This window comes from Myxocyprinus asiaticus, chromosome 21 (genome assembly GCF_019703515.2).
Source record: "Myxocyprinus asiaticus isolate MX2 ecotype Aquarium Trade chromosome 21, UBuf_Myxa_2, whole genome shotgun sequence".
Lineage (NCBI taxonomy): Eukaryota > Metazoa > Chordata > Actinopteri > Cypriniformes > Catostomidae > Myxocyprinus > Myxocyprinus asiaticus.
The window spans coordinates 7,221,706-8,375,138 of record NC_059364.1 but is presented as its reverse complement, the minus strand read 5'-3'; the positions used below and the strand labels follow the sequence as shown (position 1 = coordinate 8,375,138).

The following is a 1,153,433-nucleotide window of genomic DNA, read 5'->3' as shown; positions in this document are numbered from 1 at the left end:
AGCCGTTGTTTGCTTCACTGCCGGTGGTGCTGCTGCCTGTCACCGAGTTTGGAGACGAATTTAGTTTTTAGAAAAACACAATAAAACCATTTATAAAGCCTAACATTTATAGACTGGCCATAAATGTGGCATTTTTATTCTATTGCTAAACTCCAGTGATCGAAGTAATTTAACATTGCATCAAAGAGAAATATTTTGATAATTTTCTTCAATGTTAGGGCCATAACAAAAATGACAATCAAAGGAATAACACTAGCAAGATTAACTTTTTTGTTGGGTTCCACTGATTTAGCCTATAAATCGCACTTGTTAAGAATCTTTTAAGTTGATAATACATTTATATTTTGAATGATTGTTTTAAATAAAATTATATATATATATATATATATATATATATATATATATATATATATATATATATATATATATATATATATATATATATATATTACATTTCTGCCCTCAAGCACATTTGTACTGTTCTGAAATCTGTAATAAACAATTAATCGTTTGTTAAAACTTCGACGAGCGACCAAAATTAAATAAAAAAAAAAAAAAAAAACATGAATAGCACTAATATTAGGCTACTGACCGTCACATTAACAGAGACATAGCAATAAAGCAATATCACATTAACAGAGACATAGCAATAAAGCAATATCACATTAATGAAAAATTCAAATAATTCTACAAAAGGTTATTTGCATGCCTATCCAGGAGAATTCTCTTATATTACCCATTAATATAGTTTAATATTTCATAGACTTCTATTTTGTTTAATTTGCAGTTATTTTATTCTTTCTAATATCCTATTTGTGCCTGCTGTTCGTACCTGGCTGCAGTAAAGAGACAGTTTTTCTCTGGGGATCAATAAAGTCTGATTATCTGGTTTGATATGATCCCTTCTGTGTGCAGAAGTGTTCGCGCGCTGTCCGTGGTACTGAAGACTCGAGTGACGAGATGCCGCAGATCTTATTTGTTATTTGAATTTAAATTCATTTAACTTATAAGGATTTCTCCTTTTCAATTTATGTTCATATGTAATGGGTTTTTAAAAAGTCACATATAAGATTGTTTTTTTTTAAATATAAGTATTTTTATTTGTTAAATAAACACACTTCCAAGTTGTCTCACGCATTTCAACTGGGTTTAAAATAGCCTATTAATCAACTTGAATCGAATTTGAAAGATGACTCACTTGAAACACGTTAATTGACACTTGTTTACCTCAAGCACAAACTGTAATTTTGCAACTGCTTTGTGCAAAAAAAAAAAAAAAAAAAAAAAAAAGAAAGAAAGAAAAGAAAAGTGGACTATGACCATCATGATAAATATGTACTTTGTATAGCCTAATCATCATAATAAATAAATCAGTACATCAACGATTATTTAAAATTCAATATATATATATATATATATATATATATATATATATATATATATATATATAATTTAATTAAAATAAAGATAATAACAAAGACGACACAGTTATAGGCTACTTATAATCCCCGGCACCCCATTAAGACGAGAAATACAAAATACTGGCGACAAAGTTTGTAAAGGCCTAATCAAAAATAATAAATAGCCTATATACAAATTGTTCTTTTGCGCTGTTTGGACAGGTGGAAACAGAAGAGGAGGGAAAAAAAAATTATCAAAAATGTCCAGGGACTAAACTGTCTCAGTGCTGTCAAACATTTGTTACTTTAAAGAGAATTTCTGATCCATTTCTTATTAGCCTTATTAGCTGTTCTGTAGCAGTGTTCAAAACAAATACATGTTTTGTTTAGAGAAAATGTAATTAGGCTTCTAATTAATTCCCCTTCATTTGACAGCTGAGACTGCATATATTGTAAAGGAGATAGAAAGACTGTAAATGTCTGTAATCTTTGTATTTAAATGCTCTTGAAGCATTTTTAATTTACTTTTACCTTATTATTATTATTATTATTATTATTATTATTATAGTATAGTAGTGGGAATTATTTAGCAATTGTATTCGTCGCTGTTGCAATTGCTACATCATTTTTCCGATATGTGATCACATATTTATCTAGTAGCTATGATTAATTCACTTATTCACGTTTAGAAAGCCATATTTGAAGAGCTTAATACATTCACAGCGCATTCATCAGAGATAGAGAGAGAGAGAGAGAGAGAGAGAGAGAGAGAGAGGTGATGTGAGAGGGGAGTGTATGTAAAGGAGGAGACTCTCAGTGTAGTTCTGATGTTATTTAGTAGTGGATAATATTCTTGGATAAATTCATTCACTCTGCACCGACTAGCGCAACACCTCAAACCCGAGCAATTATTTCATATGAATCACTCAGACACGCCGCAAATACTGAAAACTTTATAATTAACGGTCCGAACAATTCATTCTGACGCTGATAAACTACAGGTAGCCTTATTATTATTATTATTATTATTATTATTATTATTATTATTATTATTATAAGCTCATACTGAACCTGCATTGATTTTTGGTCTTCTAAATATATTGATGGTGGCTTTCTATGCAGGTCTATGATGGATTTACTGGCAGTTCTGGGCGAATTTAGCCAGCTGTCATCACGGAGTGCTTTCTTATCGTTGTTGGCATGTTTATTGCTCATGTTCTTCTTGCGTCGATCCGGTCAGCGGCAGTTACCGGGTCCGTGGCCGTGGCCGTTAATCGGTAACGCCGCTCAGCTCGGCACTTCGCCTCACTTTTACTTCACCCGGATGGCTCAGAAATACGGCGACGTGTTTCAGATCAAGCTGGGTAGCCGAACTGTGGTGGTTCTGAACGGCGAAGCGATCAAAGAGGCGTTGATTAAAAAAGCCGTCGATTTCGCCGGCAGACCCGATTTCGCGTCGTTCCGATTCGTGTCCGACGGGAAAAGTTTGGCGTTCGGAAACTACAGCCAGTGGTGGAAATTGCATCGCAAGGTCGCTCACAGCACCGTGAGAACCTTCTCCACGGCCAACATCCACACCAAACAGACGTTTGAGAAGCACATCGTGAGTGAGATCAGAGAGCTGATTCATCTGTTTCTGAATAAAACTCGCGAGCAGAAATACTTTGAGCCGCACAGTTATCTGGTGGTGTCGGTGGCGAACATCATGAGCGCCGTGTGCTTTGGAAATCGATACTCGTATGATGATGCAGAGTTTCAGCAGGTGGTGGGGAGAAACGATCAGTTCACGAAGACAGTTGGAGCTGGAAGCATCGTGGATGTGATGCCCTGGCTGCAGTACTTCCCAAATCCGATCAAAACTCTCTTTGGGCAGTTTAAAGAGCTCAACAAGGAGTTTAATGTGTTTATCAATTCCAAAGTGGTTGAGCACCGCAAGACGTTTTCGTTGAGCCTAATCCGCGATATGACTGACGCATTCATAATTGCTCTGGATAAAGGTCTGTCCGGGGGCCCGGGGGTCTTTCTGGGTAAAGAGTTTGTGCCACCGACCATTGCAGATATTTTTGGGGCGAGTCAAGACACTTTATCGACAGCTCTGCAGTGGATCATTCTGTTACTAATCAGGTAAATGCTTGTTGTGAAAAAAACTAAAATAGAACATTCTGTCATCATTTACTCACCCGTCATTCCAAACGCGTTATATTTTCTTTCATCCCTGGGAAAAATAAAATGAGATACACAACAGTGGTAAATACTCAAAATCCTCACTCTTAAAAAAAATGGCATGGTTCCATGAAGAACCTTTAACATACAGTATATGGAATCTTATTGAACAAAAGGTTTTTCAGACTATAAAAGGTTCTTTTAAGAACTTTTAAAGGAAAATTTCGGGTTCAAAACAAGTTAAGCTCAATCGACAGCATTTGTGGCATAATGTTGATTACCACAAAAATTTATTTGGTCCTTTTCTTTAAAATAAATAAATAAATAAATAAAAATATGCGTGTTAACATGATTTAATTGTGATAAAATCGCTTACTAACCTTTTCTGTGTAGTTATATGCATTTTTACAATTTTGTTGCCATGGTGATGGAACGCCGTAAACTGTAATCCCGCAAAAACGATGATTTAATCAACTTTACAGCTCCAATAATACACAAGTTTAAAAAAAGATTATGGTAGATTAAGTACTTGTATAATATTACAAGTTTCACATTTTTACCTTTAGCCCTCCAAATATTGGCCCCATTCACTTCCATTGTAAGTGCTTCACTGTAACCTTAATTTTTGCTTTTTTAAAAGAAAAGGAGTGACCACTCAAAACAAATGTTCGTGGTAATCAACATTATGACACATATGCTGTCAATTGAGCTTAACTTGTATTGAACCCGGATGGGGGGCAAAAGTGGTTTTTGAAATTTTTATTTTTAAGAGTGAAGTCATATAGCTTTGTGAGATAAACATCCAGATATTTACATTTAACAACCAAGGGGAATATATTTCTGCCATACCCATCATTCATAAAATTCTGCACATCTTCTGCCCCTTACCTGCTTGTTTATTAAATGTTTTAGCTAATTTGATGATGCTTTTAGCAGTCATTAAGACTGTAATAGCCTAATCTCAACTCAGTTTATCACATTTTACGATGTTTAAATCCATTCTGCAGTAATCCAAAGATTTCCCCAAAGATTTAGCATAGAAAATGTCTTTTTTTTAAGCCTGACAGTAAAAATCACCATACACTTTAATTGCGTGGAGAAGAGCAGCGTGGACATTCTGTAATGTACTGGATCTCCTTTTGTGTCCCACGGAAGAAAGAAAACAATAAAGGTTTGGAATGGCATGACGATGACTAAATGATGACAGCAATGCGAGGAGCAAGATACAACTAACAAATTGTCCACAAGAGACAGACAGATCTTAATAACACAGAACTCTTTGAAGTATGAAACAAGTGGAGAGCAGCACTCGCGTGTTATGTAACTCTTCCATGCAGGTATTGGTGGCGAATGAGAAGGGCAGGTTACAGCAATACAAAATGAAATTTGACCCAGTAACACTTTTAAACATGTAGGCCACTGAATGAAGCATAGAGAGCACAATGGCTGCTTCATGTATGCTACCAATTTTATTTATAAATAGGTGTAATATAGTAAGTAATAACTTGCATTACATTAAAATAAGCTACAATGCATAATGTTGTTTATTTTTCTGTTACTATTTGCAACAATTGTGTTTTCAATGTTTGGTTGCAGTTGTCAATATTTTGGAGTTTTCAAAAGGTTTTCACTTACACTGTAGGTATCCAGAAGTTCAGAAACGTCTACAGGAGGATATCGACCGAGTGGCGGATCGCAGTCGCCTTCCAACTATTGCAGACCAGCCTCATCTTCCATACATCATGGCCTTCATCTACGAAGTCATGCGATTCACTTCGTTCGTCCCCGTAACGATTCCCCACAGCACGACCACAGACACGTCCATCAACGGCTATCCTATCCCCAAAGACACTGTCATTTTCATCAACCAATGGTCTTTGAACCATGACCCGAACAAATGGGATCAGCCAGAGGTATTCAACCCAGAGCGTTTCCTGGATGAGGATGGAACTCTCAACAAGGACTTAACCACCAACGTGCTGATCTTCTCTGTGGGAAAGCGCAGGTGCATTGGAGAGGACTTGTCTAAAATACAGCTCTTCCTCTTTACTTCCTTGCTGGTCCATCAGTGTAATTTTACAGTAGAAAGAACTCCCAGTATGGACTATATATATGGGCTCACACTTAAACCAAACGCCTTTAAAGTGGCTGTCACTCTCCGTGACAATGCAGAACTTCTGGAGAACTTGGAAGGAGCATCTCAAACTCCTACACAAAAGAGACAAAGACCTCAAGTTTGAAGTGAAATTAAAGCACACAGTTAAAATACTAAAACTTTTCCAAATGAAGGTTGCAAAGAAAACAAACTCTGAAGAAAACGTCAAAGCACTGCTGAATACCAGCATGTGTGAATGAATATCAAGATATTTCTAGACATCATACTCAGGGCAAAAACTATGCTTTTACCAGAATGAGCTACAGAAAAGCATTTGTTTGTCAAAATGTCATTACACGATGCACTGATTTATGATATATTCTGCAAAACTAGCAAAGCTTATCCTACACAAGTCCAAGCAGTTCTCACAGACATTATATGTAGTTAACTTTATTCAGACAAATAGACGAATAGCTTCCATGTTTGATTTACTTGCATAGCATTATTCAAATGAGAGATGTGTATGTTACTAATTTAACATTAACCAAAGTTGTAGTTGCGCTGTAGCAGACACATATGTTATTCCTCAATTAGAGGAGATTTGCCCTTAAGATACTTTAGTCTCTTTATGTCACACATTTGTAGTTAGGCCAAAAGAATTAGAGTTGAAGGTAGTGCTCACAAAAATTAAAGTCAGTGTGAAATGTTGTTCGCAACCCATTTTGCTTCCGTAATCTGACGTATTTCTGAGTGAAAAAGGATATTCAGTGAGAAAAAAAAAAAAAAGTAGGGTGGGGCTTGACCCACCAGGAACTGACTATATTGTGAGAAGTGGCATATCAGAATGATGCTAGGAGGGAGGGGTTAACAAATAAGAGTGATTCGTGATGTCATCCAGAAAGCAAAGTTGTTTCAGAGACGGAGCAATTACATTTTCATAGAAGGTTACAAAGGCAAACAGTTTTTTTTATTTGCAATTGCACGCAACAATGAATCGTGCACAGTTAAGAAATCTTGTCTCATGGAATCACGTTACTATACGTACATTTTTGCGAAATTACATTTACTTGACTCGTTGTATGTATCACAGTAGTTTCTTGGTTAAATAAACACTAGAGGCAAACAAAAATACTTTTATTCACTTTCAAACAAATCACGAGTTAAAACGGCAGATTATCAGTTCATAAACACTTAATTTTTGCCATGTTCCTTACACAATGCTATCTTATGACATCTAAACATTTACTTTAGTGCATGACTTATAAGGCTATAGAATATACACTGAGCACTTTATTAGGAACACTATGGTCCTAATAAAGTGCCCGACGTGGTCTTCTGCTGTTGTAGCCCATCCACTTCAAATTTCGACGTGTTGTGCATTCTGAGATGCTTTTCTGCTCACTACAATTATAAAGAGTGTTTATCTGAGTTACAGCAGCCTTTCTGTCAGCTCGAACCAGTCTGGCCATTCTCTGTTGACCTCTCTCATCAACAAGGCGTTTCCGACTGCAGAACTGCTGCTCACTGGATGTTTTTTGTTTTTGGCACCATGGAAATCTAGAGACAGTTGTGCGTGAAAATCTCAGGAGATCAGCAGTTACAGAAATACTCAAACCAGCACGTCTGGCACCAGTAATCATGCCATGTTCAAAATCACTGAGATCAAATTTTTTCCCCATTCTGTTGGTTGATGTGAACATTAACTGAAGCTCCTGACCCGTATCTACATGATTTCATGCATTGCACTGCTGCCACACGATTGGCTGATTAGATAATCGCATGAATATGTAAGCGTACTGGTGTTCCTAATAAAGTGCTCAGTGAGTGTGTTTTAACGTTTGCATTGCATAACCAACTACATTGACAAGCTTGTTTACACATGATGAAATTGCGCGGTAGCTCAACTGATAGAGCGCTGCACTCGCGTTGGACTGGTGTACGAGTCCCACAGAGAATGTGAGTTGACACATGAGCTGAATGTGTCATAGAAGCACCACAATATGACGTGGTTGCTTCAGCAATTGCGATTTTGATGTCACATTTAATTTTTATGACACTAGCAATTAGGTTTACATTTAAGGTTTAGGTTAGGTTGGTAGGTTTAGTTGATTTAAAACATAAAAATCTGTTGTGAGAGAAAATTTTAACCGCTTTTAGCACCACAAAGTGGACATTTCACCTCGTAACTGCCGCGATACTTGTAAGGAGTCAAGTAACATAATTTTGCAAAAATTTTGCGATAGTCATGTAATTTTCATGAAATCTGGCTGTAACTGAGACCATATGTGTGCATTCAAAAAAGTAAAATGGGTCGATTTTAATTTCATGCTGACAAACATAGTTGTTTCTGCAATGCACAGAAACACTGCTCTGTCACTGCTCTGTTATTACTTTTAAATGACTGCAACGCATGTTTTTTTTTCCCAGCTGTTTTTGAGGGCACTTTAGTTCAAACTAGCCCTGTGCTGCATTGTAAACATCACTATATAATGCTTATCAAATGAGAAATTTGTAGAGTATAATCTTACAGCACTTTACACATTGTTCTTGTAAATCAATGTGCTCCTTAATAATGTTTCCTGATTCGCAATTCAGCTTTTTTGAGGTCTGTGCCTTGTTATTATAGGCTTCTTAGCATTAACCTATAACTAACAAAAGAAAATACAGTGGGCGGGTTTTACAAAGTCCTCTTTCACTGATATCTGGCACATGACGTCCCCTGAGCAGACAGGATATACATTTTGCATCCCTTGGGTCGCTCCTATCTAAGGGAGTCATGAAGGTGAATTTCAGGGTTTGTTAACTAACATATAGGCTATAGTATGTTATGGTTACTAATTTTAGCTTGTTTCTACAAACTGCTGCATATATACAGTATTTAACTGTATAGTGATGTTTCATCTGCTGTAATATATTTTTTAACTGTAATAGCATTATGTGTTTTTTCTGTTTTAGAAAATGACATTTTACGTGCATAAAGATTGATATAGGTTTGTAACTGAATAAGTGATATTTAGATCCCATTATGTGATACAAACACGTAATATTATATTTTTCTACTTCATGTAAGCTCTGACATTTGGCTGCTCTGTGAATTCTAAACTGCATACTGTTTACAGTTTTTGTGATTAAATGTAGTGCAATTTTAAATATGTTTTATATCTTATGGCTAATAAATGCATTCTTTGTTTATCAGTCAAAAAGATCTTTTCATACTTTAAAGGCTTAAATACACGGAGAGAGCTGTAAGACATTTGGCTTGTTGAGAAGTGCATTGATAACACTGCCCTGTTTGTTTGAGCATCCCAACCAGCCCCACATACAGTAGCAACTTTATCAACCAATTGTGTGAGTTTGGGGTCGGACGATCTGTTTGACTAACCAACGGCAGATGGGGAAGATGTGCGCGATACCGGTTTGAAAACAGACATTATTTTTGCAATTCAATTTGGTGATGCTGGTGGCACAGAAATTACACACTTCACCTTTAATGTATATTATTGCATTCACTTTTAACCTGTTTCGTTTTGGCAGTGGTTTATTCCATGCTCAAGATCTAGATACAATGTGAATGGTGCAAAGCGTGTCTTTTTACTATATAAAAACAAGTTAACTGATGCTTACTGTTGCTATTTTTGCAAAAAAAGAGAAGAACCATTCATATTTTACCCATTGCCCTTATCATACAGTATGTGTAGACTAATTTCAGCAATTATAAAGCAGAAGGAAAGTGTCTAGGATAGAGACTTCCATGCAAAGTGCTTTTTCTTGCTTTCTCAGCACATCCTGTTCTGATCAATTTGAGATTTGTAGACAGCAGCCAAACTTTGAGTGCGTGACAAGTCCAGAAAAAGCCAACTGATTACTGATTATTTTTCTGGACTCTGTCCAACAGCAACACCAACAAATAAGGTTCAGATGGAGGCAGCATCTCTTTGTCTCTCTAAGTTCATTGTGTTCTCATTGAGATCTTAACACCTCTTTTAACCCTTATTTTGTGTTCCGGTCAAAACTAATGAACTTTAGTAGCTTATTTGGACCCACTTTATATTAGGTGGCCATAACTACTATTTCCTTAACCATTTGATACTATGTGCTTATGTACATACATGTTGTTGCACTGTAACTACATTTAAATTACTTGCATTTAATTACATTTGTAGTTACACTGTTAACTTTACCCCTAACCCAACCTTTAACCCAAAACCTAACTCTAACCCCTAATCCTAACCCTAACTCTAACCCACCCTTACTCCTAAACCTACCTGTACCTCAACCTCAGTAAAAGCAAATGTGGGAATTTTGCAGAACAACATGCAGTTACACAGTAAATACATAGTCTTGTTGTATGTATTTAATGTTAGTACATAAATAATGCCACATAATATAAAGTGTGACCATTTATTTTATCCAGTTGGAATAAAATTCCATGAATTTGTTCACACAGGGCATCTGAGCACACTTTTTATTTTTTTTTAGATGATTTTCATTAAATTTGATTGGTTTTATTTCACTTTGCTACACCTGTGGTGTTCCCGGTCTAAAGTGACTGGCCATTGGAAATTAATGGATTAGACTACAAAATACAGAAATATTAAGTGTTTGGGAGCATCCCAATCCTTTAGATGAGCACATACGTATGTGGATGTGTGTCTGCACACACAAAGTCCTCGGACATGTGCATAAACAAAACACACACACACACACACACACACACACACACACACACACAACATGTGTTAAGCACCCCTTTGTGCATCATCTTTCATGTACACTCTTTGAGATATATTTCAAGATCTACTTATATTATGTTGTGTTTGTGCTTGTTTGAATCGGGATAGTCAACTGTATGTTATGATACCTCATTGTCTATGTTATATGTGTTTCAGGAAGTTTATTATATTTATGTGTTTCCATAGGAGTTTCATACACTATTACTTGCTGCAGTTTGGCCTCTGAGTGAAACAAATTTGCTCATTGCATTTTCCTAACTGAAACCTTTCCAAAGATATAAAGCACATGGCTAAATCATCTTTTTTGTGTTTTTCCCAACTCTGAATAAAACTGTTGTGATAAATTTGCAAATTATGACAACAAAACAGTTCTAATTTCTCAGCAAATTAAAAAAGCATTATTTAAGAATTGTTAGGATCAACAATATGCATTGTAAGGTTCAGATTCTAAGCTTTAAAATGACACTTATTTTGTTTAGATCAAGCAAGTGGTTATTAATTTATTACATATTATTATTTTTATTATTTTTTTCTGCAGGGAGTGCCCTCCACTAGCCCAGTATGAGCTCAGTTCAATAAATATTTCTATCAATAAAAAATATATATTTTTAAAACATGTTCAAAAAAGAAGTACAAAACCTGTCATAATTACTTAAATAGAAGTTGACAAGATTATATAATGCAATATATTGGGATAATATATCCAATATGAGAGATTTATTAACAATCTTAGTGGCCTGGTCATTTTTGACCGGGAACACAGCAGATGTTAGCACAAACGAACACAACACAAGGGTTAAAAGCCTTTTAAACATCACTTTTTGTGTTCCGCATAAGAAAGACGCCTTTTAATAAAAGGCGTCTTTACACAGCCGCGGTAAGCCTGCTCTGTGCCTGCTCAAAACTCTGTGTAAAGACACAATGGTTCATAAAAGCCAGACTAAATTATGCCTGCTCTGACCCACCTCAGCCTCTTGTATAAAAGGCAATTCTGATGCTGCTTTGGATCTGTGTAAATGAAATGCAGCATCAGAGCAGCCTTAAACTTTGTTTTTGTCATGAAAGAGCATGTATTATTAGGGGTCCAAGCACCAAAGGTGCAGGAACCCTATTGTATTTGTTCCAATTTTCTAATTACAAAAAAGTTGAAATTTCGAATCACGGTCGCTAAGGGGTGCCAAAACGTTGGAAAAGGGTGGGCCATTTTTACTAAAATGGCTATAACGGCCAAACGAAATGGGATATTTTCACCAAACTCGGTACAAATGTGTATGAGCTCAATCTGAGGTCACAGTAAAAAACACTTTGGCCACTTGGTGGCACTATAACAGGAAAAAACATGAAAACAGCTCTAACTATGCAACCGTTAGTCTGATTGAGTTGAAAATGGGCATGCAGTGTCTTTGTCCAAGGTGCCATTACTGTCTATGAGGACATTGGCGTATCTCAAAAAACATGGCCGCCATCGGCCAATGAAGTTTGAGCACCTATTAGACAAGGTTAACGGAGGCCGATCGGCACAAAACTCGGTGGGCCTGTTCCACTCCTGGCCCTAGAGGTCTGTGAGAAATTTGAAAGAAATCGGCAAATGGATGGCGCTAACGAGTTTTACGCATCTGTAATCAGGTGGTGTTTCACACATACACACAATGGCAGTGTCCCAGTTCAAAGGCTGCATCCTTCGAAGGACTCAGACTTCAAAGGCCACGCCTTCGAAGGCCGTGAAGGTCGGACTGAGCATTGTTAATTGGGACAGTTTAGCCTACGGAGGACTGTTCTTGTCACCTAACAACTGTGACAGCTGCCGAGTGACTGTAACGTTTGTACTGGACTTTTTTGAAAGTTATATTAAACTGTCTGAAAACAAAACAGGTTCACAAACTGTCTAAATATTTTTACCATGGTCCATTTCTGTATTTAATAAAGAGTATAAACTATATATAATCGCATCTTAGTAAGATACAAGTCAACATTTGAACCACTTTAAAGTTTTTTTTTTTTTACATTTGTATCATTAGATATTTGAGTAAGCTGAAAGCCAATACTTACGTTTAAAAGTGTAATTCGGCAATTTCTCTCAAAAAAATCATATAATTTGTTAGATCTCCTCATACTGATCAACTTTGCCTCAAGAACCACTGCTGTCAATCAAATCGTTCATTAAATATTCACGATTATGTAAAAAACCTACTTTTGTGAACTAGTCCTAGGTTTTTCGCTCAACCCCAATAAAACCAATGCAGTACAATTCTCTGGACTCTCTAGGTCAATAATTATAAAAAAAATATGTTGAACTTTACCCTTTGGTTAGCTATAACAGTGTCATTTAGAAAATGGCCGTGGTCAAGTGTACAAATAAGCCCATAATTCCTAAACAAAAACTCAGAACTTCACAAAATTAGGTGAGCACATGCGACATATGATTCTAAACAAGCATGCAGACTTTTATAGAGACCGGACTGTAGGTGGCGCTATGAGCTTTAAAAAGCTTTAAAAACCATGTATTTCCTTAGTAAATTGCCTGTATTGGCTGTAAATGGTCTATTCCATCTATGATCTAGGTGGTTACATGCTTGCTAAATAAAACATAATACCTTCTTACGCATGTACTTAAAGGCCTTAAACCGCTTGAACCCCGTTAATTGCTGCTCGCAGCTATATTTTTTCTTCTTATTATTTTTTTTTTTCTGCCCTAAAAGTGTCTGGGCGTCAGAGACCATACATCGTAGAGATTCCAAACTTGGCAGGATGGTTCCACACAAGATGAAGTCACACAAAAAAATATTGCACACCTTTGCCTCTTGGTGGTGCTATAATAATGAAAAGAAATGGCTCTAACTATGGAACCATTGGTCCAATCAACTTGAAATTTTGCATGCACTGTCTTTGTCCAAGGTGCCATCAATTTCTATGAGCACAGTCGCATATCTTTAAAAACATGGCCGCCATTGACCAATCAGCTTTCAGCAGCTTTTATATAGTCAGTTTGTGTAATTTGGCATCTACTGGATCGTTTCTGTCAATTCTGATTATTTTGGTTATTTCTTCACATGTGCTTGGACCCCGATGCTTGCCGCTTGTGGCTATATTTTAATTTAGGTTCATATTTAAAATTATAACTTCATATATGTTTCATATTTCTATATACATGATTTTATATTTAAAACATTAATCTCATAAAATTATTTATGCAATTGTAATTGCTGTGTAAATGCATTTATGCCTGCTCTGAGCAGCATTAAGTCTGTGTAGATACACCTAAATGGCACTTCAGAGGCAGCTTTTGTGCCACCTTTTCAGTGTAAGGTTTGCTTAAAGTGTTGTGACTTTGCCTCATTTCATAAGTCCACTGCATTGTGGAATATATCTGCAGTGTTGTGGAAGGTCCGTCAAGGAGCAACATAAGCATTGGAACATTTTGTGAGTAGTTTTCATCATTTTAACCTTTAACAAACAGAAATGACATAAAATATAGTTCAGAACTGAATGCAGAAAGGAGCGCAAGAACCATTCATCACAACAGTTTCCCTCTGAAGTTACTGAAAGACACACCTCATCCATCCTCCTCTTGTAGGGATTTAAATCTCCTCATTTTTATCAGATCCAGAGAAGACTTCCAGGAATCCAGGTCATATCATGCATGTATGTATTTCTGTGCTGTGTGTGAGATAACAGATTTACACACATCAGGTAATGACAGACTATGAGATGCTTTTAAGTCCCTGTGGACAAACAGTTGTCCTGTTATATTTTGTTTCCACAGACACAATCAGCTGTTGGGAAAAATGACTGATGAAAGTCTGTAAGTCAAACACATCACATAATACAAGACAGCAGCTTTACACAATCACATAATTGAAGTGTCCACAGTAATTTGATTCCATCAATTTCATACAGAAATTTTATGGGCTGTAGTTTTTAATCACATTGATAAAATGTGGTTTCTTAAGTAAACAACAAGGTTATAAAGAGCATACAGCTCTCTGGAATACTCTGATTCTGATTGGTCTGTTGAGGCCTTCAGCAGTTAATGGAATATTCCATGTTCAATACAAGTTAAGCTCAATTGACAGCATTTGTGGCATAATGTTGATTACCACAAACAATAATTTTGACTTGTCCCCCCTTTAAAAAATAAAGCAAAAATATGGCTTTCATTGAGGCACTTATAATGGAAGTGAATGGCACCACTTTGTAAACAATTTAAAAAAAAATAAAAAATCACTGTTTCAAAAGTATAGCCACAAGACATGAACAATATTTATGGTAGCATAATTTTAGTGTGATAAAATGGCTTATTAACCTTTTCTGTGTAAAGTTATTTCCAATTTTACAACTTCATTGCCAATGCTATAAACCCTAAAACAAAGCAAAACAATGATTTAAACAACTTTACAGCTCAAATATAATACAAATGTTTTAACAGAATAATTGCTTTTATAAAATTCTAAGCTTCACATTTCTGCCTTTCGACCCTCCATAAATTGGCCCCATTCGCTTCCATTGTAAATGCCTGATTTTTGCAAAGCTGTATAACTAACCATTCGTCCAGGGTAATCTATTGTGTTTCATACATAGCTTTGCTCAAAATGGTTTCTCTTATTACTCTAGTCTCTACAAGTAAGCTAATAAAATATGCTAGAGGGGTCCCTGGGTCTATAAAGATGGAAAACTCCTGCCTTATAGAATGCACTGAAAACGCCTGCTTATGCTTGGATGACTCCATGCCAGTGGACAAGTACGGTGGTGAATTGATGTAAAGGAGTGGTAGATGTCGAGACATGAAAAGTTTTCTGTTTACAGCTGATGGGTGTTGACTCAGTCTGAGTGCCCTGTAATATCACCCTCTGCTCGACATCTGAAAATCAGCACAGCTTTTTTCTTTCTTCCTTACTGGCATTCCCCTGGACAAGAGTGTACAGGCATAAAACCATTTGAAAACTACCTGCACACTCTGACCTACATTTAAGACCTTAAATGTGAAGTGAATAATTTTTTCGGCGTTAAAATACTTCCATTCTAACTTAATGCGCAAAGATAACGGCGAGTAAGCCATTGGTAGATCTGAAAAGTGTAAATGCTTTGGTGCTTTTAAAACATTGCTCTGAGCATCCCAACCAGCCCGGCACAGCAACATTGGCTGGATCAATGGCATGAACTTAGGGACTATCTGTTTGGCCAATGGCAGTCAGGGGGAGTGTTCGGGAAACCTGCTCGAAAACAGTCTTTTTTTCTTTGCAATGCCATTTTGTAACACTTGTGGCACATTAATTACACACTTCTTGTACATGGAAGGAAAGCAACATGAATAACTCAATTCAATAAATCACTTTATAACACAGTCTGAATTCACCTTATTGTATATTATACTGAGCAGCAATGATGAATTTCAATGTAATGTACAGATCATAAACAATCTAAAATGTACCACTGTTATAGAGCAAGTGCAATCACGTAATATTACAAAACCTTTTACATTCTTAATCCTAGATTATCATTTTAAATACAATTTTTTTTTTTAAAACAATAAAGTATTTGCAATGACATAAGGGGAAAAAAATACAACTTTCCACTTACAGTATATGGTCCCCACAATTTCTCTAATGCAGTGGAGGAGGGGTGATTTATCAATCATCTTTGGTCAAACAAAACTTGATATTATATTAATCAAAATCACTGACTAATATTCAATACAAACAATAATATCCTACATATTCCACAGAAAGAACCCAGAAAAATGATTAAATCCAGATGGAGCTATTTGGGCATACTTAATCAAAGACTTACAAAATTGTAAAAAACAAAACAAAATGCATATCCACTGCGAAAACCATTATACAAGCATTTCTAAAATAAATGAGAGAACTTCAGGATAGTACAAAGTCTCATATCAACATTGCCTTTAGAAGATGAAGGCAGTTGACAGCAGTCAAAGGAAATTCACCTAAATAAGCCAAACTACATTGATTTTGACCGCCTTTGAGTCTTTGCTTTCTTTACAGAACCTAAAAAATGACATCATCCCTTGTGTCTTGTGGATATTTGAAGAGATTAGGTGTTATTAAAGGTATGAATGAAAGAACTGTAACAACAGCCAATGGAAAGCATGTCGTAGCCAATAGGAGACAGCCATGTTGAGTATTGTAGCCACTGCTGTTACTTTTAAAATGCTCTGAGAGAAAAAAAACAAAACAAAAAAAAAAACAGAATAGGAATGAACCATCCTAAGACCATCCTGCAAAACACATACAGTATTTGATGTGTAAACTAAAAACAAACAGAAATTTCTGCCTGCCACGTAAAATAAAATATTGCCGATGGATTCCCTTTTAGTAGGGGCACTAAAAATGCCAATAAATAGTTATTTTTCGCAAGTCTACATCACATGTTGCCCAACATTTGTAGTTTATGTGTTGCTGCAGTATGTGGATAAACAGCTACAGTCCAGTCACAGTTGAGCCTAGAGAGGAGATGGAACAAAGAGGAAGACAGCTTTTGTGCCCTTCTGCTAAATTAAAGTGATAAAAGCAGAGAGTCCAATTCCTTCTGTGCTTCCTCGTCCTTTAGAGAGATCAAAAACAATTCAGTTACTGGGAAGGAATTACAAGAATTTTAAAGTATAGAGTACAGTGAAAAATACAGTGCTTTAAGTAGGAAAACATTGGTGCTCCCAGATAATATATACACACACACACTCACTGACCACTTTATTAGGAACACCTGTACACACACTTATTCATGTGATTATCTAATCATCCAATCATGTGGCAGCAGTGCAATGCATAAAATCATGCAGATACGGGTCAGGAGCTTCAGTAAATGTTTACATCAACCATCAGAATGGGGAAAAAATCACTTGATCTCAGTGATTTGGACCGTGGCATGACTGTTGGTGCCAGATGGGCTGGTTTGAGTATTTCTGTAACTGCTGATCTCCTGGGATTTTCATGCACAACAGTTTCTAGATTTTACTCAGAATGGTGCCAAAAACAAAAAACATCCAGTGAGTGGCAGTTCTGCAGACAGAAATGGCTTGTTGATGAGAGAGGTCAACGGAGAATGGCCAGACTGGTTCGAGCTGACAGAAAGGCTACGGTAACTCAGATAACCACTCTGTACAATTGTAGTGAGCAGAATAGCATCTCAGAATGCACAACACGTCGAACCGTGTGGCGGATGGGCTACAACAGCAGAAGACCACATCAGGAACTTTATAAGGACCTTAGTGTTCCTAATAAAGTGCTCCATGAGTGTATATATGAAGTGTAATCTTACAAAGTAAACCTTTACACTTTGAGGAATTGTATTCATTCAAACTGAATTAGGAGGCAAATTTCAGTGCATAAAGATTAAAGGACTATTCTGGGTTCAATACGTATTCAGCTCAATCTACAGCATTTGTGGCATAATGTTGATTACCACAAAAAAAAAAAAAAAAAAAAATCGAGGTTATAGTAAGGCACTTACAATGGAAGTAAATGGGGAAAATCCGTAAATACTCACTTTTTCAAAAGTATATCCACAAGACATAAACAATATGCATGTTAACATGATTTAAGTGTGATAAAATAGCTTACTAACCTTTTCTGTGTAAATTTACATCACATTTTACAACTTCATTGCCATGACGATATAATGTCAACAAACCCTAAACGACTGTAAAAATTACGATTTAAACAACTTTACAGCTCACATAATACATTAATTTTAACAGAAGAATTAATGTGTGCTTTTATAAAATTATAAGTTTCACATTTCTGCCTTTAAACCCTCCAAAAATTGGCCCAATTCACTTCCATTGTAATTGCTAACCTCGATTTTTGCATATTTTAAAGAAAAGGAAGGACGAGTCAAAATAATTTTTTTGTGGTAGTCAACAGTATGCCACAAATGCTGTTGAATGAGTTTAACTTGTATTGAACCCATAATATTCCTTTAACTGCATTAACTAAAATAAAAACAATAATAATAATAATAAATAAATATATTGTTAAGACCTTCAATTTGCTGGCTAAGTAAAGCTATGGTCTGTCCATGACATCAAATCTTTTAAAACAATTCAATAATTTTGTTTGTGGCATAGTTTGCATGTTTAATGAACTATCACTTTTGATGCATGATCTATTGTCTGCCCTTAAATGTCAATAAAACCATCTGTCAGATGGCCCATCATATCTAAATGGGCAGTTCTTGGTCAAATTAAGTTAAAATATACACCAAATTTAATGCTGATAGTCAAAATTCAGTCCACAAAGAGAGTACCGGCAGTTTATAAGAGCTTCCAGTACGCAAGAATAATGTTGGGTACTATTAATAGCGCAGAATTTGGGGTTCTCCGTAGAGGTAACAGCCCACTTCAAGCACCACTGTTACACCAAAGAGTTTCTTTATCAAAAAGGGATTCATCTGAAAAAATAAAACACCTCTTTAGTCACAATGCTCATTGAAGAAGCAGCGTCACACATCTGTCTGGCTTGAATCCTCTGGCCCAAGTCTTTGTAACACTGACAAGATAAAAGTGATATATGGTGTTATATTAAGCCATAACTAGATGATATAATGCACTCTGGTTCTCAATGTTTCTTTATGGCAAATCTTTTATGGCTTTGTTCAAAAACCTAATGAGCTCCTTAATAGTCTTAATTTTAGGGTGTCTACATTGCTTCCTATGTAGATCGTTCCAAATCGGTTCTAATTCAGTTAAAATGCTGGTTTAGAAAGCAGCTGCAGATGTAGGTAGTAGACAGCAAGTCCGCTCAAGGTTTTGAAACAGAGTCAACATACTACCAATATCACTTAATTATTTATTTGTGATCAATATTAAATCAATAAAACAATAAAGATCGTGAACAAAAGTGTTGTTACCTTGGCTAAAAACACGTAGTTGAATTTTGAGTACTTGGGACTGATCTCTTCTGTCTTTAGAATCGAACAAAGGACAAAGAAAACAAATAGAATTAGGACACGTATCTTTAATTTACAGACATATATCTGTGCATCTTCATTAACCAAACATCTTTTGGATCGATGGCTACAGACTGTTGAGAGGAAACATCTAAGCATGTGTTTATGTAACAGTTTTTTATTTTATTTTATTTTTTTATTAATGTAGTTATTTCACACAGGAGATGATGAAAAAGCAGAAATAAGGAATGTAATGCTTACAGCCAGAAGTCTATAGCACATTCCACAACACTTTGCGTGTTAAATGAGATACTAAACAATTATCATTGCAGGTCGTAAAACCTCCACTCTGTAATCAGGGCAAGAAATAACACTGCCAACATTTACAAGACTTACACAATCACATGAAAGATAAACGCTGCTGTAGCCACGTAGAGCTGATATTGGCAATTATCATCTTGGAAAATTGTATAGGGTGCAACAGTAGGTTCCTGGAGGTAAAAGTGTAATTAATTTTCTGCATAGAGAAACTGATTTTTAGCGATAAAGTGTAGTGAAAAACTATGTAATGTAACCACAGCTTTCCTGAGCAACCACTGGGCAGTGCCATGATGATTCTAATTGCTGCTGGTTATGTAAGCGCAGCGTAGTTCTAGTGGGAAGACTAGCAGCTGTACATCATCGCACCATTAGCTAGGTAACTCCTAGCCAATCACATGTAAGCCAATGCTTTATAAGTCTGCTCACAATCTATCACATTGCTGTTTCAGTGTGCTAACACGGCAACCTCCACCACCCCACCACCACCAGTTGAGTCCCGTCCTGCACGGGGGTAGGCTACTTGCCGCTGCCTCCTATCTCCGGCAGGATATGACGGTTCCGAGTACAACTTCTTCGGACCGCCAGACGGGGCTTACACCAAAGAGAGACATTACATTTCTGTTTTATATTCATCAAATAAATGTCAGCTTAAATTTCACTCAAGTCTGTGAGTCTTCCTAATAGAATTGTATTTCCTGTGTCCATAAGAATTGAAGTAAAAACTACCGCAATGAGCAATCAACTTATAGTAATAAATTATATTAACGCAACTAACTTTTGGGCTATCGCTTCATATCATCTACCCACTCCTTAAACTTTGCCAGATGAAGCACTGTCAAAAGACGTTCATCGCGACCCTGTAAAGTATCGGCATTATGGAGCCAGATATTTTTATTTTTATTTGGCAGTTTTTAAAAAGTTAATATACTAAACATCACAGTATCTGCTAAAAACAAATGCCAATGCGAGTGAAAACACTGAAGACTGGAAAACAAAAACAGGCTTCATATTTTCTAAATTGGAATACTTTGCAATAAACTTTAAATGTATTATATTTTATACTTACTATGACTTGTAGTGAATAGTTTTATATTGGACAACTGTTTCTGATTTGATTAAGACATTCAAAAGCTTCAAAAGTGGCATAAGTGGTTCACTGCCTCATGTTCAGAGAGAGTTCATTGTCCCTTTCGGTGCTTGAAATATTTCAAATATTTTCTTTATTTTATTTTTTTTTGTGTGTGTGCTTTTAATGAAATGTTGTAATTAATCTCAGAATAGTTGTTTTTTGTTTATGAATCATGGCTTGCAACTTTTTATTTAAGTATTTTTTACATCACTATGGAGAAAATGAATAGGAAATATACTTCCAGAACCAAAGCAGTTAAAAAAAAAAGTGGGCTGTCGCTGTTGCGCTCTATTATTCATGAAAGCACTCATTTACTGGTAATATCAGTTATATCAAGCTGGTTTCTGCATGAAGGAGGATGATGTAATGTGTGTATGAAGAATCATCATGTTGTTTGGGCATATGTGCAGTTCTGTTGGTAATCTGATTATTAAACATTACTTATGATAATACTAATAATTAAAGGTAAATAGTAACAGCCTCCCTGATTTTCTCATTCTCTCTGTCTAGCTGTTGTATAACACTCCAGAATGTTTGTTAGACAGATCTTAGCAGAGTTGTCTTGGCAGGGTGCAACAAGTCGAAGCACAGGCCACTTTAAAAAGAAATGATGGGTGAGATATAAAGGATAGAAGAACAGAGGCAACTTCCATTATGTAAATGTAGGTCAATAATAAATGAGCAGGACTTGTTATTTAAACTTGGACCCCTAGACAAATCCCTCTGCAGCACTTATTAAGCGGATCTCTGTATAATTATGCCCAGTCTATGACAGGGAAAGTTGGATTGGTTGGTTTCATTGCTAAGATTGTTAGAGCAAAAGAGGTAATAGTTAAGATGACTTAAGGTGATTTATTTCAAGGTTAAAACACTTTAATCCCAGTTTAATATGCAGAGACAACTATAAGTAAGCTGCCCACCTTGAGAAAGTTCTGCAAGGCTTCCTGGACTGTGGCGCTGGGTGGTTCTCCGAACAGAGTCGCAGCAATTTTCCTCTCAATCCACGTACACTGTGACACCTGAACACGCAACGCAGTGAATGAGAACTCACCATATCATCAAGTAGATAGACTTTGTTACACTACAGCAGTGTTCCCACACTTTTTCACAAATGAATTTCATGAGTTAATGACTGCATTACATGCTCAAGAGCTTATTTTTTCTCAACATCAATTATTTTAGGTAAAATTTCATATGAACGTATATGGGAAAGTGCATATTTTAGGTCCTGTAAAACTAATTACCATTTCTTTAAAGTTAGAAGAAACCTTCACTGATTCATTTTAAATGGTCCTGTAGTGTGACAAACACATTTTAAGTACAATTTTGTTAGTAATCTTGTCTTTCAATTAATATGAGTTCATGAAAACTGCATCAGTAATTATAAAAGAACTAGCAAAATGCTGTTTAAAAAGTTAAGATGGAGTATTGTATGCCACATTGGTAACACTTTACAATAAGGCTCCATTCGTTAACATTAGTTAATACATTACGTATCATGAACTAACAATGAACAATATTTTTAACATTTCAACATTTATTAATATTTGTTAATGTTAGTAAATAAAAATATAATTGCTCATTGTTAGTTCATGTTAGTTCATTATGCATTAAATAATGTTAACATGTACAACGTTTGGGTTTAAAAATGTATTACTATACAGTGGCATGCAAAAGTTTGGGCACCCTTGTCAAAATTTCTGTTGCTGTGAATAGTTAAGTGAGTAGAAGATGAATCTCCAAAAGGCATAAAGTTAAAGAAGAAACATTATTTTTAATATTTTAAGCAATATTGGTGTATTCTTTTTATTTTGCACAATTTTAGAGTGAAAAAAGGGAAAGGAGCACCATGCAAATGTTTGGGCACCCCAAGAGATTTGAGCTCTCAGATAAATTTGACCAAGGTCTCAGACCTTAATTAGCTTGTTAGGGCTATGGCCTGTTCACAATCATCATTTGGAAAGGCCAGGTGATGCAAATTTCAAAGCTTTATACATACTCTGACTCCTCAAATCTTGTCCCAACAATCAGCAGCCATGGGCTCCTCTAAGCAGCTGCCTAGCACTCTGAAAATTAAAATAATTGATGCCCACAAAGCAGGAGAAGGCTATAAGAAGATAGCAAAGCGTTTTCAGGTAGCCGTTTCCTCAGTTCATAATGTAATTAAGAAATGGCAGTTAACAGGAATGGTGGACTTCAAGTTGAGGTCTGGAAGACCAAGAAAACTTTCAGAGAGAACTGCTCATAGGATTGCTAGAAAGGCAAATCAAAACCCCTGTTTGACTGCAAAAGACCTTAAGGAAGATTTAGCAGACTCTGGAGTAGTGGTGCACTGTTCTACTGTGCAACGACACCTGCACAAATATGACCTTCATGGAAGAGTCATGAGAAGAAAACCTTTCCTGCATCCTCACTACAAATTTCAGCATCAGAAGTTTGCAAATGAACATCTAAACAAGCCTGATGCATTTTGGAAACAAGTCCTGCGGACTGATGAAGTTAAAATATAACTTTTTGGCCACAATGAGCAAAGGTATGTTTGGAGAAAAAAGGGTGCAGAATTTCATGAAAAGAACATCTCTCCAACTGTTAAGCACGGGGGTGGATCGATCATGCTTTGGTTTTGTGTTGATGCCAATGGCACAGGGGAACATTTCACTGGTAGAGGAAAGAATGGATTAAAATAAATACCAGCAAATTCTGGAAGCAAACATCACACCAACTGTAAGAAAGCTGAAGATGAAAAGAGGATTGCTTCTACAAAAGGATAATGATCCTAAACACACCTCAAAATCCACAATGGACTACCTCAAGAGGCGCAAGCTGAAGGTTTTGCCATGGCCCTCACAGTCCCCCGACCTAAACATCATCGAAAATCTGTGGATAGACCTCAAAAGAGCAGTGCATGCAAGACAGCCCAAGAATCTAACAGAACTAGAAGCCTTTTGCAAGGAAGAATGTGCGAAAATCCCCCAAACAAAAATTGAAAGACACTTGGCTGGCTACAAAAAGCTTTTACAAGCTGTGATACTTGCCAGGGTGTTACTAAGTACTGACCATGCAGGGTGCCCAAACTTTTGCTTTGGGCCCTTTTCCTTTTTTGTTATTTTGATACTGTAAAAGATGAATATAAAAAAGTAAAATAGCTTAAAATATTAAAGAAATGTGTCATCTTTAAGCCTTTTGGGAATCAGGCCATCTTTTGCTCGCTTAGCTATTCACAGCAACAGAAATTTTGATCAGGGGTGCCCAAATTTTGCATGCCACTGTATGTTGAAATTAACATTCACATTGTTCATTGTTAGTTCATGTTAACTAATGTTAAGTAATGTTAACAAATGGAACCTTATTGTAAAGTGCTACCATGTTAGTTTATAAAAATAAAATTCTTCATTGTTAGTTGTACATGCTGAAATTAACATTAACCAATATTAATAAATGCTGAAAAGTATCATTCATTGTTAGTTCATGTTAACCAATGATGTTAGCTAATGTAAACAAATATCACCTTATTTTAAAGTGTTAACATCACATTGCAGGACATGCTAACTTTCCATGAATTATGGATTTTATCAATTTACAGGACTTTTCCAGACCTTGAAATCACTTTTAAAATTCCCAGACATTTTAAGGCTTTCCATGTCCATGGGAACTCTGATACAGGTTTAAGCTACAACACTGTGAATGAACATCCCAAAACAGACTAATACTGGAAGTTTTTACACTCACAGCATAACACCAGCGACCCAGCAGGTAATATGACAGAGGATCCTTCGGTTTCAACTCAATTGCTCTATCCAGATGATCCTTAAAAAGAGAGAGAGAGAGAGAGAGAGAGAGAGAGAGAGGGAATAATTTACCTTATGTCTATAAACTCATTCACAGATTTTATAAAAGTCTTCTCCACATGTAGTGGAGGAATAGACTATAATTATGTTAGATCATTTAGGTCTAACCTTGTCTAATTGTTTTTCATTGAGGGGACATTAAGTAACTAAATATGCCAATTCCAAAGCTTTATATCTAGGAGTATCTTTGTAGCAGGAGTACAGAGTGACTATAGTGGGAAGCAGGAGTTTAGCAGGAGTACAGAGAGAAGCAGGAGTACAGTATACAGTGTATATATGTACTGTATATAGGGAGTACAGTATGAAGCACCAGTATAGTATGTGTATAGCTTTATAGCACGAGTATCATGTGAAGCAGCAGTAGAGTGCGACAAGAAGCATCGTTCGCCGTTGTTGAAAAGACTCTCCTACACTCACCTTAAAAAGGTAGCCATTTTTTATTTTATTCTGGATGGATTCATATTCCGACAGGAGTCCACAAAGTATAGCATACCTATGGAGTGAGAGAGAGAGACAGAGAAAAAGAGAGTACCCAATATTTAGATACATAACCAATGAAAACACATAGTAATATACAGATGTTCTCAAGGAACTTGTAAACATTTTTGCAAAAAAAACTCTTTTTTTCATGATGCCATGGGCCTTGCAAACTTGGCAACTTAAAAATTAATTAAAAGATTTCAGTGATTTCGACCATGGCATGACTGTTGGTGCCAGACGGGCTGGTTTGAGTATTTCTGTAACTACTGATCTACTGATTTTCATGCACAACAGTCTCTAGAGTTGAATTAGTATGGTGCCAAAAACAAAAAAACATCCAGTGAGCAGCAGTTCTGCGGACGGAAATACCTTGTTGATAAGAAAAGTCAATGGAGAATGGCCAGACTGTTTTGAGCTGATAGAAAGGCTCAGATAATCACTCTGTACAATTGTAGTGAGTTGAAAAGCATCTCAGAATGCACAACATGTCAAACCTTGAGGCGGATGGGCTACAACAGCAGAAGACCACGTCGGGAACTTTATTAGGACCATAGTGTTCCTAATAAAGTTCTCAGTGAGTGTAAATAACACCTCACAGATGTAACATCTTTATTTCGCCCCATACGTATCCACAAAGGTCTGGGCTATGCCCCAAATATCCACTGACCCTAGAACCGCCCCTGATAAGATATTTAACAAAATATTTAACTTTCCTATATTAGGAAAATAATTGTTTTTCCCATGCTTCAATCTATGCAGCACTGAACACTTAAGTGCAAATCTTCACAACAACATTACAAGCTATTAAAACATTACAGAACACTTTGGATAGTCCCAGACCTGGATGCGATTGGTCAAATTTTCCTACCAAGCAAGCCCTGGATGGCAATTGGCCGATACAATGTTCAAACCAAATGTAAATATTTTTTAAATTGAAATTTGTCTACTTTATATATTCACTGAGAAGTAATGGTTTATAAAAGCAATAAAGCACTTGAGGCCTATGCAATGTTGTGAATATATAGTCACGGCTGAAGGGGCTGCTACATGTCGTGTCCAAAAACAACCGTTGGCCATGACTATATTCACAATATAGACGGCCTCTTGTACCTTATTGCATAATTATACATTATACAAACATCTTTCAACAACAACAGCTAAGAAAGAAAGTTTAAAATGACTAATCAGTGTCTCTGGGCTAAACCAGCATTTATTTCTCTTTCCTCGTCTTTGTCCAAACAGATTTTCACAACACATCGTTTCAAAGCGGTTTTACAGAAGATCATGCTGTAACTGAAAATGAAACTTTAATGTCTGTAATGTCTTAAAGTGTTACATTAGCAATGTGCTAATGTAAACTCTACTAGAATCCATTTTTCGTTGAGTCTCCTGTATGTTTTGTGTGAGTTGTTGCCAATGCAAAGCACTCCCAGTCGCTTACGAGGTTCCATTTTAGTAAGGGTGGGTAGATGGAACCGTCCATGTAAACAGCTCATTAGGTTTTGGGAAAGTACTGATGTAGTAAAACCAGCCAATATTAAGAATTTTACCATCTTGATTACTTAAAAATTTAATGAAAATGTAAAGGTGGCCATGTTTGGACAGAAAGAGCTATTTTGGTCCACATTCCCAACATATTCTGTCAAAAAACATGATGGATTGCAAATAATTTGAACTGAACATGGGGTGGCCACAATAACAAAGAGAAATACCAGAAGTGATTACAAATAACAACTCCTGTTAAGAGATTGTACAGGTGTGGAGAAGGTTGCTCAATGTTCCTAGGGCTAATTCTTTCCCCCTCCTTTCACAGATTGGTTTTTGAAGTGTTTTTATTCATAGCTGTCATGTTCTGGCAATGCCTGGAGGCCTGTATATTTTACAGCACAGCAATGGAAGCCAGTGGCAGCACCTCTCCTGACTGACTGAGCACATCACAGAATTGACACATCTCCCCAATCCAAGAATCTGGGGTTTCCCCACACAGGGGCATTGTGGGTAAACATCCCTAATAATAAAAAGAGTTTACCATATGTGGTTATCATATTTGACTGTGTGTTTTACATACTGCTTAACATACAGACTCCATTCAAACTTAAATGAATGTTCCAGCTTAATACAACTTATTCCGGAGCGCAGAAGTGTTCCATGATTCATAATAGCCTGTTTTGTTTTTTGTTTTTCGTTCATCTCCAGTGTTTTCACTTGCATCGGCATATCTTCTTAGCGTATAATGCAATTTTAAAAAATAGTCAAAAAAGTATGTGGCTCCATGGTGTCTCTATAACATATGCAGTACATACAAGAGATACATGCAAGAGAACTCTGCACCTCTGCTGCAGCCTTAATACAGAACTAAAGTGTATAACCTAAACTTAACTAAAACTTTAACATGATTCTTTTGTTACTTTGCATTTGCTGGTATTTTCTTGAGGAAATGAAATTGAGCTCATTGGAGGACTAAATTATGTCTAATTTTTGGTTACAGTATATCCCACGTGTGTTTAAGAAAACAAGCAGGTATCTGTTGCTCTAACTGTGTAAATCTTCATGCTTAAAACAGGTTGGGGAAGTTTTGAGAGCTTCAGGCAGTTTTCAGTAATCTGGAGTGAAACTTCTGTAAAGTTTATTCAATCTGGAAATGCGTGTGTGTGTGTGTGTGTGTGTGTGTGTGTGTATGTGTGTGAAAGAGCGAGTGAAGAGAGAGAGAGAGAGCAAGCAAAGACAGAACGAAAAGATTGGTTTGGCCAAGGATTGTTTCTGACAGTTGTTTTAAATCCTTTCAGTAAGTTGAAATATTATATAGACACAGACACACTCAACCCAATAGGCACACATACACACACACCAGACAGAAGAAAAAGAGAATGAAAAAAAAAAAAAAAAAGAGCAGAACAGTAAGAGTTGTGGTTGCCAGAAGATTATGTAAGTTTAATCAGTATTTTCCTCATGGGCTTCAGAAATCCCCTGAGCAACTGGCCACAAACAAAGAGGTCTAATAGTCAAACTGCTTGACATAAAGAACAGATTCCTTTCACCTCTCCACTCTGAACAGAAAGTTCTCTCTCGTCACCTTGGGCTGAACATTTACTGTACCAAAGTCTCAATGACAGGAGCTGCCATTGCCATTCAAGATCAAACTACATCTCTGTGAGCAAGAAAAAAAAAACAGCTGGTATGCAGGATCGAAGGATAAATGTCCAATTTCTAAAACTTGTGAGAAACTAACATACACCTAAAGCTCAGAATCTGGATAAAAAAATAAAATAAAAATAAAATTAAAAAAAAATTCAAACAACATCAAACCTCTTTAAATGGAACTAATTACATGTAAAAAGGAGTGTTAGAATAGGAATGGGTTTTGCCAAACATCTCACGATACAATACGTACAGAAGCGCGAAACATACTTCACATTTCCAATTCAATATCACGGTTAAAACAACATAAATAATTATGCTAAAAACAGCTCATGTTCTGCCACTGTGAACGAGCTTGTTGCATGCACTTATGAATGTGCAGAAAAATGACTTACATTTAGTATCGTAGGCCTTGAGAAGACTTGCAATAAGATGCACAAGCCACAAGGACTACTTTAATGATACTTTTGGGTCCTTTTTAATCTTTAAAGTGAGGTACTATCAGTAGCCACTGTATGGGAAAAAAATAAAGTTATTTGGGTTTGGAACAACATCAGGGTGAGCACATAATGACAGAATTTTCATTTTTGGTTGAACTATCCCTTTAAATAATTAATGTCATAATTCACATTACACTTGCCAAACCTGCAGATTTATGTTTGGCCTGGACTGATCCTTACGGAAGTAGTTTTACAGTTTATAAACACCATTTTTTTAAAATGAAGCTGTGGCTTCTACAGAAGAACATACCATCATTTAACAACACACTGCACAAGGACAAGACAGAATTCTCCAGAGCTGAAGACCACATCGTCAATTAGAACCAACCATAACATCAAGAACATATCACATCACAGCGGCAGTAACAGAGGTGTGTGTGTAGGTCATAGCGACCCTCCTCTGAGCTCTGTTCTGTTAATCCTGCTCTCTGTGCGGCATTGCACAGGGATTTACACTGGCAAAATACAGACACAGAGATCAGTGAACATACCTCCATTAAGCCTCCCTACAACAATACAAACATAATCACACGCAAAACAGCTTCTAAACACTAAATCAAACAAATTGACCTCAGTAACACTGCTAACTACAGTAAAGAGCACACTAATGACCGCCCACTTTTTCAGCTGCTTTGTTCCGCCAACCAGCCCTAAGATGAATCACATGCTACAAATTTTGAAGCAAAGAAAGTGCAAGGTACAAGACTGTGTACTTAATTATTTTATGAGTTAATAAAACTTAATCCCATGAATAACTGCAAATGATGTAATTGAATCAAAAATGATGGGTACAACATAAAACTATTGACTTATAGTCATAGATTCTAAGTACAAAAACAACATATTTTAAGTTTATTGTAAAAGATTCAGATATTTACACTCACTGAGCACTTTATTAGGAACACTATGGTCCTAATAAAGTGCCCGTCATGGTCTTCTGCTGTTATAGCCCAACTGCCTCAAGGTTTGACATGTTGTACATTCTGAGATGCTATTCTGCTCACTACAATTGTACAGAGTGATTATCTGAGTTACTGTAGCATTTCTGTCAGCTCGAACCAGTCTGACCATTCTCCGTTCACCTCTCTCATCAACAAGGCGTTTCTGTCCACAAAACTGCTGCTCACTGGATGTTTTTTGTTTTTGGCACCATTCTGAGTAAACTCTAGAGACTGTTGTGTGTGAAAATCCCAGGAGATCAGCAGTTACAGAAATACTCAAACCAGCACGTCTGGCACCAACAATCATGCCACAGTCGAATTCACTGAGATCACATTTTTTCCCCATTCTGATGGTTGATGTGAACATTAGCTGAAGAAGCTCCTGACCCATATCTTTATGATTTTATGCATGAATAAGTAGGTGGGTGTTCGTTATGAAGTGCTCAGTGAGTGTACAAATACAGAAGTAATTTAAGAGTGAGAGGAAACTGACTCAATTATTGTCTACAAAAAATAATTTCACTCTGGAAAAAATCAATGGGATTTTACTTCCAGTACCCTGCTGTTGTGCTTTCTAGCATTACACCTCTTAAATTACTGAACTAAATGAATAAGGTACCAAAACCAGTGTTTAAATAAATCACACAGGTTTTACTCTGTTTGAGCAAAAAGAAAATCTAATGAATTAAATACTGCACCAGGCTACAGCTTGGTCTGTGCATGGTTTTATGCACTGCACTGCTGCCACATGATTGGCTGATTAGATAATCGCATGGATGATTGTTGGTGCCAGACGGGCTGGTTTGAGTATTTCTGTAACTACTGATCTCCTGGGATTTTCACGCACAACAGTCTCAAGAGTTTAATCAGAATGGTGCCAAAAACAAAGAACATCCAGTGAGGGACAGTTCTGTGGATGGAAATGCCTTGTTGATGAGAGAGGTCAATGGAGAATGGCCAGACTGGTTCCAGCTGACAGGAAGGCTACAGTAACTCAAATAACCACTCTGTACAATTGTAGTGAGCAGAATAGCATCTCAGAATGCACAACACGTCAAACCTTGATGCAGATGGACTACAACAGCAGAAGACCCCATGGGGCACTTTAGTAGGACCACAGTGAGTGTAATAATTGTGGTCTCTTTTGAAAGTAGACACCTGGGAGTTTTTTGTCCAAATTAAAGTCAGTAAGTAAAATGGTAAAAAAAATAAAAAAAATGTATAGTAAAATTATCTATAATTTAAATGCTTTGAGAATGCATACCTTTATGCTTTTGTATCTGATGAACACATATTAGTTATGCAACACACGCACGCACGCACACACAAAACAGACATTTCCAGCAATTACATAGGTGTGTGTGTGTGTGTGTATTTGCATGTTAGCTCGTGGCTGTCTTTGCATGTGTTTACATTCCTGGGGGGTGGTGATGCTATCAAGAGAGTTTTGTAAGATGGGCGAGTGTATTGGTAGGTCTAAAAAACCCAAAGAAAACACCTGCAGGACACCCACACACACACACATTCACACAAACCCACGAGCCCAGATGGTAAACAGCTACAAAAAAAAGCATATGAATTGTGAACCTGTAGTGTTGGGAAAACTTTTCTGTTCTCATAAATATAGCAAAGCCTCTTTACCTCCTGAGACCCGAGCGTGACTGCTGTGTGCATTTCCCATGTCCCTTTTTTATTTGTAACTAGTAGCACCTAATAAACATGCAAAAAGAAAAAAAATTCTTGAGAAAATAGTTTTCCTAAAAATGTATGTCCAGATTTGTGGACATCGGGACTAAGTTGTGAAAATGTAAATAATACCAAGCTACAGAAAATCTTTTTTTTTTTTTTATATCAAATTGTTTATTATGTTTCTAGGAGTGTTGGTTATTCATGTTTTTGAGACGTTACAGACATTACAGCTTATTTCCTGTAAAGCTGCTTTGGAACAATGTATATTGGGAAAAGCACAAATAAAAAATTATTTTATTTGACTTTTATGTTACAATGTTTTTGCAACCAATGTTCTCTCTTTGCACTGTCAAACAAACAAGTTATAGCCAATGCTGAAGCATGTTACCAATCAGAAATTAGCATAAATAATTCTGATTCAAAGTAATGGCCAGCATCATCCAATCATTGCCAAGCATTTTCAAATAAAATGATACATTATAAATTCTGAATCTAAGTACTGATTGCCATTGTCCAATGTCTGCCAACCATGCGGAGTGGTTCAAACATCATCTGCAGCCTGAAACTGAACTTTTGATAGGTAGTTTGGATTGAATGCACTTCACAGGAAAGCTATAGGATGCTCCCTTGTTCCCTTGCTCCCTATTTAGTGAATGACTTAACCTCCAGTGTGCTGTCTCTGCACTGGTCTCTGAACAGTTCGAAATGCACCGTATTTTCATCCTAACTCCATATAAAGCCTCTGAAATAAAAAATAAAAAACTTTCTCAATGTAAAAATGCACAGTTCATATAGGATTTCTAAACAAAAACCTTGTACCTTTGTACACATTAGAGAACACTGTGTTTAGCAGTGTGGCGTTTCGCGATAAATCACTCAAATTTTAAAAATTGCATACTGGATGAAACTAGAGACTCTAACCTTTTGACTCAAACTTAATTAGGTTTCTTACCAGATGTAGTTTTATTGGCGTTTCTCTCAAAGTCAAACTCCGCTTTGATTTGCGGCATGTTGTTTTGTCACATTTTAACCCTTTAAAGTTTAACCCTTTACTGACAGGCCAGAGTCTCCTGAACTAGTCGGTTTAAATGTAATTTAATTATGCGTTGCTTATAGCGAAGCCAAAGTACAACGTCCACGCATGTGTATGCAGGGTCGAACGAGGTTAAGCGAATAATTGTTTTTATTTTAATTCAAGCTCCTTTAATAATGTTTTGTGAGGAGTGTCCCTAGATGATACTGTACATGCCAAATTACATGGGGAATAATGACAGAATTGTAATTTTCAGGTGAAATATCCCTTTAATGTCTTTCCTGTTTGAAAATCTTTGATAAATTGTTAAAGGGATATTTCATCTAAAACTGAAAATTGTCATAATTTACTCACCTTCATATCATTCCAAACCTGTACAACTTTCTTCCATGGAAAACAAAAGGAAATGTTAGGCAGAATGACAGCCTCAGTCACCATTCACTTTCACTGCATCTTTTTCCCATATGAATGAAAGTGAATGGCAGCAGACGTGTTTGAGCTCATAATGTTAATTTTATCGCCTGTTGGGGGCCTGGGTAGCTCAGCAAGTATTGACGCTGACTACCACCCCTGGAGTCGCGAGTTCGAATCAAGGGTGTGCTGAATGACTCCAGCCAAGTCTCCTAAGCAACCAAATTGGCCCGGTTGCTAGGGAGGGTAGAGTCACATTGGGTACAGTTAACCCAGTGCAGAAAACTGGATTTAGATGTGTTCTAGGAGCTCTTTGATAGCTTTATACAGTGCATGTCATTCAAGAGCGGTAAGTCTATCCCTCACAATCTTGTTTTCATTCCTCTCAAAAATCAAAGATGGTGCTATGGTGAATAATTATGCACATCTGTCATATGAGCCTGTTTTGTTTCAGCCAGTATAGACTTGTTGACAAAACATGTTTAGACTTTGTCATGCCTATTTGGTCACTTGTTTGACTCATGCCGGTTATTAGATTAATAGAATTTGATTCTATTAATTCGTCCCGCATTGTTTGTAACACACATGAATGATACCTCATATTGTGCAGCTTGTTGAGGAGAGGTGTGCTGTTACTGTCAAGCGATCAGGCTCTTTTGATTTGGGCCAGTAAGCCACCACCTAGCAACGACCTAGCAACCACCCACAACACACTAGTATCTTAGTTGTGACTTTTTCATTAGCAAGCACTACTCACGTTTTCTTCAGAAAATGGACAAGTCTTTTAGGCATTAACATGCCAACATGACTTGTGCACTTTATTGTAAGGCATTTTGGTGAGTAATATTTACCAGTAAAATACAAATGTAAATAAAAGAAAATAAATGTAAGATCACTTTTAGAGGTTTAATAGTAATAATATGATGATTGTAAAGCATTCTGGATATAATGAGATTTGAAAACACTCCCTGTCTCTCAGGCATCACAAACTATGACGAATATTCGCTGGTGCGTAACTTGGGAGAGGAGAAGAAAGAAGAAACCACCGGGACGCTAAAGAGAGACAAGACCCTCCTGAGAGATGACAAGAAAATGGAGAAACTTAAACAGAAACTTAACACAGATGATGAGTGAATGTAACATTTTGCTTATATAGTGATTCATATTGTTTGCTACTTTAGCGGCTCTGCAGTTTAAAATACAAATAAAATCGGTGTTCCTCACCACAGTACATACACTAATCGGCTCACCTTCTAAATTTCCATATCGGTCGACCACTATTATGTATAATGTATATTTATGTACAAACTCACCACTGATGACTTTCAGCACACAGTGGATTGATGGAAATTGCCTGTTCACCGACCTTTTTCCCTGGAATTAAAAAGACAAACAAATTCAAACACATTAACAAGAAATACAAAAGTATAGCAACATCCAGTCTGTTTGCGCTACTGTAGCCTACATATCAAACAAAATTAAAGGCTCACTTTTCAGAAGAACCGATCATACATCTGCTCACAGCTGGACTAATATAACAAACTTCCTCTGCTCTCACTAAGTTCTGTCAGGGCCACTGATGGTTTAAATAGAAGTGATAATTTATCTGCTTCCAAACTCTTTAACACTGAAGCCTTCAAACAGAGAGCTGACTGGAGAACAGTGATTAAAGTGTATTAGTGAAGAAGGATTAGAAACTAAACTAGTTGATCCTGTCCCCTCTATTCAGACAAAGACTGAGCTGCTATTGTGTTGCATTTAATTGTCAGGGTCTTACATCTCACTGTGACTCAAATATGAACAGAAAGAGAGAAAAAGAAGGCAGAGATGGCAAGTACAACCAGATTAATAGCAAAATATAGGGTAGGCGGGCATACATAACTTAAAGATAGCCAACAATGCTCTTCTATCCAACTTTAGGTAGCTAGTTATGTTTTTGCAAACAACTCAGGAACCATATGTTGTTATAATGTCAATTCCTATTTTTTTTAAGCACTGCTGTTTTTAAATTTCCAGTAATTTTTTTTGCAATTTAAATATCTTTTTTTATACCTCGGCCTCAGGTGTTAGTCCTATTTGCATGAAATTTTGCATTTAACATTGCATAAATCTAAAGACCCTCGTGTCAAAAAGTTACCAAAGAATTTTGATTTGTCCAGTCGTTTCGCAGAAAGTGTGGTCTCTTTTGACTAGTTAACCCATTTCTTCTGAATGCTAATTCATCAGTTATCAGTTTCTGTAGTTAAGGGATGCTTTACCTAAAATAATCTATATCTAAACAATAATAATAATAAAAAACAATATTCATATATATGTGGATGTCTGTGATTATGAGCCTGATCTCATAAAATTTACATGACAATGGCAAAATATCTGCAAACCAAAATGACATGCTTCATTACACATTTGACTGCAGTTTCCCAGTGAAATGTCCAGCAGGGGGCACCAAAAATGAGTGAAATGATGTTGTAATCAGATGAGGGTTTTTAAGGTGAATATAAGATGGAGGATTTAATGAGTAAAACATAACTTCCTAACCTAAAACTTTAGCTAAACCTAACCAATAGTGTTCAAAAATAGGCTCTGTCTTCTAGTCCAAAGTCCAACACTCTAACAGGTGAGCTAAAGCTATTGTGCAAGCTAATTATGTTGGAATACGTGTGAAAATGTAGGTGGGTCTGTAATACACGTGTTAAAATGAACCTTTTTCAAATGATACGTTATAGTAAAAGTGTTTTGATTTCATAACATAGCAGGGAGTTACAGAGCGAAAAATGTGTGTTTATGAAGTCATAAACAGCCATAGTACCCGTGATTTGTGTGAAAGTGTATAAAATGCATAGTTGTTGTACCAACTCTAGAGTTCATTTCACCAAGAAAATGCAGCAAAACATAGAACCGGAACGTACAACTCAGTTTGCAAAAATCTTGTTATAGTAACGTTAATTTTTATTCAAGTGTTTTTAAAGTGTATAAACATCTCTGAGCAGCCTTTCTTTATTAAACAACCACAAAATGGGCTAAACTGAAACTTTGAAATTATTAATTAAATGTTTATATTAAATTCAGATTGATTTACTTGCTGTGTCACGATTACATTCTAACACAAGTGTCTGCAAAGAACTTACATATTTTTATCTCTTTTCAAAATAATGCAAGGCAGTGGTCTCAGAATTGTGTATATCTGCATAAGGTGCATTTGCGTGAATGTCTACCTGTAATAATAAAAAGCTATAATTACCATTCTCAGCGCAGCTCTTTTTCTCTGCAAGGTCCACGGCGACATCATGGGCATCTGCATAGGCTCTGGACAGCCTCCAAAGGTACTGGTCCTTCTGCTCAAACTGTAAACACAAACATGACGCGAGTCTCTTAAAAGTTTGTTTTTATCTATATGCCAGAAGTCACTGTACGCACCTCTCCTTTCCTGTCCAGCAGAGCATCCAGGCCTTGTGCTTTCTCTGCCCCGTTGCAGGTGTGCAGTCGGTCTGCTTTCTGCAGCAGTGCTGTGAGTTCATCGACTGGTTCATGCACCGGCTTTCCATCATCTTCACTTTGCTCTTCCTCAGAATCTGTCAGTGCAGTTATATACCTGCAGCAAAGAGCAGATAGGACAGTTAACAGGGGTTGTAATTTTCACTTATGTTGTAATGTTTGGTAGGTGGATGACGGTTTCTAAAAAACATCTCCGTTTACACATGTAACCTCGGCTCACTTAGATGATGGGAACGAGACATTGCGGTGAACGCTTTTGAGGAATTCCTTCTCCGATGACCTAGTTTGGCAATGGTGTTTGAGCCCCGCCCCTTTAGGCGCACAGGTGGCCTATAAAAGCGGGTGCGCGAACACCATTTGTTCAGAATTTTCTGACTGAAGGACAAGAACGCATTGCTCGTACCTCAAAACTCTTAAGTAGTAGTGTGGCCAGGTTTCGCAATGTCTCATTCCCTTCATCTCAGGGAACCAAGGTTACATATTATTCAGTTCACTCTACATTGTGGTAAATACTTTTGGGGAATGAAGTCCCATCACGTTGCATTACATGACATCATACCCCAAGAGATACACCAGGGTATAAACATTTGTGAAAGAATATGTCATATTCAAGTAGTGTAAATTTAACCCCTTGATAACCAGAGGTAGGGAGGGAGGTTTATTCTTATTGGACGTAAATTCCCATGCTCGCACAACAGAGCCTCTGATCGGGCTAATAATTGCCCATCACAGAGGTAGTTAGAAATGTGCACGCTGCTCAGCTTCAACAGAGCGAGCACTGCGTCAATACACTTCGAGAGTGTGGAGAGCCAAGGAAAAGACTCTGACTTAATAAGCTGTTCCCTCGAATACGAATCTCAAAACAGCCTGAGACGAGGTGCAACTCGTACATGAAAGTATCCGTGCGTCCTTCAGATCTATTGACGCAAATCTGCCTGAGGGTGGACGGGTGGTAAGATCTGTTTTTGAGATACTGTTTTGAATGGAAGCCCACCATCTTACTCCGGAAGACATCGGCTGTAGAACCTTTGTGTGCACTGCAGTTCGGAACAATCTCTATCACGTTCTCTGTGAGGTGATTGTAAGTTCTTGCACGCAACATAGGTGCATCCCGAGCCGGGACCATAGATGACCGAACGCTGTAAGCGAGATAACGGTAAAAGAAGCGTGAAGGGCTTCTTCAAGTTTATGCGCCTCGTGCAGTGCAATGCGCTTTTCTCTTTATGAGAACATCCTTTATTTAAACACAACACACAGAAGCAACATTCTATGTAATATCCAATTCCCAAATAACTTCAGCTGGGAAGGGGAGAGAAATGAGAATGTTTGTGTGTCTCGTGAAGGCATCACAAGCGCTTTTCTCTTTTTTGTAAGAATCATTCTTCATTGTAAGAAACACATCACACGGAAACAAAATTCCATGTAACATCCCAGCAAACTCTGGTGGGGAGTGAACAGCATATGATGTGTGTGCGTCTCATACAGCGAATGCTTTCTCTTTTATGTGAACACCACACACAGAAACGTGTGTGTATCATCCCAGTGAACTCTGGTGGGGAATGAGCAGCGTGTGAATGTGTGTGTGCGTCTCTTGCAACAAGCACTTTCTCTTTTGTGTGAGAACATTGGTTGTGTAAACACAACACACAGAAACACATTTATGTATCATCTCATTTACCTATGGCAGGGAATGAGCAGCATAAGAATGTGAGCGTCTCAATATTTGCGACTAGCACATATTAGATTTGTATGAAAACTTAGTTTATGTGAACACAATACACAGAAACAGCCTGTGTCAAGCCTCCCGGCGAACACCAGAGGGGAGGGGAAGTGAACAGCGTGCAAATGTGTGTGTGTGTCGAGCATGTGCAGCGCGAGCAGACGCAACAAGCACTTTCTCAGTTGTGTGAGAAGATTGTTTATGTGAAAATCATCACACAGAAACAACACACATACAATTTCCCAGCTGATCTGAAATAGTGCAGTAAGTCATCAAACTGAGTCACTGGTGACTTTTTGTGACCCGCAGCGCCATCTTGAGGCAAACATATCCATGACTCTGTCATGGCATGTATCAGCACAATATGATGATACTTGAACAAAAATGAGCTGCATGGTCGAGTTGCCAGAAAGAAGCCAATGCCACAAAAAAGTCCGGTTACAATATGCCCGACAACACCTTGACACGCCTCACAGCTTCTGGCACACTGTAATTTGGAGTGACGAGACCAAAATAGAGCTTTATGGTCACAACCATAAGCGCTATGTTTGGAGAGGGGTCAACAAGTATTGTGCTTCTTGAAACAACCACACCGTCTTTTTCCAGAGCAGGCTGTATTTCTCCTGAGGTTACCTGTGGGTTTTTCTTTGTATCCTGAACAATTCTTCTGGCAGCTGTGGCTGAAATCTTGCTTGGTCTACCTGACCTTGACTTGGTATCAAGAGATTCCCGAATTCTCATGTTTTGGTAAACTATCCCTTTAACTTATTTTTTATTATTTCTGGGCATTTTAAGACCAAGGCATTAGACTATTTCCACAATCCCCTCGTTTCGTGACTTGCGAGTGTATTAAAGCAAAGTTGTACGCATTTCTTATTTAAACATCAGTAGCAAAAACAGTGTAAGTTTGTAAGTTTGATTGATTTCCATTAATCAGTTAAAACTACTAAAAAGTAACTTTGACTGATGTGTTTTTTGATTCACAAAAAAAAAAAAAAAACTCATAAGAATAATTAATTCGGTAACCACATTACACTGGTTGCACTCTGTTTTGCTCCTTGGATTCAAAATAACCAGCTCATAAGAGTCATTCGTTTAGGTATCAGACTACACTGGTAGTCCAAACCTATACCAACCCCAATATAAAAAAAACAAAAACAAATTGCCAATGTCAATGTTTGATTTTAAGGGCATTTTCATTTACTTAGTACGATAAACAATTTTTCTTGTTTCATATCCTGTTTCCCTCAGAAATGTCACATTAAGGAAGTAAATTGGGTTGGATGCTTTTAGGATCTCATCAATCACAAAAACACCTTTGGGGAAGCTCAGACTTAATGAAAGAGCAATTCAAATGACATGCTTAAAAACATGAGGTTAAACTTCAACAGGATAACACACACTTTGCTCTCACTCTGTGCATTTTTCCCCAAACAAACGGCCAGAGGTGAAGGAATTCAATCCAAGGCCAAGCAAAAATTGGGTAATGTTTACATACAAACCATCCACTTGGTCTATTTACACTTAAAGTGGAGCAATTAACTGTTTATTGGCACCAGTGGATTACAAACTGACACCTGAAGATTTGCGTGTAAAAACACTGTGAGGTTGTTTATTTCTCTCACAACGAGGCACGCAATACCTGCATAACATTTATAGCCTTCAAAAAAACACATCTTATTTCAATAACTATAAGTATGCACTCAGTGCTCTCACCAGACGAGAGAGAAAGTGTTTAAAAACACAGCGTTAATTACAGGATCAGGTCTAAATGAAAGACTTGAGTGAGGAAGAGTGAAAACATAAAAGGGTTCCATTAAGAGCTGGCACCAACAGCATTTGCGTCATCTGTGGTTCACAAGAACATTTGAGACTTCGAGCGGTACTTCTGCAGGGATGTGTTGGAGCTGGAACCTCCAAGGGCACTTAAACATTACACATATGGAGGGTGCTCATAACAGTCAAAGGAGATCATCTACCGCCCTAGGAATTAAAGAAGGTCTTAGCTGTTTATAACTCCATTGATTGCGCCCATATCCACTCAAAACATGAATGTAGTTTAGAGTCCTCTATAGTTTGTGGAATGTTTATAATGAAAATCATGTTGTTCTAAACCCATCTGAATTTTTTCTTCCACTGAATACAAAAGGAGATGTTAAGCAGAATGTTCACACTGCTCCTTTCTATACAGTGAAAGTGAAGGGTGACCAAGGTCTGGTAAGCTCCTCTGAGGGTGAGTAAAGGATGAAAACATTTTCATGTTTGGGTAAACTATCCCTTTAACATTTTTTTTTATTTCTGGGCATTTTAAGACCAAGGCATTAGACTATTTCCACAATCCCCTCGATTCGCGACTTGCGAGTGTATTAAAGCAAAGTTGTAAGCCTTTCTGATTTAAACATCAGTAGCAAAAACAGTGTAAGTTTGTAAGTTGATGTAAATGAAATGGCTTAAATATCATGCTTCCTTGTTTTTCCAAACCGTTTTTCACTAAATGAACATGCCTTGATAACATTAAATGTCATGAGAAATAAAATTTCCCTTGATATTTTGACATAAGAGGTCTTTCAACTATAAAAACATAGTGTAAATTTCAGAACTCAAAACTTAATCCCCAATGCAATAAAAGCATTTATTGAAACCAAGCTGCAAAATCGCCCTGTGCTCTATTTCCGCAACTTCCCTACATCACTAGGAGGCCTATTAATTCATGAGCGCTTCTACAGCAACAACATCAATGCCTACTTTACATCATCGCACCCTTGGCCCCACCCACTAGGGCTCACTTCGGAAACAGAGAGCGAGCAGGACAGACAGGCCTAGTGTGGCCTACTAACTATTCCTGAACACCAAAGGGGAACCATCTGGACAATTTCAAATTATTTTTGTACATAAACATGCACTAGACAGATGTCTTTGTCCGTTGTTATGCATTTCATACTGCTTTTAAAAGACGTTACAACTCTGAAAAGGAGACCCTGTTTCATTCAGCTGGTGCATCTTGTTGTTTTGATCACAAACGCGTCCTGGGTCCATTCTTGCGCCCGTCTGCGCTTTTGTTAATTGTTGGTGTATGTAAACATGCACTAGATGGATGTCTTTGACAGTTTTGATGCATTTCCGGCAATGTGCACCTCAGTGCACGATGATACTGTACAGTATTTGTGTGCGTATCTTGTTCATCCTGCTTTGGAGTATGTATGTATATTTTTTTCGGCTCATATCAGCATTGATTGGTTGAGAACCAGTCATAATACGATTTAAGCTATGCAAAGGAACTGTTATTGAAGCATAGGGCTGTTATAAACACTACTGGGCCTGATCGCAAAACCGTGAGTAAACAGTTTCATTCATGAATATTTAATATGTCATGACTGTTTGATAGTTAATGGCGCTGCTGTGCTTACAGTAAGTGAACTATTTAATATATTCGGATGCACTGTGTTGGATGTGCATTGTGTAAACCCTAAAATTTAGTTTCATAATGTTGTGGAGCTTGTTCATTCCCTTCCGACTGAGTTTCAAACATGGCTGTATTCGAGGGGCTGCACGATGTTGTTAGCCAATCATAACAGTGGGCATTAAGTTTTAAGGAGGTGCTTAGGCCAAAACCGAGCGGTTGAGGGCCAGAGACAAGGTGGAAAATGATCATATATTACTACATTATGACTGTTTTGGTAAAAAAAAAAAAAAAAAAAAAAAAAAACTTTATTAACATTATCAGTGGACCTCAGGGAAGATAATAAAATAAAATAAAGAGTATGTTATGACCCCTTTAAATATTTTGTATCTACTTGGCTGCTTGGTTGTTCAACATTATGGTTCCTCTGATTGAGGAAAAAGCCCACTATTTTAAGCAATTTCAGAGATAAATAACAGAGATTCAGAGATAAATAACAAATACTGTAAAATGGTTGAAAATGTTGAGAATGTTTTTTTTAGCTAAATCGTTGAGCTCGTCTGATTGAAGTTGAATGAAGTCCTCTCTCTTTCTGAATCATCTGCTATTGTATATTACAGTTTAAAGGAAAGTAATTTATGTTTAGAGTAAATAATAACACAAAAGTAGTTGTACACAACTGAGATGTTAGGCAGAATGTTAGCCTCAGTCACCCTTCACTTTAATTGTATGGAAAAAAAGATGCAAAGGAAGAAAATGGTGACAATCTGCCTAACATCATCTTTTGTGTTCCATAGAAGAAAGAATGTCAAATGGGTTTGGGACAACATGAGGGTGGTGACAGAAGTTTCATTTTTGGGTGAACTATCCCTTTAAACACAGACCTTATTATAAATCTAAAGCCACCATTTAAAAAAACTTCAATATTCCCAAGGAAACCACTGGCTTATAAATGCTCATTCTTATATGGATTATTTGACTACAAACTTTACAGCTCCATTATGACTGGCAAAAGAACATATGAATGACTTTCCACTGTAAATCTTCATTTGAAATGGATCCAATATTTCCATCTGCCAATGCTTTTTTTTTTTCTTTTTTTTTTGTAAAAAGGCCACGTGGGAGATTTGCTTTCTATACGTTTTCATTCATTCAATCCTTTATCCTCTCATTCAGCAGCTAAAGTCTTCTCTTCTGCCCATTGAGCACATTCTCTCAGTGGAGGTGCTAATGAACGTTGCTGAACATGGAAATAAATCAGCACATTCCAGCACTGAAGCTTATCTTCTCATTCCTCTGTGACCCTCTCCTGTCAGCTTTCAACACTGTACATTTATTGCATATCTCACTGGAGGCAAAGAACACAGTGTCTCATAAAAATCTGGATGAGAAAATAAGACAAATAAAACAAGAGAAATATTACAACATATGATTTTTAAAGTACTAATTGTTTTTAAACTAACAGTCTCCATAGTACTATGATTGGCTGATTACCCTGTAAACATATTCAGAACTGGTCCACAAATCAGAATTAGAGGGTCATACTGGCGCAAATGAATGGACTAATTATGAAGAAACCCACTCGTCACCCAAAAATCACAATTTTCAATCACGCTGAATCAAAAATGAACTTGATATTACTTGTTCTGTGAGTGGACCGGATTTTAGCGACCACTCAGCTCGATTAAATTAACAGTGCACCTCTGTGCCTGCCACTATATTACAAGTTTTTCAGTGTTGACTAAATGCTCATTTATACTTACTAGGCAAACAGGCTTCGTTTAGTTAGCCTAAAAATGTATGACGATTTTGTTCTGCCAATTTGTCTGGTAATATTTCTCTTGTTTGCATACATCCCTGAAATTCTTGACCTGGGTAACTCAGCTAGTCAAAGAGCGATGATAATTCATTAAAACTAATTGTGGGTGTGGTTTAGACTTTCTTTTTTTATTTTCCTCAGCGACTTCGTTCACCGGCTTCATTCAACTAGGGTGCTTTAGTTCTTACAATTATTCTGTGTAGTATTAAATAAAAGATACTCAAAATACACTTTTAGGCCACGTCTACACTAATACTAATACTTTTTCTCTACGTTTTAGCCTTCCGTCCACACTGGGACATTGAAACAGTCTTTTTGACAGTGAAAACTTAGTTTTTCAAAAGCGCTCTCCCAAGTGGATACATTTTAAACACTGTCTTTGCATTGTAGTGTGGAAAGGGGAAATTAAGATTTTTGAAAACGACGTAATTTTTGTCATTTGATGCAGTCGTGTGACCCATTCAACCCAAAACAATCAAGATGGCGGTCTATGTTGTAGCGGCATTGTTGTGTCTGTTATTCACTTTGATAGTGTTGTTAAAGATAAATGTCACTTTGAACAACCTTTATCACTGCATTCCTTCAAAAGCGACGGGAAGGTTACTTGGAATTTCTGTCTGGTGACGGAACACAAGGACAACTGGGTTTCAGACCCTACACAGAATGGGGATTTTACGCATGCGCAGTAAGGGGATTTAAGTTTTCATACGTTTCTGTGTGGATGAGAAACTTTTGGAAAATGCTTGTAAACGGCAGTGTGGACGGAGAGCGTTTCGACAATGAAAATGCCGAAATGTAGACTTAAATTTATGATTGTAGCAATTATTTTTGGCAAAGCAAATTTTAAACGCATAATCTTGATAATAAATGCATTGTGTGTGGTTGTGCACAAAGTTTTATTAGGCATATACAATAAAAGATTAAAAAATGAATTTTGTTTAGAGAGAACCAAAAGAGAAGCAGTAAAAGTTTGTACTGCCCAAAGTAAGTTTTCAACCAGAACTAATTAAAACTCCAGCCTCTAGCCTTTAATATGCATAGCAAATCTCAGGCACTTCTAATTGGAGATTTGTTCAGGGGGAACTCGGTTGCCATCCCAACAGTCACTGGCTGTGCGCACATTCAGATGACTCCATCAACAGCAGCCCCATGGAGTATACAGAAAATTCTTTATTTCTGTGCAATGGTACCAATCCCCACAGCTCAACAGAGGTGACAGCTTGATCCTGAAGGAATGTTCTGCATGAAATCTGTTTGAAAATGGTGATTGTTTTTGCGTTTGGTGATGCTAGTGGCACAGAGAGTCAAAAAGAAATTGCTATTGTGCATAATTCAAATGTGAATGTTATTCCAAAGAAAAACAATGATTGTCTTCGTAATCTTTCATCAAAATGTAATAACGTGCTCTGCCTCCGAAACGACTTTCCTTTTCGGATGATGTCACAAATCCCTCTTGCTTTTTTACCCCATTCTCTCAAACCACCTGTCTCCATTACTGGATAAAATTAAGCCTTGTCCTACTTTTTTTTTTTCTTCATGTTCAATATTGTTTCATTCAGAAGTACAGTGCAGTTAATTACAAAACAAAGTTTAAATGGAGTCTGAACGTCAAGCGATTCGGTCTGAATTAATTGGAGAAGTTTAATACTTAGGGTTAGGGGTTTAAAACAAACCCTGGCCAAAATGTTTCAGGAATATCAATACAGTGCTGCCCTTTGAAGAATTATTTTTTAGAGTAAAAATACAAGGAAGTTTCTTGTCATAGCCATGAGTATCTGTATGTCACGCCTCATTGAGTCTGCACATATAATCTTTCATGATCTACACAATGATGTACTGTCTGCATTTTTAAAAAACTATTCCAATATAGCAATACTGCACAGTCTCACAAATAAACGTCACAGTCCATCTAGCAGAACTGCTTGCAATTGTCTTGAGTTCATTTATTAAAGTGTGTATTCATTCATCTCCCAGATTGACAGATCTGACCTGTCTGCCTCTATATAAACAATAACTGTCTTTTTCTAAATCTACAGCAATCAAAAATAATAAATGGTATCATTTTAAACACGCAAGTTTTAACATCCTTCAAAAACTAATGTGAGCTGTGGCGTGATTACTCTCCATTGCTGTTGGAACGGTGACAGAAAACACACGTTCCTACTTGAGGCGGTAAAAATTAGGCAATGATAACTCAGCAGTCACTACTTTAGATACTTTAGATTGATCGGCCGCTGCTTAAAGCGAGACATAAAGGAGGAAACTGTTTTGACAGATAAAGAGATCTTTGAATCCCGTGCAGCTCCAGGACCAAAAAACACATGCTCCTGAATTGTTCTGCTCTCAATCGCCGCATTGTGGTCATACTGGAATAGTTCACCGCAGAATGAAAATTGTGTCATTATTTACTCATCCTCATGTATGATGTTCTTTCAGAAAAGGTGAATTTTTGAAGATTTTTGTTTTTGTTGAAGAATATCTGTTTAAGTGTACTTGAAGAATCTTATATAAAAAAATTAAAAATAAAAAAATTAAAAAAAAAACATTATTCGGAAATGCTTTAAAAAATTACTTTAAAAAAAACTAAACCAAAAGGTTAAAAACAGTGATACTATGAAAAATAAAACATATTTATTCTAAATGGCTTCAGGAGCAGAATTCAGTGAGACTGGAATGGACTTGTAAGTGCTTAGTGCTCAATGAAATGAACAATCATTTATATGAATGACTGGAGGCAGTGGAGTTCACCTCCTCTATACAGATGACACATGATTTGAACATTTCATCCAAAACAATTCAATCCTCCGAAAGCCTTACAGATATTAACCTGCTCTCTCCCTGAATCATGCATAAGTTATGTGCACTAGTAGTGGGAAATATGACTGAAATCTTATATCACAGTATGAGTGAATTTATATAACAGTAATCACAATAGATACTTTTTCTGGAAACTCAACAATTTCCAGCGATTTAAGGGTGTTTCTTCAACTTCGGGCACCTTTAGCACTGTGCTAAAAAGTCTAATTAAAACATTTTACAGACTCTCACCAATTTTTAAAAAATGTGTCAACTAGTAATCTCCAACGAAAACTGTTATTTTTATAATTATTCTGAAAGTCATGAAAACTCCCATCACAGTGCTATTTCCACCACATCTCAAATTCTGTATTGTGTTGTATTGGAATTCCATTGTGGAAATTATGGTGATGGATTATTCTGTATATCACGGTAATTAACATGCACAATATTGTTATTGTGGGCACTTCAAAATACCGTAAATAATTCTAGATAACCTTTTAGCCAAGATTTTTTTTCTTTTTTTCTGATCGCACAATAGTTTGTTTTTTTTCATTAACGAATCAAGATTCACAAGAGTTTGATGTAAAAAAAAAATTAAATAATAAAAAAAAAACAACATCATGGACGAGAAGCATGGCTGAAGGAGGAATGCAGCTGACCCTTTATCCGCCTTCTAATAGGGTAAAGTAAGAAGTGTGGAAGTATTTTGGGTTCCATAAAAATGCGGATTGTTGGTCGAAGATGGTTTCCCTTTGTATAAAAAATGTGGCAGAAAGGTGACAGTGAAACACGGGAACACCTCCAACATGTTCGCTCATCTGCGGGACAATCATCCAATGCAATTCAGCCAGATAAAGGTAAGTTGTGACAGTTCTGCTTGTTTTTCCAAACTGTTTTTTAAAAAACTCAACTCTAAGGCTAATTTCAGACTGCAGGCAAAAGTGGCCCAAATTCTTTTTTTTTTTTTTTGCTCATATGTGACTCAGATCTGTTTTTTGTTTTTTTCATAACAGTGTGAACAGTACAAACCACATAGTATCTGATCTTTTCGATTCTGATTTGGGCCACTTCCATATGTGGTCCTAAATCCGATACAGGTCTGATTTTTTGCAATGTGACCCCAGTCTGAACAGTCATATCGGAATTCATGCAATTTTTACGTCACTCTACAATGACATTCATCACAATTCTGCACTCATTGTGCTGGCGGGAGTCATTCCAAACATTTGCCATTCAAAGAACGGCAGTTCGAATTCGCTGGCTTCCGCTGCACATCACCTTATAAATGAACGTGTAAACCCTGACTTAAGTGGACTCCATGTTTACTTCCGTATGACAGTGTGCTGCGTGTGACATCTTTGTTATTGTTCGTTTGCGCATGTGGGTCAGTTCAGGACCGTGACCAGTTCACACTGGAATCTGATATTGGATCTGAGCAATAAATCCGAATTGAGCCCTAAGGCTTGCAGTGTGAACGTAGCCTAGAAGACAACTAGCTAAGTGGCAACTAAGACAACAAAGAAAGTGAACTGTTCCTGCCATTTGCAGATAATGTGTAGCTTGCTTTCAAGTGGCCCAAGAGTAATTTGCTAAAACTCCGCTAGCTACACAGTAACGTTTGCATCTTGTAGTGATAACTAAAACACAGTTGTAATCAGCTAATACTAATTCCTGTCATTAATAATAGCGATGTGGCACAATGATGATTTCAATATTAAGTTCAAGTTGGAACGCAATGCAATCGTACATTGCCATACAGTGTGAGTGAACTTATGGTTATTAAATCTGTAGTTAGCGTCTAGCTATATATTAGCAACTGGCTTGCTATCCAGAAAAAAAAAAAACATGCATTTGTTTTTTTAAATATAAAGGGTTCTTTTCAAAGTTTTTTGTTTTCTGTTAATTTAAAAAGCCAGTTTGGTTTTGAAAAAAGTAATTAAACTTCTTATTAAGAGAACAACATGTTTGTTTATATTTCAACCCATTTTTGTAATGTAATTCAATACTGTGATAATACCGTACACCATGATAAAAGCTTCAGCAATTATCGTGATGTGAAAATCTGATAGTTACATGCCTAGATGGAAATTACATTCTCATTGTCTAATATTGAAAGTATGGGTCTGGGACAAGGCTACAACAGTAAAATCTGTACATAAAAGGCATTTTAAAATGAAGCCCTAGTACAAAGTTACCAAGTCCATTTTAATGTGAACTTCATTTAACAAAAAGAAAAATGTTGAAATCTGTTTGTTAATAAAAAAACAACCCCTGGGACATGAAATTGCATGAAGCTGAAGAAAGATCTATATACGTTGCTTTCAAAAAATCATTTCCTCAGACTACACTGCTACTTTTAAATGGAAAAAGATGCTATTTGACCCCAGATGGTGTAGAAATGGCATATAACCAGCCAAACCGTGACCTTTGACCATTGAAAATGCTTTGAACCCCAAGCATTTCCAGGACCAAACTACTATATATTGCTAAATCAACGTCCTGCTTTCAATCACCACATTGTGGTGTTAAAACACATACCAATTGCTCAAAATAAAAACATGATATTCAGTTAGCACACAAAAGCCAGTCATGGTCTGAAAACGCTACAAACACTTAGACAAACAGAACTTCTGGCAACTGATCACGAAGGTATATATCTATTTAAGCACGCTTGCAGTATATGGAGGGAAAGTTGCATAAACCAAACACTTAAAATAACATGTCATTTTGGGGATGCAAGGTGCTTAAGAGAATAATCTGCTAACTAAAGGTTGTAATGTTATGAAAAACAAATGTTTTTAGATGTATTCTAAATGGTTTCGGGAGCAGAGTTTATTGAGACTGGAATAGACCTGTAAGTGCTTAGAGCTCAATTTAGTAAACAATCATTGAAATGACTGGAGGCAGTGGAGTCACCTCTATACAGATGACACATGATTTGGACTGCACCAGCAGAGAGAGGCATTAATTACATTAAAAACAATTCAATAACTCAATAGGGTTGTGTTCAAAATTTCGATATTACGATACATTGCCATGTTCTCCTTGCCGATGCGGGTTTTAATGTGGCTGCATCAATATCGATATTATGCAGCACACTGAAAGTTTTAGTGTAGCCCAAAATGCCTGTCAAATGGTGCAAGTCACCTGAGCAGTAGTAGGCCACCACATTTAAATTGGATGAGATTCTTGCTACCGCTGACAGAAACTAAAATCTAAAATATATGTGCATTCTGGCTTTTTGCCTTAACTCGCCAGTTGGCTGGTGCTCCTGTCTGACTCGCAATTTGTTGAGATGTTCAATGGCACTGAAGAGTTTTCTTTCTTCTGTGTCAGTGGCCTGACAAACACTTTTGTTTTTTATGCGAGCACTGCAAATGATCTCAGGCAATCTCAGGAGGAGTTTAAACAGAGAGACGGGCCACTTCTATTAAAATGAATGAGAGAAACTGGAACTCCCAATGGTCAACAGATGTAGAAAGGAAGTCCTGCCTTACAGATAAAAGAGCCAGTCACCTTTTAGATAAAGACATTACCTGTCAATCAACTCGAGAGTGTGCATGCGCATTAGCTAAAGCCAGGAAAATTACGTTTTTTGATGGCTGCCAGTAGATGGACTTGCTAGAAAGACTTTGGTTTAAATCACTTTAAAACCAGCAGTTCACATTTTACTGTACATGAACTGTGAATAGCCAATATCCTGTATATTTACGAATCATAAAAAATCAAAGTGGCTGGTAAAATTGGTCAAAAAGGTTCGTTTTGTACCCTGCTCTCAACCGAGATGTGGAAAATACCAAAAAGTATGGGCACCGTGGATATCACACGCGAGGGAGAGTTAGACTAACTAGGAACTCACATGGTCCATCCACACTGAAGCCGTTGTGAAGAAGGCTCATCAGTGCCTCTTCTTCCTGAGACGGCTGATGAAGTTTGGAATGAACCGCCACATCCTCACACGGTTCTATACCAGCACTGTAGAGAGCATCCTGACTGGCTGCATCTCCGCCTGGTACGGCAATAGCACTACCCACAGCCGCAAGCACTGCAAAGGGTGGTGCAAACTGCCAGACACATCATCGGAGGTGAGCTTCCCTCCCTCCAGGACATCTATACCAGGTGGTGTGTGAAAAAAGCTCGGAGGATCATCAGAGACTCCAGCCACCCGGGCCATGGGCTGCTCTCACTGCTACCATCAGGCAGGCGGTATCGCAGCATCAGGACCCGCAACAGCCGACTTCATGACAGCTTCTTCCCCCAAGCAATCAGACTTTTGAACTCTTGATCTCCCACGATCAATATACATCAGCACTGCACTTTATTACTCTTATACCTCACTGTCATAAATTATATTATTATTATATTATATTCTCTTTTAACAACACACTGGCAACTTACTATCAACCGACAGCCTCAATGTCAATACAGTACAATACAACCTACTGTATATTTTCTATATACTTTTTTATTGTATTATGTGTATTCTATATTGTGTGTATTGTATACTGTACACTGTATGTTATTATTTGTATATTGTGTTATGTGTAATTATGTGTATATTAGATTTTAAATTGTGTTGTAAATCTGATGTTTATTGTAAATTGGTATATGTCCCATCACTGTCACGACTACTATGTTGCTCGGACCTGCACCCAAGAATTTCACAAACTATTGCACTTGTGTATATGGTTGTGTGACAATAAAAATTATTTGATTTGATTTGATTTTGATTTGAACTATATTAAGAAAACGCAACTGCAGGCTAATATGATTTTAGCACAGTTTGGACACTTTCACTCTTGGATTAAATGAATCACGGCTGACTGTGAATAGTAAATTTCTACAATGGCATCTTGTGTCCTAGATGACACAAGTAAAAAGTTACTGAGTGCACCTTTAAAAACAAGGTTTGATTTTGAGCCACAATATTTTAAACTATAGTAAATGTAGCACAAAACACTTTTAAAGCAGAAAAAAGAAAGGGCCAATAAAATTAATGTGCTTTTAGGTAAAATAATTATTTATTTAGCTTTTCTTATCTTTATGGACCTTATTGTGTTTCAAATGGCACAAAATGATGAAAACTGTTAAATAGTTTACTATAAACAACTGTTATGCTAAATAATGCTCAGGAGAAATTCAGTTCAAAATTAACATGTATCATGATTCGTATCATACCGTGGCCTCTGTATCGTGATGCGTATTGTATCGGGACGTTGTTGGTTATACTCAGCCACATACCTCAAAGATTTCTATTCACAAAAAATAACACCTGTTTCACAATATGTATACATAACACATGAGTTAGAAACACAGTTAGGATGAGTATATTTTGATGAGCAGATTTTTTTATTATAGGACATTTTTTCTTCCCTAATTAATAGCCAAATTAAAATCTTATTAGATCTGTTTTGGAATTCCAGTTGAGTTTAAATACTCCTATATAAATACCCCCATCATTTAAAGTACAATTTCAGTAAACTCACCCTCCTTCACTCTCTGCCTCTTCTGAGCTTTGTCCTTCACTCCTCATTGGGGCACCTGCTCTTTTTCTCCTGGTAGGAGTCCTATGTAGAGGACCCACCTTGCGAGCACCAATATCTTCCACGCTTCGGCCTCTCAGTTGATCTCTGACATTGTCCTGCAGGTGTGGAAGAGCATCCTTCAGGGCTTTCACTTCCTCCTTGAGTTCAGAAACACACTGTATCAGAGCACCCAACCGATCCAGCACTTCTGCCTGGCCTGACCGCAGAACCACACTGCCTCCTTTGTGATCTGCGGTACTTCTCAGTTGCAGGACTCGGCCACCACTGGTTCCAGATTTGCGGAAGAACACGATGGCCAGGCTGATCCCTGCAGCCCCGGCCAGAACTCCCAAAGCCAGAGCCCTGCTGTCTGCTTGAGCCATTCTGAACAGCTGCAGAGATAGGAAAACAAGAACATGCTGATTAGCAACCTCACATCTATTGGAAACAGGTTATCAAGATAAACTAATGCTAACAAGTACCAAATGACCATAAGTGGTAGCTATTTACACACAAAGAGCATTACATAGTAGATGGCAAAAAACGTGGACATTAACTTTTGTTTTGCACTGTAAAAAATTTCCAAAATTGTACCTGAAAAAGAAAGACTTTTGTAGTTACAACGGTAATTAACAACACATTTTAGAGTGAAAAGCAGACTTTTATAGTTCTAGAAGGTTAGTATATCAAGTTTATATAATTTTATATTATAAATGGTAGTGAACCTTAAAATATACAGGCATTAAAAATTACATCCCATAAAACCTGAAACATGGTCAATATATTTTTTTAATGTCAATTTCTGTCAACCACAGCTGGCGGTATTTTAACGCAAATTTAACATCATTTTTTTAAGTGTTTTCAGGATTTAGGTTAAAAACTCGCAATATTTTACAAAAAAAGTCTCAATAAAATGTTAAACTTATTAAACTTTGAGAATAAATTTGTTGTGTTTTGAGAAAAAACTCGTTAAATTTCAAGAAAAAAGTCTAAATAAAATATTGTGAATAAACTCAATAAACTTTGAAAATAAATTTGTTGTGTTTTGAGAAAAAACTCGTTAAATTTCAAGAAAAAAGTCGAAATAAAATGTTAAGAATAAACATTTGGAGGGGTGGGGGGGAGACTAGTTAAATTTAATGAAAAAGGTCGAAAATACTTTTTAGAAATACTTCCTTAAATGACTACACAAGCACATTTATTTAAGTTACTGCATGTACAGGTGCTGGATAACAGGAATAACCACTAATGTGCTTTCAATATTAATAGTCACTTCATACTTTATATAACCCAGTTGTTTCACTTTATGACATGACAGCAGCGATAAAGATAAAACTTAAATTCATTCTTCATCCAAACAGGGTCTCCATTCATCCAGTGGTTGAATTATAACGTACAAAACCGATTTTAAACAGCACTAGTGTTCATAATTATCAGCTGTCAAGGTCTTTCCAGGCACTATGAGAACTACTTATATGTACACGTGAGGCAGAGGTGAATAGCCTTCTAATAGCACTAAAAGAGAGCAGTTCGCACTACCAATAATCTTATTAAAGCGTAAAACAGCAATAATGTCATAGTTAAAAGCAATAATCACCTACATAAGCTCTCCTGGGCGCAGCGGTGTGTCTGGAAAAACAGTCCGTGTTGCTCCAGCGCTCGATACTGAAGGTTCCGCCCTGGTTTTGAAAACATTTACAGCTTCAGTCAAACATGACAAATAAATATTGTGCAATAACAACCAAAGATGTTTGATATCGGGAGGACATTACGATATGGTGATTAAAAAACTGGTGGATGAATGTAAAAATGTTTTGGCTTGCTATGAGAAATTAATTTAACGGTAGCTAGCCTATATACTGAATGCTAATTTTCTTTTCATTTTACCTCACAAAAGGATTTTGGTGGTATTATAATGTTTTTAGATGGTAATGCCATGGTACTTTCAGTGCTGGGTAGATTACTTCTGAATTGTAATCTGGTACTGATTACAAATTACATGACTAAATCAATATCATAATCTCTTGGATTCATTTTTAAGGTCTGTTTGGTGTCACATGCATTTGAGTAGGATAAGCTGGTACCATTTTGACAATGTTGCTTGAATGCATTAAAGAAAATTTACTTAATTTATCAAAATATGAGAGTTGATATGATTTGTGTGTGCGTGGGTGGGGGTGGGTAATCACTTGTTTCTGAGTGAAATAAAAAGACGCTTAAAATGGTCTTACTTTTGGCAATTTTGGCATTACAAACGCCATCAATGTGTGGTAAAAGATCAGATAAGTTATATTTGTGAATCAACATAAAAAAATAAATAATAATAATAATCTGTCACAAAGGCAAAATCATATTCATGTACATTTTTGAAGTGGCGTTCAAAAACAATTTGCGGAGCTAAAACTAACTTTACCGCACTATTACAATCGGTTTGGCTTTTTATGTATGGATTACCGCTCCATCTTCGGTGTAATTATAGCCACATGCCTGATGGCTCGTATCAGGTCTGTGTATGCAGTTCTACAACCCCCAACACTTAGGCTACCAAATGTTTATCAGTGAAAGGCTGATTTAGAATGAAAAAATTTAAATATTTAAAAAGAAGAATAGTTCGAGGGATCAATAAATGATGAACAATTTACTGCAGTGGCCTGATTAATAAGTAATCATGTAATTTATAAAAAAGTAACTGTATAATGATTCCGATTATTTTAAAATGTAATTTCTGATTATTATTTTTTTTTTACTCCCCTTTTCTCCCCAATTTGAAATACCCAGTTCCCAATGCGCTCTAAATCCTCGTGGTGGTGTAGTGACTCGCCTCAATCAGGGTCGCCTCCGCATCTGAGATCGTCAATCTGCGCATCTTATAACGTGGCTTGTTGATCGCGTTACCGCGGAGACGTAGCGCGTGTGGAGGCTTCACGCTATTCTCTGCGGCATCCATGCACAACTCACCACGCACCCCACCGAGAGCAAGAACCACATTATAGCGACCACGAGGAGGTTACCCCATGTGACTCTACTCTCCCTAGCTACCGGGCCAATTTGGTTGCTTAGGAGACCTGGCTGGAGTCACTCAGCACGCCCTGGATTCGAACTCGCGTCTCCAGAGGTGGTAGTGAGCGTCAATACTCGCTGAGCTACCCAGGCCCCCTTAAAATGTAATTTGATCTAATTACAAGTTCTTGATTTTTGTAATCTGATTATGTAATACAAATTACATTTAATCCATTACTACCCAGCACTGGGTACTTTGAAATATACAGTGGTAGCAAATGGTTATTTTATTCATGAACCATTGCATTTACACACATCACATGGTTCTCCAAAAGTACTTCAAAGAAAACAAAGGTGCTACCATGGTACTAGTCAAAGAAGCAATAACATTACCATAATACCATGTCCAAAAGCATGTTATTACCATGCTACTATGTCCCAAATTTTTTTTTGAAAAATTCCTTTTAACCTATTCATTTCCATGACTTTTCCAGTTCTTCATGAGTTCTGGGTAAGGATTTTTTTTTATAATTTTACAGAAATTGCACACGATGATGATGATTTATTTTTTTAAACAGAAACATTTGTATTACAGTATAATTCTCACAATTCTTTTATTGGATAGCAGCTACTGTATATATCAGTGTACTTCACATGGACCCATCTTATTTTATCTCTATAAAGTGGGACCATCAGCATGAAATTGTTCATACAGAATATATGGAAGTCTGTAGAATCAGATTAAAGCTAGACAATGTTAATGACCCACAAATATCAGATGAAACAAAGAACCAAAGTTCATCTGAATCACTCATTAACAGAGTCACACAAGCTTTTCATGACCACTACTTTACAATTACACAAACTCAGAAATAGACCTTTATTTAAAATGTACAATTTAAATGGTTTTGTAATCTAACTGCTATGTATTTAAATAGTCTGTACACTAAAAAAAATGACTAGTAAGATGTACTAGATTTTTCAGCAAGATGAGCTAGATATTTATTTCTCAAGTTGTTGCACACAGTTTTACTTTTTAAGTTAAAATTAAGTAAAATCTGTTTAACTTCATGACATAATGATTAAAGTGAGTAAACTTAAACATGTTAGTAAATACAGTAATTTTACTTAAAATATGATTACTAGAATAAACTTAGTAAAATTGAAATGAACATTTTATAAGAACATGTCATATTTTAAACTTTCCTTACAAACACTTATTTAATCATGTAACACATGAGTCGTGACATACAGGAGCCTCCCACAGGAACACTTAGTGCATGTTTGGTAGTCTATAAGATAGCATCAGCTTACAGTATAGGCTATAGAAACAAGATACAGAGCACACAGACCTGAACACTTGGTGCACAAAACATGATGAAGGTGACAATCAACAGATTTATTTTGTATTTTTTATTTTATTATCTTGAAAGGGTCATTTTGAGTAGAAAATGAACTTCAGACTGCACAAAACAAGAAGTTACCAAACGTAACCACAACATTAGCAATAAAAACGGTGTAAATAAACTTCAGCAAACACTGAAACCATGCAAGCTCATTAATTATTCAAGCCCAGTATATGCTGGGAACACCAACTTGAAAAGTTAAGTTAAATGTACTTATTATATTTACAAGTGAAATTTAAGGTTTTCTACGATAGGATTGATACATTATGACACACTGTAAAGATAACTATCAATTATAAATAATATTTATTAATAAGCAACAGTGTAGAGCATTAATTTTTTTACACGTTTGAATGTAGAATTTACTTAATATTTTAATGTTCACACTTAAACTACCTTATTCAATGTAGAACATACTTAATCTTATCTGCTATATTTACGTCACCACAAAGTCATTTTATTTTCAGTGTATGACATTGTTACACAAAGAATATCTTGAACAAAATCCTGTATGCTTAATCTCAAAATAAATACAATTAAATGAATCATTTTTTTTTAAATAGAAGTTTGAAAGATATATAGTGTTTGGTTAAATTAAGGAAAACTTACTTTAATGGAACAGTCCTGTGGCCTTGTCTTCACTGCTGTGGAGCTTTGCTGTAATGTGTTTCTCTCCATAAACACAAGTATCTGATAAACCTTGAACTGTGATACAAGTTTCAGGGCTGCTCTGATTGGCTTCTTGCATCCTTGGAGTTAATTAACAGCATATTCATTAGTCTTAAAAAAGGGCTGTATCACTTTTTTTTCTGTAACTTTTTTTTTTCACTTATAAATGTGGTTTATTTTATCTTACCATTTTAAGCACCTTTAAGCACCAACAATGTTTTTCTCAATTATTTACTTGTTGCTCTGTCTCTTGGGCATATGGGACACCCTCCTAAATAATAATAATAAAAAATGATTAACTACTAATCAATTAGCATACTGTAAAGCAAAACTATTACATGTTAATATTACATGAGACTTTAGCATGATAGCACTGAGTGAGGAAAGTTGCAAATTTACCTTCTAAGTTTTAATTTGCAGTGGAGATTGAGCAGATGCTCACCTTATTTGCCCTTTGCGGCAAGGTAACTGCCACTGTCTCAGACAATGTTGTCAACTTTTTAAAGGTATTCAAAGAATGTTTTAAGCAGATGCTAAAGTAGGTTTACAGCAATAATATACGGTACCTCAGTGCAGTAACTCTTAGCAAAAACAACCATATTCAAGTTTTCATGAATTTTAATAGCAAAGGAAGTGCAATTAGGAGGGATTAGGGGCCAATGTTTGTGATTTACAGAGGTAGCACATTTCACATTTCACTCCTGCGACTTTTAAGTAAGTTGGTACTGTTCCTAGACAATGTCAATGGAGCTATTTTCATGCACCCCCTCAAAAGCTAACTGTTTTTGAGAGGTTTAGCACTGAGGTTAGTGTTAGCTAATAGCTACTTAACTAATTTATAAGATTATGAACTATTTCCCAGGTCTTCTGGCAGTCAGTTTATTTTTTATTTTTTATTTTTTTTTTGTACCTTGCGTACTGGACCAAGGCACAGAGAATGGGACAAGGAGCTTAATGAGCACCAAGTCCTGGACGGAAAGTCCAACTCATGGATGAGCTTATTCATCTTTTGCTGCCGTATAGCTGCTAGCTAAAGGAGCAAGTCATCACTGACATCTTCAGTTCAAGCATGGCCATAGTAACAGGAACATCATCACCTGTTCTTAGTATTAGGTTCAGTGCCCATTTGGATGTCAAGGCAACAAGTTGGCTCCTCTATGACTGTGAATTTGAGTTTGTTCAGTCCAAACCTACGAGATATCCAGAGTGTATTTACATTTGTTCGGGTAGCTGACATTTTTATCCAGAGTGACTTACAAATGAGGAACAAAAATTGCTTAGAGGAGTGAAGGCTAAAGCAGATGTTAAAAAAAGACATTATGAAATGAGTGGTTTGAATTTGTATTATTATTATTTATAATATTATTATTATTATCATCATCATTTGAGTGTTGGGTAAGTCACTCTAGTACAGATTACTAATTACTTATCTAAAAATTGTTATAAGGTTACTTTACTGATTACTTCATTTAAAAAGTAATCACATGATTAATTAATTTACTGCTTTTTATTTTCTGAACTGTTACAAAGGGTTAACTAATATAGATAATTAACAAGACACGCCTACGATTGATCTGTCACAGCAAAACAAGATACAATCAATTCAAATGAAAAATTAAAAAATGACCATCATACATAATGATAGCAAGGTAAACTTGTATAGAGGTGAATGGGGGACCACAGCAAATATAATTTTTGCTTACCTGTTTGCTCCAACAGCAGAAAAAAAAAATCCACTATTACGCTTTCACAGCTTTCCCAAAGAAGAAAAAAATAGAGAGCGGTGGATTACAGCAGTCAGAAGAGAGAAAGTGGCTAAATTTTCTTTCACTTCCTCAGCAGCTGTGTTAGAAACCTCATCGTGGTAAATTGTTGTTTAAAACTTATTCCAAATTAATATAATAAATTTCAATGTTATATATTTACACTAAATAATTAAAAAATGACAAATATAAAATAGTTGGCTAGATTTACGCTGCTAAATAAGGCGGAAATGCGTCATCACAGTCTGTGAAATGGGTCCATTAATTTACTTTGAAGTTACTACAAACACTTTTCATGGAAAAGTTTTTATGTTTACGCTCAACAAATTCCAAATAGTGTTTGTAATTTTCTTCTCATCTATTTACATTTACATTTATTCATTTGGCATATGCTTTTATCCAAAGCGACTTACAAAAGAGGAATACATTATAAGCATATATATATATATATATATATATATATATATATATATATATATATATATATATATATATATATATATATATATATACACTATATTGCCAAAAGTATTCGCTCACCCATCCAAATAATTGAATTCAGGTGTTCCAATCACTTCCATGGCCACAGGTGTATAAAATGAAGCACCTAGGCATGCAGACTGCTTCTACAAACATTTGTGAAAGAATGGGCCGCTCTCAGGAGCTCAGTGAATTCCAGCGTGGTACTGTGATAGGATGCCACCTGTGCAACAAGTCCAATCGTGAAATTTCCTCGCTACTAAATATTCCACAGTCAACTGTCAGTGGTATTATAACAAAGTGGAAGCGATTGGGAATGACAGCAACTCAGCCACGAAGTGGTAGGCCACGTAAAATGACAGAGCGGGGTCAGCGGATGCTGAGGCGCATAGTGCGCAGAGGTCGCCAACTTTCTGCAGAGTCAATCGCTACAGACCTCCAAAGTTCATGTGGCTTTCAGATTAGCTCAAGAACAGTGCGTAGAGAGCTTCATGGAATGGGTTTCCATGGCTAAGCAGCTGCATCCAAGCCATACATCACCAAGTGCAATGCAAAGCGTCGGATGCAGTGGTGTAAAGCACGCCGCCACTGGACTCTAGAGCAGCGGAGACGCGTTCTCGGGAGTGACGAATCACACTTCTCCATCTGGCAATCTGATGGACGAGTCTGGGTTTGGCGGTTGCCAGGAGAACGGTACTTGTCTGACTGCATTATGCCAACTGTGAAGTTTGGTGGAGGGGGGATTATGGTGTGGGGTTGTTTTTCAGGAGCTGGGCTTGGCCCCTTAGTTCCAGTGAAAGGAACTCTGAATGCTTCAGCATACCAAGAGATTTTGGACAATTCCATGCTCCCAACTTTGTGGGAACAGTTTGGGGATGGCCCCTTCCTGTTCCAACATGACTGCGCACCAGTGCACAAAGCAAGGTCCATAAAGACATGGATGAGCGAGTTTGGTGTGGAAGAACTTGACTGGCCTGCACAGAGTCCTGACCTCAACCCGATAGAGCACCTTTGGGATGAATTAGAGCGAAGACTGCGAGCCAGGCCTTCTCGTCCAACATCAGTGTCTGACCTCACAAATGCGCTTCTGGAAGAATGGTCAAAAATTCCCATAAACACACTCCTAAACCTTGTGGAAAATCTTCCCAGAACAGTTGAAGCTGTTATAGCTGCAAAGGGTGGGCCGACGTCATATTAAACCCTATGGATTAAGAATGGGATGTCACTTAAGTTCATATGTGTCTAAAGGCAGATGAGCGAATACTTTTGGCAATATAGTGTGTGTATATATATATATATATATATATATATATATATTATTATTTTTTTTATTTATTTTTTTTATTTATTTTTTTTTAGTGACTGGTTATGTGCTCATGGAAAAGATGTGTTTTTAGCATATTTTGAAGAGAGAAAGTGAGTCAGTACACAGATGGAGTTGGGAAGGTCATTCCACCAACGTGGTACGATGAAGCTGAAAGTCCAGGAAAGTGTTTTGGTGCCTCTTTGTGTTGGTACAACAAGGCGACATTCCTTAGCTGACCACAGGCTTCTAGTGGGCGCGTATCTCTGCAGAAATGATTTTAGGTATGCTGGAGCAGACCCAGTGACTGTTCTGTATGCCAGCATCAGAGCCTTGAATTTTATCCGTGCATCAACCGGCAGCCAGTGGAGAGAGATGAGGAGTGGCGTAACATGCGCTCTCTTTGGTTCATTAAAGACCAGACGTGCTGCTGCATTCTGGATCATTTGGAGGGGTCTAGTTGCACATGCAGGGAGGCCTGCAATGAGAGCGTTACAGTAGTCCAGTCTATTTATGACAAGTGACTGGACAAGAAGTTGTGTGGCATGTTCAGAGAGGAAGAGTCTTATCTTCCTGATATTGTAGAGTGTAAATATACATGATCATGCTGTCTCTGAGATGTGGTCTATGAAATTTTGTTGGTTATCAATGGTTACCCCTAGATTTCTGACTGTTTGGTTTACACGCGAGCCATACCCTCATCAGCAGGGCTGTAGCAAGGTAACCTGGGCCCCCTGACTGTATCTTGCTCTGAACCCTTTTCGTATTAAAAAATACAGTTTAGAATTTGTTGTAGGACCTTTGGGCCCCTAGAATCGTTACAACCTTTCACCCCACTAGCTACGGCCCTGCTCATCAGCACCACGATGACTCGTTATGTCTTAAATGTATATTATTTTATATCTGAGAAATATGAAAAAAATTTAAGTCAACCTCAAAAATGTACTTATGTGGTAACATTTCAGTTTTCCGGTTGTATTCAAGTCAAAGAAATGATGCAATGTTAATGATTAAACCTTAAAGCTCTTTTATTGTTCGTGGTTGTTTACATGTTCTGTACTTTCTGTATTAATTCCCTGCCTGATCAGACTTGCTTCATTGCAAGGACCCTATGTTCTTTTATAGTTAACAGTCATGCAAAATTTTCATCCAACATGAAAAATTAACAAATATACAAAGTAGATCTAACATATAGTACATAATATCTTACATAATTCTTAAGAATCAATTATCTACAATTATACATACATAATTATATTATATATAAATGATGTTGGAAATTATATAGAGGGAGAAAATGTAAAGGAAGAGATACATTTAATTTCTTCAGCAGCTTTACAGCTCTTTTTCTTTAGGTTAAATCTCACAATTATCTACTGTTTGTTGTACAGTCCATTCAACATCCATTCAGGCTTCTTATCACTGGAACGATCTTTCCTCTCTGCTTACACCTTTGGAGTGCACCCTCAAAGGCAGTGTATTTAAAGGTATAATTAAGAACCATTGATGACAGTCTCTAAACATAGCCTGTTTTTACTTTTTTCCTTATCAAGAATGCTCTAAGATTTTCTTAAGCAAGCCTCAGTGCAGGACAGTATCATCTACAAAATGGGTTGTAGGTCTGTTCTAATAGGTTCACAGAAAGCGGGTAAGAAACAATGCTAAATATAAATAATAAAATGCAACTAACATACAATTGTGCAGAGTTTGTACAGCCAAATAAAAAGGCTTGTCAATTTTTAAAGAGGAGGAGAAAATGTTTTGTTGTTGACATTAAAGGCTGTATTTCCAATATAAATGTTATTTTTTTATTTTATTTTATTTATTTATTTATTTAGCAAATTTATCTGTCTCTATAATATGACTAATGCTAATTCAATATTTGGCTCAGTGTTTGTTCCTTATGTTAGGCTGGTAAATTAAGGAGGTTGTATAATACCTATACTAAGCTATACGTATATCTTATGGCAGTTGTACGACTGGCAAATGCCTTGAAAAAAAGATGCTTTCTGGCAGCAATGGTGCAGTTACGGCCCCTTGGGTAAATCACATTTCTGCTGTTGTTAATACATAAAAAAATTAATTAAAAAACAAACTCAGAAATTTTTAATTTAGCCTGTTATGCCATGTTTATAATGTTGCATATTGTTGGGCCTATGCAGCTCATGGTAACATTAATACATTTCAGTGTTAAACTTTTTTTGTCTTTTTTTACACTGTTAACAATTCTGTTGTCACTTGATGTCCAAAGTAAAATATGGGTCCTGATGCAAAACAGGAGTACAGTTTATTTCCTACTGGATGTGCCAAGCATTTTTCCCTCACACTTCCAATGTTGTCTATAAAATCAGAGCACACATTACACAGCTGTCTGTTGCTGATGAGTGTTCCTTTATGTAACAAGGGCTATTTGTGGAAAAAGGCGCAGCACAGCCTGCACCGCCCCATTTATACACAGTACTGATGGTGTAGCCCTCATGAAGGTGTGGCAGGTGGAGCTTGCATGCATGGCTACGATTGCTACGTGCAGATTCATGGATGTGCCTCCTGTCACGAAAACACTGCATTGTTCCAGACCAACCTTAATTCGTTCGCCCTATAAACACACGTAGACACACCGTGCCAACTCAAGGCACTAGAATGTGCTGCTTCAAATGAGATTGGATGATAGATTTCATGCACCCAAGACCTCATTCTGATCAGGCCAAAGCTTCCAGATTATTCACTATCATCAATGCAACATTTTGTTATTCAAAAACACACATGCTGAAACTATACTGAAGTTATATATAAAGATCAACAGCTATCTGAGCATCAGACGCCTGCGGTATGAATGGAAGACTGATAGCAAAATAAGGACTCACTTACATAAAATCATCCAGGATATTTTGTATAACTGAAATCTCCCATGGTGGTTTTGAAAGATGGCAGATATACAACTAGATCATAGAGTTCATCTCCTGCCCCTTTACACCATTTATAGTTCCTGTGCACTATTAATTTCACGTACTGTTGTGATACAAAATGTGTCGGAGTGCAGTTTTAGTTCAATGCAATTAATTTAACTTATGATAAATAAATACAATAAAAAATACAAAGAATGCATAGCAGCCAGCCAGTCAACACTGGAATTGGCTTTTTAAGCCAGCTCTTGCCATTTTTGCAGGAAATGTACTCTAAACAGTCAGTGGGCACAATGTCTTACTTTTGTAGGTTCAACATCCACCAATTTTAAAGCAAATTACAAGATATTTACATTGGCACCAAAATATGGCTTCATACGCAACAGATACAGGCTGTTAGGGTGATAACATTTAGCACAAGACCATCCTGTTTGTGTAACTAGTTGTGATACATGTATAATCCTGTAAATACCTCCATTATAATCTGATATCTGAATGTCTGTTGAAACATGTAAGGGCAGCGAAATGTTAATCAGCGACATCAGATTTAACAAGATCTCAGCACTAGTTAAAATCACCACTGAACTTCCTGAAGATATTTTTCAGAAGCACAAATATGCTGCTTAGATCTGCTTAAAGGTCCAGGAATATTTTTCACATACCAGAGCTATATGTTTTGAGATTAAAATAACTGCCAGACATACATTTGGAATTAAAAACCTAATTTTAACTCGGAAATAAACAGAAAGTGTAGGGAAATACTTAGGATTCTGCACTATTTAAGTCACTAAACAAATGTAAGCAAATTTGTGACATTTAGCATGCTAACGCCTTTGGTTAAAAAGTCAGATTGCTCAAAATTCTCAAATCATTCTGGGATTACATGGATTATCAGGTTTTGCACAAACTTGTGGGGTCCATTTCAGCTCGAGTGCATGCTGTCAGTAAAGGGATAGTTCACCCAAAAATGAAAATACTCTTATCTTTAACTCACCCTCATGCCATCCCAGATGTGAATGACTTTCTTTCTCCTGCTGCACAAAAACTAAGCTCTGTAGGTCCTCACAATGCAATTGAATAGTGGCCAAAATTTTGAAGTGCCAAAATGCAAATAAAGGCAGCATAAAAGTAATCCATACGACTCCAGTGGTTAATTCTATATCTTCAGGAGCGATAAGATAAGTGCGGGTGAGAAACAGATCAATTTTTATTTCCATTTTTACCATATATTCTCCTCTCTGCCCAGTAGGTGGCGATGTGTACAAAGAATGCAAATAGCCAAAAACAAAATAAGAAGTGTGAGAAAGTGAAAGTGAAGATTGATAGTAAAAAACGACTTAAATATTGATCTATTTCTCACCCACCCCTATTATACTTCTTCAAAAGACATGGATTTCACCACTGGAGTCATATGAATTACTTTTATGCTGCCTTTATGTGCTTTTTGGACCTTCAAATCGTTGGCACCCATCCACTTGCATTGCATGGACCTACAGTGCTGAGTTATTCTTCTTAAAATCTTTGCTTGTGTTCAGCAGAAGAAATAAAGTCTAGGATGGCATGAGTGTGAGAAAATTATGAGAACATTTTCATTTGTGATTGAACTATCCCTTTAAAGCAAAAAAGGGACATACCAAATACTAAGATATTCTGAAATGCATGTTAATTTAACTCAACTTTTTACTCAAATTGTTATGCTTAAAATGTAATTTGTAATGATAATAAAAAAAACTGAATGAGATATATTCATATTTTTCACAAGTGGACTCAGCCTTTTGAACCCCACTGTACATTAATAGAAGTGCATGAACTGACATGCTAATTTGAAAGATTTCGGATGTTTTCAGAGTAAACATACAGTTGCATTGTCCTCACCATGACCCTGTTTAGTAACCCAGTACCCACATGATGACATTATTCGCTAAAATAGATCCCCGTTGGCAGTGAGCCCATGCAGGAGAGAGAGAGAGAGAGAGAGATGAGATGATTGGCTCCTTTTCTCTTCTCCATGCACAGATGGAGCGCAGGACGTACGTGATACATGTCAGTGGCCTCACATACCACCAGCAGCAGATACACATCGGCATCTGTATGCCTGTAATGTGTTGTTAAGTGCTGTAATACATTCAATAGCCTTCAACCTCTTTCTCTTTCTGTATGTGAGTTTGTGAGTTTGTCTAACAGTCTCTCCCTTCTTTCTTGTGTTTCTACAAAAGTTTAAACATTTTTGGATTATTCCATAAACTAACATTCAAAGGTTGGATGCATTTGACTAAATTTATGTTTGTCATCATTATAAAACTTTACGATCTATAGGCTTAAATGCTTGAATTTGTTTTTAGACAAATTCATTTTGAAGACAAATATAACTTGTGCAATATCTTTACCAAAAACAGACTTTGTTTGTATCGAGATGTAATCCATGCGAAGGGTGGGTACTTTGAAGAAACTAAAACAAAGAGATTTCATTTGTTTAACTTTTTTAACTCATGCCATAATTATACTTCCTTTTGTGTTAATTCATAGTTTAGACTTTACTATTACTATAAAACATGGAAAATAGTAAAAATAAAGAATAAAGAATAAATCATATTTCTCTTAAAATTCCTTAGGAGAAATAAAAACAGACAAAAAGAGACAGTTGTTGACATAGCCTACAGCAGAGTATAGAGAGCTAAAATGAATGTGGATAGCACATAGTTCATATCATTTTGTCTTGAAAGAGTTTTATGTGAACTGTTTGAGTTCATTATAAAATCTCTGACTATTAATTGCAGACTTTGAGACATTTTTGCTGACACGGTTTGTGACACTACAAATTCTGTCAAATTTATTGCAAAATACCGGCAGCTGGGGTTGCCAGAAATTTACCTGAAAAAAGATGGTGACCATGTTTCAGGCTTTACGGGATGTCATTTTGATGCCTGTATATTTTAAGGTTCACTACCGTTTATATTAGCCTCTTAAATGATTTAAACTTGATGTAGGGCCTATTAACCTTCTGAAACTATAAAAGTCTGTTTTTCACTTTAAAATGTATTATTAATCACCGTTGTAACTACAAAAGGCCACATTATGACTTAAAGTTCATCAAGAGTGGCCCTTCACGGAGTAATAATTAATATACATGTATAGACAGTGCACAGTGTCACCCAAACACAAAACACCATCAGGGTAAGACATGTGACACTAAAATAATGCAATAAAAATGAACTAAACTACATACAATTTAACAGACCACCCCAGTGTAAATAACTGATATTAAAAATAAGAACAAGCATAACTATTCCCAAAAATATAATGAAATGTGATGGGACACACATGGACTTCTGGGAACGCCCCATTATTTTTTTTTCACTGTAATTTTAACAATAGTTTACAATAAAATTCTACATGTATTCTCTTGTTATATATACTGTATATATATATATATATATATATATATATATATATATATATATATATATATATATATATATATATATATATATATCAGTTTCTGCATATGTTGAGTTAACTACCCGTTAACCAATTATTTATTTATTTATTTATTTTTACTGTAGCAATTATTACATTCTTTTACTGTTAAAATTACATACCTGACATATGTTATAAGGAATACCTGACGAAGGTCACCAGAATAAATATAATAAATTGTTTATTCGCCAGCTGCAGCAGTGTGCAGGATTTTGTTTCTTGTTCATTTACTACTGTTAAAATGACAGATTTTTTTTTTTTTTTTACAGTGATGTGACGTGAGATTACTGGGGTCTACTGGGGGTTTTTTCTCATTAGAAAAATTGTCTGGGAGAAACAGTTAAGATATCAAAGACATCACATGTATCACTTTTCATATGCTCTTTCCCATGAGAACACTTATAAATAGATGATAAACAAGATCTTCTAGTGGAGTGGACTAGAGAATATTGGGGCCAAATCTTTCATGAAAGAACACGTGTGCATGTTTAGACACAGCCCAGCAGAGGGCGCTTGCAGTACTGTCATTGACTAGCCTATCTGCAACACAAAAGATACCAAACAAGTGTTTGTTGTTTGGCTGTTGTCTGCGATCTCTTTCTTTTGGTCATTTTAGTGTTGCACTAAACACTTTCAGCTTCCCACAGATGCATATTTGTGGGTCAGTGAAAGTGTCAAACTAATTCCTGTGGGAATGTGGTGTTGCACAGAATGCAGAGATTTGCAGAGGTTGTTTGTCTTTTTGGAGGGACTGAGTCTATTAATGGAGCTGCTGTTTCCTCTCTTTACAAGGCTGAGTTGGTTAGGTGTAATTTGGATTTAGAAAACCAAACAACTCTCAGCCTGTCAAGACAACACAAGCTTTGGCCCATCAGTAGATGGGTGATGTTTTCATCGTAACACCGAGAGGCTCAAATAATGTTACTTTTCCCCACTTTTTCCAACGTGTAGCGGTGTAACGTCACACTGCTTCGAACCAAGGCAGTAAGACCTTATCCACAGCAGCGCCATATTTGATTTTTGATGGGAATGACAACGAGGCTGTGAGGGATTGACGTAAAGTCTCTTCAATGGGTTGCAGGGCCGTAGTAAGTAATTCTGGGCCCCCTGACTGTATATTGCTCTGGGCCCCTTACCTATTCCAAAAATACAGTTTTGAATTTGTTGTGGGGCCCCCTGGACCTTTGGGCCCCTAGAATCGTTACCACCTTTCACCCCACTAGCTACGTCCCTGAGGAGCTGTACAGTTGTTTAAAGTGTTTTTGATGAAACATTTAAAAATATATTTTTAAGGAATTTCAGTAGACAAAAAACTCCAGACAACAGGAGTTGTGGAAAATTAGATGTGACCTAGTGCTTTTTGATAGCTTTATACAGTGCATGTCACTGAAGAGTAAGAGTGCATCTCAATCAGCTCCCTACTTCAGTTTTCAGAGCACTGATCTCAGCCATTTTTTGGGCTGTCTCAATCACAAAATCGTTCGCTCTCTTAAATATCTCACAATGCACCGTAAAAACCAGGTAGCATCATTGCTCATTATATTACCTTATAGGAAACGTCGTCATGTCTTCTGAAGTCTCTCAAGTCATTAGAAGATGAGCACAAGTGTAAATAAATGATGTCAAAGCTTTATTTTCTCTTTAAAAGAGATGTTGTTTGTAATGTCTTTCCATAATGACCAAGGGAAACAATCTTTTAAATATTAGAGTTGTTAAAAGGTTTAAAATGCACTCCTATATATTGTTATTTCTTTATTTATTGTCATTTATCTTTCATAATAACACTGTAGTTTGAATATCTTCAACAAAAATGAACGATTGCGTCATTTATACAGCGATGGTGCTAATTAATAGCAGCTGCTGTCTGCTCATTCAGACAGTTCATGGAAATGAACCAGTTCAAATAACCAATTCACTGACTCACTTGAGTCCCTGTGAAGAAGTCACAGCCTCTTCCTTTCTGAAGTGATATATTTGGGTAAGAGCTGCTGTTAATCACTTTGTTTTCTGCTTAGTTGTATAAAATGGTGTGTTTTCTAAAGTTTTATTAGTTCTATTTAGAAGCCTATAAATCTATTTATGCTTGATTATAAATGTTATATACTGTAAGTTGTATTTGGTATTTATATTGTATTTCTGTTGCTTTTAAGGTTGTAACCTTAAAGGAATATGCCGGGTTCAATACAAGTTATGCTCAATTAACAGCATTTGTTGCATAATGTTCATTACCACAAAAAATCATTTCGACTCATCCCTCCTTTTCTTTAAAAAAAAGCAAAAATCTGGTTTACAGTGAGGCACTTACAATGGAAGTGAATGGAGGCCAATCTGTAAACTTTAAAATACTTACTGTTTCAAAAGTATAGCCACAAGACATAAACAATACGCATGTTAAAACGATTTTAGTGTGATAAAATCACTTACTAACCTTTTCTGTGTAAAGATATATGCAGTTTTTAAAATTTTGTTGCCATGACGACGGAACTAAAACTAATATCCTAATATGACTGTAAAAAATTATGATTCACTCAAATTTACAGCCCAAATAATACCCATATTTTAACAGAACAATTAATAAAAGTGTTTTTATAAAATTATAAGCTTTACATTTCTTGGCCCCTTTCACTTCCATTGTAAGTGCCTAACTGTAACCTCGATTTCTGCTTCTGCTTCTTTTTTTAATTTTAATTTTTTTTAAGAAAACGAGTGACGAGTCGAAATTATTTTTTGTGGTAATCAACATTCTAACACAAACGCTGTCAATTGAGCTTAACTTGTATTGAAACTGGAATATTCCTTTAAGTGAGATCTTCATTGTTTTTGTACCATATCCTGTTCTGATTGTACCAGATACTGTTCTACTTAAAATGAATTAAGTAGAATGTTAATTTATTATTAATATTGAACAATATATCAATATATTACTAATATTATTATTATTATTATTTAATCTTTCTTAAATAGCTTCAGTGTAGATAGTGACTTTTCATAAGTAGCTTAACATCTAACTACTTTTTTTTTTTATTATTATCTTAAAGGAATATTCCAGGTTCAATACAAATTAAGCTCAGTCTCAGTATTTGTGGCATAATATTGATTACCACAAAAAAAAAAAAAAAAAAACATATATATATATATATATATATATTACACTCGTCCCTCCTTTTCCTTAAAAAAAAAAAAAGCAAAAAGCAAAAACACTGGGTTCCAGTGAGGCACTTACAATGGAAGTGAATGGGGCCAATCTGTAATAAAATCGCTTACTAACCTTTTCTGTGTAAAGTTATAGCCAATTTTACAACTTTGTTGCAATGAACCCTAAAATGACTGTCAAAAATGACAATTTAAACAACTCAAATAATACATGCATTTTAACAGAAGATTAATGTAAGTGCTTTTATAAAATTATAAGCTTCACAATTCTGCCTTTAAATCCTCCAAAAATTGGCCCCATTCGATTCCATTAAACGTAAGTGCCTCACTGTAACTCGATGGACGACTCTATTTTTATTTATTTATTTATTTTTTTGTTAATCAACATTGTGCCACAAATGCTATTGATTGAGCTTAACTTGTATTGAACCCGGAATATTCCTTTAACTGTAGTTTAACTATGTTAAGTTGTGAGCTTGGGAAGCTAGTTTTAAAGTAGCCAAACACTGCTCCTAATAAATGTAACTAATTAAGCTACATCATTATTTATTTATTAGGGTGACCAGATGAACATGATAAAAAACTGGTACAGATCAGAGATGTGGTCTGTTGGGTATTGCATGTTTTGATGGGTGGGCAAGATGAGTTCACATTGCGCTGTAGCCAGTTTCTCATGATAGAAAAAAAAATTAATCACAGGATATGTGATTCTTGAGATAGTTTGCATACAAGAACTATTCCCTTGTATACATCACGACATGTTTCTTTGGTAAGAACGCACCTGCTAGGAATATAAATGTAAATGTAATTTCATGGATGTATAACTGTACACCAGAAAAGGTGCATGACAACGTCTTTTACTTGGATTAATCATTTGTGTAATCACAAGCATGTCTCTCTTTCTCAGTGAAGCAGCCATGTCCTTCTGTTGGAGGGAGGCCTGTTTCCTGCTGCATGCCAGTGGTTAGAGCTCAGCCTACACACCCTCAGATATTTCAGTCTCTCTCTCGCCCTGCCCCTCTCCAGCCCCACACAAAAAAGAAAGAGAACAAACAAAGAGCGAGAACCGTAAGACATAAAAAGATACAAACATGAAGGTCCTATTTTTATTTTCAGATAAGACAAGGAGACACACAGACAGATGAAGAAAGCTACGAGACCTTTAAAAATCAAAGTCATACCCAGGGAAGTCTCATAATACAGATGTTCCCAACGTTTTTTGTCAGCCGAACCCCCATGACTTAAATATTTACAAATAATTATAAACTATGAACAAATTAGATACAATTATATACATATTTTTGAAAGAAAGCACCATAAATGTAGCCCTTACGACCCATACACAACATTGAAAGTGTTTAATATATATGAATCTTCCCCTCCACCATTGCTCTCAAATTTCAATCAGAAATATATATTCAAACATGAGTCTGAATTTAAAAACGACTATTTCATTGTATTTTCTAGGCTTGTCGCGATTATTAAATAATCGTCTGATCACGGTTATTTTATCTAACCACGGTTATTGTGCACTTTAAATTCCTAGCACTGAGTGCAGCTCCTGAAGAACGCGTGAAGAAACCGCTTCTGAGCCGGACTTGAAGCTGTGATGCACGCACCACCTGCAGAGGTTCATGCCAAACTTTCTCAAAAATATCACTGAGGATTTTAGTGAACCCAAAGCACACTGGTTTCACAGTGTAATGGCAGATGTCATTTGTCATTGTGGGTTCATACTTGCAGCGTTAATGACATGCAGTGACACAGGGGAGCCCTGTGTCATGCCCGAGATGATAGAATGAAAAAAACACAGAATCTCAAAGGTCTCTCTTCATGTGAAATAAGGACTCGTGGGTTTAATTGGAGAGCCTTAGAATAACGTGTGAAAGCGAAACATTTTGGAAATATTTGTATTATTGCATAATATAATATAATATAATATAATAGCTTTTCAGGTTGGCTGGGTTCCAACAACAACAGTGCAAATGCGAAATGGACCAAGACTAAAGTTTACCAAAAAGAGAATTATATAATACTAATTTTAAATATTTTTATATTTAAAATATAATTTTGAACATCATTCATACGTTTTTAAAGCCTTAAAAATTATGTAAACTTTAAAAATTAATTAATTAATTTCTAAAGTTCATGAAGCACACATACACCAATGACAAAAGCATGACAATTTGTATGACAATTAATCGTCATAATCGTGAGAGCCCTAAAACGGACAATTAATTGCCATAATTACGATTACTTGTTTGACAATTAATTATCAGCCAAATTTCATAATCGTGAAAGCCATAGTATTTTCATTTTAACCACAAATTTTTTTAGCCTTGGGTAAAGTATTGAAATCCTCCAAAGAGAGCTGAAACTGGCACAAGAGTGACATGTTGGTGATACGGGATGAAAGCAGCTATAGTGACGTTTCCTTATGAGAATGTGTTATTAAACCACATCAAATTAAAAAGAAAAAAAACAGGATTATAAATACTTTGTCAAAATAAATGCAATGCTCTAAAATAACCATATGTATTTGCACATGCTCAGTGAAGCATCTTTTTTCTTTAACGTGGACACTGAATGATGGATTTGATGGAATGAGCTCCACACACGCAAAACATCAGCAGATGAGACACGACGCCATGCTGAATGTGGCTTTCTGGTGATGTAACAGTTCCAAACAAAAGAAAAATGATGAAAATTCCTGAGTGAGCTACTGCATGAGCCAGAGGGGACTAGACTGACCCTTTGGGGCTTTTGTGTATAGATCAGAAGATAAAAATGGTAAGACATTTCAGACAGTATGTCACAAGCTTCTGTCTGTTGAGTCATAAAACAGCTGTCTGTCAAAAGTCACAGGATTTCATTTCATTATTGTAGATGTTGCCAATGTGATCATCCACAAAAATTACCACCAGTCAAAGCTGTAAACATGTCTGTAGGGCCAAAAATGTAAAATTTCTACAACATCACAGTAAAATCATCACATGATGATTTTTACTTATGTTTAAATATGGAAGAAGATCTTTTGCATGCTAGTGGTGGTCAGATGTGTGAGAGGGGAGTAATGATGTCAAGATGCTGTTTAAGATTCGTCTTTAGATGAAAAACAGCGTAGATTCATGTATGGTTGAACAAAAGGATGTGAGAAAGATCTGTGCAGATGGTTTGGTTGCTTGTAGACAGAAGAACAGTTTGCAGGAACGGAGAGGTAAACAGTATGTCACATTACAGGAATGCAATTCATGTTAGACCGTAAACATCTGCTAGACTCCTCTGGATTTTCTTTGGTTCATTACACTTCTTCCAAAACATAAACCCCTATTTTCTTTCCAGCATGTGAATATAGTTTCTTAAAACTGATAGCTGTTTGGCAGTTCTCAGGTTGGGAAAATAAACTATTGCCATTATGGAATTGCAAGCAGAAGCTGCAAGAAGAGGGTCATTCCAAATTCATCATTCAAGCATCTGCAGAAATGTGTTTCACTTTTTAAAGGTCAATTGTATTATTTCTACACCACTAAATGGAATTGCAAAACTAATGAAAGGTTTCCCAAACCCTCTCCCTGTCTGCCATTGGCCATGCTCACATATAGTATGGCATACATCCAAGATCAAAAATGTGTTAACACTAGAAAAAAAAGTATAAATATATTAGGTGTGTTGTTATAATTTATCCCTAACCTAGTTATCCCAAACCCTAACGTGTGCTAGCTGTTTTTCAACTTTGAGCAAGATGCTCAAATCTCACAGGACCAGACAGGCTGTAATATCACAAGAAGTCCATGTGGTAAAATGCTTCCCTCAGATGCCCTCAGATTATGAATAGTCCATAGCTTGTTGTATGTGTGGAATGGTGGTTATGTGATTATCAAACGTCTCCCGCTTCAAACACATGATAAATGTTACAAACATTGAAAGAATGTTAATTACGTTCTGGGCAGGCATATTTATTTACTTTCCACGGCATGTTGGGGCGTTATGCCATATTATGCACTATTTCAGTCAATGCAGAAACTCTACTCCCATCATTTTTCATGTGACCTTTCGGAGAACTCTTGTTCAAGAATCTCTTTGTCATGCTAAGAGTGGAAAACGTTTATTTATCTCACAAAATGCCTTGCAGCAATGTGACACCATAATTCTGCAGACTGAAATTCATAATACTTGCCTGAAGAAAAACATTATATACAGTTATGTCTGAAACCACTAGTGAAAATACTTGTATTTTGCATTATTTTCTTATTTAATACTTTTTTTTATTTTACTAAATATATTATTTAGATGACAATTTTACTGAAACGTTTAATTGAAAATTGTTATCTGAGTTACCGTAGACTTTGTCAGTTCGAACCAGTCTAGCCATTCTCTCTTGACCTCCCTCATCAACAAAGTGTTTCCATCTGCAGAACTGCCCCTCACTGAATTTTTTTTTGTTTTTGTTTTTGTTTTTGGCACCATTCTGAGTAAATTCTAGAGACTGTTGTGTGTGAAAATCCCAGGAGATCAGCAGTTACAGAAATACTCAAACCAGCCCGTCTGGCACCAACAATCATCCATGCGATTATCTAATCAGCCAATCGTGTGGCAGCAGTGCAGTGCATAAAATCATGCAGATACGGGTCAGGAGATTCAGCTAATGTTCACATTAACCATCAGAATAGGGAAAAAATGTGATCTCAGTGATTTGGACCGTGGCATGATTGTTGGTGCCAGACGGGCAGGTTTGAGTATTTATATAACTGCTGATCTCCTGGTATTTTCACGCACAACAGTCTCTAGAATTTACTCTGAATGGTGCCAAAAAAAAAAAGAATCCAGTGAGTGGCAGTTCTGTGGATGGAAATGCCTTGTTAATGAAAGAAGTCAACAGAGAATGGCCAGACTTGTTCGAACTGACGAAGTCTATGGTAATTCAGATAACCACTCTGTACCTTTATGGTGAGAAGAATATCATCTCAGAATGCTATTCTGAGATGTGGGTTGGTGCTGTTTTGGCGGCACGAGGGGGACCTACACAATGTTAGGCAGGTGGTTTTAATGTTGTGGCTGATCGGTGTGTGTATATATATATGTGTGTGTGTGTGTGTGTGTGTGTGTGTGTGTGTGTGATTTTAAGAATAATTCAGATAATTAAAATATACATTACATTATTGTGGCAGACAAGTAAAGCACTGATTAGGCAATAAAAATGTTGCTTTAGAAGGTAATACTGTTTATTATTTATGTCCATATCATTAAGCAAGCTGCAGTCCACAGCAATCCATTTTGATGAAAAAGAATTTGTCAATCTGTCCGAAATAGGCTTATTATAAGGGCTTTCTAAGGATGTGTCTAAGTGCATGCGTCAAACGGACGCTTTTGGAGCATCTTACTTTGCATGCGTCATGTCATAAACAGTATTTTGACTCTGTGTCAAGTTAAACATAGTTTGAAACATAGAAAACAAACCTTGAGACCCCTGCATTCAGAGCTGCGCTCCGTCCAGCTGTATTTGAAAGAAAGAATGCGTTTTCATCTTGTGCTGTTTGCTGTGGTTTGTTGTCTGTACCAGTGTTGCCAGATTAGTTTGATGATTTCCAGCCCAATGATTGTTAAAAAAAAAAAAAAAAAAACCCGCCCGAATGTATAAAAAACTGCCCAAATAGTTTATCTGAAAATCAAGTGCATTTTAACAATAATATCAAAGCATAGCCTTTCCAACCTTAATGACACAATTAAGCAATGGAACGATAAAGTTTTCAAAAACCTTAACATTCACCCACTTTTTTCATGTTCACACAAACAGATAAACATACACACACACACACACACTGAAAAGGAACAAAGATGCTGCCCTGGGATATCAAGAAGCCAAATAATAACTTAAATCGTTGTGCTACAATTGAAGTTATGTTTTTGCCTCTCAATATTTTATAAATATGTCATATAAAGATTATATGTAATCTATTCTACCTTTTTACACTGATATGGCTCATTCCAAATTCCAACTTGAACATAACTGTAACTCTTTGAATGTATGTATAAATATATATATATATCTATGTGTGTGTGTGTGTGTGTGTGTGTGTGTACTGTATATATACACTGATGAGCCAAAACATTATAACCACTCATAGGTGAAGTGAAAAACATTGATAATCTCCTAACAAGGCCATATGTCAAGGTCTGTGTAGATTAGCGTTTGGGACTGCTTAGCCACAGACCGGTCAGAGTTCCCATGATGACCCCTGTCCACCGTCGAAAGTGCCTACAATGGGCACACGTGCATCTGAATGGACCACGGAGCAGTGGAAGAAGGTCGCCTGGTCCGTTGAGTCCTGTTTACATCACGTGGAGGACCGTGTATGTGTGCGCCGTTTACATGGGGAATTGATGGCACCAGGATGCACTATGGGAAGATGGCAAGACGGTGGAGGAAGTGTGATGCTGTGGTCAATGTTCTGCTAGAAAACCCTGGTTCCGGCCATTCATGTGGACGTCAATTTGACTCGTGCCACCTACCTAAACATCGTTGCAGACAAGGTATACCCCTTCATGACAATGGCATTCCCTGATGGCAGTGGCTTCTTTCAGCAGTATAATGTGCCCTGCCACACTGCACACATAGTTCGGGAATGGTTTGAGGAACATAATGAAGAGTTGAAAGTGTTGCCCTGGCCTCCAAATTTCCCAGATCTCAATCCAATTGAGCACCTGTGGGATGTGCTGGACCAACAAATCCGATCCACTGTGGCTCCACATCGCAACTTACAGGACTTGAAGGATCTGCTGCTAATGTATTGGTGCCAGATACCACAGGACAGCAAAAGCAGCAAAGCAGCAAAGCAGCCCCAAATCATGATGCTCCCTCCACCATACTTCACCACTGGGATGATGTTTTCATGTTGGTATACGGTGCCTTTTTTCACCATACATAGTACTGCGTGTTCTTCCCAAATTATTCAACCTTAGTTTCAATCCACAAAACATTTTCTAAGTAGCATTGTGGAATATCTGGGTGGTCTTTGGCAAACTTCTGGTGCGCAGCAATGTTTTTGTTGGAAAGCAGTGGCTTCCTTCATGGTGTCTGCCCATGGATACTATGCCTGTTTAATGTTTCCCATATAGTAGACTCATGAACTGAGAAATTAACCAGTTCCAATGATTCCTTCAAGTCTTTAGCTGTCATCCTAGGGTTCCTTTTTACCCCATTAAGCTTTCTGCGGTGTACCCTTTGAGTCATCTTGGCAGGATGACCACTTCTAGGGAGAGTAGCCACAGTACTAAATCGTCTCCATTTATAGTCAGTTTGTCTAACTGTAGACAGATTAATAACTTAGCCCTTCGAGATAACTTTGTTACCCTTTCCAACTTTATGCAAAGCAACAATTCTTGATCGTAGTTCTTCTGAGATCTCTTTTTGTGAGGCATGGTCCACGTCAGCAGATGCTTCTTGTGAATAGCAAACTCAAAATGCTCAGAGTGCTTTTTATATGTCAAAGTAGCTCTAACCCACACCTCCAATCTCGTTTCATTAATTGGATGCCAGGTTTGCCAACCCCTGACTCAAATTAACTTTTGTTGATGTCATTAGCCTAGGGGTTCACATACTTTTCCAACCTAGACTGTGAATTTTTGAATGATTCAATGTATACAAGAACAATACAATAATGTGTGTGTTATTAGTTAAAACAGATTGTTTTTGTTTATTATTGTAACTTAGATGAAGACAAAACCAGATTTTAAGACAAGTTTATACAATAATGCAGGTAATTCCAAAGGGTTCACATATTTTTCTGACCACTGTATGACCAGCTCAGTTCCAGATAATTTTTCATTAGGTTTTGTACTGTATTGAATACAATAATCCTGTGACTAATTTCTTCTTGCAAACAAATGATCAGTTCAACTGCACACGCTCCAGAACAGCTGTCTTACATGCGCTCTGTGGCTTTGTGTGTGCTCCGAGACATCACTCAGTGACCGTTGATACAGTGAATGTTCAAGTATCTGTGGCACGTAGCCTGCGTCTGCCCTCTCAGGCATACACACACATATATTTTACAAGTCAAGGGTAAAAGGAGGGCAGACACAGAAACGGTAAACTCATTACTCAAGGGATTCATTGAGCTTATCCTTTTTTTAGTGTTTTCCAAGCCAAAGATCACTATTACTATTGCTCATACACTTCTTTGAGCAAACCCTGAACCCTACATATTAAACTTTGGCATATAACTTGTCCCACACGTTTGTGCTACAGACATGAATGATTCCTCAAATCATGCGGCTTGTTAAGGATAGGTATGCTAATACTTTTCTAAGTCATTGGCTGGTGGATGATAAAACAGGTAAAACATCCCATAGTCTTACACTGAAGTAGGAAAACAAGCCATGTCTAGAAAGCAGAATATCATGGAGACTTCATCCACCTAACAACCATGATAAAATCCATTCAAAACATCACAGCAACCACACAGCCATGCCCTAGCAATCACCGTACCATTAAAAAGCAAGCATTCAAAGCAATAATTTCCATAAGGGGGAAATACTTGGCTCTCAGATGTACTAGCATGGATTTGAATAATCACTCTGGAAATCGTAAGAGCATAAATATACTGTAGGTTTGAAAGGAGTGTGCTAGGAGTTTTCTGATGGTCATCTATTGCTCTTTGGAATGTTATTTACTGACTATACTAATAAAGGAAATGTTGACTTTTCTGGATATTCCAAAGGGAGTGACATGCAATTTCCCTATGGGACACAGGAATAGACTTTTGGAATGTACAGATAAGGACTGCAAAATAATTATCATAAACCGATTATCCCTTTCAGCATGCAAAGACAAGAAGAGCATTCCAAAATCAGCATTATATCTGGGATAATAAAATGAGTGTGATGAGTACTGGTATTCATGTAAAAATTCACTTGATCTAATTAAAAATAAACGTGAAAAATAGTAAGTGAAAGCAAGGCCTTATGAAACTTCATGTGTAAACAATTCCAGGCTGGCAGATTTTGTGTCCTCTGACCATAACTTGAACTCAGAACTGATCTAATGAAAACCAGATTGTATGCTGGTCACCATTCACTTTCATTGTATCTTTTTTTCCATACAATGAAGGTAGAATGGTGAACATTCTGTCTAATGTCTCCTTTTGTGTTCCACAGATGAAATAAAGTCATACAGGTTTTGGAACAAAATGAGGGTGAGTAGGCCTAAATGATGACATCATTTTCATTTTTGGGTGAACTATTCCTTTAATCTATGCAAAAGAAGTAAATAGAACGGGCGTTGTGGGCTGCAAAATGACAAAAGTATCTGTTAACCTTAAGTATTAACAAACACATCTAATGTTAGGCTATGCTTGGAATGGAATACTAACTTAGTGATTACTAAATACTGCACACCATAAAGTACATTGTATACTACCTATCTCTCTCTCTCTCTCTCTCTCTCTCTCTCTCACTCTCTCTCTCTCTCTCTCTCTCTCTCTCTCTCTATATATATATATAAATATATTAAGTATGTGAAACAGTAGGCGTTATGCAACAATACACATTTCAGAAAGTAGTATGCAACATTGTAGTCACATGTAGCCTCATCATGTTGGATGTGAGTGATGTCCAGTTTTCATCTCAGAAATAAATATGGTTACATTTATTTTATTTTTATTTTTTTTATAAAATAATAATAATAATAATAATAATAATAATAATAATAATAATCATTGTCTAAATGTTTGGCAGTCTGATTAATTAAGAAAAAAAAAGATTATAAAAAAGATTTAAAAATTGTGGCTGTAATTACAGTTCATACGTACACTGGAAATGGAAGGTCAAGCACATTACACTGTGAGATACAGTGTGCTATGCTGCACATTTAGAAAATATAGTAGGCCATCCATGTATTCCATGCATACATTTCACAGTATACATACTATTTACAGCAGAAATAGTAAGTGTAGTATGTTGGAATGCCATTCCAAGCTGTAGTTCAGGTTGTCACACTTCAGTCACGCTACACAAAGATACAGAGCTAAAAATAAGTCCAGTCTGAAAAACAGTTGTGGCCACTAAGGATTAGGCAAGAATGTTCTCATATACTATACTTTACAAAGCCCTGATCTAAACAACACTCCTACTGTATTTATTATTCACATGGCCAAGTATGTGATCTACAAAGATGTTTTCTTTTATTTATACTATGTGTTAAGCTAAATGTTTAACATAGACCTGTATTCAAACTCTTTATTCTAAAGTACAATGCTGAGTGTTACTCTTGCAGAAATGCATTTTGCGATCTGACAGCACTCATACCCTTTAATCAGTATGACTCCCACTCTGTAACCACACGTGCCCTGTAATAAACTCTGTGTGTGCTGCCTATTCTCATGGAATAAATAGATGCTCTCTGGATTTGTTCTTTCGGGCAACTTTGTGGCCAGTTCTATTCGCTGTACCACAATCTGATTACAAGACGACATGATGCCGAAAATGGCTACCGGAATTCTTTTGGGAATACAGTACTGACCTCCTTCATTAGCCATCCCTCTTTAAGGCTGAAGTGCATCATGGTGCCCTCCGAAAATGAAAGATAATGTGTACAATTTTTTAAACATTAAAATACTTTCTCAAATCCCAGCTTAATGCACAGATAAAAACTCACACTTTATATTAGGTGTCTTTAACTACTATGTGCTAACATTAAAATACATTCAATACAATGTTTACTGTGTAACTAAATGTTGATCTCATTAAAAAACATTAATACTTTGAAATTCTCACAAGATTCACATTTGCTGCTACAAAGATTGAGGTACAGGTAGGTTAAGGGTTAGGATTAGGGTTAGGGGTTAGGGTTAAGGGAAAGGGTTGGGGTAGGGTTAGGTTTAGGGCTAGAGGTTAAGTAAACAGTGTAACTACAAATGTAATTAAATGCAGGTACTTTAAATGTAAGTACAATGCAACAACGTATTAACATAATAACTACATTGTAGCAAATGCTTAAGTACATAGTAGTTAAAGACACCAAATATAAAGTGGGACCAAAAACTTTAAGCCATCTGTGGGTTGATTACCCTGAAAAGTGTAAACACTGTGGTGGTTTCTTGACCAGCCCAAAATAGCAACATTGGCTCAACCAATGGTCTGAATTTGAGGCGGGACTATCTGTATATGTATGTATAATTATGCTGCCTTCTAAGATACTCTATTTCAGTCAAATTCTAAGGCAGCATAGCATATCTTTCGCAGAAAGGACAATCCTATAATGTATTCCAAAGATCTTATGTATTCCAAAGATCTTAGTGGAAAAATCAAGGATGGCAGATAAAGCGAAAAGAGAGAAATGTTGATTGTAAACACATTTCGTTCAGCAATGAAAAGTATCGCTAAAAGTAGTTTCATCTATTTAAAAATTAACGTTTTCTCCCCGTATTTGTGTGTTACGTAATGTTTGCCTATTGGAGTATCTGGGGCATTTGTTCAGCTATCAGTGTTTCTCAACAGGGGCGGTACAACTCCCCAGGGGGTGTTCAAAGGATGCCAGGGGGCGCTGACAGCAAATTAGTAGAGAGGGGGGCGTTAGGTTACAAATGGGGGGCGTTTATCAGTCATAATAATCAAATCTATTGTCAAGTTCTTCTTTGCATTAAAATGTTTATCTAGACTTGGAATATATCAGCTGGTTCTCAATTATACAGATTGGTACGCATTTGTACCGCGACTCATCTGATTTTGAAGTCTAGCGATGCATCTGGAGAACCTGGTTTAGCAGCGTCAAATACACAGGCGGAGGCACAACCTCGGCTAATGCACCTGTATGGCTCTGTAGATGGATACGGCTCAATGGACAGAGCAGCGTGAGCGCAAAGTTCTTAAAGCTCAAGCTCTTAAACTCGCAGCTTTGCGAGAATCAATGAGAAGCAAGGCGCAAGAAGTGGAAACCATTTGAATTCGGCACAAAATTCTACATCACCGCCCTTGGGCGGCTGGGTTAAGGGAATGAAGTAGGGGGGCATTCATCAAAAAAAGGCTGAGAACCATTGAGCTACATGCTAATTCCAAACTCTATTGAAATCTATTTAATACATAAGTCTATGTCTATGTAGTGTGTTCCAAACTGGTCATTTACGAGGTTCCATTTCACTTACGATACTGCCTAATAACTACGTGCCTATGAAGGCAGTAGACAGCAAGACAGCTCACTAAGATTTGAAGCCAATATGTTAAGGAAATCGCAACTTCTTAGTGACTGGACTAATAACATCTGTCTTTAGGACTGGATGAGTAAACAATGAAAGTGGGAGGCAGAGAACATTCTGTACATGAATTTGATGAATACGAAAATATTCTGTTTCAACATCATGTGAGTCTGCCTTGGGCTTTTTTTTTTTTTTTCTATATTAAATTTTAACTGTATTTACAGTGTTGAACCTGATGGTAATGCCTCTCATATTTGCTTTGTCTCTGTGTTCACACTAACATAGATGTGAGGATCAAAGATGCTATTGAAATTATACATGTTGGTGGCACATGTAGTGTCAGTAGGGAAAAGTGTTGCGTTAGGTGTGAAGCATCGATTTAAATTTGGAGTTTAGGTACTATAAAACATTAAGAGGATAGAAAACATCACCAGCCTGTGACTTGCAGTCTCTTAAAAATAATACATATATATATATATATATATACTCAAAAAGGATATGGAAACATTGTGACCCAAACAGAACCTGAAACACTCTTACTCACTTTCAAACCCATAAGGAGGTTTTAGAAAGGTCAGGAAAATAAAAAGAACACTTGTTATGTAACTGGTTGGAATTGCAGAATTCAAAACTCATTAAATGAAAATAAGACAGACAGTTATGTAAATATTTGCTTGGAGGATAGAGAGCATGAAAGCATTTCCAAAGAAAAAGAGGAAACTAATCAAACTGATGAGGACATCCATTGGATTTGATTAAATTCTTCCCAAGCTCTTCCATTTACAAAAAAAGGTCCTACTTATATTTGGTTTCTTTAACCACTATGTACTTACATTAAACTACATATACACATACATACATTGTTCTGCACAATATTGTTCTGGGTTAGGTTTAGGGGTAAGGTGAACAGTGTAACTACAGATTTAATTAAAGGATTAGTTCACCCAAAAATTTAAATTCAGTCATTGTTTACTCATCCATGTGTTGTTATAAACCTATATGACTTTCTTTCTTTTTCTTAACACAAAGGGAGACATTGTGAAAAAAGTTTGTGCTCAGTGTTGTCAAACAATGGCAGTTTACGGTGTCCATCTCTTCAAGCTTCAAAAGAACACAAAAGTATAATTCAGAAGCCTAATAAATTATTCCATGAGACTCGTGATTGTTATGAAAGCATACAATAAAATTTGGTGAGAAACAAACCGAAATCTAATGTATTATTTAGTGAAAATGTTCACTGACCATTGATCTCCGTGTGCGTTCATGATAGTCACGAGAGCAACAGTTCATGCAGCGCCCTAGTGACATGGGCCATTCAAGCAAAAACTTGTTTTGTTTATCTAAAAACAGGTCCTCCACAGTGATAGCAGCAACAGAACACAACACAGCTGCACACAAAACAGAACAAAACTTACTAAACATGTCTGAAGAGTTTGTAGTCGAATAATTGATGCATTTCTATGCCCAGCATTTTTTTTTTTTTTTTTTTTTTTAATGGAGTACTCTGAAATCAAACAGAAACATACAGGAGGCTACAGGCCACCACAATTTGACCGTATCCTATCTTGACGGCAAACGACACAATAAAAGGTATATTTTCTATGGTAATCAGAGTTTTTGACCTCACCAGCAGTGACAAGTGACTGTACATTCTATCAGTCGCTTGTTTTCTATTTTCAGCATCGCGTGGGTAACTCCGTCCGCTGTGAACTGACACCGATCCAAAAACTAATTTAAAAATAAGGCTGGGCAGATAAATGCATAAATTCTTCAACTACAAACTCTTCAGACATATTTAGTAAGTTCTGTTCTCTGTTTTGTGTGCAGCTGTGTTGTGTTCTGTTGCTGCTATCACTGTGGAGGGCCTGTTTAAGTAAAGTCTAGTGTGACCTTTGCTTTAGACTTCTTACACAATGTTTAACCCTATTTTTTTAATCTAGGGATATGGTCACTTTTAACCCTTGGTTAAAGGGATAGTTCACCCAAAAATGATAATTCTCTCATCATTTACTCACCCGCACGCCATCTCAAAGTCGTATGACTTTCTTTCTTCAGCGGAACACAAACAAAGACAATTTGAAAGATGTACAGTATGATGTGTTTTTGTCCATACAATGAAAGTCAATGGGGTTAAAAACTTTCAAGCTCCAAAAGGACATAAAGGCAGCAAAAAAGTAATCCATATTTGGAAGTGTGTGAATGCACCAATTAGACTTTGGATGTCAAGATTTATAGTGAATAAGGACTTAAATCTTGTATTTTTCTCACCCAAAACTAATCGTATCTCTTCAGAAGACATGGATTAAACCACATGGATTATTTTAATGCTGCCTTTATGTCCTTTTTGGAGCTTAAAAGATTTGGACTTACATTGTATGGATAAAAACATCATATATCCTTCAAAATATCTTTGTTTGTGTTCCACAGAAGAAAGCAAGTCATTCAAGTTTGAGTCTTGAGACAGAATGAGGGTAAGTAAATGATGAGAGAATTATTATTTTTGGGTGAACTATCACTACTTATAATTCTCTGCTCCAAAACAGCGTTAGAAACAAAAAATCACTGTGGATTGCTGACCCAGGGTACAGTATGTCTCTATTAGTTTCTCAAAGGAGTACTGTCTATATAATACCTCAAAACCACTAACTTTTGAGGAAGTGACATCAATGGAAGCAGTTAGTCAGTTTGACAACATGTTCACAGGTTTTGCTCTGTTCGATTCTCCATCTGAGCTCCAAAACAAGCTTATTTGAAACTGGGAAAATTGAGTAATTCTTTCATAAACAGCACCGCATTTCCAACACTAAGTCTGCACTGAATTCTAAACTCTTTGTGTGGGAGGAACTGGAGGTGTTTGCCTCAGATTCCTCTAAACTCCAGATCTACAAGCATATTCACAGTGTTTATAGGGTGACTACAGTTTGGCAAAGATGAGGACAATACTCAGTATTCTTCCTAAGACCATGTGCTCTCCACATGCACAGAAAGACAAAAAGGCTTCATTCAGAAAGCTTGCTTCAATGTTGTTAAATTGTGTCTGTTCCATTTCACTGAATGATGGTTTTAAAGTAACTGACCATTTACAAGCCTAGGATGTGGAAAGCCAGGTCAGCCTTTCTGTAAACGATCAATTAAAGTGTCAGATCTTTTACAGAGGAGCTTGACACTGAATCAAGAAGCAAATTTATTTTAGATGGATTTCTTCACTGAGTTTGTGCATTATAGGATTGCCTTCTCAGTGAAGGATACATGCAATACTGCATACTGATTTGAACAGCCTTCGTGTCAGCTACAGGCCTATGATGTCTTAAAATGCTGTCTAGGTACATGTAGGCAGCTCACTAGGTTTTGTAACAGAGCTGATATCTCTCATTTTCTCTCTCTCTCTCTCTCTCTTGGGTAGGATACACTCCCTGCACACCCTCCTCATCCCTTTCAAACATGAGCTCACTGCAGAGCACCATGCTGCATGTTGCCAAGGAAACCTATTTTAGAGTTTAGAGTTAGACGATGGGAAGCTCTTCAGCACTACAGAGATTTACAGGATAGCTAAATAGAAGGGAAACAGAATGGTATTTACACATATGGAAGCTTCTACCCCATATAATAATTTTTTATTTATTTATTTTAATTTTTTTTTAATAACTAATCAAAAACAGTCCTTGAGATCTGTAGGTCTAAATAAGAGTCATTGAGGTGAAAAAACTGCAGGAAATTTCCTGCAATGATTCCGGCAATTCTGTGTTTCACCTTCACCTGATGTTTTCATGGTGTCTGGTGCTGCAGATGTTGAGCATCAAGATGAGGCATAGATGCTTAAGTCAGCAGAAATAAAAGCCTGAATAAGGGGCTGTTCACACAGGACATATTTGACAACTTTGACAGCGTCTTACATCACAAGCACCACATTTTTAAGATTCTGTGTCAAGTTAACCCTTAAACGCATACCTCGGGTCTTTAGTGACCCGGGACCTCATTCCAACCCCGTACCTCATCCATTTTTTGGAGTTGTGCCCACATCTCTGTATTACTTCTCAATCTTTCTTTTATAAATAGTGTAAAAAAAATTTTTTTAAAAAAGGCAAAAATCGCAAAAACTTTACCAAGTACCAAATGTGTATAGGGTCATTACAGACCCTATTTATGTAATAGTGTCTGGGTTTTTTTTTTTTCTTTTTTTTGCACTTTATAAATTATATTTTTATGATTATTTCATATCGATATAAGTTTAGTATCACTTGATTTATATTTCTTTGTTTATTACAAGAGAAATGGGTACTATATTCATAAAAATAAATACTATATCATGTTGATTTTCTGTTCAGCAATGGTGAATTATCAGTATTCTGCACGCATTTACACATACATATTATATATGCTATTTGTTACTCAAGGTGGTGCTGTTGTTTCAGTGATTGACTTCATTTACATTTGACCTTACTATTTGATGAAGAAACAACATGGAAGTAAACTATAGCACATGAACAGTACAACACATGAACAGTATGATATGACTATTTTCATTTGGGTGTACTACTGAAATTATGCGTCTATTTAGCCTGAGAAAATACTTATGTGTAGCTCATGTGTTATGTGTAGCTCAATATGTGTTTGACAGCCAGTTGCCTCTCATGAAATTTGGTGGTTGTTGGTGTTGGAAGACTAATTAAATTGTGCCCAAGACAAAAGATGACCAAAACGGCAATTACGAGTGGGGTGGCCAGTGGTGTCACTGGTTTCTAAACATATTTAGGCTCTTAGTTTTTCATAACAAATACTATTGTTGATTTTTTAGGAAGACTATCTGTATTCGCCTAACCACAGAAATGTGGAACCATCCATGGTCTTACCTGTGGCAATGACTTTATCATTACAAATGCCACTGTTAAAAAAAATGGTAGAACAATGGTAAACTTTCATAAAGGCAAGTACATTTTATAATGGTTAATGGGGTTCAAAGGGGTTCAAATCATTGACAAAGTTTTCTTCCTGTTCTGTCCTACTCTGTTTGCCTTTTGATATTCTAAGAGATTATTAAAATGAATCATTAGGCTTGTGTCCTGCTGAACACATATCATTATTGTTCAAGTAAAATGTCCAAAACAAATGCATGCAGTTACAGTCTCCAGTTAGTTTCATCACTTTTTGTGGGACAGGGGATTTTGGACAGTGAAAATACTGAGTGGCTAGTGACTTTGGAACACCACTAGCCACAGTGGCCAGTTAGCCAAAAAGTTCATGTTAAGCCCTGGACTTTGGAGAAAAAGTCTAAGGTGTAAGACTGTGTACTTAATGTTTTTAATGAGGGAATGATGAACTACAATCCCAGGAAACACTGCAAATTACATTAAAAAAAAAAAAAAAAAAAAGGAAAAATATAAAACTATTGATTTAAAAATTGCGAATAACGAAATTTGTTTACCTTGATTCTCTGATTCGTGGATCGTTTCCCTTCAGGATCATGGGTAGTGTAGTTCTGCCCTAGAAATTCCACTATTAAACATGATTTTTAGAAATGAAGATGAAATATCATAGACTGGTGGTTTCAGCAGAAGCATATGCCATCAATTAGCAACTCTGAAGCTCACAGCAGGTCTGTTTTTAAAGGTTTTTTAAAGTTTTTTTTTTGTTTTTTTGTTTTTAAGTAATCATTAAAAATCTATTCCCTTATGGAGAAAATGAATGGGATTTTTACTTATGGAACCAGACTGTTGTGCTCTATATACAGTGATATGGAGCTGGATTTTGGACCAATGAGATTTTACTATGGCTACCCAGCACATGGCAACATAAACAGAATCCAAGTAAACAAAATGATATACTGTCTTTCATTGATTTTTGCAAATGGTTAGGCTAAAACCTCAAAATGTACATAAAACAGAGTATTTTCGACTGGTTAGGACGTGATGTAAGAAATACAGAGAAGAAATCAGAGAATGTATAAATGTAAGAGTGTGAGAACTGAGATAAAGGAAAGAGGAAACATTGGACAGAGATGCAAAGAGAGAGAGAGAGAGAGAGAGAGAGAGAGAGAGAGAGAGAGAGAGAGTAGGTGGGAAGAGGGAGTAGAGAAGAGAAGAGAAAGATAGAGACTCTGCATTTCTTCCACTCTGTTTAAGAAAGGAAGGACGCGCAATATCAAATAGCAATAGACTCTGCAGGAGTCTTCGTTCTCCTCTTCCCATGACTGAGCACTGTCTGTCTCTCCAGGAAATACTGCCAGCTCCGGCAGATCGGGTCTACAGAAGACGGCAGAATTGTATTTCAAAGCTGCTATCAGCGGTGTAGGCACACTAGTAGACAGGCAGGGACAGGTGCTGCAGGCGGAGAAAGGAGGAGCAAAGCAAAGAGGAGACAAGCCGCACTGCTTCACAGAAGGAATTCTGAAACAGCTGTCCGGCAGACGTCCTGCCTGCGAGAAGTAAAACCCTCAAGGGCAGAAGTAGGGAGAGAGTGAGAGAGAAAAGCTGAAAACGGCAACACACCGCACTACCCAGAAGCCGACTACATTTTGGGTCAAGGCAGCTTTGGGACGGCAACCACAGTGTGAGAAAACAGGGACATTAATCTTCAAAGACACACAAGCAGGTAAAAATGGATACAGTAGATTTTCACAGGTGTGTGTGCAAGATATCAAATTATTTTTTAAATGATCAGATGGAGAATTTCAATGCTGAATGCACCAGCTTAGACTTTCAGTGCTGGTTTAGCTGGTGGACCAGTTTGACCAAGGGAGGCTTGCTGATTAAAGGGATATTTCACCCAAGAATGAAAATTCTGTCATCATTTACTCATTCTTATGTTTTTTACAAACCTGTATGACTTTCTTTCTTCCGTGGAAAAAAGGTTAACACTCTCATTGCATCTTTTTATCATTCAATTGAAAGTAAATGGTTACTGAGGGTAAAATTCTGAATGTTGAGAGAATTTCAATATCTTTTTCCCTTTGAAAAAGAGGCTACATGCATTGTGTACTTATGAAATATGGTGTTTCTGTTACATAGTTATCTGCTATGTAGGGTTGTAAAAAAAAATCCACATGCACACATGGCTGTCATTATGACATGAGAATTTGTGGTGCTGAATGTGTCAAACAAATTCTCTCACGCCACACAACAAGGGTCGAGGAGACCAAAGCAACCCGACACCTGGCAGTTCTCCCTCTCTGCTGTTTTATGTTCTTCTTGCACATACTCAGCAAACCATTGCACTCGAAGAGAGCTTCTTTTCAAATTCCTCAGATACATTCCTCAGTCCAACAGAACTTGGAAAGTCAACTCGCAAACAGCCAGCAACTCTTTCATTCTGCTTCTGCATGGAGCCAGCCAAAGACAACAGCAGCTTGAGAACAGAAGCCTCAGAAGTGGGCAGCAGGGTGTAAAAACAGAGTAAAACATTACGCTGAAGAAAAGAGACCTTGCTCCACCCTGATTCCTCTAAAACACAGCAGCAAACACAATCCCAGAGTGTAATTAAAGGTTCCTTTATGTAACAACCTGGAAACCTCAAACTGGAAGAAGTGTGAATACTCTTTAATCATTTTAAACATTGTCCAAAAAAGAGGGTCGTTTGAACGTTTGTGGTTGGAGAAATTTGAAAATATAAAGGGGTAGGCCTGAAACACCCAAGATTAGACCCAGAGGAAATTATTATTGCTCAGAAGTTGCTTTTTCAATGCTCAGGAGATGTTTCTCTTAAAAATGAAATAAAAATAGACAACTGAGATAATTGCTGACATCAGCGATGTCAAAAGTACTGGTACTTCGGTACCAAGTCAATCCAAAAAATAAAAAGTATGTCACGACACCAGTGTTTTTTCAATAGCGGTACTACTAAGTATGACTCAGTACGATCGACGCTCGCTGCCTGACTGACACACGACTGCTTTCAAATGCTCACACAAGAATTTGACACTTTAGGGGAAAAAATAGAATGCACTATTAATCAAATTAAAATCGTGATATGTCCTATTTTAATTACCAAACTGCAAAAGGATGTGATTTAATTAATTTACTGTCTGCATGTGCAGCACGTTTTACAGTGAATGTATTAAGCTGCTCATATGCTAAAATGCTACATTATGAGCATCACACGCGCTGTGTGTGTTGTAGTAGATGACAGAACAGAGCGCTTATTCACTGTGACACAAGTAGCACCTGCAGAATATATATATATATATATATATATATATATATATATATATATATATATATATATATATATATATTAGTTCTGTCAGTCAATTAAAATTTTTAATCACGTGTAATCGCATAATTTTTTGTTTAGTTAATCGCAAATAAAGTGCTGAAATGTGACACTATATATACTTATTTTCCTGTCAAAATGCATTTATTTCCATCTTAGGAAAGAAAACAAATCAATATGTAGCAATATAATGCTTTATTAACATATTCCAAACAAAGCCTTCAACAGTACAAAGACAGAATTGCACTAAAATAGCACCAATTCAAGCAACACTAAACGTTTCCCAAAGTCTAAGTGTGAGTTTGACTAATTGAAAGAACTAGTCTCCCATATATGTTCCATATTCATTGCAATGGGCATTAAATCTCTTAAACTCTCATCCTACACAATATTAATCTGCCGGTAGACTGTGGATATCTCTTTTGTTACAGCAATCGTGAAGCTGCGTTAATGATTCGCGTCAGAGTGGCAATGCCAGCGGCGCTTTGAACTCCACAACGCTCGTTTGCAAAAGCGCTTGCAAACAAAAACGTCTCATTCTGCGTTTTGGTGATAGTTAAGATTTGACGTGCTTCTGTGGTAATTAAAATGCGCCTTATTTCTATCACAAGTCCTATCTGGGCTTGATTTGCTCATCATATAGTGTTACAAGCTCCTGTCTTCATCATTTTAGCAGGGAAGCGCTGTTGTATGTGTGAGCAGAAATTATTTTATTTAATGAGATAACAGCTTACGCTGCTCTATCATAGGACAGAGTGTAATGGTCAACTAGTTTGTTACCATAGAATGTCTATGGGACTGCTGCGTTATGCTATTTTATGCTAAGCTTGTAGTCTCCACTTGGTAGAAGGGCTCTGGAGTGTGTATATAGTAACTCCAAATTATACGCTGCAAACCAGTGTTTATGCTGGTGTATTAACGGTAAATGCGTTAATCGCAATTAAGAAAATTAACGTGTTAAAATCTTTTAATTAACTGCATGCATTAACGCATTAATTCTGACATAATTAAATAATTAAAATTAAATTGCAGCATTTCACGCTTTAAAAACTGCACTCCACTTTTCCGGAGATATGAAGCTACTGTCAAAAACACACAGATACTAAAAATCCATCACATCAAAATAAAAGCCAGATTAAACTTGCAACTGAAACATAGTACTCCTGTATATTAAAATGTAATATTCACTGTAATAATAAAAGTAATAATTATTAATATTATTAATAAATAACTATTATTATTATTATTACTATTATTATTATAAGAAATTATAATAATAATCACTATCCTCATCTTATTTTTCACACAAGAGTGCTGTTTCACTGAATAAAAGTTTACACCAATGTTCATTTATACTGTGATGCTCTGTTGTACAGTTCTTTATTTGATATAGAAATAAGACCAATGTTGTGTTTTAGATGCTGTGAGAATCTTTACAGAAGCACTTTATTTGATTAAAAAAAAAATAAAAAATGCAATGGTGTGTTTAAAAGTTTTATTAATTAATTTAATTTGACACCATTTTGATGATGAAATGTTTCATAGGGCCCTACTTAAAAAAAAAAAAAAAAAACTGGAAGCAATGTTTACTTAATTGAGATACACTTAAAACTTTTTTTTTTTTTTACATTGATATTAAACTTTTTCAAAAGCATATTACCCACTTTTTCTTGTGGTATAAAAATTGGTACCAAGAATCAAGAAATTTTACTGGTATCAGTACCGCAAAACTGAAATTTTGGTATCATGACAACCCTAGTTGACATATAGTAAGAATATAAAACTGTATCATTTAAATAGATAGCATAGCTCAGCATAAGTTGGCCTTGGAAACATTTGATGAGAAATGTTTGTTATTATTCAAATCTGACTTATGATTCCAGACTTTGGTATCTTGGCAAATTTGAGCACAGTTTGAGACATTGCTATTAGATATTAGATATTAGAGAGTTCTCATTTGTCATTTTTCTTTCCCGTGCATGCAATTTGAGATTGCACCTGTAAAAAGATTGCCCAAAAACATCATGCTGTGATTTCCAGATGATGCAGATTTAAATACAGCATCACCAGCAACAACAACAACTGCTTAAACCGGACCAGCCAGGGAAGACGGTTGGTCCAGTTTTCAGCCAAAAAAGGCTATGGTTAAATAGGTCATGGGGAGAATCAAAACTAGCACAGTTGCAGGGCTGAAGAGGGCTCTGTCCTCTAAACACATCCCTGTGTAAAGTGGGCTGTGACTGGAGAATGTCATCATTGGCCATGTTTAGATTACCAATCAAACTTGCTCTAAAAATAATCTGACCCACTTACTCCTCACGTGAGCTGTTTACTGAGTGCCAGCAATACTGAGAAAGCATGCAATTATATCTGTCATCAAACCTCATTTCAGCCCATGGTCTCACACTTCACCCTATTTTGCGCTTCTCTAAAGTCTCTCTGTCTCATTCTGTCTTTTTATTAAGTGTCATTCTACCTCATGCTGTTTAACTGTCTCATTCTGTCCCATTTGACACATTCTGTTTCATTCAGTCATTCTTATTCTGTCTTTTTTTAGTCTCATTCTGTCTCATTCATTCTCATTCTGTCTCATTCTGTCTCATTCTACCTCATACTGTGTAACAGTCTCATTCTGTCTCATTTTGTTACATTAATTCAGAAAATCTCACTCTGTCTCATTTAGTCTCATTCTGTCTCATTCTGTGTAATTCAGTCTCGATCTGTCTCATTCAGTCTCATTCTACCTCATACTGTGTACTGTCTCATTCTGTCTCATTTTGTCCCATTCATTCAGTCAGTCTCATTCTGCCTTATTTAGTCTCACTCTGTGTCATTCTGTCTCATTAAGTCTCGTTCTGTCTCATTCAGTCTCATTCTACCTCATATTGTGTACTGTCTCATTCTGTCTCATTTTGTCCCATTCATTCATTCAGTCTCATTCTGTCTTATTTAGTCTCACTCTGTCTCATTCTGTGTCATTCTGTCTCATTCAGTCTCAATCAGTCTCATTCTACCTCATACTGTGTCACTGTCTCATTCTGTCCCATTTTGACACATTCTGTTTCATTCAGTCATTCTTATTCTGTCTTTTTTTAGTCTCATTCTGTCTCATTCATTCTCATTCTGTCTCATTCAGTCTCATTCTACCTCATACTGTGTAACTGTCTCATTCTGTCTCATTTTGTTACATTAATTCAGAAAATCTCATTCTGTCTTATTCAGTCTCACTCTGTCTCATTTAGTCTCATTCTGTCTCATTCTGTGTCATTCAGTCTCGATTTGTCTCATTCAGTCTCATTCTACCTCATACTGTGTACTGTCTCATTCTGTCTCATTTTGTCATTCATTCAGTCAGTCTCATTCTGTCTTATTTAGTCTCACTCTGTCTCATTCTGTGTCATTCTGTCTCATTCAGTCTCATTCTGTCTCATTCAGTCTCATTCTGCCTCATACTGTGTCACTGTCTCATTCTGTGTCATTCAGTCTCATTCTGTCTCATTCAGTCTCATTCTACCTCATACTGTGTACTGTCTCATTCTGTCTCATTTTGTCCCATTCATTCATTCAGTCTCATTCTGTCTTATTTAGTCTCACTCTGTCTCATTCTGTGTCATTCTGTCTCATTCAGTCTCATTCTACCTCATACTGTGTACTGACTCATTCTGTCTCATTTTGTCACAGTTTGTTTCATTCAGTCAGTCTTATTCTCTCTCATTCAGTCTCGTTCTGTCTCAGTCAGTCTCATTCTACCTCATACTGTGTCACTGTCTCATTCTGTCTCATTTTGTCACATTCATTCAGTCAGTCTCATTCTGTCTTTAGTCTCACTCTGTCTCATTCAGTCTCGTTCTGTCTCATTCAGTCTCATGCTACCTCATAATGTGTCACTGTCTCATTCTGTGTCATTCAGTCTCATTCTGTCTCATTCAGTCTCATTCTACCTCATACTGTGTACTGTCTCATTCTGTCTCATTTTGTCACATTCATTCAGTCAGTCTCATTCTGTCTTCTTTAGTCTCACTCTGTCTCATTCTGTGTCATTCTGTCTCATTCAGTCTCGTTCTACCTCATACTGGTACTGTCTCATTCTGTCTCATTTTGTCACATTTTGTCACATTTTGTTTCATTCAGTCAGTCTTATTCTGTCTCATTCTAACTCATTCTTTCTCATTCAGTTTCTGTATCATTTTTGTCACTCGATTTCATTTAGTCAGTCTCATTCTAACTCATTTGTCTTGTTCTGTCTCATTTATTCTCATTCTAACTTATGCTGTCTGATTCAGTCTCAATCTTTCTAATTCAGTCTCACTCTGTCTCATTTTTGCATCATTTGATTTAATTCACTCTCACTCTGTCTCATTCTGTTACATTCTATTTCATTCAATCTCATTCTAACTCATTCTGCCTCATTCAGTTTCATTCAGTCTCATTATATTCCATTTAGTCTTATTTTATCTCCTTTAGTCTTATACTTGTCTCATTCTATCGCATTTAGTCTCATTTAGTCTCACTCTGTCTCATTATTGTCTCATTTTGTCACATTCGATTTCATTCAGTCAGTCTAATTCTACCTTTTTCTAATTCTACCTAATTCTAACTAACGCTGTATAGTTCAGTCTCAGTGTGTCTCTTTTTTGTCACATACTATTTCATTCAGTCTCAATTTCTAATTTTGTCACATTCTATTCCATTGAGTCAGTCTTATTCTAACTGATTTGTCTCATTTTGTCTCATTCATTCTCATTATGCCTCATTTTAACCCATGCTGTCTGATTCAGTCTCATTCTTTCTAATTCAGTCTCACTCTGTCTCATTTTTTTAACATTCGATTTCATTCAGCCTCACTCTGTCTCATTCTGTTACATTCTGTTTCATTCTGTCTCATTATATTCCATTTAGTTTTATTCTTGTCTCATTCTATCTCATGTAGTCTCATTTTGTCTCAGTCTGTCTCATTCTTGACTTATTTAGTCTTGTTCTTGTCTCTTTCTCTCATTTAGTCTCATTCTATAGGAATCTGTCTCATTCGCTCTCATGCTATTTCTATTAGGCTCATTCTGTATTTCTGGTGGATGGAGCTCAGGCTTTGGGCTCTCATTTAGACAGTCAGATGGGAGAAACACTGCAGACATGCTGACATGCACTTCTGAAGGGGGTGTGCATTCTGCAGGGGCGACAGGGCACTTGGGTGTAACATTTGGCCCTGGACTCATTCCAGATCTAAAATGAAAGCTGCATACAGGATAAGGCCCAGAGATAAATCCATATCAAGGGGATGTGAGAGACAGCTGCTCTACTTCAACAGCCCAGCTTGACACATCACTCATAGTTGCTTTGAATGGCATTGTTTTTACTGTATATAGCAAGTCATGATACTGACCCATTTAACTGAGAATAAAGAGGACTGAGAAAGTGTTATAATTTACACACTCTCATGTTGTTCCAAACATGCAAGACTTTCTTTCTTCCATGAAACATAGGATATGTTAAGCACTATGTTTGTCTCATTCACCACTCACTTTCATTGCTCATTTTTCAGTTATCTATCCAGTTAACCCAAACCTTAAACCTCCCTCCCCCATCTTCAACTCAAAGCTAGCCTTAACCCCTAACCTTAAACTCAACCCTATTCTTATCCTTAGCCATAACTCTAACTTGAGCCTCACGACATGCTTCCTCTTTGGATTTACTTAACCCCACCCTGGCATTCACACACCTGCTTGCTTTGATCTGGCTCTGACAGGTGGCCTTTAGAATTGTGTGAGCTTTGTCATCAGTGTAACCAAACAAATTTCTTCATGTTTCTGTATTTGTATCTGCAACAACAGTCAAGGTCAAATACAAAGGGGTTTGGTTTAAAGAATGCAGTACATAGAACTGATTACTGGGAATGACTTTACATAGAGAAAAGGGGAAATGAGTGCTTTAGAGAGTGTATGTTAGAAAAGGAGGAAGGAGAACAGAAGCATCCACTGCAGAATATACATCAAAGCTCAGACATAATCCAGTCCCCTTCAGTTGTGACACCCAAAGCACTGCAGCATTCCCTGCACACACACTTTCCTCTATCATTGACTCACTCATGCAGACACATTTCTCAACCATCTCAATGATGTTTGTCACGTTTATAAATAGTTCACTGGTTCAGTGAGGTTTATTTGCGTTTTACTGCATCAGTGTCCAAAAATGCCTGTAAAGCCTGTGAACTCATCGCCCTCTGAGTTGGTACTAAAAGTTTGCTCATGCACACACGTTTACTTAGCTATTTGAAAATGAAAAACAAAATGTAAATAATGCTTTGAATGTTGTTTTTTCATTTAAAAAGAAATAGGTGAAAAAAGAAGAAAAACAGTTTGTTTTATATTATTAATATTTTTTATTTTTTTTAAAACAGCAGTTTTGGCATAGTTTATATTTTGTTTTTCAATTAAAAAAAACAAAAACAAAAAAACAAATGAACTGACCATCATACCATTAAACTGACTTTTATTGTTTTTCAGAAAGCCAATTTGAATGACTATAAACTAACCCTACCCTTAAAAGACATCTTTGGCATTTTTTGCCAAATATATATTGTTATTCCAAATGAAAATATCCCTAAAGCAAGGGTACACTGTATGTCAGATTTAGATCACTTTTGGGAATAATTTTGTGGCAAAACTACAGGGAGCAAAATATGCTCATGGAAATGTAAGACTGGAATAATGGCATTCGTTTAGGGTTTCCCAACTTTTTTGTCAGCTGAACTCCTTTGTCCTAAACGATGTACTTGAAGTACCCCGTGATATTTTGAGTACTGTTAAACTTTCGAAATCTAATTAATTTTACAGATTTGCACTTCGTTCTTCTTACTATGGTTATATTTGAATGAACCTTTATTATATAATTTGTTCTTTTTATAATATTTATCCATTTCATTTCATTTCATTCACCATTGGCATGTCTGTTCCAATCAAAGATTGTCAGAACTTTGTATGAATAGTAGCTTGTGATTTACTTTTAAAGTGCCCTTTTCTCTCCTTCAGTGGCATGACTCTCTTATAGGGATAGTTGACCCAAAAATTAAAATACTCTCACTATTTACTCACCTTTATGCCATCCCAAATGTAATGACTTTCTTTCATCTGCTGTACATAAACAAAGATTTTAGAAATATTTTGGTCAATATTTAAGTCTTTTTTTTTTTTACCATAAATCTCCAATTTTACTTTCACTTTCAAAATGTGAAAGAATGTTTAAATGAAAGTGGAGATTTATGATAAAAAAAAGGACTGAAATATTGATCTGTTTCTCACCTACACTTTTCATACAGATTCTGAAGATATTGATTTAACCACTGATACTTTTATGTGGCCTTTATATGCTTTTTGGACCTTCAAAGTTCTGGTCACCATTCACTTGCATTGAATGGACCTACAGAGCTGAGATATTCTTCTAAAAATCTTTGTTTGTGTTTAGCAAAAGAAAGAAAGTCATACACATCTTAGATGGTATGAGAGTGAGGAAATGATGAGAGAACTTTCATTTTTGGGTGAACTATCCCTTTAAAAGGAAAATTAATGCGATTGGTTTAAGCTGTGTTCTTTCTTGTTTTTTATTTGTCAAATGATGAACATTTGGAATAATCCGTCAATGTTTTTTAATATCCGGTAAATGACGGAAATTCACTCTCCCTCTATACTCTCTCACAAACCCCCTGGAGTTCCCTCATGAACCCCCAGGGGTTTGCGAACACCCGTTTGGAAAACCCTTAATAAGGGGAAAACACAGACTACATCGTTGTCTGGGCACTGTTTTCAACTGTATTGCAGCCTCCTTTTATCTTAGTTCAATTTTTTTATCAGCTGTGTGATTTGTTAGGATTTTACCACAGGAGAAACATGTACACAGAGGAAATGGAATTTCTAGAGTTTTGTAAACAGTGTGCTCCCTGACTGTCTCTAATGGCGATCTTCCAGCAGCTATGGATCATAGAGCTGTGACACTGTTCAGACCAGAGCCATTACCATCATAAGCACTAACATCCTTTGTTCCGAATGGCAAGTGCTATGGTACAGTGATGGTATTAGATGGAAATGACATGTTTATTTGATATGTACCATGGTACTGAATGATTACCCTATTAATGTACCATTAGTTTTACATATTATTCCAAGGTACTTCAAAGAATACTGTGGTACCACCATGGTATACTGTATATCCAAAAAATATATACATATATTTTTGTAAGGGAAATTTTTTATTTAAACAGCTTGCAACTGTCGTTTTATCCATCTTCTAAACTTAGCTACTGAATTAAACCGCCCTCATCCCTTCAACCACAAGCCCACTCTCCAAAACCCCACCCTCCAAAGGCATGCCAGCAAACCCAAACACTCAAAATGATTGACAGGCAGAGAGCACTTCTAAAGGGCTAAAAAGTGTGGGCAACTCCCTTGACAATTTTTTGCTGTTTACAAGGCCCAGGACTGTCACAGAAGACAGGTGTGCTATCTCAGGATACCTGTTTCAGTGATATACGTCACATAATAGCGACATGTTATGGGTTGTAAAATCGCTTACATCACCTTTATCAGAACACCTGATGCAAACAATACATCAACAAAAAATGAAAGTTCTCTCTTGAAATGAAAATGGCCTCAGGTCTAGAGTGGTTTATTTAAGTGGGTCTTAAAGGAGTGAGAGGACGTCGTGCTCTGCCGCCAGGGAATGTGGATGTTTTTACAGTCATACATATTTGGCTAGCTGTGGGCCAGCCTGTGCTTTAGTGATTGTTTGCAGTCTGTCGGAGAGGGTCAGTGTTTAAAAATCTCTCTAAAGGATATATGTCCATAAATGGGCAAGAACTCTCCCTCTCTCTGTGGTTACCCTCCTCTCTCTCTCTCTCTCTTTAGTCCTCTTTCTATGCTGTCTATCCCTGCTCTCTTCTCTCTAAGCCTCTCTAAACTCTCTGCTCTTTTTTACTCATCTTTGTCTCTAGAAATCCTTCCTTTATCTTTAAAGCTTCTTGACTCGTGTGGTGTTTACCAAAGTGACAGAAATAATGGAAAGTTACTGTCATTTTGGAATGAATGACAACAACTGATGTACTTTGTACAGTATGTTGGCCTTGCAAAACCAGCATACTGTTGTTTATTTTCCAGAATCTATCTATCTATCTATCTATCTATCTATCTATCTATCTGTCTGTCTGTCTGTCTGTCTGTCATTCTATCTATCGTTTGTTCGTTCCATCCATCCTTCCATCCATCCATCTGCCCATAAACCTCTTAGAAACCACTCAGATTATCTGAGCAACCACATAGCAAACACTCAGACCATTTTAGCAACAGCCAAACAAACACACACACACACACACACACAAAAAAACATCAACCACGTAGCAAGGCATATATAACTGCAAGCTATCTTTTGTTCGTTCATTCGTTTCATCCATCTCTCCATCAGCCTATAAATCACCTAGCAACCATTCATACCACCTTAGCAACCACCAAGCAACCACTCAGACCACCTTAGTAACTGCCTAAAGCAACCACGTAGCAAGGCATATATAACTACAAACTATCTTTTTTCATTCATTCATTAGTTCATTTCATCCATCCATCCACCCATCCATCCCTCAGCCTATAAACAACTTAGAAACCACTCGATTACCTTAGCAACACCCTAGCAACAACTTAGACCACCTTAGCAACCACCTAGCGACCACTCAGACCACCTTAGCAACCGCCTAGCAATCAGTTAGTCCACCTTAGCAAACACCTAGCAACCACTCAGACCACCTTAGCAACAGCCTAGCAAACACTATGACACTCAGCCAACGTTCAAAGTCTGTCTTGATGAACCTTCCTTTTCTACTTTGAATTTATTTTTTTCTCATTATACTCGTAAGCTTTTCTTACTCTCTCTTTCAGTCTGTGCCCCACGGATCACCCCACAGATCCAACCAAAGTCTCGCTGCCCATCTTAAACCAGACAGAAATCCAGCTGTGTTACATTAACGAGTGTTAAACAGGAGCCAACTTCCATTGCTATCTGCGCTGTCTAACTGTATCCCTTTTATTCTTTTTAGGTAGTTTCACTATCTCCAGTGTGATGATTTAAAATGAGAAACTGCTCTTAGATCAGTGGCAACAAAATGTTATGCAGATGCACATGTGAGAACAGCCTCTGAGTGTGATTAGATAAAGATATTATTTGATCTGCGTTTGGAAGGATTACATTCAGTTGCCCAAGATAAATGTTGAAATATAGTTAAACAATTAAATTAATGAAAAATTGTACAGCCTTATTTATGAATGCAATAAAGGACTAAATCTTTGATGTTAAGTGCAAAGAAAACTAAATTATTTATCCTTCTATTCAGGTAAAGGACATTGACCAAACATTTGGACTGGATTATCTTCACTAAAGGTTGTGGACACATTTAAAACAGCTGCTCTCTGAGAATGTAACCCCTGCCCTTCCCTTGGGAGACTTCGGCAAGTTTATCACCCAGCTGAGGAATTCTGAAGTTCAAGAGTGTGTCCCTTTCATATCCATACCTGCTGGACTCTTCCATAGCAGGGATGCCCGCCAAAACACCAATCTACCTGAAATCCACCAATAGTAAGAAGGGAAAGAAATGTCGTTTGAGGGACATCTTGTCCCCTGACATGATCAGTCCTCCTCTTGGGGATTTTCGACACACTATCCACATTGGAAAGGGTGGCGAATGCGATGCCTTCGGCGACATGTCATTCCTACAAGGAAGATTTGAGCTTCTACCTGGGAAAGGTGGTCTTATTCGGCCACAATATAACAAAAATGGGGAGTTTACGAGGGCCAACAGTGCCTCCGAAGCCTCTCATGTCGAAACTCCATCACCAGTCCTGAAAAATGCCATTTCCCTTCCAAGTATTGGTGGAAGCCAAGCACTGACCTTACCTCTGATCTCCACCACTGTGTTTCCCATGACTCAGAATCCTCTGGATAACCTAGATGAGCTATCTACTCCTCCAGCCAGTTCTGATGTGAACGAAGATCTGGAGATCCTGCAGATGGAGACCTTTCTTCAGTCAATCAGCGTCTTCAGAAGTGACCCCAGCCCCGTTCCGGAGGAGAACGAATGCTCAATCAACTATGTGGAGATACCTGAGAAGTCACCTGCCAAAAAGAAGAAGATCCACAACAGTGAAAATGATCTTGAGAAGTTCTTATCCATCTTTGTTAACAAGGATACTAATGCCAATGGGAATTTCAGCAATGGTAAAAATCACAACAACAACTTCCAGTACAAGCAGAAATTGTATGACGTCAAGGGCGATTGGGTGGACAGAGATAGCGGGGTGGAAGAGGTTTGTTTATGTGATTCAGACTTTGAGATCTCCAAAAGCAAAAGCCACTCACAGGAGTCGCTCACACAAATCACAGGATCCCTTTGCTCGCTTGAACTCGACTTAGGCCCTTCCATTTTGGATGACATACTCAATATCATGAATAAGCCTGTGCAGTAGGCCGTGACTTTTACTGAGAACCAGAAGAGAATCTAATTTGCTTGTACCCACAGAGAGACTTGCTAGTCAAATGAAGATATACAATGTGACATGGCAATGTTGGGTGTTCATTTTTTAAATGAACTGAAGAGACTGAACTGACTTTTCTTTCTCAGAAAAACTCCTTTTTCAGTTTGTTATCTTTAGCTTGAGAGCAAGGAATTCACTAAGAAGGAACTGCGGATGCTGATGCGTTTATTTGCACGGTGACTGCATAGTTTTAGCACCTGATTCACTGAAAGGAATTATGCAAATCACGAAACACACCCAAAAAATTTGAGTGGTTGAGTGCTTGGTTGTGGAGGATGCAGCATACTTTACTGGGACTATACAGCATGTTCTCCATCATATGATTAATTATTGCCATGAAATCAAAAGAAACACACAATCATCACTTTTTAATAAAATGTTGTTTAAAATAATAGTACAGTGTTAATTGCGCCAGGCAAATAGCATTTTTTAGAATCAGGTGCATTCTATAACAAGACTCATTTGCATTTGCACTGAAAATTATGAAAGTTATTCATTTTAATATGCCTGACGCAGGGATAAACCAGCGCATATAGTGCCTAGCCAAGTTGGACTGCGGGTGTATAATAAGATGCAGGTTTTTACGCTGAAGTCGTGCAACTGTTTAGTGAATTCTCCCAGTGTCTCTGCATACTTTGTTTTTCTGTTTGGGACAGAGCACAAAATTAACAACACAGCCATTGTGCGTTTTAAGTGGCACAACACAAGCAGTTTTAGCATGTGTAGACATCAATGCTATTGTAAATGCAGATAAAATTAGGTTAGTTCTGTTTATGGCTGTTCATGCATGATGTCCTTAACATCAAATAACAGTGAGTGTGATAACATTTTATCATCCAGATGCCTGTGAAAATGTATGCGAACATATACAAGGCATGTCCCCATTACAAAACCAATTCATGCACCAATATATTTATACTGACTATTTCAATAACTACACTACCAAATCCTATATGTACTGTATATACTTTAAAGCATATATGTTTTTATGTTGTGAAACTAAATATGAAATAAATAAATGAATTAATAACACTCTTTTGGTTAGTTATTTTGTTTTTTATTTTTTAGTTATTTATTCAATTTTTTTCAAATTTAGTTTAAAATTCAATCACGTGTATTCAGTTTACTGTATATTTTTTTCCTGGGCAATAACGGTGAAAATGTTCAATATCTTTATAAGACTTTAAGGTATGTGTCTCTACAGAAATGAACTTTTAAAAGTTAAATGGCCCATAGAAATATTCACTGGAGTAAAAAGTGTGACAATTAGCCCCGGTCTGTTCTACTGTATATGATGCTATATGATGTGTGTAATTTTTTGTTGCATTCTAAAATCCCTCTTCCTGATGACAGACTGAATAAGCGTCAGACACTGTGGCAGATGTGACTGTAGGTGGAGAGACAATGAGAAATTGACCCTCTTGTAAGCATCCTACGTTCCTCAGATTATGGCCTGATGTCCTGCAGTGGGATTGGATGTGGGTGATATTGTGTCTAAAACGAGATGCCACTACTATTCGTTTGTGTCTTGTTGGGACAGAGAGAGCCAGTAGCATTCCCAGCATTCCTAAGAGAAAACAAAGACAGGCCATAAATAAAATATTTAGACTGAGGCAGGTGCCCTACATGATTGTAAAAGCTAACAGCCCAAAGACATACTTTGTCCTGTACAAGGAGATCTCACTGCTTCAGTGTCTTTTTTTTTGTTTGTTTGAATTTGGAGTGCCAGACAGCTGCAACGCAATCAAACAATGTTCTCGATGATTAAACTCTTTCCTTCTAGTGGGTTAGAATACTCCACTGTTGTCTTATTAGCCTTTCGAGCTACACAGAAAGTGCTGCAGATTTCAGCAGAATATTGAACACCGGTCATTCGCACAGTTCTACACATCGCCCGCCCCTTGAATGTTTCCTTATTAAAGGTAAAGTGTGTAATTTCTGTACCACTTGCAGCACCACACAGAAAGGGTATAAAAAATGCATATCACTTTTAAATATTTTGGCTAATTTGGTTATGCTTTCATCAACCAATAAGACTGTAGATCTCTTGTCTCCAGTACTCACATTTTACCATGTTTTAATACATTATGCCGAATTCCAGAATTTTTCCCAAAATCAATCAATCAGAGCACAATTACTTTAGGTTGCACAGTCACTCTAATACTGGAGAATCAGCAATAATTAAGAAGAAACCAAAAGTCATTTTTTTTTATGTCTCTCTTTTTTCACCGTCTATTGGCTGATTCTGTTCAAAAAATGGCTTTTTGAAGTTACTCATTTTTTACGGTAAGTAGTTATACAAAATTAATTTACATGAGTTATACATTATACATAATTTTTTTAGTTAAAACAGCTCAATTATATTAGTAAATCCAATTTACAGTTTTTCTCAGTCGCTTTGGCTCATTTTTTGAAACAGTCTTAACATTATCTAAACTGTAAGTGCAACTGTCACAATGTTTTTTGGGACATCACAACTCTATTGCATGTCTGCAAAATGTAGTAACTCACCCAAAACATTTAATTCATGCTTCAAAACCTAGTTATTGTGTCAGTAAATTGGCCAGTGTCACCAAAATGAAACATTTTTTTTGTCATCGTGTGAGCCGTACTGGCCAAAATGTTTAGATGTTTTTTCACCATGGCTGTCAACCCTGGAAATGTTTGTTATACACAAATTTCATTTTTGTTCTACATTTTTGTTGACACGGACTGCTTACTGTACTATACAAGAATGTCAGTTTTGTCTAGCTGAATGCTGTTGTGTATCACACTGAGCTTTTTAATAATAATAATTCCTTACATTTATATAGCACTTTTCTAGGCACTCAAACCACTCTACATAGTAGAGGAGGAATCTCCTCAACCACCACCAGTGTGCAGTATCCACCTGGATGATATTGGTGGAGAGAGAGAGAGTAGAGTGATGTAGCCAATTCAGGGATAGAGATTATTAGGATAGATAGGGGCCATTGGGGGTATTTGGCCAGGACACCAGGGTTATACCCCTACTCTTTACAATAAGTGCCCTGGGATTTTTAATGACCACAGAGAGTCAGGACCTCAGTTTAACATCTCATCTGAAAGACAGTGCATTTTTGTTTTTTAAAAGTATAGCATCCCCATCACTATACTGGGGCATTAGGACCCACACAGACCACGGGGTGAGCACCCCCTACTGGCCTCCCTAAGACCAATTCTAGCAGCAACCTTGGTTTTCCCCAAGAGGTCTCCCATCCAGGTACTGGCCAGGCTCAACCCTGCTTAGCTTCAGTGGGCAACCAGGCAAGAGCTGCAGGGTGATATGGATTTTAGATACCAATTTCAACAGTAGGTAAAAGTTTACTGGGAAAAGTCAATACTGTACAATACTGTAGTACACAGAAAAAGGATATGCAAATTTGTATGTATACAGTAAAGTTATTTTTGTAGCAATGTGTTACTTGTAAACAGACATTTTTACACATTTCTTACATGTAAAGTCATATATATATGGAACAGAAAATTGCCACAAAATGAAACAAAAAAACAACAACCCCGCAACAATGAAAAAACCTGCGGTAGTTCTGTAAAAAACAATAAACTGTACCTCCTCACAGTACATAACACTACTAGTTCCCATCTTCTTGGTGGCCATCCTGTCACTCTTGTTGGTCTGGCCAGAGATTTAGCAGACATCACAAACATTCCATGTCATAGATATTTATAGAATATACATGTATGTCTGACAGATTTTGATAACTGAATGGATCATTTTGCATGTGATGGCTCACACGATGAAAGAATGTTTAGAAGCTGTGAAGAGTATGACAATTTCACTGAGAATCAACTCCATGTGCATTTAGTTATTGTGCAAATTGTAGACAGTTGTACTCACTCTTTTGCACACGTGCCAAAACACGTGCAGTTTGCTTAAATGAAAAAGAATTTCGAATCTGGTGTGAAATAGAAACTAATAGTTCAGAGATATGAAACTTAATGTTTTGAAAAAATTATTCTCATTTGAGAATTGAGCCAAAGCGATTGGAAAAAAAATCTGATTAAAATTTAATCATGTTCATTCTCTTAATTCAAATGTATACATTAGGCTTCATATAATCTTTTTTTAGATAAACTCTCTGTGCATTGTCCAGCAGAATACAGCTGTAACAGCATATGAAGGAAACTGTTATTTTCTAAAAAATCTCTCCTATCAGATACTAACAAAACTGTAGGATCTGCTCTTCGATACTGAACATGCATTCAGTCATTTAACATTAATGGGATATTTCACCCAAAAATGAAAATTCTCTCATCATTTACTCACCCTTATGCCACCCCAGATGTGTATGACTTTCTTTCTTCTGCTGAATACAAAGATTTTTAGAAGAATATTTCAGCTCTGTTGTCCTTTCAATGCCAGTGAATGCTGGCTAGAAATCTAAAGGTCCAAAAAGCAGCTAAAAGCAGCATGAAAGTAATCCATAAGACTCCAGTGGTTAAATCCATATCTTCAGATGTGATATGATAAGTGTAAAAAAGAAATAAAGGTATGTTGTAAAAAAATGTTACCCCTAAAGAAATGAATGGTATTACATTTATTACATATACAAATATTAATATAAAAATATGTTTAAAATGATGTGCACCCACATGACATGAAGACAACTCCAAAGTGTTTAGATAAAAACAATGTATATTTTGCTTCATGAAAAGCCATATGACATATGGAACAATGGATCTTCTGATAGAAAGACATCTACTAACACAACTGGATCTAACATGAAGGAACGAAGACATGATATGGTTTGGCACATTTATTCGCCGGACTACATGACAGCAGCACAGCTGAGACATAAAATCCACTTTTTTGTTTCGTCTAGAAACTACCCAAATATGAGCTACAGTTGAATATCACAGTATGAGTTAGAGACATACAGTTCTCTCACTATGATCACTCAGTCTGCTGTATCTGTCCTACTCAGGCTGAACTAATGAAGGAAACATACCAGTGAGAAAGGGCTTATTTTCTTTTGTCACACACACCTCATAGTGTTAATCCAAGCAAGCAAATATTACTGGAGATAAATAAAAATACCATGGAAATATATTTTCCCCCCAGAACAGCTTTTATATGGTGTAGGTGCTCTGTCATATGATTCACAAACTGACTAGAACTTAAAAAATTCGGTACATTTAATGACTAGAAAGCTATAACAGGCATACAAAAGATCAAGTGTATTTTTTACATATATAAAAAGACAATATTTCCTAGTCTCAGTTTAAAGTACAGAGACAACTATAAGAAAGCTGTACACATTGACTTCCTGAAAAGTGTAAACACTGTGGTAAAACAATGTTCTGTTTGTTTGTTTGTTTGCTTGTTTTTATTTATTTATTTATTTATTTTTTTACTTTATGCAATTTTTAGTGTTTGGATAGGAATCTGACCATAAAAATACAAGTGTAAATAATAAATTAATAATTTGGTGGGCCGGAACGATGGAAGATGGGGCCGGGCCAGTAGTTAACGTACATTCAAATATGGATATGTCTTTAAACATATTAAGCAAAAAGTTTCGTGACATTTTTAACTATTTAAATATATATTAAAGATGAAGAAATGTTTGATTATTTTAATTGTTTAATTTTTTTATTATTTAAATTTGCTTTTAATAATTAATTAAATAATGTATTATTTCCATGTTAAAATATCATCTCCCATACCAGCTTAAAGGAATATTCAGGGTTCAATACAAGTTAAGCTCAGTCGACATCAGTTGTGGTAGAATGTTGATTACCACAAAAATTCATTTTGACTAGTACCTCCTTTTCTTTAAAAAAAAAAAAAAAGCAAAAATCTGGGTTCCAGTGTGGCACTTACAATGGAAGTGAATGGGGCCAATCCGTAAAAATTTAAATACTCACTATTTCAAAAGTACAGCCACAAGACGTAAACAATATGCGTGTTAACATGATTTTAGTGTGATAAAATCACTTACTAACTTTATATCCAATTTTACAACTTTGTTGCCATGACGTCTTAACACCATAAACCTTAAAACCCTAAAACAAACACAAAAACAATGATATAAACAACTTTACAGCTCAAATAATACATGACTTTTAACAGAAGAATTAATGCAAGTGCTTTTATAAAATTATAAGCTTCACAGATCGCCTTTAAACCCTCCAAAAATTGGCCCCATTCACTTCCATTGTAAGTGCCTCACTGTAACCTCAACTTTTGCTTTTTTGAAAGAAAAGAGTGATGAGTCAAAACGTTTTTTTGTTGGTAATCAACATTATGCCACAAATGCTGTCGATTGAGCTTAACTTGTATTGAACCCAAAATATTCCTTTAATATGCAACTCTTCCACTTGCCCAGCACTACACTCTATGAAGCACCAAAGCAGCAAAGCTCCATTTCCTGGAATAAGGTGTGACAGTTAGACTCTTGATAAATAAACTTTGGTGCCAAAGAAAGCATCATTCAAGCTTAAGTATTTTTTCAACTGGTCCAGTGTTTGCTTAAAAGCTGGCGGCTTTTTGTTTGCTTAAAAGCCACCACTGTATCTGACTTGAGGGTGTTACACACCAAGTTCAGGGCAAACCTCTGATACAGCAGTTCACAACTCCTAGGGAACTTCAAGACTGATCCTACTGTTGGCTCTTGTGTACTGAAGGGACGATGGATGAAAGACATGTCCGTTTTTGAAAGAATGAATGCAATTTCCTTTCCAAAGCACTTAATGAGATACATTCTGAAAAGGGGAAAGATTTGGTATGGTGTTAGTTGATGTCTGGATAGAGTTCCAGTTACAGGAAGGGCACACTGGCTGTGTCTTGTTATGATGAAGAAAGAGTTGGAATCAAATATCCTGCAGAGTGTCACATATTTCAGCTAAATAACTATATCCAAAGTCCCTATTAAGGCAAGTCAGTTCACTGGGTGGCCATATTAACGATGTCACCAGGCAGTTATTTTCCAGTCATAGAAGTACAGCTCCTATATCTACTTGAATGGGGCAAGACTGAAATCTCCAAAGAATTTTGTCTGTATTATGTTTCACTGAATCAAATCAGTAATAGAATGTGATTGTGTTTCTTTAGCTCAAATCATGCTAACCTAAAATCTTCAGACTGCACCACTGTGGCTTACAGTAAAGGAGGTAAACAACTGAACCAAATATTACAAACTAGTAACAAAAGGGAGTGCGAAAAGCCATATGGAAATGTTGGAAAGATGAAACAAGCAAAACAAGATTTACTTTTTAAACCTGCACAGCACACACTGTTTAGCCACCACTGTTACAAGTGTTTATTGGCCATTGCCTTGGACATGAGATCTATGTCTCCGGCACATGGCAGTAGTTTTAAGGATGGGTCAAATGTCACAGGGCTGGAGGTTTAAAAAGAGCCACATCATAGACAGCTTGAAACAGTCCAGATGTCACATACTCAACCAACTACAGCCTGAATCCCAAACCAAGACTCCTCAAAGCTATGTAGGAATGCCTTCTTCTCTGTGTGTACAGATTGCATTATAAACTAAATTCTTTCAATTCCTGAAGAAAATATGAATGGTGCTTGCCTGTGCAAAACTCGCTGCCATAATGCTAGGGTGTTGTGGGTGATTGTCAGGGTGATGCTAAGCTGTTGCTAAGGTTTTCTGAGTGTTTTTAGCATGTTCTCATATGGTTGCTACAGTAAATGGTCATTTTTGTGTCATCTGTCTGGCAAAAATTTAGAGTCTGATATAGCACAAGTGGTGCAGGGTGAGTTACATGCCAAAGTTTAATTCTTAAGGTTTAGGGTTTGTTCAAACAAAACCTTTGTTCACGTCTATGAGTTTCCAGTAGATTTCTGTGGAACTGCTGCCAGTGCGTGTGTCTCTTTATGTTTTGTTTAGAGAAGCTTTCACACGTTCAGTCACTTTCACAAACCTGCGGCAGAGGCCATGAACTATACAGCTAAACAGACCCATTTATGGCAGAACTCCTACCTCAACACACAGCTTCATTTAAAAACATGAGGACTATGAAGTATTACTGGTAACACTTTACAATAAGGTTGTACTTTTTAGTGCATAAGGTATCATGGACTAACATTTAACTAATGTAAACGGATACAACTTTCATTTATGTATTATGTATTTATGTATTCATTTATGTATTAATCCTTCAAAGGAGACAGACAATGTTATGAGAAAGAAATATATTCTGATATAGTCATCTTTGCTAAAAATAAATGTTCATGCAGGGGTAAAAATCTACATGACTATATTTACATTTACATTTATGCATTTTAGTTTCATAACAAAATTCCATCAAATTGAATTGAGTAAACTTTAATAAAATAAAACCCTACGTTTTATTAATTTTGTTTTGTTAAACATTACACAATTCAACGTGATGGAATTTTGTTATGAAATTGAAATGAGTAAATCTTAAGAATAGGCTAAAATATTTTTTGGAGTGTAACTTGTATTTTCATGTAATTTTCAGTATGAATCCACACAAAGTTCAATCTTTGATGTTTTAAAAGAAAGCTGAATCTTCAAACCTTTAAATTTGAACACATGAGCCCCCTGTGGGTTCAATATAGTATTACACCTGCATAAAGATTTACAGTAAACGTCACAGCAACTTTAAAGGCTTTCCAATCATTTAAAACTCAGAAGTGCAGAACATGCTTCCATTATAAAGCCCTGACACCCCATTTGACTAAAAAAGCCATATTATTATGAGTAATGTAATGATCACTGACATATACACTCAAAACATATTTTAGCCTACTTTTAAGATTTTTTTCATAACAAAATTCCATCAAATTGAATTGTGTAACGTTTAACAAAATTGCATTAATAAAATTTAGCATTTTTTATTTTTCATAACTAAATCATATTTTAAGTTTGATTTATTTTTTGTTAAAGATTGCTCAATTCAATTTGATGGAATTTTGTTATGAAATAAAAAATATTGTTTTTAATGTATCTAGTAAAGTATGATAGTGTTGTTGTCTTTTTAAAAATATGACATCCATGCATTAAGCAAACACTTTATCCGAAGTGACTTACAGGGTATTCAAGATATGCTTTTCATGCTGAACCACTGTTGGATCCTGAAATTGTGTTAAATGTTTGTTGAAAAAGGTAAGTCCATTCTCCTGTACTCATAGTCTTTTTCTAACTTTATTCAAACTTTAAAAAAATAAATATTTGAGGCACAGTCAAAAAAAAAATTGGAAATTGCCTTTTCATTTTTTCAGAATATTTAACATACTTATTATTTCTATAGGTCATCAGTCACTCTGATCTTTGGCTTGACCCTCCTTGACAGGAACACTGACTTTTAGAGGTCAGTTTCTGCACTCTAAGAAGTAAAACATGCCATTCTGTTAGAGAGCAAAACTCAATTAGCAGATCTTCAAGACTGTATGTTATGTAAAGAATAATAATAATAATAAATGTTTTCATTAAAAAATATGTTATCAGCATAATGGCCCTTGAAAAATCTTTGAACATTCAGCCCACACTTGGTATGTAACACAAATGTGCACACATGCCATTATACAATACATTTCATAAAGTCAACATTAACTACATTATTAACCACCAAATTGTTTGTAACTTGCAAATGGTCATAGGTGGCCTTAAACATGAATTTTATGTTTATACAATGAAACCCTGCATGGCACATATTGTAGCTTTAAGCCTCTGTGAAATGCGGCCAAAGATTTTGACATTCTCTGAAATGTTTTGTTAGACTAATGAGATTATCTGATTCTGTGGCTCTCAGGGGTGAAGTGAGTCAGTGGGGGGAAAAAACGATATTCTGCGATTTGGCTCAAACTCAAAAGTTTTGCATGCAACCTGCTAATTTAGCCTGCTAGTTAGTGACCTCATTGCGTGCCAGCAATTCATTAGACAGTAGCGGCTGTCCAGGATCTGTCACATGTCCAGGTCACCCTGATTCAGACCTGACAGATACACAGAGCATAATGTACGCGTGATCAGGGCCACAGAAGCCAAGAAATTTTAATAAGTGGTGAGAGAACACAACACTCTTAAATTAATGCAGAGGCCGAAAGGGAAATATTTGCTGTTGTTTGAGAGAGTGATTGCTATACAGAAGGTGAGAAAGAGACTGAAGCCTCCAGAGAAAATAACACAGGTCACACTGACATGGACAATGTTGTGTTTCCCCTGGGAGGCACGTCACATAAATTCAGGTTCAGGTCTGTTATGCTGCATTCAAATCAGACTGATTCATTCTGTCACATTTTTAGTGTGAGAGCTGAACAAGGTTTGACGCATATACTAATTCTGCAAAACACAAACAGATTACACCTTGCATGCTACATGATCCCTTTAAGCTCCAGAATCTTGTTTTAGTACTTCTTTGCTAAATTACATAAATCCTATTAAACAAGTTTAACCTCTTGCCAAAAAGAACAGACAAAACAAAACAAATCTTCATTATTCTCAAACTCACTGAGCTTTACAATACAAAAGAACTCCCTCAACTGACCTCTAATTAAGTGACCCTAAAAGTATTGGACCCTTAGGTCACACGTAAATGTAGGAATTTGATCAGATAACAAAATGATCTTAGATCACAAACTGCATTACATATCAAAAACTAACTGTACTTTTCCGAGCCATTTTTGCCTTTATTTTTGACTGACTGAACACAGGTGTCCTAGCAGAGTGACCACAGGTGTAGTTTTCCACATTAACTAACTGATCAACTACATTTTGCAACCAGAAAGTGTTCAAATATTTTTTTGTCTTCATTTTGAACAGTATGTATATTGTTTTATCATTTAAAACCTAACAAACGTCTTTTTGTGAAATATTTAGCTTGAAAAGTGTGCTTTTCTTTCTTTAAAATAAATGCCACTTGCTTTGATATTTTAATATCAAATGCAAAAAAATAAAAAAATACAAAAATAAAAACATCATACCTTTTCTAAAGTGTGCCTTAAGTGTTCAAATACTTTTGGGACCACTGTATATCACTCTGTATTTTAGGGTTTGCTTGTTTAGTCTTCAGATGTGTTTGCAAATGTATAAATATGTAAAAAAAAAAAAAAAAAAAAAAAAACATCCAATTGAATATGCTGAAATAATAAATACACAAAGTGAAGTTCCTGGGATAAATTCATGAGTAATGTTTAGTTGGTATTTTATTGTAATGATCTTTTTTTAACTCTCAGTTACTTGTATATTAAATCATACACTTCTGCTAAATAACAAAAACAAAACTAACACAAAATTCTACTGAATAATACACTTGTAATAAGCCTGTCTCATAAATGAATAATCTGATTTTTTATTTATTTATTTATTTATTTATTTTTTGCTTTTAGACTCCAGCACCACCATGTGGCAAAAATTAACAACATGAACTAAAACCTTTATTTCTCTTCTCATAATAAGGCTTTATTAATACTGGGGAAATATCTGGAGCCTTATGTACCAAACTTCTCAGAAATGCTTTTAAGAAGAATCTTAAAGGAATATTCCAGGTTCAATACAATTTAAGCTCAATCAGCAGCATTTGTGGCATAATTTTGATTACCACCAAAATTTATTTTGACTTGCCCCTCCTTTTCTTTAAAAAAAAGCAAAATCTGGGTTCCAGTGAGGCACTTACAATGGAAGTGAATGAGGGGCAAATCTGTAAACGTTAAAATACTCACCGTTTCAAAAGTATAGCAACAAGACGTCAACAATATGTGTGTTAACATGATTTTAGTGTGATAAAATCTCTTACTGACCTTTTCTGTGTAAAGTTATAGCCAATTTTGTTGTAAAGTTTGTTGCCATGATGATGTAATGTCAACAAAACCTACAATGAAAATTTAAGCAAATTTACAGCTCAAATAATACACAAGTTTTAACAGAAGAATTAATGTAAGTGCTTTTATAATATTATAAGCATCACTTTTCTGACTTTAAACCCTCCAAAAATTGGCCCCATTCACTTTTTCTAAAAGAAAAAGGACGAGTCGAAATTATTTTTTGTGCCACAAATGCTGGTCGATTGGGCTTAACTTGTTGGCCTATTGAGCCAGGAATATTCCTTTAAGCTTTAACTTATGTGTCAAATAATTCTTAACAAAAATAACTTTTGTAAGAGTAGGAGCTTTTTATGAAGAATATAAAAGTTACTTTTAGCAAAGTGATTCTTAAGTGCTGACTGAGGTGACACAACTGCTGCAAAATAATATAAAACAAAATGTACAGATTGCAGATATCCAACAAATAAGGAAATGTATCGTCTATTATTTCAATCAATTATTTGTATAGTTTTAGTGATGCTTAGATTTGATCGATTAGTTGTTGCAGCCCTATGAAGCTTAGGCATGTAGCCCATTCAAATTTTTCAAATGCTTAATACTTTTATGCCTCCACAATAATGAGTTTCAATGTATTCATTAAATGAAAAAAATGGGACGTGATATAAAAAAATATGTTAATGGGTTTCACTTGTTTGTTCAAATACACAATTTGCCCAAATACTACTATCATATAAGTCCAACACATCCTTTCTTTGATGGAGAGTGTGTTCTCTAGCTCTGCCATCGTGCTACTCTTAACTATAGGATACCTCTCCAGTGCTCTTAAATAATTTAGGAGCTGAGACCAAGTCTACACACTTCTGAACCTTTATGAATGACACTTATTCTTGAGTCTAGGAATACAATTCTAAGAGTTTCGACACACACTTAAGACTAAAAGTACATTAGACTGGCTTTAGAAAGTGGTTTCTTTAGAATTATGCAGGAGATGATCTCTCTAACATGCAATGTTACCTGTACCGTAATCACTAGTATACAGTTAGGAAGATAAAGTTCAGAAATACAAATTGAATTGATGTTGCAGAGATTAAATCAATAGTTACAGTGTTAATAAAGTGCAAATAAGTGCTTTTGAAAAGTGGTTTGTTAAGTGGCTTCCTGGAATAAATGTTACAAGATGGCGCAGCAGATGGCAGCCTCGGTGTGGAGCTCTCCAATTCTTTGTTGTTTTTTTCATTATTGCTGATCTGTAGGCTACCTACAGATACACAGAGATCAATAAAATGGCATATTCAGAATCAGCTATGAAAAACTGCCCAATTTCCTGCCTTCAATCAAGTGATGCTTCCTCTGACTCTGCATTCATGTCTCCATGACAGCCATATTAGTGTTGTTCACATTCAAATGAACTCAGGTGAGTTCAAGGTAAGAGCCCTATATATATATATATATATATATATATATATATATATATATATATATATATATATATATATATATATATATATATATGTGTGTGTGTGTGTGTGTGTGTGTGTGTGTGTGTGTGTGTGTGTGTGCAGCTGTCAGCAGTGTCAGAAGTGTGAGTGCGCGAAGTGAAAAAGTGCTTTGTCTCATAGATACTGAATTTGAGACGTTACAGATGTAGTTCATCTGCACATCTCCATCTCTAGTTCCATCCAGGGTCGGTAATGAACGGAGGCTCTGGGTTAAAAAATCCCCCTGCATTCTGATATAGTTCAAAATTAATATATCCATCGCGTTCTCCATTTGAATTTTCGCTGAACATTATTTGTTTCATGCCGTCTGTTGTGCAGATGGTGGTGGCAGATGCTCGCGCCATATACGAGCACAGACGGGCACTCCACTTCACACACTTTGCATCAGTTCGGTGTCATGCTCACGCTCTAAAATTGTAAAATGCTACAATGTAGTTAATAATAATATTAACAAAAATAATATCTGGATGTGTTAAATAGACTTGATGTTAAATAAAACGTTATTAATGATACAATAATAATTTTGCAGAACATTAACCACTTCTATCAAGTCATATATATGACTAATGTTCATTGTTTTATTAAATTTGGCTTATTAATTTAATAGCCAAAATATTTGGAAATATGTAAATGAGAAAAAAAAATTTTTTAGAAACAATGCGTGTTATGCAATGCCCCCCAAATGTAAGGAGGTGAATCCCCCCACAGCCCTCAATCAAGATTGATTTTTGGCCCTCAGTAGGAAAAAGTTTGGGCACCTCTGCCTTAGGTAGCTTACAGCCGCTGCTTTCAGAAAACGTGAAGCCTTTACATTTAGTGAAGTTAATTCCAGATTTTTAGGTTGAAGCCCCCCTAAATAGGTGTCTAGGAGCGCATATGCCTTCTATTTATTGATTTTGCACTTTAACACTTTGGACTTCCAACCTGTATTTTATAGCTCCATGCTTTCAACACAAATGGTGTCACCACCTTACCACACAAACTGTCCATGGCAAGAGGCAGCCAGTCCCCGGAGACTATAGACAACACATACAAACATGCTGATTGCTGCAGCTCACCAGTCCAACTCAGACTCCAAATAAACAGCTGAACACTCCCTCACTCCCTGTGCAACATAAAAGGTAGCATGTCTCAGAGGTAGCTGGCCCTGGTTTTCTTTCTCTTTAATTTTACTCCTCATGTCAGCAGAGTCAGAGACAGACAGGGCACTTCAGGAAAGAGAGAGAGAGGGAAGAGTTATTTAATGATGGGCAAGGAAAGCGCTATTAAAAGAGAAGCTCTGTTCCATCTCCTGGGGGCATTTTCATTACCCTCTGCATGACAATTCAAACAGTGAAGCAGAGGTACAGACAGAAGTTCAGAAAACTGCTCTATGATGATCATGATTAGATTAAAAAAAAAAAAATGACTTAAAGTCTAGGCCTAACACAGTGACCTTTCACCCCCACGAAAACAAGTTAATCTGAGCCATATCATGTGTCTTAGCCTTGACTGGAATAACAGCACAGAAACAGCTACAGGAAAGGAAAGGGAAAGGAAAGGAAAGGATGAGATAGGATAGGACAGGACAGGACAGGACAGGACAGGAAAGGAAAGGATGAGATAGGATAGGACAGGACAGGACAGGAAAGGAAAGGATAGGATAGGATAGGATAGGATAGGATAGGATAGGATAAGATAGGATAGGATAGGATAGGATAGGCTAGGCTAGGATAGGCTAGGCTAATTGGATAGGATAGGATAGGATAGGATAGGATAGGATAGGATTGGATAGGATGGGACAGGACAGGACAGGACAGGATAGGATAGGATAGGATAGGATAGGATAGGATGCTGTCTGGCAAATACTGATGTAAATCTATATCTTGAGTGTGTCTGTATGTAACAAACAAACAGGTGAAGAAGAACTGATTTGAAACAATGAGAGGCAATAAAGACATGGCAAGTGTTTTTCTTCCAAGTCTACTGATGGACTTCCAGACTCCCTCCCATTTTTCAGTGAGATCTCATTAGTATTCGTAAGTATTCATGTGGTTCTAGTGCAGTGCATTTTCGTATGTTCGTATGTAGACACTGATGCATAAAATATCAACATATTGATATTGGCAGCTTCTAAACGGAAACCCTTTAACCTATTAAAAATGTTCTCGCTATTCAAAATACATTCTCGATATTGCATTGTTGGAATTTAAGGGTAGTCTTCATTTGCATGTCATATGTTTACTAATCCTTTGAGGTTCATGGAATACTGAATTGAATTTAAGGCTGATTTTATTGCATTCAATTTGATTCATTAATTATGCTTAACCGCATCACATCTTTTTAACACAGTTAACACATTTACATAAATTGACATTACAGCATCACTGTGCTCTTTGTGAATTAAATAATAATAATTATAATGCATTGGAGCTACTGTAATATACTGTTAATATAGCAACTAACGAGCAAAACCTTGACCCCCTGGGAGCAACAGTCAGTCAGTATGTCAAGTCAGACCAAAAAATAAACCATATTATATGAGAAAAATTATAACTGAACATATTATTTTCATTTTGTCCTATGAATTCTGGCCTAGATTTTAATGCGCATATTTTACTTAATTTTGTCTAACATTGCCCTGGAGAACACTAATAAACCTTTTAATTATTCTTTTATAGCAATATCTTACTAAATGGCCACAATGTTTGGATTTTTTGTGTGCACACAATTGTCCTCTCACTTTATGATTTTGGTTTTACAGGAGATTATTAATGCAATAGTTTGCCCCAAAAATGAAATTCACCCTTATGTCTTTCCAAACATGTATGCCGTTTTTTTTTTTTTTTTTTGTTTTTTTTTGTGGAACACAAAATGAAAATATTAAAATCTTTGCTCTTTTTCATACATTGACAATTCATAGTGACCACAGTACATGACTCTAAATAGGATATATAAACATTTTTGTTTATAATAATAGCAACTTCAATTTTGACACATTGACAAGTGGTGTGACGTTTTGTGACACATTGAGACGTTTTGTGACACCTTTTGATAAAGGTCTTACATAATATCAAAACAAACTTATAAAGGGTTAATTCACCCCCCATAAAATGTAAATTCTGTCATCATTTTCTCACCCTCGTGTTGTTCCAAATCTAAAGTATATGATTTTCTCACCTCTGTGGAAAACAAAAGAAGAAGTTTAACAGGTTGTCCAAGGTGCTCTTTTCCAGTACAATGAAACACAGTCGGGAAAAGGTGCTTTCAATGCATTTCAGCTCCTAAAATGACAAATACCATAAAAGTTGTCCATATGTCTCGTGACCTATATTTCTGAAACCAGCTTTTCCTCTTACAAAGGTATTGTATAGCTTCTTTTATGGCACTATGTTGTTGTTGTTTTTTAGGCTTGACAGTAGGGCTGACATGATTATGAAATTTGGCTGATAATTAATTTTCAAACAAAAATTGCGATTATAACGATTTATTGTTTGTTTTAGCGATTTCACGATTATGATGAGAACTGTCATACTTCTTAAGGTGTATGTGTGCTTTATAAACCTTAAGAATTAATTTGTTAATATTTAACTTTGAATCATATAACAAAATAGGACGTTGAAGTGTGTTCCGAATTATCTATATTTTTGAGCCCTACCCCCTTAACCCTGAAGCCCTCACTAAGCAAAATGTACATTTGCTAGAACCACACTTTACGTAAGAATACACACGAGATCACCTTGCAAGAACATTTGCCATTACGAGAATGTTAAAATAAAGTGAAACCATATCACTGTCAAAATCACTTATATTTTCACAGGAGTTTGTCGCAAAGCTCGACGCATGTATCACAGCGCCTTAGAAGCAGTTAAACTTAATGTGCTCTTCTGGCATGAAGCTGCTCGGAGTGCGGTCTGCAGTGTGGCTCAGTGAGACTGTCAGAGTTCATTTGGATTGCTCATATAATGCAATTATTGTGGAAAATGAGACACAAAAAACAGCGTTTATGGCATTTCAATATTTGCTTAAATTTCCCTTTACTTTGGAAAGTAAAATGTGATTGGAATTTAAAGTGCACAATAATCGCGGTTATCTAAAAAAATCATCATGAGATCAAATAATTGTTATCAGATGATTATTTAATAATCATGACAGTCCTATTTGACAGCCACCTGTCAACTTTTATTGTGTGTTAAAGAGTATATTCAGAGGGGCCTGGGTAGCTCAGCAAGTAAAGACGCTGACTACCACACCTTGAGTTGCAAGTTCGAATCCAGGGCATGCTGAGTGACTCCAGTCAGGCTCCCTAAGCAACCAATTGGCCTGGTTTCTAGGGTGGGTAGTGTCACATTGGGTTAACCTCCTCGTGGTCACCATAATGTGGTTCTCGGTGGGGTGCGTGGTGAGTTGTGCATGGATGCTGCGGAGAATAGCGTGAAGCCTCCACATGTGCTAGGTCTCCACGGCAACGCGCTCAACAAGTCACATAATAAGATGCGTGGATTGACAGTCTCAGACGCGGAGGCAACTAAGATTCGTCCTCCACCACCCAGATTGAGGCAAGTCACTATGCCACCACATGGACTTAGAGCACAATGGGAACTGGGCATTCCAAATTAAAAAAAAAAAAAAAAAAAAAAAAAGAGTAGATTCAAACTTGATGCTGTCCAAATTTCAGGCAGACAGACAGAAACATTACAAGTACCTGACAACCTTTTCCTACCTTTTACACAGGCATAATAAAAATTAATGTCCCCATAGTAACTGAGAGTGAATAGAGCATAGAGGATAAAAATGATGTTCAGCCATTCAAAGCCCAAAAGCCCAAAATACAACATTCAAGATGTTTTATACATACTGTACAAAGATGAGCCAGTTTTGCCACCTCATTATCTTATATTCTGTGATCCAAATCATCTCTCCATCGACCTTGTATAAGGCATTTTGACGTCAGAATTTTTCATTTGCTTTTTTGCATTTTGTATTTGTTGTACACTGTGTATTTCTTAATACATTTGCGTATTTTATATTTCCTCAGACATGGGGGAGGGTTATTTTGACCTTTGCCAGTAAGCAACCACTGACTATCCACCCAGAAAACCACAGCAACCACATACCTAGTATCTAAAATAAACTTATGGTTATTTGGTGTAAGTCTCAAGGCTGCATACAGGACCAGCAGCAAATGGTATTTCAAAAATGCATCAAGGTAAAACAGCGCAATTACAGTAGTGTGAAAAAGTGTTTGCCCCCTTCCTGATTTCTTATTTTTTTTGCATGTTTGTCACACTTAAATGTTTCAGATCATCAAACAAGTTTAAATATTAGTCAAAGATAACACAAGTAAACACAAAATGCAGTTTTTAAATGAAGGATGTTATTATTAAGGGAAAACAAAATCCAAACCTACATGGCCCTGTGTGAAAAAGTGTTTGCCCCACCTGTTAAAACATAACTTAACTGTGGTTTATCACACCTGAGTTCAATTTCTTTAGCCACACCCAGGCCTGATTACTGCCACACCTGTTCTCAATCAAGAAATCAGTTAAACAGGACCTGCCTGACAAAGTGAAGTAGACCAAAAGATCTTCAAAAGCTAGACATCATGCCGAGATCCAAAGAAATTCAGGAACAAATGAGAAAGAAAGTAATTGAGATCTATCAGTCTGGAAAAGGTTATAAAGCCATTTCTAAAGTTTTGGGACTCCAGAGAACCACAGTGAGAGCCATTATCCACAAATGGCGAAAACATGGAACAGTGGTGAACCTTCCCAGGAGTGGCCGGCCAACCAAAATTACCCCAAGAGTGCAGCGACGACTCATCCAAGAGGTCACAAAAGACCCCACAACAACATCCAAAGAACTGCAGGCCTCACTTGCCTCAGTTAAGGTCAGTGTTCATGACTCCACCATAAGAAAGAGACTGGGCAAAAATGGCCTGCATGGCAGAGTTCCAAGACGAAAACCACTGCTGAGCAAAAAGAACATTAAGGCTCGTCTCATTTTTGCCAGAAAAACATCTTGATGATCCCCAAGACTTTTGGGAAAATACTCTGTGGACTGACGAGACAAAAGTTGAACTTTTTGGAAGGTGTGTGTCCCATTACATCTGGCGTAAAAGTAACACCGCATTTCAGAAAAAGAACATCATACCAACAGTAAAATATATTGGTGGTAGTGTGATGGTCTGGGGCTGTTTTGCTTCTTCAGGACCTGGAAGACTTGCTGTGATAAATGGAACCATGAATTCCGCTGTCTACCAAAAAATCCTGAAGGAGAATATCCGGCCATCTGTTCATGACCTCAAGCTGAAGCGAACTTGGGTTCTGCAGTAGGACAATGATCCAAAACACACCAGCAAGTCCACCTCTGAATGGCTGAAGTAAAACAAAATGAAGACTTTGGAGTGGCCTAGTCAAAGTCCTGACCTGAATCCTATTGAGATGCTGTGGCATGACCTTAAAAAGGCAGTTCATGCTCGAAAACCCTCCAATGTGGCTGAATTACAACAATTCTGCAAAGATGAGTGGGCCAGAATTCCTCCACAGCGCTGTAAAAGACTCATTGCAAGTTATCGCAAACGCTTGATTGCAGTTGTTGCTGCTAAGGGTGGCCCAACCAGTTATTAGGTTTAGGGGGCAATCACTTTTTCACACAGGGCCATGTAGGTTTGGATTTTGTTTTCCCTTAATAACAACAACCTTCATTTAAAAACTGCATTTTGTGTTTACTTGTGTTATCTCTGACTAATATTTAAACTTGTTTGATGATCTGAAACATTTAAGTGTGACAAACATGCAAAAAAATAAGAAATCAGGAAGGGGACAAACACTTATTCACACCACTGTAAATATGCATCCTGAAAACCTCATTGCCTGCATGATTCTGATAGAATTAAACATGCTACATGCACTGCAGGGCAGATATAAATAAATTTAATTCTGTCACCTTTCTAAGGGTTTTATTTAAAGTCTATTCTCTCAAGGCCGCAGGTGAGTTTTAGATTAAGCTGCTGTCAATCAGACATTTATATTTCAAGAGTTCTGCACCAGTCATGAGATGTTCAGCTGCAGAAAAAAGCTAAAATGAATCTGAGAATTTCAATTTTTGATTTCTTCCAGGACTTATTTATTTACTTTAATGGTCTGGATTTTGGATGTGGATATTTCTTGCACTCGTTCATGCACAATCAATTCATCAGTGTTATCCTGCAGATGAAATGGCAGATGTGATTTTGTTTAGTGTGTAATGCAAGTGTACTTTTAAAGTAAAACATGCGTTTTATATTTTAATGTTTGTTTTTCGCTGGCATATTTGCAATTTTGCAATTCCGGATTAGACTGCATGTGAAATCATGATGGTTTGTGTGCAGAATAGAAGTAGAAGAAGACACGGAAGTTGTCCAATCCCTCTGAAAACTCTTCCTGACCCGCATCTTATTGACATTTGGATAGTAACAATTGTCTGGCCTATAAACTTTGTATACAGCGCATGCATGCACATGACTATAGCTGCCTTACAATTGACCGACATGATCACACGGGAAGTCGGTTGTTTTTGAGTTCCGGTATGCTAGGAACGGCCACATTATGCCACCTTACCAGGTGCGGCTCGTTTATTTGGGCAAGTAGGGCAGAGCACCACCTAAATATTCATCCACTCGAAAACATAGATCCATACTATAAACTGTCAATAATGTAATTTGTTTGCCCGTAAATGTGTTAAAAATGCTAACATATGTATTTAAAAGTTTTGATCCTGTTCCTAAGTCGTACAGTATCTGAAAGCTCCGTTAGACAGTGTTTGATATAGAGTGTTTGATACAGAGTGTTTGATATTGCTTGCGCACTAATACTAAGGTTAATAATTTTTATGCTCGTTTCGAGGGAAATAACACCGCCCTCGCGGAGAGAGCTCTCGCGGCCGAAGCTACAGAGGTTAGTTCACTCTCTGTCTCTGCTGCGGATGTAACCCGATTCTTCCGACGGGTGAATATCCGCAAAGCCGCGGGTCCAGACGGCATTCCGGGCTGTGTCATCAGAGCGTGTGCGAACTAACTGGCTGGTGTTTTTACGGACATTTTCAACCTTTCCCTCTCTTTGTCTGTAGTCCCCACATGCTTTAAAACATCCACCACTGTGCCTGTTCCAAAGCAATCCAAAATCACTTGCTTAAATGACTGGCGTCCTGTTGCTCTGACCCCCATCATCAGCAAATGCTTTGAGAGACTAATCAGAGATTACATCTGCTCTGTGCTGCCTCCATCACTGAACCCATTGCAGTTTGCTTACCACAACAACCGCTCAACTGATGATGCCTTTGCATCTACAATACACACTGCTCTCTCCCACCAGGAAAAAAAGAACACTTATGTGAGAATGCACTTTATTACTCTTATATCTCACACCGGACTGTCATAAATTATATTCTCTCTTAACAACACACTGACACTGACTATCAACCGACAGCCTGAATGTCAATACAGTACAATACAACCTACTGTATATTTTATATATACTATATATACTATTTTTATTGTATAATGTGTATTCTATATTGTGTGTATTGTATACTGTACATTGTTATTATTTGTTATTGTGTTATGTGTAATAATGTGTATATTAGATTTTAAATTGTGTTGTAAATCTGATGTTTATTGTAAATTGGTATATGTCTCATCACTGTCACGACTACTATGTTGCTCGGAACTGCACCCAAGAATTTCACACACTATTGCACTTGTGTATATGGTTCTATGACAATAAAAAGTGATTTGATTTATCTTTGGTTTGACACATTTTTACAGCAGTGTGACAGATTGCGAACATGGCGAGCACTATCAATGAACGTGTGTAACAGAGTGTCTTTTCTATTGCAAATTCAAGACAAATTGGCCATCAAACAACTTGGTCCTGACAAGTCAGACATAAAAAATAGTTTGGCTATCAAAAGATAAGGGTAGGTGATAATACATTGCATGTTTTGTATGATGACATATTGTATGTCAAAAAGCCTTAGCTCTTGAAACATTCTGTTTTAAATTTAAACAAGAAGAATTATATATATATATATATATTAGGGGTGTAACGGTACACAGAAGTCACGGTTCGGTACGTACCTCGGTTTTGGGGTCACGGTTCGATACAAGTTCGGTACAACATAAAAAGCAACAAATCCCAAATGCTAGATTTCTTTTAATTTATTTTGAACAGACAGTAGCGCAAATTACAGTTTGTTCCACCTAGCCGCATTTAGTCCTCCCTGAGGTAATTGGTACAGTACAGCCTCCTTTAGTGTATTAAGCACTAAGCAGTAAACAGAATGCACTCTTGCATAGGCCATATTTTTTTGCAGGGTTGATAAAAAAACAAAAGGTATTTGGTCACAAGCTGCTACAAAACTGAAAAGCATCTCTTGTGTTATGAAAGTACAAAATAAATAGAATAATGAAAAATAAAACTTGTGCGTTAGGAGAAGCCATTCTTGTTTTGGTTTGGAGCATAGATGGTCTCTTCTTCTTCTGCTCTTTTTCATGTTGTGGCGGTTAGCAAACAGTGTTACATTACCGCGCGCGCCCCCTTCTGGATCGGAGTGGATCGCCTGTGACTGATGTATTCTTCGTCTGACTGCATGCACCGAACCGTGACGGGAAGAATACATGTACCGTTACACCCCTAATATATATATTGTATATATATATATATATATATATATACAAGGTTGGGGAGTAACGGAATACATGTAATGGGATGACATATTTAAAATACAAAATATAAGTAACTGTATTCCACTACAGTTACAATTTAAATCATTGGTAATTAGAATACAGTTACATTCAAGAAGTATTTTGATTACTGAAGAGATTACTTTGCATTTTATTGTCATTTGTTTCATTTAATATTTAGTCCTTTCAGATGGAAAACATTTATACATATAAATGATGTGATCCAAAGTGCATTTGAACAGCAGTGAAACACTCTTATGATGTGTTACATTCATACGAGCAGACAGAGAAGTACGTTTGAAGTAAGTTTGGAGCAGAAGAAATAGAAATAAACCTTGTATAAATTGTCAGCTTTATGCCAAGCTAAAATGCTATTTCTAGCCATTTTACATGCAGGTTACCAGGCACAATCATATTTTTTTATCAAGAAAAGTCACGTTAGATCATAATTTCTTTTTTTCTAGTAAGACCTTTGATATTAGGGCAAAAATCTTATTCTTCATAATCATTTTTGTATTGTTTTCCTGTAAAAATATCTAAAAATCCTTAAAACAAGATCAATTTGATTCATCTTGTTTTAGAAACAACACTGCATAAGATATTTAGGATTTTCAGAGAATGTATTTTTAACATGTGTATTTTGTCTTACTGTACTGGCAGAGTTTTTATAGTCAAAACAACTGAAAAAATCTACCAGTGCTGAAGAAGTAATCCAAAGTATTTAGAATACGTTACTGACCTTGAGTAATCTAACGGAATACGTTACAAATTACATTTTACAGCATGTATTCTGTAATCTGTAGTGGAATAAATTTCAAAAGTAACCCTCCCAACCCTGTGTATGTATATATATATATATATATGTATATACACAGTGTGGTGTGACCGGAAGTGTTGCGTTAGCAGTGTGGGTGACCCAGGTTCTGATCCTGCATTGAAACTAGGAAGTAATTGCGTTTGCATAATCAGTGACAAATGCGAAACTAAGGTTGCATTTTTTTTCCACTGTTGGATAGGTTTGGGTTGGGGGAATCAGTTTATAAAATATGCTTTACTCTTCACTGTATTACATCCTGTACAGCTAAAAACCAATTTGGCATACTTGAAACCCCTAGATTTAGTGAATAATCATGGTTTCAGTGTTTAATATAAAAAAAATAAATGTGATTTGACTAACTTACAATATGTGTATGGGCACTATCAGGTGATTAGAACGTACCATTTATCTGTTTGAGCCCTATACTTTGAAATCTTATCTTTCTGCTCTGTCTGACCTTGCTCTGATTTCTCTCTCTCTCTCAGAGTGACCAGACATCCCTGTTTTCCAGGGACAGTCCCAGTTTTTGGTGGCCTGTCCCCGACTGGAGCTGTCACAGGAAGTGTCCCCGTTTTTCCCTAGTGTTTAAGACAGCATTTGTAGTGAAATATTACATTGCAAGAAAGCCCGAGCAGTAAAGCCTACCGTATGCTGTTAATTTTGACCAACAGGGGGGGCTACTCGCTAAAGCAGCTTCAATTCATTCGTCTTCCTTCACTGATTACTTGATCCAGCCAGTTTTGCCATTAAGAACTGGACCAGGTAATTGAAGAGAAGTTTCATCATTGTTATAAGCTTCAAAGTAAGGCACATACTAGCTATTTATGTAATAAAGTTATATTGTTATGTATTTTATAACAGGTTCTGAATTCAGTGTGGGATAGTATTGAACGTTTGGCCTTCATAATGTGGGAATTCCCACAGAGACTGCACAATATATAACATGCTGGTGAAAAGTAGTCAAATTAATCCCCGCAGATGAACAAATAAAATCAACAATTTTATCTTTGTATTGGACTGTAAAACCAATCAGTGTGATAACCTCTTATTGTGATCAATGTAATATTCACACACTAAAGGAAGCACCTTCTCACATATTTACTAATTTGTTGTATTAACATATACCCGAAATAAATTTAAATTAAGAATATGACATTAATAACATGGAAAACTAAAATACCTGCAAAGAAATGTACAATAAGTCAGTACATCACAGCATAGATTTTCACCTTGCAGGGAAACAAATAAAATATGTTTTAGATGTTAAATGTTTACATTCTTCGCTGTACTCCATGAAATGATTAAGATGCTCAAAGGGCAGGACCCCTATATTGTGGAGTCAGCTGCAATAGTTCCTCAATAGTTTGTTCACTTTTATGCCACAGTGGCATCTGTACAGCATAGAAAAGAATGAACTCATTGAAGATGAAACAGAAGAGCACTAAAAATTATCAACTACAGTATTCAATAGAGCATGATATACTACACTGTAAAAAAAATATTTCCATGATTTGTTAACCTTATATTTTTGCCAGATCAACTTAGATTTATTTTAACATAAGAATCTGTGTTTTTGAGTAAACTAATGGCATAATGGCAATGTACTGATATAATGTTAAAAAAAAAATACAAAAAAATAAAAGTTAATTCCACTAATTGTTATTTACTATACATTTTTATTCAAATTATAATTTATTTTATTTTATTATCTAATTTTATTTCAAATGAACTCAAAAATTTTAAGGCATCCAGGTTACTTACTTTTTTAAGTTTAACCAAAATCATTTCTTACAGTGCATAGTTCAGCACATCACCACATTCACCATGGTCAAAATACATAAAATCCGATTTGTCCCCTTTTTTAATAAGTAACATGAAATGTCAATGACCTATTGAACACTGAACTTGAAATGTCCCCGTTTTTCATTTCAGAAATCTGGTCACCTTACTCTCTCTCCCTTTTTCTTCCTTTCACCCTCTTTTTCTGCTGCAGCAGTGCACATATGAAAGAGCAGCTTACAGTATATGATTTGCACATGATTAAACAAAACCCCATTAAAGGAACAGCTAAAAGTGCTAGAGAAAGAGAGAGAGGGAGTGTTATTTAGAACAACATATCAATCTTGTTTGTCACTCACACACACACACACACACACACACACGCACACACCATTTACTGCTTCACAGGAAAATTTAACTTTAATGAAATTTTGGCAAAATGAAATGGCCCAGTCAAGATAATGTTATATGAATTCAGTGTTGCGTCAATCTTAAGCATCTTTCCTTTTTTAGAATCCTTGTCTGAGTCACCACTTTCAGCTCTGTGTATGGGGCTTATTGCTTATTGCAGCAACACCAATATGGTAAAACACACCAATGTTAAATAAAAAGTTATATGAATTACAATAAGAAGAATAAGCCATATAATTGTCTCAACAATATTTTCAGAACTGAGTGCCCATTAAACAAAGATTGCTGCATCCAAGTTACATACTTCCTGTATGTGCCAGTTGAGAAACTACCTTTGGGATCGCTTTCTCCAGGTATATTAGAACTTCTTACATTTATCAGCATTTCAATGGCTCATCAAATCAGTATTTAGAGTTGAAACTATCCCTTTATAATGTCTATTTATCATTCAGATCTAACCTCAGTTAGAGGCAGATTATGAAAAGGGTTTTATGATCAATTAACATTGAGGGGACTTAAATACTTTAAGTGATTATTTATAGAAAACTGTTATGATCAAATTTATATTCAAGTGTTGATCAGACATATTCTCCTTCACTCACTGTGTCTGTGTGTGTGTGTGTGTGTGTGTGTGTACGCGCACGCTTGCATGTTGTTAGAGTTTGCCTACATTGTGGGCCCCACAAGGTTAGTAAAACCTGAAATCACCTTGTAGGCACCAACAGTCCCCATGAGGAAAATGGCTCAATAAACATATGTCTTAATTAAAATTTTAATAATGTAGAAATGTTTATGTGAGGGTTAGTTTTACATGGTTAAGGGATAGAAAATAACAATAAAAGTAAATGAAAAGTCCCCACCATGATAGAAAAACAAATGTGTGTAGGTCAGGTTTGCCTACATTGTGAGGAAAAAATGGCCCCACAAGGATAGTGAAATCTGAAATCACCAACGTTGTGGGCACCAGCCAACGGTCCCCATGGGGAAAACAGCTTAATACTACAAAAATATACTGTGAATGTGTGTGCGTGTACTAGCATCTATATACCAGCTTTATATTTCAGGGATGACTGTGACGGGGGTGTTTGATGTTCCTGTCAGCTCCACAGGATTGTTTATATTCCTGCTGTTCGTTTTGAATTTTCATGGATTTCAATTTCACACAGAGGGATCAAAAGAAGGAACTTTTTAATGCTTGTCATGCACCGTGACAGCAATCCCATGAAGAATCGTGCCATCTAAAGGGAATTACATTTAATATTTTAACCCGCACAATATTTAGCACCATCTCCTGAAGCTGATGACCAGAACCACCTGCCCTAATTAATGAATGCTAGTAAGGGATTGTAGCCATGTCTTTTTTCACTCATTTGGGTGCCACACATAAATCAACCCTTTATGAAGGCTTAGTTAGCCAGTTAATTTACAAGCATTGTGTGTTCAGAGATTTTATTTTGATACTGTACAAAACCGCTCTTAAAATCCACATACACTGCAAAGCAAGAATCAAGTGAAACTAGAGAAGGGATGGATGGATGGATGGATGGATAATAAAGAAGGATAGATGAATGGGTGGATGATAATGAAGGATGGATGGGTGATAATGATGGATGGATGGATGGATGGATGGATGGATGGATGGATGGATAGATGATAATGAATGGATGGATGGATGATAATGAAGGAATGATAGATAAATTGATGGTGATAATGAAGGATGGATGGATAGATGATAATGAAGGATTGATGGGTGATAATGAAGGATGGATAGATAGATAAATGGATGATAATGAAGGATGAATGGATGAATGGATAATGAATGGATGGTTGATGATAGATGGATGGATGATAATGAAGGATGGATGGATAAATGGATGATGATAATGATGGATGGATGGATGGATGATAATAAAGGATGGATGGGTGATAATGAAGGACGGATGGGTGATAATGTAGGATGGATGAATGGATGGATGGATGGATGGATGATAATGAAGGATGGATGGATGGATGGATGGATGGATGGACAGATGGATGGATGGATTATAATCATTATAATAATAATGAAGGATGGATGGGTGATAATGAAGGATGATAGATAGATAAATGGATGATAATAATGAAGGATGAATGGATAAATGGATAATGAATGATGGATGGGTGATAATGATGGATGGATGGATGGATGGATGGATAGATGATAATGAATGGATGGATGGATGATAATGAAGGAATGATAGATAAATTGATGGTGATAATGAAGGATGGATGATAATGAATGATGGATAGATAAATGGATGATGATAATGAAGGATGGAAGGATGGATGGATGGATGATAATGAAGGATGGATGGGTGATAATGAAGGATGGATAGATAAATGGATGATAATAATGAAGTATGAATGGATGAATGGATAATGAATGGATGGATGATGATAATGAAGGATGGATAGATGGATGGATGACAATGAAGGATGGATGGATAAATGGGTGATGATAATGATGGATGGATGGATGGATGGATGAATGATAATAAAGAATGGATGGGTGATAATGAAGGATGGATGAATGGATGGATGATAATGAAGGATGGATGGCTGAATGGATGGATGGATGGATGGATGGACAGATGGATGGATGGATTATTATCATTATAATAATAATGAAGGATGGATGGATGGATGGATGGATAATAATGAAGGATGGATGGATGGATGGATAATAATGAAGGATGGATGGATGGATGGATGGACTGGTGATAATGAACGATGGATGTGTGATAATTGAGAATGGATGGAAGGATGATAATTAAGTATAGATGGATAGATGGATGTGATGATAATTAAGGATGATAATGAATGGATGGTAATTAAGGATGGATGGATGGATTTCCATTCAGCAGCATTGCATAAACAAGCCATTATGCTTTGAATGTGTATAGATGTGTTCTTTTCACAGTCACAGTGTATAGAGATCCACAACGATTACTGAAAAATTAGTGATTTATTTTTGATGAGTGATATCAATAGAGTCTTTTGATATGTTTTCTCTCTATAAACTGTTGTTTCACCCATATGACAAACACCCTTTGAAGTTTACTGCATCAGCACACTCCCCAATTTTGCCTGTTCAGATCGCTGATGTGTGAAATAAGGTTTGGGTGCAGTTGAATAGTCTCTTACAGTAATTATTGTGTAAAGAACCTTCTGTGGTGCAGTTGATAATAATTTAGACCCAGGGGGTCATGGTTTGGCTGGTTAGAATTGGCTGTTAACCCTTGTTGGCAGATGCCGTAACTACACCATTTTGCGGACAAAATGTGGCATTTTGTGGACATCATTTTTGATGGCCATTGATGGTGTATTGATGCTTTGAAAGTAACTGTGAATTATAGGAGGAAAGGGTATGTTGTGTTAGTTTAATAAAATAAATTAATGCATTAACTTACAGTGATCTTGTTGCAAGCCTAAAGGAATAATTTACCAAAGATTTCACCTAATGTTCACCAAAAAAAAAACTTTGTTTGACATCAGTGATGCCAAATGTCACAGCAGTCACAGCAGTCACAATGCATGAGTCGTATGGACTATTTTAAGGCACTTTTATGATGCTTTTCCATCCTTTTTGGAGTTTGACAGCCAAGCAGCAGACTTGTAGTCCACAAAAACAGTCATACAGTAAAGTATAGTTGTATGGGTAAATGATGAAAGAATTGTCAATGCAAATTTGAGATTTTAAAGGGATTGTTCACCTAAAAATATTATTTTTGTTACTTTTCAAACACCTTTTCTGTAACATATTTTACTGTTTTAGCCTTGTCCCAGACCCAATTAGTGAGAGTGTGAAAAAGGTTTAAATGGGATTCTACTTTCTAGAGGGTCCAGAGTGCTTAAAGTGCCCAAAGTTGAAGAAACACACATATGTTTGAATATACTTGTTTGTATGCATACAAATAGGAACAATCAATAAGGGTAATCTAATTATTAAAACTAAATATACTGAAGATTAAGATTAGGATTTTAATTTAAAAAGGTGTTAATTCCTTTAATAATCAAACATGCAAAAGATAAACTCTAAGGACGTATTCAACAGAACAACCCAGTGCATATACAGTACATGCTGTAAACAACCTTGGATGGTTTTCATCTTTTCGATGCAGGACTATTGGCATGCAGAAAGGACAAGTCACCCACTGGGTCCATGCATGCAAATTTGCCATTATTATGCTCTTCGGCAGATAGAGTTGAATCCGACAGGCTGAGCAGGCAAATCATTTGCACATTGCATCCGGAGGGGACCAAGCCTGACAGAGGAGCACATGGTATGAATTATCAGTCTAATGTCAAGACATCCTCTGCATTTCAATGGTGCTTCATGCCAATTCCCTGCGTAATTAAGAAGTGGAATCCACGGTGCCGAGCTGGGATAGAGGGAACAGGGAAATGGAAAACAAACAGATGACAGGAATAGGAATGCAGAGCACTAGAGGGAAGAGATGCACAGGGAGAGAAAAAGAGATCAGAGAGAAAAAACAGAGTAGAAAGAAAGTGATCTGTTTCAACAAACTGATTGACTCCTGTCAGAGAAAACAGGTTGAGTGTGTTTCTTAAAGAATTAGTTCACCCAAAACTGACAATTCTGTTATTATTTACTTATTCTCATGTTGTTCAAAAACCATACTACACAGTCTGCGTAGGGCACCAACTCCCATTCTTACTCTATCTTTACCAATCTTACTCTAAGGGGCACTAGAAAGTCCACTGGCTGTCCACTGCCCCCACCCCCTCCATCTGTCCGACGATCACGGAGCTCTGCGTAAGGCATCAAAATGGTTAGCGGTGGCCCTAATGTTAAGTCAGAATATTCCAAGTCTTCTGTAGACATATGACAGCTTTGTGTGAGAAACAAAACAGGATTAAGATTGTCATTAGCTTTGCACTATCCTATAGGGATGTGCACAGTTACCATTTGTAATATTCAGTTAACCGTGAGGGTTCACAAATGGTTATTCGGTTATTTGTCAGGAGTCGGGACTAAAGAACATTTATTGCAATCGACAGGTGCGTCATTTGGTCAAAACATTCGGGGCTCAAGTCCTGACTGATTTTGGTCCAGCCCCGAATGTTTTTGTTTGGAATTGCAGGTGTTTGAGTGGAACTAAAGCCTGAGTTAAGTAAGTGTTAGTTATTGTAGTGATTCTCCTGGAAATGTAATGATATTAATTTACTGTTCATTTGCATCTTGCACACACAGCTTCCGATGGCCCGAGGCATTGACGCACACCACAGTTGCACTCTTCTCCAGACGAAAACCAGGCTTGATGCGCTCTGCTCTATCCTACTGTTTCTCTGAAGAGCGCATCGTCTGGGTGTCCCTCGATATCTTGGTGCTATCCACAAAACTATTGCGACCCATTTTAATTTTACTCAGAATTGTCTAGTTTAAAACGCTATGGAGGAAATCAGATATCTCAAACAGTTAGACAGCACTGACGAGATAATGACTAAAGACAAGCTACATTGATCCATCCACGGTCTTACCTTCTTATGGTATTGCACTGTAAATATGGGTGAAAGTAAAAGGCCTTAAAGTCTGTCACTCCCAAAAAAATTATGGATAAAGTTTTCCTCTTGTGTAATGAGTGTTCTTCATGAATGATGTTTAATAAATAAACTGGCCTTGAAGTGAAGTGATGTGAAGTGAAGTGTAGTGGTCTTGGGTAGGCCTACAGTAAGATAATTATTTTTGTCTCATAACTAATCTCATAGAAACAAGGTGTTAATTAAATTTAGTTTGATTTCACATAGCACCTTAAAGTAAAAAAAACAAAAATGATGTCTAGGTGGAAAATAAATAAAATATTTCTGATACCTTTTAGAGTATCATTTAAATAACATTGTTTAAATCAAAATACCATGGTTCTGTCACAGCAAGCTACTTTTTTAAAGGCCATTGTAAGAAACTTCAGCTAGTGAGGTCATGTAAATACTTTAAGTCTAGAGATTCATTGTATCCCATATTTACATTCAAGCTACACAATCAAGGGGTAGCATGCCCCCCCCCCCCCTCACTATTTTACGTCATAGGTGAACAATCGAAGGCTAGAAGGCCAAAAACGCCCCTCCAATGGGGAAAACAAAATATAATGTACATCTTTTTTATTTCTATGCATTCATAGATTATGGTTGGATACTAGCCCCTTGATGTTTTCAAATCCTAAACAAATCGCCCCTGGCAATTTATACGCATCAAACACTTCCATCCAGCATGTGTTTACATAGAAAAACAACGCAGATACACACACACACACACACACACACACAAAAAACACTTTTGAACAGCCCCTAACTCGCCCTATAATTGAAAAAACTGACACGAACCTGGCCCAAAGCCCAGGTAACATCAGGCTTGGATCGTGTTGAAGACCTCTATTGCACGTGTAGAATAACTGAATAGTGATTTTGGAATCCGAATATAAGCATGTCAACGGTTGACAGAATGACGACTATCAGTGCGCATTCCTAGTATCGTAGTGCTTCAGAAGACTCCAGTGGTTAAATCTTTATCTTTAGAAGTGATATGATGTGAGACACAGATTAATATTTAAGTCTTTTTTATTATCAATCTGCACTTTTACTTCCACTTTCACTTCTTTTGTTTTTGGCAATTCCCATTCTTTGTGCATATCACCACCTGCTGGGCAGAGAGGAGAATTTCTAGTAAAAAAAAAAAAAAAGGGCTTAAATATTTATCTGTTTGTCACCCACATCTATCATATCTGAAAACATTGATTTAACAACTGGAGACATTTGGATTACCTTTATGCTGCCTTTATGTGCTTCAAAATTTTAGTACCCATTCACTTGCATTGTGAGGACCTACTGAGCTGAAATATATTTCTAAAAATCTTTGTTTGTGTTCAGCAGGAGAAAGAAAGTCATACACATCTGGGATTGCATTAGGGTGAGTAAATGATGAGAGAATTTTTCATTTTGGCTGAACGATCCCTTTAAGTGTGCAGGTGTAAGGATCAAGTAAGACACAGAGAGAAAGATGACTCAAAATAACACTTCTTAAAATGTCTTGCAGTGAAGGTCTGGTGCTCCATTATGGAGTTAGTACCATATGTTGTGACAGACGCTTCAAATAGCAGAGCAAAGCCGAAAACGTCAGATACAAAACTAACAAGACAAAGCACTTTGCTGTCCTCACACCCGAATGAATTTCCCCCACTTGTGAGAACAGAAGAATCCATACCAGTCTGTAGACACATACTGCACACTCACCACTGTCATGGATTCTTGGATTAATCATTTTCTATTGTATATAATAGGTTTATCTTCATCAGGTAGTACTAATTTATATTTGTATAGTTAGTCCTGCCTTTCCCAGTAGATAATCTTATGGACTGTATTATTTGCATTGTCTGCTGTTGACCATGACAATCTAATTTGTTCAGTTTAAAACAACGATGAAATCAAAATTAGACTTTTGTGGCTTTTAGTTCATGTCTGATTGCCATCAATATGCTAGTGTACTCCTAAAAATTGATGATAGTCACTTTCAACAGAAAAACAAACATATATAGCATTTAAAATTTGCAGTCTTTCTCTTCTAGGAAAACAGACCAAAAATACTGATGACTCATCTTGCAATCTAGGTGGGTACAAATGTAAGACTGTCTGCTAAATGCCTTAAATGTAAATGTCTTTATGAACCAAGCATAAAAGCAATATTAATTTTGTTCACACTTTATATTAGGTGTCTTTACCTACTATGTACTACCATTTAAATACATACAATACAATGTATTTACCGTGTAACTATATGTTGTTCTGCAAAATTCTCACAAGATTCACATTTGCTGCTACTGAGGTTGAGGTATGTGTAGGTTCAGGAGTAGGGTTTGGGTTGGGGTTAGGGGTTAGAGCTGGGTATTAGGGTAAGGGTTGGGTTAGGTTTAGGGTTAGACATTAGGTTAACAGTGTAACTATACAAATGTAATTAAATGCAGGTACTACAAATGTAAGTACAATGCAACAACAATTATGTACATTGTATCAAATGCTTAAGTACATAGTAGATAAAGACCCCTAATATAAAGTGGAACATACATTTTTTTCTTAGCAACTGAAATACCAGTTGTACTTGCTAGATATTCTATTAGTCCACAAAGAGCAACACTTCCTGCACTCAAAAAAATAAAATAAAAACATGGTTACCTCCAGAATCTATGCCCCTGTGTAAAATTGTTTAAACCACAGTTTTAATGGTCATTTTAGGGTTTACGGGGTTGTAACAAGCTCTAAGTTTGGGGAAATGGAGGAGTCAGGAGACAACAAAGCAGGATCAAGGTCAGTCCTTTTATTGTCCTTCTGCACTGTACACACACAATCGACGGTAACCATCGATAACAAAGGAATATGAACTCTAATAACTAAAATCACTCTAAACTTAAACACAATATCTCTCTCTCTCTCTCTCTCTCTCTCTCTCTGAGTACGGGCTGTTGTGCTTGGCGAACACTCTCTCCCCCTCTGATGCTTTGGTGTGCCTTGTAAGCCTCCCTCCACCATCACTATAATGAGAGACAGGTGTTAGAAATAATTATGAGCCAGGTGATGAGCCTTACCGCTCTCCCTCTCCCGCAGACTGACACATGACCACGCCCCCCATGCCATATGCCCCCACTGCTGACTCAGGCTGGGGCAACATCCGGCATGCCTACTCCCGCCTGTCTCAGCGTTCTCAGCACAGCCCTCAGATGTTGTATATGCCGCTGCCAATCATTACTGTAAATGATTATGTAATCCAGATATGTGGCGGCATATGCCATGGGCGGTCTGAGGATCTTGTCCATAAGGTACTGAAACATGGCCGGGGCTCCGAGCAAACCGAACAGAAGAGTCACAAATTGGTGTAATCCGAACGGTGTGGAAAAAGCCGTCTTTTCTCAGGAGTTAAAAGGATCCGCCAATAACCCTTTGTTATGTCCAGCATTGAGTAAAATTGAGCCGCGCCCAACCGATCAAGTATCTTGTCAATTCGAGGCATTGGATAAGCGTCAAATTTGGACACCGCGTTCACTTTCCAGTAGTCAACACAGAAGTGGACTGTGCTTCGGTACCAGAACTAACGGGCTGGCCCAATCACTGTGCGACTCTTGTATTACGGCCATTTCGAGCATTGCCTCTTAATTCTTCCTGAACAATCTTTTTCTTGTGTTCAGGAAGATGACAGGGGCGGCTACGAACCACCACCCCCGGGGTGGTCTCGATATGGTGCTATATGAGGTTTGTGTGAATGGGTAGGGATGAAAACACGTCCGTGAATTCCGCTTGCAACCTGGCAAGTGAGAGATGGTTTCCGCAAGGGACCAGGGTGAATGAACTTGATTTGGGAAATACCTCCAGCCCGAGCTCCGCCCTCTCCGGAACTACCGTCGCCAAGGCTACAGGTACTGCCATCCTCCATGGTTTGAGGAGGTAGAGGTGGTAGATTTGACGTGCCCATCCCCTATCCGTTCGCCTAACCTCATAATCGAGATCTCAAACTCATCGAGTGACCTCAAAGGGTCGTTGCCACTTGGCGAGTAATTTGGAGCTCGAGGTGGGCAGCAATACAAGCACTTCATCTCCCTGTGCGAGTGCTTCGTCGTACAGTCGGCGTTGCCGTTCTTGTACTTGGAGCAAATTCTCCTGTGTTGCCCGCCCCAAAGTGTGGAGTTTTGCTTTAAGGTCAAGAACGTATTGAATTTGATTTTTACTATTCAAAGATCCTTCTTCCCAAGCTTCCCATATGACGTCAAGCACGCTGCGCGGCCGGTGCCCATACAGTAGCTCAAACGGGGAAAACCTGGTGGAGGCTTACGGGACCTATCGTACTGCAAACAGCAGGGGTTCGAGCCACTTATCCCAGTTTTTAGCATCTTCATGTACGAACTTACGAATCATGTTTTTTGAGGTCTTATTAAATCGTTCGACCAACCGTCAGTTCGCGGGTGATAAACGCTGGTGTGAATCGATTTAATACCTAATAATTCATACAGTTCGCGAAGTGTACGTGACATGAATGTTGTGCCTTGATCAATGAGGATTTCCTTTGGAATCCCCACTCGGGAGATAATTTTGAAGAGTGTCTCTGCGACACTACGTGCTGAGATGTTGCTTAGAGGCACTGCTTCCAGATATCGTGTTGCATAGTCCACCAGAACTAATACAAAGCGATGGCCATGTGCAGTCCGTTCTAATGGCCCGATGAGATCCATGCCAATTCTCTCGAAGGGGATCTCGATCGATGGCAGCGGGCGCAATGGCGCTTTTGGGGTGGCTGGTGGATTTACCAACTGACATTCACGGCACGCCGCACACCACTTGCGAACATCCCCGTGAATGCCCAGCCAAAAGAAATGGGACATTATACGGTTCAACATCTTTTCGTGACCTAAGTGGCCAGCCATTGGATTATAGTGAGCCACCTGGAAAAGTGTTTCCCGACGGCTTTTTGGTACTAACAGCTGAGTTGTATTCTCTTTGGTTTGAGTGTCCTGCGTCACTCGATACAACCGCTCTTAGATAATAGAAAAGTACGGGTATATGAGTGCAACACCAGGCTGGATCTGTTGACCATCAATTACTTTCACTTTGTCAAAGGTGTGCTTAAGGGACTCATCACGTGACTGCTCCAGAGGGAAATCCCCCTCAGGGAAGCCCCTGAGAACGGGAATTCCACCATCTGCGTCATCCCGACGCGGAACTGACGTTGATGGCCCAAGCACCGCCTCACAAGCCATTGTATTGCACACCCTGTGCCACTATTTTGCTGAACCCATCCACACATATTACCCTCAATAGATTTTTAAAGCCAGGCCAATTGGTTCCAAGAATTAGTGGATGGGTGAGGCAGGGATTAACCGCAGCCTCGACTCTATGCCTTTTTCCCCTGAATCGTATCTCAGTGGTAACCACCGGATACATGTGAATGTCACCATGCACACACCTCACCCTCACCAGTTTATTTTTATCCAGTGCCCCGCCTTGCACCAAGCATTGGTGGATCGAGGTTTGAGAACAACCTGTTTCCACCAAAGCTTGATGTGTATCCCCTTTTACTCTTACCGGTCTCCGATATTCCCCTGCCCGATCGGGGGCAGCCTGTGGAGTGTCGGGGATCCGGACCAGTGTCCCCACCTCCATTACTGGACAACGCTCCTGGCTGTGTCCTGTTTCCCCGCAGCTCCAGCAGACCGGCCCAGGTCCTCCTACCGCAATCGTGGGGGTGGTCTCGCCAACCTGGAGGGGATAGCGGAGGGAGACAGGGTGGTAGGAGAGACAGACAAGGGGAAGGGTCCTCTAGACCGGGGACAGGGTTTGGACAGGCCTCCCCACCTCCGCGGAGCCGGAACTGGGTGAGAGTGAGGGTAACGTGGGGAGGGGAGGGAACATGAGGCACAGGGGGTGGAGAGAGAGAAGAGAGAGGAGAGAGAGAAGAAGAGACTGCTTCGCCGCCTCCTGGGAACACCACCATGAAGTCCTCTGCCAGCTGGATGGCTCCTTCCAACGACACCGGGCAGTGGCACTGGACCCACTCGGGCATGCCACAGGGGAGTTGGGAGACGAACTGCTCCAGTACCACTAGATCGACCACTTCCACAACGCCACGGGTTCCCCCCACCAGCAGCCATTTCCGGCAGGCATCACAGAGCTGCTGCGCAAAAGTGAACGGGCAGCCGTCCTTCTCGAAGCTCAACGAGCGGAAGAGCTGCCGACTCTGCTCTGGGGTCCAACCGACCCATTGCTGGATGGCCTTCTTCAGGTGATTGTTGTCCAGGAGGCTGGCGGTGGGGAGTTATTGTACCGCCAGCTGCGCCTCCCCGGAGAACAGGGGCAACAGGTGGTCCGCCCACTGATCGGGAGGCCACCTCCAAACTTCCGCGGTTTTCTCAAAGAGGTCGAGGAAGGCCTCCGGATCGTCATTTGGCCCCATTTTCATAAGGGCCACCGGTGGGACGGGCTCTGAGGAGATCGCAGCACCAGCCCCTCCCTGGCGATCAGGCTCCAGAGCACCTGCAGGTCCTCCGCTTGTGCCTGGAGCAGGACTTGGAAACATTGTTCCTGCTCCCGGCATACCTCCTTGAGGGCATGGTGTTGTGACTGCTGGATGCTGGTGAGGGTCTTGAAGACCTCGCCCAGTGGTGAAGACTCCATAGCAGCGTTCTCCTCCAAAGCCGGGCTCTTGGCACCACTGTAACAAGCTCATAGTTCGGGGCAATGGAGGAGTCAGGAGAAAACGAAACAGGTTCAAGGTCAGTCCTTTTATTGTCCTTCTGCACTGATAACAAAGGAATAGGAACTCTAATAACTGAAAGCACTCTAAACATAAACAAACACAATATCTCTCTCTCTCTCTCTCTCTCTCTCTCTCTCTCACTGAGTATGGGCTGTCATGCTTGGCGAACACTCTCTCCCCCTCTGATGCTTCAGCGTGCCTTTTAAGCCTCCCTCTGCCATCACTATAATGAGAGACAGGTGTTAGAAATAATTATGAGCCAGGTGACGAGCCTTACCGCTCTCCCTCTCCTGCAGACTGACACATGACCACGCCCCCCATGCCACAGGGGTTAACTTTACACAGAAAAGGTTAGTAAGCGATTTTATTGCACTAAAATCATGTTAACGCATTATGTTTATTTCTTGCAGCTATACTTTTGAAAGTGCCCCACTGTAACCCAGATTTTTCCTTTTTTAAAAAAAAAAAAGGAGGGACAATCCAAAATTAATATTTGTGGTAATCAGCATTATGCCACAAATGCTATCAATTGAGCTTAACATGTATTAAATCTGGAATATTTCTTTAATCAAATTAAGGAAAACAGTTCCACGCAATTAAATTACTTTATTTCAACAAAACTTTATTTGTTTCAATGGATTTTATCTAGTTTTGTTGAAAGAACTTGAATTTATTTACTTATATTTACTAGATAAAAATATGTCACGGTCATCCTTTTAATTTGTAACGTTTTGGCTTTTTGACATTTTATATTGCTAATTTAACAAGCTGTGAGCTCAAAGTCTCAAAATAAAAGCAATAACTTGCCAAAGAGCTTTAAAACAAAACTTTCAAACAGGCATGTGGCATCCTTATCATCCAACACACAAACTACAAAGATGGGGACACTCAATCCCCACATTTATGGAAAAAGATACACTTTAAGCTAACACCACATGACACATAACTCAAGTGGGCAACAAACACACCACCACCAGTGTAAATACCGCAGTTCAGTAAACTGAAATTCACTTGTGACATACATATTCAAGAGTTGTTATATTAGCTGATTTTAATTAACTAAATTCAACAAGGAACAATCATCAAATTTTGTGTGGGTCCTTGACTGTGTATTTAGTATTCCCATATCCACAGAAGTTAATATGTAGAGCATACTGTATACAATGTAGAAATGGATGAATGCCCTTTGCATTTCTTGCCTTCTGTACGGTTTTTAGGTCTGTTGGCATATCAGGTCCAGTATCTGGTACCCAGTGGGCAGAGCAAAGATACACAGCAAACTCAGCTATGCTGACACCAGCTACCACCTCACAAGGTCACTTTGATACATCAGCTTATGTCTCTGAGTTCAGATGTGCATATCACACACTTCCCTTCAGTAACTGCTTGTTATGCCAACCTGCCCGGCCAACAAAGACATAGCTGACACAAACCCATTAGAGCTGATTGGGTCACTGGCATGATGAAGCTCAGCTCGAGTTTCTTCTTGGACCCTTGTGTATATTTAATTTGCCGTCATTCACTGAGCATCAGTGGAAACTCGTCATGTGCAATTCCAGAATGATGCTCATGGTTCTGAATCAGGCCCATGCTAGTCTGACGCAGTAGCTCTGTTTCAAAACCTTCTAAGAAAGCTTGCTAACTGAAATGGAACCTGATATGAAATGCTCTACATCAGCAGCAACTCACAAGCTACACTAGGAACGCTCCTCATGTGAAGCATGCGAGAGACTCAACTCACAGCTGATTAGAATTTGATGTTGACATGTTGCAAAACTAATTTCGTGAAGCTCTAATTAGCACAAAAATACATCACACATAAATATTGGGTAAAACAGTCCGTTTAGATTGTTAGATTTAACTAATATTAGATAGTCAATTAGAACTATATTTTATTGATGCGTTTTAGTATAGGATAAAATATAATCTATAATCCACTGAGATTACATTTTGACAGCACTGATGGTTAGGGTTAGGGTTAATAATATATTAACTCCTGTTGACTTTATTACATCGTTTACAACAACAACATAAAACAACTCGCTTTACAACTTGCTTTTGGATCCACTCTTTGGACATTTCACCTGAAAACTGGAGCTCACATGTGCCCAAATGATCAACAATACTTCCAGCTTCGGCCACTGGGGACAGTATTTGTCAGATCCCTGCTGAATCGAAAAGGTCTGTCTGCTTCTTCAAGACTACTACATGGCATGCCCACTACAAATTACGCCCCCTTCAAATAACCAGTTAAATGCTGATTTATTTAAAGTCCCACAGCAACCCTACAACTACACCTACCCCTAACCCTATACCTAGTCCTAACCACAAAGTTAAAAAAAATTAAATGTTTGTCAAATTATTCAATATACCACAACTTAAAAGTTCTATAGAATACAATCATTCTGCTGTATCACTAAGTGGTTGACAGTGAGGAGAAACATTATAAAATGAAGAGAAGAAACTATGCAAAGCCAAAATGCTAACCAGTTAGCTTGTGAGCTAACTGGAGAATTTTTTGGTTTGTGGTTTAATAATACGATATGTGACATTTAAAAGTTTTTCTTGTTCATGTTTACAGTACATAGAATCATACAGCAATTGCATAGGAGTTTAAAAGTTCTTTCAGCCAATAGAATCACTTTGTGATCCAAGGAGGGCGTTACTGGGAGTGGCTGTGTCATGCAGTGGGGGTTCCTTGTTGTCTTGCCACACAGACAGATACACTTGGCTGAATCCCACCTCTGCTCCAATTCACTGTATTTTAAACAACAAATACGTTCTGATTGGCTGTTATTGTGCCACGTCACATAGCATTTTTACTTTAATTACGGACAGACACATTACTGGAAACGTATCGTACCATGCCTGGTTAATACACATATTACAGTATTATTGCATGTTCACAAATCAAATAGTATTTCCAGTCAGGAGTGATAAAAGAAAGGATGTGAGCTGATGAAACCATTCACCTGAACACAAATCCCATGACAGAATCTCCCCTGCTGTTTGTTCTGTGACATTTACCTGACTTTTAGAAAGGGATTTGGTGCTGCTGGATATTATTCTGGTATCTCAACATTTCTGTGACCTGTCCTCACTAACACTTTCAACGTCCTCATGTGTACAGAGGGTGAATCTGACCAACTAAACAAAAAATTGTGTTCAGGTCACTGAACTGTCAGATCTACAGCATTTGAGGCTATTCACACAGGATGCGTTATGCGCACAAAAACCACTTGATTCAGTGCAGCAGAATAGAATAGAATAGAATAGAATAGAATAGAATGCTGGGGTCTCGACACACTTTAAAAAAATTAACTGATACTAGCTTGATATGGCGTCTTAAAAACATTGTGCTTATTGCATTAAATGCTGAAAAAACAGTGCCACAGTGTTACACTTTTTGGGACCAAAGATATTTTCTGCTGTTTGACAGTTTTCCGGTGTCCATCTCAGAGTTTAGAACTTAATTAATCTCAGTCTGTACGATTCTGTCTCCCATCACTCATCACGACAGTTTGTAGATGGGTTTGTAACATTGGGATCCTCAGTTGTTCTGCATTAATCAACCACCTACTCTAGCATGGCACAGTTCCTGTCATTCTGTGATTTTGGAGGAGTGTGTAATGTGCTTTTCTTTTAACGGAGGGTTAGTGGAGCAGCGCTGTCAGTCGGGTGAGACAGAGCACCGTGGGACCAGCACGCTCGAAGACTTTAGTAGCACATCATGTCACAGTAGATATGACAACAGAGACACTTTAATCCTGTCTGTCACACAGCAAAGGGACATCAAGAAAGGAGTAGTACTGGTTATAAACAAATGAGCAGAAAGATGAGAAACTTTAATAAACAATAATGAACTGAGCATATATATTGTGTGTTTGTAACTGCCTGCCGGTTTGTCAGCGAAAGAAGAGGTCAAAGACAGTAACTTTAAAAGGATTGTTCGACCAAAAATTTACTCATCTTCATTTCATTCCAAACCTGTATGACTTTTTTCTTTTCTTGGAAAACAAAAGATATTTAGCAGAATATTTACGCTGCTCAGTTTCATACAGTTAAATAGAATGGATTCAGACTGTCAGAATTTACATTTTTGGGTGAACTAAAATGACTAAAAGACTATGTACCATCAAATTTAGAGACTCACTAGTTATTTAACAATAAACCTGTCTACAATGTCATAAGACTTTGAATAATGACATCAGCTTGCGCTGGGCTTTATAGCAACAGCACTGAGCTCTTTGATGTGTCAAGGTTGGATGGGACTTGCTGAGGTGCTAATGGATGACAGAGGAAAGAGATGAAGTGAGAATGATGGCTTCTCTGAGGAGCCGCAGGCAGTAAAGGCTTTTCATGTTAGCCGAGCAGGACAGTGAGGTGAGAGAAAGATGAGAGATAGTGAGACAGAGAAACAGGGACAGGGGAAGATGAGGAGGAACAAGCCAGGAGAATGGTGACATTTACATTACATTTACACATTTGGCAGATGCTTTTATCCAAAGGGATTTACAGTGCACTTATTACAATCCCCCTGGAGCAACCTGGAGTTAAGTGCCTAAATCAAGGACACAATGATGGTAGCTTTGGGGATTGAACCGGCAACCTTCAGCTTACCAGTTCTGTGCTTTATGCTGCCTTCATGTGCTATCGGAATTATCCTACTTCCCACTTCTGAAGTGGTAATTACAAGTACGTTGTATTCACGTACTTTGTTGTTGGAAAGAACAGGAAACATGGACGACGGCAGGTTCATTCATACTATATTTTTTGGAGGAACTTTTATTTTGACACCATAACACATATTACTCAGTTACCTTGCTGATGATAATGGAATTTTGGTCAAATACAAGCTATTTTCACTGTGTAAAAATGTACAGCATGTATAGAATGGTTGCGGATATACATAAATGAATATGACCAAAACAGCAAACGCTTACCATTAGCTTTAGTTAGAAAAATGCTCAAAACCTGTCATTCACTACAGAAACTGTATTCTCCTCCGCCATGTTGAAAGTTTAGGACTCCTCCCATCTCGGAAACTCGGGTATCAAAATTATCTCAGAGTTTCCCAGTCATAATTACGACTTGAGGAGTCCTTCATGTGCAACTTCCGAGTGGGAAACTCATATTTACGATAATTCCGACAGCACGTGAAGACAGCATTAGCCCACTTTGCCACCACCACTCCTTCACATCATTTCAAGGGTTAGTTCATTTAAAAATAAAAATTCTCTCATCATTTACTCACCCTCATGCCATCCCAGATGTGTATGTCTTTCTTTCATCTGCTGAAATCAAACTAAGATTTTTAGAAGACTATCTCAACTCTGTAGTTCCTCACAATGCAAGTGAATGGGTACCAAAATTTAAAAGCTCCAAAAAGCACATAAAGGCAGCATAAAAGTAATCCATAACATTCCAGTGTTTAAATCCATGTCTTCATAAGCAATATGATAGGTATGGGTGAGAAACAATCAATCAAAATTTAAGTCCTTTTTTAATATAAATTCTCGAAGAATGAAAATGCCAACAAAAAAAAAAGAAAAAAAAAAGAAAAAGAAGAATGTGGAAGTGAAAGTGGAGATTTATAGTAAAATATTATTTAATATTGATCTATTTTTAGATTCTGTTCATATTTTAGAAGTGTTGTAGTGTAATCCAGCCTAAAGGCACTTTGTTTCATCCGGGTGGATGAAGAAATTTGTCAACTGATAAAATAACTAACTACTTCTCAGAGTTTAATGGCATTTTGGTGCTGATGTGTGAGTGGTAGCAAAACAGAAATAAGACAGAAACCGTTGCATGTGTGAATAGCAGATAATACCATAATGTTATTTCTAATCATCTAAAACTCTTTCAAGTGAGCTTTAGGTATGACCAAGCAAAAAATTAGAAACCACATTGTTTATTTCTAGCTATAAAAACCCTTATAAACACTTATAAACTAATTACTGCTTTCATCCACTTCATCAGACGCCATATTTATTCCTTTAACCAACCGCATTTTGGGATATCAAAGGCAGCAAAGGCTGGTTCAAAGGTATTTAAGTTGACAGGTCTGACGCAAAATCTGAATTTGGACTTGTCTTGATGCTTACCTGTCTCCGTAAAGAGCCTCTGAAGGCAGCAATTTTAAGCTTTCGGGCGCAGCCTATGACACTGATCAAGCTTCTTAAGGAATTCACAGTCATATAGTCAAGAAATATAGATTAAAGTAATAAGCCAAGAGACGCCAGACATTACAGTGATTTTACCATGGTTAAGGTATGTTGTTATGTTTTAGTGTTTTAATAAGCTACGAAAGGCTTAAAGGTGAGGTTTGCAATTTCTGAACCACTAGCACCTCCAGATAGAATTGCAAAAATATTGACCTTGTTTCCTGAGGACATGGGACCATCTCCCATTGGTTGGACAAAGAGATAGTCCCACCCCAATCAGCTATTCCATGCTTGTATTTACACTTGACTCATACAGAGCACTGTCTTGTAGAAATCACTTCTTTGAAAATAGCACATAGAGATCAGTGTTGTGGCATCTTAAACATCACTAAATACCAGTCTGACCTCTTAAACACACACACATAAAGTTTCATACATTAATGAATTATTTATACAATTGCTCTCTGAAACATGACAAAGGTTAAGGTCTTAATTTGTTCACATCAGTGACTGTTTAGATCTTAAAATAACATACTTAAAAGAACATTCTGTGGATATTTGAAGAATTATCTAATTGATTGGGTTGATTGAGTATCTTCCACAAAACAGCAGCTGTTTCTTCTATAGATAAATCCACATGTAATGACAGACATGACAACAGGAGTACATTTTAATAGCATACTAGTAGTTCATTATATGTTAGAACAGAGGATGCTTCTTAGGTTTTGCTTCAAGACCAATATTTTAGTTACGATCCAACAGAGTACCAAACCCATATTTACTGTAATGTAGTCTGGGTTACTTTCCTATACCTTGCATAATTTTGTTAATGGTTTTAACGGATGAAGGCATGTCACACAGCCTGTCCATGTTTGCATCACTGAAAAAGCGGGAAAATACAGGTTGTCCGATTTACTAAATCATATTATTTGTGATGCACAACAAAATTGTGTTTCTCTTCTAAACTTGTCTTCTTTGCTTTTGATTCATGTAATTCTCTAAAATGTGCACTCTAGATTACATTATGTAGGGGGAATCATGTGAACCAGTCAAGTATGTTCAACAACATGGGCAAGGAGATTTAGGCAGGGGATTTTTAGTTCCCAGCATGATTTGCATGAGAACTGATGCAGAGAATAAATGTTGAATTAATGTTGAAATTATGTTATAATGTTATTTTTGGTATTTAGATCCGATTCTGGTATGCTGGGTTACCATTGTGGTGAAGAGTGCTTAGTTTGAGGATGGGTACCCAAACAACATGCTGTAAGTTGCTTTTTTCAAGGAGCAATTACAGCTTAGAATTTGTCATGTTATTGTATGCAGTTGCTAGCGAAAAGGTAGCTAACTAGCATAAATCAGTAATGTGACACAAAAATATTTTGTAAAACTAAAAAAGTGAATCATTTTAGGGGCACATATAAAATCACTCTAAAGCTACAATTGTCATTTAAAAATATTTGATAAAAATACTCCATTTTGTTGAAATTACGTGAACAAATTATGTTTCCCGACAAAGAATTAATGAGCTAAACCAAAAGGGAAAAATATGTTAATGCAACTCACTTCATTCATGTGGAACCATGTACATGATTAAATCATGTCAATTCAAGGTATTCTTTAAGTGTGCCTTACGACTTTAAAAGTATTGTTAATGAAACCGTTAAAGAGGCCCTGCAAAGTTTCAAAGCACAAAGTCCACGCAAAGAGTTATTCTCTCCCACAGACAACACTGCTCAAGAACTAAAAGAAACAGCTGGATTGTAGCCAGCCATTTCTTTAGTAAAGTATCTACATCACTATGTAACACATTTGCAAAATGCCCGCCTATGGGCTACTTTGGCCCGCCCTCAAACAAATGTAGTTATAGCAAAGGCCAGAATGAGTTGGGTTAGTGTTGTCACCATGTCGAGAAGATGCTGTTTTCTTCACTGCAAAAGCAAAACCTCTTTGTTTGGACTTCCAAAGGCAGACGAATTGAAGTATCAGCGGTTAAAATTACTTTTTACTACTATTACTTAGCAGTACAACCAATACCGGATTTCCAAGTCGGTTACCCCTGAAAGAGGGTGCAATTCCCACTTTATTGGGACAATCTGGCGCTTCAGGATCACAACCTATAATGCTTGATTATTTGTGGATTTATCTGCTACCGAGAGTTCAAATGCAGAGTTTTGTGTTGTAGCTACGGTGTACACCCAGTGCACAGCTGTAGGCCTCTGCTAACCTGCTAGCTAATATTATTGTGTTGAAATAGTTTTGCTAATCAGCTGCGGGCCCACTTTTACCTACAATTGTGTAGAATTATGCAGATTGTTTGTCATTCTTACTATCATGAATAGTGATCATGTGTGGAGATGGATTTATTTTTACAAACGGTCATTTTACATCTGCAGTCCACAGTAGTGCTCGGCTAACTTGCTACGTAATGTTATTGTTTTGGTAAGGGTTTACTATTCAGCTGTGGGCTGGCTTTTACCTAAAACCATTTAACAAAATGGTCGATCTCAAGAATCTTATATAATTATATAATTACAAGCTGTAATGTTACGGCCGCTATCAGTAGTCCACAGCTAACTTGCTCAATAACTGGGAGTAAGCCTCTGTTCTCTGTTCATAGCTCGGGCGATAAAAGTTCAGCTCCACCCATTCCAGCAAAAGATGACTTACTTCGATGCACTACGTGTCTTTTACTTGAAGCTTTGTTAGGTTCACAATCATCAACAATGTACTTGTAAGAAAGCTACTAAATTAAAACTTACCACTGTGAAACGTCCTGCTCAAGTCGTGCTTGCGAAAGTGGTACGAGTCGATCAGCTTGTTCTTCCAAACTTTCATTATCGGACTCGGACTCAAACTGGTACGGCAAAAACCGACGCCACTGTTACCATAGTTACAGTAGTGTTAACAGCTGCTCAGGAAGACTCGGGAGCTGAAACTCAGTTATGGTAAGGGGCGTTACATTTCCGACACACGCTCTACGCGGTTGACCAATCACAACAGATTAGGCCAGCTGACCAGTCAGAGCAGACTGGGCTTTTCGGAAAGGGGGGCTTTATAGAAACAGGAGGTATATCAGAGCGTTTGAGCCAGAGGATGAAGAGAGGGGAAAAGAAATGTACAGTATGAGAAAAATAATGTGTTTTTTGAACATTAAAGCATGTAAACCTATTCTAACCTACCCCCAAAATAAAATTATGAACCTGTAAATTAGCATAATATGGGCTCTTGAAGGAACTGTATTCGTTAAATTCCTTATGATTCCCATTAATAATACAACAGCCTCTTGAACCATATTACATAATCAAAATTACATTACAACAGTGTTAAGTTCATTGCACTTTGAATGTATTTACTGATGAAGAAAATCAAGCTGAAACTCTTAAAACTCATACAATAGAGTTGAAATTGCAGACTTTATTGACATGACTTTTAAATTGATGTAAACATAGATCTTGTTGCAACTTCTAATGAAAGTCTTACAGAACAGGCTGAAAGGGCAATCAATAGTTTTAAACATTGCACTGACTGACAGGTCATCTAATCAATTACCAGCAACAAATAATCAGTTATCAAAGGCAGAATCTCTGAGAAAGAGATCGCATTTTTTTTTTCAGCCCTGCATGAGAGCACATAAACGGATAAGAAATCAAAGTTAGCTCAAAGCATGGAGGAGACAACCTGCTTAAAATTAAAAATTAAAAAACAAAACACTAAAAAAAAACATTTCATCAGCCATGGTGTTGGCGCTATTTAAATAGATTTTACCCCATTCTATAAAGACAGAACATCACAATTCTATAAAGAAGACCATCATTTATATATAAATGTATATATAAATACAAAACATAAGGAAGGGGATTGTGTCTTCGGTGTGCTACATTACTAAAGCCTGTTGCATCACGGTAAAAGAGAAATAAATAAATAATTAACACTCAGAGGACCTGAATGCCTCAAGGCTGTTGCCAGGATCATTCAGTGTGAGAAATTAATGAGTCTTTAGACTCTTGTGCCACAACTTGTTTAAGTGATTTGAGAGACATGGATGAATTTACAATAGGTACTTAACAATCAAATCAAACCCAAGAGTATAAAGGAGTGACAAGGATAAAAGCAGTTAAACTGAATGCTTACAAACATATGAATACACATATTTACATGAACTATCCCCTTTCTAAAAGAATCAATAAGCAATAAGAGGCCGTGCATGATTTTACCATGGGTAAGGGGTGTCCTTAAAAAACAAATTTACACACAACCTCAAGTGGCTCATTTCTGTATAAAACAGGCTCTTCTCTTTTTTTAAATAGCAAATAGGCAATAGAGCCAAAAGTGCCCGCCTTTTTCAGCCATCTGGGTTCCTTCATAAAAGGCACTTTAAAAAATGTCTGTAATTTTAACGGTAAAAGACAGTAAAAATGCTACAGAAAAAACGTTAATTGATTAACGAGTATTAACTGTAAAATATACAGTAGCATTTTTTAATATATTTTAAAAGACAATACAGTAGTTTTTTACAATAAATTGTTGTACAAAATTACATTTTTTAGATGTAAAAAGTGTGATTTTCCTGTATAATTAATGGTAAAAGTTTACATTATGTTTAACAAGAGAGTACATGTACTTTTTACAGTAAATTATTGTTAAAATTACAGTAAAAAACAATAATCGGCATTCCCACAATTCCCTGCATGACCCATTACATTTCATTATATTTTATGGAAATAGTTATGTTTCTTCTTATTTTTAATATCAGTTACGTATATTGGGGTGTTCTGTGTTATATTTGATGTCATTTAGTTGATGTTTATTGCATTATTTAAATTTCACATGTGTTACCCTGATGGTGTGTATTGTTTGTGTGTGACATTGAGCACTATTTCTACAGTTTATTGGTCATTGCTTCTGGAAGAGCCACTATTGGTGATCTTCATGTAATCATGTGCTCTTCTGTAATTTTTACGGTGATTAACAATACCTTATAAAGTAAAAAGCAGATTTTTACAGTTTCAGAAGATTAATATCAAGTTTATGGTGTTTTGTATTGTAAATTTTATAAGTGTGGAGGCTTCACGCCATCCACCGCGGCAACCACGCTCAACTCACCACGCGCCCCACCGAGAACGAACCACATTATAGTGACCACGAGGAGGTTACCCCATGTGACTCTACCCTCCCTAGCAACCGGGCCAATTTGGTTGCTTAGGAGACCTGGCTGGAGTCACTCAGCATGCCCTGGGATTCAAACTAGCGAACTAGTTAACTCCAGGGGTGGTAGCCAGCGTCTTTTAACACATAGCTACCCAGGCCGAAACAACAGGATTTTTTTACAGAGGAGTTCTAAGCCATTAACCAGTGGCACAGTGAAACAGCAATGTGACAGTTGTGAGCAGACTTATAAAGCATTGGCTTACATGTGATTGGCTAGGAGTTACCTAGCTAATGGTGCGATGATGTACAGCTGCTAGTCTTCCCGCTAGAACTACGCTGCGCTTACTTTTCCAGAACCAGACTGTTGCGCTCTAAAGCCTTTAGTTTACATCATGGCCATAACCATAATTTATATAACTTGTATAAGAGGAAGGAACGTGTACATTTTAGAGAGCATTTGACTGGACAAATATTTGGGATACACCCATGAGTGCAAGATGAGTCATCTAGATTTTGGTCCGTTTATTATATTGTAAATGTTAAATGTATTGTAGAATATTGTACAAATGTTAACTTTAATAAGCACCCTAGCATATGACATCTTGTATTACGAGTAACGCGAATGGTATTTACTAGTCGGAAACTTGTAATTACTGTACTTTTGTTTTGGCGTGAACAGACCAAATAATAATTGTATAGAAGTGGAAATGGCCATACAAAGTAAAGCACTGTGTATATATATATATATAGTAGCCTATGTGAAAATGTATTGTCATCATTATTATAATTACACTTTAGCGTTTTAAAAATTTGCTAATTCTACATTCTATTAATTAATATTATATCATGAAATAGCATATAATAATTAGATGAGACTGTTTGAAATAAAGTTTACAAATAATTTTTAATTAAAATTGTTTACTAAATATTTAGTCCTTTATTCCATGAATGTAACCTACATTTTTACTATCAATAAATTCATCAAAATTCTCCTGTTAAACTATTTCCTCATACTAGTATGCAATGATGTTCTGTGTCTTCCATGATGTGCAGCTGAGGAACTGTCCTGAAATGCTTATTGCTCTTAAAGTGAGGTGTTTAACTGGGAATTAGGTAAATTTCACGCTTGTGGAGCGAAAGCTCTTCCCAGTTTCCTGCCAAACAGCTCCTCACTAGCATCTCATATCCCACTGGAAATCCATCCCAGCTTTGATTTCTTATCACTGGGGCTGCTACATCAACCTGAAAAAGCATGCCATCACCTTAACATAGCACGGATGTATGAAATATTTCTGAAAGAGAACTGGGCCAGTGTAGTTTATTTCCCTCCACAGATTGGGGAAATTTTATTCAGATCCCAACTCATAATTAGACTCCATTCACCAATCCATGTGCTGAGCTGTAAACTGTAACATTCACTTTTTTATTAGAGAGAGAGAGAGAGAGAGAGAGAGAGAGAGAGAGAGACGAGACTGGAAAAAAATAATAAATGTATGGATGGAGTGACTCAGATGAGAATCTGGTTTCTAGGTAATCACAGACAACACAGCATGTGAAATTTAATCATCAAGGGAGGACAAAAGCATCTATTATTATCACATGAAAAGCCACACAAACATGTAATAAATGTGGGAATATCACAATAAAAAGATAAACCTATTTCTTGAGCTATTGTCTTAAGAACAAAAATGTGTATTTAAAGGAATAGTTCAAGCGGTGAAACAGCCTACAGAGAGGAGGTTCAGACTCTGACACACTGGTGTCAGGAGCACAACCTCTCCCTCAGTGTCAGAAAGACCAAGGAGCTTGTGGTGGACTTCAGGAGAAAAGACAGAGAACACAGTCCCATCACCTTCAATGGAGCACCAGTGGAGAGAGTCAGCAGCTTCAAGTTCCTCGGTGTCCATATCACAGTGGAACTCACATGCTCCGTCCACACTGAGGATGTTGTAAGAAGGCTCACCAGTGCCTTATTTTGTGTATACTGTATATATATATATAATTATTATTATTATTTAATTTCTTCTTATTTTGTGTATACTGTATATTGTATATTATTAGGTGTTTATTGTATATTGTGTTGTGTATCAGATGTGTAAACTGTGTTATGTGTAAATCAGATGTTTATTGTAATTGTCATACTGCTATGTTGCTTGGAACTGCACCCAAGACTTTCACCCACTGTTGCACTTGTGTATATGGTTGAGTGACAATAAAGGGAATTGATTTGATTTGATTTGATTTGAAGCAAAAGTGAAAATTCTGTCATCTTTTACTCACCCTCATTTCGTTCCAAACCTGTATGACTTTCTACTGTGAAACACAAAATGAGCTATTCTACAAAATGAATAAAGTATGTTGCTCTTCTCCATTACTAAAGTGGATAGTCTCTGGGGCTTTCAAGATCCAAGAAAATTACAAAAAAAAGTGCACCATAAGATACCATAAAATTGGTCCATACTGTGTGCAATCATCCAAAACTTTGGAAGCCATACAATATAGCTTTCTGTGAGGAACAGACTGAAATGAAAGTTTTTTCAAAATATTCAAGCATGCAAGAACACAATATGTGACAAGAAATGTGAGAAACAATGGCGTTTGACGTCATTGACCATCTTTGATGTGCACAAGGGCTAATGGGATTTGAGAACTAGAACAGCCTTTAATGTTCTGTTTTCTCGCTGCTTCTGATTTCAGAAACAGGTTCTCCAAAAAGGTTGTAAATAAATCAAATCTTTCTCAATTTCTCTTTATTTTTAGTTACTTGAGGGAGCTGAGAAAATATGATTGGCCAAGGAAACTGTATTTTTCAGAATTTGTGCAAAATGCATGAATGGTATAGTATAGTTGGTATATAGTTGACCTAAAAATAAAAATGATGTTATTTTGTCATTTATTGTTGTACCAAACCCATATGACTTTCTTTCCTCTGTGGAACACATGTTAGGCAGACTGTTAGTCTGTGACATTCTGGCAGTCATTCGCATCTTCTTTTTGTTCCACGGAAGGGGGAAAACGTTGGGAACACCATAGGCAATAATACTGTAAATGATTACAGAATTGTAATTTTTGGGTGAAGTGTCTCTGTAATTATCTATTTAATAATGGTTTACATGTTAGAAATAATCACATGAGGATAATTCCTCTATATCAGTTACAAAACTGATATAGCATTAAATGAGCAATATTCTGTCTCACAAATGTAGAACTACTGAGGAAAACACTTTATGAAACACATTTTCAAATGCTTCATAATTTATATATATATATATATATATATATATATAATATTTACAGCATATATATATATATATATATATGCTGTAAAATCCAATTAGTTGATCTTAGATGGCAAGGCAATCTGTTTGCATGCTTTTTCTAAGTAAATGTACTTATTTGGCTCAAGTAAACTTAACAGATTTTTTTAAGTAACGTTAACTAGTTACTAGTAAACTTAACTTATCTGTGATAAAAGTTTTGTTGTTAAAATTTAAAAGGAGTTATCACGTCTTATACAGACTAAGTGAAATTATGACTTGACTTCTAGGTTAGCCATAAGGCACAATGGATGTATGCATCTTAGTGCACATGAATTGCACTTTTGTTAAGTATTAAACATTGGTGAAATAATTGTACAGTTTGTGCAATTACATGTTTATTTGACAATGGATACTGCAAATCCTAATTTCTGCTGTAGAGGCAAAACCACACAATCAAAAAGTGGGGTTTAAAATAACGAGTCAACCACACTATGGCTATGTTCGTAATAGCATACCACCATACTGTTCTTGCTATGCTGCAGTCTATAGTATTTCCAGTATGCAGATTTTCTGTATGCATAGAAAACATTAATGCCAAAATGTGGAGTTAACAGAAAAGAACAAGCATGAAGTTATGTTCACTGATAACCTGTAATGAGCACTCAACTGAACCAACCTTTTTTTTTTTTAAAGCTGCAGGAGTGTTATTAATCAGAATGATGCTCCCTAATCACCTATGCTTCATTAGCCTGTTTGTAATTAGTGAAACAAAAGCCATCACCACTGTGGCTGTATTTGAGGTTACTTTAATTACGTTATGCAGTATGAAAAGGATACAGTGAACTCATAGTTTCTAAAATATCACACCTTTCACCCTGTAGTTTATACATTAAAGGAGCCACAACATGACTTTTGAATCATTTTGATTTTTCCCTGTGGTTGACTTATACCCTAATGTTAGTCAAGGTTTCTTAAACCAAAAACAATCTTTTGGTTTTTCATGGCCATTTTCCACCCTTTCTCTGACCCTTAGAAATAAATATACTGTTTTTTTGCTGCTGTGCCTTTAAGATGCCTGTGTAATTGCTCTCTGTTGTGATTGGCAAATGATAGTTAGAGATAAGTTTTTGGACCAAATTTTATACTGCGTTGTATTCAAAGTCAGATGTGAGAAATTCCGACTTGATATCCCCGACCTCCAACCATAAAGGCATTCCAGTGCCTGATGGTCGGTTTATGACCTTTAAATAAACGTAACTGCAATGCTCTCATTAGCTTTCCAGGTGTTCGATTGTCACCAGAGATGTCTCCTAGTAACCAGTTTGATAATCAATGCTGCAATGTTATCATTCATTTTGTACATTTCCCTGGGTGTCGACTAGGCTTGGGATTAGGGATGCTCCGATCAGGAATTCTACAGCCGATACCAATCACCAATCTTCTTGTCACCTGATCGGCCGATACCGATACCAGTCATTTCACCTTTTATCAGGATCTCTGTCCTAACTGGCTATATGCAAGCCTTCTGCACACTGTCACTTTTAATTGAATGTTCCTCTTCCCGGTAATATCACCTTGCCTTGTTTTTGCTGACAAAAACAGTTTAAATAGTTTAAAAGACTTATTACAAAAGCTTTTTTTTAAATACGACTTTAAATCAAGTAGAGGCTAACAAAATATTTTCTATATTAAGATTAAAAATAATAATAATAATAATAAAAATAAGCTTGGTGTCAATGTGAAGACAAACTGATAACCCATAGGTGCAATTAAACTTAATGTGACATTTTTGGTTATTGATTTATTGTCATTATTTCATATAATTATCGCTGTGCTTTTCTGCATATCGCGGCGCTGTTTTGCGGCCCATTCCGCCCCGGTACATCGGCCAACCGGGAAAGGTCCCGGTTCTCCCGATGGCCAGTCCGCCCCTGGCTTGTACTCTGCGCTCAGTCATCAGAGAGAGTCATTCATTTTAAAAGCTGAAGAGGTCTCGTGTGCTTCCAGTATGAACTTTCATTCATTTCTGTGGATGTCTGTGACGCGAGAGGAAGGACTGCATGGAGAATTCAACATTACTGACACAGTAAACTAAAATCACTATTCGACAGCCCTATTTATTCTAGACGAGCTGGTGAATCTGGTCACTGAACATCAGGAGCTTCAGAAGTCAACATGCTGGAAATTTACTTGGAAAGGAAATGAATTCTGTTAATGAAACGTTTGACGAGACTAATTTGTATAACTATATTTTCGACAATGAGACTTATAAACTCCTGGCATTCACCATCGGATCCATCGGAGTCCTGGGCTTCTGTAATAACATAATTGTCATTATTCTTTACTACAGATTCAAAAGACTAAGAACACCAACGAATTTATTAATACTGAATATAAGTGTCAGTGATCTGCTGGTGTCTATTACTGGGATTAATTTCACCTTCGTCTCGTGCGTAAAGAGAGGATGGATCTTTAATTCAGCCACATGTGTTTGGGATGGATTCAGCAACAGTTTATTCGGTCAGTACTGTCTTTAGTCATTTGTACACATTCAAAAACGCGTTTTTAAAAGTTATTTTAACTTGAACGGCGTCTATAAAACGCGGAGCTCCTGCGCGAGACGTGCGCAACGGCTAAAGACGTCCGTGTAGTGCATGTTTACATAGAAAAACAATTAAAAACATCGCGGGCGGACGCAAAAACGCGTTTGGAGGGGGCGTTCAAATTGAACTCGTATTTACGCTAAATATATATATATATATATATATATATATATATATATATATATATATATATATATATATATATATATATATATAAAGAAAAAAGAAGAAAAGCTAAACGAACCCAAGTGTCTCGAGACGCGTTTTTAACAGTTGACACGGCGTCTAAAAAACGCAGACCTGCTGCACGAGACGTTGGGAAGAAAATGTCACTATCGCATGTTTGCATAGGAAAACAATTGAAAAACAGCGCGTGCGGACGCAAAAACACGTTAGGTGGAAACGGCCCCTTACCTCTTTCTTAAATGTTTCCTTCTAGCCTACAACGCAAATCAAGCCCGATTGCACGAATATGAAGAATTGATTATAAATGGACTCACACACATGCTTATTTGTTCAGCTTTTTAATGGTCTTTGATTACTTTACCATTTCTTTGTCCATCTTGATATTTTATTTAGTTAATTACGTAAAACTAAAGGACATTGGAACGTTTTTCAAGCCCTATTTAAATGACTTTCATTTATTTGTAAGTTTTCATTAAAATGGTCTTAAAGTGAATGTAAAGGGAAATGTTTTTGCTCAGAGATTTACTCAGAAGGAAAAGTCTTCTGAAGTCTCCATTTGCTCTCCATTTAATCTAATTGGTGTTTAGAAAAACAGCGGAGATATTAAAGAGATCTAATTAGTGATTTATTTATTTATTTATTTTTACCTAAAGGAAATGAGCTCATGTGATTTAGCGTTAATTAGAGACTCGTGCTTAAACGGACAGTTCACCCAAAAATGACTCACCCTCGTGTCATCCCAGATGTGTATGACTTTCTTTCTTCTGCTGAACACAAACGAGGATTTTTAGAAGAATATCTCAGCTCTGTAGGTCCATACAATTACTTGCTTTTATTACTATGTGAATGTGTTGTTTTACTATGTGTGGTTTTGATTTTATGTTTTGTGAAGCACTTTGTGTTAATAACTAAAAGGTGCTATATACATAAAATTAAATAACATTGTCCGGAACAGAACATTGAAGGTCCATAAAGCATATAAAGGCAGCATAAAAGTAATCCATAAGACTCCAGTGGTTAAATCCATTATCTCCAGAAGTGATACGATAGTTGTGGGTGAGAAATAGATCAATATTTAAGTTCTCTTTTTACTACACTATATACACTGATGAGCCAAAACATTATGACCACTCACAGGTGAATCGAATAACACTAATCATCTTCTAACAAGGCCACATGTCAAGGTCTGGGTAGATTATGTTAAGCGAACAATCAGTTCTTGTACTCAACGTGTTGAATGCCTGAGAAATGGGCAGGAGTAAAGACTTGAGCGATTTTGGCAAGGGCCAAATTGATATTGCCAGACGACTGGGTCAGAGCATCCCTGAAATAGCAAGGCTTGTGGGGTGCTCCCGGTCAGCAGTGGTGAGTACCTACCAACAGTGGTCAGAGGAGGGACAAACCACAAACCGTTGAAAACACTGAAAATTTTAATAATGGTTACGGGAGGAATGTGTCACAACACACAGTGCATCGCACCCTGCTGCGTATGGGGCTGTGTAGCCGCAGACCGGTCAGAGTGAACATGATGACCCCAGTCCACCGTCGAATGTACATACAATGGGCATGTGAGCATCGGAACTGGACCTTGGAGCAGTGAAAGAAGGTCACCTGGTCTGATGAGTCTTATTTTCTTTTATATTCCATGGACGGCCGTGTACGTGTGCACCGCTTACCTGGGGAAGTGATGGCACCAGGATGCACTGTGTGAAGACGACAAGCCGGTGGAGGGAGTGTGATGCTCTGGGCAATGTTCTGCTGGGAAACCCTGGGTCTGGCCATTCATGTGGATGTCAATTTGACACGTGCCACACCCCTTCATGGCAACGGTATTCCCTGATGGCAGTGGCCTCTTCCAGCAGGATAACACGCCTTGCCACACTGCACACATTGTTCGGGAATGGTTTGAGAAGCATGATGAAGAGTTCAAGGTGTTGCCCTGGCCTTCAAATTCCCCAGATCTCAATCCGATGGAGCATCTATGGGATGTGCTGGACCAACAAGACTGATCCACGGCGGCTCCACCACGCAACCTACAGGACTTGAAGGATATGCTGCCAATGTCTTGGTGCCAGATACTACAGAACACCCTCAGGGGTCTTGTATAGTACATTCCTCTGCAGGTCTGCGCAGTTTTGGTGGCAACCGGAGGACCAACAGCATTCAGTATTAGGCAGGTGGTCATAATGTTTTGGCTTATCAGGGTATATATCTATTTTCAATATCACATTCTTCCTCTTTTGTTTTCGGTGATTCACATTCTTTGTGCATTTCGCAACCTACTGGGCAGGGAGGAGAATTTATAGTAAAAAAGCATAAAAAATATTGATCTGTTTCTCACTCACATCTATCATTTCACTTCTGAAGATGTGGATTCAACCACTGGAGTTATATGGATAACTTATATTCTGCCTTTATGTGCTTTTTGGAACTTCAAAGTTCTGGCCACCATTAACTTTCATTGAATGGACCTACAGAGCTGAAATATTCTTCTAAAAATCTTTATTTGTGTTCTGCTAAAGAGAGGAAGTCATACACATCTGGGATGGCCTGAAGGAGAGTAAATGATGAGAGAATTTTCATTTTTTGATGAACTATTCCTTTAAGCTGCATTTTCTTAAGAGTCTGTTTTCTATAGCAACACAAATGAGAACACATTTGTTGGTCTATGGTTTCCTTATCTAATCAGTTATATCAGACTGCCACAGTTTCACAGACTGTAATTCCTCATTTATACATCCTCATTTGATTTGAATGATCATTTACAACAAAAGGCAAAGAAAGTAAACAACCCCAAGCGAGTGTAAACAACCATGGCACATTAATTGAAGAAGAAAAAAAGTCCATCTGGCGTGGGTAAAGATAAACTCGAATAGAGTCAGATAATGACACTTTAATGGACCAGAAATAACCAGCAGAACATCAACAATGCATTTGTAAGATTGAGAGGTTTTGCCTTGTGGAGAGCACCATAAACACATTAATGATGGTCACTCATTTTACACACCTGCTCTCCTAAGGTCACTTGTGATATAATCAGGAATCAAAAGACTATCATCACAGGGTATTACAGTATTTAAGGATGTGAAATTGGCTGCCTTTGATGCTTTGGCTTGAACAGTTGTTCGTGGAGGCATTTGGGACTATGTCCTCCATTTTTTGTCCTTTGAGAATTGGATTAATTTAAATAAAAACTGCAGTTATAATGATATTCAGCTCAGTGTGTAATACCGCATCATATTCCTTCAAATTCCATCAAATTATGCTTGGAATAAACATTGCATAGTGATCTAGCTAAACTCTACATCAGTTGCATAGTTTTTATTCAAACAACTATTTTTATCATTCATTTCTCTACAATATTCTCATTCCAAGCTTTTGGGTAAAACACACACACAAAATCATTACCATAAACTGGTCCTATGAGCTCCCCACCGGCCTGTCTCTGTCAGGGAGGACTGTGAATATCTCTGGCCTGCAGAGATACTGCAGTTGCATTCAGAGAGACAGTTATTTACTTCTAGAAGCACAGTGGGAGAAAAGATAGAGAGAGAGAGCATATCACAGTGGTTTGCTGTTATAGATGTGTAAATCTCCTGAATTCTGTCAAGAACGTGTCATACTGTACCTCATACCAAAAAAGAAAAAAAATACAAACTATATTTTATGTAATATTATTAAAGGAAAATCCCAACCAGCCCGACATAGTAACATTGCCTCAAACAATAGCGTGAGTTTGGGGTGGGACTATCCGCTTGTTCGACCAATGGCAGATGGGAGGAGTGGTTGGAAATCCAGTCTTCAATTTTGCAATTTCGTTTGGTGACCCTAGTGGCACAGAAATTACTCACTTCAATTGTACAATTTTTATGCATTGTGAAATTCTTTTAATGACAATTAAACACACCCCCTCTGTAATGTGAATTATTTAAATTACAGATTATTTATAAATCATGGTAGTATTTGTTGGACTTCCTTAAATTTAATGGTAATTAATAATAGGTAGGGATACACTGATATGAAATCTGAATTTGGCCGATACCGATTTGAACAAAAACCTATAGGCCAATACCAATACCGATATTTTGCCACTTACCTTATTTTGTCATCAGATCCCTGTTTTACTTAGGAATTATGCTTTAATATTGTAGAAAGAGGTACAAAATCTTTTTTTACTGTTCTAATAAATAATTTCCACTGAACATGGATTGGATCTGGGTGAGCTAAATATGATAACATGATGATTGATATAAAAAAATATATAATTTGTACTTCTAAAAAAAATTTGCACTTACGTGTTTGCCATTTAAAACAACAGAACTGTATATGATAGAACAGTACAAATTTATACTATGCATATATTGGGCATTTCCACAAAAATGTCAACCACAGCATGGAAAAATAAAAAGTTTTAGCTTCTGTATTATAGTGGTATAATGGATAATGCAATCCAGACTGCTAGAGGGCGCCACTTGCTTACACAGCGCTGAATACAGACTGTATTTTAAAACACAGCCTTTTAAGGTTTAGTAATCGCGCAAGGCCATATTGCGATTTCAATCTTAATTCAATCAATCATGCAGCATTAATGGATATCAAACCAGTGTCTTAGGAGTCTGTCACGAACTGCCTCATGTTTTCCTCACCTTCAGTTCTCTTTAGTGTCTGTTTAGTTTTCCCCTGTGCTCACGGACTACACTTCCCAGCATGCACCTGTTGATAACTCTCACCTAGCTCCATCTTCCTCAGCTGTTCCCTGTTCCCTCATCAGTCATCTGTTTGTATTTATACGCTCTAGTTTCAGTCACTTATGGTCAGTTCTTATGTGCCTATGATCGTTGTTTCCTTATGTGTTATCATTTAGTTCTTTTCTATTGCTCAGTGTAGTTTGTATCACCTTCTTCATCATCTCCATTTAAAAAGCCTGTGTTTAGATTCATCATTTCTCATCTGCATAACGTTACAGAGTCAAAGTCTTCTGGTTTTAAAGCATTTTGAATGGTTTCCTTCATCATGTAGCCTACAAGTTAGTGTCGCTTTCACAACTTACATGTCCATCTATGGTGGTCTTTCCACATTCATGTGTATGAGTTTTTGTGTTACTAATAAAATTATAAATAAACCATCGTTTTTCATATCGCTGTTTTTTTTTTTTTTACCACTATGCCGATGGTTTTAATTTGGTCAATATTGGCCGATATATACCTGCTGCCAGTACATTGATGCATGCTCAATAATATGTAATCATTGTGTCTGAACAGGATGGTCATCATTAGTGTATAACAGAAGAAAATCGTCATTTAGAACAATAAAGATTACAAACAAATTTGACATTTCTCTGTCCTTTAAGGTATCGTGTCCATCATGACTCTCTCTGGCCTGGCTTATGAGCGCTACATCCGTGTGGTTCATGCCAAGGTCGTTGACTTCCCCTGGGCCTGGAGGGCCATCACACACATCTGGCTGTACTCTCTGGCCTGGACTGGTGCTCCTCTCCTGGGGTGGAACCGCTACACGCTGGAAGTGCATCAGTTAGGCTGCTCTCTCGACTGGGCTTCCAAAGATCCCAATGATGCTTCCTTCATTCTCTTCTTCCTGCTTGGATGCTTCTTTGTCCCTGTGGGCATCATGGCCTACTGTTTTGGGAACATCTTGTACACAGTAAGAATGGTAAAGCAATTTTCTTTTAAAAGTGTTGCGCGGTTTTCTTTAAATGATGTGTGCCGTTCCATATCTAAAAACAGTATTCATATTGTAATAATAGTCATTTTAATTTGTTTTTGCTGGCTTTGTCTGGGTGCATCAGTTATACCTACTTCTATCTGATGAGCTACAAACACTCTAGCTCTATTTCAAAACCAAGTGAGCTGCTTACATAGACAGCGTTTTGATGCACCATTCACACTGACAGCGATATTAAATTGCTGTATTGTTAGGCATGATGGTCATTCCTACTACTGGATGCCCTAATGTAATGGTGTGCTGCAGAAGTGGCCATAGCTTTTGAAAAATTTGAAAAACCCAGAAATGGGATATTTTATTGGTAAAAATAAGATGTTATTATAAGATTCTATTTCGTTATATTATGGTGCCTTTTAACATTGTCAAGATCGAAATTTTGAAATGTTTTCAATTGTTGAAAGGACCCATTCACCAGAATCTCTAACTTCTCCTTAATAATAATTGTATAAAAAGTGTCAAATCAAGACAATTCTACTTTTCAGGATTTCCTAAGAACTGCAAAATGTTAATATCATAAGTGTACAATTTCCAGGATGAAGGTTGATCTAGACCATGATCAGATCTGTATTCCTTTATAAGACAAAATAATGTAGATTAAACAAAGTTTGAAGAAGTTTAATTTTTCATTAAAAAAAATAACCCATGCACATTTAAAGGAATAGTAAATGATGAGAGAATTATCGTTTTGGGGTGAACTATTCCTTGAATACTGTACGTAGTCTTTTTCAAAGGAAAGCATCTGTGAAGTGCATTTTTTGGCCTGACTGTATCATTCGATTTTTAAAAATAATTAATGATCATCAGTTCTGATCCATGATTTTTATGTTGCACCTCACAGTTTCTTCCTTTCTGTCATCTTAGACCTTCATCATTCTCTCTTGTTCTTGTATAAACACACTGTAAAGCTGCTGTGATTAAACAGTGTTGATGCCCTGCTGTATAATAAGCATTTCAACTGAGAGCGTATTGTCTGAAGGTGCCTTCTGTACATAAGGAGACACTGATTGTGCACATAAATAGCTTGCAGTTTTCATTAGCACAGCTCCTGTGAATCAGATCTTATCAAGTGTGTCAGCCAGGTGGGGGAGAGCGGGGCTGTTGGGATATTATCCCAGAACGGTGATATAACTGCTATAAAAATGCTCTGCCAGTGATTATGATTGTTAATCTTAAGGTTGAGCAGCTACTGTAGTGTAGTGGTGCTCAAGGATAGCGGAGTATATATACACTTGGTGAAGGTGAAGTGCGTCATTTCTGTGCCATTATTGTTACCAAAACATAATTTAAAAAATAATGCAGCATGAAGAATTTACCCATGTTTCCATTGATCATGGTATAAATAATTGGGGGGGGGTTGTACTTGCTCATTTTGATTATTGGGTAGTTAACTCCCCCACCCACCCGGAATCTACGTCCCTGTCCATACTTCTTTTTTCATTCAGTGTTTCTTCCTTTTCTGTGTTTGCAAATCGAACATGTACAAAGTGCTCTGACATTTTTTTTTTAACTGCACAATTAGTGTACAAATCATTATTATCCATACTAACACGTGCATACTAACATGCTTGCCTTACTGTTTCTGCTGTATATATACTATGCATAATATGAAATTTTTTTTGTATGCATGGTATACCTACTGGATGACCTATAATATTTGACTAAATGTGCAGTTTAATGTGAGAAACAGATCAACATTTTAGTCCTTTTTTACTATAAATCTCCACCTTTGATCAGCCCTGACCAGTAGTTGGCGATATGCACAAAGAATGTGAATTGCCAAAAAAACAAAAGAAGAATGTGGAAGTGAAAGTAGAGATTTATGGTTAAAAATGACTTAAATATTTATTTGTTTCTCACCACACCTATCATGTCACTTCTGAAGACATGGATTAAACCACTAGAGTCATGTGGATTACTTTTACGCTGCCTTAATGTGCTTATGGAGATTCAAAGTTCTGACCACCATTCACTTGCATTGTATGGACCTACAGAGCTGAACTATTCTTCCATACATATTTGTTTGTGTTCTGCAGAAGAAATAGTCATACACATCGGGGATGGAATACTTTAATACACTGTGTAGTGGGGGTCCTCAAAACCGATTTTTAACTAGTATGAGCAGGTTTCTGCAAAAAAAAATGTTTTAATTCCACGCATAACGTCACTTTGTAATATAACATATGCTACTGTAATACTGTAACAATCACTGTTTATGAACGTAAGCACTAGTGAGATTTATTCTTGACCGTACAACAGGTAACAGGCTACATGAAGCTAACAAACAATTCTCTCTCACACACCCCAGCGCCGTGCACGTGCACACACACCGAATCCCCCAGAAGGGCAGCTTTCCCATTATGATTCCAGCATGAAGGCACAGTCAAACTTAGCGTATTTATATCATCAGTGCATTCAAAACATTAAAATACTTGCACATAATCTTAAAACATGCTACAATATCAATCAATTGTATTCCAGTTTTGCAACTACTAGGTCCCGTTGTGCACAGCAGACAAGAACATTTCCAAATTTTAAGTTCAAAAGCCCAAACTACATGGCACGCAAGAACATAGCCCAATACGTTTTAGCAGGAAGAGTATAGCCTATCAGTGTAATGTTAAATGGTACTGACAACTGTTAAGATAAAACTGCTTGTCGGCAGCTTATAATAAACCAAATAAATTACCATAAGATGCGCGGCTAGGTGCTCCAATAGTTTCCAATACAATTGAACATGAAGCTTGGCGTTGAGAAATATTTATAAATAATTATTACAGTATTCAGTGTTGTAAATTATTTCTCAAGACTTCCTCAAGCATGTCGTTTTTAGGAAAACATATCCATAAAAAAAAAGTCAGACAGACAGACAGAAAGAAAGAAAAGAACAATCATTATCTCGACACCAGGGGATGCTGCAGCAAGTATGCTGGTATTCCATTCTGAATATAGCCAGCCTGAATAAACACTTGCACTTGCATGAATGAATCAGCGAATCAATAAATGCATGAATAATTCCGAAAATACATGAATGAATCAGTGAATCGTTGTTTTTGAGTAAGTGTTTTAGTGTATATCAGCAGCAAATTTTAACTGATGAACAGCACAGGGAAAAATGACTGTTACAAATAAGACTGACTGTTACATTGTGTTTAGAATCTTCAGATTCACAAATGAGCGCTTCAACAAAGCACAATCTTTGGCTGCCTTTTCACATCAACACTACTGTGCCCCCAAGTGGTGACCAAGTTCTGTTTTTGTAACACAATGTCCAGCGCTCTGAGAGATGCTTTGTCAGACTTAGATAATTTTACCGATGTCCTTGAACAGATGTGTTCTCTGTTATAATAAATGAATGAATCAGTGAATCTGAGAAAATGCTTTTTAATTACAGAGGCACCATAAGAGTTTTTTAGGACATTCTGCTTTTGAAAAGGGCGCTTCATGAAAACATCTTTCTAAAGACATAATATAACTAATATGTGGGTGGAAATGTATGTCTTGAACATGTGAGGAGATGCAGGTTGTATTGTCTTAAATTGTACTGGTGCTTATTTATATAACATCACTGTTTTACCAATGGACTTAAAGAAGAAAAAAAGAAAATATAGAAAAATAATAAAAAAATGGGTTCTGCTTTAAAACCTAGTGAGCTGTCTTAAGCATGCATTTTAAGGCAGGTGTGCTCCAGAAGCGAAGGCTGTTCCAAAAGTTAGGCAGCATGATTATACTGCCTTCTAAGATACTGTACCTTGGCCAAATTTTAAGGCAGCGTTGCGTGTATCCTTTGTGGATACAGCAATTCAATGTAGATAGCAGACAGCAAGGCAGCTCACTAGGTTTTGGACCAGAAACGAAATTATGTTCTATTCTGTAAGGTTCTGTGGAGGGTTTATTGTTCATTCAAGCATGAAGTAAAATGTCCTCTGTTCTCCTATATAGCTGCGCTCTATTCAGGATCTGCAGACTGTACAGACAATTAAAATTCTGCGGTATGAGAAGAAAGTGGCGGTTATGTTCCTGACGATGATCTCCTGTTTTCTGGTGTGCTGGACGCCCTATGCTGTGGTCTCTATGCTGGAGGCTTTTGGAAGGAAGAGTGTCGTCTCCCCCACAGTCGCCATAATTCCCTCTTTCTTTGCCAAATCCAGCACTGCTTACAATCCCGTCATCTACGCCTTCATGAGCCGAAAGGTCAGGAAGGGTCACTTATTTCTGATTGCTAAGCAGGGGCATATAAGGAGGGTATTTATTATATCATAGGGGCAGGGCCCAGTTGCAAGAAACCCGTTAAGAAAATCCTTAGTTATAATTATAAGGGTAATGACACTCAGGGTTTTTCTAAATTAAGGGGTTTCTTGCAACTGGCCCCAGGTCTTGTCCACCCAGACACAGGCTATAAATATGGGGGATTCTGTGTTAACTGTTACAAATAAGCTGAGAAATTAAGATCTGAATTAAATGTAATGGCTCTACAGTTGGCAGCACTCTACAATTATCTTTACATGAATTTCAAAGCTTAATGATGTTTAAATTATTATACATTTTTAAACAAGTTATACATGGTTTGTGTTGTGATATCTGCATCAGTATGAAAATGTATTCAAAAAGAGCACAACCAGTTTAGCTAACATGTAGGGAGCATGTGGAAAAATAAAATATCTACAAACATTTAGTATAAATGAAAAATGTATACTTTGTACATAAGTATAACAAAATGTAACAATTCTACAGTTTGTAGCGAACACAGACAAGTGAAGTGATGAAAACTCTAGAAATGTCCAGTTCCAAAATGTTCCAGTGTTCTTGTATGAAATATCAGAACTCTTGGAATGCCACTTATCCAGTTAAATTGGTCAAATTAATAACTTTTATCCTTAAATTTTTTATAAGGATGTCATCCAGATATTTATAATATAATAAAATGTATCTTACAACACTAAAGAAAAAACAAAATTAATAAAGTACTATACAGTTGTGCTCAAAAGTTTGCACACCCTGGCAGAAATTGTGAAATTTTGGCATTGATTTTGAAAATATGACTGATCATGCAAAAAAAACTGTCTTTTATTTAAGGATAGTGATCATATGAAGCCATTTATTATCACATAGTTGTTTGGCTCCTTTTTAAATCATAATGGTAACAGAAATCACCCAAATGGCCCTGATCAAAAGTTTACATACCCTTGAATGTTTGGCCTTGTTACAGACACACAAGGTGACACACACAGGTTTAAATGGCAATTAAAGGTTAATTTCCCACACCTGTGGCTTTTTAAATTGCATTTAGTGTCTGTGTGTAAATAGTCAATGAGTTTGTTAGCTCTTACGTGGATGCACTGAGCGGGCTAGATACTGAGCCATGGGGAGCAGAAAAGAACTGTCAAAAGACCTGTGTAACAAGGTAAAGGAACTTTATAAAGATGGAAAAGGATATAAAAAGATATCCAAAGCCTTGAAAATGCCAGTCAGTACTGTTCAATCACTTATTAAGAAGTGGAAAATTCAGGGATCTCTTAATACCAAGCCAAGTTCAGGTAGACCAAGAAAGATTTCAGCCACAACTGCCTCACAGCTTCTGGCACACTGTAATTTGGAGCGACGAGACCAAAATAGAGCTTTATGGTCACAACCATAAGCACTATGTTTGGAGAGGGGTCAACAAGGCCTATAGTGAAAAGAATACCATCCCCACTGTGAAGCATGGTGGTGGCTCACAGATGTTTTGGGGGTGTGTGAGCTCTAAAGGCACGGGGAATCTTGTGAAAATTGATGGCAAGATGAATGCAGCATGTTATCAGAAAATACTGGCAGACAATTTGCATTCTTCTGCACGAAATCTGCGCATGGGACGCTCTTGGACTTTCCAGTATGACAATGACCTTAAGCACAAAGCCAAGTTGACCCTCCAGTGGTTACAGCAGAAAAAGTTGAAGGCTGTGGAGTGGCCATCACAGTCTCCTGACCTTAATATCATCGAGACACTCTGGGGAGATCTTAAATGTGTGGTTCATGCAAGACGACCAAAGATTTTGCATGACCTGGAGGCATTTTGCCAAGACGAATGGGCAGCTATACCACCTGCAAGAATTTGGGGCCTCACAGACAACTATTACAAAAGACTGCACGCTGTCATTGATGCTAAAGGGGGCAATACACAGTATTAAGAACTAAGGGTATGCAGACTTTTGAACAGGGGTCATTTCATTTTTTTCTTTGTTGCCATAATTTGTTTTATGATTGTGCCTTTCTGTTATAACCTACAGTTGAATATGAATCCCATAAGAAATAAAAGAAATGTGTTTTGCCTGCTCACTCATGTTTTCTTTAAAAATGGCACATATATTACCAATTCTCCAAGGGTATGCAACTTTTGAGCACAACTGTATATAGATGCTGGTATCAACATAAAATTCTCGATTTTATTAGATTCCGAGTCACAAGATCTCGATTCAATTTAGTTTTGGATTTTGAGACAATTTGACTCTGTTCTGATTCATTTGGGTATATTTTAGTTATAATGTCCGTTTTGTTTAATTATGAAAGAAATTCTCTCACAACTAATGCAGTAAATTATACAGGTAACCTTCTAACACTGTACTATGAAAATATTCATTTAAAACATTTACAACAGGGCCCAAATGATGCAGTTCAATTGCAATTTATTTAACAGATATAATAATCAACACAACCAAAACTAAAGTAAACTTTAAAGTAAAAGGAAAATCTCTGCATTTTAAGAATCAATATCAATATTGTTCAAATGAAGATCGCAATTACTCTGAAAATCGTTATTTTTACCAAGCCTTAACTATATAATATTTTCTTTCAGTTTTACTTTGTAAAAATGTATTTGCATCCAGTAAATGCAGCTTGCTGAATGTATGTCAGTGAGTTTTATTGAACCTATTTCCCGTCTGTCTCTCTCTGATTGGTCAGTTTCGCAGGTGCATGTTGCAGCTGCTGTGTTCCCACCTTCCCAGTCTACAGCTCAGCATTAAGGACCGTCCCCTGGCACACATCGAACATCCTGTACGCCCCATTGTAATGTCACAGAGCCAATCTGGCCGGCCCAAAAAGAGGGTGACCTTCAGCTCGTCCTCCATCGTATTCATCATCGCTACCAATGACACTCATCCTCTGGACATTACCTCCAAATGCAATGGCGTACCAGAAATCAATGCCATTCAAGTTAGGCCGCTTTGACCCTTCTTGTGACTCTTTCCATGGTGATGTTTAAGAATAAAGTTGAAGTGCGCAAACATCACGCCAATTTGAGATGCCTCTAATATGCCGAAGATACAGCCATGTCCCTTTTCTCTTCGCATAGACTGTACATTAAAAGTATTTCTTTATTGTTGCAGCAGTAAAGCAGCATAAACTGACATTTGTCTTTGTGTTCCAAAACAAGTGACTTTTCCACAACTTGTGTAAGTTGTATTGATTGACAATGTAATTTGTAACCATTGTAGGTCCTTCATGGAACCCACTTTAAGCTCTTATTGATCAATTGTGTAAGTTCTGTCTTTTCTGACACTGAAACATCAACCTTCACCCAATTCAATGTGACGATGAGATATCCTACGGCTTAGATTGCAAAGAGAGTGGACAGAATACATTAGTGAGTGTGCTCAGAAAGATTAAGAACACTGTGTTAGTACAAGGACGCTCCTAGAGGACAGGACATTTTTAATGGATGTAACATCATATCTCTCAGGCTGGTCCACCACGACACTTCCCTTTCAACTTCCATATTAGTGCAGTGACTGTGAAATGACGTCAAATGGTAGAAAAAATAACTCTGAGGTTTAAAGTATGTCTAAATGAAGAAATAACCCACATAACTGTCATATACATATCTACATATGATTTTGCATAGTGTAATTTAACTCAGGACTGCTGGCACACAGCACAGCTGGGTTATTTTTAAAGACAAACTCAATATAAAAAACTAAGTAATAAAAACATAAGCAGAGTTAAGAAACAGCTGTGTTCACAAAATTTAACAAAACATTTTGATAATAAAATATAATTTATCATTTATTTATTTCAAAGACATTAATTTAAAAGAAGTTTGCTATTTTTTAAATGATAAAACAATAGATATACTATTCAAAATTAAGATTAATCTCCTGAGACCCCACGTCCACATGCGTGGACATTATATTTTGGCTTGGCTATAGGCTATGTATAATTTGATTTTATTTAAATGGCATGCTGTTAAACACAATGACCACGTACGTGGACTATAGGCCAATTTTCCATAAAATATCCTATACTCACTGTGCATTATCACATTGAGAATCAATGGATGCATTCAAAAGCTGGAAAATGTTGCTTTCAGAGACTGTATATGGAGTTAGGATGAAAATAAGGTGCATTTTGAACTGTTCTGAGGCCAGTACAGACAGACAGCACAATGGATATTAAGTCATTCTCTAATTAGGGAGCAAGGGAGCATCCGACTGTATAGCTTTCCTATGGAGCCAAGTGCATTTACTCCTAACATCCAGTCAAAAGTGTAGTTTCACACTGCAGAGGATGTTTGGACCACTCAACATGTTTAGCAGACATGGCACAATAGTGATCAGTTCATAGATTCAGAATTTTTCACGCAAACTTTTATTTTAACATGGTTGGCAGTGATTGGATGATGCTGGCCATTAATTTGAATCAGAATTATTTATGTTAATTTCTGATGTAATGTCTGTCACGTCTCAAAAACATGAATAACCAACACTCCAGGAAAAATTTCACAACTTAGTCCCACTGTCCACATATGTGGACATCAATTTTCAGGAAAACTATTTGGACTAAAACACACACACACACACACACACTCACATACATACATATATATATATATATATATATATATATATATATATATATATATATATATATATATATATATTGCCATGTTTCTTAGGGGCTACTAGTTACAAATCAAAAAGGGGAATGGAAAATGCACAGCAGTCACGACTGGGTCTCAGGAGGTTAAATAAAATATGTAGACACTTGTTGGTTGTCAAACGTTAGTGGAACATTTTCATGAACTACACTTGTTGTTACTCTGCTTGGACACCTGTGTGAACTTGAAGGGAACTGACTTCATGTATCCACTAAAATGACCCAGTTTGTTGAAAGTACTTCCAAAATAAAGGAAAAGTGAAGTTCTGAGAAAAGATCTAACATGCCAATTGTTGTTTTGTGATTTGATGAATTTCATGTATTTTTGTGTGTCCAAAAGCGTCTTTTTGGGATCACTGTATATACAAAAAATAATAATAAAGGCATGCTGAGAAATGCATGGTTAAAAATGCAATTTCAATAAGACTGACTGCCCATTTGACTAGTTAAGGATGGGAAATGTTGCTTGAGAGAGGGCATCTGTTATCTCTTTCGTGGATTATGAGTTGCAGAGGATTTGTAGGTTAAATGAAAGTGAGAATTAATCTGAGATTTTACATTACAAGGCAAGACCATCATGAGGACTTAACATTTCATAAAACAAAAGAAAAAAATGTCACAACCTTTTTTTGTTGTACTGTAAGTGAGAGATGAATAGACAGGCCCATGTAGCAACCAGCATTTGCTTTTAACAAATGAATTATTTCAGACATACTGAACTCTTGGATCACAACATGGATTACAGAAATTACTTTGACATTTTCTTTAAATTAATAATTAAAAACATGGAGCAAATTCCACACACAGGAATTAGGTGGGTAAAGCATGACCAGATATTTATCCAAATTGCATCACTGAAAACTTTATGGCTCAAATAATAAAATGGATTTACCAAATAATTAATGTGAGTGCTTTTACAAAAGTATGAGCTATACATTTCTGCTTTTAAAATGCAATTTTTGCAAATGAGTTTTAAACAAGAGTATACAGAAAACGATGTAGATGAAGCTTAACTTGTATTAACCCCGAATATTTCTTTTAGACTTTAATTTCGGTCTACTGCTTGGGTCCTGTATGCAGACATACGAAAGGACATCTTGGTCATCTTTGCTTAGATAAGACAACTACTACTAAACAACAACGCATTGTCTTATGCATTGTTATTCTCCCTGTTTTAGAACCATTTTAAAGCAAGTGCATGATTCCACAAGTGCTCTGCAGAGATGTTGGGAAGTTTGTGAGAGTATCTGACCAATAGATATGCCCCTCCTGTTGCGGACACAACTCCAGACAGCCACAGACCCTGAGTGATCAGCTGCAAAAGGCAAACAATACATTTACTGATGGATCAGTTTCTATTATATTTGCATTGTTAAAGGAGGCTCATCAAACACTCTCAAACTATTCACCTTATCTTGCCAATGCCAGCGTTTCACAGCTTCATGGTATCGTGTTCTGGTGAATGTGACCTAAGAGGAAAATAATGAAACACATGAATTACTGGAATTCCATTTACTCACCCTCATGTTGTTCCAAACCCATGACTTTCTGTCTTTCAAGGAGCATAAAAGATGTTAGGCAGAACTGAAGGCTCAGTCACCATTCACTTTCATTGTATGGATTAAAGTTCTACCTAACATCTCCTATTGTGTTCCACGGAAGAAAGGAAGTCATACGAGATTGGAACCATATGATGGTGAGTACTATCCCTTTAAACAATATTCAACATTATACAGCTAACAAAACAACGGTCCCTGATGACAAAGCGATCCAAAAGGTCTCACCATTGTATAAAGTGGGATGATTGTTTTTGGCATGATGAAGTGAAGGATGTTGTCCAGGTATTTTCGGAACAGGAAGTATTTGGAATTTACATGTGCCCTCATCTAAAACACAAAGCACATTGTGAGTGAAGCTGGTGGCAGTATTTAATGGTCTAGAACAGAATTGTAATGGTAACTGGTAATGGTTAAAGGTGAAAATAATTTCCTGTGTGTGTATGTGTGAGTACATGTTTATACTACATTGTGAGGACCAAATGTCCCCACAAGGATAGTAAAACCTGAGATCACCTACCTTGTGGGGCCCAGCCAGCAGTCCCCACTAGGGAAATGGCTTATTAAACATACTAAACAATGTTTTTTTGGTTTAGGGGTAGGGTTAGGGTTAGGGGATAGAAATATCATTAGATCTGTATAAAATCCATAAAATGCATGGAAGTCTATGGAGAGTCCCCACAATGATATAAAAACAAGTGTGTGTGTGTGTGTGTGTGTGCATGTGTGTGTGTGTGTGAGAGAGAGAGAGAGAGAGAGAGAGAGAGACTATATTTATCACTCTGTCATCACTAATGAGGTTGACCCATGTGTCACTGCGGTCTATATATCACGTCTGATCAGCAGAAACTGGTAGAGGTATTTAGAGTGATTACTTCTATACTGTGACTGCGTATGTGTGTGTATATATGCGTAAATGTGGGTGTGCATACTACTTAATGAACAGAAACGACAGGGCCGCTTTGACTAACAACCCTGATAAAGAAGCTTGTAAATACAACCCACCTCTGAGAATGTTTTAAACCCTCAGTAATACAACACTCTAAGTCCTTTGATCCCTTCTAACTGGACATTCCACCCCACCATTTATTCATCCATTCATATTATCCTTGCGTTATTATTATCATCTACAGTATCAATCTATCTATCATTATCCATCCATCCATCCATACATCCATCCTTCACTGTCATCCATCCATCCATTATCATTCATCTACAGTATCATCAATCCATCCATCTGTCCATCCATCCATCCTTCATTATCATCCAACCATCCATCCATACATTCGTCCATCCTTCATTATCTCCATCCATCCATTCATCCATCCTTTATCATCATCCATCCATCCATCTATCCATCCTTCATTATCATCCATCCATCCATCCATATCATCATCTCTTATCAGTAAAGCCCCAAAATGATGATTGTGTTGGACCCTGTTGGTTCTCTAAAAATCTTTTGTCAGACAGTGTAGCAAGTTGCACAACAATGTAAAATTAACTACACTTTTAAAAGACAGCTAAAGAGATTTGGGAGGTCTTATGGGAGGTCATCTGACTGCATCAAGTTTTCTGATATCATTTTGTTGAAGTTAATGGCCTACCTCTATGTAGTTGTACATGGCCAGGTCAGCTATGGCATGATCGTCAGGTACACGAACACTGGTGTATTCTTGAAGTACAGCAGCTGCAGGTATATGAATGAAAATGGTTACGCATCCGTTATAACTCCAATAACCTTTTGCATAAGAAGTGAACACTTTTTATACACCTGCAGTTTGAGACTAAATATTTTGCCTCCTGGTCTCTCTTAGTTCCCTCAAGTTTCTTTGAAAACTGATGTCATAAAATGCTAATAAGTGAGTTTTTTTTTTATTAACATTTAGGCCTACTGCTAATTGGCAATCAACAAATCTTTGCAGTGGCATTAGTTGCTGTGATTATAGGGATAAAATGTAAAACAATGACCAAACAAGATTTTTTTAGATTTCAAAGATGAATGTACTTTTATCATAGAGCATAAATAAATAAAATTAAACTAAATTATTAAATTAAATTCAGTTTGAATTGTCTTGTGTAGTCTTACCAAAGTCTTCATTAAAGTGTTCCATAATCTCGTCAAAAACTAAACAATCCTCAAACCCCTGTGATTAAACAGTAAAGTTATGAACATTAGTCATGTTAAATGTAAAATCACATTAGTTTTCTCATTTCCTGCTGTAGGATATAATTTATGATCATTCAAATTCTTATTTATAAACTTTCAAGGGTCCTTTTAGTATAGTTTCAACTGAATCTATCACACAAACGTATATCACAAAGATGATGGTTTTAACTTGTGTTGCTAAAACTTTACATTTAACTGCTACAAGTAGGTTAGTCAATATCATTCAGATGGACATTAGATAATTACACCATTAATTACATTGATTTTTATGTGTCAATCAATCAAACTCCACTTACAGCGTTCATGCCTTGACCATAGAAAGGAACGACAGCATGAGCAGCATCTCCCATAAGGACACACTTATCAAACAGATGATACGGGGAACACTTTACTGAGACCATAGCCTGAGCCGGCAGCCGGAAGAAATCCCGTTTTAGAGCATCACTGTAAAACACAAACACTGTGTATAGCCTACAAACTTAAACATGGTCACACTGATACATGCATATGAACATATCATACATATAGGCCTACTGTATATATCTGGACATACAATCACTCCACCTATTTTTGCTATACTTTGTTGTACGATGACTTACTGCTTAATTATGTTAATCGTGACATTTTATGTATGTATATATATATATATATATATATATATATATATATATATATATATATATATATTAGTATTATTAAAGCCACCGTTCATTAAAAAAAGACTACATTTTTCAGCATTCCACCCTATAAAATTTCTTTGCACTTTCATTACTTACAACAATTATGACATTTTTTCCTATAAAAATTATGAAAAGGAAAATCTTTTAAAAAATGTGTTTCAAACGCACGTGTCAAGATTTTATAAATGTAATATCTGCATTCATGTTGGTTTCATATAGTTTTGAAAATCTTTTATACTATTATACACTACAATTATTACACTTAATTACACTATAAAGTGGTATAATCATCAAGACATATTTTCCTCAAACTTAAGTTTTCAAACATATTTTCCAAAGTAAAATGCAAGATTTTTTGAATAATGAATATCATCAAGTTTTCTTGGGGTTAAATTCAAAACTTACTGACCTTGAACACAGTCAATCTGTCATATCATTTTCTGTTTTATGGTTTTCTTTTCACATTGCAATAAAATAACTTCTTACATGTTTGTTATACCACATTGATTTTGATTTGGAGGATGAAAGATTTTTCAAATATTAACCATTTTCAAAGCAAGTCCACTCATTCATATTCTTCACTAATTCATATTCATTTCAACAAATTACAATATACAAATGACATCCTTCTGCAAAAAAAATAAATAAAAAAAAATAAAAAATCTGCCTTTTAATGAACAGTATTAAAGTCAGTATCAGTATGAATTAAATTTTTTATGCTTTTTTTAATAAATCAATTCAGGCATAAAAATTAGCATCATATCCATTACTAAAAAGATAATTTCATCATGCTGTAAAATCACAATAGTTTGATGAATCTTTCAGTACTTAAGTATGTGTCATTTATGTCCATGAGAACTGTACAATCATTTCGACAAGCAAAGGTAAATGTTTCAAATGACTCACTATCCTTACCACTGTCAGCTCAGTACTGTACTGTATCTACCCATCACCTGCAGCATTCATATTAAAGAAACTGTGTGTCCGTTAGACTGCAATTTCACACTCACAAAGCAGTACTCAAGAACTGAGAGCGATAAAACAGTAGAGATAAAGAGAGCTGTCCTCACACTCCTATTAGAGGTATAGAGTCAGGGAAGTATTTCTGGAAGAACTGAATGACCTCGTCACCAGTGTGAATCTTCTCAAAGTCTTCAAAGGGCATGAAGAGGGTGCATGTGAACGTCCTGTCCTTCAAAACGAGAAATGAAAGAAACAATGTTTTCCACGAGGAAACTACAGCATATAACCAAAACAAAAGAATGCTTTTGGAGGCCAACGTCAAATTATTGGGAAACAACTTTCATCAAACTGAGTAACTCTAAGCCAATTAAAATATTATTACAAGGGCTGTCGAATTTAACGCGTTAATTCAGTGCAATTAATTCTATAAAAAATAGCATGTTAAAAATATTAACGCTATCAATCATCTCCCTGCCCAGACCATAATAAGGAATATCCCTACCATCGGAGCAATTCAAGCTTGAAGTACCACCTGTTTTCATCAGGGGGCAGTAAGCGAAACTCCAACGTGCAGCTATTCAGACAACAAAATCACACTCAGGCTTGCTTGACACTAGCGACAACACAAGATGAGAATATATTCTTGCATTCAAACAGATGGACAGAGCGCAATTCTGAATGCAGGGATCTTGAGACGTGTTTTTCTAAGTTTCAAACTACGTTTAACTTGACACAGTGACCTAAAAACGCTATTTATGACTCGATGCAACCAAAGTGAGACGCTCCAAAAGCATCCATCTTATGCATGTGTACATAGACGCATCCTTAGAAAAGCCCTTATAAATCTCGGACAGACTGAAAAATTAAACTCCAAAATGGATTGCTGTGAACTGTTGGCCAGTGAGAGGCTTATGTTTAATAATATGGAAATAAACCATATATTGCTTTCTAAAGCCACATTTTGTATTGTCTTTTCAATGCTTTACTCGTCTGCCACAATAATGTAATGAATTTTAATTGTCTGAATTATTATATTTAGAATATATATATATATATATATATATATATATATATATATATATATATATATATATATATATATATATATATATATTATATTTATAATTATTTAAATCAAATTGTTATTTGGGGGCCTTTCTCTGCAAATATTTATACATGCGATTAATTCCAAATAATTCAATTAATTAATCAGCATATCATGTAATTAATTCGATTACAAAATTGAATAGATTGACAGCCCTAATTATTGCCAAAAATCGAATTCGCTGGAATAAATAAAAATGATCTGTCAGAACAACATGATGGAGATTAAATGGTGACAGAATTGTAAGTTTTGGGTGACCTATACCTTTAAGATCTACTAATTAGGACAACTTTACAGGGAAAATGTTAATATTTAATATTTACTGAAAAAGGCAACCTCAACCACACAAATATTAGAGCATTTTACAATTTTTGAAAAAATGCAAACTAGTCCTCCTTTTCCAGAAATTGTTTAGCATTGTATGTCAGAGGTTATTTATTTACAATAATAGGTCAATCATAAAAATTATGTTAATAATAATAATACAGAAAATTATGAACTGGCCTCACCAAGTTGGGCAGGGCAATCATCATAAAAGTGTTCCTGGGCCAAATGTGCAAATAGTTGGGCTCCATCGCAAACTTACAGGACAGAAAGAGAGAGAGAAAGAGATGTGATCACAAAAAAGGAAGGCAGGTGTGTAAGGCAGACTGCCATTGGACATTTCTGTTCTACTTACATCTCCATCTTTGGGAGGCATAGTAAGCTCCATGTACCCGTGGGGAATGTACGTCTGGCTGTAATTGAAACGACTCTGCCGTAGGAACTGCTTCCTGACGGCAGAGAAAGCTCCATCACAGCCTACAATCAGATCTGCCTGGATCTCTTTCATATGGCCATCAGGTCTGTTAATAACGAGAGAAAAAAAATTATTTGCCAATCTACTAATGTATTAATACCTAATTCATACTGAAAATCTCTAAATTGTAGAAAGAACTATTTCTGGAAATAGTAGGATTTGAATAAAAGGTTTAATTTGTATTTATTTAAAAATGCCTTTTTATGGGGGCCTGGGTATCTCAGCGAGTATTGACGCTTACTACCACCCCTGGAGTCGCGAGTTCGAATCCAGGGCGTGCTGAGTGACTCCAGCCAGGTCTCCTAAGCAACCAAATTGGCCCAGTTGCTAGGGAGGGTAGAGTCACATGGGGTAACCTCCTCGTGGTCGCGATTAGTGATTCTCGCTCTCAATGGGGCGCGTGGTAAGTTGTGCGTGGATCGCAGAGAGTAGCATGAGCCTCCACATGCTGTGAGTCTCCACGGTGTCATGCATGACGAGCCACGTGATAAGATGCGCGGCTCGACGGTCTCAGAAGCGGAGGCAACTGATCCTTGTCTTCCACCTCCCGGATTGAGGTGAGTAACCGCGCCACCATGAGGACCTACTAAGTAGTGGGATCTGGGAATTCCAAGTAGGGAGAAAAGGGGATTTAAAAAAATAAAATGCCTTTTTATATCAAAATATAATATACTGTAAGTTTAATTGATGGCAGAGCAGAGTCAACACCAGACTGCATTTACTTTAATAACATATCTCCTCTTTGACTAAATTAAAGCCAAATGATTCAAGGCAACTGCATAAGTTAGATATTTAAAGGGCAATGAACATACACTTATTAAAATGTTTTAAAATGTTTAAAATGTATAAACTCAAATCGCATGATCTGAAACTGTTTAAGTTTAGTTATTAGAATTTATATAAATGTATATATTAAATTTGATTAAGCACTAGTTCTTTTAACAATTTATAATGCTTAATTCATAATATATGCAATATTTAAAGATTACTCAATTCAGTGTGTTCCCAAACGTATCATACTATTGAAATGTGTAAATATTTTAAATAAATAAATTTGAGTGTACAAACTTTTGTGATGCTCTCAGGCAGCCAATCCAGAATGTACTCCATTTAAAAAAAAAAAAAAAATCTAACCAAAGTAACATACAGTGTATTTAAAGGTGCAGTATGTAAGATTCAGAAACCCTTGTTATTAATGACAGCTGTGGCCATTAAGTGAACTGCAGCCAGCTACCTGTTGCTCATGCTCGCGCTTGTGCACACACTCCATAGGGACACGAGTGAGCGAGCATCAGCCAAAACAATGACGTAACGTACAAGACTGAACGTGATCCACCGGCATCATGCTGACAGATGAGGTAGCATAATTCAAATTACACTGTTATGATTGTTTTACTACAAACTTTGAGACTAAACTAAAACTACTTATCAGCTAACATAGCATACTGATACACACATACAGCTACATGCTACCGAACTATACCAGACAGTTTACTGTTGCACTGCAATTATGTTGCACTATTGCATGTTTTGTATGTCATATGTTGTACTACGATCAAGAAACCAGCGTATTTGCTTCAGTTTATCCTGTATACCTGACTTTTAGTATAAACAGAAGATCGTTGAAAGTATTTGAAAGTTATAAGGCAAGGTAGCTTGCAATTCGTCAGCGTTAGCAGGCAAGATCAAGTTAGCTAAAATTACACAGATCAATCCTTATGGCACTATAATTCACATGCTTTGCAGTTATGTAAGCTTACGTGTCCAATAAGAAGGACACCAATTCAGGGTCGGTTTTGATCCCCAAAACCGAACGAAGGTTCCTCCAGGAATCAAATGTCCTGCCGATGTTCACTCTAGTTTTCGCTCGACCACGATCACGTTCCCGCTTAGCCGACTGGATTCAGTAGATACATTTTTTTTTTTTTTTTTTTTGGCTTACTCAGAGTTTGTGTAGGAGTCAGTGTTGTGCTGGGAGCCGGATGTTTGCTGGATTCCATCTCTAAGATAATGTTACCTAGTGTTGCAGTTTGAAGAGAAGCTATTACTGTCTGACGCAAGGCTCTCTGGAGCACGCATAAACGTCACATCCTTTGGATTTTCCCGGCAAAACCGACCCGCTCCCTTCGCATGAAAATCAGTCTACAGACTTTAATAGGCAACCTAGGAAGTCCGGGAAGGGCTAATTTTTTAAGTCGCGTTACAAGTCGTTCACACATTGGCAAAAAAAGGGCGAATATTACATGAATATTGTTACATATTGCACCTTTAAGTATGCATGAATAATGTGGAGTATGTGTCTTACAGCTACCGGGCCAAATCATCACCTGCACTTACAGACATGTTTACAACTTTACAGGTGCTTATACTGTTAAAGATTGTTGTTTAAAAAAATAGGGTTGACTGGCCGCCCATAATGGAAAACTTCATACGAGACATTAATTACAAGGGGAGGGAACACATTCATTTAACTAGAAAAAAGAGAGAAAGAGAGAGAGAGAGAAAAGGTCACTGTTTACCCAAGAAATGTCATTGCTCCTTTTTCTGGACTCCAGTCCTGCAGCTTGTGACTAAAGTTCAGGGTCATGTTTGGATATGCCTCTGCCGCTGCAAGAAGTCATTTTAAATGCACATGTTTGCTTCAGTCATAAGAATAATATCTATCTATCTATCTATCTATCTATCGTAAAGTATTCAAAGTACATAAGACCTACAAAGCCAACATTCAGTGTTTGTCTTGATGAGCTTTCCTTTTCTAGTTTTATTTGAAATTTATAATTGGTTGAAAGTATGTCTACCTGTTAGCAGCTCCTTGTTTAGGTTGGCTCTGTCCACAGAAAGGATGTACTACAAAAAGCAAAAAACATAACTGAACAACCATGTTTAGGTTTGGGTTTGTATTCAGAAGGAATATGACAAATGTAACCTTTATTAATTGTATGTCCTGCATTATCAGTAATCTTTTGAGACTGAAATGATGGATAAATGGCATTGCTGTAATAGATATAAAGTTCACTCATCTGAAAGGCACTATAATCTACCGCTTGACATTGCGTTTTAAAAGCACCATTATGCAGATCACCGGCATTATTCAATCTCTTTCTGTGTGTGTTCTGTGAGAGATTACACAGCAGTAGTAATACGCTAATGATTGCATTATAGCTCAGTTTCTGTCCATCTGTTTAAATCTTGCTGTAATGATAATCCCTGCAGATATTATGAAGGTCACTGTAATAAATTGTAGTAATTTTTATGGTAAAAGACTGTAAAAATGCTACAGTTAAAAAACATTTATTGGTTAACAGGTAGTTACCTTAAAATATACAGTAAAATTTTTAATATATTTAAAAAGACAATACATGTAGTTTTACGGTAAAATTTTGTAAAAAAAAAAAAAAATTAAATGTAAAAAGTATGATTTTCTGTACAATTAACAGTAAACATTTATATTATGTTTAACAAGAGAGTACATGTACTTTTTACGATAAATTATTGTTGAAATTACGGTAAAAAACAATAATCGGGAGTTCCCAGAATTCCCTGCATGACCCATTACATTTCATTATATTTTATGGGAATAGTTATGTTTCTTCTTATTTTTAATATCAATTATGTACATTGGGGTGTTCTGTGTTATATCTGATGTTTAGTTGATGTTTACTGCATTATTTTAATTTCACATGTGTTACCCTGATGGTGTTTAGTGTTTGTGTGAGTGACACTGAGCACTGACTCTACATGTTTATTGATCATTGCTCCAGGAAGGGCCTCTATTGATGAACTTCATGTCATCATGTGCCCTTCTGTAATTACTATGGTGATTAACAATACATTATAAAGTGAAAAGCACATTTTTACAGTTTCAGAAGGATAATATATTAAGTTTATTATTTAATAATATAAACGACGGTGATGCACCGTAAAATATACAGGCATCAAAAGCCTGGAACGTGGTTACCGTATTTTTTATGGTGAATTTCTGGCAACCACAGCTGGCAGTTTTTTACCGTAAATTTAACAGGATTGTACAAAATGAACACATACAATCTGGGTCAGAGAAAGAGAGTTTTCAAAATGTTCTCTTATTTATGGGCATTTTGCTATTAAAGTCAACATGAAACAGTGTTCGCAACCCACTATACTAAGTGAAACAGGATATTCAACAACAAAAAATGTAGGGCTGGCCCCAATTTTATCTTGCAGGATTGGACCGGATATTCAAAAGTTGGAAAAGTGATTGGAGGCCAGGGGTTGAAAACCCTTGGGGACAGGGTCAGACGGGCCATAGGGAGAACCGGGACCCCCCCAACCCCTATAGAAATTCCTATTACTCCTATTATTTCCGGGTCTTTAAAAAAATCCCTGATATTTCCAGGTTTTCCATTAGACTGGAAACTCTATAAAAGGTGTGGTAAATACAACATGTGGATCTGCTGATTTCTCACAAAAAAAGGCAAAAGATGGGGGAAAAATGCATTCCAAAGTCCTTATTGCCCCTATTATCTGTTCATTATGATTGTAATGATTAACATACTGGTTTACAAGGAGAAGGTTGTATATTGACTCTGCTGGTGTCACAGGTCTTTGTACTTATGTTATATGTCAACCGCAAATGGACTCGCAAGTGCATAAAAGTATGTCTGATGTAAATGTTCTCAACTAGTAGGTAAATAACCCCATTACTATGCAATGACTTGTTAAAGACTTTAAAGACTGTCACGTGACTAAGCATTTCTGAACTGCAGAGATAAGCATACACAGGGTCACATACACAGGGTCACAGTATGTGTGTTGGAGGTACTATCAGGACATACTGTATTTGCGAAATTTTTATTATTACCTGTCCCTTCCGGCCGTAGGGTATAGGAGAACGTTTTCCATTCACATTGTGGATCATACGGGCGTGCATTGGAATGCCTTTGGAGACTATCTACAAAAGAAAACACATTTGACTAGATTTGACTGCTCAAGACATTTTATATCAGCAAACAATGGCTTGTGGAAACAAAGAACAGATTTTATAAGATCAACATTCCTATTAGACAATCATAACCCAAACATTACCTAACCTAACCTAACCTAGTCTAACCCTAAACCAACTCTAATATCAGATTAGATCCAATCTGACTGGTTGAAAAGAATGCTGTTGAAGCCTATAACCTAAGCATAACCCTTCTCCTAAAATTTGATTGGTGGATCAGAACGTATCCTACTTGGGTAAATCATATAATGCATTTCAAATAAAACGGCTCACAGCTGCCCTATCCGCCCATCCATCCATCCATCCTCTGCCTCTATTGCCTCAATCTAACTGTCACACTCTGTCAGATGTTAAAACTAAGTCATGCTAACTCAGGGTTCTGTTATGCTCTATTCCTGATCTGAAATTCTTGGCTCTGTCATGCTGAAAATTCATACAAGTGTAAATAAAAAGATCATAAAGTCACTGGACTCTATGTCCTCACTTTAGGCCAACAAAATACATAAAAATCTTCCAAACCTCAGTACTTTCTGTATTAACAGTAAGTTTGACTGTATAAGTATTGACTGTTAGTAATATTTGACCTTGTTTCACATGGCCACACTTCCTCATGGCAAGTTCCTAATTTCCCTCTGTGGAGAAGCTTGAGAGACTGGCTCAGCCGACACAGAACACATGAATTGTTCCAGAAAATGCGGCTTTACTAGTAGCCAGCAGGTGAAATCTTTTAATACTTTGTGAAGAATAAATAAAACTGAACCCAACACAATTTGGATAAAAGTGTCTGCTAATGACTACTTACTACATACTCAAAATACTGTGGTGTGTATTATGTGGTGAAAATGTCTTATTAGGAACACAAATTGATGTAAAATAAGAATAAATTGGCACTACAGACACTAAATTGTGCATTAACTTTCACAAGCAACACAGGTAAATGGCAGATTAAGTAAATATGGACTAAACAAACCTTTTCCTCCATTCCCACATGTTTCAAGGCCTGGCGCCCCCTATGGGAGAGGGCCAAGTTGATGCTTCGACCCTTTACGACTTTGGCCTTCCGAATATCTAATGGGATTAAAGTTCAAATGCACAGGTTATAAAAACACAACATAAGGAGACATTTGAATGCTTTACAGTAAATTTACAAAATGAGAATGTGGTTTTCTACAGTGGTCCAGAAAGCCAAATTATAAAAAGATAATAAAAGTATAAATGTCATTGCATTAGATTACAAAATATTAAAGCAAGTGCAATTTATTTCAAAGACAGCACAATCTCACTTTTCAGGCAAAGCATTTCACAAAATTTTGTTTTTAGGTTTTAAATGACAAAGCAATAGAAATGTTGATGGCAAAATGTATTTGGACACTTTCTTGTTGTCAAATGTTAGTGGAACATGTTCATAGTTAATGTGATGAACTACACAGAGGTAACTGTGCTTGGACACCTGTGTGAACATGAGGGTCTTCATACATTCTCTAAAAATGACTTTAACGCCAGTGCAAAAACAGCTCAGAAAAGTGAAGTTAGTTCTGAGATAGGCTGTAGCATCATTTGATTGCAGATTGGTTTGATATTTCACAATCTAATGCAATAACATTTAGACATTTTTAAGAATGGCTTAATTGTCCAAACATCTATAACTGTCCTAAAGTCCTTCAACAAGATTATTGTGTACTTAAGATGTTGAATTCTAAATCACTGTATTTGTGAATATTGAGAATACATTCAGAATGTTTACAAACGAACAAAAAATGTGGAGTCATATACTATGCTAGTGAGATAGCATGTCTTCTTCACCTTCTCGAGATTCAAAAACTGCAACATGAAATCCTCGTTTTGCGAAGAAGCAGGCGTTCAAAGATCCAACCTAAATTCAGAGGATTAGAATAAGAAATAGACTACAATAACAATATCTGTGCATGCACTAAAAGTACCAGAAAATACCATGGCTGTTGTTTTCAAAATGTTATTGGATCTAAATAATATGAGGTTGAAGATCAGTGCCAAAGTGTCAATTTTAAAAATGTATGTGTCTATAAGTGTCTTTTTTATAATGTCACTCCGTAAAACAAAGTGAGAAAGGCCAAAACATCTTTAACCTTAAACGCATACCTCGGGTGAGTCGGGTCTTTAGTGACCCGGTACCTCATTCCACCCGCTGTACCTCATCCATTATTTCGATTTTAAATTCACTATTGTTTTATATAGAATTGTTCTGTAGTCTATACAGTATTTAATGCAATTACATAAGAAGTAACTGTAATTAAATTACTTAAAAAATTAATAGTAATCCCTTACTTTACTTTTTCAATCAAAAGTAATTTAATTACAGTAATTAATTACTTAGTAATGCATTACACCCAACACTGATCAAGACACTTGGACTCAAACACACTGGATTCTTTCATGAATATTATATTCTGAGCTTTGATCAAGGTAAATCGTAGGGATGCCCATGCCATGCATATGTGATATTAAGTTATTTACAGAGTTTCATAATGACTTTGTAAATCATTAACATGCTCCTCATGTCTGTTATATTAGAATGAACCTACTATCTCTGATTTAAAGATACTGACAATAACAAAAGTTACATTGTAAAATATTTTTATCATTTGTTATATAGGCTTTATACAACTTTCTAGCCAACATACATAACGTGTGTGCAGAGAATTTGTCAATTTTTGCCTGTGCGTGATTGTTCAATACACAAACATCCTGGCAGATAAATTAGTGTAGAGGCTTTAATACAGATTGAATGCGTTATAAGCATTTTAAGATATGTAATCAAGTCATAAAGATGAAGTGATTCTCACCAAACCGCCTCCCACCACCGCTATTACTTTGCTCTGACTGCAGCTTGACAAGGAATTATGTGAGGAAACAGTCTCCATGTTTAATGCTCCTGAGATATTAAATGAGTTTAATAAGTAAAAAATGATCTGCTGGTGTCAGACTGTGAGTGACTGGGTTTCTGAGAGTATTTAAGCAGGGTTATGTGGTTATGAAGGAGGAGCGATACAAAGTCAAGTCAAACATCGACCGTCAGATCAACCCCCATTAAAACTCCTGTAACTATGATCATTAAACCCAGCTAAACACTTCACACACAAAAATGCAGTTTGTGTTTAATGCCATGGGAATAGTTGTATTTTACTGTATATTTCCAAAGAACTTTAAACTGATTTCATCATGACAAAGAGAGATCAGTAGTGTCATAATAAATGAAACCGCCTGTGTACGCGTAATAACTCAGTTATAAAACAAGTGTAATATCACCCCCCAGTGGAAATAATCAAAAACGACATGAATATGATGTACTTCATGTACAGTATGTGGAATATCAGTATTGATATTCAAATCATATATAGCTAGCCATATATCTCGCTGTCTAAAAAGCTGTGACCCACTTTCTTTCTATGAATAATGCTTTTATTGGATGACGCTGTCCTGTACAACTAAATAAAACATCTCTTCCGTCTCCTTTCAAGTCTTGGCTACTTAAAATTGATCGTGGCTTGGTTCGGAATTGCATACTACATATACTAGTCTTACAACTTACATTTAAATACATAAATACATTAATGCAATATTTTATTGGGGGGAAAAAATGCCGTGACCCGGATTCGAACCGGGGTTGCTGCGGCCACAACGCAGAGTACTAACCACTATACGATCACGGCGAGCCATCTAGCTGATGCACTCTAGGGGCAAAATTAAGATAGTTGTTTTATCAGTACATTTCATAAATTCTATATTTATAACACCTTTTATGGGTCAAACTAAACTGATTCTCCAACTTATTTTATCAAACAATTTGTGGATAAGAATGTAAAATAGCCTAAAGTAAAGACTGCTTATTTTTAAAATTCAAGAACAAATTATGTGACTGTTCCTAAATTGCACCTTGAGATATTGCAGCACAGAAAGTTTGACCTCTAGAACAGTTGCAAGCAGGTAGTTTACAAGATAAGCTGGTAGCTGTGTTTTGACACGTTAGCTGGTTTAAACTGGTCATAAGGTGGTCGAAGCAGGTCCAAGATGGTCATGAGCTGGTCCACGCTGGTCATAAACTGGTCGACCAGCTACCATCTTCCAGCTTGAGCTGGTATGCTCAGCTGGTAGATCAACTTCGACCAGTTTAAGCTGGTTTTTCCACCACCAACAAGAACTGCCTTTGTATGAGGACTTGGGACTGTTTATAAAGGACCCTGGCCTGTTGTGTTGTGAGAATGATAATTGTTGTTATGAACATTTAATAAAAAAATAAAAACATGTCAAAATATTTTTCGTATTAGGACCCTTCTACACAGTAGAGCCTACAAACTTAGCATAAAATAACACAACGCAGCGGTCCCGTAGACACTGTATGTGCGGTACACTGGTGAGAAGGCAAGAGGCCGTTTTTTTAATAAATGTCTGTGGAGGAGATGCTTCAGTACGCTGAATAAACTGCTTTTGAAAGGAAACAGCTCATCACTTAATGAACTGACCGCATGTATGCTAATCTTCAACATGTTTTACATTAAACAGTCCCTTTGGAATGAACTATGTGTGAAGTTTATGACGATAAAATGGATGTTTTATGAGAGAAGACACGGACAATTTTGCGACAAATAAGCATCAGTTTACGGCTCTCCCCATTCATTTGTATGGTATCCGCAAACGGTGACCTACTGTCGTAAGACGCTAGTTGACCACTACGCTCTCTTGTATGGTAAAAGCCAAGGAGCTCTAAAATACGGTAAAAGTGTAGGTAATAAAATAATCTCTGATTGTGTTCTGCCTTAAACCTGAATGTAGGTGTGGTCTGTTTCGTAACGTCAAACGTAGGCAAGGCATGACTAAGCAATTCCAAATGTTTCAGGAAACTAAAAGGTAGTTAAAAATATATTGTGATACAAATTCATGTTATATGTGTTTATATATTATAAACTAAGTAAAATATAACGTTGGATGTAAATTATTTAAATATGCAAAAAGCCGTTCCTGAAATGCTCTGAGATTGATTGCTTGTGCCTGCAGAAATCATGGCGTCATGACGTCTTCACGAGAGTTTTGTTGTACAGCACTGAAATATGCTGAAATGTGTTAGCCGGTGGGCCCTTACAGCGAGATATTGTCCGATTGTATGATATTGTCTACGGTTTTCATTCGAAGTATTAGGTAAGTGACAAATATATGTTTGCTGAGTGTATTGTTTTGCTTTTGATTGCTTTACGGGCGGATTGGCTCGCACGCGCCGGGCTCGTGTGCCGCTCTCGTTATTAGCCACTTTGCGGGACGCTCGCGACGCAGCGATTCATCACATTTCATCATCTGTTTCATGTTTTAAGATGGAAGATGTTTGAATCTCAATTTTTTTGTTGTTGATGTATAAATCAGTCAATGTAATTTTAAAAGTTACATGAAGACGCTGGAAGCCGACTGTTTCAAACCGGGCTATACTTGAACTAAAGCACTAAATTTGCTCATAATGAAAGGACTAGACTTATTCTTGACTAACTAAATTACTGGACGTAATTTACACGTAAGTAAACTAATGGACTAAATTTAAATGAAAACACTGTCCTTAATCTTAAACTAACATAAAGCTCTAACGGTCTAAACATACACTTGAACCGAATCACTATAATTACGCCCAACTAATGGCCCGCATTTATACTTAACTGGAACTATTGGCCCTCATTTACACTTAACTGGAACTATTGGCCCTCATTTACACTTAACTGGAACTATTGGCCCGCATTTACACTTAACTGGAAGTAATGGCCCGCATTTACACTTAACTGGAAGTAATGGCCCGCATTTACACTTAACTGGAAGTAATGGCCCGCATTTATACTTAACTGGAACTAATGACTTACACTTAAACTGAACTAATGGCCTACATTTTCACTTAAACTGAACTAATGGCCTACATTTTCACTTAAACTGAACTAATGGCCTACATTTTCACTTAAGCTGAACTAATGGCCTACATTTTCACTTAAGATGAACTAATGGCCTACATTTACACTTAAGCTGGCCTACATTTACACTTAAGCTGAACTAATGGCCTACATTTACACTTAAAATGGCCTACATTTACACTTAAGCTGAACTAATGGCCTACATTTACACTTAAAATGGCCTACATTTACACTTAAGCTGAACTAATGGCCTACATTTTACACTTAAGATGGCCTACATTTACACTTAAGCTGAACTAATGGGCTAAATTTGAACTGGTTCACTAAACTTACACTTTAACTAGTCTAAAGCACCAAACTAATGGACTAAACGTACATATTAATCACTCAACATTCAAAGGACTAAACTGTGTTTTTTAAACTAAATTGTTGACCACCGCTTTCTGTCTTGTTTGTGTATGTTTGTGGATTTACGTGTTCTGGGATTGAAATTTGTTCCTTGTGTAGTGTTTTTGCCTTTAAAATGTGTCTTTACAGCAATATATGGTACTGCCATATTTAACTAAATCATATACAGTATATGCTGATAAAATGTAGACTAAAGTTTTTGATGGAAGTGTCTAAGTGCATGAATGGGAAGTGTGATAATATGGCAATCTGTAAATAATACACCTAGCGTATTGTAGTGTAGTCTTTTTTTGATTAGATGTATCATTTTGAGACAGGCTCGGGAGTAGTGAGCCAATAAGAGTGGTGGTTTTTTATTTTTTTTTATTTTTTATTTTTTTTTAAGTCTTTTTTGGATATTTACTAACCTCTTGTCTGAACTCAGTTATCATTAATGAATGTCTTTATTTGTCTGGACTAGAGGTGTCTCGACTCTGCCCGTCAGAATGAGTGATCCGGCTGTGAAGAGGGTGGTGAGCACTATCATTCGCTCTCCAGAGGACAAACGGGAGTATCGCGGACTTGAGTTTACAAATGGCCTGAAAGCCATTCTGATCAGTGACCCCACCACTGACAAATCATCAGCTGCAATGGATGTCCACATAGGTAAACAGAACTTTTTTTATCATTTGGTCCATGTAGTTTATGGGTCCCCTCACATACAGTGCATCCGGATAGAATTCACAGCGCTTCACTGTTCCACATTTTGTTATGTTACAGCCTTATTCCAAAATTGATTAAATTCATTATTTTCCTCAAAATTCTACAAACAATACCCCATAATGACAACGTGAAAGAAGTTTGTTTGAAATCTTTGCAAATTTATTAAAAATAAAAAAAAGGGAAAAAAAAAAATCACATGTACATAAGTGTTCACAGCCTTTGCCATGACACTCAAAATTGAGATCATGTGCATCCTGTTTCCACTGATCATCCTTGAGATGTTTTTACAACTTGATTGGAGTCCACCTGTGATAAATTCAGTTGATTGGACATGATTTGGAAAGACACACATCTGTCTATATAAGGTCCCACAGTTAACAGTGCATGTCAGAGCACAAACCAAGCCATGAAGTCCAAGGAATTGTCTGTAGACCTCCGAGACAGGATTGTATCAAGGCACAGATCTGGGGAAGGGTACAGAATAATTTCTGCAGCATTGAAGGTCCCAATGAGCACAGTGGCCTCCATCATCTGTAAATGGAAGAAGTTTGAAACCACCAGGACTCTTCCTAGATCTGGCCGCCCGGCCAAACTGAGCGATCGGGGGAGAAGGGCCTTGGAGAGAGGAGAAACTTCCAGAAGAACAACCATCTCTGCAGCACTCCACCAATCAGGCCTGTATGGTAGAGTGGCCAGACGGAAGCCACTCCTCAGTAAAAGGCACATGACAGCCTGCCTGGAGTTTGCCAAAAGGCACCTGAAGGACTCTCAGACCATGAGAAACAAAGATTGAACTCTTTGGCCTGAATGGTAAGCGTCATGTCTGGAGGAAACCAGGCACCGCTCATCCCCTAACCAATACCATCCCTACAGTGAAGCATGGTGGTGGCAGCATCATGCTGTGGGGATGTTTGTCAGCGGCAGGAACTGGGAGACTAGTCAGGATCGAGGGAAAGATGAATGCAGCAATGTACAGAGACATCCTTGATGAAAACCTGCTCCAGAGCGCTCTGGACCTCAGACTGGGGCGAAGGTTCATCTTCCAACAGGAAAACGACCCTAAACACACAGCCAAGATAACAAAAGGAGTGGCTCCGGGACAACTCTGTGAATGTCCTTGAGTCGCCCAGCCAGAGCCCAGACTTGAACCCGATCGGACATCTCTGGAGAGATTTGAAAATGGCTGTGCACCGACGCTCCACATCCAACCTGATGGAGCTTGAGAGGTTCTACAAAGAAGAATGGGAGAAACTGCCCAAAAGTAGGTGTGCCAAGCTTGTAGCATCATACTCAAAAAGACTTGAGGCTGTAATTGGTGCCAAAGGTGCTTCAACAAAGTATTGAGCAAAGGCTGTGAATACTTATGTACATGTGATTTTATTTATTTATTTTTAATAAATTTGCAAAGATCTCAAACAAACTTCTTTCACGTTGTCATTATGGGGTATTGTTTGTAGAATTGAGGAAAATAATGAATTGAATCCATTTTGGAATAAGGCTGTAACATAACAAAATGTGGAAAAAGTGAAGCGCTGTGAATACTTTCCGGATGCACTGTATTAGCTTCTCATATTAGTGGACTTGCTTTCTGCTGCTGTGTATTTTAATTCCAGGCATTTTTTACTGACCTGAAGGACATCTAAGACTCAAGTCTCCATTATTGACCATCAGTTACTACATTTAATAGAATTGTTATTTTCTCTCTGTAACTTTCCCCCATGCTTGCTCCTGTCTACAAAAAGCATTTTTTAAATAACCTTGGCGACCACGCTTGTCCTGGTTTTATGCCTTTTATATTTAGAGACACTGAAAATCCCATGAGAATTTTGAATAATTTAGTTTCGAAACAGGCCATTCTGTAAATGCCAGTAACACATGCCAAGTTGCATTTTTTCAGGGGGAGTAAAAAAACAAGAATAAACTTGTTCAACCAAACAGTTAATTTGGTTTATCCTGGATTGCTGTCCACTATGTCAACATAGACCTGTCGGTGAGGTTACCAGAGATGTTAGGAAATACAGATTTTAACAACTTGGTCACTTTTTAAAACACAGTACGTAAAGAATGATTCTAGGGATGCACCATTATGAAAATTTTGGGCAGATACAGATTTTAACAAATGCCTATTGGCCGATACTGATATTCACAACATCACAAATTGATATTATGCATATGTTGTGCAATTCCATGGAAATGTCAACCACATCATGGAAAAATAAAATGTTACCAAAGGAACAAAACTCATGATGGAAAATGCCATCCAGACCACTAGAGGGCACAGCTTGCTTACACAATGCTGACTGAAGCACTAAATGCAGTCTGTTTTTAAACGCAGCCTTTCAAGCTTTTGTAATCGCACAAGATCAATCTTAATCAATCGTTGAGCCTTAATGGATACTAGAGTTAGACCGATATATTGGTTTTACCGATTAATCGGTGCTGATATATTTTTTGGAAATATCGGTCATAGGCAAAAATCTATGCTGATAATTGCTTTAAGTATTCCTCTGTGTTCCTTTATGGCTGGTGCTATTTTGTTTCGATAATCAAGTTAGGGCTGCCCCCGACCAAAGATTTTCTTAGTTGACTAGTAGCCATTAGTTTAAGCCGTTAGTTGACTAGTTGTTGCACGTTTATGATATTAATTTAATTATATATTTTTTGGGGGGCATCAGAAAATGGTTTGAGTTCCAGAGCTGAGAAAGAATAAGTAACATTGCTAACACTGTTCTACATTATAGAGAAATACTAAACCGTAAGAATGAGCCTTTAAAATAGAAATTTTACAAGCGCACGCACGAAGCAAAATTGTATTTAAAAACTATTGGCTGATGAATCAGTTTTTTGCCTTTTCCACCACCTTAGTTATTGGTATCAGTAAAATTCACTATTGTTAGACCTCTAATGGATATCTCTTTGGAGTGCTAACCCTTCTACAATGTGGGGCTATCATTATTTCTGGATTGTGCATTTGAATTCAAAGAGTTTTTACAAAGTGTGATGATAATTAATTATAAATGAACCATTGGTTTTTCATATCAGCCTTTTCATGCTTAAAGGCCCAAACATACTTCACGCACGTACGTGAATGCAGATGCACCTTGCTATGCAAGCTCGATTCCACACGTTGTTGTGTAGTGAAATGTGTCAACACTCAATTCATAACCCAACGCAAGTACGCGCTGCATTCTCTGCATTGCCACAAGGGGCGCTAGAGCGGATTTTCTGTTTTCAGCCAACAACTGTCATGGCGGAGCAGCAATTTGATGAGAGTCTTGCAGAACAAGTTAGATTATACAAACATATTTAAATGCCCTCTCCATTCAAATAAAACAGGGGCTGAAAATGCTTGGCAAGAAATTGCAGCTTCCCTAAATTCTGTTAATGACACTGTAAAGAGAAAATGGAAACAACTACAGGACTGATTTGTCCGAGCCAGGAAGAAATGGAAAGGCGTCCGCAGCGGAGATGCCGCAACTAGCTATGGATATCCAGTCATTTTGGACATGTTGGGATGCCTTTTTGACTCTTTAAAACACTGGACCACAGAGTCAAATTTTCGTGATTCGGTTTCATGGCGCCTAAAAAAAAACTCTATTGTCCCCTTGTGGTGTGAGGTTTGCAAATGCAAGAGTGCACATAAACTATATACAATGGGACCATGCATTGGCCAAGTGCTCACATCTGTGTTCGGGTACTTGCGTGAAGTATGTTTCGGCCTTTAAACCGATTTGCCCATGGTTTTAATTTGGTAAATAATTAGCTGATAAATATCATTGGCCGATAGATCGGTGAATCCCTAAATGATACTGTGCATGATTATCTCATCTGTGTTTAAATGTTTGTTGTTTCTAAGGATGGAGGTCAGCTGATGTTATCCTGTCATTGATTATCTTTATTATTCACTCATTGCACTTTTAAAGAATCCTTTCGTTAAGTCAAAGTACACAACTGAATGGATGAGGTTGTGTTTTTCCTCTTTGTTTACATTGCACATAATTCAGATTTGTTAAAGGAATAGTTCACCAAAAAACAAAAATATTGTCGTCATTTGTGATTTTCTTTCTCATGTGGAAATGAAAAGGAGATGTCAGGCAGAATGTTTGGTCTCAGCCATCATTTACTTTCATTAAATGAAAAAAAAAAAAAATGCAATGAAAGTAAATGGTTCTAATTAATTCTACCTAACAGCATCTTTTGTGTGCCACTTAAGTCACACTGGTTTGGAACAAGGGCTGAGTTAATAACAATTTTCCTTTTTAGGTGAACTACAGTTGTGCTCAAAAGTTTGCATACCCTGGCAGAAATTGTGACATTTTGGCATTGATTTTGAAAATATGACTGATCATGCAAAAAAAAAAACTCTTTTATTTAAGGATAGTGATCATATGAAGCAATTTATTATCACATAGTTGTTTGGCTCCTTTTTAAATCATAATGGTAACAGAAATCACCCAAATGGCCCTGATCAAAAGTTTACATACCCTTGTAAACACAACTGTATATACATTTTTATGTAATAATGATTTAAGCATGATGCCAAGTGTTCCTGTCAGTTTAGAAAGTCAGGATGGATAACTGGACATTTAGCCTCCACTCATGTCCGTCATGAGATCTGCTGTGGTGCTGAACTCATGAGGTTCATGAGACCGCATAAGTGCCTGAGGCATTCCTGTTTTTGACCGAATACAGTGGTCAAATGCATTCATTAACTATTCACTACTTGGCGAATGCCACATAGTTAATTAAATGGGAATAGAACAAGCTAAATTATGTAAATTCGGACATAAACCCTTCTTATCAATTAATGATGTCATGTACATGCCTCGACCTGAAAAAAAAGAAACTACGGAAAAATAGCTTGATCTCATTTAACTATCAGGCTGAACATCCAACCATCCATCCATTGTGTATATATGATACTCACTTAACACTTTATTAGGAACACTATAGTCCTAATAAAGTGCCCGACGTGGTCTTCTGTTGTAACCTATCTGCCTCCAATGTTCGACATGTGCATTCTGAGATGCTATTGTGCTCACTACAATTGTATAGAGTGGTTATGAGTTACCGTAGCCTTTCTGTCAGCTCTAACCAGTCTTGCCAGTCTCTGTTGACCTCTCTCATCAACAAGGTGTTTCCGTCCGCAGAACTGCCGCTCACTGGATGTTTTTTGTTTTTGGCACCATTCTGAGTAAATTCTAGAGACTGTTGTGTGTGGAAATCCCAGGAGATCAGCAGTTACAGAAATACTCAAACCAGCCCGTCTAGCACCAACAATCATGATATGGTCGAAATCGCTAAGATCACATTTGTTCTCCATTCTGATGGTTGATGTGAACCTTAACTGAAGCTCCTGACCCGTATCTGCATGATGTTATGCGTTGCATTGCTGCCACACAATTGGCTGATAAGATAATTGCATGTGTATGTAGGTGTACAGGTGTTCCTTATAACATTCTGAATGAGTGTATTAGGGATACACAGATCCAATACCTGGATCGGTATCGGCTCCAATACTGACGTTTTTAAATGGATCGGGTATCCGTCCGACAAGCCCGATCAAAATCAGATACTGTGTGTTAGTCATGTTCGTTACTGTCAAGCTCAAAATGACATAAAAGAACCTTAAAAACACAAAGTAGTTCATATAACTCGTGCATTTTATTCAAAGCCACTTGAAGACGTGCGATAGCTCTGTTAATCACAAAAGGCTGTGTTTAATAAGTAAATATATAAAATGCACACGCAGCTCCAGTGTGTTAGTGAATGGCGCTGCTCTGTTTACACACACACTCGCAGCCTTCACAGCTGTGCACAATATTTGAGTGCTATTCACAAACAGCATCTCGGCTGTAGATGCTCAAAAGTTTGGTTCACTTATAATATGCATTTAGAATGGCACTGGAGGTGCTTTTTTTTATTTTATTTTTTTATACCAGAATTTGAATAAAAGCGAATTAAACTACTGTGAACTTGCCTACAAACAGACACACTTACAGGTATTCCTGGAGAGTTCAGAATGTCAAAATGAAAGCGTGAGGGTTTAAAAGTTAAAGGTGCACGATTGAGATATTACTATTATAATATATTATTACTATGATATTTTACAACTAAATTGAACAAAAAAGAGATCTGAATCCTTTAAGGTCCAGATACAAGTTGAAAAATTTGACAAAAAAAAAAACGTCGTCTTTTCTACTGATGACTTGTACTGGAATTTCTGTTAATTTTGCTGCTACATTATCCAGTATACTAGATAACAATAAAGTTACTTAATAAGCTAGACATTTATATTGAAATAATGTGTAGTTAGAGGTTTATGTTTCTTTACATATTCAGGAGTACTCCCAATTAGTTCCACACAATAATATAAAGATATTCTAAACTGATTATGCAAAAAAAAACAACACTGGTATCGGAACGGTATCGGCCGATACTGAGATTTCCTATATCGGAATCGGATCGGAAGAGAAAAAGTGGTATCGGTGCATCCCGTGTGTGTGTGTGTGTGTAAATTCCAAAAGAAATGTACATGAAATAAAAGATTACATAGGACCTCAAACTGCATACCGATGTGGTTTAAATAATTCCAAAGCCAATCCTTGGTAAACTCCTAGGACTTGAATGTAAATTTATGTAACATGGTTTTATGAACAGTTTACAAAGAAATGAGTTCATATTGGATTTGTAAAATGAAATTAATGTATTTTTTGATTTTTCTGGTAAACCTACAAACAACTAAATGGTTTTGAGTGGGTTGCCAAAGAATATTTGAATATTTTATTCTATATTTTATTAATTTTATCTAAATATTTGCTTGCTTTCAGAACAAAGTCTAAAGGGCTGTACACCTGTTAGGCAGACTAGTATATTATGAAGCACCTGGTTGTCTTTGTGTTCTTATTCCTTTAATACTGTAGCTTACCTTCTTGCTGACCTTTTGTGTAAATATAAGGATTTGAATAAGTATGATGCTTTTGAATATGCCTGAACCTGCTGTCATTTAGTGAAGAGTTAATTTGGCATGCAAGTTTGTCTATTGCTCCAGATTGTCTGTTGTTGTGGCAAAACCTACAAGCAAACTACGTTTTGTTGATCCTCTCCTCTTACTGTCCTGCAGGTTCTTTGTCTGATCCTGAAAAAATTTCAGGACTAGCACACTTCTGTGAGCACATGCTGTTTCTTGGTACAGAAAAGTACCCCAAAGAGAACGAGTACAGCCAGTTTTTGAGTGAGCACGCCGGCAGCTCCAACGCCTTCACCAGCGGAGAACACACCAATTACTACTTTGATGTATCCCATGAGCATCTGCAAGGGGCATTGGACAGGTAAATTAATCCCAAAAAAGGTGGAATTAGTGAATTATTAAAAAGTCATCTGGAATGCTGGCTTGTTTTAAATGCCCATGTGAGCCAGAGTTTGAATTTATGAAAGAGTGAAAAGGGTTCGAACCTTCAGGTGTCAAGCTCTCATTTGGTGTGGAGTTACATGTTCAGGAGGAATCATGTTGCTCTGTTTTGGGATATACACAGGAGAGTTCCCTCAGACCCCTGCTGTTCCTATGACCCAGAACACCACCTGCTCATTGAAACATTTGAATGATTCATGAGTAATCTCCAACAACTTGGTCATGACTCAATATCTTAAATGGAATAATTCACTCAAAAATAAAAATTCTTTCATTTACACTCCCTTATGTCATTCCAAACCTGCATGCTGTCATTTTTTTCGTGGAACACAAGAGACATTTTAAAGAATGTAAATCTTCCTCTTTTTCACACAACAACATTTTCCATTGACCACGGTTTAGTGTCCATTCCGCATATACACATTAGCACCTCATGTTCGGAAGGCTAATATTTCGACACATCTAAAGGCACAAACATGTTTCTGTCTCCTGACAAAAACGTGAAGTTCCTTTGTTCTTGTATTTTAGTTTTGCTGATATCATATTCCAAATCTGTGTTACCATGTTGGAGTTTTAGAGGAAAAAAGGCATCCTAGATAAACCTCTAGTGCTACATTCACATTGAGGTAAAAGTTAGACCCACTTGTTGCAACAGTCACCAAGGCTGTGCTGGTGTCGAGATAATGGTTGTTGCTCGAATAAAATCGAGCAGTGCCCAACCGATCGAGCAACTCATCAACGCGAGGCATTGAGTATGCATCAAATTTAGACACCGCGTTGACTTTTCTATAATCCACACAGAACCGCACAGACCTGTCGCTCTTAGGAACTAGAACAACCGGGCTGGACCAATCACTGTGGGATTCCTCTATTACCCCCATATCGAGCATTGCATCCAATTCTTCCTGGACAATTTTCTTTATGTGCTCGGGTAATCGATAGGGGTGGCTACATTCCACTACCCCCGGCTCGGTCTCGATGTGGTGCTGGATGAGGTTCGTACGACCCGGTCGATGGGAAAACACGTCTGCAAACTCCTTTTGCAACTTGGCAACCTCTGCGAGCTGACACGGTGAGAGGTGGTCTCCGCAAGTGACCGGGGTGAAATGATTGTATTATGTATTCACCTCCGGCCCGAGCTCCGCCCCCTCCAGAACTATCGTAGCCAAAGTCACAGGGACCGCCTCCCTCCACAATTTCAGGAGTGTGATATATTTGACGTGCACCCCCTCTGTCGGTTCGCTTTACCTCATAATCGAGATCCCCCACTCATCGTGTGACCTCAAAGGGTCCTTGCCACTTGGCGAGTAATTTGGAGCTCAATGTGGGGAGTAATACAAGTGCCTTATCTCCCGGTGCAAATTCCCGCAGCCGAGTTCCCCTGTCATACAATCGGCTCTGCCGTTCTTGAGCTTGGAGCAAATTCTCCTGTGTTAGTTGCCCCAAAGTGTGGAGTTTTGCTCTAAGATCAAGAATGTATTGAATTTCATTCTTGCTGTTTGAAGGTCCCTCCTCCCAAGCTTCGCGCATAACATCAAGCACGCCGCGCGGGCGCCGCCCATATAGCAGCTCGAATGGGGAAAATCCAGTGGAGGCTTGCGGGACCTCTCGTACTGCGAATAACGAGATCGAGCCATTTGTCCCAATTTCTAGCATCCTCGTGCACGAACTTACGAATCATATTTTTAAGAGTTTTATTAAATCGCTCCACCAGGCCATCTGTTTGTGGATGGTAAACGCTGGTGCAGATTGATTTAATGCCCAATAATTCATAAAGCTCATGTAGTGTCCGTGACATAAAGGTTGTGCCCTGATCGGTGAGGATTTGTTTCAGAATCCCCACCCGGGAGATTATTTTGAAGAGTGCCTCCGCAACACTACGTGCTGAGACGCTGTGTAGAGGCACGGCTTCCGGATATCGCGTTGCATAGTCCACTAAGACCAATACAAAGCGATGTCTGCATGCTAACTGCTCTAATGGCCCGACGAGGTCCATTCCAATTCTCTCGAAGGGGACCTCTATCAGCGGAAGGGGGCTCAATGGCGCTTTTGGGGTGGCCGGTGGATTCACCAGCTGACATTTGCGGAATGCCGCACACCACCTGCGGACATCACCGCCAATGCCCGGCCAATAAAAACAGGCTATTAGACGGTTCAGTGTTTCCCTTTCCCCTAGATGACCCACCATGGGATTATAGTGAGCCTCCTGGAACACCATTTCCCAACGGCTCTGCGGTATTAAGAGCTGGGTTGTATTTTTCTTTTGTTTGAGCGTCCTGCGTCACTCTATACAACCGCTCACTTATAATTGTGAAATAAGGATATGAAAGGGCGACACCCGGCTGGAGTTGTTGACCATCGATCACTCTCACTTGGTCAAAGGCGTGCTTAAGGGTTCCGTCTCGCAATTGCTCCAAAGGGAAATCCCCTGAGGACGGGAGGGGCTGCAGCCTCTCCCCCCCCACATCATCGTGACGTGGAGCAGACGAATGTGAGAGACAAATGAGTGAAAGATTTTGAGAGAGAATTGTTCGTTAGCTTCGTGTAGCCTGTTACCTGTTGTACGGTCAAGAATAAATCTCACTACTGCTCACGTTCATAAACAGTGATTGTTACAGTATTATAGTAGCATATGTTATATATCAAGGTGACATTATGCATTTTTTTGCAGAAACCTGCTCAAACCAGTTAAAAATTGGTGTGTACCCCCACTACACAGTGTATTAAAGTGTTCCATCCTAGATGTGACTATTTCTTCTGCAGAACACAAACAAATATGTTTAGTGCAAGTGAATGGTGGCCAGAACTTTGAATCTCCATAAGCACGTTAAGGCAGCATAGTAATCCACACGACTCCAGTGGTTTAATCCATGTTTTCAGAAGTGAAATGATAGGTGTGGTGAGAAACAAATAAAATGTTTAAGTCCTTTTTAACCATAAATCTCCACTTTCACTTCAACTTTCTTTAGTTTTTTTGCATTTCGCATTCTTTGTACATATCGCCACCTACTGATCAGGTTTGGTCAAAGGTGGAGATTTATAGTAAAAAAGGACAACAATGTTGATCTGTTTCTCACCCACACCTATCATATCTCTTAAGAAGACATGGATTTAATCACTGGAGTCTTATGGATTACTTTTATGCTGCCTTTTATGTCCTTTTTGGACCTCCTCAGTTCTGGTCACCATTCACTTGCATTGAATGTGCCTACAGAGCTGAAATATTCTTCTAAAAATGTTCATTTGTGTTCCGCAGAAGAGTCATACACTTCTGGGATGGCATGAGGATGAGTAAATGATGAGAGAATTTTCATTTTTCCCTATCCCTTTAAGTCTATTTGTCTGTGCCAGTGCTATGAGCGGCCCTTAAAAACCCATGCACACGCAAAAATGCACTTCCCACTACAGCACCCCCAACTTAAATCATCTTCCCACGACCCTGACACTCACTGATGTTTTCTTAAGCGGACAGCTGACTTTTGATTTTGAATTGCTCATGTATGTTAGAAAGTGTCATATTAGCATAATTAAAATTAAACATGAATTTCTGCAGTTCCCAATAAAGTTACCACCCCAGTGGTAGTATTTAATTTACTCGACAACCACATGTTTTTTTTTTTTACTCTCATTTGGTGCTTTGCGAATACCCCTGGTTCAGTTTCAGTTGCCCTAAATGCATCTTTTGCACTTTGGTTTGATTGTGCTTGTATTCTTCAGACTCTGAGTTGTGTTCATTATTTGCATGGCAGTTGCAATCTGACAATGACATCCATGTCAATTTGCATATGTTTAAAATTTTGAATAAATTATTTATTCAAAGTATTTCTAACAGAAACATTTGTGGTCTGCAGCTGTAGGTTGACATATGTTGTCTGAAATGCCAGTGCCTTATCTTAATTTCGAATCTTCATGTATTTATTTACAATGGCTGTTTGGGTGAAATAGTTTTTCACCCAGACCTAATGGCATTTGACTGTCTCCTCCCCAGGTTTGCCCAGTTCTTCCTCTGTCCTCTCTTTGATGAGAGCTGTAAGGACAGAGAGGTGAACGCAGTGGACTCTGAACATGAGAAGAACCTCATGAATGACGCTTGGAGGCTATTTCAGCTGGAGAAAGCCACTGGGAACCCCAAACACCCCTTTAGCAAGTTTGGAACTGGTATGGAATTGCTACACACCTGATATAATCGCATATCTTTACTTGCACCACAACATCCTTTTTCCAGATTTTATTAAAATCAGATTTTAATCACCAGATTTTGGTATGAAAAGAAAAAAAGTGTCCCTGTCCCATCTCTATTTAAAAAGAAAACATTTCAAACTTGCCACTTTCCCCAGAGAATGCTGTAAAAGGTGCCTATACTTTATCCTCAGTGAAGGACAGTAGAAAGCTGGAGGATAATGTCTAGACCGATTTAGCTTAATCTGCTTTGAGAAGATTTATCTGTGCTCAGAATAGCCAGATGGTGGCGGCCTTGAGTTATATAAGGCTTGTTTGCTCAAGGTTTGTCCTTTACCTGCATGTTACCTGCAGTGCCATTAAAAGAGAAGCAGATGTGTTCATTGATTAAATGAATACAGCCTAATAGTAGTTGACTGAAATGGGTTGATACTGTGATATAGAAAGCAGAGTGGGTGATGGCTGATATAATAACAGAAAATACCCTTCAATTGTATACACAAAAATTGCTAGTATTTGTGTGAGATACACATGTATTTGCTTTAACAATGTTGGGTGTGGGGGGGGGGGGTGACCTGTACTAAATGTGGTGTTTTTCAATTGTTTATTTGTATTTTTATGATGTTTTGTTGTTGTTTTATTTAGGCAATAAGTTAACCCTTGAGACAAGGCCATCTCAACAGGGCATTGACATCCGTGAAGAGCTGCTCAAGTTTCATTCCACCTACTACTCATCCAACCTGATGGCACTGTGTGTGCTGGGCAGAGGTCAGTCACCATCCATTTTTTGAACGTATGATGAAGAGTGCGGTGGTGATTAGATGTGTTTATCCAGAGTTTAATATTGTGTCTCTCACACTTTTTTCAGAGACATTGGATGAATTGACATCTATGGTGGTGAAGCTTTTTGGAGAGGTGGAGAACAAGAACGTTCCTCTTCCAGAATTTCCCACACACCCTTTCCAAGAGGAACATCTAAGGGTAAGATGTAATGCTTCTTCCTAACCTTGCACCCTAAAAGCCTTCTTATTGTCTCTAGCATCTGACATACCCCATTTTGCCTTCTTCCTTGCAGCAATTTTACAAAGTCGTGCCCATCAAGGACATTAGAAACCTGTATGTGACCTTCCCCATCCCAGACCTACAGAAGTACTACAAGTCAAACCCGGGTCATTATTTGGGCCATTTGATTGGACATGAAGGTCCAGGGAGTCTTCTGTCTGAGCTCAAGGCTAAAGGTGAGAGATAATCAAACGCTATCTTATTCTCTTTTCTACTGAGTAGTGCTGTCTAAGGCAAGTATAACTGTTACTACTGTTCATACTTGGCAGTCTGAACAAACCGTTAACCTTAAAGTTGCACTCAGTCATTTTTTGAAAGAATGTCAAAGTATGGTTTACACTGACACCTAGTGCCCTGGATGCTGCATCATTCAAACTGTAGTTTTCAGTTACCAGTGCCATTGTAGAAATTCACTATGCACAGTAAACCAGGATTAATTTAATCCATGAATAAAAGTGTCCAATAACAGGGCTGTTACTGAGATTAAGCAAGCAGTATTCAACTGGTCATGTGGTGCTAACATGGCTGCCCCCATGAGGCGCCCCTGCTCCATGTAGAATAAAATAACTTTTATAAGGTTATTGATATGACTGAACTCATCATCTCACATGAGTGTTCATGATTTTATATTTCAAAATGACTATTAATATCTTAAGAAGTAAAACCTTTTAAATGTTAAGTATTTAAAAAAAATACTGAGTGCACCTTTAAGTCTTTAATTTCAGCATGCAACTGAATTTTGTGGTGGGAGGATATTTCACATGTAAAACAGTAGAATAGGGCTGCCACTAATGATTATTTTTATAAACGACTGATCTAACGATTATAAGAGCAATTAATTGACTATTAGGGTGATTATTGCAGTGATTAATCATGAGCTCTTAACCGACAATTCAGCTTGTGCCTTGAGTTAAGAGGTTGTATTAAACGTGCTTCCTAAAAATGTAAGTGGTTGAAAGTATCTTTTAAAAATACCTCTAAATGACCCGCACTGAATTACATTTTAAAAAAAATGTTGAAGTTTAATTCAGTAAATAAAAAAAATAAATATATCTTATAGTGTTTGTCTTGTTTTCCATTTAAACATATCTAAAAATCCTTAAAGATACATTTACCTGAGAAGCAACATACAGTATAAGATATTTAGACTTTGTTTTCTGGGAATATATCTTGAATATCAGTGTATTTTGTATGTATATATGTATTTTTACTTGTTTTTCACTTGTTTATCTCTGCCACTGCTGCAAGACAAAATACACTTATATTCAATATTATATTCAGTATCCTCTAGGGTCCCCCAGCCACTGGGGGTTGCATCAGGAAGGGCATAAAACCTGTGTCAAGTCAAATATACGTATCACGGATGGTCCGCTGTGGTGACCCCTTACGGGAGTAGCCGAAAGATGATATTCGATATTCTCAAAAAATAAATTATAATATTTTCTGCAGAATAGCTCCTCAAGTAAATGAGTTTTAGATATTTGTATTGGAAAATAAGCCATTTTTATTTTATATTGATCCATCTTTAACTCACACAAAACAAACTCTCTCTTCTTAATAGTGCTGCATATCGACAATTTCTTCACTATAAGATACACACTGCGTCATATTATGATTCAATACATGGCGAGCCATCACATATCATCTGATGCTGTGGCAAACGCACAAGAGACGAGCGAGTGAGCACATCAGCCGGGATCAGTTTCAAACTCGCTGTTTGTGGTACTTCACGTGACTTATAGAAGCAGCTCTGACTGCACAGAGAAATTCCAGTTTTAGAGTTTGTGCTTATTTAGATAACCTGCTTCCTTATTATTTGAACTTAAATAGAGGATGCATTAAAGATAAAATGTGTTTCCTTTTTAGACACTCTAAAATGCAAGTTTTGCCCCAGCGGAACGACAGCTCCGCTTTATTTCACGACAGCACTGATGCTGTTTACTTATCTGGTATTTTTATATATTTCCCTTATAATTTGCAATCTACATCACCTTAAGCTGTTTGGAAAGATTGGAGTGCGTCTGAACTGTGAGCTATGTTTTTTTCTCTGCATGCCTCTATCAGGCTCTCAAGCAGCTGGATACTATTGCCCCTGCAGTGCTTTCGCACATCATCATTAGGGTTTCATATGATCTCGTGTTACTTCCAATGAAATCAAACGACTGTTGGACAACAAAAAATATTAGTAATGTTTTCGATAATTTCGACTAATCATTTCAGCCCTACAGTAGATTGGATCCATATATACTCAGTTGTTTTGTAGTCGTTATTGATTCATGGATGCTCTTTATCTCTTCTCAGGATGGGTGAACACACTCGTCGGAGGCCAGAAAGAAGGAGCCAGAGGATTTATGTTCTTCATTATTAATGTGGACTTGACGGAAGAGGGACTCTGTAAGCATCTGGAGTGTGTGTTTGTGTGTCTTTGTTCTTGACAGTATGTTTCCCATTGTTTGAGTTGTTTTTCCTGTGTGTCTAGTGCATGTCGAGGATATCATCTTCCACATGTTCCAGTACATTCAGAAGCTGCGGACGGAGGGGCCTCAGGAGTGGGTCTTTCAGGAGTGCAAAGTATGAATATGTTTATATGCTGTACATTGAAATGTTAGATAAGGTCAACCAAACCTCAATGGGGAAATTACTGCATGTATTTGACTTTTTCTAGTCAAAAGGTTCCTAGGGTCATGAAAAACCAGGTCTGAAAAAGTCCTTTAAATTTCTATAATGAACATCTACTTTTCTAGTTATGCTCTGCTCTAAAATATTTAATTGTCTAAATATTTATTCTGGGTAGGATAAAACTTGCTCTCAGGTCAAGGTCTAATTTGTGAGTGAATTATCATTGGGTCATTGGAACCAGCCAATGCATATCGGTCTGAATTTTAATATTTACAAAAATCCTTATCTAGTAGTCACAAATGACAGCAAATGGCATGGAAAACGTTCAGTAAAGTTCATTGTTCAATAAGTCTGGCAACCCTATAATGTCTTTTTAAAATGCTACTCTTATTGAAGATAAAACCATAAAAAGTTTGCATGGCAACACTGATTTGTGTTAATGTTTTTTTTATTTATAATTGTATTTATTTATTCTTGCAGGATTTGAACACTGTGGCTTTTAGATTCAAAGATAAGGAACGTCCACGTGGATACACGTCTAAAGTGGCTGGACTACTGCATGTAGGTGTCTCATGAAAGGCTTGAAAAGTTGTCACCATGGTTACTGTTGCTTATCTCATCAGCTGTTGTCATCAGGGTGCTGCTCTGTGTTTTGTCAGGCGTTCATAGCCAATTGAAATACTGGTGTACTGCATAAGGCCTCTTAATTTTTTAAATGGTATATGGAGCAATATACGTCAATAATCGAATCAAACAGTACTGTGTAACATAGTGGTCACACAACCTCACTACGTTGTTGCATGTTTAATTGTGGCATCCAGAAATAGAGATTTTGCTTTTTTTGTAAATTTTTTTTATTTGTATTATTTGGTTTAGCAGTCTGATTAAATAATAAGTGAAGAAAGATGCCAAAGTCACGGTTGAGATTGTTTCCAATTATTTTGTCTATTTGTAAATGGAAAATAGAGTGCATGGCGTTGTGGAATAGTGTTTGCAATGCATTGTAATCTGGTTGCATACTGCACATTTTGGAAAATGTAGTACGTCATCCAGCTATTTCATGCATGTAGAAAAAAAGCTGTGCACCGTGTACATACTGCAAAAGTAGACTAGTATAATGGATGGTATTCCGAACATACATATTCTCTATGCAAAGAATATACCTATTCTTTAAGTACCGGTAGTCTTATTGCTAACATGGCAACAGAGATGAGTGCTAGAGGAGCATACATGTCAGCTTTAAAGACTATGAAGATGGGATAAATTTATTATGAGCAGAACACACCCTGTTTCTGTGTATAATGCTGAAATGTTTCTCTTTGTGTGTCAGTATTATCCACTGGAGGAGGTGCTAGCTGCTGAATACTTGCTAGAAGAATTCAGACCAGACCTCATAGAGATGGTACTTGATAAACTGAGACCAGAAAACTTCCGGTAAGCAGACACAGACATATATTCAAGGTCTACATGCCTGGCAATGCTTTGGCAACCCACCCTAGCATCATTCAAATTTTCTAAAAGTAAACATTTGGAATTTATTCTGAGCATGATGGTCGTGAATGTTTTTGCTTTATTGGTTTTGCTTTAAAAATGTAATTCATTTATTGAAACATGAAAAACATAAGACATTTCTAAATTCAAATTGCACTTTAAACAAAATAAGCAATAAAATAACAAATTGATAAATCTTATTTAACCTCCTCCCCAAATCCAAACATTTACCGTCTCCAGCGGCTCCATTTGCCATCATGCAAGCATCCATCAATGACAACAGGTGGAAAATTACTAATAGCCTACAGATTAAGAACTAAAGACAATTATAGATGTAAAGACAATAATGATCATAATAAATAAGCCAATAAGTTCCCAAAATAATGCTGCCGAATGTGTGTTTGTATTGCGTTTTGGTAATACAGTTAATGCTGCCGAAAGAAAATAAAATAAAACAAAATTTTAGGTTCAAGGTGAATGTGTCTTGTATTACTTTGATTTAATCACTTTCGTCTTTGTTTCATTAATACAAATATATATTACTGAACCTGCAGAGTTGTGTTCACAGTGCATGCTAACCGTGTGGAAATTAAGCGAACTAAACTCACAGCACCTCCTGAGATGATCAGAGATAATTTGCAGCATTCTCATAGACAACATTATTCTTGCAAACAGTTTTCAGATGAATGAAATGGAGAAAAAGAGTGAAGGTTCTTTACATATGCTTGTTCCACAGGCTTGCGTTGCACGCTGACATGCTTGTGTTCCACATGACGGGCTCGTGCTGCACGCCTCTGAACAAACAGCGAATCAGACACAAGCATTGACGCTTTTCTTTTGTCTGTTCTTAAAAATATAATAAAGTGTGTTTCTTCAAGCGCATGTCTTTGTGACTAACAGCATTTCTTGTCACGTGTCACTCCGAGACGTCTTACAGGTCGCTCTCCTGTTGCGGGTAGATGAGCAAAATTACCCACTCATAATATACATTTGGACGAGGAGCTTGCGAACTGGATTCAGCCTTGTCGCATTTTGCAGGTGGTGGGTGCTGGTTTCACACCCCGACCACTGTTTAATATATTTGCCGACTTCTCAGATCCATGGTTTTGCCATTTCCCGATGTTGTCGATCATCGTCTGTTCGTAATCGGCATCTTGGTAAGACATCGTCGATATTTGATTACATCGTCCTATCGCCCAGCCTACTCTGAACCTCAGTTTTCCAATGTCCTCGTTTTCAAAAGTCTTGGGTTTTGGTGCAGGAAATGTGGTTCTAGTGTGGATGAGATGCATAAATGTAACAATTGCTGCGTTTTCAAACAAAAACATATTAATGTGGATGTGGGCTAAGCATAATAGCTAAGAGAATATACAGTATATGGTTTAAACTGTCAATTTGTTGCCTGCAAGGTCATGGGGATTTTTAACAGGTCATTGGCAGCACCTGATTAAAATAGTGCTAAAAAGATCTAAAGATTTTTTGTTTCCCCTCAAGATGAGATTAGTTTAACAGACTTTCAGCAATTGGACACGGTCTTCAAAGAGCCACAGAAGGAGCATCATATTTGAACCCTTGCAAAGCAAATATCAGCGGCTTTCATGAATCGCTGTTCAGGGCCAAACTGGCCACAGATTCTTTACAGTATTTTTATCTGGTTTAGAAGTGTGCTTTGAGACTGGATCTCTGAAGAAGGCATACAAATTACATTTTGCTTCCAGCTTTCATAGCCTCTCTCTTTGGACTGCATCTCAACACGTGCACTTGCTTTCACATCACTTGCTTTCACGTGTTTTCTTGGGAAGAAAGAATGCAGATATACCAGAATGAAGCTTGTAGAATTTCTCTGTATTGTCATTGTGATTGCTGTTGAGTGATCATTTAAGTCTTAGCTCGTTAAATTAATAAACTCAAAGTATGATGGAATGTGTTGGTGTTTCCAAACCATCCAGAATGTGATTTCATGAAGACACTGACTACCACCTCTGGAGTCACAAGTTCGAATCCTGGGCGTGCTGAGTGACTCCAGCCAGGTCTCCTAAGCAACCAAATTGGCCCAGTTGCTAGGGAGGGTAGAGTCACATGGGGTAACCTCCTCGTGGTCGCTATAATGTGGTTCACTCTCGGTGGGGCTCGTGGCGAGTTGTGCGTGGATGCTGCGGAGAATAGCGTGAAGCCTCCACACATGCTATGTCTCTGTGGAAATGTGCTCAACAAGCCACGTGATAAGATGCGCGAATTGATGGTCTCAGACGCGGAGGCAACTGAGATTCGTCCTCCGTCACCCGAATTGACGCGAGTCACTACGCCACCACGAGGACTTGGAGCGCATTGGGTATTGGGCATTCCAAACTGGGGAGAAAATGTGAAGAATGTGATTTCAGCTTGCTGCTTGTCAGCTTTCAGAATATTTCTGCGAACAAAGCCGACTGCACAGTTGTGCTCGGATATCCTATTTACCTGCTGTGTTTAAAACAAAACTTTTATATTGTTTGTTGTCATCTGCTGGTTACCTTAATCACTGAGTTTGGCAGAGTCTGTGTGTAATGAACTAATTCAGGAAACCATGTTCTTGCTTTTAGTCGGAACTTATTTTGGGCTTTCTTTTGTACTTGATTGTTTGCAGGTGAGTACAGAATAGCAGGACATTGTCCCAAAAGTTTTCTATTGATCAGGGCAGCCTACGTTTTCCAGAAATAGAGCATTAATCTAGAGCCCTGGACCGTAGATTGTGAAGCCGCTGGAAACATAAGTCTTTGATTGATGTAATGACCATGCTTTATCAATTTACTGAGCAAGAGATATGATAAAAGCAAAACTGCACACAGAGTGGGAGGGAGTTGGTGAGAAATGGACAGGATCATGCCGTGTCTAGTGCAGTGATCTATAACAATTCCTCTGGGTTCACTTTTTCCTCTTAGGGTTGCTGTTGTCTCCAAATCATTTGAAGGACAGACGGACAGGACTGAAGAGTGGTATGGCACACAGTATAAGCAGGAAGCCATTTCTGATGAGGTCATTAAGGTGAGACTCATTGATTGTGTTCAGTTAATTTTCAGTTTTAGAGGTTGCCTCTTTGTGTCATGATACTCAAACTAAAAAAGAAAATGGCATTTGAATGGGTACATTAAATTCTTCAATTCAGAACTTTAGTCTCGTGGTTATTGTGTTGTCAACTATGAGATGTTTGTTGGTTTGAACCCTGCAATGGGCAATTTGTGAACTATCAGCGTTGTCCTTAAGCAAGGGGACTGTCTTTAAGTGATTTGAATAAACATGTCCGCCTAATGACTAATTAGTTATTTAGTAAAAGAAGAGTCTTGATTCTCTTAATGACTGCTCTACCAACATCTCCTAATTTGCAAACGTAATTTTAAATGTGCGGTTTCATTCATTCAATTTTACCTTCAGTCACAGTATATTTTTCTTGTAATGCAAAAAAATCGAATTCCCATTACTGTAAATTTGTCTTGAAGTATTTGTACCAGGATACACAACGTATACATATATACCATTATCCCATGAAGTATTTATATCATGATTGTATTTGTTACTTTATTTTTTACAGTATCTAGAATCTCTGGTTACTCTGGGTTTTAAAAAAATAAGAATTGTCTGTTTCAGAAATGGCAAAATGCTAATCTCAATGGAAAATTCAAGCTACCAATGAAGAATGAATTCATCCCAACCAACTTTGAAATATACCCTCTAGAGAAGGATTCCCCTTCTGCCCCCACTTTAATCAAGGTGCATTTTTGTTAATTTCTTATCATAATTTTTCTGTTTTAGTTCCATATACTTTCATGAATGTTGTTTTTTGAACAAATACAAAGTGTGAAATCGCAGATATTTGAGTGATGTCAAATATGTACGTTTTGTAGAATCTAATGTTTATACTGCCAGTAATTTGAACTGTCTCTTAAACTTCTGTTCAACATCTGTCCAGCTGGCTAATTCCTTTATCTGTCTTGTCTTTTCATAGGACACAGCAATGAGTAAAGTTTGGTTCAAACAGGATGACAAGTTTTTCCTGCCAAAGGCTTGTTTAAATTTTGAGTTCTTCAGGTACGTTCCCACAATATATCACCTGTAATGTCATGAGTTGTAGCACATGTCTGAGTAAAGCTGCTATTCTCAAATGCTGTTCGTACTTGTTTTCACTTGTTTTCATCTTCTTGCCAGTGTCCTGCTAAAGATATGTCCTTTACTGAAATTGGTGTTTCAGCCATATTTAAGGTGTTTCAGTGCTGTTCAGCAGACAGATAGAAGTCGAAATCCATAATTTTTCATGCATTAGTTTAAATGTTACTTTTTGAATTTACAAATGTTAACTGAACAGCTCTAGAAACCAAACCCTTTTTTTATAATCCCATTACAGTTACTGTTTTTATATTACGTGTTACATGTAGGATTTCAGTTGAACATGGTTCAATTTAGAAGTCTGATGTTCAATATATCAACAATATTTGATCAAAATCAATATTTTAGTCAAAATAATTGCAGTTTCTCTGTAGGTTGTGCTTCATTTGGTTGACACGCATGTGCGCACACTCCGTGAAGTACGCTTTTTTGAAGTTACGACTCGCTTGCTTTTAGGACAAGTTGTTTTGCAAAATGGAAATAAATACTTGTATGACCTTGAGTTTAAAAAATCTACAGATAAGAAAAAAAACATTAAATGTAAGGTTTACAAGTAAAACTTAAAGTACATTAAATGGCAGAAGGAATCTGTCAAAATACCTGACACCCCACAAAAAATGTGAGCTTTTTCTAATGTCTTTTTTTCTTTTTCATAGAAACATGTTTTCACTACTGTAAAGGGACATCACTAATGGAGCATCTCCATGCCAGAGCACAAATATTCGACTAATCATAATGAAATTCATTGATTTCTCATCATTGGTTTTTATGGTTTTAATGGTATATAGATTTGATCAATTAGTTGTTGCAGCCCTCTGAAAGCTTGGCATGAAGCTTAAAAATGTTCTAATGCTTAATGTTGCTGTACATACAATTATGAGTTTCAGTATATTCATTACATGAAAAAAAAAGTGATGCAATAAAAAAATTAAGCTGATGGATTTCAGTTGTTTACTCAACTTCAAATCACGTTTGCCCAAATTCCACTATCATAATGTCCAATACATTCATTATTTGTTGTAGAGTGTGTTGTCTTTGCATAACACAATGATTGTGCTACTCTTAACTATGAGGAATTCACTATTAGTTGCATCTCAGAACATAATGATGTTTTGGTGAACGTTGACGGGCTTCATCACTTGCGTTTTCTCCACAGCCCATTTGCATATGTGGACCCGTTGCATTGTAACATGGCGTATTTGTACCTTGAGCTGCTCAAGGACTCCCTGAACGAGTATGCATATGCAGCTGAGCTAGCTGGCCTCAGCTATGACCTCCAAAATACCGTCTATGGAATGTATGTAAGTATATATATCCAACATGCTCCTCCAGTGAGGAAAATCATCCATCGAAGCAAATGGCCTTCAATGGTTGCTGTCCTTTTAGGAACCCTAAAATGAAGCTGTGTTTGTACTTCTACATGGCAAACTCTCTTCTCATCCTTTTTCATTATGTTTAGCTGCATACGTAGAAGTAGAATAGTGTTAGAATACTGCCGGAGCTGAGGCTGCATATTCATACTCTGTCTGTTGTACCTTTCTTAATCCATTTCTCTTGTCATGTCCGTTAACTTTCCAATTGAACATCACTCCATTTGTTCTCCTCCCCCCCCTTCTTTCTTCCATCCTGGTAGTCGCTACCTATATGCAGACCCGCTGCACTGCAACATGACTTACCTGTTTCTCAAGTTGTTGAAGGATGATTTGAGAGAGTATACATATGCAGCCCGCCTGGCAGGGTTGATCTATGGCATAGCCTTTGGAATGAATGCTCTCATTGTAAGTATGTTGTTTAGTCTCTTCGCCTGTTGGAGAGAGAGGCGGGGCATTGGGAAAAGGGTGGAGCATGAGGCTTTGGAGTGCACAGGGTTGCCTTTCTATTATATTCTGCTGCTTTCTGCCATGTGGTGTGGTGTGAAGCCTTCTAAATGTCCAGCCCTGATCAGTCTGCTGGGATAGTGTGAAATGTTTGTGGTATTTAGTGACTAGAGATGGGATTGGTCATTTTTACAGATACACGCTCAAAAGAAGAAAACAAACGTGGCCAATCAAGTTCATAGACAGTAAGACCTGTGTGTTATTTTGAATGGGGACTGATTCATTTATGACTTGTGCACTTGGGGGAATTCACAACGATTTTGCCACTTTTGAGCGTGGTATTGTGGTGCAAATGCCTGCGTCTTAATCACTAACCACCCACAAATTTAAATGGGCACAATATTAAAAATGTAAATCAGGCTCATGAAACTCTGCTATTTGCCTGCCGCAAAAAAATCACAACGCAATTAATGCCCAAGTAAAGCAGGCGGTAAAGTGAATTTTATTCAGAAGAGATTTGTGTGCATTTACTATTAATCGTGGCAACAGTAATTCATCAAATAATGATAAAATAATTGAGAAGAGCATTATAACCTGTCATAAGTCCAGATGTGTGGTGTAGTCAAGCACCCTTTCAGCATGTTAAAGAGATGATTCAGGTGTCTATATAGTATTCAGTACCGGCCCGCAAGATCAGGAATTGCGCTGTGCAAATTGCGTTGGGCACAAATTTTGTGGGTGCATTTGCACAGTTTCCTGAGCTGAATTTGAGCTGTTTTTATCCCTCATTCTCATAAATATTCACTGCTATTTGTGTTTGTGTGTGTAAGCTGTCAGTGAAGGGTTATAACGACAAACAACACATCCTGCTGAAGAAGATCATTGAAAAGATGGCCACATTTCAGATTGACGAGAAACGCTTTGAAATCATTAAAGAAGCGGTGAGACAACTGAAAATGAAGATCCAAACTTACCCAAAGAAAATCTAATCATTAGCTCTGTAATATTTCATCAGATGAAACTGTTGTGTGTTCTATTTGCAGTATATGAGGTCTCTGAACAACTTCCGTGCTGAGCAGCCCCACCAGCATGCCATGTATTACCTGCGGCTGCTCATGACAGAGGTAGCCTGGACCAAAGACGAACTCAGAGACTGTTTAGATGGTGAGAGACACTCCTCTTTCATCTCTCACTCTCTCTCTTTTTAAGTAGGATTGTGAATTAAGTGTTGTGAATGTGTTTTTTTTTAGATGTCACATTGCCTCGTCTCAAAGCGTTCATTCCGCAGCTGCTGTCACGGTTACACATTGAAGCTTTGCTGCATGGCAACATCACCAAACAGGTTGGTTTTAAAAGTGTTTTTGGATGATGAAAGAGAAATGACCTGCTAAACAGTCTTGGTAGTTTTTGGTCAGGTTTACACTCTCTTAAATCTATATTTTGTGAGTATGAATCTTTGGATTGATAACAAATCGATTTGATTCACTATTCATTGGTTTTCATTTTGATTCAAAAGTGATTTTTTTTCTTAAGTAAAAAAAAGAATGACTTATTTATGTATCTTGAATATAAAAGTATTGACTATATTTTAGGTCTGGGTAAAAACATAAATTTTCCAATGCATCGCGATTTTCGTTTGAACAGTCTCGATATTGATTCTTAAATCCCAAGATCGACCTTTTACTATATGCACTGTGGGACTAAAAATGTCTGTTATTAGCCACTGGCTGGTAAACATTCAGATTTCACTCACCAGTGTTTGACTGGAATAGTGGCAAAAAGGTTCAGCACAGAGATCCTTTCACTGTGTGTTGAGAGTCTTTGTGTCCAAAGACGAGATTCAACTGATCACAAAGTATAGTCAGGACATTAATAACATGAAAAATTACAATTTGAATTTTTTTTAAAACTTAAACTACTTCAAAGAGTTCTCATCAAACAATCCTCCACGTGCAGCAATGTCAGCTTTGCAGATCCTTGGCATTCTAGCTGTCAGTTTGTCCAGATACTCAGGTGACATTTCACCCCACGCTTCCTGTAGCACTTGCCATAGATGTGGCTGTCTTGTCGGGCACTTCTCACGCACCTTACAGTCTAACTGATCCCACAAAAGTTCAATGGGGTTAAGATCCATAACACTCTTTTCCAATTATCTGTTGTCCAATGTCTGTGTTTCTTTGCCCACTCTAACCTTTTCTTTTTGTTTTTCTGTTTCAAAAGTGGCTTTTTCTTTGCAATTCTTCCCATAAGGCCTGAGTCTTCTCTTTACTGTTGTACATGAAACTGGTGTTGAGCGGGTAGTATTCAATGAAGCTGTCAGCTGAGGACATGTGAGGCATCTATTTCTCAAACTAGAGACTCTGATGTACTTATCTTCTTGTTTAGTTGTACATCTGGCCTTCCACATCTCTTTCTGTCCCTGTTAGAGCCAGTTGTCCTTTGTCTTTGAAGACTGTAGTGTACACCTTTGTATGAAATCTTCAGTTTTTTGGCAATTTCAAGCATTGTACAGCCTTCATTCTTCAAAACAATGATTGATTGAGTTTCTAGAGAAAGCTGTTTCTTTTTTGCCATTTTTGTCCTAATATTGACCTTAAGACATGCCAGTCTATTGCATACTGTGGCAACTCAAAAACAAACCCAAAGACAATGTTAAGCTTCATTTAACAAACCAAATAGCTTTCAACTGTGTTTGATATAATGGCAAGTGATTTTCTAGTACCAAATTAGCAATTTAGCATGATTACTCAAGGATAAGGTGTTGAAGTGATGGCTGCTGGAAATGGGGCCTGTCTAGATTTGATCAAAAATGACTTTTTTCAAATAGTGATGGTGCTGTTTTTTACATCAGTAATGTCCTGACTATACTTTGTGATCAGTTGAATGCCACTTTGGTGAATGAAAGTACCAGTTTCATTCCAAAGCAGCAAAATTTGGCTGTGTGTGTATGTATGTGTGTGTGTGTGTGTGTGTGTGTGTGTGTGTGTGTATATGTATATATATATATATATATATATATATATATATATATATATATATATATATATATATATATTTATCCTTTGTTATTAACAGTCAGTTGTTGATTAAAAATAATAAAAAGAAACATTTAATTCTAATCACACAAAGCACGGATGTGCTAAAATAAATTGTGCATCCTCATTAATATGAACTCACTAGCTGATAGTCTTAAAGAGACTGTACCAATTTAGTAAGTGTTCTACATATCAATATACAGTAAATAGTACAACTTATGCATGCCAACAATAAACTTCTAACCAAAAGTATATATGCAATATAATATCTGCAATTTCAAGGCATATTTTGATGGCGTACACTGAATTTAAACATTTTTCAAAAGCTAAAATGTGATCAAAGTGATAACAAATTTCTGTCTGTTGTCTTCAGTCCGCTCTGGGCATGATGCAGATGTTGGAGGACACACTCATTGAACATGCTCGCACTAAGCCCCTCCTACCAAGTCAGCTGATTCGCTACAGGGAAGTCCAGGTTCCTGATGGTAGGTGCTTAAAGACAACAAAAACACTTTTAATTCTGTTGAGCCTCTCTCCTGTGTTTTTTGTTTTTTTGCATCCACAGCTTCTGTCCATACTTGATGCTCGAATGCAAGATCAGGGGGTGGGGCATAGCAGGCTTGTTCCCTACTATGTGGTGGTGTTTTACATATAAACAACGCTACTCAATTTTAAGCCTGAATTTATGGTGTGAATTCGGAGGTCCATGATATTTGTGTGTTTTTTTTTTGTGTGTGTGTATGTGTGTGTTTGTCATAGTTCTTATGTTTTAAGTCCAGTTCTCTGTGGTTATCAGGTGGTTGGTATGTTTACCAGCAGAGGAACGAGGTTCATAATAACTGTGGAATTGAGATTTACTACCAGACGGATATGCAGAATACTCATGAGAACATGCTACTGGAGCTCTTCTGTCAGATCATCTCTGAGCCCTGCTTCAACACGCTACGCACCAAAGAACAGCTGGGTAACTCAACACATATACACACACAGTCTTATGTGGAAATAACAGTTCTTTTTCTGTGAGTCTCTATGTGGTGATTGGAAGATTACCACTGATTGTGCTAATTGTGCAGAATATGTCTTTTTTTCTGACTGTTCTTGTCATACTGTTGCTCACAATGATCTAAAGAACAGTATTTATTTATTTAATTCTGTCTGTCTCTCCAGGTTACATAGTGTTCAGTGGTCCCCGCAGGGCCAATGGCATCCAGGGTCTGCGTTTCATCATCCAGTCTGAGAAGGCTCCGCACTACCTGGAGTCTCGTGTGGAGGCCTTTCTCAAGACCATGGAGAAGAGTGTGGAGGAGATGGGAGAGGAAGCATTTCAGAAACACATTCAGGCACTGGCCATCCGCCGACTGGACAAACCTAAGAAACTGGCAGCTGAGTGTGCCAAGTACTGGGGAGAGATCATCTCTCAGCAGTACAACTTTGACAGGGGTGAGAGTCGCTTATATGAATGGTGATAAATGATGGTATCAAGCTGGAGCCTTTTTCTAATTTTTTTGTGTCTATTGTCTGATCCAGATAATGTTGAAGTGGCTTACCTGAAGACACTAACGAAGGAGAACATTATGCAGTTTTACAGGGTTAGTGAGGATCTGACCTTTTTATCATTCTCACTGTGTTTGTGAACTTTACATAAGTCAAGAACATATTTGGGTCATATTTCACCCCTTTAAATTAGTATTAGTGCTGTCAGAATTAACGTGTTAATCGCATGCTATTAAAGTTTAAAGGTGCACTCAGTAGTTTTTTTTCCTCATTAAAAAAAAGTTTAACTCCTAAAAACATGAATTGTAATTTTGCAATATACACCGATCAGCCACAACATTAAAACCACCTGCCTAATATTGTGTGGGTCCCCCTCGTGCCGCCAAAACAGCGCCAACCGCATCTCAGAATAGCATTCTGAGATGCTATTCTTCTCACCACAATTGTACAGAGTGGTTATCTGAGTTACCGGCGACTTTGTCAGTCCGAACCAGTCTGGCCATTCTCTGTTGACCTCTCTCAACAATGAGGCATTTCCGTCCACAGAACTGCCGCTCACTGGTGTTGAGCGGGTAGAATTCAATGAAGCTGTCAGCTGAGGCATCTATTTTTCAAACTAGAGACTCTGATGTACTTATCCTCTTGTTTAGTTGTACTTCTGGCCTTCCACATCTCATTCTGTCCTTGTTAGAGCCAGTTGTCCTTTGTCTTTGAAGACAACCTTTACACCCTTGTATGAAATCTTCAGTATTTTTGGCAATTTCAAGCATTGTATAGCCTTCATTCCTCAAAACAATGATTGACTGATGAGTTTCTAGAGAAAGCTATTTTTGGCCTAATATTGACCTTAAGACATGCCAGTCTGTTGCATACTGTGACAACTCAAAAAACAAACACAAAGACAATGTTAAGCTTCATTTAATGAACCAAATAGCTTTCAACTGTGTTTGATATAATGGCAAGTGATTTTCTAGTACCAAATTAGCAATTTAGCATGATTACTCAAAGATAAGGTGTTGGAGTGATGGCTGCTGTCTAGATTTGCTCAAAAATGACTTTTTTTGAAATAGTGATGGTGCTGTTTTTTACATCAGTAATGTCCTGACTATACAGAATGTGACCAGTTGAATGCCACTTTGGTGAATTAAAGTACCAATTTCCTTCCGAAACGGCAAAATCTGTACATTATTCCAAACTTTTGGCCGTGTGTGTGTGTGTGTGTGTGTGTGTGTGTGTGTGTGTGTGTGTGTAAATAAATATATATATATATATAGATATCATAAAAATACATATAAATATATATAGTGTCAAATTGCAGCACTTGCAAAATCTGCGATTAATCACGATTAAGATGCTTTAGTATATATATCATAAAAATACATATAAACGAAATGAAACCTATTTCAGGAGCTTTAAGAGTTGGTATTATATGGCCAGCAGCCATATCACCCTGTAGCTCAAGACTGGTTGCCCACCGAAGCCAATCTGGGTTGAGCATGGCCAGTACCTGGATGGGAGACCCCCTGGAAAACTAAGGTTGCTGCTGGAAGAGGTATTAGGGAGGCCAGCAGGGGGTGCTCACCCTGCAGTCTGTGTGGGTCCTAATGCCCCAGAATTGTGACGGGGACACTATACTGTAAAAAGGCTCCGTCTTTTGGATGAGACGTTAAACCAAGGTCCTGACTCTCAGAGGTCATTAAAAATCCCAGGGCACTTCTCGTAAAGAGTAGGGGTGTTACCCCGGTGTCCTGTCCAAATTCCATCCTTGGGACCTGGTGTGTGGCAAGCGTACTGGTGCACTATGGCTGCTGTCGCATCATCCAGGTGGATGCTGCACCCTGGTGGTGTTTGAGGAGAGTCCCCTGTTCACTGTTTAAAGCACTTTGAGTGTAGTGTCAGAAAAGCGCTATATAAATGTAACATTTATTCATTCATTATATTCATCAAAATTATGTGCACTGTCCCCTCAATTCTCATTACTTTAATGCAAAAAAGTACATTTAAAGTGTCGTGTTTTACATTAAGGTGATATTTGTTGTACTGCCTTTATACTGATGATGTTCTTGTCTGTATTACACTTGCGCGTTCGGAAAGCAAAAGTCATCATAGTTGAGTAAACGCAACTATGGCCGCTGCCGAAGTGTATATGTTTTCACATACACAGTTTTAAAAGTTTTGCCTGCATTTACGTTTGGAGACGTTAACCGCATCATCCATCAGCGGTTAAATCTAAACTCGACAAAGGTTACAAGTTGTTTTTCGAGGTTACCTGCACGAATGCGAAGGTAAGTAGATAAAAATAAATTATTCTTGTGAGGTTTTGCATTAAATCAGCAGGCACATATTTGTTTATTAATGGAATGATCTACAAATCTGTCACCGTAAATTGCAAAAATGCACAAAAGAAGGCACAGTTAACAAATCTGTGAGTTGTACTTGGTGAAACTAATACCTGATGGGGGGCGACGAATGATTTGAAGGAGTGGAGAGACCCATGTCCCGCTCCATCTGACTTATAACCCTGTCAAAAACACTCGTGTCGCTTGTGTAATCATTCCAATGAAACCGTGACGGTACAGCTCCGATTTCAAAGCGTTTTACAATTCATCTTGTGAAACAAGAGTCCTCATCTTGACAATACTGTCCACAAACAAAAGTTCTTCTTCGTTTTATAACGAAGTTATCTTCTTCGCATTTAATTGCCTGAACCCACCAAGCTCGTACAAAGTTCAGCATCTTTTGGAAATTCATGCAAACACAAATCCAGACATTTTATTTTAGAATTTGTGCAAACAGGAACACTGTAGTGGCACTGGTTATTACCGTTCTTCCCGATCGCTGGCATAGTTTACCAAGATATGACCGCTTTCGCTTTGCGAAAGTGTGAAAAGGGTCCATAATGAGAATGAGAATTTCTTTTTTTTTTTTTTTCACTTTCTGTTCTCTCCAGGACCTGTTGGCCATTAACGCTCCAAGAAGACACAAGGTGTCAGTGCACGTGCTGTCCAGAGAGATGGACTCCTGTGAGTACTAACACAATGAGATTCTTTGACTGAACCGACTGACTGGGCAGATTTATTCACTGGTGCTGTGTGTGTCCTGCAGGTCCTCTGGTGGGAGAGTTTCCTGCACAGAATGATGTCAATCTGGCTCCTGCTCCCTCACTTCCTCAGGTACTGAATGGAAATGTATATGGCTGTACAGTAATGGTCAACTGATACAGGCTTTTCAAGAACCAATGCTCATATTGTATTTGATATTTTAATAACATAATTGTATTGTATTTTATATAATACAATTAAGTAGATATTAATGTTATCAAATGAAATGTAATTTTATGCAGTATTTACGCAAAATATACAAAATCCCGAAAATGTAAAATTTTAATTCACCCATTGATTTGCTGTATTTTGTGTTTTTAGCCGGTGTTGGTAGAGAATATGACTAATTTCAAAAGGAGTTTGCCGCTGTTCCCTCTAACCAAACCTCACATCAACTTCATGGCTGCCAAACTGTGACCAGCATCATGAGGTTACCAGAGACTCCCGAATCTGGAGCCAGTAACACCGTTATCTGTGTGTGAGTGTTTTGAGTGTTTCTATGCAGGCAGGGCCATAATAGTGCCGCTTGCAACATTTTATTTGTGCTCTGTGTCAGACATGTAGAGGTCACACAGTCACCTAATATCTCATAGATACAACGAACATTCGTTGTGAAGACCGTCTTAGTGGAGGGGAAAAATCATGTTTCTGTCAGGAAATTATTTTCCCTGTATAATATAGGACATACTCACTGGGGACGAAGACACTTATACGTTGTGATTCTTCAGTTCCTAATGGGTTTAATATTTCGTTTAAAAATGCTGTTTATTTACTGCTGCTCAGCTAAACCATCACAAGCTGGGGCAACATATCAAGTGATTCTGGCCTTAAAATTATTTTAAACAGTGATCAGGTTTTCTGGCACCTTTTTATATACATATATATATAAAAAAAGAAAAGTTTAATTTAAAAGAGTTGCTTTTGAAGAGTTGTTTTTAGGCTGTTGTTTTCATTGCATGTTGACAGAGTTTTATCTTAAGGATAGTGTTGTAAATTCATCTGCGCAAAGGTGGTTACGATTGGTTTTGATTTTATTTGTGGTTGAAGGAATATCATAATAAACCATTTTTTAAAATAATTTTCATTTGTTTATTGTTAATTGTTTTTCTTTTGTACTTTTTAGCTTCCAAAATATCACCTCTAAAACTGTTTTATTATTTTCATTACCTAAACTCAATTTCATTGTAGAAATATATATGTCTCTTAATTGTTTCGCCTCATTTATTAAACACAAATTTGTGTAAATCGTTCGTAAAACTCTTCTTGCATTATTTGTTGCGGGAATGCATGAATGTAAGAGTGGTTTTACGAATGTTTTACGTAAATCGATGCATTGAATGCGGCAGTTTATGCACGAGAACAATTGAGGTAAATTGCTGCGTTGAATGTAGCAATGGTTTTAGGAAATTACTTCATTGAATGCGGCAATTTACGCAAGGAGTAGTTTTCAGAACATTTTAGGTAACTGTTGCGTTGAATGTCACTGTTTACGTAAGAATTTTACTGTTTACTGAAAGAGTTTACTGTTTTGCGAAAGATTTTACGCACATTACGCTAATGTCGCATGAGGCCCAACATCTTTTTGGAGATATTTAGAATGTGCTAATTTCAATTTAATGAGATCCACGTCAAACAAGGGAACATTTACACTTTCAGGAAGCTGTAAAGAGAAATTTCCTTTTGAGTCAGGTTAAGTTTAAGTCTATAGTCCATGTCAGTCTCTGGGCTCCACACTGGTGTTTGAAACCCCTTTAAATAGGTTTTTTTTAACGTGACTTGTGATTATGCACTCTTCACAAGCAATAATATGACTTGCAGGACCTTTGACTAGTGTCTCAAACTCTACTGGACATTTTTCTGGAGATGGTTTAAGCTAAGTCTTAAAAAAAAAAAATAACAAACAAAAAAAAACAGATTAAACCACTACTAAGATGTTTCTGTTCTCAGAAAACCCTCCTGTAAAGTTTCTGCTCTCGCTAAAGGCAATAAATTACCTGCTCTAAAGAAGGAACATCATGATAGTGTGTAGTTGTTTAGTCTCTGCGGGTCTCATGATCCATTCTTGTCGTCATCTCTCAGGTGTCCGTTAGCCTCGGCTAGCCAAACCTTCACCAACTCTTGTGTTTCTACTGCAAAGATAAAATTGATTCTTGACTTACTCAGGCATATCAACTATAATGCTGCATTTTTAGAGAGAAATGTAATGACCCTGCCCAGCAAAACGGTGTACAGACATCAGCATTTTAAATAAGTTTGGTTCTGCCACTGAGATAGATTTACTCAGGCATCTCAATGCATTCTTTGTGTGTTTCAAAAATGAAATTGTCTTTTACTTTAATGCAGAATGCCCTGTATGGGGACACCAAAAATGATAAAGTACCAGAACAGTAATCCATATGACTCCGCTTTGTGTTAGTCTTTATTTGTTTTCTGAAAATCTGTGCCATAGCTTTTAAATCTTATTTGCGCAATTTAAATATGGCTCGTCAAAATGTATTGCACGTGTTAGTCTTTTCTCTCATCGTTGATGCAAAACCTTGTGCAACGCATATTGACGTTCCAATGTTTTAATTGGAACGCGAACAAGATTTGAGCTCTTGTGGAAGCAAAAATATTTCGCTTGACTGCCCGTGGTCACTATATGCTTTCTTAGAATGGAAAAGAGCAACTTGTATGTTCTGCTTAACGTAATTTTTGTGTTCTGCGGAAGAAAACCCATTTGGGTTTGGAACGGCATGAGAGTAAGTGATGATTTTTATTTTGGTTTGAACTATTCATTTTAAAACCCAAAGAGCATTTGTGGAGCATTCATGTGCCCTAAATCCTTTTTAACTGTTCTAGAATCTGCTCAGTTAGGTCAGTGACATCCCAATGTCACTTGTTGCTTGCTCATATACTGTGGTGAACATTAGGTTGTAAAATAATGTAAAGAAAACTAGAGGACCAGGATTTCGGGATTTTGGATCCAAATCTTTAGTCTTCATGAGATAAAACAGAAATGAGTGTGTACGTACCAAGCTGTGGTCATAAAGTAGAAACAATTCTTAAGTTGAAATCTCTCATGCTGACTGACTGTACTGCATTTGGTTTATTAGGTGGTTTTGAAGTGCAACAGGAAACTTGGGAATGGAACATTGCACAGGTGTTGTGTGTATCTGTGGGAGAGTTTTCTGTGTTTTATTATAATTAAACAATTGTTTGAAATAATTTGTGTCGTCATTGTTTTTGCTCTCCAAAGGTGTGCACTCATGGTATTTTATTTATTTATTTATTTTGGAGAATGTTTAACCAGTTAAACATTACAAGGATATTTTCAAGCATAATAGGCATTTAAATAAATATTCTAAATTTAATACAACAGTATTGACAGCATCTGTGACATGCTGACCATTACCACAGGAAATAATTTGCATTCATCCCTGTTTATAAAAATAACAAGGGATCACACGTTTACTAGTGATGGGACAATATGGATATCTCATGATTTGGTACAATATACTATATGAGGTTCATAATTCAATATAATCTTGATTCAATATAACGCTTAAATGACAAAGTATGACAATGTTTTTTTTTTTAACTATTTGCGCAAAATGCACAATTTCTCATCAAAATAAAGTTCTTTAATACACTATTATTGCTCAAAGTTTAATAAGAGTTGCTCACATATCTTTATAAGAAACGATAACAAATAAGCCTTCAAAAATAGTGGCCTGAAAAAGTACGTGAAAGTGTATTTATTTTTTAATAATTTGTTTGTCATCATTAATCAGTCACATTTGATTTGTTTTTTTTTTTAAATAAAAATTCTATATTCTATCATTTAATATTATATCATGAAATTTTATATATATAATAATGATATGAGCTATCAATTTTTGATATAATGTGTACAATTAACAAGTAAAACATTGAGTATACATTCATTTGTATTACAAGCGCTAAAAACGGTTACTGTCACTTTAAGTGTTCAACGTGCATTTGTGTTCCGGTTATTGAGATAATTCCCTTTTTTTTTTTTTTTTTGTGCATCTGTGCTATTTGTGATTTAAAATATTTATTTTTACTTTTTATCTGACTGTAAAGAACAGGAAGGATATTAAAGATACATTATGCAATTAAAGTGGAGTGCATAGATTTAATCTTTGATGGACACACATTACACGGAAGAAATGGTCTGTTTTAATCTCAAGCACTTTTATCAAAACAAGTTTCCAGGTATTCCTGTACTTACATTTCTCAAAGCTAAATTCAAGCACTTTAAGGACCTTATGTGAACCCTGTGAACAGTGTAGAAAAATAAAGCGTGGTAGGGGTCAAACCAAGCAACAGATTATGGTGTTTTATGGGTCATTTTCATTTATGATCACATGGACAGAAAACAATGTTGCAAATTTCGAAATATTGAGTTTTGCCTCGATATGGTTCGTAATTTCTTGTTGGTTCGTGATATATCGAAATTCTATCTATTGTCCGATCCCTATCATTTACAGTAATGCACTTAAAATGGATGTCTATGTGACAAGTTTACAACATTATGAATAAACAATGCAGTAGTCACACTGTTTTAAAAGTACACTGCCTAGCCAAAAAAAAACAAGTCGCCGTTTGGATTAAAATAAGCACACACTTAAGATCCTATTATTGGATCATTATTGCAGTAATTAACATGTTTCAGCTGGCAACAATTCTTTTAACCCTAACTGATGCAGTGTGTAGCTTCTCATTTCTTAAACAACGATGTCAAGAAATATCCCGAGGTCGTGGAAAAGATGTTACTGTGTTTCAGAAGTGGCAAATTATTGGCCTGCATCAAGCACAGAAAACAACTAAGGAGATTGCTGAAATCACTGGAATTGGGTTAAGAACTGTCCAACGCGTTATTAAAACCTGGAAGGATAATGGTGAACCATCAGCTTTGTGGAAGAAATGTGGTCGGAAAAAAAACTTGAATAATCTTGATCAGACATCACTAAAACGCTTGAATTCGCATCGTAAAAGATCGACAGTAGAACTCACAGCTATGTTTAATAGTGAAAGTAAGAGTATTTCCACATGCGCAATGCAACGAGAACTTACAGGATTGGGACTAAACAGCTGTGTGGCCACAAGAAAGCCACTTGTTAGTGAGGCTAATCAGAAAACATGACTTTACTTTGCTAGGGAGCATAAAGATTGGACTGTGGAGCAATGGAAAAAGGTCATGTGGTCTGATGAGTCCAGATTTACCCTATTCCAAAGCCATGGGCGTGTCAGGGTAAGAAAGGAAGTGATGCATCCATCATGCATAGTGCCCACTGTACAAGCCTCTGGAGGCATTGTTATGATCTGGGGTTGCTTCAATTGGTCAGGTCTAGGCTCAGCAATGTTATGCAGCACTAAAATGAAGTCAGCTGACAACCTGAATATACTGAATGACCAGGTTATACCATAATGGATTTTTTTTCTTCCCTGACGACACAGGCATATTCCAGGACGACAGTGCCAAGATACATCAGGCTCAAATTGTGAAAGTGTGGTCCAGGGAGCATGAGGAATGATTTTTACACATTAATTGGCCACCACAGAGTACTGACTTTAACCCCATTGCAAGTCTTTGGGATGTGCTGGAGAAGACTTTACAGAGTGGTTCGACTCTCCCGTCATCAAATGCAAGATCTCAGCCAAAAATGAATGCAACTCTGGACAGAAATAAATGTTGTGACATCGCATAAGGTTGTCGAAACAATGCCACGACAAATGCACGCCATAATCAAAGCTAAAGGTGGTCCAACGAAATATTAAGAGTATGCAACTTTTTTTTTTTTGGCCAGGCAGTGTATTTTAAAGGTTATAAAAAAATTGTTTGTTACAAACAAGTAGCCTAGGTCATTAAAGTTGAAGCTTCCACAAGTAAATAATCTGTCTATTGATTTCACAATATTTAAAGCTGAAGTATGTAATATCTGTACCACCAAATGGATTTGCTAAAAAATTAAAACCGTTTTCAAAACAGCTTTCTGAACATGCCCCCGTCTTCTGCCGCTCAAACAAACATAGTCCCACCCTTAAATCACACCATTTGTCAAGTCAATGTTATTGTCTCTCTTGACACAGGTCACAGTGTTTACAGTTTTCAAAAAAGTTAACCTACAAATAGCTTACTTAAGGCTATCTCTGCATATTAAGATGGGGTAGGAGAAAGTATTTTAACAACGAAAAATTATTTCAGCTTTAATTCTTCAGCAGGTCTCAAGAGGTCATCCCTATCTTCACAGATTTCAACTTGAAGTGCAAATTTAAAAACTCAAACTGGCCAAAACACAGCCAAGCATTGGAAAAATACATTTATTTACATAAATTCAACCAGGAAACTATAAAATCAGATTTATACAACATCCATATTTTGTATTTGGCATTATGCTTCATCTGTACAAACGGAGACAAGTGAGAGGAACTTTATGGACTTTATGGAGAACATTCTGAACTATAAACACTGCATGGTGAAAGAGTATTTTAAAATTACATTTAGGCAACTAAGAACACTTGCCAACTGCCAATATCAGTTGTACAGTTGATGTAGAAAAAATGAATTTTCTAGCAACTTTCATGTGCATGTGCTTTCAGGGTTATAGCTATCAATAAGCTTTAATGATGTGCTTTAGCTCTATTGACAAATAATTGTACTCAAATTTCTAATCAGGTTTATAAGCCTGTGATTTATTTACAAAAGGTCTTTCAAATAAAGCAATTCAGACCCTTACCACACATTTGATCACAAACTCACTGTAGTGTACTGCTGCTGGGCATGCCTTTAAATAACTGTCCTAGTATGTATTTATATACTGTTTTCTAATTTACATACATCAGATACACTACAGTCACAGATGAAATATGATGGAGATAAAACAAATGCTCTTGATAAATCATCAAATAGAAATATTCAGAAAAGGAAACACAAATCCAAACATTTAGCATGTTCAGCCAAATACAGTTGTCCATCTGGACTACATGGCCTTTATTAAGACATCATTTGTCCTGGTGTAACTACAAAGGCCACTAATACTTCAATAGCTTGCACCACACAAGACCAAATATCTCTGGGAATATATAATAAAACAGGGTTATTAACAAAAGTTATGAGGCATCAGGTGCCAAAGTTACATATCCCTCAAACACTAATTGTAAAGTGCATTAAAAACTAATTATAGAACACATTTCTTTGGCGTACAAACTGAACCAAGTTGCTTTCAACATGGTAAAAATGAACACTACAATGGAGGGAAACAAAACATAGTTGAGCGCTTGCTTGAATGTAAAAGCAAGAGATAAGGTGAATCTTACGAACACTGTCAAGAAATGTTTGGGTCATACTTCACCCCAAAATCAAAAGAAAATATGTTTTATACAAAAACAATGAAGCTTATTTGCATTATCATCATTATTTTCATGGCAATTAATTCTTATTACTATAACGTTAAAATGTTGTTTCTAAAAAAATGTATCAGTGTGGAAAATTTAAACTGTGAAGTTGATCTGTAAAGTATAATCGTAAGTATACACCTTACAATTACTGTACGTGCTAATCTGAATTTAAAGGGATAGTTCACCCAAAAATGAAAATTCTCATCATTTACTCACTCTCATGCCATCCCAGATGTATTACTTTCTTCTGCTGAACACAAAGATTTTTAGAAGAATATCTCAGCTCTGTAGGTCTGTGAATGGTGACCAGACCTTTGAAGCTCCAAAAAGCACATAAAGGCAGCATAAAACTCCAGTGGTTTAATCCATGTCTTCTGAAGCGTTCCAATCGATTTTGGGAGAGAAAAGACTAAAATATAACTCCTTTTTCACTGTACATCTTGTCATTGAAGTCTCTAAGCACAATCATGATTTCAAGCTCAATTACACTTCCTAGTGCTTGACGCATGTACAGAGCACTAGATGGTGCTATAGGAAATGTAATCATGATTGCCCGGGAGACTGCTGATGGCAAGATTTATAGTGAAAAAGGAGATATATTTCAGTCTGTTCTCACCCAAAACCGATTGGATCGCTTCAAAAGACATGGATTAAACCACTGGAATCTTATGGATTACTTTTATGCTGTTTATGGTCTTTTTGCAGCTTCAAAGTTTTGATCACCATTCACTTGCATTTTATGGACGTACAGAGCTGAGATATTCTTCTAAAAATCTTTGTTTCTGTTCAGCAGAAGAAAAACATTTATTAACATCTGGGATGGCATGAGGGCGAGTAAATGAGAGAATTTTCCTTATTTGGGTGAACTTTTCCTTTAAGCGGATTTTCCTCAAAAAACGGTGTCCAGACAGGAATATTTATATTACTGTCTTTTTCTCATAATGGTAATGAGAATTTGGGGGGAAATGTGCTTAATTGTCATGAAAATAATGCAAATGGGCCTAAAAACAGGCTTCATTTTCTTTAGATAAATTATAATTAATTTTTTCTTTTAATTTTATAAGCTTCTTACAAGCAAATCCCAGCTTTTATTTATGTTTGCCTTTAATATTAGAGCATAATGCATTCACAAGTCTAATTATTAATGAGGGTAGAATATTAACATAAGTGCTTTATGTGAAACGGGACGTCATCTTGAAACAAGAAACCAAAGGTTAAGCGGTCACATCGCAAAGCAGTCACACTTTAATGATAGTGATTCAGTTGAGACATTTTGAATTCATTATAAAACAGCCACTATATCATATAAAACCTTAAATTATTACTCTTTCTAAAAAATGTCAAAGCCCATAAAATGAGAAGCACACAACTTCCCAGGTCTGATTATATCAACAGAAACATAGTTCAATCTCAATTCGCACTCGAAATGCAATTGTCACATTCTCAGGGAATAGAAAACCAAAACCAGCATCTGTGAAAATGTCTGAATGTGACGGTATTGTGGTGCAGTAGTGACTCTTCAAACTGAATGACAGTGGATGTAGTCGTGCAGAGGTGTGATGATGAGCTCAGGCCTCTTCAAGCTCTGGAAAGTTGAGGATCTTGCGATGAGCTTGTCGGAGATACTGTTGCTGCTTGAAATAAACCTTGAATGCCCCTTTAATAGCCACAAATGCAATGCCACCCTAAGAGTGAAAGATATAAAAGTCATCAGTAAGATGATACAGGTGTATATCACAGAAATACATTTTTCCACAAGTATTTTCCTACCAGAATGGTCCTCTGAAGATTAGAGTTGACACTGCTGAACATCAGTTTACCCACGATGGTGGCGATGGTGGGGAACACCAGGGCTCCGCACAGGATCCGTGTGGCCGACACGTGATCCGCCAGCGGACTGGCCTCCGCCGGGATCCTCGGCACTGGACAGCCAATACCTGCACATGGCGGAACGACAGAAACATCATTAGTCAATTTTTTCCACATACTTCCAAAGAACAGAAATGTATATTTTTTAGTGCATTATCAAATCAGTGTTTCTTTGAATAAAGCAGAATTTTAAATTAAGAATGCCTATCGACTACATGTTCGCATTAGGGATGGGTAAGAGTACAGAACTGACAGAAATGTATTGAAACACTAACTGAAATCAAGCTATATCCTATAAATACATGCAGATGCTCTACTGTGGGTGTATTGTATGTAAATGAAATGCCGCAAAGCGCAGTTTGCTATTTTCCTGAGAAATAGGTCATTGCGCCAAGACGTTTTAATACCACACCTGTTTTCAGCGCAAAGTCCAAATTCAGTTCCTACATTTGCAGTTTGGAGATTCCACCAGCAGGTGGAAATACAGCTCATGTCCAAACACTGAAAATATGGTGGAACATTCAATTATGTCCCTGACGATCACTGTTGTAGTCGTTTTATGAAACAAAAATGTATCTATAGGTCATGGTTTATTTCTTATTATTATTTACAATTATTATTATTATATTTACATTTACAATTGTATTTATGATCTAATTTGTATTGGTATTTTTCCACCTGTTGTTGTAGTGATTTTTAAGTCACTGCAAAAGAGGCCAGTGGAAGATGATGAAGAGGGTAACATTTTGACCACTTTGTTATTTTGATGTGCAATTTAAATGTATAAATATTTTTGGTTTCAATAAATGAATAAAATTTTTCAAAATCAGAACCGACTGGTGTAAGTGAAGTACGTGGCAATACAATCACTGTTTATACTAGCCATGATTTGTGTGTTAGTAGATGAAAATTATTATTAATAATAATAATAATAATAATAATATTATTCTCTCTAATTTAACGGTGCCTCCATTTCCTGAACCACATTTTCCATACGCATAAAAGGAGCGTGTCCAATTTAACAAAGACATAGATAATGTACAAAATGATGTAAGTCCATATTTCTATTCATCTAATTCATTGCATACGGTTCATTTATACTACCAGCTTCTTATAAATGTGCTGTCTTTGTTTATATCGCTGGTGCTTGACAGGGAATGGACTATATAATGGATCCTTTTCACAGACCTGCTATGATGCATTTCTGCCTGCTTTAACAACGTAAATGTAGCAAACTTTTGTATATTTCCAATTTTAAAAATATTTAGTGGAAATTTGTAACATTGTAATTTGTAAAAGGCTTACTTCTAACTTCTAACTTTTGAAAATTTGGTCTATTTCTCTCTTTTTACTGCTGTTATCCAGCGCTCTATATTTGTATCTTCTTTTGCAAAGCTGTGAAAGTGTAATCGTTGATTTTTAGGGGTTCAAGCCCAAAGGGCTGAAACCCTATTGTAATTGTAAGGATTTTTATTATTATTTTTATTCTGCCCTAAAACTGATTGTGCAGACCAAAGCATAAGTCGTAGAGAGCTGAAACTTTGAGAGAAGGTAGTCCCCCAGAGTACTACAGAGTATCAAAGTTTGGGCCCGATCGGCCTCAAGTTGGCACTATTGATCATTTGTACGTTTTGGCCCATAACTCCTAAACCGTTTGTCGCACACTCAAGTGACTTACATCGCTGGATTCCTTGGCTCAAGGAATATATATCCGATTTCATTTCCATCATGTAAATTGTCATGTTAATTTGCATAATTAGAAAAACCTACTTTTTCGAACTCCTCCTAGGCCGTATGTCCAATTATCAGGAAAATCTGTGTTTGTCTACTACGGAACCTCCTGACAAAAAGTTATCAAAAGAATTTCATGAAAAATTTCACCTATGGGGGCGCTGAAGTTGAAAATTGGTATGCTTCTTGTAGGGGCCAAATGCTAACATATTCTACAATATGACTCAGACAAATAAAAAAACATGGCCGCCAGCAGTCAATCAAATTTCAGCAAAATGGCTGTATAAATGGTGTGTAAATTATTGTATATTATCCAATGTTACCTGCTATTGTGAACTACATCTAGGACTCCCTAGGTCGATAATTATCAAAGAAAAGTTGAACTTCAGTTATTTATGTAGTTATTTAGGGGTTGCATTTATCATGTGGGTTTGAACAGGTGTATTCAAAAGCCTATAATTCCTAAAATAAATATTCAAATTTCTAAAACCTTTTTGGAGATTGGGTGCTTTGTGGCTTTATAACAGTTAAAAAGTAAAAAAAAAAAAAAAAAAAAAAAGGACCACCATAACAATTATCCTGTTTCAGGATCGTTGAACACAAGACATCAGAGTCATATTTAACACCAGTTTGGAAATTCAGCAATTTACAAAGTACATATACAAATACATGCCTTTTTTGCATACTTTGAAAGTTCTTAAAAGGATTGAACCCCGATAATTGCTGCTTGCAGCTATATTTTTCTTTTGCTGTTGGAGCAAACGGGTAAGTAAAAATGTAATTTGCTGTGGTCCCCTATTCACTGCCATTCAACTCTCCAACCCCGATATGTGAAAAGGGTCCATAGGACGCAGATGCTGCAATAACTGGAGAAGAACCTCAGAATTAAATTGCACTTGACTCGATAAGCGCCTTGCATGCGCAATTTCGCCAGACCCACTTGCGCCAAGACTTAGTTCATGCTTGCACGAAAATACCAAAAACTTCATGGCCATGCCCATTGACTTTGCGCTTATGACTTATGGCACAATGCTGCACTTATCTTAAAATAGGGCCCTTAATGTAGTGTTTAGTTACAGCGCGGCCTCGAGACGTGTTTTAATATTATTTGTAATATTAATGCCTTAAAACGCAATCCTTGTAGTGAGAGACATTGAAAACAACTGCGCGACATGATGCAGCGGTCAACAGACCCACAAAAAAATTAAAACAAAGTGTAACTAGATCCATCACTGTTTGAGCTGTCACCACTGACCTGGGAAGATACTGTTGAGGATCTGAAGCTTATTGGAGTATTTCCTCCACAGGCGGAGCACGTAATCTTCCCAGCGAATCATCTTCCCCAGAATGAGCATTACTGGGATGGTGGGTAGGCCGATCAAAAGGAAGAGAGGATCCGCCCGTTCCATCACATCCAGACCTTCCTTATGACCCACAACCTGAGAGATGGAGAAAGAGTAAGTCTTAAGAATCAAATAATGTTGTGTACATATGAAATCATTCCATCTGTGGGTCAAGTATCCCACCTGCATAACTGTAACAGCACCGTACGTGACGGCCGTCCAGTAAATGGATCCCACCATGATACCAGCAGCAGCAAATGGGCAGGCCTTTGAGATCAGTCTGTCTGCCAGATCCAACACGTATACAACTGGCCCTGCACACACACAGCGAGACAGTCTGACATTTGAATACTGTTCTCATCAGATGTTGAAAAAGTTGATGAGTTTTGATTCATGATGAACAGAAATTAAATGAAAGAAGTTTAAAATGCATCTGCCAAGTTCTTCCTAATGTAATCTCTGTATTCATGTTGGTTTCATAAATTTTTGACAAACAAAACTCTGAGTGACTTTCTGCCTGTCCAGCAGGGGGCGGACGGCGCAATTATGACATGCAAATTTGTGTTGGGTCTCACTAGGCTTTCAAACCCTTTTCTGAATAAATCAATCATTAGACTTTATTATTAGTCAGGATTTTAAGTTGTCTAATGTCTATACAGACATATGTCTCAGTGCTGAGAGCAAGTACTGCACATCATGTGGTTTCAATCACAATGATGACAAATTCTTAAACCACTTGTTTTACACTCACTGCCCTTACAGAGCCATGAAAGCAATGAGGAAACACTCAACGTGGAAATTAGAAGGAACTCATGCAATATTTACAGACAGGCACCTGCTTTCTTTTCTCAACCTATAAATATTCACCACTGCAGGAGATCTTTAGAAACTGAATAGCTTATTTTCACATTCATTCCCTTTTTTCTCTAATGTATCATGGCTTCAGAACACTTTGATTTTCACCTTCTGCATTTATCATTCAGAGTATTTTAATGCATTACTGTAAATGAAACTGGAGCTCACACAAAAGGTGAACTACATGAATATATAATGGCAGAATTTTCATTTTTGGGTGAACTAACCCTTTAAAAACAGGCGTTTCGAGTGAAGCACATGACCAAGTCACATTTCAAACCCCAAATTCAAAAGTAATTATATTTTGCATACAGAAGCCTATTTTTAAAACCATAGATTGTTTGCATTGTGACTATTTTCATTTCAATTAAGCACAAAATAGTTCATTATTGTCATATGTCTGGACGTTTTACTTTTAAGCCATTATTCTCAATGGAGGTTTTCTCAGTGTTGAATCCGAGATTTACATTACTCCAATACAGTATTTTTGTACACTATTACTGTAAAAAAATATTGTATTTCAGGTTTTTCTTTTAAATAAATTTGCAAAGTTATCAAAAATCTGTTTTTAGCTTTGTCATTATGGGGTATGGAGTGTAGATTGATGTGAAAAACATTTTTAGCATTAGGCTGCAACATAAAATGGGAAAAAATGAAGGGGACTAAATACTTTCTGAATGCACTGTAAATATTTTACATATATATATATATATATATATACCAACAATCACCCATGCGATTATCTAATCAGCCAATCATGTGGCAGCAGTGCATACAACCATGCAGATATGGGTCAGGAGCTTCCGTTAATGTTCCCATCAACCATCAGAGTGGGGGAAAAAATTTGATCTCAGTGATTTGGTGCGTGGCATGATTGTAGGTGCCAGATGGGCAGGTCTGAGTATTTATCTAACAGATGATCTCCTGGGATTTTCACACACAACAGTCTCCAGAATTTACTCCGAATGGTGCCAAAAACAAAAAACATCCAGTGAGTGGCAGTTCTGTGGATGGAAATGCCTTGATGAGAGAGGTCAACAGGAGAATGGCCAGACTGGTTCGAACTGACAAAGTCTACGGTAACTCAGATAACTGCTCTGTACATTTGTGGTGAGAAGAATAGCATCTCAGAGTGCTATTCTGAGATGCGGGTTGGCGCTGTTTTGGCACGAGGGGGACCTACACAATATTAGGCAGGCGGTTTTAATGTTGTGGCTGATCGGTGTAATATTATATATATATATATATATATATATATATATATATATATATATATATATATATATATATATATAGAGAGAGAGAGAGAGAGAGAGAGAGAGAGAGAGAGAGAGAGAGAGAGAGAGAGAGAGAGAGAGAGAGAGAGAGAGATTTTTGGAATAAATCTTTTTACTTTCTGTGTAAAATGACCTTCAAAATACATTAATTAATCTCGCAAACTCGAGAGGTTAGTGAGGCACTCTCCAGGTGTGGGTGTGTGTGTGTGTGTGTGTGCCAAGATCATTGACCCCTTTTGGGAAATTAGTATGGAACACTGTGATGACAGTCAGCACAAGAATCTGGTGCACGTTCTTCCTGAAAAGCACTGCAGCATGAAGATTGGAGCTGAGCAGGTCACACCTAATGGCTACTGGCAACCAAAGATTCAACCATTTCTGCTGCTGGCCACAGATTCCAGTATCAAGATCATTCAAAATAAACTCCACTCAGCAGTTATATACTTATATGGCAGTCTCTTCTCTCTCATCTACCACCAACTAAACAGTTTTGCCAAAAAACACAGTGGAAAGGAACAAGGACTCACTGTTCCCAATGAACCATACAATGCCAAGCTACATAGAACAACTTTAATGTGATGTCATCTCACTGCTTTGAAGAACATCTTGAAAGTTGAGCAGAACATTATGTATTAAAAGTGTTTTTTTCTTCCACATGCATAGTAAACAAATCACGTTTCTGAGCAAAGTGACAGATCTGTTTAACAACCAATATATGTATTCCTCTATGGTTCTGTTGCAACATTTTTAGGCATCTTGGGTGTGGTTCTAATGCAAAGTTATAGTATAGTATATAGGTTTGTATAGTAGGCAGCAAAATTATGCTGCCTTCTTAGGTGACAATAAGACCGTTCTGGTCAAATTCAAGCTCACAACTCAGCTAAAATATAAAATAGTTTTGACGTTAAGCAATAGATTCAGCAGCAATGCAGGAACTCTCATGATGGAGCAGTGAAATTCGAAATTTCTCTCTGTCTGACTGCATTTGTCTGCCTCTCTCAAACTCTCTCTCTCTCTCTCTCTCTTAAAGTTTGAATATTTAAACAGGAGACATGATTGGTGCAATTTCACAGCGGGCCATGGTCACCCTGACAACCGTGTCCCAGAATAAACCCATCGCTATGGCAAGAGACTGAGAGCGAGAGAGGCCGACAGATTGGCCCTCATGAGATGCAGTCTAAGGAAGATTATTAGCACAGCATGAAGATTAACTACTGCAGTCATACTGTAAAACCTGATCAATTTACATAACAGTAGAAACACGAGAGGATGAAAAGTGACATTTAGTTTTATGAGCAGTGGATTACATGAATCACAGTCAAATCCCCAGCCAACATCACCGATATCAAAAGAGGGATTTCTCTGGAATCAGGATTGACCTATAAAGTGCAAAAAAACATTTTTAACTATTCATTCAACTAATGCAGTGACATTTCATTGATAAAGCTTCATTTGCGTTTCAATAGAAACTTTGCCAAGTCTGTAGTGTAAAGTATGTGAAAGTGAGAGAATGGCAAATATTTCAAGAATTATGCTTGTAATTCAAGTTCACATACTATTTAATCTGAAAGTAAAAGTTTTTTTTTAGAATTCCATCTGGATCTGGGTGCTATATTGAATACTTGATATACAGTATTCACAATGATTTTGCTGGCAATATAAAAAGCAAATCCGTGAATATCGCAAAGATTTAAGTCTGTCATTAGACTAGTTTTGTGTCAAAACTTAGAGTCTCTTCCTTGGTGGGAAAGTAATGGTGGGAATTTTGATTCACCCTAGTGACTCGAGTCTTTTGAATCTGTAGAATCTGTTCATCAAAAAGATTCATTCAGATTCGTTCATTTGATTCATTCATTGAACATTTCTGTAAATTAAGCCTTTGTGCCAATAGATAGTGATTTTTATTTTATTTTTATTTTCTGCCCTTTTTCTTCCCAATTTGGAATGCCCAATTCCCAATGTGCTCCAAATCCTCATGGTGGCATAGTGACTTGCCTCAATCCGGGTGGCAGAGGACGAATCTCAGTTGCCTCCGCGTCTGAGAACGTCAATCCGCGCATCTTATCACGTGGCTTGTTGCACACGTTACCGCGGAGATAGCATGTGGAGGCTTCACGCTATTCTCCGCGGCATCCACGCACAACTCACCACGCGCCCCACCGAGAGCGAGAACCACACATTATAGTGACCACCAGGAGGTTACCCCATGTTACTCTACCCTCCCTAGCAACCGGGCCAATTTGGTTGCTTAGGAGACCTGGCTGGAGTCACTCAGCATGCCCTGGATTCGAACTCGCGACTCCAGGGGTGGTAGTCAGCGTCTTTACTCAATGAGCTACCCAGGCCCCCAACAAATGAATGTTTTTTATGTTTTGAACGAGTAATTGCATTGAACTAAAAGCACAGAGACATTCACGACCAAAAAAAGTCTAATTATCCTTTATTAAAATGTGTGTCTACAGTTCTACTAAGAGCCATCAGCACCGCAATGTGTTTAAGCATTATAAGCATTTCCCCATAAATGACAACAAAACATAGTTATCATATTGTGAACTGCTCAGCACAACTTTTTATCAAGCTGTACAAAAATGACAAAAATACTGGCCTAAAAACTAATTATGAGTTTCAGTAATGTCCGTATGTCATTGTTATGTGTGGTCATCACTCACTTTTATTCATAATTCATCCATTGTCTTGTTGAATGAGATTTGAATGAACGACTTGCCTCCTCCTCTCGTTCAGCCAGTCAGCAGATCCTCGTTCATAAACAAAATGACTGATTCATTTATTTAGTTCACGAACAAGTGTACCAGTACATTCAGTTCATTCATGAACAAGATGTCTCGTTCTGACTCAAAAGACCGACTATTAGTTCAGTAAAGGGTGTATTCGTTTAGTCGGTCAAACCAATGACATGCTGCTTTACAGCCAGCACTTGAATATTATTGGCTCACGCTGTAGTCAGTCTTTAAAAGCAGGACAAAGCAAAACAAATAAAATTTGCACATCTACAAATGTACGAAGACACTTACCATAACCCTATGCGCTACAAATGACAAGAAAGCAGGTCTCATTTTTCTTCTATTTTGTCAAATGCTGGGCTTCACTTTTATCAAGTAAAAAAAAAAAAAAAAAAAAAGCCTAAATATCTTACACTGCACAAAAGCACAACATTTCCATGCATAATTCATGTCATTTTAACTGTATTGTCATCAGTCATTTTTACACATTCAAGCATTGGGGAATATGTGCACACCTATAAGCTTGTAATGGTGCATTTCTCCCCTTTCTCTCCTTGTTTAACATGAATGACTTACATGCCGAACTGAACGAACAACATGCCTCCTCCTCCTCTTGTTATATCAGTCAGTAGATCCTCGTTCATGAACGAGATGACTGAGTGATTCATTCATTGCGCTCGCTAACAAGTATACCAGTACATTTTGTTCATGAATGAGACAACTCATCTCGTTCAGACTCAAATGACCAACTCAACTGTCCAGTGAAGGATGTATTCGTTCAGCAGATCAAACCAATAATATACTCAAACCTCCACAGCCCGCACTCGTATACTATTAGCTTGTGTTATAGTCAGTCTTCACAAGCATTAGAAGCCACCAAAGCAGTCTCATGCTGAGCTTGTTGGCTTCAAAAGTGAGAAACTTCAGTGAACATGAAATATGAGTCAGTGTATGGAGGTGAACAAGAATGATTTATTCAAAAAGACTGATTCGTTCATGAACTAAACATTACTACACGAGTGTAAGTGTCATGACTTTATGACACAACAAACAATGAGGTTAGATGTTACTGACGTGTCGCCATATTTGATATTTGCTGTTTACAGGAGCTGATCAGTGTTTTTATTTGATTTGAGAGTAAATAATGACTTCAATTTACGTTTGTTCTTGATACAAATTAATCATATGCCTTCAGAAGACATGGAATATGACGCACAAGTCGGATGCACTACTTTTATGACACTTTCGGGTGCGTTTTTAAGCTTTAAAGTGAGTAAACTCCTATTGTATGGAAATCAGCAAATGGAACATCCTTTAAAATATCACTGTTTCTGTTTCATAGAAGAAAGAAAGTCTTATCAGTATGTAAATGATGACAGAATTTTTGGGGTAAACTATTCTTCTAGGCAGCCATAATGTCTAAACATCTTTTGTTATTTTGTCATACCAAGTTTGGGAAACATGATGAGATACTCTGCATTGCACTGCGGACAGGCTACGCGTGCCGTGCTGTTGCCTCTTTGTTTCTCATCCACCCAACGCTGCAGACACGACTGATGAACCCACTTAGTGGAACCACGGCAACGGCATGGACGCACCCACTCAGCCGTACGGTCATCCTCATCTGTGGCAAAACACACCCAACAACTCCTGTAACAAACACACACAGAAAAAGGGAAGAGGAAGTCAGTGAAGTCTAACACACAAACAAACACATATACAGCACTGACCGTAATATTAATGTGGTGTGTATGTAGTCCAGAGCCAAGTCTCTAAATATAAAGATGAGAATGTTTGTGTGTCATATAAGTCACTTTATGAAACTCAAGGCTCCGGGAACAGAAAAATCTGCATTCTTAGTTTAATAGTTTAACTCTAAGAAGTATTAAGGGACAGTAGACAAAAATAAAATAACAGAGAGAGACAGAGGGGACAAAAAAACAGCACAGTAATGTGGGTCAGTGACTAAGCACAAACTTAAGAAGAACATGAACTCAAAGTTCAAAGAAAAAAAAATAGTACTTTTCTCTCAATCTAGTAAAATAATCTCCCATTTTAATCTTCTGAGGATGGAAAAACAGATAGTCTCATCCAAAAATACTCACTATTTCAATAATACAGCCACAAGGCATAAACAACATTTGTGCTAACATGATTTTAGTGTGATAAAATCACTTACCAACCATTTCCGTGTAAAGTTATAGCCAATTTTACAACTGTGACGTTGCAATGTCCATGTAATGTCAACAAACACTAAAGCGACTGTAAAAATTACAATTTAAACAGCTTTACTTGATTTTAATGGAATAATTCATGTAAGTCCATGTATAAAATTATAAGCTTCCCATTTCTGCCTTTAAACCCTCCAAAAATATGCACCATTCAGTTCCATTGTAAGTGCCTCACTGTAGCCTCGATTTTTGCCTGTCCTTTTCTTTAAAAAAAGCGAGTCGAATTTTTTTGGTTTTTTTTGTGGTAATCAACATTATGCCATAAATGCTGTCAATTAAGCTTAACTTGTAGTGAACCCGAAATATTCCTTTAAAGATCATTCAAATTATATTTATTGTTAATTGTATTTAGCGATACATTTGCCATGATGACTGTAGGAGGATGAGCATCAGTGTGACAATGTCTAATGAAGTAAATAATCCATGTGAAATCTCTTCGTGTTTCAGCATCACTACAGAAGACTACAGAGACTCTATCAGCTCTTCTCTCAGGTTCCTGCATGAGTTTTTCCATTGTATTTTTTTAATAAAACATGAGGGATGCCAAGCTGCTCAGGTAACCAAGATCAGTCGAGTGTTCCTGATCAAGAACTTCATGTAACCATCAGAGTGAAATGGATGTTCTCAACACCATCATACTACGTTCAAAGATCCACACACCACTCTCTAAGGTTAAGTGTGCAATTTCTGCATCATTGGCATCAAACAGAAATGCAAAGACTATTCCCCACTATTCATCAGTGGTGTTTTAAAGTTGGTTCAAGTGAAAGTGTCGTAATAAGACAAGGCTTTTAAGGTGAATATTAGATGGAGGTTTTAATGAGTAAAACGTACCTCCCTAACCTAAATCTTTAACCCAAACCTAACCAATAAAGATCTAAATGACATGAGACATACCCTTACCCAACGCATAAACCTAGCCGATAGTGTCCAAAAAGAAAATGAGAAATAAAAAGCACATTTTCTAAAGCAACCATGTCATCTCGTGTCGCTTCTATGACACTCTCACCTCACATGTCAGCTTGAGTGCTTGACTGGTCTCGAACAGGGCTGCAACTAACGATTATTTTGATAATCGATTAATCTAACGATTATTTGGCAATTATTGAAATGATTAATCATTAGCTCTTAACCAATTATTCAGTGTGTGCCCCGACTTAAAAGGTTGTATTAAACGTGCTTACTAACAATAGAGGACAAATCATCTTTTAAAAATACCTTTAAATGACATTCACTGAATTAAAGGGGAAAACATTTTTTTTTATTATGTTTAATTCAGTAAAGAAATTCAATGCAAAAATCCTATTGTTGTGTTTTTATCTTTGAAACATTTAAAATTGTCTAAGAATCCTTAAAACGAGATACATTTACTTGAGAAGTTAAGAGAATGTATCTTAAATATAAGTGTATTTTGTATAAGTGTATTTTTTCACTTGGTTATACTTCTGCAAGTGCAGTAAAGACAAAATATACTTATATTCAAGATCTATTCTCTGAAAGCAAGTCTAAATATCTTATGTGCTGCTTCTCAGGTTAATGCATTTTTTTTTTAAAGGATTTTTTATTTTTTTTTATATTTAAAAATACTTGTATTTTTAATATTGTATTCAACATTCTCAGATAACAATTTTGTCTTCTGCAGTATAGCTGCTAAAGAAAATGTACATTGTTTTAAAGGTGTTTGAGATATTTATATTGGAAAACAAGCCAGAACAAAAACAAATAAAAAAACGTATTTTGTTGCAGTGTATAATGGATGAAGACTACCACCTTCACCTTTCCGTTCACTTCAATCCATCTTATTAATAAAGCTGCGTATTGCCAATTTTCTTCACGATAAGAAATGCACAGTGACATATATTATGATTCAATAAGTCGTGAGCCATCACGTTATAATCTAGCTGCATTAAGCATGCACGCTCGAGGGATGAGCATCCCCGTGACAGAGTGTGCCTCAGCCGGATGCAGTTCAATCTCTCCCCCTTAGATTGGGACACTTCACGCAACTCATAGAACAGGTGCTGACCGCACAGAGAAATGCCAGTTTCGGAGTTTGTAGTTATTTACATGATCCGCTTCCATATTATTTGAACATAACATAAAGCTATAACGCATTAAATATAACTGCATTTAAGATGGGTGATTCCTTTAAAAACGCTCAACATGCAAGTTTTGCTTCCGCGGAGCGGCAGCTCCAGCTCCACTTACTCCACAACGAGTGTGCTTCTGCATTTACTTATTTTGTATTTTTGCATTATAATTCCCTCATATTTTGCGATTTACATCACCTGAAACTGTTTGGAGTGCATCTGGACTGCGAGTTGTTTGTCAAGCGCGAACTGCAGTGCAGCACTCGCGCACCATCATTAAAGTTTAATGTGATCTCATGTTACGTTAAATGAGATCAAACGTCTATTCGACAACGGAAATGTTTGTCGAAATTTTTTTATTTTCGATAACGTCGACTAATTGTTTCAGCCCCAGTCTCAAACCGTGGTCTTCCAAGTCCAAAGTCCAACACTCTATGAGGTGAGCTACCGCGGAAGATAATAAGTTCGGGTTAAGTGTGTAAATGTAGGTGACTCTGTAATACAAGCGTTAAAATTTATCATTTTTCAAATGATGCGTTATAGTAAAAGTGCTTCAATATCACAACGTAGTAGTGTGTGAGTAACAGTGCGAAAAAGAAGTCATAATCAGCTGTTGTAGTCGTGATTTGTGTGAAAGTGAATAAAATGCACAGTTGTTGTAGCACCTCTAGTGTTAATTTCATCAGTAAACTGCGGCTAAATATTGGACGCAGCATGTAAAAGTCAGTTTGCAAAAATTTAGTTATAGTAACGTTAATTCTTTAAGACTAGGTTGGCTGTGATACGTGTAAGGTGCCACGTGATATCATTTTACAAAAATGTCGTCACATTCACATAATTTTCTTTAGATCAGCCTCGCCACATCGAGGGACCCGAATATCAGAGACTTGGAGAACATCAGCTGAATTTGAGTGTGCATTTGAGGAGCGCTAGCTGATTGAAGATCTCGATAAGAGCAGAGCTTTGGACAAAGGACAATTCTCCATGGTCTCAGAGTAGAATATGCTTCTCTTGTTTCTGTAACCCTGCCCCCATCATGACAACCTCTAGAAACACAATCATCCTCGTGAAACCCAAGAAACATCTCGTCGTCGCCCTAGTGGCCTCCCGCAAACACACACAGAGCATGGTTTTACACACTAAGAGCTGTGTTCATTAAGGTGTACCGTCAAGGTCAGACAACCCAATTATCAGCCAATAAAGGAGGTAAAAACAAATTGTGCTGTGAAACAGTATCTGATTTAGACTTGTTTGCCTTCACTCTATGAGGGTAAAGTTTCAAACTACAGGCTATATTATCCACAGTAACATATGATATGACTGATGATAAGATGATGAGATTTCCATCTGATTCTTGAGGCCCAAATTCTTAAGACTAGAGTGCTGAGTTCTCAACCGATTTACTAACCTAAAACAAAATCTAAACTGTTTTTAGAATGAGTATTTAATAGAATATCCGCCCGTCTTAAAATGTAATGATATGCAATTACGCATTCAAACATACACCAAAACAAACCGAGAATAATTAGGCTAATAAAACTTTGACTTTGTCCTGTAGAACAGACCGTAAACAAACAAATATTCTTGGTTCTTGACTCATTTACTTACTCTCATCTCCAAACCTGTATGACTGACTTTCTTCTGTGGAACACAAAAGGAGGTGGTTTGCTGAATGTTCAAGCTGCTCTTATTACATACAACAAAATCACATATTGACCAGGGGCTATTAAGTAGAAGTAGACCGATAAATATCGGGTTTACAGATTAACTGGTGCAGATAGTTGCCTTTTGGATCTATCGGTCATCTGCAAAAATCTATGCCGCTCATCTTTATTTTTATTCTCAGTTCCTCTGTGGCCGACCCTGGAGGAGTCTACAGTCTGCGGCCACCAGTGCTGGGTAGTAACTGATTACATGTAATCTGGATTATGTAATCAGATTACAAAAATTAATCACTTGTAATTGGATTAAATTACATTTTAAAATACTCATAATTGGACTACAGTTAATTTTTATAGATTACATGATTACATATTAACAAGGCAATGGCAATACATTGTTAATAATTGATCATTTTCATATCAGTATCATCATATTCTAACCCCGAAGCGCAGTAGATATGCACCTCAGTTTTGGAATAGGCTATGGACTATCAGTAAGCAGTAAGTGTTAAAAGTGTTTCAGTGTTTTAAGATGAAAGCTTTGACCTAGTCAACGTTGTCGCTGTTGATTTTATGGTCATTCATTTTAGTGCATTTTATGATAGTGTTTTATCGATTTTATGGTCATTAATGTTCATAATGCTGTTATTGTTTTATGCACTTAAAATGAACTTGATGTCTCAGTGTTCTGAATTATAAACTTTAGCCATGCTCTGTCATTACTGTTTGTTATACTTAATGTTTATTTAATTCATGTAATATTTAATGCACTTTTTTAAAAATGTTAGTAATCTTTTTGTTAGTAAAGAATGGAATACATTTTGATTTGTTAAAATGATTATCCTCCTCAAATGCATGTGACAAAATAATCCAAGTAATACAAAAGTAATCAGATAAGATTACCCCAAAAATCTAATCTATAAGATTATGTTACTGATTGCAATTTTTGTCATGTGAATTGTAATAATACACAAGTAATCCGCCAGCACTGGCGGCCACTAAAAGTGAAATAAAAACTATCACTGACTAGGGATGTGCTTACACTGCTTAAATAAACAGTTGCAGTAAAAAAACGGTTTAAACCGCTTGATGTTGTGAACTAGATGTGTATCCGTAATATTATCTAGCAGTTCTGCGCTTTTGAATGTGCAGCGAGGATCAGCCAGAAGCACTCCGATTACACTGAAGCATGTCATTCTATGTTCAGGATACACAAGCGGTTTTGTGCCATTTAGGGTTGCCACGGTGTACGGTGTTACCGGTTTTACTCGGTACAAGGGATAACACCGGTGTGAAATTTTACACTGGTGGAAACATTATGAATGGAACTTCCAATATCAATACAATAGCCTAACGAAATGAATAACCTTAATAAAGAATAGTTGCCTAATGAAGAGTTTGTGACCCATGATAAATGAACCTAAAAATCAGATTGAAAGCCAGATGTTCTTTACCAGCATATCAAATTACACAGGCAGCAAAGTACACGCACTGACAGAAGCCGTTTAATTGAAGGTAGCGAATATAACGTACATGGTGGGTAACTGTAAGACGTCTCAGATTCGGAATGACACAAGAAATGCTGTTAGACACACAGACACGCACTTGAAGAAACACACTTTATTATATTTTTAAGAACAGATGACAGAAAAGTCGACTATGTGCATGTCTGACGTGCTGTTTGTTCGGAGGTGTGCAGTCTCGCGGAACAAAAAGGTTTTCACTCTTTCTTTGTTTCAATATTCTGACATTTTATTACAAGACCAGTATTGTCTATAAGAATGCTGTAAATGACCTCAGACATCTCAGCTCTGGAGGTGCTTTGAGATCAGTTCAATTTATTTCAACAGAGCAGTTCGATGTGAGCACAACTCTGCAGGGTCACTTTATATATAGTCTATACATCTGTAATCATAAAATAATACAAAAACACCTTCACCTCGAACCATGATTTATATTTCAGTGATTATTATCATCATTATAATTATGTTTACATTTAGAAATGTTTTTAGTCTTAATATGTATTAGTAATTTTCTACTGTTGTCATAGACGGATACTTTCCTGACGGTAAATGGAAAGGTGGTTATATATGTGTGTTTTTTTTTTTTTACCACTTCGTTATTTTAATTGCTTTTTCTTTTCGTTTGAAGTGAAACTTGAATTTAGAAATGTCTTTGGTTTAAGTTTTTCGTTTTGTAAATTAATTTAATTTTCAATGCAAAATCACTAAAGCAAGAATATTCACCAATCCCTCAGTCGGGGGGGTCGATGATGTAATTGAATATTGCGATATATATATATATAATTTTTTTTTGCATATCGCCCAGCTCTAGGAGGGAACAAAACAAATGTATTCACACATTCAAAGTCATTACCCTTCCGAAACAGCTAAACTGGGTCTTGGGATGAAAGGTAATAAAACACCAACATTAAAATCGCAACAACCCACAATAAGTGATGTATTTGCCCGGACAACGAAATACCCGACCGGTAGCCCATGATGGAGAGAATGCACAGAATAAATTGGTTCGTTGCCAAAGAGATGTTGCCCTTCACAACTGTTGAAAAACCATCTTTCAAAAAGTTGAACATCACACATTTTAATTGCATTTCAGTTTTTTCAGTTTCATTTGAAATTTTTGTTAAAATAAATAAATAATAAAGTTCAAAGTTTGAAATCAAGCTGCCTTTCGTTATTGTGTCGGCTATTGCTTAACAAAATTACCCAATAGTACCACCTAGCATCCAACCATTGGTAATAGCCGTGTTAGTCATTCATAAGGAATATAAGCCTTTCTTATTTCTTACTTTTATTACTTTGACAGTTTTGTGCAATGAGATATTATAGTTATTTAGCCTATTTATTTGTTGAATATCTGTTAGTCACCATGTTGAAGTGCTGCACTTAGCATCCGTATATCCCTCTAAAAGGCGTCTAATCAGGGTCACGTTTACATAAGAGCCTAATTATACATTATTATTATTAGGGCTGTCAGAATTAATGCGTTAACGCATGCGATTAATTAAAAAAGTTTAACGCGTGAATTTTTCTTAATCGCGATTAATGCATTTATCGTTAATACAGCATAAATACTGGTGTGAAGAGCATAACCTTTGTAATGTGTCCGCACGGAGTTATTACAATGACCCCCACGCCACAGCGCCAGAGCCCTTCTCCCAAGAGGAGCCTACAAGCTTAGCATTCCGTGGTGGTCCCATAGACATTCTATGGGTGGTACTGTCGTAACACGCTAGTTGACTGTTACGCTCTCTTCTATGATAGAGCCACAGAGGTTGTTATCTCTTAGTGCTATCTGATGCACAAAACAAGCCTAAATGGGACTTGTGATAGAAATCAAGTGTTTTTCAGCCTATGTAAGGTGCATTCTAATTACCACAGAAGCACACCAAGTTTCCACCAACTATCACCAAAACGCAGAATGAGATGTTTTTGTTTGCAAGCACTATTCATGGTGAGTTCAAAGCGGTGCTCGACGGTGGCGTTGATGCTCTGACGCGAATCATGAACTTCACGATTTCTGTAACAAAGCGGATAGCCACAGTCTACCGGCAGATTAATATTGTTGAGGATAAGAGTTTAAGGGATTTAATGCCCATCGCAATGAATATGCAACCTATGTGGAGACTAGTTCTTTCAATTAGTTAAACTCACACTTAGACTTTGGGAAATGTTTAGTGTTGCTTGAATTGGTGATATTTTAGTGCATTTCTATCTTTATACTGTTGAAGGCTTTGTTTGGAAAATGTTAATAAAGCATTATATTGTTGCATATTGTTTTGTTTTCTTTCCAAAGATGGAAATAAATGAATTTTGAAAAGAAAATAAGTGTATATAGTGTCAAATGTTAGCACTTTTAAAATCTGTGATTAATCGTGATTAATCGTGATTAACTACAAAAACAAAAAAAAAATTGTATGTGATTAATTGCGATTAATAATTTAATCGACTAACAGCACTATTTGTTACACTTAATGACTTGTCGACTAGTCGATCAAACAACTGACCAACTAGTCAATTATGAAAATTGGTAGTTTTGCACTACTGAAACCTAGTGGGGATTTGTTGTATCTAAATCTTTCATCATTGACAATATTCATCCATATTTTTATCCTAAATTCAATGTATTTTTTTGTATTAGTTAATCAAGCTTTCTAAATTGAAGAGAGGGCATGCAAAAAAAAAAAAAAAGAAAAGAAATGCAATTTTATGGAAACGTTCCCTGTCAGCACATACATAGTGTCTCCACGATTATTATTCATATCTTGTGAATAATAATAAAAAACCTCATCTGGTGAATATTTATATAAAAATCCAAATTTGGTAAATACTTAAATATAGAGCACTGTAACGGAGGCAAGTCTCCTTTATTTTAAAACAAGAGTCCCAGTGAATTTCTGGCTTTTTTACAGTTAAAAGTCCAGCGTTATGCACCAAATCTTTCTTTTTTTCTAGTTATTATTGGGATTTTGGTTGCACAATAAACTACATCTGGGACACAAATAGCCTCCATATATGTGCCTTCACAGTAAGGAAAGACTACAATTGTTTTACATTCTATAAATCGATTAAAAAAAAAAACTATTGTCTGATTAATCGTTTATCTGCCTTTTCCACCACCTCAGTTTATCAGTATCTGCAAAATCGGTTGACCAAAATAAAATTAGTCCATACAATTTGTGCATCAAGTCGTCTGAAGCCATCTCATAGCTTTGTGTCAGAAACACGTAAAAATGTAGTTATGCAATATACACAGAAAAAGGATTTGGGGGAAAGGTTTTCAGTGAATAACTTACACTTTGGTCCTTTGTTCCTCATACAAATCTATCATATATCTTCATAAGTAATATAACGCACAAGTCATATGTTACTTTTCAAACTTAAATGTTACTTTTTTTGTCCTTGTTGAAGCTTGACAGTCCCAGTATATATCCACTTTCATTGCAGAGAAAAGCACAGCCTGGACATTCAACCTAAATTTTATGTTCCATGGAAGAAAAAATCATATGGGTTTGGAACGTCATGAGGATGAGTAAATGATGACAGAATTTTTATTTTTGTGTGAGCTATTCCTCTAATCGAGGCTGTCCATATGACACTCAACAGTTAAATTTCAGCACATTTTGTGCTAATACATATTATGCTCGAAATATCTCCAAAATCCTGGTAGCAATTTCCCATTAAAGCATGCCAGTATTCCAGGAATCACGCTGCAAAAATCCATCTTAGTTGCCCAGCAAACAGGCTTCTCGTCCTCTAGATTTTCCATTCAGTTCTTGCAGATTTTATCTCTAATGTCTATGAGATACCATCAGCAGTCAAAAAGTCGATACTGTTCAACTCTCTGTACCTGTTAGGAGCCCAGTTAAATGACACAGAAAGGCAATCTACAACAGTAAGGGGGTTCTTTGGAACTGAAAACTCTGATAATAGTTTAGATATCCTTCCACCAGCTACTACTGCACTTGGATACGTTTTCATGGATGAAGTGGCATCTTGTAACTGAGGCTGATTTAAAATCGTGAGGAATGACTCTATGGAGGGGTTTAGATGTTTCTGCTTGGTCAGATAACATGGAAAAAGTTTGAGAGAAACTGTCTAGCATCAAAGATGGTGTTTAAAATAACAGAACTAGATATTCTGAGGTTAGGTGTTTGTTCAAATTCACAACTCTAAGTATGTGCAAGTGTAGGCTAATACTTATGCTTATCGAAGCAAACACCACTTATAAAAATGTCCATACAGAAAAACGGTTCAAAGACAAGTTCTCCTGCATGGTCGTGTTCTCACTGCTACACAGGTCAGACTGAATTTAAAGAGGCAATAAACCCTCAGCACAATTACTTAATTCATCCGGGCGTGGTCACATGACTGTGGGAACCTGAAAGATCTTCTAGCCAACAGCCAGGGAGCCGATACAAAGCACAGCGTCAGAGTTAACACTGAGATCATGGCCATTTCTGCTACATCCTGGCAGATTGAGATACAAATAGGGCTGTTCGATTTATGCAATTTTGGCTTGAGATGAATTGTTCTACAAATAACTGCGATTAATGATTTAACCGTCCACTTTGTTCATATCAGTTAGGGTTTAATACACATACACCTCAAAAAGTAATTTACTCACATTGAAATTAAACATAAAACATATGAAATTCTTTAAATGGATAGTTCACCCAAAATGAAAATTCACTCATTTACTCACCCCTCACGCCATCCCAAATGTGTATGACTTTCTTTCGTCTGCTGAACACAAAGATATTTAGCAGAATATTACAGCTCTGTAGGTCCTGACAATGCAAGTTAATGGGTACCAAAAATTTGAAGTTTCAAAAAGCACATAAAGGCGGCATAAAAGTAATCCATAAAACCCCAGTGGTTAAATCTGTCTTCTGAAGCGATATGATAGGTGTGGCTGAGAAACAGATCAATAATTAAGTCCTTTTTTATTATAAATGCTCCTCCCTTCCCAGTAGGTGGCGATATGCACAAAGAATGTGAATCGCCAAAAACAAAAGAAGAAGAATGTGAAAGTGGAGATTGACAGTAAGGAAGGACTTAAATATGGATCTGTTTCTCACCCACACCTAGCATATCACTTCTGAAGACATGGATTTAACCACTGGAGTCTTATGGATTAATTTTATTCTTTCATTATAAGATTTTTGGAGCTTTAAAGTTCTGGCCATCATTCACTTGCATTGTATGGACCCACAGAGCTGAAATATTCCTCTAAAAATATTTGTGTTCAACAGAAGAAAGTCAAAGAAAGACATCTGGGATGGTATGAGGGTGAGTAAATGATGAGAGAATTTTCATTTTTGGGTGAAATATCCCTTTAAGACTTTGCAAGCAAACATTGCACAAGGTAGAATAAAGTAAATAATAAAAATATTCTAAATATGAAAATATTTGTACTTATACTTTAAATATTAAAATACACATTACATTCACAACCAAATTATTATTATTATTATTACAGTATTATTTTATTAAATAGCATATTACAATATTACTATTCAATATATTCTTATTTCTATATATTTCAAATTTTCTTGTTGGATGGCTATGTAAATGCGATTGGAATTTAACGTGCAGTTGTGCACAATCATCGCTGTTAGCTCAAATAATCCTAATCAGATTAAACAAATAGTTTTATTTGTTTTTCCTCCTGCTTGTTTTTTTCTCTGCTCTACAAATATCAAATCCATCAGCTCAAACTGCATCAAAGTGCTAACATTACTCGCCTAAATCTATAGATTTCGGACAAAACATTTTTTTAAACAGAATTATTATTGTGCATGTACTTTAGATTACAGTTACATCTACTATCAGAAAGACCAGCAACATTAAAGTTCATTGTGTAACTACAGTCAATGTATCCATTAAGGCCATGTCATCTTGAACTTGTAGTCTATATTTGTACTTGAGGGGGCTGTGACCTACTGCTGATCCATAAACACACACTCTCTCTCCCCTGTGGTCACAGAGTCACAAGATCCATCCACAAGATCATGTTTCACTAGTAATGTATAAAGCCAACAGGAACATGCACACAGAATCTCCAGCATTTCTGAAAGAATCCATCTTTCTTTTTCAAATCAACAGTAAAAGTTACACATTCACATTACAGTTATGGCTCCTCAGACTGAGTTTAAATTTTGTATGTTTAAAAATAATCTTGACAGACATTTCCTGTTAAAGGTGCACTCAGTAATTTTTTCCTCATTAAAAAATGTTTTCCTCCCAAAACAATAAATAGTACATTTTTAAAACAAATAAAATCACTCACATAGATGAATACTCCAGTCATATCAGCAATTAAAACAGTTTTATTCTACACGGAGAGGGTCCCCTCATGGGGGCTGCCATATTAGCATCACATGACCGGCCGAATACTACTTGCTTAATCTCAGTAACCGCCCTCTTATTGGACACTTTAACTCGTGGATTGAATTAATCATGGCTGACTGTAAACACTGAATTTCTACAACGGCATCTGTAACCGAATACTTCTGTGTTTGAATGATACTGCATCCACGCCCCTAGGTGTCAGTGTAAGTCCAAGTCAACGTAAAAACGACTGAGTGCACCTTTAAAACATGTGGCTATTCCAGGAGAAATACTGCATAAAATCCAGCAAAAAGCAAGAAATTACCCTAAAAGTAAAAAAAAAAAAAACCTGTGCAACCTGACTTCCAGAAATTGCATTTAGCCAGCCAATCAGATCAGAGCTTGCCATTTGGTGTGCAATATGCATTGGACAGTCATTGCGTGTTTTGTTGGTGGTCCGGCAACCATTGCAAAGGCAAGAATTGCTTTTACAATTGCTCATCCTTAGGGTTCAGGAATTGAACAAGTTTTGTACTCGTTTGAGCTACAGTCATGCATATTTCAAATCCTGCAGCATGTTGAGTTTAAATGCTAAATTCACAGGCATTCTGTAAAAGATACAATTAATTGCCATTTAAATAGAATATACCAATAAAGGTCCAAATGTGGTGGATTATTTCCAGACACTTTCAAACTTGATTCTGACAAACACACATTAAAGCTAGGGTGGGAAAAATAAGGAAGAGAAAGTAAGGTTTAAAAAAGGGCAAAATAAATGAAACCAGCTTACTGAATACAGACAAGAACAAAAAGGGGTGATAGAGTGTCTGCCACGTGAAAGGTCATTCAGGATTTAAGAATGACCCCCATCCTTTCAGCCGTAGTGAGGAGCTGCATTGCAGAGAGAGCAGCTGCAGGTGGCAGGCCTTGATAAGAGCGCTCTCAGCTGTGTGTTACAGTCTGATAGAGCTTCATGCTGGAGTACAGCTATCTGCCTCCACACAGGCCCTGTTAAGGTTGTTACCTTAGTGACATTAGAGATGTGTTCAGGAGATGAGAGTTAGCAACCCATTCCAGAGAGACGAGGGGAGCTTTCACCGTGACAATTTTAAATACTGACAGAAACTTCTACAAACAGGCCAATGTTCCATTAGAGCATTTTAGTAACATAAGGCTGAATTTCATTGGTTTCCTCTTAGAGGATTGGTTCACCCAAAGAAATGAAAATTCTGTCATCGTTTATTCACTCTCATGTTGTTCCAAACCTGCGTGAATTTCTTTCTTCCATGGAAAACAAATGTACCGGTCGCTCTTTTCCAATCTATTACAGTGAATGTGGACTGAGTTTTTCAAGCTACAAAAAGGACATAAAAGCGGTCAATGTTGGGTAAGTTACTCAAGTAATTCACTACAAATTACACATTTTTTCTACTATAAAAATTGTAGGAAAAGCTTTTCACAGAAAAGCTTTTGTTTTTGCACTCAACAAACTCAAAATAATGTCTATTTTTCTTCTCATTCTTTGTTTAAAGGGGGAGCACAACTTCAGCGGTCACAGAAATGCACAGATGTACATCAGGGGTGGGTAAAAATATCGATTTTCTGATGCATCGCTATATTTATTTGAACGACATTGATTCTCAAAAGTCATGGATCAATCTTTTACTCTATGCGCAACCCTCCACTACAATGAGAGAAAATAACTCATTTGCAACCAAATTTATTTATATATATATATTTTTTTTTTTTTTTTTTTGCAACTGGATAGTAAGATTTCACTCGCCAGTGATTGCGTAGCAATGAGATCCTTTCACTGCGTGTTGAGAGTAAAAGTTGTTTCATGTAATGTGTGTCCAAAGACGAGATCCATGCGACCCATTTGTCATTGAATAATGTCTCTTTTAACACCCTTTCTATTTTTACAGTCAGTTGTTAATCAAAAACAACAAAAAAATAAACATTTAATTCTAATCACGCATAGCACGGATGAGATAAATCCATTCGAGTCTCTCTAGTTAACGTGTACTAATTTACAGACGCTCTTTACAGAAATGCTGGTTTTCTTAAAGAGACAATGCTGTTTTTTAACACATGTTAAACAATTCAAATGTAAATACTTGCATGTAACAAGTATTCTAAACATGTAACAAAATTTAAATTAATAAATACAATTTAATATATGCAATATAATATCATATTTATTGATTGAATACATTTAATTATTTTTTAAAAGCTGAAATGTGACCAAAATGATGAAAAACTAACAAAATATAATTAGTAAAATTAATATTTTTGTAATGTACCTAGTTATAAGGTCCCCTGTTAACTAACCGCATTAGCTTGGAGAGAATGTAAGCAAAAGGGACATTATAACTGAAATATACCCATATGAATCGATATCGAATCAAAATCGAAAAATCTTTATCAATACCTAGCCCTAATGTGGCGCTGTTTTGGTGGCATGAGGTGGACCTAGACAATATTAGGCAGGTGGTTTTAATGTTGTGGCTGATCGGTGTATATAATATAATTTTAGAAATATATGTAACCCCAGGAAAGTAATTAACTGATTGAAAATCAGTAGCTGTAATTGTGCTACACTGCTTTTTGTACTAAAAAAGTAAGATAGATTACATTAATTAGTTTGTAATTAGATTACACCCAACACTGAAAGTGGTCCATACGACTCATGTGCTATATTCCAAGGTTTCCGAAGCTCTGTGTAAGGAACAATCCGAAATTTAAGTCCGAGTTTAGGTACAGGTTTGGAGCGACATGAGTGCGAGTAAATAATTTTGGGTGAACTATTCTATTACGGTGCTGAGACACGATCCTTATTTAACAATACATTAAAGCATATGGAGGGTGTAACACAAAGATATCTACATTTCTGGCAATCTTGTTTTGAAGTGGAAGGATAGAACTGTGTCCAACCAGCAGACAGTACAGATATCTGGTTTATTTTGTGAGCACTTGCCCTCAGGCAAACAGGACAGCCTCAATGGAAAAACATGGACAAGGTCAGGACAAAGAACAGCTCAGCCCCACGCAGTGACCCAATGAATAATTATTGAAACAGGACCTTGTCCATGTCATTTATTGAAAAAAATACTCCTATACTTAAAAAAATCTGTGATTAAAGGAATTAGCAAAAATTATTGCTCATTGATAATTCCTGAGGGTCCCCCGAGACGTCAGTATGTAAACAATGACCAACAACAACAACAGTGTTGTTAAAACCTATTGTTATTTTGCTGGGTTAGCCATCAGGTTCACTGTGGTAAAGAATATCTTTGGTACAAACTAGGGCTGTCAATCAATTAAAATGTTTAATCCAATTAATTACATGGTATGCCGATTAATTAAATTAATCAATTAGTCACATATGTAAATATTTCCTGAGAAAGCTCCTCAAATAACAATAATTCAATATATAATGATTAAATATAAATAGTTATATTTAAATAATCATTAATAAAATATATACTTATATATTATAAAATCTTATAATTCAGATAATTAAAATGCATTACATTATTGTGGCAGACGAATAAAGAACTGATAAAACAAAAACAAAAAATTGCCTTTAGAATAGAATACAATTTTTAATTTTTTATATCACTGGCCTACATTTCACAGAAATCCATTTTTCACTTGAATTCATCAATCAGTCCAAAATAGATTTATTATAAGGGCTTGTCCAAGGACAGAGACTTTGAGCATCTCACTTTGGTTGCGTCTTGTCATAAACATACCGTTTTTAGGTCGCTGTGTCAAGTTACAGGTAGTTTGAAACTTAGAAAACATGTCTTGAGATCCCTGCATTCAGATTTGCCCTCCATTAAGCTGTGTTTGAATGCAAGAACGTGTTCTCATCTTGTGCTGTCTGCTGTCAATGAGTGGGGTTTGTTCTCTGTATAAGCTGTGCATTGCCTACAGAGCTGGAGTTTCGCTTACTGCCCCCTGGAGAAAACAGGTGGTACTTCAAGCTTCAATTGCTCCAATGGTATTACGGTCCAGGGACATGACTAACTGCATTTATCTTTTTTATAATCAATCGCACTGAATTGACGTGTTAAATCAACAGCCCTAGTATGACTTAAGCAGGTATAGTCAGATTAAACAGGGAAACAAGCCTCTTATGACTTAAACTGTTTTACTATTAAAGGAACGTTTCAGGTTCAACACAAGTTAAGCTCTGTGGCGTGCTGTTGATTTCCACAGAAAATAAATTTGATTCGTCCCTCAGTTTGTGCTAACAAACAAAAATTGTGTTCACAGTAAAGTACTTACTACAGAAGTCCATGGGGCAGGCACTGCACCAGAAAAATTTCTAAAACAAATTTCAAATACACGCTGTTACGACAGTATAGCCACAAGACGGAAATATTATACACATTCATGTCAGACTAATAAAAATGCTTACTAACCTTGTCTGTGCAAAATTATATCCAGGATAAACCTGGTAACTTTCACATGATACGCAGAAGGATCACAGAAATTTAATGTTTACATGAAACAAACTCCACCCACCTAGAGTCGGTAAAGCATAACCAGACTGAACAAGAAGTGTTGTCTCCAACCACTAAAAGGACAATTTAGATAACTTCCCAGCTCAAATAACACAAATTTCTGTATGAAAGAATTAATAAACATTGGCGGCCAAAAGTCTGGAATAATGTACAGATTTTGCTCTTATGGAGAGAAATTGGTACTTTTATTCACCAAAGTGGCATTCAGCTGATCACAATGTATAGTCAGGACATTAATAACGTGAAAAATTACTATTACAATTTGAAAAAAATGTTCAGAACTTCTTAAACTACTTCAAAGAGTTCTCATTAAAAATCCTCCACATGCAGCAATGACAGCTTTGCAGATCCTTGGCATTCTAGCTGTCAGTTTGTCCAGATACTCAGGTGACGTTTTACCCCACGCTTCCTGTAGCACTTGCCATAGATGTGGCTGTCTTGTCGGGCACTTCTCACGCACCTTACAGTCTAGCTGATCCCACAAAAGCTCAATGGGGTTAAGATCCATAACACTCTTTTCCAATTATCTGTTGTCCAATGTCTGTGTTTCTTTGCCCACTCTAACCTTTTCTTTTTGATTTTCTATTTTCAAAAGTGGCCTTTTCTTTGCAGTTCTTCCCATAAGGCCTGCACCCCTGAGTCTTCTCTTTACTGTTGTACATGAAACTGGTGTTGAGCGGGTAGAATTCAATAAAGCTGTCAGCTGAGGACATGCGAGGCGTCTATTTCTCAAACTAGAGACTCTGATGTACTTATCCTCTTGTTTAGTTGTACATCTGGCCTTCCACATCTCTTTCTGTCCTTGTTAGAGCCAGTTGTCCTTTGTCTTTGAAGACTGTAGTGTACACCTTTGTATGAAATCTTCAGTATTTTGGGCAATTTCAAGCATTATATAGCCTTCATTCCTCAAAACAATGATTGACTGATGGGTTTCTAGAGAAAGCTGTTTCCTTTTTGCCATTTTTGTCCTAATATTGACCTTAAGACATGCCAGTCTATTGCATACTGTGGCAACTCAGAAACAAACCCAAAGACAATGTTAAGCTTCATTTAATGAACCAAATAGCTTTCAGCAGTGTTTGATATAATGGCAAGTGATTTTCTAGTACCAAATTAGCAATGTAGCATGATTACTCAAGGATAAGGTGTTGGAGTGATGGCTGCTGGAAATGGGGCCTGTCTAGATTTTATCAAAAATGACTTTTTTCAAATAGTGATGGTGCTGTTTTTTACATCAGTAATGTCCTGACTATACTTTGTGATCAGTTGAATGCCACTTTGGTGAATTAAATTACCAATTTCTTTCCGAAACAGCAAAATCTGTACATTATTCCAAACTTTTGGCCACTATTGTTAAGTGCTTAAACAAAAATACAAACTGCACATTTCTGCTTTTAAAGCCTCCTGAATGTCTTGCCCCCATAGACTTACATTGTAAGTGCACTACCGTAAACACAATTTCTGTTTGTTTTTACATTTTTGAGTCTAACTCATTTTCTATGGTAAACAACAGCATGCCACGGATGCTGTCGATAGAGCTTAACTTGTACTGAACCTGGAACATTCCTTTAATCTAGGCCACTTCTATATGAAGCCGAGTCTCAGGTTATTACGGTGTCATTTCAGTAGAATGTGGAAAACAAGATAATTTCCAGAAATAGATAAACAACATAACAACATAAAAAAAATTGCATAAAATGATTCAAACTTCCAGTCCAACAATCTCAGTTTCAGCACCCATTGTACATGACAAATGTTATGAAGCACTGCAATAAACTACTGTAATATGTAAATCCATTAGTCCACCCATTCATTTAATTTCCAAATACGCACTGTGATAAACAATTCTGACACAACTGCATGTTTTCTACTTAAGTAGGTATGAGGTGGAAGTATCAAAAGAGGAATAGAGGCAGATAAAGAAATTACAAAACACATAAAACACAACAGAAGCCTCTAAGTACATACAGACTTTGGTAAATAAAAGACAAGATCTACACAAAAACTAAAGACAAAATCGAAGTCACGCCCCCTCGTATATGACGTGGCAAGGCAGCTAAAATGCCTAGCACCACTATTTAAGCGCTGAAATGCTCTAAACCTTTAAACAATCACTCATCAATCTCTCTATTAAGTAATTAAGAATATGATAAGGCCCAAATCTTAAAATGTTTGTGTATCTTAACGGACAGGTCGATATCTAGCTGACATTATTAGTTTGTTTACATTGTTTATCTTTCACTCACCTGTCCACAATCTGCTGCATAACAACCGCTCCCTCTTCTGCCATAGTTACATGGGTTCACAAACTTAAATAAAGATTAACAATTATTAAACTATAACAATTACAAATATTTTAAAGACGTTTAATCGTCAGGCCGCGGTGTCTCTCGACGCCGTGTTAAACACTGATATGAGCGGCTTACTAACGCAAGCAACCGCACAACTCCGCTAACAGACGACTGATATAAATAGTTATTAACCGATCTATCAATGAATTATCATAAATGTTTATATTTCCAAAAGCACACATCGACTCCATTGACTGCGCGTGAGCAAGCGCGGGCGGACTCGTGTGAGAGCGTTCACTCTCGCGACTACAGATGCACCCTGGGAGATGTAGTCTTTGTGGCACGTAGCCAAAAATATACAATTTATGTTCTAACTCGCTCAGGCAGGCAGGCAGGCAGGCAGCCTAGAGCAAGAGGGACTACGCCTGCTTGAGCAACATGAAGATACATATTTGGCTTCAGAACACCTCATACTGTGGTAAGGAGAGTCAGCCTATTTCAATGTAATGTAGCCTATATAAGTTGTGATGAGTGAATGCTTAATTCATTTCCTATTTACCATATAGTATATTGTAAGGGAATTTAAAATTGATTGTTTGTTGATGATGTGGTTTTCATTTGTATTTTATTCTTTATGTGTGCATATAATGTAATGGAGTTAATTATTATGTAGGATATATAAAGTGTACACATATTATCTGTAAACTCAGTGGGGAAATACTGTTTTCCTTGTTAGAACATTATATGCGCTTTACAGCGTGTCATGCAGTGCATTTTATTTTGTTACCTAAAAACTACAATTCCCATAATCCTTTAGTGCATCAGCCACGCGCCGCAGTCGATCAGCTGTTAAGGCGACTGCAAAAAGAGTAGCTCATCTGTCATATCAAAGCCCAGACGAGACAAACAGAAATAGCCTTATTTACAGAATCCCAAAAGGTGAACGATAAGGTAAAGTCTGATTCATGTACAAAATGAAAACGAAAGAACGAAAAGACAGAAAATCATCCCATCATATGCATGTTATAGGTGTTTAATAGTACTATGAGTTGTGTGCGGTGGATTAAAGGGGTGGATTTGATCTCCTTCCCTTTCCCAACCCGGTGCATTTTAGAAATGCACTATAATATGCATTCAGTTGCTGTGACGGTATGCGATGATAATGTTTATTGTGATTTAGTTGGTCAGCGCGTGCTCTGATGTAATGTTTTCTAAAATGACCTTGGATATGCAGCAAAAAACGAGGATTAACGGTCAGAGTATTTGACAGAATCGCTCTTTATCTCGGCACGATCGGCCATTTAAATTAAAAATTTGATCAAAGATTGAGTTCTTAAACCAGTTAGACTCGCGGAAACTGTCGCATTCTCGGCCTGTTTTTCATGGGGGAGTATGTTTGACTCAAACCAGCGTTGAAACCCTCAAAAGGTATGTTGCTATATAGTGCATTTTTCTTAATTTGAAGATAAATCTTTATTTTACAAAATGTTTGGGTGCCTGCTATGCACAGAAATTGTAACAATTCACAAAACAGATGAAGAATAGCTACTTGAGACTTAGTTCGTAAAGGACTGTAAATAACGAGATGTCTAGAACTTGAATTGTTATGGAGATTCTCAGATATTACATTAAGTGCAATACAGCCAGACTGGGAGCCATGAAGTGGAAAACACACAAGAGCTGTTGAAATTTCGAGACTTGGATCTCTGCAGAACAAAAATGGGCTTTTCCCAATCAGTGGGCGTTTTCAAACCATTGAAATTCACTACTTTCATTGGATAGTTTAGAAACGCCCATCCTGTTTGGAAACGCCCACTGACTACTACACTGAGATTCTCTACAGTCATTGGATAGTTTAGAAACGCCCACAGATTTGAAAACACCCATTACTGTTCTGCAGAGACCTCTACTTAGAAATTTCAGTTGCGTAGATGTTTTGTGCAGGACTGCTGGGTGTAACCCAAGATCTTGCAGCAAATATAACCTCGTTGCTGAGCTGTGCAATGTACTTTTGTACACCATCCAAATCTGAACATACACTTTGCAATCTTATGCTTAGAACTGTGCATGTTTTATTGTTTCTTTATATAAGTACCCTGAGCGCGTCAAAACTGTACAGTCCACTTGGCAAAAGTGTTGCCTCTTTTTCTATATGTATTTAGGTCGTTAAAACACTCACATTGCAAAAATAAAAATGGGTGCTTTTATATTATTGTTGCACATTACATAAAGAACATTGAGCACTGCATTAAAGAAATACAGGAAAGGTAGAAAAATGCCAAGGCATCAGAAAAACACACATATCGTTTAGAATATTATAATAATAATAATAATAAATAAATAAATAATAAAGAAAAACTAAGTCATAATACCTTAGAAATGTGTCATTCATACCATTATTTATTAGTTTAATAGATTATATATTATGATATATTTAAACTAAAAAGACTTCTGAAATGTGATCTCATGTACAAAGTTTTTACTCCGCAAAACAAAAACGCATAGTAAAAAATGTCTCTATGTAGCTTTTAACCTTGCTGAAGGACGCAGCTGTATTTATCGACGTATGCAAATTTGGGGGCGGAGCTTACAAAAAAAAAAAACAGGAACAAGAATCAGTTTCTTATTTCTCACTGGAGTTCCGGTGAGAGAAAAACGAGACGTGGCGAAAATTGGTGAATATCGGTGACCTCCAAGCGTTTCTCTTTAATTTGTGTTTGGGCACATGAGTGAGGGGGATAAAAAGGGGAATACAGACAGATCCCGTGCTGCCTGATACATGGGTGATCAGAGGTCCATTAATAAAAATCCCAGTGATCAATAAAAACTGATCATCTGTGTTTCAGCTCAAAACATGCAGGATGATTTATTGATGGACAAAAGCAAAGCTCAGCCACACCAGCAGCAAGACCCGTCAAATATAGAGCCTCCAACCACCCCGACCCCCTCCGACCCGCCGATCCCGGACGAGCCGAGCCACGGTCACTCCAAGCGAATCGCCATGGAGTCTCCGGTCCTGCGTGGTTTGGGTTTCCATCAGGATTCCGTCGGATCCTCTCTATCACCGTCGTTCAGTAACACTTGGTCCACGAACACCGTGGACGAGAGCTTTTTCCAAGGGATTCCCTCGGTAAACGGGACGATGATGTTTCCAAACTTTCCCCATCACGTCAACCCGGTGTTCGGAGGGAATATTTCCCCGCAGATGCGCAGATCTCCGGTCGGTGTGAACCAGAGGAACCCCTACAGTCACCAGACCCTCATCAATAAAGTGTCCGCATCTTCCGCCTCTTCGTCCGCCTGGAATAACCACCAGAACGCCGTGTGGAGCTCCGCGGCGAACCCCTGGAGCGGCAGAGACCCGCGGAGAGCGCTCGGGCTGGGGGTCCCGTCTGCGCTCAATCCCATCTCCCCGACGAAGAAGCCCTTCCCCAGCAATATCATTGCGCCCCCGAAATATCCGAGACCCGTAGCCCTGCAAAAACCCTGGATGATATCAGAGCCTCCAGAACCCTTCAGAACCGACAACGGCAACAGCATATTGCCATTTCAGGTGAGATTTTCACCAAAATTGGCATAATGCATCACATTAGACATAAGGCATCAGCGTTTATACATCTTAAATATAACAGGGAGATTCTGAAATGTATTTTAAAAAGGTCGGTTTGATTTTTGCATGTTGTTATGGTTTATCATCTTATGCATTGGAGGTCATGACCTTAAGTTGATTCGCTTTATGACATGATGTCCCTTAAAATGCATTTTTCTTGCTATAAGGGAGAGGTGTTTTGAATTCTTTTCCAGCTGTTTCTATAAATGTCATTGTAAGGTGGAAAGGTTCAAATTCTCATGTAAAGCTCTTCTGCATCTCATTTGGGGGCGTTTAAAGGGAACAGCACTCGAATCTGATTGGTGGTTATTGAGGTGAGGGGCGTGGCTCCAGCTCTACTGAACGGAAACATTGTAGCGAGCCACTGTTGACACAGTGATATTCTCAGTTTGAGGACAAATTGATATTTTTGTTTTAACGAAGCAAATCTGTTCAACATGTAGTTTTAAAAGCAGAATCTGATTGTGTTTAATTCAATAAAAGTGTTTTCCTTCATAATGTTTTTTTTTTTTTTTTTTTTTTTTAATAAGTCATGCACACTGTCTGTTCTGATATACCTGATGATGAAAATGTCACTTAATGTTAATACATTTAAGTAAAAGCCTGGAATTAAATAGAGCTTTAAAAGCAATTTAAGGGAAGGTTTTTTTATTTATTTATTTTTTTATTTTTTTTAATTGATAGTTTCATGGCTCCATTGAAGTTGCTGCACAGTAAAGGGCATTTTCTTACAGAAAAATGGAAAAATAAAAACATTTCAAAACATACAGTGGGGTCCAGAAGTCTGAGACCACATTAAAAACATGGGATTCAAAAACCTGGGAATAAACAGATAATGTTTTCAGTTGCGTAAGAAAGTTTTGGTATAATTTCTTCTTTAAAGAAATAAAGTTTTGGTATTGAAAAACCAACACAAAGGTATATAATGAATAAGAAATATTTTTGATTCTGAACTATTTCTAGGTCATCTAATCACATAAGCTAATTTTGACATTGGTTATGTTAAAGGTGCACTCAGCAATTTTTTATGCACGTCATCTTGGACTAACGCTGCATTCACGTTGTGTCGGAATTACTGTAATTACGAGATGGCAACTCGGCGGTTCTACTTGGAGACATTCACGTCTTGGGAACTCGGACGTTCTCTGTTTCAATGACAACACTCGTAACACCAAAATGGCTTTGTTGTTAATAACAGCGAAATATTTATCTCTACATTAATTCATTAATTCACCACTAAATGTTTTTGCTAAATGTTTAAAAACAAAGATAACGATCCAGGTAACAATGGGATAATAAAATGGCATATCAAACCGAACTCTGTGTTCACTACCTTTAACTGTTGAGAGCACTGCCATATTGGTTCTTTTCACATGACATCACAACTGTCAAGTCGGAGCTTTCATAGAAATCCGAGTTTACAACTTGTAATAACGAGCTCTACGAAGACGTGAATGCTTTTTACAAGTCGGGATCTTGTAATTACGGTAATTCCGACATGTCGTGAATGCTCAACTACACTGACACCTAGGGGCCTGGATGCAGCATCATTTAAACGCAAAAGTTTTCAGTTACCAATGCCCATTGTCGAAATTCACTATTCACAGTCAGCCATGATTAATTTAATCCAATCCATGAGCGAAAGTGTCCAATAACAGTCCGGTTACTAAAAGATAAAAGCAAGCAGTACTGGGCTGGTCATGTGATTTTCCCCATGAGGGGAATACTCTCCATGTAGAAAAAAACAAAACAGCTTTTCTAAGGTTACTGATATGACTGTAGTCTTCATCTCACGGGAGTGCTCATGATTTTATACATATGTTTCAAAATTACAATTTGTTCATTAAGTAGTCCAACTTTTTTAATGAGGAAAAAATACTGATTGCACCTTTAACTCCTTTTGTACAAAAGTAGAGTGCATGCTGTCATCAAATCAAAAGGAGGACATACCAAAATTGTACAAAATTTTGAAATGCATGTTTTTTTCCAATTCAGCTTTTCACTTAAATGGTTATGCTGATAGTATTATTTGTAATGAAAACAATTGTGTTAAATTAGAGAAATTAATTTTCATTAGTTGTCTCAGCCTTTTCGATTCCTCTAAATGCCGTTCAGCTTAGAGGATACAATAAAAGTAGTGCAAGCAGGCTGCAACAATACAAGATATGGCATGTGTGTGTAGTTGTTTAATGCTGAGATATGTGTGGCTTGTGTCTGATAGCTGCTGAAGTGAAGAGCTCAGTGTTTTGATTGCTCATGATTCTTTCAAAGTGGGCAGATTTTTATCTGGAACCCGAGAGGGGAAATATCGCTTTTTGAATGCTCAGCCAGTTGCCTGACAATAGGCTCGATGTGCAAACAATGTGCTTCCCTCTGTTGGCCTCTACCCACTGCTGTATTCATCCCCACACTTTCACTGGTTCATTCTCTTTTTCCCTTTTCTTTTATTCCCCCGCTCACTCACTTTAAATTGATTAATTGGAGTTCACAGTGGACAGGCCATCTCACCTGATGTTCTTCAAAATTCACAGCATTTGGGAGCAAATAACAGATAATCCTGCCTTAAGTCATTATTTCCAATCTGAAGTTTAATACTTCTGTTCAGAAAACTTTTTCCTTAAAAAAATAATATTCTGGGTTCAATACAAGTTAAGCTCAATCGACAGCATTTGTGGCATAATGTTGATTTCCACCAAAATTAATTTCGACTCGTTCCTCCTTTTTAGTTAAAAAGCAGAAAGCGAGGTAACAGTGAGGCACTTACAATGGAAGCGAACGGGGCCAATTTCTAAACGTTAAAATACTCCGTTTCAAAAGTATAGCCACAAAATGCAATCAATGAATGTGTTAACATGATTATAGTGTGCTAAAATCGCTTCCTAACCTTTTCAATGTAAAGTTATATCCAATTATACAACTTTGTTGCCATGTCGATGAATGCCGCAAACACTAAAACCCTAAAATGACGATTTAAACAACTTTACAGTTCATATAACACATGAGTTTTAACAGAATAATTAATGTAAGTGCTTTTATAAATTTATAAACTCTCCAAAAATTGGAGGTCTGCGTAGCTCAGCAAGTAAAGACGCTGACTACCACCCCTGGAGTCACGAGTTCAAATCCAGGGCGTGCTGAGTGACTCCAGCCAGATCTCCTAAGCAACCAAATTGGCCCGGTTGCTAAGCAGGGTAGAGTCACATGGGTTAACCTCCTTGTGGTCACTGTAACGTGGTTCTTGCTCTCGGTGGGGCACGTGGTGAGTTGTGCGTGGATGCCGCGGAGAATAGCGTGAAGCCTCCACATATGCTACGTCTCTGCGGTAACGTGCTCAACAAGCCACATGATAAGATATGCGGATTGACGGTCTCAGACGCGGAGGCAACTGAGATTCGTCCTCCGCCACCCGAATTGAGGCGAGTCACTACGCCACCACGAGGACTTAGAGCGCATTGGGAATTGGGCATTCCAAATTGGGGAGAATAGGGGAGAAAGAAAAAAAAAACTAAAAAAATTGGCCCCTTTCACTTCCATTGTAAGTGCCTCACTGTAACCTCGATTTTTTATTTTTATTTTTTTTTTATTTATTTTTTTTTAAAAGCAAAAAAAGGAGAAACGAGTCAGAATTAATTTTTGTGGTTATCAACATTGTCACAAATGCTGTTGCTTGAGCTTAACTTGTACTGAACCCAGAATATTCTTTTAATTTTCAGTACCATACGTCATTGCCCCTAAAAATTGATTGGTTTATGTATGGATATGATGATCACAAACTATAGGTCTAAATCATAATTGGCTTCAGAAACATTACTGCCAAACACTTACAGTAAATTCAGTACTAGGGCTGTTGTGGTGGCAAATATTTACCACCGTGGTGTTTAAGGGTCAACCACCGCCGGTAAACAGTGTTGTACAGTGGTTGGAGGGCAGGGAGCAAATTACATGTGTAATGTGGATCGAATTTTAAAAAGTAACAGATTTTCGCAAGTCTTATAAGTTGATACATTTACGTGCACGTCACCGTCGGTGGTACTCCACCATCGTGATGGGGTGGTTGTTATGGTGTTCCTAGCAGCCCTATACAGTACATTGATCAATTTCTATCGAATGGTCAAAATTTCATTTTAAAAACATACTGTATGTAAACAACATTTTACAGGATCGCAGTCATAAAGTTTTTGTGTGTTTGTTAAATCTTCTAAATAAACTGAACTTGACCCTTATCTCAGCCCTGGCACTCAAGAGGTTGTGAAATGGGCTGGTGTTGTGGTGGCTTGTCTTCTGACCTTTGACCTCTTTGTTCTGTTTTTAGGAACGGAATCGACCCTTTGACCCCTTTAACTTGCAAACCTTGGAGAATTCCTTAATGGACATGATCAGGACCGACCATGACAAAGGTAAACAACATCCTGCCGTTGGCCCACCAATGACTATCGCTGATATTTTATGGAGGAATCATTTTGCAGGTTAGGACTCTTAGTTTATACATCCATATGTACTGTATTTGTTCTTTTGGCTTCATCCATTAAAATCATTAGGCTTTGGCTGATATGACATTGTTTCTTATATGCCTCATCTGCAAAATATTGCATACTATTTCTATATACTGTATCTCTAAGCTTTTGCAACAAGTATTTTTTATGTATTTTAAGTGTTTCAAATCACTTCGTTCACTGAATTCTGGTCTGTTTCTGATGTTAGTCTTTAGCAAAGCATTAGCTGAAGAGAAAGTTGACAGTAGTTGCTCTCATCTGTTGTGGGAAATTCTCTCGCAAGATGTTTTAAGATCACACTGCAGTCTCGGGGGAGATCATGAGAGATGGTTTTCCTCTCTTAGACAATGGAAGCGTGTGAGTGTTTAGACAAACAGGAGGAGAGAGAGTGTGAGGCAGAGCGATTGTTTTTATGTGCTGGATGCATGGAGAGACAGAGCAGGGGCCCTGTCACGTTCTCAAGTGTGGAGCTGTTTTTCCTGCTGTGGGATTGAGAGGAGCTGTGAAGAGCTTCATTGTGGAATTAGTTTTGGGTGGTTCAGTGTTGACTGTGTCTCTGAAAATTAATCTGGCAGTTGGAGGGCTGGATTCTTGAGGGATTGTTCATTGAAATGAGAGTAGAGAATCCTGACTAACAAATGTCTTAGTTATGGCAAACTGTTCTCCTCCAACACATAATGGCAACAAAGAGAAAAGGAGATGACAAAATATTTGTATGGAGCCAAACTTTCTTATGCTCCTGGTTTTTGGCACTTGCTAAATGATTCAATTTATATTGCCAAAGAAACCCTTTTCCACATCCCAATGAGCAGTGATTGTGTTTCTCATGTGTGTTTGGGAAACGTGGGGACTCATTGCAGTTGTTTGGCATCTACTTGTCATAGATGTTGTTTTTGAATAAGTTACTACTAGAAATCAGTGGTGGATAAGGGCCTGTGGAACAGGTTCTTCAAACATGAAAATGTGTGTTGTATTACCCTTACTTTTTCAACTCCCCATCCAACCACCTGGCTCCTTTCTGGTATGTAAGCCCCACCTTTCATGATTAAATCCATACCTGATGGATCAAGTCCTGCCCTTCATATTTTGGTTGAATATCCTGTTTCACTTGGATATACAGTACTGTGCAAAGGTTTTAGGCACAAAATAATGCCATAAATATTTATCGTCATACGAAGTCCAGTAAACATACAAAAATCTAAATCAATATTTGAAGTTTTCACCTTCTGATTGGACGAGAGACATTCCATGAGTGCTGATGTCTAGCACCATCAGCACTTGAAAGTAGTGTTGGGTTTGAGCCCACCTTAGTCGAGTCCGAGTCAAGTCCATGTCTTTAAACAATCGAGGCCGAGTCGAGTCTGAGTCCGAATGAATCTGTTCAAGAATCAGAATTAAAATTGTAACCGTAAACTCAACATCAATATTTTAAGCTTATTTTGACCTTCAAAACTAAGAAGAACATTTTGTCAAAATAAATGCAAAAAACAAATGATTAGTATCCAACTGAACAGTTTCAGAATGAAAGCATTCTGTTGACATTTCAATTATTTGTTGATTATTTCAAATTTTAATTTAGTTTTAATTTCTACTTCATTTTCAGTTTTTCCATTCAATTTAGTTTAGTTTTATCTAAAATTATGGGTGAAACACATTTAATGTAGTTAATACATTTAATAAATGGTAATATTAAAACATTTAATAATGCCCATAAAATGAAATACAACAACATAAAATAAAAAGAGAAAAGATCAGATACCATTAAAAAAAAAAAAATTATATCCCACAGTACTACACTTCACACTTTTCAGTCCTCCTGCTGTGTCCAGGTGTAGCCTATTTCCCTAAAGTCAAGATCAAACTCACCTCGGGCTGACGTTTCGTTCTTTTCACATTATATTTAGTATGGATAATAGGTGAATAGAGACTTCTCCCCTCACTTGTGTTCTTCACTGTATTTTCTGACTTTTTTGCCATTGAAACACAAGTGCCAGCTTTACTGGTAACACACAGAGGTTGCGCTACAAATATGTAACGGACTGAGTTGTACAATTTCCATCATGGCCTATTTCATCCGTCATATTAGTTTAAATATCCCTGATACGTAGTAAATTAGATTTTGTCTCGACATAGTCAACATTTTCAGTTAGAAATTACTTTGCGTAGTAAGCGTGCGTCTGATAAAACATTTGTTCTATTTAATCATTTGCAGAGTTGGGGAACGTACTTTCAAAAGTGTACTTATGTTATTGATGTTTCTGGATGAGAGCGGCAAAGCACATGTGGCGATCTCTCTCTCTCCCGCACACACATACAGCGCGAGCGAGAGAGTTAGAAAAGTACTTTGAAAGAATAATCACACATAAGGACATACGCTTGAAAACTGATGCGCAGTATCAAATACACAGAATGTATGATAGTACTTACAGTATAGAGCACATCAGTATGAAGACGAAGCCAAATCCCGGACATTTAGAGGCAATTTTGAAATCCCGGCCAGACGCTTTTACAGGTCTGAAAAAGAGGACATGTCTGGGGAAAAGAGGATGTATGGTCACCCTATGTTACATTATTTTTTTTTTGTTTTTCATTGCATCACAAATGCCATGGACTCAGCCGGACTCGGAAAAAAATCCCAAGTCCGAAAGGCTCGAGTCCGAGTCAAGTCCGAATAAAAATGCATCCGAGTCTGTGACAAGTCCATTAAAATTGGACTCGTGACTCAGACTCAAGTCCGAGTCCGAACTCGAGTACCCCAACTCTACTTGAAAGCTTTTTGAATCACTCCGCTTGTGTTTGTGGTGTTCTAAACTAAAGTGTAAGAGCAGCGCACATATGTAAAAGAGCTAGATGGGTGTCTTTTAATTTTTCCCTGTGACATTAAAAATTTTAGCTAGCAGGTGGTGACAAAAGACAATTTTTATATGTTATGAGCCAGTAAAGTGTGACGGCCCTGTCTGGTGTTTTCGCTGTATTCCATTTCTCCTTCGCAGTGTGGCAGCAGGTGTGGGTGCTTTCCTGATTGCTCTGCTGATGGGCACTAGGATAAAAGATCTGTTCCTTTCAGTGCTAGCTGGTTTCCCCTTGCTTCTAGTACTTTTTGGGGACTATTGTTTGGACGCTTTGAAAACCTTATTTTTTTTCCTTTAAATAAATTTATTACTTTATGCTAATTTGGGTATTGCCTCTTCTTCATGTTGCCCGCCAAGTGCCAGGCATGTTTAACAAAAGTTTGACGTGCATTGAGTCAGTGCACGTCACTCAGTGGGCGGTTTCTTTGAAATCATCGATATTGTCTCTCACTCCATGATTGCTCTGATTACTACTACAACATTACAGATGGGAAATACAGTTATTAAGGCTTATCACAGCTGAGAGACACAACAGACGGAGTAATCAGAAACATACGAGGCACTTACCTGATACCGTAGTTTCTGCTGCGATGAGATCTAATCAACATGTTGGAGGAGAGAATGGTTTCTATAGTGAATGACTCTTGTGCACTGGTTACCACAAATTCTCAGAACGGCTATTTTTACACAGAAAATACGATGTATTTGACAAGAATTCCCATTATCTTAAGCAAGCTGACTAACACTACACTATTGCTTGGGAGTCGCAACAGACGCAGGTAATCTCGCACACTCAATCATGTTTTCTTTCTTTCTTTCTCTCTCTCAAACACACACATCCTTATTTCTCCAATAACTTGTTAGAAACAGCCCAAGCCATCATTACTAGTTCTGAAGTGACGTTTTTTTTAATTAGCATTGGAGGCTTGTGCAGATCTTTTGAACTAGCAATGGTAGATCCTGATCCGTGGCATAAGAATGTAGTTTCATGCACAAATGTGTGTTTTTGTTTGTTTGTTTTTTGTGTGTGTGACAGTGCTTAGTTTTTTCTAATTTTTTAATTTACTTGTTCTTTTAACTGTTGTATACAAGCAATATCACACTCTCAATTGTGCTGTGATTACCTGCGGCCAAATTACAGCCGTACTGATGTAGGGCCATTCAGCACTCTTGCTCGTGTGATATTGCTTTACCATCTTAAACAAATGTTTTTGTGAAACATCATAAGTGCCTATAACTTTTGCACAGTACTGTATGTTAAATTACGGAAGTAGCATAGGTTGCAAACACCATTTCATGTTGACTTTTAAAGCTGATGTGTGTAATAATTTTTATCGCCGCTTATTATGCATAGTCAATTGTAACTAAGCCATTTGAAGGTTAATTTCACCTAAAAGTGACACTGTGGCTCTGTGGTGCTATTCAAACATTCGTTTGTTTGTTTGAGTGGCTCGACCGATTGTGTGAGTTTGGGGTGGGACTCTCTTTTTGTACAACCAATGGAAAATATTGGGAGTATTCTGGAATCTGATTAAAAACCGTGAGCACATTTACATGCACACCAATACGCTGATAACTACCAAAAATCCACTTATTTAAAAAATCTGACAACGCAAAAAATCATCGGGTTATTCTCTGCTTTTGATGTTAAAGTGTAAACAGGCATGCGCGCAACACTTGCGCACACTGGATGAGCCAGTTAGAATGCCGGTAAAGTAGTTTACATTTAATGCAAAATCGAGTTCATGGGAAAAAACTACAGTTGGCTGCATAAGTTTGCATTCCCCTTGCAAAATCTGCAAGATATTTATCATTAAAAAAATTAAAGGATCATAAATGTTTTTATTTTTTATTTTTTAGTTCTGCCCTAATGAGGTTATTTGAATTTACAGATATTTACACATATTCCACAACAAAAAATAATTGAATCTACACAAATGATCCTGTTCAAAAGTTACATCTGCTTGGCTCTTAATATAGTGTGTTGCCTTCTTGAGCATCAATTTGGTATCTTAACTGGTAGAGCATGGCGCTCACAATGCCAAGATCATGGGTTAATTTGCCAGGAAACGCACTAAATGATAAAAAGATATATACCTTGAATGCACTGTAAGACGCTTTGGATAAAAGCGTCTCCCAAATGCATAAATGTAAATGTAAATCAATGAATGTATGCACCTTTTGTAATTATTGTGTTGTCAAAAGCTGGATGTCAACATCATTTGGCCACTCTTGGGAAGAACTAAAATGTGCAGAAGATGCTGGGAAACCAAAGAACATGCAGTTCCTTGTTGTTTTATTGTTAAAAAAAGTGGACAGCTTCACTGCTCACGATTTATGCACAACTATCACAAAAAAACAAAACAAAATCCACATTAATCTCAATCCACATTAATCCGATAGCTATGGAAAGTGGATGAATTTGCTTTGTTTTGAAATGCACAACCAAGTAATGGAGATTCTAACATTTGCACAAACGAACACACACAAATCGCATGATCTCTATTGTGTAATTGTAACCAAAGGTTTAAACCAAATCAGTCATTTCCTATATGTGAGCGGTTTGAAAAATCTACCAAGGCTTGCCTGAGACTGTGTTGACTGTCACTGCTTGGCAGCAGATGCAGTCAGTGGTCAATAACTCTGTTGTAATGGTCATACTAAACTAGCTGATGATACGAGTATATTTTAGGATACTTTTTCTTCACATCTGCACAAACAGGTTCCTCTCATTCAAACTAGGAAATGCTTGATTGGGCAACATGTAATCTAGGACGCTGAGATGAGTTGGGTTCAGGCAGAGCTAATGTTGTAGGTTTGTGCAGGACAAAGTTTAGAGAGTGGCTAAGACTGTGATGCAAGATGTTTGTCAACCCTAGGCTAGGTTGACTTTGAACTTTAACATTGAAAAAAGTACCTAATGGTTCATGGTCCAATTTATCCGTCATAGAAGGCCCAGTATGAAAAAATGTCTGTATGAATAGTGTAAGCCATAATTTCTCATTTCATGAACTGCCTCTCGTTTTTGAGGGAATGTGTAAGGACAATCATAGATCAGCTTTTTCAGTTTGCTGAAATAATTTGTTTATTCTGCGTTTCGGAGTTCTTACTAAATGTTGAAGAAAATAAAAATAATCTAAACTGCATAATTTCAATAAATTATGTGTATTAAAGAAATGTACATATCTTTGGCATTCTATTAGAGAATGAGTTTGTAGTTGAGAAATAATTCTCTCAGATTGTTGCACAGTTTCCTGCAGCAGTTTGTAGCAGGACCAGATTTCATTGTAGGATCTTTTCTATTAATAGTTTAACATTGTTTGTCTTTCCCCAAACAGACCGTGTGAAGCACAAGGTGTGCGTGATGCTGACGTGATAATTATTGACCTGTGAGCTGATCTTTACATGCTAGAATACCAGTATGATAATCAGCAAGTTTGTTTGATCCATCCAGGGATTTTTTTTCTTAGCCATCTCAGTTTAAGGGATGTTAAAAAATACATCAATGCATCATGATTAGAGGTCAAACGATAGTGGAATTTACAATACCGATAACTAAGGTGGAAGTAAAGGCAGATAACCGATTAGTTAGTTAATCAGTTTTTCCTAATTAATTTATAGAATATAAAACAAATGTCTTATTCTTAATTAATTATGGTGGGAAAAGACAGAGTCAAAAATGAATAAAATCCCAGTTGCAGTTTTTTGTTCAACCAAATTCCTAATAATAACTAGAAAAAAATTAAGATTTGGTACATAATGCGGGACTTTTAAGTATAAACAAGCCCGAAACACACTAATATGAAAAATATTGGCAACTATCGACAGATTTCTGCCTATAACCGATAGGTCCAAAAAGCGACTATCGGCACAGATGAATCGGTAAAACCGATAGATCGGTCTACCTCTAATCATGATGCATTGATCTGATGATGAAAATCCAATACGTGGAATTTAATAATCAATTAGCCTACAATTGAGCACAACAGTGCCCGTCTTGGTTCCTGAAGTGTTATTCCTATTCATTTTTTCCATGGGGATTTCATTAAACTCATAAAAGTGCCATAAAAGAGTCATGAAGCAAACCAACCACAGTGAAAAAAAAATTGTTGGTTTAACTTGATTCAATTGTAAACACTGGTTCCACACCAGAAAATGTGTTTCTTTGATATGAAATTAAAATGTAGTTTCTACTCAAAACTTTGTGTAGCAAAAACCTAAATTAATTGAGTAAACCAAACATTAAATTTCATAAAATGCTTCAAATATTAATCACGTAGTCCCAACACAGTTGGGTTAAGTGAACATAGATGGATTGTACACAATGGCCACGTTCACACAGCAGCAGAATATGGTTGTCAGACCTTTTTTGAGTGCTTAATACGGCTGCATTCACACACAGGACGGTTATTTACGAGTGTGACAACCGCATTTTATAACCGAACTGACACCTGCAAATTTTCAGGTCTCACAACCGCATTCTCTGTAAACTTGTGCTGTGTGGACAACTAGTTGTCAGTCACGTCAAATAATGTAAAAGCCACGCTGCACTGTACAATCGTGTGTCTTGTGTTAATCATGAGGGGTTTTGTTAACTTACTGAGATGGAGAAATGAGCTGTGTGTCATCCGAAAATCCAACAGCTGTCTTTCACTGAAGCTGCTCGTCATTGCGAGTCGCGTGACAAATGCTTCACTCTTAAAAAAACATTCAAAGCTGCTGTCGATTAATTATGATCTGATTAATGAACTTGCACCTCATTTGGACTTGTTTGTTTAATAACGCGGCTTCAATTGCGATAAGACATGCCGGTGTTATGGAAGTCACCATCCTTGATATTTACGTTAGTCACTGTCACTATGGTTACAGCTGTCAGAATACGGGCTTGACTTTGGTTGTTTGTTTATACAAACAATATTCAAATGGCTAATGTAGGCTGTTGTATGAACAGGACATTTCAAGACTCACACAAGTAAATGCGGTTGTCAATCCCAAACACTGACTGTGTGACCATAGACGATGAAATTTAGTTGACCAAATGCTAAAGAATTGTGTTGCATTAACTCATTTTAAATAAGTTAATTGAGCAAGCAATAAAAATCACATTGACTGAACACCATCAGTTAGAAGTCTGAATCCATTTAATAGCAATGTAATTATATTACTTTTTGATGACTGTTGAATATCACTTAGACTTTACACAATATAATTAAGTTCTCATCTCAAACATAAATGTATTAAGTTGATTTCAAGTTAACTGGTTTAGTATTTTCAATACAGCTGCAATACAGTATTTTTTTCATTGCAGGTGGATCACAAGAATACAAGCTTTAATTTGAAGCAAAAAAGTACTTTAGACAAAGGTACAAAACAGTGTACTTACCATCTTTAATAAGAGCATGAACTACAGTCCCATTATGCATTGAGAATGATGTAATTCAATTAAAAATGATGTTTTGAATCATACCAAAATAAACATCCCTTAGTTTGTGATGTGTAATGAGTATAGGAGCAGATTAAATCTGTGTACTTTTATTGCATGTGCTGCACAGATTTTGGGGGGAAATCTGCAGAATTATGCAGAATGGATTTAAACATGGTTAAATGTGTTAAACGGAATTGAGCGTACAGCCCTACTCATATTCATCAATTCAATTCTGACCAAATCTGCAGAGCTTTTTGCTCTGTTCGGCGCATTTAGATTCTGCGTGGACCTGCTAATGGTATGAGGTAGTATATGGATGACCTGACCTTTACTTAAATTCCACAGAAATTGTGGCATGTGCTTTGCATCAGTTCTTGCTGTAGCCTGTTGTTGAGTGGATTGATTTGAAAGCTCCAAGGTCCAAGTTCTCAGAAGTTGTATTGTAACTTTTATTTCAAGCAAGTGTGTCAGCAGGGAAGACGACTTATGTGTATCTGTCATAAGACTAGAAAACCACCCACTTTCATGCTGAAGGAAAGACTTTGACATTTACTTCCAGTGTTCTGGTTTGATCAAACAGCGAAAGGGCAAAGGTAAATGCATAATTTGTATAAGCACGGACCCCAGTGAGGAAATGTCAGCATATATCAAAAGAATGCTGATGTTAATCTTAGTTGAGTGTGATCTGTAGATTGCCATTTAACAGTTTAAATGAATACTTCACCTAAAAATGAAAATTCTGTAATTTACGCTCTTGTTGTTTCACAATGTTGTTTGACTTTTCTTCTGTGGTACACAAAAGGAGATGTTGGGCAGTATGACAGCGTTAGCCACCATTCACTTTATTTTGTTACATTCCTTTGAAAGTGTCAAAGTATTGTATTACAGTTAGGTTTTAAAGGGGTCATGACATGCCTTTTTAATTTTTTTTATGTGTTCCTTGAGGTTCACTTATAATATTAGTAGGCTTGGGATTGATGACTTTTTACCCATCAATATATATCTGAAGATTTTTCTGATGATTATCTATATACAGTATATCGGGATTTTTTTCAGATATAAATATGGCTGTTCATTGCACAATAGACTTTATTTATTTTTTCAAAACAATTTCTCAACACAACTTTGTTAAAGTGTGAGCGGCAGGGTAAATTAAAGGGTGTCGCACACTGGATGTGTCTCTCTGACATCATGGCTCGTTATAAAATTTGTAAAAATTATTTTCTACAAAGATACATTGGTACTCTGAAGTGCACGGAGCGCAACTCGCATAGTTTTCCATTATATTCGACCCAAATAATTATCAAAGGACAAAGATTATTTACTCCATCGCTGGATGATGTATTGTGTATAGGCCTATGTATCTTTTATAGAGCGTTTGGGAGTTCTTACTAAATGTTGAAGAAAATAAAAATAATCTAAACTGCATAATTTCAATAAATTATGTGTATTAAAGAAATGTACATATCTTTGGCATTCTATTAGAGAATGAGTTTGTAGTTGAGAAATAATAGTTGAGAAAAATACAGAAAATGATGTATTTTCAGTTACAAGTATGTTGTTTTGTGGTTTAACCGCTTGAATGAAAGACCTATTCAAGGCTACATGCAGAGAAATTGCGTAATAAACGTCGCCATTTCTAATCGTTCAGTTTGCACAGTTACAGCAGTTTCATACACTAACCTGCAAACTCATCAACGTCACTTTGTTCATTCTTGAAGTACAAAAACCTTCATAACTTTGGACTGCCATATGCTGTGCCGCCTTAACTCGTCCTGTGTGTGTGTGTGTGATCGTGACTGCGACCGGCTTCAGTAAATTTTATATCACCCTCTTGTGGTCTCCCAATGCTATTACGCCATATTGTTAAACAGAGGCCAACTGAGTGAATTGAAAAAGCATGCGAATTAGGCTTCTAATTTAAATGTCGGCTAATTTTAATATATCAATGCCTCACAAATAGATCTATAAAATAGCGTGCCGATCAGTAATCAATATATCAATGTTTTATGACATCCCTAAATATTAGTAAAGTTTGTAAAAGTACAAAAACAGTCATATATTTGTAAAACATAATCACTTTCCACCCTCATTCTGAAGCTCTGTCAGAAACGCTCGGTTTTGCTGCTGCTTCTCCTTTAGGACTTGACAGTAAACGCCCACTGTTTTGATTGACACTCTGCTCTTGAGTGACCAGCCCTCTCTTCTCGCAATCTCACTGCTCCTACTGGAGAGGGTTACGGAAGGGATAAGGGAAAGTAGGTGTTGATGTGAAGGCGGTCAGATGCAAATGCCTACCACAGTGTGACATCACAATGTGGAGGAAGTAACGAGTCGTTTTGGCAGCTTGGTTTCAACAAATGCTCTTTATGCAGTGAGAAGAAAGTTTTGAGTTCTGAAACTTACAGTATGTTTTTATAGTACAATGAATATGTCGAAAGATCAAGAAAAATGTAATTCATATCAATTATTATTTTATTTGTATTTTTTATGGTAGTATTTTTAGTTTGTGTATTGCATTTGCAGCTTGACTTCAAGGAAATTTGACCACAGTGTCAATGTTTCGACAAAATGAATGTTGGAAAAAGTTTTAGTTTTTATTTTGGTGATTTAATGGAATATGATTAAGTGATTATTAATCACTTTGTTCCAGTAAAAATCTGAACACCTGTAAAACAAACAATATACATTTGCCTGAGAAGCAAAAACATAATTTATTATCAAGACGAAATTGTGATGTTTTTGCTTAAAACAAGTCAAACAAAAGTGCTTGTGGACAAGACAACATACATTCTCTTTCAAGATGCAGTCCCTGAAATCTTTATCTTGTTTTAAAATAGTAATATTTACTGGAAAACAACACAGAGATACTAATTAAGAGTATATTTTTGCAGTGTATCTAGTTGTTATTCAGTTAAAATGACTCAGCAGTGACATTTAATTCAGCCAAATGCGTATTTAAAGTGTACTCTCTTTAAAGGGCAGATAGAGTTTTGAGCCGTTTATTGCACTGATGAACAGATGAATCATGCGTCTCTTCAAACGTGTCAATATTTCATGATGAAATCGTGATGGGGCATTCATTTACAAATCAACTTTACACCTTTTTATTGTTGTTTACCTTGGCTACTGTTGGTACACAGACTAACGGTTGAGCTGTTGTCGTATTGATTTGAATTACTGAGAAAATCATCCAAATGTGCATGTGTGAATGATTTGCTCTCTGCACAGCTGCAGATTTTTACCAGAGAGTTGATATATAGCAAAGCACATGAACCCTAACAGCGCACACAAGCTGGGAAACATTCGTCTTGCTCTCTCACAGGGCCAAATACCTGTCAAAACCATGTTGTGCAAATGTCTTATCACTTGCCATTATTTGACATTGGTTGCGGCACCGAAGGGCACAGCGTCTCTGGGAATCTCGTTGTGCTGTAGGGAAGAGCTTTGCAAATGTGACTAGCAGAGGTTCTGAATTTGCATGTGAGCCAGTCAAGGCTTGCTCGCAGCGTTTCCTGGAATCCCACCAGAGCTTTGCTATCATTTACAACCAAAACTGCTAATGCTGCCACATTAGAGCTCTCATTCTTAAAATACAACAACAGCTGCTTTACACTCATGCAAATTAAGACTTCATGTAGTTACAGTGACTGTATGTGTTTACTTAGCTATACTTTGGGGACCAAATTGTCCCTAGATGTTTGCTAAATTTGACTATCTTTTTTGGGGGGCATTTGGGGACATATTTATTTAGAAATACTGTGTGTCATAAAATGCATATATACTGTTTATATATTAGGGCTGTAAATCGTTTTTGTTTTATTTTATTTTTATTAATCATAGTTTTCTGTATTTAATCGCAGTTAATCATGGTACATGGTAGGCCTATGTTAAAACATTCAAATATAATCAGAAATATATTTAATTACACTTTGTCTCAAATACCTTGCAAGTAATTGGTTAGTCATCACTTATTTTAATTATTTAAATATGTACATGTTAAGATGTTCAGTTTTGGTGCAGAATGTGGATAGAGTTAATTAGACACATTTTTGCAGGTATAAATATTTGACACAAATATATGTAAACATGCCATAAAATCAGTGAACATGCTGTAATTAAATTTACAGCTCAATTCATATCAAGCTTTATTGGCAAGATAAACTTAAGTGTACATATCCAATGCACTATAAGACACTATACATACAGAAATAAAACAAATTGAACGCTGAAGTTTAATTTGCTGAAGTTCAGTCTCTATCGTGCACATGCTGGTTCTCTCTTGCACGGTTTTGCTTTTGACACTGGTTCAGATGATAGTGAGTGAGCGTTTTCGGTCGACGCAAAGAGATATCTTGCCCGTATCTCTCCCACATCTGGCTAACCGTTTGCGGGTGAAGTCTCTATTTTCCATACAGTAAATCCGCTCCCGTGTTTATTATGCCTGTGACATGCATTGCACGTAATGAAGAAGCGTGCACTGCTCCACACAATCAGTTTCTGTGAACTATTAATTAAAATTAACATGTTAAATTTCCCAGCACTGATATGTATATTGTGTGTGTGTGTATGTATGTATGTGTGTGTGCGTGTATATATGTGTGTGTATGTATGTATGTATGTGTATATATATATATAAAAATATATATATATATATATATATATATATATATATATATATATATATATATATATATATATATATATATATATATATATATATATATATATATATATATATATATATATATATATATATATATATATATATTAGTGTTAGTATATAGTAATTGTAAAACAAGTCAAAGTTAGCATGTTGTTAATTTGATAGCCAAGTAAAAGTAAACATGTGAGTAAAAAAGGGGAAGGCTGCAAAATGTCAGGTGTCTCCTTGGTGTTTATTTCATTACTGTAATGGTTTATGTTTTTCTCTCCCCCTTTGTAGGTCGCATGGGTCTGAACTTTCACCATCCAGTAGCTGAGCATATATTGCCACTAAATAGTGAGTATCTCTTGCTCATAGTACTTTATTAATGTAAATGAGCATGTACTTAACTGTTCAGATGAACAAAGTGTTGGATTTCAGTTGTGAAGCAAACACATCTTGTTATAAATTCCCTCTTATTTGAGTTGAGCCAAATTATTCAAATGTGTGGGTCTTTTTATACACTGTCCCAGTTCACAAGTGCTGACCTGAGCATTGTACACCAGCACGTGGGACTGTGGAGGCTTATATGGCAGTTTTTTGTTGTGACAGAAGATAAACCATTTCTGACCATTTTTATATTAGTAGCATCGACCAATAAACATACTCGCTTGGCCTGTTAATAGAAGTCATACTATCATAATATCCCTTTGTCTGGGAGCTACCGGTATTATTACTGCTATACTATGCTATGCTATACTATACTACAGTAAAATTTACTTTTATATTTTTTCCACAGAATGTGTAGCATATTTAATATAGACCTACATTTGCACATTATTTGAAGGAGAGCATTGGCCAAGGAAGTGCTTTTTAAATATAATGCTGAAAATTTGGCTTTTTATCAAATTATTTGAAGAAATAATCAGCAGATTAGTAAATTAGCAAAAAAGTAGTTAGTTGTGACCCTAGTACACATTAATACACACTATGTTTCAAGGAGCTTCCTCATAAGCCACGTCAGCATGGCGAATAAATTTAAATCTTTGGAGTGGAGCATCTTCTTCAGCAGTGCAAACCTCAAGTGTTTCAATGAGGTGCTCACAGTTGAAAGAATTTCAACTTTGACCTTTCAAAACGTCAGCAAATGTTTTCAATGTTTACTCTGAACACCCCTCCTGCTTTTTGGCCAAGCAAACTCTTAAAATCCCTATTCTGTGATGATATTTGCAATGCATTTCATGTGGAGCTCAAAGCGGTGCTTGACGCCTGCGTTGAGTGATGCATTGACGGTCCGACGCAAGTCATTTGGAAGCCGCTTTAAAGAATTTGAGTAAAATGTTACGTAAAACATTTAATTTATGAAATTTTATGTATGAAATTTCATCAAAAATGATATTGATGAAACACTTAATGTTATCAGAAGAGCTCCGACCCTGAATAAACCCCACCTGATCTATATGTATGAGAGATGTTATAATTTAATCGGTTAGCCAAAATTTTTGACAATTTTAACGTCTAGCTAAATCAGGGAAATTGGATGGTAACTCTTACACTCGCTTGGATCTTTGTCCTTTTTAAGAATCAAACTGATCCGGGCTTATGTCATGGTTGGCGGAAGCTTTCCATTCTTCAATGATTCCGTATAAACTTCTAACAAAAGTGGAGCCAGTTCTGTAGCATAAGCCATCTGGCCCTGGACCCTTGCCTGTAGGTAAGGCCTTAATTAACTCATCAAGCTCCTCCAAGTTTATCCCAGAATCAAGAGAATTTTTTTGCTCAGTCGTCAGTTTAGGGAGATCTAATGGTTCCACAAATTTCCTAATATCTTCATCAGTAGATGAAGACGTGGAACTGTAGCCGTTTTCACTGAGGGAATGGTAGAAAAAGAATGATAGAAAAATCTCTGCTTTATATATCTAGCCAAAAGCTTCCCTGCTTTGTCCCCTGACTCAAAGTATGTCCTGCCCTGAACAGCCAAACTCCACCTTCCACGATAAAATAGGTATTATATCTGTATTTCATCAATTCTCTGAGGCCATCAGACAACATTTGGCGCTTCAGCTCTGCCTCAGCATTTTTAATATTCCCTTCTAAATCCACAATTTCTCGTGCTTTGAAATTTTTGATGAATGAGGCATACTGTATGATCCGGCCCCTAAGAACCGCCTTAAGTGCCTCCCAAGCCACACCCACAGAGGATACTGAGGACCAGTTGGTCTCCATATAAACACTGATTTCAGCTTTTAACATTTGTTGGAATTCAGTATTTTTCAAAGGGATACGTTAAAGCGCCAACTATATGATTTTTTTTTTCTCCGTATATGGCAACACCTCTAAACTCACCAGGGTGTGATCTGAGACTAAGATGTTTCCAATTGAGCAATCCACAATAGATGAAATGACGGACTTAGATATAAAAATGGAGAGAGATAATCCACTCATATTAACCTTTGACATATTAGAAAAATAGATTGTGTGTCAAAAACAAAATTATAAAGACCACATTCCAACATTAGAGCAACAAACAAACACCGAACTTCCCCCAAAACAAAGAAAAACTTGCGCATTAACCCCGCACATGACTGCGCCAACCGGCGTCAATCCTTCTAAACTTAAACAGTCCATGTACGTCTACGAGAGTTCCTGCGACAACTTTGCCGTCAGATTGCGTCCGGTGCTGCTGTACAAATTTTTTGAGACAGAATTACACAACAGAAAATAAACTATAAAACAAACTCCAGCCAATAGGCAGGATAAACACAAAGACATGTAAATTCCTCCACATAACTGATCCGAAGGTGTGTTCCTCCACAAAACAAACTCCAGCCGCTAGGCGGAACCAGCACAAAAACAAAAAAGGCGCTCAGTTCTTTGGACAGTCAAGTGAATGTTCAGTGAGTCAGGCTCACTAGGCTGTTACATGAGTGCAAAAAAATGCCCTAATCACTAGAAATATTCCACAGAACAAACTCCAACCAATAGGAGGCGTAAGAACAAAGAACGTGCAGATTCAACCACAACTGTCCTGAAGGAGTGTTACTCCACAAAACATACTCCGACCACTAGGCGGAACCAGCACAAAAAGAAACAAAGAAGGCGTCCAGCTTCCTCGAACAGTCAAGTGAATGTTCAGTGAGTCAGGTCCACTCGGCTTCATCACACATTTACTTACTCCATTGACTCCTATGAAGGATAATGCTTGCTGTGGGCATGTGAATGTTTTACGGCCATCCTTAGCATCTATTTTCAATTTGGCCGGAAACATCAGTGCGAAAGCGAACTTCCATTGATGTAAGAGATTCTTGCATTCCTTGAATTGATCCCGTTTCACTCTTGTTGAGTTCGCAAACTGTGGGAACAAGAAAATGTTGTGGTTCTTCCAAGAAAGCCTTCCTTTACTCCTCGCCTCGTGTAACACAAGATCTTTATCGGGTGATCTCAGAAATTTGGCTAGAATTGATTGGGCCTGTCTCCCTCAGTGGATCTCCGAGCCGGGACCCTGTGAGCTCACTCGAATTCCAGCTTATGGCCTGTTATGTCGAGCAGACTCGGGAAGAGCTTATCAAGGAATTTCAGCATATCTCTGCCTTCTTCGTTCTCAGGAATTCCAACAATTCGGACGTTGTTTCGCGGGCTATGATTCTCATTGTCTTACAATTTTTTCAAAATGCATTCCAAGTCCGCCTTGGTCGCTAGCGTGTTAGCAGCTAATTCCCTCTCCGATGACTCCAGATAATCGATCTGTTTCTCGACGTCCCCGATTCTTGTAAACAACTCCGAGAATTTCGTCTCCATGGAAGTGATCGATCGATGTAGTAGAGCAAGATCCTCCAAGTCCGCTTCGATCTTTGCCAGCATCACCAACATACCAGTTGACGCTGAATTTCTCCCGTCACACCATCCAAACCGAGTCCCTGGTCTGCGGCCCTGTCTGGGGTATCAGCTTGAGCACGTAAGATCCTTTTAATGTCTCCAGAGCCTGAGGATTTTGAATTCTTTGACATATTGTCTTCATAGAACAGTTATGGATCAGGGTGTATAGAATCTCACCAGTTTATGACCTAAAAAGTATTAAAAACTAGCAAAGTGCTCGGAGCTCGCCATTCACACGTCCAACCCTCACGTGGCGCCACGCGACCACCCTCGACATACTTCAGATTTAACATTTTCATTGTTTATTGTTTACCTTGATATTGTAATCTATTTAGAAGTCTGGGTTTTGATTCTTAACCCATCACAAGGAAAGTTGGAGTCTACTGTTCTTGCTCTGTGTCCCATTTCAAGACTATTCAAGGTTGCATTGTGATATGCCGTGATATTGCATTAAGAATCAGCAAATTGCTGTTTGTCACTCTCGCCCTTGTAAAATTTGACCAGTTATTCTTTAACAGAAAAAGAAACTCTATTAGATCAGTAACTTTCTATTGCCTGCTGCCCTACAGTCACTTCTCAATTCTCACTCTGGACCAAACACCCCTCTCCCGTCAGTGGTGACTGACTCGAGACACATCGTAGCTCTACTTTCTTGTTGCTAGGAGTTTAAGACCCCCATGACAACGTTCATTAGACATCCCTGTCTGCCTGGAGTTTTTAAGAATTTACACAGAGACGGTTTTAATGAAAACCCCAAAAAAGACTCCTCAGCCTGAAGACAATGTTTCCATCAAACTCTGAAAGTGTCACACAATTGGAGCCTGAAGTGGCAGACCTGTCTCTTCCAGAATAGTTTTATTGTGTTTAGAAAAGAGCTTCCCCTCATGAGACTTTAGTTAACTTCTAATGCTTAACTAATGCTTTTAGAAGACAATGAAATGCAATGAACTGTTGGCCACAACTGGAGTAGTCCATTGCACAGCCACTAACCTTTACTATGAGTTAAAGGAACAGATTACCCAAAAATGAAAATTCTCTCAACATTTTCTCACCCTTATGCCATTTTATGCTGATTTTATGTTCTTTTTGGAGCGTCAAAATTTTGGCACCCATTTGCTTGCATTCTATGGACCTACAGAGCTGAGATATTCTTCTAAAAATCTTCATTTGTGTTCTGCAGAAGAAAGAAAGTCATACACATCTGGGATGCCATGAGGGTGAATAAATGATGAGAGAATTTTCGTTTTTGGGTGAACTATCCCTTTAATGAAGCAGGAACTAATACAGAACCACTGGCTTCAAGAAGTAGTTCATCCAAACATTCTTACATCTTCAAAAAAAAAATGTAATTATGTTTCCAAATTTCCAAACATTCCACCCATTTAATTTTTTGGTGTAAACATCCGAAACTCAAGCCATTGGTTGAAGCAGAAGTTGACAAAGTACTCTACACCAATGGTTCTTTACTGGTTTTGCTTCAGGACCCAGATTATACATTGGACATACATTTGCGACCCAGCAATGTAGCCTGGGTCACATTTTCTTTTGTCTTGTATAGTTTTGTTCGTGGTTTTCAAGAATAAGGGTATGTATCAAGTGACATTATTTTTGGTGTTGATGTCATAAGTCTTGGAGGTCCAGACTTTAAAGCCCTTCATGTACTTGCACTTTTGGGTCGAAACTCACCAGTTGAGAAACACTGCTCTACACAAGTATGCAAACACAGATGTGAATGCTTGGCCAATTATTTGCAAGTGTGCAGTCCCATTGTACATGCTAAACGATTGTTCTTTCATTTCCCTGGTGGTGAAAAATCTCAAGAGGGTGAGTTAACTTCACATTTTTTCACATTTAGGTAGCTAGGTATAAACATATCAACAGTTTAATTAAAGCCGGGTGCACTGAGCAATTTTGACAGTCCTTTACAATTGATGCTTGTTGACTATACGATATGATCCCAGTGAAATGTTTGGTCTTAATCATCCCAATTGACGACGTTGATTGGGTGTTGTGTCATCTGGCTACCGTAGGAGTAGACACACTGCATGACTGTAATGCAGAAGTTTGGACACTGCCAGAACTTTGTTGGAGGTTTCATCGCGAAGGCAATTAATCAGCCGTGTGCCGTACGACTGCTAATTTTGCTGTACAACAAGAAAAATCTTTTACGATCCCCGAAATGTGTCTCAGACAGCCAAAATTGTACAGAGTGAACATAAATTTACTTGAACTAACTTGCCTAAAAAGATTCTCTTCAAACTTGTGCGCCGCCATGACAGGGAAACTGACTGTAGAAGAAGACTTAGTGCCATTTTGTAGCAACACTGTGTACAGCAGTGGCCAAAAATATTGGCACCCTTGGTAAATATGAGCAAAGAAGGCTGTGGAAAAAAAAATCTGAATTGTTTATCCTTTTGATCTTTCATTCAGAAAATTCACAAAAATCTAACTTTTAATTGAAGTAAAACAATTGAAAGAGGGGAAATATCTCATTATTAAACAAATATTTTTCTCCATAACTTGTTGGCCAAAATTATTGGCACCCCTAGAAATTCTATCTGAAGTATATTCCCATTCATATTTCACACTTTTTAGTGCACCTGGGTGACTAGGAACATGAAATTGTTCAGCCATGACTTCCTGTTTCACAGGGGTATAAATATGAGGTAACACACAGGCCAAATTCCCTTAATCATCTATCACAGTGGGTTAGACTAAAGAATATAGTTCTGATGTGCGTCAAAAGGTTGTTGAGCTTCACAAAATGGGAAGTGGCTATAAGAAAATAGCCAAAGCATTGAAAATACCCATTTCCACAATCAGGGCAATAATTAAGAAGTTCCAATCAACTGGAGATGTTAAGAATCGGCCTGGAAAAGGACGTGTGCCTATATTGTTTCCAAGCACGGTAAGGAGGATGGTTCAAGTGGCCAAAGAATCTCCAAGGATCACAGCTGGAGAATTACAGAAATTAGTTTGGTCTTGGGGTCAGAAAGTCTAAAAAAAAAAAAAAACATCAGACATCACCTACATCACCACAAGTTGTTTGGGAGGGTTTCAAGAGAAAAAGCTTCTGCTCTCATCCAACAACAAACTCGAGCGTCTTCAGTTTGCCAGACACTACTGGAACTTAAAATGCGACCGGGTTCTATGGTCAGATGAAACCAAAAAAGAGCTTTTTGGAAGCAAACACCAGAGATGGGTTTGGCGTACACAGAGATGCAGTACCCAGTGCCCACAGTTAAATGTGGTGAAGGATCTTGAATGTTGTGGGGTTGTTTTTCTGCCAGAGGTTCTGGACATCTTGTTCGGATACTTGGCATTATGGACTCTATCAAATACCAACAGATAAAAAAATCAAAACCTGACTGCCTCTGCCAGAAATCTTACAATGGGCCCTGGTTGGATTTTCCAGCAGGACAATGATCCAAAACAAACATCAAAATCAACACAAAAATGGTTCACTGACCACTGGCCATCCCAGACCCCTGACCTGAACCCCATAGAAAATTTGTGGGGTGAACTGAAGAGGAGAGTCCACCAACATGGACCTCTGAATTTGAAGGATCTGTAGAGATTCTGTATGGAGGAATGGTCTCAGATCACTTGCCATGTGTTCTCCAACCGCATTAGGCATTATAAGAGAAGACTCAGAGCTGTTATCTTGGCAAAGAGGGGTTGCAAAAAGTATTGAATAAAAGGGTGCCAATAATTATGGCCAGTGCGTTTTGGAGAAAAATATTTATTTAATAATGATATTTCCCCTGTTTCAATTGTTTTACTTCAATTAAAGGTTAGATTTTTGTGAATTTTTTGAATGAAAGATGGCTAAACAATGCAGATTTTTTTTTTCACAGCCTCCTTTGCGCATATTTACCAAGGGTGCCAATATTTTTGGCCACTACTCTATGTTGGATTGCGTTGCATTTTGGACAATGAACAAAATCGTGCTTGCATAGCTATAAGCGCTTTCACATACTTCCGTAGAATATATTTGGGGTCCTAACAGTGACATACAAGTGGTGGTCAGGACACGTTTGCCCCCTCTGCTGTGGGATGCAGCAGGACTTTCACTGTTGCATTGGTGACTATTCCCATGGGATGCCCACAAAACCTATGTCTCTGTCTCTCGTTTCTCCCCCTCTTCTTCTGTCTGTCCCCTCTGTCATGTCCTCTTGACTCACTTCTCTGGAGCAGCCAGGAGCTATGGTCGCAGAAGAGGTAACCTGTCACCTTCTGAATGTTATGTGCTTGCAAAAATGATGGGGCTTGTGCTTGGGCTGAATTGATATTCATGAGGGTGATTTGGACATTTGTGGGGAGTGGGGTCATAATAACTGCTTCCTTTGATTTGTGATTGAATGAAATCTTTTTAATTTTGCCAATTTTCTGCTAATCATTGAAATAGGGTTTGTTTTTTCATCACTGGATATAAACAAAGTGGTCAGAGAGATATATTAGCCATCAATTTCCTAACACAGTTGTTAACAGTCGTGGTTTTGGGGTTTCGTTTAGAAAAATATGCAATATTGTCATACCAGAGTCATTGTGTTCCTCAGTCAAAAGTGTTTCTTTACAGTGGCTCATACATTTTTCCTGTACAAACATTGATAAATGCTTTATCAATCCTCTTGACCAATGATTCCCAATCGGGGGTACCCTAGGGGGTAAGTAAGCAGGTCCCGGGGGGTACGCGAAAAGAATAGGATTTTGCTATGTTGAACCTAATAAAATGACATGTACAATGTAAAAATAATAAGGATTAGGGATGGATAAAAATTTTGATTTTTCAATTAATCACGATCTTCATTTGAACAGTCCCGATATCGATTTTTTACTCTATGCAAAGTTAGGCGCCGAGAGCTTTTCACTGGGTTGAGAGTCAAATTTGGTTTTGAATCGTCCCGTATAATGTGTGTCCAAAGATGAGACATAACCCTAACCTAACCCTTATCCTAACTCTGGTGTTGTTAAACAAGCACCATTTAGGCGCAAGGAACAATTTTTGTATATACAGTATAGCCTTACAGTTGAAAAGAGCCATCCAACTCTTAGTGCTCCGCCATTTTTGTAAATCCAGCATTTTGAACATGTCGCCTCCAAAGCTGCCAAGGGATTATGGGATAGTAAAGTGTCCAGTCGATCCACACCAGAAATAGTACGGCATATTCTGTAAACAGGTTTTCATATCCGCCATATCACTTAAACTGCATCGTTCTTAACTGCCAAATCAAGTTTGTTATCTTAATGACATGACAGAGATGCTGAAGTTTTAAAGAAGCAGTGCATTTTTGTGACATGGGAGATCAGTTTGCGTGGTCGGCCAAATTATGAGACCACCGATCGAGTCACAGGAAGTGAATATCAGTACCTATCGGTGACCGATCGATCAGAGCATCCTTAGTACTAATGTCAGAAAATGTTGGGAAACACTGCTCTAGACAGTATGATTATGGATTGGAAATCAGTGTTATCAAACATAAAAAAGTTGGCCATTGACTGTAATATCCACCCTGTATGTTTAGAGGAAATCATGTATTCTTATTTTGAGTTTTGTACTAATTCTGTCAGGTCTGCGCTAGAGAGTTCTTCAATTCACTCAAATGTTGGTTTTTGCTGTAGTATGGAAATCTAGTATGGAACATTAGATACATTTAATCAAATACCTTGTAATCCATGCTATTAAAATAAATTATTATTGAAATTAAATTGGTTTAGAAAGAAAGAAATTATTTTTCTTTTGGACCCACTTTATATTAGTTGTCTTTAACTATGTACTTAAGCATTGGATACAATGTACTTATGTACATACGTGTTGTTGCATTGTACCTGCATTTAATAACATTTGTAGTTACACTGTTAACCTCACCCCTAACCCTAAATCTACCCATAAATCAACCTCAGTAGCAGCAAATGTGAATCATTTGAAAATTTTGCATAATATGTAGTTACACAATAAATAAATGGTATTGTATGTATTTTAATGTTAGTACATAGTAGTTAAAGACACCTAATATAGCGTGGGACCACTTTATGGTGGTCCACTTTGATTAATCAATTTCTCTCCTCTGGGTCTCTCTCTCTCTCTCTCTCTCTCTCTCTCTCTCTCTCTCTCTCTCTCGCTCGCTCGCTCGCTCTCTCCTTCCTCCACACACTTTCATCTCCTGTCCTGTGTGATTCCTCTTTTTCTTTTATTCTCTATACTTCGTGTTGCAGGTCGCTCTTCACTGTTTCCTTTTGAGGACGGCTTCCTGGATGATGGTCATGGTGACCAGACCCTCACTCCTGGCCTGAGCTTCCCCACCCGCTGTCAGAATGGAGAGAGGATGGAACGCTACTCCAGGAAGGTGTTTGTTGGTGGACTGCCACCTGATATCGATGAAGGTACTTGGCACAAACACACACTCCGCTTAGTGCTTAACTTGAGTTGGGAGGGTATTTTTGTTAACCAGTTGGTAAATGTCTCTGTTTAATGGTGTAGGGCATTTTTAAGCCTCATTCGTATAATAAAATCAAAACTGATGCTACTTACTTTTTAATGCATGTTCCTGGTCTTACAATGCACGATGTATTGGTACATGTTATTCCAAAGAAAAGGTTTGCTCCTCCTCTGAAATGACTTTTATTTTGGGCTGATGTAACGAATCCCTTTATTTTGGTATGTAATGGCCACTTTTTCACAATCCAGTCAATAGAGCTATTCAGGTTGTAGTCCAAAAAACCCATTTTCGAGCCATGGGTTCCCTCATGATTTTCCTATGGGTTTTTATAAGAGATCTTATATAGATCTTAAAATAAGATCTGTGGTAAACATTACTTGAAGATACTTTGACGTTTTTATCTACAACATAAATTACTTTCGGCCATATCCCAAAAATGAATTTTAACCCACTGTATTTAAAAAAAATAAAGTATGTTCCTGACAATTTGCTAGATAAGGACTACAATGGTTTTCCATTTCGTCAGGCACGTACACTCGCTTGTTGTAGTTGTAGTCCTTATATAGCAACTTGTCAGCAAAACATACTTTTTTTTTAAAACATGGGTCATGGGTCATACTAAGTGTAATTTATGTTGTAGAACAAAACGTCCAAGTACTTACAAGTTATGTTTACCACCTTTACTTACCAGAACTTATTTTACCCGTAAATTGAAAAAAATCCATGATAGAAACCCATAGGTAATTCCAGAAGGAACCCAAGGCGAATTAGCCCTCCATGTTTGCCTAAAAATGTATGTCTCGGCTGAACAGCTCTCTAAAATCAAGTCCTGCACTATATATTTTTTTTCTCATTGAACTCTTGTTGTTTTAAAAAAAAAAAAAAGGCACATGGAAGTAAAATCAGTTGTGAATACTGTTTAAAAAAAAATAAAAAATTCTATGTGAACATATTTTTGCTTGGCTGACAAAACGATCTGTGGAAAATTCCATAGCCATGTCTAGGGGACTAGATTTTCAAAGGCTACGTTAACACAGGCAGGAAAAAATCAGATTTGTTGGCCAATCTGACTCAAATCCTTTTAGGTTTTTGTAGTCTGAACAGGACACAAACACACAAAAAAATTTATTTTTACAAACCTGATCCAAACAACATTCGTAGTTGGTTTAGAATCTGATTAAAATCGGATTTTTGATAATGCGTCTCAGTCTGTATGGTCAGATCAGATTTGTGCATCAATTATTGTGCGCGACGGGTTGTTTCCTCAGGTGTTGTGACAAGAAGACCTGTTCTGCGTTCCAAACGCCATAAATGATGCCTTCACTGGGCACTTCAAAAGGAAAACAATAATGATGGCCACACACATCATTAAATGAGATTTTTCAAAACAAAATTATTTAAAAAGTCAGAATGACCATTTTATTACACCTTTCAGCCCTCCTACAGTGGAAGGCAAAGTCTATGAGGGGAACGGGTATGATCTCTTCTGAATGGAAGGCACCCACGTCATGTACACTGGCGGCCAAAAGTTTGGAATAATGTACAGATTTTGCTGTTTCAGAAGGAAATTGGTACATTTATTTACCAAAGTGGCATTCAACTGATCACAAAGTATAGTCAGGACATTACTGATGTAAAAAAACAGCACCATCACTATTTGAAAAAATCATTTTTGATCAAATCTAGACAGGCCCCATTTCCAGCAGCCATCACTCCAACACCTTATCCTTGAGTAATCATGCTAAATTGCTAATTTGGTACTAGAAAATCACTTGCCATTATATCAAACACTGCTGAAAGTTATTTGGTTCATTAAATGAAGCTTAACATTGTCTTTGTGTTTGTTTTGAGTTGCCACAGTATGCAATAGACTGGCATGTCTTAAGGTCAATATTAGGTCAAAAATGGCAAAAAAAAAAGAAACAGCTTTCTCTAGAAACTCGTCAGTCAATAATTGTTTTGAGGAACGAAGGCTTGAAATTGCCAAAAAACTGAAGATTTCATACAAAGGTGTACACTTCAGTGTTCAAAGACAAAGGACAACTGGCTCTAACAAGGACTGAATGAGATGTGGAAGGCCCAAATACAACTAAACAAGAGGATAAGTACATCAGAGTCTCTAGTTTGAGAAATAGACACCGCACATGTCCTCAGCTGACAGCTTCATTGAATTCTACTCGCTCAACACCAGTTTCATGTACAACAGTAAAGAGAAGACTCAAAAGTTTCATGTACAACATCAAAGAAAAAGCCACTTTTGAAACAGAAAAGAAAAGGTTAGAGTGGGCAAAGAAACACAGACATTGGACAACAGATGATTGGAAAAGAGTGTTATGGATCTTAACCCCATTGAGCTTTTGTGGGATCAGATAGACTGTAAGGTGCGTGAGAAGTGCCCGACAAGACAGCCACATCTATGGCAAGTGCTACAGGAAGCGTGGGGTGAAATGTCACCTGAGTATCTGGACAAACTGACAGCTAGAATGCCAAGGATCTGCAAAGCTGTCATTGCTGCATGTGGAGGATTTTTTGATGAGAACTCTTTGAAGTAGTTTAAGAAGTTCTGAAATTTTTTTTCAAATTGTAATAGTAATTTATTACGTTATTAATGTCCGGACTATACATTGTGATCAGTTTATTGCCACTTTGGTGAATAAAAGTACCAATTTCTTTCCATAAGAGCAAAATCTATACATTATTCCAAACCTTTGAACACCAGTGTATATGTTACAGGGCAACCAACACAGTGAAAACCTCTTTTAAAATAATACAGACATTGGCTTTACTCATCCAAAGAGATGCGCAAAGGTTCAGTAACATACAGTACTGTGCAAAAGTTTTAGGCACTTAAGAACATTTGTCTAAAGATGGTTATTTATATCTTCAGCTTTAGTGTCAACAGGAAAAATAAATTTTAGACTCCCAAACATTACTTTTGCAAATAGAAAAGATTAGAATTGAAGAACAGGGCGTTCTGCAAGAGATGGCATTGCCCCAACAAAACCCCCCACTGAACATCGTATCATTCTGGGATTACATGAAGAGACAGAAGCAACTGAGATAGCCTAAATAGATAGAAGAACTGTGGTGAATTCTCCAAGAAACTTGGTACATACTATCTGCCAGCAACCAAGAAAAACTGTGTCCAGGTGTACCTAGGAGAATTGGTGCTGTTTTAAAGGCAAAGGTGGTCACACCAAATATTGATTTAGCTTTTTTATGTTTACTGGACTTTGAATGATGTTAATTGATAAATGAAAACAATTTATGGCATTATTTCTGAAGACATCCTCACTATGCAACATTTTTCACAAGTGCCTAAAACTTTTGCACAGTACTATATACCGGCTGCGAGCCACCACAACTTGATAAGGAATGTCTCACGCGACTACAGGACGCTTTAGCATTTTAAGTGCTTCAATATAGGATGGGTATCCTCTTCAAGAGTCTCGTTGTCCAACCCTTTTATGTTTAGTACAGGACACAAAATCTTCAATACAGGATGTTTCGCTGCCGCTAAAACACAGGACAATAGGTGTCCCGTATGGGATAAAATAAGGACAGTTGTTATTTAAACCCTAGGAGCAATGAACATTGCATATGCCACCTTTCCCATTTTTTAAGCCGTTGTCTACGACGAATGTGTTTTGGATCCTACCCTCATTAAAAAAAATCCATTGCTAAACTCTCACGCGTGGTGAAAGTACGTATGTTTGCATCATTACTATGACAACTAATGTGGACGTGCTAATAAAAGGGACTGCTGTCTGAACAGAAAAATGTCAGATTTGTCCACATATAACCTGCAGTTTGAATAGTCAAAAAAATTGGATTAGATAAAAAATCAGATTTTTCCTGCAGTGTGAACAAAGCCAAAGTGACTTGGAGGTGGGTTGTTTTGACTTGGGATAATAAGCAACCACCTGTTGCAGTTATGTGGAGGGAGAACCTATAACCATTAAAGACCATCGAACGCTTGCTTTTTTTTAATATACAATCTTTGGAATCCATATTTTTGGCCTAAAAACTTTCCCTTTTTTCCTACAGATGAGATCACAAATAGTTTCCGTCGCTACGGACACCTGGTGGTGGACTGGCCTCATAAAGCAGAGAGCAAATCCTATTTTCCCCCTAAAGGTAATGACATCAGGACATCAGCTCTCCTGCAGCCCTTCAATACAGCTGCAAACATTCAACAAATCGCAATTATCCAGTGTGAAACCCCAGTCAAATTTTGTTTGAAGATATCAAGAGGCCAAGTTTTGGCTGATAGCTTGTCCGGTTAGACACATATTTTGAAATAAATTTTTTGGTATTCAGTGACTAATTCTTTTTGGGGGGAAATGTGTGAAATAAATTGATATTTAAAAAAAGTGTGAAATAAATTGGTATTTTTCCTTCTGCTGCATTTGACGTCACAGCTCAGGATAGTCGCTAGTAAACCTAGCTTGGGAATGTGTGCATTCTTGTGGTGCAATCAGCTTTGTCATGACAGAGTTATTCGTCACATGGCATTTACAGCTCGGGTCATTGGCTCACACACTTCCGTGCCCATGAGTAAAGATGGCAGCAAGTGCAAAGATTGTTTTTCTTAAAGAAGTTTATTGTGTGTACGCTGGTAGATGTTGTGTTTTGTGCGTCACATTGGTCTCTATCAGTTCAAAAAAATGCCTCCAGGTGTTGCATTGCTGTGGCATGCACAGACACACAGACAAGTACTTGCATATACAGTACACACCTAGAGGGAGAGATCAACTGCATTTCATCATACACCGATCAGCCACAATATTAAAACCACCTGCCTAATATTGTGTAGTTCTCCCTCGTGCCACCAAAACAGCACCAACCCGCATCTCAGAATAGCATTTTTAGGGGGCCTTGGTAGCTCAGCGATTATTGACGCTGACTACCAGCCCTGGACTCGCAAGTTTGAATCCAGGCTGTGTTGAGTGACTCCAGCCAGGTTCCCTAAGCAACCAAATTGGCCCGGTTGCTAGGGAGGGTAGAGTCACATGGGGTAACCTCCTCGTGGTTGCTGTAATGTGGTTCTCGCTCTCGGTGGGAGGCGTGTTAAGTTGTGCATGGATGCTACGGAGAATAGCGTGAAGCCTCCACATGCGCTGTCTCCACGGTAATGCGCTCAACAAGCCACGTGATAAGATGAGCAGATTGACAGTCTCAGACGCGGAGGCAACTGAGATTTGTCCTCCACCACGAGGACCTAGAGCTTATTGGGAATTGGGCATGCCAAATTTGGGAGAAAGGGGGAGAAGAAAAAAAAGAATAGCATTCTGAAATGCTATTCTTCTCACCACAATTGTACAATTGAGTTGTTATCTGAGTACCGTAGACTTTGTCAGTTCGAACCAGTCTGGCCATTCTATGTTGACCTCTCTCCTCAACAATTTCCATCCACAGAACTGCCCCTCACTGGATGTTTTTTGTTTTTGGCACCATTCTGAGTAAATTCTAGAGACTGTTGTGTGTGAAAATCCCAGGAGATCAGCAGTTACAGAAATACTCAAACCTGCCCATCTGGCACCAACAATCATGCCACGGTCCAAATCACTGAGATCAAATTTTTTCCCCATTCTGATGGTTGATGTGAACATTAACTGAAGCTCCTGACCCATATCTGCATTGCTGCCACACAATTTGCTGATTAGATAATTGCATGGTTGATTGCTGGTGCCAGACGGGCTGGTTTGAGTATTTCTGTAACTGCTGATCTCCTCGGATTTTCACACACAAAAATTTACTGCCAAAAACAAAACATCCAGTGAATGGTAGTTCTTTGGACGGAAACACCTTGTTGGTGAGAGAGGTCAACAGAGAATGGCCAGACTGGTTCGAACTGACAAAGTCTACGGTACCTCAGATAACCACTCTGTACAATTGTGGTGAGAAGAATAGCATCTCAGAATGCTATTCTGAAATGCACTTTGGCGGCACAAGGGGGACCTACGCAATATTAGGAAGGTGGTTTTAATGTTGTGGCTGATTGGTGTATAACGCATGCAGATGTTTGTGTGAGTACCTGGAAAGAGTGACTGAGCTCAGAGCACAGGTTTGAGTCCATGTATCACATTATGGAAGCTATTAACAATATAGTACTCTAGGAGTCACGTGGCGCCATGCGAGGGTCAGATGTGTGAATGGCGAGCTCTGCGCACTTTGCTAGTTTTTAATACTTTTTGTGTCATAAACCGGTGAGATTCTATACACCCTGTTCCATAACTGTTCTTTGAAGTCAGTATGTCAAAGAATTCAAAATCCTCGGGCTCTGGAGACATTAAAAGACACTTACATGCCTAAGCTTATACCCCCGACAAGGCCGCAGACCAGGGACTCAATTTGGATGGTGTGGCGGGAGAGATTCAGAGCCAACTGTCGAACATGTCGGCAATGCTGGTGATCACTGCCATGGAGACTAAATTCTCTGAGTTGGTGACAAGAATGGGGGACATCGAGAAACGGGTCGATTTATTTTGAGTCATCGGAGAGGGAATTAGCTGCTAACCCGCTAGAAACCAAGGCAGATTTGCAGCGTGTCTGGAAAAAGTTGGAAGACCTTGAGAATCGTAATTGGTGAAACAACGTCCAAATTGTTGGAATTCCTGAGAATGAAGAAGGCAGAGATTTGGTGAAATTCCTAGATGAGCTCTTCCCAAGTCTGCTTGACATAACAGGCCACAAGCTGGAAATCGAGCGAGTTCACAGGGTCCTGGCTCAATTCTGTCTCACAAAATTTGTATAGAAGCACCGGACTTGAGCAGTCCGATGGAAAAGTTGTCGCGGGGGATCTCGCCAAACATGAACTGTTTGGGTTTAGAGGCATGGACGCTGGTTGGCGCTGTCATGCGAGGGGTTAATGCGCACATTTTTCTTTTTTCTGTTTGTTTGGTTCGGGGGGGATGTTCGGGTTTGATTGTTTCACAATAATTTTGTTTTTTTTCTAATATGTCAGAATGTCAAATGTTAATATGAGTGGATTGTCTCTCTCCATGTGGAATGTGAATGGGTTGGAGCACCCCATAAAAAGATGTAAGGTTATTTCTTTTCTTAAACAAAAGAAATATGATATAGTGTTTCTGCAAGAAATGCACCTTTCCCCGCAGGAAGCTGAAAAATTTGGGAGGATATGGGGTGGGCATGTTTTCTTTAGTGCTGGCTCAAGTAAGAGCAGGGAAGTCATTACGCTGATAAGTAAACATCTACAATTCTAATGTCTCAAACAGATTAATGATACATAAGGAAGAGTCATTATTGTTTTGCAGAAATTCAAGGGCATAGGTTGATTTTGGCTAATATTTATGCACCTTACACTGATGATCAGGGCTTATTTTATAGATCTTGAAGGGATGTTGCAAGCCGCTGGCACCCCTCATGATATAATATTGGGAGGAGACTTTAATCTTTTGATGGACTCAGTCCTTGATCATAGTGAAGCAAAAGTGTGTAAGCACCCTAGAGCAACAGTTACGCTTCAAAGAATGTGTAAATATCTTGGTCTTACAGATATTTGGAGACTTTTGAACCCATCTGGTAGGGACTACATATTTTTTTCATCAGTCCATGAGATTTATTCTACAATTGATTTTATATATATATATATATATAATATATATATATATATATATATATATATATATATCTATATATAATATATATCTTAAGTCCCTCATTTCATCTGTTGTGGATTTGCTCAATTGGAAACATTTTAGTCTCAGATCACGCCCTGGTGAGTTTAGAGGTGTTGCCACAAACGGAGAAAAAGAAATCTTATAGTTGGTGCTTTAATGTATTCCTTTTGCAGAATCCTGATTCCCAACAAATGTTAAAGGCTGAAATCAATGTTTATATGGAGACCAACTGGTCCTCAGTATCCTCTGTAGGCGTGGCTTGGGAGGTATTTAAGGCAGTTCTTAGGGTATCATACAGTATGCCTCATTCATCAAAATATCCAAAGCACAAGAACTCGTGGAGTTGGAAGGGAATATTAAAAGTGCCGAGGCACAGCTGAAGCGCCAAATGTCATCTGATGGCCTCAGAGAATTGACCCGATTGAAATACAGATATAATGCTATTTTGTCATGGAAGGTGGAGTTTTGGCTATTCAGGGCAAGACAGTCATACTTTGAGTCAGGGGACAAAGCAGGGAAGCTTTTGGCTAGATATATAATTCAGAGAGAGTCTTTTTCTACCATTCCCTCAGTGAAATCTGCTGGTGGTAAGATATTTACCTCGGCCACTGATATTAATAATGCTTTTAAAGAATTCTATCTTGATCTCTATAGTTCCACGTCTTCGTCTACTGATGAGGATATTAGAAATTTTGTGGAACCATTAGAACTGATGATGGAGCAAAAAAATTATCTTGATTCTGAGATAAACTTGGAGGAGCTTAGCGAGGTAATTAAGGCCTTGCCTACAGGCAAGGCTCGGGGGCCAGATGGCTTTGCCGCCGAGTTTTTTAGATTTTATGCTACAGAACTGGCTCCAGTTTTGTTAAAGTTTATATGGAATCATTAAAGAATGGAAAGCTTCCACCAACCATGACACAAGCCTGGATCAGTCTGATTCTTAAAAAAGACAAAGATCCAAGCGAGTGTAAGAGTTACCGTCCAATTTCCCTGATCCAGCTAGATGTTAAAATATTGTCAAAAATGGCTAACCAATTAAGTAAAGTTATGACATCTCTTATACATATAGATCAGGTGTGGTTTATTTGGGGTCATAGCTCTTCTGATAATAATAGGCGTTTCATCAATATCATGTGGTCAGTGGCGAATGATTAGACTCCGGTCGCTGCTGTCTCACTTGACACAGAAAAAGCATTTGATATGGTAGAATGGGTTATCGTTTTACGATTTTTTACTAAGTTCTCAGGATACAGAGTTAATTGGTCTAAATCTGAAGCTTTGTATCTGACAGCGTACTGCCCAGTAACGGCTTTCCAGCCGGGCGCCTTCCAGTGGCCCAAACAGGCAGTGGCGAATTCTCAGGACCAGCAAAGCCTTCTCTGCTGGCCTAAAATGCCAATTAAATAAATATTTTTCATCCTTTCATTCTCATTGACCTTTTTGCCTATGTATTTTTAATCGCTTTCCACTCTTAATTGATCTACAAACAAATAGAGAAAAACGAAAAGTTTATCCAGTCAGAATTTATTCCTTGATGCTTACAAGCAAAGTGTGATGGCTGTTTCACAAATCGCATGCCCGAAGCCAATCTCGTTAGCTGAAGCAGCGTGTGAGTCTGAGCTACACCCCGTCAGACCTTCAGAATTTCCACAGAATCCCTCAACAGTGCAAATGAATGGGCAACTAATGTCAGATTGTCAGATTCATCAGCCAATCAGATTGATTTATTTGTTCGTGGTGGGTGTGATCTTTAGGATATGTCCCGGTCGAGGCCTTCTAGCTGGCCTTGAGTGACGCATTCGCTTTAAGTGATGTACATAATTTGAAAGCGAAGAGCGTGAGATCTTGCTGACGAGTCGGAAAGGAGGACTGATTTTCACTTCAAGTAAATTGGTAAGTGCTTTTTGCATTGTTATAGCAACATCAGGAGTTTTCTAAGTGTAAATTAGGCTGCTGGAGCATTCAGTGTCGGATCAAGTTTTGAAAAGTAGTGCTGCGTTCCATTCAACTCGGAAAGTCGGATTTTACAACTTCCTACTAGGAAAAGTGCAATGTAATGCATCTTAAAGACAGAATTACAACTTGTAGGCTCATGCAGAAATTCTCAACTCCGATTTCGCCGAGATGCAGGGGCATGATGTCACACAAACCTGTCGACACTTAGGGAGATATACAAAGTAAGTACTAAACATTCACTTTATTAAGTAATATCGATAAATGAGTTTGTTTCCACATTACATGATATTAAAGCTTGTTTAACAAACACTTGCAGAAACAGGTGTATAAAACATGGTAAATTATAATCTCTTTTGATAATCGTACACCTGAAGCACAAATGCTAGTGCTGCAGCATTGTTTATCAGTTGGGTTACTAGGAGACTTCTCTAATGAGAGTCAAACCCCTACTAAGCTAACGGGAGCATTGCAGTTTTGTTTCCTTAAATGTCTTCTTCTGAATATCGGGGAATGGAATGCATTTATGGTCCGAGATATCAAGTAGGAATATCCCTCATCCAACTTGTATGGAACGCATCATAACCATGTACCCTGACGAAACGAAATGTATTGCAAGCAACAATTAAATCGCAAATATTATTAGATAGATTTTTCCAGGTATTATCCTTGGTAGATTCATATGAAAAATTATGATTTTTGATGTTCATTTCACAAAACAGTCATGCTGCAGTTAAAATTAGGCTTGCTTGAGCATTAAGTGTTGTTTCAAGTTCTGGCTTTCGTGCGTGGACGTGTTTTTAAAATGTCAGTTGGTATTACTAGTTGACTGCCACGTAATATATGATAGGCATACGGCGTCTTATTCATTGTGAAACTGTGTTTTCTTAATGGCATGAATCACACTGAAGGCCTAGACTTTAAATGCACGGCCCACCACTGCAAACAGGGCATTAAGTATTTGGGCATTTTATTCCCAGCAAATTTGTCTGATTTAGTTAGTTAATTCTGACCCCTTAATTAAAAGGTTTTCGAGCGATGTGGGCAGGTGGGCTTCATTAAATTTATCTATGATTGGGAAGGTTGATGTTATTAAAATGAATTGTATTCTAAAATTTAACTACTTGTTACAATCTCTCCCTGTAGATGTCCCCCTCTCTTATTTCAAGCAATTTGATAGTATAGCGAAGTCCTTCATTTGGAATGGTAAACTTCCCAGATTACATTTTAATAAGTTACATGAGCCAATTGACAATGGTGGGCTAGGCCTACCCAAGATTTTGTTGCATTCGGTCTCAGACATTTGGCTCATTGGTCACTTCCACCTGAGAGAGCCCTTCCCTGGTTTTGTATTGAACAGGAAGTTCTTGCCCCTATTTTGCCATTAGAAAGCCTTTCTATTAAACAAACCGGCGCAGTTAAGTCACACCCCGTTATCTCACATTTACACGCAATATGGACAAAAGTGTCCAGAGTGTTTAATTCGGACATTTATTTAAATGTTGCCTCGAGCATATGGTTGAACCCTAAATTATGTATTGAAAGGTCCCCTTTCTGCTGGCTGGAGTGGATTGTGAGGGGGGTTACTACACTCGGTGGCCTATATGAGAGTGAAGTGTTTAGATCTTTTGAAAATTTGGTTCAACACTTTGGGATTCCCAGATCTCAGTTCTTTAGGTATTTACAGCTGCGCCACCTGCTCTGTAATATTTCTGGGAGTAGCTCACACCCCCCTAAAGCGGCAGATACTCTGGGAGAGGTGATTACTGCTTTTTGAAAAGGTCATGAGGCATCAGTGTATTACTCCCTGTTAATTCAGAATCTTGGGGACAGAGCTTTAACTTCTATCAAAAGATTATGTGAGAAAGATTTAAACTTGGTATTGGTGGAGGAAGTGTGGGCTAGGATTCTAAAAAATGTCAAGTCTACATCTAGAGATGCAAGGGTTCGCCTTATCCAATTCAAGATATAACATAAATTCTATTGGACCCCCTCTGGATTATATAGGCTTGGTCTTAAAGACACACCCACCTGCTGGCGATGCTAATCAGAAGATGGAGACACAATCCATGTGTTTTGGGGGTTTGCTAAGATTCAAGAATTTTGATTGAGGGTTCAGAGCTTTATGTGTGAGGTATTGGGCACTCAATTTTCATTTTGCCCCAGACACTGTATCCTGGGTGATGGGATGTTTGTTAACATTGGGGACACGGCTGTGGAGAGGGATTTGTAGTTTAGTTGGGTATGTGTATTATTGATGTTGTTTGAAGGGGGGGGGGGTTAATGTGAATAATTGATTCTGTATTTTATGTTGTGTTTGTATGTTTTATGATTGTAATCAATAAAAAATTGTTAATAACAAACAATATATTACTCTAGATATGAGTTTTTTGGCTGTGGACATGAAGTGTGGTCCATTCTGCAGTTTGTTCTGGCCAGATGATGGACATGAATAGCAATTAATCACAATTTGTTTGTCTTTCATGTCATTTAGGGGCAGGCTTATTTGAATACAGTATAATTGATACTTCATTTTGAACTCTTTGTTGTATCATGTAAAACCAAGCAAAGTTCTTTTTGTGGAATATATTGCTAAAAATGTGCTTTGTGCTGTCTTCCCTTAAAAATAATTGTCAATTGGTTTAATATTCAGTTACATAATGGAATGACATTCGGATATTGTTAAGTGTGGCTTAAGTGTCCAAATACTTTTTGGGTTGTTTTGGGGATTATTGGCTTGCATAATAAACTGCACTTGGGACTTTTATATATCTGGACTCCTGTAGCGTTTGTGCCTGGCCTGCACGTCACGGTGTGTAACTGGAGAAACACTCATCCAGTCTGAGTGAATGGAAGATGCTGGTAATTTTTCCCTCCAGTGTTTTGTAAAGCATCATGACTCTCAGAGGGCAGGATTGAGTTTAATGCAGAGGTCCTAAACATGTTCAATATGGTTAAATGCCTACTTGAGGGGCATATGATGATATATGCTGTTCAAGGAGTAGTTCAGCCAAAAAAAAAATTATGTCGTAATTTTTTGCATTAACCTGGAGTTCATGGTGACCATGTCTGTCAACCTTAAAAAGGACCAAAAAACAAAAGTATCCATAGAAGTATTCCTTCCAGATTTCATAAATAGTGTCACGTTGGGTGCCCTTTTTGAATGTGGATGTGAATGTTGGCAAGGTTCAAGATCTGGCGAAGGGGGAACATTATCAGCGAAAAACAGCTTAAATTTTGTTCTGTTCCTCACACAGGCAGACTTAGAAAATATAGTACACAAGTCATATGGACTACTTTTATGATACTTATATGGTGTTTTTCTTTTCTTTTTTTTTTAAGTCCTTTTTAGAGTTTCACAGAAGTGGTCTCCGGAACTGCCATAATATGGAAATGTCTACTTTTGTGTTTCACAGACCATGTTTACATGCACTTAAGAAAAATGTTTATTCCAGGGTTTTTGCAGAAAGCGGTGTTCTGAAACGTCAACACCATTTTCCTTACGCGATTTAAGGGATTAAGTGGAAGCAGTTTAACACACCCAGGTTTCTCCTGGAGAATGCGGTTTATGTGGCCACGTAAACACATTAGCGTCGTTCTTTATAGGTTTTTGAAGAGTGGGCATGTTCATGGAACAGACTGGATGTCATAGGATGGAGCCTAACAAGTCAACACAGCAGAAGGAATTCAACATTTCTGGGAGTACAGTGGGAGAAGTGCATGCACTATAAAATATACACATTTATACACACCAATTTAAAATATCAACTACTGTTCCTCATGTTTGTGTACATGTGCTCATACATTGGGGGAATCCCAGAGTTTTACGTTAGAGGGAAACCCCACTATTGCAGTGCAATTCCGCTGCAGGTCGTGATGGAAAGTTAAGGAAACAAACACAGCAGCATCAACTCTGGAATATCTGGAAGTAAAGCAAAGCAACGGAGAATAAAATAGTGAAGTTGTCCTCGGTTACCATGTTTGTTATTTACATAAGCGTTGCGGGGAATATACGTTGCTTTAGAGAAAGCTGCTTACTGACCGAGCCGCATGTATACGTGAGTAAAGAGAAAGCCATGAGCACAGTGCATGTAAACGGGAATGCCGGTTTCCAGCTTTAAGCAGCTGTCTCACAATAAACGGCTTTCTGGTGTCCATGTAAATGAGCTCACTGAAAAATAAATAGCATATGCGTTTGGAAAAACATGAGTAAATAATTGCATAATTTTCATTTTTTTGTGAACTATCCCTTTAAGATAAGAAGATGATGTCACTCTTTGTAAATGACACTTCTGACACTGTATGTGTATCTCTCGACAGACTCTTCTGAGGTCTCTGAGTCTTTAATGCACTTTCCCAAGGTTGTTCTTTTTTCTCTTTCCTTTGGACTCACTCTTACACACTTTCTTCCTCTTACTCTCTTCCTCCCTGGGGCAGAACAAATGCCATGTACTTTTCTTCCCTTGGGCCTCTCTGCTGGCTATGATCCTGATGTTCTCAAACTGCAGTCTTCTAGTGAAAAAGAAACCCTCCTTCAGAAAGGGCAGAGAATGATGGACATAATGAATTCAGAGACGAATGGAATATAGTCTCGCTGAGCCAGACCTTTGACCATAGCAAAAGGTCTGAACTGTATTGCAGCTTAAACTGGCCAAGAACTGATATGTAAATCGATCAGTCACAGTCGGTTGTGCTATTTCGTTCCATTGAGGGGCGGGATTTTTTTTTTTTTTTTTAAGATATATTAGATCATAAATTACATTGTCCATTTATTGTCTGTGTCCACCATTTATATGCTTGCTTTGAAAGTGTTTTGAAATGTTCTCCTGATCTTGGCTTCATTGTGACTCTGTGATGAGATTGTCTCATTTCTCATGCTTTTTCTCTTGCAGGTTATGCTTTCCTGTTGTTCCAAGAGGAGAGTTCAGTTCAGGCCCTCATTGATGCCTGTATCGAAGAGGATAGGAAACTGTACCTGTGTGTCTCCAGCCCCACTATTAAAGATAAACCAGTGAGTAAAGCCATGCTTAGTGTTGTGGATCTTTTGCCAAAGAAATAGACCGCTTGATTATATGGTTTGGCATCACAGCCAATCAGAAGATATTTGATGTTTAATATGCTTTTATATGGGGTTGAATTTTGGACCATTGAGATTTCAGGGTGGGTGGGGCTGCTGAAGAAATACACTGGCGGCCAAAAGTTTGGAATAATGTACAGATTTTGCTCTTATGGAAAGAATTCACCAAAGTGGCATTCAGCTGATCACAATGTATAGTCAGGACATTAATAACGTGAAAAATTACTATTACAATTTGAAAACAAAATTCAGAACTTTTTAAACTACTTCAAAGAGTTCTCATCAAAAACTCCTCCACGTGCAGCAATGACAGCTTTGCAGATCCTTGGCATTCTAGCTGTCAGTTTGTCCAGATACTCGGGTGACATTTCACCCCACACTTCCTGTAGCACTTGCCATAGATGTGGCTGTCTTGTCGGGCACTTCTCACGCACCTTACAGTCTAGCTGATCCCACAAAAGCTCAATGGGGTTAAGATCCATAACACTCTTTTCCAATTATCTGTCGTCCAATGTCTGTGTTTCTTTGCTCACTCTAACCTTTTCTTTTGTTTTTCTGTTTCAAAAGTGGCTTTTTCTTTGCAATTCTTCCCATAAGGCCTGCACCCCTGAGTCTTCTCTTTACTGTTGTACATGAAACTGGTGTTGAGCGGGTAGAATTCAATGAAGCTGTCAGCTGAGGACATGTGAGGCGTCTATTTCTCAAACTAGAGACTCTGATGTACTTACCCTCTTGTTTAGTTGTACATCTGGCCTTCCACATCTCTTTCTGTCCTTGTTAGAGCCAGTTGTCTTTGAAGACTGTAGTGTACACCTTTGTATGAAATCTTCAGTATTTTGGGCAATTTCAAGCATTGTATAGCCTTCATTCCTCAAAACAATGATTGACTGACGAGTTTCTAGAGAAAGCTGTTTCTTTTTTGCCATTTTTGGCCTAATATTGACCTTAAGACATGCCAGTCTATTGCATACTGTGGCAACTCAAAAACAAACACAAAGACAATGTTAAGCTTCATTTAACGAACCAGATAGCTTTCAGCCTTGTTTGATATAATAGCAAGTGAATTTCTAGTACCAAATTAGCAATTTAGCATGATTACTCAAGGATAAGTTGTTGGATTGATGGCTGCTGGAAATGGGGCCTGTCTTACTTGAGCCAGCACTAAAGAAAACATGCCCACCCCATATCTTCCCAAATTTTTCAGCTTCCTGCGGGGAGAGATGTGTTTCTTGAAGAAACACTATATCATATTTCTTACGTTTAAGAAAAGTAATAACCTTCCTTCTTTTTATGGGGTGCCCCAACCCATTTACATTCCATGTGGAGAGAGATAGTACACTCATATTAACAACTGACATATTGATATAATAAAAAAAAAATAAACTGTGTCAAAAACAAAATTATACAGGCCACATTCCCCATTAGTGAAACAGTCAAACTCCGAACTTCCCCCCGAACAAAACAAACAGAAAAAAGAAAAATGTGCGCATTAACCCCGCACACGAAAGCGCCAACCGGCGACAATCCCTTTAAATTCAAAAGGTCCATGAATGCCCACGAGCCCCCACGACAACTTTGCCATCGGATTGCTCAATTTTGCCTCACAAATTTTGTGCCAGAAGGAAGAATGAACACAAAGAACATGTAGATTAATTCACAGAACTGTTTTAAAGGTGTGATCCTCCACAAAACAAATTTCAGCTGATATAAAACAGTTCAGTTTCACGGATAGACAAACGAATGTTCAGTGAGCCAGCTGTTATGAGTTCAGCGGATGACGTAATCATTCCAGTGTCCCGTAAACGGCACAAGCTCCAGCCGCTAGGCGGAGCCAACACAAAAAGGAACAAAACTGACATCCCTGTTCCCCGGATGGTCGAGTCAATTCACTCGGAGGCCGCATAAAATTATATACCGTGACTTACTCAATCCATCAACTTTATAAAACGCATCCTTTGTGTGAGCATGTAGATATTTTGCGGTCATCCATAGTGTCCACTCTCAAACTGGCCTGGAACTTCCATGCAAACGTAATCTTCCGTCAATGCAAAAGCTTCTTTAAGGAAAGTGTTATTCATAAAACAAGCTCCAGCCGCTAGGCGGAGCCAACGTAAAAAGAAACCAAAATGTCGCCCAGCTTCCTCAAGAGCAAGTACAGCGAGTCGACCCACTCACATGAGAAACATCCAATGGTTTTCTCACCCATTGATTCAATAAAAGACATTGCCTGATTGGTGGACATGTAAATACTTTGTGACCGTCCTTCGTTTCTATTCTCAGTTTGGCCGGGAACATCAGAGCAAAAGTGATCTTTCGCTGATGCAAGTGTTTCTTGCATTCCTTGAACCGATCACGTTTCTCTCTTGTCGAACTCGCAAAGTCCGGGAACAAGAAAATATTATGATTCCTCCAAGAAAGCTTCCCTTTGCTCCTCGCCTGGCGCAACACGTGATCTTTATCGGATGACCTCAGAAATTTGGCCAGAATCGCCAGCTCGCTCGATTTCCAGCTTGTGGCCTGTTATGTCAAGCAGACTCGGGAAGAGCTCGTCTAGGAATTTCACCGTATCTCTGCCCTCCTCATGCTCAGGAATTCCAACAATTCTGACGTTATTCCTACGGCTTCTATTCTCAAGATCTTCAAGCTTTTCAAGAATACGTTCCAGATCAACTTTGGTCGCGGGCGGATTAGCGGTTAATTCCCTCTCCGAAGACTCCAAATAATCGATTAGTTTCTCAGCATCCGACACTCTTGTAACTAACTCAGAGAATTTCATTTGCATCGCCGTAATTGATCGACGTATTACAGCGAGATCCTCCAAGTCAGCAAGAACCTTTGTCATCATCACCGATATGTTGGACAACTGACGTTGGATCTCCTCTCCCGCCGCGCCATCCAAATCGAGTCCCCTGTCTGTAGGCTTGTTGGGGCTTTCATCCTGAACACGTAAGTGTCTTTTAATGTCTCCAGAGCCCAAAGATTTTGACTTCTTTGCCATGTTTTACCTCAAAGAGCAAATGTGTAACTGGGTGTATCGAATTTCACCAGATTATAACATGAAAATAATAAAAAAAAATTAGCAAAGTGCGCAGAGCTCGTCGTTCACACGTTTGCTTCTTGCATGGAGTCACGTGACCTCATGGGGCCTGTCTAGATTTGATCAAAATTGACTTTTTTTCAAATAGTGATGGTGCTGTTTTTTACATCAGTAATGTCCTGACTATACTTTGTGATCAGTTGAATGCCACTTTGGTGAATAAAAGTACCAATTTCCTTCCAAAACAGCAAAATCTGTACATTATTCCAAACTTCTGGCCGCCAGTGTATGAAAAATCTTATTTCTGCTGGTTGCAGTAGGTTAGGAAAAAAACTCCTAGGTTAGGATTTACAGGTGCATCTCAATAAATTAGAATGTCGTGGAAAAGTTCATTTATTTCAGTAATTCAACTCAAATTGTGAAACTCGTGTATTAAATAAAGTCAATGCACACAGACTGAAGTAGTTTAAGTCTTTGGTTCTTTTAATTGTGGTGATTTTGGCTCACATTTAACAAAAACCCACCAATTCACTATCTCAAAAAATTAGAATATATCATAAGACCAATAAAAAAAACATTTTTAGTGAATTGTTGACCTTCTGGAAAGTATGTTCATTTACTGTATATGTACTCAATACTTGGTAGGGGCTCCTTTTGCTTTAATTACTGCCTCAATTCGGCGTGGCATGGAGGTGATCAGTTTGTGGCACTGCTGAGGTGGTATGGAAGCCCAGATTTCTTTGACAGTGGCCTTCAGCTCATCTGCATTTTTTGGTCTCTTGTTTCTCATTTTCCTCTTGACAATACCCCATAGATTCTCTATGGGGTTCAGGTCTGGTGAGTTTGCTGGCCAGTCAAGCACACCAACACCATGGTCATTTAACCAACTTTTGGTGCTTTTGGCAGTGTGGGCAGGTGCCAAATCCTGCTGGAAAATGAAATCAGCATCTTTAAAAAGCTGGTCAGCAGAAGGAAGCATGAAGTGCTCCAAAATTTCTTGGTAAACGGGTGCAGTGACTTTGGTTTTCAAAAAACACAATGGACCAACACCAGCAGATGACATTGCACCCCAAATCATCACAGGCTGTGGAAACTTAACACTGGACTTCAAGCAACTTGGGCTATGAGCTTCTGCACCCTTCCTCCAGACTCTAGGACCTTGGTTTCCAAATGAAATACAAAACTTGCTCTCATCTGAAAAGAGGACTTTGGACCACTGGGCAACAGTCCAGTTCTTCTTCTCCTTAGCCCAGGTAAGACGCCTCTGACGTTGTCTGTGGTTCAGGAGTGGCTTAACAAGAGGAATACGACAACTGTAGCCAAATTCCTTGACATCTCTGTGTGTGGTGGCTCTTGATGCCTTGACCCCAGCCTCAGTCCATTCCTTGTGAAGTTCACCCAAATTCTTGAATCGATTTTGCTTGACAATCCTCATAAGGCTGCGGTTCTCTCGGTTGGTTGTGCATCTTTTTCTTCCACACTTTTTCCTTCCACTCAACTTTCTGTTAACATGCTTGGATACAGCACTCTGTGAACAGCCAGCTTCTTTGGCAGTGAATGTTTGTGGCTTACCCTCCTTGTGAAGGGTGTCAATGATTGTCTTCTGGACAACTGTCAGATCAGCAGTCTTCCCCATGATTGTGTAGCCTAGTGAACCAAACTGAGAGACCATTTTGAAGGCTCAGGAAACCTTTGCAGGTGTTTTGAGTTGATTAGCTGATTGGCATGTCACCATATTCTAATTTTTTGAGATAGTGAATTGGTGGGTTTTTGTTAAATGTGAGCCAAAATCATCACAATTAAAAGAACCAAAGACTTAAACTACTTCAGTCTGTGTGCATTGAATTTATTTAATACACGAGTTTCACAATTTGAGTTGAATTACTGAAATAAATGAACTTTTCCACGACATTCTAATTTATTGAGATGCACCTGTATATGGTAGAGCTTTTATCACTTAACACTTTAATGCTTTACACCTGGTGTGGACACAGTGGAACATTCACACATTAATTCATTTAAAATTTATCCGTTTCTCCTCCTCAGGTCCAGATTCGCCCGTGGAACCTGAGTGACAGTGATTTTGTGATGGACGGTTCTCAGCCTCTTGACCCACGCAAGACCATCTTTGTAGGAGGTGTTCCACGACCTCTACGTGCAGGTGACACTCTCCTCTCTAATATCTCTTGGTCTTGCTCTGTTGGATGTGAAACGGCTTGCTTGCCCCATTTCATACTTTTTCACAAAAAACAGAAAAGGTTTTTCTGGGTTGGAAAAATTTTTCCTATACTGGCCCCATAAACCTTATAGTTTTGAACCAGGAACTACTGATATCAGGAGATGAGAGAATGTTGTGCAGTGGTGGCTCAGCGGTTAAGGCTCTGTTTTACTGACCAGAAGGTCGGGGGTTCAAGCCCCAGCACTGCCAAGATGCCACTGTTGGGCCCTTGAGCAAGGCCCTTGACCCTATCTGCTCCAGGGGCGCCATATCATGGCTGCCCCTGCACTCTGAGCTTAGCTGGGATATGTGAAAAAAAGAATTTCACTGTATATATGCAAATGTGTGACAGAATAAAGGCTTCTTGTCACCATGTAAAATTTTCAACAACAACAAAACAAAAAAAACAAAACAACAACGTAATCTGGTTAACCACTGTTAAGTTTACCTAGAAAAATTACAGATGTCAAAATTGCACCTGAAAACCATCATTCTTCTTGCAATATAGTTGTCGAGGAGATCCTGGATAAATTGGAAAGCGCTTAAAGCAAGCATAAAATGCTGTTTGTAACCCATTTAACTTGCGTTATCTTGCATATTTTTGATTAAAACATGATTTTCCTTGAGAAATACATGTTGGACGGGGACTTGATTTTATCCATAAAAATGTTATTGGATTTTAAACACTGGTGCAGGCAGGGGTTTCATACGGAAGCCCTGAATCGCAAAGTGAAGAAATTTTTTTTTTTTTTATTCTCAATTTGTTTTCTCTCTGAAAATTTGTTTTTATCTGAAATTTCATTGTCTCTGAACTTTTGGTAAAAAAAATGTTTTGCCTGAGATTTGTTTTTTGTAGGACATAGGATCAGGAAGGCATGAAAACCTGGTGAATTTTCTTTTCACTTTGCAGTTCAGGGCTTCCGTAGTTTAAAAAATAAGAGGGATTCACAACGTTTCAGAGGTGGAGTTTTACATTTACACAACATTTAGAAAATTACATTTTGATTAAAAAAAAATACTAAGACAACCATTTTTTAATTTGGAATAACATGCACAGACATGTTATCTCACCAGCTCTAGCACCATTTTGGTGGAAAAGAAATGTGTGTTTTACAGCTTTCTAAAGTGATTTCATGTTTTCTCCCAATGGTCAGATATGTCATTATTAAAGTTATGAAGCTGTTTTGAAAGCTTGTGAATAATACTGTGATTTTTCTTCTGTGTATGTTTAGTGGAACTGGCTATGATTATGGACAGACTCTACGGAGGTGTGTGTTACGCTGGCATTGACACTGACCCCGAACTCAAATACCCCAAAGGGGCGGGCCGAGTGGCCTTCTCCAATCAGCAGAGCTACATCGCTGCAATCAGCGCCAGATTTGTCCAGCTTCAGCATAATGACATTGACAAACGGGTTAGTCGGCTCATATAACGGCAGCCAGAAAAATATTTTCCATGACAGGGATCTCAAGCAAAACTCTAAAATATATGTCATTATACAAAATGCATGAAAAATCGAAAGGCAGTTCTGACTTAAGGAAGTCCCCAAGAATTAATATTGTGTCATGACTTAACCTTTTCTTTTCAATGCAATGGCAGTGGATAGTGCCTCACTTTAAAGCTTTAAAAAGGGCGCATAAGTATCATATCAGTATGCAGCTTGTGTGTCATTTTCCAAGTCTTCTGAAGTTCTGAAAATCAGTAACACTTTACAATAAGGTTCCATTTGTTAACATTATTTAACAACATTAGTTAACATGGACTAACAATGAACAATACTTTTACAGCATTTATTAATCTTGATTAATGTAAATTTCCACATATAAAACTTTGGATTTAAAAATGTATTACCATATGTTAACATTAGTTAATGCACTATGAACTAACATGAACTAACAATGAACAATTGTATTTTTATTAACTAACATTAACAAATATGAATAAATGCTGTAAAAAAAAAAAAATATATATATATATGTTGTTCATTGTTAGTTCATGTTACCTAATGCATTAACTAATGTTAACAAATGGAACCTTATTATAAAATGTTACCTGAAAATCTTGTCATCCATTGTGCATTTATGAGTTTGCAGTGGTCTGCATTTTCATGCGGGAACTTGTGTTGTTTAGTGCTGAAAATAGTCATATTTGAGATTCGGATGACCCTAGACTTTAGCAAACTGAAAATCAGAATATTGCTGGGGTTATGTCTGCTTATTCACAGACCATTTTAAGAATTTTTCAGCAGAACGCTATAAATGCCATACTTAGATACTTCCCAGAATAGGATTTTATGTTGGACTGTAATTCTAGATGTGAAAGCCTACCGGCAGTTTCTGTACCGTGGTTTTCCTGTAAGCCAACAATACAGGCAGAAACCCAAGAGTAGACTGTTTGTAATCAACATGACCATTGGCTGCTGGAGGACAATTTGAAGTCTCAGTTGTGGTGTTCGTTTATTATAGCTCCATGCTATTCCAGTTCACTTATGTACACACCAGAGTTAATGGACTGTTTTGGGAATGTCATTCAGAATTAATTAGTTGATGAAAACAGGACTGAAATTGGATGCCCACCAGAATCCCCCCCCCCCACCCAAACCAATATATCAAACAGTTGCAGCATTCATTGCTCATTTCGGCTGCATTTGCACTGCAAGGTCTAATGCACAGGTTCGATATTTTGACAAGTCCGATTTTTTATTTATTTATTTTTTCAGGTGGAGGTGAAACCGTACGTCCTGGATGATCAGATGTGTGATGAATGTCAGGGTGCTCGCTGCGGAGGGAAGTTTGCTCCATTTTTCTGTGCCAACGTCACCTGTCTGCAGTATTACTGTGAGTACTGCTGGGCGAGTATCCACTCGCGCGCCGGGCGCGAGTTCCACAAACCGCTGGTGAAGGAAGGCGGAGACCGACCTCGACACGTGTCCTTCCGCTGGAGCTGATGTTGGTCCTGCTACACCCTCAAACTATCCTCTCCACCCAGAAAACACCTTCAACACCATTAGCAGTAACTCAACAACTACATACACATGGATTTTCCTTCTCATTTTGTCTTTTTAGAAACAAATATCATAATATATTTGTCGAGTATATTCTCTGCTTACGAACATTTAGAAAAATACTAATTTTGAGTCTGTGTGCTCAAAAGTTGCACTTTGGCACAAACATATGTGATCCACAGTCGATGTTAACACTTATAAGGATGTTGTGCTTTTAATATCTCATTCTCCTTCGTTTGGTTGGTTAGTGCTCCGTATAGGTAACATTACACAGTGTGAGACTGTATATGAATATACATTTACAGAAATTATATATTTTTTAATTTATATTTATCTATATACACATAGATGAAACATTTTGGGGTCAGACTTTTTTAAGAAGCATGCACTTATTATGACAAAAAAAAACTGTAGGATATTCCCCTTAGAAGACACGGACAAAAAAAAAAAAATTACCAAAGGTCAAATTAATTCATTTACAAAGTCAAGTGGGGTGTTCAAGTGTTCAAAAAAAAACAAAAACAACAAAATAAGAGTAATACACAATTATTTGCTGTCCATTTTGATATATGAATAGTGATACCTCATGCATGCATCTTTCTTTTTGCTTCAATTTATGGACTTTTATTTTTATTACAGTTTTTTTAGTGTTATGTACATGTAATGCTGCAAAAGCTTTTGCTGCTAAATACATGGTATGAATCCATACGTCACACTTTATTCAGGCTGGGGTGTAAAGACAATCGGATCACTCACGAGAATGAGCACTCGACGGGACAAGAGGCAGGTCTGTGTTTGCCCTTAAACTGCATGTTTAAAGCTGCATTGCATGCAGTTGAATGTCTGAAACTCAAATTGGGCCACACTTGGATTTCCCCAACAATACAGACGAATTACATGGAGCACAAACTGAGCACAGCATGAACACTGAAAACAAAAAAAAACAAGTTTATTGGCTCACTGATTATGTTGTGAGCCAGACCAGATGACAAAACTGCAATCATGTTTTTCAAATCAAAATTAGATGTAGGATGTTCTTCTTACGATCTGTCTTGAAGTATTTTTTCGCAGTGATCGTTCATAGAATTGTGCAATTTTTTTATACAGTATATAGTTAGGTTATTATGACGCCTAGAACTGTGACTCGCTTTAACTGTTAATGATGTCTGACATGGAAGTCCTGTGAAACTTCACAACTAGTGTGTGTGTATGTGTGTGTGTGTGTGTGTGTATATATATATATATAATATGTACATGCATACAGTCCATTCTCTTAATAATGCACACACACACACACACACACACACACACACACACAAACATACACATTTATATATATATATATATATATTCTGAATTTGAAATAGTTTTGTGTTCCCTCACAATTATTTTGGGTTTTCGTGCAATACATTTATCCATCCCTTACAGAAACAGAAATTTACCATCAGTTTACTACAGTACCTATAGTTCGACAATGGTATTTGTAGTAAAATTATAGGAACCACAAAATTTACCATGGTTTTACAACAGTAACTATAGTTAAACTATGGTATGCGTGGTAAAATGTATAACTATAGTTACTGTTGTAAAACCATGGTAAATTTTGTGGTTACTATGGTTTTACTACAAATATCATAGTTGAACTATAGTTACTGTATTAAAATCATGGTAAACTCTGTGGTTCCTATAATTTTACTACAAATACCATATAGTTGAACTATAGTAACCACAACATTTACCATGATTTTACTACAGTAACATTCAACTATGGTATTGGTAGTAAAATAATATGAACCACAAAATTTACCATCATTTTACTACAGCAGCTATGGTTCAACTATAGTATTTGTAGTAAAACTATAGGCACCATTAAAGTTACCATGGTTTTACTAAATTTACCGTATTTTAACCATGATATTTGTTGTAAAACCATAGTAATAATATAGGAAAAAATCTAAACTATGGTAATAAAAATCATATTCATTCTGCAAAAAATAAATAAAAATAAAACATGGTTAGTTTTACTGTAGTAACACCATGGTTAATTTGTGGTACATTCTTACCACAAAAAATAATAAACAAATAAATTAGTTACATGGTTACTGCAGGTTTACTATAGTGAAACTATGGTTAATGTTTATAAGGGCATGTTGTTGGTGGAAAAACCATACTTGTACCACAAATTAACCATGGTGTTAGTTACTGTAAAACTGTAGTATACATGTTTTTTTGGCAGAATGATTAGTTTTGATTACCATAGTTTTGGTTGTCCTTTTATTATATTGGTTTTATTACGAGTATCATGGTTTAAATATGGCTGCTGTAGTAAAACCATGGTACATTTTGTGTTTTACTATAAATACCATAGTTCTACTTTGTATACTGTAGTAAAGCCATGCTTAATTCTGGTAAGGGATGGATAAAGGGATTGCAATTTAACCCAAAATAATTGCGAAGGAATGGAAAATTATTTCATCTATTTCAGGAAATAAAACATAGAAATATATATATATATATAATATACATGTTTGGCCCACAACACAAACGCAGTCAGAACCAAAGAGCTCTTCTTATCCGACTCTTAATGACCAACAAAACACTACATTAAATGCCTACAATTTACATTTTACAATACAGTTTACCTACAATACAAAACTAGTGAGGCAAACTGACACTTAAATCAATAACCTTCGTGTGGTTTGTGTTATGACCTCAAAGGCTTGCACACAACTTTGAAATATGGTGGCCATAAGGCTACTGGAATAACCTTGTGTGACCACTGTATTTATATCCAGATTATCCTGCAAAGCTTGAAAAAGAATAATGACCTGCTAATGTTGATGGTGGACATTTAAAAAACAAAAAGTAAAAAAATTTGCAACGGTAGACTAGGGGGTTGTAAGGAGGGAGAGGAACGCAACGCGAAGAAACGCGTCGTGGCTGCTTATTTGGAGTGTGGATGAGTATTATGGGATGGCACGTGGGGGCTTTAGCTGCACTGGGTTTTTTAACTGCAAATCCTCATTTCATTTGTGTGGCGAGCGTCCCGTTGCTGTGAATCCCAAGAGTCAAAAACTGTCCGTTTTTGGGTTAAGTACGTTGTTCCAACGTTAACAAACTACTTTTGTACTGATTGAGAAAACGAAGAGGATTGACGGTAATCGCGAATCCTGATGACAGTGAATTCTGGGTGTCTGTGTGATATATTTTCCCTGCCCAGATTTTTCTGTTTGTTCCGTCTCAATCCGTGTATCATTCGTTCTTTTCATATTCAATTAAGAATTCAAAATCAGAAAATGACATATTTCACTAATCATTTACAAAACTAATATTAAAAAACAAATAACGGCTTGTTTTTCATACTTTCGATTTTATGGACACGGGACACTGTTCGTTTTGATGATTTGATTCCACCTAAAAAGAAACTAAAAGAGGTGAAAAATGAATTCGCACATGTGGGTGGCTCTGAAATGCCCCCTTTTTTTTTTTTGGATTGGTCAACCTGCAACGTCGTCTGTTCTTCCTCAAAGCCGTAAGACAAAATAAGAGTTCACTGCTGTTATATGTTTTGTAATATTGTTTTTGTAAATGATTAATGAAATAATTAGTCATTTTTCGATTTTGGATTCTTGAATCCAAATATGAAAAGAACAAATGATACATGGATTTTTATCTGGATGGTTGAACAGTTAACGTTTTGTTTCTCTTTTTTAACAGAAAAATATGTGTGCTTTCTGACTGATGTAATCTTTTGCAATACCTCAATTTTCAAATATAATAGGAGAGAGATTGATATTTTCTAAGTAAATTTATTCAAATATATATATATATATATATATATATATATATATATATATATATATATATATATGTTCTGCTAGAAGAAATGATTTAACAGATGGTTAATTTTATTTTTGTCATGCTTATTTTCTTTTATTTTTCATTTTATTTTTTGAAAAAAAAAAAAAAACATTAAAAACAAAAACATCTGAAGGAGTTAGAGCTGTATTATTTTAATATAATACTGTAAGAAACTGAAGTACGGATGCTGTCCCCTCTGAAGTCCTGCAGAATCACAGTGTTTCTCATGTAAACATCAGATCTTTCAAATATTATATATATATGTATATATATATATAATGTGTGTGTATTCTATAGGATCAGCAGGCCATCAGGTGCTTATAAAGTCAACTGAACATACTACTAACATTTGTTTATATTTACAATCAGTCCTTTACTATGCTAACCAGAGTTGTGAATCTTTTGTTAATTATATTTTAAAATTATTATTTTTTACGTTTCTTAAAAGATTGTTCCCCTTTTTGTAAAAAGTGCACATGCCCCGATTTGTTAACCTTATATGATTCAGTGAAAACTTTTTATAGTTTTTGGAAAGATGGTGAGAAAACGTGAATATTCAAAAGCTGAAAAGATATTGTTTCATCTTTAACTTGATTAAAAGCCCCCAGGTGCATCCTGATGTGGTGGCCTTCTATTCACCCAAGACTTGAATTAGTCCCTCAATTCTTTGTTGAAATGTGCAATACTGTTTGTACTGTTTGTAAAAAAAAAAAAAAAGAGAGAAAGGCATAAATCTTTATTGCAGATTTATTTTCATTGCAAGCATTGTGATTCACTAAGATCATTTTCTACTGTGTATTTACTCATGCTAGTACCTTCCAGTAGTAATGTAGCCTTTGTACTGAGAAATTTTTTTCATTATTTTTTAGAGATTTTTGCAAAATAAAATTTAAAAAAAAAGAAAGAAAAGAATTAAAACATTTACACATTTTCCATTATTTTCTTATGTTTTCATTATGGACTTATTCCTCAACCGTTAATGTTAGCTATTTCTTGGGGTGAGAATTTCATATCTGGTCAATGTCGTTAATATTATTTTGTATTTTTACGGCGCTAATTCTTAATCTATTTTTGTTCATTGTTTGATATGCAAAGCTTGTTAACTTTGATGTTGCGTACTTTGGTGAAAAAAAAAAGAAAAAAAATCACAAAAATGAACACAATCATGGTTGGTAATATATGATTAAAATGTATTGAATAAATGGGCAATACAAAATAATGGCAGAATGGAGCAAATTTGAGGTTGTGGTGAAACCCCATCAAGATGGATGAATTAATGTTGCTGAAAACCCACTTCCTGCTGGAAAAACTTGTGGCTGAAGGGGATGTCACATGACCATTTCTGAAGCTCTTCAGCTCCACATCCATTCACTTTCAGCAGACACAGTATTAAGTAGAGTGGCCTGAATTATATCATAATGTTTTGGTATGAATGTAGTGGCCCAGCTTGCATTTACAGCACTGACCATTTCACCCATTTAATTGTGAAAAACATCAAAAGGCTCACTTTTTATATAATGCATGTTAAATATTGGAGATTTAATTCAGTCACAGTACTGTGACAGCCTCCTTTGTAAGCTATCAAAATATAAACCAGAGGATGTGGTGTAATGGTCTTTAAACCATTTCATTTCACTAATACCATTTTTTCTTCTAAGTTTAGATTTTGCTAAAGTATATTGCAATTATCTCATACCCCTTAATAAATCTTGTGACTCCTACATTTATACACCAAGATCATTCAAGACTAAAATGTTGTTTAAAAAAAACAAAAAAAAAACACCTTTAATAGATCATTTTTGTCTTGTGGCATCTCTAGTTTACCACACTATTAGCTACATTTGTCTTTACTTACAAAAAAAATATTTATATTGAAAAATGTATAAGGTTATTGATCGGGAACCTCACTACTTTTCCCCCAGTGTAACTTTTGATGTCACACTTTACTTCTGGAGCCTTCTTTACAAGGCTTTGAGATTGTAAGAATTCTTTGAAAAGAGTGCTGCTGATGCTTACTGCTTAAGTTTCGACCTTTATGATTTTTCCTTTTCTGTACTGAAAAACGAATCTTATTAAATGTAGCTATATGAAACATTGTCATATTTTTCAGTTCTCTTCTTGTAAAACGAAAGTGCTGAAATGCAACCAAACACTCAAATGTCTTGCATTTTTGCCTGTTTTAGCATCATGTACAAGTTAAGCTCAATCGACTGTATTAGTGGCATAATGTTGATTACCACAAAAATTGAGGTTACAGTGAGGCACTTACAATGGAAGTTAATGGGGCCAATTTTTGGAGGGTTTAAAGCCAGAAATATTAAGCTAAATTTGACAAAAGCACTAACATTATTTCTTCTGTTAGAACTTGTGTATTGAGCGGTAAAGTTGTTTAAATGGTTGTTTATGCAGGATTATATACTGCAGTATATTATACTATTATAATAGCATAATATATTAACATGTATATTATTTATATATGTAGTACAATATCACTATAAACAGTATAGTAGTCACATACTACTTTTTTACTATTATTTGTACAAATAGCCTGAAAAAAAACTTTCACAGGGACTGCATAATATATACATAAATGCTTTCAGTCTGGTTTATTTGCATATTTTTATAAATGCAAATAAGACATGCTTTAAACAGAGCTCATTAGAATTTATTAAAATTCTACCAGCTTACCCAAAAAAGGCAAATAACAGAAATATTTACAAGTCCTATTTTTTTTTTTCTCTCTCTCCTTTTAAAACTCTGCAAAGTTTCTGCAAACATCATCCTACTGCTCTTCCAGGTGTACTTTAGGATCACAGTCAGTTCATGTAAGACATTTCACATGATGTGTCTGATGAGACAGCAGCTACTAGCCCTTCATTTTCCTACAATAGTTAGATAAGCACCCCCTAGTGGGCTGCAGGAAGCAGTAACTGTCGTTTGCTGACCTACAAGATGTCGGAAGCCTTTTCATTGCATTCCAGTTCTTGACAAAGTCTTCATTCGGTTCTGTCTGGGAATACTGTCACTGCGATACTGATGGTGAGTTCTGGAAATCCTGAGGTTCATATGTTTGAATTCATACACACAGATGCTTGTGCAACACTTAACTTTAAGATTACTCTGGTGCCAAAATAGGAGACAAATTAATAACGGACTGCAGACACAGTCTTGAGCAAATCATAAGAGTCTACTAGCAAGGGAAAAGTTGTAAGACTGTGACAGCCATGAGCAATTTGTAGGCGAGCATTGGACTGGAGTGTTTAAGGGTGATGGACATCTCGCCATCGTCGCTTTATGCTTCAAGTCTTTTCCGGTTGCCTATTGTGCATGTTGTACTAGGTTCATTTGAGTGAATGCATAAAGCCGTCCAGGTCGTATTCATTCTCATACTGCTGCTGGTCCCACAGGTCACCCAGTCCATCAAGAACAGACTTCATACCATCTTTACCAGAGGATGACGACGCCTCACTCTTGTCTGCCTTTTCATCCTACACATCAACAAAAGAGCATCAGTATAAAATGCGTTTCTCTGTGCAAACATCCTTTTAATGTGTAAATGACAGGCTAAACACTGTTTAGGGGAGCACTGTCTCATGGGTTGCTGTGTTTTGTGTAGCTACTAGACAGTTAGGACTAGGGATTAATGGATTCACAGAACTGGTAATGAGGTTTATATGTAGACTAACATTATGTTTGTGCTTTGTCAAACTCATAAACGCAGCAAACAGATTTAAGCGCTTATATGCAATGTTACATTGGGTTGACTGTTCATGCATTTATTTGCTTTAGTGCAGCACAACAATGTGTCTACTACTACGCTTTATTTGTGAACTGATAAATATGGTTTAAAAAGTGCTTCAGGCATAGAAGAAATAGACAGTGATGCTGTAGCAGAAAATAGACAGTACTGAAAAAAAAAAAAACACCAATAAATAAACTGCAAATTAATAATCTATTATTCCTCAGTAGGTATTGTTTAGAAACTAATTAAATTACAAAAACAATCAATTACTAAATCAAATGCATATCTGAACTGTTAAACTTGGCAGTGATCATTACAAATGATTAGTTTCATTTTTTTTCTTTGCCAAAAACAATTTAATTGCAGTACGGAACGTGTCTTTTTTTTTTTTTTTTTTTGTCTAAATTTAGCTTTAACTAAAGATTAAACTGCTAATAATATTAGCAATGCACCATGATACTGTGGTATTTTTGTGACCATTATCACACCATGAAAATCCCATATCGTCACACCCCTAGTTAGGACTGACCTTGTCCAGTGTGAAGAGGTTGAGTAGCTGTTCTGTGCCCATGCTCTGCAAGCTGGCATTCTCTTGGCTGATGACTGTATTAGCAATGGTCATCTTAAACTTCTGCAGACCCATGATCTTCTCCTCCAGTGTTCCACGTGTGATGAGACGATACACATTCACCACACGTTTCTATACACACACACACACACACACACACACACACACACACATTAGGTTAAATGGTCAAATTAGGCTTCATTCATACCACAGTTGAACGTGGCTGAATTAAAAAAAAAAAAAAAAAAATTGTTAATATATATAAAAAAAACAGGGTGGCTGACCATGCCAATTTGTATAATAAATACATATGAATAGTACAAATAAACGTACACAAAAGTGCTTAAATGTAACTGCTATTTTACGCAATTCAATCAAAAATATATATTAAAAAAATCATTAATTAATAAGGTCTTCAGAAGATTGTGGAAATAAACAGGGAAGAAACATTTCTGTCCATCAGACTAATGGTAACTGGCTGATGCTGATAATCTCAAAATGTTCAAACTACTACTTATTAATTTCCAATACATCGGTCTTTTACTAGACAAAATACACACACACTCATTCACGCTCTCTTTCATACCTGTCCTATTCTGTGGGCTCGATCCATGGCCTGCAGGTCTCTCATGGGGTTCCAGTCGTGCTCCACAAACACTACAGTATCAGCCCCCGTCAGATTCAAACCCAGTCCACCCACGTGAGTGGTGAGCAGCAGGACATCTATAGACGGGTCATTATTGAACCTGCAGGAGAATATAGAGAGATCATATCAGGGTTCATACAGGCAAAACTGAATGAAAATCCAATCCAATTTTTAATTTTTAAGGACTTCATACAAGTGAGAACAAGTGCTTTCATCATTCCAAGATTATAACTTGTATTACGAGTGATGTTAATTAGTGGTCAAACTATATGTTTTTTTTAAATGGCTGATGCCGATATCCAGAAAGCAAGGTGGCCGATAGGCCGATACAACGCCAATATCACATAATTTCATACAGTAAATAACAAACATAAAATTGTCACAAAAAAAGCCTATAAACTCTTATTTAGCACTATATTTATTCAATTTCACACAAAATTTTAACTTTGTAAAAAAGAATCTAAAAAAATTATATTGTATTTTAAATGGTTGATAGCAGTTTCTTCTGATTTCTGTTTAGTCATCAAATTTGAGTTATTTAAATTGTGCATAAATTGTTCATATATTAGGAAGGAAATATCAGTACACACAGTAGTCCACGTTAGCAATTGCATTTTCTCAAAAAATACCAAATCAAACCAATTGTACACACAGTGCATAGTGAATAAGACATTTACTTATAGCGCACGTGAAGCGCTTTTACTTTGAAGTTGCACTCGCGTGGATCCAGTGCGAGCAGCAATATCCTGACAGTTTAAACGGCCTGGATCTCCTGCTTGGATAATCACGGACTGATTGTCATGATTTGTGATCCTGAAGTTTTGATTCTGGCTGACATAATACGCGCTTCAGAAGATGATATTACTGTAGATGAGCACTCTACGGGAAGAAAACACTGGATTTTCCTGAGGTTCGTGAATCTGTTTAAACGAGATATCTGCATATTTGCAGATGGTATATAATAGAAGTTTTATTGATATTTGCCTTTTATCATTACAAAAGATAGTTAAGTTACAGGGAACTGTTGAAGAGAGGCTGATAGAATACATGCTTTTGAGGTATATATACGAGCCCTCCACAGGATGCTGGATCTGCTCAAGATTTGTGAGGTATGTTTATTATATCTGTTTAACAAGATATTTGCATATTTGCAGACAGTATATGTTTTATTGATATTTGCCTTTTTATCATTAGACAAGACAGTTAAAAGCTACAGGGAACCGTTGAGGAGAGAGTGAGAATGAAACAGGCGAGCACTTTAATTAGCTCAAACACATTTGCCGTGATTCCGATATGCAGACCGTTTAAATGGCACTGTATTGCACACTGGTCTATTATTGTAGTTACACGATGGCGCGTAACAAAACGAACCATGACTGTTTGTTTACATGTCTCAGTCCCTTCACATGCAAGCAGGCGATTCTCGGCGCCCTCAAGAAATAAGTCGGCCAAATGGGACAATTTATTGGCCGGTGTGATATCAAATCGACCACTAATGTTAATGGTATTTACTAATCAGAACTAAAACCTAATTACAGTAATTCAACATTGCATGAACAGGCCATTACAGCAGTCAAATAACATTTCTAAATGCTAAAACAGGCGCAATGCAGTGAATAAAACAGAACAAGTGTCTCATTTTAAAGTTTTAATTAAACTTTACATTAAAAAAATGCATTGTTACTGCACGAGACGCTGAAAATAAGTTAGCACACGCTTACACAGAAAAAAGACTGTTGCGTTCGGAGTGAACAGTCCCCAGAGGTGAAGGTTTTTGGCGGTTGTGTCTTGACTATGGCTTTGCTCTCCAATCAGCATCTCTCTGCATAAGCATTAGGTATGTACATACAACTGTATATAATAAAACACTATGGTCCTGCTGGTTTTATGAAGCTTAAGTTTGTGGTAGTACTACGGCAATGGTATGTGCAACACTAAGTTAATAGAGAACCATCTGCTGAAGCGATATATGAACTGGCTATATCTTTTGACTTAATGATCATTTTACGCACATTTGTTAACAGCCAGATATGTTCTTTGCAAGAAACAAATCGCAACAACACAGTGCTGATTGGTTTATATCAAGGAGCTCTAAAATACTATATTTATATTGATTTCTTGTGCTCTCTTCTGGACGTAGAAGACAACTTTAATTTAAAAAGATGTCGTTCATATTTTTTCCCCTGCCTGAAATAAATTTGAATATAAATTTTAATTTTGGTAATATTTCAGTTAGAAATTTGAAAAAAAAAAAAAAAAAAAAAAAAAAAGGCATTATTCATTGAAAATGGAGTGCATGGATCTCGTCTTTAATGGACACACATTACAGTGAACGAGCGTTCATACGACAACAGGCAGTGAAAAGACTTTGGCACTAACTTCTTTGCCACTACAAAACTCAATCACTGGCAAGTGAAATCTGAACATTTACTAGGTAGTGGCTATTTTTTTTTTTTTTTTAAGTCGCTCAGCATATAGAGTGCACTTATTCAGCCATCTGGCTTCCGAAAGTATTTTTCCCATAAACTTTTCATTCATATACATATATATATATATATATATATATATATATATATATATATATATATATATATATATATATATATATATATATATATATAGGGAAAATATATATTTTCCCCATTCTATATGCATCACTTGATATAAACTAAAATAAAAACTAAAACGTAATGACAAACTGAAACTAAACTATAAAATATTTAAAAACTAAAACTAAACTGAAGCGAAAAATTTAAAATGAAATTAAATTTAAAACAATTATAACCTTGCCTTAGAATCTACACATTGTATCACGGTGTTATTGGGCTTGTTTAAAATGGGAGAATGTGCTTTAAGAATTTTAATTTCAATAAAAAATGAAACGTCATTTTTTGGGCATGTGAGCTGCGTTTATCAGTGGTCTAGAGTTTGTTAGAACAATAATGTTATGATGACAGAATATTTAAACTGGTTGCATAGAAGTACTTTGTAAAGGCAAAACATTCTTAATTGCAAACTTCAAAATGACTTCAGACAGTCACAATGACTGATGTTTCCATCGCGTGTTTCACCAGCCGACATCAGTTACGTATAAATTATGTATACAATTCGCTTCGGACTATAAGTCGCAAAACCTTTCAGATGATGAAAATCAGACAAAAAGACAAAGGTACAAGACTGTGTACTTGCTGTCTTTCATGAGGGCATGGACTACAATCCCATGAAGTATTGTGAATGATGTTATTGAATAAAAAATGATGGGAATATATAAAACTATTGATTTTAGGTTGCTGATTATAGGTATAGAAACAATATGTTTTATGTTTATTGCAATTTATTCCGATATGTACAGTGCATCCGGAAAGTATTCACAGCGCTTCACTTTTTCCACATTTTGTTATGTTACAGCCTTATTCCAAAATGGATTAAATTCATCGTTTTCCTCAAAATTCTACAAACAATACCCCATAATGACAACGTGAAAGAAGTTTGTTTGAAATCTTTGCAAATTTATAAAAATAAAAAAAAAAAATTAAAAAAAATCACATGTACACACAAGTATTCACAGCCTTTGCCATGACACTCAAAATTGAGATCAGGTGCATCCTGTTTCCACTGATCATCCTTGAGATGTTTCTACAACTTGATTAGAGTCCACCTGTGATAAATTCAGTTGATTGGACATGATTTGGAAAGGCACACACCTGTCTATATAAAGGTCCCACAGTTAACAGTGCATGTCAGAGCACAAACCAAGCCATGAAGTCCAAGGAATTGTCTGTAGACCTTCAAGAGGATTGTATCGAGGCACAGATCTGAGGAAGGGTACAGAAAAATGTCTGCAGCATTGAAGGTCCCAATGAGCACAGTGGCCTCATTGGGACTTCTTCCATCGTGGAAGAAGTTTGGAACCACCAGGGCTCTTCCTAGAACTGGTCGCCCAGCCAAACTGAGCGATCGGGGGAGAAGGGCCTTAGTCAGGGAGGTGACCAAGAACCCGATGGTCACTCTGACAGAGCTCCAGCATTTCTCTGTGGAGAGAGGAGAACCTTACAGAAGAACAACCATCTCTGCAGCACTCCACCAATCAGGCCTGTATGGTAGAGTGGCCAGACGGAAGCCACTCCTCAGTAAAAGGCACATGACAGCCTGCCTGGAGTTTGCCAAAAGGTACCTGAAGGACTCTCAGACCATGAGAAACAAAGATTGAACTCTTTGGCCTGAATGGCAAGCGTCATGTCTGGAGGAAACCAGGCACCGCTCATCACCTGGCCAATACCATCCCTACAGTGAAGCATGGTGGTGGCAGCATCATGCTGTGGGTATCAAGTCAGGCTCGAGGGAAAGATGAATGCAGCAATGTAAAGAAACATCCTTGATGAAAACCTGCTCCAGAGCACTCTGGACCTCAGACTGGGGCGAAGGTTCATCTTCCAACAGGACAACGACCCTAAGCACACAGCCAAGATAACAAAGGAGTGGCTCCGGGACAACTCTGTGAATGTCCTTGAGTGGCCCAGCCAGAGCCCAGACTTGAACCCGATTGAACATCTCTGGAGAGATCTGAAAATGGCTGTGCACCGACGCTCCCTATCCAACCTGATGGATCTTGAGAGGTCCTGCAAAGAAGAATGGGAGAAACTGCCCAAAAATAGGTGTGCCAAGCTTGTAGCATCATACTCAAAAAGACTTGAGGCTGTAATTGGTGCCAAAGGTGCTTCAACAAAGTATTGAGCAAAGGCTGTGAATACTTATGTACATGTGATTTTTTTCATTTTTTATTTTTAATAAATTTGCAAAGATCTCAAACAAACTTCTTTCACGTTGTCATTATGGGGTATTGTTTGTAGAATTTTGAGGAAAATAATGAATTTAATCCATTTTGGAATAAGGCTGTAACATAACAAAATGTGGAAAAAGTGAAGCACTGTGAATACTTTCCGGATGCACTGTACATAAGTATATATTAAGATAAGTAGTTTAAGGGTGAAGAGACACCGACTTGATTATGTCATTCACAGTGCGTCATGGGAGTGGCGGTCACTCTGAGACATGATTCGTGGGCTTTGTTGGCCGTGGTTCTCTGATTGGTGAAGCTTTCTCTGCTGGACTATGGGTAATATAGTTGTTTAACATGAATTCCGCTATCAAACATGATTTTTAAACAATGAAGTTGAAATAACAGGCAGATGGCTTCAATGAAAGCATATACAAGGCTCAAGGTAGGTCGGTCTTTAAAGGTTTATAAACTATCGTTGAAAATAAATTCGTCTATGGAATAAATTCATGGGATTTTTACTTAAATAGTCGCATTGTAGAGGGTTGTGTATCCACATCGACATTCAGAAACAACACAGAAGACCTTTGTTCTTTACCCATCCCTATACACCACGTAAAAAAACAAAAGCTGTGGTTGGTCACTTTTTATGTTAAGAATATAAAAGGGTGTGTGGAAAATGTATATTTGTTTCTCAGGCATGCTAACTGCATAGAAATATTACTTCAATTTCTAAAAGCTAAATTCAAGCACTTTAAGCACTTCAAGGACCTTGTGCGAACCCCATCAAAATTATTAGAGTCCAAAATTATATTAGCCAGAAAATATTATATCCTGAAATGTGGTTGGCATGGTTAAGGCCTCACCTGGAGACTATGGAGTGTCTGAGGCCGGCCTGAACACTTCCATCCAGTCTGAGGTAAGTGACAGTGGGCAGTTGTGGTTTGAGCAAATCCTGCTCAACAATGTCCAGCATGCTCTTCAGCTGGCAGAAGATCAGAACCCGATGCTGAGCCACCACAGCCTCTGTGCCACCATCGGACGAACCAGCAGAACCCAGTCCACAGTCCAACAATAACTGAGAATTAAAATGGAACAAAAATATATGCTCCTACTACCAAGTCTGTAATTTACATAAGATTATATTTATGTTAAAATGTATCTAACTAATAAAAATCAAAAATCTTACATTGGCCGAGACAATATGGTCACTTATGAATAATGAGCTAGGACTTTGGAAATATGGGTATGGGTATGTGGAGAGCACCTGTTTGAGGGCAGAGAGTTTTGGTGCGTGGTGGATGTCTCGGAGGCTGGAGTGTTGGCTGGCCAGCTGCTCGGTGATGTGTTTGTATTCTGGGTGTTGAGGAGTCAACACCAGCGATGGGTGATTGCACAGCTTCCTCAAGTACTGCAGAGCCTGAAACAAGCAACAGATCATTACAGATGGTTTGATTGAGAGAAGAATATCCTTGTCCTCATATCATTTGTTTTCCTGGGATCAACCTGGAAGACGTGTCCAGTGGCCTTGAGTTTTGGCTTCTCTTCCTCCTCTTGCGCAGATGCAGTGGAGATCACGTCATCCACATTCACCTTTGCACGCGACTTTGAAAAGTCTTCATACAGTTGAACCTGAGCAGGCACAGGTGTAAGAAAAAAGAGTGATTGTCACCCATACAAATAATATTTTTATAAATTATAATTTGTTGCATTACTACTTTGGAGTTGCAAGTAGAGCAGATTGGAGATTCTTATTAGTACAGACTACCTGGAGTGTTGAAGTGTTTTATGAGTGCCCATAAATGTTATTTTCAATTGTGTTTAGTGTTATGCACTTTGATTTCCTTTGTGGCTGCTGAAGTCACCGTACAACACTTGCTGTAATGACAATTTAATCAGCCACATCCTTGACAAATGTCCAGTATTTATTTTGTACCTGTAGAGGACTGAGGTTGCAGTAGTAATCTTGTATGATCTTGGGAGGCAGATCTTGAAGAACATCATCCTTCATTCTCCTCAGGAGGAAGGGAAGAACCTGTCTATGCAGTGCCTCCATTGCCAACACACCTGAAACATACACCCCAAATATATACAGGTGCATCTCAATAAATTAGAATGTCGTGGAAAAGTTCATTTATTTCAGTAATTCAACTCAAATTGTGAAACTCGTGTATTAAATAAATTCAATGCACACAGACTGAAGTAGTTTAAGTCTTTGGTTCTTTTAATTGTGATGATTTTGGCTCACATTTAACAAAAACCCACCAATTCACTATCTCAAAAAATTAGAATACATCATAAGACCAATTAAAAAAAATATTTTTAGTGAATTGTCGGCCTTCTGGAAAGTATGTTCATTTACTGTATATGTACTCAATACTTGGTAGGGGCTCCTTTTGCTTTAATTACTGCCTCAATTCGGCGTGGCATGGAGGTGATCAGTTTGTGGCACTGCTGAGGTGGTATGGAAGCCCAGGTTTCTTTGACAGTGGCCTTCAGCTCATCTGCATTTTTTGGTCTCTTGTTTCTCATTTTCCTTCTTGACAATACCCCATAGATTCTCTATGGGGTTCAGGTCTGGTGAGTTTGCTGGCCAGTCAAGCACACCAACACCATGGTCATTTAACCAACTTTTGGTGCTTTTGGCAGTGTGGGCAGGTGCCAAATCCTGCTGGAAAATGAAATCAGCATCTTTAAAAAGCTGGTCAGCAGAAGGAAGCATGAAGTGCTCCAAAAGTTCTTGGTAAACGGGTGCAGTGACTTTGGTTTTCAAAAAACACAATGGACCAACACCAGATGATGACATTGCACCCCAAATCATCACAGACTGTGGAAACTTAACACTGGACTTCAAGCAACTTGGGCTATGAGCTTCTCCACCCTTCCTCCAGACTCTAGGACCTTGGTTTCCAAATGAAATACAAAACTTGCTCTCATCTGAAAAGAGGACTTTGGACCACTGGGCAACAGTCCAGTTCTTCTTCTCCTTAACCCAGGTAAGACGCCTCTGACGTTGTCTGTGGTTCAGGAGTGGCTTAACAAGAGGAATACGACAACTGTAGCCAAATTCCTTGACACGTCTGTGTGCGGTGGCTCTTGATGCCTTGACCCCAACCTCAGTCCATTCCTTGTGAAGTTCACCCAAATTCTTGAATCGATTTTGCTTGACAATCCTCATAAGGCTGTGGTTCTCTCGGTTGGTTGTGCATCTTTTTCTTCCACACTTTTTCCTTCCACTCAACTTTCTGTTAACATGCTTGGATACAGCACTCTGTGAACAGCCAGCTTCTTTGGCAATGAATGTTTGTGGCTTACCCTCCTTGTGAAGGGTGTCAATGATTGTCTTCTGGACAACTGTCAGATCAGCAGTCTTCCCCATGATTGTGTAGCCTAGTGAACCAAACTGAGAGACCATTTTGAAGGCTCAGGAAACCTTTGCAGGTGTTTTGAGTTGATTAGCTGATTAGCATGTCACCATATTCTAATTTTTTGAGATAGTGAATTGGTGGGTTTTTGTTAAATGTGAGCCAAAATCATCACAATTAAAAGAACCAAAGACTTAAACTACTTCAGTCTGTGTGCACTGAATTTATTTAATACACGAGTTTCACAATTTGAGTTGAATTACTGAAATAAATGAACTTTTCCACGACATTCTAATTTATTGAGATGCACCTGTATATTTTTTTAAACGGAAGTTGACAATGTTTTATTAGAGACTTGGAGCTGTATCTGCAGGTTATGCATCAACCCCGTTACCATTTTATGTACCCCTTATTAAATCAATGTACTGTTCCATAAATCATAAATTGTCAAAATGACAACATGCTTTCAGGAAGGATGATTAAAAGGTCTTCCTCTTGTTTAATGACAAACATAAAATCACAACAACGGGGTTGATATTAAGCGTGTCCTCTGTCAATTAGGTAATATATATATATAATATTGCTGTTTTAATGGGTTTCAAAGGGGACATTTTTGTCCTTAAAGTCCTGAGTGTAACTATTTTGTGTACACAGTGTATTATAGATGTATTATAGGAACTTTTATTCCCCAAAAAACACACACCTTTGGCAAAAGTTAAGCCGTTGGCATTAACACAGCCAAAATGTCCCGACGGTCACACAAGGGTTAACTGATCGCGATGGATCTACATTTTCCGGTGAAGTTACTGTAACTTGTTTACTAATATTCATGACTTCTGAGTATTTTAACATTGCTGTAGTTTTGAGATTCCCTAAGTGTGCGCCGTTGTTTTCTCATTTAATTTTACCCCAGTCGCAGAAATGCACAAGTTTTCACTTTCCATTGTCCTGTTAGCAGATAATAGTCCGTTTAAAAGCCCCTATAGGTACGAGTTAGGCTACTAAAAGGTAGTTTCCCATGAAATGAATAATCATCTCAACTTGTACAGATTTCATAGCAAAGTAAATGTACATATTAATTTGTTTAATTTAAACAAACATTCATTTGTTTATTTTGTCTTTAGTACAACTTTACTGCTTAAGGAATTAATGAAACATTGTAATTGTTACTTGATATTTTCATGTTTAATAAAGTATATTTCATCCCCATCATTACAGAATCCTCGTTTACTAGTTTTATTGCGTGCAGTACATAGACGTACTATTGTAGTATTACGCTTTACTTGCATTATCAACTGAGGCTGTACAATATACAGTTGAAGTCAGAAGTTTACATACACCTTAGCCAAATACATTTAAACTCAGTTTTCACAATTCCTGACATTTAATCGTAGAAAACTTTCCCTGTCTTCGGTCAGTTAGGATCACTATTTTAAGAATGTTAAATGTCAGAATAATGGTAGAGAGAAAGATTTCTTTCATCACATTCCCAGTGGGTCAGAAGTTTACATACACTTTGTTAGTATTTGGTAGCATTGCCTTTATATTGTTTAACTTGGGTCAAACATTTTGGGTAGTCTTCCACAAGCTTCTCACAATAAGTTGCTGGAAGTGTGGCCCATTCCTCCAGACAGAACTGGTGTAACCGAGTCAGGTTTGTAGGCCTTCTTGCTCGCACATGCTTTTTCTATCAGATTGAGCTCAGGGCTTTGTGATGACCACTCCAATACCTTGACTTTGTTGTCCTTAAGCCATTTTTCCACAACTTTGGAGGTATGCTTGGGGTCATTGTCCAACTGGAAGACCAATTTGCGACCGAGCTTTACATTTCTGGCTGATGTCTTGATGTTGCTTCAATATATCCATATAATTTTCCTTCCTCATGATGCCATCTATTTTGTGAAGTGCACCAGTCCCTCCTGCAGCAAAGCACCCCCATAACATGATGCTGCCACCATATGCTTCATGGTTGGGATAGTGTTCTTCGGCTTGCAAGCCTCACCCATTTTCCTCCAAACATAATGATGGTCATTATGGCCATTTTGATTCATCAGATCAGAGGACATTTCTCCAAAAAGTAAGATCTTTGTTCCCATGTGCACTTGCAAACTGTAGTCTGGCTTTTTTATGTCGGTTTTGGAGCAGTGGCTTCTTCCTTGCCGAGCTACCCTTTCAGGTTATGTCAATATAGGACTCATTTTACTGTGGATATAGATACTTGTCTACCTATTTCCTCCAGCATCTTCACAAGGTACTTTGCTGTCGTTCTGGGATTGATTTGCAATTTCCCCAAAAAATACATTGATCTCTAGGAGATAGAATGTGTCTCCTTTCTGAGACAGTATGATGGCTGCATGGTCCCATGGTGTTTATACTTGCATACTATTGTTTGTGCAGATGAATGTGGTACCTTCAGGCATTAGGAAATTGCTCCCAAGGATGACCCAGACTTGTGGAGGTGCACAAATTATTTTTCTGAGGTCTTGGGAAAATCAAAAGAAATCAGCCATGATGTCAAGCAAAGAGGCACCGAGTTTGAAGGTAGGCCTTAAAATGAATCCACAGGTACACCTCCAATTGACTCCAATTAGCCTATCAGAAGCTAATTGGCTAATTGTCTAAAGACTTTACATAACTTTCTGGAATTTTCCAAGCTGCTAAACAGCAGTTAACTTAGTGTATGTAAACTTCTGACCCACTGGAATTGTGATATAGTCAAATAAAATTGAAACAATCTGTCGGTAAACAATTGTTGAAAAAATTACTCATGTCATGCACAAAGTAGATGTCCTAAATGACTTGCAAAACTATAGTTTGCTAATATGAAATCTGTGGAGTGGTTAGAAAATTAGTTTTAATGACTTCAACCTAAGTGTATGTAAACTTCTGACTTCAACTGTAATATATTGTACAGCTGTCGCAGAGAGCACAAAGTTCCGTAGTGCAGCTTTAATAACAATAATGATAATAGAAATGATAACTGAAAAATGGATATTACTAAAAATATCTGCATTAACTTCTTTTTAATAAGCATCTTCTAGAGTTATGATCATGAACACAAGGCCAGTAAAAGCTAACTGCACTATAAAGATGAGATGGCATAATGCACCCAATTAAAGGTGCACCCATACATTTTTTTGTTTCATCTTGGACTTACACTGACACCTAGGTGCGTGGATGCAACATCATTCAAACGCAATTTGCAGTTACCAATACCATTTTAGAAATCACAGTCTGCCATGATTTAAAAGTGTCCCATAATAACAGGGCAAAATCGTGTTTAATAGCAGAATTTCTGGTGAACAACTACATTACCCATGGTCCAGCAAAGAAAGATCCACCAATTAGAGAACCCCGGCCAACAAAATATTTAGAATATTAGACATAATATTTACAATCTTACAGAACATTCAAAAAGGAAAAAGCCCTCTTCTCTGAGAATGACCCAAAAAGAAACCAAATAGTCATACAGTATATCTAAATTTAAAATAATCAATGTCTAGTCCACCTCAGTACAGCGTTTATCTCAATACGAACTTGAGACTGAGAAGTGTATATTGTTAAAGCCAGGAAATGGAAAGATGTGACAATCACACCTGCTTCCTGCTCCCGTGAGGAACTTTTAGCATCTCGACTGGCAAGGATAGGCTTCCCATAGCGGGCGGCAAACTGCCGCTCCGTACCAAGAAAGCCTGGCATCAGGAAGTCAAAGAGTGACCATAACTCCAGAACATTGTTCTATAGAGACAGAAAAAGAACAGTTGCTGGTTTGTAACCTTTGCAAATATGTTAGACAAAACAAATTAAGTACACAAGACATTCCAAAAAAATACCCTCACCTGAATTGGTGTTCCTGAAAGGATTATTCTATAGTTGGCAGTTAGCTGCTTGATTGCCTTGGAGAGTTTAGTCTTCCCATTCTTAATGACGTGACCCTCATCAAGGATACAGTAATTAAATTTAATATCCCTGTAAAGGAGGACATTTATATGATCGATTTCCATTTACCCCATTGTACATACGTCTTTGAATGATAAACAATGTTACCTGAAAAAGTCGATGTCATTCCTAACAACATCATATGAGGCAACAACAAGATTGTGTTTTTTCACTTGGTGTTGTAACCTGCAGAGAATGACACTCAAATTACAAACCAAGGCATATTCAGTTTTAAAGGATTAGTTCACCCAAAAATGATAATTCTCACATGATTTACTCACCTTTAACCCATCCCAGATGTGTATGTCTTTCCTTCTTCAGCAGAACCGAAATGAAGATTTTTATAAGCACATTTCAGCTGTTTGTCCATAAAATGAAAGCGAACGGGTGCCATGACACTGTTGGCTGTTTGACGGACCAAAAGGCATATTTAGGCAACATAAAAGCACTCCACACAACTCCAGTCGATCACTGAATGTCTCCTGAAGCAAATTGTTGGTTACTTATGTAACTGTGGTTCTATGACTGGCTCCAGACTGCCAAAGAGCACTACTGAGTGGAAGATGAATAACAAAGATGTCACAAGGGTCTGTTGCTATAGGGACTAGCAAGATTGCAAGTACATTACATTTATGCATTTGCAGACACTTTATCCACAGAGTATATATTAAGTTGTGTGTTCCCTGGGAATTAAACCCATGATCTACCGGAAATATCAGGAAGTATTACACAAGTCCTTCCCATTATAATGAGTGATGACCTGAGTTGATCAACTATTTTGTGAATAAGAAAGGTCACAAAGAGATTACTAAAAAATGAATCAGAACATTAACATTTCCCATTGCTGTCATTGTACAGAGTCAGTTACGCATGCAGAAGGGAGATGTGCATTAATAACGTGTTGAATAAATAAACAACACAAAGCATTCATATGAATACTCAAATTACAAATCTACAGTGAAGGTGGTGATTGATGACTTGCATCCCATCACGAGTGAGTCTGGTTACCCAACACTATTTTATAATAAATGTAGATGTGTACTACATTAAGCCTAATCATAAACATGTACTTTGTGAATTCCAAGTTATTGCCGCAGAACATCAGTGATCTGAACCCGTGAAGCCATGAAGAATGGCATTTCGACGGGTCGACCAGAATTTCATGAATAGGCGTAAAAACCTGTGTAAAATTTTCAATGTGCAAGTCTGTTCTTCGACAGGGCAGTGCCAATGTAACAAATAGATAAAGGTAAAACAAATAGATAACTGACCATAGCCCATCATGTGCTGTAGTAGCAAAAAGCACAAGGCACTGGCAAGACAAGCTGTCAATATACCTAGGGCTCAAAATGATTTGCAGAGTCAAACAACAGCTATACAATGGCACTTTTAATGTATTGGCTTGACCTTCTGTAAAAAGGCCGGTTTGGTCACAGCACAATTCTTGAATCCTCCAGACAAAACTGCATTGCGGAGCCACAGAGCATGCAACTCACTAACACATCTCGTGATGGCAAGCAAAGTTTTTTTTTATTTTTTTTTTTTTTAAATCTCAGGCCCAACAGAAATCCAGAGGGGAAAACACAAAATACAATTTCCCACTGCAGGATCAGGACTCTGCATAGAGGGTTGAAACGACTGATGCCTTTAAGAATGCCACCATCAGTTTTTTTTGCACCCAAGGAACAGCACGGTCACACTCTCAGCAGCTGTAATCAAAACCCCCTCACAGCTGTGGCAATTCCTTTTTTTAAACTAATTCCAGGGTAATATAACAATAACCATAATGTTATAAATTTACACTCAATATTTAAAAAAATGTATAATAGATTTGATTGCTAAAATGCTAGATTTATGTTGCTAAATAAGGCAGAAATGCGTCAAAGTCCATGCAAAAAGGTCTACTGTACATTGTACTGTGTATAGTGAATAAGACATTTACTTATAGCAGACGAGAAGCGCTTTTACCTTGAAGTAGCACCAGAGATGGGCCACTTCTTTAAAATGAATGGGAGAAATTAGAACGCCTAACTGCAGCCAGCGGTCAATGGGTGTAGATAGGAAGTCCCGCCTTACAGGTAAAAGAGCCAATCACCTTTTAGATACAGACATCGCCTGTCAATCAACTAGAGAACGAGCATGTGCATTAGCTATAAAAGCTGGGAAAATTTTATTTTTTAGCATAATCTGAGGTAAAGGAGCACCATTTATGATACCAGTGTTGTCAGATTTTACTGCTGATTTGAAATATGTTCTTTGATCATAATCTTGACCAACGGTTTTGGAGATTTCGGTCTTTCCTCATTCAAGTAGATAGGCGATGCATTGTCATGACTGGAAATAGCCTCCCGAGAGCGTTCCAAACATAGCCGACAGTGGACTGACTTGCTAGAAAGACTTTGGTTGCACTCACGTGCTCGTGCAGATTCAGCGCGAGCAGCAATCTCCTGACAGTTTAAATGGCCTGGATTGCCTGCTTGGATTGTCACGTGCTGACCGTCAAGAGTTGTGAATCAGAGGAACTTTAAATCCTGAAGTTTTGATTCTGGCTAATAGAATACGTGATTCAGAGGTAGATCTTAGTTGAGCGCTCGACGAAAAAAAAAAACAAACGCTGGATTTTCGTGAGGTTCTTGAATTACATCTGTTTAAACGAGATATTTGCATATTTGCAGACGGTATATAATAGAAGTTTTATTGATATTTGCCTTTTATCATTATAAAAGAAAGCTTAAAGTGACAGGGAACTGCTGAGAAGAGGCTGATAGAATACGTGCTTTAGAGGCAAATAATGGGCCATTCATTTTCCTCGGACAGTCAAACGAATGTTCAGTGAGACGGCTCATTCAACTGCTACATGAGTGCAACAAATGACCTAATCACTCCAGTGACCTGCAAGAAATACTCCACAAAACAAACTCCAGCCAATAAGAGGCATAAGCACAAAGAACGTGCAGATTCATCCACAGCGCTGTCCCGAAGGTGTGCTACTACACAAAACAACCTCCAGACAACACAATACTGCAGGGATACAGCTGTGACTATGCCCTAATAGCTGCGCTCACACCACTGCAGGTTCTCAGCATCTAGACGTGCATGATGGGCATTTTATACATGGCCACATCATCAACAAGTCACAAGGTGACAGCATTTATATTAGGTTCTCGGCAAGGAAGGAGATATGAAGGTATACACTCAGTTGTGCTCTTTGGCAGTCTGGAGCCAAGTAAATAGAACGATAGGTTTGTGTAAGAAACAAATCGATCATTAAAACGTTTTTTACCTTTTAATCATTGCGTCCGCCCACCGCTGTATTTCAGTTTGAAATGACATAACTCATGTGTGACGTTAGTTGCTCTGTTGTATACAAAGCATGCTTCCGACTTCTCGCGTGAAAGCGCCATTGCGCTTACGCCACGCAACAGCTCCGTGATGGGTCGACTGGTAGCAGCAAGCATTTTTTAAAAGTTTAAGTTTTAATTCTAGATTTATTTTCTACACAAACCTATCAATTTGCTTCAGAAGACATTCATTGATCAACTGGAGTCATGCGGAGTAATTTTATGCTGCCTAAATATGCCTTTTGGACCATCAAACAGCCAGCAGCATCATTGCACCATTTGCTTTCATTGTATGGACAAACAGAGCTGAAATGTGCTTAAATTCTTAATTTCAGTTCTTCTGAAGGAAAGACATACACATCTGGGATAACTTAAAGGTGAGTACATCATAAGAGAATTCTCATTTTTGGGTGAACTAATCCTTTAAATACAACTTAAGGTCTATCAACAGCCTCTGTGACATGCTATCAATTACCACAGAAAACTTTGACTTGTACCCCAATTAGGGCTGGGCAAATTTTGAATATTCACGATATAATCGTGATGATTTGGCTGATGAAATCAAATTAAGTAATATCGTGAATATCGCAATGATTTTAATGTGCATTTCATGAAACTTAATGGCCAAATAAAAAGCGCATCAGTAACTAATTTCACTATCCTTCTGGGCAGCACAATTAATCAAATTAACAGCAAAATAGCAATAAAGTCTTATGTGTTTATAAAATTGCAATGGACTGCGTTACAAGACAGATAAACATGGTCTGTGTGTGCTTCAGAATGGGTGACGGGCTGTTCTGTGCACGCGCAGGACTCATGCAGGTTTTTAGTGCTTTTAGAGCAGATCACATGCACTGTGAAACAAAGTACTGAATGTTCAAGCATTCGTGCAATACCAAAATTTCGAAACCACTACAAATTATTATACAAATCTACAAAGGCGGCATAGTATAAGAGAAAAGGAGTGGACAACAGCACTTCACCAGATGCAGTGCATTGCAAACAACACAATTTTGAAAGCGTCAAAATAAAGGCTCCATGTGAAGTGTCCAAATAACAGCTTCAGGTGAAAGTAAATAGGAAAGAAATATATCACTTTTAAATAAAACAAATCTAATCCTCAAAATAATAATTATAATTTAGTATTAGAATAATAAACTTGACTGGGTCCCACAGTAATAATTTAGTATCATGCAATATTTAAAAAAAATTCAACAAAGTGCTCATTTACAAAAATAATGATTTAGTAAAAATATATGAAGGTAAATAATGTTTTTTTATTAAGTTACTATGTATCATTGTATATAAAATATAAAAGTGCATATCAATGACAATGATTAGATCTCATTCTCCCTTGTGTTCATTTAGTGCAAAACTGTAGGGAAACATGCCTTTTTTTAATTTTTAAATAGATTTTGATTTAATGCCCATAAAATATTAAATCTACTTGGCTACAATTGATTGCATGAAATTATGGTTCCTCTGATTTAAAAAAAAAGTCATTTCAGAGCAAATACATAATTATCGAGATATATTGAATATCGTCAATAGGCCGAAAAATCGAGATATAATTTTTGAAGCCATATCACCCAGCCCTAACCCCAATTTGTAAAAATGAACAGGAAATGTGTTGAGTAATGCATTTGCAATGAATACACAGCAGGAAAGCTGTCCACATACAAAAGCACTTGAACTACTTAATTGAAATTGTCTAATTTAACCCTCAATATTCTTTTAAATCAGTAAATGTACTTCTTTAAATGGTCATACCGTGCTCTTTCTGTGGGGGGGCCTGTATAGTGCAAAGGATTGAGATACTCTTTAGAGCAAAATTTGCCAACCTCATCCACCCAGTGGCCAGTTAGGGTGGGTGGACACATCACTATAGAGGGCAAAGGGCAACAATCTGGACCCTTCGTCCTAGTGTACTCTTGAGCCCTGAACACACAAAAATTAAGCAGGTCGATTATGATGCACACACTAGTGTATTCTTCACAACAAAACTGCTTGTGTTGCATGAAGCTAGTTTTAGGGTGTACCTGAGGAAATGATCACCCGCCAGTATACAGATGGACTGCAGGGTCTTACCCAGACCCATATCATCACACAAGATCCCATGAAGCTTGTACTTGTTGAGAAACGCCAGCCAGTTCACACCATCCTACACAAAAAAAAAAAAAAAAAAAACAGTAAGAACTTCATATTAAAACCAAGCATCCTTGGAGAAACATACAACCCATGAACCTGCATATGTTCAGTAGCTGTTTATTGGTTTAATTCCATCAGGTCTTTTTACCAAATGTTACCATATTTAAATCCATTCCATATATTTTCCACCCAGGCAGAAAATGCAGAAAAAGTCCACAGATTCTGTCTGGGCCTGCATATTGGCCACAGAAACAACCTATCAGAATTAAGACATGTAAATCTATTTACTCTAGTGAGGATTGGCAAAAAATAAATAAATAAATTTGGACAGATCCACACCACACACCTGCTGGTACTTTCTGAGCTCTGCTTTGATGGGCACTGGAATCTTGTAACTGTCCAGTTTTCTTCCATCCAGCAGCTGCTCGAGGAAGTGCCGCTCTCTGGCCTTCTGGCGAATCAGATCTTCAGACATAGACGGTGGGTCTGGGATTCCAGCCTGAAATAAATTTAAGTGAAATAAGATGAGATTCATCTCCAACATAAGGCCCTGGTATACTCACAGCAAAGTTGTTTTTCGTTCTTCACTTAAAGAAAAAAGATGAGCAACATTTAAACACCAGCCACGCAACTGGGGGAAGGTGTTTAGAGGAGCATTTAAATATGAGGGTGCACGAGACTACATGTAAAACCAATTCTACTCATTCTAGGAGTAGCATTCACACGAGATCAGTAAAATAAGCTGTTTTAACCACGTGATGATGATTTAAAGTAATATACACTCGCTGAGCACTTTATTAGGAACACTATACTAATACTGGGTAGGGCCTCCCTTTGCACTCAACACAGCATCTCTAGCATCACTCTTTGTGGCGTGTTTCCAATGTTCCATGTTGACATGATAGCAATATGCAATTTCTGTTTACAATTTTTGTCAGCTGCACATTCATGCGAATCTCCCGTTCTACCACATCCCAAAGGTGTTCTATTGGATTCAGATCCAGTGACTGGGAAGGCTACTGAAGAACAGTGAACTCATTGTCATGTTCATGAAACCAGTTTGAGACGACTTTTGCTTTGTGACATGGGGCATTATCATGATGGAAGTAGCCATTAGAAGATGGGTACATTTTGGACATGAAGGGATGCACATGGTCAGCAACAATACTCAAACAGGCTGTAGCATTAAAGCGATGACTGATTGGTATTGAATGGACAAAGTGTGAAAACATTTCCCACACCATTACACCACCACCCGCCTGGAATGTTGACACATGGAAGGTTGGATCCATTGATTCATGCTGTTGCCGCCAAATTCTGACCCTTACATTTGTGCGATTCATCAGACCAGGCTACGTTTTTTTAGTCTTCAACTGTCCAGTTTTGATGAACTTGTGCCCACTGCAGCCTCAGCTTTCTGTTCTTGGCTGACAGAAGTGGAACCCGACATGGTCTTCTGCTGTTGTAGCCCCTCTGCCTCAATGTTCGACATGTGTATTCTGAGATGCTATTCTACTCACTACAATTGTACAGAGAGGTTATCGGAGTTACGGGAGCCTTTGTCAGCTCAAACCATTCTGGATATTCTCCGTTGACGTTTCCGTCTGCAGAACTGCCGCTTACTGGATGTTTTTTGTTTTTGGCACCATTCTGAGCAAACTCTAGAGACTTTTGTGCGTGAAAATCCCAGAAGATCAGCAGTTACAGAAATACACAATCTAGCACGTCTGGCACCAACAATCAAGCCATGGTCAAAATCACTGAGATCCAATTTTTTTTACCCATTCTGATATTTGATGTGAACATTTACTGAAGCTCCTGACCAGTATCTGCCTAATTTTATGCACTGCAGCCACATGATTGACTGATTAGAAAATTGCATATGTATGTGTACAGGGGTTCCTAATAAAGTGCACAGTGAGTGAATATGCAGTAGATAATGTGTAAATTGTCATGTTTATGTTCTGCATTCATGGCGCTAATGCACTATACCTAAGGATGGGCATTTTGTCAATTTTTTTTTTCCTCCCCTTTTCTCCCCAATTTTGGAATGCCCAATTCCCAATCCGCTCTAAGTCCTTGTGGTAGTGACTCGCCTCAATCCAGGTGGCGGAGGACGAATCTCAGTTGCCTCCGCGTCCGAGACCGTCAATCCACGCATCTTATTACGTGGTTTGTTGAGCGCGTTACCGCGGAGATATAGCGCGTGTGGAGGCCCACACTATTCTCCGCGACATCCACGCACAACGCCCCACCGAGAGTGAGAACCACACATTATAGCGAACATGAGGAGGTTACCCAATGTGACTCTACCCTCCCTAGCAACCGGGCCAATTTGGTTGCTTAGGAGACCTGGTTGGAGTCCCTCAGCACACCCTGGATTCGAACTCGCGACTCCAGGGGTGGTAGTCAGCGTCAATACTCGCGGAGCTACCCAGGCCCCCATTTTGTCTACTTGAGTATTCCAACTCATTACTCATTGAGTACTCGAGGGGCAATGACATGTACATAACTGTATATATATAATAACATGTCTGACAAACATCTTTGGCTGCTGCATTGCGTCTTGTTGTTCCAGCGTATTGTCTATTCATTATTATAGGCTGTTATAAAATAATCTGTAACAAAATGTACAAAAGATTGCATAATCAAAATATAATGCAACATATTTTGTCATTATGTGAAGATTCGCTGCCCAACTCAATGAAAATGTGCACAACGATGCATCCGTCTGTTCTTCCTTCAGGTTACCGTAGTAATCTTGGTAAGCGCGCACCAGTTTTTTTAGTGACTGTCTGAACAGTCTATTTTCAAATCGCAGTTGGCTTAACAGGAGACACCATAACCATCGCGTTTTTACTATGCATGTTAAGTTGAAGTTCAGTTTTGAAGATGCTGTATTCTGTTACATTAAGCTGCGCTCTGTCTAGCTATTTGAAACACTCGCCTGCTGTTTATGTGCTGCTTCAGCGCGTTGCGTCCACTGCCACACGCCTGGTGTGTGTGTGCGCGTGTATCTCCCCAAGTGTTCGCTCCTGTCGGGAAAGCCGCGATGCTCTGTATTGTTGTTGCTGCGGTGAAGCATTCCATTCAACTCTGAGAGTCGGAATTTCCACATTTCAACTGGGGAAAGTGCAACGGAATGACACATTATGTCGGACTTCTAACTTGGAAACTCGTGCAGAAATCTTCAACTCCCATTTCGTCGAGATGCATGTGTGTTACGTCACGTAAACATTTCGGCACCCAGGGCAGGGAGGTTTACAGTCAGTGACAAACATTAACTTTTATTAAATAATATCCATTAACGAGTCAAAGTTCTTACATTAAAGGATAATAAAACGTTTAGCAAATGTTTTGTAGAGACAGGTGTTCAAAACACAGTTAATTACACTCTTTTGATTATCGTAACGATAGCACTGTAGCGCCATATATCAGTTTGGTTGCAGAGATGTCTCTGACAATCAATGTACCCCTCAAAACCACATCGTAATCAATCTCAAAATTAAAAATAAGCTCCCTCTGACACATTTGTGTTTAGTTGTCAGGTAATTGTCACTGAATTTCAAATCAAGTGAAAAGTCACATCATGCATGATCACCATCGATCATCGTTTTAATGATCGATCATTGCTGCCACGTCCGAGTACCGGTGTTATGGATCGACTGGTGATCGTGTTAACTGGGGGTATGAGCGTGCGCATGAATAATTTTACTTACATTTTCAGCAGATTTGTTCAATGTGAACTGCCAAGAAGCCAAGAAAAGGCGTTTTACACATCATATAAAAAATGTTGGTATCATTATTAACCCGCTTTGTATGATCTATGTCTGTTCCAATGAATTTGACACAGTTTAAGAGTGATTTTAACATGGTTTCACAGGGTAACATTGTTGCTCATGTTAACGTGTGACATTGGTTTGAATGGGAACTGGTGATTACACTTGTCAGAGCAGTAAATTGCATCTGGAAGTATTTTTATTTGCAACACTAAAGCATCATAGGCTTATATGTGTCAACATATAGTGTGTTTGCTAACTATGCATACAGACCAGGGTTCAATTCCCTGAGTACCTGCATTTTTATTTAAATTGTTATAATAGCATCTTTTACTTTTCAATTGTTCTTTGCATAACAATGTTGTATGTTTGACTACCCATGACACTGCCAAAAGATGATCGTTCAGAACAGTGCAATATTTTTGGTGGAGAGCAAGTACAAATACCAAATTGACCAATGGGTAAGAATAAATGGTACTCTGAGAAAGCATGAGAAAGTTCAGATTTCAATCTTAAATTTTCAATTCAATCAATTTTAAAAAGCCTATAAACTTTAGAAAATGTAGTTCACATTTTTTTCCTCAGTAATTCAACCATTCTCAGAAAATTCAGTAGAGTATACTGTAATTACTGTCTGTTAGATTCAGTTGCAATTTTGATTGATTTAAAAAACAAATTATAATAAAATGTGTCTGTGTATGTGATTTAAAAAATTGTTTTCAATAGACCTGTTAACAATACATCATAATCTGCAACATAGCTTCAAATTTGTCCTGATTGATCGAGATTTGAACCCAGGTCGCAATGCTTACTGCCAATATAACTTACCACTGGACCAGTGTCCCATCTCTAATTATTCATTCACTCTGTCTGAGAAAGTTACTCAAACTATTAGTTCATCAAGCCATTATTCATTATAATGAAATAAAACAATTGAAAGTATATTGACACATATCAGCATATGATGCTTTAGTGTAATCGCCAGTTCCCATTCAAACCAATGTCCCACGTTAACATGGGCAACCATGTTAACCTGTGAAACGCTCTTAAACTGTCAAATTCATTAGAACAGACATCAATGAAAAAACTCAGTTTAATAATGATATCAACAGTTTTTATAATGTGCAAAACATCTTTTCTTTGATACTTGACAATACACATTAAACGAATCTGCTGAAAAGGCAAGTAAAATTATTCACACGCACATCCCCAGTTAACACGATCCCTAGCTGATCCATAACATTGGAGTACTCGAGCCCATCCCTAACTATATCCACACATAATATTAGCCAGTTACACTCTGTTATTGTAATTTATGATGGCATGGACACTACTGCAAAGATGTGCATATACGAGTGTTAATGTTCAGAATACAGACAGAAGTATGATAAGAGGCATCTCACTTTGGGCAGATGTGCGAGTGGCTTTCGGCTGCAGATGACACGAGTGAAGTAGCACAAAATACAACTGTGTGAATGGGCACTTAAGCATATTTTAGTAGATTTGACTCTTTTTGTAGACTAATAAAATAAAAACAATTTAAAATCTTTTTCAAAATGACATCACACTCATTCTGCGATTTCATATGAAGTATACCGATGCCTATACCAAGAACAGAACATGGGAAAAAAAACCAGAAGGGGAGGATTTTCAGTGAACAATAATTGAGGAACAGACTGAAATTAAGTCAGTCATAAATCATATGGCTTCAGAAGACTTGGAATATAATGCACAAGTCATACAAACCACTTTTGTATTACTTTTATGGTGATGTTTTTGTTATTTTGACAGCATGTGTACTGTACCAATGTTGGACTGTGCTGGTCACTTAGCTCTTACCTCGAGCGGGAGCAATCTGATGAGAGTAGCAAAGCACTGAGTCGCCATGAATCTCACACTGTCACAGGGGTCACTCATGCGGCCCAGCACAGGGACCACCAGCAGCACAATGTAGGGCACAATATCCACATCCAGCTGCTCCATCACACCTGGATACTGTGGTCAGGGATAATATCTGTGCTCTAAACACCTATTTACACACTTTAAATGCTTGCAAGTCTTACCCATGTTGTAACAGACAGAAGAATGTATTATGTATAGTATGATTATGATATACCATGTGTATTTTAGCAAGAGAGGCAGCAGAGTATATAGCAAAATAAAGACCTTGAGTGCATTATTGCTTTAATACAATGGTTACTACATACACTATATGGACAAAAGTATTGGGACACCTACACATTACACCTACAGGAGCTTTTATGACAGCCCATTCTAAATCCATAAGCATTAATATAGAGTTGGTCCCCCCTTTGCAGCTATAACAACTTCCACTCTTATGGAAAGGCTTTCTACAAGATTTTGGAGTGTGTCTGTTGGAATTTTTGCCCATTCTTCCAGAAGAGCGTTTGTGAGGTCTGACACTGATGTTGGACGAGAGGGACTGGCTCGCAATCTCCGTATTAGTTCATCCCAAAGGTGTTCGATAGGGTTGAGGTCAGGGCTCTGTGCGGGCCAGTCAAGTTCTTCTACACCAAACTCATCCAACCATGCCTTTATGGACCTTGCTTTGTGCACTGGGGCACAGTCATGCTGGAACAGAAAAGGGCCTTCCCCAAACATTTCATTAACATTTCAGAAAATTCTAGTTTGGGGAAGGCCCTTTTCTGTTCCAGCATGAAAATGTGTGCCCTTAAAATGAATCAAAATCATCCATGCTAGATGTGCCATCCTTCCACTAAAAGACATAGTTCCTGACACATAAATTAAGGTTAATAGTTGGCCTCTAGGGGTGCTACGCAGTGATAAAAACAAAGTAGCTTGGTGAACAGGTGAGTTGCGTCGTAGCAGTAACTGTAGAGGAATTTTATCATGACTGCAAAGCTGTACTGACTTATTGGCACCAAGGCCAGACCCATCCGTTTTAACACCTTACAGTGAAACACAAGGACAAGTATAATATAAAAATGACAGCAAGATTTTCATTTGTGTGAAAAAGGATACAGGCCAACGCTTCAATGGCTCCTTCTTGTTTGGTGTTGTCATCAATAGCACCTAACCAGGGCAGCACATGCTCCAGGAACACATTCATGGTCTCCATCGTAGCGATCTTACTGAGCACACCCACACAGCGAGCAGCCATATGACGTACAGCTGTGTATGGATGCTGCAGACAGGTGCACAGGAGAGGCAGCTGCTCCATCACCTGCAGACAAAGAGAGAACAGTAGACGCAGACACACTGGCTACAGGTGGTAACAAGCACATAGTTTGGTTAAATCAAAACACTCCATTGTAACTGCTCGTTAAATTTACTTTGACAAGATATTCTTGAAAGTTTTAAGTGCGAGTACATACTAAAGGGATGAGCCCATGGGTCATGGCTCCAGCTGTGACCTCCAGCACCTGGAGAGAGTTCACAAGCTCCTGAGCAACTGAATCTCCCTGCTTCAACAACTGGCTGGAATCTGCAATGCACACACCCCAAATGAGAAATGCTTTAAAATAAAGCAATTCATCCTGAGAAGGAAGTTTCAAAATGGTCTAGAAAGTACAACCTTCTACAACAATACAAAGTCTAACTCAACAATAATTAATAATTATTCCTGAACTTTACCCATAAAAGCAGGCATATAAAGTCATACAACACACCCAATATCATCCAGCCCACGTATAAAACACCTTTTCACAGAAATCTCAAGTCACTATTTCAACAGACTCCAACTGAAATATCTGTATGTTGAGAACAGCACATCAAAGCAAACGCACCAAATCTCTGAGCATCCAATGTGTTCCTCAGAGGGCCGGTCATGGACTCCCACAAATATGGCAAAGCACTCGTCAGCTCCTGACCGAAATGCCTGCCGATTGTTGTTAAAGAGAACTCTGCTCCTCTCCTCTGGATAAGGTATGGCTTCTTGCTCTACATTGGTATTACACAGATCATTAGCACAATTCATACGAGATTATTGAAGAGAATATGGTTAAGCTATAAATTATAAAAACATTCTAACTACCTCGCCTGTTTCCGCAGCTATGCTGCTTCCGAGGGGCAGGTCATTAGTGGTGGTTTTGGGGGCTTTGGGGGTGGGTCCCCTCTTACTGGTAATGGCAAAAGCTGCTTTCTGGTGTTGGTAAAGAGTGATGATGCCCTTTGTCTTATTCACCATGTGATGCATTGCGTCTTTCTCTGCCACAGATGCTGCAGGACAGATCAAATATACTACACTGCTAAAATCTGTAAAATGTTAGCTCATATTTCAACTGAACTAAACAGTAACACGTTAATAAAATAGGACTGCACCAATATATACATTTTGGATTACGCTTATTATATAGCAGTAGAGGCTACTGCAAATCTAGACAGTTATTCACATTAATGGATGACAATATATCATCCACCAGTGCCCTAAATATAACAAGCTGTTATTGAATGTCACATTCACTATGTACTATATGCATAATTAGAATGATCCAATTATTTTGTGGGAAAATGCTTCAAATAATATCAAGGATAACGGTTTAGTACCTCTGAATTCTGGCATAAAAAGATTAGAACTGGAAAAAATATGTACTGATATCATGTGCTTTTAATATCGTATGTGGCAAGTATTACTGATTGAACAATAACTAAACACCAACACCCATTAAAAAGAACACATTGATCACCATGAAGAGCTTCAATGGATGAATAACACTGAATAAATAATCAGTTCTACAGGACCTGACAATATGAACGGATGTAAACTAGGGCTGGGTATTGATACAGATTTCCCAATTCGATTCAACGTCGATTCATATAGACAAATTTCTGTAACAATGTCCATTTTCTTTCAAATATGAAAGAAATTCTCTCTCAGCTAATGCTGTTAATTATAAAAGGGACCTTCTAACCTTCTAGGTAACCCTTCTAGGTACAATTTACAAATTACATATTTTCATTAGTTTATCATATGGGTCAAATTTTAGCTTTTGGAAAATGTTCAATTCAGTGTATTCCATCAAGAAATGTCTTGAAATTGCATATATATTTTTTGTTACAGGTTTATTGTTTACATGCATAATTTGTACTATTTGCAAGTATTTATATTGATATGTAGAACATGTGCTAAATCAGTATTGTCTCTTTAAGACAACCGGCATCAGCCAGTGAGCACATACTTATGAGGCACTGTTTTTTTGTTGTTTTTTTAGCGCATCTGTGCAGTTTGAGATTAGAATCAAATGTTTCTTTTTTGTTTTTAATCAACAACTGACTGTTAAAACAGACAGCATATTAAAAGAGACATTATTCAATGGCAAATGGATTGTGTGGATCACTTCTTTTGTCAAACCAAACTCTCAACACACAGTGAAAGGATCAACACTACTCAAACACTGGTGAGTGAAATATGAACATTTACCAGCCAGTGGCTACTCAGTGAGTGATTTACTCACATTTAAGAGGGTTAAACAGAGTAAAAGATCAATCTTGGGATTTAAGAATCGATATCAAAATCGTTCAAACGAAGATCAGGATGCGTCGGAAAATCTAGAAGTTAACCCAGTTCTAATGTCATAGCCTTCTCACCTTTACTGCTCTCTTGTACTGTCGGAGTGCTGGTTGGTGGAACAGGACAGGCAGCGCTGGGTGTGAGCATCGGATCTACACACACAGAGCTGCAGAGATTCTTTATGATTTTGGAGTTAGGGCAGGGAGATCTGGAAGCACACAGCTGCAGCAGACGAGCAATGTTGGAGGCTGCGTAACCCTGCACAAGCGTGTTCTCTTCACGGCGTGCTGCCTCCATCAGGGGTCTGACAACAGGGTTGAGCTTGTTTGGCAGCATAGCCAGTCCAACCACAGCACAGGCCGCGAAGGTGTGAACTCTCAGCTGCAGCTGCTGCCACTCTGCACTGGTCTCACACACGGTGGAACGAGCCTGCAGCATTTTACTGTCCAACGGCTGGAACTGACGCGACTTCAGGTTCAGAGAGGAGGTGCACTCTGAGAAGATGGTGGTCACCTACAGAAAATAAGGGGATGAGTAAGTAGTCATTCAGCAGACACTTATCCAAAAGCGATATATACATTACCCTAGGCTTTGTTCCAATACCTAGTGAGCTACCTTGCTGTAAACTGGCAACCTAACCAAATAGGAACCTAACAAGTGACTGATTTTGAACACTCTTCATAGGAAGCAAATCCAAGCGTCATAGTGATCATGCACAGCACATGAAAGACTCCAAATCACAACTGATTGCCGTTAGGTAACAAAACAACATTCTAATAAGCATAAAATAAATTAAACACAAATGTTGAGTTAAATGACTCAACTCTTATTGCACTTTTCAGTATACAGCATAATGAGTTATATCTACCTTGTGGAACAGTCTTCACATTGGGAGAGCTTCTGTGATGCCTAAAAATGCTGTGTTGGTATGAAGCTAGATTTTGGAACAGAGATATAGAACTGTGTTTTCTTTAGTTAGCCTCTTTTACTAACCAGCTCATTGGCCTGATCAATGGTAAACACCGTGCAGTTCATTCGTTCGCTCACGTCGATGTGGGCGTCAGCCAGCAGCGCTATGAGCTGTTTGCATTCGTTCTGCATGCGTGTGAAAGGAATGGCGATCTCATCATAATAAAGTTGTTCAGAGAGGATGACCAGCAAACGGGGCTGAACCACGCTGGACAGCAGCTCACACTCCTGTAAAACAGTAGAGTACGTACGTCATTAACATTAAAAAAAATATATATACCTGTAATTAAAGAAATAGTTCCCTTAAACATGACATTTCTAACATTATTTACTCAACTTACTCAAAGCTATCATGTGGCTTTAGAAGACTTGGAATATAGCGCATCAGTCGTATGGACCCCTTTTATGACACTTTTATCGTGACGGCCCCAGTCCTAATCCACTTTCATTATGTGGAAAAGAGTGGCCAGGATATTTTTCAAAATTGTAAATTTTTTGTTGCACGGAAGAAAATCATACAACATGAGGTTGACTGAATGACAATTTAAATTTTTAGGAGAACTATTCTTTTAACCTTCTCCCGCTCTCACCTTCTGGAGGCCTGCCCACTCACAGATAACCATGGCAACTGCAATCCGCTGCAGGGCCGATTTGGAGTTAAGGTGGAACAGTAAGAGCTGAGCCAGAGACTCAGCCGGGCGGAGTTCTTGAGAGGAGCTGTTCAGCCGCGGGTCACAGATACAACTACACAGCGCCCCCAACAGCCTAGGAGAAGACATAGCAGTGAGATGAAATTTAGCACAGCAAAGCAAGAACTGCTGAGAAACATAACGATGGTGGAGATTTCTACTCATCCCAGTGACTCGAGTCTTTTGAATCAGTTCACCAGAAAGATTTCTTCAGATTCTTTTGATTCATTCATTGACCATTTCTGCAAATTACACCTTTGCGCCAGTAGATGGCAACAAATGGCCGTCTTAAAAGTTTTGAACGAGTAATTGCATTGAACCAAATGCAGAGTCATTCACAATCAGAACAAGTCTATTTATCTTTTAATAAAATTTGCGTGTCTACAACTCTACTAAGAGACTTCAGCACTGCAGTGTGTTTAAGCATAAAAAGCATTTTCCCACAAATGACAAAGCATATCATATTGTGAACTGAGCACATTTTTTTATAAAAAGAAAAAACTAGCCTAAAAAATATTTGAGTTTCAGTAACATCTGTATGTCATTGTAATGACTGGTCACTCATTTTTAGTCATAATTCATCAAGCCCTAACTATACTGACAAAATGAACAAACGGCATGCCTCCACTTATTCAGCCAGTGGGTCCTTGTTTAATGAACGAGATGACTTATTAATTTCATTCGCGAACGAGTGTATCAGTACATTCTGTTTGCTCACAAACAAGATGTCTCATCTTATTCAGACTCAAATGACCAGTAAATGGGTGCATTCGTTAAGTGGATCAAACCAATGATATCCACCTTTACAGCCTGCACTCAAATACTATTGGCTAACTCTATAGTCATATATAGACAGTCACTCTATAGTCTTTAAAGCCAAGAAAAGCTTATTTGAAAGGGACAGACGTCAGTGAACAAGAAACAGGAGTCAGTGTATGGAGGTTAAAGAGAACGATTCGATCACAAATGAAACTTAACTAAAACAGAATTATGTTGACTAAACACATACTTTGCAGCCATTAGACGTGCACGAGTCACCACGTGGTCTCGTGTTGCAGGGTCTTCAATGATCGTCTCTGCTCCACCAATGTACTCCTGGACCATTTCCTTGACTGGAGCAGATCCCTGTCGGGTCTTCCCAGAGGCTTTCTCCTGCAGAAGAATAATAGAGAATGAAGGTAAATAATAGTACTTAAGCTACTATGTCTCATTGTATATGAAATTTAAAATATAAAAAATGCATATCAATGAAAATGATTCATTCTCTCTTGTGTTCCTTTAGTGAAAAACTGTGAGAAATATACCTTCATTATTTTTAAAAAGTTTTTTATTTAATGCCTTTAAAATGTTGAAGCTACTTGGCTACAACGACTGTTTGGATGACATTATGGTTCGTTTACAAAAAAAAAAAAAAAAAAAAAAAAAAAAAAGCCATTTCAGAGCAAAATACACAATTATCGCAATATATATTAAACATTCATAGCCATATCGTCCAGCCCTACATGAAGTTGAGTATATGACAGAATTCTCATTTTGAGCAAAAGTATCAACTTTACACTATCATAAACAATGCAGAAACACATTTGGCAAGCTAATCAATAAGAACTGTACAATCTAGAAGTCAAGTAATAAAACAAACTGATTGTCCATTTCAGTGAAGCACTGCAGAAGAAAGCTTGACCTCCGCCCTTACCTTTAAACGGGCCTTCACTTCTAATAGCATGTTGGGGTCTATTGGGATGTGTGGTGCTTGCATCATCAAACAGAGCCAGGCACCCATCCAGGGACAACTGGCTGCCACCACATACTGCTGCGGGGCCTGTCGCAACAACTCCCCCCACACCTAAAGAACAAACATGTTAATTGCTTGATTTAATATTTTAGTCAGCTAAAACATTTCAAATAGAATGACAGGTTGAGCTTCAGCAGGCGGTACCTTCTGAATCAGCACTAGGATCTCCTGATTGCTCTCCAGGATGCAGGACTGAAAAATGTGTCTTAACATGTCCTGCATGATGGGATTCAGCCAAACCGCACAACTCTGCAGGACAATTAAAAATCAGAACAGGAAACAGGGAATAAAGAAAACTGCCATGAGCTTGCACAATTTGTTAAATATAAACTGCAATCATTTTGACACATATTGTGATTTGAATAAACATAACTTTGCCACTGCTCAAATAAAGGATAAAAAGCATAATCAAACTGACACAGCAGCTCTCACATTCAGAAGAAAAAAAATACATTATACAATATTAATATACAACAGCAAAATATGCATGTGAAACTCTTCCACGCATGAAGACAATATTTGTATTATACTTTTTTTTAGGATTTCAGCCTTTGTGGTTTAGTAATCAGCAATAACCTGATTTAGATTTGTAATGGTTGGTTGATGCTAATCAGTTTAAGAGGTCGTCAAATATACACAGTTTGTCAAACCTGGTCAGCTTTGGACAGCAGTGTAAAGAGGGTCTCTAGGGCTGCCCGACGAACAGATGCAATGGTATGTCTCAGGAACGGCCACACTCGAGGAACCAACACCGTCAGAGACTGCTGCATGCTGGGGAAAGCAACAGAACAAGGTTCGAGATTCTCTTCACATCAGAGTTGGGCAGTTCTGATTATTGTGAAGAAATGAAAGTGTCACAAGTCCTTTCAGATTTGAAGGCGAAATCTCACCTGCACTGGCGGACCTGTGGGTAGGTGAGCAGGGAGGACAGGAGGGTCATGATGCTGTTGGTCGAGGATGTAAGATCATCCAGCTCCAACAGAGCATTCCACAAAGTGTAAACGATGAAGGGAACCTATTCAACATATGAACAAGCATTCACAGATTACTCGAATCTATAGCTGTAAATAAGAGCCAGATATAGCATTAAATCCTTATTTACTCAACTAACAAATCAACTGAGACACGCATGGTTTCAGCATGCATGGGCCACATAGAGATCAGCATAGTTCGTGCCATCTTGGCCAACAGTATAAGTTCCCCATTGTGTCCATTCCAAAATCCACAAGCATCAACCATTTTCCTTTTACAAATAGGCCTATTCCAATGAATTTTTTCTTGTTTAATTTAAACAATTTCTTGTATGTCATTTGCTTACTTGCATATGCACTTTATCATTACATATCATGTAATGCATCTATGCATTATGTCAGCCAACTGCTCTCTAGATATCAGCAAAAATCAAAATATCAACTCAAACTCATGAACTTAGGACCTCAGACCTTAGTAGGCTGTAGCTGAACTAATCCATCCACCACTGGAATTAAAGCTGCTGCTGCCACGGCACGAACATCATCATCCAGATCTTTCAGCCCTTCAGTGATGGCAGGAAGAACTCGAGGCAGCAGCTCCGAGATCAAATCCTATGGGTCACAAAGGTCAATCACAGGTTACAAACAAACTACAATACAACTGGAATATCTCAAGACATCGAATTTTAACATTTCAGCCAATCATTAAAAAGAAGTATAATTTGACACTTGCTTTACCTGTCTGACGGCAAGGGCGTATTTGATGCCCAGCAGGCCTCCGTGTCGAACCTCCCACTGGTCTTCAGTTAGCAGCTTGAGCAGAATATCCACCGTCATGGCAACACCACTGTCCGTCATGTGCCTCAAAGCCACGCCCAGAGTCTGAGCACACGTCTCTCTGACAGGAGCAACCACCTGGACAGTTTAATAAAAATAATTCTTAAGTATTCTTCAGGGTTCCCACTCTTTTCAAGGCACAATTTTCCAGGACATTTTATGTGCCCATCAGGTGTTATATTTACACCCATTTTTGACTTCTGAAGCAAAAACACACAAGAGGTCATGTATATTGTGGTTATTGGGTGGTTGTTCTGTATTCAACAGTTTAATTCAATTTTATCATCAAAAGGGTTTCTAATCAAATGAATCATTTATTAAATTTAACATAACATTGCATTATCTTTATCAAATTAAGTGCTTTTATACAAAATCCTTACAGCACAATCTGAAACACTGGAGATGTTGTTGTGAAATGAAGTTCTGCACAACAGAACATCAAAAATGTTAGACTTTGCTTTAATATATTATTATTATTAAATTACCATAAACATTACTGTTTGTGCTGCATGCTTCAGCGCGCACTGCTCTCTGTCATCTACTACACACACCCAGAGAACGCATAACGAATCATGATGTTTTTTATAGCAGCTGGCTTCACACATTCATTTTGAAGGGATCTGCACATGCAGATTATATATTTATTCCGTTAAATCGCAGCCTTTCATTACACTAGGACATATTGCAATTTTTATTTGATTAAAGCTAATGCCATTTTTATGACTGGATTCAGTGATTTTGTCCAAGTTTTCCCATCACAGAAAACATAGGGCACTACATGTGGTAACCATGGTATAAGCGGACTCGGATTGTTTAAAAACATTTTTTTACTTTACATAGAGGTATAAAGGCCGCATCAACACGCTACCACTTCAGTTTACAACTTAAATGCTTTTATAGTTAACACAACAGCAATGTTGGAATGAAAATTATTTTGTTGGAGTAAAGCAGAGATTACAGCAGATAAGTAGAGAATGTACATGACAGGGCTTTTTTCATGACAGTGAACCATTGATGTTCTTTTACAATGCACAGCCACCAGCAAATACACAAAAACGATACAAGTTTGACACCTTTCCCGAATCCCGATCGTAACCATGTTTTTGTACATGTCTTTATCTAAAAGGTGATTGGCTCTTTTACCTGTAAGGCGGGTATTCATTTCTCCCATTCATTTTAATACCAGTGGTCCATCACTTCTAAACAGTCTCTGTCTGTATGTATGTATGTATGTATATATATATATATATATACACACACACACACACATACATACATACATACATCACACACACACACCACAGCCAAAGGTCCTGCAGTTTATTTATTTATTCTTTCTTATTTAGGGGCCAGGCACCGAAGGTGCATAGGCACCTATTGTTTTGGTTAGTGTTCTTTTTATTATTATTATTATTATTATTATTATTATTATTAGAGGCCAAGCACCTATTATTATTCTTCTATATACTTTATACTCGGAAAGTTATGAAATTTTGCCCACAGGTAGAAGACAGTCTGAAGTGATACCATAATTTGGAGTCTTTCTCAAACCCTCTAGTGCCACCAACAGTTCAAAGTTTCACTCATGTTTATGCTAATAACTTTTGAACCATAAGTCCTAGAGGCTGTAGATTGGAATGCAGGTGCGGAATTTATATGAATAAAATAGTCTATTCCTCTCTCGCCGTTGCTGGCGTGAGAGTGATTACCCCTCCGCGTGCCATAGGTTGCCGACCCCTGCTATAGTGTATAGTAGGTTCGGTTTAATTGTTGTTTATTTGCTTTTGCGTCTTTTCTATTATCTCCTGATTATTTTAGTTTTCTGCTACACCCAGAGAGGCTGAGTTCAGCGTGAGCAGTGTGGCAAAAATAGGCTCAGTGCCAAAACGATCCACTCACTGCCGCATCTGGGACGATTCTGTGACGCGTCACCTCACAACTCACACTTGCAATGTGGAGGGTTTAATCTGTTAACATGGGTGCCATAACGAAAACACGCTGCTCACACCCCACTCATGGAGAATATGTGAAACCGGCATAAATGCCTAATTTCAAACAAACTGTGTTTAAGGGTTAAGTCTAACCACCTTATAGGGATAAGTACAGGTGCAAATGTCCATTTTGTTCTACCACTAGGTGGCTGACAGTGCTTAAGGTTGATAGAAATGAACGGAGGATGACAAACCTCATCTGACACAAAGTCTCCAAATCGGTCCAAAGCAAAGACACACAGAAGGCGTATGACCAAATCCTCCAGCCACTCCTGATGCTGTCGCTCCATCTGAGAATGAAGGCATCAAACGTTACATAATGAACTTCTCTAAACCTCTGACAGTGATGATGCGAGCTGGTAAACACCTGATCCGCTGTATAGCCAACCATTTTTCCTCCGCCAGCACCCTGACACTTCAGCACTTCTCTCAGTCCCGTGCCAGCACCATGACGAACCTAAACATGGCAAATAGAAGTTATGTCAAGCTCTAAATTGGGACCATTTATTTAACAAAAAGCACATGAGCATCACGCATAACAGCAAGAGATGAATAAATGTTAATTTGGCGGGAGGGTGCTGCATCTAGATGTGTTTATGTATTACCTCCCATGAGGGGTTGAAGAGATCATTGCACAGTTCATCACAGAAGCTTTCCAGTGGCCATTCCTGTGTCTATCAATCAAAGACAAATAGACCAAAAAAAAAAAAAACAAACCCATGTTGAATGTGTACAACTCAATGTCTTACAAAACATGTATTGTGCCTGCCACACACCTCCTCAAATAAACTGGAGTTATCAGGGACATTATCAATTAAGACTTTGCTGTCTGTCGCTGGCTGTTCGATGACTACGTTTGTGGTTTTCCGTCGTTTCTCCTCTGGTTCTCCCTCAAAGCTGTCATTGCTGTAAGAGTCACATAAAAGCAGTGGTAAGACTGACTGTCAGCACAAATACTGTGCACCATCAAATACCTATACTGTCTTTAAAAACAAATTCATAAATTACAACGATGAAGAGATCCGTTATCATCCCAGTGAGACAGCTCTACCTCTTCTCATTTGGATCCATGTCTCTGGATCTCTGCTTTGCAACCAGTTTTGCCATCCTCTTGGCCTTGTTCTTCTGCCGATTGCTCATTCCTGGGCGAAACTCTGAATCTATGAGTTCTGCTGCCGGCTAAATAACAGAAAACAGCAAAGCCATAATTTAATTTGATACTGGTTGTCTGTTCCAATAAAAGTTGTCATGAACTCTTAGGCCCAATTTACACCTGGTAGTTAACATGCAATCATTAGTTGGACAGTGTGAAATGGAGGTGTACACAGGGTTCAATGTGTCTTGTGATCAGATCACTCAAACTGCGTTCGGTGGTAGTCAGAAATGCACATAGCCACACAACTATCCAATTGAAACAATTGGAAAACCAACACATACACAAGATTTTACAAAACATTTTTGCCATGTCTGACATCAATATGCATTAAAGCACTGGTATAGGAAAAAAGGTATGTTGTAAGAAAATCTGATCACAAGTCATCACAGGAGACACATTTTAGATGAGTGTTAATACCAGGTGTAAACGTGGCCTTGGACCCTGCTGACAGACCCCAGAGAGAATAACTGTCAGATCAGACAGTGTACTTCAGTATGATGATTCCCCTAAAAGCCTGAGCTTCCTGTGCTCATACAGATTATGTCAATTACATAGAGCATCATGAGACAAAAAACCCCCCCCAAAAAAAACACCTTCTCTAATGTGAGCTATATGACTTGGCTTTTGAAGAAAAACTGAAGGTCAAAGACTCCAGCACAACTCACCATATGGTTTCGTGAGAGGGGGCAACCCAGGCTTTTACTAGACTGTGTTATATTTGTACTGGAGACACAGACATCCTCCAGGTCCTCATCATTAAAAAGCTCCTCTGTGTCCATGCCAATCGCAGCACCTATATCCAATCCCAACTTCTTCTGTAACTGTTTCCTCTGTCGGGCCAAACGTTCTTTTGGATCAGTCTCGTCTGAAGAACAGATCATAATCATTTCAAACTGTTTTGCATGAGGTTATAAGAAAACAGCAATAGTTGTCACAACAATACTAGGTGTTCTGGTTGGTTGCCAGAGTGTTGCTATGCAGTTGCTAAGGTGTTCTAGGTGGTTGCGTAATGGCCCAATTAAAAAAATCCAACAAATCTCGCTCTACATATGGCTCGGTCCTTCCTTCAATGCAAGTCTTTAATGCAAATGGGATGTTTCACCTTAAAAGGTGCTGTTAGCGATTTTTTTGATGGAATGGTTTGGAGAAAACATTTCTACTCCCTGAAAGATATCTCTGAAATAACCGTCCTAAAATACCTCATCAGTCTCTGTGACAGCACTAGACTGCGCAAAAAGGCAATAAAAATGTGTCTGCAGGCCATGGATACAACCTTCGCTCCAGTTTTTTTAAGCATCTTTTAAGCATTAAATATTCTATTAATTTGTTAATTTTAGGCCTATTAAATTTGTTTTTAAAGGGAATTCTATGGTATAGAACAAATGCAGTCCATTCGGAAATATCCAGACCCCTTCATTTTTTTCATCAATCTACACTACATGCCCCATAATTACAAAGCAAAAAACTGATTTTCGATAACTTTGCAAATTTATTAAAAAGAAAAAAACTGAAATATCACACTGACATAAGTATTCAGACCCTTAACTCAGTACTTAGTTGAAGCACCTTTGGCAGTGATTACAGCCTCAAGTCTTTTTGGGTATGATGCGACAAGCTTTGCAGACCCAGATTTGGTGATTTTCTGCCATTCTTCACTGCAGATCCTCTCAAGCTCTGTCAGGTTGGATGGGGACCATCAGTGGACACCCATTTTCAGGTCTCTCCAGAGATGTTTGATTGGGTTCCAGTCCGGGCTCTGGCTGGGCCACTTAAGCACAATCACAGTGTTGTCTCTAAGCCACTCTTGCGTTGTCTTGGCTGTGTGCTTAGGGTCATTGTCCTGTTGGAAGGTGAACCTTCGGCCCAGTCTGAGGTCTGAGCGCTCTGGACCAGGTTTTCATTAAGGATACCTTTGTATTTGGCGGAGTTCAGATTTCCTTCAACCCTGACCAGTCCCCTGGTCCCTGCCGCTGAAAAATACCCCCACAGCATGATGCTACCATCACCATGCTTCACCATTGGGAAAGTATTGCGCAGGTGATGAGAAGTGCCTGGTTTCCTTCAGACTTGATGCTTGGAATTGAGGCCAAACAAGTTCAATCTTCATTTCATCAGACCAGAGAATCTTGTTTCTCACAGTTTGAGATTACTTTAGGTGTTTTTTGTGTGTCTTGCACTGTGGACAAGCTTCCGTCTAGCCACTCTGCCATTAAGCCCAGATCGGTAGAGTGTTGCAGTGATGGTTGTCCTTCTGCAAGTTTCTCCCATCTCCACACATGATCTCTGGAGCTCAACCAGAGTAACCATCGGGTTCTTGGTCACCTCTCTTATCAATGCCCTTCTCCAACGATTGCTCAGTTTGGCTGGGCGACCAGCTCTAGGAAGAGACTATTTGTTCAAAACTTCATCCATTTAAGAATTATAGAGGCCACTGTGCTCTTAGGAGCCTTCAATGCATCCGAATTTTTTGTGTAGCCTTCCCCAGATCTGTGCCTTGACACAATCCTGTCTCTGAGCTCTACAGGCAGTTCCTTTGACCTCATGGCTTGGTTTTTGCTCTGATATACATTTTTAGCTGTGAGACCTTATATAGACAGGTGTGTGCAAAGTGTCTGAATACTTTCTGAATGCACTGTATATGTAGGCTTTTTCTGAACTATTGACAAAACCAGTTTTTACTTGATTCAATATGCCAATATCCAAACATCCTCACACTTAACACACCTCTAAAGCCTGAGAAAGGTGGCTTAAAATCAAAAACTACCATCAGACAAGCAATATGTGTATTTATTGCTTAAATTATTGGTCCACATAGAGTAAATAGTATGACATATTCAACATTCTAACTTAACAGTCAATTTAAATTGAACAAGTTAGTTAATGCATTCAGTAAGCGCCATGGTGGTGACGTGTGCCCATTCTTCCCCTTAGATCTTCAGTGGTGATCTTGTTCATGTAAGCTCATCGTTAGATCATATTTGGCCTTAGGGGTTGCACATTGGGAATTAAAAACAACCATCTGCATTGGAGTTAGTGCGATATGTGAAAATTGTAAATCTGCCAATAGCAGCTGCAGGGCAAATGAGTCTAATTAGAGCAGAGACAATAATGATGGCGATTCGTGATATATGCCATTCATGCCAAATTGCAAAGGCAACACCTTCAAAACAAGCTTAGAACATTTAAGCTGAATTACTTTATTGCCATTTTATTCAAATCAAAGTCACATTAGCCTTCTTATTAACATGACAAAACTGAAGCGTTATTCAATTTTTAATAAACTGTAGACAGAAATCAAGCAAACTCTCCCATTACAATGACTGAAGCGGTCACTCACTTCAGGTTTATACAGGTTGAAACCTGTAGTTTAGTGCGAGCTCACTGGAGCACCAAACAGAGTTCTGCACTCTTGCGAATGTTTTCATTAAAAATGAAGCTGTCTAATCAGCATAATAAATCAATTTACACAGCGTCTATGCCTCGAATAGAACGAGAGCATTTTAGTTTGTCACATTGCTCGTTTGCTGTGTATTTTCCATCTACGTTGCAACCGAGTGGTGCAACATGCAATGAAGCCAAAATAATTCTAAAGTGCTTTTCACTTTTGTTACAGCTTCTTCGAGTGTCAGGTGATGTTTCTTTACTATTAATTTTCATTTGCCACAGCAAACAGAGGTGAACCAAAGCAAGCATGGGTATTGGACTGTTTAAAACTTGCGCATTAAGATCAGTTGTCATTACTGATAGGACGGAGGACTAATTTAAGCATCTCTGATTGGTCATTGCCGTTTCATTGCTCAACTGACATGTCTGTGATTGGTTAGAACACTCAACCACTGCAAAAACACGTAACTGGAAACCACTGACGCAACAGGAGCAGACTTAAATGCTGTAATCGCCAGTTTTCACGGTTACATAATCCTGGCAGCCGTAATCGCAATTTATTTGGAATGCCCGGTTCTCAATGCGCTCTAAGTCCTCGTGGTGGCGTAGTGACTCGCCTCAATCCAGGTGGCGGAGGACGAATCTCAGTTGCCTCCGTGTCCGAGACAGTCAATTTGCGCATCTTATCACGTGGCTTGTAGAGCATGTTACCGCGGAGATGTAGTGTGTGTGGAGGCCCACACTATTCTCCGCGGCATCCACGCACAACTCGCCACGCGCCCCATCGAGAGCGAGATTCACACATTTTAGTGACCACGAGGAGGTTATCCCATGTGACTCTACAATCCCTTGCAACCGGGCCAATTTGGTTGCTTAGGAGACCAGGCTGGAGTCACTCAGCACGCCCTGGATTCAAACTAATGACTCCAGGGGTGGTAGTCGGCGTCAATACTTGCTGAGCTACCCAGGCCCCCTGAAATCTTTATTCTTAAGAATATTCAGACATTGGAATTGGAATGTAAAAAAATAAAAATAAAAAAAAAAAATTGAAATCGGGAAGGCCCCTCTCCATTGCCAACTGCGTTTTTTGTTCCCAGCTCAGAAATTAGGATGGGATGGTTATGGTTTAGATAAGCTTTTAGGTTAGTTATATTGCCACTTTTCTTTGTTTAAAAACAGTGGCAAAGTCGGCATATCGGCTCGTTCACGTTAATGGACTCTCCTCTCTCATTCGGCTTAAAGCTAAAATGTTCCCACACCAGAGCTGTGGAATGCAGCTTTGAAACCATTTAGACTTATTCTTCCAAACTTTCAGGCTGGAATTATGCAGTCATCAGGAAAACCACTATTACAGGGCTCGACATTAAGCATCGTCATGTGCTTGTCCTTCCGACAAATAAATTGGTCATTCACTTGTCCGAGTAAAAAGTTACTTGTCTGAAGACAAAAACAAAAGGACGTAAGAAAAAAAATCCTCCATCGTCATTATTTACATCTGATAGGGATTAAGAACACAGTGCAGAAAGATGGCAAATCATTACTAACCCTCAAGCCTGTATGAATTTCTCTCTTCTGAGGAACACAGAAGTATCTTTTTTTTTTCCTTCCTTAAATAAAAGTGGATTGAATCTAACATTCTCCCTAACATCATCTTTTGAGTTCCACAGAAGATAGAAAGTCAGACAGGATTGGAACAACATGAAGGCGAGTAATGATGTCATAATTTTTGGTAACACTTTACAATAAGGTTCATTAACATTAGATAATGCATTAGGCATCATGAACTAACAAATGAACAATATTTTACAGCATTTGTCAATCTTAATGTTAGTTACTAAAAAAAAAAAAAAAAAAAAAAAAACAGTTGTTCATTGTTAGTTCATAGTGCATGAACTAATGTTAACATATACAACTTTTTATTTTAATGTATGAAAATGTATTAATATACTGTATGTTGGAATTAACATTAACAAAGATTAATAAATTACATAAGTGGTGTTTATCGTTAATTCATGTTAATTGATGTAGTTAACTAACGTTAACAAATGGAACCTTTTTGTAAAGTGTTACCCAATTTTCATTTTGGTGTAAATCATCTCTTTGTGAGTACAAGTCAATTCTCACCAGCTGCATTAAAAGCGGCTGTTTAATATTGACTAAATGCATTGAAAATATGTTAACAGATAAAATCAGTTATGTTGTATATTAAAAACAGATATGCATATTAAAGACAATGTTTTCATTGTAATTTATTAATGTTAGTGTTAATATTATATTGTTATATACTTATTAAAATTGACTGATTCATATGGCAGAGAAAATACCTCGGATACATATATTAGATGGAGCTCTAGAAAGATAAGAGATGTAATGGGTGCATAAGCCTGTTTTAAGCGTTTCTCTTCACTCTAGATTTGGTATTATTACACAAAGCATTTCTGCAATTTCTGCCTTTCTTGCTGTATTATGAGGGAGCACAACGATGTGACGAGACAAAATTAGATTTCTCCAACGTTGCACGCTTGCGATGAAGACAGCTTTGTTGATTATAAACAGGAGCAATACTTTTAAATCGCATCGCTCGCTTATAGAGACGTGGTACAACACAATTCGCATGTCCAATTAACAGGTTTATACCCATTTATATATGTAAAATCTAAAATTCAGTAGATACGTGCACTGCTCGCACTCACATGCCGCTGAACGCTGCACCACGAGCGAAGGCGAGAGGGCGAAGCGATAGAGGAAATTCCCCGCATTCTGAAAGTGAAACATGCGGTTATTATTAAAATTGTGCTCAATCCCCGCTATCCTGCGCTACTGAGCCAACATTCGTTGTTGAGATTTTAATCAAGCTACTTGTCCGGTTGGGCAATTAAAATTCTCTTTAACTTGCCCGTTCAAAATTTCCACTTGTCCTGGACAAGCGTTAATGTCGAGCCCTGTATTAAAACACCTATTAGCCTCGAGTTACACATAATCTTCACTTGTCGCTGTCCGCTCCGTGTGTGTGTGGAGCTGCCTGAGCCCCACCTCCGACAAAAAAAAACAAAAAAAACAGACGCGAGCAGAGACGCAGCGCGAAATGTTGGTGACATTAATTCTTTTGTAACAAACACGCATGTAAACACAATGGGCAATATCGAGGTCGGCAAAAATGAGCAATGTCCATATATCATACGATAAATCGATAACGTAATTATCGTGACAGGCCTATGGGTCACAACCTTTTCTTTGGAGGGCAGGATTTTAAAAAGAGGGGGCATGTCTAATTCAACGGCTCAGTCTTGTGGAAGTTCCAGAGCAGCTAAATGAGAAGGGTATAGCTGCAGGCATGGCTCCAAAAAGGGGCGTGAGCTCCAAAATGCCATTAAAGATATAAGGAGCCCCTAACCCTTTCCCTAACCTTAACCCTTTGGAGTTGGGGCAACCTCCTTTTGGAGTAACCCTGCCTTCTTTTGGCGACTCCACCTCCATTTGGAGGTCTCCGGCCTGTAGCTATACCTACTTGGCTAAAAGAGTTTGCAGCAGCATTAGGAGGAATTGCTTAAAGTGAAAGCACACCTCTTCTCAAGCAACAGAATGAGGTATCATTCATGTCCGAAGCACAAACTGACAAATGCGGGAAGAGTCTTACTTGGGGTCAGGGATATGACTAAGCACAGCTTATGGAACACTGACATGGAAAACCAAGGACAAATGGGTCCATGAATCATTTCCTCTATCATTATAGACATGCAAATAAACTGCACACTTGTTACCTGATTCCAGGAAAAAAAAGAACGTCAATGGAAATAGCTTTTATTTCCTTACTACAGTCAAATCAAAAGCAAAACAATTCAATGCACGTCTTCCTAGCATTTTCTCATAGTACATTTTTTTTTTAGATCTTCTTGTTTTTGGCTGATCAGATGATGGGTAGTTGGCCAATGCATTAGAGTTCTTCTAATACATAATAAAAGAGCAAGCCATACCAAGTGCTTGTGGAAAAAAGTTTGATGATCGTGTAGCATAGCTATTTTTAATCTTAACCCAAGGCACGATCTGTGTGACCAGACCTTCACACCCAATAACAAATGTACTAATAAAATATGCAGGAGATCACACAGGACCTGCTGAGAGGAAGACAGGTGGCATCCACAGGAAGCACTCAGAAGATCCCAGCAATGGGGTCTCACAGAAACCTCCGGAGGATAACCCAACCAATAGATAGGCTGGCATCGAAGGCTCAGGAACAATGTTAAATATACACATAATCTTTCAAAATATTATCAGCACATACCCAGGTAAACATCAATAAGCTCCAGTTGCATCTGCCACCCAAAGTTAATTGGTGAACAAACAAATAAAATTAGATTCGTAGTGTGACAGTGTAACGCTTTACACTTTTTTTTTTTTTTTTTTTAGACCAGAGGTGCCCAAACTAGGGCCCGCAGGCCAAAGTTGGCCCGTGATGACCTTTGATTTGGCCTGCCAAATATAAGTGATTTTTTTAAATGTATATGCGTACTGCAATGGAAAATGACATTTCAATGAACGTTCACTCCATTGGCCATCCCAGGTGCCACCCCAAAATATTCACTATGATTGGCCAGCTCCAAAGTCTGAGGTGTGCATTCAGTACCGCCAGACAGAACCTAGTTGGTTTAAAACTGAAGCAGTGTCAAGAAATAACAGGTAACTAGGTGGACTCGTGGAACAGCGCGTACAGTCATCTGAAATAAAACATGGCTTGAACGCGCACTATACATTGTGCATCATTTCATATCCGCAAGAATGTGACCACTGAAGCACACCCGTGAAGCGGGCTTGATAAAGTCAGGTGACTGGCCAATTTGGTTGCTTAGGAGACCTGACTGGAGTCACTCAGCACGCCCTGGATTAGAACTTGCGACCCCAGGTGTGGTAGTCAGCGTCTTTACTTGCTGAGCTACCCAGCACCCCAAGTGTAATGTATTATTTAGTGAAAATCTTCAACAGTTTCTCTCCTTTACGCTTTCATTAGAGTGCACGAGAGCAACAGAATACACAGCAAAATGGGGCGTTCAAGTAAAAACTTTTGTTATCTAAAAACTGTCCACTACAGTATTGTACCAACAGAACACATCACAGCTGCACACAAACCAGAGAACAGAACATACAAAACATGCCTGAAGAGTTTGAAGTCGAAGATAAGAAGCATTTCTATGCCCGGCCTTATTTGTATGAACCGGAGTACTCGGAAATCAAACTGAGAGAGAGATGGAAGAGGCTTTTATAGTGTGTCGTTTGCCTTCTGGTTAGGACACGGTGTGACTGCCTTCAGCCTCTTAATTCTCTCAGTTTGATTTCCGAATACGGTACGTGTCTACTGACACGAAAATAATCCACCCAACGACGCCCTCAACGCTAGAGAGTTGTCGCTTTGGGGGGTGTTTGTAGTATGTAAAGCGAGTGTGTATTGTCTATCACCATTTTCAGGATACCAGCAATAATATAATCTTACATATGCATGATTACAGTTGAAAGAAACAGTGTTGATGTTACACTTTTACTTACCCAGCCACAGTGTTGTCAATGAATGAATGCAATCTCCATTTGATTTGTTTCGAGTCTGAATTAAACAATGATGTGATCAAAACACTGAAAACACCAGAAACATCAGCATTAAAGGCAGATTTTGAATCGCTTATGACAGGTGTCACTGCTTTCATCTCAAAGTGATTGGCTGGCACCCGGCATTTCCCACTTCTCATTTCTCAACTTTTTGATGCTCTCGACTACCCTCAGCACTTTCTCCGCAAAGCTGTCAATCCCACAATCCACTACGCGAGCACGACACTCAAACTCCCATAGGAATGGATTGAAAACGCCTTGCCCAACTAAAAAAAAAAAAAAGCACATTTTCGTTCGAACGGCCCATCTTGTGAGCGGGGGCAACGTAACTTCTGCTTTCGTGCACTCTCATGAACACGCACAGGAGAGCAACGGTCAGGGAAGTTCGCTAAATAATACATTTCATTTCAGTTTGTTTCTCACCAAACCTTTTCGTAATCCTTCAGAACAGGGCATATAATTGCATATAATTTATTAAGACTTCTGAAATATACTTTTGCATCCTTTTTGAAGCTTGAAAAGGTAGTCAAGATAAACTGCCATTGTATGACATCACTGAGCACAACATTTAAAAAAAAAAAAAAATTCACCCTTTGTGTAAAGAAAAATAAAAAGTCATATGGGGTTTTCATTTTTGGGTGAACTTTCCCCCGTTCATGCATACCCTGGGAATCGAACCCATGACCTTGGTATTTCTAGCAGTATGCTCTACCAGTTGAGCTTCAGGAACAAATAATAAAGTAATAGTGATGTTCGCCTCAAGAAGCACCATGAACAACATAAAAATTATAAAGCCAGAGTGAGAAATCTAATCATACCGGATTTGTCATCTTGTATCTCAAATTCAGCACCAGCAGAGCCGAGCAGCGATGCTCCATGCTTGAGCAGACGGGAGATATCGAACCTGTAGAAGCTCAGCCTGTCTGAGGAGCTGTCCTCTGGAGACATGTCTTCTGAAAACACCTCTGAGGACAACACACATTATAAAGCACGTGATCAGCACAAGACACTCACTTAACCAGATATCAGAAATAAAGAACTGAAATCATTAGAGGCCTCCGGCTTGTTAGTTGTTAATGTGTGGCATCACAATTGCAGGGATCAGATTGTTGCGATCTGCAACAGCTTTGAGAAGCACTTGCCAGTGTGTAGGCAGACACATGATGCTAAGCAGATGATGTAACAAGTTACTGCAGCAATGTGCATTCCTGTAAAAATGTATACAGAATTCCAAAACGTCAAATTCTTTGGTTATGCAATCTGACAATATTTAGCTAACCATCTTTTGGCTTTGGAGCGGGGTTCCATTCTGGAATATTCTTCACTATGGCTTCGACAGCCTGTCCCGCAGCGATTCGCGTATCCCAGTTTGGACTCCTCAAGTATGTTAAAACCTTTTAAGACAGGAGGGAATGAAAACAGATTAATAATCAGAGCGCTGTAACTCGGCAACAGTAAGGCTTGTTGAAATACATTATAGCTTATAAACATCATACTCTCTTATGGCTTTTCACACTTGAAACTGTTAACATCATGCATACTAAATGGGTGTTATATCACCATTAAAAGATGCACAGGATTGTAAGACAAACAAAGTTCCATGGCAGTGCCATGTTTTTTGGATATGAACCATCATGGACTTCCATGTAAATACCTGAATTTTGTAATCATACAGTACTATATATCTGAGAACTATGATAATATCACCATTGTACGTTTTGTAAGGGGATAAAGCCACTGTATGTCTCTTGAAGCCATACAATAGTTTTGTAATCCGCAAGGCTGTGTTTAAGTAAATAAATATACAGTCTGCATGCGCAGCGCCATTCAGTGAATGAGCACTGCTCTGTTGTTGACCCACACACAAATCATGTGCGCGGCTTGTGATGTGCTGCTGTTTTTTTTTTTCAGTGCTGCAGCTCGCAATATGCGTGCGCTCCACATGAACTCCATCTTAGATGTAGATGCTTGATAGTTTGGTTCTCTTAAAACATGCATTGAGAATGATGAGAAGCATATTAAAACTACTGTCTGTAAACTAGCCTACAGACTGAAACTCAAAGTTCTTCCTGGAGTGTTTCGACAAAATAAAAGCCAGAGGGTTTTAAAGTTATGAAATAACGACTTCAATTTTATTACTGTATAACTATTTACTATTTTTATTATTAATAACAATAGTTAATTTTGTTGCTGCATTATCCAGTTGAGTAGTTAACAAAAGGTTTTCTTAATACGTTTCAAATTTTCTATGCAGGCCCAATTCTTTTGTCTACTCTATTTTATAATGAAATGTGCAGTTATATAAAAAGTGGTTTTAGTGCTTTCCTAATAATCACATTTAGAATTTAATTCTTCCAAACAAAGTCTAACTTAAAATAATCATTTTTAGTTTTTGGCCCAGTATTTAAAAATTTTCATTTTGTTACATAACTAGTTTTAGAATTCAAATTCAACAAATTGTAATTTTGACAGCCTTTAATGCAACAAAATAAAGAGCAAAGCCATGCATTAGGCGTGTAATTAATATATTTTATAATTTTCTTGCAGCGACATACAATGGTGGGAAATGCCTGTTGCTGGCAAGTTTTATCGTTATTCATCATTAACAGTACAGATAATGCATACAAACTAAAATGTTCAGTCCAAATCCACAAGTAAAACAGAATAATTACCAATAACACTTTGCTTCCACCATGATTCTTAAAATCGACACGTCCCCAACTGGGAAAGTCAGGGCTAAAGAAAAAAAAATCTAAACACCGAGCGTAATTTAGACTTTTGTTGGACGATATATTGTCCAAGAAATAATTGTGAAACGATATTATTGTCAATTTAAGACCATTTTATGCCACTAATAGCATAAACACCCTTTCAAAGAGCAATTAACTTCTAATTCTTATGAATATTCAGACATTGGAATCGGAATGTCAAAAACAAATTAAAGTCGGGAAGGCCCCTCTCCATCTCCAACTGCGTTTTTTGTTCCCAGCTTGGAAAACTGGATGGAATGGTTATGTTTTAGATGAGCTAGGGCTCGACATAAAGCATTGTGATGTGCTTGTCCTTGGTCATTCACTTATTGTCCGGAAAGAAAAATTACTTTTTTTTTTTTTTGCTGTTGTGTTTTCTAAAATTAGCAGTTAAAATTGCTGTTTAATGTTAACAAAATGCATTAAAATTCTAACAAATCCTGAGAAAGTACCCTGCTTATTTAATACTGTATGTGGGTTGTTGACAAATAACATAACTGTGAACTTTTATCAACATATGAAAAATCAACAACCCCACACCTTTACACTTAACATGTCCACTCCAGAAACACATCTTACATCCCTGAAAAAACAGAGACATTTGGCATGTCCCAGCAGGATATCAAATGTCAGATGGAACAACCCACCAAAAAAAATGAATATATTCATGACATAACAATTAACAGTATTTGTTAAAATTACTTTTACCTCAACAAATAATGTTTTTATATTTAAATAATAAAATATAAAAACAAAACTGAATCAGGTGTAAGGAAAATATGACTGCTTTTTACTTGATGGTTGTACGACCTCATATTTTATTTATTAAATAAAAAATGTGGATGTGTTCAATACCACATGAAACAAATATAAATAGCATAGTATTACAGTTAAAGATTTATTTTTCTTTTCTTTTTTTAAGAATATGTAGCTTTTCCATTTTCATTATGGAGAACCTTATTTTTGACTGACACATGTATTTTAAAGACATAATATATTTTCATTTTATGTATATTGTTAATATTATAGTGTTTTATATATTACATATGTTTGCATATTATTACATATTAAAACTGACTGATTCACATGGCAGAGAATACCTGTATAGGTCAGAAAGAGCTCCAGAGAGATGGAGATGAGAGATGTAACAGGTGTTTAAACGTTTCTCTTCGTTCTTGTCAAAGGTGTTGTATTATGACTTATGACGGAGCGCCACGATATGAAAGGCTGCAAACCTGGATCGCTCCAACGTTACGCCCTTGCAACGTTGACAGCTTTGTCATTTATAAATAGGTGCAATAGCTTTATCACATCACTCTCTTAACACAGGTGCAGTGCGATGACATTCGCATGTCAGAAAAAATGTGTCCACTTCGCGCGCTCACACCAAATTCAACAAGCGCTGTAGCACGAGAGAGAGAGAGAGAAAGAGAGAGAGAGAGGAAACAAACGCAAAAGCGGATTTCCTGTATTCCCACAGATTCTGGAATATAAAGACAATACTCTGAATCCCACGCAGAATTTCAGACACTGTAGATTATTTTCAACAGCAAGATATGTTTGTTTTAAATAAGTGATACAGGCATATGCTAAAATCACAAATAAACCCGGTATTTTTAGCATTATTAAGGTTTCAATCAGGCAACTTCTCCAGTTGGGCAAGTTAAATTCACTTTCACTTGCCCTTGCAAAAATGTACTTGTCCCGGACAAGCATTAATGTCAAGCCCTGGGTTAGCTGTATTGCCACTTTTCGACATACCGGCTCGTTCTCGTCAATGTTTTGAAACCAAGTCCATTTGGACTAATTCTTCCAAACTTTCTGGCTGAAATTATGCAGTCGTCGGGAAAAAACACCTATTTACCTCGAGTAACATGTAATCTTCACCTATCGCTGTCTGCTCTGTGTGCGTGTGGAGGAAATGCCTGAGCCCCACCTCTGACACAGAGAGCAGATGAGAGGACAGAAGCAGCACAACTGGCTAAAATGTTGGTGACATTAATTCTTATGTAAACAAACATGCATGTAAACACAATGAGCAATATCAAGGTCAGCAAAAATCATCGAGGTCATGTCCATATTTCATACGATAAGTCGTAATTAACGTGACAGGCCTATTGTAATTATGACTTTGTGGTGGCGTTCATGTAAGCTCAACTAGTAAATATGATCATTTCGAGGCCCTGTCCCAAATGGCACCCTACACCCTTGCTGTCTTCTTCTAAGTCCAGACTTTGATGATGTGAGTGCAGACCGGTGGGTCGCTGGTCAGCAAGGCCGAGTGTGCATGAGTTATAGAAGTGTGAATTTGGGATAGACTTCAATCAGATAACGCATTTTTATACATCATGTTTTTCCTTTACATACAATTTTACTAATTATTATTAGAAAAAGTAATGATAGGGTAAAGGAACACATCGTAAACTCACTCTTAAATATTTGTTTTTATTAAATAATTCAAAGCAACACACCGACAATAAAGCATTACAAGATCTGCAATACAAAGCTTACAGAACAATAAAACCCCATATTTATAAAATATTTAGAGAACAAATCAACATGACTTGGACACCTGAATGGCTGGAGGCAGGTGCATGGAACAGTCAAATATACAGAAAGAACATGCGTCTCACGCATCGCAAAAATCATTTAAAAAAAACAAAACATCCACACATCTATACATATACACTATATACAGTATATAGCCGGTAGACCGAACATAGCTATTCAAATAAATATAATGATTATTGCAAGCTATAACTATGTACAGGAACATACTCTCTCATCTTAATATTTTATGGGGCTTCTCCACTGCACGGTACAGCTCAACTCGACTCTGCTCACTTTTTGGGGGGTTTCCATTGTGGATAATATCTGGTACTTTTTTTTAGTACTACCTCGGTCGAGGTTCCAAGCGAGCCGAGCCGATACTAAATATGGCGTAAAAACCCTGCAGATCACTGATTGGTCAGAGATAATCGTCACTACCAGTGTCACTGGATTTGCGACACGGGACATCAACCCGCTAGTTTTAAAGTTAGCAACAGCGATAGCAGTATCATTTGTTCACGTGACTTTCAAATTGTAAAAAAAAAAAAAAAAAAAAAAATGGCTGCGCGCAAAACCACGCCGTGGTCAATAAAACGAGGTGCATAGGTTCCTCTCGTTAGTAGCCGAGGAGAGGATCCAATGAGAGCTGGATGGGGTGACGTGAAACGAAAAAGTCTTTCAGGAAGTATCTCAGCAGCTGTTGGCCGCACACAGCTACTAACGGACCTACTAACAGTGTAGGGAAAAGTTAAAAAAAAAAAAAAAAAAAAAAAACTGACTACAGAACCATCAAGGTCCACAACAGCTGGAATGGTTCAAATAGAAGAAAGTGGAAGTGGTTCGACCAAATGGATGTTATCTATGGCAACAGACCGGCGAGCAATGGGAGGGAGAGTGCCCTGGACTCGGCCACGGCGTTGTTGGAGTCCACGATGGAGGATGGTACGTTTTGTTACGTTAACTCTATATTCTGCTTGAAAGCTTCACTTTATTTAGTTGACCAGCTACTGGAAAACTTGCTTCTAAAACAACCAGGCCAATTTATGTCACGGCAGCAGAGGCGCAACTATGACGATCAGTTTATAATCCCACCCACGTTGAGGCTGCACTAAACAGCAGTGGAAAAGCAAGCTCAGAAAAGTAAAGCGAGCAGAGTCGAGTCGTAACGTGCAGTGGAAAAGTGCCATTAGATACTCACAATAATACTAAAATCATCTTGAAAACAACATTTCTGAGTGATAAAATGACAAATGGACACCCTATGGTCTCATATGGGAACACACAAACACAGGTGATAAGACAGGCAATCCACATCAAGAATGTGTCATTTGGGAAAGGGCCTGACATGACTTGAACACACCTAAAGGCCAGTTCACCCTGCCCCAACAAACACCAACAGACACAAACAATTTAAACATTCTGAATTTGGCTGTTGTATTTAGAAGGTTGAGAAACATAACAGTCGTGTTCACACTGAACAAATAAACACCATCAAACTTACGTCTTTGCGTGTCGTTGTTCGTCTTTGAAGACGACTAACAAGGAAGAGGTAATATTAAGCCTAATGTCTGTCATTTAATATATAAATATTATGTGCGGTTGATTAAACATTCCAAGAGTTCTGTCAGAGGACAGCAATCCAGTGCAAAAAATAAAAATAAAAAATAAAAAAAAACATTTTACACGAGGTTGTCCATAAAATGTGTATAAATAAAAGCCATTTGCATTTTGTGTGATTTGACACCATTTGAAAAATAAAGGATCTGTGTTTTTCATGAGTAAAGAGCACTTCAGCACAAATTAATCTCCATGCCTTGCCTATTTGTACATATTCCCTGACGTGTCATCCACACAACACTTAACATATAATGTTTTGTTTTCTTTAGAAAAGAACTTAATGCTTTAAGTTCGCTACAAAAATGTGATTAATCGTGATTGACTATGTTTCTCCATCTCTATCAATGCAGGTGTGGCCGCTTGCATTATTTTTCTGCGAGTTGACAGGTACGCTTACCTCACTGTCATGGCAACAGTTCGTGATTAAGTTAGATTACATCAGACTTTGTTGGAAAAATCATACCAGACTGCTCAAACATTCAAAGACCTGACAAAACCCGACTGAACATGTTAAATTGGTGAAAGACACCAACGAATACCAACAGGGTGATCACACTGATCCGACAAAACCCAACAAGTGTTGGATGTTGGTGTTTGTTAGGGCAGTTTGAATCGGCCTACAAGCGATGTTGACCATTCTACAACTTCTTGAATTAGATATGCCCTCTGTCCAAAACCCCACCCTACAAAGAAACCAGGGTCCAAAATTAACACCCAACACAAATTTTCTATTTGGCCGGTGAATTTCAGTGTCACACGCCATTCTGGCGGGTGCTTGTAAAATAATTTAACATGTTCCAGATTTGTCCTCAAGGGTGCTCTGTTGGCCTACAACCAGTAATGTTGGAGGCGTTTACATAGAACGGCTCTCATTAGCTAGTACCGCTGCTGTGCTCATCGATAGACTCAGTAAGCTGTAAATCTTGAAGTACAATAATGGCAATGTTCAGGAGCGTTCATGCCATCAGGGTGAAGGGAAGACCATTTTCGGATTTCCAGTGTAAGTTTTAATAACCCATCACCACACATACAAATTCACTGGTAACGATTGCATTATAATACAGGAACCGAATGATTTTCACCTTGGCTGGTGGGATGAAAAGAAAATTTCAGACCCTGAAAGAAACCACTGTACCGTTGATCCCGTTGTAATCAGAGATGGGGCAGGTGCCCATTAGTGTTATCCTGTGTGGTCAAATTCATCAAAATCAATGGTAGCAAAATAGCATTTTGCACGACAAATGTACTGAAACCATGTTCTCAGCTTCCTGCTTCCCATATATGGACTGCCCTTTGAACGTGCAAAATGATTAAAGGAACAGTTCACCCACAAATAAAAATTCTGACCCTCATGCCATCCCAGATGTGTATGACTTTCTTCTGCTGAACACAAAGATTTTCAGAAGAATATCTCAGCTCTGTAGGTCCACAAAATGCAAGTGGATGTTGATCAACACTTTAAAACTCTAAAAAGCACAGACAATAGTTGTAAAAGTTCTCCATAGGACTCCAGTGGTTTAATTAATGTCTTCTAAAGCAAAATTATCGTTTTGAGTGAGAAACAGAACAATATTTAAATCCATTTCACTATAATTGTTTACTTCCAGTCGCTCTCCGATGCGAGTCCACGAGGGGAATCGGTTCACACCACCATTCGCATCACGCAAGCGCGTTGGCATGTTCAAATAAAAGCGAAAGCAAAACAAATGAAGCTTGTGAATAGCGTTCTCTTGTAAACAAATCGAGCTGCATTTCCAGTTGTATCACGTCAGTCCTCATGTGAACATGCCAACACGATTACGTCACGCGAGAGGCAGCGTCACCCGAGTCACCTCGTGGACGCTTAGGAGAGCGACCAGAAGTAAACAATTATAGCGAAAATGACTTAAATATTGATCTGTTTCTCACCTAAAGTGATCGTTTCGCTTTTGGAAAACATTAATTTAACCACTGGAGTCGTATGGATTACTTTTACAATGACTGTCTGTGCTTTTTGGAGCTTTAAAGTGTTGATCACCATCCACTTGCGTTTTACAGACCTACAGAGTTGAGATATTCTTCTAAAAATCTTTGTGTTCTGCTGAAGAAAGTAAGTCATACACATCTGGGATGGCATAAGGTTGAGTAAATGATGAGAGAATTTACATTTTTGGGTGAACTACCCCTTTAATAGGCAGAAAGCACCTTAAAGTCTTCTGAAAAGCAGAACAATGAATCTGACACATTTTGTTTGCTGTTGTTTACAGAGACTAAAACTGTCACAGAGGCATGTGTGATATTGCAGGGCATCTAATTCAGTGACATATCTGGTTAGGTAATATGTACATTTTCTGCATGCACACTGAATGTTTTAGTTTTTGTTCCGACAACTAAATAGATTTGTGTCAGATATGTTTTTTTGCTGCCTGTCTGAACAATGGCAAAACACTCACCTTTGAAATCAGGTTATTAAGCTCATGTGGGTGAAGTTTGACAACATCTCCCAGCTGTTGAGCAGCTGCTTTCCTGGTCACAGGAGTCGTACCTGTATCCAGTAAGATAAACAGACGTTCCAGCCTGGAGAAAGAGAGAGAGGACATTATCATTCACAGAATGAAGACCTGATTGATGATCAGTACTTACCATCAGGAACCAAATATGCTTTAGGAAAATGATTGAGACGGACTACTGGTAAGTCTATCAGGGAGCATCACAATGATAAAACACTCAAGACTGAAAGCCCACTAAAGCCACAATAACACAATTTGGGCCTGGTCGTCTTAATGGTAGGGGTGTAACGATCAATCGATCTGGATCGACGCAACGATTCAAATGTTATCGATACGACGCGTAAATATAGATATAGACATTTTTTTTTAAGATGCACCTTTATTTTAATACTCTCATGTCAGCCACAGCATTTTTCATTACAACTGTGGAAGTTGTAGCCAAGAAAACCACGGACAGCACGGATAGTTGGAAACAAATCATGCGTATGCATGTACTTTGAATTGGATTAAACTGAAAAATAAGATGTAATCAAACGATTGATGATCACTTATGATGTTATTTTTTATATTATTATCTGTATAATTTTTCTTCAACATATTTAGTACCTAATTTTGTTGTGGATACTAAATATACACTTTTCAGAGAGCTCAAAATATTCAGAATTATATTTTGGTTGCATTTGAGGGCAAAACATTTTTTTTTAATTGTGTAAAATAGGCACATAATATCGGAATATCGATTGTAGGGCCCTGAATCGAATCAAATCTAAAGTATCGGCAAATATCGGATCGCAAGCCAAGATAATCGATACAAGATCGTATCGTGAAGAAACATTCGATTTACACCCCTAGATAATGGATGCATTAATTTTATGGATGTTATTAGATATCAGACGATACTGATCATTTTCGCCAAAAAAACATACCTGCTTATGTCTATTTACTCTTAAACAAATCCAACCAGCTTCCCTCACGGCATGAATACAGACGTTATATCACAACACATTAATCTACTGCATGAACCGAAGTGATGGATTAAGAGCAATGAGGGTTTCCTTTAGTCCAGTTTGCAAAATTAATTTGTGATTAACCCTCAGAAGGATGACATTGTATGGGTTAGTCCACTAATCACCAGTGGATTTGCACATTATCCAGAGATTTACCAGGATAAAGGCGGCCCATTTTGGCAAATCACCAACTGTTTAGATTCAATTCATATCACACGTGAAATATAAGATAAATCAATGCTAATACATTTGATACAGCATAAAATAACCGCAACTAAAAGCTGACACGTTAAATATTTATGGGCGTGGGGTGTTATTTTGTTTCTGCAGCCCACAGCTATGAAGAATGTCTTAGTAGCGGCTTATCTGACATCTAAATTCTAATATCTAAAATGAGAAGAATTCAGCAGCAGATACTTTGGAAACCATACATAACCCTCTGACTCACCTAGAAACGGCCATGTGGGCAGTTAGGGTGTCCGGGATATGAACCGGGCCCCGGTGATACCGGTTTCGTGTTCGGGCTCGTGCTGTTGTGCCGCTGATCGTCGCGTGCGCGTCCAGGCCCGATGTCTCGCGCACAGGCTCAAAATCGCAGTGCTCGCCTCTAAAATATCTCCCACAGCGCCCAGAGACGCTGAGTAACACCTAAACCAGCGCAAAGACGAATTCAGCCCTCGGCACTTCCCCAAAGACGATATTTTAATCGAATAAGTGGGGGAAAGTAATTTTGTTGATCACAAAAGGGAAGCCAGGCGGTTGGTTTTATATGAGGAGCCATCTTGCATTTATTCCTTCCTCCATGGCAGGCGCGCCGTGATTGGTTACATGACCTCGAGCTGACCAATCAAAACGCACTTCTAAAGGGGAAGCACGCAGAAGGAGAATAAAACCTACACCGGAAACGCGATTTATTTATTTTATTATTTTATTTTTATCTCGAGACTTAAAATATTTCAGTAAAAATATAATTGAAAGCTTTCTTGGCTTTGATGAATGTGGAAAAGTACTTGATAATTCATTTACAGTAAATCAGACTCACCTAACGTTGATATTCATTTAACAATCGAAATATTGCATGGAAATGTACATTTTCTAATTGCTATTACCTCCCTATGGTATTTAAATAGTTCTTACAAGATTCTCTGTCTGATTTCCGATAAATAGTTAAACTGTAGAGCGAATGCAAATCATAAAAAATGGAGATACAATAGAGCGGGCGTAATACTTGTATTGAATTTTGTGTTGTGCCTTTAAATTAAGATAATTATAAATAAATAAATAAATAAATAAACATTAAAACATTTAGCCAGACTGGGAGCGTTTGTTACTTAACACAACGCTGACAACGACTGACCAGTCACCAAAGAGAACAACTCAAGCGCTGCGTTTTTGCTTCTCGTTTACTTTTTCTTTTTTACTTTTCTTTTTTTTTTTTTTTTTCATACAGGAGGCAGAGGAAGTGAAATAGCAAACGAGGCCATTGTTTTTGCTTTTTCCAATATGACAGGGTCATAACTATGAAGACATGGGAAATGCAATTGCAAATGGACTTTGCTTTTCCATTTGAAATTTGGCATAAATTGTATGTTCGTGTAAATGAAAATGCAAACGGTAAAACGCGATTTGATGGATTGTGTCACAACTTATGCGTCCACAAATAGAAAACACAACTGCAAATACAATTTGCAATTTGTTTTGAAAATAGTCCGGAATATACTTCCATAGGCAATCGGAGCTGAAGTAGCAGGTGAAATCCCTGTGGTTTGGCTCCCTCTGCTGGTGACTTCAAGTACGAGCTTGTGAATTTCAAGTGAAACGTCTTAAGCTTTGGTTAAACTTCATTTAAAGGTGCACTCAGTATATTTTTGTTGATGTTGTGTTTGACTTACTCTGACAACTAGGAGTATGGATGCTGCATCATTGAAATGGAATAGTTTTCAGTACAGGCGGTTACTGAGATTAAGCAAGTAATATTCGGCTGGTTATGTGATCCTAACATGGCTGCCCCCATGAGGGGACCCTCTCTATGTAGAATAAAACAGTTTTTATTAGGATATTGGTATGATTAAAGGCTTCATCTTATGTGAGTTGTCATGATTTTTATAAATGTGTTTAGGAGCAGAACTTTTAATGAGGAAAATAAAATATTGAGTTCACCTTTAATATTGTATTTTTGTTTAACACATATTTCCTTTTTCCCACAAAAATGTGTTTGAAATTAAACAATAACCAGCAAACCCCCTGTTGAAGACCACTGGACTATAGTAATACACAATATTACACATGAGTGCACAGAATATACTCTGTCTTTTACGTTCTATCTGAAATAGTGTTGAGAAAACCCAGCTAAGGCCTGTTTTTCTTGAAACAACTGATATTTACATTCCAGTGTTCAAAATGGAATCCAGGATGAAAAAGTCCAAAGATTTCATCTTTAAATGCAAAATGCTTGGACTGTGCTGATCTTATCTACTATTAATGATGTTGCACTACACTCTTATAAATAAAGGTTTTAATTTGAGCCAGGTTTTACATCCTCATGCTATGTTATAAATAATTTTGGTTCAAGAAAGAACTTTATATTCTCTAGTTTTCAGAATACCATCATTCTACTGGTGCTTTAACCCCACTATTGTATTAATAAACTGCACCCTCCTTTTGTACTTCAGGTCATTTTTGACCCATATTGAAAACCATTCAAAATGGATAAATTCATGATTAGTGTAATGACACTAAAGACCCCCGAAAATGTATTGTATTTATTGTTTAAATGTAGTCTTAAAGCTTATAATAATAGGGGAACAAATAGATACATATAGAAAATTAATGGACTAACTTAATGTTTAAAGATTTCATATATATATATATATATATGGCCAAGGATGTCTCAATTCATGTTTATGACAATCACTATTGGATTACAACAGTTACTATACTACAACATAACTATATTACAACAGATTCTCATTTATTCTGATTGTAGAAAATCCACAGTATACATCTAAAAGTTACAATTTTAGTACATGATCTCACAAGTGGGGAAGCTATTGGGGAAGCTGGAGAACAGTATGGGGCTAGGGGCTAAAGTTGAGATCATTTGAAATATTTTTAGGTCAAACTTGATTCATAGATGTACCAAAGTAAAACTATTTAAAGCTGTAAAACAGCCAGAAACTCAGAAGGTAAAGGTCATAACTGGTTCTTCCCATACGGGTCAAAATTGACCCGTTAAGACAATGGAAGGAACCATTTGTTTTAAATTGTTATTTCTCTTAAGTACATAAAAAAAAAAAAAAAAAAAAAAATTCTCTTTTCTTTTTTGATGGTGCTGACAAAGCCAGTACCAAAAACTATGCAGTATTTATAACTATTTCTTTACCTGTGAGGGTTTAAGAACTCAGAAACCAATACACCGATTTGACCTAATATGTAGCATAAAGGACTTCTTGAATTTCCAGAGAACCATATAGCCACCTCTAGAGCCACCAAAATAGGTTCCTGTTAAGAATATGGATCTTCAAAGGTGCTGCACAGAACCATTGAATAACCTTTTTATTTTAATTTTTATTTTGTGATTTTTAAAGAAAAATGCCAGGCGTCACCTTCCAGTATTTCTGGTCACATGAATGTAGCTTACCTCATATGACTCTACCAGTATCATCTTTACTGACTAAAATAAAAACACTGGGGTCTAATCATTACACTAAACAGCATCAGTAGCATTAATGTTGACACAGAGCTGTGTGTCAATGTGACTTTCCAGTTGTCACAGTGTGTGAACAGCTCAGAATTGTTGTCATTTGATTGGCTTTGTCATTTTGAGGTGTAAAAGGTTCCTAATGCATGCTGTTAAACCTGTAGACCTGGTTTTGTCTGTTGGCGCATGATTGTCTGTCTCAGCTTGTTAAAAATCACAGAGCTCAAAAGAACGCAAGAAGGACCTACTAAGAAACACTCATGTTGTACTTGCTGGGGGTAAGTTTATCTCTTAATAGTTTTTATCATGGTAAACAGATGTAAAAAGTCAAACTAATATTCCATGATCATATTTGTTGTAATAGCTGTTGAATAAATAATTGAGCACAATAACACCATATTGGTCATACATTCAGGCAAACTTAACTACTATTTATATTGTATAATGAAGGTACATTTTAACCAAAAGGTCAACTGTGTTCTTAGGGCCAGGGTATTCGTCATGTCAGATCGGGAGAGTTTATCACATTGGGAAAAGTTGTTACATGTGTATTGTTATGCAGTTTATTCATTACTATATCTGTTGGCCAAAACAATGGTTTGATGTTTTTGTATGTTATCTTTACCAGTTATTGGAAACTATTTTGAATAGCTTCTACATCATTTACATATCATATAATTCTTTTCATTTGGATACACTGTGAACTGATTTTTCGGAATATTAATGCCTATTAAAATGTTCTAACCCACAGATAGTTTTGGGGCTTATCGGCATTATCATGTGCATGTCAAATGGTCTGAGTCAGGTGAGAGGAAATGTTTCAATATGACTTCATAACTTTTTTATTATGGATGTAAAAAGTCAGCAAACAATTATGCATGATCAATTTGCTCTTATATTTATTGTTGGAATAAAGTCGACTTCTCAGAACAAATATCAGCATTGAATATTGAATCTGACTAATTCAGGTGGAGAGGAAGTTAAATCTTCATAAAAAGTTTGTGCTGCATATCTCCTGTTCCGGAAGGGTTTTGCTCAAACCACCAAACCAGTTAAACCTCCCTTTACTTACAACCAGAGACTGTTTTATTAAAGTGACATAAAAATTGAAGTAAAGAAAAACGGAAACCTGAACTTGTAGTAAATCATCTAGGTTGTATAAACGTATTAGTAGTCTACTTTATTTGAAAATGTATCAAAGATATAAATAACCCATATCTTTAGGTAGCTGAACTGTGTAGATAATTTTGCCCTAAGGCTTCCACCTTAATTATTAATTAAAGCCTTTTAATTGCAGAAACGGGTCAGAGGTGGAAATGCCGTCCCAGATAAAAACCCTCCCTACAAAAATAAGGTAAACATATAGTTGGTGTGTACATAGCCTATATAAAGTGGGGACCAATTTTTTTCAGTACAAATTATATTATCAGGAATTTAAGTGACAATTTCATTTTAATTTTAAATTTAATTTGAGAACTTCTTAGTATTTAGCATGCCAACCTTCTTTATTTTATGTCATTACTTTTCTTTAATTTGTCAACATTCTGTCCCACTTTACACATATTAGGTGTCTTTAGCTACTATGTACTAACATTAAAATACATACAATACAATGTACTTATTGTGTAACTACATGTTGTTCTGGAAAATTCTCACAAGATTCACATTTGCTGCTACTGAGGTTGAGGTATGTGTAGGTTTAGGGTTGCGGTTAGGGATTAGGGTTATGGTTAAGGTGCAGGTTTGGGGTTAGGGTTAGGTTTAGGATTAGGGTTAAGGTTAACATTGTAACTACAGATGTATTTTGATGCAGGTACTTTAACTGTAAGCACAATGCAACAATAAATATGTACATAAGTATATTGTATGAAACGCTTAAGTACATATTAGTTAAAGCAGGTCCCAAAATTCTAAGAATTTCTGTGAATTTCCATGTTTGAATTAGATTTTAAATACCAGATTTTCAGTGTGGGCTTTGAACGCCACTGTACTGTATACATATATATTGTGTAGGCCTAAATATATACTTCTCTTATACTCATTCTCTGACCAGGCTACCTAAAAATGTATATTATTATAGATCTATTTTTTTTTTCACAGTGGAAAATGAATGAGCAGGAGCTTCACCTCATTACAAAACTCCTTTCTGTTGGGCTTGTGGATGCAGATCCAAACTATTTGCATCACATCAAAGAATTTAGAGATCTGAGAGGAGGTTCAACCTGAGACGGGAAGTGTCATTCAGAAGATAGCATTCAGACTCCCTTTCATGCCTTTAACTCTGGTTTAAATTTGAGAGAGGAAACTTGAGATAAATTTACTTCGCTTTGGTTGTTGGCGCTCCAACTAACAAAGATTTTAGCCATTGTCCTTCCAAATGAATTTAATGATCGTGAAATGCTTGGACTCCTGTTACTAATCTCAAATGATGTTCAAAACATCTGGATCATCTATTCTGCAAGACTCCAGTGGAACGGGCCAAGAGGGAAAAAGAAAAGTTTGTGATGAAGTTTATGTACCCATCAATTCCCATGAAATAGAAGGGTACAAAATCACAGCACTATGAATTATCCTTATGTTCCTAATATTTGCATCAGCAATCATTAAGAATATGTCATTTAAATATTTAATTCTGTGTGTGAAACAGAACAGATTTTTGCCTTTTTTTTTTTTTTTTTTTTTTAACAAAAATTGCCTTTAGATAAAAATTGCAATGGCCAGTTAAAAGTAGATTGACAGATCTAATTAAAGCAATTAATTTGCGCATATAAAGATATGTTGATGTTATTATATAATAAATAGTTATAATAATAATAATTTGTGAATAGTGTAACAAAGTCTTAAGCTTTGTATATGCATGCTAATGTTCTGCAAGTTACAGTAACAAATTAGTTGTTCTTGCTTAAATAACTTTAATGCATTTCTTTTATTATTATAATTATTATTAAATGAATGGTACCATAAATGATAGAGAACACAGTGTTGCCATTTATTTTTAGTGATATGTTCCCAAAAATGTGTATGACATTCATCACTTTTCAATATGAACTGATCCATCTGGGATTCATAGGAGCAGTATAACAAAACAGAGCAAATACAAGAAACATTGTCATGTTTTAGTCTGAGGAACATTTCCTTGTAAAACATCATGCACTTTTAATCTTTGGATGGTCTTTCCCTGTTGGAGTAAAGGAGACAACATGAGTTGGTATATTGTTATATATGCCTTTATACAAACAGTATAATGAACTGATTGCAATGTATCACAAAAAACATCACAAAATGATGCTGGTCTTTTCTCACCCCAAACTTTTTTGTTCAAAGTTTGTCCCAGTAAGTACAGCAGCGACAACACAAGCATGTTTTGAAAGAAGAAGAAAGTCAAGCCTGAGTGGCTAAACAGCCCCAGTAAGGGGTAAACCCAGATTCCCACAGTCAGATACACCCAAATGACCCTAACGAAAAGAAAACAGGTAAAGACATTAATTCTGTGTCTAGAGTCGTACCAAGTAAATACAGGTATTTAGAACTCTATAATAAATGTCAACCATGATAGTTTCATTACTTTTTATTGAATTCTAAGTTAATTTATCAGAAGAAATACACTTACCATCCCAGGTAAGAAATTCCAACAATTACCAAAGCAGCTAAACCATTTTTGGTTTTAGGGTAGATATGTGGTTCCAATAAGATCTCACCAAGCAAGATGGGGAGAACAAGAGTGTGCTACAAATGAAACATTCAAAGTGATTTTCATCAGTAATTTGCAGGTCAATGTATTTATCAAAAGATCAATTTATTTGTAAAGTTCGGCAGAGTATTAACTTATTTATTATATATATATATATATATATATATATGCAGTATATTATTATTATTATTATTATAAATGATATCAAACCAACCATAGCATGATTCATCCATGGAGGGAAGAGGCTGTCAATTGAAGCTGGATAGACCAGTTGTCGATCATAGGCAAAAATCAACCAAAAAAGAAGCACTACAAACTACACAGAGCAAGGGGGGGAAACAGTTATAGTTAAAAACAACAAATAAAAAATGTGCATATCTTTAACCATAGTAATGTATAATTAACTGTTCATTACTTCAAGCTTAAAGGGATAGTTCACCCAAAAATGAAAAATCTCTCATCATTTACTCACCCTCATGCCATCCTAGATGTGTATGACTTACTCTCTTCTGCAGAACGCAAACAAAGGTTTTTAGAAGAATATTTCAGCTCTGTAGGTCCTGACAATGCAAGTGAATCGGTACCAACATTTTGAATCTCCAAAAAGCACATAAAGGCCGCATAAAAGTAATCAATAAGACTCCAGTGGTTAAATCCATACCTTCAGAAGCATATCAATATTATCAAATATTATCAATATTAATATAATATCAGAAGCAGATCAATATTTAAGTCCTTTTTTGCTATAAATTCTCCTCCCTGCCCAGTTGGTAGCGATATGCATAAAGAATGCAAATCGCCACAAAACAAAAGAAGAAGAATGTGAAAGTTGAGATTTGAATATTGATCTGTTCACCCACACCTATCATATCGCTTCTGAAGACACGAATTTAACCACTGGAGTCGTATGTATTACTTTCATGCTGCCTTTATTTGCTTTTGGACCTTCAAAGTTCTGGTCACCATTCACTTGAATTGTATGGACCTACAGAGCTCAGATATTCTTCTAAAAATCTTTGCTTGTGTTCAGCAGAAGAGAGAAAGTCATACACATCTGGGACGGCATGAGGGTGAGTAAATGATGAGAGAATTTTAATTTTTGGGTGAAGGAAACTGATAGCTATTGATCCTTCAAAAAGCGAAACTCAATAATCTCACCAATAGAGGGCAGCATGCACATTAATACATTCATAAATATTAGGTAAAGCTTTATTTATATTGCACCTTTTTAAACAGTGTTTACAAAGTGCTTTACAGATGTTCACATACATAATATATATATTTCATATTATGAAATAATATGGGGAGATCTCTAAGGTATATGTAAGACTTTTTCATTGGTGTGTAAAGCACATCAAATACAAGACATTAACTGGTGCATAAATGTAATACTTGTTCTTTGGCACCTGTTTGTCTATTGCCAATTAATAGCATGTTAAAAGGTTTCATAAAGCCTAAGAATTTAGACCATACATTCAGAACGAGATTTTTATGACACATTTCTCTTACCATCCCCACTGGAAACACAAAGACAGAAAAGAGCAAGTCCTTGCATAGGCAGAGAAGAGATATTTTTCGGCCTTTACCCACTGGCTGAAGGTCATTAACAGATGCCAGTCCAAAAAACACCATCTGTAAGACCTAAGAAATAAACGTTTACAAAATGTACAAGTTACTTTCAGAACAAAAAAGTTGCCTTTCAAAGAATTAGAGATTAGACATTAGACATTTCCACCATCTTAAAATATTTAATCTTACCAGGTTTAAAAAAGTGAGGTATTTCCAGGGTCCCCCATAGACAAATATTCCATCTGGTAGATCTGAATCTCCTTTTGCATAAATAGACTGAATAACAAAGGCATACCAGCTGAAAGCAGCTAAGTGGTAAACTTTCTTTAAAATGGAAGTCATGTCTGCAATCCAGTCCAGTTCTGTTGGTAAATACAACTTTCATTACCATCCAGTGAGTTCTGAAGTGTAGAACTGATCTCGGCCACACTAAAAACCAGGGGAACGAATTCTGATTTATGAGGAAAAAAGCTTACATTGAGAGCTTAGCCTAAATTGACATGCTAATTTGCCATGGTCTTATAAAAGTGCAAACCCTGACAAAGGGCCCATTGTTGTTCTGGTGACATCTAATGCTTTTTTATTTTTCCACCAAAAGTCCAATTTTGTAACATGGTCTTAAATATTGTGCCCTAAAAATAATATGTTTTGTAATTTTGTTTTGCAAAGTGGCATTTAAGCTTAACTGCATGGTTCACATATTTTGCAGCATGACTCAAACTGCAAGAGTAGCTAATTAAAGATTGATGATGTCACAAAGTTAAGTAAGTTTGATCCAAAGCAAGCACCTAAACACAATGCAACAGTCTCTCTGAAAGCAGGCATTACCATGTTTTTCCCATGTTGTTATATGACTGCTCTATTCACTGTGGTATTTCCTGACTTAATCTTTGTTCCCATATATAATATTCATAATGGCACCAAAGGGGAAGAATTAGTTCAAAAACAGACAGACACAGTCTAATCAGATATTATGCTTTTTCTTGATAACAAATCCCTTCCTAGCATACATATTTGGTTCAATACTTAATCAGTAGAGATTACATTGATATTTGGGGAACATGTCCTATGTTCTACCTTTTTTTTTTTTCTTTTTCATGTCAGTGTAAAAGACCTCACTCTGCTTTGAACATAATTCAAACTTACAACTTTTGGAAGGGACGGCAACATAAACAGATTTTTAAGACATTATTGGTTCTCTTCAAATGCAGTTCACAAAGTCCAGCCTGTGAACCCTTGTCAAAAAACAACTCTTTACAAACATACTTCACAGTTTAAATAAATCAATATCATTATCTCATCCTCTACTCACAAAACTGCACATTTTATTTTAATTTCACAGTAAGTGAATTGTGTCAGACTGGTGTCTCCTGTTTTCACATTAATGTACCAAATATCTTAGAATATGACAAGTTTTAAACTGTGATCTCTTTTTTCCATAAAATTATTTTGTCTTTCGGATTTAATCATTTAAGATGTACTTAACTCAAATACACAGACATAATAAACTTGTTGCTTGTTTCTACTGTATTTACATAGTAAATAGTTGTTTGTGTCATCTGAAAATAATTGGAGATCAGATCACAATTTCTGGATATAGAAATCCAGATAATTACAATGTCATCAGCTATGCGTTTCACTATACAATAGGAAATACCAGCCCTCTCTGAACCTTATTCAAGCAGGAAGTGGATGTGGTCTGGTCTTCTGTCACACAGTCCATCTGCATAGCTGCTCTTGAGTTCAGGGCTAGTGCAAGAGTTAATTTCAGTCTTGTCAAGTCTTGCATTGGTTTCCACTCCGTCAAGGTAGGAGGTGCTATTTGTTCGAATTACGTGTTGTGAGATACTCTGACCGAAGTGTGCAGGTTCACAGTAATGAGGTAAGGCTGGAGGAAAATACGTACAAATTGCTTTCCTTTCATTGTCCAAAACTGGAGCCACTCTTCCAAAGGTTTAGTCCCAATTTATGTAGCCTGTGAAAACACCAATATATATATTGTTCTTTAAAATGAAGGGAATTTGAAATTGCAGCACAATTAATTTTTTTTGCCTTTAGTGTTTTTTTGTTGTTGTTTTGTTCTGTAAACTATCATGTATCATACTTTAAAATGTAACAATTATTTGGGGAAAAACAATCTATCAAATCAATTAAATAATTAATTAAATTTAAAAGTATTCAAATGTACATTGACAAATACGCACACACTATGCAGAAAAATTATAAAAGCTTTAATTTAAATCTCTGCTAGGCCTACAAGTACATGTTGAAGTTCATATAACAAATTCTACCTCAAAACGACTGTAGACCTTTCTCTCTTTACGCAGTACATCCATCTTTTGTAGTAACTTCGCCCGGTCTTCTGCTGTAGCCTTGGATGACCAGGGCCTTCCTGAATTTTTATCTGCAGAGTTAACCTCACCCTCTTTGGTTTCAAAAGTCTGTTTGGACTGGGATGCTCTGCTTTGGTTCTTTGCTGAAATTTGTTCTAAAAGAACTTTGGTGTCATCTCTAAGGTTGCTGAATGAGAGAACATTTGCAGTAGATGACTGATGGGTGGGTAGAATCAATTTTGGTTTCTCTGTAACAGAAGACTGATTTTCTGCATCATTGTGTACAATCAAGTCACATTTTGATTTTTCGGACACCACTGCAAAGTCTGTCACAGAGTTTTCTGTCTCTGGTGTTGCAGAAACCTCAGCTACCTCAAGGCCTGCGGGTCTAGCTGAAGTGTCATGCCTCTGAGGTTGCTCATCAATGATCTCCTTGTTTTTCTCAGGCTTTCGGTCATTTTCACAACTGTTAGTGTCTTTTATCACAGGAGGTATAGGTGATTTAGCTTGAGCTTGTGTGTGGTTGGGGGAAGAATTTAGTTCCAATTGGCTATCATCACTCTGTAAACAGGGTTTTGCTGTATCAGAATTAAAATTCGAACTGCTCTCTAAGGAAGCACAAGGTGCCAAAGAATCAGATTGGGAATGTTCAGCCGAGGAACCTAAGTCTGTGATGATTGTATTTAAAGATATGCTGCTGTCTGTTTGAGTAATGTTAACAGCTGGGATAGGTCCTTGTTTGCTCAAGACTTGACAAACTCTGTTGTCTTTTTGCTCATTCATGTTAGGTGACCTGGGTTCTTGTGACAGGCTTGTTTCTGATGAAGTGGTGTCAATGGGCAAGGTTATCTTAAGACATGATGCACTGTCATCTGCTGGACCATGTTCAGGGGATTTGACTTCAGCATTTTGAATGGTGCAAGCTACTGGGGTCACGAGAATTTTCTCTGAGTTAGTTTCAAGTATAGATGTGCTCACTGAGCCTGTCAGGAACAATATGTGACCTCTTCCATTGGTGTGCTGGGAAGGGTCTATGTCTGTTGCACTGGGGTGTTGGGAAGAGTCTCTGTCAGTTGCATGGGTATACTGGGAGGGGTCTGTGTCTATTGCACTGTGGTGTTGGGAAGAGTCTGTGTCTTTTGCAATGCATTGTTGGGAAGCATCTGTTGCAGTGGGGTGTTGGGAAGAGTCAGTCCCTGTTGCAGCAGGGTGTTGGGAGGAGTCTGTGTCTATTATAGGTGGCTGTTGGGAATAGTTTGTGTCTGTTACAATGGCCTGCTGGGAAGAGTCTGTGTCTGTTGCAGTGGGGTGTTGGGAAGTGTCTGTGTTGGTTGCATTGGGGTGCTGGGAAGAGTCTGTGCATATCAGAGTGTAGTGTTGGGTAGAGTCTGTGTCTTTTGCAATGCATTGTTGGGAAGTGTCTGTTGCAGTGGGATGTTGGGAAGAGTCGGTCCCTGTTGCAGTGGGGTGTTGGGAAGAGTCTGTGTCTGTTGCTATGGCCTGCTGGGAAGAGTCTGTGTTTGTTGCATTGGGGTGCTGAGAAGGGTCTGTGTCTGTTGCGGTGGGGTGTTGGGATGAGTCTGTGTCGGTTGCACTGGGGAGCTGGGAAGAGTCTGTGTCTGTTGCAGTGGGATGTTGGGCAGCATCTGTGTCTATTGCAGTTGGGTGTTGGGAAGAGTCTGTGTCTTTTGCAGTGGGGTGATATAAAGAGACTGTGTTTGTTGCATTGGGGTGCTGGGAAGAGTCAGTGTCTGTTGCAGTTGGATGATCTGTATATTTGGTGTCTGTTAAAATGGGGTGTTGGGAAGAGTCTGTGTCCGTTGCAGTGGGCTGTTGGGAAGAGTCTGCCCCCATTGTAGGGGAATCTTTGGAGGAGTCTTGACCAGTTGCAGTGGGGGGCTGGGGAAGTTCATTTCCTTTTGAAGTTTGGTCTGTCCTCATTGTAGTGAGTTGTTGGGAAGATTCACTTTCTGCAGCAGTAGGCTGTTGGGAAGAGTGTTCTTCCATTGCAGTTAGCTGTTGGAAAGAGTCTGTCCCAGTTGCAGTGGGGTGTTGGGAAAATTCGCTTTCTGCTACATTGGGCTGTTGGAAAGAGTATGCGCCCATTGTGGTTTGCTGTTTGAAAGAGTCTGCACTCATTGCAGTGGGGTTTTGGGAATGCACACTTTCTGTTGCAGAGGGCTGTTGTGGAGCGTCTGTGTCTGTTGCAGTTGCCTGCTGGGAAGAGTCTGTGTTTTTTGCACTGGGGTGCTGAAAAGAGTCTGTGTCTGTTGCAGAGGGGTGTTGGGAAGAGTCTGTGTCTGTTCCATTGGGGTGCTGGGAAGAGTCTGTGTCTGCTGCAGTGGCCTGCTGAGAAGAGTCTGTGTCTGTTGCAGCAGGGTGTTGTATATCTGCCCCCACTGCAAGGGTTTTTTGGGAATGTACACTTTTTGTTGCAATGGGGTCAGCAGAAAAATCACATACATGCTTTTGTATACAGACATTTAAAATGTGAGTTGATGAGCCAGACTCTTCTGCAATTTTTTTCTTCAATCGAATTTTTTCAGCATCTGTGGCTCTATGCGAGAGGTCTTCCCTAGATTCCCCACATTCAGGGTTATCAAGAGTTTCTTGTTTCTCTGGTGCTCTGAGGGTGGCATTTGATGACTTAACTAAGGTTGCTGGGGCCTTGAAAACAGGTCCAGCCTTTTTAACTGTGTTACTAGTAAAAAGTTTCTCAGGTGCATCAGACTTTTGGGGGGATTTACCGAGATCGCTTTGAGAAGCTTTGGCTGCTGTAAGTTCAGCTTTACGTTTGGCAGCTAACTCTTTGAAATACCTCAGTCTACAGTCAGGATCATTCATGTCTATGAAAGAAGTTGACCTTTGAAATACTTTTGATGCCCATTCATCGCTTTGGCTATTTCCTTCAAAAACTGCTGATTGTACTTGTTCAGGCAGATCTTTCTCTTGCAGAGGGCCCTTTATTGTATTCTTTTGTGAATTTTGGGAGTTCTCAACATTATTTACATCAGAATTTGCACAAACTTTGTTCAGTACTTCCTCAGAGTGTGCAGACTCCATGACTGGGTTATCAACGGTTGCTGACCTTGCAAAACTGCTCCACTGAAAAGGCTCTCTTGTGCTAGACCTTCTTTTATCCAACCAATGTGACACACGAGCTGAAAGTTTTGAAGTCTCATCTCCATCTTTTTCTCCTAAAGTATCTTTCATCTCCGAAGTATTCAACTCCAAATTTGAATTGAATATTTGTGAGTATCTTAGTCTGGAGCTCTGGACAGTGCGAGTGGGTTTCTTCCTGTGGAACTCTTCAATAATCAGATTGGTCTCTTTAGGTTCTCTGTTATGTGTCTCCTCTACTTTGCCACCCTCAGTGTTGCAAGATGACTCTGAAGTTGTTGTAGGCGTTGTTTTGATATTTGTTTGTGATATGCCTGCTGGGTGGTTAACTGAACTGTCAAGCAGAGCGGAAGTGTTTTGAATCTGGAGAAATGTGGGATTTTCCCTAGATGAAGATATCCTGTTAAACTCCCTGTTACCTGGTCTGATTTTGGCACCTACAGGGCCACAAGACCCTTCCTGCATAAAATAAGGAACGTTATCACACGAGTCAGATCCTTCAAGTTCAGACGAATCCACTTCTCCTGCATCATCATATGCACTAAGGTAAGAGCTGATCCTCCAATCTCGCAGCCCCTGCTTTTGGCTCATATCCTGTGGTTTGTGGTTAACATTGAAGAAACGTTTCTGGTCTGGTAGGTTTGGTTGTGTTGGGGAGGTCTGACAAGCATAAGACTGACCCTTGTTATGTCTCCTGAGATTAGATTGCACAGGCGGCAATAAATTCCTGGCACCGTGTCCTTCCTCCATAGGAGAGTGAGACTGCAAGTATCGTTGAACATGATCATAATCACCTGGTGGTCCAGCCTCATCTCCCTCATGAGGGTAGCCAGACCCTGAAAACTGATCTACATGGTAGCCTTGGCCTCTAATCCTGCCATACATGTCATAACCAGGCTGTAATCCAGTTCCCTGTTGGTAAAAACATGGTTCCCTTGCAAAGTGGGTGCCCTGGGCCACTACTCCCTCCTTGTACTGTTTGCCTCTAATTGTGGCATGATTTTGAGGGGGCATGTATTCATAATTAGGTACGTCTTTGAAGCTAGCTATATCAGTTGGCCCTTTTATTTGTCTTCCATGCTCTATTAATTGATGGTCCCCACGAAATTGTTGAGTGGCATACAGATTCTTGTGCCTCTGAACAGAAGGATTTTCCTCTACTGCAGTTTGGATGGATTCACCCCTCCTAAAGGGTAGCATTTTGTGACCAGCATTCATATAGCCCTCTGCAGGATATTCAGTCCATTCCATGTCCACAGTTGGATATTCTCTCTTAAGCATGTGTGTCTTATCTGTGTTGTGGTAACTTCCTTGCTCACTGCTGTAGTGTGGCATATTTGCCAAAACATTTTCAACTACTAGTGGCTCTGAGTGGGCAAACAGAATCCGAAACTCTTCATCAAAAGTAGTCACAAGCTGTCCAAGAAACAGATGTGCTAGGCAGCGATGTATTTTCTCAAATGACCACATGAAGCTGCAAAGGAAATAAAAATATTTTAACAAATGTATTTATGCCTGAAGCCAACCTCCGACAATACTACAACACCATAGCAAAACTTATTAAAGTGTAAAAAGTACAGATATTGACATTATTTAAAAAAATAAATTTATAAAACGGCAAAATGCACCTACCTATAGTTGCCACTTAAAACAGCCCTGCAGTCTACCAGTATGAAGCGATCCATCATCTGGCCTTTGAAAGACTTACCTGTGCGGCAGAAATAAGTACTGCCAGACACAGTTCTTACTCGCATGAACTGCAAGTAAAAATATGTTAATGAATTTGTACTCATCTGAACAATTACAAGTGACTCTTAAAGTGTACCATCTAAAGGTAAAAACTAAAAAGTCCCTCTTACCCTAACATGTATTGTTTATACCAAAATACTCAAAATAGAGCAAAAAGTACCAATAAGATATTGATTGCAAAATCCAAAAATGCTGATACTGTTGCATTGCTTGATATAATTCACATATTAATCGAGAGTCAAATCAATAGGCCGCAAATTCTAAAGAAGTCCACAATTTTTTTTGTGTTTAATGTCATAACTTTTGAAAAGCACCTACTTTTATCTCATCCAGATTCACCCTACAGTTGTTCACCATTGCAACAAAATGGTGAGCATTCAGTTCATCAAGAAGAATATAAACAGCTACACCACGCATTGCTGCGCCAAGGATGTCGGCAAAGATATCAACATCTGTAAACATATCCATCACCACGGCAACAACCTAGAGCAGAAAATAAAGGGTATTCAAGAATTGTGCAATATGAAAAGCAGTCTATTTGAGTTTTTATTATTATTGGCTTTGGTACTGCTTTCACAAATAAGTGGTACATTTTCAAAAGTCTTGGTTCTAATCACCTAATACAATCATCAAGAGGAGTTTTTAGCCAATGATCACCATTCTTTTTCAGTTGCAATAGCAGTTTTTACATTTTGATCTGCACTTTCATGTTCCACCCAGTTGAAAAACAGTCATACTAGTTTGTAGCACAATGAGGGTGGGTAGATGATGACAGAACATTCAATTCAAAGTCAATGATCTGTGTAAAGTGAAACGTGATTGAACTGAGCAAGTTACAATGGGTGATTTCAGGGCTTAAAACAAGCACTTTTTTTTAATACATTTTAAAACTTAATTATCAAAGATACAAATATATACATATATTGGAAGTTGCATTCAAAATTCAATTGGCTCAAAAAGGGTCTATGTGGAGCAGGAAAGATGTATGGGATAAAAACAAAAAGCGTGAAAAGAAACCCATCGTGAGCCCTGTCAGATAGGTCAGAGAAGTGGGCATCAGAGGAAGGCAGAGGTCAGGGAACTGTGTGTCTACTGTAATGCAGTGTGGGCCATTATTTGTTGATCTTGTGGTAAACAGAAGCTTTATCGTGCTAGAGGCAGCCAAATAAGCTTACCCCAATCTGAAAAAATAAACTGTCAATTCCATCTCGCATAAGAACATTTTTGCATAAAAACAAGTCTGCAATATTCTTTTACAATCAAGAAGCATACAGAAAATTACACTACTGTATAGAACAGTGCAAGTAATTATAGTATCGTTTCATTGATCACTCTTTTTGATGACGGACTGGATAGATATTACAGGCATTACGGGTTTTATGTTGATTTGCCATTAAAATAGACATTTTTCATTCAAAACATGTACTGTATCTTGTACTGATTGTTACTGAATTAACTGGTAGTTAAATAGATTTAAATCTAAAGAAGATCTAAATTGATCTCATTACATATGCTAAACTTCTTGTGACCATTGTTTAAAAGCAATGTTTTCAAACTTGTTTTGAAACACTGGCAGACTGAGAGGAAATACCAAACCATTCATGACAAGTTTTGAATGAAAGACTTGTTTACCAATTGTTACCATAGGAATTTTGCTCTAAGCTTTTTAAAATCATTCAAATTAGGGACTCAATACACTACTGCACGTCTTTGAAACATATTTAAAAATTTGACACTTTACAGCACATAAAACCCACTTGTTGTGCACTCTTGATCAATCTGCGGACTTGCTCCTTGATACTGGGCATCTCAGGCTCAGATGGGTTGACCAATGTGGTGACCTCTGTGGGTCCAACAAATATGTACTGCTGTGGCCAGCCTAAGTCAAGGCTTGGAGCATCGTGGTCTGAATGAACCGGCCAGTAGGTGTCGGACGAGCCATCTGCATCTTCAGCCATGTATCTCTTTTCTGGTTGGGCTGTCTGTTGATGCGGAGCCTTCACCATGCATTTGATATACTCAATCTCTGGATGGGATAAGAAATCAACCACATCTGCTTCCTGAAGGAATCCATAGTATCCCTCTAAGTCAGCATCAATCAGGGCATCAATAGCCATTCGGTATTCCTCACGATAGTGAAGGGGCAGATAGTTGGGGTCCAGGGGGTTGTCCCCCGCTGAGGAGCACTGGGACCGATGGGCCATATTTAAACCTGCACAGATGAAATTAGAGTTAAGCCACTGAGTGCGTCTCATTTATCAGAAGAAAGAAGCAATGCACATCAATTCCACATGAGGGCAACCCCCTGTTTCTTCAGCACAATCCACTGGAGAAAAAAATGTGTACATAGAATATAAAGATATTGAAGATAAATGATAGGAAATACACTTCACAATAATGGTAATGCTTTAGGTACCTTGAACAAACAATAAGCTATTCTTAACTGCATATATAATCTTGTTTATTGTTAATTTATAAATATAGCTACAATTGTTCATTGGTAGTTCATAATGCATTAACTAATAATGTTGTCAAAGCAAAAATGTATTAAACAGTAGGTAGAAACAGGGCCGTAGCAAGGTATTCTGGGCCCCCTGACTGTATATTGCTCTGGGCCCCTTTCCTATTAAAAAAATACAGTTTAGAATTTGTTGTGGGGCCCCCTGGAAGTGTGGGCCCCTAGAATCGTGTCCACCTTTCACCCCACTAGCTACAGCCCTGGGTAGAAATGAACATTAAACAAGATTCATAAAAAAAATTAAGTATTGTCCATTGCTAGTTCATGTTAACTACTGCTGTAAAGAATAGTAACATATACAAGCTTATTGTAAAATGTTACCAAAACTTAGGCCTATTTAGGCACAAATTTCCTAATTTAGGATCACCCACGTTCTTGTAGGCCTATATAGACTATTATTAAGTTTATACACATTACATTTGATTTAATTACAAGAATCGCTGTTCATAAAAAATAAGTAAATATATAAATAAATACAATTTTGAGGCCTTTTGTTTCTTTTTTAAAGACAATAAGCAATAAGCTAATGTTAATGTATAATAATGTAAAACCAACACTATACTGTATGATCTCTATTTCTATTTAAGACATAAAAAAGTAACATCAGATCGACAGCATTCGATTAGATTTTTTCTTAAAAATCTGTGTTACAGTTATGCACTTACAATGGAAGTGAATGGGGCCAATCTGTATACATTAAAATACTCACTTTTTCAAAAGTATATCCACAAGACATAAAGGAAATTTGTGTAAACATGATTTTAGTGGGATAAAATCACGTACTAACCTTTTCTGTGTAAAGTTATATAAAATTGTACAACTTCGGTGCCATGACGACGCAAGGCCGTAAACCCTAAAACCACAGTAAAATGATTTAAACAACTTTACAGCTCAAATGATACACAAGTTTTAACATAAATATTAATGTAAATGCTTTTATAAAATTATAAGCTTCACATTTCTGCCTTTAAATCCTGCAAATATTGGCCCCATTCACTTCCATTGTAATTGCCTCACTGTAGCCTCGATATTTGCTTTTTTAAAGAAAAATTTGAATTTATTACTTTTTTTGTTTGGTTGTTTTTTTTTTTTTTTTTTTTTGTGTGGTAATACACATTATGCTACAAATGCTTGTACTGCACCCGGAACATTCTTATAAGATATCAATATGTATCTCTCGAACGTGACGTCGTTTTCTTTTTTTTAAATAAAAACTTAAATAAATAAATAACGTTCAATAGTTTCAGATGTGTTCTGTTTGAACATATTATTATCAGTCAATCCAAATGAATCTGAATCGATCGAGTTCATCACATTAACATCTGCTTCAACCTCTGGGTGTGTCTCGAAAAACAGAGAGACCACCATTTAACTAAGCGTGCCAACTCCTCTTGTAATTATATAGAAATCAATATTTCCAACTTTGTTACAATCTAAACACGTTTTTTCCCCCCCGAAGAGGATCGACGTGACTCCGTTAGATTGTGTCGTCGTGAATCCTGAAGCTCCAACAATTTCGCAAACTGACTGCCAGAAAAACATATAAAGTACTGATTATGAAATATGATCACGCGATAGTTTCCACATATGTAAAATGAAAACTTACCACTTTAAAGTGAAGTTTCCTCCCTTGTTTTACTGTATGAAATACTTTCATGGATGTATGACCGTCATGACGAGCGACCGACGCTGTAACTTTCACTCGATTGCAGAAGGATACGCACATCTCTGCCACACACGCACGCGCGCACACACACACGCACGCGCACGCACTCTGGCAAAACCTGTTTGTTGTCGCGCGTAAGTGAAGAGAAGCATCTTTTACCAAAAGGAAATCACCTCAACGAGCCTATCATGTGTGTGGAAGTTGTTCGGGATACGTAGACTACATGATATGATATTGATCTCTAATTGGGTATTATTAGGTTATAGCTTAGGTAAAGTTAATAATTCTCAGTCTTGGGTCAATTTTTAACTATGTGGACATGGTCTTGACTGCAATAACTTGACCTAGAACTACAGATCAGAGAATGTGCGTTGGCTGGACATCCAATAAGTCAGAGGTCACTCCCACTTAGCAAGACGAAAATAGCCACTATAAAACATCACACTGTATGTTTAAAATATGCGATCAGTATTTAGACCTTTCATTAATACATTTCACAAATATGAAACATTTTGTGCTGAATAACTAGAGTTAGACTGCTCTAACTCTATTAGGTTGTTTTTATACTACAGGCAATGCATTTTCTGGCATTGCACTATTCATTCAATAGCAAACAATGCAAGATACAGGTTTCAAACTAAACAAAAATATACCAAATGAGATATGTTACAGTTTTGTCACATTATAAACACACTTACATGCCTAATCAAATAAATACAGAATACCAACTTCATAATGCTTATAATATTTTTAGAATTTATAACTAAACGTTGTGATCACTGAAGATCCCGCCATAAGGTCCTTTCTGTTTTTAGAGTATACTGAGTATACTGTCAAGATTATAAATATTGCTGTAAAAATTGTGCATCAAATACATGCACTACTATAAACAGTAACTGCATTTACTGTATACTAATGTAAAATAATAAATACCATGCTATAAAGAGAACAGATATGGAGGCTACAAGAGTCCAACATGAATTAAATTCCTTATTTAGTTTATTGTTCAACTAAAATCCCAATAATAACAAAAAATAAATAAAGATTTGGTGTATAATGTGGGAATTTTAATTGCAAACAAGCCCAAAATACACAAGGGACTCTTATTTTGAAATGACAGAGACTTAGCTCAGTTAAAATCCTCTATATGTAACAAGTATTTAACAAATTAAGGTTTATTAGACTATATACTGTATATTCACCAGATGAACAGTTTGTATATATATTTCACCTGATGAGGTTTAATGAGGAATAAGGTTTATTATTATTCACAATATATGACGTTAGAGACACAATGTATATGCTAATAGGATACGTTTCCATATAGTCACATTTTAATTTGCGTGTACTCGCTTCAATTTAGATTACTTGATCAGCGCAGGCCACAGAGGAACATGTAGGAATAATGAAAAAACTGTTGGCAAAAGATTTTTGCAGATAACCGATAGTTCCAAAAAGCAACTATCGGTACCGATTAATTGGTAAAACCGATATATCGGTCTACCTCTACTACAGAATACTGGTTTTACTGGTTGTAAGACATTTTTCTTAGACAGTTCGGCTGATTTGAGGGAATTTCTTCTTCTCATGTCCACATTTTTAACGGCACCCATGCCCACCTCTGTGATACACACGTTTACACTGATATATTTAATACTATATAGCTAGGGGGCCTGGGTAGCTAAGCGAGTATTGGCGCTGACTACCATCCATTGGAGTCGCGAGTTCGAATCCAGGGTGTGCTGAGTGACTCCAGCCAGGTCTCCAAGCAACCAAATTGGCCCGGTTGCTAGGTAGGGTAGAGTCACATGGGGTAAGCTCCTCGTGGTCGTGATTAGGGGTTTTCGCTCTCAATGGGGCACATGGTAAGTTGTGTGTGGATTGCAGAGAGTAGCATGAGCATCCACATGCTGGGAGTCTCCGCGGTGTCATGCACAATGAGCCACGTGATAAGATGCGCGGATTGATGTCTCAGAAGCGGAGGCAACTGAGACTTGTCCTCCGCCACCAGGAGTAACCGCGCTACCACGAGGACCTACTAAGTAGTGGGAATTGGGCATTCCAAATTGGGAGAAATGGGGATAAAAACAAAAATAAATAAATAAAATACTACATATAGCCAATGACATGCAGCTCTTATGAACGTATGCATGAAATATATCAATGCATCTTTTGCCTTTATTTTATAGCCAGTGTTTGATTTCACTTTATATATGACTGTATTATGTGTGTGTGTGTGTGTGTGCATGTACAATCCATGTGTAGATAGAATAATGAGGGTCATACAAGCACATAGTTAAACTTGTTTGGCTGGAACAAAGTAAATCTGTCGACATGCAGTATGTGCACAAACTTCCTCAAACAACAGCCACTTGCTTTAATGAAAAACGCACAGAATAAAAATATGCAAGTTTTAATTGCACATACAAACATGCAAACCTTTAGACTGAGGGTGACTTTTAGCATGATTCTTTAACACCTACAAAAGATTAGTATTGTTTGATGAATAATTACGCAACACAGATGCTGCTTTCTTTTCTTGAACACCCAAGTGTGGCAATGAACCCACCGGAGTGATGTCATGTTTTGCAGGGTGTATAAAGTTCTAAGATAACTTGCACAGAGCAATTGTCGATTTTTTGTTTGCAAAGTTTCAGAAAGAGGGAGTGAGCTTTATGTGCATGCCAGCATCACCCTGGGCAACAGAGATCACACCTAAAATCTCATCAGATGGTCTTCAATGTGGTTTGTTTTTGTCTCTGGAAATGATTAACCTTAGCCACCAAGTACTAAAAGAACCACCTCTCAAAGCCACATGGACGGATCCCCTCAAACATCCAGATGGATCTTACAGTAAAATCGGATACAGTAGGTTGACTTTTCCTTAGCTAAAATCGATCTGTGCTTACCGGAATTCAAAACACTGCACCCAGTGGCCAAAGTGGTAAGTGTTGTTGGGCGTATGGGCACGTGTTAGCTCAAATTTTTCAGATGAAATGTCCATGGAGGGGTGCCAAAAGCTAGTTGCAGGCTGTAATGGGGTTAGAGGAATGTATATTTTATCACGGTGCTCCTCAACCCAAGCCCTAAACCTAACCATCAGTGGAGTAAAAATGTAATGTAAGAGGGAAAAATGAAACCTCCGAATCGCGCTCATCACTGATTATGCGAACACGATTACTTCCTGGTTTCAGCGCGGGATCTGAACCCGGGTCTCCCATGCTGCTGACGCGATACAAGAGAGAGAAACAAGCAGGAGCCGAAGCAAAAATGTTTGATAGGATATGGTGCTTGTCGGTGAGTCGGCATTGTGTGGCCAAACCTAGGGTACCGGAACTTTTGGAAGTCAACATGTTGTTTCCAATAGTTCCGGTACCCTAGTATCGGCCACATTATGCCTTTGGCTTGCTCACTGTGGAATTTGTAAAGCACTATTCTCTGTAAAGCTGCTTAGGAACAATATGTATTGTAAAAATTGCTATACAAACAACTGACATTGAATTGAAATTCTAGTGTCGGATGACACAATTTTCAATAAAAGTCCCTTGGGTTAATTTTAAACCCCATGGTTCACCATAAAATACTTACACATTCCTAATACCGACAGTAATTGTAATTTTTATCAAAACTGAAAATGTAATATAAAATCCATCTGAATGCCAACACATAATCTAAATCTATAATGTAAGACTTAAGCCTTTTTACACTCTCAGATAAAGGCATAATAGTTTAATCTGTTCATAATTTTGGGGCTGTGCTCATAGTGCCAAATAGCTATATTTGATTTAGCTGACAGTTCCTCAAACTTTAACTCAAGAGTGGGTTAATTTGATTTATAGACTATACAACAAATACACAAATGCTAATTCTTACAACTTTGAGACATAAGCACTGTTATTTACAGTTTTAAACATGTTTGTAAAGCACTAAAATCTTGTTTATTTGAAAGGCTGCTTTTTATGTTTCCCTTCCAAGGAAAAATCAGAGGGCTACAGGCAAGGGCGTAGCAGTTGCGGGGGACATAAGGGACACGTCCCAATACTCTTTAAAAAGGTGATTTTTGTCCCTCGCACTTTTCCAAGCTAAACCCATACTGAGTCCAAATGGTGGATTTTTATACAGCATTCTTTGCGTTTTGTTACTTTGGGCTGATTGAGCAACCATCCATCCAATCACAGGTGAGTTTCATGAGCCAAAACAACCCTTACGTAATAGGCCGTCAGTCAGTCAGTCTAATCAGCGCAGCTCTGTTTCTACAGAGTTGCTTCCAACAATGCTCATTTATCCATGTTTTTTATCGCCATTGATGTTGATCTAAATTAATAATCTAGAGATGAGGAACACACAAACGAGAGTTATTTATTGCCATATCGTTCTTGATTGGCAGCATTACGTGAAATGCGCTGCAGAAAAAAAACAAAGGACAATACTTCTTTTAGCACACATTGTAAGTGGAGTTTATTTCAGCGCCCGAGTCTTCATTAAGTTATGCTTTTTACATTATGCTTGTGAGGTAAATGTTTGATTTTTTTTTTTTTTTTTTTTTTTTTTGCCAATTTAAGCAGATTGCTAGATCTGTGTTAAATATGTAAAGCTATTTTTTTATTTTTTTATCCCTTTTTATTCCCAGTTTTGGAATGCCCAATTCCCACTACTTACTAGGTCCTCGTGGTGGCGCGGTTACTCACCTCAATCCGGGTGGCAAAGGACAAGTCTCAGTTGCCTCCGCTTCTGAGACAGTCAATCCGCCCACCTTATCACGTGGCTCATTTTGCATGACACCGCGGAGACTCACAGCATGTGGAGGCTCATGCTACTCTCCGCGATCCACGCACAACTTACCACTCGCCCCATTGAGAGCAAGAACCACTTAATCGTGACCACGAGGAGGTTACCCCATGTGACTCTACCCTCCCTAGCAACCGGGCCAATTTGGTTGCTTAGGAGACCTGGCTGGAGTCACTTAGCACACCCTGGATTCAAACTCGTGACTCCAGGGGTGGTAGTCAGCGTCAATACTCGCTGAGCTACCCAGGCAACCAATATTTAAAGCTATTTTTAATATCAGCTCCTGTTTTTTGCCTCTATTTTGGTGTGCAGTCGACAAACTGTAGGAAAAACTTTTATCTACGTGAAAATGTACAGATGTTATTGAAACTCATTATAATTATTATAAGACTATTATTGTTGTCTTTTGATAAAAGTCATGTCAGCAGCTCACAAACTGAAGGGAAATGATAGATTTGATTTGTTCTTATAATGCTTAAAACTTCTACTAAAGTCTCTTTGTAGGTCTGTAGACAAAGGTCGAAAATTTTCTTTTGATCGTTGATTCAGTGATTAACTAATTTCACACAAGACACTCATTTGTCACCACCTTCTGGCATCACCAGAAATGGTCACTGAATCATTAATTGAATCTAAATGAATTTGGTGAACATAGTCAAAACACTCCAGCCACTTCGATACATTTAAATCCCACAATGCACAAGCACAGAGTAAAAAATTGAATTGTGCACATGCACAATTGTCATTATTGTCTTTTATTGTCATGTGTGAAACAGAAGCAAGTGCTCCACAAGATGCCCTTTATTTTTGCAGCTAACTTTGCAAAATTGTGCAATTATTTTGCAATACTTGAATCTTTACAATACTACAAATATTAAAAGTAAATAATATGTATATATTAATATAATACTTATATCATACTTATATATTAATATACACTATAATATATTAATATTGCACTGTAAGTTGTGGGTCTGTGCAAGCCACCTACTGACAGCTGTGTCCCCCCACTTTTAAAATGTCTTCTATGCCCCTGGCTACAGGATATGATGTCATTTTTCAAGTGCATGTCTAAACAATCCTGCATTGTTTCAACAGACACTGCCTGAAGCGTATCATGCAAGCAGCGTTAAGGGTGAAGAGGCGCATGTCCTCATACCTTTGCGCATTCAAAGTATAAAAGTCACATGTTTTCACAGCTATCACTTCACTTCTAATTCTTCATGATGTGCTCCTTACTGAAAGTGTTTGCCATGTTTTGTATAATACACACATTAAAATACAATTTCTCATCAGAAGCAGTCATTCTGCTTACTTGAAATACAGAACTGATATTTTGGGGGGAAAGACATAAAGTAGGTTTATTTAAAATAAAATACTTTGACGTCACTGCTCAAGGCAAGTTAGGGTTAAGTTAGTAAATGTATTCAATGATTTGAAAGTGTGTCTCTGTGTGTAGAGATAATGTGAAGGCAATTGGCCTTGTCACACAACACTGATAATATTAAAGCAATATTCTACATTGTGCCTGCAAATCATTCTGGTTCTCCAAGTACAAATGAAAACTATTCCACAATAGGGTAAAATATCATTATTGCATTCAAATAATATGAAAATAATGGCTTGGACAGCAGCCAGATCCATGCAAATTAAAGCTCTCCATCAGTTTGTCAGAATCCTGTTGAATATTATTTGCATGCATAGAAAATAGAGGCAGGAATGTATTGGCAGCCTTAATGCTAATGCAAAAGCAGTTGAATCTGAGCAGTCAAGGTCTAGGTCATCAAATGTATTTTTATATTTCTCCTCTGTCCTTCAGCTGTCTGTCTGCTGACAACTTTTGTCACTTTGTCACCGCCATCCTCTAATTCTCCACTATCTGAAAACCAACCACCAATCACAGGAAACATGTGTTTACCTCTGATGGAGACAAAACTTCTGATGTCTCCAAACTTCTCACCAGTCCTCTAGAACCCAAATTTGGGTCGCAAGTCTTTCTGAAAGGGTTGCGGACAGCAGGGACAAAACAATAGCTAAATCTTAATAATATACTTAATTGTGTATAGTCAGAAAAGCTAAATAAATAGGCTTATTAACACTTAGGAAGACAAAATGCTTCCCATATAATTTGTTGTTACCATCAAAGGCTGTGCATCCAATCAAATGTGAGTCTGAAAATAAAAACGGTGTTTTGAATCTAATTTATCAGTAACTTGGAAGAAGCTAAAATCAGTCATATTCAGCAGATGCTAATATGGGTTGCTTACTTGACATCCCATCATCTTCGAAGACCATGAACAAAACTACACAAGGTAAAATAACGTTAAACCCAGACTACATTAAATACTTTTTTAAAATGAGAATAAACATGGTTTGTGCTGTCCATAATATGTCTTGTACAGTGTCAACTAATGGTGGCTTGAAACAATAAATATTAAAGAAATGTTAAAGCTGCACTCAGTAATTTTTGTCTTTGTGTCATCTTGGACTTACACTGACTATAGCAGCTTGGGTGTAGCATCATTTAGAATCAATAGTTTTCGGTTTCAGATGCCATTGTAGAAATTTAGTATTCACAGTCAGCCATTGTTACTTTAATCAATGAGTGAAAGTGTCAAATAACAGGACGGTTACTGAGATTAAGCAAGTAGTATTCGGCTGGTCATGTGATTCTTACATGGCAGCCCCCATGTGTGGACCCTCTCCATGTAGAATAAAACAGCTTTTATAAGGTTAAATATATGACTGGTGTCTTCATTTTAATGTGAGTGGTCATGATTTCCTACATGTATTGCAAAATTTAAATTAATGTCTTTAGGAGTTAAACTTTTTTAATGAGGAAAAAATTACAATGCACCTTTAAACAAACTCTAACAACAAGCTATCTATTCAACACTCACACACACATCAACATGTCTCTACTGCTATCGCTGTTGGCATTTTCCCACCACATCTCACTGACGCAGATTCAGGCTTAACAACATCAGGAAATTAGACCCCATATGAATGCGCAGCACAACCAATCTAAAGACTGGACTAGATACGTAAATGGTTTAAACTATTTGTGGTTAGTTATGTATCAACAACTAAACTTCATGATTGAAACAGGATAACCAAACATTATAGTATTGAGAATTTATTTCACACGGTTACTATAAATGTAAAAGTAAGTACGTTTACATGCACTTTAAAAGTTTGTTTTCAGATTAAAACAGTAATTTGTCTTTATAAAATGTCATGTAAATGCTTTAGTCTGACTGAAATTGTATCAATCCGATTTGACATAACTCCAGTGGTTAAATCCGTATTTTCAGAAGCAATATGATAGATGTGGGTGAGAAACAGATCAATATTTAAGTCCTTTTTTTATATATATTTAAGTTCCCTGCCCAGTAGGTGGCGATATGCACAAAGAATGCGAACTGGCAAAAACAAAAGAAGAAGAATGTGAAAGTGAAAGTAGAGATTTATAGTAAAAAAGGACTTAAATATTGATGTTTCTCACCCATGTATGCCAATAATTTGGTTAGACAATCTAGTCTACGTGTATTGACTATTGTAGTATTTTCAATTCAACACCTGCCAATTTAAACATGTATCTTGCATTGTCTGCTATTGAATTAATAGGTAGTTAAAATGACTAATTTTAAAGCTCACTCTTTTGTATTTGGTGACTAAACCAATGTTCTAATTAAATGTAACATAAATGATGGCCTTGTGAAAGGAAACATTTACAACCACAATAAAAGCTTGACAGCAGGTTCAGAGTAGCTGTGTGACAAGTGGGACCAGTTTTGAGTTTTGAGTTTTTACTTAGCTATACTTTGTGGACAGTGTTTTTCACAAAGGTGAGCTAAATTAGACTAAACTTCCCTTTCGGGCAATCCTCAATTGGAAAATCGCCTCACAAAACCATTCATAAAATACCTGTTTTTTGTTTTAACTCTCAAAATGCAAAACGTTTTCTTTTACGATTTGGGTTAGTCTTTAGAAATTATAATGCTTTATTTAAAACAGAAGTCTGTGGCATGTCCTCATTTAGCCAAGTAAACATGGGATACTAAAAATATTCAGAAGATAGCAAAACAGACTGAAGCACAGATTGACAGAGAAAGGCATCACCTTCATTCATTTACAGAAAACACCTCATAAAATAACGTGATATGGCATGTTCCTTCTCAGGTTATATGCCAATCTTCGTACTGCACGTAAACATATCCAGGTCGCTTGAGCACTGGTTATAGAAATATGCTTGCATTATAAAACAGAGAGGTGTTGTTGACTGAATATGATCCACTTTGAACTACTTAGTTTAAACATGACCTGAGACATCATAGAAACACAGTGAGAGGAAGCTGTTGGCTTATGAACGGTTGGATTCTTGATATTTATTGACCTGACTGACCACAAATTCCTTTTCGGTAAATTGTTCAAAGCTGACTAAATTAATTTAGCCCGTGGCTAGTTTGACATTCACCAAAAAGCAAACATACTTTATGGAACCAGGGCCTTAGTGAGAGAAAGCAGGAACAACGTGACAGAGACTTGACAAGAGAATGTTGCTCACATAGTTTCTTGTTCATTGGTCAGACCTGTTCATTCAGCAGGTATCTAAAAAGGCTCAGTGTACTGTTGACTTAGGGCCAGCATACATACAGCAAACGTGGGACAATGTTGAAGAGAAAGGTTTACAGCTTAACCCAGGGGGGAAGGGTGTTAGTTTCAGGTATTGCTCACATTCGCATTCAAAATATGAAACAACAAAGAAACACAATTCTTAGCATACCTACCTGTGTGTGTTTGGGTGAGTGAAAAGACATATTTGTCCAGCTGTAGGAGGACCATGTGGAGCTGAACAATAGGATTTCAGAACATGATAAGAGTGAACTGAAGGGTGAACTCTGGACAGGTCATCTGTAGCTCTTTATTGTCCATTTCCCCAGAACTAATGACTAAAGTGGGGAAAATAAAGAATATACATATTAGGACTGCCAATTGATTAAAACTTTTAATCAAATTATTTACATGATGTGCCGAATAATTAATCGTGATTAATTGCATATAATCAATATTTACTGAGAAAAGCCCCTTAATAAAGATCATTTGGTATGTAAATATTAAAATTATTTAAAGCTAATATAAAATAAATAGGATAGTTCAAATACATTACATCATAGGCCTATCTTGTGGCAGAAAATACAAAAAGTGTCTTAAATGTCAAAGTACTGTTGGCAAACATCCGTCTGCGCTATTTTTAGTTGTTGTTCTATGTAGGCTACTCATGCGGCAGACAGATGCTTTTGGAGTGTCTCACTTTGGTTGCGTCGCATCTCACTAGTTTCAGCGTCTCCAGTCATAGGTGCTGTTTTTTAGGACGCTGTGCCAAGTTAAATATAGCTTGAAACTTAGAAAAACAGGTCTCGAGACAACTGAACTCTGTTGTGCTCGGTCCAGCACAAGAGCGTGTCACCTATGGAAGGTTATACTACCTGCTTCTTGGTTTGACGAGGTATGATGCCTGTAAAGCTGTAGCGCTGACTGCCCCCTACTGCTTGAATTGGTCTGATATAGAAAAATTCTTTACTGAGGTTGCCAAATTTATGTAACGATCGGGGGCATGATTAAGTTGCGTTACTTTTTTTAACACATTCTTTTTCATATAATTAATTGCACTAAATTAACACATTTGACAGGCATAATATACAGTATCTATCTATCTATCTATCTATCTATCTATCTATATATACATACAACGATGAGCCAAAACATTACTACCTGCCTAATATGCTGTTGGTCTTCCGTGTGCCGCTAAAACAATGCCGGGCCGCTGAGGCATGGACTCGACAAGACCTTTGAAGTTGTCCTGTGTTATCAGGCACCAAGACATTAGCAGCAGATCCTTCAAGTCCTGTAAGTTGCGAGGTGGAGCTGCCATGGATTGGACTTGTTAGTCCAGCACATTCCACAGATGCTCAATCGGATTGAGATCTGGGGAATTTGGAGGCCAGGGCAACACCCTGAACTCTTCATCATGTTCCTCAAACCATTCCTGAACAATATGTGCAGTGTGGCAGGGTGCATTATCCTGCTGAAAGAGGCCACTGCCATCAGGGGATACCATTGCCATGAAGGGGTGTACCTGGTCTGCAACAATGTTTAGGTAGGTGACACGTGTCAAACTGACATCCACATGAATGGCCAGACCCAGGGTTTCCCAGCAGAACATTGCCCAGAGCATCACACTCCCTCCACCAGTTTGTCATCTTTTCACAGTGCATCCTGATACCATCACTTCCCCAGGTAAACGGCGCACACATACACGGCCGTCCATGTGATGTAAAAGAAAACAGGACTCATCGGACCAGGCGACCTTCATCCACTGCTCCAAGGTCCAGTTCCAATGCCACTGAAGGCACTTTCGACAGTGGACAGGTGTCATCATGGGCACTCTGACCGGTCTGCGCCTACGCAGCCCCATACACAGCAGGGTGCGATGCACTGTGTTGTGACACATTCCTCCGTAACAATCATTACAATTTTCTGTGACTTGTGCCACAGTAGACCTTCTGTCGGTTCAGACCAGACGAGATTGCCTTCGTTGTCCTCACACATCGATGAGCACTCTGTCGCCGGTTTGCGGTTTGTCCCTCCTCTGACCACTTTCAGTAGGTACTCACCACTGCTGACCAGGAGCACCCCAAAAGCCTTGCTGTTTCAGAGATGCTCTGATCCAATCGTCTGGCCATAACAATTTGGCCCTTGTCAAAGTTGCTCAGGTCTTTACTGTTGCCCATTTCTCTTGCATTTAACATGTTAATTATGAGAACTGATTGTTCGCTTACCATCTAATCTACCCAGACCTTGACATGTGGCCTTGTTAGGAAATGATCAACGTTATTTGCTTCAACTGTGAGTGGTCATAATGTTTTTGGCTCATTAGTGTATATTAAAAGATGGGCAAGCTCCAAAATAAAGCATCATAAATGTAAATTAAATCCAAATATTTGAACTGGTTTTGGGTTAGGGCAAGATTTTAACAACGACAAAAAATGTGTGTGAAGACTTGGAATATACCAAACAGTATAGCACAAGGTATATGGACACTTTTATAATATTTTTATTTTATATTTTTATGCCTTTTTGGCATTTTGGAGTTGACAGCACAGTCTCCACTCATATACATTATATAGAAGAGAGCGGCCAGGATATTCTTCAAAATATCTCCTTTTGTGTTCAGTGAAATTAACAGAAGTATGTAGCAACATGAGGTTGAGTAAATGATGCAATTTTTATTTATATGTGAACTATTCCTTAAAACATTTGTACATTTTTTGTTTATTGCGCTATAAGAATTGTGTTAAGAGCCCTAAATGCTAAATGAAATGCATAAATAGTTAAAGTAGTTGTAAAAGTGTATAATTCCTTTAAACAGAAAGATGAGTTGAGTTTTAGGTTTATTGTCATTTAATCATATGCAGATGCAATATAGTTACACAAGATATCGTTTCTCATGGACCACAGTGCATACATAAAACAAAACTTTTTTCCCCCATACACATTAGATATGATATGATGATAAGATATGACTAGATGCATGCTTGCATTTCAGTCTATGCCTTAAAGTTCATGACACATTTGCACAGTAAATTTGGAGACCTGTCAGTTGTGTGAACCAGAAGTCAGCAGCTTCCTCAGGCAAATTAATCCACTTTTGTTAGAGATTTTTATTGAACTAGATCATCAACAGAACTTCCCTTAAATGGGAAGTATTACACAATAACTCTCGTCTCGCGCCAGATTTGTGCCCCCTGCTGGCTGTAGGTTTTGTGATCATCCCATTGCTGAAATGAACAAGATGGCAGAGATTGTGAAATGATTTGCCAAAGACTTAATGATATGCTGCCTGTATAATACAGCATAGATTGCACCACTGTGTGGTGTAATACAGAAATACAGAAAATATTGCTTTAAACACATACACAAACAGAAACTGAATACAAATTATGACTGATACCAGTACTTCAAATAATTGCACTAATAATGTTTCGAAATATTCTGTTTGGCCAACAATGAGCAAATAAACCCTTTTCAACTTTATAGTCAACTCTTTTTTATATTTGCACTCACTGAGCAGTTTATTTGGACACTATGGTTCTAATAAAAAGTTCCCGACGTGGTCTTTTGCTGTTGTAGCCCATCCGCCTCAAGGTTCGACGTGATGTGCATTCTGAGATGCTATTCTATTCACTACAATTTTAGTGATTATCTGAGTTACCGTAGCCTTTCTGTCAGCTCGAACCAGTCTGTCCATTCTCCGTTGACCTCTCTCAAAAACAAGGCATTTCTATCCACAGAACTGCCGCTCACTGGATGTTTTATTTTTTTTTTTTTGTTTTGGCACCATTCTGTGTAAACTCTAGAGACTGTTGTGTGTGAAAATCCCAGGAGATCAGCATTTACAGAAATACTCAAACCAACCGGTCTGGCACCAACAATCATGCCACGGTCTAAATAGCTGAGATCAAATTTTTTTCCCAATTCCGATGGTTGATGTGAACATTAACTGAAGCTCCTTGACCCCTATCTGCATGATTTTACTCATTGCACTGCTGCCACACGATTGGCTGATTAGATAATTGCATGAATAAGTAGATGTACAGATGTTCCTAATAAAGCGCTCAGTGAGTGTATATTACATGAACAAAAGATGAATACAGGCACTACATTTAAAAAAAAAAAAAAAAGGAGAACAAATGCACAGCTAGATATCCTCATCAATGCATTTGAGATCAAGCTACGGCCAAAGTGATTGTAAAGTATAATTCATTTATGTGAATTAAAAAGACTTCAGATTTAGGTAAATAATCAATAAATTTGTTCTTATGTAATACGTTTCTGTTTGAAATGATTATAAAAGCTCCCCTCTTATCCAATCTATTGTGTCTAACAAAAATCATTCAGTTGTATGAAAAACATTTAGAATTTCTACCGCTTGCACAACTAGCTAAGCATGTTCTTACAGTTTGAACTGGTCCTACAATGATTCTTTCTGCCTGTCACTGATAATCAAGCCATTAATACTGGGATAGACCTGTATAATTCACAATTGCATCTGATTTTTGAGAAAATAGCCAATATTTTACATCCAGAAATAAGTCATAAATAAGTCATTCAATTGCAGGCATGAACTGATGCAATATCTTTAATATTAATGTCCTTTCATTTATTTGTTATGATTTAATCCAGTTTTAAATTAAACATAAAAAATAATAATAATAATAATAAAATAATAAATAAATAAATAAACCCTACTCTGAGTGCCTTGGACCATTAGAGCATCTGAACAGAATATCCCTTATCCAAAGAGCACCAGTGGGGATTATTATACACCCAAGTAGCACTCTTTGCATGCTGTGTTTGAATGTTAAACATGTATTTCTACCTCTTTACTTATTTTTTATTTCTTAAATCATTTAAATATGTAATTTGTAAAGTATTTATTTTGCTTCCTCTTTATCATGTTCGTGTAATGCACTTTGAATTGCCATTGTGTAGTGTATGAAATGTGTTACATATCATTAAGGCCTTGCTTAAATCTGGAACTTGAGACACTAACAAGCTCCTTAATTTAAACTCATATATTTGTTACAGGGGGATGTCGAACTGTTGAATAAAATAACTGAAAAATGGAAACCTATGACACTCACGCAGTTTGAGATGCCATTTTGTAATGTTGTAGTGCATGTGTGGAGTATTCTTTCTTTTTTTCGCGGTAAACTTTACTTCCTGTGTGACGTCAGTTGATGTAGTGATGCTACCGACCAATCACAGCGCGCAGGAGTCAGGAGGCGGGCGCTGCTCTCTGGCGCCTAGAGTGCCGCGGTCCGCGGGCGCATATGAGGACCTGTTTGTGTTTATTTTGTGAATGAATTACAGTTCAGCATGGCGGGAGTCATCCTCAGTCTCGACGAGATTGTAGTGAACCGCATTGCTGCGGGAGAAATCATCCAGCGGCCTGCCAACGCCATTAAAGAGATGATGGAGAACTGGTGACACTTCATTTACTAATAGATAACGTATAACTAGTGACTGATTCATTATTTATGACTAATAACCGGTGTCACCCATGTATATCACTAATAAACATGGTGACACTTCTTTATTGATCACCAGTAACCAGCGACATTTTAATATGTCATTTATATCTGCTGTTAGTTAAGTTTATTGATTACGAATAACTTGTAACATAATTATTTAACATAATTTTACACAGTCATTTATAACAAATAGCTGACGTCACTTATGTATCACTAATAAAATAATGAGCAGTGACATTGTTTGATCACTAGTATCAGTGTTGGGAAAGTTACTCTAAAAAGTAATGAATTACTAACTACTAATTACATCTTCTACAATGTAATTAAATTACTGTACTAATTACTCTGTCTGAAAAGTAATTGCATCACTTATTACTTTTTAAAACCCATTTCAACCTCAACCAGATGAAAAGTACAAGGATAGACATGAAACTGTTCTTTTAATTCTTTCAAATAAATCATATAAAATCAAATAAATTATTTCATGAACTGGCCAAAGAATTTAAGGGGGCAGCGTTAAATTAGAAAACGTATATTTTAACATTAGATGTTAAACTTCGATTTTAAATTCACTATTTTTTTTTTAATATAGAATTGTTCTATAGTCTATACAGTATTTCACAGAATTACATCAGAAGTAAATGTAATTAAATTACTGAAAAATTAAAAGTAATCCCTTTACTTTTTTCAATGAAAAAGTAATTTCAGTAATGAATTATTTAGTAATGCATTATACCCAACACTGCTAGTAATCGGTGACACTTGTACACTAACTGGTGTTTATTTATCATGTTTATCGATAACTAATCAAATTGTAACTAGTGACACTTATCCAATTATTTATAATCAATAACCGGTGTCACTTATGTTTATCAATAATAACAAATGACTGCTGACACTTTATTGATCAATAATACCTTTAATGTATGTTTATTACTAACAGATACTAGAGACTGTTTTATTATTGATCGCAAATGAGTAGTGTTACTCATGTTCATCATATTGTTAATATGATTGCTGATATCACTAAGCTTTTCATGTGTATTTGTTTTCTTAGCTGTCTGTTTACTAATATATAATTCCATTAACAATCCTTGAGTTTGAAGGCCTTTGTGATAAAATGAGACATTGATATTGTGTTTTTAATCCTCAGTCTAGATGCGAAGGCCACAAATATCCAGATAATAGTGAAAGAGGGTGGACTGGAGCTCATCCTCATCCAAGACAATGGCACTGGCATCAGAGTACATCACTTATTTACACCACACACGGATAGACATTTTTAAATGGCAGATGTCCTGTTTGGAGATTGAATTTTTTGTGTGTGTGTTTTGCAGAAAAAAGATATGGAAATAATTTGCCAACGTTTTACAACCAGCAAACTTCAGTCTTGAGGATCTGTCATCAATCACGACGTATGGATTCAGAGGAGAGGTATATAGAATTTCAGCTGATTTAGAGGATCTCTTTATCAACTTACTCAATCAGCCATTTATCTTTTATAGGCTTTCGCCAGTATAAGTCATGTAGCCCATGTTACAATAACCACGAAAACAGCTGATGCAAAATGTGCCTACAGGTAATTTATTTTTGCATTTTAACTTTTACATATTTTTGCTAGATATGCAGATTGTAGAGTCAATATAACAATTAAGTTGATTAAATTAATGATGTATTATGTTTAAAGGAATATTTCGGGATCAATACAAGTTAAGCTCAAACCACAGCATTTGTGGCATAATATTGTTTACCACAAATAAAAATTTTGACTCGCCCCTCCTTTTCTTTCTTTCCTTCTTTTTTTTCTTTCAGAAATCTAGGTTACAGTGATGCACTTAGAATGAAAGTGAATGGGGGCCAATCAGTAAATGTTAAAATACTCACTGTTTCAAAAGTATAGCCACAAGACATAAACAATATGCATGTTACCATGATTTTAGTGTGCTAAAATCACTCACTAACCTTTTCTGTGAAAAGTTATATCCAATTTTACAATTTCGTTGCCATGACCATGTAATCCCTGTAAATGATGATTTAAACAACTTTACAGCTCAAATAATACACAAGTTTTAACAGAAGTATTAACGTTAGTGCTTTTATAAAATTATAAACTTCACATTTCTGCCTGTAAACCCTCCAAAAATTGGCCCCATCCACTTCCATTGTAAGCGCCTCACTAGCTATGTTTCCATCCAAGTTGCAAATTTAATTTATGCGGAGAACCATAATATTGCAAATTGCAAAAACAATGTGTAAAGCTGCGTTTCCATCCCATGTGCTCAAAAGAACAAAATCGCCACTTCCAGAGAAATTGTAGCCACTTTTATTAATAAAATACTCACAATTTAGAACACGCAGACAAAACACTCTAGAATGACTTTGGCTGAGTTCGGAATGGCATACTACCCATACTACTCTTACTACTTCTGCCATGTTTGTCTATGGTAGAAATAGTAGGAGTAATATGGTACTATGCCATTACAAACTCTTTGTCTCATGTCTGGGAACGACAGCTCATCACACGCGAAAGTTCTGGGAGCACTATGTGTGTGCGTTCCTCTTATGTCTTTGTCGTGCAGATTCATAATATATTTTTCACAATTGTCTATGAACCTGCTCTTCGGCACAGTTCAAGTTTGTATTCGACTTATTTGCTCTGCAAACTTTTTGCAGGCTTTGGATTTTCAAGACACCGTTATTTCAGGATGACCAGAGCAACATTTCAGATGCGACGACTGGTCCTGTGGTTAGTCCAGTTTTAGGAAGAGTCATTCATTCACATTACTTTTTTGATGCGCATCTTGTTTCCATCATAATTTATGCACATTCTTCTTATATAATCAAAAATGTATCCACTTCAAGCGAGTGTATGCATTTTTATGCGATATCCCAAAATGTGCATAAAAAACATTGATGGAAACATCGCTATTGTAACCTCAATTTTAAGAAAATTTAAGAAAAGGAGGGACGAGTTGAAATTATTTGATGTGTTAATCAACATTTTGCCACAAATGCTGTTAATTGAGCTTAACAGGTATTGAATCCAGAATATTCCATTAATCTCATTGTGATTGGATGAGTTATATTTGAAGCATTGTAAAATGCTAAGCGCACACGTTTGACTGCACATTCTATATTTACATAAGTTGCTGTGTTACTTGGCAACTGTTAACAGCCATACTGTTAGGCCAATAGACTGTTATTTGCGGAAGAATTATTATGATTGTTAATATAAATAAATATTTATTGAATATTTTTGTCTTTTACGATATTGATGTTGCCACCATTTTATAAAAGATTAGGCCATTGTAATGCATGTTATACAGCTTATTGCTTTAGTTTGCTGTCATCTTTCAGTACCTCTCTGGAGAGTTTATGATTTAATATGATTTTAGTTTAGTTTCAGTTTTAATTTGATCTTTATTTTCTGGGCCAATTACTGTGATGGGAAGCAGAAGTCTCCACCCAAACCCTGAGCTGGAAACCAGGGCACATTGATTTCTGTAGGTTTACATGGCATTACTGCCAATGCAACAATTTCATATTGATTTTGTTTCAAAGAAACTGGTTTTCTTTAGGTTGAGGATCTGTTCTATAATGTGTCTACATGACGGAAAGCCCTGAAGAGCCCCAGTGAAGAATATTCTAGAATCGTTGAGGTTGTAAGTAGGTGTGTTCATCATCACTTATTTCAGAAGGTTTTTTTGGTTTTAGAAATAATTTTGCCATGAGATGCTATACGATTGTCCACATGTATTTCTTGCGCTACAGATATGCCATTCACAACTCCGGGAAAAGTTTTGCAGTCAAGAAGTTGAAGTTATATCATTAGATCATTAGACTTTTTTATTATAATATTTAGGGCTGGGCGATGTGACAATGTAATCGGATATCGATGATGTCTTACAAAGATCCCAATGCCGATTACGAACAGACGATGATCGACAACATCGGGAAATGGCAAAACCATGGATCTGGGAGGTCACCAAATATATTAAACAGTGGTCAGGGTGTGAAACTAGCACTCGCCACCTGCATAATACGACGAGGCTGAATCCAGTTCGCAAGCTCCTCGTCCAAATGTATTTCATTCGTGGGTAATTTTGCCCATCTACCCGCAACAGGCTGGTAGAAAAACAAAAGAAAAGCCGCCAGTTCTTGTGTCTGTTTCGCTGTTTGTTCAGAGGCGTGCAGCACGAGCTTGTCATGTGGAATACGCATGTCGGCAGGGCCGTTTCTAGGCATAGGCGAACTAGGCGGTCGCCTAGGGTGCCACCTGCTGCGGGGGGGCCCAGAGAGGAGGCCGCTGCCACGCTCCTCAAACACCCCCTCACCCCCCCAGAACAGGGGCACCAATAGGGATCTCGCCTAGGGCGCCAGAATGGTCTGAAACGGCCCTGCATGTCGGCATGCAGCACAAGCCTGTGGAACATGCGTATGTAAAGTGTTTTTTCTGTTTAATTCATCTGAAAATTGTTTGTAAGAATAATGTCGTCTATGAGAATGCTGAAAATGATCTCCGATCATATCGGGAGGTGCTGTGAGTTTAATGCGCTTTATTTCCTTGCAGTTGGCATGCATTGTGAAATCCGTGATTCAAATGGAGCCGCTGGAGACGGTAAATGTTTGGATTTGGGGAGGTGGTTAAATAATATTTTTTGATCACTTCGTTATTTTATTGCTTTTTTTGTTTAGTTTCAAGTGAAATTTGAATTAGATTTGTCTTTCATGTTTCAATAAATGAATTACATTTTTAAATCAAAATCAATAAAGCAAAAAATTCACCTGATTCGCTGTTTGTTCAGAAGCGTACAGCACAAGCCTGTCTCATGGAACAAGTGCATATAAAGAGTTTTCACTCATCTGAAAACTGTTTGCAAGAATAATGTCATCTGTGAGAATGATGCAAATTATCTCTGATCACCTCAGGAGGTGCTGTGAGTTTGATTCGCTATATTTCCTCATGGTTAGCATGCACTGTGAACACAGCTCTGCAGGTTCAGTAATATAAATCTTTGTATAAAATAAACAGACAAATGTGATTAAATCATAAAGTAAAGGTTCACCTTGAACCTAAAATTGAGTTTTATTTTATTTTCTTTCGGCAGCATTAACTGTATTACCAAAACGCAATACAAACACACATTCGGCAGCATTATTTTGGGAACTTATTGGCTTATTTATTATGATCATTATTGTCTTTACATCTATAATTGTCTTTAGTTCTTAATCTGTAGGCTATTAGTAATTTTCCACCTGTTGTCATTGATGGATGCTTCCGTGATTGCAAATGGAGCCGTTGGAGACGGTAAATGTTTGGATTTGGGGAGGTGGTTAAATATGTTTTTTGATCACTTCGTTATTTAATTGCTTTTTTCGTTTAGTTTTAAGTGTAATTTGAATTTAGAAATGTATTTTATGTTTTTCGTGTTTCAATAAATTGATAAAATTTTTAAAGCAAAATCAATAAAGCAACAAAAAAAATTCACCGACCCTCAGCAGGGGGGTTGACAATGTAGTCGGATTTTGCAATATTTTTTAAGGCGATTATCGCTAAAATATTTTTTACATATCACACAGCCCTAATAATATTTTATAATATATATATATATATAAATTTTTTTTTTTTTTACTTTTTTAATTGTATTTTTATTGTTAGCAAGGAGAGATGCTTTCCCTTCCTAACACCTCTGTGCTGGACAACATTCGTGTTGCGTTTGGAGTGGCTGTTAGCAGGTACTTTTAATTTAATGTTAAAGGCCGAAGTTTTTTATTTTTTTTACTGTGAATGTTTTTAACCTCACCGATTGGGCCATTCCAAAACAGCGCACTTCATGTAGACTTGCCCTCTCATGTGTCCATGAGACTGTATGGTGTCCGTATGAGGTGCTTAAAAATACAATTAGCTAGCTCTGACATTGCAAGGTAATATTTCCAGACTGTCATGTCCTGTTACGTAATTAAAATTCACAAGCCAAACCTTCGGCATCGCTTGGTATTATTCATGACATGGTGTCCTGTGTAGATGTGCATGTGTTTTATGACCTTGCAGACTTTCTTTGCTGTTTTGGCATTGATATGCAATATAAAGCCAATTTTGCATTTGCAAAGATATTTTTTCATTACCATTCAATATTAAATAATTAAGTGATCAAGTCTCAATTGAGAGCCTACCCTCAGTTCCCAGCGCCCCTCCTCTTGACATGACCTTTTGCAAATCCCATACTTTGACTTTAAAGGTGGAGGGTGTCATTTGGAACAGGGCCAATATGTCCCATGATGTTTAACAATGAGATTTGCCAGGTCAAAATCAGCTCAAGCATTTCATCTCATGGATTCATCAAATTGACATTAAATGAGAAATTAGTGAAAGTTTGCTGTGTGTTCCAGGGAGCTGATAGAAGTGGAATGTGAAGATCAGAAACTTGCTTTTAAACTGAAGGGCTACATCTCCAATGCCAACTACTCCGTCAAGAAATGTGTCCTTATCCTTTTCATTAACCGTATGTGTTCCAAAACCGTTTGTGCATATAAAATATCAATATCATTTGAATACCAGATGGTCATTATGGTTTCTATATCATTTGGTGGAGTCTAGTGCCATAAAGAAAGCCATTAAGAGTGTCTACACTGCATATCTTCCAAACACTCACCCCTTTCTTTATCTAAGGTAAATCTCATTTCAGTTTATGAAAGTATTTTTCAATAAAAATGAAAGGTCACACAGAATAATTTAAAGGAATAGTTCACCCAAAAATTAGAATTCTCTCATCGTTTACTCACCCTCAAGCCATCCTAGATGTGTATGACTTTCTTTTTTTCCACAGAACACAAAGATTTTTTAAAGAACATCTCAGCTCTGTAGGTCCATACAATGCAAATAAATGGTGACCCAAACTTTGAAGCTCCAAAAAGCACATAAACGCAGCATAAAAGTAATCAATAAGACTCCAGAGCCATCTAGTGCTCTGATATGTGTCAAGCACTAGAAAGTGTAATCAAGCTTGAAATCATGATCGTGCCTAGAAACTGCAATGACAAGATGTACAATGAAAAAGGATGTACATTTCGCTCTGTTTTCACCCAAAACCAGTTGAACCAATTAAGAAGACATGGATTAAACCACTGGAGTCATATGCTGTGTTTGTGGTTTTTTTTTTTTTTTTTTTTTTTTTTTTTGGAGCTTCAAACTTTTGGTCACCATCAGCTGCATTGTATGGAGCTACATAGCTGAGATATTCCTCTAAACATCTTCATTTGTGTTCTACAGAAAAAAGAAAGACATATAGGTTTGCATGGAACACAAAGGGTAAAGAATATCTGATATTTGAAGAATATCCTGGCTACTACTTTGCATATACTGAAAGTCAAAGCCCCAAAAAAGCAGCAAAAAAGCACTATTAAAGTGGTCCATATGCTTTGTGTACTATAATCCAAGTCTTTTAAAGCCATACAATTGATTTGTGTGAAGAATAGACTGAAATGTAAGTTATTCAAGGCAAATCTTGCTTTTGCCACCATTAGGAACATCACTTTGGGTTTGACATCAAAGATGTCTATGGATATAGGAGCTTTGTACTACCTATATAGACAGCTGCCTTCTGAGGCAGCATCCTAACTGAAATGGAATGTCATAAGTAACTGATTTTGAATGCTCAACATAGGAAGCAACTCCATGCATCACACCATCACGCTGCTCATGCGAAGTACAGAAGACTCGACCATTAATTGATTCTTGTAGAGTTTGATGTTAGCATGTTGCTAAGCAAAAAACACAATACTGTAGTAAGCATAAAAATACTTGCCATTAATACTTTTTTCTGGCTCAAAAGTTTGGAGATCGCTCCTCAAAACATTGATGTGAACATTGATGCACCTCATGCACCCTACCAAGCAAGAGGTGCACTTTCTGCATGAGGACTGCATCATCGAGAGCATTCAGAAACACAGAGCGCAAACTTCTCACACACTTATTTCACACAGGTACACTTTCGATTAAAGAATGTTTTACACCTATGAGGATCTTTTAATTGGAATATTTTGACAAATCAACCAATGCCTGACTGACTTGCCTTATGCATAGACTCTCAGTGTCCACCAGCTGGACTGTCAGTGTCCACCAGCACTGCGAAAGCTTCAAGTTCTTCAGCAGATTCCCAGGAGCATGTATACGCCCACCAGATGGTCCGCACTGACAGCAAAGCCCAGAAACTGGATGCTTTTCTCCAGCCATCAGTCTCCACCAGCACTTCTGCCCAGAGTAGGCTAGAGAAAGTATCCAGCCCTCCAACTGCTGCTCAAAGTTCAACTGAGCAAGATGACTTAGAATTGTTGAATACCCTGGATGTTCTGGAGCCGTTTGTTGCTGAAGATCCACAGACAGACAGTCAACATTCTTCTGATGATTTACCACCCAGGTTAAATGCCCTTTTGACAGCTTGCCCTGGTCTCCCATACAAGCTCCTCTGCTTGCATGGTTTCTTTTTTCCATGTATTCTCGCTTAGGAGAAGGCTCTGGGCATAAGATGGTTTCAGGGAAAGGCCTCATGTTGATGAAGTAAAGGAGGATTTGACAGCCGCTTCTCTTTCCAGGAGACGCGTCATTAAACTGACCAGCATAAAGGAACTTCGGGACGATATTGAGCAACAGACTCACAAATATATATATATATATAAATTTAGTGCTGTCAGTTGATTAAATTGTTTATCGTGATATTTTTTGTGGATAATCGCGATTAATCACAGATTTTGAAATTTGACACCATATTTACTTCTTTTCTTTCAAAATGCATTTATTTCTTAGGAAAGAAAACAAAACAATATGTGACAATATAATGCTTTGTTAACATTTTCCAAGCAAAGCCTTCCACAGTATAAAGACAGAAATGCACTAAAATAGCACCAATTCAAGTAACATTAAATGTTTCCCAAAGTCTAAGTGGGAGTTTGACTAACTGAAAGAACTAGTCACCCCATAGGTTGCATATTCATTGCAATGAGCATTAAATCTCTTAAACTCTCAATCTCCACAATATTAATCAGTCTGCAGACTGTGGCTGTCCACTTTACTACATCAATCGTGAAGCCACGTTCGTGATTCACATCAGAGCGTCAAAACCAGCGTCAAGTGCCACTTTGAACTCCACATGAAAAGCTCATGCAGACAAAAACATCTCATTCTGCATTTTGGTGATAGTTAAGAATTGACGTGCTTCTGTGGTAATTAAAATTCGCCTTACACTGACACAGAAGCACTGTTGTGAAGTGTGCGTCAGTGTAATGACTCCGGGCAGACACATCGCAAAGGTTCTGCCCTTCCTAACAACTGTTAATCCTGTTTTTTGCTGTATTAATGGTAAATGGATTAATCGCGATTAAGAGAAATTAACGTGTAAATTTTTTTTTATTAATCACATGCATTAACGCGTTAATTCTGACAGCTCTAATTTATATGTATACAGAATATATACTGTGTGTGTGTGTGTGTGTATATATATATATATATATAATTTTTTTTTTTTTTTTTAACATGTACCGGTAATTAGAAATAGAATGTTTACTATATGTTATGTCTGAATCCATTTAAACTAAGTTGTTATTTCAGAATCCAGCTCCGCTTTATGACTTGGCCATGTTGGCTCTGGATTCAGAGGAGAGTGGATGGACAGAGGAGGACGACCCAAAAGAAGGACTGGCCCAGTGGCTTCTGTGATTTCCTGAAGCAAAAAGCTGAAATGCTAGAAGAGTACTTTTCCTCGGAAATTGATGAAGTGAGTGACAAACCCTTCACTTGCCTCAATATACACTGATGAGCCAAAACATTATGACCACTCACAGGTGAAGCAAATAGCATTGACTCATCTCCTAACAAAGCCACATGTCAAGGTCTGGGTAGATTGGGTAGTCTGGGTAAGCGAACAATCAGTTCTCGTAGTCAGCGTGTTGAATGCAGGAGAAATGGGCAGCAGTAAAAGCCCGAGTCTGAGTGACTTTGACAAGGGCCAAATTGTTGTGACCAGACAACTGGGTCAGAGCATCCCTGATACGGCAAGGCTTGTGGGGTGCTCCCGGTCAACAGTGGTGAGTACCTACCAACAGTGGTCCGAGGAGGGACAAACCACAAACTGGCGACAGGGTGTTGGGTGCCCAAGGCTCATTGATGCTCGAGGGCAATGAAGGCTACCCCATCTGGTCCGAACCAACAGAAGGTATACTGTGGCACAAGACACAGAAAATTTTAATGATGGTTACGGGAGGAATGTGTCACAACACACAGTGCATCGCACGCTACTGCGTATAGGGCTGCGTAGCCGCAGACTGGTCAGAGTCCCCATGATGACCCCTGTCCACCGTCGAAAGTGCCTACAAATAGGCACGCGAGCCTCAACTGGACCTTAGAGCAGTGGAAGAAAGTCGCCTGGTCCAATGAGTCCCATTTCTTTTACATCACGTAGACGGCCGTGTATGTGTGTGCCGTTTACCTGGGGAAGTGATGGCACCAGGATGTATTGTGGGAAGATGACAAGCCGGTGGAGGGAGTGTGATGCTCTGGGCAATGTTCTGCTGGGAAACCCTGGGTCCGGCCATTCATGTGGATGTCAATTTGACACGTGCCACCTACCTAAACATCGTTGCAGACCAGGTACGCCCCTTCATGGCAATGGTATTCCCTGATGGCAGTGGCCTCTTCCAGCAGGATAATGCGCCCTGCCACACTGCACATGTTGTTCGGGAATGGTATGAAGAACATGATGAAGAGTTCAAGGTGTTGCCCTGGCTTCCATATTCCCCCGAGTGTGGTCCGACTTGCTCTGATGTCATGCTGATGTATGCCAAAAACTCTTGACGGCGAGGTGGCCGTGCCAGGCGGTGCAGTTGGGTGCAGTTGCTCTCCCCTGACTGCGCTGACTTAAGGCATGATGAGAAACTACTTGCTGACAACACAGCTTAATGCTCATTGGCTTAAACAACCATGATGTTTCATTCTCTTTAAAAAAAAATTTATTTTTTTAATCTCTAATATCATGTTTTCTGTGATTTAAATTACGAGAAGTGAGAACTGTCTGACTTGACAGCTCTTATTTCACTTCTCCCGACTGCATCAGCTTACTCTCGTCTACTTTCAAGGCGAGCCGTTTGGCATCTCAAACAAGCCTATTAACTGAAGCTCCTGATCTGTATCAGCATGATTTTATGCATTGCACTGCTGCCACATGATTGGCTGATTAGATAATCGCATGAATAAGTAGGTGTACTGGTGTTACTAATAAAGTCCTCGTGAGTGTATGTAGATAACTGAACTGCAGTTTTTTGTAATAAGGGATTAATATTCTAGTACTTCATAATTGTTTATAAATTAAGAATGGTTTTGCAGTTAATCCTGTGTTTCATTATAGGAAGGGAACTTGACTGGTCTACCGATGCTGCATGACAATTACACTCCTGCCATGGTGGGTCTTCCAATGTTCATTCTACGTTTAGCCACAGAGGTCTGCATTTCATGATACCATGGTATATTGGGCTGTGTATAATAGACATTAATGTTAAAATGAGAAAGATCTAGAACTGTGGGTTTTAACCACATAACTGAAATTTCCTGTTGCTCTATATCTAATGGATGATGCAAGTGAACTGGGATTGAGAGGAGTGTTTCCATGACTTCAGTGTAGAATGCAGTCACTTCTATTCCGTAAGGAAACAATACATGCTGAAGACAGACGCAGAAGAGCCTCAGGTAGTGCGCTTCATACAAATAGCAGGCAAGGAACTGTGGATAGTTAGCATTTTTCTGAATAAAATACTACTACTCTTACTATTTCTGCTGTATATAGATAGTATGTATACTGTGCATAGTATGTAAATTTCCTGTGTGCACAGAATAGCCTACTAAATTAGCTAAAATGTGCAGTATACAACAGTGCAAACTGCCCTTGGTATAGTATCTCACAATGCAATGTGCTCAACCTTACAATCCATTTGATGAATGATTTGGAAGTAATGTCAGCCCATAATTTGGCGACCCATAATTTAGACTTTGGCAGTAATGTAATATATATGTTACATTTTGAACATAACCTGTCTAAAACCCAAACAATTTTGTGTGAGACTTTAATAGTTTAATTACTTCTAGGATGTGGAGATGAGCTGGCAGTGGAAGGTGGAGCATGTGCTTTTCAAAGCGCTTCGCACTCTCTTCAGTCCTCCAAAACACTTCAGTGAAGACGGCAGTGTCCTCCAAATCGCCAGCCTGCCTGAACTCTACAAAGTGTTTGAAAGATGCTGAAACTCAGCACTTTTTTTATGTAGAGTTTAAAGGTTAGCTCACCCAAAAAAAAAATTCTCATCCTTTACTCACCCTCATGCTATCCCAGATGTGTATAACTTTTTCTTCTGCTGAACACAAAGATTTTTAGAAGAGTATCTCAGCTCTGTTGGTCCTTAAAATGCAAGTGAATGGTGACCAGACCTTTTCAAGCTCCAAAAAGCACAAAGGCAGCATAAAAGTAATCCATATGACTCCAGTGGTTAAATCAATATCTTCAGAATTAATATAATAGGTGTGGGTTTCTATAAATCTCCACTTCTGTTTCTGAACACTCCACATTCTGAATGTGAAAGTGGAGATTTATAGTAGAAAGTACTAAAATATTGATTTGTTTCTCACCCAAAGTGATTACATTGCTTCTAGAATCGTATGGATTATTTTATGCTGCCTTTGTGTGCTTTTTGGAGCTTCAATGTTTTGGTCACCATTCACTTGCATTATATGGACCTACAGAGCTGAGATATTCTTCTAAAAATCTTTGTGTTCAGCAGAAGTCACACACATTTGGGATGGCATGAAATTGAGTACAAAAGAGAATTTTCATTTTTGGGTGAACTATCCCTTTAAATGCTATACTATGAAAAATGTCAGTCTGGATTACAATGCACTTTTATTTTGTTAAACATACTGTCATTACCCATTGCAGACAAGCTCTCGTATGGCCAGCAAACATTAAACTGTGAATTTGCAGATATTTGTCCTCCAGATGAATAAGGAAAGTGACTGTATCAAACTGTTTTTGAAATTAATAAACAAACATTTTTATATTATTGACCACTGACTGAACTGCCAACCCATATACATGTTCCTCCTTGATTCAATGTCAGCATAAAAGAATTCAAATGCACCATTTAACACACTGAGACTGATTTCCACAAAGCACTTCCCTTATCAGACTCGTAACGTACTGTTTTACAAAGCAAGCTTTAGATGCCAAATAAAATGCTTAAGTACACAAAATCCTGTCAAAGTAAAACGTATAATTTCTGCACTGCTAGCATTACTAAAAATCAATATATAGAAATTGCAAAAACTGATTTGCTGATTGCAAATCCATTTGGTAATACATAAATTACACATTTTGCCTTTACAGCTTTCTTTTGAATGTCCAAAATAATTTAGGTAAGGCAGATCAGTTAACATTGTAAATTGTGTAGTTTATTTACAGTATACTTTTGCAGTTGCTTAAGTCACAATCACTGTGCGTATGAAGTGTCAGACAACTGAAAGTTTCTAGTGTGATTAAATGCTGCACCAAACCTGAATACATTAGCATTGTGAAGGCATCAAGTGGCATTTGGGACATAAATCTTAAATCTTGCACAGTAGAAGCACCAGTCTCTTACTGAGATTTACTAAAATCTTCGTATTTTGTGTAGAAATGATGTAGTCCATTGTGACAAAGTACTTAAATCCCAATAAAATTCAATGTACCCTTCAATCAATCACAATTCATGAATAACCCACCCATTCCTACTGCATTTTCATTTACACATTTATTTTAAAGAAATATTTTAAATATTTGGAACAAAAAGAAACAACAAAACAACTGAAATCATAGCAGACATGATTGATTTTTATATATTTTTAGCTCACGGCTGTACCCTTATTAAACGAATTGTTTCGTACCGGTAGAAATACGTTTATCCTGTATAGTGTTATAATGCATATAACCCTCAGTTCTCCCTGTAAAGGCACATTGCTGTGTAAGCATTTATGTTGAGGGCTCTAAAATAGTGTGAATTTACATGTTTAAAAAGCGCTTTCATATTCGTGCAACTTACAAAAAAGCTCCCAGTCTGAGCAATGAAACCTTGATGGCAATCATGATGTACAAAGCTTTCAAAAACAAAATTAGTACAATGTTCTCAGGTTGAGAAAAGAAAAAATGTGTTTACCACAAAGTTTAGAGGCTCCCTACCTGACCGTGCCACCTTAGTAGGGAGCATTATCAATATTTTTACCACGAGAGGCAAAGAGACGAGGTAAAGGGCAGGACTGCACATTTCTTTTTGGTTTCCTATAGTGTTAGTGAGCAGTGCTGGCAGAAGAGTTGCTTTACTGTTGGGACAGAAGAGCATTTCTGTTTGCTTTCATCTTTTCCAGACGCTTTACAAGATGGTTGTTGGTCATTTCCATTTCTTCTATCTTGTCCAAGGCTGTACGAAGCTGCAAAATAAAAAGAAATGTGTCAGGATGACTTGGTATCACTTGGACTGTAAATATTATAATGAAAAGTGTCTGATGATTGTATTTGGTATTGGTTTATTAATATTCAGGGCTCCCACACCTTTTGACAGATTCATTTCCACGACTTTTTTTGAAAATTATTTTATAGAGATTGCTGAGGTAGATTTCCATTTTTATATCATATAGCATTCCCTGGAATTAATAGATTTAAGCGTTTATACTAGTGTAGATACTTTATACATTTATACTTTGTCTACAAATGTCTATATTAAGCAAAAAAAAAAAAAAAGATTTCAAAGTGACTCAGTGAAGGATTTGGCTTTCTAAACTCCCATGCAAAGTATAACTACAAAAATCACTCGGAAATTTCCATGACTTTAAATATTTTATTAATTTCCATGATGTTTCAATGCCTAAAAATCACAGTTCCATGATATTTCCAGGTTTTCTATGACTGTGGGAACCCTGATATGGGTCTAGATTATTAGCAGAGATGATCATCTGAACAGCAGGTTTCTTTAGTGTTGGATTCATACCTCCCTCTGAAGTTTTCTTTTCTCTGCTTTTAGTTCATCTTCTACTTTTTCTGCATTATCTGATGCAGCCTTATATCTAGACACCTGTCCTTCAAGTCTGTTTATCTGCAAGACACATACAAAAAACCAATCACAACACTTACTTATACACTAAAATCAGTGAATCAGTTCAAACTGTCAATTTCAGTGATCGATTCACAACTCTTGATTAGTTTGTGTCATCACTCAAAAGTGTTTATGGAAATCCCTGCATGGTATTTTTCATACACTCTCTGAGCACTTTATTAGGAACATATGGTCCTTATAAAGTGCCCGATGTGGTCTTCTGCTGTTGTAGTCCATCCGCCTCAATGTTCGACATGTGCATTCTGAGATGCTACTCTGCTCAATACAATTATACAGAGTGGTTATCTGAGTTACCATAGCCTTTCTGTCAGCCTGAAGCAGTCTGGCCATTCTCCGTTCACCTCTCTCATCAACAAGGCGTTTCTGTCCGCAGAACTGACACTCACTGGATGTTTTTTGTTTTTGGCATCATTCTGAGTAAACTCTAGAGACTGTTGTGTGTGAAAATCCCAGGAGATCAGCAGCTACAGAAATACTCAAACCAGCCCATCTGGCACCAACAATCATGCCACAGTTGAAATCACTGAGATCAATTTTTCCCTATTCTGATGGTTGATGTGAACATTAACTGAAGCTCCTGACCCATATCTGCATTATTTTATGCATTGCACTGCTGCCACACGCTTGGCTGATTAGATAATCACATGAATAAGTAGGTGTAAGTGCTCAGTGAGTATATATTAAAATGTTTAAATAAAAATATATGTAGGTAAATATTGCTATTTATTACTATGTATTGTTATACTGGTGCATATAAATTAAAATTATTCAGTATCATTGTTCCTGAAAGGCCTTTCAGTTAAAAAAAAAAAAAAAAAAAGAACTGAAAAACATGCCTTGATTGTTTTTAGCTAGTTTTATTTATTGCTTCAAACTTTTGAAATTTTGCAACAATGGCTGTTTGGTTCTCTTTTAAATATTACTATTATTATCAATAATAATAAACCCTTAAATTATACATTTCACACTATTTAAACACTAACAAAAACATTCAATGTCTAATGATTTTATTCACAAAACACCCACTGATAGTCACACAGTCTAAAATATAATTTTAATCAAACTCACATTTTGTTCCATTGTTGCCATTTCCTGTTCAGCCTTTGAAAGCTTGAATTTGTATTCACATATCTGCCTATTGGAGTCCCCTACAGGAAACAGAGAGAAATGTTAATGCATGTGTGTGTGTGTGTGTGTGTGTGTGTGTGTGGTAAATGTGAAGTATATTATTGCAGACATCAGTGTTTGAGTAGTTTGTGTCATACTCTGCATCTCGATGAATTGTAGATCAGTGCCGTTCTCCATTCGTTCTCCCTCATTGTAAACACTGTCAATCTTTGTGTGTTTCTGTCTCTCTTCATCCAACTGGATCTTCAGTTTTCTGATCTAATAGAGCACACGTTACTTTAATTCAGCTGTGCCAAAAATCTGCTATATTTCTAATCCTAATTTCTTTTTATATACAGTGGGGTTCAAAAGTCTAAGATGACTTTAAAATATGGGATTTTTTTTATTTTTGATTTGAACCTGGAAATAAAAGTTTTAGGATTTAAAAAAATAATTAAATAAATATAAAGGAAAGAGTTGTGACGGAATAAGAAATATTTGAAAAATATTTTCAAATCCTGCACTATTTCTAGAGCACAAATCAAATCCACGTAAATTTGTATTTGATACCAAACACTGAGAATTTTTGAAATTCCTCAGAAAAGTTTCAATTCAACTTTTTACTTAGAAAATAATGCAAAATGTAAGCATTTTCCCTAGTTATCTAAAACTTTTGGACCTCCCTCTATATTTATACCTGTGCCAAAAGTTCATCCTTTTCATCAGCAAGTTTTCGTAGTCTTACATCTGGGGTATGAGCACAGGAAAGAAGTGTTACCATGTCATTGTTACATACTACAATAATAAAATTCCTGACTATATATTCAGAGGCTAACCCAAAGGTCCATCTCCCGCTGACTCCAACACCTGCGCTGCCTCCTGTGTTACCACAGTGATGCCTGAGGAGGGGGATTCATGATTGACATCTCCGTTGGGCATGTTTTCGGGTATAATGACCAGCCCGTGTTCCTGTAAGGGGCAGGAGAGGACTCAATGAGGAACAAGCCTCATGAAAGCACAACAACCTTTTGTTAGTGGATAGTGCAGTGTGTGTGTGTACGTGATCAGTAAAATTTAGGTGAAATGGATACAAACCTAGAATTACCAAATGATAGATACAGGCAGTAATCCAAATATTTTCCAGTCACTAGATCTGTTTTATTCCGTGCAGAACCGTTTTAAGAACGTACCTCTCCCATTCGGCTTTTCCCCTTGAGATCAGCCAGCTCATTCCTGAGCTCATCTCTTTCATTCCTAATGCAATCAAAGTATTCTTTCTGTCTCTCTAACGCCTGGCCACACACAGGGCAGGAAAACAGAGAGAAGGAGTGAAGAGAGCAAGAGACAGGAGCAAACACAGAATGAACACTGGCTGCAGTCATAATATGGCTGGGTGAAAACAGACCATGCTGACAAATGAGCAGTACAGGAAGTGAAGGCGTAAGGACAGCACAAATATACTCGACAAGTCTGCTTTTTCAGAAAAAAAGTATTATGTATATTTTAGTTTATATTATGAACAATTCATGGATTTTAAGCAACTGAAAGTAGCTTTGTCAGCAGTAAAGGTAACTGATTTACTGAAAACAAGTAAATCTAATATGTAATAACTTTTCATGCACTATGCAGCTTCAGTAGTTTAACTCAACAGTATTTTGTGGCACTTTACTTTTTTCATCAACAATAACTCCACAAATAAATTCCACCAACACCACTGGTTTACAGGACTGAGGCTTACAGGTAACCAGCAGAGGGCAGCACTAGGAACAGAGGTGCAGTAAAACTACTGAAACTGCCCAAAGATTCAGTATTAAACGGGTCATATCATACCCCCTTTTATCGTTTATGTTTACAATGTACTGTTATTTCAAAAGATCAAGGAAAATGAGATATGACCCCTTTAAATTCACCAAAAACACAAGCCTATGAGCACAAACTATAAAGACAATGTGTAAATGCTTACATGCACATTATATAAACAACACATTAATCCTTTTAGAAAGGCATTGTTATTAATATATGACTATAACTATAATTTTCTTTCTATAGAAATATGGCTGTCTGGCAAAATTAAGAGCTTAAGTGTGTAATTTCTGTGCCACCAATGGCACTACACGGTATAGAAAAAAATAAATCCCCTCATCTTCTATCGGTTGTATAAACAGATAGTCCTGCCCCAAAACTCACCATGTCAGGCTAGACAAGCTGCTCAATCAAACAGAGTAATGTTTTGATAGTGCCACTGTGTTAAAACCTTTAGGTGAAATCAACCAACAGTGGCTTGCTTAATAGTTGATTCGGCATATCTACATCGAAAAAATTACACACAAAAGCTTTAAAGGAATATTATAGGTTCAATACAAGTTAAGCTCAATCAACAGCATTTGGGGCATAATGTTGATTACCACATAAAATAATTTCAACTCGTCTATCCTTTTCTTAAAAAAAAAAAAAAAATTCAAAAATGGAGGTTACAGTGAGGCACATACAATGGAAGTGAATGGGGCCAATTTTTAAAGGGTTTAAAGGCCGAAATGTGAAGCTTATAATTTTATAAAAGCACTTACATTAATACATCTGTTAAAACTCTTGTATTATTTGAGCTGTAAAGTTGTTTAAATCATCACTTTTACAGTCATTTCAGGGTTTTAGGGTTTGTTGACATTACATCGTGATGGCAACGAAGTTGTAAAATTGGCTATAACTTTACACTGAAAAGGTTAGTGATTTTAAGAACACACATTGTTTACATCTTGCGGCTATACTTTTGAAATAGTGAGTTACTTAATGTTTACGGATTGGCCCCATTCACTTCCATTGTAAGTGCCTCAATATTTATTTATTTTTTTTTTTTAAGAAAAGCAGTGGAAAGTCAAAATTTATTTTTGTGATAATTAACATTATTCCACAAAGGCTGTCGATTGAGCTTAACTTGCACTGAACCCGGAATATTCCTTTAATAGATGGCTAATAGATGTATCAACAGTTCATTTCATGAGGATCATCAGTAATAGCAGCCTACGCCCCCCATCAATACAAGCAACATCTCCTAAACCCTCCTACCGCAATCTTTCTGTCCTTCCAGTTAACCGTTTCCTGCAGGTCAAACACCTCCCTCGTGAGGGTATCTAGTTTTTGCTGAATTTTCTGGTTCTCCTGGAGTCGAGTTGTTGGAAAGGTGTTTAATAAAGCAGAGGAAAAAAAAGAGGACAGATTCAAGATAGACACAATGAGACAGAAGACATGGAGGAGAACAGAAGGATCTGAATGGAAAAGTGTTAATGATATGAGGATGTTGAACCTAATTCTTTTACCATCCTTCCTTCTATCCTTGAAGAACTTTCAAAAAACAGTTTGAAATTAAATAATCTATAGCTTGATTTCTAACTCTTCTGCAATAGCTTTTAAAAAGTCTAATGCATCCTTCCCTGATGCGTTCAACTGGAATTTAAGGGTCAGATAAACCATTCGTGTTTTGAGATCTACCTCAATGAGTTCATCTCGCTGGCGGATACCTTCCTTCAGCTCCTCTTGTTTGTGCTGTAGTACTGAACATGTGTGCTTCTGCCTTTCTAGTTCCTGTAAATAAAAACATAAATACCCCAGTCTGCCAAAGCCTGCATCTTTACTCTGCAAACAAGTAATCCATATGCTAATCGAAATAGTAGAAAATGAATGCCATTCTTAATAAGCTGGGTCTGTGCACAGTGGTGATAAATTTGCTGGACAATCATATAAAAACATTACACTTTCTATCCGATTAATCTTCAACAGAATAATAGAAATTGTTTTATAACACATACAGTTCTGACACTGAATTATTATTGGACGAGCCACATCTGAAGCTATTGTAAAATAGCCGATATATATATATATATATATATTTATACACACCTCGATATGCAGTGGCTAGGGTATAAAGAGCTCACCAACAACTCTCTATTATATTCTGGTTTCTAGATATGGCTCGGTTCTCTCTTTTAATGTAAGTCTATGGAATTTTTTATCCCGTTTTATCATTGGCCAGACTTAAGTCGCAAGTATGATCACTTAAATATAATAGCAAATCTCTGCTTAAAAAGCTGGAGGATTTGAGGTATAATTCATGTCTGTAATACAACGAGTTATACATAATAAGGGTAAAAGGAATAGTTCACCCAAAAATGAAAATTCTCTCATCATTTACTCACCCTCATACCATCCCAGATGTGTATGACTTTCTTTCTTCTGCTGAACACAAACAAAGATTTTTAGCTCTGTAGGTTCTTACATTGCAAGTGAATGGTGACCAGACCTTTGAAGCTCCAAATATCACATAAAGGCCACATAAAAGTAATCTATATGACTGCAGTTGTTAAATATCTTTTGAAGAGATATGATAGGTGTGGTCGAGAAACAAATCAATATTTAAGTCCTTTTTTTTTTTTTACCATAAATGTCCAATTTCACTTTCACTTTCAAAATGTGAACTTTTATGTGGCCTTTATGTGGTTTTTGGAGTTTGAAAGGCTGGTCACCATTCACTTGCATTGTAAGGACCAACAAAGCTGATATATTCTTCTAAAAATCTTCATTTGAATTCAGCAGAAGAAAGTAAGTCATATACATCTGGGAGAATTTTTATTTTTGGGTGAACTATCCCTTTAAAGGTTTATTCAAATAGTAGCACATCTATCAGTACAAGGGATGCTTTCATGTACAAACACCACTACCAAATGACACATTATCAGTCAATCAATGAAACAATAAAAAAAAAAAAAAACAACAACAACAAAAAAAACAAAAAAAAAAACATCTGGATTTCACAGGCTTTCTTTAATCTCTTCTGTGTCTTAAATACATGGAAAACTAGAAGCTACTGTTAGCTACTGTGAGATAAGTGTCTAACACAATCTCCAAAATGTTTAGTCATAGAAATGAATTCAGATGAGACTTTTTGACTGAAAGTACCTTTGATTTCTCATCCGTTTCCCTGCGTAGCTCTGACATTTGCTCCTCCATCTCTTCTATGACATCTTTGAGTGTGTCCACCTGGTAGATGAGGTTTGTCTTGTCATTGTCCAGCTGGGCGTTAGAGACCATGGCCTTCTTATACTTCTCCTCCACTTCTGATAGAGATTCCTAAAGGAAAGGGAGGGACAATCCTCAACAAAATGACTGGAACAGCATTAGATGCTGATCACTAAAAACACCTTATACCAGGCAAACCAAACCACACAATGACCAGTGCACTGAAGATTAGAGTCAAATGTGAAGTGCACGTAAAATTGAAGTAAAAATGTAAAACCAACAAACGCTACACAAAAGTTGTGTAAATGTTTTTACCGCAACGACTTTGTGAAATCTGTTGGCTCTAGTATCAATACTACAATTTAGATATTAGGAGGAACATCAGGTTTGATTGTCACATGAACCCTTGGTTGCTCATATTCAGTTTATTCACAGGATCTCAATGTTATCAGGACATTTAAAAGTGAGATGCAGCTTCCCAAAGTAAACTGGACAAGCACTGAAATTGTTCATATAGCTACAGCTGAAATGTCCTGATTAAAGGCGTGCACATATGTGTCCTCTTCCGTAGTCTTCTTAACACAGCAGTGGGGAGTCAGACAGGAAGACTTGCTTGTTACTTTGGCTCCATTTCAGGAGTGATTCTCTCTGCAGGCAGCACAACTGTGGGCTAAAAGTGACTGCAAAGAGCTAATGGAGTGAGTGAAATTCTCATGCAAGGCTCATGCAAAAGGAGTTCTAAAAGCCTGGTGGGTTAGTGGAGGATGAGGGAAGGCATGCAGTGAGCTCAGGACCCTCTACCTTCAGCTCTTTAAGACCCTGCATGTATCGGCCCTCTACATCCTGAATCTGGTCCTTTAGATCATAGATGTCCTGTTGAGATGGAGGAATGAATCATGGGAAAGGTTTTGCATTCATGGAAGGTCAGAGCGTTGACCTCTAATTTTACATTTGCATATAGAGAGGGAGAGAGGTTCCCAAAAGGCATTCAGACACAAAGAGGAAAGACAGGCATTTTAATGAAAGCATTAATAAAGACACACACACAACACAGGTGGATTCTCTGAGATCAAATGCATTCAACAGGTAAGCAGAATGTATGTGATTGGAGCTCATCATGAGATTTAACTGTGTGTGTAAATGCTTCATTTCAATGGGTCCTGTGCTTGTATGATGCTCTACTCTCAGCCAAACTACCGGTATGTTTGAAGGCATGTAGATCATCTTGCTTAATCAAAAAACCGTGCAATCCAAGTCTGTGTCGAATCTTTCTTTAGATTAAGAGATGATGCCTGTTTTTGTGTCTGTCTTCAGCGCATGCAGAGAAAGAGCATTTTTACCTTTAACTCACTGAGCGAAGCCTCTGGATCCATAATGACACTGCCAGTGTCTCCACTGCCCCTCCTAGAAGAACTGCCCCCTAGAGATGCCAGGGCAGCTGCAGACAATGCCGGGGTGGCACATCGAGAGGATGGCTGTAAGAAACGAGAGGACAGATCCCCCATTAACACTCATTAAATTAAGTATTATTCAGGAAACCGAAAACAGGTTCATGTTCAGAAGCTATTCCATTATATATATATATATATATATATAAAAACACCAGAACCATTTGATTTATGGTCTCGTTAACAGTTCTCTCACGTGCAATATTCCGCCAATGCAGACGAACACTGTACTATAATACAGTGTTTCCTGCACCACACTTCAGCGGCAGCATTGACATCAACTGAATCTACAGCTTGAAACACACAGCAAATCCATTCTATTCTGATGCCTGAAGGAATGATTCTAATGAGCCGACTCTTTTGAATCTACAGCGCGAAACACACAGCTCGGCCAGTGTTCCGAAAGTTTGGCTTGCAAGTCACAATGGATGTTTTTAAATCTGTGCGTGCTTGCAAGATATTTTCCCACCGAGCGGGCTTTTTCAAGTGCAGAATAATTGCCTTAGGTGAGTCAGGTCCCGTCTTTCACCGGATCATGCTGACATGTTAATTTTGTTCATCAAAATGTATACTTTTGAGTAAGTAGCCTAAAAAAATGACTATTTTAGGCTAGGTATGCAAATAATTTTTATCCAGCTGATCAAGAAGGCTATTTTCATTCTGTGTGCATGCAATGTTTAGAACAATACATTAGGCTTATTGTACATTTCTGACAGGCCTATTTTTAAATTAAAATTCTATTTTTTTTTTTTACATCGTAACTGTTTAGTTAACCAGTGTCAACCAATGTTAACCAACTGTCATATTAGATCATAGGCTAATGCACGTCGTGAAATACAGGCACCTTTTCAGCACATTTTTTCTCTCTCATAGATTTGGCTTGCCTGTGAATTATTTTCAACAATGCCCTGACTGTTTTAATATGTTAAGTTACTTTTACTTGGTGATTTCTTCTTAGAACAGGCTATTAGGGTTGCTCTACTGGTCCTGCACTATTCATTCAATTGTTTTCAATAATTATGCCTGTATTTGCTAACGTTGATTTATTAAATGCATGTCATGTTCTATACTTAATGTAGCTTACAATGTAGCCTACAAAGATAATGCAAGTCAAGCACGTCACAGATAAATGCCCCTTTTTCAGCAGAATTTAGGGTCGGATTGAATCATTAAAGGCAACAAAAATATGAGAAACTGAAACCTTCTCTGGCCCCAATTTGGAAATGTTATTTAATTGGCAGTGACTAAGGAAATTGACCAGAGACAATTCATGCTCTAATTGGACAAGCATAGTTATCAAATAAATTATGAGGCAAATGTCTGAACACACTCTAAGAAGGCTAATGGAAGAATATCTCTTGCTCTTACCCGACTGAAGGGGTCTGTAAACTGCTTATCACATTTCTCATCCAGCTGAAAAACAAGAAAACACTATTATTCTCATCAGTTATTATTACAAATACATAATGAGCGAAACGTGAAAGTGTATTGACTGGGTTTTGGTTTCATCCTGAAAATAAAACAGAAAGAATAAAGTGAGTGGGATGCTAATCACTACAGTTAAATGTGTTAGATGCGTGTCTATGAATCACATCTTCACACACATCAACCAGAAACATTTAGAATTAGTGCTCTGGCCCCTCCCTTTATCAAAATTCTGAGCTTTAAAACCAAACATTAACAAGGTACAGCCACAAACATTATAGTGCTCAAGGCTAGAAGTATTTATGCAGGAATGTGTTTCAGTATCAAAACAGTTCAGAGCTGATTAGCCTGCTATTAGAATAATGCATGTAAGTGAATGGTGACTATAGGTTCAAATCATGGACTGAGACATTGGATTGTTACACATTAGATGCCTTCTTAAAAATAATCATCCACAAACTAAAATAAAAGAGTTAACAAATAAAGTCAGTGTCACTGTTTCTATTTTTAAACCAAGTATCAAACCATGCAGAATAAAATAACTTCAATAACTTGGTGTTTTACAGGAAAAGTTCACCTAGAAATGAAAATGATGTCATCATTTATTCAGCCTCTTGTAGTTCCAAACTGGTGTTAATTTCTTTCTTCCGTGGAACACAAAAGAACAGGGGTGGGCAATTATTTTGGTACAGAGGCCACATCGGGCTTTAAGTAGTGCATGTGGGGCCACATTGTACACCTTTTGAGATACAAGGGACTCCTTTTGAGGTAAAGGACAAAAAAGCACCATAAAGGACCACAAAGTAAATCCATACAACTTATGTGCTTTATTCAAAGTCTTCAGAAATCATACTACTTCTGTGGTTGTTTTGTTTTGTTTTTTTGGCCCTTTTGGGAGCTTGACAACCCCCTTTGGTCATTGCATGCTTTTTTTATAGTCAGATTCTTCAGAATATCTTATTTTGTACTCCACGGGAGAAATGTCAGGTTTGGAAGACAGAATTTTCACTGTTGTGTGACCTATTCTTTAAAGTCATCATTCAGTGCTCTTCAGTGACTTTGTCACATTGGTTAATACAGAGTTCATGCAGTAGCTGATGCCATCTTGACTTACATTGTCCAAGTCTGGAATGCTCAGATCATCAAGATCAGAGACAATGCTGCCTCTTCGATTAGAGCGGCTGAAATAATCAGCAGCTGTCTCAGAGAAATCAGACAACTACACAAAGATGGTGACGGCCAAACAAGATCACGAGAAAAAGACAGAAAACAGAAACAGTTGCAGTGGTGAACTGCAAAGATATGAAATTAACTTTGCAATGTGCAAATAATCAGCTGTGTTTGTGATATCTTATTGTTCTACTAATAACAGGATATGCGGGTGCGCAGTCTGAACACTAGAAATGCGCAGTCACAGTTCTATTCTGGCTCACCACACTATCCCTTCTCCCACGTCGACTTTGGGACACAGAGCTGGAAGAATCGTCATCTGATGACTGAAAAAGTTAACAATAAAATGATTCTGAGATAAAAAGCATGGTGCATAAACAGTGCACATCTAACCAGAAAACTATTGGTCATCAATTGTTAAGCAGAAAACACAATCATTTTAGGAAAAAACAAACTCTTTCAATAGCACTCAATCTATCACAGTATTATCTGTCATAAATGTCTCATTCTGCCATACATATTAGTATTAGTGAAAATGGCAAGTCAGCAAACAATGTCAATATGTTACTAAAGAAGTTTTGGCAAATGCACCACAAAAGTAACAAAGACACCAGCTGCATTTCTGCCCCACCTTTAGATTACAGACTAGCAAAACACCACCAGTACTTAAGATTCAGCTAACACATTTAAATTTGCTGTTGCTATGTTTTTAGGACAATTTCTGAGGGCGTATTTAAAAGTGATGTGTAATTTCTGTGCCACTGACTGCAACAAACAGAGTAGCACATATTTCTACATTTCATTTTCTGAAGAAAATATGAGAACTGCTTCCCCATGAAAAACTCACCACTACGATTGCTAGGGTGTTCTGGCTGGTTGCTAATTTGCCTTACTCAAAAAGCCCACAACCAAGACTCTTTAATACTTTTGTCCCTAGATATCGCTTGAGTCCCTCCTTTAATGCAAGTCTACAGGATTTTTTGGTTGTTTTATTATCTGCAAGGTGAAAATTAAAAGTTAAATTGCTCAGAAATAGCACACCTGTCCTCTAGAAGTCACATAATTTAATAACTCATGCACATAGCACAAACAATTCAGGACGACACACTCAAACTACGTATATTTTTGTGTGTATATATGGTTTCAAAACCTTCATATAATCAACAACTTTAACTCTTCTAAATGTTTTTTTAAATATATTTTTTAATTTGTCATTCTCAGTGCTTTATGGGATTGTAGTTCATTCCCGAATTTAAAACATTAAGTACGCCGTCTTGTACCTTTGTCTTTTTGTCTGATTATCAAATACTTTTTTGCTTCAAAAGAGAGCTTGTAATGTGGTGATTGATATCGGAACTGGTTGGTTTGGTTCATGGCTTAGCACTCTTTTATGAAGGATTTTATGAAATCCCAAAAGACAAAAAGAATTGGAAAAATACTTCCGGAAACAAGTTGACTGAAAAAGTGAGCGGATATAGTGATCCTTGCATTAACAAACCCCACTAATAATGGTTTTCCAAACAGGTTTTCCGTTGAGCCAGAAGTCAACACTTAAACAAACAGAGGAATGTTTTGATAGTGCCACAGTGTTTACGCTCTTCAGAAGGTCAACCTACAAACGGCTTCCTTATAGTTGTCTCTGCTATTAAAATTACACACTTCCCCTTTAGTCTATGTAATTAATTCATACAAACTAGGGTTAGACTGAGGGAACATTTATATTTAGAAGGTGAATTTTCTGACTTGACCACACAGGAGAGATTTGTGAGCAGTATATATAAACACACGCTGATGTTTGAGAAACAACACATGCATGAGCAGCTGCAGAGCGTCAGGCTGCAGTTCTGTGCTGTGTTAAGAGGACACATGCAACGCTCACCACAGGGCTGCTGCGTGTGGAACTGGCACCAGAAGAATACCAGCTGCATTCAGATGGCTGTGGGGAAAAGCACTGACCACTGAGCTAACATTGCTCTAGAGAGGATATAATTATTATTTCAGTACATACAGTTGAAGTCAGAAGTTTACATTTAAACTCAGTTTTTCACAATTCCTGACATTTAATTTGAGAAAACATTCCTTGTCATAGGTCAGTTAGTATCACTATTTTAAGAATGTGAAATGTCAGAATAATAGTAGAGAGAATTATTTATTTCAGCTTTTATTTCTTTCATCACATTCCCAGTGGGTCAGAAGTTTACATACACTTTGTTAGTATTTGGTAGCATTGCCTTTATATTGTTTAACTTGGGTCAAACGTTTTGGGTAGCCTTTCACAAGCTTCTGACAATAAGTTTCTGGAATTTTGCACATTCCTCCAGACAGAACTGGTGTAACTGAGTCAGGTTTGTAGGCCTCCTTGCTCGCACACGCTTTTTCAGTTCTGCCCACAAATTTTCTATCAGATTGAGGTCAGGGCTTTGTGATGACCACTCCAATACCTTGACTTTGTTGTCCTTAAGCCATTTTGCCACAAATTTGGAGGTATGCTTGGGGTCATTGTCCATTTGGAAGACCAATTTGCAACAGAGCTTTAACTTCCTGGCTGATGTCTTGAGATGTTGCTTTAATACATCCACATAATTTTCCTTCCTCATGATGCCATCTATTTTGTGAAGTGCAACAGTCCCTCCTGCAGTAAAGCACACCCACAACATGATGCTGCCACCCCCATGCTTCAAAGTTGGGATAGTGTTCTTCGGCTTGCAAGCCTCACCCTTTTTCCTCCAAACATAACAATGGTCATTATGGCCAAACAGTAAAATTTTTGTTTCATTAGACCAGAGGACATTCCTCCAAAAAGTAAGATCTTTGTCCCCATGTGCACTTGCAAACTGTAGTCCGTCTTTTTTATGTCGGTTTTGGAGCAGTGGCTTCTTCCTTGCTGAGCAGCCTTTCAGGTTATGTCGATATAGGACTCGTTTTACTGTGGATATAGATACTTGTCTACCTGTTTCCTCCAGCATCTTCACAAGATCCTTTGCTGTTGTTCTGGGATTGATTTGCACATTTCGCACTAAACTATGTTCATCTCTAGGAGACAGAATGCGTCTCCTTCCTGAGCAGTATGATGGCTGCGTGGTCCCATGGTGTTTATACTTGCGTACTATTGTTTGTAAAGATGAACGTGGTACCTTCAGGCATTTGGAAATTGCTCCCAAGGATGAATCAGACTTGTGGAGGTCCACAATTTTTTTCTGAGGTCTTGGCTGATTTCTTTTGAATTTCCCATAATGCCAAGCAAAGAGGCACCGAGTTTGAAGGTAGGCCTTAAAATACATCCACATGTACACCTCCAATTCAGTACACCTCCTATCAGAAGCTAACTGGCTAATTGTCTAAAGGCTTGACATCATTTTCTGGAATTTTCCAAGCTGCTTAAAGGCACAGTTAACTTAGTGTATGTAAACTTCTGACCCACTGGAATTGTGACATAGTCGATTAAAAGTGAAACAATCTGTCTGTAAACAATTGTTTGAAAAATTACTCATGTCATGCACAAAGTAGATGTCCTAAACGACTTGCCAAAACTATAGTTTGCTAATATTACATTTGTGGAGTGGTTAAAAAATTAGTTTTAATGACTTCAAACTAAGTGTATGTAAACTTCTGAATTCAACTGTATGCTCTGGACAAATCACTTACAGCTCTGGAACTATATGAACCATACTGACCATCATCACATATGGAAGCCTGTGGACAGAGAGGGCAAGTGCACGCTTTAGGACGACCTTAAAAACATGAGCGGTAAATCTGCAATGTCTTCTTTTTCAGAGGTGTCTCACCAGAGCAAAAGAAAGTGAAAACAGACCAAAACAGCACCAAAACAAGTTGGAATCCAGCTACGACATTCCATTAAAGAACCTATTCAATGAAGAAGTAAACACAAACTGTTCCCAGTCCAATTCTGTCAATAAACTAAAACAGATGATCAAGAGGCTAATAAAGCAAAACAGCTCGCTTACATTGGATCAGTGGTGTTTAGTGTTATGAAACCCCACCAAGTTCAGCACCAGCCATCCACACCACAGACTTAAAGGGTTCATGTCAAACATTTCTTTTAAATAGTTATATTAGTATAGAAATAACGACCTTTTTCAACCCCATGTCCGAGGCCTCTTTCTAAAACACATAGATTTCTGTGCTGTCCCCTTTAAGAGATCAATATACACGGCCACTGTGTTATGATTGGCTAACATCTTTAAAGTGCAAACATCCCCTGCCAAAACATTTTTTTTTTTATTTACAAAATCCCCTGAAAGCACTAAGTCCAGGCAATCATTAATAGCTATATGTCCCAATTTATGTGAAGTAAATTACTAGTCATTACAACTGAAATAATCGAAAACCGAACAAAGTCGACATACTGTTGCTCATATACATGAATATTAAGTATACAAGATATGGTGATACAATAATGCTATATAAAGCTAAGAACAGTAAAACAGTCCAGAATAACACAAATTGCGAATGTGCAGGGTTAATAAATCTGTATCCAACTAATGGAACCCGGGTGTTTGGCTCTGTAGTGTGGCCGCTTAAATACACATTCCATGTAATGGGAAATAAGATGTTCGCCGTCGAACGGGGGAGGGGATCGCCCTGGACTGTTTGGCTGCTTAAATACGGGATAATGGGTTCCTCTGATGCATTCATTTCGGCCCAAAATATGGAACGTCCTTGCCAAGAAAAGACAGATGAGAAGGCAATCACTAGCCTGTACTACACTATTTTCTTTCGTTGCACTCTACACATTCTTCTTACAGAATAAAATCATTTAATCTCACATTAATATTTCTTGAGCAATTATGCTAAATATCCTAATTAACAATACTATCATTATATTGTGCAATGTGTACATAACTGTTAACATCTCAAAAAATGCCCCTTTTAAGAATTAGTTCACACAAAAATGAAAATTCTGTCATAATTTAATCAGACTTTTGTTCCAAACGCATATGACGTTATTTCATCCACAGAATACAAAAAGAAAAATAAAGAAGAACTGAACTTGTCTTTTTATGCAGTTACAATAAATGGGGACTAAGGTTTTCAAGCTTCAAAGAAGGACGCAAAAGCACTAGGCTTGGGATCGATGCCTTTTTCACGCATCAATAATCAGAAGATTTTCCCGATGATTATCGATATATATATGTGGCGTGTTCTAAAATTTGAAACAGTTATTTTCTATTACAGTACTACGCACACTGCCACCAGCAAGTACTCTGGAGGAGGCTGTTCAAAATTCTGCAGTGCTACTGAGCATAACTCGCAGTTTTCCATTAAATTCGACACAAATCTAGCTATTACTGGATGATTTTTTGTGTATGTATCTTTAAAATAGCCTAAACAATGTATTTTCAGTTACAAATATGCTTTTTTGTGGTTTGACAGCTTGAATGAAACCTATTTACAAGTACATGCAGATAAATTGCACAATAAATGTCAATTTCTAATCGTTCATTTTTTGTCACAGTTACAACAATTATACACTAACCTGCAAACTCATTAACATCACTTTGTTCACTCTTGAAGTACAAAATCCTTCGTAACTTTAGTGTCTATGGTGTTTCACAACCTAATTCGGACTGCAAATGTATCTGTAACTGTACCTAAAATGCCAACATTTTGGTCTGTTCCATTGTATGGTTTTATAAGACTATATATATGTATGTATGTATGTATGTATGTATGTATGTACAAGTTGTATAAACTACTTTTTGGTGTTTCTGCATCAATTTTGAAGCTTGAAAGCTACAGTCCCCATTCTTTGTAATTACATGAAAAAAAAAGTACATTCTTCAAAATCTCCATTCTTGTTTTGTATGCAAAGGAATACAGAAAGTAATTTGCATTTGTAACGATATGAGGTTGAGTAAATAATGACAGAACTTTTATTTTTGGGTGAACTGTTCCATTAAAGCACATCTGATCATATGCCATGTGTGCTGAAGATCAGACTGACCACACTATAGCTGCGCATCAGACCTGCAGAACTGCTGCTGAATGGAGCCTGTGAAGGTCAAACAACAAGCAACAGCTGTCAGAGATCTCCTGTTGACCACTGAATTAGACCATCATCAGATCATGCCAAACTGGCTTAAAAAACAGCTTATAAGACCTAAGTAACTATACAAACATGACAAGGGACCTATACTGGGTCTTCAACTTTACCCGTGGTGTATAGGTAGAGACAGTAGAGGGAGGAGGTTTGGGAGTCTTTAAGCTGGTGTAGTTCCTTTGGTCATGATACAATCCAGTCTAAGAAAATGGTGCAAAGCAATGAAGAATGAACACAGATATCTGACATATAAATCAATCACACAGTCACGGTCATTCAGCTTTTTCCTATACACTTTAAATCTTCAATATCATGCTCTAAAGCAGGAAGACACTGTTTATGATGATGCATCCTGAATGAAGCAGCACTTAAGTTCAAGATATTGATCAGCACTGACCAGCAGGTCCTTTTTGGAGCTATTGCCAACAGGTTTTTTGTGTAGATCATTATATACAGAGCTCTGGAAGAGAAGAGCACAAATGTGTAAAGCTTTTGCTTACAGATTGGCTCATTCAGCACATTACATAATACATTCTCAGTAATTATTTTGAAAGAGAATGCTGGCAAAAATCAAGAACCAAAAGATCCCAGATATGGGCCTCTGTCTTGGAACGGACACATAACTTAACACTTAAAGGGTTAATTCAACCAAATATGAAAATTGTGTTGTCATTCCCTCTCACTCACTTTGTCTTTCCAAGCCGTATTACTTTTTTTCCATGAACCACAAAATGAGATGTCAAGAAGAACGTTCCGCCTCAGTCACCTTGCGCTTTTATTATATGGTGAAAAGATGCAACAAAAGTGAATGGTGACTTAGGCTAACATTCTGCCCAACCTTTTTTTTCTTAAGAGTTTGGAACAACATAAGGGTGAGTAAATAATTACAGAATTTTCATTTTTGTGTAAACTATCCCTTTTAATTCAAAACACTCAGGTGGTTAAAAATCATGAATATATAAACTGGACTGCCATATCGATACATACAGTGGAGTAGGAGCTCTTCAAAGAGGAACTACTGGAGACACCAGACTGCAGAGAAAACAGCGGTCAAGACCATCACCATCCCAAATAAATGCTGGATATCACAACAAAGTAATCCATTCCACATGCCATGTGCACTAATAAGGGCACGTTGCACCAAATAACACCAAACACCTAATTTTGTTAGAGTACAACGTTAGAGAAAACTTCAAAACCCACACTTGACCATGCTAGGCAGCAATCTGATCATAATGTTCTGCATACAACTGTTACACATTTGGCACCTGCATGCAAATCAAATATAGCTCTCGAAATGTACTAGTTGAGTTTTAGTTTTTTTTCTGCTTTTAGAGCACCATAAAATGTAACTAAGAACTAACCAGTTTAACTAAGATTGTCAGTCTATGATAGCAAAGAATGTTAGTCTGTAGTCAGTCACACAAGAAATATGCAGTGAAATGAACTGACATGTTGCCGAAATACACACAACAATGCTGGCTGAAAACACACACACACACACACACACACACACAATAATGCACACAAAGTGACATACCACCAAGTCTCTTCTCCTGGAAGAACTAGCCCGACTCGAGCGTTGGGAACTGCTCAAGTCTCTTAAAGAGGACGAATTTGACTTTAAAAGTAGAGAGAAATCCAATAGGCAATAGTTCAATTTCAACGGCACAATGAAGTAGCCAACACAGTAACAAGGATATCAATTTAGTTAGTTCACACTAAAATTAAAGTTTAAAAAACTTACCCTCATATCATTTCAAACCCATATTACTTTCTTTCCTCCATGGAACACAAGGATCAATTTTGAATAATGTTGATGCTGCTCTTGTTTTCATACAGTAAAAGTGAATGGTGACTCAGGCCAACATTCTGCTTAACATTTCTTTTTGTGTTCCACAGAAGAAAAAGTCATATAGGTTTGGAACAACATGAGGGCGAATAAACAATGACAGAATTTTCATTTTTGTGTGATCTATTCCTTTAAATGTGGCATGTAACAAGTAACATGGATGAGCCTTTGAAACTACTTTGATGTTCAGAAAAAACACTATTAGTTTCTTGATCTTAAAGGAAATGGGTAACACTTTCATGTCATCTGAACACTCCATCTACTGAAATTCATAACACACCCTGTAACTTCCAACACTGCGGACCGATGCTGTGTCATCATTCAATCCCTGTTCATGAGAAATAAGGAGGAAAAGGAATGAGACAGAAGAAATAAAACAAGAGGAGGAAAAAAACAGGAGGCAAGGAGCAAGATCAGGAGATACAGACCCGTCGACTGTGGCTACTGGAATGATGACCATGACGGGCCTTTTCTGCATCAGCCTGAGGTGATGACGAGAACATAAACATAAGAACGCTCCATGTTCACTGTTAGTCTTCACCAGCTGTCCTAAACAAACTCTAAATACACATTAAACACACTGGCCTGAATGGGGCCCATTCAAAAATATGCTTTTAATATTAAATAAAGAAGAGCATAGCAGCTTATTAGCAGAATTTTGACAATAATGCTTTAAAATTCCATTATTTGGTTAAACTAAAATTTTCATAAATCATCAGCCCATCTGGGCAAAATTTATTTTGTCTGTGGATATATAACCTTTCAGCCCATTTGAAGACAACAAAGCAACGATTAGGGTTGTCAAAAATACCGGTAATTTGGTAGCAAGTCAATACAAAAAAAATCAAGACATAAATTATCTAGGGATGTGCAAGAGTATTCGACTAATCGAGTACTCGTTCTAGTTGACTTTTAAAAACACTACTCGAATACCACAAATAGAATTTTCTTTGCGCATTTGCCTACCGTGAAGCGCTGAAAACGCTACTTTCCCACTGAATCTTTCACCAAATCTGACAGTAACAATTGTAGGTCCACTGGGGGGGCACTGTGGATGTGTGTCGTCGAGGTGTTGGATGAGAGAAGATATGATGGCGTCTGTGCTTTTGAAGGCAAAGCTAGTGTACGTTCCATTCCGAAGTGCTCATCCCTATGCCCTATTCCCTTCAAAGACTTTACAATCCACTGTGAGAGCTTTGGAAGGCTGAAAGTTGTGAGCCTCAATAATAAAGTTTATTTGGAACTCACCTTTGGAGTCATTTTTATTGGAAATTCAGTTTGAAGCGATCTTACAGCATGACTATCATGATCGTTCTCCCTTCTAAGTGCCCTTTGGAGGCTGATTTAGCCGTTTGGAACACAGGGCTAGTGTAGCACTAGCAATACTTGTTATAATTTGATTCTTATTGAATTCTACTCTATTGATATTCGTTTCTTGTTGTCTTGTGAAACAATGGACAAGGATCTGCTTTTATGGTGGAAAGAAACTGCATGCGGTACGAGAAACTCGGAAGCTTATCTGACAAGTATCCCTGTGTTTCCAACTGTATGAATCAGCCCCCGAAGGGCACTTTGAAGGGAGAACAATCATAATAGTCATGCTGTAAGATCACTTCAAACTGAATTTCCAATAAAAATTACTTAAAAGTGAGTTCCAAATTACTTATTTTGGAGCCCTATAACTTTCAGCCCTTTAATGCTCTCACAGTAGATAGTAAAAACTTTGAGCATAGGGATGATCACTTCTGAATGGAACTGTACTATGCAAGTATGTGCGTTAAATCGCTTAACATGGGCAGAGCGAAGCCATCTTTCACAAATTGATTTTCTGAATAATAACATATGAAATTATAAAAATGTAAAGGCCTTTATGTAGATTCAGAGTTTATATATGTGCATAACCCTAACGCCATCAGCATTGGTTTCTATGTTTCTGAGCTCCGGGTGAGTGCAAATGTTATTTACTCTTAAATCCTTTTTTATTTTATTTAATTTTTTTATTAATGCATATTTCATTTTTTCCTCCCAAGAAGAAAAGCATAGTTTGTTGAAGTTACCTTATTTTGAAACTGTTCTTGCTAACGTTTGTGAATTAAACAAAATTTAAATGTCCCATATGTGTCAAACTTTTGTATTTTAACTAACATTTAAATTTATGAGTAATCGATTACTAATTTTTCGTGGGTTAGAGTATTCGACTACAATTTTTTTTTTAAATACCCATCCCTAAAATGATCATCACCACTATTTTGACAGCGTGTTTAGTTGAATAGTTAATACTGTTGTTAGATACCTGAAAAACTACTATAAAAACCTGAAGTTTACTTACTTGAGAAAGCTTGAAAGCTACAGGCCATTGTTTAAATTTGATTTCTATATATTAATATTAATATTTAACTTTTTAAATAAAGCAGTGTATTCAATCGGATATTTGTTTTTGCCATGGTATCGAAAATGGTATCAAGATTTGTGAAATTTCACTGGTATCGGTACTGAAATTTTGGTGGTGGCAACTATAGCTGCTTTCTTATAGAAACTGTTGACAGAAGTCAAATACCAACCTTTAGCTACTTGTTTTTATTAAGACCAGGGTTTCTGCAGGTTTTATGAAACTAAATTTAAGACTTTAAGACCAACTAAAGAAAATTTAAGGAATCAATGTGTGTGTGTGGGGGCGGGGTGTTTGACATAATGATTTACACACATGATCCTGTTAAGAAGTTTACATTCCCTTGGTTTCTAATATGGTGTGCTGCTTTCTCGATGATCAATGACTGTTTGTGTAATAATTGTTCATGAATACCTGCTCTGTCCTGAGCAGTGAAGATGTCCACTTTTCTTAAGAAAAAACCCAACTACAGTAAAATTATTTGGTTTCTCAGCATCTTCTGCACATTTGAGTTCTTCCCAACAGTGGCTATATATGAGGTCCAGATTTTGACAACTGAGGGACTAATACACGACTATTACAAAAGGTGCAACAATTATTGACGCTCAAGAAGGCAACATAAGAAGAACCAAGGGTTTTGAACAGGATGATTTGTGTAAATAAGAGTAAATTTTGTGTTATGTAGCTTTTGAAGGGCAGTACTACATAAAAAATATAAATCTCTTATAGGCTATTTGTATACATTCTGAAAGGGGTGTGGAAACTTATAAAAACAAAAGGGTTATGCAAACTTCTGCACTTAACTGTACAGGCTATATAGTTTGTGAAAATTTATATTTTATTTTAGATTTAGTTTTTTCACAATTAACCACATTTCAGCTTTTTTTAAATGTACAAATTCCATGTAGCCTATCCTATCCATATGATGTCATATTGCATGTGTAATTATGAAATGACTTGTCATGTCAGGTACATATTTTAACACAAAATTCACAACATTGTAACCAAAAATTCAAAATACAACCCCCACATCTGAACATGTAAAGTGCTTGTACTATGTAAAAAGTCAGTGTAGCTGTCTAAATGTGACATTGTCTGATTTACCTCCGTGCTCATGGGGAAATGAACATTACAGAAAAATACTCGCTTACATATTCACGTGCTGCACGAAGAAACGGATCGGCTTCTTTCAGCTTGTTGTTGAAAAAAAATTTTTATTGATGCATTTCTACTTGTGCTGACTGACAGGATGACAAAGAGTGCGTGCAAAGCGTATGACGTCATTGCCATGGTATCCAGATACATTTCAGCAGATTTGCAGAGAGACTAGAATGAAAGTATTGTCAAATCAACGTGCAACGCTTCGAAATTGCTTCTCTTCTCTGCAAACGATACCAAAGACAACAGCGAGAAGGAAAATGAGTACATCAAATGTAAGTAGAAAAAAATCAGTGAGCCTACCAGCTGAAACCAGGACATAATTACAATGTTTAGAGAATTGTCGGGACACACCTCTTCAAAACGGGACGTCTGGTCACCCTACTTAAATGCAACGAGAGAACAATCCCGCAACGAGAAAACAATCCCTCATACAACATTTAATGCCATGACCTTATGAATTTCACTTATGAAATGACCTTTTTAAGGTCTTATTTTGCAGAAGGGCGAATTAAGACTTTTTAAGACCCGCGGAAACCCTGGAAGACTGATAACATTCAGATTCTGTTACAAAAAACTCAAAAAGGGTATATTTCTTTTGATCAGATATTATGTTTTTTTTTTTTTTTTTTTTTTTTGTCATTGCTAAAACGTACTGTAGATGCAGGCGGTTTTACTTTCTTTTTCAATACAGTCAGACAGTATTTCACATGCAGTCATCACAGATAAGCTGTGAGCTTTGGTGTGCTTATCATCCATCAATAAACTGCATGTATTTCCACATATCAAGATAAGCTGGACACTGGATCATGTGCAAAAAAAAAACTCTCCCAAAAAAGAAAATCCAATGCTACCTTAACGGAATACTATTCTGAAAGACATAAACACAACAAAAAGGACAAAAGGCATAAGTCATATTTTAAAAACGCATGCTTGTAAGCCACATACAGTTGATTCAGTGTAGAAGAATATCATTAAAGACTGTAAGAGAATACAGCTAGCACGCAATTCCATATTATTAGTTAAAGGCAAAAGTACATGCATGTCCAAACTGGCCTAATCTGTCTCATACCATCCATTGGTGGATTTGCCCCCATTTTCTGCTAGAGGAGGAGTGCTGATGGTAAGACAGCTGTGAGAGAGAGACAGCCACAACACAAACACCAAGACTTCTATTGCAACTCAATGTGACAGAGCAGATTGTATGGTGATAGGAAAGCACATGTGAATTATTTTCTTGTGAATTTTGACAATCATAACATTTGCACAAACATACATACAGTATTGGTAAATAAACACAAAGACGCAATTACGCTTACTAAAAATATGTACTTAATAAGAAACACAACTGGAACCAGGACTGTAAATTCATAAATACACAAAATACTGACAAATCCAGCTGACACTAGCTATGTTTCCATCAACGGTTTTTTATGCACATTTTGGGATATTGCATAAAAACTGCTGTATGGAAACACCAAGATGCGAATAAATCTCCAAAATGTGCATAAAAAAATTTATACGCTCGCTTGAGGAGGATAAATGTTTTATTCGATAAGAAGAAATGCGCATAAACTATGATGGAAACACATTTACCGAATAAACTCCTATTGAATTTGTTAGGAATAAAAGTTGTGCATCAAAAAGATCATGTGACTGAAAAACTCGTTCATTACTGGACTAACCAGCGGGCCAATCATCGCATCGAAATGTTGCTCTGGTCATCCCGAAATAACGGTGTCTAGAAAATCCAAAGCCTACAAAGAGTTTGCAGAGCAAATAAGTCGAAAACAAACTCAAACTGTACGGAAGAGAAGGTTTATTGACACTTTTGAAAAATATCTTATAGATCCGCACGATACAGTCGTTAGGATGGATGAATGCACATTTATAGTGCTCAGAAGTGTGTGATGCGCTGTCGCTCCCTAACATGAGACAAAGTTCTTTAGAGTGTTTTGTCTGCGTGCTCTAAACCAACAGTATTTTATTACAAAAAAAAACAAAAAACACTCACAGTGGCTACAATTTCTCCGGCAGTGACGATTTCATCCTTTTGAACACCCTTGGATGGAAACGCAGCTTTATTCACACATTGTTTTTGCGATAATATGGTTTTTCACAAAAAATTTAATTCGCAACTTGGATGGAAACATAGCTATTGACAACTGAATCGTTCACATCTATCTTAAACCACTGGAAACACACTGTATTGTCAAGTGTCTGTTTCCACGTGTGTGCTTAGTTGGTCAGCTAGCTAACATTTGATTCAGGCAACAGAGAGTAACTATTTTGGGTTGTGAATCTGGAACTGTTTGCAATAGCAGTTTTACTTTGTTTTCTCAACATAAATGCTTAAAACAGACAAAGTTATTCTGAAGCCAACTCAGAAGAACTCTAAAAACAATATTCTCTTTCAACTTTAGCTTCACTGCATCAATAGGTTGCTGATAATCTCTGGAAGATCAGGCATATTCTAAACAAAATACAAAGGTTCTGTTCCAAAACCTAGTGATCTACATATGCAGCACATAAATACATAGCACACACAAACATTGTGTAAAATAGTCAACTTTAAATTAGATTTACTTGAACTAGTTTCATCGCTACTTTTCAGTATTATATTAATTGCCTTTTCCCTGAAGGATACATACGATACTGCCTTGCAACTTTGCCATAATTTTTCTACCTAACTTTTGGAACAGCCTTCAAGCTGGGAGTGCACCTACTTTAATTTACCTTAAATTGCTGCCTACTAGTTCTGCACAATTAATCGAAAAACTAATCGCGAATACGATTACAGCTGCCACAATTATGTAATCTTGAAAACTGATGATTATAGCGTTCAATTTAAGGCTGCTCCTGTTGCATCAATGGTTTCTATTTACAACGTGTTTTTGCAGCGGTTGAGTATTCTAACCAATCACTAACATGTCCGTTGAGCAATGAAATGGCAATGGCCAATCAGAGATGCTTAGATTAGTCCTTCATCCTATCAGTAATGACAACCGATCCTAATGTGCAAGTTTTAAACCGTCTGAATGCCCAGATGCTTGCTTTATGTTCCACCTCTATTCGCGGAGGCACACGAAAATGAATACTGAAGAAACATCACCTGACACTCGAAAAGATGCTGTAGAACAAGAGCAAAAAGCAACATGACAAAACTAAAATGCTCCCGTTCTAATCAAGGTATAGACGTGGTGTAAATAATTGATTTATTATGCTGATTAGACAGCTTTGTTTTTAATGAGAGCATTTGTGAGAGTGCAAAACTTTGTGTGGAGCGTCATTGAGCTCGCGTCGAAATGCAGGTCTCAACAGTGTAAACCTGCAGTGAGTGACAGCAGTCTTTGTAATGGGAGAGTTTGTCACGTTGCTCGATTTCTGTGTACAATTTATTAAAAATTTAATAACAGTTTTGTTTTGTCATGTTAATAAGTAGGCCAATGTGAATTTGATTTGTACAAAATAGCAATAAAGTAATTCAGCTTAACTGTTCTAAGTTTGTTTTGGAGGTGTAGTCAACATATACAATATGGCATGAATAGCATATTTCAGGAATCATCGTCATTGTTATCGTGTCTGCTCTAATAAGACCCATTTGCCACACAGCTGGTATTAATAGATTTAACATTTTCACAAATAGCACAAACTCCGAGCGCACATGACTTTTTTTTAATTTCCAAAGTGCAACCACTGAGGCCAAAAATGATCTAATGATGATGTTACATGAACAAGATCACCACTGAAGATCTAGCGGGATGAATGGTCCCCTGTCTCGCCACCAAAGGGCTTACTGAACGCAATAAGTAACTTGGTCAATTTAAATTGGCTGTTAATAAGTTTGAATATTGAATATGTCATATTATTTACTGTACGTGAACTAATCATTCAAGCAGTAATTTAGCAATAATTTAATTTATTCTATACCATAGTTATCCATTTAAAATCAATTTTATTTGGCCTAACATTAACAAACATTATTACAATATTTAATGCTTAAAAGAAACTGGAGAGCAGCTCATATCCACCATTGAAATCTACTACTCTGAAGAACCGCACGGTTGCTTACTTTGTGACGTCACGGTAATTTAATATTTTAATCAACATTAATAATCATGATTACAATATCAAGGGCAATAATCGACAATTATGATTTTTGCTATAATTGTGCAGCCCTACTGCCAACTTAGGCAGTTCTTCAGGTTTTGGAACAGAGCCACAATTTTCATATCAGTAGATCAAAGAAGGATAGATCTGCAGGGTTAGCAGATCTGAAAGTAATAAGTCTAGTAAACACATAGACATGTTCTGGATACAGGCCAGATTGTAGCTCTGAAGCCCTTCAAGAGAAACTGCACATTACAGTACACTTAACATGAGCAGCTCAAGTTCAAGTGTCTGTTTTCATCCTCTGCTCTAGAAGACTCACCTCTTTCTGTTGCCGCTCAAGTTCTTTCATCCGGATGTCCCGAGCCTCCGCACGAGCAGCTCTTTTTGCAGCAAGTCTGGCCTCAGCCTGCAAAAGAAAGGCCAGATCTTAATAGCTCTAGCATCGAACAGTCAAAGAAAGGAGGATTCTGTATGGAGACTTAAGCTGCAAAATCCAAATCCTGCAAGACATTGTACACAGGACAGGAATGATAATCAAGTGATTGTTTCCTCTGATCCTTAGAACACAGAGGTAATGTCCTTCTGTAGCTCTTAAGGAAACATGATTGCGTCTCCATTAGGGATGTGCCAGGGTGGTCGACTAGTCAACTAACAACTTACTAGTCAATTAGTGGGGTCGACTACATACATTAATATTTTTAGTGGTGGTGATTTTAATGGGAGATGCAATTCTCTGATTAATTTAGAGATACAACCTCTCAGAGAGTGTTTTTGCATGGTGATGGCTTGCTGTGTTTAACAGTGCATTACAGTGAGCACAGTAAAACCCTCTGCAAGAAGTTTTGTCTTTTTAATGCTTTAGATTTAGTCTTTTTATGCACTGTTGTTACAGCAAAGCGCTGCATCAACAATACATTTCAAGACGATCAGACATGAAATCCTCTGAAGTGAGTAATGTTCCTGTATTTCTGAGGTGCTGTGGAGAGATTAAAGTCTTTAAGACACTGCTTAAATAAACATTTGCAATAAAAAAAGGTTTAAACTGCTTGGTGTCGTGAACTAGATGTGTACCCGTAATATTATCTAGCAGTTGAATGTGCAGCGAGGATTGCCCAGAAGCATGTCATTCTGCGTTCAGGATGCACATAAATGGTTTTGTACCGCTCTGTTTTGGAACATTTTGTATTTCTTAATTCTCTTACTTTGCAATAAGATGCTATAGTCAGGGTCTGAAATTAACTTTTTTCGGTTGAGGTGGCTGGTAGATTAAATAAATTACCAGACAGACAGATTTCTTGCAGGCCACTTTTTACTGCATTTTAAAAGTGGATTTGATAGTCATGAGACAACAAATAAACAATACCATTTGAATGTTTAAAAGTGAGCTGCTTTTTAAAAGAACTTTAATATTTTATTATGTATGAAATATTTAAATGCCTTAAAGTCCATTTAGATTTTTTTTCCAGATTATTCAATTACAACAAAACTACATGTTAAGTACATATAACACAGTAACAGTTCTTAGGTTATTTAGAGTGAGTCAATTAATTCAGTCAGATATTTATCCAGTGTGCTCAGACTGATTCACAAATCTTGTTAGTTCACTAACAAGAGCCAGCTCATTAGAGTCATTCGCTTGGGAATCGGACAACACTGGTCACGCTGTAGTTGTTGATTCTCTTAAAAAAAAAATAATAATAATATATTGTGCTGTGTTTTTAGTTGTGTGTTTTTGGTTGGGTTTTTGGTTAATAAATTATTATTTAAGTTGTCAAGCCGGTTCTCGCCTCCTCCTTTCCTCGAAACCCCCTTACATTGGTGCCGAAACCCGAGAAGGAGGAGGGATTCCCGTTGCAGGATCCTCGACACTGCCGTCCACCCAGGGGAGCACCGCTGCCGTCCGACGGGGGACGGAGTAGCCCGACCACCCGGACGTGGGGAGCGGCCGCCGTCCGCGAGGCGAGTGGGGACAGGACTCCCCGACCGCCTGGAGCGAGGGAGCCGCTGCCGGGGGTGGAGGAGTGCCCTGCCGTCCCCCGGGAACGCGGAGGGGTCGAGAGAAGACCGCCGTCCGCGGGGGGAGGAGGGAAGCGACTCCCCGACCGCCTGGAGTGGTAGGGCCGCTGCCAGGGGCGGAGGAGAGTCCCCAAGGGACGCCGGGAACGCGGAGGGGCGTTCTGTCCGCTGGGGGTCGGAGGTCTGACTCCGGTCCGCCCGGGGAGGAGCGGCTGCAGTCCGCCTGAGAGGGTGGAGTAGTGATCGAGGACCACGCGACGGCGCATCAGAGAACCGGTGAGTTTCTTTTTCTCTCTCTCTCTCTCTCTCTCTCTGCCGCTCCGTGTTGGCCTTTCCCTCGCCATTTTGTGTTGTTGTTTTTTCCCCTCCTGTCTCCTCCCAGGTCGAGGAAGGCGGGGAGGACCCGCCGGCAGTCGGGGCATAAGGCACGCCCCCACATCCCCCCCGGGCCTGAGGCAACGCCGGGAGGAGTGTAGAGCCAAGGAGGGCGGGGCCGGGCTGGAATGAGACACACCCGGTCCCCAATCAGCCTGATGGGGCGCGCGAGGCATAAAGGCGGCCGGGGACGACAGTTAGAGAGAGAGAGAATTGCAGGCAGCTGTGCTGTGTTTTTAGTTGTGTGTGTTTTTGGTTAATAAATTATTATTTAAGTTGTCAAGCCGGTTCTCGCCTCCTCCTTTCCTCTAAACCCCCTTACATATATATATATATAATAATAAATTAAATAAATAAATACTGGCTCGAAGAGTCATTTGTTTTGGGAATCGGACTACACTGGTCTCACTCTGTAGATTTAGTAGCAGCGTTGCAGCGCTGAAAAACACAGTCTGTTTATTTTACAGGCCTACAGAGCCCCTTTGAGGACAAAACTGGAACATTACTTTTAGAAGCTGACACAGACACTAATAGAAAGGAAAAGCACCTGCCAGAATGGCGGGTGACACTGCGAAATTAACCTGCCAAATACAAGATACAGTGCATCCGGAAAGTATTCACAGTGCTTCACTTTTTCCACATTTTGTTATGTTATAGCCTTATTCCAAAATGGATTAAATTCATTATTTTCCTCAAAATTCTACAAACAATACCCCATAATGACAACGTGAAAGAAGTTTGTTTGAAATCTTTGCAAATTTATTAAAAATAAAAAATGAAAAAAATCACATGTACATAAGTATTCACAGCCTTTGCCATGACACTCAAAATTGAGCTCAGGTGCATCCTGTTTCCACTGATCATCCTTGAGATGTTTCTACAACTTGATTGGAGTCCACCTGTGGTAAATTCAGTTGATTGGACATGATTTGGAAACACACCTGTCTATATAAGGTCCCACAGTTAACAGTGCATGTCAGAACACAAACCAAGCCATGAAGTCCAAGGAATTGTCTATAGACCTCCGAGACAGAATTGTATCGAGGCACAGATCTGGGGAAGGGTACAGAAAAATTTCTGCAGCATTGAAGGTCCCAATGAGCACAGTGGCCTCCATCATCCGTAAATGGAAGAAGTTTGGAACCACCAGGACTCTTCCTAGAGCTGGCCGCCCAGCCAAACTGAGCAATCGGGGAAGAAGGGCTTTAGTCAGGGAGGTGACCAAGAACCCGATGGTCACTCTGACAGAGCTCCAGCGTTTCTCTGTGGAGAGAGGTGAACCTTCCAGAAGAACAACCATCTCTGCAGCACTCCACCAATCAGGCCTGTATGGTAGAGTGGCCAGACGGAAGCCACTCCTCAGTAAAAGGCACATGACAGCCCACCTAAAGGACTCTCAAACCATGAGAAACAAAATTCTCTGGTCTGATGAAACAAAGATTGAACTCTTTGGCCTGAATGTTAAGCGTCATGTCTGGAGGAAACCAGGCACCGCTCATCACCTGGCCAATACCATCCCTACAGTGAAGCATGGTGGTGGCAGCATCATGCTGTGGGTATCAAGTCAGGATCAAAGGAAAGATGAATGCAGCAATGTACAGAGACATCCTTGATGAAAACCTGCTCCAGAGCGCTCTGGACCTCAGACTGGGGCGAAGGTTCATCTTCCAACAGGACAACGACCCTAAGCACACAGCCAATATAACAAAGGAGTGGCTACGGGACAACTCTGTGAATGTCCTTGAGTGGCCCAGCCAGAGCCCAGACTTGAACCCAATTGAACATCTCTGGAGAGATCTGAAAATGGCTGTGCACCGATGCTCCCCAACCAACCTGATGGAGCTTGAGAGGTCCTGCAAAGAAGAATGGGAGAAACTGCCCAAAAATAGGTGTGCCAAGCTTGTAGCATCATACTCAAAAAGACTTGAGGCTGTAATTGGTGCCAAAGGTGCTTCAACAAAGTATTGAGCAAAGGCTGTGAATACTTATGTACATGTGATTTTTTTTCATTTTTTATTTTTAATAAATGTGCAAAGATTTCAAAGAAACTTTTTCACGTTGTCATTATGGGGTATTGTTTGTAGAATTTTGAGGAAAATAATGAATTTAATCCATTTTGGAATAAGACTGTAACATAACAAAATGTGGAAAAAGTGAAGCGCTGTGAATACTTTCCGGAATGCACTGTACATTTTTGAATATCCGTTATTCACCATGTTGAAGTTCTGCACTTTGCATCCACATATCCCTCTCAAAGGAGTCTGATCGGGGTTACGTGAACATAACGGAGCCTAATTATACTATATTATCCTTAACACACCCTAGTCACTTAAACAAACAACCGACTAGTCGATTATGAAAATGGGTGGTTTTGCACATCCCTAAAGATCTCTGTTTTTGCTGGCATCTCAGGCTCATGGTTCAGAAGTCTACAATCATACCACAAATGGGAATAGTCATAAAAGCCATGGCATAGTTGATAGCACACATTCGGAGGCCTATATAAGAGCAGTTTAAATCCGAGTCATGTCCCGATCCCAAACTTTCCTGTCTCTGTTTACGGTCCTATAAATAAATAAACGGCTAAAAAATATCTAAAAGAAAAAACCAATGCGTGTGTGTGTGTGTGTGTGGGGCGGGGGATTAGTCATATTTTCCACAGGATCACAGTAATGGGAAAGCAACAACTTTATAATACTGTCATCATTTTGCATTCATGTGCTCTCCATTATGATTAGGCTGAAAGATGTCAGTTAGGATGGATGTACATGACAAATGAGGAGAGAAACCACGGTTTGTTGGGCATCCTTGTAAAACTGTACTGAACTGTTAGGTAAAACTTTTGGTGGCTTGAAGGAAGTGTCTAATTCAGCAATATCCTTGGATCACTGAAATAGGTGTCCCGAGAAACGTTGAGAAATCAGAGGAGCGGCCCGTGCTCATTTAAAAACGTAATCAATCTCAAACACTCTCGGCTTGTCAATTATTGTGCATCTTTTGTTGATATGTCTCTGCAGGACCAGGTTTTGGAGAGTGGCCGTGTAGTTTAAGAAATAGGGTAGGTCTAAATTAATGGAAGCTAGCAGCAAAACAGCTGAAAATCACTTACAGCACATTTAACTAGATGAAAAACAACAAACATGATTCAGCAACACTGTCTAATTTAAGATCAACACGTCTTACCCTTCACCAGACTCTGGACATTGCAGGTAAACACATGCTGTCTGATATCTGACTTATATTTCTCATGTGATACATGTGCACAATCTGACCCTCCTCTATTGCCCAATTACCAACACAACAATTAATAACATTACAATACTGGAAGCAATTACGATCTGAGAGACATCAGTAACTTCACAAATCAGGTAAACTGACAACAAACATTTAAAGAAGGCTTACGCCAAATTTTTACACATATTGGGAGGGCAGTGAGGGTGGACTCAGTGTGAGTGATTCAGACCTGGCTCTTATACTCAGCACCTGTTGAGCTGTCTGACAGTTTGACCCCCTCACCAGAGCAGCTCAGCTGAGCCCAGTGTCTCCAGCTCTATCTATAGACCAGCAGAGCCTCCATCATGAGATTGCAACAAGAAATCTGAGCAGAGGAAGCACACTTACACACACACACACACACACACACACACACACACACACACACACTGAAACATAGCATTTCCATTTATTAGAGAGAGTCTTACTGTATTCTTCAGAACAAGAGCTCTATAGTCAGACAGACCAATGAGATGCCACAGACTGACAACACAATATTACTTCCGCTTATCAAAGTATGATATTGAAATGTTTATGACTATTTCTTACTGCAGGTCACAATAAAATGCAAAGCGTCTTTATTGCTCTGGTTCGTTATTCATAGAGCACTCGGAATGTTAAAATATCTTGCCATTTAACACACACCAAAAAAGGGGCTTTACAGAGCAAACGATATGGACACATTTGTGTGAAATATTACTGTGCGAATGTGGAAAATAACTCAAGCCCACCGATGTGAGTGGCTTTTGATACCTAATCGAAATATAGAAAGGCATCTCCAATATTTATCCTTGTTTTACTACGCCTCTGGTCATGGTGGTTTTTAGACAGATGGCGAGGCTTTTTAGGTCAGGTGGAATCTGTTATCTCTGATCCAGTTCGTTTGCTGGCTTCCATGGTTGTAGCACGCAGTGTTGTTTGCCTGCAAACTTGTTCAAATCTGGCAACCCGGCGATGTCAAAATACTATTTGTGAATGGGCAGGGATCACACAGGCCAAAACATAAACAGAAATTCCGGCCCGGAATGGAAACTTCCATGTAGAATACACTGGCTGTAGCACTTATCGGAGAAGCCAGTATTTCAACTTAGCATGTTTCATAATTCTCTAATGACATATTATGGTCATTTTAAGATTTAGTACAGTAAAAATATTACATATAGCACCTTTAAAGATTGTATTACTCTTAGTGAATCTAAAAATCACTGTTAAAACCAAGGAACTTGACTATTATGTATGTTGCTGATTTATGTACAGTATGGTGCAAAAGTTTTAAGCAGTTGTGAAAAATGTTGTATAGTGATGATGTTTCTTAAAAGAAATAATGTCATGAATAATTTTATCAATTAACTAGGGCTGGGTATTGATACAGATTTCCCGATTCAATTCCGATTCACAAGCTCTCGGTTCGATTCCAACTCGATTCATATGGGTATATTATAATATCAGTTATAATATCCTGTTTGCTTACTTGTGAAAAAAGTCTCTCCCATCTAATACTGTTAATTATACAGGAGACCTTCTAACTAGGTACATTACGAAAACATTCTTTTTACTAATCATATTTTATTAGTTATTCATCATTTTGGTCACATTTTAGCTTTTAAAATAAACAAATCCATGTATTTAATCAATAAATGATAATATATTGCATTTATTATTTTTGTTACATGTTTATTGTTATAACATAATTTGTACTATTTACAGGTATTTACACTGATTTGTTGAACACGTGTTAAAAACTGGTACTGTCTCTTTAAGACAGACAGCATTTATGTAAACAGCATCTGTAAATAAGCACATTAACGAGAGAGAATTGAACAACTATCTTAACTGTCCTGCGAGTGATTAGAATTAAATGTTTCTTTTTGTTGTTTTCGATCAACAACTGACTGTAGAGAACAGAAACGGTATTGTAAAATAGCCATTATTAAATGATAAATGGGTTGAGTGGATCTCGTATTTGGACTAACACGGAACAACTTTTACTCTCAACACGCAGTGAAAGGATCTCACTGCTGAATACTCCACCACTATACAACACAATTACAGGTGAGTGAAATCTAAACATTTACCAACCAGTTGCCAATATACAGTGTGAAATTTGGTTGCTAATGGGGGAAATGTTCTCTAATTGTAGTAAAGGGTTGCATATAGAGTAAAAGAACAATTGTGGGATTTAAGAATCAATAGCAAGATCGTTCAAATGAAGATCGCGATGCATTGGAAAATCGATATTTTTACCCATCCCTACAATTAACTTCATAAAAAAAAGTAAACATAAAAAAACTCAATCAATATTTGACCACCCTATGCCTTTAAAACAGCAACAATTATCCTACGTATACTTGTGCAAAGTTTTTCAAGGAAATGCGCTCTCACGTGCTAGTACGGAACCAGGGAACTATTTGACAAGAGAAAGAGGGAGAATGAAATACGTGAGGTTTGTGAATTAAATCTGTTTAAACGAGATACCCGCACATATGCAGACAGTATATAATAGAAGTTTTATTGATATTTGCCTTTTTATTAGTAGACGAGATTTAAATGTGGAGTGTGTAATTTTAATACACTTTATTATATTCCGTGAATATCTCTTCACGGTCCGCTAGCTGTCTGTTCTGTGTGTGCGCTGAAAAAAAAAAATCCGGTGTTTGTACAAAGCCCTGGCTCTGTAAATGGGAAAATAAACAAAGTGGATCGGACCGATCCACACAACACTCTTGCGATCACACAGTATTGGCAACGGGCGTGCATGAATTTGGGGGGCAGAACTTCAGAAGGAGCACTGAAGGGAGGGGTGTGTTTGTTTGGTTGTTGAATTCAAATATCAACAGTCATCCTCAGGAATTGCTTTCTCCATCTTTAACATGAAAACCAGTTGAACCATAACACTTGCAATGTTATTGGACAAGCCGATTCCTCTGCAACGATTTCTGTCCGGTGTGTTTGTTATAGTGGTCTTGTTTATTACGACGTTAAAAGTTTATCATCTTTTATTTAGAATGGCCTATTTGTTCACAGAGAATCAGAGAGTGCGAAAGGGTGTGATGAGTCTGAGGGTGTTGGCAAAGGTTGTTTGAAAACACTTTATTCTTGTAATTCTATTTGGTGCCACTAGTAGCGCAGAAACTACACACTCCACCTTTAATATTTACAGGGAACTGTTGAGGAGAGAAAAAGAGAGAAAATGAAACAGAAAACTGTAACATCATGAGCTTGTCTGGCTCTGATATGCAGGACCGTTTAAATGAGACTGTGTTGCACACCAGTCTATTATTGTGGTTACACGATAGCACGTAACCACAAAACAAACTGTGAATGGTCTTTTACCTGTCTCAAATGGCTCATTCACTTGCAAGAATTTGATTTTCGGGGACCTGGGTAGCTCAGTGGTAAAAGACGCTGGCTAACACCCCTGGAGTTCGCTAGTTCGAATCCCAGGGTGTGCTGAGTGACTCCAGCCAGGTCTCCTAAGCAACCAAATTGGCCCGGTTGCTAGGGAGGGTAGAGTCACATGGGGTAACCTCCTCGTGGTCACTATCACGTGGTTCGTTCTTGGTGGGGCGCGTGGCGAGTTGAGCGTGGATGCCGGGATGGTGTGAAGCCTCCATGCTTCCATGAAGTCTCCGTGCAACGCGCTCAACAAGCCACGTGATAAGATGCACGGGTTGGCGGTCTCAGATGCGGAGGCAACTGGGATTCGTCCTCCGCCACCCAGATTGAGGCGAATCACTACGCAACCACAAGGACTTAAAAGCGCATAGGGAATTGGGCATTCCAAATTGGGTGAAAAAGGGGAAAAATAAAAAAAGGTGATTTTCGGCGCTGTCGCAGCTTAAGAAACTAATCGGCCCAACTGGAAAATGTATCATTTATCAAAAAATATCATAATTAATAATTGAGAGTGAACAGAACAAAGTGTAGTGTGACCGCCCCTTGAGGACGATTGCATTCATATCAGCAGCGAACTTTACCAGAGTTCATATGAACCGAAGCCCAGACCACCTTTACAAGCAGACTTCAGAAAACAGCGTTCACATCATCCAAACGAACCGAACTTTGACATCAAACGAACCCTGGTGCACACCAAAAATGCTAGTGGGTAAGCACCCTTAGTGGCACAAGTGCCACCAAACAAAAATGTGCTGTAATCCAGCTCAAATTGACCTCCCCTGAACCACAGTACTCCTGACCATGAACAGAGAAATTGAATGCCATGCTTTCAGTTAACTGAACTTTCCGTAAACAATTAGGGAGTTTCTTCCGCAGCAGACATAAGATGGTTGGACTCAAAGACACGTTCAATTAAACAAGCAAGTGCATAAAGCATGTCGTTGGTAGACTATGATTCATAATCTTTGGACTGCATGGATGGAGTGACTCCAGTTTCAGTGACACTTCAAGATGATGACAGCACATACAGTATCTAGCAGAAAATGTCCTAATGGATCAGCTTGTAATTCAGCTTCTCTCAATTGTAAAAATAGTGTATCTTGGGTTAATTCACTGTCACTGAATTTTTTTTATAAATCTGGAAGATGTGAACTCAAAAGTTTTTTTTTTGTCAACTTGGCTGTAAATCATCTTTAAAGGGTAGTTTACCCAAAAATAAAAAAGTACAACATAATTTACTATGTCAACCCTGTAGAAAAGAAGATGCTATGCAGAATGTAAGGAACTGAAAGCCATTCACCAGTCACTTTAATTGCATCTTTATTCCATTCAATGAAAGTGATTGGTGATCGAGGCTGCCTAAAGCCCAGCGCACTGTACGATTTTGGCCACGATTCTGCCGTCTGAGACAAATTTTGTAGGGCAAAATCGGCAGTCTTACAACGTTTAGTGTGACATGCTCACCAATGGCCGATTAATAACCACTGTGATGATCTTTAGCCTCTGACGAAGTTCTGGCAGTGTCAGAAATTTAGCATTGCATTCGTATAGTGTGACTGCAATTAAGATGGCCAGATGTGATAGTCCGCTCCTCTCTTGCTCCCCAATTCACTGTTTTCGGAGAAACCCCACAGAGCTCCTCTGTAAGAAACCTGCTCCGCATCTGCACCATAGCAACATTTGCGCCCAGTTATCACTCTACTCAAGCTCTTTCAATGTTTTTTCTTCTTTTAATTTTATATAAAAAGTTTTAATAAATAAATAAGCAGAAAATACTCGGAGAAGAGTGTAATACTTCAGCAATATGAAAACATTATTCCCCAAATTAAATACAGAGCAAAACTAAAATAAATGATTGCATTTTCTTAACACGTTTTTTCTTTACATTTATCAAGCATTTTCTTTACAACTTTATTATAGTTATTTTAATAAATTTACTTTAAGCATCTGTAAACTTCTAGTTAAGATTCACACCACTCCAATTTCATAAAAAAAATCTAATAAAAAAAAAAAAAAGAACAATTTATATTGTTAAGTATTTATGAAACGTTTTAATCCAAATCAGCAGATACAACTGGATACAATAACAGAAATCGATGTCATGTTTGTCCATTATCCATAGGGAATTTGCAAGCGCGATATATTATTAGCCTACATGAATTTCGAAATTTTGTGTGGCCTATAGGTTACTAATCTAAAAGTGGAGAAAGACATACTATAACCCACCTTTTTTGGTTTCCCTATGTGAACGCAGAACTTTGTAATTTTTCGGGCCACAAGTCTTCTTTTTTTCACAATGAATCTTTGCTCGTGGTAGCTAATTATTACTGTAGGCTACCTCCCCCACTGGCGTTCATTCTCAACATCTGTAATTTTGTGTTTTTGTGATCAGGATGTCTTATTAAAGGCCTATTTGACAGGTGATGGAGTGGTATTTGAGCAACGGAAATGCTGATGCCCTGACTTTCAGAAAGGAAAAAAAATGTTGTTGCTCCTCCGGGCAAATCTTGTTGTTTCGCTTCTATTCATTATTAACGATCTATATACTTCTATTATATTAACAATCACGTTCACTGATCGGGACGATTAGGACCACCGATGTGTATCATACAGTCTGACAATGTGACAGTGTGCCATTGCGATCTCAATGTGTTTATATCATACAGTCTGACAAGTAACAATCTTAAAGGACTATAAAAATCCTACAGTGTAAAGCGAGCTTAACATCTCCTTTTGTGTTCCATGGAAGAAAAAAAAAGTCATACAGGTTTGGAACAACATGAGGGTGATTAAATGATGACAGAATTAAAATTTTTGGGTGAACTGTCCCTTTAACAGTTCTGATATTTCACAAATAACAATGGCTGCAGTTTCACTTCTGCAGTGCAACCCACACCCTTTAGCTTTAGATTTCTCTGTTCCCTCTTTTCAAATCTTATATGGTCCATATTCAGGTGAGGACAGATTACTGCACAAACTTGCTAATTCTGTGACAGTATCAAAATTAAACAACGGTCTTCCATTTCCTTCACACTTTCCCATACGCTAAACACTTAACAAACAATTGGGTTCTATTTAATGTGACAGCAACCAACCTCTGATTTGATTGCCTTACTACACTGCTGCATAAAAAGTTTGCTCTTACATCAAACGCTTATTTGAAGGTATGTACTTCGCTTCACTTCGACTTCTAATTTCACAATTTTCAGTGATAGATGCAGGTTTCCACTCATGTTTATTTCCTCAGCTGACACTGTCTTATCACAGCAACAAGAAATGCATAAGTCATGGAATAAGTTAGAGTTTTATAATTTAGAAAATGTGATATCAAAACTGACAATAAGGCTAAGCAATATGGAATACTCAGGTCATCCAATTTAGTCACATGAGGGCTCTGTAATTATGAATGTGGGTCATACAAGTTAATTTCAGCAAGAAGAGTCCCAGAGCGCAGAGCTGATAGCAGTCAGAGCTTTCTGCTCATGAGAGTGATGGGCTCACACGTGTGCTGTTGAAAAATCTACAACAAGTCCATACTGGCTGCTCCCTGCTTAAGATGTGAGTCAAACTACATCAGCTGCAGCTCCAACTGGCAGAACCTGAACGTCCACATATCAACACATCACAACAGGGCTGCTGACTGACATTACAATCCACTTTCAAACCTTTTGGACCTCAATGTAGAGATGAGATCCATATCAGATTTTTTGTCATCTTTGGGAGTCACTTGAGTTCAACTAGGACACATATTTGTAAAGTCATAATTACTGGAACAGAATTTGCAACATAAAATTAAAGGGGGTACTGTCATATTTTATTTATCCAGATACAAGTGCAGAAATGTACAGATGTGATTTAAGCTATTTTGCTAACTTTCGCCAGACAATGGAGAAAAAAAAAAAATAATATATATATATATATATATATATATATATATACACACACACACACACACACACACACAGAGCTGTGCTAAAAAGTTTGCATACCCTGGCAGAAATTGTGAAAATTTGGCATTGATTTTGAAAATATGACTGATTATGCAAAAAAACTGTCTTTTATTTAAGGATAGTGATCATATGAAGCCATTTATTATCACATAGTTGTTTGGCTCCTTTTTAAATCATAATGATAACAGAAATCACCCAAATGGCCCTGATCAAAAGTTTACATACCCTTGAATGTTTGGCCTTGTTACAGACACACATGGTGACACACACAGGTTTAAATGGCAATTAAAGGTTAATTTCCCACACCTGTGGCTTTTTAAATTGCAATTAGTGTCTGTGTATAAATAGTCAATGAGTTTGTTAGCTCTCATGTGGATGCACTGAGCAGGCTAGATACCGAGCCATGGGGAGCAGAAAAGAAATGTCAAAAGACCTGTGTAACAAGGTAAAGGAACTTTATAAAGATGGAAAAGGATATAAAAAGATATCCAAAGCCTTGAAAATGCCAGTCAGTACTGTTCAATCACTTATTAAGAAGTGGAAAATTCGGGGATCTCTTGATACCAAGCCAAGGTCATGTAGACCAAGAAAGATTTCAGCCACAACTGAAAGAAGAATTGTTCAGGATACAAAGAAAAACCCACAGGTAACCTCAGGAGAAATACAGGCTGTGTGGTTGTTTCAAGGAGCACAATACGACGATACTTGAACAAAAATGAGCTGCATGGTCGAGTTGCCAGAAGGAAGCCATTACTGTGCCAATGCCACAAATGACAACACCTTGACATGCCTCACAGCTTCTGGCACACTGTAATTTGGAGTGACGAGACCAAAATAGAGCTTTATGGTCACAACCATAACCGCTATGTTTGGAGAGGGGTAAGCAAGGCCTATACTGATAAGAATACCATCCCCACTGTGAAGCATGGTGGTGGCTCACTGATGTTTTGGGGGGTGTGTGAGCTCTAAAGGCACGGGGAATCTTGTGAAAATTGATGGCAAGATGAATGCAGCATGTTATCAGAAAATACTGGCAGACAATTTGCATTCTTCTGCATGAAAGCTGCGCATGGGACGCTCTTGGACTTTGCAGCACGACAATGACCTTAAGCACAAGGCCAAGTTGACCCTCCAGTGGTTACCGCAGAAAAAGTTGAAGGTTCTGGAGTGGCCATCACAGTCTCCTGACCTTAATATCATCAAGCCACTTTGGGGAGATCTCAAACGTGCGGTTCATACAAGACGACCAAAGACTTTGCATGACCTGGAGGCATTTTGCCAAGACGAATGGGCAGCTATACCACCTGCAAGAATTTGGGGCCTCATAGACAACTATTACAAAAGACTGCATGCTGTCATTGATGCTAAAGGGGGCAATAAACAGTATTAAGAACTAAGGGTATGCAGATTTTGAACAGGAGTCATTTCATTTTTTTCTTTGTTGCCATGTTTTGTTTTATGATTGTGCCATTCTGTTATAACCTACAGTTGAATATGAATCCCATAAGAAATAAAAGAAATGTGTTTTGGCTGCTCACTCATGTTTTCTTTAAAAATCTCTAAAAAAATTCTCCAAGGGTATGCAAATTTTGAGCAATTATATATATATATATATATATATATATATAAAAAAAAAAGAGTAGTTCAACCAAAAATGAAAATCCTCTCATTTTCTCACCCTCATGCCATCCCAGATGTGTATAATTTTCAGACCTGCCAACCTTAGGAAAATATATTGAGTACCACAATAGTGCAACGCTTAGTTCACATGCTTTTGCACCACTTCGCTTTGCACACGGTCATTCCCCACTCACTGCCATATCAAGTTATTCAACATATAAATCGGCTATGAAGAAAACAATACAATCATACATGCTTGAGAAGAACTCTTTTAATCTTTTACTCACTTGCACTGCACTGGGCTATATTATAATATACAGTGAAAGTCAAAAGTTTCAGTACACCTGCTTAAAACCATTTTTTTTCATGATTAATATTTCATTGTATGATATGTGTGCTTATACAAACTGATAACCATAAGTGAATTACATTCAATTATTTAATAAAAATGGAAATAATTGATTTTGTATATTGTAACATGTTTTCATTTTCAAGTATTTACAGAAACTTATGTTGTGATGTAAAACAGCCAATTATGAATAAAACCCAAGTTTCTGTTCAGGATTTCCATTTTATTTAATAATTAAATAATTGAATCCGCTTATATAGGCACACATCATATAGGCCTAATGAACAATATTTAGCCTATTCAATAAAAAATGTATCTAGAAATGTTGGCCTTTGAAACTAGAGGTTTAGCTACATTATTACCTGAAGCTCCTTGGTGGCTAATGTAAAAATCATAATTGCACAATGTGCAAAATGCATGAGGGGCGGAGGCAAAGCCACTGCTCTTGATACTTTGTGAGGAACTTCTGGGAGGCATAGACTCGCTTCTTTTTAGGTCTGCTTCTCGCTCTCTCCCTGCCAGTTCCTCCTAATCTGATGCCATGTTTATTTTAACTGCAAGGCGCACACACACACCTCCCGGTAAATTTGTAGGTAACGTTATTTATGCGGCATGTGCTCTCGCATTTTTTTTATCCTGCCATGATCTGCTCCTCTCATTACGGTGATGGGTTTGCCTGCAATAATAATTATGAATACGGTACTATGAAAAGTCACGTTTAACAATCTGCAACACACCTACCATATAACTTAACGTTACTACCAACTTAAATGCCCGGTGAACAAGCAAGCTATCTTGCAAATTACATAATGTTAGACTAACGTTACTAACGTTAAATATTTTCCCCAAGGTTGGCAGGAATGCGTTAACTCAGTTCATAATTTCAACTTTCCACATCCACCCCAGCCCATTTACCTTTGCAAAGGAGTTAAAAGCACCGTCCTCATATGAGGAACCAGCCAGACGGAGTGAGGAGGGGAACGAGAGGGATAAAACCTCTTTCATATTGCTGTCGATTTGCAGTCTCTTGAAATGACTGACATTACGCATTTGTCAATCATCCCCGCTTGATATCTGGGGGAATGTACCCAGCGCTATGATTGGTCGAACTCTTCTTCTTCTTTTGCTTTTCGGCAGACTAGAAGCAGATGCTGTAAGACTTGAGTACTGCACGTACACAATTGAACACAAAGGCATCACCAGCTTTTTGCGTAGAGTGACAAATCGTACCAGCGTACTTTGATGTCAAAATGCGTACCTGCTATGCAAAATGTGTACAGATTGGCAAGTCTGAATTTTCTTTCTGCTGCTGAACGTAAACAAAGATTTTTAGAAGAATATCTCAGCTCTGTAGGTCCATATAATGAAAGTGAATGGTGACCAAAAGTTTGAAGTCCAAAAAGCACATAATGGCAGCATCAAAGTAATCCATATGACACCAGTGGTTTAATCCATGTCTTCTGAAACGATCAAATCGGTTTTGGGTGAGAACAGACCAAAATATAACTCCTTTTTCACTATACATCTTTCCATTGCAGTTTCTAGGCACATTTGACCCTGCACTCTGACCCCAGCTTAGCTGGGATATGTGGAAAAAAAAGAATTTCACTGTATATGTGCAAATGTATAATGTGTGATAAATAAATTTAAATTAATTAAATTGTTTTATGATTTCAAGCTCGACGCATGTGCAGAGGGCTAGATGGTGCTAGGAAGTGTAATCGAGCTTGAAATCATGATTGCCAAGGAGATTTTAGGTGTCAAGATTTATAGTAAAAAGGAGTTATACTTTGGCCTATTCACAGCCAAAACCAATTGGATCGCTTCAGAAGAGCACAGGAGTCATATGTATTACCCGTTTGCGGCTTTTATGAGCTTTTTAGAGCTTCAAATTTTTGGTCACCATTCACTTGCATTGTATGGACCTACAAAGCTGAGATATTCTTCTAAAAATCTTTGTTTATGTTCTGCAGAAGAAAGAAAAGTCATACAAATCTGGGATGGCATGAGGGTGAGTAAATGATGAGAGAATTTAAATGTTTGGGTGAACCATCCCTTTAACCCAAAAATGAAATGAGTCATAATTTACACATCCTCATGTTCCAAAGCTGTTTGACTTTCTTACATCAGACACAAAATTAGATATTTTGAAGAATGAACATCCTGGTCTTTTCCATACAACGAAAGCATAGAAACCAGCGACTGTCAAGTTTAATAAAGGTTGGATGTCAATGGCTAACACTTCGTCTTGTAACCAAATATGACATGCCAAGATTGAATATTAAGTGACAAAGATTTGGAGTGAAAAACAAGTTTTGGTCTGTTCCTCACAAAAAAAACATTATATGGCTTCATAAAAATGGGAATAGAGCTGTTCAGCTGCGATGTCAATTTGTAGGTGAACATGGAAGTGTAATTCTCCATGGGTTCCCTCAGGATTTGCCTATAGGCTAATGGGGTTTTTGAACTTACGAGTAAAATAAAGTCTGGGGTAAACAATACGTGGACGTTTTGTGAATGTGAATTTTGAAGCCGCAAAGTGTTTTTTAAAAAAGTATGCAATTCAATACGGCTTAAACATTCACGTTTGAGGTATGAAAGTGTGTAATTTATGTTGTAGACGATACATGGACGTTTCTTTCAAGTAATGTTTACCACAGACCTTACATTACTCATAAGTTGAAAAACCCGACTATAAAAGCACATAGGAAAATCCCGAGGGAACCCATGACGAATTCTCTTCCGGGAGCTGAACAGTTCTATACAGCGCACGAGTCATATGGACTACGTTTATGATATTTGTAAGGTGCTTTTTGACTGTTATGGAGCTAGACAGTCTCTGATATGCGTTCCACAGAAGACAGAAAGTCATAGTCTAGTTTGAAACAACATGAGGATGGCTACAGGAAACTACCAGCCACAAGATGACATTATGGCGATAAACAGTGTTCACAGAAGAAGACCTCTTACCTCTCTGGCAATGCTGCTCAAAGCGTCATCCTCCGCTGAAAAACGATTTTTAATTTGGGCTCGTTTTCGTCCGGATCCTGGCGTCCCCATGTTAGCAGCAGCTCCACGGCCAAATAAGGATCAATTTACTTCCCGTAATATTCTGCGGATGAAGACAAAAATTATTGCTTACAGTTTTGTTTGAACAAAGTTGAATAAAATAAAAACGTAGGATCAAATGTAGGTTAGATAAGCCTGACATCACACACTCTATCTCCACACACCCACAAATAGAGGCTTAAGTCATGTGTGTCTGGGCTCAGTGCTGATCAACACCAGACACACAACATACACCTAATAATAAAATTCACATGCATGAAGCACTAGTCCTGCAGGGGTGCAAATGTTCCTAAGGCTTTATTTTGATTCATAAAAGGAAAGCAATTTCATATGCTCTCTTGTGAGTGAGTGACCATACGATGAGCCTTGAAAAGCACTCAATTTTATATAAGCAAATTAGAGGACAAATACATCAGTCATAAAAGGGTTTACACCTTACACTAAGATATTTATTTTAAAATTTATTAGATATCACCTTTGTCTTTGTCATGTATTAGCCTATTGTGTGACTATAAACGCATGGCCAGTATGTCAGAATATTTTAAGTACAGTTAAATGTGTAAATTCTATAAATACAAATCTATATATTGATATTTCTGCAGATGTGCTATATATAAACCAGCACTCATTCAGCTGCGTGACAGACTAACTTGAAGCACTTTATTTTCCAGAATACAAAGATATAACCAGAGAGCTTCAGTAAACAAATTAACTATAATTTAACGATGTTAAACGTAATTAAATATAATAAATACTTCATATATTAAGTAAAATTCAATGTTAGTGACATCTAGTTAGCGGTTAGCTTGCTAGCATGTCCTTAGAGGCATAAAGTATGTAAATGTCACAGAACTCTCGTGCTGTTAATTCACGTATTACACTGCAGTGACCTGATTGGACTTTCGTCACAGTTGGCTCCGTTAGTGCCGTTTTCTTACCGTTTCTGTCCGTCACTGTTCCGCTCGGCACTCGGGTCTGTTCTGACTGACTGGGACCCGGGCGCGTTCCCGCTGACTAGCACGAGCGCGATTCGCGTGCACCCCGCGCGGCTGTTCGAATGTGCGCGCGTTCCCGCGTGATAGTCAAAACTGGCACTGTCCGTCACCTCAAACCTTTCCAAGAATACGGCTTATGTTATGTCACGGAAGGCTTGAAAGCACCGTGTCAACGCTAGTTTTTCTGAAACACGCTAAATCACTGGAAAAGTTGATAAATTGTGTTTGTGGGCGTTTCTGAAAGTCAGAAGTGTTTTCCAGCTTCGCGCTGAAAGTCCCGGATGCTGGAAAAGGGGTGTAGCGTTTTAACACGCCTAGATAAACTAGTAATCAGTAGTAACCACTACTAATAAACTAGCCCTAACCCTAACCGATATACCCTAGTCCCGAGCCCAAGCCTAACAACTAACTTTAACCCCTCACCATCTAATCATAGTCCCACACCTAATTTAAACCTAACCCTATTATTTACTGTTTATAATCTCAACTCTAAAACTGACAAGTCTCCTTTTTTCTTAATGAGAATACGAATCATTTACAGAAGAAAACATATATTTGTTTTAACCTAAAACAAGAGGACAGACTGTCCAACCACTAAATAAAATGTTCTGTGTTACCATTACATTTCCAGTCTAATAATGACCTCTAGCTGTTAAAGGTGCACTCCGTAATGTTTTTCCACATTAAAAAAGTTTTTCTCCTAAATAAATAAATATTAATTTTGAAACATATATATAAAGTCATGACAACTGGCATGAGATGAAGATTCCAGTTACATCCGTAACCTTATAAAAGCTGTTTTATTCTACACGTAGAGGGTCCCCTCATGGGGGCTGCCATGTTTGAATCACATGACCAGCCGAATACTACTCGATTAATCTTCGTTACCGCCTTGATATTGGACACTTTCACACATGGATTAAATTAATCATGGCTGATTGTGAATGGGGATTTTCTACAATGGCATCAGAAAATGAAAACTTTTGTGTTTGAATGATGCTGCATTCATGTCACTAGGTATCAGTGTAAATCCAAGATTACTGAGTGCACCTTTAAAGACGATGGAGGACAATGGATATAAATAAAATTAAACAATGGCTGTTTCTCTATGTGCGTTCTTTTGTGTTCTTACATTCTCTGGACTCGTTCTACGTCATCATCCACTGCTGAAGTTCGATTTCAATCATCAAGAATGGCAGTACAGAGAATGCAGGAAATGACCTGGATGTGTCCTTGAAATCGAGGGTGCATTGAATGGTGACTTGTGGGCAAGAACTCAGAACTATGGTGACAGACGAAGGACATTTATCGTTTTGTTTTTCCTCAAGAGTTTCCCGCTGTAAGCTTGCAAAAGTCTGATGGCTCGTGAGAGTCGTTATACTTCGTCACCATTCTTTTTTTTTTTTTTGAGGGGCATCATTTTAATACAGTAATAAACATAGAGAAAATGAGTGTTTACAGACTTTATTCTTTTAATGTGTCACTAGTCCTGCAAAACCTCACTGGTGTGATGATATTAGCTGTCACTGGTGTGATAATGCCAGTAGTTAATTGCGCAGTAGGAAGATCGCAGCACATCTCAAAGATCGCAATAGATGCGTTCTACAGTGTTGGTTGTAGATGGGGAGCCCGGGGGAGCAGTGGCCCCTCTTGACAGAACCCCTCATGTGCCCACCCACTCACAGACTGATCCTGCACGGCCCCCCCATGAAAAAATCCTGGCACCGCCCCTGGCATTCCACTTTCTGTCCTTCCGAGTTTGTTCTTCCAAGGTAGCTTAGCAAGACTGGTCTTTATAAAAACACAAGTCATTCTCTGCGTTCTTAGAATTGAGAAATAATAAATACTCATCCCAATAAATACTTATATAATACATATATAATATATTTATGTAATAAATACAGAAATAAATCAGTCAACGGAAGAATAACTAAATGTAATCATTAGAGAATTGAATCACTAAAGATGTAATATAATACAAATTTTGTGAAAATGTAAAGGCATTTATACCATTGGGCCATTTATTTATTATTTTTTGACAGGTTTGGTTTTAAAGGGATAGTTCACTCAATAATTAAATAAAATTCTCTCATCATTTCCTCACCCTCATGCCATCCCAGATGTATGACTTTTTTCTTCTGCAGAACAAAAAGGTTTTTAGAAGAATATCTCAGCTCTGTGGGTCCAGACATTGCAAGTGAATAGTGACCAGACCCTTCAAGCTCCAAAAAGCCCATAAAGGCAGCATAAAAGTAATCCATATGACTCCAGTGGTTAAATTCATCGCTGTGTCCGAATATCCATACTTCTCTACTATATAGTATGCCAAAAACAGTACACCAATGGAGTAGTATGTCCGAATCCACAGTATTCATGAAGCAGTAAGCGAGAAATACCCAGATGACCTACTATTTCTGGCAAGATTTCACGTTTAAAACACTGGATTTAAAAGAACGGCGGTGAATCTCGAAATAGCTGGCACTTCTCAAGTGCTATAAGATAACTGATCCTTGTGCTTAAATGGTGCTTGTTTAACAAAACCAAAGCAGATCTTTTTCAGGGTTGTTATTATTACATCATATATTCGGGTCACGAGACAATACCAACATCCCCAGATGAAATTTGTCTGAAATCTATTCATACTACTCGCATGCATCCCTAAAATAACCTACTGTTTTGCTGGCAGATAAGTTAGTCCTTCATCAAATACAGTACATACTGTAACAGTATGCGGCTTCGGACGTAGCACATAACTTCAGAAGCGATTTAATTGGTGTGGATGAGAAACAGATCAATATTCAATTTTTTTTTAACTATAAATCTCCACTTTCACTTTCACATTCTGAAAGTGAAAGTGGAGAGTTATAGTAAAAAACGGATTGACATGTTGATCTGTTTCTCACCCATGATTGCATTGCTTCAGAAGACACTGGAGTTGTATGGATTACTTTTATGCTGCCTTTATGTGATTTTTGGAGCTTGAAAGGTCTGGTCACCATTCACTTGCATTGAAAGAGCCTACAGAGCTGAGATATTCTTCTAAAAATCTTTTTTTGTGTTCAGCAGAAGATAGAAAGTCATATACATCTGGGATGGCATGAAAGTGAGTAAATAATGAGAGAATTTTCATTGTTGGGTGAGCTATCCCTTTAACATCTGATGCACACTGTGACGCACTGCGGGAGGCGCTAATGAGCTGAAAAGGTCCGTTCGCTGACGTCATTACAAGAAAAAGAACGAACGTCGCCTTGTTATGACGCGAGTTCAACGTGTGTGTGACATTGGTGTGGTGTGAATTATCTGAACAGGTATTCTATTACGTTATTTATTTATAATATCTAACATCACTTTAAAAGAACGTTTTGCCAGTATTTAAATAGACCGTGATTTACTGCTTTTGAAAGCATTCGAAATAGCATGGAACAGTTAAATAATTGAAGGGGCGTTTTGCTATTTAAATTCACAAAAATATTTTATCTTTATCTTTGTTTTGACTTTCAGATCAGTATGGCCCTGTTTCAGTCAGGATTGATTCTGCCCAAACTGATGCAGCAAAAGGCTTTCAGGTAAACACTATATTATCGTGTTTTATAAGCTCAATGTCGATTTCTTAATCTTTGAGGGTACCTATTTATTTATGTCAAAACCTTGAAATTTACAAACTAATGTTACACATATTGGTCAAGAATCATTTTATCATGATAGCTGTACTGTTTGTATCATTATCATGAAAGATGTACTGTTTTTAGCCTTTGTAATTCACTTCTATCCAGACATGGCTCACTGTGTGATGTCTACTTGAGTGTATGTTAAATGTTGCACTGTAGTTCCTAAAAGAACGTCATTTTGATTCTGTTCATTGCACTGCAATGTGTAAAAATGACATTAGCCTTGACTATAACCTCCAAGTACAATCATGTCTCACAACTTCTGAATACCTAATGTCATATTAAGAATCTCATGTCATTCCAGTGTCTCAGCAGCTATGGCTGCAATTCAGAAGTTAACACGAGTAAGAGTGGTCGACAACAGCGCTCTTGGGAATGCCCATCATCACCGTCCACCAAAGGTCATTCATGTTTACACCAAGAATGGAGTTGGTAAAGTGGGAGACAGAGTTTTGCTGGCTATTAAAGGACAGAAGAAAAAAGCTCTCATAGTTGGTCATAAGATGCCTGGTGCTCAAATGACACCACGCTTCGATTCAAATAACGTTGTTTTGATTGAGGAAAATGGAAACCCCACAGGAACTAGAATTAAAGCTCCTTTACCAACCCAGCTGCGCAAAATGGAGGGAGACTATTCTAAACTTTTAGCCATTGCTCAGCGATTTGTGTAGATCAGCGTTTTCTGTATTCTGGGAGGGAAAATCCCAAATGAGTCTCCTCTATCGAACTTCCTGTTTTTGTAAATATCAAAAGAACTGTTCTTGCTATTCAAGACATTTGTTCTCATGGTTGCTTGCTGAATAATTTATAATAAAATATATGAATGTAACTATATTTCTTTTGGTACTAATGTTTTTAGAGATTGTTACAGTAAACCGATTTCACTTGTTTCAGGTTTCCAGTGCACACATCGTATCCGAACATGTTATGAAATAAAACATGGTCTGATCATTGTAGATCAGTGACAATATAGACACAGAGTGTATGCATTTGTTTGCATCTAAGGCTTTTTTAATAGGATGCAGTGGTTCATCTTGTAGGAAAACTCAGTGGCACTCAGTAGACAACCTTTTGCAAACACTGGTCTTTTAGGGAAAAATGCAAAACTTGATGCACACTTGATATTCATTTCATGCACATGATTTTTCTCAGATATTCCAACAGCCATTACTTGAGTAGTAAGAGGAGGCCCTCTTTAGACATTTAGTGTCTTTAGTGTATTTTTCACCTACAGTGGTTTTTCTCTGTAGTGTAGCTTAGATTTAGAAAAACTTAAGAAAACAAGCAGCACTTTTTTCTAATGAGGTAAAAGCATTTCTATAGATCACAGAAATGGGATTGTTGCATGAAGAGTTCGGGCACTTCACAGCACATTCTCGTGTTGGACTTTCACCAGTTGGTCACCTTAACTGCACATGGTCATGAAGAGCCACTATGTAAAAGGGAAAAGTAAGAGTAATAAGTAAGGTGTTCATTTAAATATTTGCATGGTAACAATTCAAGACAATTCACCTCATTTATGTTCATCTCAGCCACTCCTGTTCCATCTTTATCCAGCTGCTGAAAAGATCCTACAAGGAAGCACAAGACTATATCAGAATCAGAATGAACTTTATTGCCAAGTATGCTTACACATACAAGGAATTTGTCTTGGTGACAGGAGCTTCCAGTACACAATACATAAACAGCAACAAGACTTTTAAAAAAATAATTAAAATTGAATAAAAAATAGATAAATATTGAAATGAAAAAAGTATACATAGAATACACAATAGACAATATATATATATATATATATATATATATATATACACATACATACATACATATACACACACACACACATATACATGCATATACATACATACACTCACAGATACACATACGTAGTGCAAATCTAAATACAAATCGGTTATATACAGTGCAAGGGAATGTAATGGCAGAAGAGGTAGAATGTGTTGGATAATATAAAAAGACTAAACTGTGTATTGCACATTAATTATTGCTCAAAGGGGCAGTTTGAACTGTTCATGAGATGGATAGCCTTGGGGAAAAAAACTCTTCCTGTGCCTGACTGTTCTGGTGCTCTGAAGCGTCGGCCAGATGGCAACAGTTCAAAAAGGTAATGGGCAGGGTGAGTGGGGTCCAGAGTGATTTTCCAGCCTTTTTACTCACTCTGGAAGTGTATAGTTCTTGAAGGGGGGGCAGGGGGCAACCAATAATCCTCTCAGCAGTCCGAACTGTCCTTTGTAGTCTTCTGATGTCTGATTTCACAGCTGAACCAAACCAGACAGTTATTGAAATGCAGAGGACAGACTCAATGACCGCTGAGTAGAACTGTATCAGCAGCGCTGATGTGGCAGGTTGAACTTCCTCTACTGGCGAAGGAAGTACAACCTCTGCTGGGCCTTGTTTGCAATGGAGTCAATGTGGATCTCCCACTTCAGGTCCTGTGAGATGGTAGTGCCCAGGAACCTGAATGACTCCACTGCTGCCACAGTGTTGTTTAGAATGGTGAGGGGGACAGTGTTGGGGGGTTCCTCCTAAAGTCCACAATAATTTCCACCGTTTTGATCGTGTTCAGCTCAAGGTTGTTTTGGCTGCACCAGACAGCCAGCTGTTTAACCTCCCTTCTGTATGCAGACTTATCGTCATCTCGGATGAGGCCGATGACAGTGGTGTCATCTGCAAACTTCAGGAGCCTGACAGAGGAGGGGTCCTTGGCAATGCGGTCGTTGGTGTAGAGGGAGAAGAGTAGTGGGGAGAGCACACATCCCTGGGGGGCACCAGTGCTGATGTACAGGTGCTGGAAGTGAATTTCCCCTGTCTCACAAGCTGCTGCCTGTCTGTCAGAAAGCTGATAATCCACTGACAGATAGACGTGGGAACAGAGAGTTGGTGTAATTAAGTCCGGAGAATAGCTGGGATGATGGTGTTGAAAGCTGAACTTAAGTCCACAAAAAGGATCCTTGCATATGTCCCTGGTCTGTCCAGATGTTGCACGATATGATGCAATTCTATGTTGACAGCATCATCCACAGACCTGTTTGCTCAATAAGCAAATTGAAGGTGATCTAGAAAGGGTCCAGTGATGTCCTTCAGGTGGGCCAACACCAGTCTCTCAAATGACTTCATGACCACAGATGTCAGGGCGACAGGTCTGTAGTCATTAAGTCCTGTGATTTTTGGTTTCTTTGGGATGGAGATGATAGTGGAATGTTTGAAGCAGCATGGGATTTCACATTGCCCAGTGATCTTTTGAAGATCTGTGCGAAGATGGGGGCCAGCTGGTTAGCACAGGATCTAAGACATGCAGGTGAAACGCCATCTGGGCCCTGTGCTTTCCTTATCCTTATATGAAGATCATGCTAGTTTAAAGAGTTTCAGTATATTTTAAAAACATTAAAGGAATAGTTTACCCAAAAATGAAAATTATCTCATTATTCACCCTGATCCCATCCCAGATGTGTATGACTGTCTTTCTTCTGCAGAACACAAATTAAGATTTTTAGAAGAAGATAGAGCTCTTTCAGGTTCTTATAATGGAAGTACACGGGTGCCAGTACTTTGATGGTCCGAAAGTCATATTAAGGCAGCAAAAAAGTAATCCCAACGACTCCAGTCGATCAATGAATGTCTTCTGAAGCAAATTGATATGTTTGTGCAAAAAATAAATCGAGAATTAAAACATTATTAACTTTTAAAAAGCGCTTTTGGCCAGCAGCTGATGCGAAGCGTGACGTAAGTGCATCGGCGAGTTCACGTGAGAATTTGGAAGTGGCACTTATTTACAACTTGTTCGAGACAAGCAAAATCTGTGCAGCACCGATCACCGGTGATCACCACGAGCTGCACACCGGTTAATGTATCCGAGTGTGGTCCGACTTGCTCTGGTCATGTCTAGGGCTGCGTTCCACTTAAAATTTTTATCCCCTCCCCTCACAAACTTCTACTGTGTCTCGTTTCGAAGGCTGCGTCCTTTGAAGGCTGCAGTATACCGAGCGTCCTCCTTTAAAAAAGCCTCGTTTAAACGAGATGGCCTTCGTAGGACAAATGGAAACAGAACGTAACATGGTTGCTATGACAGCAAGCCACTTGCCTTTCTCTCCCCTTTTCTCCCCAATGTGGCATGCCCAATTCCCAATGCACTCTTAAGTCCTTGTGGTGGCGTAGTGACTCGCCTCAGTCCGGGTGGTGGAGGACGAATTTCAGTTGCCTCCGCGTGTGAGACCGTCAGTCCGCGCATCTAATCACGTGGCTTGTTGAGCACATTACCGTGGAGACATAGTGCGTGTGGAGGCTTCACGCTATTCTCCGCGGCATCCATGCACAACTCACCACGTGCCCCACCGAGAGCGAGAACCACATTATAGCGACCACGAGGAGGTTAACCCAACGTGACACTACCCACTCTAGCAACTGGGCCAATTGGTTGCTTGGGAAGCCTGACTAGTAAGAGTTTTCGAACTTGCGACTCCAGGTGTGGTAGTCAGCATCTTAACTTGCTGAGCTACCCAGGCCCCCCAGGAAGCCACTCTTTAAGCGGGCGTGAGCGCTTTGAGTAAGAAGGGAACAAAGTCCCTATGGAAGGGAATGTATGAAGTAAATTTTAGGAGAGTTATAATGATGTAGAGAGAAAAGAAAATAGATTTTACAGGTGTAATTTTAGTCTATAATACATTATTTTAATCATATATTACTATAATTATACATATTATATACTCTACACCCTTCTACTGAGGTACTTCAACTTGGGAATTAACATTACTTGCATTTGAACATCATATTTCAAGCAAATTGGCATCATTTTATTTAGACAAATGAAAAAATTTGGGTTGTGAGTGCCTACGAAGGATACACCTCATGCATCCTCTGAATTCCCGTGAAAGACGGTCACATTCGAAGGCTTCGTGTCCTACTCGCTTTTCTGAAATGAGACAGCCTTGATGACGGTTGTGGCAGACAAATGCGGCCTCTGGAGGATTCAGCCTTCGAAATGAGACACAGGCTGCCTTCCACTTCACTTTTAACATCCACTCACTTACTCCCTTAAGCACTTCTCCTTGTGGGAATCCTCGCCACGATTTTGGAAGTCTCTTCCACTTAATTAAGTGAGCGAGGGAAGTTTCTGTTGACAGACCCTCAACCCGTCGATTCTGACCGAGGGAACGAGTCTACTCTGATGTACGCTTCAGGCAGCTCCATATCCCACAATGCAACTCGATTGTGACATAACAGCATATCGTGATTCATCAACCCTAACCCTACACAACTCTAATTTATGATAAAAGAGAAGTTAGGTCAATTAAGCAGTTTAGAAAAGTTATATTGAGATTTAACAGCATAATACTTCTAGCTACCTTAAACTGTTTATCACACAGTTATAGCCTATGTGTTCATTGTTATGTTAACGTTTTCGTTTGTGTAAATCTTGATTAATCCTTTCTAACAATTCATACTAATGAAAAAATAAAAATAAATAAATAAACATACGAGATACAACATACGAGCCTCTGAAATCAATCTCCGGAAACATTGTTTTCTCAGGTGCAATCTAGGGGTAACCATCGACAACAAACTAAATTTCACAGACCACATCTCAAAGACCTCAAGATCATGTATATTTACACTCTACAATATCAGGAAGACCCTTCCTCTCTGAACATGCCACATAACTGCTTGTCCAGTCACTTGTCATAACTAGACTGGACTACTGTAACACTCTCATTGCAGGCCTCCCTGCATGTGCAATTAGACCCCTGCAAATGATCCAGAATGCAGCAGCATGTCTGGTCTTTAATGAACCAAAGAGAGCGCATGTTACACCACTCCTCATCTCTCTCCACTGGCTGCTGGTTGATGCACGTATCAAATTCAAGGCTCTGATGCTGGCATACAGAACAGTCACTGGGTCTGTTCCAGCATATCTAAAATAATTTATGCAGAGCTATGCGCCCACTAGAAGCCTGCGGTCGGCTAAGGAAAGTCGCCTTGTTGTACCAACACAACGAGGCACCAAAACACTTTCCCGGACTTTCAGCTTCATCGTACCACATTGGTGGAATGACCTTCCCAACTCCATCCCTGAAGCTGACTCACTCTCTGTCTTCAAAAAATTACTGAAAACACATCTTTTCCATGAGCACTTAACCAGTCATTTAAAAAAAAATTTTTTGTTTTTGTTGCACATTAATCTGTTTTGAATACTATTCTGATGCTAGTGAAACTTTATAATATGGCACTTTTCATACCACTGTCTCCTTAGGATGATTCGTTTATAACTTCCTCTTTTGTAAGTCGCTTTGGATAAAAGTGTCTGCCAAATGAATAAATGTAAATGTAAATGTCATTGGCTTAAACAACTGTGATGTTTTGTTCTCTTTTAAAATATATGATTTTTTATATCTAATATCATGTTTTTGTGTGTATAAATTAGCCTATATGTGAATATTCCCAACACTCTGACAGTGTGAACTCTGTATGGGATATGTGATTGTTATCTTATTTCTGAAATATGTAAAATACGTGTTTTTATTAAACAACAAATGGCGCAAAACAGCAGTTGTGGTAATGCACTGTTAAGTTGCGATCCGCCAATAAAACAGAAGCAACAGCATGAACGCGAATCCCGATATCTGCCTTTGATCTCGAAGGTGTCTGATCCACTATGAGAAGTGAGAGCTGTCTGACTTGACTTTCATTCCTCCCCTGACTGCACCTGCCTACTCTCGTCAGCTTTCAAGACGAGGCATTTGGTGTCTCAAACAAGCCCAAGAGAAGAACGAATGTCACGTGAGAATTCAGCCATTTCAAACCACATCAGAGCCCTGGATGGAAGCACCGATTTAAAGTTCAAAATGTTTTAATTTTCGACTTGTTTCTTACATTAACCTATCGATTCGCTTCAGAAGACATTCATTGATCGACTGGAGTTGCGGGGATTACTTTTATGCTGCCTAAATGTGACTTTTGGACCATCAAAGTGCTGGCACCCGTGTACTTCCATTATAAGGACCTGAAAGAGCTCTATCTTCAAAAAAATCTTCATTTGTGTTCTGCTGACGAAAGACAGCCATACACATCTGGTATGGCATCAGGGTAAGTGAATAATAAGATCATTTAAATTTGTGGGTGAACTTTTCCTTTAAAGGCGATGCAAGCGATCTCAGCCGCTTTTTTAACATCTGCGAGTCTCTCTCTCCAAAACTCCACCCTCATTTCAGCAAACCCAAACACACATTGTCTTATAAACTAAAACATACAATTACAGCACCTTGCACCATGTAATACAAATAGAAACACTTACTGAACATGGTCTCCAATTTGATCAAGCAACAGATGAAGTTATCAAAATCGATGACCTCGTTCTCAGCATATCTGGCTACAAGGATCTGGTTCAGTCTGTTGTTGAGCTTGAAACCTAAAGAGAAGGCAAGCAGGATTCATTTGGACAAGGGTCAGAAATTATGAGGGGCTTGTGGCAAAAATACCACCAAAAGTGAAAAAAATGCCCTTGAAAATTAAAATGTGGGGGCAATAAATGCCTTGTAATTAAATTTTCTGTTTTTTTTATTTACAACATTATATAGTTCTTAATATTCCATCTAAGCCTAGTTATACACATTAACACATAAAATATGATTTGATGTTGAGTTAATTTTATGGGTAGGCGGTAATATATTCTTAATTCTAATTATTCAGTTTGACAATTTATTTTTTTTAGAAAAGTCCCACATAAATGTAAAAAACAAATGCCCTTGAAAATTAAATCCACGGGGCAGTTTTGCCCCATTTTGAAAAACGTTTCTGACATTTCTGACACTGATATGGATACAGGATTTCACTTTATTCGCAAAATAGTTTGTTTCGGAGAAGGGTCCAAAATGAACACTCGTCAAGTGCCACATACTAGTAAAAATGGGCTTTTACTTCAGTTAGCCTGTAACTTTTCTAGGAATTGTAAAATAATGCATGGTTGAAATGGCAAATTATGGAAAAGGACAATATAAGAATCAAATCACAGAGATTAAAACCTTTATAAATCAAACTTATTTACATCAATCTTATTCATTCATCATCATATGCTTATATATGAAGCCAAACACATATTTTCTTTTACTGTCATAACTCCAGAACTTTACGAACATTCCTGGCATTAAGGCACCACAACAACAATATGAGGAACAAAATCACAATCTCAGTGTTTTTGAGATTGAGAGGTAGCATTTGACAGAGAGATACAGTGAGTGACACTAAGACTTGTTCAAATATACAGGAAAACAGCCAAAGAATTATTTTGTCATAGGAACAAATATATATATATATATATATATATATATATATATATATATATATATATATATATATACACATACACACACTGGCGGCCAAAAGCTTGGAATAATGTACAGATTTTGCTCTTATGGAAAGAAATTGGTACTTTTATTCACCAAGGTGGCATTCAACTGATCACAATGTATAGTCAGGACATTAATAAAATGAAAAATTACTATTACAATTTGATTTTTTTTTCAGAACTTCTTAAACTACTTCAAAGAGTTCTCATCAAAAAAAATCCTTCATGTGCATCAATGACAGATTTGCAGATCCTTGGTATTCTAGCTGTCAGTTTGTCCAGATACTCAGGTGACATTTCACCCCACGCTTCCTGTAGCACTTGCCATAGATGTGGCTGACTTCTCACACATCTTACAGTCTAGCTGATCCCACAAAAGGTCAATGAGGTTAAGATCCATAACACTCTTTTCCAATTATCTGTTGTCTAATGTCTGTTCTTTGCCCACTCTAACCTTTTCTTTTTGTTTTTCTGTTTCAAAAGTGGCTGTTTCTTTGCAGTTCTTCCCATAAGGCCTGCACCCCTGAGTCTTCTCTTTACTATTGTACATGAAACTGGTGTTGAGCGGGTAGAATTCAATGAAGCTGTCAGCTGAGGATATGCGAGGCATCTATTTCTCAAACTAGAGACTCTGATGTACTTATCCTCTTGTTTAGTTGTACATCTGGCCTTCCACATCTCTTTCTGTCCTTCAGAGCCCATTGACCTTTATCTTTGAAGATTCTTGTGTACACCTTTGTATGAAATCTTCAGTTTTTTAGCAATTTCAAGCATTGTATAGCCTTCATTCCTCAAAACAATGATTGACTGACAAGTTTCTAGAGAAAGCTGTTTCTTTTTTGCCATTTTTGTCCTAATATTGACCTTAAGACATGCCAGTCTATTGCATACTGTGGCAACTCAAAAACAAACCCAAAGACAATGTTAAGCTTCATTTAATGAACCAAATAGCTTTCAACTGTGTTTGATATAATGGCAAGTGATTTTCTAGTACCATATTTGCAATTTAGCATGATTACTCAAGGACAAGGTGTTGGAGTGATGGCTGCTGGAAATGGGGCCTGTCTAGATTTGATCAAAAATGACTTTTTTCGGGTGCCTGGGTAGCTCAGCAAGTAAAGACGCTGACTACCACACCTGGAGTTGCGAGTTCGAATCCAGGGTATGCTGAGTGACTCCAGCCAGGTCTCCTAAGCAACCAATTGGCCCGGTTGCTGGGGAGGGTAGAGTCACATGGGGTAACCTCCTCGTGGTCACAATAATGTGGTTCGCTCTTGGTGGGGTGCGTGGTGAGTTGTGCGTGGATGTTGTGGAGAATAGCGTGAAGCCTCCACACGCGTTATGTCTCCATGTTAACGCGCACAACAAGCCACGTGATAAGATGCAGATTGACGGTCTCAGAAGCGGAAGCAACTGAGATTTGTCTTCCGCCACCCAGATTGAGGTGAGTCACTACGGCACCACGAGGACTTAAGCGAGGACTGGGAGAAAACCCTCCCCCAAAAAATGACTTTTTTACAAATGATGGTGCTGTTTTTTACATCAGTAATGTCCTGACTATACTTTGTGATCAGTTGAATGCCACTTTGGTGAACTGAAATACCAATTTCCTTCCAAAACAGCAAAATCTGTACATTATTCCAAACTTTTGGCCACCAGCATATATATATATATATATATATATATATATATATATATATATATATATATATATATATATATAACTCAGCAAAAATAGAAACATCCTCTCACTTTCAACTGCTTTTATTTTCAGCAAATTTAACATGTGTAAATATTTGTATGAACATAAAAAGATTCAACAATTAAGACATAAACTGAACAAGTTTCACAGACATGTGACTAACAGAAATGGAATAATGTGTCCCTGAACAAAGGGGGGGTCAAAATCAAAAGTAACAGTCAGTATCTGGTGTGGCCACCAGCTGCATTAAGTACTGCAGTTCATCTCCTCCTCATGGACTGCACCAGATTTGCCAGTTCTTGCTGTGAGATGTTACCCCACTCTTCCACCAAGGCAATTGCAAGTTCCCAGACATTTCTGGGGGGAATGGCCCTAGCCCTCACCCTCTGATCCAACAGGTCCCAGACGTGCTCAATGGGATTGAGGTCCGGGCTCTTCGCTGGCCATGGCAGAACACTGACATTCCTGTCTTGCAGGAAATCATGCACAGAACGAGCAGTATGGCTGGTGGCATTGTCATGCTGGAGGGTCATGTCACGATGAGCCTGCAGGAAGGTTACCACATGAGGGAGCAGGATAACTTCCCTGTAATGCACAGCAATGAGATTGCCTGCAATGACAACAAGCTCAGTCCGATGATGCTGTGACACACCGCCCCAGACCATGACGGACCCTCCACCTCCAAATCGATCCCGCTCCAGAGTACAGGCCTCGGTGTAACGCTCATTCCTTCGAAGATAAATGCAAGTCCGACCATCACCCCTGGTGAGACAAAACCACGACTCGTCAGTGAAGAGCACTTTTTGCCAATCCTGTCTGGTCCAGCGAAGGTGGGTTTGTACCCATAGGTGATTTTGTTGCCGGTGATGTCTGGTAAGGACCTGCCTTACAACAGGCCTACAAGCCCTCAGTCCAGCCTCTCTCAGCCTATTGTGGACAGTCTGAGCACTGATGGAGGGATTGTGCATTCCTGGTGTAACTCGGGCAGTTGTTATTGCCATCCTGTTCCTGTCCCACAGGTGTGATATTCGGATGTACTGATCCTGTGCTGGTGTTGTTACATGTGGTCTGCCACTGCGAGGACAATCAGCTGTCCTTCCTGTCTCCCTGTAGCGCTGTCTTAGGCGTCTCACAGTAAGGACATTGCAATTTATTGCCCTGGCCACATCTGCAGTCCTCATGCTTCCATGCAGCATACTAAAGGCATGTTCACGCAGATGAGCAGGGACTCTGGGCATCTGTCTTTTGGTGTTTTTCACAGTCAGTAGAAAGGTCTCTTTAGTGTGAAACCTGTGACCTTAATTGCCTAACGTCTGTAAGCTGTTAGTGTCTTAACGACCATTCCACAGGTGCATGTTCATTAATTGTTTATGGTTCATTGAAGAAGCATGGAAAACATTGTTTAAACCCTTTACAATAAAGATCTGTAAAGTTATTTGTATTTGTACAAAATTATCTTTAAAATACAGTGTCCTGAAAAAGGGACGTTTCTTTTTTTGCTGAGTTTTATATATATATATATATATATATATATATATATATATATATATATATATTTAAGGAAATAATAGTTTCATGTCAGATAAAAAAAATATTGCCAGGAAATGTTCTCAATTCACCTGCCATTGTCAAGTTGTTGGACCCTGTTTGTGAGTGTGTGCCAATTACTGAAATGAATGCTTGCATTACCTGCTGATTCAACTGCAAGACGCATCTCATAAGAATTCATAGTGCCTGACATATCAATATCAAATTCTCTGAAGATCCCCTGAGTGGAAAAGTGCATAAATTATTATTGAACACTTCACAGAAACATCTATAAAATGTTAAGTGTGAAACTTCCAAAAACACAACAACTTACAGGCGCATTAAGATTATTAAGCAAAACGAAATGCCATTTTTTATATGATTTTGATTCGATGCAAAAAAAAAGAAGAAGCTAAATCTCCACTCACCAGCAACTTTCTGATTTTGTTCCACAGCATCTGAAACTCAACTAAGCCCAAACGTGCACTACCATCTTTCTGAATAACAGCCAAGTCAAGAGTAAAAACAGACACAGTTCAACTGATCACAACATGCTGCCGATAGACTGTAAACATGATTCTATTTCTTGTTTTTAACATACTAAATAAATACATTATTTTCTATGGTAAATTTCTGTGGAATTTTTGAAATAGTGATGGATACATCCAAGAGGTTGACCATAGTCCTACAGGACTCCATGCAGAAGCCATCTGTCTTGATGTCCTTGTCTGAAAGAACACAGTTAAAGAGATTGTTTACCCAAAAAAAATTCTCTCATAATTTACTCACCCTCATGCCATCCCAGATGTTTATTACTTTCTTCTGCAGAACACAAACAAAGATTTTTAGGAATGGCTGGTGAAAGTGTAGATTTATAGTTAAAAAGCACTTAAATATTTATCTGTTTCTCATCCACACCTATCATATCGCTTCTGAAGATATGGATTTAACCACTGGCGTCGTATAGATAACTTTTATGCTGCCTTTATATGCTTTTTGGACCTTCAAAGTTCTGGTCACCATTCACTTGCATTTTATGGACCTACAGAGCAGAAATATTCTTCTAAAAATCTTGATTTGTGTTCAGCAGAAGAAAGAAAGTCATGCACATTTGGGGTGGCATGAGGGTGAGTAAACGATGAGAGAACTTTCATATTTGGGTGAACTATCCCTTTAATTCAAATCTGATAAAGATGTTTTGATAAATGGGTTTATTTTGATTGAATTAAGTTAACCATACAGAGTTACTTTGAGAGGTATGAGTGGAGAAGTGTGTTACTTACGTTTGGACACTACTCGATTGAGAATGGTCCTGAGTTCCCGGACAGATATCTCCATATCCTAAAACAAAAGTTTTGATACAATCCTCTAATACTAGAGGACAATTTTATGCAGCCCTAAAATTTTAAAGTAGAAAAGGACACTTCGTCAAGACAAACTAAATGTTGGCTTGACAAAGCTTTGTCTAAATGTTAAAAAAGTTTAAGAGCCTTGAAGTTTGAAGGTTATACTCGGCTATGTGAGGTTTGGTGGATGTAGCTTAAAAGCTCTAAGAGTTGAGTGGTTTTTGAACAAAAGCAAAATAATCCCTCACCTCTCCAGCCAGCTGTGCAAACATGGACTTAAAAGAGTCATCTATGTCATCCTCTGTGATTTCATCCTAAAGGGAAACCAAAGGGGTTCACTTTGTTCAACAGTTTCATGCACATGGCTTCTGAATTTTGTCTGAGGTTTATACTTTGACACAATGTAGATGCAAAAACCCACCTCATCCTCCAAGTCTGCCAAAATCTCATCATCCAACTCCCTTGCAAGAGAAAAAAACAGATAACACATAAAGATAATTCAAGATGAAAATTCTGTCATCAATTCTGGCCATATGTATAAAGCCGCTTAAGGGTAAAATTTTAGTCTTAAGTGTGTCAAAATCCAAAGAATTACGTCATTTTACTATTATTCCTAGACTTAATAAGTGCGATTCATTAAGGTTCATAAGTGTTAAGACTTAGGTCTCAGCACCTAAATTGTTTAAGAGTGCTGGAGAGGTGTTCCACGGAGATAACACACTCTACAACAAAGGAACAATGTGTTGGACTTATGAAAGTGGAATTTGGGCAGATGTGTTTTGTAGTTGAGCGAAATGAAATCCATCAATATAATTTTTTAATTGCAGCACATTTTTTCATTTAATGAATACATTGAAACTCATTGTTTTGAATTAAGCATTTGAAAAATGTGGTGGGCTACATACCTAAACTTTCAGAGGGCTGCAACAACTAATTAATAAAATCTAAATATCACTTAAATTATAAAAATTCATGATGAAAAAATAATCAACAAAGAATTCTTTGAATATCTTTGCACTAGCACTGCAACCTCCGTCAGTGACACCACTTTCACAGTAGTGAAATTGTGTTTCTATGGGAAAAAAGACATTTAAAAATGGTACAGAACTGCATCTAAAAAGAGCCCAAACACAAACACTATATAAAACAATTAATAAGCTCATAGTTTTGTTGGGGTTTCAGGTGCAGATTCCTTCTGCAGTTTAATGTGCTTGAGAGATGTTTAACTCCAACTCATAACTTACATTTTACTGATTTATTCTTATTTGTAAATATTATGAACTTAAAGTCATGCAAGTTTCCATTCCCATTTTGTAAAACAACTGGTCCAAAACAGTAAGCGAGTCATTATTACTTAAAAAAAAAAAAAAAAAAATAGGCTTACTTCATGGAGTGTGTGCCAGTGCCGCTCAACCAAATGGTGTGCTATGATAAAATCAAATTTCCCCCAAAATGGAACCGTGTTTAACAGAAATCTTACATGTAGCTGTAATGGGATTACAATAGTTTGTTTTATTCTCATTTCATTGTGTGATTAAAATCGTCCATCTACATTAAAACTGTGGAGAAATTTTGTTTCGATAACACGAGAAGCATATGTGATTATATTGCAAGATTTTGCATTTTGATTTTTTGTTGCCATCAATTTATACATTGCTTGAGGACAAAATTCGTCAATATGTGGAATAATGTTTAAAATACAGGAAATTAAATGTGGCTTTCTCATTTGATTTATCAAATAATTAATCAACAGAAAATAACCTTTTATCAAAACATTGTTTTATAATGTGTTGATTTGAATCATGAATGAATGAATGGTGTCATACCAGCTGGGACATATTATCCTTGCAGGCTCACTATTGGCTTATTCATTGTTTGAGGGTGGCCATTTTGGGTCAACATCATTGTAGTCCTTATTTCACAACTCTTAAGTGTCACCTCGGTCAGCACTTAAGTTGTTCTTTAACAAAGCTAAAGACTATTCTTAAGAGCATTTCTGAGAAGCTTTACACATACAGCCCCAGATCTAACTCTACCACAACTACAATAACATGACTACATTGTTCACATGCAAACACAAACTCACTCTGTCTGTGACTGCTTCTCAGTGAAGACCCGTAGGACAAAATCAGCCTCCTTGCTGGGTTCATATGTGGATGGGACGATAATGTATTCCCCGGGTGGTAGGCGGAGACGGTTGCTAACCTCCCGCAGGTTGATGAAGGTCTCAGAGCGAGCACATGATGAATGTTTCAGGAAGAAGTTCTTTTTAAGGTGCACATTCTGACAGCCTGCGTACTGCACACAGGTGGAAATGTCAAATCTGTGTGGTATGCAACATTTTGTTTCTGTTATTCCTCTTTGAATATTCTATAGGATGAAACGCATTACCTTTAGTACCTTAAGTACAGCTTAAAATAAATTACAAATGCAGACAACATGATAACTAAGAGGCCGTTCACACAGAACACGTTCTTGTGTTCAAAATAGTTCGATGGAAAGTAATGGAATGGAACAGGTGTCTTGAGACATACAGTACTGTGCAAAAGTTTTAGGCACTTGTGAAAAACTTTCAGTGTTTTCATAAATCAATTAAAGTCATACAAAGTCTAGTAAACAGAAAAAGAGCTAAATCAACATTTGGTGTGAACACTTTTGCCTTCAAAACAGCACCAATTCTCCTACTTAAACCTGGATACAGTTTTTCTTGGTTGTTGGCAGATAGGATGTTCCATGCTTTTTGGAGAATTCGCCACAGTTCTTCTATCTATTTACTATTTTCTATTTTCTTCTTCTGTCTTATTTACTTCTGTCTCTTCGTGTAATCCCAGATTGACCCGATGTTCAGTGGGGGGGCTCTGTGGGGGCCATGCCATCTGTTGCAGGGCTCCCTGTTCTTCTATTCTATTCTATTCTATTCTATTTGCAAATGGAATGTTTGGGAGTGTAAAATGTATATTTCCTATTGACACACTAAAGTAGCAGATATAAATAACCATCTTAAGACAAATGTTTTTGTGAAACATCCTATGTAACTTTTGCACAGTACTGTATGTATCAAAGTTGACACTGTCTTAAAACCAACAATTAAAAACAGCGCAGATGGAATGCAATAACGCCTCCGGTGTGAATGGCCATTAACTGTCACTGTGAAAACCAAAAAATCACCTATAAATGGAAGTATATAATGTTGCAGGCAAACCTATTTGTGACAGTATTTGATATCAGTCCATACCTCTTCAGGAATCTGCAAAGGTGTAAGAAAGAAAAACAAAACAATCAATGTTGAGGTAGAACATAATGTAGATACAGTTTGATCTAAAATCATCACAATTTGATCAGTTCAATAAATGTTATGTAACTCTAATGCTGCATTCCACCAATATCCATCAATGCTCTTCTGAATCGAAGGCAAATGTTTTATCTTAACTATCTTTTTAATTGGGTAGAATTATTAATAATAATTATTCATAATTATCAAAATAAATAAATAATAATAACTGAGGAGAACATCGCACCAGTTTTCTACATCAGACCCTTCATGACACTGTATATCCAAGTAAGTGACAGTAAAAATGTATGGTCAACAGTTTATAAAATAAGCAAAAAATCTGAATCAGAATCATCATTGGCTTTCAAACTTTTTGGCAAAAATCTAACAAACAACATTTAAACATTTCTGGTCCCCAAACATGTCAAAGAATCCTAACAAAAAACAAAAAACTGGGGGCCTGGGTAGCTCAGTGAATATTAACGCTGACTACCACCCCTGGAGTCACAAGTTTGAATCCAGGGTGTGCTGAGTGACTCCAGCCAGGTCTCCTAAGCAACCAAATTGGCCCGGTTGCTAGGAAGGGTAGAGTCACATGGGGTAACCTCCTCGTGGTTGCGATTAGTGGTTCTCGCTCTCAATGGGGCGGGTGGTAAGTTGTGCGTGGATCACGGAGAGTAGCATGAGCCTCCACATGCTGTGAGTCTCTGCGGTGTCATGCACAACGAGCCACGTGATAAGATGTGCGGATTGACGGTCTCAGAAGCGGAGGCAACTGGGACTTGTCCTCCGCCACCCGGATTGAGGTGAGTAACTGCGCCACCACGAGGACCAACTAAGTAGTGGGAATTGGGCATGCCAATTTGGGAGAAAAGGGGATAAAAAAATTAAAAAAACCTACAAAAAACTGGCCAGTCTACATTGTAAAAATAACATTCCTTTGTTAAAACGCAGTGTTCACAGTGTACTTTTGTCAAACTTATTATTAAGTCAACATGTTAAGCATAACAAACATCCTGAACACACTGAAAAAAGCCAGAACTACTTCAACATCAACAAAACACAATTTTAGCCTGTTTGCTGTTCACCTCGTAGACTGCAAAGCCAATGGTGTGCATGTCCTGTCCATGGCGCCGGTACTGTCTACGGTCTTTCTGCATTAAAGCCACCAGGAAGCTGCAGGCCACCTCTTCATCCTCCGGGTCATCATCTTCCTCCAGCAGAGTGATCTTATACTGCGGATTGATCCAGAATGTGTCTACCAAACAGGACAGCAACACACATGCTCAACTATGCTGAGGTTCAAATACCATCAAATGATATCAATGGCAGTGAGATTTGTTTGCTTGTGTGATGCCAACTCTGCTAAATTGAGCTTTGAGGCCATATATGCTTGTGTACTCTCAGTGGTACACAATGGTTCTCTATATAACAAGCTAGACAAAACTTATAATATAATATTCTTCCATGTAGTCTTTATGGTGTAATATTATAAAGTATAGTGCAAAACGTAGCTCAAGATTATCAATTGTGTTGCGAGGGCCCTGTATTCGATCTCGTCATGGGCCCCAACTTTGCTTGGGACAACCCTGATTGTGTTATATTTATTTTGAGTGTAAATGTAATAATGGCATAAATGGAAAAGCATAACTGCAAATGTCTCTTTAGTTTCTTTGTTACGATGGTGTTTCAGTGCCAAGTTACAATTAAAAGAATATTTTGATTCCAAGAGTAAAGTCTTAACATAACAAGAATAAAGTCATAATGTTTTGTCGTAATATTACAGATTAAGAGATTAACAGTGCAATATTGTGTGAATATAATTATTCTCGTAAAAGGACTATTATGAGATTATTCTCATAACATTTTGACTTTATTCCCGTAATGTTATGATTTTGTTCTCGAAATCTTAGATTTTTTTTATTTATTTTAAAGTGGCACTAAAACATCTGCATACTTTATATACTAAGCTATAGCTTTGAATATATTACTCTTCCATGTATTTTTTTTATGGGATAAAATTATAAAAATATACCACCAATTAAGCTTAAACATAAATAAAATGTTAGTGTTCCTCTTTTCCTCACTGGGATGGTTCCGGCAGCCTCCGGCGGTGCTGCCTCTTCTCCAGGCACCGTGAAATTTGGTGGTGTTCCAGTGACTCAAGTCATCATCACTCAGAGCATCAGGTGTCAGATTACAGATCTCCAGCCTGGAGAACTGCTTTAAAAACTCACTAAAAGACATCCTGGTGGAGAAAGAAAGCCGTTTCTTGATGCTGCGAGAGTACAGAATGCTTTGTTGGTCTATAAATGCATTTCATTTTATTTCAGTCACTGATAAATCTCACCAGAACTCTCCATCCTCCATTTGTAAGTGAAAGTCGTCTTTCTCAGATGGATCTATCTCATCCCATTCAGGGGAGCTGGAGGGGGAACATACAGTGCTCTTCTTACTCAATGATTTGGACTGAAATGAGAAAGCCTGTGTGAGCTCTTACTCACTTATCGCTCCATGCCCCTGTCCATTCTACCTGACCCCAAGGGTTACGGATACGGATAAGCCTCTCCAAATGACCCCTAAATTCCAACTGTTAAAGAGAAGAGAGATCTTGCACAAGAAGGAATACAGAATCAAACCAAGGCATCTATAATCAACATACACTGAGGGCATTACCTGTTTGAGACCAGTCACTGAATAAGCATGACCCTTAACCAGCTTTTTAAACGTCACAGCTTCCATGTCAAATGCACTGGTGATCTGGTACAAAATCATAAATAATGGAGTTAATCTAAATCTAGAATGAGGCAAATAAATGTCTAGAGCAAACTATAGTATTATCTGTATTACTGCTATTACAGTAATACATCCACGTGTGCAATTGAAATGTACATGCACAAGTACTTAAAGGAATATTTCACCAAATAATGATTATTCTGTCAATATTTACTCACCCTCATGTTGTGCCAAACACTAATGACTTACTTTCTTCTGTGGAACACAAAGGAGATGTTAGGCTTAATGTCAGCCTCAGTCACCATTCACTTTCATTGTATTTAAAAAAAGATGCACTGAAAGTGAATGGTAACTGAGGCTATTATTCTGCCTAACATCTCCTTCTGTGTTCCTCGGAAGAAAAAAACAAATCATATAGGTTTGGAACAACATTAGAGGCTGAGTAAATGTTGACAGAACTATCATTTTTGGGTGAACTATCACTTTAAACTTATACTTTACCCAAAAATGAATTTTTTTTACACTCATGTTGCTTGGAAAAATCTGTCTGTTGATCACACAAAGCTATCAGATGACTTTAGACAATACAGTGCAATATAGTGCAAAGTCATATGGACTACATTTGTGGTGCTTGTTGTCCTTTTTGGAGCTTGATGGCCCCAGTCCCTTTCCACTTTCATTGTATGGAAAAGAAAACCTTGGACATTCTGTTAAATTTTAGTGACAATTTTCATTATTGGCTTAAGTATGACTATCAATGATTTTCTCACATCAATTGAGCAGCCCAGCAGGGAGCCTCTCTCCAAGGCTTTGCTAATGATTCGGTACAGGTCTCTGGGAGGCTTCTGGAGCTCATACATCTCTGAGACCCCACCAGTGAAATCCTCAAAACCCTCAGTGGTGGAACCTCCAGACAGAGCTTCATAGGAGCCATTTAGCCTGGCACAAAACATTAACAAACACATCTTTATCACTGTGATTCATGCTATACATTTAGCAATAAGTGTAAGTGGGGGAAATTGTGTCCTTAGACCATGAGGGATAACAATTGAGTTCTTAATACATTTAAATGTTATTGTAAATTAAAACTTATTTCTCGAGGCAACACTGGCAAAGAGAAAACTACCTTTCAAAGAAAATTATCAACAATTTTTCAACAATTGTTTCACTACATAATTGTTTCACTGCAAAATATTCAGAATATTAAAGAGACAGTTCACCCAAAAAATGAAAATTCTCTCATCATTTATCTCATTCATCTCATCTCTCATCAAAAAATCACCCTCATGCTATCCCAGCTGTGTATAACTGTCTTTCTTCTTCTGAACACAAAGATTTTCCGAAGAATATCTCAGCTCTGAAGGTCCATAAAATGCAAGTGAATGGTGGCCAGAATTTTGAAGCTCCAAAAAGCATATAAAGGCAGTATAAAAGTAGTCCATCTATTCCTGTGATTTAATCCATATCTTCTGAAGTGATATGATAGGTGTGAGTGAGAAACAGATCAATATTTTAATTCTCTTTTACTATAAATTCTCCTCCCTACACAGCAGGTGGCGATATGCTCGAAGAATGGAAATTGACAAAAACAAAAGAAGAAGAATGTGGAAATAAAAGTGAAAGTGGAGATTTATGGTAATAAAGAACTTAAATATTAATCTGTTTCTCACCAACAACTATCATATCACTTCTGAAGCTATGGATTTAACCACTGGCGTCATATGGGTCACTTTTATGCCACATTTATATGCTTTTTGGAGCTTCAAAGTTCTGGTCACCATTCACTTGGATTGAATGGACCTATAGAGCTGAGATATTCTTCTTAAAATCTTTGTTTGTGTTCAGCAGAAGAAAGAAAGTCATACACATCTGGATTGGCATGAAGGTGAGTAAATGATGAGATTTTTGGGTGATCTATCCCTTTAATACTTTTCATAAGGATTAAGTATGTATGCTAAATATGTAAATTCGGACATACTTAGCATAGGCTTTTTCAACCAAGGCGCTCCAGAACTCATTCCCCTCTGCTGAGTGGACAAACATGAGCTCTCCACCTTTGACCGGGAGCCGATCATCAATCACAACATCCACCCACTCACCAAACTGCCAGAACTGCACAACAGAAGAAGCACAACCATAATGAGCTGAGCATTGTGGATAGACAACTTGAAGAAAATGCTGCGAGGTACTGCAAAAACAAAGAACTATAAAGCTACAGTAGATACAGTCTTCAAAACTGTCATCTTAAAGGGATCGTTGGGTATACCCAAAAATGTATGTTCTGTCATTATTTTCTCACCCATATGTTGTTCCAAACCTGTATGACTTTCTTTCTTCCATATGGAACACAAAAGATGATGTTAGGCAGTATGTTAGCCTCAGTCACCTTTCACTTTCATTGTATGGCAAAAAAAATCAACATCCTGCTAAAAATCCCCTTTTGTGTTCTATGTAAGAAAGAGAGTCACATAAGTTTGGAACATGAGGGTGAGTAAATGATGACAGAAGTTTCATTTTTGGGTGAACTATCCCTTAAAATGCTCACAAACTTGTATAGAATATACTAAAATGAAATAGCACTTGTAATATGGCTACTTGCCAAATAAATTTATAAATGGACGAAATATTGATTTAACTTTATACTATTTTATTATGTGTGATAAAAGAGCCTGCAGAGTGATACAAGAGACATTAACTAGCACAACTATGAAGGAAATGGGTGCTGGGGACAATGGTCAATTGCAAAGTTCAGCGGTCCATAAACAAAAAAAACCGATTTGCCCCCAAATGATCAGAATAAAGTATTCCAGAGAGCCATCTAATAATTTCCATTAGCTCTAGAATATGCATAGTGTGTTTCAGAACCTGAAAGTGGAAAATTCCTGCATAGCCATCCTGAAAGCTCTGTCCATGAGGCACGACCCTGTGGAGAAGTTTTTCATTTAGAGTCAGCGATCCTATAGCAGCGAGGAGCCAGCAGTCACCTGACCAGAGAAGAGTATAAAAAAACAAAAAAAAAACAGATGAGTCAAAGAGGAAAAAAAGCAATTAGAACTGTGTCATTAGAAACCCTGAATAAAATGCCAACATGGATATTTTGCCTTCTGATCACAGCACAGCAGTTTAACTGCCTTCTACAACCAGCAGGGGGACAGAAGGAAGGATGTGGCGTTTATTTTCCCTGAGGCCTGTGCAAACTCATTCCTGTTTACATCTCCTCCTCAGAGCAGTGGAATTTTCCAGAGCCTCAAAACTGTGTGAGGGCCAATAGCAGACTGAATGTATTTGATACTTTTATACCAGCTGACTGCAAAGAAGCAATTTAGATTGGCCCCTAAAGTTATTTGGATACTTAAGCACACTTAAAAATGTTGGAATGTCATTGCATTAGATACAGTTTTCAAAGAATACATTTCACCAAAAAAAAAAAAAAAAAAAAAAAAAAGAAGTTTGTTAGGTTTTAAATGATAAAACAGTGTTAAAAAACTTTTGTCAAACATTTTGGAACATGTCCACAGTTATTGTGATGAATTTGGGGTTTCCACACCTTTTTAACAATGAATTTCCATGATTTCTCCAGTCGTTTGTGATTACTGGATAAAAATGTTTAAAAATCAGATAATAACGACTGCACACAAAGAACAATTTCTGATCTATTTTTTTTCTCACCTTTTCTCCCCAATTTGGCATGCCCAATTCCCAATGCGCACCAGGTCCTCGTGGTGGCGTAGTGACTCGCCTCAATCCGGATGGCGGAGGACAAATCTCAGTTGACTCCACGTCTGAGACCGTCAATCCGCACATCTTATCACGTGGTTTGTTGTACCGCGGAGACCTAGCGCGTGTAGAGGCTTCACACTATTCTCCGCAGCATCCACGCACAATTCACCACGTGCCCCACCGAGAGCGAGAACCACATTATAGCAACCACGAGGAGGTTAACCCAACGTGACTCTACTCACCCTAGCAACTGGGCCAACTGGTTGCTTAGGAAGCCTGACTGGAGTCACTCAGCATGCCCTGGATTCAAACCAAGACCTTCTCATGAATTTGTAAGACTTTATTATTTTTCAAGACTTTTCAAGGCCTGGAAGTTACAATCACAACATTTCCAGTTTTCCAACATTGCCGTTAACACGGGAACCCTAAGAACTACACCTGTTGTTACTCTACTAAGGCACCTGTGTGAAGCTGAGTGGAACATCAAGCATCATTTGCACTCAAAAAAGTCATTGCCCTTACTTAATTGAATTAGAGAAAGTTTTTACATAAAATTTAAAGGTGCACTTTAATCAAATAAAGATTACTTTAATCAATGAGTGAAAGTGTCTAATAACAGGGCAGTTACTGAGATTAAGCGAGTAGTATTCGGCTGGACATGTGATTCTAAGATGGCAGCTCCCATGTGTGGACCCTCTCCATGTAGAATAAAATTTTATAATTTTTTAAGGTTACTGATATGACTGGAGTCTTAATTTTAATGTGAGTGGTCATGACATTACAATTCATGTCTTTAGGAGTTAAACTTTTTCAATGAGGAAAAAATTACTGAGTGCACATTTAATGTTTTTCAGTCTGATTAGGTCAATTTAATTGAGCCAGCATAATTTGGGTGGATTAGGTCAAATTCTTTTTTTTTTTTTTCATTGTAAAGATGTCAGAGTCTTACAAATACAAAAACCAATCATTTCCAATAATAATGAAAATAATAACATTGGATGACATTGAAATGGAAAATAAATAAAAAGGCAAAGGAAAGGATAAATAACTACTAAAATGGATTAGGCCAAATTCATGTACTATTGACCTGTTTCAGTGACGTCACTTTTCCCCCGCAGCCGCCATATTTGTGACCATCAGTGGGATGAAACAATGGTGGTGAATGGAAAAATACCCATAAAACTATATCAAGAAAAACCTAAAAAAATGCTTCTGATCCATGCCAAGTCCAAGGAAAGTTGTATACATGTCTGAGGTCAGCACAAATATTACCAAATTTGACTTTCGTGGACATTTAAATTGATTTTATCCACGATTTACCTCCATACGGCGGTGAGTCTGTTGTGTGACTGGCGAGATAACATCTCTCATTCAGAAGTTATAAATGTTTGTGTTGTTTTCTGATCTGATTTGGTTAAAATATTGCAAAATCCTGTCCTTCTGAATGTAAGAACTGCTTTTAACTCATTTTACTGAATAAGACTAATATGTTTACATTGTAGTCAGGTGGTGTGAATAAAGTCTGTGCTTCATAACATTACAATGTGTTGTTTATTGATTAACATTAGTATATACACATTAAATACATTGCAGCACAATGAAGGTAAATGGAATTTTGGTCACAAACATGGAGGCGTGTCACCCAACTTAATTAGGTTTGTCAGACTCGATTTACTAAGGTTTATTTAATTAATTTTCTTATGTTGGTTCAATTTAATTGATCGTATTAATCATTAGTATATGCCCGGTGAGAAAGTGTAAGAACAGTGAAACTGTTGCAGTCATGTAATTAATGTAATGTCAAGTAAATATGCAGCACTCAAATCAAGTATACCCTTGAAAGAGAAAGTCCATCTTTAAACTAAGCACAAGCCCTTCACCACAATGGTAACCTCCAAAACTCCACCATAACAGACACTCTTAAAAAAAAAAAAAAAAATATTTAACAGAACATTAAACATTAAACAAAATCTCCTCCAATTCTCATCTTCCTCAAAAATGCATAAAATAACACCTAATTTCAACACCTGTTCTCTATCCAGTCCCATGCAAAGCATGCTGGGAAATGGAAATCCCCTGCCCAGTTTCATCAATGCTACATTAACACCACAAAAAGTGTTCATGTAGTCCCAACTCAAATGGATTAAGTAAACTTCCTTTTTTTTTTTTTTTACAAATAGACTGAACGCAATGAAATCAAGTTATAACAAAACGGTCTAAAATTGTGTTGCTTTAGTTCATTTTATTTAAGTAAAGTGAACAAATAGCAAAAATAAATGTTTTTGGAGTGTGCAGATACCAGTTGGTTTGAAATTTTAGTATCTAATCCTGGACGTTTACCTTATTTGACACACCCAGTGCAGGTCATGAAGCCCGTTAGATAAGGGAAACATTCGAAATGAGTAGTGCTGGTGATCCTCCAGAACCAGGATTGTGAAACACTGATATATTGCAATGGAAATGATAGTGTGGATTAAGTGTGCAAATCCTTTTTGGGGCCACTGTATAAGGCCAGTAAGGTAGTAAAAAGAAGGAGAAAAAAGAAAAAAACTTGGAATGATTACAAACATGCGCTGACTCAAGGTCAGCAGGAAGCGGGTGAGTCACATGCAGACACGCCCCAGGACAGTTATATGAGCAGCTCTTTCTGTCATGACTAATGCTTTGAGTTTGCTGGTAGACCCAAGTAATCATTTTCACAGGATTCCATGTTATATAATACCTGCAGAGCACCTAATAAGAGAAACCTGGAGAACTCATGTAAAAACATAAACTTACCCAGAGCTCCTTGACAGATGTCTGTCCTTGTGGCTCCGCCCAAAATGAACTGCGGATCATCACAGAGCTCCTGTGGGAAAAGAAGGAGTAGAAGGGTCCAAACTGGAATCAGGGAACCCTAGGGTCTTTGTTCTTTACGTGTTAAGCCCTCTAGGTTTAAATTAAGCAAGATCTTTAGTTTACCCAAAAATGGAAATTCGTTCCACACCCTTAACTGCTATTTTTTTTTATGGAAATGGTGCAATGCATAATTGTTTTTTTCTCTCAATGCATCATTTTTTTAATCAGATTTTTTTATTTTGCATGGAAAAGAGTGGCATAACTATTTCTCCTTTAGAGCTTCACAGAAAAAATAGCAGCATACAAGTTTAGAATGACCACCATGATCACACAGGAACTCAACATTGCTTCCAAAGGTCTCGGTAGCCTGACATCAACCCCATTCTTCTGAGTTACTGACAAGCGACATCTCCCAGCAGACATCTTTGCATCAATTCAAACTGAGTTTACTTTTTTATGTGGCACTACTGATACCGCATTGCACATACAGCCTTAGAGGCAAGAGGTCTGGTCTGTGGAAACCAGGATGTAACTGTGTTCACATAATCAGTGCAATTACGAGGCTGCATTTTTTTCCCTCTAAGATAACACTTTTACTCCATGGACGGTCAGGTTTTGGGTTAAGGTGTGGGTTAGGGCATATAGTTAAAAAAATATATCCCTTCATGTTTACTGTATTACATCATTTACAACTAAAAACAACTCCCTTTACAACTCTTTTGGTGCCCCTCTGTGGACATTTCAACCCTGAAACTGTCAACAACACTTCCAGCTTTAGCCACAGGGCTGATTTCACAGACTGATTTCAGCTGAAGAATTTTGACCTTCTGTCGTCGATTCAAAGTGAGATCAGTCTGGAAGGACATGAGAGTAAATAATGACAGAACGTTCTTTTTGGGTGAACTATTCCATTCTGTGCACGTTTTCAAGTTTACGTGTAAGAGACAGCTGCCACACCTATGGTGTCAGGGCAACATTCTCATATTCAGCACAAAAACAGTAATACTGCCACCCTTGAAGCCCTTGATATGAATCACATGTTCGATGACTAAGTGTGGCTACAGAAACTTTATTATGCATGCGTGTGTGACAACAGCTGCAGTAAAGAGAGAGAAGGGAGGGGTCAGCTTGGTTAAATGTGGGCACATTCTCATTCTCTGTAGCAGGATGTGTGTGCCCACGCTCACAGGCATGTTGTTATCTAGACCTTCTATAATGCGCATTGTTTGTTCAGTGTTATGGATGAATGCCTTTAAATTAAAGTACCCATTAGCACATGCTGCATACTGCAACAGCACAGAAGCTCACATACTATTTAACAGCAAGATTGTTTTCTGTTGTAAGGTCACAGGCTAGATTTAACTGACTGAATGTGAGTTAAATCTAGTCAATCAATTTTATCCCTTAAAGGTGAAGTGTCAATTTTTTTATGTTAAAGGAATCTTCCGGGTTCAATTAAAGTTAAGTTCAATTGACAGCATTTGAAGTATAATTTTGATTACCACAAAAAAATTATTTCTACTCGACCCCCATTTATTAAAAAAGCCGAAATCTGGGTTACAGTAAGACATTATAGTTGAAGTGAATGGGGTCAGTACTTAATCACTAAAATACGCTGGCTACCACCCCTGGAGTTCGCTAGCTCGCAAGTTCAAATCCCAGGGCGTGCTGAGTGACTCCAGCCAGGTCTCCTATGCAACCAAATTGGCCTGGTTGCTAGGGAGGGTAGAGTCACATGGGGTTACCTCCTCGTGGTCGCCATAATGTGGTTCGTTCTCGGTGGGGCGTGTGGTGCATTGAGCGTGGTTGCCGCGGTGGGTGGCGTGAAGCCTCCACACGCGCTTTGTCTCCGTGGCAACGCACTCAACAAGCCACGTGATAAGATGCACAGGTTGACGGTCTCAGACACGGAGGCAACTGGGATTCGTCCTCCGCCACACGGACTGAGGCGAATCACTATGCACCACAAGGACTTAAAAGCACATTGGGAATTGGGCATTCCAAATTTAAAAAAAAAAAAAAAAGAGTACAGCCACAAGATGTAAACATTATACGTGTTAACATGATAAAATCAGGGATTTACCAGCATTACAGCATTTACCAGATTGCCAGTGTTTTGATGTCATGCAATGTAGGTGAAATATTGGATATACACCCAGATAAGGTTAGTAAGATTTTGTCACACTAAAATCATGTTAACACGTATAATGTTAATGTCTTGTGGCTATACTTTTGAAACAGTGTGTATTTTAACGTTTACAGACAGATAATAAAGTGATCAGTGAGTGTATACATATTGGCAAACCTGTTCGGCTAATTATTTTTGCAGTTCCCTTTGATGCCACTAGTGGTGCTGAAATTACACACTTCGCTATTAATAAGAGCAAACATCTCTTCCAAAATATCTTGGTTATGTTGGAAATGTTTGTTCCTTAATGCAACATCTTAAACATCTTTATCCAATGATTATTTTGAGAGCAGAGAATATTTGACAACATAAGCATGGCCAACACCCAAAGCATTATCTTTTTCCCCTCACCGTTGGGCGCATCCACTCCACATCGCGGGTTTTGGAGGAAAACGGGGCGAGTTCTTTGAAGCCAAGAGAGGGTGGCTCAGCGGGGAAGAGGGGATCTTCAAAAAGATATCCCCCTTCCAAACACTCCTGTCTGAGGGCCTCAAAGTCCTGGTTCCGGAAGTGTATGGCCTGCTCAAAAGAGCCCATGCCCTCTGCCTTCAGTCTGTTGGCACTGATATGTGCCGAGATCCCTCCATATGAGTACATGCTGGAGTGGTGAGATGCAAAGCGGGTATAAATAGCAAAACTGATACCAAGATGATTCACACTCACTCAACATTTAAGCCTCACTCTAAGTTTCTCATCCTTTTTGTTACATTGTAAAGACATTATGAAGAGTATTGTCTGTCCCCGTATTCAATAAGGATGTGCAAGGGTGGTCAACTAATCGACTAGTTGTCTAACAACTGACTAGTCGATTAGTGGGGTCGACTACTAACATTAATATTTTTAATGGTGGTGGTTTTAATGGTAAACGCAAATCTCAAATTAACTGAGGGACACAACTTCTTACAGAGTGTTTTTGTGTGATGACAGCTTGCTGTGCTTAAAAGTGAATAACAGTCAGCACAGTAAAAACCATCTGAAAGAAGTTTCATCTTTTTAATGCTTTAGGTTTAGTCTTTTTATGAACTGTTACTGCAAAGCACCGCATCAACAATACATTTCAAGACAATCACTGTTGAACATGAAATCCTCTGCTGTGAGTATGTTTCCGTATTTGTGAGGTGCTGTGGAGAGATTGAAGTATTTTGCTGATTCTGTCTGACACTGCTTAAATAAATCGTTGCAATAAAAAGGTTTATGTCGTGATCTAGATGTGTACTCAAAATATTATTTTGCATTTCTGCGATTTTGAATGTGCAGCGAGGATCGCCCTGAAGTGCATCATTCTGCGTTCAAGATGCGCATAATGACGGTTTCACATATCCTCCATGAGCAGGGCGTGAGCAGCGCATTTTTGTTTTGGCGCCCATGTTAACAGATGACACCCTTCACATTGCAAGCGTGAGTCGCAAGGTGACGTGTCCCAGAAGCGTCCCAGACGTGGCAGTAAGCGGATAGTTTTGGCGCCGAGCCTATTTTTGCTGTGTGGCTTATGCTGAACTCAGCCTCTCTGGGTGTAGCAGAAAACTAAAATAATTAGGAGATTATAGAAAAGACGCAAAAGCAAATAAACAATATTTAAACCAAACCTACTATACACTACAATGTATAGGTCTGCATACACACATTTTTGATACTATTGTTGTCAAATTTTACTGCTGCTGACTTTAAATATGTTCTTTGATCGTAATCACGACAAACCGTTTTGGAAATTTCAGTCTTTCCCCATTCAAGTAGATAGGAGCTGTACTGTTATGCCGCTAGTTTACAAAGAAAAAGCTGCCCAGCCTGCCTGTTAGCGTTCCAAAAATGACCGCAGAGTGGACTGACTTGCTTTGAAAGAGGCTTTGATATTTTAACCAATCACGACCAAGTACGCTTATAAACAAGTGCAAGTGACTGCCCGCCGTTGCCGTAGGAACCTAGAAAAGAGACGCGGCCAATGTGAAAACCCAAACGCGACGCCCCCGCAGTATGTGTGAATCCGGCGTAAGTGGTTTTGTGCCACTCTGTATTGGTGCCGTTCTTATTTCTTACATTGATAGTTTTGTGCAATAAGATATTATAGTTATTTAGCCTATTTATTTGTTGAATATTCATTAGTCACCATGTTGAAGTGCTGCTCTTAGCATCCGTAAATCCCTCTAAAAGGTGTCTGATCAGGGTCTCGTTAACATAACAGAGCCTAATTATACATTATTATCTTTAACACTGACTAGACGACTAGTCGTTCAAACAACCGACCCATTAGTCTTTAGTTTTGCACATTCTTAGTATTAAACAAACATGTAAAATGTCAATTTTGTACACCAGCTTAAGGACATATGTCAAAGACTATATTAACATTTATGGTCAACCCGATCTCATGAAAATTCGTACATAATTTCACATGGTCTCGCACGATGTTGTTCGCATAAACTCGTACGACTTCATCACACGCAAATTCCCGGATGTCTAGTGTGGTAGTAAGCGCGAGTTCCACGCACGAGGCGTTAAGGACATGCTTATTAATATTATGCCCTTACCCAAACCCCTTATCTAAACTTAACCGATCAGTAAAGTGTGTAAACATGATAGGAAGCTGTTGTGTGTGACAGAAGCAAGTCATTGTCGAGTATTAAATTGAAACGATGTCCAGCGACGTCATTAGCTGTAGTGAAAGTCGTAGGAATTCAAACGTGTGCAGTCGCACGATATCATACGAATTAGCCAAAGTTAGAAAAGTCGAAGGAATCCTGACGATTTCGCCATGAGAGTGTGTTGACTACACCACTATTAACTCTGCTAGGACATCCTCTAAAAATTACCATGGGACCAATTTGTTTTAATGCTAAAAAAGTTCTGGAATAATTTGCTTGCAGATGCCACATGGGTTGATATTTTGTTATCTAATGCAAAAAAATTGAATACTAAATCTGGCTTTAAAATGTATTATTAGAATGATGCCATATATATATGGATATTATCTCAAATTAAATGGTGTATTTCAAGAAAAAAAACAAATATCCTTTAACACTTAAAGTAATGTGGATGGAGAGAAATAAAAGACTCTCTTTGATAACTATGATGAATGCAGATTCATCTCTATGGCTCATGCTCAGTGAAATATGTAAATATGTGCACAATGTCTGTACAGCTCTTTCAATTTTCAGTGTCAGACAGATAATGTACTTGTATATTATATGCATGGCAAATAACTGTGTATTCATACTGGCAAAAACATTTACACCTAGTATTTGCTATCTCAATCTGTTTCCAGCAAACAGTTAATGTCAATGGTTTCATTGTGCAGCTGGTCTCAAAACTCAAGATAAATGCCTCCCATTCATTCAGCACATAAATCAGACACACACCAAAACCCAAATGCTCTACAGTAAATCCAGTAATAACTTAGATAGTAATATAGGCTATTACAGGACTGTTTCAAATGGTATATTTTGGTTAGATTTAACATTATAAAAGATTGTTCACTTCGTTTCTTTTCCAAAAGCTACTTAAGGAATGCAAAACATTTGGTCGTTGCTGTTGTCTTAATCCAACTACCATTAAATCACGGCGGTCGAATTAATCCTTAATTTTAACTGGGTTGACGCGAAACTACACCAAGGATTAAAGTTTACATTTCTGATCATAAATGCGTCAAACACATTCACATAGGACATTAAAAACAATGTTAAATACGACAGAATAACAGCAGGCCGACGGAGAACCAACACTGACTGACTAAAATAACTCCCGATATGAATCATTCATAGCAACACAGGAGACTTGTCAACTTGCCTTTTAACTGCGGTATTGTCAGTCTCTTCTGTTAGGGTGATATGTTATACTGTATATACCGTTATTTTGGCCCGAAAGACAAGCGATACACTAGTATGTATTAGAGAGGCGCTCAGTGGGTGTTTGAGTACAGAGGAGGCGGAGCCACTGCACACATCAATAACACCGACAAGAACACTTGAAATGAAATAGCGGACAAGTGCATTACAAAATTAAAATCAGACTTTATTTGTTGCAACAAGGCTGCAGAGTGGACACATTTATAAATTTCAGGTGGCACACAATACAAACTATATTTGCATTTACAGAAGGAAATACCAGTGTTTGTAAGTTTCCAGCTTGGTTTAAAAACTTTAATTTAAAATTTCATATAAAACTAATATATATATATATAGCAAGTTTAAGACTTAAACCAAGTTTGAGCCACAGTAACAGCAAGCACCTCTAAAAAGAAAAAATTGAATACAGTGATGACTAGCACTGCAATAACTGTAAAAGTGCATTACAAATAAAACAGGTAACTTTACTTGTTTCTCCTTGCAAACATTTACAAAAGTCAGGTGGTCCACAATACAAATGAAGCATTTAGGTATATAATTGTGTAACTAATAGAATACAAGTATATTTCAAAATCCTCTGTTCCTTTAAATCATGGCAAATGTCAGCCACTGAAAAAAAGATAAAGAAACATGTTAAGCATATACTTAAACACACACACAAAAAAGAAAGACTGAGACATACAGTACATGTACTGTGCATAGTGAGATATACAGTACCTGGTAGAAGTCTAACTCAATAAAGCCACTGCTGTCTATGTCGATCTTCTTGAACACTTCTACAAAAAGGAAACCAGAAGAATTTGTTGCTTGACAGTTATAAAATATTAAAGCATACAAATAAAAAGAAAAACAATACTTATTGTTCTACAGTCTGTCTGTCTGTTTGTCTATCTGTCTTAATGTACTGTACCGTCAACTTATCTTTAAGCAATATTAAACTAGCATATCTATGTAGGAAATGGTTGCCTGGGACAACAGTCAATTAAACAGTTTTGCATACATTATACAATAATATTTAAAAGGAATATTCTGGGTTCAATACAAGTTAAGCTATATCGACAGCAATTGTGGCATAATATTTATTACCACAAAATGTAACTGACTCGTCCCACATTTTCTTTAAAAAAAAAAAAAAGGCACTTACAGTGAAAGTGAAAGGGGCCAATCTGTAAACGTTAAAATACTCACTGTTTCAAAAGTATAGACACAAGATTAGGCCTGTTGCAATTATTAAACAACCATCTGATCGTGGTTATTTGATTGAACCGTGGTTATCGGAGATAACCGAGATTATTCGGCATACTTATTCCAATCACATTTTAATGCACAAATAAAAATAAAAAAATTCTCCCCTTTTCACCCCAATTTGCAATGTCCAATCCCCAATGCGCTCTAAGTCCTTGTTGTGGCGTAGTGACTCGCCTCAATCCGGGTGGCGGAGGACGAATCTCAGTTGCCTCCGCATCTGAGACCGTCAATCCGCGCATTTTATCACGTGGCTTGTTGAGCGCGTGGAGACATAGCGCATGCGGAGACTTCACGCTATTCTCCGCGGCATCCACGCACAACTCACCACGTGCCCCATTGAGAGCGAGAACCACACATTAGTGACCACGAGGAGGTTACCCCATGTGACTCTACCCTCCCTAGCAATGGGCCAATTTGGTTGCTTAGGAGACCTGGCTGGAGTCACTCTCGCATGCCCTGGATTTGAACTCGCGAATCCAAGTGTGGTAGTCAGCATCAATACTCGCTGAGTTACCCAGGCCCCCACAAATAACGGAATTTTAAGCGAATATACTGTATAAATGCCATGAATGGTGTGTTTCTGTGTCATTCAACTGAACTCCGAGTCCTAGTGTTACTATCTGAGCCGCACCATGGACGTCAACCAGCTCCTGTCCTGAAGAGCGCATGAAGTGCTCTGATGTGCGCACTGTCAGCAGAGGCTTGCGCCAAACTCCCGCGAAAATATAAATGAACAAGTATAAACTGTGACAGTAAATGCTAAGTGCTCCGGTTCCACTTTAAACGATCATGTAATGGCAAATGTTCCTGGTTCATACACATGCAGTGACAGCTGAGGAGACGCACACTTACTCTATTTCAGTGGAGTGATGAAAAGATGAAACGAAATCTCAAAGGTTTTGCTTCATGACAAATAAGGGCTCGTGGGGTTTATCAGAGCATTAAAATTACACGTGAAAGTGAAGAAATTAGGACAGAAATATTGTACTATTGCATAATACAATAAAATATTTATTTTTTATAAAAATATATAATGTAAAATATATGAGTAAAAACAGCAACAGTGTAAATGTAAAATTAACCAAAACTGAAGTTGATCAAAAATAGAGACATATTTTAAGTATTTAGAAATATTTTGATATTTAAAACATTAATTTTCATGTCATTCATAAGTTTTTAAAGCCTTAAAAGGAAATCACATATCCCTATTTTATTATTTGATTTATATATTTCAAGGTAAATTTGTAAAAATCACTTCTTAAGGTGTATGAAGAGCATATGCAGAAAAAAAGCACACCTTAAGAAATATGACAAGTTATTTGACAATTAATCATGAAAGCCCTTAAAGAGACAATTAATCGTCATAATCGCAATTATTTGTTTGACAATTAATCGTCAGCCAAATTTCATAATTGTGACAGCCCTACACAAGATGTAAACAAAATGCATTTTAACATGATTTTAGTGTGATAACATTGCTTACTAACCTTTTCTGTGTAAAATTATATGCCATTTTTTTGCGTTTCTCCCCTTTTCTTCCCAATTTGGCATGCAAATTCCCAATGCGCTCTAGGTCCTGATGGTGGCGTAGTGACTCGCCTCAATCTGGGTGGCGGAGAATGAATCTCAGTTGCCTCCGCGTCTGAGACCATCAATCCGTGCATCTTATCACGTGGCTTGTTGAGCATGTTACCGCGGAGACCTAGTGCATGTGGAGGCTTCACGCTATTCTCTGCGGCATCCACGCACAACTCACCACGCGCCCCACCGAGAGCAAGAACCACACATTATAGCCACCACGAGGAGGTTAACCCAACCTGACTCTACCCACCCTAGCAACTGGGCCAATTGGTTGCTTAGGAAGCCTGACTGGAGTCACTCAGCACGCCCTGGATTCAAACTTGCGACTCCAGGTGTGGTAGTCAGCGTCTTTACTTGCTGAGCTACCCAGGACCCAGTTATATGCTAATTTAACAACTTTGTTGCCATGATGATGTAATGTCAACAAACCCTAAAACAACTGTTGAAATGATGATATAAAGAACTTTACAGCTCAAATAACACACGAGTTTTAACAGAAGAATTAATGAAAGTGCTTTTATAAAATTATAAGCTTCACATTTCTGCCTTTAAACCCTCCAAAAACTGGTCTCATTCACTTCCATTGTAAATGTCTCACTGTAACCTTGATTTTTGCTTTTTTTAAGAAAAGGTTGGACGAATCAAAATAATTTTTTGTGGTAATCAACATTATGCCACACATGCTGGCGATTGAGCTTAACTTGTATTAAACCCAGAATATTCCTTTAAGTGCAGAATGCCACAATTGGCCAATCAAAATGAAGAGTTCCAGAGAGGCGTGAATAAATATATTCATGTGACTGTGTTCTTACTAAACATCATCTCCAGACGCATCACACAAGCCACAAAGTTATCAAAGTCAATGGTCATGTCGTCTGCTCCATAACGTGCAGCCAGAATCTGATGAAGGCAGTCATTCAGTGAGAACCCTGCGCAGTGATCACCAATAAATCCAGTTACTTTCATAAACAAAATTCATTACAAAAATTCATTACAAAACGATTTTGTTCATGCATCAGGAATACTGACTGCAACGGTCTGAGGAAGAATTACAGTAAATTGTTTTTTTTTCCCTATTTATGGAAACGCTCATTTAAAAAATATATATATAAAAAAAGTCTAAATGAAGGTCAAAAGGTCAGTGCACCTGCTTCCTTCAAAGCCATTCGCATCTCTGGTGTACTCATGCAGCCAGACCCATCCATATCATTCTTCTTGTAGATTGCCTAAAAATAGGAGGATGATGACGAAATTAGTAAGACAACCAAATTTGCAAGTCGACTTTTTGAGTCTGAATGCTGCTTTTGAGACAAACATACCAGATACTTTTGAATTTTCTTCCAAAGAGAGGCAAACTCAGCTATACCCAGTTTACCATTGCCACTGTCCTGTACTAGAGTTAAGTAAAAACTGATTCAGACTTTCAAATCCTACCTTATTGGACACCTTTAAAAAAAACTGCTTGGTTGACAATTTGTAAAGGATACATCCATAAGGTTCACCATGACCCTACACGTATCCATACTGAAACCATCCGTCTTTATATCGGTCCCTGTACAGAGAAGACAAATTGTTTCATTAATATCTTTAAATCTGAAGATTTTTTTGCTATTAAAATCCTCCTATCCCACTGTAATATGCAGAGACAAGTAAAAGTAATCCAAACATAGGCTGATTCCTCAAAAAGTATAAACAGTATGGCACTATCGAAACATTGCTCTGTTTGTTTGAGCGTTCCAACCAGTCTGACATAGCAACACTGGCTCAACCAATGGCGTGAGTTTTAGGCGGGGCTATCTCTTTGTTGACCAATGGCATTTTTTTGCAATTCTGTTTGGTGAAGCTACACACTTCACCTTTGAAAATATGATACTTGTTCATTTATCAATGATGTATAAAGAAAAAAATGACAACTCACGTTTTGCAACGATTTTGTTGAAAATTGTCTGCAGCTCAGTGGAAGAGATCTCCATGTCCTATGGCAAGAACATACATGAATGATTACATATTTATATACTGAATTTTTCAAACATGTTTCATAACTATTAAGTAAAGTAATCCATCAGCATTAAGCATGGTCTGATATAACTCACATCTCCTGCAAGTTTGGTAAATAGTCCCCTAAAGCCAGCATCCACCTCCTCTTCAGACACAGTCTCCTGAGGAGACAAAACTTATATCAGCGCTATCCACAGTAATACAGTCAATTGTTAGATTATAAGTGAGGCACGGGGAAAATGTGACTTACATCTTCTATATGTGCCTCCACAGGGTCATCACATTGTCTGGAGGAAAGACAGATAATAGCTGGTGTATCACATAGAATCACTTGTAATATTCATTATAATTACATATTAACACAGATTTTTTGAGATCTTATCAATGACCAGTGTTGGGTAAGTTACTTTAAAAAAGTAATACACTACAAATTACTAACTACTTCTCTAAAAAATTATAATCAGATTACTTAACTAATTACTTCATTGCAAAAGTAATCACATTACTAATCACTTTACTTTTAAGTTAATTTCTAAAACACTTGTCGCAAACATTGTTTTTCCGCTCAAATTCAAAATAATGTCTGTTTTCTCCTTGTTCATTGTCGCACACCCTTCAGCTGTTACAGAAACACAAACAGGCATACATATGAACATATGAATTCACATTTTGTATTCCGCATAATTATTTATTTTTTTAAATATTTGTAACCCAAGTAATGTACTTAAAAGTAATTACTTTCATTGAAAGTCAGTAACTGTAATCTGATTACAAGAATTTTAAATGTAATGCATTACACTGCTTTTTGTGCCTAAAAGTAATTAGATTACAGTAACTAATTACTTTGTAATCCAATTACACCCAACACTGTCAATGACTAAATTTTGAATTCTTCAATATAAGTTTGTGATTTTTTTCGCCCATTTTATCATCCGCCATAGTGAAAATTGTAAGTTTGATTCTTTAGAAAAGTAATTGCACACCTCAACAAGCCACATCATTTGTGGTATCATTCATGTCTGTTTCACAAACAGTGTGGACAAGTAAGACACTTACAGTCTAAGTCTAATACTTAGGGTTAGGGGATAGTTAAAATCTCAATATCCCATAATCCAAATATCCTTAATAAACCCCCCTAAATATAAACATAAAAGGTTTTAGGGTCCTTACTGCATCTCAGACTGTTTCTCAGAGAATACACGCACACAGAAGTCTCCATTCTTGTTAGGCTCAAAGGTAGAGGGAACGATGAGATATTCTCCAGGAGGAAGTTTAAAGCGGGTGCTGACTTCTCTCAGGTTAATGAAAGTCTCAGATCGAGCTTTCTGAGCATGTGTCAGAAAATAGTTCTTATCCAGATGAACCTCCTTTTGCCCATGGAACTGCAACGAGATGATCAGAAAGAATGTAAAAAAAAAAAAAAAAGAAATCAGAAAGAGCATTTTATGTAATAATGTTTTCTTTTTACTATAATCAGTATGTTGATGCTCCATTTGCAGAAATCCTGACTTTTAAATAAGTCCATTGCTCACCTGAGGAGGCACCTGGAATAAAAAGGAAAAAAATTGGATAAACGGCTCCCATCACGTTATGTCGTAAACACTACTACAAATAACTAATGAAATGATATCTTAGCAACTCTACCTCATAGATGGCATAGCCAATGGTGTGCATGTCCTCTCCAGCCTTCCTCATTCTGCGTCGGTTCTTCTGGATCAGGCCAATGACTAAACTGCAGCCCACTTCATCATCATCCGGATCATCATCTTCCTCATCCAGTTTAATCTTAAACTGAGGATTCATCCAGAATGTGTCTGTGGAAGAGAACACACTATGAGCTGACAATAAATGCAATGGGTTACACTGCATAATTTCTTATAATGCATCTTTTCACATGGATTTATGCAGAAAACATTACACACTAAACATTTAAAGGGATAGTTTACGCAAAAATAAAAACCTGCATTTCTTTCTTCTGTGGAACACAAACACATAAACATGCCTCATGACAGCCTCAGTCACCTTTCACATTCATTGTATAGAAAAAGATGCAATGGAAGTGCATGGTGACTGAGACTAACATTCTGCCAAACATCTCCTTTTGTGTTCCACAGAAAAAAGAAAGTTATTTAGGTTTGCAACAACACCAGGATTGCTAAAATAATGTCAGACTTTTGAATTTTTAGTGAACTATCCCTTTAAGATAAAATCATAAACATCCATTAGAGATTCTCACAGGGATGGTTCCTGCAGCCACCAGCCGTAGAGCCTCTTCTCCAGCTGCCATCAAATTTACAAGCACTCCAGTGTTTGACCGAGTCAGAGGTCAGTGTGTCCGGAGTCAGAGTGCAGATCTCCAGACGGGTATAATGCCTCACAAAATCTGAAAATGACATCCTGCACAAGAAACAGAAAGTAAATAAATCTACCAAGAAGAGCTTTGGTGATGCCAAATCCAGCAGGGTTTTTAAATGAATGAGATTTTTACCAGAACTCTCCATCGTCTGCCTTCACATTCTCACGTTCAGATGGACTGACAGCGTTCCACTCAGAAGAGCTAAATGTGTATTAATGCAGATATATATTACCACTGCACAACAGTTTAGGTAGTAGTACTGTGTGATAATAGTTCCCTTACAAGCTCATGCAACTGTATGATATAGATTTTGATCAAATGAATGTCTCTTGTTGTTTTGAATTGTTGGATATGCACTTACTTGTCACTCCAGGCCCCCGTCCATTCTACCTGACCCCAAGGATTACGAACTCTAACCAGCTTCACCTTTTGGCCTCTGTAATTAACCTGATAAGGTCAAATTCTTACCATTAGAATGTGGTTATACATAAGTTAACAAGTTAACACTTGTCAACAGCAAAGAAAACACATTTAAATTGACTCAAACAATAAGCCAAAGATACCCAAAAATTAGGAAACACTCAGATAAATAACCTCAATTGCCCCAGTTAGAGAGTAAGCATGTCCTTTCACTAGTTTCTGAGAAGTGATGGCCTCAGAGTCTGCAGCACTGGTGATCTGTAGGAAGTATTAATAAAGGCACTATTTATATACAGTATATCTTTACCTATCTTTTCTATATCTTTCTTAAAGGAACTCACTCTCATGTCGTTTCAAACCCATATGTTGTTATTTTTTTCATGGAAAATTTATGCAGGACAGTTCATAGTGACCACAACTATCAAGCTCAAAAAAAAAAAAAAAAAAACCCTGACAAAAATACCACCACCACCACCACAAAAAAAAAAAAAAGTCTTCTAAGTCTTCAGAAGACATACAATAGCTTTGTGTGACAAACCAAGCAAAATTAAACTCATTATTCACTGTCAAAGTTCTGAAATCTCATTCGTGTTTGCGTTTAGATTCAAAAATAGCATGGACACATCATGTCAGGTCAAAGAAATGTTCCGAGTTCAATACAAGTTAAACTCAATCGACAGCATCGGCATAATGTTAATTATTACCTAAAAAATTAATTTAGACTTGACCTTCTTTTTCTTTAAAAAGCAACAATTGAGGTTACAGTGAGACACTTCCAATGTTAAAAATCAAAATAACTTACATTAATTCTTCTGTTAAATGCTTGTGTATTCTTGTTTTTTGTGGGATTAGATGGTTTACGTCTTAATAACATTAAGTTCTACTTTTGAAATAGCGAATATTTTAACGTTTACGGATTGTCCCCATTCACTTTCATTGTAAGTACCTCACTGTAACCCAGATTTTTGCTTTTTTTAAAGAAAAGGAGGGACAAGTCCAAATTAAATGTTTTCTTTGGTAATTAACGTTTTGCCACAAAAGCTGTTAATTGAGCTTAACTTGTATTGAACCCGGAATTTTCCTTTAAAAGTCAATGTGTGTCATAATTTGGAATAGAAATTGTATATTGTATAATGGATGAATTATATGGAATATTTTATGGTGGGTTTTCTTTTTTGTCCTTTTTGGAGCTTGACAGCATTGGTCAGTTCAGTAACAGCACTGAATCGTTGTTGTATGGAAAAGAGCTGCGTGAAGACTCTTGAAATTTCTCCTTTTGTTTCCAATGAAAAAAATCACAGCATACACGTTTGCAACAGCATGAGGGAGAGTAAATAATGACATAATGACATAATTTTCATCTGTATCCATGCTAAAGAACTCATACATCTATGGAGCATCCCAACAGAGCTCCAGAGTCCAGAGCCTTCCGGATGATTTGAAAAATGTTGGGTGGAGCACTTTTCAACTCATACATTTCTGCAATTCCTCCAGTGAAATCCTCAAAACCCTCTGTGGTGGAACCTCCAGACAAAGCTTCATAGCATCCATTCACCCTAAATAACAGAAGAGATGACAAGCAAGATGAGGTATCAAAGAAAGAAAGAAAGAAAGAAAGAAAGAAAGAAAGAGAGAAAGAAAGAAAGATTGTGGTTGAAATTCCAAACCCACTTGGCATAGGCCTTCTCCAGCAGGGCACTCCAGAACTCTGAGCCTGTGACTGAATGAACAAACAGCAGTTCCCCATCTCTTGTAGGCAATCGGTCATCCACCACCACATCCACCCATTCCCCAAACTGCCAAAACTGTAACCATTAAAATAACACATACTTCAATTAAATAGGAATGCACAGCAGATTACAGCAAAAAAATAAAAAAAATAACAAATAAATAAATAAATCCATGTGTGAACACTATTTTACAGCATCAATAGCCAAAGCACCATCTGATATGCCTTCTAAATCTGAAAGACCTGTGAAACCTCTACACTTCATCACAGCTTTGTGAAACATGTATAGCAAGGCATTACTTACAGTAACAATCTGGGAATTCCTTGATATAATAGGCATAGGAAATACAAATGCAAAGTAAAGCTCAGTACAGCCCACACATTCGGTGGGCTCTTGCTCTAGGATCAATGTTGTTCAGTTATCTGAGTCACTATGGCTTCCTGCCCTGACTAAAATATTTCACCACCCCACCCTTTAGAAGAAAGCAAATTCTGAGTGAGAACATAAGGGGAAGTTAGTCTCTCTGTCTATCTAGGAACTGCCTGGCAACCAGCCATAAGCACCCTAGCAACTCCCCAGCAACCACTTAGAACACTTTATCAAACTCCTAGCAAGGCCTACATCCCTTCACACTTTAAAACTCTCTTCAAACAATCCAAGAATTTAATAATTTAAAGAATTTATAATTTCAAATCTCACTCCAAACTTGCCACGTATTCAAACTACAAAAGGCCTATATAACCTTCAAACTAACCTTCAAATAGTTTTAAACTTCCAGACAAGGCTTTAAACATTGTATTGGTGTGCATGTAAATACAGAATACCTCTCAAGAAAAATTTGAGAAATGCTAGATGACTCGAACTCCACCAGTTTGCTAATCTACTAAATTAACTCTTTTTACCTGAAAGTGGAAAATACCAGCATAGTCTTGCCCAAAGCCCTGGTCAGATGGTACGACCCGAGCCAGAACCTCCTCATTGAGGGTTAGGGAGGCAATGGCCGCTAAGAGCCAGCAATCACCTGTAATAAACAAACTCAGTTGTGGAGGTTTGATCAACTTTACCATGTTGGAATAAACAACTGCAAAGGTATTATGAATTTTAATAATCATGAGTAACACTTAATTTTTTCCAAAGGACAGACATAAAGGAGTTAAGTTAGTGAAGAAATCATTAAGTCAATTAACAGTTTCACCACTTTTGAGTGCAGTATTTCAGCACAGAAAACTGTCTTATTCACTCATTAACCATTCGCCATCCAGTTTAACCAGGTGTTAAATGTATTGAAATACCACTGCGCCATAAGTATTTAAATGACTTTAATACTTTTCAGTGCAAACACACCTCCTTCAACGTACACTCACTTAGCACTTTATTTGGAACACTATGGTCCTTATAAAGTGCCCGACGTGGTCTTCTGCTGTTGTAGCCCATCCGCCTCAATGTTCTACATGTGCATTCTGAGAAGCTATTCTGCTCACTACAATTGTACAGAGTGGTTATCTGAGTTACCATAGCCTTTCTGTCAGCTCTAACCAGTCTGGCCATTCTCTGTTGACCTCTCTCATCAACAAGGCATTTCCATCTGCAGAACTGCCGCTCACTGGAAGTTTTTTGGCACCATTCTGAGTCAATTCTAGAGACTGTTGTGTGTGAAAATCCCAGGAGATCAGCAGTTACAGAAATACTCAAACCATCCCATCTGGCACCAACAGTCATGCCACGGTCGAAATCACTGAGATCACATTTTTCTCCATTCTGATGGTTGATGTGAACATTAACTGAAGCTCCTGACCCTTATCTGTACGATTTTATGCATTACATTGCTGCCAAACGATTGGCTGATTAGATAATCGTATGAATAAGTAGGTGTACAGGTGTTCCTAATAAAGTGCTCAGTTAGTGTAAATTACATTTATTATAGATTTTACTTTATTCACAAAACTCAGCCTTATTTGCCCGCTTTAATTAACATTGCGCTTTTACCACCCATGGAAAACAGGAGGTAAACAGATTTTTTTTTTAAGATGTTTTTTTTTTTTTTTTTTACTACAGTGTGTGCAGATACTTCACGCAATCAGTGGGCACAGTTCATTCTTAGTGAACTCCCCCTATGACTTTCCCAATTTTCAGAATTGAGATTCTATCCTCTAGCAGTTTACTGTTCTGTAGGCCTGCGCTGTTTGTCCTGCCCAAGAGTCCTTCACTTTCCACAATCTTCACAAAGAAAACTCAGTTAAGCTGGCTTCCTCGATATAAGCATGTTTCAGATTCTCCCCTGCTATATCAGCTTCGAAATACCTATAACTATATATGCCTAACTACTATTTATTTTACAGTAAGTATACTGTAAAATAAAATCCTTAAATATTGTGCTTATGCACTGTATGATGCAAAATCTGGACCAAGTTGCAAATTTCATTATCACATCACAGCTTGCACGCCCAGCACATTTATATAAAACACTGGGGAAATCGGTTTCAGTTGTCAAATACAAACTTGAGGGTTTCTGTCCCAATTTCTCTTCCTGTTCTTATACAATGGTACATAAAGACAATCCTCTTTAATAACAGATACAAAAAACAAAAAATGTCTCCTTGTGACTAAACAAACAGAATTTATATTCTGGGGGCTGAAAACAGCAGCGGCTGGGATTCAACCCAAAAAATGCACAAAGCCTTCTCTGATGTGTGAGCAACTACAAAGCATGCGTTATTAGACATAATTAGACATCAGTGCAATATTACTTCATTATGAAATTGCACAAGATGTACAATTTGATGACATCAGTTTAAGTGATTTAAAAATTGGTTTAATAATAGTGGAACACAATAGTCAAAAATAGTGGATGTGTGGTTAGATGCTTCTTAAAATGTTTCCAGATGTGTCGAGAAGGGATTTACGAAAAAGACAAATAACTTTTCAAAATGCAAGGCATGCCTGGTAAAAGATGTGCAATGTCACATGCACATCTTCCTGTCATTCTTCAAAAAAGTACCATTTTGTTTCTGGACAGTTAGAATTTTATAGCAGTACCTATACTATACATTGAAGAAAAAAAAAAAAAAAAACACAATTTTGTGGTGAAGTCAGTACAGCAGAAAAGATTAATAACTTTCTAACTGAATAAGTTAGTTTAAGCTTAAACTTGAAAATATTAAGTAAATTCTACATGTGTACTTAAATACTTAAATTCAAACATCTAAAAATGAATGCTCTAGTTAAATTGACTCACTTCAATCAATTTTATATATCATGAAGTAGATTTTACTTTAAAACCATTCAAATTTACTTAGAAAAACTGTGTGCAAAAACGTAAAAATAAAAATTAAGTAAATCTTACTAGACATTTTTATCTTCAGTGAGGAGCATATGAAACACTTACCTAAACCTCCTTGGCAAATATCTGTTCTTGTAGCCCCTCCAACAATAAACTCAGGACTGGAGGTCAGTTCCTACAGGAAGTGGAAAAGCACTGACATGAACATACTTTCCACAAAAATCAATAAATCAATAAATTACACCCCATGTTTTTGAGTTTTGAGCAATCAGTTTTAACAAAAGAAGCATCTGGATTCATGGTTAAAGACCCAGTGATGCATCTTTTCCATTCAAATACTTCAATTATAAGTCATTTGTTTGCATATATTGCAAAATATCTCTTTCTGAGGAAGAGTTTAACACTGCTAAAATTAAGAACTCCCCCCGGTTCTAATTCCGCTAATAAACGGGAAAACTGCGCAATGACAATTTACACTTAATTACACTGATTTATATTGAATTATAGCTAAATGCATGCTGCATTACTGTGGTCACCCTACATCAATAGCTATGATGATCTGACAGGAACTCACCCCAGGTCTTTTCCATTGAATGCCTCTGGTTTTAGATGATCTTGGACCGAGTTCGTTAAAGCCCAGAGATTCAGGTACGGGTGGGAATGTGGAATCACAGAACAATTCCCCGCGGCTCAGACACTCACTTCTGAGACCCTCAAAGTTCTGGTTCAAAAATTTCACGGCATTGGTATTCGTCCCAAAACCAGCCGCCAAGGCTCTCTTTTTGGCGAGTGTGGATGCCACTCCGGACATTTTCTACAGAAAAGTTTTATCCAGTGGCTTTTCTGACAGTGAAATGTTTCTTTTTACTCCATCTACTCCTCCTTCTAGGACAGGCGTGGTCGCGAGTGCCTATAATTTTTGGGCCCGTCCACATACACATTACGCGATGCTGCGTTCAAAAACAGCTGGACGGAGTTCAACGGAATGCAACAGGGGAACGAGTTTGTCCAAAGTTTGGACGCGTTGTTATCATATGTTGTCCAAACTTGGGAGCCGTTCATACAGGACACATTCTTACACACTTTTAATTGTTGTTAATGTGTCTGCGTTCAAAATGCAACAAATGAAGAATGCTGAAGGTATTGTTGTAGTATAGGCTACATTATCAGACCCTCTGCGGGCTAAGCTCCTAACCTCTTCCAACCCTAAAAAAAATAATAAAAATAAATAAATAAAAAAAAAAGCCCCTGGACACAGCGTCTCAAAAACGCAACGCAATCTGACGCATGTGTAGGACTACAGCGCAAACGGAAGAATGGCAAGTAGGGGGGCGTTCACACCAAACGCTTTTGTGGTATTTTTCGATTCTTTTTATGTATACATGCGCTAGTCTGACATCTTTGGCCGTTGCGCTGCGTCCACTTGTTTTTTCAGCGTCTCGCAAAAAAGCCCCTGCGTCTCAACAACGCGTTTGGTCTGAACGGCCCTTTAAGCGTTTTTTCTATCCGCGCTACGTACACGTCTGACATTGCGTTGCGTTTTTGAGTGTGTTCAAAATGATCTAGACCAGAGTTTATTCAACGGATGTAGAAAGGAAGTCCCGCCTTACAGGTAAAAGAGCCAATCACCTTTTAGATACAGACATGACCTGTCAATCAACTCGCTAACGCGCATGCGCATTAGCTATACAAGCCGGGAAATTGCGTGATATGAGGTAAAGAAGCACATTTTATGATTCCAATATTATCAATTTTATTGCTGATTTGACATATGTTCTTTGTTCGTAATCTCGACCAACCGTTTTTGAGATTTATGTGTCCCCCCCATTCAAGTCGATAGGAGCTTCACTGGCATGACCGGAAAAAGTTTCCCGAGAGCGTTCCAAAGATGGCCGACAGTGGACTGACTTACTAGACAAACTTTGGCTAGACGCAGCACAACGAAATGAAACATTATGAAGGGAACTCGAGACCACTTTTTCAAAGGTGGAACTTCTTGACACGCCATCTTTTAAACGCGGCGCTAATGACGCAAAACAAAGTCCATTAACTATGTACACACATGTTTATTATAAATGTTGAAGAAAGCTGAAGATAGATCGTCTTTTTATGTGATGGGCTGCTACTGCCCTCTTGTGTACTGTACACAGCAGACCAGAAGGTGGGCAAATTTACATTTAGACTACTGGTATGAACTACTACATTAGGTTACACTAACGAAAGTAATTTTAAGGAGGGTGAGGTATAGCTCCTTGGTGATAATTGCAAAATTTACAGTGTTTTCTCATGGTGATTACCATAGACAAGAAAACATGTGGATGATACCACACAAGTAACCTGTGACCGTGAGAGAGGTTACCTGTGACAAATTATGGAGTTGCTTAAAATATGTAAAAGTGGGACATGATCAGAAAGTATAATTATAAGGAAGTCTGTACAATAAACACAGTGATTTAGAGGAGGAGAGACAATTATATAGTCAATTTGAGAATACGTTTTTTCTAGGAGAGAAAAAAAAAGTATAATTCTTCTCAACTAGGTTCTGTACGAGCCATGCATCAAGAATACTTAAATCTTTGTACAACAAAAATAAATTCCTTAAAATAAATTAACATATACACTGGTGGCCAAAAGTTTGGAATAATGTACAGATTTTGCTGTTTTGGAAGGAAATTGGGACTTTAATTCACCATTTTATCACATAAAAATCATGTAAACATGCATATTGTTTATGTCTTGTGGCTATACTTTTGAAACAGTGAGTATTTTGAACATATATGGTTTTGCCCCATTCACTTCCATTGTAAGTGACTCACTGTAACCCAGATGTTTTTTGTTTTGTTTTGTTTTTTAAAGAAAAGGGCAAAGAAAAGTTGAAGGAAATTGGTAATTTAATTCACCAAAGTGGCATTCAACTGATCACAAAGTATAGTCAGGACATTACTGATGTAAAAAACAGCACCATCACTATTTGAAAAATGTCATTTTTGATCAAATCTAGACAGGCCCCATTTTCAGCAGCCATCACTCCAACACCTTATCCTTGAGTAATCATGCTAAATTGCTCATTTGGTACTAGAAAATCACTTGCCATTATATCAAACACAGTTGAAAGTTATTTGGTTCATTAAATGAAGATTAACATTGTCTTTGTGTTTGTTTTTGAGTTGCCACAGTATGCAAAAGACTGGCATGTCTTAAGGTCAATATTAGGTCAAAAATGGCAAAAAAGAAACAGCTTTCTCTAGAAACTCATCAGTCAATCATTGTTTTGAGGAATGAAGGCTATACAATGCTTGAACTTGCCAAAAAACTGAAGATTTCATACAAAGGTATACACTACAGTCTTCAAAAACAAAGGACAACTGACTCTAACAAGGACAGAAAGAGATGTGGAAGGCCAGATGTACAACTAAACAAGAGGATAAGTACATCAAAGGATCAGCTAGACTGTAAGGTGCATGAGAAGTGCCAGACAAGTCAGCCACATCTATGGCAAGTGCTACAGGAAGTGTGGAGTGAAATGTCACCTGAGTATCTGGACAAACTGACAGCTAGAATGCCAAGGATCTGCAAAGCTGTCATTGCTGCACGTGGAGGATTTTTTGATGAGAACTCTTTGAAGTAGTTTAAGAAGTCAACTTTTTTCAAATTGTAATAATAATTTTTTACGTTATTAATGTCCTGACTATACATTGTGATCAGTTGAATGTCACTTTGGTGAATAAAAGTTCCAATTTCTTTCCATAAGAGCAAAATCTGTACATTATTCCAAACTTTTGGCTGCCAGTGTATATTAAAATCCTTCCTTCTCTTGCTTCTTCAAGTACTATCTTTCACTCTCTTTTCCAGTAATTTTGATGTGTGTCCAACAGAGGGCAGTAGAGTGTCAAAGACCTTGAAATTCTATGTTAACTTAGATATAATGCCATTATCTGTGTGAACTTAGAGCTTCTTGGATGTAAAAGACGTCTTTGAGGCAATCTGCCCTGCTTGGTGTAATACGGGTGGTAACACTCCAATTCAAGAGAAAAGTTTCTCTTCAGTGCTTGTCTACTCTTTAGCTTCCATTTGTATGTTGCAAAAGTATTATTATGATAATAATAATACTATGGGATTATACATTTTGGTATTTTGTATGTTATATTACAAAATAACACACACACATACACACACACACACACGTATATGTCTGAAAAACCAAAATGGCTGGTAAAAAATCAAAGTGGCAATTTTTATTACAAGGATAAAATATCTAGTGTATAAAATATCTAGGGTATTTTGTATGTTATATTATAAAATAACACACACACATACACACACACACACGTATATGTCTGAAAAACCAAAATGGCTGGTAAAAAAATCAAAGTGGAAGAGTGCAAGGATAAAATATCTAGTGCTGTCAGTCGATTATTTTTTTGAATTGCGATTAATCGCATATTTTGAAAGTGCTGAAATTTGACACTATACAGTATATACATATTTTCTTGTCAAAATACATTTATTTCCATCTTAGGAAATAAAATAAAACAATATGTAACAATATAATGCTTTAATAACATTTTCCAAACAAAGCCTTCGACAGTATAAAGAAAGAAATGCGCTCAAATATCACCGATTCATGTAACATTAGCCTAAACGTTTCCCAAAATCTAAGTGTGAGTCTGACTATTTGAAATAACTAGTTTCCCAATTGGTTGCATATTCATTGAAATGGGCATTAAATCTCTTAAACTCTTATCCTCCACAATATTAATCTGCCGGTAGACTGTGGCTATCCGTTTTCCTACGGCAATTGTGAAGCTGCATTCATGATTCGCGTCAGAGTGCCACTTTAATTTCAAAGACATCACGATCATGTAGATTTACACTCTACAATATCAGGAAGATAAGACCCTTCGTCTCTGAACGTGCCACACAACTTCTTGTTCAGTCACTTGTCATAACTAGACTGGACTACTGTAACGCCCTCATTGTAGGCCTCCCTGTATGTGCAATTAGACCCCTGCAAATGATCTAGAATGCAGCAGCACGTCTGGTCTTTAATGAACCAAAGTAAGCACATTACACCACTCACTGTCTCTCTTCACTGGTTGCCGGTCGATGCACAGATCAAATTCAAGACTCTGATGCTGGCATACAGAACAGTCACTGGATCTGCTCCAGCATAACTAAAATAATTTCTGCAGAGCTAAGTTCCCACCAGAAGCCTGCGGTTGGCCATGGAATGGCACCTTGTTGTTCCAACACAAAGAGGCACCAAAACACTTTCCTGGACTTTCGGTTTCAACGTACCACGTTGGTGGAATGACCTTCCCAACGCCATCCGTGTAGCTGACTCACTTTCTAGCTTCAAAATATGCTAAAAACACATCTTTTCCATGAGCACTTAACCAGTTACAAAAAAAAAAAATAAATCTTGTTGCACTTTAATCTGTCATGAATACTACTATTCTGATGCTAATGAAACTTTGTAATGCAGCACTTTTCGTACCACTGTCTCCTTAAGATGATTAGCTTATAATGTATTCCTCTTTCGTAAGTTGCTTTGGATAAAAGCATATGCCAAATGAATGTAAATGTAAATGTTTAAACTTGAAAAACCATTAAAAGCACGTGCAGATAAAAACGTCTCATTCAGCGTTTTGGTAATAGTTAATATTTGGTAATTAAAATGCGCCTGACATTGGTTGAACAATACTTGATTTCTATCACAAGTCCCATCTGGGCTTGTTTTGTACATCAAATAGTTATGAGAGCTCCTTTCTCCATCAATTTTATCACTGATAGGGATGCGCTGTCAGAGATTCTTTTATTTTCTGATATAAACTCTGTGGCTCTATCAAAGGAGTGTGTTACAACAGTACCACCATAGAATGTCTATGGGACAGCTGCGTTATGCCATATAATGCTTAACTTGTAGGCTGGTAGGAGGGCTTTGGCGCTGTCTGTTTGTGACGTGTGCGTCAGTGTAATGACTCCGGGTGGAGACATTACAAAGGTTCTGCCCTTCACACCAGTGTTTATTCTGTATTAACGGTAAATGTGTTTATCGCGATTAAGAAAAATTAACACGTTAAACTTTTTGATTTAATCGCATGCGTTAACGCATTAATTCTGACAGCTCTAAAAAATAACACATAAAACATTCCTGTAACGGTGCTCTTTTTTCACACCATGCACAAGAAACCCTGAATTCAATACAAATATGCAATAATTAAATAAAGAAAAGACCATGAGGCTGTGTGTTCTTTTATATTATTTTACATTTTATGCACAATACCTTATGCTATACCTGTTTTACTTAATGCACAATACATGTATTTATATCATGTGTTATATTATCCAGGCATAAACTCACGAGTTCACGTGTTCATATAATCTTGAGATAGCGGTAAGCGGTTAAACTGGTTTGGCTTGCTGTCCGCAATGGAGGGTCTTGAGAGCAAGACTTGACTCGTGCTCCAAGTTTTCCCCCCAGACTATGTGAAGAGATATATTGAATGATAATGGAGGATATGGGGTGGAGAAGGGATGCCTGAAGGATTGTCGCTGGAGAGAGGTAAGTGAGTCTTATATACTCTAGCGGAGATTGCGAGATTAGATGAACATGCTCCTCCTGAAATTTCATTTAGAACTCCAAAAAGAAGCTGGGTTCGGGAGTTCATTTTGAATATACCCATAGCAAAAACATGCATGAATACACTCACCGACCACTTTATTTATTGGTGCCAGATGGGCTGGTTTGAGTATTAAAGTGGAGTGTGTATATGTAGCTTGCAAATGACAGTTTAAAGGTGCATTTGTTTTTCCTCATTAAAAAAGTTTAACTCCTATAGACATTAATTGTTATTTTGCTATATATATATTGCAAAATTCCAATTCATGTCTTTAGGAGTTAAATATTTATGTAGGAAATCATGACCACTCACATTAAAATGAAGACTCCAGTCAAATAAGTAACCTTATAAAAGCTGTTTTATGGGGTGGGGGGGCCTTGGTAGCTCAGCGAGTATTGACGCTGACTACCACCCCTGGAGTCACGAGTTCGAATCCAGGGTGTGCTGAGTGACTCCAGCCAGGTCTCCTAAGCAACCAAATTGGCCCGGTTGCTAGGAAGGGTAGTCACATGGAGTAACCTCCTCGTGATCACGATTAGTGGTTCTCCCAATGGGGCACGTGGTAAGTTGTGCGTAGATCGCAGAGAGTAGCATGAGCCTCCACATGCGGAGCCTCCACGGTGTCATGCGCAACAAGCCACATGATAAGATGTGCGGATTGACGGTCTCAGAAGCGGAGGCAACTGAGACTTGTCCTCCACCACCCAGATTGAGGTGAGTAGCTGCGCCACCACAGGGACCTACTAAGTAGTGGGAATTGGGCATTCCAAATTGGGAGAAAAGGGGATAATAAAACAACATAAATAAAAGCTGTTTTATTCTACATGGAGAGGGTCCCCCTCATGGGGGCTGCCATGTTAGAATCACATGACCAGCTGAATAATACTCGCTTAATCTGAGTAGCCGTCCTGTCATTTGACACTTTCACGGGTGGGGTGCATCATCTCCCCTCTAGCCTTCACCATGGCAATGGAATTGATCATCCGAGCCTCCAAATGGGTTGTAGGAGGAGAACGTCTGCAGTCTGGACAGCAACTACCTCCCATGCACGCCTACATGGATGACTTGACCACCCTGACCTCAACCATCGCATGTACCAAACGTCTACTGGAAAAGCTTCATGCCAACATAATGTGGGCACGGATGAAGTTCAAACCCAACAAGTCCAGAAGCATATCCATCGTCGGAGGGAAACTCGTAGACCAGAGATTCCACATCGATGAAACACCCATCTCGACGGTATTGGAGATGCCAGTCAAGAGCTTAGGGCGATGGTACAATGCAAGCCTCAAGGACTCAGATCAGAGTGACCAGCTGAGGGAAGAAACTATCAAAGGCCTTGTTAGCATAGACAAGACCTTGCTTCCTGGTAAGTTGAAACTGTGGTGTCTGCAGTTCGGATTGCTGCCCCATCTGATGTGGCCTCTAACAGTCTACGAGGTCCCCATTACCAAAGTCGAGAAGCTGGAGAGGACAGTCAGTTCATACATCAAGAAGTGGCTTGGACTCCCGCGTTGCCTCAGCAATATCAGCGTGTATGGGAACGGTGCTCTAGAATTGCCTGTTTGTAGCCTCACTGAAGAGTACAAATGCACCAAAGTGAGGCTGGACATGACCCTGACCGAGTCTCAAGATGCTATGATACAAGCAGCGGCTCCCAGACTGGCAACTGGGAGGAAGTGTACCCCGTCTGAGGCCAAGCAAAATCTGCTTTCAGGCATAGAGACATTGTATGACAGGTGCAGCAGGGAAGAGGGGGTTTTGGACTTGGGGCAAGAAGACCCATATGGCATAAGACGACAGCCACCCAGAGAAGAAAGCTGATAGTAGTCGAGGTCTGGCAGCAGGAGGAGGCAGAGAGATGCATAAAGGCAAATTCGCAGTCCAAACAGGGCCAGTGGACTAACTGGGAAAACCTGGAGCATCGTAAGCTCACCTGGAAGGATCTTTGGGAGATGGAAGGAAGTAGACTTAGTTTCATCATTAGAGCCACCTATGATGTCCTTCCCACACCCAAGAATCTAAACCAGTGGGTTGGAGAAGATCTATCATGTCCTCTCTTTCAAACCACAGCAATGCTAAGGCACATCCTCGTCGGCTGTAAAACCAGTCTTTCCCAAGGCCGTTACACCTGGAGGCACAACCAGGTCCTGAGACAACTGGCGATCACCCTGGAGGGAAAGAGAACTACTACCAATGCCCTCTCTCCCCCAATACCTGGATTCTCAAAAACCACCACCTTCAAAAGAGCAGGACAACTTCCAGTGAGGCCAACTGCAAGAAGGGAATCGACCCTGCTGGAGGCTGCCCGGGACTGGAAAATGCACGTTGATCAAGACCAGAAGCTCATCTTTCCGCCTGAGAAAATTACAACTAATCTCAGGCTGGACCTGGTCTTGTGGTCAACCTCGCAAAAGTCCCTGTTCATTGTGGAACTAACTGTGCCATGGGAGGCTGCAGTTGGTGAAGCGTATGAACGTAAAAGGCTGAAGTATTCAGACCTAGCAGCTGAGGCAGTACAATGGGGCCGGCGAACCCAGTTGTTCCCCGTAGAGATTGGTTGCAGAGGTTTTGTAGCTACATTAACAACTAGGCTGCTGAAGGGGTTGGGAGTCAGAGGGCAGGCTTTCCGACAAGCCGTCAGGTCGCTGTCAGAGGCTGCTGAGCAAAGCAGCAACTGGCTATGGCTAAAATGAAAGGATCCCAACTGGGCTGCAAAATGACCAAGAGGGGTAAAAACGGAGGGGGGCGCACCTGGGACGACAGGTGTCGCTGTTGAGCCCTTTGGAGGTGTCATGGGCTTATCAACAAAACACCAAGGAAGGAGGGTGCCCACCTGATGACCCCAATGAAGTTGGTACCCCTATCCCCCACCCAAGATATCAAGAAAGTGTTGATTATTCTAAGGGATTGTACTATCAAGTCCTATAAGCTCAACTCATTGAGCATGTTTACATGCACACCAATATGCTGATTACTCTCTAAAATCAGCTTATTTAAAAAAAAAAAACGGACAAGGCATGAAACCTGCGTTTCCCTATCTGTCACTCACTCAAAGTTGTGTCGATGTAGTGACACTTGGGGTCACTCTTGGGAGCCCCAAACACCTCTGATCTTTGAGAAAAGGCCAATGGGAATTGGCAAGTGGAATTTGCATGCCACTCCCCCAGACATACGGGTATAAAAGGAGCTGGCTCGCAACCACTCATTCAGATTTTTTCTTCGGAGGTGAGTGGTGTTGAATCAGTGAGTTCCACTGCCATTCCATTCACCTCGTGATTGTATGCTGTTGGATATACGGCACATTGCAGCTGTTTCTCCCCCTTGTGCACATTTAATGCAGAGTACGCCCCTGGGCGCTTTGACAGCTACTGTAAAAGTATATATTCTGATAAAGAGTATTTTCTCTAAAAGAGTGCGCACTGACTGAGAGCATCTTTTTAAAGATGCCTTTCCGTCTGTGTGTAGTTCCTGGATGCGGTTGTTACCTCTCCGCCTCTGACGGCCACGATCGCTGCCTCACATGTCTGGGCCTTAGTCACGCTGAGACAGCATTCGTGGGTTATTCATGTCCTCACTGCGAGAACATGACCATGGCAACATTGCGGTTGCGGCTTTCCTTCTTCCGGGGGAAAGCCACTCCAGCCGCTCCCTGCCCCAGTCCTTCTGCCTGCGGGTACATGGCCGTGACGGTTAGCGCTGGGGGCGATTTGCGGACCCCAATGGGAGTGGTTTCACCGGGTGATCCCCCACGGACCTCCCATTCCCCAGTGCGCTCGTTTGCCCCAGTCGAGTTCTGGGATGAGACAGGCAGCTCGCCCCAGGGTGAGTTTTATGTTTTGTTCGGGGCTCGAGAGCAGGATGAGCTTTCGATCGCAGCATCGAAGAGCGGTTTGGCACAGTCGGACGCGGAGGACTCGACTGGGTTCCCACCTTTGGGTGTGGTCGTCCAGTCTGAGGCCGATGCAGAGCTGACGGCCACGCTTGCCTGAGCTGCCATGAGTGTCGGGCTGGAGTGGAACCCTCCACCTTGCCCTGAGCCCTCGCGGCTTGATGACTGGTTCCTGGGTCTGGGAGTGATGCAGAAGCTGCGCTCGGTGACCAACCTTGCCCTACAGGCGAAAAAGGTCACAGCACGGGCTCTCGGGCAGGCGATGTCCACCATGGTGGTCCAGGAGCGCCACCTATGGCTGAACCTGGTTGAGATGAAGGATGCCGACAAGGTCCGCTTACTCAATGTCCCCATCTGACACCGTTGAAGACTTTTCCCAGCAGTTCTCAGCGGTCAAGAAGCAGACGGAGGCCATTCAACATATCCTGCCTCGGCACAGTTCAAGGTCCCTCACCCCGTCTGCTCACCGCCGAGGGTGTCCCCCTGTGGCAGCAACTCAGGTGGCTCTGCCGCAGCCCAAGCCAACCACTCAGCCCCGGCATAGAGTCCCCCGCAGGAAGCTGACGCCCCCTGTCTCAATATCCCGCACTAAGAGCCCCAGGAAGGCCTCCAAGCGCCCCTGAGACGGACGACCCAGGGATGAGGAGACCCGCTGGAAACCCGGAGGTGGAGCACAGACCACTCCGTCCCCCGGTGGAGGGCCGGGAGGAGAATCCTTTGTTTCCTTTTGTACTGATTTCGTGTGGCACCCACATTTTCAAAAAGAAGAGTGGCTTCCTCACTCCCTGGGTCATACACTCAGTGTTTACGGCCGCCGTTGTCACGGTCGCTGTACATCGAACATTCGCGACCAGGGCTCTCCGAACGCGGGCTCCCTGCCTTCACGCACCCGGCCATGGCTCACACACACCCACGGTCAGGTGGTTGTGATGAGCCGCGAGGGCGCCCAGCCTTCTCCCCCGTTGCTGACCGGTCCTATGGTGGGTATGCGGAGCAAGGTAAGTGCTTTGACGTTTCCCTCAGTACAGCAACGAGTTCGGGACATGAGGCTGCTTGACATGGCAGTTCCTGCTCCTCCCCACCACGAGGCCCCACCCGCAGGTACGTCAAACACGACTGTCCCCTTGGTGCCCCTCGCTCGGAGTTTGGAGGCGTTGGTAGCCCTCTCCAACTCGTTGCGTGGTTGGCCAGGATGATCCGACTCGGCTATGCGATTCAGTTCACCAGGCGCCCGCCCAGGTTCAGCGGCGTCCATTTCACCTCAGTGAGGGGCAAGAACGCCGCTGCCCTGAGTGCGGAAATCGCGATCCTTCTGCAGAAGGACGTGATAGAACCTGTCCCTCCAGCTGAGATGAAGAAGGGGTTCTACAGCCCCTATTTCATCGTGCCAAAGAAAGGCGGTTGCTTGTGGCCAATCTTGGATCTGCGAGTGCTGAACCGGGCCCTGCACAGACTCCCGTTCAAGATGCTGACTCAGAAGCACATTCTGTCACACGTCCAGCATCAAGATTGGTTTGCGGCGGAAGACCTGTAGGACGCATACTTCCATGTCTCGGTTTTACCTCGGCACAGACCCTTTATTCTGTTCGCTTTCGAGGGCCGGGCGTATCAGTACAAGGTCCTCCCCTTCGGTCTGTCCCTGTTGCCTCACGTCTTTATGAAAGTCGTAAAGGCAGCCCTTGCCCCACTAAGGGAGGTGGGCATCTGCATCCTCAATTATCTCGATGACTGGCTGATTCTAGCTCACTCTTGAGATCTGTTGTGTGCCCACTGGGACCTGGTGCTCAGGCACCTCAGCCAGTTGGACGCAGAGGAACGGCTGCCATCCGCGAGGGGAGGAGGGGCTCGCTGCCGGCCTCCTGGAGCGGTGGAGCTGCTGCCAGGGGCGGAGGGGCTCGCCACCGGCCGCCAGAACACGGAGGGTGTTCCATCTGCCAGGGGTCGGAGGACTTGCTCCGTTCCGCCCGGGGAGGAGCGGCTATCATCCGTCAGAGGGTGGAGGAGTGGTCGAGGACTAGGCGACCGCGTGTCGGGGAACCGGCGAGCATTTTTTTTTTCTCTCCCACCCCACCCCCCATGATGTACGTCATGCCGGGGGTTCCCCGGCCTGAGGCAAAGGAGGGAGGAGTTACTAAGCACGCCCGGCCCCCAATCGGGCTAATCAGCCGAGAAGAGGGATAAGTGCAGCGGGATGCAGCAGTTCGAGAGAGAGAGAGCCACACGCAGCTGCCGTGTGTGGATTTGTTTGTGTCTTTTTAAGTTTTCATTAAACATTATTTTGATGGTTCTTCTGGTTCTCGCCTCCTCCTTGCCCGACCTTAACTTGTTACACGGTGTAAGAACGTGCATGTATATGCGCTCAGATTAAAGTAATCATGGCTGACTGTGAATACTACATTTCTACGATGGCATCTGAAAAGGAAAACTACTGATTCTAAATGATGCTGCATCCAAGCCGCTAAGTGTCAGTGTAAGATGACACAAAGACAAAAGTTACTTAAAAATCTGTGAAACTCATAAACCAAATAGCTACCCGATGTTCAAAGATAAGATAGTTGACTTTTTTTTCTTTTTTTTGCTGTAAAGAGGGCTGACTAACCAAAAACTAAAAATGACATGCCAAATTACAGTCGACATCCCATTTTCATTTAAAAAAACAAGCACCACTTACGTTTTTTGACAGTGGAGGATAATTTATAACTGTCTGCATGGGACTCGAACTACAGACATAATGTGCTCTCAGAAACAGGCTCAACCGTCAAACTGAATGTGGTAAGCAAAGGTCTATACCAGTGGTTCCCAACCCTGTTCCTCGAGAGCCCCAACACTACACATTTTGGATATCTCCCTAATCAATCACACCTTATTCAACTCATCAGCTCGTTAGTGGAGACTCCAAGACCTGAACTGGTTGTGTCTGAAAAGGGAGATATACAAAATGTGCAGTATTGGTGGGCCTCCAGGAACAGAGTTGGGAACCAATCTATACAATATATTGTATGTATCAGCATGAATAACCTGTTAAATTGTATGTCAAGGGTGTTGTTAGCACACAGTTCTTTTTTTCAGCGGATTTTTATGACTAGCTTTTGATGCCAGTGACGTCAAACCTGCTTGTTAAAAGGTGCCATTTTTAAATCGTAGGCTGATGGGAAGATTTGTCCATGAAAAATGGGTTCACTCTGTTTTTTGAGCTATGATATGACTCCAGAACAAGACTTGAAAAATGGCACACGTGTTGTAAGCACTACTTTTATGATGCCTTCATGGTGTTTTTGTACTTTTTAAGCTTGAATAAATCACCTTGTGATCTTATGTATTCTACAGGGTGGCAGCAAATGAACAGAATACAGGCGTACCCAGTCACGGGCTGCGGTTAGTCACATCTAAAGAAAGCGGTTGACCAATAAGCGATAACGGTTTGGCTGTTATATGCACAATATAAAGTAGGCTAATGATAGCAAAGATGTACACTATTTTCTTGAATATATATGAACACGTTTTACACTTATTTACTCAAACTTATCTCAAATATTTGAAAACAGAAAATGTTCAAATGTTGGCAAAGCTGTGGGTATGTTTTGGAACTGACACATAAACGAATGACCACTTCTGTTAATCGGCCAAACAGGCCTGACTGACAAAAATAACCAAAATGTCTATAGAAATGTAAACACAGAACGTTCCCCTAATGTTAGCATTTAGTTTTCCCATTAAGTTTTTTGGGAAACAATTCCTTATGTTCTAGAAACGTTCTCTTTAGGTTCTATTTTTTATAACCATAAACTAACATTCCCTGAACGTTGCAGGGAGGTTTTTGTGTGACAATCTGATAAGATCCTACACAGAACGTTCTGGGAAATTAATAAAATGTAATAAAATTTAACTAGCCTCCAATTTTGTTTTGTTTTGCAAAAAGAACAAGACAATCGCTAGGTTTATATGGTGTAATTTGTATCGCAGGAGATTAATAATGTTTTTAGCTGCCTTGTGAAATGTAGTGTAAGAGGACAAATTACCTGATGATGCTCTCTAGAGTTCAACTTGTTTTAAACTAGAAACTGCAAAATGATGAGAGAGAGATCCTCACCAAATTCAGACTCAGCGATCACAGTCTGGCCATAGAAAAAGGGAGACACAGACAAACATGGCTTCCAAAAAAAAAAGAAAACGAGTCTGTGCTCACTGTGACACTGGTGAGGTCGAGACAGAGACACACTTTCTCCTTCACTGTGAGAAATTTACAGAGGTGAGAGAGAAATACTTTGACAAACTCTCAAACCTCATGCCACAGTTTTTCAGTTCAGCAGAAACAGATCAAATGCAGGTGTTACTGGGAGAGGACAATAATGCATCAGTTGCAACAAAATTCATTTTTGAAGTGCACACCCTCAGAAACCAATTACTGCCTTAATGTACTTCAGTCACAGTATTTTTTAGATGTTCATAATGTCTTGTTAAATGCTTATTTTATTTTGTATAGTGTATATTGTTATTATAGTTTTTATTTTATTTGATTCATTACTTGGTACCTTATTTTAATTCTATTTGTATTGTTATTTGTTACTGTTTTTTTTTTATTATTATTTGTCTTGTCATTATCTGTTTTGTGTATTAATGCTTTGGCAATAATGTATGTAAACACAATCATGCTAATAAAGTACTTTAAATTGAAACTGAGAGAGAGAGAGAGAGAGAGAGAGAGAGAGAGAGAGAGACTTTCTTCTCATCTGTCCCAAGTATCACACTGTGAGAGAAATGTTTTCCCCCAAATTTGAAACACTGAATCCATCATTCCTTATACTCAGTGATACAGAGAAAATCCCCTATATACTCGGAGAGGACGACAGCACATCCTCACTAGCTGCTAAATATGTGTCTGCCATTCACACTGTTGGACATGAATAATTCACTGTATACATTTCATTCATATGGTATATATTCTCCTATTTTGCATATACTATATATCTTTTTATTCTATTTAATCATTCTTAGTATTTAAATGTTTAAATTGTCTTTTATTATTACCACTAATTGTTGTATTGTATTTATTATTATTATCTTATATAAAACCGTTTGTATTTACATAACCTTAAAATGCTTTGGCAATACTATACTCCAATTGTCATGCCAATAAAGCTGAACTGAACTGAATTGAGAGAGAGAGAGAGAGAGAGAGAAAGTGAGAGAGAGAGAGAGAGAGAGGCACGCGGAGCATCAGCACTCTCTCAGCAGCAGGATCAGCGATCGGTCGGTCGGTTGTCAAGCACGCTCGGGTCGGACTGATCAGGGGGCAGCAGGTAGGAGCTCAGATACACAAATCAGACAACCTTTAGCATCTGACTCGCTCTCACTGGAAAACTACTGATCATAGATAACAGCTACTTTTAGCTACTTCAGTATCACATAGATTTGTTAGAAAATTAGACAATAATGATATAACTAATCTGACCATTGGCCGTTCAGTTTCTATGAGCTCGTAATATTTTTGGGGATTCTTTATGATTTCTTGTCAGAGACTTGAGACGCTGAATTGAAAAAATAAAAAGACAAAGTCAGGGCTCATCGCCTCCTATAGTCACTGTGTGTATTCTAACAAGTTAATGCGTTATTCTCGCTTGGATAATAAATGTTGTTTTTTTGTTGTTGTTGTTTTTTGGTTTTGCGTATGTTGGTTAGTTTAATGGCTTTTGTGTTTTTTTAATCATTGTTCTTTTTTTTTTTTTTTTGCGTAAAGTTTTCAGTGTAGTAAGTTGCGGGGGCCTGCTGCGCGTGCCGTTATTTATTAATGTGTCATCTGAGTGCATGAGGGTAAACCAGCGGGTTGCCATGAGCGCGTGAAGTTCACGAGGGTTTTCACCCCTGGATACTTATTGAAGAAGCAAATAAAACTCTGTTAATTGCTAAACATCTAGAATGTGTTCTTTTGATTAATGACAAATGAAAGAGGAATTGCTGCCAGTTCAACGTACAGTAGTAGTAGTAACACTCAGAGTTTATAATGTTGTGTTAGGATGTAAGTTTGGTGATGCATGTTATCAACATGCAAGCGTTAGCCATCCATCTGCACAACAGGTTGACTTTTGTAGGTTGTGAGGTCTACTCTTTTGGATAGCTTTGTTGTCATTCTCTGTTTTAGCAACGGAACTATTAGTTCATAAGTATTAACTCACTAAAAAAAAAAAAAAAAAAATGAGATTACATTAAAAAAGCACTTTCATTAATTCTTCTGTTAAAACGGTTGAATTATTTGAGCTCTAAAGTTGTTTAAATCATCGTTTAACGGTCATTTTAGTGTCAGGGCAAGGAAGTGGTAAAATTGGAAATACCTGCACAGAAATGGTTAGTAAGCGATTTTATCACATAAAAATCATGTAAACATATTTTTATGTCTTGTGGCTATACTTTTGAAACAGTGAGTATTTTAACAATTACGGCTTTGCCCCATTCACTTCCATTGTAAATGCCTCACTGGAACCCAGATTTTTGTTTTTTAAAGAAAAGGTTGAATTAAAGTTGAAGGAAATTGGTACTTTAATTCACCAAAGTGGCATTCAACTGATCACAAAGTATAGTCAGGACATTACTGATGTAAAAAAACAGCACCATCACTATTTGAAAAAAGTCATTTTTGATCAAATCTAGACAGGCCCCATTTCCAGCAGACATCACTCCAACACCTTATCCTTGAGTAATCATGCTAAATTGCTAATTTGGTACTAGAAAATCACTTGCCATTATATCAAACACAGTTGAAAGCTATTTGGTTCATTAAATGAAGATTAACATTGTCTTTGGGTTTGTTTTTGAGTTGCCACAGTGTGCAATAGACTGGCATGTCTTAAGGTCAATATTAGGTCAAAAATGTCAAAAAAGAAACAGCTTTCTCTAGAAACTCATCAGTTAATCATTGTTTGAAGAATGAAGGCTATATAATGCTTGAAATTGCCAAAAAACTGAAGATTTCATACAAAGGTGTACACTACAGTCTTCAAAGACAAAGGACAACTGGCTCTAACAAGAACAGAAAGAGATGTGGAAGGCCAGATGTACAACTAAACAAGAGGATAAGTACATCAGAGTCTCTAGTTTGAGAAATAGACGCCTCACATGTCCTCAGCTGACAGCTTCATTGAATTCTACCCGCTCAACACCAGTTTCATGTACAACAGTAAAGAGAAGACTCAGGCCTTATGGGAAGAATTGCAAAGAAAAAGCCACTTTTGAAACAGAAAAACAAAAAGAAAAGGTTAGAGTGGGCAAAGAAACACAGACATTGGACAACAGATAATTGGAAAAGAGTGTTATGGATCTTAACCCCATTGAGCTTTTGTGGGATCAGCTAGACTGTAATGTGCGTGAGAAGTGCCCGACAAGACAGCCACATCTATGGCAAGTGCTACAGGAAGCGTGGGGTGAAATGTCACCCGAGTATCCAGACAAACTGACAGCTAGAATGCCAAGGATCTGCAAAGCTGTCATTGCTGCACGTGGAGGATTTTTTTATGAGAACTCTTTGAAGTAATTTAATTCCAAATTCCAAATTTTAATAGTAATTTTTCATGTTATTAATGTCCTGACTATACATTGTGATCAGTTGAATGCCACTTTGGTGAATAAAAGTACCAATTTCTTTCCATAAGAGCAAAATCTGTACATTATTCCAAACTTTTGGCCGCCAGTGTATATATACAACATTAAGCTCCTTTTTTTGACATCAAATCCCACTCTTTCACTTTCGGATGTGAAAGTGAAACTAAACAGGCACCACATGTGGCTTTCGGATGTAAAAGTGAAAGTGAAGATTTAGAGTAAAAAGGACTTAAATTGTTATCTTTTTCTCACCCACATCTATCATATCGCTTCTGAAGATATAGACATAACCACTGCAGTCATATGGATTACTTTTATGTTTCCTGTATGTAAATTTTGGAGCTACAAAGGTCTGATCACCATTCACTTGTATTGTATGGATCTACAGAGCTGAAATATTCTTCTAAAAATCTTTGTTTGTGTTCTGCTGAAGAAAGAAAGTCAAACACATCTGGGATGGCATGAGGGTGAGTAAATGATGAGAGAATTTTCATTTTTGAGTGAACCATCCCTTTAAGGCATCATGGACATATTCCAAATGGGAAGGCTGTTTCTAAAGACATTCTAATTAAAAATGGACTATTTTACCCAATATTTGGGTGTGATAAGTATTTTTATGTTTATTGGAGTATAGCCAAAGTCCCTTTCTAAGCAAGTCAGTCCACTCGGCAGTCATCTTGGGCACACATTAAAAAATACAGATCCAATCTACTTGAATGGCCCAGCTAATACCCATGTGTGTTCTCGTTCTCGAGTTGACTGACAGGCGATGTCTGCATCTAAAAGGTGATTGGCCTTTTTACCTCTAATGTGGGACTTCATTTTCTTCACCTGCCATATTGGATGTTCGTATTTCTCCCATTCATTTTAATACAAGTTCTCCATCTCGGGCTAAACAGTCTCTGTTATAGCATAATAATCTTAGCAACATGCTAATGCCATTGAATTCTATTCAAAGTAATTTGTGTGTCGAGACTCAAGATTTGAATGACACACAGAATTGACACCACATTCCAAATCCGTCAGCTATGAGCTCCCATTACTGCTTAAAAGGCAGCTGCCATTGTCCTTCATATATTGCTTTAAAATCCTGTTTTTGAGCTAAAAGTATTTTGGTTGAAGTGTTTCCAAGTCGACCCTGGGTATTATGGCTGATGTGAATACTAATGAGTTTGTGAGGATAGAATGTCTTTATACATCAGAATGACATCATCAGGACCTTCGGTTACATTAGCTTTGTAAAAATAACAAAAATGATGAATGCTCAATGGAGATGTGTTTGTATGTGTGCACAAGTGTTTCTGTTTGATACAGAATCTGCTTGCTCCTCTGCCATGGTTTCTCACTCTGCATGTCTTTCACTCTTTTTAAATCCACTCTAAAATCGGGTACAGAGAACGAGAAAAAGAGAGAGAGGAATGATCATTTGAAATGAAGGCTTGGGATGGGACAGATATTTTGAGTGACAGACTGAAATGAATGGCTGTATCTGAGAGGCAGAGAGGAATGAATTGCAGATACAGTGACACTAAAGCTACAGGAGGAAGGACGAAGAGATGAAGAAAATAAAAGATGAATCTGAGGAATAAAACAGTGATATAGTGTGGGATAATTCTGAACTGTGAATATCTGTAAGCAGCGATGATTCTCACTTCTCTTGTTTTAGGTTTTGGTCCACATTCTGTCTCTCTTTCTCTCTCTCTCTCTCCCTCTCTCTCTCTCTCTCTCTCTCTCTCTCTCTCTCTCTCTTTTCCTCATCTCTTTTTCACCCATTCTATTTGAGTGTCCCGTCTGTGTGAGGTCATTAAATCAGGAGGGTCAGTCAGGCAGAACACAGTGAGGTCAGATGGACAGAATAAAGAAGATGATGGGTGTAGAAGGAGAGGAGAGTGGATTTTGGACAGGAGTTTCACATCAAGCCAAAACATTGGCTATTTGGAATGGAATTATAATGTACTGTTTAGACTACTGAATACTGCTCAGTAGTGGCAGACTGATATATCGGCCAGGCCAATATATTAAATGATATTTGGCCATTTTGAGACATCTGCACTGGCTTGGCCGATAGTGTTATCAACCCCTTGTGTCAATTACAAAATCTAGCCAAAGCCAATGGTTAAAGTCAATGGACAATGCACAATTGCTGTTTTCATATATCTGATTTGAATTCAAAGTAATATTGTTAAAAAAATCATTTAATGTCAACATACATTCTGTGCTCAACGTTAAGGATTATTTTCTGCTGGCCCAGTTGGGACAGTAGTTCAGATTTTTACTGCCAACCTTTTCACTGGCTCCACCACAAAAAAATTAGACATTTTATTTTTAGCAACATGTTTTGGTTTGTATATGCACCAGGAATAATATGTATTATTATACTGTATTATTGTAAAATTGAATAATATGTATTATTATATTGTATTATTGTATAATAGAATACTATGTGTCATTATATTGTTTTATAATATAATAATACATGATATGTATTACGTATTGTTATATTATATTACATATTAAATAATATGTAGAGTTATTAAAAAAGTCACAGGCAGATGAGAGAAAGAGAGAGAGAATGGCCTTATTGATATTTTTGTCCTCACTCATCTCAGTATTTTGTTTTTGAGCTGAAAGCCTCTCCTCGTTATGTGTTATCAAGATTTTAATTGAGCACAGATGTGAATGTGACATGTTGTTCAGAAGAACAAGCTGTTTAGTCGGTCAGTGAGGATGAACTAATAGCTGCTGCCCGTGAGTTTTTATGATGGTAACTGGCATCAGTGCTGGCTGGAGCTGAAAACGTAATGGGCACAGAAATCAGAGTCTTATTGAGTATCCTGATATTCAGGAATGGCCCCAAAAAATACTGTGTTTGGACATAAATGTATTCATTGTCATTAAACCAAGTGGCATTTGCAAACAAATAATGCTAGACAGTTTCTCAGAACTAACTTCACTTTTCTGAGCTATTTTGGAGATTACTTTTCACCAAGGGGTCTCAAGGTCATTTTTAGTGAATGTATGAAATCAGTTCTCCTATAGCAGAGTAACCACAGGTGTAGTTTGCCACATGAACTATATGGACAAACTAATGTTTGACAACCAGAAAATGTCCAGATGCTTTGTTGTCTTCATTTTGAACAGTAGAATAATAATAATTCCTTACATTTATATAGCGCTTTTCTAGGCACTCAAAGCGCTTTACATAGTATAGGGGGACTCTCCTCAACCACTACCAGTGTGCAGCATCCACCTGGATGATGCAGCGGCAGCCATAGTGCGCCAGCACGCTCACCACACACCAGCTATTGATGGAGAGGAGAGAAGAGTGATGTAGCCAATTCAGGGATAGATTCATCGATCCATCCCTCCTTTTTCTTTAAAAAAAGCAAAAATCGAGCTTAAGTGAACGGGGCCAATTTTTGTAGGGTTTTATGGCAGAAATGTGAAGCTTATAATTTTATACAAGCACTTACATTAATACTTCTGTTAAAACCTGTGTATTATTTGAGCTGTATAGTTGTTTAAATAATTATTTTTACAGTTGTTTTAAGGTTTACGGCGTTACGTCATCATGGCAGTTATAAAATGGGATTTTACTTTACATATAAAAGGTTAGTAAGTGATTTTATCACACTAAAATCATGTTAACACACATATTGTGTTGTGGCTTTACTTTTGAAACTGTGAATATTTTAATGTTTACGATTGGCCCCATTCACTTCCATTGTAAGTGCCTAACTGGAACTCAGATTGTTGCTTCTTATTTTTAAAGAAAAGGAAGGACAGGTCGAAAATCATTTTTGTGCTAATGCCACAAATGCTGTCGATTGTGCTTAACTTGTGTTGAATATGGAATATTCCTTTAATTGCACTTATCTTCAGAATCTTGTTGATGTTTATTTTCTTGTCATGTAAAAACGAGAATCAGTAAAATTTGTAGTGAGAGAGGAGCTTATGGAGAACACTTACGAACGCCCTCTCCTGTTCATCCATTACTCAAAGCTGCAGTATTTGCTGTGTTCAATTACAGCGCTGCTCATAAATAATCAGACGGCGGCTGGTCATAATACCCCATTCACTGTTGGCTTTATAGCGTGACAAATCCTTGTTGTTGGTATTTATGTACAGAATGCAGCCCAGGGAACATTTGTCTGTGTGTGTCCTCCAAAGAATCCTCTAAAGATTTGTTTGAGCTCTTAATCGTAAATGACACCGTTTATCTGCTTCTAATGACCAAACAAGAGAAAAGAACTAAAGTAATTTGTTAGAAAAAGATGAGATTGTCGCTGTTTTGTTTTATACCAGTGAATTTTAGAGCAGTACGAAGTTCCTCACAGCTCTCCGACAGAATCCAGCTATGTATGTGAAGTGTGGATTATGTGTGCCAAGGAATATGGGTGAATCAAGGCGCTCTAAAATACCCGGAGAAAGCTATCCATTAATATTCCTATAAATTTCAATGGTGTCTTCTCGGTGTGCAGAGGGTTCCCTGGAAGTATGTGATCTGGAGGCTGCCATCTTTGCTTATGGGTGCTCAGTTCTGGGAGCGGCTGTCATGTTACTGATCATTCTTCAATGGCAGCAGATAGGGGAAAATATAAGTCAGTTTCATACTTTTCAGAGCCCTGTAAAACAATCAATGGACAAACATGAAATATAATGTAATGAAATAATTGCTGTTTAATTAGTTTTTTGTTTTTTGCTACTTTTGAATGCTTGGCAGTGGAGAAACATGCTGCTTGCCATTTGGTGTAGTTACAACACCTACCAGCAGGGGCTCACTGGAAATGCTGGTGTACTGTATATGTGTGCATTTGTGAGACATAGTTGAGGTTAATAAATAGCATGTGTGATTTTTGTTGAGAGGTAGACGGACTTGAGGTAAAGGTGGTATTTTTATTCCCTGTTTGTATTGTTTCACTCATTTGCTGTCAAACAAGCTGCAAGTTTCCCTCGTCTGATGGGTTTATTGTAGCAGTGGACCTCTTTACAATACCAGAGCTGCCCTCTCTTTCTCTCTCTGTTCTCCCTCTCTCAGAATTCTGACAGTTTTGCAATGCAATAATCGAGGAAACAAACTCTCTGTGGAGAGTGGGATAAGGCAGAAAGTAAAAGAAAGAGATCAAGGACAGAAAAGAGAGAATATCAGTTTTTCTTCAGCTTTCCTCTCCTCTGACAGGATATTGATTTATGCTTATTTGTCAGCACAGTGAGCTTGTCTTGCCTGTCTCCAAGTTTTTCCATACATAAAGTGAAAATAAACCTACAGCACTGATACATAATGAACATATTTGTCTGTACGAATCATTCAGTACTCTAGTACTCGGTAGTCATTTTCTGTCATTCATCTCACCAAATCTCACTCTTTTCTGCAAGCATGTTTTATCTTTTGGAATTTAGACTGAAGTCATCTATTTTAAAATATGCAGACATTTTCTGTATGCATGTGCTTTGTTTTTCCTTTTCTGGTTTAAAAATGTGTCGGTAATACTCTATAATAACTTGGTTATAAGTTGTGGCACTCAATTGAGGGTGCAGGTTTGAATCCGGCTTGCAACTCAAGGACTCAATCTGACAAATGGCAGATGGGGGAAGTGTTCATGAAGCCTGTTTGAAAACAGTTACTTTTTTTTGCAAGTACAAAATGGCTGTATAGTTCTTTTCAGATTTTGTTTTTGTTCCTTAAAGGTGGGTTGCTGTGAAGTGATGCCAGTCATGGTTAGTCTGTCAGTGGTGGATTTCAGCTCGGTTTCAGCATTACAGTACACCTGAGACGTACACACACACACACACACTCTCAAGCACGCTAGCCTGCTCCACTCGCTCTCTCTACAGGAGATAAGGTAGAATTAATTTAGTCCTGCAGTTAGAGAGACAGAAATAAAAAAAAACTAAAGATTTGAGGAAAAAAAAGGAAAGGACAGAGATTGAGAGAGAGAAGGAGAGACCTCACACAGTTGTGTCTGGAGGAACAGAAGAACTTGAAAGATTGTGACAGGATGAACTGTAGTGTGGCGTCTCGCTGGGACGCCATACTGTCACAGTAATTACCGTCTCTACAGGTCGTCCAAATTCACACACTCTCACACATACATACAAAATTATAAACACTTACATTATGCTCCCTCAGAAATGTGAAAACCAGCATGTATTTACATGCAGATACCTACATACTAACACATACACACACGTAGCCATGCACAGCTCGGAGTTGTCATCTGTGTCCTAATTTTTTTGGAGGCTGGAGGTGAGAAAGGTGTGTATGTGTGTATTTGTCTTGCTGTTTGTCTTCTGCTGTTTCTGTTGTATTGTAGGTTGGCAGTCTGGCAGTAAGCGTTTAGTTCAGAGCAAGATGTACACCTGTGCGTGTCACCTGCAGAATACTGTTTTTGCAGTTCCATTTGGTGACTCTAGTGATGCAGAAATCACACACTTCACCTTTAAGTCATATCTCAGATAGCCTAATATTACTGTAACCAGTTTAAAGGGAAGAATACACTCATGTACTTTAAAAGTTCAATTTTTGTCTGAATTAAACAGTAATTTGTCTTTTAAGGAATGTCATGTAACAGACCTAGAAAATGCAATTGTATCTCTGCTTCGTCAAGCATGTATACACGCTAATCGGACCATTGTTGGCGTCTGTGTTTTGCGCATGTATGCTCTGAAAGACAGGTGACTCGCAACATGTATTAAAGCCGGAATATTTGTTGTCCACCCTTCAAATATTTGATTATGCACCAGCCACTTTCACACATGAAACTAGGGAAGGGCATTTTCAAAAAATGTTGTAGTCGAGCATTCTAACCCACAAAGAATGAGTAATCGATTCATTGTAAATTAAAAATAACAAGTATGACACGTACGTGAAATTAAAATTGTTTTTATTCACAAACGTTACCAATAACGGATACAAAATAAGGTAACTTAAAAAAAACTATGCTTTTCTTTTGGGGGGAAAAATATTAAATGAACAATATGCATTAGTAAAAGTGAAAAAATAAAAAGTTAAAAGTAAAAAAACTTTTGCACTCACCCAAAACTTACATAGAAACCAATACTGACAGCATTATGGTAATGCACATATATAAACTCTGAGTCTACACAAAGGCAATTGCATTTTTATAATTTCACATTATTATTCACAAAAACAAGTGGTGAAAGTTGACATTTTATAAAATTGCCCGTGTTAAGAGTTTTAACGCACATACACATACTGGTCTGATAAGCTTCCAAGTTTCTTGTACCACTTCGCAGTTTCTTTCCACCATAAAAGCAGATCCTTTTCCATTGGTTTGCATAACTCCAACAAGAACGAAATATCAATAGAGTTTAATAAGAATCAAAATATTACAAATATTGCTAGTGCTACTCTTCGCTTTGCTTTCAAAAGCACGGACACCATCATATCATCTTCTCTCATCCAACACCTCAACATCACACATCCACAGCGCCCCCCATGGCCCCCCCCCCGTACAATATTCAGCGCTGCTTACTGCAGGCAAATGCGAAAAGAAAAATACATTTGCGATATTCGAGTAGTGTTTTTAATAGCCAGTGCAGAATGAGTACTTGATTAGTCAATTACTCGTGCGCATCCCTACATGAAACCAGTTAAACTGCAGTAAAATTGACATATTGCCTTTTTTGGTTAATGTACCACATCTGCTATTCACACATGCAATGGCTTTCTGTCTTTTATCCATTTTGCTACTATTCATACATCAGCATGGGAAGGAGCAAATCTCAAGGAAGATGTATTCTGCTCTGCTTTAAAAGAAACGCCAGAAAACTCTCAACATAATGGCTTATACACTGTATGACAAACAAATTGTCAACCATTTTTTAATCAAGAATTATATACCATTGTACATGGTTGCGTTTATGCAGTTAATTGATGAAGTAGTCACATTACAGTCTGCAGATGGCTTTGTTGTGTTAAGAAGGTCTTTATTGTACATTTGTAATTGTGAATAATGACTGATTATACTCCTAGTTATGTGCTAATGAATGTTCGATCTTTCAACTGAATTTTTGACTTTAGCTGGCCTCTGAGACAGAAAGAGGAAGAAGAGTGAAAGTGTATGAGAAGAAGACTAAGGAAGGAGGCAGGGCTGATGAATGACAGGAAGAGATTTGCAAGGGTAAAAGAAAATGAGTGAAAAAAAAAAATAAAACAGACCTAGACAGGAAGTTATACAGCAATGAAAGTATGGAGATAAATGGTGACATTGTAAAAATGATACAGAGAGAGGGGTGAAGTGAGGGAAAGAGAGGTTATGCATTAATGCAGACTGTATTCAAGCTGCTTTTGTTTGGAAGGACATTTTGAGAGTCATGCCTGTTATTAAATATGGTGTCAGTCCCAAAATTTAACTGTGTGAATGTAACCATACACTCTACCACCCACAATCCAGTTTAATAAATCAGTATTGAAAAACATCAATTCCAAAAAAAACAAAAAAAAAAACAAATGGTGAAATTACTGCAATTTGCCGCTATAGAGCACAACAGTGACCGCCCACTTTTTTAGCCATTTTGGTTCTGGAAGTGTTTTTCCTATTCATTTTTTTCCATGGGGATTTCATAAAGGTCTTCATAAAAGCATTCTAAGCCATCATTTTGCTGAACAAAATTCAAAGATTCAAGCCAGTAAATTGATCAAATTTTCACATCACTAAATCAAACATGAATGAGCCTCAATACTTCACACGCAAAACACAATGATTGTGACAATCATCAAACACATCATTGAGTAAAATATGAGCATATTTATTGCTACATGACAGATAACTGAAAGAGACAACAAACACAACAACCAGTAAAAAAGTTAAACAGTAAGACAAGTTATACAGTAATACTGCAATTTGCATAATTTATTCAAGCCACAGTGCATGCTGGAAATAAGTAAGCATGATGTGCGTAGTTCTCTTGACTTATATTTTTGATTTCAGCAGAATAGTTTTTCCAAGTTCAGTGACTTATCACTAGTTCAGCCAACAAATTCTTGGATAATTGATTTATCTCAACAAGATCAATCCAGGGCAGTTATATGAACTCTACATTTTAAGTTATGATAACTAAAAGGCAACACACACACACACATATATATATGTATATATATATATATTTTTTTTTTTTTTACAGTGGAAACGATATATATACTATTATATAGATTATAGCTAAATATTCAGATATATACAAATATATTGCCACGACTCTAATTGTTCTTTCTCTTCAGAATTCATGGGTAGTGTAGTTATTCATCAGGAATTACACTATTAAATGAGATTTTTAAAAAATATATTGAAATAACACTTCAACAGGAGAATATTACATTGATTAACAATCTCAGAGCTCACGGTAGGTCTGTCTTCAAAGGTTTATATTTTAATGTTAAAAATCAATTCCCCTATGTAACAAATTAATAGGATTTTTACTTCCTGAACTAGACTGTTGCACTCTATTACCACCCACAGACACCACACGGTAAATTAAAGTTTATTTTAATGTTTATTTTTAAAGTGTTTGAAGATGAATATCGTTTTTGAATAATCATTTTGGGGTTCTTTTTTCCACATGTTCACACACTTGCATGTTGCATAAACAGTACAGACGTGCATGTTTGTGTGTACTTTTCGTATGTGGACATTCATCCATTTAAACGTTTGCCTCATTGCAAATTGCGGTCAGATTTTGCAGGCATATTTGCCCCATTACGTGTGCAGCCCTCAAATATCAGTGTCGAACGCACATTGATGACACTCATCTGACATTACAGAACTGATGTGGCAAACTCCCATAATTCCATCAGCACATTTGGGCTTATTACTCTTTTTGTTTACTGGAGTGTAAAGGCACTGGCACACTCACGGGGAAGTTTGAAAGAGATGAGCAATGGTATACTGTTTGCGGAAATAATTCAGACACCGTCAACACTGCTGGGGGAGGGTTTAATCCTTTAGACGAGGATTTAAACATGAGGATGGACAAGATTTAAAATTTAAAACATTAACTAATGTGACATTTAAATGTGTTATCAATGACTTCACGCTTTATTTTATATGTAGTATTAAAAAGAGATCAGGAAACGAAGCTGTTTTAACCACTTGATGGTGATTTAAAGTAATATACCCTCACTTAGCACTTTATTAGGAACACTATGGTAATAATAAAGTTCCCGACGTGGTCTTCTGCTGTTGTAGCCCATCCACCTCAAGGTTTGACGTGTTGTGCATTCTTAGATGCTATTCTGCTCACTACAATTGTACAGAGTGATTATCTGAGTTACCATAGCCTTTTTGTCAGCTTGAACCAGTCTGGCCATTCTCCGTTCACCTCTCTCATCAACAAGGCGTTTCCGTCCACAGAACTGCCGCTCACTGGATGTTTTTTGTTTTTGGCACCATTCTGAGTAAACTCTAGAGACTGTTGTGCGTGAAAATCCCAGGAGATCAGCAGTTACAGAAATACTTAAAACAGCCCATCTGGGAATTAGTTGTCGACCTCATAGTAGGTGGAGCTCCAGCTCACACTTACTGATGTCATGGACCAATGTCATGGAGTAGCCCTTCATTTTGGCCAGATTTAGTTCTAAATGACATCACACCCTTTCATTCTTCTATTTCGTCTATTGTGTTTTATGTCACAGTACCTGCATCAGGATGAGTACAGCATCGTAAGAAAGCTCCAAACAGCATGTGCTCTCAAACGGATCTTCATAACTGATGAAGATTAGATTGCGTCAAAAAACCAAAACAAACTATTTAATATTTTGCAGATATGCATTCTCTTTTTGATATCAGACCTAATATAAATTATATACTGGATAGCTAAAGTTGTAGTGTGTAATTTCTATGCCACTAGCATATCCAACAGAACTGCTAAAATATTGACTGTTTTGAAAGTTTCCCAAACATGGATCACGCTCTTGCTCTGTCATGGTGTGACACAATCGTTGAACTGTAGACCCCAGGCCCCTGTGGGTTTCTCATTAGTAAAATGAAGTTTAAATAATAATAAAATATTTTTGCTGAGCTGGATAATACTAGTCACCACTTGCGGGCAAGTAACCTTTTTATATTGCCTGATACATTACAAGGAAGGCTCTCAAACTATAATCAACCAATTTATTGCATGAAAGCATCTTGAAAATGAATAACATTTTATTTTTTTTTCACCCAATTTCCTTAGTTAGACATGAGTGGTTTTACAACAAAAAAAGTAGAGAATCCATGTACTATTTTTCGGCCTAGAGGTTGTTAGTTTTGTAAACCTAATCTTTTTGACTCATATTTAAACATGAGTTGACAGAGGGCATGTACATTAACTGTGGTCTTTAGTATCTGCATTAGCCTGCTTTGAGTCCATCACAAATGTTTATTGAACAGGGCCCGTTTCCCGATAATGATCGATTTTGGCTCTTAAAGGTATTGTTCACCCAAAAATGAAAATTCTCTTATCATTTACGCTTATGCCATCCCAAATGTATTGACTTTCTTCTGCAGAACACAAACGAAGATTTTTAGAGGAATACTTTAGCTCAGTAGGTCCATACAATGCAAGTGAATTGACTCCAGTGCTTAAATATAGGTCTTCATAAGCGATAATAGGTGTGGGTGAGAAACAGATCAATATTTAAGTCACATTCTGAAAGTGAAAGTGATTTATAGTAAAAAGGATTGAAATATTGATCCGTTTCTCACACAAAGTGATTGCATCGCTTCAGAAGACCACTGAAGATTTAACCACTGGAGTCATATGGATTACTTTTATGCTGACTTGGATGTGTTTTTTGGAGCTTGAAAGGTCTGATCACCATTCACTTGCATTGTATGGACCTGCAGAGTTCAGATATTTTTCTAAAAATCTCAGTTTGTGTTCAGCAGAAGAAAGAAAGTCATACACATCTGGGATGGCATGAAAGTGAGTAAATGATAATAGAATTTTTAATTTTGGGTGAACTATCCCTTTAAGAACATTTTCAATGTGCAAAGTTATGAACATTCTTTCCTTTTTCACATGCGTTTCCCAAAACTACACTTTGCAACGATATACTTTAAGTGCTTTTTAAGAGTTGCTGTCCCTGTGTGAGTGCTGAAATCATAGCTTGGTGTGTAACTTTATTAATACATGTAAGTTACATTGCTGGAAAATGTTTAAGTTATTCTCTTAAATAATCAAGCTAATTAACTACACAATCACGGCTTTGTTGTTCATCATGTGCGTTTGCAATGCTTCACAAATTCATCTGTGGGTCGAGGTATATATAGTATACAGCTCTGGAAAATATAATAAAATAAGAGCACTGCAAAATTATCAGTTTCTCTGGATTTACTATTTATAGGTATGTGTTTGAGTAAAATGAACATTTTTGTTCTATAAAGTACTGACAAACTTTCTCCCAAATTCCAAATAAAAATATTGTCATTTAGAGCATTTATTTGTAGAAAATGACAACTGGTCAAAATAACAAAAAAGATGCAGTGTTTTCAGACCTCGAATAATGCAAAGAAAAGAAGTTCATATTCATTTTTAAACAACACAATCCTAATGTTTTAACTTAGGAAGAGTTCAGAAATTAATATTTGGTGGAATAACCCTGATTTTCAATCACAGCTTTCATGCGTCTTGGCATGCTCACTACCAGTCTCTTGGGCAAGGAGGAGGAAAGAACCAGCTGAACAGTAAACATACATTTTTAATGAGAAACTCAACTTAAAACAAATGTAAACAAACACAAACACATATGCAATGCAGCCGCGTGCGTCTCTCTCTCTCTCTCGAACCGGCGTCTCCGGCTGCCCTTTATCTCGCTCTAATCAGCTGATTCAGTGCCGGCCGTGCTCCATCACGGCCCGGCCACGCCCTCCTCCTCATCACAGTCTCTCTCTCTCCTCCGGCGGTCTGGACTGCCCTCTTATCCCTCTCCAGCTCTCACTGTAACACAGTGACAAATATCTCTCCCATTTATCTCAATGGTGCTGTCGCGCACATGCAATGTGCTAGAAATTGCTAATTATAATGTAATCAAAGCGATCTTTATCATGTCGCGGCATGTTCTTCAAGTGTAATGTAGATGAATGGATGTCAAAGATCCACCAGTAGCAGCACATTTTCCACAGCATTGTTTACATGTGTATCGCCCTTTAAATCACATTTAATGACAAGAATGCGTGACGGGGAAAATGTACACATCACACCGCATTTTAACGATAAGACAACAAACCGGCTTATGCATTATTACATTTATTATCAGTATCCACTATAGATTTAACACCTCTCCAGATCGTGCTATCATAAGACGATCAAAACTGGCATGTTTAATGTAAAGTTTTTGCAGCTAGCCAGGGCCCCCTGCTGGTCGGAGGCCCTGGGCAAATGCCTGAAAGGCCCGTGCGTTAATCCGTCCCTAGAAACTGCACACTTGATGTGGACTTGCAATCTCAATTCCTTTGATTGTGCATGACCATGAAGTCCATGAGACCGCAGAGTGTCCCATTTGTCACTTTAGGTTTCAGAATGGTGCTCACAAGTATCCCCTTTGCAGCTGTTATGCGCCCTTTATGTGTCCTTATTACCCAACAGTAATTGCAGCGAAGTGTAGACTGGGAGGTGGCTATGAGTGTAAATTGCATGCTAAATTACTATTTTTGCAGTATATAGTATGTATACAGTGCACAGTATGCAAATTTTCTATTCACATGGAATTGCCGGATGACCTACTACATATGACAAAATTTTAATTAAAATGCTTAATCATTCTATTTATTTCCAAGATTATACTGTGACTGGACAGCACTCACAGGCAATGTAGCATACTACAATTAGAAACATTTATTACTGCACAATGCCTGCTTTACTTTACTATTTTTAAAGAAAAGCAGGCAGTGTACAGTTTACTGCACAATAAGCTAGTATTATATTCCAAACACTGCCTCTTTCTTTAAGAGTGCTCCTATACAGTAGTAAATTAATTAAATAAAATATTATATTTATGATGCATAAAGAAATGGGTATATCTTAGGTCCTGTAATTGAACATAATTTCCATTTTAAACACCCTCTTTCTTGTCCTATGGTATGACAAATGAATTTTTAAAAGTACAAATATTCCAAGTAGTCTTTCTATTAATATGTGGTTATAAATACTGCATGTATAATAATAATAATATAAGAAATGGGAAAAATAGTTTTTGATGATTTATAGCATGTCACACCCCAGGGCAATGATTAAACTGCTTGAAAGTTTATGTCAACTATACCCGTATTCACAAAATAGCATAAGCGTAATATAAAATAAGTTGAATTTGTAAATGTTCCCGCTGCAGAAGCAGGTGGATTGAGCCCCACGTGACAGCCCTTTTCCTGTGGCAGTATGTTCTGCTCACTGCGGGCTGATAGAAGGTTTATGTTGGTATGACGCCAGGGAACTCTGTGTGTTATATCACTTAAAAAACTGCAAGATGCCAAATGAAAACAAATGTGACTATTTCTCCCTTCTCCAGCTCTCTATTTCTCCTTCTCTATTTGGTCTCTCTTCTGTTTCTCTCGAAATCCAATTCTCTGCCAAGGTTGTTGCTTAAATTCCGCACCAGGGATTGCCATGCTAACCAAAATATTATCATATGCAGCCTGCTCATTTCATTTTGTTGAAATGTTCATGTATTTTTGTCGCTTAAATTTCCCTCTGCTGAGTCTGCAGGGACAAACACAAGATGTGTGCTTTTCCAGTTTGACTTTAATTTGCTTAGCTGAAAACAAACACCCATGATGTCAAACACTCAGTGAGGAAAACAAAATCAACTTTCAGATTTTTTTTAGACTTGTATCATTCATTGAGGGCTGAGCTTATTCAAAAAAATTTTTTAGAAATGCAATGTGAAAACACAATTATGGGATAGATGAACAAGAATATTTTTGTGCATTGGACAACACTGGTCATAGAAAGACATGTTGTCTATTTATTGTCTATTATATTGTGGTACATAGTCACATTCAATTTACAATTTTCAAATTCACAACTCAAATTCACAAAATTATTGCAGATTCTGCTGAATAACGGTGCAGGCAACAGTGAGATAGATAGGAGGTGTGCCATGGGTGAGGTAGAACCTCTGAATAATTAATCCGTCATGGACACTGAGAAGGTAGATCAAGTATTTTTTTTTTTTTTTTTTTTTTTGAGCAAGTGTTCTGCCAACACACATACACCTTCTCACCAAAGTACTTATCATCAAGCACCTGTTGTGAACAACACAATCCCACAATGCATTTCTGTTAGGTCTGCTGTGTAAGGTGGGTTTGTAAGAAGCCTGAATCATGATGAGAGATCTGGATGTTCCTGTGTGTATGGAAGAGAGAGATTAATCAGTCTATATCAGGAGACCAAATGAACTCAATCATAATGAGTGGAATGCAGTTTAGTATAAATGACTAAGGCTGTTTTCACACATTTGATTTAGTTGATTTGGTTCCCTGCAGTTCTTTTCAAGTTGCATTATTTGGCTCTGGTGGCTGTTTACTTTATTATGGTAATATAGTAAAGAGGTACTGATGCTATAATCCAAGACCAAAGTTTTCCGAAGGACCTGAGGATTCCCACAAATATGAAAAACCTGGAAATATCAAACAATTTTAGCCAGTATCTTTACATTAGATTTCAGTCCGAATTAAACAATAGTATGTCTTTTTTATGTAGGTCTATGCACTTTTGTCTGATTGAAGTTGTATCGAACAGATCTAGCTTTGTCCAGCATGCATACACGTTAAAGGAATAGTTCACCCAAAAATGATCATTCTCTCAGCAACTACTTACCCTCATGCCATCTCAAACTCATATCACTTTCTTTGTATGGATGTATGATGTGTTTTTGTCCATATAATGTAAGTCAATGGGGTCCAAATGGACGCAATAGCAGTATAAAAGTAATCCACATGACACGGGTGGTTTAATCCACGTCTTCTTAAGCGATACAATTCAGTCAAAAACTCATTCAAAAAGTCTTTTTGTTCAGCAGAATAAAGAAAGTCGGAGTTTGAGATGGGATGAGGATGAATAAATAATGAGAGAATTATTATCTTTGGGCAAACTATTCCTTTAATCGGACAACAACTGGCCTTAGTGTTGTGCACATTTACGCTCAGAAAGACAGAGTGCGATGTACATGGGGTCCTATGATTTCCGCCATGCAGAAAACACGGATGGAATCCAGTCATGAAAACTGAATTAACTGTTAATGCAGAATGTAATGGAATTTGACATATTTGGGATAAAATGAATGTATTAATGCTCAATTAATGAAATTAAAATTGTGATATGTCCTAGTGTGATGATTAAACTACAAAATGCTGATATTTGATTAAATGAATATACGATCTGAATATGCTGCGCGCTTTAAAGGGAATGTGTGAAGGTGGCCACTAATACACTGATAATACCTCATCATAAGCATAAGCATCACATGCACTCTGTGTTTGTATTAGATTATAGACAGTAGGGTGTACATCAAGCGTGAAGCATCCAGCACATGCAGACTATACATTTATTTAATTAAATGGCAGCCATTTCTGAAGGTGTGAAGCTGTCGTCAGAAACGTACCAACTCAAATTGCTTAATTCGGCTTTCCGCCAATATGAAAGCTCAGTTTAAATAGATTTGTGAAATTGAAGAAATTGCGACAGAAAATCTACTACTACTGTATAGTCAAATGTTATATTCAGTGTAGTAATAATTGATAATAATAATTAAATAATAATGACATTATATTTAAGCAATATCTCACAAGCAAGAATGCTGTTGTACTGAATAAAATATTTATTTTATTTTCATAAATGCTATAATTAATACTGTTATGCTCTGCTATGTGGCAAAAAAAAAAAAAAAAAAAAACCTACAATATTGTGTTTTAGATTGTGCTGTGAGGATCTGTATAGAAGCACTTAATTTAATAAAAATAATGTAAAAGTGTGTTGAAAAATATATATTTTTTAATTTGATTAAAATTATATAAATGTATTTTAATTAATCTTTTTATTAATTATTAATTAATATATTTAATTATTAATAATTTTTTTATTAAATTGAAAAACTATAAAAACATGGAATGCAGAGGGCCTTGGTAGCTCAGCGAGTATTGACGCTGACTACCACCCCTGGAGTCACGAGTTCGAATCCAGGGTGTGCTGAGTGACTCCAGCCAGGTCTCCTAAGCAACCAAATTGGCCCGGTTGCTAGGGAGGGTAGAGTCACATGGGGTAACCTCCACGTGGTCGTGATTAGTAATTCTCGCTCTCAATGGGGCGCGTGGTAAGTTGTGCGTGGATCACGGATAGTAGCATGAGCCTCCACATGCTGGGAGTCTCCGCGGTGTTATGCACAACGAGCCACGTGATAAGATGCACGGATTGACTGTCTCAGAAGCAGAGGCAACTGAGACTTGTCCTCTGCCACCCTGATTGAGGTGAGTAACCGTGCCACCACGAGGACCTACTAAGTAGTGGGAATTGGGCATTCCAAATTGGGGAGAAAAGGGGATAAACAAAACATGGAATGCAGAAACATTTTTACATATGAGAAAAAATCAAATGGATTTCATAGGGCCCTATGTACATTTAACACTTCCTTAGCCAACGTCCTTACTTGAAATTTTCGATTACACAATGTGCCATGTCTTAGACCAACAGATAAAGACCTTAGCTCAGCTATGCTAAAACCTGCTGTAGCTTGATTATAACTGCACATGTAAACAGACTGAATGTTATTTCCAGTCCTTGAGAAGTAATGGAAATTGATTTAATCTTAAAATTCATGGACAGATAATATACATTTTTATAGTTATCTATTCTATGAATATTTAATAAGCAGAGCATATTGCCCTTTGTGAGTGCTTATGTAGAGTAAAACTTGCAAGCAAGCCACCGACCATGATAACATCGGTCAGTTTGTTAAGGATAATTGCCTGTTGTTCATAAAACAGCAAATGTTACTTGCTAATAACCTATGGGGCGCAAAGTGATTTTCCTCAAGGGTTTTAAATCTATTAAGAAGATTTCAAGTTCAGTTAAGAATTGGTACATGTACATCTCATATAAATTGAAATCTTCTCCAAATCTCTTTAAAATGATCAGTGAAAATCTTGATGCAATATTCCCAAATGACTGGAAAGTCATTGAAATTCACTGGTCAGAATGTTTTGTAACCTTGTTTCTGATATACAGTGTGTGAAAAGTAAACATTATTACTTTCTACTTTATGTAAACCTGTGTATGAATATAGTCAGACACATGATTTGATGCATTATTGATCTACTCTATAAAATAATCAATTATTATTAACCTAATATTAATCAAGAAACAAAAACTTGCCAATCGCTCCACCGGGAGATCCATGCTTTACGATGGGAGTGCTAGAAGTGCTTCATGTTCTCATTATGGAATTAAATCCGAAGAAGCTGGGCTGAGCTTTATCTCATCTCTGACCCTGCGGACATCTTTAACGGCACCAGTAAATTACCAGTAAATACCAGCAAAACAAAAAAGTTCAGCCAATCCCAGCTCGGTAATTAGCCTAATTAAACAGAGGTTGTGCATGCCGTGATTATACATCATTAATTTCGACCTCACAGTTTCTGTAGTTAAGTCGCACGTCACATCAGCTCCCTTGTAAATATCATTTTCACTCCTCTCACTCAGATATTAATTAATTTATTTCATTTATTTATTTTTTCGTCAGAGAGTGAGAGATGCCGACGAGATGATTAGCAGCACGTGTCTCAGTTAGCTTCGAATGTGTGTGAGTGGTTCACTCTCTGGGAATTCCTTGTCGAGTGAACTCTCCCCCTCACTGGAGCGAGTGTAAAACTATTCTTCATTTTAATGCATAAATTATATGCTTATTTAATCATTAATACTGTTGATATAATACTCCTCTCCTCAAGCCATTTCGCCAATTCAAAGAAGTCGCAAAGAAAGACTTCTTAAAGTGCATTTAGCATGCAAAATTTTGAAAATAGGGTTACTCAAATTTTGTTTGATTTCTCTGAAAACTAGACTATATGTCTTATGTCATTTTGCTTACCATGTACTGTATATGTATTTTGTTTTAAAGGTGTTTATAGGTATTTTACTGGAAAGCAAGACAACAATACTGAGAACAAAAGAGCAAAATGTCATAAAATCACATTTAAATAATGCGTTTGTTTGTGTGCCACAGGTGTTGGTTGGAGATGACTTGGCGTGAAGGTTCTGGAGGCAAGATGACTCTGGTCAAGTTGCTTCTCTCCTTATTGCTGCTTCACACACTTTGTGAAGGTAACCACACACTCACAGATGTTTTTTCTTTATCTCTCTCACAGGTCAAATGTGTCTCTCAGGCTTTCAGATTCAAACTCTGATTTTGCTGAGCTCTTCTGTCCCTCTTCTTTCACTCTCATCTGTTTCTCTCATTCGTACAGCTTCCTCTCATTACCACTTTTTCTCCTCCTTGTTGTCCTTCCTTTTTCCGACATCTCACTCCATCACTGTTCTTGCACGCCTGTCATTCCTCACTCTTTGTGTGTGTGTTGCTGTGACTGATGTCTGGAATAAGAGCAGGACACCTCCAATCTACCACGGCACGTTTAACAACATGGTGTCACTGCCACTTAACATCAGGCCAGAGGAGTTTATAATTCACTCCCCTCTTGTCCCTCTTACTGCCTGTGTCCTTTTCTTTTGCTGAAACTCTCTCAATCATTTACACACGCTATCTTTCTTCATCTACCCCTCTCTCTTTCTCTCTGTGTCTCGCATTGGTCCAGTGGGAGCTGTGCTCTGATAGTTATTAAGCTGTCTGCGATTGGTTAAGGGATTTGTGGGTTAAATGAAAGCGAGGTAAATTAAGGAGGGAGTTTGATCCCTGTTCAGCCCTGAACCCCTCGGCACAGAGAGAGAATGCTTAAAGGGATAGTGCATACCAAAAACTGGAGTGGATGGTGGACTGCTCCAAAAACGACAAAAAGCACCTTAGAAGTAGTCGACACGACTTTTACAAGTCTTTTGAAGCAATAAGACAGCTTAGTCTGAGAAACAGACTGAAAATTGTAGTCATTTTTCACTGATAAACTTGTCTTCTGCACTAACAAAATTAGCAGAATTTGAATATATTGCACGGGCATGCAAAACTATTTCAGAAAAAAAATTCCCGCCCTGTCTAAGGACTCCGTAGATTTCACATAGCACCTTAAAGTAAAAAAATTATGTGTGGTATTCAAAAGGTTCCATATACTTGAAACATAACTCATATCCAATGTAAACATGAAATGCAATGAAGTAATTATGTTATATATTAATTACAGTAAATGCAATTATGTAAACTAACTTCAAGTATGTGGATGAGGCGTGTATATATCAGTCACAACCAAAGACCATTTTTGACTCAGAAAAAACCCAAGTATGTGGTTGTGGAACAAAAAGATTGGGTGAGTAGAAAATTATTATTCTTTTTTTTAGAACGTTCATTTTTGGGTGAACTATTCCTTTAAAAGGCAAGGGGTAAGAGGTGGAAGGGAAAAATACAGAATTTGTTAAAGGAAGAGAGGTAGGGTTGAGGTGTCTTCCTAATAAATGATGATGGCTATGTGAAGACATCTGATATGACATGAGAGTTTCTGTTCGACCCCTTCATTTAAAAGGCCCTCAATCAATGTCACATCCAGAAAATCATGAGGTACAACGTGAGAACATCAGCTATTAAGCCTGTTTTAAACATCCTGCATTTACAGCATGTAAGCTACTCTGCAGTGTAGCTGCAACAGCAGACACACTTACGCACGTTTTACACTAGATGCGTAGCAGTGCGTAAGCAGTGCAGATGCGGTGCGTAGGCGGAGTGGAAGTAGCACATGCTTGATTGTGCTTTCACATAAGACGTATTTGCAGTGACCACAAATACAACAATGGATAAGTAGTTCACCATTGGGGATGGTTGTGGGGTATGCCTTTGGCATTCTATCATCCAGATGGAGAGTACCCCATACAAGGATTAATGTGAAGCCTAAAAATGCTCTGTGGTCAATGCAGCATGCATCCTGTACAATTACCTCTTAAATCCATCAGAGAACCAAAGCTGGCTGGATGAGGCAGAAGAAAGACGGGAAGTGCTACCACCTCTGAGAAACATGGGTGGAAATAGGGGATGCAGAGAAGCCTATGATGTGTTTGAGAGATTTATAGTGAAATTGCTACATTTTCGTGTCAATCCATGTTCATTTTGACCACGAACAACGTGCTATCACTTTAATTCAGCACGTGCAGCACAGCAAAAATAGACTCGGTGCAGAAATGACCGATGCACTGCTGCTTCTGCACCACTTCTGCAACGCATTGCCATGCTGCACCCACGTGCAGTCTGAATGCTCTAACCTGTTAACATGGGCACTGAAAAAAATATATACTGCAGACGTACTGCATATGCATCATGTGTAAAACTGCCGTTAGAGCTTTTACAATGACATTGTGTCTTCTGCGTAACAGAGCTGCAGCTCTATCTGTAAAATAAAGTGATTTTATGTTACCACATTGCATATTTCCCTTAATAATGGCAATTAATTATGTAATTGTTATTGGGAGTGGGCCATTAAGAACTATTAAAAATGTTATGTCACGTGTCACTGCATGTGTAAGTCCAAAATACATATTTTTAAAACAATGGGTGACTCCGTGTTTCCGACGCTACACTTCTTTTGAATCTAAAGCGAAAATAATTTTTTTTGTAAAGACATTTTCCCAGAGTTGTGATCTTGCAGTCTAAATTGAATGCAATGAGACCAAAAGCAACAGTGTATAGCAAAATAATGACAAAAGAATACATCTTTCTAATGAGTTATCCTTGCGGGCTTCATGCAAAAACAGTGTGACCAGTGTGATTCACAAGCAAATGACTCTTTTGAACCGGTTCTTTTAATGAATAGTTTAAACGAATCCAACTCAGGAGTTTCCAATTTGAATCAGTCTGATGAAATCTTCACTGAATGAATCAGAGTACCGTCTCACATGTCACATGTCTCATGTTAATTACATTACGGTTACTGAATCAACATTACAGAAAACTCACTGAACTGAAGTTATTAGAACTTGCAGAAATTAAGCAAGAGGTGTTTTGTATACTTAAGACTCGTGAAACTTAAACAGTATCATTACTGACAGGTTGTATATATGACAACCTGCAGTTTTCAAAAATAAACATTTGCTTTTTTGTAATACATAATTTAAGTTAAAATATATGTACAGTTTAAAAAATATATTTGTATTTTATTTGTTTTCAAACTAATATGGCTCAGCAGGGGCTCCCCCACTGCAAAAACAGAATTCTGTAGCAAAAACTGAGGATCCATTATCATATGATGCTGCAAAAAAAGCCTGTATTGCAAAATATTATGTTGATGGATAGGTTTGCTGTTCATATATTTTAATATTTTTGCTGAAATAGTCAGTGTGAATGCTGTAAGCTGTTAAAATGGGTGCCTTAGATATGTGCCGCTTGCATTCAACAGATGCAAGATATGTGAAACAGGCTTTAGAGTGTTATATTGGAACAGTTTTATATTTCAATTAAGTCCTATTCATTTCAGTATTCATTTCAGTTTAATTTCAATGCATGGTGGCCATTGAAAATTTCATTAAGCAGCAATAATGAGCTGATTATTAATTCTATCATTGCAGTGTAAAGATCATAAGCAGAAGACGGGACACATGTGGCAGAATTATCTTTTTGGCAGGAACTCTCATCAAATCTGTGAAACAGTTTGTCACTCACCTAAAACCGAGCGTTTTAATCTCTGCTGCCAGTCTGTAATGGTCCAGTAATTAACACAGGTTGATGTGTTACTCTAGATTTATTCTGGTTAGCGTGTATTGGCGGATGCACAGTCGATGGCTCTAATTTTTCGCTCTGCATCTCTCCCTCTCTCTCTTTCTTTGGCTCGTTCACTTGTTCAAAGCCGAGTCAAAGAGGGATTCACCCTATCTAACACCAGCACTTCAAACACACACTCACATACACACTGCCTCTAGTGTGTGTTGTCTCAGTGGCTCACTACCCATGCATATGATCAAAGCTCTGATCTTCCTGACAAATCAGCTTGTCTCCTGCTGCCCCTGGAAAGAGAACACACATGCACGCACGCACACACAGGAGACACACGTCTCATACACAACAAGCATGAATGGAGAAGTGTTCACATGTCAGAGTAAAGTGTGTTGTAGTAAAATATTGAGTACTCAAGCAGAAATTCAAAGGAGAATCTGTAAGAAACAATATTGTACTGTAAAAATGTAAAAAACCTTTAACAACATTTGTTTTTTTGTTTGTTTTTTCTTCCTTTTTTCTCCCCAATTTGGCATGCCCAATTCCCAATGTGCTCTAAGTTCTTGTGGTGGCGTAGTGACTCGCCTCAATCCAGGTGGCGGAGGGCGAATCTCAGTTGCCTCCGCATCTGAGACCGTCAATCCACGCATCTTATCACGTGGCTTGTTGAGCGCGTTACCGTGGAGACATAGTGCGTGTGGAGGCTTCAAGCTATTCTCCGCAGCATCCACGCACAACTCACCACGTGCCCCACCGAGAGGGAGAACCACAATATAGTGACCACGAGGAGGTTAACCCAACCTGACTCTACCCACCCTAGCAACCGGGCCAATTGGTTGCTTAGGAAGCCTGACTGGAGTCACCTAGCACACCCTGGATTCGAACTTCTGACTCCAGGCGTGGTAGACAGTGTCTTTACTTGCTGACCTATCCAGGCCCCCATTTAACAGCATTTGTGGCATAATGTTAAATTTCGCCCTGCAAAAATTGCGGTTACTGTAAGGCACTTACAATGGAAGTGAATGGTCCATACTAAAATAAATATTGTTTCAAAAGTATAGCCACAAGACGTAAACATTATACACTGTTATACACAAGATTTCAGTGTGATAAAATCACTTGCTAACCCTATCTGTGTAACTTTGTTGTCATGACAATGAAACCCTGTAATCCTTGTATTGGACATAACTTTACATTGAAAAGGTTAGTAAGTTAATTTATCACACTAAAATAATGTTAAGAATGTATAATGTTTTCGTCTTGTGTAGTGTTGTCAAAAGTACCGGTACTTCGGTACCAAGTCGGAACTAAAATCAAAAAAGATGTAATGATACCAGTGATTCTACAAGACCGGTGTAAGGGGGTTTAGTGGAAAGGAGGAGGCGAGAACCGGCTTGACAACTTAAATAACAATTTATTAACCAAAAAAACACAACCAAAACACACAACTGAAAACACACAGTACAGCTGTCTGTAATTCTCTCTCTCTCGAACTGTCGTCCCCGGCCGCCTTTATCCCTCGCGCGCCCCATCAGGCTGATTGGGGACCGGGTGTGTCTCATTCCAGCCCGGCCCCGCCCTCCTCGGCTCTACACTCCTCCCGGCGTTGCCTCAGGCCGGGGGGGGCGTGCCTTATGCCCCGACTGCTGGCGGGTCCTCCCCGCCTTCCTCGACCTGGGAGGAAACAGGAGGAGAAAAAAAACCCACAAAATGGCGAGGAAAAGGCCAACACGGAGCGACAGAGAGAGAGAGAGGAGAGAGAGAAAAAGAAACTCACCAGTTCTCTGATGCGCCGTCGCGTGGTCCTCGATCACTACTCCACCCTCTCAGGCGGACTGCAGCCGCTCCTCCCCGGGCGGACCGGAGTCAGACCTCCGACCCCCAGCGGACAGAACGCCCCTCCGCATTCCCGGCGTCCCGTGGGGACTCTCCTCCGCCCCTGGCAGCGGCCCTACCACTCCAGGCGGTCGGGGAGTCGCTTCCCTCCTCCCCCCGCAGACGGCGGTCTTCTCTCGACCCCTCCGCGTTCCCGGGGGACGGCAGGGCACTCCTCCGCCCCCGGCAGCGGCTCCCTCGCTCCAGGCGGTCGGGGAGTCCCGTCCCCACTCGCCTCGCGGACGGCGGCCGTTCCCCGCGTCCGTGTGGTCGGGCTACTCCGTCCCCCGTCGGACGGCAGCGGCGCTCCCCTGGGTGGACGGCAGTGTCGAGGACTCTGCGACGGGAATCCCTCCTCCTTTCCGGGTCTCGGCACCAGTGTAAGGGGGTTTAGTGGAAAGGAGGAGGCGAGAACCGGCTTGACAACTTAAATAACAATTTATTAACCAAAAAAACACAACCAAAACACACAACTGAAAACACACAGTACAGCTGCCTGCAATTCTCTCTCTCTCGAACTGTCGTCCCCGGCCGCCTTTATCCCTCGCGCGCCCCATCAGGCTGATTGGGGAACGGGTGTGTCTCATTCCAGCCCGGCCCCGCCCTCCTCGGCTCTACAACCGGTAGTACCGAGCACCGCACATACTGTCTTACTGACACATGACTGCTTTCAAACGCTCACACACTTATTTGAGCATGTGCTCTGTTACTCCTTTTACACTGAAATGCACAGCTAATCAAATTAAAATCATGATATGTCCTAGTGTGATTATTAAACCGTGAAATTCTGCAATCTTAGTCTGCATGAGCTTTAAATGAATGTGTGAAGCAGACCGCTCATACACTGGAAACTACACAGAATATGAAAATCATTCGCATTGAGAGATGACAGAGCAGAGCACTAATCCACTCTGAAACATTATTTTTATCTCATTTGTATAATTAAATCACAGCATTTGCACATTTATGATCACACTGGGCCATTACATGTAACTTTATATTCTAAATTTAAGTGCCTTAGTGTTAATAACACTGTGTAACAAAATTTTATTTTATTTTTTTCTGGGTAGTAAGTGTTATTTCCTAATTGCTTATGCCTCAGAAGTATAGAAAATGGCTATTATTCCCCACAAACTTTGCTTTTGTGACCAGGACAGTGATATTTTGAAATTTACCTATTTCCAATGAGAAAACAGGCGAATTTGTGTCTTTTCGTTCACATAAAGTCAGAAAAAACTGCATATGAATCCAAATTAACATGTATTTATACTAAAGTAATATTCAAAGCCGTGCTGGTCCATAATGGTAACAAGTGCCCGTCTCTTCCCCTGGCTCACTCGGTGCACCTCAAAGAGGATTACAACAGCATCAAGACCTTGCTGGACGCCTTGAAGTATGATGAGTACGGCTGGGAGGTCATAGGAGACTTCAGAATGGTGGCATTCCTGATGGGTCTCTAAGGCGGTTTTACCAAGTTTCCCTGCTATCTTTGCCTTTGGGACAGCACGGACACCAAGGCGCACTACCACAGGCGGGACTGGCCACAGCGGACCGAGTTCTCTGTGAGGAGGAAGAATGTCAAGTAGGAGCCACTGTTAGACCCCCGGAAGTTGATGATGCCACCACTGCACATCAAATTGGGCCTTATGAAACAATTTGTCAGAGTTCTAGATAAGGAGTCGGCAGCCTTCAAGTACCTTCAAGACTTCTTCCCTAAGCTGTCTGAGGCAAAGGTCAAAGCCAGTGTCTTCATCAGACCACAGATAAAGAAGGACTTTGGATTCATATATTGTTTTTTTTCTGACTTTATGTGAACAGAAAGACACAAATTTGTCTGTTTTCTTACTGGAAATAGGTACATTTCAAAATATCACTGTCCTGGTCACAAAAGCAATGTTTGTGGAGAATAATAACCATTTTCTATACTTTTGAGGCAAAAGCATTTAGGAAATAACACTAACTTCCCAGGAACAAAAATTGTGTTACATAGTGTAATTTATTATAAGAATTTGTTGTATTAGGCAGGCCCAGTGCCTTGTACTGTGTTTGTCTTTGTTTGAAATAAAAGCATAAAAAAAAAAAGTGCTATGTAGTGAACGGTTTATCCAGATTAAACTTCCATCAAAAATACACATCAAAATAAAAGCACGATTCAAAATAAAAGCCTGAAATTGAAGAAATTGCAACATAAATATATTATAACTGTATAGTAAAATGTAAACTTCACTGTAGAAATAATAATAATAATTATAATAATAATAATATTAAACAATGATTAATGAATAATGATTTTAAGAATAATAAAAATAAAGCATTATATCAGAAGAAAGAGTGCTTTTGTACTGAATGAAAGTTTGTTAAAAAATGCAATGGTATGTTGATAAGTAGTTGTTATGTTTTTACTTGTTAAAAGTTTTTAAAAGTGTAAGGAAGATTTTTTGATTAGACACTATTTTATAATGAAATCAAATTAAACTTTAAAATATGGAATTCTGAAAAAAAAAAAAAAAAAAGGAAAAATGGATTTGGGGAAAAAAAAAGATTTCAGTAGGGACCTGCTTAAAAACAAAAAATTGTTGGAAGCACTTGAAGGAAATATGATTCAGAGGTGGGTAGAGTACCCAATATCTTTACTCAAGTAAAAGTACAGTTACTTTAAAAAAATATTACTCAAGTAGAAGTAAAAGTAGTAATGTAAAAAACTACTCGAGTAAGAGTAAGAAAGTATCCAATTAAAAGAATACTCAAGTAGTGAGTAACTAGTTGCTTCAACATAAAACGTAATGGATGAATACGTCTGGGAATTACGGCTGACAATTATGACAGAGCGTTCATTTATGGTTGAACTATCACTTTAAGGATGCTTGTCAGATCTGGATGAACCTGTCAATTAGAAGAGAAGTTCGGAAACCAGTTTCTAGTAATTATTATGGTGAAAAACGTGAACAATGTCCACAGGTCCAATTATAAGCAATGCTGAATATACTGTTGCTATTTCAAAGGTCCTGATTGGATTCTTAGTTCAGTGTAGTAACAGTACTTTCAGTGTCTAAATAATTTAGATAATTAGTTCTGTACACTAAGGGTAAACTGCACCTTATCTCTGTATCTGAAAGCGTGTTAGGCTTATTTAAGTTCAGAGCTCTGTTGTCCATGAGAAAAACGCGGAACATCTGTCAAATGCAGAAATGCTGCGCACGTGCAGACAGCTCGTACTCCAGAAGTCAAGCACGTGATCCGCAAAGCATTTACACCTAACACAGATGTTTACATGGATTTAGGAACTGATATATTGCAACAGTGATATAAAATATATACTTATAAACTGAGGTCATAAGAGCCCATAGTTACAAAATCACCTTGAAATTGACAATGACACAGACAAGCCCACATTATCATAATCGCTAAAACTTACCATGCTGCAATTTTAATCTTGAAATATCCACTTCTCTTGGTGTAAAATGAAGCCACTGCATGACAAAACTACTATTTTTCATGGTGTGGAGCGAAGAAAGTGTTTATTTGGTACAGTTGCTGCTGCTGCAGTGGTGGACTCGACTCCAGTGACAGAGCGTTTATTTACACTTATTAAATTAAAACCAGTAATGTAACTACAGGAACATTGGCCATTGTAACAAAGTAAAAGATTCATTAGAAATTAACTTGAGTAAGAGTGAAAAGTACCCACCTTTAAATATTCTCATTAAAGTAAATTTTTTCCAAAAAGTTACTCAAGTAAATGTTACGGAGTAAATGTAGCGCGTTACTACCCACCTCTGACATGCATATCTTTTATTTACAATAAAATGTAACTTTAAATAGGCTAATGGAGTGTGTTCAATAGCACATTACACAATGTAACACAATTTTTGTTCCTGGGTAGTAAGTGTTATTTCCTAATTGCTTTTGCCTCAAAAGTATAGAAAATGGCTATTATTTCCCACAAACTTTGCTTTTGTGACCAGGACAGTGATATTTTGAAATCTACCTATTTCCAATGAGAAAACGGGCAAATTTGTGTCTTTTCGTTCACATAAAGTCAGAAAAAAACAACATCAACGTCTATGTTTATAGACTGGCCCCATTCACTTCCATTGTAAGTGCTTTACTTGAACTGCTTTTTTCGAAGTAAACGGGGGGAGTCAAAATGATTTTTTGTGACAATGAACATTATGCCAGAAAGGTTGTTGATTGGGCTTAACTTGTATTTACCCTGGAACATTCCTTTAAAAATTTACATATGGTAACATCTACATTAAATAAATACATTTGCAGTGTAGAAAGGTAAGCACATACACTTACTGAGCACTTTATTTGGAACATTATGGTCCTAATAAAGTGTCTGACGTGGTCTTCTGCTGTTGTAGCCCATCTACCTCAAGGTTCGACTGGTTGTGCATTCTGAGATGCTATTCTGTTCACTACAATTGTACAGAGTGGTTATCTGAGTTACCGTAGCCTTTCTGTCAGCTTGAACCAGTCTGGCCATTCTCCGTTGACCTCTCTCAACAACAAGGCGTTTCTGTCTGCAGAACTGACACTCACTGGATGTTTTTTGTTTTTGGCACCATTCTGAGTGTAATGTTTAATGTGTGTGTTCATGTATTTCATGTCTTTTATTTTGAAAAGTTTAGTTCCTGTTCCCTAGTCATGTGATGTCCTGTTTTCCCTCCATGTTCATGTGTCTTGTTTTCATTGGTTCATTGTTTAATTATCTTGTTTAGAGTTCTGTTTGTTCATTGGTTTATGTTCTCCCATGTCCATGTATTTAAACCCTCATGTTTTCCATTGTCAGCTGTCAAGTATTGAATGTGATTATAGATGTTTATGGCAAGCCATGTTTAAATCTAGTCGTGTTCGTGTTCGTGTTCGTGTTCGTGTTCGTGTTCGTGTTCGTGTTCGTGTTCGTGTTCGTGTTCGTGTTCGTGTTCAGTTTAGTTCACGTGTAGTTAGGGTTTTGGATTTCACATTTATTTAATAAATTGCACTTGGGTTCTCACTTCATCGTCATTGCCTATGCCAGCTACAACGTTACAGAATACTTGACTGACTATGAACCCAGCAATCCGGCTCCTCCGCCTATGTCAGGGGAATCGTCCCCTGGAGGACTATGTGGAGGACTTTTGCGCTCTGGCCTACCGGGTGTATTTTAATGAGGTGGCCCTCAAGGACTGTTTCCGATTTGGACTTTATGAGCCCATCTCTTCTCTGATGCCAGGCAGTAAGAGTACCCTCACCCTCGCCCAATATATCGACCTTGCCCTGCAGATCACTGGTTCCACGTCATGGCCGCCAGCGAGCCGGAGTTCCACGTCATGGCCACCACCGAGCCAGAGTTCCTCGTCATGGTCGCTGAGCTAGCTCCGCTTTCCATGGCTCCACCCCTCAAGTCTCTCACAAACCCACCTTCCACAACTCCACCCCTCGAGCCTCTCAGGGCCCTGGTCCCATGCCCCACGCCATGCCTCAAGTTGGGAGCCGCCCCTAGTGGGGGGGGATATGCAATGTTTAATGTGTGTGTTCATGTATTTCATGTCTTTTATTTTGAAAAGTTTAGTTCCTGTTCCCTAGTCATGTGATGTCCTGTTTTCCCTCCATGTTCATGTGTCTTGTTTTCATTGGTTCATTGTTGAATGATCTTGTTTAGAGCTCTGTTTGTTCATTGGTTTATGTTCTCCCATGTCCATGTATTTAAACCCTCATGTTTTCCACTGTTGGTTGTCAAGTATTGAATGTGATTGTAGATGTTTATGTCAAGCCATGTTTAAGTCAAGTCAAGTCAAGTCATGTTTAGTTTAGTTCACGTGTAGTTAGGGTTTTGGATTTCACGTTTATTTAATAAATTGCACTTGGGTTCTCACTTCATCGTTATCGTCATTGCCTATGCCAGCTACAACGTTACACTGAGTAAACTCTAGAGAATTTTGTGGGTGAAAATCCCAGGAGATCAGCAGTTACAGAAATACTCAAATCAGCCCGTCTGGCACCAACAATCATGCCACGGTCCAAATCACTGAGATCACATTTATTTCCCCATTCTGATGGTTGATGTGAACATTAACTGAAGATCCTGATCTGTATATGCATGATTTTTATGCATTACACTGCTGCCACACGATTGGCTGATTTGATAATCGAATGAATAAGTAGGTGTACAGGTGTTCCTAATAAAGTTCTTAGTGAGTGTATACCCTTCAAAATAATGGTTTCAATTAGAAGCAAAAGGGTTTTACAGCCTGATATGATTAAAGAATCTTTATGTTTCACAAAGGACTTTCTAGACTCTAGTTCTTTAGAAAACAATCAGAATTCTTTCCACTGATTTTCCTCCAAAATCACTACCAATTATGGAGTTGACAGATTCCAATCTGGCCTGACTGTAACGTTACATTTAGAACTTTATGTTGAAAAAAAAAAAACCTTATTCAGCAAAATAAACAAATAAATAAATAATCTTTATAAAAAGGACCTTTTGTTTTGCTGCAGGTGCTGCAAGGAACCATTGATTAATGTTTATTTTTAAGAGTGTAGGAGTGGCTGGGTGTCACTTTTAAATCACACATCCACATGCTTTTACTCACACACACACAAACACAGACACACATACTTGGCCCTGGTATTGATTGGAGAAGGCTCCGAGAGTGTTCATTTGATGTGTTGATCGATGTCATCTCCTATTTGCTGTCTTATGTCGCTGCTGCTGCTGCTGTGTGTGTTCTTTTATTAAGACCTGTGTCTCTCTCTCTCTTCTCTAGCCTCTAATCAGCCTCCCCGTTTCCAGAATTACTTCTTCCAGTCATACCTGCTCATCTATGAGGACACACCAGTGGGTGAGTGTCACTGCCCTACATCTGAATTCATAGAGATTCTTACTGTATGTTGTATCCACACTCAGGGTTGGGAGGGTTACTTTTGAAATGTATTCCACTACGGATTACAGAATACATGCTGTAAAATGTAATTTGTAACATATTCCGTTAGATTACTCAAGGTCAGTAACGTATTCTAAATACTTTGGATTACTTCTTCAGCACTGGTAGATTTTTTCACTTACTGCCAGTACAGTAAAACAAAATACACATGTTAAAAATACATTCTCTGAAAAACCTAAATATCTTATGTAGTGTTGTTTCTAAAACATGATCAATCTAATTGATCTTGTTTTAAGGATTTTTAGATATTTTTACAGGAAAACAATTCAAAAATTATTAATCAAGAATATGATTTTTGCCCTAATATCAAAGGTCTTACTAGAAAAAAAGAAATTATGATCCAACGTGAATTTTCTTGATAAAAAATATGATCGTGCCTGGTAACGTGCATGTAAAATGGCTAGAAATAGCATTTTAGCTTAGCGTAAAGCTGACAATTTACACAAGGTTTATTTCTATTTCTTCTGCTCCAGACTTACTTCAAACTTACTTCTCTGTCTGCTCGTATGAATGTAACACATCATAAGAAAGTGTTTCACCGCTGTTCAAATGCACTTTGGATCGCATCATTTATATGTATAAATGTTTTCCAATTGAAAGGACTAAATATTAAATGAAACAAATGACAATAACATGTAAAGTAATCTCTTCAGTAATCAAAATACTTTTTGAATGTAACTGTATTCTAATTACCAATGATTTAAATTGTAACTGTAGTGGAATACAGTTACTTATATTTTGTATTTTAAATACGTAATCCCGTTGCATGTATTCCATTACTCCCCAACCCTGTCCACACGGATGTTTGGCTTTCATAGAATATGCATTTTATAAAGTGCTGTATGACGTGGCCAGTATGACGTGGCACGTTTATGCATTTCTATATTTATGTGTGTGTGTGCAAACAGTATAAGTCAGTTTGTCCTCACTGTAATATACTTCCCATCTTTTCTCTTTGTATATCTCTTTATCCCTTATTCATTCTCTTCCTGTCTTAAATCCCTGTTTCCCCTTTTCCAGTCTCTAGGTCAAAGAACATGCATGTTTATTTAACTGTGACCTCTTGTTATCATAAGCTGCTTTTTGCACTTTTATCTAACCCTCAGTTTCCAGTTTGCCCTACTGTTTGTTAATCGCTTCGGTTTTTATCCTCTCGGTTGTTATGAACGGAATAATTAAATGCTTATTTGGAATTTCTGTATAATTGCTAGAATGAAGCACCTTTGTTGTGTTTTGGGCCTAGAAAATAACTTCCCTCCCTTATAAAGACCAGTTATCTGTCTAAGACACTATTTTATCCAGAATAATTTTTTTGGGAGAGTTTCTCTTACATTGTTTCTGTCTCCTTGGCATTTCAAAACACTCAAATACATTGACTTTATATATTGTAAGCTTGCAAAGCTACACTTTTTGTGCATTTGATACATTATACAGGATATCCAGCATTAGTAAACATAGTTTGCACTATGTTTGAGTTCTTTTGTACTTTCTAGACAGTAGTCGGAACACAGAGAATATATTTATTAATTGAAGAAATGTTAATTATAAATTATTCATTAGAATTATTAACCCTCGTTTTTTGGGGGGGTCTCAGAGACCCCAGCTGAAACATGAACAAATGCCATGAATTTTCCCATTCTTACATTTCCTAATTAATGTACACACTGTAGTAGTGCACTCCTGTCAGCTGTTTATTTTGATTCATTTCATAAGTGTTTTTGATGTCTTTGCAAACAGATACAGTGTTACCAGAAAGGATAACAGTCCCATTTCTATAAAAAAATATATAGTTTTAATTAGTTCAGGGGTACCATTATTATTTTAAACATTGTCCAAATAACTATTGATTTCTTTTGGAATAAAACTTTTTAATTGAAATATCAATAGACATTTAAACACTTTCCTCAAGAGCAGTATAGTGTCAGCTAGCAAATCTACTGCCAGCTTTGATATTAAACAACACGATCTCATGAAAATTCATATGTATTCTTACGAAAAGTGTGGTTCTAGCAAATGCACATTTACTTATGTTTTCATAGACATAGAAACGCACAATCAAATATTGAATCCATAGAATTAATCTGTCAATTTTATTTAATTAATAATCAGTGAGATTAATTCAATGTTCAATTCCATCACATTTATTTAACACATTTTATTTATTTGACATTATAATGGTTTCATTCTGTTCTTTGTGATTTCTGGTGCCGTTTTCAACTCATTTCAAATGGTTATATCACTTTAACCAAGACTAAACTTTGAAGTGTTTAAATGACTTAAAATTCTATAATTGATTTAATCATTCACTAAACATTTAATTTTGATTTTGTTTGCTATGGAACACAAAATAGCTTTATGACCTTAATGACCTCAGAATATGCTGCTGCACGAAAAATCAAAACATAAAATAAACCACAAGAGCACAATAAAAACAATCATAAAAGTAATACATTTTATTTGTGTGCTACAACTCAAGTTGTCAGATAGCTCTGTGTGAGGAATATACCCAAATTTCAAATTTTTTGTTTCCATTCACCTTAGCGGCTTTAGCAACTGTAACTGTCACCACCTGCATTGATTTAAAAACTGAACAATTGCCACATCAAGAAGTGTTACGACGCAGGTTTTACAGCAGTGATGTAAAATGCTCACTGGCGATCACATGTTTCGTGACCGATTGCGATATGCCATATTCTGTGATGTATTTATTTGAATGAGATATGACAGCGCCTTCACGGAGTAGATCAGGAGAACATTTTTCAGCATTTAAAAACTTACATTTAAGTACATGATTGCAGCACAATTAGCATACAGTTTTCTGATGTGTTGTTGTATTGTCTTTATAGATTTAACTTTGTGTTTGTGCTTAGTTTCAAGCAGCTCTTTGCTCTAACAGTCTCTGTCTTTAAGTCTATGTCTGTGCCTGTATTTATTTCAGCATTTTTAGGGACTCTGATGATTGACAGGGCAATTTGAGAGTGTCAGGGTTTTCATCACCTTGCCGTTTGTTGTCGTGAGTTGGATTTAAAATAGATCTATCAGGCCACTTCACTGATAGGATGCTCTCTGAACTGCAAATACACTTATGCTCATACCACACTTATCCCAAAAATCTCAGAATTCTGCCAGCCAGTCCTTTAAATCAAACAGTCAGCAGGGGTGTGTTGCATGTTTACAGAAGAGCTGAACATCTGTGCAGCTAATATATAATAACTCATTACAGTGCTTGCTTGCAAGGCAGCACTTTAACATTCTGGTTACAAACATTCTAACCTGAAGTATTAATCTCATGCAATTAATTCAGCCTGAACTGTTTAACATACAGACTCTATTCAAACATTGTTGTTGTTTTTTTGTTTTTGTTTTTTTTTTATAAATTATTTCAGTGTTAATTGTGCTATATTGTTGGTGTTTGTAAACTTTATAATTTTATTGACATTTAAGATTAAGTTTGAAACATTTTAGTATGATTTTAAGTTAATATTTAAGTTTAAAAATCTCCCATTGACTTGATAGATAGATGTTTTGTAGCCAATCATTTTGATGACAGGCTTTCGCTCCAGCATTTCATAATGACCATAGCAACATTTGAGATTCTATGCAATGATATTGGCCCGCTGGTTAGTCTAGCTATGAGTGAATTGATCAGTTACATGACTTGTTTAGGCAAAGTCACGTGTCTTCATTGATGCACGTGTTACGCTTCTGTTCTACCCGCTCCGTACGGGACTCAAACCGGCGTCTCAGGCATGGGAGGCGGGTGCGCTAACAAGGAGGCTAAAGGCTACAGCCCCTAGTGTCAGTCACTAGTGCACCTCTTGAGGTCAGGAGAGTGAGGCTTATACACATTGCACAGCTATCTATTAGCTGGCCACCATTACACACATCTAGGAATATATTCGGTAAATGTGTTTCCAAAGTAGTTTATGCGTATGTCTTCTAACTGAACAAAAAATGTATCCACCTTAAGCGAGTATATAACTTTTATTCGCATTTTGATGTTTCCTAAAATTCGCAAAATAAAATAAAATAAAATAAAATACGTGGATGAAAACCCAGCTACTGATTAGAATGTTCGCCAATCAGTATCGGTCTTCTTTCGGATATCTTTTTTCTGAATCTATTTGCTGAACTGTGACTGGTCTTTTTCTTCTTTAATCATTTTAACTGTTGATAGTTACCTTTACACTGCAAAGATGATGCAGTTGTGTGTTGATACTTGTACACACTCGACAGAATGCTTTCGACAGATGCAAGCTGAGTTTCATAACAAGGGCCAGCTGGCTTGGAGCAACATTTTATTTACACAGAACCAAAGCCTAAAATGTAGGGCTGGGCGATAAAGCAATATCGATATTATCGAGAAAAAATTCCTCGACATTGATGATAAACTTTTGAATAATTTTTTATATTTAAATATTTATATTTCTGATTGGATCAGTTGTGTGTTGCTAAAATGCAAAGTTTTACACAAAACTAATCTACTGAATCACAGTCATTAAATCAGCCGGTTAGGAATTATAAGGCTAGTTGGCTAGCGGCTGCATAGTTCTGTTGTCATATAAACCAGTAATGAGGCTTGGTAGCTGGTAGCTAGCACCTAGCTATATGGCTAATGTGATATCATTGTGTACTGAACAAGACAGCACTGACAATGCAATACAGCTATCGACTGAACATAACAGCAACCCTGACATCAGCACCATTGGAGCGTCACAAGAAAGTCTTTCAGTGGAGTCAAACGTCTGCTGAAGACGATTAAATTGGCGAAATTTCATCGAAAAGAGGACTGTAAGGGGGTTTAGAGGAAAGGAGGAGGCGAGAACCGGCTTGACAACTTAAATAATAATTTATTAACCAAAAACCCAACCAAAAACACACAACTAAAAACACAGCACAGCTGTCTGTAATTCTCTCTCTCTCGAACTGTCGTCCCCGGCCGCCTTTATCCCTCGCGCGCCCCATCAGGCTGATTGGGGACCGGGTGTGTCTCATTCCAGCCCGGCCCCGCCCTCCTCAGCTCTACACTCCTCCCGGCGTTGCCTCAGGCCGGGGAGCCCCCGGCATGACGTACATCCCCCCCACCCTTCCTCTCCGGGTGGGGGGGCGTGCCTTATGCCCCGACTGCCGGCGGGTCCTCCCCGCCTTCCTCGACCTGGGAGGAGAAAAAACAACACAAAATGGCGAGGGAAAGGCCAACACGGAGCGGCAGAGAGAGAGAGTGGAGAGAGAGAAAAAGAAACTCACCGGTTCTCTGATGCGCCGTCGCGTGGTCCTCGATCACTACTCCACCCTCTCAGGCGGACTGCAGCCGCTCCTCCCCGGGCGGACCGGAGTCAGACCTCCGACCCCCAGCGGACAGAACGCCCCTCCGCGTTCCCGGCGTCCCGTGGGGACTCTCCTCCGCCCCTGGCAGCGGCCCTACCACTCCAGGCGGTCGGGGAGTCGCTTCCCTCCTCCCCCCGCGGACGGCGGTCTTCTCTCGACCCCTCCGCGTTCCCGGGGGACGGCAGGGCACTCCTCCGCCCCCGGCAGCGGCTCCCTCGCTCCAGGCGGTCGGGGAGTCCCGTCCCCACTCGCCTCGCGGACGGCGGCCGTTCCCCGTGTCCGGGTAGTCGGGCTACTCCGTCCCCCGTCGGACGGCAGCGGCGCTCCCCTGGGTGGACGGCAGTGTCGAGGACTCTGCGACGGGAATCCCTCCTCCTTCCCGGGTTTCGGCACCAGTGTAAGGGGGTTTAGAGGAAAGGAGGAGGCGAGAACCGGCTTGACAACTTAAATAATAATTTATTAACCAAAAACCCAACCAAAAACACACAACTAAAAACACAGCACAGCTGTCTGCAATTCTCTCTCTCTCGAACTGTCGTCCCCGGCCGCCTTTATCCCTCGCGCGCCCCATCAGGCTGATTGGGGACCGGGTGTGTCTCATTCCAGCCCGGCCCCGCCCTCCTCAGCTCTACAAGGACACACACACCTTATGCAGGATTAAATCCTAAACTGAGTATACTTCTTAAACTTCAAATAAAAAGGTAGCTTACCCTGTGGAGTTTACTTGTAAACAAACAAGTTATGTATACATTTATTCTTGAGGTCTAACAAATGAATGAATTTTCTTCCCCATTAATATTATGAAATGTATAAAGTGATAAATATCGATATTGAATGATATAAAAATAAATCTAGCGATAATAGTTTTGGCCCAGTCCTACTAAAATCTACTCGTATCTAAACATTTGAACACTATTCTTTTGCTGCCTTAAGCCCCGTACACACATGCAGCGAATTTCAGCGACAAAGTAACCTAATCTCATTCATTTTCAATGAGAGCGACTTCCAGTGACACGATCGATAGCGACCTCTGGTGACTAGATGTGGGCGTGGCGAGTGACACGACAAAGTTGAGAAAAGTTAAACTTTATGCAAATGAGGAGCGACTTTTTGCAGCGACAACCAATAGGGCGGAAGAGGATGTTCAGTGGAGGTCACGTCATCTGTCTCCTTTGAAATAATGGCGTAGAGTGCAAACTAGACGGAGCAGCGTTATGATGTTTCTGTGAGAAATTTCACTGTTCTATGATTTGTTTGTAACAACATACATGGATATAATAAAAATTGGGGTGCGTTGCGGCGGCCTCCTCTTTGGTGCCCCCCAGCAGGTGGCGCCCTAGGCGACCACCTAGTTCGCCTGTGCCTAAAAACGGCCCTGAATACAATGAAAATCCCTGAAATCCCTGAAATCCCTGAAATATAAGTCAGTTTTCGATATTAATTGCAATATTAAAGCATCTCCTTTTTATTTCCGCACGTGAAAGAAAGTCATACAGGTTTGAAATTATATGAGGGTGAGTAAATCATGACAGAATTGTCATTTTTGGGCGAACTATTCCTTGAAGCATTTAAATCTCCATTACATAATCTTTATCTTCATGACATCATCATTATCAATTACATTGTTTATTTTGGACATACTTTATAAAGTTTTCTTCAGGTGTGGCACAGTATTAGCTAAAAGACAACAGGCAAAGTTTGTTTGCAAATAAATCAACATCTGCCAGTCCACCACCCCCCCCCTCCCTCCCTCCCTCCCTCTCTCTCTCCCTCTCTCTTTCTCTTCTTTCATTGTATATGTTGTTGAGATTAATTTATGCTTATTGAGATTAATTAGTTTGTGAAAAGCTGTTCCCAGATTAGCATAGCTTCAGTCAGGGTTCATTTCCACCTGCAGCAGTGTCAGCATGCCCTGTGTGTCCTCTCTGCCCGGTCTGACTCTGATTGGTGGCTGGAGCTGTCAGCCATGTCTGATTGGATGACTCTGATGGCTTATTCATGGAGAGGGCTGATGATTAGACAGTACCAATTTGTCGGAGTTATTGTTTATTAGTGGTGCAGATGTCCTCGTACTGGAGGACTTCCAGAACACACACACACACACACACACAAACACACACACACACACACAATGCAACCCCAACCCAAACTCACACATTTGCATAAAAATTACATACAAACCCACACATACACACTCAGACAGACAGACAGACGTGTCTGGAGACAAGACATTTTTTCTGTGGTGTGTTTATACACATATAAAAACGTAATGCTAACAGGATCTGAGTTTGTACAGGACATTGGGCGCCTGCAGGCAGTGGCGGATTTAGGTATGGGCGACATGGGTAGTTGTACAAGGCAGATTTCTGTGCGTACCCTCAGATGAAATCTTGGTACAATCTTGCAGGGTCCCCGGTCAACAATATTGGGGGTGTGTTGCAGTGGGTTTTGCCCAGGGCGCCATACCTGCTAGAACCGCTACTGCCTGCAGGATTTCATCTAAGGGTACGCACAGAAATCTGCCTTGTACAACCTTATATCTAGGGGAGTCCGGGGATTTTTTTTGCAAAAACAACACCAAAGCATTCAATTCTGGTGACTTTGAGAAAGCATTTTTTTCTCTCGAGTATGAGTAGCGTTCATGTAACTATTGGCTAAAGCATTTCTTCCAGTAACTGTTAAGAACAGACGTGTTCTCGTACTAAAAAAGCAAAACGCTGTTGGGCACATCATTCAAGAGTGGGTTTGGTTATTAGCAATAATTAATAATAATTATTAGAATAATTATTAAAGATAATTATTAATTATTCAAATCAATAGAACATTTATTAGAATCAATGTTAGCTTTTTAATCCTTTAAATCAACAATCATCAAAGATAAACATCATTTATCAAATTCAATAGAATATGAATTATTATCAAAGACAACCATCAATTATCAAATTCAATAGAATATTAATTATTATCAAAGATAATTATTAATTATTAAAATCAATAGAACATTGATTAGAATTAACGCTAGCTGATTGATCCTTCAAATCAACAATCATCAAAGATAATTAACAATTATCAAAATCAATAGAATATTAATAAGGATTAATATCGCCGGGGCACCACCCTGGAATCAGGGACTAATAACCAGACACTATAGCAGTCACACTATAGGATTGTTCTCTTAGGAAAGTTGATGTTCAGAGAACATCGACATTCAAAAGGAAAACAATGAAGGCTTGAATCCAAGCACTGACATCCCCTGCCAGCCCTTGACACAGGTGCATGCAAAACAATACCAAAACACTTCTCTTTAAAGTATAACAAGTTTATTAATGCAGTAATATAAATGAATAATCAATACAATGCAGTCAATAAACTTCCGACTTCCAACTACTAATTAAACAGTAACATGATTAGATTATGGTAACAAATAAGCCTACAATACATGAGAGGAAGGTATGTATATGTGTGTGTGTGTGTGTGTGTGTGTGTGTGTGTGTCTGTAAGGTGGGAAGGAGGGCACAAAATAGTGGACGTGGCTCTCGTGGAGAGTACGTCACGCGAATGTGGGCGGAGAGACTGGTTAATGGCATCTGCCCGTTTAACCTGTGTCTCCGCTGGTCATAAATTTAGGGACAAAGCTGAGCTTTATCGCCAAGTTATCTACTCGCCAAATGTGTGTGTGGGTATGTTTGTGAGGGGTCGTGTGTGTGTGCGCGGTTAGTATGAGAGAGAGAGAGAACAGGGTAACAGCACTGAAGCCGGTTTTAGCGATCGTGGTTGAGAAAGCAACTGTTAGTTTATCACTCAGAGATGCGGTGAACGGCTTGTAATCCGTCCACCGCGGTCGTTGGTTCTTCAATGGAAAACTCAGTGTGCTGGTCTCACCCGCAATGGCGGAAATACACAACAGTCCAACGTGGTTGGACGACAACACAGCAAATCTCATTCGTGGTAACAGTAATTTACCGTAATGCCTTGAGTATTATTATTAGCAGCAATGAAAACTGTACAAGCAATAGCCGTGATACACAAGAATAACACACTATAATAATCTATCTCTGCCCAGACGTAAACCTCTTACTTGAGTCATGTGAGGACGTGGATAGAATGTGTGTTCGTCCATCTTTTGACTCCGACTCGGTTCCTCGAAGCTCGGGTGATGATGGGAGGCCGTTTCCTTGCTCAGTCGGCGAACGGTATGGCAGCTGATTCTTGGCAGGTCGGCGGAGAAAACAGCGAAGTCGACTCGGTTGAAGAAGGTAGAGAAATCTTCTTTCTTCACTTCTGCAGGCAAAAGGGTGAAGACGCGGATTGCCTGGAAGTTTCAGGTACGTACGTTACTTCCTTGGGCAACAAGGCTACACCTGGGAGCAGCAGAGCTGTATCTAGATGCGGCACAACGCCCAGAAAGATCTCCGAGGTTTTTATACTCCCGATAATGTCATGGTTGAGGGACGCGTTCTGTCGTGCGCCTCATCCAATAGGAGTTGAGAGTTCGATTCTGTCGATTCTCGACACATAGGTGTAAAGTGAGCAAGGCTTCATGGGATCTGTAGTCTGTTTTGGACTCCCTTTGTTTGATTTTGGCACGGTTGTTATCAGGCTGTATATAGGCCTCAGTCAGGCTTTATGATGGTATGTAGGCCTGCCTTTGTCTCATATCTGAAACCACAACGAATAGAGCAGAACGCAGGTGTCTCGAGATGTGTTTTAATCAGTTCTTTTTTAACTTAACGCGGCTTCTAAAAATGTAGTGCTCCCGTGAGAGATCCTAAAAACACAGTGAAATGTGACACAGTTGTCAAAAGACATCCATCTAGCGAATGTTTACATGGAAAACGATTGAAAAACAGTGTGAGTGGACGCAAAACACGTTCAGTTTGAACAGCCCTCGTTCACATGACACAGCACTAGCTGAAGTTACCTCTCAAAGTTACCTCTCGAAAAGACAGCCTTTTGTCTCAGTTGATTGTAGGTACATTTTTACTGTATTCGTAAATATCCCAATACTGTTTTTCTGTGAGAAACCGCTCCAAATGATTTCGTGAGAAAGCGCTCTAAACGAATTGTACTGAATCACGAATCGATTCAGACAGGTTTGCAAGCCTGTTTGGCCAATTCACTGAAAAAAACCGACTCAAAAGAATTATTCATTCGCAAATTGGGCATCGCTAGTTCTTTTAAACTGCCATGGGACACACTTCATGATTGATGAAATATTCTGAGAGTAAATATCTCTCAGGTCAGTCGGAGCGCTCATGGTACGCACAGTGCGTACGGCCGTATAGCTGCAGGTGCCAATGTACAGGCTCATGTGTTGTGTGCTGATTATTAGGGGTGCAACAGTCCCAGTAAATACCAATGGCTCAGTACGTGTTTGAACTTTGAACTATAATGATGCTTCTGAACAAATAAATATTAATTGTTGATGAACTGTAAGGTTTCTGTTTTCAATAGTATTTACAATTGTTCTCTGTATCGCTGAAATACTGTAGTCAGACAAACAGTGTGTCCTGCACTAAAAGTACTGTGATGTCTACTACAAATGCTCTAATATTACTGATTTGCATTTAGGGATAGTTCACCCAAAAAGAACAATTCTCTCATTATTTACTCACCCTCATGATATCTAAGATGTGTATAACTTTCTTTCTTCTGCTGAACACAAACAAAGATTTTTAGAAGAATATCTCAGCTCTGTAAGTCCAAACAACGCATTTGAATTGTGACCAGAACTCCAAAAAAAAAAAAAAAAGAGATGAAGTCATAATCACTAATAGTAAAATTTCATGGAAATTGCATCAAAACAGATTCATTTACTAAGTCAGTTACCAAAACAATTTGTTCACTTGATGCAGAAATCTTTTTAAAATTAAAAAAAAAAAAAAAAAAAAAAAATCTTTGTTTTAAGTATAATCATATTAAACAGTATCACATGTAACTCAAAGGAACACTAATCTCACCCACGGTAACTAAAAAAAACAAAAAAAAACAAAAACAAAAAAAAAAACAAAAAAAACATGTCATTACATAAAATGACATAATTAACATTAAACTGAACTTAAAACATAACTATAACCCCTAATAACTTTTAAATGTTAATTAATAACACCCCCAAACAGTCCCCAAAACCTGCACAGATGTACCTCATTAATTATGCAATGATAACAGCCAATAGCAAGTCCTCAAGCATAAACAACAACAGACGTTAAAGTATGTTCCTGGTAAGGACTATAATTCGGTGTAGTTTTAGCATCTGAAATTCATTTAAATAGGTATACGTGCCATTTTGCCCTTTGCACCAAGAAAAGTGAAAAAAAAAACAAAACAAAAAAAAAACAGTTTGATCGATCCGATCGATCCATCTAACCACTGATCTACAAAAGCCCCGGACCTGAATAAAACAAGCAAGAAATGAATGAAAGTAAATGAGGGCCTGCTGGCTGTCACTGCCATTCTTTGTTGTTTGTAGACGCGTGTTGAACCATAAGGAGATGTTCCATTGTACACAAGTCCAGATGTTTATGTAAGTAGTTAAAACTTGCATGATATGACTTGTAGGATAATCATAGAATGACCATGTACTGTTTGCACAATGTTATCAAGCTTAGCAAGTAAAATAATGGTGTTTCGTGTTATTCTTCTTTCAAGAGGTAAATTTGACTTAATTCACACTAAGACAAGATTGATATCGAAGATCAGTCATAAAGTCAGCAGAATTAGACAATGTAGGATAATGAACAAATATTATAATAATTATAATTATAATTAATAATTTTTGTATAATAAAAATATTGCTATAATTAATAATTTTTAATAATAAAAATATTGCTTTGTATCCTATTATTGGGGATGAGGAAATAATTTAACCCTTACCTCTTCAAGTCACACAATGTCGAATGCAATATGCTGTTTTAAAAATGATATAAAACACAGGGCATTTTGTGCTTGTTTAATGCTGTTGAATGCAGAAACAAACAATTAAACAACTGTCAAACGATTTAATAGATTAAAAGAGGGACCATTACACAAGAACTGTATTGAACCAATACAGTTTTCCAGTAGTATCTGAAACCGAAGACAGCTGCCTCGTCAATGGTATGTGTGAACTATGAATATAATGCAGTCTCTCTCTTTTCAGTGATCAAGCATATTTGAATCTCTTTAGTTAGATTACTTCAGCATTCAAACTGTGTTTGTTGATAAATAACTAGTCAGTCACCGTGATTTTGACAGTCTTGGAAGTTGGTCTGGGATAAATTGGCCATATTAATTTTTTAATTTTTTTAATAAATTGTCCATATTGACTGCGGAATGTAGTTGTGATAACATCACAACCAGCCCAGTTTGCTGCCGACCCACTTCAAAACTATTTCCGGCACTGGTGGGGACAGTAATTCAAATTTCTAGTAATTAATTAACCAATTTCAGAAGCAAACATTTTGAGCAACTGTTGCCGAATTCACAGTGTGATCAGTCTGGGTGTTCACTGGCATAGTTGCCAATTCTGCTTATTATAAGCGGCTTTGGGCTTGTTTTTTTTTTTTGCTTGCAAATATGGGCAGTTTTTGGGCTCGCTGGGGCTTATTAACATTTAGCACAATATGATCCACCACTAGTAGCAGCTGTCAAATATCTGCATCTACTGTTCAAGCCGCACTCTACATCAAGCATGTCAATCATACGGCGAGTGGAAGAGTCCAAACCGACACGCGCAGCTCTCGCGGTCTCGCGCATATTCGCGCTTTACACTGGAAACTGGATTAGTGAGTGAAACTGTCACAAGGCAACCCACAAATGACAGCATGATGAAGGTAAAAAGTGAGTTTCTCCATTGTTTTCAAGTCGTCACTGGATGATTATTTGATATGATACTGTTGGAGTTTGACTGAGAGACCTGTAATTAAAATTATCCAAACATTTTATTTTTATTAAGGCCTTACTTTGTGTTAAAGTACGCTTAGATGACCCATCCTCCTCTGGCTTTAAATCATGAACATATATCAATATTATTTATCTATGGTATGTGTAATACAAATTATGTATTCATTAAATAGATTAAGTGATTGCAATTGTGTAATTATCAAGTCATTTAATATATATATATATATATATATATATATATATATATATATATATATATATATATATATATATATATATATATATAATATCAGTTGTGAGCAAAATAAAACCACACTAGCCTAATGCCAGGGAGGTCACATGTTTTTTTAATGTCATAAATATTTCTTGTCATAAATGAATATATGTTTTATCAATTACAATTTTAGATCAACAAAAATGGTTTGATATTTTGTGATTTTTTTTTTTTTCTTGGATTATGTTGACTGATTTAAAATAAATACGATTTTAATGAATATTAATAATCTTTTAAATAAATAGCTACTGGAGTAAAAAGTGTGACAACTAGCCCCGGTGTTGCCTAAACTTCTTAATTCTCTGATCCCCCTCCCGTCTGTCTGGAAAATTAAGGGTTGCTCATTTTGGGTTTGTTTTTCCAGCCCAAATCGCTTGTTTCTCTTGTAAAATCTGGCAACACTGTTCACTAATTGCCAGTGTGTCAAAATGATCTTTGACAATAATAATAGAATATTCATATCAAAGTTATAAATATTTCAATAAATGTTGACTTTCCACAAAATGTAAGTGGTTGTCTGTAAGTACAGTGTAGTGTATTTTGCTGTATAGTATATGGCTTACAGTAATGCTTGCCATGTTTAAAGGGGCTCTTTGAACAAATAAATACAGCTCGATGAACTATGAAAAACATGCTGAATTACAACCTTCCTAATCACTGCATCAACTGGGATTTTTATTTTTTATATACATTGCTTTATGCAGTAATAAAACAGTTTATCACAGTTTCAATTGTCTGTGCCTGTATATGTGTTCATGAGTGTGTGCTTATGTATGTATACTATTGTGTCTCACTGCAGTAGTTTATAATGCAGCCAATATATGACTCTCTCCTTCTCTCTGGACAGTTCCACTGAGATGCCACTGTTTGCTCACTTCCAAATGGGCAAGTCACTTAATTAGTCAATTAGCCAACCGCAGCACGTGCATTCATCTGTTTAAATGACAGAATACTTCAGGCCTGTTTGGCATTGAATATAGGGCTTACTGCAGATAATTATAATGTTAGTTTAACAGCAATCTGCTCTTGCCTCTGAGCAAAGTTTGAAGACTTAATTTAGAGCCCCAAAATGTACAGTTTATATGAACTGGAGGCTGATGTTTTCACAGGCATATAAAGAGAGGTGGCCAGAGTATTTATTTTGTGGTCTTGGTCATGAGACCTCTCAAGACAACAAACGTGGCCTTGGTCTGGAGCTCAGAAAGTCTTTGTTTGGATCTGGATCTTTTACAGTTTATTCTATACTGTATGTACTAAAGGTGATAATTACCTTGGCCATCTTCACCATTACAGATCATTTGACCGAATCCCAAAAGCTGCTTGGGCAAATTTACAAAATGTCTCCATCTAAATGGATCGCCTGGATCTTGAATCCGTCAGGCTTGGGTCTTGAGGTTTTTTGGCAGATGTTTTTATGCAAAGCTACTAAAAATGTATTCAAGATATACATTTATCAGTTAATGTATTTCCTGGGGATCAAACCCTTGACCTTGGCATTGTTAGCACCATGCTTTACCAGTTGAGCTTCCAGTTGAGGATTTTGGCCTATTTGTCTGAATGTGGGCCTTGAGAGTTTTAGGCTTGGCCTGGGTCTTAGGGGTTCTGGTATTGGTAAAGACACTTACTGTGTTATTTGTCAGGTTTTGCAACGAGTCCAAACTGGAGTTTGATACTCAATCTTCACTGGTCAGATTTCCAGCACAAAGTGACCTCTGATTGGTGGAATTAGGTTACCTTTCAGTCAAGCTGAGTCATTGTGATGTAATTGGTTACTGTGTGTGCCTATTCAATAGCGCTTACATGAGTGTGTTTGGATAATGTTTTTGTGCTGTTTTTTTGTATCTGTCCATGTCTATAGAAGTATATACTATGAATGTTTCAGTCTGGGTAAAGCTTTCTTATGTTTATTTTTCAGACTGGATGAGAGGCCTAGAACTCCATACAAATATGTTTTTCTTTGTACACTCCCACATGATAGTTATTTCAGTATTACAGAACCCTACAATTATACAAACATTAAAAAACAAAAAATCAAAAACAAAGGGGAAAGCAAATAAAAAAAACCATGAAATTAAATTTTCAGTACTGAGTTATTCATATAAATAACTTTTTTTTTTTTTTTTTAAATAGAATGTTGTTTTAAATGCAGTATGTGAACAGACACACTGAGGGGCCGTTTACATGACAACGATGTACTAAAAACGGAAACGTTTTTCCTTTGCATTTTTGAAAAGTTTCGCGTACAGACGACAACGTTGTCAAAACGATCCCCATCACACGGATCCGCGTTAAAAACGCTGTATTATGCATGCCAGGCCAGTAGTTGGCGATGTCACTTTGTAAAGAAACACTACATGCCTGCGCACATAAGCGCTTTTTTTTCTTTTTTCTTTTTTTTGTTTTTTTATTGCTTTAATCAATATAACATGACAGTCATACCAACTGAAAGCATAAGAAATAAACTAAAGGAAAACTTACAAAAGGTATGTTGACAATATACAGAATACAAAAGGCTATAAATTATACAATATACAATGCATATAATATTAAGATTCAAAAGGGAATATTCAAGGCTTTATAAAAGTTAATACTCTTTAGCGCTTTACTGTTTTTTACTCCTGTTAACATATTAAAGTAAATCTTCTATTTTGAAGTGTGTGAGGTTTGGTTTCTGTGACGACCATTTACATTTATGAATAATTTATTTTCCATAAATCAACAATAATTTTATAATATACCATGCTTTATGTTCAATTTTACTATCAAAATAAAACAAAACAAAACATCCTCTTTCCTTAAATGCATATCAATACCTGTATTCATCTTAATAAAATATCCTAAATCACACCAGAACATTTTTGTATAGATACAGTCAAAAAAAGAGGTGTACAATGCTTTCAATTTCAATGTTACAAAAAGCACATTTTAAATCAATATCTTTCCTAAATCTTGCAATAACTTGTTTAACAGGGTAAATCCTGTGAATAATCTTAAATGAGACCTCACGAATCTTATTGGTCACACAATATCGTCTTGTAATTTTAAAAGTTTCTTCCTTCCCAATTAAAAACATTTGGCTGAAGGAGCTGCGCAATTTTGACAGATTTTCCTAAGATAGTTGTTATTAATTTTTTTTTATCCGTAATACTTATACCTTCCAACTTAACAGTAAAGTCAAACAATGTTATATTTTAATAATTCAATAAGTTCAAAAGGTATAGCATCAATCACAGTCATAAATTCCTTAAAAGATACTGGGAATATTTTCCAGAGAATTCAGAGTGCGTAAGTAAATTACCATTGCTGTTAAATAGTTGTGACACCAATAAAATATATTTTTTAAACCAACTGTCAAAAAAAAAAAAAAAAAAAGATTTATTTCTGTGCTTAATGTATTTATTGTTCCAAATTAAACATCACATAAGCATTCTTCCACAGAGCGGTGAATACAAACAATGAAGATGGCGAAAGCATCGAGCAATTTTGTCTGGATGGACAGTGAGGTTGCTTTATTACTACAATTACTTTGCTGGAGAAGCGTCAATAAACTCAAAATCTTGAGCAGCACAAACACAGTCCTGTAGTCCGCCATTGTAGTTTTGAATGTCTTGCGCGTTGTTTTGAAGTACTCGCGCGCATGCCTATAGACTGAACACGTAATACGCGTGCGCATGACATCATCGTTTTCACAAATTCGAGTTTTTGTATGTTTACACGGAGACGATAACGGCATCGTTTTCAAAAACTTGCACTTTGAAACCCATTTTTTGCGTTTTCAGACCCCAAAACGCCGTTGTCGTGTAACGAACAGCCAAAACGCATAAAAAGTTTTCCGTTTTTAGTTGAAAATGTCGTCGTGTAAATGGCCCCTGAAAATGCAGCACTTTTGGAAGAATGCTTGAGATCCCATATGGAGAAATTTCTCACATCAGTTAAAACACCTGAAACGTTTTATACATGAAATCAAATGAACATGATTAACACCTGTTGAATAAAGAACATTTAGCCAATCGCTTGCCTTTATTCTTATTTTTGCTGTGTGTGATAATTTAGCAGTGTATAAAAAGTGTTGAATTCAGGGGAAATTTAGTGTGTATTTAACTAAAGCGCAGTGTCAAAATCCTTTTAATCTACTTTATTGTGATTTACTTTTTTGTTCACTCAGTCTCAACAGCAATAAAATGCCACTTTCTCTCTCTCTCTCTCTCTCTCTCTCTCTCTGTGTCTCATATTTATTTTGAGTATTTTATTACAATTATTTACAGTTATTTTTAGCATTATAAAACAGTTTTGCCCTTAATTTCTGATTGAATGCGCTGTGTTACAAGCTGTTGTAAAATGCTGATGAATTGGGGACTGAATCGATAATTTTTTTTAAACTAATTTAACGCACAGTTTTCTGTGATTAATCGCGATTAATCACGCTACAATAAAACAAACATTAAAATATAATCATAAATGTATTTTCTTTATACTTTGTCTCAAAGAACTAGCAAGACGTTGGTTAGTCATTAATTTTAATGATTTAAATATTTAGGCCTACATGTTAAAATGCTTGTTTTTTTTTGCAGATAGAGTTAGACACATTTTCACAGGTATAAATCTTTGATAAAAGTATATGTAAACATGCCATAAAATTAGTGGACGTGCTGTAATTAAAAGTTGGGCAAAACATTCTGCCATTTTTCAGTGGACTTTTAATAATAGGATCAAATGGGCAGACTCAATTTGTATCAAGCTTTATTGGCAAGATAAACTTAAGTGTACATTGCCAATGCATTTTTAGACACTATACATCAGATGTAAAACAAACTGAAAGATGACATTTAATTTGCTGAAGTTTAAAATCTCAAAACTTTTATTTTCTCTGGCTGCTGTTCAGACCCTATCGCACACATGTTAGATCTCTCGCCTGGTTTTGCTTTTGACGCTGGTTCAGATGACAGCGAGTGAGCGTTTTTGGGCAATACGAAGAGATTCAGCAGCTTACCCGTATCTCTCCCACACCTGACTCACCACTTTTTAGGTGAAGTCTCCATTCTCCATATATCCAGGACATGTGTCGCGCTTAATGAATAAGCATGCACTGCACAACACAATCAGTTTCTGTGCTAGGATGTGTAGTCGAGTCAAGCGTGTACCTCCTGAAAATGTATATATGCCAATTTTAGCCACAGGAAGTGGGGAATAACATTAGTGAAGTTTCAGTAAGTTTCAGTAAGCCTTTTATCATTACTGTTGTTAACATTCAGCCTCTTGCAGCTTATAGCTTTAGTATCATTTACAGGAGTTTTCAAACTAAACCTTCATAGATGATTGTGTTTGAGCCAATGACTGATTGTTAACACTTTAAATTTAGAGAGAAATGTGAGAGTTTGGTGTGCAAGACTGCATTTCCACTCAAGAATTCATCCATGGAATTAAATTTAGTCATTTAGAAAGTCTACATATAAATGTATAACACTGTGGAATGCTTTTCAAAACTAGTTGAATTAAAAAAAGAGATGATTCATACCTTTTGGAAAGACAATCACTCCAAAGCTTTTGTGAGTTTATTTGAATGAAAGGAAATGTCTTTTTTCTATCTGAACTTAGTGGAAAGCTCTCCTTTGAGAATTCCTGCTCTCTCAAATGTAAATGACTTTGTGATTGACAGCTAAATGAGTGGTCTGGTTAAACAGTTAATTTCTTAGAGCTTAGAGCAATTATTTCAGTTGTAACAGCCTCAGGTATGGCGTGGCAGTGTGTGTGTGTGTGTGTGTGTGTGTGTGTGTGTGTGTGCGTGTGCGGACAATCTAATTTAAAAGCTGGTTTAAACAGTGGTTTGTGTTTGGGAACCTTACCTTGGATGAACTTTTGTTGATGATGAAGAAAGTGATTTATTTGACTGCTGAATGATGTGCTGGTGTGGATCAAGTGTATGTAGTGTTGTGACAGGATAATGGTTAATTTGTAGAGGTATTGTTCTTATTGGCAAATTACTTTAATTAGTTGAGGCTAAAATAATTTTACACTCATGGCTGTCTGGCTGACATAATTTACTCACCCTAATGTTGTTCCAAACCTGCATGACTTTCGTTCTTCTGTGGAACACAAAAGGAGATATTTTGTAGAACGTTCCTCTCCAACACCATGTGCTTGTGCATATTCAAACATGGCAAACATTTGATGTCTTTTTCGTCACTCATAATTGGTTATGGCAGAGGGGAAGTTTTTCAGTAAATGAAAACTTAAAGAAACCCAAAAATGACAATTCTTTTATCAATAACTCAACCATAATGATTTATGACTTTCATTCTTTAATGAGTAGATCTAAAACTTTCAAGCTTTACAACATAAAGGCAATATAAAAGTAATCTATACGACTTGAGTGGTTTAATCCTTGTCTTCTAAAGCGATATGATAGCGTTGGCTGAAAAGCAAACGTTCAGTCCTCATTCAACAAAACACTTCACTTCACTTCTTTTTATGCACGCTTATGAGAGAAGCTTTGTTCTTGCGTTCTCGCGCTTGACAGATGCGTGTTTGTATGTTCATGTGAAAATGGACGCGTGTGCGATACAAGCATGAACATGGAGCACACACGTGTCAAGCACAAGGACGCTTGAACTAGCTTCTCTCATGAACATGCATACAAGAGCTGGGTGTAAGTGAAGTGTTTTGGTGAATTAGGATTGAATTTCTGCTTTTTTTTCTCACCCAAAGTGATTGTATCGCTTAATAAGACTTGGATTAAATAACTTTATTTGAGTATGGATAACTTTTATGCTGCCTGTATGTCCTTTTCGAAGGTTGAAAGTTCTGGACACCATTGACGTGCATTGTAAGGGCAGAAACACCTCATACATCCTTCAAGAAAATCTTCATTTGTGTTCTGCGGAAGAAAGAAACTCACATAAGTTTGAAACCGCAGGGTGAACTTTTCATTAAAATATCGGTGTGCCTCACACAGCTGTATGGACTTGTTTAATGATGCATTTTTTGTCATTTGTTGTTGACCACAATTCATCGGTGCATGTTATTTTGTCTTTGTAATGGTTTATGAAATTATTAACTGGCTTTGTATCTAAAATGACTTTACAATAAAGATACTATTTAAAAGTAAAAACAAAAACAAAAAGAGGTTATGTATAATAGTAGTAAGTTGGTAACTGGTAACAAAAGGTTGTACGTTTGAACCCTTGAGCTATCACCATTGTGCCCTTGGGCAAGATACTTAACCTCATATTGCCCTATGGGGACTGTTCCAGTAACTTAAAATGGTGAAGACATTTATGCTCCCTGTCTTGTTCCTGGAGATAATACTGTACGCTTGAGTGGTATCTGTAAACACATCATCCATCAGGCCTGTGCTGTGTATTACAACACTTTCCTTTGTAAATGTGTATTTGTGTACATGTGGGTATGTGTGCACAACATATGGGTACCTTTTTATTAAACTGTAAATTGTTAATAAATCCATTCTTAAATGCATTGCCACATTGAATTGAATGGGAAAATAATGTAAGAATGAATTTATGAGCAATTTACACAGAAATTTGTTCACTGTGGCGGGGTGAAAAAACATGTCGTATTTTGACCATTGCCCACCCTGCTGTCTATATTGACATCAGTAATTGGAAACCCATATTGGTCGACCACTTGTATGCAGTACTTGTTAAGAATAAGTGGTAACAACTAATGGTGACATTGAGTAAACATAACTGGATTAGTTACATAGAGTATCAGGGTTTACGGTGTTGAGACGGAGTGTCCTTCAGCTCCTCTACTTCTCATGGTAACTCCATCATTGTCTTTCGATTTATAAGGGCTTGCTTATTTTTGATGCGAGCTCTAATGTGTAATTGATTGGGGTCATTTGGAAGTGTTCACACGAGCTACTGCGGTAATAAGATGAGTTCACATTACAGACACTGCAGACCCAAGACAAACTTACCACCCCAGCCCTGGTCTGATTTTAAAGCAGATTACTACAAAAACAACATGTCCTTAGTAAAGGTGAAGTGTTTCTGCACCACCAGTAGATCTAAACAGAATTGCAAAGATAATGATTCTTTCCAAACAGGTTTCCCAAACACTTCGCCCATCTCCCACTGATCAACAGTTAGTCAAACTCATGCCATTGTTTAAGCTAGAGGTTGACATGTTGGACTACTCAAACAGAGCTATGTTTTGAGCAGAGCCACAGTATTCACACTCTTTGTGGAAATCAACCAACCAATGACATACTTCTAGTTATTTCTGCATATTAAAATTGTATAGAAGAAGGCATTTTAACATTGGAAATTGCACACATTACACACATCTTCTTTATGCATCTGTACAACTATTCACACAGAAGATCCTGACATATGAAAGTGTGTTTAAGACAATTGTGTCTATTTGAAACCAGGTACATTATTTTTTATGTATATTCTGTAGAGATTCTTTAAAGTTTATGTGTATGTGATCACACTGCCCATTGCTACAGGTGTGTAAGGTTACACTTTTGGAGAAACCAAAGACAAAAGCCATTTGAGAACCCATCTTCATGCTCTGTTACATCACTCATGCACACACACACACACACACACACACACACACACACACACACACACACACACACACACAAAAACAAGTATTTTGAAGTCTGATGGAAATCGTAATGGTGCGTAAGTGTGACTTGTCATATTTCGGTGCTCATATAATGGTGCTTGATGAGGCAGGCATTACTATTGTTACTAATGTGTTAATGAAAATAGTAATTAATGATAATAATTTGATGACATATATTACCAGCCTGTAATATAAAGCAGCATAATGTAGTATTTTTGTATTGCTAAAATAGCTGGAAATAGCTTATACTGGAAGTGGTCCACATTCAAGGTTGTAATGACGGCACCCTAGTTATGTTGAAAAATAAGCCAATTTCTGAAACTTAAAATACTATCTTTTATAAAAGTATAGTCACAAGACATAAACAATATGCATGTTAACATGATTTCGGCTTGATAAAATCACATACTAACCTTTTCTGTGTAAAGTTATAGCCAATTTTACAACTTTGTTGCCATGATGAGGTAATGTCAACAAACCCTAAAACCCTAAAACGACTGTAAAAAAGGACTTTTTAAAATGACAAAAATTACAACTCAAATAATACACAAGTTTTAACAGAAGAATTCATGTAAGTGCTTTTATAAAATTATAAGCTTCACATTTCTGCATTTTTTGGTAATCAACATTATGCAACAAATGCTGTCGAATGAGCTTAACTTGCATTGAACCTGGAATATTCCTTTAAGGGAGAACCCGTCAGACAGTGAAAAGTCCTGTATTGAAGTGGCAAAATGCTCAAGTGTTCCCGCATTCACGTGGTGAAACGTTGGCAACCCTAGACCAAAGTTAGTATTATAGGTTAGGTTTATCCATATTTCTTAACCTCTATCTGTTTCTTAATGTCGTTAAAAAAAACTCTTTTCATTACATTTTTTGTGAACTAAAAGAAAATTAAAGCATGACTTACTGAATTTAACTACATTACTGTGTGTGTGCCATGTAGTTGTGCATGGACATACTTTTGTGTGTTTGTGTGTACATGTTTATACTACATTGTGGGGACCAAATTTCCCCACAAGGATAGTAAAACCTGAGATCACCTACATTGTGGGGACCAGCCAGCGGTCCCCATGAGGGAAATGGCTTATTAAACATACTAAACGATGTTTTTTTGAAAATGTAAAAATGCAAAAAGGTTTCTGTGAGGGTTAGGTTTAGGGGTAGAGTTAGGGTTAGGGGATAGAATCTATAGTTTGTACAGTATAAAATCCAAAAAATGCATGGAAGTCTATGGTGAGTTCCCACAATGATATAAAAACATAGTGTGTTTGTGTGTGTGTGTGTGTGTGTGTGTGTGTGTGTGTGTGTGTGTGTGTGTGTGAATAATGTATGTCGTGTCCGTGTGTGTGTTTGAGATCATTTTGCAGCAGCTGCTTATCAGAGGCAGGTGTGTGTCAGCTGATACCTGCTAGAGCCGCTGAGAGCAGCCTACCTGGAAATTGATGTCTCACATCAGTGACCAGCTCTCTGCCCAGCAGACAACAACCACCCATGTGGGCTTCACGTGTGTGTGTGTCTTTGTGTCTGTCATGGCACTTTCTTGCATTTGTGCATATTTGCATCCATCTGATAATGAGAGGGTTAACGTGTGTGTGAATTGTGGTTTAGGAGCACAGTGTCAGGCAGAGTGTTGTGTGTGCTAAAAGGTTATCATGTCCTTCAGTGCTCCGATGACATTTAGAGCACCGTCGCCTGATGGGATTAATTCACAGACCTTGCGTCTCCACTGAGAGTCACCTCATCATCTCACAGCCCAAATCTCAAGCCTCTTTCTTGGTTTGTTTTGCTGCTGTTTATCTACACTTCATTCTTTTAACCCAGTCCTCTTGCATTCTATCTCGCTCATGCTCTATTGATTGTTATTTTCATTCAGGTTAAGTTGCGAAGACCAATCAATTATGTCTTCAATCTGACAGTATCTAGCAATGCAGTGCGTCACTATATTAAATGGAATAGTTTGCCGAAAAATTACAATTCTGTCACTATTTACTCACCCTCATTTTGTTCCAAAATTACTTTCTTTCTTCTGTGGAACAGAAAATTTGATATTTTTAAAAAATCTTCATGCAGGTCTTTTCCATACAGTGAGAGTTCATAGTGACCATGGCTGTTAAAGCTGAAGTGTGTAATTTTTTCAGTGTTAAATTCTTTGTTCTGTCCCAGCTTAATATGCAGTGACAACTATAATTAAGCCATTCATAGGCTGATTTCCTCAAACTGTAAACACTATGTCTCTGTGGTGCTATTAAAAATATTGCTCTATTTATTTGAGAGTCCATTCGGCCTGACACCGCAACATTGGCTCAGCCCATTAGACTGATCCGGTTTAGCGAATATTGATGTACATTTTGGTCTATTCCTCACACAAATCTAACGTATGGCTTCAGAAGACTTGGAATATAGCACACAAATCATATAGACTACTTTTATAATATTTTTATGGTGCTTTTTTGTCTTTTTTGGAGTTAAACTATGTGGTCATTGTGAACTGCTTTGCAGAAAACATTTGTTTGATATTCTTCAACATTTATTCTTTTGTGCTTTGAGGAAAAAATAGCTTCATACGGGCTTGGAACAACATTAGGGTGAGTAAATAGATAAAATGTTAATTTTTGGCTGAACTATTCCTTTGAGCTTGCAAAGACCAAGCAATTATGTTTTCAATCTGACACTATCTACCAAACTAGTGTGTCTCTAATTTCGACCTGGCTAAGGAGTGTGTTTGTGTGTTGCAGAGGTGGAGGAGATGAGAGTTTGTTTAACTGGTTGGGAGGGAAGTGTGTATAATTGAGGCTCTTCCTCTTATCTCTCACAGGAGAAACTGTTTGACATTTAAAAAGCCTATCTGTCTGTGTCTCATAAAATTCTAAACCATAATTAAACATCTCCCAAGTCAGAAGCCGGACTAATAAACATATGATACTCTGTTCTATTCAAAATTCATTCAAAAGTGTTTAATTTAAAGCCAAAAGTATGTGGACACTTGAACACCACACCCATACTGTATGTGCTTGTTGAAGATTTAATTTCAAAATCAAAGTCACTCAACAATAGAGAGTCTTAAAGGGGACATGTCATGAGGAATTACATTTTCCTTGATATTTTGACATATAAGTGGTCATTCTACTATAAAAACATACTGTAAATATGTTAAAGAACTGTAAACTTCATCTTGAATGCAATAACAGTATTTATTGAAACCAAGCTGCAAAAATGCCCCATTTCCTACTTCCGCAACTACCCTACATCACTGGGGGGGTCCATTAATTCATGATTGCCTCTACAACAAAAAACATCGATTCCTACTTTATGTCATTGCACCCTTGGCGCCGCCCACTAGCGCTCAGTTTGTACTCAGAGAGAGAGAGAGAGAGAGAGAGAGAGAGAGAGAGAGAGAGAGCAGGACAAATAGGCTTAGTGTGGCCTAACTATTCCTTTACACCAAAGGGAACCAATCTGAAATAGTTTTGATTATTTTTGTATATTAACATGCACTACGCAGAACGTTAACATGTATCTCGTGCCACTTTTAGAAGAAGCGGTGTCAAGTTACAGCTCTGAAAAGGAGATGCCATTCTCTATCATTCAGCTGCTGATGCTTTCTCACACCCATCTGCTCTATTTTGTTTTTTTGGGGGGGAGGGGATTTTCTCCCCTTTTCTCCCCAATTTGGCATGCTCAATTCCCAATGCACACTAGGTCCTCGTGGTAGCATAGTGATCCGGGTGGCGGAGGATGAATCTCAGTTGCCTCCGTGTCTGAGACCATCAATCTGCGCATCTTATCACGTGGCTTGTTGAGCGCGTTACCATGGAGACTTAGCGCTTGTGGAGGCTTCACGCTATTCTCTGTGGCATCCACACACATCTCACCACGTGCCCCACCGAGAGCAAGAACCATATTAGAGCAACCACAAGGAGGTTAACCCAACCTGACTCTACCCACCCTAGCAACCGGGCCAATTGGTTGCTTAGGAAGCCTGACTGGAGTCACTCAGCACGCCCTGGATTCGAACTTGCTACTCCAGGTGTGGTAGTCAGCGTCTTTACTTGCTGAGCTACCCAGGCCCCCCATCTGCTCTATCAGCATGGATTGTATGTGTTTTCGGCTCATATCAGTGTGGATTGTATGTGTTTTCGGCTCATATCAGCGTGGATTGCTTGTGAACCAGCCATAATACGATTCAAGCTTTGCAAAGGAACTGTTATTGAAGGATGAGGCAGTTATAAACACTTGGACCTGATTGCAAAACCATAAGTAAACTGTTTCATTCATGAATATTTCAAATGTCATGACTGTTCGATAGTTTATGGTGCTGTTGTGCTTGAGTGAACTGTTTAAGATATTCGGAAGCAATGTGTTGTGTTTGCATTATGTGTGAACCCTGAAATGTAGTTTTGTTTTATTGTTGTGGAGCTTGTTCATTCTCTTCCGTTTGAGTTTCAAATATGGCTGTATTCGAGGGGCTGCACGATGTTAGCAATCATAATAGTGGGCGTTTACATTGAAGTTTTAAGGAGGCGCTTAGGCCAAAACCAAGTGTTTCAGACAGAGGGCCAGAGAAAGGGTGGAAAATTATCATATATAGACCTTTTTCACACTCCAGGTTTTGGAACGCGGAACTAAACCAGTGAATGGGAGACCACAGCAAATATTATTTTCACTTTCCCATTTGCTCCAAGAACAAAATAAAAAGTCCACTATTACATTTGAATGACTTTCCAGAAGAAAAAAATAGAGAGCGGTGGATTAAGATGGGAGAAGATACCAAATTTACTGTCACTTTCTCAGCAGCTGTAATCAAAACCCCCTCGCAGCTGTGGTAATTCATTTTTTAAAACGAATTCCAGGGTAATATAACACAAAGAATAATGTTACAAACTTACAGTCAATATTTAAAAAAATTATCATATAAAAAAGTTTGTCATCACAGGTCTATTATTAAAATGCAGAATACATGTAGTGTTGCCTTACAATTTAGCCAAAAGAAGGTGTCTTAGAAGGCAGCAAAATCATGCTGCCTACCTTTTGGACCTGCCTTGGCATCGGGAGTGTGCCTATGCAGCCTTAAAATGCTGCTTACTTTGGCAGTTCACTAGGTTTTGGAACAGAGCCTGTGTGTGTGTGTTTGTCAGTGTTTCCTGCATCGTTAGTCAGCACCGGCGCTCTGCCGCTACTGAATATCCAACGCCATGGCAAGAGAATGATACTCAAGTTGTGAGCTTGCAGTCTGAATTCAATGTGATGAGATATAAAGAACAATCCATTGAAATAAAATCGAAATCAAGATATGACCCAATGAACATTAAACTGCAAAGGGCTGTGATCTAATCAAGCAAACTGTCTGCACCCACCATGCGCTGCTCTGCAGAGCTCTGTTCTGAGCGCACGTGAGGTGGTTCTGTCTGTGCTTCCTCCACGGATCTCATCTCATGCACAGAATAACGGATGTGTTGCGTTCATCTTATTTACAGCACTATGAATTCACTTTAACTGGCCACTACAAGTTACTATACAATTACAAATCGAAAATCTTATTACACCAGGTTTTTTTGTGGACAGAAGCGACGATGAGAGCATTTTACCATATTGGAATTAACAGGCACTCATTCAAAGGCTTTTGTTAACGCGACTTCACACAGAAAATTACTGCATTTTTTTTAACCAGTTCCCATAGCAATGCCGAGTACAAATCAAGAAATTATTAGAGAAATATTACTTGTACAATAATAATAGGGTTGTTGTTGTCATGTGTATTTTGTTGATTCATGTTTTTCATGTCTTTTATTTTGAAAAGTTTAGTTCCTGTTTCATGTCATGTGTTCCCTTGTCATGTGATGGCCTGTTTTCCCTCCATGTTCATGTGTCTAGTTTTCATTGGTTCATTGTCTTGTTATCATGTTTAGAGTTCTCAGTGTTTATTAGTTATCTTTGCATGTGTTCTCCCATGTTCATGTATTTAAGCCTCATGTTTTCCTTTGTCCATTGTCAGGTATTGTTGAATGTTACTTTGGTTGGATTGTTCATGTCATGTTTAGTCAATCAAGTTAAAGTCAAGTCCATGTTTATGTTTTGTTCATGTTTGGATTTACGGTTTTGGGATTTCACATGTATTAATACATTGTACTTGGGTTCTCATTTCATCATCATTACCAGTGCCAGCAGCATAGTTACAGAAATACCTGACCAAACAATGAACCCAGCAATTGAACTCATACGCCTATGTCAGGGGAATCGTCCCCTGGAGGATTATGTTGAGGACTTTTGCGCTCTGGCCTACCAGGTGGACTTTAATGAGGTTGCTCTCAAAGACTGTTTCCGATTTGGTCTGAGTGAGCCAACTTCCTTCCTGATGCCTGACGGTCGGAGTACGTACAGCCTGGTTCAGTATATCGACCTTGCCCTGCAGATTACTGGTTCTAAGTTCACTGTGGGGGAAGCGGATGCCGAGTCCCACGTCATGGTCGACGAGCCAGCGTCCCACGTCATGGTCGACGAGCCAGCGTCCCACGTCATGGTCGATGAGCCAGCGTCCCACGTCATGGCTGCCGAGCCAGAGTTCCACGTCATGGCCGCTGAGCCAGAGTTCCACGTCATGGCCGCAGAGCCAGAGTTCCACGTCATGGCCGCCGAGCCAGAGTTCCACGTCATGGCCGCCGAGCCAGAGTTCCACGTCATGGCCGCCGAGCCAGAGTTCCACATCATGGCCGCCGAGCCAGAGTTCCACGTCATGGTCGCTGAGCTAGCGCCATCTTTTGCCCCAACGCCTCAGCCTGCTCCATGCCATGTCACAGCCACGCCTCAGCCTGCTCCATGCCATGTCACAGCCACGCCTCAGCCTGCTCCATGCCAAGTCACAGCCATGCCTGAGCCTGCTCCATGCCACATCACGGCTACGCCTGAGCCTGCTCCATGCCACATCACGGCCACGTCTGAGTCTGTTCCATGCCACATCACGGCCACGTCTGAGTCTGTTCCATGCCACGTCATGGCCACGTCTGAGTCTGTTCCATGCCACATCACGGCCACGTCTGAGTCTGTTCCATGCCACGTCATGGCCACGTCTGAGTCTGTTCCATGCCATGTCATGGCCACATCTGAGCAGTTTGACCTGGAGATGGTTCCTGCCCTTATACCCACCCTTAGTTCTCTTGAGCAGGCAAGGGGAACTTTCAACCCTCCGACCCCGCCTGGAGCCTCCGAGCCCTGGATTCCACCTTGGTGTGTCAGTCCCACGACATTGCCTCAGCTCTGCGTTCCCTCGGCTCCACTGCGGTCCTTCAGCCTTTCGGTTTGCCGGGGTCCCTCGTCCCTCTGGCTCCTCCTTGGTCTGTTGGTCACCCGGCTCCGACTACTCTCCGAATACCAAGTTCCATGGTGTCGCCCTTCAAGTCTCTCACGGCTCTGCCTTCCATGGCTACGCCCTTCAAGTCTCTCAGGGCCCCACCTTCCATTGACTCTGCCCTGGTCCCATGCCCCACGCCCTATTTCTCCAGGCCACGCCCCACGCCATGCCATTCTAAGCCATGCCTCAAGACCCCCCCCAGCTCCCTACAGAACTTCGTAATTATGTCATGTTTTATGTGTTTGTTCATGTGTTGGGGCGTCGGGAGCCACCCCTTTGTGGGGGGGATATGTCATGTGTATTTTGTTGATTCATGTTTTTCATGTCTTTTATTTTGAATAGTTTAGTTCCTGTTTCATGTCATGTGTTCCCTAGTCATATGATGTCCTGTTTTCCCTCCATGTTCATGTGTCTTGTTTTCATTGGTTCATTGTCTCATTACCATGTTTAGAGTTCTCAGTGTTTATTGGTTATCTTTGTCATGTGTTCTCCCATGTTCATGTATTTAAGCCTCATGTTTTCCTTTGTCCATTTTCAGGTATTGTTGAATGTAACTTTGGTCGGATTGTTCATGTCATGTTTAGTCAAGTCAAGTTAAAGTCAAGTCCATGTTTATGTTTTGTTCATGTTTGTATTTTAGGTTTTGGGATTTCACGTTTATTAATACATTTGCACTTGGGTTCTTCATTTCATCGTCATTGCCATTGCCAGCAGCATTGTTACAGTTGTTATTAATTATTATAATACATTTGTAATTAGGTCTCAACATTAATGCTTGTTTTGTATTTTGGCCGGACAAATAGCCTGATTAAAACTTCAATAACAAAAAATAACTGGCTATATTTGTGATATTGTCTAGGCCTGTGCCACATATTATAAAGTTAATATTCTTAATAATAATACAGAGTGCATAACTGTATAATTCGCTATGTGTGTGTGCTGAACATGCAGGTGTGTTTTGAGAATGCTCGTGGTGATGGTGATAAGCGCCTGAACAGTCAAATAATTTCAAAATTCCGCCAAAATGCCCGTCTTGGTGAGGTATTCATATAAACACAGTGAGTTATGTCTAAAGTGAACATAAACAGTTGGGGAAAAAGCAGATTTTTATCAAACTGTCGGACTTGTAAGTATAAATGTAAGCTAATAGACCTGCTGCTGTTTAGTGTGTCATTATATTAATCAAACAACCATAACAAAAAAATGAGAAAACCACTCACTGCTCTTGACTGGATAACTTTAGTAGCTTTAAAAATTATTATAATCATACAGTGAAGACCAGTAGTAATTTCATATTGCATTTCATTCTGAATGTTTACTTGAATACTTGAAACTGCTTTTAAAAACTTACAAAGCTGTTAAAAAAGCAATGTTTTCTTAATTTGTATATTTTGTTAATTTTTTTTTTAATCTATTTCTATTCATAACTGTTTTTATTGATGTTTACTTTTTTACTGATGGTTCACTAGTCTTGAATAATTACTTGAGAACTTGAAACAATACATAGTTAACAAATTAGTTAGTGTTTTTATTTGTTGTGGTATTAAAGCTGGTATGAAGAATTGTCAAATTAAATTACTGACTACTAAAATTTTGTGCATTGTGACAATGTATCATAATATAACGGACAAGTAACTTTTTTCTCGGACAAATGAATAACCAATTTACTTTTCCGAAGGACAAGCATAATAATTATAATTAATTTTAATTTTATTTATTTATCACACATTATACATTTGCACATGTACAGTGAAATTCTTTTTTTTTCACATATCTCAGCTAAGCTGGGGTCAGAGCGCAGGGTCAGCCATGATACGGTGCCCCTGAAGCAGATAGGGTCAAGGGCCTTGCTCAAGGGCCCAGCAGTGGCATCTTGGCAGTGCTGGGGCTTGAGCCCCCAACCTTCTGATCAGTAAACCAGAGCCTTAACCGCTGAACTCACTGAATCACTGTTGTTCAATGTTCAAATGAGAGTGTAGCTAGCTACAGATACACTTTTCTTTTTTTAAAATAAATGTAAAAATTAAAATGTTACTCATATATAATACAAATATAATAAACTATATAAATAATATAGGATAAAATTATATGGGGGGGGGGGATTCTGTAGGAAACACTGGTGTGTGTGTGTGTGTGTGCGCGTGTGCGTGTGTGTGTGTGCGCGTGTTTCATTGACTCCAACTGGCATGCTGAAGTTTGTCTTTTTATCCACTCTCTCCTCTCTGTTTCCTTCTGTAATTCTCTCTCTTTCTATACGTTTGTTCTGTCTCTCTCATTCGCTGTCTGTCTCTCTCTTTTTCTCTCTCATTCTCTGCCGGAGCCAGAGAAGGTCAATTGCCAATTTGCCTCAGCCATTGTCTTTATCAAAAACAATAAAATTTCTGATAATTAGGACCTGAAGCCAATGAGCATTACTCATAATTACTTCATTTATAATCCAAAACATCCGTGGTTTGGTAAGAGATCAAAAGCGATGGTACAAACTCAAGCAGATGTCATCTGTTGAGGTGGGTGGAAAGGTGCAAGCCACACACACTTACACACTCATTCCCACATATGTCAGTTTAGTGGCTGTTGACTCGGACGACCTGGAGACCCAACCTGCCCACCTGCTTCCTTCATTCTCCTGTTCCTGTGGCCGCCCTCATGACCTCACCTTCAGCAGTGCAGCCATGGATAACAAGAGAGAGTCATTGGGTCAAGAAATAAATAAAGAGGCAGTGCATCCCAACCTGTACATATACACTGCGTACTTTTGGCAACACAGCATTTCAATATAAACTCTTTGTAATGTAATATATAAATGATTAAAATCTGCGTTGTGAGCAAGGAGATCGATCTATCAATCAATCTATTGATCTGTCTGTCTGTCTGTCTGTCTATCTATCTATCATTATCGCTCCGATAATGGAATTACCAGCGATATTTTCGCTGATAATTTGTTACAGTTTATTTTGCTTGCAGCTGAGATGCCTGCGGCATCTTTCATTCAGGCAGAGACTCAGCCAATCTGAAGCGACAGCGTGCGTGTACACACACGGCGTGTCTGTGTGAGTGAGAGGAGGTGAGAGCCAAACAGATCTCGCTCTGTGTGGATTATTTCAACATCTCTGCACCTTGCTACGTTGTTTTGGGTCTGGTTTTAATTCGAGATCATCTGCTGTGAGTAACGACATGCTATATCCTGTTTATGTTTCATGAGGCAATAAACAAAAACGCCACAAAAACATGTATGTTACTTGGGGGCGATCATTTTAGCTTATTACTTTATGAAACATAAACAGAATGTGGGAAATTGCACATCGTTACTTGCAGCACGTCATTGCGATTAAAACAAGCCCCAAAACAACCTAACAATGTTCATAGATCTTGAAAAAAGTTTCACAGAGTGACTTGAGATGGCTAAAAACATTAGTTTGTGATTTATGACACATGGCTATTCAATCTGTATGATGTTACCTATTCCCGTTATGATTGTTGTGTTTCATAAATGATACAGTGTAACTGTTAAGGATGAGCGCTGTAGTAAGCATTTGTGAAACACACACACCACTGCTGCACACACAGTCTAGCTGCTATCATAAATATTACACCATGTATAAAGAGTTTAGGGTTTGTATTGTATGTTTTGTTGTTTTAATGTTCGTTATATGCTGTTTATCACCTCATTTTGGTTTAATGCAGTATTACAGCTCTCTGAAGTTCATTATTCTCTCTGTTAGCGAGTCATCAGGATTACTGTAAACACGCATATTAATTGGCACCATATCATTTATGCAAGTGTATTGTCATTTATTTCTCATTCAAATCAGCAAACTTTTGTTTTATAGGCACATTTCTGGTTCATGTTAATCAGCCAAACCTTAAATAGCAGCAAGTCCAAATTCTAAGCTTTTACATGACACATATTTTTCAAATGAGAAGCATTTAATAAATTAGCTAGCAGTTCCAGGTTAAAGGATTAAACTGATATTAAAATATCAGTTATCGGTATCGGCCACAATGAGCTAGCTTGCTTGATATCTATAAACACAAATGTTAGTGATGTTAGATGATTCAGCATGGAATTATCTCATTTATTAGAGTATTGCATCATTACCTTAGAAAAATGCTAATGCCAAACTTTTAAAATGAATAGTCGAGTTGAGTCTCCCATCTGCTTCTTGTGAGGAATATTATTTGTATGACGCCCAGAGTCTATGTAGAGTGTTCCGAATCAGTCACTTCAGAGGTTTCATTTGAGTTAAGATGTTTCTTTATGGGGGGCCTAGGTAGCTCAGCAAGTAAAGATGCTGACTACCACCCCTGGAGTCGTGAGTTTGAATCCAGGGCGTGCTGAGTGACTCCAGCCAGGTCTCCTAAGCAACCAAATTGGCACAGTTGCTAGGGAGGGTAGAGTCACATGAGTTAACCTCCTCATGGTTGCTATAATGTGGTTCTTGCTCTCGGTGGGGCGCGTGATGAGTTGTGCGTGGATTCCGCGTAGAATTGCGTGAAGCCTCCACACACGCTATGTTTCTGCGGTAAAACACTCAACAAGCCACGTGATAAAATGTGCGGATTGACGGTCTCAGACGCAGAGGCAACTGAGATTCGTCCTCTGCCACCCAAATTGAGGTGAGTGACTACGCAACCACGAGGACCTAGAGCGCATTGGGAATTGGGCATTCCAAATAGAAAAAAAAAAAGATGTTTCTTTATGGGTTGTTCACACTGAATGTATTTTTGTGTCAGTCTGCGCTCTTTTTCCATTGTTTTTCTATTTTCTCTGTTTCTGCTAACTGGGCATCTTGGACCGTTGTGCTGAATCTCTCTCATTTTTTTAGCATCTTGCGCAAAAGTGCAGCATTTTTTCTCAGGTAAATAAGCGAGTCATCTTTTAAAAGCGCGTCTTGAGACACCCGCGTTCTGTTTTATGTGACGCACCATGTCTAGCTTTTTTTAGGTCAAGAACAGGTTTGGTCTGAAAAGCTCCTGAAAATTAGTGGTCTATGTTAGCAGTATACAGCAAGACAGGTCACTGGGTTTCGGAACATCTTTGAACAAATATGTCACACACGCCCCATGCACTCCATAGGATGAACGCGCTCTGTTGGGACAGCCCTGCTGCAACGGAAACCCTGAGTGACAGACAGCTCTGCAGTTGCCCAGCAGTGACGGCTGCCATGGCAAAAATTCTCCAAGTGTTCGTCTTTTAAGTGAATGGGAGTAGAAAAAAGGATGGGGTGAGAGAATAGAGGAAGGATGACTGCAGCGATTGAGAGGCATGAAATGGCTGCACCTGTGAGTGAAAACATGCATCAGAGTTACCGCTAGTTTTGATTTAACTCCACTCCAGATAATGCACAGTTCCAAGAGGTCAACAACAGAGCAGAGGATTTATTAAGCGAGAGAAAAGTATGTGTATGTGTTTGTGTGTACAAAGAGAAAGACACATATTGTAGATCTTTCTCAGATTTGTAATTGTGCTGACTTGTGTGCTGAAACAGAAAGAGAAGTTTGGTGGTCATACAGCATAGACAGATGTTTCTGTCTTCTTTCGTAATGAATCTCACAAAACATGTTCCAGCCATATTTCACCCCACACTGTAAAAATCCCACTCAGCCCTTTAAAATGGAAAATTAGGGATGCACCGATGTATCGGCTGGTGCAGGGGTGCCTGCAGGATTTAATCTGAGGGAACGCACAGAAATCTGCCTAATAAACGTTATATCTAGTGGGTCCGGTGTCATGCTCCCCCGTGAGATGTTTTTTTGTTTTGTTTCTTTTGCAAAAAACAACACCAAAACATTCAATTCTGGTGACTTTGAGATAAGCATTTGTTTTATTTTCTTGAGGATGAGTATCATTTAACTATTGGCTAAAGCATTTCTTCCAGTAACTGTTCAGACAGATGCGTTTTTGCGCTAAAAAGGCAAATTGCAGCACAACAAATAGAGCAGATCGCAGGTGTCTCGAGACGCGTTTTTATTAGTTGAAGTTCTAGACACAGCGTCTAAAAATGCAGCGCTCCTGTGAGAGATGCTAAAAACAGTGAAACGTACGCAGCTGTCAAAAGACATCCATCTAGCGAATGTTTACATTGAAAATGATTGAAAAACAGCACGAGCGGATGCAAAAACACATTCAGTTTGAACAGCCCCTTGTTCACATTACACATCACTAGTTGAAGTTTCTCTAAGTTACCTCTAAAAAAGACAGGCTTTTGTTTCAGTTGATTGTAGGTAAATTTCCACTGTATTCAGCGCTGTTTGTTCTCTGTATTCGTAAATATCCCGATACGCTTTTACTGTGTGAGAAACCAAACAAAATGATTCAGTGAGAGAGTGGTCCGGAGGAACTGGCCCGAATCACGAATCAATTCAGACCGTTTTGCAAGCCAGTTTGGCCAATTCACTGAAAGAACCCACTCAAAGAATCATTCATTCACAAATTGGGCGCCACTGGGCTGGCGATATTTATCGGCCAATCATTGACCAAATGAAAACCATCGTCATCTCAGTTATAATCATGAAAACACTGAAATGAAAAACAGATGGTTTATTTATTATTAATTAGTAACACACTTTATAAAAACTATTTAAATATAAATGCACAATCCAGAAATAATAATAGCCACAATATGTAGAAGGGTTGGCAAGAAAATGTAATATTGAATTTTTTTTCGTTCTCTTTCTCACATTAATGTGGAAAAACTGCCATGATAAACTGATGTGACAATTGTGAAAGCGAAACTAACCTTAGGGCTACATAATGAGGGAAACCAACAAAAATGCTTTGAAACTAGCAGACTTTGACTTCTGTGACATTGGTATGATATCCATTAATGCTACATGATTGATCGAATTAAGATTGAAATCGCAATATGTCCGTGCGCAATGACTAAACCTTAAAAGGCCTTAAAAAACCGTAATTTTTTTTTTATTTTTCCATGCTGTGGTTGACATTTGTGTGGAATTATCCAACATACAGTATACTGTACATGGTATACATTTGTAATATTCTAACATATACAGTGCATACATGTAAAACGTGTATTCTGTTGTTTTGAACTGCAAAAACCGAAGTGCCAAAATAGCCTTTTTGCATACCATTCATCGTGTTATCATATTTAGTTATTTTTTGTGTCTTTTTATCTTCTATTTATCTTTCACTGTGGCTCTCTTTATAATTTTGGACTGTTATGTGTTCAACAGATCCAATCCATGTTCAATGCTAATTATTTATTGTTTTGGTACTAAAAAAGCTTTTGTACCTCTTTTTTAATTTTTAAAGTATAATTCCAAAGTAAAACAGTGATATGATGATAAAATAAGATAAGTGGCAAAATATCAGTATCAACCTTTTTTTTTTTGTTGGGTTAAAATTGGTATCGGCCAAACATTTTCATATCGGTGCATCTCTATTCAAAGCTTATGTTTATTTGCTGCCTTAATTGCATTTTTTCCCCTTTAATTTATGCTGATTGTAATAATAAAACATTTTATAGTAGTATTACAAAACTGTATTACAGTAAGTTTTACCATTTAGAATAATGGTTTATAAACAAACAAACAAACAACAACAACAACAACAAAAAAAGGAGAGGGCGGATGTTGAGCGCATGTGAAACTAGAAAAAATTAATTTGATTAAAAAATTATTAAAAAACTAATTGAGAGTTTAGTTAAAATGAAACTCGCCGCTAAAATTATATCCTTCTCCATTGTGAATATTCAGTGTAGCTGTGTACGAAGCACCGCCCACACAGTGGTCACTGCCAAACCGAGCAACTTCCTCTTGGTCAATGCGGTGAATTCGCCTGCCAAAGTTCAACAAACTTGAACTCCACGTGAAATCCGTGGGGGGAAATTATTTTCCACCGGAGGTCCTTCACATGGATTCCCACTGAGATAAATGTATTTTGCCTGCTGAATTTCGTTGTGCAAAGGTAAATGTAAGCGCTCCTTTACGGTAAGTCACAATGCAAACGTCCCATCCCTACATGTCCCTCTGTGTTCTGCCACACTAAAAGACATTGAAAGACGGTTATAGAAGGATGAGAGAAGAGAAAAGCGAGTGTAAAGTAATGTGAGTGGTGTTAGTGAGGTGTGTGATAGTTCTTAGATGGGTTTTTAAATGCTCCATACTTCTGACAGCTAAATGGGACCTGAAAAAAGGGTGTGTGTACGTGCTCTTATGTCTTTCAGCCTGTATCACAGTGTGGGTCAGTTACAATCTTTAATAACACATTTATGCATGTGTGTGTGTATGTATTATCTTCATCACACTCATTGTCTAACAGACCCATTCCAGGAACAGACACATTAAACCCCAGAACACAATCTAGACGATCTAGCTTTCCACCACACCTAGTTAGTCTTACATCATCCTGAATCCTGCACAGCACAACTGCTTCCTGGTAAATCAAGTGGTGTATGTGGTTTCAAGTTGGTCGAAGCTGGTTATAGTTGGTCCAAGCTGAATTTCTCATGAAAATACAGACAAATCACATGAAAAGCCACAACCAAAAAAAAAAATAAATAAAAAAAATCCAAAGGTACTCTACAAGGCCAAAAGTAGGGATGAGCATTTTGTAGTAATTTTGTAGTCAAGTACCCACAAAAACGAATAATCAAATACTCATGAATTAAAATGTACATGAAAAATACCAGGCATGGCAAGTACGTCAAATTTATATTTGTTTTATTCACAAACGTTGCAAAGAACGGTTTCAAAATAAGCTAACTTCAACAACCTATGCTTTTATTTTCTTTCCTGTACACATACATATACATGCGGTTATCTAATCAGCCAATTTTGTGGCAGCAGTGCAATGCATAAAATCATGCAGATACAGGTCAGAGGCCTCAGTTAATTTTCACATCAACTGTCAGAATGGAGAAAAATGTGATCTCAGTGATTTCGACCATGGCATGATTGTTGGTGCCAGATGGGCTGGTTTTATTTCTTAAAATGCTGGTCTCCTGGGATTATCACACACACAACAGTCTCTAGAGTTTACTCAGAATGGTGCCAAAAACAAAAAACATCCAGTGAGCGGCAGTTCTGTGGACGTAAATGCCTTGTTGATTAGAGAGGTCAACGAAGAATGGCCAGACTGGTTCGAGCTGACAGAAAGGCTATGGTAACTCAGATAACCACTCTGTACAATTGTAGTGAGCACAATAGCATCAGAATGCACAACACATTGAACCTTGAGGCAGATGGGCTACAACAGCAGAAGACCACTTCTTGTACTTTATTAGGACCATAGTGTTCCTAATAAAGTTGTATATAAACTCTTCTATGTTATAATTTAGAAAAACAAGTGGTGAAAGTTAGCTTTTTATAAAATGCACTCTGTCAGTGTTCAAATATTTAACACACAAGCACACATACTGATCTGATAGGCTTCAGAGTTTCTCATACCACTTTGCATTTTCTTTTTAACATACAAGGAGATCCTCGTCCTCGATCCTCGACTCTAACAAGAACCGAACACCAATAAAGTAGAATTCAATGAGAATCAAAAAAGTACTGCCTTACTTGGCTTTGCTAGAAAACAACCAAAGATACCATCATTGTTCCTCCTCTCAAGCAACACCTCAATGACACATTTCTGCAGCACCCCCACTGTAACTGTGAGATTTGGTGAGAGATTAACAGGAAAAATAGTCGACTAGTGGTGCAGAACGAGTACTCGATTAGTTGAATAATCGTGCACATCCTTAGCTAAAAGTATGGGGACGCTTCTTTTAATCAGCACATATGGTGGTTGTGTTTAGGTGTCCAACATTTGGGCATATTGTGTTAGTGAGGGTATACTGAATCCTCCGAAAAGGATCTGAAGCTTAACAGAATTCTTCGAAAGGTGATTACAGCAACAGAGTTATAAATTGATGGTTAGTGGATAGGCTAAACACTAGTAGAGTAAAAATTCTATATGAACGAGGGTTGAGCTGGGCCACCTTGGCTAATCTGCTGGGAACCTGTTTGAGCTCAGTAACTGTTTAAAAAAACAGCTAGTTGACCAGCTTGATCACTTTAAAGGGAAAGTTAACATTAAAAAAGAAAATTCTGTCATTATGACCCTCATGTAGTTCCAAAAACCTAAATGACTTTCTTTACTTCATGGAACACAAAGAAGATGTTTGACAGAATGGTAGCCTTTGACTTTCATACTTCTTCCATACTATGAAAGGAAACGGTGATTGAGGTTAGCATTCTGTCTAACATCTCCTTTTATGTTTCACAGAAGTGCATCATGTATGTTATTGGGTATGTCATGTAATTCTGTTTCACAAATATGCATGAGCAATGTGTAAAAGAATGTGCAGTGAGTGTGTGTTTGTGTATGCTTGTATGTGTATTGTTGAACTATAAGGTGATGAAAGAGGCAAAGGGTACGCTCTCTTGAAGCGTGACAGATTTAACTATAAATCAGCAGAATTAATACACACTGGCCCAAGGTCTCTCGCTCTCTCTCTGTGTGTGTGCGTGTGTGTGTGTGTGTGTGTGTGTTAAAACACAAGAGTCACTTAGAGCTGGACTTAGACATCCATCAGTCTCCTATTCAGCCATCAACATTAATGCACTCTACTGAAACCAGACAGAGAGAGAAAGATACTTTTTTTTTACTTTGAAGATCTCCTTTTATTCAATAAATGACATGCATATTGGTATAATAATGGCTGATTCCACACACAATATGATACACACTATACCAGTAAACATTTACAGCAAATACACTATATGTATAGGTATTATGAAGTTACAGTGACCAACTGATTTTATTTAGGGATGTCCCGATACTGGTATTGAAATTGGGTCATGGTCCGATACCAAAAAACAATATGCACTATTTAGCGTGCAGCATATACAGACTACATATTTCTTTAAAGAAATAGCAGCCTTTTGTGGTATAATAATCACCTTTGTTCACATAACAACCTGCTTTTCGGGAGGTGAACAACTACCTTAAAAAACAAACAGAAACGGAAAGGGCTTAACTCTGATAATAAAACCTTCTGCCAAAATAAATGCTCCATTAAAATCAAATAAAAATAAATAAATAAATAAATAAAAAAAGACAGAAATTCAGTACTGCTGTATATGTAATATTCACTGTACTACTACTACTACTGCTGCTGCTACTACTACTCTTACTACTATTGCTACTACTACTGCTACTAATAATAAATCCACAATAATTATATTACATTTAAGCAATGTCTCACATATGTGATGCTTTCTTTCTTTCTTTCTTTCTTTCTTTCTTTCTTTCTTTCTTTCTTTCTTTCTTTCTTTCTTTCTTTCTTTCTAATAAGTCATTAAATATAAATATCACCTGAAACTGGCATTTCAGATGTCAAGCTGCTATATTGTTGATCTCCGAGTACAAGGAACATAATAAAGCATTTGCCCCAACATTGCCCTTTACACTTTGTACTGTATGACTTTGCAAGTAGACGAATTGCTTTGACTCGTTCTTCTTGGTGGTAATAGGTCTTTTATGAAGTTCTGCATAAATGGCTGGCAGAAGCATATTCATCCTTCCACCACCCCTTCATTTCTTTCCTAAAATTAATAAGGAGACTCAACTCACAATTCATTCCAATAGAGTTTATAATCAACATTATAATCGAACAACAAAATGCTGTCTAAAAGGCCACTCATACCAAACCTATTTTTGTGCCCGTCTACGCTATTTCTCCATTGTTTTTCGATATAAACATGCACTAGATGGATGTCTTTGTCTGCTGTACCACAACTGTTTTTTTAGACCACATGTCAGTTTAAAATGAATGGCAACTCGAGACACCTGCATTCTGTTATATGCATCTAGCTTTTGTTAGCACAAGAACGTGTTTGGTGTGAATGGTCCCTATGTTGGCAGGTCACTAGGTTTTGGAACAAAGAAACTATGTCTGCTTTCTGTATCTAGCAGAGTTTAATGCCTCTGAAATACCAAAATTAACCTAACCCTAACACCCAGGGGTGTGTTTCCCGTACAACGACGTAACTCACTGCTTAACCACCATAGTATGATACATCGTTGGAGAAATTAATGAGCTAATCACAACTGTTTCCTGAAACCGTAGTAACTATATTGCACACCCATCGTTTGAACCACGTTGGTTTAACAATATAGACCTGTCGTTAATGAGGTTACGCAGGGGGTGGAGTTATAATTTGTGGGGTTATTAAATTATAAAAGCTCATTTACATGTACACCAGAAAGCTATTTAATGCACAAAAGCTGTGTGCACAGATACACTGCACGTTTATGTGACATGTCATTTTAAAACTTTACTGATAACTTTTGGGCAAAAGCATTCATAATTTCATCACAACACAGGATGAAGTAGACAGGAAAATTATTGTGAAACAGTATACAGAATACAGAAAAACAGTAAAAGCAGGTTTCGTTTCTGCAACAGAATCTTACCTCAACCTCTAAATTCCTGCTTCCAGTTCCAGACCTAATTATTTCGAGGCATTATTTGTGCGGTGTACTCAGTTCCTGCATACAGTGTGTAGAGCTTTCAAATTAGTGAATTGTTTAGTCAATAGTCAGAAATTAGTTGCCTATGTAGGCAGTAGACAGCAAGACAGAGTAGAACTAGCTTGTGTGTGTGTGTGTGTGTGTGTGTGTGTGTGTGTGGGCAGGTTTAAGTGGTTTACGAGGACTTTTTTTTAGGTTACAAACTGGTAATAACAAGGGTATTATGCTATAAATGTGGTTTATGAGGACATTTCTAGTGTCCCCATAATTTAAATCGCTTACAAAACATACTAAACGATGTTTTATTGAAAATGTAAAAATGCAGAAAGGTTTTTGTGAGGGTTAGGTTTAGGGGTAGGGTTAAGGTTAGGGTTAGGGGATAGAATCTATAGTTCGTACAGTATAAAAATCATTATGTCTATGGAGAGTCCTCATAATGATAGCTGCACCAACGTGTGTGTGTGTGTGTGTGTGAGAAAATCCTGAGGTTGGGGAGTGTGAGTACATATTGGGCCTTACACTGACATTTAAAGTCATTTATGGTCGGGGCACAGCCTGTCACTGAGAGGGGTTTGGTCAGATTAGATTATATTGACTCCTCAGGGGTCTATCAAAAGGGATAAACTCTGGATTGCAGGTCAAATATGCATGGAAATATGCTCACGTAAAACATGAACAAAACCAGATTTGCACAGATCATGCCTTAAGGGACCCATCATCGCCTACATGCAACATTTGAAACAAACTCAATCATTCATGCTGCATACACATTTTCTCCCCTGCAAACTCCACTCATGGTATTTGCCTCATCCCTGAACACATTAGGGAGGATACCATAACTCATGCTCTAGGGGGGACTAACCTTTTTCAATAGCCTATAAACAAATTAGGGCCCCAGTGCTTCAGTGGCTGTGCTCATTAGTGGAGAGGAAACTCAGGCTTTAAGACATTACGGGCACACAGATGAAGAACAGCTTTAGACAGAGATTATGACACAAAGCCAATTAACAGCCTCTTTGATTTACAGTTCAACCCTATTAATGAAACACCCGCCATTAACACAATGGTTAATGAATTTGAGGCTGTGAATCATGTTTCAGAGTCGCAGTCGCGGAACACGTGCGCTTTATCGCCAGTGTGAGAGGCATCGCTGTCGATACTGCTAAGACTGATGATATCTGTGTGATTGTACATGTTAGTGGATTGTCAGATACAACGCTACACTAATTCATGTTTATGGCTTGTGTTATTATTAATCATGTTGTGCGATAATATAGTGAATTTTTTTTCCTCGTGCAGTGATAATGTATCATGTTTTATTCTCCATTGTTTTTCATTGTGACGTCACAGAAGCCTGTTTAAAGAAATGTGTTACTAATACTTTATGAGTACAGCCTCTGTTGAAGAGATGTGTGTACTCAGAGCAAAATTATATTGTTCAGAACAAAAGTTGATTTTTCAAGAGACTTAATGGAGTTCTCAGTGATGTTTCCTTTACGTATCAACTTTATCTTTAAATAGACACAAATGGGACAATTGTTGACATATGGTAAAAGTATAGAGCTTTAGTTAGAGACTTTTGATTACAGTCTTTAGTATCAGGTCTGAGCACAGGTTTGAGACATTGTTGATCTCTTCTAGGGGAGACACATGGGAGATTATTGGGGTCTTTCTCATTGGAGACTGAGAAACATCTAAGAAGCAAGACACTGCAGCAAAAGTCTTTATTTGTTTTCCACTTAAAGGGATAGTACACCCAAAAATGAAAATGTTCTCATCATTTATTCACCCTCATGCCATTCCAGATGTGGATCACTTTCTTTCTTCTGCTGAAGATTTTTATAAGAATATCTGAGCTTTGTAGGTCCATACAGTGCAAGTGAATGGTGACCAGACCTTTCAAGCTCCAAAAATCACATAAAGGCAGCATAAAAGTAATCTGTGTGACTCTAGTGGTTAAATCTATGTCTTCAGAAGCTATATAATAGGTGTGGATTAGAAACAGATCAATATTTAAGTCCTTTTTTTACTACAAATCTCCTCTTTCACTTTCACTTGAAAGTGAAAGTGGAAGTGGAGATTTATAGTAAAAAAGCATTGAAATATGAATCTGTTTCTCACCCAAAGTGATTGCATCACTTTAGGAGACACATATTAAACCATGGGAGGTGTATGGATTACTTTTAAGCTGCTTTTATGTTGTTTTTGGAGCTTGAACGTTCTGGTCACCATTCACTTGCATTGTATGCACCTAAAGAGCTGAGAAAAATTAAAACAGACACAAATGGGATAGTTGTTGACATGCGTTAAAAGTATAGATCTATAAAATAAATGTGGATAGCATAGCTCAATTCATTTTTTGCCTTCTGAATTTGATAAAAACAAAATCATTTTCATAATGATTGCAGACTTTAGTATATTGACCAATCTGAGGACAGTTTGTGATCTTATTAAGATCTCTTCTGAAACTATAGAGACACATAAGAGATTCCTAGTGTCTTTCTCTCAGGAGAAACATCTGAGAAGCAGGAGAATTTGCTCTCAATTTGCTCTCAATTAAATACACCGCCGTTTAAATGATCTCATTTGTAACTTTTCTGTCCTATGTGCAATCCCACTGCACTGTTTGTGTGCATTCTTTTGTTTGTGTATGTGCGTGTGTGTGTTTGTCTCTGTATTGCAGTAAAACATTACAGTTGAGATGATAGTAATAAAGTGGGGGGTGTGATGAAGGTGTGGTGTCCCCAGGCCCATGTGGGCCCCAGAGGAGCTTTTGTGTAGTCACAGGGGCTGAAAGACTATTGATCTAGCCAGGGATAGATGCCCTCTCTGAGCTGATTTACTGGCCCCAGTGGTCTCCTCCTTAACACACCAGCAGCTTCATAAAACACTTGGCTGCCAGCATCTCTACACAATCACATCTCATACTCACTCTGTCTTTCTCTCATTCTCTTTCTGTCTGTCTGTTTTTTTTTTCTCTCCAACATGCACACACACTCACCTCACACATACTCAGACCGAATGTATCCTTGCCCTAAAAAAATCTAGATGCAGCGCAACTAATTGTGTCTCGAGAGGCATTTTTAAAATGTCTAATTCAGTGGTTCTCAACCTTTTTTTGATGAACTGAGTTGGATGCAGATGTAAATTTACTCGTATCAACAACAGTAAGGTTATCTATAACATCTAGTAAAAGTTAACCAGTTATTTTTTCTTACACAAAAATAGTTTAGCCTATATTTTAGAACAAACTATGGCATTTTTGAAATTATAAACAGTAGACCTACTCTACACACATGTAAAAACAGTAAATACAAAACATAAATATAAGTTGTAACAAAAATGTATTATATTCTAATTAATTATAGTGTTACTATAGTAAATTCAAGGGTGGTGATGTTGAATTCTGTGCCGAATTCAAATAGTTTCCTCTTCTCGCGCCTTGCTTCTCACTGATTCTCGCAGAGCTGCGCGTTTAAGAGCTCGAGACCTGTCTGCGAGTAAAAACGCACCTTCTTTGCCTCGCGCTGCTCTGTCAATTTAGCCATATCCACCTACAGAGCCATACAGGTACATTAGCCGAGGTTGTGACTTCACCTGTCTATTTGACGCTGTTAAACCAGCTACTCCAGATGCGTCGCTAGACTTCTGCGGTACAAATGTGTACCAACCCGTATAATTGAGAACCAACTGATATACTCCAAGTCTAGATAAACGTTTTAATGCAAAGAGGAACTTGATGATAGATTCGATTATTATGAGTGATAAACGCCCCCCATTTGTAACCTAACACCCCCCTCTCTACTAATTTGCTTTCAGCGCCCCCCTGGCATCCTTTGAACGCCCCCTGGGGGGGCTGCACCACCCCCGTTGAGAACCCCATGTCTTAACGCATAAATATATATATATTACATAAATAGACAAATATATATTATTATAAGATAAAAGTGCAGCCCTTGAGGCTACAGGGATCCAGCTTTGCAGCCTCTGAGCTTTCCAAATTTGAGTTGCTCTGGTCTAACGCAATGAATATAACAGACTCCAGGTGTCTCGAGATGCGTTTTTTTATTTTTTATTATTGACAACGTTGTCTAAAAATATTGCTTCTTAAATGTAATGGGCTATGGATTACAAATGACACAATTTAAATTGTAATTCTTTATATAATCTTTTAGATTACACTTTTAGATAATCTAATCCGATTAATTTGTATTTCTTTTGGATTACTCATTGCATATTTTTATGAAAATATAATAATTTTAAATGTATTACCAATTAACACTTCATTCATTAAACATTAGTAAACATAAAATCAAACAACTTACTATTTGTCAGTTGCTGAGTAAAAAAAGTGCTTAAATTGTCATAAAAAATTATGTTACTCAGTATAGAATTAAATAAAAGCATGCTTTAATTTTAAAAGAATTGTTGTTATTAGAAAAGTAGGAATAAGGATTGGAATTTTTATTATCCAGTTTTGAAATCAATAATGAGAGAATGTCTCTTGATATGAAATATGGATTTCTTTAGATATGCACGATTTGTATTTCTGCATAATTATTCATGAGAAGATGTGGCCTTAACCTAAAAGGGACACTTTTTTTGAAGCATGAACAAAAGTGCATTTGCATGCAATCTGTGCATTCATTTACAAACAAAATTTCTCTATTTGTATTCGTGGATTGTATTAAGCACTTTCAATGCAGTGTATCAATTTTGGTAGCTACATGCACACATGGCTAGATGATACATAGAATAAATATTAAAATACCTTGTATTGAGAGAACATGTACAAATATAGAGAACATTCAGAACCTCCAAATGCTTCTTAAGATTGGATACGGAGTCTACTTCAGTGGATATAATTTTTGTAAGGCAAAGATTGCATTGGTCATTAGTTAGTTACAAGTTATCTTCCCACATGTGTGTATGGTTTACCTGGTTAGGTCCGCCGCACATATTTCAGGCTCTGGCTCAGACCTCTCTTTTAAAATTTAGGAGCATAATTAGTAAGTTATGCACTAGTTATTGCCTTTGGCTGATTGGTGACGTAATCAAGAATGTAATCCTGTAATCCATAAAAATATGACTGTAATCTGTTTATGCACATTATAAAATGTAATGTAATCCAATTACAAGTAGGCCTACTTGATGTTTGTAATCTGATTACATGATCCATATTACATGTAAACCGTTACTAATAAGCACTGAGTATACTTCCTACTTCCAAAACATGGTCTCTTAAAACATGGAAACTGTATAATTAACATCCCTACCTTTTGAAGCAGCATTTGCATCAGGTGCACAATTACAGTATGATGCCTTAAAATGCTGCCTACTTAGGCAGCTCACTAAGTTTTGGAACAGAGCTACAGTGTCATCCACTGTAATTTTTATGTTTTAATTTAAATAAGTTCCAGCGTTGTCCAGTGTGGCGGACTGACTCAGTGTTGTTTTGTCCTGGTATGTTTCTGTTTGTGTAGTGTGACCAGTGTTGTACCAACAACATGACTTACATTCTTTGAAATAAAACATTCTTTGCACTCACTGAGACGGGCCTGTGACCAAGAGAGAGATAGATGAGCCCGGAGGCACATTGCTCTTGTCACTTCTTCTCGGCTCTGGGGTGTGTTAATGTGCAATGTATCAGTCATAAGCATAATACTGGCCTCAAGGAGGCCTAAATAGCATCATCTATCAGCCCAAGCCAAAGAGATGCAGAGAGAGAGTGAGAGTGTCACTGCTTTACAGATACACAAAGCCATCATTTTAAGCATCATAGGCGTGTTCCTGATGTGAATGGAGTTCTGAATAATTATTTTGCTTTCTGATATCTATTTTTTGTCAGAATTTTTAATTGCATATATCCTTCTTGAAGAAGACAATCCCATGATGACATAATGTAATGTCAATATATTTAATAATGAATAATATAGAGATAGTTAAATCTTTAAAAATTGACTGTTTTACATTATAGCTATTTGTTTGTGCTATGTATTTTTGTGCATATTAGTGTATCTTATTGTTTTCTTAGCAACATGCTAATGCCAAATCGAGTCTCTCGTGCACTTCACATGAGGAGCGCTATTTTAGCCCATGTCCACACTAATCCATTTTTGTTTGAAAATGCGTTAATTTTGCTAAATGAACACCTCTCATCCACACTAGAAAACGGAGCGTTTTGAGAATGCTCTCCATTACCGCATACTTTGGAAAACTACACTCACCGGCCACTTTATTAGGTACACCTGTATATCTACTTATTTGTGCAATTATCTAATCAGCCAATCGTGTGGCAGCAGTGTAATGTATAAAATCATGTGGATACGGGTCAGGAGCTTCAGTTAACGTTCACATCAACCATCAGAATGAGGAAAAAATTGTATCTCAGTAATTTGGACCGTGGCATGATTGTTGGTGCCAGATGGGCCGGTTTGAGTATTTCTGTAACTGCTGATCTCCTGGGATTTTCACACACTACAGTCTCTAGAATTTACTCAGAATGGTGCCAAAAACAAAAAAACATCCAGTGAGCGGCAGTTCTCTGAGCGAAAATGGCTTGTTAATGTCAGAGGTCAGAGGAAAATGGCCAGACTGGCCCAAGCTGACAGGAAGGTGACAGTAACCCAAATAACCACACGTTACAACAGTTCTATGCAGAAAAACATTTCTGAAGATACACGTCGAACATTGAGGCGGATGGGCTACAGCAGCAGAAGACCTCCGGGTACCACTACTGTCAGCTTAGAACAGGAAAGTGAGGCTGCAGTGGGCACAGGCTCACAAAAACTGGACAGTAGACAATTGGAAAAACATCGCCTGGTCTGACAAATCTGGTCTCAGATTTCTGCTGAGGTACACAAATGGTAGGCCCACTACAGCCTCAGTTTTCTGTTCTTGGCTGACAGAAGTGGAACCCTTGTGGTCTTCTGCTGTTGTAGCCCATCTGCCTCAAGGTTCGACATGTTGTGCATTCTGAGATGATATTCTGCTCACTACAATTGTACAGAGTGGTTATCTGAGTTACCGTAGCCTTTCTGTCAGCTCAAACCAGTCTGGCCATTTTCCATTGACCTCTCTCATCAACAAGGCGTTTTCGTCCACAGAACTGCCACTGACTGGATGTTTTTTGTTCTTAGAAGAATCTCAGCTCCACAGATGTCCTCACAATGCAAGTGAATGGGTACCAAAATTTTGAAGGTCCAAAAAGGACATAAAAGTAGCGTAAAAGTAATCCATATGACTCCAATGGTAAAATCCATAGCTTCAGAAGCGATATGATAATTGTGGGTGAGAAACAGCTCAATATTTAAGTCCTTTTTACAGTCAGTCCCCACTTTCACTTTCACATTCTTCTTCTGTTTTTGGCAATTCGTATTCTTAATGCTTATTGCCACCTACTGGGCAGGGAGGAGAATTTATAGTAAAAAAGGTCTTAAATATTGATCTGTTTCTCACCCACACCTATTATATCACTTTTGAAGACATGGATTTAACCACTGGAGTCTTATGGATCACTGTTATGCTGCCTTTATGTGCTATTTGGAGCCTAAAATTTTGGTACCCATTCACTTGCATTGTGAGAAATTACAGAGCTGAGATACCAAAAATCTTGTTTGTGTTTTGCAGAAGAAAGAAAGTCATACACATCTGGTATGGCATGAGGGTGAGTAAATGAAGAGAGAATTTTCATTTTTCTGTGAACTGTCCCTTTATGACATTGCTGCCTATGCAGAGTGTTCCAAAACGGTCACTGAGGTTTTATTTCAGTTAGGATGCTATAGAAGGCAGCTGCTTATGTAGCAAGGCAGATCACTAGACGGTTAGTGCCACAGTTTGTCTTGCAGATAGACATCCCCTCTCAATTTTGCTCTCCCCCTCAACATATCCCACAATCTCCTTGTGCTCAGAGACACAACACTGACTCAGAACAGCCATTTGTTCCCCAGCATTGACTTTACTGACCACACACGGTGAATCCCCCCATCCCTAAAAAGAGAGAGAGAGAAGTCAAGAAAGAGAGGGGGAAGTCTTTATTATAAAGGAGTGTAACGTAAAATGCTTAATTTGCACCGTCTTCAACCAAATTATAACTCGCACTGAAAGCAGCAGAATTTGCATAAATCTCATTATACTATAAACAGAGAAGGCAGTTCATAAATTCTTCCATTAATTAGAGGTGTTTTCACCTTTCTTTCACACAATATTGTGTATTAATAAAAATTTGGTTTAAGTACTTGACCTTTTAGGTTGCTGGATGTGTCTGGATATGACAGAGGTTCATCTATTAGTGCTTCTGTGTGCATATTGTGTTATCACACACCTCATATTTTTGATGTATTTGCGTGTGTATCGCAGGGTTTGCATGACTACTCATTTTTACTAATCGACTAGTTGGCAAGTAAATGTTTACCTTATGCAAATAACTCATCACGTTGTGTGCAGCATCCGCAGTCTGATGGCGATGTTGCAGTTGAGAAACACTTGCATTTCTCCACTTTCAGATTTATGCTGCTTTCATTGTCATAATGGGCCAGAAAACAAATCCACTCGCTTATAGTTTGCCTCTGGACGGCACTTACTTAGCTTCACAGGTCGGTTAGTCTCAGACCAGTTTAAACGAACTCAGAGCATCTTTGAAAATTGGTGTGTTTATAAAATGCTGTGTATATGCAAAATGCTCTGGTTTCACTTTTTCAAATTCATGTAATTGCAAATATATTGTTAAAGGTTAACATACAAAAGCTCTACAGGTTTACCTTTCTAAGTGACTTTTGAGTGTAATATAACATAGGATGTCTGTACTGTATGTACTGATTCAGGATTTGGATCTGTGTAGTTATGACTAAGTTATAGAAGGTACATGTACAGTAAGTGCTTTGGATATGTTCTAGATTGTGAAACCTATTGAAATGATAAAGACTTATATACTATATATCATTAATGAAGGAAGGGATAATGCACAGTCAGCCGGTCATTATCACAAAATACTTTAAACCCTGACAGTAAGTCTGTGGAACACCTGAAGGGGTTTATTTTGTGATAATGCACTTCTCACTGATTATTCCACTTATTTCTTACACTTATTCTTGGCTACTTACCAAGTAAACAATTAAATGGGTATGGGTTTAAATAACGTTGTTATGTGAGCAGGAAGAGACCGCAGAGTCTCCAGAAACAGCTAAATTCAACCTCTGGTTTGCATCAGAGTTTATATTGAGAAAATGGCCATCGGACTGCACATTATACTAGAAGTGGGTAAAAATATTGATTTCTCTGATGCATCGCGATCTTCATTTGAAAAATATTGATATCTATTCTTAAATCCCAATTTCGATCTTTTACTCTATGCACAACCCTTCACTACTGTAGGGAAATTTGGTTGTATAAATGTACACGGTATGGGTTAAAGTGCCCGTGTACCTCCATCATCATGTAAGGAATTTATTATGGAATTAGTCGCATTCGACAACCATTATAAGAAAGATACATGAAGATAAACAGGTTTTGAAGTGAGGCCTTCCGCACGGAAGACTCGCAGCTTCTGTCACGTGTGTAGGTCGTAGTGCAGAGAAGAGCTATCTTGGAACTTACGCACCGAGCTTTCTGGGACTTCTTCATTGCACGGAAATTTAGGGGTGCCGGGGCGAGGCTGCAAGCCACGAGGGCAAGAGCGCAGAGGATGCAGATCTGCGGAGAAAGGAGGAGACTTCCTTGTAGGAGAGTTTTTTTAGATGAGGCTGGCCTCACCCCAAAGGTGTCCCGAGCCAATCAGAAGTGACTTTTCGGAGTCACATGGTCATTTCTGTCCCTCCTTCTGATTGGTGATCGATGAGCCTTTGTCTGTTAAGTCTCCCATTTCCCGCTCAGAATAGGGCATTGTTTAATCATGAACTTTTGTATCTTGAAAATGGTGCAAGAGACATGACATTCGTTAACATCAACATTCTCTACGTAAACAAGCAAGCATTTACATACAAAATATGACATACTTTCATAAATATTCAATGTGCAAGCAACAAAACAGGAAAATACCTGATTAAAAATCATAATGGTTAATTTGTTGGTTTTACAACATGGATAATACAAGATTAAGGATTATAATCATCGATTTGTCAGTTATAAGTGATTACAAATCACTACACATATTTTAAAAGGTGCATCAGGCTATAATCATCAATTTGTCAGTTATAAAAGTGATCACAGGTCACAACATCACTTTCATAATTATCTAGCAAGGCTAGGTATTGTGCACATCCTGGTATGAAAAGGCAGACTCTGCGCATCTAATAGGGTTAACTCACAAGTACTGTGACCTTTTTGTGAAATGTTCATGGATTAAGATGAGAGGTTTTAGTATTAGAATTGTGTCAAGGTTCATAAATCCTTTTTAGCTGCTGTTTACAGAATAATGATCATGATGTCTCGTGATCTCCTGATGAGTCTAGTTTAAGTGTAGCAAATTGGTTTATATCGAAGGACAAAAGGAGAGTGTCTTAGCTTTTCCCAGGGTTTCCAGGGAGTGTGTTCTACTCTGTCTTTTATTGCCCGTCACATCTGTCTTTAAAGCGGTAGGGGTCTTCTTTAGAAGAGTAGTCTTTAAGTCATGTGAATAATTATTAACATGAGTGTTTTTGGTATGTGCTAGCTTGGACAAGTCTTCCTTGTTCATTGACAGTTTTATTGGCCAGATGTGAGCTTCAGCTAGACTCTTCGGTGCAGAGCAGAGTCCTTATGATGTTGAGGAATTTTGGGTTAAAAGGTTGAGTTTTCCTGGACCCCCCTCCCTTGTTTTGTGACAGTTACATTTTAGGCAGATGTACAACTTCACATTTAGCTGGGCCATGCCAGACTTAAGGGTGCCATTTTGGCAGTCTCTTAGTTTTATAGCTTTAAGGAATGTCTGGTGTGGACTGCAGGGCCTCTGTATTATTCTCCTAAAAATTTTCCTACCTTCACTACACTACAATGAGAGGAAATCACTCACATTTGCAATCAAATTTCATGGTATGCAACTAAAATGAATATACTGGCAACTGGCTTATAAATGTTTACATTTCACTTTGTAAGCATCTGGTTCTGTTCACTCTATCTCCCTAAAAAAATTCTATTTTATTCCACTGTATGGCAGCAAGTATTCCTCTATCATCTTCCACCACAATATGCAGATCTGAAATGTAGGTGGCTCTCACAGTGCATTTTAGCCCTCACAGAGGTGCTCGTCCATGGACATTCAGTCTAATTTTCAGTTCATACACAACCCCCATTGTTTCATATAATATCTAGGCCTCTGAGTGGACTAGAAGCTCAATCTAGGTGTCATTAGAAAGCTGACATCCTCCCCTTTTATGTATAACATTGCCATCAATAGTCAATGACATATATTTTGGATGATTTGTTGAGCATGCTTTTCCTGATGGACCGCATATTTTGTTCTGGACATCTAAGATAAAACATTGGAATTTTCACACAAGCAGGCTCATAAAGATATAAAGTTTTTGCTATTTGGGGCTTACAGCAGCAGTGATCAGCATATAAATAAGATGTTTATGTTTGATGTCTTATAGAAATCATATTTCACTTTGAGATTAATTTGAAAATCTTTCAAACTATGGTATTATGGCAACAAAATAAACTGTACTGTCGCAATTCTATCAGAAAAGACTCAGGATTATTGGGATTAATAAGGATGTAGAAATGCTTATATTATTAGCCACAAGCCTCGTCCTATGGTTCAGCATTCTGATAATTGCTTGAACCATCGCATACTGCCCGAAGCACTGACGGCAGGGGAGCGGACCTTAACCCCACCCAGGATGGGACCTAAACTTGTGGGGATGGGGTGGAGGGGGGTGAAACAAAGGAAGTAAGCAGCAATAAAGCAGTGACCTTATAAAGCAGAGGCTGTGTTGTGATTGGATGAGATGTCTGATAAAATAAATCCCGAGATCTTCCTGCTAGAACTACGCTTACACTTACATTTCTGTCAGAAAATACTTGGGATTATTCAGATTGATAAGGAATTATCAATACTTATATCATTTGGCGTAACCCCCATCCTATGGTTCAGTGCTCTGATACTTGCTTGAATTGTCGTATCCTGCCGGAAGCAATGACGGCAGGGAATCGGAGCTGACCTCAAAAGGAAAATAACATATTTTAAAACCTATGCCCACCCAAAAGAAAATATAAAACCAATAAAATAGACTCAGAATAACAACCAGGTCTTCTGAAGGTGAGGGACAAATCTGAAAGAAGAAGAATTATAATTGAATGATGTAAACATAAGCCTGTATATGACTGTACAAATATACTACTGTTGTGCCATACCCTGCAGAAGGGTAGGCTAGTTTATGGTAATTTAATATTAGCCCCTGCTAAATAGGTGAGCCTTGTTTGTGCAATATCATTTTAAGAAGGGTAAACAATGCTTGTAATTGAGTACTTGCTTTGTGATTGAGCCCTTGCAAAAAGGCCAGGCATAGTTTGTGCAATACCCCTGCAGAAGTACAAACAACGTTTGCGTTGAGCCCTATAATACGGATGTTGTTTGTGCAATACCCCTGCAGAAGGCAAACAACGTTTTGTGTATGAGCGCTACGATATGGGTGACACTGCTTGTGCAAACCCTGCAAAAGGACAAAATACATTCGGTTTGAGCCTTACCATAAGGGCAACACTGTTTGTGCATGCCCTTGCAAGGAAACAGCATATTGCATTTGAGTGCTACGGGTGAGCATTGTAATAAGGGTGAGCATTGTTTATGCAGTTCCCCTGCAAAGATAAACAATGCTTTGACATGTGAGGGGAGAATAAATGCTTTATTTATCAACCACATTTGCGATGTCATAAGCCCAACCTGAAAGACTTGCCACAGTTGCGGAGCCTGGACAGCACTTTTGCACTGCTTAATAGATGTACTGAGTCGATAGCAAAAACATGCCACAGTTGCGGCACCTGGACAGCACATTTGCACTTTGGAGATGGATTGAACCAGTTGCGGTGAAGCATAGACAAAAAGCTTCATGATTGCATTGCATATGGCCCTTGTGAAAAGGGCGAGCATGGATGCACTTACCAGAGAAACAAAGGGAAAATTACATGTGAACTTTATATTTAATAAAAACATCTGCCAATGGAGTAAGCAAAATAAACTTTCCCTTTGATTAAAGTTTATTTTACTTACCCTGTTGGCAAACAGTTTTTTCTTGTTTTATGCATAAGCATAAATCTAAATTTGATTAGATTTATCTCAAAACAAGACTTTTTATGTCAGATCTTATGCCAGTTTGCTTGTCAAGTAAATAAGTCACATTCTAAGAATGTTTAGATATTTTTACTGGAAAACAAGACAAAAATAATTTTTTTGCAGGGTAAAATGAATCCTGAGATCTTCCTGCTAGAACTATGCTTACGCTTACATTTCTGAGAATGAGAGCTTTTATTTTTATACATGATTTGTCTATTTAATGCTTTTTGAAAGACTTCTATAGTCATAGTAATATTTCTGCCACATCACCTCTAAATGCCGCTGAATTGCAACATTTTTCGGGCCTTATTTTGTTATTTATGTAACATAAATGCAGAAGTGATGGTTATCTATGAAATGTTCATATTCTAAGCTTTTAAACTATACTTCATATGCCTGACTTATGTATTCGGAGACTTGAACATTTTAAGTGTAAACTTTTCCCGCGACATAGCGCCCCCTTTTGGACCAGAAGGCGGGTTCGCAGAGCTGAATAGGTGTAATATACCGTAATCAAAGACTTTCCATCACAGATTTTCTGTTATTTTTACTGAGGTTGTGTGAGAAAACGGCGCGGTTACCATCGTAACCTCCGTTCCCTGATGGAGGGAACGAGACGTTGTGTCGATGTAGTGACACTAGGGGCCTGAACCGTGTAACGTGGACTGCCGCTGCAGGTGCAAGCAAGCTGCTGCGTGCGTATCTGCACGTAGCCAGCTGCGGCCTTTTCTCTCTCTGTTTTCTCTCTACAGAGTATTCAGTTATTTGGCTGTGGCCATTTTAACGCTCAATATATGCTCTGGGGAAGGTGTTCTTTTCCTATCCTATTCTTTCAGGGGGAAAGGACCCCGCGGAGACCACATCCTGCCCGGAGGGGAGGTAACATGTGGCAAGCACATCATGTGGGATCAGAGCCGCACATGGAAGTGGCGCGGTGGTAGGTCCTGCCTGAAAGGGGAGGAGCTCTACAAACACAGCGACTGGGACAGAGAGGGCTCTGTCGAAGGGAGACGCAGGTCTGCCGACAGGGAGACCATACTGCGGAAAATACATCACAGGGGGTTACCGGAGTAACCGGCACCTGTGGAGCACCTACCTCAGTAAGGGCATATTAGCACACGTACTGGTTCCGGCTGTCAATTCCTCCACTGAATTCATGAGCCACAGGGCTAGGGAGGAAGGACATCCAGGGTTCACGGGTTCGTGAACTCGCATGGGAAAAGAAGCGCACATCTTCACCTCTTTGGAGGCGCTATACACAAGCGATACACCCGGCCAGCTGTCTGTATTCCCGAACGTACCTGTTCGTACCTGACAGAACATGTGACGAAACTGACTCAACCCGGAAATTGTAAAATCTCGTGAAGGTATTGGGTGTCGCCCAGCCCACTGCCCTGCAGATGTCTGCTAGAGCGGTGCCATGGGCCAGTGCCCACGAGGATGCCAGACTCCTTGTGGAGTGTGCTCGTATTCCCGAAGGAGCGGGCACGGCCTGGGCCTGGTATGCCATAGCGATGGCATCCACGATCCAGTGGGCAAGCTTCTGTTTGGAGACAGCGTTCCCTTTCCTGCCGGGGTCTCAGGATTACGTGAGAGTCACCCAGATCGAACTCCAGGCAGGTATCGCTGACAGAGAATGCTTGAAGGCACCCGATACTGGAGGTGAGCGCAATCAGGAGGGACGTCTTCAAGGAGAGGGCTTTCAACTCAACTGACTCTAACGGCTCAAAGGGGGCTCCGCGAAGGCCCAGGAGGACCATGGAGAGATCCCATGAGGGGAACAGGTGTGGCCTAGGAGGATTCAGCCTCCGGGCGCCTCTCGAGGGGACCCTCGAACACTTACCTTGCTCCATGTACCCGGTGTTGGAGGGGGTCGGCGACGGGGGAGGAGGGACTTTTTGACTGTCCTTGTAGTCCATCACAACCATCTGGCCGTGGGTGTGAGTGTGGTGCTACCGGACACATGAAGGCGGGGGGCCCGCGTTCGCGGTGTCTAAGTTGCAGGTGCTCAGTGCCCGGTTGCCTTGATAACGGTGGTCGTAAACACTGGCTATGTGACCCAGGGAGTGAGGAAACTGCTCTTTTGAGAATGTGGGTACCCATTCGGGGTGTGGCGAACATAAAAGAAAAGGAAACCAAGGATTTACCTCCCGGCCCTCCACCGAGGGATGGAGTGGTCTGGATACCAGCTCTGGGTTTGCAGCAGACATCTCGATCCCTGGGTCATCCGTCTCAGGGGCGCTTAGGAGCCTTCCGGATCCTCGTGCCGGCCCGTGAGGCAGGGGGCGTCAGCTTCCTGCAGAGGGCTCTATGCTGGGGCCGAGAACTGGGTTCGGGCCGAGGCGGAGCCACCTGGGCTTTCGCCGCTGCAGGGGGACGCCCTCTGCGAGCAGACGGGATACGGGATCTTGAGCCACACGGGGCAAGATGTGTTGTATAGCCTCCGTCTGCTTCCTCACCGCCGAGAACTGCTGGGCGAAGTCCTCGACAGTGTCGCTGAATAGGCTGATCTGGGAGATGGGGCGTTGAGAAAGCAAACCTTGTCCGCGTCCCTCATCTCGACCAGATTCAACCACAGGTGGCGTTCCTGGAACGCGAGGGTGGACATCGCCTGCCCGAGTGCTCGTGCCGTGACCTTTGTCACCCGGAGGGTGAGGTTGGTCACCAACCACAGCTCCTGCATCACATACACACTTGCTAGCAGCCATATAATCCTGTAGTTCAAGACCAATTGCCCACTGAAGCTAAGCAGGGTTGAGCCTGGTCAGTACCTGGATGGGAGACCTCCTGGGGAAAGCTAAGATTGCTGCTAGAAGAGGTATTAGGAAGGCAAGCAGTGTTCATCCTGTGGTCTGTGTGGATCCTAATGCCTCTGTATAGTGATGGGGACACTATTCTGTAAAAAGGCTCTGTCCTTTGGATGAGATGTTAAACCAATGTCCTGACTCTCTGTGGTCATTAAAAATCCCACTTCTTAATGGAAATTTTCAAACTTCTTGAAAGGAGTAGGGGTGTAACCCCAGTGTCCTGGCCAAATTCCCCCCACTGGCCCTTATCAATCATGGCTTTCTAATAATCCCCATCCATTAATTGGCTCAATAACTCTACTCTCTCCTCTCCACCAATAGCTGGTGTGTGGTGAGCGTACTGGTGCACTATGGCTGCTGTCGCATCATCCAGGTGGATGCTGCACACTGGTGGTGGTAGATGAGAGTCCCCTTTTCATTGTGTAAAGCACTTTAATGGGCTTGTGTCATCTAGTTGTGGATCATGTGATATGTGTTGTGTGTGTTCTTTTTGGTGACAGCAGGAGGAAAATTCTTCTGCCCACAAACTGCATCCCAGTGTATTTGCAAGTCTTTATGGTTAGGTACACAGACGAACATTGAGATTGTAATCCTGTACAAATTGAACACATCTGTGTTTCCCCTTTTGTCACTCACTTGACGTTGTGTCGATATAGTGACACTAGAGGTCGCTCTTGAGAGCCCTGAACACCTCAGTTCTTTGAGAAAAGGCCAATGAGAATTGGGGAGTGGAATTTGCATGCCACTCCCCCAGACATACGGGTATAAAAGGAGCTGGCTCACAACCACTCATTCAGATTTTTCCTTCGGAGCCGAGCGGTTGTACTATCAGCGAGCTGAATACTACTGCTGTTCCATTCACCTCTTAAGAAGCGTATGCTGTTGGATATATGGCGCATTTCCAGTGGCTTTCTCTCCTTCTGCACGACGAGTACAGATTTCGCCCCTGGGCGCTTCGACAGCGCTAAAAGAGTGTATATTCCTGCTAAAGAGTATATTTTCTCTATTAGAGCACACACATTGTTGTTGAATGTCTTTTTAAAGATGCGTCTTTATAAAGATGCCTTTCCGTCTTTGTGTGATTCCTGGATGCGGTCGCTATCTCTCCGCTATCTCAGCGATCACACTGAGGCAGCATTCATGGATGGTTCATGTTCTCATTGCGAGAATATAACCATGGCAACGTTGCGGTCACGGCTTTCCTTCTTCCGGGGGAAAGCCACTCTAGGCGCTCCCCACGTCTTGCCTTTTACCTCCGGGTACGAGGCCGGCCTGGCTGGTGCTGGAGGCGATTTGGGGGCTTCAATAGGCGCGGCTCCGCTGGGTAAAGCGAGTTCCGAGAGGAGACCAGCTCACCCCAGGGCCAACTTAGTGTCCCTTTCAGAGCTCCGGAGCAGGATGAGTGCTTGATCGTTGCATCGGAGAGCGTACTGGCGATGTCAGATGGCGAGAACTCGACTGGGCTGCCACCTTCGGGTCGGCCCGCCCAGTCTGAGGCTGACAGCAAGATGACCGCCATGCTTTCCCGGGCTGCAGTGTGTGTCGGGTTGGAGTGGAACCTTCCACCCTCCCCTGAGCCCTTGCGGCTAAATGATTGGTTCCTGGGTTTGGAGCGCCGCTCACAGCCACTCCCCCCTCGGTCCCTTTCTTCCCAGAAGTGCACAACAAGCTGACGAGGTCCTGGAGGGCACCTTTTTCTGCCCAAAACCAACCTCCCAGCTTGTCCACTCTCACTACCCTCGATGGCGGGGTGGCCCATGGGTATACAGAGGTCCCTCAGGTGGATAAGGCAGTTGCAGTGCACCTGTGCCCGCAAAGCGCAGCCACCTGGTGGGATCGCCTGGCACTCCCTTCCAAGGCCTGTAGGACGACGTCGTCTCTGATGGCCAAAGCCTACAGCGCCGCTGGTCAGGCCGCCTCTGCCCTGCATGCCATGGCCCTCCTACAAGTACAACAGGCCAAGGCACTAAAGGAACTGCACGTGGGTAGTCCTGATCCTGATGTGTGTTATGACTATGGAAGGGATTCTCGGTGATCTCTTTGTTGGCCTTTGTCATTAAAGTAGTATTTGCAGCATCAGGCGTCTGGCACTGTCACCAGAACTAAAGCTGGAATGAGTCAGAGACCCCCCTGCAAGGTGTCTTCATAAAAACACACCTGTTCCTGAACATATACACATATAGTATGTTTGATTTATAAAGAGCTCAGAGGAGCTAAAAGATGTTTATGCTGAGGTTATATTGTAGCAGACTCTCTCACAGTGAGATGTTTAGACTTTTGAAGACAGGGAATGAGAGAAAACCATGAATTCACTCCTGGTTTATTTTCTGTAATATAATATTGTCTAACATGTCATTTTTTGTCACTCTATGTGTGTGTGTGTGTGTGTGTGTGTGTGCACAGGTACATCTATTACACAGCTACAGGCGGTCGATCCAGATGGTGAGCCGTTGATTTTCGGTGTGGTCGGGGAAGAGGCCATGCGCTACTTCGCTGTGCAGCAGACGACCGGGGTGGTGTGGCTAAGACAGCCTCTCGACAGGGAGGTGTGGAGAATTATGATTAAAGGATGAAATATATAAATGAGGCACTGCTGGAAGCTGACATTATTGATATAATGTTGCTGTTTGTTTTTCTCTATTCAGACTAAGTCAGAGATGCAGGTGGAATTCTCTGTCAGTGACAGTCAAGGAGTGAGTACATTGCATTAGTCATATCTGTTAGTCTCTCTGTAAAGCCTTTAAAACAGTCAAACTTTTCTAAAATGTTAGACAAATATTTAAAGTTAAACTTTGCTTTTCAAGTTTTTATTACTGCTAACCCTAACCCAAAGCCTAACCATAACCCTAAAATAAAATGTTTTGCATTTACAGATTAAAAAATATTTAATTTATTTATTAATAATTTTTACCTTAGAGGATGTCAGAAATGGGATATTTGTCAGATTTATCTAACTTCTTTGGATAGTTTTGTCCTCAAAGTATAGCCAAGCAAAATATATAAATAATAATAATAATAATAATAATAATAATAATAAAAATCTAATTTACATAATTACAATTTAATGTTAAAAAAGTTGAATGTTGGAAAATCTCCTAAACTTTTGTCCATATTTTTATTTAATTTAATTTCACTTTTAGGTCGTCAAGGATACGGTGAACATACAGATTGGAGATGTAAATGACAATGCTCCAACATTTTACAACCAGCCCTATGCTGTTTCAATCTCAGAGGTAATATACAACACATTCTTTACTTAAAGTCAACATGAATGCCATTAGCAACCCATCTGATTTCTGTAATGTGACATATTTTGAGTGAAACATGATATCCAATGAGACAAAATGTAGGGCAGGACTGTATTTTAAAATCTGGAATTGATTAGATCATGAAAACTGGGCTTAAAGGGATAGTTCAACCAAAAAAGGAAAATTCTCTAATCATTTACTCACTTTCATGCCATCCCAAATGTGTATGACTTTCTTTCTTCTGCTGAACACAAACAAAGATTTTTAGAAGAATATCTAAGCTCTGTAGGTCTATACAATGCAAGTGAATGGTGGCCAGACCTTTGAAGCTCCAAAAGGACACAAAGGCAGCATAAAAGTAATCCATAAGACTCCAGTGTTTTACCATACACTGATCAGCCACAACATTAAAACCACTGAGAAGCGAAGTGAATAGCATTTATTATCTCGTTACAATGGCACCTGTCAAGGGGTGGGATATATTAAGCAGCAAGTGAACAGTCAGTTCTTGAATTTCATGTGTTGGAAGCAGGAAAAATGGGCAAGTGTAAGGAACTGAGTGACTTTGGCAAGGGCCAAATTATGATTTCTTGATGACTGGGTCAGAGCATCTCCAAAACTGCTGGTCTTGTAGGGTGTTCCCAGTATGCAGTGGTTAGTATCTACCAAAAGTGGTCCAAGGAAGGACAACTGGTGAACCAGCGACAGGGTTATAGGCGCCCAAGGCTCATTGATGCGTGTGGGGAGTGAAGGCTAGCCTGTCTGTTCCGATCCCACACAAGAGCTACCCCCCCTCCCGATCTTGTTCTGCCTGTCCACACTCTTCCAATTATCAACTCATTCCTTTCTCCTTTTCCCATCATCTCTCTGGCCTGTCCCTTTCTAATCCTTGACATGAGGTAATTTGGTAAAGCAAAGTAGACAACTCTCTGTCCCTCTCCCTCTCCCTCTCTCTCTCTCTCTCTCTCTCTCTCTCTCTCTCACACACACACACACACACACACACACACACACACACACACACACACACATACGCACACCTCAGCCAATGTTTATATTGTGTGTCTATGCATCCCACACTCCTCCCCACAGTAAATCTTCAAAGCCACACTTATTTTTCATTTTAATCCTCAACTCTGAGTATATAAAAGTGGGGTGAGAGAAAGACGAGAGAGCTGTATTTAGCTGTTGTTGTTTACCTGGGCTTGATGATTAAGCTCTCTACAGTTAGGAGGACAGAAGAGGACATTCATGTTTGGCCAGTTACCCATAATTCTCAGTCTTCATCAGAAGTACGGAAAACTCAAAGAGATTTGTATTGTACATTTTAGATTCGCTCTGAAGAGTGCTTAACTTTTAGGTACTATGAATCATCCTGTGAGCTTGTATAGTTTCTCTTGGCCATAACAGTATAGAGGCGAATCTCGCGAAATGTGCAGGTCACATTTCATACATTTTCCACATAAAAATAAAAAATAATGGTAACACTTTACAGTAAGGTTCTATTCGTTAACATTAGTTAATGCATTAGGTATCAAGAACTAACAATGACCAATATATTTTTTACAGCATTTATTAATCTTTGTTAAAGTTAGTTAATAAAAATACAATTGTTCATTGTTAGTTCATGTTAGTTCATAGTGCATTAACTAATATTAACATTCAACTTTTAATTAAAAAAATGTATTAGTGTTTTGAAATGAATTTATGCTGTTAAAGTATTTTTTTTATTGTTAGTTCATGTTAACTAATGTTAACAAATGGAACCTTATTGTAAAGTGTTACCAAAATTATAAATATACACTGGCGGCCAAAAGTTTGGAATAATGTACCGATTTTGCTCTTATGGAAAGATATTGGTATTTTATTCACCAAAGTTACATTCAACTGATCACAATGTATAGTCAGGACATTAATAACGTGAAAAATTACTATTATAATTAAAAAAAAAAAAAAAAAAGAAAATTCAGAACTTCTTAAACTACTTCAAAGACTTTCTTACTTTCTCACGCACCTTATAGTCTAGGTGATCCCACAAAAACTCAATGGGGTTAAGATCCATAATACTCTTTTCCAATTATCTGTTGTCCAATGTCTGTGTTTCTTTGCCCACTCTAAACTGTTTTAAAAGTGGCTTTTTCTTTGCAGTTCTTCCCATAAGGCCTGCACCCCTGAGTCTTCTCTTTACTGTTATACATGAAACTGGTGTTGAGCGGGTAGAATTCAATGAAGCTGTCAGCTGAGGACATGCGAGGCGTCTATTTCTCAAACTAGAGTCTCTGATGTACTTATCCTCTTGTTTAGTTGTACATCTGGCCTTCCACATCTCTTTCTGTTCTTGTTAGAGCCAGTTGTCCTTTGTCTTTGAAGATTGTAGTGTACACCTTTGTATGAAATCTAAATTTTTTTGGCAATTTCAAGCATTGTATAGCCTCAAAACAATGATTGACTGATGAGTTTACAGAGAAAGCTGTTTCTTTTTTTGCCATTTTTGACCTAATATTGACCTTAAGACATGCCAGTCTATTGCATACAGTGGCAACTCAAAAACAAACACAAAGACAATGTTAAGCTTCATTTAATGAACCAAATAGCTTTAAACTGTGTTTGATATAGCAAGTGATTTTCTAGTACCAAATTAGCATGATTACTCAAGGATAAGGTGTTGGAGTGATGGCTGCTGGAAATGGGGCCTGTCCAGATTTGATTAAAAATGACTTTTTTCAAATAGTGTTGTTGCTGTTTTTTTACATCAGTAATGTCCTGACCATACTTTGTGATCAATTGAATGCCACTTTGGTGAATTAAAGTACCAATTTCCTTCAGAAACAGCTAAATCTGTACTTTATTCCAAACTTTTGGCCACCAGTGTAGGTATGTGTGTGTGTGTGTGTGTGTATATATATATATATCTTAAACTTAAAACTTCCCATTATTCTCAAAGGTGATTTTCATTACTGTATAATTTTTTTTTTTTTACTGTATTACAACGTTATTTACATAAGCATAAAGTACACCAAATACTATCATGATGTTTAAATTTGTTGCAATTTAAACAAAATAACATAATTTAAATTGCATTATGGCAATTAGATTATGGGTGGGGTGATTAAGAAGAACAAAATTCACAATAAAAGTATCACAAAAGTAGTCTATATGATGTGTCAAGTCTGAAACCATATGATAGCTAACAGATGACCATATGATAGCTAACAACATGAGTAAATGATAAAAGAAGTTTATTTTTTGGGTGAACTATTTATTTAAGAAATACTGTACTGATTTTAGCTTGGTACTGAAAACTGAATGCTATGCTTTAAAATGTCACTCTTCATTCCAGCCCACACTGTAAAAATTGTTTTGTAAAAAACACATGTGAAATTAAAATAATGCAATAAACATGAGCTATACTACATAAAATAAAACACAGAACACCCCAATGTAGATAAGCGATATTATAAATAAATCTAACTATTCCCATTAAATGTAATGAAATGTGATGGGTCATGCAGGGAATTCTGGGAATGCCCGATTATTGTTTTTTACTGTAATTTTAACAATAATTTACTGTAAAAAGTACATGTACTCTCTTGTTAAATATAATATAATTTTTACCATTAATTATACGGAAAAATCATACTTTTTACATCTAAAAAAATTTAATTTTTTACAACATTTTACCGTAAAATTACATTTTAAATGTATTATCATTTTTTACCATATATTTTAAGGTAACTACCCATTAACAATTTTTTTTTTTTTTTTACTGTAGCATTTTTACAGTCTTTTACCATTAAAATTACTGAAATTTTTTACAGTGCACGTAAGAATATTTTCAATTTCATTCATGAGAATATTTTTCCAAAAACTACGCAGTTCACAGCAATCTCCCATTCATTACTGTGTGAAGCTCTGCAAAGCTTATCAGAACGAGCAACGATCAATTGACCCTTTGCTATGCTCCGCCCCCTCTGATTTCATTTTTAAGGATCTTTAAGCAACTCTTTTCCTTACAGTGTCAGTTTATTGTGGCTATGTCTGTCAAGCTCTGAAAAGTATAAAGAAACACAATTAAAGAAAAAGTAGTCAATATGACTTGTATGCTATATTTGGTGTCTTCTGAATTCTTGCTGTTTTGTCTTTTTATCTGTGCGAGAAACAGAATTTACATCATCGTTCACTGAAAACCTGGCCCTCTGCTATGGTGCTTTTCAGTGCATCGTGTCGAGTTGGACACCATATTTGATTTGAAAGCTATGGCAGAGGGGAAGGTTTTCAGTGAATTTTGAGAATTTTCAGTTTTGGTTACACTATTTCTTTAACCTGGCAAAGAGAGAAGTGAAATAGACCCTCCCCCCACCTCCTATTCCTGTTTTAAAGTCTTTCCGTTTCTGCATTTTGATGGCCTCATTACCTCCGCTGACCTCAGCAGACTCTCTTGGTCTGAGAAAACACACTGCAGCATCACTCTATCAACCTGTCACTCAAAGTGTATTCCACCAATCAGGGATTATCCTGACTTCACTGCTCAGAGAGAAAGAGAGAGAGAGAGAGAGAGAGAGAGAGAGAGAGAGAGAGAGAGAGAGAGAATGAGTGGGAGGAATAGTTTGAGAAATAGTGGGAGATAGTAGGAATATATGTGTACAGTTGGATTAAAAATAAATTTAGGAAAAAATCATATTCACTTTGGAAGGATAGAATCGATCAAAAGCATCAAATAAAGATGCTGTAACTTTGTCTTTGTGTCATCTTGGACTTACACTCACCTAGCGGCTTGGATGCAACATCATTTAAAATCAATTCAGTAGTTCGCTAGTTAATGTAATCCCGCCATGATGATAGTGTAAAAGTGTTTGGCTCGCTGTCCCTGGAGGAGGGCTCGAGGCTCAAGACTTGACCTGAGCTCAAATACCCCCTGGACTTATGGAGTTATTCATGAATAGATGGGAGGAGTTGGGGTGGTGGAGGGATGCTGGAGGAATTGTCGCAACATGGATGTAAGCAGCTGTTTATATACGCTTACTCTGGCGATGTAATTGGTCGGATTAAACGAACATGCTCCTCTCAAACTTTGTTGTGAAACTATGAAACTAGTTTTCAGTTTCAGATGCCATTGTATAAATTTAGTGTTCACAATCAGCCATGATTACTTTAATCAATGAGTGAAAGTGTCTAATAACAGGACGGCTACTGAGATTAAGTGAGTAGTATTCAGCTGGTCATGTGATTCTAACATGGCAGCTCCCATGTGCAGACCCTCTCCATGTAGAATTAAACAGCTTTTATAAGGTTACTGATATGACTGGAGTCTTCATTTTAATGTGAGTGCTCATGATTTCCTACATACAGTATATTACAAAATTACAATTCATTTCTTCATTAAAAAAGCTTTTTTAATGGGAAAATTTTTTACTGAGTGCACCTTTAAAAAAAAAGTGCAATTATATTGTTTGGGTTTCCACGGTCACGGAAAACCTGGACATATTAGGGAATTTTTAAATTATGATTTCCAGGCCTGGAAAAGTCATGTAAATCAATAACATCTTTAAAAGTAATGGACATTTCTATAGTCAATATCGTTTTCCAGCTATGCTCATCTCTAAAATATTCCACAGGCTAGAAATTGCTCTTTGTGAATGCAATATCTGTAAAATGGTAAAAAAAAACCAAAAAAACATCTGCCTTACCTGCTGTCTAGTAATGTAATTGGTGAAAAGACTGGATGAATACCCTGCATATATGATGATGATGATCATGTGTGTATAGGTTATATATCATAGGAGGTTGAAGGAAAGAAATTGTGTGTGTGAGTGTGTGTGTGTGTGTGTGTGTGTGTGTGTATTTATGGGCCTATCATTGGCAGTGTATTTTGTAGGGCAGTAACTTTCTTATGAAAGAGAACAGGTGGAACAGTATTGCCTCTGGCAGTTATAAAGAGCCTCTTAAATTTACTACTGTATATGTACAAAAACATGCATATGTGTATGGCAAAACTGTAGTTTGCAGTTGTAATGAACAAATTTTAACCAGAAGAGAGGAGAGGTGCATTTATATGCTGAAGAGTGAACAGATCCTGGAAGAAATCTTTCTACTATTAGTGTTATAGTGTAATACGAAAGGATGATGAATAACTCTCATAAATAAACCGCTGTGTGTTATAGACTCACGCCCTGCATATGAGAGTAAGCAGGTGTTCCTGAGTTTATCACCACTGAAATAGACCCACAACTTGTGTGTCTTCATTTAAAATAAATTTACTCTGCATGTACTGCAAGTGACAGTGCCAATGTAAAGCTTTATTTACACTTGGCATTTACAACGATTTCGAGGTGGCGATCACAAGTGGTCACTGAATATCGCTGTAAACAGCATCCAAACTTGACATAACAACCTGTCACACAATGAATAATAATTTTTTTCTGCCTGTTTGAACAAGTAGTTAGAGTATGGCCCATATTTTTATGGTCATTATGTTATACTGTAACAGATAAAGGACGGACAAGGAGGAGGCAGGAACTGGCTGAACAGTAAACATAAAGTTTAATGGTAAACTTAAACCAACATAAAACAAACATAAACAAACACACACACATGCAGTGTGGCCACGTGCGTCTCTCTCTCTCTCTCGAACTGGCACCTCTGGCTCCCCTTTATCTCACTCTCCCGCTGATCAGCTGATTCAGTGCCAGCCGTGCATCATCACGGCCCGGCCAAACCCTCCTCCTCGTCACAAATACATTTTATAAAAGGACTGAAAAAGATTAGAGCTGGCAAACATGCACAAGCCAGCTCAAATGATAAATAAGCTTATCTGTTTATGTTTTCTCTTTCTATGCATGCATTTGAACAATCAGACAGGCAATGCTGTCTCTTAGTCATTTGAGAATCCTGCTGCTTTGCTTTCCATAGCCTGTAGGCTATATGTATGTGCTAAGAGATCAAATTGGAACCTTCTGGGATTAATATAACAACACAAATAAAGATGTTTAAGCATAAACATCATTCAGTTTCATTCAATAAAACTTAATTCAAGGTATATTCTCGTCTTATTATCATGCATAATTTTGTTTTTTCTAGTAAATACACAGATGAGCCAAAACATTATAACCATCTGCCTAATATGCTGTTGGTCCTCCGTGTGTCACCAAAACAGCACCCGACCTGCCAAGGCATGGACTCTACAAGACCACTGAATATGTCCTGTGGTATCTGGCACCAAGACATTAGCAGCAGATCCTTCAAGTCCTGTACGTTGAAAGGTAGATCTGCCGTGGATTGGACTTGTTGGTCCAGCACATCCCACAGGTGCTCAATCGGATTGAGATCTGGGGAATTTGGAGGCCAGGACAACACCTTGAACTCTTCATTATGTTCCTCAAACTATTCCCGAACAATGTGTGCAGTGTGGTAAGGTGCATTATCCTGCTGGAAGAGGCCACTGCCATCAGGGTATTCCATTGCCATGAAGGGGTGTACCTGGTCTGCAATGATGTTTAGGTAGGTGGCACGTACCAAATTGACATCCATATGAATGGCCGGACCCAGGGTTTCCCAGCAGAACATTGCCCAGAGCATCACACTTCCTCCTCCAGCTTGTTGTCTTCCCACAGTGCATCCTGGTGCCATCACTTCCCCAGGTAAATGGCACAGACGTACATGGCTGTCCATGTGATGTAAAAGATAATGAGGCTCATCGGACCAGACAAACTTCTTCCACTGCTCCAAGGTCCAGTTCTGATGCTTGCGTGCCCATTGTAGGTGCTTTCGATGGTGGACAGGGGTCATCATGGGCACTCTGACTGGTCTGTGGCTACACAGCCCCATAGGAAGCAGGGTGCGATGCACTGTGTGTTTAGACACATTCCTCCCATAACCATTATTACAATTTTCTGTGACTTGTGCCACAGTAGACCTTCTGTCTCTTCAGACCAAACGGGATAGCCTTCGCTGCCCTCGTGCATCTATGAGCCTTGGGCGCCCAACACCCTGTCGCCGGTTTGTGCTTTGTCCCTCCTCAGACCACTGTTGGTAGGTACTCACCACTGCTGACCGGGAGCCTTGCCGTTTCAGAGATGCTCTGACACAGTTGTCTGGCCATAACAATTTGGCCCTTGTCAAAGTTGCTCAGGTCTTTACAGTGCATCCGGAAAGTATTCACAGTGCTTCACTTTTTCCACATTTTGTTATGTTACAGCCTTATTCCAAAATTTATTACATTCATTATTTTCCTCAAAATTCTTCAAACAATACCCCATAATGACAACGTGAAAGAAGTTTGTTTGAAATCTTTGCAAATTTATTAAAAATAAAAAACGAAAAAAATCATGTACATAAGTATTCACAGCCTTTGCCATGACACTCAAAATTGAGCTCAGGTGCATCCTGTTTCCACTGATCATCCTTGAGATGTTTCTACAACTGATTGGAATCCACCTGTGATAAATTCAGTTGATTGGACATGATTTGGAAAGGCACACACCTGTCTATATAAGGTCCCACAGTTAACAGTGCATGTCAGAGCACAAACCAAGCCATGAAGTCCAAGGAATTGTCTGTAGACCTCCGAGACAGGATTGTATCGAGGCACAGATCTGGGGAAGAGTACAGAAAAATTTCTGCAGCATTGAATGTCCCAATGAGTACAGTGGCCTCCATCATCCGTAAATGGAAGAAGTTTGGAACCACCAGGTCTCTTCCTAGAGCTGGACACCCGGCCAAACTGAGTGATCGGGGGAGAAGGGCCTTAGTCAGGGAGGTGACCAAGAACCCAATGGTCACTCTGACAGAGCTCCAGCGTTTCTCTGTGGAGAGAGGAGAACCTTCCAGAAGAACAACCATCTCTGCAGCACTCCACCAATCAGGCCTGTATGGTAGAGTGGCCAGACGGAATCCACTCATCAGTAAAAGGCACATGACAGCCCGCCTGGAGGACTCTCAGACCATGAGAAACAAAATTCTCTGGTCTGATGAAACAAAGATTGAACTCTTTGGCCTAAATGGCAAGTGTCATGTCTGGAGGAAACCAGGCACCGCTCATCACCTGGCCAATACCATCCCTACAGTGAAGCATGGTGGTGGCAGCATCATGCTGTGGGGATGTTTTTCAGTGGCAGGAACTGGGAGACTAGTCAGGATCGAGGGAAAGATGAATGCAGCAATATACAGAGACATCCTTGATGAAAACCTGCTCCAGAGGGCTCTGGACCTCAGACTGGGGCGAAGGTTCATCTTCCAACAGGATAATGACCCTAAGCACACAGCCAAGATAACAAAGGAGTGGCTATAGGATAACTCTGTGAATGTCCTTGAGTGGCCCAGCCAGAGCCCAGACTTGAACCTGATTGAACATCTCTGGAGAGATCTGAAAATGGCTGTGCACCGATGCTCCCCATCCAACCTGATGGAGCTTGAGAGGTCCTGCAAAGAAGAATGGGAGAAACTGCCCAAAAATAGGTGTGCCAAGCTTGTAGCATCATACTCAAAAAGACTTGAGGCTGTAATTGGTGCCAAAGGTGCTTCAACAAAGTATTGAGCAAAGGCTATGAATACTTATGTACATGTGACTTTTTTTTTCGTTTTTTATTTTTAATAAATTTGCAAAGATTTCAAACAAACTTCTTTCACGTTGTCATTATGGGGTATTGTTTGTAGAATTTTGAGGAAAATAATGAATTTAATCCATTTTGGAATAAGGCTGTAACATAACAAAATGTGGAAAAAGTGAAGCGCTGTGAATACTTTCTGGATGCACTGTACGTACTCCTAACCATTTCTCATGCATTCAACACATTGACTACGAGAACTGATTGTTCGCCTATGATCTAATCTACCCAGACCTTGACATGTGGCCTTGTTGGGAGATGATCAACATTATTCGCATCACCTGTGAGTGGTCATAATACTTTGGCTCAGTGTATATCTTTATTTTAAGGATGTTTAGATATTTTTACTTGAAAACTAGACACAAATACTGAAAATAATAAAGAAAACAATTTTCTCGCAGTGCAGGGGCAGTTTCTGGTTGTGGTGACCACAAATTGGTTAGGGTTGAAGAAAGTGAATAATATTGGCTTTTAAAATCCTTTCCTCTCTCTATTAGCTCTCGTTAATGAATATATGCTTGGCTGCCACTTAAAGTGAGTTTCTGTTTGGCTAATTAAAGATTGGTATGAACGAGTGTGTTGTTAGTGTGTTTATGTGTGAGTGTGTGTGTAATGGAATCAGTCTGATATTTTATTGAGTGATTTGTCTGCAGTTCACACAAAATTTTGGACTTATTGGCTTGCATTCATCTGCAGGAACACACTTTGCATTTGCAGCTTGACCTCAAAAAGAGAGTTCAGATCCTCCTGCAGTGGTGAGCAGCCTACAATGGTCAGACCAAATCAATGTGTCATTTCCCCACTGTCTTTTGTGACTTTTAAACATTACGGCAAATGTTCAGGTGCTACTGTAGAAGTTGAAAGCTATTTGTTATAAGATTTGAACAGCCCCTTTGATTTTGGCAAAGATATTTTTGTTGTCTACTGTTTTGAATAGCCCTCGCGTTGGAAGCGCATGATGCCTAAAAATTATGTCTAGCTTGGCAGCTTGGTTTAAAACAAAGCCAGAATTATCATACTTAATCCAGTCAGGATTATTGAATCAGATAAACACTCATAAAGGATGAAGCAAATTTTCCAGAATATTTTCTTGCTAACAAGATATAATCAAAGGTTTGATAGTAATGATAGGGGGCCAGTGCTGCATGTCATACAATGTTGAGTGTATTAACTGTTTTGGGAGGAAGCATATGATATTAACAAACACTTTGAAGGGTAAGCTCAGCCCTGTCAGAAACAAAATATGACATCCACAAAGTGAAAGTGCCCGCTTTCAATTTACATTCAATGACAAATGGAGATGCAGGAAATGAATATTGGTGGTGGACAGTGATGACATGGCCTCTTGATACATTTGGCAGAAAATGGCCTGCCAAATGTAAAGCAGGGAGTGTTGAGGGAGCAGAGTTGGTCTTCCCAGTCAGTCATTACTGATTCACTGCTGGAGCGGTAAAATGGAGGCTTTATTTCTGTTGCTCTAACTGAAATCTATTATGAACACACAAACACACATACATTCAAGGAAGATAGAGAGCGATTTCACAGCAACTCTAAAATTATGAGCTTTGAAATGAGAGAAAAGGGTAGAAAAAAAAACAGAGATAGGAAGTAATGCTCTCAAATGCTTAGCATTTTTCCTTGTAGAATAGATACATTTTTCACAGACGTTTGTGTGTGTTTATGCCATCTGTGTGTGTTCATTATTGCTAGAAATCACTGGCTAAAGTGGCTCTGTTTCTTTGCCCCTTCTGGTATAAGATTCCCAAACCCTGTCCAAGGTTATGGAGATGATGTGGTGTTGTCATCAAGGCAGGAGAGTGTAATTACCAACATGATCTCATGTAGAAACAAATTCTTACAGTGATCGGGATTGGAAGTGAAGAGTACCAAGTGTGCTGTTCTCTATGATAGGCGCAGCGGAGGAAACAGGTGGTACAAAGCCAAAAGTGACAAGCTTCCTGAATTCTTAGTTCATGGGTAATGCCTAAAAGTACAGTATATGCCTGACATGAGAACTATTGTTATCTGGGTCATAAATTTAATGTTGCAGGAGACTGGGAGGAACAAATCAGTGATATAACTAATAAATACTTAAACAGGTTGGAACTGATTGATACATCCCCGTTACCCTTGATCATGAAACTACAGGCTGTCCGGGAAGTTGCGCTCGTTGAAATTCAGCACTTCTTTTGTAATGTACATATTCCTAAATGTAATCTTGACAAGATGGACAATAAGACTGTGAGTTTTGTTTGGAAATGGCTAGGATTAAACACACTTTAATCTTGTTTGCGTTTGCAAACCATTCACTTTCACTGTTAAATTTCACAGTTCCATTCACTCTTAAACTGTCACTGTTGTAGAAGTTGGGTGTTGTTTCGACTTGTACATGGAGGAGAGTTTTAATACTAAAATGTTAAAATACCAACCACTTAGAGAAGCATTGAATGCTTGTGGCTATAAGTGTACAGTAGTCGTATTAATTTTTGACAGTCTTGGACATGTACACAAACTACGTGTACATGGTTTACAAATTGCTGGACTAGGAAAAGGAAGAGCTAAATAACTAGCAAAGTATTGCTCCGTGTCAGCTGTTATAGGTAGTTTGTCCAAATGGAGAAGGCGCTGTTACCTTTACCCATAGTGATTGTGATTGATTGTGATTGATTATAACTACCTATAGTGATTTTTTTCTTGACTGTCATTTTATCAGTAGTATGGTAAATAGCACAACGTGAGTAGTTTCTCTTGTTGTAAATTGTCCCTTAAAAACATCTGAATCCTGTAAGAATATTCTTGATTTTAACTGTGAATCCAAATAAAGCATTTAAATGTGTATGCTGATGGCTATTTAGTGAGATATCACAGGTGCAGACTCATCTGAGTGCAGTTTAGCACACATCATTTACACTTCAATAAGTAATACTAACAACGCCTGTGTCCTGTCCGTCAAACTCCGTCTCTCTCTCTGTCCTGTATCTGTTTAAGCATGAAGAGCACCTCTGATTTGTGTTTGGGCTTTTAGGAGTGTAATTTCACCTGTCAGGAGGGAGGGTGGGAGGGAGGAGAGAGAGAGAGAGAGAGAGAGAGAGAGAGAGAGAGAGAGAGAGAGAGAGAGAGAGAGAGAGAGAGTCAAACCAGCGAATCATCCTCCAGTTCATGCATACACTCATACACCCTCATACAGTCATATAGGGCTTGGTGGTATGATGGTATATACTGTGCGATGGGAGATGTGTCAACAGGTAAAGATTCTGCTACACCATTTCTATCAAGGTAGATATATCTGTGTGGCTAGTTGACAGGATTGCTTTATGATATTTACACTTGAAAGCTAATACAGAGTGGAACGTGTCCCAAACAAGCAACCTTATCTCATAGAAGCACGTAACTATACCTACATTTTTGTTTAATGATTTTTATAGATTAAATTTCTCTGACGTCACAACACAGGCAACCGTGCTTCCGGGTTCTTTTAAGCAGCAGACTTTAATGGTGAATATAGTTTATTATGCACTAACAATTTTATTAATCTTTTAAGCATTATTTAGTGTAATGATAAATGTTATAAGTGTTAATAAAAGTTATTATAAATGGATTTCTATTGTTTATAGTGAAGAAATTATGTGGTTTCTTTCGGAAATATAGGCAAAAACAAGTTTAAACATGGTTCAATGGGCCTGCGTGATTATGTCGGACATGTAACAGGTTGATGAATACACATCATAACAAGATATACACACGTCTAAAGCATGAGAAATTGAGTATTTATAAATGAAAACTACCATCATACATACAATATGCATCTTAATGGCTTAAATTATAAACCCATATACAGTAAATAATATTTGACTTCAATATCACCAAATATTGAACATTCAGGTTTAATATAACAGTCGTTTTCGACTGAACAGTTGTTACATGCTGCATTAAAAATAAATGCAAAGACATCATTTAGCAGTATGACATAGTTTCTATTCACGTATCTTTTGATTCCTTTCACAAATGGTGGAAACGTTGTCCGTTCTTCCTGTTAGATCTTAGATGGTGGTCTTGTTCATATAAAATCATCATTAGGTCATATTTAACCTCATATCTGTCACAGCGGTTGCACTTTGGTTATTCAAAACAGCCATTTGTGATCAGGGGTTTACACGATATCTTCATGAAAAGTTCAGATCCACTAACACTAGCTGCAGGTCATTTGGGTTTAATAGAGCAGATGCGATAACAATGACGATAATCCGTGGAATATCATCATTTATGTAAAATCCTTTTTTTCTTGATCCAAAGTGGAAATTTAAAGAAGCCCAAATCTCCAATACTCTGCAGGAAATGGGTTGTTTTAACTCCATAAACAGCACTTTTGGGGCATTTTCACCTCAATTTGAGCAAAGTGCCCAAATGTAACGGTAGCAAGCTGGTACGTGATAGCTGTACGGGATGTGTAAACCTCACACCCCTAGCCTCAAGAGGCACACTAGCGACTGACGCTAGAGGCTGTAGCCTTTAGCCACTTCTTTAGCGTGCCTGCCTCCCATGCCAGAGACGCTGGTTCGAATCCCATTTGGAGCAGGACGAACAGGACCAGTTTCAGTGGTGCCATGACCCAAATGGGAGTGAGGTTTAGGGGGTTGAGTGTAACGGGAGCCAGCTGGTACGTGATAGCTGTGCAGTATGTGTAAACCTCACTCCCCTGGCCTCAAGAGGCACACTAGCAACTGACGCTAGAGTCTGTAGCCTTTAGCCTCCTCATTAGCGTGCCCACCTCCCATGCCGGAGATGCTGGTTCGAATCCTGTTAGGAGCGGTTCGAGCAGGACCGGATTCACATAGACAGCAGTTCTTTTGTTGGCTACTAAAAGAAACTGGAAGTGGCATGGCAGAGCGTTTGTTTGTAAACAGTAACTTAATCTAAGTGGCTCATTGTATGTATGTAGTATCCTGATGAAATGAACACTAGAGTTGCTACAACAACAATGACTTTTATTTCCTTTTACAAAAATTCAGAGAAACTCACAGTAGCTCAACTGATAGAGATTTGCTCTTGCAATGCAAAGGACCGGGTTAGAAGTCCTAAAGTCGACACATGAAACAAAAGTGTCTTAAAATGACGTGGTTGTTTCAGCAATTTTATTTTTCATCTCACAGTTGTTTTTTATGGTACTAACGGTTAGGTTTAGGTTAAAGTTTAGGGTAGAGAGGTACAAAGGTTTTGTTGATTTAAAACTCGATAGACCATTACACTTAAAAACCTCATCTGTTTGGGAGAAAATTTTGCTTGTTTTTTGCGCCACTCAGAGGAAATTTCTCCTGGAAACTGCTGCGATATGTATAAGGAACCATGTAATATAATTTTGCAAAAATGTCGGCAAAGTCAGGTAATATTCATGATGTCAAGATCCAAACAGGTCAAGATTAGGTAGAACTTATTGAACAAAGCAGAGTTGGCATTGTTTATGTGGTGCAATGTTGCAACATGACAAATTAATATAAGATTAAATAGATACGAGGCCCCAGGTGTGTGTTTCAGCTCAGTTACAATGGCTTGCATGAGAACACCCAGAAACTCACTTAACTGCTCTTAAATTGGTCTTAAAGTGAAGTGAATATAGGTTCAGCCAGAAAACAATTACACACTCACAAGCTGTTTATTTTTGTGGCATATAATGTATAACACTTTCATGAGTATGATTCATTGTTCAGCAATGAATTTTGACTCTGAAGTGAAGGTCAAACAATTATGCATTGCAATGTTTAATCTATTAGAAATGTGGACTTGGATGAACATAACTTTAAACAGATTTAAATGTAATTGTGACTCATTACTGGTGTGGTTTGGTTCAGGCTTTTCCAGCAACTGCACTATCAACAAATCATGAGACATTTCATTTAATTAACTCTGAAAGACATGCTATATTTCAGTGACTCTCAAATTTCTGCCATGGAATTTAGTGTTGATGAAATCAATTCTCCCAAACTTTTCAAAGACTGCAATCATTTTTAGATGCTCTTTTAACTTTAAAACAAACTGATATTGACTGTAGATTGTATTATTTATATTGATGGTAGACTACAATTTAATTTGAAAATGTAATTCACTGATTTGTGGCTTGGTTATTGGATTTACATGTGGGTCTCAATTATGTGTAAGTGCTTAGATTTTCTTATTTTAATCCACGCAATCCCACCAAGCTCCAAAAATGACAAAAAAGTGCCATTCAAGTATAATGAAAGTAGTCCATTATGAATTGTGTGGTATATTCCGAGTCTTCAGAAGCCATACGATAACTTTTTATGAGAAACAGACAGAAAGTTATTATTCACTGAAATCAGGCTCTAAAATCTTATTTGCATTTGCATATTTAAACAGTATATGTTGCGCCAAGTGTGACGTGAATGAAACCAAACAGCATTGCTTCTTGCATGTTTTGTAACCGATCCCGACATGCTAAATTTGAATGAATGACATTTTTGGTGAGCTATTCCTTTAAGAGATATGAATTTAACATATGTTTTATAAAATGGGCTGACACTGTGTGGGGAATTTTGTCATGTTTTGATTAAATCATTCCTGTTTCTTTCTCTGTATTTCTTTATTTCTCTATGTCTGTCTGTCTGCCTTTCTTTCTGTCTCTCTGTACCCTTGTGTGCAGAGCATAACCACTTTGATGTATAATTGAGTCCTCCACCCTTTTCCTCTTGCACTGTCTTTCCACTCTTTCCCTGGAGATAGCGAGAGAGAGAGATAGCAGGTCTACCACACACACACACACACACACACACACACACACACACACACACACACACACACAGAAAGTCAGAGAGAAAATATAGTCCCTATGATGTGTGAGGAGTTTTCATGAGTAGTGCATAGTGGAAATGAAGATACAAGCGTTTTTTTTATTTATTTATTTTTTTTAATGGATTACACTATGTAACAAAATTTTTGTTCCTGGGTAGTAAGTGTTAATTCCTAATTGCTTATGCCTCAAAAGTATAGAAAATGGTTATTATTCCCCACAAACTTTGCTTTTGTGACCAGGACAGTGATATTTTGAAATGTACCTATTTCCAATGAGAAAACAGCAAATTTGTGTCTTTCTGTTCACATAAAGTCAGAAAAAAACATCTTATGAATCCAAAATCCTTCTTTATCTGTGCACCGGCTTTGACCTTTGCCTCAGACAGCTTAGGGAAGAAGTCTTGAAGGTACTTGAAGGCTGCCGACTCCTTATCTAGAGCTCTGACAAATTGTTTCATAAGGCCCAGTTTGATGTGCAGTGGTGGCATCAGCACCTTCTGGGGGTCCACCAGTGGCTCCCACTTTACATTGTTCCTCCCCACAGAGAACTTGGTCCACTGTGGCCAGTCCCGCCTGTGGTAGTGCGCCTTGGTGTCCCTGCTGTACCAATGGCAAAGATAGCAGGGAAACTTGGTAAAACTGCCTTGGAGACCCATGAGGAATGTCACCATTTTGAAGTCTCCTATGACCTCCCAGCTGTACTCATCATACTTCAAGGCGTCCAGCAAGGTCTTGATGCTGATGTGATCCTCTTTGAGGTGCACTGAGTGAGCCAGGGGAAGAGACGGGCATTTGTTACCATTATGGACCAGCACGGCTTTAAATATTACTTTAGTATAAATACATGTTAATTTGGATTCATATGTTGTTTTTTTCTGACTTTATGTGAACGAAAAGACACAAATTCACCTGTTTTCTCATTGGAAATAGGTAAATCTCAAAATATCACTGTCCTGGTCACAAAAGCAAAGTTTGTGGGGAATAATAGCCATTTTCTATATTTCTGAGGCATAAGCAATTAGGAAATAACACTTACTACCCAGGATATAAATAATAAATAAAAAACACAGCGTTATTGTCATGTTTAAGAAATCTGGCTTTTTTCGAGGGGGATACTACAGTACAGGCATAAATTATGATTTTTTGTAAGATTTTACAATTTTGACTTTTGACAATATTTTGCAATATAAGTTTAACTACCAAACCTGCAATATAAAACCCATTGTATTGTATACATTTTTTGATACATTTCAAAACTTTTGACTATTTTATAATTGTAATTTATATTACCTTGCCATTTTATTAACAGCATGCAATTTAAATTGTTCCAGTTTACCTCCTTAATGCACATTCCAATTAATTTCTGATAAAGTCACACCCTACATTTATTTTCTTGTTAAATATCTTATTATACTTGTATGTCAGATTACGGAAATAAAAAAGGTCTGGACAGGCCACTCCAAACAAACAGAGGAATTTTTATAGCACCACAGAGCCCCAGTGTTTACAGTTTTTGAGAAAATTAGCGGCTTACTTATAGTTGTCTCTGTATATTAAGCTGGTATAGGAGAAAGTGTTTTAACACAGAAAAAGTTACACACTTCAGCTTGAAGTTTTTTTATTTTATTTGTTTTCCTGAATAGGTAAGTGAGTAGAACCATATGCTTACCACATTGTGTGTATTTATTTATTTGTCTTTTAAGTTGTGTTCAGAAACATTTACTTTAATTCAAATATGACTTTTGATAATATGGCTAAGGTTAATAGATTTAAGAGAAAATCTATGGGATATTCCAATGATTTACACTATTTAAAATCCGTACCATTTATAAGACCCTAACACCCCCTAATGTAATAAATCCAAATCTATCCAATGTGTGCCCCTTTTATGGTATAAGAGAAATCATTTTTCATAGTTTTATGAGAGTGTATGAGGTTATGTGGTTTGTTTGTGGTTCTGAAGGACCTTTTTGAAAAGTCTGGTAAGGTTTTTTCTTCTCATGTTATTTTTGGTCCTCAATATAAGGAGTCTCATAGATCAAAAAGCCAACTTTTGAATTTTTTAGTTGGTCAGTCTAAATTTTCCATCTACTTAAGTAGGAAAAATAAAGTAGAGGGGAGAAAAGGACAAAGTGTGGTGACAGTTTTTAAAAACCGTGTGAAAGGAAGAGTTCTGATTGATTTTCGTTTTATTTTTAAATGATGAAAGATTATGAAAGCTTTTTATTTCATTGGGGCTATAATGAAGTTATATGTTCTGTGGTAGAGGAAGAGTTAGTATTTTCTTTCTTGTTGGTGTAAATTTTTATTTTTTGTATTTATTTGTTAAGATATTGACTAGGGTGTGTGTATTTATGGTAATATTTTATAAAGTTTTATTCTGGTTGGTTTGTAAAAGAGTAAATGTTGCATTTTAAAATAAAATAATCTCTCTTATCGCTCTTTCATATGAAAAATTCTCTTCATAAATGAGACGAGGTTGAATTTATTTTAGTTTGAATATTAAATCACTTTTGATTGGTTTTGTTTCACTCATAAATCTTGCTAAATAGCTCCTCGGTCTACTGTCTGCTGCAAAGCTACATGGACTGATTGCAAACGGGCAATCAGATCTACAGTACACACACACACACACTCACACACCTCAGCTCAGTATACAGTGCATCCGGAAAGTATTCACAGCGCTTCACTTTTTCCACATTTTGTTATGTTACAGCCTTATTCCAAAATGGATTAAATTCATTATTTTCCTCAAAATTCTTCAAACAATACCCCATAATGAAAACGTGAAAGAAGTTTGTTTGAAATCTTTACAAATTTATTAAAAATAAAAAACGAAAAAAAAAAAAAAAATCATATGTACATAAGTATTCACAGCCTTTGCTCAATACTTTTTTGAAGCACCTTTGGCACCAATTACAGCCTCAAGTCTTTTTGAGTATAATGCTACAAGCTTGGCACACCTATTTTTGGGCAGTTTCTCCCATTCTTCTTTGCAGGACCTCTCAGGTTCAATCAGGTTGGATGAGGAGCGTCGGTGTACAGCCATTTTCAGATCTCTCCAGAGATGTTCAATCAGGTTGAAGTCTGGGCTCTGGCTTGGCCACTCAAGGACATTCACAGAGTTGTCCCGTAGCCACTCCTTTGTTATCTTGGCTGTGTGTTTAGGGTCGTTGTCCTGTTGGAAGATGAACCTTCGCCCCAGTCTGAGGTCCAGAGCACTCTGAAGCAAGTTTTCATCAAGGATGTCTCTGTACATTGCTGCATTCATCTTTCCCTCGATCCTGACTAGTCTCCAAGTGTCTGCCACTGAAAAACATCCCCACAGCATGATGTTGCCACCACCATGCTTCACTGTAAGGATGGTATTGGCCAGGTGATGAGCGGTGCCTGGTTTCCTCCAGGCATGACGCTTGCCATTCAGGCCAAAGAGTTCAATCTTTGTTTCTCATGGCCTGAGAGTCCTTCAGGTGCCTTTTGGCAAACTTCAGGCGGGCTGTCATGTGCCTTTTACTGATGAGTGGATTCCGTCTGGCCACTCTGCCATACAGGCCTGATTGGTGGAGTGCTGCAGAGATGGTTGTTCTTCTGGAAGGTTCTCCTCTCTCCACAGAGAAATGCTGGAGCTCTGTCAGAGTGACCATCGGGTTCTTGGTCACCTCCCTGACTAAGGCCCTTCTCCCCCGATTGCTCAGTTTAGCCAGGCGGCCAGCCCTAGGAAGAGTCCTGGTGGTTCCAAACTTCTTCCATTTATGGATGATGGAGGCCACTGTGCTCATTGGGACCTTCAATGCTGCAGAAATTTTTCTATACCCTTCCCCAGATCTGTGCCTCGATACAATCCTGTCTCAGAGGTCTACAGACAATTCCTTGGACTTCATGGCTTGGTTTGTGCTCTGACATGCACTGATAACTGTGGGACCTTATATAGACAGGTGTGTGCCTTTCCAAATCATGTCCAATCAACTGAATTTACCACAGGTGGACTCCAATCAAGTTGTAGAAACATCTCAAGGATGATCAGTGGAAACAGGATGCACCTGAGCTCAATTCTGAGTGATATGGCAAATGAATACTTATGTACATGTGATTTTTTTTGTTTTTTATTTCTAATAAATTTGCAAAGATTTCAAACAAACTCCTTTCACATTGTAATTATGGGGTATTGTTTGTAGAATTTTGAGGAAAATAATGAATTTCATCCATTTTGGAATAAGGCTGTAACATAACAGTGATTCAGTGAGACGGTCGAGTTCAATTGGAATTTAAAGTGCATATTAATTGCGGTTATCTCAAATAACTGCAGTTAGATCAAACAACGCCGATCAGACGGTTATTTAATAATAATAGGCGACATGCCTAGTTCATATTGTAATCTCTCTCTTTTTTTTATGAAGTTCCAAACATAAATTCGGCAGGAGCTTTTTCATCTAGTCCTGCAGATCATATCTCAAGGATACTAAGCGGCTGCTTCCCACACTCCGGTGATAAACCTTCTAGCATTCCTCCACCTCCCCATCGCCACCTTTATATTTCATAATGCCTTTACTGTATTAATTATTATTTCAGAATTGTTTTAGACACACAATTTCCTTGTTTTAGTCAGATTGTCCATGGGAGATCTCAGAGCTCAAGCCCAGTCCTGTGTTCGAGCCCTTCTGTTATGGGCAGCATTCCAAATCTGTTCCCTATCTGTCACTCACTCGACATTGTGTTGATGCAGTGACACTAGGGGTCACACTTGGGAGCCCCAAACACCTCTGCTTTTTTGAAAAAAGGCCAATGAGAATTGGCGAGTGGAATTTGCATGCCACTTCCCCGGACATACGGGTATAAAAGGAGCTGGTATGCAACCACTCATTCAGATTCATTCAGACTGGCTAATCCTAGTTCACTCTCGAGAGTTGCTGTGCGCACACAAGGACCTCATGCTCCGGCACCTCAGCTGACTGGGGCTTTGGGTCAACTGGGAAAAGAGCAAGCTCTCCCCGGCACAGAGCATCTCTTTACTCGGTTTGGAATTGGACTCAGTCATGATGACAGCGCGCCTCACGAACGAGAGCACGCAGTCGGTGCTGAACTGTCTGAAGGCGTTCAGACGGAGGACAGCGATTCCACTGAAACTTTTTCAGAGGCTTCTGGGGCATATGGCATCCTCAGCGGCGGCCACACTGCTCGGGTTGATGCATATGAGACCGCTTCAGCATTGGCTTCAGACTCGAGTCCCGAGATGGGCATGGTGCCACAGTACACATCGCGTGACCATCATGCCTATCTGTCGCTGCCTCTTCAGCCCTTTGACCGACCTTGCATTTCTACGGGGATTTCCCTAGAGCAGGTCTCCAGTGGTTACAACAGACACCTCCAAGATGGGTTGGGGCACCGGATGCAATGGGCAAACAGCTGCCAGCTCCTGGACTGGCCTGCGGCTGCGTTGGCACATCAAATGCCTAGAGTTGTTGGCAGTACTGCTCGCCCTGCGGAGGTTCTGGCCATTGATCCAGGGCAAGCATGTGTTGGTCCGGACGGACAACACAGTGATAGTAGCGTACATCAACCGTCAAGGCGGTCTATGCTCCCGTTGCTTGTCACAACTCGCCCACCGTCTCCTCCTCTGGAGTCAGCAGTGCCTCAAGTTGCTACGAGCCACTAACATCCCGGGCGACCTCAACACTGCAGCGGATACGCTGTCACATCAGGTTACCCTCAGGGGAGAGTGGAGACTCCACCCTCAGGTGGTCCAGCTGATTTGGAGTCAATTTGGTCGAGCACAGGTAGACCTGTTGCTTCCCGGGAATCCTCCCAATGCCTGCTTTGGTATGCCCTGACTGAGGCATCCCTCGGTAAAGATGTGCTGGCACACAGCTGGCCCCCTGGACTATGCAAGTACCCAGTGAGTTTCCCCCAGTGAACCTACTTGCGCAGACCCTGTGCAAGGTCAGGGAGGATGAGGAGCAGGTTGTCCTAGTAGCAACCTACTGGCCCACCCAGACGTGGTTCTCGGATCTCGTGGTAGACACAATCACTCAGGCTAGGGCTCCCTGAGGCGCCTGTACGCCTTGAAGTGGCGTCTGTTCACTAAGTGGTGTTCTTCCCGACACGAAGACCCCCAGAGATGCGCAGTCGTATCAGTGCTTTCCTTCCTGCAGGAGAGGCTGGAGGGGCGGCTGTCCCCCTCCACCTTGAAGGTGTATGTAGCCGCTTGTAGAGCCGAGGAGGGCGGGGCCGGGCTGGAATGAGACACACCCGGTCCCCAATCAGCCTGATGGGGCACACGAGGGATAAAGGCGGCCGGGGACGACAGTTCGAGAGAGAGAGAATTGCAGGCAGCTGTACTGTGTGTTTTTGGTTGTGTGTTTTGTTTAAATTGTTTATTAAATTTTTATTTAAGTTGTCAAGCCGGTTCTCGCCTCCTCCTTTCCACTGAACCCCCTTACACCGCTATTTCGGCTCATCACAATGCAGTAGATGGTAAGTACTTGGGGAAGCACGACTTGATCATCATGTTCCTGTGAGGCACTAGGAGGTCGAATCCCTCCAGACCACGTCCTTCAGGGTCTACAGGGAGCTCCCTTTGAGCCCTTAGAGTCAGCTGAGCTTAAGGCACTCTCTTTGAAGACTGCCCTCCTGGCTGTGCTCACTTCCATCAAAAGGGTAGGGGATCTGCAGGCGTTCTCTGTCAGCGAATCGTGCCTGGAGTTCGGTCCTGGTTACTCTCACGTGATCCTGAGACCTCGACCTGGCTATGTGACCAAGGTTCCCACGACCCCTTTTAGGGATCTGGTGGTGAACCTGCAAGCGCTGCCCAAGGAGGAGGCAGACCCAGCCTTGGCGTTGCTGTGTCCAGTGCGAGCTTTACGCATTTATTTAGATCACACGCAGAGCCTTAGAAGCTCCGAGCAGTTCTTTGTCTGCTTTGGTGGACAGCGGAAAGGAAGCGCTGTCTCCAAACAGAGGATCGCCCACTGGGTCATTGACGCCATCACGATGGCATATCAGGCTCAGGACGTGCCACCCCCTGCGGGGTTACGAGCCCACTCTACCAGGAGTGTGGCGGCCTCCTGGGCCATAGCCAGTGGCGCCACTTTGGCAGACATCTGCAGAGCAGTGGGCTGGGCAAAACCCAACACCTTTGCGAGGTTTTACAATCTCCGGGTTGAGCCAGTCTCGTCCTGTGTATTGGCAGGCACGAGCAGGTAAGTTCCGGGACAGCTGGCCGGGTGTACCGCTTGCGTATAGCACCTTTCCCCTCCCTTGAGGTGAAGACGTGCACTCTTGACTACCAATCATGTTCACAGACTGTGATCCCTGGATGACTTTTCTCCTTAGTCCTCTGGCAGTTGAGTTTGCGGAGAAACTCGCTGACCGGCCAGTACGTGCGCTAATGAGCCCCTATACTGAGGTAGGTGCTCCACATATGCTGGTTCCCTGAAGGCGACCCCATGTGATATCTTTAGCAAAATCGTTTCCCTGTCGGCAAACTGCGTCTTCCTTGGGCAGAGGCCCCTCTGCCCCCAGTCGCCATGCTCTGTAGAAACTCCTCCCCCTTCGAGTAGGACCTACCATGGGACCTCTCCACATGACATACTTCCGACAAGACTCGGTAAGACCATGTGAAGTTTAAGTTCCACTCAAAATACCCCCCCCCCCTTTTGGGCGAGGTGTGGTCCCCGTGGTGTCTTCCCAGACACTTATGGCTCCCAGTCAGAAATTCCACTCTTTTTGGGGGAGAAAAAGAGAGGGAAAGAGACCTCGGCTGGGCTAGCCTGTCCCTATAGTTGGGCAGTCGACTTGTTCCTGATGGACCGTTCGACGCTCATAAGAGCGTTGGGAGAGGTTAAGTGACGGCCTGGTGCGCTGGCTACAAGGCACACAGTGGTCTGCCTGTCACACACCGCCAGTTCACGTAACACAGTTCAGAGAGTTTTGTATAGGGACCCCTAGAGTCACTACATCGACACAACGTCGAGTGAGTGACAGATAGGGAATGTCATGATTACTTTCGTAACCTTCGTTCCCTGATGGAGGGAACGAGACATCGTGTCCCTCTTGCCACAACGCTGAACTACCCGCTGAAATGGCCGGGACCTGGTCTCGGCTCCTCAACACAAAACCTGAATGAGTGGTTGCATACCAGCTCCTTTTATACCCGTATGTCTGAGGGAGTGGCATGCAAATTCCACTCGCCAATTCTCATTGGCCTTTTTTCAAAAAAGCAGAGGTGTTTGGGGCTCCCAAGAGTGACCCCTAGTGTCACTACATCGACACAATGTCTCATTCCCTCCATCAGGGAACGGAGGTTACGAAAGTAACCATGACATTTACTTTAGTATGCTCCAGGATTAAATGAACCAGTGAATTCATGAATTGCAAACTTTGTGATCCTGGCAAATCTGAACACAGTGTGAGATATTACTGAGAAGTTTTCAGAAACTCTAGAGGAGACGTATGAGATTACTGGGGTCTTTCTTTCTGGAGAAACATCAGAGAAGCAAGAGACTTAAAGTAAAGTCTCCATTTGCTCTCCTTTACACCTCACTGTTGTCTAGAAGAAACATTGAGGATATTAAAGATATCTAATTTGCAATTTTAATTTCCTACATTCATTTTTCTGCACTTGAACTGTCAAACTTTCTCTCTTGAGGTGAAAAAGATGAGAATATGCATTTGTTTTGATAAGTATAGGTTTCTTTTATCCCTGAAGATCAAAATAAATTTGAAGCTTTAGTCTGCAAAACATGGAAAACTTCATTATGCTGATAACATTGCAACATCATAGTGTAAACATTACAATGCTCATATTCTTTTTTTTTTTTTTTTCCTTCACAGCAATGAAATCCAGTGTGGTTGAATATTAAGGGTAAAAGCAGATTGGCCCTATAATTAGCGATTTTCTCCATGGCCACACTGGTGGTCTCTAGCACAGTGGGTTTAATTAGGTGCTGATAATGCAGCCCAATTAGACAGGACACCCATCTAATAGACAGGAAATAGACCTCACCCCAAAGAGCAACCATAACAGCAACATACTTCTCTTCAATTTCTCTTAACGTCCCCTGCTGATCTGAACATTTCAATGCACCTGCAAATGAAATTAATGGTTTTACAATACAGTAAACAAATGTTTTCTCAAATATACAAAGCAATCTCCCACCGACCCATGCTAATTTGAGTCTGTGCATGTACATGCTGTTCAAATTATCTGTTACGGAAACAAATAAAACACATATACATACACACACATTGATAATTGCAAATGCATCAGTATCAAATAAGTAAATGAAGCTGGATTGCGGCGTTCCCTTACACGATGCCCCTTTTGTTTGACAATCAGCTCTCTTCCCATTTGCATTTAATTCTATTAAAAATGTAATTCAGCTCAGAATAAAACGGAAAGAGAAATGAGACCTAGAGATAAAGAGGAAACAGAGAGAAGGGAAAATGCTTTCTATGTGTGGTAATTTCTTTATTTAAATTGGCTTTTGAAGATACTTTCAAAGCTGTTCTATTTGTTTGTGTTGTTTTTTGAGAAATAGTTCACCACCTCATGCTGTAAAAAATTGTCATTTGTGGAACACAAAAGGGTATATTTTGCAGAATGTTCAGTGCCGTCAATGATGGCAAGGCCATTGGTTCTTGCTTACCAATCACAACACACAAATTTTGAACAAGCAGAAGTGTAAATGAGATTTGAGAGAACAATTTCAGTGAATAATAATTTAAAGGAATATTCCGGGTTCAATGCAAATTAAGCTCAATCAACAGCATTTGTGGCATAATTTTGATTACCACAAAAATTTATTTTGACTTGCCCCTTCTTTAAGAAAAGCAAAAATCTGGGTTCCAGTGAGGCACTTACAATGGAAGTGATTGGGGCCAATCCGTAAACGGTATAGTAAAGTATAGTATAGCCACAAGACGTAAACAATATGTGTGTTAACATGATTTTAGTGTGATAAAATCGCTAACTAACCTTTTCTGTGTACTGTAAAGTTATAGATAATTTTACAACTTCATTGCCATGACAATGTAATGTCAACAAACCCCAAAACCCTAAAATGACGATTTTTACAGCTCAAATAGTGTATAATATTTAACAGAAAAATTCATGTAAGTGCTTTTATAAAAAGGCAAGCTTCACATTTCTGCCTTCACACCCTTTAAATTGGCCCAATGTAACTTTTATTTTTGCTTTTTTAAAGATAAGGACGGATGAGTTGAAATAATGTTTTGTGGTAATCAACATTATGCCACAAATGTTATTGATTGAGCTTAACTTGTATTGAACCTGGAATATTCCTTTAAATATCTGCCTGTTCATGACACAAAGCTATCATATGGCTTCAGAAGACTCAGAATATACATTAGTGCATGAGACAAATGGAATACTTTTATGCTACTTTTTGTCCTTTTTGGAGTTCATTGTATGGAAAAGAGCAACTAGGACATTTCTGCTTAAGAAAGTAAGTCAAACTGCTTTACAACGACGAGTAAATGATAGCAGAATTTTCATTAACATAATTTTCCTGTCCATTCCGTAGTGTTTCTATGGCGTGTTCATGCCAGGTGTGTGTCTGACCCTGAATTTCTCCCACTGAGACACTAAAATAGGATGAATGAGAGAATGAAAGAGTATGAATGATTTAGACAGAGGGATGGGAGATGGAGGGTTCTTTCTTTGTGGTGTCCTTGTTCTCTCACCATGAGGTACCTAAATATCTCTCTTTCTACATATCAATTCATTTTTGAATTGTGTTTCATTCTCTCTCCCTCTTTCTCTTTCTGTTTCAGTCTCTCTTGGCCTCCCAGGCTTTTTCCTCATTGTCTTTCTTCTTAAATACACAGACCAAATGCCCCCACAATGATAGTTACCTAAAATCACCTACATTGTGGGCACTAGCAAATGGTCCTGTAGCCCCAGCGGTGCAGGTGGCCCTGACCCTAAACGGAGACCCCCTCAGGGCATTTTGAACCAATTATATCATAGTTAGATTTGCTTACCTATAGTGCTTCTGTTTTGCACTTGATAAAAGCTGCTTCTGTTTACATATACTGTATACACAGACTTTTTAATTCTGTACAGAGGTGGCCTAAATGTATATACACACAATCACAGTTGCAAGAAACCTGATGTGCACTAACTGTCATGGCTAACTGGTAGTGTTGACAGTGGACTGAACAAATTCGCAAGAGGTAATCGTACTATTTACCAACATTTCAGCTAATCAGTTAGGGCGAACGTCATGTTGCATAGTTAATATTCATGAGCAAAGCTGATACGTTTTGTATTGTGAATATTGTTATATTTATATTGTGGGGGTGATACTAATACTCATGCATGATGTCACTGCTAGTGGCTCACCAAGATTTGTGGTACACCACTGTGTGTTTTCTGTGAAAGCTCTGATTATAGGAAAGAGGGATGAGAAAGATGGACTAAAAGAAGGTGGAGATGTGAGGCCCCTTCCGTTAAGAACCATTTCCATCAGATGGAGGAGGAGTGCTATTCTTCTGCTTCATTACTCATCTATCTCTCTCTCTGGTCTGTTTTTCCAGAGTGAGAGAGGGAAAGTGGATGTGGACAAAATGACCCAAAAAAATAGAAGGAAAATGAAATTTAAGAGTAAGAACAAGAAAATTGAATATCACATCTCAAGTAGTTTAGATGCAATGTGAATGAGAATGGGAATGCCAGTTTAATAGCATTTATAGAGACCACACACATACGTACTTCTCAAACACAAACTATACTTACAAAAAAGTATTGTGATAGTACCATTGTGGTAATACCATTGTATTTTGATACTGTTAAGTATACTATGGTGCTGAATGACTACCAAATTAATATACCCATTATGGTCAAAGTCATTTGTATTGTCTTTTTTTTCCCTTTGCAAACCGAAGCACGTGAAAAATTAAATGTAGTTTCCCAGGAAAGCTTCTACAGCCCTTACTTTTGAGGGAGGGGAGGATGAGCTGCTCTGTACCATGTGAAGTTCAATCAACCCAAATGTTTTGCTGATATTAAGGGATTGTTGTCCACACACCAGGTCTTGAGCTGCCTCATCTCGTCCCTGTGAGATGTCTTATCACTGGTAATGAGTCCCACATTTGTAGTGTCGTCAGCAAATCTAACAATGCGATTGTTCTCGTGTTTAGCGACACAGTCGTGGGTCAGCAGGAGCGGTGGCCCTGTGGAGCAACAGTTTCAGGGATAGTTCTCCCAAAAACAAAAATTCTTGATTATAAATTTTTTTTCATGTTGTTCCAAACCCGTAATACCTTTTCTTGTGTGGAACACAAAAGAAGATATTTAGCAGAATGTCCAACCTGCTCTTTTTCATATAAAAGGAAGTGAATGGGGACCAGTGTCAACCTTGGTATGGATAAGTGTATGGAAAAATTGAATGGCCTGTAAATTTTGGTCTTTTTCTCACACAAAGCTGTCATATGGCTTCAGAAAACTTGAAATATAGTCACATGGATTACTTTTATGATATTTTTATGGTGATTTTGTGTCCTTTTTGAAGGTTAAAAGTTTCAGACCCCATTCATTGTAATGGCATGGAAAAATGTAAAAAAAAAAAAAAAAAAAAAAAAAATACAAAATAATATACAGGTGCATCTCAATAAATTAGAATGTCGTGGAAAAGTTCATTTATTTCAGTAATTCAACTCAAATTGTGAAACTCGTGTATTAAATAAATTCAATGCACACAGACTGAAGTAGTTTAAGTCTTTGGTTCTTTTAATTGTGATGATTTTGGCTCACATTTAACAAAAACCCACCAATTCACTATCTCAAAAAATTAGAATACATCATAAGACCAATAAAAAAAAACATTTTTAGTGAATTGTTGGCCTTCTGGAAAGTATGTTCATTTACTGTATATGTACTCAATACTTGGTAGGGGCTCCTTTTGCTTTAATTACTGCCTCAATTTGGCGTGGCATGGAGGTGATCAGTTTGTGGCACTGCTGAGGTGGTATGGAAGCCCAGGTTTCTTTGACAGTGGCCTTCAGCTCATCTGCATTTTTTGGTCTCTTGTTTCTCATTTTCCTCTTGACAATACCCCATAGATTCTCTATGGGGTTCAGGTCTGGTGAGTTTGCTGGCCAGTCAAGCACACCAACACCATGGTCATTTAACCAACTTTTGGTGCTTTTGGCAGTGTGGGCAGGTGCCAAATCCTGCTGGAAAATGAAATCAGCATCTTTAAAAAGCTGGTCAGCAGAAGGAAGCATGAAGTGCTCCAAAATTTCTTGGTAAACGGGTGCAGTGACTTTGGTTTTCAAAAAACACAATGGACCAACACCAGCAGATGACATTGCACCCCAAATCATCACAGACTGTGGAAACTTAACACTGGACTTCAAGCAACTTGGGCTATGAGCTTCTCCACCCTTCCTCCAGACTCTAGGACCTTGGTTTCCAAATGAAATACAAAACTTGCTCTCATCTGAAAAGAGGACTTTGGACCACTGGGCAACAGTCCAGTTCTTCTTCTCCTTAGCCCAGGTAAGACGCCTCTGACGTTTTCTGTGGTTCAGGAGTGGCTTAACAAGAGGAATACGACAACTGTAGCCAAATTCCTTGACATGTCTGTGTGTGGTGGCTCTTGATGCCTTGACCCCATCCTCAGTCCATTCCTTGTGAAGTTCACCCAAATTCTTGAATCGATTTTGCTTGACAATCCTCATAAGGCTGCGGTTCTCTCAGTTGGTTGTGCATCTTTTTCTTCCACACTTTTCCCTTCCACTCAACTTTCTGTTAACATGCTTGGATACAGCACTCTGTGAACAGCCAGCTTCTTTGGCAATGAATGTTTGTGGCTTACCCTCCTTGTGAAGGATGTCAATGATTGTCTTCTGGACAACTGTCAGATCAGCAGATTGTGTAGCCTAGTGAACCAAACTGAGAGACCATTTTGAAGGCTCAGGAAACCTTTGCAGGTGTTTTGAGTTAATTATCTGATTGGCATGTCACCATATTCTAATTTTTTGAGATAGTGAATTGGTGGGTTTTTGTTAAATGTGAGCCAAAATCATCACAATTAAAAGAACCAAAGACTTAAACTACTTCAGTCTGTGTGCATTGAATTTATTTAATACACGAGTTTCACAATTTGAGTTGAATTACTGAAATAAATGAACTTTTCCATGACATTCTAATTTATTGAGATGCACCTGTATATATATTTTGTTTTTTGGGGGGTGAACCAGATACCATGCGAATTCGTAAGAATAGTACGAGATGGTGAAATTTTAAGAAATAGAATGACTTTGTTCGACAAGAAACGTACAACTTATATACCAACCAATCACATACGCTTTCTACGTGTCCTTGTAGAGCCCGTTGCTTCGTTTCTTCTTTGTAAAACTAAATGTGTGTCAAGGAAAGGCAAAACTAATAATGAAGTGTAACACGTTACCCAGCCCCTTAACCTAACCATGATAGTACTGAAAAAGCTGTGTTGGACAGAAGAAAGAGAAACTTCCATGTTTCGAACATGCTTTAGTGATATTTTATTTCTCATTTTAACCCCTAACCCAAACCCCATATCTAAACTAACCATAAAATGTAACACCTTACCCAGACCCCAAACATAGCAATTATAGTAATGTAACTATACATATACAGTGTATATACCCTGCCGTTTACGGAAGAAAGCAAAACTTTCGGGTTCAAAATGTGTGTGTGTATGATATGTTTCATAATTTTAACCCACAATACAAACCCCATACCTAAACCTAACCATAAATTTGAAGCTGTGACCTTGATTGTAATTGATAAATATGTTTTAGGTTAAATAGGCTAAATACCAGTGTTTTGAAGGAGATAAGGGAATGTGATTGGTTGGTGTATATGTTGTAAGTTCAAAGCTTTCGAAAGTTGTAAGATTTCTTAAGAAATCTACATATTGTACTGTTCTTATGAATTCACATGAGACTATGTTGGCATGCATTAAGTGGGCTACTTTTTTGTCTCTGTCATTAAAACACACACACTTCTGCAATGTTGGTCTGAAGGGCATTGTGTTTGTGTGCATGTTGGATAAGGTGTTGAATAATTGATAAGCTCATTTCAGTGCTGATTTATGAGGTATCTCTCTCGCTCTGATGGATGACGGTGCAACACAAGACTTAGAAATACAAGTATGCAATTTGGAAAATGATTCAATTTTTCGGGGGGAAATAGAGAGGAATATATGTGTATTTGAAGTGAAAAACAAGCACTATAATGTATTAGAATTGCTTGTGTTGTATATCGCCGGCATTTGCCAACTCACAGACATTGTTGTTCTCAGGATGAAGTTCTACAGCATCAAACAGATGTTTATTCCATCCTGTGTTGTTTTCATAACACAAACTGAGCAGATTTTGAACAAAAGGAGGGATAATATATTCATTTACATAATAATTTCCTTGTCTGATGTAGGCGTCAAATTAAAACGTATATAGTTGCATTATAATTGGCATAATTTGGGAGAAAGTATCTTCAGCAAGGGCAACCTGCTGTCTGTGTCTCTGTCATTTCTCTTTAAACTCTGACGGCTTGCAGTGAAACTCACACAACTGACAATCTAGTAGTGTTAGCTAGAGAGTGAGAGCGAGATAGCGAGAGGAAAAGAGAATTAGTCAAACTATGAAAGTCAAATAAGGAAAGTGACATTACAAAGTGAGAAAAAGAAAGAGAAGGAATGAAAGTAGAGAGAAAGAGAGGCGTAATCATGAGTCCTGTAGCTTGTGGAGTGGGCGTTTGAGTCCAGTCTTTTAGCGGGCATAGCTGTAATCAGTGCATTATTGTTGGCAGTGCTCGGCCAGCTCTGCTTGTACCCTGCAGGGGTTTGCAGCTTTAAGCTAGCGCACTGCGTGATCATGCCACCGCACCACGCTGGCTCTGCAAATTAGCCCTTTTACTTTAACAGAGCTAGCCTCAGTTTCACACTGTACCTAACCTCCTCTATCACACAATGTCTCTATTAACCCTCCCAATCACTGAAAACCTACAGTACGCTACTACACTCAGACATCCACTCATGCTAAACCTTTACTAAACTTGAACTTTGTTCCTAACTTGCATTCACTCCCCCGCTTGCCCTTTAACTTTGAACAGCCAGCTGTTCGTGCCTGTATTGCAATCTAACTTTAATCAGCCCCCCTTGCCAAAGCTAGCAACAAGAAAGCGCTAATGGCCAGCCACGATGAGAGAGGCGCTAAGTCGCTAAAACAACTTTTCAGTTGTATAAAAAGTAAGACAATAGCTGGCTAACCACATACGTTTTAGTGTTTAAAGAACATCAGAGAACAAGAGAGTATGATAACTTTTTAGAGTGGTAGATTAAGGGGCGTTCACACATGTAGTGAATTACAGGGATAAAGTGACCAGATGTCATCCATTTTCAATGAGAGTTGGTGATTTCCAGAAACATGAGCATCAGCAATAGTTGGTGATACAACAAATGTGAATGAAACTCAACTTTAGGCAAATAAGCAGCAACGCTGTGCAGTGAGTACCAATGGGAGTGAAGACATTGCAGCTCACGTGATGAACGGCTACTTGAAACCAAAGGCACGAACTCCAACTATTTATTTGCTAATTGAGTCTTAGTGAGTATGTAGTGCCCTGCTGAGGAGGTTTGCTGGTCTTACCTGGTTTAAGCTGGTCTGTCTGGTGTTAAGATTGTCTAGCTAGTGTCCCGGTCTGACCTGCTGACAAGTGCACCAAAAAACCCCTCAGAACATACCTTATCAGCTTGGCCAGTCTGGGAGACCTTCTAACTACCAATGTGTTTTCAGGGTGAGTGCTCAATGAGTTAAATTGCTAATGTGTCTCTGTTGCATCAGGTTAATTGTTTAATGCACAATGTAATGGTCGGTGAACTGGGTACTGTAGAGGTGATACAGACCTTTGAGGGCCACTGGATTTAGCACATAAACTGGACTAAAAGATCTGTTCCAGACATTTTGTGGTTTTAACTGATATTTGCATTTTGTTGTGCGTAGCTCAGTATTTGTCTCTTGCATAATGTAAAATTTCACTTTTGTACATGAGAGCAAAAATGTGGACGGGTAGATCTAAATTGGCATATACTGTATAGCACAAGGGTCTTCAACAAGGGGTCTGCAACCCCTAGGAGGTCTGCGGTGGTGCTGCAGGGGGTCCGCAAATTTCTGTTTGATCCACCACCGGCACTTGTAATAATCACTTGCACGCGAGTCAGTACCGCCACTCCCTATATGCATATTACGCAGTCTGCGTAGGGCACCAACTCCCTAGGGGGCACCAGAAACTTTGATGGCTGCCCTTACTCGCACGTTATACATTATTCAAGGACCCGGTAGTAGTCATGGAACACAAACGATCGCGTCGCGCTCGCACGTCCCTGGCGAGAGAAGATTTTTTAAGATTTTAGTCCATCCACATTCTGAAGCCCCTCGAACCTGCATGCCAAATCTTCCTCTTGCAGTAATCCTTCCTCATATTCCTGCATCCCGTTTTATTTTGATATGAACTAAACGGAACGCCGAAAATTGTTAAAATTTGCTGAAATTAGCCTATCGCCCATGCTCATTACGAGCCACTCATAACGCAATGCATATCATGTTAAGCAGTGCTGCAGTAGAGGGTTGCATAAGTAAACGCATCTGCTATGCATTTTTCACTGTGTGCGAATGTCAACCTACAGTTTCTTGTATTATTAGTTGCTTTTTGCTTTCAGAACAATAGGCCTATACTTAATATACAGTATGGACCTACGTATGTATATGTAATATGTCTAAATACATAGTTACTGCTGAGATTATCAAGCTGCCATAGGCTACACTGACAGTGACTGTCAAATCAACATAATTAAAGGTGCATACAGTCATTTTGCAACACTCAATTTTCAGACAATATGCAAGGGGGGTCCTTGCTCCATCTCTCTACATACCAAGGGGTCCTTGGCCAGAAAATGGTTGAAAACCCCTGGTATAGCAGATTTAAACAGAGCTTTTAATACATAGGGTTTACAATCATAGAATATAGTGCATTACATACCTTGGATCCACAGTTCTGTCTAGGGATGTGCACAGTAACTGTTTGCAATATCTGGATGATTGCAAGGGTTCACGAATGGTTATTCGGTTATTTGTTGGGAAGCGGGAATAAAAAACATGAAAGATCTCTTGCACTCTTGTGAAGGAGGAAGCGGGGTCAGGTTAACAGTACACGTGGGTCATTTATTATCAACACTTGTCAGTGTATAAAAATGCTTTTCAGGAGTACACTGAACGCAAACATGCACACACAACTTTGTGCGTCTCTCTCTCTCTCTCTCTCTCTCTCTCTCTCTCTCTCTCTCTCTCCTCCGGCAGTCTGGATTGCTCTTTTATCCCTCTCCAGCTCTCACTGCAACACAAAACAGCTGTTAGAGATAATTTTCCACAGTTGTCAATCCTTACTGCTCTTCCTCTCCCGGCCTCGCTCTGCACAGACGTTGCTTGGCCACACCCACATCACCACAGCCTCAAACACTACTCAAAATTGCAGGGAATAAAGTGCACAGGGAGCTACTGCATGAGCCCAAATAGCACAATACATAGATATTCAAATGATCAAATCATTCACATTAAAGTAAAAAAATAAAAATAACTAAACTGTCACTGCCTGCGACATAGAATTGTTAACCAATGGAAAATACATCATATGAGAGTCAAACCTGATATGTTCACTGCCTGGACAGGTTCACATTTCAGTGTGGCGTAAAACGCTAGTACTGTCATGTGCGTGGAGTTATGCTGCTGCGGTTTATTAGCCTCTTTGGGGTGGTTCAATTTTTAAATGGTTTAGCATTTAACTTGTGGAATTATTGTCTTGCACACCAGAGCAAAGGGGAAAAACATTAGCTTACCATTTATCAAGCGCTGTAACTTTTCCAGGTGAAAAACATTCTGGAATGATGTGTAACTGTGTAACAGTCACATGAAGTCCTCTTTGCAACCTGAACTTCTTCAGAATGTCGAATCATTTGGCACCTGCACTAAAAAGGCTAGACCTAGCGCAACAAATGAAACAGAACATGGGTGTCTTGAGATGTGTTTATAAAAATTAAAGTTCTTTTTAACTTGACACGGCATCTAAAAAATGCAGTAGTCCTCCTATGTGAGACACTGTGAGACACTCTGACCGTTGACAATGGTCAAAGGTGTCCGTCCAGCGCATTTTAAGATAAAAAACAGTGCAGACGCACACAAAAACATGTGAACTGTCCCTAACTGCCCCTATAATTGAAAAACTGACCCAAACCCTGCTAAAACCCACTGGTTTATCGAGTCTCGTTGGACTCAGGTCGGGTTGAAGACATTTATTGCACATGTAGAATAACCGAATAGTGATTTTGGTGTTTGAATACAGGTGTGTCAAATGGTTAACCAAATGACGGCTATCCGTGTGCATCCCAAGTTCTGTCCAGATTATAGGCTGCAGTTATTTTAAGTGCTTCAGAAAAGCATAACATAACATAATTTTTTGCTCTCTGCAGAGGAATCATTTATGCTTCTTTGCTGCTGAACACTTGATGATAAGGATAAATTCAAGATGTAGGAGGGAGAATCCCTGTGAACACTCCTAATTCGTATCCACAGATAGACTGGGAATTCTTCAGATGTGTAAATGAGCTGAAATGGGGCTTTTGATCATTTAGAAATATGAGATAATAGTAATTATAAAGCTTAAGAACATGTTTAACCGAGTGTGTAGTAAAGCTGTGTGTGTATGCACGCCTATACAGTGCTCTTCAGCTGAATGTGTTGCTGCCCTTCAGTATTTGTTGTTCATGTCTCACTCCATATCTCACTTTGAATTTTGCTCCACTCATCAATCTGAATCTTTCATGTCTCAGTGTGAATGATAGTCCATGGGTCACACTGAATCTCCCTCCACTTGCTACTCTGAATCTCACTCTCATCTCTGAATCTCACTCTACGTCTCACTGCACTTTTCACTCTGAATCCGACTCAGTTTTTCACTCTGAATCTTGGTCTCACTCCATTCTGAATTTCACTCCATTATTCACTCTGAATTTTACTCCCATTTTGACTCTAAATCTCCCTCCACTTTTTATTCTGAATCTCACTCCACTTTTCACTCTGAATCTCACTCCACTTTTTTATCTTAATCTCAGTCTCGCTTCACTATGAATATTAATCCTCTGTTTACTTTGAATCTCACTCCACTTTTTATCCTGGATCTCGGTCTCTCTCTACTCTGAATTTCACTCTACTATTCAATCTGAATTTCACTCCCTTTTTGACTCTGAATCTCCCTCCACTTTTCTTTCTGAATTTCATTCCAGTTTTCTCTCTGAATTTCACTCCACTTTTTATTCTGAATCTCACTCAAATTTTCACTGAATTTCACTCCACTATTCACTCTGAATTTCACTTCCTTTTTGACTCTGAATCTCCCTCCACTTTTCTCTCTGAATTTCATTCCAGTTTTATCTCTGAATCTCATCTTACTTTTCATTCTGAATCTCATTCCACTTTTCACTCTGAAACTCACTCCACTTTTCACTCTGAACCTCACTCCACTTTTCACTCTGAACCTCACTCTACTTTTTATTCTGAATCTCACTCAACTATTTACTCAGAATCTCGTTCCACTTTTCAGTCTGAATCTCACTCCACTTTTCTCTCAAAATTTCACTCAATTTTTCTCTCTGAATCTCACTCTACTTTTCATTCTGAATCTTGCTCCACTTTTCACTCTGAATCTCGGTCCACTTTCCCCTCTGAATCTCAGTCTTGCTCCACTCTGAATTTCACTCCACTATTCCCTCTCAATTTGACTCCCTTTATGACTCTGAATTTCACTCTACTTGTCATTCTGTATTTTGCTCCACTTTTCACTCTAAATCTCACTCCACTTTTCAATCTGAATCTCACTCCTCTTTTTAATCTTAATCTTGGTCTCGCTCCACTCTGAATATTAATCCACTATTTACTCTGACTCTCACTCTGCTTTTCTCAGTGAATTTCATTCCAGTTTTATCTCTGAATCTCACTCAACTTTTGATTCTCAATCTCGCACCACTTTTTACTCTGAATCTTGCTTCACTTTCCCCTCTGAATATTGGTCTCACTCCACTCTGAATCTCACTCCCCTTTTCACTCTGAATCTCGCTCCCCTTTTCACTCTGAATCTCGCTCCCCTTTACACTCTGAATCTCACACCACTTTTTATTCTGAATCTCACTCAACTTTTTAATCTCTGTCTCACTCCACTGTGAATATCAATCCACTGTTTACTCTGAGTCTCACTCCACTTTTCTCTCTAAATTTCACTCCATTTTTCTCTCTGAATCTCACTCTACTTTTCATTCTGAATCTCGCTCCACATTTCACACTGAATCTCACTTCACTTTTCACTCTGAATCTCACTCCCAAGGGTGTAGATTCCAAGGAGGATGGGGGGAGAGGTAACACCCAAATAATCAAAACAAGCAAGTACAACCCCACCCCCCCACCCCAAATATTTATACCATGATCAATGGAAACATGTAAATGCTTCACGCTGCAACCCCCCACTGTTCAAGCCAAATCTACGCCATTGCTCACTCCACTTTTCATTCTGAATCTCACTCCAATTTCCACTCTAAATTTCACTTTACATTTCACCTGGAATCACATTTTTTCCACACTTTTTTCTCCTTGGTGTTTGTGTAATCTGATTTACACAAAACATCGATCACTCTCAGTGGGTGAATCTCGCTACACATTTTACTCTGAATATCACTCCACCTCTCCACTTTTCACTTTAAATGTCAATCCACTTACATTTGACAATGAATCTAACATCACATCTCACTTTGAATCACATTTTTCTCCTTGGTTTTTGTGTAATCTGATATACACAAACCCTGATTGCTCCCAGTGTGTGAATTTTGCTTCACTTACTCTGTATTTTGCTCCACATCTCACTCTGAAACACATTTTTTACATTTGTGTAATTGCTTTTTGTGAACTCATTTTCTTGTGCCACAATGTTTAGAAAGGCCACAAAGCTACAGTAATAATAAGTATCCTCTTTACTCTTCTCACATCTTTCCCTCTTTCTCCTCATGGTTTGGGAATAATCTTCTCTAACATGCCACAGTTGAAAGAGGCTGGGGAGTCCCTGCTATATTTGCAGTTTTTAATGCTATTAGATATGCCCCATCTCTCACTTATGCATTCTTCTTCTACCATCATTCTTCATATTTTATACTCTTGTCTGTTTTTTTTTTTATCTCAAGTGTTATATTTGAATTCAAATTTCTTTGTCAATGCAGATTGATGCTTTTTTTTGTATAGGGGTCACTAATTATTCTGAAATGTTTTTTTTTTTATCATCAACATCCTGTATATGTCATTTAATTGGTGAATTTCTTAGGCACTTTCTTGCTAGTGCTTTTGATGTGGACATGAATGTGTTTGATGTCAGACTTTGGTTTGTTTGTTTGTTTGTTTGTTTGGTTGGTTGGTTTGAAAGCTGTCTGAACTCGAGTGCACACCATCTTGAAATGGTGATCTGCTATTGATGACATAATTTGCCAATTCATAGTACATTTCTCACATTTTTCACATCTCTTGCAATGTATCTGCAGCACAAAATGTTGGTAGTAAAAGCAAAGGGATAAAACATGACTTAAACAGTGAAGTTGCTGTCTTCACCTCCTGAGTAATTTTCTAGATACAGTGCTAAACAGCTGACGCTAGTATTAATGGTGGCACTCACATTGATGATGCAAATGTACTGCCGTTTAGATTAGGGATGGGCACGAGTACTCGAGTACTCGGGTACTCGGACATGGCAGCAATGATCGATCATGAAAACGATGATTGATGGTGATCATGCATGATATGACTTTTCACTTAATTCGAAATTCAGTGACAGTTACCTGACAACTAAACACAAATATGTCAAAGAGGGAGCTTATTTTTAATTTTGAGATTGATTACGTTGTGATTTTGAGGGGCACATTGATTGTCAGAGACGTCTCATAGCAACCAAACTGATATATGGCGCTGCAATGCTATCGTTACGATAATCAAAAGATAGTGTAATTAACCGTGTTTTGAACACCTGTCTCTGCAAAACGTTTGCTAAACACGTTTTATTATCCTTTTATGTAAAAACTTTGACTCATAAATGGATATTATTTAATAAAAGTGAATGTTTGTCACTGACAGTAAACCTCCCTGCCCTAGGTGCCGAAAAGTTTGCGTGATGTAACACACACATGCATCTCGATGAAATGGGAGTTGAAGATTTCTGCACGAGTTTCCAAGTTAGAAGTCCAATATAAAATGTCATTCTTTTGCACTTTCCCCAGTCGAAAGGTGGAAATGATGACTCTCAGAGTTGAATGGAATGCTTTATGAATCATCACAGCAACAACAATACAGAGCATCGCAGCTTTCCCCACAGGAGCGAACACTTGGGGAGACACACACACACACACACCAGGCGTGTGGCAGTGGACTCAACGCGCTGAAGCAGCGCATACAGCAGGCGAGTGTTTCAAACAGCTAGACAGAGAGCAGCTAAATGGAACAGAATACAGCGTCTTCAAAACTGAACTTCAACTTAACATGCATATTAAAAATGTGATGGTTATGGGGTCTCCTGTTAAGCCAACCACGATTTGAAAATAGACGGTTCAGAGAGTCACAAAAAAAAAACTGGTGCGCGCTTACTAAGATTACTACGGTAACCTGAAGGAAGAACAGACAGATGCGCGTTCTTTCATTGAGTTGGGAAGCGAATCTTCACATAATGACAAAATATGATGCATTATATTTTGATTATGCAATCTTTTGTACATTTTGTAACAGGTTATTTTATAACAGCCTATAACAATGAATAGACAATACACTGGAACAACAAGATGCAATGCAGCAGCCAAAGACGTTTGTTAGACATGTTATACAGTTATGTACATGTCATTGCCCCTCAAGAACTCGAGTAGACAAAATGACCAAAATGCCCATCCCTAGTTTAGATCCAAATCATACAATTTGAAAAGAACCCTGCTGGTGGAGAGGGTGTAATCGAACTTGGGTTCATACCAAGCAATTGAGCCAAGTGTGAAAAATACAAACAAAGAAACTTTGAGTTGTGTTGGAAACGATGCATTGTCATTATTAAAACTGTTGTGAGATATGTCACTGACTTACCAGATTTGCAGAGAAAACATTGCTCAGATATCTTGTAAAATACAGTCTGTATGTGCTATAACTTTATGGCCATTATTAAATTGAATGACTAAACAAGTGTTCCTATTTCCTAAATTTCAGTTAGTCTAAAATGTTTTTTGAAAGAGTATGAACTTTAGCATGGAGGAGTTTAGGGCAGTTGAACAGTATGAGTGTGAGAGAGTGTTATCAGGGCAAGCCAAAAAGCAGAAGTGAGAATTCACTGTCCACATCTATCTTCATTCCTTCTTACCATTCTTCTTTTTCTAATCCTCTTTTCTCTTTCTCTTTTATCTTTTCCCTTCTTGTACCTCTCACGCTTTCTTCCTCTCCAATAGTTTATCTGAATCTTTTCTAATCCTTTTTTTTCAAAGGATGGATATCTGCTGCGTTATTGAAAGAGATAAAGAGTGAGCACTTGCAGAAGTACAACTTCTTCCTCTCAGGAGAGATCTGGTTTACTTTTGTGGAATAGGATGTGTCTCTCTCTCTTTCTCACTCTTTTCCTCTCTCTTACTTGTGCCTTAGGATTCTGGGAGTGGTGCATTAATATTGAGTCATTTATGTATACATGCATTTACAGTACCATATTATAAGCAGGACCGGACGAAATCTATGCACGCACAACTCCTGTCACATCATGGAAAATCTTTTATTCATATTTGTTCTACACATTCTCCTCCCTTTATTTGTTTGTTTATAAAATAATTTATCTTATTTCATGATGATTTCAGCTACCAATAAAAGTAATCTCAGCTCCATTTAACTGATTTTACTGTTTACAGTAAATCCCTTTTGCACAATTTTACAGATGTTCCCTCAAAATCAGCACATAAAATGTGGAAAAAGTCCACCGTTTCCACCTAGGCCTGATTATAAACATGAATAATGCAGCTTACTATTCATAGTCAGTCAAGACTTTAAACAGGAGTAGCATGAGTTTAAGTGCACTTGTCATTCCCATATAGTGTTGTTGTGTTTGTTTGTTTATAATATGTACATTTATTGTATGAATTAAAGATTTAATGATTTATCTATAATTTATGTAATCATGAAATATAATCCACAAAATCCTATAAAACTGGTCAAGAAACGTTAAATTTCTTCCAAAAACAAAAAAAAATACTTTTTTTTTCTTTTCTTTTTTTTAATAAAATCAAAATGAAAAAGATAAAAAATATATTTTAAGAATAAAGAAAATGAAGCTATTTTAACCATTTAAGGTGTTTTTAAGGATTTCCTGTTTCAGTGGCATAACCAAAATTAAAGGCTTATAAAAATAAATTAAAAAATATATAAATAAATAAAAAATAAAAAAAGGAGGGTAAAGTGTTTGGTGTCATTAGAAAGAAAACTTTTCAAATTGTTTAATGATATAAATTATGATACATTCTCAGACTCTCAGCCTAGAAACTGCTGGGGAAAACAATTGAGCCAAAAATTTTTTCTTATTTTTCTTATTTGACATGATATATCTCTGGTTGTAAATAAGGTGGCTCTGAAAAACTGCTTTTGTTTTGTTCCCAATCATGTCAACTGTATCTGAGAAAATGTTTGTGTTGACACGACAAAGCAATCAAAAGTTATAACATTACAAAATAATTTATCATAGTGTCCAAAAACATCTCCATGTGTCCAAAAGCCTTTCCAAACAAATTAAACATAATAATCGTACATAAAAAAAAAAACTAATTACACATGCAAACACAACAATGACTGAAGGCATGCATAGCATGGAGACATGATTTTAGTAATGAGATTTCACAGAATGAGTGCTTTTTGACTCAATGAGTCTGCATCGAGTCTGTGTCATTTACTTGTCGCCATCTCCTGGTGGCCATATGTAACATTGTGCTTTCTGTGGATTATCTAATGATCCACAGTTTGCATCCAATTACCTTGTGTGGGCTCGTTTGAAAGATAATCACCTCCACTAAATAATGGTATGTAATATTTTATGTTCTGTTTATTTTTCGTGAAATTATAAGCGAAAACGCTGCATGTAAGCAACACCAAAATAATTGTCAAAGAAATATCCTTAGCTATTACTCGCTATATTTTTGTCTGTGAGTAAAACAAATGGGCTGATTGTATTCTACTCTTTGAGAGCTTTCCAACAACATACGACACATGGCTGTTTGATCAGTTTGATGTTTTTACTGATTGCAATAGTACAGATGTACAGTGCAGTTTTTTATAAATTATCAAAACGGAACACTTATGATTTGTCTGCAAATTTCAAAGCACTTGTTCATTTTTGGTCATAATGCCTGCATGCATTGGAAAGTAGAGCTTCTAAGCTTTCAAAAGATACCTATTTTGTGTTGGTCAAGACTGTAGTTGTTAAAAAGTTTGACGATAATTATATTTTCCTCGCAGGCCTGCCAGGCTTAAAGGGTTAAGGGTTTTTTTTTTTTTTTTTTTTTTTTGCATTATGAAATTGTTTTCCTTACCAATACCAATACCAATGCTCCTTCTCGGGCTAAATCTCTGGGGGAGCCAAAATGAGGAAAAAAAGAATGATCTTTAAGATTCTTGTTATTTGTGTAGTGTTCTATCTCTAATCCCTTTCGACCTTTAAACAAAGTCCTTCAGCAGTTGTCTTGCGATCAACTGGTCGATGTTATAAGCACCCCTGCTATAAGTGTATAAATATATTTTGTTGTAGCATTAGGGTCGGGGTTAAAACTTCGAGACTGTTTAAATGCACTCTTCCAGCTGTTTAGCTCTGGGCTCTGTGTATGTTCTGAGTAAGTTTTATGGCACGTGTGTGCTGTTGTGCTGGCCGGCTGCATCATGTCTCAGTGAACATCTCTGACGTCTGTCATTTACTGACATGTACAATGACAAAAACAAGAACTGTCACTCATCTGAAATATGCTGAAACACAGCATTACAAAGTATTCCTCATGCAATAATCTTTCTTTCTTTCTTTCTTTCTTACTTAATTAATTAATTATGTGTTTCATTTCTCTCTGTGTGTGTTTGTGTACAGAGCACTCCAGTGGGAACATCAGTGTTTATGGTGAACGCCACAGACCCGGATCAGGGCACGGGCGGCAGTGTGCTGTTCTCCTTCCAGCCTCTCTCTCCGTTCTTTGCCATTGATGGGGCCAGAGGAACAGTTACTGTGACCAGAGCACTGGACTATGAGACCACAACTGCCTATCAGCTCACTGTTAATGCCACGGTTAGAAAACACATACAATTCAACAGAGCTCTAGATTGTACATTTATTAGTAAGTAACCAACATTTATTAGTAAGTAACCAACCAACCAGAATACCTTAGCAATGCCCTAGCAACCATTCAGAACATCTTAACAACCTCATAGCAAGGCCCTGGTAACCACTCACAACACTCTAGCATTGTGGTGATGACATTTGCATGGAAAAACATAATATGTGTTTGTGTATTTTTTTATTTTTATTTTTATCTTTTTCTCCGTTAAAGGACCAGGATAAACGTCGTCCTCTATCCAGTCTGGCTAATTTGGCAATTACCATCACTGATGTTCAAGACATGGACCCCATCTTCACCAATCTCCCATACAGCACCAATATAATGGAGGATGCACCACCAGTCAGTATATGCACACACACACACACACACACACACACACACACACACACACACACACACACACACACACACACACACACACACACACACACACACATACACACACACACACACACACACATTCATGTTGGTGTGGCTATCCTTATGAGGACTCTCCATAGACATAATGATTTTTATACTGTACAAATTATAGATTGTATTCCCTAACCCTAACCCTAAACCTAACCCTCACAAAAAACTTTCTGCATTTTTAAATTTTCAATAAAACATCGTTTAGTATGTTTTTTAAGCGATTTAAATTATGGGGACACTAGAAATGTCCTCATAAACCACATTTATAGCATAATACCTTTGTAAATACCAGTTTGTAACCTAAAAAAAAAGTCCTCGTAAACCACTTAAACCTGCCCACACACACACACACACACACACACACACTCACACTCATACATATACTGTAAATGTGATAATGCACTTGTGTAATATATAAATGGTGAATCTCATAAATACAAGGTCACATTACTCCCCAAAATCAAAAGAAAAATTATTTTGCATATAGAAAATGAAGCCTTTGTAGGACCATTAGGGTGTTGTTGACAGTTTGACATTGTTTTCATGACAGTGAAGCACATTTTCCCTCCACACATTCTTGTTACTGTAATGTATCTGAATATCTTTCTGAATATCTGAATGTTTTTATAACTCTAATTGTTCTCAGTAGTGTTTCTCATTAGATTCCTGTTACTATAACTTCTTTCTTTCTATAGAGTAAAAAAAAAAAAAAGTAGTACAATGTTTTTTAATTGTAATGAATATAATATCACAATGCAAAAAAAAAAAAAAAAAAAAAAAAATCTTATTGGTCCTAAAAATAATTTCTCATTTGCTCTAAGTGACATACAGTTTATTTTCTCTTTTCATGTTGGGCTGAAATATGACCTGTACTTGTTCTTGACAGGTTTCATGAGATTCATTCTGATACATTAGCTGTTTCTCAAAACCAATGAGCTGCCTACCTTAAAACATCATGGCATTTTGGGACATTAGATTGAACATTTGAGCATTTTGGGACATTTTGATTGGTTTTTAGACACAGCAATAGACCAAAAGCAGGAATATGCAGTTGAAAAGAAAGTAAAGATTTTTATAATACATAAAAGTCTCAAGGGAATAAGAGAGAGAAACAGATAGAGAGACAGTTTGGCTGAAAATGTATGTGTTCACTAATTAGACAATTATTATGAGAGAAGCAGCCATTATACCCGCGAAAACTCGCTGGAATATTCGTGTAATTACAGTGTTAGATTTATACTCTGACCTGCTCAGCATGAGAGCCCATGAAAAAGGTCATTCAGACCAAGATTTAAAGATATGATTCACCACCAGCCATTCATTCCTGTGCCAATTTACTCACCGTGTCAAACACACCGCTGCAGGCCATGTGCATAAATATATATATTTAATGTGCATGTTTATTTCCAAGCATGTGTTTCTGTCTGTTTACTTAATGATCCAGTATGTCTTTCTGTATTACAGAATACAATGTTTTTAAATGGTAGTTTTAAAGGGATAGTTCACACAAAAATGATAATTTACTCACCCTCATGTCATTCCAAACCTGTATGACTTGTTTTAATGTACATCGTAGTCCATCTCTTCATTACACTGGCATTGGATAGTGACTCACTTAAAGCTTAATAAAGACTCAAAAGTATCATAAGGGTAGTCCATGTGACTCGTGTGTCATTTTCCAAATCTTCTGAAGGCAGTTTTGACACGAAATGTAAGTACTTTTTCAGTGAAAATCTTGACATCTTTTGCATGTTCATTTGCGCTATGAGAGAAGCTTGCATTGTTTAGAGCTAAAAACATGAACGTGCAACACAATTTCACTGAATATTCACTGGAAAATTATTTACGTTTTGTGTTGTTTCTCACAAAAACCTATCACATGCATTAGTTTCTCACAGATCTGTAGGCTTCATAGTTATGTTTATAAGCCTGGGATATGTCTCTGTCTTTCTGTCTCTCTCTCTTCCTCCCCTTGTCTCACTCTTGTCCATTTGCATGAACATTAACTTTTGAGAGTGTCAAAAGTGAATTGTAGTGACACAGATCTATCAGTTATCTCAGAGCAGGTCAGGAATAGATTTAGAGCGAGAGAGAAAAAGTGATGACTTCAGTCCAGTTGTCCTGTCTAAGTTAGCCAATCAGCATCAAGCTCTGAGTGGACACGATTGATTTCGACATTTAATTTCTTATGTACGAAAGTGTCATCAGTACAACCTTCCTGGATGCAAACCGATAAGTTGCGGAAGCACTCTTCGAAAAGACAAGAGGCCCTTGTGCTGAAAATTAGACATTCCAAACATGTATCCCCTCATTAACGGCACACATCACACTGGCATGTTCATGTAAAATGATGTTGACGTGTACACTTAGCCACATGCTGAGCGCTTAAACCTTATCTTACCTCTCACACACACTCATACACAGACAGAGGCAAGTCAGTGTTAGCTCAGTTGACGGGCCTCAGGCTAAGTGACTGAGTGGGTGTGGATAAGGGCTGGGCGATATGTCAAAATATATTTTATCGATAATTGCCTTAAAAAATATTGTAATATACGATTACATCGTCAACCCCCCCCCCCTTTGACATTTGGCGAAGGAGCTTGTGGACTGGATTCAGCCTTGTCGCATTTTACGGGTGGCAAGTTCTTGTTTCACACCCTGGGCTACTGTTAATATATTTGGTGACTTCCCAGATTCATGGTTTTGCCATTTCACGATGTTGTCGATCATCGTCTGTCAATGAGTGTCGCGATCGGCGATCTTTGTAAGACATCATTGATATCCGATAACATTGTCCTAACACCCAGCCCAAATGTGGATGGTTTTCAAGGCTGCTGGCATTTACACACAAACAGATATCAAACATGCAGCGCTGTCATGGTTCATCTGTCAAAACAAAGATCCTTTTGCCCTCCCTCCATCTCGCTCAACCTCAGGTGCGTCTCTCTTGTGCAGTGTTGGAGAAGCTACTTTGAAACTATAGCCTGCCAAGCTAGAAGCTACTCAGAATTTACAGCAGTTAACCCTTTAACCAGATAGCATGATGCCAAATAGCCAGATATTGTGTGCACATTGTGCTTCGTGTGGGTTATCTAATGATGTATCCATTTGATTACTTTGTGTGTGGGCTCGTTTCATAGATAATTGCCTCCTCTAAGTAATGGTATGTGATATTTTATGTTCTGTGTATTTTTCTTGAAGTTATAAGTGAAAATGCGGCATATGAGCAACACCTGTTAACATGAAACAGGTATGTCAAAGACATATACTTAGCTATTACTCACTATATGTGAGTAAAACAAATAGGCTGGTTGTATTCTACTCTTTCAGAGCTTTCCAAAAACTTATGACTCATTGCTATTTAATGAGATTGATGTTTTTACCGATTACAATAATATGTAATATGTACAGTGCAAAATTTGTAATAAATTATCAAAATGGAACACTTCTGATTTGTCTGCAAATTTCAAAGCACTGTATGGTCATAATGCCTAGATGCATTGTAAAGTAGAGCTTCTAAGCTTTAAAACAATACCTATTCTGTGTTGGTCAAGACTGTAGTTATTAACCTTTTGATAAAAAAAACAAATTCTCGTGGCCCACCGGCAGGGTTAAACTAGAGTCAAACTAATCATTTAATCAAATCTGTGCCTGCATAAACAGCCTATTGCAGTCTGTGCAGCAAAATGTAAAATATTAAAACATTGATGAGGCACAAAACGATTCATGAAACAACACAAATGGAAAAGGTAATGTACAAAAATATATTTAAACATTGTTTTGGCCAGCAATATTGTAATTGATAAATTCTATGACATTTAAAGCACATGTGACAACATGCCCCATTAAAAATGTGACTGCATGTTCCGACCTTTCAGGAAAAATACCTTTGTCCTAAGAACAAAATTAACTTTTCGGTAAATATCTGACCCTTGCCTTAAAGTTGACCAGTGTAGTTGGATTAAGTTTGCGTGTTTACCCAAGAGCTATGACAAAAACTATGAAAATTTACTTAGGAGGGTAGAATTCACAAAAATCATTTTGATTTAAGAGGGTTTTGAAGAAAATTGAAGAAGAAAACACAAAACCTTTAGCACCTTTAGACTTTTGACTCAAAATATTATCGTTAATGTGATATAGCCCTTATGACAACTTCCCAGAGTAACAAATAGCCTCAGTTTTTCAAATTTAAGGAGAGCCATATTTTTCTGGCACAAAAACAACAAGGTTTTTAAATGAATAAACAGTCGAATTATATGAACGAATGAAATCATCCTAAAATATAAGAATTTCAATAAGGTTGACACCTAAAAACTAGAATGCTGAGAATAATAATGTATATTAGGGCTGTGAATCAATTAATTTTTTTAAACTAGTTAATCGCACACTTTTCTGTGATTAATCATGGTACATGGTACATTAAAACAAACATTAAAATATAATCATAAATAGATTTATTTTATACCTTGTCTCAAAGAATTAGCAAGAAATTGGTTAGTAATAATTTGTTTTAATTATTTAAATATATATATATATATATATATATATATATATATCATGATGGCACCGCGGATGGCCGCCTCGGTGTGGAGCGCTCCTATTGTTTTGTTGTTTTTGTTTGTTTGTCCTGTGTTTAGTAATCTTTTTCCAGTTAGTTTTACCAGAGAAGAACTGCTGAACATTCGACAGCATACACCAGTCAATCTTTTCCCGGATTTTGAATAATCGGATGTTTTGTTGGACATTTTAGTTGGAGGCACGGCTGTGTTGTTTAAACACGCTATGAGATGCAGGCGAGGGAGACGAGCAGGCACACTGGTCAGGCTCCGTCAACGTGGCTTTCGAACAGCACTGCCAAGCATTCATCTTGCGAATCTCCGCTCTCTCCCTAACAAAACGGACAAACTACATCTCCTCACCTGCACAAACAAGGACATTTCAACCTCTACTGCCTTGTGCTTCACAGAAACCTGGCTGAATGAAGCCATTCCAAACAGCACGTTACATCTGCCGGGCTTTCAGCTGTTCAGAGCGGATCGCATTGCAGAGTTAACGGGGAAAACGAGAGGCGGTGGAACATGCTTTTACATCAATGAGTTGTAAATGAAGTTGGTGTACAGATGTAACAATGTTAAAGAAGATGTGCTGTCCTAATTTGGAAGCGCTCTTTATTAACTGTAAGCCTTTCTACTCGGCGTGGGAGTTTTCCTAGTTTATTCTGGTGAGTGTGTATATCGTGCCAAACGTGTATTTGAATGCCGCACTGCAACAGCTGGCTGATCAAATCACAGACATGGAACAACAATACCCGGACTCAGTTATTATCATTCTTGGGGATTTTAAAAAGGCAAACCTCACACGTGAACTGCCCAAATACAAACAGCACATTACATGCCCAACCAGAGACAGAAATATACTGGATCACTGCTACACAACAATAAAGGATGCATATCGCTCTGTTCCTAGAGCAGCTTTGGGACTATCTGATCACTGTCTGGTTCATCTTCTTCCAACCTACAGACAGAAATTAAAATCTGCTAAACCTTTATTAAGGACTGTAAAGAGATGGACCAATGAATCAGAGCTGGAACTACAAGCCTGCTTTGACTGCACTGATTGGAGTGTTTTTGAAGCTGCAGACACCAATCTGGATGAGCTCACAGATACTGTTATATCATATATCAGATTCTGTGAGGATATGTGCATTCCTACTAGGACTTATTTAACATTTAACAATGACAAAGAGGATGCTTACAGAGTTGGGGATAAAGTCTTGTACAATCAGGCCAGGAACACACTGAATAAGGGAATCAGAGTGGCTAAAAGAAGATACTCTGAGAAGCTGAAAAAAAAGTTTTCAGCTAATGACCCTGCATCAGAGTGGAGTGGCATGAAACTACTTACAAATTACAGGACTCCTGCCCCCAACCCTGTGGTGGACCAACAACTGGCTGACAATCTGAATGTGTTCTACTGTAGATTTGAAAGGCCCGATCTCACACCCCACACCCAGTCTGACCTTCACTTCACACAAACACCAACACCTCCTGCAACCCCCCTCCTCCCCCCTCCTGCTACTCAACCTGCACTTAAGATCTGTGAAGATGATGTGTGCCGTGTCTTTTGAAAACAAAGGATAAGGAAAGCACAGGTCCCAGATGGCATTTCACCTGCATGTCTTAGATCCTGTGCTAACCAGCTGGCCCCCATCTTCACACAGATCTTCAATAGATCACTGGAGCAATGTGAAATCCCATGCTGCTTCAAACGTTCCACTACCATCCCCATCCCAAAGAAACCAAAAATCACAGGACTTAATGACTACAGACCTGTCGCCCTGACGTCTGTGGTCATGAAGTCATTTGAGAGACTGGTGTTGGCCCACCTGAAGGACATCAATGGACCCTTTCTAGATCCCCTTCAATTTGCATCTGTGGATGATGCAGTCAACATGGGATTGCATCATATTCTGCAACATCTGGACAGACCAGGGACATATGCAAGGATCCTTTTTGTGGACTTCAGTTCAGCTTTCAACACCATCATCTCAGCCATTCTCCGGAATAAATTACACCAACTCTCTGTTTCCACGTCTATCTGTCAGTGGATCACCAGCTTTCTGACAGACAGGCAGCAGCTTGTGAGGCAGGGGAAATTCACTTCCAGCACCTGTACAATCAGCACTGGTGCCCCCCAGGGATGTGTGCTCTTCCCACTACTCTTCTTCCTCTACACTAACGACTGCATCACCAAGGACCCTGCTGTCAAGCTCCTGAAGTTTGCAGACGACACCACTGTCATCGGCCTCATCTGAGATGACGATGAGTCTGCATACAGAAGGGAAGTTAAACAGCTGGCTGTCTGGTGCAGTCAAAACAATCTTGAGCTGAACACGCTCAAAATGGTGGAGATGATTGTGGACTTAAGGAGGAACCCCCCCAACACTCCCCCCTCACCATTCTAAACAGCACTGTGGCAGCAGTGGAGTCATTCAGGTTCCTGGGCACTACCATTTCACAGGACCTGAAGTTGGAGACTCACATTGACTCCATTGCGAAAAAGGCCCAGCAGAGGTTGTACTTCCTTTGCCAGTTGAGGAAGTTCAACCTGCCACAGGCGCTGCTGATACAGTTCTACTCAGCAGTCATTGAGTCTGCCCTCTGCACTTCTATAACTGTCTGGTTTGGTTCAGCTACGAAATCGGATATCAGAAGACTACAAAGGACAGTTCGGACTGCTGAGAGGATTATTGGTTGCCCCCTGCACTCCCTTCAAGAACTATACACTTCCAGAGTGAGGAAAAAGGCTGGAAAAATCACTCTGGACCCCACTCACCCTGCCCACTACCTTTCTGAACTGTTGCTTTCTGGCTGACGCTTCAGAGCTCTGAGCACCAGAACCATCAGGCACAGGAACAGTTTTTTCCCCCAGGCTATCCATCTCATGAACTGTTAAAACTGCCCCTTTGAGCAATAATTAATGTGCAATACACAGCTTAGTCTTTTTATATTATCCAACACATCCTACCTCTTCTGCCATTACATTCCCTTGCACTGTATATAACCGATTTGTATTTAGATTTGCACTACGTATGTGTATCTGTGTGTGTATGTATGTATATGTATTTATATATAGATATTGTCTATTGTGTATTCTATATATACTTTTTTCTTTTCAATATTTATCTATTTTTTATTCAATTTAAAAAAAAAATTTTAAAGTCTTGTTGCTGTTTTTGTATTGTTGTGTACTGGAAGCTCCTGTCACAAAGACAAATGTCTTGTATATGTTAGCATACTTGGCAATAAATCTCATTTTGATTCTGATTCTGATAGCACATGCTATAATATTCCAGGTTTTTTATTTATTTATTTTTTTCAAATGGAGTTAACTAGACACATTTCTACAGGTAGAAATCTTTGATAAAAGTATATGTTTACATGCTATAAAATCAGTGGACATGCTGCAATTAAAGGTTGAGCAAAATCTTCTGCCGTTTCCCAGTGGACTTTCTTAATAATAGGATCAAATTGGCAGATTCAGTTGATAACAAGCTTTAATGGCAAGGTAAACTTAAGAGTACATTGCCAATACACTGGTTCAGATGACAGTGAGAAACATTTGCTGGTGATGCAAAGAGATACGGCAGCCTCCTGGAAATTTATATATGCCAATTTTAGCCAAAGGAAGTCGGGAAAAACATTAGTGAAGTTTCAGGAAGTGAAAAAAATGGATACTCCATTATTTGCTTCATTTTTTATTTTTAACACATTATATTTCCCAGCCCAAATTTATATACTTTGAAAACGTAAATATGTGTCTTCCCTAGGAATCGAACCCATTTGGGTACTCACATCAGTTGCCTTCCAGGAGGAACATGACATCAATGGGCAATGTAACGCATAGAGTCATCTTATTATTATTATTATTATTTTTCTATTAGTTGACTCAATGAAAAATAAAAAATACAATTACTGAGTTCTCTCAGCAGTTTCAGTTGTAGTTACTATTTAGCACTATTTAGCATTCCAAATGACTTGGGAAAATGAGTGTGGGCAAATAAAATGCATGTGTACACACACACACGCACGCGAGTACATGACTGCACACTTTGCTGCACATTCATACTGTAGAAAATAGAATCAACCTGTCAAATTGACAAAAGTTTGACAAAGGCTAAAACGGAGAGAACAACTATGTTTTGCAGGTAAAGTGGGGAGTTTGTGCACCGTTGTTCGCCGTTTTCTTTTGTCAGGGTGACATTTAAAGGTTTTTAAGGGGCTGTCAAACGCTTGATCTAAAATGGATCTAAAATGAGAAAAGACAGAGGGATGGAGGGAGGACAGACAAGTGAACGAAGAGGTGCAGGGAGAATGTTTAAGGATGAAAGGACAGCAGCGAGAGAGAGAGAGAGAGACATGTGCATGATTGAACATTCCACTTGTGTGGAGAATAGCTCGCAAATTACTTCAGCCACACTTCATCCCTTCTGTTCAGTCGCTCACTCCCTACTTTTGTCACCCATTTTTCCCTCCAATCTTTCTTGTGTTCTGTCTCTAAACGTGCTGTAATTGATTGTGTGCTGTAATAGAGGTGGAGTGTTGGCCCAAATGAAGCATAAACTGCTCTCAGACACTATTAGCTGGATCAATGACAGACACTTTTTCTCTATCTGTTCTCTTTAAGCATTTTTACCATTTCTCATTCAGGATCAAAGAATCTTTTAATTCTCATTTCTGTGTATTTCTCTGTTTGTTGTTTTTCATGTCTCATTTCATTTGTTGGTTCTTGAAGCTGATGTCCCTGTAACGGCATTATTTCGCCAGGTTATTTCCCCTATGTCTCTTTATGTGATTATTTTGTACATTTTTAGCTTTGATGGACTCAATATCTTTCCTGAACAGTTTGAAAATTATAAACATTTGAGAATTTAGTATGCTTAAAGAACACGTGATCTTTCTAGTTTTTATAGGAATAGTTTACCCAAAAATGTTGTTCCATTGTTTTTGTTATTTTATTATTATTTGGAGTACAAAATGAGAATTTTTGAAGAATCTTTGTCAACTCTTTTCCATTCGACAGTTCATAGTGACCATAGTGTAAGCTCCAAAAATAACAAAAAGTCGTCCATAAACCTATATATTCTCTCTGAAGTCTTTTGAACTTCAAAACTTTTTGGAGCTGACCTTTTCTTTGTAAAGAAAAGAGCTGCTTAGAAAGGGGGGTGGTGGGAGGAGTAAATAATGAGTAAAGGCTGAGTAAATAATCACAGAATTTTAATTTTTGGGTGAACTATCACAAACATGATCTTTCTGTTAGTCTCTCTTTCAATCTTGAAATAGTATATGTTAGTATAGAGTTAGTGAAAGGATATAGGGATATTTTCATTCAATAAAGGAAGAACCAAGAAAAATTTTGCTTGTAGTTCACTTAAACACAGAGGTTTTCTTTCATGTTTTATGGAAGTAATCTGGGCCATAGGAAATAGGAATTTGAAAATTGTGATTTCCAGGCCTGTAAAAGTCATAGAAATTAAAAAAATCTTACAAAGTCATAAAAAACTCAGCTCTTAAAAGAAATAGCTGTTGTGCGAGTGCAATCTCAATAAAATTATTTTAAAAAACCCTTATCTTGAAATCATGAGTGACTGGAAAAATTACACTGAGCAATTTGTTTGAAGTGTGTGTGTATACAGTGCATCCGGAAAGTATTCACAGCGCTTCAATTTTTCCACATTTTATGTTGCAGCCTTATTCCAAAATGGATTAAATTCATTATTTTCCTCAAAATTCTTCAAACAATACCCCATAATGACAATGTGAAAGAAGTTTGTTTGAAATCTAAAAAAATGAAAAACAAAAAACAAAAATCACATGTACTTAAGTATTCACAGCCTTTGCTCAATACTTTGTTGAAGCACCTTTGGCACCAATTACAGCCTCAAGTCTTTTTGAGTATGATGCTACAAGCTTGGCACACCTATTTTTGGGCAGTTTCTCCTATTCTTCTTTGCAGGACCTCTCAAGCTCCATCAGGTTGGATGGGGAGCGTCGGTGCACAGCCATTTTCAGATCTCTCCAGAGATGTTCAATCAGGTTCAAGTCTGGGCTCTGGCTGGGCCACTCAAGGACATTCACAGAGTTGTCCTGTAGCCACTCCTTTGTTATCTTGGCTGTGTGCTTAGGGTCGTTGTCCTGTTGGAAGATGAACCTTCGCCCCAGTCTGAGGTCCAGAGCCCTCTGGAGCAGGTTTTCAACAAGGATGTCTCTGTACATTGCTGCATTCATCTTTCCCTCGATCCTGACTAGTCTCCTAGTTCCTGCTGCTGAAAAACATCCCCACAGCATGATGCTGCCACCACCATGCTTCACTGTAGGGATGGTATTGGCCAGGTGATGAGTGGTGCCTGGTTTCCTCCAGGCATGACGCTTGCCATTCAGGCCAAAGAGTTCAATCTTTGTTTCTCATGGTCTGAGAGTTCTTCAGGCGCCTTTTGGCAAACTCCAGGCGGGCTGTCATGTGCCTTTTACTGAGGAGTGGCTTCCGTCTGGCCACTCTACCATACAGGCCTGATTGGTGGAGTGCTGCAGAGATGGTTGTTCTTCTGGAAGGTTCACCTCTCTCCACAGAGAAACGCTGGAGCTCTGTCAGAGTGACCATCGGGTTCTTGGTCACCTCCCTGACTAAGGCCCTTCTCCCCCGATCGCTCAGGAAGAGTCCTGGTGGTTCCAAACTTCTTCCATTTATGGATGATGGAGGCCACTGTGCTCATTGGGACCTTCAATGCTGCAGAACTTTTTCTGTACCCTTCCCCAGATCTGTGCCTCGACAATTACAGACAATTCCTTGGACTTCATGGCTTGGTTTGTGCTCTGACATGCACTGTTAACTGTGGGACCTTATATAGACAGGTGTGTTTCCAAATCATGTCCAATCAACTGAATTTACCACAGGTGGACTCCAATCAAGTTGTAGAAACATCTCAAGGATGATCAGTGGAAACAGGATGCACTTGAGCTCAATTTTGAGTGCCATGGCAAAGGCTGTGAATACTTGTGTACATGTGATTTTTTTCGTTTTTTATTTTTAATAAATTTGCAAAGATTTCAAACAAACTCCATTCACATTGTCATTATGGAGTATTGTTTGTAGGATTTTGAGGAAAATAATGAATTTAATCCATTTTGGAATAAGGCTGTAACATAACAAAATGTGGAAAAAGTGAAGCGCTGTGAATACTTCCCGGCTGCACTGTATGTCAATGTCAATGAGCGTATTTATCACAGTTTTTGTTTTGATGTTTGTATCATGATTTAATGTTTGTTTATGTGTATTTTTTATGTGTTTCTCTCTCTCTCTTTTCCCCTCTCTTTCTCTCTCATTAAATGTTTTTGGTCTGTGTGTGTCTGCAGGGTTATGAAGTGCGTAAGATCAGGGCGATCGATCAGGACTTGGGTCGACCACGTGGAATCGGATACACTATCATATCAGGTCAGTCAAATTCAGCACTGTCACGATTATGACATTTTGGCAACTACTAATAAAAAAAACAAAAAAACAAAAAAATGTCATTTGAAGTGCTCACAGTACTGCACCAGAAAGAAAGCAATTTTATGAAGTTTCTTTTATTTTTAATTTAATAATCGCAACCTGCCAAGCCACATCTGTGCGCATGTTATTACGCAAATACCACACATAACACTGAATGCACCACATAACAATAGTCACTGCACAAAATAACCAAAATAAATGCATTTTTTGTCATTATTTCAATTAGATTTTCTATTATCATTTATTATTGTACTTGGTCAAAGAAAGAAAGTCAGGCTGATACAATGCTTTCAAATTCTACTAATTGCACTAATTCTTTACAAATTTGTCAGGACTGATTCTTTACAATAGTTTAATTACACTTTGCTACTTTGGTCATTTTAGTCTAAAAGCACACAAATTGCTGGGAGTGTTTTTTCTGGAGTAAAGTGACTTTAAGTGCTTCACTCAAGAGCACATTATGATCACAGTAGCTCTACAAGGGATAACTGAGATCAAACCAGTGAGCTTTATGTTACCAGAGGGGCCTCATGCACAAAAATATGCATATTTTCCATGCTACAGTTTTTTTTAATGTTTTTATTTTTTTATTTTTTTTTATGTACAAATGAAGTGTTCCTCTGGAGTTACAAGGGACATGTAAAAAAAAAAAAAGAAGAGATAGTTCCCAAAAAATGCAAATTCTGTCATAATTGACTTACCCTCATGTCTCAACCCATATGACTCACAGTCTTATGTGGAACACAAAAGGAGATGTTTTAATGAAATATTCCAGTCTGTCTTTTTTTATTACAATGGCAGTGGATAGTGCTTCACTTTAGAGCAAAAATGACCCAAAAATACCATAAAAGCAGTCCATGCTACTTGTTTGTCAAATTACAGCTCCTCTGAAGATTGTCTTTGTTGAGAAACAACCTGAAATGTAAGTCATTTTGTTGTAAAAATCTTGAAGCTCATCAACACAACAGACACTCAAACAATTAGTGCTGTGAATTTATCAATATTTGTGCTTATTTTATGATTTCAGTGTTTAGTGTACATGCTCCAGTTCAGCCAGTCTGAAGGACAGTAGTCTATATGCTTCAGTAAACACACATACACGCACGCACGCACGCACGCACACACACACACACATGTTGGTGCAGCTATCATTATGAGGACTCTCCATAAACATAACGATTTTTGTACTGTACGAACTATAGATTCTATCCCCTAACCCTAACCCTACCCCTAAACCTAACTCTCACAAAAAACGTTCTGCATTTTTACATTTTCAATAAAACATCGTTTAGTATGTTTTTTAAGCGATTTGAATTATGGGGACACTAGAATTGTCCTCATAAACCATAGGTATAGCATAAAACCCATAATTACCAGTCCTTGTAAACTACTTAAACCTTTTATACAGATCTAATGATAATTTCTATCCCCTAACCCTATCCCTACCCCTAAAACTAACCTTCACAGAAACCTTTTTGTATTTTTACATTTTCAAAAAAACATTGTTTAGCGTGATCAATAAGCCATTTCCCATGCTGGCTGGGCTCCACAATGTAGGTGATCTTAGGTTTTACTATCCTTGTGGGGACATTTGGTCCAAATATAAACATGTACACACACACACACACACACACACACACACACACACACACACACACACACACACACACAGAGACACTCTCTCTCTGTGCTGTAAGCCTCTTAAGGATGTGATAATGAACTTGTTTACATGGACACTAGAAAGCCGTTTATTGTGAAATAGCTGCTTAGGATATGAAAGCAGCATATGTGTTTACATGCAATGTTATCGGCTTTCTCTTTACTCCCGTATACATGCGGCACGGTCAGTAAACTGCTTTCTCCACAGCAACACGATGCTTGTGTAAATAACAAACAAGCATCTGAGGATGACTTCGCTATTTTTTTATTCTCTGTTGCTTTGCTTTATTCTCAGATATTCCAGAATTGTTGCTGGGTTTGTTTCCTTTTGTGATCTGCAGCGGAATTAGGCTGCAGTAGTGGAGTTTTCCTCTTATGTCAAACTCCAGGATTCCTCCAATGTACATAAGTGCATGTATGCGGATGTGATAGACAGTAATCAATGTTTTAAAATGGTGTGTATAAATTGGTATAGTTTATAGTGTTTGTAATTTTTCATTTTTCCCACTGTACTCACAGAAATGTTGGATTCTTTCTGCTGTGCTCACTTGTTAATATGATGATGCTGGGCTACATCCTATGACGTTTGTTATCCGGTCTGTTCCATACACATGCACACTCCTCAAAAATCTGTAAGAACGCTGCTTATGCATTTACATGGCCACATAAACCACGTTCTCTTAATCCATTAAACAGCATAAGGAAACTGGTGATCTCATTTACATGACGTTTCAGAATGCTGCTTTCTGCAAAAACCCTGGAATAAACCATTTTCTTAAGTGCATGTAAACAGGGTCAGTGTGTGTATGCGTGTGTGTCTGAAACGCTTTGTCAGTTGGGTCCATACATGAGCTTAACACAGCAGGGCAAACCTTCCCACAGTGCACACACACACACACACACACACACACACACACACACACACACACACACACTGTGGTTCTTGTGTGCACTTGTGTGTGTCTGGCCTCCCCCGTAGATCACTTTCATTGCTATCAGCATGAGGCAGACAGAGAAAAGAGAGTAACAGAATGGAGTGAATGGAGAGAGAGAGACCTAGAGAGCAAGAGAGAGAAAGGGAGAGAAAGCATTACACCATTTGTTTTCTGTGATACTTTTCAAATATAAGATGGACTTTTGAGAATCTTCTGTGACTGTATGGCTCTATGTGTGTATGTTGAATGGGTGTTTGTGTGCTGTATGTATATATATACATGCATATTTATACAGTGGCACCAGAAAATATTTGGGCACTAAAGCTACTTTTAATAATGTATGAATGTCTTTGCATTAAATAGCAAATTATCAAACCACTTTTAAGTGTAACCAAATACTTTTTTGGCTACTGATCATATACATCGATCAGCCACAACATTAAAACCACCTGCCTAATATTGTGTAGGTCCCCCTCATGCTACCAAAACAGCTCTGACCCGTCAAGGCATGGACTCCACAAGACCTCTGAAGGTGTCCTGTGGTATCTTGCACCAAGACGTTAGCAGCAGATCCTTTAAGTCCTGTAAGTTGTGAGGTGGGGCCTCAATGGATCGGACTTCCCAGCACATCCCATAGGTGCTCAATCGGATTGAGATCTGGGGAATTTGGAGGCCAAGTCAACACCTTGAACTCTTTGTCACGATCCTCAAACCATTCCTGAACAATTTTTGCAGTGTGGCAGAGTGCATTGTCCTGCTGGAAGAGGCCACTGCCATCAGGAAATAGCGTTGCCATGAAGGGGTGTACGTGGTCTGCAAAAATCTTTAGGTAGGTGGTATTTCTCAAAGTAACATCCACATGAATGCCAGGACCCAAGGTTTCAAAAATAGAACATTGCTCAGAGCATCACACTGCCTCCGCCGGCCTGCCTTCTTTCTATAGTGCATCCTGCTGCCATCTTTTCCCCAGGTAAACGATGCACACCCACCCGGCCAACCACATGATCTAAAAGAAAACGTGATTCATCAGACCAGGCCACTTTCCTCCATTGCTTCATGGTCCAGTTCTGATGCTCACGTGCCCATTTTTGGCGCATTCGGCGGTGGACAGGGTCAGCATGGGCACTCTGACCGGTCTGCGACTACACAGCTCCATATGCAGCAAGCTGCGAAGCACTGTGTTTTCTGACACCTTTCTATCATGGCCAGCATTAAGTTTTTCAGCAATTTGTGCTACAGTAGCTCTTCGGTGGGATTGGACCAGACGGGCTAGCCTTCACTCCCCACGCGCATCAGTGAGCCTTGGGTGCCCATGACCCTGTCGCCGGTTAACCGGTTGTCCTTCCTTGGAACACTTTTGGTATGTACTAACCACTGCATACCGGGAGCACCCCATAAGACCTGCCGTTTTGGAGATGCACTGACCCAGTCGTCAAGCTATCACAATTTGGCCCTTGTCAAAGTCGCTCAGATCCTTACGCTTGCCCATTTTTCCTGCTCCCAACACATGAAATTCAAGAACTGACTGTTCAGTTGCTGCCTAATATATCCCACCCCAGGTGCACAATACATGTGTGTAGTGTGTGAACTTCTCTCTCTCTCTCTCTCTCTCTCTCTCCCTCTCTCTCTCATGCTTTGGGCAGGACTGAGAAATGTATCCACTATTGAAACTGATTTTCACAAAAGAAAAAAGAAAAAGAGTGAAATAAACAGATAAAAGAGAAAACACAGAGTGAAAGAGAGATGACAAGAGTGTCTTTTAATACAGCAAAAATGGGATCTCAGAGGGCCACTTTTAAATATTCCTTGTTATTAATAGTGTTAGGAAGTCCGACTTTGGAAACTAAGACATGTTTAGGAAGTCCACTGGAAAAGAGTGTCACTAGAGATACGTTTCCTTGTGTGACTGTGCAGAATCAGCACTGGTTTACTCATTCATTCTGTATTAAGGGACTATTTTAGCAAGCAAACTGTCTGCACTCTAGCTATGGGTAATTGTTCCAGAGGCCTCTTTAAATTCGCAGAGAGTTATTATATTTTAGAAACAATACATAAGAAGTGCAACCCTCTAAATAACAGCCGAAATGTACATACAGAGTTTTGGATGAGATCTAAGAATCAGATGGATGAAAATTCTGGAGAAATCTGATAGCTCTGGCGTTAAATTGCGGAACATTAATGCAATGATTTCGAATGGAAAGCGGATTGTCTCAATTTCCTCAAAGCGTTTCTAGTCTAATGGTCTAATCAATAGGACAGCGATCCCTGATGTAGGTTAAACATTCCCGCAGGCTGGTGGAGCACTGCTATAACCTGCACCTGATTCCAAACTCAGTAATAATAAGAGCTATTGCATGAGCGCTGATCCTAGATCAGCCGAAAATCCCCAGTTATCATTCATAATGGTAATTGCTCTATTAGAATTCATATCCTTTACTCTCTCATAGTCGTTGTGTGTGAATCTAAAGAGGACAATCAAAGAAGGAAAGGAAAAATATGTTGCTCTCTCTAGGATTCTCAGGTCAAGTTAAAAACCTCATGGAATGACTTGATAAGCAGTTTTCCTTCCTGCGTTTACATATTTCCTATTAAAACGTGAAGTTGGGTCTGGAGATATTGAAGGTCATGTCCCTTTTTTATATCCAATAGGCTCTGGTTTACACCACAGCCAATAACCATGATTTGGTACCAAGGGTGTAGGTTTGGTTTGAAAGTTAGTAGAGACATATTGCAAGGATAATATTAAAAATGTTGATATTAAGAAAATACAAGAAAGCCAGTCTGGTAATATAGGCAAAATAACATTATTACCTCATATAACAAGTCTCATTTCTTATTTCTCTGCCCCATCATATTAAATATTATCCTTTTTTTAAAATCATTTCTGAATAAACAAATGAAGAATTGAAGACTAGGAGGAAAAATGTGATGTGTTATAAATTTGAATAATGTGACAGCGATATGCGATACACCTAGGATTAATGGGTTAAAATTAAATGTTATCTTTTTCAAGAAGATTTACCTCAAGAAAATTATATCCAAGTGACATGAAGTGACATTCTGTACAATGTATTATCCGGCATTAAACAAATGGAAATCTAAAAAAAGGGTAGGGTAAATTAACAATTTACATGTGCAAAATGACATCACAAGATAAAAAAATTATGGCGAGACTGGAACATTGAAATTTTTTGCCACTTTCTGTTTTTCAACACTCCTCAATCCCACATAATCTTTTCTCATATTGCTTATTTATATGTACTTGCATTTTTATCTGAAAAAGTAGGCCTCCTGAACAAAGTAGGCTTTAGGCTAAGCCTACAGCTTTTTTGATCACAAATGCCTTATTTTATTGACAAAACATTATTTTCCAATCAATCCCAATATTCTTCTCCAATGTGCAAAATAAAATATTTTTGGGGAGTTATACCGGCATCTTAAAATCATGCACCTCGAACACAGTCGTTAAAATTTTAAGGTGTCTTCCTCAAGAAGGCATTTGTCAATCGAAAAAGCAGAATCCTCCATTGGGCTGTATGCAAAACATTTTTGACTCTTTAACAGGAAATATTTGTACATGAAAAGTATACTTGTTTAAATCTATTAATTTCAAGGATTGGACAAAAGATACCAATGGACATCCGCCCGTGTAATTTCCAGAAAATTATTTGTAAAAAATGTTACAAACGACTGTGACTGGTGCAACCTGAACAGCGCTGAGAAAAGGAACAGGTGCCAAGTGACAACATTATGCGCTGCTTCAGAAGAGGTAGGACAATAATTTACTCATGTGTAATTATACTAAGAACCTTTAATAGTAATAATAAAAATTTTAAATAAAAAAAATGTTTAAAGTTTAAGTATTTTCTGTGTGGTAAAATTGCCCAAAAGTTGGTCGGGAAATGTCCTACCTAAATTTACGCCTATGTCTGATACTTCAAGTGGTATTGGGGGAGGGACATTCTCATTCTAGAGAGCATTTCTATTGGATCAAAAAATTGTATACATCCCTAAGTACAAGATGAGTCATCAATAGTTTGGTCAGTTTTCCGGAGGAGAAAGACTGTATATATATATATATATATATATATATATATATATATATATATATATATATATATATATATATATATATAAGTAAATATATTTTAGGCCATAAACATACTCTACGCAAGTATGTGAACTTAGTTGCTTCTAGCTACGCAAACTCGATTTTCTGCGTATTTGTGTTCTAAATTGTGTCAGGCCGCATTTAATAACACAACATGTTGCATTCTCAACATTGCAAAAAGGGACACTATAACGGACGAAGTGTGAACTGTTCACTTCTACAATGAATTTTCTTTCAACTTCTGTCATGCTGGAATAAAAGTTTAAGGAGAATATTTCTGAGCAAGCAAGTTAAAGAATTTATTTATAGCACTTACATAAATAACAGCACATCCAGTTTAATAGTGCAGACTTTTGAAGGTAACTCTATCGCCCCTTGAGTACTGAGGTTTATTACCGCCTCAGTAGCGTACGTTATGTATGTTCAACTGGACCACATGTTGGCAATGCATTGGCCAAAGACTCACATCTGCGTAAGCATACTTGCATAAAGTATGTTTCTTGTCTCAGTCTCCAATTCTCAAAAATGTGCCAGTTCACTAAGCCTACATATCTGACTGTTTCTGCATTCAGTGCATAGAGGCCATAGATATGCTACAGCTGTTCAGAAAGTACTGCCATCCAACTTCAAGTAGATCTGAAACAACTTTCGGAAATACAAAACTTTAAAAAAATAAAAAAAGTTTAGAGAGGTAATCCATCAAAAGAAACATTTTAAACCTCCTCTGATTTGGAAAGTGAATTATGTTAGTGTAAAATACAGATGCACACTTTAGAACTGCCTTTAAATCCACAGGCACACACACAGACAATGACAAAAAATGTCATTAGTTATCTCTGAGATTCAGTGGTAAATTCTTGGCACATATATGTAATGAATGACATACAGTAATATCTCATAGAGGGGTAACAGCATATCGCATCAGAACTGAATTGTGTGTTGTGCAGAGAGATAGGATGTGTGTTTAGGCTTCTCTATGAGTGCTGTTGGGTTTTCACACATACAGTATTTTTGTGCGTGTGTGTACTGTATGTCATTGTGGTTGTCCTTTGAGGGAGTGTGTGTATGCGTGTGTGTCTGCAGGGATTCATCCCATTAGTTGAGTAATTAAGATAAATACGTTTTTAATTGCAGGGTGATGTGTGTTAATGATTTAGAGAGTAGAGATCACTGTAGTCTCCTGCAGTCTCTCATTCTCTCCCTCAGAGGTGTGATGATGGAACTATTGGTGTTATTATTTACTGACAAATTACTCCTCTACTCCTCAGGCCTATAGCTTCCTCTCTAATCCTGCGACTTGACCTGGAATGTCATTATTTCATTGCGATCATGCACACATCATCTTCTGCTTTCATTTACTGTGAAGCAAAAACATTTAATAAAAAATATAGAAAAGATTGGTTAAAGAAATATTGGTTTAAAAAAAATATTGCCCAGAGGTAAAGTAACATGAAAAATAATATTTTAAATATTAAAATATTTCTAAATACTTTAAATATGTATCTGTTTGGTCAACTTTAGTCTTTATAATCCAATGTTATCCTAACTGTTACAGTGTTGTTTTTGGAACTTGGCCAACCTGAATATTATATTATATTATATTATATTATATTAATATAAAGACAGCTGGACTGAGCACAACAGAAAGCAGAGCTCTCTAGACGGGATTTTCAATGTTTCAAACCATGTTAAACTTGACACAGCATCCTAAAAACACAGCACCTATGACTAGAGACCAGTGTTGTAAGTTAATTAAAATAGTAATGCACTACAAATTACTAATTATTTCTCTAAAATTGTAATCAGATTACTTGGCTAATTACTTCATTGAAAAAGTAATCACATTACTAATTATTTTACTTTTAAGTTACTTAAAACAATTTTCCGCTCAACAAATTCAAATTAATGTCTGTATTTCTTCCTTGTTCATTGTTACACACAAGTCACACACACAGAACCTCACATTTCTCCTTCACAATGACTCATTACAGGGCCATAATTAATCTATTCTACATAAATAATATATTAGAAAGAAGCATAACCCTATAATGTACTTAAAAGTAATTAAATTCATTGAAAGTCAGTAACTGTAATCTGATTACAAGAATTTAAAATGTAATGCATTACACTACTTTTTGACTAAACAAGTAATTATATTACACTAAATAATGACTTTGTAATTGGATTATACCCGACACTGCTAGAAACGCTGAAAACTAGTGAGAAGAGACGCAACCGAAGTGAGACGCTCCAAAAGTGTCCTCCTTACGCACGAGTACATAAACAAATAAAAATAGCGCAGAGGGAAGTAAGCCAATAATAAGGCTATGTTCAGTGATATGGAAATAAAACAAACAACATTTTGACTTTCAAGACACTTTTTGTTTTGTCTAAATTGTAGGTCTGTTGCCACAATATAGTATGTATTTGATGTACTGTATTTGAATTATCTGAATTAAAATATTTAATATATATTTATAATTATTTTAGTTATTATATTCTAAATTATCTTTATTTGGGGGCATTTCTCAGTAAATATTGATATTCGATTAATTCTATTAATTAATCTGCACATCATGTAATTAATTTGATTAAAAAATGTTGATAGCCCTAATTATTATATTATATTATATTATATTATATTATATTGTATTATATTATACAGGGGCCGTGCGTCCACTGTCTTCTATGGACATATTCATGTAAAAAAACACATTGCATGAACAAAAACAGATTTATAAAATGTTATGGCATATGAGATTTTAGGGGAAGCTGTGCTTCTTGTTTAGTGTTGAAGCAACACTGTACAACACTGGTGTGTGCATGTGAATGGTTGGAATTAAAGGACTGCTGATGGCTTGTTATAGCAGCTGTAATCCTCAGCTGTGCCACCACCCCAGGACAAGTTGTTACAACTGTGGCTACAGAAGTGAAAATGGATGTGTGGATGTGTGTGAGTGTGTGAGAGAAAGAAAGACTTGTGAAGGTCTTTAACGTGCTCTCAGGCCTGTCAATTCATTATAAAGTGCAAAAGGAAAAAGTGTCCTGAGTATTAGCTCTGTAAAGTCATGAACCCTAGCTCTCACAGAGACACCTGATAGCCCCTTCAGCTACGGCGGCTTTAAAAGGCCAAAGTTAAAACCTCATTATAACACCCTGCTCTTTCAGAGAGTCTTTAGATTTGGTGTTCCCAAAAGTAAAAGTTCTACAAAACCTTGCCTTTCTGTGACTCTAAGGCCAAAGGTTCCCATGGAAACCATGGAAAGTTGTGCTGAAGTGCTTTATGGGTCTACTTCCAACCGATTTACACCCAGAGTCCTTTCTAATGCAGAAAACTGGATGGTCACCAATGCTGAGGTTCTACAAGGAGAGATTCAGTTTATATGTTCAGACGCCAGTTTAGGAGCATCTCATAAACTTTAAGAAATATGGCCACACATATTGGACCACTGTGTCATATGCAGTCGACAGCTTGCAGGTCCATTCTATAATATTTAAACTGGGTGGATAGATAAGCAAGAAATGTGATGTTTACAGACAAATTGGCAAGAATGTGGTAGTAATAGTGGTTGAACCAATCAACTAGTCAAGGTTACCTAAAGGAATATTCTGAGTTCAGTACAAGTTAAGCTTAATGGAAAGCATTTGTGGTATAATATTAAGAAACACAAAAATTATTTTGACGTTTCTTAAAAAAAACAAAAAAACATTTGGGTTAAAACGAGGCACTGCCAATGGAAGTGAATGGGGCCAATCCGAAAATGTTATAATACTCGTGTTCAGAATATTTCAAAAGTATAGCCACAAGACATACACAAAGTTACGTTAAGGTTATATCCAATTTTACAACTTAATTGCCGTAAACCCCAAAATCCTAAAACGACTGTAAAAACGATGATTTAAACAACTTTACAGCTCAAATAATACACACATTTTAGCATAAAAATTCATGTAAGTGATTTTATAAAATATAAGCTCCATAGCCTTTAAACCCTAAAATAATTGGCCCCATTCACTTTCATTGTGAGTGCTTCACTGTTACCTCGATTTGTACTAGTTGAAATTATATTTTGAGGCAATCAACATTATTCCACAAATACTGTTGTTCACCTTCTGTCACTCACTCGACGTTGTGTCAATGAAGTGACACTAGGGGGTCACTCCTGGGAGCCACAGCCATCTCTGATCTTTGAGAAAAGGCCAATGAGAATTGGCGAGTTGAATTTGCATGCCACTCACCCGGACATACGGGTATAAAAGGACCTGGAATGCAATCACTCATTCAGATTTCTTCTTCGGAGCTGAGTGGTTGTGTTCATTCAAGCTGAACTACTACTGGTCCATTCATCACTCTTGCTCTCTCGAGCTGTTGGCCTTACGGTGCATTAAAGCGGTTCTCCCCCTCTTGCACCGGCGTTGTGCAGAGTACATCCCTGGGCGCTTCAATAACGAGAAAAAAAAGAGTATATTTTCTCTCTAAAAGAGAGTATTTTCAACTAAAAGAGTGGCACTCACGAAAGCGTCTTTTTCAAGATGTCTTTTCATTTGTGTATCCTTCATGGTTGCGGTCGCTATCTCTCCACTTCTGACGGCCACGATCGCTGTATCTCGTGTTTGGGTGCTTCCCACGCGGAGACATCGTTCGTGGATGGTTCATGTCCTCATTGCGAGAACATGACCATGACTACGTTGCGGTCGCGGCTTTCTTTCGTCAGAAAGACGGGGCTTTCTCCCCGTCTCGGTCCTTCTACCTACAGGTATGAGGCAGAGTCGGTTAGCACTAAGGGTGATTTGGGGACTTCAGTGGGAGCTTCTCCGCTTGGTAATCCCCCACGGACCTCCCATTCTCCTGCATGCTCGTATGCCCCGGCCGGGTTCTGGGATGAGACCGCGGGCCCGTCTCAGGGCAGGTTCGCGGCCTCGTTCGGAACTCGCAAAGAGGATGAGATATCCATTGCAGCATTGGAGAGCGGGCTTGCCATGTCTGACATGGAAGACTCGGCTGGACTCCCACCCTCGGGTACGGTGGTCCAGTTGCAGGCAGACGCGGAGCTGGCAGCCATTCTTGCCCAGGCAGCCGCGAGTGTCGGGCTGGATGGAACCCTCCACTCCCCCCTGAACCCTCGCGGCTCGACGATTGGTTCCTGGGGCCGGAGCGCCATTCACGGCCACGTTCCGCCACCATTCCTTTCTTCCCGGAGGTGCATGAGGAGCTTACGCGGTCGTGGCAGGCACCTTTTACTGCTCGCACCCGATTCTCGAACTCCTCCACTCTCACTACCCTCGATGGTGGGGCGACGAGGGGGTACTTGGTGATTCCTCGGGTTGAATCCGGCGGTCACGGTGCACTTGTGCCCGCAGAGCGCCGCCACCGGGCGGAGTTGTCCGAGGCTCCTGTCCAGGGCCTGTAGGCTCATGTTTTCACTGATGGCTAAAGCCTACGGTGCTGCTGGACATGCTGCCTCCGCCCTGCATGCAATGGCTGTCCTGCAGGTGCACCAAGCCAAGGCCCTTACAGAACTGCACGAGGGTAGTTCTGACCTGGGATTAATGCAGGAGCTGCGCTCGGCGACCGACCTCGCCCTCCGGGTGACGAAGGTCACGGCGCAGTCTCTCAGGCAGGTGATGTCCTCCTTGGTGGTCCAGGAACACCACCTTTGGCTCAACCTGGTCGAGTCGAGAGAGGCTGACAAGGTTCAATTCCTTGACGCCCCCATCTCCCAGGCTGGCCTATTCGGTGATGCCGTCGGAGACTTTGCCCGGCAGTTTTCGACGGTAAGGAAGCAGACGGAGGCCAGACAACATATCCTGCCCCGGCGCAGCTTGAGGCCCTGCACCCCATCTGCTTGTCGCCAAGGGCATCCCCCTGCGGAGGTAACACCGGCTGTGCCGCAGCCCGCCCCAGTGGGCCGGCCTCGGCATGGAGCCGCCCGCAGGAAACAGATGCCACCCGTCTCACGGCCGGCCGCCAAGAACCCGAGGAAGGCTTCGAAGCGCCCCTAAGACGGGCAGCCCAGGAAGTCGGGAACTCACCCTTCAGGAGCTGGTAAAGAGACCACTCCTTCCTCCGATGGAGGATCGGGTGGAGAATCCTTATTTTCCTTTTCTTTTGATTTTGCTGCACACCCAACGGGCTGCGGTACCCACTTTGTCAAGAAAAGAGTAGTTCCCTCACTTCCTGGGCCTCACAGTTGGTGTTCACGGCTGTCGTTATCACGACCGCCGGATGCCATTTCTCTCTGGCAGGTTCGGCGCCCCGGAGGCGGACCTTCTGCGAGTTCCAAACTGGGCTTTGCACAGACTCCCGTTCAAGGCAGTGTTGGCACATCAACTGCCTCGAGTTGCTGGCAGTATTGCTTGCCCTGCAGAGGCTTTTGCTGTTGATTCGGGGCAAGCACGTGTTGGTCCGGACGGACAACATGGCGATGGTTGTGTACATCAACCGCAAAGGCGGTCTACGCTCTCGTCGAATGTCGCAACTCGCTCACAGTCTCCTCCTCTGGAGTCAGCATCGGCTCACTCATATCCCGGGCAACCTCAACAGCACAGCGGATGCACTGTCGCAGCAGGTCATGCTCTGGGGAGAGTGGAGACTCCACCCTCAGGTGGTCCAGCTGATCTGGAGTCGATTCGATCAAGCACAGGTGGACCTGTTCACTTCCTGGGAATCCTTCCACTGCCCGCTCTGGTATTCTCTGACCGAAGCTCCCCTCCGCACAGATGCATTGGCACACAGATTGACCCTGGGGCTGTGCAAGTATGCGTTTCCCCCAGTGAGCCTACTTGCACAGACATTGTGCAAGGTCAGGGAGGACGAGGAGCAGGTCATCCTAGTGGCAACTTATTGGCCCACCCGGACTTGGTTCTCGGACCTCACGCTCCTCGTGACAGCCCCCCCTCCCCCCGGTGAATTCCCCTGAGGAAGGATCTTCTTTCTCAGGGACGGGGCACCATCTGGCACCTGCAACCAGACCTCTGGAATCTCCATGTCTGGCCCTTGGAAGGGACACAGAAGACTTAAGTGGCCTACCACCGGCAGTGGTAGACATGATCACTCAGGCCAGGGCTCCCTTGACGAGGCACCTGTATGACCTGAAGTGGCATCTGTTCGCTAAGTGGTGTTCTTCCCAACGCGAAGACCCCCAGAGATGCGCAGTCGGATCAATGCTTTCTTTTCTGCATGAGAGGCTGGAGGGGCGGCTGTCTCCCTCCACCTTGAAGGTGTATGTAGCCGCTATATCGGCACATCACGATGCAGTTGACGGTAAGTATTTGGGGAAGCATGACTTGATCGTCAGGTTCCTGAGAGGCAAGAGGTGGTTAAACCCCCCCAGACTGCGCCTTGTTCCCTCGTGGGACCTCTCCGTGGTCCTTCGGGTCTACTGGGGAGCTCCTTTTGAGCCCCTAGAGTCAGTAGAGTTAAAGGCGCTCTCTTTGAAGACTGCCCTCCTGACGGTGCTTACCTCCATCAAGAGGGTAGAGGACCTGTAGGCGTTCTCTGTCAGCGAACTGTGCCTGGAGTTCGGCCAGGGTGACTCTCACGTGATCCTGAGACCCCGACTGGGCTATGTGCCCAAGGTTCCCATGACCCCGTTCAGGGATCAGGTGGTGAACCTGCAAGCACTGCCCCAGGAGGAGGCAGACCCAGCCTTTGCGTTGCTGTGTCCGGTGTGTGCTTTGCGCATCTATTTGGATCGCACGCAGAGCTTTCCGAGCAGCTCTTTGTCTGCTTTGGGGGACAGCGCAAAGGAAGCGCTGTCTCCAGGCAGAGGATCACCCACTGGGTCATTGATGCCATCGCTATGGCATATCACGCCCAGGATGTGCTCCCCCTTGTGGGGCTGCGCGCCCACACTACCAGGGGTATAGCGGCTCCTGGGCTCTGACCAACGGCACCTCTCTAGCAGACATTTATAGAGCAGCAGGCTGGGCAACACCTAACACATTTGCGAGGTTCTACAACATCCAGGATGAGCTGGTTTCCTCCCATGTGTTGTCAGGTTCAAACAGGTAAGTCTCGGGATAGCTGGCCGGGTGTACCGCTTGCACATAGCGCTTTCCCCCTCCCTTGAGGCGAAGACGTGCGCTCTTTCTCCCAGTCGCGTTCACAAAAGTGTGGACCCTGGATGTCCTTCCTCCTTAGCCTTGTGGCTGGTGAGTTTTCAGAGAAACTCGCCACCGGCCCAGTATGTGTGCTCATTAGGATCTGTACTGGGGTAGGTGCTCCACATGCGCTGGTTACCCCATTGTTAACCCCATGTGATGTATTTTCCGCAAAGTGGTTTCCCCGTTGGTAAACCGTGTCTTCCTTGGGCAGACACCCCTCTGCCCCGGGTCACCGTGTCTGTATAAACTCCTCCCCCTCGGGTAGGACCTACGACGGGACCCTTCCACATGATGTGCTTCCGACTAGACTCGGTAAGACCATGTGATGCATTTCCACTTGAAAGCCCCCCCCCGGGTGGGGTGTGGTCTCCGTAGTGTCCTCCTCTATGGAGGGACACTCCCCGACATGGACCTTATATGGCCCCCACGGCTGGGCCGGCCGGTCCTCATTTTTTTTGTGCAGTTGACTTGTCCCTGAGGTGCAGGGGACCATTTGACGCCCAAAAGAGCATTGGAGGAGGTTACGTGACAGCCGGGTGCGCTGGCTACGAGGCACACAGAGGTCTTCCCGTCTCGCCCTGCTAGTCCACGTAACACAGTTCAGTAGTCGTGGCATTTTGTATAGGGACCCCTAGTGTCACTTCATTGACACAACGTCGAGTGAGTGACAGAAGGGGAATGTCTCAGTTACTGTTGTAACCTCCGTTCCCTGATGGAGGGAATGAGATGTTGTGTCCCTCCTGCCACAACACCGAACTACCTGCTGAATGGGCCGGGACCTTGTCTCGGCTCCTCAGTGCAAAACCTGAATGAGTGGTTGTATTCCAGCTCCTTTTATACCCGTATGTCCAGGGGAGTGGCATGCAAATTCCACTCGCCAATTCTCATTGGCCTTTTCTCAAAGATCAGAGATGTCTGGGGCTCCCAGGAGCGACCCCCTAGTGTCATTTCATCGACACAACGTCTCGTTCCCTCCATCAGGGAACGGAGGTTACGACAGTAACCGAGATGATTTAACTTTACTTGTATTGAACCCAGAATTTTCATTTAACACATAAACACACAAAATGGTACAATATGTCCACTAAGTTCAGTCATACAATAACACTTCAATTAGCTTCAGCAGATACACTTGTTTCTGTGATAAGCTTGCTTTCTCAAATACACAAACCCACACATACACACACATGCACGCACGCACGCACACACACACATATGTTGGTGCAGCTATCATTATGAGGACTCTCCATAGATATAATGATTTTTATACTGTACAAACTATAGATTCTATCCCCTAACCCTACCCCTAAACCTAACCCTCACAAAAAACTTTCTGCATTTTTACATTTTCAATAAAACATCGTTTAGTATGTTTTTTAAGCGATTTGATTTATGAGGACACTAGAAATGTCCTTATAAACTACATTTATAGCATAATACCCTTGTAATTAACAGTTTATAACCTAAAAAAATTTCCTCATAAACCACCCAAACCTGCCCACACAGACACGTTGCTTCCTGCAGTACACTCACTCACTGTCTGTGTGGAGTACTTAAAAAGCCATTATCTGTTCACACACAAGTCTGCTCACAATAGCATGACCTGTGAAATCCACCTGCAAAGACATGATGTGTGATGAACAAATAAAGAGCTTACTTTCCTTTATTTTGCCATCTGAGTCCCATCTTTAATCAGATCTTATCATGGCATCGCATCTTACTCTCACAGGAAAAGCTTAATGTCATCTGAAGTGGAGAGCATTCATACTATCACAGTGCAGGGAGATTTTCTCGCTATCTATTGTTTGGCAAGGATATTTCCTTTAGGAAATTTCAATCTAATTTACTTTGAGATACATTATTTGTGAGTCACATATTTACAGCCATTTATACGCCAAACTTCACATCGTTCGTACGTCCTCACATTCCAACACATGGACACACTCATATAGATCTGCAATGAAAAGTTCAATATGCCTAATCATCTGTGGATCTTTTTTAAAGAATGTACTTGACTCTTTGAGCAGAGAGATCAAAGTTGTTTCCAATCTATCTCTCTGGGTTTGATTATTCCCCTTGAGACCTAATCTCTCAGATCGATATGCACCCTGTGACCTGGGTTACAATAAGCTCTAGTTGATAATGAAATGTGTGTGTGTGTGTGTGTGTGTGTGTGTGTGTGTGTGTCTGATGGCTGACAGGTTGTGAGATGGGTCACTACTCTCGTCTGAAGAACACACACATTTCAACACCTTTGATTCTTTATTCATTTACTCCCACGATTTCCTGTTAGCTGGACTTCACTCTGTGTCCTCTAGAGTTGGCTATGAATAACTGGTTCTTATTAAGATTCAGTTCCATATTTTAAATAATAATAATAATAAAATAAAACTATTATGACGTTCAATTCAGTTAATATTTAGGAATGTCTGCATAGTTCCACCGATGTAAACAGAATGGCATAATAAAATATAAAATATGCAATTTACTAGGGCAGTCTCATGACAAAGTCATAACCGTAATATAATTTTGCCTGCATAATGAAAACGTCTTTGTAATTCCATTCTCACTCCAGTTTAGAGAATTCTGTGATAAGCTCTGTAATCTTCAGATTTATTGCATGTTTAACTACAATAGGTTTTATTGTACTTATAAATAAATATTAGTTTAGTTACATTATACTATAATTTTGATATTTTAGATCCCCTAACCAAACCCTATTCCTAAACCTAACCACATATAAACAGTATAAAACATGTAACAGACAGGCAAATCTAGTACACAATTGTGTACATATCTACCTAAGCACCTAACACCGTCCCTGTGCCTAAACCTAACAATCCTCAACAATATAAAAGAGGTAAAAAGCAGATAAAAATAGTCACAATAATTTATAAAATAAAATAAAAAACACTAAAATTATTCCAAATGACTCATGCTGCATTTATTTTGACTTCTGTAACCATATGATATCTCTGTGTGATAAACAGAGTGAAACTTCATGTTTTAATTGCTGGAAATCTCCCTCTCCATGAAGGCAGTCATATCTAATTTAAAATATACTTTCAAATGTTGGAATCGGTCACTAGACATGCAAGAGCCATTGGCATTTGTCATACTGTAAGTGACGTCAGAGCTGTAGTAACGCTTCATTAAGTGGGATTTTTTAATGTTTAAATGAGTGTGAGTCTGTATCTGATTTTTAGGGCAAATGGGAACACTAATCATTAAATAAAGACTTAAATTTGGATCTGTTCCTCATACAAAAGCCATCACACAGTCTCAGAAGATCTGGAAAACAGTGCAGATTATTTATATGATTGTTTTATGGTGCTTTTATCAGTATTTGAGGGACAGCTTGGAAAAAAGCTGCAATGCGTAACACACTTCACGCATGTCACACTTCAAAAGTCTGGCAACATGACACTAGATTAAACTTTACCGTTGTCAATGTAGCATTTATGACATCAGTGTGCTTCTTATTTCCTGTCGGCCTTTGGGATTCATTGTTTCTTGCAATTAAAAGTCTGTAAACACATTTGTAGCTGCTTGGTATATGAGTGGTATATCTGACTGTTCTGTTTGTTTGTTAGTGGTTTAACACCATACCAACTTCTGTTACTATTTTCATGGTTCTGACTGTAATGACATATAAACCTGTGCCTCATACATCCATGAACTGTATTTAAAATGTTTCACATTTTGTGGTTGCTCTTTTGGATAGGGTTTTGAGTCAGGGTTAGTGTTTGATTTCATTATCAGACTCTGTTCTGACTGAAGAATTTCAAGTGTGTGCTTCTCACTAATCTGGATTCTGCATTTTATTATCTGAGTGCATAGATTGGATTATGTCACATAATCCATAAAACAGCCTTTCATGACAAATGGAATCAAATGACTTTTTGACATCTTTAAAGCAGGAAAGTTTTAACAGATTTTGGTGGACTGTTAATGTTTGTTGATTCAGTTGTGTTGAGTGCATGAATGGTTGATGGTGCGGTGATGCAGAAAACCAATTTGATTTTTGCTCAGGACTGCTTGTTCATTAATGGAAGGTTATGATTTGGTTATTTAGTATGCTTTTAAATGTATTACTCAGATCACTGCTCACACATTTGCCTTTACTGTTGGTATCAATTTTGCTGCTGTTTTTATATAGTAGGTTGTCTTAACCAAGTCTAGTAGTTTGAATATTCCCCTCTATCAGTCAGGCAAGCTTTTTTTAAATTTTTCTATCCCCCTTTCTCCCAATTTGGAATGCCCAATTCCCACTACTTAGTAGGTCCTCTTGGTGGCATGGAGGACAAGTTTCAGTTGCCTCAGCTTGTGAGACAGTCAATCCGCGCATCTTATCACGTGGCTCGTTGCGCATGACACCGTGGAGGCTCATGCTACTCTTTGCGATCCACGCACAACTTACCACGCGCCCCATTGAGAGCGAGAACCACTAATCGTGACCACGAGGAGGTTAATCCATGTGACTCTACCGTACCTAGCAACCGGGCCAATTTGGTTGCTTAGGAGACCTGACTGAAATCACTCAGCACACCCTGGATTCGAACTCGCGACTCCAGGGGTGGTAGTCACCGTCAATACTTGCTGAGCTACCCAGGCCCCCATGCCCCTAATTTTTAAATGTTGCTCCTAAATTTCTGCGTTAGGAGCTACTTTAGTCTTAAGATTTTCGGTGAATATGGGCCCTGTTCTTCAGAATGTTAGACAGTGAAATTAATAACTTTATACTTATTGTATTTTAAATTCAGGCTATTGTTACAATTTATTTGTGAGTTTGGAAGTAGGTTAAACAGTGTGTGATATGTAGGATTGTTGATATGACAGTGTCTCTGACCACTATCGCTCTATAACAAAAGAAAGTATTTGAACAACTGTCAAATGCAGATCACATGTGCTAACCTGTATTAATATGAGGGCATAAATATGAGACATTTTTGTTTCAAAATTTTTATGCATGTGCCTCCCTGTGAGTGTGTTTGTGTATATGCGTTTATGTGTGGGTTGTATTTATATGACTGTCACTTGAGACTCTATGATGTCTTTCCTAATGCTCTGGAATTATTCTCATTAAATGGATGCTCTCATAATACAGTGCATTAGCCTAGAGGAATCACAATCTTTTAATCATCTGAACTGAGCATATCCCAAATCCTCAAATCCATAAATGCTTAAAAGAAAAACACTGAATTTGGAAAATAATTAAACAGAATTTTGAAGAAGAAAAAAAATAGGATTTAATCTGCTGCATTTGTACCATCATGCAAGGAGTTGTGAAAGCTGTGCACGTACGTATGTTGACGGTGATTAAACTTCAACAGATAGGGTGTGATGGTTTGTGTGTGTATGTTGAGCACGAGAATCTTTTGGCTCATCACACACCTGATCACACACATCAGATTATGCACTTGTCTTTTTCTCTTATAATAGCTACACATGCTTGATTCCCTCTCTCTTCTCATGTGTGTGTTTTTTTTTAGAGAGAGGGGACAGAATTTCAATAAGTGTTTATCGGTGATCCAGGGAGAATGCTGCCTTAGTCACTCACACATGTACAAACACGAAACAGATATTTTATAAAGCTTTAATATCAGTGTTATTTATAGCATGTGGAAGGTTTCCTCCTGTAAAGCTGTAAGTAGTCTCATGTAGCCAGACTTTTTACTATCTGCATAAATTCATGTCCAGTTTACAACTTATTCTGCTCACTTAGGCTTTGTTCAGACAGGCTGCAACAATCTGATTATTCTGTGTATTTGACTCAAATCTGTTTCTTTGCTTGTAGTCTGAACAGCAAAAAGCCACATGAAATCTTTTTTCTTGTTGTTGTTTTGTGTTTGGTTCAATCCTGATCCAAACCAAATTTTTATGTGGTTTTAAATTTAGGAAAGTCTGGCGGACCAAAATTAAAAGCGACTAATCTAAGTGTGTTTCTGTATTTGAACTTGCATAGATGAAGTTACTGCTTACAAACAAACGTTTGGCTGTGGCACTTCCAGGTTCTTTTATCACCCCTGTAAAGAACTGCTTTCAGTGGGTGAGGATTTGACATAAATTATAATATTTCACAGGTCACTCTCATTGTCACATCTGCTCTAATAAGACCTAAAATCAGGTGTTATTAAGTTTGAACATTGAATAAGTCAAATATTATAATTTATTGTATGTGGGGTGTTAATTTAAGCAGTAAAGTTGCATATTGTATGCCTGGCATTTTTATTGTTATATGCCACATTTCTCAAGGTTTAGAAGTCTGTTAACCATGTGAGGATTTATGTTCATCAACCTGTTGCATGTCTGACAAAATCATACAGGCCTTTTGTTTCAATTGAAAATGATAGTTCAAAAATAACTGACATATTGTATATTTCTTCACTATAAACCATTAATATCCTTTTATAAAAACTTGTATTAATGTTAACAAACATTATTACTTGTGCTTTCAGTCGATTAAAATATTTAATCACAATTAATTGCATGATTTTTCAGAGTTAATCTTGATAGATTTTGAAAGTGCTTATATTTAACTCTATATATACAGTGGTGTGAAAGTGGTAATAAAACATTATTGTTACATGTTATTTTGTTTTCTTTCATAAGACAGAAGTAAATGTATTTTGACAGGAAAATAAGTATATATACAGTGGTGTGAAAAAGTGTTTGCCCCCTTCCTGATTTCTTGTTTTTTTGCATGTTTGTCACACTTAAATGTTTCAGATCATCAAACAAGTTTAAATATTAGTCAAAGATAACACAAGTAAACACAAAATGCAGTTTTTAAATTAAGGTTGTTATTATTAAGGGAAAACAAAATCCAAACCTACATGGCCCTGTGTGAAAAAGTGTTTGCCCCACCTGTTAAAACATAACTTAACTGTGGTTTATCACACCTGAGTTCAATTTCTCTAGCTACACCCAGGCCTGATTACTGCCACACCTGTTCTCAATCAAGAAATCACTTAAATAGGACCTGCCTGACAAAGTGAAGTAGACCAAAAGATCTTCAAAAGCTAGACATCATGCCGAGATCCAAAGAAATTCAGGAACAAATGAGAAAGAAAGTAATTGAGATCTATCAGTCTGGAAAAGGTTATAAAGCCATTTCTAAAGCTTTGGGACTCCAGAGAACCACAGTGAGAGCCATTATCCACAAATGGTGAAAACATGGAACAGTGGTGAACCTTCCCAGGAGTGGCTGGCCGACCAAAATTACCCCAAGAGCGCAGCGACGACTCATCCAAGAGGTCACAAAAGACCCCACAACAACATCCAAAGAACTGCAGGCCTCACTTGCCTCAGTTAAGGTCAGTGTGCATGACTCCACCATAAGAAAGAGACTGGGCAAAAATGGCCTGCATGGCAGAGTTCCAAGACAAAAACCACTGCTGAGCAAAAAGAACATTAAGGCTCATCTCATTTTTGCCAGAAAACATCTTGATGATCTCCAAGACTTTTGGGAAAATACTCTGTGGACTGACGAGACAAAAGTTGAACTTTTTGGAAGGTGTGTGTCCCATTACATCTGGCGTAAAAGTAACACCGCATTTCAGAAAATCATACCAACAGTAAAATATGGTGGTGGTAGTGTGATGGTCTGGGGCTGTTTTGCTGCTTCAGGACCTGGAAGACTTGCTGTGATAAATGGAACCATGAATTCTACTGTCTACCAAAAAATCCTGAAGGAGAATACCCGGCCATCTGTTCGTGACCTCAAGCTGAAGCGAACTTGGGTTCTGCAGCAGGACAATGATCCAAAACACACCAGCAAGTCCACCTCTGAATGGCTGAAGAAAAACAAAATGAAGACATTGGAGTGGCCTAGTCAAAGTCCTGACCTGAATCCTATTGAGATGCTGTGGCATGACCTTAAAAAGGCAGTTCATGCTCGAAAACCCTCCAATGTGGCTGAATTACAACAATTCTGCAAAGATGAGTGGGCCAAAATTCCTCCACAGCGCTGTAAAAGATTCATTGCAAGTTATCGCAAACGCTTGATTGCAGTTGTTGCTGCTAAGGGTGGCCCAACCAGTTATTAGGTTTAGGGGGCAATCACTTTTTCACACAGGGCCATGTAGGTTTGGATTTTGTTTTCCCTTAATAATAACAACCTTCATTTAAAAACTGCATTTTGTGTTTACTTACTGCATTTTTTGTTATCTTTGACTAATATTTAAACTTGTTTGATGATCTGAAACATTTAAGTGTGACAAACATGCAAAAAAATAAGAAATCAGGAAGGGGGCAAACACTTTTTCACACCACTGTATATATACTTATTTTCCTGTCAAAATACATTTACTTCTGTCTTATGAAAGAAAACAAAATAACATGTAACAATAATGTTTTATTAACATTTTCTAAACAAAACCTTCCACAGTATAAAGATAGAAATGCACTAAAATAGTACTAGTTCAAGTAACGTTAAACGTTTCCCAGTCTAAGTTATTCCCCGTAAGTTGCATGTTCAATTCATTGCAGTGCACATTAAATCTCTTAAACCCTCATCCTCCACAATGTTAATTGGCCGGTGGCACAGTAGTTACCAGGCTGTAGCTACCCACTTTGCTACAGCAATCGTGAAGCTGCAAATTATTAGTGTCAGGGTGTCAGCAAACTGCTCAGCATCATCGTCAAGTGCCTCTTTGAACTCCACATGAAAGCGCTGCAGAAAACGGCCGAGTTCAAAATGGCATACTACATACAGTAGACTACTTTTATTGCTTATATGTATGGCAGAAATAGTTAGAGTAGCATTTCCTAACAATTCCTAACACGGCCAACGTCTTGTTCGGCTTTTAGCGCTGACACTGCACAGGTAATGATACATCATCCGAACTGTTCTGTATTCATTAACTGAGGCTTTGAAAGGTCAGCAGCAATGGGTTCAAAGTTGAAATTATTTTGAGCTGCGCATCTACAATAATTCAGCGGGAGAACTCCAACATTCTTTCACCAATGTCTCTCATCTTCCTCCCTACTTGTACTTCTCTGAGCAATTTGAAAATTTGTATTGCAGCACTTCTCATGTTATTGCCTCCTTAGGATGAATCGCTTTTGCTGTATTCCTAATTTGTAAGTCGCTTTGGATAATTCTGCATTCATTTAGCATTTGCTAAATGAATACTTGCAATTTAAATGTAACAAGCTGTGCATCAGTCCATCATCTGTGTCATGTATCATGTGGTTGGCTTTTAGGTGATAGTTAAGACTTGACGTGCTTCTGTGGAAATTAAATTCCGCCTTACAAAGGCTGCAAAGCACTTGATTTTTGTCACAAGTCCCATCTGGGTTTATTGTGTTCAAAAATTACACTTAAGAGGGCTTTTCTCTGCCACTTCATCATTGACATGGAATGAATGTTTTGTGACTGTTTGTGGTGTGTACATCAGTGTAATGTCCCCAGACACATCACACATTTCGCCCTATTCACCTTATGCGCCAGAGAAACTAGAGCGCAGCCACCTTGAATATTTTGTCTCTGAACTTCCGGTCTAGCGGTTGCTATATAGATATCTATGTGTTGATGTCAAAGTGTAATTAGCTAGCGAAGTGGATTTACAGGTTAAAGAGTTGTCAAAAGTTATCATGAGTATTTTAAAGTGTTCAGGGGATGTCATAACAACTGGAAGCAGAGCGGGGAGATCTAATTTATTGCCTTAAGTTGGATTCATTTTATTAACCATTAATGCGCCAGGTGAGCAAGTGTAACGACAGTGAAACTGTTGCACTCTCAGTTTGATAGCATCTGCTTATAGAGCTAAGCAGCACTCAAATCAAACATCATCGAAGGTGAGAGTCCATCGTCAACCTAAGATCAAGTACCAATCTTCACCACAGTGGTAACTCCTAAATCTCCTGCCTAACAAACAATCCTTTTAAATGCCAATATAACACAACACTAAACATGAACAAATCTCCTCCTATTCTTATCTTACTCAAAAATGCATAAAATAACACTTAAATTCAACATTTGTTCACCCATCCAGTCATCTGCAAAGCATGCTGGGAAATGGAAATCCCCTGCCCAGTTTCATCAATGCTACAAAAAGTATTCATGTAGTCCTAATAAAATTATTATCAATAAAATTGATTAAGCAAACTAAATTTTTATACATTTAATTGGAAAGAATGCAATGAAATCAAGTTAAGACAACATTTTCTAGAATTGTGTTGCTTTAGTTCATTTTAATTAAGTAAACTGAACAACCTGCAAAAATCCTTTTTTGAGTGTACTGATATGCCTCTGTCCTCATGAAAGTCCAAGAGACAACACAAAGTCATTAAAAATATCTCTGTAAGACACCTCTGACCATCTTCTTGTGTCATTCACCCATCGTGTTATACCCATCGAATACACATACACACATATACATGTGAAAGTGTATGTTTTATTTTATATTCCGTTTACAACCAATTTTAATCACATTTAAGCCTCTGAAAAATGTAGGGTGACAAATTAATTTTAAAAAGTACAATTGTAATTTTCTTTAATGTAATGCATGTTAACTTGCATGTGAAATAATATAAGCTGTCACTGTTGGAAATTTCATGTCAACTGCACATTTTAACACAAATTATTGAAACCTAAAAATTAAGCAGAATTACACGTATAACAATTAAACGCTTGTATCATGAAAAACTACAGTGTGTCATAGCTGTCTGAATGTGATCTTCCATGTCCAATTTATCTTTCTCGTGAGTGCTCAAAGCGCAGTGCTATGCGCTATGACCGTGCACAATGTCTTATCCAATTTTCGTTAGATCGCTAATTCTAAGTGCAATTTTCGTGCCAGCGCAAATGGGCATAGGTGGGAGTGTTTGCACTACTGTGGGTGTAGGCGCACAAATTGTGGGTGTATTGTATGTAAATGAAGTGACGCAATGTGATATTTTAATACCACCTCTTATCTCAGTGCAAAGTCCAAATTCAGTTCCTGCATTTGCAGTTTGGAGATTCCACCAGCAAGTGGTAATAAAATTCATGCCCAAATTCTGAAAGTACAGAATATCAAATTATGTCCCTTCAATTGCTGTTGATTCAACTGAATTGTGTTAAAATTTTTAGAGGTCATGGTTTATTTTTTCAATTATTATTTTTATTGTTATTTTTATATGTATTATTATTCTTGTACATTTACAGTTGTATTTATGATTTAATTTTGACTAGTAATTTTTCACCTGTCGTAGTGTGATTTTTAAGTCACTGCAAAAGGGGCTGGTGGAAGAAGTTGGAGAGAGTAAAATGTTTGGATTTAGTATGATTTTTTGACCATTTAGCTGTTTTTATTATATTTTCATTTAGTTTGAAGTGGAATTTAGAAATATTTTTGGTTTGATTTTTGATCGTGTTTCAATAAATTAATAACATTTTTCAAAATCAAAATCGACCAGTAGAAGTGAAGTTCGTGCCGATACAGTCACTGTTAATACTAGCCATGATTTTTGTGTCAGTAGATGAAAATGATTTATAATAATTACTTAATTAAATGGAGCATACATCCAACGTCTGACGAGAATCACATTTTCCATGCGTATAAAAGGAGCATGTCGCTGTCATAGAAATATGTCTGACATTCATCAAGGACGCAGTTAATACACAGAAGAACGTACATTTCAGTTCTTCTAATTCATTGCATACAGTCCATTTATTCTACCAACTTTTTATGAATTTTTTGTCCTTTTTTATATTGCTGGTACTTGAGGGAATGGACTATATAATAGGACGCAGATGGTGGAATAACCGGAGAAGAACCTCAGAGTTAAACTGATCTTGGTCCTGCCCTTTTGCGCACTGTGCGCATGATTTCGCCAAACCCACTTTGCGCCAAGACTTAGCGCATACTTGCACAAAAATACCAAAACTTTAAGGCCATGCCCATTGATTTTGCGCTTATGACATAAGGCATTTCGTCGAGCATTTTCACATTGTAAAGGGGTGCTGTAGACTCACACCATCAACTCTAGTGGAAAAATACTTTCTGTGTTCCCACATTTTGATCAACTCTTCTCAGTAGCTTCAATACAAACAGGAAGTTAGATGAAAAAATGCGGAAGAGCGGAGCACGGAAAAGAGGCGGGGCAGAATTAAGGTGAATTCCAACCAGGGTTTACAACTCACACTGAGCTGAATAAAATGTCAGAAACGAATGTGAAATTTGGTAAACGCATTTTTCACGTTAAAGAAAAATTTACGCATTAAACTATTTAAATTAATCGCATGCGTTAATGCTTTCATTTTGACAGCTCTAATTATTAATTTATATAATACTTAACAGATTATTAAAACTGAGGCTGAGACTGAGCTGCGGGTGGCAGAAGAGTTTTTATATGACAAACATCACAATACTGTATATTCCTTTCTCAGCAGTCATATTAGTATTGGAATAAAAGAGACAGGGTCTGTGTGTGCGTGTATATACTATGTATACAGCATGTTTGTGTGTAAGTTGTGGTTGCTTTAGCTTCTCATTTTCCAGCTCACTACTAGCGGTAATGTGAAAATTCTAACAAAACACTCACACACAATCCACTAAATGCAAAAGTTAATTCAAGCAGCTTGCAACAGTGATGGTTGCAATTCTAAAGGAACCTCAGCTCCAGTAGTTTCACTCAACATACTTGCATACTTACAAGCATTTGACTGTATTCGTTAGATGTGCTGGCTGTTTGTTGTGCCTGTGAAAGTTGAAAAGAAACCCAAGAAGACACTAAAATAATGCTATGATAAAAAAACAAAAAAAACAAACAAACAAACAAAAAAAAAAAAAAAACATTAATTATACTTATTTATAATATAAGGAATAGTTCACCAAAAAAATTAAAATTCTGTCATAATTTACTCACCCTCATGTCGTTCCAAACCTGTATGACTTTATGTCTTCCATAGAACACAAAGTGAGATGTTTTTCAGAATGTCTATATTCCATACATTGAAAATGTATAGTAATTTATACTGCGAAGCTCCAAAAAGGACAAATAGTTTTAATTTACGATTATTTTAAATTGTTCAAATGCTTCACAATCGATCACGATCTGGTATGTAGGTAATGATAAATCATTAATTTTTGTGTTGTCTGAGTGCATATGTGACACCCATCAAGTAAGTATTTGTGTCTTATGTGTTTTTCTTTTAGAATTACATGGTTTGTACATGTTCTGACAAAGATCTGTGTCTAAGGTCTAGAAAAAAAACGAATGTGTGAATTATGTGTGTTTTTGTGTATCAGTATTGTCAGATCTCATCCTCCGCATTTGTAGGTGACAGGTGAGGGCGCAGTGGTCCGTATAGTTGTCGGCTGTTGCAGTATATTGGCAGTTTGGTCAAGCCACTGAAGCACACAAAGCAATTTAGAGCCATCATGGCTGCTTTGAACACTCATGGATGACCAGTCGCAGAGCAGCTGTCACTCAGCACTCTCTGTCTCTCTGATTAGACTGCCACCAGTGAAGGGGAGGGGCCACAATGAGAGCGAACAGTGTACCAGCTGCCATAGATATTCAGCTGGAGTTTTTGTCTTCCATGGAACACAAAAGTGATGATTTGAAGAACGCTCACTCTGCTCTTTTACTTACAATGAAAGCATATAGTGACCAGGGGCTGTTGAGCCCCAAAAGGACAGAAAACATCTTGGTTACTGATGTAACCTCTGTTCCCTGATGGAGGGAACGAGACATTGTGTTGATGTAGTGACACTAGGGGTTCGCTCTTGAGAGCCCCAATCACCTTTGCTTTATTCAGAAAAGGCCAATGAAAATTGGCGAGTGGAATTTGCATGCCACTCTCCACCCCGGACATACGGGTATAAAAGGAGATGCCATGCACCACTCATTCAGAGTTGTGCTGAGGAGCCGAGAGAAAGTCCCGGCCATGTCAGAGGTCGGTTCAGCGCCACGGCAGGAGGGACACAACGTCTTGTTCCCTCCATCAGGGAACAGAGGTTACATCAGTAACCAAGACGTTCCCTGTCTGTCACTCACCCGACGATTTAGTGACACTAGGGGTTCCTATAAAAAATGCCACAGGCGCTGAACCGTGTCACGAGGTACAGAGGAGCAGACACGGGCATGCTGCTGCATGTCTCGCATCGAGCGCTCGACCACGTCGTGACCTTCCAGCGAGTTAGGTAAGGCATCTCCCTGGTCACAATAAGGGTGGGAGGAGGCACTTACCCGTGGAGGCTACAGGCGGTGGCCTTTCCTGGTTTTTGTGTTAAGCAATTTCCCGCCGAGCACCTGCAAGAATAGCGCTGGGGAAGTGCCACATCCTACCGGAGGGAGGATAACATGTGGAGAGTACTTCACCTGGACTTACCAACAAGGAAGTTCACATATGGAATGATGCCACTGGGGAGGACCCTATCTATGGAGAGGGTACACAGCAACAGTGGCTGAGGCAGAGGAGAGCCCTGATGAGGGGAAACACAAGGTTCACCTGAGGGGAAACCGAACAGTGGAAACGCATCATATTGGATTACCGAGGGGGGAATCACCACATATGGAGCACTAAGCCCAATTACATGGGCTCACCTGAAAAGGGGTATACCAAGAGTACTGGGCCTGGCGGCATGACTCCTCCGCCAAGTTCGCCATGAATAGTGCTTAAAGAATTAAAGAGGTGTCCAGTATTCACCAGTTGCGGGGAACTGTTGTGGACAAGATAGTGCACATTATCACATTAAAAAAGGGGAAAGGCACAATGCAAGCGATACACCTGACTGGCTGCCCAGCCCCGTAACACTTGGGTCGAAACCGGTTCTATTTGCAGGTTGTAGAACCTTGCAAAGGTATTGGGTGTAGCCCAACGAGCTGCTCTGCATATGTCTGCTAGAGACACGCATCTCACCAGTGCCCAGGAGGACGCAACACCTCTGGTGGAGTGCGACCGGAATCCCAAAGGGCACAGCACTCCTTGTGATTGGTAAGCCAGAGAAATGGCATCCACAATCCAATGGGGCAACCTTGTTTGGAGACAGCTTTCCCCTTCTGCTGCCCTCCACAGCAGACAGAAAGCTGCTCTGAGCATCTAAAGCTCTGTGTGCAGTCCAGATAGACGCGCAGGGTGCGAACTGGACACAGCAACGACAAGGCCGGGTCTTCCTCCTCTGAAGGGAGCGCTTGCAGGTTTACCACCTGATCCCGGAAGGGAGTGGTGGGAACTTTGGGCACGTAACCAGGCCGGGGTCTCAGTATCACGTAAGAGTGTGCCGGCCTGGACTCCAGGCATTCACTGGTGACAGGTGGCACTTACTTCTATCAACCCTCTTGATAGAAGTAAGTGCCACCAGGAGGGCGACAAAGTGCTGAGCTCGGCCTGCTCCAGGGGCTCAAAGGGGGCTCTCTGTAAAGCAGGAAGGACCACAGAGAGGTCCCAAGAGGGAACCAGGCGTGGTCTAGGTGGATTCAATCACCTCGCACCTTTGAGGAACCTTGTGATCAGGTCGTGCTGGGGTCTCCCATCCAGTGTATCGTGATATGCTGCTGTAACAGCCACGCACACCTCCAGGGTAGAGGGAGACAGTCATCTCTCCAGCCCCTCCTGAAGGACAACACAGACCCGACTGCACATCTCTGTGGATCTTCCCCGTGGGAAGAACACCAATTTGCGAAGAGACGCCACCTCAGAGCGTACAGCCACCTCGTGGAGGGGGCTCTGGCCTGAGTGATCATGTGTACCACCGCTGGCAGAAGGCATGCTAGGTCCTCTGCATCCCATCCAGGAGCCAGACATGGAGATTCCAGAGGTCTGGCCAGGGGTGCCGGAGCGTTCCCTGCCCCTGAGTGAGAAGGTCCTGCCTCAGGGGAATGCGCCAGGGAGGGTCTACTGCCAGGAGCATCAGGTCTGAGAACCAAGTCCAGTTGGGCCAGTATGGCGCAACCATCAGGACATGTTGCCCATCCTCCCTGACTTTGCACAATGTCTGTGCAATGAGGCTCACTGGGGGAAATGCGTACTTGCGCAGCCCTGAGGCCAGCTGTGCACCAAGGCATCTGTGCCGAGGGGAGCCTCGGACAGGGAGTACAAAAGGGGGCAGTGAGAGGACTCTCGAGAGGCAAATAGGTCCACCTGCACCTCCCTGAATCTCTCCCAAATTAGCTGTACTGTGCGGGGGTGGAGCCTTCATTCACCACGGAGTGTTACCTGCCGTGAGAGCGCATCCGCTGCATGGTTGAGGACGCCCGGGAGGTGAGTGGCTCGCAGAGACTTCAACGTCTGCTGACTCCAAAGGAGGAGGTGGTGGGCGAGTTGCGACTGTGTTGTTTGTCCGGACCAACACGTGCTTGCCCTGAATCAACAGCCAAAGCTTCTGCAGGGCCAGCGATACCGCCAGCATCTCTAGGCAGTTGATGTGTCATTGCAGGCGGGGCCCTGTCCAGAGCTCCGATACTGCCTGCCTGTTCCACATGGCGCCCCAGCCCGAATTCGAGCCATCCGTCATGCCTCGAGACCTGCTCTAAGGGAACCCCTGCCCATAGAAATGCCAGATCTGACCATGGGCTGAAAGTTTGGCGGCACCGTGGTGTGATAGTCACGTGCTGGGTGCCGTGGTGCTATGCCCACCTTGGGACTCGAGTCTGTAGCCAGTGCTGGAGTGGTCTCATTTGCATCAACTTGAGGGGAAGTACCGCCGCCGAGGATGCCATATGCCCCAGGAGCCTCTGAAATTGTTTCACCGGGATCGCTACCTTCTGCCTGAAGGTTCTCAGGCAGGCCAGCACCGACTATGCATGCTCGTTCATAAGGTGTGCCATCATGGTGACCGAGTCCAAGTCCATACCGAGAAAAGGGATGCTCTGCGCAGGGGAGAGCTTGCTCTTTTCCCAGTTGACCTGAAGCCCCAGTCGGTTCGGGGTGCTGAGGCACAAGGTCCCTGTGCGCACACAATAGTGGATCAGCCAGTCATCGAGATAATTGAGGATGCGAATGCACTTTTCCCTTAGTGGGGCCAGGGCTGTCACTGGGACTTTGGTAAAGACTCGAGGGGACAGGAACAGACCAAAAGGGAGGACCTTGCACTGGTATGCTCGTCCCTCGAATGCAAACTGAAGAAACGGTCTGGGAAGTATCGATATGTGAAGTACGCATCCTTCAGGTCGATGGCCACGAACCAATCCCGATGTCGTACAGATGTTAGGATGCGCTTCTGCGTCAACATCTTGAAAGGAAGCCTGTTTAAGGCTCTGTTCAAGGCACGCAGATCCAGGATTGGGCAACTCAGCTAAGCGAATGGGTTCTATCGCTCCCTTCGCCAGAAGGGTGGCGACCTCCGCCCGAAGAGCTGAGGCATCCTCGCCTCGCACCGCAGTGGAGAGGACACCACTGAACCTGGGCGGTCCTCTGGCGAACTGGATCGCGTAGCCGATGATGAGCCAACGCGACGGGCTGGAAAGCGCTAAGCAGGCTTCCAGCCTCTGCACTAACGGCACCAGGGGGACGATAGGATTTATCACGCCCGGGGTGGGTGGTTCGTGGCGAGGCAGAGCAGACGCCCCACGGGGAAAATCGTCCGGGGGAGGCATGCTGTCCCACGAGCCTGCAACGGTAGCTGGTGGCTGGGGCGGGCAAGCGGCCCCAAGAACCACCGTACTTACCTGTTTGCTGGCTTTCCTTCGCAAAGATAAATTGGACATGGAAAATCACATTCAGACAGCTATGACAAACTGCAGTTTTACATGTTACAAGCGTTTAATTGTTATACATGTAATTCTGCTTAATTTTTAGGTTTCAACTTGTTAATAATTTGTGTTAAAATGTGCAGTTGACATGAATGTCTTCTGATTTATGCTGTATTAATGGTAAATGCACTAATCACTTTTAAGAGAAGTGACGCGTTAAAATAGTTTTTAAATTAATCGCTTGTGTTAACATATTAATTCTGACAGCTCTAGTTGAAAATTTTATTGTCTTGTAGCTATACTTTTGAAAGTGTTTATTTTAGTGTTTATTTACTGGCCCCATTCACTTTCATCGTGAGAGCCTTTTACTGCAAAGTTTTTTTTTTTTTTTTTTTTTTATAAATGAGGAATGAGTTGAAATGACTTTTTGTGGAAATCAACATTTAGCTTCAAATGCTGTTAATTGAGCTTAACTTAAATTGAACCCGGAACATTCCTTTAAGAGAGAGTGTATGGGTGTTTGTATCTGTAAAAGAATGACACATCAGGGGCTACACAAACATATCCTGTCACATTTGCCAAGACTCAATTTGTCCTTTTCCCCCATCTTTCACCACCTTTTGCCCCCAATTGTCCATAATTACCCTGAGGGCTGTGCCCCCTCACCCACCTGCAGTGGCCCTGTTGTCACCCCATTCTCTGGCCAACAATGGACTGGCATAGGCCCAGTATGCAGTGACTACAGACAGGCCTGGCCTGGGTTAATCTTCTGCACCCCAGCCTCTGTCAACATGCCCACCCTCTTTATTACACTTGTGGGCTAGGCTCTGACACTATTGCAGCAGACGTTCAGAAGGCAACTCTCATGATGCTGTAAAAGTGTTTGCCAGGGGAATATGGGAAATATGGCATTCATTAACAGGTGTTTGTTCCAAATGATTTAATGATACATATGTCATTCTGTTAATTTGTTAAGTACTGACGCAATAAATGAATCACAATGAATTGGAAAATGCAGGGCCATAACCACCATTGACATGGAGTTGGACTTGTTCCCTAATATTGAGATCGATTAATAGTATATATATCTATCTCTCTCTCTCTCTCTCTCTCTCTCTCTCTCATATATATATATACAATATATATATTGGCAAAAAATAAAATATACAAATTTTACAATCATTTTCAAGGGAAATGCAAACTGAAATAAATCTTTGGCATCAAACGTTACATTACTGGACAGCTAATATCATAATTTGCCATTTTAAAACACATTGTTCATATTTGAAATATTCCCTTTCAGGCTTATTTCAATTTACACTAAGCCACACCACTCGCCGTGATTCCTCGCCTGCTTGTTGACAGCCTAATGAAATTATTCACTAATTCACGGCATGTCCACTAATTTGTTGCCTGACTGGCTTGATAGATGCGACAAAGCATGACTATCTGCTGCGCAGGTTCGCTAACCCACAACTGTGAGCTAATTTGCATCGCTCTAGCATGGCGGGTGGCGTGGTAACAGAGGCTGAGGTTAGTGAAGACTCATTCCTCTTCTTTAGTGCACGCTACAGCTAAACTCAGACATACAAATGATGGACTGTGACTTTAATTGATTTTTATAGCTCCTTCACAAACAGAAGGATAAGAGGTGCTGTCTTGGAGGAAGAGTGTCAACACAAACAGGGCTGAGTCTTTAAACGAGAATATTTAAGGAAAGCTCTTGTACATACAGAATGGCATTTATATCGCATGTATGGAAATGTATCTACATCAAAGTATAATGATTGTCATTACCCTTCTTGTATTTTAATTTAGATCAGATGTTTTAGGGAGTAAATAACTGCACAAATAACATTTTACCCAGAAATGCTGGTATTGTTTTACTATTTGACATGTATATCCGCCATATTTCTTCAAATATATAATAAATTGATTTTCCTGAATCGTATCTTATTCTGTATGGTTATGCAATGCTTGTATACGCAATACTAACTTTGCTAGCTTGCTAACATTTTCAACTATAATCATCAGCATGAAATGGTGTTTGCATCAAGTGTTAGTTACGTAGCTGGATGCATTTACAAGATATAAGTAAAACGAGATATTTAATTAGAGTAAAGGGATTATTATTACAAGGAGATAAAGGATTGTGAAGACAGACTTTTTGTTTGTTTGTTTATTTGTTTGTATTTTTAATAATTTGCACAGTGCACTGATGAATTATGCACAATAAGACCAGAAATGGACATTAAGGAAGTACATTTATTAATTTTTAATTTGATCTGAAAAATGTTTAGCCTCGAAAAGTTTGAGAGATGGTTCCATGCTGACCAGATAGGAATGTAATTCTAGCTCCAGCATTTATTTCTGATAATAATGATAACAATATTAATAATAATAATAAAAGTAAATACTATTATTATTATTTACACTTACATTTTGTTATTTAGCAGATGCTTTTAACCAAAGCGACTTACAAATGAGGAGTGTTGCAATAGCCTCTATAATAATAATATTAATAATATAATAATAATAACAATACATATAATAATAATAAATAAATAAATAGTTAAATACAATAAAATAATATAATGTTTTTTATTAAATAAAATACATAAAAATAATACATAAAATAAATTAGTATTTTATTATAATAATTATTATTAATATTCAATTACTGTTGTTGATATCTAGTGTTAATTTAAATTTAATGGTTTGTATCAGTTTGAAAATTGATAGCAAAAGGTTCCTCTAATAGACAAATAATTCAGTTCCATTAAAGGGGCATAATTATAGGGTTTACCCAACCATCTCCAGCAGCTAATGTGTAATAAACGGTAGTTCTCTGTGGCTGGCTGGCTGGTCCTCTGGAGTGTTGGTGTGGTTGTCTTAAGCTGCAGTAGGTGAGCTTTCTTAACTGCTGGCTTTCAGCAGGATTAGAGTGAGTGAGCTATCTCCTCTCCTGCAGAGCTCACCTCACTCACACTCTTCGCTTTATTCTCTCCATCAACTTAGGCTGAGCTTGATTTCTCAAACAGAAACAATTCTCTCTGCTGTCACTTTGTGTGTTGATGAGATGTCAATCCCTGTGAAGGAGAGTTTTTGTTCTTTCAGGCAGAACTTAGCATCACTCTAGTCTTCTAAAGAGTGTACCTTACTGATGCTAATATAACAGCTTTTAAATAAAAGCTCTTGTGTACTGTGTATTTATACCGTTACAAAATTATGAAGCAAACCTAATCTGCACTAGCCCCAAGTTAAAGGAATATTTCACCCAATAACATTTGTTCATTTCATTATTTAATAACTCCCTTGTCATTCCAAACCTGCATGCTGTCATTTCTACTGTGGAATTAATTAGAAATGTGTTTTAAAGAATCTTTATGTAGATTTTTTTCCATCAAATTACAGTTCATAGTGACCACAGCTGTCAAGCTTCAAAAAGGTTGGTCTATCCCTTACACAAAGATGTTTCTGTGGCTCCAGAAGATGTGGAAGTATCACACATGAGTCATATAGAACTTTTATGGTATTTTTTGCAGCCTGGTCTCATGAATATTACGTGACTGTGGCAAGCACTAAATTACGTGTTTCATTACATGTTTAGCTGCAGTTTCCCAGTGAAATGTCCAGCAGAGGGCGCAAAAAGCGAGTGAAATGGTGTTGTTATCGGACGAGGTTTTTCAGTTAAATATTAGTCAGGGGTTTTAATGAGTAAAACTTACCTCTCTAACCTAAAACTTTAACCTAAACCTAACCAATAGTATTTTAACAAAGCAAATGAGAGGTGAACAAAACAGACATCCTTACCCTAAACCAACACTTAAACCTAAGCGATAGTGATGTAAAATGAAATACGACATGAAAGCAAATTTTTTGAAGCAACCACGTCATCTCGTGTTGCTTCTATGACACTTTCATCTCCCGTGTCAGCTTGCGTGCTTGACTGGTCTTGAGCCGCGGTCTTCTGAGTCCAAAGTCCAAAACTCTATCAGGTGAGATACTGCGGAAGCTGATCACATTGGAATGTGTGTGTAAATGTAGGAGGGTCTGTACAAAGATGTGTTATAGTAAAAGTGTTTCGAGATCATAACATAGCAGGGTATGAGTAAAAGAGCAAACAATTAGTGTTTTTAAAGTCATATTCAGCCATTGTAGTTGTGATTTGTGTGAAAATAAATAAAATGCACAGATGTTGTATAAGAATTATCATTTTTTGGAAGAATTATTCCTTAAATTTAGTTGTGCAAGAGAACCTTTTAGACATTTCATCGACTGTGCATGTTGAGAATATATTTCAAGTCCATAAATTTTCTCCACATCAACATGATGTGATCATAAAACTATAATGCAAAGTCTATGAATAGTGCTTGCTCACAGCCATCTCCGAAATTACTCAGTGCCTCCTCCTCACCTTAAGAAATATATTTACATTGCCAGATAAGGATTATTATCATTTTCAAATCAGCCAGCTCTTCAGTGGTCTTACTCCAGTGAACAGCCAAACATGCTAATTTTAATGAATCCATCAGGTCACCACAGCTCTCAGCCTCACATTTGATCTCACACTGGGCATTTGGGAAAGTGAATTAAAGTGTGTGTTCTAATTGGCTGCTGATGCCCAGAGGAGCCAATATATTCATGCTTGCATACACTCAGTTCAAGCGCTCTCAATCAGTCTGGGTACTCCCATTGTTTGATTTCCATTACGCAGATGGTTCAGATTGCTATTTGAATGTATAAGTCACAGCTCTCTCTGCAAGGCGGATCTGACTTGCTCATGCATGCTCAACAAGCTCAGTCTCAATCCAATACCAATGCTGCAATCATGTGGCTATGTCCAATTTGGCATAACAGTAGTGAACACCTGAGATGAGATGGGCCTAATTGAAGAATATATTGAGAGTTTGAGCACTGGGGAATGGGAAGAGACAGGAAGGTGGAGGAAAGGCATTTTTACCGATAACATATACATCTTTAAAGACAGACCTACCATAAGCTCTGAGGTTGGTTATCTGTATTGTATGCTTCTGTTGATGCATTCAGTCCGCATTTTTAAATTCATTTAAAAAACAAAATTCACATTTAATAGTGTAATTTTGGGGTAAATAACTACACTACTCATGATTCTGAAGAGATAAGATCCACCAATCAGAGAATCGTGTCAAACAAAGTGCGCCATAAGAGATTTGCAGCGACTGCCCACTTCCATAACCCACTACAAATGACACAATCGGGTCATTCTCACAACTACTTATGTATTTGTATATACACTCACTGAACACTTTATTAGAAACACTATGGTCCTAATAAAGTGCCTGACGTGGTCTTCTGCTGTTGTAGCCCATCCGCCTCAAGGTTCGACGTGTTGTGCATTCTGAGATGCTATTCTGCTCACTTTAATTGTACAGAGTGATTATCTGAGTAACCGTAACCTTTCTGGCACCTCGAACCAGTCTGGCCAATCTCCGTTGACCTCTCTCATCAACAAAGCATTTCCATAGAGACTGTTGTGCGTGAAAATCCCTGCAGATTAGCAGTTACAGAAATGCTCAAACCAGCCTGTCTGGCACCAACAATCAAATGTTTTGTAGTCCTTTCTTTCAGTAAAGATGTTAAGTACACAGTGTTGTACCTTTGCCTTTTTATCAGATTGTTTAATAATTTTTTGCTTTAAATCAAATTTTGTAATGTTGTTATTCACCTCAGAGCTGGTTGAATGGGAAAAATACTTCTGGAACCAAGATGGCTGAGAAAGTGGGCGGGCACTGTTGTCCTCTATAGAGAACAGAACGATGGAGTGGTGGATGAATGGAGTAATGGGGGGCTGATGATCTTTAGTAGTACATGATTTATGGGTTGTGAGGTCTCAGAGACCACAGGAAGGCTGTAATGGACAGGATTTGTATTGCTCTGTATGTGCCCTCTGCATCTGCTGGACTAAATAATTGTGCAGTGAATAAACACTGCAGCTGTGCAAGATGGATAGAGAACAAAAGATATGAAATGAAAATAGACTTATTACTGACGTACCATAAAATTAGGCAAAGTGAGGTTTTAATGAGATGAACAGTTTATAGAGGGAGAATCAAAATGAAAAACCACAGTTTAACATTCTATTGTAGGCCTAAAATTTGGGCCACTGCTTCTGAGCACTGAACTAATTACCCACAACCAGCATGATATCTCAGGAGTAACGGATTATTTAACAGTACAGCTCTTCCCAGAGTCTGAAGATATTATTCTCTCCTATCCCAGACCAGGGACAGGTCCACTTCCAAAGCACACGCTTGCTGTCTGTAATGCATTGCATAAGAGGAAGCATTATTTTTTTCTTACTTTGTCCAAGTCTGCGGTTTATAGGAGGATATTTGTTGACCTAAACACTGTTAAAGTGTACAAAAATCCTAAAATGATTAGGAGGCTCTTTATGATAGAAGTTTTTGAGATCCCAATGAAAGTGAATGATGACTGAGGCTTGCATTCTGCCTAACGTCTTCTTTTGTGTTACATGGAAGAAATGGGTCAAATGAGTTTGGAACAACATGAGGGTAAATTATGAGTTAATGATAAGTTGAAGGTAAAGTGTAACTTCTGTGTCACAATATGTAATTACAAAAGGGTTTTCAAACACACATCCAAATATATCTTCTGGTATATAGCGAAATCTCAACTATTTGAAACATTTCTACCATTGCACACTATCTATATATCATCATATCACGCAGTCCTAATTTCCAGGAGAGGAATGACAAGATTAATTCCTTTAAACCCCAAAATCACAGTAGATGAGAGTCACAATCCCTTCTGGAGCTGAGGTTAGATGTCTTACTCAAGGGCAGAATTGTAATAAGGTAACTCACTTCACAGATTGCCTCTGAGGGTTTGACCTACAACCTTTGTGTTTAGGCTCAGATATTTAACTACTCTACAATTATGACCAACCAATAATTAAAATGTGAAAAGCTAAATAGTCAAAGTGCAATCAGAGCACAAACTTTTGGGTTAAATATGGCAGTATTCAATGCAAACAAAAACAAGTTTTGACCCAAATGGTGCCTTTAAATGTTTGAAATAAATTCTGATTTGTCCCTGTTTTGACTTTTCAATTTCATTCTTTTAATCAGGTAACACCAACAGCATGTTTGCTCTGGACTACATCAGCGGATCGCTGACAGTAAGCGGACAGCTGGACCGGGAAAACCCGCTTTACTCATCCGGATTCACCATCACAGTGAAGGTGCGACTCAAATCTAGATGAGGCGGGGTGCTCATATGAAGCCATACCAAGTGTGTTTGAGCTGTAATATGATTTCACTAAAGGATTTGGTCAAGCAATTCTCAACTCCACTTCTGATACGTTTTATTATAAGGCTTTCAACGCCTAACGATATGCATTACTAAAATCTAGATTTTTACTAAGAGAATATCTCTAGGATCTACAAGAATTGTCCTCTGCTGGAGTTCTGGTTAGCCTCCTGGTCCCCAGTACTGTACTCACTGGGAACTCTGCCAAATTCGATATTGATTCTACAGTAAATGTTTGCAGACTGTGACTGTAATGTATCAAGCCATTTACCCATATTGAGCATATTAGAATCAGTGTGTGAAGAGGTCTTACTGACACAGAAGCTTTAAATATAATCTTCAACACTCATTACATAAATGGGCATATATATAGTATGGGTGTTTCTTCAACCTTGGGGACTTTTAGCACTTCTCTTTAAAACAAATTCACACTCTTAACTTAGGTAAATGTAACTTTATCTAAGTTAACACTCTTAACTAAGGTTAAATTGATATCTAACATTTTGTGTATCCTAAATATGCCTAATTAAATTATATTAAAATTACAGCTTGATTGGAATGACGCCCCAATACTCTGCTCACAAGTGATATTTACATTGAATTTTCTTTGTTTTCTTCAAACATTACTAGTTTCATATTTTATGGCATGCATGCTCTTCACCGACATTTTTGTTTACCGGGTAACCAAGTACACTAACTTTTGAAAAAATTATTGGGGACAAAAATTGTTTGGTGTGCTGGAAATGACATCACAACTGTGGGGAAACATTTATAGAAATAGTTTTCACACAATAAATATTAAAATGGTTTGTTTTATTTCACTCTTTGTTAGGATTATCAAAGTTGTAAACATGCAATAATTTGTATTTTTACAATGGATTTAACATTGAAATTCTGGGACAAGGATAAAATAGGAAAATCTATACATGAAAGGCATTTAAAAAATACCAAAGATAAATGATGAAGGCCTGGTGAAACGCTTTCAATTTCAAGTTTTTCAGTTTTAATGAGACCTTAATGTAACAAAAGAAAAAAGTTAAAATCACTCGTTTTGATAAAAAAAAAACAACCCCTTGGACATGAAATGGCCCAACGTTGATGTTCCTGGATGCTGACTGGTCAGTGCAACATTCCATCCATGATAACATTGACAAATCGGCATCCAGGAACAACTATCCATTATATATATATATATATATATATATATATATATATATATATATATATATATATATATATATATATATATAAAACATAAAATGTAATAATGTTAATTAAAGTTATTATAAAGTGTTATCATTTTATCAGATCACACTCAAATGAGAAGCAGTCTTGTGTGTAGTATTTGTGTATTTCGAGGGTTTTTGGTGATGTATGGATGAATGAATTTTTTTGTAATGTCACAAATCTATTACACCTCTCTCAGCCTGTGGGGAAGACTAACCATGTGAGAGAAAATGTGTGTGTATCTGTGTGTGTGTCATGTCATCGTTATCTCAGTGCCCCGCTGACAGTTCCAGGGCCAAATGCTGGAGGAGTGTATGTATGTTGTAATGCCCCTTTAGACCTGAGCGATGGAAACGCTTTGTTCCTGTCTTTCCATCTCTGAGAGCTCAGTTTAGCAGAGGCATTTAGGCCCCTGAAAGAAGAGAAAGAAGGGCAGGCAGACTTTGGTTTAGAGAACTTTTAATATAACAACTTAACAAACTTAATTCCTTTGAAATAATTTAAATAAAGACCACATATCCTCTCTCCATCCATCCATCCTGCTTGTTGTCTGTCTGTCTGTATATTGTTAATCCATTATAATAATCAAACTTCAAGACTTTTTAAAACATTTTAACTTTCCATTATGCAAAGTTTGCATTGACAAACTTTTCTATTCTAGTTAATAATAATCAGAAAAAAGTGATTCTTCTGCCAAGTAATATACTTAATTAGCCTTACTGTATTGTGTTCACAGTTTACAAGCAACATACTGTAGCAACTAGCAATAATAAATAGTGAGAATAAATAGAGTGCAACAGTGCCCGTCCACTTTTTCAGCCACCGGGGTCCTGGAAGTACAGTATTTTCCCCATTCATTTTATCTATAGGCTTTTCATAAAATCCTTCATAAAACAGGTCTAAGACATAAACCAAATCAACCAGCTCCGAGGTGAATCACAACATTACACACTATGATTTGAAGCAAAAAAGTATTGGAAAATCATACAAAAAGACAGCGAATGATATAATCGAATTAAAAAAATGGAAAAATGGAAAATTATTGATTTAAAGTTGTTGAATATAAGTATATAAACAATATTTACATTTTTATTGCAGAATATTCAGATGTATTCAGTAGTTTAAAAGTGTTGGGACACTGACTCGATTTGTGGAGCGTTTCTCCTCAGGATCATGGGTAGTGTAGTTCTTCACCAGGAACTCCGCTATTAAACATAATTAAAAAAAAAAAAAAATAATACATTGAAATAACATGGACTGATGGCTTCAACGGAAGCATATACCATAGACTAACAACCTTGGAGCTCATGGTAGGTCTGTCTTAAAAGGTTTAAAAGCTATCATTAAAAATCAATTCACCTATGGAAAAAATTAAAGGGGGTTTTGCTTCAGAAACCAGACTGTTGTACTATATATACCTGATGTGCGGTCACAAGTATGCAGAAATCAGCAATTTTACAACACCTCATGCAATAAAATTTTGGAACCAGAACTATCTGTTTTAGAACAGTAATTCTGACATATAATTGTTGTTCTTGATTGCTTTAGTATCTTGGCGCTGTTTGCATAGACTTCTTCTCACAATATTACAATACAGAAGTTACATTTACTGTAGCTATTTCCTGATTATTGGTCCCTCTTTCTCTGTTTGCGTAATATTATATACATTCCCATTCTGACACTTTCATAAATGTACTCTTTGCTGTTATAAACCGCAGCTGTGGTTCTCTAAATGGAAATCAATGATCACCACAAAAAGTGCTACTCAAAAAAAAAAGCGAAAGCATTAAAAATCTCCCAAAATATTCATAACTTATAGATTTCTACTATCTATTTCACTCTCCACCATACCAAGTCTCAGCTCCTTTATGTTTTTCTTTTTACCCTTTTACCTTATTACTCTCTCTGTCTCTGTCGCGCTCTCTCTCTCATTGGTGGCATTATTGATTTTGAGTGAAAAGTAATAAAACTAATTTCTCAGCTTCACAGAGCTTGGATAGGCTAAAGTACATCGGGCTGGAGGTCAGTGCATTCATTAGATCTATGGATAGAGAAGAGATGGGAAAGGGGGTGTTAAACTGCACATTTCCATGACTAACCTAGACCTGCAGCATCGCCCCAAACTCCATCCTCAATTCACCTGGCATCCCTCCATCTTAAAACACCATTATTCATTTTTATTTCTGTCTGATTCTGAGGCCGTAGTACAAATAGGTTAGGAGAGAGAATGAAAGAGAAAGAGAAAAAAGAAGTAAGTGAATGCGAGCAATTGTTTGCTGTCGATAAGACTTGTTTATCCTAAATTGTATTGCTTGTGTCTGTCTTCCTCCGTTGGCCTCCATGTGCCCCCACTTACCGCAGAACCATGGGATTTCTCTCAGAATCCTCCCCTTTGATTTAATAAAGAGGTCGTGCTGAACAAATGGAAGAGATTGAAGACTAAATGTTAACGCTGCTTACTGCCACTTTTCTTCTTTTATCACATGTGTCTCTCTCATTTCCTATCTCCTACTGCCTCTCTCTTCATCTTTCTTATGCTTTTTCTTTCTCTTTTTATATCTCCTTTTTAAGCAGTTGTTCAATCCTAAATGAAGATTCTGTGCTTATTTACTCACACTAATGTTGTACCATACCTGTATGCTGTTATGTGTCTGTGGAAGACATAATTACCATTTTTACATAGCATTTTTCCATATACTAACAGTAAAAAAAAAAGAAAACACCATATTCGTTATTTACTGAAAATCTTCCCCAGCACCAAAGCTCCAACTGTATATTTCACAAAATGTGATATTCAGTGGCCTCCAAAATGTACGGACACTTAAGTTACACTAAAAATGCTTACATGTCATTGCATTAGACAGCTAAATATCAAACCAAGTGGCATAGATTTTTAAGAAAGTTAGCACAAGCGAATTTGTCTAGCAAAATATTTCACAAAAAGAAGTTTGTTAGGTACTATAGATATACTGTTCGAAATTCAGACAAAGTATTTGGACACTTTCTGGTTGTCCAATGTTAGTAGAACATGTTCAAGTGATGAACTACACCTGAGGCTCCTCTGCTAGGACACCTGTGTGAACTTCATATATCCAATTACCTTGATATCAGTTAAAAGTAATTGCAAAAGTTAGCTCTGAAAAAGGCTTAGTATCATTTGTTTGCAATTCATAATTTTTGTAATGTCCAAATACTTTTTGGGGGGCCTACAGTACTATGCAAAAGTTTTAGGCACTTAAGATGTTTGTCTTAAGATGGTTAGTTATATCTTCAGCTATAGTGTGTCAATAGGAAATATACATTTTAGACTCCCAAACATTCCTTTTACATTGAAAGTTGGTTTAATATTTTCTGAGATTGCATCATAAATACTCCACTCGCCTCTCTTAATGTTTCTCTATAGGCCACAGAGCTGAATGACGATCGTACACCCTCAGCAGCCACGGTCATGACCACCTTCACCATCCTGCTGATCGATAAAAATGATAATCCACCCAGATTCAATAGCTCTGAATATCGTGTGCTGATCACAGAGCTCGCCCAGGTCGGCTTCGCTCTGCCTCTCTTCATTCAGGTCGAAGACAAAGATGAGGTGAGACACACAAACAAACAGTTATGTTTTAAAAGAGAATAATTTTCTCACATTATTTTATTTCTGACACATTTAGACATGTTTGTCTATATTGCCTTCATTTCTCCTGAAAGTCATCTGAGTGAAAAAAGCTGTTTGCAAAAACATCTTTATGGTCTTCACGAACATGACATTTTCGCCCATATAGACTTCTCTGATGTCACTGAACACTGCTACCCTTCATAACTCTGGAAGTTCAGATCAGTCAGATGTCAACCTTTTTCACCTACAGCATCTTGCTCGATCCCTGTCTGTCAAGCGTCAAACCTAGTCACCAGTGGTGTAAAGTAACAAAGTACAAATACTTTGTTACTGCACTTAAGTAGCTTTTTTCAGAATTTGTACTTTCTTGAGTATTTAAATTTGTTGCAACTTTTACTTCATAAAATTGTAAAAAAAAATTCCATTCCCAAAATGTCCTGGAATTTGACAATCTTTCTGACACGTTTACCCATATGAACATTTGTTGTTTATGTGCACAGTATTTAAGGAGGATATATATATATTTTAATAAAGCTAATACGTCAGTGTAATTAGGCCCTATTGTTAATAGCTTGTAGTGTAGTAACTACTTTTTAAAAGGGTAGCTTCAACTCGAAATTGCTCAGGGATACATTAAGTAAATATTTTAAACTTATACATTATACAATGATTGATATTATTATTTGAAATAATTATATGCTGTTCATGTTCGTTTCCATGGACTATAAGCTACAAACTATTTTTTGAAATAAAATGCCATGTCCTTATCCACCAGCAACTAAGCTTTACTTACACTGAACTGTCACTTATTGTATTCAATATTACCTGTAAGAGACTCAATTATTAGGCTATAAATATAACAACATGACTGGGTCATATTTTTTAAGATTTGAAGATTTGAATTTGCAGTATTTACTTTTACTTTTAGATACTTAAGTATTTTTAAAACCAGGTACTTTTTTTACTTTTACTTAAGTAGTTTTTTAATGGATGACTTTTACTTTTACTTAATTAATACATTTGTGTGGTATCTGTACTTTTACTGAAGTATGGAAATTAAGTACTTTTTCCACCACTGCTAGTCACCCTTCTGAAACTTCTCTCTTTGCTGTAACCAGAGTGTTCAAGTCAGCAACAGCATCATAATATAACTCCATGCTAATTCTTTTGCATCTGAAAGCAGATTTTGACACGGTCAACCAGACACTTTTCATCTCCAAGCTGGCAGAGATAGGCATTTCAGAATCAGCACTTTCTTAGTGCTTTCACCTAGTGTACCACTATAGCTGAGCAATATATCGAATATTCACTATATATTCGCAATGATTATGCTGCTGATATAAAATGTTAGCAACATAGTCAATATTGTGATGAGTGTAATGCACTTTTTAAGTTTCTGTGCCATTATACTTGTTTTGACATCCTTAAGAGTTTGATTCTGTTTCGATAATTCAATTCAAAACTGTGAATCAACAATTAATTTGCATCATCACTCAAAAATGTTTGTGGAAGTATGTGTCATTTTTCATGTAGTAACATTTTTGTAAAAATATGTATGTAAAGAAATGTGTTGTTAAATTGTAATTTAATTCTTAAACTATGTGCATAGAATAATAGCACGTATACATGAACAGCAATACGCTGATACTGTAGCTATCCAAAATCAGCTTATTCAGAAAAGCCTCTATCTGCTTTTGACCTCAAAACGTAAACAGTCATTCATACTTGTGCGCATTAGATTTGTGCAATGCAAAATCAGGGTAATGGGCAAAAGTTTATGTTTAACCGTTTATGATAAAGCAAAGTCATTTAAGGCATTTGCAGAACTTGACCTTTCATGTTGCCGGCTTATTAAGCATAATCATGTAAGATCAATACATTTTCCATTTTGTATCTCAATATATTATCTTTAGCATTTTAGGCATAACTTAGCAAGTGTTGTGAATTATCAGCTACCTAATTATTGAGATATTATATATGTTGTGCAAAGAGAGTACCAAAAGAGACTATATTTTTAGAAAGAGTTTTGCAATTAATGGTTTGTGGATAGGTAAGTATTTTTAAGCTGATCTACCCTGTATGAGACATAAATTATTACCTGGGATGCTATGCAGAGCAGAGTTACAGTATATAAATGTTAGATTTAGTTGGGATCAAAGGTTTGTAGGGAATGCTTGTTAAGGTCCACATTTAAGAGATAAAATACTCATGACATTTGTTGCTTTCATGAGCATCATTTGAAACATTTTGAAACCATACTTGTGTAAATAGTGTAATTTTTTTAATGTAATACATTGAGAGAGCAAGAGACACATGCACAAACAGCCTTGTTCGCTATTTAATCATCTTTTTAAAAGATAGACTCTAAATTCTGAATGGATGTGCCACATTCAAAGTTGTTGTAAAATGCAGATAATTGCACACCTGTAACCACACATATATTCATTTAACTTTGTCAGTTTACTATGTTAACTAAGTTAAGATTTTACTTGGCAACCGCAAACAGCTTACAGTTAGGCTTTAAACTGTATTACTTGGCAGAAGATTGTTTATCCCGATTATTAATATGAATTAATGTAACTATTTATTATGTTCATTGGCACAGTGATTAACAAGAAAAATAAAAAAGGCACTTTAATTAAAAAAAAAAAAAAAAAAGGTTGCCGACCCCTGTTTTAGGCTGTTCGCTTCATGTCATTACCTAAGAACACTCCTTACCCATAGTGAAATTACTGCATTGCATGGCCTATCATGGAACACCCCAACTCTGATATATATTTACAGTCTTTCACATGCCAGCTTACACACACCAGGACTCCCAATCCTTTTAGGCTGGACCATGTTTTAGTTTGCTTTTAAATAGGTGAGATAGAGCATCAAATTTTTACTTACAAGCAGAATCAATCAGAGCACAAACAGATAAGTGCAGCACAAGGCTGCTTAGATTGATTCCTGCTGAACAGATAAATAGAAAGAGTGACAGATAAGTGGAGAGAGAAAAAGAGGCCATGTTTGGAATGGAATACTTAAAGAGCACCTATTATGGTTTTTCAAATATTACCTTTCATGTAGTGTGTTATATAGCTGTTTGTGGATGTAAAAAAGTCTGCAAAGTTTCAAAAATCAAAGTACTAACCTACGTAATTTGGTAACAAAAAACCCGCCTCTGGTCTTCATTGGCTGCTCACGAACAGCTTTGACCTGCCCTCAAACACTGCAGTAAGCGGTAGACCAATCACAACAGACTGGGACATCTGACCAATCAGAGCAGAGTAGACTCTCTGAAAGGAGGAGTTTAGAATGAATCCTTTAGAACGGATCATTGAAGGAGTCATTTTTTGACACTGGGAAAATGCTGCAATTTAAATTATGAGCAAATGAAAGTGTTTTTTGACCTTGGATGCATGTAAATCTATTGTATGAGACCTCTAAAACAAAATTAGGCACATTTAAAAACCATTATAGGTGCTCTTTAACATACAACTTACTGAATAGTGTGCAGTATACACTGTGTACTGCATATTATTTTTTGTTTAAATAGTAAATGAAACGGCAGGCATTTGCAACGATAAATGTTTAAAAAGTAGCATGTTACATTGTTGTTACATGACCTCATTATGTTGCATATGAGTAGCATCTAGTTATTTTCATGGAGTTGGATATGGTTATTTTGCATTTGAATTCAATTTTGTGTAAAAATGCCTTAATGTCTGGCTATTTGATCAAATAATGAGTCAAAATAGAGATGTCCAAAATCGCAGATTTATCTGCTTCAAGGACATTCGTCACACTATAAATTGAAGGTGGGATACTAGAATTGCTTTATGAGAGATAATATTCCAGTGTACTCTGTTGTATACCCCACAATTATAGTAGTCAAATATAGCAGGCCATCCAGGTATTCAGTGCATACAGAAAATGTACATACTGTGCATACTATACATACTATAAACGGTAGAAGTAAAAAAAGTAATATGTTAGTACGCTATTTCGAACGAAGCCAGAGAGAAGTAATTAGACAGGGAAGAATTATCTCCACCAGTTGGTGCCTATTTTACCGTCCTGTTACTTTTGATTGCCAAATCAAAATTATATTAGTCTCCGATTATTATCCTCTTTCTCCTAAAGTAAGTGTCTTTACCCTACACCATTTGAGAACCCAAGAACATTGATTTTATTAAAAACTGAATATTATCCCTACTAACTCCTAACTCCTGCTAATTCCCATTTAGAGCAAGAGTGGTTGGAGCTAGATCGAATCCGACTTGCAGCATTTCCAAATCCATTCCTCCCTCCACTGTTCTGATCAATAAAAGAGGCAAAAAAGGAATTTGTTGTTTTCTAAAGTGAGGGCATTTCCTCTTGCAGAGGAAGTAAAACATCAGTTACATATTACAGCTCTTTCAAGACAAGTCTTTGCAGACAGCAAGCAAACACACAGCTGAGTAGAGATAGCTGACTCTTGATCATAGTGAATCTTGACTCTGATCCTAATGAAAGATCAACAAGAGTCTTCAAGAGTAAAATAACCACTTCAGCCTCTGTGTGCATGTGTTTAAAGAGGATTCTGGGGCTCAAGTTGAGTGTTTTATTTTGGCTTGAAATATAAGAGTTGAGGAAAGAGTTTAAGCTGTTCTCTCTCATTTCTTGACAGATTATAGCTTCAATCCATCAAGCTACATTAATAATGGCAGTTATGATGTGTAGACACACACACCCCTGCTGACTCCCCTGATGAAAAAATAAAAACAGCCTGAGCTGGTTTGCTGGTCTTAGCTGGTCTCTCAGCTTGGACAATGTTAGGGTTAGGTTAGCTGACAAGTGCCCATGACCACTCTAAAACCAGCAAACCAGATCATCCTGACCAGGCTTGGGGACCAACTTGGGCTTAGGCCATTCTGCGCTGTTTCTTTTTCAGCAGGGCTGCCAATACACACACTCAAATACCTGAGGAACTTATAGTAGTATTCCATACTATGCGTTTTCTAAACTTTCTCTGCATGGTTCATCTTCAAACTTTCCTGCTGATGTTTGTGTGACAGGCAGCTTTTATCTTCTCGGTAGAGGTTCAGGCAAATGGATGGGCAATTGCACTTATGGCCAGTGAGCGCTGACATCCGTACATATTGGATGGCTCTTTAAATAGCCCCCATCAGCCACAATGGCTCTCTAAGTGCTCCAAACAAAAACAAGGTGTTATTTTAACCGCCGTTGTAATTCCGCCATCGATCTAGGGGGGCACGCCTCCCCAGGGGGGTGCCAGGGCATGTCAGGGGAGGTGCGGAGAATTATGATAAATTCACCAAGTTAAATCAAAAGATAAATAAATGAATACAATAAAAATTTATTTTGAAGATAAATGGCTTGATAGACCATAGTCCAGCTTAATAGACAGTAGCTCTGTGGCTTTATAATTCTGTTAAATATCATGAATGAATGCATATCATGGAGAACGCATTTGTGCCGGTTGCGTGAGCACTAATCTCTCTGCTCGCACGTGGATTTACTATACGCTGCTCTATGAAATCTCCCTGCTCTCTTTCAGAGAGTGCGTGTATGCTCAAACCAGTCATGTGCACTCACAAATCTATTATAAAGCCATATAGCTCTGTCTTTGTTCATTCATCCAAATATTCTGCTCCTGTAGACGTGTTATTTAGAGGAAGAAACAACCGGAGTTTGAGGAATCAACTCGCCATTTACCCGGTAACGATTACAAGAAATGCAGTATAATACATGGTTAAATTTGTATTGAATAAGAATTATATTCTGATGATCGCTGATGAGATGTGAGCAAATCAAATGACATAAACGGTCAATTAAGAACATCTGTTGCGACTCTCATCTTCTGTCACCACAGTGGAAAACATAGCTGGACAAGTTTATATAGGACGCAGAAAATCCGAAAATGTGGAACAAAATCATGACGTTCAAAATGATATCAGGTCGACGTGTCTTCATGTGTTTGTGTTTGATTAACATAGAGACTCATGTGATGTGATTTTATCACAAACATAGGTGAAAAAATGTCAATAATCCCATTGCCATAAGGACAAACAGGTAGGCTATTTTTTACTAAAAATAATGCAAAATACTGTTTCATATTATTAATAGAATACTTACTTCACTTACTTCCGGTGTATGACGCATTGCTAAATGAGTCTTAATTTAAGGTTATTGATCATTATTGGTGAATTGCTCCAACGCCTGAAATATGATGATTTTTAATAATATAATATATATATATATATATATATATATATATATATATATATATATATATCAATAAGAGACTGAGAGGGTGGGGCTTACTGTTTAACACTTTGAAAACCCCTGATCTAGAGCGTCATCCACTGTGTCGCTTAGGTGTGGCCATGTTCCGAGGCTTTTGAAAACAAAAACGTGACAAAAGGTTTCTTATCTCTGAGGATGCTTGGCAGTTAGTTTATTAATTGTGGATAAAGATGTGTTCTGGATAGTTTGCGTTTACTGTGAATTGAACTGTAGAAGTTGACAGGTGGATGCGTAGTACTCTGTGTAATACACTCTGTTGGGCGATAATGAGCTGGTTTGGGTGACCCGATCAGTTTAGGTTTAGTTTTGGATTTGAGATGGGTGCGATGGCCATATTTCTGGTTCTGGTTTAGATGGTTACAGAGAGGAACATTTTACGTTCGAGTTAATATTGAAATCTCTGACTTTTGATTGCAGACTTTGGTATCTTGGCAAATCTGAGCACAGACTGTGATATTGTTAAGATATCTTCTGAAACACTAGATGGTACACAATACTGGGGTCTTTTTTCAGGGGAAAAATATGAGAAGCATAAGACTTCAGTCTTACAGTTAGTCATAAGACTTATAGTTTGATTTCTATGTTATTTTGTTGTTTTGGAGAAACAATTGATATTTTAAAGAGACCTCATTGTGATTTTATGAACATAGATGCATTAAAATGATGCCAAGATGACTTAAAAACAATCTGCTGAAGGTTTTTCTACAGTATTTACTTTACTGCAGTTTGGTGGTTTACTTTAGCTGCAGAGTTGAAATCTTAATCTTGTGGTTTTGGTCTTGAGACCTTTCAAGATCACATAATCATGGTCTTGGTGTGGCCCTTTTTTACTCAGTGTCTTGGTCTAGATCTTGGTCTCAGTTTATAGTCTCAGACAAGACCTATTTCCAGTGTTCTAGGTGATAATTACAGTACTGCAACCACATTTTGTTACAGTATCTTCACCTGAAACAAAAATTCCAGGTCTCTGAACAGCTACTTAGCCATTACACTAAGTGGCTCAGCACTCAACAAATAGATTTTTATTTTTTTTATTTTATTTTTTTTGCTCCTTGTTGTGTTGCTTAAAATATGCTAATGTAAGACAATTCTTGAACATTTTTGTCACAAGCTAATATCATTGCATGCAATTAATTAAAATGTGTAGAATAGAAGTCTGTCTGATCCATGTACCTAAGCAATTTTAAATATAAATTACTTAGAAATAACTTAAAGAATTTTCATTGGCCACAACCATTGGCCACGGTCATTGTGGTTTGTGTGTTTAGGACTCTGCATGCATGGTTGAAATGCTTGATTTAAAAACCATCTGCAAGATGTTGTTTCCTATTGCAGAGACTGCAAGTTTGCAGCTTGTTACACTTGCAATAACAAATATCTGGCAAAAAGCTGAAAACTGTAAAAATTAAGTTACCTCAATATAATTAAGATGATGACTTTGACCATTTTTATCTAGTAGATGTGACAAAATGAAGTTCGTACAAGACTTGATTAAATCCATTCAACCAAATTTGTTTTTTGTTGAACATATTTAATTTGATTTTTTGGATAAGTTTTCCTCAATTTTATTAAGTTCGATGAATGGTTCTTTTTTTTTTGATAAATACTACAATAAATTAATTATAATGGTAAGCCTTGTTCTTGGTCCAGCAGGTCTGAATTGTGGCCTTCAGGGGTCTGATAATGGTCTGGGTCTTAGGGGATCTGGAATTTTTCTGGGTATTAGGGTGTCTCCTATTGGTCTGGGTCTTCATCTTAGGGTGTCTGGTATTGGTCTGGGTCTTCATCTTATGGTGTCTCCTATTGGTCTGGTTCTTCATCTTAGGGGGTCTCCTATTGGTCTGGGTCTTCATCTTAGGGGGTCTGGTATTGGTCTGGGTCTTATGGGGTCTTATATTGGTCTTAGTCTTAGGGGGTCTGGTAATTCTCATGAACTTAGTATCTGAGTTTGGTCTGGGTCTTAGGTGGTCTGATATTGGTCTAGGTCTGGTTATTGTGGGGTCTGGTATAGGTCTGGTTCATAGGGGGTCTGGTATTGGTCTGGTATTGAAGTGGTTGTTTTAAAGTACGCTATGTAACTGCTGAAAATGATAAGCTGCACTTAAACCTTAAAACTAAAAAAAAAAGAAAAAAGAAAAAAACAAACAAAAAAAAAAACAAAACACTTATTTAGTCCATTACAGCCAGTGTGCTTTGTTGATTTGTTTAGAGATAATGAGGTGTTATGTCAGCAATTGCATTCTGCATCTTTTCAATAGCATTAAGGTTAATGTAGATCTGAATGCTTAACTCAGTATTAATGATTGCATCAATCCAGACACAAATTAACCAGCAGCTAGCTTGCTAATTAGTACAACAAACTTTTAACTTTTAAGAAAAATATTGTTTGTCTGCAGATGATGACATTTGCAGCTGTAGCTTTGTGTTTATGATCTTTTGCAGATCATAAAACAGAATGATTCAGACGAGAATGTTTGAACATATTAATCTCTTGATTATGTTTGTCTACTAGGGTTCAACTCTGATACGAAGCAAAATATCTCCATTACTTTCTCCTCATCTGTTTAGTGTCCGTTTATTCGACCAGACATCCCAATGCGATGCCTATGGCCTCCTTTTCAAATCCTCAAAAACAACGTACTGCCTGAGGAGCAATGTGATAGAGAGATTTTCATAAAAGAGAGATATAAAAGAAGTGAATATCATAAATTAACCTGGAGTTCTGGTCTTGTGCTCCCTCTTTAGCGTGGGCCACTATTCAGTTATTATCTTTATTTCACACATCCAGTCTCTCTCTCTCTCTTTTATTTTCTTGTTCATTTTGCAACTATTATACGTAAGCAAACACCCCAGGTTAAATGTTTATTGAACTCTGAAACTATTTTCTCTGTCCGGATCATTTCCCCACGTAGTCATCACGAACGGCATTGCCTGCAAATGGAATCCGGCGGGGATGTGTGTGTGTTTGTATTTGTATTTGTGTTAGCAACGTCCTTCCTTAAGCATAGAGCATTTGTTGTGTGTATACAAATATTAGGTCTGGGTAATATAGCTAAAAAATGATCAAATATCTCAATATTTTTTGTCTTTTGCTTGAATATAATATAATTGTAGCAAGTCACTGGATCTGTCGGAAGGAGGAAGTGGGACTCGGCGTATTCTTTTCCCAATGATGCCGTTTATTTATAATAAACAATGTGGCTTTTCAGCACACACACTTAAACGCACGTGCACACACACACTCAGGTGTTTGAAGCGTAGCTCTCTCTCCTCTGGTGTCTGGCTCCCTCTTATACCCCTCGAGCTCTCACTGCAAAATAGGAAACAGCTCTCAGAAATAATTCCCTCCAGGTGAAAATCCTTACCACTCTCATCTCCCGAACTCGCTCTCCATTCACAAACCGGCACTCGACCACACCCCCATCACCACAATAATATAATATAATATAATATATGCTCTGAATTAGCTTAAAAGGATTTATTTATTTTTTTCAGTCAGAGGAACCATCATTTCGACCAAACAGAAATTGAAGCCAGTCTGATTCAAAATGTTTAAAGTAAGAATTAAAATACAGTAAAAATCTACTTGAACATAATTAAGTCGTGTTTTCCACACTATTATTAACTACTGTATGAATGGAAGGATGAATTATATTTAATAATTTTCATTTATATGCACCAATATAGCAATGCAGAACAGTAAACAACAATATTTATCTATATATACATGTACTAAAACATTTGAATGCATTAAAAAAGCCACACATATGTATACCGTTAAAATACTGTTCATATAAGTTGCTGAAAAATGAACAAGGTGTCAGTATTTCTGATGAGAGAAGGCAACACGTGGATACGGATGGATACATTTTTCAAATGTTTGGAAGTAAAGTAAATACACCCTTATCTGTAAAATGCATCTCTAATATTAAAAGCATTCTTACACGCAAGATCACTGAATGTTGTGAGAATATTGGTTGAGGGACCAAAGACGAAAAGATGTTAATGGGACAAAACAGGTAAGTTCGCAGACGTCCCATGAAAGTGGTTATTTGAATTTTCACCCGGACGAAAATGGGACCTGTAGGGAACGTCTAAAATGGCCTGGCAACATCCTGTGTCGAACATTACAATATTAACAGAATGCAGACCTTAGCGAACGTCCCCTGTTTGTTGGGCCAATGTGTTGTGATATAAGTGCAGTACATTTTTATATCAGCAGAAAAATCAGCACAGATATATTGTGAATATTCTATATATACAGTACAAGTATATAGGGTTTTCAGGTGAACCACATACTGTCAATGTGTGTGTGTGTGTGTGTGTGTCTGTGTGTGGCGATCTGATAAGCCCAAAACCTCAACCCATCTTCTCCTTTTTGTGTGGTAGAGAGAGAGATTTTGCTAAAAAAGAAAGAGAGAAGAAGACAAGAAGGAGTGATTGTAGAGGCAGATAAGTGTGGACTTAGTAGAGATAAGCAGCGAGTAAACACCACGATAATCAATCAGAGTTTCTCCTCACCATGCTCAACATCATTGCTTTTTGAGTGTGTTTGTGTATGTGCTTATGCCCATGTGTGTGGGGGGGTCTGTATATTTACCTTGCTATCGGTTTGAGCTGTTATCCAGATATTTCTTCTGGTCTTAACTTGTTGTGACAGCTCACACAACTCTGTGGTTTGGAGTCAGCAAATCGCTCTATCACTATAACTGCCTCTTTCTCTCTCTCTCTCTCTCTCTCTCTCTCTCTCTCTCTCTCTCTCTCTCTCTCTCTCTCTCTCTCTCTCACAAAAACACACACATAAGCATTTTGTTTCAAGACCTCATGAAATCTAAATTATTTAATGTCTGGTTGCTTTGAGATTGTTGACTGTCGGCTAGCCGTCTAACACCAACTAGTTGCTTATTAAAGTAAACTAGTTTATCAAAAAAAAAAAAATAATATTTTTCTTTCTTTCTTTATATAGGTTTTATATTTTTAGTTGAGTTGCTTCTCAGAAAAGTTTGAAATTCATCTCATTTAAAGCACTGCTTCTACAGCCATACAATAAACAGATGTTTTTGGCCATTGTGTCGAATCTCTTGCTGTTTTTGAACATCCCATCACAAGCACTGCTTTTTTAAAATGGTGTGTCAAGTTAAAAATAGTTCAACTTTTAAAATAGACAAAATTAAGCAGATATATGCTTTTAAAATGTACAGTCTTTGCCTTCTAGGAAACGGCAAAAATATGCCACACTTAAGTGTGTATTCATCATTATTATTTTATTTACTAGAATCCTTAATTGTGAATGCCCCTCTAACTTAATTATAGAATCCCAATTATTTTCTCCATAGACAAATACATTTTTAATGATAACTTACAAACCTTTAAAGACAGACCTAACCATGAGCTCCGAGGTTGTTGATTGATAGTATGTGCTTCTGCTGAAACCATCAGTCTGCGTTATTTCTAATTCTTTAAATAATAATAATCGTTTTCAATAGCACAATTCCTGGTGAAGAACCACACAGAATGCTGAAGATAAAGATCCACCAATCAGAGAATAGTGTCAAACGAGCCCTGCAGTGACCACTCACTTCCATGATGCTCTGTTAATGATGCAACATACACTCTCAAACTACTTATATATTTGTATATATATATATAAATAGTTTGCAATAAAATATATTGTTGTATGCATCAATAACTTTAAATCAATAGTTTTACAGCTTTCCATAATTTTTAATTCAATTACATAATTCACAATGCTTCATGGGATTGTAGTTCATTCCCTCATTAAAGATGTTAATTACACAGTCTTGTATAGAAGGAACCTTTTAATATGTCCCATGTCAACTCAGTAGGAGTTTCAATAGGAAATATGTCATCACCGGAAAGATAACTGCACTCATCAAGCAAATACATGGGGTCTTTCAGAGTGTGATACAGTGTGTGTTTGAAGAATTTTCTTAAATAGTGATGAGTCATCATGGGGTTTACATCCTGCCATATGTCCTCTCTTCTCCTCGCCTGCCTCTGCCACACTCTCTCACGGAAGAGAGAATGACACTAATGAGGGATTTCCTATCATCTCTTTATTTGCTCTGAGTCTCTGTGTAACTGTGACAGCAACGTTTGTGTGAGAGACAGTGATGATTATTGCTAAACATTGTTATTTTATTATTTGAAGTGTGAAGTTTTATTCTGAGTCCATCTCTGTCAAAACTCACACCCACATTTGTTTAAAAGAACTGTAAAGGAACTTTTTGGAGTTGTAATGTGCAGTGGTTGTTAACTCTACCCAGAGGTAGTTGCTCAGAGGTTGTTCTTTCATACTTTATGAAACTTCATGGAGTTCTCAGTTATGTTTCTTTTAAAGGGATGGTCCACTCAAAAATGAAAATTCTCTCATCATTTACTCACCCTCATACCATCCCCAAAGTGTATGACTTTCTTTCTTCTGCTAAACACAAAAAAAAGTTTTTTTAGAAGAATATTTCAGCTCTGTAGGTCCATAAAATGCCAGTGAATGGTGATCAGAAATTTGAAGGTCCAAAAAGCACAAAAAGGCAGCATAAAATTAACCCATACAACTCCAGTTGTTTAATCCATGTCTTCAGAAGCGATATAATAGGTGTGGGTGAGAAACAGATCAATATGTAAGTCCTTTTCTACTATAAATAACCACTTTCACATTCTTATTCTTTTGTTTTTGGTGATTTGTAGTCTTTGTGCATATCGCCACCTACTGGACAGGAGAATGTATAGTAATAAAAGGACTTAAATGTTGATCTTTTTCTCACCCACACCTATTATATTGCTTCTGAGAATTAAATCACTGGAGTCGGATTACTTTTATGCTGATTTTATGTGCTTTTTGGACCTTCAAAGTTCTGGCCACCATTCACTTGGACCTACAGAGCTGAAATATTCTTCTAAAAAACTTAACTTGTGTTCAGCAGAAGAAAAAAAGTCATACACATCCGGGATGGCATGAGGGTGAGTAAATATGAGAGGATTTTCATTTTTGGGTGAACTATCCCTTTAAGTATAAACATTGTCTTAGATGTTTCTCATCAAATTCCTTAAGATAAAAGACAGAAACAAATTAGTTGACATACAGTAAGAGTATAGAGCTATAAAATGAACGTGGATAGCTCAGAAAATATGGTCATTGGAGAATTGGATGAGACATGTTTGAGTTCATATTAAAATATCTGCACTCAAATGCAGACTTGCAGACTTGATGAGTGTCTTGGCAAATCTAAGCACAGTTTGTGACATTGTTGAAATCTCTTCTAAAACTGTAGAGAAGACATATGTAAGAATACTAGGGTCTTTTAGTCAGGGCAAATATATATATATATATATATATATATATATATATATATATATATATATATATATATATATATATATATATATTGCTCTCCTTTTAATCTCATTGCTGTTTAAGAGACAATAAAGAGATTTTTTTTTCTTTCCTACTAATTCTGCCTGCCTCTGTCTCTCCTTTTCAGTTTAATTTGCTTTATTTGGCCTGACAAATAACTTATATGTATTGCCAACAAGTTTGCTGCTTAGTTGCAGACAGCTAAAATCATACAACGTGTAATCCCTCTCTCTGTTTCTGCAGGGAGTGAACAGCATGTTTCAGGTGGTACTGACAGGGAATAACTCAGAGCACTTCAGCATCTCTCCCACCTCAGTACAGGGCAGAGCTGATATCCGTGTGCGTGTGGCTGTCCCGCTAGACTATGAAACCATCAGAAGCTACAGCTTTTCTGTAAGTGAAACGTACACACACATAAACACACACACACACACACACACACACACACACATTCATTCATCGAAACTGCAGTTCCTTTCCAAATCTCATTTATTCATTTCCAATATGATCTGGTTAATATTTGTAGGTAATTAAGTAAAGTGTAGTTCTGGCACAAGTGTTTTTATTTGGGTAGACACTGATTCGCACTGTACAATGGACCTTTTTACATTTACAGGTTTGGAACAAGAAAGTAAATTATAGGAGACAACAGCAAATATAATTTATTATTTGCTCCAACAGCAAAATAAAAATTCACTATTACGTTTCCATAGCTTTACAAAAGAGAGGGAAAAAATATAAAGCAATATGGATTACAATGGTCAGAAGAGAAAGCAGTCAGATGCCAAGTTTCACTCACCTTATCAGCTGTATTTGAAATGCCATCACAGCAGCACCGACTAGTTTTTATTTTTAATTTTTTTTTTATTAATGCCAGTTTAATATAACAGAAAAAAATGATGTTAAAAACGTACATTAAATAATTAATATATATATATAAAAATCGAAAAAATTTATTTAATGGGGGGTTTCTGGGTAGCTCAGTGGTAAATGATGCTGGCTACCACCCCTGGAGTTCGCTTGTTCGCTAGTTCAAATCCCAGGGTGTGCTGAGTGTCTCCAGCCAGGTCTCCTAAGCAACCAAATTGGCCCGGATGATAGAGTGGGTAGAGTCACATGGGGTAACCTCCTCGTGGTCGCTATAATGTGGTTCGTTCTCGGTGGGGCACGTGGTGAGTTGGGCGCGGATGCCGCGGTGGATGGCGTGAAGCCTCCACATGCGCTATGTCTCCGTGGCAACACGCTCAACAGGCCACATGATAAGATGCTCGGGTTGATGTTCTCAGACACAGAGGCAACTGGGATTCATCCTCCGCCACCCGGATTGAAGCGAATTACTACGCCACCACAAGGACTTAAAAGCGCACTAGGAATTGGGCATTCCAAATTGGGTGAAAAAAAAAAAAAAAATATATATATATATATATATATATATATATATATATATATATATATATATATATAATGTAAAAAGTTTCTTAGATTTACGCTGCTAAATTAAGGCGGAAATCTGTCATCAGTCTGTAAAAAGAATCCATAGCAATAGTATAAAAAGCTGGTATGTACAATATTTATAATTTCATAGGTGTGTTGTGAATACATTTTATACATTTAAATACATACAAATATATTATAAATACAATAAAATCATTATTATAATAATTATTATGAATTTAATTAATTTGGTATTCTGTGAACCTAAACAGAGGATTTGTAAAGATCTGTGCGTTTCTTTACGGAATACTCCACGTTTCAATACAAGTTAAGCTCAATCGACAGCATTTGTGGCATGGTTTTGATTACCACAGAAATGTATATGAACATGTCCCTCATTTAATTTAAAAAAATAAAATAAATATGGGATACAGTGAGACACTTACACTGGAAGTCAATGTAAGTGCCTCACTGTAACCTCGATTTAAAAAACAAATTTAAGAAAAAGAGTGATGTCAAAAAAAACAATTTGTGGCAATAAACATAATACAACAAATGCTGTTCACAAATGGAATATTCCTTTAAGTTGTATAAAAAGAATCTGTTTTAGAAGCTGTTCCTACATGATAATGTATATAACAGCATACGTCATATGTGCAAATACCTATAAATGAGATCACGTAGTCATTTCGTATGTGTGTAAAATCAGTCATTGGATTCAGGGTGCCTGGAGAATTTCAACTGAAACTTACATTATATTAGACATTGCATGTATATCAATTTTCTCTAAATCCTCAAGTGCAATGAATCTGTGCCCAGTTTATTTTAACATTTAAAATAGTCTGAGAACAGATTGATATACTAGGACAGGGTTTCCCAAACGAGGGTTCGTGAAACTCCAGGGGGGTTCCTGAGAGAGAAAAGAAAGAGATACATTTTCCTTTTAACTATCTTTGTGTCTATGCAGCTTTACACTCTATCTCTCCCTGTACATGCTGCATGTGTGTGGGTGAGTCAAAGAGTAAATTACGAGTTACTTCCCATACAAAGTTATGATATTAAATTCATTTTACATGTCATTTTTACTTATTGAAGATGTATATATTGACTATATAATAATTTCAAATGTACATAAACAAATGCAATGACATACGTTTAAAAAATTATCTGGGAAACAAAAAAAGAAATAAGAGATAAAAATGTTGTAAAATTGTTGTATATTTTACTTCAGTGATGGATAATGATTGTATGGATAGAAATGCCAGTGGTGAAGTAAATAAAACAATATGTATAAATATTGTAAAAAGAACAATAGATGTATTAAAGGTTCATTTTAATGTAACCATGATAAGAAAAATTAAGTGCAAAGACGTACAATTAATTATACTTCAAAAGTTTAACATTACTTAAAATATCAGGATGTACTTCAAGGAGTTAGAACGGAACAAAGGAGTTCAGCTGACCAAAAAGTTTGGGAACCCCTGTACCAGGGCATTGGTTTTACTGTAGGTAAATGAAAAACAGAGGGTTAGAATAGTAAAAAGTAAATACTGAATAATTACATACATATAAACAGAGCAGTGCTGTCATGATAGTTGAGTTTGGATGTGTTTTTACAGTTGATTTAGTAGACTGAAGTTGCTCCTCCCTCCAGCAATAGAGTTACTGAACTGACAAATTACTGCAATCTACACTAGTACAAAACTCAAACACACTCACATACAGTTTTGTAGACCAAGACAGGCAGTTAATTCAACACAATGGTACCTCAAGTAATTTGTATGAAACTGAATGTTTTCAGAAATTTTCCAATATGAAATTTGGAAACTGAAAAAAAAGACTATGGACTTTTTTTGAGAGTGGCTTAGAAGGCAGCATAATTATACATGAGAGGGACTACATAAATAATGTAGGGTAGGACTTGATTTGATCCATTGGGATTTGAGTGGATCATAGATGTATGATGTAAGTGATATTACTGGTTAATATTAAGTAAAGACGTTTTAGAGGTGGAGAAGTACATTTTGGTAAAAGATTATGAAAACAAACATTTCGTTTTCTGTAGAATACATATACATTGTACAATTAAACAATAAAGCCTGTACATTGGGAGTGTGCATATTAATGCCTTCAAATGCTGCCTATGTACTGTAGGCAGCTCTCCCGGTTTTGAAACGGAGCCATTGTGTGGGATGTTTTGATGCTGAAGATCTAATGGTAGCTGTTGTCACTCTGCTGTTCTCATCTCCAGCTGTATGCGAATGAGTCTCTGGCTGAGCATGTGGGGTTTGCTAGAGTCTTCATTGACCTCATGAATGAGAACGACAACAGGCCGATATTCAGCCAGACGCTTTACAACATCAGTTTACCAGAGAGCACAGATCCTGGGGCATCTTTGGTTCAGATAAAGGTGAACACACACAAAATTTCCACACACACGTTCTCTTTACAAATGTTGACTACAAATAATGCCAAGAGCACACTACAAGACTAAAGCTAATTTAAAAACTCACAGTTTCTTGTTTTTTGTCACATTGATGCACACTTTACACAACTAATCGCACACTAGGTGTGTGGCTTTAAAATGTGAAGTTGCTTTTTACAAAGACTTGTAAGGTTTCCCTTTCAAACATGCGTTTCGGATGCCAAAGACGTGATGATACATTAGGATGTAAGGAACCTCACTGGCTCTCTTCTACAGCTCAGACATCTGTTACATTTCTCTCCCTTTCACTGGGTCACCATCATTAATTTGATTTCAACACACAGAGTGTCTAACAGCACTAAAGGTCATCACACACTATGAGCAGAACAGAGCATAAATCACTGTGAACAGCCACATGCAGCTCATAAATTCAGCCTGTTATCACTCTCTCTCTCTCTCTCTCTCTCTCTCTCTCTCTCTCTCTCTGTCACTCTTGAACTGGCACTGTTGGATGGTATGGAAATCAATACTGATCAATACACAGTCCAGCTGGATACATAAGGAAGCTCCTGGAATACTGTAGGGGCTGTACTGGTGTCTGTGTGCACTGATACTTATCATACAAACTAATTCTACATCAGTGCTTATGCATTCTGACAATATTTATGAAGAGCATTCCAAGGTCTTTGAGGAGAAACTTTAAATGCAATGACCATGCCTGATATGATGGTGATATTTGCTAGGAAAACCTTCTTAAGACATATTACTAAAACTTTTCTCTCTTTAATTTTAAAGGAATAGTTCACCCAAAAATTAAATATGTTCATTATTGAATGACCCTCATGTTGTTTCAAACCTTTATGACTATACGAATGTGTTGTGTGGAAAACAAAAGTCGAATTTCCTGTCTGCTTTTTCCATTTAATATACACTCACTGAGCACTTAATTTGGAACACTATGGTCCTTGTAAAGGAGATCAGCCGATTAGCAGTTACAGAAATACTCAAACCAGCCCGTCTGGCACCAACAATCATGCCACGGTCTAAATCACTGAGATCACATTTTTTCCCCATTCTGATGGTTGATGTGAACATTAACTGAAGCTCCTGACCCGTATCTGAATGATTTTATGCATTGCACTGCTGCCACATGATTAGCTGATTAGATAATTGCATGAAGAAGTAGGTTTAAAGGTGTTCCTAATAAAATGCTCAGTGAGTGTAATTCTTTTCTGTATATTCTTATGTGTAATTTCCATATAAGAACGTTAAAGGTGACTGGGTCTGTCGAGCTCCAACATGACATAAAAGCATCATAAAAGTATAACAAAAATAACCATATAACTGGCCTATATTACAACATTTAAACCTGACACAATGCATCTATTTGTGCCATTTGATTTGAGAGCTACAGTGGAGGGCACATGTAATGCTACATGTAACAGCTTGTGAAATCAATAGTGGTAACTTTACACTTAGTGCCCTGGAGCATGCTAACACAGACAGTTATGAAGCAGTTGCTTCATGTTTACACACTGGTTTTCTTTTTTCTCTCTCACTCTCATCATGTCTCAATTCACTCTTTTCTTTCCAAACATCATCTCTACCTGTAATGAAACTTCAAACAGCTGCTTTAAAGTGTTTAATGCAGCCTGATCTCATGAAATTTACGTTGCAATGGCAACATTTTCACAAACCAAAATGATGTGCTTCATTACACGTTTGGCTGCAGTTTCCCAGTGAAATGTCCAGCAGGGGGCGCCAAAAGCAAGTGAAATAATGTTGTAATCAGATGAGTTTTAATGAGTAAAACGTACCTCCTTAACCTAAAACTTTAGCCTAAACCTAACCAATAGTATCCTAAAAGGTAAATGAAAAGTGAACAAAACAGACATTCTTACCCTTAACCAACATCTAAATCTAATCGATAGGGTTTTAAAAGCAAATTCGACATGCAGGCCCATTCACTAAATTTCGTGTCACTTCTATGGCATTTTCACTTCACTTTTACTTTCATTTTGTGCGTCTTTGGCTGGGTTCAAGGCTCAGTCTCCATGTACAATGTCCAATTCTCTATCAGGTGAGCTAAAGCAGAAGCTAATTATGGAATATGTGTGTAAATGTAGTTGTGTCTGTCATGCAAGCGCTAAAATTTATCATTTTTCAAATGATGCGTTAGAGTAAAAGTGTTTCGATATCATAACATAGCAGGGCATGAGTAATAGAGCGAAAAATAAGTTTTTATAAAGTCTTATACAACCATAGTACCTGTGATTTGTGTGAAAGTGAATAAAACACATAGTTGTTGTAGCGCCTCTAATGTTAATTTCACCAGGAAACTGCACAAAACGTAGAAAGCGGCACGTGAAACTCAGTTTGCAAAAATGTAGTTATAGTAATGTTCATTCTGTGAGAATAGGTTGGTTTATTGTGAGCTTTAATTTGTCGCTTAGTTATTATTAGACACAGTTCACTATTGGCTAAGTCCAATTCCATCTCTGTCTGTCTCCATTTAGTACATTTATAAATAATTGGACTTGCAATTTTCACCTGGTAGACTATTAAAGAGACAAAGAAATCCCATAAACGTACATTGAAGGACGGACCCAAGCCATATCTAGGGACCAGAATATCATAGAGACTTGGAGATTAGGTCTTAGCAACTGCATAGCAACACTTAACACCATTCAGAACACTTTAAAAACTGCATGGCAGCCTGGCAATTGCCAAGAACACCTTAGCATCAGGACAGAGAGTTTTGGTGGGCAAGCACCACTTACATTTTCTTCAAAAAATACAACATTTAATTGTGTCTGCTCCTCTTTTGAAAACATATGTTGTCTTCCCGGTGTGTATGTGTTTCTGTGTGAGTGATATCCTGGGTGAGTTGTGTGTTTTTAAACAGATGTTTGGACTGCTGCTAATGTGCTGCCTGTAACTGACTAGAGCAGTTTATGAAAGGACTGTCACACACATATCCATATGTTCTGACATACACAATTACACACCTGTCAGATACCTGTCAGCTTTGGCTCATTATGATGGATGCTCATCCTATTTATCATCATTTATTTAAACTTTAATTTCATTTAAATGTGTTTAATCTTAATTTAGATACAGTATCAGAATAAAATGCATTTTTGCTTTGAATGGTTTCCAGACAAACATTAAACTGAGTGCAGGAGCAGATCACACTGTCAGAGCTGATTGTTACTTTTAAATGCCATTTTTAGTCCAACTTTCAACTTAATCTCTGCCTGGGAACCCAGCCTAAAGAGCTTAGACTGCTGTAGAGTTGCTGGATTCTGTGCCATGAGTGTGTGATAGTGTTTGTAAGAGAGCTGGAGACACTTTAACTCATGACTGAAGTGCATGCAATCACAACATTATGCCACTCTATACTTATCACTACTTTCACACTTCTGTTAGTTCTGTGAAGATTAAGTTTGTCATCTCTGTGGCAACAAACTGAATTACATTCTGTTTAAGTGATACAGCTGGGCTGGACATAATTAAATTTGCTCAACCAATGGTGTAAGTTTGGGTCGGGACTACCTTTTTATATAAACAATAGTGGGTGAGGGGAGATTGAAACTAGTTTGAAAACAGTCATGATTTTTGAAGTGCTGCTAATAGTGCAGAAGTTACACACTTTAATTTTAAAGGGGCCATATTCTTAAATGTTCTGGCATTTTTTTTTTCTTTTCTTTTCTCTGAGATAATGTTCACCTCTGATTACATTAATATCCCCTCATTTTTGCAAAATTATTTTACAGGGCTCGTTGTACATACTGCGACAGTTTCCTACACTAGACATTACAACAACAATTACTTTTATTCACTGTCAAACAAATAACGAGTCAAATGGCAGATTAGTTCATAAGCACAATTCTATCTTATGACATCTATACACTTTTACTAAAGTGCATGACTTAGTAAGGCGATACATTTTAACATTTGCATTAAATAACCAAATACATTTACAATTTCAGGCATGATGAAATTTTGCGATTGCTTAACTGATAGAGCATTGCAATTGTGAAACACAGGACCGGAATACAAATCCTGAAGAGCATGCAAGTCGACACATGAGGCAAAAGTGTCATACAAGCAACACAGAATGATGTGGTTGCTTCAGCGATTGCATTTTTCATGTCACACTTTCTTTTTATGACACTATGAGTTAGGTTTAGGTTTAAGGTTTAGTGTAGGGAGGTAGCTTTTTTTTTATTTTAAACTTGATAGAGCATTAACCTTAACCTCATCTGTTAGGAGAAAATGTAGTCTTTTAGCGGCACACAGTGGACATTTCACCTCGGAACTGCCGCGATATGTGTAAGAAACGTTGCCAAAGTCACATAATATTCATGAGATCAGGATGAAACAATCTGCGCTCAACTGTGCAAACTGTTTAGGTCATATTGAATCATCAGGTGTCTTGTTAATAATAAACATCAGCAATTCTTTTATAATACAGGAATTGAAAGGACATGCAGAGCAGCAGGTGCTACACATAGCCAGGAGCAGCACATTGTTAGCCTTTCCAGAAAATAATCTGTTCAATGACATGGCCCCTTTAACACCCTTTCAAACAAGTTCACCCCATTTAGCCTCTTTATAGCTTCCTTAATCCTTTACAATCACTTAGCATCAGCTCATATTAATTTGAATTGTGAATCCATACTGTCTGTCTAACATCGTCATATTAAAGCTCTGTTTTATTTCATTAAGTGAATTGTGTAGTGTTGAGATCCTGCTGTATAGGACTAGCAGTAGATTCCTGGCTCAATACTATTAATTATCTTTCACAGCGTGCCATTTTTCAGTGAGCTTCTAAAACAGGTGTGATACAACACACAACTACTGTGATACAGGTAGCTTCAATTAATAGCTAAGCAGTCATTTAGCACACTCTTTTATCCGAAGCAGCTTATAATACACTAACAAGCACTGGAATCAACAGCAACTAAGCCTTACATTTCACACACACATTTTACTGAACTATAAGGTGGCTGTGGTTTCAGCACCACAGGGGTGGACAGCTCCCCTCACATTGTCAGCAGAAACAATCCTCATTACAGAATCACTGCTCCCATGGAATAGCTGTGTGTGTGTGTGTGTGTGTGTGTGTGTGTGTGTACCTTAAGCTTTCTTACATCGAGAGACAGTTCAGACTGAGGGCAGAGAAAAGATCTGCTGTAGGTGGAGTCAGAGGTGAACATTTCTCTGCAGGATCCAGTGCAGCAGGGGGTTTCCATATCCTGCCATGTCACCTACAACTGTGGATTTTGTCATGTATTTCAGGTTAAGGAATGATTAGGGTTTCATCCTGATTTGAATTAATTTAGCAAATGAAAGGCGGCTTCAAATTTGTAAAAAGTACTTTTACCAGAGCTGTCAGTATTTTTATGAAAATTAACTATATCATCTGTCATCAATGAGACATATAACTGTCTCAAATGCTACTCGCAGTCAGTATCTTGGTCTTCTTTGGAACTACTGAATATACTGGCTATATTGTGTCTAAATGTAAGGAAACTCTACAATCCTGTCTTATATGTTTAGTTACCATGCCAATTTTGGATAGGATCTCATTTAGAACAATGAATTATTCTTAATACTTAAGATAGGAAGATTCCGTAATAAAACCCCAGCTGTATATTACACTAGCAAGCATGCATTTATGCTGTAAATGTATATACTTAAAGAGATCGTTCACCCCAAAATGAAAATTCTCTCATCATTTACTCACCCTCATGTCATCCCAGATATATTACTTTTTTCCTTCTGCTGAACACATATTAAGAATATTTCAGCTCTGTAGGTCCTCACAATGCAAGTGAACTGCTACCAAAATTTTGAAGCTCCAAAAAACACATAAAGGCAGCATAAAAGTAATCGAAACAATATTTAAGTCCTTTTTTGCTATAAATTCTCCTCCCTGCCCTGTAGGTGGTGATATACACGAAGAATGTGAAGTGCCAAAAACAAAAGAAGAAGAATGTGAAAGTGGAGACTGATCTGTCTCTCATTGATCTGTTTCTCTCTGTTCTCTCTGTTTTTCACCCACACTTATCATATCACTTCTTAAGATGTGTAGCTTGAATATAGGGTGCAATTTGGCTAAAAGCACCCCTTAAGGAAAATCAGATTTTTCCTGTTTGCAAAGAGTATCAAGATTGAAAAAAATAAAATATATATTTATTTTTAATGAACATATTTTGTGTGAAAATAATAATAAAAGAACTTTGTTTTGATTAAAAATTATTTAAAAAAAAAAGGTGGTGAGGGGTCATTTTACCACACACTTATTCAAAATAACCATTTCAGAAAAGGGTGCACCATTTTCTGTTCATTTCAATGAACCCCCCCAAACTCTCCTTTTACTTATTGGATGGTTATTTAAAAACGTTTGATTGAATCAACTGATTTTTTTTTTCACTTGTTGTAAACATAAATCTCCCAAAATGTTCTTATTATTTTCTAACATGTTTGCAGTGGAACAAAATAAAGTCATGCATGCACAACCCCACACTGTCTATTGGGGGCTTGTTAGAGCATGTGTCCTTATGCGTGCATGCACACACACACACACACACACACACACACACACACACACACAGAGGCATTGTTTAATATTAATCAGTGATGGCAGTGGTTATCATTATAAATATTTATAGTGATTTAGTGCGTATGTGTCTCATGAGATGAGGTCAGCTCATATCTGCTAAATTGCTTCTTTGTTTTCAGTCTGGCTTTTGGCTGCAGTTTGTTTGCATTTCTCCATGTCCTATTTATTATACACTCTCTTTTCCTTCAGCCATTATAGCACTAATGGATTTCCATCCCTTTGAGTGTCTGTGTGTTTGTGGTGATTGTGTTGGTTCATTCATTGTTTCTGTTTCTGTGTGTCGGGCAGTGCGTTATCATGGTTTATTTATGTTTGTATATTCCTTTGTTTGTTTAATCACATAATTTCTCCTTGAGGTGAGAGTTTTGATTAGTATATATTTGTGGGTAAATATTCATATGTGGACATATGACCATGTGTTTCTTTTAATGAAACACAAAAGGGGATATTAGGCAGGATGTCTAAACTTTTCTTTTCCATATAATGAAGGAGTAGAGAAGAGGGTCTTTTGTTTTGACAAAAATTTTCATTTTTCTTTATCTGTCCTAGTTTTCTGATCTCATTATTTTATCAGCTGTTCTTCACCTCCTCTCTCTATTTTTCTTTCCCTTCAGTCTTATTTTGTTCTCCTATAATTATAAAGAGTAGGATGGTGGAAGACAGTTGCTGATGATGGTCTGTCTATAAAATGTAGCTGCTGGCTATACAGACCTCATATTCATACTGTCAACTCTCAGTTTTGGTAAATTGTTTCTTTTGCACTCTCTCTCTCTCTCTGTCCACGTCACTTTCTCATTTTCTCTCTTTTCTCATCCCTTTCTTCATGTCTCTTTAAATCACTATTTTACTCATTTTCTTATCACTGCTCTCCAGTCTGTTAAGACGATCATCTGTGTGTGTGTGTGTGTGTGTGTGTGTGTGTGTGTGTGTGTGTGTTTGTTTATCTAATTGCTGTAATAGGTTTATTCAGTAAACAGTTGATAAGACTCAGACTTAGCCCTGAGGCAGCACTTGTCTTTCCTGTTCTGTGATGTTTTAGCTATTTGAAATATATATGAAAAATACATTCCTCTAGTTAATTTTGAATCATAGCCATTTCTTCTGCCCACTTATTAAAAAGGCCGCTGAATGCTGATGTACATTTTGTGTTTGGTTCCAGCTAGATATAGTCTCACCAGCTTCTGGCAACCTTCTGGCAACTTTATGACAACTTTTACGCCTTGTCATCATTTTGACATGGAGCTGTCTGATTGTGCGTTTGGTCTAATCCTATAAAACCGGAACAATATTCATTTCTGTCAGATGGCTTTAGTGAAACAACTCACAAAAGTTAAATGCATGTGAGATAAATTTTTGGCTTTCTTACTGCATTCAGCAAGATAAACTCTCTTAAAAAGAGTACAAAATAATTTCTACAGAGTAAAAGTTTGTTGTTACATTCTTATTACAGCATTACTGCATTGTTATTACATTGTCATTACATATGCTGATAAATTTCAGTGGAAACCACTGAGTGTAAAATAGCCGCTGCTAGTGGAATGTTTTTAATACAGAAATGTAAGAGATTTACTGTAGGCTACGTCTACATTATTCTGGATGAATTTGAAAACAGCATTTTTGTTTTCGGAACGCTCTCTGTCCACACTGCCATTTTCAAACTTTTTCCAAAAGTTGCTCATCCACACTGAAACGTATGAAAATGCTTAAATTCCCATACTGCACATTCGAAAAAATTTATGAAGCATCATTTCCATGTATCGTTTGAAACGCAATTGTTCTCTTGCTCCACCGCCGCAGAGCAATTCCAAGTAAATTTCCCATCACCTTTGAAGTAATGCAGTGTGAAGGTTATACAAAGTAACACTGATCTTTAAAAATGCTATCAAAGTGGATAGCAGGCACAACAACGCTGTTACAACATGGATCACCATCTTGAATGTTTTTGGTTGAATGGATCACATGTCTGCGACAAATGACAACAAATATGTCATTGTTTTCAAATATCTCTGTTTTCCCCGTCCACACTATAACGTGAAAACAGCGTTTTCAAATTTATCCACTTGGAAGTGCCTTTTCGAAAAGCTCTGTTTTCGCTGGACAAAAACGAAGTCTCAGTGTGGACGGAAGGCCAAAACATAACTAAATTAATGTGTTTTCAAACGTATCAGTGTTGACATTATGTGGGCCTTAATGACAGGGATGTAATTAACTAGACATATTGGAGGACAGAGATTGAAGAGAATGAAAGAGTGGCAGAGAGAAGGGAAGTAGATTCAAACCAAATTCAAATTTTTTTTTTGAAAAAAATTCAAAAATGTTTTTATCATCCAGGATGTCGGTAAGGGTATATTTTCATTGGATGGTGAGCAATTGTTGGTGTGTGTGTTTATGTAAACTTTGTGTGCACATCAGTTATATTGTCACAGATTTGTATTTAGCAGGATTTGAATAGATGTGTTTAAGTGTGCGTGTGCATTTGTGTGTGTGTGTGTGTGTGTGTGTGTGTGTGTGTGTGTGTCTGTAAAATAAATGTTCTTATAACACTAAGCAATCAGCATCATGCTACTGTGATTTGAAGAAGATAAGGGGTATTCCTCAAACATAGCTTTCAAACAAAATGCTGTAAATATATGTTTGATATGTTCTGGTATGTTTGGCATACATTAACATATTTACAAACACACCCATATACACATGTGTTTCTCTAGCTATCTAAATGGGGATATAACATATATAGTATATAACATAGGAACATGAAGACTAACCCCAAACTTTCCCATACAATAATTTTTTTTGCATGTTTAGAATAGAAATAAACAGTATATATGAATCACTTTTCCCTTTGAGGATGTACCCAAAATAATCTTTTGTCAGATTTAGTTTACTTCTGAAGAGATTTTTTTTTAGCTAATCTCTGTAGATTAATGAGGCCCTCTGTGTGTGAAGTGTGTGAGTGTGTTTTGGCAGATTACTCTGTCACTAACAGGTCTATACAGCATTTACTCTGACCACAAAGAATACTCTTTCTATCACACACAAGTACACACAAAAGTACACACTCACTCACTCACTCACTTAAGTGTCTAGCCCTTTTAGCATCAGGGCTTAACAATAAAAATGAGGCCAGTGTGCAAGAGTTATGGGCCAGTTGACAGAAGTGTCACTTGCTGTACAGCGTTGATACTACTGCATGTTTTATATGCATTTATCATGTACATGTCTTTTACGCCATGAATGCTTTAACATTTTGTTTTAACATTGATGTATTTTGTTCATTGTTGTTGCAAATTCTGCTGATTAAAATATTTATATTTACAATATACCGAGGCAAAGTAATCTAGCTGACAAGCACAGATTTTAGGTTTTGTCAAAATTGTGATTATGACTTCTGTTTGTTGTGGAAGCAATAGTTGGAATGCGTTGAAAATAATAAACCAAAATTTGGAAAAAGTTTGGATAAATGCTTTGGATAAAAGCATCTGCCAAATGCATAAATTCATCGTATGCCATTGTTTTTTCAGCAAAAGTGTGTTTGTAATTGAGTTACATTATAGCTGTGTAATTTATCGATTTTGTTGTAATTTAAAACCTAGTAATATTTGTGTTGTTTTTGTAAAGAAAATTTGAAGGGATAGTTCACCCAAAATGTGTTGTCTCATCTGCCACAGGTGGACCTCTTTGCCGTCACTCTGCTTTAATGCACACTGAAATGTTTCTGACATCTGTCATTCAGAGAGAATGGTCTTTTCAGGGTTGGGTCCAAAATATCAGGTCCTCGTTCAATGTTGTCTCCATTCCTGCTCTTTGACTGAAGTTTAGTGTCTTTGTGTTTTTGTTGGGCTGCTGTCTGGAGTTTGACGTGTGTATTTGTGTGTTTCTTTGTCAACTGAGGAGAAAAATGGGGCAGGAAGGAGGGATGGATGGAAGAGAATGAGAGAGATGGCTATCATCTCTGCCATCCTCTCTCAATTCTGATTCCTGGCTATCTCACCTGCCCTGCATTAAGCCCCCTGTCATCATAGCGACTGATGTCATGCTAACACCTTGAGCCCCAGCACTGTTATCACTGCACTTATGGGCCTGTCATTCCCACTGAGATAGAGAAAGGGGGAGAGAGATAAAGAAAGAGAGAGGAGATAGGAAGAGAATGATGAAAAGGGGAGGACTTTGTGGAAAAGGGGACGATGTGGGGACTTTGTGTTATTTTAGTCTTTGTTTGTTTGTTTCTTGTTTCTGTAATTTGTCTTTTGTTCAATAATTCTTTCAATTATTATTATCAATTATTATTCTTTCTTTTGGTTCTTTTTTGTTTGTTTGTGTATTCTGTCATTTGTTTGTAAGTTCTTTGTTTCTGTCTTTCTTTTGTTCTTTTGTTTGTTCTTTCATTTGTTTACTTGTTTTTTCTTTTGCTTGTCTGTTTGTTCGTTTGTGTGTTCTTTTGTTTCTTTTATTCATTAATTTGTTCTTTCTTTCATTTGTTTGTTCCTTGATTTGATTGTTTGTTCTTTTTTTCTTTAATTTGTTTTTTGTTTGTTCATTTATTTTTTCAGTGGTTTGTTGGTTGGTCTTTTGTTTGTTTATTCTGATGTTTGTTTTCATTTGTTCTTTTTTATTTCATTTGTTCTTTGTTTGTTCTTTCGTTTGTTTTAGTTCAGTTATATTCTTTCAATTGTTTGTGTGTTCTTTAATTCTTTTTTATTATTGTTTATTCATTTGTTAATTGATGTGTATGTTCTTTCTTTGTTCTTGGTTTCATTCTTTCCTTTGTTTGTTTTTTCATTTTTCCCTATATTTTGCTGCTGTTTCTTTCATTTGTTTTTGTTTTTTATTTGTATTTTTCTTTTGTTTGTCTGTTTGTTCATTTGTGCCTTCTTTTGTTTGTTTTTGTTCATTATTTGTTCTATATTTCATTTGTTTGTTTGTTTGTTTGTTCATTCCTACTCTCTTCACAGTTTCACTTTTAGTTTACTCAGAGGTGTACGGTCATTGGGAGGCCTAGACAGAATCAAAAATTGTTGCCCTGATTTTGAAGGAAAATCTGCAGAATTCTGCAGAATGGATTAAAACATAGAACATTGTATCAAACAGAGCAAAGAGTACTAAACTCTAGCTGAAATCATTATGAAATGAGCCACACTATTTAATAAACAAACATGCAAGGGGTGGGGGATGTGTAGAACTTTTATGAATGACCGATGTTGGTATTCTGCAGAAGCCTGCAAAGTTTTATGTAGACGTCTGAGCACGCAGATTCTGTCTGGGCCTGCTTACTGGCTATTTATTTGATTATTAAGATGAGAGAAGGGAACTTTATGGTCCACCACTATTCTACCCATATTCTGGTCAAACTCTGCTGGCAGTCTTTGCAATAAACTGCTTTGGTCGGTTGGCTGAATACACTGTTGTGAGTTGTCAGTCGGGCAGTGGCCATAATCCATACACACACACACACACACACTCACAGGGTGAGATCGTCATCAGGGCATGTTTGAATCATGGATTCTAATAGTGGCACTGACAGCAGTCCACACTCACAACACTCTATGACCCTGTACAACAACAGCACCACCAGTCAACTGAAACCTCATTACCAGAACCCAGCCGTGATCAATCAGACACAGAGAGAATGAGAAATTAGACAACATGCCCTTACACCATACACTTACCTTGACGTTAAAGGAACAGTTCACCCAAAATATAGCCTACGGATCTAGCATTAACACACTATATAGTTGTTAAAGAACTCATTTAGGACTATGCACAAATTGTAAAAGTGATTACAAACAGATAGGTCCGGTCCTGGATGCTGATAGGTCAATGCACTGTTCTAGCTGTTCTCAAATACACCGTATAGTAATAGTCACAGAAACACATTACCATACCTGCATTTTTGCAAAATAATTTTTATGTGGCTCATTGCGTGTCGACACATGAGACGAAAGTGTCATAGAAGCATAAGCTACCATGTACATGACTGCACAGCTCCTATAGAGGCCAGCTATTAACCTTTAATAAAAACCTTGGCATTAGGTAGGCATGTGGCATCATTGTGTTCAGATTTGTATCCTACTAAACGTCATTTTAAAAAATTAACTGTGATTGCTCACTTTACAGTCAGATGGCCTCTTGCTGTCTTAGTTGGCGATTCTTAGTCAACACTTAGCAGTGAGAAACTCTGCTTCACATTTTCAAGACATAAAACTGCAGAGATCAGTGTAAGCCCCAACAAATGGAGCCCCAACAACACATTCACAAAGAGCTGAAATCTGCTTGTAACACACCTGCACATCTGATGGATTATCATTTGTATAAGAAAACTAATTCTCTCTATGTCAGGATATAGCAGATGTTAAACTGTGTATGTGTGTGTGTGTGTGCATGTGAGGGAAAAGCACCATTTCTCATATTCTATTTTTCTTTGACACACACAGCTGTGCTGTTGTTTCTGTGGTAGCTTTTTTTCCATTTTGTATTAATTTGCATAAAGATACAAGTGAGGTCTTGAATATGCTTCCCTTAGCCATCTCTGGATCACATCACTCACACAAACACACACATATATCGCACTCTTTTTATGTCATTCGTACCCTGTTATTTATTACATACCAACTACATCACCAAGATGTCTGTACATGTGTTGTACTTATAACAAAATGTATTGTCATTTTGGAAGTACGTGTGTTGTTGATTAGATACCATATTTGACTTCAAGCAATTCAGCATATGTCAATGACAGTGTTTGTGTTTTCACCTGTCAGTGCTGGAGTAAGTTTTTACTGTGTTAATATACTTCCTCTTATCTCAGTTTAATATTCAGAGACAACTATAAGTAATCCATTCCTGGATTGATTCATTGGAAAGTGTAAACACTGTGGTTCTGTGGCATTTTGAAACATTGCTCTGTTTGCCTGAGTATCCAGACCAGCCCTTCACAACAACAATAGAAGATGTGGGGAGTGTTCAGGAAACCTGTTTGAAAACCATTATTTTTCCAATTCCATTCAGTGACGCTAGTGGCTTAGAAATTACACACTTCAGCTTTAAATTCAAGACTTTTGGCACTGTTTTATAAAGGCACTTCTGATGATTAAGCGCAAATGAATAGAACGGAATTTAAAGTAAGATAAAGGTGAACTAAAAGTGAGCTTTTATTGTTTTAGGTTAGAGGACAGGGTGACTAGTTCATGCCAGCCCATCTGCTGTGAGGAGAGTTCCGGCCCTTATGGTCTATCCTGAAAGTGTGTGTGTGTGTATGTGCATGTTTGTGTGTCAGTGTTAATCGTGCAGAACAGAGTACTTTGTAGGGTTGGACAGGAGATGCAGACACCCTCATCTCAATATTAAAACACTCACTGGTAAATTATTTCCCACAAATAAACAGTCATGTGTGTATATGCCTTATAGAAGTTCATTGCTTTCTCTATCTCTCTTTCTCTGTCACTCTATTTCTCCCTCTCTCTGCAGGCCACGGATAATGACTTTGGCACATTTGGAGTGGTTCGCTATTTCTTCAGCGATGAGCCAGACCAGTGAGATTATCATTTATTAACATACTGTTGCCTTTCACACTGATACAGCGTTCTGTTTAATTTATTATTATTTTGATAGATTCGCATGCTTTTCTTGCCCGTTCCTATAGACTGATTTATTTTAAGGATAAGATTGTTTTATTGGCTATGTGTTTGGAATGAAATAGTAGTGCACTGCCTATTGCATACTGCACTTTATTAACTGTAGTGTATAGGCTACTGTACACCGATCAGCCACAACATTAAAACCACATTAAAACCACCTGCCTAATATTGTGTAGGTCCCCCTTGTGCCGCCAAAACAGTGCCAACCCGCATCTCAGAATAGCATTCTGAGATTCTATTCTTCTCACCACAATTGTACAGAGCGTTTATCTGAGTTACCGTAGACTTTGTTTGTTTGAACCAGTCTGGCCATTCTCTGTTGACCTCACTCATAAACAAGGCATTTATCGTCCACAGAACTGCAGCTCACTGGATGTTTTTGTTTTTGGCACCATTCTGAGTAAATTCTAGAGACTGTTGAGTGTAAAAATCCCAGGAGATCAGCAGTTACAGAAATACTCAAACCAGCCCATCTGACACCAACAGTCATGCCATTGTCCAAATCACTGAGATCACATTTTTTTCCCCATTCTGATGGTTGATGTGAACATTAACTGAAGCTCATGACCCATATCTGCATGACTTTATTGCTGCCACACGATTGGCTGATTAGATAATGGATGATTGTTGGTGCCAGACGGGCTGGTTTGAGTATTTCTATAACTGCTGATCTCCTGGGATTTTCATGCACAACAGTCTCTAGAATTTACTCCGAATGGCGCCAAAAACAAAAAACATCCAGTGAGTGGCAGTTTTGTGGACGGAAACGCCTTGTTGACTGGAGAGGTCAACAGAGAATGGCCAGACTGGTTCGAACTGACAAAGTCTACGATAACTCAGATAACTGCTTTGTATAATTGTGGTGAGAAGAATATAATCTCTGAATGCTATTCTGAGATGCAGGTTGGTGCTGTTTTGGCAGCACGAGGGGGACCTACACAATATTAGGCAGGTGGTTTTAATGTTGTAGCTGATCGGTGTATATACTCTCTATGGGTGAATGACATGACGCTCATTTTTTTGTCCTTTTTTGTTAACAATGCTATTCAAAAATACATTAAAAATGCAATTCACACAAAATAATTACTTAAATACATCTACTATCATAAACATGTTTTCAAAGTCATTTTGATATTTTTTTCAGAGGCTTAAAGTAAAAAATGTCTTAAGTGGTGTAACCGTTTAGAGACAGTAAAAAAAAAATCATTAAAATCGGAATAAAAAAAAGAAATGTTGGCATAAGTAGTTTGGAATTATCTTTTATTATTATTATTATTATTATTATTATTATTATTATTATTATTATTATCATGAATAAGCAGTGGAACAACTAAAATATATATATATATTATTAATATTTGAAAAAGTTTTGTCCAAATTCAGGACTTTCTTTGTGAAAGCACATTTTTGTAATATCATTAAATCTTTTTTGTTTTACTGGTGCATACTGTGCACCATAAACATGGATACTGTTAAAATAGTAGTAAAAAGTATGGTAGTATGCTATTCCAAACATAGCCTTTGCATTATCCTACTCTCTTAGAGTTAATTAATTTGTCATTTCTCCCTTGCCACATCTCATTGGTTAATGTTAACACTTTTCTGTGTGTCAATTCCGCCCCTAGGTTCTCAATGGATGCTGAGACAGGCTGGGTGACTCTAAGAGGCCGGTTGGACTATGAGCTAATGAGACGCTTTACTCTGACAATATTGGCTCGTGACGGAGGAGGGGAGGAGACTACAGGTCGACTCCGCATTAATGTGATGGATGTAAACGACAATGCGCCAGTCTTCCAGAAGGACACGTACATGGGCTCACTGATGGAGAACGAACAGGCACCACAGCAGGTCGTCCGGGCCCGGGTGAGAAACAGTGAGATGTGAAGTTTAGAAAAACAGGAGGAAGATAAACCAGAAAAACGAGTGTGCATGAATCCACTACCTACTATTCTACAGCGCTGTGTGTGGATGTGTGACATGTAACTTGTAGTACTTAATGGATTATGTCAGTTAAGTCAATGTGAAATGCTGTTTGCAACCTATTTTACTTCTGTAATCTGATAAATATACTGTAAAAGCACAATAGTATATTTAATGATAAAAATATAGGTCAAGACTTGATTTTATCCATTAGATATTGTATGTATTGTTTGGAGCCAAATCTCTCTCTTTATAAGTGGTCTCATAGTTGGCCCAATCCTGTCGCTGAAATAAGCCTGAGCTCTGTTCTGTTCCATGACTGTGGGTCATTAACTCTGTTAGTGTTCAGTATGTCTGTGTTAAGGTTTAATTGTCTCCGTGTGCGGACATAGCAACACTAATTTCAGCTCTCTGCTCTAATCTATGCTGTGATTGACAGTTTGACAGTAGGTGCAGTTCTGATTTGTGTGACCAGCAGGGGGTGTTGTATGTGTGTGTGTGTGTGTGTGTGTGTGTGTGTGTGTGTGTGTGTGTGTGTGTGTGTTTCTTTTGTAAGCGGATACAAATTAAACACACACACACACACACACACACACACACATTTTTAAATATATAAAAATCTGATTATATTATTTAATTCTGCAAAGAGAAGTTATATATTTTATTAAGGTGACATTAAACACTTAGGGGGACAACATTCAGAAATACTGTATTTCGCTTAAAAAAAAAACAAGACTGCAAATTTATATCTGCTTCAAATGAATCTTGGAGGGCATTTATAATCTGTCTTTTCATGATCAGATAGATATTCGATCAGATAAAACGCATGAAGTGACCTAGTGTAAATACTCCTCACATGAACTGTACGTAAGAACCGATTTACTTAAAGGGACAGTTCACAAGAGACTGCTGTCAATATGTACAGTGAAAAAGGAGTTACATTTTGGTCTGTTCTCACCTAAAACCAACTGGATCGCTTTTGAAGACATTGATTAAACCACTGGTGTCTTATGGATTCATTTTATGCTGCTTTGATCTCCTTTTTTGAGCTTTTGGAGGTCACCATTCACTTGCAGTGTATGGACCTATAGAGCTGAGATAATCTTCTAAAAATCTTCGTCTCTGTTCAGCAGAAGAAAGGAAGTACTGGGATGGGAAATGATGAGAAAATTTTAAAGGGATAGCTCACCTAAAACGTATAATTTTCTCAAAACAATGTAAATTCTCTCAAAGTCTCAAGCCTGAATGACTTGCTTTCTTCTGTGGAACACAACCATAGGTAGTTTGCTGGATGTATGATGTGTTCTTGTCCTTACAATTTAAGTCAGTGGGGTTCAAAATTTTCAAGCTCCAAAAAAGACATCATAAAGGTAGCGTAAAGGTAACACATATGACTCAAGTGGATACAATCACTTTGGGTGAGAATCAGAACAAAATGAGTCCTTATTAGCTGTGTTTCCACTATCGGGCCAAATGAGGGTGTGCTAGTGTGTACCAGGGCAAATTGCGTTCCCACTGTCACTTCTGGGGCTTCATCATGCCTCCTCTGGGCTTTCTCAGGGCCAATGGCCTTTGGCCCGCTGATTACCGATTGATTTTGTTCTTGCTGCTCGAGGTCCAAGGCTACTGGCCCTGGCTGGCCAGTTGATAGCCCTTGCTCGTACTGGCCCGATAGTGGAAAAGTGGCTAATGACTATTATATACTGGGAGAGGAAGAAAGTATTTTGACATAGAAGAAATGACACACTTTAGATTTAAGGTCTATAGATGACATTTCTGAAATAATGTTGATTACCACAGTGATTTAAAAAATGATAAAGTAATTTAGACTTTTCCGGTTCCAGACTTTTGCATTTAAAGTCAGGCACTTATAATTAAAGTACACAATGCTGATGTAATTACATTTGTCTCTTTATGTTTCTCACAGGCGACGGACGAGGATTCTCCTCCCAATAATATCCTGACATATTCCATCATCTACGCCTCTCAGTTCAGAACATATTTCAGTATCAGTGTGGTGGAGGGCTATGCAGGTCTGTGTAACAAATCAGAGTTTTCCCCTAATAAGATTTCACTGGTTGTTCAGGCTGTTCATGGGTTCCATTAACAAGGCCAGCGTTGCTCAGTGTGTTAAATGCTTTAGGGGGAATCGGATTTGGGTTTAACACCTTAAAGCATGCAAATACCTTTAGAGAAGCCTTTGTGACCTCTGGTGTTTTATAAATGGATTATAGATGGCTGTCTAATACACATATGCTTTTTTTTCTTTATTTGTTTTATTTTTCTATATTGATTCAATGTGTGTGTCATAACCTGTTTTTTTTATTTCATTTATGTATCTTCTCAGTCATCACCGTGAATCGTCCTCTGGATTATGAGCAAATTCCTGGTGGAATGATCTATCTGACTCTGATGGCCAAAGATGGGGGGAACCCATCCCTTAACAGCACCGTGCCCATCACCATAGAGGTGTTGGTGAGTACTAAATCCCCCTCCTCTGTTAATGGAACATTCCAGAGTGGATGTCCAATGTATACTCTTAAAAAATACAAAACAAAGGTTCTTCAAGTGAACTTTGCAGCAGGGTCAACAAAGAACCCTCCTCCTATCAAGAACCATTTTTACTCACACAAACACACCCCCACAGTTTGGGAATTCTGGATTCAGTGGTTTTCTCTGAGCTCCATTGACTGGGACGGTTAATCCACAATTAATTTCACTCTGACATTTTATGCTCTCTTATTACGATTACAATTAGACACATTTCATCTGAAATACAGCAGGAGTTTGGCACATACAGCTTACTGTTTGTGTGTGTGTGTGTGTGTGTGTGTGTGGAGGGGCAGGTTTAAGTGGTTTTGAGGACTGTTTTTAGGTTATAAACTAGTAATTACAAGGGTATTATGCTATAAATTTGGTTTATGAGGACATTTCTAGTGACCCCATATTTCAAATCACTTAAAAAAACATACTAATCGATGTTTTTTTGAAAATGTAAAAATGCAGAACGTTTTTTGTGAGGGTTAGGTTTAGGGGTAGGGTTAGGGTTAGGGGATAGAATCTATAGTTTATACAGTATAAAAATCATTATGTCTATGGAGAGTCCTCATAATGATAGCTGCACCAACATGTGTGTGTGTGTGTGTGTGTGTGTGTGTGTGTGTGTGTGTGTGTTATACAGTAACTAAACATTAAGCTGAATTCAAGTGGTAAGTCAGTGTGTATCTGATATTTAATAATTTCACATCGCCACAGCCTGTGAGTTTCCATTAAACCCCAAAAGCACTCCATCACTTCATCCAATTACATCTGAGAGCAGTTTGTTCCCTGTGGAAAATTAATGAGTTAATATTTAAAGCCTTTTTAGATATTCTGTAAAAAAAAAAATTAACCCCCTCTCTCCCTCTGCAGGACCAAAACGACAACCCTCCCGAGTTCAGCCTTTCGTCTTATATCATCAACATACAGGAGAATATCGTAGCAGGTATGTTATCAGTTATATTACCAAAAAAAAAGAAAAGAAAAAGGAATACTGTATCAACATATGGCACATCTACAATGCTCAAAACCTTACAACAACATAACTAGATTCCTGTCAGCAATGATTTACAGTGATCAGCCATCTGTGCACTAGTTCTGTTCCACACCAATGTAATATTTTGTTTGATTAAGTGCCATTTTCTCACAGCTATGGCACAGTTTTGTTTTGATGGTTTTGTTTCAGTTTCCAGTTGTTTCACCCCCAAAAGCCAAAACAACTAGAGTATGTAAGAGAATAATTACAGTTTTGCAAGGCAGCACTGCTTTGATATTCCTCGAACATTCTAGTTAGGGTATTCAAGCATGCAAGCTGATGCGTGAAATGAAAATGTCAAAAACACTATATGAGATGACGTGGTTGCTTAAAAAAATTTGCTTTTCATGTCAGATTTCATTTTACAAAAATATTGGTTAGGTTTAGGTTAAAGTTTTAGGTTAGGAATGTGCATTTTATTCATTAAAACCTCCATCTAATATTTACCTTAAAAACCTCATCTGATTACAACACCATTTCACTCGCTTTTGACGCCCCCCTCTGGACATTTCACTAGGAAACTTCAGCTAAACGTATAATGAAGCACGTAACTTAGTTTTGCAAAAACGTTGCCACAGTCACGTAATGTGAGATCAGTCCAAAAGATGGTGTCGTGTTGATTCTCATACACAGAACAACAGGAAACAAGACAAGTACTGAGTGTCATGACAAGTTAAAAATGGTGATGCTGCATTTCATTTATGCAGAACTAAAGCCTGAAACCTAAACTTACCTAAAACTAACACTATTCTTTTACTGCCTTTAAAGCACTGCTATTTCATTCATGACATGCAGATCTAGTGTTTAAACAGGTTCCATTTATTCAGTTACCCTTTGTCTGTGTACTGCATCACTTTGCACACTCTACTATGCTTCAGATCTTCAATATGTTAGTTTGTATCTTACTTTCACATCTAACAATTTCTTTCCTTTTATTTTCTTTCTTTATTTCCTTCTATATAATTGTATTTATTTTAATTGAGCAAGAAGGTCAGTTGAAGAGGAAAACAGAGAAAGAAACAGCAATATGCATTATTCTTATGCATTTATTCACTCAATCACTCAGTGCTTTTGTTCTACACAATAGACTTGTCTCCAATCTTTAGAGGAAATTACATTTGCTCTGACCAGCGTCTGTTTAAACCTTGCATGCTGTTATGCGTTTATGTGAGGGTGTCACTCTCAGACTACTATTCGCACTTCACTAAACTCTGATAATCCTGAAATCCATAAGGCTTTCTCCATCAATGCACAGTAATTTAAACATTGACCACTTCCTGTCTAAAGAACATCTCTCAAACCTTGCCTGTCTGTTCATACTTTGCCTATTTCTTCATACAGCTGTCTGTCTCACACAATTGTTATCTGATGATGTATTTACATCCTCTTACCTTTATCTTTATCTGTCTTGTTCATAATTCTTCAACCCCTTCTCTCATTCTTTTAGGAGCGACAGTGTTGTTTGTGAACGCCACAGATCTGGACGCGTCTCGGGAGTTTGGGCAGGCCTCTCTCATTTACTCCCTGCAGGGCAGCTCTCAGTTCAGACTCAACACTCGCTCAGGTGGGCAATGGGAAATTTAGGTATTCTCTTTAACCTCCTGAGACCCAAGCGTGACTGCTGTGTGCAATTTCCATTTCCCTTTTTGATTTGTAACTAGTAACACCTAATAAACATGCAGTATGTGGTCAGTGAGACTACGTTGTGAAATTTTAAATAACACTAAGCTATAGAAAGTCAGATTTTTTTTCATCAAATTGTTTATTTTGTTTCCAGCAGTGTTGGTTATTCATGTTTTTGAGACATTACAGACATTACAGCTGATTTTCTGTAAAGCTGAATAAATAATTCTTATTCAAAGTAATGTCCAGCATCATCCAATAACTGCCAACCATGGTAAAATAAAATGTAGCATTATAAAATTCAGAATCTATGTATTGATTACCATTGTCCCATGTCTGCCAAACATGTTGAGTGGTCCAAACATCATCTGCAGCCTGAAACTGAACTTTTGGTTGGATTTTAGTATTGAATGCACTTAGCTGCATAGAAAGCTATAGAATGCTCACTTGCTCACTATTTAGTGAACAACTTAACCTCCAGTGTGCTGTCTGTCTGCACTGGTCTCAGAACAGTTCAAAATGCACCTTATTTTCATCCTAACTTCATATAAAGCCTCTGAAAGCAACATTTTTCAGCTTTTGGATGAACCCAATTATTCTCAGTGTGATAATGCACAGTAAATATATAGGAATGCATTGACTAATGTTAATAAATTTACTATTGTTAATCGATTGCACAGATATATCAAAATTAAACATAACAAAATGTATATTAAAATGAAGCTAAATGACCCACAGATGTGTTCGAGTTGCAAGTTATTCTAAATAACTAACATGATTTTTCTACCTTTGAGGAAATGCAGTGCCAGTGTCCACATATGTAGACATCATGTTTATCAGCATGCTGACACGCAAAAAATGAACAGATTTTTTAAAGAGGCATATCAAACGAAACTAGCGATGCTAGTCTTTACAACCAAACAGGTTTCAATGAAAAAAAAATGATGGCATGCTGTTGTCTCGTGAACAGTATTCAGTCAGTTTTTATTCATTTAAATTATTCATTGCATATAGCGAAGCCAAAATACAACGACTACGCATGTGGACGTGGGGTCGCACGAGGTTAAATGTGAATGATTTATCAGCCAGGCCAATTTTTAACCAATATAGTATTTGGCCATTTTGAGATTACTGGCACCAGTCAATAACTTTGCCTACCTGACTAATTAACAGAAGGGTTAGTTCTCCCTTATGCCAGTTCCCAAATCTTATAAACAACCTTTTCAATGAATAATGCATATTTTAATATGTTTTAAGTGATTTTTCAATAAATACAATTATTTGAATGGTTTATTTGCTATCCTTAAATTATATAAAATGTGAGGGTATAATATACTGTATAAAGCTTAAATCTCCCCAAAATAAGTAAAAAAAGTTCTTGTATTAACCATTTATCATAAGTTCTTATATTAAACATTTGTAATTCTACTTTTTACATAATGCATATTTCAATAGCATTTTTCAAATAACATATTATGAGCAGTTAAAGTTAGATTAGCTAGTTAGTAAACAAATACAGTATTTTATCGTGGCACCAAATAGACACTTACAAACAAATTTGCATGAGGAGGAGACCATAACTGTCAGTTATTGTGTGTGTGTGTGTGTGTGTGTGTGTGTATAGGAGAGATCACCACCACTGCTCTTTTGGATCGGGAGATGAAGTCAGAGTATATTCTGATTGTACGGGCCGTGGATGGAGGGGTTGGGCCAATGCAGAAGACTGGCATCGCTACGGTAACTGCTGAGTCTTTGATCCAGTTCAGACAGACGTTTCTGCCTTTATCCCTGATAAACCCATCACTGCAGTCTCTCTCTCTCCTCTCTTGTTATCTCCCCACCATCCCACCCGCCCCCCCGCCGCCCCTCTTTTTATTGCTCAGAGTTTCAAATTTAAAATTTAAAGGGATAATCACCAATATTATAAATATTTACCATTTTAAATTGTAAAACAGATGGTTCTAGGTCTAAAATCTCATGAACTCCATACAAAGTCATTGTAAATTAGGCAAAATATACATGCCTGTGACAGTGCATCAGTTTAGTTCTATATTAATGTACCAAGTCTATATCTAGATGTCATCATCAACATTAAGTTTATTATTAATAATAAATGTAATTATTTATATAAAATCTGTGTCTTTTATGATCTGTTTCATCATTTTATAAAAGCAATAAGCCATTCAAAGGCCATGCTTTACAGTGATTTTACGCAAAGCGGATCACTGTATCACTGTAAACACTTGGCTTCTCTGGGCTTAAGGCACAGCAGGCCATTTATTGTAAAATTTAATTGTGAAATATAATGACAGTACAAATAAAAGATATGTATCTCTCCCTGCAGGTGAACATCACTATACTGGATATAAACGATAACGCCCCTTTGTGGCGAGATGAGCCATATCAAGCAAATGTTGTGGAGATGAGTCCTATCGATACTGACGTCATTTCTGTGAGTGCATTTACCTGACCTTAACCCCTGTTCTGACCCTATGAAATCAAAATCTTTATACACTTCTTAACGCTTTTGTGACCTAGACGACCTGAACTTTGACCTATACATAAAGATCTCTAATGGTGTATGTATAAATATGTATATTTCTGTTCCTGTCTAGCAAACTTACAGCTATAAATACTGTACATAAATATTAAATTCTTTTTTTAAAGGAATAGATCACACATAAATAAAAATTCTGTCATTATTTGCTCACCCTGATGTTGTTCCATACCGGTATGCTTTTTTCCATGGAAAACAAAAGGAGGATTATTTTAAGAATCTTCATGCAGCTCTTATCCATATAACGATTAACTGTTAAGCTTCTAAAAGGGGTGGGGTGGGAGGGGGGGTGGTGGGGGGGGGGGACATACAACATATAATAGTAGTCCATATGACGCATTCCCTATATCCCAAGTCTTCTGAAGCCATACCCACATTGTGTGAGGAACAGACCAAAATGTAGTTGTTATTACCTGAAAATCCCCTTTTCCTGCAGCTCTCAGTTCTCATTCTCCATTCAGCATATTTAATCTGGTTAGCCACATTTGGTTACAACATATTCGAGAACAAATGCTCTTTGGGATCCATGATGTCAAACCTGCATCACACTCCTAAAGATGGCATTTTAAAATTGAACACAAGTGCGAATGAGATTTGAGAGCTGTGGCAGAGGGGAAGATTATCAGTGAATAATGACATAGATTTATATCTTTTCTTCACACAAAGCTTTCGCACTGCTTCAGAAGACTTGGAATATAGCGTTTAAGCCATAAGGACTACATTTATGGTTCTTTTATTGTGTTGTTTTTGCCCTTTTTGGAACTTGACAGAAGTTGGTCTGGTTAGACTCTAGTGCCATCTACAAGATGTTTGTAAAAAGCAACATATTAAATGAAAAAATACAGAAATAAAAGAATTCTGAAGTAGAGTTCTGATCCTAAAGTCAGCAAGTAAACATAATTAGTGGTATTGATTTTATGAGTGATAATCCCCCCTGTACCCAGAGGAGGAAGTTTCCATCTCCTCTGCATCTAGAGAAAACCCTCTGTCCCTGCCTTTGATCGGCTAGTGTTTTGCAGCTGAATTCAAAGTGGGCACTCACCTCTGTGTCCTTGGACCATTTTACTGAGCTCTCTGTATGGTTATATTATTCTAGTGCATGAAATATGTGAAAAATCCCAGGTTTTTCCTCATTTGGTGAATTAAAAATTATTTTATGTTAATTTCAATCACACCATCTCCAGTCCCGGCCTTAGCCTTTGGTCATTGCACCATGTCTCACTGTAAGTTTTTAGTTTATTGCACCAAGATTGTTGTGTTTTTAAGATGCCTTGTCAAGTTAAAAGTGGTTAAGACACCCAGTGTAGCAAATTAATGTAAGTTTTAAAACAATGGATTAAAATGTTAATGTGCATATTAACACAGACGATTTGTTTCACTCTGCTGCATCTAACTGTTTTTATCCAGAAACGTGTCCTGCATGAACACCCCCTTATCTGTTCAACCCTTTTCCAAGACTTCTGCATCATTATTCGAATGAACTACCACTTTGTTGCACACTTTGGTCTCTATTTTCTTGAGTGCGCAAAGCGCAGCGCTATGCGCAACGACCGTGCACTACTTCAAATTCAGTTTTCGTAAGAGCGAAAAGAGCAAGTGGCTGTGGGTGGGAGTGTTTGCGCTGTCTGTGAATGTATGTACACAAACTGTGGGTGTATTGTATGTTAATGACGTGGCACAAAGTGCAATTTTCCTGAGAAATAGGTCATTGCGCTAAGACGTTTCAATACCACGTCTGTTTTCTGCGCAACGTCTAAATTCAGTTCCTGCATTTGCAGTTTGGAGATTCCACCAGCAGGTGGTAATAAGTTTCATGTCCAAACTCTGAAAATATAGTAAAAACATCAAATTATGTCCTTGATAATCATAGTTATAGCCCTTTTATAAAAGAGATTTGCATTAAACTATCTATAGGTCATGGTGTATTTTTCAGTTATTATTATCATGTTGTAGACTCTTTGTAATCTAATCTGTATTGGTATTTTTCCACCTGTTGTCATAGAATGATTTTTAAGGCACTGCAAAAGGGGCCGGTGGAAGAAGATGGAGAGGGTAAAATGTTTGGAATTGGTATGATTTTTTTGACCACTTCGTTATTTTGATTATATTTTCGTTTCGTTTTTAAGTATAATTGGAATGTAAAGAAAGTTTGGGTTTAATTTTTTAATGTTTCAATAAATGAATAAACATTTTCAAAATCGACCGGTAGAAGTGAAGTGCGTGAGGATACAATCATTGTTAATACTAGTCATGATTTGTGTGTCAGTAGATGAAAATGATTAATAATACTTACATTCTATATAATTTAACAGAGCGTACATCCAACAGGAAACACATTTTCCATGCGTATAAAAGGAGCGTGTCTCTTTCATAGAAAAGAACCTCATTTTCTATTCTTCTAATTCATTGCATGCAGTCCATTTACATTACCAACTTCTTATGAATGTGCTCTGTCTTTGTTTATAGTGCTGGTGATGGCAGGAAATGACATTTATAATAGGAAGCAGATGGTTTAATAACATGAAAAGTGCATGCTTGCACGAAAATACCAAAATATCATGGCCATGCCCATTAACTTTGCACTTATGACTTATGGCACAGCACTGCGCTTAGTTCTAGCACTCTTAAAATAGGGCCCTTAGTTGCCCATTACTGTAAAATCATTGATTTTAGATTTACCTGCCACAAAATGTCACATAACAAAAGCACCTTCCTGTCTAACTGGGCAGTTAAAGTTTTAGCCTGTTTCACAAATGCAGCCCTAATCCTGTGTTGCATTCCTAACCTAACAATGGTTTTCTATTGGTAAAAATGTGAATTTGAGAGGTGGATGTAATGTGCACCATTGAGAGCCTGAAGTGTTCAGGTTAAAGGTGATCTTTCCTCCAGAACCCCAGACAAAAACCCTCTGCTTGTTTAGATGTTTCATCCTGGCTTTGGCTGAGAGTATTTGCTAAATTTGCCCCTGATTGTCCATTAATTAACAAGCCAGTGCTGAACTTCATTAAGAGGTTCCGATGACTAATTAAAATGTAGCCTAGAGTCAAGCGCATACTTGATTACCCTTCTGGACACTGTGCAGGAGAGAGAGAGTGATGAAAAGAGCAAAGAAAGAAATGGATGGGTAATTTAAATCACAGAACTCCGGCTGTAAAAGTTTAATTTCTTTAAGCATGTGTTTTTCTCAAGCTCTGAGTTAAGTGATCTAGGATCAATCATTTAACTTTTTGGCCAGCAAACTGGCATACTGTGTTAAAATCATCTGTTTAAAGGAATAGCTTATCCGAAAAGGAAAATGTAATTATCATTTAACCATTTAATTTAATGTCACTCCAATCCTGTACGAGATGCTTTCTTTCATGGAACACAAAAGGAGATGTTTTAAAGACTCTCCCAGATGCTCTTTTCCATACAAAAAAGCATAAAGTGACCAGCGGCTGTCAAATTCCCAAATAAATTAATAAAATAGAAAACATAATTATCATAAAAATAGTTCACATCTCCTTTTGTGTTCCACAGAAGAAAGAAATTAATATGGGTTTGGAACAAAATGAGGGTGAGTAAATGATGACAGAATTTTTATTTTTAGGTGAACTATCACTTTAAATGGAATTGAACCTGGAACATTCATTTAACAGTGTCTGTAAACACACCTGTATGCTAAATGTCTGTGTGTATGTGAAAAATATCCTCCACAGAGTTCAAATCAATTAGATCAACTTTACATTACACCTGTGCTCTACATCATCCGTTTAAACACTCTCTAATCAATGGAGAACAGAGACGTCTAGTCCTTCGTATTTTAATAATTAAAGACCTACAGAACCTTTGTTCTCTAATGACCAATTAAGTGATTTCAGGGCTTCTCCTTCAGCACAGTGAATAATTGATTGAGAGTTTTAGACAGTCGGGCCACATGCATAAATCTCCCATCATGCTGTCTGTGGGGAGAGATTGGTGTGATTTAATTTCTGTCATGCCTTTGGACTCCGTGCTGGGGGAAAAGAACAAGCCTGGCCAAGGTGGTCTTCAGCTGGACTAGCTGGTTTCCCGGCCTATTAAAGTTGGTCATCAGCTGGTTTAGCTGGTCTCCGATCCTAGCCAAGGTGGTCTTCAGCTGGACTAGCTGGTTTCCCAGCCTATTAAAGTTGGTCATCAGCTGGTTTAGCTGGTCTCCGATCCTGGCCAAGGTGGTCTTCAGCTGTTCTCACTGGTCTCTCAGCCTATTAAAGCTGGTCTTCAGCTGTTCTCGCTTTTTCCCAGCCTATTAAAGCGGGTCTTCAGCTGGTCTAGCTCGTCTCCCAGCCTGGCCAGTGTGGGCTCTGAGCCTGGCCAAGGTTGTCTTCAGCTGATCTTGCTGGTCTCCCAGCCTGGCCAAGGTGGTCTTCAGCTGGTCTTGCTGGTCTCCAATCCTGGCCATTGTGGTCTTCAGCTGTTCTCACTGGTCTCCCAGCCTTTTAAAGCTGGTCTTCAAACTGGTCTCCCAGCCTGGCCATGGTGGTCTCTGAGCCTGGCCAATATGGTCTTCTGCTGGTCTAGCTGGTCTCCAAGCCTGGCAAAGATGGTCTTCAGCTGGTCTTGCTGGTCTTCCAGCCTATTAAAGCTGGTCTTCAGCTGGACTAGCTGGTCTCCCAGCCTGGTCAAGCTGGTCTTCAGGTTGTCTAGCTGGTCTCCCAACCTGGTCAAGCTGGTTTTAACCTGGTCTTGCTGGTCTCTCAGCCTTTTCAAACTAGTCTTCAACTGGTCTAGCTGGTCTCCCAGCCTGGCCAAGCTGGTCTTCAGCTGGACTTGCTGGTCTCTGAGCCTGGTCAAGGTGGACTTCAGCTGGCCTAGCTGGTCTTCCAGCCTGGTCAAGCTGGTCTTCAGGTGGTCTAGCTGGTCTCCCAGCCAAGCTGGTCTTCAACTTGACAAGTTGGTTGGCCAGCTGGTCTCTAAGTCTGATCAGGCGACAAGTACCTGATACCCCTCTAAAACCAGCACACAGGCTAGGCTGACAAGGCTTGGAGACCAGTTAAGACCTGTAAATCAGCTCAGTGGTGTTTCCTACTGAAAAAAAAGAAAAAAATGAAAGAAAAGTTTAACCAGTCTAAGAAGGTGGTTTGCTGGTCTTAGCTGGTATTTAACTGGTCTATCAGCCTGGCCAGGCTGGTTTTCAGCTAGGCTAGCTGGTCTCACAGCCAACCTACTATTTAGCTGGTTTAGTGGGTCGACCAGCTTACAAGTGCCCCAAACCCCCTTAAAACCAGCAAACAGACCAGCCTGTCCATGCTGGGAGACCAGCCAAGACGTTTTCTAAGACTAACTTGTTTTCAGGGATGTTGTGTCTCAGGACTTTTTTCACCTCCTTTTTTCACCCCTCTCTCTCTCTCTCTCTCTCTCTCTCTCACTCTCTCTCTCTCTCTCTATAGGTTTTAGCAGTGGACCCTGATTATGGTGATAATGGGACAGTGGTATACTCTATAAATCCAGAGAACCCGTTCTACACCATCAACCGCAGTACCGGTAAAATCCGCACCAGTGGGGCAGTCCTAGACAGAGAGAGTCGGGACACCAGAGCCGCACAACTTATGAGGACCATCGTCGTCTCTGCTACAGACCGTAAATTACTCTAACCTGTCCCATAATGCCTTGCTCATTCTCTGAGGTCATAACAAAGATGTAAAGTTTTACAGTCACCTGCACTCGCTCTCTTTATCTCTGGACTGGGTGTCTGTCTGTCTGTTTAGTCTGTCGTGTTTGGCCCAAACGACACACTATACACTATGCACTTTTAAAATATACTATGCACTCAGGCATGTAGTGTATGAATTTTCAAAGTGTAGTATCATCCCAAATGGAACACTTAACTCTTTTTTACTACATGGAAGCGTTCGCCGTTTAACAGCTGACGGAAGTGACGTTTCAAACCAAAACGTTATTTATTCAGTATAAAGTACGGTTAACAGTGCATAATGCATTTTTTTTTTTTTTTTTAAAGACTTAAAAAAAAATAACAGGTAGTATGCAGTATACAGTATATTGTGCAGTAAGCTAGTATTTGATTCCGAACATTGCCTTGTTTGTCCTTCTTTATAAAATCTGTTTTTGTCACTCTATTAGTCTGTTTTGAGCATTTGTCAGAGATGTTTTTGACAGTATAAACTGACATTTCAGTTTTAAGAATTCTTCCCCCTCAGTGGATACAATGACTAAAGTAAGCTCGTAAGTTCAAGATGCTGTGTGAGAGCATGTGTGCAAGGATTCATATCACAGTGCTGCCATCCTCAGGTGGGACTCCTCCACTGCGCTCTTCAGCAAGTGCAACAGTGTATGTGAACCTACTGGACCTCAATGACAATGATCCTGCCTTTCTCAACCTCCCATTTGTTGCTGAAGTACCGGAGGGGATTCCTATCGGTTCTTCTGTGTTCAGTGTAAGCATTTGATTGGTTGAGATCTTTACAGGGACTGAGATTATTCAGTTTTAGTACTGTGTGCTTTGTTGTGTTTTGCACATTTTGGGAAAAGTTATAGGTCATCTGAGTATTCCATGCATACAGAAAATTTGAATACTGTGTACTGTAGTATACATACTGCAAAAATAGTAGTATGTAGTGTTCTATTCCCACAATAGCCCTTGTAATAAAACTATCCTGTGCTCTGCTTCCCCCTGCTGTTTTACTCCCTCAGGTGCAAGTGCAGGACCCTGATGAGGGTAATAATGGGGCAGTTACCATGGCGCTTCAGGTAGGAATGCCACGCCTTGACTTCCGACTCAACACCACCACGGGAATCCTGGTTTCCACGTCAGTGCTGGACCGTGAGCAGATCGGGCATTATTATCTGAGGATCATTGCATATGATGCAGGACAGTTTCCACGAACATCCACCAGTACTCTCACAATCACAGGTACATAGCAGGGGAGCCAGTCTCTGTCTAGCTGTCAATACCTTGTGTTCAGATAAAAATAATAATAGGTTTTAAATCAAATAAAAAAAAAAATATTTTTAATTTCTTAAAATAATTTAATCGCCTTCATTCGTTCTAAATCTGTATGATTTTTTTCTTCTTCTGTGAAACACAAAATATATTAGGTAAAATGTTTGGAACTGACAACCTCAGTCAACATTCGTTTTCATTGTATGGAAGAAAAAAATGCAATTAAGGAGAATGGCGACTTAGACTAACATTCTGCCTTTGCAAATGAGAAAAACTATGTTTTTTCAAAATCAACTAGTCAGTGGGCTAACTGAATGACTAGTCAACTAATTGGTCTTAAGGAAGCCCTTTAATCCTTGAGCTGTGTTCATTTTGTGCTAACAAATTATGTGTTCACAGCCAAAAATGACTGGCCCACTAAGATTGTTTATAAATCTCTCATATTGCATATATTTTCACAAGATATTGCATTAGATCTTTTTGTCAACTTCTTTTTCAGTAATTATGACAGGTTTTGTACTGATTTGAACATACTTAAAAAATATATACACTGGCGGCCAAAAGTTTGGAATAATGTACAGATTTTGCTCTTATGGAAAGAAATTGGTACTTTTATTCACCAAAGTGGCATTCAACTGAACACAAAGTATAGTCAGGACATTAATAATGTGAAAAAAACAGCACCATCACTATTTGAAAAAAGTCATTTTTGATCAAATCTAGACAGGCCCCATTTCCAGCAGCCATCACTCCAACACCTTATCCTTGAGTAATCATGCTAAATTGCTAATTTTGCACTAGAAAATCACTTGCCATTATATCAAACACTGCTGAAAGCTATTTGGTTCATTAAATGAAGCTTAACATTGTCTTTGGGTTTGTTTTTGAGTTGCCACAGTGTGCAATAGACTGGCATGTCTTAAGGTCAATATTAGGACAAAAATGGCAACAAAAAAAAGAAACAGCTTTCTCTAGAAACTCGTCAATCAATCGTTGTTTTGAGGAATGAAGGCTATACAATGCTTGAAATTGCCAAAAAACTGAAGATTTCATACAAAGGTGTACACTACAGTCTTCAAAGACAAAGGACAACTGGCTCTAACAAGAACAGAAAGAGATGTGGAAGGCCAGATGTACAACTAAACAAGAGGATAAGTACATCAGAGTCTCTAGTTTGAGAAATAGATGCCTCACATGTCCTCAGCTGACAGCTTCATTGAATACTACCCGCTCAACACCAGTTTATGTACAACAGTAAAGAGAAGACTCAGGCCTTATGGGAAGAACTGCAAAGAAAAAGCCACTTTTGAAACAGAAAAACAAAAAGAAAAGGTTAGAGTGGGCAAAGAAACAGACATTGGACAACAGATGATTGGAAAAGAGTGTTATGGATCTTAACCACATTGAACTTTTGTGGGATCAGCTAGACTGTAATGTGCGTGAGAAGTGCCAGACAAGACAGCCACATCTATTGCAAGTGCTACAGGAAGCGTGGGGTGAAACGTCACCTGAGTATCTGGACAAACTGACAGCTAGAATGCCAAGGATCTGCAAAGCTGTAATTGATGCAAGTGGAGGATTTTTTGATGAGAACTCTTTGAAGTAGTTTAAGAAGTTCTGAAATTGTTTTTCAGATTGTAACAGTAATTTTTCACGTTATTAATGTCCTGACTATACATTGTGATCAGTTGAATGCCACTTTGGTGAATAAAAGTACCAATTTCTCTCCATAAGAGCAAAATCTATACATTATTCCAAACTTTTGGCGCAAGTGTATATTTTTATTGATAGAAGGATTTTATTGAACTGAGCTCATACCGAGCAAGTTGGGGGCACTCCCTGGGAAAACAAAACATATATAATAATTACATAATAATTAATAACCACTTGCTTGATCTGCCACTTGCTTGATCTTGGAAATAGGTATCATTTTAAAGCTTAGAATCTGGACATTACAATGCATATTGTTGATCCTACCAATTCTTAAATAATGCTTTTTAATTTGTTGACAAATTAAAGTTTTGTTAATGAGTTTTGTTCTCATCATTTGCAAATCTTTTTACCACAACAATTATATTCAGAGTTGGTAAAACCATAAAAAAAGATGAGATAGCCATGTGTTTTATATTGTTAGAAAGGTCTTAATTTGTAGAATGCAATGAGCAAATTTGTTTCACTCAGAGGCCAAACTGCAGTGAGTTTGAGTGTATGAAAATCCCAAATGCACAAATCAGTGTCTTTTTGTCACATTTTCCCTTTTACTTTCTGAAACATACATATAACATAGGCAATGAAGTATTGTAACTTACAGCAGACTATCTGAGCACATGTCCAAGGACTTTGTGTGTGCAAACACAACACATTCACATATGTGCTCAATTAAAAGATTGGGATGCTCCTGAACACTTTGTAAGTGCCTCACTTGCATTCAAAAATAGCATTTTAAAAGTTGAGCTGTATCTAACTGGACATGCCACATTAAAAACGCAACACTATACAGTACATTCTTGGATGACTGTTTGACCATCGTGACTAATCCCAACTTAATAACTGTTGCTCTGTCTGTCTCTCTTTGCAGTTTTGGATGTAAATGATGAGACACCCACCTTTTTTCCCACTGTTCATAACATATCGTTGGAGGAGAGTGTGCCACGTGATTATGTGGTGGTCAGACTCAACTGCTCTGATAATGATGCAGGTCTTAACGCAGAGCTGAGCTATTTCATCACAGGTCAGTTCAGAAGGTCACTTTAGTGGAGTAACACTGTGGGAATTACGTTGATACTACAAAATGTCCCATTTTCTACAGATGCGTGACTAAAGCTCTGTTCTGAAGCTTAGTGAGATGTCTGTCTACATAGGTAGCATTTTTAGGCAGCATAGATGCACTCAAGATGCAAAGGCTACCTTCTATTTGGCAAACTACTAAAAATAGCTTTCCAAACCAGTCACGTATGAGTTCCCTATCTGTCACTCACTCGACGTTGTGTCGATGTAGTGACACTAGGGGTCACTCTTGGGAGCCCAAGACACCTCTGGTCTTTGATAAATGGCCAATGAAAATTGGCGAGTGGTATATGAATACCACTCCCCCGGACATACGGGTATAAAAGGAGCTGGTATGCAACCACTCATTCAGATTTTCTCTTCGGAGCTGAACGGTTGATGTTTACTAAGCTGACTGTTCATTCACCTCTGCTGGATCTGACGGTGCATTTCAGCGGCTTCTCCCTCCTCTGCACTGGTGCAATGCAGAGAACGCCCCTTGGCGCTTCGGCAGAGAAAAGAGAGTATATTTTTCTTAAAGAGTATATTTCTCTAAAAGAGCGGCACACACAAAACGTCTTTTTAAAGATGCATCTTTTTAAAGATGCCTTTCCGTTTGTGTGTTATTCCTGGTTGTGGTCGTTTCCTCTCAACTTCGGACGGTCACGATCGCTGTCTTTCGTGTCTGGGTGCAACCCACGCAGAGACAGCGTTCATGGATGGATCATGTACTCACTGCGAGAACATGACCATGGCAACCCCAGCGGCTCCCCGCCTCGGTCCTTCTACCTATGGGTATGAGGCCAGCGCGGCTAGCACTGGGGGCGATTTGGGGACACCAATGGGACCACCTCCGCCAGGTATCCCCCCGCCGGACCTCCCATTCCCCAGCACGCTCATCTGCCCCGATTGGGCTTCCAGATGAGTCCGCCGGCTCGTCTCACAGCGAGTTCGACCTCTTGTTCGGAGCCCGCGAAGCTGATGAGCTCTCGAGCGCAGCATCGGAGAGCGGGCTCATCCAGTCGGACGCAGAAGCCTCAGCTGGGCTCCCCCCTTCGGGGACGATTGCCCAGTCACAGGCTGATTCGGAAATGACGGAGATGCTTTCCCGGGCGGCCACGAGCGTCGGGCTAGAGTGGAACCCTCTGCTCTCCCCTGAACCCTGGCAGCTTGATGATTGGTTCCTGGGCTCGCGGCGCCGCTCAAAGCAGCCACGCCCCTCTCCAGTCCCTTTCTTCCCGGAAGTGCATGAGGAGCTGACAAAATCATTGGAGGCACCTTTTACTCCCCGATCCCGATCTTTCAGCTCCCCCGCCCTTACTACACTCGATGGCGGGGCGACCAGGGGCTATTCGGCGATTCCCCCAGTGGATAAGGCACTCGCGGTGCACCTATTCCCGCAGAGCGCCGCCACCTGGCGTGGATGCCCAAAGCTCCCTTCCAAGGCCTGTAGGTTCACGTCATCCCTGACGGCCAAAGCCTACAGTGCCGCTGGACAAGCCACCTCCGCCCTGCACGCCATGGCTCTCCTGAAGGTCGAGCCAAGGCACTAAAAGAACTGCACGAGGGTAGTTCCACCCCTGATTTGATGCAGGAGCTGCGCTCGGCATCCGACCTTGCTCTCCAGGTGACGAAGGTCACGGCATGGTCTCTCGGTCGGGCGATGTGCACCTTAGTGGTTCAGGAATGCCACCTTTGGCTCAACCTGGTTGAGATGGGTGAGGCTGACAAGGCACGGTTCCTTGCTGCCCCTATCTCCTAGGTTGGCCTATATCCAGCACTCCGCCTGCTCGTCGCCAAGGGCGTCCCCCCCTGCGGTGACTGTACCAGCTCCGCCGCAGCCTGCCCCTTCGGCCCGGCCCCAGCGTGGAGCCCACTGCAGGAAGCAGACGCTACCCGGCTCACGGCCGGCTGCCAAGAACCCACGGAAGGCTTCGCAGTGCCCCTGAGACGGGTGACCCAGTGTCGACGAAACCCACCTTGGAGCTGGTAAACAGACCACTCCATCCCCCGGTGGAGGGCCGGGAGGAGAATCTTTTGTTGCTTTTTCATTTTATTTCGCCACATGCCCAAGTGGCTGTGGTACCCAACAGTTCAGCAAAAGAGCGGTTTCCTCATTCTCTGGGTCACATAACCGGTGTGCACGGCCGTCATTATGATCACCGTCCACCTTTTTATCCTTTCAGGGTTGGCGCACGAGCAGTGGTCTCCCCGCCCCTGCGTGCCCAGCTGTGGCACAAATCCGCCCCCAATGTGACAGTCTCCACAGGTCGCGAGGACAGGCCTCTTCCTTCCCCGTCCCAGGCTGTTCCAGGGGTGGTCACAAGGAACCAGGTACAGTAAGTGCTTCGATGTCCCTGGACTCAGCACGGCCACAACATGGTGTGGCACCTCGGGCTCCACCCCACCACGAGGCCCCACCTGCCGGTATGTCTGACGAGATTGTCCCTTTGGTCCCCCTCGCTCTGAGCTTGGATGCGTGACTTGCACTTTCCAATCCGTTGTGATGGCTGATCCGGACCGTCCGACTCGGCTACGTGATTCAGTTTGGCAGGCGTCCGCCCAGGTTCAGTGGTATCCACTTCACCTCAGTGAAGGATGAAAATGCTGCTACCTTGCGCACGGACATCGCTACCATCCTACAGAAGGATGTGATAGAACCTGTCCCTCCGGCCGAGATGAAGAAGGGGTTTTACAGCCCCTACTTCATTGTGCCAAAAAAAGGCGGTGGGTTGCGGCCAATCTTGGAACTGCGAGTACTGAACCGGGCTTTACACAGACTCCCATTCAAGATGCTGACGCAAAAATGCATTCTGGCGAGCGTCTGGCATCAAGATTGGTTCGCAGCGGTAGACCTGAAGGATGCGTACTTCCACGTATCGATTCTACCTCAACACAGACTCTTCCTGCGGTTTGCATTCGAGGGTTGGGCATATCAGTACAAGGTCCTCCCTTTCGGTCTGTCCTTGTCCCCTCACATCTTCACGAAGGTCGCAGAGGCAGCTCTTGCCCCGTTAAGGGAGGTTGGCATTTGCATTCTCAACTATCTCGACGATTGGCTAATCCTAGCTCACTCTCAGGATATGTTGTTTGCACACAGGGACCTGGTGCTCTCGCACCTCAGCCGGCTAGGGCTACGGGTCAACTGGGAAAAGAGCAAGCTCCTCCCGGTTCAGAGCATCTCTTTTCTCGGTTTGGAGTTGGACTCAGTCTCGTTGACAGCGTGCCTCATGAATGAGCGTGCACTGTCGGTGCTGACCTGTTTGAAGGCGTTCAAACAGAAAACAGCGGTTCCACTGAAACTCTTTCAGAGGCTCCTGGGGCATATGGCATCCTCAGCGGTGGCCACTCCACTCAGGTTGATGCATATGAGACCGCTTCAGCACTGGCTTCAGACTCGGGTCCCGAGATGGGCATGGCGCCGTGTGGTCATCACGCTGATCTGTCACTGCCTCTTCAACCCTTGGACCGACCTCACGTTTCTACGGGCAGGTGTTCCCCTAGAGCAGATCTCCAGGCACATTGTGGTCACGACAGACGCCTCCAAGATGGGCTGGGGCACAGTTTGCAATGGGCACGCAGCCGCCGGCTTATGGACGGGCCCGCGGCTGCATTGGCACATCAACTGCCTCAAGTTGCTGGCAATTCTGCTCACCCTGCGGAGGTTCCGGCCTTTGATCCAGGGCAAGCATGTGTTAGTTCGGACAGACAACATGGCTACGGTAGCATATGTCAACCTTCAAGGCGGTCTGCGCTCCTGTTGTATGTCACAACTCGCCCGCCGTCTCCTCCTCTGGAGTCAGCAGCACCTCAAGTCGCTGCGAACGACTCGCGTCCCGGGCGACTTCAACACTGCAGCAGATGCGCTGTCACGGCAGGTTACCCTCAGGGGAGAGTGGAGACTCTACCCTCAGGTGGTCCAGCTAATCTGGAGTTGATTCGGACAGGCACAGGTAGACCTGTTCGCCTCCCAATAATCCTCCCACTGCCCGCTATGGTATACCCTGACCGAGGCACCTCTCGGTATAGATGCACTGGCACACAGCTGGCCCTCTGGACTGCACAAATATGCATTTCCCCCAGTGAGCCTACTTGCACAGACCCTGTGCAAGGTCAGGGAGGACGTGGAGCAGGTCATCCTGGTAGCACCCTACTGGCCCACCCAGACGTGGTTCTCGGACCTCACGCTCCTCGTAACAGCAAACCCCCCCCCACCCCTGCCCCCAGCGAATTCCCCTGAGGAAGGACCTTCTTTCTCAGGGAAGGGGCACCATCTGGCACCCGTGACCAGACCTCTGGAATCTCCATGTCTGGCCCCTGGACGGGACGCAGAAGACCTAAGCGGTCTACCACCCATGGTGGTAGACACGATCCCTCAGGCTAGGGCCCCCTCTACGAGGTGCCTGTATGCCTTTAAGTGACACCACGACACAGTGGACGGTAAGTCCTTAGGGAAGCATGACCTGATCATCAGGTTCCTAAGAGGCACCAGGAGGCTGAATCCCTTCAGACCACGCCTAGTTCTCTCATGGGACCTCTCTGTAGTTCTTTAGGGTCTACAGAGAGCCCCCTTTGAGCCTTTGCAGTCAGCTGAGCTTAAGGCACTCTCCTTGAAGACTGCCCTCCTGACTGTGCTCACTTCCATCAAGAGGGTAGGAGACCTGCAAGCATTCCCTATCAGCGAAACGTGCCTGGAGTTCAGTCCGGGCTACTCTCACGTGATCCTGAGACCCCGACCGGGCTATGTGCCCAAGGTTCCCACGACCCCTTTTAGGGACCAGGTGGTGAACCTGCAAGCGCTGCCCCAGGAGGAGGCAGACCCAGCCCTGACATTGCTGTGTCCAGTGCGCGCTTTATGCATCTATTTGGATCGCACGCAGAGCTTTAGAGTCTCTAACCAGTTCATTGTCTGCTTTGGTGGACAGTGGAAAGGAAGCACTGTCTCCAAGCAGAGGATCACCCACTGGCTCATTGATGCCATAACTATGGCATATCACACCCAGGACGTGCCGCCCCCGGTAGGGCTATGAGCCCATTCTACCAGGGGTGTAGCGGCCTCCTGGGCCTTGACCAGGGGCACCTCTCTAACAGACATTTGCAGAGCAGCGGGCTGGGCAACACCAAACACCTTTGCGAGGTTCTACAACCTCCGGGTGGAACCGGTTTCATCCTGTGTAATGGCACGCACAAGCAGGTAAGTCCGGGACAGCTGGCCGGGTGTATCGCTTGCGCATAGTGCCTTTCACCTCCCCTGAGCTAAAGACGTGTGCCGTTAACTCCCAGTAGTGTTCACAAACTTTGTTCCCTGGTTGATTTCCTCCAAGCCCTGTGGCAGATGAGTTTTTGGAGAGACTCGCTGCCGGCCCAGTACATGTGCTAATTAAAGCCCTGTACTGGGGTAGGTGAACCCAAGTGATGGATACCTTCCGCCAATTCGTTTCCCTGTTGGCAAACTGCGTCTTCCTTGGGCAGAGGCCCCTCTGCCCCAGTTTCCGTGCTTGTAGAAACTCCTCCCCCGTAGGGTAGGATCTACCATGGGACTTCTTCACATGGCATACTTCCGACATAACTCAGCAAGACGATGTGACATATTTCCACTTAAACCCCCCCCTCCTCTCTGGGCAGGGTGCAGTCTCCGCGATGTCCTTCCCTTGGTTGGGAGACCCCCCCCGACTAGACCTGGTCCGCCCAGTTGGTTAATCCCCCTTTTTTGGGGAGTGGAAAAAAAAGGGGATAAGAGGCCACGACTGGACTAGCCCGTCTCTATCTTTTGGGTAGTCGACTTGTCCCAAAGGGCCGTTCGACACTCATAACAGTGTTTGGGGAGGTTACGTGTTGGCCTGGTGCGCTGGCTATGTGGCACACAGTGATCTGCCCATCACACACTGCCAGTTCATGTAACACAGTTCAGCCAGTTGCGGCATTTTGTATAGGGACCCCTAGTGTCACTACATCGACACAACGTAGAGTGGGTGACAGATAGGGAACGTCCTGGTTACTTGCGTAACCTCTGTTCCCTGATGGAGGGAATGAGACATCGTGTCCCTCCTGCCACAACACTGAACTACCCGCTGAAAAGGCCGGGACCTTGTCTCGGCTCCTCAGCATAAAACCTGAATGAGTGGTTGCATACCAGCTCCTTTTATATCCGTATGTCTGGGGGAGTGGTATGCAAATACCACTCGCCAATTTTCATTGGCCTTTTATCAAAGACCAGAGGTGTCTTGGGCTCCCAAAAGTGCCTCCTTGTGTCACTACATCGACACAATGCCTTGTTCCCTCCATCAGGGAACGGAGGTTACGCAAGTAACCAGGACGGTTCCATTTCACTTAGGATTCTTTCTCAGAAAGCAGATGCCCTTGTAGACAGTAGGCAGCAGACAGCTCACTAAGTGTGAGAAGAGAGCCATAATGTGTGATTTTTCTCAAAAAGTGTTTTGTGTCTCTATAGGAGGGAACCAGGATGGCAAGTTTAGCGTGGGTTTCCGGACTGGTGTGGTCCAGACTGTGGTAAGTCTGGACCGGGAGACTCAGTCCTCGTACAGGCTAGTGATTGAAGCGATTGGTGAGTTTCATATAGGTGTTTAAAAACAATTGGTATGTGTGTATGCATGCACATGTGGCATGATCTTTGCAGCTTCCTGCCAAAATGACACAGAGTTGAAAGCAGTGTTGTGGTTTCCTGTTTGAGTTATGCCTGTTTGATTTATGCAGTGAATAGTTATAAATACCAGTTCAATGATCTTCTTTGAAAATACAGTGCCCTATTCATCCACTTCATCACTGCTTTGATCTGATCATGGACTTTAAATATGGAGAAATTAAACAAATGTTTTGGAAAACATTTCTCAGAGTACATTCTCTGTAAAAAAAAAAATTCATCATTATCTTATTACATAGTCTTTGTTTCCGTCCATTTAAATTGTCATCATAATAAACTATTTTATGACTTTCAACTTGACTTTTGTTTTGACTTAAAAAATTAAAGCAGAAGTTAAACTTAATTTTTTATTTTAAGTGGTTTGAATTCTTATTACAGTGTAACCTCAGAGCAAAGTGTGCTGATATTGACAATGTACTGTATGAGGCACAAACAAACACACTCTTGCAAGTAATTTTAGATTGCCTAAAAGGAATATTTATTATTATTATTATAAATTTAATTTGATTGTAAAGATTAATTGTGTTACCCTGAAACATATGCGAAATATCAGAGTGATTTTAAAATTGTTATTTCCAGGCCTTGCTAAGTCATTTATATTCATGAAATCTTAAAAGTAATTTAAAATGCCATATTTCATATAAATGTTTCTAGGTACTCTCAACTTTAAAAGTTCCATCAGCTAGAAATTTCTCTTCTTGAGTGAAATCTCCATAAAATGATTTAAAAAATCCTTTTACAACAATCATGAATGACTGGAATAGTCATTGGCATTTATAAGTAAAAAGGTGTGGAAACCCTGAACTATATTTAATTTGTACTGATGGTAGCATTTCTTGGCCATATTACACAGACTGTTGTTGGTTTCTCATAGATAATGGTCCAGCTGGGGGCCGAAGAACAGGCACAGCTACAGTGTATGTGGAGGTGCTGGACGTCAATGATAACAGGCCCATATTTCTTCAGAACAGTTATGAGACCAGCGTCCTGGAGAACATACACGTAGGAACTAGTATATTACAGGTACACATTCTCATATTCACGATTCCTTTATAACTTTATATATGAAATTTATGCTCAGGTAAAGAAAAGCCTTTATTTAAGCAACAGAAATTTATCACAAAACTGTGTGCATAGAAATTACATCATTACCATGACTTTAATGTATCTTCTGTTATGTCACATTCCATTGTGCTGGTAACAACAGCAGTCTCTAGGCTGTCAACAGTTGTCTTTAAAGGGCAAGCATGACAATGTTTCAAGAGTTTTAGAAATGACAAAGTCAGCAGAATCGTTTCTACAATGCAGTTCCCTCTTTTTCAAGATGGTGAATTTACTGATGACTTAAAGGAATAGTTCACCCAAAAATAAAAATTCTCTCATCATTTACTCACCCTTAAAGCCACCCCAGATGCGTACAACTTTTTTCTTCTACAGAACATGAACTAAGTTCTTAAGAAGAATATTTCAGCTCTGTAGGTCCGTACAATGCAAGTGTTGACCAGACCTTTCATGCTCCAAAAATCACAAAGGCAGCATAAAAGTAAACCATATGACTCCAATGGTTAAATCCATGTCTTCAGAAGAGATAAAAACTGGGTGAAAAACTGAGCACTATTTAAGTCTTTTTCTCTTTTCTTTTTTATTTTTCTTTTCTTTTTAAAAAAAATAAAAATAAAAATACTATAGCTTCTCACCCAAAGTGATTGCATCACTTCAGAAGACATACACTATATTGCCAAAAGTATTTGCTCACCCATCCAAATAATTGAATTCAGGTGTTCCAATCACTTCCATGGCCACAGGTGTATAAAATGAAGCACCTAGGCATGCAGACTGCTTCTACAAACATTTGTGAAAGAATGGGCCGCTCTCAGGAGCTCAGTGAATTCCAGCGTGGTACTGTGATAGGATGCCACCTGTGCAACAAGTCCAGTCGTGAAATTTCCTCGCTACTAAATATTCCACAGTCAACTGTCAGTGGTATTATAACAAAGTGGAAGTGATTGGGAATGACAGCAACTCAGCCACGAAGTGGTAGGCCATGTAAAATGACAGAGCGGGGTCAGCAGATGCTGAGGCGCGTAGTGCGCAGATGTCGCCAACTTTCTGCAGAGTCAATCACTACAGACCTCCAAAGTTCATGTGGCCTTCAGATTAGCTCAAGAACAGTGCGTAAAGAGCTTCATGGAATGGGTTTCCATGGCCGAGCAGCTGCATCCAAGCCATACATCACCAAGTGCAATGCAAAGCGTCGGATGCAGTGGTGTAAAGCACGCCGCCACTGGACTCTAGAGCAGTGGAGACGCGTTCTCTGGAGTGACGAATCACGCTTCTCCATCTGGCAATCTGATGGACGAGTCTGGGTTTGGAAGTTTCCAGGAGAACGGTACTTGTCTGACTGCATTGTGCCAACTGTGAAGTTTGGTGGAGGGGGGATTATGGTGTGGGGTTGTTTTTCAGGAGCTGGATCTTGGCCCCTTAGTTCCAGTGAAAGGAACTCTGAGTGCTTCAGCATACCAAGAGATTTTGGACAATTCCATGCTCCCAACTTTGTGGGAACAGTTTGGGGATGGCCCCTTCCTGTTCCAACATGACTGCGCACCAGTGCACAAAGCAAGGTCCATAAAGACATGGATGAGTGAGTTTGGTGTGGAAGAACTTGACTGGCCTGCACAGAGTCCTGACCTCAACCCGATAGAGCACCTTTGGGATGAATTAGAGCGAAGACTGCGAGCCAGGCCTTCTCGTCCAACATCAGTGTCTGACCTTACAAATGCGCTTCTGGAAGAATGGTCAAAAATTCCCATAAACACACTCCTAAACCTTGTGGAAAGCCTTCCCAGAAGATTTGAAGCTGTTATAGCTGCAAAGGGTGGGCCGACGTCATATTAAACCCTATGGATTAAGAATGGGATGTCACTTAAGTTCATATGCGTCTAAAGGCAGATGAGCGAATACTTTTGGCAATATAGTGTATATTAAAAGGTCATATGGATTACTTTTATGCTGCCTTTATGTGATTTTTGGAGCTTTAAAGGTCTGGTCACCATTCACTTGCATTGCATGGACCTACAGAGCTGAAACATTCTTTTAAAAATCTTTGTTTATGTTTAGCAAAATAAAAAAAAAATCATACACATCTGGGATGGCATGAGGGTGAGTAAATGATGAGAGGATTTTTATTTTTGGGTGAACTATCCCTTTAATAATGATCCTGCATTCTTTTATTGTTTTGTTCAAAGGGTTCACAAGCACTTTAAACATTCATCTATATTAGTTTAAGCTAATATATGGAGTGGTGGTGGCGTAGTGGACTAAAGCACGAACTGGTAAGCAGATGGTTGTTGGTTCAATCCCCACAGCCACCACCATTGTGTCCTTGAGCAAGGCACTTAACTCCAGGTTGCTCCAGGGATTGTCCCTGTAATAAGAGCACTGTAAGTTGCTTTGGATAAAAGCGTCTGCCAAATGCATAAATGTAAATGTAAGCTGATACTGAACTCTTATTAATGTGCTGTTATCATACAGTATTTACTAGCATACATCCCTTCAAATCAGTCTGAAGTTCCCCCAAATAAATTGTATTGGAAATACCCAGACAAAATAGTCAGAATTATTCACAGAGAGAGAGCACCTTGTCTGTGTTGGTTGTCCAACAAGGAAAGGGCTTGAAGACCCATACATGTGTCATAGTGCTGATGTCTGGATTCAAGCACAGCAGAATGTGTCCTCTGTTGGTTCACATCAGGTCTTTAAGTTTCTACAGCAGCAGAAGGTGTTGTCGATAGGAAACGTCCAGTTGTTTATAGAGCTGCGGTTACCATATGGTTGAATTGTTGAGTCACATCTGGTTTCAGTTGTAGCTTATGTTAGTATACAACCTGATTACTATCAGTTTTTATAGTAATCATCTGTCAGCTATCAGCTGCATTCACAGTATCTGCTCTCATGTTTGCATTGTATCACTGCAGATGATGTAGGCAGCTCACTATGTATTAAAACAGAGCAACATACTGTAATACTTAGTGAGCTGCCTACCTAAGAAACATTTTAAGGTATCATAGGTGAACTCTAGATGCAGGCTGTTCTAGCCGCCAGCCCACAGCCAGATACCTATTCTAAGGCTAAACTGTAAGGCAACATCCACACTAATCCGTTTTCATTTGAAAACGCATTAATTTTGCTATGTTTGCAGCTCTCATCCACAATGTAATGGTAAAAACACTCTCTAGTACCGCATTCTTTGGAAAACAATGACGTTAAGAAACTGAAAATAGAGTTTCAAATGAAAACGGATTAGTGTGGATGCTGTCTGAGGTAGCATTGCATGCATCCTTCACAAATGTATTATTGCAATAAGCTCAAAGACAATTGACAAGAGAAATGTCAATTTTGACATTTATTTTGTTTGTTACCAAAAAGTATCAATTAAAAAAACTAAACCTATTTAAACATTTACTATTTCACCCCATATTTGTGTGTGCTATGTGTTGTCAGGCATATAAGAGAATTGCATTAGTAACTTAGCAACATGCTAATGTCACATTCTATCAAAATTAGTCGAGTGAGTGGAGTCTCCCAAATGTTCACCTATGATCTGCCATATACTTTACATATGGAGTTTCACAAATGGAGAGTTTCAAAACTGTAACTTTTAAAGTTCCATTTTAGTTGGAATGCTGCCTTAGGCTCTGTCCCAAATGGCACACTTGATGTAAACTTGAAGTGTTGTAGATCTGCGATGGCCATCATGTAAGTGTGTCCGTGAAGTCAACGAGATGGTAGGGTGTCCCATTTGTCATTTTATGTTTCAGAAGGGTGCACAAGCTCCTCCTTTGCGGTCACTATAGGCCCCACTGAAGCCGACTGCTACCTGATAATGTACATGGCATTGCATTACCAAAGTGGAGGAGGGCTGCAAAGGTTTGGGAATGGCATTTGGGACAGGACCTTAAAAAAAGCTTATATTTCAGTGGCATACTGCAGCAGAGATGGTATAGTAATATATGTAGGGGAGTCATTTCTCTTTGACTCTGTGAGTTTTGTTGACCCTGAAAGCTTCCTGCTCTGTGCAACGCATGGCTGAACGGGCCTTCTGAATGTCGGCACGGAGGAGAATGACTGCCTCATTGAGCCCAAGCGCTTCCATAGCTTCAGCTGTGGCTCGCTGGAAAGATCACGTCCACATGAGAGACTGACTTCTGGACCACAGTCCCAGGACCCTCCTGACCTGCAACCCACAGCCATAAAGATCACACAGCCCCCGAACATGGTGAAGAGAAGGACAGTGATGATGATGGTTGTGAGAGGATGATGGAGGTCCAGAGGTGGAGATGTTGGGGAGACAGGAAGTGAAAGATTCGAGAGAGGGAGAGACAGATTGGAGGGGACATCCATGTTGCTCCAGGATCTGTGGAGATGAAGAATAGGAAGAGTTGAATTTGGGTTAGGTGTTGTGTGTTGTGAAGGCGTAGGTGTCAGTTTTTTTGTAAAGCTCAGGGTTCAAGCTTGTGCTAAAGTGTGAATGTGTGTCTGTGTGAGACAACCTGATGCAAGGATGTGGTTAAAAGTTAGGCATGTCACGAATCACAGATGAAATCTCTTGTTATTGAGACATCTTGGTTGTTTCTCCTAGACAGCAATGAGATTAGATAGAGGGCAAATTAAGAATTAGTAATCTAATTTGTGTCTCTTCAGGTGTTTCGGAAGAGATCTCAACAATGTCTCACACTGTTCTTAGATTTGCCAGGATACCAAATCAAATTGTCTGCATTCAAATGATTTTCATATGAACACTTCTCTTTAGTTTCTTAGTTAAACAACTTATTTAAACTTTGCAATCCATATTAATGAATTATATTGGTCTATAGTCTTACAGTTTGGCAACAATTGTCCATTTGTATTTCTCCAAAGAAATTTGAGGCTACAGATTTGTGACAAGTTTGATACCCATGTCTACTGAGCTATCAAACAGCAATCTCTGAGCAATAACATTTTCCTCTTGGTACACACAGTGATTGTGTGGGGTTGTGGTATGCTACACCTACACACATACAATCTCTGCCATCTACCAGCTCTAGATACAGAGCTTTCAAGTACTTCTCGGCAAGAGTGTCAGAATGACTGAGCAGGTTCTGTTAAGAGGTGTCAAGAAAGGTCAAAGTATACTAGATTTTTATGTGCTATATTGATTACAGAGTCTCTTTCTTACAAAGCATGCAAACATCTATACATATTTGCACACTAAGCCCAGAACTACTCTACGCAACTATGTGAACGCAAATGCTTCTATGTAGCTACACAAACTTGATTGTCATTAATATTCATTGCATTCTCAGCATTGCCTCAAAGGACGCTTTTGGTCCAATTTTCAGGTCAACTATTGTTTTGGCGGAGCAACCATTTGTAGAGGGTCTTACAGAGGAAGTTAAAGTTATTTAAAAACTGTTTAAACATTAAAATGTGTTTATAACTAGCTACCTGAATAATAACACATCAAATTTAATGGCCCAGATATTTAAACTCTCTGAGTACTGAGGGTTGGTTACAACCACAGTAATCCAAAAGCACACATTAAGTAGGTATAATGGTTAAATTGCAATGCTTCGACCAAGCATTAACGTCTACATTCGAGTATGTTTCTGGCCTCACCCATAAACACAAACACACATTGGGAACTAACACACTGGCCTTTGAAATATTTATGACACACCAAGTAAGCAGTTAGATAAGGAAAATGGCTAGATGGTTTTATTTATTTATTTATTTATGTTTTTTTAATTGCAATAAATATCACACACACACACACACATCACACAATCACACACAGCCTATCACACCAGTCACCAATTACTCTGCCTCTCTGCTCCATAGTGTTTGTAAATGTCAGCATGTTAAATTCTGACCACACAAGTGTGACTTATCACTTTAGTGAAAACACACTGGGACATGAAATTATTCTTCACCTTAAATGCCATAAACAGGCTGAAAAGGCCACTGAGATGAGAACTGTTGTTAGAGAAACACTTCATTAGTTACCATAATATGGATCTGCTAAAATTGATTTATGCACACATCATCATATTTTATGCTTTGTTCAGACACAGAAAACCATTTCAAACATTTTTGTTTGCATACCCGACTCAAACCTATTTAGTTGTTTGTAGTCAGCAAAAAAAAAAAAAAAAAAAACATGCTATCCACTTCCTACAAACATAATCCAAAACATAGTTAAATGTGCTTGTGTGGTATTGTTCTATTACAACAATTCTATAATACAGCAAAAAGCCACAAGAGGCTGTGCATATTATGTAGTATGTAAGTGTGACAAGGAGGAGGGTGGGGCAGGGCCGTGACTATGCACACTCGGCCCCCATTCGGGCTAATCAGCCGAGGAGAGGGATAGGTGCAATGAGATGCGGCAGTTCAGGAGAGAGAGAGCTACAGGCATCCTTACTCTGGAGGCCGGCCGTGCATAGTTACTCTATGCACGGCCTAGCCCCGCCCTCCTCCATGTCACAGTAGGATATTCATAGTATTTTATGTAGCCTATATTGTACGCACATTTTTATTAGAATGTTATTTTGTTACAGGAATTTTCCGCGTCCAAAACAAGTGCAATACAGCTCAGTTAACACCATTTGTGGCATAATGTTGATTTCCACAAAAAATTATGTAGACTCATCTCTCATTTATTTAAAAAAATAAAATAAAATCGCAGTTACAATAAGGCACAATGAAAGTGAATGGGGCCGGTCCATAAATGTAAAAAAATGTATAGCTACAATAATACAATACATTATACGTGTTAACATGATTTTAGTGTTTTAGTTACTTAATCTTTGTAAAATTACTTCCAATATTAAAACTTTATTGCCATAACAACGAAACCCTGTAATCCCAGTATTGTAGGAGCTTTACCGAAACACGATTTTTTTCTTTTTTTTTTTTTTTTTTTTTTTTTTTTATAAACGAGGGACCAGTAAAAAAAAAAAACATTTTGTGGTAATCAACATTATGCCACAAATGCTGCTGATTGAGCCTTACCTGTATTGAATGCGGAACAATTATCAATTATCAGCAATTCATTCATTGCCATCCTTGCCGTGTATACTAAGGTTAATACTTGGCCTCTATTGATTTTGCACAGTGATATAAATAATAGCTAGGTGAACAGATGTTTTGCATTATAGCTGTTACTATATTGTGTATTTAAGCATGGATGGAGTGCTGTGTTGACCAGTCAGCATCCAAAACAGGAACTATCTGTGCTATAATATTCAATTTAACATCCTTCGCCACATTAACCATAACCTTCTGTACTGTTGTTATTTCACAAAAATTACTCATGATACACATGGATACCCAAAAGCAAATGGCAAATAAGATCACTGTTAAAATCAGACACAGTTAGGATTAAACAAATTCAGGCCAGTAATTTAAATTCTATTTTTGTTTTTGTAGTTTAACTGTACCTTCAGTGGTAGATGCAGTGTATGACTTCTCCAAAGTTTTCCCCTTGTTTTCAATCACGGTGTCACCAATGCGATGAAGAGAAGAAGACAAGAGGCAGAGACAGCCGGGAAAACACTTAAAGAGTAAGACAGAGGGCTGGAAGACAGGGATCAAGACATATGCAAAACCTCTGAGCAGATACCTGTTCAGAGGGTTCCAAAATCCATCCCTCCTTCTGTTTCATGTTTATTGTGGTCAGCAGACTGTGGTAGTGTGTTTTATGAGCTAAACTCTCAGTCTTGAGAGTCACATTTTTGAGCCAAACTTTCAGTCTCAACTTTTAAACCCCCGTGTGATGGTACGGCCCGGTCTGCTTGCCCTATTCATCTGTTTCCAGGAGACCCCCTCAGCTCCCCTCCCCATCCTTCCAATCTCCTTTCTTCTCCTCTCTACATCTTTTTGTAAAGCTAATGAATCTTAAAGAGGGGCCCTCCCTCACACTGTGTGGGGCTGTCAGTAGAATTTGACTAATATACAGATGAATTCAGCGCATGCTAACTTGTTTTACTGTCTGAAATTCAACAAGTTTGACTCTAAATCCTGATTGGAGGAGCCATGTTCAAACCTATGACCGCACATTCAGCAAGTTGCTTTGTTGCTTGGTAACCGTAAACAGCGTACAGTTACAGTATGTTAATAAGCCATATAACTTGGTGGAAGAATTCTAACTAAAATATTAATTGATTTATTCTAAAGAATGCAACTATCTATTGACCATTGGTGACATTTAGCATGTTTCTTTTGATTGCTTTTTATAAAAGCCATGAATCACTTGTGGCTGTGTGTTAGTGATTTTATGGTCAAAGGAGATTTTTCTTGTTGTTTATAGCTTTATCAAACAATCTTCCCTCTTCCATTTGTAAACAAACAGGAAGTACCACCCCAAACTCACACCATCAGGTGAGCCAGTATTGTTATGTCGCGGGCAAACAGACATACTGCAGTTGCCATGAAGTGGTGCCGAAATTAGACACTCAACCTTTAAACACACATGACAGTAACAAGAAACAGATTGTAGTTTGTAATATGTGTGTAAGTTATGTAATATTGTTTACAGATGTGTGCGAGTGTTACTTTCACTCATAGCAGCAGATGTGTTTGTTTATGTCTGCAGGTTCAGGCCACAGATGCGGATGCAGGGGAGAATGGAAGAGTACTGTACAGGATTCTTTCTGGTGAGTACAGTATTTGTTCTTGTTTCCTGATGACACACCTCAGTGTACAACAATATAATGTACAAAAAGAGTGGTACAAATATTCTACAGTGGCAAGAAAAAGTATGTGAACCCTTTGGAATTAGCTGGTTTTCTGCATTAATTTGTCATAAAATGTGATATCATGTTTATCAAAGTCACAAGTATCGACAAACAACAATGTGCTTAATCTAACTACACACAAACAATTATAATCTTTCATGTTTTTATTGAACAAATCTCATTAAACATTCACAGTGCTGTTTAAAAAGTAAGTGAACCCTTGGATTTAATAACTGATCCTACTTTGGCAGCAATAGCCTCAACCATTCATTTCCAGTAGCTGCGGATTAGACCTGCACAACATCCAGAAGGAATTTTGGACCATTCTTCCTTGCAGAACTGCTTCAGCTCAGCCATATTCTTAGGATGCCTGGTGTGAAGGGCTCTCTTGAGGTCATTCCACAGCATCTCTATTGGGTTAAGGTCTGGGCTCTGACTGGGCCACTCCAAAAGGTGGATTTTCTTTTTTTGAAGCCATTCTATAGTGGATATGTTTAGGGTCATTGTCCTGCTGCATCACCCAACTTCTACTGAGCTTCAGCTTGTGCACAGCCACCTTGATATTATCCTGTAGGTTGTCTTGATAAACTTGGGAATTAATTTTTTTCTCGATGATGGCAAGCGGTCCAGGCCACAAAGCAGCAAAGCAGCCCCAAATCACGACACTCCCACCAGCATACTTCACCGTTGGGAACGGTTGGGATCACCGTTGGGATCATGTTGGTGTGCGGTGCCTTGTTTACGCCATATGTAGTGCTGCGTGTTCTTCCCAAACAATTCAACCGTAGTTTCATCAGTCCACAAAACATTTTCCCAGTAGCGTTGAGGAGTGTCAAGGTGTTCTTTGGCAAACTTCAAGTGCACAGCAATGTTTTTGTTGGAAAGCAGCGGCTTCCTCTGTGGTGTCATTCCATGGACACCAAGCCTGTTTAATGTTTTCCATATAGTAGACTCATGAACAGAGATGTTAACCAGTTCCAATGATTCCTTCAAGTCTTTAGCTGTCACTCTAGGGTTCTTTTTTACTTCTTGGAGCATTCTGCGGTGTGCTCTTTGAATCATCTTGGCTGGACAACCACTTCTAGTGAGAGTACACACTGCACTAAATTGTCTCCATTTATAGACAGTTTGTCTAACTGTGGACAGATTAATAAGTTCTTCAAGATAACTTTGTAACCCTTTCCAGCTTTATGCAAAGCAAAAATTCTTGATCAAAGGTCTTCTGAGATCTCTTTTTTGCAAGGCATGGTCCACATCAGCAGATGCTTCTTGTGAATAGCAAACTCAAAATGGTTGAGTGCTTTTTATAAGTCAAAGTAGCTTCACCCCACACCTCCAATATCATTTAATTATTTGTATGCCAGGTTTGCCAACTCCTGACTCTAATTAGCTTTTTTTTTTTTTAATGTCATTAGCTTAGGGGTTCACATACTTTTTCCAGTCTACACTGTGAAAGTTTGAATGATGTATTCAGTATGTACAAATACAATACAATTTGTTTGTTATTAGTTAAAACAGATTGTATTCATTATTGTAACTTTGATGAAGATCAAACCAAATTTGAAGACAAATTTATACATTAATGCAAGTAATTCCAAAAGATTCACATACTTTTTCTTGCTACTGTATAAGGAAAATTCAGTGTTATTTTCAACATAATTTAAAAAAAAAGAATAAACATTTTAAAGTAAAAATAAAAAGTAGATCCTAAATCGACATAGCCTGAAAGGCTGCTCGGCAAGCAAGGAGCCTCTGCTCCAAAACACATGGCACAAGAGCACATGGGGACAAAATCTTACTTTTTGGAGAAATTTCCTCTGGTCTAATGAAACAAAAATTTTACTGTTTGGCCATAATGACCATCGTTATGTTTGGAAGAAAGAGGGTGAGGCTTGCAAGCCGAAGAACACTATCCCAACCATGAAGCATGGGGGTGGCAGCATCATGTTGTGGGGGTGCTTTGCTGCAGGAGGGACTGGTGCACTTTACAAAATAGATGGCATCATGAGGAAGGAAAATTATGTGGATATATTGAAGCAAAATCTCAAGACATCAGCCAGGAAGTTAAAGCTCGGTCGCAAATGGGTCTTCCAAATGGACAATGACCTCAAGCATACCTCCAAAGTTCTGGTAAAATGCCTTAGCACAACAAAGTTAAGGTATTGGAGTGGCTATCACAAAGCCCTGACCTCAATCCGATAGAAAATCTGTGGGCAGAACTGAAAAATCATGTGCGGGCAAGGAGGCCTACAAACCTGACTCAGTTACATCAGTTCTGTCTGGAGGAATGGGAAAAATTCAAGCAATTTATTGTGAGAAGCTTGTGGTAGGCTACCCAAAATGTTTGACCCAAGTTAAACAATTTAAAGGCAATGCTACCAAATACTAACAAAGTGTATGTAAACTTCTGACCCACTGGGAATGTGATGAAAGAAATAAAAGCTGAAATAAATCATTCTCTCTTCTATTATTATGACATTTCACATTCTTAAAATAAAGAAGTGATCCTAACTGACCTAAGACAGGGAATGTTTTCTATGATTAAATGTCAGGAATTGTGAAAAACTGAGTTTAAATGTATTTGGCTAAGGTGTATGTAAACTTCTGACTTCAACTGTATGTAGTAACTATATGTAAACGAATATTTATAACGAATAATATTAATATTGTAGTATCTATAGAAAGTAAGCGAAGTAACCATGTTTTTGGTGGAAACCATGGTTTTAATACAGTATACTGTATCCATATAGTAACCATGGTTTTACTGTAAATTTACCATGGTAATTCTTTTGGTTACTATGGTTTTACTACAATTAGTATTGTAGTCAAACCATAATAACCACAAAATGTTGATTTTATTACCAAAGTTTTAGTTTTCCTGTATTATTACTATAGTATTACTATGAATATTAAGGTTAAAATATGGTGACTATAGTAAAACCATGGTAAATTTTTTGCTAGGGAACTCAAACTATTGTGAGGGGAAAGCAAAACTTATTGCGAAGGAATGAAAAATGATTTCATAAAAATGATTCCCGCCCTGTCCTCTAAGGATCTCTGTAAAATTTAGACAACTTTTTTAGAACGTTTAATTTACGTTCTTCCCAACCTGGTCTCATTAAATCAAGTTACTATTCCTACATTTTTGCAAAATGATTTTTACGTGGCTCTTTGTACCTATCATGGTACATTCCTGGTGAAATGAACACTAGAGGTGCTACAACAAATACTTTTATTAACTTTCACACAAATCCTGCGTAAACAGCAGATCATTAATTCATAAACACGTACTTTTCACCCTTTTCTTTAGACAATGCTATCTAATAACATCTAATCACTTTTACTATAGCGCATGATTTCTAAGGCCATATATTTTAACATTTATATTACATCACTAACTACATTTACATACTGGTTCAGACAATATCAAATTGCACAGAAGCTCAACTGACAGCGTTGCACTTGCAATGCAAAGTATGAGTCCTGAACAGCTACCGAGTGGACACGTGGTGAAAGAGTCATAGAAGCACCACAAAATGACATAGTTGCTTCAGCAATTGTTTCTCGTCTCACATTTGCCTTCTTTGACACTATCAGTTAGGTTTAGGTTTAAGGTTTAGGGTAGGGTGGTGGGTTTTGTTGATTCAAAACTTGAAAGAGCATTAAACTTTAAAAACCTTATCTGTTTTGTAGAACATTTAACTCACTTTCAGCACCTCTCAATGGACCTATCACCTTGGATTTGCTGCGTAACATGTAAGGAACCACATAATATAATTTTGCAAAAATGTTGCCACAGTCATGTCATTTTCATGAGATCTGGCTGGTTCTTTAAAAAAATATGAGCTTCACGTTTGGGTTTTCAAACTACTTCAGAATGCTTGCTTGCTAGGCTTCCTTTGTACTGTAAGTGTATTATTATAAGCACATTTTCAGATCCAAACTAAGGGATGAGTCGATATTCATGCAAGGCAGAGACAAATTCTCCTAGTTGAAACAAATTATTATTCAGAGTTGTGCTTTTGCAATGTGACTTATGTGTGTGTGTTGTGTGCTCTCTGTAGGAAACAATGGTCAGTTTAACATTGACCGTCTGTCTGGACTCATCAGCAGGGGAGACAGAGCTCTGGACAGAGAAACCCGCAGCTCTCATGTGCTGGAGGTTGAGGCCTATAACAGTGACCAGGGCAGCATGCGCAGCTCTGTTAGGGTGTGTGTGTGTTTTAATGCTCCTGTGTAAAACATAAAAATTTAATTTTTAAAAACAGCATGAGCTAATAAATGGCACTTTTACCACATGCAGTTCATTTTTAGTAAATTCCCCCCATTGTGTTTTATCAAAGACAACACAGGTCTTCTAATAACTACATATTTATATTTATTATAACTGTAAACATTATTTTTTGGCAGACCCTTTGGAAAGTCCCACCCCAAAAAGCTGTGTGTCCATGTAGCAGTATGAGTTTTTTGTGAATGTGATTGTGGATATGTGTTTGTAGGTGATTGTGTATGTGGAGGATGTGAATGATGAACCTCCAGTCTTCACTCAGTCGCAGTACAATCGTCTGGGGCTCAGAGAGACCGCTGGGATCGGAACATCAGTGGTAGTGGTCCGAGCTACAGACCCCGACACAGGTACAACACAATAAACTCTCTGCAAAACAGACTTCAGGAGTGCAGCTGTGCCTTGAAATAATGCAAATACTGATAATACTGTAAATAGTCCACACAATTTTCTAGTGTGTTGTCCTGATTGGCTGTACGCAAAAGGAACATACAGCACAACTTGAGGCCCTGTTCATACACAAGCTGCCTGATTGGAGAGCTCTTTTAATTAATATGACAGACTCATGGGTGAATTAGTCCAAATCAAACACAGGAGTCATCTGTCCAAATCATGGATGAATCAGCCAGACAGTTCACCACAGGTTGTCAGACTCCAAATGAACAGATAACCATTACTGTGTATGTTTTGTACTATCAGTGTTAGTAATATACTTTTTTATTAAGTGGCGGTGTTTTCCCCTGAATTTTATTTTCAGTGGCATTTTTACCTTTTATAAGGGCTTATTTTTCTATACATTTAAGACAAACTGTCTCACAAGTTGACTTCGTTTTAATCAATTCATTAATACAAATTAATTTATAAACATTTTCAAGATTGAGAATTTTCAACATTAAATCAACATCAAATCATTGTATACCATAATATGTATAACCAGGGGGGTACTTACTCTTAGTCACTTCATGTGTTTTTACTGATCGTAAAGCAACATGATCATGAAAAGACAAAGTGTAAATGCCTTCGAGACAATCCGATCACTCCAGGCAAAACTTGGTTAAATGTACGTACATCTAGCAGTTCAAGCTACATATGTAAACTTTACTCTGTTTTATTTGCATATAGCATGGGAATTGAAGATCGGATTTATATCAGTTTGGCGGAGACACATTTATGTGGCTTTTTTTGTGTGCTTATTCAATGAGATATCAGTCCATTCAGTTAAAACGCATGAAGTGACCAAGTGTAAATACCCCCTAGGACTATAATAATATATAAAGAACTATATCAGACATTCCAAAAAAACAAACAAAGAGAAGAATTCATTACAAGGCATTTTCTTATCCCTAAAATGTCTGGGGTATTTATTTTTTTATTATTATTTATTTTTATTAATTTTTTTGACATTTTTGGTGGCATTTTTGCTCTGATTCCCCCTTAATGTCTAACCCTGTGTTCTATAAAAATAAATAAATAAATAAATAAATAAATAAAACAATATTAAAAGTGCAAAATTTAAAGATTAGTGCAACTTAAATCAGTCTAATTACTGACTAGTTGTTCACATGACATTTTGTTGTAACAAATTCAAGTTGCAATAGACGGTTAAATGGTTAAAAAAATAAATAAATAGATCAACCATGCCACACAGCAACAAAACACACTACACACCAACCATCTCTGAAGAAACTTTGGACCATTTCCTCTCTTCTTGACATTTGCAAATGTACTCTAAATGTTTCTATGTGTGTGTGTGTGTGTTTGTGCATGTCATATACTGCATCACAGCTTGGGCAGTGTTGTATTTTTCCATTAATGCTCAATGCTAAACAATATCACAACACTTCTGTTGCACTTCTGCTTGTGCCCATAACTTCTTCCCTGTTTCACTTCCTCATGGAGGCTGACCAGAGCGTCAGGTGCTGGACAGATTCCCACTGCACGATTCAGGCTTACAGTGTAGTATGCTGGGGTTCTGTTTCAGCCTTATGTAGATACTGAGCTGATAGATGAAGATCAGTTTCAGGTCATGTTATGGTCCTGTCTGCCTTTGAAACTGTCATCTCATAATTCAAAAACTTCTCCGAAACTTAAATCAGGTCACCTTTAGAAAAAAGTTGTTGACTACACAAGATGCTATTACAACATTTTGAAGGTGGTGATGTCTTTTAAAATATCTAAACATCAGGTGATCTTATTCATGTTTTTACAATCAAAACAGTATTTATCTGACACAGTGGTGACTCTAAACAGCTATATCTGGGGGTTTCTTCATGTCCTGGGGGGTTGATGATTTTTGTTGAAACAGATTTACTTTATATATAGATATATATATATATATATATATATATATATATATATATATATATATATATATATATATATATATATATATATATATGAAGGTCACATTAAAACTGACTTGTTTTATCATGTCTTAATCATTACTTTTTGTACAGCTTTTTTCGTTTTAGCCTTGTCCCTGGTGTTCAATGTTAAACATTGAAAATCCATATAAATCCATATACAAATGATTAAATGTTTAAAGGTGTGATAATCTAAATAAAGAGTGAAATAAACATTAACCATTTCAATATTTATTTTGCTAAAATTATTTCTGTCATTGTTTTTCAAAAATTACGACTGTACGACTGTCATTCCCACCACACCAACAATTTTGCGCCTAGCTTTTTTAAAACGTTTGTGCACTTCTTAAACAATTAGACAAAAATGTCAGTGAAAAGCATGCCTGAGATGAGATATGAGACAAGTGATGTTCAAGGTAAATGTCAGTTGTGAAGAGAATATTTTCATTGGGAGTTTTTAAGACTTTCTGAAAAAAATTGAAAGCATGTACATACACTGTTGGACATTATCAGTAGACAAATACCAAAATGATAGTGACTTTATTTTCTAGAAATTCACAGTGCTAAAAGAGTCCAGAGTTGATGTTAAAAAAAGAAAAGAAAGTAAAATTATGCACAAGGGCTTCTGTGCAGGACTAAAATGAATTGGTGAAGATTTTTTGAACTGGTTCCTTTTAAAAGACTTTGCAGTGCCACATATGAGAACATTTAAGGAGAATATGTTTGATTATTGCCACACCTTTTATGTGCAATTCAGTGTGACAAAACACTACATTGCCCTTGTTTGCCTCACAAGTGCATTGCTACTTTTTGGAAACTCCGCTACTTGTAGGGAAATAAAGTAGCTTGTTACTGTAAAATTATACTGTTTTTAAAACAACTGAGCCACTACTGAATGTGGATGTAAATTTAGAAGCATTTTTACTTTTAGTTAGTTACTCCCAACACTGCTGTCGGTATATGATGCATTACTGAATTCCTTTGACTATCTCTGTTTCTCTTTGTAGGGGATGGCGGTGCTGTGGCATATGCCCTGGTCTCAGGATCTGATCGTAAATTTGACGTTGATATAAGTACAGGTCTGGTAACCACAGTGGATTACTTGGACTATGAGACCAAGACCAGCTACCTAATGAATTTGTCAGCAACAGATCAGTCCCCACCATTTTACCGGGCATACTGCACCGTCTACATTACTTTACTCAATGAAATCGACGAAGCCGTGGCCTTTCTATCGGCCGGTTATGAAGCTTTGCTGAGGGAGAATATTGCCACCGGAACAGAGGTCGTCCAGGTGAAGGCACAGTCGGCCGATAATCTAAACCAGCTGACGTACAGATTTGACCCTAACACCTCACCTGCCGCCCTAGCACTCTTTAAGATTGACAGCGTCACGGTGAGGAAACATACTATATATGTGAATAGTCAGGTCAGGCACTGACTGAAGTCTCTGAGTTTGGTCAAAATTATTCTAAGAATGATTACTCTAGAACAGATTTTGTTCCTTTCTCTACATGCGTATATAAAATAAGGAGGGATGTGTGCTCTACAGGGTCGTATTACAGTGACAGGACTATTGGACAGAGAGCAGGGTGACTCGTACACACTCACTGTTGTGGCTGATGATGGAGGACCCAAGAGAGACTCCACTGTGGTAATGAGCTCCTCCTTAACATGCCTTAAAAAATGGTCCTTTTGTCCAATAGTTGCAGATTAGATTGTACTAAGCAGGAAATAGTGTAGGGTGGGACTTAATTTGATAATTTGGGATTTCATTGGATCGTGAAATGTAGGCTGATATTATTGGTTAATATTATTTTTCCTCACCGATGTGGCCTTGGGGACATCAGCAAAAAAGACAATTTGTTTCAGAGGTGGAGAAATTTAGTGCATCATAATGAAACATTGTGAAAACAGGCATTTCTTTTTCTCAAGAATAAAATGCACTGATGAATAATGCACAATACTACCAGGAATGATTCTTAAGCCCTGTTCACACCGCCAGCAACATCGCGTGAGACAGCGACACCATTCATTTTCAATGAGAGCACAGCGACTTCCGGCGACACGAGCTGTTGCGAACGTTGGTGACAGTGATCACTATGGCCAGTTGTGCAGTCCACCAATAACATTAGAGCGGCGGCAGCAGTAGGAACGCCCACCAGCGACACAGATCGCAAAGTCTAGCAACATGCCGCCCGCGGTGTGAACGGGGCTTTAAAAGAATACTCGGGGTTCAATACAAGCTAAGCTCACTTGACAGTATTTTTGGCATAATGTTGATTCGACTCGTCCCTCCTTTTCTTTAAAAAAAAAAAAAAAGGAAAAAAAAAAGAAGAAGCAAAAATCGAGGTTACAGTAAGGCACATATAATGGAAGTGAATGGGGCTAATTTTTGGAGGGTTTAAAGGCAGAAATGTAAATTTTATCATTTTATATAAGCACTTGCATGGATTTTTCTGTTAAAACTAGTGTATTATTTGAGATGTAAAGTTGTTTAAACTGTCAATTTTATGGTCATATTAGGGTTTTAGGGTTAAACTTGGATATAACTTTACACATAAAAGGTTAGTAAGCAATTTTATCACACATATTGTTTACGCCTAGTGGCTATACTTTTGAAGTAGTGAGTATTTTAACTTTTATGGATTGGCCCCATCCCTTTTTGAAGAAAGGAGGGACAAATCGAAATACATTTTTGTGGTAATCAACATTATGCCAAAAATGCTGTCGATTGAAATAAACTTGTATTGAACCCGTAATATTCCTTAAAGAAAGTAAAAAGGATCCGTTTTGATTTCATGTTGTCTGTAAAGATGTCAAAATGATGTAATGTTATTACTAGGGATGCACCGATATGAATATTTTTAGCCGATACCGATTTTAACAAAAACCCATAGGCCGATACAGACATTTTGCAACTTACCTTATTTTGTCATTATATCACTGTTGAATTTGACAAATTCAATGAAAAACTTTGGAATTATGCTTTAAAAATTTACAAAGATGTACAAAAGCTTTTTAACTGATCTGACAATAACTAATTTGCATTGAACATGGATTGGATCTTTTGAACACATGACAGGCCAAAATTTTAAAGAGAGCCATAATGAAAGATAAATAGAAGACCAAAAGATAAAAAGAAAAAATAACTAAATATGAAAACATGATGATTGATTAACATTTTTTATTTTGATAGTTACTTTGACTGAATCGCTGAATGCAGAAACGCAAGGTTTAGTAATCGCACAAAGCCGTGCAGTCTTTTTTCAATCTTAATTCAATCAGTCATGCAGCATTAATGGATATAATACCGATAACTCAGAAGTCCAAGTCTGCTGGTTTCAAAGCATTTTGAATGATTTCCCACGTCGTGTGCCCTATAGGTAAGTGCCGCTTTCACAACTGTCACGTTTGTTTTTTGTTTGTTTTTTCACATTAAAGTGAGAACAAGAAAGAAAAAAAAAATTATACTTACATGTTCTGAGGAGTGCCAACCTAATACATATTGTGGCTATTATTATTTCTGGATTATGCATTTTAATTCACAAAGTAAAAAAAAATGTAATCATTTTTTATATCAGCGTTTTCATGCTTATTACCAATATGCCGTTGGTTTTCGTTTGGTCAATAATTGGCCGATAAATATCGGCAGCCAATACATCTGTGCATCCTTAGTTATGACATGATTGTATCCAGCATCTAGCACAAGAATGATCTTATAATATAATTCTGATAGTCTGTATTAACATTTAATTCAACCTGTTGTATTCTCTCTTTTCTAATTTCCTTCCTGATGCACACTTTTAGAAGGTAAATAAGTCATACTTAGTTATCACATCTATTCTTGATGCAACAAATTGCAATGATCTAGCAAGATAATTTAACATTTCAGGTCTCACTGCTCTGTTCTTTTATCAGGTGTCAATCACCATTCTTGACGAGAATGACAACAGTCCAGAGTTTGACATTACTTCTGATTTGTTGGTGAATATTCCAGAGGACACACCCATTGGCAAGAGAGTGGCATTGCTGCTGGCACGGGACAAAGATGCTGGAAGAAATGGACTGGTGAGGGGGAGAAAGAGATAGTTAAAGAGAGAAAGAGTGAATTATATATAATAAGTGATATGTGACATTGCAAATATTGCACACTTTTATTTGCCATTTTCAATAAATACATTTTTAAATGACAATTTAACATGATTAAAAAGGGATAAATACACTGTATATCATTCCTTTGTGCCCAAGCAACAATTCTTTTGCTGTAAAAACTAAATCCATGCACACAGGACTTCCATAGACTTACATTACAAAAGATCAAAAGCTTGTCTAATACTTTGGTGGGTGGAGAAAATTTGCAAAGAAACTATTGGCCAGTACTGTTTTTAAAGGTGAATCTAGCAAATGGTCATTTATATGCAGGTATGCAGTATGCAAAGAGACGAGAATGAGTATGATAACGAAATAAACAGTCCACCATCACTCAAATTAACTGTCAATCATTCTTAACCCCACCTCCACTATCCTCTTGTTTTCTTCAGGTAAATTTCACGTTGATTTCGGGGAACATGCAGGACGTGTTTAAGATCAACACAGCCAATAATACGTATGGAGAGGTTTACCTGAACGCCCCTCTGGACCGTGAAGCCATGGACCGTTACCTGCTTAAAGTGAGAAACATTACAAATACACACTTTGGCTCTGTGCCAAACTCTAGTGCCTACCTAGACAGCACTATTAATAAATAAATGTCTACTAAATGCCTAATAAATTATTAACACACAAGACAGAGCCTTGCATTCAGCCCTGATAATACCTGCCTCTGATCACAGTGTGTTACATGACTTTGCACATGTTTCCTTGTACAGTTAAACATAGTATGTTTTGCATAATAGTCATAGTAGAATATGGGTGTTTGTTTGCTGAAGTCCATGTGGATGCGGTGTGTGTTACGTTTCTATCAGGTACGGGCAATGGATAACGGCTCCCCTTCAAGGTTCACGGATCTCTCGCTCACTGTAAATATTCTGGACGTGAATGATAACCCTCCCGTACTGCAGAGCCCTCGTGGCTACAACGTCAGCATCAGTGAGGTCAGAACCACAGCACCTCAAACCAGTGATGTTATAAGCACTAGTGGTCAACCGATAAGTTAATCGTTAAAATTGCCCTAAAAGTTGCCCAAAAGACTTAATAATTAAACATAATATAAAACTTATATAAAACTATGTTTAGTTTTAAAGTGTAAAACCTGGTGAGTTTATAATCAAAGAGAGCAAACATCACAATGCAGGAGGACTTAGAGGGGACATGGCTATGTTTTCCTTGTTCATGTTCATCAATTATTTTATATAAATAATTGTTTTCCAGTATTTTATTTATGAGAAATATTTAGATGGTTTTAGTAATCACATTCAAATTTGTTAGTATTTTGTTAATACCTTGGAAATGGCAAAAAAAAAAGAAAAAGAATTGATTAATGTTAGTTTTTATAATTGGATTTATAATTTATTTTGTTTAATAATTACATTTGTTTTTGGGTTTCAGAATGTGGGGGGTGGTACATCAGTCCTGCGTGTTGTAGCAACAGATCGTGACATCGGACCCAATGCCATGCTGTCGTACTACATCACTGGTGGTAACCAGGACCTGACCTTCAGAATGGACCGTATGACGGGAGAGATAGTGACACGACCCTCACCTCCTGACAGAGAAAAACAACAGCAGTACACACTCACTGTGACAGTGGAAGATGACGGCACACCACCTTTATCAGTAAGCGTGTGTGTTTAGCAGTCAGAATAGATTTGTACACACATTACAGTTGAAGTTGTGAAGAATTAAAGGTCCATCTTTAAAGTCAACATGAAATGCCGTTCGCAACCCATTTTACTTCCATAATGTGAGTGAAAAATGTAGGGCGGGACTTGATTTTATTTAATATATTTATTTATTTATTCATTTCATTTTTTTTCTTAGTGAAAATAATGTAAAACAAAAACCAAATAGCTATGCAGGTATTGTTTTGGGCTACTGTTGTGAATTTGTGGCAAAATATTGATTACCACAAAATAAAATAAAATAGAGATGCACTGATACCAATTTTTGAAGATCGATACCAAGTAGCTAGTTTTAGGGATCGGTCGATACCAATTACTGATACGATATTTGTATACGTTTGCCATTCTGTTTGTATTTAATATCTTGATATAGCCAATAATGGTGTTTTCAGTAATTAAAGGTTCACTCAGTAATTGTTTTCCTTATTTGAAAAGTTTTAAATATGAATAGTAATTTTGAAACAAATGTATAAAATCATGACCACTCATGTGAGATGAAGAGTTCAGTCATATCAGTAACCTTACTGTATAAAAGCTGCTTTATTCTGCATGGGACAGGGGCGCCTCATGGAGGCTGCCATGTTAGCATCACATGACTAGCTGAATACTACTTGCTTAATCTCAGTAACTGCCCTGTTATTGGATACTTTCATTCATGGATTAAAAGAATCCTGTCTTACTGTGCATGGTGAATTTCTGCAATGGCATTGGTAACTGAAAACTACTGTATTTTAATGATGTAGCATCCAGACCACTAGGTGTCAGTGTAACTGTCAGTTGCAATTTTTGAAAATGTAAATTGATTGAGTGCACATTTAAAATGGACAGTTGAAGACAGTGTAGCTTACCTTTAAAAGTTGACCAGCTAAAAAGTATGATGCGTTATTCATGTTATTTTATTCATATCGTTCTGGGCATTCACGGAGTGGGCAATCCGGCCTTAGTTTTGATTCAGCCTAGGTTTGTTGCATTGAGCCTGACAGCGTATGACGCTCGTTTGATTACTTTATCCTGTGTTGTGTTGGGATAAGTAAAAGTGACAGACAATAACTCATATCTTTTTTTCCAGCATCTTCTTTACACATAACGCATTTGATTTTTGAAGTTGCATTGTTTAGGACAACAACGACTGTTCAGCGCGAGTCTAAAGAAAACACTATTTTGCTCTCCCTCAAACACAAGCGTGTGGAGCAAGAGAGAAGCTGCACATATCACGTAAAAATGAAGGAAATTAAAACTCGTGCTAGTTTCAAATGGTTTTCTTTCTTTCTTTTCTTGATGTTTCTTATCTGTCAAAATGACGGAAAACATTTTGAATTATCAGTTAAAAAAATCATGGATGACTGACAAGTGCTTGGGAAATCAATATCTCGTCCACACACAAGCACAGGAGGAGAGACAGTTTTTAAAAAATAGTTTAAACACCAAAATGTTTCTCATGTTTTCAAACCGGTCTTAGAAGTGCCATGCACAGCATGTGCAGCCACGCCATTATGTTAATGTACTCATACTCTGAAATATGGAATGATGACACCAATACTAAGTGCAACTATTCACCCCTCAGTATCGGCCCGATATGAGTACTACAGTACTACTTTCAGTGCATCTCTAAAAAAAAAAACATTTAGACTCTTGCCTTCTTTATTTCAATTAAATAAAAAAAATTAAGTGAATACCCACTGTTTCAAAAGTATAGCCACAAGATGTTAACATTATGTGTTAATCTGCTTTTAGTGTGATAAATTCAGGGATTTACTGGCATTACAACATTTACCAGATAACAGGGTTTACTGGCATTACGCTATCATGACAATGAAGTTGTTATATTTAATATAACTTTATACAGATAAGGTTAGTCAGTAATTTTATCACACTAAAACCATGTTAACAAGTGTAAAGTTTACATCGTGTGGCAATACTTTTAAAACAGTGTGTTTTTTAAACATTCATGGACTGGCCCCATTCACTTCCATTCTACAGTAAGAGCCTTACTTAAAATATAAGGCATATTGTAAGGCACCTGGAACATTCCTCAATGGGGACATAATGTGTGTTTTGTAATTTAATGCTAACTGTGTTTCATAAAGGGGAATACTCCTTCACCATCGACTGCAAACTCGCATTCAGGTCTGGCTCTGTTCTTTTATGGAACACCTACTTTTCATGATCCAATGGAAAAAAGTCCTGCCTTCCATTTTTTTTTTCTATTTGAATATTCTGAATCGCTTGGAAATCTGTTACATTGTGGAAATAAAATCGGCTATGAATGCCATTTAATGTTGACTTTAACTTTTAGTTGGTTCAGAAGACCAGAAAATGTCCATATTGCAGGCCAAACTGCCCTCAGTAACTCCATCCACCATCACTAGCTTCTATGGCTTCTTGTAAACAGATTTCAAAAGTTTTTTTTGACACCACATAAAATACTACATTTACTCTTTTTAAAGCCAGTGCGAACAACTGAACATCAAAAACAGGAAACCACCACCTGCCTTACTTTTGAAACAGGAAGTTGCACTCTCAAGAGCTCGCTCAGATCTGCTGTGAACCTCACAGCGGTCTTGGTTTCATCATGTGTTACTTTTGGGCCTCTAGTGTCTGGATCGACTGTCATGAACATTCTTGCATCTGCTGAGTGAGCAAAAAGTGATATTCAGGTATTTTCAGGCAAATACTTGAAGATCAAATTATTAAGATTATATGAAGACGTGGCACATTTACCAATTATCTCACACCTTGGTGGTTCAGTATGATTAAAGAGGTTGATCACTGCCTAAACACAGCACAAAGACTAACAGCTTCCATCAGAATATTTTATTTATTTGTATTTAAAAAAAGATATAAGCAATTTTTGGTTTTTATCAGCAGTTGTATTACATTGCACAGTATCATGTCTGGAGCTACATATATGGGACTGTACAGGCACACAGAAATCTACAATCTCAAAATGCAATTAAAATGTACAAAAAATGTTATATTTATCAGCATATGTACAAACGCAAGTTCACAAACATTTACCTATAAATCACCTATACATTCATTTATACAGCCTTCCATACATCCATCTACATAGCAAAGTTTTGGCACTTTTTATGGCAGTGGGTTTAAACTTTTAAACTTCTAAAAAAAAAAAAGGTTAAAAATAAAAAAAGACCTAAAAATAAAAATACTTTTGCACGCGCACACACACACACACACACACACACACACACACACACACGCGCACACACACATATGTTGGTACGGCTATCCTTATGAGGACTCTCCATAGACATAATTTTTATACTGTACAAACTATAGATTATATCCCCTGACCCTAACCCTACCCCTAAACCTAACCCTAAAAAAAACATAGCTTTTAGTATGTTTTTTAAGGGATTTGAATTATGGGGACACTAGAAATATCCTCATAAACCACATTTATAGCATAATACCCTTGTAATTACCCGTTTGTAACCTACAAAATTTCCTTGTAAACTAACCAAACCCGCCCACACAGACACACACACAACATAAGGCATAAGGCAATGTATAAAAAAAAGAAGATTTGGATCAGACAAAATCTCCATTTATAAACTCTCAATCTGACCCTTAAAGCCACCAGTAGCATGAGAGACTGTCGATTTGATTGTCACAAATGAAACATTTACCACAAGACACTGCGCAAATTCTGAGAACATGCATAATCCAAGCAACATACATGATTCACACACACTGCGAAAAGGTTTAAAATAGCCCATTGTTTCTCAGCATGTCTGACAGCAAGAGCACTGTGAACTGAGTACTTGGGCTTTGAGATACAGAGTTCAGGGAGATACTCAGTACTGACACGCTGACGTACTGAGAAGTACGATACTGATAAATTGCACACACTGGTTTAGCACCACTAAAACAATTTTGCAGATAAGGCAACAGTGCAAACGCACCCATAGAAACTGCTGAACTAAAATTGCACGGTGCAGTTCCCATCTTGCAGGCCAGTTCTGAACTTTATATAGCGGAGGATACAGCAGACCACCCCAATCTGGATTACTCTGCTGGGACTGTACAGCACCCCTCCACTACTGTGATCCAGACAACTGAATCTCTTTAAGATGGCGAAAGTGTACTTGACTAAAATGTGCATCATATTACTGTTTAATCAGGCAGTAATAGCGCAATGTTCATTGCTCTGGGGATCTATAATGAGCCGATATGTACAAAGCAAGGAGGCGTGAGCATTGAGGCACTTACTACTGAAGAACTGAGTACTGGGATACTGAGTATTGACACACAGAGCACTGACTATTAAGACACTCAATCTTGAAATGAGGAGAGCGGGAGAGAATGAGGTATTAATACTTCCCTGACCTCTAAATGGAGGATGAACAGAATCTTTCAGTGGAGGGGGGAGGATTGGTATAGACTAATTAGAAGAAAATGAGAGGAAAAATGCTCATTTACAGTAAGTGCAATTGAAGCCACAGTCTAACTGACACATGTAGCACAAAATGAAGAGAAATCTACAGTTTAAGTGTGCAAACAGCTAAGCTCAGTCATTTAAATAAAGAAAGGACATGCCAAATAGATTGTCCTCTTTGGATCCCCTTTATGAAAATACCCTGTTACATCCGTGGTGATCATAGTTTCCCTGTTGCCCAAAGTTCTGGAATATTCAGTTCCTTCCCATTACTGAGTAGAAAACCTGTTTGAAGACAGTCAGCATACAGGCAAAGAAATAATCAGAAAAGGTGCCCCACTGCAATAGTGGAGAGATTAGTTGAATTCTCCTTTTGGGGGGTCTCTTCTTATCATCTGTGCAGAAGACAGGTAGAATAGAGGCATGATGATGTAGAGGAGAGAAGGTAGAAGCACCAGTTGTTCCTGGGAGTGAATGTGATGGCTCTTACTCATGCAGCAAGTTGGGAGACTCGGGAATAGGTTCTGGGAAAGAAAAAGTACAATCCTGATTATGAGGGCCATATTCAACACCTTTTATAGAGAAAATGTTGATTACAAAAGCCATATTTAAGACCTTTTATACAGAAAATTCTGATTATAAAGGCCGTATTCAACACCTTTTATAAAGACTATTCTGATTATTAGGGCTGTATTCAACACCATTTATACAGAAAAAAATAAATAAATCTGGGAATTTTACAGTTGTGTTTTCCAGGCCTGTAAAAGTCATGGAAATAAACAAAATCTTCAAAGTAATAAAAAAAAAAAATAATGGAAATGTCTATAGTGAATATATATTTTTTTAGTTGTTCTAAAATATTGAATCACCTAAATATTGCTCTTGATGTAGAGTTGCTCGCAAGCCAAAGTGGTGTTCGATTTGTGAACAAAACCTTTTGAGTCAATTGACCCTTCGCTAAGCTCCGACCCTTGGTTACCACTGTTTGCTCTGACAAGCTTTGCAGAACTCCTCATAGGAATGAATGGGAGATTGCTATGAACTGTGCGGTTTTTGGCAAAACATTCTCATAAACTAAACTAATCATATTCTTACGTGGGCTGGAATGAAGAGTGAAATTGTAAAGCATATTTATCTGACATTTTTTTCAATTAAGAAATTGTTAAATTAGACAGTACTTTGATTTAAAACAGTGGAGACTGTGAATCAGAATCGAGACAAACGATTATCACAGTCACTTGAAAAGAGAAACCTCATTTCTAGGTACCCCGTGTCACTATAAGAAATGACCCAACCACAATGTTTCTGTTTTTATTTTTCGGATAATTTCTTTAAAATTCCACTTTAAACATTGGAAAAAACAAACGCTTGTCAGAGAAATGGCGCACAGCAAAAGTTGCTAAGACAGGATTGGTCAGAAATACTTTTAGGGCGTTTATTTTATTTTTTTTGGTCAAAATGGTTCACAAATCATTCTGAATGATTCATTAGTGAATCAGTCTGAATCAAAAGGATTTTTAAAAATCGTTTTCCAGGTGTCACAGATGTCTGTAAAATCACTTAAATAAATTGCTCAGAAAGGGTAGGAACCCTGTTTGATTGTGTTTTTTTCCCCTTGAAGTCCACTTGTTACATTAGTAAAGGTTTCTTGTTTGACATTACCATTTTCCACCCTCTCCCTGACCTTTTTTTTTGACTGTATATTTAAGATTTATATATGTAAGTCTGTTATGATTGGGTGATCTCTTCACATGTGAAATGAAGAACAGCGTCCCCACCAAGCTGCTGACACTAATATGTAAACATGGGTGATCATATTTTTAAGGTGACTGAATATTAAGCTGGGATAGGAGGAAGTATATTAACATCTTCTTCAAGTTTTTGCAGTTTAGTTTTAATGAATGTTCTTGGTGGGCTTGGGTGGACTTAGCATGAATGTTAATGTATGTCTACAAAAGAGCAAGGAAACCACTGTTTTTCATGATATGACCCCTTAAAGGTCTTTAATGTGTCTATAATTGCCAGATTGGTCACTTTGGGAATACAGAACTGTGTGTACGTCCCAGTTGGTCACGTATAATGAAGAAACACATATGAAAGCAAGCACGCATGTGCACACACACGCCCTCAACATTTCTCAGAATCCAACTTACTGTAAGAGAAGCAGAAATAAGTGTTGTGAAATGAGGGAGAAAAGGGGTAATTGACATTCTGTAAATTCCGCTGAGTTAAAAACAAGAGGAGCTGTGTGTGTGTAGAGAGAAATGCACACAGAATGTTCACCTACACACATGAGACTGTGACATTTCTGCGTGTTTTGTCATAATGTGCAGAAATGTAGAAACCGTGTTGGTACAAGCTGTACTAACTAATACAGGAAGAGAAATGCAGTAAAAAAAATACAGAGAATGTCTGTTCTTCTGGAGTATGTGCATTTTTGTTTGAAATGTGAAACCGTGTGTGTTGCTTGTCGCCTGCTTGGTAGTGACAGGCTTTAGCTGGAGTTGGATTACAGTCTTGTGTGAGTGTTTTCGTGTCTTACCCTGCGCAGGGAAGAAGGCGTCCCCTAGTATGCAAGGAGAGAAAGGCGTTCCGGGATCGGACAGGAGGTGGCGTCCTGTTTCTGATGATTGCCGCATAATTTGGGATACAGTCCGAGTTTTAGGCTGTGGAGAATCGCCCAAAAATACAGGGTTCTCATGCCCTTGCGCTTCACTAGAGAGAAAATCAAGGAATCAAGAAAATTAAATGGGCGAATCTCACACAACTTTCAAGAACATGTCGAGACCCATAATTCACCCCAAAATCAAATGAAAGAAATTATAGGGTAATATGGTTACAATAAGGTTGTATCTGTTAACAACATTAACAAATACATTAGTATAACGTTAACAATAGACATTAGTTAACAACATTAGTTAACATGAACCAACAATAAACAATACTTTTTCAGCTCTTGCTAATCTTTGGTTATGTTAATTTCAGTATATAAAATTAATACAATTAGAAGCTGTACATGTTAACATTAGTTAATGCATTTTGAACTAACGTGAACTAACAATGAACAATTGTATTTTTTATAAATTAACACAAACCAAGATTAATAAATGCTGTAAAACATTTATTGTTCATTATTAATTAATGATACTTAATGCATTTACTATGTTAATAAATACAACCTTATTGTAAAGTGTTACCAATTACATTGTGCTAAAAGAATATGAAGCCTATTTTTGGGACCATTAAGATTTTTTGCATTTTCATGAAAATTTGTTACATTTGAACCCAATTCTCATTACTGTGGGGGGGGGGGGTTGGGGGTCACTGCAAACTCACCTGTCCATACGCACTAGCTCATGTGCACCTGTGAAAAACAGGAAGAGGAAGTGGGTCACAGTGAGAAGGGAAATGCAGTCTCAATAAAACAATTAGTGCACTTACTATACTACCATTTGCAAACCATGCATAGGATATGTGCACACAATATGGGTCAGAGTAAGTGTGTGAGTAATGCTTGAGTAAGTGTGCTTGTGTATGTGTGTACTTACGTCTGCTTCTCACTGCTGTTTGTCTCTGTCTGTAAATCAGCATCAGTATGAGAGGGAGACACAGAATGAAAGCAATACAGGCTGCAATTGCCAAACCTTCAGCCACAGAGTCTGAAAGAGAGAGATCAAAATGTAACAGGTGCAATAAAAGAAATCTGTAGTGAATTTACAGTGACCCCAAAAAGTATTTGGACAATTAGGTCACACTTACAAATTGATGAATGTCATTGCATTAGATAACAAAATATCAAACCAAGTGGCATTTTTTAAAGACAGCAAAATGTATTTTTAAAGCAAAACATTTCAAAAGAAGAACTTTGTTAGGTTTTAGATGATGAAACAACAGATTTACAATCTTACAAAATTACATTAAAAGGTGTCTGGATACTTTCTTGTTGTCAAATTGTTGTTGTTCATCAATTCCATAGCTAATGTGCTGAACTACATCTGTAGATAACTGTGTGAACTTGAGGGGAACTGACTTCATGCATCCATTAAAAATCACCCAATTGGTTTGAAAGGTCAGAAAAGACCGTTCTAACAAAATGTCTAGTATAATTTATTTGTAGATGCCATTTGGTTTGATATGTTATGCAATGCAATGAAATCTATATGTTCTGTGTAACTAAGTTGAAGTATTTTTGAGCTACCAGCATCACCACACAAAATTGCAAAAATAATGACCGTTTTCAAAAAGGTTTCCCTACACAATTCCCCCATCTGCCATTGGTCAGGCAAGCAGATAGCCCCGCCCTAAACTCAGGTCATTGGCTGATCCAGTCTTGTTAAAGAGTGATGTTTTAATGGTGCCACAAAGTAACACTTTTCACTCTTTTGAGGGAAAGAAACCTACAAATGGCCTACTCGTAGTTGTCTCAGCATATAAGTCTAGAATCATGTTTTTAGCAAATACACGTACGCAGATGCGAGCGCTTGGCCAGTGCATTGCCAATGTGCACTCCAGTTAAACATGCTGAAACTGCATGCAGTACTCAAGGGGGTGATTAGAGTTACATTTAAAAGTTTGTGCCATTAAATTGGATGTGTTATTTTTATGGTAAGTTACTATTATATTGACTTTAACAGTAATATTCTTCTCAAACTGTTGATCCACCATGACATACAGTAAGTTGACCTGAATTGTCCTAATACTTGTTGGGGCCACTGTATGTTTTCTGTGTGTTGTTGCACATACCATCTGAAGAATTGTGGGCCATCTCAGAACACGTCAGACTGCCGTTGTGAGCTGTGGAAACATGCTGTGTTAAAATCACGCTAAAACGATGGATCCATGAATTACATCACTTGACCTCATTCCTCAATCACTTACTTTTTGTTACTGGCATCACAGTCAGGTAGATATAGTTATGGGCCACCTGTTCAATCTTGTGCTTGTTCTGGATGTCCAGAAACATGCAGCAGTATCTGCCCTGGTCCCGGTGCTTGACGTTCTGCAGGGTGACCAAGTAGAGCTGCTCACTGACGCCATATTCTACACCCAATGAGTGATTGGTGGAACTGACCCCACGTGGATGTACCCCCTTGTGACAATGCTCCTGTGTACGAGATGTAAAGAGCCATGTGCGCCATAACCTGTCCTCTGGGTGAGCCTTGGATCCGGACTGGGTACATGTCAGAGTGACATTGGCACCCTCGGGACACTCATATATCCGATGGGGCACGCTGACAGTTAAAGAGTGTTGCTCAACGCTCGCTGGAGAGAAAGAAAGAGACAACAAGAGCTTAAAGGGATAGTTCATACAAAAATTTAACGTTTTTACTCACCCTCATGTTGTTTCAAACCCATACGATTTACTTTATTCCATGGAACATAAAAGGAGATGTTAGGCAGAATGTTAGCCTCAGTCGCCATTCACTTTCATTGCATATTTGTTTTTCTCCATACAATGAAAATGAACGGTTACCAAAGCTGACATTCAACCTATCATCTTCTTTTGTGTTACAAACAAAGTAAGTAAGACTTGGGAGGGGAAGGCAATCAAATATGTTTGATATATTACCAATTTTATTTTTTTTCATGACAGTGTAATGGTGTAAACCATAAAAACTACGATTTAAACAACTTTACAGCTCAAATAATACACAAGTTTTTTTAACAGAAGAATTAATGTAAGTGCTTTTATTAAATTATAAGCTTCACATTTCTGCCTTTAAACCCTACAAAAAAATGGCCCCATTCATTTCTATTGTAAGTGACTCAATATAGCCTCGATTTTTGCTTTTTTAAAGAAAAGGAGGGACGAGTCGAAATACATTTTTGTGGTATTCATCAACATTATGCCACAAATTAACATGATTTGAACCCTGAATATTCCTTTAATTTATAAGAATAAGATATCAGCACAGGATTACAATGTCTAAGTGGATTTCTAGATTTGAGAATGGTACTTGAAGTCAGCTGTGTATTTCCTTTAGTGTGTGTGTGTATGTGTGTGTATGTGCGCATGTGCGTAAAGTCAGCTGACCACATGTGCATCTCTATTCTTCTATCGAAGTTTGTTAACAGTGGTGTCTGTGTGGCTTGATTTTCTAGACTTAAGCGGTTGTCTCTGTCTTAATGTTTTTTTTTTATTTTACTTTTTTTATCAAATACCAAATCAAGTTGACTTCACTACCAAATTACACAAAGCAGTTGAATGAACCCCTTGCCCTTCTCGACACTGGCCCCATAAATTTGGACATTTAAGCTGCACTTAAACGTGCACAAATGTCATTGCATTCGAAAGAAAACATCAAACCAAGTGGCATTAGTAAACAAATGCTGCTAAAGCTTTTCTCTTCTCTTTTCTGAGAAATGTTTTCAATTATTTTATTTTATTTTTTTTTTATCCCCTTTTCTCCCCAATTTGGAATGCCCAATTCCCACTACTTAGTAGGTCCTCGTGGTGGGGCGGTTACTCCCCTCAATCAAGGTGGTGGAGGATGAGTCTCAGTTGCCTCTGCTTCTGAGACCATCAATCCACGCATCTCATCAAGTGGCTTGTTGTTCTTGACACCGCGGAGACTCCCAGTATGTGGAGGCTCATGCTACTCTCCGCGATCCACGCACAACTTACTACGTGCCCCAATGAGAGTGAGAACCACTAATCGCGACCACGAAGAGGTTACCCCATGTGACTCTACCCTCCCAACCAGGCAATTTGGTTGCTTAGGAGACCTGGCTGGAGTCACTCAGCTCACCCTGGATTTGAACTTGCGACTCCAGGGGTGGTAGTCAGCGTCAATACTCGCTGAGCTACCCAGGCCCCCTTTTCAATTATGTTTAACCAGCTGGAAGTGGTTCCCCTCAAGTTCACAAGGATCCTAGCTGAGTAATCACAGGTATAGCTCATCACATAAACTATAAACATGTTCCACTAATGTTTGACGACCAGAAAATGTCCAAATATGTTTATTTTCATTTTGAAGAATATATCTATTTTACATCATTTTAAACCAGTGAAATGTTTTGCTGTGTGATTTTGTTATCTAATGCAACAACATTCATACATTTTGAAGTGTGGCTTAAGTTGCCAATATTTGGGAGATGACTATATACTATTAAGTTTTCTTAATTTTCTTTTTTGGATTTCTTCACACTTTCTGGAATAAAACCATTCCCACTACATTATTCAGTAAACAACAACACAACATCCTGTATGTGATTGCTCTTAACTTACAATAAACTTACAAACAATATTAACTGCAGGTGTTACTTTACACTGTAGCTCACTGATACTATTGTTTCTTGTATCCGTGTGTGTGTGTGTGTATGTGTGTGCGCCTGCGTGCGCCTGGGTTTTATTGTGTATGCATGTTATTGTATTGAGAAGAAAGGTGGTGCACATAGTTCATTGTTGGCTTGTTTCCTATCCAGTTATAGACAATAAATGTTCTACACCTTAACCACATATACACAAGCCCTGTTTCATAGTGAACTATGAATTCAAAATCAACATTCAACAGAGCTGAATGTTTATCAAAAAGACAAATGAATTGCGAGAGACACAGATTTCTCATGAACATACATATTTCCTACAGTATATTTATGAATAAATGAATAAGTGAGAAATCTTTTGTTTATATAAATGTGATGTAATTTTTTTCGTTGTTAAAAAACTATTTCTCGTTTCCCAGCTTAATATGCAGAGACAACTTTAAGTAAGCCATTCTTAGCTTAATTGCTCCTAAAATCGTAACACTGTGGCTCAGTGGCTCAGGGTTTTTTTTAGCATCCTGACACAGCAAAATTGGATCAACCAATGGCGTGAGTTTAGACTATCTGTTTGTTCAACCAATGGAAGATGGGAGGAGTGTTCAGAAAACTTTTCTGTAATTCCATTCCTAAAGGTGCAGAAATTACACCCTTTACATTTAAGATGCACTGTATGTGTGTGTGTGAGTGTGTGTGTGTGTGTGTGTGTGCGTGTGTGTGTCTCGGAAAGACCAAAGTCTGTGTGTTCCTGTCTCTCATAGTCACAATACAATTCAAACCCCTCTTGCCCTATTATTCCCTATAAACTTCATCCGCCCTTATATTCCCAATCAGGCTCCATAATTATCCGGCCCAGGGCTCCATTTCCCTATTTCCCACCCCGTAAGATCCTGTGCTGCGAATCTGGCCAGCAGACAGCAGCCTGGGGCCTTAACACTGCTTTGTTGTGACTGGCTGAGAATATTCCCCTGCACTCTGGACATAAACGTCCTGTCTTTGAGTACTGGGTCATTCTTGCATAAAAGGCAAGTTAGGATGTGTTTTGGGAATGTTTTGGAGCCAATCTAAACTGTTTAAAGCCACCAGACTAGTCAAGAAAAACTGCAAGACTTTTGAGCAAAGGTTGCTCAAAACAACTACTGCAAGTCTATCAACTGTGATAAGAGTTCTCCATCGAGGCATGCTGTTAATTACCACAGAAAACAATCTCACAGTTTGTTCTTATAAACAAAAATGGCAGGAAATGCATTCTGAAGGATCAAAAAGCAGAAATGTGCAGTTCTTATTTTTGTTAAAGTGCTTACATTAATTCCTTCAGACATTTGTTTTTTTAGCAGTGAGACTACTTTTCTAGGTGGAGGGATTTATTTTTAAATTAATTCCTGTGGGTGGAGTTTGGTCCATGTAAAAATCACTTTACAGTTACATCATGTCTTTTTCTGGTATCTTTAACACACAAAGTCTTGTGGAGATACTTTAAAAACGTAGTTTTTTTCTTTTTTTCCTTTTTTTACTAATAAGGTTAGTAAATTAATGTTTAAAGCTGGTCTCATAGAATCACGTTACTATACCTCCATTTTTGCTAAATTATTTTTGCATGGCTCATTGTCCGTATCATGGCACTTTCCTGGTGAAATGAACACTAGAGGCGTGACAACAACAACAACTTTTTTTTTCCCTTTTACCATAATCACGAGTAAAACAGCCAATTATTAGTTAATAAACACTTACATTTCTTCCGGTTCCTCACACAATTCTATCTTATGACATCTAAACACATTTACTAGCGCATGACTTGTAAGGAGTTACATTTTAACATTTGCATTACATAACCAACTACATTTACAAAATTGTTCTTGTTTAGGGTAGGGAGGTAGGTGTTGTTGATTTAAAACTTGATAGAGCATTAATCTCATCAGTTTGAGACAAAATTTTACTCGAGTTTAGGACCACACAGTGAACACATTTCACCTAGGAACTGCCGTGGTATGTGTAAGAACCCACGTAATATAATTTTGCAAAAATATCGCCACAGTCACGAAATGTTCATGAGATCAGACTGGTTAAATGTAAATGTTTAAAGTTAATCATACTAGTCTTGTGGCTATACTTTCATTATTATATGTATTTTAATGTTTTTTCTTCATTCTGGTGTAGTGCATTGCCCCTTAGACTTCCACTGTACAGTATGTACATTACTGTAAACACGATTTTCAAACTGAGGGATGAAAATGCAATTCTTTTTTTCAAAATTATGTTAATCGACAGAATGCCACAGATGCTGTTGATTAAGCTCAACATATATTGAACCCAGAACATTCCTTTAGGGTGTGTTCACACTTAGCATGTTTGGTTCGATTAAAACGAACTCTGGTGCGATTGCTCTGTCAGTGCGGTTCATTTGAACAAGTGTGAACGCTGCCATCCGAACCTTGGTGCGCACCAAACAAGCGGACCGAGACTGAATAGTGGGTCTTGTTCCGCTTCCAAACGAACTCTGGTGCGGTTCGATTGATATATGAACGCAGCATGGACCAAAGACGCCTAAACGGACCAATAACAGGAAGTAATTTGCCTTTAATACTGACCTCAAGCATATCTGGTTCTTCTCATCATAGGAGCTGTGTTGCCCATTACAGTTCGGAACAGGCGTCGGAACCGCCGTCAACCGTCCTTGCAGCATATCTTCATTTGTGTGTGCAACGGAGGAATTCCTGCAGATTTTTTGACTCCTTTACACATTTTAATAGCTCTTCGTTTGTTCTCAACTGGTAAAAATACCACCATGTATATACATAAATCCAACGAGCACATTTAGCCCAAAAGCCAGCATTGTTTTGGATGTTCGGCAAGTTCCATTGCAAAATATACATCATAAAAGCTGTCCAATCAGGTTGTGATTTTATCCTTATGCCTTTTGTTTTGTATCCTTAGGTTCGGTGTTAAAAATGCCAGTGTGAATGCTAAGCGAACCAGGACTAAATGTATCATTTTCTTTTTTGGTCCGGACCAGGAGAACCAAGAGAACCGAACATCAAGTGTGAACACACCCTTAAAAAGCCTCAGATTCAGCTAAGAGAGAAATAGCAATAAAAATGTTCACTGCCTGAGGTAAAACATGTTTATCTATGAATACACAAAGGGTTCTGTGTTGCTGACTGTCACTGAATTTACATGGATATCAGAAACCATCCTGGGCTGAGTTTCCCAAAAGCACTGTAAGCCTAAGTAGATCGTAGAAACCATTGGCGCCAATGGTCGCAGGAATTTCCATAGTGCCACAGAAACACAGTGTTTACAGTTTTCGAGAAAATTAATCTATGAATAGCTTACTTATAGTTGTCTCTGCATATTAAGCTGGAATAGAAGAAAGTAGTTTAACACTGAAAAAGTTATGTACTTCAGCTTTAAAGGTACAGTATTTAAAGAATGATCAGCATTAATTTACACACCACTGAAGCATGCTGCATTCCATAAGCTGCTTCATTTTCTAGAGACGGAAGATCTATGAATGTAACAAAACTAAAGAAACTCTAACAGAAAGAGAGATTTGCTCCCCCAGCTAGAGGGACTTTCCCTAGAATTTCCCTCTATAGTGTTTGTGTAAGAGCCTCATTAAAAGGTGTTAATGAAAACCGTGGGGAATTGACTGAGAACCCTCCTACTGTCTGCAGAGAGCATGACTGTGAGGGACTGTCTCATTTCCCAGCCTAAAACCTCCTGAAGATCTCATGCAGACCAGTATCTGTCCACCAACACAGAAACTCCTCCAGTTTCAAGTGTTATAAGCTCTGCCTTTGAAACTAAAGGCCTGAGTATATTTCGATTGTCCACGTTGCTGATCACTCCGCGCACAGTATGCATGATGCAAATTTCGTCATCAGCACAGTCCACGCTCCACAGATTTTCTCGACACATATCTGTGCGCATCGTCGGCACATATGTCTGTCACTAACTGTACTAAAAGAGTATCACAAAACAGTCGTAGTGTGCATGAGTCAAACAAGTTTGTATTCAAGCGTGATCAAAAGAGTATATTTTGAATGGCAACACGGTTGACCGGGCACGATCCAATCCAGAACGCAGAAAAACGAAGTATACATGGAACTCTGCTTTATAAAAAACAAGGTTGGCAAAAAGCCAACTGCTGTCTACCAGTTTCAAAGCTCACTCAAACTAGATTTTACATTTATAAAGCTGTGTTTGCAAAAACTTAATTTCTCACTCTTACTCTCTCATTATTTTTCCTCTCTTTAGTAGTTCACAGTTAATCAGCTTGTCGCCTTCTCATTCTTACTAAGAGGACAATGTGGCTGTATCCTCTCATGAGGACCTACAAACCAAGGGGGTTGAGGAATGTAATCCAGGAGCAATATGTAGACATGGTCTGCCTGTCTCATTTAATCTTGGATAATTCCTTTCTGTCTGTCTTCCTCTCTCTCTCTCTCTCTCATTATCATCTTTAACACTATGCCAAATACATACAAACATGCTATTCACAATTTCACATGCATGCTGGATTCTCAGGGCTGGTTAAAGGTGAAGTGTATAGTTCTGTGCCACTAACATCACCAAACATATTCGAAAAATAACAACCATTTCCAAACAGGTTTCCTGAACACTCCTATTGGTTGGAAGTTTAGGTCTCTGCAGAACAGTAATGGCCTTTTCCCAATCTGTGGGCGTTTTCAAACCGGGATGGAAGTTTTTCAACTATCCAATGAAATTTGGGAATCTTAATGTAGTAGGCAAATCGTGTAAAATGGTTGAAAAATGCCCATCCAGGTTTAAAACCGCCCACTGATTGGGAAACAGACATTTTTGTTCTGCAAAGACACAAGTGTCTTAAGTTGGGAAAACCGATAATCCCTCCCCATACTTACAACCAGTGTTGCTGTATCGGGCTAGTCAGGATACCCAAACAAACAATTCAGTTTCTAAAGTGCCATACTTTTTGGTGATATTAACCTACAAATGATTTACTTATGGTTGTTTCTGGATATTGAAAGCATTTTAACCTCAACAAAATTACACACTTCACCTTTCAGACTGTAACCATCAGTCTTTTCAAAAAGATCACACATCTTCATTGTGATGAGGAAGTAGGGATGGCTAGGAATTGATACCTCCTCGTAATGGAGAACTGATCCGATGCATGCTGGGCTATAATAGCTGCCCGCTCTACACAAGCCTTGCACAACCAGCTGGAGTGAGCCACTTCCTGTGAACCCAGATCTACACCTCAAACCATCTACCTTTAGACCTAACGTTCTATAATTGGCAAAAAAACTATATTAGCTGAGCACAGCTGTGGTGTGTGGGTTACTGACTACATTATCTTAAAACGGAAGCTGTGTAAAGGTTTGCTTGGTGGATGGAACCTTTATATTTAGACTGGTTTGGGATCCACAGGCAAAAAATTGTCATGGTATTATTATATTTTTGGACATGTTTGTAATTCAAGGGTACTCTTTAAAGTACCTTGGAGTGCAATGTAAATACCATTACATTTTGATGCCATCACTTTTCAGTTTAACCAGAACAGTGGTTACAGGTGTTTTGTAAGGGTTTTCTGATTAACTGATAGTTGAGCTGTTTTTGTGCCTTAAATGAGGAAGACAGTGCCTAAACAAAGTGATGTCTAAACATGTGCTGCTCATATAGACAGGGCTGAGCCACATCAACTACTACAAGAGATCACAAACAAAAGATTCTTTATATATCTGGATAATCACGTGGACTATGAAAACATTGATTTCGGGTAGCGAAATTACGAGTCATACTTGGGCAAAAACAAAATCTCATTAATATTAATTACGCACGTTGAAGTTCTAAGTAAGCTTCCAGGAGCTCACGTAATACAGTATGACTTTCAATCAATCAGTACCTTGCGTCACTTAATATTCATAAGATAAGCAGTTAGCGTAGTCTACGTTAGGGCGTTCGCTTATATCAAAAGATCTCAATAGACATGCCGCTCCAGATGTTCCAAACAATCCACAACATGTAAGCAGGAATCTGATATAATGCGTTGGGAAAGAACTAAACCGTTCTGTATGTAATTTTTACCACTCCGTGCTTGCTTTGACCAAAATTTCCGTTTTAAACCAAGGCAGAAAATTAAAGGACCAGCACACCCAATCAGCCTGAGAAGAAAGACAACATTTTGCGAGAAAACAAATGTCGAAATAAGGGGCTGTTGACACAGGAGTCGTTAAAGCCTCCAAAACAGCTGGACGGTGCGCAACGAAACTGAACTCAACGCAGGGGGCTCGAGACGCGTCTTTCAAACTGTAACTACTTAAAAGGGTAGTTCACTCCGAGGGCGTTTTGTGTCCATCTGCGCTCTTTTTCCATTGTTTTTTCTATATTTTTTTAGCACAAGGACACGTACGGTGTGAACAGCCCTTAACAACAGCGAAACGCGACGCAACGGCCAAAGACGTCCGACTGACGCATGTGCACACAGTGCAGATTAAACGCAAGAACACGTCCTGTGTGAACGACCCCACTCCACTACAGAAATAAAGTCAAGAGAAGATTTACCTTGAACCGCAGTACACAGATGAACGCAAATCAACAGAGCTGAAAGTACATCCATCAGTCCTAATCTCCTTTAACTTTCACAAGGACTCTTTAAACGTTTTCAGTTGAGTGCCAAATTCCTCTAGCTCCAACTATGATGATAGAAATGTTGTTTAGTCTTTCTCTTATTCCAGTGTAATGTGAACTCTGCTGCTGTGTAGGCTGTTATTGTAACTTAAACTTCTCAGAATCACTTCAGAAGTGAAGAAGCAGAGAAACAAGAAGCTCAGCTTCACTGTGTCTCCCCTCCCTTCAGATCACTCCACCCACCAGAGACTAAATGCTTTAAGTCTTCTCTTAAATATATACAAATTAAGACGTTTACATCTATGACATTAATATAAAATAATTGAATAGGACTTTGTTATATATATATATATATATATATATATATATATATATATATATATATATATATATATATATATATATTTAACATTTATCTATTTATATTTATTAATTAATTATGATAATAATTAATATATGACTTTAAAAAACATTTATCTGTTTTAATATTAATTATAATAATTATTAAACACATTTTAATATATAACGTTTACTTTTATTAAGTTATAATTTATTTATATTTTTATATTTATTATTATTTTTTAAAATAATGTATCAATTTTTATTTATAAATTATACAGAAATATAGTTAAAATAATTATGATTACATTTTTCTTAAAGTTTACATTTTAAGATTTAACAAACATTTTCTGTGCTTTATTTCTCTTTTTCTGCATTACTAATATTAATTAATTGTAAATTAAAATAATTACAAAATATATATATTTAATTTCAAAGATACCAAAGACTAAGTATGAGCTCTTCTGTTCAACTGGATAATCGTATTAACGTCAGTTATATTTCAGACCAACTATGCTGTAACAGCAGTCTTGAGCAGTCTTAACATAATCTGAATTGATCATAATTCAGAATTTATTTATTTATGTATTTATTTATTGTAGTAGAAAACCTCCAAATTTCAAGTCCAGTGCTTGCTGGAATTATTGAGTTTTGTTGGTAGACATGTCACTAGTCTGAAAGTTTAGATCTGATAGAGTACCTGCTGATAGCATCAACTACCACACACACACACACACACACACACACACACACACACACACACACTGTCACACACAGTATCAGGATATGCAAGTTATATTCAAACTCGCTACACCAGTTAAAAATTACACCATGATACTTCACACTGATCTACATAATGTTTAGATAAAAATAATGCAAATACTTTTATTCAAAGACTTTAACTTAGCCCTACAAACTAACTTTGCTGAAAAATTGCAAATTTTTTTAGTTATGAATGAAACAAACGAATTACAAAGATTACTGAGAAAATAGTTTTTATTTTATTTTACTAACTATAGGCAGTACATTTGTATTAAAATAATCTATTTTAAGTAGTTCTGAATTAATTTTGTGGTGTTTATTGTTTTTGTTTCACTAATACTCGTCCAACTTGTATTTATATTGGATATTGACTATTTATATTTCTGTTTTTGATTACCCCACTTACACTGAGTAATATATTAAAAGGTGATACAGATTGCAAAAGTGTTTCAGCTGTCATTGAGTTTTGTTGTTGTCTCTGCAGATGTCCACCACCGTGTGGGTGCGAGTCATCGATGAAAATGACAACGCGCCTGAGTTTCTGGAAGAAGGGTATGTAACGGAGCTCAGAGAGGGGCCAAACACTGCAGGAGCCACCATTGCCACAGTAGCTGCCATCGACCCTGACGAGGGGCTCAATGGAACCATCCGTTATGCCATTCCCAAGGGCAACCTGGCCCAAACGTTCCAAATCAATGACATAACGGTGAGGGAGTGTGTGAGTCTCTCTCTGTGTGTACAAATCCGTGTGTTGGATGTGTTCAGAATGGCATTCTATCTTCTGTTTTTGAAATAAAATAGTATGCAGTATGTTAACCAAGTGCAGTAGGTGAACTTTCTGTAGGCATAGCATACCCGGATTACCTACTACTACATTTGCTAAAATGTGCAACCAGAGCATGCTGTGTGAAATACTGTATTCCACAGTGCAGTCCACTTTATTTGACCTTCCATTCCCAGTGTGATTAATAAAATGAAAGGAGTATGTATTTCATTGAACTGCCAAAATGTAAGGCATTTTTACATAAAAGGAAAATGCAGCAATTTAGCATACTACTGTTTGAAACGTTTATCATTGCATACTACATAATGTTTCCCATACTATACTGTATGTTAAAATAGTACGCAGTGCACAGTATATTTTGCACAATATGCAGTAAGCAAGATGCTAGTATTCCAATCCGATTGTAGCTCTTTATTTGTTTACTTGTACATACAGTACATTTATCGCATCTTTGTGTGTGTTCACAGGGTAAAATTGTGGCCATAAAGGAGGTGGATTATGAGATCAGTAGTGGTCATTATGTGCTGACGGTCACAGCCACAGATCAGTGTCCTATACCTCTGTTTAGACTCACCTCCAGCACCACAGTGAGTTCATATCTGCTACACACACATTTGTTAAGCCTGCATGTTTCCTTTAAATCACTGTCACTGATGTGATGCTCCTGTACTGTAGGTCCTGGTCAATGTGGTAGATGTGAATGATAATGCGCCCATCTTCCTGCATCAGTTTGAGGGTCCATTTGAAATCACAGAGGGTCAGCCGGGCCCACGTGTCTGGACCGTTAAAGCTACGGATGCCGATTCAGGATCTAATGGAAAAGTGGAGTACAGCATCACTGCAGGGGACCTGAAAAGTGTGTGTGATCAGAAAAAATCAGAAAAAATCTTTGTTGATCTGTTGTGCTTTTTGTCTGCTATGAAAAATGTGTTGTTCCTGCTTGCTGTCTTTGTCTTGGTCTCTTCATGTCTCTGTCTTTCTCCCTCTGTCTTTTTTCTGTCTCACTCCATTGGTTTTTGTCTCTGTCTGTCTTTCTTTGTCACCTTATGTCTCTCTTTGTCTCTTGCTGTCTTTCTCTCTTTCCCAGATGAGTTTGTTGTTTCATCAGTGGAGGGCGAATTGAGAGTGAGGAAGGATGTAGAGCTCGACAGAGAAACTATCGCCTATTACAACATCACCATTACTGCCAAAGATCTGGGAACGCCAGCACTCAGCACTACGGTATACACTTGCACACATACACGTATTAAAATACATTCCTGTTGGAGCTTGTTTCGCTAATTTCATGTGATTATTTGTCCATGTCAGATGGTGGTTGGTGTACAGGTGTTGGACATTAATGATAATGATCCCGTCCTGCTCAATTTACCATATAACACCAGCGTGAGCGAGGGAGCACCCATTCAAACCTCCATTGCTCAAGTGCGGGCACATGACTCTGACAGTGGTCGCAACGCTCTGCTCACGTTCAACATCACTGCCGGAAACATAGACGGAGCGTTCTACATTAATGAGACGGTGAGAGAGTGAGGAATCCAGGGGAAAAAAACAGAATAGTTTATGGAGATAGTGTCATAATAGTTCTGACTGATTTGCCCCTCCCCCAGTCAGGTGTGGTTCAGGTGAACAGACCGCTGGACAGAGAGAGAGTGCCTGAATACAGTCTGACCATCACCGTCAAAGACAACCCAGACAACCCCCGTATCGCCCGCAGGGTAAATTACACAACACTCGCATCCCCCATAGGGTAAATTACACAACACCCGCAACGCTAGCAGGGTAAATGACACAACATCCGTATTTCCCGCAGGGTAAATGACACAATGCCCACAAGGTAAATGACACAACATCTGCATTTCCTGCCGTTTAAATGACACAACACCAGCATTTCCTGTAGGGTAAAGGGCACACCACCTGCATTTTCCGCAGGGTAAATAACAACAAAACACCCACTTTGCCCACATGGGTAAATAATAAAACAACACCCGCATCGCCCGGAAAGGTAAAAAACAGCACAACACGCACATTGCCAGCAGGGTTAATAACAACACCTGCATCGCCAGCAGTGTAGATAACAACACAACACCCACATCACCTGCAGCGGTAAATAACAACACAACACACATATTGCCTGCTCGGTAAATAACAATACAACACCCGCACTGACAACAGGGTAAATGACAGCACATCACACGTATCGCCCGTGAGATAAATAACAGCACAACACCCGCATCACCAGCAGGGTTAATAACAACACTTGCATTGCCAGCAGGGTAAATAACACAACACCTGCATCGCCTGCAGGGGTAAATAACACAACAACTGCATCGCCCGCAGGGTAAACAGCAACCCAACAACCGCAGGGCATGCAGGGGCGCATAACAACACAACACCCACATCACCCGCAGGGTAAACAACAACATCCGCATCGCCTGCAGGGGTAAATAACAAAACAACACACGTATCACCCACCAGGTAAATATCAACAGAACACCCGCATTACAAGCAGGGTAAACAAATACACAACAACCGCATTGCCTGCAGGATAAATAACACAACACCTGCATCGCCTCCAGGTATAAATAACCACACAACACCTGTTTCACCTGCATGGTAAATAACAACACAACACCACATCGCTTGCAAATTGAATAACAACACATCACCCGCATTGCCCACAGGACAAATAACAGCACAACACTCAAATCGGCAGCAGGGTAAATAACAAAACAACACCCACATGGCCTACAGGGTAAATTAAAACAACACAACACCTGCATCGCCCGCAGGGTTACTAACAACATCACACCCGCATTGCCTCAGGGGTACGTAACAACACAACACCCATATTGCTGGCAGTGTTAATAACAACACAACATCTGCATAGCTCGCAGGGTAAATAACACAACACAAAACCAACATTGCCCACAGGGTAAATAACACAACACACACATCACCGGCAGCTTAAATGACACAACACCTGCATCAACCGCAGGGATATAACACAACAACCACATGCCTGCAGGCTAATGACACAACACCCACATCACCCAAAGGATCCCGCAGGGTAATAAACAAAACACAATACAGCCCTGACACAGCCTCACCCAGAGTACACACAGGGTAAATAACACAACACCACTCTCCTTATAAGGACTTCATTTGTGTATTTTATTTACTTCTGTATCTTCTTAACAAAGTACAAAATAAACAAGACAAGAATCATGTGACCCAAAATTAGATGGTTTCCCACAATCCACCTGTGTTAACTTGACAGTTCTATCATGCTTTCACTGAACCTATGAATTACAGGTGAAAACTGTAATCACAAACATCTCTGATCTTTCTCCTCTCTCTTCAGGACTCAGAGTTGTTGGTTGTCACAGTGCTGGATGTGAATGACAACAGACCCATCTTCACACAATCCAGCTACAGGGGAGAGATCAGTGAAAACTCTCCCACAGGTACCAAGCATAACACAGTGCCTCTTTCTGTGATCTTGGCTCTCAGCTGTAACAATTCTTAATAACAACCACATCCTGACTTTTAGCAGTGAAAGACTGTGTAGAGTTTGTCTTGTCAAAGAAAAGTGTGAGGTATGTTTACTTTAAGCAAGTTCCCTGATCATTTTAGTCTTAACATAACAGTTTGTGCAGCATATGTCTGCACAGAATGTTTTATAAAACTGTCACAATTTAATGCAGGCTTTGCAAGAAGGCTAGTATTTAAAGTAAAAATCTATATTTGACCATCAGCAAACCCGTAACCCACAAGTAAGCATTATAACTAAATAACTGATTTATGAAGAGGTAGCCCATCTTAACAGAGTGTGTTTACATCCATTTTTTAAAGGAACGGTTGCAAAAATGGCCCATTTAATTGTAAGGGTCAAAGAGGGAGTATAAAATGGTTGTGAAAACTAAATAACAACAGAAGAAATCTAGACTAATATTATAACCGGACTAATATTGTAACCGGAAATTAAGTTGTTATTATGATAAATCCCCTTTGTCATTACATTGTCAGATCAAAAGATCTCACTGTAATACATTCGTCACATCTGTGCCTATCTTTCTTTTTCTCGCTTTGTCAGGCACTACTGTGTTGATTCTAAACGGGCCCGTTTTGGCAGAGGACAGAGATATTGGGGAGAATGCGGTGGTGAGGTATCGTCTCCTGGGGGCCAGAGTTGACCTCTTCTCCATAGACCCTCGCACAGGTCAGACTCTGCATTTCTCATATATAATTGTATAAAACCTTAATCTGTTAAAAATGAAGTTGGAAAAATATGAATACGGATGTGTGTCTGCTAAAAGTTAAATTTGTCAACTTTTAGGAATACACTAGCTTATAGATTTCATCAAAGCCAAATGGAAATGGACTAAAAGCCACAAAACTCCTATTTTGATTTCATGGGGTTTTTAAAGAGTCTTAAGAGGTGTTAAATATAATTTTACATAAACATGCAGGTACCCAGATTCTTGTGGTGTCAATTCTAAATGATAACAGTCTTTAACACCCACACAGTTTCTTGTAAGCAATCACCACCCCCAATCATGACACATTTATCACCTCATTCCTCCATCAAACTCTCCCACCCTCTCTCTCTCTGTGTCTCTAGGGGTGGTCTCAGTGCGTGGGGGTGCTGTGCTGGACAGGGAGGCGTACTCTGACCCTCGGGTGGAGTTGTTGCTGCTCGGGGAGGATGTGGGAGGTTTAAACAGCAGTGTTCCGCTCACCATAACCATCCTAGACAAGAACGACAACCCACCTGTGTTCAATCCTTCCAGCTTTACTGTACGATTGCCTGAGAACAGCCCCACAGGTAAGAGAGACACATTATCAACTGATGCAAACGGATGAACTGGTAGTAGATCTAGTTTGGTCTGTTCTATAGAGTGTGTAGTCACCAGAGGGTGTTATGGAGGACCAAACCTGCAATATATATATATATATATATATATATATATATATATATATATATATATATATATATATATATACACTATATTGCCAAAAGTATTCGCTCACCCATCCAAATAATTGAATTCAGGTGTTCCAATCACTTCCATGGCCACAGGTGTATAAAATGAAGCACCTAGGCATGCAGACTGCTTCTACAAACATTTGTGAAAGAATGGGCCGCTCTCAGGAGCTCAGTGAATTCCAGCGTGGTACTGTGATAGGATGCCACCTGTGCAACAAGTCCAGTCGTGAAATTTCCTCGCTACTAAATATTCCACAGTCAACTGTCAGTGGTATTATAACAAAGTGGATGTGATTGGGAATGACAGCAACTCAGCCACGAAGTGGTAGGCCATGTAAAATGACAGCGGATGCTGAGGCGCATAGTGCGCAGAGGTCGCCAACTTTCTGCAGAGTCAATCGCTACAGACCTCCAAAGTTCATGTGGCCTTCAGATTAGCTCAAGAACAGTGCGTAGAGAGCTTCATGGAATGGGTTTCCATGGCTGAGCAGCTGTATCCAAGCCATACATCACCAAGTGCAATGCAAAGCGTCGGATGCAGTGGTGTAAAGCACGCCGCCACTGGACTCTAGAGCAGTGGAGACGCGTTCTCTGGAGTGACGAATCACGCTTCTCCATCTGGCAATCTGATGGATGAGTCTGGGTTTGGCGGTTGCCAGGAGAATGGTACTTGTCTGACTGCATTGTGCCAACTGTGAAGTTTGGTGGAGGGGGGATTATGGTGTGGGGTTGTTTTTCAGGAGCTGGGCTTGGCCCCTTATTTCCAGTGAAAGGAACTCTGAATGCTTCAGCATATCAAGAGATTTTGGACAATTCCATGCTCCCAACTTTGTGGGAACAGTTTGGGGATGGCCCCTTCCTGTTCCAACATGACTGCGCACCAGTGCACAAAGCAAGGTCCATAAAGACATGGATGAGAGAGTTTGGTGTGGAAGAACTTGACTGGCCTGCACAGAGTCCTGACCTCAACCCGATAGAGCACCTTTGGGATGAATTAGAGCGAAGACTGCGAGCCAGGCCTTCTCATCCAACATCAGTGTCTGACCTCACAAATGCGCTTCTAGAAGAATGGTAAAAAATTCCCATAAACACACTCCTAAACCTTGTGGAAAGCCTTCCCAGAAGAGTTGAAGCTGTTATAGCTGCAAAGGGTGGGCCGATGTCATATTAAACCCTATGGATTAAGAATGGGATGTCACTTAAGTTCATATGCGTCTAAAGGCAGATGAGCGAATACTTTTGGCAATATAGTGTATATATATATATATATATATATATATATATATATATATATATATATATATATATATATATATATATATCAGCTGATCAGTGGGAGAGCGAGATAAAGGGCAGCCAAAGACGCTGGTTCAAGAGAGAGAGAGGCGCACGTGGCCGCATTGCCTATGTGTCTGTTTTTATGTTTAAGTTGATTTTCTCATTAAAGCTTTGTTTACTGTTCAGCTGGTTCCCACCTCCTCCTTGCCCGTAATTTACCTATTACAATATCTATGGTGTTGATGTCAAAATGTAATTAGCTAGCTAAGTGGATTTACAGGTTACAGAGTTTTCAAAATCTATCATGAGTATTTTATAGTGTTCAGGGGATGTCATAACAACTGGAAGCAGAGTGAGGAGATTTTAAAACAAGAGTACTTCATTCATAAATCCACAAGATCCTACCTTCAAGCTGTGAACGTATTGATGTATGGAGGACGAGGACTGCCATTATTAAAAATAAATAAATATATAAATATATTTGCAAATAAATGTAAAATATGAAAAAAATACATAAGTGTACATATAAATACATACAGTTATGGCTAAAAATATTGGCACCTTTGGTAAATATGAGCAAAGAAGGCTGTGAAAAATGTCTTTATTGTTTATCCTTTTGATCTTTCATTTAAAATATTCACAAAAATCTAACCTTTAATTGAAGTAAACTAATTAAAAGGGGGAACATTTTATAATTAAATATTTTTGTCCAAAAAACATTGGCCACAATTATTGGCACCCCTAGAAATTCTTATGAGTAAAATATATCTGAAGAATATTCCCATTCATATTTTACCTTTTTTAGTACACCTGGGTGACAAGGAACATGAAATTGTTCAGCCGTGACTTCCTGTTTCACATAGGTATAAATATTGACTTAAAAATTCTTTAAGTCATTCATCACAATGGGTAAGACCAAAGAATAAAGTTTTGATGTGCAGCAAAAGGTTGTTGAGCTTCACAAAATGGGAAGTGGCTATAAGAAAATAGCTAAAGCATTGAAAATACCCATGTAACACTTCTCAGTGTAAGGAGGAGGCGAGAAGCAGCTTTCCTGGTTCAGATAAGGATTTTTATTTTCTCTCTGCAGCAGAATTACACTCTCAGAGTCTTTGCGTTGTTCACTAAGCTAGTCTAAAATCACACACACCACTTCACAAAATAAACTCTCAGCATTTATAATAACAAACTCTTTGCTTCGTACTCGGCTCTCTAGTACCCAGGCTCTCTCCCTTCTACCTGCGGTGTGGCTCTATTTATGCCGCTTTTCCCGTGCTCACTGAAATTAGAGACAGGTGTTAGACATAATTTAACTCAGGTTTAAGTGCCCTTACCACTTTCTCTCTCTCGTGAACGCCCGCTGACACTGCTCCATCCACTGGACCGGATCTGGAGCTCCCTTTTTAGTGAGATCTGTCAGCGGGCTGGGGACGTCCGAATAATTAGGCACGAACCTTCTATAATAGCCAGCCAGCCCCAGGAACTGTCTCACCCCCTTTTTGGTCTTGGGTCTCGGGCAGGTCGCAATCGCCGCTGTCTTGTCAATTTGGGGATGCACCTGCCCGTGGCCCAAGTGGAACCCCAGATACCATACCTCCACCCGTCCAATCACGCACTTCTTTGGGTTCGCTGTGAGTCCCGCTCGGCGCAGCGATCTCAGAACCGCCCTCAGATGTTGCATGTTCTGCTGATAATCATTGCTATAAATGATGATGTCATCTAAATAGGCAGCGGTGTAAGCTGAATGCGGTCTGAGGATTCGGTCCATGAGATGCTGAAACGTAGCTGGGGCTCCAAACAAACCGAACGGAAGTGTCACAAATTGGTGTAATCCAAACGGTGTGGAGAAGGTGGTTTTCTCACGGGAAATTGGTGTCAAGGGGATCTGCCAATAACCCTTCGTCAAATCCAATGTCGAATAAAATCGAGCAGTGCCCAACCGATCGAGCAACTCATCAATGCGAGGCATTGGATATGCATCAAATTTAGACACCGTGTTGACTTTTCTATAATCCACACAGAATCGCACAGACCCGTCACTCTTAGGCACTAGAACAGCTGGGCTGGACCAATCGCTGTGGGATTCTTCTATTACCCCCATATCGAGCATTGCATCCAATTCTTCCCGAACGATTTTCTTCTTGTGTTTGGGTAATTGATAGGGGCGGCTACGTACCACGACCCCCGGGTCGGTCTCGATGTGGTGATGGATGAGGTTTGTACGTCCCGGTAGAGGGGAGAACACGTCCGCAAACTCCTGTTGCAATCTAGCAACCTCCGCGAGTTGACTCGGTGAGAGGTGGTCTCCGCAAGTGACCGGGGTGAACTGTTTATGTTTTGAACTCACCTCCGGTCCGAGCTCCGCCTTCTCGGGAACTACCGTAGCCAACGTCATGGGAACCGCCTCCCTCCACAATTTCAGGAGATTGAGGTGGTATATTTGACGTGTGCCCCCTCTACCGGTTCGTTTAACCTCATAATCGAGATCTCCCACTCGTCGTGTGATCTCAAAGGGCCCTTGCCACTTGGCGAGTAATTTAGAGCTCGGTGTGGGAAGCAATACAAGCACTTTATCTCCCGGTGCAAATTCCCTTAGCTGAGTTCCCCTGTCATACAGTCGGCGCTGTCGTTCTTGAGCTTGCAGCAAATTCTCCTGTGTTAGCTGCCCCAAAGTGTGGAGTTTTGCTCTAAGATCAAGAACGTATTGAATTTCATTTTTGCTGTTTGAAGGTCCCTCCTCCCAGGCCTCTCGCAATACATCAAGCACGCTGCGTGGGCGTCGCCCATACAGCAGCTTGAATGGGGAGAAGCCAGTGGAGGCTTGCGGGACCTCTCGTACTGCAAATAACAGGGGGTTGAGCCATTTATCCCAATTTCTATCATCATCATGCACGAACTTACGAATCATGTTTTTGAGGGTTTTATTAAATCGTTCCACCAGGCCATCCGTTTGAGGATGGTATACGCTGGTGCGAATCGATTTAATATTTAACAACTTGTACAGTTCGCGTAGTGTCCGTGACATAAACGTTGTGCCCTGATCGGTGAGGATTTCTTTCGGAATCCCCACCCGGGAGATTATTTTGAAGAGTGCCTCCGCAACACTGCGTGCCGAGATGTTGTGAAGAGGCACTGCTTCCGGATATCGCGTTGCATAGTCCACTAGGACCAATACAAAGCGATGTCTGCGTACTGAATGTTCTAATTGCCCGACGAGGTCCATTCCAATTCTCTCAAAGGGGACCTCGATCAAAGGGAGAGGGCGCAATGGCGCTTTTGGGGTGGCCGTGGGTTAACCAGTTGGCATTCGCGGCATGCCGCACACCACCTGCGGACATCGCCGCCAATGCCCGGCCAATAGAAATGGGCTATTAGACGGTTCAGTGTTTTCCTTTCTCCTAGATGACCCACCATGGGATTATAATGAGCCGCCTGGAATACCATTTCCCGACGGCTCCTTGGAATCAAAAGTTGGGTTGTATCCTCTTTAGTTTGAGTGTCCTGTGTCACTCTATACAACCGCTCATTTATAATCGCAAAATAGGGGTATGAAAGGGCGATGTCCGGCTGGAGTCATTGACCATCGATGACTCTCACTTGGTCGAAAGCATGTTTGAGGGTTTTGTTTCGCGACTGCTCCATAGGGAACTAACCGCGGCCTCCACTCTATGCTTTTTACCCCGGAATTTAATCATCAGGGTCACCACCGGATACTTGTGAATATCCCCGTGTACACATTTCACCTTCACCGTTTTAGTTGTGACCAATGCCTCGGGTTGAACCAGGCGTTGGTGGATAGTGGTTATATATACCACCTGGTGTCCACCAACGCTTGGTGAGTACCCCCCTTGACACTTACCGGTATCTGGTACGCTCCGGCTCGGTCAGGGGCAGCCTGTAGGAGGTCCGAGACCCGCACCACCGTCCCCAGCTCCATCAGAGGGCACTGATCTCGGAAGTGGCCCGGGTCTCCGCACCTCAAGCAGGCCGGCCCAGGCGCTACGCCCGCACTTGCGTCGGCGGGCGCCCCCCCCGAGGGGGAGAGTGGCGGGGCATTGGGATAGGGGAAGTTGTCGCCTCCCACACCCAGGGAACTGGTCTCAGGGGCTGAAGTCCTCCTTGTCTGCGTGGGGCAGGAACGGGACCTGGAGAGAGAGCAGAATGAGAGGAGAGAGGGGAGGGGGAAGAGACAGAGGGAGGAGAGAGAATTTAGGAGGGCTCTTCCACCCTCGGGATCGCCGCCATGTGGTCCTCCGCAAGCCGGACAGCTTCCTCCAATGACACCGGGCGGTGGCACTGGACCCACTCCGCCGTCCCTTTTGGCAGTCAATGTGTTAATTGCTCCAGTACCACCTGGTAGATAATTCCTTCAACGTCGCGGTCCCCCGCTAGCAGCCATCTTCGGCAAGCGTCACGGAGCCGCTGGGCGAAGGCAAACAATTAGAGTGACAGAAAAAACACCTCGCTAGCATTTTCACGTAGTAAAATGATTCACACCATCAACTCTTGGGGGAAAATACTCACTGTGCTCCCACACGTAATCCATTTTGATCAACTCCTCTCAGGAGCTTCATTATAAACAGTTAGTTAGATGACAAAATGTTAAAGAGCGGAGCAGGGAAAAGGGGCGGGACTGAATAAGGTGTGTAGAGGATACTCTCAAATGTAACTGTCCAAATTTGGGGTCTCTCACTCAAACCCTCTAGGGCTGCCAACAGTTCAAAATTTCACTTACATTTCGGCCTATAGATTTTGAACCATAAGTCCAAAAGTTTTTTATTCTTCTTTCTTGGGTCAATATGCATCTCTGCATAGGTTGTGTAGTTTTTGAGCTCCACCCACTAGATTTTCAGCCATTTTTAATTTTCTGAAAAACTTGCTTTTTCAGGTTCCTCCTAGACTGTATGTCAGATTTGCTCTAAATTTTACACATATCATCTAGAGAAACTCATGACATAAATTTATGAGATTTATTGTGATAGACCAAACCATTCTCCTATAATGCTTCAACAAGTTCAGCAGTGAGCACGGCAAAATGTAACGCTTTAGCGTATTTACTCGAAACTTTGTATATGTCACCACAAGCCTGACCTGAGGGTACCAACACAGATTACTACCTAGTGGTCAAGAAATATGAAACATTTATATTTTTGCTTATAGCTTCTGAATAGTTTGGCCTAAAATCATGATACTGGTCTCTTTAGATTCCTTGGGGCATATCAAGTCGAATGTATTTTCCTATGTCGGCTACACTGGGCGTTGCCCATTTTTTGTTTAAATTTCCATATATTACAAACGCATTGGCATATCATTACGAAATTTGATATGTGTAATTGGGGCCATGTCTTGAAGGTACTCATAAAGTTTGGGGACAGCGCCACCTAGTGGTCAAGAGATACAAAGAAATGCTGATAACTTTTGATTCATTTGGATTATTATCATGAGACTTCTGCTTTCTTGGGTTATGCAGAGTACGTTGATACCAAATTTGCTATGGTCGGCCAAACTTCCTGTCCGCCATTTTAAATGTAACTTTTTCAGATTCCTCCTAGAATGTAAGTCTGATTTGCACGAAATTTTGCATGTATCTTCTAGGGACACTCATGACAAAAATTTTATTTGAAAAGCTTTTGATAGACCAAACAGTTCTCTTGTAACCAATCAACGAATTTAATGGCAAGATGCCAATAAGGATCTAAGGCTGTATCTCTTGAACGCTTTAGTGTATTGACATGAAACTTCAAGTATGGCATTGTGACCAAGCCCTTATAATACCACATCAATTTGACAGTGCCACCTATTGGTCAAAAGTTATAAGCATTTGTATAACACTATAAGTAATAAACCTAATTTCTTTTTTCACCACTCTGCTTGAAATCATCACCGGAATTCTATATTCAATCGAAATGTTTGCCATTGGAGTGCTTGGCCCCATAATTGCTGCTTGCAGCTATATTTATTCATTTTTGTCTGTAATTAAATATTTTTATATCTCCTAAATCATTTATTTATTAATATAGGTAGTTGAAATACATTTGTTTTGGAGAGCTGAGGCAGCAGTGTTATGCAATATTTTATGTAAAACTATTTTAAACAGCATTTTGCTAATTCTTATACAGTACATAATAGTATGCATGCAGCTTGTATGACTACATATTGAGAGATTACATGGAATATTTGTACTTTTCAAAATTGTTGAAAAACTGAAAATAAATGGTGTCCTTTTACAGGATACATACTTTTCCATGTACATCCATGTAAATTCTAACCTGAGATGATGTTAATAAATAAAAAAGTCCATGGACATGTTATGCATCAGCCAGTATGTATATATTTATATTTTCAAGGGTTGTCTGTGTGTGAATAAGTTTTATTGTTGTTGCATTTAAGGTATGTTATCTACCTGTGTGTGTTTTCAGGTGTGGTGGTAACACAGCTCTCGGCAAGTGATGCTGATGCGGGCTCCAACGGTTGGCTGCAATATCGGTTAGACAGTGGCGCTCAAGACCGTTTTGTCGTTGACGCTCTCTCCGGCGCTGTTCTGGTTGGTAATGCTACGCTGGACAGAGAAGAACGTAGCTCGTATCGCTTGGTTGTCATAGCAACTGACCGAGGCACGCCCTCTCTCTCAGGGACGGCGACGCTAACAGTCGTCCTTGACGATGTAAACGACTCTCGTCCTCGTTTCATTCTGCCTGTGCAGACAATCAGTGTTAACGAGTCAACTCCACCAGGAGAGGTTGTTGCCACACTAACTGCCGAGGACCCTGACCTACGACCCCGCCTGGAGTATTACATCATCTCTGTGGAAGCAAAGGATGATGGGAATAATGCGGTGGATGGGCTGCAGGAATCTTTTGGGATTGACTTTCACACAGGTCAGTTCAGGTTGACTCTATTCTAATTTTGACATATTATACAAACTAAGCTTATTCGTAATGAAAGTTAGTAGCAGGGGGTAGCACACATTCATATAATCCCATTATTCACAGTGGTACAGACACATGAATTGTGTTCTTGTAGCTCAACAGGTTGAGCATGACGGTTGAACCTACAACCCTTCATTTGCCAGCCCAGATCTTTTACTATTAGGCTACATCACCTCATTAACAGTGGTGGAAAGAGTACAGATTTTTTTTTTACTTAAGTAAAAGTAATGCTACTGAAGAAATAATTCACTTGAGTACAAGTAGAAGTACTGAGAAATATTATGACTCAAGTAAGAGTAAATAAGTAGTTTGCCGAAAAACTACTCAAGTCATTACAAGTTACTCAAGTAACTCAAGTTACTTTATGAAAACTATATTATATATAGGATATACACTTCCATTTTTAGAACACAAAGACATTTTTGTTCTTGAAAGAAATCGATGCTTCCCTTCACCAAGGATGCATTAAATTGATCAAAAATACTGCAAAAATCATTAATTGCAAATTATTATTATGGTTTGAAATAATTGTTTTAAATGGTATTTGTTCCATTTTTTCTTTACCCATGATGGCAAACATATACTGTGTCACCTATTCCTTAAAAAAGCATTCTAAAGTGCTAATTTGGTACTCAAGAAAATGTTCTTATTATTAGAACAATTGAAAATGGTTGCGCAATGCGGAAATCACAATACAGTGGGTTTTTTCCCCATTTGCTGAAGTATTCTTACAAGTTGCTTTACACTTGCAAATCAAATTTTGGTTTTAAAAGTAGGCAAAAAGAAACACATTTCTCCTGAAATTCTATTTTCTCTTAAAGTCTATTGTTTTAGAGAGATGAAGGCTATTCATGCATTACTGTTTTGAAAAAAGAATCTCTAACTAGGATCGAGAGGGCCAGATGCACAACAACCACAAAATGTAAATCACAGTCTCTAGTTTGAGAAACAGACTCCTCACAGGTCCTAAACTAGCAGCTTCTAAATGCCAAAGACCTGCATTGCTGCAAGAGGATTCTTGGACAAACAGAAAATTTTAAGAACACAACATTTATTTAAATAGAATTAGCCATTTGTAATATCCTAAATGTCTCTAAATCGTCTCTAAACTACATAATGTGACTTAAACAAACACTAAAAGTGGTTGTTCTGTATATGTATTATTGTATTACAGTTGTAATAATATAGTCTTAATTAACATTACGGTTATTTAACATATTGAGATATTATTATTAATTAAATTGTAGCATTTGGTTACATTATGTTTTGTGATTCCTCATACATTCTTTATATAACATCCTTCCCTTGCGCACTTTAGGCTTTTCAGACAGCAGCACAGGGCAGGGAAGTACAGTCTAACACCGTAAGCGAGAGTGTTACCCGCTAGGACAGTTTATTTTGAACAAGAGGGGCGAACGGTTACGGAATTTAACGCGGGAGTACAATACCAAGCTGATGCAGACTGGTAGAAGCAGAGAGCCCATCTGTGCATGATGGTGCGAGGAAATAGATGGCAGGGAAAAAAATTATGTTCAGTCAAAAGAACATCGCAATGTATGTAATTGTAACTATATCAGATATTATTAATAAAACAAGGGAACTCGTTGCGTGGGCATTTTTTGCCCCCATATTTTAAATTTTGGGGATATTTTTGTCAATTACGGGGGCATTTTTGCTAGGGCTGCCCCCAACCAAAGATTTTCCTAGTCGACTAGTAGGCGTTAATTTAAGCCATTAGTCGACTAGTCGCACGTTTATGATATTCATTTAATTACTTAAATATATTTTTTGGGGGTGCATCAGAAAATGGTTTGAGTTCCAGGGCTGAGAAAGAATGTTATAAGTAACATTGCTAACACTGTTCTACATTACAGAGAAATACTAAACCATAATAATGAGCCTTTAAAATATAAATTTTACAAACACAGGCACGAAGCGAGCCACAGTGACACCGACAAAAGCGGTAATGATTCTGAATGTGCCGGAAAAACCAGCAAGGAGACTGTCTGAACATTTAATTAATTTATAGAGAGAAATGCACATTAGGGTTGTGCCGACAGATGATGATCTCGGGGATCGACGATGGTCAGAGTGATCGCCAATAGCTGATGCCTTTGACGATGTCAAGACGATATTTCCCATTAATGTATTGAATTATAATTATTATTATTAGGCTATTATTTTTATCAAATTCATATTACAAATAATTTGCCCATAGACACACAGACACGTGCTTGAAGAAACACACTTTATTATATTTTTAAGAACAGATGACAAAAAAGCCGTCAATGCGCATGTCTGACACGCTGTTTGTTTGGAGGCGTGCAGTCTCGTGGAACACGCGCATGTAAAAGGTTCTCACTCTTTCTTTGTTTCTGTCTTCTGAATTATTTTTGCAAGAATAGTAGCATCTATGAGTGCTGCAAATGACCTCAGACATCTCAGCTCAGGAGATGTTTTGAGTTCAGTTCACTTTATTCCCACAGAGCAGTTCTTTGTGACCACAACTCTGCAGCCTATACATCTGTGATTAAAACATAAAATAATACAAAAACACATTCACCTCGAACCATGATTTATATTTCAGTGATTATTATCATCGTTATAATTATTATTTTTACATTTATAATTGTTTTTATGTCTTCATTTGTGTAAGTCATTTTCCGCCATGATGTTAAGACGGATTCTTGCCTGAGAGTAAATGGAAAGGTGTATATATATATATATTTTATTCTTTTGTCACTTCATTATTTTAATTGCTTTTTCATTTCGTTTGAAGTGCAATTTGAATTTAGAAATGTATTTGATTTAAGTTTTTCGTTTTTTAAAGAAATTAATTTAATTTTCAATGCAAAATCACTAAAGCAAGAATATTCACCGATTCCTCAGTACAGGGGTTGCTGATGTAATTGGATATTGTGATATATATATATATATATATATATATATATATATATATATATATATATATATATATATATATATATATATATATATATTGTGAAGGAGTGAACAAAACAAATGTATTCACACACATGATGTATTTTCACGGACAACGAAATACCCATCTGGTAGAGAATGCACAGATGAGGTTCTTTGCCAGAGAGATGTTGACAACTGTTGTAAAACCATCTTTCAAAAAGTTGAACAACACACATTTTAATTGCACTTTTTTTTTTTTCCAGTTTCTTTTGAATTTTTTGTTAAAATAAAAAAAAATAAAGTTCAAAGTTTGGAATCTTGCTTTATTGTGTAGGCTTAACTCTAACCCTGCTTAACAAAAATTACCCATAGTACCACCTAGCATCCAACCAGCGCTAATACGTTGTATTACGTTACAACGTAATGTCGTTGTTTTTCTGTGGAGTTTTTTTGCGACCAACCGACCAATCAAAACGTGGTCGACCAAAACTCTTCTCATCGACTAAGGTTTGGTCGACTATCAGGGGGCAGCCCTAATTTTTGCCCTGAGTCCCTGTTAATTTCTGCCACTATTGGATCTTTCTAAGGTACAACCCCAATTCTGAAAAGTTGGGACAGTATGAAAAATGTTAATAAAAACAAGAAAAAGTGATTTGTAAATTATATTCACCCTTTGCTATATTGAAAGCACTTCAACTAAACATTATATGATCTTTTACCTTGTGAATTTCATTGTTTTTTTTTTTAATTTTTTTTTTATGTACAGTAATTTCAAATCAGATGATTGCAACACGCTCCAAAAAAGTTGAGACAGGCGCAATTTAAGACTAATAACAATTTGACGAGTTGAAATAACAAGGCGATGTGAAACAGGAGATGTTAAACAGGTGAGGCAATCATGTCATAGTATAAAAGGAGCCTCCAAAAACAGCCTAGACCTTCAAGAGCAAGGATCATTCGAGACTTGTCCATTTGCCAACAGATGCTTCAGCAAATAATCCAGCACTTTGATGAACAATGTTCCCCAAAGACAAAGTGGAAAGATTTTGGGCATTTCACCCTCTACAGTGCACAATATATTTAAAAGATTGAAGGAATATGGTAAAATCTCGGTGCGTAAAGGGCAAGACGAAAACCACTTCTGAATGTGCGTGGTCTCTGATCCCTCAGACAACACTGTCTTAAAAACATCATTCATCTGTAATAGATATCATGAACATGGGCTTGGGATTACTTTAGTAAACCTTTGTTAGTCAACACCATTTGCCGCTGCATCCAAAGATGCAAGTTAAGACTTTACTATGCAAAGCAGAAGCCATACATCAACACTGTCCAGAAGCGCTGCCAACTTTTCTGGGCTGGGTCTCATCTGAGATGGAAAGTAGAACAGTGGAATTGGGTTTTTTGGTCCGATGAGTCCACATTTCAAATAGTTTTTGTAAAACATAGCCGTGTTCTCCGGGCCAAAGAGGAAAAATACCATCCAAGCTGTTATCAGCATCAGGTCCAAAAGCCAGTGTCAGTATGGGCCAGGGGTGTGTCAGTGTCCATGGCATGGGTAACTCGCACATCTGTGAGAGCACCATTAGTGCAGACAGACATGTAAAAATTTTGGAGCAGCTTATACTGCCATCCAGCACTGTCTTTTCCAGGGATGTCCCGGAATTTTCAGACCACATACTGGCCGAAAAAGCAGAGAATGCAGGTGCTAGATTGGCCTGCCCGCAGTTCTGACCATCTCCAACTGAGAATGTGTGGTGCATTATAAAGCACACAATATAGCAACGAAGACCTCGTGCAATTGTGCAGCTGAAGACCTGCATAATGGATGAATGGGGGAAACTTAACAAACTTGTGTCTTCAATGCCTGAAAGTGTTATTAGAAGAAATGGTGATGTTTCACAATGGTAAACACTCGACTGTCCCAACTTTTTGGAGTGTGCTGCAATCATCTGATTTGAAATTACTGTACATAAAAAAACAAACAATGAAATTCACAAGGTAAAACATCATATAATGTTTAGTTGTAGTGCTTTCAATATAGCAAAGGGTGAATATAATTTACAATTATATTCCTCATACCTGAATGAATGGCTCCTTTCCAGAATAAAATGAAATATGCAGAAAATCACAGTATTACAGTTATTGTATAGTGACAGGGCAGAAAGTCTTGAAAAAGCTAGAGAAGAGAGGACACTGGCGGCAGTTTATGCAAGCTGCTGTGCTCATGATGCTGTTCCCTGCAGGCTTCTGTCGTGACGCGCACAGTGCATTTTAGTTTATAAACAGATTTAGCACTTATAACTTGCCAGTTTCTTCTTCCCCAAAAACTTCCCAAAAATTCAGAAATATTATATATTGTTTTGTACTTTGTAATTGTGGTGACAAATTACTGTAGTGAAGTTGAATACTTCATTTTTAATCAAATCAAGTAAAAGTAAATGTACTATTATTTATTTATACTTAAAAATGTGAAAAATGTGAAAAATGTTCACAAGTACTGTAACGAGAGTAGTTGTAATTCGTTACTTTCCACCTCTGCTCATTACATGCAAACTATGCAATCGACAGAATTAATATTTGTGTCCATCTTTGTTGTCAGGTTCTGTGTTTGTAAGAAACCCCTTGAACAGAGAGCTGGTTGCCACTTTTGAGATCATCATTTCAGTGCATGACAATGCCAGCGATGTCATTGACATGTCTGTCAGTGTACCCAACGGTAAGAAAGATCTTTCTGTCTTTTATTCCATGTCTGTTATTTTTAAGAACATCTGTATGCTAGTGTATTATTCAAAGTTGACAAAATTAACTTTTAGCACATGTAAAATGCACAGTCCTTTTATAAAAGGAAAAGGGACCCATATTGATGATTTAACTTGCATGTTTGTCCAATTAAATTCTCAATAGAATAAGAATGTCCTTTCCCCTAATACCACCTGCAACCAGCAAGTAGGTTCATAACTGTAACATAACTAAAGCATATTGGCTACTTTATAAAAGGAATGAGCCATTTGATATGCTTCTGAATTGGCTTGACAAGTAAGCTCAACCAGTTTTGCCAGTTAAAACCACACTGGAATACCAGCTTTACTAGCTGGTTAAGTTTTGCTCGTAAACATCATGAATGTTCATGGCAGCATGAAAGTAATTATTAAGTCTTTCTTTTTCTCTTGCCATTACCTTAAACACCTTTTTTCAATTTCTCCCTCTCCGTAGCCAAACTGACCATCAATATTTTGGATGTTAATGACAACGCTCCTCGTTTCCGTCCCTTTGGTGTGGCAAACTTCTCTGAGAGGATTTTGGAGGGTGCTCAGCCTGGAACCACGCTGTTGTCAGTGACGGCTGTTGACCCTGATAAAGGACCTAACGGACAGATCATTTACCAGCTACTGCACCTGCCCCGTGGAGACTACATAAGACTGGAAGACCCATCTACAGGTTACACTTAAACTTAAACACACATGAACACATAAATCATCCCCAAACATGATTTATAAAAGTATGACATGTTCCTGGAGCAATATTCCTATCAATCAACGAGGTTCAAGCTCTAACTCTAAAATTGTTGGTTAACAAAAATGGAACAATATCTAAATGCACTGAAAGATTAATAGGAATGTTGTTCCAGAACCAACAAGGAATGTTAATTGAGGAATGTGTCCTACTTAATAATGAACAGTGAAAATTCAATCATTTACTTTCCCTCATGTTGTTCCAATCCTGTATGCTGTTATTATTTCCATGAAACAAAAATGAAGAAAAAGAAAACACTCTAGTCACTGTATGACTGTACACAGAATAATTTAGAATTATCTCCAAGGTCTATGTGAGTGTGTTTTACTGATTACAGCTTGAAAAATATATGTCAGTTTAAGGAAGCATCTTGCTGTTTTTAAGTTCCATCCTAGAGTAATCTACACAATGTCTTCCAGTATCACAATTTAATACAAACATGTACGTAATTCCCATCCACAGGTAAAATTGTGGCCAATCGGACGGTGGATTATGAACAGGTGCAGTGGTTGAACTTTACGGTGCGTGCTCAGGATCACGGCACACCTCCACGCTTCGCTGAGCTTCCAGTCTATTTGCGCATAGTAGATGTCAACGACAACAACCCAGTCTTTCAAAAACCTTTGTACCAGGTACATCAGACTAGAGAGTCCTGCTATCTTGCAGACCTCATGTTATTTTTTATTCAGAAAGTATTTTAATGCTGATGAAGGAAATTAGAGGTGTGAAGCTCACGTTTTTCTAGTTTGAAGCAAAATAAAAGTATTGTAAGTCACGCACTCCCTTTATCTGTTGCGCTCTGTTTGATTGACACGCATATGCATACTCTATGTATTTGAAATTCAACAAAGACAACATTTAATCGATTGCTTGGCGATCATTTTCTGTCTCACAAGTTTTGTTTTGTTTGCTAGTATCTTAATATCCAAACATTCTTAAAACAAGCAATACAGTACTGCGCAAAAGTTTTAGGCACTTGTGAAAAAATGTTGCATAGTGAGGATGTCTTCAAAAATAATGACATAAATAGTTTTCATTATTCACTTAATGTCTTACAAAGTCCAGTAAACATAAAAAAAGCTAAATCAATATTCGGTGTGACCATCTTTGCCTTTAAAACAGCATCAATTCTCCTAGGTACACCTGGACACAGTTTTTCTTGGTTGTTGGCAGATAGGATGTTCCAAGCTTCTAGGAGAATTCACCACAGTTCTTCTACCTGTTTAGGCTGTCTCAATTCCTTCTGTCTTTTCATGTAATCTCAGACTGACACAATGTTCAGTGGGGTGTTTTGTGGGGGCCATGCCATCTGTTGCAGGGCTCCCTGTTCTTCTATTCTAATCTTTTCTATTTGCAAAAGTAATGTTTGAGAGTCTAACATTTATATTTCCTATTGACACACTAAAGCTGAAGATATAAATAACCATCTTTAGACAAATGCATTTGTGAAACATCTTATGTGCCTAAGACTTTTGCACAGTACTGTAACTGTTTGAGAAGCAAGATTATTAAAGATATAAAAGTCTTGTTTTGAGAGAGGTTTATGTTTAAAATAAGACAAAACATTTTGCTAATCGGGTAAGAAAAACAAGTCTAATTTAAAGGGAAAAACAGTTTTCTTATTCTAACCCCATTGGGAAATATTTGTGTCTTTTTTTAAGCATAACCGTCACTAAATTTAATTATTTTTGTTCGAACAAATTTTTTATTTTATTTTAAGGTTGTTAAAGGAATATTCCAAATTAAATACAAGTTAATCCCAATCGACAGCATTTGTGGCATAATATTGATAAGCACAAACATTTATTTTTACTTGCAACTCCTTTTCTTAAAAATAAATTTTGACTTGGGCTTTTACCCTCAAAAATCTGGGTTCCAGTGAGGCACATACTGCACAATGGAAGTGAATGGGGCCAATCCGTAAACATTAAAATATTCAGTTTCAAAAGTAAAGCCCAAAGACATATAAACATTATGTGTGATAACATGATTTAAGTGTGGTAAAATAACGTACTACGATTTTCTGTGAAAATATATATCCAATTTTACAACTTTGTTGCCATGACAATGTAACGTCGCAAACCCTAAAACAACTGTAAAAATGACGATTTAAACAACTTTACAACTCAAATATTAGACATGTTTTAGATGAAGAATTAATGTGTGCTTTTATAAAATTATAAGCTTCACATTTCTGCCTTTAAACCTTCCAAAAATTGGCCCCATTCATTTCCATTGTAAGTGCCTCACTGTAACCTCAATATTTTATTTTTTGTAAAGAAAAGGAGGGAGTTGAAATAATTTGTCTGTGGTAAGCAACATTACACCACAAATGCTGTCAATTGAGCTTGACTTGTATTGAACCTGGAATATTCCTTTAAGATTTTTTACTGAAAAACAAGTCAAAAATACTGACTAACAAAATTATATTTCACAGTGTAGCAAGCTGTTTTGGAAATTATGAAATGGAAATGATCAATTTATAAGATTTGTTCATAGAAAGTTTTTTCTTACTACTGCAAAATGTTACTGACAAAGGCGTAATCGATACTGATCTTACCGATAATAACTGTGTTTTTAGCGATTTAAATGATTAGTCATGGCAACCCAAGTCTTCTATGCTGATGTATTTCTCTGTATGCGTGTGTATGTCCAGAAGTCCATATTTGAGGATGTTGCTCTTGGCACCATTATTGTAAGTGTGAGTGCGACAGATGCAGATTCTGGCCTGTTTTCTGTCATTGAATATGGACTAGTGGATGGAGAGGGCAAGTTTGGTATCACACCCACTACGGTAAGTGTGTGTGTGTGTGTGTGTGTGTGTGTGTGTGTGTGTGTGTGTGTGTGTGTGTGTGTGTGTGTGTGTGTGTCAGGGTGAAAACACAGCAAAGACAAGATTAAGAAAAAAACTTTTTTTGCATGTCAGTAAATCACCAGAATGTTCATGTATACATTCAGTTACAATGTTTTTTGTTATCAGGGTGACATCTACATTCTCTCTCCACTGGACAGAGAGACCAAAGACCGCTACACTCTCACAGCCTACGCTAGAGACAACCCAGGTGGAAGCCCCAATAACCGCCGAGAAAACTCAGTCCAGGTGCAAACTATGTATGGATGAGCTAATGCCTGGAACTGTGTGAATTTTAGGAGAACTGACTTCATACATCCATTAAAAATGACTTTGACACAAGTTGGATAAAAGTAATTGCAAAAATTGCTAAGATAGGAAAAGTTGCTGCTAAAACAAGTTCTAGCATCATTTGTTTGCAGATACTCATTGCATCATTTGTTTGCTACTTGGCTTGATGTTTTGTCATCTAATGAAATTCATCAATTTTAAGTGTGACTGAAGTATTTAAAGGTCTCCAAATATGTTTTAGGACCACTGTGCATTTAGATTGTATATGTCAGTGTTAAATCAACATTCAAACAAGTGTTTTGCGATCTTACAGACTCATAAAGTCAAAGCAAGCATGGATAAATTGAGCCATCAAAAAGAGACATCCTGGTACATTTAGATGTACTCGCCTTTGCTTCTAGTTCCTGTTTAGGGAGGATATGAAGAGAGCATCAGCTGTGCAAATGAGGTTTCACAAGGTTTGGGGAGTGTGAGGTGGCGAGCGTTCAGCTCACACTTCCTCTATTCAGACGCTGATGGTATGCGGAAGGAGGAAGGAGGAAGCATAACAAGCAGAAAATAGAAATGCCATCAGCTGGGCCAGAAGCTTTGTTTCACTTCCACACATCTATATTCACAGCAAAAGTCGCATTATATTTAGAAAATATCTCATAAAAGCAGTTACTCAAAGGCAGAGAAACTGTCATATTGTCGAGCTTTGGACAATTGGTTTAAGGGTCCTGAATTAAAATTTGCAAAGCGCACAAGGCAAGGTTATCATTTATTTTCATTATTTAAATATTTACATGGTAAAATATTCAGTTTTTTGTGAATAGAGTTAACTAGACACATTTCTGCAAGTATACATTTTTTATAAAAGTTTATGTTTACATGTCATAAAATTATTTGACATGCTGTAATTAAGGGTGCTTTCACACTAGCACTTTTAGTGCGCACCTGGGGTCAAGAGATATGGCAGCTTGCCCGTATCTCTCCCACACCTGGCTCACCACTTGCGGTGGAAGTCTCCCGTGTATATTATGCCCGGGACATGCATCGCGCCTAATGAATAAGCGTGCATTGCTCCACACAATCAGTTTCTGTGCTAGGATGTGCAGTTGAGTCTAGTGTGTACCTCCTGGAAATTTATATATGCCAATTTTAGCCATGGGAGGTGAAGAAAACAATTAATTGCAGAAATCAACACATTACATTTCCCAGCGCATATATATATATATATATATATATATATATATATATATATATATATATATATATATATATATATATATATATAAACAGCGCCAACCTGCATCTCAGAATGGCATTCTGAGATGATATTCTTCTCACCACAATTGTACAGAGCGGTTACCCGAGTTACCGTAGACTTTGTCAGTTCGAACCATCAGAATGGGGAAAAAATGTGATCTCAGTGATTTGGGGCATAGCATGATTATTGGTGCCAGATGTGCTAGTTTGGGTATTTCTATAACTGCTGATCTGCTGGGATTTTCACGTACAACAGTCTCTAGAATTTACTCAGAATGGTGCCAAAAACAAAAAACATCCAGTGAGCTGCAGTTCTGTGGACGGAAACGCCTTGTTGATGAGAGAGATCAACAGAGAATGGCCAGACTGGTTCGAACTGAAAAAGTCTACGGTAACTCAGATAACCGCTCTGTTTGCCATTCTGAGATGCGGTTGGTGCTGTTTTGGCGGCTGATGGGGACCTACACAATATTATGCAGGTGGTTTTAATGTTGCAGCTGATCTGTGTATATATATATATATATGTGTGTGTGTGTGTGTGTGTGTGTGTGTGTGTGTGTGTGAGGCATGTGTGGCAAAAAGTTAAGTTTCAACCTTGACTTGCTGTATCCCCAGGCAGTGTTTAAATATCAAAAACTTATGCACACGTTTGCTTTTTTTTTTACACAGGAAATTTCAGTTTCATGCAGTTTTGCATGAGCTGCACTGCAGTAAATCAAACCTCAGATACTTGAATAAACAATACATTGCTTCTTTTTTTTTCGTTTCTCCAAAGTTATCACCTCTGTATCAGCACATAGCCCTGACATCTCAATCTTTCTCTGTCTCTTTCTCTATGTCTCGCTCTCAGTTAAATTTAAATGGCTTTATTGGCATGATTGTTACCTATACAATATTGCCAAAGATGAGAATGTATGCAAAAAAAAAAAAAAAAAAATAGAACGTCATTTTAATATATAATTAAACTCAAGTTAAACAGCATGAATCAGAACAATGTCTCCATCTGTCTGTCTTTCAGGTGCAGTTGACAGTTCTGGATGTGAATGACTTTCGTCCTCGCTTCTCAGAGAAAGTGTTCAGCACTAGTGTGTTTGAGAATGAGCCTGTTGGTACATCAGTGATCACACTGACAGCCACAGACCTTGATGAGGGAGAGAACGCATTACTCACCTACAGTCTTCAGGGCCCTGGAGCGGGTACAACACACACACATACAAGAATATGGACACAAGGGTTGGGTAAAATTCTGAAGTTAAGTATTGCCTCCTATTCACTTTATGAGATGGAAATGGCCAAATGTAATTGTCCATGGCCTGCAGGATGTTGAAATTGAATTTGAATTGAAATAACAGGAAGATGAATTTATGGAATTGCAATTGCCACACAGTCACACAACAGATGAATTTCACTAGTCTAACACAACAACAAAAATCTTCGTGTTTTCTTACATTTTTAAAACTACTGAAAAATAAACTGTGACCTGCTCCATCATCTTGAGTCACTTTGAGTTTTACACACAATAGTAAGAAGGAAATTCTAAGCTTTCTAATGATATAATTATGTTTCTACCCCAAACCGTTGTCAAAATATAATCATTTATTACACTACTCTCTGGAATACATTTAGCAGCCTGATATTTCTGAATAACAATCGCACATCCGTGGATAAAGATACATCAGACTGGTTATCCGGGTATTACGAATCATCTTTTCTACTTCTCATATCACTCTGCGATCTCTACAATTAAGCTAATAAGATAATCCCAACTCAAATCAGTATTGCATGTCCATTTATTTATTTATTTAGCAATTAGTCTTGTAATAAGCTGGATAGTGAGCAGTCAGTCATTTTCGCAAAATAAATACCAGATAACAGAGTCAACAGTGATTTCTTTCTTCTCACATAAATTGAAATGCAAATCAATATTTAATGTTCATTTATTTATTTATTTGGTTGGTAGCCGTTTAATAAGCGGGATAATGTATGGCCAGCCGATAATTATCGCAAAATAAAACCCTTCGGTGTGATACAACCCTTTCGTTGTTTATTTTGTGATAGTGAACGGCTGACTGTACATTATCGCTTACTTAAATGTTGGCATATATAATCATTTAAATGCTTTTCATTTTAATTTAGTGCATTAAACTCAAGATGTGTCTCTGGGACAAAGTGCCTTAAAATAGTGGAGCAGGTTATAAATGTATTCTTAAAAACTACACTTACATTAGTTATATGAATTTCTTTTACCTTAAATTCCAATTACAGATCTGCGTCCTATTTACTACCTCAGTTTAAATTGAAATCCAGGAAATGGATTGTAATATGAAAGGCATTTTCAGTTAAATTCTGAATGTTGCTCAACCCTGATACAGTAGATACAATCCAGTACAGCTACAGCGTTTAATGATTTTGGGGATGTCTCTTCCTCTCTCCCTCATAGATGCGTTCTCTCTGAATCCTGACACGGGGCTGATGCGCTCACTGCGGTTACTGCAAAGTTTTGAGCGGTTTAATCTGACTGTGGTGGCGACCGATCATGGCAGGCCTCCGCTCTGGGGCACAGCTAGTCTCCAAATCACTGTCATAGATGTCAATGATAATAGGCCTATCTTTGTGCGACCTGCCAATGGCACTATCATGCACATACTAGAGGTGTGTAACGTGTTTGTGTGTGTGTGTGCATGCACATGTGTCAATTTGTTAAAAATATTCAGTTTATTCATCCTCCTATCTTTGAAGTTAAATTAATTTGTACATATACGTATATGATATTGTTTTTTTTTGTTTTTTTAAGTATTTAAATCAGTTTTTATATGTTGTCCGGCATCACATGTAATGTTTGGCTCAGCAGTCTCTCATGTTTTCTGTTTGTCTTTGCAGGAACAGCCTCCTGGGTTAGTGGTGTATGAAGTGTTTGCCACAGATGAGGATGAGGGGGTGAACGGAGAGGTTCGCTACAGCTTCCTGCAGACAGGAGCAGGAAACAGAGACTGGGAGAACTTCCATATTGATGCAGTGACTGGAGTGATCACCACTGCAGTTAAACTGGACAGAGAGAAACAAGCACTGTACAGTGTGAGTGACCCAAAGAAGTCTCTTTCTTTCTTTCTTTTTGTTTGTTTGTTTGTTTGTTTGTTTGTTCATGTTAGTTTGGTCTCTCTTTCATTTGTTCTTTTTCTTTATTTGTTTTATTTGTTCATGTTGTTTGTTCTTTTTGTTTGTTTATTCCTATTAGTTCATTCTTTCTTTCGTTTGTTATTTCTTTCTGGCTTTCTTTCGTTTGTTCTTTTTCTTTATTTGTTCTTTTGTTCATGTGTTAGTTTGATCTGTCTTTCTTTTGTTTGTTCTTTTTCTTTTTGTTTGTTTGTTCATGTTAGTTTGTTCTTTCTTTTGTTTGTTCTTTTTCTTTATTTGTTTGTTTGTTCATGCATTAGTTTGTTCTTTCGTTTGGTCTTTCTTTCTTTCTTTCTTCTTTGTTCCTCCATTAGTTTTTTCATTTGATCAGTCTTTTCTTTCTGCCTTTTCTTTTGTTCGTATGTTAATTTTTGAATTTGTTTGTTCATTCTTGATTTCTTTCTTTTGTTTATTCACATGTTTGTTACTGCATCTGTTCATTTGTACATTTATTTGTTTGTTTGTTCTTGTTTTAGTTTGTTCTTTTTTTCTTTTGTTTGTCCTGTCTATCTATCTTTCTTTCTTTCTTTCATTTGTTCCTGCATTAGTTTGTTCTATTGTTCTTTTTTTATTTGTTTGTGTATTTGTTTGTTTATTTCTTCTCCTTTCTTTCTTTCTTTCTTTCTTTCTTTCTTTCTTTCTTTCGTTTGTTCATTCAAATACACTGGAGTATTTACAGGGTTGGGAGGGTTACTTTTAATATGTTTTCCACTACAGATTACAGAATACATGCTGTAAAATGTAATTTGTAACATATTCCGTTAGATAACTCAAGGTCAGTAACGTATTCTAAATACTTTGGATTACTTCTTCAGCACTGGTAGATTTTTTCACTTGTTTTGACTATTAAAAACTCTGCCAGTACAGGAAGACAAAATACACTTGTTAAAAATACATTCTCTGAAAAACCAAAATATCTTATGCAGTGTTGTTTCTAAAACAAGATGAATCAAATTGATCTTGTTTTAAGGATTTTTAGATATTTTTACAGGAAAACAATACAAAAATTATTATCAAGAATATGATTTTTGCCCTAATATCAAAGGTCTTACTAGAAAAAAATAAATTATGATTAACGAGAATTTTCTTGATAAAAAAATATGATCGTGCCTGGTAACATGTGCATGTAAAATGGCTAGAAATATCATTTTAGCTTAGCATAAAGCTGACAATTTACACAAGGTTTGTTTATATTTCTTCTGCTCCAGACTTACTCCAAATTTACTTCTCTGTCTGCTCGTATGAATGTAACACATCATAAGAAAGTGTTTCACCGCTGTTCAAATGCACTTTGGATCACATCATTTATATGTATAAATGTTTTCCATCTGAAAGGACTAAATATTAAATGAAACAAATGACAAAAAAATGCAAAGTAATCTCTTCAGTAATCAAAATACTTATTGAATGTAACTGTATTCTAATTACCAATGATTTAAATTGTAACTGTAGTGGAATACAGTTACTTATATTTTGTATTTTAAATACGTAATCCCGTTACATGTATTCCGTTACTCCCCAACCCTGAGTATTTATATACATAACTAAAAATGGAACAAGACACAAGTGGACACGGCTGGTGTAGGAACAGGGTTCCTATTGCCATGGAAAGTATGGAAATATCAGGGAATTTTAAAATTTTGTCAGGAATTAATAAAATATCTACAGTGAATAGAATTTTTTCTAGTTATGCTTAGCTCTAAAATATGTCATTGGCTAGAAATTGCTCTTTGTAAGTGCAGTCTATATAAAATAATTTATAAAGAAGCTATTCCTGTAATTACAACGGCCGGAAAAGTCATGACAATTCTTTGTTGAAAAGGTCTGGGAACCCTTTTGGAAATAAATGACAAAAGACAAGAAACTTTCAAAACTTCAAGGCACAACTTCAAAATAGAGGACTGGCATGAATAAAAAAAACAAGACCCTCAAAAATATACTGTGTGTGTTTATCTCTGTATGTGTGTGTGTAGCTGGTCGTTGTGGCATATGACCTTGGACAACCTGTCCCGTATGAGACCATGCAGCCACTGCAGGTGGCACTGTCTGACATCGACGACAATGAACCTGTCTTCCTCAAACCTCCGGTAACATTTCAGGGTCACTCACTGTTACTTTTATTAAGTGATCTTATACATTAATTGTGATGAATTTTCACAAACTGTTGAGGTCGGATTGAAATGATCAGGGACTATGTTAAAAGTAACTTAAGTTTCTAACGACAGTTAAATGGCCCATTTTTGCAGCTTTGTTTCAGTAAAGGGTCTTTTTAGACTGGGGAGGACATTTTGAAGTTATTTAGAACTGTTTTCATGTTCAAATGAACACTTTTATCTGAAAAGATCAATGACAATTTAATTCATCATGGTATGACCCTTTTAAATTATGAAATGAGAAAGTTTCCCATCACTTAAGGCCATTTGTGTTGTTTTGCATGTATTTTGTTTTTTCAGAGAGGGAGTTTGTCATATCAGTCTCTGTCTGTACCTGAGCACTCGTCTCCTGGGACTGTTGTTGGTAATGTGACTGGTGCAGTTGACGCGGACGAGGGCTCTAATGCTATCGTCTACTATTTCATCGCAGGTGCAGACACAACACAAACCACATAAATTAAGATGTAGATGTGCTTACATCATTATCCCATGATTATATAACATTCAGCAAGTAGAAAATGTTTTTTATTTCTATTTTAAGAATGTAAATTGTGATTGGACCAAATGAACATGGAATTGACCCATTTCACTCAGGTCCAGTACTAGATGAGTCCCATATGTTCAAATTGAAATATGTATATTAATGACCCTATTTCAAAAAATTATAATATTCTTAATCAGTATTTTTATTTCATTTTGCTGGTTAAAAAAAAATAAAAATAAAACAAATAAAAAAAAATCTAAACATCCGAACTATCTTTAAAACAAGAATAATGACTTGGTAATAATAAGAATAAAATTATAAAAAAAATCCTTGCATTTCTTGAATTAAGCTAAATTTCTTACCCAAATGGCAAATGGTTGTGTCTTTTTTTTAAACATTAATCTAGCTAAATTTAGTGAGGTGGCACTTAAAACAAGAAAAAACGATTTGCCAGTGGGGGGTAAATTCTCGAAACTTAAATTCAAGAATTTAAGTTTGAAAACTAGTCTTATTATCTTGATGATGTTATCCGTTCAGTCGGATCCGACTCTCTGCAATTCTATGGGCCATCTCTCGCCACGCTTTCTGGTCTTGGACTTTCCCTTTTAGCTGTTCTGCGCCTAGGCCAGTGTCTGTTTTGATGGTGTCAAGCCAGAGCATTCTTTGGCGGCCTCGTCTTCTTGTTCCACTGACCATTCCAAGCATCATTGCTTTCTCCAATGAAACTGATCGCATAATGTAGCCAGAGAAAGTGAGCCTGAGTCTGGTGATATTTCCCTCAAGTGACATTTCTGGCTTGTTATCTTACACAGTTACAAACACAAGTAAATCTATCTTCTTTAGGATGTTTAGATATTTTTCACTGCAAAATAAGACAAAAATACTGATAAGGAAAATAATTTGCAGTGTAGGTAAAAAAAAAAAAAAAAAAAAAGACAGTCTGACGTAGGGTTGCCACCCATCCCGTAAAATTAGGGATCATCCCGTATTTAAAGATAAAATGATGCGTCCCGATTTGTCCCTTATTTAAGCTGATCAGATGCCATCATGGGGGAATTGTTCCAGATCGCCAATTTAACATTGATATAAGTTGGAATATTTGCCTGTGGTGGGTAAGGTACCGTCTGAAAACTCCACACATTGTGCTAAAACGTGCGAATACTGTGGAGGGTGTGGTAAGGGACCGTCTGAAAAGTCCACAAATGGTGGTGAAACTGTGGAGTTTCTTCTATATAAATGTTCAGTAAGATCAAACAATGTATGAATACAATCATAAAGACAAGTACAGGTGAAGGAAAAAAATAAATAAAATTATTAAAAATTATTTAAAAAAGTTTTTTAAATATGTATAAACCATCCAAAATGTATACATAAATAAGATAAAGAAGACAAATAATCGAAAAAATTAAAATAAATATATTTTTAACTTATAAATTATGTATTTTTTTTTTTATAAGTCATAGGTCAGGAAAGTTCTCATTTTAGCATATAAGAAAGGATATAAAATGTTTATTAATAATGCACACTAACTCAATGCATTTATTGCTAAAACTGTTGAGGATGTGATTAGGGGCCGTGAACCCAACCCCCCCCCCCCATTTAATTGTCCCTTATTTTAAAACTTCAAAAGTGGCAACCCTAGTCAGACGTCTCTTTCTTCGTATGACGTTTCTGCACGCAGTTAGAAAGTTGCTCAGATTGCACAATTTTATTGCATCAGCACAAAATGCCAAAATTCACAGTAATGAGGAACTTAAATTTCCCTTGAGAAACAATGAAACCACATAACACTTTACTAACTGCAGTGCTGATTTTGCTCTGCAGGGGGAGATAGCGAGGGAAACTTTGGTATGAGTGTGGCCGGTGTTTTGCGGGTCAAGAAAGAGCTGGATCGGGAATACATTCCGGTGTATTCGATCATTGTTAAAGCCTCCAGTAACCGCAACTGGTCCCCTCCAAGAGGTCAAAGATCACAGAGAATCCAATTGCTTGACCCAAGCCGTGACCCCACATTACAGGAAGTAAGAATCTTCCTGGAGGACATCAATGACCAGCTTCCCAGATTCACCAAGCCGGAGTACACAGCAGGTAACACATAGTGAATGTACTTGTGGATTCTTAAAGACAATAAATGATGTTTTTTAAATTATTAATATGAAAATACAAAATATTTTTAGGGGTAGGTTTTTGATTTGGGTTTAAAGTGACCCCAAAAGGAACACTTAAGCCAAACTTGAAAATACATACATTTTATTTTATTAGGTATCAAAACAAATGATGCTCTTTGACCTCTTTGTCAGAACTAACTTCACTTTTCTGAGACATTTTTGCAATTACTGGTTATTGCAAAACAACTGGTCCCAATGCCATTTTTGGAGGACATAAGTCAGTTCCCCTCAAGTTTTTAAATGTTTTGCTAATGCCATCTTTTTTTACATTTTTATTATTTATTTTTTGGGGGGAAAAAATGCCCAATGGCTTGGCGTTTTGTTATCTCATGCATTGACATTCATACATTAAGTGTGGCTTAAGTGTTCAAATACTCTTTGGGGCCACTGCATATAACAGGTGTGTGTGTGTGTCTGTTGTTTATGTGTGAGCTTACCTGTTCCCCTTCTCTCTTTCTGTCAGGTGTGGCTGCAGATGCCAAGGTGGGCTCTGATCTGATCCGAGTTCAAGCAATTGACAATGATATCGGCAACAACAGTCTCGTTCTTTATCACATTCTGTCCATCCGTTACATCAAACTACAGTCCAATGACTCTGAAGACATGGGCAACGTCTTCATAATTGGTCTGTGTGCTTTTTTAACACTCAACTTTTGAAATGTCAAATAATTAGGTGTTTAGTAAAGGTATTTGTATAGTACAGTATTTGCTAAGGCAAGCATCAGAGATTTGTGTACCTTGTCCCGCTATTACTGCTTTTACTTTTCAAGTGCCTTGCGGTTAATAAAATGGGCAAAAAATCCTAGACTATCATAGAGACATACTAAGTAAGCAACTACATAGTAACAAACTAACAAACAGTCTGAACACCTTAGAAACCACAACGCAACACTCTGGTAACCACCTAAACTTTTCTATCTTTATCTTTTCTTTTCAGGAGAAACTGACGGCATCATCCGGACATATGATCTGTTCATGGCATATGCTCCGGGTTATTTTGTGGTGGAGGTGTTGGCGAGAGATCTTGCTGGTCATAGTGACATGGCAATAGTGGGCATTTACATTCTTAGAGACGACCAGCGGGTGAAGATCGTCATTAATGAGATACCAGAGCGTGTGCGGCTGTTTCAGGAGGAGTTTATAAGCCTGCTCTCAAACATCACAGGAGCCATAGTCAACACTGATGATGTGCAGGTGAATATGTGTGTTGCAGTGATTAGTATCTTTAAATGTTAACAAAATCAACTCATAGGGATATTCTGGGTTCAAAAACAAATCAAGCTCTCTTACTACTGAATTACTACAGAAAATAGTTCTGACTTAAAGGGGTCATGAACTGTTATTTTGTACTGTTCTCTGAGGTCCACTTATAATGTTATGAAGATTTTTACATAAAAAAACATCATAGTTTAGAAGTAATAGGCTATTTTCTGTCCTGTTTTGACCCCCCTCATTGTAACACACCATTTGAATAGGCATGGCGGATTGTAGACTCGGAAGTAAACGCCCACTGATATGATTGGCTAACAGTTTTGCATATTTAAAAAATCTTTACTTCTATGATTAGGTCCCAGAGTTCCAAAGGACATCTGTGTGCCCACCGATGTAAACTTCTGCATGTATGTTTGACAGCCTACATCCTTCATAGATGGACGCTGCTGTGATTTAGATTAAAAACGCATAAATACTCAGTACATATCAAACGATCTGTAATAACAGCAATAGTGACCACGTAATAAAAAACAGTTACTCACACTTATGTGTTGCGACATTACTGTCGGATCCAATATAGTCGGCACAGCATCGTCTTTTAGTTTCAATCTTTCTGAAAATCCTGCGTCGAATTGTGCCTTGTTTGTAAACGAATCTGCGGTAAAATGAAGTGAACAAAGGACCAAGTTCTTACTGACACGGTCTGGAACTTCATTAAAAATAAAGTTCATCCACACTTTCCTAATGTTGGGATCAGAAGGAAGGGAATGCAAAGACTGTGTTTTTCCACAACTTGGCAATGCACAGCGTCTTGTTGTCTTCGGAGCCATCTTTATCGTTTGGTTTCTGCGTAGACCTGCGTTTGCCTCTCTAGTTATTTACCTACTACATGCGTGAATCGGTGGGCGGGGCTAAACAGGCAGTGATGTAGAAGCATGCGTTGATCTTCTTCTGCAGAGGCGTTGTTTAGCCACACTATTACGTAATAAAGTGGCACATTCCACATCCTGTCGTTTTGGCAGATTGACTTCAGTATAAGCTGTTTTTAGACTAACGAGAAAGTTTTGAGTTCTGAAACTTACAGGCTGTTTTTATAGCACAATGACCTCTTATATGTCAAAAGATCAAGGGAATTTTGATTTCTCAGTTCATGACCCCTTTAACAATGAAAGTTATTGCACTGGAACAAATGTTAAAACACAGGGGAAGATTCTCTAAACAGTTGAGCCACTTTTGCGTGTGGTATTTCAGTGCAAATACCTGCATTATATTCACTAACCACACGCAATCAAATTTAGTGGGCACAATTAGTGCTGAAATTGCGCTGTGTCTTCAATATTTAAATGAAGTCATTGTCATTCCTTTCCACGCAAACACGCCTCCTTTCTATGTAAATTAAGCTCATTACAGATTACGCTTCTTTCAAAAAACTCTGTGCAATTTTCCCTGCGCAGTTTGCACTATTAACGCCAAATGAAAGTAGGCAGTAAACTTTTATTTAAAAGAGATGTTTGTGAACATTTTCAACCGATCATTTCAGCAGTAATTAATCAAATGATGTTGAAGAGCGTTATAACCTGGCATATATCCAGATGCACGGTGTCGTCACACACACTTTATGCATGCTTAAGAGATAGTCCAGGTGTCTGGATCAAAGTGATGCTGTTCAGTCCAGGCAGGGTGGGTCAAATATGGTGGTGTACGGCATCCTCAGCTATATTGCACTCAGAATCGGACTGCAAGATCAGAATTGCGCATGCTAATTGCGTTCAGCGGCAGTTTTGTGGCCAGGTTTTGTGGCCACGTTTGTGCAGTTGCCTGATCTGCATAATTCTTTTAATGAATCGGGCGCTAAACGAGCGCAGTTAGTGCGTGCAAATAAACGACACTTTTAGTGGTCGCAATTCATTCTTAGTGAATCTGCCCCACACTGTTTGGAAAATATATCCACAAGACTTAAACTTTGTAAGTGTTTATATGAGACTAACATATTAAAATCACTCTATAACCTTGTCTGTGCAAAGTTATATCTAATCTTTCAACTCCTGTCAAGACCATGTAGAGCCATTAAATCCGGTAACTTTCTCATGATACATACAATGACACCAGAAAGGCACTGTTTACATGGAGTAAACTCCACCAACAGGAATTACACTGGTAATGAGAAGTTCATCCATCTAGAAAAGTAGTCCCATTGGTAAAAGTATGATTTAGACAATTTTATTACTCAAATAACATTTTAAGCACTTTAACAAAAACACAAGCTGCACATTCCTGCTTTAAATCCTTCAAAATTCCTCACCTCATAGACTTCCACTGCTTGTGCATTACTGTAAACCAGAGTAAGATGTTACTTTCATGCTACATTTAAGACATTACAGTATGTTTTTCTGTAAAGCTGTTTTGAAGCAGTGTGTATTGTGAAAAATGCTATATAAATAATAATTACTTTCTATGAGTGAATCAAATGTTTCTTTCTTGTAGTTTCATGTTGATAAAAAGGGAAGAGTGAACTTTGCTCAAACCGATGTTCTGATTCACGTAGTCAACAAGCAGACCAACCGAATTTTGGATGTGGAGAGGTATATTCCAAACACGACCAATAAATTATGACTTGCATTATGAATGGTGTCATCCACTCTGACACCATTCTCTTTGATCATTTGAGAAAGGATTAATTGATTTATTCATTCAGGGTGATTCAGATGATCGATGAGAATAAGGAGCAGTTGAGGAATCTGTTTCGAAACTACAACATTCTGGATGTTCAGCCTGCCGTGACTGCACGTGCACCTGATGACCTCACCGCCTTACAGGTGTGTGTGTGTATGTGTGTGTGTATGTATTTCAGCTTGTATTTGTTATAGAAAGAATATATTACACTGTATAAACATACATATTTATCTTTCAGATGGCCATTATCATTTTGGCAGTGTTACTCTTCCTTGCTGCCATGTTGTTTATCTTGATGAACTGGTATTACCGCACAGTGTGAGTATTTCTCTCTATTTTGATGCCTCTTAATGTTTGCATTTTTATAACTTTCCTTTTTAAACAAGCCGATTTTAGTGCATGTAATATCCTGAATAAACTGAGTTTAGAAAAGCCAGAGCACAAAGTATTGTGATAAATACCTAGATCCTGTTCTGCCACTTTCAAATGCCACTGTCCTATTCAATCGCTTCCTATCTATTGAAATGGTCTCCTCAGAAATGCATAACCAGGTATCTCACCTAGTTGTGTGATAAGCATCTGTTTGTTTGTGTTTGAATTTTTGACAGACACAAGAGGAAGCTGAAGGCAGTCGTGGCTGGCTCCACAGGTAAGCGGACGGGAATGTTCTGTACATCCATGAGGAGGAAACTGGGACGAGCCTTGCACAAACCAAGAAGACAAACTTGGCTTTGTGTTTGTGTTGTCATAGTAACAGCATGTTTGTTCACATTCTCTCTCTCTTTTTCTCTCGGCAGGGAATCAGGGATTGATGGATATACTGGATATGCCCAACACTAACAAGTACACATTTGAAGGGTGAGAGAGATAACAGATACTGATACATATCAACAAACAACACACACGCATACCTATTTCCAGTTACAGTGTGGTCACAATGTTATTTTCTTTATGAAGTCACACCCAGACCACAGGTCACCAGTGAGTTTCAGCAGAATTCACACAACGTCATTAGTGTGGGTTTGTGTATTTTTACATGCACAGCTACCCTGCTGAAAAGACCAGCTTAACTAGCTATTCCCATGCTGGCCTAGGCTGGTTTAGTGATAAGTCTATGTAGCATAGCCATGTTATTCACCAGCAAACCATCCAGAACACTCTAGCAAAAATCTAGTTATATTTTTTAGTGCTTTTCAGCATCTTGCTTTGATGCCCAATTCATAGCTCCTCCCACAGTGAATTCTCATTGGTCCAGAATTTTGTCAGACATAGCTGTATATTGTAATAACTTCAAATATGTTCCGATTGGCTGTGATTTTTGTCACTTTGTTGTTGGCTCTATTTTTGCTATTTTTTATTTTTTTATGAATCAGTCAAACAGATTCATGAATCAGTTTAGTTTATGAATCAAGATTTATCGGTTTGAATCTCACTCACTCACTGAAGCGCAAGTCATTTTCAGTCATGTCCGATTCAAAATTATCCAAGAATTTTTACTGTGATTTGAAATTTAGGTTTGTGAGACTTACATCAGTCTAATAACTAACTAGTGGTTCATACGACAATATGTAGATGAATGTACACATAGATTCACAAGAAGGTTGTGTAACATATAATATGTTTGTTATTATCAAACACAGTTAGGCCCAATTGTAAGCTTTAATGGACTATATCAAACCAAACTGTTAATCTTCGTGTGTGTGTGTGTGTGTGTGTGTGTGTGTGTGTGTGTGTGTGTGTATTTTAGAGCAAATCCAGTGTGGCTGGATCCTTTTTGCAGGAATCTGGAGTTAGCTGCGCAGGCGGAACATGAGGACGACCTGCCTGAAGACCTGAGTGACATCACTGACCTGTGGAACAGCCCGGCTCGCACACATGTAATACACACAGCTAAATATATTGTTATGAGAAGAATCTACATTGACATATTCTCTTTGTATTGTAGTAAACTGGTGGTTTGACTTTGTAGGGTACATTTGGACGGGAGCCTCAGGCCTCTAAACCAGAGGAAGACAGATATCTACGAGCTGCTATTCAGGAATATGACAACATTGCCAAACTAGGGCAAATCATGAGGGAGGGGCCCATCAAGGTGAGAATATTCACTACATGGACATGGGTTTTTAAATATAACTTCATAAAAGCCTGTTAAGGTTGGAGAACATTACAAACTAGCAAACTAAATAATAACTTTTGACAGAAAACAACAAACAGGTCATTCGATCATCCATTACACCATGTCCTAACCAGGTACCACAATTCATGGTCAGCTGATATAGATTATTTTTAAGGTGCATTCAGTATTTATTTATTAAAAAAAAAAAAAAAAAAAAAATTGCTAATTGCTAAACTTTTAAACAGAAAGAAACAGTAATAGTTGAATAGTATTTTTGAAAAATACTGTTTAAATTGGCTCACTCTTGTTAGATCCGCCAACAGTGAAATCTCATTAGTCCAAAATCCTGCTTGACATAGCTGTACTGTATATTAAACATAACAAATGTTCCAATTGGCTGTGATTTTGTGACTTTGTGCAGTATTTCACTTTCCATGAGGACAGTAAAATTACAGTTGTGCTCAAAAGTTTGCATACCCTGGCAGAAATTGTGAAATTTTGGCTTTGATTTTGAAAATATGACTGATCATGCAAAAACTGTCTTTTATTTAAGGATAGTGATCATATGAAGCCATTTATCATCACATAGTTGTTTGGCTCCTTTTTAAATCATAATGATAACAGAAATCACCCAAATGGCCCTGATCAAAAGTTTACATACCCTTGAATGTTTGGCCTTGTTACAGACACAAATGGTGACACACACAGGTTTAAATGGCAATTAAAGGTTAATTTCCCACACCTGTGGCTTTTTAAATTGCAATTAGTGTCTGTGTATAAATAGTCAATTAATTTGTTAGCTCTCACGTGGATGCACTGAGCAGGATAGATACTGAGCCATGGGGAGCAGAAAAGAACTGTCAAAAGACCTGCGTAACAAGGTAATGGAACATTATAAAGATGGAAAAGGATATAAAAAGATATCCAAAGCCTTGAAAATGCCAGTCACTTATTAAGAAGTGGAAAATTCAGGGATCTCTTGATACCAAGCCATGGTCAGGTAGACCAAGAAAGATTTCAGCCACAAATGCCAGAAGAATTGTTCGGGATACAAAGAAAATCCCACTGGTAACCTCAGGAGAAATACAGGCTGTGTGGTTGTTTCAAGGAGCACAATACGACGATACTTGAACAAAATTGAGCTGCATGGTCGAGTTGCCAGAAAGAAGCTATTACTGTGCCAATGCCACAAATGACAACACCTTGACATGCTTCTGGCACACTGTAATTTGGAGTGACGAGACCAAAATAGAGCTTTATGGTCACAACCATAAGCGCAATGTTTGGAGAGGGGTCAACAAGGCCTATAGTGAAAAGAATACCATCCCCACTGTGAAGCATGGTGGTGGCTCACTGATGTTTTGGGGGTGTTGTGAGCTCTAAAGGCACGGGGAATCTTGTGAAAATTGATGGCAAGATGAATGCAGCATGTTATCAGAAAATACTGGCAGACAATTTGCATTCTTCTGCATGAAAGCTGTGCATGGGACGCTCTTGGACTTTCCAGTACGACAATGACCCTAAGGACAAGGCCAAGTTGACTTTCAAGTGGTTACAGCAGAAAAAGGTGAAGGTTCTGGAGTGGCCATTACAGTCTCCTGACCTTAATATCACCGAGCCACTCTGGGGAGATCTCAAACGTGCGGTTCATGCAAGATGACCAAAGACTTTGCATGACCTGGAGGCATTTTGCCAAGACGAATGGGCAGCTATACCACCTGCAAGAATTTGGGGCCTCATAGACAACTATTACAAAAGACTGCACGCTGTCATTGATGCTAAAGGGGGCAATACACAGTATTAAGAACTAAGGGTATGAAGACTTTTGAACAGGGGTCATTTCATTTTTTTCTTTGTTGCCATGTTTTGTTTTATGATTGTGCCATTCTGTTATAACCTACAGTTGAATATGAATCCCATAAGAAATAAAAGAAATGTGTTTTACCTGCTCACTCACATTTTCTTTAAAAATGGTACATATATTACCAATTCTCCAAGGGTATGCAAACTTTTGAGCACAACTGTACTTGACGCTGGAAAGTTGTAGCATCGCACCTGTTTAGGACATGGTGTTACAGTACTTATATTATACTTTTACAGTTTTTATTTAGCTCCAGTAATTTGTGAGGCCCAATTTCCCGACACAAACTCAGATAACAAAATATAACAAAAGGTATTTTTAATTTATAGTTGTTATTTGTGGTGCAATTTTGTCAAAAACAAGATTTTTTGGGAAACTGATATATGTGAGGTGAGATCATGTTCTTAGTGAAATGAATTATCAGAATCGTGTTTAAGAATTCAGTTCATAAGACACAACATGACCAATCCTGCCATCCAATCAGGGCTCGCTACTCAATGTGGTACTAGATGATTACCTGAGACTCAAAAAGCTGTTTGCTGCTCGCTTGGTCACCAAGTCAACCAGCCATGGTGACCAGTCATCTGTGACAGAGGTGGGCATTGTGACAGGGTGCTGTGTTTGCTCTTCCTCACTGCTGGCTGACTGTGTCTTCACCCTGTCCTATCAGTAGAAACCCTGGGTTCTCCTGCTGACTTTTGCTTCTGTTGTTCTTCACACTGAGTCATGTGACCCGGCTGATGTTTCCCCAGACTGCTGCTGTACATGAGCTCAGTTTTCTCTGCTCACCGTTCTTCACTGCTTCACTGATGTGTTGTTGCTCTCTCTTGGTGTGTTCTTAAAAACTGGATTCAAATTGTGAATCTTCTTGTTGTTAATCTTTATTTCTCTCTTCCTCCCTCACATCCATCCACCAATCCGCAATTCCATTTATCATTCCATCCATCTCTCCATTTATCATTTCATTCATGTATCATTCCATCATCCATCCATCCATCCATCCATCCATTCATGCATCATTTGATCCATTCATCATTCATTTAATCTCTCCACCAATCAATAATTCAATGCATCCATCCATCCACCAATCCATCATCTCCATCATTCCATCCATAACCCATCCATCCACCAATCCATAATTCCATGCATCCATCCCTCCATTCTTAATCCACCCATCTCCTTCATTCCATCCATCCATCCATCCATCCATCATACATCCACCAATCCACAATTGTATGCATTCATCCATCCACCAATTCATCCATCCATCTGTCAATCCATAATGCCATGCATCATCCCTCCATTCAATAATCCACAATTGTATGCATTCATCCATCCACCAATTCATCCATCTCCATTATTACATCCATCCATCCATCAATTCATAATGCCATGCATCATCCCTGATGCATGGCATTCACTGATTGACCCATCTACTTCATTCCAATTATCCATCATCCACCAATCCATGAATACATGCATCCATCTATCCTCCAATCCATTCATCTCCATCATTTCATCTATCCATCATCCACCTGCTAATCCATAATTCTATGCATCTATCCATTCAACAATCCATCCACCTCCATCATTCCATCCATCCATCTGCCAATCCATAATTACATGCATCCATACATCAATCCATCGATCTCCATCATTACATCCGCCAATCCATGATTCCATGCATCCGCCAATTCATTCATCTCCACTATTCCATACACCATCCATCCATCTATCCATAATTCCATGCATTCATCAATCCATCCATCTCCATCGTTACATCCATCCATCCGCCAATCCATAATTCCATGCATCCACCAATCCATCCATCTCCATTCCATCCATCCATCTGCCAATCCATAATTCCATGCATTCATCCATCCATTATTTTAAACACCCACACATCCATCCATTCTCCATGTCGTCTTCTCTTAGTTGATCCAGAGTGACCTGGATGATGACGATGATGACCGTGTTGGTGGAGGTCGAGGAACCATTCGCTTTAAGCACAAGCTCCCGATTGAGCTGAGGGGTCCTGACGGGGTGCACGCTGTTCACGGCAGCACAGGCACTCTTTTGACCTCTGACCTCAACAGTCTGCCTGAAGATGACCAGCGGGCTCTGGCACGCTCGCTCGAAGCTTTGCACGCTGACGGCGGACTGTATGCCGAAAGAAACGCCCGAACCGAATCTGCAAAATCAACGCCTTTACACAGAAACAAGGGCAGCGATACTCTGTCTCAGAGTCCATTAGAGATCACGGAATTATGACTAGCAGAGGCCTCGCTGGTCTGAGACAAGTGACAGCGTGCACACCACTCCTGGCTCTGTATTCTTCTTCGTAAATGCTTTACTGCGGTGTGGAGAGGAGTTCAGGTTTGTTAGGGCCAGGTGTGAGGAAGGTGTAGATGTGTGTGGATAAGGAATACCCAAATAAAGGGTGGCCCAAAGACCTCGAAGGGCTTATTCTGTCAGGGCTATTACAAGAGTGACGATACTCTAACCACACACACTCACACTGCAAATGATATACGAATGCACTCTCAGACCAGTGGAAGGCCAAACATGGACACAAGTTTTAATGTAGTTAGTTATTTCATATTTGAAGGGGCACCAGGGAAAAATATGATGAAGAATATGAATCATTTAAACTGATTTTGATCATATATCTCAAGGGCTTTTCACACTACACATAACCCTGGGTTAATATCTGTTTTAATCTCATTTTAAAGCCACCTCCCAAAAAAGGTATGAAGCGGTGTCAGGGGTGTACAGTGTGAAACAGCAAAGTGCTAGCAGAGTAGTTTAGCAACAGAAAACCAATCAAAAGTTAAACTACTTTCCTCATTCTATTCATGCACATCTACAGTCGCAAAAACAGTCTTTAGTTTCAGAATCTGATGAAAACGTTGAATGCTTAAAAGTGGCACAGTGACATCACCGCTTTAGAGTGAAGAGACAGTATTATTTATTTTTTTACCATTTATTTTTTTGTTTTAAAAGACTAAAATGTGATGTAATTTTTTAGATGTTTAAACACTATCTTCTTTCCCTGTTTAATTGCAGAGACAACTATAAATAATTGATTTCCACAAAAAGCACTGTAGTGTTTTAAAACATCGCTCTCTTTGTTTGAGCATCCCGACCAACCCAACATAGCTACATTGACTCAGCCAATAGTATGAGTTTGGGGCGGGGTGGGACTATATGTTTTGTCATTTTCAGCAAACCTAATTTTGCATTTTGTTTTAGTGATGCTAGGACCAATTCATACAAATTCATACCAACTAACCCTGGGTTAAGTAGGAACAGTGCGAAACGCTGAACAAGATAACCCTGGATTACTTTAACCCACGTTACCTTGAAAATAAACCTGGACCTTTCTAATGTGAAAAGCCCATCAGATATAAAGAGAACAAAAGTCATAAAATAGACTGTACAGCACGCTGCTTTTTAGTGCTGTTCTTTACAGACAAGAATCAAAACTATTTGTGGAGTCAAAAATAAATTTAAGACATCCTAAACATTTTTTAAAAGCAATCCATCCCCAAAAGTTATGTAAACTATCTGAACAAAGAAAACTGAAAGACTACAGTACATTCTAGATGAAAATATATTACAGACTAATGTGGAAAGCAGTCCAGACACTGTTTCCACTGAACTTAGGCCAGAGGTTTGTCTGGTCAAATAGACAAAGAAAACATATTTCATTTTTGATTTGACTGTGGGACTATCGTGTGTTTCAATAAACAGCAGTGAAACTGAACTAGGGCATTAAAGCTCATAAGGTTACAACAAATCTTTAGACACTTCAGCTTAACTTGAACTTTAAAAAAGGGGAAAAAATAAAAAGTCAAGCTAAAATATTTCCGCACAGCCATTGACAGAACACTGCCTAAGAGGGGGGAAAACCATTTCTTTATTTTCCTTTACATTTATATATATATATATATATATATATATATATATATATATATATATATATATATATATATATAAATAAAACAGAGTACAAAAGATATTTTTGAAAAAATGCTGTCCTACCAAACTGAGTTGTGTAGATTGTTGTATTTAAGTGTATTTATTTTTCAACTTATTTTATACCAGATTGTTTTAACAGTTGTGTATGTTGTATGGCATTTATTTTTTTTGTATTCCCCTTTGTAAACTTTTTTTTGTTGTTTTTTTTGTCGTTATCGTCTTGTCACTAGCGATGAGGCTGTAGATGGAAAAACCTTTGTGGATCATGTTTGAATAAATGAAATATGCAACAGTTTTGCCTTAAGGTTGTGAAGATGATATTAACCAAACCAAAAGTCGTCATGGCGACAGCATTCCTCTTTGTATTAGTGCACACTGAAAGGATATTAAAGACAGTTTATAACATGTGTTTTGCAGGACAGAATTATGAATCAAGTCCTGTTAAATATAATGACTTGACCTGATAACAGCATTAAAAATAAACTTTTTTTTCAACCTACATTTCATTTATATATATATATATATATATATATACACATCTGTGTGTGTTATATTGGTATATATTTTCAGCCCAAAGTTGTTCAAAATTAATAATAATAATAATAATAATAATAATAATAAAAGGTTTAGATTTACATTGCATTGAGATGTGATATACTTTTGTTTTATACAGATATTCTTCTGCCATCTTGTGGCACTTACACAATCATACAATACTACTTCTCGACTGGTTTTCCAATGGTGGGAGAGCACTGGGCAATAAATATAATTTCATATATTACAATTGTATGATCGCACATTATATGCATACAGAAAATTGCTGAAGTTTTCTTTTTGTAAAATTTAAAATGTGAAAAAGATAACTTCAAACTACATTTTAGCCACATCAAACTTTATTGACTTACTGAGCTTTAGAATGGCTATCACTGACTTTACTTTGTTTGGTACCAAGGCAAGTCAGCAAAATGAACTGAATGAGATAATATTTTAGGACAAAAATAGCCTCTGATTGGTTGGAGTAACAGAGGTCATTCCTGATTCCTGGTAAAGATGTACAGGGTCGGCATGTGATTGGTGAATATCAAAGTCTGATCAAATCAGGTTCTGATTGGTTGTGCATCAGAGTAACTTTTTGTAGGTCTGGTGGGAGTTCCGTTATGTGGCACGTGCTGTGGAGCTGCCAGAACCAGAGGAGCTGCCCGTCAGAGGCATTTTCTTCAGCGTTCGATTAAGCTACAAAGAGAGAGAGTGAAAGAGGTAAAATAAAATGTGACGCAAATATGTACATGTTAATTCAAATATAGATTTACAGATGACTGTATAGGGAAACCATGCTGCATTGTGTTTTGAAAAACAGTGTAAGAGCGTGTACCTCCTCAAACTTGTGGATCTGTCGGATAAAGAAATCTCCATAGCGACGGGCAACCTTGGTGTCTGCAATATGGATCATGTCCTGATGGGAGTGAGACAGAGTGGTAATGAAAGCATGTTACACAAACAAACAGGTTAACATTAAATATACACAATGTGTAAAGACTTGCCTAACACAATATCGAAATCTGAATGTTCAAAATTAGTTTTATTTACCTCCTAAATAAAACCAATGACACAATACTACATTTTATGATTAAACTAGGGCTATCAATTCATATAATACATTTTGGATTATTTATTTATTTTTAGTTCACATAATCTTAAATTCAGAATTTATAAAAATTTGCATCTAAATATTTTTTTTTTTTTTCCTGCAATGTTCAACATATATAGAGTGTTAAACAGTTACAAGACTCCCCCACACATTTTGCCCAATGCATTTCCATGACTTTCAGTTGTTTTTGATTATGGGATAAGGATTTTTTTTATCCCCTTTTCTCCCCAATTTGGAATGCCCAATTCCAACTACTTAGTAGGTCCTCGTGGTGGCGCGGTTACTCACCTCAATCCGAGAGGTGGAGGACAAGTCTCAGCTGCCTCCGCTTCTGAGACCGTCAATCTGCGCATCTTATCACGTGGCTCATTGTGCATGACACCGCGGAGACTCCCAGCATGTGGAGGCTCATGCTACTCTCCGCGATCCACACACAACTTACCACGCGCCCCATTGAGAGTGATAATCACTAATCACGACCACGAGGAGGTTACCCCATGTGACTCTACCCTCCCTTGCAACCGGGCCAATTTGGCTACTTAGGAGACCTGGCTGGAGTCACTCAGCACGCCCTGGATTCGAACTTGCGACTCCAGGGGTGGTAGTCAGTGTCAATACTCGCAGAGATACCCAGGCCCCCTAAAAATCATTTTATAGAGAATGCGCTCACAAAGAGTAGTTTCTTGGCGAATACATATTTTAAAGCTGAGCATAATTATTTCAAAATGCTCTGAAATTTCCAGGTTTTCTACAACTGTTGCAACCCGGTATTTAAAAAAAAAAAAAAGTACTAGTTTAACCCCTTACACCCTGAAGGAATTTTTAAGGATTTAATACTTAAATGGCATACCCAAAAGTAAGAGCTTATAACTCTTTTATAAAAAAATAAAAAATAAAATAAAAAAAGCAAAGAGGGTCAAATGCATGGCATTAATTTTTGGAAAACCTTTCAAAATTTGAAAAAAAAAAAAAAAAAAAAATTTTTTTTATTTTGATCACGCTCAGACTCTCATGATAAAACACTGCTGACAAAACAAAACATAAGCGCTAAAAATACACTTTTCAGTTATTATTCATGTTTGACATACCCTTTAGACATTACGTATGGAAGGTCATTAAATTAACTTGGGTGTTGTTCTCAAACATGTCAACTATACCAGGAATTTTTTTGTTGTTGATGATAGTATAATGCAATCCAAAGATATAGCATTTGGAACCATGGTTTCCAAGGTGGACTTTTTATTTAGGTGTCCAAAAACATCGCCAAGCAGGTTTTATTGAACACTAAAACAGAACTGAAAACTAGGAATGCAAAAAAAAACAAAACAAAAAAAAAATAATAATAATAATAATAAAAATAATAATAATATATGAAAATACTTGAATACTTCATGAAAGTCCATAATCATACATTTCAGATCACTTTGAGCATCCTCTTGTTTGCAGTCTATGTATGTGCGATCTGGGTCTGTTTAATCACGTGGGACACTTCAATTATGGAATCGGCCAATGATGACGATCTGACACCTCTATGACGTAAAAGATCATGTTTCAGGTGAATCCATCCCAGAGAAACTGTCGCCATAAGCGATTAGCCACCATAACTTATAACAGTTGACTAATCTTTGACTAATATTTCAGGATCTACTTATCCTATTACGCTGAGTGTGGGCTTGTTTTATTCAAAGCCATCTGCTGCAAGTTTTGATGCCACTTTTTATATCATGTTAATTTTTAATGAAGTTATAAACCAAAATATGACGATGATTCTGTTTTCTCGGTTTACCATAGATGTGCATTTCACACGCTAATACTCCCTGTAGTTTGAACACTAAATGAAACAAATCTGCCCGTTATATTCTACTAAAGACCTTTCCAAAGATATATAACATATGGCTGTTTGATCTTTTTACTGGTTCTAAATATGATTATCGCAAATTTGCAAATTATGAAAATGGAACAGTTCTAATTTATCAGCAAATTTAAAAGCAGTATTTGAGAATTGGTCAGATCATCTAAATTCATTGTAAAGATAAGAGTCTATGCTTTAAATTAAAACAACACCTATTTTGTGCAGATCAAGCAAGACCGTCAATCCGCGCATCAACCCTGTTCCTGGAGGCCCCCCAACGCTACACATTTTGGATATCTCCCTAATCAAACCAAACCCTGATTCACCTCATGACAAAAGCTCTTTAGTGGAGACTGAATTGTGTATGTCAGAAAATGTATAGATTAATTAAATTACTCTGATGTCACACCGAAGGAAACCACACTTCAGGATTCTTTCAAGCAGCAGATTTCAATGGTGGAAATAGGCAGCGCTGCAGTTTTAATAATCTTTTAAGCTTTATAGAATGTAATAATGTCTGTTAATGTTAATAAAAGTTATAAAGTAGGCATGTGATGTATTCGGTAATACGGTATATCGTGGTAATTAACATGCACAATATTGTTATCGTGGGCACTTCAAAATACCGTAAATAATTCTAGATAACCTTTTAGCCAAATTGTTTAGATTTTTCTGATCACACAGTAGTTTTTTCCCCATCAGCAAATCAAATTCACAACACTGCGTGTACGCAGCACAAATGACACATGCGCACTGATGTAAACGAAAGCAACATGGGCAAGAAGCATGGCTGGAGGAGGAACACAGCCGACCCTTTATTCACCTTCTAATAGTGTAAAGTCAGAAGTGTGGAAGTATTTTGGGTTCCATAAAAATGTAAAGGATTGTTGGTTGAAGAAGGCTACCCTTTGTGTATAACATGACAGAAAAGTGGCAATGAAACACGGGAACACCTCCAATGTGTTCGCTCACCTGCGGGACAGGTAAGTTTGGACAGTTCCGCTTGTTTTTCCAAACTGTTTTTGAAAACTGAGAGACAACACTCAACTAAGACGACAAAGAAAGTGAACTGTTGTTGCTTTTTGCAGATAATAGCTTGCATTCAAGTGGCTGAAGAGTACTTCGCTAGCAACACAGTAATGTTTGCGTCTTGTAGTAACAACTAAAATACAGTTGTAATCAGCTAATACTACGTCCTGTAATTAATAATGCCAATGTTGCACAATGATGATTTCAATATTAAGTTCATGTTGGAATGCCATGCAATCGTACTTGCATACAGTGTGAGTGAACTTGCGGTAATTACATTTTTAGTTAGCGCCTAGCTATATATTAGCAACTGGCTTGCTATCCAGAAAAAACATTCATGCTATTGTTGCATCCTAGTAGCTGGCCCAATAAAATTAGTCTAGCCTTACATTATCATTGGCCTCAACAAGATAAGTTGTAGGCCTGCACTGATCTGTAATGATCAGTGGCCCCATGGCATAGTGACCATTTAAATATTAAGACCAACTTAAAGTAATATTTGGCTATGTACAGTACTGTGCAAAAGTTTTAGGCACTTGGGAAAAATGTTGCATAGTGAGGATGTCTTCAAAAAGGATGTTTTCATTATCAATTAACATCATACAAAGTCCAGTAAACATAATAAAAGCTAAATCAATATTTTGCCTTTAAAACAGCATCAATTCTCCTAGGTATACCTGGACACAGTTTTTCTTGGTTGTTGGCAGATAGGATGTTCTGAGATTCTTGGAGAATTTGCCACAGTTCTTCTATCTATTTCGGCTGTCTCAATTGCTTCTGTCTCTTCTTGTATTCCCAGACTGACTCGATGTTCAGTGGGGGTCTCTTTGGGGGCCATGACATCTGTTGCAGGGCTCCCTGTTCTTCTATTCCATTCACAAAAGTAATGTTTGTGAGTCTAAAATGTACATTTCCTATTGATACACTAAAGCTGAAAATATAAATAACCATCTTAAGACAAATGCTTTTGTGAAGATTTTGCGCAATACTGTATCTATGGTGTTGAAGGTATTTTTTTATTTTATTTTTTTTTATGTTATGGGTTCTTTTCATAGTTTTTTGTTATCTGTTAATTTAAAAGCCCAGTTTGGTATTGAAAAAGTAATTAAACTAGTTATTAAGAAAACAAAGTTTTTTTTTTGTTTTTTTTTTATCATTTAACCTGGTTTTTTTATGTAATTTAATACCGTGATAATACCGTATACCATGATAAAGCTTTAGCAATTATCGTGACGTGAAAATCTGATACCGTCACATGCCTACTATAAAGGAATATCTATGGTTTACAGTGAAGAAATTGTGTTTTTTTTTTCAGAAATATTGGCAAAACAAGTTTAAACTTGGTTCAGTTAACAGACAAACAATGTGTCTTAACTGCTTAACCCACATACAATAAATAATCATATTTTACTTCAATATGATCATATTCCATATCAAAACTTAATAACAGCCGTTTTTTATTGAACCATTTTATTTACTGCATTAAAAATAAATGCAAAGACATAAAATAATTTTAGCAGAATGACATTATTTTTATTTCACAAACAGTAGTCCATGCGCTGTGGTGGGTGAGACGGGTCCCGTTCCTCACGTTATATCATATTATATATGGTGGTCTTGATCATATAAGATCATCATTAGAGCATATTTGACCTCATATCTGTAACAACAGCAGATCGGTGATCAGAGTTTGCGCGGTTTCATCGTAAAAAAGCTAATATCCGCCAACAGCTGTTGCGGGTCAGTTGTGTCTAATGGAGCAGACGAGATAACAACGACTGTGGCAAGTGAAATATAATAATTTATGTAAAACCCTGAGTTTTCCTGATGCAACAATCTGGTGGAAACATAAAGAAGCCCTAATCTCCAATAATCTGTGGAAAAGGGGTGTTTCAATCCCACAAACTGCACTTTTTGGGCAGTTTCAGATCAATCTGAGTGAAGCATCAATAGACAGCAGTTCTTTTCTGGGCTACCGAAAGAACCCGTTAGTGGCGGGTGGAGCATTTGTTTGTAAACAGTAACTTCATCTATACAAAATGTGCAGTGTTGGGGGGCATCCAGGAACAGGGTTGAGAACCACTGCCATAATATATATTTTTTCGTGATCTGCACCCCCCTCAGCCCGATACCGGGCCGCTCTGAGTGTAAGAGGTTAAAGACAAATAAATGGTTAACAAACACACACCTTGTCAATGTAGAAGTCGACCTCAGAGGCAGACTGAAACTCTCCGTCTAGAGCAGAGATACCACTAGTCCACACCAGGTTCTTCATCTTGTGTTTGAAGACCAGCAGCTGGATACGGAACTCCTGCTCGGACATGTCCAGGAATCCGGCCAGCTTGGCCACAGGCATGGTGGTGTAGAGCTTCAGGAAACTGAGAGATAGAAGTCATATATGAGCTCATGTAGAAGCTTCCACAAAAGCAGATTCTGGTGTTGGAATATAGTTTTCAAATAATGGCCATACGGAAATGATTGCTCGATGCACTTCAAAATTCTTGTTTTACCTGGAAATTGAAACAGAACTGCCTTTAACACTTAAAACTAGGGATGCACCGATGTATTGGGCATTATTTACCAAATTAAAACCATCGGCAAATCGGTTTTAAGCAAAAAATGCTGATATGAATTAAAAATAGACTGAAGTCAGCACTTCATTCTGCACTGTGTAAGCAATTGGCACCCTCTAGCACTCTGGATGGCATATTCCATGATCTATTACACCACAATAGAACATAAAGGAATAGTTCACCCCAAAATGAAAACTTACCCTCAGGCCATCCAAGATGGATCGGAGTTTCTTTCGTCATCAAAACAGAATTTAAGATTTTTAGGATTTCATTTCAGGCCTCCTCCTCTAAACAATGCAAGTGAATATCCTCCATTTTTACATCTCTGTGACGTGCGCTCATGAGAGGGATGACGTAAGCTCATTGGTAAGGTCACCCGTCACGTGGAGGAGTCAGGAAGCGCGTCATTGTTTACATTGTTGTTTTATTATATTATTATTTGGAAATTATTTTTTTATTTTATTTCTATTGTAAACAATGACACGCTTCCTGACTCCTCCTCCACATGATGCGTGACCTTGCCAATGAGCTTACGTCATCCCTCTCATGAGCGCGCGTAACAGAGATGTACGGAAGGGAACATTTGTACTTAAAGTATTTAAGTATTGTTTTGTTTCTCAAATAATCAATCGTTTGCGTTCAGAAGAACTTTTATTGGCCTGAGGGTGAGTAAATTATCAGCAAATTTTCATTTTTGGGTGAACTATTCCTTTAAAAGGGCATTTTGTTTCTTTGGTAACTTTATATTTTTCCATGATGTGGTTGACAATTGCCAAACATATGCATACTATGAATTTGTGATGTTCTACAGTTCTGTTGTTTTGAACTGCAAATACAGAAGTACAAAATAACCTTTTTTCATATCAATCATCATGTTATCATATTTAGTTATTTTTTCTTTTGATTTGTTTTATCTTCTATTTATCTTTCATTGTGTCTCTCTTTAGAATTTTGGCCTGTTATGTGTTCAACAGACCCAATCCATGTTCAATGGATTTTGTGCCTCTTTGTACATTTTAAAAACACAATTCCTAAGCAAAACAGTGATCTGATGACAAAATAAGGTAAGTGGCAAAATAACGGCTTCAGTATAGGCCAATAGTTTTTTGTTAAAATTGGTATAAGTCAAACATTTTCATATTGGTGCATCCCTACTTAAAACTCCATAAGACCGAACAAAATGTGTTTTACCTGCGGATGGTGGAGAGCTGCGCCTGCTGTTGTACCTCCTCCGCAAACACTTTGAGCTGCTGTTGGAATGGTTCTTTGTGGTAATTTGGATGAACGTTGTCATAGTTAGGAACTACAGGCGACAGGAACTTGGGGCAAGCAAAACTGAACAACTCCTCAAACACCTGAAGATCTCTGAGAGAAAACAAGAGAAACAATTGTACATTACCTCATAATATATATTAGGGGTGTAACGGTTCTCGGTAAAAAACCGAACCGTACGGTTCGCCACCCATCATTCGGGAAGCATTGGCACCGCGGTTTACCTCAAGTTTATTGACGCATCTGGAGCACAAGGTTTTGTGAAGAAAATAAAGCGTCAAATAGATACGCACAGTTACAACCTCCGCTAATGCACCTGAATGGATCTGTTGTAGGTGGATACACTCCGCCAGTGTTTCACGTGGGTCAACCTGATGACATCACTGTTCTGCAAGAGTTGTGTGTAGTTGAAAATGGCAAGTGGAGAAAACGAGCCGCTGATAGAGATGCCCCCTGCGTTATTCAGGTCTCCTGTCTGGAAACATCATCTTTTTGCAGTTAATTATAACAGCAATGGTCAAAAAACTTTTACAAAACAGGCACTGTTTGCAGACATCACTCGACAAGAGCGCCGTCTACTGGTAATACATCGACATATGATCATTTATGCCGAAATCACCGGGGAAAGAGCCAAAACTGCACACTCTCCCTTTTGTTTTTAAGCAAGCACTCAGTGCTGATTCGGACAGGCATAAAATAACTTAAGCGATTGGGGTGTTCATTGCCAATGATATGTTTCCCTACTCACTGACGAAGATGTGTGATTTCCGCGTATGATTAAAACACTCGAGCCGCATCACAACATCCCTCGTATCCATTTTAATAGCAAAGTTCCTTCTATAGTGATGTACAGCTTCCAAATATTGAATATATGTGCAATTAAATGCATTTTATGTCGATGCATGTAGCGTAATAGTGCAGGTATGAAGTTAAAATGTTGATTTATTAATTAGAGAAAAGGGTTTTTTAGTTAAAGACCCAGCCAAAATTAACCATGGTTTTACTATAGTAATATTGTAGTAACCATGACTGCTATCACCATGGTTTTCTTTGCAGAAATCATGGTTTTGATACAGTTAACCATGGTTTTACATATAGTATAGTAACCATGATTATACTATATATTGTAAACATGACAGTAACAATGCTGATTTTGTGGTTACTATGTTTTGACTACAAATACAATAGTTAAACTATGGTTACTGTAAAACAATGATTGATGAATAACAATGAAAATGTTTGTTACCAAATAGAGTATTCTTACTTTGGATTTAGCAGTATTTTTTTTTTCTGTACATTGCAAATACCGAACTGTACCGAAACAGTGACCCTAAAACCGTGATACAAACCGATCAGTGAGAAATTTGAACCGTTAAACCCCTAATATATATATATATATATATATATATATATATACACAATGCATACCAGTAGGGCTGGGTGATATAGCTATAATATTTTCTCTGAAATGGCTTTACTTACAATTTATACAAATTTGTTCTCACGTTTTGTGGATAAGGCCAATTCCTACACAAACAGTCACGTTAAATTGAATGCAACAATAATAGTTATACAAAATTTAGTGTTTCAGAAATGAGGCTCATTATGTTTGGTATGTAAACAATTTTCTAAATGAACACATGGAGGAAACATATCTGTAGTTGTGCTCTCATACTCATGAATAACATAGTCAAGGAAGGATTGCGAAACTAGTGAGATGTCACTAAATGGCCAATTAAAGTGTACACTAAAATCAATGTTGCTTAATTTTATCCAAATATATAGTGAATATCCAATATACTGTCCAGCTCTACACATTAATAATTACTTGAAGGCAGAATGTGTGTGCTTTCTTACCCTTTCTGCATGCGGAGCATCTTGTCGCCGTATTTTTCACGCAGTTGTGTGTGGATGCTCTCGTCGATGCGCATGGGGTACATGGTGAGAGCGATAGCCAGCAGCCCGTGCATCTGCTCGTTCTGTTTATTAATCTGAACATAACAGAATATTGATTAAACATCACACCAAATCATAATGACAGCACAGACTAAATCTGATGATATAATGAAATGAATTCAACTTTACAAAGTGTAACATCAGAAATTTTTAAGCACAAATTAACTGAATTTCACAAAAACATGTCCAAGATTTTTTTTTTCTTGCATAAAGAATATAAAGCCTATTTTTATGACAATCATTTTATGATGATTTGTTGCATTGTGACATTATTTTTAAGACAATTAAACATTTCTCCCCCAAATTTCTCATTCTCATACTAGCCAAGTGGACCCAGTGGGCCTGCAAAACCACTTCATTGTCAACCAAAATGCGTTAAACTGTCCTACATGGTGGAAAAGTCATCGCTAACCATCTCGTATTTGTAGGTTGTTCTCTGGAACATGTTTCTGGTCCTCTGGATGTACAGCAGGATGTTGGCGAACACGCGGATGGCATCCTGATAGCGTCTCATCATCAGATACGCGAAACCCACGTAGTAGTAGGTGGTGATCTGACACTCAGGCACACGTGAGTACATGCTCTGAAATACAAAGATACAAAACTAATTTATAGCCATTGATTATGAATACAATGTTTGCATGATAACCTAATCAAATACACTGTTTTTGTGTACTTTTTGTAATTAATTACAATTAAAGCTGAAGTATGTAACTTTTTCAGTGTTAAAATACTTTCTTCTGTCCTTAATATAACTTAATATGCAGAGCCAACTACAGTATTAGTAAAACATTCATGGGTAATTTTTTTTTTTATGGCGCTATGAAAATTGCTCTGTTTGTTTTGAGTGACCTGCTTAGTCATGCTGTAACAACGTTACTCAACCAATAGCATGAGTTGGGGGCAGGACTATCTCTTTGTTTGACCAATGGCAGATGGGGGGTGTATTCAGAAAGCCATTTTGAAAACAAAGGTTTTTTATTTGTGGTGCAGAAATTAGCTTCAGCTTTAAGTACTTCATTTTACACCTCAGTAAGTTTTACTGCTTGTAATTTGTGTATTTTTTTATTTTTACTTGAATAAATGATTGTGTTTCATAGCTTACAAATTTTCACTGTGGTTTCGAAACTGGTATTGAGACTTGGTATCAGCTACTGAAATCTGGATTATTTTATTACCTTTTTGTTGAGTTCAATGTTCTCCAGGACTTTGATGGCCTGATAGTAATCCCCCAGCAGAGAGTGAAGCCTGAGCAACCCCACCAGACTGAAATAACCCAACATCTTATAGAGAGAGTGACGGCCGTATTCACCAGCCACAGACTCGGGATCACCTGTGATAAACAAACAAAACCATCACACACAGATCTGAAGACGACCAACAAGAAAGCCAAAAGCTGGTCTATGAGGAATCACTTCAGTCCTTCACCTCCGCTGGTGTACACCTCCAGCTGACCGTTGATGTTGCTCTTGTCCACCAGAGAGTGAAGAACATTCAGCACGCTGTGTACATTCCAGATCTTGGGATTGTTCCTCAGGAACTCGATCTCCTCCTCAGATTTCTTGGCCGTCTTACAGCGATACTGACTGAACGACTGGAACTACAGATCAGAGAACACCTGAGTTTGTACTAGACAGGTTCGTTTCTTTAGAGACATTGCAAAATACACTTTACGTAAAAGTCTTTTCAGATTTGTTTTATGCTACTTGTACGTTAGCAACAGCAGTCCAAACAGAGAAAGTGGCAAAACAAGAGGGCTTCTGAGACTTTTTGCTCTTACCTGGTAAATGAACTCATCGATAATGTCCCACAGCCACTGGTTTGGAAGCTCCAACGGTGCTGGTCCATCAGCATCTTCGAAAAATACAACCACATGTAAATACCATTACATTTGTGAAACTAGTCTAATGAAAAAACGCTTTAATTATTAACAAACTACAAATGCTGAATGAATAGTTTGGACTCACTGAGGATGTAGTTGAAGAGGTTGCAGTAATTATAGTATGACTCGAACCTCTGGTCAAGAGTTGGACCTCCCTACACATGAGAAGATGATTCATTGTTTACAAGCATGAAAGATACAAGAAACTAGGCTAGTTTGAGATTAACAAGTTCTGCGCAGAACCGATCACAGGTGATCACCGGCAGGTGCATGCTGGTTAGAAATCTGTCCGACTTGCTGTGATGTCATGGCAACGTATGTCAAAAATACAAGGCGGCCACAGTTTTTAGAGCCAGGAGGCCAAGTTGCTTTCTCCCAGCTGTGCAAACTGCAAGCACAACAGAAAATGACTTGCCGATGACACAGCTTAATTCTTATTGGCTTAAACACCCGTGATATTTTGTTCTCTTCTAAAGTGTTTGATTGAATAAACTCTGATATTATGTTTTCATTAGGGCTGGGAAATTTAACGCATTCATTTCTGCGATAAATTGTTGACTGTTTAATGTGTTGAAAATAAAATTAATGCAATTAATGCAGTATCCGTTTTTTGCACTGAACTTCACTGTTTTTCCACACTTCCTATGGCTAAAATTGGCATATATAATTTTTCAGTAGGTACACGCTCGACTCGACTGCACATCCTAGCACAGAAACTGATTGTGTGGAGCAGTGCATGCTTATTCATTACGTGCTGCGCATGTCCCGGGCATAATAAACACAGGAGCTGCTTTACTGTACAGAGAATGGAGACTTCACACGCAAGCGGTGAGCCAGGTGTGGGAAAGATACAGGCAAGCTGCTGTATCTCTTTGCATCGCCCTTAAACGCTCACTCGCTGTCATCTGAAACAGAGTCAAAAGCAAAACAGCATGAGAGAGACCCAGCGTGTGCGCTAGAGACTGAACGGAAGCATGTTTACATATACTTGTATCAAAGATTTATACCTGTAGAAATCTGTCTAACTATATTCGTAAAAAAAATAAAAAAAAATTAAAAAAATAAATGACGATTTTAACATGTACATATTTAAACAACTAAAATAAATGATAAATGATAAAAGTATGAAGTAAATATATTTATAATAAAATTTTAATGTTTGTTGTAATGTACCATATACCATGATTAATCACGATTAATCACAGAAAACTGTGCGGTTAACACTCTGACAGTATGATCTCTGTATGGGACATGTGATTGTTGTCATATTTCTAAAATATCTAAATTACATGTGTATATTCAACTAAAAATGATTGAAAAAGACACTGCTTTAGGGGGAAATGAAATAACAGGTCCATGGGGTAACTTGTTCATCATATTCATTTTCATTTTAAAAGAAACGTATTTAATTTAAATAGCATCCACTTTTTCAGCAACAAAGGACACTAACGCGAATTTACACGACATTACGCTGATCCACTTCGAGAAGTGAGTACTGTCCGACATGACAGCACTTGCTTCACTCCTCCCCTGACTGCAGCCACCTACTCTTGTCTTCTTTCAAGGCGAGACATTTGGCAACTCAAACGAGCCTACTTTCTTCACGTCAGACAAGAGCTGATACTTAATCTAGGGGGCTAAATCTATATTCACAGACACTTTCCTCCAAACAAAATGTAAGAAAGACTTCAAAAACATGTTTAACAAGATATATGAGCAGACATACGCTGACTTTGGCATAGATGTGTCTGTAGTACAGCTCTTTGTAGAGGATCAAGAAAACAGCATCTGTACAAAACAGAACAAAACATCATGCCCAGGTCAACAAAGAAAATTATTCCTTCAAATTGCTCAAACAATGGACCCTTTTCACAGACTGTGGCAGCGGATTTCCACCTTAATTTAGCAGGATAAGTCTTGTATGATATAAAAGGTTACCCTGCTATACTTTACATCCGCATTCCAAACCTGGAAATGTGGAAAGGGTCCATTCAGATTTTCTGCTTCCTGAATGCTCCAGAAAAACCCAAATCATTTCACTCACCATTACCGACCAGGGAAGCGATGGCTTCTGCCTCTGGCCATGGCGATGTCTTAAAGAAACGTTCTGTAAGCTTGTTCCAGCTAAAATGAGTAGAAAGCGAGTTGAGATCAATATTTTTTTCATACGTTTGAATACAGTCTATATAAACTGTATGGTTGTTCACCTATTCTCATAGACATCCTGGATCTCGTAGATCTTCTGCTCAATGCTCTCGCTGGACACACGGTTGGCCTGCAGCTCGTAAACCTTCTGGTCGATCAGGTCAGAGATGGTTTTATGGAAATACTGCAGGAAGTTCTTAATGACCTCAGGGATCACATGGTACGTCTGCTGATGCTCATACTGACGTTCATAAGCCAGATCAGCTTTAGGGTCACCTACACAAGACACACAGTTTATACAGCTTTGGTTTTCAGTTTTCTACATGCTTTACATTTAAGGTGCTGTAAACGGTTTTAGCTGTTCAGGAACTTCCACGAGACTGTGCTGTAAAATTAGACATGCCCCCTCTTTCCAAAACACCACTCTCCAAAGATCGCATTGAGACCGAGTGTGTCTTCTCATGGTTGTCGAATACGACAGTAGCAAAACAGCGCCCTCAGCTGACAATTGTTATGAATCTGAATATGACAATAAACCTGAATGCTGCATCAACTACTACACTATGAGAACTTGCAAAATTATTGACAGGCAGAAAGCACAAAGTCTTCTGATTGGCTATCAAAGAATGTGTCACGGTTACATTTTTGTTTGTTGATTACACAGTCTAGTGCTGTCACACACATAGGCAGACCGATATATCGGTTTTACCGATTAATCGGTGCCGATAGTTCCTTTTTGGAACTATCAGTTATTGGCAAAAATCTATGTCGAAAGTTGCCAATTTTTTTTTTTTTTTATTCCTCCATGTTTCTCCTCCAGCAGATTCTACAGTTCTAACAACTTAGTTCTACAGTATAACAGCTGCCTCTAGAGGTGAAATAAAACCATAACTGACTAGCAATATTCATACACGTATATTTTTATCCTCACTTCAATGCAAATTTGGTTATTTTGATTAGATAAAAGAAGTGTTCTAAATTGAAGTGAGGGAACGAAAAGAAAACGTGACTATGGAAACGTGCCCTGTCAACACATACATCATGTCTCCAACTTCATATCTTGTGAATAATAATACAAAACACACATCTGATGAAATTATATCTATATACACTGGTGGCCAAATGTTTGGAATAATGTACAGATTTTGCTGTTTCGGAAGGAAATTGGTACTTTAACTCACCAAAGTGGCATTCAGCTGATCACAAAGTATAGTCAGGACATTACTGATGTAAAAAACAGCACCATCACTATTTGAAAAAAGTCATTTTTGATCAAATCTAGAAAGGCCCCATTTCAAGCAGCCATCACGCCAGCAACTTATTCTTGAGTAATCATGCTATTGTAGGTGCGTGAGAAATGCCCGACAAGACAGCCACATCTATGGCAAGTGCTACAGGAAGCATGGGATGAAATGTCACCTGAGTATCTAGACAAACTGACAGCTAGAATGCCAAGGATCTACAAAGCTGTCATTGATGCATGTGGAGGATTTTTTTGATGAGAACTCTTTGAAGTAGTTTAAGAAGTTCTGACATTTTTGTTTCAAATTGTAATAGTAATTTTTCACATTATGTCCACTGTGATCAGTTGAATGCCACTTTAGTGAATAAAAGTATCAATTTCTTTCCATAAGAGCAAAATCTGTACATTATTACAAACTTTTGTCTGCCAGTGTGTGTGTGTGTGTGCGTGTATATGTATATATATATATATATATATATATATATATATATATATTTTCTAAACCCTTCATCCGATGAACAAATAGGCTATAAAAAGCTTAATTTGGTAAATACTTAAACATAGAGCATTGTAACAGAGCCAAGTAGCCATAATTTCAAAATAAGAGTCCCGAACTAAGTAAGTGTATTTTGGCCTTGTTCACAAGTGCCCTTAAAGTGGAGTCGGAAATATCATAATTACGAGTTCCAGTGATACAGCAAAGTCGTATTTATTAGTGGGTTAGATGAAATTCTAGAAGTTACACGAGTTTCCAAGTCTGGACTTTGTAAGGGGAATGTTGACATGAACAATTATGGAAACCAATGATTTTGCAAAGTTATTTGAACTTATTGTAACTGTAATTTATTTTAAAAAAATACTAATTTGTTATTTATGACAGTAAACTAATGACTCACCATTCACGGTTTATTTTAAGCAAATACCATGCATTAATAAATCGTATATGTTGTGTATACGTGATGCAGGTTTATCCACTTGTGTTTATTTACCGGTACAACATAAAAAGAGCTCTTGCCATCGTTCATTGTGTATTTGTTTAAGTTTGGCTTCTTCAGTGATATCTCACTGAAAATCTAATAAAAAAATAACTACTGATAGTAAACCAAAGACTTACTATATATGCACAGATGTGATGATCCTGTTTGATCTGATACTCACCGGTGTGATAGTCGTAGTCACTGGGATAAGTATAAGGGTCATACTACAGACAGAAGATAAGTAAACACAAAAGAGTTTAGTAAATAACAAAGCAAGACGACTATGTTCAATGAGTGAAACTGAAGCCTGCTCAGCATCCTTCTCTTTATTAGCCAACATGCTCTGAGCGCGTTCATGTATCAAACACTCTCTCATGTTCCTCACTGTAACACCGGGAACGTACACTCGCATCCTCATCCTCAACCGGGTAAGACATGATGACGTTTATTCCTCTGTTTTCAGTTTAATCCGTAAATAAACCTCGACGCTACCGGCCAACCGTGCAGCGCGGAGGAAAGAAAGGAAGTACACCGCAGCTCTTTCCGGTGACGGAGCCGCCATCAAGGAATTGTGGGACAGTGGTGGTATATCGGCGGAATAACTTGAGCTGTTTATCTTTGGGACTCATTAACTAAATATAAGTTGTGTAAAATAGCAAAAGGTCTGCGTTGGTATAAAGGTCTGGAGATAGTCTGAAATGAGCAGACGCTTTTATTGAAAACGACTTCGACTTTTATTGAAAGCGAGAGATTCATCCTGAGGAAATGACGTGAGAAGTGCCGCAAAGATGAAAGCGTGAAAGAACAATTTAAGAATTTATCGCCATTTTTCCCCCCAATATAAAGAATTTATATTACTGATCTATCATGTTTGCATTATCGAGTTGCCATGGTTATTAGCTAAGTTGAGACACTGTGGTATTCCTCCAGGGGGCGCTCGCAGAGATCTATACCAAAGTAATAATAATAAAATAAATGTAAAGTAGTAGTTTACTGGCATGGTTGTTATAGAATACAGTATTGCCAAGGTATTAATATACATGGCAAATATGTACCAACAACGTTGCTAAAGATCTCTGGGCTTTTACCATAGGAGAAAGTGTACCGGTCAACTAGGCTCGTGTCTAGAAGGGATCCCTCTCTCGTCAACTTCTCGCGCATGCGCATTCTGTTAAGATGGTTTCGCCTGTGCTATTTTATCTCAGCGTATTAATGATGGAAAGCATTAGAAACTTCAATAATATAACATTATTATCATCATTATCATAGAGTGACTATTTGCACTAGGTGAAAATACCTGCCACATAGTGAGGCTATTTGCACTGAAATAGTCTGGTGGAAACAAAGAAATTAAAGGCAAACTGTTCTTTGAATGTCTGTTCAATAGCTTAGTGTGATAAAATAGAGTGGATGTGCTTTTTCTATGTGGATGACCTGGGTTCTAATCCTCCTTTTGACCTAGTTTTCTGTCACCACTCTTAATATTTTTCTTTAAAACTACTTATAATAATAAATAAAATGAATATAATGGTTGGTTTTATTGCAGTGATAGGTTGGGGTGTCTGTGGGACTCTAGATAAACACACTGCGGTGATGCCCTGTTTGTATTTAATTAGAGGTGCAAATAGTATCTGTCTAACACTATTTGCACTTAGTGCAAAGATGTTGCTATTTACACTTAGTGCAAATAGCCTCTACTTTATAATTATTAAGAAATCCTGTTGTCATTTTGAAATCTCATATAGCATCCCATGTTTCTTGGATACAGTAATATTTTCACATAAGTTAATGTTAAGGCACATATTACTTTCAATCTTAGATTCTGTTATTGTGACTTGATTGACATTAATAGTAATTCATGAATTAAAAAGTGATTGTGTTGAAAAAAAAATTATTATCTGCTGTTTAAAGACGTTTATCTCTTTTAGAACTGGGAAATGTCAAACAAATGTTGTGGAGATTTAGTTTGTGTTCGGCAGTTCACACTCCTATTCAGTCGAATTTTGTCCCCACTCAAGGAACCTTTGTTTATTAAAGCATATATTTGCATTTGAGTGGATTAGAACCCAGTGATTCTTATATAAGGGGCGAAATGTTACCACTTGAACACCGAGTCAAACTCTCATCAACTGAGCTGATTGATGTACTTCTCCAGTGACCAATAATATCTCATGCCCAAATGTAGCAAACGTAAAGCTAAAGTTATCAAATTTATTATGTGAATATTTATTTTTTAACTTGAATTGATCATCAAATCTGACAGTTCATCAAAACAGACCATTTAAAACAATCTTTTACGAGCGCTCCTCGTTTCTGTGCGACTTCAAATTAACGCCATGTAAGAATCTCGCGAGATTGACGAAAGAAGGATCCCTTCTAGACACGACCGTCAACTAGCGTGTTACGACAGTAAGTCACCGTTTGCGGATACCATACATTTGAATGGAAAGAGCCGTAAACTGACAACTACCTGTCGCAAAATTGTCAGTTTCTTCTCTTATAAACAGCAATTTTATATGAGTAAACTCCACACATAGTTCATTCCAAAATGATTGTTCAGTGTAAAACATGATGAGGATTAGCGGATAAGCGGTCAATTCATTACATTTCCTCACAAAAACAGCACACTGAAGCATCTCCTCCATATACATCAATTCAACAAAAAACAAAAAGCGGTCTCTTGTCTCATTACTACGGTACGGTACTACTGACCACCCCAGTGTTCCGCCATAGAATGTGTAATGGACCGCCGCGGTCTATATGCATTGCTATGCTAAACAACGCTTTTTATGTTGATTTCTTGCAAATATTTGAACACTAATAAGTATAATAATTTAAATGAAATAATTGGAAGGATTTGTACCATATAAATGAAATTCTGGCGTAGCGAATACTATAAAAAAGATTTAGTAAAATTCTTATTCAAGGAGAAAAAAAAGGCGACTGTGATTGGTACATCCTGACCAGCGCTGAGAAAAGTAACAGATAACATGTGACAACGCCGTCTGCGCTTCAGCACCTGACCAATTAGAAACAAGTTCTGGGCCGCTTAACCGTGCTGATCGGTCTTAGTAATAATTTTAGTTGTCTTGTCGATTAAATGGATATTAAAATGTTTTATATAACTATTTTTTTTAAATAATTGTTACATTAATAAGATTTAAACGCGGCCGGCGTAGTCATTTGTTATTCAATGCATTTTAATGTAATATATTTAGAGCTGCAGTACCATGAGTGTCCTGAAGATGGTGCGAATGTTCCTATTTTTGAGCACTAACATTTGCCCATCAGCTTCGCTTTAACATTTTGTAGCTGAGTTTTATTGGCTTTTATAATGAGGAATAGCTCAACAAGATAAGCGATGAAACACCGCGGAGGACAGCGCTTTGTTAAACAACACGACTATTGTTCCACCCAAACTATATATAGTGTGCCGCAGTTCTCTGATGATTTGAATGAGGGAATTCACGCTTCACTGAGCAATGATTTCACATGAGAGGCAAAAAATAGAAACTGCGCCCTTTGAATTAGCGATAAATAAATAAGCTAGGCTTTGAAATCCCACGTGTAGTTTTGTCTCAACACTCGTGGGAAGGAGGCTGTTATGAGTTTCAATAACTGGTGCCATATGTCTACTTGTTTGGCTTGAAGAGGATTGGAGAAATGCTGTTAAAAGTGTTTGTTTTGAATTCGTTTAAGCCACTTTGGCATGTAAGTGCAAACAAGCTAAAATGGTTAAAGAAATTCAAAACACACACAAAGAGACACTAGGGAATTTTTGTGATGATGATGATGATGACGATGGTAATCCTAAATGAAGATGAGAAGGGCCAAAAGTAAGCATACTTTAACGTTGAGTAACAGGCATATAAGGACGTTTGATATCACTTTATAGGAGCCTACCTTTAACAACATTAACAATTATTTTACATTATTTATGGTACAACTGGGCTAAATGCTCACCTTAAGGAAAATGTGCGTTTTTCTGGTCACAAAGTGTATTAAGATGGAAAAACGAAATTTCTTTTTATTGAATATTGATGGAGCAACATAATTTGTGTGAAAAGAAATAATAAGTGAGTGTTGTTTTGATTACAATTAATAAAAAAATGGTAACATTTGGGATAAAAGCCCCCCAGGTGGGGGTTATAGTGATATTGTGTAATAAGGACAATATAGGGACACATTTCTCAACTTCAGAAAATACATTTGAAACAGCAAGATGCTTTTTTGAGTGACAAATTAAGATAATGCTTGTTCAGAATAACTACTTCAGAAATGGGTTAACCATTTTTTTGTTAATTTCAATCATATTTGGCATTTCATAACATCTCATATATATTATAAACAAAAAAAATCTCCATTATAATTGGATCAGTCAATGCAAGTCCACTTTGAACATTCTTCATAACAAATTTATTCGCACCACTTTAAAAAAACAAAGTGTTTTATAGGGGTGTTTAGCCCCTGCAATTGGGGCTTTTTGCCTCAAATACTATCCTTTCACTTATTGGACAGTTATTAAAAAAAATTTGACTTAATTACCTTGAACAGAACTGAAAATGACAAATAAGTAGTATATATTTCTCATTAGATACATACATTTGCAAAATTGTAAAAAAAATAAAATGAATAAATATTAGATCAAATTGCCTCAAAATCAAACTTTAGACATTGCACACATTAATCTCATGGATCAGGAAAATACACTCACTGAGCACTTTATTAGGAACATGGATTATGGATTATGTAATCAGCCAATCGTATAGCAGCAGTTCAATGCATAAAATCATGCAGATACGGGTCAGGAGCTTCAGTTAATGTTCACATCAACCATCAGAATGGGGAAAAAATTTGATCTCAGTGCATGATTGTTGGTGCCAGATGGGCTGGTTTGAGTATTTCTGTAACTGCTGATCTCCTGGGATTTTCACACACAACAGTCTCTAGAGTTTACTCAGAATTGTGCCAAAAACAAAAAACATCCAATGAGCAGCAGTTCTGCGGAGGGAACACTTTTTTGATGAGAGAACAGAGAATCAAAAGGTCAACAGAGAATGGCCAGACTGGTTAGAGCTGACAGAAGGCTACGGTAACTCAGATAACCACTCTGTACAATTGTAGTGAGCAAAATAGCATTTCAGAATGCATAACATGCCTAACCTTGAGGCGGATGGGCTACAACAGCTGAAGACCACGTTGGGCACTTTATTAGGACCATATGGTGAGTGTGTGTGTGTGTGTGTGTGTGTGTGTGTGTGTGTGTGTGTGTGTGTGTGTGTGTGATATATATATATATATATATATATAAACCAGCACAGGATATCACTCATTCCCAAACAGTAAGTGATTTACGTGTGTTCATGCAAAGAAAGAACAGAGAGAGAGAGAGAGAGAGAGAGAGAGAGAGAGAGAGAGAGAGAGAGAGAGAGAGGGGATAAGACGACAGAGAAGAGTTTTTAAAATCCTCAGCTACCAGCATCTTTAACAGATTCCTCACAAACTCACCTCCCGACTACAGCACGGGCATCCGATAAGACCTGCGCGGAGACACACACACACACTCAGAGAGAGGGAGCTGCACACAGGCAAAGTCGGGACAGTCCAAACAGAGCGCTTCACTTCATTACGCACAGATTGCGAAGAGGAAAACAGGACACACTCCACACTAACGCTACTGCAGATATATCTCTTATCAAGAGTGCGAAGGACCGGATTTCAGGAATTAAGCTTCACTTTGGAAAAGAGTTTTTGTGGATTTTGTGCGTCTGGAGAAGTTTGAGGATGCGCGTCTCGATCCTGCTGCTGCTCTGCGCTCTTTACGCAGGAGACGCGCACAAACTATCCGCGCTCACGGTGAGTCACCAAACACTTTATATACTAGGTTTCAGTGCGGCACTTACAATGGAAGTGAATGGGGCCAATCCGTAAGCATTAAAATACTCACTGTTTCAAAAGTATAGCCATAATACATAAACAATATGCATGTCAACATGATTTAAGTGCAATAAATTAGCTTACTAACCTTTTCTGTGTAAAGTTATATCCAAATTTACAACTTTGTGGCCATGTTGATGTAATGTCAACAAGCCCTAAACCCTAAAATTACTGTTAAAATGATTATTTAAATGACTTTACAGCTCAAATAACACGAGTTTTAACAAAATAATTAATTTGAGTGCTTTTATAAAATTATAAGCTTCAAATTTCTGCCTTTAACCCTCCAAAACTTTGGCCCCATTCACTTTCATTGTAAGTGTCTCACTGTAACCTCGATTTTTGCTTTTTTTTTAAAGAAAAGGACAGACAAGTCGAAAGAAATTTTTGTGGTAACCAACATTATGCAACAAATGCTGTCTATATAACTTAACTTGTATTGAACCCAGATTATTCCTTTAAAACAGACCTATTATTATTAGGGTTTTATATATTCTAAGTCTCTCTGAATCATTGGACTTTTAAAATCTGGAATTGTCATCCATTTTGCTTTTTAAGCTTATGCATATGCACATTATTTTGTCATCTTAATTAACTGGTATTTAATATTAGTCCAACATTTTTTCTATTTAATATGACTGAATCAGTCATGGCAACATTAGGTTACACTTACTAAAGTAATTTAACAAAAGTCATTTTAAGTGTCAGATAAGGTAGAAATAGCTTGTTAAAGACAAACAGCAAATTTCAAATTTACTGTGTAGTAAATTATGGTCAGTCCGACATTAGCCTGACATCAGAATCAGAATTCATGTTTATTGGCCAAAGGACACAATAAACAGGCCAGGTGCTTAAGGTTGATAATTACAGGATGATTTAAATTTGGGTGCAGAGCATCTTGGCTGTTTATACAGTATGTGCTTGTGTGTTTGTGTTGTAAAATGAGAAGCTCAGATACTAGAGTAAGATGACATGAGCAATCTTGGGAATCCTATTTGGGCTCAGGAGTGGTGATGTTTGTGAACTCTCAGACTCTAAATTCTTCAAGAAGGTAATCAGAGCTCCACAAGCTTGCTTTCACATCTGTGTGTACAGTAAATCACTACAGGTGCACTCCCACCCCATACTTTGCCTTATGTGTGACAGGGGCTTGGGTATTTTTGCCCACTGAGCGCTGGGAACTTGGTGAGATTTTCTCCCCTCCCTGCGGTCGCTGGCCTCTACATGGACGTCTGCCTGTGTACACAGGGTTAGGGCCGCTGATTGCGGGAAGCCGCTCCCCATTAACCGAGTGAGAGAGTAAGTGTCGTCTGGCCACGAGAGAGAGAGAGAGAGAGACAGACCCACACAGGTCCATCCAGAGCTTGGACACAGAGCAGCTTTGATAGACCACGAAGCCCAGGCATTTATGTCCAACCAAGTCAGCCCTTGCCGAATGCCTGAGTGGGTTTGCACTTTCAATAGAGAGACAGGAAACGGCCCACTTTCTAATCCATAAATGTTGGTCAATAGTCAATATTTGTGTACCTGTCAGGGATTGCAACAAATCTAGTATGTAATGTGTGCTTGGCAGCTAATTGTGGATGTTTTTTTTTTGTTGTTTTTTTTTGTTTTTTGCAGCTAATATTTGCATTTGAGGTCACATTTTAGTTTTTTTCCCTAAATGCACAGACAATATGCAAAGAAATAAAGAAAAAAGGACTAATTATTTCATGCGTGACAGTATTCTTTGTTGAATGCATGTGATAATCATATTGCTAAAGGACAGAACCTTGGGTGACACAGATGTGTTTTGTTTCTGTAGTTCTGTAGGAACGAACATCCTAATTCTAGACCCCATGAACTCAAAACTGTCTATTAGTACATGCATATTAGCTTTGAGGCCATCTACGTATATGCTGGTTTACTCTTAACTTTTAGCATGTATATATATAGCATATAAGCATTTAAAATATACCCTTTCTCTTATGAGAAACTGAACCAGAATTTTTTATTGACTTATCTTGCAATACACTGTTTTTTTTTTTTGTTTTTTTTTGTCTAATTAAATGCTCTCTAGATTGAAAATGTCCCTCCCACTAATACAGACCAACTAGCAAGTAGGTTCCTGGCTCTGATGGAACTAAAATCTTATGGGCTATTTAGTCCTTCGATATGCCTGGGCCAAACATCTGAAAACAAGTCAACACAGGACAGAAAACAGCACTTGTTAAGCCATTTCCAGCCTAAAATGAAAATCACATGACTGTGGCGACATATTTGCAAAATTATATGTGGTTTACTACGTATATCGCGGCAGTTCCGAGGTGAAATGTCCACTGAGTGGTGCTAAAAGCGAGTTAAATGTTCTCCCAAATAGATGAGTTTTTTAAGGTTAATTCTTTATCGAGTTTTACATCAACAAAACCGACCTCCCTACCCTAAAACTTAAAACTAAACATAACCTAAGCAAATGTGAGTAAAAAAAAAAAAAAAAAAAAAAAACAAAGTTGTCATTGTTGTAGCGCCTCTTATGTTTATTTCACCAGGAAACTTCCGTGGTATGTACAACTAGCCACGTAAAAATAATTTTGCTAAAATGTTGGTATAGTAACATGATTTTATGAGATGAGGTTGGCCATTTCATGGTGTTTTTAATGGGATAGTTCACCCAAAAATATAAATTCTGTCATCATTTACTTACCCTCACATTGTTCCTTACCTATATGACATTTTTTGTTCTGTGGAACATGAACAAATGCACTACTATGGATAAAGGATGCAATGAAAGAGACTGAAAAGTGACTGGGAATAATATTTCGCCTAACATACTCTTTTTGTGTAAGAGTCATACAGGTTTGGAACAACATACACTCACTGAGCACTTTATTAGGAACACTATGGTCCTAATAGAGTGCCAGATGTGGTCTTCTGCTGTTGTAGCCCATCCTCCTCAATTCTGAGATGTTATTCTGCCCACTGAACTCTACAGAGTGGTTATCTGAGTCACCTTAGCCTTTCTGTCAGCTCTGAGTAAACTCAAACCAGTCTGGCCATTTTCTGTTGACAAGGCGTTTCCATCCACAGAACTGCCGCTCACTGGATGTTTTTTGTTTTTGGCACCATTCTGAGTAAACTCTAGAGACTGTTGTGTGTGAAAATCCCAGCAGATCAGCAGTTACAGAAATACTCAAACCAGCCCATCTGGCACCAACAATCATGCTACAGTTGAAATCACTGAGATCACATTTTTACCCCATTCTGATGGTTGATGTGATCATTAACTGAAGCTCCTGACCCGTATCTGAATGATTTTATGCATTGCTCTGCTGCCACACAATTGGCTGATTACATAATCACATGAATAAGTAGGTAAATTTTGTGCAGTCCAGTTTCCTCTGGTCTTTGAGCCGCAGAGATTTTGCCTGGCATACCCATTTTGGTGCTGATGGAGGCTGTTAGCACTGTGGCCAGTGATACAGTTGCTGTCAATGTTTCTCTGTTGGCATCTGCAACAGCTGGGCCTTCTGGGATGGCAGCTATGTGGCATGGGCAGATATGCTGTTATTTGAGACTGAGTAAACAGGGGAGTTTATTTCATGCAAGGCTTTAGGTACGAGCCTCTCGCTTTCACAACATTTCAGCAGAGCCTTGTTTAAATAAGCCAAGTGTCCTGAGATCTCTGATTCATCTGTAGTCAGTCGACAGGCTCGGTTGGTGAGAACAGGTAGAGACAAATTTTGTAAACGATTACACCACTTTTGCATGCGGTATTTCAGTGCACAACCCTGCATCCCAGGCCACATTCATACTATTCTGTTTAAGTTTAAAACCTCTGTTTTCAGTTTCCTAATGCAATAATTTTCCAAAGTATGTGGTTAAAGAGAGCATTTTTGAATGTCTGTGTTTTCTGTGGAGGAAAACGCCATTCCATTGTGTGAATGAGAGGCGTAAACGTAGCAAAATCAATGGATTTTCAAATGAAAACGGATTTGTGTGGATGTGGCCTTATTCACGAGCCCCCCCGTAATACAGCTCGACCAGACGCTATTTGCACCGGTATAGCGCTGTGACATGCATATTTAAATTAAGTAATTGTCATTCTTTAGTGCGAACATGCCTCCTTTCCATGTAAATGAGGCTTATAAATGTTTGCATTATTCACAATAATCAGCGCTATTTGGCTGCTGCAACTAACATTGTGCTATTACTGCCCGCAGAAAGCAGGCGGTAAACTGAATTTTATTAAAAAGAGATGTTTGTGTAGTACATTTTCTGTTGATCATAGCAGCTGTAATTCATCAAATAATGGAGAAAAAGAGCATTATAACCAGCCACTTCATTATTTGTTATTTTATTTTGCTGCACAAAATTGTATTCAGCACTAAAGTTTGTTAATTTCCTTTGGTGAATTTGTTGCTAAAACATATATTATTCAAAGAAATGAACTATTAGCGGGCGTAATTCATTCTAGTGTATTCTCCCTGAGTGTGTGAATGTCGCCAGCATTTTTGGCTTAAGAGTTGCCGCAACATAGTCTCATCACAATTAGAAATAATTTGTATGAGATGGCGAAATCATAAGATATCGTAACTTGGTTCATACGATAAGGAACGACTTTTATTCCCATAGAGACTAACCAATCAATAAACACAATTTCAAATCGTTACAATACAGGCATCAAATTTTAGCTAGCCTACACTGTAAAAAAAATCCTGTTGTTTAATTAAAAAAAAAAAAAAAAACTGCCAGCTGTGGTTGCCAGAATAATTATGTAAAAAATACAGTAAAAAAAAACTTTACAGAACAACCTGTACATTTTACAGTTTAAAACTGTTGTAATTTACATGACCACGATGGCACTGTAAAAAACAAAAAAACAATTCTGTTAAATTTACAGTAAAAAAAACATCATAAACTCGATAGCCTTCTGAAACTGTAAAAATCTGCTTTTTACTTTATAATGTATTGTTAATCACCGCAGTAATTACAGAAGAGCACACGATGACATGCAGTTCATCAATAGTGGCCTTTCAAGAGCAATGATCAATAAATATGTAGAGTCAGTGCTCAGTGTCACTCACACAAACACTAAACACCATCAGGGTAACACATGTGAAATTAAAATAATGCAGTAAACATCAACTAAACTACATCAAATATTAAACAGTACACCCCAATGTATGTACTGTTTTATTAAAAATAAGAAGAAACATAACTATTCCCGTAAAATATACTGAAAAGTAATGGATCATGCAGAGAATTGTGGGAATGCCCGATTACTCTTTTTTACTGTAATTTTAACAATAATTTACTGTAAAAAGTACATGTACTCTCTTGTTAAACAATGTAAATTTTTACCATTAATTATACAGGAAAATCATACTTTTTACAACATTTTATTGTAAAAACCACTGTATTGTCTTTTAAAATATATTAATTTTTTTACTGTATATTTTACTGTTAATACTCGTTAATCAATTAACGATTTATTTCTGTAGCATTTTTACAGTCTTTTACTGTTAAAATTACAGACATTTTTTACAGTGTAACATCTGCGAACAAATTTGGTATTTATGCAATACAAATGACTGATGCATGTCAATAACTTGTAATACGCTTCTCTCGTATCGTTCCAAATCCCAATATATTCTTTCTTCCGTGGTATACAAAAGTTATTATCCTATTTAAAACATTGTTAGGTGTAGGGTTTTGGTAAGGGGTAAGATTTTATGGTTAGATTTAGATATTGACTAGGGGTTAAACTTAGAAAAAAACCTAAAAAAACACACAGTAGTTCGTGGGTTTGTTTATTTTTCTCTATAGGAGTAAACGAGCCAACTCGTACAATTTCTTAAAATTTTTCCATCTCGTACTGATTATTATGAGCTGTCATAAGAGCAGGTTGGTTGCAGTGTTGATCCCAGCAGAAAAGCTATCACTGATGTGCGAGACGTATCCTGAAGCATAAGAAAAGGGTTACAAGACAATATTTGAAGACTAAATCTATCCAACACAAGTGCAGTGGATTATGTGAAAGAATGCACAGTGTCAGGATTTGAGCGCTGTGATTTACGGAGAAAAACTCAGGCCGACGCCCTTCTCCTCATTATTTACAGGATGAGCAGGGATGCTTCTACAACTAAATGTTAACAAATGGCTGTGGGTAGTTCACCTGGGGGTCAGAGGTCATCTCATCACACTCCCCTTTACACAGCCTGGCAAAGTGGAATGTGGGAGGCAGAGCAGCACAGTGGAAACCCTCACTCTCTCTCTCACACACACACACAAATGTGTTGTAAGCAATTAAGCTAATCTGAGAGCTGTTAATTGATGTTACATTGTGATGTGAGATGATATTATGATATTATATTATATTATATTATATATGTCCTGTCCCTGATCATTTCAGTCTGACCATAACAGTTTTATAAGCTTGTCGCAATGTAATGCAGGCTTTGAAAAGAGGCTGTTATTGAAATATGAGGCAGTGCTAACTATAGTTGACCCAACTGCAAAACCGCAGCCTTTGAGTAAGCTGTGTTACTCATTTCATATGAGAAGAGGGAGTTTAAATAGCACAAAAAAAAAAAACAAACAAAAAAAAAACAAAAACAGCATATATATAAATACATTAAAATGCAAAAACATGTGTGACATGATACCTTTAATAAGCCTGCTCTGTTTGCTACAGTAAAGCAGATGTACATGAATATCAAACCCCATTCATAACTCTGCTGTGCCAAGTACCTTTAAATATCATTAGAGCCATTACAGCTAAAATGGTTCTGTTTCCCACATTTGCTTTCTTCAGTATGACTCAAATGTGTCTGGAGGTGATCTTTTCAGAGGTTTCCTAATTTTAGGCTGTGCTGTGCACGTAACAGACAGACAAAGCTGGTAAAAGCAAATGTTTTGGTTGTGTCAGACTAAAAGAGACAGGGAGATGATTTGGTGTGAATTTAGTTTTGGCATTACTGTCTCAAGAAAGCCCACTGTGGCATTAGGTGCATTTTGTTTGTCATTCCTGTGTGATTTTCCATTTTTAAATTGCTCAATGTGTCATCCCTTCCATACCTCTCTGTTGAAATCCATGTACAGTGGCTCCTAAAAGTATTTGGACAATTAAGCCACTCTTAAAATGTATGAATTTCATTGCATTTGATAACAAAATATCAACTCAAGTGGTACCTGTAAACAAATAATGTCAGACTTTTCCCTCAAGGACTAACTTCACTTTTCTGAGGCAATTTTGCTATTACTTTGAACCAACTGATCTTAAAGGGATATTTCACCCAAAAATGACAATTCTCCCAAATGTGTATGCCTTTCTTACTTTTGCTGAACACAAACAAAGAATTTTAAAAGAATATCTCAGCTCTGTAGGTCCATACAATGCAAGTGAATGGTGGCCAGAACTTTGAAAGTCCAAAAAGCACATGAAGGGTCATAAAATTAATCCATACGACTCCAGTGGTTAAAGCCATATCTTCAGAAGCGATATGATAGGTGTTGGTGAGAAACAGATCAATATTTAAGTATTTTTTACTATAAATTCTCCTCCCTGCCCAATAGGTGGTGATATGAACAAAGAATCCACAATTCAAAAAAACAAAAGAATGTGAAAGTAAAAGTGGAGATTAATAGTAAAAAGGGACTTAAATATGGATCTGTTTCTCACCCACAGCGATCATGTCACTTCTGAAGATATGGATTTAACTACTGGAGTCATATGGATTACTTTTATGCTGCCTTTATATGCTTTTTGAACCTTCACATTTCTGGCCACCATTCATTTGCATTGTATGGACCTACAGAGCTGAGATATTCTCCTAAAAATCTTTGTGTTCAGCAGAATAAAGAAAGTCATACACATCTGGGACAGCATGAGGGTGAGTAAATGATGAGAGAATTTTCATTTTTCGGTGAACTATCCCTTTAAGGTTTTTAGTGGATGTACATTTACATTTAAATTTATATTTACATTTAGTCATTTAGCAGATGCTTTTATCCAAAGCGACTTACAAATGAGACACATAACAAGCAATTTGTCATACAAAGTTTAACAACATCTGCAGTATAGGACAGCCAAGTTCTCAGAGGCTGGAGTAGTAAAGATGCTAGCACAGAAGAAAGAGACAGACAAGGATTTTTTTTCTTCTTTTCTTTTCTGTACATTAAGTTCAGGTTAAGTGCAGTATTACGTGCAATTAGTGTGGGTTGGTTGAGTGTTCGTGGAACAGATGTGTTTTCAGCTGGTTCTTGAGAAGGTAACAGCAGATCGTATGGAGGTTGGAAGTTCATTCCACCAAAGAGCAGCAGAGAATGTGAACGATCGCGAAATAGACTTTTCTGTAGCCTTTAGCCTCCTCGTTATCGTACTCGCCTCCCATGCTGGAGACCCCGGTTCAAAGCCCGCTCGGAGTGGGTCGAGCAGGACCGGTTATACATACTGCAGATGTATGAAGGAAGTTCCCCTCAAATTCACATAGGATCCTAGCAGAGTAACCACAGTTTATGTAGTTTATCACAATAACTATGGACATGTTCTACTAACATTTCATAACAAGAAAGTGTCCAAATACAGTATATTTTATCTTATTTTTAAGAAATATATCTATTGATTTATAATATAAAACCAACAAGCTTCATTTTGGGAAAAGTGTACTTGTGATATCTTTCTTTAAATTCAATCACACTTGATATTTTGTACAATGCAATGAAATTAATATATTTTTAAAGGGATAGTTCACCCAAAAGTGAAAATTCTGTCATCATTTACTCACCCTCATGTCCCTGAAAGAAACCTGTATAAGTTTCATGAAACCCAAAAGGAGATGTTAGGTAGAATTTTCAGGCAGCCTCAGTCACAATTGACATTTATTGTATGTAAAAAAGATACAGTCAAAGTGAATGGTAACTGAGGCTTTCATTATGCCAAACATATCCTTTTGTGTTCCAAAAGAGAGTCATGTGGGTTTGGAAAGGCTTTAGGGTGAGTAAATGATGACAACATTTGAATTTTTAGGAGAACTATACCTTTATGTGCAGCTTAAATGGCCAAATACATTTTGGGGGCCACTGTATATCAGTCACTTCATAACAGGGTCCGTTCAGATGATGCCATATTCATCCGCAAAACTGTGCACCTGCAGAAGACGAAAACAAAAATCTTTTTTTTCCCCCATCCTTCACATGACTACCAGCAGGTTGTCCCTTTTCTTGCTGATTTTTCACAGCAATTACAGGCTTTTCTCTTTGATTGAGTTAATAGCCTGGTTCTGTGCTGTCACTTTCTTCCTTTTCCACTATGCTGGAGACTAACGATGCCTAGGCAATCCCAGGAAGCCCCCGTTGGGGCCCTTTCACACGTCTGCACACGCTCTCTCACTCTCTGCCGGGCCCCCATTGACCCTTAGCGGCCAAGGTGTGAGGGGCCTCTCTGGGTCTGTGGTTGGGAGGCACCCCTTTCCTTCTGGGCCCCCTTGGCCCCCATGTGGCCCTCTGTTGGGCACAATGCACGCTCTGCTGGAGGTTTTCCCCTGGATCACTGCTTTCAGTCCTACAATGCCTCACTGGCAAAAGGGGGTAATAGGATTTTAGGTTTGTGTGCTGGTGGGTCCCTTGAAAAATGTCAGTTTTTTCTCTCTGTCTTTTTGTCTTTCTCACTTTTTATTTTTGTTTCTCTTACATTCCCATTCATCTAAAATGATCTTGCTTTGAGAAGGAATGATAAAAAAGCATATAGATTTGTTTTATATGTAGCTAATTGTAATTACAGTAGACTTTCCCTAACACACATGCCATTACTCTATCCCTAAACGATTTTTGTTGTTTTAGAATATATATATATATATATATATATATATATATATATATATATATATATATATATATATATAAAAACAGCATTTACTTTATTTATGAATACATTTTAAAAATGTAAAGGTTTTCTAAATGAGGACGTCCCTAATGTCTCAAAAGTGAGGTATTGGCAGATTTGGTGAAAACTGGTCGACCAGCTTGGCTTTTCAGTTGAAACTGGTTGACCAAAGCAATCGTGCTGGTTAGGACACTTAAAGCAATAGTTCACTCAAAAATTAAAATTATCTCGTTATTTACTCACTCTCATGCCATCCCAGATGTGTATGAATTTCTTTCTTCTGCAGAATACAAACAATGATATTTAGAAGAATATTTCAGCTCTGTAGGTCCACACAATGCAGGTCAACAGGGCCAAAAACTTTGAAGCTCAAAAAGCACATAAAGGCATTATAAAAGTAATCCATACGACTCCAGTGGTTAAATCCATATCTTCAGAAGTGATATGATATGATATGATATGATATGATATGATACATGGGTGAGAAACAGATACAAATTTAAGTCCTTTTTTTTACTATAAATCTCTACTTTCACTTTTACATCTGAAAACCACATGTGGTGCCTGTTTAGTTTCACTTTCACATCTGAAAGTGAAAGTGGAGATTTAGAGTAAAAAGGACTTAAATTTTGGTATGTTTCTTACCCACATCTATCATATCGCTTCTGAAGATTTGGATTTAACCACTGGTCTTATGGACTACTTTTATAATGCCTTTATGTGCTTTTTGAGCTTCAAAGGTTTTGGCCCTGTTGACCTGCATTGTGTGGACCTACAGAGCTGAGATAAATATAAAAATCGCCGTTTGTGGTCAGATGATGAAATGTTCAAGCCCCAGGCCCCCATGGTACTTTAATGGGGCCCTGTGCTGCTGTGCATTAGGCGGAAGAATGCTCATTCGAAAACCATGAGAGTCATTCAGTTTCTGTGTTTTATTTTTTAAAGGGAACCGTTTTTTGGATCCCAACTCTTATAAAAAGGTTGTAACTGTCATGAGTGCAACTTTATACCATGTCAATTCATCGCATCACTCTTCTCAAGATGCCGTCTGCATCTGAGCTCTATTTGGACTGGTTTTGGCCATTCTCTAGTGCTACTGTGGTGTCTCTGTGACCAGCTGTTGATGCTGTATACAGACAGCTGTCGTGGGTGGTTTAAGATTCCCCGGTGATTTTCAATGGACGTGTCTTGGTTTGGCTGAGGCTGAATTGATAGGCGATTATTTGGCTGTGTCTGGGTTTGTGGGGTCTAGTTTGGACAATCTCATCTGTCGAAGTGTTGAAACGCTGAATACATCTTGGCTGTGATGAGCCCTCTGTGGTGGTCGTGTTGGTTTTGTCCATGTCTTGGACACTGACTGTGACCAAATCGAATTGTGTTGGCTGCGAGAGCGCTTCAGCAATAGCTTGACTGAGTTTGAGCCGCCCCGTTGTGAGGATTGTGAGCTCTCCAATGGCCATGGTCGTAAGATGACCATCATGGATGATTTTGGATTCGCTCTGCAGCGCTCCGGGTACAATCTGTTTCCTGACATCTCTGTCGCGCCTCCCGCAAGCTCCCTGACAGCAGAGCGGAGAGTGACGGAGCGGAAGGGGCACGGGGTCACAGCTGCGGAGAACAAGAGGGAGTGAGGGCGATGGGGTGAGAAAAAAAGAGCACACTGAAAAAAAAACGGGTTTTTTTGTTTTGTTTTTTGTCTTCATCTTCTTTATTTTCACAAGATATTTTTTTTTTTTTTTAGTAAAAATATCTAAACTTTCTGAAAACAAGATACGTTTACTTGATAAGCAAAATGGCTATAATATTGAAGGGATTGTTTACCCAAAAATTAAAAATGTGTCATCATTTAATCACACTCACGTTCTTCCAAACCTGCATGACTTTCTTCCATGGAGTAAAAGGTATATGCTAGGCAGAATGTTAAAGGTGCACTCAGTCAGTGTAAGTCCAAATGACACAAAGACAAAAGTTACTGAGTGCACCTTTAAGGACTGACAGCTTCATTCATCATTCACTTTCATTGTATTTTCCATACATTTTCCACAAGATGCAATGAAAGTGAATGGTGTCTGAGACTCATTCTGCGTAACTTCTCCTTTTTTTGTTCCACAGAAGAAAGTCATACGGTTTGGAACAACATTAGGCTGAGTAAATAATGACAGAGTTTTGGAAATTAAAAGCAAATTAAAAATGTTTGGGTGAAAAAAATGTAGCTATTATATATTATAATACAGTATATAGTAAGACATTTTTTGCTTTTGTGGTGTGTGTAAGATAGACACAAAGAAAAAGCAAGATGAGAACAGATAGAAAGACAGTGTTTTTGTCAGAAACTAAGAGAAAGTACGAGATGGGCCAGAGAGTTTCAATGGGGGGGTGGGGGTCAGTGTTAGCCCTGATCCCAGACAGCAAGAGTCTGTATGTCACAGACTAGCACACACAGACCACAAACATGAGACCCTCTTATTCATAAGTTAATGTGCATTCATTCATAAAGATTCTGAATTAAGAGTGAAAAGTGGGTCGTCATGGCAGGGTAATGGGTGATGAAGAGAATCATTGTCCTTTTTTATAACACTTTTTACTGTCACACACAGAGACAGGATGTACTACAGCTGCTCATTTACATGTTGAGTTTTGTAGTGTGGTCCATGTAAACATCAGTAGCATACTGCCAAATGAAGCAATAAGCCATGACAGGCCTTGTGTTACAGTGATTTTGACACGGATGAGGGGTGTTCATAGACACAACATGAAGCATGAGTTTTTCATTGCCATTGATGGGTCGACCCAGAGGAAAATTTTATTGCTCAGATGTTGCTCTTTCATACAGTGGTTCCAAAGACTTCTCAGTTATGTTTCATTTAAGTTTAAACTTTGTCTTGGATGTTTCTTCAAAAACTATCTAAAAAAGATAATGTCACTATCTTTTAAAGTGTTTCGTATTCGCCAAGTTGAGGCAATAGGTCACGTAACCAATTGTAAGTCATCCAAACAGTAAACCCCGCACCTGTGCAGCTAATGTTCTAATCACAAAAGAAGAAGAATGTTTGCAATATCATTGAACATTCTTGTAGTGCACAAAGAGTAAAATACACATTTATTCAATCAATGTTTGTGTGGGGGGACACTTGTGATTCTACCTGGGCAGGTGTGAGTCTGAGCGTTATAGAGGCAGCCATCACCTCTGTCTTTCTCCCTCAATCCCTCATTCACAAACAAGATGTAACATGGAAGGAGAGAGGGGTCAGTGTGTTTGAATGCTATTTGTCTGTCTGTGTCAGTCTGTGTTGTGTCTGGATGTACCTTTGTGTATGTTTTATTCAATAAATGAATGTAACACTGGAGAATGGAGTTTGTCAATAGCTCTAAAAATGGACAAAATAAAGAAAATTGGTCTCATAGAATCACTTTACTATCCACCTTTTTCCTAAAGGCGGATGGGTTCCAAGGTTGACGCCTGTTTTCAATTTCCTGTCTCCACTGTTTTCACTCGCATCGCCATATGTTCTTAGCGATCGTGTGATTTTTAGAAGATTAAATCTGTAAAAATTTCCCAAAATGCATGTGGCTCCATAGTGCCGACACTTTAGAGTCACGATGACTGTTTTTTGACAGTGCCTCACCAGTCAACTTTTAAGGAGTAGGTGGATGACGTGAAGCTATGAACCAAGGTGAGTTACGTTGATATCATAAACTACTTCGATTTGTTATGACAGACAACAACTGCACAAGTTGAGCCTGAAAAATTTTATTGCAACTAACCCTTAAAATGGTTGTTGTTTTCCATCTGGAATGCTCGTATTGGTAGTTTTACCTTGCTTCTACCGGAACTAATAAACATTCCAGCAGTTAGAATCATCATGGCGGTGCCCTGTGTTTAGTCAGGAAAACTGTTGATACCTACATTTTTGCAAAAGTATTTTTACATGGCTGTACGTTATTCGGCAGTTTCCTGGTGAAATAAACACTAGAAGTGCTACAACAACAATTACTTTTTTCACTTTCACACAAATCTTTTTTTTTTTCTCCCCATTTTCTCCCCAGTTTAGAATGCCCAATTCCAAATATGCTCTAAGTCCTCGTGGTGGCGTAGTGACACCTCAATCCGGGCGGCGGAGGATGAATCTCAGTTGCCTCCGTGTCTGAGACCGTCAATCCGTGCATCTTATCACATGGCTTGTTGAGGGCATTACCACGGAGACATAGCATGTGTGGAGGCTTCACGCTATTCTCCACGGCATCCACACACAACTCACCACGTGCCCCACCGAGAGCGAGAACCACATATTAGCGACCACGAGGAGGTTAACCCATGTGACTCTACCCTCCCTAGCAACCGGGTCAATTTGGTTGCTTAGGAGACCTGGCTGGAGTCACTCAGCAAGCCCTGGATTCGAACTCACGACTCCAGGGGTGGTAGTCAGCATCTTTTCTTGCTGATGTACCCATCTTTCACACAAATCTTGAGTAAATTGGCAGAGTATCATTTAAACACTTTTCATCATGTTACTCCCACTATGTTATCTTATGACGTCAAAACACTTTTACAAGCAGTAGCTCAGCTGATAGAGCATTTAACTTGTGATGCAATGGTATGAGTCCCGAAGAGCATGCAAATTAACACTTGATTTCAAAGAGTCATAAAGGGACCACAAAATGACGTGGTTGGTTGAGCAATCGCATTTTTCATCTCACATTTGCTTTTTATGATGCTATTGGTTAGGTTTAGGATTAAGGTTTAGGTTAGGAAGGTATTGGAAAACATTTAACTTGCTTTTAGTGCCACAAAGTAGACATTTCACCTAGGAACTGCTGTGATACGTGTAATGAACCACGTAATATCATTTTGCAAAAATGACGCCACAGTCACATCATTTTCATGAGATCAGGCTGAAATAAAGAGTTGTGCGTGTGTGTGTGTGTGTGTGTGTGTGGGGGGGGGGGGTATTTATCGATTCTGTTTCCAGTTCCACTCAATGATTCAGGTTCCTTCACGATTCCATTAACAATTCTTTTAGTACTTTTGATGAAGCACCTCTTTAGACATATTCAATCCTTATAACTTATTAGTTCGAGGGTAATTTATTAGTGGTTTTTACCGATTCATTGTAAAGAATCAGCTCATAAAAGTCATTTGTTTGCAAATCTGACTACACTGGTCACATTGAATATTTGTTGTTTTTCCGATTCCCTGTTTTTCCTCCGTTCTAAGTGGTTTTGTTTCTGTAACTCTTGACTCACCCTATCTCCTCCTTATCCTCTCTATCTCTTTGTAGTTTCTACGTGTCGAACAGGATAAAGAATGCAACACGGATTGTTCTGGAGCTCCTCGCAAGCAGCTTTGTGCATCGGACGGACGGACCTTCAGTTCCCGATGCGAGTTCCTCCGCGCAAAGTGTCGCGACCCTCAGCTGGAGGTCATCCGAGGGCCATGCAAAGGTTAGAGATCACTGGTCATGCATGAGCTGCTGCTTGTTGGGCTGATGCCCTCTGAGGGTCAGGGTCGAGGTGGGCAGGGTTAAATCCATCCAAGGATAAATGATTATTTTAGGACAAAGCAGGACACTGTCTTCTATACAAATCTATATACAATATACTTTCACAAAAGGATTTTAAAAACACATTAAATCAAAATTGTCCCCATTTACTTTCTTATGGTCTTATTGTTCAAGTTTCATCAGTGCATTGCTTTCATAATCTTTCCTCAAGATGTAAGAACTTTCTCCACCTCATAAACAAGTTTTGTTTTCTGCTGATGTCATCAAGGCCACATGGGCAGGTAAAAACATATGAACCAATTATATCATAGTCTAACAATCTATCCAGTCAAATCTTGATGAATGAAATAGAGTCCATCATACATTATTTCACTCGGAAATACATCACATTATGAAAGTAATATGCGTTAAAATGCCATTTCATGTTGTCTTTAAAATCATTATGAGAATTAAACAGGTAATGTACACTCACTGAGAACTTTATTACAAACACTATGGTCCTAATAAAGTGCCCGATGTGGTCTTCTGCTGTTGTAGCCCATCCGCTTTAAGGTTTGACATAATGTGCATTCTGAGATGCTATTCTGCTCACTATAATAGTACAGAGGTGTTATCTGAGTTACTCTAGCCTTTCTGTCAGTTCGAACCAGGCCATTCTCCACTGAACTCTCTCATCAACAAGGCGTTTCTGTCCGCAGAACTGCCACTCAGTGGATGTTTTTTTATTTTTGGCACCATTCTGAGTAAACTCTAGAGACTGTTGTGCATGAAAATCCCAGGAGATCAGCAGTTACAGAAATACTCAAACAGCCCGCCTGGCGTGAAAAATCATGCCACAGTTGAAATCACTGAGATCACATTTTTTCCCCATTCTGATGGTTGATGTGAAGATTAACTGAAGCTCCTGACCAGTATCTGCATAGTTTTATGCATTGCACTGCTGCCACACGATTGGCCGATTAGATAATCGCATGAATAAGTAGGTGTACAGGTGTTCCTAATAACATGAAAAGTGAGTGTATTATTAGGGGTCAATGACAGGTAAAATAACCTCATTTCGCTTAACCTTAAATTACCCCGGAAATTATATGGAGACTTCTTTTTAGTTGTTGTTTAATGTGTGTTTTAAACATTGGAAAAGATCTTTGTCAAGATGTTGATAGGGATCTTGTCAGTGTAAAAATAATTGTACTCATTCATATTGTATATTCATATGTGTGAAAGATAGGCAGTCATTTGTGGGGGCAAAATGCTGTCAGTACCGATAGAGGTCAAAGGTCCAACAGCTCACAGACACTCTCATTTTATTGGACTCGGCATGAAGACTGTCATGCCCCGTACTGTTTCTTTTTTTCTATGGAATTTTCCTTTCTCTCTGTCTTTCAATCTCTCTCGTTCTCTCTCTCTTTCCTTCTAGTAAGCACAATGTGTCATTCTTACATTGAGATTTAAAGGGTTTGAGAAAGCTATGGTCTGGTCAGTCAATGATTTCAAGGGCAGTGTTACGTGTATAATAGTATCTCGAAAGGACACTGGTTTCAGACAGCCTTCCAGTCACATCATGTCTAATCATCTAAAACAAATTCAAGTGAGCTTTAGAAATAACCCATCACATATTTAGTAACTACAATGCTTATTTTGTGGTAGAAAAACAGCCTGGATATTTATTAACTAATTTACTGCTTTCAGTTGCTTATTCAGATGGCAATTTTATTCTTTCAATCAACCACAAAATTGCATGCACAGGATTGTAGAATATCAAAGGCAGTTGAGAATGCATCTTCAAAAATGATAGATGAAGGCATTTTTAGTAGACAGGATCTGACGCAAATATTGGATCTGCCTTGAGGCCTTCCTAACTTTTTGTTGGTGATAAATAGAGTGAAAGAAAAGGGAAAAAGAAAGATTGGAAGATTATAAAGGGGAGAAAATGCAGGAAGCGTGTCAAACCTCAAGAGATTGGGAAATTTTGTGAAACTGAGCTGTCATATACGTAGATACTTCCAAAAATGAAAAGCTGAGGCTTGCCCAGTGATGCAACAAAGTTGTGAAAAATGTAACTTTATGCAATTGTGCAGCAACGCGATTCAGTGACTACCAATACAAGTGAATTAAGACACTGGAGCTCACATGATCAGTCTACTGTCAGATACTGTAGTCTAGTGTAGGCAGGACAGAGGAAAAGTCTTTTTGGCTATTTTATGTGTTCATCCTCTCATGCCATCCCAGTCTTAGACTGTTTTAGTGATTTGCCAAATGGAGAAAGTGAGTGAATGTCTCTGCTGAAATGAAATTTCAAGACTGGTGAGGCTTCAGTCTGTGGGTATTTCTGCCTAGCTGTATCAATGACACACACACACACACACACACACACACACACACACACTAGTGTTAAGGAGTAACAAACTATTATTAGAGACGCTACATTATCAGTTGTGTGACTGTAGTTTAGAAAATAGTGTCGCTTTTCCAGTAACAAGCTACTATTTCCACCAAGAAGCAGTATTGCACGACAAAACGCTACATTGCTGTTTTTTTGTTACACACAGCTTTACAGTCGAATGAGCCAAGGTAACGTTCTCAGCTAAATCGTCTTCTTTGTGATGTCAGCAAATTAAAATCTTTTTAGTAAGTAAAATGTTTTTCGACATGAACTGATTCAAGAACGAATTCACTTAAGTCCCTCTTCATAAAGGGATAGTTCACCCAAAAATGAAAATTCTCTCATCATTTACTCACTTTCATGCCATCCCAGATGTGTATGACTTTCTTTCTTCTGCTGAACACAAACTGAGATTTTTAGAAGAATATCTCAGCTCTGTAGGTCCATACAATGCAAGTGAATGATGATTAGGCCTTTGAAGCTCCACAAATTAGCATAAAAGTAGTTCATACGAATCCAGTGGTTTATGTCTTCTGATGCGATGCAGTGAGTTTGGGTGAGAAGCAGATCAATATTTCAATCTTTTTTACTATGAATCTTCACTTTCACTTTCAGAATGTGAAAGTAAAAGTGAAAGTGGAGATTTATTGTAAAAAAGGACTTCCATATTGACCTGTTTCTCACCCACACTTATCATATTACTTCTGAAGACATAGATTTAACCACTGGAGTCATATGGATTACTTTTATGCTGCCTATATGTGATTTTTGGAGCTTCAAATGTCTGGTCACCATTCACTTGTATTTACATTTATGGACCTACATAGCTGACATATTCCTCTAAAATTATTTGTTTGTGTTCAGCAGAAGAAAGAAAGTCATACACATCAGGGGTGGCATGAGAGTGAGTAAATGATGAGAGAATTGTAATTTTTGGGTGAATTATACCTAAGTCTCTGTTTTGTCTTTTTTTGAAGATACATTTTTAGTTAAATGCTGCTGTTTATAACTGTATTTTAAAAACTGTTTTGATTGTTTTGAAATTTGTTTGCAATTTTTTTTTATATTATTATTATTATTATAATTTATTTAATGTTTTTTGATGGATACACTGTATACATATGTTCAGCTTTAATGTTTTAACCCTAATTAAGATCTTTATTGTTTTTGTGCCAGATAAATACTGCTCTGATTTCTGAATTAAATGATATCATATGATCGTTATATATGTAAAAAGATTTTGCCCCCAAGTGAAGCTTGACTGAAGTTGAACTACTTTAAATTATGAGTAACTGTAGCTTGGAAAGCTGCATTATCAAAATGCCTTCCTCATCATTGGTACACACACAGGCACTCCAATCTGCTGGATACTGTCATTTCACAACCACTTAATACAAAAGGACAGAGAGAGAAAGAGAGCGATCTGTAATAGTTTTAACTGGTATACATATACAGTGACCAAAACATCTTGAATTCACATGTCATTGCAAAAGAAACCAGTCCTTATTTCCTGTTTCATTTTCTTTAGCCATTACCATTCTTTCCTTTCCTCCCAAAAAACACCAATGCCACATCAGTCAGAGAGAGAGAGAATGCCAGAGGACTGGCCTGTCGGGTTGAATTTAATGCACTCTCTCTGTTTTCTATATTATGCTGACAAGATTAGCAGAGCAATGATGGGAAATGAAGGTTAAGGTTAAATATAGCAAGGAACATTTTGAAGATGGAGAGAATTTGTGAACAAATGAATCATAAAATTTATAGTACATTTCAAGATCTCCTAAAATTGTTTCTCGACTTACACCTACATAGCGGCACCTAGATGTTGGGAGGACAGTTAACGTTAATTAAAGTAACAGTGATTCTTTCACAATAATACAACATTCTGTTGTTGCAATGCAAAACTGCAATAATTGAATAACATCTTTCCCCACACTTTATGGACTCAACCTTAAATATGCTGGCTGGCCAAAAAAAAGTCACATACTCTGATATTTCATTGGACCGCCTGTAGCTTTGATTACGGCATGCATTTGTCGTGGCATTGTTTCGACAACCTTATGCAATACATACATTTATTTCCATCCAGAGTTGCATACATTTTTGGCCAATATCTTGTACTGACGACGGGAGATGCAACCACTACATAAAGTCTTTTCCAGCACATCCCAAAGACTTTTAATGGGGTTAAGGTCAGGACTCTGTGGTGGCCAATTCATGTGTAAAAATTATTCCTCATGCTCCCTGAACCACTCTTTCACAATTTGAGCCTGATGTATCTTGGCATTGTCGTCCTGGAATATGCCTGTGTCGTCAGGGAAGAAAAAAATCCATTGATGAGATAACCTGGTCATTCAGTATATTCAGGTTGTCAGCTGACTTTATTTTATTGCTGCATAACATTGCTGAGTCTAGACCTGACCAATTGAAGCAACCCCAGATCATAACACTGCCTCCAGAGGCTTGTACAGTGGGCACTATGCATGATGGGTGCATCACTTCATACACTTCCTTTCTTACCCTGACACGCCCATGGCTTTGGAATAGGATCTGAACTCATCAGACCACATGACCTTTTCCATTGCTCCACAGTCTAATCTTTATGCTCCCTAGCAAATATTTTCCGATTAGCCTCACTAACAAGTGTCTTTCTTGTGGCCACACAGCTGTTTAGTCCCAATCCTGTAAGTTCTCTTCACATTATGCATGTGGAAATGCTCTTTCTTTCACTATTAAACATAGCTGTGAGTTCGACTGTCGATTTTTATGATATGACTTCACCAAGCATTTTAGTGATCTCCGTTCATGATCATTCAAGATTTTTTTCCGATCACATTTCTTCCATGAAGCTGACGGTTCACTTCTATCCTTCCATGTTTTAATAATGCATTGGACAGTTCTTAACCCAATTCCAGTGATTTCAGCAATCTCCTTTTCTTTGTTTGATGCAGGCCAATAATTTGACCCTTCTGAAACACAGTAACAACTTTTCCACGACCACGGGATATGGCTTCCGACATGGTTGTTTAAGAAATGAGAAGCTACACACTGCATCAGTTAGGGTTCAAATAATTGTTGCCAGCTGAAACATTAATCACTGCAATAATGATCCAATCATAGGTTCTTAAGTATCTGCTTATTTAAATCTAAATGGTGACTTCCTTTTTTTTTGGCAAGGCAGTGTATGTAACAGATGTTTTGCTGTCCTCTAAGGGTCTTCTCATCAACATTTGCTGAACTGATGGGTTTCATTAGTTTCATATGAATTAAAAGGGACACATTTCTAGTTTGGTGTAGAAAAAGAGGTACTTGAGTCCTACTGATGGGGCTGAGAGGGGATCATGCAACATAAAAGGTTGGAAAACACTGATATAGTATCATCTAACCTTGTGGATTTACTTGTTCTGTGTCTCCAGATACATCCAGGTGTGTGGCAGAAAAGAAGTACACAGAGCAACAGGCCAAGAAACTCTTCCCACAGGTGTTTGTACCTGTCTGCAATCCAGATGGAACCTACAGCGAGGTATTGTGATACTTCAGATAGATTTTACTCTCTCAGAACTTCAAATTCCCTCCCCAGTCCAAAGAGACAATTTATTTAAAGTAGGCTGCAAAAATGTCTTGTGCAGTAATCAAAATGTTTAAGGTTGTGGCATCAACTAAGCATGCACAGTAGATAAAGTTAAAGTAGATAAAGGTAGAAAAAATAGCCCTATTAAATTCAAAATATCAGATAAAGAGAGAGAGAGTGGAAAATGGTCATGAAAAGTTTAATTGTGACTGTTTAGGGGCAAAGAACCTTGACTAACATCATAACATCGGGGGGGAGGGGGGGGGGACTAATGAAAGTATATATATGACACCTTTAACTGCATTAACTGCAAAAAACTGCATTGTAAGAATTAAAAGGCCAGTATTTAAAGAAACCAATAATATGCTGTTTTTAACCACATTAAATGTTCTACATTTCTTTGAAGTATGAATTTAATACACAAGAAATTAATACTTTTAAGAAAATCTAGTTTTTTGACCATTGGCCATATGGCAACATTTCCCAATATTTTTTCCCCAAAAATTCTCTACACTTTTGTTTTCTTATCTATTTTATTTCAGAAAGTTTATTGGGAAAAAGTATTCCATCATTAGAACATAATGTGCACCATAGAGGGTTAAAGGGTTCATGACATACTTTTTAAATCATTTTATTGTCTTCTACTGATAATGTTAGTAAACCTTTTTTGCTCCATAAATTAGTCATTTATGACCATTTTTCATATTGTCTCTGGCCCTCTGTCTGAAATGCTCGTTTTTGGCCTCAGCACCTCCTTTAAACGTCAACATAAACGTCCATTGTTATGATTGGCTAACATCGTGCAGCCCCTCAAATTTAGCCATATTTGAAACTCAATTGTAAGAGAATGAAAAAGCTCCACAACATTATAAAATTAAATTCCAGGGTTTACACAACTAGGGTGGCCAGACATCTCGTTTTTTCCAGGACAGTCCCGTATTAAAGCACTTTTTCTAGTGTCCCGCCTTATTCTGAAATAAGTCCCGTATTATCCCTCTCCTAAAATTTCTCTATGCGGCTTTCTCAGTCACATGAGTATTCAAATAAAAAGTAGCAAAGGATACGGCTCGTAAAACCAATAAAATCACACCATGTTATTTAAAGTACATGACTGGATTATCCTATCCAATCACAATCCCCTATCAATAGACGTCCATTTAGTGAACTGATTAAAGAGTCAGTCTTGCAGGCCAGGCTGGAATCATTCATACCCTCTGACATTACCTGCCTCATCCTTCAATAACAGTTCCTTTACAAAGCTTGAATCGTATTATAACTGATTAACAAGCAATCTCCTCTGATATGAGCTGGAAAAACATGCAATCCACACTGATATGAGCCAAAAATAAAAACAGCACATACATAGCCCAAAGTATGGTGAAACAAGATCCACACACATTCAGTATCATCCTGCACTGAGGCGCACATAGTTGGAAACGCATCAAAACGGTCAAAGATATCCATCTAGTGCATGTTTTCATACACCAACAATTAAAAATAGCGCAGATGGGTGCAAGAAAAAACAGTAAGGCAGGGCAGCTAAATGAAACAGAATGGGATCTCCTTTCCAGAGTAACTTGACACCACGTCTTTTTAAAAGCGGTCCGAGATACATGACAATGGTCATAAACATCTGTGTAGTGCATTTTTGTATACAAAAATAATTCAAAATAGTGCAGATGGGTCCCCTTTGGTCTTCAGGAATAGCTGGTAGACCACACTAGGCCTGTCTGTCCTACTCTCTCTCTCTGTTTACAAACTGATCACCAATGGGCAGGGCCAAGGGTGTAATGATTTAAAGTAGGCATTGATGTTGTTGTTGTAGAGGTGATCATGAATTAATGAGCCCCCTAGTAACGTAGGGAAGTTGCGGAATTAGAGAACGAGGCATTTTGCAGCTTGGTTTCAGTAAATGCTTTTATGGAATTTTGAGCACTGAAATTTAAAGTGTTTTTTTTATTTTTTTATAGTAGAATGACCTCTTATATGTCAAATATCAAGGAAAATTTGATTCCTCATGACCTGACCCCTTTTAAGGATTTCACTGTAAATTCTCTTAATTTATTGTCTTTCTGCTGTATTTGAATAATAGGTTCAGTGCCACAGCTACACTGGTTATTGTTGGTGTGTAACACCAAATGGCAGGCCAGTCAGTGGTTCAGCAGTAGCAAATAAGAAACCTCGATGCCAAGGTACTGTACCACATCTACCTCCATGGATTATGTTTACTCTTTTATTCCACTGTGTGTCTTAATGATGTTTTCTTTGGTTTGTTTGCAAGAGAGATTTTCACATCATCAGTAATATTACAAAGTGACTCCAAAAAAGTAATATTAATGTTGATGACAGATCTCAATGTTTTGGCAACAGAAAGCCAAACTATCTCCATTTCTCTAGTCACATGCACTTTGTTCAGGAGTATAAATCAAGAGACTACGTCTTCAAGAGCTCCTTGCACAAGCGATGGCATTGAGTAATGCCAGAACACTCTTAATCCTAATCTGCAAAAATGTTCCAGCATAACAATGCCACATAACAAAAGCCACATGCAAAAAACTGCCCTAGAACAGTATTAAACACAGACACACACAAAACAAGCGAAGCTCTATCACTGCAGACCACGAGTTCTTGGATCATGACATTGTTGGCTTGGCTTTGCACAACAACCGCAACTTCACTCGAAAAAGACCAATTAGATTTAATTGCACATGCAACAGCTTAATCAGTTAGGTCTGGGGGAGCATCACAAAACGAATGTGCATTTGGCAGGCAAAGTGGCCAAGCTCAAACATTGTTGTTCTTTTACTCCAAGATAGTGTCATGTGGCTTTTACCCCCTGCAGCCTCCATAACATTATTCTGTTCTCTCATAGAGGTTCGAAACATAATTGAAATCGTAAGTCAATTTTCATGAATAAAATTTGTGCACAATCAACAGCTCTTGAAAAACAGATTTGCTCTGATGTGCAGGACTGTTTAGTGGTTTTAGAAACCCTCCAATTCTCTTAAATGTATATCTTCCAGCTGACAAATATACATTCTAGTTGTTGGTTTGCTAACATGTTACCAGGAGTAACTTGTGATTATCCCATTGGTTTTCAGGGTCCAAGATTGATAAGGTAAATCCAAGGGAACCAGGAAAAGCAGGTAAATGCCCTCAACATCACAATTTATAGGACTTTGATTAGTAACGCAATTGGTAGACTGCACACAAAAATTATTTTCTTAATCAGTATTTTTGTCTTTCTTTTTCCAGTACATATACTGTATCTTAAATATATAATATTTATAGTATAAAATAACAGGAGTGGTGGTGGTGTAGTGGACTAAAGCATTGAATTGGTAAGTGGAAGGTTGTTGGTTCAATCCCCACAGCCACCACCATTGTGTCTTTGAGCAAGGCAGGTTGCTCCAGGGGGATTGTCCCTGTAATAAGGGCACTGTAAGTTGCTTTGGATAAAAGCATCTGCCAAATGCAAAAAAATGTAATATTATATATATTTTCTAAATCAAGATAAAGTTACTTGCAAAACAAATGTGTTTAACATAAAAAGAATTGTTGTCAGAGAATATATATTGAATTTATGAAAATAAGTCTTAATATCTTATATAGTTATATACTGTATTTAATTGATCTTTTAAGGATGTTTACATATGTTTATTGGAAACCAAGACAAAAATAGTGATTAGGAAATTGATTTTTGTGCACTGACAAGTATGTTTTAGTGTGTGTGTGTCTACGTACTACGGGTTACGGCTTGTCATTCTAATATTTTGAGAATGGAGAGAACTGCTTCAGGGCTGAAAGTAATTGGTCGTATGTTCAAGTCGTTAAACAGAGAGACGCCATAATTACAGCCTTTGCCTTTACAGTCGTTAAAATGACATCGAAGGGCTTCACGGTTTTGTCTTAGTCCCACAGTGAACATTAACCACTTCACCTGGATGTCATTCCTTTTCTTTCCAGATAAAGACCTCTCTCATGCACTTTACTAACAGCATTGATTTTCCTCCTCTCATAAGACAAAACAGACCACCTGATCTCCAGATGAACCTAGTGTTTTTTTTTTCTCTCCTATATTTTAAGGGGGAATGTCCTATTTAAAAAATACACAGTTCTCGTGTTGGAGTTGAATTTAGGGTTGCCACCTTCAAAGTTGAAAAATACGGGACATCCTGTCCAGTGGCACAATTCGACCCGGGGGGGATGCGTCCCATTTTGAACATCTGGGCCCGGCTAACAAATACAGGACAAATCTTTTCATCTTTAAATATGGGATGATCCCGTATTTTATGGGACGGGTGGCAACCCTTGTTGAATCCATAGTAGGTGTAGTAGATGTAATTTCAATGCTTTTGTTGAAGCTGATATCTTAGAGATGTCTTTCGTACCATAAAGAGCTTGTTAATAAAAATAATCTTCTTTTGCTTACAAAATGAAAAAATTCCAAGTATACCTGTAAAAACAGATTTGCATATTTTAACATTAGTTAATGCATTACAAACTAACATGAACAAAAGTATACTGATAAATTAACACTACCCAAGATTAATTAATGCTTTATAAAAGTAATTGTTGACTGTTAGTTCATGATACCTAATGCATTTATTAATGTTAACAAATAGAACCTTAGTGTAGACTGTTCACACTTATGTTTAGAAATAGCATGTTTGCTTCTGATTGAGTGGGTAGTGTATGTTTGAAAAACATATGTTCTCTAACTTGTTTGTGCTTCCAAGACATTTGACCATGTTTAAACCGGTTCCACCAATTTTCTCCCGAAATCAGCACAGAAAATGTAAAAAAACCTGCAGATTCCGTCTTGGCCTGACAATATGTTGAGCTACACTAAAAGTCATATAAATAACAGAAAAAGATCTGGTGACAGACCAACAGTAATATGTTATCACTTCATCAGTGTACTGACAGTGGTCAGGGTTCAACTGCTGCTGTTTCCCAAGGATGCTGGAAGTGAATGTTTTCATAAAGGAGAGAGAAACACGCACCACACAAGAGAAAAGGGCAGTTTGTCTGCTGCCCTCTGATGAGTTAATGGTGACCTTGCTGAGGTTAACCACAACTGCATCTCTCAGCGGTTCAGATTCCTGTGGCCAAATCTTCCACTCATTACTCACCATACCGTCCACTCTGTTGGAATTATTACTGCTTTGTGTGTGTGTGTGTGTGTGTTTTGCATGTATTCATGCATGCCTTTTCTTGGGACCGTCAGAATCTTAACCAAACAAAACATTTGATTTCACAGGGCTGCAGTTTATTTTTGCACACAGGGTTCAAAATTAACGTTTTGCCACACCTACCAATGGCAGATGAATTTTCAGGAGGTGTGAGTCTCAAAATGTCCTGTTCATACAACAGCTTACGGTAGCGGCTCGAATACTGTCTGTATTAATGAATTACCGACCCACATTCAAACACCAGTAACCATAGTAACAGTGACTAAATAGAAAAGATGGCGACTTCTAAATCGAAATGTTTTATTACAATTAATGTGATGTCATTTAATAAACCAGTTCAATCGAGGCGTGAGGTCATCCGTTAAAAAAATGAAGATACATTGTGATTTTGTTCCTCATGTATTCGTTTTGGTTGCTTAATGTGAGGAACATTCTACATATATGTCGCCACATGGAGTTCTGGTAGGGGAAAAAAACTTGCCTAGTATCCTAGATAAACTTATTTTGGTAAAACATGTATAATGTTGTTTGTATGCAGTTCCTTATAAAATGACAAAACAGCTGGAGACAGTAACTGTTTTACTTGCATTTGGTGCTTGGCGAGTGATAATTTTGGACCCTGGCTGCAAGTACTCCTCAACTTTCTCAACTTCTTCATTTACAGATTTCTATATCACACTGTTGTTTGTCTTTCTAAACATTAGACTTTTTTTTTTTTCTGCTGTCAGGCAAAGTGAATGTTTAAATGTTTTATTTTTTCTTTCAGTGAGTCAGTTACAACCACTAAACCACTTATTAGCCTTTCTCTTTCTGTCTGTACCCAATTTCCTGCTTCAATTTCTCCAATTTCTCCATTATTCTCCCTTACTTTTTCTCTTTCTTCCTCTCTTAAATCTGTCCTGGCCGGGCAATGTGCAAATGTTTCATGGCTGATGTTATGTCACTGTCTAGCTGACTGTCGTAATTGTAGTTTCCTTGCAAATCTTCTCCATTCTAAATGCAGATGAATTGGCTGCTCCCATAGTTGAACACCAGCCGTCTGCCGATGAGGAAGGTGAGTGTCATTGATCTTCATAATCATGCTCCTCTTCCTCGCTGTCATCATTAGCCACCCACCCTGTTGAAAAACCCAGTTAAACCAGCCTAAAGGGGTTTGCTTGTCTTAGATGGTCTAGCTGGTCCAGGCTGGCCAAGCTGGTTGTCATCAGAACCCTTCTAAAACCAGAAAAAAAAAAAGAAAAAAGACCAGCTTAGCCAAGCTAGGAAACCAACTAATCACCTTATATTGGTTAGAGCTTTTTCTGGGTTTATGTATAGTGTATAATCTGGTCCGGCTGGTCTGTTTGCTGGTTTTAGGGGGTTTTATAGGCACATTTCAGCTGGTCAGGTTTGTAGACCATATTAACCAGCTGAGAACCTGCTTGGCCAGACTGGAAAACCAGCTAAACCAGCTAAGACCAGCAAGCTGGTTTCAGCAGTGTGGTGGTAGCATATTGCAGCGATAATGAAACAAGATTTTATTTATATTTTACATAGATGGTCCTTTTAAATGGAGCAGTTTATTTAGACAAATTGCAGTACTGATTGGAATTAAGGATTAAAAAAGTATTTGTGTAAGGATCACCATGATGCCTTAAAATGCTGTCTAGGTAGACATCTCAGTAGGGTTTGGAACAGATCTAATGTTTTGTGTATTTGTGTGTGTGTGTGTGTGTGTGTGTGTGTGTGTGTGTGTGTGTTTTAGACCTTATCTCCCAGTACCCTACACTGTGGACAGAACAGGTCCGCAGCCGACAAAACAGGACCAGAACACAGTGTAAGTGACTGACAAACATCTGTTACCATTCTGATATATATATATATACAAAAACTTGGACTTTGACATCAGGTCTGATCTCGGTCCATTTCCAGCTCGTTTTCTCCATTTGACTCCACAGTTGGTGAGTGAATGAAGACTTTGACAGTATATGAGAATAATGTGATGGTGGTTTTGGAGCAAAATTTTATTAGCTCAGTAGATGTTAACGAATTATCAGTTATGTTTAATTTAAGAATCAAATTTTTCTCAAATTGTTCAAAACAATGTCCTTACCCCGATTCACTATGGTAAACATATACAAATTATTTGTATTTTGAGCTGTCGGGTAGGATTTGGTGCGAAATCGCTGACTTATGACATTCATCCTTGTGTCATTACGTCATGTCTTTAACACAAGACAGAAGTACCGGCTGTCTCGTGTTCTGACTGGAGAAACTACGTTCAGTTCAGTCACATTCACGCAGTTCAGGGCAGCATTGCTGCAATCTGGATGAATGTTTATCTGTTATCCGTTTGGCGAAGTTGTTTACCTCTATAATGCTTGGATATGTTGTCTGATATGGTTGTTGTAGCTAATATTGCATGTCTTGCTTCTATGAATCGAACATAACTCGTGTTAACCGATCGTGATGTATCTAAGTTGTTGGAGGAAGTTACTGTGACATGTTTACTAATATTTACAACTTCTGAAATTGACTTCTTGTAATTGTTAAATTGCATATTAGCATATTAATTTAATGTTTAATAAAGTATATTTTATCCCCATCATTACTTAATCTTTGTTTGATGTTTTTAGTTTATGGTGTTATTGTGTGCATTGCATAGACATAATATTGTAGTATTACGGCTCACTTGCATTATCAACTGAGGCTGTACAATATAATATAAAAATAATAAAGTCTTCCATTGAACTCGTATCAGCTATATCACAAGTATCACCTCTAAAATTGACATGTGTAGTACAATACTAACATAATATAAGATAAAACACTTGTGTATATGGTTGAGTGACAATAAAGGGATTTTATTTTTTATTTTTATTTTGAATAATCATATTAAAATATACTGGTAATATATCCTGTTCTCTATGTAAAAGTGCTTTCGTGTCAGAAAAGCACTATAAGTGTAAAATTCATTCATTCAAAATATGTAAATACGAGTGTTTTTTTTTATCTTCATAAAAGCAAGTAATATTTCAGTTTTAAATGTTTCATTGCATAAAATAATATCAACATAAATAATAGCACGTTATGGCTCTGAATATCTCCCAGTCATGATCACACACAGGCGATGTCCAGGTAAGCTCAAATCATGAGACTCATCTGCCGGAAGAGCAGTGCCGAAACACGATTCGTGTAATGTGTTCTTCCGCAAAATGCTTGTAATTTTAACTTTCAAACACAGATGTCACTAGAGAGCACAAAGTTATGTAGTGCAGCTTTAACATATAACAAGAGAATAGAGTTACAAAAAGAGTGTGGTCCAGCATTGCCCAGATAATTCGATCCTAGAAAAGTTTGATGAGAAATGCAGTTTGTTTGGAAATCTGTTGATCACAGACTTGGCACTGGACACTTGGTTTGATGGTAGTTTGAGACACATTTGGGGAAACTTGTGTTAGATTACTGGGGTCTTCTCAGGAGAAAAATCTGAGAAGCAGGAAACTCTTACAAAAGTCTACATTTGCTCTCATTTAATAGACAATAAAGAGATCTCTTTTGTGTATCTGTAAACTTCAAGAAATTGTCCATTGCTTTAGTCACTCACTCAAACACACACAGCATTGTATTCTCAAGCACGTATGTGTTGGTCCTCACAGATCCAACTAAATGCAGAAACCAGCCACTGCCTGACATGTTGATCTAATAAAGGTGTCAACAGAGATGCCATTAAAACCCATCTGGGGAAAAATGATGGCATACACTTACTGTAGGTCTGATTCTGATGACATTATTACAGAGTTTGTGGATTTCAGCATTAGACTAATTTTGCGTGTGTGTGAATAGCTTGATTGTAAAGTTCTCTTTACTAAAAAATCAGCATAGCGCAGTGAACGCCGATGGTTTTGATTACGCCTGATTCGTTGGGGCCTAAAGGGTGATTATCACTATTCAGAGAAGCTCAGAATAGAACTGAAAGAAAGATTGGGAGACAGAAAAGTCTAGGTTTAAAAAAAGAAACAAGAAGATCAAACTTATGGCAACATTTTCTGACTGGAACTATGCTATCATGAAGCCAAAGACCTGACAACACCACAGAAAAAGGATAACTATAAAAGAATGTGGGAGAGAGTCAAAAAAAAAAATTATCCTTTACAAAAAAAGTTATCCTTTACAAAAAAAGAAATATGGCAGTACAATGGTTCAGTGATGGTAACAGATGGTAATACTGTGGTACTTTGATATATCATGTTTGATTATAATAGTCATGTACCATGGTACTTAAATAGTGCTGTAAGTTTCTTCTAAGAGTACCATGGTATCACCATAATGTTAGTGTTAAACAGCATGGTATTTTAGTGGTAGCACCACCTTTTTTCAAAATGATATTACACAGCTCCTTACACGTATTGCAGCAGTTTGAGGTAAACGAGGGGCGTTAAAAACGAGTGAAATGTTCTTCCTATCAGATGAGGTTTTAAAGGTTAATGCTCTATCCAGTTTAAAATAAACAAAACCCTAACCTAACCCTACCTTCCTATACTAACCCTCAGTGTTGGGCAAGCTACTCAAAAAATGTAGCAAACTAAGCTACAAACTAAGCTAAAAGCTACGCTTCAGAGAAAGTAGCAAGTTACCTGTCAAGCTTGCTACATTCAACCGCAGATGCATGGAACATACTGTCATAGACAAAGCATCTAAAAGACTTATTCACATGATGTTTATCAAAGCCTTGGTTCAGTATATTACAGTTTAGTGCAATACAGTATACAAGTATACAGTAAAGTGCAATATACTGTATGTGCACTAAAATTAAAAAATAAATAAAAAAATGTAAATTCATATTTAGACATGCTACTTATACAAACCCATGTGTTCAACATTTAAAGTCACTATTTTTACATTTTATTTTTCAGATTTAGACTACTACCTCTGCAAACCCATACCCATTTAAACATAATTTCATTTGCACATTCCTGTACAAAAACTCTGCATGCATACAGTATACTATTCATCTATATATTCATCTATACAATACAGAAAAACAGCAGCTAGACACAGAATTACAAGATATATCATCAGAGGCCAAATTTCTTTACTAACCGAGCAAAATGGCAGTAAGAGAGAAAAAAATTCTGAAACTGCAATTGCTATGGAAACCACGTCATTTTATGGTGCTTCTATGGCACTTTCAGCTCACGTGTCGAGTTGCATGTTCTTCGTGATTTCTACCCAGGTCCTTTGGATCGCTCCATCAGTTGAGCTGCCGCTCAATTTGATCGAACACGCTTCTAAATGTAGTTGGTTATGTGATGCAAACATAAAAAAATATCACCTTACAAGTTATGCACAATATTAAAATGTTTTGATGTCATACGATAGCATTGTGTGAGGAACAGGGTGGAAAATAAGTGTTTAGGAACATGTAATCTGCCCTTTTATTAAACAAAAGTAATTATTGTAGTGCCTTGTGTTAATTCACTAGGAAACTGCCGCAATACGGATAACAAGACACATACAAATCATTTTGCAAAAATGTAGGTATAGTAACATGATTCTGTGAGACCAGGTTGGAATAAAATGTACAAATCTAGTTTTATGTTAATACCATGATACTTTATAGTTAAGAGAAGTTGAGAAACAAAATCTAGAAAGAAAAAACTGATGATACTGTGAAGCTGGAAAGAAATTCAGGTAATGTTGCTGGCATTAGATGAGGTGGCTCAAAGCTTTGCTGGAGAGTTCTGTTGTCGCACAGGACTCAAGAGATGATTGGTTCCTGATGCAGAGAAATCTTAAAGCTCAAAATGTTGTGCTCCATATGGATCATTCATGTGTTTCAGGGTGTCTCTGTATGGATATGTTTGAGCCTCATAAATCTTTGGGTTAGCCCATGTTTAAAGTTCAGGATTCAAAAAAAGCAATGAGACGCCACAGTTTTCTCAACACAATGCATTTTATGCAGCGATTCTCTGCCCAAGGTCAATATCTTCATTCAAAGACACTGAAAGCAGAGGCACACAGAGACAATGTGTAAATATTTATGCTGGTTAAGCCGCAGGAGCCCTGTGCAGTCATTAACTTAATCTCATAAACATTCCCGCAGGCACAAGTTCTCTTTCTTTTCACTTTCACTCTCTCGAACTGTTTTCCTCTTTTACCCTCTTCTTTTCCCCCTTGAACACTCTCTCCATCCATCTCCTCTATTTCTCTATCCAGTTCACAACGTCCATCTCTGTCTCTCCTTTCTCTCTTTCTTCCCTTCCTGTTTTTAGGGGATTTGTAAAATGTTTTGGATTTGAATGAAGTGGAATTAATGGTGTTTTTTTTTACTACTTCAGAAAATTGTGAATCTTCAGACAAAGCCTTAAAAAAATTGCTACGTAGATTTTTTTAGTTTCTAAATGGATGACCGAATGGATTTTTAATTTTCTCGGCCCTTCAAAAATCTGTAAGAAATTTTATGGCGAAGCCGGCAAACAGGAAGAGAGTGTATATTTTGGCAGTGCTTTGGTAAATTGAATTAAAACTTTGCATATCATTGAGCATGTTTACATAGACAGAATTTGCTGATAACTAACAAAAAATCAGCTTATTAAAAAAACAAAAAATAAACAATTAAGCAGGAAACCTGCGGTTACATGTATTTGGACAGTCATTGGGTTATTCTCTGCTTTTGATGTCAAAACGTAAACAGGCATGCACACAACGCTTGCACAAATTGAATAAGCTGGTAAGTTTTTGCTTAGACCATTTATGACCTTACCTCATTAAAGAAACGCCGTTTAAAGGTGCACTAAGTAATTTTTTTTCTCTTTATTTATTTATTTGTACTCCTAAAGAAGTTAATTGTAATTTTCAAACATACTGTATGTATAAAATGATGAGCACTCACATGAGATGTTGACTCTTGTCATATCAGTAACCTTATAAAATATATTATATTCTACATGGAGAGGGTGCCCTCATGGGGGCTGCCATGTTAGAATCACATGACTAATCGTTTAATCTCAGTAACGGCCCTGTTGTTTAACGCTTTCACTCATGGATTAAAGTAATCATGGCTAACTGTGAACAGTGAATTTCTACAATGGCATCTGTAACTGAAAATTATTGTTTGGTGACAGCCACATAGTAATTAAAAAAATAAAAAATTAAAAAAAAAATGTTCTAAAATAATTTTTCTTTGTTAGTGCACAAAAGTAAGAACACTTATATAGATTTATTAGTGAATGAAATCCATTGTCTTGTTTTACCCCAGCGACTTCATGCGATCAGGAGCAGCTGTCGGCACAGGAAGAGGCAAGACAACATAAAAACGAAGCAGTTTTTGTGCCCGATTGCGCTCATGGTGGCCTCTACAAAGCTGTCCAGTGCCATCCCTCTACTGGGTACTGCTGGTGTGTCCTGGTAGATACTGGGCGGCCCATACCTGGCACGTCCACCAGGTGAGAACATGCACTTCACTAAATGTCCTAAATCAGTGGTTCTCAACTGGTGGGATGCAACCCAAAAATGGTTTGCAGATGTGTTTTTGAAGGGTTGCAGACAGCAGAGAATAATAGGTAGAAGAACAAAATAAATAGACATATATATTTAAAATGGACTAAAACTGCTTCCCATTTCTTTCATTGTTGAGATCAAAGGCCGGGCATCCAATCAAAGTCTACTGTATTTCAGCGCAAATTCATCTATCACATGGGAGCTATAGCCAAATTTTGCAGATGCATGACATGTCCTGATCCTTGAAAACCAAAATATTAATTTTGACATTTGTTTACAATTTTGTAAACCTTTTGGCACTTTTTTGTAACCAGTTTTTGTCCTGAATCAAAACCTGTTGTGAACCACTAAATGTCTTTAAATGTCATGTTTTTTTTTTACTGTACTTTGGATATTCAGTTGGTCCTTATTACATAAAAATCAGAGCTCTGGTTCCATCCTACAATTTGGGGTGAAATTTCTCCAATACAACTGCAAGGGCAAACAGATATTATTTCAACATGTCTCTTAACTTTAGCTTTAACAAAATGTTATTTTAAACACTTTATAATATCTCTGGCACCCCAACGAAACTAATCCCTCCATATTTAGTATCCAAAATACAACTTAAGCAATTCTTCTGTATTGAAAGGAGAAACCCACCACTTGGCTTTTAAAATGGTTGGTGCCAGTCAACCTGTTCTCTTATAGTACATCTAATATACACCCAGGGCAGCCCTCATTATTCAAGTTACTGTGGGGTACACAATTGAGCTTTGGTATTCCTCAGGGGCCAATACTGGGCCCAATCTGATTTAGTCTCTTTTGACATTTAGGTCATTCTGAGAGGTAGCGAGAGTACATTTCTGCTGTGTAGTTGATGCTAACATTACTTATGAAGGTAAACCAGCCTTCACTGGTTTGCTGGTTTAAGCTGGTCTTAGCTGGTTTAAAGTGGGCTGACCAGCTGAAAAGTGCCATTCAACCCCCATCTAAAGCCACCAGCCAAAGAGACAGCTAAAACCAACTTAAACTTGTTTAAGGGTTATGAAGCTAAATATACCATCAAATCAATGAAATACTTGCTACCAGGACACTTTATGTGGTTAACAGGTGAGCTGCTCCGCTAGCCAAAATCTGTTGTGGCCTTATGCTGTTGGAGAATGACATAACTTTGTTAGTGTGTATGATTTGTGTGGGTGTGTTGGCTAGGGGTCAATGAAACTCAAAAAGTGGGAATGGCTGTGGATACAGGGGCATATTTAATGAGTCACAGGAGCATTGCAGTGGATTGCTGACCATCACAGAATGTAGTATTGAGTTAACAAAGACCCAAGCAGTTTGCCAGACAGTGCAATAGAGCATGCATGGAAGTGCTACCTTCCCAACTTTTTACTTTTGAAATGTATTCCACTACAGATTACAGAATACATGCTGTAAAATGTAATTTGTAACATATTTTGTTAGATTACTCAAGGTCAGTAACGCATTCTAAATACTTTGGATTACTTCTTCAGCACTGGTAGATTTTTTCACTTGTTTTGACTATAAAAACTCTGCCAGTACAGGAAGACAAATACACATGTTAAAAATACATTCTCTGAAAATCCTAAATATCTTATGCAGTGTTGTTTCTAAAACAAGATAAATCAAATTGATCTTGTTTTAAATATTTTTTGATATTTTTACAGGAAAACAATACAAAAATTATTGTCAAGAATATGATTTTTGTCCTAATAACAAAGATCTTATTAGAAAAAAAAGAAATTATGATCTAATGTGAATTTTCTTGATAAAAAAATTTGATCGTGGCTGGTAACATGTGCATGTAAAATGGCTAGAAATAGCATTTTAGCTTAGTGTAAAGCTGACAATTTACACAAGGTTTATTTCTATTTCTTCTGCTCCAAACTTACTTCAAATTTACTTTTCTGTCTGCTCGTATGAATGTAACACATCATAAGAAAGTGTTTCACTGCTGTTCAAATGCACTTTGGATCGCATCATTTATATGTATAAATGTTTTCCAACTGAAAGGACTAAATATTAAATGAAACAAATGACAATAAAATGCAAAGTAATCTCTTCAGTAATCAAAATACATTTTGAATGTAACTGTATTCTAATTACCAATTATTTAAATTGTAACTGTAGTGGAATACAGTTACTTATATTTTGTATTTTAAATATGTAATTCCGTTACTCCACAACCCTGAATGGGGCCATGGAGTCCCCACACCATATTCTCTCCCTCCTAAACCTTCAAGCGATCACATCCTCCTTCTAGGGTCATCATGGCTTGTCGAAATGGATAAGGGGAATAAAGATTCATCAATAACAGTCTTCAGGACTTTTTATTCAGTTGGCCTTTTAAATAATAATAAGTTTATTACAAAAGTTAGAGGCCAGTAGAAAAGCAGTATCTTCCTGCTTTCTTTCTGAACAGGTTCTAAAGCAAAGTTGTTCAAGATTTGTGGGTGGCAAATTTATGTTTTAATACAACATGACTGGCATGAGATTTTTGGTGATATTTTTGGGCTTTCTTTTATTTAAAAAAAACAAAACAAAAAAACATGGCATATACATAAAAATTAAGTATCATTTTGATTGAAATGATGGTTCCTCTGATCAAAACAGATGAAGCCTATAAGCCTTCTTAGAGCAAATACATAAATATCAAGATATACTGTACCGTTCAAAAATTTGGAATCACCATGATATTTTTATGTTTTTGAAAAATATATATAATTTGTAAATTACAATCTTACAAAGAATTGCAAAGATGATTTTCTTGACCAAGAATGCTTTAAATTGATCAAGAATTGCAGTAAAGACCTTTCGAATGTTACAAATGACATATTTCTAAGTATATAAATGCTGTATTCTTCAAACTTTCTGTTCATCCACAAATCCTCCACTTGCAGCAATGACTCCTTAAGCATTCTAGCAGTCAGTTTATTAGGATATTCAGATTAAGTTTCATCCTATGCTTTCTCTAGCATTTCCCAAAGATGTAATTGTTTGTTTTTTTCAGTTCAGTTCAACACCTCAAATTTAGACTTATTCATTTACAGTACCATCCAGTTCTTTTGCCCTTTCTACAATTTTCTTATTTGCCTGTTTCAGATTTGGCTTTTATTGTTGTTGTGCTTCTTTCTTTGTTTTCTTTTTTCTATCAAGTCAGCAGTGCATGGAATAGCCTTCATCTAGAGACTGAATCTTTAGAAAAATGTGTTTCTTTTCGGCCATTTTTCAAACCAAAATTTGACTTGGAAGTGCAAAGTGACTTGAAAGTGTACTCAATACTTCAGCAACTGCAAAAGACACTGTATTTCAATGTACAGATTTATTAAATAACACAACCCTTTTCAACTGTTCTAATAATACGAAACGTTTCTTGAGTACCAAGTTAGCACATTAGAATGATTTCTCAGTGATTAGGTGACAGTATTTTCACAGTAGGCTGGAGTAATGACTTTACTTGAGTAAGGGCTTTGTCATCATGGGCAAAAATTTAATTTTGAAAATATATAGAAATATAAAACAGATATGTCAAACAGTAAGAATAATTTTCAACATTGCTAATGTTTTTGGCATTTTTTTTGGTAACAATTTACAATAAGGTTCCATTTGTTAACATTAGTTAATGCATTAGGTATCATGAACTACCAGTCAACAATATATATTTTACAGCATTTATTAATCTTTGTTAATGTTAGTAAATAAAAACACAACTGTTCATTGTTAGTTCATGTTAGTTCATTGTGCATTAACTAATGTTAACAAACACAAAATTACATTTTAAAAATGTATTAGTATAAGTGGAAATTAACATTTACAGCTTTTATTAATCTTAGTTAAAGTATTGTTCATTGTTAGTTCATGTTAACTAATGTTAACAAATGGAAACTTATTGTAAAGTGTTACCGTATTTTTCCAATGTCATGCATCCTTGGTGAACAGAAGCATACATTTCTTTCAAGTTAAAAAAAAAAATTTCTTGGTTCGCTCTTAACTTTTAAGCAATAGTGTATATACTAAATTGTCAAAAGGCTGAAAATGTAGATATTTAAATAAAATTAAATAACTCCATCAAACTTGTTTTGTTTTAATGCCTAAGGTTTTTACCCTTATAATTAAAAATAAATAAATCTAAATACTTTCTCAGCAGTAGTGGAACATTTTATCTGTTCAAATTCCCATTGATTAAACAATCAAATTAAACAATAATGCTTTGTATTCACTCTCATTCTCTCATTTCTCTCTCTTGCCATAGATACGAACAACCAAAATGTGACGGGAATGCTAGAGCACATCCTACCAAACCAAAGGACCATTACAGGAGCAGACACCTGCAGGGTGAGTAGATGTGGAAAGTTTATGCAAAGTGTGCTAAGAAAGCAAGGTTTAAAGATGATGTAACAAGCAGACACTGCAACATTGACTCAACCCGTGGTGTGAGTTTGGGGCGGAACTATTTGTTTGTTCAACCAATGGTAGACGGGGTGTATGAAAACATTATTTTTGCAATTCTGTTTAGTGAAGCAGAAATTGCACAGTTCACCTTTAAAATACCTATCTAATCTAATCTAATTAAATAATTATATCCAGTCCAAGTCTTTGTGTGTGTTGCATGTGAACTCAAGCATGCACAGGTATGTGTGTGTACATCTACAATCCAAAACCATCTCCAGGTTTCCCACGACCCCAAGGCCTGTATAGACCACAGATGTTAACAGATCATCTCACTGTGGAAAGGGGGAGGTAGCAAAGATAGATTACAAAAGATAGCAAGGAGGATGACAAGGAGGGATGAGTGTGGGGGAGTGACCATGACAAAAAAACAGAGGATAAAGGAGTGAAGCAGGGACAAATTAAACAGCAGAAAGGAAACGAGGGAGTGACTTCCATTTACAGCTTGAATGAAGTCGTTGATTACACTAAAATGACAATGAGCGACAGTATTCTGCTTCTGAATCCACTAGGGGTGGGCGAAATATAAAATATTTACAATTTATTCTATATACTTGTGTTGGCAATATGAAATGAACCAACACTGTGAATTTAACAGTGAGTTTAGAGGTGAGGTGTACAATTTTTGTGTGGCACCATTGCGTCACTAACTGGCATTGCAAAATTAATGATTGTTTTCAAACAGGTTTCCCGAGCACTCCCATTGTCTTCCATTGGTTTAACAAACAGAAATTCCTGCCCAAAACTCTTTTTTTTTTTTTTATACCTATATTAGGCAACCTTAATATCCATTTTTACAAAACATTACTGTGGTGGTACCATGGAATAAGATAGCACCATGGACATGGTACTTTGATATTTACCATGGTAATATCAATACTGAATAATTACTGTATCCATTAACCATTGTATGTAGATGGTACTTCCAAAAGAACTGTATTATTATGGTACCATGTCCAAGAAACATGCTATTACCATAGACCAGTTAGTTAGTGCAAACACATGAGAAATGTTTTTTGAGTTTTTACTCCATGCCAGATAGGAGAATGTGGAGGTACCCTGGCCAGACTTTGACTAATAGGATTATCTACATACTTTAATAAAGATTAAAAGGAGGAATAGTGTTTTAAAGTGCAAGAGGTGTGAGAATGCGTCTCTGTGTGTTCTTAGGTTTTGTGCATTTGTGTGTGTGTGAACACACATGTGTAACTGCATGTAATTTGCATAACATTTCGAACTTAGTACCAAAAGGTTACCAAAACTATGGGTCTGTTCCAAAACCAAGTGAGCTGCTCCAAAGCCAGCATTTTAAGGCGCTCTCCCGGCTATGTATATTAATGCTCATTAGAGTATTGCGTTGTTCCTCTAACATCACCTGTATTGAAATCAGCAGTATTTGAATGACTTGGAGTTGTTGCTTGTGTAGAGCGTTCCAAATCGGCCTGTTATGAGGCTTCATTTCAGTTAGCTTAGCCTAATTTTCAAAACCAAGTACTCATATTAATAGTTAATAGTACATTTTAGGGTTAGGTTAAGGTTAGGGTTTTGTGTTATAGGCTACTTTGGACACAAAACTGCCCCAATAAGTTAGCTAAATGTGAAATACTCCCATTGGGGATGCTTTTGAATGTAAAAAAGGAATCATATATATATTTTATAATTCTAAAAATTGACACTTAATTACATTTATTAATTTAGCAGACACTTCAATCCAAAGAGACCTAAATCATAAATCCAAATATTAGATTTTTAGGTTAAAGCTGAAGTGTGTTACTTTTTCTGTGTTAAAATACTTTCTCCTATCCCAGCTTAATATGCAGATACAATTATAAATAAGCCATTCATCGGTTAATTTTCTCGAAAACTGTAAACACTATGCCTCTGTAGCGCTATGAAATTCCCGTGTTTGTTTTGAACGACTGGTCTAGTTCTACACAATAACATTGACTCAACCAATGGTGTGAGTTGGGGGCGGGACTATCTGTTTATTCGATCAACGAGAGACAGGGGGTGTATTCGTAAAGCTGTTTTGAAAACATTATTTATTCCGTTCTGTGGCGCTAGTGGTGCAGAAAGTACACACTTGAACTAAAAAATAGTGATAACCTGCAATTGTTACCTCAAAGATACATTTTCACTTGATACTATCCATAAAAATGACTTTTGTTGGTGTAACCTAATTTGTCAGATCAAATAAACAAATATTTCATTGAATAAAACCAGTTAATTTAGATGTTACCACATGACACACAATTTTTTAGGCAACCTGACAAAACATTTTTTATACAGTGTAGGTTGAGTGTTAAGGGGGATTAGTCTTTGAGCATGCCCAATTAACCGTGTTACTACAGTAATATGGTGTTAATATAATAACCATGTTTAATTTTGTAGTAATGATTTAACTACAAAATACTATGGTGATACTATGGTTACTGTAGTAAAACCATGGTTAAGTTTTGTAATAGAAGATTAGGGTTAGGTTTAGGGGTAGGGGTTGGTGTAGGGTGTCTGTGGGACTCTAAATAAATGCTATACACATGCTGCATTGATGCCACTATACTGTGTGTTAGTATATACAGTATATTTAAGGATGCAAATAGTATTTGCCACTATTTGCACTTATTGCAAAGAAGATGCTTTTGGTTGTTATTTACACTTAGTGCAAATATCTTCTGCCTTTAATAAATCATAAATCACAAATAGCAAACTATATTATATTCAAAATGTTATAATGTACTGTCTACTCACTTTCCTGCAACAATAAAAACATGCAGCTTTGAAATATGTATTCTTTGAATTGAGCTAAGAGGTCACCATGTGACATTTTAATCTTCTATTGGTCACATCTTCTCGTCATCTGGATTCATTGGTCAGAGTTAACCAAACAGTCTTTTGTCCAAAGTGGAATGCAAAATTTTAAATGTGAATGCGGAATGTGAAAGTCTATATAGTCATTTCAATTAGCTTTATATGAAAATAATAGAAGTCTATGTTATGTCCTCATCTAGATAACTAGGTAAATGTGCAAGTGTGAGACAAAGATGGAGAAAACTGAATTAGGGAAACTGAACTAATTGCTGGTCTTAACCTTTACTACTCAAAGCTGTTTGCTAGCTTTGCTACAGTGAGCTTTGGACGCTTTGGTAAACATGCTAATAACTTAAGGTGTTAATGAATAAAGCTCTCTCTGTTCTTCAGGTGTATGTGGATGGTAAGGCTGCCAGCAGCATGTGTACTGGTGCTGTTCGGTGAGCAGCTCTCAGGTCACGGCTGGTTAATTGTGGTGTATGGGGGGGTTGATAGGGGCTGCTGGCGGCTAAACATCCACAATTCACAGCCAATTCCACAATCTTCATGACTGCTTGAATCCGACAGTTTTTATGCAGCTTCTGCAGCAACAATTTTAGGACACTGAGTAACACTGAAATGCTTTGAAATGCAGGGTAGTGATGGGTTTCACCATTGAATTCTCACAGTGAATCCTTTAATCAGGTGTATGTATGTGGTAATGTATAAATTTGTGTTGTTAACTGGAGAGTTTGACTGAATGTCTGAATATGTATTTTATTTCTCTTGGTCTCAAATTTAGAGGAGCCTTAAAGGGATAGATCACCCAAATATGAAAATTCTGGCATCTTTACTCACGCTCTAAACCCATGTGACTTTCTTTCTTCAGTGGAACATAAAAAGAGAAATTTTGAAAAATGTTCACGCTGCTCTTTTCCATAACACATACAGTGAGTATGGCTGTCAATCTCCAAAAAGGAAAAATATGCATCATAAAAACACAATTGAAGTTGTACGGAACACTTTTTTGGTAGAAAAGGTCTTCTGAAGCCATACAACAATTTAGTGTGAGAAACCAAAATTTTGCTTTGGACCGAAATTAAAGCCGCTAGTCACCTAAAATCTTCCCCTCTGCCTTATCTATCAAATCCAACTTCAAAGACGTGTGGCCAGGGGCCTTGTGAGACTCTAGCTGTGTCCCAAATCGGATACTACTGCACTATACACCATTTTGTAGTGCTATTTGTGTACGTTGTGTGTTTACACTGAAAAATGCATGAAAAGTACTCGGATAATGTTGGACACTTCATGTACACAGCGGTTGCAGCTTGCACTATGTAGCGGAAGGGACAGGGTTAACAAAACAATTGTAATTAATGGTGAAAGTGGCAACTACCGAAACTTCTTTGAAGACAACACTTTACAAATGTGAGTTGAATGTTCTACCATCACCTCACGCTGTGTGAATATGTACGTTGTTTGAGATATAAATGTTGAACTGAGGTTGGCTAACGTGCTAATGCTAGTGGCAACACATCACATGCGTTTGAAATGTCGCTTCCATCAGCTGAAAAACTGCTCTAAACGTAATGTTGTTTTTATTTAAAAAGCATGAGTGAAAGAATGCACTCACTCGTATGACATTTTATTGTTTCTGGGCCCAGTAAAGAGCAGAAACTCACACAGGTATCACAGCAGAACATGTGTTGCAGAAAACACTCAGAAAATGTCTACACTTATCTTGTTTAAATGTCATTTTTTCTTTTCTTTTCTCTCATGAGAGGTCATCTGTTTACCTTATCACTCACTCTCTCTCACTCTACACACACACACACACACACACACACACACACACACACACCTGTTCACAAAGTCCTCAGCATGCTATTATCTCCTGCACCAGAGAATCTGTCGCCTCTGGGCCTGACTGTAAACAGCTCAGCATGCAAAGACTCCTTGAGAATACACACACTTTCTCTTTCTTTCACTGGACAGAGATTACTACTTTGCTTTTAGGATGGGGGTTTTGTCCTTTTTGGAGCTTGACAGGTGTGACTCTCTCAGCTTCTTGACTAGTAGGTGACTGATGTGTTTTTCAGTGGCTGAAGCCGAAACCAATATCTAAAGAGCAGGGCAGACCTTACAAAAATTGAGAGTTCAGTGCAAATTTGCCGCTAACTTGCCGCAAATTCGCCACAGATAATTTCACATGCAAATGAGCTTTGCGGCAAACTTGTGGCAAATTGTCCATTGTTGCCAAAGGTTTGCCAGAGGCTCACCACTACCGGTAAAGAGCTGCAAACATTTGCGGCGAATCACAAGCTCATTTGCATGTGAAAATAACGAGCGGCAAGTTTACAGCTAGTTTAGATTTTTTTGTAAGGGAGTCCATATAAATGTCAGTATATAGTATACATAATGCAATTTAAATGAGAGCAAATAATATGTATACAAAACTGACATGAAACAAACAATTATTTTATTCCACATTTACTCAAATTCACAAAAAAAAAAAAAAAAAAATGAAAACAGACATTATTTACTATCCAATACATACTATTCATTGCTATTATTTAGCCAATAAATATTTTTTTATTTTTAAGTAATTCCCATTAGTTTCAATGGTGATTTTCATTAGATTCTTATTACTGTAATCTATTGTTTTTTAATTGTAATACAGTTTTATTTTTGAGTCAGCATCAATTAAAGGCAGTTCAACAAATACTGCCTTGATGTGTTTTTTCATTTCTTTTTTCCATCCTCTTTTTCTCCCAATTTGGAATGCCCAATTCCCACTACTTAGTAGGTCCTTGTGGTGGCACAGTTACTCACCTCAATCCGGGAGGTGGAGGACAAGTCTCAGTTGCCTCTGCTTCTGAGACAGTCAATCCACGCATTTTATCACGTGGCTTGTTGTGCATGACATGAAGGCTCATGCTACTCCCCGCGATCCACGCACAACTTACTACGCGCCCCATTGAGAGCGAGAACCCCTAATTACAACCACAAGGAGGTTACCCCATGTGACTCTACCCTCCCTAGCAACCGGGCCAATTTGGTTGCTTAGGAGACCTGGCTGGAGTCACTCAGCACACCCTGGATTTGAACTCGTGACTCCAGGGGTGGTAGTCAGTGTCAATACTCGCTGAACTACCCAGGCCCCCCTGTTTTATCATTTCTAATTTTTTTATTTCTATTGCACTTTTCACAACAAACATCGTTTTAAAGATTTACAGAAAGCTATGCTGTAACAGAAAATTATGCTGAATGTTTTACTGTCCTCACTTAAATGAATAACGTGATTGAAAATCACGTCGTACTTTTTTTTTTTTTTTTGAGTATACATGTATATATTTTATGTGTATAAAAGTATAAATACTTTCAAATTGAAATAATACATTGTATAATAGCAAAAACGATTATACAGTGAGCTTTGACGATTATAGGGGTGTGTGCTTAATTGCCAAAATAATATCACAATCGTAAAGGAATAGTTCACCCAAATATGAAAATTCTGTCATTAAAAAAGCACTACAAACAATGCATGTTCTTGAACGAGTTTGTCTCATCCACATTAATGAACACACAAAGGACATCAAGATTTTCACTAAAAACTGACTTCAATTTGGGTTGTTTTTCACCAAAACCTATCTTGTATCTTCAGAAGACTTGGAATATGATGCATTAATCCCACTGACTACTGTTATGATACTTTTGGGCCTTTTTTTTTAAAAAAAGCTTTAAAGTTAATCAGTATCAACTGCTATTGTATTGATAAGATGGACCAAGAAATTTACTTAAACATCTCCTTCTGTGTTTTGCATAAGAGGGAAAGTCATACGGGTTTGGAAAGACATAAGGGTGAGTAACTTTCAATTTTGGGTGAGCTATTCATTTAAGGGTCCTACAAATATGCTTCATTTTCTTTAAGCAAAATACATGTTTATACCTGGACATGTTCTTGGCAGGTTTTGTGAGATTCACCCCAGACAAAAGTCTACAGAGCACAGTTCCCACACACAGTAGGCTTTTACCTGCGTCTATAAACACAGGACACACGGCTCGTCCTCTGTTTGATTGGCAGCTGTCATCTTCCTTAGACAGGATAGGGGAGGTCTGATTTTTACGACAGTGTGGCAAAGAATGTCTGAAGCCATGACAGAGCTTAACTCTCCTCCTCTCCACCATCTTTATATGCAGTTGGTGTAAAAACAGTGAAACGTCTGTTAGTTTTACATCTTTCAAGTGTTTATTAGACCACCTATGGTGACAATTCCCAACATAGCCACCAATATTTTTTGCATACCAGCAGTAACCTTCATTTACAAGAGCATGTACCATGGTAGTTCAGGAGCCTTCATCCAGAGCTCATTTAAAAGAAATGTTTTAAACATATATACATATATAAATAAAAAAAATTGCAAACAAAATTGTACAGTGTTAAATATTTTAAAATGTCATGCCTTTTCTGAGTAAGAACTGTGTTATAATGAAGGTGCTAATATACAGTATACAGTGTTAACATGCTTGCTTAGTTTCTGAGTGTCAAAATAACATATAGTTCAATAATTAGGACCAGAGCAGCAGAGTTACATGAGGTACTTCAGTCCCAACAGCTGTTTATGAGGTTTCATAGCTGTTTATACTGGTAACTGCCTGAAGGTACAAATGTCACATGAAAGGAAGCTTTGTTCTCTTTCAATCTTTTTTTGCCACAGGACTTTATTTAGAAAATGCTTAAAGGGATAGTTCACCCAAAAATGAAGTTCTGTCATCATTTAAACACCCTTTTGCCATTCCAAATGCATGAATTTCTTTCCTCGGTGGAACACAAGAGGTTATTTTTTCCATACAATGAAAGTGAATGGTGACTAAGGCTTACATTCTTGAGAGCTGCAGCAGAGGGTAAGATTTGCTTTGATTAATGACCTAAATTTAGTTCTGTTCCTTACACAAAGCTATTGTATGGCTTCAGAAGTCTCACAATATAGCGCACACGTAATATGAACTAGTCCTTTATGTGCTATGTGAGGGGCTTTTATTTTTATTTAAATATTTCTACCCCATTAGCTCTGGGGGATGCTAATTTTCAACGTGAATGTTTTGATGCCTTATTTTGTTATTTTAAGTAACATAAATGCAAAATTGATCTCTGAAAACTTCAGATTCTAAGCTTTCAAATGATACCTCATATGCCTGACTTATGCATACGGAGACGTTTAATGTTTTAAGCGTAAACGTTTTTCGTGATATAGCGCCCCCTCCTTTGGATCTGCCAGTGATTTATTTTTTTTTGGTCCTTTTTGGAGCTTGAGAGACATGGTTGCTATGAACGGTTGTTGTATAAAAAAGAGCTGCAAGAGGATTCTTCAGAAATTCACTTTAGTGTTCCACCAAAAAGAAAAAACAAAAAGAAAAAACAGCATATTAGTTTGAAACGACATGAGGGTGAGTAAATAATGACAGAATTGTCATTTTTGGGTGAACTATTCCTGTTGTATAGAAATATATTTAGTGTTATTTCACACATTATTATTTATTTATTATTATTACTATTATTTCACGCAAAAATAGAGAGTTCATGGCAAATTCACTGCAAAATTGCCGCGAATTCGCCACTGATAATTTTCACATGCAAATAAGCTTTGCAGTAAACTTGCGGCAAATTGTCCATTGTTGCCAAAAGTTTGCCGGAGGTTCACCACTAGCAGTGAAGAGCTGCAACCTTCTGGCAAACATTTGTGGCGAATCACAAGCTCATTTGCATGTGTAAATAACGAGCGGCAGACTTGTGGCAAATTTGCGGCAAGTTTAGTTTTTTTGTGAGGGAGGTCAATACTGATTCAAAATAAGTGCTTTTACGTTTACAGGTGTTTAAAAAAACACATCCACTGTTTCTATCATGTAGGTCCTTTTAAAAGTGATGTGAAAGTAATTCTTGCATCCATGTTTTTCAGGATGTCCTGGGGAGAAGAAGACAGAATTTCTGACGAGCATACTGGACGCATTGTCCACAGACATGGTCCATGCGGTAACTGACCCGGCGTCTGCTGGCAGGTAAACAAGAAATTGATAATTGACAGATTTAGATGTAATGGTCTGGTTCATGAAAGTAACTGAACTGGCCTCGCTGTGCATAGTAAAAATATTTACTCACTTCATTAGCTGTCTGGCTAATTCAGGTCCTTCACCTTCAACAAGCAGTTAAAGAGAAATTTCATTTGAAATAAACTTCATCTGCAGTTTTAACATGGCAGCAAAACTGCTGCAATGTTTCACTTGGTAAACGGTTCACTTGTTGCCATTCAGAATTAACTTTCACATCCAACTTGTAGAAACATACAAACGCTATTAAACTGTCAACCTGAGAATTTTCACATTAACAATGTTTGCATCATGACAATTCCTATTAAAGGAGTGTTCCAGGTTCAATAAAAGTTGAGCTTGATTAACAGCATTTGTGACATAATGTTTTCCACAAAAAATTATTTTGACTTGTAAACTTAAAAAAGCTAAACTTGCGGTTACAGTTGTTACTTATAATGGAGATGTATGGGGCCAGTCCATAAACGCTAAAGTCCACATCATTTCAAAAGTATAGCCACAAGATTTTAGTGTTTTAAAATCGCCTACTAACCTGATCTGTGTAAAGTTATATTCAATATTGCAACGTTGTTGTCATGACGACAAAACACTGTAATCCCATTATTGAATATAACTTTACACAGATAAGGTTAGCAAGCAAATATTTCACACTAAAATCATGTTAACATGTATATTTTAGCGTTACACTTGCTTCATTCACTTTCATTGTAATTGCCTTATTAAAGTCCGCTTTTTGTTTTAATAAACAAGGGATGAGTTGAAATAATTTTTTGTGGTAATCAACATTACGCCACAAATGCCGTTGATTAAGCTTAACTTGTATTGAACCCGGAATATTCCTTTAAAAGCACAATTGGGTCATATTCTGATTATGCTTGTGACAATTTACATAAGAATGGTTTTTACAAACGATTTACACAGTTCTTCTGCTTGTGCTTCAAGGGATAGTTCATCCAAAAATGAAAATTCTCTCATTGTTTACTCACTCTCACGTCATCCCAGATGTGTATAACTTTCTTTCTTCTGCAGAACACAAACTGAAAGCTTTGTTACTCCTTACAATGCAAGTGAATGGTGGCCAGAACTTTTAAGGTCCAAAAAGCACATAAAGGCAGCATAAAAGTAATCCATACAACTCCACTCCACTTAAAGTTAAATTTCTGTCTTCAGAAGCGATATGATAGGTGTGGGTGAGAAACAGATCAGTATTTAAGTCCTTTTTTTTACTATGAATCGCTACTTTCACTTTTATATTCTTCTTTTGTTTTTAGCGATTCGCATTATTTGTGCATATCGCCACCTACTGGGCGGGAAGGAGAATTTGTAGTAAAAAAAGGACTTCAATATTTATCTGTTTCTCATCCACACCTATCATATCACTTTAGATTTAACTACTGGAGTCATGCGGATTACTGTTATGCTGCCTTCATGTGCTTTTTGGACATTCAGAGTTCTGGCCACCATTCACTTGCATTGTATGGACCTACAGAGCTGAGAGTTTCTTCTAAACATCTTTGTTCGTGTTCAGCAGAAGAAAGTCATACACATCTGAAATGGCATGAGGGTGAGTAAATGATGACAGAATTAAAATTTTTGGGTGAATTATCCCTTTCATGAATAAGGCCTCTTATTTGGAATACATCACATTTATTTAAACCAATGCATGTCCAAAATAAAGTTATTATGCGTGATGTGCACGTAAATGCCGCCAATGATTATTTGATGAAGTGTTATTTTTTTCTGCATTCAGGATGTTGGAGCCTGACCCCAGTCACACTCTGGAAGAACGAGTTGTCCACTGGTATTTCAGCCAACTTGACAAAAACTCAAGTGGTGACATTGGAAAGAAAGAAATCAAACCATTCAAACGGTTGCTGCGCAAGAAATCCAAACCGAAGAAGTGTGTGAAGAAGTTTGTGGAATACTGTGACGTCAGTAACGATAAGGCCCTGTCTCTACAAGAACTGATGGGCTGTTTGGGGGTCACTAAGGAAGAAGGTGAGCTGCATTGTTTCATGTTGGATAACCAAGCAACTCTGTCTTGATGTCAGTTTGTCGGTGTAAATCACTGTCAGAGCAAATCACTGCTGCAGTGTGACATTCGCAAAAACCTTGCGTTTTTTTCTCTAAATCATTGCGACACACCATCCCAATGGAATTCAGTGGATTTGTAGCATTCTCTGATGTTATGTAAACTGTAGTGTGTAAGGGGCTGTTCACACAAGATACATTCTTGCGTTCAGACTGCAGTGTTATTTTATTGTCGGTCTATGTAAACATGCTTGATGGCAGTCTTTGTGTCATCTGGCAAGATTTATTGACCAATTATTGACCAAATTAAAACCACTGGCATAATCATGAAAAAGCAGATATAAAAAATGGATGGTTTATTTATAATTAATTATGTAAATATAATGCTTGTATAAAATTTATAATATTATTTTTTCTGAGTGTAATTTAAAGAAACACATTCCAAACTAGTAATGCATGTTGAATATGAACATTTGTAATGTTCTATCATAACATGCTATTATATGAGTTTTATTGTTTAGAACTGCAAAAAACAGAAGTGCAAAAAGTGCTAAATAAACTTTTCCCCCATATCAATCATCATGTTATATATACAGTATATATATATATATATATATATATATACTGTGCATCCCTAGGACAAACAAAATGTTAATATTAGCAGTCAACAATAGAAATATAACTTCTTTTCTGTTGCACTCGTCTAGCTAAGTGGCCTAAATTTTCTGACTGGATGAAGGAAATAATGACAGCGTTCATTTTAGTTTCAGGCAAAAATGGTTTAAGATTATGTGGTCTTTTCAATGACCATGAGTGCTTGCATTTGTTAAATAACTTTCTCAGAAACAACCCATATCACTGTCATGTAATGGGAAACTGTCCTGTAAAACTCTCATTGTTTTTTTATTTCCTAGGGGCTAAAACAGGTGAAGGCACAACCTCTAGTAAACTGGTGAGTTAATGTCTGCGTCTGTTAACTTTCACCACATGCATTCCAGCCCACCATTTTTTTACTGAGCAGTACATTGAAATCAATTATACAAGACATTTAGAAAACTTCCAATATTCGTTCAGAAATTTCTCCTTTACTAATATCAGTGTGTGTATATGGTGACCCCACAGCAACAAAAAATGTACACAGACACATTTAAGACCCTAAGAAATAGCTTGAAAAGAACAATTTTCATCCCTGAATTTCTTTCTGTACATATTACATATTGAAACATGAAGTTGAGGAGGGACATATAGGAGGGCTTGTCCCTTTAAATAGCCAATAGCCAATAGCCTTTAGTTTACGTCATTGCCGTGAACCATGATTTGCTATTTGCCATTGCTAGCTTGTGTTGCGTGAGATTAGGGGGAGGGAAATCTCATTCTAGAAAGCATTTGATTGGACAAGAATTTGTATATGCTATAAGTTCAAGATGAGTCATAAATATTTTTGTCCACTTTCCCAGGAAAAAAAAATACTTTTGATTTCATGGGGTCTTTCTGGGGTCGAATGCTACAGTATGAGATGATTACAAATAATGGTGGGGGAAATTCACTAAGAATACATTGTACCCACTAATAACGACATTTATTTGCATGCACTATTTGCGTTTATTTTGCGCTCAATTCACTAAAGACATTATGCAAATCAGGTAATTAGTGCTGACTGAAATTTGCAATTTTAAATGTAGAATGTGTACTTGACTGCACGATGCGTCTGGATATGTTGCCGGTTATAACGCTCTTCACCATTATTTGATGAATTACTAGTACAACAATTACTAGAAAATGTACACAAACATAGCATTTTGTGCTAAAATACAACACACTGGACTATAGTTCATGGAAATGATGACAGCATTAAGATTATATTTGCATTGCTTTCACTGTCATTTTAATGTTGGTCTTGCTACTTGCAGAACCTGGCAAAGAAACAAGGCTAAAGTCGCCTCTGAGATCGGATTGCACCAGCTCTTGTCCCGCAGATCACATCCCCACCAAAATGACGACAGAAACCATAGTCTTTGCACTTTGTACTTTAAAACAATGTAAATTCACTTTGTAGAAAGAATAAGGTATTTAAACAGACTGCTGAATATGTGAATGATGTAGTTAGCATTTGTATGTCCTTACAACAACAGCAAAAAGAATAATAATAATTAACACATACAATGTATGTGTCCTTTGTGAGTCTAAAATAAGTATTCTTTTCTAAGTTGTACAAGTTGTATCACATGTTGCTTCAAGGCCATTTTTGTTGTTCTATTACGTATTTTGTTTGTCTTTTGGCGAAAATCTGAATAGTTTGTAATGCATCTAAACTGAATTTTAGAAGCTTTGTTTTAGTTTATATATATATATATATATATATATATATATATATATATATATATATATATATATATATATATGAAACCCCAACTACTGCCTTGAGTTTGGAAGTACAGATTATAGTCCTGTGCCATGCATGGAATGGGATGCAATTTTTTTTTTTTTTGTTGAAACTGCTTCATGATGATTAGAAATAAAGACGTCTTTTATAAAAAATACAAAAAATTTATTTTTATTATTGTACTAATGTTTGAGAGCAGGATCTCCGTGACCTCACAGACTGACCCCCTTTTTTTTGCTCTGTGTGTAATTTATGATACGTTGATCTGGTGGTGAATCTGAGAGATTAGATGGTTTATGCTCTGGTTTAAACACCACAGAGAACATTTATCAGGGGATTAGCTATTGACGCTTCAAAGATGACAAATTAAGGACTTCAAAACTGTCCAGATACTACTTGAACCCCTCCTGCATTATCTCCACAACCCTTTTCACTGCTGCATACAGATACAGGAGATAACAGCAGGGTGAGTGTCTGAACGAGTAAGGCGCTGTGTACACCTGGTATTAAAGGGATAGTTCACTCAAAAAATGTAAATTCTCTCATCATTTAATGACCCTCACTGCCATCCCAGATGTGTATGCTTTCTTTATTCTACTTAACACAAACAAAGATTTTTAGAAGAATATCTCAGCTCTGTAGGTCCATAAAATGCAAGTGAATGGTGACCAGACCTTTGAAACTCCAAGAAAGAGATAAAGTCAGCATAAAAGTAATCTTGACAGCAATCTCCTTGGCGATCAAAGTGTAATTGAGCTTGAAATCATGATCATGCCTAGATACTTCAATGACAAGATGTACAGTGAAAAATTAATTACATTTTGGTCTATTCTCACCCAAAACCAACTGGATTGATTCAGAAGACATTGATTAAACCACTGGAGTCTTATGGATTACCCTTTAAGATTCAATCATAAGTCGTCAGGTGAGACGCATCACAGTTTACACCTGGTCTCTCAAATGCTTCTCCTGTGACGACTTGTGTTTGGATTTCGAGAGGAGGGTCTTTGATTTCATGACTGCATACGTCACTCAATATGTCAGTGTGCTACTGCATGAAAATAAAGTGCAAAAGTTTAAATTAGACAATTAAAATCACAATAAAAATCGGCACATGGTTTCTCACTATTATACTGAAATTCAATGTAATCAAACATGTGACATTATATACTAATATATGGGTTATTTTAGTTGAGTACTTGAATAACTGAGCTTTGGGTGTGTGTGCTTCTCATCTGGGTCACTGGCATGTTGATATTGGGCACACTGTTCCGTTAAGTTCTTGTGCATGTATGTACTTTATCCAATTTTCAGACTGTTATTTCAACATGATCACACAGAAAGTCAACATGTTGTTTCTGAGTATTCCAGTGTCCCTAGAATCAGTCACATTATGCCGACTCACTGAGAAGCTTTATCTCCAAGACATTTTTTTCATCAGCTCAAGTGTGTTTGCCTTCCCTTGTGGCGCAACCAAAAGCGCATTGAAACCAGGAAGGAATCATGTTCGCATAATCAGTAACAAGTGTGATTTGGAGGTTGCATTTATCCCTCTAACATTACATTTTTACTCCACTGATTGTTTGGTTTAGGGTTTGGGTTGGAGGGTTCAGTTTATAAAGTATGCATTCCTCTTTACTGTATTAAAGCCTGAACAGCTAAAAACAACTCGTTTCACAACTCGCTTTTGGCGCACCTCGATGGACATTTAATCCAGAAAAGGGAGTTCACTCGTGCCCATACGCCAAACAACACTTACAGCTTTGGCCACTTGGGGCAGTGTTTCAAATTTCGGTAAGCACAGATTGATTTTAGCTAAAGAAAAGTTAACCTACATCAGGCCTGATTAGCATTTACACAACAAGTGCAATGTGTCATATGTGTTTCTGACTACGAATGTAGTTTGAGTGATTTGATCGCAAAATGTTTTGGACCCCTTCTACACCTGTATTTAGCGACTTACACAATGCTCATACTTTTTTGAAACAGTTTACCATAGTTCATTTTTAATACTTATTTTTTAATATTTATTTTCTTGGATCTGGGAAGAGAGAAACGGTTGCGTTCACTCATCTCACAAAAAAACACCCCTTCAGTTGCGCAAGCTGATTTTCAACCACCTCGCTAGAAATTCCACCAAATTTCCCCAAGACAATAATCAGCGTCAACAGAAAGTATGAAAACATATCGACCATAACTGGGCTAGATTTGTTTGTTTATATATCTGTGGGTGTGTGTTTGTTTTACAAATGTGTATGTTTATTTGTGTGCTTTCATATATTTTATTTAGCCAGTAGTCAGATCTGAGTCTTTGTGCCTGTATGTGTGTGTTTTCCCTCAACCATGTGTTTCTCATTACTCAAGCACCTGCACCAGACTCTAAATGTCCATCTACTGCAGTCAATACTCAACTACTCTTACAACAACAAACTAAAATGTGTAAACAAATCTACACCTGACATCACAAGTTTATATTCCTCTTAGAGCAAAGGTTTCATAAGGACACAAACTACAGCTCCACTGACTCTCTCTGGTGTCTTTAAACTGTCCATGATGAAGGTTTATTAATTTCTGCACCACTAGTGGTACCCAACAAATATATATATATATATATATATATATATATATAAGATTTACTTAACATTCCAGCTAATCTATCATACTGTAGTTTGGTCAAAAAGGTTTCCAACACCTTTTGAACAATTAATTTCCATGATGTTTCCTGATAACTAGATATGGACTTTTTATAGAGTATTTTAAAATTGTAAAAAAAAAAAAAAATGTCATACTTTGAAATATTTATACTTAAAGCTACACTATGTAACTTTTGGCCCTCTAGCGGTTAAAAAATAAAACTGCATGCATCTTGTGTAAGAACATTGTTTTGGTTGTACTTCAGCTCTGTTCCTCTGTGCGGATGAATGTGGTTTGAGGCACCGGTGTACACATGAATTCAGGACATGTAACAAGCGAATAGACAAATAAATAACAAAAGAAAGGAAAAGACAGATACAATATAAATTACGTTACAAAAATTAGGCAACGTTTGTTAACATTAGATACAATGATTGCTAGTCTGATAAGGTCAAACATTGTAAAGTTTTTATAACTGCAGGATATTCTGGCAAAATAGACCACGATAGAAACTAATTTATAGACTGTCATTGTTACCAACCAGTGGTCAACATCATTTCAAGACTCACATGTCCTTGGCAAGCCTGGGACTAAAGGATTTATTTATATAAATTATTGCCATTATAAAGAAAAATACACATGTGTGCTGGCAAGTGAAAAGTTCTGCACTGATTACAGTATAATTACTGTATTTCAGACGTGTGTGTGTGTGTGTGATTACACATAAACTTTATACATAAACCATATCAATATAATATCTTACCTGTTGAGTAAGAAAAAAGCCATCTCTGGGTCGCTTTTAAATCCTTTCAGATCTTGGAGTTGTCGCCACCTCTGAAAAGCCAAGCCCATATTGATTTGGGTTTTATTACGGACTCTGTCGCTTTCACTTTTTGCTTGTAGACTGTGCTCTGTTCGGGGTTTCCTTGTTTTTACAACTGGTGATTCCCCAGAGGTTTGCCATTTTGAATGATCCATGGTCAGTTTTTCTCATTCACTGTGACAACAAACTTTCAGCTTCATGCTACTCACACACCATACACGCGCTACAGTAGTCGGAGCTTATTTTCCCTGTGTACGGATATGACGTGAAAACGCACGGGTGAATGACGCATGTACACAATTTCCCACAGGTTTATCAAAGTAAAGACATGGTTTGGAAGATGGATTTTTGTTGCATTCTCTCATTAATAACATTTTGTTATTTTTTTTACAAAAAAAATTTACATAGTGTCGCTTTAAGCATACCTTAGCATAACTAGAAAATATTATATTTACCATAGAATTTTCCATTATTTTTTAAAAAGATTTTATGAAATCACAAATTTAATAATCCCTAATAGTTCCAATATTTCCAGGTTTTTAATGGCCATGGAACCCTGTATTTTGTGCTGTGTGTTTTTATATGTGGTCTTTTAAAAATTCTTCAATCAAATTCTAAAAATCCTTTGTATTGATTACTGAATAGATGCCATTGTCTCTGTTCATTTTATGTTGGTGTGTCTGTCTGGTTGACACTGCAGCTCAGGTGGGCTGTGCGAGTGTGTGTGAACAGGTTTGAGGTCAGGTGACCCCTCCAAGCACACCTGTGGCTGTTTATAAGACAGGCCGTTTGTTGTGACATACTGGACAAATACCACAGTGTCTCCATCAACATGACCAGCATCCCTCAGAGTCATCGCCATGGCAGGCAGACGCTCACTGACAGATCAGGTTGCTCCTCTGTCTTTCCCACTGCTTAATCTTCTCATTCTTCTTTTACTATATTTCCTTCTTTGTCACAGTTTTACAGTCAACAATCCCTGGGTCTCTCCACAATAAGCGTTGTAAACCATGTCTGAACATTACCACATTCTATAAGAGAAAATAAAATATTAAAGAATCATAAAAATATTTTTTTATATATATATTTTTTTATCCCCTTTTCTCCCAATTTTTGGAATGCCCAATTCCTACTACTTAGTAGGTCCTTGGTTACTGACCTCAATCCGGGTGGCAGAGGACAAGTCTCAGTTGCCTCCGCTTCTGAGACAGTCAATCTGCACATTTTATCACGTGGCTTGTTGTGCATGACACCGCGGAGACTCCGCATGTGGAGGTTCGTGCTACTCTCCGCAATCCACGCACAACTTACCACGTGCCACATTGAGAGCGAGAACCACTAATCGCGACCACGAGGAGATTACCCCATGTGACTCTACCCTCCCTAGCAACCGGGCCAATTTGGTTGCTTAGGAGACCTGGCTGGAGTCACTCAGCATTCCCTGGACTCCAGGGGTGGTAGTCAGCATCAATACTTGCTGAGCTACCCAGGCCCCACCTTCTGGAGCCCCTTTGAGGACAGGGAGTGAATTTATTTTCTGAAACAGTTTTGCATTCCATCACCAAATTTTTGCTTTCCCTCGCAATAGTTTGCGTTGCCTCGCAATTATTTTGGCTTCAATCGCGCAGAATCTCCAAGTGTCTGTATATACTGCCATACTCTAAAAAAGAACAACAGAAGTAATCTAACTTTGAATAAGTAATAGACTGTAGACATATTCACTACTTTCTTAATGATTATTTGTCTTTTTTTTTTATCACTATCCACTTTTGTTGTATGAAAGAGCAACTTGGATATTCTGCCTAATATTTTATACTGGTTTGAAATGGCGTTCCGGTGTGTAAATGATGACAAAATGTTTATATGTGAATTAGCTATTCCTAAAGCTAAGAATAATAGTAGGCTACAATGCCACTGAATGTATTCCCTTTAAATTAAACTCAAACCTCAAATTTTCTCAGGTTTTCTAAGAATTAGCCCCGCCCCTTTTCTCTCTCTTGTTCCATCTGAGTGATTCAGTGACTGGTGTCCAACTCTTGCTGCAGCGGTTCCTTTGTGTGTCTTGGATCGGGTCAGTTCTTCTGACACATGTCGGGTCTTTGTGTCTGCCATGCTATTCCTCATTCCCACACTTTCCACATTCTTCTTATTCATTTAAATCTCTCTTTTTTTCTCCAAGTCTAAAACACGCTAAGACTTTGGCTGATGTTCTGATGAAGAATTTGTGTGTGTGCCACAGTATTTTCATAGCTTATCACAAAATCTGCTGCCAGAGAGTACTATAAACACCATTATGAAGAGATCTTTGTAATTTAGTTTTTCGATTTGCTTTTATGAAATTGATTATACAAAAGGTGTACATTTAGTACAATCGGTCACATACATTAAAGGAATAGTTCACCCAAAAAAGAAAATTCTGTCATTATTTACTCACCCTAAAGTAGTTCCAAACCTGAATACTGTTATTTATTCAGTGTGGAACACCAAGAAGATTTTTTTTCAAGAATCTTCACACAGCTCTTATCCATATATTAGTTCAAAGTTACCGTGTCTGACTATAGGTCCATCTATTGTGTGGTTCAACCACTGCGGCCAATGGAAACAATTTAAATAAAATTATTTTAAACAAAAATGAGAGAACTTAATTCATTTTTAAAGTTGACTCATTGGTTTTATGAAAGTAAGACTTTGTTATATAGTAGTAATTTTATCTGAGTTATGTAGGACCTACTTTTTGTTCTTAAAGTACAAAAGAATCATGGAAATAAACCAAAAGAAATCCATCAAGTAACCTTTAGTTTAATAAACTTAAGAGTTTAAAAATAATCTACACACACACACAGTCAGTTGGGTAACTTCCTTAAAATAAGTAATACCCTACAAATGACTTTGCTAAAACTGTAATCGTATTACTTTACTGATTATTTAATCTAAAAAGTAATTTCATTACTAATTATTTTACTTTTTTAGTTACTTTCTAAATGACTTTTCTTAGAAGTTTTTGGCTTTCCACTCCGATTCAAAATGTCTATTTTTCTTCCTCATTCATTGTCGCACACCCTTCAGCTGTCACAGAAACGCTAACAGATGTACATATAAATGAATATTTTAAATGTATAATACATATTACTTTAGCGCAAGTAAGTAATGTACTTAAAAGTAATGTGTTTAATTGAAAGTCAGTCATTATAATCTGATTACAAGAATTAAATTGTAATGTGTTACTCCGCTTGTTTGACTAAAACGTAATTACATTACAGTAACTAATTACTTGTAATTGTACACACCCAACACTGCACACAGTGCCATAGAGTAACCTGATTAAAAAAATGGGTGAAAACAAGCATTATACAGTGGGTGGTTACGTTTACCTAAGACCAAAAGCAACCAAATAAATTATTCATTGAAATATATAATCTGAATCCATTAACACAAGCTTTTAAGTCATTTTTGTCTTTGTCTCCCTTGTTCAATAAATTAAACTTATGACTGTATAAAGAGCAATGTTAACAGAGGAAATGGTTTATAATTGCAGAGGCCAAATCTCAGGGAAAGTGCAGTTATGATACTTTATATTCCTCTTAGAGCAAAGGTTTCATAAGGACACAAATACAGCTCCACTGACTCTTTAAACCGTCCATGATGTAGGTTTATTAATTTCTGCACCACTAGTGACACCCAACAGAAAAATTATGAAAAAAAAAAAAAAAAAACAAACTGTATAAAATGAAGGGAACATTGAAGCTTAATTATGCCAATAAAATTTCAGAGTTCCTTCAGGTCCAATACTGTAAAGGTAGATAAAAATCTTTATTTATTTACAGTTTTACTATTAGTATTTAGTAAAAGTTAGTTTTGAATAGCACTTGTTTTAAAGCCACGTCACAGAAAATAAAGCCTTGTCATTCCAAGCCTGTATGTCCTTCTTTCTCCTGTTGAACACAAAATCGAAAATATAAAGGATGTCTTGTTGACTGATCTCAACACAATAGTAGTTGATAATGATACACTTTAAAGCTTAAAAAGGACCCAAAAGTAGTCCATGTGACTTATGCATCATATTCCATGTCTTGTGAAGGCATACAGTTTTGGTGGGAACAACCTTAAATATATACTCACTGAGCACTTTACTAGGAACATCTGTACACCTATTTCTTTATGCGATTATCTAATCAGCCAATTGTGTGGCAGCCATGCAATGCATAAAATCATACAGATGCGGGTTAGGAGCTTCAGTTAATGTTCACATCAACCATCAGAATGTGGAAAAATGTGATCTCAGTGATTTGGACTGTGACATGATTGTTGGTGCCAGATGGGCTGGTTTGAGCATTTCTGTAACTGCTGATCTCCTGGGATTTTCACACACAACAGTTTCTAGAGTTTACTCAGAATAGTGCCAAAAGCCAAAAACATCCAGTGAGCAGCAACAAAGAAAGAAAGACAGACAGACAGACAGACAGAAAGAACAAAAGAAAGAAAGAAAGAAAGAAAGAAAGAAAGAAAAAGAAAGAATGAAATATCACAAAAGTCACAGTCTCTTACTTAAAGGAAAATCTAATGCTGCTTTCACATGCTATCAGAATTATTGAAATAATTCCATCTGGAAGTTGCACATGAAAATCCTTTAAGTCAAAATAATAGCTGTAAAATTAATAAAACCTATTGTGTTAGTGCTTGCCAGTTCAGACACATACATTTGTGTAATCAATAACCATTTAATGCATGTTGTAAATTTTTTACACAGAGAAAATAGCATGTATTTGACCAAAATTCAATCATTTTCAGTAAGTTAACTAACATGTATTACGGTGTAATCATGATTAATGTTAATCTATAGTTTTACCATTGTTAGTTCAAATCTTTCTTTTTTGTGTGTCCCTGGAAAAACATACTTTGTTACACTTTTGATAGAGTCTTGTTAATATATCATTGGACATTGGATTATTGGTATATTTTTCTGTCTGATTTTATTACTGTTGATCTTGATTTTAATCTATTGCATTCTGCTTATTCATTTTATTGTGAATTTGGATCACTGATTAATAGTCTCTTGCACATGGACCAAAGCCCATCCCCGTGTCAGTCGTGTTACATATGGTTAAAACATCTACATTACAGGAAGATGATTAATGCTTAATGCATGTAAGATGTTTAATGCAGCTTTGGGGTTTTGTTTTCTGTCATTATCTGACACAACCACAGTCCATTTTAAGTGATGTTTCGTAGGTGAATTCAGACTATAAAAGAGCTGTGATCAGCTCATAAACGGTATCATCTACTGAGCTTCAGTCTTCTGATTCCAGGTAAGGTCTTGTGTGAACTGTCTTGTCAATATCATCAAATATATATCATCATTGTGGATCTTTATGAATAAAAGTTAGCAGTTGTAGTACAACTGTACATCTATTCTTTGAGGAATGTTGCTTTTCCTAAACAGTTTATGTTGTTCGTACTGAAATAATCTATAAAAATGTAAAATGTATAAAAATATTTTGTCTGTTGTACTTGTTGACTTTAGAGTATTTCTTCATGAAGAATCATGTTGGCAAAATTTTTAAGAAAGTCAAACGTAATTGTTTAATGTAGCTTTACTTGTTTTCTTTTTAGGTCCTTATCTGAAAGAGCTACTCTCCATTTTCAGTGACGTTTCCTGAGTTAATTCGGACTGTAAAAAGAACCATTATCAGCTCATAAACTACCATCATCTACTGATAAGCAACATCTTCAGTCTTGTAAGTATCCACAGTCTGATGCAGGTGTTATTTGTGTGTTCATATTGTCACCGCTCTTTGGGAGTAATAGGTTTTTCAAGATTTGTTATCTGGCAACAATTAAACAGGTACAGAAAAACATACACTCACCGGACACTTTTATAAGGTACACCTGTACATCTACTTATTAATGTGATTACCTAATCAGCCAATCATGTGGCAGCAGTGTAATGTGTAAAATTATGCAGATATGGGTCAGGAGCTTCAGTTAATGTTCACATCAACCATCAGAATGGGGAAAAAATGTGTTCCCTATCTGTCACTCACTCGACGTTGGTGTCGATGTAGTGACACTAGGGGTCACTCTTGGGAGCCCGAGACACCTCTGGTCTTTGATAAAAGGCCAATGAAAATTGGCCAGTGGTATTTGCATGCCACTCCCCAGGACATATGGCTATAAAAGGAGCTGGTATGCAACCACTCATTCAGATTTTCTCTTCGGAGCCGAACGGTCATGCTCATTGAGCTGAATACTACTGTTCATTCACCTCTGCTGGATCTGACGGCGCATTTCAGAGGCTTCTCCCCCCTCTGCACTGGTGCACTGCAGAGAACGCCTCTGGGCACTTCGGCAGAAAAACTAGAGAGTATGTTTGCTGAAAGAGCATTTTTCCCCTCTAAAAGAGTATATATTTCTCTAAAAGAGCGCACACATGGAACGTCTTTTTAAAGACGCATCTTTTTAAAGACGCTTTTCTGATTGTGTGTTATTCCTGGTTGCGCTCGTTATCTCTCGCCTTCTGACGGTCACGATCACTGTCTTTCGTGTCTGGGCACTGCTCACGTGGAGACAGCGTTCGTGGATGGTCATGTTCTCATTGCGAGAATATGTCCATGGCAATGTTGCGGTCACGGCTCACGTTCGTAAGAAAGCGAGCCACCCCAGAGGCTCCCGCCTCGGTCCTTTTACCCACGGGTATGAGGCCAGTGCGGCTAGCACTGGGGGCGATTTGGGGACCCCAATGGGACCGCCTCCGCCGGGTATCCCCCCGCGGACCTCCCATTCCCCAGCATGCTCGTCTGCCCCGATCGGGCTTCCGGGCCCGCGAAAGTGACGAGCTCTCGAGCGCAGCATCGGAGAGTGGGCTCGTCCAGTCGGAAGCCTCAGCTGGGGTCCTCCCTTCGGGGTCGGTTGCCCAGTCACAGGCTGACGCAGAGATGACGACATGCTTTCCCGGGCAGCCGCGAGCATCGGCTAGAGTGGAACTCACTGCTCTTCCCTGAACCCTCGCAGCTCGGTGATTGGTTCCTGGGCTCGCGGCGCCGCTCAAAGCCATGCCCCGCCCCCGTTCCTTTCTTCCCGGAAGTGAATGAAGAGCTGACAGGGTCGCGGGAGGCACTTTTACTGCCCGGTCCCGATCTTTTCAGCTTCCCTGCCCTCACTACCCTCGATGGTGGGGCGGCCAAGGGCTATGCGGCAATCCCCCGGTGGATAAAGGCGCTCGCGGTGCACCTATGCCCGCAGATCGCCGCCACCTGGCGTGGGTGCCCAAAGCCCCTGTCCAAAGCCTGTAGGTTTATGTCGTCTCTGATGGCCAAGGCCTACGGTGCCGCTGGACAAGCCGCCTCCGCCCTGCACGCCATGGCTCTCCTGCAAGTCCGCCAAGGTGCTAAAGGAACTGCACGAGGGTAGTTCTGCCCCAGGATTGATGCAGGAACTGCGCTCGGCGACCGACCTCGCTCTCCGAGCAACGGAGGTCACGGCGCGGTCTCTCGGGCAGACAATGGCCACACTAGTGGTCCAGGAGCGCCACCGTTGGCTCAACCTGGTCGAGATGGGTGAGGCCGACAAGACACGATTCCTTGCTGCCCCCATTTCCAAGGCGGGCCTATTCGGTGACACCGTCGAGGACTTTGCCCAGCAGTTTTCGATGGTAGAGCAGTAGAGGGATGCTAGCCGGCATATCCTGCCCCGGCGCAGCTCAAGATCCTCACCTCATCTACTCATCGCCAAGGGCGTCCCCCTGCGGTGACTGCACTGGCTCCGCCGCAGCCCGCCCCTTCGGCCCGGCCCCGGCATGGATCCCACTGCAGGAAGCAGACGCCACCCATCTTGCGGCCGCCCAAAACCCGTAAAAGGCTTCAAAGCGCCCTTGAGATGGGTGACCCAGGGACAACGAAACCCGCTGCTCTGGAGTGGTAAGCAGATCTCCATCTTTTTGTTACCTTTTGCATTTAATTGCACTGCATGCCCAAGTGGCTGCAGTACTCAAGGGCTCAGCAAGAGCGGTTTCCTTGTTCCCTGGGTCATGTATCCGTTGTGTACGGCCGTCATCACGACCACCGTCCACCACTCTATTTGGCAGGTTTAGCGCTCCAGCGGCAGTCTCCCGCACCTGAGCGCCCAGCTGTGGCACAAATCCGCCCCCGATGTGACAGTCTCCATGGGTCACGAGGACAGGCCTCTTCCTCCCCCGTCCCAGGCTGTTCCGGGGGTGGTCACAAGGAGCCAGGTAAGTGCTTCGATGTCCTTAGACTCAGCACGGCCACGACGTGGTGTGGCACCTCGAGCTCCACCCCGCCGCGAGGCCCCACCTGCTGGTGCGTCCGATGACATTGTCCCTTTGGTCCCCCTTGCATGGAACTTGGACGCATGGCTTGTGCTTTCCAATCTGGCACGAGGGCTGGTCCGGACCATCCGACTCGGCTGCGCAATCCACTTCGCCGGGCATCCGCCTAGGTTCAGCGAAAACGCTGCTACCTTGCGCGGAGATCGCTACCCTCCTACGGAAGGGCGCGATAGAACCTGTCCCTCCAGCCGAGATGAAGAAGGGGTTTATCAGCCCCTACTTCATCGTACCAAAAAAAGGTGGTGGGTTGAGGCCAATCTTGGACCTGTGAGTTCTGAATTAGGCTGTACACAGACTCCCGTTCAAGATGCTGTCGCAAAAACGCATTCTGGCGAGCGTCCGGCATCAAGATTGGTTCGCGGTGGTGGACCTGAAGGATGCGTACTTCCACGCCTCGATCCTTCCTCGACACAGACCCTTTCTGTGGTTCGCGTTTGAGGGTCAGGCGTATCAGTACAAAGTCCTCCCTTTCGGCCTGTCCCTGTCTCCTCGCGTCTTTACGAAGGTCGCAGAGGCTGCCCTTGCCCCGTTAAGGGAGGTGGGCATTCGCGTTCTCAACTATCTCGACGACTCTCGAGACGTGTTGTGCGCACACAGGGACCTGGTGCTCTCACACCTCAGCCGGCTAGGGCTTCGGGTCAACTGGGAAAAGAGCAAGCTCCTCCCGGTTCAGAGCATCTCTTTTCTCGGTTTGGAGTTGGACTCAGTCTCCTTGACGGCGCGCCTTACGAACGAGCATGCCCAGTCGGTGCTGACCTGTTTGAAGGTGTTCAAACAGGGAGCAGCGTTTCCACTGAAACTTTTTCAGAGGCTCCTGGGGCATATGGCATCATCGGCGGTGGCCACCCTGCTCAGGTTGATGCATATGAAGCCGCTTCAGCACTGGCTTCAGACTCGAGTCCTGAGACGGGCATGGCATCGGCCTCTGGACGGATCCACGACTGCATTGGCACATCAACTGCCTCAAGTTGTTGGCAATTCTGCTCGCCCTGCGGAGGTTTCGGCCGTTGATCCAGGGCAAGCATGTGTTAGTTCAGACAGACAACACGACAACGGTAGCATATGTCAACCGCCAAGGTGGTTTGCGCTCTCGTTGTATGTCACAACTCGCCCGCCGTCTCCTCCTCTGGAGTCAGCAGCACTTCAAGTCGCTGCGAGCCACTCACATCCCGGGCAACCTCAACACTACAGCGGATGCGCTGTCACAACAGGTTACCCTCAGGGGAGAGTGGAGACTCCACCTTCAGGTGGTCCAGCTGATTTGGAGTCGATTCGACAGGCACAGGTGCACCTGTTCGCCTCCCAAGAATCCTCCCCACTGCCCGCTCTGGTACGCCCTGACCGAGGCCCCCCTTGGCATAGATGCGCTGGCACACAGCTGGCCCCCTGGCATGCGCAAATATGTGTTTCCCCCAGTGAGCCTGCTTGCACAGACCCTGTGCAAGGTCAGGGAGGACAAGGAGCAGGTCATCCTGGTAGCACCCTACTGGCCCACCCAGACATGGTGCTCAGACCTCATGCTCCTCGTGACAGCTTCCCCCTGGCGAATTCCCCTGAGGAAGGACCTTCTTTCTCAGGGAAGGGGCGCCATCTGGCACCCGCGCCAAGACCTCTGGAATCTCCATGTCTGGCCCCTAGACAGGACGTGGAAGACCTAAGCTGTCTCCCATCTGCGGTGGTAGACACGATCATTCAGGCTAGGGCCCCCTCTACGAGGCGCCTGTATGCCTTTAAGTGGCGTCTGTTCGCTAAGTGGTGTTCTTCTCGTCGGGAAGACCCCCAGAGATGCGCAGTCGGATCAGTGCTTTCCTTCCTGCAAGAGAGGTTGGAAGGGAGGCTGTCCCCTTCCACCTTGAAGGTGTACGTTGCTGCCATAGCAGCACACCACGACTCAGTCGACGGTAAGTCCTTAGGGAATCATGACCTGATCATCAGGTTCCTAAGAGGTGCCAGGAGGCTGAATCCCTCCAGTCCGTGCCTCGTTCCCTCATCGGACCTCTGTAGTTCTTCAGGGTCTACAGAGAGCCCCCTTTGAGCCTTTGCAGTCAGCCGAGCTTAAGATGCACTCCTTGAAGACTGCCCTCCTGACTGCGCTCACTTCCATCAAGAGGATATGTGACCTGCAAGCGTTCTCTGTCAGCGAAACGTGCCTGGAGTTCGGTCCAGTTTACTCTCACGTGATCCTGAGACCCTGACCGGGCTATGTGCTCAAGGTTCCCACCACCCCTTTAGGGACCAGGTGGCGAACCTGCAAGCGCTGCCCCAGGAGGAGGCAGACCCAGCCCTGTCGTTGCTGTGTCCGGTGCGTGCTTTACGCATCTATTTGGATCGCACGCAGAGCTTTAGAATCTCTGAGCAGCTCTTTGTCTGCTTTGGTGCACAGCGGAAAGGAAGCGCTGTCTCCAAGCAGAGGATCGCCCACTGCCTCATTGACGCCATAACTATGGCATATGTCGCCTAGGACATGCCGCCCCAGGTAGGGCTACCAGCCCATTCTACCAGGGGTGTAACGGCTCCCTGGGCCCTGGCCAGGGGTGCCTCTCTAACAGACATTTGCAGAGCAGTGGGCTGGGCAACACCCAACACCTGTGCAAGGTTCTACAACCTCCAGGTGGAACCGGTTTCATCCCAGGTAGTGGCACGCAACACAAGTGGATAAGCCCGGGATAGCTGGCCGGGTGTATCACTTGCACATAGGACCTTCCACCTCCCTTGGAGCTGAAGACGTGCACTGTTAATTCCCAGTAGTGTTCACAAACTTTGTTCCCTGGTTGACTTCCTCCGAGCCCTGTGGCAGTCGAGTTTTCGGAGAGACTCGCTGCCGGCCCAGTACATGCGCTAACTAAGAGCACTGTTCTTGGGTAGGTGCTCCGCATGTGGCGGTTCCCTGTAAGGCTAACCCCATGCGATATATATCTTCCGCTAGTTCGTTTCCCTGCTGGCAAACTGCATCTTCCTTGGGCAGAGCCCTCTGCCCCAGTCTCCATGTTTGTAGTAACTCCTCCCCCATTGGGCAGGATCTACCTTGAAGGCTCTCCACATGGTTGGAAAGACCATGTGAGGTATTCTTCCACTTAAATATCCCCCCCCTCTTTGGGCGAAGTGTGGTCTCCGTGGTGTCTTCCCCTTGGGAGGGACACCCCCCGACTAGACCTGGCGGCCCAGTCGGATAATCCCCCTTCTTTTTTAGGGAGTGGAAAAAGATAAGGGGAAAAAAGGCCACGACTGGTTTAAGCCTGTCTCTATCTTTGGGTAGTCGACTTGTCCCCAAAAAGGGCCGTTCGACACTCATAACTATGTTGGGGAGGTTACATGTCAACCTGGTGTGCTGGCTATGAGGCACACAGCAAGTCTGCCCACCACACACCGCCAGTTCACGTAACACAGTTCAGCCTTGTGGCGTTTTGTATAGGGACCCCTAGTGTCACTACATTGACACCAACGTCGAGTGTGTGACAGATAGGGAACGTCATGGTTACTGGTGTAACCTCCGTTCCCTGATGGAGGGAACAAGACGTTGTGTCCCTCCTGCCACAACGCTGAACTACCCGCTGAAATGGCCGGACCTTATATCGGCTCCTCAGCATAAAACCTGAATGAGTGGTTGCATACCAGCTCCTTTTATACCCGTATGTCCGGGGGAGTGGCATGCAAATACCACTCGCCAATTTTCATTGGCCTTTTATCAAAGACCAGAGGTGTCTCGGGCTCCCAAGAGTGAACCCTAGTGTCACTACATCGACACCAACGTCTCGTTCCCTCCATCAGGGAACGGAGGTTACACCAGTAACCATGATGATCTCAGTGATTTAGACTGAGGCATGATTGTTGGTGTCAGATGGACTGGTTTGAGTATTTCTGTAACTGCTGATCTCCTGGGATTTTCACGTACAACAGTCTCTAGAGTGTATAGAGCAGTGTATATTAACTAGCATTAACAATGATACATTCTGTAAAAATATATTGTTCATTGTTAGTTCATGATAACTAATGCATTAACTAATTTTAACAAATAGAACTTTACTGTAAAGTGTTACAATGTTAAATTCTTAACATTATTAGTCAAAATGGACAAACGGACAAACATTAGACAGTAATGTAAACCCACTTCGCAATGCATTATCGGCTGACTGGAATGCAGCCCATAAATGTAATTTTTTGTCTCTATAGTCGCAATCACACATACTGTATAGCCTTTTCCAGAAAATTAACTGCAATTGTAAATAACGGAAAATAACGGTAAATTTAGCACTGGTTATTTTCCTGAATGAGAAGTTGTAACATTGCCTGAAAATTTCAGTTTTGATGCTATGTGTGAACAGTGTCGTAAGATTAATGGTTTGAGCACGTTAGGACGCGCTGATGTAATATGGATATGGTTCCGTTACTCTTGAGTAAAAAAAAAAAAAATCTTAAAAGTAGACGGATACTGAAATTATTCCATTTAATTGGAGGATGTAAAAATGTATAGAGGAAATCTGGTAGTGTATGATGCTCCATGACTCAAATCTGAAGTTTTATGGTGAGCAGCCAATGGAAATCGACTGCATGCGGGCACAACGAAGAAACAGAGATGGCGAACAAGCACTCATAGTCAAGAGAAAACATTTAACACCAATCACTTCCAATTCATGTCGCAAAATTTGTCAACTGATAGAATAACTAACTTCATCTAAGAGTTTAATGGCATTTTGGTGCTGATGTGTGAATGGTCACATAACAAAAAAAGGGAAACTGTTGCATGTGTGAATAGCAGATGTTGTACATCTACCAATAAAGGCAATCCAACAGTTTCTAAATCTAACGTCTTCTAAATGACTAAATGTGACTGTAAATGTAAATTGCTAGTGCATACAGTATCAGATATATAAAAAATTATGTTTAATTAGGCTGAATGTTTTAGAAAATAACTTTAAACATTTCATTAGCAAGGTAAATTCCAAGACTTTATGTATGCAAAAAGCTATAATGAACTTACAATTGACCAGTATTTTTATTTGACAATTTAGCACTTATAAAACAAAGAGCAACACTTAAGTACTGTAGCACATAATGCTCATTCTCGCCCGTTCATGTTATATGAAATTTTGGGAAATGCTCCAACATGATCACATGGGAATTCAGCAAGCTGCTTCCAAATTTAGCCTATTCAAATGTGCCAGTACCCTGGCATCGGATTCGACCCCATCATGCAGCAGTGTTGTAGTACTCGAGATCGGTCTGATCTCGAGACCACTTTTTGAAGGTCTCGGTCTTGTCTCGGAATCGACTGCATTTTTACTCGGTCTTGTCTCGGTCTCAGACAAAGAGGACTCTGGATTTTATTTCAAGACCGGTCAAGACCACAACTGCGGGGATATCACTCAGTTGCCTGTGCATTGTCTGATTTATTTGTTAACATCATTACTGTGATTGGATGTAAAACTTCCTGCTTCAAATGCAAGCAATAACTTTCTAATTTGAAATTTTTGTTACTGTTAACGGCTGTCACTCCTCCCCATCCCCCTTCACGCACTCCAACAAAGTGAATGCGGGAGACAGAAGAAGAAACAGTGGCTGTCTGAGAGATGACAGCCAAATCTTCTGTAATACAATTTGGCCACCTAAACCAATATTTCCCAACCACTGTGCCCACTAGTGTGCCGTGAATGATTGTCAGGTGTGCCATGGAAAATGATCAAATTCCTCAAAATAAATAAACCGTTTTTTTCCCCTGGTATTTTAGTGAAGGCATAGAGACGGTAGAAGAGTTTTAAAGTTGCCAATTCAGTATATTTTCCATTACAAAGTATTTTATGCAACCAGTTTAAATATTTTGTCCATCATAACATTATTGTTCTAACAAACTCTAGTCCGCTGTCAAATGCAGCTCCTCACATGCCCACAAAATGATGCTTCATCATCACACTTGTAGTAAAAACATTCAGTCAGTGAACCGAATGAATGAATAGAATTCAACAGGTGTATTGTTTTACTCAAAGACTAAAAGCTGTTTATTTGTGCACAGCATAGAGACAGATGTTATGAACAGATGAGGCTTACTTGTCGTGTTTCTCTCATGAAACATAAAAAGAATATGAGAAACTGTTACATACAATTACTAAAAGCAAATTCTCCTGTTTTAAACAAGTCCAAAAACACAGTGATTCAATGTTTAGATTCTGAGGTACTGTAATCTTCACTGAGTGCGTTTGACATCTGAACTCTGTCAGTGCGACTTATGTGTTTTTTTTTCTCTCTATGAATAACACGATTTTGACGCGGATCATGAAGTTGATGAGTTTAAGTTACTACGTGCCTGTGAAGCTGACGAGTTTGTGAAGTTGTAAAGCACTGAAGTGGCTGATTAAAAGTCTTACCTGAGCCTGGACAAGTCAGAGATCGGAGATATCAAGTGGAATATCCCACATCCAATTTGAATGGAACGCAACATCTGTACCTAAACTCATCTTCACCCCTTAAGAGATTTAGTAAGTATCAGCTATACATATTAGCTACCTAAGTATTTACTGTTTGTTAGGGTGATAGTTTCAGTTGCTTGCTAGCTATTTGCCTCCTAGCTAGGTGCGCAAGCTACCTAATTTAGTTAACATATATTGAAGGATGTAGCTAATGCAGTATTAACTTTGTGAGAGACTGAGGGGACAGGGCATGTAGTGACAAATTGTTGTTCCCAAGTTACATTTTTGCTTGTGATAAACAATGACGAGACAGGCCACATAAAGCTATGTAGCTAATGTGTATAAAGTTACGTTACATCAACGTTAGCTAATGTCAGCTCCGACATAAACGCTACATGCCGCAGTAACGCTCCTTCATTTGGGTGAGAGAGCTAGAGATGTGACAGCAGAGAGTGGAGACCGAGAAATGCGCCTCCACTTATATGACAAATGTACATTTTAAATAGGCTACTTTGCTTATGTTTGGCATACTTTGTTCTATTTTCTAGATTTAACTATGTGGTTAGCAAATTGCACACATTAATACAAGGCTTGTTGTCGGTTCAAATACAACAAAAAACTTACTAGGCCTATATTGTTTAAAAAAAGACAGAGAAAAGTGTGGACTTAAGTATTGAATAATTGTTTGATATATTCTGTACTTAATGGTTTCTAGGGGAAGAGTCATCCAGAAAACCTGATGCAATGCTTGCACAAAATTTTTGTTGTTTTAGGTGGATGGTAAAACTTAGGTGGAGTGTTGAATAAAGATGGTTCAGCTGATTTCAGCTCCTTACTGTTAGTTTGTATTTGTTTGCTCATAGAAAACAAAGGAAAATTCACACACATAAAATTCACTTCTGCAATGCCTTTTGATTATTTTATCAAGACATTTCTCATAGTACACTGATACATACACACACACACACACACACGTTGGTGCGGCTATCCTTATGAGGAATCTATATAAACATAATGATTTTTATATTTTACATAAAAAAAAAATTAAAAAAAAGATTTAGTATTTTTTTTAAGCAATTTGAATTATGGGGACACTAGAAATGTCCTTATAAACCACATTTATAGCATAATATCCTTGTAATTACCAGTTTGTAACCTAAAAGGATGTCCTTGTATACCACCCAAACCCTTTTTTTTTTTTTTTTGCATGTTCCACATTTTATCGTAAAAGTGTCATGCAGTGTGGGACTGGTCTGGTCTTGGTCTTGACTCAGTCTCGCCCTGCCTTTGTCTTGGTGTTGACTTGGTCTCAACCCCTCAAAGTCTTGGTCTTGTCTCGGTCTCGATACACTCTGGTCTTGGTCTTGACTTGGTCTTGTTTTAGGTGGTCTTGACTACAACACTGTCATGCAGAGTTACTGACAAGGGCATTTACCACCAGAGATTTTTGCATCGGTTCAAATGTGTTTACCTTCTCCTGTGGTGCGCCCAGGTTTGGGAGGGTTATTTTAAAATGTATTCCACTACAGATTACAGAATACATGCTGCAAAATGTAATTTGTAACATATTTTGTTAGATTATTCAAGGTCAGTAACGTATTCTAAATACTTTGGATTACTTCTTCAGCACTGGTAGATTTTTTCACTTGTTTTGACTATAAAAACTCTGCCAGTACAGTAAGACAAAATACACGTTAAAAATACATTCTCTGAAAAACCTAAATATCTTATGCAGTGTTGTTTCTAAAACAAGATAAATCTAACTGATCTTGTTTTAAGGATTTTTAGATATTTTTACAGGAAAACAATACAAAAGTTATTATCAAGAATACGATTTTTGCTGTAATATCAAAGGTCTTAATAGAAAAAAAAAGAAATTATTATTAACGTGAATTGTCTTGATAAAAAAATATGATCGTGCCTGGTAACGTGCATGTAAAATGGCTAGAAATATCATTTTAGCTTAGCATAAAGCTGACAATTTACACAAGGTTTATTTCTATTTCTCTGCTCCAAACTTACTTCTCTGTCTGCTCGTATGAATGTAACACATCATAAGAAAGTGTTTCACCGCTGTTCAAATGCACTTTGGATCGCATCATTTATATGTATAAATGTTTTCCAATTGAAAGGACTAAATATTAAATGAAACAAATGACAATAAAATGCAAAGTAATCTCTTCAGTAATCAAAATACTTTTTGAATGTAACTGTATTCTAATTACCAATGATTTAAATTGTGGAAAAGTAGTGGAATACAGTTACTTATATTTTGTATTTTAAATACGTATTCCCGTTACATGTTTTCCGTTACTCCACAACCCTGGGCGCGCCCCAAAGCATGTTGTGTTAGTAGCGTGGGAGACCTGGTTTCTCATCCCATGTTAAAATAAGGAAGTAATTGCGTTCACATAATGAGTTATGACCGCAATTCAGAGGTTCCATTCTCTCTCTAAGATTACATTTTTACTCCACTGACGGTTAGGTTTAGGGTTGGGGGTTGGATTTGGGGGTAGAGATATGTTAAATTTTGCATTCCTCTTTAGTGCACTATATCCTTTACAGCAAAAATAAACCTCACTTTACAACTTGGTTTTGGCACCCCCCTGTGAAAGTAGGTATAGCTGCAGGCTGGAGACCTCCAAATGGGGGCGGGAGCTCCAAACCACCAACAAAGATATAGGGAGCACCTAACCTAACCTTTTCCCTAACCCTAACCGTGTGTGGAAGTGACGCCCCCTTTTAAAGCTGGTGCAACCCTCTTTTGGAATAGGGTAATTCCGCCCTCTTTTGGAGATTCCTCCCCCTTTTGGAGATCTCCGGCCTGCAGCTATACCTGCTAGGGGAAACTGGAGCTCACACATGCCATTACGTTAAAAAAATACTTCCAACTTTGTCTACTGGGACAGTGCTTCGAATTTCGGTAAGCACAGACAGAGTTTAGCTCGAAAACAAAATGTCAACATTTTATTTCCGAATTCACTTTGCGAACAGTCTGAACTCTCATAGAAAAGGAACGCACGTTCATAACCTCGCACATAGAGAATGCTCTTAAGAGCTAAGATCCATCGTTATTGGGAAAAATAGGCAGTGCTCTTAGTTCTGTGGCCTTTGAAACATAAGTGGTTTGACCAGTTGCATGATATTGTCTGAAAGCATCTGTCAGAAATGAAAGTATATACTTCTGTTTCAAAAATGTTTCTTTATGGAGTAAAACTAATGACATAAATGATCTGTTGTTCTTTCAGTGCTGACTGTGAAGAGTTTGTGAAGAAATGGCACAATACAACATCAGCATCAACAAATCAGATGGATTCAGTCCATTCTTTGATGATGAAATGCAAGATTCTATTGAAAAAATAACATTCGCAAAGTCATTATTGATCTGGATTCTTTCCATTTTTGAGATTCCAGTCATCTTCTTAACTCTGTTTGCATTGTGTTTTCACCAGTCTCATCATGCTGCTTCAGTTTATGTCCTGTATTTGATTCTTTCTGATCTTGTACAGATTGTTTTTCTGTTATTATTGTCAATAACTGAATGGATGTCAGAAGAATTGTGGAGTGCATATCATTATTCATTGATTACGGGTCTTTATTTTATGGCGTGTATTGCATTCGAAAGATATCTTTTGGTTTCTCATCCTCACTGGTACAAAACTCACCATTCACTAAAATCCTCCTGTTTGGTTTCCTTAATCATCTGGTTTGTGCCTCTGATCTTTGCAACAATAGATGGGCGTACTTTGTACTTTCCGAGTCTGAACCGATGTATAGCATTTTTTATTCCGTACATCATAATCATTCTCTGTTTTGTTGGTACTTGGAGGGGTCTCTCTCACTCAGTATCAATCACTTCTCAAAAGCGCAAATTAATTTTGGGCAGTCTCTTCCTAGTGCTTCTGAATTACACATTTGTCATCCTCCCTTATGTAATTAGGCTTTTATTTTTTAACATTATCAAAATGTTTAATCGAACCTTATTAGGTTATAAAGTTTATATATTTATTTCCTGTCTCTTGTATCTGAACCCACTTGCTGACTGTTTATTGTACCTGTTCATGAGGAGTGATATTAATGATTTAATAAAGTTTCTTTACTGCTGGCACAGATCTGACAGACATCAGAATCCACCACAACATACAACCAGAAAAAACGCTCAGCATTATAATGTGCAGTAGACTAACAGGTGTGTAATATGATGAAGTATTGTATAGAAGTGACTTTTTATGTTAACCACCTCAGATTTTATGGCTACAGTGTTTGACATAACTTTTGAAGAGTAGTAAAACAGTAAATAAATAAAATTAGGTCACTTAAAGGTCATAAATCTATATTCAGCTGTATCGTCTGCTTCCTGTTATGAACTGATAATAATCTTTTCTGAACTATCTCAGAATGTTACAGTTACTTAAATGTAATTTTGTGCCTGTATTTGTGTATCACATAGTGGCTTGTTATATACAATAAAACACACTGTTCTGTATTCAGAATGATGACTTGAATGCTGCAAGAAATATTTTACAGAATGGAGTTAATTAACAGAGGTTCAGGAGGAGCATTTCAATTTTAATCTGACAAATCACAGCCCACGAGCAGAAGTATATAAGCCGCTGCTTACCTGCTTCCTGTGACAACTCTCCTGACATCCCAGCTCCATCCCATCTCCACCTATTTTCTAGATTCATTATGTAAATAAATCAGGACTCGAGCCGCGTCTCGCGCTAAGCTATTGTATGGCTTCAGAGATTAAATAATAGCAGAATTTTCATATAAGGGTGAATTACTACTTTAAAGAAAAACAAAAATTACAGTATGTCATGATTTACTCACCCTTATGTTGTTCCAAACCCCTATAACTAATTTTATTATGTGGAACAAAAAGGAGATTTGAGGCAGAATATTAGCCACAGTCACCATTCACCATTCACCATTCAGTTCATGTTTTTTTTTTTTTTCTTTTTTTAAATACATTTTAAAGTCAGTGGTGACTGGAGCTAACATTCTTTCTAACATCTCCTTTTGTGTCCCATGGAAGAGAGAAAGTCAGTAAGTTTTGGAACAACAAGAGGGTGAATAAATGATGACAGAATTTTCATTTTTGGGTGAACTTAACACTTTAACAATAAAACTTTGATCACGAGTCAAACAGGAACACTTTCTCGAGTGCCTGAGGTTTGTGAGGATGTGGGACAGGGGCAAAGTAGCTCCTATGAGAATAAGATGGTGCAGATTACCTGGGCAGCCGCTTTCTGCTGTGATCGAAATGCCATATGATTTGTAGCTTTGTTGGATTTGGCAGATCAAATAATTCTAAATATCACCTTATTTAACAGAGGATCAGAAGAGCATGAGAATGAAGGTATGGAAGAGAGAGGGAGAGGGCTGAGAGTGTGCAGTGCTTTTCCCAAAGCCAGAACGACTTTATGATTCAGACAGGATAAAATGCAAAAAATGTGAATAGTGCTTGCATATGCAACTCTCACTGCCGTGATGCTAGGGTGTTGTTATGAAGTTGTTTATGTGTTCTGGATGGTTTTGAATTTGTTGCTTACAGGCCACAGTCAAAAGAGCCCAACCCAATTCTGTTGCCTAGATATGGCTTGGATCCCACTTTCTTTACAAGTTTAAGGAATTTTTTTTCACCCGTTTTATTGTCTGCCGGGCAAAAAACTTAAATGTTATCGCTTAGAAAAGTAATAGCAAATCTCTCCTTATGCATTTAAGTCAACAGACTGATCACATTGTGAATTTGGCGACAGTAGGTCGGAAGTTTTAATGCTGAAATCTGTCTGAGCTTCAAAATCACTCAAATCACAGCCCCCAGTGGTCGAAGCTGGAAGTATTGATAATGTGAGCTCCAGATTCTGGGTGAAATGTCCAAAGAGTGGTGCCAAAAGCGGGTTGTATTATTTTAGTTGTAAATGATGTAATACAGTCAACAGCAATGCATATCTTATTAACCATATACCCTAACCTAAATCCCAACACTAAAACTACCCGTCAGTGGAGTAAAAATTGGATCTTATAGGGAAAATGCAACCTCTGATTCTCGCTCAGCATTAACTGCGCTTACATGGACACCATGGTATGTAAAACTCTGGGATTCCCCCAGTGTACGTGTATATACAGTATACATGGACATAAGGGGCAGTCGATATTTTACATGGGTGTGAATAAATGGGTATAGTTTATAGTGTATGTGCATTTCCCACTTTACTCCACAAAATGTTGAATTCTTTCCACTTTGTTGACTTATTGTTGGGCTCCATCCTATGACGTTAGTTATCCGGTCTGTTCACGTACATGCGCACTCTTCAAAAACCTGTAACAACATCGCTTATGCGTTTCCATGACCACATAATCCACGTACTTCTGGAGAAGCCTGGGTGTGTTAAACCGCCTTTTCGTTATCCCTTAAACGGTGTAAAGAAATCAACGTTCATGTTTACATGAAGTTTCAGTTCGCCACTTACTGCAAAAACCCTGGAAGAAACCATTTCCATGGGACCATGTCTCTGAGGCTGCTTGCGCAACGCGCTATCAGTAACATATCTGTAACATATCAGAGTTGATGCAAAAATGTCTGATGGAAGTTGCCGCTTGTCAGTAACTCGGTAGAATGTGGTTGATGTCAGGGCACTGAAACATTTGGTAGGAACCGTGTGATCTTGTTGAAGTTTAATGGTTAGGGGTTTTATTCAAAATCCACAACCTTAAGTATGAGGCTAAACATGGTAAAAAACAGAAAAGGGATTGTTCTGATAATGACTCAGGTCTCACAACAAAGCAAAATCTTTAAATTATGAATCCTGAAGTCTTTGATGACTCATTTGTTCACACTGATTGAGGGAGCTCTGTTTTTATACAACAGGAACACCAGTAGCAGTGTCTTTGTTGATAAAGTGTGGTGGTGCTGTAATTAAAAGAGGTTTTTGTCTCTTGCTTTCTCAGATGAAGAACAAAGTCTTGCTTGGTGGTCCTAAGGCACACCGACGGATCCAAAGCGCACCGTGGTAACACACACACACACACACACACACACACACACACACACACACACACCCACACACACACACGCACACGTTGGTGCAGCTATCATTATGAGGACTCTCCATAGACATAATTATTTTTATACTGTACGAACTATAGATTCTATCCCCTAACCCTAACCCTACCCCTAAACCTAACCCTCACAAAAAACATTCAGCATTTTTACATTTTCAATAAAACATCGTTTAGTATGTTTTTGAATTGATTTGAATTATGGGGACACTAGAAATGTCATAATAAACCACATTTACAGCATAATACCCTTGTAATTATCAGTTTGTAACCTAAAAAAAAGTCCTCGTAAACCACCCAAACCCGCCCACACACACACACACACACACACACACACACACACAGACACACACACACAAACACCAACCTGCAGTTTACAGCTGTTGTCTTGAAGTGTGTGGAAAGATATTTGGGCCAGTCTTCACGCTGTGAGCCTTTCCATATCACCCACCTGAGATCTTTAACCATCTACTCCTTTTGATGTAAGAAAGAGAGACCTCTTATAAAACGTAGGAAGAGTTTTTCAAATATATTTCATGCTTTTAAAGGGACCTTCTACGAAGTTGTATAACTGATTTACATTAAAAACAAGGGAGTGTCAAACAAGATAAACTGCACATAACCTGAGGCCTCTACCTCCTCCTACAGTGCATGTGGACATTAAAGTTGATAAGGTAAAGCCGACCCCTGGGATTAGAGGGAAAACTATTTGGTCAGATCAAGATATGTGACACTGGAACTGATAAGACCCTTTGGACCAAAGAAAGTGTTGATGGATGTTGAGATTGATCTTCATCCTCTTTAACCTGAGGTCATTTAGGCTGGAGAACCTGAGGCCATCTTAAACATCTGTCATTTTTATTGGAAATTATAATGATTCCCACAATAGGATATTTGTTACATATAACAGATGAGGATAGTTGCTACACTGCTTACAAGACAGCAAAAAAAAAAAAAAAAAAAAAAAGGAAAAATAAAACAGCAATACAAATTTTAAATAAAAACAATGTAACCTTTTGGTCTAAAGGCAAATGCTTAAATGCTTGAAATTAGTTTTGTAGACAAATAATATGTCTAGAGCTGTAATCTAGGCAAAGGGTGGCTAATTTGAAGAAGCTAAAAAATAAAATAGTTGTGATTTGTTTAACATTTGCTGGTCACTATATAATTCCCATACTTTTATGTGATTTAAATGTTTTGATGACTTTATTATTTTTCTAAAAATGTGGAAAATTGTCAGACTGATCTCATGAAAATTAAAGGTTGTGGCGACAGTTTTTAAAAAATTATATTATGTGGTTCCTTACACGTATCACACCAGAGGTAAAAAGTCCACTGTGGGGTGCTAAATGCAAGTTAAATTTTGTCCTAATCAGATGAGGTGTAAAAGGTTCATGCTCTATCGAGTTTTACATGAACAAAACTGACTTCCCTACCCTAAACCTTAAACCTAAACCTAACCAATAGTGTCCTACAAAGCAAATGTGAGATAAGGAAAACAATTCCCAAAGCAATCACGGCATTTTGACACTTTTGGCTAACATATCGATGTGCTTTTTTAGGATTCGAAGTCTGGTCCTTTGCACCATCAGTGCAACACTATCAGTTGAGCTACATGCAATTTGATCACATTGAAGCTTATAAATTTAGATAAATATGTAATTAAAATGTTAAAATGTAAATAGTATTGCTAATGTAAAAGTGTTTTAAAGGGATAGTTCACCCAAAAATTAAAATTCTCTCATCATTTACTCACCCTCATGCCATCCCAGATGTGTATAAATGTCTTTCTTCTGCTAAACACAAAACGAAGATTTTTAGAAGAATATCTCAGCACTTTTACTCCTTACAATGCAAGTGAATGGTGACCAGACCTTTGAAACTACAAAAATCACATAAAGGCAGCATAAAAGTAATTAAATATTAAATCATTAAATATTGATCTGTTTCTCACCCACACCTATCATATTGCTTCTGAAGATATGGAATAAACCACTGGAGTCTTATGGATTACTTTTATGCTGCCTTTATGTGATTTTTGTAGCCTCAAAGGTCTGGTCACCATTCATTTGCATTGTATGGACCTACAGAGCTGAGATATTCTCCTTAAAATCTGTGTTTGTGTTCTGCAGAAGAAAGAAAGTCATACATGGCACGAGGGTGAGTAAATGATGAGAGAATTTTCATTTTTGGGTGAACTATCCCTTTAATGAAATAAGAAAGCATAAAGTAAAGAGCAGGGCAAAAAGTATGTATTTAGGAACTGATAATCTGCCATTTTACTAATGATTTATGTGATAGGGAATAAAAGTCATTGTTGTTGTAGGGTCTCTAGTGTTCATTTCACAAGGAAACTACTGCAACAATTTGCAAAAATATACAGTAGGTATAGTTACTGTATGTGTTTCTATGAGACCCATTGATCAGCAGTCAAACCATGGGATACACACCAAAACTTCCACTAATCCAAATTGACTTCAGAGGCCCTTCTCACATGTCATGGAATAACTCAAGTTTACCATAAAGATAGAATCTAAGTTTGTATAAAGATATAAGGTTCCTAACCATGGCTATCCAGTCCCCATATAATTACAAGTTATCTACAACCCACTTAATCATAACATCTTTCCTTTGCCAGCATGAACAAGGGGTGGAAAATGTCTTTATGATCCTCAATCTCTGGGATCTTTAATCTGATGTCAAATCTGCACATAAAGTTTACTGAAGTTTGAATTCATTACACTATCAATACTATCTGATGGCCAAATAGAAGTCAGTTTAAATTCACACTAACCCCTAATTTTCTTCAAACAGCAGGATAATGGGTCTACTCACACAAGAAGAGGTGAATCCAAAAACAAAGAATCCCATTTCACAGGCTTCTTATCAAGAAATCACCCCCCAAACAATCTGTTATCTTTTCCAATGAGAAGCACTTTAAGATTCCAAAGAAAACAACTCTGGAAGACCATTTAGCCCCTGCGAAAAAGAAGGCGAGAGCATCTAACTGTTTTATGAGCTTGGAATGGAATAATGGAAGAAAATATCCAATACCTCTTTCACCATTATAGTTACTGAGACATCTGTTAAAATGTTGTCTGCCTACTCTACAAGGTCAAGACTGTGGCTTAATTTATCTCCTGTTTTTTGCAATGTTCTGCTTGAAATTTAGCACATGCAGAGGCAAGCTCCACTGCATTCCCAGCTTTAAATTATGTGCAGATAAATGTCCTTTCCTCTCTGTGCCTGTTACCATAATGACTGTGTTCTTTAGTTAGATTGTATTAAGATGTTACAGATCATATAGTGTTCACTAGTGATTATTTAAAGAGCAGAAGATATTCTAATCATGTCAGTGTAATTATATAGTTTTATTGGGGTGTTTGTTAGCTTTGGAGGGGTCTGTAAGTACAGTGTATCTGTTTCAGCATATGCTCAATACATTATTAAACCAATTATTTGAACAAACGACAGAGACTTTGTTCAACAGAACATCAAAGGCCCTCATTTGGCATGAAATATTTGTCTACTCTATGCAAGTATGCAAATGCTTCTAGCATTGCAAGCACAATTTCATGTGCCATTACATTTAAACATTTACAAGTTTGGCTGACACTTTTATACAAAGCAACTTTATTCAGTAACCTGAATAATAACACATCTGGTTTAAGACAACTTGCATAACTGTTCTACAGCTTCGACACTGACATTTAGTCATTTCGCAGACACTTTTATCCAAGGTGACTTACAAATGAGGAGCATAGCAAGCAATTTGTCATATAAAAGTCAACAATATCTGCAGTATTGCACTGCCAAGTTCTCAAAGTGGCTGGAGTAGTATAGAAACTAGCGTAGAAGAAAGAGACAGACAAGATTTATATATATATATATATATATATATATATATATATATATATATATATATATATATATATATATATAAAGTGTATTACATTCAGTGTTTGGCAAGCTACTCAAAAATTGTAGCAAGCTAAGCTACAAACTACTCAACAGAAAAATTTGTTAAGCTAAGCTAAAAGCTACACTTCAGAGAGTTACACTACAAGCTACACGCCAAAAATAGCTTGCTACATTTAAGCTACTTCATTTCTTTTTTCAACCGCAGTTGCATGGAGCATACCGTCATAGACAAAGCATCTAAAAGACTAATTCACATGATGTTTAAACTGTAATATACTCTACCAAAGCCTTGGTAGAGTATATTACAGTTTAGTGCAATACAGTATACAAATATACAGTATAGTACAAAGTATGTGCACATAAAAAAAAAAAAAGAAAATGTAAATTCATATTTAGACATGCTACTTATACAAACCCATGTGTTCAACATTTAAAGTCACTATTTTTACATTTTATTTTTCACATTTATACTACTAACTCTACAAATCCATACCCATTTAAACATAATTTCATTTGCACATTCCTGTATAAAAACTATGTGTACATACAGTATACTATTCATCTATATATTCATCTATACAATACAGACAAACAGCTGCTAGACACAGAATTACAGGATATATCATCAGAGGCCAAATTTCTTATGTGTGTGTGTGTGTGTGTGTGTGTGAGAGAGAGAGAGAGAGAGAGAGAGAGAGAGAGCGAGAGAGAGAGAGAGAGAGAGAGAGAGAGAGAGAGAGAGAGAAAGAGCACATCTGGGCAATAACAATGTGATTTCTGATGGTATCAGATGGTAATACCATGGTACTTTGATGTAAAATTACAATATTTATGTACCAATCTGTATTGCGTGGTGCTTCAAAGTACTTCAAAGAATACCTTGTTACTACCATGTTAAATTGATACCATATTCATATACTATTGTATTAACATGGTGCTTCAAGGTCATTAAAAAAATACCATGGTACTTCGCTATATGATTACCATATTCATATAGCCTACCATTGTATTAACATAGTGCATCCAGGTAATGGTACATGTCGAAAAAACATGGTAATGCCATGGTACTTTTTTATGTGTTTTCGTGTAGGCTAATATGTGTTTTGATACTCTTTTGGATGGAAAATGTATTTACCTGCAGAAGTCGTTTACAAGCTGCAAACATGTTGAACTTTATAAAGACCTTCTTCATCACTGGCAAATGATAGGATGCATTTGCAGGTTTCATTTCCATTGATTGTAGGTCCAATGCAACCAGCGTTATCTTCATTTTCCGTGTTATAAAATACTCTGTGAGCTTATTGGCAAGTGAGAGCGCGCGGCAAATGATTCAGCAGCACATGCACAAGCTTTCTGAGTCATTCAGTTTGAATCGCAAACTGATTCAGACTGCTTTCCTATCACGTGTGACCAATTCATTTTAAAGAACCGACTCAGATGAGCGATTAATTTGTGATCGGACATCTTTATTTTTTATTCAAACTGGCGATAGTAAACACCTGGTGCACGCATGATGTAGCGGTGTAGCATTTCTCAGCGCTACACAGCTACCTTGTCAAAAATATAGCTTTGCTAATGAAAAGCTACTTGATTTTAAAACTAGTGAAGCTACCACCTTGCTACTCAGAAATGTAGTTAAGCTAATAGCTTCACTATTTGGAGCGAAGCTACTGTCCATCACTGATTACATTGGAGTAGGTTTGTTCTTTATTGGTGGACTAGATCTGCTTTACGCATGCTGCTGCTGCTTGACATGTTGTCAATATGATGCTGCTGTTAAACGAGAGAGAGAGAGAACTGCTACTTGACATTAAGTCAATATGCTGCTGCTATTGGAAACATGCTGCATCTGAGACGAGAGACACACTGCTGCTATACTGAACAAATTCACTTAACGTTACGTAAAGCAGATCTAGACATGTGGTGCTGGGGAGGAGGAGGAGGGTGAAGCTGTGCAAGACTGTGCTACCGGCCTGCACCTTGTAGAGTTTCCTAACTGAACTTAATAGGATATTAATTGCAATTAGTGTGAATTGGTTAAGTGGTCTCGGAACATATGTGTTTTTAACTGGTTCTTGAATGTTGAGATGGTTTCAGCAGATTTTGTGGAGGTTGGAAGCTCATTCCACCACAGATTAACAGAGAAATTGAATGATCCTGAAGTGGACTGTGCCACAGTGTGACGGGACCAGCAGGCGCCGCTTGTTCTATGAACGCAGAGAGCGAGTTGGGGTATACAGCTGGAGGAGTAAATTGAAGTAAGAGGGTGCTGTTCCACAGGCTGTCCTGAAGGCCTTGAATTTGATATGGGCAGCTACAGGTAACCAGTGGAGTGAAATCAAGAGGGGGGTGACCTGAGCCCTCTATGGCTGATTGAAGACCAGACGCGCTGCTCCGTTCTGGATCATCTGTTTCTTAATCATGCTAGCTTGGAGGCCGGCAAATGGAGCATTATGGTAGTCCAGTCTTAAAATGACCAGAGCTTGTACCAGGAGCTGTGTAGCATATTTAGACAGGCCAGTTCAGATTTTTCTGATGTTGTAAAGCACGGACCTGCAAGACCGGGCGGTTCAGATGTAGGCAGTGAAGTTAAGCTGGTCATCTACCACCACTCCCAGGTTCTGAGCTGTACTGGTTGGCTTCTAGTATGTTATTAATACTAGCAATAGAGCAGAAGTTGAATAAAAATGGCTTCTTTAGATGTCTTTGGGACTGTTTGTATCCAAATGATGACAACCAGAAGATTTGTTGCATAATTAGTGACAGAAGATTACACTTATGTAATCAAACTTTCTCAAAGTGAATAATCAAGTCTTAACAACCTGTAATTACATATGCTAAATTGTTAGTCGTAATTCATTTCAAGTATTGTATTTTTTATTATTATTTATTTATTTTGCAAAAACGGATTAAATGAAGCATATAGAAAATCAGTTAGAACTGATTGAAAATTATAAACAAAACAGTAATATTTTGCACTATAGGTACCCATTTTCCATCAAAAGTTTGTTTATACGAACTTATCACTGTAATGGAGTTACATTTTATCTTTTAAATTTCCAGCTATTATTGCAAATTAAAACATAATAATTAGTTTTTTATTATTTTTGTGTATAATAAATGTTTGTATATATATATATATATATTGTATACATTTCAAAATGTATAATATATATTTACATAATTTTTTAAATGCTCAGTTAAAAATATTATAATATTATAATACATATTCTACACATACTGTATATATACACATATATATTCATAATTTTTGGTGGTGAGGCCAGTGAAAATATCAGCTGGGCAAGTTAAATCAGATTTCTCATGATTCTCATCCACTTTTTCGATTATTATTTTTTAGTCTTTCATGCACCTGTCTGACAGAGTGGGAGGGTCTTGGCAGTTGGCTGAACATTCCAGAAGAGAAGTCACCCCATTAATCCTCAAAGCTTCGGCCTGGGATGCCCCCATGCACCCCTTTACACCTCCCCTTTGGCCAATTTCTCTATCTACTCCTACTTTCTGCACTCTATCAATCCATCCAGCCATCCATCCACTGACCCGCCCCATAAAGACCTGGCTCAATCAGACCAGCGCTACACCAAAGGTAGACACTGTGTGAACCAGATTAAGGGAGCCCCTTTAACCCCCCCTGAAGAAAAAAAACCTCCAAAAGGTTTTAATCCTCACAAAAATTCCCCAATGAAAGCAAATATTGTTCATTCCAGATCTGAGAAGGACCACAGAGAAACCGCAGCAAAGTGAAAGAGTAAAAAGAAAAACAAAACTGTGTGTGTGCTACCAATTTGATAGAGCAGACATTGTTATAGACCCAAAAATTTAAATTCTGTCATCATTTAGTCATCCACATGTCACTCCAATCCAGTATGACTTTCCTCCATTAAGCACAAAGGATATAGTTTGCAGAATGATGCTCTATTCCATGAAAAAAAAAATAAACAGAAAAAAGACTAAATAAAAGTAGTTCTCAGTATTTCAGTCTTCTGGTTAGTTCTCTATCTCTCTATATATCTTTCTCACTCTGTCAACCCCCCATCTTTCCCCCCATCCCTAAAATATTACTCACACAAAAAGCTCTTTATCTCCCTGGGAAATTCTGATGTCTGTGTAGATTTTGCTCTTGGCATCCTCCCCACTCTGCTGGATATGACACTGGAAAAAAGAGCAGTTTGAATATACATGACAAACTCATGTTTGCTTCAACAGGCTTTTTCATTTTAAGTAGATAAACATTCAGCTTTAGGTAACTGTCTTTTAGATCTTTATCTGGATATTAAACATGATATATTATGTAAACAGTTTACAGATTGATCAAGCTTTAACATGTTTACATGTATTATTGGCATGGGTCATAAAAGATATGTACAGAATATTGAGCATGCACAATATTTCAGTAGCCTTTATTTTAAGTATACGTGGATGAACAGGCATTACAGACACCTTATCCTTAGGTAGTTTATGCTTCAGTCAGTTTATATTGAAAGTTCCAAAACCTAGTGAGCCTCCTAAGTAGGCATTATAGGAGCGCTATTGCTACAAAGGCTGTTGTAAAAAGTAGGATACTTTCTTTTGGACAGATTTTGAGGCACCATTGCTTGTACACGTTGCGGAAAAGGCAATCCCATCATGCGTAGATAAACTATTGATATGGCTTGGAAACACGCCCCCCCCCCCCCCCTCTTTCTCTTTCTCTCTCTCTCTCTCTCTCTCTCTTTCTTTTCTCCTCTGTGCTTGTTCAAACCTGCTTTCCAGATTTTAGGCAGATGATCAGATTATCTCTACCATCCTTAATAGTCTACAATAAAGTGTTTACAAGCGAGTAGCTCTGATTTTTGCAGGGGCCTGTTTGTTCAGACTGAAACATTAGGTTGACTTTTCTTTTCCTTAAAATTGCTCTGTGCTAAGCGAAATGCAAAACACTTCCCCCCAGTGGCAAACGCAGTAACTGTTGTTGGGCGTATGGGCATGTATGAGCTCCATCTTCCGGGTGAAATGTCCACGGAGGGGCACCAAAGGCAAGTTGTGAATTTAGTTGTTTTTAGCTGTACAGGCTGTAACACAGTAAAGAGGAATGCATATTTTATAAACTGTACACCCCAACCCAAACCCCAAACCTAAACTTAACCATCAGTGGAGTGAAAAATGTTATGTTAAAGGGAAAAAGGCAACCTCCAAATCGCACTTGTCACTGATTATGCATTCATGATTACTTCTTGGTTTCAATGCGGGATCCGAACACGTGTCTCCAACACTGCTTACGCAACACAATTCCGGTCGCGCCACAGGGAAAGTTAAACCTGCTGGTGCCAATGAAAAAATGTCCGATAGGAGATGCCACTTGTTGGTGAGTCGGCATAATGTGGCCGATCCTAGGGAACTGGAACTTTCGGAATGCCAACATCCCGTTTGATCATATTGGTTTGTTAGGGCTTATCAGTGAATAGGGGCCAGATGCACCAGCTATGTGTGAGTTAAAACTTAGACTTGTTATAGTGCAAATGGGCACAAAGTTACAATTTACACACAACTAAAAATTTGAGCACTGCAACATTAAATTTAGTTAAAACGTAACCCTACATGTAAACTAAATATTTACGGAAGCTTCTGACCAGGAATAATGGTTGGAATAAAAAGGTGAACTGATTGAATGACATTAATGAGCTCAGTTTTCGCATGACAGACCACACATTGCTTTACAGAGTGCTAACAACATACTAGCTAAGTCTTGGGTTAAGGACTGGTTGTGCAACCAAATAAGCACTGACTTAGTTTCAAACTAAGTCCCAACTAAAGTAATAACTTACGCACAACTGGTGGTTGCTACCCCCTCCTTCAGCATGATGTGAGGAAAGCCATCAAATATACATATAAGAGTGCTGTCTCCACCTGATTGGAAATCAACACAGTTACATAAAAGCTGATAAAGTGTGGTGATCTTATAGATCTTATCTTTTTAAGGTGTTTGTAGGTGCAACTGCCATTAAAGGAGTAGTTCATCCAACAAATGAAAATGTTGTAATTATTTATCCCCAATTTGTTCCAGATGCATATGATGTTATTTTGTAATTGTAATTGTTTTTTGTAGAACACAAAAGTAGACATTTACATTTAATAGACGCTTTTATCCAAAGCAACTTACAGTGCCCTGATTACAGGGGCAATCCTCCTGGAGCAACCTGGAGTTAAGTGCCTTGCTCAAGGACACAATGGTGGTGGCTGTGGGGATTAAACCAACAACCTTCCACTTAGCAATTCAGTGCTTTAGTCCACTACACCACCACCACTCCATGACATCCATGACATGAAGTAGACAATTTTGAAAAAATTGTTACAGCTCTTCCCATTCAATGTTTTAGCCTGATCTCATGAAAATGATGTGACTATGGCAAAAATTTTGCAAAATGATATTACGTGGTTCCTTACACGTATCACGGAAGTTCTGAGGTGAAATTTCCAGCCTTATCTCTTGAAATTCACTGGACAATGGCAACAATTTTGCGAACCAAAATTTCATGCTTCATTACATGTTTGGCTGCAGTTTCACAGTAAAATGTCCAGTGGGGGGTGCCAAAGTATCGCAATCAGCCAAGGTTTGTATGGTAATTATTAAATGGATGTTTTAATGAGTAAAACTTACCTCCCTAACTTAAAACTTTAACCTAAACCTAACTAATAGTGTCTTAAAAGATAAACAAGAGGTGAACAAAACCGACATCCTTACCCTACACATACACCTAAACCTAACTGATAGTGTTTTAAAAGCAACTTCCATATAAAAAGCATTTACTGAAGCAACCACATCATATCCTGTTGCTTCTTTGGCACTTTAGCTTCACTTTCATTTTCATTTTGAGCATCCTTGGCTGGGCTCAAGGCTCGATCTCTGAGTCCAAAGTCCAGCACTCTATGAGGGGAGCTACACCACAAGTTAATAATAATAATAATTCCCTACAACTATATAGCGCTTTTCTAGGCACTCGAAGCGCTGTATATAGTATAGGGGGAATCTCCTCAACCACCACCAGTGTGCAGCATCCACCTGAATGTGCACCATAGTCCGCCATAGTGCACCAGAACACCCACTACACTCAAGCTATTGGTGGAAAGGAGAGTAGAGTAATGTAGCCAATTCAGGGATGGAGATTATTAGGAGGCCATGATAGATAAGGGCCAATGGGGGGAATTTGGCCAGGATACCAGGGTTATACCCCTACTTTTTACGAGAAGTGCCCTGGGATTTTTAATGACCACAGAGGGTCAGGAACATCTCATCCAAAAGACGGTGCTTATTTTTTTTACAGGATAGAGTCCCAGTCACTATACTGGGGTGTTAGGACCCACACAGACGGCAGGGTGGGCACCTCCTGCTGGCCTCCCTAATACCACTTCCAGCAGCAACCTTAGCTTTCCCCAGGATGTCTCCCATCCAGGTACTGTCCAGGCTCAACCTTGCTTAGCTTTAGTGGGCAACCAGGCAAGATCTGCAGATCTGCTTTTAATCACACAGGAATAGGTGTGTAAATGTAGGTGGGACTGTAATACACGCATAAAAATATATCATTGTTTAAATGATGCGTCAGAGTATAAGTGTTTTGGTATAATAACATAGTAGTGTGTGAGTAATAGAGCAAAAAATAAGTGTTTATAAAGTCCTAAACAGCCATTGTACCTGTGATTTGTGTGAAATAAATGCACCGTTGTTGTAGTGAGTTAATTTCACCAGGAAACTGCTGCAAAAAGTAGAAAGCAGAACGGAAAACTCAGTTTGCAAAAACGTACGTTCATTCTATGACACTAATTTGGAAATGTCCACTGTGTTGTGCTAAAAGGGAGTTCAATTTTCTCAGAAATAGATGATGATTTTTAAGATTAAAGGTCTATCGAGTTTTAAATCAACAAAGCATACCTCCCTTCCCTAAACCTTAAACCTAAACCTTACCGACAGTGTCATAAAAAGCAAACTTGACATACACAATTGCTGAAGCAACCACATAATTTTATGGTGCTTCTGTGGCACTTTTGACTCACGTGTCGACTCACATACTCTTCAGGACTCATACCACAGTCTTTTGCATCACAAGTACAAAGCACTATCAACTGAGCTACTGTGGAGTTTCATTTTGGATAAAATAATTGTTTAAAGGTCTGCACGAAATAAGGATAAAACATTAACATTGGTTTAAAATTGCTTGTTAAGGGTATAAGAAATCTTGGTTTGTTTATTTGCATATTTTTTTTGCAAAAAAAGAAGCATTGCAGTAAAAAAAAAAAAGATACATGTAATGTTTGTGTAAAGAGCATGCTGTACAAAAACAAACAAACAGACTGACTACCTCAGCAGAGCAGACTGGATAATCAGTGTGTTTGCTCACCCATTAGCTCTCTCGTTAGATGTATGAAAGAGCCTGGCCCGCACTCTCTCAGGAGAGCTTTGCAATTAATAACATTTTCACACAAAAGATTTTATTCTGTCATTTACTCACCATCATGTCATTCCAAGCCTGTATTATATTCTCTCTTTTGTGGAATATACAAGGAGTTATTATTTTGCAGAATATCCATGCGGCTCTGTTCCATCAGAAAACTGTCTGTGATCATTGCACATAATAGGGGTTACTGACAATGGGTTAGCTTTCGTGTCTTTTGAGGGCTGTGAGTTTGGTGGACTAATATTGGCTGAAATCACTTTCAGCACCTTTAGTGCAAATATTGTCATAAACTGCAGCTATAGTAAGAGCTGATTGAACTTTAAACATAAGGAGTCCTGAGAATTTCCAAGAAACTTGATGATGTACTACCAATTAAACATAACGAAAGATAATGCCATTGCACAAAAAAAAAAAATTCCCTACACTTACAACAAACAGGTTTTTCACCTACTGTTTACAAAAGCACTGTTAAAAGTCAAAAAAGGCACATGAATAATTTCACATGCTTGGACAAGTCTGTATTGTGAAATTTGTCAAAATACGGGTGATTGACTATGAAAAAGGCTGAGAAAAAACACACTTCTGGAAAAGTGTTGCTCTTAATTATTAAAGCTAACATTTGCAGAGCAAACATACACGATGTCTGCCCACAAACTCTCCCTTGTGAGCAGTGCTGGAAATGGCCGAGATTCACTGGTGGGACGGCTGAATGGCTGAGGTACTCCAACTCTGAAGGTTGTACTATTGTTAATGTAGTTTGCATTTAACCAACGAAAAGATTAAAATGTCAAGTAAGGTACCCGGCGTTGTTGTGTTGCTGGTTATGAAAGAACTGCATCTCTTCATGGTCTTCTGAAGGATCCCAACGTTAGAAATAAGTGGCTGAACACGTCAGTGTGGAATGATATGTTTTGTTTGGCACATTTGTCTAAGGATTCTTTTGAGAACTATTATGATTCAGAATTTAAAAAAGAAACTTATATTGAAAGATTGACAAGCCAGTGGCTACCATCTCATCTGTCTTGTATTAGCCAGGACATCCCGTATTTTGGCCGAAATGATAGCATCGGGACACCCATTAACCTCGTATTTAACAAGCGAAACAGTTGAAGGCAATCCCCTCCCCCGGTCGACTGGCGAACATCCCACATTTCCTATTACATGGGATGCGTATTGAAGCGGCCACATTACAGAGCCGAACACACGGGTCGACCGTCCATTACAGTTGGATACAGATTTATTAAACCCTCACGTTCGCAGCTTGGACTATTTTCACTGTTCTCAGCTTTATATAGCATTATTGTATCACCATATCTTGTATTCTTAATAAATTAGTGCTGTCAATCGATTAAAATTTTGAATTGCGATTAATCACATAATTTTTTGTAGTTAATCACGATTAATCGCAGATTTTGAAAGTGCTGAATATCGACACTATACTGTATATACTTCTTTTGTTGTCAAAATGTATATGATGTTTGTACTTCAAAGATGTTAGCCAATCATAACACAGTGGGCGTGCATATTGACGTCTTAAAGGAATCAGCACAGAAAACTGAATGTTTCAGACAGAGGGCCAGAGACAGGGTAGAAAAAGGTAATTTAATACTCTATTATGTCTGTTTTTTGTGCAAACCCCTTTACTAATGCTACACTCAACTTTGATAATTGCCTTCAATGTCAAATAAATGAAGCAAAAGATATCAAAAGCCTTACGCACTATTTGCAAAATACTCTTGATAAATCCCTCATTGGAAAAACAGCCTTCGAACAAGCATGTTTTACGCTTGTGAATTATTAATATCAGCATCAGCGCGTGCGCACTTCAACTGCACGCAACATTAATTCTGCACAGGTCTCCTCGTGCTTCCCGCTCATCAATCATGTACGGCCGGTCTCGTGGGCCAGCGGAGCTGACGGCTTGACATGAGTTGGCCATCGATGCCGCTTCACATTCCAGGCGTCCATCGTCTAAACGGATTACTTGCACAGCCTAATATTTTGTGGCACAAGAAAGCATTCATACTCGTTCTGCAGCAGTTTATTGGCTTCTCCGTATGATTTATTTGTGTGGGACAACCCCCCTCCCATGTCCCGTGCTCCCCAAACATGCTTGATATTTGTCTTTGGATATTAGCTTTCACTTTCACTTTTTCATTTGCATTTTGATTATGTTTTCGCATCAGCCTTGCGAATGCAAACTCTACGAGAAAGAACGAGATTCATTAAGAACATGATGATTTAATGACAAGCTATTAAAACAAAAACAAATATGTATTTACACAAGTTGTTACTGATTACAAGTGTGGAAATATGACTGACTCAAGATATTACTGTAGTTGTGGAATGCTGTAATTGGGTTTGACAGAAAGTTCATTTTAAGAAGACGTGATCCAAATGTACCAGAACTGAAAATACAGTACCATCATTGAGTGAAGACCCAGAACTGCCAGTAATCTGGTAATCACTGAGTTACTATAGTTTACTGTTAAAAGTTTTCATGTTAAACAACTTTCCATTCATTTAACTTGTCACAAGAAGCTCTCCCATTTCTGCTTTCAGTTTTCTGATTTTCAGCTTAAAGAAATATTCAGGGTTCAGTGCAAGTTACGATGATTGACAGCATTTATTGCATATACTGTTGAGTAGGCTACCACACAAATAATTTTGACACCAAAAAACGCAAAAAAAACAACAAAAATAAATAAATAAAAAATAATAAAAATTAAAAAATGAGGTTACAGTGCAGCACATACAATGGAAGTGAATGGGGCCAATTTTTGGAGGGTTTAAAGACAGAAATGTGCAGCTTATAATTTTATAAAAGCACTTAAATTAATTCTTCTGTTAAAAACTTGTGAATTATTTGAGCTGTAAATTTGTGATTAAAAAAAAACCCAAAAGTGGTCGAAAAAGTGCAATAAACGTAAAATGTGACACCACTTTGTTTTCATTAAAAATTAGGGTGGCAAGTTTTCAATTCAGGGGGTTGAATTTTTTTTTTTTTTTTTTTTTTTTACAGTGTTCAATCAATCATTGATAACATATCATTTTTAATTATGGTTGACATCCCCATATCATTGAGGAAGAATGTGGGTATTTTACAAAAAAATATATATATATAAAATAAATAAAGGTGAGTCAATCTTGCAGGTATACTGGACATGACATAATTCATGGGAAGAAAAAAATAAATAAAAATGATAAAAGAAAAAGAAGGCCCCACCTAGCAACTCTACAATAAACACAACAAACAGTCAACCCATCTGACTTTCACAATTTGAGATTTTCATTGAGGCTAATGGCTACAAACAGTACAAACTGAGGAAAAGAGATTGTGTAACTTGGTTCTCTGTGTGCTCCCTGCTATAAATAAACATCTTGAAAATTCCCTAACTTTGTGACATGTATAATGAAGCCCACAACCATATAATAATCCACAAAAGCTTGTCGTGACATCACAAACAGAGCTTCCATTCTGAAAATGTGTGGGTGTGTTTATGAAAGGATATCGCTAACACATTCCTGTATCCTGAGGCTGATGGAAGAACAATGCCTATTTTTGCTATCCAATAATTTTTTTAATAACATGAGACTCTGCCATTTGCATTTATTAATATGTTTTGTTCCAGCAGTCTTGTTGGAATCTGTAGCGCCTGTTCACAAAAACCTTGGGAGAGACTTTCTAGCTCTTGGCACCTGTGCCCAGACACAAGAGAGGGCACTGTACATGCAGTCTTGTGTAACGGCCCACAGTGGTAAGTTTATACAGCTCAGATGACTGAGGAGATAGCAGGAGATACCCAGCTCACAGAGTCTACCCTTATCACACAAACATCTGATAGTACATCAGCGGAGGTGGGTATGCCGTCAATGAGGGATGGAACTCAACTCAAAAATTCCTTCTGGAAAAGGAAACCTGCCTGAGCATGGAGGATGAGAGATTCCAGAGTAGACAGAGAATCCAAAGCTTTTCAACAGTCTATTACTGCCTTACTCTTTGACTCGTGTCTTCCAGGAGATGGCCTTTTGGTGACATTGATCAATTTCAATACGACTATATTTTCTGTCTATTCAAAATAATTTTCTGAAGAATGTTGCCCTCTTACCCAAAGCGCTTTAAAAATAGTAAATCTGATCATTTAGAAAAATAATAGCACACCTCTCTTCAAGCCAGATGATTTGAAGTATAATTCACGTCTGTAGCACAAACAGTGCAGGACGAGATATGTCAAAATGTAATACTTTAGGTACAAAACTTTGTAGAAAGTTCCACTGATGTCTGCAGTATTCAGATGCCTGCCTTGCACAAAGTTCTACATATACCTGTACCTTGCATGATCGTTTATTGAATATTTAGGCTAATTTGATTATACTTGCAGCTACCACACTCAAATGTTATTAATAAAAATTAAGCCAATTTTTAAGATTTAAGCATTTCAGTTATATGACAAATTTACTTTACCCTGAATTTGGTAAACTTTAAATATTCACTCAAAAAAAAAAAAAAAAAAAAAAAAAAGATGATTGCTGCTTGTCTACTTTACTTAATTGAAATGAACTAAAGCAACACAATTCTATAACATTTGGTCACAACTTAATATCATTGCATTCTATCCATTTTAATTTTAAAATGGAAGTTTACTTAATTAATTTGAGGTGGGACTACAGGAATATTTTTTTATCAGTGTTTATAACATTGATGAATCTATGCAAGGGATTTCCATTACCCAACATGCTTTTGCATTAAGAAAAAGTATTGTTATTTTATGCATTTCTGAGCAAGATGAGAATAGGAAGAGGTTTGTTAAAGGAATAGTTCACCCAAAATGGAAACTTCTCTCATCATTTACTCACTCTCTTGCCATCCCAGATGTGTATGACTTTCTTTCTGCTGCAGAACACAAACAAAGATTTTTAGAAGAATATTCCAGCTCTAGGTCCTCACAATGCAAGCGAATGGGTACCAAAATTTTGATGCTTCAAAAGCACATAAAGGCAGGATAAAAGTAATTCATAAGACTCAAGTGGTTAAATGCATATTGTGATGAGGAGGAGGGCGTGGTGGGCCGTGATGGAGCATGGCCGGTACTGAACCAGCTGATCAGCGGGAAAGTGAGATAAAGGGCAGCCGGAGATGCCAGTTTTAGAGAGAGAGAGATGCATGTGGCCATGTTGCATATGTTTCTCTGTTTGTTTACGTTTGTTTTAAGTTGAGTTTCTCATGAAAACTTTATGTTTACTGTTCAGCCGGTTATCGCCTCCTCCTTGCCCATTCATGAACTGTTACAGTGGTGCCGAAACCCGGGAAGGAGGAGGGATGCGCTGTCGTGGAGTCCTCGCCACTGCCATCCGCTAGGGGAGCAGCTGTGGCTGTCTACCTGGGGACGGAGGAGTTGCTGCCGGCCACCGAGAGCCAGAAGAACCATGGCCGTCTGCCAAGAAGGGTAGGAGCGGTTCCGTCTGCTGGGGGCCGGAGGACTCGCTGCCGTCCGCCGGGGGAGGAGTGAGCTGGCGTCCGCCAGAGGGCGGAGGAGCCATTGAGGACCGAGTGACAGCGCGTCCGGGAGCCGGCAAGCAAGTTCTTCTCTCTCTCCTCTCTCTCTCTCTGTGTGTCTCCGCTTGCCCTTTCCCTCTTCCCATGCCTCCCCTCATCTCTCCCCCAGGTTCGCAGGAGGCGGCTTGGACAGAACAGCCGTAAGGGCAGCGTCTTCCCTCCAGAGATGGGGAGGGAGTTAGTCAGACTGGTGGCACACCGGCCTGAATCGGACGGGGGAGGAGTGTGATGATGAGTAGGGCGTGGCCAGGCTCTGTGATGGAGCACGGCCAGCGCTGAATCAGCTGATCAGCAGGAGAGCGAGATAAAGGGCAGCCGGAGACGACAGTTCAAGAGAGAGAGAGAGAGACGCACGTGGCCACATTGCATATGTGTCTGTGTTTGTTTACGTTTGTTTTAAGTTGAGTTTCTCATTAAAACTTTGCTTACTGTTCAGTTGGTTCCCGCCTCAGCCTTGCCCATCCATGAACTGTTACACATATCTCAAGAAGCTATATGTTAGGTGTGGGTGAGAAACAGATCAATATCTAAGTCCTTTTTTACTATCAATCTCCACTTTCATTTTCACTTTCACATTCTTCTTTTGTTTTTTGGCGATTTGCATTCTTTGCGCAAATCACTACCCACTGGGCAGCGAAGAGAATTTAGAGAAGAAAAAAAAGACAAATATTAATCTGCTTCTCACCAAAACCTATCATATCCCCTCTGGAAATATAGATTTATCCACTGGAGTCTTATGGATTACTTTCATGCAGCCTTTATATGCTTTTAGCAGCTTCAACATTTTGGTACCCATTCACTTGCATTGTGAGAACCTACAAAGCTGCGATATTCTTCTAAAAACCTTTGTTTGTGTTCAGCAGAAGAAAGAAAGTCATACACATCTGGGATGGCATGAGGGTGTGTAAATGATGACTGAATTTTCATTTTTGGGTGAACTATTCCATTCTGTTATATTGGTGTTTAAAAAGAGTGTCTGTTAGGCTGGAGTTTTGGGGATTTGTGGTGAAGAATAGTGCTTTTGCTTAGGTTGAGGATGGACTTTTATTTTCAAGTGATACTTGATTTGAGTGCTGCTTAGCCCTTTAAGCAGTTGGTATCGATTTGACAGTGGAGCATCTGAATGAAAGACATTAAATTACTTGTAAAAACTTTCTACAGTGCAATTAATTAAGGGTAATGACTTTTTTGAGTAAATAATTGTATTAAAATTAATGAGAAGTATGAAATGTAAGAAGTAAACAACATTTATAAGTTTTAAACAATACAGCTTGGAAAATGGCAAAGCTACTACATTATTGGCATTATTTGGACTAATGTTATAATGTATATTTAAATCTGACTTTTCAATGTAATATACACTGAATTGTTTTAAGATTTATGCATTTCAATTTCAAAACAAACTTAAATCAAATTAAGTAATATTTGTAATTTAATTTGTTAAAGATAACACAATATAATCTGATGGAAATTTGTATAAACTTTTTTTGTATAAATATATATAAAATAGGTAAAATAAGTAAAAAAAAAAATAAATAAATAAAAAGAACACCACCACCACCCACAAATTCCTTCTGTATGAGAAGCTAAGTAGCATAATTGTTAAAGAAGGGCCTTATTTCCTTCAAGATATGACAATATCTGGCAGTTGTCACAATGCAATAATTCCTAAATACATGTATTTAAAATCTGATCAGAAACATTTAGTATCATAAAATATTGCCTTTTGAAAAATTAGCAAAGACTCTTGTGAACAATAGAGAGATTCAGACAAATTATGACAAAGAGCAAGTTTCATTAGTAAGCCACTAGTCTTGTATTTTCAACAAAAGTTTTCCACAAAGCAGTGGCGGTTCTGGCTTACTTGGTGCCCTAGGCGAGATCCAACGTGGCACGACTACATAGAAAATCACTTGCCATTATATCAAACACTGCTGAAAGCTATTTGGTTCATTAAATGAAGCTTAAAATTGTCTTTGTGTTTGTTTTAGAGTTGCCACAGTATACAATAGACTGGCATGTCTTAAGGTCAATATTAGGTCAAAAATGGCAAAAAAGAAACAGCTTTCTCTAGAAACTCGTCAGTCTTTCTAGACTTTCTAGACAGAAGGCTATACAATGCTTGAAACTGCCAAAAAAAAAAAAAAAAAACTGAAGATTTCATACAAAGATGTACACTACAGTCTTTCAAAGACAAAGGACAACTGGCTCTAACAAGGACAGAAAGAGATGTGGAAGGCCCAGATGTACAACTAAACAAGAGGATAAGTACATCAGAGTCTCTAGTTTGAGAAATAGATGCCTCACATGTCCTCAGCTGACAGCTTCATTGAATTCTACCCGCTCAACACCAGTTTCATGTACAACAGTAAAGAGAAGACTCAGGGGTGCAGGCCTTATGGGAAGAACTGCAAAGAAAAAGCCACTTTTGAAACAAAAAAACAAAAAGAAAAGGTTTTTGTTTTGGATTTTGGACATTGGACAACAGATAATTGGAAAAGAGTGTTATGGATATTAACCCCATTGAGCTTTTGTGGCATCAGCTAGACTGTAAGATGTGTGAGAAGTGCTCGACAAGACAGCCACATTTATGGCAAGTGCTACAGGAAGCGTGAGGTGAAATGTCACCTGAATATCTGGACAAACTGACAGCTAGAATGCCAAGGATCTGCAAATCTGTCATTGCTGCACATGGAGGATTTTTTGATGAGAACCCTTTGAAGTAGTTTTTTTCAAATTGTAATAGTAATTATTTTTCACGTTATTAATGTCCTGACTATAAATTGTGATCAGTTGAATGCCACTTTGGTAAATAAAAGTACCAATTTCTTTCCATAAGAGCAAAATCTGTACATTATTCCAAACTTTTGGCCACCAGTGTGTGTGTGTGTGTGTGTATATATATATATATATATATATATATATATATATATATATATATATATATATATATATATATATATATATATATATACGTATATATACACACTGTTGATCTACATATATACGTATATATACACACATGATTATCTTATGTTTGTTCAGAATGTAAGAATACATTAGGAACATTCATAATCTTAACCATATAGAGCCTTTAAGGCTGAGTAGCCTGTCAGCAACAACTCGGGACACCTTTCCCCCATCGCGATCTTGTGAGTTCTCTGCAAGGGCGGGGTGGTTAGATTTGGGGCACCTTTCTCACATCGCAATCTTGCAAGCTCTGTGGGGGGGTCAGGTACCCTGTCGTGCCACCCCAGAGCGTTGCTGCCCTAGGCAGCTACCTATATTGCCTATGCCAGGATCCGCTACTGCCACAAAGGGAAAGTTTACAACCCTGGCAAGAAGACAGACTTCCATCTAAACAATGTTAGCACACCTGGTACAGATTTGTGTGACAGATTCACTGATGGCGAGAGAAGTTATGGTTTAATTTCCTTACCAAATCTCTCTACTGTTTAACACTCAAGCATGTGTGGGTGGTCAGCTATGTCATACTCTAAAGCTCGGTTCACACTGACAATGATTCACACTTTTATCTGCAACTGTAAATAGAGGATACATAGTGATAAAAAGATCCCTTTGTTCAGAGCTGTAAAAAAAGAAAAACATTTTTTAATTTTTTTTATTGCTGCTTTATTAATTATTATTTAGGCTTGTTAAAGCAGGTCACTCTGAGGCGGGTCGTATCACTGCAGTTACTGTAAATGATTTTGACAGCAACAATCAATCAAAGCTATGCAGGAGAGACACCGTTAACACTCACTTCACGCACTTGTTTTTGTGTCAACAACTTTTTGAGACAGACGTCTTTGGTCAGGCCAGCAGGGGCTGGCATGCATGATGACAAATGTTGTGTCCATAGTTTATTCAGAACTGTGTGCATGCTAACACTCTGACTGTCGGCATACAGCCTATCCAGGGGTTAAACTGGACCAGAATGTTCTGGAACAGCTTTTTGCCACCTTCGATTTATAAGAACAGAATCTCTCAACAAATAATACCAATTCTCAATTAATAAACCAAATTGTGGGCTAACAGCATTAGGCAGCAGAGTCTGGCCAGCTGAGGCCATTTGCTGGTTACTAGCATGCCACAGAGGGGTTCCCATTGCCTGCTGAGGTGATAAAGTGTACTGGTTGGGTCTGTACACAGTGGGCCGTACTGTACTGGCTGACAGTGCCCTTAGAGCTCTGCATCACAAGTGAACAAGCTGAAAAATGATGCATTATGGTCAGGTTGAGCGTTTGACTGGCTTGTCTTACTACTACCCTCTCTCGCTCTCTCTCTTTTGCTCGTCCTACCTCTCAACCATTTTTCCCTCTCATGAAATGTTGTTCAAGTTGTATTCCTCTTCATGAAAGTACCTCTGTGGGTAATCAGCACCTCGTCATGTTCAGTCACACATTCATGTGATTTAGCACTATATCAAATTCTTGCCACCTGACAATTTACCAAAATTTATGCTTGTTTGTTTGAATGCACTTCTGGAAGGAAAAAAATAAATCTGCCAAATGGTCTGCTACATAATGCTTGAATGTACTAAAAAGCTAAAAAGCTTAGTCAACTATACTATTGAATATGAACTCACTAAGCACTTTATTAGGAACACTGTGGTCCTAATAAAGTGCCCAACGTGGTCTTCTGCGGTTGTAGCTAGCCCATCTGCCTCAAGGTTCAACATGTTGAGTATTCTGAAATGCTATGCTGCTCACTACAATTGTACAGAGTGGTTATCTGAGTTACTGTAGCCTTTCTGTCAGATCGAAGCAGTTTGGCCATACTCTGTTGACTTCTCTCATCAACAAGTTCCTAATAAAGTGCTCAGTGAGTGTATACTTCTTTTAATTTGTTGACAAGTTTAATTATTATTAAGCAGCCACTTATCTAAAGCAACTAACACATAAAAATAAAAATATAGCTGGAAGCAATGCCAACAATGGCAATAATATTGATCACCAGAGATGGTATATTTTAGGTGGTTTAAAAGCAATTACTTAAAATGTAAACAAAAGAGCTTATGACTTTTGATCAATAAGTGGGTCACCAAATTTATATGGTATTTTCACAGCATGGTCTACCAATAAAACATTTAATAACTTTTTTCCAGCATGGTCTGAAGATGATGTGACCAAATTTGGGGGAGATGCAGTGAACGCTGTAGGAGGTGTTAGAAAAAGTAGGTTTTCAATGAAATTCAAAATGGTGGACAGGAAGTATGGCCAACCATGGCGAACTTGGTATCACTGTACTCGGCATGACCCAAGGAATGTAAAGAGACTAGTCTCATAACAATAAGTTAAATTAATAAAAAGCTATTAGCAACTTCAAACATTTTGTTATATTTTTTTTTCGCCCCAAACTTGTCAGGTACCTAGAGAGAATGGTGTTGATGATACATACTTTGTTTCATAACGGTGCACCAATGCGTTTGTAAAATACAGCCTTTTATAACAAAATTCAAGATGGTTGACACCCAATATGGCCGATATAGGAACATTGGGTATAATTCTACTCTGTATGCTACCAGGAATCTAAACAGCAAAAAAAAATGTTTTTAATTTTTCATACTTCTTGACCAATAGGCGGTTCTGTGCCAAAACTGCTCAGGTACCCTCAGGTCATAGTTGTGATGATATATACCAAGTTTGGTTTCAATATGACAAGGCCTTGCCAAGATAAAGTTTCACAATATATTGGGTTTGCTCGCCATCAGATTCGTTTAAGCGTTACATGAGAACAGTTTGGTTTATTAAAAAGTTTTTGACCTTTTTTTTTTTTTTGTCATGAGTGTTCCTAGATGATACATGCCAAGTTTTGTGCAAATGGGACATACAGCATAGCAGGAGTTCGAAAACAGTTTTTCGACGTTTTTTGGAAAATTTAAAGTGGCTGAAAGTCATTATGGTATGCATTAGGAATCAGAAGAAAACAAGCATTTTGTTTCTAGGCCTTACGGCCCACAAGGTATCAGCAAGAGCATAAATGCAACTCTGAACTGTTAGTGGCACTAGAGGGTTAGAGACAGATCGCTCTGGCAAACGAGAGCTGCGATAACGAGATCGCTGCGCAAGTCGCTAATACACTGCCGCCTCCCCCCAACAACATGTTGGTGAGGCTATTCTTATGAGGACTCTCCATAGACATAATGATTTTTATTTTATAATGAGCTATAGATTCTATCCCCTAACCCTAAACCTCACAAAAAATATCTGCATTTTCACATTTTCAAAAAAACATAGTTTAGTATGTTTTTTAAGTGATTTGAATTAAGGGGACATGTTCCCGTGCAATGTTCAGTTATGTCATGCCCGAAACTAAAGCCGTTTTGGTGTCAATGACATAAAATCTGGTGTGAAGTTTCGAGGCTCCATTTTTAAATCTGAACGTGATCGCAAATGAGTGGGGAAAAATATCAGAGAATAACAACTGTTCCTCTCACAAAGCTATTGTATTTCTTTTTGAAACAAATCTACTTTTATGGCCACTATAAACTACCTTTTGTTTTCAAGGGGGAAAAAATAACATTATACAGTTTTGGAATGACATGAGGGCAAGTAAATAACAGAATTTTCATTTTCAGGTGAACTATTCCTTTAATACAGCATTAGTGCTTGAATCTGGCATTAATTTGATCACTAAGTTTGAGTGTTCCATGGCCACACTCTCCATTAAGTCTAACCCATGATATTAACAAAATAGATTTTGTAAAGAGGATCACTATTGACAGAGGAATTTCTTCCAGGAATGAACTTAATCTTTGCCTGGAAAACTTTTTACCCTCTTGCTCTGTAAGGCACATGAGTTGGGCAGCATGCAGGATGTGAGTTTGCATGTGCACAAAATTTCCAACATACAAAAAACTGTTTTGGAATGGGTCTCATTTTAGGTCTGCGCTTTCCAAACTTGATGTGCTACAATCAGCCATGTGACAAGCAAAAACCAACAGATTTTGGCATCAACGACATCCAATCTGGTGCGATGTGTCTCAAGGCATATTTAGATGTGTCTAAATATAGTGCAAGTCCACCTTTAATGATACTTTTATGGTGCTTTTTTGCCCTTTTTGGAGCTTGGCAGTATTAAAAATAAAATCACCTTTCATTTTCCTTCTATGGAACAGAGCAGCTCGGATATTCTGCTTAGAATCTCCTTGTCTATTTCCCAGAAGAAAATACAGGATCTGAGGATAAATTATGACAATTTCATTTCTGGGTGAACTGTTCCTTTAAGGAACGCCATATGTTCGATTTGTCAGACAGCAGCACCAGTTGGTCAGATCTTAGAGATTTGCTCAAATCAACAAGATATTTAATCAAAGAAGATATTTACTTAAACTCAAGTCTCCAGTCCAGGTGGTGGGGAGACAGCTCAGGAATGACAGCTGTATGTGAATGTCCATCAGCGCCTGTTGCATCTTTTTGATGGATGACACTCTAGTGGGGGCTGTTGTCAATCACACCCTTCGCCCTCGAGCTGCTCACGGTGACTGTGTGCAGGTGCTCATGCCCCCAGCTAGGAAAACTCAGATGCTTCAGCAAAAACATCCACATCTGTGTGAGCCCTTGAGTGCATACTATAGACAGCTTCAAAAATATAAGAGCCTCATGAAGTCATTACTATTCCCTTTATTGCCTTCACTTATATAACAGACTCATGAAATATATATATATATATTTCTCCCCTTTTTCTCCCCAATTTGGAATGCCAAATTCCCAATGCGCTCTAAGTTCTCGTGGTGGCGTAGTAACTTGCCTCAATACGGGTGGCTGAGGATGAATCTCTGTTGTCTCCACGTCTGAGACCGTCAACCCGCGCATCTTATCACGTGGCTTGTTGAGCACATTACCGCGGAGACATAGCGCGTGTGGAGGCTTCACGCCATCCACCGCGGCATCCACGCACAACTCACCACGCGCCCCACCGAAAGCGAACCACATTATAGTGACCATGTGGAGGTTACCCCATGTGACTCTACCCTCCCTAGCAACTGGGCCAATTTGGATGCTTAGGAGCATTAGCGGATTTAGGCATGGGCGACATGTGCCGTTGCCCAGGGCGGCATCTTGCGGGGGGCGGCATGAGGCACCCACGCCCACACTTTATCTGTTTGTCCAAGTATACATGACACAATGTGTAAATGGCTATTTGAAGGAAAGACTTCAGTGTTAAATAAATGTCATATTATCTCTCTCTTTCGGAGCACGCACGCAACGTGGTTTAATGTTTAAACCTGCTAGTGTAACAGGAGCCAGCTGGTACTTGATAGCTGTGCGGTATGTGTAAACCTCACTCCCCTGGCCTCAAGAGGCGCACTAGCGACTGACACTAGGGGCTATAGCCTTTAGCCTCCTCGTTAGCGCGCCTACCTCCCATGCTGGCTGATGCCGGTTCAAATCCCGCTCGGAACAGGTCGAGCTGGTCTGTACTGGTTACACTAGACGTAGCAGAGCAACATTGTCTAGTTCCGTTAGTCTGACTTCGCAAAAAACGGACTGCAAGCACTTACATGGCATTTTAAAAATACAAATTATTGTTTTAGTTTGACTGAAATCGAACTTTTAAAGTGCATGTAAATGTACTGCATGATAGAAAAACAAATGTGTGTACCAAGGACACAGCAGATCAAAAGACATTTTTAATCTCTGTAGACCTCTTCCTCTCCCTGCCTTGTCTTGTTTATAAGGGCAATTCAATAAGAAACATGCGTGTGGGGTTTGTACCAGCACTATATTGCAGGACCACACATTTACTGTATTTTACACTGTAAACTGGTTCCAGAGAAGGATGACACCAGAATTTTATCATAAAACTGTTTGTTACAGTACAGACGGGGCAGCTGAACTGCATCTCTTTTTAATAGTCCCGTGTTCACTTTATTTGGTGTCCTGCTTTCCTGTTGTTTTCATTTGACCCCAGTTTGCTCGAAAGATTTGCAAATGATTAATTCTGCTCATTTTTGTTTTTGTCACCCATAAGTCTGATTTAAATGGGTTTTTAAACACAAAATTTCAAAACCTAGTGAGATGCCTTGTTGCCTCTTGCACTCAGTTCATTTAGGCAGGTTAGACAAGAGAAAAATAAACGGTAAAAACTGTTGTAGGGTTACTTACGACACCAACTACAGAGCCCTAAAATAGGCTTAACAAATAAAGAAAACCAAATCTAGCTACATGAAACATCTGCAACTAATCAGTGACTAGAAATCTTAGATTGCATGACTGTCGCTGACGGTCATGCAGTGTGCACACTCCTATGGTGATACAACGGATTGCAAACCTGTTTCAAATCTGGCCCATGCTTTTTGAACAGTCTTAGTGTCTTCATATTATACTCAAAGGTTTAGGGATCTTTACATTGGAGTCGTGATAAAAAAAAACAGGTCTGTCAGTCCACCTCAACTCTGGTATTGGAGATGGCGGCAAGTCAAACTTTCCTGAGCAGTGTGGTCGGTTATGGGATACTCCATCATTAAAAACAGATTAACATTAATTAGGTGACTGTTTTTATGATGGCAACGTGTGGAATTCAAATTGGAGCAACACTTTACACACTCTTAAAACACTCTAGCTCTCTCCTAACCTGAAGAAAGGGTGCTTTTCTTTAAGCAGAGTGTCTGAATACAAGCCAAAAGAGGCTGGCTTGGATAACTCACTCTTGAATGCACCCTGACGTTTTTATACTCGCCATTAAAACATAATCTCCCAGAGCTAAATGGAGTCTTTCAGGTAAACCCTATACGGAATTCTCTCTTTCCTTCTGTCAGCTGCACACAGGCATCTATCCTCTCATGAGTTATATGACAGACCGATGAAATGAAGGAGTGTGGGGAGATGAGCAAACATAAAAATAAAATGACAAATAAAAATAAAAAAGTGTCAATGTGTGCCTGTTTTTCACATTTATGTTTGCTCCTTTGGAACTGTACACATGTCAGAGAGGTACATTTTTCCTTAATAATATGTGTTTTCAAATATGTTGTCCCAGGGATTAGAAGGAAGGGGAGGTATAGGCTATAACACATGTTACGAGTAGATTACTCAAGCAATGATGCCTTTAATGTAACCTTAAAGACTGTTTATCGCCATCCTAAATTTTGAGCTTTTCAGAAAAAAATTATCTTTTACCTGCGATAAACAAACTTTTAGATTATCTGAAATCATGCTTAAACCAGTGCAACATCTTGTGCATGAGAATTAAAGTCTAGCTTCTGTAGATTGAATTTAGAATGATTAGGGCTGTAACGATTATGAAATTTGGCGATTAATCATCAAACAAATAGTTCAGTTTATGACGATTAATTGTCATACAATTTGTCTCACTTTTTAAAGGAATAGTTCACCCAAAAATGAAAATTATCTCATCATTTCCTCACCCTCATGCCATCTCAGATGTGTATGACTTTCTTTCTTCTTCTGACCACAAACAAAGTTTTTTAGATCATTTCAATGCAAGAGATTGGTGGCCAGACCGTTAAAGCTCTGAAAAAACCACATAAAGTCAGCATAAAAGTAATCCAGTGTTATCAAGTAATCAAGACTCCAGTGTTTAATATATGTCTTCTGAAGCGATCCAATCAGTTTGGGTGAGAAACAGATCAATATTTTCAATAAATCCTTTTTTACTATAAATCTGCACTTTCACTTTCAGAATGTGAAAGTAAAAAGTAGAGATTTACATTTATTTATTTATTGGATTATTTGTATAGGGACATGATTTCAGCACAAAAACTAAAAAAAGATGCATTGTAAGAGAATATAGCACATGCTAATTTGCATCTCATGTCCCTAGATAGGCTTTTTTTTCATTAAAAACTACATAAATCAAGCAATATAAACTAATCGTATACAAAAATGTATAAATAAATACTAAGGTTGCTCCCAACCCTGGTAACATATAGCATAAAAGATTAGACCAAATATTCAGTGAGAATTAAAAACGAGTACAGCTCTGGTTTCTATTAAACCAGCACTTAACCAATATTATAAAAGATTTGATGTCTTTTATTGATTTTATTTCAGATGGTAACATGTTCCAGAGTTGGGACCCTTCACAGAAAAAGCCCTTTGCCCCTGAATTGTTCTGCGATAGTCAACCCTACAGTTACCATTTGCCGTGCTCCTTGTTATTCTGCTATAATCCTGTCTATTTAGAAATTTACATAACACCTGTGGGGCCTTATTTTGCAGACATTTAAACACCAATTTATTGTAGGACAAATTTATAAAATAGTGTTATAGATTGGAATTTAAAGTGCACAACAGCGGTTATCTCAAATAACCGTGATCAGACGATTATTTAATAATCTTGACAGGCCTAAGAATGATGTTAAAAGGTGACCAAAACCAATTCAAACCAAAATGTTTATAGTTGTACAAAAGGTTAAAGGGGACATGACATGATTTTTTAAATTATTTTAATATGTTCCTTGAAGTACACTTATAAGTTATTTGCACAACAAAACAGTCATATATTTGTAAACATGATTATTTTCCACCTTCATTCTGTCAGAAACGATCTGTTTTGGTGCTGCTTCTCCTTTAAGACTTGACAGTAAACACCCACTCTTATGATTGGCTCTCTGCTCTTGACTGACCTGCTCTCTCTACTTGCCATCTTACTGCTAACTGCTACTGGATGAGCTACGGAAGTGATTAAAGGTAAAGTAGGCACTGATGTGTTGTTGTGGAGACGATCAGATGCAAATGTCTACCAGAAGTGTGACGTCACAATGTGGAGGAAGTAGAGAACGAGTCGTTTTGGCAGCTTGCTTTCAACATATCTCTTTTTGGAGTGAGGAGGAATTTTTGAGTTCTGAAACTTAAAGTATGTTTTTATAGTACAAAGACCTCTTATAAGTCAAAAGATCAAGGATCTTTTTATTCATGTCATGACCCCTTTAAAGGTATAGGTCACCCAAAACGGAGCAAGTTTGAATATGCAAAACACAAATTAGATTTGAGAGCTATGGCTTTTTTTAGTTTTTTATTTATTATTATTATTATGTAAATATAAACTTACATTTCAGTCTGTTCATCACACAAAGCAATCGTATGACTTCAGAAGCCTTGAAATACAGCCTTCTAATATATAGAATATATATCAGACCACTTTTTTATGGTCCTTTTTGGAGTTTGACAGTCTGGTCACAATAAGCTTTTAATATCAAGACAAGAACAGTGTCAACATTATGTCTAACATCATCTTTTTGTGTTCCATGGAAGAAACATGAGGGTGAGATGATGATACAATTTTCATATTTGGGTGAACTTTCCCTTTAAGCTTTTATAAAGCACAACACACATCAACCACATTCGAAACATCTACCCAATAACAATGTTGATGCTACGCTATAAACAGTACATTATGGTATAAAAACATCACATACTGTACCCTTTAACTGATAAACAAAGAGGAAATAACATATTAGTCATGACAGTAGCTGAGAAACATGTCTGGACATGCTCTTCTAGTATGATCAGTTCCATGTTCATATACACATACATTTAATGTTCTTATACGCATATGTTTACACATTAACATTCTGCATTACACATTGTGTTTATGCCCGTGGCTTGTGTCCACATCTCATTGACATTTCGGAGATGTTTGGCTTTGTTCTTTCTTAGAAGTGGTTTAGCACAAAGAGAATTGTTGGTAATGCTGATAGATGGTTTTACGGGATGACTTCCTTTTCACTGCATGACACTTACAGCACTAATAAAATCAGACAAATGTGCTCCACATGCAAGCACTATAACATCAGAGTAAATCAATACTTCTCATCTTTTCAACCCTAGAAAATTTTCCTTCTTGTGGGTGGCCCCACCTGTGCACACATGTCTTACATTACGATAGAAGCAGGGGGCCTGTACGGTTTTGCCCTTTGTAATATCAAAGCCCAGTATTCTCAAGATAAACTACCCTACATCTGCATGTACACATATCATCCAAGGAACTAGATAGAGAAATTAAAATTGATCAATGTAATTAATTTTGGACTTTTGGACACGTTAAGTTAACATGGCATGAAAACCAACCACATTTATTTTATTAACACACAATCTTGGTCTTATTGTGTATACAGTTTATTGGTGCACTTTAATTTAAGTGAAAAATGTTTGCCTTTGTAATCAGTCATAAAAATGTAATAACTTGCTTCGTCTCTACAATGGCTTTACTTTTCGGTTGACGACACAAATTCGTTCTAACCCTTTTTAACTCCTCTCGTCCAACAACCTGTCTCCTTTCGGGTATGTAACCAGAGAGCGAATTACGAGGGATTTTGGGGGATCTGAACTCCCTTATTAATTCTGCATTCATGTGTTATCGGAATTATCCTACTTCTCACTTCTGAAGTGGTAATTACGAGTACGTCGTGTTCAAGTGCTTTGTTGTCAGAAAAAACTTTTATTCCTATATATTTCTTGAGGAACTTTTATTTTGACACCATAAAAAATATTTCTCAGTTAGCTTGCTGACGATAATGGAATTTTGGTCAAATACAATTTTTTTTTTTTTTTTATGGTGTAAAATTGTATTTAGAAAAATGAACAAAACCTGTCATTCACTACAGAAACCGTACTCTCCTTTGCCGTGTTGAAAGTTTAGGACTTCTCCCATCTCGGAAACTCTGGTATCAAAATTATCTAGGAGTTTCCCAGTTGTAATTACGATTTGAGGGGTTGTTCATGTGCAACTTCCGAGTGGAAAACTCATATTTACGATAATTCCGATAGCACGTGAAGGCAATTTTAGGTTTGATCCTACCCGAAGGACGTCAAAACAAGATGTTAGGGTGGCATTTACCCTCATGCCATTCCAGATGTGTATGACTTTCTTTCTTCTGCTGAACAGAAATTAAGATTTTTAGAAAAACATCGCAGCTCTGTAGGTCCATACAATGCAAATGAATTGTGGCAAGAACTTTGAAGTTACAAAAAGCACATAAGAGGAGCATAAAAGTAAGCCACAGGACTCCAGAGGTTAAATCTGTATCTTCAGAAGCGATTTGATAAGTGTGGGTAAGAAACATATCAATATATAAGTCCTTTTTCTCTTCCCTGCCCAATATGCACAAAGAATGCAATTCGCCAAAAACAAAAGAAGAAGAATGTGGAAGTGAAAGTAGAGATTTATAGTAAAAAAGTTTTAATGTGACAAAAAAGTCACATTAATTTAATCTTGGAGGGTTGGAGCAACCCTTGGGAGATTAAACTGCCTGAAGAAATCATCCCTATGGGACACACTGGACGAAAGGTGAGTTGAATGCTTTTAAGTGCTGTAGTATGTAGAGAAGTGAATGTTCTCTTTTTGTGGGAAAGTGTGTGTGTCTATCAGAGGTGATGAAGGGATGGAGAGATGTTTTTAGGTAAAAAAGGAAGTATTCTTTGATGTCTGAATTCCCATATCTGTGGTTTTGTTGATGAATGAAGTTCTGAGACTCAATCAGACAACCAGCATGGGAAACCCCTCATGACCGAAGCCTGAAAGTTTCCGATCCTTTTAGAAGCTTCGTGCGGCATCTGTGTTTGTCACTATAGTTGTGTATGGAGTCTTTTGTGTCTTATTTGTGCTGTTGTATTTGTGAATGTGCAGAGGAGGGAGAGTGAGAGTCAGATTGACAAAGAGAGAAAAATGTATTGAAGAATAAAGCTTTGCATTAAGGGGAAGAGATGAAAGTGAAATGTTATCTGTATTTGTGTCTGAGCGTGTGCATGCACGTTCGCATGTGTCACTGTAGCTCTGTTTCAAAACTGAGTCAGCTTCCTACCTAGACAGCATTTTAAGGGACCGTAGGCACGCTCCTGATTTGAAAGCTATTCCAGTAGTATAGTTACGCCACATTCTAAGATACCTCATTGTGCACATATTCTAAGACAGCAATACTTGTACCTTAACTGATAATGCATTGTGACAAGCTAATCTGAAATGTTGATTTAAACTAGAGGTTGACCAATATATCGGTTTTACCAGTTGATTGGTGCAGATTATTGCTTTTTAAAACTATGGGTTATCTGCAAAAATCTGTGCTAGCAGGCGCAGCACAGATGTTTTAATATAAGAGTCCCCAGTGTATTTGGGCTTGTTCATAGTTAAAAGTCCCCCATTATGCACCATTTTTTTTTTCTTGTCATTATTGGGATTTTGGTTGCACATTAACTGCATTTGGGATTTTGATCAGACTCTTATTGCCTCTATATCTATGCCCATCACAGTAAGGAAAGAAACTGATTTCTTTGCAGAACCAAAATGGGGTTTCCTAATCAGTGGGCATTTTCAAACCGGGATGGGCATTTTTCAATCGCTTCATTTGATTTGCTAAAATCGAGTGGTCCGTTCCCAATACCTTTCTTCCCTCAATGATGTCTGAGCTCAAATAGAGTTTCCATATTTTGATTAGATGTTTGAAAAGCGCTCATCCCTGTTTGAAAACACCCACTGATTGAGAAACCCCCATTTTTGCAGGGACCTAAACTTCTAAGCAAAGGCTAAGAATTATAATTTTTTTTTTTTTTTTACATTCAATAAATCAATTTTAAATGCTATCGGTCGATTTATCAGTTATCTGCCCTTTCCACCAGCTTAGGTATAATATCGACAAAATCCTCTAATTTAGACATGTTTTATTTATTTATTTATTTATATATTTTTTTATTAAATACAGAAAAGTATTTAAAAAATATTGTTCAATCTAATTCTAAATGGTCTGTTTTAAACAATATATTTGTATTTTTATTAGAGAGATTGCTGTTGCCAACGTGACCCCAAGTGGACTTGCTTTAAATCAATTGTGCGTCGAGTCTCACACTATTTATGTTGCTGCCTATGTAGAGTGCTTAGTATGCCACCTTGGAAGGCAGCTGCCTATGTGGACAGCAGACAGCAAGGTAGCTCACTAAAAGTTGAGGATCAGAGCTTGTGACATAACATCATCGCTAAGAGCAGGGTCAGAAATTTACTTTTCCATTATGGGGCAATATTTCCCTGCTGGATTTGATTTTAGGGGTATTTTATACCTTTTATCGTTTTTTTAACAGTATAAAAATATAAGGTGTCATAATTTTATGTCAACAATACGTAAATGTAATTAATATATTAACATAAATTCTCAATATCCAATATCCATTACCTATTACCCATTAAATTCTATCAGCTCATACTTTTACAATAGTATGTACAATAAGGCCTAAATAGATGTAATCATTATGGGGCCATTTGTTACCCCCATATTTTGATTTTGGGGGCATTTATTTATTTATTTATTTATTTTTACTTTTAGTGGCCCCTCTTAATTTCTGACCCTGATGTATAGATTCATCCTCATCATGAACCTCCTCTTGAACTGACTCTTGATGTCAGTGTTTGGTGTGAGGGAAATACTGAGATCTCAAAAACATTGTGACATCACTATATGAAAGTGCTTTGAAGGGGATAAGGGCACAGGACAATGAAAGGACAATGTAGCAGTATTATGTCCACTGGACCTGTATTTACTTCAAAGAGATTCAAGGCAAGACAAGATAAGCATAATTTCCCCCTTACGGGCACATGCAGTATGGCTGGATTACAGTCCGAGGCCTCTTCCTAACTTTGATCAAAGCATTCGTCTCTCAGACACTGGACCCTCAGCACCGAAGGATGACATTCTCCCTCAGCCAGCATCACACATAACGTCACTGTACAAAGTCAATATTTTAGTAACCACCCTTATCTAAAACTCACAAATCATCTATTCAAAGATCAGGCAGGTGTTTTTATAATCAGGGATTTTATATATTTTACGCAATTATATCCAGGTCACATATTTACCCAGAAAATAAAAAGTAAGAAATTAGAAATAATATTTGTTATTATTTGTTATTTTCCTTAAAGAATGGAAGCATATTTTAGGACCATTCAGATTTTTTTTTTCCTCAGTATTTCTTTCTTTCTTTCTTTCTTTCTTTCTTTCTTTCTTTCTTTCACAGTAATAAGAATATTATGAGATTCATCCTTGAGAGGGGGGTGTTAATGAGAGGGGGGTGTGCTTATTTGTCGAATTGTAAGAAAAAAAGTGCCTAATGGAAAAAAAAAAACATTTATGGTCCTTAAACTGCCTTTTTTATGCAAAATATAATGTCTTGTTAATTGCTATTCTGGTAATTTTGAGGTAAAAATTTGATAGATTAATCCGGAGTGGGGGCAAATACTCCACTTAAATTATTGGGTGATAGCGCCACCTGCTGGTATTAGCACCACAGTACATGAAACAATACATTCAGAAAGCTGCCATTGTTTATTACTAATGAACTTTAACAACAATGTTGGGAATATATGCAAAGTTCATTCTTTGGTGCATAACTAACCATATTTAAATAAATAAATAGCAAATGTAAAGTGCACACAAGCACCAAAAATTAAAAAAAATGTTCAAACACAATAAAAAATAAAATAAAAGTCACATCTTTCTAAACAACTATGTACATTATTTTACACACAGCTGGGGTGTTTCTAGCCTTTCATCATGGGGCAAAGACCCCTACCATGTAAAATAGTGTACAATTCCTAGCTGTTACGAGGGTATGCTCCACAGGATAATTTTCTCCCTCAAAACAACACCAAATCATTCAATTCTGCTGAATGTTTTATGTATTATGAGCATTATACATCTCAGAAATGTATGTTTTATATTATTTTATCTGAAAAACCACATCTTAAAAATATATTTTTATATATTCTAAATCTAAAGACATTCTAAATCATTACATCTCGAAGACATCTGCTGAATGTCTTATTGACATCTGAGACATAACTATTGGCATACGACTTATAGACGTATTGCAGATTAGCAAACAATGTAAAAAATATGTCTTCCAGTTGCACACACACACACACACACATCAAATGGACATCTAGCTGGGTAATGTACATGTGCTATCAGGGTAGTCTGCTGTGACAGGCCCATGATATTTACATCATACACAAAGATACATGTATAAAACATATGGTAATGACATGGTACTTTTTGGTAATTTTGTTCTTTGTGTAGGCCTACTGTTGTTTGTGTTTTGATACTCTTGTGGTTTGAAAATGTAGTAACCTGCAGTACGGAATCGTTCCCAAGCTGAAAGTTGATCTTAAAGGTTCACTCAGTTCAGTAATGATTATTTTTTTTCTCATATAAAAAGTTTTACTTCTAAAGAAATGAATAGTAATTTTGAAACCTATGTATAAAATCATGACCACTCATGTGAGATGAAAAGTTCAGTCATATCAGTAACCTTATAAAAGCTCTTTTATACTACATGGAGCAGGGGCACCTCATGGGGGCAGCCATGATAGCATCACATGACCAGCTGAATACTGAATAACCTCAGTAACTGCCCTGTTATTGGACACTCATTCATGGATTAAATGAATCCTGGCTTACTGTGCATAGTGAATTTCTACAATGGCATTGGTAACTGAAAACTACTGTTTGAATGTTACAGCATCCAGGCCACAGGTGTCAGTATAAGGCAAGCCAATGTAAACCACTTTGACATACTTCAAAAAATTACTGAGTGTACCTTTAAATACCTTTTTCGTAGTTGCCAAACAATAGGATGCATTTGCAGGTTTCGTTTCAATTTATTGTAGGTAAATATTCCACTTAATATTCCACTGTTTGTGTTGTGTTGTAAAGTATTCCGTTTATGTTTTACTGAGTGAGAAACTGCTCCAAACGATTCAGTACATGAGTGAACTGTCCAAATGAATCAAACCGTAGTGTGAACCGATTCATACTGAATCGCGAGCCAATTCAGACTGAATCGTGAGCCAATTCAGACTGAAATGTGAACTGATTCAGACTTATTTAGATTTTGACCTATTCATTGAAAAGAACCAACCCAAAAGAGCTGACTTATTCGGGAATCAAGTCTAAACTGCCGAAGTCTGTGGTAAATCAGCGACCCCCAAATCGAGATGGCACCTTAGTAGTCGTCTTTTTTGCACAAGTTTTTGCACAAAAGTATCCAGCATATTCACACACACTATGCTAAAATTAAATGTTCAGGATTAGGCTATGTATTTGAGTCGGGCAATGGCACTGTTTAGATAGCTGACAAAATCAATCAAACCATCTAGCATTTCATAACATTGTATTTAATCTTTATCAGATTTTGCACCCATGCCTTTACTGCTGATCCTCTGGCATACACATATAAAGGTCTGTTTGTTTTATTTATTTACATTTTTCTCATCCTCTCAGAGATTATGTATCTCTCCTGTATCTCACTTCCTCTCCCACATCATCCTGTAAGAGAAAGACATTGTGGTACAGTCTGACTTGACCTCACATCGCCACTACCAGCGATGAGGACTCATCATTCTGATTGTATCTGTGCTCATCTATACCACATGTTTCTTCCTGTGTTTAGGAGGCTTTAGGAAAACAAACGTGGAGTCCAGATACTGTTCATGTTCTGTTAGAAACCCACAGTTTATCCTATTGTATCTTTTAACAAGTTCCTTAAGTCAAGGACATTGCTATTGTTCATAATATTAAAAACTCAGTGTCCCAGGAGGTCACGTGACACCATGCAAGGAGCAGACGTGTGAGTGACGAGCTCTGCGCACTTTGCTAGTTTTTTAAAATATTTTCATGTTATAATCTGGTGAGATTCGATACACTTATACTTGTTCTTTGAGGTAAACATGGCAAAGAAGTCAAAATCCTCAGGCTCTGGAGACATTAAAAGACACTTACGTGCTCAAGCTGAAACCTCTGACAGGCCTGCAGAACAGGGACTCGATTTGGATGGCGTGGCGGGTGAAATCCAGAGTCAACTGTCCAACATGTCTGTGATGCTGACGAAGGTTGTTGCTGACTTGTAGGATCTCGCTGTAATACGTCGATTGATTACGGCGATGGAAACTAAATTCTCTAAGTTGGATACAAGAGTGGCAGATGTTGAGAAATGGATCAATTATCTGGAGTCATCGGAAAGGGAATTATCCGCTAATCCGCCCGCAACCAAAATAGACTTGGAAAACATTTTGGAAAAACTGGAAGATCTCGAAAATAGGAGCCGAAGAAATATTGTATGGATTTTTGGAATTCCTGAGCATTAAGAAGGCAGAGATATGGTGAAATTCCTAGACGAGCTCTTCCCGAGTCTGCTCGGCATAACAAGCCATAAGCTGGAAATCGATCGAGTGAGCTCACAGAGTCCCAGCTTGCAGATCTGCTAAGGGAGACAGGCCCCAATCAATTCTGACCAAATTTTTTAGATCATCTGATAAAAATCTCGTGTTGCACGAGGCGAGGAGCAAAGGAAAGCTTTCTTGGAAGAATCACAATATTTTCTTGTTCCCGGACTTTGCGAATTCAACAAGAGAGAAACGCAATCGATTCAAGGAGTGTAAGAAACTCTTGCATCAATGGAAGATTGCTTTTGCACTGATATTCCCGGCCAAGTTGAGAATAGATATGAAGAATGGCCGCAAAGTATTTACGTGTCCCAAGCAAGCACTGTCCATCATAAATACATTGGGGTGAGTAAGCCATTTGGTGTTTCTCATGTGAGTGGATTGACTCGCTGAACATACACTCGACTGTCTGAGGAAGCTGGGCGCCATTTTTGTTTCTGTTTGTGTTGGTTCCGCCTAGCGGCTGGAGTTTGTTTTGTGGAATAAATCAAATCAAATCAAATCAAATCACTTTATTGTCACACAGCCATATACACAAGTGCAATGGTGTGTGAAATTCTTGGGTGCAGTTCCGATCAACATAGCAGTCGTGACAGTGATGAGACATACGCCAATCTACAATAAACATCAAATTAACACAACACAATTTAAACATCTGTTATACATAATTAAACTCGACTTAAAACATCAAATTAACACAACACAATTTAAACATCTGTTATACATAATTACACAACTTAAAACATCAAATTAACACAACACAATTTAAACATCTGTTATACACAATTACACTCAACAATATACAATAATAACATACATTGCACAGTATACAATATGCTGTTTTTGTTTTTTTTTGTTTTTTACTATATAGATACTATATAGATACACATTATTCAATAAAAATTAAAATATATATGAAAAAAGTATATATATAGAATGTACAGTATTGTACTGTATTGACATTCAGGCTGTCGGTTGATAGTAAGTTGTTAAGAGAGACATAATATAATGACAGTAATATAATTTATGACAGTCCGGTGTGAGATAAAAGAGTAATAAAGTGCAGGGATGATGTATTTTGATCGTGGGAGATCAAGAGTTCAGAAGTCTGATTGCTTGGGGGAAGAAGCTATCATGGAGTCGGCTGGTGCGGGTCCTGATGCTGCGATACCGCCTACCTGATGGTAGCAGTGAGAACAGCCCATGGCTCGGGTGGCTGGAGTCTCTGATGATCCTCCGAGCTTTTTTCACACACCGCCTTGTATATATTTCCTGGAGGGAGGGAAGCTCACCTCCGATGATGTGTTTGGCAGTTCGCACCACCCTTTGCAGTGCTTTGCGATTGTGGGCAGTGCTATTGCCGTACCAGGCGGAGATACAGCCAGTCAGGATGCTCTCCACAGTGCAGGTGTAGAACCGTGTGAGGATGTGGCGGTTCATTCCAAACTTCCTCAGCCGTCTCAGGAAGAAAAGGCGCTGATGAGCCTTCTTCACAACGACTTCAGTGTGGACGGACCATGTGAGTTCCTCAGTGATGTGGACACCCAGGAACTTGAAGCTGCTGACTCTCTCCACTGGTGCTCCATTGATGGTGATTGGACTGTGTTCTCTGTCTTTTCTCCTGAAGTCCACCACAAGCTCCTTTGTCTTACTGACGTTGAGGGAGAGGTTGTGCTCCTGACACCAGTGTGTCAGAGTGTGCACCTCCTCTCTGTAGGCTGTTTCATCATTGTCAGTGATCAGACCTACCACCGTCGTGTCATCAGCAAACTTAATGATGGCATTGGAGTTATGTGTTGCCACACAGTCATGTGTGTACAAGGAATACAGTAGTGGGCTGAGAACACAGCCCTGTGGGGCTCCAGTGTTGAGTGTCAGTGATGAGGAGATGTTGCTGCCTATTCTAACCACCTGGCGTCTGCTTGACAGGAAGTCCAGGATCCAGCTGCACAGCGAGCTGTTTAAGCCCAGAGCCCGGAGTTTCTCATCTAGCTTGGAGGGCACTATGGTGTTGAATGCTGAGCTGTAGTCTACAAACAGCATTCTCACATAAGTGTTCTTTTTTTCCAGGTGGGAGAGAGCAGTGTGTATTGTAGATGCAATGGCATCATCAGTGGAGCGGTTGTTACGGTAAGCAAACTGCAGCGGGTCAAGATTGAGTGGTAATACAGAGCAGATGTAATCTCTGATTAGTCTCTCAAAACATTTGCTGATGATGGGGGTCAGAGCAACAGGACGCCAGTCATTTAAACAAGTTATTTTTGATTGTTTTGGAACAGGCACAATGGTGGATGTTTTAAAGCATGTGGGGACTACAGACAAAGAGAGGGAAAGGTTGAAAATGTCCGTAAAAACACCAGCCAGCTGGTTCGCGCACGCTCTGATGACGCGGCCCGGAATGCCGTCTGGACCCGCGGCTTTGCGGATATTCACCCGTCGGAATGATCGGGTTACATCCGCTACAGAGACGGAGAGTGAACTAACCTCTGTAGCTTCGGCCGTGAGAGCTCTCTCCGCGAGGGCGGTGTTATTTCCCTCGAAGCGAGCATAAAAAGTATTTAGCTCATCCGGTAGAGAGGCAGCGGTGTTCATGGCGGAGTTTTTATTCCCTTTAAAGTCCGTGATGATGTTAATTCCCTGCCACATGCTTCTAGAGTTGGTGGTGTTAAACTGTCCTTCAATCTTACTCCTGTACTGGCGTTTTGCTGTTTTGATAGTTTTTCGGAGGGCATAACTGGCTTGTTTATGCTCCTCCGCGTTCCCGGAATTAAAAGCGGAGGTCCGCACATTAAGTGCTGCGCGAACATCGCTGTTGATCCACGGCTTCTGATTCGGATAGATTCGCACAGTTCTGGTCGGAATCACTTCCTCTACACACGTTCTGATGAAGCACATTACGCTATCAGCGTAAAGCTCGATGTCGTCATCAGAGGCGGACCGGAACATCTCCCAGTCCGTGCGATCAAAACAGTCTTGTAGCGTAGAGTCTGATTGGTCCGACCAGCACTGGATCGTTCTGAGGGTGGGTGCTTCCTGTTTCAGTTTCTGTCTGTAAGCGGGCAGAAGCAGAATGGAAGAGTGGTCCGATTTGCCAAATGGTGGGCGGGGGAGGGATTTGTAGCCATCCCGGAACGGAGAGTAGCAATGGTCCAAAACCCGGTCCCCTCGTGTGTTGAAACTAATGTGCTGGTGATATTTTGGTGCGACTGATTTTAAACTGGCTTTATTAAAGTCCCCGGTCACAATGAACGCGGCCTCAGGGTGCGCGGTTTCCTGCTCACTTATACTCCCATACAGTTCCTTGAGTGCCCGGTCTGTGTCGGCTTGTGGGGGGATGTACACAGCAGTGATAATGACCGCTGTGAATTCCCTCGGTAGCCAGAATGGTCGACACAGAAGCATAAGAAATTCCAGATCAGGAGAACAGAAAGACTTGATAGAATGTATGTTCCTCTGATCACACCAGGATTTGTTGATCATAAAACATACACCACCTCCTCTAGTTTTACCTGAGAGGTCTTTCGCTCTGTCCGCTCGGAGCATGGAGAACCCCGCGGGTTCAATGGCTGAGTCTGGAATCTCCGCAGACATCCAAGTTTCCGTAAGGCAGATAACGCAGCAGTCCCTCGTCTCTCGTTGGAAAGAGATCCGCGCTTTCAGCTCGCAGAGCTTGTTATCCAGAGACTGAACATTTGCCAGTAGAATAGTGGGTAGCGGGGGTCGATTTGCGCGGCGTCTTACTCTGATGAGAACGCCGGCTCTGTTTCCCCTTTTCCTCCTGCGTTTCCGCGGCCGTGCTGCCCAGACAAAGGGCTCCGCTTGCGTGTTTGTAAACAGCGGGTCGGCATTGAGGAATGTGAAGTCCGGTTTACGGTGTGAGATCGCTGAGCCAATGTCCAAAAGTGTTTGTCTGTCGTAGACAATAAGGCAGGCAACATCCAAGACAAAAAACATAAGAATTGTAAACAAAACAAACAAACCATTGCTAAGTTGTGTCGGAGCTCGCAACGCAGCAGCCATACTCGGCGCCATCTTGAGTCTTGAGGGAGTCTTGAGGAATAACACTTCTCCTTAAAGAAACTTTTTCATTGACGGATGATCGACTTTTGCACTGGGGTTCACGGCCAGATTGAGAGTGGATGCTGGGGATGGCCACAAAATATCTACATGCCCACACAAAGGATGTCTTTTATAAAGTTGATGGACTGAGTAAGTCATGGGGTATTTTTTTATGTGGCCTCCGAGTGAATTTGACTCTTGACCATCCGAGGAACAGGGATGCCTCTTTTGTTTTGTTTTTTGTGCTGGTTCCGTTTGTTTTGTGGAATAACACTGCTTCGGGACAGTTGTGGATGAATCTGTTCGTTCCTCGTGCTTATGCCTCCTGTTGGCTGGAGTTTGTTTTGTGGAGTATTTTTGTGGGACATTGGAATGATTATGTCATCTGCTGTACTCATAAACAGCCAGCTCACTGAACACTTGTTTGTCTGTCCGAGGAAACTGAATGGCTTTATATCGGTTGGAATTTGTTTTGTGGAGCAACACACCTTCGAGACAGTTCTGTGAATGAATCTACACGTTCTTTGTGTTTATTTTGCCTATTGGCTGGGGTTTGTTTTACAAAGTATTTTCTGTTATGTAATTTTGCCTTACAAAATTTGTGCAGAAGCACCGTACTTGAGCAATCCAATGGCAAAGTTGTCGCGGGGGCTCTCGTACATGGACTTTTTGAGTTTAGAGGGACTGACTAAATTGCCGCTTGTCGTTGACAGTTGGCGCTGTCATGCATGGGGTTTAAAGCGCACGTTTTTCTTTTTTCTGTTCGTTTGATTCGGAGGGAGTTCGGGGTTTGGTTGTTGCACTAATGTTGGAACGTGTTCTGTATAATCTTGTTTATGACACACAATTTATTTTGTCTATTATATCAAAATGTCAAATGTTAATATGAGTGGGTTATCTTTCTCCACATGGAAAGTGAATGGGTTGGGGCACCCCATAAAAAGAAGGAAGGTTATTTATTTTCTTAAGCATAAGAAATGTGATATAGCGTTTCAAGAAACGCATCTTTCCCCGCAGGAAGCTGAAAAAATTGGGAAGATATGGGGTGGACATGTTTTCTTTAGTGTTTTCTATCTCTCAAACAGATTAAAGATAAATTAGGGAGAATCATTATTGTTTTAGCAGAAATTCAGGGGCAAAGGTTGATTCTGGCTAATATTTACGTGCCTAACGTTGATGATCAGGGCTTTTTTATTGATCTTGAAGGGATGTTGCAAGCCGCTGGCACCCCTCATGATATAATATTGGGAGGAGACTTGTATCTTTTGATGGATTCAGTCCTTGATCATAGTGAAGCAAAAGTGTGTAAGCCCCCTAGAGCAACATTGACGCTTCACAGTATGTGTAAAAATCTTGGTCTTGCAGATATTTGGTGACTTTTGAACCCATCTGGTAGGGACTATACATTTTGTTCATCAGTCCATAAGATTTATTCTGTTGTTGATTGCTCAATTGGAAACACCTTAGTCTCAGATCACACCCTGGTGAGTTTAGAAATTTTGCCACATACGGAGAAAAATAAATCATAAAGTTGGTGCTTTAATGTATCCCTGTTGCAAAATCCTGATTTCCAACAAATGTTAAAGACTGAAATCAATGTTTATATGGAGACCAACTGGTCCTCAGTATCTTCTGTGGGTGTGGCTTGGGAGGCACTTAAGGCGGTTCTAGGGGTCGGATCATACAGTATGCCTCATTTACCAAAAAATCCAAAGCACTAGAACTTGTGGAGTTGGAAGGGAATATTAAAAGTGCCGAGGCAGAGCTGAAGCGCCGAATGTCATCTGATGGCCTCAGAAAATTGACCCAATTGAAATATAGATATAATACTATTTTGTTGCGGAAAGTGGAGTTTTGGTTATTCAGGCAAGACAGTCATACTTTGTCAGGGGACAAAGCAGGGAAGCTTTTGGCTAGATATATATAAAGCAGAGAGAGTCTTTTTCTACCATTCCTTCAGTGAAATCTGCTGGTGGTGAAATTTTTACCTCGGCCATTGATATTAATAATGCTTTTAAAGAGTTCTTTCTTGATCTTTATAGTTCCACGTCTTCATCTACTGATGAATATATTAGAACATTTGTGGAACCATTAGAACTCCCTAAATTACCTACAGGCAAGGCTCCTGGGCCAGATGGTTTTGCAGCTGAATTTTTTAGATCTTATGCTACAGAATTGGCTCCACTTTTGTTAGAAGTTTATACGGAATCATTAAAGAATGGAATTCTTCTCCCAACCATCACACAAGCGCGGATCAGTCTGATTCTTAAAAAGGACAAAGATCCAAGCGAGTATAAAAGTTTCCATCCAATTTCCCTAATCCAGCTAGATGTAACAATTTTGTCAAAAATTTTGGCTAACTGGTTAAGTTATGACATCTCTTATACATATAGATCAGGTGGGGTTTATTCGGGGCCGTAGCTCTTCTGATAACATTAGGCGTTTCATCAATATCATGTGGTCTCACTTGATGCCAAAAAGGCGTTTGATATGGTAGAATAGGATTATCTTTTTAAGATTTTGTTAATGTATGGGTTCGGGAGTACATTTATTGGTTGGATTAAGTTACTTTATAGACACCCTGTAGCAGCGGTACAAACAAATTGATTAATTTCAGATTATTTTACTCTGAATATGGGCACTCGGCAGGGTTGCCCTCTTTCCCCATTATTGTTCTGTCTTGCCCTGGAACCATTAGCAGCCGCCATAAGAAAGGAGGATGATTTTCCAGGGGTGATGGTGGGAGGTGTGGCGCATAAGCTTCTGCTTTACGCAAATGATATTTTATTATTTGTCTCTGACCCTACTAGATCTATGCTTTGCCTCCACAGAATTATTAATTCCTTTTCCAAGTTCTCAGGATACAATGTCAATTGGTCTAAGTCCGAAGCTTTGTCTCTGACAGTGTACTGTCCAGTAGCCTTCAAGTGGCCCAAACAGGGCATTAAGTATTTGGGTATTTTATTCCCAGCTAGTTTGTCTGATTTAGTTAGAGTTAATTTTGACCCTTTAATGAAAAGTTTTTCGAGTGGCAGGTGGGCTTCACTACATTTATCTATGATTGAGAAGGTTAACGTTATTAAAATGAACTGTATTCCAAAATTCAACTACCTGCTACAGTCACTCCCTATAGATGTCCCCCTCTCTTATTTCAAGCAATCTGATAGCATAGCAAAGTCCTTCATTTGGAATGGTAAACGTCCCAGACTACATTTCAACAAATTACATAGGCCGATTGACAAAGGTGGGCTAGGCCTACCCAAGATTTTGTTTTATTATTATGCATTCGGTCTCAGGCATTTGGCTCAATGTACACTTCCACCTGAAAGAGCCCCTCCCTGGTTTTCTATTGAACAGGAAGTTCTTGCCCCTATTTCGCCATTGCAAAGCCTTTCTATCAAACTAACCGGAGAAGTTAAGTCAAACCCCGTTATCTCACATTTGCACGTGATTTGGACAAGAGTAGCCAGAGTATTTAATTCAGACATTTATGTAAATGTTGCCTCAAGCATATGGCTGAACCCCAAATTATGTATCAACAAGTTCCCTTTCTGTTGGTCATAGTGGATTGTGAGGGGGGTTACCACACTTGGTGACCTGTATGAGAGTGGAGTGTTGAGATCTTTTGAGAATTTGGGTCATCATATTGGGATTCCCAGATTTCAGTTTTACAGGTATTTACAGCTGTGCCACATTCTCTGTACTGTTTTTGGGAGTAGCACACACCCCCCTAAAGCGACAGATACTTTGGGAGAAGTGATTACTGCTTTTGGAAAAGGTCATGAGGCATCAGTGTATTACTCCCTGCTAATTCAGAGTCTGGGGAATGGAGCTTTAACTTCTATCAAGAGATTATGGGAGAAAGATTTGAACTTGGTATTGGAGGAAGGAGTGTGGACTAGGATTCTAAAAAATGTCAAGTCTGCATCTAGAGATGCAAGGGTTCACCTTATGCAATTTAATATTTTACACAGATTTTATTGGACCCCCTCTAGATTATATAGGCTTGGTCTTAAAGACACACCCACCTGCTGGCGATGCCAATCAGAAGTTGGAGACACAACCCATTTCTTTTGGGTTGTGTTAAGATATAGGATTTTTGGTTAAAGGTTCAGAATTATTTGTATGACGTTTTGGGCACTCAAATTTTATTTTGCCCCAGACTTTGCCTTTTGTGCGATGGGGCAGTTATAAATTTGGGGGACAAATATTTTTTTAAAAAATGGGTTCTGACTAGCATGATGATTGGCAGACAAATTATTTTAAGGTGTTGGAAGTCAGACGGAGCGCCACCATTTCTGGAGTGGTGTGCGGAGATGGGGAGGGTGGTGGCTTTTGAGGAGATGACAGATATAAGGCTGGGGTTGGGGGACTTGTTTTTCAGGAAGTGGAGTAGGTATTTGGTACTTGTAATGTATTTAGATCTCCAAAGTACTTCAAAGAATACCATAGTACAACTATATTACTGCATAGTGCAATAATGTAAATACATATCTCATGTATGTAAATTCACATATTTAATTCAATAACTGTTTATACCCCTACCTTGAGCATACATTACCACTTGCACATGTACATATGCCATTCTGTTATATGTCCTATTATTTGTATGTCTATTTATATTCTTACCTTGTTTTATATTCTGTGTCTACTGTAATGTTCACTGTAATGTTCTGTGTGCACTAGTTTCTCGATCACAAAAAAAAAAAAAAAAAAAAAAAAAATCCTTGTGTACATGAGAACACTTGGCAATAAAGCTCATTCTGATTCTGATTAAAAATAAATAAATAAATAAATAAATAAATAATACAAAAAACATAAAAAAAAAGGCCCTGGTACTTTTGGGTACCTTTTCGTTACTGTTGATATGTTTCCATAGGAGTTTTGTTTGTCATTTGATTTTTCATTACATAACATCATCATATAGTTTCCAAAAGGTCATTTTGAGCTTTTCATGTGTTCTGATGTTTGTCAATGTCCGCCAGAAGGCGCAACTGGATAAGTGTTTAAAAATTGTGCATACAATTTCAATTTCACTTTTTTTTCGAAGGGTATAGTCTAATTTAGTTTGATTTAGAAGGACATATACCAAGATTCCATTTGTTTCTTACAAAAAAGTCTTTTTTTATACATTATTTCTTGAAGACAGAGTCTATGTCTCAGACGGAGAATATGGTAAACTGCTTTGCGCACCCAGACACGTAAATAAATTAATATTAATGAGCCAAGCCTTCAGCAAAGTAGGGTTGTTAACTCTGCTATCAACCAATCAGCCATCACTAAGTGGGCGGGGTTTGTCGCGGTCTGCGCGGAGTGGGCGTGGCTTGTCTTTACTCCTCCTCCCAATCATGCTCTTCGTCTAAACACAACAGTGCATTCAGAGGACGCACGCTACTCGGTCGCAGTCAGTAACGGATTTCATTATTTCTTCGTCTCTCTGGGTATGTCTTTACAGCACGCCTGATGTTGGGAAGAAAGATCCTGGATCAGGTGTGTTGAGCGCAGCTGCAAGAATGGACCGGGACAGGATAGGAGAGAGACTGCAGGCATCACTGGCCGGACTGCAAGAGCTGCATTTCCTCCGGCACAAACAGAGTACTAGGGTGCACTGGGCACTGTCCCTGAACAGAGAAGAGCCCGACACATCAAAACATGAGAAGTTAAGCACAGAGGAGCTTAGACTGGAGGCAACACTTACTCTCCTGAAACAACAGCTGGTAAGATGAGTGATCACAGACCTTGCTTAGTGAATTAGTTAGTTGAAGTTAGTGAATATATGTGATTTATTCTTGGCAACATTTGAAAATGCTGGGTAACTACAAAGTCAAATACTGCTCTTTTTTACTTACAAACAATTGAGAGGAAAAAATCTAATGATAAACCAAGAATTAATGTATGTTCATTTTAAATAGTTTAATTAAATTAAAATAATAATAATAATAATAAACGTTGGGATCTGTCATTTCATATTATAAATCAATTGGTTACCTGTTCAGAATGGAGCTCTGTGTTTTCCCACTGGCTACAGATGTAACCACTGTAATATTTACATATCATTTGAGGATTAAATAAACTGGAGCAACTATATTATTAAATCGCAGATGTTGGGTTCGAGTCCACCTTAGTCGAGTCCGAGTTGAGTCAGAGTCCAAAAGGGGCCGAGTCAGACTCATGACTGAGTCCGAATTAATCTGTTCATGAATCTGAATTAAAATTGTAACTGTAAACTCAGCATCAATATTTTAAGCTTATTTTAACCTTCATAACTAAGAAAAACAATTTGTCAATATAAATGCAACAAAAACACCTCTGTTGCATTTCTTTTTCACATTTTATGATTAGTATCCTGCTGAACAAACTTCAAAGTGGTTTCAGAATGAAAGCATATGCTTCAGGTTTATGGAGACAAAACTGTCCTTCAACACACTTCTTTATTGCATTCTGTTGACATTTCAATTATTAAGTGATTTTTTCCCTCCACTCAAACATACACCAAAGAAAGTGAAAGCTGCATTAGTCATTACAACCAGAGTTGTTGTTATTTTAATTTAGTTTTTATTTCTACTTCATTTTCAATTTGTCCATTCAGTTTAGTTTAGTTTTATCTAAAATTATGGGTGAAATACATTTAATAAATGATAATATTTAAAACATTTAATAATGCCCATAAAATTAAACATAAATTAAAAACAGAAGAGATCAGATACAATTAACATTTTATTTTTATTCGAATACACTTCACACTTTTCAGTCCTCCTGCTGTGTCCAGAAAATTAAGATAACAATTTTATGACAAACTCTCCTTGAGCTGACATGTTGTTCTTTTCACATTATATTTAGTATGGATAATAGGTGAATAGAGACTTCTCCCCTCACATGTGTTCTTCATTGTATTTTCTGACTTTTTTGCCATTGAAACGCAAGTGCCAGCTTTACAGGTAACACACAGAGGTTGCATTACAAATATGTGATGGACTTAGTTGTACAATTTCCATCATGGCCTATTTCATCCGTCATATTAATTTAAATATCCCTGATACGTAGTAAATTAGATTTTGTCTCGACATAGTCAACATTTTCAGTTAGAAATTACTTTGCGTAGTAAGCGTGCGTCTGATAAAACATTTGTTTTATTTAATCATTTGCAGAGTTGGGGAACGTACTTTTAAAAGCGTACTTATGTTATTGATGTTTCTGGATGAGAGTGGCAGAGCACGTGTGGCGGTCTCTTTCACGCACACACATATATCACGCGTGCGGGCGAGAGAGGGAGAGAAAGTACTTTGAAAGAGTGCACGCTGCCATTATTAGCCAGAATAATCACACGTAAGGACATATATGTGTGAAAAGTGATGTGCAGTATCAAATACACAGAATGTGTAGACCACCATAATGGTCTACAGTGCTAACTGTAGAGAGCACATCATTATGAAGACAAAGCCAAATCCCAGAAATTTAGAGGGAAATTTAAAATCCCTGCCAGACACTTTTTGCAGGTCTGAAAAAAAGAGGACATGTCTGGGTATAAGAGAACATTTGGTCACACTATGTTACGTTATTTTTTGTTTGTTTGTTTGTCATTGCATCACAAATGCCATGGACTCAGCTAGACTCAGAAAAAAATCCAGAGTCCGAAAGGCTCGAGTTCGAGTAAAAATGAATCCGAGTCCGTGAAAAGTCCAAGTTCATTAAAATTGGACTCGTGACTCGGACTGGAGTCCGAACTCGAGTACCTCAACTCTAGCTAATGCACCCTTTTAATATGATGTGTACCAAATATGGTAGTTGTGTCTGTATTATAACAGGTATTACTTGCTGCCTTTTATGAAGATGGTCTACATCTAATATGTAAAGATCATCATTGACATGGACATCATCTTTTAGAATGCCTGGAATTAAATGGCCATGTAACTATTTACACCACCACCATAATGGTCATGAAGTGAAGACTTTTTATTAATAGTAGAAAAATCTGAAAAATACTTTAGATTTAGACCCTTAAACTCAAAACTGAATTTTGGTCCCAAACACAACTGGTGGGATCAAATGGGTTAAGATTAAATTAAATTGATTGTGTTTGGTAGATTTTGTACTGTACATTCAGCACAGATGTTTTCAGTGGTTTAGGTAGTTAGTTAGTTCTTTCATTTAGTCACGTGGATTTACCAGCAGCAATGTAGAATCTTTGCTCAAAACCTGCATGCCCGTGTGCAGACCTCCTACTGTATTCCTTGGTGTATTTATTGCATGGCTTGGCATGATGCCCTTGATGACTGAATCCAGAGTTGAATCACAGGCTCAGCTGGGGGGAATAGTGAAGGGTCATAAATCAAGGGCTCAGAGGGGGGCCAGCCCTGTTTCTGATGATTAACCCAATTTAATGAGAATGACAACAGAGGAACTGTGGCCCAGTCAGCGACACAGATTTGACCCCGCAGCCGGGCTCGTTTGAACCTTTTGGACTTTTGTTGAACTCTTCATGCGCTCTGTGTTCCAAGTGACTCTCTTCTGTAGACATATAATAGACTGACTGTAGTGTTCTTAAATCCCAATTAAAGAAACCATGTGTGGCATCTTAGTTTTCAAAGCTTAAATCATCTACAGTAAGAGTTCTGCTGTTGGGGATGTAGCTTTTGCACAAAGGTACATATTAGTTGCTGGTAAATACACTTGACTCAGTGGAAAGACATACTAATTAATTTGAATGACAAAAAGCAGGGTTCCCACAGTCATAGAAAACCTGGCAATATCAGGGAAGTTTTAAATTGTGATTTTTAAGGCCTGGAAATGTCATAGAAATTAATAACATTTGGGGAAAGTCATGAAAATTTCTGTTGTGAATTTATATTTTTCTAATAATGCTCAACTCCAAAAATTTTATTGTCTTAAATTTGCTCTTTGTAAGTGCAATCTCTATAAATCCATAGCAGCTGTAGTATAGTAATCACATGCAGCTGGAAAAGTCATGGAAATTCATTGGTAAAAAGGTGTGGGAACTGAAAAAACGTCTGGCAGGTCTGTTTTTTATTTTCATCCAAACATCAGAACTGTACTGGATCTAAAGATTCTAGCCAGTATCAAACATTGTTTTCAGTAATGGTTAATTTGGATTAAGGGTCCTTCTCTAAGATCTAAAGGTCTATTCTGAAAAAAGAACAGGCTCTTTCATTAGAAAGATGGTTTACAGTCAAACATTACAGACTCTATAGACTTGGTATGCAATTGCCTCTTGTTCCTATACATTTGGTTTACACAATAGTTTGTGATCCTCTGCAGAAGAGAGATTAGTAACCTTACAGCACTTCCCCCGGGCTACCCTTTATCCTTACCTAGTTAATAGTCAACCGCTCTCCTTCTTTATTTGCTTCCTCTCTCTCTGTCTTTCTTCTCTGTCTGCATCGTATAACAGCAGGAGTCATATCAGCCATTAAATGTCTAGAGTTTTTTGCAGTGCAGTTTTTCTTGTTCTCCTGTGGTTAGTTTGAAATGAGATAGCTAATGCTCAGATAACTTTAAGAGCAGTTTTGTTGGGCTTGACTGTCTTTTACAGTTTATTTTGTGCTTAAGTCTTCAAAGTTCTAAACATCTTAGTTTAGTATTTCTAGCATGAGTAGATATTGCATTTACAAGCAAAAATTAAATATAGATCAAATAAGTGAAGACAATAATTTCTTTATATTTCATTATTTTTTGGACAGATTTGTAGTTTTTCTGCATTATTCCTTATGCTGTCCAAACCAAAAGGTGCTGTGTTCTCAAATGACTGTTTTATTTGAAAAGCTGTACACTAAGTTGTCCAGCTAAGTATATGTAAAGTTTAAGTTTTCTTGTTGGAAGTTAGCACTGCAGTGTCAGTGTACACTTTGAGTGAATCTGCACATGTGGTCCATTAGGTAACCTACACATACCGTAAGAGAAAGCTCAGATGGAGCATTTGATGGGAAGGAAAATGTAAGATGCATTGTGAGGGTATGGAAAGAGTAGAGTCAGTTTAATGTCAAGCAGGAATACAACAAATTTGATCACAGCACAACTTGACCCGCCTGTCAGAAATACTCATTTTTCAAAGTACGTTGCAGCTAAATTGAAATGTTCTCAATCACAAACTCTTGAGTGTTTTCCTGTATGTCTTTCTGACACAGTATCACCATTGAAATCAATGGATTTGTAGCGTACTTTGAAACAACGTAAACTTTAGTGTTTAGGTGCCCTAAATGCACTAAACATGAATGATGCGTCAGGTCCTTAGTATGTAATATTGCATGATAAGAGGGTGATGTATTTGGCTGGTTGTGGGGCTAATGTGTGTGTAGGCAAGTTCTGGTGCTGATATATGTGAAACCACCATTCTGAACAGCACTGTGGCAGCAGTGGAGTCATTCAGGTTCCTGGGCTCTACCATCTCACAGGACCTGAAGTGGGAGACCCACATTGACTCCATTGTGATAAAGGCCCAGCAGAGGCTGTACTTCCTTCACCAGTTGAGGAAGTTGATACAGTTTTACTCAGCAGTCATTGAGTCTGTTCTCTGCACTTCAATAACTGTCTGGTTTGGTTCAGCTACGAAATCAGACATCAGAAGAATACAAAGGACAGTTCGGACTGCTGAGAGGAATATTGGTTGCCCCCTGCCCTCCCTTCAAGAACTGAAAAGGGTTGGAAAATCACTCTGGACCCCACTCACCCAGCCCACTGCCTCTTTGAACTGTTGTCTTCTGGCTGGCACTACAGAGCACTGAGCACCAGAACCGTCAGGCACAATAACAGTTTTTCCCTTAGGCTATCCATCTCATGAACAGTTAACACTGCCCCATTGAGTAATAATTATGTGCAATACATTACATTTACATTTGTACATTTATTCATTTGGCAGACGCTTTTATCCAAAGTGACTTACAAAAGAGGAATAATACATCATAAGAGATTGGTGGGAACGTAGCTCTGCAAAACCGATTTTAGGTATGCTGGCGCAGACCCAGTGACTGTTCTGTATGCCAGCATCAGAGCCTTGAATTTGATACATGCATCAACTTGCAGCCAGTGAAGAGAGACAAGGAGTGGTGTAACATGTGCTCTCTTTGGTTCATTAAAAACCAGACGTGCTGCTACATTCTGGATAATTTGCAGAGGCCTAATTGTGCATGCAGGGAGGCCTGCAATGAGAGCGTTACAATAGTCTAGTCTAGTTATTACTGAACATGAAGTTGTGTGGCATGTTCAGAGGGGAAAGGTCTTATTTTCCTGATATTGTAGAGTGTAAATCTACATGATTGTGCTGTCTTTGAGATGTGGTCTGTGAAATTGAGTTGTTATCAATGGTTACCCCTAGATTTCTGACCATTTTGGAAGGCATTACTGTAGTTGAACCCAGCTGAATGGTGATGTTGTGTTCAACAGCAGGGTTGGCTGGAAAGACAAAGAGCTCCGTCTTCACTGGGTTAAGTTGCAGGTGGTGTTCCTTCATCCAGGATGAGATGTCTGCTAAACAGGCCGAGATTTGAGGAGTCACCGTGGTTTTGTTGGGCTGGAAAGACAAAAAGAGCTGTGTCATCAGCATAGCAGTGGTAAGAGAACCCATGTGCCTGAATGATGTGTCCCAGTGATGTTGTGTGTATAGAGAAGAAAAGTGGCCTAAGCACTGAGTCCTGAGGTACCCCAGTAAGTTGCTATTGTGACTTGGACATCTCATCTCTCCAGGCTACCTTGAAGGACCTACCTGAGAGATAGGACTTAAACCAGTCAAGCACAGTTTCTGTGATGCCCAGAGTAGAGGGTGGAGAGTAGGATCTGATGGTTGACTGTGTCAAAGGCTGCAGAAAGGTCCAGTAGATTCCGGACGGATAATCTGGATCCAGCTCTCGCCTGTCTCAGCGACTCAGTGACAGACAGCAGGGCAGTCTCGGTGGAATGTCCACTTTTGAAGCCTGACTGATTGTCATCCAGCAGATTGTTCTGTGAGAGATAGGCAGAGATCTTATTGAAAACTGCCCTTTCAAGTGTTTTCACCATGAATGGGATGAGAGAGACTGGTCTGTAGTGTTCTACATGCGTGGGGTTAAGTGCATGTTTTTAAGCAGTTTTTTTTACACAGCTTAGTCTATTATATTTATCCAACATATCCTACCTCATCTGCCATTACATTCCCTTGCACTATCTGCATATAGCAGATTTGTATTTGTACATACGTTATATTTACAGTTATATATACTGTATATATTTTTTGTCTTATTGTGTATTTCTATATATACTTAAATTTTCTATTCACTTTTTATTTTTATTCTATTTTTTATTATCTCTTGTTGTTGTATTGTTTGTGCACTGGAAGCTTCTGTCACTAAGACAAATTCCTTGTATGTGTAAGCATACTTGGCAATAAAGCTCATTCTGATTCTGAAAGTGTTTGTTGTATTGCAGACACGTCTGCGCAGACAGGATGTGGGATTGAAGACTCACCTGCAACAGCTGGATCAGAAGATCAGTGAACTGAAGCTGGATGTGTGTAAAGCATCGACTGAACACCTAGAAAGTGACAGCAGACCCAGTTCAGGTGACTGAACCCTTATATTCACATACCACATACTAAACAGCGTAAGATGGTTTGCTAGTTTTAGCTGGTCTAGCTAGTTACCTAGCCTGGCCAAGCTGGTGTTTAACTGGTCCGCCAGAAAGTCTCCAAGCCTGACTATCTGACAAGTGCCTAAAATCAGTCAACAAACCACCTGACCAGACTGATAGACCAGCTAAGACCAGCAAGCCATTGTAGCCTGGTTTATGGTGCTTTTTTCCAGCAGTGTCTAGATTAATATTTTTACTTTGAGATGTTTATACACATAATCCATCATTGTTAACATACTTTATTTTATAAACAAAATCCACTGCAATTAATATCCAACATGGTCATTTCTGCTCTCAGGGTTCTACGAGCTCAGTGATGGTGGATCAGGCTCACTGTCCAATTCTTGTACCTCCGTCTACAGTGAGAGTCTATCCTCTTCATCTCAAACCAGTCTCCTTCCTCATCTCTCCATTTCATATGCTCCATATGGCCGTAGTGGCTCCGGACAGGCCATTGTGTCCTTCTGTTGTTCTGCTGATGAGAGCACAGCCCAGCCCAACACCCCACAATATAAAGGAATGAAGCTTGGTAGCAGTTGTATACGAACGACACCAGCTGTTGCAGAAAGAGTGAGACAAAGACCTGTTTCCATGGGTGAGCCTGAAAATGTGTTCTTTTGTTTCAAAGTTTGAGCAAAGAAACATGGGTAATTTAGTCAGAATCTTGTATTTCATGTTGTAGTCAAGATACCCTACTGATGATACTGTCTGCTGGTCTCCAAGCCTGCCCAAGCTGGTCTTGCAGCCTGGTCAAGCTGGTGTTCTGCTGGTTTAGCTGGTTGGCTAGCTAGTTTACCATCCTGAACAACGGACAAGTGCCCAAACACCCTAACACCAGCAAACAGACCACCTTGACCAGGCTGGGAGACCAGCAAGCCAGCTTGGGATGGTTGAAGATGATTTTTTTAGCCAGGTAGTCATAGTCAGCTCACATAATGAACTTCTGAAATGTACATCTTCAACATGCTATTTTTCCTTCTGTCCATTTGTTAGGTGACCTCAATCGAGTGATCACATCTGGTTTTGGCTCCTTCAAATCCACTGACGTAAAGACCTCAACCCTCTCTGGAAGCCACCACAACCCTTCAGTAGACCATAAATATCAGAGTAACCTGGTGTCTAGCAATGGGACAGAAGTGTACTGTTACCCAAGCCCCCTGCATGCTGTGGCCTTACAAAGCCCTATCTTTAGTCTCATAAGTGATCAGCAAAGTAAAGTAGTGGCTGAGGGACAGGATGGAAAGCCAGGAGGGGTACTTGAAGAGATAAACCAGAACCCTAACCAGGAGTCTACAAATTCCAGGTCTTCAGTATTCATCAACAAACTCCTGCAGCAAAGCTTCAGTAAGATTAACCTGTTAAACGAAATAAGAAGAAATGACCCCCAGGAGCAAAGACCCAGATCCCTGGAAGTGACCTATGGACAGCTGAATGGTCCTCAACATCTTGGGTCCTTTCAACAGATATCAGTGCCCCCAGAAAATGCACTGGAGACTAGAAAGACATCTTCAACACTAAACATCAGTCAACAGCAGACAGACGCATCTGCTGCTGAGTCCAATTCATATGGGGTCAAGGTCCACACACACTCAGCACCTTCCATGGATTTCCAACAAAATTGCCTTCCTGAGAGGAATATGGAATCTGACAATGGACTCTTAGATAAGGGGATTGGAGTTTCTTCCAAGGAGTCATCTTTGGTCTCAAAGCCAGTAGACAGGAGATCAAGTTTTAACCACAGCAGTAAGGCAGGCACAGCTTCTTTTGGTGATAAGAGTAGTCCACCTCAGTGTGAGTTTGTCCATGCAGAATTTGTTCCTGCAGGGTCTCAGAGGGTGAAGGTGCGCCATGCTGACAAGAAAACAAAATCTTTGAAATTGAGGAAGAGCTCAGAGAAACCCTCATCAAAGAGACTTAATCAAAAACACTTCTCTCGAGAGAAGGAGCTCTGCACCAAAAACCGAGTTGACTTAAAGCAGTTTAGCTCATGCAGAAGTAAAGTGACAAGTCTGGACGAGTCCCATATACACTCTTGCTTAGAATGCAGTCATAACTCGCTTTGCATCCCGAACAAGCCTCTCCTTCAACAAAACCAAACTGCCAAGTCCATCAAGTCTCGCAAAGCTCATTACCCTGAAACTGTGCACCTTGTGGACCAAGCCAGAAAGAAACAGAGCTCTAGCAAATGGCCTTCTACCTATGAGATCCTTTTGCCCCCAACTCTCCACACCCAGAGATCCAAGGAGATGACAACCTCACACAAGGCAGACATGGTAAGGAGCATTAGTGCAAGGCCTCGCTCGAGTCAATGGGGTTGTCCTCCACGACCCCTCACCCACTCTTTCTCCACCTCCTCCTACTTCAGTAACTTGGAATCTAGATATCCAGCAGCTCGAATCTCCAGCCGCCATGCTCCTCGCTGTGAGTCAGAATTTTCAGAGTACTCTGCAGAGTGCGCATCTCTCTTTCACTCTACTATAGCAGCAAGCAGTGACGGGGAGATTAGCGACTTCACCACAAACCGTTTCGGAGACAGTGAATCCAGCCAAGGCTCTCAGATGGCCTCAGATTCAGACAGCAGCCTCTCAATGGATGAAGAGGACCTGTTAGAGGAAGAAGAGGATGATGAAGGCAGCCTGGTGTGGGCCCAGGCTGCCATTGGGCCCACCGCAGCAGGTTTGTCCCTGCAGCAACACCATCTCCCAAAGCCAGCAGCCTGCCGCATCAAAGCCTCCAGAGCGCTGAAAAAGAAGATTCGCCGCTTTCAGCCAGCATCACTCAAGGTTATGACTCTGGTGTAGCCTCACTTAGGATATGATGCTTGAAAAGGAAGCTTCAGTTTACTTCTGTAAAATAACGCCTTTCACAAATAACACAATTCACTTGGCAACTGTACCTGTGATCCAATTAAGTCAAGTCGAGGGTATTTTGAGACTTTTATCAAGTCATCAAAAGCATATGCTAGAAATTACCACAGTGGATCAGTGAGCTTCAGTTAACTTTAACCAAAACATGACTTTGACTTAAGTTTCATACACTTACATGGCAGCTTGAACTGCCCAATCATCACAGGACCTGAGAGATTGAAAAATTGGACTTCTGCACAACCTGTTGATACGAGTAGAAACTGTACACCGTAAAAAAACAAACATTTTTGTATATCTTTACCCAATTATAAAACACCTGTAACTAAAAAATGCTGTGTAAAAAGAGCAATTTCAACTGGCCACTTTTGAAACAAAATGATTCTCGTTAAAAAAATGCAATTCAATAAAAATATTTTGCTTTTAACATTCATTTTAGCTATGCATCTTATTTTTTCTCTCAAAATATGTATTATTTAATAATGAAATCAGTGGTTTTACTTTGTTTATCCATAATGGTTCTTCTCAAAGGTTGCCTGAAATAGAGATTAGAAACAGACATTTTCACTAATTAATTCACATTATGAGGACACACTTAACGAGCTTTCTATTATTAATTTGTGTGCTTTAGCATGCTCTTTATCAATAGGTGATCAGATCCGTATATGGACAAGGGCTGTATTCTTACAATGATATGGATTTATCTAAATATGATAAAGAATTTTGAGGTTGAGATTTTAAGATGACACAGTTGTGGTGAATTTAAAGAGTGGACAGATCTGTAAATATCATTGTTTTACTCCATGTCAGAATCTCTATTAAAATTCCTGTTTAGTCAGACAGAATGGGATTTAGGCCTCTGAATACACTCATACAGGTGAAGACCAGATGGTACTTGGGCCCCTGGATGCATTTTATCTTTGCTAGTCTTAGTTGAAAGGAGCTTAAATCCCTAACAGACCCAAGAATTTCATCAAGTTTTACTTACAATTTACTGCCCTGGATGGTTTTATCACCATGGAAACATACACACACCTCTTCACATCAACCCACTCTGTTTTTGTAGGACAGTTTTTTTTGGATCTGGGGAGTGGATTTATACAGAACCATTATGGCTAAATTAATTACAGTGCTTTCAAGGTTGTACTGCAACTCATTGTTTAATTCACATTAATCCAACTTGAACTTCAAAACACTCAAACTTTTTTGTCTTGTAGACAATTTCAGTCTAAAGTGTGTTTAAATACACTATCTACTAAAAAGGCAATAAAAAAGTGACAACAGCTTGTGCATTTCTGTGACTGAGGACTTTCATTGTATGGAAAAATGTGTTCCATGAAAAAAAAGAATATAAGGGTTTGGACCAACATAAAAGTAAAGACAGAAATTAAAGTGCATTATTTGTCATAAACCTCATAAAAGCCATGTGTCATGATCACATTAGTATGATGCATTACATTTTAAGTTATTGTAATCAGATTACAGTTACTGGCTTTCAATTAATTTAATTTTAAGTACTTTATAGGGTTATGCTTATTTCTAATATATTATTTATGTAGAATACATTAATTAAGTCCCCATAACGAGTCATTGTGAAGGAGAAATGTGAAGTGTTGAGTGTGTGACTTGTAACAATGAACAAGAAAGAAATATAGACAATATTTTGAATTTGTTGAGCGGAAAAGTGTTTTAGAAAATGATGTAAAAGTAAAGTAATTTGTAATTTGATTACTTTTTCAATGAAATAATTAGTAAAGTAATCTTATTATAATTTTAGATAAATAATTATTAATCTGTAGTGGATTACTATTTTTAAGTAACTTATCCAACTTTGGTCGTGATTGTGATGTGCTGGTAAAACAGAATAACTTCTGTAACCAAGAACATCAAGCAAATCACCAGATTAAAGAGTGAGCGAGAGAGATCACAGGTTAGACATATTCTCTTTGACGTTGGGTCAAAGCCAGCAGGCCTGACATTTGTGTTTTTTATTCACCTTCACCAGCTGTCCAGCTGGATCAACTCACACACCCTGATGCCTCACAATAGAGCTAGACAACAGATTCAACACAGAGGTCATGACCACACTCCCAAATGCTTTCTTTACCAGTTTGTGCACTTGTCATGGCCTCTTTTTTTCTCTGAATTAACAGCATTGTATTGGATGCACTTAAAGTAAATGGTAACACTTTATAATAACAGTACATGAATAATCATGAATTAATACCTGAATTAATAGTTACTTCCACATAAATTAATGATGAGTTAAGGAATAGACTAATCAGTAACTAATGAAGAGCTAACATTAACTACAACATGAGTCAAAATCAAATCAAATCAAATCACTTTATTGTCACACAGCCATATACACAAGTGCAATGGTGTGTGAAATTCTTGGGTGCAGTTCCGATCAACATAGCGGTCCTGACAGTGATGAGACAGTACCAATTTACAATAACATCAAATTAACACAACACAATTTAAACATCTGATATACACATAATTACACTCAACAATATACAAATAATAACATACACTGTACAGTATACAATACGCACTATATAGATACACATTATTAATAAAAATAAAATAAAAAAGTATATATAGTATATATAGAATGTACAGTATTGTACTGTATTGACATTCAGGCTGTCGGTTGATAGTCAGTTAAGAGAGAATATAATATAATAATAATATAATTTATGACAGTCCAGTGTGAGATATAAGAGTAAGGGTAATAAAGTGCAGTGCTGATGTATTTGATCGTGGGAGATCAAGAGTACAGAAGTCTGATTGCTTGGGGGAAGAAGCTATCATGAAGTCGGCTGGTGCGGGTCCTGATGCTGCGATACCGCCTACCTGATGGTAGCAGTGAGAACAGCCCATGGCTCGGGTGGCTGGAGTCTCTGATGATCCTACGAGCTTTTTTCACACACCGCTTTGTATATATTTCCTGGAGGGAGGGAAGCTCACCTCCGATGATGTGTCTGGCAGTTCGCACCACCCTTTGCAGTGCTTTGCGGTTGTGGGCGGTGCTATTGCCGTACCAGTCGGAGATGCAGCCAGTCAGGATGCTCTCTACAGTGCAGGTGTAGAACCATGTGAGGATGTGGCGGTTCATTCCAAACTTCCTCAGCCATCTCAGGAAGAAGAGGTGCTGATGAGCCTTTTTCACAACGACTTCAGTGTGGATGAACCATGTGAGTTCCTCAGTGATGTGGACACCCAGGAACTTGAAGCTGCTGACTCTCTCCACTGGTGCTCCATTGATGGTGATGGGACTGTGTTCTCTGTCTTTTCTCCTGAAGTCCACCACAAGCTCTTTTGTCTTATTGACATTGAGGGAGAGGTTGTGCTCCTGACACCAGTGTGTCAGAGTGTGCACCTCCTCTCTGTAGGCTGTTTCATCATTGTCAGTGATCAGACCTACCACCGTCGTATCATCAGCAAACTTAATGATGGCATTGGAGCTATGTGTTGCCACACAGTCATGTGTGTACAGGGAATACAAGAGTGGGCTGAGAACACAGCCCTGCGGGGCTCCAGTGTTGAGGGTTAGTGATGAGGAGATGTTGCTGCCTATTCTAACCACCTGGCGTCTGCTTGACAGGAAGTCCAGGATCCAGCTGCACAGCGAGCTGTTTAAGCCCAGAGCCCAGAGTTTCTCATCTAGCTTGGAGGGCACTATGGTGTTGAATGCTGAGCTGTAGTCTACAAACAGCATTCTCACATAGATGTTCTTTTTTTCCAGGTGGGAGAGAGCAGTGTGTATTGTAGATGCAATGGCATCATCAGTGGAGCGGTTGTTGCGGTAAGCAAACTGCAGTGGGTCTAGAGAGAGAGGCAGCACAGAGAAGATATAATCTCTGATTAGTCTCTCAAAGCATTTGCTGATGATGGGGGTCAGAGCAACAGGACGCCAGTCATTTAAACAAGTTATTTTTGATTGTTTTGGAACAGGCACAATGGTGGATGTTTTAAAGCATGTGGGGTCTACAGACAAAGAGAGGGAAAGGTTGAAAATGTCCGTAAAAACACCAGCCAGCTGGTTTGCGCATGCTCTGATGACGTGGCCTGGAATGCCGTCTGGGCCCGCGGCTTTGCGGATATTCACCCGTCGGAAGGATCGGGTTACATCCGCTACAGAGACGGAGAGTGAACTAACCTCTGTAGCTTCAGCCGCGAGAGCTCTCTCAGCGAGGGCGGTGTTATTTCCCTCGAAACGAGCATAAAATGTATTTAGCTCATCCGGGAGAGAGGCAGCGGTGTTCATGGTGGAGTTTTTATTCCCTTTAAAGTCCGTGATGATGTTAATTCCCTGCCACATGCTTCTAGAGTTGGTGATGTTAAACTGTCCTTCAATCTTGCTCCTGTACTGGCATTTTGCGGTTCTGATAGTTTTTCGGAGGGCATAACTGGCTTGTTTATGCTCCTCCGCGTTCCCGGAATTAAAAGCGGAGGTCCGCACATTGAGTGCCGTGCGAACATCACTATTAATCCAATGTTTCTGATTCGGATAGATCCGTACTGTTCTGGTCGGAACCACGTCCTCTACGCACGTTCTGATGAAGCACATTACGCTATCAGCGTAAAGCTCGATGTCGTCATCAGAGGCGGACCGGAACATCTCCCAGTCCATGTGATCAAAACAGTCTTGTAGCGTAGAGTCTGACTGGTCCGACCATCACTGGATCGTTCAGAGGGTGGGTGCTTCCTGTTTCAATTTCTGCCTGTAAGCGGGCAGAAGCAGAATGGAAGAGTGGTCCGATTTGCCAAATGGTGGGCGGGGGAGGGATTTGTAGCCATCCCGGAAGGAAGAGTAGCAATGGTCCAAAACCCGGTCCCCTTGTGTGTTGAAACTAATGTGCTGGTGGTATTTTGGTGCGACTGATTTTAAACTGGCTTTATTAAAGTCCCCGGTCACAATGAACACGGCCTCTGGGTGCGCGGTTTCCTGCTCACTTATAATCCCATACAGTTCCTTGAGTGCCCGGTCTGTGTCGGCTTGTGGGGGAATGTACACAGCAGTGATAATGACCGCTGTGAATTCCCTCGGTAGCCAGAATGGTCGACACAGAAGCATAAGAAATTCCAGATCAGGAGAGCAGAAAGACTTGATAGAATGAATGTTCCTCTGATCACACCAGGATTTGTTGATCATAAAACATACACCACCTCCTCTAGTTTTACCTGAGAGGTCTTTCACTCTGTCCGCTCGGTGCATGGAGAACCCCGTGGGTTCAATGTCTGAGTCTGGAATCTCTGCAGACATCCAAGTTTCCGTAAGGCAGATAATGCAGCAGTCCCTTGTATCTTGTTGGAAAGAGATCCGCGCTTTCAGCTCGCAGAGCTTGTTATCCAGAGACTGAACATTTGCCAGTAGAATAGTGGGTAGCGGGGGTCGATTTGCATGGCGTCTTACTCTGATGAGAACGCTGGCTCTGTTTCCCCTTTTCCTTTTGCGTTTCCATGGCCGTGCTACCCAGACAAAGGGCTCTGCTTGCGTGTTTGTAAACAGTGGGTCGGCATTGAGGAATGTGAAGTCCGGTTTACGGTGTGAAATTGCTGAACCAATGTCCAAAAGTGTTTGTCTGTCCTAGACAATAAGGCAGACAACATCCAAGACAAAAAACATAAGAATTGTGAACAAAACAAACAAAACATTACTATGTTGTGTCGGAGCTCGCAACGCAGCAGCCATACTCGGCGCCATCTTGAGTCCATCTTTTGAGTCATTAATTCATGCATTAATAACGGTCACCTTAATTACATGTTAGTACATGTTTGATAGTTAATGCATTAATTAACATTAGGGAATAAACTAAATCATAGTTTGTGTTCTGCAGAAGAAAAGAAAGTTATACACATCTGGAATGGCATGAGGGTAAGTAAATAATGAGAGAATTTTACATTTTGGTAACTTTTCCTTTAATGATTGCCACCAATAATTATTCTTAATGATAATAATTGATCTCAACCAGTTCTGTGTGATTTTCCATTCCATTCCCTTCATACGCACCCTACCACTGTGGGTCCTACCACTCAGTTGTCATCCAAATGCAGACCATGTCCGCATCTCAGCTATTACATCATGACAAACAAACCAAATGATGCTAAACAATATGTGATTTAACTGGGATGAACACTTGTTTTGTACATGTGTAGTTGATAGTAAGTTTATAATTATGTGCCCCTCCAAGTAAAGCCATGACATAATGCTGTATTAACAAGTCATCAGTTGATGATAGTTCTTGAGTAGTAGCAATGAGTTAATAATGATGTGCCCCACCAAGTAAAGGCATGACATGATGCTGTATTAACAAGTCATCAGTTGATGATAGCTCATGAGTAGTTAACAATGAGTTAATAATTATGTGTCCCACCAAGTAAAGGCATGACATGATGATGCATTAATCATGGGTTCATGGGTAGTTAATAATGAGTTCACAACAATGTACACCTCTAAGTCATGACATTATGCTGCATTAACAAATCATTGAATACATATGCACCGGTGAAATAATGACCAAGATTTCTTTTAAGATCGGTTTATTTCTAAATACAAATCCACCAGCATATATGAAAAACTTTAAAATTTAATTTAAAGGGGATTCTGATTCTGAAGTGTCAATCCACCAAGAAGCTTTAAATGAATGAAATCTCTTTTAAAACATATACAGATTCAAAAGAAAAACCAAACATACCTGTAAGACATACAAGACACTTTGAAATGATTTATAAGCTGTGTTTTATCTCTCTCTATCTCTCCTGATGTGAAATCGGAAATGCTAAAAATGCTAATGTTAGCACTTAATATGTTCAAATAATAAAATTAATTAAAATACTGCACATAACATCATCAAATGGATATTATGAACACTCTGACTTCAATCCTTAATTCAATCTAACAAAACAACCAACAATTTTAGATTATAAATGTCAAGATTACTATAGGAAATAGTGGAAAGCATCCAGCCAACACCAAGAGAGCGCCGCTTATAAGTGCCCCATCAGAAACAAACTATCCACATACTGTAGTTCAGGGCAGAAATGTAGCGAACTAGCTGCACTTGAAATGGAAGTTCACACAACAAATTATTGAATGTTGACATGCACAAATGTCCACAGAAAAAATAACAAAACAAATTACTACTATTACAACAATGTTGAAGATGATGATGATGATGATGATCCAATCATTATCATCATTCTGAATTTCTATTTGAGTTCTGATGAAACTCACAAAGTAACCATGAAAAAAATTGAGAAATATATATAACAAAAACAAATGTTGATCCAGCAACATAAAGACAACCTTTCCTATTTCTATGGTCTGGATGGCAAGTGAATTGAGTGGTAGGGTGAGTATGAAATGAAAGGAACAGAAAATCATGTAAAATGGGTTGAAATCAAATTATTGGTGATCCTTATTATTTGTGGTTTTCTACGTTTTTTTTTTTATGTCCATTTTAAAAATGGCAGAATTATACTGCGTCATTCAATGACTTTTGTGGCAAAACTGCAGACAGCAAAGTGCATAAAATATTTAAATTATGACAATTTAAATATGCATGTTTAATTCAAGTGTTAATTAAGGCATTAACTATCAAACATGTACTAACATGTAATTAAGGTGACTGTTATTAATGCATGAATTCATATGACTCATGTATTTAATTGTATTTAATGTTAGCTCTTTATTAGTTCCTGATTAGTACATTCCTTAATTCATCATTAATTCATGCGGAAGTAAATATTAATTCAGGTATTAATTCATGATTATTCATGTACTGTTTTAATAGTGTTACCAAGTAAATTAAGGCCTGGTTATTTAAAGTATCTAGCATTTAACACAACTAAAGCAGCTTACCCAAACTAAACAATTCAGATTATGATCTATATAACCCCAACATTTATTTACTGCTCAATTTGGTGTTTGCATTGTATTTCTTTAACTACGTATATGGCTGCATGATTAATCCCAATCGCAGTAAAATCGCAATGAGCATGTGCAGTTTAAAAAAAGCAATTTGATACATTTTAACTCAGAAGTCTTTGATTTTTAATCCGCCATTCTGATTGGTGCACATCTTTTGCACACTGAGTGCACAAAATGTTAAGGACTTTCTTTGAAACCAGGTGCGAGAGTGTTTGAGACACACAGGATTTACAGGATATGCAAGGTGAGATCAAACACAGATGAGATGACACGGGTAAGTAAACAGGTAAGTTAAGGTAAGTAGACTTCTCAGGATGATGAAAGAACAACAAGGTGAGTTTCCAGGTAATAATGTCCACTGAACTGAAGAGGAAGAATCGGGTAGAGAAACTCGGTTTACAATAAACAAACGACAAGGCAAATCTTCAGACTTAGAATAACTTTAGATAACGCAATACTGCATGAGAGCAGCATGGTCAAACTATAGTCCCTAGTGAGACTTGACAGTGAACTGAACTGAAAGTGACTTATTTAAGCAGTCCTTGATGAGTGAGCTGATTGAGTGCAGGTGTGGTGAATTAGAAATCGGGTGAAGAGGAGCGGAACACTGAGGGAGGCGTGACACAAAAAAGGTGAAAAGAGTAAAACAATAAGGCTCAAAGAAATGACCGACTCAATCATTTATGCAACGACAATTTTTTCCCCTCCTGATATGGGTTTGTGAACACTGAAATTCATTTTTGAATGCAAAATGTGTGAATAAAGAAAACCTCTACCAAGGCTGTTACCAAAACCACAGTTTGCTTTTTTTTACTTGATATTTAGGTGTGGATAAATCTAAAATTGATGATATTTTGGGTTCCTTGCCACAGTAGGCTTTGGCTTGATCACTGGTGGCCTAAAGACAAACAATTTTTAAAGCATGATTTTCAGTCATGTTTTTCATTTAAACTGCACATCACAGACATTGCATCATCATTTTCTGTAAAGCTGCTTTGAAACGTGTGTTGTGAAAAGCGCTATACAAATAAAAATTACTTGATTTGTAGCAACTAGACAGATCTTACCATTTTAGTGAACCATATGCAGCAGAACGGTCAGTGGGTGATCCATTTTAAAAATGCAAAATTATAGGTTATACAAAAATATACTGTGTTCATATGGTTATTGTTTTATTTAACAAAAGCACTAAAATTTAGCTTGACATTGTGCTACTGTAAAGCATCAAACAACACCATCAAATGGTGTTTAACAGGGCAAACTTAGCTGAAACTCAATTAAACCCCAACATAAGACCACTCTACACTGTTAATGAGTAAAAGCAGACATAACACTCTTCTGTTGTGCAGAATTAGCACAGAAACTCCAGAAGAGTTAAGGAGAAGGGGAGGATAAACAGGGATCAACACACATCAGGTAGACTGAAGACTGTGTTTGGGAGTTTTCCAAGGCAAAAAAAAAAGAAAAGAAAAAAAAAGATACAGAAACAGACAGAAGGCTGGAGTATAACTTTTCAATCCACAGGAGGCATATTACTCTGCAGGATTACTGCTGTTATTAGGGATCTCATTATGGCTCAAATTTTCCATACACTGACCTGGACAGGCTTTCAAAGATTTATCCACATGGATGATTTGGTGGTTTGATCATGCAAAATGATTCCAAAGAGGTGATTCTGTTACTCATATTTAAATATACACATGCATTTGCACAATAATTGATGCTAGATTCAAATATGTTTTCTTGGCATAATCAACAGTGGTTTAGATTGCCAAAGCATAAATAAAAATTACACATAGAGTGGGGTCCAAAAGTGTTCTTGCTTCTTAAAGCTTCTATTTTGTAAACGTTTCTAATTTAAAGCAGTTTTCACTACAAATTACAGTATATTATCAACTGATGCATGTGGACAGACGATTTCCTTTATTTTATACTTTGCTTATATGATAATCAATTATAATCCACCATTAAGCAATATTCATATATCCATTCTTTATACAATATATTCATATATCTATGCATTCATGTCATCAATGTACTTGATAATACTCAATACAGTGATATGTTTTGTTACTCATGATACCTACCTAAGTGCTAGAATTAGTTAAGGTTATTATAAAAACTGTTACATCTTAAATAATGCTGCTTATGCAGTTTTAGGCCTTGAATGTCACAGAGACCCAGGCTGAATGTGTTGTTTTCTCTGTCAGAACAGAAACATTAAGATAAGCCAAGCTCACATGCAGATTTGTATTATATAGGTTCGGACAAATATCTTTTCAGCGCTTCTCTCGCTGTCTGCAAAGACTACATCTCTGAGGCCTCAGTCTAACTTAATCTTTTATTTTACTCAGTTCATTAGAAGAGAGAACATACTATAGACTTAGTTTAGGGGTTATATATTTAAGACCTATTTACTCAATATACAAAATGTATTTCTTTATTATTTTGCATTTATTCATTATAATTTATTTTATTTCATTTAAGTTATTTTCCATCTGCTGGATCAGCCTGCACCATCAACATAAATTAAATAAAAAGTGGAACTGAAAATGAATTTCTAGTATTTGGTTAGACAAAAAAAATGTTTAAAGACAGCATGCACTTGAGCTGGCATGAACTCCACAAGTTTGTTCAAAACTTGATGATCCATTGAAACAAGGAAATCTGACGTACACCATTGGACTATGCTGAACCACTATTTGCTTATACTGCTGTGTTTAGTTTAAACATGTGCTGCTAACTGCTCTTTGTCAATGTCACATCTCTAATACAATGTTAACATGACAGACAAGCGAAACAGGGTTTTTAAGGGGGGATGAGGCAGAGAAAGAAGCCACAGAGGAACAGTGTCCATCCAACAGACAGGTGATAATTAAAACCAGGATAAAGGTAGGGAGAGGAGGGGGAATGCAAGGGTGAATCTCTGCTTTCTTTCAGTGATGAGGTAATCCTAGTCCAAACACATGGCTGCCCACCGTCATCTGTCACAATTCACTGAGCTTTCCCCCTTTTCAACAGATGTCCCCTTAAGCAATGTCCCCTCTACAAGTCTCCCTGTAATTTTGTGCATGCACAGAGCATGAAACTCGGCTATTGTTGTATTTCAGCACAGATTAACAAGAAGAAAATTTCATACAGGAATCCATTCAGTTTTGAGAAATCTTTTCATACATAGTGTGTCGAAAAAGGGGGGTCTAATGTAAGGTTTGGATTGAATGTGTTGACAAGTGGGGGCTCAGAGATGTCCTTACCACCACAATGACAAAAGCTTTAGGTGATCCCTCTGAAAACCAACACATTATGTAATGACCAAAACGTATATTTTAGATTATTTAAATTAGCCACTCTTTGTCTAGAATATATTCTCTCTGTCTCTGTCTCAGTTTCAGTTTTAAGGTGCTTTATTGGTATGACAAACATTTTTACATTCATATTGCCAAGCATTTACAGCTGAGCTGCATACGAATAAAACACTGCAAAACAAAGACAGTTTGAAAAAAAAATTAAAAAAATAAAAATAAATATGCAGTGTATTCTTGACAAATAAGGTAAAAGGATAATGTTAAACAATAAAAATGTACACAAGTTTAAAGTTACATATAAGGGAAAAATTAAATATTACTAAAAAACTAGAAAGAAAACAAAGTATTTTGGAGATGCAAACTCGTGTCAGTTCATTCACAGTCCCTCATTCTGTGGCAGACAGACACATATTGTGCTGCTATCACACAGCAGTCCTTGTATTCATCTAATAAGAAGGGCAGTTTTTTTATTGTTTGTTAAATGGTAAAATGTGCTGTGAATATGTTTAATTTTGTGGTAAAAATTTTCCCAGATGGCTGTGTATTTTGGGCATTCTGTTAGAAAATGCAGCTCTGTCTCGCTTTTTTTTTTTTTTTTTTTTTTTTTTTTTTTTTATCACAGTGGGGACACAACCTTTCTTCCTGTGGCATCAATGTTTTCCTGTGTCTGCCCGTTTCTGTATTGAGATTGTGTCCACTGAGTCTGTACCTTGTCAAGGTGGCTCTCAGTTTTTTGTCTGTCACTGTGTACAGATAGCCTGCCATGGTGATTCTCTTTTTAGGGTCAGATAGCATTGCATTGTACTCTGTTGTTGTGTTTGAGTTTCCCAATACGTTATATAATTATGTTTTATTTGTGCTGTAATTTGGCTGTATATAATTAGTTAAGCAGTATTGTTCTGGTCCAGGTCTCCAGTGTGATGAGGGTTAGTAGATGCTGGTGAAGCATCAGGACAAAATCTCCAGACCAGCTGAGAGAGGGGATTGGTTTCTTTGCTCAACTCTTGGTAATGCAGGGCTTTATAATGGTGTGAGTGGGGGGTCACTGAGTATTAGATGTTTCCAGAATTTGATTTGATTTTATTTTTCAGGTTGTTACAATTGTCACAAAATCGGTTTGTATTGACAGTCTTCTCGATTATTGTCAGTTGCTTTTGGGTGTATTGTGCTTTTTTGGTTCTGGGTGAATCTCTGTATTTATTTGGATTTCTATGTTTTTGATTAGATAGCATTCTGAGATTTTTACAAATTCCCTGACGATCTTGATCAAATCAATTTTTGTCGTTTTTGGATATGTGATTTTGTCCAGTTTGTTTTTCAATTTTAACTGTTTTGCTGATTTCTCAAATATAATATTTATATCTTTCACAGCCAGATTAACTCCTTCTTTAGTGTGAGCATAGGTGGTTTCCAGAAAGTTACCTAATAGCAGTTGTATTTTTTGGCTGCTTATTGCTTTCTGGTATACCTCTGTGCTGTTTTCAGCCCATCTGTATGGTTTTCTGATATTGTACAGCTTGTTGGGCTGTGTGTTATTAATGTTAGTCCTTGTCTTTTTGAGATACACAGTAATTTGGCTGTGATTGGACAGAGGGGTTAGCTCTCTAACAGTGAATGCTCTGAGAGATGAATGATCTAAGTCTGTTATCATATAATCTACGGTGCTATTCCCAAGAGGTAAGCAAAATGTAAATCTCCCTAAAGTGTCCCCTTGCATCCTACCATTGACAATGTACAGACCCAGACTTTGACAGAGCTGCAGGAGGTCTTTCCCATTCTTACTGACAATATGGTTGTGATTATTTCTGTGAAGATGAGAAAAAGTTTGGTTTATACAAGTCAATTTATTGTTAATATATTTACTCCCCTGTGTGTCCGTGAAGTCAGTCTGTTGTCCTGTTCTTGCGTTCAGGTCCCCACAAATAAGTACATTTCTCTGGTCCTGGAAATGACTTGTCTCTTTTTATAATGAGTAAAACATGTCTTCACTGTAATAGGGGGACTCTGATGGTGGGATGTATATAGCACACAGGAAAGTGTCTTTTTGTGACAGGAGTAGTTCTTTACAGAGTTTAAGCCAGATATGGTATTTGCCCATTTTACAATGTCAATAAAGTTGTGGAATTTAGAGTGGTACCAAATTATTTGTCCTTCTGAGTCTCTGCCTTGCCGAAGTGTGCTGAGTTTCTGTGATGGTAAAATTATTTCTTTATAATTAGGGGAACAGTGGGTGGTGGTGTCTGTCTTGCTCCATGTCTCCAGTAGAATTATAGTGTCCACGTCCTTGATGCTTTTGTGGAATTCTGTGTTTAAACTCTTCAGCCCAAAGGCTGTTGATTTTAATAATTGGATATTCCACACAGAAACTGACAGGGTCATTCTTAGAGTTCAAGTTGTAGAGTTCTTGTTTTCAAAAAAGAGATAAACCTTTTCTAATATACTATATTATGGATTTAATATAAAATATGTTTTAGTAATATAGTAATAGCGTCTGTAATAGATATTAATAGAGTGTTATTGAATATGAATATTTTGACATTCTTGTGCAAAAGTGACATTTGTTGGATGCTGTTATTTTTTTTATCTGTTCATGTCAGCTGCACACTGATGTAGTCCAGCAGCTGTCTGATCACACCCATCTCCAGAGTCTGGGCTGTGGAGTGCTGGGGGTTGGTGGTATAGAGATGGGGTCTCTCTCTCTCTCTCTCTCTCTCTCTCTCTCTCTCTCTCTCTCTTTCACACACACACACACACACACACACACACAAACACAAACACACACGCACACATATTAGTGCAGCTATCCTTATGAGGACTCTCCATAGACATAATGATTTTTATTCTGTACGAACTATAGATTCTATCCCCTAACCCTACCCCTAAACCTTATCCTTACAAAAAACTTTCTAAATTTTTACATTTTCAAAAAAACATCGTTTTGCATGTTTTTTAAGCAATTTGAATTATGGGGACACTAGAAACCAGTCCTCATAAACCACATTTATAGCATAATACCCTTGTAATTACCAGTTTGTAACCTAAAAAAATTTCCTCGTCAACCATCCAACTTAATATTTAAATATTTAAATTTAAAAAACGATGCTTTAAACACAGATGAGTTAAGTTTACTAGTAACTAGTTAACATTACTTAAAAATATATGTTCAGTTTACTTGAGCCAAATAAGTAAATTTACTTAGAAAAAGCATGCAAACCTATTGCCTTGAAATATCTAAGATCAACTAATTCGATTTTACAGTGTGTATATATATATATATATATAATTATTTAGTACAAACATGCTTATTATTTGAGATGTACAGTTGTCAAAATCCTTTTTAAATGACAAATTAAAAAATTTACATTATTTAATAAATTATGTTTAGTTTTTCATAAAAAATATATGATATATTATTATTTGGGCTGTGAATCGATATTTCAAAAAAATTATAATCTCACAGTTTGCTGTGATTAATTGTGATTAATCATGGTACATTAAAACAAACATTAAATATAATCATAAATATATTTTCTTTATTCTTTGTCTCATTGAACTTGCAAGCAATTAGTTAGTCATCATTTATTTTAATTATTTAATTACTGTGGATAGTTTTAAATGACACTTTTTTTTACAGGTATAAACCTTTGATACAAGCATATGTAAACATGCCATCAAATCAGTGGACATGTTGTAATTAAATGTTTGGCAAAATTCTCTGCCATTTTCCAGTGGACTTTTTTAATAATAGGATCAAATGGGCAGATTCAATTCATATCAAGCTTTATTGGCAAGTGTACATTGCCAATGCATTTTTAGAAATAATACATACAAATACAAAATAACTGAATGCTGAAGTTTAATTTGCTTAAGTTTTAGACTCAAAACTATTATTTTCTCTTGCTGCCGTTTAGCCTCTAGCACACACGCTGGGTTTTTCTCAAGGGGTTTCGCTTTTGACACTGGTTCAGATGACAGTGAGAGAGCTCTTTTGGCTGATGCAAAGAGATAAGGCAGCCCATGTCTCTCCCACACTGGCTCACCGCTTACGGGTGAAGTCTGCATTACAGTAAATCCACTCCCATGCTTATTATGCCCGGGTCATGCGTCGCACATAATAATTAAGCGTGCATTGCTCCACACAATCAGTTTCTGTGCTACGATGTACCTGCTGGAAATGTATATATGCTAATTTTAGCAACAGGAAGTGTATAAAAACATTTTTTAAGTTTCAGGAAGTGGAAAAAAAAGTAAACTCAATTAATTGTTTTGTGTTAACGTGTTACACAGTCAACTATTCAATGCAGAATTTAATGGCTTAAATTTCCCAGCCCTCATTATTTATATAGTATTATTATTTCATTCATATTATTACACACACACACACACACACACACACACACACACACAAGCATTTTACAAGCATAGACATAATTTTTATAAGTCTACAAATCTAATTTCAAGCATTTAAGCACAAGCTTAAAGTTTATACAAACTTTGACAGATAAAGTATATGACCACAGACAGGTCATTTCCTATCTACACAAATGTGCATACACAAACACACTTCTCTTTATAGCCTACTAATAACCAGTAGGACCTGCTCCTCAGGCCTGTGTCCTGACTCCATTTATATTCATGAGTTCGGGGGTTCCTGTCCCAGCCTGCGTCCATTCATATGTACAGTAACCAGAAGGAAAAAGGGTACATCCACCCCCACTACTTAACCCGTCTGTGTGTTTGTGTGGGATTGTGTATCCCAGAGAATGGGGGCTGAATTTGGGGTCACACTGTTAAAACAACAAGAAGACATATCCTCTTTCTTTTTACATTGAACTGCTTTCTCGGGCCCTTAAAGGAATTATTAATGTACAAATTAAGCTCTTTCGACAGGATTAGTGGCATATACATATATATATATATATATATATATATATATATATATATATATATATATATATATATATATATATTAACTCTTCCCTCAGTTTAAAAAAAACAAAATAAAACAAAACTGCATAAGTGTGGTTACAGTGAGGCACTTGCAATGGAAGATCATGATCAGAGTTCCAGAGAGTTCAAAAGCAGAAAATGTGAATCATATATTATAAGTTTTGTTAATTACATGAATTGTTCTGTAAAAATATGTTTATTATAAAAGCTGTAAATCATTCTTTTTGAGGTGGGACTATTATTTTTTTTAAGTGGATGAACTTCTGGTTACCCATTCTGGTATCTTTGTACATAAAGTTTCCAGCTATACATTGAATAGTCATGCCATTCAAGTTGAAATATTGGATATAACTTTACACTCGGTAAATGATTCTATCGAACTAGTCTCATGCTAACATGTATAATGTTTAATATGTTGAACATAACGATTATCGATACACATGTTTATTGCCTGGACCTGTGTGCTTCCATTATAGTATGTTAATTTAACTGTGATTTGTGCTTAAAAACAACAACAATTGATGGACGAGTCTAAATTATTTTCAGTGATAATCAACATTATGCCACAAAAGCCTAGATTATATCACAGCATGCCTAGAGACCATTAACACACCAACAACAACATGGCATTTTTTAAAATAAGGATGCAAGGTTTTTAAAACCTTGCCTGCTTGACTGTCAATGTGGTGTTAAGGAGAGAGGAGTATTAAGTGAAGTGGAGTATTATGTCAGAACACGTCTATGGCTCCTCTGTCATCAACAGCTCCAGACAGGTGGTGTTTTGCCCCCCGACCGCAGCGTAAAGAGTCCATCTGAGCTCCTAAACCTCTTACTGCCCTGGAAAGAGCTCTAAACAACCTCCAGATGTTTTTCTGCCACTTCTTTTAAGTCTATTAAGAATAGCAGGAAATGGATTAACAAATAAAGCTCTATTCTCATGTCAATGTTTTGTTTAGTGGTCAGATTACTTTCCAGCATCACTCATAATCCCAGCTCACTCCCTGGGAACTATTCAGGAATACAACATATAACATTTAAAATATAAAAGAAAAATGCTACATATATTATAAGAGCCCAAATTGAAATTGGGCCAAAATACAACAGCTGTGGTCTATTAGACTTGAACAATATCATGGCAGCTGATAGTCTTTACACTAAAACCTCCAAATAAATCAACTGTCACATTTTAACTCAACATCTTAATTATTACATGTATTATCTGTGGATATGGGATATGAATATTTAATTATGGACATGAAAACACTAGCTAGCTAGTCAATTACTTAATCATAGCAGCGTGTACACTAGCATATAGCGCATTAATTAATTAATACTATTTAAATTAAATATTACATCTTATTAAAAATTATTATAGTACATAAATAATATTGTTATATAACTTACAAATAAATACATTTCAATGTACACACACAATCCTGTGTGTGTGTGTGTGTGTGTATATATATATATATATATATATATATATATATATATATATATATATATATATTAAATAATAATAATACATTGAAATGTATTTATTTGTAAGTATATATATATATATATATATATACATACACACACAGGATATATATTGCAATATACAATATATTAAAGTATTTTATAAATATTGATAATATTTACATAATAATAAAGGAAGTAAAAGCGTGTATTCAATACCATTTTTATTTATTTATTTATAAATTTTTCAGGTGGTTGGGGTGCAGTGAAACATAAAATATAAAGGGTTGCCATGGTCTTAAAAAGTCATATTAACATGTACACTAGCATATAGAGCATTAATTAATTACTATACAATTGATTAAAATAAATATTGCATATAAATTATATTAATATATAAATTATAAATAAATACATTTAAATACTTTTTAATTATATTAATTATTTAGCATTATATATATATATATATATATATATATATATATATATATATATATATATATATATATATATATATATTTTTTATAAATATTTATAATATTTAACTATTGTGTTCAATAGCAAATTATCCTTTATTTATTCAATAATTTTTCAGGTGGTTGGGGTACTGTGAAAAACAAAAGTGTGCCATGGTTTTAAAAAGTTTGGGAACAACTGATATAGAAAGTCCCAAAGCTAACACAATGGATAATTTCTAATACTGATTTCATGTGGTCTTCAAATAGCAAGATTTTTTAAATTTCTGAAAGAAAGTGGTGCTTGTCTTTGCAAAACTTGCCACCACAAATCTGAAACTAAACTCTGCAGGACCGTGAGCAGGGTTTGAAACCCCTGGTTTAAGGGATTTTTAACCCATTTTATAATCCGCCAGGTGATCTTAGAAAAGTAATTGCACACCTCTTCTCAACAAGTCACATTATTTATTGTATCATTCATGTCCATAGAACAAACAGTGAGGGACTAGTTTCAGTTCAAAGTTTAAAACACAGGGTTAGTATGAGTAATAAAAATAGTAATGTTTACCTTAGCAAACACCACTGATTAAGTTTGTTTATCCTGCATCCTGATTTGTTAAGTAAGCATTTTTCACTGTTTTTGTGGGCAACAGATAAGGCCCAGCTCCTCAGTGCTAAGATGAGGTCTATGTGCTGGTGATGACCACATCAAACACCATGGAGAGGAACAGATGGTCTTTCCTGCTCTCCACACCACATACGACCTCAAGAGAACAACAGCCTCGGAAGAAATCCAGGATATCCCTCAGAGATCTGAGATCTAACGAAAGATTTCTGCTTCAAACACACAGGTTGATGAATTGTAGCTGCATCTCTGAGGAAAATGGTGAACTGAAGGGAAATAATTAGGATATCCTCTCAAAATCTTCAGTGAGGATTTCCTCTGAAACCTGACAGATCTTTTACACTTCAAGATCTCAATGTACCACAGAAGATGATGGACCATCTGCCATCATTTCATCCATTATTTTCTTCCTTCTTTGCGGAGTAAATTATGACAATATTTTTGGGTGAACTATCCCTTTAAGGAATTTTTTTAAATAATTTTTTTATTTGGCTTAGGTTGTTGTCCAGGGTGAAAACTCATCGCTTCACTTTCAAAGGAGTTTTTTTTTTTTTTCTTATAAAAGCATCTTAAAAGTCATTCCCTCACAAAAAGAGAGTTTTATTGAAGTTTCAACACTCCTGGTTACATCCAAAACATTACAGCAGACAAAAAGCTGACTCGGCAGGAGGTGTCTTTTCATCCTCCCTAGTCAGACACCTCTATCCTCCCTTCCTGCATCTCCTCCAGCACGTGTGAGAGCTTTTGCCTGGGTAAAAGTCATAAAACCGTTGGAAGTGTTGTTATAATGACCGCTTGAAAGCCAAAGATTCTTTAACTCAAGTCCTAATGGATTTGGACACTTGTCACCTGTTAAAAACATGTCTCTTGGGAAAATAAAGTGTCTACATTGACGGGAATACATTTCAACATTTAACATTTTAAGTTTACTCCTCTTCTAGTGTCAAACCTGCTTTGAGAAAAAGCTTTGCCCACAAAGTATTGTGGAGGGGTCTTGTATCACCCTGATGCGGTTTATTTTGTGATAATGACCAGCTGAGTGTACATTATCTGACTTGTACAGCTACTTAACAAATATATATATACAAAATGGACATGAAAAGTTGGAGTAGAAATTATTTTATTATGTGAGAAGAGACAACAGACTTGCAACCATCCAGAAGTAAATTCAGCAACAGTAGGCCAAAAGTTCTTTAGCTGAAATCGGTCTGCGCTTACTGAAATTCGAATCGCAGCTCCCCAGTGGCCGAAGCTGGAAGTGTTGTTGACCATATAGGCATGTGTGAGTTCCAGTTTCCGGGTGAAATGTCCAAAGAGTGACACCAAATGCGAGTTGTATTTTTAGTTGTAAAGGATGTAACAGTCAATAGGAATATTTTATGCAGCCTTATACAACCTTCATATTTTATGCAGTAAATCCAAATTATGCAACAATGCAACACAATAATCAACCAAAATACAACGCAATATTCAATGCAAAGAAATATTCAAACACAACGCATCACAATGTTCAACCACAACACAACACTCAACCACAACACAATGCAGTTTACAAACACAACACAATGCTCAACCACAACAAAATGCAATATTCATCCACAACACAACACTCAACCACAACACAACACAATATTCAAACACAAGGCAATGCTCAACCACAACAAAACGCAATCTTCAACCACAACGCAACACAATTTACAACCACAACACAATGCAGTATTCAACCACAACACAACACAATGCTCAACCACAACGCAATATTCAAACATAATGCAAAGCTCACCCACAACAAAACGCAATATTCAACCACAGTGCAACACAATTTACAACCACAACACAATGCAATATTCAACCACAACACTTTTGCTGTAGTGAAACATCATCTGATGATGGGCAGATCTTCAGTGATGTTTCCTGGGGTCAATGGGTGTTTCGGGTCTTTCGAATATCAGACACTCTCACCCAGGCAACCCAGCTGATGTTGATCAGGCCTCAGCTTCTGCCCTAGCAGTGATTTTCCATGAATCCGCCCTCTAAATCCATAGCCACCTCAAGGCTGTCTCTGCTGCCTCCATGCTGTTTCTGATGGCTCTCCTCTTCTTCTCTCCCATGATGCCAAGTACAGTAAAGGCCCTGCAGAGGGACTTCCCAGCAAAACTTCTACACCCGACCTCTACTGGGAAGCACCTTGCCCTCCAACCTTGTCTATCGCAATCGGTGACTAGGCACTTGTACTTTTCTTTCTTCCTTTCATAAGCCTGCTCCATATTCTCCTCCCAAGGCACATTGAGCTCCAGCATAACCGTGTTCTTGGTTCCCTCCGACACCAGCACAATGTCATGCCTGAGAGTGGTTTTGGTAACATGCTGTGGGAACTTAAGTTGCCTTCCGAGGTCCACCATCAGCTGCCAGTCCTGAGCTGTGTATAAAAGCCCTGCTGCCACTTTAGATGTTTTACTCGGCTTCTCTCCAGCCTTGATGAAGCTGATTGCTGGTTTTGCTAGATTCTCTTTCTAATATTCGACCACAACACAACAAAATATTTAACCACAACACAATGCACTTTTCAACAACAACACAGTGCATTAATCAGCTAACACAATGCAATTCTGAACCACAACACAATACTCAAACACAACACAATGCAATATTCAACCACATCACAATGCAATATTCAACCACAACACAGTGCAGTATTTAACCACAACACTACACAACACAACACAACACAATATTTAAACACAACACACTATTCAACAACAACACAACACATTAATCACACAATGCAATACTGAACCACAACACAATACACAACACAATGCAATATTCAACCAAAACACAACACAATGCTCAACCACAACACAATGAAATATTCAACCACAAAACATAACTGGGCTAACTTAAATAACATAAATACACTATACATTTAATAAGAACAAAATAGACATAATTATTTATATAATTTACAGTAAATGAAAAAAAAATGTTTGGCATCGATCCACACACATACACCTCCACCACACTGCAGTTTTCCATGTCAGTCGGGACAAACTGAATCTTATAGATCTTATATTACATCACATACGAAGTGGGAGACCCACATCGACTCCATTGTGAAAAAGCCCCAGCAGAGGTTGTAGTTCCTTCGCCAGCTGAGGAAGTTCAACCTGCCACATTCGCTGCTGATACAATTCTGCTCAGCAGTCATTGAGTCTGTCCTCTGCACTTCAGTAACTCTCTGGTTTGGTTCAGCTATGAAATCGGACATCAGAAGACTACAAAGGACAGTTCGGACTGCTGAGCGGATTACTGGTTGCCCGCTGTCCTCCCTTCAAGAACTGTACATTTCCAGAGTAAGGAAAAGGGCTAAAAAATCACTCTGGATCCCACTCACCCAGCCCACTAACATTTTGAACTGTTGCCTTCTGGCCGACGCTACAGAGCACTGAGCACCAGAACCGTCAGGCACAAGAAGAGTTTTTTTCCCACAGGCTATCCATCTCATGAACAGTTAGAACTGCTCCACTGAGTAATAATTATGTGCAATACACAGCTTAGTCTATTTATATTTATCTAACATACCATACCTCTTCTGCCATTACACTCCCTTGCATTTGTATATAACAGATTTGTACATACGTATATATATGTATGTATATATTTTTTGTCTTACTGTGTATTTCTATATATACTTATATTTTCTATTCACTTTATATTTTTTATTCTATATATATATATATCTCTTGTTGTTGTATTGTTTGTGCACTGGAAGCTTCTGTCACAAAGCCAAATTCCTTATTCTGATTCTGACATACTGTACAGTATGAATATTTACATTTGTTTTAATATGATACTTTTATTGTTTATTTGCAAAACATTATGTTTTTTTAATCCATTACTAGTGGATTAAAAAAGGTTTGTTGAGGTTATAAAAACAAAAGTGCAACATTTTGTTTATCCCTACCTACTGTATATTCAAATCAAACCTACACCATTATCCTGAGACTCTCAATGCAAACATGGCAAATCTCTCTAGTGTGGACCTTTACTTTGTTAGATGGGGAGCAGAATCTATTCATCACCAATGAGGAATATATGAGCCAAAACAGATTGACCTACAAAAGATTATTTTTCAAACTTTAGGGAATATCCAATTAAGTTTTATTCCTAGAGTACTGTGTTTAGTGCTTGTTAGAGGAAAACATCATCTCCTTTGGGCCGAAGTACTCTCTCAAGAGTTGTTTTCCACAGTCTCGGTGGAGGAGTTCACCATGACTTGGTGCCTTCTTTTCCAAAATTGGGGCGTGTTAGTACATGCCCTGATTTTGGGCCCTCTATCTGTTTAGGATCCCACTTCTGTCATTGCCTCATTTTGAGACTGAAAGAGAAAAGATATTTGAGTGAAAAATGGAACAGAAAGAAGACCACTCTGCTATCAAATGTATGTTCTTAAAACGTTTTCCAAATCCAAAACCATTTTTTTCATAAACTTTCTAATTCAATTCAATGTAATACATACATTTACATAACAATGGATTTATGAACATGATTTCTATCCGTGAGCATCCATTTGGCTAAAGGTGAAAAAACACAGTCTACCAAGTTATTACCTACTGTAACTTTCATGGTTACAGAAACATAAAGTTTACAAAAGTTTAAATGTTCCATTTGTAATATGTAGAATTAAATGAATAGTTCACCCAAAATGTCATTCCAAAAATGTATGCTGTTACTGATTCCATGCAACACAAAAGGAGAATTTTTTAAAAATCTTAACGCAGCTCTTAAATGATAGATCATAGCGACCAAAATGTACATTTTCTTGTCCATTATTTGCTCTGGTTAAATATGTACATAGAGACATAGCTGTAATGTTAGCACAAGCAGCTCTGACTGGCAATATTACACACTCCTCCAGTTCTCCAGCCTGCTCCCTGCTGTGCCCTGAACCTGAGATCACCTGGAGAGGTCAGGGTGCAGCATACGTGATCTTCTGTGTGGCCCTGAGGTCTTTTGCATTTTGTTCCAGCTTAACTCAATATTGAGATGACAGATGATGATGATGTCTGCAAACCTTTCAGCTCTCATGATTCTATTAGAGTTAACAAGCTATGATTGAAATGTCATTCTGCTGAAACATCAAAAGCATCTAGGCTTGATTTTTAAAAGGATAGTTCATCCAAAAATGAAAATCTGTCATATTTTACCCACCCTCGTGTTGTTTTAAACCCATGTGACTTTCTTCCATGGAACACATCTTCCAAGGAGATGTTAGGCAGAATGTGCATTACCACCAATGCATTTTTCCCCATACAATGACATTTTGTCTAACATCTCCTTTGGGAGTAAATAATGACAGAATCTTCAGTTTGGGGCTAACTATTCCTATAAAAACACACATTCGAGAGGGCAGTTCAATGACAAGTAACCTGAATGACTTTATTGTGTGTATTTTCGTCCTCACTTCTCTTTGCTTGTCATTTTGCCCTAAAGTGAGTGTTTGAAGGTAGATCTTTATGTTTGTGTTTGACTTTTTCATTATGTCTCATAAATTCCTGAGCAGATAACATTTTTTGCGCTGACCATAAAATACCATCAGACATTGCCATTAGCACAGTGTTGACACGAGGCATGTGACACTGATTGACAGAAATTAAAGGAACAATATATGGCAAATGTTAGACTAAAAAACAAGGACAGAACAAGAAAGAGAAAAAGGCAAGTCAGTTCACTTGGCGGCTGTCTTTGTAACACCCCTGGGCACTATTTTCTATGCAGACAATAGACATACAAGCACAGCTCGTATATTGAATGGGGAATTCTCCAAAATGAAACTTCCAAAAACTTTAAAACTGTGGGTCAAGGGGGCCTGGGTAGCTTAGGAAGTAAAGACACTAACTACCACACCTGGAGTCACGAGTTCAAATCCAGGGTGTGCTGAGTGACTCCAGTCAGGCTTCCTAAGCAGCCAATTAGCCTGGTTGCTAGGGTGGGTAGAGTCACATTGGGTTAACCTCCTTGTGGTTGCTATAATGTGGTTCTTGCTCTCGGTGGGGCATGTGGTGAGTTGTGTGTGGATGCAGCAGAGAATAGCGTGAAGCCTCCACACACGCTAGGTCTTCGCAGTAACATGCTCAACAAGCCACGTGATAAGATACATGGATTGATGGTCTCAGATGTGGAGGCAACTGAGATTCGTCCTCCGCCACCCAGATTGAGGTGAGTCACTACACCACCATGAGGACTTAGAGCACATTGGGAATTGGGGAGAAAATTGGAGAATCTTAAAAAAATAAATGTGGGTCAAGATTTTGATTCATTATACCTGTTAACTTATCCAGCCTTTTCCAGAAAAATGACTGCAATTTTCAGGTTAGAGGTCATGTGTAAGCACGGCCCTTTTGAAAATACTGCCAATTTTGCTCTGGCAATGTCCCTTAATGAAAAGTTGTATCATTACCTAGAAATTTCCATATTGATGGTATGTGTGAACAGAGCCAGAAGATTACCGGTTTCAGTTCTACGAGGTCAGGACGTGCTGATGTAAGAAAGTTCTCATGGAGATGACGCAATTACTCCGTGCCGTAAGCACCGGTGAGTCGGAAGTAAGAAAAATGTAAACAAATTGGTCAGATAGTGAAACTAGAGCATTTCACTTCATCCGAGCGGATGAAGAAATTTGCCGACAGCTTAAAGGAACAGTAAGCGATTCCGTTACATACGATAAAATCACCAGCCTCCTTCGGGAACTGTCGTGGTAGATTTCTTCAAAACAGCAATCGAAGTGCAGTCAAGTCAAAGATTTCTGGAAACGCAAAGTTCTGATTCCAAAACTTTTTATTCGTACCACCTGGCCGAGGGAGAAGTTCCTGTCTTCTGCCCCCCTTACTTTATGACAGGCTTATATAGGATGTACTTATGTATAGTTCCTTTGTTTATTAATATGTTACATGTGATTTTCTCCTCAGCAGATTTTGATATCAGCAAAATATATTTTAGGATTCATTTGTATACATTCTATATTACTCCAAGTTTGTCATATGATCATATAATAAGGAGCATGCTCTTTATAACAAAGAGACATTTGTCTGTTGCTCAATAACAGGATGTTACAGCAGCCATATCACCCTGCAGCTCTTGCCTGGTTGTCCACTATAGCTAAGCAGGGTTGAGCCTGGCCAGTGCTTGGATGGGAGACCTCCTGGGGAAAACTAAGGTTGCTGCTGGAAGAGGTATTAGGGAGGCCAGCAGGGGGTGTTCATCCTGTGGTCTGTGTGGGTCCTAATGCCCCAGTATAGTGATGGGGGCACTATACTGTAAATAGGCACTGTCTTTTGGATGAAACATTAAACCAAGGTCCTGACTGTCTGTGGTCATTAAAAATCCCAGGACACTTCTCGTAAAGAGTAGGGGTGTAACCCTGGTGTCCTGGCCAAAATTTCCCCCATAGGCCCTTCTCAATCATGGCCTCCTAATAATCCCCATCCATTAATTGGCTATACCACTCTACTCTCTCCTCTCCACCAATAGCTAGTGTGTGGTGAGTGTACTGGTGCACTATGGCTGCCGTTGCATCATCCAGGTGGATGCTGCACACCGATGGTGGTTGAGGAGAGTCCCCCTACACTATGTAAAGCATTTGAGTGCCTTGAAAAGCGCTATATAAATGTAAGGAATTATGTTCCATTTGAACTCATGATCACAATACCATAAACATATTGCTTTTTCTAACTGCAAAGTACCTAACTATTATATTTTCTTTCACAATAGCAAAAGCATAACTATTTCAATTTATATGCATAAAACACACTATAATCAATTCATATAGTTACATACTAAATGATTAAATACAAATATACCATAGAACACGCAGACCTCTTTGTAGTGATATACGTACACACTACTGTGCTTTTCAGCCGCAGATAACGTCTCCACCTTCGGATGCTAGTTCATCAGTCTTATTTGAAGTCACATATGATGTCGTTGAGTTTCGAGCAACTGCATAAATGTACACATTTGCCAAAAAATGTAAAGAAATCATCAACATTATGACCGCATAGGTTCAGATACAAAATAATACCCCGCCATGTTTTCAAACAAGAAGCCTACAGTTTCCGGTGCAGCCGTCTAGATGTCATTTCTGGCAAATGATGTCACAGAATTTAACGGCATTTGGCACTGATGTGTGAATGGTACTAGCAAAACGGAAAAGAGACTAAAAGTCATTGCATGTGTGAATAGCACATATTTTGGGATATTCCTGTAATTTACCTGGTTGCATGTGTGAAATGGGCTATTAACATATTTAAAAAAAAGCTGTCCATAAACACTAAAATACACAAAAGTATAAATGTATATATACAAAAGTATAGCCACAAGATGTAAACATAAACATGTGTTAATATGATTTTAAAGTGATAAAATCAGAGATTTACTGGCATCACCATATTACAGGGTTTAATATTGGATATAAATTTACAATTAATAAGCAATTTCTTTTCCACACAACTTTTTTCCCACTATTTAAATAAACATGGGCGATTCAATGGGTGGTAATCATCATTATGCCACAAATGCTGTCGATTGAGCTTATTTATTTATTTATTTTGGAACCAAGAATATTCCTTTAACTGACTAGTATTCTACCACTACTATACTTAACATGTACCGCCCATCCCTACAAACAAAAACACGAAGACACAGAGAGAGAGAGAGAGAGAGAGAGAGAGAGAGAGAGAGAGAGAGAGAGAGAATTAAAACACAATCCACACTCTCTTATTAGAACATAATGCTAATGTCATGGTTGTGAAAGACTTCCAGAACATACCATAAATATACCAGCAAAATCTCATCAAAAAACAATCTCATTACCATTGCCTATAACATCTGCTGTTACACATTATTTCAGCTCAGACAAGACTGTTTCAAGAAACTCTATGTGGAATTAGAGACACTTTTGTGGCATTGCAATAATAATAGAGTTTTCTATTTTCTTAAAAAGTGTGCCACAATGAAAGTGGAAAAAGTTTTTGGCATTTCCGTGCATACAACCATCCCATGTGCATTTAATTACAATGTGATGGTGAGTAAATAATGTCAAAAGTTTCATTTTTATTTAAACCATTCCTTTAATGGTTACTTGAGACGTAATCAATTCAATTATGCAGTGACATCCACAATATTCCCGGAAAGCATCAGGAGTTTTAAAGCTTTTGGTTTTAGTTGATTGCTGTTTGTGTGAATGAGTCATTAGTAAACATGTCCAATGTGTCATACATCTGCAGTCAATTACACTTCATTAGCCAGAGTCTCTCAATCAAAAAACGCAGCGGTTAATGGCTCTGGGATAACAGCATGTGCATATGACTTAACACTGTAGCACACACCCTAAATAACTGCCATTTTCCATGGAGCTCAATGTAAACAGAAATACAGGAGCACAGCAGGATGGCGTCAGAGCGGCTTACACGAATTGTAAATCATTTCACCACTTTGTTTTGAGCGGATTTTGCCTTTTTTACTATTTGTGTGCTATACAATAATCTGATTTTTGAATTATTTTCTCTAATAATAATAATAAAATAATAATAATATTTTCTATATGTCATAATGCGTAGAATAGTAGATCATTCTAAAGCACACCATAATCAGCTTTGTTAATTATATTGGGAGTGATTTTGTTTTGACACGTCACAACGCACCACTCAGGTCCGGGATAGACATGGTAAAAAAAGTTTTATATTGCTGTTATTTTCATTTCATTTTTGATGACAATGGTGGCTTATACCAAGTTGTCACAGTTTTATTACAGAAACAATAACTTAAGTCACTATGGTATTTTGGTGAAAACTGTTACCATTTAAAAGGGGGAGCAATTTCCTTCATAGCATTGCTACATTTCCTGTTTTCACCAGTGACCCCTGTCTGTCTTAAGTGGTCACAGACTGCTGTCCATACAGCAGGTGACTCATTTGTAGGTTGAACTGCTTTATAGAGTAATATAAACCAGACAGAGGTCAAAACTGTGGCACATCCTCAGGGTGAAGGGCTCAAAGGATCAATCAAAGTTCTGTGTTACATTATGCCGTAAGTCAAAGGTCTCACGTAGCCAGACTTTTCACTAAAAGCATTGTAGTTTATCTGACCAAGAACTGCCCACTTAGACAGGAAGAGAATCTGTGACCGACATGTAAGCAACTAACCACAGTTTTGTTTGTTTGTTTGTTTGCTTGCTTGCTCTAAACATGTTACAGTATTCAGGGGTGGATTTATCTTAAATAAATGATACCAAAATAACAGACAAGTGTTTACAAAAATTAATTAAAATAATGGTGCAGCAGTCTCCACGGACAGTTCTACAGAAAACACTGAAAAGTAGCAAAAAATGTGCATAGACAGTGGGATCAGAATTTTGGTCCATGTAAAGGTAATAATTACAGATTATATCACAGACATAACTGAGAAAACATAGCAGAATATGCATAGATTGGATATCTAGTTAAGTTGCTACTTAGTGCCTCAAACAAAAGCCTTGAGTTTCTTTCAAACATCTGATGCCACTAACCAAGCAAACTTTAGCAAACCCAGTGATTAAACCTTCCTCGAAAGAGTTCAATATATAAAAACAGTACCTTGTAAACAACTTTGTTTTCTTGTGGACTGATAAAACATTTTTTAAAAAAAGAACGCAGCAATTGGCATTGGTTTCCAATTGTGTGCATTTATGCTTCGTATACCATTCAACTCGGAAAGTCTGAATTTCCAACTTCCTATTAGGAAAAGTGCAATGGAATGCCACTTGAAGTCAGACTTCCAACTTGGAAACTCATGAAAAAATCTTCAACTCCGATTTCACTGAGATGGAGGTGCACGACATCACACATGTCAGCACCTAGGGAGATGCACAAAGTTAGTGATAATCATTCACTTTTATTAAATAATATTGATAAACGAGTGTTAGCTCCTACATTGTATGATATTTAAGCTTGTTTAACAAATGTTTGCAGAGACAGGTGTTCAAAACATGGTAAATTGTACTCTCTTTTGGCAATTGTACTCCTGTAGCACAAATGATCACATTGCAACATTGTTTATCAATTGGGTTGCAAGGCGATGTCTCTGGTGACAGTCGAACACCTGCTAAGCTAACAGGAGCATAGCAGTTTTGTTTCCTTACACGTCATCTTCTGAGTATCTGGCAATGGAATGCCTTTGAATGGATTGAACACAGCATTACTACAACTATAATGCGTAGTGCCGGCCAATATATATTTATAGATATATTTGCTAATATATTTGCTGGACGGTCATTTTTGGACGTTGCAAAGCATCTGTGTTTTTCACCGTCTCGTGCTGCGTTCTTAAAATGGCACGGCAATTATCAACTACTTTTAATGTGTTGCCATTTGCCATTTCGGAAAGCTGATTGAAAATGTTTGCAATTCACTTCAGTTTTTGTGTCAAATTAAAAATAGTTGAACTTTACAGTTTTCTGTGTTAAAATTTCCCAAACATTTCTCCTATCCCAGCTTAACATGCAGAGACAACTATAAGTAAGCATTTCACAGGTTAATTTTCTTGCAAACTAAAACTGTGGCACTATGAAAATTCCTGTTTGTTTTGAGTGACCCGTCTAATGAGATACAACATCACTGACTCGACCAATGGCTTGAGTTGGGGGCGGGACTATTTGTTTGTTTAATCTACAGCAGATGGGGGTGTTTAAAGAAAGCTGTTTTGAAAACAACGTTTATTACTCATTTGGTGGTGCAGAAATTACACACTTCAGCTTTAAAAAACATGTCTCGAAACACTGTTGCACGGCATCCAGCTGATTTTAAACGCAATAACATGTCTTGTGTGTATAGACACTAATATGGCTAGCACCTACTTACATGCCTTTCAGCAAATACATTTTATGTCCCCTGATTAGTATTAATGAGTCAGGTTGATAAGCTTTATAATGTGCCCCCCATTTTTCAGATTATTCCTATGCCTCTGCACGTCATCGTTTTATTCTGGAATAGTGTAACATAAGCAGATGTATTGAATGGATCAGATTCCAACAATCGGATCATAAACAAGCTCCATAGCCAGGAAGTTTCAGACTCAGCCTTACATCTGCCCTGCGGAAGGGAACTTAATTGGTGGTAAAGACCGTTGACCTCATAGGGTGGGGTTATATGACCTGAGCCTATATGTACCTGCAGGGTGGAGCCAGAATTTAAGAGCCATGGGGTCATGAGGGGAGAGTTCTCATTAATCAACTTCCTCCACTCTCTCTTAACATGTGTTCCATTGTAAGGTCACAGCCTATCAGGCATGCGTGTGGATACAAGTACTCAGGCATTGATGGGTCAATACTGGGGTTTCCAATTTCACAGATTTTTTGTGGAGACCTTAATATTTCTCAAAACATGGGGTTTGACTTATGCACCAATATTAGATTTTACAGTAAGAAATTTTGACCAACCAACAGCTAGTCTTCTGACTAAACAGGTAAGACAGATCCTATGTATATTGTTTTTAATGAAACAAACAAAAACAGGAAAATACAGTGAATTAATTGGTAAAATAGTGTGTCAACAACAGTACGGCAAATAGGGCTACATCTGAAATAAAAGCAGCACAGTTCTCAATGCATTTATATTACTTATGCCTTAAAAGACCTAAAGTCAATATAATAAACTATGTTGCATTTTGTGTATAGGCTAATACAATACTGCTTTCAATAATGAAGTCAACTTTGTCAGGCTTCAATGATGGTGAACATGATGAACGATGTTTAAACGGATGGATCGCCCAATATACAGTATATATATATATATATATATATATATATATATATATATATATATATATATATATTAATCATTTACTCACCCTCATGTTGTTCCAAACCCGCATGACTTCCTTTCATCTGTATAACACAAAAGGTGAATTCTTGTGAGGAAAATGGTGAGTGAATGAACAGATGTTTCCTGATATTCTCATACTCCTCTAATGCTGCTACTTACATTATACCGTAGGCCTTCAAATGAAATGTAATCTGAAACATTTGACTCTAACATTTGTGGCATATTTTGAGTGTTAGTATAGTTTTGATTGGTCGTTGGGCTGTCTTTGACGAACCGATCTGGCAACGTTACCAATAATGAAGCTTACTTGTAGATCTGGCAACACTTTGCAGTTCAATGATCAATATATGTCTACAGAAAAAAAATAAAAAATAAAATATGTCTATTTAATACACTACACAAAATCCCTCTATTCTTTTAGAAAATGCTGTTTCCTGTCCTCTGTGACATGATGGAGTTGCTGAATCTAAAACCCTCAACAAAAACTATCAATTTATTAATATCTGAACAGTAAGTAGTGAAAAGTCTTAGATACAATATATCAATCTACTTTGTCTTTCATGTTTCATTCACTTCGGGCATGTTCTTGTGTCAGAAATATAAGCACAGTTTATGTTGACACTGTTGCATGAGGGACAGAATAGTAAAATAAACACAGTTAATTCTGTGAAAGCCATTTTGGGTCAGTGTAAAGACATGAAAAAGAATGATGGATCGCCCGGTTTTATTGCAATCCCATCTGCATTATTTTGGTTTATAAACAAAGCTCTACTGAATGCTGGAATCTCACTCTCCTATTCTGAAGCCTTCAATGAAGCTTTAACCTAGTCAGACACCTATAGAGAAGTGTATTTAAGGAAACAAAGAGGAAATGTCTCATCTAGTTTGCATCTATACTGATAAACAGCTGTGCTCTCACGAATCTCTCGTTTAGAAAAAAAACAAACAAAAAAAAAACAAAGTACACATACAGGTCATGCTAGGTTCCAGAGTCATTCACAGTCATGATTCCTATTGAACAAAGAACTTTGTTTTCCACAAATTTGAGGCTCTGCATTTACATGTTACAGTAATTTTAAGCACTGTCTTGAGGGTTCAACTCTTGCCTTGCAAAGTGCAGTGAATCTTTTATTCAATAGATGTTTGGTATCACAGCTTGTGCCCGCAGCAGGAACCCCTATCCAAACACTAAAGGGGACAAATCCCTTCACTTCCTGTGTCAGAAGGTAAAATATCCAAGGGAATTCACAATGGGGCCTTAAAGGGATAGTTCACCCCAAAATTTAAATTCTGTCATTCACTCACCCTCATGTTGTATCAAACACATATTAATTTATTTAGGAAGTTTTAGACAGAATGACAGCCCCAGTCACCTTTGTCTTTCATTGCACAGAAGAAAGAAGCATTGAAAGTCAATAGCCGTGTTTCCACTCTCGGGCCAAATTAGGGCATGCAAGTGCATGCCAGGGCCAGTTGCATTCCCACTGTCACTTACGGGGCATCGTCGCACCTCCTCTGGACTTTCTCGTGGTCAACGGTCAGTCGCCTTTTGCTTGCCGATTACCCTTGGGCAAAAAAGGCCAACTGGGGATTGAGGCATGGTCAATGCCAAAGGTGTGGTTTAGCTCGAGTCAAGTCAGAGAGTCAGCACCAAGATACTCATTTCCCAATTTTTTAAATCTAGCTATCAGCTTACCTCAGTAGATCAATGGAGAATGGAGAATAGTCAGTACTTTTCAGTAGATGAAATCAGGGGTTTAATCTGATGAAAAGCCAACATCAGATCGACGGCGTCTGCTGAATTGTCTCCGAACTTGCCAAGCTGTGTATTTAGCCCACAACGATACAGGTTCGGGAAAAATGTAAAAATTTGTGGGCACAGTAAAAATGAAGGGTGTATTAAGGGCGAGTTTTAGGGCAACGATGCAGAGCTATTGGCCCGATGATGGGAATGCAGATAAATTTAGTCTAGCGGCTCGAGGTCCAAGGCTATTGACCCCGGCTGACAAGTTGATAGCCCCAGCTCGCACTGATCCAGTGGTGGAAAAGTGGCTTATGGTGACTAAGAAAAACATTCTTGCCTAACACCCCTGTGTTCCATGAAATGCTCTGTACAGTTGATGTAATTTTTAAGCACAGCTCAAAATAATTTGCACACCCAGCTCTCATTAGTCCAGCATCAGAGGCTCAGCTAACTAGCATTGGTGTAAGTAGATTTGGTCACTAGGCTATTGTTCATTTATATCCAAAAACGTTCAATCCTATACATGCTTTCTTAATCCGGTCTGATTTAGAAAATTTGTGTACAGGTTGTAGTCGGGCTCTGATGGGACAGCAAAAGCTTGAGGTGATATACTCAGTGGCCCAACGTGTCAGAAGCATTTAGCTACATACCATAAGTACAGTACACACCCTTAATGAGATCAGTCTTAAATAGTAGTGTGAGGTCAGTGTTGTAGATACATGTAAAAATACTCATTAAATCATCCACAGCTCTTTATCTTCACTGGGTTTAGCATAAATGCATCTAACATTTGTAAACAAGGAGTTGATTGGAGAGGTAATGGGCAAAGGGCTCATTCACCATATTGGAGGGTTTTTTTCTTGTTGTTGTTGTTGTTTACACATTTTAACCTGTCTCAACAAGGAGGCAAATTTTCAGTGATCTCTTCAGTCTGGTCAAGTTTGTCTTCATGCACTTTTTGCGTACAACTGCCATAAATAATCTGCAATAGTAACCTTGTCCTGCTGAATGGCAGACACAGGAATTGTTTTATAAGGCCCATTCCAGCTTGGTTTCAAAATAACATGACTGTGTTGACATTTTTGCAAAATGATATTACGTGGCTCCTAACACATATTGTGGCAGTTCTGAGGTGAAATGTCCACTGTGTGGCTCTAAAAGCAAATTAAATTTCTCCCAAATAGATGAGGTTTTTAAGTGTAATGCTCTATGGAGCTTTAAATCAACAAATTTAAAGGGAAAGTTCACCCCATCATATACTCACCCTCATGTCATCCCAGATATGTATGACTTTCTTTTTTCTGCAGAACACAAACAATTTTTTTTTAAGAATTTCTCAGCTCTGTTAGTCTTTACAATGCAAGTGAATGGTGACCAGACCTTTGAAGCTCCAATAATCACATGAAGGCCACAAGACTCCATTGGTTAAATACATATCTTCAGAAGTGATATGTTAGGTGTGGGTGAGAAACAGATCAATATTTAAGTCATTTTTTACTATCAATCTCCACTTTCACTTTCACATTTTGGAAGTGAAAGTAAAAGTGGAGAACATTCACTTGCATTGTATGGACCTCCAGAGCTGAGATTTCTTCTGAAAATCTTTGTGTTCTGCAGAAGAAACATATCTGGGATGGCATGAGGGTGAGTAAATAATGAGAGAATTAGATTTTTGGGTGAAATTATATCCCTAACTTAAACCTTAAACCTAAACCTAACCCATAGTGTCATAAAAAGCATAAAAATAATTTTGCAAAAATGTATGATTCTATGAGAACAGGTTGGTCCATTCTTAAGGAACAGTGCCCTTTGCCCTATGGCTAGGGCAAATTGCAAATTTCCTGAGGAGGAATTTTTTTTTTTTTTTTTTTTTTTTTTTTTTTTTACCATATTAGAGCGGATCTGACTAGCTACCGAGAGTCACTGATAGTAAGAAGAAAGTCATAGAAGACATATACACTGATCAGCCACAACATTAAAACCACTGACAGGTGAAGTGAATAACATTTATTATCTCGTTACAATGGCACCTGTCAAGGGGTGGGATATATTAGGCAGCAAGTGAACAGTCAGTTCTTGAATTTCATGTGTTGGTAGCAGGAAAAATGGGCAGGCGTAAGAATCTGAGCGGCTTTGACAAGGGCCAAATTGTGATGGCTAGACGACTGGGTCAGAGCATCTCCAAAACGGCAGGTCTTGTGGAGTGTTCCCGGTATGCAGTAGTTAGCACAAAAGTGGTCCAAGGAAGGACAACCAGTGAACCGGCGACAGGGTCATGGGCGCCCAAGGCTCATTGATGCACGTGGGGAGCAAAGGCTAGCCCGTCTGGTTCGATCCCACAGAAAAGCTACTGTAGCACAAATTTCTGAAAAACTTAATGCTGGCCATGATAGAAAGGTGTCAGAACACACCGTGCATCACAGCTTGCAGCGTATGGGGCTGCATAGCCCATGCTGACCCCTGTCCACCGCCGAAAGCGCCTACAATGGGCACGTGAGCATCAGAACTGGACCATGGAGGAATTTTTAGAAGGTGGCCTGTTCTGATGAATCACGTTTTCTTTTAGATCATGTGGATGGCTGGGTGAGTGTGCATCGTTTACCTGGGGAAGAGATGGCAGCAGGATGCACTATGGGAAGAAAGCAGGCCGGCAGAGGCAATGTGATGCTCTGAGCAATGTTCTGCTGGGAAACCTTGGGTCCTGGCATTCATGTGGATGTTATTTTGACATGTACCACCTACCTAAAGATTGTTGCAAACCATGTACACCCCTTCATTGGCAACGGTATTCCCAGATGGCAGTGTCCCCTTTCAGCAGGATAATGCACCCTGCCAAACTGCAAAAATTGTTCAGGAATGGTTGAGGAATGTGACAAAGAGTTCATGGTGTTGACTTGGCCTCCAAATTCCCCAGATCTCAATTGGATTGAGCATCTATGGGATGTGCTGGACCAACAAGTCCGATCTATGGAGGCCCCACCTCGCAACTTACAGGACTTAAAGGATCTGCTGCTAACGTCTTGGTGCCAGATAACACAGAACACCTTCAGAGGTCTTGTCAAGTCCATGCCTCAATGGTCAGTGCTGTTTTGGCGGCACGAATGGGACGTATGTGATATTAGGCAGGTGGTTTTAATGTTGTGGCTGATCGGTGTATATAGGTATTTGGAAAATATGTAGTCATATAAGTAGCATATCTGCCACCGGACCTTCTTTCTTTGTTTACAGACATGACGTAAACACGCACAAATGATGGAAGCCTGAAATTACCTGCCAAATCTCAAACCCGACAGCTCTGAATGTAAAATCATTGAACACAGATTTTTTTTTGTATTTGCTCAATAATGGTATTCTGTTCATTTCTAAAATAATAATAATAATAATAATAATAATAATAATTTAATGAGAAATCCTCCATAGTGAACCTTTAAAATATCAAACTTTGATTATGCATTTTTTTTTTTTTTACATTTTTTTTAAATGCTCAAGCAGGCTTGATGTTTATGAACCCAGAGACTTGACCCCGTCTGGTTGAAGGATATTTATCATTGTCAACTGTCTTATGTGATGACAAAGAGACTTAACCATGTTTGCTTTACTAGGGCAACCTTCTCTCACATCATATAATCCATGTATTTTCCAGTGATCCTTTGTGCTCTCTCACTAATTAAAGACACCATAATTAAAAACAGCAAGTGCAATTAAGGGCATCAGATAAATCAATCAAAGAATCAATAGTGGGTCAGTTCTTTTCCTTTCTCATTCTTTCTCACTTTGTAACCGTTTCCTGTTATTGGATAAACTGCACATTTAGTCTTGCTTTATGGAAGAGATAAAATGATGGTCTAAATGTGTTTCTATGGTTGAGTTTGATTTAGGTCTTCCACTTCTAAAACAATCAATAACACTTAATAGACCTACTTAGTGCTTCAGCTCGAGGTTGCTCTTAAAGTCAATGGCGGCATTCATTCAGCATATTTCTGCACTATTATACACTCTCCTCTTCTGCCATTGCTCAGCCAAACAGGTTGTCCCACCCCAAACTCTCACCATTGGTTGAGCTAATGGTTGTTCAGGTTGTCCTGCCCAGTCAGGCTACTCAAACAAACAGATTGCAGTTCCGTTTGTTGCCACTAGTGGTGCAAAAATTGCACACTTCACCTTTAATACCAGGTGTAAACAGATAATTTGAGTTACACCGTGAAACTTTAACTATGGGTTTCATACACCAACGATTACTGAACTCTCCGTGCTACGTTAAAATCAACAAGTCAACAAGCTGGAACAGGACGAAATTATCAGTCAAATGAGAACACATTATATAACACACCTATGTTAAAAACACAAAATGGTGTAATTATTTTTGGTCTGAGGTTAAGACACATTCATCCGCTCTTAGAATCAACATTCCCAGTCTTGTAAATGGACGGGTTTAAGTGGGATAGTTATGAATAGAGGAGTTTGGCGACATGGGTTATGCTCCATGTGTTTTGACTTCCCGGAATAGATGGGTGGAGACGACAGAGTTTCTCTTTTTGCCTCACTGACTGTGAAAGGTTCATGTGACACTCTGACATTTCATTAACGTGGCCCTTTTGTATCTGTGTGTGAATCGTGTATTTGTGCTGTTACGTAAACTTGTTTTTGATTTCTCATTCATTTTGTCTGAAACCAACAATGCTGTGATAAATCTAATGATGTTTTGACTAGAAGCAAGACACTACGCCAACGCAAAGAAATACGTACAATACGTTTGCACGGGTAAACTAGTAAAGGAAAGTTTGTCAAGACAAATGTTGTTTGCTTTACAAAGCTGTGTCTGAAGGTTATGTAAAAGTCGTGTAGATTGAATACTTTGAGATATAGGATGGATGGATGGATGGATATTTTCATATAATTTTGTAAATATATCTGTCCACGCAGATCCGTACTATACACTGCAGAAATAGTATGAGTAGAATGGTAGTATGCTATTCTAAACATAGCCAGTGTTTGATTGAACCTCATGTTTACTGAACCTGTGTCAACTGCTCCAGATCACACCTGAACTAAGGTAAATAGGTTCAACATTCACATTGTCTGGTTAAGAGTAGGGAAGAGAGACAGAGTGAGAAACAGAAGAACTCTACAGCAGTGCATGTACATTTCTTTAGATGCGGATTTGTATAAACGCATCTGCTTAATGACTAAATGTAAATGAAAATATCCTTGTATTTAGGAAAAACAACACATATGGGTAGTTAATGCAAAATGTGTCCATGGACTTTTTTCAACATCAAGAAGTTAAAATCGATTTGAATATACATGTATAAGGGCAAGTGTAGCTTAATGTATATCTTTGCTGGAAAATGGTTTTATTTATTTTAATGACTTCACCACTTCATTTCAAATGAAATATTCCATGTAGTCTTTCAATTAATATGAGGTCATAAAAAACTACATGCATAATACTAATACAATTAGCCAAATGCTGTTTTATAACATGTCACAGTGCAGGACATTCACATGAAGGTAATACAGGAAGTATTTCACATCAGCAAGATTCTCAGACGCACTGCTGTAGTGTCCCATTTGTTCTCATGTGTTCCCCATATTGATAAGTAATGTACATAGCAATGGTTCATTTCATTTGACTGAAGTGATCTGAGACACAGGACAGAAATCACAGACTTGAACAAGAGAAAATGAGACACAAAAACATCAACAGGATGACTGCACATGAACACACAGTTAAAGGAGAGAATTATGTCTGTTAAGCCGGTTTGCTCAGGACAATAACCTCGTCTTTATGGCTTTTTATTATCTGTTTGCTCAAGAGATCCTGCTAATCCAGGTTAACATCTTACTGATAACACACAACTCATTCATTCCTTTCAGTCATTGAGACACTCACACACACACACACACACACACACACACACACACAGTGAGCATTTCTATTACTTTGTCATTAGCATACTAAGACACTGATAGCTGAAGCTTTTAGTTCATTTGATTATGCTCATTATATATTAACAGAGAGTCAAATGCACCATGTTACATCATATCAGACCCAGATTGTTCTCTTTAACATTATCCAGCTCTATATGATTTTAGATGTGCCTTTAAGAAAACAAAAGGTTGCGAAATCCTGAAAGAGATTCAAGATATACTTCATTCTCCACCTTCATAAATTTCAAAAGCAAAACAAAAGGAACTTCAACAAAGATTTTGGGGAATTAACTCTGTTCTCTGTTCAAATCCTCAATCCCTCTTCTTTATGGGTCTCCAAAGAGCAAATAAATCATCAGATCATATAAAGATATTGTGCAACCTTCATCTTGTGCCATTACATCATATAGGCCTACTTGAAAGAAAACTCTGTCAGCAACCTGGGAAAATGTGACACCAGATTTGATTCCCTTTAAAGGTATAGTTCACCCCAAAATAATTTACTCACCATAATGCTGTTCACAACCTGTATGCTTTTCTTCCTGTAGAACAAAAAAGGTTATGTTTTGATGAGTGTGCATGCTGCTATTCCACAAAATAATCAGGAACTAGTGCTTGCAAGCTTAAAAAAAATGACAAAAAACACCATAAAATGAGTCTGTTAAACTGTATACTATATTTCAAGTCTTCTGGAGCCATACGATAGATTTCTGTGAGAAACAGATGGGAATTTAAGTCGTTATTCACTGAAAACCTTACCCATTCCCATAACTCTCATATCTCATCCACATTTGCACACATTCAAATCTTATGTCCTTTTTATAGCTTGACAGGCCCTAGTCACTGTCTGATTTCATTGTATGGAAAAGACCACTGCGAACATTCTGCAGAACATCTCCTTTTGTGTTACATGCAAGAAAACAAACCATACAGGTTTGGAGAGACATGAGGGTGAGTAAATGATTAAAGAATTTCAATTTTTGTGTGAACTTTTGCTGTTGTCCAGTGTATGTAACCTGCCGTCCTATACTGCAGGGGTGAGAGAAGACTAACACTCCTGGAATGGGTAAAACACTCACGGGATCTATTCAAAGGAGGTATAAGAGAGAGAAAAAGAAGTATGTTTGCTTAGGGTAATTACATACCCTGCTGGTTCTGAGCTAGACTAAGGGTGTTATCCAAATGGCATTTTTGCACCCTTGAAGGGCAATGCGGAAAGGGAACGCCACTCGAAGGGTCGTTCTAAACGAAAGTAGGGTGAGTAGGGTTAGTGAGTAGGTCACAGGGATTATCACTCGCGATTGGAATTCGTCCTAAGTCAGCATGTGTTTAAGTAAAGACAGGGCTGTTAATAACCAAACCTATAAAGACACACAGGAGTCACAGAATTGATCACTGTCTGGCAATAAACACACACACACACACCATGCACTCTTATGATGTGTGTAGTGTATGCGCAGAGTCAATGTACACTGACAGTAGAAGAGAGAGGATCAGATGACAAATAGGATTAGTCTGTCTTTGTGTTTATGATCTGAAAAGTTGCAAAACTTCCCCAATCAGCCAAAACCTTATTATCCTTTGCATACCAATGTCCTATGCCATGAATAACGTAATTTGAAGGTGATATTGCAGGTGATATATTCCAAGAGAAAGATCCTCAAAGGAATAGATCACTAAAAATGAAAATGTTGACATCATTTACTCACCCTCTTGTCATTCCAAAGCCAGCACGACTTGCTTTCTTCTGTGGAACAAAAAAGGATAATTTTTTAAGAACCTTCATGCAGCTTTTTTCCATTCAACACTAGTTCATAGTGACCATGACTGTCGAGCTTCAAAATGGACCAAAGTATTGCATAAAAGCACTGTTAAAATGCAGTAAAAGATTCCATACAACGTGTGCGCTCTTCTGAAGCCATATGATAGCTTTGTGTGACGAAAAGACTAAAGTTGAAATGAAGGTTGTTATTAACTGAAAATCTTCTCCTCCATTCTGCATAGCATATTTAAACTGACCCACAATGCTTGTTTACAGCACATGCAAGAACCAAAAGCATTCTGGCCTCAATGACATCCATAATTTTTCAAATCTGAATGCAACTGCAAATTACATTTTAGAATATGATTATCAGTGAATAACAACCAAAACTTACATTTGTCCCTCAGATAGGATTTATGTTAATAAAATTAATAAAATAAAGTGAAAGAAAAGTGGTCACAGTACTTGTTAAAAAAAAAAAAAAAAAAAAATACATTTAAAAAATAAATATTAATTGGTTAGTGGTAATTTATGGGTGAAATAGTTTTTAGTATTTACTAATTTACTTGAGTGTCTATCTTGACCTTTAAGGTTTTAAGTGTTTTTATTTAACATGGAGGTCAAATGATAGGGACCAAGAGGTCAATGGCAGCCGTACTGATTTAATTCAAAAGGATCTTGGCAGACCCTGAAAGACAAAGATTTATATTCGTATGGACAATTTGAGTCACGTTGACATACTGCCCTCTAGTGGAGAACTGCAGTATCTGCTTATCAGAATTATCACTTCTCTTTTATGTGGATTAGTCTTGTTATGCAATACCTTTTGAACTTTTCAAAAATAAATAAGTAAATATGCTTGTGTTGTAATTAAAAAAAAAAAAAAAAAAAAAAAAAAAAAGTGTCTCTATAAATAGGTACATCACCAGACTTAGAAATAACTTGCATATTTATACATTGGCAAACTAGTTATACAAGAAAGCAAATAAAAGTTGTCAAATTGTAAATTTGTATATTTTCTTAGCCTTCTGTAAATTTTTCAAACAAGATGGAATGTTTTGTATTAAGATAAACTAACTCATGCCACACAACATCACAGAATTCATAAAATAATTTGCTAATACTTACTGATTATTCTTTTGTCGTTTTTTCACCAAAAATGTGGCTTCCTGAATGATGACATCATTAAGTGCTCAGCTTGTGTCAAAGGGATATTACAAAAGACCAACTGGATGTATTTACTGAGTGTAATAATAATAAAAAAAAGCTATAAAGACTTTAAATATTTGCGAGCTTTATAAGGAATTAATTTTGAATTATAAATGAACTTTTGTGAAGAAGGCTCAGCAGAGGTTGTAATTGCTGACACAGTTCTACTCGGCTGTCAATGAGTCTGTGCTGTGTACATCTATAACTGTCTGGTTTGGATCAGCCACTTAATTTGACAGAAGGAAACTACAACAGACAGTCAGGACTGCTGAGAGGATTATTGGTGCCCCTCTGCCCACCCTCCAAGACCTGTACGTCTCCAGAGTAAGGAAACATGCAGGTAGAATCATTCTGGGCCCCACACACCCTGCCCACTCCCTTTTTGAACTGCTACAGAGCACTGAGCGCCAGGACATCCAGGCACAAGAACAGTTTTTACCCTCAGGCCATTTTCCACATGAACAATTAAACTGCCTCAGGACTCCCCCATAGTGCAATAATGTAAATACATATCTCATGTACATATGTAAATTCACATATTTAATTCAATAACTGTTCATAGGCCTTAACCCTATCTGCTCCAGGGGCGCCGTATCATGGCTGACCCTGCACTCTGACCCCAGCCTAGCTGGGATATGTGAAAAAGAAGAATTTCACCATATATGTGCAAATGTATAATGTGTGATAAATAAAGAAAATTATAATTAATTAATTATAATTACCCCTACCTTGAACATACATTACCACTTGCACATGTACATACGCCATTCTGTTATATGTCCTATTATTTGTATGTCTATTTATACTCTTACCTTGTTTTATATTCTGTGTCTCACATTAATGTTCTGTGTGCACTTGTTTCTCCTATCACCAAAAAAATAATAAAATAAAATAAAATAAAATAAAATAAAATAAATCCTTGTGTACGTGAGAACACTTGGCAATAAAGCTCATTCTGATTCTGAACTTTTTTGTAGGCTACCTTTATTTTGTTTTATACCGTATATTAGTACCTCCCTCTGGCAATTTTCTTTGTGTGTGTGTTTAAGAAGTTTTATAAATATATTGCTGTATAATATTTAGTATTTGTTATTATACAAAAATAAAAAGGTATAATTCTCATGTTTATTGAATCTGGAAAAAAAAAAAAAGCTTAGGAATCCAGACTTAATTCTAACTTTAAAGTACTGTATTCTGTACCTCCCAGTTTCCACAATTGCATGATATAAAGTTGCAATTGTGAAATACAAACCAACAATTGCATCTTTAAATCTCAATTTTGAGAAATAAAATCAGAATTTCAGGACATTACTGATGTTAAAAAAAACAGCACCATCACTATTTGAAAAAAGTTATTTTTGATCAAATCTAGACAGGCCCCATTTCCAGCAGCCATCACTCCAACACCTTATCCTTGAGTAATCATGCTAAATTGCTAATTTGGCACTAGAAAATCACTTGCCATTATATCAAACACAGTTGAAAGCTATTTGATTCGTTAAATAAAGCTTAACATTGTCTTTGTGTTTGTTTTTGAGTTGCCACATTATGCAATAGACTGGCATGTCTTAAGGTCAATATTAGGTCAAAAATGGCAAAAAAAAAAAAAAAAAAAGAAACAGCGTTCTCTAGAAACCCATCAGTCAATCATTGTTTTGAGGAATGAAGGCTATACAATGCTTGAAATTGCCAAAACACTGAAGATTTCATACAAAGGTGTACACTACAGTCTTCAAAGACAAAGGACAACTGACTCTAACAAGAACAGAATGAGATGTGGAAGGCCAGATGTTCAACTAAACAAGAGGATAAGTACATCAGAGTCTCTAGTTTGAGAAATAGACGCCTCACATGTCCTCAGCTGACAGCTTCATTGAATTCTACCCGCTCAACACCAGTTTCATGTACAACAGTAAAGAGAAGACTCAGGCCTTATGGGAAGAATTGCAAAGAAAAAGCCACTTTTGAAACAGAAAAACAAAAAGAAAAGGTTAGAGTGGGCAAAGAAACAGACATTGGACGACAGATAATTGGAAAAGAGTGTTATGGATCTTAACCCCATTGAGCTTTTGTGGGATCAGTTAGACTGTAAGGTGCGTGAGAAGTGCCCGACAAGACAGCCACATCTATGGCATGTGCTACAGGAAGTGTGGGGTGAAATGTCACCTGAGTATCTGGACAAACTGACAGCTAGAATGCCAAGGATCTACAAAGCTGTCATTGCTGCACATGGAGTTTATTTTGATGAGAACTCTTTGAAGTAGTTTAAGTAGTACATTGTTTTTCAAATTGTAATAGTAATTTGTCATGTTATTAATGTCCTGACTATACATTGTGATCAGTTGAATGCCACTTTGGTGAATAAAAGTACCAATTTCTTTCCATAAGAGCAACATCTGTACATTATTCCAAACTTTTGGCCACCAAAAGTTTGGAAGACACATACGATGGGCACGTGAAAATATAGGTTTCTCCATAGTTGGAATGACACATATAAATTTCCTAGCAATTAAATATTTTCATTCAATGCTATTATAGGTTCCACGGAATGAGAAAGAGAGATAGAGGCAGAGGAAGTAGACTTTCCATTTGGTCCTGCTAAGAATTCAATGTACAAGTGTATTGTGCATGATGAACTCAACAATACAATAATACGACATCTGATTCGATTAGTCAGGGTTAATTAAAACAATTTATAGAGCATCTTTGTATTTGAATGCCTTTGGCTGAGCTGAGAGGTGCACATTGAAACATTTCCCTTTACTCAGAAATACAGATGGCAGTGTGTGTCAACTTTATTCAGGAAAGTCAAATGCAGTTTATTGTTTACCTTTGTATTCTATTATTTAACTATACAGTATGCTAGGGAAAGGACATCAGTATTGATTTTACAATTAAAATAAAACCAGAAAGCTTAAAGTGTGTTTTCTACGCCACTAGTGGCATTCAATTGCAATCTGTTTGTTTGAGGGGCCCAAGTGGGCTGGACATAACAACGACTGCATCAGACGGCACTATCTGTTCGACTGAATAATAGAAGTATGGATGTTTGAAAGTTCAAAAACTGTCATTATTTCTTTTTGGTGCAGCTAGTGGCACAGAAATCTTTAATTAACAGATGTTTAAGAGTCTGATACAGCAGTAAAGGGTGAATACATGGATGGATATGTGCCGATATGGATTAAGTCTCTTTGAAAGCATTCAAAACTGTTTAACATGAGCAGATACAAAGACACAGGCACACACACACACATACACATAGTATTAGCATCTACAATCCCTCCCAGAACAAAAACAACTGATGCAAACAAAGAGGTCTTTAGTGGAACACAGTGAATTAAATAGATTGTAACTACAAATTTACAAAGAATTAGATTATCAGACAACATTCTTACCTGCATGAGCAAGATTGACTAAGATATGCAAGAAGAACATGGAACAAAAAGAGGAAGACTGTTTTCTGGGAGAGGAAAAAACAAACTAAGTGACAGAGACATGAACAAATAGAGAGATGAGAATTCTGCAGTATATCAGCAATGTTTGGATTGAACTGATAACATATGATGATATTGCAGCATGGAACGTTCTTGCAGCTTAATTTTTGCATTTAGCTTTGACCTCCGAGCTTACAACAAAGAAATGAACAGCAGTAAAAAGCATTATGATACATAATGTGAGCGAGTGTAAATGTTTTCTATATATATCCTGGTTAGAAGAGCTTGGCTTTTTTCTTCAATTCATTGCGTTTCCAGAGAGGTAACCTGTCGAATTCCTGAATTTCCATCTCAAAGATTTCAAAGAACATCTCTGGAGCAAGGTGGCGCTAGAAAAGCAGGTGGAATAGTCAAAAAAGCAAATAAAATACCTAAGATATCTTGATTGAATGATAATATACTGTATGTACAGTATATGATTGCTCTGGTGTCATGTGGCACATATTCTGAGTAACTACCTCTAGTCGGGTTCGGTCCACATCTCGGGGCAGTTTAGAGCGACTACGGCTGGTAACCAAGAGCATTTCATATGGATAAACCTATAAAGAATGCATAGAATTCAAAGGTAAATACACTACAAAGAGACAAAACCTTTAAAAGCTTGTTTGATGTCTGAAATGTAAGGTTTTTCCTCTTTCAAAACCTAGTAAGCTCCCCATTATAAAATGATGGCAGATCATTTTATGCTATTTTAACAATGGAACTGGGATTTCACTCCCTGTTTAACGCCTAACATATACTGTATGCTGAGAATACTGTAAGTGATAACCCCAAGTATGAGAATTACTTCAGATTCATAGTGATAGAGAGGAAAATACTTGCTTTTGGTTCCAACATATTAGGCATAGACACTCCTCTGTCCATTCTGGTGGTTGAACGATGGCCATCATACAGGGGCTAAAAACAACATGGACAAAGAGCTTCTTTTCAATAAGAGGTTAAGTGTATCTTACGTACTTTTAATTCTCAAAATGTAATGAACAGCAAAGCTAACATCTCTCATATTGTAGATATGGTATTTAGAGATATGTACAGGACTATTATCTACTAGTCATTATAAGGATGCATTTTAATCTAGTTAGTCATAAATATAAAATCTCTCGTAAAAGAGTTTAATTTCGCATTCACACATGCATGGAATTTATTTTAGTGCTCAGCTTTGTTTGAAAGTTCAGATTAAAATTAATTTACGTACCTGAAACTCTTTACAGAAAGTAAACAAAAACAGAAAACAGAGTTTTTATATTCAAACATTAGAGACAAATTTTTCATAACTGCATGCCTTATTAATATCATCCATATGCATCTACCCTACTTTGATAACACATAGGCCTATATGTGATCCTTATCTGCTATCATTACTTATTACACAGTGGCCTGGAATACTCGATTCTGATTGGTCAATGGCGCCATCTAGCGGTCTGTTATTGCGCTGTTACAGCTCCACGTATCAGACCGCTCATCCGGGTCCTCGCGAGCCATCTCTCTTGCTTCTTTGATCACTGTGCGATCTCTTCAAGTAAAGTAATAAAATATTTTCAACTCAAATCAATGTTTCATGACCATTTATTTGTTTATTTGGCAAGTAGTCCTGTAACAGCCTGAATATTGAGGAGGCAGAAGGCCATTTTCACAATAAGAATCCACCAATCGCTGTTCAGCGATTTCTTTCTTCTCAAATTACATAATTTCAACGCATATCAATATTTTATGTCCATGTCTTTATTTATTTGGTTAGTAGCTGTGTAATAAGTGGGATAATGTACAGGTAGCCAGTTGTTATTGCAAAAAAAAAGGGTCGTGTCACGTCGGGGTCCTGATCACCCTGTCAGTGTTTATTGTGCGATAACAACCGGCTGACTGTACATAATCCCTTGCATACTCAAGGTTTAAATTCACATAAATTAAAAGACAGACAGACAGACAAACTAACCTTTCATCCCACCGCAAACATCTCCATAACTGTTATACTGAGTGAAATCAGTCGACTGAGGCTGGAGCAAAATAAACATTGAAACAAACAAAATGTGTTGTTATATTATATTATATTATATTATTCTGACTCTAATGCTGCCAGTGCTTACAAAACTGTCCTAAATAGTGCTTAAAAATTAGCGACAATAATAGCGGCCATTAAAGGGGTCATATCATCCACTTTTTATTTTTATTTTTCCCCCATTAGATTCATTTAGTTTGGAAAGGTTTTCTTGTTTGTTTGTTTGTTTGTTTGTTTGTTTCAAAACTGTCATAATATATATTTTTTCATTAAAGGTTTTTACCCTCTCTCTCTGACCCTCAGAATTAACCGGGTCATTTTTATGCATTGAAGACAACTGTCTAATATCATTAAGTTGTGGAAGTATGTTTTTGCTCAATTACAGGTCTTTTTACACTGGGAAGGAAGTTTTGAATTTTGAATGCTATAGTACTGTATATTTTTATACAACCCCAATTCCGAAAAAGTTGGCGCAGTATGAAAAATGCTAATTAAAACAAAAAGGAATGATTGGTAAATTATATTCACCCTTTGCTATATTGAAAGCACTACAACTACACATTATATTATGTTTTTCTTTGTGAATTTCATTTTTTTTATTTTTTTATTTTTTTTTATGTACAGTAATTTCAAATCAGATGATTTCAACACGCTCCAAAAAAGTTGAGACAGTCGAGTTTTACCACTGTGAAACATCATTTCTTCTAATAACACTCATTAAGCATTTGGGCACTGAAGACTCAAGTTTGTTAAGTTTAGAAAGTGGAATTTTCCCCCATTCATCCATTTTGTTGGTCTTCAGCTGCACATTTGTACAGGGTCTTCATTGCCGTATGGTGTACTTCATAATGCACCACACATTCTCAACAGGAGACAGGTCAGGACTGCAGGCAGGCCAATCTAGCACCCACAATTTCTGCTTACACAGCCATGCACTTGAAATCTGGGCAGTATGTGGTTTGAAGTGGTCCTGCTGGAAAATGCAGGTATGTCCCTGGAACAGACGGTGCTGGATGGAAGTATATGTTGCTCCAAAATTTTTACATATCTGTCTGCATTCATGGTGTTCTCACAGATGTGTGTATTACCCATGCCATGGGCACTGACACACCACTGACCCATACATACACTGGCTTTTGGACCTGACGCTGATAACAGCTTGGATGGCCCTATTCCTCTTTGGCCCGGATAACACGACGGCTTTGTTTTTCAAAAACTTTTTGAAATGTGGACTCTTCAGACCAAAAAACACAGTTCCACTGTTCTACTTTCCATCTAAGATGAGAGCCAGCCAAGAGAAATTAGCAGCACTTCTGGACAGTGTTGATGTATGGCTTCTGCTTTGCATAGTAAAGTTTTAACTTGCAACTGTGGATGCAGCGCGAGTGGTTTTGACTAACAAATATTAACTAAAGTTATCCCAAGTCCATGTTCATGATATCTATTACAGATGAATGATGTTTTTAAGACAGTGTTGTCTGAGGGATCAGAGGCCACACACATTCAGAAGTGGTTTTCGTCTTGCCCTTTACGCACCGAGATTTGACCATATTCCTTCAATCTTTAAAATATATTGTGCACTGTAGAGGGTGAAATGCCCAAAATATTTCCACTTTGTCTTTGAGGTACATTGTTCTCAAAGTGCTGGATTATTTGCTGAAGCATCTGTTGGCAAATTGACAAGTCTCCAATGATCCTTGCTCTTGAAGGACTAGGCTGTTTTTGGAGGCTACTTTTATACTATGACATGATTGCCTCACCTGTTTAACATCTCCTGTTTCACATCGCCTTGTTATTTCAACTCGTCAAATTGTTATTAGTCTTAAATTGCCCGTCTCAAATTTTTTGGAGCGTGTTGTAATCATCTGATTTGAAAATACTAGACATTTTCAAAAAATAATGAAATTCACAAAGAAAACTTCATATAATGTGCTTTCAATATAGCAAAGGGTGAATAAAAATTACAAATCACTCCTTTTTGTTTTTATTAGCATTTTTCATACTGTCCCAACTTTTTCAGAATCGGGGTTGTAATTCAATGAACTCTTTCACAAAATATCAAGGACATTTTTTATTCATCATGATATGACCCCTTTAAAGCAACAGCACCACGTCTCATAGACCCCACAAGAGCATGGACCTTACCCGATGCAGTCCGTGTCGCCCATATCCAGGAAGTGAGCCTGTTTTAGAAGGTGAACTTTGATCTGTAATTTATAGAGCATAGTACACGTTCACTACAAAAGAAAACAGGCAAAGAGACAGCTTTTCCTGAATAACAAAGAACAGCAAGATACAGAACATAACAGGGGTTTTCAATCTACTGTACAGAGATCTAGTTTACCTGCATTACTGGAGCGTTGAGCCGACAGGCTCTGTGCGTGACGCTCTCGGATCTTCTCTTGCTCTATCTCCTCTTTAAGGATCATCTTGCCCAAACCAGACTGGATCTGGAATCAACATTTTCGACAGGAACACAGTTTCAGTTTTGTACTTGGGTATACAAGGCTGTAAGATTCACTGTAATCTTTACTTTACAAAATAAATGCCTCTCGAAGCAAGATTGGGAACAATTCCCTAATTTAAGAACTGGCTCCCTTTTACAGAAAGTTGGGCCACATCTAACAGGACACTGACTTGGAATTTGACAGGACGAGGAATTTACTGAATTCAAAGAATGTTACACAACAGAGGAATTTAATTAGTCAAATAGACTTAAGTTAAGTTTAGGTTTAAGTTAAATTAAGTTTGACATTTTACGCCTGTTTATTCCCTATATGTACAATGAATTTTTCAAATGAAGTCAAAATGAACCACTTTTCAGATAAATGTATACAAATATAACTTTATAAAAATAAATCTATCAATTATATAGTATACCAAGTAAATTAGCATTCTAGAACGTTTCTATAGGTGTACATATGGCATGTCAAACACTGATTATTCAACTTATATCTTCTAATGTTTCGAGAAATGCATATGTATTTCTACATATTAAAAAAACAACAGCAGTTATACGAATCTCTTTGAAATTCAATCCTTTTAAATTCTACATCCTTTAAAGGAATGTTCCAGGGTCAAAGCTCAATCGACAGCATTTATGGAATAATGTTATTTACCAAAAAATATATTTTCAACTCGTTCATCGTTCATTTAAAAATCATGGTTTTAATTGTAAGGCACTTACAATGGAAGTGAATGGAGCCAGTAAATGAACATTAAAATACACATTGTTTTAAAAGTAGAATCACAAGACATAAACATTTTACTGTACGTGTTAACATGATTTAAATGTGGGGAAAAAATAGCTTAATAACCTGATTAGTGTAAAGGTAAATCAAATATAACAACTTAATACAACGCACTTATATCATGTTAACACGTATAATGTTTTTGTCTTATGGCTGTACTTTAGAAATATCAATGCTTATGGATTGGCCCCATTCACTTCCATTGTAAGTACCTCAACATAACCACAGTTTTTAAATAAGCAAGGGACGAGTTGAAAATATTTTCTGTGGTAATCAACATTATGCCACAAACACTGTCGATTGAGCTTAACTTGTATTGAAATTCAGGAACTGATTTTAAAAGGCATTTCCAATTCAGTTCTGAATGGTGCACAACCCTGATAGTGCCTCCTGACCTTGTTGAGATGTTCCTCCTGAAGTTGTCTGCGTTTCTGTTGCTCCTCTTCATCCTCCTCTCTTGATCTTCTCCTGCCGTCTGTCCCTGAGCAGCACAATAACAAAAACACATTTAAACACACAAACACCTTAAGTCAGGGATGAAGGGGGAACAAGTACAAAAGCCAGACTAAAGCCAGTCTATGTGATATGCAATATGCTGCATTCACTGAAGTCTAAGTTCTGTGTGGCTCTTCATATTGATGAAACATACTTCATGTAAAGTTTTTCTACCTTAAGGTAAGGTAACCTTTATAGAACATATCCACTGTGTGAAATGATCATGTATTTGGGTATTACAGGAAACTGAGACAAACAGATACACAGCAGTTACACATGAACAAAAAGACGACACAAAAAATTTGAAGTCAATCTCAGTACTCATCTTAAAAACATATTTAAATAGTGTACTATTAATACAACACTAGAATTCTCTGGGCAGCGTTAGGGGTAGTATTATTTTATTTTCTCCATGAAACACAAAAGGAGATCTTTGGAACAATTTCTTTGCTTCTGTTTTCCATACATTGGATGGTTATTTATACTGCCAAGCTCCAATAAAAAGGACAAAAAAAGCACATTAAAAGTATCGTGAACGTAGTCCATATGAGGTGTGTGCAGACTTCTGAAACCATATGATAACTTGGAGTGAGAAACAGACCAAAATTTAAGTTGTTTACTGATTATCAAGCTCTCAAATCTAATTTTTTTTCAAACTTTTCACGTAACAATTGGTCACATGACAGGCAAGAACCAATGCCGTCATTGATGTCAAACCTTTTGCAATGCATCTAAAGTAGCCACCAATGAATTGAACATACAAGGGCAAATGAGATTTCAGAGCTATGGTGGGTGTGAATAATGAATTCATCTATTACTTGGAACATGGCAGTATAAATATCTTTCCATTTTCGTTGCATGGAAAAGAGCAGCTCGGACATTCTGCCTAACATCTCGTTTTGCATTTTGCAGAAGAAAGTAAATAATACGGGGCTGGAGCAACTGGGTGAACTATTGCTTTATGGCCGAAGCAATGTATCAGATGTATCATGGGTGACCACAGTACCTATGGCAGCATGGGCGATTGGGAAGGACCAGCACTCTGTCTCTATCTTTGCTGGGTAGTCTGGACCAGGGGCATATGCTGAGGGGAATTTGGCCGATTTGATGATGTCATCAGCAGACTTGCTCTGGGCTGCAAAGGCAGCTGAATCTAGATCAATAAATCAGGGGGAGCTGGACCATCAGAACAGTGTGGCTACTTTAGACCAACATCTAACCAACAGACAATTATGCCTACTGCAAGCCATTTGTGGCTAGAGTTGGGAATCAAGAACTGGTATATGTGCAGATCCAGGTCAATTTTTTAATAAAATAATGGTTCTTGAATGTCTGCATTCTTCAGCTAACGTGAATGGAACAAAATACTAAAATACTCTGAGTGTGTTTTCTAACTTCTAACTGAATCTACAGCGACATGACAAAATAAATCATGTTTTAGCCAAGTTTTGAGTTTGCAATCTGAATTGAATGTGACTGAGTTAAATCTGGACTGAGATAGTACTGCGAAATAATGAAAAATATAAATAGAAAAAATATATTTTAATTGCATTGTCCACACTGGTTGCATGCAACATAAACATACAGCAGTGTATATGTTGCATGCATAATTTAACTACATGCAGTTTAGTACGATAGTTATTTCACAGTACTATCTCGGTCCAGATAGTACGATACACGAATGACTCTTAAGAGCCAGTTCTTTTTTATTAATCAGTAAAAAGACTCAAAAAAGAGTCACAGAGAACATTAACTGATTTAACATTTAATCGCAAGTCACGTTTCAGTCATTTCCAACTTGAAATACACAAAGAACTATTACTGTCTTATGTTGTAAAGGTTCAAGAGGCGAAGATCAGTGTAATTACTGACTGGTTTTTCATATGACATCATGTAGTAAAAGATACACATTGATAGGATCAATTATTTGGGGCTTTCTCAAAAGTACTAAGATTCATAATGGAATAGTAAAGAAAAAGCAGAGTATAACTAGAACCAGAATAGTTAACTTTCCTACGATTCCCATCCCTATTTGTGGCAAATGGTCATGAGTTTAAGGCCTCTCGTGATCCACGTTCACCTTCACTACTAAAAATTTGAAATTCAATATCTATTGAAATTTTTTTCTGCTAAGTAGAGACTATTGGTTGTTTGATTGAGATTGTTAACATTCAGGCAGTGAGATCTGAATCTACCTACAAATGGCTATAATGACTTTAAAGGGGTCATATCATGAGGAAGACCATTTATTGAAACTAAGCTAAAAAATACAGCTTGTGCCTTACTTTCTGGTGTTAGACAGATGAATACAAAAATGAGCTTGCTAACAAATGCAGCAGTGCTGTATCTCATCACACAAATAAAAAAGGGGGCTTTTACAGAAGTCTAAAAGGCACAGAGACAAAAAAAAAAACAGCTTGTTTAGTTCAAAGGGTCAGAGAGAGGGTGGGAAATGTCATGTAAAACTCAATTACGACTGGTTTTTAGTGCAAAAAACTTTGCTAATATTCTAAGTGGACTTTAGGGAAAGATTAAATAATAAATGTATGATTTGGCCCCTTTAAATGTGCATAATTATATGATGGGACATAATACTTAAAGTTTGTGAGTGCTTGTGGAACAGTACTAGGGAATCATTTATATAACACTAAATCAACAAGTTTCAATGTAATCTTTATTTATAATTTTTTTTTTTTAATATAACATAATTAAGTAAAAGTAATTCTAAGTATAGCAGAAACTGTGCAAATCTGCAAACTTGAATATTTTATATTATTGAGAACTATGGATAAAAGCTCATTAGGTAAATATAGACGATTTAATGATGTTTGATTGGTTGATAAATGTCTATAGTGTAATGAGCTCAGTTGAGAAGACTTCAAACGGTACTTACATGTTTACATTGAGGTGGTGTTAAATGGCACACAAGCAGATATTAATGAGGTGGATGGACTCACATTTTCCATATAAAAACAAACAAACAAAAACATATAATTATGGCTAAATGACATACAAACATAAATAGTCATGGGGTAAAATTCAAAATTCTTCATTTAAAATTTCATGTCAAAATAACACTGTTGACCAGTTTACCATTGTTAAGATATACCTATTTTTGTCTCTTATTTGTCATACAATAACAACAGTTTAAAGGTGAAGTGTGTAATTTCTGTGCCACTCATATTCATGTTCACCAAAAGGAATTGCAAAATGTTGCCTATCTCGGGCTGGTCGGCATGCTCAAACAGAGTAATGCTTTGATAGCACCACAGAGTCAGTGTTTATGCTTTTTGAGAATCAACCTAAAATGTCTTATTTGTAGTTGACTCTGCATATTAGGCTGAGAGAGGAGTATTCAAACTTCGGAAAAAAAAAATACACAATTCACCTTTAAGAATAGAAATGCCCTGCTGTTGTGAGCCAGCCTTTATCTTCACAGGCCACATTAAAAAGAACATGCAGCATTTGCATTCTTTAATAAAAAAATAAAAAATTCTTCCATTTTTGTTAAATGTTGCTTGTGCATTCTTTATGTCATTGTAAATATCATGCATATGCTGAATATTGACGTACAACACTGAACAGAACAGCTAGTTCTAGACACAAGTGGTTTAATGTTTGCAATGATAAAACAATATTTGCAGGGTCATTTTAAAATTCGATTACAAAAACTGTATGCTTTTTAGAAAATATTGGCAAGCATTTAAGGACTCAAGCAAATACAATCTTCACAATGCAACCATTTAGAACATAATAACAATCAACAGGCATGTGTCAAAATCTACTTTAAAATCTTTAATGTAAAAATTAATGCGTTGACTTGAAGGATTCTGAATGACTGTACCATGCTGTTTGTAGATCGGTGGTTTTCTGTAGATGTTCAGCCCTTGATCTAAAAGAAAAGAAAATACAGATTTGAAGTTGCACTGAGAGAGAAGGTCCTTCATTTTAAAATACAGATTTTTTAATATTTAACCCATAAACAGAGAAACACAATTAAAAACACATATAAAATGTGGTTGCCAGTGTGTTGCTACTGTATGTGGTTTCTAAAGTTTTCTGGGTGTTTTCGCAGGCCATATGGATGTTAAGCCATTCTGGGTGGTTGCTAGGTGCTTTATGATGACTACAATATACTACAATATTTCAGGGCAGAGAGACGAAGAGAAAAGACAAGCAGACATAGAAATAGCTTTGTATTGTAAGACTGTTTTTTGATATATTTATTATCCTGTTATTGATCTGAAACTGCTTAAAAGGGTGTGATTTTTCAATCAGTGAGACTTTTTGACATTTAAACAGTATATTTAAAATGTTTATATATATATATATATATATATATATATATATATATATATATATATATATATATATATATATATATATATAATGTACGTAAAATATAATAAAAAATCAAGTTTAAAATAATTATGGCAAGTTTTCCTTTAAATCAACACAATCATTTTCATTTAAAGGCACCAACATATATGCATAGTAATAAAGAGTAATAGAATTTTATTAATTAATATATATATATATATATATATATATATATATATATATATATATATATATATATTTTTTTTTTTTTTTTTTTTTACTAAACATTTTAGTAGCCAACATAAAAACATTTCTGAGTGATGACGCAAATGAATAGTTGAATCAGAATTTGGAATCGATTCATTGAAATGAACAGTGTCAACTGATTGCAACTGAAGTTTAACAAGACAAGGAGGCATTGTGGTGTTATGAAACAGATTTAAGGAAACGTATTCACTATGTTATTTAATTTTATATCGGCAGCAAAATAATCTTGAATAAATACTAATTATTCGATATATCCCTCAAGCCACAGTTAAAATGCTTTAGGGAAGATTTAAGACATGATTTGGACACTGGGGGAGAAGCGTGGTGTCAGATCAGCAAAACTGTAATCTATGTATGAGAGAAAAAGACAGATTTATATTATATAATTAAATATTAATTTCAGCCTTTTAAATACACAGACTGATGGCCTGTATCAAACTTTAGATTTGATTTGACTGTGAGAATAGCTCACCAGGTCTGTGGAAGTGCTGAGGCGAGCGTGAAAGGGTGGGTGTGTAATTTTGGCGGCTGTAAATGGGTGAGACAATGGACCCTTGACTCGTAGACCTCTGGAGGATTCGTTCCCTCATGTCATAATAGCCCTGAAGAAACACAGGAAACATCTGGTGTTACAAAAAAATGGTACCATGCAATATCACCTTACATTGAATTGTTACATGTCAAGTTATCTCTGATATTTGAAAATATCATGAATAAATATTCTCCACTTGCAATACTAACTATGCTACTCGCAGGGTCGGGAGGGTTACTTTTACAGTGTATTTAACTACAGAGTGCAGAATTGCTGTAAAATGTAGGTTTTTTTAATGTATTGAGTTAGATGACTCAAGGTCAGTAACTTAAACTAAATACTATGGATTATTTCATCAGCACTGGCAGATTTGACAATAAACAAGAGAAAAAAAAATCTGCCTGTAGTAAGACTAAATACACTTATATTAAAAATATGCTCTCTGAAGTAAAAAAGCCGAAATACCTGATGCTGTGTTGCTTCTCAAGTTAATGTATCTTGTTTTAAGGAGTTTTAGATATTTTTACAGGAAAACATTACAAAAAAAAATTCATTAAGAATAAGATTTTTGCAGTACATCTTTTCCCTAATATAAAACATGAAACTTCTGTCATGTATTTCCCTGTTTTTGTCTAGACTTTTATGTTGAAATTCTTGTTTAGTTCCCCGTTCCTGTTTCCTGTGTTAGTTTTGTAATCCTTTGTAGTTTTATTTCATGATTGGTTCTCCCTGATTGTTTCCCCAGGTGTTCCTTGTTTCCCCTGGTTAGTTTGTCAGTCTTCACATGTTTTGTCATGTTCTGTGTCTGGTTCCCTGTGTTTTGTTTTCTTTATATTCTGAATTACTTTGTTTACTAAAGCTGCACTTAGATCCTCATCTCTCGCCTGCCTCGTTACATCTTCTTAATGTATATATATATAGAATTGCGGCTATACAGTAGTAACTTGTGCATGTATGGGCTGGTAATAGCATTTTAGCTTAGCATAAAGCTAAATGTCAATATGACAATTTACACAAGGTTAATTATTTCTGCTGCTCCAAACTTCAACCCCCCCACATCTTTGTCTGATTGTTTGTGGATTATATTCATAGAATGAGGCAGAACATATATATTTGTAGCTTTCTATATGATGCTAAAGGCTACACTGGTTAGCATTTCTCATATAAACATCCTTTATTCTTGTAAAAATACTCAAATCACATTAAAAAAACTTTATAAGCCATATGTCGTAATATTCATATTTTTATTGGATTCATGTTTCATCTGTCAATGCGTTCCTTACTCTTTCCTTTTAAGCTGTAGAAACATGCTGTAGTTTCTCTGTAAAGTTCTTCAATGAGGCATGTGAAAGCAGACTATATCTGCTTGTATGAATGTAACGTATCATAAGAAAGTGTTTCACCGCTGTTCAAACGCTCTTATATTGCATAATTTATATGGATAAATGTTCTCCAACTGAATAGACTATATATTAAATGAAACAAATGACAATAAAATGCAAAGCAATAAATTCAGTGATTAAAATACTTTTTGAATGTAACTGTATTCTGATTACCAACTATTAAAATTGTAACTGTAATTGTTGTAATAGTGCATTCAGTCATTTTTTTGATAACTGCTAAACTTCCACTCCAAAATATATTTTAGCTTATATTTAAGATTTACACATTTCAATTTCATTACAAAATTCCATCAAATTGAACTTAGTAAACTTTAACTAAATTAAATTAAGAAAACTTGAATAAAAGTACGTTTTCTTACATTTCTTTAAAAGTGTACACTTTCACTAGTGGAATACATTAATCATGGCGGACTGCGAATAGCACATTTTTACGATGGCATTAATAACTGAGAACTTTTATTTTTGTGTGATGCTGCATCTATGCCTCTTGGTTTCAGCACAATGTTACAGAGTTCACCTTTAAACAGTAATACATTTTTAACAACTATAAATGCTTTTCACAAAGTCAATAATATTGTGGAAGACATTTTTGTTTTTTACTCTAAATTAGGGATGTGCACAGATAATCGATATTCGTTTAACTGTTCAACATGCCTGTATTCGAATACCAAAATCAATATCCGGAGATTCAACACGTGCAAGCTCTTCAACTCGACCCAAGCCTGATGGTACCCGACAAACCTGTCGGGTTACAGGCAGGGTTTGGGTCAGTTTTTCAAGTATAGGGGAGTTAGGGGCTGTTCACATGTGTTTTTGTCCATGTCTGCACTGTTTATCAATCGTTTTTCTCTGTAAACGTGCTGGATGTTTTCTTTGACCGTTGCACTGAATTTCACAAAAAAAAAAAATTCAGCATCTCACGCAGGATTGCAACATTGTTTTAGATACATATATAAATAAATAAATTATAAACGCATATTGAGACACCTGCATTCTGTTTCGTTTGTTCCACTGTGTCTAGCTTTTTTGGTGCAGGTGTCACAAAGATGTTCTGAAAAAGTTCAGGTTGCAAAGAGGACTTCATGTAACTTTTACACTGTTACACATAATTCCAGATTGTTTTTCACCTGGCAAAGTTGTTGTGCTTGATAAATGGTAAGCCAATGTTTTTATTTTTTATTTTTTATTTTTTTTCTGGTGTGCAGACAATAATTCCACAATTTAAATGCTAAACCATTTTAAAATCAAAGCTTCCCAAAGAGGCTAATAAACCGCAGCAGTGTCACTCTATGCACATAACGATACTAGCATTTGCCGTCTCACGAAAATGTGAACCTGCCCAGGTAGAGCACCTACCAGATTTGGCACTTAAATTACCTATTTTCTGTTGGGTAAGAATACTGTGTTTCAGGCAGTAACAGTTTGATTATTTTTGTTTAACTTTAAATGTGAGTGATTTTATCATTTGAAGATTTATGTATTGTGCTATTTAGGCTCATAGTTCACAATGCACTTTATTCCCTGCTTTCTGAGTAGTCTTTGACGTATACCCATTACAATAAATGTTCTTAACTCCCGAGTCCTGATGAAAACCTCTCATGGTAATCCAAATATTAGCCTACAAACAGATACCGTGCACATCCTTACTCTAAATCTGACTTACCTCAGCAGTCTGTGTGGGTGATCTGGTCTGAAACAACAGGAAAAAATGTTGAATTCACATTGACACTGGGACACTACTGAAAGGATATTTTTGATACACAAAACTAACTATGGGGGTGAATCTTATGAAATCTGTCAAGAACAAAGTCATATTTCAACCCAAAAGAAAAAGAAAAAATTATTAAATTATGTTTTGCTTGAAAAAATTGAGCAGAAAAGATATATATATATATATATATATATATATATATATATATATATATATATATAATTTAAATTGCTAAGTAATAGGCCTGTATCATGATTTGTTCTACTGCCTCCTTATGCCAATTTAAATAAAAACATTAATGTATTGCAGTAATCTTTTACAGTAATAGAATAAACTATTAATGCATACTGCCAATGATATAAGAATGTACAGCCTATCAATGCACAGGTGAAAGGTCATGTGACTAACTTACTCTGTCATCTGGCATGGGGGAACAGTCTCTCCTGGAGCTCTGCAGCTGTCAACACAACGGCATTATATTGTGTTAATAAAGTCCAGTTCTGTGTCCACAAAATGTGAGGGGAAATTACTGGTTTGGACTAATTTCAGTAAATAAATACCACTTTTGTATAAGCAGAAAAATGCAGAATATTAGTCAACATATTCATCTAACAGAAGAAGTGCCAGAGGTAGTCTGTGTCCAGAACCACAGTGCATTCAATGGCTCTGTTTCAAAACTTAGTGAGCTGCCTACTTAGGCACACTTTCAACACAGAGGCTGTTCCAAAGGTAGGCAGCGTAATTCTGCTGCTTTCTAAGATACCTTCTGTATACCAAATTCAAGGGAAGCATCACATTCATCCTTTGTGGAGAAGACACTCCTATAATGCACTGTGACAAGTGGGCAAAAAAATCCATTCAAGATGGCAGATGGCAGATATACTGAAGCACTGAAATTAAAATTCTTGTCCGAAACCGAAATCCAAACATTATTATTTGAATTTAGAATAATTGAACAAATTCTAGTTGTGATAGGATATCACATTACTCTTTTTAAATATAATTGTAATTTAATAATAATAATGATAATAAAGTTACATTATGCAATAATACAATTTGATTCATAATTTCTCAACTTTTAAACTTTTAAACATTCCAGGAAGAACTTTGAGCTGCGCTAAAAACAGTAGCGCTTAAGCCGTGCATGCTCGCTACGAGTGTGTCATCAACAGAGCAGCGCTCATTCACTGAAGTGCTTTGCACATGCAGATGATATATTAACTTATTAAACGCATCCTTTGCAATTCACAAAACTATTGCATGGCTTAAAGATACTTTGAATATAATGCACGAGTCATATTAACTACTTTAATGGTGCCTTTATGCTTCATTAATGTCATATTAGAGCTTGACAGTAATGGCTATGACACACAATAACACACATTATCAGACAACTACAAAACGCCCTTCATTAATGCGCTAATAACCAAGAGTGCGATCCCTTCACTTCTAGAGATTTTTCACCTATGTGCTTTATGTGCTATGTGCTTCATGTTTATTAGAGTAGCACATTGCTTAGCTTAGCAACATGCTAACGGCAGACTCTATTGAAATCGATTGTGAGTCGAGGCTCCTGTGCACTTCATGTGAGGAACACATTTTGTATGACACACCCATGATATTCTGCTTTCCAAATTAGTCACTTTTAAGGTTCCATGGTGGTTAGGATTTGGCCTTTGATTCCACAAACTGCTACTCTAAGTAGACAACGTACTTGGGTTTTGGAACAGAGCTTATATTTGACTCATTGTTACCTCTCCCACATTCTCTCTTTCATCTGCCTCATCCAGTGAGGTGGTGTAAAGTGGCTCGTAGTTGATTAAATCTGGACGCTCAATGTCATAAATGGCTTTGACCTTGGGAATGGCTGCTAAATCCCTGTAATCAAGGATTTCATTGTCTACTTTTGCCTAGTGAAAAACAAATATACACACAAACACAGACAAGGAGTTACATAGCTATCTACATGACAGCAGTGCAAATCTAAAATTCTCCAAATGCATTCTTCCAGGCCAAAGAGCATTTAAAAATGAGTAAACTAATAATTTTCAGATTTGATGGAAATTGAAAAATATTTTTTGATGGAATGTAACACACATAGTATTCTAGGTATGTTTTATAACATGAGACCATTTATAATCTCTCAAAACACAGCTGTGGATAGTTTACAGAGCATGTAGAGGTTTAAAACAGAAAATATGACAAATGTTACTTACAGTATATTACAACACTGCTGTCAGAATTCACATAGGCGGACAGGAAATCTATGTATCAGAACTATCTATCAGGACATCTATCATTCATACAACATTCTTAAAACAACTACTGGTCTACCGTGTGTCAAGTGTGTAATTTCTGCACCGCTAGTGTTATCAAATGGAATTATAAAAAATTTTGACTGTTTTCAATTAGGTTTCCCTCATTTTCCATCATTCTCTGGATTTGTAGATTAATCGGATTTAATAGCACATATATGTTTAGGTGGCTTTGGAAATTAAAGTTTATACATCTGTATATGTGTGGACATGTATTCACACGGTGGTGCACTTACATATATGGTGTGACCCGGTGAGCTAGGTATGCTTGAACCAGGTCTGGAACATATACTCTCGGACGATGAGCGTGTCGGCTGTGGAAAAAGCAGAGGTTTAGAACCAACATAATACAGTATATTCAACTCCAAGCATGAAACGAAATGACACTACAGGAACATATAAAACAAATACCATTCATTTGCAACAGTCGGATGGACACTACATTGTTGTGACTATTCAGTAAGAGTGATTATTGTTTGGTTTACCTTTGCAAAAAGATTTTTTTTTAGCTGTATTACTTAATTTTTGCTTCATTGCATGTCATTGGAGTCTAATATAGTTGTTTTCTGAATTTGAATATTAAGTAAAATACATTGATACATCTTTTGACTGCTTGCTCAATCTCTTGAAGAATCTCAAATGAGATACATTACGTTATATGAAGATACTCATGGTGTACTAGCACAGAGGTTAGCCAATCATGGCCCAGAAATTGGGTAAGTTAGCTGATCAATTCTGTGACTTAGCAATTGAGTGACATCATAAAAGTTTAAGTGCAAGGAATCCACAACAAATCTGAAATCAATGCAATGTTAATACATAATAAACACATAAATATAAATCCCATTTGCACCTGAATCTACCAATGTTCTAAAACAAAAACATAACTTTGAGCTGTGAACCATGACATATATTATGAAGGGGACACAAGACTGATGACAGAATCCTTGAACCAAACCTAAAAACAAATGTTTACTTATGGAATCATTCATTTGCCTCTTACAAAATGAATGACGCTCATCAATGAGGATTTCATGTTTCAAACAACTGGACATGCTTGAGGATTGAAATGTACATGTGTCTGAAATTACATAGCACACAAGGCTTGATTTGAGGCCTATGTGGTAAAAGCACAATCATAATACAAAGCGTAGCCGGAATGACATGCCAGTCAGGGTTTCCTTTAATTACACTGAAAACTAACTAATTAACTTACAAATCAACTAACGAACTGCGTCACTAACAGAAATGATAACAATAATAAGTCGTACTGTAAATGTCCACTGACAATCGCAAAAATGGACAGGTGACCAGTGTTGGGGAGTAACTTCAAATTGCAATGCTACTTAATAATAGTCTAGTGTTTTCTTAAAAGTCTAGCTATTCATTCAGAAAGCAACCTTTTTGTCTCATTTGTTGGAAAGAGTAATTAATTTCTTAAAAAAAATTATTATAATAAATTCACTAGAACCTGTGCACCATCTTAGGACTTTTTGACGCATGCACACAGCGCTATATGGCACTAGGAAGTGTAATCAAGCTTGAAATCATGATCACCAAGGAGACTGCAGATGTCATGATTTATAGTAAAAAAGGACTTATATTTTGGTCTATTCTCAACCAAAACCGAAGGCATTGATTAAAACACTGGAGTCATATGGATTACTTTTATGCTGTTTTTAAGTGCTTTTTGGAGTTTCAAAATTTTGGTCACCATTCACTTGCATTGTATGGACCTACAGAGCTGAGATATTCTTCCAAAAATCTTCATTTGTGTTCTGCAGAAGAAAGAAAGTCATACACATCTGGGATGGCATGAGGGTGAGTAAATGATAAGAGAATATTTATTTCTGAGTGAACTATTCCTTTAAGTAGCTTCAGTGTAATAACTTAGTAGCTTGTACTGTACTGTAGCTAACTAATTTTTCAAAAGAGTAGCTGACTATAGTTTAACTAATTCTCGGTAACGTGTTACTTTGTCAAGCTAAGTTTCAAAGTAACTTTCCCAAACACTTTGAGTGACAGTACACAATTGACCTCAATGACTCAATCTATGATTACACTGCTATCTGTAGCACCACTTTCTATGAGATGAAATAAACCAGATGTTGATGTTTATGGCTAAAACGGGGTCTGAGCACTGCAGTATCCGGTCAGTGAGGGAGTGCTGCAGCCTGCCACCTTCAGGGGGCAGCACATGGTCATGTGATGCCATGGTGCAGCTAACAGCGAGTACAGTACCTGCCTTTCTGATTTGCTGAGGAGTGCTAGAGATGCAGGCAATAGCTGTGGAGGAAGACACAGGGGTTTGGTTGGACATCAAGCAAGATTCGGAATCACCTATTCTATAGCAGGTGTTCCCGGACAATTTACAACTTTCTTTGAGTGACAGGTCTACTAAAAACCAGTGTGAAGGGCTGCATTGTTCACAAAGAGATAATATCGGTTTACTTTCACGAAAGAGTCAGAATCCAGCACAGACAAACATAGTGACAGCAACAACACAGGACAAACATTAAAACACTGGACATGTAATGAGTTGGATAAGAAGATCTTACCCTCTGTCTCTCTTCGCCTTTAGGTGAATGTTTACAGCTTGGATGCCAAACAGTTGATCCTGTATAAGCAAATGAAACAGATGGTAAAATAAATAAATTAATAAATAAGCTAATTCAAGCCAAGGTAAAATGCACTTTTGGGGTGAAGTTAGGAAATTGGGACACTTTTTGACAAATCGCAAACAACAGAATAAAAATGTCAATGCACACACACACACACACACACACACACACACAAAATATATATATATATATATATATATATATATATATATATATTATTAAGTCAGGTCTCTTCAATCATTCTATGTTGACAATATGTAACAACAACAAAAAAAATTGCTTTCAAGTCCCAAGAGGCATTTAAATGTCACTGGTCCCCCTCCGTGCCAAAATGTGTTCTGCTACAATGAGCAAGTGAAACTGGACAGCAAAAACTTTTTGTTATTTTAAACAAAGGAACATCTGCTCTTTTAATTTATCTCACATTACATTAGTTGGAATATCAAACATTTGGAACAATACTGTACAACAAGAAAATATTTTTGTTCGAAGTAGGCCAGCAAGTCCAAAGCCTTTTTCCAAAAATTAAATTATTAGATTATTTTGCAAATATTGTTTTTTTTAAAGAGCCCATCAAGATAGAATTCATGATATGTTACTTTTAATGGTTCATACACATGTATTTCTCCCCTTTAGCCTATGTAGAAGAAATGTATCTATGCATTATTTGTTTGTTTGTTTTTAATGCCATGCCAGCTTCTATGGCTATTTTCTGGGCAAAATCCAGTTTAAAATATAATAATAGGTAAAACAACTAAAAGCCTATATAAAATGTTTAAAATCAGTTTTTAATATAAACTCTAAAACTGCTGGACAGACTTTTATCTCGCAGCAAACTTTTCGGTACTACATTTCAAGTACTGTTGTTGCAAAAGTCTAAAATTATTTAACATTTCAAAAAAGTTAAAAATTACACTGCTAAATTATCTGGCCCATTTTACTGAATTTCTCCAACTATTTAAAACAGATCATGCTACTTAGACCAGGTCTGTTAAACATTTCTTTATAAAAAAAAATAAATAAAAAAAAAGTTGGGTTAAAATTGTCTGAACATATAACGTTAGTAAAATTACACACGTTCTAAGCACCCTCCTGGAAAATAAGTATACATTTTCTGTTTACTGCAATGTGTATGTTGCTGTCAGTTAAAGTCTCAGACTCACCTTGCAGGAACATCTCCTCTCCTTCAGTAAACATCTGATTACATCTGCTACAACGAGCACAGCTGGGGTGGTAGTGCTTGTCTCCTGCCTGTAGAACGAACACACACACACACACACACACACACACACACACACACACACACAGAAAGTCAGCTGATCAGATAAACATTTGTACACCACAACTACTTAATAGGTTCATTTAAAAACTGTTGGTTCAAAGTTATATCATGTATGACGACAAATATTTTATTCAAATGACCACAACGACTGAGCTTATCAAATATAATACAGAAATGTTCTGTGTTCACAGTCTCTTCAGAGAGAAAAAATCATCGGACAACTCCAGAGAGCTATTCTGCAATTACATCAGTCCCACAACATTCTCTTGTCCGCAAGCAGAAAAGTCTAAATGATGTCACTTCCTCACTCCAAAGGCTCTAACTAACTAGACTGAATGAGCATACCAGAGTATCATGTATCAGAGTATCATATATTACATTAAAAACTTAAATGAACAAACGTGACCCTTCACTTCCACCCTTTGGAAATGTATAGACATTTTATAATTAAAAAAGGAACCCAGCACACACTCAGATACGCTCTCTCACATACACACGCACTGTACTCACTCTGCATATACAAATGTTCAGTCTTACTGCACATCAGGCCTTGTGTAGTATCCTGTGACCTTAATCTACACAAAGTTCTTGGAGTCCATTGTACTTCAGAGCAGCTATACACAAATACATCCTATCATAACAAACAGGAAAGGCTTAAAGTGGCAACTCTCTCTCTCGTACAGCCAATCAGGTTCAATTAGCTGGATTAAACTTTCTGTACTGCGTCCTGTTGCAATACTGCAGAGTCTGTTGCGAAACTCTTGTTAAGCGATCAGATTTTTGTAACATGTATACGTTTGGTTTTGGGACATAGCATGATAATAATGTAGGGTTAGGGTTAGGTATGCTGGACAAGTAAATAATATCTATAACAGGGGTTCTCAATTGGTGGGTCAGCAGGCAAAACAATAACATAATTGTGCATAGTTAGGATCGCAAAATTTTAGGGTTTATATAAGGAGAAAATGCTTCATAGGCTGTGCGTCCAATCAAATGTTACATTATTTTGGCCCAAATTCCTCTGTTATCTGTTAGAAGCTATAGCCAAATTAGGCAGAGGCCAACATGGACAGGTTGTATGACATGCACTCATCCTCAAAAACCATGAACAAAATGACGAAATATGACCCAGACTACATTACATACAGGTTAACTTGCAACTAGGATAAACAATTGAATTTGAACTTTTGTACAATATAAGCAGTTTTGGTCCTGTGATTGGCCACCACTTGATGAAATTCACAATTTTCTTTCCTGTGTTGACAAATTTCCTATTAAAACAGGAAGTTAGACATATCGAAGGGCTTATATTTTCTTTTCTTTTTTTAAATAGCAAATAGCCTTTAGTTTACATCACAAAAAAACAAGCAAAACATTTTTCTGATTTGTGTCACCAGCCCAGAACCTTACAACTGGGCATCTGTTACAGCAGTGTGTCTCTGTGTTTGTTTCTATACCTCCAGTACTTTCCCAGTGATGAATTGCTGACACGCCTCACACTGCACACCAAACAGGACCTGATAATCTTTCTCACAGTAGGGGGTGCCGTCTCTGTGCACATACACATAACAAGTAACTAAATCAGTGCTGCAGAGAAAGAACTGGATACTGGATAGTACTGAACAATGTATTAAATTTAAATTCTTCAGTGATTTGTCTTGCCAAAATTCTACCAATTTGACATTAACCAAATATCTAATTGATTGTGATGGCATAATAGCAAAGTTCAAGTCAGTGTAACTTATGTACAATGTAGAAAAGTCAAAAAGCACATGTACATGGTGGTACATGGCTCTGCCTACATAGGCAGCTGTTTTCTAAGAAAGCACCTTAACTGTCAAGGAACCTATTAAGTAACTGGTTTGGAATGCAAATTCCATAGTAGACTTGACTAAGTCGATTTCAGTAGTGTGGCAATAGCATGTATCTAAGCTAACAACTGAATACCAATAAGCATCAAAATTATGAATGTGTATATGTGTGTATGTCTTACTTGCTGATGTATTCTCCAGTCAGAACTTTGGCACAGGATTTACATTTAAAACAGCCCAAATGCCACTGACTCTCTAGAGCCAAAAGAGCCTGACCATTCTTAATATCTCTGCCACAGCCCGCACAACCTGACAAACACACACGCACACACACACACACACACACAAAAGAGAAAATACAAGTAAAACAGATTTGTCATTCTGAAATACTCCCTTGATGCCTTCATTAAAAAACATCTTCACATGCAGCACAAAACATATAAATGTAAGTTTAACATCACACACTAAAATTTTCAGTAGACAGAAAACTAAATCTAGGACCTTTATATGGCTTTAAATACAGAGCATGCCAAGTCTATCCCTCACAGCAAACAAAACCTAAATATGTTTCTCTGAATAAGGTCAATACAAAAAAGCAACAACAGCAACAACAAAAAATGTCCTATAATATCCTTCAAAAAGCAAAATGACTTCTTAATCCTTCTGTATTATTATTTTGGGGTGAAATATTACTCTGACATGTTCTTGACAGGTTTCATAAGATTCAACCACACAGTAGTTTAGATGTATGTTGCTGTAGTATAATAAGTGTTTTGCACTCACTGCTGGGTCCTGTGACATCTTTGGTGGGTCCAGGAGACATTGGCTCTGCACAGTATTGACACAGACAGTCTTTACCATTGAACGTCACTCTGTCTCCTGCAGGAAACGGCCTCCTGTAGGTCATACAAAAAAACAAAAACAAGCCCCTTTAAAATCCTCCTTAGACTCACCATAAACCACAGTGTCAATTACTGTGCAATGGCCAGTCTGTGTGTGTCTGAGAGTTTCTCTTACTTGCAGACTGTGCACACAAAGCACGCTGGATGGTAGGTCTTTCCGAGTGCGTTCACCACCTCTCCCTCCACAAACTCTCCACAGATGTTACAACGGGTGCCATGGATACGCTGGTAGTCCAGAGTGCACAGGTATTCTCCATTTTTCATGAAGAATCCACCCTGTGCCAGATCGCAGCCACATACTGCAGCAAAGCACACAAATCAATACTGGTTCTCTAAGGTAGTGCATTAATACGACTGATATTGGAGTGGGTAGTATGACCATAATCTTATATCACAGTATGAGTATTTTATGTCAAGGTAATGGTACATGCTCAATATATGACAATCTTTAATTTGTGTGATATGAGCAATATTACTGTCCTGAATTTAAAACAGATTTGGTCATGATGTTCACCACTGTGACATAATTGTTCCCATTGACTGGTGGGTTCTAAGGCAACAATTTACATCTATAACATTTCTGCATCATTACACCCACCTGTATAATGTGTTTTGGGCACAGCGTTTAATAATGTTTATAATATTAAAAATGTTTGATGCTTGCCCGGATTCAAAGCCCACGGCACGTGTCTGTGGTACAGTATACATCACGATATAGGTATGTTTGTTGAAAATTCAATAAAAAATGGTTTATACACTGAAAAAAGGGAAAGCAGCTCTATTGAAAATATTAAACCAGTACAATTGAAATCAACGTAATACATTTATGTTTGAGATGAGAACATAATTGTATTGTGTAAAGTCCAAGTGATATTCAATAGTCATCAAAAAGTGATATGATCACATTGCTATAAATGTTCAAATGGATTCAGACTTCTAACGGATAGTGTTCACTCAACGTGATTTTAATTGCTTGCTCAATTAACTTATTTAAAAGGAGCTAATGCAACACAATCATCTAGCATTTGGTCTCATATTAATTTCATTGTGTACAATCATTATGTTCAATTAATCCAATTGTGAATAAAATATGTGCTATCAATGTATTGCAGCATCATACTTGTTATACAGAGCAAAATAATAATATATATATATATATATATATATATATATATATATATATATATATACATACACACACACACACACACACACACACATATATATATATATATATATATATATACACACACACACACACACACATATATATATATATATATATATATATATATACACACACACACACACACACACACAATTTTACATTTTAAATTTCAATAAGAAACAAGTTTTTGTCGCAACAATATGCAAGGTTCAATAGTTATTTGGACAGATCACATTTAAATTAGGTTAACTCAATTCCTTTAGGTTTTTGCTACACAAAGTATTTAAGTAGAGCCTACAATTTAATTTCTTATTGAAGGAAGTGTGTGTGTGTGTGTGTGTGTGTGTGTGTGTGTGTGTGTGTGTGTGTGTGTGTTTGTGTGTGTGCGTGTGTGTGTGGAACCAATGTCCACAATTGACTTAAGTTAAACCAACAATTTTTCACTCAATCTTTTCCACAATCTTCACTCTTCAACCGGCTAACTGTGCATTATCCTTTGCTTAACAAATAGAGCCTTTATTTAAAGTGTTACCAAAATATGTAACCCAATGTCATGAAGTTCATATATGCAGCTGTAAAAAAACACATTAATCTCAAAGGAATAACAGGTTAATTAGAGTAACTGCGAAAGAGAACACAACAATTCCTTGATGGCCATCATGGCATGGACATGACAGTTTCTCTTTTGAATAAATGTGGAAATTAGCACCGAATCATTTAATCTGATGCATAAATGAATAATTAATCGACTTGATAACATCCTTTGAAACTTTCCTTACAAACTGACTTTGATCTCTGAATGAGCCAGACACAAAAGATTTAATTATCTCTGTGATTTAGCTATTAAACTTTTATTAGTTTTAGTTAAGGTTTTGTTTTAATGCTTTCAGTTCATGCATTTAAGCAGTTTTAAAATCGTCAGAATTAACTAATATATATATATACTGTATAGTATATATATATATTATATATATAATATATATTATATATATAATATATATATATAATACATATATATATATATATAATATATATAATATATATATATAATACTGGTGAGACTATATATATATATATATATATATATATATATATATATATATATATATATATATATATATATATAAATCTGATCTCTCAATAAGAATGCATTTACTGAGAATTAAGGATTTTCTTCTTCTTCTGTTAAAATATTTTCTTCTATCCCAGCTACATAGGCTTACATACAGAGACAACCATATGTAAGCCAATTATAGACTGAATGTTGATTGAGCACTGAATGTTGACTGTAAATGGCGTAACATAATAATCTATTTGGCGGTGTATCTCTCTGGAATGACTAAGGTGATTATTATTACACAGACTTACAGTAAGAATTAAATAATCCTTGAGGGTGTCCAAAACAAAGTGGATTATTCTCAATGCTCTTACAGTAATGTTCCTCACACACTCCGATTAACTGCTTAGAGCACTACAGGCCATGTGGAGCATGTTTGCAAAAAACATTCATTGTTAGCTTGTGTATCTGGAATTCATAACCTAGACAGCATGTTACGGCATCATAGGCACTCCAAACGTGGCAGATGCTCCAAAAGCTAGGCAGCAACCATTTGCTGTCTATTAAGATACCTTGTTTTGGTCAAATTCAAATTCTCATACTTATGAGGTTCCAGAATTACTGAGGTTAGGATACTGCCTTAAAAGGCACCTGCCTATGTAGGCAGTAGACAGCAAGGCTGATCACTTCATTTTGGAACAGAGCCATTAACTGTTTATAACCTGTTTATAAATACTGGTGAGACTTTTTTTTCAGCTAAATCCCTAACCTAACATTGCCAAGTTCCGCTCTTTCTGTCTCTCTCCCTAAGATTATGTTTGAGTCTCTGTCTGATGTGTTAAAGGGCCAGTAAGGTCAAAGAGAATGGTATTAGCTCAGCCTTGTCTGAGGAATAAGGGACTGTTGGCATGGTACATTTTACATATAACAGGCATTACATAAAATATTAATTTTTGAAAGCATAATGAGTATAGTTACTTAAGTAATGCACATTATTTTTGTTTGTATTTATTTACTGACAAGTACAGCTGAAAACCCTTCCCTTCCCCATAACAAGGTATGTGAATTACATACTGCATGTGATTTTTTTCTGGTCGGACACGGTGACATGGCATGCCAAAGTTTTGCTTTTAACTGATGGTTGTATACAGAATATTGTGAATTAACTGATAAAATGCTTGCCTTGTGTGAAGGTAATGCAAAAGTAACACAAAAGTAAGTAACATGTTACTTACCAAAAACTAACAATGTAATGCAATTTTTTTGTAGGAATAACGTGATAATGCAACAAACGATTTGCTGAGAAACAACACAAAATTTATTAAAAAAAAAAAAAAAAAAGCAAAAATCGAGGTCACTGTGAGGTACTTACAATGGAAGAGAATGGGGCCAGTTTTTGGATGGTTTAAAGGCAGAAATGTGAAGCTTATAATTCTATAAAAGCACTTACATTATTACTTCTGTTAAAACTTGTGTATTATTTGAGCTCTAAAGTCGTTTTTAGGGTTTTAGGGTTTGTTGACATTACATCGTCCTGACAATTAAGTTGTAAAATTGGCTATAACTTTACCTAGAAAAGTTTAGTAAATGATACTATCACACTAAAATCATGTTAACACGTTTTGTTTAAGTTTTGTGGCTATACTTTTGAAACAGTGAGTATTTTAATGTTTATGGATTGGCCCAATTCACTTCCATTGTAAGTGCCTCACTGGAAGTCTAAATTAATGTTTTTGGTAATAAATATTATGCCTCAAATTCTGTCGATTGAGCTTACCTTGTATTGAACCAAGAATATTCATTTAACATAGTGCTTGCAGCTGTCTTTATCCTTCTATTTAATACACATATGCGGCAAACTTTATTGCGCACTTGCAGTTTTCCTGCTGCGATTATATAATAGAAGGAAGTAACTGTTTGTAGAGTGTAGTGTAGAGACAAGAAGCGTGATGGGAAAAAGTGGGAATCGAACCCAGGATGTCCGCTTGATAAAAACTCACCCACACTGTCTTTACACACTACGGCTGTCACAGTCTGTCTCCTAAGGACTCTTATTTTGAAGTTTTCCCCCGGACTCCATTTCCCAGGATTCACTGCCCTAATCACTCCTATCAGTTCATCATCATCTGCACCTGCCTTCTACTCCATCCTTTGTTTCTCAGTGTATAAATACCCTCTAGTTTTGTTAAGTCTTTGTCAGTCCTTGAAGTGCTACATTGTGAAGTGTTATATTGTGCTTCGGTTTTGATGTAAAGAGTTAGTATTTGTTCCACTCCAGTGATTACTATTGTTGAGCCTGTTGTTTGTTCCACTCCAACGATTGCTATTAAAGAATTTGAAGTATTTACTCCTGCGTCTCCTCTCTTCCACTCCAGACACCCAACGTTACAACGGCATTGCAGCAACACTTGGTGGTGCAGTTTGACGTAAATTTCTGTGTTTCCACCAGACTACTGGAGTGCAAATAGCCCTGCTGTGTGGCAGGTGTTATTTACACCTAGAGCAAATAGTCATTCCTTTAATATAATCAGAGAACTTCATCAATCTCAATTCTCGCTGCTAAGCTGCTGTTTGTTTTGCATTTCATTGCTTAAAACATGCTGGGTTTTTTTAGGCCTGTGATTGTCCAAAAAGCTCTAAATGTCTGGCCACTATATAAGGACGAAGCTCCTTCAACTAATTCATCTCAGATACACATGAATACACCTAATATTGCCATCATTAGCCACACATAAAATTTCTGTGTGCCACTTAGATTGGCAGTCTAATCACTGAGCAGATCTTACATCATTATGCTGCTGCCTCTGACTCTGGGTTAATTGGATCGCAGCTCAGGCATGTCAGGATTTACTTCTTAACGTACTGAAGGATTCTGTTATATGCAGGTCTTCATCACATGAGCCAAGTATTATCTACAAAATAGCCTGTGTAATCTTAAGTGTTTTCTTAACAGCAGATGGATTTGGTGGACTTACCAAACATTCACCATGACTACATCAGGTCACTATGTCACAGTGTCACAAATTATTATTATTATTTTATTTGTATTTTTATTCACCCAAAAATGAAAATTCTGCCATCATGTACCCTGATGTTGTTCCACAACTGTATGATTTTTATTTTTTTCATCTGTGACACAAAAGAAGATGGTAAGCAGTATGTTAGACTTAGTCAAAATTCACTTTCACTGCAAAAGTGAATAGTGACTGAGGCTGTCATTCTAACATCTCTTTGTGTTCCATGGAATAAAGAAAGTTTTATGGCTCTGTAACAACATAACTATGAGTAAATTATGACAAAATTGTCATTTTTGAGTGAACTATTACTTTTATGGACAATATTTGCTCCCTGGAACTGATTTTCAGGAGCATTTATTACCTTTTGAACAAAGATGTCCCGATACCGGTATCGGAATTGTGTCCGATACTGCGCTTAATTACTTGTACTGGTGCTCGTAAAAATGTTCAGATACCAAAAAGCGATACCATCTGACATAAGAATTAGAGGTCAACCGATAGTGGATTTTGCCGATACCGATAACTAGTGTGGTGGGAAAGGCCAAAAACGAATAAATCGGGCCATAGTTTGTAAAATCGATTTATAAAATTATTTTAAAAAATTATTCTTTCTTTACTATGGTGGGTAAAGAGTCCAAAATGACAAAATTCCCAGAAGCAGTTTTTTGTTTGACCAAAATCCCAATAATAACCAGAAAAATGAAGTTTGGGTTCATTACACGGGACTTTTAAGTATAAACAAGCACGAAACACACCGGGGACTTGATGAAAAACTATCTGTAACTATTGACAGACTTTTACAGATAACTGATAGTTCTAAAAAGCAACTATCAGCACCGATTAATCGGTAAAACGATATATGGGTCTACCTCTAGTACAAATGCCACTGCATAAACATTCAGCGCACAAATTCAAATCACGTTATGTCCTAGTGTGATTATTGATTATAAGTGTGATTATTAAAAATTATAATAATAATGTGATTATTATTATATGAGATAAATATATAGTTTGCATGTGCTGCATGCTTCAAAGTAAATATATCTTGTTTTAAGAATGTTTGAATGTAAATGTGAAGCTGGCTGCTCATACCAAGGAGTTCTAAAACACAATCATGAGCATTGCGCGCTCTGTTTGTAGGAGATGACAGCGAGCAGAGCGTTAATTCACTATGTAGTGCGCAGGACATACAGAATACATACAGGTGCATCTCAATAAATTAGAATGTCGTGGAAAAGTTCATTTATTTCAGTAATTCAACTCAAATTGTGAAACTTGTGTATTAAATAAATTCAGTGCACACAGACTGAAGTAGTTTAAGTCTTTGGTTCTTTTAATTGTGATGATTTTGGCTCACATTTAACAAAAACCCACCAATTCACTATCTCAAAAAATTAGAATATGGTGACATGTCAATCAGCTAATCAACTGTTGAGTGGAAGGAAAAAGCGTGGAAGAAAAAGATGCACAACCAACCGAGAGAACCGCAACCTTATGATTGTCAAGCAAAATTGATTCAAGAATTTGGGTGAACTTCACAAGGAATGGACTGAGGCTGGGGTCAAGGCATCAAGAGCCACCACACACAGACATGTCAAGGAATTTGGCTACAGTTGTCGTATTCCTGTTGTTAAGCCACTCCTGAACCACAGACAACGTCAGAGGCGTCTTACCTGGGCTAAGGAGAAGAAGAACTGGACTGTTGCCCAGTGTTCCAAAGTCCTCTTTTCAGATGAGAGCAAGTTTTTCGTATTTCATTTGGAAACCAAGGTCCTAGAGTCTGGAGGAAGGGTGGAGAAGCTCATAGCCCAAGTTGCTTGAAGTCCAGTGTTAAGTTTCCACAGTCTGTGATGATTTGGGGTGCAATGTCATCTGCTGGTGTTGGTCCATTGTGTTTTTTGAAAACCAAAGTCACTGCACCCATTTACCAAGAAATCTTGGAGCACTTCATGCTTCCTTCTGCTGACCAGCTTTTTAAAGATGCTGATTTCATTTTCCAGCAGGATTTGGCACCTGCCCACACTGCCAAAAGCACCAAAAGTTGGTTAAATGACCATGGTGTTGGTGTGCTTGACTGGCCAGCAAACTCACCAGACCTGAACCCCATAGAGAATCTATGGGGTATTGTCAAGAGGAAAATGAGAAACAAGAGACCAAAAAATGCAGATGATCTGAAGGCCACTGTCAAAGAAACCTGGGCTTCCATACCACCTCAGCAGTGCCACAAACTGATCACCTCCATGCCACGCCGAATTGAGGCAGTAATTAAAGCAAAAGGAGCCCCTACCAAGTATTGAGTACATATACAGTAAATGAACATACTTTCCAGAAGGCCAACAATTCACTAAAAATGTTTTTTTTATTGGTCTTATGATGTATTCTAATTTTTTGAGATAGTGAATTTGTGGGTTTTTGTTAAATGTGAGCCAAAATCATCACAATTAAAAGAACCAAAGACTTAAACTACTTCAGTCTGTGTGCATTGAATTTATTTAATACACGAGTTTCACAATTTGAGTTGAATTACTGAAATAAATGAACTTTTCCACGACATTCTAATTTATTGAGATGCACCTGTATTTATTTAATGAAATAGCAGCCTTTTTCGGTTTAATAATCACATTGGATCACGTAGCGACCTGCTCTGGAGGTGAGAAGTTACCTTCTATAACACATAGAAACGGAAAGGGCTTCACTACAAAATAAAAGTTTCCACCAAAATAAAAGCTAAATTTAAATGGAAGAAAGTATGCGAGAAATAGTTTTGTAATATTCACTGTAATACTACTACTACTACTACTACTACTACTACTACTAATAATAATAAATTAATTAATAATCATTGTTATATTTCAGCAGTATCTACCAACTGTGATATTCTGTTGTGCAGCACTTTATTTGACAAAAATAACCCCACAGTTGTGTTTTGGATTGTGCTGTGACGTTCTGTAAAAAAAAGCACTTAGTTTGATAAAAATAATGCAATATTATGTTGAAATTTAAATGTTCTATTTTCATTTGATTCAGAAATAAAAAAAATAATATAAAAAACCCCCCAAAAAAACAGGTATTGTATAGGTAGGTACCAAAAAGGAAGTATCGAAACTCATTCTTGTTCTCCAAAACATCTTTACCATATAAAAACACACAGCATGTCAATATCCAGTCTCCTAACCAGTGGTCATTTAAATGGTGACCCACTGTAAGTGACCGAATCTGTCCCTACAGAGTTAATGCTATATTTTCACAGTCTGGCAATGACTGTGTCCTCTTCCGTCTTTCTGTGCGTCACGTCTGTTTGTGCCATGTCTGTGTGTGCCGGTGTTTTCCCTCATGTGTTTCAGGTGTCATCGGTGGGTGATTGGCATTTCCAAGGGAATGCTGATTGCTCAGCTTATCAGCAGACCGACGCCACCTGCCCCTCGTTATTTACCTCTTTGGTTGGTCTGTTTCTCTGTATTCAGTTAGTAAGGCTTTGATAGGCCTCAGTCGGTTTCACAGTACTAGTTAGATACTAGTTTTGTTTTGTTTTTTCTCCATTGTGAGTTTTTGTTTGTGTTTTTGCCTTTTTGTTAAATAAAGCTAATTTTAGTTCCATCTCTGCATTTGGGTCCTTCATCTCCACAACACAACTGTGACATATATAGGCAAAAAACACATGTGGGTGGGATTTATTCTAAAGACTTGTTGTAAATGAAGATTCTGAGAAACACAGCTAAATAAGTCAAGCTGGAAGTTATCTTTAACAATTACACGGTCAGCCTGACTTCTGGTGGGAGAGATGAGTCATGAGAGACTCAGGGAAGAGCTTTTAGACATGGCTTCAGAAACATCGATCCAGAACTGCAGCGCCACAGACACAGAGGAGTTTACTGTTAGTATGCAACCAGAAAACCAGCAGGGTGAATCTCCTGTGGTTTTCACTGTTTTGTCAGTTAACTAAAAAAAGTCAAAAATAATATTTAGTGAGACTGAATTAATCTGACTACATTTGGATATACCAACAAAAGTCATTTTTAAGCATCAGATGAGGCAGAAATATTTATTTATGGAAACAAATTTTCAGTTTTAACAGTGTAAAGAACATGCCGGGTCATATTTCACACATGTTTTACCCTTATGAGTTGTTTGCACTTTCGCATTATTTTCATGACAATTCACAGGGTTCCCACTCTTTTCAACCAATTAATTTCCATGACTTTTCTATGAATTTTCCATGACTTGAAAGCTAATTTCCATGCCCAAACATTCAGCCTTTCATTCTGAAAATGGCACCAAAATTGCATAATCGCAAATTTTAGTGCCCAAAGTACTTCGGTAGTGAGCACATAATTTTTCAGAATTATATTTGAAATAGGCTTTTGTGTCTTTACTGCAGAGTTAGAGACTTTTTCTGCAGTTGATGTTTTCTCTGTACCACCCGTGCTAAAATAATCATTAATTGAAGATACGGTAGCTTGAGCAGTTCCTGCACGTTGGTGTTTTTTGCTCCTCATGTGGCTGCTCAAAGACGCCTCCACCATATTAGAAAGATCAAAAGACTTACAACATAATATGCATGCTGACCGTGTAGGATCCCGATCCTTTGCCAGCCATTTTTCATACCTGGCCACGCTGAGCCAGGCATTAAAAAAGGTGCACTTTCATGGCTTGCTAAACTTAGCTGTAAAAGATGTGCTACATGCTAAAGAAGCTTACGTGAAAATTAGCAAAGAGAGACACACTTCACTGAAATAAGCAGGTTAATGACAATAGACCTATATCACACTATGGGTTTTGGAACGCAGAAGTAAATGTTTGCAGGGTAAAATTTGACAGCAGTGAATGGGAGATCACAGCAAAAATTACTTTCATTTACCCATTTGCTCCAAAAGAAAAAATCCTCTATTACGTTTGAATGACTTTCCAGAAGAGTAAAAAAATAGAGAAAGGTGGATTAAGATAGTAAAATGGGATAAGATGCCAAATTTACTGTCACTCTCTCAGCAGCTGTAATAGAAACCCCCTCGCAGCTGTGGTAATTTGTTTTTTTAAACTAATTCCAGGGTAATATAACACAAAGTATAATGTTATAAATGTACACTCAATATTTAAAGTTGCAGTATGTAAGATTCAGAAACCCTTGTTATTAATGACACCTGTGGATGTTAAGTGAACTGCAGCCAGCTAATTGTTGCTCGTGCTCGCGCACACACTCCAAAGGGACGCGAGCGAGCATCCAAAACAATGACCTAACGTACAAAGAGACTGAAGGTGATTCACCGACATCATGCTGACAGATGAGGTAGCATAATTAAAATTACACAGTTATGATTGTTTTACTACAAACTTTGAGACTGTATATTATATTTGACTATAAAAAACAAAGTGTGGATATAGGCCTGGCAATGCGAGACTGTAGTTTGAAGTAATCACTTTTCTTTGCATGATACATTGACTGCATTTATATGTCGGCATTAGCTAGCTAGCCAGCTTTATCAGTAGTTGTTAGCTAAATTTGGTGGATGATGACAGTAGCTGTTTATAAAATAGACTGTACATTATAAATATGTTGACACAATTCTGAAAAGTTATGTTACACTAATGAATGGGTCTTTTTGCATTATCTTGAACATTGTCAAGCATTAATTTCATGTGTTATTGTAGTTTACCTCGCTGAATAATTACAGATTAACCTTGATTATGACTGTGCAGGCAAGATCAAGTTAGCTAAAATTACACAGATCAGTCCTTATGGCACTATATTTCACATGCTTTGCAGTTATGTAAGCTTACCTGTCCAATTAGAAGAACGTCAATTCAGGGTCGGTTTTGATCCCCAAAACCGAACGAAGATCCCTTCATGAATCAAATGCCCTGCCGATGTTCAATCTAGTTTTCGTTCGACCACGATCACATTTCAGCTTAGCCAGATGGGATTCAATAGATACAATTTTTTTTTTTTTTTGGCTTACTCAGAGTTTGTGTAGGAGTCAGTGTTGTGCTGGGAGCTGGACGTTTCCTGGATTCCACCTCTAAGGCCTTGTCCACACTAATACGTTTTCGTTTGAAAATGCATCTTTTTCTCTCCGTTTTGGCCTTCCGTCCACACTGAGATGGCATTTTTGTCCGCGAATACGGAGCTTTTTGAAAACGCACTCCAAAGTGGATAAATTTGAAAACGCCGTTTTCGCATTGTAGTGTGGACTGTGAAAACGGATGCTTTCGAAAACGATGGCGCATTTTTAGTCATATGAACCATTCAGTCCAAAACAAGATGGTGGACGATGTTGTATCACAGTTGTTTTGGCTACTCTCCAGTTCTCTGCAGTTGTTGTTCAGCGGCAGAACGCAAAGACAGTTGCGTTTCAGACCGTACATTGCCGCGACGTTTCAAAGAGGCGGAAAGTAAATAAACGTCTGACAGAAATGACGCATGTCGAAGCATCTTACGATTTACTCATGCGCAGTACAGGGACGTAAGCATTTTCAGACGTTTCAGTGTGGATGAGCAACTTTTGGAAAACGCTTGAAAATGCTAGTGTGGATGGAGAGCGTTTTGAAACGAAAACGCCGTTTTCAAATGTATCTGGATTAATGTAGACGTAGCCTAAGGTAACATTACCTAGTGTTGCAGACTGTTGTCGCTGTTGAATAGCGAAAGAGAAGCACTGAGGCAAGGCTTTCGGGAGCACGCATAAACATCACATCCTTTGGATTTTCCCGGCAAAAGCGACCCGAAAAATACCGTGAAAATCAGTCTACAGGCTTTAATAGGCAACCTCTTTTATTTAAGGATAGTGATCATATGAAGCCATTTATTATCACATAGATGTTTGGCTCCTTTTTAAATCATAATAATAACAGAAATCACCCAAATGGCCCTGATCAAAAGTTTATATACCCTTGAATGTTTGGCCTTGTTACAGACACACAAGGTGACACACACAGGTTTATATGGCAATTAAAGGTTAATTTCCCACACCTGTGGCTTTTAAAATTGCAATTAGTGTCTGTGTATAAATAGTCAATGAGTTTGTTAGCTCTCACATGGATGCACTGAGCAGGCTAGATACTGAGCCATGGGGAGCCGAAAAGAACTGTCAAAAGACACCTTGACACACCTCACAGCTTCTGCACACTGTAATTTGGAGTGACGAGACCAAAATAGAGCTTTATGGTCACAGCCATAAGCGCTATGTTTGGAGAGGGGTCAACAAGACCTATAGTGAAAAGAATCCCATTCCCACTGTGAAGCATGGTGGTGGCTCACTGATGTTTTGGGGGTGTGTGAGCTCTAAAGGCACGGGGAATCTTGTGAAAATTGATGGCAAGATGAATGCAGCATGTTATCAGAAAATACTGGCAGACAATTTACATTCTTCTGCACGAAAGCTGTGCATGGGATGTGCTTGGATTTCCAGCACGACAATGACCCTAAGCACAAGGCCAAGTTGACCCTCCAGTGGTTACAGCAGAAAAAGGTGAAGGTTCTAGAGTAGCCATCACAGTCTCCTGACCTTAATATCATCGAGCCACTCTGGGGAGATCTCAAACGTGCAGTTCATGCAAGATGACCAAAGATTTTGCCAGGACGAATGGGCAGATATACCACCTGCAAGAATTTGGGGCCTCATAGACAACTATTACAGAAGACTGCACACTGTCATTGATGCTAAAGGGGGCAATACACAGTATTAAGAACTAAGGGTATGCAGACTTTTGTACAGGGGTCATTTCATTTTTTACTTTGTTGCCATGTTTTGTTTTATGATTGTGCCATTCTGTTATAACCTACAGTTGAATATGAATCCCATAAGAAATAAAAGAAATGCGTTTTGCCTGCTCACTCATGTTTTCTTTAAAAATGGTACATATATTACCAGTTCTCCAAGGGTATGCAAACTTTTGAGCACAACTGTATGTCCATATATAATAATCATTCACTCACCTTTGCATGTGAAGCACTTGATGTGGAAGTGTTTAGCCTGCACTCGTAATACCTCTCCCTTGCAAACCTCTCCACATTTAGCACAGCATATCAAAGGCTTCTCCGTCTGTTGGTGAGTTTCCTGTGTATGGGCCACTATATAGAAAAAAAGAGAGTCTTATGTCATGGTCTGTTCCAGTGTCTACAGAGTGACTGTGTTTATATTAGGTGTCTTTAACTACTATGTACTAATATTAAAATACATACAATACAATGTACTTATTGTGTAACTCCATGTTGTTCTGCAAAATCCTCACAAGATTCACATTTGCTGCTACTGAGGTTGAGGTTCGGGTAGGTTAGGGGTAGGGTTAGGTTAGGGTTAGGGGTTAAGTTTAAAAGTGTAACTAGAGATGTAATTTTATGCAGGTACTTTAAATGAAAGTACAATGTAACAACTTCATTCCAATAAGTACTTTGTATGCTTAAGTACACAGTAGTTAAAGATGCCTAATATAAAGAGGCTCTTTTTTGGAGGGCTCTTAAAAGCGTGAAACTGACTTATATTTTTCCCTATTGAGATGAATGGGGATGCTAACAGATAGCTATCTCCAAGTATATTTACACTTTGACTAGAATATAGACTTTTTGAAAGGGCTTATCAGCAGTAATACTGTTGCAATATAGATCAAACTAGGTCATATCATATACACTACAGAGAAGTGAAACCCCTCTTCCCCAAATCAGAGTTAATGAGGCAAGATACTACATCACTCACTGTGAGTGTTGCATATAAAACACAGCTAATCCCTGTACTATTGAATTAACATCACAGGGAAGGCTGCATGTTTGTGCTTGCATGTACCAGTACATGTGTGTGTGTGTATGTGTGTTGGATGGGACGAGCCTCATGGGGCAAACACAGAAATTTAATGCCGACATCCATAAATATTTATGAGTAGTCTCTTTTCCTCTGCCCCCTTTCCATGCCCCCTCCACCCTCTGTCACAACCTAAACAAAGCACTGGAAAGACAAAACGGTGCCGTCTCTCTCACTGCCAGAGCCAAAGCATCATTATCCTCTGAACGTATTCTTCATTTGTGGAAATATTATCTGTCATGGGCTTATGTCAAAGAGCATAACATTAAAAACATTAAAAGGGGTAACAACAATTATGGTGAAACTAAACCAACTAAACTAAAACATATGGAAAATGTGAGTGGTGCTTACCCATGCAAAAGTCACAAAATGCTACAGTGTTGTAGGTGGTTGCCAGGGTGTTGCTATGAGGTTGCTAGGGTGTTAAGGTTGGTTGCTTACAAGCAAAATTCAAAAGGGTCCCATTTATGCTGATTCAGCACAATTTGTCACAATATGAATAAGTGTGCTGGTCAGAACATTTAACCTCTGGATATGAGAGGCAAGAATTACTGCTATTACATCAGCATCACTGAGACCATAAGAACACCAAAAACCATGAGCACATTTACAGTATATGTATGTTAAAAAGGCTCTGTGTGACACTATTGGAACTGGTACTAATCATCACATTTGTGAATTCGTATAAACATTGTTTTCAAAAGCAAATCGGTAACACTTTACAATAAGGTTCCATTTGTTAACATTAGTTAGCATGAACTAACAATGAACAATACTTTTACACCATGTTATAATATTGTTTAACATATAGTAATACACTGGTAAAATCAAAAGTTGTATATGATAACATTAGTTAATGCACTATGAACTTACATCAACTAACAATGAACAATTGTATTTTTATTAACTAACATTAACAAAGGTTAATAAATGTCAAAAAACATATTGTTCATTGTCCATGATACATGATAATGCATTAACTAATGTTAGCAAATGGAACCTTATTGTGAAGTGTTACCAGCAAAACAATGTGGGAGATATATCCTCATCATTAATATACCATGTTTGTGATGGATTGTTTACTATCAGTCATGACAGGATATTTTATTGGATGTTTTTCTTTTACAAAAAAGTACTATGGTATTAACATAATATATACCACATAAAAGCCATGACAATACCATGTTTTTGGACACTAGCATGATGGTAATCTTGCATTCTTTGAAGAAACTTACAGTATAATTTAAATACCATGGTACAGTAAGTGAATATAATAAACATTACCATGTGATATATCAAAGTACCAAGGTATCTCCACAGTAGATTTTTGTAGGAGTTAGTCCAGCTCACTTATTTTGCTGTTTTTATGGAACAACCCCAAACCATAGTAATATTCATAATATTGCATAGTATTAAAGTACCTATTGTGACTATTTTAATAAACAATTAAAATAGTAAAAATAGACAAATAACTATTTTAATGGAGTAAAGAATAACACGCTAATTATATTCTCAAACAAATCAATAGTGAAAGCCTATAAGCATATTATAACAAATTGCAGGAAAGTTAAAGTGACAGTTCACCACAAAAAATGAACATTCTGACATCATTTAAAATGTAATTCCAAACCTGCTATGACTTAATTAAGAGGACAAAAAAAGAAGAATTTTCACACTGCTCTGTCCCGTACAACGAAAGTCATACAGGTTTGGGACAACATGATTTTCATTTTGGCTTCCTTTAAGGAAGTCACATTATACTACAACAATACAAAATACAATACAAAAATAAATGTTTTGTTCAACTGCATGTTTGTACAAAGGCAAGTGAGGCTATTAAAATGTCAATGTAACACGGATAAACTTTACAATTGCAGTCTTTCCTCTAAGGGTTTAAAAAAGGCAATACATGTTCCATTCACTCTCTTCATAGGGAAAGATGCTTGAATTCTGCGTCTCTGCAGATGAACTGCAATGGGGATTAGACATCTTTAAAGAGACAAATGCAGGCAAGGCGAGACACAACAATGGACTCTACCTTCTTGCGAGTGTTGCTATGGTTACGGCTGCGGGATGAGCGTGTCTACCTCACGGATCTGCGCCCCATTTAAAACTGCAACACTGCCAAAAACAAAACCAATGACAGAAGAATGGACAAGCCCTTTATTCCAATCACCTTTGCACCTGAGAGGTCAGACTGCAACACAAAGGGCTTAGAAAAGGCTTCTTTCTGTTATTTAACCATTCCTGTGATTAAAATAGATCACACACAGTGGCTAAATCCAAACATGGTGCAACCAGAACACAAGCAAAGATTGTCATTCTACATCTGACAGAGGAAGAGCAAATTACAGACACAAATATCACCTAAAATATCAGATCAAACCAGCAGCTCTGCAGATAAAGCACTATGCTGGGACCATAATTGATGAAAGAACAGCAAATAAGGAACAAATCTTTCATTTATTTCGTTCTACATTAATTGTGGGAAGCAAAACTTGTGTTTAAGTGCTTGGATTAGAAACAACAAAGGTTTAGGTTATGATAAACTTCTTGAAAGATATGAAAGTGACTGTTCTGCAAGCTCATAATGGACTAATTACTCTGAGAGAAGAAAATGAATCAATAACTATCACCAAAACTCACAACCAACCACCGAGCCATAAACAATCAGTTACCTTTCTTCTTAACCATGACCATCAGGGATAATTGAAGATGAATCAATAATCAGTCCTGGTGGACTAGTATCCAGGGAGATGAGAGATACAGCATCCAAAAAGCTGAACTACAAATCCAGCCTACGAATATGTATGGATAAGAGGGATGAAAATGAGTGACATGTATGAGAGAAAAAAAGAAAGCTTGTCTCCAAAATGACAGAGGCAGTCCAGTACCTGCCTGCTCCCCTGTACCCATCCTCTGTCTCCTCCTTCTGTCCCATCCCCCTTTTTGTCTCATTAATCCGAGGACTCACCCATCTCTCTCTGCAGTGTGGAAATTACCAGCATTGCCATGTGACATAAGCAGAATTTATTATACAGACACAGTGGAGTGTAACTGGCTAATTTGGAAAGATTAAGCTCAGTATTAAAAAAGTTTAAATTATCAAAAGCTAAATATAAAATCTACATCTTAAATCTAAATATTAAATCTAAATCTTAAAGGTGTAGACTACCTGACAGATATCACTGAAATCTGTGTCCTGAGAAATAATAACAGCCCTTGGCTCAGTCAAAAGCAATAAAGAGCCAATCAGAAATGCTCTCTACCTGTTTTACCTATTTTATTATTTTTTTAAATAAAAGGAGTACATTATGCCACAAATGCTGTTAACTGAGCTCAACTTCTATTGAACTCGGAATATTCCTTTAAAGGTGCATTTCGTAAAATGTGTGTTTATGTTGCGCTTATAGCTAGCAATGGAGATGCAACACAAAAACAGAAGTTCTCAGTTCCCGATTGCAATTTTTTTTTTTTTATTGCTTTGGTTCTATTTTCTCTACTAAGTAAGTGGTACATTTTCAAAACTCTTAGTACAAAACACCAAACTGATCACACTTATAACAAAGCATTTCATTTAGTCAAAACCTGCTTTCATGCTTTATTAGGATTGTACATGTTTCCTGTCAGAGAATGATTGTTTTTAAATACAAGATTATTGTGATGTAATGAGAACATTTGGTTTAATCGCCAAAACACAACAGAATGATCTTATTTTAATTTAGTAATTTTAACAATAAGTTAATTCAATAGCAAACAATGCAATATATGTTTGCTCAAACACACACAAATGCTCATACACACACTTTGAATGTGGAGCATGCAGTACTGTAAACAACAGTGGTTATGATATAAATTGGCAAGATTGTAACACAAATTCAGAGTTTGGTTTTCGTGTTTCAAACATGAAATTAGATGCTGATTCTTTAAAAACACATAAAATAATCAAACAGTTGAAAATCTTTAGATATACCAAATGATTTATTGATTAACCATTAAGATTATTATTATGCATTCGGTCTCAGATATTTGGCTCATTGGTCGCTTCCACCTGAGAGAGCCCCTCCCTGGTTTTGTACTGAACAGGAAGTTCTTGCCCCTGTTTTGCCATTGCAAAGCCTTTCTATTAAACTAACCGGAGAAGTTAAGTCTCACCCCGTTATCTCACTCTTGCACGCGGTATGGACAAAAGTGTCCAGAGTGTTTAATTCGGACATTTATTTAAATGTTGCCTCGAGCATATGGATGAACCCAAAATTACGTATTAATAAGTCCCCTTTCTGCTGGTCAGAGTGGATTGTGAGGGGGGTTACTACACTCAGTGACCTATATGAGAGTGGAGTGTTGAGATCTTTTGAAAATTTGGTTCAACATTTTAGGATTCACAGATCTCAGTTCTTTAGGTATTTACAGCTGCGCCACCTGCTCTGTACTATTTTTGGGAGTAGCATACACCCCCCTAAAGCGGCAGATACTCTGGAAGTGGTGATTACTGCTTTTGTAAAAGGTCATGAGGCATCAGTGTATTACTCCCTTTTAATTAAAAGTCTGGGGGATGGAGCTTTAACTTCTTTCAAGAGATTATGGGAGAATGATTTAAACTTGGTATTGGAGGAGGGAGAGTGGGCTAAGATTCTAAAAAACGTCAAGTCTACATCTAGAGATGCAATGGTGTGCCTGATGCAATTTAAGATTTTGCATCGATTCTATTGGACCCCCTCTAGATTGTATAGACTTGGTCTCAAAGACACACCTACCTGCTGGCGATGCCAGTCAAAAGACAGGGACACAACCACTGTTTTTTGGTGGTGGGTTAAGATTCAAGAATTTTGTTTGAGGGTTCAGAATTGAATGTGTGATGTGTTGGGTGCTCGGGTTTCATTTTGCCCCAGGCTCTGTGTTCTAGGTGATGGGACAGTAGTTGATGTAGGGGATGGGTTCATGAAGAGTTTGGTCCTGGCTGGTGTTGTGATTGGAAGACAGGTCATCCTTAGGGGATGGAAGTCAGCTGGAGTGCCCTCGTTTCGGGAGTGGTGCACGGCGCTGGGCAGGGTGGCGGCTTTTGAGGGGAGATGTTAAATGTGTGTATGCTTTCTTATTGTTTGTTTTTGGTTTTTTTGTTGTTTCTGTGTTTTTTGTTTCTAAATACTTTGTTTATTTTTGTGTCATTATTAATTTACTATCAGACCACTGAGGTGTGTGTTTGTGTCGGGTTGGTGGGGGGGGCCAAGAACTACCAACTTTTTCACAATAACTGACAGGAAAGTCTGTCGTGAAAAATGACCAATCATAGTTTTTGTTTTATCGTGTCGTTTAGGGGCGGGCCTATCTGAAATATAGTTGATACCACAATAATAGACCAGTTAGAAAATAGTCATCCAAACAGTTATACAGCAGTGTCAGTCTAAGGCAAGCTGTACAGACAATGCCAAAGAAATTAGAGGAAATGTGCTGACATGAATCAGACTATCTCATAAGAAGCACTGTTCTTTTGAATCAATCTGAAACAGCACTGTGCTGTTAAATAATGATGACTCATCGTTATCGACAACTGCACTGTGATAGATTTGTAATCCCATTAACGTTTCCATTAAAACCACTGCAAGACTCCACACTTGCTGTGTCTCTTTACACTACTCAAATATCCCAGTAAAAGCCTTTATATCATTCAAAGGAATATAAGGAAATGACTACGAGAGCTGATTGTTTGCTTATCATTTAATCTACCAGACCTTGACATGTGGCCTTGTTATTAGATTATCAATGTTATTTGCTTCATCTGTGAGTGGTCATAATGTTTTGGCTCATTTGTGTATATATAAATTAAATATGATGACATGGGAAATCGACAAGTTGCTTCTGAATGTTCATGTACCCTAAAATCGACCCCATTTTGACAAATAACTGTCAAGTGGCATTTCGATCAGACATTTAAACCTCTTTACCTTTCCCCATGGCAAAACTGATTGCGAGCAACCACCGAGACATAGGTTCTGGTCCCATGGAAACCAGGAAGTAATTGTGTTCACAAAAACAATGATGAATGTGATTCGGAGGTTGCATTTTCATTCTAAAATTAAATTCTTACTCCACTGACGGTTAGATTTAGGTTTGGGGTTTAGGCTTGGGTTTTAGAGTTAAAAAAAATGCATTCCTGCTGATTGTATTACATCATCTACAACTAAAAATGCAACTTGCTTTTAGCGCCACGCTGTACACAGTTCACCTCCAGGAAACTGGAGCTCACATGTGCCCATACATTCAACAACACTTCCAGCTTCAGCCACTGGGGGCAGTAATTCTAGTTTTGGTAAGCACAGAATGATTTCAGCAGAACCTAGGAATTCACAGAGCAATCATCAGTCTGGTAAATTTTACCCTAAAATATTGATGTTGACTAAAAGAAAAAAATTCTTGGACGTTTTATGTCAAAAAAACCTCCCTTCAAAAAAAAAAAATAAAAATAAATAAATTATGTTCTTTTTCCACATCTGTTTCAACTGAAACTTTACCCAAACAACAGTAACAAGCAAATCTCAGGAAATCTGAAGATTGCATCTTTGGCTGGCTGTGGATGTGGGAAATCTGACAAGCTGGATTTGCCTGATGGTTCCATGTAATACAAGAGTAAAGCCTTTTTTTTTTTTTTGGGTTGCTTTACGCATCTTTTAGATGTTTTTAAATACATAAAATGATAAATTAAAACAATGTGACCGTCAATTTTGGCATTTCTGTACTAATAATATATTGCATAATGCTTTCTCTTCCTCATACACACACAACAAATGTTTTATGTTTCTTCACACAGACTAGCACTACCTTTTGATTAGCATAATTTATTACTTCCATCCTATTAACAGCATGTAATCCCTTTTCACTTTCACAACCTGCTTTAGCCCACATACACTCAATGGAAACTCTAAGCACCACTCATGAGGGAATAAAAAGGGTCAACCTGTCATCAAACATCTGTTAGAGCAAGATGAAATCTCCATTAGAGAAAAAGGCAACTAAAGACAGTAAGGGGCCGTTCATACAGAACTCATTCTTGCATCCAAAACAGGAATCCAACAGATGAAGCAAAACAAGCTTTCTAGTTTAACTACTTTTAACTATAACAGCAAGATATACTGATGACCAACTTTATTTGGGGTGAACCCTCCATTTTAAAATATATAATCAAATTTTACAATTGAACTTTCTCAATTGATCTTCTATAAAACTTTTGGCTCCCAAATGCGGACCTAGATCACACCCAAACTAAATGATATTCATCTGATCTCATGTGATCAAATCAAAGAAGCTCACATTTCTAACTGTGGTGTGTTAATGTGTGATGTTAAGGTTTGAAGAACAATTCTTATATAAAGTTCATAACTGTTCATACCAGGTTCCAGGCTCTCAGTCAGGTAGTAGTCATCAGGATTAATGAACGGCAGCTGTTGCATCATGGACTGTTTTGGGATGAGGTACAGCACCTCCACCACATGACCGTCCTTTATGATTGACATTCGTTTGACAGAGTTCCTGCGTTTGATCCTGGTGCGGTTCACCTGTTGACTGCGTCCCGAGCCACAGATCTTCCCTAGGCTTTTCAGAGTGGGAAGGGAAGGCATGGCTGTGGTTCACACTTAGTCCACACAAACGTGGTGCTTTAGGAAGTAGTTTTACTCCCCTCAATAGATTGAATATCCAAGATAAATAACGAATGATGATCTCACAGAAACACCTTTGACAGAATGGTGAGGGCCATATCTGCAAAAAAAGCCAAACTGCAGGGAAAGCCTCAAATTTTTGGATTAATAAATCTTTAATCTTCAACCATATGCTCACTTGTCATGTGAGTTGATTTTATGGTTGCCAGCCCAAAAATAAAGAGATATTTCTTACTGCTTAGACCACTTAGTCCACACAAACAAACTTAGTGTTTTAGGAAGTAGTCTTACTCGCCTCAATAGACTGAATATCCAAGGTAGATGATGAGTGATGATCTCCCTTTGACCCAGAGGCCACATCTGCAGAAAGAGCAAGATCCCCCAGGTGAGATTCCCCAACTCAGTTCAGATAAATAAATCTTCATTCTTCAACCAAATGTTTATTTGTTATGTGATCTAATTTTGTGGTTGCCAGCCCAGAAGCAATGCTCTTCCATTTGAAAAATGGAATGAATTTCCTACTTTTTAGTTTTTCCACTTAGTCCTCTTAGGAAGGTACTTGGTACCTTAGGAAATCTCACTTCTCACCAGTGAGACCCCCTGCCGAAAAACCTTTGATCTGTGGATTAGCACATTTCCAATTTCTCACTTGTCCCGAAAACGGAATTTTTTGGTTTTCAAAATGCAATGCTCTTCCCTCTGAAATGGATATTTCCTACCTCTTAGTCTACCTAGTCCTAGAACTCGTCTTCTCACTCCCTTGAATAGACTGAAGATCCAAGGTTAAAAACCCAGTGGTCAGGGCTGCATCTGCAGATAAACAGATCTTCAATCTTTAACCAATTGCTCATTTGTCCTTAAGCTGATTTTGTGGTTGTGAGATGCAAAGCTCTTTACTTTGAAAAGCCTATTTCAAAAGTACACAAAATTGGTACCTTAGGGACCAGTCTTCTCACTCCCTTCAAAAGGCTGAATATCCAAGCGAAATGTGTGAGTGGTGATCTCCTAGAAACGCCTTTGACCCAGAGGTCAAAGCTACGTACTGTACCTGCAGGCGAATCTGCAGAAATAGCCAGACTGGCGAGAATCTCAACCGAAAACCTATGATCTTCAGATTAACAAATCTCCAATCTCCATCCAAATGCTTATCTTAGTCCTGGGAGCTGTTGTTGTGGTTGCCAGATGCAATGTTTCTTCATACTTCATAGTCCAATTTAGTCCTCGCACATACAAAGTGCTTTAGGAAATAGGTCTTCTCACACCCTTTAAAAAAAACAAAAACTCAATATCCAAGCCAAATGGGCTGTGATTTCCTAGAAACCCATTTGACCCAGAGGTCAAGGTCATGTACCATCAGGTGAATCAAGCTTGTGAGACCATTGCCCAAAATGGATCTTTAGATTAACAAATCTTCAGTCTTTAACCAAAAGCTCACTTGTCCTGAGAGCTGTTGTTATGGTTCTTCTTTCTTTGAAAATAGTATTTTCTACCTCAAGAGCCTGAACACAACAGGCACATCAATTCAGTGGCCCTGCTTCAGGTGAAGACCACAGGTGAACCCCAAGCCAGAGTGGACAGCAAGCAAGCTCCTTGGCTACTCCTAAGAGGCTTAACCCTGATGTCTACGCCATGATTATCTCTTGGACAGGGTCAGGCAATGCCACCATAGCTGCTGCACAAGCTCCTCGGTGAGAGCAGTTTAACAACACAACTAAAAATACTCTGTTCTAAATGCAAATGTGGATGAACATCTGTGACGAGGAGGAGGGCGTGGCCGGCCGTGAGAGTGCACGTCTGAAGCTGAGTCAATTAATCAGCGGGAGAGAGAGATAAAGGGGAGCCGGAGACGCCAGTTCGGGAGAGAGAGAGAGACACATGCGGCCGTGCTATGTGTATTTTTTTATATTTGTTTAAGTTAATTTATGCATTAAAAGTTTATGTTGATTGTTCTGCCAATTTCCGCCTCCTCCTTGCCCATCCTTTACCTGTTACAACATCTTTGAACCAATTACCATGCCCTTATTTGTACCGTTTAATTCTGTTTCTATATGTAACAAGTAATGCACTTGAAGAATATGTTTTCTTGCAGAGATTAGTTAAGAATGCATCTGTGCTTACAAATATAAGCAGATATTGTTGTGACAAACACCTTTAAATCTTTAATCATGGGATTTTCTAGTTCAGCTGAGGAAAAGCTATCAGAAAGAAAAGATCTGATGGTACAAAGATGAAGAGATTATGATGTTACATTGTGGCAACAACAATAGGCTTTATGAGCTCACATATGCATGCAGACCTAATATTAAAGCTAAGCAAACATGTTTTGAAAAGTGTTTTTTGGTATTTTGAAGTCATAAAAAATTATTATTTTTTTTTTTTTTTTTTTACTTAAAGGGACAGTTAACCCAGAAATGTTTATCTGGTCATCATTTACTCAACCTTATTGTCTCAAACCCATATGATGCTCTCTCTTCCATGGAAACCAAAAAGAAAGGTTAGGCAGAATGACAGCCTCAGTCCCCATTCACTTATATTGTATGGGAAAGTTAATTGTGACTAAGGCTTACATTCTCCTTTTGTGTTCCAATAAAGAAAGAAATACAGGTATGGAACAACATGAAGGTGAGTAAATGATGAGAAAATTCAAATTTGTGTGTAAATCATAACTTCAAATCGTTCACTCATTGCACGAGACGTTAAAAAAAACAAAGGGAGAAAAAAAACAGCGAAACTTGATGCAGCACAACAAAAATGTTCATTTGATGCACTTGTACATAAATCAACAGTGTGTACAAATGCAAAAATACTGATTTTATATAACAGTATATTGGCCATCTTTATAATGTTATTTTTCAATGTTACTGCCTCAGCAGATGGATAAACCTCATCATAGCTAAATGTTTTTTATTTATTACGGGGTAATCTAAAACAAAATATAATGTTATAAATTTACATTACATAGTAAAAATTGAAAATATTAAATTTTTTGCAAAATTTACACTATCATCACAGTCTGTTTACAGGGTCCATATACACTCCCAATTCAGTTTAAACAGCAATCCCAATCTCAGCCTAACCCGTTCATGAGATTACAGACATCCCATATATTAATAATTGTAATTAATCATTTTGAAAACGTTTCCCATCTGAACAGTGCTTTAGTCTAAAGTCACTGTCATTGACTGAGTTAATGCACTTAATGTTAATAGAAAAGCACTAACCTACTGCCTTTATGATATTGCACAGTGAAAAATCAGATTTAACAGACATGTGCTGCTCTTGTGGAGGGTCTTTCTGTGCTCAGATGCATTAGAGAGGCTGTGTGTACTATGTAATTTATTTTTATGCTCATTAGAGTATGGCATTAGCGAAGCAACATGTTAATGCTAAACTCTATCGAAATCAATTGAGATTACAATTACAGCTGCTACAATTAGCCTAATCCAAAAAAAAAAAAAAAAAAAAAAAAAAAAACAGTGCAGCATTAAAGAAATAATTTGCCCAAAAATGAAAATTCTCTCATCATTTACTCACCCTCATGCCATCCCAGATGTTTATGGCTGTCTTTCTTCTGCAGAACACAAATTAAGATTTTTAGAAGAATATTTCTGCTCTGTAGGTCCGTACAATGCAAGTGTATGGGTGTCAACATTTTGATGCTCCAAAAATCACATAGGTCAGCATAAATGTAATCCAGATGACTCCAGTAGTTTAATCCATGTCTTCAGAAGCAATATGATAGGTTTGGGTGAGAAACAGATCAATATTTAGGTAAATTTTTGCTAGAAATGGTCCTCCCTGCCCAGTAGGGGGGCGTATGCATGAAGAATATGAATCGCCAAAAACACAAGAAGAAGAATGTGAAAGTGAAAGTGGAGATTGACTGAGCAGGGAGGAGAATATAAAGTAAAAATTAACTAAAATATTGATCTGATCACCCACACCTATCAAATCGTTTCTGAAGATATTGATTTAACCAATGGAGTCATCTGGATTACTTTTATGCTGACCTATGTGATTTTTGGAGTGTCAAAAAGACCTGAGAAATTCTTCTAAAAATCTTTGTTTGTGTTCTGCTGAAGAAAGAAAGTCATACATATCCAGGATATGTATGGAATTTCCGTTTTTGGGTGAACTATTCCTTTAACAAATAAAAGACATCTCCTTTGTATGTTTACTGTGTATAATATTGTTAAAAATTTAACAACAGTTAGTTTTCAAGCAGTAGAAAATAATTACAAATAATCAAGCATCTTGTTTTGGATGTGTAGTCATATGGAATGCATATACCCCAAACACAAATTACAATATAAAGAGAAATAATGGACAATTATTATTATTATTATTATTATTATTATTATTATTATTTAACTGTGCAGCCCTATAAAGCATTCCAAATCAGTTCCATTCAATTAGGATGCTGCCTTAGATAACAGTCGCCTTGGCAGTAAACAGCAAAGGCAGCTCACTAGGTTTTGTAACATAGCCACACTGTGTTTTGCAAATGCCAGAAAATTTCACAGACATATTTTGAAACACACTGAGCAGGATTAGAGGGAATATAAACTATGTCGTGGGTTTTAGAGATTCTGCATGTAATCTGTAAACTGTCAAACATCAAAAATAATTTACATGTAGATTGAAAATTAGATTTCAAAGGGAGGGGCACAGAGTGATGGAGAAGGAAAAGGTTTGTGAGAAGAAAGAGACAAAGAGGGATGAACTTGCTTTTCTCATGATATTGCTCTGGTTCTGAGTGATATAGTGCTTCATAAATAACAGAACTCTGCTCTCTGTTTCTCAAGGTCCATTCACTTGACTCATGCGCCGCTCTGAACTCCACACGTAAAAGCAGTGGAATTAGCATCACATAAGGGTAGTTTGTAGGGCTTTCAATTGATTAAAATCTTCAATTGAATTAATTACATTATATGCTGATTAATTAATCAGATTAATCACAATTAATCACATATCAATATTTGCTGATAAAGGCCCCCAAATAAAAATAGTTCAATATATAATTAATTAATTTGTATAAATAATCATTTTTAAATCATTATAAATATATACGATAAATATAATAATTCAGATAATTAAAATACATTACATTATTGTGGCAGACAAGTTCAGCATTGATTATATTGACAATTATTATTATTCAGTATTAAAATTCCAAACCCCATTATATCTGCTGAAAGACTAAAAAACTGCTGCCAAGTAATTTCCATATTTTTTGTTCATGTGGTTTCAGCAGCAATCAAAGTAAATACCAACTAAAGTCTCAATCGCTATCATAAGCTCTGAGAACATCTTATGGCATGACATAATAAAAAATAAAAAAAGGCATACTGAAGAGTTTATCGTGCCTCTGAGCAATAAAATCAATCATCCACTGATATGAGCTCAGCATCTGCTGTGATTTAAAAAGACTACAAGCAAAAAAAAACTAAAAAGTAAAGACCCAAACCAGCACAGTGCATCACACTGAATGAATGTGTTTCCTCTTCATGCTACATTCATATATTATTTTTCTTATTTTTTGTATTTACTTTCCCATTGAAATCCCATGCTTTTTATACATACTAGTTTGCCATTTTTCCAGTGAAGTAGAAAATTCAGTATATTAGCTTAGCCTAAATAAACATCAGAGTTAGGGCAGAGGTAGAGTTTGCATAAAGCTCCCTTGCAGGGTTGGGCAAAAATCAGAATTTAGGAATTGGCTCCCTATCATCAGTTCATGAGTTTGGATATGAATCGAATTGGCTATGCCCCATAGGATGTTGAATTGGAATTGGAATGACATGCATTTACGAACTACAATTCAAAGAAATTCAACACAGTCACACAACAGGAATTTCATTGGTTCATTTTTTATTTTATTTTTATTTATTTTTTTATTAAAACATTAAATGAAAACAATCTGATCACCTGAGACTGCCATGGCTGAATCACAACATGCTGATATTTAGTACTGGTGAGCAGCTTTTGTGATATTGCTTACAGATAATAATACTAATAACTATAACCATTTAATATTATATTATTGTTATAATGAGTATTATTTCTACTACTTTGAATATTACACTTTTATACTGTAGTAATATTTTTTCTTCAATTTCATGCATCCAGTTAAATAAAGCTCTCGTTTCAGCGGGACTTTTATTTTGAAAGACCTTTGAAGTTCTTCCTGTTTTTGAAGGGTTCATTATATCAAACTGTAGCGCCGAGGAGGGCGGGGCCGGGCTGGAATGAGACACACCCGGTCCCCAATCAGCCTGATGGGGCGCGCGAGGGATAAAGGCAGCCGGGGACGACAGTTCGAGAGAGAGAGAATTACAGACAGCTGTGCTGTGTGTTTTTACTTGTGTGTTTTGTTTAATAAATTATTTAAGTTGTCAAGCCGGTTCTCGCCTACTCCTTTCCACTGAACCCCCTTACACTGGTGCCGAAACCCGGGAAGGAGGGGGGATTCCCGTCGCAGGGTCCTCGACACTGCCGTCCACCCAGGGGAGCACTGCTGCTGTCCGACGGGGGACTGAGTAGCCCGACCACCCGGACGCGTAGCCCGACCACCCGGACGCGGGGAACGGCCTCCGTCCGCGAGGCGAGTGGGGACAGGGCTCCCCGACCGCCTGGAGCGAGGGAGCCGCTGCCGGGGGCGGAGGAGTGCCCTGCCGTCCCCCGGGAATGCGGAGGGGTCGAGAGAAGACCGCTGTCCGCGGGGGGAGGAGGGAAGCGACTCCCCGACCGCCTGGAGTGGTAGGGCCGCTGCCAGGGGCGGAGGAGAGTCACCACGGGACGCCGGGAACGCAGAGGGGCGTTCTGTCTGTTGGGGGTCGGAGGTCTGACTCCGGTCCGCCCAGGGAGGAGCGGCTGCAGTCCGCCTGAGAGGGTGGAGTAGTGATCGAGGACCACGCGACGGCGCATCAGAGAACCGGTGAGTTTCTTTTTCTCTCTCTCTCTCTGTCGCTCCTTGTTGGCCCTTCCCTCGCCATTTTGTGTTGTGTTTTTTCCCCTCCTGTCTCCTCCCAGGTCGAGGAAGGCGGGGAGGACCCGCCGGCAGTCGGGGCGTAAGGCACGCCCCCCCGGAGAGGAAGGGTGGGGGATGTACGTCATGCCGGGGGCTCCCCGGCCTGAGGCAATGCCGGGAGGAGTGTAGCGCCGAGGAGGGCGGGGCCGGGCTGGAATGAGACACACCCGGTTCCCAATCAGCCTGATGGGTCGCGCGAGGGATAAAGGCGGCCGGGGACGACAGTTCGAGAGAGAAAGAATTACAGACAGCTGTGCTGTGTGTTTTTAGTTGTGTGTTTTGTTTACTAAATTAAGTTGTCAAGCTGGTTCTCGCCTCCTCCTTTCCACTGAACCCCCTTACACAAACTTTCAACTCAAAACTATTACATTACATTACGCTAATGGCAGCATACTTTAATATTGTACTGAAATTAACAACAAGATGATATCGTACTGTTTTAAATTTTTTGGCATCGTGATATTTCGTTAATCGGTATACCGCACAACCCTAACCTACATCACATATTTTGACTAATTAGGCCTATTTATTCCAGATATTTCATTTGCTTAGCTTTATTTGGAAGATTTTGGGGTAAATTATAAGAACATTCTGGGAACAAAGTGTTCTTCCACTAAAATGCAAGTTATTGAATTAAATTAATAAATCATATATTAAATACAAATTTAAAGGTGGCATATACACTCACTGAGAACTTTATTAGGAACACTATGGTTCGACGAGTTGTGCATTCTGAGATGCTATTGTGCTCACTACAATTGTACAGAGTGGTTATCCGAGTTACCGTAGCGTTTCTGTCAGCTCGAACCAGTCTGCCATTCTCCGTTCACCTCTCTCATCAACAAGGCATTTTTGTCCACAGAACTTCCGCTCAGTGGATGTTTTTTGTTTTTGGCAGCATTCTGAATAAATTCTAGAGACTGTTGTGCGTGAAAATCCCAGGAGATCAGCAGCTACAGAAATACTCAAACCAGCCCATCTGGCACCTACAATCATGCCATGGTCGAAATCACTGGAGATCAACCATCAGAATGGGGAAAAAATGTGATGTGAACATTAACTGAAATGATTTGCATTACATGATGATGAATGATGATTTTTTGCATTACACTGCTGCCACATGATTGGCTGATTAGATAATTGCATGAATAAGTACATGTAGAGATGTTCCCAATAAAGTACCCAGGGAGTGTAGATAGCCACCTATAAATTTAATGCAGTAAAAATAAAGTGGCATTTAAAACATGTATTATTCATATAATTTTATGTTACTAGAAATAACTCATATGTTGTGTGCATGATAACGTTTATGGGTAATTGAAAAAATAAAAGAAAAAAATGTAATGTATTCAGCAAGTGTATTAATATTTTTGAATATAATTCCATTTGAATTCTACTTCCTTAAATTCAAATTCCATTAATAGTTCCTGCATCCTGTTTGCTACCTCATCCCAAACTCAGGAATCTCTCTGCTGCAGAGCAAATCATCAAATTTCACCTCACATAACTGATCTAGCTTCAGCTGTAGTGCAGAATTCCCTTACCAAGGAAAACGATAACACATGTACACATGCCAAGCGCAGACACAAAGGGAATAAGTCTCCAACAAATACATTAACATATAAATCATTTGCAAGAAAGACAACTGGCCAGCTCTCCCACGGTCCGAGACCTTGCTTACCGTCAAGTCCGAAGCAGGACGTAATTTTTTGGGCGTAACTGCACAGTCCATCGTACGGAGGCTGTTTTTGCTGCTGCACTGCACTCCTTTCCCCCATGTCTACTGACAAACACACACACGCTTACACACTTGTGTTCCTGCTCAAACACTCACAGGACGGCCCAGGCAGGACATTCTAAGGCTCCGTCCTCATCAATAATTCACATTCACACGTGGCCATCATGTGCGCACACACACCAGACTCACACACTCTCGCGCACACATACACACTCACAAAATGTGCTGAGACAGTGTGCCCTTGCTGTGTGTGTTCTGGTGTCTGGACTGGGAGGAAGTGGAGGAGGAGACTCGGGTTACCGTGGTACCCGTTGCCAAGGATAGGCCGGTGATGCTGCAGTCTCACAGGTAGAAGCGAGCTGGTGCAGAGCAAGGGTGGGGCATTTACGGGATGAGCAGAGCTATCGACTCTTTAATGGACCAGACGGAAACAAAGATACATGCACACACACAAAACAAAGATCAAACACATGAACATTGGCTTTTCTATCATGGTGAAAAAGCAAATTTTCATTTAGTACCTGTTTTTATACCAAGATAAAGATATTTTCTAACCCCTAAACCTAACTGAAACATTTTCGCATTTTTATATTAACAACAAAAATGAAAATTCCAGTATCATTTACTCAGTTACAAACCTGTAAGATTTTCTTTTTTATGTGGAACAAAGAATAGTTCATGTTTTCATCCAATGAAAGTGAATGGTGACTGAGGTTGTCAACATTCTGTCTAACATCTGCTTTTGTGCTCCATGGAAGAAAGCAAGTCATACTGGTTTGGAACAACAATTAAAGTTCATTATAACTATTAAAGAGGTTGTTAATGTTTAAAAGTTGTTTAAACCTGAGACACAGCATGGCAGCATTGCAACAAACCCCATTTCCAGAAGATTTGGGACATTTTGTAAAATGTCAAAAAACAAGAATCTGTGATTTGTTAATTCTCTTGAACCTTTATTTAACTGACAAAAATACAAAGAAAAGATCTCCAATGTTTTAACTAACCAACTTATTAGTATTTAATAGACCCACTCTACCATACAGGCCTAACTGGTGGAGTGCTGCAGAGATGGTTGTTCTTCTGGAAGGTTCTCCTCTCTCCACAGAGAAATGCAGGAGCTCTGTCAGAGTGACTATCAGGTTCTTGGTCACCTCCTTGACTAAGGCCCTTCTTCCCTGTTCGCTCAGTTTGGCCAGGCGGCCAGCTCTAGGAAGAGTCCTGGTGGTTCCAAACTTCTTCCATTTACGGATGATGGAGGCCACTGTGCTCATTGGGACCTTCAATGCTGCAGACATTTTTCTGTACCCTTCCCCAGATCTGTGCCTCGATACAATCCTATCTCAAAGGTCTACAGACAATTCCTTGGACTTCATGGCTTGGTTTGTGCTCTGACATGCACTGTTAACTGTGGGACCTTATTTAGACAGGTGTGTGCCTTTCCAAATCATGTCCAATCAACTGAATGTACCACAGGTGGACTCCAATCAAGTTGTAGAAACATCTCAAGGATGATCAGTGGAAACAGGATGCACCTGAGCTCAATTTTGAGTGTCATGGCAAAGGCTGTGAATACTTATGTACATGTGATTTTTTTTCTTTCGTTTTTTATTTTTAATAACTTTGCAAAGATTTCAAACAAACTTCTTTCACGTTGTCATTATGGGGTATTGTTTGTAGAATTTTGAGGAAAATAATGAATTTAATCCATTTTGGAATAAGGCTATAACATAACAAAATGTGGAAAAAGTGAAGCGCTGTGAATGCTTTCCGGATGCACTGTATGCTGCCATCAAGACAACATCTTTTCCCAGGAAGTCCATGGTTATTTCAGCAAGACAATTCCAGGCCTCATTCTGCACGTGCTACAACGGAGTGGCTTCGTAGACACGGAGTGCGTGTGCTTGACTGGCCTGTCGGCAGTCCAGATCTGTCTCCTATTTAAAATGAATGGCGCATCATGAAGAGGAGAATCAAACAACGACGACCATGGACTGCTGAGTAGCTCAAGTATTGTATCAAGCAAGAATGAGCAAAAATTCCACTTGCAAAACTGCAACAATTTATATCCTCTGTTCCCAAATGATTAAAATATGTAATTAAAAGGAAAGGTGATGTAACAGTGGTAAACATGCCCGTGTCCCAACATTTTTTGTGTGTTGCAGGCATCAAATTCAAAATTTGTTTACATTTACAAACTACAATTAAGTTGGTCAGTGAAAACATTGGTAATCTTTTCTTTGTACTTTTCTCAGTTAAATAAAGGTTCAAGAGAATTAATAAATCACAGATTCTTGTTTTTTTGCATTTTACAAAATGTCCCAACTTTTCTGAAAATGGGGTTTGTATTAAACATGGTAAAAAAACTAAATAAAATAAAAAACTACAAATAATAATAGCTGACAGTATGAACTGTATCATAATGCATATTGAATATTTACATCCTGTGATTATACTTTTTAAACAATGTTTTTTTTATTTTTTTTTTTTATGCACTGGACTCATTCACTTCCATCGTAAGTGCCTTACAGTAATATTTTTTTTTTTCCTTTTAAATAAATGCACGAGTCAAAATAATTTTTTGTAATCAACATTATACCACAAATGCTGTCAATTGAGCTTAAAACTTGTATTGAATCCAGATTATTCCTTAAACATACAGTATACCACATAGTTTTAACTTAGTAGCTGCAAAAACGTAAAGCAAATTTACTTTACTGTAACTTAGTATGGCAACATTTTATTTAATAAACCCTTTGAGATGCTTCTATTTTCCAAATGACTCTCAAAAATCTAAACCGCATACTTTATTATGGTCTACAATAAGAGGAGATGCTAAAATAGAATGAAGGAAAAGTGATTCTCTCTTTTATCAAGATCAGCTCATCAATGATATGTGGTTGTGTTGGTAAGCTGCTTGACTTCTTCAAGCAGTTCACTCACAAGACATGGGAACATGGCCATTGGTCAATAATACAGACTGATTTATTGATTTACTTAAGAGCAACAGCATTAAAACATGTCAAAGTGCTGACCTGTGCAAAAGGAAAAAACATGGACATTCTGTACACCTCTTGCACTTAACGTTGCACCATGAATGTATTATTATGTGCATTTAACAATTACCAGTTTTATAACCTTTAACAGTCTACCAATGGTCTATCTAGTTAATATGTTTGCTTGAGATCTATGGATGAAATTTGCAGGCAAGCTCAATTGGAAACTATTATATACTTTAGAAGAGATGTCAGTACATGCGCTGCAACCCTGGCGTTGCATTCAGCATGCAGTTCCAGTTCATTTACGCAATAGAATACAGAAACTAGTCAGGGTAACACTGCTCCTGATCACCCTGTCGGGGTTTATTTTGTGATAATGACCGGCTGGTTCTACATTATTCCTTGCATATGCACCCAAAACATCTTCCATGTGAAGGTGCACCTAATCATTTTTTTTATTAAATTTTTTTTTTTGAGTCTCCTCGACTTACACTGACTGAGGCAGCATCATTCAAACTCGTGGTTATCAGTTTCCAATGCCATTGTAGAGATTCACTAATCACAGTCAGCCATTTAATTTATCAGTTAAAGTGTCCCAAAAAAAAAAACAGGGTAAATACTGAGATTAAAGGTGGAGTAAGTGATTCCTGAGAAAGACTATTGATACTTGACCTCAAGAGCCAAACAAACACAACCCTCTCTTCAGTGCTCCATCAAAAGCCCCGCCCCCCAAATTCATGCACACGCAATAGTGTTGTGTGGATCAGTCCGATCCACTTTGTTTATTTTCCCATTTACAGAGCCAGGGCTGTGTACAACACCGGATTTTTATCAGCACACAAACAGAACGGACAGTTAGCGGACAGTGAAGAGATATTTGCGGAATTTGACAAAAAGTGTATTGGATTAAAATGACTTACTCCACCTTTAAGCGAGTAGTATTCGGCTGGTCATGTGATCCTAACATGGCAGCCCCCATGAGGTGACCATCTCCGTTTAGAAAAACATATCTTTAATAAGGTTACTGATGTGACTGGAGTCTTCATCTTATGCGAGTGGTCGTGATTTTAAACGTGTTTTAAAATTACAATTAATTTCTTTAGGAGGAAAACTTTTGAATGAGGAAAAAATGTCTGATTGCACCTTTAAACTTGTGCTTTATATACAGCGGTAAGTTCTACCTAAGTCCTTTTTAAAGCTCTACTCTGGCGCCATTTATTGGTGAACTAATTGTAAATTCAACTATTTATCATGAAAAATTCTCCATGCCATCCCAGGTGTTTATGATTTTCTTTCTTCTGCTGAACACAAAGATTTTTAGAAGAATATTTTAGCTCTCTAAGTCCTCACAATGCATGTGAATGGGTACCAAAATTTTGAAGCTCCAGAAGGACAAAAAGGCAGCATAAAAGTAATCCATAAGACTCAAGTGGATACATCTATATCTTCAGAAATGATATAAGTGTAGCTGAGAAACAGATCAATATTAAAGTCATTTTTACCATCACTCTCCACTTTCACATTCTTTTGTTTTTGTTGATTTGCGTTCTTCGTGGATATCGCCACCTACTGGGCAAGGAGGATAATTTATGGTAAAAACTGACTTAAAGGACTTGTGTACTATTTGAGCTGTAAAGTTGTTTCAATTGTCATTTTTACAGTTGTTTTAGGATTTGTTGACATTACTTCATCATGGTAATGAAGTTGTAAAATTGGCGATTTTTGCTTTTTTTTTTAAGAAAAGGAGGAACGAGTCGAAATACATTTTTATGGCAATCAACAGTATGCCACAAATGCTTTCGATTGAGCTTAACTTGTACTGAGCCCGGAACATTCCTTTAAATAATGATTGATGATTCATGAATAATTAAATAATAAATGAACCTATGAAATTCAAAACATTTTTTTTTTTTCTAAAATGTAAGACTGTTAGTTACTAATTACAGGTGCTGTAAGTGGCTTCATGTGCTGTGCTCGTGAATAAATGTGTCCCACTCACCTTGCACAGACATGAACAAGAACAGCTTGTCCGTACAGACAGAGGAATCAATTTCTCATGGCTCTGTCAGAGACTGATGTACACGGATCCACAATGCGCGTTAAACACCATTGATCTGCAGGATGCTCCAGGTCGTGTCTAGAAGGAATCCCTCTCTCGTCAACTTCAGTTAAGGTGCTTTCGCCTGTGCTTTTTTGCTCACACCTCATCGTATTAATGATGGAAAGTATTAGAAACTTCAATAATATCAATAATATTACATTATTATTGTTATTATTATCATTATCATAGAGTGACTATTTGCACTAGGTGAATTTGAAGAACATTAAAGACAGTTTGTGTTAAATAAAGGAGGGTAACAGATTTCGGTAACCTCTAGTGTTGCCTTGTCAGATTTGGTGAATCTGCTGTATCTCTGTAGTGGTTCACATCAGACCAAAATGCTTTTTAGGGAATAAAACAGAGGAGTTTAGACATTGCCAGAATGAATTTGGAGAACATTAAAGACTTTAACATTAAAATGCTTTTTAAGAGATAAATCAGTGGAGTTTAGACATCAATTTTGGGAAAATAATAATAATAATAATAAAGTATTATTATTAATAATAGTAATAATAATACTGATAATAATAGTGATCGTGCACGTGCGCCAAGCGTGTTCTCGCGCCAACATTTGATGAACAGCGACCTCTAATCACAGATTTCTTTAGGTCACCAATTTTGGCACAACAATTTAGCTATTATAGAGAGTTCCCAGTGTCCTGCATATGCAAGCAAAAAAATTAATTAAAATAAAATAAAATAAAATAAATTTAGTACTACATTCTAAAGCATTTATTATAAACAGTGTTTACCAGTGTTCTGCATATTTTTATTTTGGTGTAATAAGCAGATGTCAAATTACATTTAAATAGTTTGAGTAAACGCTTCAGACATGAAATCAAAATTGACCCAACGTACTTTTTTAATGCACATTCTTAGTTTTATTGTGCAAAATCAGTGCATGTCATATAACTAACATAAAAAGTCTTCGCAATCTTTTATTAAAATTAAATAACTTACACTACCGGTCAAAAGTTTTGAAACACTTGACTGAAATGTTTCTCATGATCTTAAAAATCTTTTGATCTGAAGGCGTATGCTTAAATGTTTGAAATTAGTTTTGTAGACAAAAATATAATTGTGCCACCATATTAATTTATTTCATTATAAAACTAAAATGTAATTAAACAAAAAAAAAATTTAAAAAAAGAAGTTTTTTGAAATTGATGACTTGGACCAAATAATAAAGAAAAGCAGCCACTAAGTGCCCAACATAGATGGGAACTCCTTCAATACTGTTTAAAAATCATCCCAGGGTGATACCTCAAGAAGTTGGTTGAGAAAATGTCTGCAAATTCTAGGCAAAGGGTGACTACTTAGAAGATGCTAAAATATAACAGTTTTTATTTATTTTGGATTTTGTTTAGTCACAACATAATTCCCATAGTTCCATTTGTTATTCCATAGTTTTGATGACTTTACTATTATTCTAAAATGTAAAAAAAATAAAAATAAAAAAAAAAAAAAAAAATTATAATAAAGAATGAGTGTTTCAAGACTTACTCCAGCTTTAAAAAAATGTCCTTTGTGCTGTTTCGTTTTGATTTGAACTTGTTAATTTGTTGTGAACAGTCAAAAAAACTGACCAGCTGAGGGAACTGGCACTTGGGTGTCATCTCTTGGTAGGCTGGGGATTTCTGCTGGAAACTTTTTTCACTGGTCACGGACACTGTGAATTTTTGGGAGTGACAACCGCACAAGTCATGAGTGATAAAGGTGCACTCAGTAATTGTTTTCCTTATTAAAAAAAAGTTTAACTCCTAAAGACATGAATTGTAATTTTGCAAAACATGTAGGAAATCATGACCACTCACAATAAAATGAAGACACCAGTCATAAACAGTCAGAAGATCACATACACTTAGGTTGAAGTCATTAAAACTCATTTTTTAAACCACTCCACAGATTTAATATTAGCAAACTATAGTGTTGGCAAGTCGTTTAGGACATCTACTTTGTGCATGACATGAGTAATGTTTCCAACAATTGTTTACAGACAGAATGTTTCACTTTTAATTGACTATATCACAATTCCAGTGGGTCAGAAGTTTACATACACCAAGTTAACTGCCTTTAAGCAGCTTGGAAAATTCCAGAAAATGATGTCAAGCCTTTAGACAATTAGCTTCTGATAGGAGGTGTACTGAATTGGAGGTGTACCTTTGGATGTATTTTAAGGCCTACCTTCAAACTCAGTGCCGCTTTGCTTGACATCATGGGAAAATGATTTTTGAAAAGAAATCAGCCAAGACCTCAGAAAAAAAAATTGTGAAAACAAGTCTGGTTCATCCTTGGGAGCAATTTCCAAATGCCTGAAGGTACAACGTTCATCTTTACAAATAATAGTATGCAAGTATAAACCCCATGGGACCACGCAGCCATCATACCGCTCAGGAAGGAGACGCGTTCTGTCTCCTAGAGATGAACGTAGTTTGGTGCGAAAAGTGCAAATCAATCCCAGAACAGCAGCAAAGGACCTTGTGAAGATGCTGGAGGAAACAGATAGACAAGTATCTATATCCACAGTAAAACAAGTCCTATATTGACATAACCTGAAAGGCTGCTCAGCAAGGAAGAAGCCACTGCTCCAAAACCAAAATAAAAAAGCCAGACTACAGTCTGCAAGTGCACATGGGGACAAAGATCTTACTTTTAGGAGAAATGTCCTCTGGTCTGATAAAACTAAAATTGAACTGTTTGGCCATAATGACCATCGTTTTGTTTGGAGGAAAAAGGGTGAGGCTTGCAAGCCGAAGAACACCATCCCAACTGTGAAGCATGTGGGTGGCAGCATCATGTTGTGGGGGTGCTTTGCTGCAGGAGGGACTGGTGCACTTCACAAAATAGATGGCATCATGGGGAAGGAAAATTATGTGGATATATTGAAGCAACATCTCAAGACATCAGCCAGGAAGTTAAAACTTGGTCACAAATGGGTCTTCCAAATGGACAATAACCCCAAGCATACCTTCAAAGTTGTGGCAAAATGGCTTAAGGACAACAAAGTCAAGGTATTGGAGTGGTCATCACAAAGCCCTGACCTCAATCTGATAGAAAATGTGTGGGCAGAACTGAAAAAGCATGTGCAAGGAGGCCTACAAACCTGACTCAGTTACACCAGTTCTGTCTGGAGGAATGGGCCAAAATTCCAGCAACTTATTGTGAGAAGCTTGTGAAAGGCTACCCAAAATGTTGTGACCCAAGTACAAACAATTCAAAGGCAATGCTACCAAATACTAACAAAGTGTATGTAAACTTCTGACCCACTGGGAATGTGATGAAAGAAATAAGAGCTGAAATAAATCATTCTCTCTTCTATTATTCTGACATTTCACATTCTTAAAATAAAGTAGTGATCCTAACTGACCTAAAACAGGGAATGTTTTCTCCGATTAAATGTCAGGAATTGTGAAAAATGTTTAAATGTATTTGGCTATGGTGTATGTAAACTTCTGACCAACTGTATGTAACCTTATAAAAGCTGTTTAATTCTACATGTAGAGGATCCACACATGGGGGCTGGCATGTTAGAACCACATGACCAGCTGAATACTACTCGCTTAATCTCAGTAACTGTCCTTTTATTTGACACTTTCACTCACTGATTGAAGTAATCATGGCTGACTGTGAATACTACATTTCTACAATGGCATCCGAAACTGAAAACTATTGATTTTAAATGATGTTGCAACCAAAATGCTAGGTGTCAGTGTGAGTCCAAATGACAAAGACAAAAGTTACTGAGTGCACCTAATAAATCAGGGCCTTTTGTTTGAACATTGTTTCTACTTGAAATACGCTGATTGCAAGTTGAGAATATGGTTTGAAGAAAACAGAAAACTGCAATACCACACCAAGAAAATGTTGAGAAAAGCAAATATTTAATATGGACGGACTAAAGTGAATAAAGCAAATCCACAGGAGAGAGCAAATCTCATGGGAGAGATTTACAGCCCCAACAGAATCAAGCAATGGGTTAGATTAAGTCAAATTACATTTTTCTCTAAAATGATAACCGTTTAACCTTGATAACCTTGTTCTCCTAAAAAGTGTCATATTGTGACACCATGGCAGTGATGCTCAAATTCAACAGAAAAAAGTCACATGACTGAGCAACATCTGTACAAGAAATAGGTAGAAATCAGTTGAGCAAAACAAAGTTTTAGCTCTAAGCAGATAAATTACATAGAGAAATCAAGCTTTATACGTTTACAGGAGAAAGCCCAGACTTTTTTTTTTTTTTTTTAAACCAACTGAAATACATTTCTTTACAACTTTAAAAAATAATAATACATTTTTCTTATAACTCAAATTAAAGACTGCAGAGGTCATATTCCAGAGCCATTCACTGCATTTAAAATAAGGCATCACAAATATCCACATAAATAGGCAACTGAAGACAAAAAGAATATTGATGAAGTCAGGGAGTGAAAGGGAAAATACTTTCCTTTGCATATTAACACATATGACCTTGCATGCATTTCAAACCATACATTGCTACTGTTATAACTTTACATTTGTGTATATCCATGGTTCGAAAACGATTCAGTACTTGGTATAAAATGTGCATGACTAACAATAAAAAAAAAGATGCATTATTGTTCTTTCTCTCCGAGACGGACAGTCTGCTCCTATGCTGATCCTTTGTTTTTTTTTTAAAGAAAATAAAATTAAAGACAGACATAATGCTTATGCACATGTAAAATGGACAAATATACACTAGTGTGCAACTCTTGTGGCTATAAATACAAACCTTGATGAAACATTTTGTTGAGGGAAAAAAAAGAAAAAGCTAATTCAAGCTGTGCCTTCTTTGCCAATTGTACACAGTGTGCGTTTTTAGACCAGTGTGTCCCTTTTCAAAGAGGAGCATATGAAGAGAGCAGCCTGATGAATAACACTATTGCTGGTATAATTCCATACTGCCAGATAATACATAATGTATAATGCTATTTATTTCCCCTGTGAGGAAGCAGCAATACTGTAATCTATCTGATCATCTCTGAGCTAGATGCCCTATAAAAGGGATAGTTCACCCAAAAATGAAAATTGTCCCCATTTACTAAGTGATGACATATCATTTAACCCAAATGTTGTTTCAAACCAGTATTATTATCTTTTGTCTGTGAAACACAACAACATATGTCAGGCAGAAATTTTGAGCTGCTATTCTGCATTCAAAGCCCTACTTTGATGATACATCTGTGGTGTGGTGTTATATATGTATCATAAAAGTAGTCCATATGGCTCAAGCACATCAAACAAATCACAAGATAACTTTGCATGAGGAATAGATGGAAATTTAATCATTAATCACTAAAAATCTTCTGCTCAAATCTAATTCGCGGTCGTGTTTATTCAAACTTGCAACGTAAGAGCCAACAGTGTTTGCCGCCAATGACGTCAAACCTGGCACAGTGCATCCAAAGATGCTACTTTTGAATTAAACACTCAGCTCTGGTGGAAGGGAGGATTATCACTGAATAACTGTATAAGGTGTTGGATGTCGTCATAAGACTTTGGATGTATTACACAAGTCATATTAATTACTTTTATGGTGCTTATTGGAGTTTGACTGTATTAATGACCAACACCCTTTTTTTATGGAAAAAGAGTAGCCTGGACATTCTACTTAACACCTCCATTTGAGTTTAACAGGAAAAAGAAAATAATACAGGGTCAGAAGAACATGAGGGCAAGTAAATAATGATAACGTTTTCATTTTGTCAGTGAACTATTCCTTTAAACCAAATTTTAATCCAGTAAAAAAAACATGATGATACAGGATGAAAGACACAGCTACTAGCTTTAACCAAGGCAAACACAAAACATAAATTCAGTTTAACAACTAAAATGGTTTAGGAACACTGTCAAATAAATATGCGCATATAAATGGAGCTGAATCCGGCTTGCATTACGAGTGCAAATGTGTCCGGTCTGATTCAGATCGCTCGTTTCAATTCAGAGTCCACACTGATTTCGGTTTGGTTTAAAAGAGGAACAGCAGCAAATACCACTGGAATGAACAAGAGAGGATTAGCTTAAAAACTTTTTTTGATTCTCCAATTGTTTAAAAACAGTTTGACTTTGAATCCTGAGATATTGTGATTTTACATCTGAATTGTTTTTTATTTGTTACATTTGACATTCGTATTCAGCAACTAGTGATTTTATCTCAGAAGAACAGAGAACGCAAGATAACAGTATCTTCGATACTGTAACCAACAAACAATAAAGAACAATTAAATATTAGGTTTAGCGTGTTAATTTTTAACTTCTTAAAAGTCTTCATTGCTTGTATCGGATTTAAGTAGATTTCATTTTCTACTTACAGACCTTATTGTTTTGGCATTACAATTCGCTCTTTAGTTATTTCGTTTTTTCCTTTAAATATAAACGCTACAAAATCCTCTCTCTCCTCTCCAGCTGGACTGTTCCTGTTAGAGTCACAATTCATTCCAAAATTCAGTTCTTCTCTCCGATGTCTTCATCAGAACAGTTTGCTCAGCTTCAGTTATGGAAACAACCCGAGATAACGTGCAAGAAACATCCTTGAATGCACATCCTGCCGCAGGCTGCAGTCTGTGCTGAGGGTTGAGTGCAGTTTGGTTTGTCATTCCAGTGTCATCCGTCCCCTTTCGTCGGTTTATTAATCCACGTGTGTCCTGCGTACAGCGGCGAAACAATCAGGGAGAAGTGGAGGCAGATGCATGGAATTTGACAAACGCGATAGCGGCAAGCTCTTTACAGAACTCCTCCAGAACAATGACCCCCTCGAGCAATGTCACGTGATCAATGCTGGAACACAAAGATGAACCTCATTATCAGACGAAATTGGATTCATAGTAAAGGAATGAGTCTCTATTACTGCTCATTTTAATATGCAAGTGATAATGTAGTCACAGCTAGTCAATATTACAATTTTGCTGCTTAGGGGTCATAATCAGGATAACAAATAAATACATTCTTTTAATTTGTGAAAAGAGGCCATAGAGTGACAACTATGTTGTCCTGCAAAGCCAAAACGCAGTAACTATGACAACAGTAAAACAGTTTGAAAAAAGTGAAAAAGTTTCTTGATTGTCCAGTCAAATGTGAATTATAAAACAGTCTCACTCCGTTTTCTCTGAAACTGAGCATAGTTGAGCCAAACACATCTAATTTTATTATTTTTATTTCAAGCCATACATGTGATTTTATTTGGTTCAACATAGAAAAATCCAATTCTTTTCACGTACCCCCTGGAACCTGCCTACGTACCACACGGTTGGGAAACACTGATCTAAGAGACCTTATTTTGACTCAAGTTTTGTTGTGCTGATTTCACTGTACAAGGAATTTTTGGGTGAAATATTCCTTTAATTAAAATTTCAAAAAAAAAAATATTATACAAATACACATACAGAGACTCTTACCTCATTCCCTCTGGCTCGAGCCCCAGGAGTCTCTTCCTCACCAGCAGCAGTTTGGTAGTGAATTCAGGGATGCGGTGAATTCTCAACATCAGATCACCAACCACCTGATTAAAGCATCCACACAAACACCATTGCAATGGGTTAAACAGCGTGCATGTGTCTGAATTAATCCAGTTCAGCCTCTTTATACCATGTTTAAGTATCTGAAAAATACATTTTCATGCCTGTAAAACTGCACCGCTAGGATATTTTATATTATCACTAATGGTGTTTAAAGTATTGATTCAGAGAGGAGAAGTGCAGTCATACCCTGACGATGACTGAGAAGAGAGACCTGCAGCCCGGCGCCAGGTTAATGTACGGGTCGAGCAGATACTCATGAAGATGAGCGTGAGGCAATAGAGAAAGTTTAGACAGCACAGACGTCACCTGCAGGTTAACATCATATGGCTGGACAAAACGAGCAAGAGACACACACAAAGAGAAACATCAAGAGGACATCCAACTCTGAATAGGCTTACAAGCAGCAGCTGTTAAATCACACAAATTCTAGACACAAGGACATTTTTATAATAACAAAAAAAAATTAACTAAATATATCTATATATATATATATATATATATATATATATATATATATATACATACACATACACACACACACACATACACACATACACACAGAATATGGGTAAAACAATAAATAAAAAAAAAAATAAAAAAATGAGTCCAGGGCACATTTCCCTCCAATTCTAAAAGAGTAATATAGATATTTAGAATGAAGAAAATTAAGCAAATTTTTTGGACCATTATTTTTAGGTGACAGAATTGATGACAGTCGTACCCTGACGATGACTGAGAAGAGGCACTTTCCCCTCCAGATTTTAATGCATCCACATGTTTAACTTTTAAGTTTTTTTCTAATTCCTGTTATTCTCACAGATGATTTTCATTAATGTAATACAATAATTTTAACTGATTAACAGAAATACTGTAATACATTTTTTTTTTACTATTTAAATCAGCATAAAGACAATACAACAACGACCACCATGTTGTGCAAATACTTCACAATTCAAATTATTTAATTATTATTTATTTTTTTGTACTAACGTAATGTGAATTAGTAATGTAATTTTTCCATAACAGTAATGACATTTTGGGGAAGGAAATGTGCTTAAAAGGAATATCCCGGGTTCAATACAAGCTAAACAAAAAACAAAAACAAACAGCATGTGAGGCATAATGTTGATTACCACAAAAAATAATTTCAACTCATCCCTCCTTTGCTTTAAAAAAAAATCAAAAATCGTTACAGTAAGGTACTTACAATGGAAGTGAATGGAGCCAATTTTTTGAGGGTTTAAAAAGGCAGAAATGTGAAGCTTTTAATTTGATAAATTATACAAGACAAACATACAAGATCAGCCACAACATTAAAACCACCTGCCTACTATTGTGTAGGTCCACCTCATGCCACAAAAAACAGCGCCAACCCGCATCTCAGTATAGAATTCTGAGATGTTATTCTTCTCACCACAATTGTACAGAGTGGTTATCTGAGTTACCGTAGACTTTGTCAGTTCCAACCAGTCTGGTCATTCTCTGTTGACCTCTCTCATCAACAAGTCATTTCTGTCCACAGAACTGCTGCTCACTGGATGTTTTTTGCTTTTGGCACCATTCGGAGTAAATTCTAGAGACTGTTGTGCATGAAAATCCCAGGAGATCAGCAGTTACAGAAATACCAACCTGTCTAACTGGCCCGAAGTAACGATTTAAAGTTAAAATTTTAATTAAACTTAAAGTTTTAATTATCAACTTGTTGAGAAGACATTAATTGATCGACTGGAGTCGTATGGATTACTTTTATGCTGCCTAAATATGCCTTTTAGACCGTCAAACAGCTGGCACCCATTCACTTGCATTGAATGGACATACAGAGCTGAAACGTGCTTATGAAAATCGTCATATCGGTTCTGCTGAAGAAGGAAAGACACACATCTGGGATGACTTAAAGGTGAATCAATCATAAGAGAATTTTCATTTTTGTGTAAACAATTCCTTTAATGTGTATTGAACCTGGAATATTCCTTTAATTGTCATAATAATGTCACAATGCAAAAAATCTTAATGCCCTTTAATGTTTTTCTTCCTTTATTTCTGTTATTGTTTCTTGATTTTGGGTGAAATGTGATCTGAACATGATTTTGAGATTCACCCTTATGTAAACCATATTGCATGGCATACTTCTGAATCAAATTAACTACCAGCAAAACATCAAACTCATACGATACACACATCTTTAGTTCACACACCTGGTCAAGGATTCGTCCCATTCTGTCAAACAGCACTTTGAGGAAGTGTCCCTCGAAAAAAGGACTGTCCAGGTTACACTTCTCAAAGGGTTTGGGACTGCTACGCCAGTCCCACCTCTGACAAACTCCACAGTAGTCGCGAAACTGCAAACATACCTCCATATATTATGACAATGGCATTAGAGCTGTAATTTGTAATCATTCTTATGCAGCAAGAAATGCATCTGGACTTCTTGGGTGGATATGGCACTGTATTAGCAATAGCAGGGTGTCGCTTTTAAAGTATTTAAATGCCCGTAGGAAGAAAAAAAAATTCACTACAAAATGCAGACAAAAGAGATAAGTGAGATAAAATTATTTTCATTAGATGGTTGGGGAGCTTACATTCTGAAAGAATAAACTAAGACTGGGTGATATGTCAGATATTCACAATAATTTATGAATACACTGTGTGTATTACAATGATTTAAATGTTTTTTTTTTTTTAATTTGGCAATTAAGTTTCCTATAGACGGTGTCACTAACTAAGTTTCCATCCACTTTTTGCCCTATTCTGTTATCGACAAAGTGGAAATGCGTAATTTTTTTTGGGCAAAATTTGCTGTCTCCTGCTCGTTCCATTCAAACGGCCTTTTACTGATAAAATGCTGTGCGTGATGACGTCATACTTAAAAAATAATAATAAAAAAAAAAAAAAACACTGGTCGCATCAGTTTTGGTTTAGTGCAAAAAAAAAAAAAAAAATAGTCTCTTTAGCTGTTTCCATACAGAATTTTGAGTATATTGCAAATTGTGTACCTTCTGCATCCCAAATGTCCCCACATGCATACAACGGAGCGAGTATTGAGACAATTTATTGAAATTGGCCAGCTTACTGTCATTTTATTTTCACATGATTGCAGTTGTAAGAAACATCAGAAGACCACGTTGAAATGGAGAAGTATGCTTGTCTGTATCTGGGATTATTAGAAGAAATTGATTGGAATAAATGGCAAAATACAAAACAGGTGGCATTATAGTGAGCCTCTAATGCTATATTACACTCCTGAATTAAAAATATTGAAAGTCCGTTCACATTATGTAACTTTATTGGTCCCTCTGTATGAAATACGTTGCGAAACATGGGACTGCGGTGTCCGAACGACACATAAAAACACTCTTCACTCTGCTTAAATCACACAATTGTGTTTTTCCAACCAAAAGAAATCACGCTCGCTTTCTTTCTCTTTTACATGGGTAAATAAACACTGGATAGCATGAAATGCTTGAGAAACAATGCATTAGTCCACATGCAACAGCCAGCGTTATCTGCAGTCCTTTTTCTGTAAATGTTGAAATTTATAATAAAACTCTGTCTACCTCTTCAAACAAAAATCAAAAAAAACAAAAACAACATTAAAACTTGGAATGTGTGAATGAATTTTGGTCTCTTTATAACTTTTGGTATAATATGACACCATAGCTGTCATTTATCTGTCTCTGTACACTTATGGTTTATTTTTCTTCATTTAAGTTAATTACTCCCTCCATATCCTTTTTCTCTTATGTCTATTTTTATCTGTAGCCTGTATGAATTATTTTGGCACTTTTTTTTTTTTAATCCCATTGGCGCTGAATTTTATTTCTCTTTTTGTTTTTCTGTTCTAAAAACTTGTGTCTGTTATTGCAATACAATAAAACAAAAAGCGTGTTTTTTTTCTGGTGTCTTCTCGTTGGCCAACATCCACTTCAGACACTCAAGGAACTTATAGCTAATAAGGCTTATAGGCCGGACAGTGCAGATTCACTTTTTTTTTTTTAACCAGCATGACAAATCGCACGTGATTAATATAAACTGGGGTTATTTTTATCGGACGTTTTGGTAAAATACTTTTTTTAATCTTTACCGGCGCGCGAATGCGCAGTCCATAAAAAGTATGGAAAAACTTCCTTCAAGATTAAAGGTAATGTCATTGTCTTTAAAGGAATTGAGAAAAACTTGAGTCTCCTCATCAGTTCAAGTGTTCCTCTCCGCTATGCTCTTTGTTGTGAGGACAGATGTGATGTAAATTCTGTCATGTGACACTACATTTGTTTGTGTAAATGCCATTTTTCTTGACAAAAACGGTTTCCAAACTAGCTTTTCTCGACATTTGACATGTCGATTTAGGATTTATGCGCTAAAGTTAAACTGAAAAATATTATGTCGATATTTTACATTTCCATCAGCTTAATTCTGATGCGCTAAACCTTTTTTTGGCAAAAAATCCTTGGATGGAAACGTACTTAGTTTTAGACTAGTTTTGCAATTCTTTCTTGTCTCGCAACTTGCAAGTAAAAGTGTGTTAAAACACATGTTCTGAAAGTGCCTCTGATCTAAATTTCTACAGCAAAAAAGTTCGATTAATTTCCATGAATCAGTTTAAACTGTCTCTTTCAAAGAGCTATCAGTATTAGCAGTTAAATTCCTCACCTGTCTATGTGCATCTCTCAAATAGGTGTCATAGCCTGTGCCCTCAACCTGATAGGATGATTTTGCCTCATCTGGCACCAAACACAAGAAACTGTTGGGGAGAGAACATGAAATGATTACTAGAAAAGTTCAACATTCCTCATAAAATGATGAAAGAGGTGGTCAGATGTGACATAAAAAGATGTGCTGGGGTACCTGTTAACTATTTTGTGAACCTCTGTCTTCCCATCAGGTTTGGTGTTTTCTGTGCTCAGTGGTGGAGAGCAGCTTAACCAATCAGGACTGGAGAGTCTGTTATCAGGGGAAAAGTCTGAGAACAGTGGGTCTTCCTCCAAATCTCTGAGGAAACAATGCAAATCACTTATTAGACTATAAAATGAAAACACGCAGACTACACCTCATAGCAATATGTGCTGATCTCTGAAGACTCGTACATCAGAACCTAAGAAATCCTACAGTATAAAAGATCTCTACAAGAAAACATTAAAGAAAAAAGTGGTAGAATTGATGTGGTGCAACACCTCTATAATGTACAGCTTGGATACAATCCCTTTGGCAACTATATAACTATATATTTGAAAATGCATCATTGTAAAATATAGTTCTGACCCTAAATTCTGATTAGAAGAGACACACACAAATGTGTTGTAAAGAGGAGATAAACACCTGTGACTGCATTTTCTATTTTAATGTGCCAAGTGCTTGGCAACAACATACAGCCTACAGTTTGGCTAATTAACTATATTACTCAGCTAAAGTATTGTTTATTCTGATTATTATAATTGAAAATTGGTGCCTTTTATCCTATTGCTGTTGCAACCATTTTATAAAACAATAACAGTCTTTAGCCATTGTAAAATTACTCTTGTGGCTAATTATATTCTTCAACACTTGTACATTATTGTTTACTCAAACCTCAGTATTAACTAGATACTCAGTATTATCAGTAAGAGGAGCTTAAAATTAAGTTTGTATTTCAAAAGGCCTAAAATGACTTGACACAGGTTAGAAGCCTGCTCTGTCTCTTGTTAACTTTTTCACAGAAATTGTTTTAATGGGGCTTGCTGTGTTGGGCATTGAACTGATTTTGCCTTCAAACAACACTGATTATTCAATAAATACTACTAGAGGTCGACCAATAGTGGATTTTGCCGATACGATAACTATGGTGGTGGGAAAAGCTGATAACCGATTAAGCGGCCGACAGTCTTTTAATCAATTTATAGAATGATAAAAAATAAAAAGTATTTCCTTACTATGAAGGGCACAGACATTGAGGCTACAACAGTCCAAAATGAATAAAATCCCAAAAGCGGTTTATTGTGCAACCAAAATCTCAATAATAACTAGAAAAATTAAGATCTGGTGCATTATGGGGGACTTACAACTTTAAACAAGTCCGAAACACACTGGGGACTCTTATTCTGAAATTACAGAGACTTGGCAAACTTAAAATGCTCACTATGTAAGCATTTATCAAATGACGCTTTTTATAATCTACCACCAGACGAAGAGCTTATTTTTATATATATATATATATATATATATATACACACACTATATATATGTATATGTTTCACCAGATGAGGTTTATTGATGAGGAATTAAAAAAGAAAAAAAGGAACTATCGGCATAGAGTTTTGGCGATAACCGATAGTTTAAAAAAAAAAAAATTGATCGGCACCGATTGATCAGTAAAACCGAAATATACCTCTAGTAAAGACCTTCACGAACAGTAAGGATACACTGCATCCAGCCCAGCATTTCAAAAATATCACTTTGATTGTCATGCATTTAGATTTTATTCATTCAAAATTGTGGTAAATTCATGATCTTGAAGATAGCAGGTTTTAGAAGTGCAGATGGGTTGATCAGAATGGTCTGTCAGTGTAGCAGCAGTGGAGACAGCAGCTCTTACACGGTGTCATGCGGTTGGCCGTTCTCCATGTGTTCTCGCTCCTCTCGTTCCTCTGGCTGTTTGTTTTCCGTGTAGTTGCGTTCCTCTAAGCAGCGCAGCACCAGGTTCTGCAGAATGTGCTGACATGGCTTCTGCAGCAGATGCTCAAAGAGCCTTAGAGTCATGATGCTGATCTAGAACCACACACAAAACCACACCTTACTCAAGTCCTTTAGAAGAACATTAATACGGCAGAAGTATATCTGTAATGAGCTGATGAAGATTCGTGTAGGATGTCTTATGTGATCTAAAGTAATAATCCTATAGAAGCACTGCTAAATTTGATTTAATCTAGATCATCCAGTCAAAGAAGGATAAGATAATGTGTTGATCAATGCAGTCAGGGTTACCTCATCTGACAGGTGGTCACAGTGTTCTATGAGTCTGTGTCTCAGGGGATGCTGGGTAATGCCAGCAAGTGTCTCTGGTCCTGTTTCTTCTCCCAACAGGAAGTGAATGGTCTCTTGCAGCAGGGCCTCTGATGTTACCTGCCTGATGATCCTGTTTAACAGGGCGGTGGACGTAAGAATACCGACCTCTGACCTGGAATGAGACATAAATGAGAAAAGAGCGAGAGTGCATGCACAAGACAGAAAGATAATTTTTTCTTTTTCTACAAAGCAGCATATTGGGGTTCTAGTGTAAAAATATTACATACTAATCCTAAAGCATTTGCAGGGGAAGTGAGAATGACCGCTTGTAACCACAGAGACAGCTTGTAAGTCAACATGAAATCAAAATTCACCCCATTTACTTTACGTTATTTATGTTTATGTCATTTCAAATAAAATAAAATAAAATAAAAACTTTTTGTCTGCATAATTATTTATCATAATACAATTACATGCTCTACCACTGAAATGACTTTCCTTTTCGGATGATGCCACCGAGCCCTCTTAGTTTTGAAACCTGTCCCCTTTTCTGGTATGTAACGCCCACTTTTTACAGTCCAATCAATTCCCGATAGGTAAAATCAAGTTCCACCCTACATTTTTTCACTCAGAAATAAGTCAGATCGTGGGAGAAAATGGGTTGCAAACTGCATTTTATGTTGACTTTCAATAATAGTTTTACTATCTACCCGTCTACCACTCTTTCTCTTGCCAACACACACAATGAACTTTAGAATTTTACAGTATTTAAAGGCCACTTACGTTTGCATTAGCTGAGGCTCCATTACGGCAACAAAGAACCGCTCTCTCACGGCTCGGGCCAGAACTGCAGCAGCTGTCTACAGTACAAAAACAACATTCTAAACTCATAAATGCAACAAACCCAACACTTCGTCCTCTTTTTATGAAATTGTCCATCTGATTTGCACAAATGCTGTATGTGTCCATATATTCTTGCTATATTTGGACAGAGCATGGCTAGTGATCAACGGCTATTTGCTCATTAACCTTCTGCCAGGTTTTTGATTGAATTGTCTTTACCTTCTGAGCCTCTTTGATGAGCTGATCACAGTAGTCCAGCCATGACAAGAAGGAAATGAGCGCACGTTTGCCAGCAAAAGCCACAGCATCCTCCTTTAGGTTATACACATCCAGCCTATACATACACATACAGTACACTCTAAATATTCATTCAAAACAGTTCTAGTTAATTGCATTTGAAAATAGGTAAATTTCCACCCGGTGGCTGTCGGAAAACAATGCAAGGTGGACACATGCATTTGACATTGTTCTAAACAATTTTTAAGCAATTTGGGTAAATATAAGAGGGCCATTTTAAAGTCTGTTGTAGGAGCAACACATCCTGCTTCCAGGTGGTGGCGCTATGACCG

General features: G+C 38.1%; 22 protein-coding genes and 1 non-coding gene across 62 annotated transcripts in view; 9 read left to right on the top strand and 14 right to left on the bottom strand.

The window, feature by feature from the left end:
* Positions 1-2,281: 2,281 nt before the first annotated feature.
* On the top strand, positions 2,282-8,861 carry LOC127411871 (cytochrome P450 1B1). Of its 2 annotated transcripts, XM_051647713.1 has the most exons (3): positions 2,282-2,401; positions 2,523-3,524; positions 5,206-8,861. In XM_051647713.1, exons 2-3 carry the CDS (start codon positions 2,527-2,529, stop codon positions 5,801-5,803), a joined length of 1,596 nt encoding a protein of 531 aa, XP_051503673.1. In that variant the 5' UTR covers positions 2,282-2,401; positions 2,523-2,526; the 3' UTR covers positions 5,804-8,861. The 2 variants fall into 2 exon arrangements, with proteins under 2 accessions (XP_051503673.1, XP_051503672.1); XM_051647712.1 differs by having other exon boundaries at positions 2,285-3,524.
* A 6,843-nt stretch (positions 8,862-15,704) lies between these two features.
* On the bottom strand, positions 15,705-56,607 carry LOC127411872 (regulator of microtubule dynamics protein 2). 2 transcript variants are annotated; one of them, XM_051647715.1, is made up of 12 exons: positions 56,559-56,607; positions 53,141-53,222; positions 51,505-51,935; positions 36,203-36,377; positions 36,027-36,129; positions 34,099-34,159; positions 25,011-25,086; positions 24,475-24,552; positions 21,666-21,764; positions 19,257-19,310; positions 18,815-18,895; positions 15,705-16,952 (listed from the first exon to the last, which is right to left on the bottom strand). In XM_051647715.1, the coding sequence occupies exons 3-12, from the start codon at positions 51,924-51,926 to the stop codon at positions 16,905-16,907; spliced, it is 1,197 nt and encodes a 398-aa protein (XP_051503675.1). In that variant the 5' UTR covers positions 51,927-51,935; positions 53,141-53,222; positions 56,559-56,607; the 3' UTR covers positions 15,705-16,904. The 2 variants fall into 2 exon arrangements, with proteins under 2 accessions (XP_051503675.1, XP_051503674.1); XM_051647714.1 differs by having other exon boundaries at positions 53,145-53,222; positions 56,559-56,603.
* Positions 56,608-87,964: 31,357 nt separating this feature from the next.
* Positions 87,965-102,689, top strand: LOC127411874 (cdc42 effector protein 3-like). Its single transcript, XM_051647719.1, has 2 exons — positions 87,965-88,476; positions 100,460-102,689. Exon 2 carries the CDS (start codon positions 100,662-100,664, stop codon positions 101,586-101,588), a length of 927 nt encoding a protein of 308 aa, XP_051503679.1. The 5' UTR covers positions 87,965-88,476; positions 100,460-100,661; the 3' UTR covers positions 101,589-102,689.
* A 53,817-nt stretch (positions 102,690-156,506) lies between these two features.
* LOC127412276 (opsin-3-like) lies at positions 156,507-172,477 on the top strand. The gene is made up of 4 exons (XM_051648509.1): positions 156,507-157,038; positions 162,658-162,977; positions 166,989-167,240; positions 169,986-172,477. The coding sequence occupies exons 1-4, from the start codon at positions 156,720-156,722 to the stop codon at positions 170,250-170,252; spliced, it is 1,158 nt and encodes a 385-aa protein (XP_051504469.1). The 5' UTR covers positions 156,507-156,719; the 3' UTR covers positions 170,253-172,477.
* Positions 172,478-172,625: 148 nt separating this feature from the next.
* Positions 172,626-187,193, bottom strand: LOC127412275 (kynurenine 3-monooxygenase-like). Its single transcript, XM_051648508.1, has 15 exons — positions 187,030-187,193; positions 186,011-186,080; positions 185,178-185,275; positions 184,067-184,156; positions 182,025-182,073; positions 181,746-181,833; positions 179,107-179,272; positions 178,937-179,008; positions 177,430-177,551; positions 175,976-176,123; positions 175,599-175,656; positions 175,117-175,199; positions 173,741-173,842; positions 173,366-173,425; positions 172,626-173,271 (listed from the first exon to the last, which is right to left on the bottom strand). Exons 1-15 carry the CDS (start codon positions 187,105-187,107, stop codon positions 173,131-173,133), a joined length of 1,425 nt encoding a protein of 474 aa, XP_051504468.1. The 5' UTR covers positions 187,108-187,193; the 3' UTR covers positions 172,626-173,130.
* A 631-nt stretch (positions 187,194-187,824) lies between these two features.
* trnah-gug (transfer RNA histidin (anticodon GUG)) lies at positions 187,825-187,896 on the bottom strand. Its single transcript has one exon. It is a non-coding gene; the product is annotated as a tRNA-His (tRNA).
* A 1,178-nt stretch (positions 187,897-189,074) lies between these two features.
* On the top strand, positions 189,075-228,324 carry LOC127412192 (insulin-degrading enzyme). Of its 3 annotated transcripts, XR_007892393.1 has the most exons (27): positions 189,075-189,091; positions 189,239-189,379; positions 190,994-191,178; positions 198,359-198,566; positions 202,635-202,804; positions 203,471-203,593; positions 203,694-203,806; positions 203,901-204,063; positions 206,189-206,281; positions 206,367-206,458; positions 206,987-207,067; positions 207,837-207,940; positions 210,916-211,018; positions 211,619-211,741; positions 211,977-212,059; positions 213,291-213,435; positions 214,782-214,892; positions 214,995-215,115; positions 215,202-215,293; positions 217,360-217,471; positions 217,783-217,950; positions 218,154-218,426; positions 218,514-218,575; positions 221,431-221,503; positions 221,586-221,653; positions 221,903-222,059; positions 227,045-228,324. XR_007892393.1 is itself a non-coding variant. In XM_051648354.1 (26 exons), the coding sequence occupies exons 2-26, from the start codon at positions 189,345-189,347 to the stop codon at positions 221,996-221,998; spliced, it is 2,997 nt and encodes a 998-aa protein (XP_051504314.1). In that variant the 5' UTR covers positions 189,075-189,091; positions 189,239-189,344; the 3' UTR covers positions 221,999-224,788. The 3 variants fall into 3 exon arrangements, 2 of the variants coding, with proteins under 2 accessions (XP_051504314.1, XP_051504313.1); XM_051648354.1 differs by lacking the exons at positions 213,291-213,435; positions 227,045-228,324 and adding an exon at positions 213,768-213,912 and having other exon boundaries at positions 221,903-224,788; XM_051648353.1 differs by lacking the exon at positions 227,045-228,324 and having other exon boundaries at positions 221,903-224,788.
* Positions 228,260-259,742, bottom strand: LOC127412203 (E3 ubiquitin-protein ligase MARCHF5-like). The gene is made up of 6 exons (XM_051648398.1): positions 259,415-259,742; positions 240,249-240,451; positions 234,112-234,242; positions 233,841-234,024; positions 230,756-230,922; positions 228,260-230,670 (listed from the first exon to the last, which is right to left on the bottom strand). The coding sequence occupies exons 1-6, from the start codon at positions 259,456-259,458 to the stop codon at positions 230,554-230,556; spliced, it is 846 nt and encodes a 281-aa protein (XP_051504358.1). The 5' UTR covers positions 259,459-259,742; the 3' UTR covers positions 228,260-230,553.
* On the top strand, positions 253,704-319,685 carry LOC127412199 (cytoplasmic polyadenylation element-binding protein 3-like). Of its 10 annotated transcripts, none has more exons than XM_051648383.1 (12): positions 253,704-254,023; positions 254,169-254,217; positions 262,306-263,012; positions 267,382-267,466; positions 280,785-280,841; positions 288,558-288,581; positions 290,577-290,744; positions 294,848-294,937; positions 305,289-305,407; positions 310,557-310,671; positions 311,961-312,142; positions 313,448-319,685. In XM_051648383.1, the coding sequence occupies exons 1-12, from the start codon at positions 253,970-253,972 to the stop codon at positions 313,673-313,675; spliced, it is 1,878 nt and encodes a 625-aa protein (XP_051504343.1). In that variant the 5' UTR covers positions 253,704-253,969; the 3' UTR covers positions 313,676-319,685. The 10 variants fall into 10 exon arrangements, with proteins under 10 accessions (XP_051504343.1, XP_051504340.1, XP_051504348.1 ...); XM_051648380.1 differs by having other exon boundaries at positions 267,382-267,535; XM_051648388.1 differs by having other exon boundaries at positions 267,382-267,535; positions 311,961-311,996; positions 313,448-313,624.
* Positions 319,686-320,172: 487 nt separating this feature from the next.
* On the bottom strand, positions 320,173-377,989 carry LOC127412189 (TATA-binding protein-associated factor 172-like). Of its 3 annotated transcripts, XM_051648350.1 has the most exons (38): positions 377,635-377,989; positions 376,123-376,246; positions 368,053-368,167; positions 367,592-367,738; positions 358,460-358,659; positions 357,690-357,817; positions 357,415-357,544; positions 357,244-357,312; positions 357,006-357,095; positions 356,833-356,928; positions 354,549-354,725; positions 354,282-354,422; positions 353,730-353,854; positions 353,490-353,610; positions 352,984-353,088; positions 352,741-352,890; positions 352,057-352,199; positions 350,949-351,123; positions 350,383-350,586; positions 349,467-349,902; positions 347,914-348,098; positions 347,666-347,819; positions 347,255-347,364; positions 346,902-347,103; positions 345,738-345,886; positions 340,466-340,618; positions 340,011-340,132; positions 339,742-339,909; positions 334,739-334,816; positions 334,531-334,660; positions 334,288-334,429; positions 329,263-329,393; positions 328,833-328,958; positions 328,594-328,746; positions 328,193-328,404; positions 322,490-322,649; positions 321,865-322,035; positions 320,173-321,081 (listed from the first exon to the last, which is right to left on the bottom strand). In XM_051648350.1, the coding sequence occupies exons 1-38, from the start codon at positions 377,646-377,648 to the stop codon at positions 320,935-320,937; spliced, it is 5,583 nt and encodes a 1,860-aa protein (XP_051504310.1). In that variant the 5' UTR covers positions 377,649-377,989; the 3' UTR covers positions 320,173-320,934. The 3 variants fall into 3 exon arrangements, with proteins under 3 accessions (XP_051504310.1, XP_051504308.1, XP_051504309.1); XM_051648348.1 differs by lacking the exon at positions 377,635-377,989 and having other exon boundaries at positions 376,123-376,275; XM_051648349.1 differs by lacking the exon at positions 377,635-377,989 and having other exon boundaries at positions 357,244-357,306; positions 376,123-376,275.
* Positions 377,990-383,710: 5,721 nt separating this feature from the next.
* Positions 383,711-386,973, bottom strand: LOC127412202 (androgen-dependent TFPI-regulating protein). Of its 2 annotated transcripts, XM_051648397.1 has the most exons (6): positions 386,336-386,973; positions 386,087-386,218; positions 384,792-384,893; positions 384,497-384,612; positions 384,190-384,341; positions 383,711-384,064 (listed from the first exon to the last, which is right to left on the bottom strand). In XM_051648397.1, exons 1-6 carry the CDS (start codon positions 386,486-386,488, stop codon positions 384,033-384,035), a joined length of 687 nt encoding a protein of 228 aa, XP_051504357.1. In that variant the 5' UTR covers positions 386,489-386,973; the 3' UTR covers positions 383,711-384,032. The 2 variants fall into 2 exon arrangements, with proteins under 2 accessions (XP_051504357.1, XP_051504356.1); XM_051648396.1 differs by having other exon boundaries at positions 383,711-384,341.
* Positions 386,974-387,110: 137 nt separating this feature from the next.
* LOC127412190 (protein FAM83H-like) lies at positions 387,111-397,618 on the bottom strand. 2 transcript variants are annotated; one of them, XM_051648351.1, is made up of 6 exons: positions 397,473-397,618; positions 395,106-395,560; positions 393,667-393,831; positions 393,232-393,356; positions 388,438-393,073; positions 387,111-388,121 (listed from the first exon to the last, which is right to left on the bottom strand). In XM_051648351.1, exons 2-6 carry the CDS (start codon positions 395,550-395,552, stop codon positions 388,113-388,115), a joined length of 5,382 nt encoding a protein of 1,793 aa, XP_051504311.1. In that variant the 5' UTR covers positions 395,553-395,560; positions 397,473-397,618; the 3' UTR covers positions 387,111-388,112. The 2 variants fall into 2 exon arrangements, with proteins under 2 accessions (XP_051504311.1, XP_051504312.1); XM_051648352.1 differs by lacking the exon at positions 397,473-397,618 and adding an exon at positions 396,654-396,743.
* A 28,260-nt stretch (positions 397,619-425,878) lies between these two features.
* On the bottom strand, positions 425,879-472,620 carry LOC127412194 (leucine-rich repeat flightless-interacting protein 2-like). 20 transcript variants are annotated; one of them, XM_051648358.1, is made up of 28 exons: positions 472,314-472,601; positions 471,277-471,418; positions 453,647-453,733; positions 450,287-450,346; positions 446,096-446,149; positions 445,948-445,995; positions 445,356-445,436; positions 444,803-444,847; positions 444,213-444,275; positions 443,929-444,015; positions 443,720-443,767; positions 441,400-441,447; positions 439,634-439,690; positions 438,018-438,080; positions 437,699-437,803; positions 436,528-436,572; positions 435,052-435,186; positions 434,513-434,584; positions 433,652-433,822; positions 432,188-432,280; positions 431,765-431,857; positions 429,892-429,993; positions 429,538-429,670; positions 429,399-429,448; positions 428,860-428,980; positions 428,663-428,742; positions 427,469-427,573; positions 425,879-426,911 (listed from the first exon to the last, which is right to left on the bottom strand). In XM_051648358.1, the coding sequence occupies exons 2-28, from the start codon at positions 471,364-471,366 to the stop codon at positions 426,801-426,803; spliced, it is 2,247 nt and encodes a 748-aa protein (XP_051504318.1). In that variant the 5' UTR covers positions 471,367-471,418; positions 472,314-472,601; the 3' UTR covers positions 425,879-426,800. The 20 variants fall into 20 exon arrangements, 19 of the variants coding, with proteins under 19 accessions (XP_051504318.1, XP_051504319.1, XP_051504320.1 ...); XM_051648359.1 differs by lacking the exon at positions 443,720-443,767; XM_051648360.1 differs by lacking the exon at positions 450,287-450,346.
* Positions 472,621-475,596: 2,976 nt separating this feature from the next.
* mrpl14 (mitochondrial ribosomal protein L14) lies at positions 475,597-476,872 on the top strand. The gene is made up of 3 exons (XM_051648400.1): positions 475,597-475,678; positions 475,872-475,936; positions 476,343-476,872. Exons 2-3 carry the CDS (start codon positions 475,878-475,880, stop codon positions 476,707-476,709), a joined length of 426 nt encoding a protein of 141 aa, XP_051504360.1. The 5' UTR covers positions 475,597-475,678; positions 475,872-475,877; the 3' UTR covers positions 476,710-476,872.
* Positions 476,873-477,023: 151 nt separating this feature from the next.
* Positions 477,024-507,633, bottom strand: LOC127412196 (calpain-1 catalytic subunit-like). The gene is made up of 22 exons (XM_051648377.1): positions 507,500-507,633; positions 504,074-504,320; positions 501,475-501,544; positions 497,842-497,960; positions 496,955-497,088; positions 495,747-495,915; positions 494,917-495,000; positions 494,745-494,830; positions 494,591-494,665; positions 494,328-494,488; positions 493,329-493,498; positions 492,205-492,216; positions 491,056-491,267; positions 489,391-489,430; positions 489,218-489,283; positions 488,907-488,964; positions 488,287-488,351; positions 488,052-488,120; positions 487,786-487,864; positions 483,345-483,458; positions 477,551-477,609; positions 477,024-477,470 (listed from the first exon to the last, which is right to left on the bottom strand). Exons 2-22 carry the CDS (start codon positions 504,317-504,319, stop codon positions 477,444-477,446), a joined length of 2,115 nt encoding a protein of 704 aa, XP_051504337.1. The 5' UTR covers position 504,320; positions 507,500-507,633; the 3' UTR covers positions 477,024-477,443.
* A 70-nt stretch (positions 507,634-507,703) lies between these two features.
* On the bottom strand, positions 507,704-521,131 carry LOC127412206 (calpain-2 catalytic subunit-like). The gene is made up of 21 exons (XM_051648402.1): positions 520,746-521,131; positions 520,277-520,346; positions 517,794-517,912; positions 516,833-516,966; positions 516,549-516,717; positions 515,336-515,419; positions 515,103-515,188; positions 514,874-514,942; positions 514,622-514,782; positions 514,030-514,199; positions 513,918-513,929; positions 513,556-513,767; positions 512,636-512,672; positions 512,481-512,546; positions 512,306-512,363; positions 511,875-511,939; positions 511,707-511,775; positions 511,535-511,613; positions 511,200-511,316; positions 508,276-508,334; positions 507,704-508,167 (listed from the first exon to the last, which is right to left on the bottom strand). Exons 1-21 carry the CDS (start codon positions 520,980-520,982, stop codon positions 508,144-508,146), a joined length of 2,097 nt encoding a protein of 698 aa, XP_051504362.1. The 5' UTR covers positions 520,983-521,131; the 3' UTR covers positions 507,704-508,143.
* Positions 521,132-535,904: 14,773 nt separating this feature from the next.
* Positions 535,905-876,647, top strand: cdh23 (cadherin-related 23). The gene is made up of 68 exons (XM_051648347.1): positions 535,905-535,986; positions 557,493-557,590; positions 569,756-569,830; positions 630,305-630,447; positions 630,547-630,594; positions 631,042-631,134; positions 674,773-674,967; positions 675,230-675,358; positions 687,343-687,421; positions 727,048-727,160; positions 731,859-732,047; positions 745,981-746,130; positions 749,423-749,581; positions 763,692-763,756; positions 765,487-765,724; positions 767,709-767,814; positions 768,129-768,256; positions 769,193-769,265; positions 770,803-770,919; positions 772,603-772,715; positions 773,323-773,430; positions 778,944-779,133; positions 779,803-779,948; positions 780,205-780,424; positions 783,033-783,185; positions 789,672-789,785; positions 790,756-790,904; positions 799,513-799,573; positions 803,719-803,864; positions 804,154-804,289; positions 807,310-807,698; positions 807,855-807,956; positions 810,224-810,373; positions 810,847-810,975; positions 811,270-811,398; positions 811,853-812,080; positions 832,005-832,226; positions 832,772-832,891; positions 832,980-833,160; positions 833,392-833,525; positions 833,613-833,822; positions 833,912-834,019; positions 835,666-835,768; positions 836,398-836,523; positions 836,926-837,129; positions 844,989-845,447; positions 851,023-851,139; positions 851,637-851,861; positions 852,399-852,568; positions 854,593-854,730; positions 854,917-855,036; positions 857,345-857,522; positions 858,767-858,978; positions 859,207-859,401; positions 861,474-861,587; positions 861,954-862,083; positions 863,962-864,225; positions 864,769-864,930; positions 865,243-865,499; positions 868,002-868,099; positions 868,213-868,333; positions 868,429-868,508; positions 868,799-868,839; positions 868,988-869,048; positions 869,938-870,067; positions 870,160-870,282; positions 872,652-872,762; positions 874,103-876,647. Exons 2-68 carry the CDS (start codon positions 557,506-557,508, stop codon positions 874,436-874,438), a joined length of 10,098 nt encoding a protein of 3,365 aa, XP_051504307.1. The 5' UTR covers positions 535,905-535,986; positions 557,493-557,505; the 3' UTR covers positions 874,439-876,647.
* On the bottom strand, positions 814,945-830,615 carry vsir (V-set immunoregulatory receptor). Its single transcript, XM_051648399.1, has 7 exons — positions 830,354-830,615; positions 821,423-821,806; positions 821,288-821,338; positions 820,093-820,203; positions 819,881-819,908; positions 819,087-819,259; positions 814,945-817,068 (listed from the first exon to the last, which is right to left on the bottom strand). The coding sequence occupies exons 1-7, from the start codon at positions 830,406-830,408 to the stop codon at positions 817,031-817,033; spliced, it is 840 nt and encodes a 279-aa protein (XP_051504359.1). The 5' UTR covers positions 830,409-830,615; the 3' UTR covers positions 814,945-817,030.
* Positions 876,648-877,023: 376 nt separating the features above from the next.
* On the bottom strand, positions 877,024-893,270 carry LOC127412200 (eukaryotic translation initiation factor 3 subunit L). 2 transcript variants are annotated; one of them, XM_051648391.1, is made up of 15 exons: positions 893,130-893,270; positions 892,907-892,949; positions 890,568-890,781; positions 890,405-890,484; positions 890,087-890,148; positions 888,446-888,515; positions 888,259-888,332; positions 887,907-888,078; positions 887,657-887,811; positions 886,891-887,061; positions 886,380-886,513; positions 884,442-884,615; positions 882,866-883,055; positions 877,521-877,601; positions 877,024-877,381 (listed from the first exon to the last, which is right to left on the bottom strand). In XM_051648391.1, exons 1-15 carry the CDS (start codon positions 893,160-893,162, stop codon positions 877,304-877,306), a joined length of 1,731 nt encoding a protein of 576 aa, XP_051504351.1. In that variant the 5' UTR covers positions 893,163-893,270; the 3' UTR covers positions 877,024-877,303. The 2 variants fall into 2 exon arrangements, with proteins under 2 accessions (XP_051504351.1, XP_051504352.1); XM_051648392.1 differs by having other exon boundaries at positions 893,111-893,252.
* On the bottom strand, positions 890,651-1,123,604 carry LOC127412197 (actin-binding LIM protein 1-like). Of its 2 annotated transcripts, XM_051648379.1 has the most exons (24): positions 1,123,376-1,123,604; positions 1,115,130-1,115,264; positions 1,102,073-1,102,256; positions 1,101,839-1,101,951; positions 1,101,238-1,101,364; positions 1,100,702-1,100,795; positions 1,099,126-1,099,213; positions 1,097,900-1,097,958; positions 1,095,578-1,095,655; positions 1,094,781-1,094,936; positions 1,093,439-1,093,483; positions 1,092,979-1,093,005; positions 1,089,853-1,089,982; positions 1,088,638-1,088,685; positions 1,085,800-1,085,940; positions 1,084,694-1,084,779; positions 1,083,392-1,083,497; positions 1,083,193-1,083,254; positions 1,080,985-1,081,045; positions 1,080,247-1,080,254; positions 1,079,874-1,079,948; positions 1,079,510-1,079,590; positions 1,077,409-1,079,380; positions 890,651-890,781 (listed from the first exon to the last, which is right to left on the bottom strand). In XM_051648379.1, exons 1-23 carry the CDS (start codon positions 1,123,602-1,123,604, stop codon positions 1,079,267-1,079,269), a joined length of 2,247 nt encoding a protein of 748 aa, XP_051504339.1. In that variant the 3' UTR covers positions 890,651-890,781; positions 1,077,409-1,079,266. The 2 variants fall into 2 exon arrangements, with proteins under 2 accessions (XP_051504339.1, XP_051504338.1); XM_051648378.1 differs by lacking the exons at positions 890,651-890,781; positions 1,077,409-1,079,380; positions 1,079,510-1,079,590 and having other exon boundaries at positions 1,079,875-1,080,564.
* Positions 898,181-950,541, top strand: LOC127412201 (SPARC-related modular calcium-binding protein 2-like). Of its 2 annotated transcripts, none has more exons than XM_051648393.1 (13): positions 898,181-898,581; positions 913,804-913,966; positions 919,825-919,931; positions 922,072-922,171; positions 923,081-923,125; positions 926,145-926,228; positions 926,919-926,990; positions 932,415-932,601; positions 936,912-936,994; positions 945,853-945,952; positions 947,751-947,998; positions 948,946-948,983; positions 949,942-950,541. In XM_051648393.1, exons 1-13 carry the CDS (start codon positions 898,510-898,512, stop codon positions 949,963-949,965), a joined length of 1,323 nt encoding a protein of 440 aa, XP_051504353.1. In that variant the 5' UTR covers positions 898,181-898,509; the 3' UTR covers positions 949,966-950,541. The 2 variants fall into 2 exon arrangements, with proteins under 2 accessions (XP_051504353.1, XP_051504355.1); XM_051648395.1 differs by having other exon boundaries at positions 898,183-898,581; positions 926,178-926,228.
* Positions 1,023,226-1,033,750, top strand: LOC127412193 (dapper homolog 2-like). Its single transcript, XM_051648357.1, has 4 exons — positions 1,023,226-1,023,557; positions 1,030,255-1,030,387; positions 1,030,754-1,031,050; positions 1,031,449-1,033,750. The coding sequence occupies exons 1-4, from the start codon at positions 1,023,354-1,023,356 to the stop codon at positions 1,033,254-1,033,256; spliced, it is 2,442 nt and encodes an 813-aa protein (XP_051504317.1). The 5' UTR covers positions 1,023,226-1,023,353; the 3' UTR covers positions 1,033,257-1,033,750.
* A 17,766-nt stretch (positions 1,123,605-1,141,370) lies between the features above and the next one.
* The window catches only part of fhip2a (FHF complex subunit HOOK interacting protein 2), a 23,489-nt gene continuing 11,426 nt past the window's right edge, over positions 1,141,371-1,153,433 (bottom strand). Inside the window, exons 8-17 of the mRNA XM_051648412.1 lie at positions 1,153,084-1,153,198; positions 1,152,805-1,152,881; positions 1,152,001-1,152,193; positions 1,151,612-1,151,784; positions 1,149,889-1,150,032; positions 1,149,694-1,149,784; positions 1,147,242-1,147,385; positions 1,145,233-1,145,373; positions 1,144,924-1,145,027; positions 1,141,371-1,144,306 (exon numbers count right to left, since the gene is read on the bottom strand). Of these exons, the coding sequence (XP_051504372.1) occupies positions 1,144,195-1,144,306; positions 1,144,924-1,145,027; positions 1,145,233-1,145,373; positions 1,147,242-1,147,385; positions 1,149,694-1,149,784; positions 1,149,889-1,150,032; positions 1,151,612-1,151,784; positions 1,152,001-1,152,193; positions 1,152,805-1,152,881; positions 1,153,084-1,153,198 (1,294 nt within the window). The 3' untranslated portion in view covers positions 1,141,371-1,144,194. The remainder of the gene's footprint in view (positions 1,144,307-1,144,923; positions 1,145,028-1,145,232; positions 1,145,374-1,147,241; positions 1,147,386-1,149,693; positions 1,149,785-1,149,888; positions 1,150,033-1,151,611; positions 1,151,785-1,152,000; positions 1,152,194-1,152,804; positions 1,152,882-1,153,083; positions 1,153,199-1,153,433) is intronic.

Excerpts from the sequence above, each read along its gene's own strand:
- LOC127411871 (XM_051647713.1), top strand. The coding sequence starts at position 2,527 with ATGATGGATTTACTGGCAGTTCTGGGCGAATTTAGCCAGCTGTCATCA. Across the intron at positions 3,525-5,205 it reads ATCATTCTGTTACTAATCAG|GTATCCAGAAGTTCAGAAAC; the intron begins GTAAATGCTTGT and ends CTTACACTGTAG.
- LOC127411872 (XM_051647715.1), bottom strand. The coding sequence starts at position 51,926 with ATGGCTCAAGCAGACAGCAGGGCTCTGGCTTTGGGAGTTCTGGCCGGG. Across the intron at positions 34,160-36,026 it reads AAAGAGCTGCGCTGAGAATG|GGAAAAAGGTCGGTGAACAG; the intron begins GTAATTATAGCT and ends TTTTAATTCCAG. Across the intron at positions 21,765-24,474 it reads TGGGTCGCTGGTGTTATGCT|GTGTCACAGTGTACGTGGAT; the intron begins GTGAGTGTAAAA and ends TTGCGTGTTCAG.
- LOC127411874 (XM_051647719.1), top strand. The coding sequence starts at position 100,662 with ATGCCCGCCAAAACACCAATCTACCTGAAATCCACCAATAGTAAGAAG.
- LOC127412276 (XM_051648509.1), top strand. The coding sequence starts at position 156,720 with ATGAATTCTGTTAATGAAACGTTTGACGAGACTAATTTGTATAACTAT. Across the intron at positions 162,978-166,988 it reads TCTTGTACACAGTAAGAATG|CTGCGCTCTATTCAGGATCT; the intron begins GTAAAGCAATTT and ends TCTCCTATATAG. Across the intron at positions 167,241-169,985 it reads ACGCCTTCATGAGCCGAAAG|TTTCGCAGGTGCATGTTGCA; the intron begins GTCAGGAAGGGT and ends CTGATTGGTCAG.
- LOC127412275 (XM_051648508.1), bottom strand. The coding sequence starts at position 187,107 with ATGGAGACTGTTTCCTCACATAATTCCTTGTCAAGCTGCAGTCAGAGC. Across the intron at positions 182,074-184,066 it reads CCTACGGCCGGAAGGGACAG|TACATCCTTTCTGTGGACAG; the intron begins GTAATAATAAAA and ends TGCTTTTTGTAG. Across the intron at positions 175,200-175,598 it reads ACACTTTAATGAAGACTTTG|CTGCTGTACTTCAAGAATAC; the intron begins GTAAGACTACAC and ends ATATACCTGCAG.
- LOC127412192 (XM_051648354.1), top strand. The coding sequence starts at position 189,345 with ATGATATTGTCTACGGTTTTCATTCGAAGTATTAG. Across the intron at positions 215,116-215,201 it reads ACTCAGAGACTGTTTAGATG|ATGTCACATTGCCTCGTCTC; the intron begins GTGAGAGACACT and ends GTTTTTTTTTAG. Across the intron at positions 217,472-217,782 it reads GGAAGTCCAGGTTCCTGATG|GTGGTTGGTATGTTTACCAG; the intron begins GTAGGTGCTTAA and ends TGTGGTTATCAG.
- LOC127412199 (XM_051648380.1), top strand. The coding sequence starts at position 253,970 with ATGTGGACTGAGTTTTTCAAGCTACAAAAAGGACATAAAAGCGGTCAA. Across the intron at positions 263,013-267,381 it reads ACAGCATATTGCCATTTCAG|GAACGGAATCGACCCTTTGA; the intron begins GTGAGATTTTCA and ends TTCTGTTTTTAG. Across the intron at positions 310,672-311,960 it reads TCCACGACCTCTACGTGCAG|TGGAACTGGCTATGATTATG; the intron begins GTGACACTCTCC and ends GTGTATGTTTAG.
- LOC127412203 (XM_051648398.1), bottom strand. The coding sequence starts at position 259,458 with ATGGCAGAAGAGGGAGCGGTTGTTATGCAGCAGATTGTGGACAG. Across the intron at positions 234,025-234,111 it reads GTGCTGTTACAGTTATGCAG|GTTGTGGGTCATAAGGAAGG; the intron begins GTGGGATACTTG and ends TCCATCTCTCAG. Across the intron at positions 230,923-233,840 it reads CCTCAACAGTATCTTCCCAG|GTATTGGCTGTCCAGTGCCG; the intron begins GTCAGTGGTGAC and ends CGCCATGTGCAG.
- LOC127412189 (XM_051648348.1), bottom strand. The coding sequence starts at position 376,275 with ATGATAATGTCCTCTCTCTCTTTCTCCAGGCTGGAACGTCTGTTTATC. Across the intron at positions 357,313-357,414 it reads ACTCCAGTTTATTTGAGGAG|ACACAGGAATGGCCACTGGA; the intron begins GTGTGTGGCAGG and ends TTTGATTGATAG. Across the intron at positions 322,036-322,489 it reads GAGCCCACAGAATAGGACAG|AAACGTGTGGTGAATGTGTA; the intron begins GTATGAAAGAGA and ends GTGTGTGTATAG.
- LOC127412202 (XM_051648396.1), bottom strand. The coding sequence starts at position 386,488 with ATGACTTCCATTTTAAAGAAAGTTTACCACTTAGCTGCTTTCAGCTGG. Across the intron at positions 386,219-386,335 it reads ACCTCACTTTTTTAAACCTG|GTCTTACAGATGGTGTTTTT; the intron begins GTAAGATTAAAT and ends TTTATTTCTTAG. Across the intron at positions 384,894-386,086 it reads TTGTGTTTCCAGTGGGGATG|TTTGTAGTGCTTCTTTTTTG; the intron begins GTAAGAGAAATG and ends TGCTCTGTGTAG.
- LOC127412190 (XM_051648351.1), bottom strand. The coding sequence starts at position 395,552 with ATGGCCCATCGGTCCCAGTGCTCCTCAGCGGGGGACAACCCCCTGGAC. Across the intron at positions 393,832-395,105 it reads TGATCAAGAGTGCACAACAA|GTTGTTGCCGTGGTGATGGA; the intron begins GTGGGTTTTATG and ends TTTCTGCTCTAG. Across the intron at positions 393,357-393,666 it reads TGAATCTGGATGAGATAAAA|TTCATGCGAGTAAGAACTGT; the intron begins GTAGGTGCTTTT and ends TTTTACTTGCAG.
- LOC127412194 (XM_051648358.1), bottom strand. The coding sequence starts at position 471,366 with ATGGGGACGCCAGGATCCGGACGAAAACGAGCCCAAATTAAAAATCGT. Across the intron at positions 444,016-444,212 it reads GCTCCAAAAAGGACCTGCTG|ACTGGATTGTATCATGACCA; the intron begins GTCAGTGCTGAT and ends CCATTTTCTTAG. Across the intron at positions 427,574-428,662 it reads TGGCAACAATGGAACAAAAT|ATAAACAGACTTGAAGGACA; the intron begins GTGAGTTTGATT and ends TGTGTCTTGCAG.
- mrpl14 (XM_051648400.1), top strand. The coding sequence starts at position 475,878 with ATGGCCCTGTTTCAGTCAGGATTGATTCTGCCCAAACTGATGCAGCAA. Across the intron at positions 475,937-476,342 it reads ATGCAGCAAAAGGCTTTCAG|TGTCTCAGCAGCTATGGCTG; the intron begins GTAAACACTATA and ends ATGTCATTCCAG.
- LOC127412196 (XM_051648377.1), bottom strand. The coding sequence starts at position 504,319 with ATGTACTCATATGGAGGGATCTCGGCACATATCAGTGCCAACAGACTG. Across the intron at positions 497,089-497,841 it reads CAGGAATTTTCCACTTTCAG|TTCTGGCAGTTTGGTGAGTG; the intron begins GTTCTGAAACAC and ends TCTGTTGTGCAG. Across the intron at positions 493,499-494,327 it reads AGGCTGCCGGAACCATCCCA|ACACATTCTGGATCAATCCG; the intron begins GTGAGGAAAAGA and ends CCTGTTTGGTAG.
- LOC127412206 (XM_051648402.1), bottom strand. The coding sequence starts at position 520,982 with ATGTCCGGAGTGGCATCCACACTCGCCAAAAAGAGAGCCTTGGCGGCT. Across the intron at positions 512,364-512,480 it reads TTACCAAACTTGCAGGAGAT|GACATGGAGATCTCTTCCAC; the intron begins GTGAGTTATATC and ends TTCTTGCCATAG. Across the intron at positions 508,168-508,275 it reads TTGAGTTAGACTTCTACCAG|TGGCTGACATTTGCCATGAT; the intron begins GTACTGTATATC and ends TCTTTTTTTCAG.
- cdh23 (XM_051648347.1), top strand. The coding sequence starts at position 557,506 with ATGACTTGGCGTGAAGGTTCTGGAGGCAAGATGACTCTGGTCAAGTTG. Across the intron at positions 833,161-833,391 it reads CACTGCAGGGGACCTGAAAA|ATGAGTTTGTTGTTTCATCA; the intron begins GTGTGTGTGATC and ends TCTCTTTCCCAG. Across the intron at positions 845,448-851,022 it reads TGGGATTGACTTTCACACAG|GTTCTGTGTTTGTAAGAAAC; the intron begins GTCAGTTCAGGT and ends CTTTGTTGTCAG.
- vsir (XM_051648399.1), bottom strand. The coding sequence starts at position 830,408 with ATGGATGTACTTTCAGCTCTGTTGATTTGCGTTCATCTGTGTACTGCG. Across the intron at positions 820,204-821,287 it reads GGCCCACAATTCTTCAGATG|ACTCTGTGGCTGAAGGTTTG; the intron begins GTATGTGCAACA and ends TCTCTCTTTCAG. Across the intron at positions 817,069-819,086 it reads CGCCTTCTTCCCTGCGCAGG|AACCTATTCCCGAGTCTCCC; the intron begins GTAAGACACGAA and ends TTTCTTTCCCAG.
- LOC127412200 (XM_051648391.1), bottom strand. The coding sequence starts at position 893,162 with ATGTCTTACCCGGTTGAGGATGAGGATGCGAGT. Across the intron at positions 887,812-887,906 it reads GGAGGTGTACACCAGCGGAG|GTGATCCCGAGTCTGTGGCT; the intron begins GTGAAGGACTGA and ends TGTTTATCACAG. Across the intron at positions 887,062-887,656 it reads ACATTGAACTCAACAAAAAG|AGCATGTACTCACGTGTGCC; the intron begins GTAATAAAATAA and ends TTTGTATTTCAG.
- LOC127412201 (XM_051648393.1), top strand. The coding sequence starts at position 898,510 with ATGCGCGTCTCGATCCTGCTGCTGCTCTGCGCTCTTTACGCAGGAGAC. Across the intron at positions 913,967-919,824 it reads CATCCGAGGGCCATGCAAAG|ATACATCCAGGTGTGTGGCA; the intron begins GTTAGAGATCAC and ends CTGTGTCTCCAG. Across the intron at positions 948,984-949,941 it reads GCACAACCTCTAGTAAACTG|AACCTGGCAAAGAAACAAGG; the intron begins GTGAGTTAATGT and ends TGCTACTTGCAG.
- LOC127412193 (XM_051648357.1), top strand. The coding sequence starts at position 1,023,354 with ATGGACCGGGACAGGATAGGAGAGAGACTGCAGGCATCACTGGCCGGA. Across the intron at positions 1,023,558-1,030,254 it reads CTCTCCTGAAACAACAGCTG|ACACGTCTGCGCAGACAGGA; the intron begins GTAAGATGAGTG and ends GTTGTATTGCAG. Across the intron at positions 1,030,388-1,030,753 it reads TGACAGCAGACCCAGTTCAG|GGTTCTACGAGCTCAGTGAT; the intron begins GTGACTGAACCC and ends TTCTGCTCTCAG.
- LOC127412197 (XM_051648379.1), bottom strand. The coding sequence starts at position 1,123,604 with ATGCCTTCCCTTCCCACTCTGAAAAGCCTAGGGAAGATCTGTGGCTCG. Across the intron at positions 1,115,265-1,123,375 it reads GACTGAGAGCCTGGAACCTG|TGGCCCATACACAGGAAACT; the intron begins GTATGAACAGTT and ends TTTTCTATATAG. Across the intron at positions 1,083,255-1,083,391 it reads TCAACGCTCCAGTAATGCAG|ATCAAAGTTCACCTTCTAAA; the intron begins GTAAACTAGATC and ends TATAAATTACAG.